The 1,153,433-nt window shown below is 39.4% G+C and overlaps 5 protein-coding genes and 1 pseudogene across 5 annotated transcripts; 3 read left to right on the top strand and 3 right to left on the bottom strand.

Annotated features, from left to right (window-relative positions):
• Positions 1–202,028: 202,028 nt before the first annotated feature.
• LOC118654678 lies at positions 202,029–202,747 on the bottom strand (annotated as a pseudogene).
• A 10,649-nt stretch (positions 202,748–213,396) lies between these two features.
• Positions 213,397–963,316, top strand: IL1RAPL1 (interleukin 1 receptor accessory protein like 1). The gene is made up of 10 exons (XM_036304231.1): positions 213,397–213,529; positions 214,112–214,391; positions 327,249–327,435; positions 334,994–335,147; positions 609,486–609,560; positions 917,650–917,782; positions 919,873–920,018; positions 946,122–946,265; positions 961,103–961,273; positions 961,714–963,316. Exons 1-10 carry the CDS (start codon positions 213,397–213,399, stop codon positions 962,430–962,432), a joined length of 2,142 nt encoding a protein of 713 aa, XP_036160124.1. The 3' UTR covers positions 962,433–963,316.
• LOC118654263 (transcription factor SPT20 homolog) lies at positions 302,734–304,946 on the bottom strand (the record flags this gene model as incomplete). The annotated part of the gene is made up of 2 exons (XM_036305597.1): positions 303,060–304,946; positions 302,734–302,787 (listed from the first exon to the last, which is right to left on the bottom strand). Coding segments are annotated over exons 1-2 (1,911 nt in total), but the record flags the coding sequence as incomplete, so codon positions are not given.
• Positions 620,302–621,437, bottom strand: LOC118654426 (calponin-2). Its single transcript, XM_036305747.1, has one exon. The coding sequence runs from the start codon at positions 621,420–621,422 to the stop codon at positions 620,493–620,495; it is 930 nt and encodes a 309-aa protein (XP_036161640.1). The 5' UTR covers positions 621,423–621,437; the 3' UTR covers positions 620,302–620,492.
• LOC118654427 (sperm acrosome membrane-associated protein 4-like) lies at positions 762,740–763,117 on the top strand. Its single transcript, XM_036305748.1, has one exon. The coding sequence runs from the start codon at positions 762,740–762,742 to the stop codon at positions 763,115–763,117; it is 378 nt and encodes a 125-aa protein (XP_036161641.1).
• A 101,968-nt stretch (positions 963,317–1,065,284) lies between the features above and the next one.
• LOC118654660 (40S ribosomal protein S12-like) lies at positions 1,065,285–1,065,899 on the top strand. Its single transcript, XM_036306065.1, has 2 exons — positions 1,065,285–1,065,464; positions 1,065,597–1,065,899. The coding sequence occupies exons 1-2, from the start codon at positions 1,065,334–1,065,336 to the stop codon at positions 1,065,862–1,065,864; spliced, it is 399 nt and encodes a 132-aa protein (XP_036161958.1). The 5' UTR covers positions 1,065,285–1,065,333; the 3' UTR covers positions 1,065,865–1,065,899.
• The last annotated feature ends 87,534 nt before the right edge of the window (positions 1,065,900–1,153,433 follow it).

Raw genomic sequence — 1,153,433 nt, 5'->3', positions numbered from 1 at the left:
TATCAAGATCAAGGAAGCAGTGTAATATCAAGAGGGTAAATAAAAGTATTTTGAATTAATTTAATCTGTTTCTCAATGAAGCACCAAGGTAGCAAGGGGAAGTATTCACATTCCACAGTTAACATCTTAAATATTCTTGCCATCATTAGTGTCTCCCCAGTGTCCTATATTGATTGGAGGGACAGTCTCTCATTGTCTTCCACAAGAACTCTTCCTTCTCTCAGAAACTCTGTAGTCATTGCTTTATGTTATACTCAATCCCCCTCAACATTTTAGTGTTAGTAAGTGTAGCCTGTGTATTTCCTTCAGTATTCTGTCTGCTTCAGTAATTACTCGGGTTTTTGTTTTGTTTAGAATAAAGGAAAGCTCAGGAGCTAATACTAAAAGCAAGAGCTCTTTTCTGCCAATGTCAGGGAAATGAAAGTTTTAGATATTCATTTTTAAATAACTTTTGTCCTCATTACAAATATTTCCTATAACACAGTTATTCAGCATGTACTATTGATCAATTCCCCTCCCCCACCCTTTTCTCTTCCTTCTCATTGTTCAAAAGTCTGATTTGTCAGCGTAGATGCCTCAATTCCTCAAGTCATAGTTGTCTGTACCCTTCCCTTTGTTCTCTTGCTTTTGGCCCATTCTTCTGGTTCACTGTGTGCCTTTAATAATTTTGTCTTGGCTGTTTCCTCTTCTATACTGTGAAATACGTGGTGGCATGGACAGTGGTCTTATTCACATTGTTATCCCCAGTGCTAACCACAGTGCCATTCACAAAGGAGAGACTCTATAAATGCTTGCCAAATTGATTTAAATCTAAGGACTATATTCAGAGGTAGGTTTAAATAAATTCACAAGCAGTTACATTTTAGACTTACAGTAAATGCTACGTTCTTTTTTTACAAAAATATTTATTATTAAAAGTATTACAGATATCCCCTTCCCCCCATTGACCCATTGTTAATCATCTAATAATATTTATCACTGATTTCAATATAAAATCCAATCATGAGGCATACAATATTAGAACCAGTGTATTTGGGCAAAATAAGTCTTTTTTCATTTTTATAATTTTGTTAGAAACAGTTGAATTAACACCACAAGACCATCTCTTTAATCTGACCAGGTTTACCCAGCATGTACATTTATTATATAAATTGCTTACTTAAGATTATGTATGATAAATGTCTGCATGACTGATGTTACATCATTTTAATTTTTTAATGTCATGTGCAGTGCTAGGAAGCCAACACAACTATTTAAATGAAACATATTTTCAAAATACTTAATTTGTTTGAAGTCTTGAATATAAGATTGTAAAAATACTAGGGGCCCGGTGCACGAAATTCGTTCACTGGGTGGAGGGGGGGGAGTGTCCCTCAGCCCAGCCTGCCCCCTCTCACATACTGGGAGCCCTCAGGCGTGGACCCCCATCACACTCCAATCACAGGATCGGCCCCTTGCCCAGGCCTGACGCCTCTGCCAGAGGTGTCAGGCCTGGGCAGAGGACGCTCACTTCCCCCCATCACTGGTTCTGCCCCCAGCCCAGGCCTGATGCCTCTGGCCCAGGCGTCAGGCCTGGGCAGGGGACCCCCAGACCCCTCCGATTGCTGGCTCTGCCCCTGGCCCAGGCCTGATGCCTCTAGCCCAGGATTCAGGCCTGGGCAGAGGACCCCCCTCTGCCCCCCATCACCGGCTCCACCCTTGCCCAGGCCTGATGCCTCGGCCAGAGGCGTCGACCCCCATCACCCTCTGATCGCCTGATCAGCCCCTTGCCCAGGCCTGACGCCTCTGCCAGAGGTGTCAGGCTTGGACAGGGGACCCCCATCTCCCCCCGATCACTGGCTCTGACCCCCGCCCAGGCCTGATGCCACTGGCCCAGGAATCATGCCTGGGCAGGGGACCCCCATCTCCCTCTGATCGCTTGCTCCACCCCCCTGCCCAAGCCTGAGGCCTCTGACCCAGGCTTCAGGCCTGGGCAAGGGGACCATCATATCCCCCCAGTTCCCAACTCTGCCCCCCACCCAGGCCTGATGCCTCTGGCCCAGGCATCAGGCCTGGGCAGGGGACCCCCAGCCCCCTCTGATTGCTGGCTCCGCCCCCCGCCCAGGCCTGATGCCTTGGCCAGAGGAGTTGACCCTCATCACCCTCCGATCGCCGATCAACGGATCGGCCCCTTTCCCAGGCCTGAAGCCTCCGCAGAGGTGTCAGGCCTGGGCAGGGGACCCCCAGCTCCCCGCGGTTGCAGGCTTCGCCCCTGCCCAGGCCTAACGCCTCTGGCCAAGGCATTAGGCCTGGGCAGGTGACTCCCAGCTCCCCGCGATCTCCTGCTCTGCCCCTGCCCAGGCCTAACGCCTCTGGCCGAGGCATTAGGCCTGGGCCGGGGACCCCCAGCTCCCCGCAGTTGCAGGCTCCACCCCTGCCCAGGCCTAACGCCTCTGGCCGAGGCGTCCGGCCAGGGCAGTGGGGACCTGCAGTGGCAGCGGAGCCGCAATTGCGCGGGCTCCACCCCTGCCCCCACAGGACGCGTCTGGCTGAGGCGTCCGGCCCGGGCAGCGGGGACCCGCAGCTGCAGTGGCCCGCGATTGCAGGCTCCGCTTTAGGCCCAGGCAAGGGACCCCTAGCTCCTGGGACTGCCAGCTTCGACCTTGCCCAGCTCCCATCGCTGGCTCCACCCCTACTTCCTGCTATCACTGGCAAGGGCGGCAAAGGCGCCCGATTCTCCAATCATGGCTGGGGGGCAGGCAAAGGCGGCCCCCAGTGCTGCCTTTGCCCTGCCCCCCGGCTCTTAGCTCCCCCCTGGGTTTCTGATCACTGTCAGTGGCAGGGGGGTTCTTCCTGCTTTCCCTTTCGCCTCCCTGCATTGTGCCTACATGTGCAAATTAAACGCTATCTTTGTTGGCGGTTAACCGCCATCTTAGTTGGCAGTTAATTTGCATATCACCCTGATTAGCCAATGAAAAGGGTAGCGGTCGTACGCCAATTACCATGTTTCTATTTTATTAGTGTAGATATTTTAAATGCACACACTCTCTCTCTCTCTCTCTCTCTCTCTATATATATATATATATGTATATGGCCTATCTAATAAAAGACAAAAAGGGTAATTAACCGTACCTCCGCTATGCTTCCCATTGGTTAATCAGGGCAATATGCAAATTAACTGCCAACAAAGATGGCAGCCGGCAGCCACGAAGCTGAAGCAAACATGAGGCTTGCTTGCTCCAGTGATGGAGGAAGCCAAGGTTCCCGGCCTGTCGCGGCCCAGCTCTGAGCTCTGAAAGCAACAATGTTTTAATTATAGAAGCTAAACAAACCCCAGATACCTGCTTTCAGCCAGCCGTGGCCTCAGAACTGGGAGCACCAGTGACGGCAACACTGTTTCAATTACAGAAGGTAAATAAATCTCAGAATAAAAGAAAAAAAGAAAAAAAGGAGAGGCTGGGAGCTTCAGTCACTGGCCAGCCTGAAAATGGCCCTCAGCCCCTTACCCAGACTGGCCAGGCACCCCAGTTGGGACCCCCACCCTAAAGGGGGTGTGACCAGCTACAAACAGCCATCAGCCCCTCACCCAGAATGGCCAGGCACACCAGTGGGGACCCCCATCCTGAAGGGGGTGTAGCCAGCCTGAAAACAGCCATCAGCCCCTCACTGAGGCTGGCCAGGCACCCCCACCCTGATCCGGGACACCCTTCAGGGCAAACCAGCTGGCCCCCACCCGTGCACCAGGCCTCTATCCTATATAGTAAAAGGGTAATATGCAAACTGACCCTAACAGCAGAAAGACTGGGAATGACTGGTCACTATGACACACATTGACCAGTAGGGGGCAGATGCTCAATGCAGGAGCTGTGCCCTGGTGGTCAGTGCACTCCCACATGGGGGTGCTCTGATCAGCCACAAGCCAGGCTGATGGCTGCCAGTATAGCAGTGGTGGTGGGAGCCTCTCCTGCCTCCTCAGCAGCACTAAGGTTGTCCGACTGCAGCTTAGGCCTGCTCCCCGCTGGCAAGTGGACATCCCCAGAGGGCTGCCGGACTGCCAGAGGGACGTCTGATTGCCATCGTAGGCCCAATCCCCCGGGGAGCAGGCCTAAGCCAGCAGGTGGTCATCCCTCGAGGGGTCCCAGACTGCGAGAGGACACAGGCCGGGCTGAGGGACCTCCCCACCCCCGAGTGCACAAATTTTTGTGCACTGGGCCTCTAGTATATATATATATTTGAATAAGAGTTTTCTTTAAAAAGAAGCCATTTTTTAAATGTTTTAGTCTTGTGAACCTAAGTTAGGGATGCTAACATCCATATTTTTACTAACAATTAGATAAGGAAACATCAAAATGATGTAAATATGTTTTAAAATATCTTTCTGAATCACTATAGAAACTGCCTTTTTTTATCACATGGAGCCATCTACCTTAATAAATAACTAAACAAACACAGCTCCTAGACATAATGTAAAATTTCCAAATTTTGTTTTAAGTACACATACAAACTGACATTGTAAACATATGAAAACCAATTAAGGATTTTGTAGAATTCAGAAATGCTAGACACTTAAAATATGGAAATGAACTGCAGAAAATTTGGACATGCTAAAATATAATTAAATATATAATTTTATAGTGAGGACAAATAAAAGTGTTTTTCACATGTAAACTTATGAAATTCTGTATGAGCTTTTTGTTCTTTAATATGAATTAAAATTACTTTCCCAAACTTGCTAACAAAAATAACATATGAACTGTTCTTTGAACCTGCCAGCATGGGTAACAAGAAGGCAATGTTAAGAAAAGGTAAGTCGATTCTTTATAAATAGGGAATACTTCAAAATATTGAACTTGTGAAATGGTGGTTGTATGTCCCCTTGCCTTCTGAAGCTGTCTGACAGTGGACATATCTGTTGTTCTTGTTCTCAATGGCATAAGGAGCTGTAGTTTACTCCTACCCTTTTGGATTCTTCCCAGCATGCAATAACCCATCCTTCTTTGAGTTTGTTTTTTTTTTGTTTTTTTGTTTGTTTGTTTGTTTGTTTTTTTAACATCTTTCCTCTTCCTTGTTACTGTGGTGTACCAACCTCCTGGTGGTAGCCTTTATTCAGTAAAGCTTTTTTTAAAAAAATATATGTTTATTGATTTCAGAGAGGAAGGGAGGGGAAGAGAGAGAGAGAGAAACATCAATGATGAGAGAAAAATCATTGATTGGCTGCAAGCCACATACAGGGGATCGAGACCATAACCCAGGCATGTGCCCTGATCGGGAATCTAACCAGGACCTCCTGGTTCATGAGTCTACGCTCAACCACTGAGCAGCACTAGCCAGGAATTTACCAAAGCTTTTGACACTGATTCAAGTTATTTCTAAGTTATCTTCACATTTGGACAAAAACTTGAAAATAAATTTTCTAAAATGTTTTCTTTTCCCCCATCATATCGACTTGCACATATCTGCATAAACCCAAGTCAAACAAATTTATCTTCTTCTCCAAGCCTATACCCTGGCAGGTCAGTAAGGACACAGGAAAACATCACAAACATGAAGAGTAATATCCTGTAACTTGTACTAGTAGGTACTTCCTTTATTTGTGCCCTCAATAAAATCAGCCATTATAGGTTTCCTTGTCATTCTCCTGGCCCAATCCTCATTCTCTATTGTAGATATTTCAATTGTCTCTATTTTATTTCAAGCCTCTGACCCTGCTCCCTCACCTTCCTCTAACCCAGTGGTTTTCAACCTTCCTAATGCCACGACCCTATAATACAGTTCCTCATGTTGTGGTGACCCCCAACCATAAAATTATTTTCATTGCTACTTCGTAACTGCAATTTTGCTACTGTTATGAATCCTAATGTAAATATCTGATATGCAGGATGTATTTTCATTGTTACAAATTGAACATAATTAAAGCATAGTGATTAATCACAAAAACAATATGTAATTATATATGTGTTTTCCGATGGTCTTAGGCGACCCCTGTGAAAGGGTCGTTTGATCCCCCAAAGGGGTCTTGACACACAGCTTGAGAACTGCTGCTCTGACCTATCATAGAAAACAGAAGCTATCAGATGTTTTTGTTTTTCATTTCTTCCACAGACCTATACACTCATTCAACGTTATCACTCCCCTCTAGTGTGCTTTCTCCAGGCGAAGCTGAGGTATTCTCTCTTGGGTCTGGAGCCCATCTTCAAATCTTCCCTCTTTATAAAAATTTTTTATTAAATTCATTGGGGTGACATTGGTAAATAAAATTATATAGGTTTCAAGTATACAATTCTATAATGCATCATCTGTGTATTGCATTGTGTGTTTGCCATCCAAAGTCAAGTCTCCTTCAGCCACCATATATTTGATCCCCTTAACACTTCACTACCCCATACCCCCCCCCTTCCTTCTGGTAAACACCATACTGTTGTCTGTTAGTTTATGTTTATCTGTTTGTTTGTTTTTTGTCAGCACCTAAATATGTTCAAATCTCCCCCATCTATAAGAAGGAAAATACCAAGAAACATATATTTTCTCCATCCTCATTGCATCGTCTCTTGATTTAAGCAGACCCTCTTGTTCAAGTCTCTGATGTCACCTTTTAGTTCATTTTACTGGATCCTTTTTCTCTATATGACCCTTAAATGTACCTTAGCTCTCTATCCTAATTACTCTTCTCACTCTAAAAATGTCAGTGGACAGAGCTTTGGCCTGCAGACTAAAGGATCCTGGGTTTGATTCCCGTCAAGGGTGCATACCCAGGTTGCGGGCTCGATACCCAGAAGGGGGTATGCAGGAGGAAGCTGATCAATGATTCTCTCTCATCATTGATGTTTATATCTCTCTTTCCCACTCCCATTCTCTCTGAAATCAGTAAGAATATATTAAAAATAAAAATACAAAAAATCTATCACACCTCATGGTGAAAAAATTCTCAATATATAATAGGAGATTGAATGAAATAGTGAAATAATGCATTTATGTGCTCCTGCAAACCCCCTAGCTTTTTAACATATGTTTTTATTCATTTTTGAGAGAGAGGAAGGGAGAGGAAGAGAGAGAAACATCAGTGAGAGAGAACCATCCTTTGGCTGCCTCCTGCATTCCCCTTATTGGGGATTTAGCCCACAACCCAGGCATGTACCCTGACCTGTAATCGAGCCAGCCACCTTTTGGTACACAGAACGGCACTCAAACAACTGAGCTACATGGGCCAGGGCTAAATCCCCTAATTTTATTCTCTCATATTCTACTGCAAGACCAAATCTGATGGTCACATTTAAAAGTTATCTCCCAGAATTCTTCCTAATCAAACACCTTAATATTTAACTCTAATCAAATTTATATATACCTCCTCTATTCATTTCCTCACATTGTCGTGAGGATTAAGTAAGAAACGACAAGTTGTTAAAATATTTTAAAATTTACTATACTATAGATATGTTTCACAGTGCTGTTATCAATATCTCTCCATTACATATTAATGTTAAACAGTTTTTCATAGTAGTTATTTATAAAACATTAACTATTTTAATGGACAGATATATAACGTTACTTTCACTTAGGGTGAAATGAAAAAAGACTTATTTTTGAGTGTTTTTAGATTTTTATAACGGAGTTAAATATGTCGAGTCTTTATATTGAATATATGAAATGTTTTACTGTGGCAACACATTTTAATAAATATAGATTTAGTGTCCTCTCTGAAGAAAGCTAACTCATATTTTAAATTATATCCATTAGTACAGTATTATTATATAATACTTAAAAGCAATAGGTAGCCTGGTCAGCGTGGCTTAGTGGTTGAACATTGACCTATGAACCAAGAATTCATGGTTCGATTCCTAGTTGTGGCATATGTCCGGGTTGCGGGCTCAATCCCCTGCTTTTTTTATTTAAAAAAAAAAAAATTAGTCTGTTTGTACTAACTAACCCATTGAATAAAAGTTCTGCAAGTGCTTTCCAAACTATAAAACAATATATTAAACTATAAAGTGCTTTTACTAATCAGGTTGGAAATCATAACACCTGGTCTGATGAGCATGCTTGTTTTAAATGGAACAGATGCAGGGTAATGATACACCACATTAAAGTTATGAGTGAATAGATTTCCTTGCAATTACAAGTCATATAATGAAGGTAGCTAAGCTCTATATATTTCTGCCAATAAAGGAACTGTATGATTTCAAGTATTTAAATTTTTTTAAAAAATATATTTTATTGATTTTTTACAGAGAGGAAGGGAGAGAGATAGAGAGTTAGAAACATCGATGAGAGAGAAACATCGATCAGCTGCCTCCTGCACATCTCCTACTGGGGATGTGCCTGCAACCCAGGTACATGCCCTTGACCGGAATCGAACCCGGGACCCTTTAGTCCGCAGGCCGACGCTCTATCCACTGAGCCAAACCGGTTCGGCTCAAGTATTTAAAATTATATTTATAGACTAGCCTTTGAAAAATGGGTAAGGCACTATAGTACTTTTTGTTGGTAGTATTTTGTGGTGCTTCTTCACTTGTCATTTAAAAAAAATATATATATATTCATTTATTTCAGAGAGGAAGGGAGAGGGAGAGATAGAAACATCAGTGATGAGAGAGAATCATTGACTGGCTGTCTCTTGCACACCCCCCAGTGGGGATCGATCCCCCAACCCAGGCATGTGCCTTGACTGGGAATTAAACCGTGACCTCCGGGTTCATAAGTCGACATTCAACCACTAAGCTACCTCAACCAGGCTCTTCACTTGTCATTTAAAAGCTGAAGCTGAATTGTATTCTAGAAAATAAAAAGAAAATCATATTAGTCTGTGCATAAAACTTAGCATTATGGATTAGGTAAAGCTAAGTACTGGAACTTTTTCAGTTTTAAAATTTGAGCCTCTTTGAAGTTTAGATATATAATAGCAGGGACTCAATACAAGGGTATGTGATTTGAGAAGAAAACTTTCCACTCCATACTCTGTGTTGTGTGTGTTTTCTAAGAGAATGATATTATATTAGACTTAATTGAAGGCAATGATACGGAACTGAATTTCAAGTACAGAAGGAAACTTCAACATACTTAATTGGTTACAGGTAATTTGAATATTTTTTACTATAGTATTAAAAGTGCAGAATCAAACACAGGTATATTCTTCCAGAAAATCAAATAATTCTTGAGTGGACTTTTCAAGTAACATAGAGGAGCTGTGCTTGCATTTTATTTTCCTGAAAAAAAAGCCTTGTTTCTAGTTTTTGATACCTTTTCTTAACACTGAAGAGTATCATAATGAAATATTAATTTAATGAAAGTTGCTGTCGTGAACTTTATATATAATCAAAAACATACATCAGTTAAAGAAATACAAGATAGTATATAATTAAGCACTAATGTATGAGACCAGGTAATGGTTGCCTCAATGATTTGATTCTGAGATGGTGAAATTCTAGTATATGGATATTGAAATGGAAATTAAAAGCAAAATATATGGAGACATTTTCTTAAAGTAATGATGAATGATCCTTGGAGGTATGCTTAATGTGAAGAAATAATTAAGACCATTATAAACTTATGAACAAAAATAGATACAGAGGCAGAGCAACATGTAACAGACTGCCAAACTACAGCATGAAGGCCAGGGAGGGTTGCGGGGGCGGGTAAGAGATCAACTGAAGGACTTGTATGCATGCATATAAGCATAACCAATGGACACAAGACACTGGGGAGTAGGGAGGCCAGGGGAAGGTCAAGGGGGGAAAAAAGGAGACATATGTAATACTCTTTGCAATACTTTAAGCAATAAAACAAAATTTTAAAAAGAGAATAAACAACTCAAGGCAAAAAAAAAGAAATAATAAAAGCAATAACATTTGAAACAATAAAAAATTATACTGATTTGACTCTATGTTGCATTAATTCTCTAACAACTCTATTGTGTATTTTCATCAATCTATTACATTTTGAAATTGTACCACATTCTTGTCTTATTTCATTCAGTTTCCCTTTTAATTTTTGACTTATTTTTATCCTCTCTCTTTTTTTTAAAATATGTTTTATTGATTTTTTACAGAGAGGAAGGGAGAGAGATAGAGAGTTAGAAACATCGATGAGAGAGAAACATCGACCAGCTGCCTCCTGCACACCTCCTACTGGGGATGTGCCCGCAACCAAGGTACATGCCCTTGACCGGAATCGAACCTGGGACCTTTCAGTCCGCAGGCCGACGCTCTATCCACTGAGCCAAACCAGTTTCGGCTATCCTTCTCTCTTATTATGAGTCCCCTGACCCCAGATTATTTTGCCAAGTCTGCATTTTAATATTTCATGGATGGCATCAGAAAGTTTTCTAAAATTCTCTCTGGCTTCTGTGGGAAAAAATTCAAGTGCTTGTTATCTTTCTAAGCTTTGAGATTACTGTATTCATATGGATTCAGAAAATTTGTGTAAGCACCTCTCGTTCGGTTCCCTGAGCTTTGAATTTGAAGAGCTGTGTGTAGGCCCATTGTTTGGTAACAGTATGAGCAATATTCTGGGTAGGGTCTGTAGATGTTGTTCTTCTTAGCTTACCTCGCCCAGAATGGAACCTCTGTCCTGTGAATGAGATGGGGTGAGGGTGATCAGGGACCAGTTGCAATGTTCTCAGGATGTCACACCTGGACTATAGCCTCTACCCTATGAGTGGAGGCTGAGTGGAGAAAGAGGACCCCCAGTCTCTCAGCTGCACTTACCTTGGATTTAGCCTCTGTAACACTGCAATAGAGAACTGTAAGGGATAAGAATACTGGTGTTCTACACATCTTGAAAAGATAACATAGCCCAGGACTGGGAGCTGAAGAGAGAGGGAGATCCACCATCATGCTAAGATGTGGAATGGGAAGGGAGGGAGCACGAGGTGAGTCAAGTGCTACAGACTCTCCCTGTTCTTACTGGAATTTAGAAGTTACTTTTTTAAAAAATACATATTTTTATTGATTTCAGAGAGAAAAGGAGAGGGAGAGATAGAAACATCAATGATGAGAGATTCATTGATTGGCTACCTCCCTCCTCACTGGGAATCGAGCCCACAACCCCTGCATGTGCCCTAACAGGAAATTGAACAGTGACTTCCTGGTTCATAGGTCAGTGCTCAATCATTGAGCCACACTGGCTGGGCTAGAAGAGTTTCTTGCATATATAGTTTTTTATTTGCTTTATTCCTTTAGGACAATTTGCATTATCCCCTTAGGACAACTTACAAGGTTAGGTTTTTGCATGTGTTTTAATAATTTTCACCAGTTATGGTTGTTTCCTGAGGGGGTGGTGAAACTAGAGAGCTCCTCATATGGCCATTCCAGAAGCTGGAGGTCTTCAATGCTGGATTTGAAAGGCCTTCTAGAATCCTCATTGAATCAATATTCAACACACTACTTAAAAAACTTTATTTTTAAATATTTACGTATGTTTCATGCTACTAGTAAGAAAAATAACAAGATTTTCAAAATCCTTGACTCAGATTAAGAAATAGCACACACTCAAAACAAAACATTAATGTTTTAGTGAAATGAGGAAAATGCTAGCTTCTCAATCACCATTGCATGTGGGCTTGGTTGTTTAAGTGAAGTGTAAGAAAATATTCCCTCATTCTTAAGCTGAAACACTTTCATCATTGAAATGTTCCACCAAACAGCTTGTTTCATACCAGTTAACAGCCTTGCTTCAATTTAAGATGAATGCAAATAACAGTGTTTGTAATGCAGATGGCACGGTGGGAGGGACAACTGTTTATATAATTTTCTCCCCCTCATCAACTTTCACTCTTAAAGCTTAGCATAATGTTGAAATCAGACTGCTTGGGTTTGAATCTTGGTTTCAACACTATGCGCTGTGCCCTTTGAAACAATTACTTTAAATTTCAGTTTCCAATTTAAAAAATTGAAGTAATAATTGAACATACTTTTAGGGTTATTTTGAGGATTATAGATAATCAATCATTTGTATAAAGTGCTAAGCAATTCCTGATGTATAATAATACATATTTGTAATAATAATCTCTAATGTAAAACAGTAAGTTAATATGGTAATAAAATGAGAAATCATAAAATTATTATTATCCCCTTAGCAGCTTGACATAATCAACAGAAAATTGAAGTCTACAAACCTTATTGTTTAATGAGGTATAAATTTGACTAATACACAAGAATTTTCTAACTGTTCTTAATTTTCTAACTGGTTTCAGTTTACTGGATTTTCTTAAACCTTATGTATTTCTAATATCTTCTCTAGAAGAATACATAATACTTTTATTAAATACTAGTCCACATAAGTTTATTTTTTCAATGTAGATAAACTAAGCAATGAAACTCTTGGTGCTGGATGTCTTTATCTTTCACGTCTTTGTTTAATTTGAGAGAGACAGAGACAGAGACAGAGACAGAGACAGAGACAGAGAGAGAGATTTGTTTTTCCACTTGTTTATGTATTTATTGATTGATTCTTTACATGTCTTGACCAGGGATCGAATACACAACCTTACTGTACTAAGATCAGGATGATGCTCTCACCAATTGAGCTATCTGGCCAGGGCCTATCCTTTACTTCTATCAGTCACATACTATATATCAGTCACATACTCTAAGAACTCAAATTGTTTTGTGTGTATATCCACCATGTAGTACCTGGAATGATATAAATCTTTATATGAGGTTTTCCTCAATCTGCTTTTCATTGAGTGGCTTTACCCAATTTCCTTCTATTGTGCCAGACACTCTATTGGGCATTTGGAATATAGAAATGAGTGAGAACTGGTGGATTTTTGTTTTGTTTTGTTTTTCAGCTGAAAAGTGGAGAACCAGAAAAGCAAACCCCTGGGATAAATTTTGAAAGGTACTGTTGGAGAGATACCTCTAAAGAAGTGATTTTCAACCTGTATGTTGCAAGGAATTTTTTTAACATCCCAAACCTGACTGTGCAATCAGGGGCACTGACCTCTTCTTTATTAGCTTGTCAAATTTTTAAAATGACAAGAGCCAATGCAACAGTAGTTGTACAGTGTGAATGAATTAACATTATACCTATTTTTCATCAGGTTGTCAAAAAACTATAATATACCTTTTGGTTTGCTATAGAATTTTAGTAATTAGTTTATTTGTTCCATGAAATAAAAAAAGATTGAAAATCACTGCTCTAAATTATTGTAGCAAAACAAAAAGCAAAGACTCCCTGGAAAAGCTTCCAAGAGGACAGGAAGGAGATGTCATCAAGGTTGTTTATCAAAGCTAGTGAATAATTTTCCACATTAGATACAAAAAGGCCACTTCTGCTCCAGAGAACAACAAATATAAAGGCATAAAATAGTTAATGAGCTTGTTGTTCAAAAGATGCTGAAAAGTTGGGTATTTGGAAAGCCCATTGCATGGGCTGAGGAAGGAGAATAGGATGGGATCTAAGGGGCATGTCAAAGGCAGATTGTAAAGAACTTTTATGCTTTTTCAAATGTTTTGGACATCATTCTGCAGGCAAAGAGGAGCCAGAAAGGATTTTGACCAGTAAGAATGACATGGCCAGTTAGTTTCTAGAATAGTAACTTTGGTTGCATTATGAATTATTGAAGGGCATGGTGCTTGCATTTCTTTTGCGAAGGTCTAGGTTAGGGTAGGTAAGAGCTGGACAAAAATAGCTAGATACAAGACAGATTTTGTGTTCCATGCAATAGAGTGTTTCCTACCTAACTGAACCGTGTCCCGCATGGCCAGGGATGAACCTGAGGAGGGGTGGTGGAGGATTAAAGAAGACAGACAAGGGAATACAGTTGGGACTAGATGGATCAGTGACTCGATAAGGAAATAGTTGACACAGCCTGAAAGCTGAAGCTTTATTTTATAATCAGGGCACACAAAGCAAAACAAGGAGGGTGGTCAACATGTTTACAATGTTTTTGCAAGTTTCAAATCTATTTCCTTACTCAAGCCTTGTTTTGGCAGCACTTGCTGCACCTCCCAAAGCCTATTAGCTACCTAAGAACAAGGGAGGACTGTAAGGTCAAGCTTAATTGTGCTAGGAAGGCTCTGCCCTCCAAGCTGGGACTTGTATGTGGCTCTGCCACAGGTCAGTCCCAGTCTTGACCCTATAGCCGCTCCCTACACCTAACCCCTCCTCTTCCGCAGAACATACATTTAGTCTTATTTTATGAAATTGGTAAACCTGTTATGATTCTACCACCTAGTTTTCTTTGCTAAGCCAGCTCAGATAAATTGCTTTAATGCACATATTGCAAGGGAAGCATATTCCAATTTGGGAAATATATATCAGATGCCATTGAAATTGTGCATTTTAGTACAATGAGGAAATTGAAGTAGGTAGGGAAATGTATTGAAATGTTACTAATGATATAATCTACTTTCATAATATAATGTATATTTAGAAGAAATAAAGTTAATTTTATGTTTGTAACGCCATAATAATGAGAAGAAAACGGTAAATATTTGGGAACTAAAACTAATATGAAGGTTGTTTTAAAGCAAGATCTCATAACAAAGATTTTTTAATGAGAAAAATATATTGATTCATGTTTATATGGTAATCACTTGATTTGGTAGTTGGGATTTATATATTTTTCATAAGTGATTTCCAAATCTGCCCTAACCAGTTTGGCTCAGTGGATAGAGCATCAGCCTGCAGACTGAAGGGTCCCAGGTTCGATTCCGGTCAAGGGCATGTACCTTGGTGCAGGAGGCAGCTGATCGATGTTTCTTTCTCATCGATGTTTCAGACTCTCTATCCCTCTCACTTCCTCTCTGTAAAATATCAATTAAATATATTTTAAAAAATGATTTCCAAATCTATTCTATTATTATTTTTAGCTACAGATTGGTGCCAAGATCAGTAAATGACACACTAAACACATTCACCCATCATGCCCTACTTCGTTTCCCAGAACACACACACACACACACACACCTCCTTGGCATTACTGACATTTTTCAGAGAAACCCCTGATATTCTGTCATGCAATTCTATCATGACATATACATTTAGCAACTAATTTTTGTTTCTTACCTTTGTTCCTATGCTGGAGGGCACTTTTGAAGTTGTTCTGTTTTCCTGAACATTACCAATAACAGCTCCACTAGCCATTGTGGATGTTGTCATCAAGTTAACACATGGGGGTGTGTAAATTTACAGTAAGAAGGAAATTTTATTAGAGATAATCGGTCTTACATTGCTCAATCAAGAACAGATCACCCCATGACCATCTGGTCCCATATCAGTTCATTTCTCTTATAATTCAGGAATTAGTGTTTTTGAAGTACATGGTATGTGAACCATGCCTAGAAGCTTTGTCATATTTAATTTGAACATCCTGCTTTTAAGTGTCAATAGCACTAAAATGATACAGATTTATTCCAGACTGAATGTACTGTTGTGTGGCTTATACTGTAACTCTCAAGTTATACTTCTGTTTTTACTATATGCGCCTTAGAGTGTTTATAATTTTATTGGAAGCAGCAGATATCAGCACCCTCATTAACACCTTCCACCTTCCTCTTCTGTACTTGAGAAGTTGGCAGCACTACAAATGGAACAGAGGCTAAGGTACCAAACGTGAATCTGACACAGATGGACATGAATTGTCTTGCATCACCTTGGGGTTCATCCAAATTTATTTTGTGCATTAATTCCCCTGCATCCTACTTCTTGTCTCCCAGGGCCATGCTTTCCCATGGTCATTGTGCAAACCTGAGGTATACTGAGCCAAATTAGCAAGTAGTCATGTAAATTTGACCCTTCCGATACACTTATTGTGGATGAGGTTATAATTGGTAGAAAGAAGTATGAAAGGTATGTGACCGCTTCAGGGTTATTAATATTTTTGCTGTATACTTGGTACACTCTGGAAAATAGGTGGTTGATAATTTGTAAAATTATGGAAAACACTAAAAATGGTTTTAATATAAAAAAGTATTAAAATATTGACTCATGAAGTTATTAGCTTAATTTTTATCAAAGCTTTTACTTGTATTTTCAGTTACATATCAACCACATTTCATAAAAAACTCAGGGTCCTACAATTTTATAGAGAATATTACTTATTATATCAGAAAAAATCACAAATCAGTACCAGTCCATATAGTATACTTTATATTAAACAAATCATGAAATTAAAATCATAACACCATGTATTGAACAGATTTGAGATGCATGAAAATTGGAAAAAGAAGTACTAAAACGTTTCAGGTCTTGAGAACTCCTATAAGGTAATTCTGTTGAAGTCTTCATCATTAGTGAGTTATCCATTTGTTTTATCAATGCTTGTATTTGGGTTTTATGAAATAGAACTGGACTCTGCCAACCTTAATAAAGATAGAATATAAGAAGATAGACATTGAGTCAATCACAGAGGTGTTGGCTGTCCATCACAGACTTCAAGGATGGATAGGAAAAGGATATTTCTAGAAAGTATAAAAATAGGGGGAGAGATCAACCAAAGGACTTGTATTCACGCATATAAGTATAACCTATGGACACAGACACCAGGGGTGTGAGGGCATGAGCAGGAGGGGGAAGTGGGGATAAGGACACATATGTAATACCTTAATCAATAAAGGGAAAAAAATAGAGTCCTATGAACAGTCTCTCTAGAATATTCAAATCAAGATAAACCCATTCCAACCATTCCCCTCCAGATTTTCAGAGGAGTATTTGATTGGCCTAGTTTGGTTCTTATGCACAACCCTTGCCCTAATTTGAGAATACAAGGTTGATAGTACCACTCGGATCCCATTAATTGAAAAGTGGTGTCGCTTGTCTTTGTTTACTTGCTGGTTTGATTTTTAAGTCGCTGAACAACATTTCTCCCTTAGTCTCTTCTTTCTGTGTCCTCAAATGGTTCTCTCTTTGCCCTCAAGTGGAGCAGGATACAGAACTCCTTCCCTGCTGAAATGAATACTTAATCCTTTTGTATTTTTAATAATTTCTAAACTGAAAGAAATTATCATAAAAAAAACAAATGTTACTAATAGGATTTGTCACCACAGTTCTTCTCTCTGTTTGCTTTGTTATTCCCACTGCAATTGCTAGTTTTTGTCCTAGGAATCTATTTTTATTTAGGTGAGATAAATCTAAATAATTTGGTTAGAGGTAGGTTTGGGTTGGTATCAAGGTTAGAAATTATTAGATATTTGTATTTCTGCATCTGATTCCTAACCATCTTTAAGAATTCCTTTTCATGCACCCTCCCAACTCTATTTCTAGGTCTGCACAATATTTCAATTCGACAAACATTTATTTTGGCCTAATGTGTGTCAGTCCAGAAATGGTAAATACCTTTTATCACATGTGCCAACACTGATAAAACAGTAGATGGTGTGTGGTGTTTAGACTTATGAGGCAAAGAACACTGGAATCTTTTAATAGCATCATTAATAAAGTAATAAAGAGAGTATGGCCCTAGCCCGGTTTGGCTCAGTGGGTAGAGTGTCATCCTGCAGACCATAGGGTCCTGAGTTTGACTCCGGTCAAGGGCACGTACTTTGGTTGTAGGCTCCGGGCTCTGGTTGGGGGGCATGCTGGAGGCAACCAATGGATGTGTCTCTCTCACATAGTTGTTTCCCTCTGTCTCTTTCTCTCCCTTCTACTCTCTAAAAATCAATGGAAAGAATATCCTCAGGTGAGAATTCAATAAAAAGGGGGTATGGGTGCAGCTCTCACACACTTTGTCTCAGTTTTTGTTCTGGACACTATAGGGGATAAGACAAGAAACCTAATTTGGTCCAGCGCTTGTGGAAATTATTAGACTCAAGTTGGAAAGACTTGAGCTTGGTATCCCCGTTAGGAAGTTCCCATAAATACTTTAGGTGAGTGGAGATGAAGACCTAGATAGGACAGTGATACTAGAAATGGAAATAATGGCATGGATAAGTGGACAATGTTGTTGTTATGACTAAAAAAAATGCTGTAGATACCTTAGCACTGTAGGCATATTCTATGCTCACTAGAACACTGAAGAAGGGAAGCTATGTCTTTTTTTAATTTTGCTCTTTTATTTGCCTTAAGTACTTTCACCAAGTCTTCTAGTTCTATCTTTAGGTGATACTCTCCTTTTCTTTCCATTTTATTCAATGTAGATTTACAAGATATGAATGCTTGGCCTCACCAACCTGAAATTCTATTCTTTAATAGTGCAACCAACTTTTGTTTAAATGTATGACTCCCATCCAGTGACCAAAGTAGGTAATATAGACAAAAATGGTAGAATTTTACCTGGATCAAGGACCCATGTTTCTCACTTACATGGATTCTCTGACTTCTCATTTAGGAAAGAAAATTGTTCTATAGACTCATCATTATTGGTTTATGATATCAATATGCCTTAACCATAAAAAATGGCAGTTACAATTTTAGTAATAGAATTTCACATTACTGTCACTTTAGTAATAATTGAGAAGAGTAATGTAGACTCCTTTATTCTCAGTAACTGTTCTGATGTACCCATCCTGCTGGATATGAAGTAAACTAATTTTGATCTCATCAAATAAACTCATTCAAATCCTATAATGTAATCAGTCACTTTAGCTTTAACTAAGTTTCATTTGAAGATTGCTTTCTACCTGAGATTTCTCTACTTCTCTCTAAAATAGTACCTGAAGTATGAAGAAGTGGCTGTCATGGCATTGTGTTGTTAAGTGGAAATGGATCACCTCATCTCATGCTAGTTTTTTTTTTTTTTTTTTTTTTTTTTTGGGGGGGGGAATAATGGCAGAATCTATCCATTGGGTGTTCTGCTAGTAGCTGCTTATTGAAATTGACAGTTGGAAAAATTCATAGTTCAGAATCTCTCATCTCAGGCCTTTTTAAAGATCCCTGGCTTATTCAGCCACTTTAAACCATCCCTGAAATTGCCTGGCTTGTCCTCCTTCATTCTCCAGAAAAGACAATTTCACTATTGTTAGGTTACCAATCCCTCTTTAAAATATGCCCAGTGGCTGGCCTATAAAAACTGAGGAAGGCCTGGGAGGGCAAACTAAGTGATCTCTGTGCCTAAACACATCAGCCTGCTTTATAAGCTGAGTTAAAAGCTCTTATGTTTCTTTTTATTTTTTTACTTTTTGTTAACCCTCACCTGAGGATATTTTTCCATTGATTTTTAGAGAGAATGAAGGGAGAGGGAGAGTCAGACAGAAAGAGAAATGTCGATGTGAGAGAGACCCATCAATTGGTCCCCTCCAGCACTTGGCCCTGGTCAAGGCCCCTGATGGAGCCTGCAACCCAGGTATGTGCCCTTGACCAGAATCAAAACCAGGAACCTTCAGTTTGCAGGCCAGTGCTCTATCCACTGACCCAACTCGGCTAGGGTAGCTCTTGTGTTTCTACAGTCACCCTGAACAGCAATTTCCTTCCAGTGTTCAAAATGGAGACAGAACTGTCCTCACTACTTCTCACAACTTATGGGACATACTTCTCTTGACTGAAACATAAGAAGGGAAAATAAAGATATGCATCTTCCTCTCCTATATCTGTTTCCTGTCCTTTTCCCACAAGACTCCAGTAAAAAGAAATAAAAAACACATTCATAGTTTTCAAAAATTTTAATCTTATCACATTATCAGTACATAAGAGAAATTAAAGAAATTTTATAAGGATTTTTCTTTATGGTATTTATCAACTTTATCACTTATTCACTCTCACATAGACTTAAATCTGTCCTGTTTGATTTATTGAAATAATTTTCAATGCCTCTTGCCTTTTTTTTTCTCTTCCCACACCAGGCTATTTTGCATTCTGTTGCCAGATTATTCTTCTGATTGCTCTGCTTTGATTATATCATTTTTTTTTTCTTTAAGACACTCTAGAATTATGTCTCATCATTTATACAGTATTCTCTTTCAATTCTATGCCTGCTGAGTCCCAAAACTCTTTTCTGGTTATTGTAATTTCTTTAGGACATACTCTTAAATTTCTTCCTTCCTCATGCCTTTGTTTATTGCATTGCCCCTTATGATAAGTAGCCATCACTGACTGTTTCTTTGGAGGCTAGTCTTAGACCTAGGGATATGAAACTGACTCCCTCCACAACTATACTTTCTTCTAAGGGGTTAGCAGAGAATTCAGTCTGTAAAACATATGGAAGTGATATCATAAGAATTGGTATCCTGTCTTTTTTGTGTATATACATCTCTTCTTCAAGCTCAATTAGAAGCATCTTAAACAAACAAATGTATTTACTCTTTTTCTTCAGCTTTCAGTGTCTAATGGGCAGCATCGAGCACTAAATATTTTTTCAACAAAATTGAATAGCAACTAAAAAAATAAAAGCACATGTAGAAAAACCTGGGTTTGAATGATCGGAATATTGCTTTTTTATGCTGCCCTTTAGATTTTTTTTTTATATATTTTCATTAATACCCTGTACTATTCTTATAATTTAAAATTGTGTCAACAGTACTGTAATTTAATTACATTGTGATTCAAGCATACTGTGCAAAGTTTTATTTACAAAACACAGTCTGCAGTTAATCATAAAGTAGTATCTTTGGTGTTTATTTCCAAACATTTTATCTACATTATTTAATTAGAATATTTGAAACATGCTGCTCCTCAACTATGACTATGATTATCTACTCATGTTTATATCATGTCATTGAAGAAAATTTCTCAATTTCTTAATATTCAGGTTTAAACTAAATCAACCTGACATGAATCTAATAAAATTAGTTATTTAGAACAGATGGTTCACCAGAGATTTGAACCCAGGTAAACATGAGGTGGTAGATTCTGTAAATCATTAAGGATTTTTTTCAATTAATGGCCACATTATAGTTCTCTTACAAAAATTTAAGCATTTGCACATAACACTACTTTTAGATTCTATGTATGTGAAATTAAAGGGTTGATTTTGATGGTTCCTTGTGATTTTCCAGTTATTACATCTAGTTGTTACATTCTGTGTTTATATGATCAGAACATTTGTGAGTCCCACTAACTTTAGTACAGGGATTTCCCTAAAGAGAAATATGCCTATTTGATTGAAGGGGTTAATTATGTACTCAAAATTACTTTGGTTGAAAAAGAGCAATGATCCATTCCTTATGAAGAAATACTTAATTGTCCACTCTTGTAATAAGATGCTCTTTAGCTCTGAACTATCCCAAAGATCCTGAAAAAGATATCAGGGGAAAGAAAAGGCACTTTAGGAAATGTTCAATGTATGGCATGGGCTTAGAATTTTCTCATCAAATTTAGCCCAATCTTGACAATATTATGAGGGGTGATATTTTTTCAAGGATGAAATGCTCTTGTTCAGTTTCTACATAGTAGCGATGTATAAATTAGTCTATCGTCTTTGTATTTAGATACGTAAGTCATCTTTGAAATGTATTCCATTGTTGTTAAGAAGAAATAAATCGGTGTGCTGATCCTTGAGCTGGACACTTGCCAGCACTGATTCAGAAGAAAAATTTATCTGATACGTATATATTTCTGGGCCCTTTCTCTCTAGGTATACCTCTAATAAAAAGGTCATGGTCCCAATTATATTGCTTTTTAAAAATTATTTTCACTGGATTGTAGTTGAAACTGTACATCGCACATAATTTAACAAATGTACCTAATTACTAAAATTGCTAAATAATTAATTGAAAAACATAGATAATGCTTGTATAAGAAATAAGTCAGATGGAAAAATTTAAGAACCATATCATTTCACTATATGTGGGATACAAAACAAAGCAGCAAACAAACAGGACAAATAAATATGGACTCATAGACATAGACAACAGTATGGTGGTTATCAGAGTGAAAGGGAGTTGAGGGCAATGTAGAAGAGGTTATAAGGGGTCAATATATGCTGATGGAAGGAGATTTGACTTTGGTTGGTGAACACACAATGGAATATACAGCTGATGTATTAAAGTATTTTACACTTGAAAACTATAAAATCTTATTAATCATTGTCACACCAATAAATTTAAAAATAAAAAGAAACATTTTTTTCAAAAGTACCTAATAAGATGAAAGAGATTGAGTCAAGTGGAAAGATTTATTAAAAATCATTTTGAAATGATTAAAAGTAATATTCTTCTTTTCCTAATTTTGTTTTCTTTTTATTTTAGTTGGCGTACAATATTATATTAGTTTCAGGTTTACAATATACTGATTCAAAATTTATATACCTTAGTGCCATGGTTGGAAAACTGTGGCTCACGAGCCACATGCGGCTCTTTGGCCCCTTGAGTGTGGCTCTTCCACAAAATACCACGTGCGGGTGCGCACGTAGAGTGCGATTGAAACTTCGTGGACCATGCACAGAAGTCGGTATTTTGTGGAAGAGCCACACTCAAGGGGCCAAAGAGCCACATGTGGCTCGCGAGCTGCAGTTTGCCGAGCCACAGTTTGCCGACCACCGCCTTAGTGAATACCTCACTAAGTCTAGTAATCATTTATCACCTTGTATACTTATCACAATATTATTGACTACATTCCTCTTCACCTTTTTCACACATCCCCTCACATCCCACCCCTCTTAAAACATCACTTCCTAATTTTCAAAAGACAACACCTTATCTTCTTTCATATTCATTGTTTCCAACTCTGTAACTTCATCTTAGTAATCAACATTAACACCGTATATTACCCATGAATTTTTATTAATTTATCTTCTTCCATATATTCTTCTTATCTAAAAAAAAAGTGTTTACCAAGATCCCCAGTAGAAAAGGTCAGAAAAAGAGAATTTCTGTGTATACCTAGCTTATTATTATTATTATTACTAGAGGTGCAGTGCACAACATTTGTGCACTGGGGGGGAGGGGTGTATCTCTCAGCCCGGCCTGCGCCCTCTTGCAGGTGGACATCCCCTGCGGGGTCCTTAGCACTGCCATGGAGGCAAAACAGGCTCTGGCCACTGCCACTGTGCTTGCCAGCCTTGAACCTGGCACTGACCACCAGGGAGAAGCTCCTGCATTGAACATCTGCCCCCTGGTGGTCAATGTGCATAGGATTTTATTATATAGTATTATTATTATTATTATTATTATTATTATTATTATTTTAAACTTTTTTAAAATCCTCACTCGAGGAATGCTTATTTATTTATTTTATAGACAATGGAAGGGAGAGGAAGGAATGGAGGGAGGGAGGGAGGGAGGGGGAGAGAGAGAGAGAGAGAGAGAGAGAGAGAGAGAGAGAGAGATATTGAGAGCAGTTGCCTCCCACATACACCCTGACCAGGGATTGAACTCACAACCTGGGTGTGTGCTCTGACTGGGAAATGAATTTTTCCCTTTTATTTCGTTTGGAATCTCATCTTAATATTTGGAGACCTCACTCTGATCCTTATGTGGGTGTGTTTTTCTGATGGGTTTTCACTTCATCCATTCATTCATTAAGCATTACTGTTCACATAGCATAGGTTATAAACTTCATTAGTCATGGGAAATATAAAAATTCATAGCATCCTCTCTCCTTTGAAGCAGGATTTCATAGAAGACAGAGGCATATATACTTAAACTACTGTGTGATAAATTAGATGTTCTGAGCATGTGAAAGCAAAATGAAAAGAAAAAAAAAAGAGGTAACTGCATTGTGGATTTGGGGACTTCATGGAAGAAGTGATCCTGAGGGGTTAGTGAGGGTATTCCATTTAGCTAATCTTGGAGGAGCATGGGCAGGCAGGAATAGTCCAGGTAATGTAAAAAAAAATTGCAAAGCTATAATATGTTCTGGGTGTGAAAAGACTTTTCAGGACATCTTAACTCCAGAAAGGGTAAGTGTTGAGATAAGTGAATAAAACTGTAACTATAGAAATGATAATAAATGGCCTGGAAGGTCGCTTTCAGGAATTTGGACTGTATCCTAACAGATCATGGAGAGCTATTGGAGGATGTCGAACAGCTGCACAATTAGGTTATTCTTCGGGGACTGTGCAGACTTGGCTGAGTGAAAAATACTAATGGAGAAAAAGGCCAGTTTGAAAGCTGTTGCAGTAGTCCAATGAGAAATGATAAGAAAAGCTACCAAGTGAGTGGAGATGAAATAGAGGGTTAGAAGCAAACCAGGATATATTGAGAAGCCTTACTAGCCATGTTGGTGGCTGACAGAGACAACAGACAATATTGGAGCAATCACAAAAGAGGATAGATCTAGGGAGGAATGCTGTTTACTCTGAGGCATGCTGCATTTCAAGTGCCTGAGTAGAGAAGTATTGAACATTTAGAAATAGAGGGTGGGTGATCATAAATCCGAGAATCACTGAGATATAGACTAATCCATGGGAGAGTCTTTGCTGGGAGTGAGAGGAGAGTAAGCATGTAGATAAATAAGAAAAGCCATCCCAGGATAAGAACCTGTAGAACTCCAACATAATGAACAGCAAGCAGAGACAGAGGTTTGCCTATGGTGGTTTTAATAAGTTAAGGTAACTGAGGATAAGTAACTAATATTTTGTCCATTTGAGTGTGACCCTGTCTCTTTATACACTTACAGATAGAATCCTAATCACACATGATTACAACCAGAAAGTTATTAGATAGATTTGAAGGCCAATCAGTATCCCATAGATTGCCTGTTTTCTATTTGGAAGCACATTTTTCTTCATGAATTTCAAAGTTTTGTTATTTTACTCATGATCACAATTTACTTTCTATCAAAATTCCATGGAGAGATAATAGGCCATTATTTATTTTATACTGAGGATGAACCATAAAGATTTTAAAAAGTGCATGAATAAAGGAAATAGAAACTCTATATGTGGGATTTTATGTAATTATGCCAATAATTCCTTGAAGATATTGTGGTCTGTTATGTAAATATATGTAATTATGATCTTTTCCAAATCATATTATTACTCAGTAGTTTAACAGCTCTTTCACAAAATAATCACTTTCAGAACTCAGGAGTATAGTGATACTTTCCCCCCAACTGAAGGTGAAATTAACATCTCAAGTTAATTTAAAATGTATTTTAGAAGAAATACTTTCGAATTTAAAGATATATTTACCCTATTTTTACTTTCATACAAAGAAGTACTGCTGTGGCATAAATAATCATTACCCAAGAACAGGTATGACATAAATGATGACTGACTGTTGTTGATAAATGGTTAGAAAGAATTTGTGGTATTCTAATATTTTCCCCCTGTTTTTAAAGAATCCATTATAGGAGGTATATGAGTGCTGTAATCAAAAATATTAAATTGCAGGAGGAAGAAACCCATCATCTACCTATTCATTCAATGAATATTTATTCAGGACCAAATGTGCTATTCATGGGACTAAATGTTGGGGCCACTAAGATAAATGAAGTATGTGTCCTTCCAGTACATGCCACCTGATGGGCAGATAACTAAGTGATTAAAATAAATTATTGGGGTCATTATATTATACTATTTCAGGGGAAATCATTCACATTGTTATAAAAATGAAAGGGCAAATTTTTATATGAGTGATTAGGACAAAGATCACTTGGGGTGAGCAAAGTTTTAATGTGTTTATTAGGCACCAGAGTGACAGGTGAATGTGAATGGGAATATTTGTGTATGTGTTTGTGCACGTGCATATGCATGTACATACATGTGGAGGGCGCATAATTCTAGAAAGAGGGAACAGTGTGAGCACAGGCTGCAAGGTTTGAATCTTGGTATAAAAGTAATAATTTTGTTCAAACAGTTGCAAAGGTCAGGGCAAAGCACAAATGACTAATCAAGAGCATTTTTTGTATTTTTAAAGATTTTATAAGTACTAAAGGGCTATTAAAAGTGCATGACATAAGGAGGTGACTTAAGTGTTTAGTTTGGAAAGAATACTCTTGCAGTAATGTGAAAGAAACAACAAAATCAATGCATTAATAAGTTAATAATAACCAACACATACTGGGCATGTTCTGTGTGTTACACATTCTGTTAAGGCTTACATGTATTATTCCATTTAGTGTTTACAGCAAGCCTATGCAATAGTATTATTACATGACCTTAGATTGAAATATAAGTATTGATTTTATCAACATCAATAATTATAATACCAAAAGACAAATATTTGAAATGGGAACATCAAAGGGCCAATGAACAACCTGAAAAAAAGATGACCAATTTTTTGTCCCCTTCTCAGTTTGTATCTTTAATGTGGCTATCCATTTTATATGGGTATAAGGTAAAAGGAGAAATAAAGGATGGTTCCCAGCTTTTTGGCTTATATGTAGTGTGTGTGTGTGTTGTTTTTTAATTCTCTGAGAAAGTAGGGGGGAAAGGGTTCATTTGGAGAGAAGATAATGAATTAAGTTGGGATATTTGATTGTGAGTTGTCTGAGAACACTTCACTGAAAATATTTAAGAGGAAATTGGATACTGAAGTTTGGAGAGAAGGTGTGGGTTGGGCACGTGGATTTGGGGATTATCAACCTGTAGCCAGGAGTGAAATTATTGGTTGTCTATGGAGGATATGTTTAGAGAAGACAGAGATTAAGAAAAAACATCCATTATTGTTCATACCAATAGTTAGAGGGACAGCAGAGGAAAAGGCCCATAAGAGGAGAATGAGAAGGAATAGTTAAGGCAGACAAGGAATAAAGGAAAAGCATGCCCTTTTGCTAACTGTAAAGGTGAGATTCAAGAAAGGCCAAGTGTTCCACAGAATTCAAGCAAGGTGAGAGTGAAAGAGTCCATTGGATGTAAATGTTAAGTCATGAATAACCTTGCTGAGAGTATGTTTAGTAAAGATATGCAAATAAATGAAAGCCAACCAGAGGAGAAGGTGACAAGGCCAATAAAATAGCTATGAGAAATTCTTCCAAGAGTCCTCATAGTGAAGGAAAGAGAGGGTATATTCAGGGTTTTTATATTTTGCTTTAGGTTTATGTTGTTGTTGTTGTTTTTTCAGATGTTCCCTCTCTTATGTCCCCCATTGCCCTCATTCACCCAGATAGTGCCCTACCCTGGGCCTTCACCCCCTACTGTCTGTGTCTTTGGGTAATGCATATATGCATATAAGGTCTTTGATTAATCTCTAACTGCTCCTCCCCATTCTCCCCTCTGAGATTCCTTAGTCTGTTCCATGTCCCTATACTTCTAGTTCTATTTTATCCATCAGTTCATTTTGTTCATTAGATTCCTTTTTTCATTTATTTTGATTTTTAGATTAAATTGCTGATAGATATGTATTTATTGCCATTTTATTGTTCATATTTTTTATTTTTATTTTATTTTTCTTCTTAAAACACGTCAACATTTCATGTAATACTGGTTTGGTAGTGATGAACTCCTTTAGCTTTTTCTTGTCTGGGAAGCTCTTTATCTGACCTTCAATTCTAAATGATAGTTTTACTGGGTAGAGTAATCTTGGTTGTAGATTCTTGCTTTTCATCACTTGGAGTGTTTCTTGCTACTCCCCTCTGGCCTGAAAAGTTCCTGTTGAGAAATCAGCTGACAGTCCTATAGACACTCCCTTATAAGTAACTAACTGCTTCTCTCTAGCTGCTTTAAGATTTTCTCTTTGTCTTTAACCTTGGGCATTTTAATTATGATGTGTCTTGGTGTGGGTCCTCTTTGGGTTCCTCTTGTTTGGGACTCTGTGCTTCCTGGACTTGTGTGTCTCTTTCTTTCACCAGGTAGTGGAAGTTTTCTGTCATTATTTCTTCAAATAGGTTTTTCAATTGCTTGTTCCCTCTCTTCTCCTCCTGGGACCCCCATGATGCAAATATTGGTATTCTTGAAGTTGTCCTAGGGGCTTCTTAACACTATTTTCATATTTTTAAATTATTTTTTTTCTTTTGGCTCTTCTGATTGGATGTTTTTTGCTTCCTCATATTTCAAGTCACTGATTTGATTCTCAACATCCTCTAATTTACTGTTGATTCCCTGTAAATTATTCTTCATTTCAGTTAGTGTATACTTCATTTCTGACTGATTCTTTTTCATGCCTTTAATGTTCTAAGAGCCTTAAAATTCTCACTTCCATGCAACTCTCATTAAGATCCTTGAGCATCCTTATAACCATTGTTTTGCACTCTGTATCTACTAGTTTGTTTGCTTCCATTTCATTTAGTTCTTTTTCTGGAGATTTCTTCTGGTTTTTTGTGTGTGTGTGTGTGTGTGTGTGTGTATGTGTGTTTTCATTTATAACATGATTCTTTGTCTCCATATTTTGGCTGCTTCCCTGTGTTTGTTTCTATGTATTATGTAGAGCTGCTATGTCTCCTGAAATTGGTAAAGTGGTCAGGTGTAGCAGGTGTCCTATAGGGCCCAGTGGCTCAGTCTTCTCAATCACCTGAGCTGGGCATGCTAGGTGAGCCCCTGTGTGGGCTGTGTGCATAGTCTTGTTGTAGTTGAGCCTTGATTGCTGTTGGCATCACTAGGGGGAGTTGACTCCCAGGTCAGTTGGCTTTGAGCTCCAGCTGCAACTACAATGATAGAATTGCTTTACAGGAAACACCCCTATGGAGCAGGACTTGATTCAGTGGGGCTTTGGTGCCCCATGAGTGTGTCACTCACAGATGTGGTAGAGTTGTAATCTGGAATGGTCTGAAGCTGTTCACCGGGTGCAGTGATTCTGGGGCCTCCTGGGATGTTCACTGGCAGCCACTGCCTATGCCCTGCCTGCATATGGCTGCTACTTGTATTGGGCTTGGAGGTTCCCAGGAAAGGTCAAGCTTTGAACGATGGCAAGCTGCTGCTAGTGCCAGGCCTGGGCCACTTATGGAGAGTTACAGTGCATGCTGAGTCCAGCTGCTGCTTGTTTGAGAGATTTTAGGATAGTCTGAATCCTGAGCCAGAACAGTCCATTCATATGGAAAAATCACTACAAAGAGCTTGGGTGAGCCACAAATTGAGTAGGGTGGGATCTCAGAGAATCACCAGGGCTGGGCAAACAGAACAGTGTGGGCCAGGTTGAGGGAGACTTAGATATGGCACCTGCCAGTCAGTTCTGGGAGAGCTGGAGAGAGGTCTCAGCAGAGATACAATGACTTCTGCCAGCACTTTGGTCTGGGAGAAATCTGCCGCCCCCCAGTTCTTGCTGTGATGCCAGACAATTTAGTTTCTCCTGGCATGTCCCTGTATCCTTTTAAGTTGCTGCCTCAGCTCTGGAGCTCAGAGGACGTGAATCCAAGTAAGTCCAGGTATGGGCCCTGTTGGAGGAACTGCTTGGGTCTATGGCTGTCTCCATGTCACTCAGCCATAACCCCTATTGGTTTTTAGTCTGAGGTTTCAGGACCCTCTCCTCCTGGTCTTCTGAACTCTGGGCTGGTCATTCTGGTGTGGAGCTGGGACCCCTTCCTCCTCCTATAAACTGCTTTGGTGGGTTGCAAATTGGGTGGGATGGGTTCTCAGGGAATCACCAGGGCTGGGGTAATCACCAGAAGCCTCCTCAGCCGAGATATCACTCTTAATTAAATAAAACACTGCACGTGTGTCAGACCAGCCTGTTCTGCCCCTCTACACCAGTCTCAATGTGGTTTATTCTTTCATTTTCTAGTTGTAGGGCTTCTATTTAGGCAGATTTCAAGTGGTTCTGTATTATGGTTGTTCTGTATTTTAGTTGTAATTTTGAAGTCTGCTTTAGATATTTTATTGTTTGGCTCTAATTTTTGTTTCCTGTGCTAACTATGGAAGCATGCTTATATTCAGAGGAGAGAAGGATGCTTGTATACTAGTATATTAGAAACCTCACCTGAAAACAAATAGAAGAATCAGATTAAGAACAAAGAAGGAGTTAAGTGGATTTGATTTATGAATGAGATAAAGGGTCCATTCTTTTTTAAAAATATATTTTTAGTAATTCATAGGTTGACAGTCAAGCACTAAGCCATACCGGCTGGGCAAGGCTCCATTCTTATCTGAATCAGGTTGGAGAGAAGTATGGGTTCTCATATAAATGCAATCAGAAGATGCCGAAACCAGTTTGGCTCAGTGGATAGAGCGTCAGCCTGTGGACTGAGAGGTCCCGGGTTCGATTCCGGTCAAGGGCATGTACCTGGGTTGCGGGCACATCCCCGGTGGGGGATGTGCAAGAGGCAGCTGATGGATGTTTCTCTCTCATCGATGTTTCTAACTCTCTCTATCCCTCTCCCTTCCTCTCTGTGAAAAACCAATAAAATATATTTAAAAAAAATGCAATCAGAAGAAGTTCTTAACATTATTTTTTCACTTAAAAGCACAAAACTACACTTAACCCAATGTCACTAAACGTAAACCAGTAGTTACAGTGTGTTGCATTCAAAGGAAACTCTGCTTTGCCTCAATTATTCTTCTTCAGAGCAAATACTTTCTGGCATGAATATCCTGACTAATTTGTATAAGAGTTAATCTATATTGTCCAAGGGACCAGAAGGCTTTTGCTCCCCAGGAAAGGACATTAGAAGGAACATGTTAGATTTTTCTGATCAATATAGCTCAATTTTTAAGAGGAAGTTGTTAATTTCTTTGAGTCATTGATTGTCTTTGTGCTGTTTCAGGGAATGTACAATGGTGCTGCAATTAGCAATGACATTATTGAAAAGAGTATTGCTCAGCTATTAAATTGGTGAGTTCTAATTTTAGATGGTTCATCTGCCTCCATCTATACTGTTACCATTTAAAAAGTGGATCTAATATGACATTGACTTCTCATGGCAATGCTATGGCTCAACTTTGGTTTGAGCAGTCCAAGTAGGAGGCAAAAGATCTGTTGTAAATATTCAGGGAATATTTAGAGTGCAGACTACCTATTCATAATAAACTTTCTTTTGAGATTGTATCCTTATAAGAGCTCACATAACAGATATTTTATTATTTTAATGTATTTTTATTGATTTCAAAAAGAAAGGAGAAGGAGAAAGAGATAGAAACATCAATGATGAGACAGAATCATTGATCGGCTGCCTCCTGCAAGCCCCACTCTGGGGATCAAGCCCACAACGCAGGCATGTGCCCTGACTGGGAATTGAACTGTGACCTCCTGGTTCATAGGTCAATGCTCAACCACTGAGCCATGCTGGCTGAGCTCATAAAAGATATTTTAAAGGGGAGGATCTGAAATGGAATATCTGTAACAAGATTTACCAAACATTAAATTATTGACTGCCACACTATCATCAATGTGTTTATAATAGCATGTTGCTAAAAATCTATTAATATAACCCTTTGAAAATAAAATGTTGATTTCTCATAATCACAATCATATGTATAATTTTGAATTTGAGTCCTCTTATGAACCCATTTTTAATAGTTTCTAAGAAGATTACTTGGAAATGTGGTATGGATATCAACCTTTGATTTTTACTATAGTATTTCAGCTATTTATGTCCTCATGCATAAAGGGTGACTGTAGAATAATTTCTTTGGGTTCAGATATTATCAGATTTGGATTCATATCAAATGTTTGTTCTTTTAAAAACTGAGAACATTTACAATGACGTTTCAGTAGTTTTTGCTGAGTTTAACGTAGTAAAATATACCACCAATAGACATTTAAAGGATAGCGTTAAAGCATACTCTGTTATAAAGATACTTTGGGGAAAACCAACCATAGGGCAATTGTTACCTATCACTCAGCTGAAACAAAATCATTGTCGGGCTTTGGGCAACCATACACCCTAATTGAAAATTCTGCAAGACATTCCATAACATACTTCTGAAGGGCTCTAGAGTCTGTCTAGGTCAAAGCAAATATCCACGAGCATGACATGTTGGTCAGTTTGCTTTTGCCTACTCCTAAATCCTGTTCTGTCATGTTTAAAAATTGTGGCAGATGTCATAAATGAGTACACAGCCATCAACAAAGCTGTATGATTGTCTACCTGATGCTCTCACAAATATCTGAATATTCATAGCTTTAGCCCAATCGATCTGAGACTAAATTAAATCCAAAGAGAATGTAACATGATTTTTCTTTACATTGTTGATACATACACATATTTTTTGGACAGTTATGTATTAAGCCTTCTCTATATGTCTCCCACAGTGCTAAATCTTCTATGGATTAGGAGGAATATTACTGTCTTATAATCATTGTTCTTGTAATTATGAATCCTGTTGTGTCATTTTCTTCAGAAGGGTTACATGGAAGTTGATTTAAGGAAACTGGAAAATATATAAGGGGTGGAAACAATGTTTTGGGAATGATGCAAATATTATTGGCAAAGCTTATATTTGTTTCTGTATGTACCAGTGATGCATATATCCAAATTTAACTTGATGAAAATCACAGAAATAAAACTCTAAATACCAGAAGAAGCAGTTTCCTTAACAAGTAGGGCTTGCTGATGCAAGCCCTGATAATAAAAGTGCCAGCCCATCCCATCTTGGTTGACCAAATTAGAAACTCATTTAGTACGCAGTTATAATGCATAGGAGATCATAGTGCTCTAATAAATCCCTAAACTTATTCCTCACCAGCATCAAAGGGGCTGCCCAAGTTAAATATAGAAGCAGGTATCGGGAGATACAGAATTTTGCTGCTTGGCATGTTTTGATTCAGCACTGAATATTTATGCCTTTAGTGGCCAGTATGGTGTACTAGGAAGTCTGAATACTTTCCTTGCCACCAATTAGCCAAGGGAACTTGGGAGGACCCCTTAATCTCCCCTGTTACTACAGTAATTATAAGAAGAGTGACTTGTACTAAATTTTTTCTACTGTTCTTAGTGCATAAAAATTTGGTTAGTTTAATACCAGTTAATAGTAAAGAAAATAAAAACCCTGTCCTGTGTTGTGTATATAGATTGTAGTTAGTGAGTCAGATAAAGATTATATACCAAAACAAACAAACAAAAAAATAACAACAACAAATCTCCTAATGTGTTTTTTCCCCCAGAAATAATTGACAAAACTTATATGAAAGCAAAAAGAGATACCAGGATGAAACCTTTCAGGGTTGTTCTTATATTTTGAGAGAGAGAGAGAGAGAGAGAGAGAGAGAGAGAGAGAGAGAGAGAGACCGACCGACCAGATGGACTCATACTGTTGGGAAAAAGGTAGCCAAGCAACTGCTTGAAAAGCCACCAAAGGGAGCCTTCTTCAAAGGGATGGGCGCATTGCTGTGATAATCCATGGTTTAGCCTTTGACAGGCTTGCATCTCAGCACTCGGTTCTGTTTGAACTATTATGTGCTGACTTCAGCCTGGTAGCACTGAAATTGGGGCATGACTGCACATTTCATTACCAACGCTTCTCTTCCGAGCCCTAGGAAAATAACACTTAAAACAACAACAACAACCTATACCTACCAATCTAATAATAGGGGGAATGCAAAGATAATCCAGTTGTTTTGTTAGATTATTCATTGATAGGACAAAATTGAGGAATGCAAGAGTCCTTGGATAAATAGAAATATTTTTTTTTTCAATGAAATAACACTACTCTAACTGTTAAAATAATTTAGCACCAGTGAGAGACCTTGTTAGGCTAAGTAAAACTGAATAGTCACATTTTATAGAAATGACTGGACCTAGGTCTGAAATAAAGAAATCTGCTTTGGAAAATATGCCATTACAGGAAACAAAAGTATCAGACCATCTTACTCAGTGTAAGGCTTTTAAATCAATAGAATGTTATTTTAGGATATTCATACATGAGAATTTTTACTTTTGTATTAGCTTAAAAAACATCTAAGGAGTCCTAATAGTTACATCTATAAAATTAAAAGAAATACACATAATGAGGGCCTATTTCTGTGTTGTACAACATTATCTGTTATTCTGATGAAAACCAGTGATCATTTTTTTTCAATAAGCATATACCGAGCTTCCACTTACACTAAAGAGATATATAAATAAGTAAGGACCCTGTACTTGGTAGGCTTAATGCTAGTAGCAAAGTAATAGAATTCTATTAGAATAGAGAGATAGCATTGTAAAGAACTATAAAATGATAATATCTATTAATATATAATGAAAGTACATAACATACGTAGGTATAATATTGCATTCTACAGAACATGGAAGAATTTCAGAATTTATGTAGATAAGCCAGATGTGTTTTGGGTGGTTACACAAAAGGATGGAACTAGATGTGGGCAGCTGGGAATTGTGCATATTAAAGAGCTGTGGCAGTAGTGGTGAGTATGACGATAACAGCAATATTGAGAAAAAATAGAAGGTGGGGGAATGGAGACTATTAGATAATACCATAGAGCTTACTATATGCTAAATATTTTTCTAAAACATTTTGCATGTATGAACTAAGTTAATCCTCACAAGAATCCTTTGAAATATGCACTGCTTTTAGTCAAGTTCTATAGTTAGGGAAATCCTTTGACAGAGGAGTTAGCCTGCTCAAGGTCACAACAAGTGAGTGTATGGTTGATGGGTATGCCTATGAAATGTGAATGTGAATTTTTCATGGAAATACTGAGAAGTATTGATTTCTCACTTCACTCAAAAATCTAGTATGGCAAACAGAAATGTCTAGGTAATATGGTGCATGACAAGGGTGGATGGATAATATGGCAAACTGAAGAAGATGGATGACCAACTGGAGAACTTACAGCTCATCTCCATGTGGCAAGTGTACCCCTGATGTGAACCTCTAGCAAGCCTACCCACAGTTATCACATCATCCAAGTTTTTAAAGAATCTGAAATCTGGCCTGGCCAGCATGGCTCAATGGTTGAACATTGACCTATGAACCAGAAGGTCATGGTTCAATTCCCAGTCAGGGCACATGCTTAGCTTGCAGGCTTAATCCTCAGTGTGGGGTGTGCAGGAGGTGGCCGATCAATGATTCTCTCGCATCATTAATGTGTCTCTCTCTCTCTCTCTCTCTCTCTCTCTCTCTCTCTCTCTCTCTCCCTCCCTCCCTCCCCCTTTCTCTCTTCCTCTCAGAAGTCAATGAAAATATATTGTAAAAAAGAATCTGAAATCTGGATTCATAAGTGAAACCTCCATATCCTATCTAATAAGGAGGGAATATGCTAATTGACTGCCCTGCCCTCAAAGATGGTGGCGCCCACAGCCAATAAGGAGGGAATATGCTAATTGACTGCCCCGGCCTCAAAGATGGCAACACCCACAGCCAATAAGGAGGGAATATGCTAATTGACTGCCCTGCCCTCGAAGATGGTGGCACCCACAGCCACAAGATGGCAGCTCCCAGTCCCCTCAGCCCACTGGAGTAGCAGGTGCACACCAGTCCCCTCAGCTGCCCAGCCACCCAGGGCTGCCCGAGGCTCAGGTAACCAGGGCCGGCTGAGGCTTGCGCTGCCGGCAGTGGCAGCAGCAGAAGTGTGATGGGGCATCACCTTCCCCTGATCGCCGGGTCGCCTCCTGCCCCTGAGGGCTCCCGGACTGTGAGAGGGGGCAGGCCGGGCTGAGGGACCACCCTCCAGTGCATAAATTGTCATGCACCAGGCCTCTAGTTAGCAAATAATTGGCAATTAATTTAAACATTTAAGATAAAATGTTAGGTAGGCTCCAGAGAACATATCAGTCACTGAGCCCAATGAAGCCTGGAAGCCATTAGGGCACCATTCCATCATTCTAGAGGCATTTACTGACTTTTCCAAGTTTCTTGTAATTTGAGCTCAGAATAAAGTACACAGTAGTTAAAAGTCACTTTCACTCTATATTAATATTGCTAATTGCTTAGTGAGTTGATGTCAGTGCTAAAATATTTGCTTTAAGAATAAACACAGAAGCATGTGAATAACAAAGTTCAGCGGCATGTTTATAGTTTATTGCCTTAGCTTTTATGCTCCAACTTTGTTAGCATTCCTAGGTTTCTTCTGATTAACTCTCCTGAGCTCTGGCTGTCTCAGTCCATGTCTCTTACAACAGATTATGAAGGTCACTGGAGAAAGGAAATATCTTATTTCCAAAGAATAAGTTATAAAGTCCTATCAGGAACCCATATGACAATACTAAAGTCAAATGCCATGAAATGTCACAACAAAAATTTGATACATACACCCATATTTCATTTGCAAAGCACTATGTATTAGTTAGTAGTTTTTGCAAATGCACTTCCTCATTTGCTGCCTTTCTTGCTTTATTCTTCCATCCTCCTCTCCTTCTTTTCTCCCTTTTATTCCCACCCAATTTGTTCAAATTCTGTGCTTTCTGGGCTCTTAATATCATTATTGATGATCTCTAATCCAATCATGACTTGATTGTTTTGGCACCAGATGCTCCTTTATAAAATAAGGGATTGGAATTATAAAAACTTTGATATGATGCACAATATTCTGAGAAGAGTAATATAAGTGTTGATAAGTCTTGATACCATACCATGTGAGGAATACTTAAATAAACCAGGGAAATAAATAAATAATATTTAGGGTAAATATGATAGCTGTGCTGAAATATTCAGAAGGTCAGCAATGAAAAACCTCTAATATTTAGCTAGTTTGAAAGCATATTCTGACTTGGAAAATGTGGAAGCTATGGGAGGTATATTTTTGTTTAATAATAAATGAAATATCTATGCATGAAGAGGGCTGCCTACGCATGGCTCAATGGTTGAGCTTACAGTGTAGCATAAGCTCAAAAGTAGTTAAGAGTGATATGAAGTTCCTGAATTTCCAAGTTGGCCTCTAAAGAAGTCTAGAGAAATTATATATATATGCCTAAGCAACCATTTGACCATTTGACTGTTTGACCAGTAGCTATGATGCACACTGACCACCAGGGGACAGAGACTCCAACTGGAAGGTTAGCTTGCTGCTGGGGTTCAGCTTATTGGGACTGGGCGCGATGGGACAGACCTGCCCTGGAGCCCTCCCTTGGTCCCTCCCCTGTCCCGATCGTGCACCGGTGGGGCCCCTCTGCCTGGCCTGTGTCCTCTCACAATCTGAGACCCCTCAGGGGATGTCCACAGGCCAGACTGAGGGACCCGGACCTCTAGTATTAATATAACATAATGCCTTCATGTGAAATACTTTCTGTGATATTGCAGAGGAAACCATTTTATCTAAACTAACCATAAACACTCAAACAGATTACATCATAAATCAACATTAATAGAGACCCAGGATCTGCTACTATATAAAAGTATTAATAAGTATCACATTTGCTGGTGATACTGAGTTTTCTCAGTATATTGAATATCAAATTATTAAAACTGATACATCTAGGGAAAATGTAAGAAAACATCAAATGTTTCCTTAAGTGTTCCCCTCTATAATATATTTATACATATTATAAATTGAACAGTTAGATGGTTTTATTTTTAAAGTTCAAGAAGTCTTCATATCACTTTCTTCTTGCTTGCATCTTCCATAAAGCTTTTAAAAAGCATGCACATTATTTCTGCTTTTCATTACTCTGTACCTAATAATAGTTTGTCCAAAATATATTGGTCTCACTGTTGTAACCAATGTTATCAAATGGTTGTTGATGATTTTCTAAGAAAATCAGACGGTTTAAGAGTACTCAAGGCCCACCTGGCGTGGGTCAGTTGTTGAGCATCGACTTATGATCTATGAGGTCATGGTATGATTTCTGATCTGGTCACATGTCCATGTTGTGGGCTCTATCCCCAGTATGGAGCATGCAGGAGGCAGCCAATCAGTGATTCTCTCTCATCATAGATGTTTCTATCTCTCTCTCTCCCTCTTTCTTCCTCTCTGAAACCAATAAAAGTACAGTTTTAAAAAAAGAGTACTCAAGAGAAAATGTTTTTTAATTCAAATTAGGTGGTTAATGTTCAGTCATTTCTTTGCTTTCACTATTTTGTTCTGTCCTGGAGTGTATTACAAAGTTAGTATGAGGTAAATATTGGAGGTAAATACCCCCAAATGTTGGTATTTAAGTGGTGTTTGTCACACCTTTACTTTAAGAAAATACGAGGCTATGGTAGAAAATTCTAATTGTCATCAGAGGAAGTGCATTTTAAATAACTACCAACTAATACATAGTGCTTTGCAAATGAAATAAAAATAATTCCCTAAACAATTATATTTAATGTAACAAAGGGTTATAGACTACCCTATGCAGAAACAACGCAGACTGCATTGTTATCTCAATCCGTGGCCCTGAAAATTTTAGTCGCTACTATTTATTCTCTACAGGTTTCAGCATGTCATGCTTCACTGTCCACCAGTTGTCAGGGAAAAATGTTTGTACCCTGGAGAAAATGAGATCAGTCTTCCCTCTAAGCAAATTGATATTGATGCCTTTTGTCCTAGAAATGCACCTGCAATTTTATTAATGTTCTTATTTGGATCATTTTGTCTTAACTGGTTAATTTTTTCAGGTTATTGTTCATGGGAAGGGATCTGTGGAGAGGGGAACAGATGAAAGGGCAGAGCAACACACAGCTGGATTTGGGGTGGGTAGGTATAGCTTGGATCACTCAAATTTGTATTTTAATTTTAATTTGAAATATTTTTTCTAGTTTAGTCAGGAGATCTCATTTCTACAGCATTTGATAACATTTGGGGTACATATCTCAAACTCCTTGTTTCTCTGTATGTGTATTTTTCTGCATCTGTTTCATCTCTTTTTACTATTCAGTAATATCTCCTACTAATCAGGCCAGTATAAAATTTTCTTAAAGCTGGTTTGAAAGGTTTGAAGAAATACGGGGGTGGAAGGGGATTGTTAAACAGACATTTTTATTTCCATATATATTTTCTTCATATTTTGTTTGTCCTCCACTACCCTACATTCTTGAAAATTGCACCCCCAAACTATATCCATAGGAAGAAAGTAATTCAAGTAGGAGAAGCCCTTCAATGTTTTTTTAAAAAATTCAAACTGAGAGGAAAACTTTTGCATTTAATTCATGAGAATTCAACCCTATAAAAGTTTGATGACTTTTGAAACATATAATCCGATTCCATATCTAGGGAGGAAAAATGACATTTTGCTTTCATTAAAACAAAAATGAAACAAAAACAAAAACCTTTGACCATAGGTTTGCAATTAAAGATAACCACATGTAGCCCTAGACCAGTGGTTCTCAACCTTCTGGCCCTTTAAATACAGGTCCTCATGTTCTGACACAACCATAAAATTATTTTCATTGCTACTTCATAACTGTAATGTTGCTACTGTTATGAATTGTAATGTTAATATCTGATATGCAGGATGGTCTTAGGTGACCCCTGTGAAAGGGTCGTTCGACTGCCAAAGGGTTCGCGACCGACAGGTTGAGAACCGCTGCCCTAGACGTTTACAGTGGATAGATCTCTGCCTGCAGACTGAGGTGTCCTGGGTTCGATTCTGGTTAAGGGCACATGCCTGGGTTGCTGGCTTGATCCCTGGTGGGAGTGTGCAGGAGGCAGATAATCAGTGATTCTCTCTCATCATTGATGTTTTTATTTCTCTCTCCCTCTCCCTTCCTCTTTGAAATTAATAAAAATATATTTTTTAAAAAGTTAACTATAGGTAATTCCACAGAAATGGGTTTTTCACTGAGTCTAAATGACCTACAGCATTATAGAATTGGCGGCCATTCTTTTCATCAGAAACCGGGGTAGGAAAGCCAGGATTTTCCTCTGCATCTAGTACCAAGATTGTGCTTAGGGTTTAAATAAAATGAAAATAATAAGGTGGAAAATTAGAATATATTTGTTGAAGGTTGAAAGATTTGATCCTGTGACTTTTACATAACTCAGGAAAAAAAAAATAACCCAATTTTTCTGTACTTTTAGTGGAAAAGTATGTCAAAACCATAGAGGCTGAAAACTTTCTCTAAAAGGATTTTCAAACAATTTATAAAAAGATGTTTGGGAAATTTATAAAGAACTGGGTAATGTTGGAAAATCTTGTGTTCAAGGCAGGACAGAGCCACCTGATACAACGATGCCATCTATTGGCTTCTGAAGACTGACACTGACCATAGTTTGTTTGGAATGTCAGTGAATTGGACAGTTTTGCAGTTTGCAACATGTGAATAGAAGCTCATTGAAGAAACAGATGCTATTTCTCATGTGCTTTATTCTTGAATGTGGAACTGTACATTATGCATATGCTATACTCATAAATGTAATGTACATGGATATGCTCATAGATATCAATAATCTACTTTATTCTAGATGATTGTCTTTTCTTATATTTTTTATAGTAGCCGGGTTTTGTCTATATATGGACTAGTAGTGTCATACAAGAAGATTTGTTTTCCTCATAAAAGACAGCACTCTCTTTATCCAGTGTGTTTCTTATGTCTTAGTCTTTCAATGTTCCCTATCCCAACAGTTGTAGTGGTGTGATTCCTAGGCAGACTTAGAATAGTAAAAAAACATACAGGACAGGGACTTGTCTCAGTACTGCTAAATCAGTTCTATATCCAGATATAATAACCCAATGTGTGAAAGAGAAATTTTCGCTGCTTTGAGGAAAGAATAAAGCATTTGATTGTGGCTGTCCTAGTTTCTTTGTTTGCCTTAAAATTCATTAAAAGATGTGTTCTATAAAATTACTTGTAAAAACTTGTGATTATTTTTTAAAAAAGCCTAGATTATAAAGTAATATTTACATGTGATTCAGAGAATATACAGAGAACATGCATTATTTTAAATAATATTAATACTAAGGGTCTCAAAAGTGCAATAATTTAAAAACAATAAAGATATCAAAGTCGCCAAACCGGTTTGGCTCAGTGGATAGAGCTTCGGCCTGCGGACTGAAGGGTCCAGGTTTGATTCCAGTCAAGGGCATGTACCTTGGTTGCGGGCACATCTCCAGTGGGAGGTGTGCAGGAGGCAGCTGATCGATGTTTCTCTCTCATCGATGTTTCTAACTCTCTATCTCTCTCCCTTCCTCTCTGTAAAAAATCAATAAAATATATTTAAAAAAAGATATCAAAGTTGTCCATCAAAAATGAAGCTAGGAGTTAATTAAGTAGTTTACAGTGCTTTTGTTCTTAAATATTAAGAAAGTGCAAAAGAATAAGCATCCTGACATGCAGTAAATTGAAATACATTTTTTTTAGATTTCCTCAAAGATGGTGAAAATATACATAACAAAATAATTGGTTCAAGGAATTCTCGTGTTATATTTAACTATGTTAATAGTTGTACACACACAATATATTTCATTGATAGTCATTGAAGATAGAAAAATCTGAGCTAAAAAAAGTAACATTTTTATTTATATAACTCCTTTCCATCTCTTTCTCATTCTCATTAATCTGATCTCGTAAGGGTTCTAGGTGGCACATTGATTACTTTTTTTAATGTTTTTATTGATTTCAGAGAAGAAGGAAGAGGAAGAGAGAGATAGAAACATCAATGATGAGAGAGAATAATTGATCGGCTGCCTCCTACACATCCCACACTGGGAGTCAAGCCTGCAATCCAGGCATGTGTCCTGACTAGGAATAGAAGCATGACTTCCTGGTTCATAGGTCAATGCTCAACCACTGAACAATGCAGACTGGGCATTATCTGACTACTTCTGATTGGTATTTTGGCTAATTGACTGGCAAATTGTAATTATTTCTATGCAATCTATGTGTTTACTTGAGGATAATAAAGGCTAAGTCTTCTCATGTAAAACATTTATACTAATAAGACTTCGTTGAAGCAAATACTTTTATTTGAATACCATGGCTTATTTGAAAGACTAATTAAGTTATAAAATAAGAATCTATTGTATTGTTTCTACTGCCTAAGTAAAAATATAAAATTGTATGTTTTTTATCATACTTAGTTTGCCCCAGCTTGTCTGTGTGTGCCATGTTGATTTCTACCTGTGCTTTATATTCTTAATATATTTCTTTAAACCTACTGAGTCTCATTTTTTACTAATATATAGTTTAAAAGGAAAGTTTATAATACTTCCCTAAATGAAAATCTAGTAGGTTATCATTTAAATTTCTTAAATTATAATGCTGTCTTCATTAATATAAGTAAGCCACTATTATATCTCATTGATTTACATTCATACCTTTTTAAGAAGAAAAATTGAATTCTATTTTATCAGCCAGAAATAATGGTTTAATTCATGTTAAAGTAAGGTTCTTGGTCAACAGGAAGTTTCCATTTTTTTAGTTCCAATGTTAACTAGTAGTGTGAATCACACCTTTCTGATGTAAGTTCTAGGAAAGGATAAACATCATTTACCTAGTCATCCTGATTGTGCTGGACACTGATTAATCTTAAACTTGTTGTAACTTTGGATAAACAAGCCTTTGTGTCAAGCTTTGTGTAAGAAGCCATTTGAAGAACATTTGCTCTTAGGCAAGAAAGTGGATTAACCACTCATTGCTGCCATGTTGCTTAAAAAATACTTATAAAAGTTGCATGGAATTCTGTAACCATCTTTTCAGACTATACAGAGTATTTCAGTAAAGTCTTCAGATGATTCCAAAGCCAGGTCAATCAGGTAACCTTGGTTATCAATAATTCTTGGTGGATTAAATTCTAGATGGTTTCTTAGTGGGTAGAGCATAATCCTGTGGACTAAAGGGTTCAGGCTTCAATTCCAGTCAAGGGCACATACCTCGGTTGCAGACTGGCTCCCTAGCCCTGGTTGGGATGCCTGTGGAAGGCAATCAATTAATGTGTCTCTCTCTGTGACTCTCCCCTTCCTGTCCACTCTCTTGAAAAATCAATGGAACAGAAATTGTCAAGTGAGGATTAACAACCATATACCATATATATAAATATAAATATAAATATAAATATAAATATAAATATAAATATAAATATAAGTCAGGAAGACATGTTCTCAGGATATTGGCTGGGATAATGTAGAATGACACCTATTAGAAAGAAACATATGTATCAGGCACTGTGTTAAATGCTAGTTATCATCTCATTTAACCCTTACTACTACCTTCCTATGGGTACTATTATTGCTCCTACTAGAGGCCCGGTGCACGAAATTTATGCACTGGGGGAAGGGGGTCCCTCAGCCTGGCCTGTGCCCTCTCACAGTCCAGGAGACCTTGGGGGATATCTGACTGACGGGGAGCAGGCCTAAGCCAGCAGTCTGACATCCTTAGTGCTGCTGCGGAGGCAGGACAGGCTCCTGCCACCACCACTGCACTCACCAGTCATGAGCCCAGCTCAGGGCTTCTGGCTGAGTAGCACTCCCCCTGTGGGAGTGCACTGACCACTAGGGGGCAGCTCCTGCATTGAACATCTGCCCCCTGGTGGTCAGTGCACATCACAGCAACCAATCTTTCTGCCATTAAGGTTGATTTGCATATTAGCCTTTTATTATATAGGATTTTGTAGCTAACAAGCTGAAGACTAGATAGGTGAAGTGATTTTACTAATGTCTCTTAGCTAAATTTCCTGCCTTGATTTGCAATGACATAATATTGGATACAAGTTCTGCCTCATGCCAAAAGGACCGGTTTTCTGGTTCCAGGCTTAGCCTGTGGGTCCTCCTTAGGAACCAGAATTCAGGATAGCCCAGCCCTGAAGGTTCATTCTCAAGTATCCACTCAACCTTTCCTATACAGCCCTTCCCTGAAAGCCAAGAGCAGTGAATCTGATCAAGGACATGTAAGTGTGATTAGGAAGAACCAGGAAAAGAAAGAATGGCAGTCTTTCTCCAATTCTTGCTGGATGACTATTCCACCTGGTCCAATCTTCTCCTTTGCTAGACTCTTACATCCCAAGTACCTACACTTTAATCTGGATAGCTTTAAAAATTACTTCCTGTACCATGAGTACACAAATTCACTTCAGGGAAACTGACCAGTGAAGTCCTAAATTTACCAGTCTGCTGCAAAATATTTGATTTTCTCATAAATGTAGCAATTTTTTTATATTTCTTTGTATATATGCCTATATTAAAATAAACTGCAGCGGGAAGGCCAGGGAAAGTTGGGGGGCAGGAGGAAGGGGTATAAGAGATCAACCGAAGGACTTGTATGCATGCATATATGCATAACCAATGGACATGGGACGCTGGGGGGTGGGGGAGGCCAGGGAATAGTCAAGGGCGGGGAAAAAAAAAAGACACTATGTAATTACCCTTTGTAATACTTTAAGCAATTAAAAATAAATAAATAAATAAATAAATAAATAAATAAATAGAAAGAAATGCGTTTTCTAAAAATATTAAATATGTAATGTATTTCTGGGAATTACAATGAATACCTATCAATTCAGCATGGCATTACAATGTTATTGAGTGTTTTCTTAGTTGACAACTTCTTGTTTTTATTTTACATTTCTAGATTTTTTTTCTACTTATGAGAAATGCCTACTTAAGAAATTTTAGAAAATACACTTAAAATAAAAAATAAAAAATCACTGTTAATCTCACTGGCTAGAGATAATCACTTATTAGATTTTTCGTGTATATTTTTTCTCCATTTATATTGATTTTTAATTTCAGTTAAAGGAGAACTCCATTTCTTTCTTATAGCTTTTGCTTTAAGTGAGTAATTTTCATTACCTTTGTTGAGAACGTCATACCCATTCCTCATAAAGTACTCATTTTTTATGGGTCATATTATTTTTTATATTCAGAATATACAAAATATCATTGTTACTCCAGGAAGGTATGGAAATCATGTATTTTAACAAAATATGATGCTTGATGCTATGTTCCATGCAATGGCTGTAAATGTTTTCTTGTATTTCTTTGTCCTCAAAGACTTGTTGATCTTTTCACTTCCTATAAATTTTAGGAGGGTGCTGTTTTTTGTTTTCTTTCTTTCTTGCTAGGCTGCTCTTGTTAACAGCTAGAATCACAGTAAAGAAGGCGATTCTCACCATATCCTCACTTGAACTTAGTCTTTGCAAGTCCCGATGCCCTTTCTTAGTAAATCCGCATTGGTGTAATTTAGTGGTTTTCAAAATTGAATGAATAACTGAATCACTAATATCTTTAGCATTTTAAACATAGCAAATATTGAAGTTCCACCTCAACAACAGACCACAAGATATTTCTAGTGCTTCATGGTTGAGGACCCCTAATTGAACCAATTCTACTAACCCACATTATATCATAGTAACTGGCATGGGGTAGGTTCAATAAATACATGTTTTTAGCCCAGCTGGCACAACTCAATGGTTGAGTTTTGACTTATGAACCAGGAGATCAGGGTTTGATTCCCAGTCAGGCAGGGCACATACCTGGGTGGTGGGCTAGATCCCCAGTGGGGGACATGCAGGTGACAGTTGATCAGTGATTCTCTCTCATCATTGATGTTTGTATATCTCCCTCTCCCTTCCTCTCTGATTATATATATCATGTTTTTACATTAATAGAATTCTGGCAAGATATGCCCATGTAAATCATAGAGCGTTCTTATTTGGTAACCCTAATTTTTTGTAGAGAAATAAATTATATATTGCTTAGAGTTTTCTTAAACAATAATAGTCCCCTTCCAAAAGAATTTCTTTTATGCTGTGAGCTTCTAAATGTAATTTGAATTCATGGCAATACTGCATTTGTCATTTCTTTTAGCATCTTTTGGGAAGCCTGCTTGGAGATTAGAACTTAATTGGTATGTTTTGTATTTTTGCTAGTACCTTGAGAGCAATTTTTGTTTTGTTTTTAATGGAAATACAGATTAAATAAATCCAAATATCCTGGACATAGCTGATAAAAGTTTGGTTGTTTATTTGGTAGGTAAATACTTCAAGCCAGCATTCATTGTAGCACTTTGAAATGTGATTGACTGATTAACACAAACTTTAATTCTTTTACACTGAAAGAGGTATCTGTGCTCTTTGAATATTTAATTCCTCTTGATCATCACCATGAACATTTTTAGAATTCACTTGAAAAATATTTAACTCTATTCCAAACTAGAATGCCAGTGTTTATTAGTATACTGTTCAGTGCAATAATATATAAAACAACACAATCCCCTCCCCCCCAAAATATAAGTTCTGTGGTTGCCTTCCTAGTTGTGCTCCAGTAAAGGATTTTTTTTAAGTTAAAAAACATAAAAGGTTTAATGAAACACTTTCAAATATAGCCATGGTCGCTGTAAAATAAGTCTATGTATATTAATGTGATTATACACTATAGATACTGCCTACCATAAAGAATCTAATTCTTATGTGATTTTTTCCTCAAATACTGGCCAACCTCTGAGAGACAATACCTGTAATGTAAGGACAGTTGCCAACTATAAAAAGCATTGTTTAGATGGAAGCTCAGAGTGTTCACCCACTGTGGTTATTGCATGTGTTTACCCAATGACATTTGAACAAGTTGTTTTTCAATAATTTATTCAGATGCTAATATCCAATTCAAAATATTCTGCCCCTGGAAATACCTCCTTGAATAAAGTAAATTATTTAAACAAGAAAAACATTACACATATATATATATATATATATATATATATATATATATATATATATATATAAATAAATATATATATATATATATATTTACATATAATTATCCTAGGTAATAAAAGAGAAACATGGTAATTAGCCATACCTCCGCTACCCTTCCCATTGGCTAATCAGGGCGATATGCAAATTAACTGCCAGCCAAGATGGCGGCCGGCAGCCAGGCAGCTTGAAGCTAACATGAGGCTTGCTTGCTTCAGTGACAGAGGACTCCAACGTTCCCTGCCTGCCTTGCCGGCCTCTGAGCTTGCAGTTTGAGACATTGTTACAAATATAGAAGCTAAACAAAACCCCAGAAACCTGCTTTCAGCCAGCCAGGATCTCAGAGCTGGAGTTGATACAGTGTTTCGATTATAGAACCCAAACAAACCAGATACCTGCTTTCAGCAGCAGAGGCCTCAGAGCTTCAGTCACCCGCCAGCCTGAAAACAGCCTTCAGCCCCTCACCCAGACTGGCCAGGCACCCCAGTGGGGAACCCCACCCTGAAGGGTGTGTGACCAGCTGCAAACAGCCATCATCCCCTCATCCAGGCTGGCCAGGCAGGACACCCTTCAGGGCAAAGCAGCCGGCCCACACCCATGCACCAGGCCTCTATCCTATATAGTAAAGGGTAATATGCCTCCCAGCACCGTGATCAGCGGAGCCGAGAGGCCTCCCTGCACTGGCACTGGGATCAGCGTGACAGGGGGCAGTGCCCAAACCCCCTGATCACCCTGGGGCTCTGTGTGTGATGGGGTGGGCCCACAACCTCCCTATCCGCCCTGCTCTGTTCATGACAGGGGGGAGCTCCTCAACCCCCTGATCAGCCCTGCTCTGTGCCTGATGGGGGGAGCTCCCCAACCCCCTGATCGCCCTGCAGCTCTGTGTGTGACAGGGTGCAGCGCCCCAACGCCCCCCCACGGGCTCTGCTCTGTGTGTGATGGGTAGAGCCATAACCTCCCCACCGGCCCTGCCCTGAGTGTGACAGGGGGTGGCGCCCCAACCCCCCGATCCACCCTGCTCTGTGCGTGACGGGGGAACTCCCCAACCCCCTGATGGGCCCTACTCTGTGCGTGACAGGGGGGAGCTCCCCAACCCCCTGATGGGCCCTGCTCTGTGCATGACAGGGGGTGGCGCCGCAACCTCCCCATCGACCCTGCCTTGAGTGTGACAGGGGGCAGTGCCCCAACCCCCCAATCGGCCCTACCCTGAGTATGACTGATGGTGGCATCGCAACCTCCCAATCCGCCCTGCTCTGTGCATGACAAGGGGCAGCACCCCAACTCCCCAATCGGCCATGCTCTGAGCCCGACCAGGGGCTGCACCTAGGGATTGGGCCTGCCCTCTGCCACCCGGGAGCAGGCCTAAGCCAGCAGGTCGTTATCTCCCGAGGGGTTCCGGACTGTGCAAGGGCACAGGCCTGGCTGAGGGACCCCCCTCCCCCCTGAGTGCACAAATTTTTGTGCACCAGGTCTCTAGTTATATATAATATAATAAGTAATACAATGCATGCATACTATATGTTGTAATATGTAGTATACATTTCCAAGGTGTTAGGGTAAAAGAGATTAATCAAACATTCCTTTACATGAGCTGAAGGGTTGAGATATTTCACTATTTAACTTTTAAAGTATACACTTTGCTTATCTCAGAATCATTTGAGATCATTCAGAGACCATGCAGAAAGTGTAAGATGGTGAGAAAAATTCATATCTAATACTGGTTCTGCAAAAAATCTACAACCAACAGATAAGGCATACCCTTCCAGTCCAAAATTTCCATATCAGGCGTGATCAGTGTAACATAAATATGAAACACTCCTTTAAGCTATAAACTTATTCAAAAGCACATTGTTAAATGTAACTTTGATATGTTAATTTATTCAATCAGAATGTCAGTAATATACTTTATAACTTCCCTTTAAGACTGAGAAAGCAGTGGAACACACACACTTTGACTATTTTCTACTTTCACTAATTATTATAAATGCGTCATGGGAAGCAGAAGAGGGATACAAAATCAACCTGTCAAAGCTTGCGTTGTTTTTACATCCACTTTGGTCTTTCATAGCATTTTTAGTTGGGCTTTTGGAACTAAAAGGAAGGTTCTCATTTTTATACTCTAATAAATGTACACACATTTGAGTGCCTAAATACACGCATAAGATAAACTTTCTTTTCTAAGAGTGCAGAGCAAGTAGGTGACGCTTTTCCCCTGAGTGTGGCTCTTCCACAAAATACCGACTTCTGTGCTTGGGCCATGAAGTTTCAATCGCACTGTACGTGTGCACCCGCACGTGGTATTTTGTGGACGAGCCACACTCAGGGGGCCAAAGAGCCGCTTGTGGCTCGTGAGCCGCAGTTTGCCGACCACTGTCTATGCCAAGTAAATCAGATTCTAGAACTTCAGTTTGTAAACTTTTTGTTATACTGCCTCCCTTAATGGATAAGGCACAGTTCCGTTTATCAGTTGAACTAGCAATACAATAATTATAGCATAAGAGGAGCAATTTATAGACATCAGTAAAGTTTTCAAAATGAAAGATTGGTGTTTTCTCAGTAATCACAGTAGAGTCAATAATGTCCCTTTATTTTAGTCTTTTTACATTAGGCACAATACTTTTAAAATTGTCAAAAAATTTCAGTCATATTATTTACTCATTACTATATTTTATAACTTTGTAAGTATTTGTGTATTAGTTTCTCTCCTTCCTAGTATAACATGGTCACTAAACCCTTAGCTTGGAGTCCAACTCTCTGTGTTCTTATCTGGGCTCCAGTGTTTTCCAGTTATATAACTTCATGAAAATTATTCTTCTCTACTTCATAGATCTCACCTTTAAAATGGGGGTATGAGCCCAGTCGGTATGGTTCAGTGGTTGATTGTGGACCTTAGAACCAGGAGGTCAGGGTTCGATTCCCAGTTGGGGCATATGCCTGGGTTGCAGGCTCAATCCCCAGTGTGGGGGTGTGCAGGAGGCAGCCGATAGTTGATTCTCTCTCATTCTTGATATCTCTCTCTCTCTCTCTTTGATTTTGAAATCAAAATATTTAAAAATGGCCGAAACTAGTTTGGCTCAGTGGATAGAGCGTCGGCCTGCGGACTGAAGGGTCCCAGGTTTGATTCCGGTCAAGGGCATGTACCTGGGTTGCGGGCATATCCCCAGTGGGAGATGCGCAGGAGACAGCTGATCGATGTTTCTCTCTCATCGATGTTTCTAACTCTCTATCTCTCTCCCTTCCTCTCTGTAAAAAATCAATAAAATATATTTTAAAAAAAATATTTAGCCGAAACCGGTTTGGCTCAGTGGATAGAGCGTCGGCCTGCGGACTGAAAGGTCCCAGGTTCGATTCCGGTCAAGGGCGTGTACATGGGTTGCGGGCACATCCTCAGTAGGAGGTGTGCAGGAGGCAGCTGGTCGATGTTTCTCTCTCATCGATGTTTCTGACTCCCTATCCCTCTCCCTTCCTCTCTGTAAAAAATCAATAAAATATATTTTTTTAAAAAATATATTTAAAAATAAATAAATGGAATAAAGAGCATCTATCTCACAGTTTTGCTTGAGGATTATGTGGATAATTTGCAAAAGTGGCTTAACATATTGTCATACAAAAATTAAGCACACAATACATAGTACCTATTAATATTATTAGATTTTCATATCTTGAGAATAGAGATTTTAACATATATATATATATATATATATGTATATGTATATGTATATGTATATGTATATGTATATGTATATATATTCCACTTCTGGTATATTATGGGTAATTTCAGGAATGTATTTAGCTATAAGCATCAGAAAGCCTTATCAGTAGCTTAAACAGATAAAGGAATATTTTTCCCATATAAAAACAAATCCACAAGCTAGCATTTGAGCACTGGTGCCATGAAGAATTCAAGTTTCTTCCATCTTTCTGTGCCACCATTTTTTAGCTTGTGGGTTTTAACCTCATGCTCACAAAATTTTTGCAATAAGCCAGAATTTATGTTCACATTCTAGAAAGATATGAGATAAAAGGGCTAAAGGAGAAGCGAAAAGGCTGGGATGATGCTAGAGAATGCTGGTTGAGTCTATCCATGTTAACAATCTTTCCTGGTATTCCTATCAAAGGATTTCTGCTTGCATCTTTTTGGCAAGGAATTGAATCTGTAGCTGCCCTTAGCTGCAAGAGTGTGTAAGAAGGCAAATAATTTAGCCTTGTAGCTTCTCTATAAAGGATAACAATGTAAAAGATTTTCCTAAGTGCCTCTAGGTTATCTGATCCAAAATATCCACTATAGTACTCATTAATCAGTCATTCAGTAAACCACAGGAAAAAAGTCAACACGAAACCCTTTAAATAGAATGCATGAAGTCTTTTTATATAAAATGAAATCCCTAAATATTTAAATATGATGATTCCCTTTATCCTGTATTTTGCCACTAGGTGTTTGAAGGAAAGAATCAAACTCTACACAGATAATTTATTTTGGCAGTGTTGCCATGGTGACAGGGGAAAAAATTGTCCCTAGAACAGACCCTGAAAAATCTGCTCTTAGCAAATACTCAGAGGTGTTTCTGCTGCTACAGATAATCACAGGAATTGCCAGAAATTAAAATGTGCAAAGGACAAATAGAAATCTGCCCCCTTTGCCATGTTGGCGCCATCATGCCTTTTTAAAACCTCCATAGTCTTGTCATCACATTTTTTTTTTTAAATCTTTCTTCTTTGCAGTAAATCTGTGGCAGCTCAGCAATCACTATTTTTATCTCAGTAACCACTCAAACTTTTGTTAGTTGCAGATGTGTGATCTCAGGAAATGCTTACCTGACCTCATTGTCTCTGCCAGTCCTCCTCAAACCCATCTACTCATAACTCTTTCTACCTTGGGCTCAGTTATCTTCTGTGGATTTTTAATCCTGAAAGACATCAACAGGCTGTACCTAACACAGAGTGATCTCACTGGTTTTCCCCTTTTCATACCCTGGTATCATCACATTTATGAAGAGGGTCTTTTTTCTCTATCCCCACAAATATCCTCCTCATTCTACTTTTAAAGTGATATCCTTGAACTAGAGTTTGTTTTACTAAAATAATATGACCTGAACTAAACTGATTCCATGTTAAATGATTTGGTGCATTCTTGCTTCCTTGTCAATATGTTTCCTTGCTTTATTCACTGAGTCTCTAGCAAACACTTTTTGAGCATCAAGTGTGTGCCAGGCACTTTGGTAAACATAGACTTTATGGAAATGTAGAACGTATGGTATGTTCTCAAGGAGGTTACAATCTATTGTGGAAGAATGATTTTACACTACTGTTAGGATAGCCTTTAGTTTTGGGGAATTCTTGAGCTATAGTTGGTCACACCTTTAGTCTCCACTTCTATCAACACCACCCCCCTTCAAATACACACACATATACATTGACATAAGAGTTTCTTAAGGACAGGAGAGATTCTCTTTCTATTGGCATTATATTCTCTACCATAAGCACACAATAGGATCCTAATAAAAATTAGTTTTTCTAAAATATTATGGGGAAATAATCTGAAAAAAATGAGACAGAGGGGGATAGAGAAAAAGGATGTTCTTGTGAGAAAATATCACAACAAAATATCATATATGATTCAATGAAGATTCATGAAAAATACATATTTAAACAGGTTAAAGATATAGACTTAAGAATCTACTCCTGTGTATGTATATATGCAGTGTGATATTGTTATACTACTTGGCAACAGACTATAAAGTTGGGCATAATCTAAGTAAAGATAAAAGATTGTAATTCCTAGTTCTATATATTTCCTGTATACCATGTTCTTCAAAATCTATCAAAAATATAAATAAGTTACAATTGATATTTTCTATTTGTACAGAATTTTATTCCACATTTACTTGTTTCTCTTTCAACATCTGCCTTTGACTTTTTTTCTTTAAAATACCTATTTTACATTGTTCAGTTGTCATGCCTATGTTGCTTTTTGCTCATGGAGGAATATTATATTAAAAGGATATAAGTCAGTATCTTAGTTCATACTCGAAAACACATAAAGGGTACCTTCTTTTACACCTTCGCGTGAAAACCAAATGCTCATGATGTTTTCTTTTATGTGAACATCTAGTTATGCACATCAAACTCTAACTGATTTTTTCATCCTCTTTAAGAGTAAGTAGGTTTTTTCTTCCATAGTAAGGCAGTTTTTTTCAGTAATATCTCCCAAGAAGTTAGAATCTTTGCAAGCGTTTATATCTGAAATTATGATTCCTTCTCTGTTGGCTCAAAGATCTCACTCATTGGATTTACAAAACCCTTTCTCTTATTGCTAAAAGCATGTAATGTATGCAAACTCACATTTGCCTTGAGAGCATTTTTAAAAATAAACTTTTCAAGTTGGAATGTTCTTACTGAATTCAAGCTTTTATGATGCTGTTTGACTTGGCATATGTTCCTTGTGACATCTGCATTGAAAACACTTTGCATTTGAGAGACTTTCCCTGCCGTATTGGGATATTTCAACTCAAGTTATAGTCATCAGTAGGAACAGAAAACAAGAATTTCCATCCAAAAGCGGTTTCAGTAGGACATAGCATAAGCGCTTTAAAAAGAACAACATCTACTGATAGGCACGTAGGGCTGTTTCCAAATCTTAGCTATTTAAATAACACTGCTATGAACATTTAGCCCATGGGCATGGGCAGTAGGGTAGTGAAGACCTGGAAGTGTGTGTAGGGGCTGGAAGGAAGGGGAAGAGGGGTAGGAGAGGAGATCTCTGAAATACTATCAACAATAAAAACGTATTAAAAATTAAAAAGAACAGCATCCCCCTTCAACCTTTGCCCAATTATTTAAAACAGAAACATTACAAGATATTTCTTCCTTTTTTAAGGATCCACAAAAGGTGGTTCTTCTTATCTTAATGAAAATGCAGTTTTATTCAATAAACTTTTCTATCTTACTGGATCCACTTAATACTCAGAGTAAAAGTGAATTTATTCAGTGTTATCTTTAATGCTGAAGTGTTGGTCAGTGGTTGAATACTTGGATCTTTCACAGAAAGTGATTATCAGAATACATTTGGCTTCATATAATAGTCAATACTTAGAGGTTTAGATTGGTTAAATAGTAACCATCCTCATGGTTACTATTTCCTTAAAATAAACATAAGTGTAGGTGTTTCCACAGCTAGAAGGTACACATATCATAAGTGGACGGTTCCCCGATTCTTCACAAATGGAACACAGTTGGGGAGTTAGCATGCATGTAACGCAGGAAACAATGTTAACCCCCAAATCCCTTACTCCTTGCCCTCCAAAGGCAACCACTGTTGAGACTTTTGGCAGCATAGGTTATTTTTTTTCATTTATGTACCTTTTATACATGGGATCTTACTTGACACAATTTTTGTGTTGGGCTTCTTCTGTTTAACAATATGCTGTGATATTTAGCCATGTTCTCACTTGTAATTTATGATTATACTCATTATTATTTAGTATTACAGTGTGTGAAATATGCTGATACACATACACATACATATGAGCTGAGTTTAAAATAAAGCTTATTACCAATAAAGACTAGCTGAACTGAAATATTATAAGTGAGGATTCACAGAAGAAGCCACATAGAGACTTGTAAGAAGGGCGGAGATGCAGAACGGGCTGGGCCCTGCACCCACTTGTATCAGCTGAGAAGCCTGAGGGATGTCTTGGCTATAAACCACTCCCCCCCTGCCCCTGAGGGTGGGGTCTTTTCTCCACACTGAGATCCTCAACCTGGAGCAACAGAGATGGGGAAAAGAGGAAAAGAGCCTGCGTCTGATATTGAGAATCAGTGGGTATTAAGTCTGCCTGGGTCGGGGGGAGAAGGGATTCTGCTAGAGACCCAGATGCATGGTTGAGCCATCCTATAGTTACAGCACAAGCAAGGGGAGTGCATGAGTCCTGAAGAGAGGTCTGTTGGCTATATCAGTGGGGACCTTGAAGGTGCTCTATTTATGGAGAAGCTCTTGGTAGAGACTTAGACGGTGATTGAACTGTGTAGCTTAAGAAGGGGGACATACGCTGTTACCACTCTTGTTCAACATAGTATTGGAATTACTAGCCACAGCAGTCAGACAAGAAGAAGAATTAAGTGTCATCCAAATAGGAAAGGAAGAAGTAAAACTGTCATTATTTGCAGATGGTATGAATTGTACATAGAAAACCCTAAAGACTCCGCCAAAAGACTAATAGTTCTGGTAAACGAATTTGGCAAATTAGCAGAATACAAAATTAATACTCAGAAATTGGTGGCATTTTTATATACCAATAATGAACTATCATAAATATAAATGAAGAAAACAATCCCATTTACTGTTCCAACAAAATTAAAATAAGGTACCTGGGAATAAATTTAAGGAAGTATATGAGCTTTACTAGTAAAATTATAATATACTGAAGAAATTGAAGAATATACAAATAAGGGAAGTATGCACTGTGTTCATGAATAGAAAAATTAGCATAATTAAATATACATACTACTGAAAGCAATCTACAGATTCAGAGAAATTACTATTAAAATACAAATGTCATATCAAACAGATCTAAAACAAATATTCCAGAAATTCATATGGGATCACAAAAGTCCCAGAATAACTTCAGCAATCTTGAGAAGGCACAAACTTGGAGGTATCATACTACCTGATATCAAACTATACTACAAAGTCATGGTAACTAAAACAACATGGTATTGGCATAAAAAATAGGCTTATAGATCAATGGAACAGAATAGAGAGCATAGGAAAAATCCCCATACCTCTATGGTCAATTAATATTTCACAAAGGAGGCCGAAACCGGTTTGGCTCAGTGGATAGAGCGTCGGCCTGCGGACTGAGAGGTCCCAGGTTCGATTCCGGTCAAGGGCATGTACCTGGGTTGCAGGCACATCCCCAGTAGGAGATGTGCAGGAGGCAGCTGATCGATGTTTCTCTCTCATCGATGTTTCTAACTCTCTATCTCTCTCCCTTTCTCTCTGTAAAAAATCAATAAAATATATTAAAAAAAATATATATTTCACAAAGGAGGCAAGAAACTATAATGCCTAAAGACAGTCTTTTCAATAAATGGTATGGAGAAAACTAGACAGATACATGCAAATAGTGAAACTAGAATACCAACTTACACTATATACAAGAATAAACAGAAAATGGATTACACTTAAATACGTAAGTAGCAAAACTGGAAGAATCTTAGAAGAAAACATCACAGTAAAATCTTGTACATTTCTTATTATGATATTTTTGCTGATATATCTCCTTGGACAAAGGAAAAATTAAACGAATGGGACTACATCAAACTAAAAAGCTTCTTCATAGCAAAAGAAACCATCAACAAAGTGAAATGAGAACCCACTGTATGGAGAACATATTGTGAATGATACATCTGATAAGGGTTTCTTTTCCAAAATATAGAAAGAACTCGTACAGCTTAACACCAAGAAGATAAACAATCCAATTTTAAAAATGGCCAAAAGACACTTCTCCAAAAAAGGACATACAGTTGGGCCATAGACATATGAAAAAATGCTCAGTGTCACTAATCATCAGAAAAATGCAAATTAAAACCACATGAGATATCACATCGCACCTGCCATAATGGCTACCGTCAATAAATCAGCAAGCAACAAGTGATGGAGAAGATATGGAGAAAAGGGAACACTCATTGCACTGTTTGTGGGAACACATCACAGAAGCGCCATAAAAATTAAAAATGGAACTGCCTTTTCATCCAGTGATTCCACTTCTGGGAATTTACCTGAACAAACCCAGAACACTAATTCAAAAGTATATATGTGCCCCTGTTTTTATAGCAGTGTTGTTTACAATAGCCAAGATCTGAAAACAACTCAAGTGCCCTTAAGTAGGTGAGTGGATTAAAAAAAACTGCACTGTGGTACATTTGCACAGTGGAACACTATTTAGCCATACAAAAATAAAAAAGGAAATTTTACCTTTTGTGACAACATGAAAGAACCTGGAGATTATTATGCTAAGTGAAATAAGCCAGTCAGAATAAGACAAATACAATGTGATTTTACTTACATGTGAAAAATAATGTATAAAATAAACTGATGAACAAAAGAAAGACCAAGGCATAGATACATGAAACAGACTGACCGTTCTCACAGGGGAGGGAGATTCAGGGGCTAGATGAAATCAGATGAAGGGACTAAGCAAAAAAACACAAATATATACACTATATATCACATAGACACAGATGACAGTTTGGTGATAGCCAGAGGGAAATGGGGGTGGTGGTAGGTAGAGGTTGGCAAAGGGGTTTTTAATGGGGACAGAAAAAGACTTTTGCTTTGGGCTATGGTCACACCATGTAGTGTGCAGATGATGTTTTGGTGAGCTGTACCCTTGAAATCTGTATGGTTTAGTGAACCAATGTCACCCCAATAAATTCAATTAAAAATTATGTTACTATAAGCATTCACTGTATAACTATTTAAATTTTGTCTTTTGGTAAGCATTGGTATGCAGTATTATTTGATATATATGTAAGATAGGAATTACATAGTTATAAGGCACACATACAAATGTTGAGCTTGAATAGAAACTGAGAACCAGTTTTCCCAAGAAAGACATGTTTGTTTGTTAGTTTGTTTCATTGTAAGGATGATATTTTGAATTTTGTTAATATATTTTTCAACCATATGGAAATATATAAGATTGTAACTAAAGCATCTGTGCATTGGATTGCATTTAAATTAAAATGAATATGTGAAAACTAAGGGTTGGGAAGAATATATTTATATTAAGTCATAAAAGCATATATTCAAAAGAGGAAAGAATTATGCCTTGAGTGTATTAGAGAGTTAAAAAGGACAAAACCATGTTTTTGAAAAGTGACCTAGTTTTCTTGCCCCCTTCTAAAGAATGTGATAGGTCATTAAGGTGAAATAAATTATTGTCATTTCAGAAAGTGTACCTGTTCTTTTTTTTTTGTAGAAGGTAAAATCCACCTATAAAACACGAATATTAATCTTGGACTAGATCATGGGAGATAACACTAGCCACCCAAACACTGGCTTTATTTTAGAAATATATTTCTAACATAAAAATATATCATTAACTTAATACATTTATAGTGATATTCAGGTTTTCTACAGTTTACTTTTTAGTGATATTTAATTATTTTAGGATATCTAATATTGTCATAAGAAACATCAAATATTTTGATACAGTTTTTAATAGATTTTTGAATGAATAAACTCAGGTTTGTTTAGAGTAACAGAATAGCACTTTTTCTTGCATACCTTCCTGGGGCTGTGGGAGGTATTTGAGTACAAAGTGGTAGTTTGTGCTTAAATTGAATTAGTTTAAAATAAAAAAAAATAGTTCAATGTATTCTTTTAATTTATCTCTCACTGTCAAAAACTCTCTTTCAATGTTATTTTAAGAGAAAAAGTCACTGGTATTTTGAAACGTTGGGTTGAAGAAAACTTCAGTTCAGTTTACTTTGATGAGAAGCAAAAATAATTTCCAGTATTAGATTAAGACTGAAAAGGAACATAATAAAGAGTTTTACCGGAAGATCTTTGCCTTTTCATCCTTTTAAAGTTTCTTGGAACTGTTTTAAGTGTATTCCATTTTGTCGCAGATGTTACTTGAAACAACTTTCTAAACCTTAAGGCATTTATCTTAAGGCACTGTAGTCTTCAGCTATATAGCCATAAGTCTTTTGTTTAAAAAAGCCTTTGGTAAAGTTCTTTACAATTGAATTTAGGCCTGAGCAACAACAAAGAAGTGCTTAATATTTGCTTCCTTTCTTTATGTAAAGATAAACTCCTCCTATGCTCTTCTTTATACTGGTGAGCCATTTCCTTGAATCCTTTTCTAAAATGTGGTTAAAGAATAATGTGACATAAATCTTATATGTATGCTCTGATTTTCAAAGAGTCTTTATTTTTACTTCTGTTGGTCCAAACATAAAAAAAAAATTATCTCCTCCCATTCCCCACTCCTCAATTAGCTGCCAATGGTCCGGAACTTAACGATTTTACCTCCTGTGATTCTATTTGTTTGTAATCCTATATTCAACATTGTACTGAAGTCTGTTAAACATTGATAAGCCAGTTTTTATGCAGCAGGTCCTCAGAGAGCATTGTACTAAAATGCTGTAAAGACTGGATTAGGTTTAGGTATTGTAATGTGGTTGCGAGACATTTTCCTAGTGTCTGTTCTTCCAAAGTTGCCAAATCAACTTGGCCTTGATTTAATACTGCTAAATGGTAATGCTGAGCTGACTTGGAGCTTCGCATACTTCAAAATGAGTTTTTCTGGGGGTGATTTAACGAATAGTTCTATTTCTTAAGTACTGTGGAATGCAATGCACATGGGACATTATTGTGTAGTTGCTGTGAGACACTGAGTTCTTTGCCAAAATCTTAAGTTCCTTTCATTGCTATTCTAGTTATACCTTCTTCTGTTATTTCTTGCCAGGATTCTAATGTCCTCATCTGATACTGTTTTTATTAAGGAAGGAGAGTTGTATTGGGCTTACTTTCTTCTGAATTGTATGGACTTAAAATCATCCTGCATTCCAGAGATAGCTACTATTAACAATTCAGAATATATCCTTCTCATATATGTTTTCCATACATAGATGTACATTTTGAAAATTAAAATGGTATTGTGCTTTATAGATTATGTGATTTAAAATATTTTACTATAGCCCTAACTGGTTTGGCTCAGGGGATAGAGCATCAGCCTGCAGACTGAAGGGTCCCAGGTTTGATTCTGGTCAAGGGCATGTACCTTGATTGCGGGCACATCCCCAGTAGGGAGTTTGAAGGAGGCAGCTGAATCGATGATTCTCTCCCATTGATGTTTCTAACCCTCCCTCTCCCTTCCTCTCTGTTAAAAATCAATAAAATATGTTTAAAAAATAAAAATAAAAAAATAAATGGAATATTTTACTATATATCACATATACAAAAGAATATATATTCCTGCCGAAACCAGTTTGGCTCAGTGGATAGAGCGTCAGCCTGCGGACTGAAGGGTCCCAGGTTCGATTCTGGTCAAGGGCATGTACCCAGGTTGCGGGCACATCTCCAGTGGGAGATGTGCAGGAGGCAGCTGATCGATGTTTCTCTCTCATCGATGTTTCTAGCTCTCTATCTCTCTCCCTTCCTCTCTGTAAAAAATCAATAAAATATATTTTAAAAAAGAATATATATTCCTGTATAAGATAGAAAGAATAATAAAATAAGCATCCCTGTAATTACCACCTCGCTTATAGAGTGGTATGAATACTTTGAAGTCCCACATGTACCTATGAAATGTTAATCCTTTCCTTGTCTTGCAAAAATAACAGTTCTTCTGAATTTTGTATCTATCATGTTCATCCTTTAAAAATATTATTTTAGTATATACATATCCACAAATAGTTTTTTTGAACTCTATGTAAATGCTATAGTACTTGTAATTTTTTACTCATATTTATAATTCAGCATTTTCTTTGAGGTTCCTCCACACAAACAAATACAGCTGTTGTTCCATCATTTTGACTGCTGTTTAGTATTCTATAATGTAAACATGTGATACTTTTTAGTTAGGCTCTCACTGATGGAGAGTGGCTTAATCTCATGCTTTGCTCTAATAAGAAATACTCCTATTAAGATTGTTTTATCTTTCCTGGTGCACTGAGGAAGAATTTCTTCAGAGTCATTGACTAGGAGTAAGACTGATGGGTCATCACATATGTGCACAGTAAAACTTCAATATGATGCAAAATTATTTTCCAAAATGGTTTACAAATATCCCTAAAACCATTAGTGTGTAAAGTTTCACATAGTTCTACACTTACACCAACCATTTACTATTGTCTAAAGCCTTAATAAAATGCTGCCTCATTTAATTTAAATTTTCCCAATTAATAGTGATGTTGTATGTTCTTACATGTATCGCCCCTGCCTTTTGTATTTGTTAACTGACTATCCCTCATATTCTGTGCAACAATGTTTTATTATCTTTGTGTTGATAAATACCTTCTTCCTATTTGTAGATTGTATTTTCCCTAATTAGTAGTATATTTTGAAAATTAAAAGCTCCTAATTTTAAGGTAGTCAAATTTGTTAATCTTTTCGGTATGCTTTGTACTTGAATATTGTTTAAATATTTCTTCCCTACCATAAGATCAGCAGGAGATAAAAAGTATAAACACAAATTAAAGGCTATTTTAACAATCCAGCCATTTGAAAGAATGATCTGAACTGAACTGGAGGGATGGTTAAGGAGAAAGGGAATAATAACCAGAAATAAAATCACTGTGAAAGAATACATAGTATTTAACATCTGGTTTCTTGTGAAGTGGTGAAGAAAGCAAAATAATGATAAGAATTTTAAACCAGATTATTAAAAGTTTGGCAGAAATATAAATAAGTAAATCAATGAGAAGAGCCACTTTGAGGAGAAAGATAAAGCAATTCCAATGGCACATACTCATGATATATTCATCACAATAACAAATACAGCTGAGTACTTGGGAGCGAAATTGAGACTGGGGAAATAGACATTATAGAGTTGAATGCACACATGTAATAAATGCAGGCAGATATGGAGAGGGTGAATGTGCCCAATGAAAGTGCTTTGTGCGGAGGAGAACCAAGATGGTGGTGTAGGTAAACATGGTACTCGCTGCCTCCCACAACCACGTTAAAATTACAACTAAAATACAGAACAACCATGATTCAGAACCACGTGAAACCTGGCTGAATGGAAGTCCCACAATTAGAGAGGTAAAGAAGAAAGCACATTCAGGCATGTAGGAAGGGTAGAGGTGTGGAACAGGCTGGTCCAACACCCACAGGTAGCATGTTTTTAATCCAGAGAGATATTTTGGCTGTGGAGGTCTTCCAAGAGGAGCAAGGAGTCCCAGCCCCACACCATGACCTGAGCCCAGTGTTCCAGTGCTGGGAAGAGAAGTCCCTGTAACTTACAGCTGTAAAAACCAGCCAAGATTGTTGCTGAGTGATATGGAGGCTGCTGGAGTCCCAGCAGTTCCTCTTTTTTTTTCCTTTTTTTAAAATTTTTATTGTTTTATTGCTTAAAGTATTACAAAGGGTATTACATATGTGTCCTTTTTTCCCCCTGCCCTTGACAATCCCCTGGCCTCCCCTACCCCCCAGTGTCTTATGTCCATTGGTTATGCTTATATGCATTCATACAAGTCCTTCGGTTGATCTCTTATCCCCCTCCCTCCTTCCCCCCAACCCTCCCTGGCCTTCCTGCTGCAATTTGACAATCAGTTTGAGGCAGCTCTGCCTCTGTATCTATTTTTGTTCATAAGTTTATAATGGTCTTTATTATCCATGAATGAGTGAGATCATGTGGTATTTTTCCTTCATTGACTGGCTTATTTCACTTAGCATAATGCTCTCCAGTTCCATCCATGCTGTTGCAAATGGTAAGAGTTCTTTCTTTTTTGCAGCAGCATAGCATTCCATCGTGTAGATGTACCACAGTTTTCTAATCCATTCATCTACTGAGGGGCACTTAGGCTGTTTCCAGATCTTAGCTATGGTGAATTGTGCTGCTATGAACATATGGGTGCACATATACTTTCTGATTGGTGTTTCTGGTTTCTTGGGATACATTCCTAGAAGTGGGATCACAGGGTCAAATGGGAGTTCTATTTTTAGTTTTTTGAGGAAACTCCATACTGTCTTCCATAGTGGCCCAGCAGTTCCTCTTAAAGGGAACACACATGGACTTATTTGGACCCACTCCCTCTGAGCTCCAGTGCTGGGGAAGCAGCTTCAGGGGATCCAGAGATATATGATGAGGAACTAGATTGTCTGGTGTCGAGTAAGACTCCCTCCACGTTCTGCGTGGAGTAGGGTTCGGTATCTGAAAGAGGAGTCGCACAGCAAATGAGAGAAAAAGACACGAGATAATTTTGCAATATTGGGGGACCAGGCGGCAAGTCCCGAAGGACTTCCTCCGTGCTCAGGCCTCACCATGCTTTTATTGATTTGGGATGCCCCCATAGCATAGCCCTTAGGCAGGTGACCCCCTAGTAACAAGCAGACTAGCCCATCAGCAAGGATTTACATAATAATAAATGGGGGAGTAGTTTCAGCTACCACTGTCTGGACAAACAGAGGTGGCGCTAGCTCCGAGCTTTGCTAGGGCTTCAAAGGCACCCAGCCTTCGGGGGGTTTCGGGGAGTTCTCTGTCTATGCTTATCAGATAGTGAAGGCAATAAACAGTTTCCCACAGTCTGGAATTGGAGCAAGAACTCAGGGGCAGCTTTCTCCCAGACAGGGGTGCTCACAGGGTCATTGTTCCTTTGCTGAGACTTCCCCTGTCACAGAGCTGACTGGCAGGGGCCATGTCTGAGTCAGAATCAACCTGGCTCACACTGTTCACTCCACCTTGGTGATACCCTGATACTTCACTCCATCCAATTTTCAGCCCCACTCAAGCTGGTTGCAGTGGCTTTTCCATATGAATAGCATATCCTGGGCCAGGTTTCAGACTTTCCTAAAATATATCAAATAAGTAACAGCATGCCCCATACCTATCAATAAGAGGCCCAAGGCCCATCACTAGCCACAGCCTGCCTTGCTTTACAGGTTGGCCTCTCCTGGGCACTTCCAAGCCCAACACAAGTAGCAGACATCTGCAGATCACTCTATAGCTCCTACCAGGTAGACCCAGGCAATGACTGACTTTGACTTGCAGGTAGGCCCCAGAGCCAGTGCACCAGGTGGATAGCTTCAGACCACACCAAATTACAATTCTACACATTAACGAGTGACACACTAAAGGGACAGACTCAGTTAACAACAAAGCCCCGCTAAAGCAAGTCCTGCTCTATCGTGGTGTCTCCTGCACAGCAGCTCTTCAACTGTTGTCACAGCTGGTCCTCACAGCCAATTGGCCTGGAGGTCAACTCCTCCGAGTGATACTGACAGCAATCAAATACAATAATACTGTGCACACAGCCCACACAGCAGCTCACCTAGAATGCCCAGCTCAGGTGACTGGGGAGACTGAGCCACTGAGCCCTATAGAACACCTACTGCTCAAGGCCACTCTACCAATTCCAAGAGACATATCAGCTCTACCTAATACCTAGAAACAAGCACAAGGATGCAGCCAAAATGTGTGGACAAAAAAACTTGTCAAGAATGAAAAAACAGAATATTTCTCCAGAAAAATAACTAAAAGAAATGGAAGCAAACAAACTACTTGATACAAAGTTTAAAACAATGGTTATGAGGATGCTCAAGGATCTTAATGAGAGCTTCAGTGATCTTAGTAAGAATTTCAAAGACATGAAAAAGGAACAGAAAGAAATGAAGTTTTACTAACTGAAATAAAGAATAACTTACAGGGAATCAACAGTAGAGTATGATTGCTGAGAATCAAATCAGCAATTTGGACTATGAGGAAGCAAAAAACACCCAATCAGAAGAGCAACAATAAAAAAATTAAAATATGAAGATACTGTAAAGAGCCTCTGGGACAACTTCTAGCATGCCAACATTTGCATTATGGGGTGACAGAAGGAGAAGAGAGAGTGCAAGATATTGAAAACTTATTTGAAGAAATAATGACAGAAAACTTCCCCTACCTGGTGAAAGAAATAGACTTAGAAGTCCAGGAAGGGCAGAGTCCCAAACAGGTGGAACCCAAAGAGGCCCAGACTGAGACACATCATAATTAAAATGACAAAGGTTAAAGACAAAGAGGAAATCTTAAAGCACTTACTGTATTTTTCTGTGTATAAGATGCTATTTTTTTCTAAAATCGTTAGACTGAAAATCGAGGGGCGTCTTATACACGCAAGTCTGCCGAGGAGGGTGCCGAGCAGGTGCATAGCAGCCCATACCTTGTCATACAGGCTTCCTCCAATCATGAGCCTTATTGATACTGACGTCAGCTGATGCTGTAATTAGAATTGAAGGTGGAGTGTGTGCAGAGGCAACAGGAACTGGAGTGTTCTGACCCCATAAAGATGTCAAAAAATAAAAAGATAAATACCAGTAAGCGATTGCCTTACTCTGCAAAATTCAAACTAAATTTAATCAGCTATGCAAAAGAGCATGGAAATAGAGTTGCAGAGAGACAATTTGGACCTCCTCCCACTGAGTGTATGATCAGACAATGGAGAAAACAGGAAGAACAACTCCTTAAAATGTCAGAAAAGAAGATGGCCTTAAGAGGAAAACCAGCAAAATGTTCAAAATATTGATTTCTTAATTTTGGTTTGGAAAAGTGGGGGATATCTTATACATGGGGGCATCTTATACATGGAAAAATACAGTAGTTGCCTACTGGGAAGTGCCCATATGACTGTCAAATGATTTCTCAACAGAAACTGTATAGGCCAGAAGGGAGTGGCAAGACATATTAAAAGTGATAAACAGCAAGGACCTATAACAAAGATTTCTCTACCTAACAAAGCTATCATTTAGAATTGAAGGTCAGATAAAGAGCTTCACAGACTAGAAAATGCTATGGAATTTATTACCACCAAACCAGTTTTACATGAAATGTTGAAGGGAATTCTTTAAGGAGAAGAAGAGGAAGGGGAAAAAAGATAAAAATTTGAAAAATAAAATGGCAATCTATGCATATCTATCAACAATTGAATCTAAAAATCAAAATAAACTACCAAGGAATCTAATAAACAAAATAAAGTGATGAATAAAATAGAACCAGAGGCATGGAAACATGGAACAGACTGATGAATCTCAGAGGGAAGGGGAGCAGAATGATGGGAAGAGATTAACCAAGGAACTTATATGCATACTAGAGGCCCGGTGCATGGGATTCATGAACTGGTGGGGGCCGTGGCCTGTGGAGATCAGCCTGCTGTGGGAGCACCATTCATCCTGGTCAGCCAAGTGGCTGTAGACCCACCCTCTGAGCTGCTGCCGCCGCTGTGGGAGTGTTGCTCATTCAGATCAGCCAGGCAGCACTCTCACTGTGGGCGTACACTGACTACCAGGGGACAGCTCCTGCGTTAAGCATCTGCCCTCTGGTGGTCAGTGTGCATCATAGTGACTGGTCGACCAGTCGTTCTAGTCATTCCGCTGTTCAATCGCTGGACTTTTATTATGTGGGATATGTATTACCTCTGGAGACAGAGAATAGGTGTTGAAGGCCTGAGCTAGTGTGGCAACTGGGTTGAAGAGGGCAGTGGAGGGAAAGGCAGGGCATCTTTAATACACTCAACAATAAGGATTTTTTAAAGTTTTTTTTTATAAGACTGATAATAGATATACCCCAAAGAATATGTTCACATTTGGAAAGGCCAAGAAGAGCCAGCACTGGATATATAGAATTCAGGTAAGATAATTCCTTCTTGTATATTATAACCTATATGTGGTACTGAGATAGGTATCTCATAGGTATATTATAATCTAACTAATGAGGTGGTGGTATGATATCAGTAGAGGAGAATGTTTTAAACAGAACAAGATGTTCAAAAGTGTCAAATGATGCAGAAACAATAAGAGAGAATTAGAATGAAAGAAGAGGGCTTGTATCATTAGAATGTAATTGATGAGTTTTGTAGAGAATAAGTTCCAATTAAGAGAGAGAGAAGCAAAACTGTGAAGATGAAATGAGAATGAATCTTGTGCAAGTGAGCATTGAAATGCAAACAAGTTTTAATAATTCAGTGGTGAGAGATTGTAGCAAGGCTAAGACAAGATGGTTTTGATTTAAAATAGAAAAAATGAAATATGTGATAAGAATGTTATCTATACATAATAGGCACTCAACAACTTTTTTAAATGAAAAACTAAATGTTTGGAGTTTGAAAAATAGGATCCAGAGGGAAGGACAGATAAGCAATTGAAAGATACTGAGTTTATAAGTTCTGTGCTTTTAATTTCCAACAATATTTATAAGAAACACTACTTTGTGTAATTGCACAGATAAAGCATACGTTTTGGACATTTTGTGATTTTTTTGTACATGTATTTAAATACACAGCAAGCATAGGAAAACAAAACAAGCACTGATAAAACATTACTTGAGAAATGGCAACTTGCTCTCAATAACAACTGGCATTTGCCATTTAAAAGGCCAAAGAGAGATGAATTTTGATAAAAGAGAGATTCTTACTTGAAAACATGAGTATATATGTAAGTAGAAAAAGTGTTCTTATAATAGCACTTTATAATTCATCTCCAGTGTTAGTAGCATCTTATTATCTTTGACTTTCAAAACACATCTTTCCCAATTATAATATCAAAGAATTGCAGATCCAACATGACTGTTACTTGTTCACTCAAACTTGGCTATTCCTCATAAATTTTAAAGGCCCCAAAGCAGTTTTGTCCAGGTTGATTTTTTCTGTATCTCAGCATTGCATTAATGACTTAAAGTGATTTTAATAGCAAGATAAAAATTTTTTGACATGCAAATAGCTTACTCTCAAACAAAGAATTAACTGATAGCAACAACTGCAAGATGGGCTATCATGCCAAAATTTGTTCTGTTTTTCATATTTTAATCTAAAGTTTAAAATTTGTGCTACTAAGTGTTTTCCTTATTCAGTGTAATATATTTGCATGCATACTTATTTCCTGCATAAGTAGTAAGTGATTAGAATGTGTTTTGTGTGTGATTACATAAATGTAGAAGTAGTGAGGTACTGGTAATAATAACAATGTAAACATTTATTGATTGCTTACCAAGTGCCAAGCTCTGATCAAAATGCTTTTTAGGCCTTAGACAGTTTGACTTAGTGGATAGAGCGTCAGCCTGCAGACTGAAGGGTCCCGGGTTCAATTCTGGTCAAGAGCACATGATAGCGTTTCAGGCTCAATTTCTGATAGGGGGCATGCAGGAGGCAGCCAATCGATGATTCCTTCTCATCATTGATGTTTCTATCTCCCTCTCCCTCTTCCTTCCTCTTTGAAATCAATAAAAAATATTTTTAAAAATGCTTTACAGGTATAATTGTATGAAACACTCAAATTACCTTATTTGAAAGCTATTGTTATTCCAATTTTACAAGAAAGAGGTGAACAAAGAGGCAGAGAGAAGTTCAAATAATTTGCTCATGATTACAAAACCAGGAAGTTCTGGAGGTAAAATTCTAATCCAAGCATACTCACCCCAACATACACTCTTTAATCAACAGAATCTATTAATTATGTTTATATAAGTTAAAAATTAAGAGATGCAGAAGTTTTGAGAAGAGTTCCGTCTCTCTCCATTTATTGTCTGGAATAAAAACAAATCTACAAATTGTCTTTCCTATTGTGCAACCATTATGCTTATATCATAAAAAAATAGTCATGTAAGAAAAGAGTATATATCACAATATATTGCAAAGTTGTTAAAACAAGTTACACTTATATAGTTTGGAATAATATGCTTATGTAACAAAATTTATTTTGCCCAGTTTATATTAGCGTTATTTGAGAAGTTATATTTTTGTGTGGAATTTCAACTTTTTAAAAATGGGTTAGTTTTTAAGAAAAGTATAAAATTCTCATTAGATTGTTATGTAAATTGCCCTAGGTTTATAACAGAATAATACAAGTAAAGTTAGCTTTTATGGTGCACACATATACTATCTTAGCATGTATAAAACAATATTTCATAATTAGTTCACAATGGATTATTTTCAAAACAATCTATAAAAATATATTTAGGTATTAAGAGTGCATATGTTGATCAGAACAAATAAGAAAATAATTTTTATAAGAACCCAAATATGGGTCTTCAAAACCATTTTTTTATCTTTATTGTTGAAAGTATTACAGAGGTCCCCCTTTTTAACCATTTCTTAAAAATGTTTATATTTATTCATAAATATAGGTAAATATGTTAATATATCTTAAATGCAATTAATATATGTGTGAAATAATGAAATAAATATATCGTTAACATATTTAAATTAAAAAGAACTCACAGACAGACATTACATGTATATTTATTTTATTTATATTCTGTAAGTGTCCAGAGATCGAAAGCATCCTCTTGTCAGGATGACTTCTAAATCACAATTCCCCCAAATTAAAAGATTATTTCATAGGAACACTAACAAGAGACTTAGCCAACAGTTAGTTGGACTTCCAGTTTCTGGTCTATTAAAAAAGGAGTTAAGCTGAACAAATTGAAAAAAAAAAATTCTAGAAATGTCAGAAAACTAAAGTCACAGGGCAAAACACTGACCCAGAGTTCTAAAATACTAGTTCTACATTAATAGTTGGAGACTTCAGTACCACATTCACAATAATGGATAGAACAACCAGACAGAAAGTAAGTTAACAGAGGACTTAACCAACACAATACACCACTAAATTTAACTGACATAATACAGAACACTCTACCCAATAACACATTACACATTATTCTTAAGTGTACCTGGAATATTTTCCGAGATATACCATATATTAAGCCAAAAATTCTGTCTTAACAGATTTGAAAAGATGGATATACAAAGTATCTTCTCTGATCAAAAAGAGATGAGGTTAGAAATTAATAACAAAAGGAAAATTGGAAAATTCACAAATTGTGGAAATTAAGTAACACACTTTTGAACAACCAATGGATCAACGAAGGAATCACAAGAGATACTGAGAAGTACTTTAATGCAAATGAAATTACAACATACTAAAACTTACGGGATGCAGCAAACTGGTAATAGAGGAAATGTATAGTTATAAATGCTTACATTACAAATAAGAGGTATCTCGAATCAGCAACCTAACTTTACAACTTAAGGAGCAGGAAAAAGTAGAATAAACTAAACCCAAAGCTAAAGTATGGAAGAAATAATAAAAATTAGAGCAGAGATAAATGAAAAAGAGAATATAAATATGGTGGAAAATATCAGTGAAACCAAAAGTTGGATCTTCGCAAAAATCAGGATTAGGATATGAACGTCTGTAGTTCTGCCTACCACTTTCAATTACTTGCAGTCTAAAAACTGATTTATAGAACACTTAATATTTCTCAGACTGGATGCTTGGAAACATTTCTAACATTATGCTGAAGGACATGCTCAGAAAGAGCTTTCTTTACTTACTGCCTAGCCATGCCCTTGAACAAAGTACTAGAAATTTGGAAGGGGCAATGTAAAATAAGAGAATAGGCAGTGTTGGGAGTATATATGTATACAGTTTTCCATTTTAGGCTTATAAGTGCAAATATATAATGTCAATTATAGAATAGTACATTTTAGAGTGGTTTTATGTTCAGGAAGCATAAAAATTAAAAGAAAAATCCTTGAAATTTTAAATAGTTTACAGAAACATTTTGTAAAGATATTTGATAAGAAAATATTCAGATGGTACATATGAAAATATTCAACAGTAAAACATACTTAATACTTGTCTCTATTAAATGCTATTACCTCACATTCTAGTAATGTGGGCAATGTGTACGGATGTGATTTTTAAATCACAAGTATCTCATTAATAATGGCTGTGCCTTTATAGCATTATTTGTCCTTATACTATTCAAATGAAGAACAACTATATCAAGCAAGAAAGAAAAAAGGTGGTGCTTTTCAAGGTGATCTAATATATTTTAATTTACTTAAGGGTTGCCCTAGACAGGTAGGTCACTTGGTTAGAGCATCATCCCAATATGCCAACCCAATATGCCAAGATTGCAGTTCAATCCCCAGTCAAGGCACATATAAGAGGCAGCCAATGAATGTATAAATATGTAGAAAAACAAATTGATGTCCCCCCCCTTCCCCTCTTCTCTCTCTCTCTCTCTCTCTCTCTCTCTCTCTCTCTCTCTCTCTCTCAAAAAATAAAAATATCTACTAAAATTACTTAAGGCTCATTTTGGTGCTACATTGTCCAGAATTGTAGCCACTGGCCATATGTAGCTACTGAGCGCTTAAAATGTGGCCAGACCTAACCGAACATGCTATAAATGTGAGCACTCAATGAATTTCAAAGACTAATGTGGAAAAGAAGTAAAATATTTTTGTTGATTATATGTTGAAATGGTAATATTTTTGATATGTTGCATTAAATATATAGATACATTTTTAATATTATTTTCAGCCATTTCTTGTCCCAATATCACTACTAGAGCATTCAAAAATTATATATATGCCTCACATTTGTGATTTGCATAATATTTGTGATAGTGTTGTCCCAAAATTTCCTAATTACTGAGACATTTCCCCCCATTCTTTTTGGGGAAGAAATTTTAATTTGAGTTAATAAAAATGTAAAAATATACTTATAAGATATGGTAAAATATTAAAATTAGCATTTCAAAACTCCTCAATTATTTTATTACATTTATTGGGGTGACATTGGCTAATAAGATTATATAGGTTTCAAGTATTCAAGTGTATAATCATCTGTATATTGTATTGTGTGCCCACCATCTAAAGTCAAATCAACTTCTGTCACCATATATTTGATACTCTTTATCCTTTGCTAGCCCCCTTTTCCCTTTCCCTCTGGTAACCAACATACTGTTGTCTGTGTGTATGAGTATTTGTTTGCTTTTCTTTTTGTTCATTTGTTGTTTTCAGTATTATATCCCACATATGAGTGAAATTATATGATACTTAACTTTTTTGTTAGACTTATTTCACTTAGTATGATATCTTCAAGGTCCATCCATGTTGTTGCAAATGGCAATATTTCAAATGTTCTTTGGGCAAATTCTCTTCTGCATCTTAACTCAAGAATAAAATTAAATAAGGTAAAGTATGGAATACTTCATTGAATTTTATTCTCGAGTCAAGATACAGCAGAAAATTGGCCCAAAAGATATTTTCAAATGTATCCACCAATCAAAAATGAGAGAGAGATAGAAGATACTTGAGCTCTGCATGTTAGGCCCTGCCCTCCAGCCTATTCCACTTGGAAAACCCTGTATCATTAATAAATAATATTTCTCTTGTAGGACATCGGAAATAATTTGCTATATTAAAAACCTGTATGGAAAATTAAATTACTTAGAAAAGATTTAGCAATGAATTCAAAATCTATTTTTTATAATGCATTTTTATTGATTTCAAACAGGAAGGGAGAGGGAGAGAGAGATAGAAACATCAATGATGAGAGCGAATCATTGATCGAATCCTCCTGCACAGCCCCTACTGGGGATCCAGCCAACAACCCGGGCATGTGCCCTTAACCAGAATCAAACCCAGGTCCCTTCAGTCTGCAGGCTGACACACTCTATCCACTGAGGCAAACCAGCCAGGGCTCTACTTTTTTTTTTTTTAAACATGAAAACTAACTTACTGTAATCACTCCATGGCCACAAAACAAACTGGGTTTCCAGACCACATAATTGAAATCCAAAAAGAATTCTTGCTGAAAAGGATTAGTAAAATGACTATGGGTTCTGGGAAAGGTTTTATAGGTTGGCTCACGAATTGGCACCTGACATTGTTTGTCTTACAGAATGGATCATTGAGATTGGAATGTCAGTGGAATTGACAAGCCACATGTCACCTATTTTATTTTGTGAAAAAAAGATCATTTTTATAAAAAAAAAAAAAAAACCACAGAGCCTATAAAAGAATAAGAAAGTAATTATAAAACAAAAATGAGGATAAAATTCAATAGACAGGTATTTATGGTAATGAATTTGGTACTGAGTGATAATTAGGCATAAAATATTTATTGCTCACAAGTGGTACATTGTTTCAGGAGTAGTGTACTGTACACTAATGTATCTCTAAAACCTAACCAAATGCTCAGCATTTTGTGTAAGGAAAAAGTAAATCAGTAGCTAGCATTATATATGTAAACTAAATATTAACAGATAAACTGGGGAATAGAGAATACAGAAAAAGAGGACATAGTTCTAATGTTCCTCTAAAAATGACCATAATTTATTATTAATGCCTTTTAACTTTTTCCAACATCAATTCCTGTAGTTTCCCCTTGTCTTCTTAAACCAGCCTTATTTTTAAATTGTGCCATTTCTAAGCATCACAGGTCAAATTAGTCAGACTGACATTTTAACACTGAAAATTATATACTAGTTCACCCCTTATCAAAATTTAGAGTTAATTGATAGAATTTAGGCTGTTGCAGCTTTCATTTGTTAAATGCATCATATAGAGAAAGTACAAAGGCCATCCTCAGCAAATAACTTTTAAAATTAAGCCTTTTCTTTCCCCAGAAAGAGTTGTGGTCATCTTAAAATAGATTACTTGTTTTGTTCAGCATTATTATATTACACATTAGAGGCCCGGTGCACGAAATTCGTGAACTGGGGGAGGGAGTTCCCTCGGCCTGGCCTGCACCCTCTCACAGTCCAGGACCCCTCAGGGGATGTACACCTGCCTAAGCTGGCAGTCAGACATCCCTCTCGCAGTCCAGGACTCTCGCAGTCCGGGCCCCTTGCTCCTTACCATCCGTCTGCAGCGGAGGCGGGAGAGGTTCCCACCACCACCTCTGTGCTGGCCAGCAGTGAACCTGGCTTCTGACAGAGCAGGGATCCCCCTGTGGGAGTGCACTGACCACCAGGGGGCAGCACCTGCATTGAGAGTCTGCCCCCTGGTGGTCAGTGCACATCATAGTGACCAATCATTCTGGTCATTCCACCTTAACGGTTGCTTAGGCTTTTATTATATAGAGTCCACTAGAAACTGCAGATGATAAAGGTATTCTTTATGCCAAATATTGTGTAAGGTATGCTGCATTTTGAAAGCATTTAGTAGCACTGCAGGATGAATGTGTATGAGAAATATATGTGAATAGATTCAGAAGATAGCTCCTTTCTCATGTCTCTTATTAACCATTTGCTGTTTGGAATTAGGTTTGGTCTATGTAACACATGATCAATTTTCTCTATGTGATAGAACATCAGGAGTTCAGAGACTTGATTTTTTTTTCTGACTGCCGCCATTTTGTTTTGTATCACTTGATAAGGAAAGAAACAGGAGACAGCAGTTCAAGCAAGCCAAGAGGTACTCAGTAAGAAATACTTCACAAATATATATGGGACTCCTTTTTAAACTATATATTTTTATTGATTTCAGAGAGGAAGGGAGAGGGAGTGAGACAGAAACATCAATAATAAGAGAAAACCATTAATTGGCTGCCTTCTGCACAACCCACACTGGGGAGGGAGCCCACAACCAGGGCCTGTGCCCTAACAGGAAATTGAACTGTGACCTCCTGGTTCATAGCTCTACGCTCAACCACTGAGACACCGAGGCCGGGCTGGAATTCTTTTTAAATAAAATTTTGGAACATTTTTAAAAAAATATATTTTATTGATTTTTTACAGAGAGGAAGGGAGAGAGATAGAGAGTTAGAAACATCGATGAGAGAGTAACATCGATCAGTTGCCTCCTGCACACCCCCTACTGGGGATGTGCCCGCAACCAAGGTACATGCCCTTGACCAGAATCGAACCTGGGATCCTTGAGTCCACAGGCTGACGCTCTATCCACTGAGCCAAACCAGTTATGGCAAATTTTGGAACATTTTTTAAAAAGGTGAGGGCAGAAATTAAGTCAGATAGGTAAAGCAAGGTGGTTGAGAGTTGAGAGTTTGGGTGTCACAACATAAACTTTTTATGACTCAATTGTGCCTTCTGTACAATGTTGACAATTCTATGTACACTTTGGTGTTATTGTAAGAATTAAAGGGCATAATACAGTTAATTCACTTAATAGAGTGCCTAGCATTTACTAAATGCTCAGTTTGTTGTTAGAGTGGCTGCTTCTAGGAACAGCTAATTTCACAGTACGGTAATATGGACACAGACTGTCAAAAGCAATTGGAATGGTTTCAGTTTTTTTCACATATGGCTTTGTGAGCTGAGTGGCCATTTTAGTCGACAATGTGTTTTTGCAGAAAGATAATTTTAGAGGTGATTAAAAGTTTGATTATAACCACCTTTGGGTTTCATCATTTAAAAACATTTTCACAAAGTCTGTGATTAATTTTTCCCATTTAAAATTTTATTCTCAATAATGTGCAGCATTAAATATAATTAGAATTTTGTAAGGTATCTTGGGAGTTACATTTTCACATATTAAACTATGCAGAAAAAGTTAAATTTCATAGGTGGTCAAGAATTCAAAGCAAAATAAAAAGATAAGAAGATAGTCAAACATGGTTTATGGTTCTTTGAATGCCTTTTAATGTGGTTACTTATTTTCTAATTAATGTAAGTAGCAAATTGAATGTCCATCTATGAACAGAACCTAAATTAACAATTTAGAAATAAAAATGTGACATAAAATTAAATTAAACTTTTACCTTCGCTAGCTTTCACAGGGTCATCTGTTGATTAAATTATCTCCTGTGCTTGCTGCTTGTCTTACTACATCAATCATCCATGAATTTAAATTAGAGGCAGTTTGAAAATGTAATTAGTCATTCATTGCTGTGTCTATTGAGTAGTAAATTTATATTTTTATAGTACCTCAGCTATAGTGTAAACTTTGAATAATTAATTTCTCACATGAAATAGGCAAATGACAACTATCTAGCAAGTTACAATTCTGGATATTGGTTCTTAATGGATGAGAAACAGTAGTTAAGCTGTACCTTTGGTCATGCATGTCCACATGTTTTTACTATTTGTGTTTCCTCAAAATCAACTTAATCTCTGATAAGTAATTCAAATACTTGTTAAACTCCATAGTATAATACATGGATAATCCAAAAGACTGATTTTATAAGTATATGGTATTTTTATAAGCAATGTTTTAAAATAACTTGAAAATTAGGCTTATTATGCTACAGTGGTGGTAATGGTGTTAGTGGTGGTTTTGTTTTATTAGTATTCCCCCCTCCTCTTTCTTCCTCATTATCATCATCTAAACATTCTAGAAACATTTTACACAGATTTTCCCATGCAATAGCCCTCAAAACCTCCAGACATCAGAATCACCTGGATGGCTTGTCAAACCACACAAAGCTTGGCACCACTCCCAGAATTTCTGATTCAGTAGATATGAGATGGGGTCTTGCAAGTGCTCAGGTGAGTCCAATACTGTTAGTTCAGGAACCACATTTTGAGAATCATTCCTCTGGCAAGTGCCTCTTTTCCCTTATCTGTCCACTCCTCTGTGTATTTAATGCCCAAAGATACAATATTAATGCTCTTTGCCTCACTGTACACCAAGCTCTATGGACTCCCAAATTAAATCACCAGCCCTCATCTCTCTTTTGAGTGTCAGTCCAATCTATCAACTGCTACAATACATCTCGACTTGCAGATCCCACAAGCTCTTCAAATTTAACATGCCAAAATTGGAACTCATAATTCAATCCCTACAAAGATTGTTTCGATCAAGATTCATCAAATTTTCACGAGGAGCTTATTTGTGTGGTGTCTTAGTTCAGGCTGCTATAACAAAACCCTATAGACTGTGTGGCTTAAATGACAGACATTTACTTGTCACAGTTCTGGAGGCTACAAAGTCCAAATACAAAGTTCTGGTAAATTTGATGTTGGGTGAGAGATTGAAGATGTCCTTTTTGCTGTGTCTTGATGAGAGGGGGGGGGGAGAGAGAGAGAGAGAGAGAGAGAGAGAGAGAGAGAGAGAGAGAGAGAGAGAGAGAGAGAGAGAGAGAAAACAAACTCTCTCGCTTCTTCTTTGGCACCAGTCCCATCATGAGAGTTCCACCCTCATGACTTCATCTAAATTTAATTACCTCCCAAAGGCCTCACACCGTATGCCAGCACACTAGGGATTAGGAATTCAATATATGAATTTTGAAGGACACAAACACTCAGTTCATAACATATGGTCTTAAATGATCTTCCCACAATTAATTATAGTTGCAAATAAAAAATAACTATTATAGTAAATATACATTGGAGAACTTGAACAACCTTTAGTGGGGTGATCATAAATATCATCACTAAGGAGGGAAACAAATACCATGGACCCATAGATAACATCCCCTGAGAACTCATTTCCTCACTCCCTGAACATGGCTCAAACACATCGCCCAGCATAAAAGGCACCTGAATTGCTTCCTGGCCTCACTTGTCTCCACTTTTCACCTCCCAGTTTGCTTTACTACCTTACTAATTTACTTGAATATTGAGAACATGACAGATTCTCTCTCATTTGGAGGTTTTCATTCTTGTTCTCTTTTTTTTAACTCACCCTTCCTCCTCCACAAGTATCTTCTGTCTCTTCGCCTAGGTAAAACCAACTGGTCCTTCAGGACTAAAATGAATACTACCCTTTCTGGGAAGCCCTCCCTACTGATTCCACTTTCATTGATGGTTTAGCAGCTCTGTTCTACTTAGGGCTATTATAGATCTTATTGCACTGCTATAATTTCCTGCTCTGTTCTCAATCTCCTTGTTTGACTGTGAATTCTTGAAGGATGGGAATTGTCTTGCTCAGATTTGTTTTCTCATTACCTAGAACAGTATCAGTTAAGACATAGCTTCTTAGTAAATATACTGAATATATGAATGGATGTGAAAATGTAAATGCCATAAATCCATGGTTAAATCTCCATTTTTATTTGGTGGAGCACTGATTCAAAAAATGAGCAATAATGGTTAGTTTTATACTTGGCACACATTACTGAAGAGACACAATGAATCTCTTCCATGTTCATCATTTAATTGCAATTCAAAACCACAACTTGTGGCAACCTTTTTCTGCTCTACTATTTAAGGTTGTTTGTAAAATTTTGGGAAAATATAGTTTTCTTTCATATAGAATATTTTATATAAATGTTTTAGATATGATTAGTTACTAATCCATTATGTTTAAATAACAGGAATAATGCATATACACCTGATTTTGTGTTTGTATATTTAGGGAAAAATAAAGAGACAATGATTAAAGGGATATGTATAATAAACTTTTATTTCTAGGTTGTGGAATTAATCTTCTCTTTAAATTTTTTAATGTTTCTACAATTAATGTAAATTATCATCATTTGAAGGAATGATGAATAATTTTAATAGCCACAGTTTAAAGATAATATGGTTTTCTAAAGAATCCCCATGCTCTTTGTTTTTCCTTGAAAGGGAAATTTTCTTGTATCCTTTTTAGATTACTCATCATTACATTTGAACATTGAACTGATTGACAATTCAGATTTGACTATAAAATGAATTAATTCACAAAATTGTCATGAAAAATTTACTAACCACTTCTTCTCTTAGTAAGGATAATACAGGGGGACTGCCCTTCCAATCGTCTCTCATGCTTGAAAGCATTAAAGAGAAAACAATGTGTTTAGAAATACTAATTACAGCCATGCACCACGACCAGGATGCGTTCTAAGAAATGCATCATTATGTGATTTCATCATTTTGGGAACATTATTGACTGTACTTACGCAAACCTAGATTATAAAGCCTACTACACACTAGGCTACATGATACAACCTATAGCTTCTAGTCTTCATGACTATTTAGCATATTATTATTGTACAAAACAACATGAGATTAAATCAAGCACAAGAGAAAATGATACCATTAAAATATGCAGTAAACATGAGATGTATGAGGCTACTGCCAGTACAGAGCATACTGTTTTACAACAAACCTTTTTAATAAATGGAAAGAGTATACTCTAAAATAAAGATACATAGTTTAGTAAATATATAGACCATAAAATAGTAATTATCATTATCAAGTTTTACATACTGTTCATAAATGTATTGCTATACTTTTATACAACTGACAGTGAGTAGGATTTTTACATCAGCATCACCACAAACAGATGAGTAATGTATTGCACTGTGATGTCACTTGGTGACAAGAATTTTTCAGTTTCATTACAACCTTATGGGAACATTGTCTTATATGCAGTCTGTTATTGACCAAAATATTATTGCATTAACATACCCAAAAGACAGCAGTACATTCCTTTGATTTTTGTATATAAATGCTGATTCATTACTGGGAGAAAGTGTTGTCTTTTTTGTTATTACCACTTAAACTTTTCTGGACATCATTTGTGATTTCATTTTGAAGGTCAATATGTAGTTGGATATTTTATTCTTTTATATATTTGTTCTTTATCCACACTTGTCTATGTCGACCCAGTGGCAAACGACTGTTAATAAGTCAGGAAGTCATGACATTGTCACTTATCAACAACTCACTGAAAAGTCAGAATATTATAAATTTCTGATTTGGCTTAGCATGGAGGTCACTGTTCATCTAGGGAGAACATTCTTCAACTTCATAACTCCAGGCTGTTTTATTGTTCATATAATTGTACACTGCCCTCCTTTTTAAAATTATGTTTTTATTGATTTCAGAGAGAAAGGGAGAGGGAGAGAGATATAGAAACACCAGTGATGAGAATCATTGATAGGCTGCCTCCTGCATGCCCCACACCGGGGATGCAGCCTGCAACCCGGGCATGTACCCTGACCTGAAATCAAACCGTTACCTCCTGCTTCATAGGTCGATGCTCAACCGCTGAGCCACGACACTGGCCCTCTTTTCCATTTTGCCCTTTGGTAGTGCTATTTAGTGAATATTCCACCATTATCATTCATTTTCTTGTACTAAGATGCAGAGTTTCCAGTTATATTTGGTGTTTTGTATCATAAGTGGCCCAAATCAGCTGGACCTTCCCTATTCACATGAAATGAGAAAGAGACCTATTAAAGAGTAAATCTTCATAGGTGCTCATGGATATTAATTTATTTTCCACTCTCTCACTTTACTCTCCTTTACCTCCCTTTCTGACATAGAGTTTTAAAATATTATTTAATTGGCTTCCAGTGTACTAAAATACATTTTCTGAAAATGTCAAAGCATTAAGAACATGAATTTTTAAGTCAAATGTATCACATCTTGGTGGTAATTGGGGATTTTGGCTGATTAATAAGATGTACCTTTGCATTGGAGTCTGTGATAATGAAGAACAGTATTTGGCCATTGGTCACGTCAGCCACTGCTGAGAGGAAAGCAGTGTTCTACATGCATATTCAGCTGCTACATGATGTGTTGCTGCATTTCAGGTTCGTATAGTTGCCCAGTGCGAACTCAGTACAGTAAATCTTAGTGGTAGGCTCTTGTCATTTTTCATAGTAATGGGAGAAACATATGGTTTTCCATTTTTATTGAATGAATTTGAATTCACGGGGGACACCGAACTGTGCACACTCTCTAGTTTATGGGCCTGTATATGCTGGCGATATGGATAAGTTCACCATCCTGGGCAGACTAATCAAAGGATCTTGTCTATTATTTTGAAAATATGATTGTATCTGTTTCTCTCTACGTTGCCTAATGTAATATCTCTGATTTTCACCCCTCTAAAGTATCGTAAGGACATATTTGGTTCATTCTCTCATTAAAGTTTCTCAATTTTTGAAGGAGGGAAGAAATAAACATCTAACTGATGTTTGTTTTAACCTTTTGGATTAACCAGTGATGCTGAGTATTAGTGCTTCAGGAAATTTTCTGGCTCAACAACCTTGAATTCTGTCTCTAATAATTAGATTTAGGAGGGATAGCCCTGAGGATATGCAATCTTTACATTCCTCTAGATCAGTGGCTCTCAAATTAGGTTGGCACCCATCACTTGGAACTTGGAAAAAAATCCAAAGGCCAGGATTCTGTTTTACTCCAGGTCAATTCTGATACATACTCAAGTTTGAAAACCACTGCTCTGGATGTTCAAGCCAAAAACCTATAATACTTGACCAAAATAGAAGCTCAGAGAGCATGAGCTGTCCCATCAGTCTGTTGTGCTTGACCCCCAGTCAGTGCAATAAAGCTTTACTGGAAGTCCCTGAGGTTTTATGGCTTTAATGGAAGGAGAAGGTACAAGTAATAGCCCTTCTAGTATCTGCAATACTCAAAACCACGAATCTTTTGAACCAATACTTTAAGTTTGATGCCAAAATTCTTTTGAAGGTAACTGGAGTTAAACTTAATAATTCCCTGATATTTCAATATTTATATGTTTAAGTGCAGAAATATTAATATGTTTAGTTCTAGGGTGCTTCCCCAGAGCCTACTAGGCATTTTTCAGAATATTTGGTATGTACAGTGTAATTTCCAAAATCCAAAAATGTCTGCTTTTCAAAACATATCTTGATCCCAAAGATTTCAGATAAGGATTATGAACAATGTGCTTAATATTATTGTGCTTATAAAAAACAGGCTTAGGCCCAGCTCAGTGGTTGAGCATTGACCTATGAACCAGGAGGTCATAGTTTGGTTCTTGGTCAGGGCACATGACTGGATTACAGTCTCAATCCCCTGTGTGGGGTGTGCAGGAGGCAACCTACCAATGATATTCTCTGATCATTGATTTCTCTCTCTCTCTCCCTCTCCCTTCTTCTCTGAAATAAATAAAAATATATTTTAAAAATAGAATAAAGAACAAGCTTGTTTTTATCACATGAACACTGCAAGTGACTTAATTGGCCATCATTCCTGTAAGTTCAGGCACTGGAAAGCTCTCAACCATGCCTTGGGTGTTCCTTGATTAAGAGTTATATACTGTTCTTCTGCCTTCATTACTCTGTAGTTCTTCTTTGTCTTGATATCTTCATCTATTGCTATTATCATTATTAATTAATTATAATTATTTTTCTCAATGCATTTGATAATATGACATTTTAGGATTAATTAGAATGTATATAAATTAATTAGTTTTTCCTTTAGTTGCATAGATAGACTAAGATAAATAATACTCTAATTACTGGTCCTGGGTATTCTCTGGGAGAAGATTTGGCAAAACTGCCCTCATTACCTTTCTTTCCCCATAATAAATAACCGTAATTCTGAGGGTAGCTTTTCTGGTGAAATAATGAGCATGCATATCCTGCTAAGTCAGATTCCTAGTGGGGACAGAGGCAGTATTAGCAATCTCACACCTGACTTTCCTAATAAATGTGTCCAGGAGCATCTGTCCACTCAAAACACTAAAGCCCCCCAAACTATGGAATTCCAGACTTTTACATTGTGATTCTGAGTCTAAAAGTTATTTTTGCTGTGAATGGTTGGGTGAAAAGTGACACACCCTCAACAGAAATGCCAGCTCCAGTGAGGAATACAAGGATCCCCAAGAGAAAATTCAGACAGTGTTTCTTTCCTGCTCTGGATCACTGGCTCAGAGCATGAGGAAGAAGACAAGTAGCAAATCACTGAGTTCTCCCTCAGGTCTTGACTCATCAGACTGAATAGCAAACAGTTTTGAGTGCATATTTCAGTAGTTCCTGTGCTTTCATTTTTTAAAGAATATTATACTTTATTTCCAGAGCAGTTTTGTGTTTATAAAAAATTGGACATTCATTGCAGAGTGTTTCTATATATCCCTTCTCCCTCCACCCCACAGTTTCTCTTATTAATATATGTATCAGTATGGTACAGTTATCATAATTTATGAACCACTATTGATATGTTATTATTAACTGAAATCCATAGTTTACATTAGGGTTCACTTTTGTGTTGTATAGATCTATAGATTTTGACAAAGGAATAATATCTTGTATCTACCATTACAGTAACATATAGAACATTTTCATAGCCCTAAAGATCCCCTGTGCTCCATCTGTTCATCCCCCAACACCTCCACTGCCTCAACTTCTGGCAACCATTGATCTTTTTTACTAACTCTATAGTTTTGCCTTTTCCAGAATGTTATATAGTTGGGATCATATATGTAGCCTTCTCACACTGACTCTTTCACTTTATTCTTTTAAATTGCCTTCATATCTTTTCATGGCTCAATAGCTCATTTCTTTTTATTGCTAAATATGCTCTGTTGTCTAGATGCACCATAGTTTACTATCCATTCATATATTGAAGGGCTTCTTGGTTGTTTCCAACGTTTGGCAATTATGAATAAAGCTGTTCTAAACATTTGTGTGAAGGTTTTGCGTGGATAAAATTTTTCACCTCATTTGGGAGCATGATTGCTGAATGGTATGGTAAGATTATGTAAGGCAATGCCAAACTGTCTTCCAAGGAGGCTGTGCCAAACTGCATTCCCACTGGCACTGAATTAAGAGTTCCTGTTGCTCCACTTCCTCACCAGCATTTGGTGGTTTTGGTTGGGATGTTATCCATTCTAATAGGTGTGCCATGCTTTATTTTAAAATTTAAGAAGTAGAAAATTTGTGTTCACACCATTCTTTTCCTCTTATTTCTAATGTATATTCTTGTGGTTATACAAGATAACTGCCCCGCTTCTTTTTTGACCTGCTTTAGGCCCCTTCAGAGTTTAGTTTTCTCTCTTCCCTCACCAGGTATATGGATAGCCATGCTTGTCTTGCTAGTTTACTGCATTCCCAACAGTTGATTTCCATCTTGGTGTTTGCCTCTCTAGTGTCTAGCACAGCCGTGGGCAAACTATGGCCCACGGGCCGGATCCGGCCCATTTGAAATGAATAAAACTAAAAAAAAAAAAAAAAAAAAAAAAAAAAAGACAGTACCCTTTTATGTAATGATGTTTACTTTGAATTTATATTAGTTCACACAAACACTCCATCCATGCTTTTGTTCCGACCCTCCAGTCCAAATTAAGAACCCATTGTGGCCCTTGGAGTCAAAATGTTTGTCCACCCCTGGTCTAGCATGAGCCTCAAGACAATGTTTCTTTCCCTCAAGACTCAAAAGTAGCATTAGATGTCAGTGAGTCCGGCTGGCATGGCTCAGTGGTTGAATGTCAACCTATGAACCAGGAGGTCATGTTTCTCTTCCCTATCAGAGCACATGCCAGGATTGTGGGCTCGTTTCCCAGTGTTGGGTGTGCAGGAGGAAGCCAATCAGCAATTCTGTCTCATCATTGATGTTTCTATCTCTCCCTCTCTCTTCCTCTCTAAAATCAACAAAATATATATATTTTAAAAAAGATATCAGTGAGACATAATCTAACTCCATTTCCCCAAATTAGTCTCCTTTCTTAGGCTTCTTTGGTAAGTTTTCTAATTCCGTGGGTCTGTTACCTAATTTTTATCATTATAGAGAATATCAAACATACAAAATATATACAGAATGATTTCATAAACAATCATGTACCTGTCACACATTCCAATAATCACCAACCCATGGCCAATCCTGCCACATTCTCTCCCCTGCTCACTTTTCCCATTGTATTATTTTGTAGCAAACTGCAGATATTATTTTACACACAAATATGCATATATATATATATATATATATATATATATATATATACACACTATTCTCTATCTAGTATAAACATGGAATGATTATCACACATAAAATAACAGTGATTTATGTTTATCTTCAAATATCTAAGTACTGTTCTCCTTTAAGTTAGGGTCAAATAAGGTACATACAATGTAATTGGTTGATTTATATTTTAAGTCTCTTTTAATCTATAAGCTTTTTTTTCTATCTTTTGCCCCCTTGCAATTTATTTTTGAAGAATTGCTGTAACTTGTCCTATAAAGTTTCCCATAATCTGATTTTTAATGATTACATCCCTGAGATGTAATTTCACATGTTTCTCTGTACTCTATATTTTGTAAATAGGCTAGATTAGAACATTTATACAAGTTGGATTTATTTTGATATGACTACAATAACTTATTCGTTTGCATCTTGTTAATGCCAGTTTATTACTGGTTCTCTCCTAACACAGCCCTAGATGGCACGTGAGCATATCAGGTAATGCTAATTCTGAAAATGTTCATAAAGTTTTAGATGAACTATGTGAAGAGTTTCACAGTGTTGAACATCTAATTCATGATATAGCTGGACTAGAACCCTGGACTCCAGACATTGACATCATATTCCCTTTCCTCTAAACATCCAGTTGGTTTTGTGAAAATAGCATACCTCTTTATCTGTTGTAAATTTCCTGCAGCAGCAATCCAGGGAGTGCGTTTGTAGAACATTCTCTTTACTGTGTCATCTTCTAGTTAGCAAAACAAAACAAAACACCTTACATTTTATACATCTTTGAATTACCTAAGTACTGTCACCGTGTAATCATATAGCTTGGTAGTTAAAGCGCTTGGGCTCTTCATTCTGACATCTAAATAGGAATCCTGATTAGGGTATCACTGTGTGATCTGGAACAAGTTACTGAACCTAGTTTCTCTGCCTGACAGATGGGATTTGTATTAGTAATGACTTTATGGAGTTGTTTTGATTATTCAATAATGTATGGAAAATGCTTAATGTAATGTCTGGGGTATAAGAGTAAATGCTCAGTAATGTTGGGGACTATTGAAGAGGGAAGTATTATTGGAAGAAGACTGAAGCAAGGATAGTGTGTTTGGGGGCAAGGGTTTGGCCTAAAATTACATAGCCAGCATGTAATAAATTTGTTCTTAACATGAGAGCTTGTCTCTTGCATCAGAGCTGACCCCGTTAAGTATCACTAAAGCTGTAAAGGCAAGAAACTTCTAGGCTATGTGGATGGAGCAGGTGCTTTGAGTTGAAACTCACTTTAATGATAACACTCACTGTGTCAATTGCACACAGCCATAAAATCCTTAGGCTATGCCAGACTGCTTACTGTTTATACTGGCCTCAGATAGTTTCAATTTTGTTCAAAATTTACACACATACACATATACACTATGAGGGGGTAATTTTATTGCCAAAACATAAAATTAGTTCTTTTTCCTTCTCTGCACAAATCTTCAAATGTTGATATCTACAATATACTTAAGGCAAATTTCTTTGTGGTGCAATTGAAGTAATGGAAATAGCATGCACTATTGTTTGGGTAAGAATTACAAAAGCACCCCATTGAGGTTTGTTTGTCTGTTTCCCTTTGATGCATGGTTGTCAAGTGGTACCATAACTGATTGAAGTTTAAATGATTCTAAAAATTTCTTGAGATTTTCTACTTTATTTACTTAAGTTCTCTTGAGTAGGTAGAAGATACATGCACTTATTTTACTCTTCCTCTACTTGACTCTTCCCTTAGTACTTTCTCTACATTTAACTTTAAATGTCTATTCTATTTAATAATTTACTGTTTTTGTTAATTAACCTATCTAAAATTTTAAATGGTTTGAAAAACAAATAATTTCTTATCCACAGCTTCTGAAATGCATGTATTATTAGAAAAAGCAACTGCTATTTACTTTCCCAAGCTAAAAGTTAAAATGTATGATGATAATGTTGATGTCAACCGTGACCTTTTATAAGTCACTTTGCCCTTTGAAATTAAGTGTGTCACAATCTACAAACATGACATATGGGATAGATTACAGTGATGTTTTGTTAACTTTTAATAGGAACTATTTAAAGCAACGTTGAAGTGTTATTTTTTAGCTTTTAGTTTTTTAAATGAAAATTAGCAAACCAATTTTAATTGTGTATCTGACTCTTACTTAAAATTTTCCTCGATGTGCTTTCATGCCTTATTACTTCACATTTCAAACACACACACACACACACACACACACACACACACACACACACCAGAATCCATAAACTATCAGGTTTTCCCTGAGATAACTAGAATGTATTAAAACATCCTCTCAACCAGACATCACTACTTCCACTGTTGATTCAGCTCTTTTTAAAATAATCTTTGACTTTCCATTAAGAGAAATTGTCGCCCTTCAATATGCGTGGTGTCTGAATGACACTAGTGCCTTTACTATAGAAAATGTCAGTGGTTAAATCTTGCTAGTCCACAAATAACTCTCCAGTTGCTAAATTGTATTTTAACATCACCTGCAAATATTTAGTAGGAGAACTGACAGTTGGCAGCTAGATAAAACTGCATCAACTTCCAACAGTAACTGGATAATACCAGATTAACATTTAAAAGGCATTAAAAAGATGGGGAGAATGAAGAAATGTCAAAATGTCATCCCTTAATCTTAGTATTTTTAATATTATAATTTATTTTGGTGTTTAAATGATTAAGTCTATATTGAATGATAACAATAGGAGTTTTTCCAGCAGCATTATGTAGGAGACTTTCAAACGTAATGTAAATTTGAGGAGAATAATTTCTCAGCCTGGCACTGGAAAGGGTCATGTATATTTTCCAAGAGAACTTGATCGCCCAGCTCTCACAGAGGAACAGGCAGCAGTGGTGTATTTCTGTGTCATCCATTTCCCCAGAGTCTATTTTCAGTATAAAGGAGAAGAGAGCAAACCTGGCCAGAAAACCTGGTGTCACAGGGGAAGTCCTTTTTTCAAATATCTTCTTCTTGCCCTTAGAGAAAATTTTATGGAGCATGATAATAGCCAAGAGGGAAGAATGACAGGTGGAAAGGGAAGTGGAATAGTCTCCAGAGTTACTAAGGAGAAAAATGATAGAAAATGGTAAAAATTAGGGCAGGCATGCTAAAGAGACTAGTATTTCAATTTTTAATAGAACTCAATAATGTGCAACTTTGCATACCGTTTTTCCCCCTGACATTATCAAAATATGATTTTACCTTTATTCTCCATTAGCTTGACTGTCTATTTTTATTCTTATGCCACTGAAGAGGTTTTTGTAAGCCACTTGTGTTATTATGAGTTTGCTTAGTTATACTGGGACTAGTGGCCCAGTGCACGAAATTTCTGCAGATTAAAAGGGAATTAATTAGAGGAAATATTTTTTAAAATATATATTTTATTGATTTTTTACAGAGAGGAAGGGAGAGGGATAAAGAATTAGAAACATTGATGAGAGAGAAACATCGATCAGCTGCCTCTTGCACACCCCCTACTTGGTATGTGCCCACAACTAAGGTACATGCCCTTGACTGGAATCGAACATGGAACCCTTGAGTCTGCAGGACGACGCTCTATCCATTGAACCAAACCGGTTAGGGTTAGAGGAAATATTTTAATATTGCTATTTGCCCTTTCTCTATAATAGAAGTGTCAGAGATGAAAGAAAATTAGTAAAATGTATATGAAAATCTTCCTCCTGTCAGAGTCTGGGGCATGTCACAGGACCCAGAGTCAAGTCCCTGCCCACCCACATGCACCTCAAAATTGTGCAAGACCCAGACCCGGCTGGCCCCACCCCCATTGGGCAAGACCCAGACCTGGCTGGCCCCACCCCTTTCAAGCTCCGCTGAGCGGGGGTCACAGCCTCAAGTCCCCCGGCCTGGTGCTGGGCAGGGGGCACAGCCTCGATTCCCCCGTCAAGCCCTGCTGGGTGGTGGCCACAGCCTGAGTCCCCTGGCCCAGTGCCAGGGTGGGGGGTGCAGCCTCAGGTCCCCCAGACTGGTGCCAGGGCTGGAGGCCTGGCCTGAGGTCCCCTTTCAAGCCCCGCTGGGTGGGGAGGCATGGCCTGAGGTCCCCCATCAAGCCCCACTGGGTGGGGGTGCAGCCTCAGGTTCCTGCCCCGGCCCAGTGCCATGCAGCCTCAGGTCCCTGCTGATCACTCCTTACGGCTCATTACAGCGCAGTCATCTCATGACGGCATGATGTATTGAGGGTCAATTTGCACATTCCTTCTTTATTATGTAGGATAATATCCAACCACCAAAACTCAGTGCCTTTTAACAGCATTGGTTTACTTCTCTCGCATGTTACATGCCATGTTGGCATCTGCAGCTCTGGTCTATGTGTCTTCCACATTCTTGGATCCATGGTAAAGGAATAACTGCTATTTCAGGCATGGCATTTTCATGGTATGGGGAAAACAATCATGGAAACAAAAATCAATTTTAAAATTTGTACTTAGGTGTGACTTGAAAATAAAATCTACTGTACCACCAAAATTCTTTCTGGAATAAAATCTAGTATTTTCACATTAACTTTAAATTTATGTGTGTAAAGGGATATCATTAAGCTGGAGATTTACTATACAGTGGTGAAGATGGTTATTTAGATGTTTTTATTAAATTTATTGTGACTTTGGTTCATAAAATTCTATAGGTTTCACATGTACAATTCTAATTATTATCAAGCATCTGCAATATAGAAGACACCCAGAAAAATACTGATTATTAAATACCTGTATCCTTCATTTAAAATGCTCTCATTTCAATGATGAATATAGTAAAATATATGAAACTAATGCATATATATCTACTGTAGTAATAAAAGAGGTGCTACTTTAAAGAAAGTGTGAGATAAACTATCAAACACTGAGTTCTGGAAGCTATAGGATAGTTTCTTTGTGAAAATCTGTTAGATGGTGATAGTAATAAAAATAATATAGTAATAATAGATGGCCTTTCTTACACATTTACTATATATCAAGCACTTTGAAAAATTCAGTATAATTTCATAGTAATTTTTTGACATATGAACAGTTATCACTCTAATTTTACAGGTGAGAATACAGACCATAATATATATGACCTTAAAAGTTTTCTTTTTTTTTTCTCTTGCAATATTGTGAATGTCCCCATAGCCTAAATTCAAAAGACATTTTCCAACAGATGCTACCAAAGGCTACTTGCATCTTTTAACTAGTATTGAATACAAACAATAGCAAAACATACGTTTTCCATTGGTTATTTAATAATAATAGCCGTTCTTTAAAATGTGAAGCATTACTAAAGGAGTACATTCATTTTACTGCTATTCTGCACTCATAATTACTAATTTATTGGCTGCTGTGACTAATTTAACACTCTAGGTTGTAAGTTCTCAGCTGATAATGCCCTTAAATGACCAAAATGATTTTTTAAAATTCAACCCTCAAGTTTAGAAATGGCATCTCTTTCTAGAGAAATTCCAGTCCTATGTAATCATTTTTTCTATTTTCAGAAGAAATAATGATTAAATTGTAACTTTTCTGATTAAAAAAAGGCTATTTGAAAAGCAATCTCTATAAAACTTACAAGCTTGAGTCTTAAGGGTAGAATCAATTGATAAAGTGCCACATTTCTTTATAAGAATTATTGGGGAAAATAAAACAGTATGACTGTTTATAAAAATGTTAATGGTTACTTTTATTGTTACCATTGAATTATAGCTCTATTATTATATCCTGTTGAATCCACCACCACTCTTGGCCTATATTTTGTATGTGAAAAGTAGAATTTTGAAGAGAACAAAATGTAAGGAGACAGACTTTCACATAATGCTTTGTTAATGAGCAAAATTTGGCCATTGTGTTTTCTATATGAAAAGTGTAATATTCAGGAAAAACTTTGGAATAATTACTATTCCTTTATATATTCACTAGAAGCCTGATGCACGAAAATCGTGCAAGAGTAGGCCTTCCTTCCCCTGGCTGCTGGCACCGGCTTCCCTCTGGCACCCGGGACCTGGGCTTCCCTTGCAGCTGGGGGCAGCCCAGGCTTCGTAGGGAAGGTCCAGAAGGACATCTGGTCTAATTAGCATATTATGCTGTTATTATATAAGATTACCCTATGGTTCTTTTTTTTTTATTATTAGTTAAGGTATTACAAATGTGTCCTCATCCCCCCCATTAACCCCCAACCTCCCCCACACACACACTCATGCTCCCATCCCCCTGTTGTCCATGTCCATTGGTATGGCTTATATACATGTATACAAGTCCTTCGGTTGATCTCTTCCCCTTACCCCCGCCCTCCCCTACTTTCCTTCTGGGGATTGATAGCCTGATTGCTGTTTCTCAGTCTTTGAGTCTGTCCCTTTTCATCAGTCTATGTTGTTCTCTATAATCCACAAATGAGTGAGATCATGTGGTATTTATCTTTCTCTGACTGGCTTATTTCACTTAGCATAATGCTCTCCAGTTCCATCCATGCTGTTGCAAAAGGCAAGAGTTCCTTTTTTTTTACCGCAGCATAGTATTCCATTGTGTATATGTACCACAGTTTTCTAATCCACTCATCTGCTGATGGGCACTTAGGCTGTTTCCAAATCTTAGCTATGGTGATATTGACAATATGTTCCAAAGAAAGATATTGTTCCTTTTAAAACAACAGAGATGTAACATTTGCAAATTAAAGAAGAGTTTGCTGCTTTAGAATAATGGGATATTTACAAAAAAAGAACCATAGGGTATGAACTCTGTTGTTTTAAAAGGAACAATATCTTTCTTTGGAACATATTGTCAATATCAAACATGCATGCAGAAAGGCAGCAGACAATCAATAGCTAATAAATTGACAAAACCATTAGGGGATATGCTAGTATTTGACAAACTAAAGCTGTGTAGTGTAAGGAGATTAGGATATTATTTCTAGTAGTTTTTACAGTATTTTTTGGTCTTGTGTTTAAAAATTCAATATTAGTAGTTTGTGTTTTTTTTTAATCCTCATATAACATCTATCAGTTGTAACAGGAGACCTTAAAATAAATAACGTTTTGATTATATATTTAATTTGCCTCACAATCTGGATGAATAGTATTTAATTTGTCCAATTGGATTTACACTAGATAAAATCTTTCAGTGATTTAAGGTAATTTACCTAGTAATCTTTTCCAATCTTATTCTTTAAATAGTAATTTTTATTGAGATAAAAATTAACTTAAAATGGACTGTACACTCTTATATGAAACAATTAGAAGGACACAACATCATTTCTGTGATAATTTTCTCATGATGTAAAGCTTCAAGCTAGTTATGAGAATACATCAGAACCAGTGGTTCTCAACCTTCCTAATGCCGTGACCCTTTAATACAGTTCCTCATGTTGTGATGACCCCCAACCATAAAATTATTTTCGTTGCTACTTCGTAACTGTAATGTTGCTACTGTTATGAATCGTAATGTAAATATCTGATATGCAGGGTGTATTTTCATTGTTTGCGACCCACAGGTTGAGAACCGCTACATCAGACAAACTCAAATTTATGAAAGTGCTATAAAATAACTGACCAGGACTTTTAAAAGTTTCAAAGTCAAGAAAAACAATGAAATAATGTGGAAATATCACAGCTTGGAGGAGACTATAATATGACAACTAGTGCAATATGGGATCATTTGGATCCTAGATCAGAAAAGAAACGTAGTAGGAAATCTGGAGAAATTTGAATTAGATCTGTAAATCAGTGAATTATATTGTAAAACTGTAATTTTCTGATTTTAATAATTTATCATTATATAAAATGTTAAAATTGGGGGATAAGGAGTACAAAGTATACAGGCATTCTCTATTTCTGCAAGGTTCCTATATTTCTGAAATAATTTTAAAATAAAAAGCTAAAGAAATATTTTTAACTTGGGGAATAAATATAAAACTACAACCTCTGAACTCAGAAAAAAATGAAACCTTATTTTTACTTGAAGATGTCTACTAGTATACCTTTCATGGAGCATATTTATGTCTACAAACTGAGTATCTACTATGTAAGACATTCTACGAGGTGCTGTATGATGCCTTTCTCTCACTTTTACCTATCATTTGATCTATAAGAAACTATTGTCTCTATCTTGAAAACATATCCAAAATATAACCACTTTTCACCAGTTCCAATGCAAGCATTTCCCTATATTTCTTCCCTCATGTTCTCTACAGCAGTTAGAAGTTATCACCATCACACTTAATATAGTTTTTGATTATATGTATTGTTTTATCTCTCTCACTCATCCAATTAGGATGTAAACCCCATGAAGGCAACAATTTTTATTAGTGGCTCTATACTAAATACCAAATTATAAATCAATATTTGTTGAATGAAATTAATAGGAAATATTACCTTGAGTTGGCCCTGCTTTTCTTATTAATGTGATAATTTAACAAAAAAAGCACCTTTCGTGTTACTCGAATACATACAGGGAATATTTTTAAAAGAGGCAAAATTAGTGCTTTTATTAATCTTACCAATATAGAAAATAGATATTAAATATTGTAGCCATGACAGAAGTCTCTCAATGTATGTGATCATTACCAGTGGAGTAGAACTTTCCAGGGATAATGTAATATTATATTTAATGACAATAAATCAGACAACAAACATAAGGTACATTTTTGTGAATTACAGTAGTCCTCCCTTATCTGTGGTTTTGCTTTCCACAGTTTCATTTACCTGTGGTCAACTGTGGTCCAAAAAAGTTAAATGGAAAATTCCAGAAAAAAAAATTCATAAGTTTTACATTGTGTGTCATTCTAAATAGCCTGATGAAATCTCACACCATTAGGCCTCATCCCACCTGGGATGTGAATCATCTCCTTGCCCAGGGTCTCAGTGCTGCAGATGCTCCCTGCCTGTTAGTCACTTAGTAGCTATCTAGGTTATCAGACCAATGGTCACGGTATTGCAGTGCTGTTTTCAAGTCACTCTTGTTTACTTAATAATGACACATTCACTTATTTTTTCTTACAATATAATTGTTCTATTTTATTATTAGTTACTAGAGGTCCAGTGCACAAAATTTGTGCACAGGCAGAGTCTCTAGACCTGGCCAAACATCAGGGCCAATCAGTGGGCTGACCGGCAAGGTGATCAGGGCCCCCACGCACACCCGCCTTGGCCTGGTGCCGCCTACTCACCTGCTCCACCATCCCACCCTGGTCCCACTCTTGTCAGGGCCCATCGGGGCAGCAGCGCCTCCACTGCCGCCCACTGCCAGTGCTGCATTTCCAACTCCTGCTATGTTCCATGCTGCCCCCTGGTAGTCAGCACACGTCTGACTCCTAGTTGGTGGAACTCCTGCCCGGGGGGACAATTTGCATATTAGCCTTTTATTATATACTAGAGGCCTGATGCACAAAAATGTGTGCACTCGGTGGGGGGGAAGGGGGGGTCCCTCAGCCCAGCCTGTTCTCTCTCGCAGTCTGGGACCCATTGGGAGATAACGACCTGCTGGCTTAGGCCTGCTCCCAGGTGGCAGAGAGCAGGCCCAATCCCTAGGTGCAGCCCCTGGTCGGGCTCAGAGCAGGGCTGATTGGGGAGTTGGGGCGCCGCCCCCTATCATGCACAGAGCAGGGCGGATTGGGAGGTCGCGATGCCACCTTCAGTCACGCTCAGGGTAGGGCTGATTGGGGGGTTGGGGACCGCCCCCTGTCACACTCAAGGCAGGGTCAATGGGGAGGTTGTGGCGCCACCCCCGTCACACACGGAGCAGGGCCAATGAGGGGGTTGGGGCGCTGCCCACTGTCATTCACAGAGCAGGGCCCATCAGGGGGGTTGGGGCTCTGTACCCTGTCACGCACAGAGCAGGGCCCTTCAGGGGGTTGGGGAGCCCCCCCCCCTGTCACACACAGAGCAGGGTGGATCAGGGCGTTGGTGTGCTGCCACTGTCACACTCAGGGCCGGGCCGATGGGGAAGTTATGGCTCTACCCCGTCACACACAGAGCAGGGACCATGGGGGGCGGTTGGGGCGCTGCCCTCTATCACCCACAGAGCAGGGCCGATCAGGGGGTTGGGGTGCCTCCACTCTCACACTCAGGGCAGGGCCGATGGGGAGGTTATGGCTCTACCCCATCACACACAGAGCAGGGCCCCTTGGGGGGGCGTTGGGGCGCCTCACCCTGTCACACACAGAGCAGGGCCGATCAAGGGGTTGGGGCACCGTACCCTGTCACACACAGAGCCACAGGGCGATCAGGGGGTTGGGGAGCTCCCCCCTATCAGACACAAAGCAGGGCTGATCAGGGGGTTGTGGCCCTGCCCCTTGTCACACACAGAGCCGCAGGGCCATCAGGGGGTTTGGGCGCTGGCCCCTGTCACGCTGATCCCGGTGCTGGGACGCATATTACCCTTTTACTATATAGGATAGAGGCCTGGTGCACGGGTGGGGGCCGGCTGGTTTGCCTTGAAGGGTGTCCTGGATCAGGGTGGGGGTCCCCACTGGGGTTCCTGGCCAGTCTGGGTGAGGGGCTGAGGGCTCTTTTCAGGCTGGTGGGTGACTGAAGCTCCCAACTGCTTCTTTTTTTCTTTTTTTTTTATTCTGGGCCAGCTTTAGCTCTGAGGCTTGGCTCCAGCTCTTAGGCCTCGGCTGCTGAAAGCAGGTATCTGGTTTGTTTGGGTTCTATAATCAAAACACTGTATGAACTACAGCTCTGAGGTCCCGGCTGGCTGAAAGCAGGTTTCTGGGGTTTTGTTTAGCTTCTATATTTGTAATAATGCATCAAACTGCAAGCTCGGAGGCCGGCAGCGGCAGGTGGAGAACCTTGGAGTCCTCTGTCACTGAAGCAAGCAAGCCTCATGTTTGCTTCAAGCTGCCTGGCTGCCGGCCGGGCGCCATCTTGGCTGGCAGTTAATTTGCATATTGCATCGATTAGCCAATGGGTAGGGTAGCGGAGGTACAGCTAATTACCATGTTTCTCTTTTATTAGGTAGGACTAGGTGTATTGGTTAATAATGTGGATTTTGTAATCAAAGAAAACAGGATAATTTTAAGAGAAACATCAAAAGTGCTTTATTCAAAGTAATGTGCATCACTAGCTACCTGGAACAACCCATGATTTTGTGTGTTTGGGATTCTCAAAATAAATCCACTTTTCATCACCAGTCACAATTTGATGCCAAAAAAGACTTTCTTTTGTGCTATCGAAGCAACATTTTACTGATGACTTTTTGGTTTTCCATTTGTCTTTCTTCAGTTGATGTAGCACCCATTTTCCTTCCTTTAAAATCTTTCCCATTGCTTGTAAACGATCAGAAATTGTTTGTTGAGCAACATTTAATCTTTCTGCAAGTTGTTTTTGAGTTTGACATGCATCTTCACCCAATAATCCTTGTACTTATTGGTCTTCAAACTTTTTCAGTTGACCTGGACGTTCTTTGTCTTTCACATCAAAATCGTTACTTTTAAACCAGCAGTCACAAGTATCTTGAGATGGAGCATGTTCACCACAAGCTTCCCGAAGCATTCAGCAGCACTTTTCTTCAAAATAAAGAAATGAATTAAAACTTCCTGCAAATGCTCTTTGTTTGGCACAAAATTCGACATTTTTAAGTGTAAAAATATCTATGATGTTAACACCTTCAGCAAATTTGACATATGAAGTTTTGAAGCTTTGTTGTCAATACAACAAAATAGCATACATATCAAATCGCATATATATCAACATATGTGTAACTCCATCTATTGAAAAAATCACCATTATTAACCGGTACACCTAGTAGGATTGTTGTCAATCTCTTTCTGTGGCCAATTTATACATTAGATTTTATTATAGGTATGTATATATATAGGAAAAAAAACATAGTGTATGTAAGATCTGGTACTATCTGCAGTTTTAGGCATCCTTGGGCATTTTGGAATGTATCCCCCATGAATAAGGGGGGACTACTGTACCGGATAGTAGAATTTTATAAGATTTTTAAAATAATGTTATTCAATTACTCTATTTGAGAGATTGTCTCATAGAGGCATAAACACACACACACACACACACACACACACACACACACATATATATATATATATATGTATCTCTGTTTGATATATGCATATACTAGTATTAAATATGTATAAAGTCTATATGCATAAACATATGCATATACTCATATATGAACATATGTATTCTATATGTAATATTTGCATACTATATATAATTTCTAGAAGATATCAGTATCCTCCAGCTTTTCAAATTACTTGTTTTGGTAATCATTTAGGTTTATTAGTAGAGAATTATGAGTTCATGAATAATTAAACATTACTCTCATGAGAATAAAAGACTATTTTCATGATATACAGTCACAAAAGCATGGTACATCCTTAGATGAGCTCACTATTATCACCTCTGTAGCCAAAGTAAAGATACACTGTCTTAGGTAAAGAGACACTCAATCAAATCACTTAGTTCGAGTTTAAGAAAACATCAGTAATTAAGCAGGAACGTTTTACTCAATATATAACTGGTTTAAAAATTGAATTTTTGCCAAAACCGGTTTGGCTCGGTGGATAGAGCGTCAGCCTGCGGACTGGAAGGTCCCAGGTTCGATTCCGGTCAAGGGCATGTACCTGGGTTGCGGGCACATCCCCGGTGGGGGATGTGCAGGAGGCAGCTGATCGATGTTCCTCTCTCATCGATGTTTCTGACTCTCTATCTCTCTCCCTTCCTCTCTGTAAAAAATCAATAAAATATTTTTTTTAAAAAAATTGAATTTTCATGTAACTGTCCATTCAAGTACTCAAAGGTGGTTCTTTGTGAAGAATATTATTTATAGAGTCTATGAAACCCTCTTATTTCTTAGCAAGATACCTCCATCTCCACTTAGCAACAAAACATATATATTTAAAGCAGTGGTTCTCAACCTTCTGGCCCTTTAAATACAGTTCCTCATGTTGTGACCCAACCATAAAATTATTTTCATTGCTATTTCATAACTGTAATGTTGCTACTGTTATGAATCGTAATGTAAATATCTGATATGCAGGATGGTTTTAGGCGACCCCCGTGAAAGGGTCGTTCGACCACCAAAGGGGTCGAGACCCACAGGTTGAGAACCGCTGATTTAAAGCATTATATTTCCTGTTGTCAGTCTGAGTCAACTGAAATCTTTGGAATTATCAAACTCATCCAAAAACCTGAGATAGCAGTTGGGTAGTAGATAACTGGGATGTCCAAGCTAATGACATTGAAACCTTTGGGGTGGCTATATTTATTATATAGCCTATATAAACCTACCTTTCTCATGAAAAGAAAAGGCAGTAGTTCCAGGTAGCTGGATAATTCCAGGTTCATTTTGGTATAATCCTTTAATTTCAGATGATTACAGCTGTCTCATTCCTATCAATACCAGCATTCTAAAATTGTTCCCTGCTTGACAATCATTTGTCTCTGTAATTATTTAAATCACTGCTTTACTTAGCAACTGAATAATCTATTTTGTCCAGAAGATACCAAATATGATGGCTGTTTTACATGATCAAAATATTTGGTGGACTCCTCACAAGATAATTACAATACTTTGCAATAGCTAATGGATAAAAAATGGACAGTGACAAAAATCCATTATGCTTTACTACTACATCATTGTATATTTTAACAATAGTAATACATGCTGTTATCTAGTCTGTTTGGATTTTCAGAATATTTTTAATAATTAGGATTCTTTCTCTCTTAGTTCTCTGTGTTGAAGCATGAGAACCAGTGATATTGGGTGGGTGACATTGGGTGTCTCATGACCCGCCCTATTTGATATATTTTTCAAAGAAATATGATAGAGTGTGAAAATAGGAAAGACCTCTTTCACCAGTTACGTCATCACCTAGTTGTAGAATCCTTTGAAATGTTGAAATCCTTGGAAATGTGTTGTTTCTGCATGGTTTTGACCTGGGTAATTCTTCTAGTAACTGTTGTCAAAGCTCCAAACTGGCAGCCCTGGCTTGCATCCATCAGCTGCCTGTTTCGGCTGTCTTAGTTTGCATCTTTGCAGCAGCAGACCAGGATACAGGGTTTTAAGTAATGGTAGTTTATTTGAAACATGATTGCCAGACACATCAGTCAGGGAATGGGGCGGGAAACAGGAAAAAGTAGTCAGTCAATAAAGTCTGTGTTATCAAGAAAGTCACCATGATGCACAACCAGAGTTCCTAATGGAGGACCCTAGGAACCAGTTTAGGACATCCACCTCCATGTTGTTCTGTCTGAGAATCATTGGAGTTTCATTCATTGAGCTTCCATCAGTCATTGGTTTAGGGCTACTCCGTAGGGGATTTTTGGCATTAAAAAAAAAATTTACTTTATTGTTGTGAGTACTATAGATGTCCCAAATTTTCTCAACTTAAACTCCTCCCCCATGTCCCATTCCCCCCAGACTTTCACCTGTCTATTGTCTGTTTCGATGGGCATGCATATCTTATCTAATAAAAGGGTAATATGCAAATTACCCATCACTCCATCACAAATATGGTGATGCCCGTAGCCACAAAATGGCGGTGCCCAGTTCCCTGAGCCCCACCAGAGTCCCCCAGTCTTGGGGGGCAACCACTGAGAGTGGGCAGCATGAGCAGCCTGGTGGAATGCTTGCTTCATCGCTATGGCGATGAGGCAAGCCTTCAGCCGCAGCTGCAGAGGGCCTCTGGGTAGCGGGCGCAGAGTGGCTGGGGCGGGCCACTTGGTTTTTTGCCACAGCAACGAGGCAAGCGTCCTGCCCCAGCTGTAGAGGGCCTCTGGGCCACGGAAAGCCTCTGGGCAGCGGACATGAAGCGGCCAGGCTCTGCAGAGAGCAGAGAACCACAGGGAGTGGGCCTAAGCCATCAGAGCTCCCGTATTGGAGAGGGCTCCCTTGGGGGCTCACAGATTGGAGAGGGTGCAAGTCAGGCTGAGAGACCCACCCTCTGTGCATGAATTTCATGCACCAGGCCTCTAGTATGCTTATAAGTTCTTTGGTTAATCTCTTCCCACCTTCCTTCCCTCCGAGATCTGTCATGCTTCTATGTCTGTGGTCTTATCTTGTTCATCAGTTTATGTTGTTCATTATATTCCACATAAGAGTGATATCCTGTGATATTTGTCTTTCCCTGACTGGCTTATTTCACTTAGCATAATATTCTCCAGGTCCACCCATGCTGTTTGAAAGTCTTCAGCTCTTTTTTTTTTCATATATTTTATTGATTTTGTACAGAGAGGAAGGGAGAGGGATAGAGAGTTAGAAACATCGATCAGCTGCCTCCTGCACACTCCCCACTGGGGACGTGCCCACAACCAAGGTACATGCACTTGACCAGAATCGAACCTGGGGCCCTTGAGTCTGCAGGCCAATGCTCTATCCACTGTGCCAAACCGGTTTGGTCTCAAAGTCTTCAGCTCTTTTTGCTTATAGTGCATGTGAAAGAGCCACTCTACTCCTGTAGCCATGGAAAGCCCTCAGGCTAAAGAACCCAGGTCTGACAGTTGGAAGTCAAGCATGAGTACCCAGAAAAGATACTGGCCAGGAGAATGTGTCTGGGACACTGAACACATCTGTTCTACCAGCTTATATATTGAAAGTAATTGTAGTGTATATCTCTGCTGGAAGAAGCTACATAATGCTACTCACAGTAAGCCATGTGAATTCCAACCTTCATGCCTTTTCTCATACTTCAGTATTTTTTTCATCTGTACTCCCACATCTGTATAGTCAAATGTTATCTACTTTTCAAGGTATATGTTGTAGACGTTTGTGATTATACCCTATCTTTACATTATAGCTTCATATCACCAATTGCCACAGTGTCCTGTGTATATAAAAAAGGCTTAATAAATGTTTTTGAACTCATTGTCTGAATGCATACCAACTTGTGGACTTTTCATTGTTCAAAGAAACAGAAAAATTCTGAATATGTAACTCTGAAATTAGAGCATACAACCTAGATTATTTTCTAGCAATTAATCCATTGTATCCAGTTGTTAATAGCAATCAATTTGGTCATTCACAATATTTTATATGTACACGTAGATTTCCTTTATGAGGATTTGACAAGTGATATTTCTCAGAGTAAAATAATATTTGGTCTGTGTATCTGTTTCCTACTGGCACTGTAACAAATTATCACAAATTTAGTGGCTAAACCACACAAATTTATTACAGTTGTGAAAATCACATGTCCAAAATTGATCTCACTGTGCTAAAATAAAGATGTCAGCATTACTTTCTGGAGGCATCAGGAGAAAAATCTGTTTTCCTGCCTCTTCTGGCTTCTAGAGGCTATATTTCTTACCTCTTGGCACTGTTTCATCTTCAGAGCCAGCCATTGCCTGGGTAAATCTTTTTCACATTGCATCACTCTGACACTGACTCTTCTGCCTTCTTCTTCCACATATAAAGCCTTTGTGCCAGGGTGGTGTGGTTCAATGGTTGACCATGGACACATAAATGAAGAGGTCACTGGTTTGATTTCCTGGTCATGGCACATATCTGGGTTGTGGGCTCAGTCCCAAGAGGTGGGCGTGCAGGAGACATCCAATCCATGTTTCTTTCTCATCAATGTTTCTGTCTCTCTATGTCTGTCTCTCTCTCTCTCTCTCTCTCTCTCTCTCTCTCTCTCTCTCAAAATAAAATAAATAAATAAATAAATAAATAAACAAACAAATAAATAAAAATTCAATAAAGCCTTTGTAATTACATTGGAACCAACTGGATAATCTAGGTAATCTAGGCTTATCTTTATATTGTAAAGTCAGTTGATTAGCAACCTTAATTACATCTGCTACCTTAATTCTTCTTTGTCATATAAGGTAACATTTATAGGAAATTAGGACCTGGACTTCTCCGGGAGGCCATTAATCTGTTTACTACATTTGGGACATCTCACTTTTTTCCCCAACTCAGTAAAATAATCCTATTCATTTAAACTTATCTAGTAAAATGTTTTAGTTGTAATTCAAAAGCCTTCGATGTCATAAAACAATATGGATATTTTGTTTTGAAAGACAATAGTTAATTTAGAAAATTAGAACTTCTGCATGTATCTATAATTGTTTTACTACCCAAGGTTCAGCTATTAGCCTATTTTTTAGCATTTCCAAAGTAAACTTGTTATTTATATCATTATCATAACTGATTATCAAATAAATTTCTTATAATGACCATATAGAGCAAATTAAGCCATTTAACTTAGGGAAGTCTGTCATAGAGTATAGGTATTACTTTGTACTTGATTCCAGTAGTGGTTAATAAACATGTAAACTGAACACAATAAGGAAAGTTCCACTATAGAACAATTAGAAAACTGAAAAACCATCTCCTATAAGCCCTTTGCTTTTCTTGGGAAGTAGTTGCTGTTGTCAGAAACAGCACTGTTAGGTCTTGCATGCATGTGATCATAACTATTAGAGGAGATTGATTTTCTGTCATCTCTCTTTCAGTCACAGACCTTTACACACATTCTATTTCAATACACATCCTGTGGTGGGCAACTGGTCTTCACCTTCCAGTCATGTTCATGATTTGGACATTCCTAATTCTCTCAAACAAGAATGGCTAATTGATGACTTCTTAACCCAGTTTGTTCTCTTTTTTTCATTTCATGGAATGAAAATTGTTACTAGTTACATTAGAAAATTAATCCATGAAAATGTAATAATAGTTTGTCTTGTTCGTTTCTCTAACAATATAAATAATGCATATTACCAGTTGCCTTAAACCAAAAAGATTAGAACTTAAACAGAAATGTTATTGTCTTTTCATTTTCAGTGCAGTCATTTTGAGAAGTTCTTATTCTAGTGAGCCTTATACTAATGTAATATTTTTCAAATTTACAAGTTGTTTACCCATTTTGCACCAAAATAATTTTCCTCATTTTACAAATTCTGCCCACATTTATAGCAATCTAAAATGATTTATTTGATGAGATATGTTGTAAAATATATAGGTAAAATAAAATCCACTCTTAGTTGACAATGAGCTCAACATTTTTGTTGAGCTGAATTAGTCATCTCTATACTTGGACATTCCTAATGATTTGGATCCTCTAGAGTGAATGTTCCATTGTTGTACTCAAATAAATCTATTCTTCCAGGACTGGCTAAAAGCACAATTGAACAAGAGTCCTCAGATGCATTTATTGTCTTCATTAACTGCCTCCGTTAGAAACACTATTCATACAAAATGTCCTCCAAAAATACTCAGAAATGGATGACTTCACTTATGCTGGTTTTTGAATTGTAAAAAAAAAAAAAAAAATGTGGAGATTTCTTACTGAAATTAGACTTAGTGGTCCATCTCATGAGTGTTTTCTTTCAAATTATCAGTTGCTCCCTTAAATGTGAAAAATACAGTTGAATATAGTAATTTCAAATATTAATGCATTTGAGTGGATTACACAAAAATTTGTGCACTCGGGGGGGGGGGTCCCTAAACCCGGCCTGTGCCTTCTTGCAGTCTGGAACCCCGCTCCCTGGGGGATTGGGCCTAAGGTGGCAGTCAGACATCCCTCTGGCAGCACGGGAGCCCTCAGGGGATGTCCACTTGCCAGCAGGGAGCAGGCCTAAGCTGCAGTTGGAGGCAGGAGAGGCTCCCACCACCACCGCTGTACTGGCAGCCATCAGCCTGGCTTGTGGCTGAGCAGAGCTCCTCCCATGTGAGAGCACCCTGACCACCAGGGGGCAGCTCCTGCATTGAGCGTCTGCCCCCTGGTGGTCAGTGTGTGTCATAGTGACCAGTCATTCCCAGTCCTTCTGCTGTTAGGGTCAGTTTGCATATTACCCTTTTGTTATATAGGAGTGCCTGGCCAGGCTGGGCAAGGGGCTGAGGGCTGTTTGCAGGCTGGCCACAGCCCCTTCAGGATGGGGGTCCCCCATGGGGTGCCTGGCCAGCCTGGGTGAGGGGCTGATGGCTGTGTGCAGGCTGGCCACAGCACCTTCAGTGTGGGGGTCCCCACTGGGGTGCCTGGCCAGCCTGGGTGAGGGGCTGATGGCCGTTTTCAGGCTGGCCACACCCCCTTCAGGGTGGGGAGGTCCTGCTGGGGTGCCTGGCCAGTTTTGGTGAGTGGCTGATGGCAGTTTGCAGGCTGGCCAAGCCCCCCAGCGGGGACCCTCACCCCATGAGGGTGTGGCCAGCCTGGGTGAGGGGCTGATGGCTGTTTGCAGGCTGGCCACAGCCCCTTCAGGGTAGGGGTCACCCCTAGGGTGCCTGGCCAGCCTGGGTGAGGGGCTGAGGGACGTTTGCAGGCTGGCCACAGCCCCTTCAGGGTAGGGGGTTATGAAAGATTATGACACCTATTGAGGTGTCTTCTTTTTACCAGAGACAGATTCAGAAGCCTATCATAGGCCACAGTTAGCATTATATTCACTTAGAAGGATGTAAAACAGTAACTATCATCAATTGTCCTTCTCCTTTGAGGATTTATCCTCACAGCAGCCTGTGTAGTAGTCTCCATAAGCATCTGAGAGTGTTATATTTTAACCAGGGGTTCCCTCACTCTTTGTACCATGGAACAAGAATTACATTAAGCAAGTATGGGAATCACCCAAGCTCAAAAGCCTCAGTGCCTTCAGCCATATGTCTTGTATTAAATCTGTAGTCATTGCCTCTGGGAACATGCCCAGTTAGAGTCATCACACACAGGGAAGTCTAAAGATAAGACATCCAAATTAGGCATTTATAGTTCACTTAAAGTTTCTTTCTAGTCCACATGAGTTTTACCATCCAGGACACATTTTTACCATAAGCATCTGGCATTATAACATTTGATATTCCACCTTTATTTGTTTCCAGAGGATCAGAACTAGAAAGTTATCCAAATATAAAATCCTAATGCAAAAAGTCGAAGGGTTTTGGTAACTCTTTACCCCAAATAATTTAAGAGCAGGGTTCTCAATTAAAATTTGGTATTAATTTTGTCATTAAGGATGACAAGATTTGGCTATGACCTCAAAATTTGATGGGTGAACCCTGGCCGGGTGGCTAGGTTGATTGGAGCATTGTCCCATACACCAAAAGATTTCAGGCTCAATTCTCGGTCAGGGCACATACTTATTTGCAGTATGGGAGGCAACCGATTAATGTTTCTCACATCAATATTTCTCTTTCTCTCTATCTCTTTTGTCACCATTTCTCAAAATAAATAAAAATATATACTTGAGTGAGGATTTTAAAAAAAAATTGATGGCTGAGAGTGCATGAAGGTAAAGATCCTTGGAGTTAGGAGATAAAAGAAATTAGGGGCCAGGATGAGAGGCAGAGTGTCTTCGTTTATGTTGAAATAACCAACATGTGGATGGGTGAATGGGACAGTGACTCAGGCTCTAAAACTCTTACTAAAGAAGAGGAAATGACAAACAAGGAGGTCTGCAGAAGAATATAGCTTTGAGGGAAGGTGGATGATGAGATCTGATAACATAAGCTTCATAGGAGTTGAGATTTTGGAGGAGGAAGAGCACAATTCGTTTAGAAGAAGCAGTTGGGAGCAAGCTTTTACTCTTATAATTCATTTAAGTGCTCTGAAATATTAGAACAAAGCTATTTGATGGTAAGGAAACAAAAGTACAATTGTCATATGCACTTTAAAAATCTTGCCATGTTTGTATATGTGTGCCCAATACCTTCTAAATGTAACTAGGACTTGTAATAAAGCAAAATAAGGACCAGCACACTGCTTGCATTAATATAGGGAATGATATGTTAATATAGGGAATAATATGTTGATATATGGAATGTTAATGTGTAAATATAAGGAATAACATTTTGCCACCTTGTTGATAGAATATTATTTGGGGAGGGGGTGTCTTTTTTGAGAACATAAAAGAAATGGATCTGAATTTTAAATCTTCCCTTTATTAGCTTCATGATGTTGGGCAAATTAGTTTATTTCATTACGCTTCATATTTATCTTCTAAGAAATTAATACACCAATATTATCTACTCATGGGATTGTAGTCAGAATTAAATGACCTAATGCACACAAAGAGTTTAGCACATTTGCCTGGTGTAGTGAATGCTTAATTAAGGTTCGCTATCATTGTTATTATTGAAATGATACTTAATTGCATTTTTTAAAGAAAAAATAGTTCCCCTGGTAGGTTAATATGAAGAGGTAAAAGATAGTCAAAAGGCTAATGTGTTCAGTTATTTTCTCAAATGAAAGACATGTAATAATATAATGACCCAAGTCCCACGTAGTAAAAGAGAAAGAAAAAAAAGGATTAAAAGCAGAAAATGTATGCTCTTGACTTTAATTTCTTACTTTGACCCTGCATCCCTTGGTTATTTAGCATGGCCCTGAAGGTTTCTTTTCTTATTTCATTAATAATACTACACTGTTAAAAGCATTTCTGCTCCCCTCCCCAGGTCCCTCTAAAGGACTCTAGGGTATATCTCTTGCAAACACTTGCACTTTCTCTAATTTATAGGAAAACAGAGGAAAGAATACCTTGTGTCTCAATTTAATTCTGAGTCACTGGGAAATGATTCTGATTGCCTAGTACTTTAGAGATACATCATCTGTCTATTATCCAGCATTGATCCTTAATTAGAAAATGTGTGCTTTTAATTTGGTAGTGATATTTAGCAACATTGCAATCTGTCATACCAATGTTTATGGGGGGATACCTTTAAATGATACTTAAAGGGGCCTCGATGCACCTGGCACACGTTTTAAAAATCTGTGTTTTTCTATTGCTCTTTCATCTCAAAGATGCCTATGTCAGAAAATGAGCACTACCTTCTATCATCCTAATCTTGGATAAATCCCATAAGCTCTCAATTTGTGTTTTCACCTGTAACAAGAGAAAAACAAGGTTTTCTTCACAGAACTATCCTCAGGATTTAACTAAGTAATGCATTTTGAAATGATTTCTTCTAGAGTGTTTATTACAGAAAAGGTGGCAATCTAGTCCCTCCCAGAAGTTTATCTGTTTTAGTTACTTAACCACTAAAATCATAATTCAATTGGTCTAATCAGCTATATAACATTGTACCAATGATATGGAAATTGCTCGTTTTCACTGGGTTAGTTGATATGTGGCATGTCTTCATTCTATAATTTGATTTATGTGAAAATTATTTTTTAACTCTCCTCTGCCAGTATCCCCCTTACAGCTTGTCGCACAGCACACATAATTTTTGTCAGACAGTGGCTAAGTGCATTATATAAAACATGCATTATTTACCAGATCAAAGGTCAATGTGTTCATAATTTAATATGCCAAGGGTCAGACAGTCTGGAAATGTCTGCGAATTTCTGAAGTGACGTAGATTTCTGAAATAAAACTGCCATTTTATAATGGATAGCACATCAATTGGGCATCCAAGCATACTTATAAGATTTACATGTGATAGCTCATCAGTAAAGCCCTCCATAAATCTATTAGGACAAATGTCCAGATTCCATATTTATATCAACATTCTTTTCTAAGTCTTTTCATTAGATTTATCAAAGAAATTATCACAATATTGCTCTTGGCACCAAATGTTCTTATGCGGTAGATTATTACATTTTCTGAATGGCTGCTTATTAGTTTGGTAAGTGTGAACTGTGTAAAATGATTTCTTTATTTTGGTCTTTGCATTGAGACAATTTTCTATTTTAGTTTTCTTGATATGTTCATAGCAAAACTATTGTCATCTTTATAGTGAGGTAGAGGTAAAAGTCACTCCACCATTATGTGGACACTGCATTTCATTTTTTTAAATGAATAATCTATTATTATTATAACATTTTTTCATTGGATATGTCAGTTTTATTCTTATTTAATTATGATAGATGGGTTTTGTTTTAATTCATTATAATTTTTGTTCTGTTACAGTATCTTTTAAAGAATATGAATATTTTTTTTAATTTTAGTAAATTGGAAGTAATAATATATTGATGACAATACTCATAATAGTAACTATCAATTTCTTAATGGTACTATTTTCAAGCATTGAGCTAGAGCTATGATTTACATACCTAACTTCATATAATCATCAAAGAATCCTGTATATCAGTATTATCTCCTTTTACAGATAAATCTTAAGACTCAGCTAGGACACCAAATTTCCATTATAAATCTTGTAATGAATGTACTCATTGGTTCATTTATCTATTCAACAAAAAATGTTCATTGAGTGCCTAAATAGTATGTACAAAAACTATGCCAAGGACTATGAATAGAACATTTAACTAGATATAGCCCTACCTTCAGAGAGATTCTACTACATGAGAAAATTTAAAATTTTGCCATGACATTAACAAAGAAGCGTGATAAGTACTTTGATAAAGAGAGTGGAAGTTGCTATATGAGTGTACAGCAGGGACATCTAGTCTGGGAGGAGAGGCAGGGACAGCCTCTTAGGAAAGAATCAGGTCAATGAAGGTGTTTAAATATAGCGATGAAGTGAGGCAATAAGCTAGTTATGATACAGGAGAGAAGGTCCTGTATAGAGAACTCTCTCATTTGTAGTGAGAAAAATTTAACCTATATTCCAAGAGCATACTGATTATAGAAAAGCTTTGTTCAAAATAGGAACCAGCTTCTAAAGGTGGGGGTAACATGATCAAGTTGAACTCTAGGCACATGTGTTTAGCAATAATTTATAGTTTGGGAAGAAAGTGACTCTGGAAGGACAGAGATAAATCAGTATATCTGTACAATAGTACAGGTGAGAGGTAATAATGACTTGGAACTAGGACATTGGCAGTGGATACAGGAAAGAGAAGGTAGAATTGAAGGACATGGCAGAGGCAGAATCTGAGAAGAGAGTTAACAAACTAACAATGGTATAATATAGAAAACAGATTAAATTGAGGGCTGGAGAAACTAATGAGAAATTTGACCTTTTCTATTCATCTAGTAATTTGGAAATTTAAATTTTCATAAATTTGAATATATATGCATAAATTATGTATTCATCTAACCATGGAAAACTTCCTGGTAGAAAAGATCGCAAATAAAATAAAAATGCTGAAAATAGACAACTACCTTTGAATATGTTTATGTTCTTCACTGATCTTTATTTAAAAAAAAAAACACAAAAAAACAAAAAAACACTTGTCCTGACAGTATTATGTCCAAACAGATCTAATAAATCTCAATGATTATAAATCGTGCTTTGTCCATATTGAGCAAATATTTCTTGTTCATCTCCCTCCAGGTGGAAAGCATTAATAGCTACATAAAATGCCCTAAAATTTTGGGAACAGAAAGAAAGGAGGAAGGGAGGGAGGGAGGGAGGAAAGGAGGAAAGGAGGGAAGGAGGGAGGGAGGGAGGGAAGTAAACAAAAATGTGTACAAAAAAAAGAGGGTGGCGCTCACAGGGAGAAATGGATTTTCATTATAGGCTCTGAATTCGCATAGCTGTTTTCTGCTGTGTGGCCACTTCTTGCTTTATGACCTGACTTCACTCTGAACACACTAATCAATCATTGAAACCATTACATTCATTTAACTTGTACTGTCTATGGCTGGCTTCCAGTACTAGATGGTAAGTTCCTTGAGAGCCAAGACGGTGTATTACTTATTTTGTATAGATGATGAATAAACTGATTTTTGAATGATGAGTGAATTATCTCAGAACCTATCACATCTGTGAACACTAAGAAAATTCCATTTGAAATGAATGAATGAATGGGTGAGTGAAAGGATGAAGGTTGACAGCTCTTAGAATGTCAATTTCCAGATTGTTTTCTTTATAGCTAGATAATTACCAATGTTATTCAACCCAAAGTATGCAATCAGTATTTCACTCATCCATGCCCACATACTATAAGTAGCCTTAATATTATTTAATGACTTTGAAATCAGAAGGCTAAATGGAAATTTTATTATAGGCCAATATATAATGTGCTTTAGATTATATTCTAGTTTAAGTATGTTACATTTCTTAACAAAATTATTTTATAATTTTTCACTCAGACTTTTTTATCATCCTTTTAAGCAGGGGTCCTCAAACTTTTTAAACAGGGGGCCAGTTCACTGTCCCTCACACCGTTGGAGGGCCGGACTATAGTTTAAAAAAAAAAAAAAACTATGAACAAATTCCTATGCACACTGCACATATCTTATTTTGAAGTAAAAAAACAAAACGGGAACAAATACAATATTTGTATTTGCATGTGGCCTGTGGGCCGTAGTTTGAGGACCCCTGCTTTTAAGCCTCCCATTTTTTATTCTTTTAAAAAATAGTTATTATACTTCATTATTGTTGTGTATGTGTGTTAGGAAAAACATTAACCTATCTGGTGGGCATTTTGTTACTGTCCTCACTAGTACATGTGGAAATCTTTATCAGTGAGCATAAGCATTTTTCTTTTTGCACTGTGCATGCACAGCCTCTGACTTATGATTGTGACTGTAGGTTACTTGTGATATAAATTTTTAAACTAACAGCTGACCCATAGGTTTTGCCAAAAAGCACCTTATATTCAGATTGATTTCTGTGTCAGTTCAGTTATTCATACTGCTATATTGTTTCCAAACTTTCCAGGAGTCTAGAACATTGTTTTAAATTAATTTTTACTGGTTCTTTAAATGTTTATATCTTCAAATATCATAAATATGGGCAAGCTTTGGAGACCATCTACTTGAATCCTTTTGTGGTAGGGATGATAAAATAAAAACTTATATTTGCTAGGTTACTTTTCAAGGGACACATAGCTGGTTATTGACAAAAATCAAGTAAAAATGACCCCTCCCAAATCACTAGTAGAGTGTTTCTCTTATTCTCCACTACATTATTAAAGCATTTAATTGTTTCCCTGTGGCAACAGAGAAGCTACGTTTAAAATTCAAACCTGATTCACATTTAACATTCATTAGATCTATTGGAAACCTAGATATGATAAAAGCAAAGACTATTTTGAAGAACTTTCTATGTGACATCATATGCCTTAAATTTGACTGAAATCTTTTGATATCTTCCCAGTTTACTGATGTTCAAAAAGACTTACTGAATTTCTACATTCCTTTTCCATATTTTGTCCATAAGAGTAATATTTTGTCATGCAATACTTTAGTTCAAAATGTTATCACTACACATTGTATATATATGAAAATAACTTTGAATCTGCATATTTTACTGTATAGTCCAGCATGAGCATTTATTTATCTAAATACACAATCAGCCGAAACCGGTTTGGTTCAGTGGATAGAGCATCGGCCTGCGGACTCAAGGGTCCCAGGTTCGATTCCGGTCAAGTGCATGTACCTTGGTTGCAGGCACATCCCCAGTAGGAGATGTGCAGGAGGCAGCTGATCGATGTTTCTCTCGCATCGATGTTTCCTACTCTCTATCTCTCTCCCTTCCTCTCTGTAAAAAATCAATAAAATATATTTAAAAAAATAAATACACAATCAAAAATTGGTTTACTCTTTGCACTATCATATGTATTTGTCCTAGAGGGCAGTTGTTGGTATGTAGACTTTAACTTCTGTTAATATTAATAGTCTATGGCATTTCACAGAATAATGATAGCTAATGCAAGGCCAGGGCACCAGGTTCTTTAAATTCCTTCATTCTTGGCAGTAACAGATTGAATAAAGCAACGTTTCACACAACCTATTTCATTCCATTTTCAAAGAAGGCTATTATGCAATATGTCATTGACTTTCTTTCTACCAACTTACTGTCATAAAGTCATCTTAATGGCTTGAAGAACCCAGAGCCTCTTAAAAATCTCTTTTGAATCACTACTCCTCTACATTTCCACTACCAACAACCTACTTCAAACCATCAACTGAACAATTGCAACTGTATCCACTCTTGCCCTATTCAGTTCATTGTGTACTCAGCATTCAAGCCTATGCTTTCAAAATACAAATCTGATTCAGTCCCTCTCTTGCCTAAAATCATTCAGTAATTTCTCATCGCTTCTAAATTCTTACTATATCCAGTATAACCCTGCCTGATTTATTCTTTCTCCCTTCACCCCATTCATCTCTCCCTCAATCATTCTCAGTTTCTACCCTCCTTAAAAGCACATTCCTCGACTTTGTCATCTCAGTGCTTGGGCACATGATGTCTTTACTCTCTCTGGAAACTATTATTAGCCAATTTATGAGCACTGCTTCAGTCAGTTATCTCCTTTCCATGCATATCTTCCTATATGACATCATATGCCTTGAATTTGGACTGCAATATTTTTTTAAGATATACTTTATTGATTTCTTACAGAGAGGAAGGGAGAGGGATAGAGAGTTAGAAACATCAATGAGAGAGAAACATCGATCAGCTGCCTCCTGCACATTCGCCACTGGGGATGTGCCTGCAACCAAGGTACATGCCCTTGACCGGAATCGAACCTGGGACCCTTCAGTTCACAGGCCGACACTCTATCCACTGAGCCAAACCAGCCAGGGCAGGACTGGAATCTTTTGATATCTTCCCAGTTTACTGATGGTAAATCAGTTGATATCTTCCCAAATTCAGTGTCAACTCCTTTGAAAGCTTTTTCTCACTTCAAAACTAGGTTAGAACTTCCTGTTATGTACCTTGTAATACTGTGCAGTTCTGTTTCATAGCAATGATCATCGATATATTTAGTTAACTGTATAATTGTAAATTTTTATTGAACTTATTTTTTATTTATACACTAAATAAGGCTGTATCCTTTGCTCACCATTGTATTATGAGAACTTGGCATATGTTGAACATGGTGGGTCCTCCGTAATAATATTTCTTGAGCTATTGTTTATCAAAGCTCAATTTTTCCTACTAGACTTGAAGAACTTGAGGTTGATTAACACATTGATAGTAGAGTGATCTTCAAAGTGGCGTTTGAATTTCAAAGACCCCCAAAAGAATTTATTTTATTTTATTTTATTATTTTATCCTATTTATACTTTATATTCTATATTGAGAGTTTATATATATATAATTTATATAGAGATAAATGAAGATAAAGAATATATACTCTAATTTTCTTTCTTTTTTTCACTTAATAGTGTTACATGGTCAAAAAGTCTAGATACCACTAATGTAAAAAAATTGATATGTTTTTAAATTAATAGTATGTATCCTCTATTTAATAGGCAGAGATGGGCATGTCTTTTAAATTGCATTTTGTCCTTAAATTTCTACCCTGTAATTTTAAAAAAAATCTATTAAAGTTTGTTGAAAAACATTTATCGCCCAAGTGAAGGGCAGTGAACAAAATGATAATAGTTTCATATTAAAGATAATAAAGTTGGTAGTGTGAAATCATGTTACTCTTATTTTTGCTTTGGTGTCTTTTCTAATCTTTGCTACATGTGCCAAAAGCTATAAATAGTTTATATGTGGTGAATAAGAGACATTTAAAATCAAATGTCAACCTTCCCACCTCAACTACATTATCAAGAGTAGAGTAAAATGAAATAGATCAAGAAATTTGCTTCCTGGCAAATATCCAAATGGATTATTAGATGTAATGGTACAAATTTATCTAAAGATCACGTGTCCTTCCAATCTTTTTAATTGAAGTATTTAGCAAAGCATGGGCACTTTTCTATTCCTGTGGCTGTTTTATTTCTTGTATTTCTTTTTAATTTTTTAATGGATTCTGGACGCATCTCCCTAACCTATAGTCGTTGCCTCACTATAGAGGTTATTTTACTCTTACTTTATGGCATCATTGTGTTTTAAACAATAACAGAAAGGCATCAGTAAAGATAATAAAGCTTTATTTATTTGCCTGACATCTCTAAATTAGAGTTTTAGGACTTTTACAATACAATTGAAAGGAAAAGTTCACCTGGGAAGACAAAATTTCATCAGAAAAAAAAATCTCAAATTACTTTATATTGAAAGAAAAGATGGTCATTTAATTAAAAAAGCAATTTCAGTTTATCTTGTAGGATCTAAGTGAATTATTCTTACCATGATCTCTGAAAGAGTAAATCATTTTTGCTTTCCTTATGTTTAATAAAGTAATTATCAAATCTTTCTGATATCTGGAAACTCAGTAAATAAGCTGGATCATTAACTTGAAAACATTATCAGTTGTCCCAAAGTTTTACTAGTAGAATTTTACACATCTAAATGAAACAATGAAGGTGAAGAAAATATGTGATAAAGCAGTTATATTTAATTTCTGCATGTTGTTCATGGCAAAATTAAATGTCACTTTGAGACATTGTCCCTATAACAATACCAGTTAAACTATAAAAGAAACAATATAAATTGCTTTTGGGAGTCCCTATATTTATTTATGTTTATTATCTTAACTATTGTAAAGTGTACAGTTCAGTGACATTAACTACTCTCATATGGTTGTGCATTTATCACCACCATCCATCTCCAGAAATCTTTTCAAATGTTGCAAATCTGAAACTTTATACCTCCTTAACAGTAATTCTCCTTCCCCCCTACCCCAAGCTCCTGACAACAATCTTCTACTTTATGTCTGGATGATTTTTTCCATGCAGTATTATATTTGTTTCAGATGTACAACATAGTTATTAGACATTTATATGACTTACAAAGTTACCACCCATTAAGTCTAGTACCCATCTGACACCATACATCGTTATTAGGGTATTATTTTAAGAGTTCTTAAACACTATAGGTTACAGTTCAAATTATGTTTTCCATATAACCTGAAGAAATATAAGGAATATGTTAAATTTATACCCTAATATTAGTAATAGAACAACATTGTTCACACATTGCATATAATTCAACAAATTATTGGGTAAAATTAATTCTTAGATAAAAATAAAACCTTTCACCTTGTGGATAATTGTACTTTTTATGTTATCAGTAATAACCTTTGTTTTTCTTTTTCCAGAATTCCTCTTTCTCAACTAATTCTAAATTTCAATTCATATGAAAATAATTTCCCCCAGAAATATGTATATACCTATATGAAAAAGCCAATATTTCTTTCTTTTTAAAAAATATTTTTTTATTGATTTCAGACAGAAAGAGGAGAGAGAGAAACATCAGTGATGAGAGAATCATTGATTAGCTGCCTCCTGCACACCCCCTACTAAGGATCTAGCCCACAACTCGGCAGGTGCCCTTGAACAAAATCGAACCCAGGACCCTTCAGTTCACAGACTGACATTCTATCCACTGAGCCAAACTGGCCAGGGCCAGCCAATGTTTCTTAAAGTTTTGTCATGCAGTTCCCCACAGTACCTTCCTTATCTGGTAAGGAAAATACTACATATCACCTATGCATCTTATTATTCATCAGAAAGAAAGGGAATAAGTATATTTTCTGGGATTACAATGAGAATTGGACAAAGATTAAATATGAAACTGAAGGCTATTTGAGCTGACTTGCAACTGCATTTTCTTTTTCGGTTCATAAGTCTATTATAAGCAATAACTTTAAATTATACAAACTTTCCTATTGTTGCTTGATGAATATGATTAAAGCATTTTTTACTAAAAAGAAAGGGGGATGTAATTAGGGAAAATGCAACATATATGTAGATTACACAATGTTTACAGCAATTTAAGAAATCAAATTGAAAGTCAAATGATAAAATATGAAGAATAAATAAATAACATTTCAACTTCTTTTTTTAATATATTTTATTGATTTTTTACAGAGAGGAAGGGAGAGAGATAGAGAGTTAGAAACATCGATGAGAGAGAAACATCGATCAGCTGTCTCCTGCACATCTCCTACTGGGGATGTGCCCGCAACCCAGGTACATGCCCTTGACCGGAATCGAACCTGGGACCTTTCAGTTCGCAGGCCGACGCTCTATCCACTGAGCAAAATCGGTTTCAGCACATTTCAATTTCTTGATCAAATTTATTTGACTTTAATATAACCATATAATTACTTTAATTATATATATATATTTATATAAATAAATAAATAAATAAATATATATATATATATATATATATATATATATATATATATATATATATACACACACACACACACACACACATACATATATATATTAGATAACTTTAGGGTAATGCTGTTATTAAAAAGCATCTTATGCCTCCAGCCATTGTATTAAATGCTTTAAGGACACAAAATATGGATGATTATTAAGTCAATGGTGAGAAATTATCTCTATATAGAGAGTCAGGGTCCATAACGACTGAGGTTCCACCAAACACTTGACCAAACACTGGAAGTCAGTGCTGGGTTGCAGTGGCAACCCAACACTGACTGCAGCCTGTGCTGGTACAGCGACCCAGCACTGACTGCCGAGGAGGCTGTGGATCAGGCCCAGAGAGAGGCCTGCATAGAGAGAGAGGCAGGGCCTGATCCGCAGCCTCTGTTGCAGCTATTGATCAGCCCTTGCCTCTCTCTCTCCGGGCTTTGCCAGCAGCCCCTCCTCAGTTTCTCTCCAGGCCTCCATGGTGGCTGCTGATCAGCCCCGCCTCTTTGATCAGGCCCAGAGATAGTCCCAGAATGCTGACTGGCATCAAAACCAACCAATCAGAACCTAATCAGGATGAAGTGCCAGGAGCTAATGGCTGCCAAGGAGGCAGAGCTTTTGATGCTGACTGGCATCGAAACTGACCGGTCAGAACCTAATTGGGACCACTTTGGCAGTATAGTGCATATGGCTGGCTATCAGTCCAGATATAGGGATTATGTGTTTTTTTCTGCCAAGAGCATCTCCTCCTGCTGAAAAAGGCTTTTTCACCCCATTTAAGCAATCCTATCCTATATAATCTATCTATACTAATAAAAGGGTAATATGCTAATTATACCGGGTTGACTGGCCATCTTCTGGACGTCCGACCTCCTTCTGGCCAAAGCCATCTCGGTGGGGACCAAGGCAGAGTCCTTTAGGGGCGATCAGGCCAGCAGGGGAGGGCAGTTGGGAGCAGTCAGGCCTGCAGGGGAGGGTCATTAGGGGTGAGATCAGGCTGGCATTGGAGGGCCACTGGGGGTGAGATCAGGCTGGCAGGGGAGGGCAGTTGGGGGCAATTGGGCCAGCAGGGGAACAGTTAGGCATCAATCAGGCTGTCAGGGGAGTGATTAGGGGGTGATCAGGCTGGCCAGGCAGGCGAGCGGTTGGGAGCCAGCAGTCCCAGATCGGATCGGGCCTAAACTAGCAGTTGGACATTTCCCAAGGGGTCCCAGATTGGAGAGGGTGCAGGCTGGGCTGAGGGACAACACCCCTCAGTGCACAAATTTCGTGCACCGGGCCTCTAGTATTTAATAAAGCATGATCATGATGTGAGTTTTGTATGGATCGTGGTTACTTTCTGTTACTAAATGTTGCATCTATTATATTGAAGTCATAGGGTAAAATTCAAAAAGCATGGACCCTGGAATTAAAGTGCAGGTCTAGCCTGGCACATGTGGCTCAGTGGTTGAGCATCAACCTATGAACCAGGAGGTCACAGTTCTTTTCCAAGTCAGGGAACATGCCTGGGTTATTGTCTCAATCCCCAGTAGAGGTCATGCAGGAGGCAACTGATCAATGATTCTCTGTCATCATTGATGATTCTGTCTCTCTCTTCCTTGTCCTTCCTCTCTGAAATCAATAAAAATATTTTAAAAATGCAGGTCTGTGTGAATGACTTGAACTACTCTCTGGTACTTAATTTTTTTTACATATAAAGTAGATATTAGACTTCCTACTTTCTCTGCAAGTGGTAGGGCTAATCTTATGATTATTTTATAAAGTAAAAAGTATAAGTGACGTACTATAATATATAGATAATTCAGAATACTAAGTTAAAATTGGCTCAGTTGCCTTTATGTTAACAAGAATAAAATTAAAAGACAACATTTCTATGAAAACATGCTCAAAGTCACTAATTATACGAGAGATGCAAATCAAAACAACAATGCGGTATCATCTCACACCTGCCAGAATGGCTATCATCAACAAATCAACAAACAACAAGTGTTGGAGAGGATGTGGAGAAAAAGGAACCCTTCTGCACTGCTGGTGGGAATGCAGACTGGTGCAGCCACTGTGGAGAACAGTATGGAGCTTCCTCAAAAAACTAAAAATGGAACTCCCATTTGACCCAGTGATCCCACTTCTAAGAATATATCCCAAGAAGCCAGAAACACCAATCAGAAAGTATATATGCGCCCCTATGTTCATAGCAGCTCAATTCACCATAGCTAAGATTTGGAAACAGCCTAAGTGCTCATCAGCAGATGAGTGGATTAAAAAACTGTGGTACATCTACACAATGGAATACTACGCTGCTGTATGAAAGAAGGAATTCTTGCCATTTGCAACAGCATGGATGGAACTGGAGAGCATTATGCTAAGTGAAAGAAGCCAGTCAGAGAAAGATAAATACCACATGATCTCACTCATTTGTGGAATATAGAGAACAACATAGACTGATGAACAGGGACAGATCCCAAGACAGAAACAGCAATCAGACTATCAATCCCCAGAGGGAAAGTAGGGGAGGGTGGGGGTAAGGGGAAGAGATCAACCAAAGGACTTGTATGCATGCATATAAGCCAAACCAATGGTCAGGGTCAACAGGGTGATGAGAGCATGAATAGGGTGGGGGAGGGTGGGGGTTAATGGGGGAATGAGGACACATTTGTAATACCCTAACCAATAAAGAAATTAAAGATAAAAAAGAAATAAAAAAAGGCATTTCATAAGACAAATGAAATTTCAGAAAACTAGGTGAAGATAAAGACTGTGTGAGCTCTATCAAAAATTGTGAAATACATAAATAAAGGTAAAGTTATTCAAAATTTGGGAAATACAGTTTTTAATCAGTAATTTATTAGGCATGCAAAATTAAGAGTGTAGACATAGAAAAATAATTATCTGAGAACAAACTAAATATCATATCTGTGTTTCTAAATGTCAGTTCAAATGGCAAATAGAAGAAAAGAACATTTATTTTGCTTTCAGCATAACACCTCATGATTTTGAATGTTTATCATCAGTAAAATAGGGACTTATTAACAGAGAGAATGTGAATTTTTCAAATTGTTTTAATTTTTTCAAACTTTTAATTTTTTTACAAATTTAAATTAATTCATTTTGCCAATAATAACATCAAGATGTGCTTAATAACTCAAGATTATTTTAACCACTCAAGTGTTTTTTATTAAATTCAAGTCATGTAGTTACTTTTAGCATCAAGAAAATTATATTCTTTTTTTCAAAAATGTTAACTGTATGAAGTTGTTCACCTTTAAAGTTTCTTTATTGATAGTTTTTTTTTCTTTTTCGTTTTTATTGATTAAGGTATTACATATGAGTCTTTATTGCCCTATTGCCTCCCCCCCCCCCCAACTCATGCCCTCACCTCCTGGTGTCTGTGTCCATTGGTTAGGCTTATATGCATTCATACAAGTCCTTTGGTTGATCTCTCCCCCTTACCCCCACCCTCTCCTACCTCTTTATTAATAGTTTTGACCTTCACTATGCAGAAGCTTGTTAGTTTGATTTAGTTCTATTTATTTATTTTGGCTTTTCTTGCCCTCGACTTTGGAGTCAGATCTAAAAAATGATATTGAAAGCTGACATCGAGGACCTTACTGCCTGTGTTTTTGTCCTAGGAGTTTTATGGTTTCAGGTCTTATAAGCATTCAGGTCTTTAACCCATCTTTTGTATGGTGTGAGATAGTGATTTTGTTCTTTTGCATGTGGATTTCCAGTTTTCCTGAATCATTTATTGAAGAGACTATCCTTTCCCTTTGTATATTCTTGCCTCCTTTGTCCTTAATTAATTGACCATATATGTGTAGGTTTATTCTTGGGCTCTCTATTCTGTTCCATTGATCTATGTGTATGTTTTTATAGCAATACCATACTGCTTTGATTGCTTGCCAGAGGGGATGGGAGATGAGGATGGGAAAAATGGGTGAAGGGGCTCAATTGATGGTGATGGGTGTTAAATAGACTTGATGTGATGATCAATGTGTAGTGTATACAGCTATTGCATTATTAAGTTGTACATCTTACTCTAATCAAAATTGAAAAGTTTATTTAAGATTATATAGGTACTAGATGCCCGGTGCACGAATTCATGTACCAGTGGGGTCCCTCAGCCTGGCTGGTGGGATCAGGCCGAAACCGGTTTTTTTACATTCGCCAGGAGTCCTGGATTGTGGGAGAGTGCAGGCCAGGCCAAGGGACCCCACCAGAGCACAGTTGGGGCCGGGGAGGGGTGGGGAGGGCTCCAGGGTGTGTCTGGCCTGTCTCGCTCAGTCCAGATCAGCTGTACTCCAGCAGCAAGCTAATCTACCAGTCAGAGTGTCTGCCCCCTGATGGTCAGTGCATGTCATAGTGAGTGGTGGAGCGGCCTTAGCATATCATTAGCATATTATGCTTTCATTGGTTGAATGGATGACTGGACACTTAGCATAATAGGCTTTTATTATATAGGATAGCTAAAGTGCAGTTACAGAATTTGTTTGTAAAGGGAATTCTGTAATTCCAGACTATATCCATGATTTTCAGGTTGTTGCTTAAAGCAGTGTTTCTGATTGTGGGTCCTAGACAAGCAGGAAAAGAATCATCTGGGAACTTGTTAGAGATGCAAATTCTTATTCCCCTTTATGTGGTTCTAATGCAGCCATGGGCAAACTACGGGCCGTGGGCCGGATCCGGCCCGTTTGAAATGAATAAAACAAACAAACAAAAAGACCGTACCCTTTTATGTAATGATGTTTACTTTGAATTTATATTAGTTCACACAAACACTCCATCCATGCTTTTGTTCCGGCCCTCCAGTCCAGTTTAAGAACCCATTGTTGCCCTCGAGTCAAAAAGTTTGCCCACCCCTATTCTGATGCATGCAGAAAGTATATCCAGTTCATATCTTGCATTTTAATTTCATATAGTAGCATTGATAGCAGTAAATCTTGTGAGGTGAGTCCCTTTATCAGAGAAGAGCAATGAGTCTTGTGTAATTGAACATCAATAAGCCAAGAGTTGAGGAATCATGTTAATAATTATGGGTATTATTGGAAAACTTCCTTTAGGGATTCTAAACAACAGGTCATCAGGACTAAGTGTTGGGGCATTGAAAGAGGACCTGGTGCATTTGACATGGGAACATATATTTGGCTGAAAGCTAAGGAGGGAAATTGTTGTTTTCCCATTTATTTCATACTAGAGGCCTGATGCATGAATTCGTGCACGAGTAGGCCTCCCTTCCCCTGGCTGCCAGCACCGGCTTTCCTCTGTCACCCAGGACCTGGGCTTCCCTTGCAGTCCTGGCTACATCTGGAAGGTCATGCAGAAGGACCTATGGTCTAAATAGCATATTATGCTTTTATTATTATAGATTTCTTGCAGAGCAGAGAGGTCTTGGACTTGCTGGTTAAATCCTATCAAGGCTTGAGGTTGTTTTTATCCCAGTGGAGTGGTAGTCTCAAATGCCATTGTACTTAATAATCCATAGAGTAATTATTTTAAATGCATATTTCTGAGCCACTTCGTTAGATATTGTGATTTAAGAAGTCTAAGGACCACACTTAAAAGCAAACTGTGAAGAATTGTAGGTAGGTAGAGGGTTTTACTCAGATGCCCTGTATAAATCATTATGATTTGTTACGTTAAAAAACTAAAAGTTGAATAAGAAAGATAAATACTCAAATAAAAATATTCTCAAGAAAGCTCCTTGTTTTGGGAATCCATACAAATGGGGAATTATTTTTGTCAATTTCTCCATGGCTCCGTGGCGCAATGGATAGCACATTGGACTTCTATTTTTGTCAATTTCTAATATGACCCACTTAATGAACTAAATGGAATCAGTACCAAAGGATTTTCTATCCATATATATGAAAGGCTAAGTGTCCATCCATCCGACCGATAGCTATGATGCGCACTGACCTCCAGAAGGCAGATGCTCAATGCAGGAGTTGCCATAATGTTCACTGGCCATTTAAAATAAATGGTGCTACAGACCTGGCAGAGACAAATCAACACTCGACTTCCCCCCAAGTGGGGCATAGGCCCCATCACCACCCTGGAGTGCCAACTCACCAAATCGCAGCCAGCACTATCAAGCCCCCATGGTGCAAATTGTGGCCCATAGCCCAGCCCAGCCTGGAAACGGTGGCTGTGGGCACCAGGTAATGACATCATGTAGCAATGCCCAGCTTCCTCTCCCTAGGGACTAGCCTCCTTGGAGTTCCTTAAGCCCAGGAACCCAACTTGCTTTATAGCCAGATGCAAACATTTCACACTTTAACCAAATGTTTGTGAAGCTTTTTCCCATGCCTCATCTCATTTGATCCTCACAGAAGTCCTGGAGTAGGTAGATAGGAGACTTGGTAGAATCCTATTTTCTTTTCCTTAGCCAGAAAACGGACATTTAGAAAGTTTAGAAACTTGACCCGACTGAAAGAAGCAATGTTGGAACTTGAAAATGACGTCAGGTTTTCTCACTGCACAGAATATAGTCAAACACTGTGTGATCTACAATAATAATCTGCTTTGTGTTGATATTTACTGATGTGACAATTATCTGATAGAGAAGTTGGGGTGTGCGGGAAATAGTTTAGCTAAATAAGAATGCAGGTCCAATTAAGGAGGTTTATACACACACACACACACACACACACACACACACACACACACACACACACACACATGCTAATAAAAGAGAAACATGCAAATTGGTGTCACTCTGTTACACCCACCAGCCAATCAGAGCAACTATGCAAATTACCCAACAAAGATGGTGGTTAATTTGTATACACAGGTGCTGAGAGAAGACTGAAGGCTCCAGCCGGAGTGAAGACTGAAGACAGAAGACTGAAGAGGCTTGGCTTCTCCGCTGTGGCTGGACCAAAGGAAAACCAGTGCCAGCAGCTGGGGAAGGAAGGCCTATTGCGTGAATCTTTGCGCAACGGGATTCTAATATATATATAATCATTGGCGCCAAATGCACACATGTGTTTCAATCTGTCATTGTCAATCATCAGTTTGGTTGACACTTCTATTATAGAGAAAAGGCAAATAGTGATATTAAAATAGTTCTTCTAATTAATTTCCTTTCAATGTGCATGAATCCGTGCACTGGGACACTAGTATTGTTAATAACAGTGAATGAATAGCTAACCCTCCATGGTTTTATAGTGCTCTGCATTATGAAAGGAACAGCAAATTCATACATTTATGGTCCTGTAGCTACCCTATGTTAAATCTTTTCTTGATCTGTTTTATTTTTGATTGATCTAATTTCACTTTCCTATCATTTCTAATGGTGATTACAAGTACACCCTATTCTTGTAAATTTGCTCAAGCAGCCTGGAAACTGAGGCTGTTTCAGTTATCATTTTCAAACTATAAGAATGATTTCATGGTGGAGAGATACACTGCAAATTTGGAGCTATAATGAGATATACTTTATTTACTAAATGATTCTGGCATAGCTGATGGTAACCTGTTACTTGTGATGCAATTCGGACCCAAGGGGTAAAATATGCCAAAGAAAAATGAAATATATTTAAGTTTTATTTTAAAATTCATGTGCTTTTTAGATTAAATTATCTTGTTTATGAAAGCACAGTTAATTTATAGTACACATCAAATGAAAGCTTCTGAGCTATAGTAAGACATAATAACTATCTTTACATGGGGAGATGCCAAACACTTGATAGTTTTATTTAATATTTTACTGTCATTTAAAACTAAATTCAGTAGATAAAGTTCTATACTAACTGTAAGGAGGCGTAAAAACATTCCAGGAATCTCAGCTCATGTACCAAGTAAAGACCTCGTGTTCAACATTAATATGGGTTGTCATATTGTGCTTAAAAGGCTCCAGGATAATTAATTTTTTAAAAATGACGGTGATGCATTTGTCATAATGACAAGCCACTACTTATTTATGTTTTGAATTCAGGTTTGTTTTCCCACTGGCTTACTGCAAAACACAGTATGTCATATAAAAATATATATTCAGCCCTATCCGACTTGGCTCAGTGAATAGACCATCGGCCTGCAGACTCAAGAGTCCCAGATTCGATTCTGGTCAAGGGCACGTACCTTGGTTGCGAGCACATACCCAGTAGGGAGTGTGCAGGAGGCGGCTGATGGATGTTTCTCTCTCATCGATGTTTCTAACTCTCCATCCCTCTCCCTTCTTCTCTGTAAAAAAATCAACTATATATATATATATATTTTTTTTTTCAAGTGCTTTGGAAAGCTGACCAAATGAATTATGAGTGATCTGAGCTTAATCAGTTTATTATTTCTTGAGCTTATTATCTACTAATAAAAGAAAAATACAGTGCAATAAATGAAAATACCACATATTGCCCCCAAGATTTTCCCATGCAGAGGGAGAAATTGTAAAATGATAGTTGCTTGAATTTGGAAACTATATTAGAGCAATTTCTTTTTTAAAAAAATATATATTTTTTATTTTTTTAAAATATATTTTATTGATTTTCCACAGAGAGGAAGGGAGAGAGAGAGAGAGTTAGAAACATCGATGAGAGAGACACATCGTTCAGCTGCCTCCTGCACATCTCCCACTGGGGATGTGCCCGCAAACCAGGTACATGCCCTTGACCAGAATCGAACCTGGGAACTTTTAGTCTGCAGGCTGACGCTCTATCCACTGAGCCAAACTGGTTTCGGGAATTTTATTGATTTTTTACAGAGAGGAAGGGAGAGGGATAGAGAGTTAGAAACATCAATGAGAGAGAAACATCGATCAGTTGCTTCCTGCACACCCCCTACTGGGGATGTGCCTGCAACCAAGGCACATGCCCTTTACTGGAATCAAACCCTGGACCCCTCAGTCCACAGGCCAACACTCTATCCACTGAGCCAAACCGGTCAGTGCTAGAGCAATTTCTTTTAATAAGTTTCTATGCCCAGCCGGCGTGGCTCAGTGGTTGACTGTCGACCTATGAACCAGGAGGTCATGGTTCAACTCCTGGTCAGGGCACATGCCTGGGTTGCAGGCTCAATCCTCAGTGTGGGGCTGGCGTTCCGGAGGCAACTGATCAATGATTCTTTCTCATCTATTTATGTTTCTACCTCTCTCTCCCTCTGCCTTCCGCTCTGAAAATTATATATATGAAGTTACCAGTAGGTCTTACAAATAAAAATGAGAACATTTATAACTTTTTCTTAAAATAGTATATGTCTTCATATAATGCATTTTTTACTTTAATTTAAAATTTTAACCTGCAACAGAATTACTGAGAGGTCTAGATATACTAATATATAACTTGCTGGTCCTCAGGCCTGGGGTTTCTGATGCAGTAAGTCTGGGAAATGTCAGATAATTTGCTTTTCTAACCAGTTCCTAGGCAATCCTGATGCTGCTGGTCCAGGAACCACTGCCCTAGTCTATCATAAGCAAATTTGAAACGTGAAAATAAAAGCAGCCTCAAAGTGATACTGCAACTGTTATAAATGCATTTATTCTGAACTTTTACCTTTACATTTTTTTAGTGAAAAATTTTGAACTTTTATGGGACATATTGAAAGAGGAACTTTGGTTCATTCGATTTTTTTTTTCTAGTAGTTTTACTACATAAAGGACTCATCCTATATAAGAAAAGGCTAATATGCAAATGGACTGAATGGGGGAACAACCAGTCACTGTGACACCAGGGGGAAGACGCTCAACACAGGAGCTATGTCCTGGTAGTCAGTGCACTCCCACAGGGGGAGCATCCTTCAGCCAGAAGCCAGGCTCATGGCTAGCAGCGACAGTGTGGTGGGAGCCTCTCCCGCCTCTGCGGCAGCACTAAGGATGTCCGACTAAAGGCTTAGGCCCGCTTCTTGGACATTCCCCGAGGGTTCCCAGACTGCAAAAGGGCACAGGCTGGGCTGAGGAACTCTCACACAAGTGCACGAATTTTGTGCACCAGGCCTCTAGTGCAGTGATGGCGAACCTTTTGAGCTCGGCGCATCAGCATTTTGAAAAAACCTACCTTAACTCTGGTGCCGTATCACATATAGAAATTTCTTGATATTTGCAACCATAGTAAAACAAAGATGTATATTTTTGATATTTATTTTATATATTTAAATGCCATTTAACAAAGAAAAATCAACCAAAAACATGAGTTCGCGTGTCACCTCTGACACGCATGTCATAGGTTCGCCATCACTGCTCTAGTGCTTAAATATTATCTTATGTGGTGTCTTGCAAATGAAGACACTACAATTCTGTTTGTGCTGAATAGCCTTTCTGTATGATATATGGGCATTAGTTAGAAAATGTGTGCACATTCTGCTGTACTATGTCACCCCCTCTCTACTACTAATGTCATCAATGCTTTTGGCCAATCCATGCCTCCAGATTTTTGATTTTGCCAAGTAGAAGGAGGATGGACATTTATTCAAATGATGTTAATGAAGATCAGAAAGCATTCAATTTTTGGACACCAAAATGTCTCAACATTTAGTTCTTGGAGTTTGAATAAAATGGTCTTGATAGTTTTTAAATCATCAGTCTTTTCCCCATGTTTACTCTCTCTTCTGTATTTTAGTTGTAATTTTGAAATGGTTGTGTGAGGTGGCAAGTTCAGGTGTTTACCTACACCACAATCTTGGTTCCTTCCAAACTACTGTCTTTTTAATAAAGAAATAAGTTAAGCAACAACTGATACTGTTTTATGTGAAGCACCTCTGAAATTCTGAAGATATAGTTAAGGTTTATTTTTAAAATATTTTAATCCTCTTGTTTCCTGTTGAAATAGGTAGATTGAAGTGTGATTTTTCCTCTTTTTCAAGATGAGATTAAATTATTCTTAAGGGAGTAGTGGGGCCTCAATTAGGCTCTTTTTTCTTATTTATAAGCCTTATGCTCTGTCAATTGATCCACATCACTCAATACATACACATTTCCTTTCTTATACTTTGCTATATTATTTAGAATAGAAATGTTACAGTGGAGTTCTAGATTCTTGTGTCTTTTTGTGTATGTAGGAGTATAAATGTACATGGGCACTGACAGAGTTACGTTTATCTGTGTATGCAAGTATACCTAAGATATATTATTGAGGATTTGGTTTCAGACCACTGTAGTCTGGAAAGAGTTAAAATAAAGCAAGTCATAATATTTTAGCTGGTGGAGGGTCATCCTTCAGTTTGCAAAAATGCAACATCTGTGAAATGCAGTAACGCGAAGAAGAATAAAACGAGGTATGACTATATATCAAGTTGTGTTTCTATACAGAAAAACAGGGGAGTTTAACTCATGGAAAAATCCATCCCTGTTTTCATTATTTTTTCTGTTTTGTGTATGTGTTATTACTCAAGTTCTGCCCCTCCCCTCTGCATTATAGTTCCATTGAATTAGCTTTTTAAAATTCCATAGAAAAGGCTACATGGTGATTAAGTACATGGGATCTGGACATAGTCAGAGCTACATCTGGCTTTTTCATTTGCTCAAATGTGAAGGTGGTTAACATCTTTTAGTCTCAGTTTCCTCATCTGTAGTGAAAACAGTAATAGTCTACCCTAGGGTTCCAATGAAGATTAAATGATATAGCATTGTAAGTCTCTTAACACGCCCTGTGTTCAGAGAATTCACTTGTTACTATCTCAGCTATTTAATAGTGGTATTTGTAAAAATCACTCTGTTATGTCCCCATAGAGTTCCACCTAAATCTTTTGACTATGAGGACATATTGCTTCAGAATGTATTGCTGTTTACATGTAAATGGTCTGGGTATTACTATTATTAATGAAAATAGATGTAGATGTTAAACTCCTGACTTCATTTTGAAAGGTACTTCCTCTACTTATACTTTGAACACTTTGGTTATTTCAATTAAAATTGTTGTGGGGTGCAGTATTCATCAGTTAAACAAAAAGTTAAAAGAATTCTGCCTCTGTAACATTTGTAATCTAGTGGATTGATTATTTTCAACAGTGCATAAAATAAAGAATGACAATTATATTTATTTTAATAAGTCAACATTATTCTTTCAGATATTGATAAAATGCTCCTTTTTAAATTCTCATTATGTAAAGCAAGTGCAGCTGAAGACAGTTTGCATTCACTTGTACAATTTATCTAAGCTTTTCACCATTTTAATCAATTAGCTATAAGTCATTTTTAAATATAAAATCTCAAACACATAATATAAAATCTCAAAAACATTAAATGACAGATTGTGAGTTTTCAATTGGTGTAATAGACATTAGCCATTTTTTGTGCCAGCATCAGTCATCCTCCTGTAATATTACCCAGATATTCCTCCTGGAATCTGCCCAGGCCCTCACTTCTGATTCATTTGTATAAGGTGTGGCTCCATCCTGGGATTGGGCATGGACCATCTGGATTTGGCCCAAGTGATTCAATATAGTCATTCCCAAGCCTCACTGATTAGGTTGGAGATGAGCATGTGCCTTAAATCTGCCAATGAGGATCAGTGCAGTTGACCTCCCTGCATTTGTTTGAGTGATCAGAAATCCAGCTGGATTTGAATGTGAGTAATCATGAAGCTAGAGCTGCCACTGTTTATAGAATGTGAAAATGATGTCACTTATGAAGAACAGCAGAGCTCAGCCAAGTCCAGAGATAGAAAAACGGAATCTGGCACCCTGCTGCAGGCCTCCACTTTAAGCTAGACTCACCTCCGGGCTATCCCATTATGTAACATACAGAGCAGAACGTTTTGCGTTGATTGGTTTGCAGACAAGTGTGCACTGGTGACTCCAATCCAGAAGCCACAGAGCCAAGGTGATGAGCTTTTATAAAATGATGAAAAAGTATTTGTAAAATTGCAAAGAAAACAAAGCTAAATCTTGCTTTGAATGGCACAGAGTTGAATTGCAAGAAAGAACAATATGTATTAAACTTTGAAAAATATTTTGCATTTTCATATTAAATGGAGTTAGGTTCTGATTCATTCAATTATGACATTTTTTTTTCACCTTTGTAAATGTCCAAAGGAACATCTAAAGTTGTCATGAAAGTCATAGGACAATGCTTTGGCATTTGGGAATGGCCTTCATGTTACAAAACTTTGACATACATGACCTATGCTAGGGAAAATAATGGTCCCCCAAAGATGTCCATGGCCTGATCCCTAGGACCTCTGAATATCTATAATAATAAAAGCATAATATGCTAATTAGACCAAACAGCTGAACGACCTTCTGGGCTTCCTTCTGGACGACCTTCTGGAAAAACCCGGGTCTGCAAGGGCCGAGATAGCCACTGCAGCTGGGAGGGCCAAGGCAAGCCACAGCGGCTGTGACAGCCAAGCCCCTTGCCTGAGTTTCGTGCATTGGGCCTCTAGTGTTATCATATAAGGCATACGATACTTTGCAGATATGATTAAATTAAGGCCATTGAGATGTGTAAATTACTTTGGATTATCAGAGTGGGCCCAGTGTAATCACAAGGGTCCTTACAAGAGGGATGGAGAGGGTGAGTATCAGAGAATTATAATGGAAAGGGAGGTTGGAGCGATGCACGGCCATGAGGTTGGAAATTGGGCCAGCCTCTAGAACAGTGGTTCTCAACCTGGGCTGCACATTAGAATCACCTGGGAATCTTTTTAAAATCCTGATTTCTGGGCCTCATCCTCCGGAAATTCTTTCTTTGTTATGGGGTGAGGCCACAACATGAGTAACAAAGAAACAGAATTTCCGGAGGATGAGGCCCAGAAATCAGGATTTTAAAAAGATTCCCAGGTGATTCTAATATGCAGCCAAGGTTGAGAACCACTGCTCTAGAAGGTGGAAAAGGCAAAGAAATAGATTCTCCCATAGAGCCTCCAGAAGGAAATGCATCCCCGCCTACCTATTTAAGACTTCTGATTTCCAGAACTGTACGATGATAAATTTGTGCTGTTTTTTACGTCACTAAGTGTGTTAGTCTTTGTTACAGCAGCAATGGAGGATTAATATATGCTCCAACCATTAAATATTAGTATTTCCTTTCAATACACATGACAAAAAAAAAATTCAAAAATGCCCACATTTTTTAGTATACTGCCCTGCCCCTCTTCTAATCCATACTGCTGCTGCCTCAGTTTACCTTAGTCATTTCTGTTCTGGGCCAATATGAAGTTTCAGCATTTCTCCACTCTTCAAAATATGATACTGCCAATACAGCCTCCCCACTCTGCATTACAAAAATATTTTCTCTCAAATCTAAATCTGATTCTCTTATTCCTTCAACTACACATCTTCATGGCCTCCAAGATTTCTATGGAATAAAGTACAAGTGTAATACTTTGGCTGATAAAGCCCTCCATCATCTATTTCTTAATTATCTTTCCAGCCACCTCCCTCATCACACTTTTATCTCTTCTTTCACCCTGTGGTCTAATCTGTCATCCCCAGAATTATGTTCTTGCCTCTGTCCCTTTGCTTACTGTCTGAGGTATCCTCCTCCCTTCTCCTCATCGCCATTCCTTTTTAAAATTGTTATTTTTCCCCTTTTGAAGATTCAGATAGTTTTCAAGACTTCAGCTCAATGAAACTTTATGTTGTCCCTCTAATTATAACTGATCATGCCTGTATACACTTCTATTATAAAATATTCACCATCATCCTGACTTATTTGCTCTGGTAGTTCTTATTTCTAGACCATGAGTGCCTAAGCAGCAAGAATGGTGTTTTACGGGTCTTTGTGTTCCCAGCAACTGATACATTATCTCAGTGAATAGTAGGTGCCTATTCGATGAATGGCGTAAATTAACCAAAGCTCATATGAACTCATATAACACTATTTGATGAATAACATACCTTGATTTAAGCTGTAAGAAATGTCATTTTAATTATGATTAGGCCAAGGTTTGTTTTCTGCAGGCACCACTTAGCATACCCCTGTAGAATTGAACAATTTAAATTATAGAGTCTGCATAGGGATTATGAGTCTATTCTTTTTATTTTTTAACTTGGTATGGGGAACACAATACAGCATACAGATTATGTATTTTAGAATTGTACACCTGAAACATACATAATTTTATTAACCAATGTAACCCCAATAAATTCAATTAAAAATAAATCTTGAAATTCTAAAATTTCTACCATCTTTACCACTTTTAAAGACACTCTTTAAATAATTGTGGTACTTTTTGATTTTTAAGGTGTCAGTGTAATAAGAAAAGCTTTTTGTTAGGTGACTCACTAAGTGAAAGTTTGCACTTATCATTCATGCAATTACAGAATATTTAATAGACTGGAATCATTCTTTAGAGCTTCTTAAATAAGCATGATGGTAAATTTCTAATGATGTCTATATTCTTACTAGAGGCCCAGGGCACTGGGGCGCGGGGTCCCTCAACCCAGCCTGCACCCTCTCCAATCTGGGACCCCTCGGGGAATGTCTGACTGCCTCTTTAGGCCCGATCCCATCCGGGACTGCTGGCTCCCAACCGCTCGCCTGCCTGCCTGCCTGATTGCCCCCTAACCACTCCCCTGATGGCCTGGTCATCCCTAACTACCTCCCCCTGCAGGACCGGTCCCCCTCAACTGCCGTCCCCTGAAGCCCTGGTTGCCCCCAACTGCCCTGCCCAGCTGGCCTGTTTGACCCCAAATGCCCTCCCTTAATGGCCATCTTGTGGTGGCCATCTTGTGACCACATGGGGGCAGCCATCTTGTGATGACATGCATGCGGCCATCTTGTGTGAGGGTGTGATGCTCAATTTGCATATTACCTCTTTATTATATAGGATATTTTGGTTTCTCACAGGGAAACTTAATGGCATGGGCTCTTAACTGGATTTTATCCCTAACTTGCTCTATGACCTTGGGGAAATTTACTTACTTCTATTAAGCCTTGCATTCTTTAAATCTAAAATGGGAATAATAATGATGGTAATCTCAGAGGGTTGTTGTGAATATCAACTGAAAATGCAGCTAAAGCACTTAACACAATGCCTTGCTCAAAGTAAATTCTCAATAAATAATAGTTGTAGCCTGGCAAGCGTGTCTCATTGGTTGAGCATCAACCTATGAACCAGGAGGTCAGGGTTTGATTCCAAGTCAGAGTACATGCTCAGGTTGTGGACTTGGTCACCAGTGTGGGGTGTGCAGGAGGCAGCTGATCAATGATTTTTTCTCATCATTGATGTTTCTATCTCTTTCTCTCTCTCCCTTTCTCTCTGAAATCAGTAACATTTTTTTAAAAAAGAATAGTTGCAAGCACCAATATCAGTTCAGGATCCCTATTGCTTTATTGTTTATGATGTACTTCTCATTATTTACATAGAAATCATCTGTAAATATTGTTGATTCCTTGCTACTTTAAGTCATAAAGCATAATTAAATAGCAAATCTTGATTTCAAGGTGATTTTACACTGTAACAGAGGGTAATAGGACAAATCTTCAAGTAATTATAAGGAAGAATATGATTAATTGCCAAAGGAGGTAAAATGTGTGACAAGTGTATGAAGAAAGGATAAATGACATTCACCAGTTGGCTCAGATATTAAGGTGATAATGGCAAAAAAGGCTCTATTTAAGTATTTAAGAATAGGCCAAATTTTGATAAAAGGCAATAAAGAGTATTCCAGGCAAGAAACAGAAAATGACTAATAAGAGGGAGAACAGGAATACTTAAATAAAGTAAATAATTTTTGTTTTAATCCAAATGATCACCCTCCTGTTAGTTTTAGTATTTGTGCAACATACATCTCTTAAAAAACTCACTGTTAATAGACTTTTTCATAGCAGTCTGCAATAAAATTTTAGAATTTATTTTCAAGTTGACATGTGGAAATTTTTGTTTTCATTCACAAAAATTGATGGCACATAAAAAATATAATGATGCTATAGAAATGAATGATTATCATAATCATGTTTAAACAGCTAGGTACAAGCAGCAGAGTTGAAAGCACATAACAAAAATTCTGGAATTTTGGAATAAAAAATTATCTAATTGGCATCATAAGCCTTTTTTTGTGTGTGACCAGCTAGGACAGAATGGCTAACCAGTATGATTGGTTTTGCAGAAATCAAATATTAGTATGGCAGAAAAGTTTGACACCATGAATACAATTCTTTAGTCCAGTCTGTGACAAAGTTTAGGAACTTGACAATCCTATCTAATAAAAGAGTAATATGCAAATTAACTGTCACTTTGTGATAAATATGGCGATACCCACAGCCAATAAGGAGGGAATATGCAAATTGATGCGACAAAGATGGTGGCACTGGCTGGTGCCATGGAGTGGTCGCCAGCTGGACAAAGCCATAGTGGCAAAACCATAGTGGCAGGGCTGAGGCAGAGGCAGTTTGGGGCGATCAGGCAAGGAGGGGAGGACAGTTGGGGGCGAGCATGCAGGCAGGTTGGGGAAGTTGGGGGCAAGCAGGCTGGTGAGAGGGCAGGTGGGGGTGTGCAGGCCAGTGGGGGGGAGTTGGGGGCAAGGAGGCAAGCAGGGGGGTAGTAGGGGGCGATCAGGCGAGCAGGGGGGGCCAGTTGGGGGCAAGCACACTGGCAGGGGGGCAGTTGGGTGTGATCAGGCCATTGGGAGGGGCAGTTTGGGGCAAGCATGTAGGCAGGAGGGGCAGTTGGGGGTGATTAGACCAGCAGGGGGATGCAGTTGGGAGCAAACAGGCTGGTGGCGGGGTAGTTGGGGGCAATCAGGCCACCAAGGGGGGCAGTTGGGAGTGAGAAGGCCAGTGAGGGGGCAGTTGGGGAAGAGCAGGCTGGCAGGCAGAGTAGTTAGGGGCAATCAGGCAGGCAGGCAGGTGAGCTGTTAGAAGCCAGTGGTCCTGGATTGCAAGAGGGATATCCGATTGCCGGTTTAGGCCCAATCCCTTTGGGCCTAAACCAACAGTCGGACATCCCCTTAGGGGTCCCAGATTGGAGAGGGTGCAAGCCGGGCTGAGGGACACCCCCCCTTCATGAATTTCATGCACCGGGCCACTAGTAGTAACATATTAAGGAGTCATAATCTTAGGTTGGGCAAACTTGGGAAAAAGAAAGAAACACCTTTTTACAGAAGTGGCCTAACATAAAGGGAAAAAAAAGAGAATTCAGATTTCCTTGCTATCTGAAAGTAGAGCATTCCTATGAAACCCTTTCTAAGCTGAAATGGCATAAAGCAAAGAAGCAATTCCCATTAAATTTTTATATATTGTTATTGATTTCAGAGAGCAGAGGAGAGGGAGAGAGAGATAGAAACATCAGTAATGAGAGAGAATCATTGCTTGGCTGCCTCCTGCACGCCCCACACTGGGGACCAAGCCTGCAAACTGGGCATGTGCCCTGACCAGGAATCAATCTGTGACCTCCTGGTTCACAAGTGGACGTGCAGCCACTGAGCTTCGTCTCGCTAGGCATAAATGCATTTTTAAAAAAGGGTCCCAATCCATTCCACCTTTACCCCTAATTCTTCTATCATCATACTTTTTGGCTTAGATGCCAGTTTTCTTCCTTAGGAGAAACTCAGGCTGCAATACAGGTATACTGACATTTATCAGCCTGAAATTGGAAGGAAACCATACATTCACTGAGCACAAGGGAACATAGCCATTTTTGAAAAGGGGGTCTACACCAAGCATGTCAAACTTGTGGCCCGTGGGCTGCATGCAGCCAAAAATGAATATTTTTGCAGCCCAAACAATATAACAGTATGCAAGAAACATTTTAATAAAACTTTCGTAACTTAATTTTTACACTGTCCTGTTATACATAATTATCCTATCTAATAAAAGAGAAACATGGTAATTGGTGTACGACCCCTACCCTTCCCATTGGCTAATCAGGGCAATATGCAAATTAACTGCCAGCCAAGATGGCGGCCGGCAGCCAGGCAGCTTGAAACTAACATGAGGCTTGCTTGCTTCAGTGACAAAGGACTCACAACATTCCCCGCCTGCACTGCAGGCCTTTGAGCTGCAACTCTAAGCAACTATGTAACAAATATAGAAGCTAAACAAAACCCCAGAAACCTCCTTTAGTCCTCCCGGCTTCAGCCAGCAGGATCGCAACATTGTATGCAAAGGCCAGAAACCTACTTTCAGCAGCGGAGGCCTAAGAGCTGGAGCCAAGACTCAAAGCTAAAGCTGGCCCAGAATAAATAAAAAAAAAAAAGGAGCGGTTGGGAGCTTCAGTCACCCGCAGTCTGAAAACAGCCCTCAGCCCCTCACCCAGACTGGCCAGGCACCCCAGTGGGGACCCCCACCCTGATCCAGGACACCCTTCAGAGCAAACCAGCCGGCACCCACCCGTGCACCAGGCCTCTACCCTATATAGTAAAAGGGTAATATCCCTCCCAGCACCAGGATCAGCATGACAGGGGGCAGTGCCCAAACCCCCTGATCGCCCTGCGCTCTGTGTGTGACAGGGGGCGGGGCCACAACCTCCCTATCCACCCTGCTCTGTTCGTGACAGGGAAAGATGCCCCAACCCCCTGATCAGCCCTGCTCTGTGCCTGATAGGGATGAGCTCCCCAACCCCCTGATCACCCTGTGGCTCTGTGTGTGACAGGGTGCAGCGCCCCAACCCCCTGATCGGCCCTGCTCTGTGTGTGACAGGGTGCGGTGCCCCCAACCCCCCCCCCCATGGCCCTGCTCTGTGTGTAACGGGGTAGAGCCATAACCTCCCCATCGGCCCTGCCCTGAGTGTGACAGGGGGTGGCACCCCAACCCCCCAATCGGCCCTACCCTGAGTGTGACTGAGGGTGGCATCACAACCTCCCAATTGCCCTGCTCTGTGCATGACAGCGGGCAGCGCCCCAACTCCCCAATCGGCCGTGCTCTGAGCCCGACCAGGGGCTGCACCTAGGGATGGGCCTGCCCTCTGCCACCCGGGAGCAGGCCTAAGCCAGCAGGGTGTTATCTCCGGAGGGGTCCCAGACTGCGAGAGGGCACAGGCCGGGCTGAGGGACCCCCCTCCCCCCGGAGTGCACAAATTTTTGTGCACCGGGCCTCTAGCTAATAATAAATTACAGTGTTCGCTAATTATTGATTACTATAATCGTGTTACATCATTTCCCTTACACGCCTTATGCACAGGTGCACCATTTCTCTCCACAAATACTAGCAGCGAATATTTTAGCAGCCGATTGCTGCATAAGTCTTGTACTGACTTGATTGGTGTGTGCAACAGGAAATATTTCACTTTTGGAGAACAAGAAAAATAGGTTTCTTTAGCATTATGCTTAATTTGTGTGGCTGTTCAGTGTCTGATAAATTAATGTTCACGAAAAAATATTAATTTTTTATTAAAATATTCTATTATTTTATGTAATGATTACTCATATCAGCCCTTTGTATTAAAGCTTTTGTTTTTTTGCGGCCCACATAAACTTAAACCTTGTTTATTTGGCCCTTGTTAGCCTTTGAGTTTGACATGCTTGGTCTATGCTGTCTCTAGAGCTCTATTCAAAGGTATAGCGCTAACTGGAACCAATTAAATGCAGTTCCCATCCATAGTCCTCTCTTTGTAAATGCAATGTAAATGCTTAACAAGTGATGGGCCATCCAGCTCCTGTTAAAATTAGAGCTGCTTTCCCAGGAGCCATCAATGCTTACAGCCTCAACCTGTGTGGTAGGAATTATTCTCCTTCCACAGAATTTCCTCTGTGTCTTTACAATAAACTTCCATTCCTTCAGGCAATCCCTGCAGATCTCTTCTTTTGTTACTCTGAGGAATTTGACTGGCAGGATAGCAGCGTATTTATCTTCCTAATTTTAAAAGCATTTAATTACCAATAATTATTGCCAATGTGATTTTCCCCCCAGTGCACATTAAAAACATTGAGTACCATTTCTGTAATAATTTAAGTCAATCTGGGGGGACAAAGAGTAATTAATTATAATTCTTCAAACCAGAAATGCTGAAATGGTTGAGGTGAAAACAGAAATCTAGTGTAGAACAAAACTGGTATGAGTAGGATTGTGTGAGAAAGAAGGGTGCAGCAAAATTAAAATGTTCTTAAAAATTACAAGAGCTGTTTAGTACTATAATTGGCTTAAAACATATACTACTTGGATCAATATTTCAGGTCATGTTCCCAAAAGTACTTTTTCCCCCTGGAACTTAAGAGTCTTTATTGCTTGTGAGGAATCATTACTGTAATGAGTTTCATATACTCATTATGAAACTCATTGGGCTACAAAAAGGGAGCAATTGAGAAATTGTGGATTTTTTTTTCACTTGGATCCTTTTCAGTTTAGATGGTCTGTGTTCTTTGCCAGGTAAGGCCACCTATGTGTGAATTTCTTTGCAAAACTTCTTTGGTATGAATGAAAACAAAGCAAAACTATAAGATGTGTATGTGCATGTTCCAATGTGCAGTCATGTAAAGGGCATGGTTTTTGGACTCAGCCGCACTTAATTTGATAAGCTCTGCCTGTGTTAACTAAATGATATATATTTGTGTTTATACTGATTGAAGAAGGTTAAATGTATTTGGCTTCCTTGTTTATTTGTATAACTAATTATGGTCTACATTCACTATCAAGGTAATGGCTCAATAGTTGTGAGGATTAAGTAAATAAGCACTTCTTTGTATAATGCAATAATAAATCATACTTACCTCCTACTTGTTTTATCAAATTTATTGGGGTGACATTGGTTCATAAAACCATACAGGTTTCAAGTGTATAACTCAAAACATTATCTGCACACTGCATCGTGAGCCCATTACCCAAAGCAAAGTCTATTCCCATTTCCCCCTCTTTGCCCCCCTCCACTTGCCCCCCACCCAACTGTTCCTCTGGCCATCACCACGCTGGTGTATGAATCTCTGTGTTATATACATATGATTTTTTTTTTTGCTTAATCCCTTCACCTTATTTCAGTATTAGGCTATTATTCCTCATGTTCTCTATAAAATTTAGTGCAGTCTATGACCCTTTGAATCATCTTTAGCAGGTAAAAGGTCTTCCTCTCAGTAATTACTGTGTCCAGTAATAATCAAAACTCTAGACTTATTTCATTTTTTTATAAAATATGTTACATTTTATTAACATTTTATTTAAGTTTCATGATAATCCTATTAGATAAGCACTACTATATTTATATTATAGATCTCCAAGTTAATGCTTAATTACAATCTACCTTCTTTAAAATTATTAGATATGTTTGAATATCAGATAAGAAAAACAGAATATCCTCTTTTTTAATTTTTCAAATTTATTTATTGTCTGAAGTTTTACATATGTATCCTTTTTCACCAATTGACTCCCCCCCCCAAGCCATTCCCACCCCGGGCAAGCCCCCACCGCCTCAGTGTCTGTGTCCATTGGTTATGCTAATATGCATGCCTACAAGACTTTTGGTTGCTCTCTAACCCTCCCTCCCCTGCCATTTGTCTCTGGATCTATTTTTGTTCATCAAATTATGTTCATCATTATATCCCACATATGAGTGAGATCATGTGACATTTATCTTTCTCTGACTGGCTTATTTCACTTAACATAATGTTCTCCGGTTCCATTCATGCTGTTGCAAATGGTAAAAGTTCCTTCTTTTTTATAGCAGCGTAGTATTCCATTGTGTAGATGTACCAGAGTTTTTAATCCACTCATCTGCTAATGGGCACATAGGTTGTTTCCAAATCTTAGCTATGGTAAATTGTGCTGCTATGAACATAGGGATGCATATATCCTTTCTGATTGGTGTTTTTGGTTTCTTGGGATATAGTCTTAGAAGTGAGATTACTAGGTCAAATGACGGTTCCATTTTTAACTTTTTGAGGAAACTCCATCGTGTCTTCCACAGTGGCTGCACCAGTCTGCATTCCCACCAGCAGCCTTGTTTGACAGACCTACAGCCAACATCATACTTAATGGGCAAAAACTAAACTCATTTCCCCAAAGAACAGGAACAAGACAGGGATGCCCACTTTCACCACTCCTGTTCGACAGTACTGGAAGTGCTAGCCATAGCGATCAGTTATAAGCAGAAGAAATAAAAGGCTTCCACCTTGGAAAAGAAGAAATAAAACTGTCCTCATTTGCAGATGTGATGATACTATACATAGAAAAACCTAAAGACTCCATCAAAAAACTACTAGATGTAATAATTGAATTTGGCAATGTAGCAGGATACAAAATTAACACTCAGAAATCTATGGCCTTTTTATACACCAATAATGAACTCACAGAAAGAGAAATGAAAAAAAAAAAGCTATCCCATTTACCCTTGCACCAAAAAACTAAGATACCTAGGAATAAACTTAACTGAAGAGGTAAAAGACCTGTACTCAGAAAACTGCAGGACATTGAAAAAGGAGATAGAGGAAGACATAAACAAATGGAAGAACATACCATATTCATGAATTGGTAGAATCAACATCATTAAAATGTTCATACTACCCAAAGAAATCTACAATTCAAGGCAATCCCCATTAAAATACTAATGGCATATTTCAAAGATCTAGAACAAACTCTCCAAAAATTCATCTGGAATAAGAAAAGACCCTGAATAGCCACAGCAATCCTGAGAAAGAAGAACAAAGTTGGAGGGATCACAATCAAGCTATATTACCAAGCCACAGTTCTCATAACTGCCTGATACTGGCACAAGAACAGACATACAAACAAATGGAACAGAACAAAGAACCCAGAAATTGACCCAAGTCACTATGTTCAATTAATATTTGACAAAGGAGGCAAGAGCATACAATGGAGTCAAGACAGTCACTTCACTAAATGGTGCTGGGAAATTTGGACAGATACATGCAAAAAAAAGAAAGAAATTAGATCACCAACTTACACCATACATAAAAAAAAAAAACACCTTAAAATGGATAAAGGACTTAAATGTAAGATGGGAAACCATAAAAATCCTACAAGACTCCATCGGCACCAAAATAGCATACATGTGTCGTAGCAATATCTTTACTGACACAACTCTTAGGGCCATGGAAACTAAGGAGAAAATAAACAAATGGGACTACATCAAAATAAAAAGCTTCTGCACAGCAAAAGAAACCATCAACAAAACAACAAGAAAGCCCACTGCATGGGGGAATATATTTTCCAATGCTATATCCGATAAGGGTTTAATCTCCAAAATTTACAAAGAACTCACGCAACTTAACATAAGGAAGATAAATGATCCAATCAAGAAATGGGCAAAGGAACTAAATAGACACTTTTCGAAAGAGGACATACAGAAGGCCGAGAGACGTATGAAACATGCTCAAAGCCACTAATCATCTGAGAGATACAAATCAAAACGACAATGAGGTACCATCTCACACCTGTCAGAATGGCTGTCATCAACAAATCAACAAATGACAAGTGCTGGCAAGGATGTGGAGAAAAAGGATCCCTCTGCACTTATTTTAAAGTAATAGCTTCATTCTCCATCTTTTCCTTTCCCCGCAGTGTGGCCTAATGGCAAGCAGGAAGATGTGGTTTGGTTTCTTCCTTCTTTCTCTGCCAGGCACTTTTTGAAAAATCTTTATTGTTGAAAGTATTACATATGTGCCCTTTTTCCTTCATTGATCCCTTCTATCCCACCCCTGCCCCCCACCCCAGGCCTTCATCACCCTATTGTCCATGCGTTATGCATATATGCAAACGAATCTTTCAGTTAATCCCTTCCCACCCACCCCCGCCTTCCCTCTGAGGTTTGACAGTCTGTTCCATGCTTCTATGTCTCTGGATCTATTTTTGTTCATCAGTTTATGTTGTTCATTAGATTCCCCATATGAGTGAGATCATGTGATACTTGCCTTTCTCTGACTGGCTTATTTCACTTAACACAATACTCTCCAGCTCCACCCATGCTGTCTCAAAGGGTACAATTTCCTTCTCTTTTACTGCAGAGTAGTTAGATTATATTTAGTCTTATCTATATGGAAGCTAGTGGTTTATGGGCCTGACAAGGAGGTTGTAGGACAAAATAATCTTATCAATTACTAGATGAAGGCTGCTCATTAACCTATCATTATTGTTTTGTCTTTATGACCTAGCATTGGACTCACCCTTCTCATTAGCAGTGCAGTCTTCCTCCATCACCTCTCCTCCCAATTTAACTAGAGCTCTGCAGGAAGCTCCATACTTGCTTGGCTGAGCCATGACTCATAGCTTAGGTCTGCCCAGTTTCTTCTCCTGGGGACACTGAGTTCATATACCTTAAAATACCAACTCATGGTTTGTGGAAAGGTAATTGCTTCAAAAGGAACAATTATACTGCATTCTGCCTGATTTCCTATTTCCTGTATGTTTTCCTAATCATGGAAAAAGGCTCTTGGGTTGCTCAACTCCAGTCTTGCTCAAGCCCAACTTCAACTTTCCCCTTTATGCAGGATTTTAGGATTCTTGGAGGTTAACGCCATATCAGTTCCTTCAGCTTGTGTTCCTCTAGTCTTGTTAGCCCTTTAGGTTATAATCTATAAACAGCATGTCTAAATCTATACTTTTTAGGAAGCTGTGGTTCTTCAAAGTGAGTTTTAATTAGTTAATTTCATTTTGTTACATGAACTTAAAAAAAATAAATAAAAGACATTAGGTCAAGTCTGAAGGTTGCCTGAAAGTTAACATTCTTGCATTCTATTTAGAAATGTAGAAATCATTTCCAAAGAAGCTATATTTTATTACAACTAAGGCTTGATTTAGAAAAAAAATGAACTAGAAAACTGGCTCTCTGACATCCCCCAAGTGGTCCTGGATTGCGAGAGGATGCAGGCCAGGCTGAGGGACCCCACTGATGCACAATCAGGGCTGGGGAGGGACTGCGGGAGGGCTCCAGGCTGTGTCTGGCCCCTCTCATCCAGTTATGATTGGCCAGACCCCAGCAGCAAGCTAACCTATCAGTCGGAGTGTCTGCCCCTTGGTGATCAGTGTGCACCATAGCGACTGGTCGAATGGTTGAATGAACGGTCAGACACTTAGCATATTAGGCTTTTATTATATAGGATATTTTATGTCTGATTTCTGTTTGGGGATTTACCACAGGCTTTCTGAAAATCAAAAAAGGAATTTATATGTGTGACTTCATGCATCTCAGCTCCAAACTGCTTTTCAGCCCACACCCTAATGACAATCAAGCATGATTTTTCCAATGCACCCACCCAAATATCTCCACTTGCCAATTATGCCAAGGTCTTCTTCATTCTTAGCAGCCTTTCTTAGAAAGACTGCTGATCTCTGAAGTGTTTCCTGCATCACATGGGATTTGAGTAACATTTGAATTTTTTAAATGGGCAATTTGGACCATCAAGAAGTTATATTTACTGTGTATCGACATTGTGTTTTCATAGCTTTATAGAGAGGCATTTCAGTGAAAATTTTTATGGAAGGAAACTGTGTGACTTTCGACCTACCTACCTGTAATCATTTTTTATTCCTATATGCCTGGGAGTGGTGCAGACTAAGCACTAGTGATAATGACGAGGACCAGGAGAACCCAAAAGCAACTTCCAAGGAACCAAGAGCCTCAGAACAGAAGACAATGAGAATAGCTCATGAGATGCCAGTATTTGTAGATGACTTTTTAAATAATGAAATAAATTATTTTCTACTGATACCATTTCAATCCCTTGGAATTTTGATGCAAGCCTGGCATGGGTGAAACAGTATGTCAAGTTTAGGTATCCATTGCATATTGGAGCACTGACCTATGAACCAGGAGGTCATGGTTGAATTCCTGGTCAGTGCCAGGGTCCAACCCCAGCGGGTCCAGGGGTCCCCAAAGGTGTGGATGGAGTCGGCGAAGAAGGAATGACCCGGAGACAGCGTTCAGTTGATCAGCAGCCTAGCCAGGATCTCTAGCCAGGATCTCTAGCCAAGTTCTGGTCTGGCTCTCCAGCAAAGTTCTGGTCTGGATCTCCAGCCAGGTTCTGTGTCCATGTTCTCTTGCTAGGTTCTCCAGGTTCTCCAGCCAGGTTCTGTAGCCATGCTCCCTCGCTAGGTTCTCCAGCCAGGTTCTGTCCAGGTTCTCCAGCCAGGTTCAGTCACCAGGTTCTAGTCAGGTTCTCTTGCCAATTTCTATAGTCAGGTTCAGTCCAGGATCTTTTGCCATGTTCTCCCCAGCAAAGTTCTTCTGTCTCTAAAGAACGTTCTGTGTAGGTTCTGTGCCTCCTGGTTCTGTCTTCTTAGTTCTGTGTTCTAAGCTCTGTATTCTAAGTTCTGTCTCTTGCTGTCTTGTTACATCTGTATTTATACCAGTTGATTCAATCCTATCAATCTCTATTACAAAGGTTAGGGAGTTTCTTATCTCCATTCCAGGGAGTAAAGATTATGTAGCTTAAGCATGATTGTTCGTAGTTAAAGTGATTAATTACCCGCCTGGCACTTAGTTGAGGGGTTTTATTCCCTCCCTAACTTCAGGGGAAAATCCCTACCTGGGGAAACAACCTTTCTCAGAGAGGAGACCTTGGTTAAAACACATAGTGCCAAGAAAGTGAGCAAACATATTAAGAACAGTATGCCATATATGCCAGGTCCTTTGAAACAGCAAGGATGGACCGGCTCCCGGCAGGTCAGGGCACATTCTCAGATTGTAGGCATGCAAGTATGGGGCATGCAGGAGGCAACCAATCAATGATTCTCTATCATCATTTATATTTCTATGTCTCTCTCCCTTTCCCTTCTTCTCTGAAATCAATAAGATACATTTTTAAAAACCTCCCTAAGAAGTTCTTATGCAAATTTAACTTTAATAACCATTGGAATAATCTAAGTGCAATTAAGACACTACTCAGTTTTATCACTTCAGGAAAACTGTGTTCTGTCCTTAAGCTTATACTTTAAGAGAGATGTAAAATGTAGGCTGCATTAAGAAAGCAACTATTAGGGAAATGAATGAGGAATGTCCATGAGGAATGTCCATGAGGAATGTATGGAGAGTGGAAAGTTTTCCTTAGGAGAAAACTCAGAGGGACCTTCATGGATTTGTTATATAATTGAACAGTTAAGTAAATTACAGTTATTCATTTAGCTGGTATTCATGAATTTTCCATAAACATCCATTACTAAGCAGTTAACAGAGATTACTGTGAAGATATAGAATAGAATGATATATATATATATATATATATATATATATAGAGAGAGAGAGAGAGAGAGAGAGAGAGAGAGAGAGAGCGCGTGCGTGCACCAGGGGCCGTCACATCCAAAACAACCGTACAGACGACCGAACAGGCTGAGTAGGGCAACAAGGCCGGCAGGGGGTAAGTGAGAGACGACCAAACTACTGAGCAGCAGGCTGTGTGGGGTGACCAGGCCAGCAGGGAGGTAAGTGAGGGACGACCAAAAAACTGAGCAGCAGGCTGCGTGGGGTGACCAGGCCGGCAGGGGAGTTAGTGAGTGGTGTCCAAACAAATAAACAGCAGGCTGCGTGTGGTGACAAGGCTGGTGGTAGGGGGGGAGTGAGGGGCAACCAGGCCAGCAGGGGATGCAGTTGGCAACCAGTATGGCAGGGGGGGAAGTGAGGGGCAACCAGGCTGGCAGGGAAGCAATTGGGGGTGACCAGGCCAGAGTAGGGGGTAGTTGGGGGCAAATAAGCCAGTGGGGGGAAGTTTGGGGCAACTAGGACACCAGGTGGGCCGGTGAGAGGCAACCAGGTCAGCAGGGTGGGCAGTTGGGGGCAACCAGGATGGCAGGGGGGACAGTTAGGGGTGACCAGGCAGGCTGGCACATGAGCAGTTAGGAGCCAGTGGTCCTGGATTGTGAGAGGAATGTCCCAGATTGGAGAGGGTGCAGGCTGGGCTGAGAGGACACACCCCCTTGTGCACGAATTTCATGCACCAGGCATCTAGTAATGGTATAAAATTACACACCATTTTTTTTTGTCCAAGATGAACCTTAAAGAACACCAGAAGAAAAAATCTAAAGTGATGAGTTCTTTTATTTGGATAATGTTAGTGCCATCACTTGATTTTTACAAAATATTATTTATTTTTGAATATTTTATCATATGGTTCAATTACTTTCAGCATTAAATAAAAAAGGAAATTACCAGTTATCTCAAAGAAAAAATTCTACTCCAGATGGTAACCTATTTTATGATCTTTTCTAATATAGGCAGATATGAGGTATGATATAAAAGGATTTGGAAATAAATTCAGACTGGATTTAGGAAAAATTGTTTCTGGATCTCAACAGACTACCATAAATTACAACTATTAAATCATATGTTCCAAGTTTTACTTTGAAAACTTTGTTCAAGTAAATGCAGTTGATACTTTTTCATTTCATATTCATTAAGCACCTACTATTTGCTCAGGATATCTGCACTAATAAAAGAGAAACATGCAAATTGGTGTCACTCTGCTACGAACACCAAACAAACAAGATGAATATGCAAATTAACCCAACAAAGATGATGGTTAATTTGCATATGCAGGCATGGAGCAAAGACTGAAGACAACTGAAGACTGAAGATGACCGAAGACTGAAGAGGCTTGGCTTCTCCGCTTTAGCCGGAGCGAAGGCCTGGGTCCCAAGTGCTGGAGGAAAACCAGTGCCAGCAGCCAGGGGAAGGAAGGCCTATTGCACGAATCTCTTCATGCAACAGGCCTCTAGTATATGTATAATAGCTTTTTGTTGCATTAATGTAAGTTTATAAGTCTATGCATTAAAGTAATAATGGTCTGAGTTTAAATGTGTGCATTTAGAATATAGGACTGAGAGCAAAACACCTGTTTTAAAAAAGAAAATATAAAAATTAAAGAAGCAACTCTATTATAATAAAGAAAACATTCCCAGAAAATTGTACTGGTTTGCATTGCCTGGAATTGATTAATGTCATTGTGTTCCTAGGTCGGCAGAGGAAAAGCTATTTCAGAGGCTCTGGAGGGGGCTACTTCTATGGCTTCAGTAGGGCCCCCTCTTGAGGGCATTTATTACCTCTCCTTCCTACTTGGTGCTGCGAAGTCTCCACTCAGAAAAATAATGCAGCAGCACATTTTGAAAGTATGGAGCGATCACTCTTCCTAATAATACATTATTTGGCATCTTTGAATATATGGCTATTGCAAATGGTTCATCTGAAATTTTAACAGGTTATTTTTCTCAATTCAAAATCACATTGAAAAGTGGAGAGAGAACTGCCACATTTGAACATTTGCCAGTGCTAAGGTGAGCCACCATTTTCCCCAATAAATTATTGTTTTATCATATATTCACTGTGCATTAGGAGTGACATCTTTATAGTGTATCTGGGCAGGATATAACATCTAGAGCTGTAATAATTGCTTCTTCTGTTATAAAAGCTATTAAGTGCATATTAATATTACTAAATAATGTGATAGTTATACTGGTTGTATATTATGCTACATGGGGATTTTTTTATTAATTGTTTTACCCACTTTATAATATGTGGTATTAGGAGCAAGAAAAACAAATAAAAAGTAAAAATAGCCACTTTTCCATCTGAAAGTTTATGATTTCTAAAGTCTCTAAGTGTATCTTGAGCCCTGTTTCACATCACAATATAGAATATTACGTTATTTACAAACTTAATATCTTATTAACTACTTTATAAAATATAATTATAGTTTGACTTAGTAACTTTTCCATAAATTTTTGTGTTTTTATATTTTGCATTTGCCTATTATGGAATTTAAGTTATTTTTAAATTTTCTAAAATAAAATTGATTTTGATTACTATAACTTTTACTATAATCAGTTTTGTTCATTTTAGAGAATTTTGGAAGTTTTTATAGTCATCATGGAAACACACTTATTTTTGTAACTATAAGACATCATGCCTATTCTTTAACTCACAGTAATTTATATTATCCATCTATCACATTTTCTATTCTTTATAAGTCATAATATAAAGAATCCTTTCCAGAGAGTCCTTCATCCCAGTTACATACTCAAGGGAAAAGTCAAGCATGTGCAGATTACATGGAACCACGCACAAGATAGCTCATTTAATTTTCTTTCTTTGCATTAAACTATTTTGACTTACGTAAGAGTAATCACCAATTCCTTTTTCATGAAGTTGCTAGGATAAAAGTTGATTCTTTAAATTCCCCTACCCTGTAAAAGAAAAATTTTGTACTGAGCACGTTAAACAGCAAGACAAGTTTTGTTCAAACTCCTGCAGTAGAAAAGTGAGACTTCAGTAGCAGAATGGAGTTTCGCTCCACTGAAACAAAAGATGGACGGTCTTTTAAATGCCAGGAAAAAGTGTGGGAGGACTTTGGAGAGGGAGGTTTACTGTAGTCAGTGAGATTCGGCCACTTATTTTTGCTAATTATCCTTGATCAAAGTTAGTCTCCCGCCCTCCCATGGAGACTGAGAGAAAGGGCCCTATCTTTTTTCTTGGTTGCATTTCAAAGAAATGGCTCACAAGTTCTGGAGAAAGGCATTCTTGGGTTGTAGAAGATACACCTCAAATAAACAGATAAAGGAATTGCAATAGCAAGTTTTCTCAAGTAAATGCTCTAAGAAAAGGGAGGTCAGAGACCTATAGTTATGTTTGAGTTGGGACAAATAGTAAATTCTTTTGGCACTCCTGAGCTTTCTAGGGCAGTAATTCACGGGTGTGGGGTTATCATTCTAGTGATGTGTCCTTGAGCTATGAGAAACTATACTAATATTTGACTCTTAGTTGGGTGGGGGTATGAATGAAGTCCTTTGTGCTGAGAGTTGCAGTTCTTATAAGCTAAGGTTGAGGTATATAGTTGAGAAGATTGCTCAGAAGAGTCTGAATACCGTTTGGTCAAATAGAGAGCCTTTGTTACTCCTTCCCCTGATCGTGCGAAAACTTACAGTTGCAATTCAGACATTCATATTAAAGATATAAGATATGTATTTAGACCAAAATGTTCGGTTTTATGAATTCCATGAGATTCTCTCAAAATGCATGCAATGAAAGTTCAGGTCTGGCCATATATATTGATGTTACTTACAGCATTGCCAACTTCATTATGCGTGATAGATGTGGTGCATTCTAGATTCAGACTGCATGGTTTCAGAAACTGACTCACCTCTTACCAGCTGTATGTCTTGTCAAGTTGAGCAAACTGTTTAAACTTCAGTTTCCTCATCTGTATAACTATTGCATAAAGTTACTGTGAAGATTAAATAGTACAAGTGCTTGATACAATACCTATCAATAAATGTTAGTTTCTATAAACATTATTAAATATTACTATTGTATAAGTACAAATAGAGGTAGAAGTTGCCTCTTCCGTATCTTACTTGAAAACTGGTGGCAATAAGAGATTTCCAATTTTTGTTTTCATTTTCCCCTTATTGTTTGCTATGTACATTTGCTATTCTTAGCCCATGCTCCTTTCTTTTTTATTTCTTCTATGTAAAGGATAATTGTTTGAAAATGTGTCACCTTTAAAAGCAAAACATTCATCAGATAAATGTGAATTCTGTTATTTTCAAGAACAGGTGAATATCTTTTTTCTTCTGATTTCTATTATGAGAGACTTAAAAAAACCTTATGTTTGGGGCATTTTCTGTGATTGGTAATTCTAGCTATTATCCTCATAAGAACTATATAGACTTCCAGGCTTCTATGTTTGGTAGCAATATCTGTGCCAAGAAATACGGTTAAGTCACTTGAAAGAATGTGAGATATATATATATATATATATATATATATATATATATATTTAAATATATATATTTAAATTACAATTTAACAGAGTTTAAGAAAACAAGTGAACTTGACAATGTTAATCTTATAAGCAGCTTGATTGCATGCAATTCTATTCTTTGTCAAGTGATGTTAGATTTGTCTTTAATAACCAACTATAATGATTTTATTCCCTTTCTAGAGAAATAATAATGGTAGTATTATAATATTTCATCTGAGTAAAATATAATTGGACAGAACTTTACATGGAGTAAGTCGTGTGAGGTATATAGAATATATTTTCTCCCTGAAGAAAAGAATATTAGTACATATATAGGTATGGATGGATACATTTGTACCCTGTTTTATTACCAAACAAATGGATTTATCCATTCAAAGGTGTCTGGGATAAAAAGATTTAAAAACACATGTGAAAATTTAAAGGAATAATGATTAGAAAAATAAGATGAAGGTAGTGATCATTTAACACACAAAGTATTAGTAATAAGGTCCTATAAACTTCATTCCAGTTGGCCAATGTGTTTAACCTAATAGTTACATAAATTTTACTGACTCTCTTAACTAATACATTTTTCAAAATACAGAAATTGTCTAACCTGAAAAAATATTCCATGTGTCTCCCCACCATCACCCCATGGGACAGAAATGTGTTTTTATAGAGTTTTGCTCGTTTTTGCTTTTGAAAGAGGGAATGATACTGTATGGCCAAATTTCAAGTTTGTTCTGAAAGTAGAAGTTTTCATGTACTTTGTACTTTCTAAACTCCAAGAAACAAGAGATGGCATAAATTATTTTCTGGAATAAATGCAGAATTGTAGAAAATCTTAAGTCATGAAAAATAAAATGAATTAAATAGAAATGAAAACAAAATAGAAACGATTGAGGTTGAATTCTATTCAAATAGAACAAACTTGCTTTTCATTTTGCCATTTTCTGAGTCTTATTAATGTATATCCTGGTTACTTCCAACTCCCACCATTTCAAATAACCTTGGAATGAATACCCTGGTATATATGTCTTATGGGCCTGTGTGAAAATTTCCTTGGGAAAATGCCAATTGTAGAATTGCTGTGTCAAAGGGTATCTATATACTTAATTTGACTAAGTAGTAACAGATGGCTAGGCAGATTGCTGCTGATGTCTACACTGCTTCCAGCAGAGCACAGAGGCTCCTATGTCACCATATCCGCGTGGTTCTTTTTTTTTCTTTTTAAAAAATTTTTTATTGTTGAAACTATTACATTTGTCTCCTTTTTCCCCCATTGACCTCTCCCTGCCTGCTCCCCCCCCCCGCACATGTCCCCGCCCCCCCCCTACTGTGTGTGTCCTTTGGTTATGCTTATATGCATGCATACAAGTCCTTTGGTTGATCTCTTACCCCCCCCCCCACCCTTCCTTTCCTTCCCTCTGGGGTTCGATGGTCTGTTCAATGCTTCTATGTCTCTGGACCTATTTTAGTTCATCAGTTTATGTTGTTCATTATATTCCACGTGGTTCTTTTTATATGTCACATATTCTTGGCCTTGTTTCCCCAGCAATACCAAAGGAATGGACTATGTTTCATATCTTTAAAATGGCCTCCATTTGAAGTTCTAGGAATTATTAAACTGGGAATGATTTTCCTTTTATCCTGGCATGCAAAAATCAACCAACATTCAAACTATGTCCAAGTAATTAAATGTCTTGCTAGGTACAGCTGGTGTTTAGTGATTGTTTTTAGAGTTAAGCAATGTTCTCCATCAAACCCAACATAGGCTGCTTTTACTTTGGTTTGATTTTATCTCTGGTTTGTTTCCTTAATTTCATACAACTAAATGTAGTGATTAATTCATCCATTATTTGCTCTTATAATTAAGACATAATTAAATTGGTGAAAATAAATATTATACTTCTATACCTGTGCAATATGAATGTCATGGATCATGCAGATTTACTATTATGGTGTTGGAAGTTAGTATAATAAAGGTGGTGATGCTCTTGTAATATATGTTGTCACGCTGAGCTCAGAGTCTGACTTTTATGGTAAGAGGTCTTCTAATGCAACGGTTCTCAACCTGTGAGTCGTGACTCCTTTGGGGGTCTAATGACCCTTTCACAGGGGCCGCCTAAGACCATCGGAAAACACATATATAATTACATATTGTTTTGTGATTAATCACTATGCTTTAATTATGTTCAATTTGTAACAATGAAATTGGGGGTCACCACAACATGAGGAACTGTATTAAAGGGTCGCGGCATTAGGAAGGTTGAGAACCACTGTTTTACCATCTGATAATGTTTCACATATTTCTTGAGGAAAGGATAGTCAAAGTGCATCATTTAAATGTGCTTTTGGATATTTTGATGTGATACATTTTTAATCATTTGCCTTCCTATTTAGTCACGTTATCATGAAGAGTATAATGTTCAGGAGTGACACTGAATGGTCCACCCATTGTATGGTTGGACTTTTCTTTTCTCCCAGGTTTGACGATAAGATCTCATTCCAGGTGTACTTCAGAGCTGAGCTTCCTTTGTTCTTTGCAATAATACTGGGTAAATAGCAGGAACTCAGTAAATACCAACTGGCTAATTGAAAAAAGAAATCCACTTTCCTTTGATTATGTAGAAACTGTTTTTCTTCAGCTCTTTATGGAAACCAGATATTCATTGAATGTTTTGCCACATTTCAGCCTTGCACTTACATGTGTGCACACTTCTTTTATGCCATCTGTTGTCTTGTTTTCCTTGTTCAGCTGTTTATATTGGCAAAGAAGATAAACTGAAAGCAATAGATTAGTTGTATTCCATCTTATAGCAATTACTCTATTTTTGATGTTTTGCCAAACACACACATGCATATAGATATATACAGACACAGAAATCCTAAATAAAATATTCTGCAACATTCTTCTCTTTAAATATTTGTAGCTAATGTTTTGGGATGGAGATAGGGACAGGAATAAGATAAAGACAAAAATTGAGTGAAACAACAATAAATTATTTGTTTTGAATGACCATCTCTCTTCAAATTATTCAGTCAATGGTATTGACATAAGCCTTCCTGTGTTCTAAATAATCTATGGCATACTGTTTATTGTTCTGTTGCTTACACTTGGCCATGTGTCCTTAAAGACATGACCATAATACGTATTTTGCCTCCCAGGGAATTTTTTCCCTATTCATAATTTTGTCACCCAATAGGGGTGAAGGGAGACATATGCTGGCCCCATCCTCAGGACACATCAAGAAAAGTGGCTTTTACATTCCTTACTTTTAGGGTGATTTGAGGGACTACAAAGAGTGGCTTTTACATTTCTTACTTCCATGGTGACTTGAGGGTATCACTGTTCTGCACTCAGTTACTTCCATGGTGACTTGAGGGTATCATTGTTCTGCAAAGTAAATTATTTAGAAATAAACTGATGTGAGATATAGGATTTTCCTTAAAATACTCTAAGAAAAATAAATGAAAGGAACTAATATAACACAATTGGAAAAATATTGAAAATTATTGATATGGGGTGATAGGCACATGGGTTTTCTTGTACTATTCTCTCTAATTTTGCATATATTTGAATTTTATGATAAAAATTTAAATGGCTTCTATTTCACTAATGTGAAAAGCTAGAGTTCTTACCTCATCCAATATTCTCATCGGAATTCAACCCGTTTGAGCCAGAAATGCTTCACACAGATGTGTACATGCATGCATCTGGGCATTGACACTGTTTGATCTCTGTCTTCTGGAACGTCTCCTCCCAGATATCCCAAAGTTAACTCCTTCACCCTAAGACTTTGCTTGAATTTCTCCTTCTCAATGAAGTCGATTTAAAATCCAAGTAGCTTTCCTTCCCACCTTCACAACAGCACTTACCCACACTCACTAAAATATTCTTTGGTCCATATAATTTATCATCCTCATATATACTCCGCACTTGATTTTTTAAAACTGTTTAATTATATTCCTCCAAAAAGAATAGAGCTCCATAAGGACAGAGATCTTTGTCATTTTTGCTTGTAGATACTTTCTAAGTAGAATAGTACCTACAAGATGCTGAATAAATATTTGCAGAATGAGTAAAGTGAAAATCTCAGTGATATCAAATAAATGAATGATCTTCTCTGCATATCAAGTTGTACAAACTGAAGGATTAAATTAAATGGCCTGTCCATGTCAACCAAATGCAAATGTGTATATCCCATGTGGATCGAAACTCAGAAATCATAAAGAAAACAGTTTTAGCCTGACAAATCTCAGAGGGTAGGTGTGTGTGGGGGGAGAGATTAACCTGGGAACCTGTATGCATATATGCATAGCCCATGGACACAGACAATAGTATGGTGAAGGCCTGGGAAGGGTGGAGGGGGTCAATGGAGAAAAAAAGGGGGGATGTCTGTATTACTTTCCACAATAAAGATAATTAAAAAAAAAGTTTGAGACATAGGATATATTTGACCATGGCTTGATATTTTATTGTTTATAAAAATTATTATTGATATCAATATGTATACTATATTTTGGTAAATTTTTTAAGGACTTATCTGTTTGGTATCCAAAGTAAATTATTTATAAATAAACTGATGTGAGATATAGGATTTTCCTTAAAATACTCTAAGAAAAAATAAATGAAAGGAACTAATATAACAAAATTGGCAAAATATTGAAAATTATTGATATGGGGTGATAGGCACATGGGTTTTCTTGTACTATTCTCTCTAATTTTGCATATATTTGAATTTTATGATAAAAATTTAAAACAAATGGTCTCTGAAATACTTCCTACTCAAAATGTTTTTATTGGAGCCAGGATTTTATAAATAGGCAATTTGTTTCAGAGATATTAAGAAGTTCACTGGTATCCCCAACATTCCACAACAGCATATAAAACGTAATGGGAGAACCGGCCACAGAACCTGGCTGGAGATCCTGGCTAGAACATGGCTGGAGAACCTCGCTATGCTGATCAACTGAACGCTGTCTCCGTGTCATTCCTTCTTCGCCGACTCCGTCCAAACCTTTGGGAACCCCTGGACCTGCTGGGGCTGGACCCCAACAGATGGTGCCCGAACAGGGACCCTTAGCCGACCCAGAGGGCACAGCTGACTCCTCCCCGAACACCGACACCACCATCAAGCGCAGCCCTGATGGACCCTTTGTTGCAGCCCTTCAACTCGCTGATGCTTCGGGAAGCCCATTGCCAATGACGCCGCCCGCTAGCCAGATCAACAAGGACAACCAAACCACCAACTTGAGGACAGCTGAAATCCCTTGACTGAAGAGGCCAGCAACCTTCTACAGGAACAAGGCTCCTTGTGCACTTCATCCACTATGTTTATAGCTATGCTCGCTATCATTGCTTGTCAGTCTTCTTCTGAGTCTTAACCCAATCCGAGAGGTGGCTGCTGATTTACATGCACTATCATTTAAAAAATAAAAAAGGGGGAATTTGCCGGAAGCTGGTCCATCCTTGCTGCTTGACACAGTCACTGCAGGGAAGAAACATCTGCACAGCATATGTTTCAAGGGACCTGGTGTATATGGCATACTGTTCTTAATATGTTTGTTCCCCTTCTTGGCGCTATGTGTTTTAACCAAGGTCACCTCTCTGAGAAAGCTTGTTTCCCCAGGTAGGGATTTTTCCCTGAAGTTAGGGAGGGAATAAATCCCCTTAACTAAGTGCCAGGGGGGTAGTTAATCACTTTAACTACAAACAATCACGCTTAAGCTACATAATCATTACTCTCTGGAATGGAGATAAGAAATGCCCTAACCTTCGGAATAGAAATTGATAGGATTAAAATCAGCTGGTATAAATACAGATTTAACAAGGCAATAAAACACAGAACCTGGCCACAGAACCTGGCTAGGCTGCTGATCAACTGAAAAAAATTAAAAAAACCATAATGGAAGACAGAAAAGATAATTTAATCTCATTTATAAATTAAAATTAACTTTGAACTGTAAAAAATATTCTAAACTATGATTTATCTAAAAATTTTAACCAAATTTTTATTCACTGTGAATAATTAATGTAAGTAACTGAGTAAATTATGTCTGTACATTTAATTATTGTACAAATGGATATCCTATAATTCCATTAGCAGAATGGAGCATAGATTTTTTTCTAAATGAAGCCTAACAAAATCTATTTAAATAACAATAAATATGTGATTTCACTGAACAATAGAGTAACTTTTAAACTACATATTACTATATATTTCATTAACAAATATAAATACTGAAGACTCAAGATTTTTTAAAAGATTCTTATTTATTATTTATCTTCACATATGTATATAGATGCATAAGCATAGATATAAATTATGTATAAATATGTAGAGAGATATAGATATAAATTATGTAATAAATAATATATAGATATGTAATTGTGTAATGAAGCAATAAGGAACCATTAGCTGAGTAAGTTCCGAATCATGAGTCACTTTGATGATAAAACATAGAAGAGAGAGAGATGAGATCATGGATATAACTTTTTTGAAAATGGTCTCATCCCATTAAATACAGACAAGCCGAACATTATAAGTAGGACAATTAGGTGAAGAAAAAAATATTTGGGATTTGGTACAAGGAGACATAGTCTTATTAATCTTTGAAAATCTAGGGAAAATTATAAGGAAAAAAATTAACTTAGTAGTGTATCCATAATTCCATGAGGCTACTTCCTCTTGATAACAAAAAAACATCTTGATATAGAGGAACAAAATTGGATCAGAAAAATCATGGAGATGGTGACCAGCTTTTTGTTTTTTATATTGTCATATTTGTTTCCTGGTCTCAAACATTTTTTTTGTAGTTGCTATTTTTTTTTATTTCTGTTTTGTAAACTCCTCTTTTTCCCCCCCTATAATCTCATAAAAGTGTTTGAGCTTGACCTTGCCCATCGCCCACCTGAACCACACTAAATGCAATCTCTGGCATTTCTTTTCATCCTCAAAGATGGATTAAACCCCACATTCTCAACTGAACTTAACTAGAAATTATCACTTCCTCCTTAAACATTAACTCTCTCAACCAATACTTTATGCTTGTTTCTTTATATTTCCAAAAGCAGTGTTTTTCAAACTTTTAAAAATACTTTTACACATATACCAGACTGCTTCATATATAAGTGTTGCCCTCCTGGGCTTGTGCAGTGCTTCGCCTAAACATCCTTACACAATGCCTGTAACTCAAATACAAGTACCCTGAGCCAGCACTTATTCTTACTACATTCTCAGGAAGTAACCAGCCTCATAGATGATGGCAATGAATAAGGAGATGACTAAAGAAGCATGAGTTGGCTCGTCACAATGCCATAGGTGCTGAAAGTAGACAGTGAAATTCAATGTGTTAGGGCATGACTGCTCAGTACTTACAGTTCACAAAATAGCAGGAGCACCAACATGGCAGCACCAGTTCCTCTGCCCTAAATACCATAGTGAGACACAATCGTCCAGAATGGTGACAATGCACATAGGGCATTACACTGCAGCTAAGAAAACCAGGACAAGGTCTCAGCAATTTTGTAGCAAACAACTAACAAGATAGTCCCCTCCCCTGAGGAACAATCAGTTGCTTGGCAGTCATGCTTTGGTCACTTTTACCTAAACAGTTGCCTACACAGGGGATGATAGTTATGCCTTGTAATTTGACACACTCAACAAGGATGTGCATTGATGTCTGTTGCCCATGACAGACCACCTTTCCCAGCAAACTTGTAATTCAGTATGGTATTTCTTAATTTATTCCATTTTGATAAAATGCTGTCAAGGCCAAATCAGTTGATGTCATGTCCCACTAGTACATACAATTCCCAATTGGAATTTGCTGACTTTTGTATCTAGTACATGCCTTGCGGATTCTGATCGAACACGCCATTATTAAATACTAAATATTTGCCACATACATTCAATGCTCAGTAGGCAATGTGTTAAAGGAGAAAGATCATGGGATTTATATTAACAATAATTTAAGTCTCCATTTTGCTTCATATTAGTAATTGTACAGTACTTTGTTTTGTAGTACCTGTTGTGAAGCTAAAACATAATACTCTGGGTAAGGTGCCTTGTAAAATGCCTGGTAGTTTCCAGACATTAGTCTTAAAATAATCTGACTCCCATGGATTTGTTTGCTGCAAAAAATTACAACTTAAAGGAGGAAATATTGAAGAGCTACTCTAAGAAATTGCATGAAAATTGAAATTATTGACTAAACTCTTGAACTTAGAAAGTATAAATCATGTGTACTGAGAATTTACTTCTTTCTCTCTCTCTCTCTCTCTCTCTCTCTCTCTCTCTCTCTCTCTCTCTCTCTCAAAAAAACAAAAAAAAAAACAAAACTACAAAGGAAAACAAAAAAACAAAACCACTCTTAGATTTTTAAAAGTTAATTTGTGTTGCCTTGTATGTGTTGGAAGACAGAGTCAATCCAAATATTGTATTTGCTTTTCTTTATACAGAAATGAATCTCATGTGTCTCCTCTACTGACTGAGTACCATGACAATGTGAAAAAAATAAAAATTTTATTTATAGTGCAGAATCATGCAGGAGTGTACATGAATCTATTGCCTAGTAAAACTGCTTTGCTATGACAAATTTTTATGATTATCAGCCTGGTCACATTTGGCTATAATTTTTATTTTGCAATGTTCGGTTTAGCTAGTGCACTGTCTTTGTTATCATTTATAAGTGATTATGCTAGCTTATTTCTATAGTTTCTTGAAAAACATGGAAGCCAGAATATTTTTTTAAATAGCTATTGTCTCATGCCTCCTAGGTAAGGCATATCCAAAGCATGACAAAATAAGACCATTATTTTTTAAATATATTTTTATATATTTCAGAGAGGAAGGTAAGAGGAAGAGAAAGATAGAAACATCAATGAGAGAGAGAGAGAGAGAGCCTGTAACCCGGTCATATGCCCTAACCTGGAATCGAACCATGACCTCTTGGTTCATAGGTCGACGCTCAACCACTGAAACATGCCAGCTGGGCTAAGACCATTCTTTATAGTAAACGTTACTGAAAAATACTTAAAGCATCCTGTAATAACACTATTGAGGTTACTATAAAACTGGAGTTGATCAAGTAAATAGTGCTATTATATCCAGTATGCCTGCGTTCTTAATAATTAAAGCCCAGAAATGTAAACCTAAAATATTAACTACTACCAAAAGATAAAGTGAAGATCATTATAAAAATAGTGCAGAAACCCTGGCCTGTACTGTTCAATGGTTAGAGCATAGGCCTGTGCACATGAGGGTCATAGTTTGATTCCTGGTCAAGGGCATATGCCTGGGTTGCAAGTCTGACCACTGCCCTGTGGTCTGGTGCCTGCAGGAGGCAGCCAATCGATGTGTCTCTGTCACATGGATGTTTCTCTCTCCTCATTCTCTCTCTTCTCCTCCCTTCTCCCTTCCACTCTCTCTAAAAATCAATGGAAAAATATCCTCACTCCTCTGATGAGGATAAAAAAAATAGCGCAGAGAAAGGTGTGTTTTTTCTCCAAAAAGAAAATAATAATGTACAACTATGTATTCACTTTAAAAACTTGGTTTATTCCTCTTTATTCAGGAAGAAGTGTTGAGGTTAAACAAGATAAAGACTATTGAAGAATATAAGGAAAAAATGATTTAGCATTAGTAGTCATGCTAATGGCATCAAAATATAAAATTTTAATATTCTGTTCTTCAGGCACTTATAAATAAATCATTTAATGACAAAAGTTCATATTTTAGCAATCAGGGATATCATATGGAAGAAATATTGATTTGATGCTCCATCTGTGTGTCACCCTACATCTAATATTTCTGAGTAGACATGAAATCATTTTGAACCTATTAAAATAGACAAAGGTGACAAACAGTTGATTATATGAAATGAAGTCTTTGAGTCAACCTGTGACAATTTATGATTGCCTCTTGCATGATATGTTTTCAATGGAAACTAAGTCATAGAGTATATTAGAATATATATTAAAATAGTTTAGTCCATATCCCTTGAAAAGAAATGTGGGACATAAGTGAAATGGCTGAAGTTCTCCAACTAGCTATTGAGAGAGCCAAGACTTAAATCTAGATAAGCATTTATTCCACTTTACAACTATGCATTATTTAAATCATACTTTTATTCTTCTAATCATTCTACAAATATTTTCAAACACCCGCAATGTGCCAGTCACCGTGCTAGCACTTGGGGATAAAAATAGAAAATATGGGGTCTGCCACCTAGAGAGATTGTGCTTTAGTAAAGCAGAGAGCTAAAAATAGAAAAAAAGACATTATTATGGTAGAGTGTGGTAACAGTTGTGCTAAAAGTCATCAAAGGTTCCTAGGATTGTGCCCAGTACCTTTGACTAGTAGGTAAGTTTGAGGTTTCACTTCAGTTGGATCCATCTTAACTGCATTGTTGCTTTTTAAATGATCTTCCCACTCATAGTTTGATTTTCCTCCTGATCTGTCCTCCACATTACCCCCTGGGTAGTCTTTCTAAAATCTGAAATCTGGTCAGAGCCATTGCCTGCATGAGCACCTTCAGTGGCTCGCCATCTCTTCAAAATGAAGTTCAATTTTTTAAAAATATTTTTTATTGATTTTTTACAGAGAGGAAGGGACAGGGACAGAAAGTTAGAAACATCGATGAGAGAGAAACATCGACCAGCTGCCTCCTGCACACCCCCAACTGGGGATGTGCCTGCAACCAAGGCACATGCCCCCAACCAGAACCAAACCTGGGACCCCCCAGTCCGCAGGCCGACGCTCCATCCACCAAGCCAAACCGGTCAGGGCATGAAGTTCAAATTTATGAGACCTTTCATGATTTGGATTCAGTCAACCACTCCAGCCTAACTTCCTGATACTCTTCCAGAAACATTCTTTGGTGCAGTATCATAGAACTATTTACTTACCTTGAGGTGTGGGTAAATGAAGTTGGAATCATTCTAGCATGAAGGCCACCGTTAATTCTGTGAGGTTGGAAGCAAAGTAACCTTTATAAAATAACAGGAAAAATAGCAGTGTAGAAGGACCGTGGGAGAAATTAATTTACAATACCAACCCAGAAGATAGGGAGATTGGACCTTCTGGAATGTTTAGTCAGTCAGTGGTGAGCTACAGTTGGGGTTAAGAGTTCTTTCATTTCTCTAACACTTTATGGTTGCACCTTGTTTAAGCTTGAAAACCTGAAGGTTTTCTAAAATACATATACTAAATTGCTTTCTACTAACTGTCCCTAGGGTTCCAGAGATTATTATATTGGGTGTACATAAATGGATCTTCACTTTTTTAATATAAAACTCATTTTGACCAGTTCAACATTAAAAGAACAAAGAGAAATTAGGTACTTAATGGAAAATTAAAAAGAAAGGACTATTTTGATTTTGGGTAGTTTCTTTTCCTGCTTTAATTGTGTGTGAAGAAACTTTAAAGCACATACATTTAAAAGAGACTATAATTTGTTTGATGATAGCTTTAATCCTGAGTTAACTGACAACTAACTTAATTGAATAATATGTTTGAAACTTACCTTACAAACTGCCTACATGGTTGAGACTTAAACACTATTGTATCTTTTTATTTAAAAAAAAATATTTTTAAAATATGTTTTTATTGATTTCTGAGAGGAAGGGAGAGGGAAAGAGAGATAGAAACATTAATGGTGAGAGAGAATCCTCAATCAGCTGGCTCCTGTACACCCCCTACAGGGGATGGAGCCAGAAACCTGGGCATGTGCCCTAATCTGAATGGAACTGTGACCTCCTGGTTCATAGGTTGATGCTCAACCACTAAGCCACGCCAGCTAGGCACCACTATTGTGTCGTAAATACAGTTGCTTTATTTTACTTTTGTCATTTGATATTTTTTTTTTGCCATTGATGTTGTGCCATTTGAATTTTAGATAATAATTCTCTATAAGTAAAAACCTGCCTGATGTGAAAGATATTCACATGTCTAACATATCTAAATAAATTTAAAAACTGCACAATGTTAGTAAATTTTGGAGACTTTTATCTTTACCTTATCTTAATGATGATAGGTGTAGTTCAAATTGAATAAGGAGCGAAATAAAATAATCAAATTATAATTTTGAGCAATGCTGAATCCTTGCTGACATAGAACTTTTAAAACATGGCTTTATTGCAGTAATGAGAGTGCTACTCTTGGTTGCAGCAGGGAGTTTGGGAACTGATTGTGGCTATGTGAAAATTGTAAATGTCAGATCTCAGTTTAATTGTGGTGGAAATGTGTGTTAGCTCATTCTGAGTATTATACAGCTGTGCAAATATTGGCAGAGTGGAAAATCTAACATAATATTACCAATACTTAGATGTTCTGAGGTTCTTGTTTTTTTTAAAAAAACACCTTGAATTAAAATTCTGTATAGGAAAAAATAAAGGTTAAGATGCACTGTTTAAATCAGGGTTTTTCATCCCTCGCTGCATATTAGAATCACTTAGGGAGCTTTTAAAATAAACCCATATTGGGCCCACGTCCAGGTATTCTGCATCAAATGGTCTGGGGTTATGCCTAGGCATTAGCATTGTTTTTTTTGTTTTTTTTTAAATAAAGTCAATGTGTAATTCTGCTGTGCAACTCAGGTTAAGAAGCATTGGTTGACATAGATGAATGTAAAGTTCATATATTTTAGTTATAAAAATAAGGTAAAAATTATCCAATCTTGTTAGAATTTTTCCTTGCACAACCATTATACAGTTATGTAGTTAACAAAAATTAAGTGGGATACCTGCAGTTTTATGATAATACTGGCCAAACACATCTTCCAAAGATAAATGAAATGAAGGCAAAACCAGATAAAAGGATATTTCACTCTGTCTTTTGTGATTTTACATGTACTTGACTAGTACTACTAGTGCTCGGTAGAACGAATCATTCTGACAGTACATTTTTATATACCTTGTGAAGGTCTCATAAATAAGGCATGGGTGAAATTATGTGGGAGGAATATTTATCTTGAAACCCAAACTCCCTAAAGCAAGGGATTATATATTACATATATTATAGCCAATATGCCAAAACAGTAATATATACACACAAATACATGTACATACACACCATATGAGATATGGTATACCATAACCATACTTCTTCAGCTCTCTGAACTATAAAAATTGTACACATAAACATATTTTTCACCAAACAAATATAAATTCAAATACAAGCAAAGCAACAGTCTGTTCTTAAATACTTCTCCAACATTTTAGTATAGCTGTATTACCTACCTGCAAGGGTTAGGTTTTGCCACTATTAAGGATACATTAAAGAATGTGAAACCCAAACACACACACACACACACACACACACACACACACACACACACACACACACTCACACACACACACACTCCCATACTCACAGAAATATCATTTATTTTGAGGTCATAAGCCTTTGTTCATATATTATGTTTTCCTAAATTCTATGAGCCTTAACCTCATTGATAACATTGTGATACCATTATCTGCCTTAATGGGTTCTTGTGGGGTTTAAAGGTTGCAAGAACAATGAAAGCAGGATAGAATGACTGTTTTGGTACAATGATTGGTACCTAACAGCCCCTACATCAGTTTTTGTTCAATGAATGAAGGAAACATTAGGACATGCAATTGACTGTTTCGCACCTGGTAGAAACACTGTTACGCACCCTTGGTGTTGTACTCGTTCTTAATGGTGTGATGGATTGGTTCAAACATATCTTCTTTAAAGCATTCACTTATATTTTTAATATTAAAACAATAAGTAATAGAAATAGAGCCCATATTATTTCAGAATATATTCAAAAATAGCACTCAGTTAAATACAGAACAAAATAGTTAGGTATTGAAATAAAAATGGCTTGTGCTATAATGTTTTGAACTAGTGGTGCTTATCTAACATTTTCATGTTGGTTTTATTTATACCTGTGCCCCATTAAGTATCAGCAAGGGATAATCAATGTTAAGGTTCAAAGCAGCATTTTTCAGTAGCTCTTGGGAACTGGAAATGCCTGAGGATCTTGTTAAAATGCAAATTCTGATGGGGTGGTGCCTAAGAACATTGTACAATAATAAATAATGCATCAGACCAGTTAAAAATAGTCAAGGAAGACTTTATGCAAGACTATTGCAATAAGGGAGAGAGGTTGAACTCAACTCCACTGGAACAAAGGGGGAGAGGATTTTAAGTGCTGGAGTCAACTCATGGAAAAGTACTAGAGGACATTGGGCGAGGCAGGATGATTAAAATGATTAAGCCATCTGTCCCTCATCAAAGTTAGGCTTCTACATCCCCAGGAAGACTGAGAGACAGGGGCCCTAACTGTTTTGATTATTATATTTCAAAGGGATGGCTCCCAGGTTCTTGAGAAAGACATTCTGGGTTGTAGAAGATTTACAACTCAAAGGGATAGAGAAAGAAGTTACAATCAAAAGTTTTCTAAAGTAAATCCCCTAAGAAAGGAAGATCAGAAGCCTGTAGTCAGGGAAAACAAACCTCTAAAGTTTAGTCATGTGGAGGGGAATGAGGTAGATGTCACAGAATGAAATTTCAGCTCATTTGGAAAGTCTGTATTTCTAAAAAGCTCCAAGTTACTGTCAATGTTGATCATCTGCAAACCACACTGAGTAGCAAAGGTATGCACTAATGCATTGATATTTAGGAAATATTCAATATTGATGAGTTATGGTAATGTAGTTTTTTTAGCTTCTAGAGTAAGTAGTATGTATAGAAGTGTGGTTTGAACTGGTAGATGCCATTATTTGTCTAGATGACCTACTTAAAACACTGGACAGTCTCTCCCCATTAGATGTTATTTGGAATAAGGCAGGTCCCAGGGTCCAGAACACGTGACATTTACCTCATTTCATTATGAGTAAAAGAGTGTCCTAATGAAGTTCTAGTGTTATATTTTATTTTAATTATTTTCTCTGTCTCTAACAAATAGGGTCACATCACCCGTTTTTAACAAAACTTTATTTAGTTTTGGTCAGTGATAGTGTAAAAAGTACAATTAAATTCTACACATATTTATTACCTAATAAAGTCAAATTCATAAATAATCAACTAAATTAGACTGGATATACCAAAATTGTAGAGAATTATTAAAGATCAAATAATAAAGTACTGTGGGGATTATTTTAAAGGTGAATTCTCCAAAGGACATTTTATAAACTAGTTTTCCTAATTGCATATGAGTGGAGAATTTCTTTTTAAATGTGAGTAAAAGTATGTCATTCTAAAATGCAATTCATTAATATATTTCATGTTATTAGTGAGGTCTGAAATGCACTAAGAAACAAGTTTAAATTTGTAAAACTAAAAGTTTATAATGATAACTCAAACCAAAGGTAAAAAACACACAATTAAAGCTAAATCAAATAAATCAATGAATTAATAGGATTAAGAAAGATTTGCCTTCTTTTCATAAAAAGCTAAAAAATCCAAAAATGTGATTTTTTTTTAAAAAAAAGAATGGCTTTATATGAATGGAGTTTTTAATTTTTTAAATTTTATTTATTTATTTATTTATTTATTTATTTTTTCTCATTTTTATTTTTCCCCATCACCATTTATCCTCCATATACCCTATTTCACCTCCACATTCCCATTTCCCCTTCAGTCACCACACTGTTGTCCGTCCAATCAAAGGTTAATACAAATTGAAGGATTTAAACAAAAACTCCCTAACATTTTGATTTGTATTCATGAGCTGTTCCATCAGACTAGAAAGTTTAACTTGGTGGCCTCATTTTTAACAGGTAGAGGTACCTCTTCTGTTTGCCTAGGTTAATATAATGGATGAATTCCAATGATTTGGGATGCAGAGTGATAATAAGGTCAATTCCATTTTCCATTGATTTTCAGTAAAATTGTAGATTTTTTCCATGCATCAAGCAACACATTCAAGAATAAATAATTTCAAATGAAAATTGAGTAAGAGAAATTAGGATACAGAACATCATTTAAAGCTTCATGTACTCACAGCCCTTTGCATCACTTCCTCATAATCTCTTAGTTTGTTGCCTCTACTTGCTTCCTAGACAGGGCTGTTTCCTAAAATAATAGCTAACACACACAAGGTAGTATTTTATGTCTGCCACACAGTGTTCTAGAACCTTTCATCTATTAATATTCATGATTGCTCTGTCGAATGGGTACCATTGAGATCATCAACATCTCCATATTACAAGTGAGAAAACTGAGACCAAATGATGGCCTTGGCCACTTAGGTAGTAAATGCCAGAGTTTGAGCTTAAGTGAGGTAGTCTGACTTCAGAGTTTCCATTTTAAAATATTGTTTCTGTTATTTATAGGTAATATAGGCACTGAAAATATGTACAAAACAAATTTATAATTAATGAACACCCTTAATACTAATTAAGACAAACACACTTCTTACTGTCCCTAATGTTAAGAGAAAGAACCTTGCCAGCCACACTAGAAATCTTCATCTTCCACTTGTCTCTTCTTAACCCCGCTAATACACAATTGAGACTTTTCTAGACTTGCATCCCTACTATTTTTATATATTTATCACCTGAATAATCATCCCTAAATACTGTAGTTTGCCTGTGTGTGCGTGTATTTACTATAGCAATCACCTCATGTGATTATGGAGGCCGAGAAGTCCCATATCTTCTGTCTGTAAGCTGGAGGCCAAGGAAAACCAGTGGTGTAATTCAGTCAGAGTCTGAAGGTCTGAGAACTAGGGAGTTGCTAGTTTAAGACCTAGACTCTGAAGACTCTCAAGAACCAGGAGCTCCAATGTCTAAGGGCAGGAAAAAAAAATGGGTCTCCCAGCTCAGGAAGAGACTGGGAATTCACCCTTCCTTCGCCTTTTTATATTACTCTACCATCAATGGAATGGATGATTCCCATTGGTGAGGGCAGATCCCTGTACTCAGGCTACTGATTCAAATGCTAGTCTCTTCCATAGACACCCTCAGAAATAATATTTTACCAGGTATCTGGGCATCCCTTAACTCATTCAACTTGACACATGAAATTGGCCATTGCACCCCCTATCTTTTTTAAGCAGTTTATTTGTTGAAGAAGCTGGATCATTTGTTCTCTAGAGTTTTCTATGGCCCAGCTTTTTCTGCCTGTGTTTTGTGATATAGTTCAATTTATTCCACCGTCCTCTGTATTTCCTGTATACTCTCTCACTTTGATTGAAGGCCAGTAAGCTTCAAGTTCTTCTTTCTTCCGGTGTTCCTATGGTACTCTGCTCTACTTTGGATGTGCTTGATGACTAACAGAGTTAAGCTTCAGTCAATTGCTTCTCCAGTAGGAGGTATGAGCTCACATGTAGACTCTGAACAATGGTTCCTAAATGCACATCCAAGGTCAAATTCTGGGGAAGACAGAGTGAGTATACATGGGTTTAAAGCAGAATGAGAACAATAAGGAACATTGTTTTCATAAAGTTATTTTTTTCCTTTTATAGAAGTATCCTTTATGAAAAATAAAAATTTAAATTTTTAAAAGAAGCACCAGAAAGTAGTGGTAAAGAAGGCAAAATAAACAGTGAACTGTATAGTCAACCAATTTAGAAAAAGGAGTTTCCTTTATTGTGAAATTTCACTTGTCCTACTGTTTTACTATCAGCATTTTCTCTTTGTTGTTACTTTATTTTTATTTTTCTGAAATAAAAAGTTAGAAATGCAATGTCAGCCTTCATTCTGTTTTATTATGCTGATTTACAAAATTCAAAAGGTTTGGAAACATCACTTTAGTCTAAAAGTCCTGAAGAAAATTACAGTTTTAATTTTCATAAAATATTATTGCTCTTAACCAATGCTGCCTGATAAAATTGTTTTTGAATTCTCTAACGTCTGCCTCAAGGAAAGGTACCTATGATTTATTTAAGCTTTTGAATAAAACTCATTCTATCTCAAATGTATCTCACCACTAAAACTGCTATACCACTTGATGGAAAAGAGAAGAGCAACTGTTTTAAATGCAGGAAATTTAAAAGTTCATCTCATTGAAGGTGTGGGGAGAAAGGTGGCTAAGAAATTCTCCTCTGGGCATTTCTGAATATGTTGCTTAATCAGATCACTTCCATTCACACCGCCTGCTGTCTTGAGAGCCCATGCCTTGCTGACAATGCCAATATCAATTCTCAGTGCAGGAACAGCTTTACTTGTTGAGGAAGTTGTTCTGAATTATAGCAATTATTTTTAAATTACTGCTGCTCTTTAGCATAGGCATTAAATAGAGTGATCTGGGGTATTCTCTATTAGTGGAAAAAAGGCAATTCAAACATTTTTCTTCCCTGACTTCGCATATTACAATTTTAGTACTCTCAGACTTTGGGACAAGGTCAGTCACAGCCTACTGCTATTTATTGAGCATCCATGACCACTGGCTGACATAGCATTGAATAGAACGTTATTTTGTTGTTCTAAGCCTTTTTGTCTTAGGGCTAAATGACTCAACCCATCAGAAGAAATTTATAATGGACATGTAATTCACCTATTTAGTCCTCATGAGATTGGTTTGTTGTGAAGTTACTGGTGGTAATATCTTTGAGAGGGGAGACCTTCATTTCAAGCAAAAACAGCCTCATCTGAGCCTGGCTGGCGTGGCTCAGCAGTTTAGTGTCTACCTATGAACCAGGAGATAATGGTTCTATTCCCTGTCAGGGCACATGCCTGGGTTGCGGGCTCGATCCCCAGTGTGAAGCATGCAGGAGGCAGCCAATCAATGATTCTCATCATTGATGTTTCTATTTATCTCTCCCTTCCCCTTCCTCTCTGAAATAAATAAAAATATATTTTAAAAAATAGCCCCAACTGAAGATTTCAAAGCATTTCTATATACAGCAAGTTTGTGTTAAGGAAATGGAATGAAACCAACCATTAAAAATGCAAAAATAGCCCTCACCGATTTGGCTCAGTGGATGGAGCATCGGGCTGCAGACTGAAGGGTCCCAGGTTCGATTCCAGTCAAGGGCATGTACCTTGGTTGCGGGCACATCCTGCAGTTGGGGGTGTGCAAGAGGCAGCTGATCGATGATTCTCTCTCATCGATGTTTCTAACTCTCTATCCCTCTCCCTTCCTCTCTATAAAAAAATCAATAAAATATATTTTTTAAAAAAGGTGAAATAACCCTAGAGTGGCTAAGATGCCCAGACAGACACCATGAGTTTAAAAAAAATGTGAAGATATGTGTGAAAGGGTTTAGAACTAAGTGTGTTATATAGAGGTTTTTAATTAGGAACTTCAAGTTATATTGAAGGTTAATATAGTTTGAATGAATGTTTATTTTGAACTCCATAGAAAAGTTAGCACTCTTAATTAGATAATGTGACTTTAGCATCCCCAGGCCATTGGCTCCCCACAATAGCAAAACCTACTTTCAAGTCCACCCCCTTTAGTGTGTCCCTATTCGTGTTCTTTCATGTTCATTTAAACAAATATATTGTATATTGTTGTCTCATAGGCAACCAGGGCTTTTAGTCAGCCTCCTGTACCTCCACACCTCTCTTTACACTGCTGGAAACTTGGAAAACTATGTCACATTCTCTCCTGGATCTCTAGGCTTTCTAACTCTATCAAATGACCATGAGCTAATCTGATGAACTGATTCATACTAAAACTGTTAACAGAAAGTGACTGACCCGCAGACAAGGCCACTCTTCAACCACTCAGCTTTTAATTCTAATTTAGCAGTGATACTGCACAGGCAATGCTGGTGACTGGATTTTAAGTCAGAATTGGCTGGGATGACAGCCCGGTGACTAATGGGGCCTGATCAGTCTGATGACTGATATAGGAGACCTTTGGTAGCAGAAGGAATCAGAAAGCCTCTAACTCAACGACAGTCTGAAATAGACGTAGGCAGAGCCTGTGCAATTTCCAGTGACATTTTTAAGAGATCTGTTGTAAATAATCTAGTATTACCAGCTCAGTCTTCCCTGTATTTTTCAGAAAAAAAGATAATATTCTGCTGGAAGTTATTAGAAGCTCTGGTGTCTTAGGCAAAAGACTTGAATTTTGAGATCTGGCCTTTTCCCTTTGGCTACTGCTTTGTAGACGGAATGGTTGAGAAGGAGGATGGAGCAGTTGACGGGGTAGCTACTCTGAAGTTGCTTTTGTTTATTTTCTCACTGACCTGGCACAGTGTAGGCAGAAGCAGTGCATATTTCCTGACATTGGGCCAGTGATGTATGGCCTGACTTTAAAATGAGAGAACATGCTCCTTATGGGTGTGAGTATAGCCGTGCAAATGCTCTTATCCCATATTGCTTGGTAGTTTGCAACCAGTTCTAACAAAAAGTACCCACCCCACTGAGTTTGCTGAAGATTGTATATTGGGTTTAGTTTGACCATTTTGGCAAATGAAGGGCTGTGTGAAACCATGAAATTTATCTTATTTACAACAAAACTTTGTGGTGTCTGTTGGTTGTTCTCCCATCTCCCTTTCTTTAATCACTGAGGTTGTTTCTGTAGATGGTTTATCTAACTTTATAATGAATTTGCATCCATTCCAGTTATAGGATAATCCTTCCCATCATTGTCCTTTAATTGGACATTGTATGTCTTCTTTTCAGTGTTTGTTTGACATAGGCCTAGTGGACACCACTTTTCCATTTCTTGCATTCACTATCAGGACCCACTGACACTGCTTTGTGGTGAACAGATTACATGTCTGTTATCTGCTCTGAAATGATAAGACTTAATTTCCCCCAAAACATTACAAAGAAAGAATGACATAGCAACATGATTTTATAGTGTGATGTCTGATATATTCAATATCTTAAAATATATTTGAATATATTTTCTTTTTTATATTTTTGTTGATTTCAGAGAGGAAGGGAAAGGGAGAGCGAACTAGAAACATCAGTGATAAGAGAGAATCATTGGTCGGCTGCCTCCTGCCTCCTCCACTGGGGATTGAGTCTGCAACCCGGGCATGTGCCCTTGATTGGAATCGAACCTGGGACCCTTCAGTCCAAAGGCCTACACTCTATCCACTGATCCAAACAAGATAGGGCTATTTGAATACATTTTTCTTCCTGGAAGGACTATTATCATACTTTGTAGCACCTTTAGGGACACAAAAGACTCCATCTATTTATGAATAAATAGGAATTGTGGCAATAGGAATGGCATGCAAGTGAGAGGGCCTGTATTATAGCTCTAATTTTGCTGATAACTTGTATATTTTACTGCAAGATGCTGGACTTATTTGTGACCACAGTTCTTTATATATAAAACAAGAAGCATTTTTTGAATCAATGGTTCTCAACTTTGGTTGCATATTAAAATCATTGCAAGAGCTTTTTTAACTATACCAATAATCAGCCCTCATCCCAGACTAACTAATAAAAGATTCTCTAGAGGGGAGACTAGGGTATAGGCATATATTTACAGTTCCCCAAGTTACTATAATATGCAGCCAGGGTGAAGGACCAATGGGTTTGGTGATTTCTAAGTCCTATATCTCCAGAATCGTATGATGCAAATCTCTTAAGAAATCTTTGGGTTGCACTGACCAGTTTGGCCCAATGGATAGAGTGTCGGCCTGCAGACTGAGGGGTCCCGGGTTTGATCCCAGTCAAGGGCATGTACCTTGGTTGCGGGCAAATCCCCAGTAGGGGTTGTGCAGGAGGCAGCTGATCGATGTTTCTCTGTCATCGATGTTTCTAACTATCTATCCCTCTCCTTCCTCTCTGTGAAAAGTCAATGGAGTGTATTAAAAAAAAAAAAAGAAATCTTTGGGTTGTTGTTTTTTTCTATCTTTGGAGTTAAAGGTTTTAATTGAATTAAACAAATATATCAGCTCACACAATCTCACAGAAATAGTTAAAACCAAATGTCTTTAAAAATATTTTAGCCATTTTTTTCCTTTTATTTGAATGTATTGGGATGACACTGGTTAACAAAATTATACAGGTTTCATGTGCACAATTCTACAACACATCATCTGTACACTATATTGTGTGTTCACCACCCTAAGTCAAGTCTCTGTCCATCACCATTTATCCCCTCTATACCCTCCTCCACCTCCCACCACCCTCCCTGCCCCCAGCAATCACCACACTGTTGTCCCTGTCCATGAGTTCCTTCTATTTTTTCTTATTTTCCCTTATAAAGTATATTTTTATACTGTCATTCTAGAACTTTGTGCATAAAATTGTTAACAAAACTCTTTCTCCCTCACCTGGGGTGATTCTGATCCAGTAACTATGACAGGGATACCCAACTCCACATTATTAATAAACATTTAAGCTATTTCCTCCATGTGGCTCTACTGATCTCATGTCTAGAAATACTGCCCTATACCTTGTAGTCATTGCCTAACCCTTTGGTAAATAGTAAAGGTGTACATGCATGTCTCTTCTGGTTTATCATAAGATGGTTTTAGTTCCTCTATTTGGTTCAATAGTGCAGCTACAGGTGCACTATTAATGTTAATGTTAATATTGGGCATAGTATATTTTGAGTGCATTTTGAGTTTTCCTTAGAACTTCAAGATTACAGGTTAGAATTGTAAGGGAGCCATCTAGTGGATAAGCATACAGGCCTGTTGCATCTTGTCCAAAGGTCTTAATCAACATATTGATTTAAATACATATCTAATTAAGTATAGATATATGCATTAAATATGTGTTTATACATTTGATTTTATGTTTATATTACATTTTAATGGATTTTTAAATTTTATGATTTTGCTTTTAATTGCAAAAAATATTTTCTCATAATTTTATAAATAATAGCTTATATTTTATGTAGTGCTAATATTTTATGAAACATGAATACAGAAGTGGATAATACATAATTTTTCCATGAAATAAAACACATTATTCTGTTTGTTGGTACATATTAAAATATGCAAGTAACTAAAATCTATGTTTTAAAATTCCTTGGAATTCAATGAGTGATGGATTCAAGGACTTAAAAGTAGTTTATGCAATTAGGGAAAGCAGACATAGTGTAACAGGATCACAGTCTAAGACATTGCCCTTTTATATATTCTGGAATTTTTAATAGTCTATAACAAACACAATGGGCTAATTATGGCACTGCCAAAAATTTACATCATGCTACCTATCAAATCATTTATAACCATCAGATTATTCATCTCTCAAATGAACAATCTCTCACTTTTGTGCATGTTACATTTACTAGTATAATGCAATAAAGACAGGTTGATGTTTGAGGGACAGTTTCTGTCTTTTGCTATAGAAAGGGAAAAAAAGTTTATAGGAGAGCGAAATGCCCACAACATTCATTTTTCCAAGCCCACATTTTTAAGTAAGTATATTGTCACAAGAATCATTTCAAAAGGTTCATATTTTAAATTAAATTGAAAATATTCTATCACAGCTTACATTGTATTAAGTTCTTTTGTTGGTCATCTCTTTCTCCTGTAGTCAAACTCCTGGGATCAGATTCATTTATAGCTGATTGCTATTCAAGGAACTTCCAGGTGTTCTCCTCAGTGCTATTCTTCCCCCTCTCTCCTCCAGGATCCAGGCTTCCAAATGCCTGCTGGACTATCACTTCCTGATTTGTCTACCACTTCAACATGCCCCACATCAAATTAGTCATCTTTGCACCTCTGCTCTTCTACTTCTGTATTTCAGTTAAAAGTGTTTACAGTCCTCACAGGAAGAAAATATTCTAGTCATTTTAAATCTTCCTTCCTCCTTTCCCTTTTTTTCTGTTAGTTCTGCCTTTAAAATATTCTGGTATAATTCATTTTGGAGACTCTGCACTCTGCAATATTGGTATTACAAGGTCAGTTCCTGTGGAAGGCAGGTAGGTCCTGCCCCTGTATAATCACCATCCCCTAAAGTATGGAAATGAATGGGAATATGATGGATGCTACTGCCTTGACTCAGATACATCATATGGGCGAAATTGAAGGGGATTTTGCAAGCATAGTTAAGGTTTTAAATCAGTCTATTTTGAGCTAATCAAAACGGAGATTATTTTTTTAATTCTTTATTGTTTAAAGTATTACATATGTCTCCTTTCCCCCCATTGACCTTATTTTTGCACTCATATGTGGGATATAAAACTGAAAGTAACAAATGAACAAATAAGAAAAACAAAAAAATCATAGCCACAGACAACAGTACAGTGGTTACCAGAGAGAAAGGGTGTGAGGGGATAGTAAAGGGCAAAGACGGTAAAATATATAATGACAGAAGATGATTTGACTTCGGGTGGTGGGCAATATACAGATCTTGTATCACAGAATTGTACACTCAAAACCTATGTAGTCATATTAACTAATGTTACTCCAATAAATTTAATTTTACAAATAGATATTTTTCTGGGTGGACCTGAAATAATTAGGAGAACACCCTAAAATAGGGAGGGACTGAGCCCTTTCTCAAGAAAGCTATTCTCCTGCTGGAAATGAAGTACTGCTTCATGAGGTCAGCAGCCATGTTGTGAGAGGGTCATGTGATGGACTGTAAGTGACCTCTAGGAGCTGAAGTGCTTCCTGGTTGATATCCAGCAAGCAAACAGAGAGGTAAGACCACAGGGAACAGAATGCTGCCAACAACCATGTGAGCTTAGAGGAGGAGCCAAGCTCCATAAGATAATGCAGTTCGGTCAACACCTTGATGTGGCTTTGTGAGACCCAGAGCAGGGGACCCAGGTCAACCAACCATACCTGCACTCCCAACCCAAAAAATCTGTTAGATAATAAATTGTTTGTTTTATTAAGCCATGACATTTCTGGTTATTTGCTATGCAGTTACAGATAACTGCTCCAGGTCCTCATTATCTCTTTTTTAATATATTTTATTGATTTTTTACAGAGAGGAAGGGAGAGGGATAGAGAGTTAGAAACATCGATGAGAGAGAAACATCGATTAGCTGCCTCCTGCACACCTCCTACTGGGGATGTGCCCACAACCAAGGTACATGCCCTTGACCAGAATCGAACCCAGGACCCTTCAGTCCGCAGGCCGATGCTCTATCCACTGAGCCAAACCAGTTAGGGTGGTCCTCATTATCTTTTGCTTTGGATCAGTGCAATAACCTTCAAACTAAGTTCTCTTCTCTCTTCCTTCTCCATGACATCCTACATACTGCAGCCAGGGTAATCTTCCTTAAAAACAGAGGTAGGAGGTTTGCCTTTTTCAGTGCTGTACCTTTATAAGAATAGTAGAATACTGTATGTATCTTAGGAAAATGTTTTATCTTAGAATAATGTTAGCTTCTTGTATGTAGGTTGCAAATCCTGACTGCTGGAATGAATGAATGAATATCATCTACCCACCTTTACAAATACCAAAACCTTTGTTGGTTCCCCATTACATACAGAGAGACATCCTTCTTTTTATTATTGAATTTATTGGGGTGGCATTAGTTAATAAGATTAGTTTTCAGGCATACAATTCTACAATACATCATTTGTACATTGTATTGTGTGTTTACCACACCAAGTCAAGTCTCCTTCCATCACCATTTATCCCCCCTTTATCCACTTCTTATCCCCCAACCCGCTTTACCTCTGATAATCACCATACTGTTGTCTGTGTTCATGAGTATTTTTTTTCTTTTTCTAATCCCTTCACCTTCTCAATCAGCCTCCAACACCCTCTACTCTGACGGCATATGATTTAACTTATATGTGGAATCTAATGAACAAAATAAAGTGGAGACAGACTCATAAATACAGAGAACAGAGACATCCTTCTGATATAAGATGGCCGAAAACTAAAAGATCTTGGGCTCAAATTCCAGCTCTGATAGTTCCTAGCTGCTCACTAAATCTTTTCTCATTTATAAAATGTGATAAATAATTATTACCACTACAGACTGTGGTGAAGATTAAATAAAACAATAAATTTAACATATTTTTCACAGTGAAGACAATAGGTCAATAAATGTTTGTTATCCTTATGAAATTGTAGGCCCTCTACTATCTATATTTCCCTATTGCCCTTCAACCATATTAAGTAGCCACCTTTGTGTCTCCTGCATTTTCAGAATTATATGGAGTAAAATGCATGGATACTGGGTCAGTTTCAGGCTCTGAACTGGCTATATGACCTTGAGCAAGTTTCTTCACAGCCTAGTTTGGCTATCTGTGGAATGGAGCTAATTGGAAAGTATAGGTCAAGAATTTGTCTTGACTCAATCTTCTTACATGTCAGTCACATTGAACAATAGGCAAAAATTAGGCAGTGAGGTCATTTACTATAAGGATGATTTGATAAATGATTTCCATAACATTTTGAAGACCCAGAGAAAACTTTCTCTTTTTAGAAATATTTGTGTGGCTCTTGGTAATCCAAGTGTTGTTGTTTTGTCAATCTGACCAGGCTTTCAGCTTTCAGTTAGCTGCTAACTGAAAAATAATCTGTACTTGCTGTAGATGCAACCTTTCTTTCTCTCTTTATTCTTGTATTTCTTTTTTTTTTTATCCCTTACCAATTTCTAATTTATACTTTCCTGCTCTATTTAGGTAAGTTACCTTTAAGTTCATTCTTGAAAAAAAGAAAAGTAAATATAAATGTCTTCCAGGGCTGTCACATATAAAACAAGCATTATCCAAGTGCCATTTTTAGGAGTGTATGTGCACATGTTTTAGTGGTGAGAATGAACATGTCAGAAAAACTGATGTAGATAGAAAAACTGATATAAACATCTTACAAAATCCTATCAAATGAATCCCATTTCTTGCCATTGAATAGATCATAGATGCAGTTCATAAAAAGGCAACATATTGCTTCTTACCTCACTTATGTAGTTACGATATCCTGAATGTTGTAGCATAAAGAAGTACATGTGTTAGGCAGACTATGATGTAATGAACTGATATTGATATTGAAACTGCTACTCTCTTCTCTTCCAGAAGTATGGCCACATTTATGCTTTAGCCAGCCATATTTCCACCAGATTCTACTTGAAAGTCAATTGGTGAATCATCCCCAATTGCTCATTGAACATAATGTTTAGCAGCAAGACTTCTGTGCTCTATTAATGTGTTTAAGCAGCACTAAACAGCCAGACATGTCAGTGGAAATATTGGTCAGATTATTTGTCTACCATTTTGTAGTGAAAACAGTTGACTGAGAATGTCCTAATTTGTTGTGTTTGGGTAGCTATTTTTTTTAAATAAACATGCTTCTGTATGGAGATATGCTAACACTTTATCATGGAAATGTAATCAGAAGGCTTGGCTGCAATAAAACTTAATTCATGGATGTAGTCTCTCTTACAAATATTCAAATGCTATTTTGATTTTCAGACTTAAAAGGAAATAACTCTTCTGTGACTCTTCATTGAGCAAGGATATGGTAAATATTAATTACCAGTCACACTGTATGTTGGATTGACAGGACTGACCATTCCATGAGATTTTCAACAAGACAATTGAGCTCCATTCCGTTTAGCTTAGAATGGCTGTATTTTGTATTAGCTACTACTGACTTGCACCAAAAAGATAAACTGTAAGTGTTAGGCAGAAAATATCAAACCCTCATAGGGTGTTTATCCACCTATTTCTTCTGTTTATTAATGTTTTCCAATTCAAGGTCACTATTGCAGTACTGTATATAGCCAACATTAGAAATAATGACATCTGTAATGCATTGATATTGTTAAATTGGTATTCAGTAAAATAAAACTATCCCTTGCAGTAATGGGTGAGAACTTGCCTTTAACTTAGAGCCAAGTTCATTAGGAATTCATGCACACAGCCCAGAAAAAAAAAAGAGTTTTTATGAGGATTCACCAAGTAATCTCTCTGCATGATGGGTTGTTCCAAGAAACTGAGCAAATGAAAATGTCAGTTTGCAGAAACTGTCAAAACCAGCATAACCTAATTTAGAATTGCTTCTTATTTAATAAGCCAGCAGTACCCCTACTAGATAGAGTCCTGTCAGTCTTGCAGGAAAAATACTGACTCTTCTTGCACTTAAGGTAGGTTTATAGACAACGGAGGCTCTACTAATGGGAAAAGAGCATTACTTAGTTACAACACGCAATCATTAAATAGCAGCAAGCATAGATAATGATTTTAACTATGAAATGCCACATGCCTTGATTGGAGTATACCTTTACATGTCAAAGTGGGACCCCAGTTTGTTTGTATGCTGTTATAAAACAGTGTGCCTCAGTCTGTGCTTTGCACATGGCACATTCTAAAAATACAAATAAATATGTACTTTTATTAATGTAACTAGAGGCCCATTGCAGGAAGATTCCTGCAAGAGTAGTGCTCACTCGGGCCTATTCCTGCAAGAATAGGGCTTCCTGAGACCACAGCGAAGCAGAGAAGGGAGTGAAGCCCACCGAGGAGGGCTTCTCTCCCTTCTCCGCTGCCTCGCTCCCTCCCTTCATCGCTTAGCCCTCGGCTTCCTCCCTTCTCTGCCACCTGGGCTCTCTCCCTTCTCTGCTGCTTTGCTCCCTCTCCAGGTCACGGATCCAAGGCCTGGATCCCCCGGGAAGTGTCGGGCGCTACCGGCCCTGCCTCACCAGGTCAGGGATCTGGCGCCCGCGGGCAGCATCGCGCACTGCCGGCCCCGTCTCGCCAGGTCAGGGGTCCGGGTCCCGGTCCCGGGTCCCGGGTCTCGCAGGCAGAGTGGTGTACTGCCGGCCCCGCCTGCAGTATGCAAATTATCTGCCATCTTTGTTGGCAGTTAATTTGCATATCACGCTGATTGATGGGAGGTGTAGGGAAGGTACAGTCAATTACCATGTTTGTCTATTATTAGGATGTTCATATCTATATATCTATATCTATATCTATACCTATACCTATATAGGTATAGAGATAGAGATAGAGATAGAGATAGAGATAGAGATAGAGATAGAGATAGAGATCCACAACACAATCAAATCTTGTGCCTTGACCAGGAATCGAACCATGGCCTCCTGGTTCATATGTCGATGCTCAACCAACCGGGCTATTAATGTAATGTTTATAATGTGAGTTTGAGTTGCAAATATTTTCAATATTGAACTTTTAGAAGCAGTGATATGTGCTTATTTAGGGCCTCTAGTGTTTTATTATTAAGGACCTTGAATATTAATGCTTTGCATAATAACATGGCTTTACAACCATCACCTCTCATTTAATAATTTATGGTTGTTAGCTATTGTAAAACAAAAGTGTTGTACTGGCAGTGGGTGATGTTGCTTCAATAAAGTATACACATAAAGTAGATTTCTTCTGAACCAACAATAGAGAAACTGTAGGGGATAGGGCAGGAGATGAACAGAGTGTGAAGAGGGGAGGGGTGTGCAGAGAGGTATTACTAAAACAGAGTATATCCTTGCGTTTTTAATTGCATAGTATAATTTGATTGAAAGTTTCAAAGACAGAATGAAAAAAGAATGTAATCAGTTCTCTGCATGTTGGCACAATAGAAACTTATGAGGAGACTGTGGAGGAAATGGTATGAGAACCGCTTAATGAACTCAAAGGCTATGTTGTGGAGCCTTCCTCATTGTTAAGAATGGAAAAGAGTGCAAAGACACATTGCACCAGATTTGGCAGCAAGCTGTGTTTTCTCAGGAAATTAGATCCCTATTGCTTATGAGTATTAGAGAAAGACCTACACACCTGCTTCTGTTATTCTCAAGCTGAATGATAACAGAGTTTATAGATGGAATTTCTCTCCTCTTTGCTAATGTTTCCTCATATGTGGGAGAAAGTAGATTATCAGGCTATCTAAATATCACCTGGATTTGTTATACCATGTAGCTAGTGTTCAGGAAATTGGAGCGGATGATTTTGGTTGAAAGTTTTAGATAATACAATGTTTTCAACATCTTTAATCATATTCTTCAGAGTTTCTATTTGTTCTTCCTTTGCCACCTTGATAATTAATATTTTGGCTCTAGAGGCCTCTTACCTAGAGTGATTCTGACACAGTTTTGCCGTTGTTTGACATTGCTGTCTTTCAACCTCATAATTGTGTAATTTCTTTCCATATGCCCTTTCTTAAGCTCATCCTTGCTTTACTGTTTATTCAATCACATGTGAATCTGGGAGTCATCCTCTTGTTCTAGTGACAACAGCCTCTCACATGGTTTCTTTGTTCCTAACATGTTGTAGTTTCTTTCTAGCCATTATAGATCATCAAGACCAAGTTTGATCATCCATTTGGTTAGGGAGGATAGAAGCATCATTTTATTGATATTTTTAGTAACTCAAAATTGTACAAGTTATCTGTAATAATCAATAGGCTACAGGTGTTGGCAAGTGTGGCATCAACTATAGAGGGTGGCAGTGAGCATGTGTAGTCTGGATAACAAATTGTCAGTGAAGTCAGAGTAGTAGATGTGGCTGTCTTCAGTAGTAGAGCCTTATTAGGACACTAGAGGCCCGATGTGTGAAATTCGTGCAAGAGCTTTGACCCCGGCCCCCGACCCCACCACCACTGCCCCTGCCTGCTGCCACCGCAGCTGGGGGCCTCTGCAACCTCTGCCATGGCCCCTGCCCACTTCAGCTTTGTCTGGAAGGAAGGACATCCAATAGGACATCTGGTCTAATTAGCATATTACCCTTTTATTATTATAGATGGCCTAGGACTTTATTTTCAAAATAAAAAGAATGTATAAACCCCTCTATTTTATTATCAATGACTTCTTAATCTATACTGAATTAGTACTGTGAATTGTGATATAAGAGGGCTTTAAGAAATCTTAATTTAAATTATATTTCTCTATATTTTACAAAGCTTTCATTAAAAATATGGCAATCTTTAAAAATAAGAATTATATATTATATAGTCCTTTCCATACAGGAAAAAAATGGATATACTGATAGCAAACATATTTCTTAATGGTCTGTGTTAAAATTGTATAGTCTTATTTATAGTGATCTATTTAGAATTTATCTCATATAGTCTAATCTCTGTTGCAGAACGTAGAATAATTATTTTTCATGTCATTCAGCCTGATTTCTTATGTGATAGAAAATTGTTATAACTACATTACAATACTTTAAAAAATACAATTAATTATTTACATAAAGACCATGAATATCACAGCACATTAAATTTCAAATTCTCAATTTTAATTTTTTTTTGAATGCATAGTATGTCTTAAGTTTCTTTCTCAGCTGAAACAAATTATCAAAAACTTAGTGGTTTAAAGTAACACAATTTTATTATTTTACACTTCTGTGGTTAAACATCTGACTTCATTTTTCTGGAGGTTCTAGGGAAGAATTTATTTCTTTGTCTTTTCCATCTTCTAGAGGCTGGTTCCATTTCATGGCTCATGCCGCACTTTCATGATCTTCCAAACCAGCAACATTTCATCTTTCTGACCATTCTTCAGTGGGCATATCACCCTCTCTGACTGTTCTGCCTACTTCTTCCTCATTTAAGGGCCTTATGATTCCACTGGATCCACCTGGAAAATCTAGGGTATTTTTTTTTTCTTTTAAGGCAGTGGCTGCACATAAGAATCATCTGGGAATCTTTTTAAAATCCTGATTTTCGGGCCTCATCCTCCAGAAATTCTGTTTCTTTGTTACTAATGTTGTGGCCCCACCCATAACAAAGAAACAGAATTTCTGGAGGATGAGGCCCAGAAATCAGGATTTTAAAAAGATTCCCAGGTGATTCTAATGTGCAGCCAAGGTTGAGAACCATTGTTTTGAGGTCATCTGATTAGAGTAATAATTGCATCTGCAAACTTAATTCCCCTTTACCATGTAATCCAGCATATTCACAATTGGGGATTAGGATGTGGACCACTTTGAGGGGTATTGTTCTGTCTACCACATAATGATATATGAGTGTGCAAATATTTAAAAATATTTTAACAATGTCTGCCCACAAAAAACAACAACAACAATTCAGAAGAATAGATTAAATATTTTCCTCTTTTGTACTTTGGAATTAGACTTCTTGCTCTAGAATGAATGGAAATCCACCCAATGATGCAATGTGTAATTTGAATCAATTTGAGGACTAGAAATTGTTTATAAAAATAAATACATATATGATTTATTAAATTTAAGTGCAAGATAATGTAATTTTCCTCAACTAAAAGTAATGCTCTGTGACACTAATGCATAAAGCAAATTACAGAATGTAACTGCAGATTCTAAGAAAGACTGAAATCAGAAAATTGCTAACATTTCCAAACTTCTTGCTATGAGCGACTAATCATTGGCTATGAGCCAATAACCATATAACATTTCTATAACACTATATTCCACAAATGCAGGAAACATTTTTTTCCTGTCACATGGTTGCAGTTTTCAGGCCCAATTCTAAATTCCTAAATTGAGGGATTAGGGACAAGTTCCCAATCACTCATCCAGAACTTATTTGGCATTGTCTCATAATGTGACCCATGAAACTTTGTGAGTCCTAACACTGTAGGGATACTTTGCATTTGGGGCTTAATAGTTGAGATTATTGGGATGATTCCTATGGAATTAGGAGCTAGTAGTCATGAGATACAGGGACATGTTCTTAAGGCAAACATGTTGTATAAAGGCATCAAATGAGGTAAGTAATTAATTTAGGGAACTCTCTTTTGGGCTAAATTAATCTATTCTTCACACAAAGCCATCATGATACAATGGTATAAAGGGTGGTTTAGGATACAAGAGGCTTAGTTTCTCATTATGGCTCTAGCTCTAATTATCTGCATCCTTTTGAACACATTAAAGGGCATCTTTGTCCTGGAGAGTATTATGCTAAGTGAAATGAGCCAGTCAGAGAAAAACAGGTATCACATGATCTCACTCATATGTGGAAACTAATGAACAAAATAAACTGGTGAACAAAAAAATCCAGAGACATAGAAGCCTGGAACAGTTTGTGGAACCTCTAGGGCAGTGATGGTGAACCTATGACACGCGTGTCAGAAGTGACACTCGAACTCATTTTTTTGGTTGATTATTCTTTGTTAAATGGCATCCTATCTAATAAAAGAGAAACATGGTAATTAGCGTACGATCGCTACCCTTCCCATTGGCTAATCAGGGCGATATGCAAATCAACCGCCAGCCAAGATGGTGGCTGGCAGCCAGGCAGCTTGAAAATAACATGAGGCTTGCTTGCTTCAGTGACGGAGGACTCCAACGTTCCCCGCCTGCCTTGCCAGCCTCTGAGCCTGCAGTTTCAAACATTGTAACAAATATAGAAGCTAAACAAAACCCCAGAAACCTGCTTTCAGCGAGCTGGGATCTCAGAGCTAGAGTTATACATTGTTTCGATTATAGAACCCAAACAAACCAGATACCTGCTTTCAGCAGCAGATGCCTCAGAGCTGGAGCCAGAGCTAAAGCTGGCCCAGAATTAAAAGAAAAAGAAAAAAAGGAGTGGTTGGGAGCTTCAGTCAACCGCCAACCTGAAAACAGCCCTCAGCCCCTCACCCAGACTGGCCAGGCACCCCAGTGGGGAACCCCACCCTGAAGGGTGTGTGACCAGCTGCAAACAGCCATCATCCTCTCACCCAGGCTGGCCAGGCACCCCAGTGGGGACCCCCACCCTGATCCAGGACACCCTTCAGGGCAAACCAGCCGGCCCCCACCCATGCACCAGGCCTCTATCCTATATAGTAAAAGGGTAATATGCCTCCAAGCACCAGGATCAGCGGAGCCACAAGGCCTCCCGGCACCAGGATCAGCGTGACAGGGGGCAGCGCCCAAACCCCCTGATCGCCCTGTGGCTCTGTTGTGACAGGGGGTAGGGCCACAACCTCCCTATTGGCCCTGCTCTGTTCCTGACAGGGGAAGGCACCCCAAACCCCTGATCATCCCTGCTCTGTGCCTGATAGGGGTGCGCTCCCCAACCCGCTGATCGCCCTGCGGCTCTGTGTGTGACAGGGCGTGGTGCCCCAACCCCCTGATCGGCCCTGCTTTGTGTGTGACAGGGTGCGGCGCCCCAACCCCCCCGCCCCCCACGGGCCCTGCTCTGTGTGTGATGGGGTAGAGCCATAACCTCCCCATCGGCCCTGCCCTGAGTGTGACAGGGTGTGGCACCCCAACCCCCTGATCCGCCCTGCTCTGTGTGTGACAGGGGGCGGTGCCCCAACTCCCCTATTGGCCCTACTCTGTGAGTGACAGGGGGGAGCTCCCCAACCCCCTGATCGACCCTGCTCTGTGCGTGACAGGATATGGAGCCCCAACCCCCCCGATGGTCCCTGCTTTGTGAGTGACAGGGGGCAGCGCCCCAACCCCCTGATTGGCCCTGCTCTGTGCGTGACAGGGGGTGGAGCCACAACCTCCCCATCGACCCTGCCTTGAGTGTGACAGGGGGCGGTGCCCCAACCCCCCAATCGGCCTTACCCTGAGCATGACTGAGGGTGGCATTGCAACCTCCAGATCTGCCCTGCTCTGTGAATGACAGGGGCGGCGCCCCAACTCCCCAATCAGCCTTACCCTGAGCATGACTGAGGGTGGCATTGCAACCTCCTGATCTGCCCTGCTCTGTGAATGACAGGGGCGGCGCCCCAACTCCCCAATCGGCCTTACCCTGAGCGTGACTGAGGGTGGCATTGCAACCTCCAGATCTGCCCTGCTCTGTGAATGACAGGGGCGGCACCCCAACTCCCCAATCGGCCCTGCTCTGAACCCAACTAGGGGCTGCACCTAGGGATTGGGCCTGCCCTCTGCCACGCAGGAGCAGGCCTAAGCCAGCAGGTCGTTATCTCCTGAGGGGTCCCAGACTGCGAGAGGGCACAGGCCGGGCTGAGGGACCCCCCCCTTCCCCCCGAGTGCACAAATTTTTGTGCACCGGGCCTCTAGTTTAAATATATAAAATAAATATCAAAAATATACATCTTTGTTTTACTACGGTTGCAAATATCAAAACATTTCTATATGTGACATGGCACCAGAGTTAAGTTAGGGTTTTTGAAAATGGTGACAGTTTGGCTCCAAACCTTTTGTTCAGAAGTTTTTCCATCACTGCTCTAGGGAAAGGCAGGGGAGGGTGGGTGGGTGGGAAGAGATCAAACAGAGAATTTACATGCATATATGCATAACTCGTGGACACAGACAATAGGGTGGTGAAGGCCTGGGGAGGGGTGGGGGAGGTTAGAAGAGGTCAAAGGGGGAAAAAAAAGGAACATATGTAATACTTTCAACAATAATTTTGTTTAAAAAAAGGACATCTTTTTACCTCATTTCCCTCATTTAAAAAACGAATTGAAGTAGAATTATCACAGAAGACCTCTAGCATTCATATCTTCTATAATGTTATAATCCCAGTTTTAAATGGTCTCCATGTGCATCATCTGTGGTGACTTGTGGAAGAAAGAGGATGGGCTCAAAGAAGGAAATTCAACAGGTAGATGTGATATAACAAATATCTTGCAACCATGACTAGTGGAAGCAGAGATCTCACTGAAATGCTGAGAGATAAAAGGGGCTCTTTCTCACATCTCCTTGCTGCTTTATAGTTCCTGAGTTCAATCCCAATGGCTATGGGAAATGTGAAGGGGTCTTAAAAAGAAATAGCCTTAGGTCAGGATGTTTTACTGTAGTCCTGCCTTATTGTGTATGGAATAAACTTGATACTAGAAAGTTGATTGCAAAGTGAAGTTCTCTGTATAAGATTTTTTCCAACTGACTTCTTTTATAGAACTTAAGTTGTGCTCCAAGAGGAAAATAAGATGCAGTAAAAATCAGAGAATTTTATCAGAGAAGAGAGAGGATGGACCACCAACAAAATCTAGATCATGCCCACATTTAACTGATGACAATATGCATGAGGCTTCATTATTCACTCTGGGTCATGAAGCCAGTTAATTAGGTGACTCAGGATGGTGACTGGATCTAGTCTTTGACACGTTCAGCTATGTTCAACCTTTTATACGTGAATTGCATATGATTGCATATACTATTTAAGAGGGAATGTTTTTGGTTAAATATTGATGGTATTTAATATTAGTCACTAATTTTAATGAGTTAATACTTCAGTGGTGCTTCAAAAGTGCCAAGCACTTTTCTAGATGATTTACTCATACTTTTATTATCTCAATCATCCCAACACTCCAATAAGATTGTTCTATTTCTACTCCTGTATTATAGAAGGTGGAACTATGTCTCAATTCACACTTTTAATACACTGTAAAGTTGGGATTTGAACCCAGATAGTTTGGCTCCAAACCCTTTGTTCTCAACCATGATATAATGGCTTGGAACTTAAATGCTATAAGAAAAATTAAATTACAAGGTTGGACCTGGATTCTTTCATGATCACAAGTATGTGAGGTAAACAACTTTATTACATGGATCTTTAATTTATGTATATAACTTTTCTGTCTAACTGAGGCTTATTCATTCACATGTAGTGATTGACCAGTTATCATATGTACAGGACTTTACCACATCATCTAGGGAAGGGGTGGGCAAACTTTTTGACTCGAGGGCCACAATGGGTTCTTAAACTGGACCGGAGGGCCGGAACAAAAGCATGGATGGAGTGTTTGTGTGAACTAATATAAATTCAAAATAAACATCATTACATAAAAGGGTACGGTCTTTTTTTTTTTTTTTTTTTTTTTTAGTTTTATTCATTTCAAACGGGCTGGATCCAGCCCGCGGGCCGTAGTTTGCCCTCGGCTGAAGGGGATACAAAGGATAATTAATTCAAAATGGTAGCATGCACAATAAAATAGTATAATTCAAAGTCTAAGAAACAGCATTAATTATAAGATTTTAGATATTACATATCCATATTTAATATGAGCCAAGCTTTGTGCTAGATGTCTTGCATATATTACCTGATTTAATTTTCATATCAGACCCTTGATGTGAGTCATATTTCTCAATTTTACCTATGATGAAACTGAGTCTTGAATGGGTAGGCAACTTTTCCATGATAACAAAGGAAGTGACAGAGTTGGCACTCAAATCTGTGAGAGTGAAAATCCCATTTTTTTTACTACTCTGTTTGGAAGCTAATAAACCAATCCTAAGGAAAGAGCATGCAGTGTTTTCTTTCTAGTCCTAGCTGGGGGAATGCTACTTCCGAATGCCCAGCCAGAATCTTTCATGGTCTGTCTTTGCCCAGATTTTACTGGTGCAGCCACTGTGGAAAACGATATGGACTTTCCTGGAGTTTTCATCATCTCCTCAGACTTGATAATGAGGAGGAACCCTAGAGTTCATCTCCAGCCTTGTATTTAGGCTCTGCCCACCAATTAATACCAGAGTATTGTGAAGTATTTTCGGAGTTTGAGTGATAGAATGAATGGAGATAGAGATGTGTAACTAACTTTCTAAATATATTATCATAACTTAAAATATAATAATTACTTTTTTCTCCTTTCCTGCTGCTCTTCTAATTTACCATCACTGCAAAATTGTTTCTCTTGTCTACCTGAAGATCTGTTCCACCTAAGATCTGGATCCTCCTCTGACTCAATCACTCATTTAGTAACTATACTGTCTCCTTTCACCAAATAATGAGATGGTTTTAGGTTTTTATACCTATTAAATGAGACTATTAGAAAGAGAAGGGTTGCATTTTTACCTTTTTAGAGAGTATTGAATTATGAAACAATGATAACATCATTTCTTTTCTTTCTCTCACTTTCTCACACATGCACATCAACGTTATAAAATTCCCTGTGTATCTTTGTTATCTATTTGATTCTGGCATTATGGTGACTTACAGCTTAGGGAGGGTAACTTTTTGTGTATTATATTCAGATGGAGACTTTCAAGACAAATATTGTCTTCCTGACATTGATGCTTGCAGTCAACACTGGAATAAAAAGTTTATAGCTGCATTAAAATTTTTGCAATTGGTTGCCATAGAAACCAATGCAAAAGTGACTTTGTATTGAAATATGACATCTCTAGAATATGTCTGGTGAAACTTTGACACAGAAAGTGAAATAAATTAGAAAGAAATTTTATACAGAACCTTTTACATCCTCAAAACTTGAGTCAAAATGTACTTGAACAAAGTTTAACTATTTAGAAAAACAAAAGACATTGGTTTTTGGCATTCTTAAATTAATTGAAAACAGATTATTTAGATGTTAATAACATTTGATGTGAGACTTATTCTATCTAGAGCATTCAGCTCATTTCATAAATGACTTAAATCAGGTTTTCAAGATGACTTTGTAGTAGGTGGAAGCTACAGTCACCTCCTCCCATCATCAAACTGGATTTACAGCTAAATTATAAAGCAAACAACCTGAATGACGAACTGAAGAGGATTAATTAGCAACTAATGAGAGGATTCTAATAACAGCTAGTGTGGCAGCTATGAATGCCATGGAATTGTTTCTTCTTCCCACAGTTTTCCTCCCTTTTTCTTTCTTCTGCCTCCTGTTGCTCCTCCAAATTTTCTGTAGAAAAGCCAGTTTATGTATAGATTACAAACCCATCAGAGAATATACTTTCTTTCAAGCAGGAAATCAAATAATCACAGCATGGTGGGTCCCATTTTTATGCTTTTCTCTTCTATATTGGTTTATTGCTTGGATCGACAGGGGAGGCCTCATTCTGCCCAAGGAGGAAAAGTTTATAGCCCCTCCTTTTCTAACCACAACTGTTTTGAAGTCTAGTACAGTTTTCAAAGTTTGAAAGATCTGAAAGTTTGGCCTCAGGCAGGGAAGAGAGTAGTGTGTATGTATATGTGTGTACATATACACATATTATTTTGCTCAGTAGTAGGCATATGTTAAATTATTTTGACAAGCTGCTTACTTTTAACATAAGGTAAAACACAGAAATGGACCCCTGTCTCAAAGATTTGAAAAGAATTAATATTTTTAGATGCAGTGAGAAAGAAGAAATTAACCAGTGTTACAGTCATACCTCAATTGGGTTCATATATGCTATTTTATATTAACACAAATTAGCTTTACACATTTATCAGCTATGCCTAGATAGTTATTGTAATATATAATTTCAAAAATCATATGTGGCTACTTTAACTTCATTAAAATTCTATGCCATAAAATACACTAGGTGTTGGGGAAAAGGGCTTATAAAACAAAACAGGTATATTCATTAATTTATTTATTTTAGTCTGATTGGATAGATGATGAAAAGGGGAAAAATCATTGGGATTTCATTTTTTCCAAGGACTATTATACAAATGATACTGCAGTCACTGTGCCCCAGGGTCATGTTACACAGACATTAAGGCTACTATAGTACCATATGAGAGAGAAAGAGAGGGGAGAGGGGAGAGGGGGCAGAGGGGAGGGGAGAGAGAGAGAGAGAGAGAGAGAGAGAGAGAGAGAGAGAGAGAGAGAGAGAAAGAGACAGAAATACAAAACAGGATCAATAGTGGTGAAAGGTAACCATGTTAAAAACCGGAAGCTTTTAGAAAACAAAATAAATGTCCCTTGTATAATACAGAGGTGAGATTTAGAATGTCCTTTGGGGGGAGGGGTCTAACTTCGACATCATTAAAAGAAGAACAGTTATTTGGTATCAGGAATTTCATAAAGAGATTAAAAACAGGACACATAAGGTCATATTTGTTTTGCTGTGGCATTTGGAGCAGTTACTAGAACATGGGTTCTTGAAATTTTCTAACTTGGGCAAAGTAGTTTTATGTTGTAGATAACTTTGAGGAGAAGTAGAGGAACAAGGAGGGGTTAACTGAAGAGGTAATAGAGTTCTGGATGCTTCAAATTTTCTCCAAAATAAAAAAGCAAAATGATAACACAGTCAAATAGTTACATGCAACTTATATGATATACCATATAAAAGCTCTTATAAATCAATTATAAAATACCAATAAACCAATACAAGGTGGACATATATGAATAAGCAGTTCATAAGTAAGAAAAGTCTATTGGCTTTGAAATATATGAAAATATTTGATTTTACGTATTGAATTTAAAATGTTAAAACAGATATCACAACTGTAGAGCCCTGGCCAGTGTGGCTTGGTTGGGCATCACTCTGTGAACCAAAAGGTTGATGGTTCCCTTCTTGCTCAGGGCACATGCCATGGTTTGGGGCTGAATCCCCGGTAGGGGACATGCAGGAGACATCCAATCTATGTTTTGCTCTCTCATTGATGTTTCTCTTTCTTCCTCTCCCTTCATCTCTCTTTAAAATAATAAAGATCTTTAAGACTGTAGAATATCAAGTGCTTATACATTTCTGATGGGAGTTTAAATGATAGGGCATATAAGCAGACCAACATAGCAATAACTCTTGAGAGCAAAATTATACATAACCTTTGACTCAGCAATTATGGCTCATCCATGTCATACATTGTGTGTGTGTGTGTGTGTGTGTGTGTGTGTGTGTGTACATTCATGTGTTTTTTTTTAATTCCTTAATTATGCATCAATATCAGACTGGTTGAGAAAGTTATAGACAAAATCCCAAAAAAATGTATACACACACTTTGAATAATTATAAAGCCAGTGTTTATTTAGATACATTTTATTTTTAAAATTGAGCTATCAGCTCAAAGTATGTTAAAGTGTGTTTATACATTTTTGGGGACACCCTGTATTTTATTAACAAAATAAACACCATTCAATTATGAAGAAAAGACAATTCAATATCTACTACTAGTAGGGAAAGATCTTGAAAATATATTTGTAAATGAAAAATAGAGGGTTGAGTGTCAACCTATGGACCATGGGGTCACAGTTCGATTCCCAGTCAGGGCACATGCCCAGGTTGTGGGCTCAACCGCAGTGTGGGGTGTGCAGGAGGCAGCCGATCAATGATTCTCTCTCATCATTGATGTTTATAGCTCTCTCTCCCTCTCCCTTCCTCTCTGAAATCAATACAAATATATATTAAAAAAAGAAAAATAGAGGTTACAAAAATGGATATAGTATGCTATTGCATGGGGGAAAGAATATACTCATGTGCACATACACAAAGACACACACAGCAGGATGGTTGTTAAGAAGGTTGTTTCTAGTGAAGGGGACTGGTTGGCTGGGGAAATTGGACTGTCAAGACTTCTTTTCAATTTAGACACTTTCATCCCTTTTACATCTTATATCTTACTAGAGGCCCAGTGCACAAAATCCATGCACTGGTGGTATCCCTAGTGGCTGCCGGCTGCTGACCAGGTACTCCCTCCCTTCTCCCAGTCGCCTACTGCCACCATGACCAGGACCTCCTGGCACCACCATCCACCGGGGCCTCCCTCCCTTCCCCAGGCCGGCCCTGGCCCCTGGTCGAACTACCAGATGAACTCCTAGTCCAGGGGACAATTTGCATACTATGCTTTATTATATAGGATTATATAGCCTACTCACAAAAATAATTAAAACTGAAGGAATTTGAGGAAAATTCTATTTTAAGAATACATTCTGTCTGGGAATAAAAGTGTGTACTTAGCTAGAATACTTTTGTTGCATTAGGAATCTGGTAGTAGTGGACATTAAAAAGAAGGAAGAAATTTTTTCAGATATTTTGACATTAAACTGATTACCTTATGAATATTCTTAAATAATTATGGAGAGGATGATGTGACCCAGAAGTGCAATAATCCAATACAGCATACCATTTGCATCCTATTAACAGAGAAAGCACTCTATGTCACAATTTTATAAAATTTTATATCATAATGTTAGTTATTTAACCATTTTTCAATTATTAAGCAACATATGAGTCAAACTGACATTCTGTATTTAGAATAATTCTGATAAAAATATGTATTTTTTATAGCAATTATAGATTATAACATTAAAACATGGATTTCAAATTATAAAAATAATGGAGAACAAGCCAAATTCATATATGAATATAAGATAATATTTTAGTTATGATTAGGAGGTCCCAATGGCCTAATATTCCTCATTAATGCTGAGTGATAGTCTTGAAAAGCATGTATAACTTGTACCAAATGCCAAAATATTGAAAAAAAGAAAAGCCATAAGAAAAAAAGAAAAGGAATAAAAAAATCAAAATGGTTTTTACTTGGTAGTGCAAAATGTATAGGAAATTTTACACATCATTATATATGACAGCTCTTTCCAATTTTGTAAAATAATTTAGAAACTCATGCACAAGGGAAATAACTTAAATGTATAAACTTTGTACATAAGAACTGCTGATTCACTTTACTCCTTACTGTACCTCAGTCTCTGTTTAATGAGATTATGACATTTTTCTCTTTTATTGGTGTTCCTTTCATTAGCATATTTGCCTCTTACATTCACCATATCACTTAAGGAGAGGAGACAAGCAGTCTTAAAAGGTGTCATAAAGAAAACTGTTAATAAGAAATGGAACAAAAAAGTTCACAAAATAATGAACACTATTTGATGTGTATCTTTTATTTCTTTTTTTTTTAAAAAACATGTTTTTATTGATTTTAGAGAGAGAGAAAGGGAGAGGGATAGAAACATCAATTGGCTGCCTCCTGCACACCCCCTATTGGGGATCAAGCCAGCAACTCGGGTATGTGTCCTGACCAGGAATTGAACCAGAGACCTCTTGGTTCATGGGTCCCCACTTGATGAGCATCCTTTTGATGACCAAGTTAATAAGCTTGTATGAGAGTAGGATGAGCATTAATCCATGCTCCTCACCTGTTAGAAAAATGAGGAAAACATTCAACCATTAAACTATGGCTTATAGATAAAATGTTGGAGGGCCAGTTTACTGAATGGCTAAAAATATTATTCTTTTGGGTCTTCTCAACCCTTTTCTCTCATTTCTTTTGCTGCATGATATCTAAAATGTTAAAGTTTATTTTCTTCATCGTAGCATTAAAAATAAGATTTCCACAAAGAAAACGGTTGGTGTTCAGTTAAGGCCATGGACTTTCTTTGATACTTTCAAGTAAACTCCTATTTGTGTAGGCAATGGTACCTTGGCTGTTGTCCAGAGGTTTAATTGGCACTCATTTGCCTAATCTCCTGTAACAGATAATGTTATTACAGAATTTCAGGACTCCAAAATCCCCTATCAGACAAAACAAGGCTTTTAATGAGAATCCCTTCATTTTACTTGTTATTTGGCTTGGTTTAAGCCACCTCGATTTCTCCTTATGTATGAGAAATGCATTATTTTTCCTAACAGCCATGCTCATTCTAAACCAGGAAACATTTATTTTGGATCATGTCTTTTCTGGAATGATTCAAAGTTCAAGAAAGTGAAATTGGGAAGGAATTTAAATTAAGCTGAAATAGCAAGGAGACAAAATTAAATTGGATTTTATAACCTCTGCTTTGCAACTAGGATGATGTTAATTTGTATCTTGAAAGACAAAGCACTGGAGCATTTGCTATTTTTGAATTTACATTGTTTTCTTCTATAATAATAAATCAATGTATATAATTCATGTGTCTAAGTTCTGTATCTTTTACTTATCCATTTAGTTATTTTTACATTTAACATATATTGAGTGTCTTCTGTGTTGAAGGCACTGCTAATAGAGTAGAGCGAAGAAATCAACAAAGACAAAAGAAAGTCCTTCAAATGTTCTCAAAAGTCAACCTATTAGAGGGTTCATCTTTGACATCCTTTAATAAAACACACAATCTATGCCGCTTGGATTTTTAAGTATAATGTGAATCTCCATGGTACAATAAAGATATATTTAAAAACTAATTAAAACATAATAATTTACACTTACGTAGCTACATATGGATAGTTTTGCTACATATAATATGATAAACATGCGTGCCCCATCTCCATATATACAACATATATGGAGACTCTAACGGAGCTTATAGTTTCGTTAGTGATGATTAGAAGAAGAAAAATAATGTATAGAAGATAAGAATATGTTGTATATATGGAGATGGGGCACGTATGTTTATCATATTATATGTAGCAAAACTATCCATATGTAGCTACATAAGTGTAAATTATTATGTTTTAATTAGTTTTTAAATATATTTTTATTGTACCATGGAGATTCACATTATACTTAAAAATCCAAGCGGCATAGATTGTGTGTTTTATTAAAGGATGTCAAAGATGAACCCTCTGATAGGTTGACTTTTGAGAACGTTTGAAGGATATGAAAGGACAATTCAGGTATATGGGGAAAAGAGACTCGCAGGTAGGGCATAGCAAATGCAAAGGTCTGAGGTGAAAGCCAGCTTAGTGTTTAAGGAAAAGTAGTGAGTGATGTCAGTTGGGTGGAAATGACAGAAAATGAGATGAGGGAGGTAGAGTGGGAGTGTATCAGGTAAGGTAGGTCTTTGGTGACTGTGGGACGATTTGGGAAAGGATTATTTTAAACAGCATGTATACAATAGGGTGGTTACAATACAAAATCAGGGCTATGGAGAAAAGATAGAAGTAAAAAGAATGTGTATAATAACACTAATATTATTCCCCTAGTTGAGTACGAATTTTCTCTCTGAGTTTTCTAGTAGCCAGGGCATAAAGGGAAATAAAAGTTATATAACTCCGGTTAAAGAAATCAATGAATAAGCAATCAAGCGTACCAATTATTTAAGAGAATTTAAAAAATATTTAAATATTATTGCTCTTGATTGCCTCCTTTGTCTTCCAAAAATGCTCATTTTCTTTCTTTTGATTTGTATTGTGTTATTCAGTTTTCATTAAATAAATTTCCACACATGAGACACTATAATGACACCCAATTTTAAACAAGATTGTAGATTATAAAATTTTACGTCATTTTTAAGTTACCCACTATGGTAACTTACTGAAAGGTTTATGACTTGTCTAGCATGCAAGCATATATTTACATGTAATCCCAAGATTCAGTTGGACAAATTCAGTCTTTATTTTAAATAGAAATCACATATTAAATACTTCAGGTGCCAGGGGAAACTAACTTTAATTACTAAATTGATTATCTCTTTGTATTGACTCTTTTAAATTTCAAACTCTTACAGTGAGATTAATAAAGTTTCTTATTGATCTGATAAATTCTTTATTATATACCGTTATATTTTAAGTTAAAGTACACTGTGATAACCAGAAATAAACTATATTTTCTTTTCCAAAATAATAATTTAAGAAATAAAAAAATCCATAATTTGAGAGAGCTCACCTCTCTGGAAAACCATAGGAAAGTGAACTAACATATCTAAGGCAGTTTTCAGTTACCTAAAGCTTATAAAAGTGGATAAACCCAATTAGAAATATAGGGAAGTGTGAATTGTATGAAAAGATGGATAAAAGGAAATTATCTTTATGATCAAAATCACTTTTGTTATTTAACGAGATAGATTTCAATAAATGTCTCTGTGTGTCATATTCTAAAATGGATAGTGATACCAGCAAGCAGATAAAAAATGTTCTCTAGTAATGCAATAGTAAAAGAAACATACTAAATCAAAGTTAAGCTTTGGGTAACAAAAGTGAAAAGATAAGGCAAAATAATGCCCAAACATGCCAATGGATGGTGGATAGTCTATGGAAACTTGTCAGGAAGTACAAAATTATTAATATACACACACAGAGAGATGGATATCTATATCTCTCTATATATCATCTATCTATCTATCTATCATCATTCAGTGTGGCAGGAACCAATACATGCATTTTAGACAAAATCCTCATTTAATCAGGACCACAGTCCCATGTAATTGGTCTTTATTTTTTGAAAGGGTTGGAAATTGGTCTAAGGTTTTATAGAACAAGATGAGATACATTTTGATAGAGTTAAATATTTAATCATGTTATTTGAATTTGTAAAGTTTGAAATTTTAAAGATGTTATGGAGCTAAATATCATGCCTGTTTTAAACACTGGCAGTAGGACCCTAACCGGTTTGGCTCAGTGGATAGAGCGTCGGCCTGTGGACTGAAGGGTCCCAGGTTCGATTCCGGTCAAGGGCATGTACCTTGGTTGTGGGCACATACTCAGTGGGGAGTGTGCAGGAGGCAGCTGATCGATGTTTCTAACTCTCTATCCTCCCTTCGTCTTTGTAAAAAATCAATAAAATATATTTTTTTAAAAAAACACCAAAACACTGACAGTAGGTATAATAAACAACGGTGAGAAGACCTACTGACCTCAAGACACTTCAGATAAATATAATGAGGTTTCCTCCTGATGCTAAATATTCTTTACATGCTCTGGTACAGTGCGTATCTTAAAGGCTAAGTATAAACTTATCTGTCTTAATTTGAGGTTTCGATTACAGTTTGCATTCAATATTATTTCATATTAGTTTCACTTATTTTCTCATGCCGGGTGTCATTAGTTCCATTTTACACACCAGGAAACTAGGAGTACTGAAAGATTGGCTGCATCCTAATACTCAAAGGCTTTTGACTCTACGATGTTAGTGATTAAAGCGTTTGGAAAAGTCGGAGATTTGGGGTCCATCATTCCATATCAGTTATAATAGATGGTTTCAGTCAGAGAACCAGGAAAGAGGAGATTAGAAAATCCAGATTCGAACACCTAAGACCTTTATCAGGGACCAAAAGTGAAGTTATGGACTTAGGGGGGTAAATGCTTTAGGAGACATGAAAATGGCAAGCAGGTAAAAGGTAAATGGGTGCAAAGAACCTATTGAATATACGATATAAAGCAATTGGGCTTGTATTTAGTGTGTGATTAGAAGATAACTGATACAAGTCTCATCTAAAATGGGAAAATATAATTGAGCTTAGGCTGGATATACAGAGGCAAAAGTGATGGATCCATGTGTATTTATCCAGAGTTTACCATGAAAACAGAGTCACTGGAGGAAAATAAATTCAACAACTGAAAAACCAACACTTTAAATGAATCTGACCAAAAAATAGCTTCTTATATTGGATATATTTCCTGGGAAAAGATACAGTGTCTTCTCTTAATAAGCAAGGAACAAATAGAAAAAAATGCCACCATCTTTTAAAATGTACCCTTTCAAGCTACAATTTATGTTATGATTTGTATTTAAGGGTGTGATATTTTATTGAGAGACATTTTGTATGAAATAATTATATACTTTGCAGAGTGAACTATATATGTGCAAATGTATGTGTGTAAAGGAGAGTGGGAGGGAAAAAGAGAAAGAGTGAATATGAATGAGTGCAAGTTATAAATGCTTTAAAACTATAGGTGGGCCCTGGCTGGTTTTGCTCAGTGGATAGAGTGTTGGCCTGCAGACTGAAGGGTCATGGGTTCAATTCCAGTCAAGGGCACATGCCCCGGTTGCCTGTTCGATTCCCAGTAGGCGGTGTGCCAGTGGCAGCCAATCAATGATTCTTATCATTGATGTTTCTATCTCTATTTCCCCTCTCCCTTCCTCTGTGAAATCAATAAAAATATTTTTAAAAAACTATAACTGGTTATAAGATTATATTCATGGATAAAAGAAATGTTCCAATTCATATGCATTTCTATGGTGGACTACCAGGATGGTGAGACTGGAGAACAAGTCAAAAAAACTTGAATGGGAGCAGAATAATCAAATATAAGACAGAAAAAATATTCCAAAATCACCTTGGAATAATTATAAAATTAGTGTTGGCAGTTTAACAGTGACAGGAGTCAAGATATTATGCTGCTGTTAAACCACAAAGATGCAATTGATATTTTAATCTAAAATCTCATGTCTGAGAAAAAAGCTTGAAACTAGGCATTGTTCTTAAAAATAAAAGTGCACCCGTTGATAAGTGTCTGACTTGACTGCTTTTCATTTTTAATCCCCCATAGGGAGAATAATAAAAGTATTATAATTTTCTGTTTTATCTTATCTTTAATTTAATTTCTGAAAATGAATCTCAGGGATTTTTTTTGTTTTTGTTTTTGTTTTTATTTTTTACAGACAAGCACCTAATGCCCTGGGAGATTATGTCATTAGGCTTAAACACTTTTTGAGATGTTTTTATTGTTAGAATACTGCTTTTCTTAAGTAATGAACTTCACCTCTTGAGTTTTAAATACGATGTGTGTGTGTGTGTGTGTGTGTCACATAATGTTTGTTTTTCTAAAACATTTAGTTCCAGTTTTCTTAGTTTGTAGGACAATTCTATATTCCCCTATTACCCTTTGAAGTCTTATATGACTCTCACATCAACCCAATATAATGTCTTGAATATTTTAATTATTTTATGATATCTTAACTCTTCTTTAAAAGCTTCCTAAATTTTAATTTACAGAGTAGCATACTCTTTCTTTAAAAATATATTGTTTGCTTAACTAATGAATTTTCTTTTCACTGATGATTTCTGGCTGCTTACATTAAAAGTGCCTATAATATTAAAGGCCAAAATGATGCAAATAGGTCAACTAAAAGGGACAGCAGTTTGGTTTTGACAGTTTTTCTAAGTATTATTTTGAGCTTCCAAGTAGTGAATACATTTTTAAAAACAAAAACAAAAAGCAACACACAGCATTCTATGGACCTCTCAGTAAGGAAGGTTCCTTCATTGCTGATTTCAGTAAATTCCAGCCAACCCTTTCATTTTCAAGCTTCAGTTTTTTCCATCTGTAGAATGAAGATAATGCCAACCTTGCAGCACTATGATAAGTAGTCTGATAGCTTGCTCACCCATACTTCAGCAGGCTGAACACTAGGCCATTTATCCAGGAGTAGCCTCTTTTGCATTGAGCTCAGATCCACAAGGTCTTGGTTTTGTAGATGAAAATGGTGGCAGTGGTGATGGTGGCCTTATGACAGTGGTGATGATAGTTAACATTTATTTGGAACTTATGCTAGATATTTTGCTACATATGTACCTGGCTTAAGTTATTTAATCCTGAAAGCAGCCCTATGCAATGGGTATGTTTTAAATTCCCATTTTACATGGAGTGAGTTCATGTTCACATATATAATATGAATCTGCTGTATGTTTACATATGGTGCACACTGGCCTCATAATGATAAATATTGGAAAACTGTCCTGTTTTCTTATGTCCTCCCCATAGTGTAAGTTATTAATTGAGGGTAATAAATTCTGAAGAGGCAGAGTTACAGTTTTGCAACTAGGAGTACTAATTGCAATAGTACTAATTGCAAAATAAAATCTGAACAGCCTACAGAAATACTTGGAAAATACAGAGAGCAAAATATTTATTTGCTTTTTTATTTTCTTTCCTTTTAGAAGAGCAAGCATGGCATGTTTCTGGAAGTTTTTGCAATTTGTCTAGTTCTGTTAGCACCAATGTATTCAAAAGTAATTTTTTTTTTTTTGCAAAGTGTGTCCTGATGTGCTACATCATTTGATTGCCCAGAAAGATATTAGCCCCGGTAAGGAATATTAGTGAAACCTATTTCAGTTTGACAGTCTGTACATTGAGATGGCTGCAGTTATCTACTTACATCTCTCTGTTCTGTACAAAAGCAGCATCTTACACGATGCAGATAAATAATAGTGACATTTTATCTCCCTTTCTAAAGTTGAATTCCGGAAGCTAGGATCCTTTCATGCTTACATTACCAGGACAAACTGAAAGAGATAAATCCTTCAGGGATGGGACCAGAGCGGAAGTTAGGGGATTAATGCTTAGATGCTTCTTACGATCTATTTCTCCCATTCTATGTGTTAAAAATATATACCATATATCATGCAACATGTTCCAATCCCATCAAAATTTCTCACACATTTCCTTAGGGGATACATTTTTGCTGCCAAAGTTTTCCCTGATAGAATGCTGACTTACTGTTCCTTTGCAGAGAGCTTCGTGGTTTATTTTATGAGACTATGTTATTAGAACTTCTCTGGCTATAATTTTTATAAGGAAAATTAATCCCAGGGGAATTTATTTTGAGAGCAGTATGCTTCATGGTGACGGAGAAGGAGAGAAATATTTCCAGAAAGCAATGTATCCATCATTTGTTTTAATAGAACAGAAATTCCTTTGACAGCATGTGTGAAAGCCTTTATTATGCCCAGCATTTAAATTCAGTCCTTGAACTGGAGTTTTCCCCAATAATTTAAGGGTCAATTTTGGAATAGTTCTTGTGTCCCATGTCACTTTTCAGTGATAGCACTTTATGTAGAAGAGCAAATTTAGAGGAAACTATTCTCTTTTTTGTAATATTTACACATGACTTACAGCAAGTGACAGAAAACCTGCATACAATAACCCTAAGAAGAATTTTCTTTGTGCCCTTTTTTTTTTAAATTAGTGGATAACAGTGAATGCTATTAGGTAAAGAAGGACAGCTTGGGCTACTTTTCAATTGAAAAAGAAGAGAAGGTTAAAACTTTACCCCAACAGTTAAGACTATGTTACCTTCATTTTCTCTGTGTTTTGCTTTAGTTTAAATCCTATAATATCTTTGAAGTTTTAACTCACTTTACACAATACTGTTTACCTAACTCAGGCTGGGGTCCACGCTGGCCCCCTAATATTTGATTTTTATAAACCAGGGGTCACTATCAGCTGCCCTTGACTTAAGTAATCGAATATAACAAAGTCAAAGTTATTTCTCTGTAGAAATTAAGTTGTCCCTAAATCTGTGTACCCTGTTTCCAATCAAGGGCTCTAATTGTAATGACATTCCCTCTCAGACAAGCTATTAGCATTTATGAGCTATATTAAGAAGAAATAATAAACACAAACACATGTGGGCACAATTCCAGAGGTGCTCTTTGGGTTTCCTTGCTATTATAAGATATAGCAGAAGTGAATGTCAGCTTTTGAAATGGCATATTTGTACTAAACTCAGTCTGCTGGTTGGTCATGGCACAAATGTGATCTTTTAAGTTCTTCTGTGGGACTTCATAAATGCAGGGATGCAATCTAAAGAGTTATTTCATGTCATAACACGACAGGCAATATAGTGACGGTAAATATCAAATAATTCGCTTCTTCCCTCCACCACCACCCACCACAAAACATTTACACACATTAGGCTTCAGCTTCTCTTTGGCAGACTCAAATTGGATTTCTTTTGTTATCAGCTCTAGGCTCAGACTTCTATGACCCTAATTTGGCAGCTCTTCAAGGAATTTATGGCAAAAGCCTTTTCTGTTTCTAACAAAAAGTACAGCTCAAATCTACCTTGCAATAGTGAATTCTGTTTGAAGTTTCATTTTACAAAAGATACCCTACTCTCTGAACTCATTTAAAAATTATTTCTACTGTTTTTATACTGAGTAATCAGTACATTTTAATTTGGAGTGAAAGTTAATTTTTTTTTATAAAAGGCTACATTATGATTTTTTCATAACCTGACTTCATAGTCAAATGTAAGGCAGAAACGGTATAAAATATTTGCCATACTATAAAATAAATGTTATATTCCTTTTAGCCACTGTTTGGCTAAGTTAAAGTAATCTATATTCCAGAAATTTAAAAAATGGTATATGATTAATCATGATTTTAAATGTAATTGATTCTAGGTAAACTTATAATTAGGAAATCAGATTTCAGGATTATGTTACTAGTAGAAAGTCTCATATGATTTATATATCAAAATATAGTCAAATGGTTAACATTGCCTGTGTTACTATGGGAAATAAACAGTAAATTGAGGTCATGGCTTCTTATAAACTATAACCTATACATGTCATCATGGATCATTTTGCATGTTGCATTTCTCCTTACAGGAATTCTAATGCGGAGATCTAGTAAAATATTGATTAATAAATGATGAGTTGAAATGCATGTTCTGATTAAGTTGTAATTGAAATTTAATGTCACTATATTGCTAAGATTTTTTTTTTTAAATTAACCCTTGCCATGCTGATTATGGGATATTCCATTTGGAGAATTTGTTTTCTTATTGGATCCATGGAAACAGCAACACAGATAATAGCAAAAACTGAAACAGAGATGTTAAGTTAAAAGGGTATCATCATAGTTCACATCATACAAAAACAGAAATAAAGGGAGAAGAAGATATTGTACAGTGGTCTGTTTTCCATGACAAGGAGTCACACACTGGGAGTTAAGAGCACGCATTTTTTATGCAAATATGGTTGACATGCAGTGTTATATTAGTTTCAGGTGTACAACATAGTGATTCAACATTTATATACGTTACAAAATGATCGTCACAATAAAGTGAGTCAGCATACAAAGCTATTACAATATTGTTGACTGTATTCCCTGTGCTGTACATGACATCCCCTTCACTTATTGCACCCATGCAACCCACAAGTTTCACTTGTGATTATTACAATGACTTTTGTTATTTTCCACTTCTTTGTCCCAACTCATTTTAATTGGGATTTAACTTATGGGGGTAATTTATTTTATTATATGTTAGGGGAAACAGAGATAAAGAACAAATGGTTAAAACTGACAGAAAGTTTCAAGAGCTAACTGAGAATAAAGCTCTAATTGCGCAGACTTTAGTGGCATAGATAAGGGTGAGTGAACCGCATCCTAATCTAATTACCTAATTGACCAGAGTGGAGGTGAGAAAACTGTGTAGAAAGGTGACCAGGTTTATATACTGTACAATATTTAATCATTCATTCTTTTGCTACATTCTAGGACAGTGATGACGAACCTTTTGAGCTCGGCATGTCAGCATTTTGAAAAACCCTAACTTAACTCTGGTGCCGTGTCACATATAGAATTTTTTTTATATTTGCAACCATAGTAAAACAAAGACTTATATTTTTGATATTTATTTTATATATTTAAATGCCATTTAACAAATAAAAATCAACCAAAAAAATGAGTTTGTGTGTCACCTCTGACATGCGTGTCATAGGTTCGCCATCACTGTTCTAGGACATAGTCATTAAATTAAGAATTAAGGCTCCTCGATTTTCTTAAATCTTTATTGTTGAAAATATTACATATATCCCTTTTTCCCCTTCATTAACCTCTTAGTCCAGAAGATCATCTGGAAGGATGTCTTGTCTAATTAGCATATTATACTTTTATTATTATATATGCCTTCTTTTTCTCCCATGTACCCTATCCCCAGCCACTCCCACCCCAAGGACCGTGATCAGCAAACTGCAGCTCCTGAGCCACATGCAGCTCTTTGGCCCCTTGAGTGTGGCTCTTCCACAAAATACCACGTGCGGGCGTGCATGTACAGTGCGATTGAAACTTCATGGCCCATAAGCAGAAGTCGGTATTTTGTGGAAGAGCCACACTCAAGGGGCAAAGAGCCGCATGTGGCTCGCGAGCCACAGTTTGCCAACCACTGCCCTAGTCAAATCATAGACTTAGATTACCGGAATAAGTCAAGTTTGGGTTTTTAGATGAAGTAAGAAGGCATTAAGTCTCCTTATCACATCCAACCATCACTATTAGGCTAGATGTCCAAATTAATACTGCTCTGATATAGTCTTACCTCCTAATTAGGAAGTAGGAAATAATGCTGTTCAGGTTCTCTAAAATGTTTTAAATTAATTACTTACATATAGGTTAAGTTTACTTTAGACACATGTATACATATACTTTATAATGTCTTCCTTTATATATATTCATGAAAATAATAAAGTTTCCTTTTCATTCTTTGCTCATGGTATTTTAGGGCTTATAGTATACTAGAGGCCCAGTGCATTAAATTTGTGCATGGGAGGGGGTGTCCCATCAGCCCAGCCTGTACCCTCTCCAATCCAGGACCCCTAGGGGGATGTCCAACTGCCAGTTTAGGCCTGATCCCTCTCAAAATCGTGCACCACAGGCTCCTAATAGTGCACCTGCCTGCCTGCCTTGTCGCCCCTAACTGCCCCCCTGCCGGCCTGATCGTCCCTCACTGCTTCTGAGTGCCGGCCTAATCACCCCCAACTGCCCCCCCCCTGCCGGCCTAGTCACCCCACGCAGCCTGCTAGTCATTTGGTCACCCTCACTAACCCCCCTGCTGAGCTGGTCGTAGGCAGCCATCTTGTGAGGGTATGAGGGTTAATTTGCATATTGCCTCTTTATTATATAGGATTATTCTGTTTTATGCTGTCATTTTCAACTCAAATTGCCCCCAAATTATAGTATATTCAAAAATGTATTATATGAATTTCCCCCTAAGCTTATTATGATTTTTATAGAGGTAAGAATCAGAATTTTCTCCTTTTATGAATTTGGGGGGCAGGGAGGGCATATTCTCCCCACAGTCTCTGGAATATGTGTTTGTATTTTGTATACCTGCATTTTTTGACTGGCACACTTTTCCAGTAGTGAAACATCGGGGAACTCAAAAATTGGGAGAAGATTGATGAGGCTGTTCATCTATGAAAGTTGTGAAGCCATCTGTGATGTAGAATGAAGTAGGTTGTAGTTTCTTCTCTAAGTGAGCATTCATAGAAGTGGACATGGGGAAAACACAAGGAAAGACTTAGGATATCTTGTTTTCTTTTGTTTTGGTTCCAGTAGATATTCAGTAATAGACCCCTAAAAGTGTGTGAATATAATATTTATTTTATATAGATTTATAATTTTAAGAATAAATGTAATTATATAACATTGACCTAAGCATTGACAAAATGTACTGATCTCAGCAGCTAGATCCTCAATTATTGTACATGTACCTATTTATAAAATATAAACTAGTTTAGATAATTATTACACTGTCGTTTTCATCAAATTCTGTTTCTCGGTTAGCCTTGTTAAAGCATTATCGATTTTATTGATCCTTTCAAAGAACCAGCTTTTGGTTTCATTGTTTTTCTCTATTATCTATACCTTTTGTTAAAAGTATATTTAATGGAGTCTTAGCTGTAAAATTTTAAATTATCTAGAGAAGTTTAAATAATCATGAATTAATGTGTTTGTAAATCAAAGGTCTTCAATTAGAAATTAACTGCAATGCAATCTTTTTTTCAGATATGTGACTTATATATTAATGTTAGATATACAAATTATAAATAAGGTTGTATTGACCCCAAAGTGTGTTAAATTTATTTTGGGTTGTTGAAATTTTTATTTTGTTACTTAACTTGGCACTTTTTATTATATTTTATAATAATCAACTAGCAAAGTAGAACCCTGAAGGAAGAACAGCTTTATTAAGCACTTTCCACAATATAGAAGTGGAATGGGGTATAAATTATACTTATATATCAGAGAAAATAATTTGTATATATAGTATAATCAGATCACAAATATCTAGGCATTCATGTTAGAATAGTCATTTTACTGCATTCATTATAGCCACAAAGAGAATCTGTATTAGAGAATTAAGTTTTGAATATATATATTTTATCTCCTTTTGGAGAATGTACAAGCTAGTTTATATGGAGATCAAATTGATTTTGTTGCTAAAAGTTTTCATTTTTTACATCACTAAATGTTTTTTTTAATCTTTATTGTTGAAAGTATTGCATATTTCCCCCTTTATCCCCCGTTGACCTCTTCCAGCAAGTCCCTGCCCACCACCCTATTGTCTGTGTCCATGGGCTATGCATATATGCATACAAGTTCATTGGTTGATCTCTTCCCACCCACCCACCATCCCCTGCCTTCCCTCTGAGGTTCAACAGTCTGTTTGATGCTTCTATGTTTCTGGATATATTTTTGTTCATCAGTTTATGTTGTTTATTAGATTCTACATATGAGTGAGATCATGTGATACTTACCTTTCTCTGACTGACTCAATATTTTTAATGAATATTTCAAGCAAATGAACAAGCACTGATTTTGTTTCAGTCATTTCTTTGGGCAGACTGGTTTTACCAAAGGCCATGTGTAAATTGGTCAGATAGAATAAGAATTTAGATTTCCACAATCTTTTATTTTTTTATTTTTCTTTATTTCGGAACTGCTTTTATGTACAGACATCATCAAAGCACATACGCTGCAGATTTTCCAAGGACTAGAAGTTGGACATAAAAGTTAAGGGCTACCAGGAAAATTGAAATTGTCCCAGAGAATCTCTGAGGACCAGACTTCCTTAAATGTCCTTGATGACCTCCTCAAGTGCTTCCTTTGTGAATGTGCAGAAATTCTGGCCAGGCTGCACAGTGGCTAGCTCTATGTTAGTTGCATTCAATTTCTCCTCCATTGCTTGTTTGAGGATAATGAGTGAGGATTTGATGGCTTCTTTCAGAGTCATCGACTTGTGGTAAACTTCTTGCAAGGAGTTTTGGGCACCCTCTGAAGCAGAGCCAATTGAGCATCACACTGTACAAAGGTCCCAGATGGGTCCATGTGAAACAGCTGAGAACCTTTCTCATCAGCTCCTCAAAATAACAGTGCTACTCCAAAGCGAAGAGCCATGGCACCTGGATTTGCATCTTCCTTTCCAGACTATAGAGCCAGATTGGACACAGCCTGGGTCACACTCTCCACCATCATTGGCTTATTATAGGTGACCCAATGGTTCTGTGTCTCCACTCTGGCTTTATCAATTAAAGTCTTAGCATCAGCAATTAGCCCACTCATGGCACAATCTATGTGAGTATCAATCTCTACAATTTTCTCAATGCTGCCTGGCTCCATGAGTGGGGAGGTAATTCTCTTCTCCACAGCTAGGCACACCCCCATGTCTGGATCCCAATGGCTGTAGAACCAAGTTTGATAGCCTCAATGGCATATTCCACTTAAAATAATCTTCCTTCCGGGGAAAAAAGTATTCACACCCCTGTCGTACTCAGACCAGGTGAGGAACATGGTGAGGGCAGTAGAAGGCGGCAGCAGCTACATGGGGATTTTGAGAGCCAACACAAGTTCGCTGGCACCTGACAGTCACACGCCACCACAGAACCAAGGCCCTCAGATTTCCACAATATTCTTGGGAACTTTGAAACTTCTGTTATCTCACCGAACCCAGATGTTGAATTGAGTTTTGTTACTAAGCCAGGTTATAGCACGGGACCCAGGAGTCAGTACCTCAATTTTCTACTTCTTTACATCAATTTTTCTTTTGAAAGTGATGCATGAAATATTGAAGAATGGCAGGGAGGAGCCTCTGTGAAGTGTTAAATATTGGGTTCATTGGGTCCTATCAGCAGGTAGGGCCTGCGGGGAGCTTGTTTATCCAGCAGTAAGATCTCATTATGAGGATGGTGATGTAGTATAGTTTACTTCATACCCCGAAGCCATTCTAGGAAACAACTGAGTGAGTGATAGTCATTGTGGGCCCTGTATTGTGCTATTATGACTTGCAATAACTGGCAGCATATTAGAATAGAGATCAGGGACTAGAACTACTCCACTGAATGAAGTTCTGAAATTTCCAAGCTCTTAAATTATTCAGTATTTCCTACCTTATGGAATAAAAGAATATATGGTTGGCTATTTCATGGCACAGTAATGGAAATAAAGAAAGATAATGCATAGGCTTTATACATTTCACAATAAATATTTATGTCTCATAATTGCAAGGCACCCAAGTGGGTATCTATATAGACCAGTGTGACCCTTCATGTTAAATAAAAAGAAAAGATCTGTAATATTGTCAAAATATATACATATTTAAAAAAATGAAAAAAAATACAAAGACAAGAACTTGCCTTTGAGAACTAGAGAGTAATAAAAGAAGAAATATTTTTAAAGCACCTTAATGAATGATTGCTAAAAGGAGCACACAACACTGCCTTGTTTAGCTTTGAAAATACCCATGAATATCAGATTGAAAGAATAAAATAAGGTTTGAGACAAATGTCCCATCTTGCTCCTGACAACACAGTGAGAACAAGGTAAGCTGTAAGTTTAATATAGAGGAAGGGAACCCTGCTTAATGTCATATGCAGTAACTAGGGGCCCAGTGCACGAATTTGTGCACCTTGAAAGGCTGATGGCGCCAGCCCCACTTGCACCCGCTGACAGCACGAAGCAATTGGCGCCAGCTCCAGCAGTGAGTGCAAGCTGCGGCTGCTGTCCCGATTGCCCCTTAGGAGCAGGGGGAGGTGGGGAAGCCCTGAGGGGCAATCAGGGCTGGCAGCTGCCACTCGAACCCACCAACGGCACCAAGTGATCAGGACCAGCACCGGGCTCCAGCAGCGGGTGCGAGTGCTGGGGGGGACCGTGGCACACGGGAGCAAAGATTTTCAGTAACCACCAGAGGCTCGCCCCGATGACAACAACCAGCGCCCCGCCTTGGCCTGGCACCCCCGCTCACTTGCTCCACCATCCTGCTGCGGCCAATGCTCACCATGTTCCGCACGTGCGCCCTGGTGGTCAGCACACATTATAGCAACCAGTTGTTCGGTTGTTCAGTTGTTCCACCGTTCGGCCTTTTTGCATATTAGGGTTTTATATATATAGATGTTATCAAATGTTTTATTCAAGCCCCAGAAATACCTAGCTATAGCAAATTGCCCTTAAATATTTGTTGAAATAAAGAATGAATCAATGAATGCCTCCTTTCAGAGGTGATTCACACTAAATACTATAAAATCATTCCTTCCTTCCCTAATTTCAGACATTTTCTGTTTGAAACATATGAAAGGAAAGGGTCATGATGTGACTACTAAGAGTCTAGGGTATATAATGGAACCTAGTTACAGCTTTTTGATAAAGCAGCCAAAGAAAGGATATTGAGCTGGATGAATCATGAAAAATTATATGTTCCTCAGTAACTGTATAAAAAGCAAAATGCCACTCCCTGAAAATTTAAAGTTTTATGGAAATAACAATAAGTAAGTAATAAATGTTATCATTTGGTAGCATCTGTTAGGCCAGAAGATTTATCTAATTTTGAGTTTAGTCAGTATTAATAAATAGGCTATGAAGATTATCTCACTTAAGCCAGTACTTGAGGGTCTTTTAATTGCTAAGTAACACTAAAACAACTTAAATTTTCTTGGAATTTAGTAGATGTCCATATTATCAACTGTTCAATATAATTGTTTCACAGAAGCATATCCTCTCAAACTGATCCAGCCCTCACAAATGTACACAAATTTGTCCCACACCTAGAGGCTGCACTCTCAAAGGCAGGAAAGATCAAAATCGAGAACAACGAAGTCTGAATCAATGTAACAATATTTTCTAAACATATATTTCTACTTGCTATGATTATTTAAGGAGTACTGAAAGCATGTCAACAAAATCTCTGGAAAGTAGAGTTTAAAGTCCAAGGAAACCTTCTATACTTGTTTTTATTGTTGTTTTTTGTTTTGTTTTGTTTTGTTTTGTTTTTTTCGTGTTCTTGACTCTTTAAACATGAAAAGACACAAAAACTTCCCTGTGACTTTTTTGTGAATTCATTGACACACTTTTTCTTGCTTAAGTTTGATAATGTTTATGAAAATACTACGTAAATGAAAGCATTCTGCACAAATAAAATGAATGTTATTTTTACATCTATGACAAGAATGGTAAACCATCATAATAGATATGATTGTACAAAAAAATGCAGGTGAATGCCAAAATAGTTGTGTGTAAAGCTGATATGTGTACTGCATATTGTGTGTTTTCATGAGACCTCTTCTACAGTGGTAAAAAATAGACTCAACATCACCAAAAAAAATGGCTCTAACTTTTTTTTAATTCTCAGAAATTCACTTGAAAGAGCAATGCACAAACTGTGTTTAATCCCCCATAATCTCTGCAAGAATTTAACCAAATAGACAATTATTCTGTGTGATATTATTCTTGAGAAATAAAATGCATATTAAAATATACAACACACTTAATTTTCATTTCCATTGAATTTTTCTCTAATTTTAGAGGACTTGAATGCCCAGCCGAGCTCATAAAATGAAAAAGAAACACACAGAAGTGCTTTTGTTGCACAGACCAGACAACACAAGCAACAATGTTATGCTGTATAAACACCTACAATAAAGGCAGGAGAAGGGTTGTAAGATGATGAAGGAGTTTTCTACCCCAACCAAACATTACACCTGCCACCAGGACCCCACTTCTGCTCCATATTTCCATTAATGATGTTATGATTCTCTTGGGAATCCTGGTTTGAAACCTCAAAGTCATCCTTGACTCCCCCTTCCTCATCTCTCTCATCTGATCTCTCTCTCCATTCCTGTTAGTTCTGACTCTATAATTTCCCCCCATATTTCCTTTTCATACCCTTTGCTACTTTTTCCTTCAGTTCTACCATTTTAAGAACTTTCTAAGTGGTCTCCCTGCTCCCAGCTGTCTAATCCATTCTTGATATTGCCACTAGAATGATCTTTCAAAAATTTAGATCAGATAATACCACTTTCTTCACAGACATTTCCTCCTGTCTACATTGATAAGAGCAGTTCTTCTGAAGAGTGTCATCCAGAATCATCACCGGGGAACTTTTTAGAAATGCTGATTCTTAGGTACCAATCAACACTTTCTGAACCTGAAACTCTGATGGTGGAGCCAACCAATCTGTCTTTTAACAACTCCTCCAAATGATTCTGATGTATATTAAAATTGTAAACTACTGGGCTATGGGGCTAAGTTCAAGTTTCTTGGCATGGTGTTTTGCAAACCCACCTTTCTGTTCTTATTTTCATCTGGTTACATTCTTCTCCCCACCCCATTCCACCATTTTAGAACCTTACCTTTTACTATTCTTTCTAACTGAAATACCCAATTGCCTTGGAATTTTATCTTCCTGATTATCAAAATTTGAATTGAGGCACAATTCGTATTCAATCTCTTTATTAATCCATCGCCCCAGTCAGATTTCTGTTCCATTAGTTTATTCGTAAAAGCGAAAACAGAAATGGGTTAAAATAGAACAAACCTCTTACTCTGTGTTTCCTTCAATGCTGTTTTTACTCTTGGAATTTCTCCAGCCTTTTGCTACTAAAAGATGATCTCCTCAAGGTTAACACTACTGTCAATAATCTTTGTTGTAGAACAGTGAGTTGCATATAGTAGGTGGTCAATGACATATGTGGAATTACACTGAAACAGGATTTGAACTATGATACATTATTATTTTATGTGTTCATTGCTGGTAACGATCTCCCATTTGGAATTGTTCTTACAGTTTAAAACCTTTTATAACTTGCAATCTTTAAAAATAAAATTCTGTTCTGGTCTGTGCTCTAACACAAAATGAAAGCCAATATGTGCCGTAAGCACTGAAACTCTCTCTTTAAAGGATCAATTTGCTGGGTAGGTCTCCTGTCCTCGAACAGGCCTTTCCCTGTGAGATGCCTCTGAAATGTGAAAGAGATTAAATTAGATCACCTCTGTGGTCTGTTGCTCATCATGTTGATATTTAATCCAGTGTCCAATAAGTGTCCAACGGTATAAAAGGCCTGAAGCTGGCAATGTTTTTTGACCTATCCGTAGGCTCATGCCCTTATCCATTTTGTTGTCCACAGAGAGGGTTTTTGTGGCAGTATACATGAACTAAATAAATACCATAATAGTATGTCCAATGAATGTAAAACAGAGTGCATTAGGTTTAACAAATCAATAAAAATTTACTGAGTTCTCAACTATGTGCAGTTCTGTGGAATATAATTATTCTGAGTAACAAAAATGTATTGCTTTGCAATGTTATAAAAAGGGAAAAATGCATAGTTAATTTTTTCCAAAATTAGTAAGGTTAAAAATACCTATAAAAATGTTATGAGTGGTTGTACTAATAGCCAAGATACACATTTTCAATACCAATTTAAATGAACATCTATTCAGTCCATCAAAATGGTAAAGCAAATAGATAGGGAATAACTATAGATATATAATTGGATATAGATTTAGTTAGATGGATGATGATAGGTCAGTAGATAGATACATACATAATATATATAGACAAAGATATATGGTAAATCTTAGTCCTCAAAGTTCTAGCATTAAAATGATGAATGAAATATATGAAAGCAAGTACTAATTAATATGATACATGCTAATAAATGTGTATATTAGAGAACCCAAAATAATTACAAGAATGAAAAAATTACTGAAAGTAAATAGAAATTGTGGCATTTTAAAAAGATAGACCATATGTGTCAAGGTGTTATCAATTCATTTTTCCCAGAATAACAACAACACCCCCCAAAAAACAATTCATATTTTCTTGTACAATGTGCATTTGCTTATGTTTACCCAAACACTGGAGCTTTTCCTCCTCCTTTTCAATATGAGAATGGAGACGAGAATATCCACTAGCTTCCAGGCACAGTGTTAAGCTATTTCTCATATCACTTTTAAACATTAAGAAAATAAAAATTCAACGCCAATATGAGTCTTTTTTAAAAACATTTTTTATTGATTTCAGAGAGGAAGAGAGAGGTAGAAACATCAATGATGAGAGAATCATTGATCAGCCTCCTCCTGTACACCCCCTACTAGGGATTGAGCCCGCAACCTGGGTATTTTCCCTTGACTGGAATCAAACCCGGGACCCTGTAGTCCACAGACCAAAGCTCTATCCACTGAGCCAACCCAGTGAAGGCCACCCTATTGTCTTTAATTGTTTTATAGAGAGAGAAGAAGGAAGAAAAAGAGAGAAAGGTTGATGTGGCAGTGAAACATTGATCCACTGCCTCCTGCATGCCCCCTATCAGGGATTAAGCCTGCAGCCCAGTCATGTGTCCTGACCAGGAATAGAACCTGCAACCTTTTGGTGCATGGTATGATGGTCAGCCAAGTGAACCACACTGGCCAGGGCAAGATTTGAGATCTTAAAGATATGTCCTGCTATCTTAAGATTTGTCCCACAAGATTAAAAAAATATTTTGTTTCTATATAAGAAAAATGTCTTTATTCATAGGGACATGAATACTGAAGTATTTAGGGGTGAAATGTCATTGTCTTTGCTTTAACTTATTTTCAAATGACTTAGGAAAAAAAGTGATACACACAGAAATTGCACAAATGATACAAAATGTTAAGAAAGGAAAAATATCAGTCATCACTTATTTCATTTAATTAAATGTTTTAATTTAATTATTGGAAAAGGCAATGTATCCATAATTTATTTAGATATTTATCTAAATCATTTGAAAATATCTTGAATTATTCTTTATATTATTTCCATTTTTCCCCAAAAAAATTACAATGTTATAATAATTGTATAGTTTATTTTGAACATCATTCATTTAGTCTAATGGTAGTAAAAGTTTCTAAGCCATAATCCTACACTTATTTTCACATTAAATGAACATAAACTGTATCTTATATCAAAGGTGCTGTTATTTCTTCACTTCACCCCTGCCTTTTCTTGGCATGTAACTGTGAGCTGTTTGAAACCTTTTTCTTGATTGATAGTTAAGTACTGAATAACTCTAATTTCCAGAATATTTATGGTTTTATTTCAACACTTTCCTCAGTAAGCATATTCCAAAAGTATGTATTAATATCTCTGTCTATTCCCAACACAATTCTCCATTTTATTTTTGTAATTTTATTTTTATTACTGACACTATTGAAGATGACCCATTTTCCCCTCCTTTGCCCACCTCCACCCAGCCCTCCCGCCCCCCTCCCTCTGGCCATCACTATACTGTTGTCTGTGTCCATTGGTTATGCATATATGTTTTTGGCTAATCTTTATACCTTCTTTCATCCAGCCCCGCCTACCCCTATCCCCTCTGAAAGCTGACAGTATGTGTCTTGAACTAATTTGTTGCTAACATTTTAGAATTTTTTAGACTAAATATTTTTGCCTTTCACTTCAAGAATTTTACTTTCTCTTACAAATCTTCTGAGAGTTTGAGTAACTTTATCTATTGATACTGCTACTTTAAAAGTGTTTCTGCCTTTTTCACTGGCAGCGATATCCTCTGTGGCAGATGACCTGTTATTTGATTCTAGAATTGTATTGTAATTCAGATACTGGTAAAACAAGACAATGCTTATCACCAGAATTATAACTTTTTAAAATAAAATCTCACCAAGGATTAATTTCATGTAATGGGTCAAAGGTACGAAATTTCGTTAATAAATGCCACATGTAATTATATAACTTTGACATCTCTGCTTGTGTACAGTTATGCTATCCTATTTAATGTGGTGTGCCAACTCTGCAGCATTGACAGGTATGATGGCAATGACTTAGACATAGCTGATGTCCACCAAGCTTCCAGTACCTTTTCTCTCCAGTGGTCGGCAAACTGGCTCGGCAAACTGCGGCTCGCAAGCCACATGCGGCTCTTTGGCCCCTTGAGTGTGGCTCTTCCACAAAATACCAACTTCTGCGCACAGGCCACGAAGTTTCAATAGCACTGTACGTGCGTGCCCGTATGTGGTATTTTGTGGTATTTTGTGGAAGAGCCACACTCAAGGGGCCAAAGAGCCACATGTGGCTCGCGAGCTTCAGTTTTCCAATCACGGCTCTAGATGGTATCAAATACATACATTTACTAGGGATCTTACACAAAAGTTTAGTACTTTAACTAAATTAAAGAATAATTGTGAAGTTGATAATAACTTTATCAGGAAACTGTACTGTGACGGTAGGGAGAATGAATTCTAGAGTCAGACATAGCTGGGTGAGAATCCCAGGACTTCCACTTATTAGCTTTCATTGAGTTTCTTCAGTTGAAACAGTTAATTTACTTAATCATTCATTTTTCAATTAGTAAATGTGTGTTGAGCTGGTTAGCAGCATAGTTCCAAGCACTGGAGCTAAAGAAGTGAGTTAGGCCCGACTGGTGTGGCTCAGTGGTTGAACGTTGTCCTATGAACCAAGAGGTCACGGTTCAATTCCTGGTCAGGGCACATGGCTAGGAATATATGCAGGTGGCAGCTGATTAGTCATTCTCTCTCATCTTTGATGTTTCTATCTATCTCTTCCTCTCTCTTCCCTCTGAAATCAATAAAAAAAAAGAAGTGAGTTAGAAGGACAAAGTCCTTGACCTCAAGGGGCTTACATTCTGTTGGTACGACAGAAAGAAAAAAAAAAAAGTAGGTGCATAGTGTAACATCAGATAGCATTAAGTCCTATGAAAAAATATTAATGTAGAATCTGGATCAAGTAACCAGAACAGGAAGCTTGTATTTCAGACAAGGCAGTTAGAAAAGGCCTCTCTGAGGAGGTAATACTTGAAGGAGGGTAGGGAGGAAGGCATGCAGTTGGTTAGTGAGAAATGGAGGGAACAATGAACTGAAAAGCCTTAATAGATGTTTTAGTGGAGGGTAAATGAAAATTTGTAAACTCAGCTATAGTTAAATGCTCATTAGGTGTTAGATCTTATTTTAAGATAAGAAACAGATAATTCAATGGATTATGTGCCTTCTTTGTTCTAATGTACATCTTCCTTTTCATCTTGATAATTTCTCTTCTCTCAAATTCTACATTATTCATCCTGTCCTCTTTTTTTTTTAATATATTTTATTGATTTTTTACAGAGAGGAAGGGAGAGAGATAGAGAGTCAGAAACATCGATGAGAGAGAAACATCGACCGGCTGCCTCCTGCACATCTCCTACTGGGGATGTGCCCGCAACCCAGGTACATGCCCCTAACCGGAATCGAACCTGGGACCTTTCAGTCCACAGGCCGACGCTCTATCCACTGAGCAAAACCGGCCTCGGCCTGTCCTCTTTTTTAATCTTTAGTGAGTTAAACTCTGCCTGCTATACTCAGATGCTACTGCTATTAGAGGTCCTCTTTTCTTGGTTTTTGCCTTTGGCTTGGCATTTGTATTCTATGAACTGTCACATTGATTATCTTGCTAAGTATTGGGCAAGTGCCCTCTCTAAGCAGGAAATTCACAACTTCTCTATGATTATGTTAATAGTGATATACCTAACCAGTGGGGACCTGTTTTGTGTGTGTGTTGGGGGGAAGGGCGGAGCGTGTGCATGCGCTTGTGCACCCACAGGGGGAAGGGTGATAAAAATGTCAAAATGCCATTTGGAAAATGATGCTTTCAGATAACAAAGAAAGCCCAACTGATCCGAACCACCATCAGCCACATTTCCCACCATGGTTCCTACTTTATACTTCCCCCCGGATGCTTCCAGAAATCAGACCAAAGTGCCCATTTACCTCTGCCTCTTGCTGTGAAACCACTACCGGAGCTTGACCCACTTTTGTTATATTTCTGCCTTATTTGGCTATAAAACATTTATTCCTGATTTTATCAGTGTGGATCCAATCAGAGACAAACACCACACACTAATTTTAATAAGAAAAGTTTTTATAAAGAACTAGAGGCCTAGTGCATGAAATTCGTGCACTGGTAGGGTCCCTAGGCCTGGCTGGCGATCAGGGCCGATCAGGTTCCCTGCCTCCCTGCCTCCCCAGCTCCCGCCTCCTCCTTCCCTTGCTCCCTCAGTGCCCTGCAGCCACAGCTGGTCACCTGCCATGTTCTGCACCGCCCCCTGGTGGTCAGTTCACATCGTAGCCAGCAATTGAACTCCTGGTCTCCTGGTTGAACTCCCCAGGGGACACTTTGCATATTAGCCTTATATATAGAGAGATTATTAAATGTAACAAGATATTGGCATAATGAAGGATTGGCTAGTGAAAAAGACCTATTAGTCTTCTCAGGTTATCATACAAAATACCATAGACTATGTGGCTTACATAGCAGGAATATATTTCCCACAGCTCTGGGGGCTGAGATTTCCAAGGTGAATGTGCTAGCTGATTTGGTTTCTGGTAAGAGCCCTATTTCTGGTTTACAGATGGCCACCCTTACACTGTGCTCACAGAACTTTCCTCTATGAGCACCTGAAGGGCAGGGGAATGGAGGGAAGAAAAGATGAGGGAGAGGAAGTGCTGATATCTCTTCTAACAGCACTAATTCTTTCATGAGGGTTCTGGCCTCATAATTTCATTTAAACATACCTATCTCCCTAAGACCCCCTCCTCCAAGTACTATCGCATTCAGGGTTAGAGCTTCAAGGTATGACTTTTAGGAGGACACAAACATTCAGTCTATAGCAAAAGAGAATTCAAAAGAATAAAGGTTGCTCTTAATCCTATGGCTGATACACAGCATCCAAGGAAAAGCCCCTATCTTCTGAACTCCAGAGTGAGATCCAAACCTTACTGGGAAAGTGAATGGCTTACTGAATGGTTGGTAGTATAGTGGTGAGCATAGGTGCCTCCCAAGCAGTTGACCTGGGTAGTGTTGGGTAGTGCAGGTTCCTCAGCCAGGGACTTGACACTTCTGGGTGTAGGAAATTGGAAGAACACACAAGGTACAGTAGGTAGGTGGGACATGTTTATTATGAACAAAGCAGCCAACAACTGGCTGGTCAGTGGCATCTTATATACATGCTCAATTGAAAGAGGCCTCGTGCTAATTAGTGACTTTAGTGCTACATTAATATAAACAGGTTACATAAGGGTGTGCTTGCAAAGTACATATAGTGCTGCTGCTGGGTCACTGCCTCGTGCATGCATAGGCCAAAGGGGCCTTTAACATAGTAATACTGCTGTGTCATTGCTTGCATGCATGGGGACGGCGCATGGGCCTTGAACCTCCAGTGTCCTCTGGTCAGGGCTCCCACATCACTGAAGTGCCACACTGGCCGAACTTGCAAATCTGCCCTCTGGAACTTGACAAGCACTCCTCCTCTAAAGCACCTGGGAAAGCCGTTTGTGGGAAAGTGTCTTACATGAGGCTATGATACAAAATGGCCAAGCTGCTGGCTGCTTGGCACTGAGTGCAGGAATCGGGTGCTGGAGAAGCCTTGCCCTCGGCAAAAGCCCTCCTAGGAAACACACTTGGACCAGGGAGCAGAACCCTTTGCTGCCGCAATGTCTCTTCAGCACCCTCTACCAACAGCGCTTCAGTGGCAGCTAACAGAAGTTTCCAGGGTCCGGGTCCACTTTCAAAGAACAGTCCAAAAAGGGTGAATAGGGGGATGTACAGTAGAAAGGCAATAAATCAACAACCACCACACTGCTCTAAACTGAGAATAAAGACCAGCAGAGGCAAGCTGAGTGACGAATATGTTGTTTGTCAGCATGGTAAATTACTTTCAGTGTCATTCTGAGTTTTATCCATGGCTGAATCCTCTGTGCCTAGAATAGAATCTAGTCCAATTTGGGTGTTCAATATATATTTGTTGAATGAATAATGAATGAATGAAGTAATTCTTAAATCTTCCTCTAATGCGTTCTGTCTCTCTCTCTCTCTCTCTCTCTCTCTCTCTCTCTCTCTCTCTCTCTTGTTTTTAGCTGACGGATGCACCGATTGGTCTATCGACATCAAGAAATATCAAGTTTTGGTCGGAGAACCTGTTCGAATCAAGTGTGCACTCTTTTATGGTTATATCAGAGCAAATTACTCCCTAGCCCAAAGCGCTGGACTCAGTTTGATGTGGTATAAAAGCTCTGGTCCTGGAGACTTTGAAGAGCCAATAGCCTTTGATGGAAGTAGAATGAGCAAGGAAGAAGACTCCATTTGGTTCCGGCCAACGTTACTCCAGGACAGTGGTCTTTATGCCTGTGTCATCAGGTATCCATTTAATTATACTACTGCTGACTCAATCAAATCACATGTCGCTTTCTTAGACTTAAATTTTGCTGCTATGCCTTTCACCTAAGGTATTGTCTCAATATTTGTGTGTGTTGCTGCTTTCTAAAATTTAGAATCTAAATCTTCAAAAGATGGGATTGGAATTTATATTGAGACATTATTTCTGACTTATGGAGAAAAGAGATACCATCCGGGTATCTACTTATGTTGCCAGAAATTACTAAAGACTATGAAGTAAAATTTATAGAGGAGGTGAAATGTTGCAAATCAAATGCAAGCAAAGACTTGCAGGAAGGATGCATGGTTTATTGCTAAATGGGTTGTAACGTTTTGTTATTGCCCTTCACAGACAGATAGAGCACAGATAGCTCTGGTTCGCACACATCTGCAGAGATGATTTAGGTAATGTGTGTTGTGCGCAGGAATAGGCAGGCAGCATTGGCATCTTAGGGAATATGAATACAAAGGCTGTGTTCCAGATCATTTTCTTAACTGAAAGTGCTGCGTCAATACAACCATTTACCCAGGTCCCTCAGGGCCAATTCAAAAGTTAATAACAAAGTCTGTGCCCTTGTCCCCAAAGAAACTCATCACACAGCCACACATCTTTGTCTGCTTTCAGAGGAGACATGTAGTTCATTTAATAATAATACATTGAAACAGTATCTATGTAACACATGAGGAGTTAAAAAATCTCAGTTTAAGAAGTTAGCCCTGCATGGATTGTGAATCACAGCTGGCACAAATGATTGTGGGTGGCATTAGACCAGCAATTTTCAACCTTTTTCATCTCATGGCACACATAAACTAATTTCTACAATTCTGCTGCACACCAAAAATAAATGTTTTGTCAATCTGACAAAAAATAGGTGTTAGTTTGATTCATTCACACCGGGTGGCTATTGTGTTGGCTCTTGTCATTTTTTTCTGTTTGACAATCTAAAGGGAAATAGGTCAGTGCTCCTGACTAAATAGTCAGGTATTACATGTTTTAAAAATTCTGGCATCACACTAGTTGAAAATTGCTGCATTAAATGATAAGAACATTGTCAAAGCAGGTTATAGGCATATAAAGGATCTGTTTAAATCTATTCCTTTGTCTTCCTAAATCTTAGAAAGATGTGATTAAAATTTATATTAAGACATTATTTTTGGCTTATGGAGAAAAGAGATACCATCTGGGTATCTACTTAAGTTGGCAGAAATTATTAGGTTCATTAAGAGATAAAAAACCAAAGTTAATTTAGTTAATTCTCAATTTGGAGACTCTCAGGATCACCTAGTGTATCTTTTTAAAACAGATTTTTATTGATTTCAGAGAGGGAGGGAGAGGGAGAGATAGAAACATCAATGATGAGAGAGAATCATTAATTGGTTGCCTCCTGCACGCCCCCTACTGGGGATTGAGCCCTCCACCTGGGCATGTGCCCTGACCTGGAATCAAACCAGTGACCTCTTGGTTCCTGGGTCCATGGTCATCCACTGAGCCACGCTAGCCAGGCTCACCTAATGTATTTTTCAAATCAGCATTCGACATCCACTTTTGAAATTCTCATTGGCACCTATTACTCCTCTGACATAAGGACTGTGCCTCCACCTCGTTGTTACTTGTAAGAATTAACTTTACGCCGTTTCATGGCTACAGGTGTGTTAGGACATTCATATAGGTCAAAGCCACATAAAAATGTTAAACATAAATTTATCTTTTTAACGCTGGCAAAATACATTTAGGTTAATTTTGGAAAATATAAATGAATGCAAGTAAAATTGTGCTTGGGGAAAAAGTGGACTGGATTGTGAAACAACAAATTCATCATTTCTTTGGTGACTCTTATTCTTTCCCTTCAGGTACACCAAGCTTTGTATGCTCAAACATAACTATTATTAGAAGTAGAGACTTTATAGGGACATTGATAAATAATTGCCACAGTAGTACAGTTAAGATTACTGTTTGGACTGGCTGTTCTCACTTGACTAATACTAATTTGATTTAAATTCACATCTGCTGTGATTCTTTAAAAAATCATTATTTCTGATTGTTCATGCATGTGTAGAGGTGATTTTTCAAGAGAAGAAAATGTGTGTCCTCATTTATCTGAGATTAGAATTGAGCTGAATCTCCATAGTCTAACATTTAATTTCATTATGTGTCATTGATGAGGAAAAATGTGTTCACATTAGTAATATGAATTCTTAAAGCACAGAGGTTGCAAATCTTTGATGTGTTTACATATACACTATGATCCAATGCTCTAAGAAATTGCATTAAAATGTTCCTCAATTTATAATTGCAATAAGGAATGAAAGATCGAAAGTTTCAAAAAACATGCCTATGGGTATGTCTATGTTTTAATGGAAGGTGAAACTAAAAGACAAACACCTTAAAGTTTATGTGTCAAGTGGAGTTCTAGAGAAAGTAATAATCACAGAAAAGATACGTTTATCACTGAAATTCAAATATTCCAGGTACTTTGAAGCTAGTGTAGATATGGCTCTTTTTTTCAATTAGGAAAGTGATACTAAAAATTATAAATCACAGTTTAGATAGCATGGCTTGGTGTTGATGTTAAGGGAGTCTAGGGCTGTTAGTTCAGTCACTGACATTTTGGCACATTGTTAGTTATCGGGCCACAAAACTGTCACCATGAGTTTTTAAATAATCCACGTTCAAAGAATATTTTGGAAGTTTAAATATTTTAGTTTCTTAAAATTTCTAGTCCTTTTGATAAGTGTTCTGGGTATTAAACTTATCAATGAAAAAGTTATAATAAGCTGCTTCATGTACAGCTAATTTGCATTCACACCTAAATATTTACAATTATATGTTTTAAATAATGGAAACGCCTAAGACTACTCTCAGTACAATGCATAAGAACTTTCCTACTCTCTTCTCTTTGTATCTATGTTTGGACAGAATAATACCTCATAATTCTTTGCTCCACAGAAACTGGCTTTTTACTCTATTTTTATCCTTATGGAATTTTTATTTTTTGCGTGAAAAAGTGAATGAAAGGGAGCCACGTAAAAACATATTTTCTTTTTCTTTATTGCCACTAAAAAATACATTTGCTTTCTAAAAAATAAAATTTTCCTGCGCTCTTGACTTCCTAGTTTTGTAATCTCCCTCTTCAGAGTTGTGCCCTGTTAGCAGTTTCATATGAACTTGTAAGCATTTTAATGCCCCCCAAAGGGTAGAATACTGAGTTTGTGGCACCTTATTCTTTTACTAAAGTTTTTATTTTTGAGGCACTTGTAGATTCTTATTCAGTTGAAAGAAATAATATAGAAAGGTCTTATGAATTCTTTAACTGGTGTCTCTCATATGTTCTTCAATGAATGAATAAAAACTGTGGTAATATCCATACCTTGGAACACTACTCACCAATAAACAACAACAAACTACAGAACGAACATATGCAGTAATTTGGATGGATTTCAACAGAATTAGGTTGAGTGAAAAATCTATTTCCAAAAAGTTATATACTGTATGATTGCACTTCTATAACATTCTTGAACTGAAAATATAGATACAGAGCCCTAGGCAGTTTTACTCAGTGGAGTGTTGGCCTTCGGACTAAAGGGTCCCAAGTTTTGGGCTCAATCCCCAGTAGGGGGCGTGCAGGAGACAGCCAATCAATGATTCTCTCTCATCATTGATGTTTCTCTCTCTCTCTCCCTCTTGCTTCCTCTCTGAAATCAATAAAAACATATTTTTTAAAAGAATGATATATTGAGGACTTACATATTCTCCAAAATAGAAAGGATGCTTTGCTGTTGAATAGACATCCTTTATCAACCTCCTATTTCCCATAGAATAAAAAAAATATTGCCTCGTAAAGTATCTGCAGATTTTGTGGCTTCTCCGCTGCCATTTAGACATGTTTCTGCCCATAACATGAAAATGTTTGAGCCTTTTGCCTTATGCTCCCAGATGATACTAAAAGAAATATTGATTGGTCAGACTCAGGTCAGATGTCTGGAATAAAATGAAAACACAGTAAAAAGTTAAAAGAAAGAAACTCAGCTCCTGAAAGATATATCATAAATTCCTTGAGGAAAGAAGCTGCATTGTGTTAGTACCCTTATTACTTAGTGTGAAACAACAACACATGGATTGATGGAACACACACACACACACACACACACACACACACACACACAGACACACACACAAAAACAACTTTTCTCCACCTCTACAAGGGTATTTCAAGTGCACTCTTGGTTTTTCAACAGAAATAATAGAAAAAAGTTCAATCTCATATTTATATTGTATTGCTTTTTTAATGATTTTATTTTTCTAGAACACCCTCAGAAGCCTCACTTTGTTTGAGCTTCACATCTCTGCCTGGTCAGAAGGGCATGCCCACTTTGCAGAGTTAGAAAATAAAGAAAACAGATGTGAATAGACTTTTCAAATTTCCACAACTAAGTGGGGCTGCAAAATATAACGTTTGACTTTTTAAAGTATATATCTATTTTTAAGGAAATATGGACAATGACTAAAAGAAAGTGAAGTCCACCACTGCCAAAAATTTCAAACCTTAATATGTATAATTAAGAAGAGTGAGCCTGGCCAGTTCTCTCAGTGGTTAGTGCATCAGCTTACAAACCAAAGGGTCCCAGATTTGATTTTGGTCAAAGGCATGTACCTTGGTTGCAGGCTCCTCCCTGACCCAGGCCCTGATCAGGGCACTTGCAGGAGACAACAAATCGATGTGTTTCTCTTACATTGATATTTTTCTCTGTCTTTCCCTCTCTCTTCTGCTCTCTCTAAAATCAATGGGAAAATATCCTTGGGTGAGGATTAAAAAAAAAAAAGTAGAGAGAGCTCCCCTCTCTATCTGTCTTATTTGACTACCAAGGATAAGCATTGGAAACAATTTGGACAATTTGGTATACTTTCAGACATTTCTCTATGCCTGTACATGCATGTCTATCTAAATGTGCCTGCGTGCACACATACATTCTCTCATCCATTTACATGAAAACACATGCATACATGTTTTTAAAACACAGATTGGATTATAGTCTGTTGTTCTATAACTTCTCCCCACCCCCCACCCCCGCAGTATGTTTTCACTGCACTCTGAAGCTCCTAACAACAAGGAAATTCGGTTGCTTAATTTTGTTATTTTCATGTTCCTACCAAACAGTGGCTTCAGGATCTTGTTTCTCTGCAGATTACCTCTGTGGGCCTCTAGGTTGCTGCAGATGGCATGCGGGACATTCCTGGTGCTACCACAGTGTCATCATCACCTTCTGAACAGCAGTATCGGTGCCCTGCCCCTTTTGGCTCCTCTGCTGTAGTCCTCCTTTTAAAAAAATATTGGTTTCAGAGAGGAAAGGAGAGGGAGAGAGATAGATAGAAACATCAATGATGAGAGAAAATCAATGATCGGCTGCCTCCTGCACACCCCACACAGGGGATCGAGCCCCCAACCTGGGCATGTGTCCTGATGGGGAATTGAATCATGACCTCCTGATTCCTAGGTTGATGCTCAAACACTGAGCTATGCTGGCTGGGCTCTGCTATAGTCCTGTTGATCGTACCATCCATCTGTCACATCCAAAATCACAGCACTCTCTGAACCAGGGGTCCTCAAACTACGGCCCGCAGGCCACATGCAAATACAAATATTGTATTTGTTCCCGTTTTGTTTTTTTTACTTCAAAATAAGATATGTGCAGTGTGCATAGGAATTTGTTCATAGTTTTTTTTTTTTTTTTTTAAACTATAGTCCGGCCCTCCAACGGTCTGAGGGACAGTGAACTGGCCCCCTGTTTAAAAAGTTTGAGGACCCCTGCTCTGAACGATAGTGTGTCTTTCCCAAACTAACTATAGCAATAGCTGCTGCTGCTCTGCTGTTCCTCAGTTTCCCAAAATGCCTTCTGCTTATGATGGACAGCTGCCTTCAGAAAGGGTGTAGATGTCTACATGTTAAACTGTCTGGCCAAGGCACTGTCAGTGTGGGACTTGGCCAGTCTTATCCTCTTCAGTGATAGCCTACTATGCTTTGTTGTATTCCTTCTTAGGGTTAACCAAGAGCTCCTACTGTAAAAGGTTAAGAGCTACTCTGGCTCCTGGTGTAGTGTGGTGAAGTGGGATGTATATATGTGTATGGAGTCAGAAACACGCTTATTTGTATTTAGAGGTAGAATTTATACTTCTGATAAATTTCTACAAAAATAAAATCATTAAAAAACTTCAAAAACTAAAAACAAAAAGATCTTTTTTTTCAAATGACATATAATGTGTTCTCTCTTAATATCTAGTTCTTTGGCTCATCTTGATGTTCTCTTTAGAGATTTAATAATGTTTTCTCATTTAAACTACATATTAAGCATCTATCAAAAGCTACTTAGCGAAATCCATTTATTTAGTCATCCATTTAACAAATATCTACTGATCACTAAGTAATATGCTAATGCTAGGATTACAAAAATTAAAAAAAAAAGTTTTTTGCCTTTGAATAGTTTCCATAAGAGAAAGTAAGTGTGGAGTAAATTGTTCTAGATACTGTGATTATAGTTTAAATATTGTGGGGTTCCACCAAGATGAAGTAAAATCATTATTCCAGGTTCTCCTCCTTACAACAAAAAACACTGGATATAATGCAGCAAACAAGCATTGTAAATCTGTGAAAGGTGGGAAGAAGGATTATCTAGAGACTTCAGGACTTGAGGAATGGCATGACCACAGTGCTCCAATTCCCCCCTCCCCCTGTCCCGCCCCGCCAGATGATGTTGGCAGAGCCAATATTCTGTGCCCTGCCTGGCAGAAGCAGGCAGCAGTGATATGACCCGCTGCTGTGAGAGGGTCACCACACCTGCGTGGGGGCTGATCCTCCACCCTTTGCCCAGTGTGCTCAGTAGCATATTGCTCTGCAAGAATAGTGTCCCCCTCCACCCAGCCTCCAGGGGGGACATGGACAACATCTGTAATACTGTCGACAATAAAAAATAACTTTAAAAAATATGCTCAGCGTCATCTGTCATCAGGGAAATACAAGCTAAAAATGGCTAAAGTTAAGAAGAGTGACAAATGATGGAGATGTATTGTTGGTGGGAATGGAAAATGGTACACATGTTATGGAAAACAGTTTGCAGTCTTTTAATTTTTTTTTTTTTTTTTTTACTTATACATACAGCTACTGTATGACCCAGCAATTCTACTCCTAGGTATTTATCCAAAATAAATTATATATGTATATAAGCCTAAGTGACTGTTACCACCGAATGACCGGAACAACTGGAATGACTGGACAACCAGCCAGTAGCTATGCTCAGCTTTCTGCTCAGTCCTGCTGACACATTCCTGGTGAAATTCCTGGACCTAGCTGCTGGGGCCCTGACAGCCCTGAATCTGGTTCACCTGTACCCCGGACCCAGACAGGAGGGAGGAGGGAGCCTGATTCCTCAGGGAATTGGCCATGCCTTAGCTTTCTGCTGGGGCCAACCTCCTGAGGTCCCTCCCCCAGCAGGCCACCCCGCCCCCCACAATTGGCCCCAATTACCGGCCAGGCCAAGGGACCCCACCCGATCACGAATTTGTGCACCAGGCCTCTAGTATATATCCACACACACCCAAAAGAATAGTGTCAAAGGGGTCTAGTGGCAATCTGAGCCTCCACCCACACCTGGCAGCAATGAGAATCTGTAAGGCACTGTACATCAGGAATAGTCACTGCTAGGCTTCACTCTTCCATAGGACCAGTGGGGATCAATAGGGAGCAAAGCTTCCAACCTCCACAAGGCAGAACAAGATGGTGGCAGGCAGGGCCAGTTGGTATCCAATTTCCCACCTCCCCTCCCGGTGTCAGCAAGGGTGAGCTTATTCCCCCACCAGAGGCATAAAGCCATATGAGTTCATGTTGCCCTTTCACCAGGAATGTGTCAGCAGGACTGAGAAGAAAGCTGAGCATACATAGCCAAAAGGCCCTCCTGTGACATTTCACCAGGAGTTGTGCTTGCTTAAAAAGAAAAAAAAAAGATGAAATAGGATTCAAATTCTCATAATATTGAAAATGTGCAGGATACACAATAAAATAACACTAACTGGTCATATCATGAGTCAGGAAAATCAGAACAAGAATGAGAAAAGACAACAGATACCAACTCAGATGAAACAGATGATGGGATTATCTGACAAGGATTTTATATTTTATTTTTTAAAATTTTTATTGTTGAAAGTATTACAGATATCCCCAAGTATTTTAAAGCAACCATAATAAAAATACTTCGGCAAGCAACTATAAAATCTCTTGAAACAGATGAAAAAAAGCAAATATCTCAGCGAAGTAATATTTTACAAAAGAGAAACAAATAGAAAATATGGAACTAAAACTACAATAACCAAAATAAAAAATAATTGGGTGGGTATGACTTCTTTGTTACTTCATTAAAATTTTAGTTGTGAAAGTCAAAGAACATCAAATTGCCAGGTCATCTGGGTATCTCTTTCTTTTCTTATTTCTTCCCTTTTCATTAAATTCATTGGGGTGACACTGATTAAAAAAAATTCTGCAGGTTTCAGGTACAAAACTATATACATCATCTGCACACTCTATTGTGTTTTCACCACCCCACGTCAAGTCTTCATCACCTGTTAACCCCTCTATACATTCCTCCACTTCCCCTCATCCAGCTCCCCCTAGTAATCACCACCCTTTTGTCCATGTCTGGGATTTTTTTCTCTTTTTTTTTTCCTTTTTTACTCAGTCCCTCCACCCCCACCAGTCCCACCTCCAACAGCTGTCATTCTGCTCACTATGAGTCTGCTTAGATTTTGCTTGTTAGTTCATTTTGTCCATTAGATACCACATATGAGTAGAATAATTTCTCTTTCTCTGACTGGCTTGTTTCACTTAGAATAATGCTCTCCAGGTCCATCCATGCTGTCACAAAAAATAGTATGGCCAAGTAGTATTCCACTGTGTAAATGTTCCACAGCTTTTAAAATCTGTTCATCTACTGATAGACACTTGGGATGCTTCCAAATCTTGGCTATTGTAAATAATGCTGCAATGAACATAAGGGTGCATATATTCTTTTGAATTCGTGTTTTGGATAAATTCCATTGCTGGGTCAGAAGGCAGTTCCATTTTTAATTCCTTGAGGTAACTCCACACTGCTTTCCACAGTGGCTTCTCCAGTCTGCATTCCCACCAATAGTTCATGGGGATTCCCCTTTCTCCACATCCTAACCAACATTTGTTGTTCATTGATTTATTGATGATAGCTATTCTAACAGGTGTGATGTGATAACTCATTGTGGTTTTAATTTGCATTTTTCTGATGATTTGTGACATTGAGCATCTTTTCATATGTCTATTGGTCATTGGTATGTCCTGTTTGGAGATTTAATTGATATCTTTAGAGCATTTTACTCCAAAGCAGCATAATATACATTCTTTCAAGTGTATATGGAATATTTCTAGGATAGACCTCATGTTAGGCCACAAAACAAGTCTCAATAAATTTAAGATTGGAATCATATCAAACACCTTCTCTTAACATAGTGGTTTGAAACTAGAAAGCAATCATAAGAAAAACACTGAAAACCACATAACATATTACTAATCAACGAATGGGTTAACAGTGAGATCAAGGAAGAAATTAAAAGATACCTTGAAACAAAGTAAAATGAGAATACAACAACCAAAATTCTTTGGGACACAGCAAAAGCTAAGAGTGAAATTCATAGCATTACAGGCATATCTCAAGAAACAAGGAAAATCTCAAATAATCAAACTTTACACTTAGTGAAGTATATGTTTAATTACCTAATAGTTTGATTTTCCTGTTTGTCCAAGAGGCACATTGAATTCAACAATGTACCAAAATTTATTTCAATACCTACTTCAACAAATCTATTTCCTCCTCTGATGATTCCCCCTTTCTTAGTAAATAGGATCACCATCATTTCAGGGGCACCAGCTGGGAAATTGCCACTTACCTTTGTTTCCTTCATCTTCTTTACTTTGCATTAATTGGTTACCAAGACCTGTTCAATTTACCTTAAGTATGCCTTTTTAGTTTATTCTTTCTTGTTTATACCAATATCTGCTCTCCTGGTGAGTGCAGTGTCTTTCATTAACATTTAAAATTTACTTCTTTATTTTTCTATTATAAGTTACATCCAATATTATTCTGTATTAGTTTCAGACATACAACAAAGAGGTTAGAAAATCATGTACTTTACGGAGTGGTCTCCCCACTGCTTCAAGTACACACCTGGCACCATACATAGTTATGATGGTATTATTAACTATGTTCCCTATGCTGTAATCTACATCTCCATGCTTATTCTGTTACTGCCAAGCTTAATTTCTTTACCCTTTCCACCCAAAACTCTCCCCTCTGACAGCTGTCAAACCCCTCCCCTCTGACAACTGTCAGTCCACTCTCTGTATTTATGCAATGTCTTCTCACTTGGTTTCCCTGCCTCCAGGTTGTTTCTGTGTGTGCATATGTGTGTGTGTGTGTATATATATATATATATATATATATATATATATATATATATATATATATATTTGTATTGATTTTAGAGAGAGAGGAAGGGAAAGGGAGAGAGAGAGAGAAACATCAATGATGAGAGAGAATCATGGATTGGCTGACTTCTGCACACCCCCTACTGGGGATCAAGCCCACAACCTGGGCATGTGGCCTGACCGGGAATCGAACCGTGACCTCCTGGTTCATAGGCTGATGTTCAACCACTGAGCCACGCTGGCCGGGCTTGTTTCTAATTTTGGTACTATTCCACAGTTCTGCAGAATTATATGTCTACACAGAGATTATTTCATTTCTCTACCTAAAAGTCTTTGATGGGCTTTATTACCCAGCAAAATGAAGTCTAAAGATACTGCTTGGCATACATGCCCCTTTAAAAATAAATAAAACAAACAGCTTCAACCTTTCATTCCAGACTCATTTAGAGTGTTTTTCTCTGTAGGAAACTTGTGCTATGTCCTCACCACGCTTCCTGCTGTTTGTAGGTGAAAGTGTGAATTTTACTTACTCTTTCACTCTTTGGTCCTTCATCTAAAATTCCATTTTTCATTGCCTCTTTGAATAGTTGTTTCTTAAAGATCTAGTATATGTTTGTCCCCATTCTATCTTTCCCCATTGCTCCATAGACAGTTGTGAGAGGAAAACACCCCAAAACAAAGGGTATTGAAACAACAACCATTTTATTTGTACCTGATTCTATAATATGGGCTGGTTTCTGATGGGAGCTTCTTCTCCTGATTTTACCTATAATCACTTGAGGCCAGAAACCACTAGGATACACATTTGGCTGAGCCTGTCTCGTCATGAATTCTCAGGGCCTCCCTTTCTCCACGTGGTCTCTTCAGCTGTCTCCCTGGTAGCAGGATAGCCAGTTTCATGTGGTGACTAAGAATGTGTAAACACTTGTTAGGCATCTGCTTACATCATGGTTATGAATATCCCATTAGCCAAATCCACAGCTAACATGGAAGAGACTTTACCAGTGCTTGAATACCATTAGGTGTGGTTCATTGGTGAGACCAACAAAATAACAGTCCAACAGAATCTGCCCTTTGGTACCTAATAATTCATGGTCATACATATGCAAAGTACATTCACCCCATTCCTATCTACCCCTAAAGTCTTTTTTAAAAAATATATTTTTATTAATTTCAGAGAGGAAGGCTGAGGGAGAGAGATAGAAACATCAATGATAAGAGAGAATCATTGATTGGCTGCCTCCTGCACATCCGCTACTGGGGTCAAGCAACCTGGACATGTGCCCTGACCTCTAGGTTTCTGGGCCGAGGCTCAACTGCTTAGCCAAACCTTGGGCACCCCTAAAGTCTTATGCACTGGAGGCAGGGAAGAGAGGGAGAGGCTCTGCCCACCCCCTCTGCACTGGCCACCCATGAGCCCGGCTCAGGGCTTCTGGCTAAGCAGTGCTCCCCCTGTGGAAGCGCACTGGCCACCATGGAGTAGCTCCTGCATTGAGCGTCTGCCCCCTGGTGGTCAGTGTGTGTCATAGTGACTGGTTGTTCCACAGTTCGGTCAATTTGTATATTCGCCTTTTATTATATAGGGTGACTTCAGGGTCAGGCTAGAAGACCAGGATCTCATTTTCTAAATCAGTTATGAGCATGAAAGAGGTGTTTTTTTATTTAAATTCTTTATTGTTTAAAAGTATTACATGAGTCTCCTTTTTCCCCCATTGACCTCTCCCCAGCCACCCCCACTCCCCAGCACATGCCTTCACACCCCTAGTGTCTGTATCCATTGGTTATACTCATATGCATGTATACAAGTCCTTTGGTTGATCTCTTACCCCTTCATCCCCTGCCTTCCCTCATAGATTAGATAGTCTGAAAAGTGGTTCTTCATGCTTAGTTCTCTGAGTGCAACTGCTCAGGAAGGACTTCTCTTAATCCAGAGCTCTGTGTGCCAAAGAGATATCTAACCCTCACATTCCCAACATACAATGGTCAGACAGATATAAGATAATTAACTAAATAGTACCATTTAAAAAGTGGGGAGGGATGTTGGGGATGGGATATACAGAGTAGTCACTGGTTCATAGTAATTCTAAAGTCCAGCTGGGCACATGTCACCAGTTTCTTGATAAGGCTCAGTTCTTTTTATTGGGAGTGGTTGTCGGTGGCTTGTGAGTTCGTCTTCTTCTTTTCCATAGAAAGTTTCAGATCCAGAAGCCTCTGTTTAATTTGATCATCACCTGTCTGTTTTAGTAGGAGCTAGTATGGTTCTTTAAACTTCTGTGAGCCTTTTATGTATTAAATTATAATTCACTCCATTAAACAAAGGCCACAATCACAAATATCTTTGAGACAGATTTCTCTCTACTTTGATGTTCAAGTCAGGGTGCTGAAAGACAATGCACCAAAGTTTCTTAGATACCCCTTTGCCTAGCTAGTCTTAGGGTATGCCTCATAGACCCTCCAAGCTAAGAGTCTTAGAGTTTCCTCATAGACCTTCCTAGCTACCTTCTCTGGATGGTAGAGTATGCATTTTATCCCAAATGTATTATCATCGATATGATTTCTCCTAAGAAGCAATGTGGGATAGTGCTTGTCACAGAAAAGACAAGGATTCGTGTTCTTAGACTACCTTGTGAAAGACACCAATTCTTATAATTTTCCATGAGAAAATAAAATAATTCTACTTCTTGGGACATCTCTTGTTTGAAACAAACACAAATCATGAGCTGCTTATCTTACATCTTACATCATGATTACAAAAGACAGGTTGTTTTACACTTTCCCTGCAATATATCCTTTCTGTCACCAGGCAGAAGAGGAAAGCAATACTATTTTAGTCCTAAAAGACCCACAACAAGTGACTGCAATAGCTGTAGCATAAATAATTTGCCATTCATTTTAATCTATGTATAGAATATAACTGTAATATTTATTATTGTTTTATGTGATTCTCTTTTAAAAATCAAGTCATTCTTGGATAAAAAGATTAATGTCAGCATTCTTTTAGAAAGTATTAAAATTTACACCCCAAGGAAGTCTTCCTAATTTGTTCAAGGCAATAAAATTCTATATAAATGGTTTATATCCTACCCAGAAATTTTAATTATCATATGCATATGTGTTCCAAGGACCTCAAGTAGTTCCACAATCTTGGTTTCTTAATTGTTAAAGTACCTCTCTTAATTGAAACCAGAGTGTACCCTTGAAAATACCAAGTGTAATTTATAGGTTGTAAAAAATCCAATTATACTACACAAGCTAGTACTTTTAAAAATCCTATATGCAATTGCATGCATTTACAGTTTCAAGTCTGGATGCAGATTCTTTTATGGATGAGAAATTAAAATGGAGAACTGCACATCCGGCACTCTTTGTATGTTCTCTTGGTGAGAACATGTGGTTCTTGCCTTAATAGGCTTCTAAGAGATTTTCCAGTTATGTGATTTTGATAATGCCTGGAGATCATGCTGAAGTGGTAGACCAGCCTAGAACAGATATTAAATTTAGCCTTCTTTCTATGTTTGAGACATGAAGGTGTTTTCTGAAGGATCCAACTATTTTAGAACAGGGCAATAATTAGCCAGATTGCTATCTTTCTGAATGCTTTCTTTTCAGAAACAGAAAACCCAAATGATGAAAGTAAAAGCCAAGAGCTATGTGACTTGCCTATTCAGTTTACTGATTTTTAACTTAAGAAGATGAAATAAATTCTGCTGGAGTGATGGTAGGGTAGTTTCTTCACTGGATTAAGAAAAGCTTTGCCTTATCTTTCTAAGTTCTATAGGAGAGAAAGCTTTGAGAACACTTTGAAATCAATGATGTCATGTTCAGGGAATACATAAACTTATTAATTTTTTCCAAAAAAAAATCAGTGTAATATAGAATAACTAGGCTAGTGAGGAAGCTAGATTTTTAAAATCATTAGATACATAAAGTTTAATTTGGAGTTCTGATGTTTTTTTTTTCAGTTTGAAGTAAAATAAATCACTGTGAGCCCTTTTCAGTCATGGATATAACATGTACATTTATCATATTTCACAAACATTACTAAAAGTCTGCAATATAACATAACTGCTAATTATAATGAGGAAATAGTTAAATTGCAAACAATATTTTCCAGGCATGCAGATCACTGATAATCCAGCAAAACATTCTTGGTGGTTATTAATTTTTCTTTATTTGTAAAAAATATTCTCCAAATGAAAAGTAACTGCTAATGTTGATATGGTAAGCAAAGATAAAGTGAATAGGCCACTGAGGAATCTCAACAGGAAGGGAGGAGCAGGGAGCAGGAAGAGATTAATCAGAGAACTTATATGCATATATGCATAGCTCATGGACACAGACAGTAGGGTGGTGAAGGCCTGGGGTGTGGTGGGAACTAAGTGGACGGGGGCAATTGGGGAAAAAAAGGAGGGACATCTTAATACTCTCAACAATAAAGATAAATTTTTAAAAATCACAAAAAACTCAAATATCATTTGTCCTTCATAATATGGAAAAGTGGCTTAAGCAAGATAGTTTATTCTCTCATGTAAAGCAGTTGTAAGACAGGCATTTCTGAACTTGTATGATAGTTACAGTGTTTGGGAAGTTCCAAGCTGCAAAGCTTTATACTTTACCATTCTTAGCATGTGGCTTCCATTTAAGAGGTTACCCCATGTTTCTAGTGAAACAAAAGAACTGGATTATTTGTTTTATTTGTTGATTTACCTTTTATTGTTGACATTATAAGAGATGTCCCCCATTTCCCCCTCTCAATTATTTTTGTTAATCCTCACCCAAGGACATTTTTCCATTGATTTTTTTTGTAATTAATTTTTTTTTATTGCTTAAAGTATTACGAAGAGTATTACATATGTCTCCTCCCCCCCCCTTGACAATCCCTCAGCCTCCCTTAACCCCCAGTGTCTTATGTCCATTGGTTATGCTTATATGCATGCATACAAGTCCTTTGGTTGATCTCTTACCCCACCCCCCGCCCCCCAACTCCCCCAGCCTTCCAGCCATAGTTTGACAGTCAGATCAAGGCTGCTCTGCCTCTGTATCTATTTTTGTTCATCAGTTTATAACGGTCCTTATTATCCATAAATGAGTGAGATCATGTGGTATTTTTCTTTCATTGACTGGCTTATTTCACTTAACATAATGCTCTCCAGTTCCATCCATGATGTTGCAAATGGTAAGAATCCCTTCCTTTTTACAGCAGCATAGTATTCCATTGTGTAGATGTACCACGGTTTTCTAATCCATTCATCTGCTGATGGGCACTTAGGCTGTTTCTAGATCTTCGCTATGGTAAATTGTGCTGCTATGAACATAGGGATGTGTATATCCTTTCTGATTGGTGTTTCTGATTTCTTGGGATATATTCCTAGAAGTGGGATCACGGGGTCAAATGGGAGTTCCATTTTTAGTTTTTTGAGGAAACTCCATACTGTCTTCCATAGTGGCTGCACCAGTCTGCATTCCCACCAGCAGTGCACGAGTGTTCCTTTTTCTCCGCATCCCCTCCAGCACTTGTCGTTTGTTGATTTGTTGATGATAGCCAGTCTGACAGGTGTGAGATGGTACCTCATTGTTGTTTTGATTTGCATCTCTCGGATGATTAGTGACTTTGAGCATGTTTTCATATGTCTCTTGGATTTCTGAATGTCCTCTTTTGAAAAGTGTCTATTTAGGTCCTTTGCCCATTTTTTGATTGGATTGTTTATCTTCCTTTTGTTAAGTTGTATGAGTTCCCTATAAATATTGGAGATTAAACCCTTATCGGTGATAACATTGGCGAATATGTTCTCCCATGCAGTGGGCATTCTTGTTGTATTGTTGATGGTTTCTTTTACGAACTCTCCAAAAATTCATCTGGAATAAAAAAAAGACCCAGAATAGCTGCAGAGATCTTGAGAAAGAAGAACAAAGTAGGTGGGATCTCAATACCTGACATCAAGCTGTATTACAAAGCCACTGTTCTCAAAACTGCCTGGTATTGCCACAAAAACAGACATATAGATCAATGGAATAGAATAGAGAATCCAGAAATTGACCTGAACCAGTATGCTCAATTAATATTTGACAAAGGAGGCAAGAACATACAATGGAGTCAAGACAGTCTCTTTAATAAATGGTGTTGGGAAAATTGGACAGATACATGCAAAAAAAAAAATGAAACTAGACCACCAACTTACACCATACGCAAAAATAGACTCAAAATGGATAAAGGACTTAAATGTAAGACTGGAAACCATAAAAATACTAGAGGAATCCAAAGGCAACAAAATCTCAGACATATGCCGAAGCAATTTCTTCACTGATACAGCTCCTAGGGCATTGGAAACTAAAGAGAAAATAAACAAATGGGACTACATCCATTGATTTTTAGAGAGAGTGGAAGGGAGGGGGAGAGACAGAGAGATAGAAACATGGATGTGAGAGAGTTGTCGGCAGTTCAGAGCTTATATGGTGTCTTCCTGGGCCTCTGGTTTCTTCTATATCCTCTATATTCCCTAGGATATGATCCTCACCCTTACTTTCCTAGATGAAGCTCTATCCATCATACCTATGCTGTTATAAGCAGCATGATATAATGAGAGGAACAAAGAACATGGTCATTTCTACCTTTAAGAACAAATCCCAGCGCTTGCTTACATCACTTCTACTCACATCTCTTAGGCTAGACCTTCTTCACATAATTACATCAAGCTATAGTGGTAACTGAAGTTTTTAATTAGGAGTACTTATGTGTCTGACAATACTGAGGATTTTAAATACATTTCCCTACAAGAGAAGACCAAATCACAGATTTTTGTGCAAGTTATCTATTGAGGGAGTACTGTCAGGAGTAAACCTACAGGGAGAAAGCCAGGCAAAATATGTTTTCAAAAGCCTAGCCTCAGCCTCATCCCACAGAGAGTCTTGGAACATAAAATGCACTACAGAATGTATCCTGCTCTGCATTGAAAGGAAGTGCCAGGGCTTGGACTTCTCAGTCATCTCTATCCAGGGGCTTTTGACATGCTAAAGAATTCTCCAGAAAAGGGTACAGTTGTGAGCCTTAACCAGTCAACACCCACAGCAGCTAGAGGATGGGTTCAACAGCTGGTAAAGAAATTTTGAGTGGGCTACCAAAAGCATCAGCTACATTGAGGAAGAAAGGGAAGTAGATACGGAGGGAAAATTAATAGCCATTTTTGGCGCAGCCAAGAAGCATCCTTCCACATATACTGAAATGTCTCAATATTCTCTTTTTGCTTTATACACTTTGTCAGTATTTGTTGAATGAGTAATGAATATTCTTTTTTTATGGCTTTCTTTAAAAAAAATCCGTAGCCTTTTTGTCTTTAACATTATAGAAAGAATTAAGAAATATTAATATTCTCAGTACTGCCATACCTACCCCTAGCATGTACATATGCATCCTACTCTCAGTAGTTACTCCCTATACTCAGAGTCCACACTCAGCACCAATTATAGAATTATCTCATCAACATTCCTGAAGAAGAATTGGTTGGCAAAGTCCCTGTCCTTGCAACTATTTCTAAACCTGATTCCCAGAAAATTTCTCATTGCCTAGGAAATAAACAGATAGCCAGACTACTGTTATTAGAATCACACAAACTCCTTATATTTACCTTACCAAAATCTTATGTGAACAAACAGTATGACTTCTCATCAGTTTGCCCTGGCCTAAATTTATGCACGTTTTAGTGCTGTTTCTGGTTTTCTGGCAGGTCTCCATGTAGTAACTGCTTTATGATATAGAATTTGAGGTTATAAAATAAAAATGTAAAAGAGGTCATTGAATAAGCATTTAACTGATTTCATTATATCTCACAATTATAGTTTCAGAACTATCCATTTTCTCCCATGAATGTCATAAAAGACAGTCTTATAAAAGAGTCAAGGTTATGTAGTGAATGAGTAACATTTGAAGTATGGTCCATTGGTTTCAGGAAAATATCTTGTGTTGTCCCAAAACCAAAAGAGAAAAAGATTGAGGAATCTCAAAGGGAAGGTGGGGATGGAGTGGGAGGGAGAGATTAACTGGGGAACTTATATGCATATATACATAACCCATGGACACAGACAACAGTTTCGTGAAGGGCTGTGGGGGGAGCAAGTGTGAGATGGAGGGGGTCAATAGGGATAAAAGGGGGACATCTGTAATACTCAAGAATAAAGATAAATTTTTAAAAATCACAAAAAACTCAAACATCATTTCAAAGCAGTATCACAATATTTGTCCTTCATAATATGGAAGTGGCTTAAGCAAGATAGTTTATTCTCTCATGTAAAGCAGTTGTAAGACAGGCATTTCTGAACTTGTATGATAGTTACAGTGTTTGGGAAGTTCCAAGCTGCAAAGCTTTATACTTTACCATTCTTAGCATGTGGCTTCCATTCACAAGGTTACCTCATGTTTCTAGTGAAACAAAAGAACTGGGTTATTTGTTTTATTTATTTATTTATTTACTTTTTTATTGTTGACATTATTAGAGATGTCCCCCATTTTCCCTTCTCAATTATTTTTGTTAATCCTCACCCAAGGGTATTTTTCCATTGATTTTTAGAGAGAGTGGAAGGGAGGGGGAGAGACAGAGAGAGATAAACATGGATGTGAGAGAGACACATCACTTGGTTGCCTCCTCAACACGCCCAGATCAGGGCCCAGGGCCAAGGATGGAGCCTGCAGCTGAGGTATGTGCCCTTGACCAGGATTGAACCCAGGACCCTTCGGTCTGCAGGCCAATGTTCTCTCAATCCATTGAGACAAACCAAGCACAGCCCCTCCTGAGTTTTAATGTTATTTAATTTTAAATTGCCACATGTGAATCTTAGTCTTTGTTTTAAAATGGTAATGTCAAAACATTATTGTCTATTTCTTAGGATATTAACTGTTCTAGATGTTTAACATAGAAGAATCATGTAATGTAGATGGGGAGAGATTATTGGACCACAAAGGTAATATTTAGAAATACTAACAATGAAGCTGGATCTTCTGATTCTGTAATCACTGACACTCACAAAAATTCATTTTTTAAAAATATTTTATAATTAAGTGATGGGTTTGTCAACTGTCTTGATGTTGGTTATCATCTCACAATGTAGATGTATATCAAACCATCACATTATACTCTTTAAATATATACATTTGTACTTATCAATTACTCCTCAGTAACATTTTTAAAAGGGTTTTATTATTGACTTATTTTTTAAATATTTCATGCAGATCTTCCATAATTGACTTACTTTAAAAAAAAATATTTCACACAGCCCTTCCTCAATTTGTTTCAAATAAGTAAGATTTTTACATGGTTATCATTTCAGTTCATTTTTTAGGGCTATTGTATTTGGTGAATGATTACAACAATCTGACAAGAGATTTTTACCCCTTCTATCTTAAATATTGATGCTTAGGCTTTCTTTCTGGTCTTAACTCTGTAAGCTAACCCATTAAATGGTAAACTAGTCATTAATTTGCATGTACACACAAATCTTACTTCTGTTACTAAAGAAATTTTGGAGTGAGTTGCCTAAAGTAAATGTGATTGAATTGGCTAGAAAATTTGGTACTGTATTCATTCTGAATTTAATGGTTTTTTCAATAGATTCTTAAACATCTACTCTATACCAGTTACTGAGCTAGCTATTGGGAGCACAGCAGTGAATTAAGGCAGACTAGGCTCCTCCTGTAGCTGGAAGTCTATATTGGAAAAAAAGCCTTTGCTACAGTAAGTAGTTGTGCCCTGGATATAAAACAGAAAGCAAAAAAAAAAAAAAAAAAAAAAAAGAACAAACAAGAGAAACAAACAAAAACTCATAGGCACAGAAAACAGTATGGTGCTTACCATAGGGAAGGGAGGGTGGGGGTAGTAATGGGAAAAGGGGGTCAAATATATGGGGATGGAAGAAGATTTGACATTGGATGGTGAGCACACATGTAATATACAGATCATGTATCATAGAATTGTACACTTGAAACCTATATAATTTTGTTAGCCAATGTCACCCCAATAAATAATAATAGTAATAATAATAATGATGATGATGAAGGGGGGAGGAATGAGAACAGGTCTCCAAGTAGGCTGACCTAGCCCACTTGGTGTATAGGCTCCCCATCAGAGGCTGCACTCTTCCAACTGAAGCCCAAGTATTTCTGGGGTTACACAAAGAATTTCCAAGAGATATACCACAAAGATAGTTAGAATGGAATTCATCTCCAGAATCTCAACTTCCATATGTACCCTTGTCTAAAATTGCCTGGTAAGTCACAATGGCACTTCTTCCCAAATTACACTATGCTGCCATGTCCCAGGATCCAAAATGACTCAGTTACCAAACAAAGATTTGGTCTGAAATATTAGTTTGAATAATGAAGGTCACTTAAAATGACAGATCTTCCTCTCCTGCCTGTCTTACAGTATTTCTGATGTTTGAAGCTTAATCCAAGTTGGTATATTTTTCATTGAAAACAGCCAAAGCAGTATAAAGTAGTGATACTGATTTAAATGTCATTGGCATGTTTTCTTGAGCTATTATATTTTCAAGATGCATTTGATAAAACCCAGGAATAAATTGTGTTTGTTTTCTTTCATATTTTATATTAACCCACCTCTCAAAAAAAAAACACACACAGCTAAAGCCTATTTCATCAAATGATGCCATGAAGTATTTATTGCAATTATGTTATTTTTAATAACGTTTAATATTTTATCTCTTCTGTTATTAAATAAATAAGTTTATTTAAACTTACAAAAAATAGATGTCAATTTAAAACACTGTGTTTTTTATAAGATCTTTTCAGGGAAATATGACCCCTTAAGAAAAAACAACCAAACATACAAAAAACCTTAAAAACTGCTGTTCAATATTTCTCAAAGTATAGTCTGATATATAATTAGATGGAAAATCATCCGAGATGCTAGTTTAAAAACTATCCTGGATCCTACCACAAACCCATTAAATAAGAATTTCTGTGGGGAAATGGGCCAGAAATCTGGCAGAAATCTATCCAGTTTTTCTTATCCACATTAAGTCTGAGAATTTATATTCAGTTGATAATTATCCTTTTAAGAGAATGATATCCCATACAAATTCAGGGATAACAAGGTGCTTTATAAAAAAGTAAATGCATAAAGAGGCTCTTGATGGAGGACACCCAGCATCTGTCATAGTTCCCAGCGTGCAGTATATTGAAAGTGAATGAATACAAGGTATGTACCCCCTGGTAAAATATTAGGAGATTTAATATAAAGGCTGCATCGCCCTTCTAAAATATTGACGATGTACTCTGGAGTTAATAGTTTTACAAAGATTATTTACCTCTTCATCTAAATTTAATTTACAATGGAGTCATAGGTAGTAAGGACATGGCAGGGTGCCTTCTAGATTCCACTGCTGTGATCCTCAAAGGAATGAGCACTGCAGATTATTCAACCTTCAGGAAGTTCTTAATTAAGGAAATCAGTAGTGTGCAGTAACAGCCTGTGTGTTAACCTTGTTGACACAGTGTAGAAATCCCACATTGATATCTTGTACAAAAGAATGAAAATGTTCTATTCTAGCTCCTAAATTGGATTTTCCAAGTAATTGTACTTCTAATGACAATCGCTGCCATGGATATATGTTCAAAAGCTTTGATTTACAAAGTAAAGATTTGAACATGTCCAACTTTCTTCATCTGTGAATGTTATTTTCATTAATTAGGTGATTATGACAGCTCTCTTTTTAACCTAATAGCCCCCCTGGAGGAAATAACATTTTTGTTTGTCTAAACAGTACTTAATGACGACTCTACAATTAGAGTTTCAGACCTTTAACTCTGCAGTGCAAAGCTCTATGTCCTTGACTCTGATCTTTATTTTGAACATTAATTTCTGATCTTAAAGTCAAGCCATGAAATTTTTATATATTGTCATACCTTTCCCTTGACAATTTTGGTAATTGCCATAATTTCCTCATCAGCAAGGATTGTGTGTGGCCTCCCTGGTTTAACGAGGCTGTAAAATTGGTACCTCTGAGTTCTCTCTTGTGTGTCAATTTGAGGCCTGTAGTCTTATCTGCTCTGAGCAGTAACTAGACCTCTGATCTTAAAAGAATTATAGTTTTTATTGGTGCCTTACAAGATTAAGGACTTGATGTGTTTTTCTTATTACAGGTTTTAATCATTACCTTTGGGATTACTTTCCTATTAGGTGAGATTTATGTCCACTGCTCCAGATCCTTTCTCTATTGCTCACATAAAAATACTATTTTCTACAAGATACCTATACTTTTCTTTAAAGTAAATTCATTGCTAGTATCTGATCAGCAAATATCAGGAGATATATATAGTTTACCAATATCTAACAAAATTATTTAGACAATATACACAAACATATTTATGTATACATAAACACCCATTTACATACTTTTTGATTTTTTAAAAGTATACTTTTATTGATTTCAGAGAGGAAGGGGGAGGGGAAGAGAGATAGAAACATCAATGATGAGAGGGAATCATTGATAGGCTGCCTCCTGCACACCCCACACTGGGGATCAAGCCCATAACCCAGGCATGTGCCCTTGACCAGAATTGAACTCAGGACCTTTCTATCCACTGAGCTAAACTGGCCAGGGCATATATACTTTTTAAGTATTTGTAATTCAACTGGAATATTGTTCTCATTTATTTGTACTTTCAACAAAGATTTAATTAACATTCACTAACTATAAGATATGCATTTTTGTTTAAAGATAGAAAGAAAAATGGACAAGACATGAATTGGTCTAATGATACCAAAATTGTCAAGGGAAAGGTATGACAATATATAAAAATTTCATGGCTTGACTTTAAGATCAGAAATTAATGTTCAAGATAAAGATCAGAGTCAAGGACATAGAGCTTTGCACTGCAGAGTTAAAGGTCTGAAACTCTTAATTGTAGAGTCGTCATTAAGTACTGTTTAGACAAACAAAAAATAAACAAGGAAGGACAGACTTATCAAGAGTTATCTGTATCGCTGTATGGCAAATGCTGTAGAGATCTGGTGACAAAGTGCTATTGTAACCAGGAAGATTCAGAGATGGGTACACAAAACAGATTGCATTGAAGCTGTACATGACATGGATGTTTCTTGATAGACAAATGGAAAGGACATTTTATTTTACACAGTGGAAGTAGCACAGTGCCAGCCATGGTCATTTGACAAAAGGTATTGTGAGAGGAAATAGCAATAGAAGCCAGTGTCCAGAGAGAAGAGTGCAAGGTGGTACATGGGAAGATACAGAAGATATTCCAAATTAAACTTGTGGAAAGATTTGAGAAGTATCTGTGGATAGAATTCTAGGATTAGGAGTTTGACATTTTTCCTTAGGAGATGGAGACAGTGATCCAGAATGGCCTAAATGCCATAGAGAAACTTATTCTGGATATTTAGTCATCTGGGTAGTTATTTATCAAATTCTTTTTGAAAGCTCTTCTTGTCCAGGCAATGACTAAGAATCCTGGAGGCAAAGACCGACTAGTAGTTAGCATAATAAATTCCATCAAGGTCTAGTCAGAAGGCTGATGGACCTTGGGCTTTAGCAAGGATTAAAAGCTATGCACCGATAGTTCTGTCGAGACAATGGTGGCTGAAGGCAATCTCCTAACCTGATAATCTTTTACTGTTTACCAAACCTTACCTTTGATATGTCTATTTGGTTTGCTAAAGGGCAAATGTATGTTCTAGTAAATAAAAAGCTATGGGTCTGGACATTCGGAGAGCCATTCCACTAGAGAAAGGCCTCTGCCTGGTTCCCCCAATGCCTTCTAAATTTATATTTCTTGTCTAGTATATCCATTTGTGCATGGCCCCATCTCCAGATTCTGAATCCTTGCTGCAAAAGGTTGTGGCAAAGAATCAAAGCCAAAGTCTTCCTTATCAAGCAAGAAATGCTAGAGAACTATTATCAAGAATATTGATAATCTTTGAGGTTTTAGTGTTTTCTACTTTTGCATATGTTTGAAATTTTCCAAAATTTAATAAAATGTAAGGACACAATATGGTATTCTAAATCTAAATTCTGTAGCATTTATTTCTCTCATGTGTCAGTAAGCTGTGTAACAAATCACCTCAGAAGTCAGTCAGTTAAAAAAAAAAAGCATTTAATATTAATCATGAGTCTGTGGACCAGATAGGCTCTCTCATGTATCTGCTGTCAACTGTAGGTTAATAGGAAGTTCTACTCATTTTGCCTGGAATTTTCCATATGGTTTAGGATTATGTCTATATAGGCCAGTCTAATATGGCCTCAATTTGTAATATTGGGCTTCCTAAAATCCTCTACAGACTATATTTTTTCATCTAGAAGGGGCTAGATTTTAAGAGAGTAGAAACATGTGAAATCTTGTGATACCTAGTCTCAGAACTGGCACACTTTAATAAAGTGTGCCACATTCTTTTGGCCAAAGCAAGTCACAAAGACAGCCCAGATTCAAGGAGTAGAAAAGAAAACTACTTGTTGTGGGGAGCTGCAAAGTGACATTGTATTGGGGGAATGAAGACAGGGGAGACATCAATTGGAGCCATCAATACAATAAATATAACGTGTATGCATTTATTGCTTTTAAATCAACTAATACTTATATTTTGATGCTTGAACCTCACTACTGGTCACCTACTCTTTGATTTCCCATAAGCACCTCTCACTCAGTAGCCAGAGTGTTTCTCTCTCTCTCTCTCTCATCAATCAATGTCATTACAATCCATTCATCCATCTATCAGTTTATTATTCATCCTTCTATCCATTATTTAATTCAACATACATTTATTGATACCTATTACGCGGCTAGAACTGGGTTAATCATCGAAGAATCTGAGTCTGGCAAACAGACAATCGCCTCTTTCCTCATAGGCCTTACAATTCCAAGGTCAGGAAACACAATCAGAAATCATATAAAATACATGTAAAACCTCAATTATACCAGCTGTTAAAGTGGAAAGATACATGGTCTATGTGACATTATAATCAGGTCTAAGTTTGTGCAGATTTATCTGATCAAACCTGAGTCTTAGAGTGAGGAGACATAGCATAGTCCTCCACCAAATCATGGAAGACATGTCACTTGAGTGAGAAAACTTTGTTATTAAAGCCAGTAAGATGTGGGGGTCATTTGTAATCTAGCCTATCCTGATGAACATGCATGGAGTTATGCTGGTTCATCTTCATATATCTTGAAGACAACAAGGCTGATGGCAGAGCTTGGTGTGAGGAAGAAATCTTTAAACTAGGTGCCAAAGGTTTCCTTGAATGAGGCTACACAATGAGAGCAGAGAGGGCAAAAGATTATAGAACCAACTGTCATACATTTCAAAAGAACAGGATTTGGAGTTGGAGAGTGGATGAATCATTATTTAGGAGTCACAATAGGGAGCAAGAATACCAATGCCAGGTTCATCTCTGAAGTGTAGAATATGAGGGAATACTATAAATAGGTACTACTAGAGATGGCCACAGTGGAAGTGATGATCACAGAGGAGAGCCAGGTTGTATTGTCTTGATGCCATGAAGAAAAGGGGATGCTGAGGATTTAAGGTAGTTAAGTGATTATGGAAATACTGGTGTCCCAGTGCACAGATTCATGCACATTGAAAGGAAATTAATTAGAAGGTGGCCAGCAGGGCTGGACTCGGGGAGACTGGCCAAACATGCCCCAGAGCCAAACTACTGTGGTTCTTCCTCACACCAAGCTGCACCTGGAGCAGCACCGCAGCCAAAAGGGTTTCTGTGGAGTGAGTAGGGTCCCTTCAGCCGGTGGGGTCCCTCGGCCTGGACTGCTGGGATCAGGCTGAAACTGGCTCTCTGACATTCACCTAGGGGTCCCGAATTGCGAGAGGGTGGTTCTTGGGTGACGCACCCCAGAATTGGGCTCCCTCCTCTCTGGTTCTGGGATGCATCACCTGACAATCGCTGTTGCCAAGTCATTGCAGCTTGGCAGCTCCTGCGTGGAGCATCTGCCCACTGGTGCTCATTATATGTCATAGCTACTAGTCAGACGGTCAAGACAGCAGCTTAGCTTTTCAGCACTTTTTCTTTTCTTAAAGATATTACACCGTTTCATGTATATATATAAATTTTACCATAGGGGGCAGTGAAATATTTTGAGAAATGGGGTAGGTGTGGGTGCTGTTATATGAATGAATGAATGAATGAATGAATGAATGAATGAATGAGTCACAAAGCATTGTGGAGATGCTAATAAACTATAGATGCCAGCCATCATGATTCAGTCTTACTATCTCTGTGAGGATGATGAATAACTTGTTTGAGGGGATGACAGACACAGAGGCCATAGCATCCATATGTTTTTCATGCAAGGTTGATGGTGAACCAGCACTTCCAGTCCCAATGTCCATTACCACTCCTTAATCTAATCTCTCCTTAATTTCTACATGTTTCATAGCTGGCAATCCAGTTCTTAATTTTTATTCCCCACTGCTTTTAAAGTATATGAAATCATGATACATATAAACAGTTTAATTAATTTAAATATATTTGATGAAATAAGCAGATAAAGGAAATAAAATAGAAGGTATGAAAAGCTATAGCAGCAGAGAAAAAAATACAGAAAACTAAAAGTATGATTTGGAACTAAGCTAGATCTATAGGTAGTGTAAAAAGAAAGTGTTCAAGTATAAAATTTGAGTCATCATGTAGACTCAAAGTAACTGGACACACAATTGCAGAAGTTTATTTTGATAAGTAGAAAGCTTTGTCATCATTTGTACATATTTCCCTTGATAGCAACCTTCATAAATTCTCTGCAAACATTTATCTCATTACATTGAATGTAAGATGCCAAATATTATATGCCAAATATTATAAGAGACACAATTGATATCTGTACCAATAAGCTATGACAAAACGCCGTCATACCAAAGCAATTGTAAAAGACATTCCAGTTTCAGAGATGATAAAATGTGAGCAAAATGTGCATCTTAGAATTGATGAAATCTAGAAATTGATGAAAACAGACAACTAAATGATAAAATATATGGTATTAGACATCTTCCAGAGAATATAAAGTCATGACCTTCCGCACTTTAGGAAAAATAATTTAAAAAATAAAATTCACTGGAACTGCTTGGCCAGTATTTTGCAAGATGTTTCTGAAACCTTAAGAGTGTTAATTTACTTCAAAACTCACGATGAAGTAAATTAACTCTGCCAAGTGAGATGTTACCTTGTAGCAGACTGATAAGTTGCAAATTATTTTTGTCTGGGATGCAAATTAATTCTCTTCAGAAGGGAAGAAAAACCCCAAATCCTGCAGTTTTATTGCCCAATCGGACATTAGCCAGTTTTGTATCTAACTTTGCAATCTTATTCCAGCACTTTTTCTTTTCTTAAAGATATTACACCGTTTCATGTAATACTGGTTTGGTGGTAATGAACTCCTTTAGCTTTTTCTTGTTTTTGAAGCGCTTTATCTGACCTTCAATTCTAAAGAAGAAGAGATAAAAATATGAACAATAAAATGGCAACAAATATATATAATTAAATCTGAAAAATCAAAATAAGTGAACAAGAAATCTCATGATCAAAATAAACTGGTGAATGAAATAGAACCAGAGGCATGGAAGCATAGAACAGACTGATGAATCTCAGAGAGAAGGGGGAAGGTGGGTAGGAAGAGATTAACCAAAGATCTTACCTATGGACACAGACAGTAGGGTGGTGAAGGCATGAGGTGGGGTGGGAGCCTGGTGGTGGGGGAAATGGGGGGAAAGAAGGGTTATTTGTAATACTCTCAACAATAAAGTTTTTTTAAAAAAAAGAGATGTTACACAAGACACTTGTTAAAAACAACAAGAAGACTTTTAAAAGACTAATTCAATAGAGGCGAGAAGATTGAATTCAGTTGAAACAAAAGGGAGGGATAACCTTTGATGCTGTCAACTAAGCTATGGAAAGGAGTAATAACTATGTATAGTGTCAGAAGGGTACTATACTCATCAACATGATCACTTTATAAGTTATATAAATATCCAATCACTATGTTGTACACCTGAAACTAACATAATATTGTATTTTAACTGTAATTGAAAATAAAAATATATTAAAAATCAGAAAAGCAACAGTTTTAAAGCATTGAAGTAAGCTAGTGGACAAGTACTGGAAAACATTAAGGGGAAGGTTGATCAATGAGTTAGGTCATTTGTGTTTGCTAAACAGCACTTATGGAAAGGTAGACTCGGACCCTGCCAGAGAAACAGGGAGACAGGGTGCTGTACTTCTCCAGGATTACATTTCAGAGGGGTGTCTCCCATGTGCTGGAGAAAGACATTTCTGGGTTGTAGAAGATTTACATCTCAAAGAGGCACAGCAAGAATTTACAATAGCACGGATTTTAAAAATACTTTTATTGATTTCAGAGAGGAAGGGAGACAGAAAGACACATCAATGATTAGAGAGAATCATTGATCCGCTGCCTCCTGCACACCCCACACTGGGAATCAAGCCTGAAATGCAGGCATGTGCCCTGACCAGGAATCGAACTGTGACCTCCCAGGTTCATAGGTCGAGGCTCAACTACTGAGCAAGTTTTCAAAAGTAGCTCCTCTAAGGAAGTTTTGAGGAAAGGGAAGGTTGTAATCAGGAAGAAACCCGTCTAAAGTTTTGCCAAGCTAAGGGAAATGTGAAGGCCCTCTTGGTCAGTTTCACTGATTATATATACCAGTCTCTGGCATTCTTTTAGAGCCAACTTTGTAGTCCTTCTGTTCTCGCTATACCTTTGACATGTGTTCATTGCCTACTTGTATGAGGTTAATGTTTCTTTCATTTTTGAAAATTATATTGTGACATCTTTTGTCCTATAATACTTGATAGAATAAGTAGAAATCAATGGCACTGAATCCAGGAAACAAAACAAAGCAAAATAGCAACAAAAAGACACATTAAAATACAGATTTAGAAAGGGCAAAATAATCATTTCTGGAATGTGACTAATGAGACAGCATGGGGAAGGCTAATGGAGTAAGGAGAGGAATAAATGGAAATAATTGTCTTTGGAATGTGAACATTAACATAATGGAGAGCAATGAATAAGAAGCATGACAATGGTAAGTATTTTATTTCATTGTCCCAAGAGGCACTCAGTTGAGAAATCACACCACAAAAAGCATTTCAAATCTTAAGAAATGTATGTGATAACAAAACAATGAGGAGCTTAGAAGAATCAGAGAATAAACAATTCCATTGCCACCTCTTAAGTAGTTTATAACCCTCTTCCTAAATTTTCTTTGTCAATTCAAAAGTTAACTTGAATTCTGACTCAGACATAAATGAAGCTTGCATCATTTATTTCTGTGTTGCCAAGAGAAATATTTATCTTGATCTACTTAAATCCTTCCAGGCATTCCTATTTATTTAAATTTATAAAAGTTTGTGTTTTTTATGTTACTCTAAGTTTATTTTTTCATTGTCTGAGAAATGAACTGAAAAATCTAATTTCCATTTCCTAAATTACTATTTCCCCCCATCAACTCTCTAAGGCTATCCAAGTGATTGGAGTAAAATGGGGTATGGCAAATTGCCTTCTAGAGGGATTCTTTACAATTAGAAATTGCCAAAAGTAGAGATCAAAGCAGTATATAATGGTTTTAAAACTAGCTCATGAAAGCTCTTGCATATTTTTGCTTTGACTACGTTTATCTCATAATTATTTTTACCAAGTCCCAAGTGTAAAAGACTTTTTGTACATAATAGTCACTCAATAAATGAAGACTAAATTTTGTTTTTAAACCTGCTTCATTTATACACTAAATGTAATCAACATGAATCAAGCAGTAAAGAATATGGCAGAATTACATTATACTTTGTAGTCTAAAAATTCCCATAATCAAAAGATCTCAGGAAAAGGACTTTCCAAATATTGTTCTCAAGAATAGTAGTATCTTTGGGTCAACACAATTAGCATTATCCAATAGAACTTTATATAATGAAGAAAATATTCTATATCTGTTATGTCCAATACAGTAGCCAATAGCCACATGTGGCTGTTAAACACTTGAGAGATGTGGCTACTAAAACTGAATAACTGATTTTTTATTTTGTTTTATATAAATTAATTAATATAGCCATATGATGCCAGTGGCTACCATACTGCACAACAAAATCTTCGTTGAGATGTCCTTCCATAATAAAGAAAAATGTTTAATATTTTTTGTTGTTGTTTAAAGAAACAATGCTTTGCTTAGCCTCGTAGTTACCAAATTTAGTTAAGGAAGGAATGCCTCTTTTAAACTGAGTAAAACATTAGGACACTGCTTTTTTCAGCAACAATAAAAGTAATAGGTGTTTAGGGCAATTTACTCATTATTCCCTATTATATTTGCTTGTTCATTTGTGTATTCACTAAACTAGCATCTATTGAGCTATATACTGAGGACTATTGAGATGCAGTCTCATTCATTCATTAAGCTCTTTCTAATGGGAAAGGCAGATTAGTAAAGAATTAACTACATGCAATCTGATATGTTTCAAGAAACACAGAGGGCTGTGGGAATACAGAGTAGGGCACATAGTCAAGATTTGTCATGGAGGAACTTCTCAGAGGGGGACTGGAGGACAAGTAAGATATCATGTGGTAAAAAAGAAGGCCCTTCCTGAGTCAAGACCTTGAAAATTAAACTATCTGGATGACAACCTCTTTGAGATTACTCAGTTGTAAAATGAGGATACCAGTGGTACGTTTTTATTTGTGTTGTTTTTAGAATTCGATGAAATAAGTTTAAAATCCATAGTAGTATGCCTGTCACTTAATAAAAGTACAATAACTGTAAAATGTGTTCTTTTTAAATTCAACTATTCTCAGTGTAGCATTCATTGTTATATCCATTCATTCTAAAACATTCCCCAAAATTTATAGGGTATGTGCTTTGCTTTGCATTAAAGGCACAGAGATAAAAGGGCCATGCACTCAGATAACTTCTACACTTATACACATGTTACCCTGTGACATGGAGAGTGCTCCAGGAAAAATAGGAATAGCATGCCAAGATAGCCCAAGAGATTTAGAAAGTGTTAGTGAAATTGATGTTTGACCTGGGCCTTGAGAAATAAGCAATAATTCATGAGACAGCCAAGGGTCATAAGATCAGTCCAGGCTAAGAGAAAAGTATGTACAAAGTCTAGGAGCTGTTAACTTATATGCTGTGTTCCATATCTAAGGACAAAGTATGATTCTAGACAAAGGTCTAGAGGGAACAGCAGGATATGAGTCAGACTAAGAACAGTATAATAAACTAGAGGCCAGGTGCACGAAAATTTGTGCACTCTGGGGTGGGTGGGGTTCCCTCAGCCTGGCCTGTACCCTCTTGCAGCCCAGGACCCCTCAGGGGATGTCCACCTGCTGGCTTAGGCTTGTTCCCTGGGGGATCAGGCCTAAGCTGGCAGTCAGACATCCCTCTGGCAGCCCGGGAGCCCTCAGGTGATGTCCGACTAAATGCTTAGTTGGACATTCTTAGTGCTGTGGTGGAGGCGGGAGAGGCTCCCACCACCGATGCTGCACTGGCCAGCCATGAACAGGCTTCTGGCTGAGCAGCACTCCCCCTTTGGAAGCACACTGACCACCAGGGGGCAGCTCCTGTGTTGAGCATCTGCCCCTTGGTGGTCAGTGTGTGTCATAGCAACTGGGCACTCCTAGTCGTTCCACCGTTAGGGTCAATTTGCATATCACCCTTTTATTATATAGGATAATAATATAATTCAATATATAATAACAATAATCTGGTTTTTAATAAATATAGTTGATTCAAACCAGAGAGGTAAGGGTTTTTTATGTCAAAGTAAGTAAGAAATTAGGCTTCTATATTACATGGTTTAGTGGTTATCAAATATGTTTGTACAATAAAGTCACGTGGATAAGCTACTATAATTGTCCAGATCCTGCTCAAACCTCTCAGAGATTCTGGTTTTATTGGCCTGGATGGATCCTAGGAATCTACATTTTAAAATGTTTTTGTGTTTGTTTTAAGCTCCCTTAGAAATTTTAATTTTTAGGCAGGACAGAAAGCTGCCTGCAATAAAGAATCACAAACCAAGACCAATAGTCAGAAGACCAGTGTTTTGGATGTTGAAGCAATATCCTTAAGATCCACATGCATCATTCTGGAAACAAGGATTCAATAGAAATTTGCTATTAGAGCCATTCCATGATAACCCATTTTAGGAGGTAAGTCTAGCAGCATTGAGAGGATGTGTTGGGACAAAGTGAGTTTTCAGTCATTCCTTCTTATCTGGAGCTTCGTTTCAAAGAAGAAGAAAAAAAGAGGCTCTTTGGCATTTCCTAGCAATATTGGCCAAGGTAGTGGACAAGAAATTAGGTGAAGTTAAAAGAAAGAAGTAAATATTTGAGATAAACTAAAGTGTTGGCATAAAAAGGAGAGAGAGAGCTAAGAGCTCAGTCAAAATGCCCAGCCAACATGGCACAGTGGTTGAGTATTGACCTATGAACCAGGAGGTCACAGTTTGATTCCCAGTCATAGCATATGCCTGGGTTGTGGGCTAGAAACCCAGTGAAGGGCATGAAGGAGGCAGCTGATCAATGATTCTCTCATCTTTGATGTTTTTCTCTCTCTCTCTCTCTCTCTCTCTCTCTCTCTCTCTCTCTCTCTCTCTCTCCCCCTTTTCTTTCCTCTCTGAAATCAATATATATATATATATATATATATATATATATATATATATATATATATATATATATTTTTTTTTTTTTAAAGAGGTAAGTCAAAGAAAAATTTAACAGTTGTAGTTATAGGGGGAGGAGTAGCAGATACGGGGATAGAAATGAAGATAGCTAGTTTTAAATAGTTGAGTGTAAGTGGCTTCCAAATAAATTATGACTACTTCCCTAGGCATTAATTTGCTCCAGCACCAGGCACAACTATGTGGTCCCTCACTTCTCTTGCTTAAATTCTTTACCAGCCTTCTTTCTGTCCTCCTTTGTAGAGTACTCTGATGCCTCCAGGCCATTCTTTGACTGCCTTCTCAGTTCCAAAATATTTTATCTACTCTTCTCTAAGTGTTGGTTTTTAGCTAGAATAGATCTTATTTTATACTAGAGACCGAGTGCATGAAACTTGTGCATGGATGCAGTCCCTAGGACTGGCCGGCGATCGAAGCATGAGCATCTGGCATGGAAGGGCATGTCCCAGCTGACCTCTGGACCCTGAGCAGTACCTGGGTCCCCAGGCCCCGACACAGGCCCCCTCTGCCTGAGTCACAGTGCCAGGAGTCCCCACACAGAAATGTAGTTAGTGCAGCCGGACACCACGGGCCAGGGCAAAGCATGGGCCTCTGGGTTACCCAGCAGTGCTGCACGGAAGCTGAGGGGCAGCACGCTCTCTCCCAGCCAGCCTTGTAGACCAGCTGCTGCACAAATCCACAGGGAGCCTGACCCAGACCCTGAGGTCCTGGTGGCTGTGGCCCAGCTCACCAGGAAGAGGCTGAGTGAGTCCGGTGCTGGCTCCTTCTGGGCGCCAGACATCTGAGTGAGTGCAGGGGCTTCCCTGGAGTGCAGACCCTGGAGTCCCGGGGGAGGGAAGCAGGGGGAGTGAGAGCAAACTCAGAGGACACCCCTCATTCTCACCACACCTCAGTCCCCGTCACCCCTGACCTCAGTAGCTGGTAAGAGGTCGAAGCCCCTCACCCTGGTGCCGTGGGAGGTTGGTTACCACTACCCACCCCTAGTTCCCTGTCCCAGCCCAGGGCCTGGCTATGAACAGACAGCATCTGGGAGCAGACAGTGGCTCCATCCCCTGCCACCACCACTGCCACTGGTCACAGTCTGCTAGGCAATCAGCAGGGCAATCTGGCCCTCACTTGCACCCACCTTGGCCTGGTGCCACCCGCTCACCTGCTCCACCATCCCACTGCGGCTCTGCTCTCGTCAGGGCCCATCAGGGCCAGCAGTGCCTCCACTGCCACCCGCTGCCAGCACCATGTCACCAATGCCCACCATTTTTCACTCTGCCCCCTGGTGGTCAGCATGTATCATAGTGAGCGGTTGAAATCCCGGTCCAACTCCTGGTCGAACAATTTGCATATTAGGCTTTTATTGTATAGGATTTGAATTGAGAAATGTGTTATAGTGGGCATCCCAGAGCCACAGAAATGACTAGTCATGAACTATTTCTGAAGAACATGCAAAAAGTCAAATGTGGTCAATTGCCTTGATGACCTCAGTTGACCTTTTAAATTTCCTTCCTACTCCATTGTCAAAGTTTCTGGGACACATAATTCAAAATGCAAATTAAAGGCAGACAGACATTGTATTTTAATTTGTGATATTTGAGTTATAAAGTGAGAATAATAACTTAGCAGATCAATGGCTATTTTCTATGGGACTATATCATAATTCTAGGAGATCTCCAGGTCTTCTCCAAATATTAAGGATCTTGTGTCATCATTGCTGAAACCCTGACTCCAAGTTTAGGAGAAGGAAAACATGGCTGCCAGTTTTTTACTGGTATCAAGAAACATGCAAGATAACGCGCAAGGTGACTGTGAAAACAGCAGTGTTAACATGGCAATGGAAGCAAGTTTATATTTTTTTCTCCCTCAAACGTCATGGGACTGATGTGTTCTAGTAATTCATCTTGAAAATTAACCACCTTTGGTTTTTAAATGTTCTTCAGAGGTACTTAGTTCATGAATACTGTCATTTTTATTATTTTATTTTGAAGAATATTGTTCATAGATAATTATTTGTTGGAAAGTATTTCTATACATAATGGCTTATTCAGGACAGAACCTACCAGTGCACCACAAAGGGATAAAAATTGTTGTAGCTGTGACAGCAATTTAAATCTGAAAGGACAACCTTAAGAAGCTTCATAAAATTTACCAAAATTTATGCTTTTGATTCCATGTTATATATTTTTGGACTTGTTCCATTCCCTGGGGAAACAGTCGTGAATATTTAAGTAAAAGGGGACATGCTTGCACATTAAATACAATATGTTTTCTGGGAAAGTTGAGAACTCTTTCAACCTTAGCAGCATTCACATTTATGTGCCTGTGTGTATGCATGTGTGAATTTATTCAATAATGCAGACACTACTTTCCATTTGCATGATATTTTAAAGTTTTTTTCAATGCATTTCTCATGTTTTCTGTTTTTATTCCCCCAAAAAATCCTTTAAGGTAACATCAGTATATACAGTACTCTTAATGAAACCCTTTGACATGCAGAAAGCAAGCTCAGAAAGTAATCTCAAACTATCTCCATTTTAGTAATGAGAAAATGAGGCTCTAACAGAGTTCGTGACCTGGCAACCAGCAAACAGCTATTTGAGATAGAACTGATACTCAAACTAAGTCTTGTTAAACTAGCACAGTGATGGATTTTTAGAATGTGTTCAATAACTGTCTGAACTTTAATATGTAATTTGTATAGAAACAGCATATAGCCACCATAAGAGGTTTTGGCTTTCTTTTAAAAAATGTGGACTATTACTTCCCAGGAGAGATTTTCTTTATAGCTGAATATTATAAAAAAGGAGATGACTTAACTAATTTGAACCATATTGACATCTTGCTGATGTGGAAAAGCACATGATAATATAGAATTAAAAAAAAAAAAAAAAAACAAGGGTCCTGCATGTTGTGAATTATTAGGAAAGAAGCAAAACATTTTAATATAAAACTTCCCCACATGAATTTGATGGGTTATTTTCTCTTTGCTTCTAGTAGTATAAATCTGTCTGTTTGTAATAAGTATTGATGGCCATAAAATTAAAGGAGATTATTACAAGATAACAACAATGACCTAAGCACGCCTAGAGTTCAATGTTTTATTTCACAAAAAGATGCCTGTGAAACTTGTGTAACCAATTGGCAGGCTAAAAGAATAACCTTATGTAAATGCAGAATGTAATTACCATTTTCAAAAATTTGGTACATGTTGGAAATGTCATTTCTATCAGGGCTAATCATAATATGACAGGAGTAACTGTGGTACCATAAGTGATAATGTTATGCTGCTCACTTTTTCTAAATTTGGTGACAAAATATGCAAAGATAAAACTTTTAAAGAGCCACCAAAACACAATCAAGATATTTCCCACTGTTAAATATATTTTCAGGGAAATATTCATCAGTATAGAGCAACAGGTATTTTGATAACTGAATTGTTTTTAGATTAATCCCTTCTTAGAAGTTTTAGCGTCTTTTAGGCAAATGAAAAAGAACACATATCAACTCTTAATTGATGTTAAAATATTTTGTTGCATTTTTACATATATATATAGAGAGAGATTTAAACATGAGTTTTGTAAACGTTCCATTTTTCATTATTTCAGCAAGTGTGCTTATTTTAATGGGTCACATGCTTAAAAACAACAAATTATGGATTTCAGCATAAAGCTCAGTGGGTGTTTCTATTCATCACATTACGAATTGGGATAAATGTCATTTTGGTGCCATCTTATTTTTGGCTCCTGATGAAAAAACAGGTTAATGGAATCATTCTTAGTTTCATTAATGATTTTAATGGTTCTCACAAAGTTCACGACATTTTAAAATTGTAATCAATTTAACATTAATTTTCTAATGTACTTGTCTAGTTACTAGTGGGGATAAAAAAGGTTTTCTTAAAAGTACTCCATCCACTGGGAAGTTTCAGTGAAGAGAAATAAATGTGTGTGTATAGCCCCACGACTAGGGACAACAGGAGTGAGTGTAACAGAGGGTGAGGGTAAAGAAGAAAGGAATATGAATTTGTAGTTTTGGTGTTGAATACAGAGTCAAGTTGCATTTATGCATTTGATTTTAATACCTTGAGTCTGGAGATTTTAAGCTGTTTTAAGGCTGAAAATCTTGAACTTGTATTAAGGACCCAAGGAATTCAGAGATTACCCCAAATATCCTAAAACTGGATGCAAATTTCATTTTATATTCATAAAATGATTTTTTTTTTGGAAAAGACAGACAACTTTTATCAGAATTTCCTGGACATATAAGACCAATAGATTCTGGATCATTGCTCTCTATATTAATTATATTCAGAATTCAATTGGAAAAATACAGGAAGAAAATATCATAAAGACCTCAATCAATGAATTCACTTTGGTTTATACAATAAATTACATAAAATAATCTTAACCAAAATGTAATGTGAAATAGCATTATGAGAATGAAGATTATGTACTTTGATTAAATTTTATATTAAAACATAGATTTGATGCCAAACCGGTTTGGCTCAGTGGATAGAGCGTCAGCCTGCGGACTGAGGGGTCCCGGGTTCGATTCTGGTCAAGGGCATGTACCTTGGTTGCGGGCACATCCCCAGTAGGGGGCGTGCAGGAGGCAGCTGATTGATCTCTCTCATCGATGTTTCTAACTCTCTATCCCTCTCCCTTCTTCTCGGTAAAAAATCAATAAAAATATATTTTAAAAAAAACCCAAAAAACATAGATTTGAGCATGTTTAAGCCTCATTATCATGGTAAGAGGAAATAGGTATGATCTATTTTATGTTGAGAAATTCATTATCATAAATATTATTTTTTACTATAAAATTTTAGAAAATTTATATTCATATAAAACTTGAGTTGATTATAGCTTTTATGACTAAAACTACATAATCTGTAAACTCAATGATATTGGCCTTATACATGATGATTTTTCTGTTTTTATTAAAATACTAGAGGCCTGGTGCACTGATTCATGCACTGGTGGGGTCCCTTGGCCTGGCCTGCAGAGATCGGGCTAAAACCAGCTCTCCGACATCCCCCGAGGGGTCCCAGATTGCTACAGGGAGGTTCTTGGGTGACGCACCCTGGAATTGGGCTTCCTCCTCTGGTTTCAGGTGCATCACCTGAGAACCTCAGCTGCCAAGTCACCACAGCTCTGCAGCTCTTGTATTGAGCATCTGCCCCCTGGTGGTCAGTGCATATCATAGCTGCCAATTGGAGCATCTGCCCCCTGGTGGTCATTGCACATCATAGCTACTGGCCAGTTGGCCGGTCACTTAGGCATATATCCTATCTAATAATAGACAAATATGGTAATTAACCATACCTCCACTATGCTTCCCATTGGCTAATCAGGGAGATATGCAAATTAACTGCCAAACAAGATGGCGGCTGGCAGCCACGCAGCTGAAGCGAACATGAGGCTTGCTTGCTCTAGTGATGGAGGAAGCCAAGGTGTCCCGCCTGCCGCGTCCCGGCTTTAAGCTCCGAAAGCAACAATGTTTCAATTATAGAAGCTAAACAAATCCCAGATACCTGCTTTCAGCCAGCCGGGGCCTCAGAGCTGGAGCTGGGCCTCAGCTGGAGCTGGCTCTCAGCTCCAGTGACAGCTATAGAAGGTAAATAAATCCCAGAATAAAAAGAAAAAGAAAAAAGGAGAGGCTGGGAGCTTCAGTCACCCACCAGCCTGAAAACGCCCCTCAGCCCCTCACCCAGACTGGCAGGCACCCCAGTGGGGACCCCCACCCTGAAGGGGGTGTGACCAGCTGCAAACAGCCATCATCCCCTCATCCAGGCTTGCCAGGCACCCCAGTGGGGACCTCCACCCTGAAGGGGGTGTGACCAGCTGCAAACAGCCATCAGCCCCTCATCCAGGCTAGCCAAGCACCCCAGTGGGGACCCCCACCCTGAAGGGGGTGTGAGCAGCTGCAAACAGCTATCAGCCCTTCACCCAGGCTGGCCAGGCACCCAAGCGGGATCCCCACCCTGATCTGGGACACCCTTCAGGGCAAACCAGCCGGCCCCCACCCGTGCACCAGGCCTCTATCCTATATAGTAGAAGGGTAATATGCAAACTGACCCTAACAATAATTTACTTCCCAGAAAGACTGGGAATAACTGGTCACTATGACACACACTGACCACCAGGGAGCAGATGCTCAATGCAGGAGCTGCCCTCTGGTGGTCAGTGTGCTCTCACAGTGGGGAGCTCTGCTCAGCCAGAAGCCAGGCTGATGGCTGCCAGTACAGCGGTGGTGGTAGGAGCCTCTCCCGCCTCCTCAGCAGTGCTAAGGATGTCCAACTGCAGCTTAGGTTTGCTCCCTGCTGGCAAGTGGACATCCCCGGAGGGCTGCCGGGCTGCAAGAGGGATGTCTGATTGCCATCTTAGGCCCAATCCCCCGGGGAGCAGGCCTAAGCCAGCAAGTGGTCATCCCCCGAGGGGTCCCAGACTGCGAGAGGGCACAGGCCGGGCTAAGGGACCACCCCCCTCGAATGCACAAATTTTCATGCAGGCAGCTGGCCCCACCCCCATTGCTGCCACTGCTTGCCATCTGTGCAGGGCTGCCCCCCCTTCCCCTGCCACCAGTGGCCTCCCTCTGCAGGCAACAGGCATGGGATTCTATGACTTGGCTGACCTGGGCCTTCCTCTCTGGGGAGATCGCTGGACAGCCACACACCTGCCACAGAGTCACTGCCTGTGGCCTGGGCCTCTCCTTTCTTTGCTGGGGGTGGGGCCAGCCCTGCGAGCGACCGTCTGCCTACCTAATCACCCCTAACCACTTGCCTGCTTACCTGATTACCCTTAACTGCTTGCCTGGGGGCGGTGCCAGCCCTTCAAGGGGCTGACTGCCTACCTGATCGCCCCTAAGTGCTGGCCTGCCTACCTATTGCCCTTAACCACTGGTCTGCCTACCTGATTGCCCCTAACTGCTGATCTGTCTACCTAATCACCCCTAACCACCCTGCCTGCCTTCCTGATTGCCCCTAACTGCCGACCTCCCTACCTGATTGCCCCTAACTGCTGGCCTGCCTACAATATCGCCCATAACCACTTGCCTGCCTACCTGATCACTCCTAATCGCTGGTCTGCCTACCTGATCACCCCTAACCACTCTGCCTGCCTGACTGTCCCTAACCACTTGCTTGGGGGTGGGGCCAGCCCAGCGAGGGGCCATGGTGGTTCTGGTCTCTGGTCATTCTGGTCGTTACACTTATGATGGTTGGCTTTTTATTGTATATTTTTATTGATTTCAGAGAGAAAGGGAGCGGGAGAAAGAGAAAGCAACATCAATGATGAGAGAGAATCATTGATCGGCTGCCTCCTGCATACCCCCTAATGGGGATCGTGCCTGCAACCCAGGCACATGCCATTGACCGGATAGAGTCTGCAGGCTGAAGCTCTATCCACTGAACCAAACAAGCTAGGGCCATGATGAATTTTCTTAAATATTAGTTTAAGTAGCAAGTTTCTGTGGTTTCCAAATAATTTAGTGTGAAAGACCAAGATTTCTAAGAGGTTTTTATTATACTCTCCAAGTGGAGAATTAAATACAGTGATAAAAGACCAAGGTCAGGATCATCTGCATTCCTTTGACCAATCAATACATGTAGCCACAGATATAATATACATTGTATATCTAAATAGAAGAGTACAGAGAGAGTTCTACCTGCAAACAGGAATAGAATGTCTTCTTAGAAGTGGTTTGAGAGGTTTGAAAGAAATACCATGAGATGACTTACATGTTGTTTCCTGAGAGGGCCATTAGTAAGAGCTTACCTCTTGCTAGATCACTTTGAAGCAATTTACAATTGTTAAAAGGAAACAAATAATTACCTTAAATAAATTTGCCTATTACAGTAAAGTACATTGGTGGATATTTGTAAACACAGATAGAGGAGAAGCTGCAATTCATTATAATTACTACTTGTCATGATGTCATGAAGGCGCATGGAATAAGCATTGATGTCAATTAGAGGACAGGTTTTTGCCTTAGAGAAGGAACAAATCAAAACAGAGGCATACATGGAAATACAGATAATTACAAATCAATTATAATCATTCATCATTGAATAAATGGCTTTTTTATTAATGTTCTAACCTTTAAAAATTGTTTTCTGAACGATAGTTCCTATTGTGAAAGTTAAATTTTATAATAATAAAATCCATATTTGAGGGGGAAAACCCATTAATTTTCCAATTATATTATGAAATAAAATAAGATACATAATGAGTTTACATAATAGAAAAAAATAACAGAAGCCAACTTCATGGAGTTGCCTTCTCTTGGTGTTTATTAATTGTAGTCTTAGGTAGTGATAAGTGCTATTCACCAGTGTTTTACTTGTCTGAGCTCAGTTCTCTTTAATATTCCTATGAAGGACATTTCCAGAGGTAGACTATTTTCCTCAAGACCCCTTTTTCACTCTCCTTCCTCCTCTTCTTCTCTTAGCTGATATCCTCATTATAAATGTTAAAACACTTGGGACCATCAGTTATAAATGCTCTTGCCTTACATATATCTTAATTTGTATTCATGACCACAAACAATATCATGGCTTTTTCCTGCCTGAGGGATGGGGTCTTATCTTCCACTTGATAGATAATTATTTCACCTATGCCCACCAATGTGTTAGGCCTCACCACCCTGAAGGCCCCTGATTGTATCTGTTCCTTTTCTCTTTCAACTCTATAGTTGTCTTCATTTTTCCCTCTCTATCTCCAAGATAAAATAAAACTATCCTCTTATTTTATCTTCTTTTCTTAGCCAAACTTGTAAGAGAATAATCTCAGTTCTCCATAGTCTAATTGCCCATTTCCTTCAGTCCACTGCAATCCAGCCTCTAACCCTCACTGGGCAAAAACTACTATGGTTATTTTTATGATAAATGATGACTTTTGTATTGTTATATATAGTGAATATGTGCTAGTTATTCATTACAAGGTCTCTCTTCAGCACTTGGCACTGTTGATTACTCTGTCCTAGGAAGTCTCAACACACGTGCCTCCTATGACACCACTCTCTGTTGTAATTCCTCTGGGAGCACTTTGTCAGTATTCTGCAGGGTGCTCGATCCTCTTTCTCCACTCATCTTTTAGGTATAGGTGCCACCATGCTTCTGTCCCAGTTCCTTTACTCTTCTCACTCTGCACATCCTCCTGGTGTCCCCATGCTTTCTCCCATACTTTGCATCTCCATCTGCTACTTCTGTGTAGTGGTTCCACATTCATACAGAATTCACCATGTCCAAATGCATACTGAGTTTAAGTCTTTTCCACTCTTCACATAACATCCCAAGGTTCACCTAGATTAGAAACAAGGGAGTCATCATTGTTCCCCTACATCCTCACTTCACCATTCAATTAGTCACCAAGCCTTATACATTTTACCAACTAAGTACTTTCTGTTCCATCTTTTTTTCTTTCTCGTACCACACTCTAATTCAAATGTTTTTTTTATTTCTTTTCTGATCTACAATAGCTCACAGAGTTACAAATAAATGAACTTGACACACATATTCTCATTCACAAAAGGATATCATTTATGGATTTTGAAGCATGACAGACATTTTAAAGTACCTATAAAGTTAGTTTATTTTTTTTAAGTTCTTAAATGGTTTACATGAATAATTCTACATCACCAGTTTATACATGTGTGGCTCATATAATATGCAATTCATTTAATAGTGTTATTATTCGATGCTATATTAAATTCCTAAAATTTGCTAGTAAGGAACAACCTATTCTGCATTTTTAAATCTATGGAAAGATTTAATTTCTTGCAATTAAAAAGGCTATGCTTTGTATTCACATGTTATATTTAACTCTGTGTAGAATATCTTTTTTAAAATATATTTTATTGATTTTTTTACAGAGAAGAAGAGAAAGGGATAGAGAGTTAGAAACAGATCAGCTGCCTCCTGCACGCCCCCTACTGGGGATGTGCCCGCAACCCAGGTACATGCCCTTGACCAGAATCGAACCTGGGACCCTTCAAGTCCGCAGGCTGACGCTCTATCCACTGAGCCAAACAGGTTAGGGCTGTGTAGAATATCTTTTAAATATTTCTGGATTCTCCTCTCTTTCACATAGCTGCAGATATTTCTCCATTTTGATAGATAGTTAGATTAATTTTTTAATATTATGGTCACTATATAGATCCCTGAAATATTTTGATGTACATAATTAAAAAGGATAAAAGTATGAATATACAGGGGGCGCAAACATAGGTTTATAGTTGTTTTTATGGAAAATAATACAATCATATATATATGTGTGTGTGTGTGTGTGTGTGTGTACACACACACACACACACACACACACACACTAGAGGCCTGGTGCATGACATTTGTGCACTGGGGAAGGGGGTCCCTCAGCCTGTATTGGGACCCCTTGGGGGATGTCCGCCTGCTGGCTTAGGACATCCCTCGAGGGGTCCTTAGCGCTGCCATGGAGGCAGGAGAGGCTTCCACCACCACGGCTGTGCTCGCCAGCCGTGAGCCTGGCTTCTGGCTGAGCAGTGCTCCCCCTGTGGGAGCCCACTGACCACCAGGGGGAAGCTCTTGCGTTGAGCATCTTCCCCCTGGTAGTCAGTGCATGTCATAGCGACTGGTTGTTCACCATTCGGCCGATTTGCGTATTAGCCTTTTATTATCTAGGATATAAAAGCCCAGCGACCGTTATGGCAGAATGACCAGAATGACCAGAATGACCAGTCGCTATGATGCACACTGACCACTAGGGAGGGATGCTCAATGCATGAGCTTCCCCCTGGTGGTCAGTGGGGAGCGCTGCTCAGCCAGAAGCTGGGCTCTAAGGAGCGGTGAGCCAAGCAGTAAGGAGTGAGCAGGCAGGCGGTAGGGAGCAGCGAACTAAGCAGTAAGGAGTGAGCTGGTGGGCAGTAAGGAGTGAGCAGGCAGGCAGTTAGGAGTGGCAGGACAAGCAGTAAGGAGTGAGCTGGTGGGTCATAAAGAGTGAGCTGGTGGGTGGTAAGAAGCAAGGAGCCAGGCAGTTAGGAACAAGCAGGGAGGCAATTGGGAACAAGCAGGTGGGCGGGTAGTAGCGAGGGGTCCCAGATTGTGATAGGGTGTAGGCTGGGCTGAGCCCTAACCCCCCCCCCCCGCATGAATTTCATGCATCGGACCTCTAGTTAATAATTATACAAGAATAAACTCTGTGTTTTGCATACTGTAAACCTATGTTTGTCCCACCCTGTATATGTCACTCAACCAGCTGATCCTTTCCAAGAGAAGCATGTGCATTTATTAATCATGTTTGTACTCTCAGCACTTATCATGGGGTCTGTCACATAGTAAGCATTAGATAAACATTTTTAAAATTAAAGATGCTATCAAAGGTCACCCAGAAATATTACTTCCACAGGACAGATGAAGTTTTTCACATTTCCATTTGTTCATAATCCTCATTCTTCCTTATGCAATTATTTAAAATTAATTGGCAAGAATTGCTACTGTCCTTTTCTCAAACTTGTTTTGATTTCTAAACTTGATTCTTTTATTTTGCCATTTATATGTTTTTACTTATTTGAAATTTGTAAAAATTAGACACCATATAAAATCAGACACTATTTCAGCTGGTTGTTTTATCCCACAGGGAACCATTCCTATCATTGTACTCTTGGTCATTTAAATACCTATTAGTCTACTTATTTTTATGTAGAAATATTGGTACAGTATCTCTGAACACCTTTTATGTGTAGCTACATAAAAATACCAAAGCTGTTCTTTCTTTTTTTGTTGTTGTGAAGGTTAAGAAAGGTCAAAGTGAAACCTGGTTTCATTCAAGGAATTTTTGTTAATTCATTAAGCCATGTCTTTGAACAAAGGGTCATGCATCTTCTTTTATTATGACTAGAGGCCTGGTGCACCAGTGGGGTCCCTTAGCCTGGCCTGTGCCCTCTCACAATCTGGGACCCCTCAAGGGATATCTGACTGCCAGTTTCGGCCTGATCCCCGCTGGCCTATGGGGATTAGGCTGAAACCAGCTTTCCACTACCACCTGCCACTCCCGCTCATCCCAGCCCTGCTGTGACTGCCATGGGCTCATGCACCCTGCATCTGGTGCCGGTTGGTCAGCTGAGTGGTGCTTGCACTGTGCGAGCACACTGACCACCAGGGGACAGCTCCTGCTTTGAGCGTCTGCCCCCTGGTGTTCAGTGCACATCATAACAACCAGGTGCCTGGTCGTTGGGTCGTTTGGTCGCTTAGGCTTTTATATATATACTAGAGGCCCGGTGCACAAAAATTTGTGCACTCAGGTGGGAGGGGAGTCCCTCAGCCCGGCCTGTGCCCTCTCGCAGTCTGGGACCCCCTCAGGAGATAACGACCTGGTGGAAGAGGGCAGGCCCAATCCCTAGGTGCAGCCCCTGGTCAGGCTCAGAGCAGGGCCGATTGGGGGGTTGGGGCACCGCCCCCTGTCATGCACAGAGCAGGGCGCATCGGGAGGTTGCGATGCCACCCTCAGTCACGCTCAGGGTAGGGCCGATTGGGGGGTTGGGGCACCGTCCCCTGTCACACTCAAGGCAGGGTCGATGGGGAGGTTGCGTTGCCACCCCCTGTCACGCACAGAGCAGGGCCAATCAGGGGGTTGGGGCGCTGCCCCGTGTCACTCACAGAGCAGGGCCCATCAGGGGGGTTGGGGCTCCGTACCCTGTCACGCACAGAGCAGGGTTGATCAGGGGGTTGGGGAGCTCCCCCCTGTCACGCACAGAGCAGGGCCCATCAGGGGGTTGAGGAGCTGCCCCATGTCACTCACAGAGTAGGGCGCATCAGGGGGGTTGGGGCTCCGTACCCTGTCACACACAGAGCAGGGCGGATCAGGGGGTTGGGGCACCGAACCCTGTCATGCACAGAGCAGGACCGATGGGGAGGTTATGGCTCTACCCCGTCACACACAGACCAGGGGCCCGTGGGGGGTGGTTGGGGCACCAGCCCCTGTCACACACAGAGCAGGGTGATCAGGGGGTTGGGGAGCTCCCCCCTATCAGGCACAGAGCAGGGCTGATCAGGAGGTTGGGTTGCATTCCCCTGTCACGAACAGAGCAGGGCGGATAGGGAGGTTGTGGCCCCGCCCCCTGTCACACACAGAGCCACAGGACGATCAGGGGGTTTGGTCGCTGCCCCCATCACACTGATCCCGGTGCCGGGAGGCCATGCGGCTCCGCTGATCCCAGTGCTGGGAGGCATATTACCCTTTTACTATATAGGATAGAAGCCTGGTGCACGGGTGGGGGCTGGCTGGTTTGCCCTGAAGGGTGTCCTGGATTAGGGTGGAGGTCCTGCTTGGGTGCCTGGCCAGCCTGGATGAAGGGATGATGGCTGTTTGCAGCTGGTCACACATCCTTCAGGGTGGGGGTCCCCACTGGGGTGCCTGGCCAGTCTGGGTGAGGGGCTGAGGGCTGTTTTCAGGCTGGCGGGTGACTGAAGCTCCCAACCGCTCCTTTTTTTCTTTTTTTTAAATTCTGGGCCAGCTTTAGCTCTGAGGCTTGGCTCCAGCTCTAAAGCCTCTGCTGCTGAAAGCAGGTATCTGGTTTGTTTGGGTTGTATAATCGAAACACTGTTTCAACTCCAGCTCTGAGATCCCGGCTGGCTGAAAGCTGGTTTCTGGGGTTTTGTTTAGCTTCTATATTTGTAACAGTGTTTCAAACTGCAAGCTCAGAGGCCGGCAGCAGCAGACGGGGAATGTTGGAGTCCTCTGTCACTGAAGCAAGTAAGCCTCATGTTTGCTTCAAGCTGCCTGGCTGCCGGCCACCATCTTGGCTGGCAGTTAATTTGCATATTGCCCTGATTAGCCAATGGAAGGGTAGCAGAGGTACGGCTAATTACCATGTTTCTATTTTATTAGATAGAATATATATAGATGATGAATTGGTTTGGGTGTAAAGGCATATTTATGACCTTAGATCTAGTCAAGTAGACTATCTCTGCAATTCATGTGTATGCCTTTCCAAGTACTGCCAATATTTGTACAAAGACAAAGTATCTTATTGAATTTGAACTTATACCAAATAGAGTCAAATACTTAGCAGCAACTTCACTTTCAATGTAGAAAATTATATGATCCTAGAGGCCTGGTGCACAAATTCATGCATGGGTGGGGTCCATCCAGCCCACCCTGATCGGGACTGGGCTGGCAGAGGGGAGGGACCGTGGGAGGTTGGCTGGCCAGCCCTGTCCCAGAACAAGTTCGGGGGGGGGGGCGCTGGTTGGGGGCCAGGCCGGCTGGGGGGAGCAGCCAGCCAATCAGGCAGGTTGGCTGGCTGTGATGCACGTCATAGTGAATGGTCATTCTGGTCTTTCCGGTAGCTTGGTTTTTATATAGAGAGATATCTTATACATGGGTGCATTTTTCTTACATCTATATTTAACTTATAAATATACTTTTAATAATACTTGAAAAAATTAGTAGTATTGGAGCTACACTTCACTATCTTATTACATGAACAGCCTAAAAATGGATAAGAATTTAATGTATGTTTTAACTATTTACACAGATTTATACCTTGGTGGTAGTAACATTACAAATAGGTTTTCTTATTCTCACAGTGACCCTGCAAAAAGTGGGCTATTGTTATTTCCATTGCCCAGATGAAAATTCAAGGCTCAAAGAATTTACATGACTTCCCATTATCATAGTGGGGCTGAAATTGAACCAACTTAAGAGGATATGAGAATTAATTATCTCTCTTGTATAGCAATGGTTTTCAATATTTCTCTACTTTCAAATTTCCATGTGAGCAATACTCTCCCATTATTTTATACAATATTTCTTCAGAAAAAGAGAAAGGTATAACCTTTAAACCTGATGTTTTTCACACTTACCTCCCTACCCCTAGTAGTTTCAATACCCATGATCCTCACGAGAATCACTACACTATATAGCAGTGGTTGAATCCTGGCTGTCAGACTCAGATGTAATTATTCCAGGTTTTAGGATGTTAGGTGTGTGGCAAACTTTATTCCTTCTTGTTTCCCAACTGTAAAGAAAACATTCCATTGATTTTGAGGGGGTCCTTTAAAAGACTTATTCACTTAGCTAGAGATGATAGGTTACAACCACAGTTTTTCCCACAAATGGCAGACAACAGCTGTGTTGAGCTGGTTAGAAGCACTGGAGCTAATAAAGTGAGTTAAGCCTGACTGGCATGGCTCAGTGGTTGAGCGTTGACCTATGAACCAGGAGGTCACGGTTTGATTCTGTGGTCAGGGCACATGCCCGGGTTGTGGGCTCCATCACCAGTGTGGGGTATGCGGGAGGCAGCCCATCAGTGATTCTCTCTCAACATTGATGTTTCTATCTTTCTCTTCCTCTCCATACCTGTCTGAAATATATATATACATCTGCACAGACTACTACATCTGTACTTTTATAAAACATATGTAATCTGAAAGTCAGTAAAGAGTTCAAGTGTGGAACACATGCTTACCCATTTCCTTTGAAAACTTCTACTTAGTGATTTGTCAGTCACCCTAGCATTTCACATCTGTTGTAACTTGGTGCTTAGTGCCACCTTCAGTTTTAACCACTTGTTTCATATATATTCTTTTTTGTCCACACAAATGTGAGAGTTATTTTTGAAATGTAATGTCAAAAGTGGTTATTTTTCTTAGTGGATAAGCCTGTCACAGACTTTGAAATCAGGAAACCAAGGTTATTAGATTTGTGACTTTAGGAAAGTGACTTGGCTTCTTTGTGTCAGTAAAATGAGGATAATAATAGTAACTACCACATGGGACTATTATAAACACAATGGATCAGATATGTAAAGAAATTAACCTGATACTGGACTTGTGGTTTGGTGTTCAATAAGTTTATTATTGTTACTATGATTGTTATCATTCAAATCTATATTAAACCATCCTATCTAATAAAAGGGAAACATGGTAATTAGCGTACGACCGCTACCCTTCCCATTGGCTAATCAGGGCGATATGCAAATTAACTGCCAGCCAAGATGGCGGCCGGCAGCCAGGCAGCTGATGCAAACAGGGAGGCTTGCTTGCTTCAGTGACGGAGGAAGCCAAGCTTCCCCGCCTGCCTTGCTGGCCTCTCAGCTGCACTCTAAGCAACATTGTAACAAATATAGAAGCTAAACAAAACCCCGGGCTTCAGCCAGCAGGACCACAACATTGTTTCAAATACAGAAGGTAAACAAAGGCCAGAAAACTGCTTTCAGCAGCAGAGGTCTCATAGCTGGAGCCGAGCCTCAGAGCTAATGCTGGCCCAGAATAAAAAAAAAAAAAAAAAAAGGGAAAAAGGACAGGTTGGGAGCTTCAGTCACCCACCAGCCTGAAAACGGCTGCTCAGCCCCTCACCCAGGCTGGCCAGGCACCCCAGTGGGGACCCCCACCCTAAAGTGTGTGTGGCCAGATGCAAACAGCCATCATTCCCTCATCCAGGCTGGCCAGGCACCCAAGCGGGACTTCCACCCTGATCCAGGACACCGTTCAGGGCAAACCAGCCGGCCACCACCCATGCACCAGGCTTCTATCCTATATAGTAAAAGGGTAATATGCCTCCCAGCACCGGGATCAGTGGAGCCGCGAGGCCTCCCAGCACAGGGATCAGTGTGACAGGGGGCAGCGCCCAAACCCCCTGATCGCCCTGTGGCTCTGTGTGTGACAGGGGGCGGGGCCACAACCTCCCTATCCACCCTGCTCTGTTCGTAACGGGGGAGCTCCTCGACCCCCTGATCAGCCCTGCTCTGTGCCTGATAGGGGGAGCTCCGCAACCCCCTGATCACCCTGCGGCTCTGTGTGTGACAGGGTGCGGCGCCCCAACCCCCTGATCGGCCCTGCTCTGTGTGTGACAGGTGGGAGCTCCCCAACCCCGTGATCGCCCTGCAGCTCTGTGTGTGACAGTGGGCAGGGCCACAACCTCCCTATCCGCCCTGCTCTCTTCGTGACGGGGGGAGCTCCTCAACCCCCTGATTGGCCCTGCTCTGTGCATGACAGGGGGGAGCTCCCCAACCCCCTGATCGCCCTGCGGCTCTGTGTGTGACAGGGTGTGGCACCCCAACCCCCCCCATCGTCCCTGCCCCGAGTGTGACAGTGTCGGCACCCCAACCCCCTGATCCACACTGCTCTGTGTGTGACGGGGCAGTGCCCCAACTCCCCTATCGGCCCTGCTCTGTGAGTGACAGGGGGGAGCTCCCCAACCCCCTGATGGGCCCTGCTCTGTGCGTGACAGGGAGTGGCAACGCAACCTCCCTATCGACCCTGCCGTGAGTGTGACAGGGGGCGGTGCCCCAACCCCCCAATCGGCCCTGCTCTACGCCTGACCAGGGGCTGCACCTAGGGATTGGGCCTGCCCTCTTCCACCCGGGAGCAGGCCTAAGCCAGCAGGTCGTTATCTCCCGATGGGTCCCAGACTGCAAGAGGGCACAGGCCGGGCTGAGGGACCCCCTCTCCCCCCCAAGTGCACAAATTTTTGTGCACCGGGCCTCTAGTCCTATATAATAAAAGCCCAATATGCAAATTGTCCGACCTGGAGTTCAACTGGGAGTTCGACTGCTCACTATGATGTGCCCTGACCACCAGGTGGTGGCACAGAACATGGTGGGTGTCAGCGATGCAGCACTGGCAGTGGTTGGCAGTGGTTGGCAGTGGAAGCACAAAATCCTTGTCTTTTGTTCTGTAAAAGGTGTAAAAAGCCAACCATACCTCAAGCCACGTCTACTGGGTTAGAAAAATACATAAAATCAAACATTCTGTTTGGCTGATTTCCTCTGAGAATCCAGATTTTGTAACACCTATATTTCTCTGTTATGTTTTCCCTATATTTGAAAGTCTATTTACATGGCTGATGGGCCCTGATGAGAGTGGGACTGCATTGGGATAGTGGAGCCGGTGAGCGTGCGGTGCCAGGCCCAGGTGGGTGCGAGCAGGGTCCCAATCGCCCCACTGATTGCCCCGCAGACAGTGACCAGCAGTGGCAACAGAGGGCGGGGCCACCACCTAGCTCCCAGTTTCTGAGGGAGCTGGGTGGGGGACCCAGCCAGATCAATCATCCACAGGTGAGGGGGTGGCACCAGGCCAAGGGGGGTGCAAGGTGGGGCTGCGAGGCTGTGGGCATTAGCTGGGACCCAATTCCCACAGGCCACCCTGTGGGACCCCACCCATGCACAAATTCGTGCACCGGGCTTCTAGTTAGTAGATAAAAAAGGAAAAAAATAAACCAAAGTGTATGAAATGCCACAAGTTATTTTTCAGGACACCATTATAAGGTCTTTGGAAGCAGGGAATATAATTGAGAATTTCTCAGAGCCCCAAATCATAAAAATATCGACATAGATTTAAAGGATAAACCTGGCTTATAAAGAAGCTTAATTAATATTGTAATGAAATTACATAACTCTTTAGCTATTAGGTAACTTCACAAAGTATATCGAGTCATAATAGTATTCTATTAGTTTCCTGAGGCTACTGTAACAAATCACTGCCAACTTGGTGGCTTAAAACAGAGAAATTTATTCAATCATAGATCTGGTGGTTTTGAATCTAAAATTTGGCTTCTCAAAGGAAATAAGCCAAACAGAACATTTGATTTTATGTATTTTTATAACCCAGTAGACGTGGCTTGAGGTCTGGTTGGTTCTTTGCACCTTTTACCGAACAAAAGACAAGGATTTTGTAACACCTATATTTGTCTGTTATGTTTTCCCTATATTTGAAAGTCTATTTACATTATAGATGTTGAGTTTGTTAAAAAAGAGTCAGTGGGGGTTTAACTTTTGAAAAAATGCTAGTTAATGAAAACGATGTGTAATTTTTAAATTATCTTTGCTTCTGTTGTATTTAAAGACACACATAGTCAGGCAGGCATGGCTCAGTGTTTGAGAGTCTACCTATGAACCAGAAGATCATGGTCTGATTCCTGGTTAGAGCTCATGCTTAGTTTGCAGGCTTGATCCCCGGTGTGGAGTGTGCAGGGGGCGGCCGATAAATGATTCTCTCTCCTTATTGATGTTTCTGTCTCTCTTTCCCTCTCCCTTCCTCTCTGAAATCAATAAAAATATATTAAAAAATAGAAATAAAGACCCACACATATATGGAAATAGTTGAGAAAGTATATCATGGCTAGAGCTAGTTTGCTTCCTTATGAAAATATATCTGAATTATATCTTTTATTCTTTTTTTATAAATCTGACCTCCATAGCCAATTACATATTAAAAGTATGTATGCCTATCTTATTTTGCCTTCTGGATTTATCTCTGCATAGTTTTGTCTTCTTTTTTTGAAAGACATGCACAAGAACATAAATAGTTCAAAATGTAAATGCTAACTCTAAGTGTCCACTTTATTGTAAAACTATTGGCCCAGTGCATGAAATTCATGCAGAGGGGGTTGTCCCTCGGCCCAGCCTGCACTCTCTCCAATATGGAACCCCTTGGTAGATGTCCAACAGTCGGACATCCCTCTCACAATCCAGGACCACTGGCTCCTAACCACTTGAGTGCCTGCCTGATTGCCCCTAACCACTCTGCCTGCCAGCCTGTTTGCCCCCTACTGCCCCCCCTGCCAGCCTGCTTGGCCCCAACTGACACTCCCCAGCTGGCCTGATTACCCCTAACTGCCCCCCCTGCCAGCCTCATCACCCCCAACAACCCTCCCCTCCTGGCCTGATCGCCCCTAACTGCCTCTTCCTTGGCTGTGCCACTATGGCTTTGTCTGGGCGGAAGCCACAGATCCAGCTGGGGCAACCAAGGAAGCCAAGCCTTGGTGACCAAGGAAGCCAAGCCGGCCAGTGAGGAAGCCAAGCCTCCCGTGCCCACTCTCCGGCCGGCTTGGCTCCATGGCTCCAGCCAGCACCGCCATCTTTGTTGCGTCAATTTGCATATTCCCTCCTTATTGGCTGTGGGCACCTCCACCTTTATCGTGAAGTGATGGTTAATTTGTACATTACTCTTTTATTAGATAGGATAGCTTTGGAAACTTCACTGCAAAACATTAAAAAGAACTGCAATACATTAAAAGATATACCTAAGTTAAAATATATGTGTGAATAATTATATTCATTTTTATGTTTCTATGAAAATATAGACTAGTATAGTTTTTGAAGTTTAAAATTCAATTGAATTGTGTCACTCTTAAATTTTAAGCTGACTGGATTATTTTTTAAAGCATTGTCAACAAGATAAAAGAGCATACATTTATAAAATGATTATCTTATTTAAAGAGAAAAAAAATATTAGTATTTTAAACTTTAAAAACATCAACAGCGTTAAGGGAACATACAGAATATAGTACTGGCTAAAAGAGATGACTTGTAGTTCATGACCCTCAAATTCATGCCCATTATGTGTGTCACATTATGAAAGAACCTTAACCTCAATTAACCTCAATGTCCTTATCTAACAAATGGGAATTGAAATAATGCTATAGGTTTGTTTAGGATTAAATAAGTTACTGTATACAAAGCTTAAAACTTTGTTTGTACCTGGCAAACAAAATATTTAACAGATATTATAATTATTATACATTATAGTTATCAATATACCACTTTCTCTGGATTGAGCTTTTTAAGGACTAAGAGAACCTATTTCAGCAATTAGCACAATTTCTATTCTTAAACGCTTAAATAAATGATTAATTGAATGAATAAATTGTTGGCTGAGTTAACAATAAAGTTCATGAGAGGAATATGAATTTTAACTTTTTAGGAGATGTAGCCCAGCTGGTGTGGCTCAGTGGTTGAGTGTGGACCTATGAACCAGGAGGTCAAGGTTAGATTCTCAGGTCAGGGCACATGCCCGTGTTGCAGGCTTAGTCCTTGGTGTGAGGCATGCAGGAGACAGCCAGCCAATCAATGATTCTCTCTCACCATTGATGTTTCTATCTCTCTCCCTCTCCCTTCCTCTCTGAAATTACATATATATATTTAAAGGCAGTGTTTATTAAAACATTTTATTTTCAAAATTGAGCTATCCTCTGTTAAAGTATGTATACATTTTTTGGGAAGATTATATATATATACATATATATATATATGTATATATATATATAATCTGAAGCAAGTGCATTTGAACATAGAATGCAATATTTTTAATAAGTCTAAAAGTGTTATATTATGGGTTTTGATTCTTTACATCTCCAGGAAGATTCTGTAGATATTATTAAAAGTTTGCTTAGCTAGGTTGTTAAATATTTACTTTTGATTTTAGACAATTGCCTTAAAAGCAAAGCTTGTGTTATTAATAAAAGTACTGCTTTTTCACACATTTTTCTGCATTACAAATCTCTGAGAGGCTAATGACAGAAATATAACTCAAAATAGTTCAAAAGAAATATGTTGACTCAGTAACTTAACACTTTAGTGATAGCATTGTCACTGTTACAACTACAGATATAGCTGAATCTAGTATTCCTCTTGCTTCTCTCTCTTCCCCCCGCTTCCCCAGCTTCCTCCTCCTCTTCCTCTCCAGTGCCTGTCCCTATCTCTGTTTCTTCATTTCTTAACTGGTCTTTCTCCTGTGTCCCTGTGTTAGCTTCATTCTCAATCAGGTTCTACCCTCCTGTTTACTGAAATGGCCCCTAACAGCCTAGACGTACATGATCCCTAGTTCCCCCATTTAAGAAAACTCTAGGTTTTTGTATGTCAGGCTTTGATTGCATACTTTTATCATAAGCCCATGCCTGAACCAACTCTAGTGGCCAAGGAGATATAGGACTCTGCTTGGTCTGTCTTGGGTCATATATCTACCACCAATACCAGGGATAAGATCAGCCCACCTGAGCCACACGGACTGAGAAGTGTGATCTGTTCTGTCTAGCATAGTCTGGAAAAATGCAAACAGGCAGTCACACACATATTCTTACATATTACATGTGCTTTGGTAATAACCTTGTGAGAATAATTGGACTGTTGTTTATAATAGAGGCAGTTTCGCATACTGGAAAGATATAGGAGGCAGATAACTTTGACTCCTTTCCATTTTGGCTATGTGCTCTCAGGTCAGTTACATAACCTTTGTGAATTTCTATTTCCTCACTGTTTACTTGGGATAATATACAAGATTGTGATGAAGACTAAATGATATATTACATCAAGAAGAATGTAGTACTTAGCACATAGTAGACAGTCAATATATATTAAATGTGTCATTATAAGTTACTCTTTAACAAAACTACTTTAGGATTCAGTGAATTCAGGAGTGGGTAAGGGATATTTAATCTGGAAAAGTACCACCTATACCCTTTTTATAAAAATAAAATTTGTAACTTATGGGTATTTTAGATATGTAGAATTATTATAAAGTTAGTGTAGAGAGTTCCTGTACATGCCACATCAGGTTTCCCCTATAATTAACTACTTATATCATCATGAAACATTTGTCACAATAAGCCAATACTGATATATTATCATTAACTGAAGTCAATACTTCATTCAGATATCCTCAGGTTTTTTTTTTTTTCTAAAGTCCTTTCTATGTTCCAAGATCCCATTACTGATAATACATTACTTAATCATCATGCCTCAGACTCTTCTTGGTTGGGACATTTTATCGGATATTTCTTGCTTTTTATGACCTTGATAGCTTTGAGGACTACTACTGATCAGGTGTTATGTAGGCAGATATTTCTGGGCCCATTCTAAGGTCAAGAACTTTTCATCACTTCCAATACTGTAGCTTTGTCTGTTATCTGTTATGTAGTAGGTGCTAAATAAATAATTGTCTGCCAAATGATAAAATGGATGCAATGGCAGAGTCCACTGGTTAACTACCCAATATTATTCTTTATCTTCTTCATTACCAACAAAAGCCTACTTTAAAAAATATTTATTTTATTGAGGTTAAATTCTTATAAAATGAAAGTATCCATTTTAAAATGAATAATTCAGTGTCAGCATATTTATGATGTGTAACCACCACATCTAATTCCAAAGCATTTCCAAAAGGAAACCCCGTATCCATTAAGCAGTTGATCCCTATTTCTGCTCTCACCAGCTCCTAACAACTACCTACCTGCATCCTGTATTTATATACTTATAATTTCATGATAATTAATATAAATGAATTCATACAATATGTGACTTTACTCTGGCTTCTGTCAGCATAATGTTTTTGAGGCTCATCCACATATTAGCATTTATCAGTACTTTATTACTTCACTAGAGGCCTGGTTCATGCACTAGTGGGGAGGTTCCCTCAGCGCAGCCTGCACCCACTCCAATCAGGGACCCCTCAGGGGATGTCTGACTGCCTGTTTAGGCCCCATCCCTCTCACAATTTGGGACCGCTGGCTCCTAACCACTCACCTCCCTGCCTGCCTGATTGCCCCTAACCACTCTGCCTGCCTGTCTGATTGCCCCTAACCTCTCTACGTGCCTGCCTGATCACCCCTAACTGCCTCTTGCCGGGAGCCGGTCCATGCTTGCTGTTTCAAGGGACCTGGCATATATGGCATACTGTTCTTAATATGTTTGCTCACCTTCTTGGCACTATGTGTTTTAACCAAGGTCTCTGAGAAAGGTTATTTCCCCAGGTAGGGATTTTCCCCTGAAGTTAGGGAGGGAATAAAACCTCTTAACTAGTGCCAGGTGGGTAATTAATCACTTTAACTACGAACAATCATGCTTAAGCTACATAATCTTTACCTCCTGGAATGGAGATAAGAAACGCCCTAACCTTTGTAATAGAGATTGGTAGGATTGAATCAACTGGTATAAATACAGATGTAGTAAGACAGCAAGAGACAGAACTTAGAACACAGAACTGAGAAGACAGAACCTAGGCACAGAACCTACACAGAACGTTCTCTAGAGACAGAAGAACTTCGCTGGAGAGAACATGGCAAAAGATCCTGGACAGAAACTGGCCTCAGAACCTAGAGACAGAACCTAGGGAGAAAACATGGCAAAAGATCCTGGACTGAACCTGACTACAGAAATTGGCAAGAGAACCTGACTAGAACATGGCTATAGAACCTGGCTGGAGAACCTGGACAGAACCTGGCTGGAGAACCTAGCAAGAGAACATGGACACAGAACCTGGCTGGAGATCCGAAGCAGAACCTCTCTGGAGATCCAGACCAGAACTTGGCTGGAGATCCTGGCTGGAGATCCTGGCTAGGCTGCTGATCAACTGAACACTGTCTCCGAGTCATTCCTTCTTCGCCGACTCCGTCTACGCCTTTGGGAACCCCTGGACCCGCTGGGGTTGGACCCCGGCAGCCTCTGCCTTCCTGATTGCCCCTAACTGTCTCTGCCTGCCTGTCTGATCGCCCCTAACTGTCCTCCACTGCCGGCCTGATTGAGCCTCCAACTGCTCTCACCTGCAGGCCTGATCTCACCCCCAACTGTCTCTGCCTGCCTGATCACCACTAACTGCTCTCCCCTGCTGGCCTGATTGCCCCTATCTCCCTCTGCCTGCCTGATCACTCCTAACTGCCCTCCCCTGTCCTCACTCCCAACTCCCCTCCTCTGCCGGCCAATTTGGTTCTGATTGGTCAGTTTCTATGCCAGTCAGCATCAAAAGCTCCACATCCTAGGCAGCCACTGGCTCCTCACAGTTGACCCAGATTTTGTTCTGATTGGTCAGTTTCTATGCCAGTCAGTGTCAAAAGCTCCACCTCCTAGGCAGCCATTGGCTCCTTACATTCGCCCAGATTTGGTTCTGATTGGTCAGTGTCTATTCCAGTCAGCATCTCTGGGCCTATCCATGGGGCCTTATCAGAAAGGCAAGGCTGATCAGTAGCCCCATGGAGGCCTGGAGAGAAATGGAGGTGGGGCTGTTGGCCAGGCCTGGAGAGAAAGAGAGGCAAGTTCTGATCAACAGCTGCCACAGAGGCTACAGATCAGACCCTGCCTCTCTCTCTGCAGGCCTCTCTCCGGGCCTGATGTGCAACCCCCTAGGCAGTCAGTGCTGGGTCAGAGCAGCCACCCCAGTCAGTGCTGGGTCACCATGGCGACCCAGCACTGACTTCCGGTCTGGTCAAGCCTTTGGTCGTAATGGTTGTTATGACCCTGGTTCTTTTTTTTATTTATTTTTTATTTTATTGATTTTTTACAGAGAGGAAGGGAGAGAGATAGAGAGTTAGAAACATCGATGAGAGAGAAACATCGATCAGCTGCCTCCTGCACATCTCCTACTGGGGATATGCCCGCAACCCAGGTACGTGCCCTTGACAGGAATCGAACCTGGGACCTTTCAGTCCGCAGGCCGACGCTCTATCCACTGAACCAAACCGGTTTCGGCATGACCCTGGTTCTTTATTATATAGATTACTTTTTTATTATTATTTCTAAAGTTTTACATATGTCTTATTTTTCCCCAATTGATCCCACCTGGCCATTCCTACCCCAGGCAAGCCCCCACTGCCCCAGTGTCTGTGTCCATTGGTTATGCTAATATGCATGCACACAAGTCTTTTTGTTGCTCTCTAACCCCCACCCCCATTTGTCTCTGGATCTATTCTTGTTCATCAAATTATTTTGATCATTATATTCCACATATGAGTGAGATCATGTGATATTTATGTTTCTCCAACTGGCTTATATACTCTGATTTCTCTTCAGATCGCATAAATCTTTTGTCTTTTACGTCATTACTTTTTATGTAATAAACCTACTTTTAATTGGAATATCAATGTACCCAAGCTTAAAAGAAAATTACATGGTTTGGCTGGCATGGCTCAGTGGTTGAGCATCAACCTAGGAACCTGGAGGTCACGATTTGATTCCAGGTCAGTGCACCTGCCCAGGTTGCGGGCCCCCAGTGTGGGCGTGCAGGAGACAGCCGATCAGTGGTTCTCTCTCATCACTGATGTTTTTATCTCTCCTTCTTCCTTCCTCTCTGAAATCAATTTTTAAAAAAGAAAGAAAGAAAACTACATGCCCTGCCTTCTTTGCTTGAGGGGTGGTTATGTGGCACTGGTCTGGCCAGTGAAGTCTAGGAATTCCTGGAGAGGGCTTCCAGGAAATTTCCTTACAAGGAACTGGTTCAGCTGGAAAGCACCCTTTGGTTCTTTGCCTTTTCCCTTCTTCCTTCCTGAAACAGCCATTATCGTGAAAGTTCTAGATGTAAGGAACATAACACAAGGATAATGGAACAGAAAATTGCAAGGAGCCAGCATTTCTGAGGACACCATGTGGTGTCAATACCATATCTATAATCTGGACTCTGGACTTCTTTCATGTGACAGAGAAATGAGTATCGAATGTCCTTAAAAGTATTGACATAACAATACATATTTTACTATGCATTATATATACAGTTAAAGTTAAAGATAGTTTCTGACTAATGAGTTTATCGTAATTATGAATTACATCTGGGTAAGAGAATATTCTTTTTATTTTTTTTAGATTATATTCATATATTTCTTCTGATTTTTAATTACATTTATTCAGGTGACATCAAATATGGCAGAGAGAAAAAGGCCAGAAAGTTATGTCTGAAAATTGAAGTTGCTGCCTTACAGAGTTAGATATCGATACATTGCTATAGAACCCATTTTAACATATATAGTTACCAAATTCCAAGAAATAAACCCAAAATAAACTTCTGCAGTTCTGGCTAAAAGATGAAGCTTTTGTATTGTCTGCTGGCATCCACTTAGGAGAGATAATTTTTTGGTATATAATCTATTGATTTTTTTATTGAAATACTAGAGGCCCAGCACATGAAATCATGCACGGGTAGGGTCCCTAGCCCAGGGGTGGGCAAACTTTTTGACTTGAGGGCCACAATGGGTTCTTAAACTGGACCGGAGGGCCGGAACAAAAGCATGGATGGAGTGTTTGTGTGAACTAATATAAATTCAAAGTAAACATCATTACATAAAAGGGTACGGTATTTTTTATTTTTATTTTTATTTTTTTTAGTTTTATTCATTTCAAACGGGCCGGATCCGGCCCGCGGGCCGTAATTTGCCCACGGCTGCCCTAGCCTGTGATCAGGGCCATCTTCTGCCTGCTCGCCAGTCCCCAGTCCCACCCCACCAACAACCCCCTCCCGATTCTCCATGGTTCCCAGATTGCAGCATGGCTCCAGTTCCCCGGAGCCTGTGGGCCAGGGGGAGGGACCAAGAGGTTGGCCGTTCCACCTGCTTGCCAGTCTCGCCCCACCACCACTCACCTCAGTTAGCCATGGTTCCCTGTTCACCATGCTGCGATGGGAGCCTGTAGACCAGGAGGGAGGGAGGGATCGAGAGGTGGTCAATGCACCTCATGGCGACTGGTCTAGCGGTCATTCTGATCATTATGCTTATGGTCACTGGTGTTTTATTATATAGGATATGATAAATAGCTGAAGAGGTAGATAGCAACCTAGCACATTTCTTTAATGTATTAAAAAAGATAGACTGAATGGGAGACAAATAGGATAAGTACTTGAGTAGTATAGGGTAACAATTGAATGTTGGAACTGCAAAGAGAGATTTAGGTTGAGATAGTAATGACTAATGATGAAGCAAAGATGAAAAAGACTGGGATCTGAAGGACATTGAAAAGCCAGTGGTGGTTTTTAGAAGCAAAGTTTAGCCCAGCTTGTATGGCTCAGTTGTTGAGCATTGACCCATGAACCTGGAGGTCATGGTTCAATTCCAGGTCAGGGCACAAGGGTTGTGGGCTTGATCCCCAATGTGGGGCAGGCACGAGGCAGCCAATCAATGATTCTCTCTCATTATTGATGTTTCTATCTCTCTTTTCCTCTCCCTTCCTCTCTGGAATCAATAAAAATATATTTTAAAAGAAGAGAGAGAAGCAAAGTTTAGTTGAAACAATGGGGGAAATTTGTGGGGGTTTTTTGTAGGAGGAATATTTTTAGTTATATGAAAAAGGTAAACTAATGAGGGGGCTGAAACATGGAGTATGCTAATATTTGAATGTAAACCGTTAATGCATTGACAACACTTTTAGAAATGAAAATGAGTACAATATATTTTAACATAAAATGGAAACATGTGTCCTGATGCACTGTGATATTTTTATGACTTACCAATGAATTTTTTGATACAGGGAAGTAATAGAAACATAAACCTGAGGCCCAGAATAAGTAATTTATTTTAATATATTTTTTTGTTGATAGTATAACAGATACCTCCCATCCCCCCCCCTTTACCTCCATTTTCCCAGCTCCTACCCTCCCCACCAGGACTTCACTACCCTATTGTCCTTGTCCATGTCAAATGCATTTATTGAGAACCTACTATGTTTCTACACTCTGCTAGGCATCAGAGATTAAATTGTGAATTTAAAGATACAGGTTTTGCCCCATTGATTTTAGGTTCTAGTGGGGAAAACACAATAAAGAGATAAATGAGTATATGTGTAAGCAGAAAGTAACAGTGTCATATTTTCCTAACTTTAATTCAATGTACAGCAATCTTTTATTGGTGGTAAATATATTCCAAGATCCCCAGTGGATGCCCGAAACTGCAGATAGTGCCATATATACACTTTATAGCTTCTCTTTGGCATACCCAAATTTCCAGCATTACTACTCTTTGAGCTTTGGGGCCAATATCAAGTAGAATAGGGGTCACTTGAATACAAACACTGTGATACTGGACTGTTGACCTGAAAACCAAGATGATTACTAAAAGTCTGACTGCCAAGGGACTGACAGGGGTGGGGGCATTGTGTAGTTTCTGCAAAGTGGATAAACTGGACAAGAGGTTGATTTATGTCCAGGATGGGACATAACAAGGCATGAGAATTCATCATGGCATGAGAGTTCATCATGCTCACAGAATGGTACATGATTTGAAACTTATGAATTGTTTATTTCTGGAACTTTTCATTACATATTTTCAGGCCATGGGTGACCATGGGAACTTAAACCACAGAAAGTGAAACTGCAGATAAGGGGGATTAATTTAGCCGTAAAAACACGGAATAAAATGAAGATAGGTGTGATTAGAAGAGAGAGGTCAAGAATGGAATATTTTTTAAGCACAAATCACTCAACAAATGCATTTGCTTCTGGCCATTAGTGATGCATTTGGGCATCTTTGCCTTCACCTTCCTCAGTGGCAACAAAGGATGGATATTATCAGAGGAAGCTGTAGAAAAAGGCAGACATACATCACAATATGAAAATTAATTTATTCTGTTTTCTAATTATGTGTCAGTTTAAAAATTATAAACATGACTTAGAATGTAGACTAGTATTACCTGAATTGTTTAATTATGCTCACATGCAACTTAAAATAGTGATGGTAATAATGCATTTGTCTTTTAGTTCAAGAAAACATCATTAAAAGAAGCACAAAGAAAGTGAACTATGCAAGGTCAAAGAAGCAGGATAATAGAGCACCATAGCTGTTTCACAGGTGTTTTTGCTTTTTTTTTACTGGAAAAGAATTTCAAACAGATAAATACTTAAATACTGAAATAGCTCCCTTAGCTCATTGTCATTACTTCTGGAGATTTCTCTCTCATCAGTACCTCATGGAAATGACAATTTCTAAACTGTCTGCCAACAAGTGTTAATTACTTTGGTAATCAAAACAATGCACTTGTTGATTTCCCTCCTGTATTTACCATTAAAAATGAAAACAGCTTTAACTTTTTTCTTTTAAAAGAAAATACAAGCTCATTGGGAAAATACAGAAAACAAATAGCCATGTTATTCTTAATGGTTTTCTCCCATTGTGGGATTTAGGGTAATTTTTGCTTTCTTCTATTTTTTTTCTGTATCTTTTCCCAGTGAGCCTATGAGTAATTAGGGTGGGTCCCTCTTTTTTGTTGTTCTAGTGCAAGAATCCCCCTTTTCTTGGGGCTAAGGTGAATATTTTCCTTTGCTCACAATGAATCTTTCTAAAACTGAGGCTACATTTTAACTTATGCATATTAACTAATACTCCATAGAGCCAAACACATGGGAGAAACTCAAGAAACAAAATAACTCATTGATTGTATTAAATACCTAGTTTCCTGAAAGTTTAAAATAACATTATCTTAAAAGAGTTATGGTGAAAAGCATTCCATGATGAATTTCAGGAGTAGAAAACACTTCATAAGGTACCAGCCAATTTCATGATATTGTATGAGAAAAGATTGATTTGTTTTTTTTTTCCTTTCTTTCTTTATTTTTTTATTAGGTTATTACATATGTGTCCTTATCCCCACATTACCCCCCATCCCCCCACTCATGCCCTCACCCCCCTGTTGCCTGTGTCCATTGGTTAGGCCTATATGCTTGCATATCAGTCCTTTGGTTGATCTCTCCCCCTTACCCTCACCCTCCCCTACCTTCCCTCTGAGGTTTGACAGTCTGATTGATCCAGAGACAGAGAAGCATCGACAAGATTGATTTGTATCACTTTACATCAGAAAATCCATATCTATATATTTTATGTATATAATATTCATTTAGTTAATTGCTAAATTTTTCCAACAAACATAAGTGAGAATCTCTTTTTTAATTAGCTTTGTTCTTGCCCCACATTAGTGTCACACACATACACACACACACACACACACAGGTCTAGGTGGGAGAACAAGAGAAAATTCTTCATTAGGGACACTTCAAAAGCAGGTTAATGCAAATGAACATGAAGCCAAATACACTATGAAAATTGAAATTTATTAGCACACTTTGCATGAAGGTTTTTTTCAAAGCTTTGCTATGCATATGAAATGCTCCATTTTTATGCCTATATTTTCATTATTCAGTAATATGCGTTACTTTCTGTTGTGCCCAAATATACGTAGTAAAGCTGCTCAAAAAGTTTCACTGATCTTGGGTTTCACTTAGTCTTTCACAGTTGACCTGATCATTTAATTTCCACTAGAAAACTAATTCAATGGAAATGAGTAAGAATAATTAGAAAGAGAATAATTTATCATTGAATTATTCATTTTAGTGAGTATTTTTTGCCACATTTGTCCATATTTGCATTTGTGGAATTAAATTTTATCATAAACACGAAATATATTTTATGTTTAAAGAGAGGGGGAATTTTTAAAAAATATATTTTTATTGATTTCAAAGAGGAAGGGAGGAGAGAGAGATAGAAACATCAATGATGAGAGATAATCATTGATCGATTGCCTCCATCACACACCCTACTGTGGATCGAGCCTGCAACCTAGGCACATGCCCTGACAGGAGTCAAACCTGGGACCCTTCAGTCTGCAGGCCGAAGCTCTATCCACTGAGTAAAACTGACTAGGGCAGAGGGGAAATTTTAAAAGCCCCTCATCTACTCGCCCATCTATCTAGCTATACATTATATATAGACATTTGCCTTGATTCGCTTTCTTTTTTAAAAAAGTACTTATAATATGTATTTAATTAGACAAGTAAAACATAATTTCACTCCTATTAAAAATAATTAAAAAACAAAACGAAAACCACACAGAATGTCTTAGTTTCTTTTTTATTAAAATTTCGGGATGACATTGGTTAATAAAAGTATATAGGTTTCAAGTGTACATTTCTGATACATCATTTGTATATTGCATTATGTGGCTACCACCCAGAGTTAAATCTTCTTCAATCACAATATATTTACCCCCTTTAGCCTTTACTATCCCCCCAAACCTCTACCCTCTGGTGACCACCATACTGTTGTCTATGTTTATGAGGTTTTGTTTTTCTTGTTAGATCATCTTTTGCTTTCAGTTTTATATCCAACATATGAGGGGAATCCCAGTTCTTACCATTTTCTGACTGACTTATTTCACTTAGCATGCTATTCTCAAGGTCTGTCGATGTTGTTGCAAATGGCAGTATTTCTTTTCTTTTTCTGTGTTTTTTTCTCTCTCTAATTATATGAGGAATTTTATTTAGAAAGTTACAGAGGTAGTAGAAGTGAGCCAGCTGGGCTGTGTAGGCTCAGAAACAAGTTAAGAGGCAGAAGGAAGGGCCTTTGCAACTTAGGATAGAGAAAGGCAAAGGTAACACCCCTTGGGAGGTTAAGAAGTGGGAGGGGGCAGGAGGTAGGGGGGTAAGAGATCAACTAAAGGACTTGTATGCATGCATAGAAGCATAACCAGTGGACATAAGACATTGGGGGATAGGGGAGGCTAGGGGACTGTCTAGGGCGGGGGGATAAAATGGACACATATGTAATACCCTTTGTAATACTTTAAGCAATAAAAAAATAAAAAAAAATAAAAAAAAAAAAAGAAGTGGGAGGGAAAGGTGTGGTGGTGCTCTTAGAGGGAGAGCACCACAAATGGCAGTATTTCATATTTTTTATGGCTGAGTAGTAATCCATTGTATATATGGACCACATCTTTATCAAATCATCTATGGAAGGACACTGGTTGTCTCTGCCACTGTGGATGATAATACTTCAATGAACAAAGGGGTGAATATATCATTTTAAAGTTTTCAAATTTGAGGGTAGATACCCAGAAGAGAGGTCCCTGGGTCTTATGGTAACTATATTCTTAATTTTGTTGAGGAACTGCCATCCTGTTTTCCATGGTGGTTGTACTAGTTTACATTCCCAGCAGCAGTGAATTAGGGTTCCCTTTCCTGCACAATCTCTCCAAAACCTGTTATGACTTGTCTTATTGATAATAGCCATTCTAACAGGTGTGAGGTGGTATCTCATTGTGATTTTGATTTGCATTTCCCTAATAGCTAGTAAAGTTAAGCATCTTTTCATATTTCTGTTGGCCATTTGTATTGGGAGAAGTGTTTGTTCCTTTTGGTCAACACTTATCTCCACTCTCTAACTTCTGCAGGAGTAACCATGTTTTCAGACCAGAGCATAAGTAATCAGATTTTTTTTTTTTTTACTGAAATGTATAAATTGCTTTGCAGATCATCTTGGAGGTGTCCCTATGTTAGTACGTATAGGCTTAACTCATTCTTTTTTATTATTTTTTAAAGAGAGGAAGAAAGAGAGATGTGTTGTTCTGTTTACTTGTGCATTCATTGGTTGATTCTTCTGTGTTCCCTGACTGGGATTGAACCTGCAGCCTTGAAGAATCAGGACAACTGTCTAACCAGCTGTGTTACATGGGCATGGCTTAACTCATTCTTTTTAATCGATGAAGAACATTTCAGTTCGCCTACACATAAGTTTCATTAAACCATTTTCCTATTGGTAGATATTTCCAATTGTTCAAATGTTACACCATTACAAACAATGCTTTCGTTATAGTCCATGAGTATGCAAGTATTTTTCTGGGATAGATATTAATAAGTGGAACTAATAGTCATAGAGTACAGGCATAGTTAATTTTAATAGATATTGTGAAATTGCCCTTTAAATGTCGGTACCAATTTACTTTTCCACCAGCAGGATATGAGTTCATAGTACCCATATCTTTTAGAAGTGCTGAAAAAAAGCAAATGCTATTTGTAGATTTTATGCATTGAACATATTCTCTGAGAGTGTGCTCTTTAGCTTTTCTTTACTTTGTTTAGATTGTTAATTTTTTTAATTTTATAAGTTAAATACAGTGGGGCCTTGACTTACAAGTGTCCCGACTAACGAGTTTTTTGAGATACCAGCTGTCTCTCAGCTGATTTTTTGCATTGAGTTGACAAAGTAATTTGAGTTAACTAGCTCCGTAATGAGCTCCTTAACGAGCTCGGTCTCGGAACGAATTAAACTCGTAAGTCAAGTCCCCACTGTATATCAATCCTGTCTTTCAGGGATTTGTGTTTTTGTTTTTGCCCCTGCTGTTTTATTTAAGAAAGCCCTCTAGCCTTACCTATCACAGGATCAGAATGCAAACTCTGGTTTATTTATAGTTTATTTTTTAAAAATGCATTTTGATGTGTAATCCACCTAGGATTTATTTTTTTAATGTGTATGGTAGAAATCACTGTGTGTGTTTTGGGGTTGGGAGAGTACAGTGGTAGGAATTGGGGGAATGCTTTGTGGCCTTCAGCTGAGCTTGAGTCTGTGCTCTCGGTGGGGCATAGTAAGCATTATATATGTATTTGTACCTGTTAAATTAAACAAAAAAAATAGTGTCCACAGGAAGAGAGTTTTAAGCAGACAATTGACTCGCAGTTGTCATATATCAGCTTGACCAAGATGGTTGATGGATTTTGTGATTTACAGTTTGGGGGATATATTAAACCCTCACTGTTGACTATCATAAAGAAATATAACAGGTTTAACCAGCAGCAATGATAATTGTGGATGGATTATACACTTACGTGTCAGAAAATTATGAGATGCCAACTTAAAATCAAGAAGAATATGTATATATTGAAAATGGCAGTATTAATTGGTCTATCCCATATTTATTTATTGAACACTTACAGTATGCCAGATGTTATAATTTAGAACATCAATGATGAGTAACAGTCCATTTGCTGAAGGCTTTTGAAGTGAAATGGGTTAATTCTTCTGAGTATGCAAATGCATATAATACAAAGAGAATTACATGTTGGCCTAAAGAAAACATAAACAAAGGGCTGTAAAAGATTATATGTGAGAATAATTACACATGTAAAGATGTATTTGAGTAGAGAGTGTTTGAAATGAGTTTTGACTACAAAGGTGAAAATGAGGGGAATGCCAGGCAAGGGATTAATGTTACCTAAAATAGAGAGACAGAAAATCCAAGGATGCAAAATCAAAAGCTTTGGCAGAAATATAGGGTATTGCACCTATGAACACAGTAAGAGAGAATATGGAAAAGTTTAATGTAGATTTTAGATCAAATCTCATTGTGAGGGGATTGTACTTAACTTTGTAGGAGACAATGAATGTTGAAGAGGGGGATGTGTCATTCAACCTACTTTTTTAAAAATTTAAATTCTTCATTCTTTAAAATATTACATGTCTCCTTTTTCCCCCATTGACCTCTCCACAGCTGCCCCCACCACCCAGCACATGCCCTTACCACCCCCCACCTGTGTCCATTGGTTATGCTCATATACATGCATACAAGTCCTTTGGTTGATCTCTTACCCCCTCACCCCCTGCCTTCCCTCATAGGTTGGACAGTCTGTTTGATGCTTCTATGACTCTGGTTCTATTTTTGTTCATCAGTTTATGTTGTTCATTTTATTCCACAAATGAGTGAGATCATGTGATATTTATATTTCTCTGACTGGCTTACTTTGCTTAGCATAATGCTCTCCAGTTCCATTCATGCTGTTGAAAGGGGTAAGTAAGAATTCCTTCTTTTGACAGCAGTGTAGTATTCCATTGTGTAGATGTACCACCGTTTTTTAATCCACTCATCTGCTGATAGGCACTTAGGCTGTTTCCAAATCTTGGCTATTGTCGATTGTGCTGCTATAAACATAGGGGTGCATATATCCTTTCTGATTGGTGTTTCTGTTTTCGTGGGATATATTCCTAGAAGTGGGATTACTGGGTCAAATGGAAGTTCCATTTTTAATTTTTTGAGGAAACTCCATGCTGTTCTCCACAGTGGCTGCACAAGTCTGCATTCCCATCAGCAGTGCAAGAGGGTTCCTTTTTCTCCACATCCTTGCCAATACTTGTCATTTGTTGATGATAGCCATTCTGACAGGTGTGAGATGGTACCTCATTGTTGTTTTGATTTGCATCTCTCAGATGATTAGTGACTTTGAGCATGTTTTCACATGTCTCTTGGCCTTCTGTATGTCCTCTTTCAAAAAGTCTCTATTTAGGTCCTTTGCCCATTTTTGATTGGATTGTTTATCTTCCTTGTGTTAGGTTGTATGAGTTCCCTATAAATTTTGGAGATTACACCCTTATCAGAGATAACATTGATAAATATGTCCTCCCATGCAGTGGGCTTTCTTGTTGTTTTGTTGATGGTTTCTTTTGCTGTGCAGAAGCAATTTATTTTGATGTAGTCTTATTTGTTTATTTCCTCCTTAGCTTCCATTGCCCTAGAAGATGTATCAATAAAGATATTGCTATGACAAATGTCTGCTATTTTTCTGCCTATGGCTTCTTCTAGGGTTTTTATGGTTTCCCATCTTACATTTAAGTCCTTTATCCATTTTGAGTTTATTTTTGTGTATGGTGTAAGTTGGTGGTCTAGGTTCATTTTTTTTTTTTTTTGCATGTATCTGTCCAATTTTCCCAACACCATTTATTGAAGAGGCTGTCTTGACTCCATTGTATGTTCATGCCTCCTTTGTTGAATATTAATTGAGCATAGTGATTTGGGTCGATTTCTGGGTTCTCTATTCTATTCCATTGATCTATATATCTGTTCTTGTGCCAGTACCAGGCAGTTTTGAGAACAGTGGCTTTGTAATACAGCTTAATATCTGGTATTGATATCTCATCTACTTTGTTTTTCTCACGATTGCTGCAGCTGTTGGGGGTCTTTTGTTATTCCAGATGAAGTTTTGGAATGTTTTTTTTTTTTTTATTATTATTATTAGTTAAGGTATTACAAATGTGTCCTCATCCCCCCCATTAACCCCCAACCTCCCCCCAACACACAAACTCATGCTCCCATCCCCCTGTTGTCCATGTCCATTGGTTTGGCTTATATACATGTATACAAGTCCTTCGGTTGATCTCTTCCCCTTACCCCCGCCCTCCCCTACTTTCCTTCTGGGGATTGATAGCCTGATTGCTGTTTCTCAGTCTTTGGGTCTGTCCCTTTTCATCAGTCTATGTTGTTCTCTATAATCCACAAATGAGTGAGATCATGTGGTATTTATCTTTCTCTGACTGGCTTATTTCACTTAGCATAATGCTCTCCAGTTCCATCCATGCTGTTGCAAAAGGCAAGAGTTCCTTCTTTTTTACCGCAGCATAATATTCCATTGTGCGTCTGGAATGTTTGTTCTAGGTCTGTGAAATATGCCGTTGGTATTTTAATGGGGAGTGCATTGAATCTATAGATTGCTTTGGGTAGTATGGACATCTTGATGATGTTGATTCTACCAATCCATGAACATGGTATGTTCTTCCATCTGTTTATGTCCTCCTGTATCTCCTTTTTCAGTGTCCTGTAGTTTTCCACATATAGGTCTTGTACCTCCTTAGTCAAATTTATTCCTAGGTATCTTAATTGTTTTGGTGTGATGGTAAATGGGATTGCTTTTTTAGTCTCTCTTTCCTTATCTCTTATTATGGCCTTCACATTGAGGTCTATTTTGTCAGATATAAGTATTGCTACCCCAGCTGTTTTTTCATTTCTATTTGCCTGAAAGATATTTTTCCATCCCTTCACTTTCAGTCTATGTGAGTCTCTTGTTCTGAGGTGGGTCTCTTATAGACAGCATATATATGTGGGTCATGTTTTCTTATCCATTCAGCCACTCCATGTCTTTTCATTGGAGCATTTAGACCATTTACATTTAAAGTTATTATTAATAGGTACTTGCTTGTAGCCATTTTTATTTTTTGTGCCTGTGTTCCCTCTTCCCTTTTTTTTCTTTTCTTCTTTTAACAATCCCTTTAGCATTTCTTATATTGCTGGCTTGGTAGTGATAAACTACCTTAGCCTTTTTTTGTCTGTGTAGCTCCTGATTTCCCCTTCAATTTTGAATGATAGCCTTGCTCATCCAGCCTACTTTTGAGAAAAAGTGATTTGGCTGTCATATATTAGATAAATATAATGGAGGTGAGGTTAGAGGAAGGGATGATAGTTAACAGCTCATTACCAAATGACCTAAGTGAGAAATAGTGAAGGCTTTGACTAGGGCAGTGGGAAAGTACTGGAAAGGAGGGGGTGGGTGTGAGAGACATTGTGTAAAGCAGAATCCACATGATTTAGCAACTGATTGAGGGTAAAAGGGAGGGGCTCATAATTACTGGTTTCCTGCTTGAATGACTAGGATAATGTGGTATCAGAATAGAAACAGGAAATTGGACAGATGATATATTCTGATCTTCAACTGAATGGATATAAGACACTAGAAGAATTTTATAGAAAAAATCATAGGCAGCAAAATCTCAGACATCTCTATTAGCAATATGTTTACCAATACATCTAGGGAAAAGGAAACAAGGGAGAAAATAAACAAAGGGGACCACATCAAAATGAAAAGCTTCTGCACAGCAAAGGAAACAATCAATGAAATGAAAAGACAGCCCATGGCATGGGAGAACATATTTGCCAATGATTCAGCTAATAAGAGGTTAATTTCCAAACTATATAGAGAACTCATATAACTTAACAAAAGGAAGACAGACAATCCAATTAAAATATGGTCAAAGGACCTAAATAGATACTTCTCCAAAGTGGACATACAGATGGCCAAGAGACATATGGAAAAATGCTCAAAGTCACTAATCATCCAAGGATGTGAATTAAAACCACAATGAGGTATCACCTCACACCTGTCAGAATGGCTATCATCAACAAATGACAAGTACTGGCGAGGATGTGGAGAAAGGGAGTCCTAGTATACTGTTGGTGGAAATGCAAAGTGGTGTAGCCACTGTGGAAAACAGTATGGAGTTTCTTCAAAAAATTAAACATGGAACTCCCATTTGACCCACTAATTTCACTCCTAGGAATATATCCTAAGAATCCCGAAACACCAGTCAGACAGAATATATGCACCCTTATGTTCATAGCAGCACAATTTACAATAGCTAAGATTTGGAAACAGCCCAAGTGCCCATCAGCAGAAGAATGGATAAAAAAGCTATTTTACATTTACACTATGGAATACTACACAGCTTTAAAAAAGAAAGAACTCTTATCATTTGCAACAGAATGAATAGCCCTGGAGAATATTATGCTAAGTGAAATAAGTCAGTCCGAGAAAGGTAAGTATCACATGATCTCACTCATATGGGTATTCTAATGAACAAAATAAACTGATGAACAAAATAAGCCCAAGACATAGAAGCATGGAACAGACTGTGGAATCACAAAGGGAAGACGGGGAAGGGTGGGTAGGAAGAGATCAACCAAAGAACTTGTATGCGTATATGCAAAACCCATGGACACAGACAATAGGATGGTGAAGGCCTGGGGTGGGGGGTGAGGGTGAGCTAGAGAAGTCAATGGGAGAAAAAAGGGGACATATGTAATACTTTCAACAATAAAGATTTTTTTTTTTTACAAAAAAAGACATTAGGAGAATTATGAGGATGACTGTATATGAAAATGAGGTGCGAAGTCCCAGAGAAAGTTCAATAAAGAGAAAGAAATTTGGAAATTTTAGCCTAAAATAATGGTAGGATAGGGGAGGAGAGATTTTTTTTAGCTGTTTTCTCCTATGAACTCTTTGTATGTGCCCTTTCCCCATAGCTGCCAAATTATTATCTATACCATTTTTGAACTTTGAGTCCATGCCATCCTGAGGCAGGCTTTTCTTTTTTTTGCACCATTCAGTTAGAAGTGTCTTCTTCATTCTGAATTCTCCAAAGTTCCTTCCTTTTGATCAAAGATCTGTATCCTGGGACCTACCCTAGAGCAACTGCACTTCATTGTTACAAAAGCTCTTCTGATATTTTCACAAAGCTGTCATGGCCCTGTTTTGGCTACATTTCCAGTAATGCACAGAGTGTAAATGCTGCTCAGAGGCTATGTAATACCTTTATGCCTTCTCTGTCTGTGATCCTTGCTAGAGTTTTCCTATATATAAATAAACTCATAGAAAACACAGAAAAAAAAACTTGAGTGGATGGCCCAGGAGAATATTATTGAGTGGGGTCTAAGCTTAATCAATCGAACATGGGAAAATTAATTTAGAAATTTCCAGTGGGAATCATTAGGATCCCTCTGTGGATAAATACCTGGACGCATGTCTAGCTCTATTACCTCTTCCCCTTCTTATGCTCCTATATTCTGTTATAAGCTAAGCCTCTCTAATTCTCACAGTGGTCCATATAACATAGTTTTCAGTTATGTCACCATCTTTCGGTCTAACTAGCATGGAGAAGAACAAGGCTAGCCCTCCCTTGGTCTAAATATTGTGACTTAAAAAAAAATTGAGCTAAAATTTGTATATATCCTCCAGCTGTCTCATAGTCAGTGTGCTGCCATTGGTGTCTGTTAAAATTTTTTAGCTATGTAACCAAGTATAGCCTCTTTCCTTCATTGTTTTGACACTTTGTCTTTTTATAGTTGACCGTTGCTCTAACATGAATATTTTTTTAGATATCAATTGAATATATTTATCAGATTGTCTTATCTATACCATTTTAAGACATTTTTTTCTTAATGTAGAAGAGCAAACAACTTATGTTTAGGATAGTGTTCTATTACCTAGTGGTAATCTTCCTGTTTAATAGTTAAATTGTTAAGGTCTGGGAATGAATTTATGGGACACTTTACTGAAGTGGTATACGGTAAATGTAAATCATACTTTCTAAAATGAGATGGCCCCTCTTTTATTATGGATATAAATAAATTTATTTATATCCATAAATAAATTTATTGATATAAAATAATACTAGTTTTGTTGTTAGGTGCTTGAGCTCTTCAATCAGCAGACATGAGTTCAAATTCGGTTATATCATTTACCATTTATTTCTCCTCTCTGAATCTATCTCCTTAAGTTTCAAAGTTGGGTACTAATGACTTCTGTTTAGGACATTTTTGAGGGTTGAGGAGATGATTTGCATGAAACACTTCGTACCTTGTTAGGTACATACTTAACGTTTGGTTGTTATTTTTCTCTGAAAGTCTAATTATAGTACAAAATACCACTTTTATTTTTGCTCTGCATTCAGTTTCATATTGAAAAAAAGTATAGAATTAAATTATTGATAAAAAACTTCTAACATATCATAACCATTTTATTTTAAGAAGTGGATTTTTTTTTCTCTACCTTGTTCCCATCTCTTTTTAAAAATTCGTAAGTTTGACATTATTGCAGACATCCCCCATTACCCCAGCACTGTTTTCCCGCCCCCCTCCCCCTCTCCCTACCTCCTCCTCTGTTGGCCCTCACCACACTATTGTCCTTGTCCATGGGATGTTCATATATGTTCTTTAGCTAATTCCTTCACCTTCCTTATCTACTCACCCCCAGCCCCTCAACGCTCTGGCTCCTACTAGTCTGTTCTATATATCCATGCATCTGGTTCCATTTTGTTCATCTGTTTATTTTTTTATCATTAGATTCTACATATTAGTGAGATCACATGGTATATCTTTTTCTCTGACTGGCTTATTTCACTTAGCATAATACTCTCCAGATCCATCCATGCTGTCATAAAGGGTAAGAGATCCTTGTTTTTTACAGCTATGCATTATGTAGATATACCACAGTTTTTTATTCATTTATCAGCAAAACATTTTAAGGGTGATAAAGGCCAAGGAAGCAGTCTAGAAATCTGTGGCCTTGGTGTTCTTACATTTGTGCTTTTATCAGAGCTCACCTACTATCATCTGTGACCCTCAAGATCCATGAATAGTATTCCAATATCCATTAGTCATGGCTCACTCTGAGTAAAGAGGTATGCTGGGGAGATGGTGAGAGAACACTCCCATATTTCATTGACTGTTGCCCACCCCACCACTGCATCCTTTATTTCTATTGTCTCATCAGCTGGTTTTTTTAATGAACAAAATTATTTATTTATTTATTTTCTTTTGATTTTCAATGTAATATTTTATTTTTTTCTCTATTGATTAAGGTATTACATACGTGTCCTTATTGCCCCATTGCCCCCCCCACTCGCCCTCACCCCCAAGGTGTCTGTGTCCATTGGTTAGGCTTATATGCATGCATGCAAGTCCTTTGGTTGATCTGTTTTTAATGTGGTATGAAATATGTTCCTCATGGTTTAAATTTTATTCTAAGAATTATTTATTTCAAATTGGTTAAGCAGTTATTGTAGTCAGGTATAGAAATAACTATATGTGCTTTATGCTTGTCTTCTATTTCTTTGTTTTAGAGTTGCTGGTTTATAATTCTAATATCTATAGTTTCGCTACAGGGAGTGGAGAGAGAGCTGCTCTTTTTCATGATTCTTGCTCAAGGCATCTATTTCCTTTTTGCTTAGTTGCTGTTGTTTTATCAATGAGTTGATCATTTTACTTAAAATAGTATTTTGGGAGATTCTCTGAGGCCTACGGGTACTCTTCTAGAAAAGATTTCCACTTGCCTTGGCAGGGGCCTAAAGTACGATCACTCTGGGATCACTGTAAATTAAATGAAATAAATAGCTTAAGGGTAGTGTTTTTTTGGGAGACTAAGTAATATGAATTTGTTCTATAAATTTACCTTAAGGATATGTGAGGGTTGGGGAGTGTCAAGTTTAGTTATGTTTCATCCTTTTCTTGAGGATGGAGCTCTTAGTTTTACTGGATTGGGGTTCTCTCCAATTGGAGATTTGACCAAGCCCCCTATCCCCACCCTTCCAGACCTGTGCCACCAATAAACTTAGGCTATAGTGACTGGGGTTAGTAGGTCCAATAAATGCTTTGTTTAAAAAGTATTTTTCTTTTTGAATGATTATGCAGAACTTGGTATGTAGAAAACCAACAGCAATTGCATTTAATAATGCAAATATCTTATATCTAATACCATGAGAAGAACCCAAGGAATGGGTACAAAATGTGAAGTGTTCTAGGAAGAATGAAATGAGTGGACTATATCATTCTAAAGGGCAATCTATATTCCAGTGATTTATTTAGCCTTGTCAGACACTTTGTTTAAAAAGTATTTTTCTTTTTGATCATGCTAAAACAACTCCAATGGTTACAGCCAAATTATGGCATAAAGCTATAATCCCCAAATAGTAATTATTTCTTTCTTCCTGGGTGTCAGAACAATTTAGTTTGTAAATTCAAGTGTTATAATCAAAGTAAAAAGAAGTGTATGAGGTAAACCATTATACTAACTGGCTGCAAGTCTTTTGGCTTTTTAATTTATTTTTATAACAATTTAGTTTCTTATTTTTTAAAAATCTTTATTGTTGAAAGTATTATGTATGCCCCCCTTTTTCTCCCATTGACCTCTTCTAGCTCACCCCCACCCCCCTTCCCCACCCCAGACCTTCACCACCCTATTGTCTATGTACATGGGTTGTGCATATATGCATAGAAGTTCTTTGGTTGATCTCTCCCACCCACCCTCTCCCGCCTTCCCTCTGAGATTCCACAGTCTGTTCCAGGCTTCTATTATCTCTGGATCTATTTTGTTCATCAGTTTATTCATTAGATTCCACATATGAGTGAGATTATGTGATACTTGTCTTTCTCTGACTTATTTCACTTAGCATAAAACTCTCCAGGTCCCTCCATGCTATCACAATGGATAAAAGATCCTTTTTTTTTTTTTCTGCTGCTTAGTATTCCATGGTGTAAATGTAAAACAGCTTTTTTATCCACTCATCTCCTGATGGGCACTTGGGCTGTCTTCAGATCTTAGCTATTGTAAATTGCAGTGCTATGGACATAGGGATGCATTCTTTCTGATTGGTGTTTTGGGTTTCTTAGGATCTATTCCTAGAAGTGGGATCTTTGGGTCAAATGACAGTTTTCCATATTTAATTTTTTTGAGGAAACACCATACTCTTTTCCACAGTGCTTACACCAGTCTGAATTCCCACCAGCAGTTTACTAGAGTTCCCTATTCTCCACATCCTCACCAGCACTTGTCATTTGTTGATGGTAGCCATTCTGACAGGTGTGAGGTGATACCTCATTGTCATTTTAATTTGCAACTCTCTGGTGATCAGTGACTTTGAGCATATGTTTCATATGTCTCTTGACCATCTGTATGCCCACTTTAGAGAAGTGTCTATTTGATATTTGCCCATTTTTTAATTGGATTGCTTGTCTTCCTTTGGTTAAGTTGTATGATTTCCTTATATATTTTGGATCTCTACCCTTTATCAGATGAATCATTGTCAAACATGTTCTCCCGTACAGTGGGATCCCTTTTCATTTTGTTGATGATTTCCTTTGCTGTGCAGAAGCTTTTTAGTTTGATATAGTCCCATTTGTTTGTTTTTCCTTGTTTCCCTTGCCCTAGAACCATGGTCGGCAAACTGCGGCTCACTAGCCACATGCGGCTCTTTGGCCCCTTCAGTGTGGCTCTTCCACAAAATACCACATGCGGGCAAGTATGTACAGTGCGATTGAAACTTCGTGGCCCATGCGCAGAAGTCGGTATTTTGTGGAAGAGCCACACTGAAGGGGCCAAAGAGCCGCATGTGGCTCACAAGCTGCGGTTTGCCAAGCCGCAATTTGCCGACCACTGCCCTAGAAGATGTGTCTACAAACATAGTGCTACCAGAGTTATCTGAGATTTTGCTGCCCATCGTTTCTTATAGGATTTTTATGGTCTCACAACTCACATTTAAGTCTTTTATCTATTTTGAGTTTGTTTTGGTGTATGGTGTAAGTTGGTGGTCTAGTTTCATTTTTTTGCATGTATCTGTCCAATTTTCCTAACACCATTTATTAAAGAGAATATATTGACTCCATTGTATGCTCTTTCCTCCTTAGTCAAATATTAATTGAGTGTAATGGCTTGCATCAATTTCTGGGGTCTCTGTTCTGTTCCATTGAACTATATGCCTATTCTTATGCCAGTACCAGGCTGTTTTGAGTACAGTGGCTTTGTAGTATAACTTGATATCTGGTCTTGTGATCCCTCCAACTTTGTTCTTCTTTATCAAGATTGCTGCGGCTACTCGGGGTCTTTTTTGGTTCCATATAAATTTTTGGAGTATTTGTTCTCAATCTGTGAACTATGCCATTGGTATTTTAATAGTGATTACATTGAATCTATAGATTGCTTTGGGTAGTATGGGCATTTTAATCATGCTAAGTCTACTGATCCATGAACATGGTATATTCGTCCACTTGTTCACTATTGGTGTATAAAAATTCCATCAATTTCTGGGTGTTAATTTTGTATCCTGCTACATTGCCTAATTGACTTATTAAATCTAGTCGTTTCTTGGTGGTGTCTTTAGGGTTTTCTATGTACAAATCATGTCATCTGTGAATAATGAGAGTTTTACTTACTCCTCTCCAGTTTGGATGACCCTTTTATGTTTTCTCCTTGTCTGATTGCTGTGGCTAGCACTTGTGATCAGACGAGTTGAATAAGAGTGGTAAAAGTGGACATCCCTGTCTTTTTCATGTTCTTAGGGGAAATGGTTTTAGTTTTGCCCTTTGAATATCTTGTTGGCTGTAGGTTTGTCATATATAGTATTTATTATGTTGAGGTAGGATCCCTTTATTCTCACTTTGCTGAGAGTTTTTTTTTGTAATAAAAAATGGGTATTAGATTTTGTGGAATGCTTTTTCTGCGTCTACTAGTATTGATATGATCACGTGATTTTTGTCTTTCAGTTTGTTTATGTGATGTATCACATTTATTGATTTGCAAATATTGTACCAGCATTGCATCCCTGGAAAAAAATCTCACTTGGTCATGATGTATGATCTTTTTAATGAATTGCTGGATCCTATTTGCTAATATTTTGTTGAGGACTTTAGCATATATGTTCATCAGGGATATTGGCCTGTAATTCTCTTTCTTTGTAATGTCTTTATCTTTTTGGGGGCAGAGGGGCTTCTTTTTACATCTTAGGTTCTTAATATAGGTAAGAAAGTATTGTGTGGATCTGTAGAATCAGAAAAAAATGCCTGTGAGCGATAAACAATTATAATATCAGAAGGTTGTATTCAGTGTAGTACACCTCTGGACTTTAAAGCAGGTATATAGTAATAAGTTAAAGAATTTCAATTACTGACATAAGGCCAGACAAATAAGGTCAGACAACTCCACCAAGAAACTACTAGATTTAATAAATCAATTAGGCAATGTAGCAGGATACAAAATTAACACCCAGAAATTGATGGCATTTTTATACACCAATAGTGAGCAAGTGGAAGAATATACCGTGTTCATGGATCAGTAGACATAGCATGATTAAAATGTCCATACTATCCAAAGCAATCTATAGATTCAGTGTAATCACTATTAAAATACCAATGGCATAGTTCACTAATAAATGGTGGATCTTGGATTTAAGCCCATCTTCCTCACCTTGGCCCCATACTCCAAATCCTTTTGCACTCCTGACAGGAGATATGGTTTTCCACAATTCAAGGTTTGGTCAATTGGCCAACTGTTTGTCTTAGGATCATGCTAAACTGCAAGTTTTTACATTTTCCTAAATGGTTTTTAGTCATGTAAGTCTGGGGTCACAGATGGAATAGATTAGGAAGAAAATAATTATAGGAGTCAAAATTTAAATAAAATTAAGTCCAGATTAATTCTAGATCACATATTTCACTTTTTTATATATTTTTTTCTTTTTGTACATAAACAGAAATTAATATTTTAATTTATTATTTGTGTCACACAATTTTTATAAAGCTGATTTTTATGTTTTTGGTTTAACTAAGGATTTTTTAAAAGTTGAGTTTACCAAGCAAAGCACTTAAAAAAAGTCTTAAAGATTATCTATTTTGTTTTCCAGAACTTTGGACAATGTAGTACATAGTAGTTTCTTAATAAATGTTTTTAGTGAATGGGTGGGACTAATATAAATGTATTATTAATATTAGTTTGGCCCTAACTGGTTTGGCTCAGTGGACAGAACATCGGCCTACGGACTAAAGGGTCCCAGGTTCAATTCTGGTCAAGGGTGTTGTACCTTGGTTGCGGGCACATCCCTAGTGGGGGGTGTGCAGGAGGCAGCTGATCAATATTTCTCTCTCATCGATGTTTCTAACTCTGTCCCTCTCCCTTTCTCTCTGTAAAAAATCAATAAAATATATTTAAAAAATTAGTTTGGCCACCAAGTAGTTTTTGAGCTACTAGGCAAGGCTTTTAATTGAAATGTATTTCCTTTTTGAAGAAATGTTCAAATTCTGATACATCTTTCTGCTTAATAGAGTATCTTTCTATCTAGCTTCCGGTTGTTTGAATGTTAGTGAATAATGATTAATGGAAAATCCATTCAAAAGAAAAAATCTATTAAATCTTAAGGCAGTGATATGTACCATCCTACATAATGTTTTTCTTAACCGATAAAAAAATAATGGCTCTCAGAGATGGAAAATATACTACCTCCTAAACCTAGCCAACTACAGCTGAATTCCTCTGTAGAAGTCAACTACTTGTTGACTGATTTAGGATGACCTCAGATGAATAACTGGGGTGGGGAGGCTAGAATCTAGTTCTATGAGACTTTCTTCCTCAGGCATGTTCTCATGTTAACAGCAGTGGGGCAACAAAGGAAAAAGAGATGTCTAAGTATAACTCAAGCCTCTGCATAATGACTTCTCACATCCCATTGGCCCAAGCAAATCACATGGTGGATGGATTCAGAGTGGAGATTACATTTCAAAGGGCATCAGTAGATGTAGGAGTTAAAAACTGGGACCATTAATACAACCAGTCTACCAAACAAGCCTAACTAATTGAATCTATTCTCATAAAGCATATCTGGCATTTCCACTATTACCTTATAATTTTCTAGTTAGAACTAAATCCTAAATGGCAAACTGCCTTAAATACACACAGATACACACAGACACACACACACACACACACACACACACACTTACCTTATAATTTTTTAAAATATATTTTTATTGATTTCAGAGAGGAAAGGAGAGGGAGAGAGAGATAGAAACATCAGTGATGAGAGAGAGAATCATTGATCAGCTGCCTCGCGCATGCCCCCACTGGGGATTGAGCCCGCAACCCAGGCATGTACCCCTGACCAGAATCAAACCTGGGACCCTTCAGACCACAGGCCAATGCTCTATCCACTGAGCCAAACCGGCTAGGGCTACCTTGTAATTTTTGTTAATGTGATTCAGTAGCTAAAATATTTATTTCTGTAGAGATTGAGCAAAAGAATAGCAAGCTTTTAAATAGAAATATCACATGGTATTGACTGTGTTCAGTATACAAGACAAATATATCCTCATGGCATTTATCAAATGAAATCTGTGTGTGTGTACATTTTATTTATAAGTAGACATTACAAGAAAACACATATTTTAAAAATAAAAATGAGCCGATCATTCTACAAACATTCTAGTTGCCTATTATAATGAGATTGTGTATTAAGTGTCACTCTTAAAGCAATGCAAATGGCATTTGCATATCAGTTTAATTGCTTTGGATTAAACATTGAAAGATGAGAGCCAAGAGAGCTTATTAAGCTGAAATGAGAGCAAGTGATTTAAAAAAAGTGATATTATGTCAACACTACATCTGGAGGTCTGTTGCTATTTCCATTTTAAATCCTAAATTGGAAAGTTTCTTAAAATTATCATTGAATACCATAGAGTCTAAAAACTAAAAAGGTTAATGCATAACTTGCATGCTTAAAATTTGTTTTGGAAGCCACACTATAGTTTTCTCTACTTTGCCAATATTTATGTACTAGACTGTGAGCTTTTGAAAGACATTAGGTCTCATTTACTGCTGTGTCTTTAGAGCTTTGACACGATCTATCCTATAATAGATGCTCAATAAATATTTTGAATGGAATGAATGAATGCAAGGTATGGCAACCACTTTATAGTTACTGGTAAGCACTTTAGGTGGGTGACTGAGTCCTGCTGGTTTTGACTGGTGCCTACAAGGGTATCCTCAGGCTCTCTTCCATTCTGAAGCATTGTGCTCACTGGCCTTCTCTCTCTTTGCCTGGGGGAATCATCAGTTATTAAATAAACTCCTATAGCCACCTAGCTTGAAACAGGCTTTGTGGAATGGAGTGTATGTGAGGCAACTTAATTTGCAATTCAGGGGGGTCTCCTGTTGGGATGTTAGATTTGGGGCTTATATTAGAAACTATCATTTGCTTGTTGTGTCCAGAGCATCAGAAAACTGATGCCACATCATTTTGAAAATCAGTGGTAATGTAGATCTCATTTATTTGCATTGGAAAATTAGCACCACTTCGAGGTGGTCTCTGTTGCTCACCACAGTAATTTCATTTTTGCCAGATAGCCTTGTATTGTTACATTATCTAAAGAATATCTTTTAAATTTGGTGAGAATAACCCCTTCATTTTAGTTATTCTGGAGAATTTATGGAATATTTAAATAGCTTTAAAATATCATCTTTTTGTTTTGTTTTGCTTTTTGTTTTTTGTTAATCCTCACCTGAGGATATTTTTCCATTGATTTTTAAGGAAAGGAAAAGACAGAAAGAAACATCAATGTGAAAGAAACACATCAATTGGTTGCCTCCTGCACAGGCCCTAGCCCAGGCCCGGGAGGAGCCTATAATCAAAGTATCTGCCCTCGACCAGAATCGAACCTGGAACCCTTTGGCCTGCAGGCCGATGCTCTATCCACCGAGCCAAACTGGCTAGGGCAAAATATCATCTTCTTTAAATCTTGTAACAACTATGTGAAAACAGACCTATTGAATATCTCCATTTTTTAAAAATATATTTTCTTGATTTTTTACAGAGAGGAAGGGAGAGGGATAGAGAGTTAGAAACATCAATGAGAGAGAAACATCGATCAGCTGCCTCCTGCACACCTCCCACTGGGGATGTGCCCGCAACCAAGGTACATGCCCTTGACCGGAATCGAACCTGGGACCCTTCAGTCCGCAGGCCGACGCTCTATCCACTGAGCCAAACCGGTTAGGGCTGAATATCTCCATTTTGCAGTTTAAGAAGCTGAGGCATGGAAAAGCTAAGTGACTTACCCCTGGTCCCACAAGTAGTAAGTGGCAGAGCCAGGTTTTGAAATTAGACAGTCTGGCTCCAGAGGGTTGTGTTCTGAACCATCCTGCTCTAAGCACATAGGTGACTAAAGTGCCCTTAAGGCCCCTGAAAATGAAAGATTTTGTATGCCACATCTGTTTTATTATTGTTGCTTTAAGTATTAATTGTGGTAAAAAATAATAACATGGAATTTACCATGTAAACCATTGTTAGGTATATACTTCAGTAATACTAGGCATGTTCACATTGTTGTGCAATAAATCACTAGAACTTTTTCATTTGGGGAAACTGAAACTCTACTCATTAAGCAAACAATTCTCCACTTTCCCACCGCATTTCTTTTTTAAGTCCTGTCATCCCAAACCTAGCACCCCAATCTTACAAGGAAAATAGAAACAGACTCATAGGTAGAGGTCAGGCTGAGATCTGTACAGGGAAATGGGATGGGTGGGTGGGGGGAGTGGAGGGATTGAACAAAAAAGAAAAAAAAAGAAAAAGAGGAAAAACAAAACAAAAAAAAGAGCTAATAATAAAACTCCATCAGACTATTATCAGATAAACAGAGACAGGAGAATGTTGTTTTATTTGCATAGATTTAGTATATGCGCCAAATTCAAAACTTCTAAGAAATATAAGAAACAGGATGATTTGAAATAAAGAAGAAGTATCTTAGTGACTGGTCTTCTTGTTCCTCCGTTTGGTCTTGGAATTTTGCAAGAGAAGATTGTTCTGTTGTAGTTCATCAGAATGACCTATACCTGAATCATTATTTTGGTAATATTTTCTTGGTTAAAGGCCACAAAGACAAAAAAAGCCATATTTCATTTTCTTACTTCCTACATATAGGTATTATTTTAACTATTATTAAGTTAAATTAAAATAACTATAATAAAATAATTATTAAGTTATATATCTGCCTAAAGAGAAATTATATTTAAATACTGGTAAAAGTACTATTATTTTTATATATCCAGTTTTTTACAATAATAATTCCCATTTAGCATCCTTTTGATGTTTTCAAGAGACAGTTGTAACATTCAACACAAAGTATTAGAGATCATAAATATACATTACATATATTTAGTTTCATATAAAAGTCAAATTTTAATCATTCCAGTAAAAGTACTAATCCTTATAAATGCTTACAAAGTCATCTAATCTATGTTTGGAAAAAATAAAAACTTTGAAATGTATACTTACATTACTATATTTTTTCAATTCTTATTTTCTTTATATTTACTGTCATATTTGATCCACAAATAACCCTGTGAAATACTTTGAAATGTCATAAAGGATACTATGAAAAATAGATGCCAGAGGTGTGTTGCTTAGGCTGATTATTAAATGATGAGCTGAGAATGGAAAGGAGTTCCTGGTTGCAGGTCTCCACCAATACATGAAATTGAAGAAGAACATGACACATCAGGGACAGCAGTAGTTAAGTGCTTCCAAAGCCATCGATGTGAATGGGGATGTACTAGGAGATGGGCAGAAGTGACAGCCAAATTCCAGGTCAAAAAATATCAGTTTTGATGAACAGAAGTTTGAATTTGATTCCATGGGGTATGAAGATGCAGGGAAGGAGTTTAAGCAAAGTAGTGTGACTTGGTGAGAAATGTCACAGGTGAAAATATTGCACCATACATCTATTTGCTAAAGTCAGGACTCATTCTACCTCCAACTTTTATATATCATTTGTTACCTAAATTGGGTAGTGGTTCAGCTGTTAAGAAAACAAAACAAATGAACAAATAAAACAGAAGCAGACTCACATACAGAGAACAAATGAATGCTTGCTGGAGGGGAAGGCGGTGCAGGGATGGCTGAAAAAGGTGAAGAAGAATAAGCGGCACCAACCTACACTTATTTTTAAAAGCACAGGGATACAAAGTTCAGCATAGGGAAAATACACAATGTTATCGTGATAAGGTATAATGAATAGACTTTTGTGGTGACTGCATCATAAGGAATAGGAATGTTGAGTCTTTATGTTGTACACCTGTATGTCAAGTATACTTTAATAAAAAATAAGGGAGAGGGGCTTTTAAAAATTGTGGAAAAAGAATGAAAACTTTCAAATGAGTAATTGGCATGCCTAGTATTATTTCTAGCCTGTTCTCTGTGTTAAACAGAAATGCTCAAGGGTTTCTGAGTGCTGTAGGGATAGGGAAGTAGTATTGTCAAACTTGAAACTTTGATACAAAATACTTCACTCAGAATTTGATTTCCCTATGTTTGCTTTCTGACTCTAAATGTGAATGTGACAGGCCATTAAGAATAAAGGATCTAATCAACAAAACAAGGAAGTCTGAAAATTTCTCTAAGAATCCCTCCAAGTCCACAAGTTTGAGTAGAAGGGATGATAAGGATGTGCAGATAGATTTTCTGCTTTTTAAAATTATTGAAAGTTACTTACTTGATAATTAATTCTAGTACTTTGTGAATTATTCTACCACCAAATAGTGAAGGTTCTTATAAGCTTTGAGAGATGATGAATATTATGACATTTGGACACATTAAGTGAAAGATGTTTACTGGTCATCCACAGGGGTAGCTCAAATAGCAAATATCATTACAATCAAATAAAGTCAAGAAAACAACTATTTAACAAAAATTAACTGTAAATGCTTTCAATAACTCATTCTTTTCAAGCAATCTTCAATTCCAGAAAATCAGAACGATAGTGTCAAGTGAAGTGAAATAAATATTTATATTTGCTTATAAAATACTAGAGTCCTGGTGCATGAATTTATTCATGGGTGCGGTCCCTCAGCCTGTGTGGCAATCAAGGCTGATCGGGGCTGTCTCACCCAGTCCCAGTCGGGGCCGATTGGGGCTGGCTGGCCAGGGGGAAGGACTGCAGGAGGTTGGTCGGACACAGGAGGTTGGCTGTAGGAGCACATTGACCACCTGGCCAGCAGGGGGGAGGGACCACGGGAGGTTGGCTGTGGGAGCACCCTGACCACCAGGGGGCAGCTCCTGTGTTGAGTGTCTACCCAGTTGTGGTCAGTGCGCCTCATAGCGACCAGTCTATCAGTAGTTTGGTCGCTTAGGAATATATATATATTCCATGTTTCAATTTACTCAAGCTCTTGGGGGGAGTGAGATTTGATCTAGACTTTTAGTTCCTACCTTATAATATTATCCTAAAATATGTTGCTTAGAAGCTACAGAAATCATTTTTAATTAACAGATATATACAAAGGTATTTTTATATCCCAATTACTCATTCTTTCCCCTATAATTCCCTGTTGTAATTTGTTTCATCAGTTCACCTAAACTTATCATTTTCATTCACTTATCCATTATAAGTAAAAAAAACTTTACCTTTTCTCTCTTGTGATTATTATCCTGTCTGATGGGGACAAAATAATTAAGACAGAATAGAGCAAGATGAATGGCAGACAACAGGTGCATTTGTATATTATGAAGTGTTTGTAAAATAATAAGCACAACCTGAATAATGCATTTGAAGAATACTGTCTGACAAATGATATTGAGTCATATATTAAAATCATCCCTCAATTACTGAAGAATGAATTACAAGTTTCTAATGCATCCAGTTTTATTAAACAGAGAATTCACCATGTTGTGCAGGACATCAAGATAGAGTTAAAGGGCTACTTTTTATTAATAGAGAATTAAAATCTCTCTATATATCTAGACCTATCTAAATATTTATATACATATATATTTAAATAATTCCCTTACTTATTATTTTTAAGTCTAGTGCTTTCTTTTTTTTTTTTTTTTACTAAGAATTAAATTTCCAAGGCATAGTTTCCATTGATTCTAAGGTTCGCTTTTATGTAATGTAACAAAACTATTATTTGCACTAATGCTATTACTATAGTTTATTTTCAGCTTAAATACTTAGGTTTATTTCCTTCAAATATTTACTGTTTTAATAATTAAAATTAATTTAAATATAATTTAAAAATTAATATTTAGTATATATTATTTACATTAACCTTGACGATAAACTTTATAAGTACATATTTCTATTCACATGTTACAGACAAGGAAATCAGAGACATTATAAAATAGACATAAGATTAGTAAATTGCAGAGCTAGGATTTTCATTTCATTCATAGTCCATTCTTTTCTTCCCCCATTAAATTTTTTCCCTGTTTTTACTTAAAATCCATAGGCTTGTGCTTCTGTACAGTTTGCACACCTAGAAATGTAAAATACTGAGACATTACAGATAAAAATGTAATAAAAAGAAGAAACCCTTTGATTTAATGCTCTTCTGATGTTTTGATGTTTTTAAAGAGAAAAATAATGTAAGATTCAGGACCTGGACTTGCTATGTGGGCCTCTATTCATTTTACCTTTTGTCTGGCTTGCTTTCTGCTGGCCACAATGTGGATGTGGATGTGGGTGTGGATGATGTGGATGTGGATGTGGATGTGGATGTGGATGTGGATGTGGATGTGGAGGTAGCTGAGCTGTTTGGGGCTTCTGTGGTTGGCACAGTCACTGGGATCTGCACAATTCTCAACTGTACCGTCTGGGCCTGTGGCAGCTGCTGGAAGGCAGCAGGGAACAGAAGCCTCTGTTGGGGAGGGCTTGGCCCAGGTATGGTCTGGGTAGAGCTAGGCTGAGACAACAGGGCCATCTGGGGCTGCAGAAGACTTCCTACTTCATTGAGGTTAATGATAGCAGCTTGAGGAGCAGGTAAGATCATTCTTTGACGGGTTGAACCTTTTGTACTTGAACCCTTTGCCACTGGCTGTTGAAAATGATGTAGAGGTTGCTGACGTCGTGGAATCCACTGGTAGAATCGCTGTGGCTGCTGTGGCTGCTGCTGGGGTTGCTGCTGTGGCTGCTGCTGTGGCTGCTGCTGTGGCTGCCACTGGGGTTGCTGCTGTGGCTGCCACTGTGTTTGCTGCGGTGGCTGCCGCTGTGGCTGCTGCTGGGGTTGCCACTGTGGCTGCTGCTGGGGTTGCCACTGTGGCTGCTGCTGTGGCTGCCACTGGGGTTGCTGCTGCTGCGGCTGCTGCTGTGGCTGCCGCTGGGGCTGCTGCCGGGGTTGCCACTGTGGCTGCTGCTGTGGCTGCCACTGGGGTTGCTGCCGTGGCTGCCGCTGGGGCTGCTGCTGGGGTTGCTGCTGTGGCTGCTGCTGGGGCTGCCACTGGGGTTGCTGCTGCTGCGGCTGCCGCTGGGGCTGCTGCTGGGGCTGCCGCTGGGGTTGCTGCTGTGGCTGCCACTGGGGCTGCTGCTGGGATTGCTGCTGTGGCTGCCGCTGTAGTTGCTGCTGTGGCTGCCACTGGGGCTGCTGCTGGGGTTGCCACTGTGGCTGCTGCTGTGGCTGCCACTGGGGTTGCTGCTGTAGCTGCCACTGTGGTTGCTGCGGTGGCTGCCGCTGGGGCTGCTGCTGGGGTTGCCCCTGTGGCTGCTGCTGTGGCTGCCACTGGGGTTGCTGCTGCTGCGGCTGCTGCTGTGGCTGCCGCTGGGGCTGCTGCTGGGGTTGCCACTGTGGCTGCTGCTGTGGCTGCCGCTGGGGTTGCTGCTGTGGCTGCTGCTGGGGTTGCCGCTGTGGCTGCTGCTGTGGCTGCCACTGGGGCTGCTGCTGTGGCTGCCGCTGTGGTTGCTGCTGTGGCTGCCGCTGGGGCTGCTGCTGGGGTTGCCGCTGGGGCTGCTGCTGTGGCTGCCGCTGGGGTTGCTGCTGTGGCTGCCGCTGGGGCTGCTGCTGGGGTTGCCACTGGGGCTGCTGCTGTGGCTGCCGCTGGGGCTGCTGCTGGGGCTGCTGCTGGGGTTGCTGCTGTGGCTGCTGCTGGGGTTGCCACTGGGGCTGCTGCTGTGGCTGCCGCTGGGGCTGCTGCTGTGGCTGCCGCTGGGGTTGCTGCTGTGGCTGCCGCTGTGGCTGCTGCTGTGGCTGCCGCTGGGGTTGCTGCTGTGGCTGCCGCTGGGGCTGCTGCTGTGGCTGCATCTGGGTGTTCAAAATGGCTGAACCTGGGACTTGGATTAGAGCTATGGGTGTGAGCTCCGGAGTATTTTTAAAAATAATTTTAATGCCTTGTGAAGGAGGCTTTGGTAAAGCAGGCTGTATAGGTGCTGGCCGCTGGCCTCCTAGGCACAGAATTCTGGGCTTGATGGCTACAGGAGTCTTGGTCCTAGCGGTAAAGCCCTTCAGAGGCGTAGAACCTCTCACCACTGTCTGGGCTGCATGAGCAGGGCTCACCACTTTGGTGACCTTGGGATGAGCAGAGGTGGCCTTGACCTGGCTGGCCAGGGTACTTGGTGATGTGCTGGCAGTAGACACGGTGGCTGCAGGAAATATGCGAGCTTGGTTCCCTTTCACAGAAGATTTCTTGGGAAGACTTGGTGGCTCTGAAGCAGAGGCATGAGATGGAGATTTACCAAAGCTGCTTGCCTGCTGTGGAGTAAAACTGTTGTCCCAGGAGCTGTTTCCTGAGCTGCAGGGAAGACGGATGGCTGGAGGTGTGTGTTGGCCTCCCTGGTCCTCAACTGGAGACTGAATTGACACAGCCTGAGGCTGTTCTGCTGCTCTCCCTGGAGAAAGCTGGCTGAGACTGGCGGAGCCACTGGAGCTCTGTGCCACCCAATTCTGCACCAATTCCTCGGACTGCCTGGCTGCTTTCCCATCACCAGTCTGTGACCCAGGCCTGGAACTACTGGGTTGGTCATCTGTGGAGGAGCGGTGGTGAGACATCTGTCTCCGTCTCCTACGTCTGGCTTTTTTACGTGACTTTCTCTTTCCAGAGATAAATGGATCATTCAGAGACTGCATGACGGTCGGTTTTGTTATCTGGGATGGATCGCCAGCTTCACATCCAAATAGAGAATCCTCTTGTGTCTCCAGGGCTGGCCAGACTGTTGGTTGTGCATCATCATATGCGACAGACCTCTCCTCTTTAGCATATTTGTCCACATCCACTTCAGAAGGGACCTCCAAGTCACAGGGTTGCTGTTTCCACATATCTACACAACTTCCTGCTTTGGGAAATTTGAGGTCATCCTGCTGACCTGCTTGCCTTTCTTTCCTTTTTTTGTGAAAATCCCATGCCCTTAGCTCAGGAGGGGGTGAACTATAAGACAGCTTCTGCTGCCAATTCAGGGAGGCTGTAGAATACCTCTTGAAATTCCTTCTCATTGGGGGAGTGTTCATCTTTTGTTTCTTATAGAGCAGCTTGTTTTCAATGCAGGCTACTGATACAGAAGGATCAAGGCACAGGGGCTCAGCTGTAGCTAAGATCAGCTGGCTCTCAAGTGAAAGTCTGTCTTCCTGGGTCCATGTCTGGTTATTGCTGGTTATGGCGTGTACATCAGAAACTAACGTCTGCATCGTAGGGCGTAAGAGAACATGTCTGCTTTGGTAACGACTGCGGTCCCCGTTAGTGCACTGTCTATAGTCCCGCACTTCTGTGATGACACACCCGCTCTGAAAAACATTAGCTTGCGAGTTTTCCAGGGCATCCACCAAAATAGGAGGCAGTTCCTCTGCATCCAAGTAGTCAAGAAAGTCCCTTTCCTCATAGGGCAGTCTAATGGTCTCTGAATAGAGTTCATTGTCTCCCTTTATCATCAGCGAATACCCCTCCTCGCCTGGGTATAGGTTGACCACTAAACGGGGCAAGGACTCCCTCTGAACAAGCTTCTCCAGCAAGTTCACATTGCGCGTTAATTCCTCCGTACCTTCGGGCTCCTTCCCGCACTCCTCAATGTAGATGTCATACAGCTTTTCATGCAGAGATTTCCCCCTAGTGGATGAGGATTTCCTCCGAGGAGGTCTCTGTTGGGCGCTTTCAATGACACGATCCGCGTAGTCCATAGCTTGTTCTAAAGCTCTTTGCATTGTGACATAAAGCGGGGGCCCTAAAAGAAGAGAAAACTTAAGTGCGCTGTCGCACAGTGTGAATAATCCACCTTTAACATTGATACACCGTTTTGTAAATACCGCGACTGCGCAGTGGGCTACCTATCTAAGGTCAATATGGCCCCCAAGATACCTGTCCCCAAGGGAGCACTACATCAAATTATTGCTAGTTTCTGAAAATACCTTTATCTGCACAGGCTCTGGTCTCTGCACTGGGCCTCGCCTCGCGTCCGTTGACCTTATCTCAGCCGGAACTCCATGTGGGATGCTCAAGTCGCACCGACTTCTGTACGCATGCGTACCTTCCTCCCCCCTCGGTCATGGGCACTTCCTGTTCTGATGCCTGCCCTGCCTATTGGCGAGTTGGTTGGGTGAGGCATTTAGGTTAAGTCCATGCAGTTTTAAAAGATAATGACAAAAAATGTTTCTAGGGACTAACGCAGTGTCCTCCTCCTCCCCACCGAGTGTTTCTTTTTTAAACAAAGAACAAAGGAGAGAAAAATACAAAATAAATATGCCCTATATGCTCTCCTCCTTCCCGTAAAAAATGCATGTATGTTCAACAAACAGCTACCTCTGAGAATGAATTATGAGGGAGATAATATGGTAAGATTGGCACAAAAGGACAAGTAACTGGTGGTGAAGGAGTTCAGTTTCCTTAGGGAGGCAAAACAAGTAGTCAGATAATAACAATTTATAAACATTTGGATATAGTGATGAAAGAGAGAAAGTGCTAAACAAGGGGAAATGAGAAAATCTATTCACAGATAATTGCGGATGAATAGAAATTTATCAGACAAATAAAAAGGGGTCCAGTCCTGGCAATTCTGTGGTTAGAAGAGAAATCTAGATTGTAGTTATACAGGAGGATGCTTTCAACCTCTATTTGAAATTATTTTCCCGAAGGGTCCCACCAACCGTCAGGGATATTTCATACTTATTCAAAATACAATTTATCTAATGTTTCAGGAATTTTACAAGGCAGGCGTTTTTATCCTCATTTTCTAAAGGAAGAAACTGACATTCAGCCAACTTAAGTAATGAGCTCAAGGTTACAAAATGGTAAGCAGCTGAGGCAGTGTACAAATCTAATTTCTCACTCCAAAGCCTGATCTCTTGCCACTTTTCGAAGAAACTACTTCTAAAAGAAGAGAAGCACTTCGTAACATTGATAGGGATTTCAGGGCAGGTGTCCCACTGGATATTATCTAAGATAATATGCAAATTTTGTGGATAATTTTTTAAATATGCATTGAATTGCTTATTTCAAAGCAAAATTAATCATTCATGAAGGTGCTCTATTAGAACCAGTCAGTGTAGTTCTAAAATTTACATGGAAATATAACACCCAAGAATAGTGAAGCTGTTTTAAATAAATTTCAAGCGATATAAATTGAAAAGTTAGAGATCTAAGAAATAATTCCAAAAACATACAGGAGTTTGTTATACAATGAGCTGCATCACATGTGAGTGGAGAAAAGATAACGTTTTCACTCAGCAATGATGGTAACAAGGAAACCTGTTTGAAAAATCACTGCTTTTTTCTATTATCACTTCCATAAAAATAAATGGAGCAATCATGAAACCATAAAACTAGTAGAAGAAAATATTGGAGAATATTTTTTCCAGAGTGAAGGTAGTCTTTCTAAAAGACACAAAATTTAGAAGTTATAAAATGAGAGGTTTATATAATTATTAAAACATAAATGAAGCCGAAACCGGTTTGGCTCAGTGGATAGAGCGTCGGCCTGCGGACTGAAGGGTCCCGGGTTCGATTCCGGTCAAGGGCATGTACCTGGGTTGCGGGCACATCCCCAGTAGGAGGTGTGCAGGAGGCGGCTGATCGATGTTTCTCTCCCATCGATGTTTCTAACTCTCTATCTCTCTCTCCCTTCCTCTCTGTAAAAAATCAATAAAATATATTAAAAAAAAAAAAAAAACATAAATGAAAACAAACGCAAGGCAAATAATCTAAATTAAATTATACATTGGGAGGCAATATTTGCAATATACTTCGAAAAGAACTAATATCCTTAATATAAAAAGAACCTACAGTTCTGTCATGCTACTTTATAGTGTGTTTTCATTTTTTTTGTTTCCTTATGTTTATACTGATAGCTTTCTATAATCACTTTTAGTCCTCTTTTTTCTTATTCTTATTTTTACCATGCCAGCTTTGCCAGCATTAAATATTTTAATCTCCAGCTACATGTTAATGAATCAAACTACTCCGTATACCTTTCTCCCTCTCTTTGCATTTTTTAGTTGTGTCATTTCTACTTCATCACAGAAAAAAACTTTTGCACATTATTACTTGAATCTTAATACTGCCTTTATTTTAGTACCAGATCTTCAATTATCTATGTTCATTACCAAAATTTCTCCAAATCTTTTTTATTGTAAAATTATCTATTTGTAGGAAGAGTTCATATGTATAATATTTCCTCAGAATTTTTTTTTAATTCTTAAAATCTTGCTGATTTAAGATCTTGGCTCACACTCTGCCTTTTAGAATTTTTGAAAATTTTGTTCTGCTGTTGTTGTGCTTTGGGTTTTCTTTGCTATGTAAGGGCTTGGCCATTTTCCTCTGGAGGTTCACATTTTTTAAAAAAAGGTGTAATAGTTTTACTAAGATATTTTTTGGAATTGACCATTCTTTCTCAGTTTTTCCAGGTACATTATGGGAAACTTTTAATATATAAATTCAGAGTTTTCATTTCAACAAGTTTTTATTTTTGTTTTGTTTTTTTGAATAGTAATCTTAAAATATTTTGTTTGTTCCTTTGATTTGCTTTTTTCCTTCAGTGATTTCAGTTATAAGTATGTTAAATATAATATCTTCCTGTCTTTTTTATTATCTTCTTTCTGAACCTTTTTGTATGACTTTGTTTTCTTGTTTCTTTTCTATTCTGTCATTTATGACTCTATGTTAATTGTAGTTATACCTGAACTCCCTTGGGAACTCTATTAGTATTGTATTGCTGCCATAACAAATTACCACAAAATCAATCAGTGGCATAAAACCACACCCATTTTTTTCACAGTTCTTTAGGTCAGAACACAGGGCAGGCTCAGCGTAGGGTCTCAAAGCAAAAACCAAGGTTGGCTGGGTTAGGCTTTTAACTGGAGCATATGGGGAAGCATCCACATGTAAGCTTATTCAAGTGGTTGGCCAAATTCAGATTCCTGTGGTCATAGAATCGAAATTCTGATTTTCTTGCTGATTGTTAGCCAGGAGCCTCAGCTCCTAAGAGTTGCTCACATTCTTTAGCAAGTGTCTCCATCCATCCTAAAGCATGGCTGGCATGTTGAAGCCTTTTCATGCTCCAAGTGTCTCTGACTTCCTCTTCTGCCACCAGCTGGAGAAAGTTTTGTGCTTTTAAGGGCCCACCTGAAAATCCAGGATAGTCCTCCCTATTTTAAGTCATGGTGCCACATAACAGACCATAATTACAGAAGTGGTAACTCACACTCACAGGTTTTGGGTATTAGAGTGGGTCATTTTTGGCCGTTTTAGAAATTCTGTCTACCAAAATTACCTTAAAATTTAAATCTCATTTATGCCTTGTCTCTCCTAAATTTTATTATCTCCTGTTTCACTTCTTCCTATGGTTTGTCCTTTCCTATTTGGAGGTGTGTTTTTTTAAATAAAATTATAATTCATAGCGTTCTTCCAGTTCTGAACTTGCTTAATAATAAAATTTCTGTTGGAGTGCCAAGTTAAAGTTTTTCTCTGCTCTGTGCAAGTATGGATGTGGATGTGTATCACCCAAAGTAACAACAGAAGATATTTTGAGGTGGATAGAGTAGGGGGATTGCATGGTTCAGTTGATTTCATATTTCAAACTACCTATTTTTGCTTACTTTATAAAATGTAGATTTTATTGTTAGTGGTGGTGGTGGTGGTGGTGGCATTTTAAACAAGTGGTGCATTTTATTTCAAAGTCTGGTTCTTCTAATTATTTTATGCTATCTTGATTCACTAGAGCTTTTCATCTTTAGTCAGTTATTCTTTTTATCTTTATCACTCTTTTCAAAGAATATGTTTTCTCTTGAAAGCGTCTAATTCTTCCTAGTCAGAAATGAAGACCTATGGTGCCATCGTCGGTTGTTTTTTTTTTATGTTCCTTTCTTCTGATTCCCCAGTAACCATTGCTCTAATCTGCCTTTCCCAAATCATTTCTCAATATTTTCCATCTTACAACTTGGACTCAAATTTTCCTACAAATTAATAAAAATATGTCCATTAACCAAGAAGAAAAAAAAAAAGGGGGATCAACATGGCAGTTACAAAATAAGGAATGCAAATGCTATTTAAGTATATGGAAAGATATGCATCCTCACAAATAATAGAAGTGCAAGTTAAGATTAAAATAAAAGACCATGTTTTTACCTAATAGACTGCTAAAGTTAAAAGCCGTTCATGATTTATCAAGCTAGCAAATTGTGTAAGGGACAAACATTTTCAAATATTATTGTTAAGGATGTTAACTGGTCCAATTTCTATGGATAACAAAGAACCTGGTAATAGGTTTTGCCCCCGGCTTTGGCTTCAGGGTGATTAGGGCACAAAGGTGGAAATTTTCTACCATGGGCATGTGCTCATTAAAATTTTACTTACTTTTCAATTTTTTTAAAGTCTGTTTACTCTGTTATTTTAAATAACTCCAGCACACAACTGTTATCTATCAGTGGGTGCAGTAATACTTGTTTTGAGTATTACTTGGTGATGTAAGAGCACTTAAAAAAATGAAGAGAGGGACAAAAACTTCGGGAAGTTTTGGTATTTAAGGGAAGGGGAGGTGGGGATGTAGATTGGTACAACCACTATAGAAATCAGTCTGGTGATTCCTCAAAAAATTAAGAATAGAACTACAAAAGAAAGAGAGAGGAGAGAGAGGAAAGAAAGAAAGAAAGAAAGAAAGAAAGAAAGAAAGAAAGAAAGAAAGCAAGAAGGAAGGGAGGGACGGAGGGAGGGAGGAAGGAAGGAAGGAAGGAAGGAAGGAAGGAAGGAAGGAAGGAAGGAAGGAAGGAAGGAAGAAAAAGAAAAAAAAGAACTACCATATGACCCAGCAATCTCTCTCCTGGGTATATGCCCAAAAGACTCAAAATCATATTTGCAAAGATATATGTAACCCTATGTTCATTGAAGCATTATTCACGATGACTAAATTTGGAAACAACCAAAGTGTCCCACGATAGAGGACTGGATAAAGAAGATGTGATACATATAATGGAATACTACTCACTCAGCCATAAGAAAGGATGGAATAGCATCATTTGCTAAAACATGGATACACCTTGAGAACATTATGATAAGTTAAATAAGTCAGCCAGAAAAAGCTAAGAAGGATATGATTCCCCTCATATGTGGGATATACAACTGAAATTTGTGAACAGAAACAGCAATGTGGTGATTGCCAGAGGGAAGTGGGTGGGGGGAGAATGGGGTCCTAATATATGGTGACAGGAGATTTGATCTGAAATATACAGATCTTGTTACATAGAAGCCTGCACCTGAAACTTTTATGTTCATTTTTTTGGCCAATGTCAACCCAATACATTTAATACATAAATAAATATAAAAAAAGTAAGGGGAAGGGAGAGAATGAGCAAACGCACAAAAGAAAACCAGGAAGAGGCCCTCTAAAAAAATCTCAAGATAAATGGACATAAATAACATTAAATGTCATATTGTGCTCAAGCCAGATAATGATTGAAAGCCATGAGATTTTTGATAACCCTAGTAAAAATTTTTCTGAGAAATGTTGAGAAAATTCAGATTATAGTAGAGAAATGGATGAGCCTGTGTTGAGAAAGTGAGGAAAGCAGGTTATATTACTACTAAAAGATTTTTATTAATGAAGGGATAGAGATAAATTATAAGCATACATAAAGGATGCACATATGAAGACAAAGAATACCCCTGTGTAAACTCTTTCAATAATGCACTAATGGATCAGATAAAGATAAAATGTCTAATGATGTTATCAGTAATTTATTTTGAAATTGTAGGAAAGGATGCAAACCTTCATGTAGACATTTGACAAATGAGAAACTAACATACCCAAAGCCACAAAAGTTAATGGCTTATTCATGTTAAGTGCTTTATACATTATAGACAAAATAAATGGTAAATAATGGCATCAGTAACTACAAAGTGAAATCATGCCGTGATATGTGTATAATTTGGATTTCAAATAGATCAGTTAGTAAAAGGAAACTAGAATCCAGAAGCAATGTAATAGCTTTCACAAATAAGTCACCAAAGTAGTCAATTTTATAAAACTAATGAACAGAAAGGCTTTGAGAGTGGGAATGATTACAATGCTATTGCATAAATTGTCACTTTAAGAAATTAGTCAAGGAAAAGATGTCCAGTTAATCATTAAGATCATTTTCATGTGTGTTTGAAGAATAATTGGTTTAAACCCTATATGCTGATAAGTAAGAATATAATGGAGTTGAACTCCCCCATTCTATAAGAGCTCTCCCTTATTTTCATGCTATTATCTTAATGGACTTTTAAGGAAAAAGTAGATATTATAACCAGAAATCATGTATATAATAAATGTACTTCTAATTCTTTTTAATGGTTGTTTCATTTTAGAAGAACATGAAAAATAATCTTATAGTATTTGGCAGGAAAGTGGCTTTAACAGCTGACTGTTGCAAATTATGTAATTATTAGAGGCCTGGTGCACAAATTTGTGCACCAGTGGGGTCTCTTGGCCTGGCCTGCGGGATCTGCCAAAATCGGCTCTCAGACATCCCCTGAGGGGTCCTGAATTGTGAGAAGGTGCAAGCCAGGCCGAACCACCCCACCGGTGCAGATCGGGGCTGGGGAGGGACTTGGGACGTTGGCCAGCCAGGGAGGGACCACAGGAGGGCTCCAGGGCATGTCTAGCCCATCTTGATCAGTCCAGATTGGCCAGACCCCAGCAGCAAGCTAACCTACTGGTCAGAGCATCTGCCCCTGGAGGTCAGTGCACATCATAGCAAGCACTTGAGTAGCCTTAGCATATCATTAGCATATTACACTTTGATTGGTTGAACAGATGACCAGACACATAGCATATTAGGCTTTTATTATATAGGATTCCACCACGACCCCCTCTAGGGATAAGAGATTTTTATATGGTGCATACTTCTGAAACTACTGAATTTCAAAATGCCTGTTCCACGTTCACAGCTGTGGACATCCACAAATACTCAACTGTCCACTTTATAGTCCCCTTGATGATTGAACCATCTAAAACTAGGAAGTGAGAACAGAGCTAATAACAACCAACCCCTCACTCATGATGTTTTTTATTTATTTTTTCTTTCCACTACTGCATCTGGGGATGCTTTCCACGTTAGGCTTCACATCAACTGCAGCTGTTTCTGGCAATAGTTTGAGATACATTTCACTGAATTTCAAATACATGGGACTTCCCTTTCAGAAAGGGGATTCTAGTCATACTGCACCTTTCTATAAAACAGAAAAGTTGGGTCTGGAGAACCGAAATGGAAGAGGACTCAATTCACAGGAGAAGGAAATCCTATCTAATAAAAGAGAAACATGGTAATTGGCGTACGACCGCTACCCTTCCCATTGGCTAATCAGGGCGATATGCAAATTAACTGCCAGCCAAGATGGCGGCCGGCAGCCAGGCAGCTTGAAACTAACATGAGGCTTGCTTGCTTCGGTGACAGAGGACTCCAACGTTCCCCGCCTGCCTTGCCGGCCTCTGAGCTTGCAGTTTAAGAAATATTGTAACAAATATAGAAGCTAAATAAACCCCCAGAAACCTGCTTTCAGGGAGCCCGGGATCTCAGAGCTGGAGTTGATACAGAGTTTCAATTATAGAACCGAAACAAACCAGATACCTGCTTTCAGGAGCGGAGGCCTAAGAGCTGGAGCCTCAGAGCTAAAGCTGGACCAGAATTAAAAAAAAAAAAAAAAAAAAAAAGGAGCAGTTGGGACCTTCAGTCACCCGCCAGCCTGAAAACAGCCCTCAGCCCCTCACCCAGACTGGCCAGGCACCCCAGTGGGGACCCCCACCCTGAAGGGTGTGTGACCAGCTGCAAACAGCCATCATCCCCTCATCCAGGCTGGCCAGGCACCCCAGTGGGGACCCCCACCCTGATCCAGGACACCCTTCAGGGCAAACCAGCCAGCCCCCATCCATGCACCAGGCCTCTATTCTATATAGTAAAAGGGTAATATGCCTCCCAGCACCGGGATCAGCAGAGCCGCGAGGCCTCCCAGCACCGGAATCAGCGTGACAGGGGGCAGCGCCCAAACCCCCTGATCGCCCTGCGGCTCTGGTGTGTGACAGGGGACGGGGCCACAACCTCCCTATCCACCCTGCTCTGTTCATGACAGGGGAAGGCGCCCCAACCCCCTGATCAGCCCTGCTCTGTGCCTGATAGGGGGGAGCTCCTCAACCCCCTGATCGGCCCTGCTCTGTGTGTGACAGGGTGTGGTGCCCCAACCCCCCCGCCCCACACGGGCCCTGCTCTGTGTGTGACGGGGTAGAGCCATAACCTCCCCATCGGCCCTGCCCTGAGTGTGACAGTGGCAGCGCCCCAACCCCCTGATCGGCCCTGCTCTGTGGGTGTTAGAGAGCGGCGCCCCAACCCCCTGATCCGCCCTGCCCTGAGTGTGACAGGGGGCGGTGCCCCAACTCCCCTATCGGCCCTGCTCTGTGCGTGACAGGGGGCAGCACCCCAACCCCCTCATTTGCCCTGGTCTGTGCATGACAGGGTACGGAGCCCCAACCCCCCTGATGGGCCCTGCTCTGTGCGTGACAGGGGGTGGTGCCACAACCTCCCCATCGACCCTGCCTTGAGTGTGACAGGGGGCGGTGCCCCAACCCCCCAATCGGCCCTACCCTGAGCGTGACTGAGGGTGGCATCGCAACCTCCCGATCCTCCCTGCTCTGTGCATGACAGGTGGCGATGCCCCAACTCCCCAATCGGCCCTGCTCTGAGCCCGACCAGGGGCTGCACCTAGGGATTGGGCCTGCCCTCTGCCACCCAGGAGCAGGCCTAAGCCAGCAGATCAATATCTCCAGAGGGGTCCCAGATGCGAGAGGGCACAGGCCAGGCTGAGGAACCTCCCTCCCCCGCAAATGCACAAATTTTTGTGCACCGGGCCTCTAGTTGAATATAAAGAGTTATGTGATTTATCTCTTTTATGAGGTACTGCTGGAAAGGAGAATAAACGTTTAAAAAGTGGTGACCTTGATATAAAGTCCATATTTAGCCAGTGGTGAAATACTATTAAGAATGAAGAGTATGTGAAACATGGGACATAACTGAGAAGATTCAACAGATGTAGGCAGGTTGACAATCTAAGGACTGAAACCATCAATGCAGATAATAACAGCAATAAAACATTATGTACCAGTTTTTCCATTACAAAGTATGTTTACAGCAGGATGTGATTTGCTTCTCAGAACAACTCTATGAAGTTAAGCGCCCTTATAATTGTATGATCAGGTAACTGAAGTTCAGGGAAAACTTACTTGTTCATGATCACACAGCTTGTTAGTCGATTCTTCTGCCCATGAAAATCTCTTCTTCTATTCTCTATCACATTTGGATAAAGATTAGACCCACTTGTTTTTGGTTTTTTAAACTTTTAATAATATTTCTAATGTCATTCTATGGTATTATATTCTTATAATCTAAGTATAAAGTGTTTTATCCCTACAATTTTTGTTCACAAGAATCCTTAACATATTGTTGCATTTTAAGTGTGTTTATATTTATAAAGAAACTAGTAGGCCGGTGCACAACAATTTGTGCACTCGGGGAGGGGGGGGTCCCTCAGGCCTGCCTGTGCCCTCTTGCAGTCTGGGACCCCTGGGGGATGTCCAGCTTGTTTCAGTCCCCCCTCCCTCAGCCACCTGGCCTTCTTGTTTGCTCCTGCCTCCCTCAGCCGCCTGGCCCAGGTTGATTGTTCCCGCCACCCTCAGCCGCCTGGCCGGGTTGTTTTGCTCCCGCCTCCACCGCCCAGCTTATTTTTGGCCACCTGGCTTGCTATGCTCCCAGCTGGTATATGCAAATTAACCGCCATCTTGGTTGGCAGTTAATTTGCATATCACCCTGATTAGCCAATGGGAAGCGTAGCAAAGTTATGGTCAATTACCATGTTTGTCTTTTATTAGATAGGAGGATACAAGTCATTATATCATTTTTTTTTCTAAAAATGCCCTATTTTTGCAAGATGAAGTTGTTAGGTTATCAGTATTTAAACCATTTGTTGTTTTAGTGAACTGTAGGTGATTCAGATTAATGGCATTTCTTTCTAGTCATAAAAATCTAAAAATTACTATTGACTGGAATTGATACTAAAATTATAATAAAATTGCCTAAAAATATTGAAAAGAAACTAACTTGAAGAATGCATAAATTATATAGAATTCCTACGTTTCTCCCTCAGAGTCCAATTCTATTTTAAATTAAAACAACTCACAGTTTAATTCTGCCCCATTTTTTAGATACCTAAATAAAAGCCTTTCATCATAGATAGGAAAATGCTAAAGTACCTTAACTTATTTGTGGAGAGAGGCTACAGTGTTTGGATGGGTTCAAGCCCGGGACTAATGAGAGGGCATGATCCTCTCATGGCAAAGCCATGTGCAAGTCCCAACACAATTATAGCCAAAGGCTATAGTTGTAACCTTGACCTTATGGTCTGAACCTGTGGTCCCATGTGGCTAAGTGATATGGGTTGCGGGAGATGCAGCAAGTAAACAAAGCTTGATCAGGTGCGTTTAATTGAGTAGATTCAAAACCCAGGAGAATGTTGTAACCACGCCCTTATTTTGCCTCATGGAATCTGGCTATAAAATAAAGACTCAGCTTGAAGGTCGTGGCGCTGTCTCTCCATCAGAGAGGGCAGCGTCCCATCCAGACCCAGCTTTCTTCTCTTGTCTGTCTTTTCTTAATCCTTCACCGCCCCCTCTCAGGCTCACCAAACCTGGCTGTGCCAGCGCGGCACACTTATTAAATGTGTTTAATGCTATATGTAATAATTTCAAATATATAACTATATAATTTGTTTACCTCTTTCTCTCATATCATGGGACACTTTTAGGAATATATGTATAATGTAGATTAAATGCTTAGATATAAAGAACATTTATAAACTGATGAACAAAAATCGGTACAGAGGCAAAGAAGCATCGAACAGACTGTCAAACTACAGTGGGAAGGCTGGGGAGGGTTGGGGGGGTAAGAGATCAACCGAAGGACTTGTATGCATGCATATGAGCATTGCCAATGGATGAAAGACACTGGGGGGGTGGAGGGGGGAGGGCATGTGCTGGGGGTTAGGGGAGGCAGCGGGAAGGTCAATGGGGGAAAGAAAGAGACATGCGTACTACTATTTGTAATACTTTAAACAATAAAATAAAATTAAAAAAAATAAATGCTTAGATATCTGTTTTCTTAACGATTGTATTGGCCATGATCTAGTCAGTTAAAGCAAATTTATTCTGAAAGTTCAGTAGGGGAATTTAACATGGGAAACTAGTAATAAATATGTTAGAAGAGCTGAAATGACAGAACATGAGGCAATCAAGAATTAGCAACAGCAGGAAACCACTACTACCCGTATGTCTGGAGGGAAAAAGAGCAAAGAAGCAGTGTCAGACCCATAAGCTGAAATGACAGATTCTCTCTTGGAAAAATTCCAACCTCAAAGTCAGTTGGCAGGAGAGACTAGAAAATAGAGGAAGTATTTATGGGCTAAAGTGGTGAATGAGGCAGAGAAGATTCCATCTCCAACGGTACTTACACACTATAGAAAAAATAGAAAATTAAAAAAACTCAATTAGTGATAATGATAGGATAAATATAAAAGAGTCATACACTACAAAATTACAATTCTTTATTGTCCTAATCAATTTTTGTTATAAATTTGATCTTTAAATATTGAAATAATATTAAACTTAATTATTGAATTTTCAGTACCCCCTCACTTGCTTCATGCCTGTTTTATTGGGGTAAGACTATAATGTCTTTCTAGTTTGATGTATTTCACTGCCTATGTTTTCTTCTAGTATTTTTATGATTCCATGACTTAAATTTAAGTCATTTATCCATTTTGAGTTTATTCTTGTGTATGGTATAATTGATAGTCTAATTTTTTGTTTGTTTGTTTGTTTTTGCATGTACCTGTCCAATTTTCCCAACAACATTTATTAAAGATACTCTTTTTACTTTGTCAAATATTAATTAACCACAATGTCATGGGTCAATTTCTGGGGTCTCTGTTCTGTTCCATTAGTCTATATGCTTGTTCATGTGTCATTACCAGGCTGCTTTGATTACAGTGGCTTTGTAGTATAGTTTGTTATCCAGTATTGCAATCCCTCCAACTTTGTTCATCTTTCTCAAGATTGCTGAGTCTATTCTGGATATTTTTGGTTCCATATAAATTTTTAGAACATTTGTTCTAGATCTGTGAAATATGTCACTGGTATTTTAATAGGGATTGCATTGAATCTATAGATTGTTTTGGGTACTGTGGTTATTTTAATGATGTTAATTCTTCCAATCCATGAACATGGTATATGTATGTTTCCACTTGTTCATATCTTCCTTGATCCAGTGGTCCCACTTCTGGGAATACATTCTAAGAATCCCAAGATACAATCAGAATGAATACATGCACCCCTATGTTCATAGCAGTGTTATTTACAATAGCTAAGATCTGGAAACAACCCAAGTGACCATCAGTAGATGAGTGGATAATAAAGCTGTGGTACATTTACACAAAGGAATACAAAATGGCTCTAAAAAAGAAGGACCTCTTACTCTTTGCAACAGCATGGATGGACCTGAAGATTATGCTAAATAAAATAAGCCAGTCAGAGAAAGACAAATATCACATGATCTCACTTATATGTGGAATCTAATGAACAAAAAAAACTGGTGAAAAAATGGGTCCCGAGACATGGATAAATGGAACAGTTTGACAAATCAGAGAGAAGATGGGTGTGGGGGGATGGGAAGTGATTAACCAAAGAACATTTATGCATATATACATAGCCTATGGAGACAGACAATAGTGTGGTGAAGGCCTGGACTGGGTTGGGGGCTGGGTGGAGGGGGGCATGTAGGGGGAAATGGGGAACATCTGTAATACTGTCCAAAATATATATAAATAAATGAATAAATAAAAACAAAAAATATTATAATTTATTAAAGGACTTCTAGCCATTTTGCTTGAGCAACTAGGTGAATGGGTGGCTATCGGTGAGATAGAGACCAGGGTAAGAGTAGATTTGAAGATAAAAGTAAAAGTTTATTTGTAAGACACAAAATAGTGTGATAATTAGGTAGCTGGATATATAAATATAGAGTTTAGAGAGTGTTTAGAGCTAGAGATACAAATACCGGGGACAAATAATAGAGATGGTATTTAGAGTGAAATTAAATGAGATACTACATATGAACTTGTAAAAAATAATAGCTTTATTAAGATATAATTCTCATTATATAACTCACTTATTTATAGTGTATAATTTAATGTATTTTTAATTGTGGTAAAATGTACATAACAAAATTTACTGTTTTAACTATTTTTATTGTACAATTTAGTGGCATTAAATGCATTCATAGTGTTGTGCAACCATCACCACTCTCCAATTCCAGAAATGTTTTATTACCCCAAGCAGAAACTCTGTACCCATTAAACCACAACTTTTCATTCCTTCATCTTTGCCAGGTCAGGGTAACTTCTGTTCTACTTTTATCCCTACAAATTCACTTATTCTATGTATATAATTTAAGTGGAGTCATATGATATTTGTCTTTTTGTGTCTGCCTTATTTCATTTAGAATAATGTTTTCAAGCTTTATCCATGTTGTACCATGTAACAGACTTGCATTTCTTTTAAAGGCAAAGTAATATCCCATTATATATATAGACCACATTTTGTTTATCCATTTATATCTTGATGTATATTTGAGTTGTTTGCATCTTTTGGCTGTTGGGAATAATGCTGGTATGAACATTGGTGTACAAGTATGTTTAAGTGTTTGCTTCCCATTCTTTTAGGTATATACCTAGGAGAATTCTAAGATCATATGATAATTCTATGTTTAATATTTGAGGACCTGTCAGATTGGTTTCCACAGTGGCTGGCTGTAGCATTTTATATGCCTACCAGCAATGTGCAAGGGTTCCAATTTCTCCACTTCCACGCCAACACATGTTGTTTTCCATTTTTTAATTAATAGCTATCCTGGTGGGTTTGAAGTTTTATTATATAAAGCTTTTTGCACAATGTTCTTACACCCCCACCATTTCCTCTCAGTAGATGCATGCCAATTTCAGAATCTTTCCCTGTTTCAAAGAAGCACACTGCTAAAGAAAACTATAGAGAGCTTCAATGCACTGTTTGACTTCCATAACTTTAATTTTACTTGTGTACCATATAATTGCTTCTTTATTATGTCCAAAAGATTTGTTAGTTCCCAATATTTGCACTGAATTTAAAGTTAGAGTATTTTCTCCTTAACAAGACCAGACTCTAAACTAGTCCTCTTAGAAACCAACCCTTTTACAAGTGTATATATGTTGAAAGTATGTAGTGGAAAGAGCTGAAGAAAGCATGATATATTTTAAGACCTGCTTCTTGCTCTCTTTTATTTCTTATTAGATTTTTAGGAGCTTAAGGACCTATATTTTCAAGTAAATCCAAGTTGGAGCATATGCTGCCTTTCTCCACAAGACAAATATCCTATATAATAAAAGTCTAATATGCAAATCAACTGAACGGCAGAAGAACAGGGTGCTATGACGTGCACTGACCACCAGGGGGAAAATGCTCAACACAGGAGCTGCCCACAGCCCACAGGCCCCAGGCCAGCCAAGGCGGGTGACAGCAGGGAACCCCTCGATCACCCCACCAGTCACCCGCAGATCAGCCCTGATCGCTGGCCAGGCCCAGGGAGCCTACCTGTGCACAAATTTTGTGCACTGGGCCTCTAGTTTTGGAAAGTAAAATAATATAAAATCAGGGGCTTAAGGGTGGGTAACATTTCTTTCAAACACTTAATATCTATATAATAAAAGCCTAAGCGACCTTTATGGTGGAATGACCAGAATGACCAGTTGCTATGATGCACACTGACCACCAAGGGGCAGATGCTCAACACAGTAGCTGGCCCCTGGTGGTCAGTGCTCTCCCACAGGGGGAGCTTCACTCAGCCAGAATCTGGGCTCATGGCTGGTGAGCACAGCAGTGGTGGAGAGGGCTCAGACCCTCCTCCCATGTGCGGCAGGTCTCTAGTCTACACTAATAAAAGAGAAACCTGCAAATTGACCATCCCTCTGCTATGCCCACCAGCCAATCAGAGTGAGTATGCAAATTAACCCAACAAAGATGGTGGTTAATGTGCATATGCAGGCACAGAGCAAAGACTGAAGACAGCGTAGAAGGAAGTCAAGCGCTGCAGAAGGGAGTGAAGCGGCAGAGAAGGGAGGGAGCCAAGGCAGCGGACACGGGAGCGGAGCCTTGGCGGGACTTGCTCCCTTCTCTGCTTCACTCCGGCTTCAGGAAGCCCTATTCTTGCAGGAATCTTCCTGCAATGGGCCTCTAGTATATATATAATTATGTATGCTAACCTAGCACTAGTTACCTCCAGTAGCACATAGAAGAAACCAATGAATTAGAAGTTAGAAGAGGTGAGTTCTGATCCCATTTCTGCCACTAATTAGATAGGCAAGCTTGGATAAATCATGGACTTCTTTAGGCATTGGATCCATTTGCTATAACTTTAGGAGGTTGAAAGAAGTAACTGTCTGAATTGTTAGCACAGTATATTGTATCTACTGCAGGGCCACCCTTTTCAGGAAAACTCAGTCTTTTTTAAAATGCACATTCACATTCTTTGCTGGAATGGATAATTGAGGGATGACTCACAATTGTGAACTGTTTTCTGCACATCTATGTATGTCCTATCTTTACAGCCATTTTATAAACGTTGAAAGTGTAATGATTGAACTTTTTGCCTAGATTGCAGATCATGTGTTCTGTACAATAGAAGCTGAGTCATATGGGCTAATGAGTTTTACCAAAATTCCTAGGAGCATTATCCTTTACCCCATTTATCCTATTCCACAGGATGTCCCTGATTGCAGAGAGCCTGGCACCATAGCAGTCATGCTGCTTATTTGATGATGGTGGATGGTAGTCTTTACTGTGAGAGTGTGTAATTCTCCTCAGGGGGATCATATGTTTATTAATGTGCCACAAGTTGCTTGCTTCCTGCTAGCTTTTCACAGTAAATAAGACCATAGCGTTCTTTGGCCGCTGCTTTATTTTAGTTTATAACATCACCTCCTGATGAACAAAAACAGCAAATAGGTATTAAAACATTGAAAGTAATTTGAAAATAGTGCTATCCTGGGGAGTCCAGAATTCCAGACATTACCAGACATTTGTAAATCAGACCTCACCGGGTTGGGGAATCAAAGGGAAGGAAGAATACCTAAGTGTGTTCGTCTGGAGCCACTGTCCAAAAATTACGGGTCAGTTGCATTTATATAACAGCAGGAGGATGGATGGGTTTAGGAGTCCATAGTTTCCATCAACTTTACTCATTCTTGTCCAGCCCCAATCACATATCACAGATGAAAGCTCTAAGGAGTTATCTGGACTCTTACTCTTCACACTAATTAAACACCAATGAACTGAAGACATCCTTCTGGTGTTACTGTGCATCTAACCTACCTTGTCAACAAATACTGTGTATCCGTACTGCAAAATGGAAATAGAAAGAAGTAGGAAAAAGGGACACGATCTTGATAATAAGATCTAACACAAAATGTGTGCTCACCAGAAGACTGGCACTGTTCTGAGCCCTTTATGCATTTAACACGTTTGATTCCCACAACCACCTATGGTGTCTTCAGTCTTATTTTCTCCTTACACAAATGAGGAAACGGAAGCACACAGAGTCAAGTAACTTTCCTTCATTTCAAAAGTAATGAGTGATTGAGCTGGAATCTGAACCTCACCAGTTGAGCTTGTGTGTTCTTGCTGTTAACTCTGCATGGGTAATTAAAAAATGCCTGTTATTAGATATAAGGAGGTGTGGTAAAACCCATTTAAAAAAACAGCAATCAGTAGTGTGAGGAGAAAAAAGCAACCTAAGATTCATGAATTTAAAAGATTAACGTAGAAGGTTCAAAATTAGAATTCACGGATTTAGGTCTTAGAAAAGTCTGTTCTTTATGAGTTCTAACATGTTGTACAAATATCACTATTATTCCAAAATCTAAATATTTTCTTAAGACACTTTTGGAGTATGTCCCAAGGTAGTTAATAGCTTAACTTAGATAATTATTTTTTTTCTGAAAAAATAATCTTAAAATGAGCCTGGGCAGAGCATGCTCTGGTCTGTGCTGGATTAAAATTAATAAACTATGCATGAACAATGTTGCTGGCAAACCCAAAGAGGATTTTTCCCAGTTGGTGGGAAGCTCAAGTTAAAATTTAACATGCTTTTCTCTCAAAGCTGTTTCTTTTTCAGTATTTCCAGGCTGAAAGATTGACTGTATCTTTCATATACTCAGCTGAGAGAAATGCTTCATCTTATATGCCTCTCTTTCCTTTGCCCCTTCACTACCACACTGATTCTGTATCTTAGATATATTTCCTCTTCTCTGACTCAACGGGCATTGCCGTTGTTGAAGCTGCCATCTTTTTGCTGAATGAATGAAGTTGATTTCTAATTTGTCTCACTGCATTTAGTCCTCCTTCCAGTCCAATCTGATTTTCTCACTCCAGCCAGAAAACACACACACACACACACACACACACACACACATCTCATTATTACCCAACACAAAGTCCAAACTCTTTACACCGGCTTACATGACTTTTAGTCTGGCTCTTGTGCACCTATACAGTCTCAATTCTAGCTGTTCCTTTATTACTACTTTATAATCCAGCCACACCAAGTGATTTGCAGTTCCTCAAACATGCCAGGTTGTTTCAATGCCTTCAAGACTTTGTGCATACTAATCCCTGAAATAGCCTTTCTGAAAATTCCTAAATTCTTGCTCATTCTTGAAGAAAATCAGGTAATGCCCAGGACAAGAGGTGGAGGCGGGGTGGGCTAGAAGGGATCAATGGGGGGAAAAGAAGGATGCATGTAATACTTCCAACAATAAAAAATTAAAAAAAGAAAGCAGGTATCACATTTTATGAAATCTTCTTGTTTCTTTCTTTGACACTACTGTTGTAATACATAGGCCTTTGTAGTGCTTTCCCATTGAATTCCAGCTATTTGCTGGTGTTTCACTTCTCCTGAAAGCTTATACAAAGCTTAAAACAATTGACATTCAATAATTCTAAATTTTAATTTTGTGGAGAATTTATTTGTTTCCTAATATAAAGTTAAATAGATAACTGTAAAGGAAAACTTGTATTTTTTCCTCTTCTATTCTCAATACTTCTGACCCAGATGTGTGTGTTTATTCCACACCAAGCAATTCTGCAACACCAACTGGCTGTGACCGCAATTCAATCCAGTTCTGACACTATCAACCTGGTGTTAGCATCAGATGTCACAAGTTACGGGCTCATTTCCACACAGTTGGCCCCCCAAAAATCAAATGCCAATTGCAAGTTCAGGTTGTTACCTATGATTCTGACTGATCAGCTACAAATCAGAGATTTCTGTTACCCCCTCATGGAATGCAGTCGTTTTCTAAAATAGCTCACTGAACTCAGGAGAACGGTGTACTTACTATTATTGATTTATCAAGGATACAAATGAATAGACATATGGAAGAGATGTGTAGGGCACGGTATGATAGTAAAGGTATAGAGCTTCCATGCCATGGCCTCTCTGGGTGTGTCTCCCTCCCAGCACCTCAATGTGTTCATGAACCCTGAAGCTCAGAAAGTCATTTTGTTCAAGAGTTTTTAGAGCCCAGCCAGCATGGCTCAGTGGTTGAGTGTCAACCTATGAACCAGGTCACTGTTCAATTCCTGGTCAGGGCACATGCCCGAGTTGCAGGCTTGATTCCCAGTGTGGGGCATGCAGGAGTCAGCCGATCAATGATTCTCTCTCATCATTGATCTCTCTCTCTCTCTCTCTCTCTCTCTCTCTCCCTCTCTCTCCCTTCATCTCTGAAATCAATAAAAATCTTTTGGGGAAATTTTTTTTTGAGAGTATAATCTCTAGCACCTGCCATATTCCATAAAGTTCACTGGATGGAGCTAAAAGTTTCAACCCTCTGGTCACTTGGTCCTTAGGTGACCAGGCACATGCATAGGCTATCCAGGGGCTCTGCCTTAAGTGAGCCTATTAACATAAACTCATATGTGATTAAAGGGGCTCCTTATGAATAACACTCTTGTCTTTCAGGAAATGTTAAGAGTTTTGGGAGATCTGTGCCAGGAACCTGGACAAAGAACAAACTTATTTTTTATTATGCCACAACTAGCTATGTCCTGGCCATTTCCCATCATGTCATTTTAGCATTAAAAATCTAAAAATCTAAATCAAGTTGCTGCTTAAACTTCAAAGCATTTAGCTGAATAAGGAGGACTTTGAGGCTGTGGTTCATGAGTATAAGAGCAGAGCAGAGAGGAACCAGCATTCAGGGAAGGAGAGAGAGAGAGAGAGAGAGAGAGAGAGAGAGAGAGAGAGAGAGAGAGAGAGAGAGAGATCAATGATGAGAGAGAATCATTGATCGGCTGCCTCCTGCACACCCCACACTGGGAATCAAGCCCACAACCCAGGCATATGCCTGGACTGGGAATTAAACCATGACCTCCTAGTTCATAGGTTGATGCTCAACCACTGAGCCATGCCAGGCAGGGTGCAAATGCAGGAATTTGCTGATCGAATACACAAACAAGTCATTGGGCACTTAGCAAATGAGCAATTCTCTACAAAACCTTGAATCTGGTGTTTTAATCCTTTCTTGATTCACACTGCCTGCCACCATGCCTGCCACATTATCAGTGTTTTTTGAATGTCCAGATGCTGGGGTCCAACCCCAGCAGGTCCAGGGGTCCCCAAAGGTGTGGACGGAGTCGGCGAAGAAGGAATGACACAGAGGCAGCCTTCGGGTGATCATCATCGCCAGGTTCCTCTAGCCAGGATCTCCAGCCAAGTTCTGTCTAGGATCTCCAGCCAGGTTCTGTAGCCATGTTCTCTCGCTAGGTTCTCCAGCCAGCTTCTCCAGCCAGGTTCTCCAGCCAGGTTCAGTCGCCAGGTTCTGTGGCCAGGTTCTTCAACCAGGTTCTGTCTAGTTTCTCCAGCCAAGTTCTGTAGCCAGGTTCTGTCCAGGATCTTTTGCCATGTTCTCTCGCTAGGTTCTGTCTCTAGGTTCTGTGTCCAGTTTCTGTCCAGGATCTTTTGCCATGTTCTCTCCAGCGAAGTTCTTCTGTCTCTAGGTTCTGTGTAGGTTCTGTGTCTAGGTTCTGTGTCTCTTGGTTCTGTGTAGGTTCTGTCTTCTAAGTTCTGCCTTCTAAGTTCTGTCTTGTTACATCTGTATTTATACCAGTTGATTCCAATCCTATCAATCTCTATTCCAAAGGTTAGGGCGTTTCTTATCTCCATTCCAGGGAGTAAAGATTATGTAGCTTAAGCATGATTGTTCGTAGTTAAAGTGATTAATTACCCGCCTGGCACTTAGTTGAGGGGTTTTATTCCCTCCCTAACTTCAGGGGAAAATCCCTACCTGGGGAACCAACCTTTCTCAGAGAGGAGACCTTGGTTAAAACACATAGTGCCAAGAAGGTGAGCAAACATATTAAGAACAGTATGCCATATATGCCAGGTCCCTTGAAACAGCAAGCATGGACCGGCTCCCGGCATCCAGAGACATAAATAGCAAGCAGAAATGGTGCAATTTATTAGAAAACTTCCTTTGGTCTCAACTCTTTCAATGAGATCTCCAAACATGATTTCTCTTGTCATGTATTCCAAGTTATAAACCTATTTTGGGGAATCAACAGTGAGTAAAATGAGACACTGATTTTTGAAATGATTCTGTGGAATCAATATTAGGATAGGATTGTCCTTATATAATACAGTGGAATGTTTCTCTTGTCTGACAACTTGGACTACAGGTTCAAACCCAAATGGATATGGGTCTGTAAAGATAGTGACTTTGCAATGCTTTTATCCCATACTGTTTTCTGCCCAGACTCATTGATAACCTATTGTATTTTATTTAATAGGTGTTTTGTATTTATTTTAGAGAGAGTAAGGGAGAGACAGATATAAATATCACTGATGAGAGAGAATCATGAATCAGCTGCCTCCTATACACCACCTACCGAGGATCAAGACTGCAACCCTGGCATGTGCCTGACCTGGTTCATGGGTGGACACTCAACCACTGAGACACAATAGCTAGACAATAACCTATCTTCTTATCAAGACAGCCAGTACTATAAGGATTAAGCAGCCTTTTTCCTGGCCTTCCATTATGTTTAATAGGTCAATATTTTTCTACTCTGTTGAGTTTGCCAATTTTAGCATAAGCGTCACATTTTACTGACCTAATTTTTCCTTTATACCTTTTCTTTTTCTAGATATAAAAATCTCTGTTGAACATTTTTTAAAACAAGCCTGTTTATAATACCAGCAAATGAAAACTATACAAATGGCTCCAAGCATTGTTTAGTTAGGTGACAAGAGAGAGCCCTGTGGAATAAGCCACAATGCCATTGCCATAACATCAATTAATTAGTGGAGTTTTTAGTTTTTACCTCTCTCCTCTCTCTCTCTCTCTCTCTCTCTCTCTCTCTCTCTCTCCTCTCTCTCTCTCTCTCTCTCTCTCTCCCTCCCTCCCTCCCTCCCTCCCTCCTTCCCTTCCTCCCCCTGTAGACATACTTCCTTGGCAACACTTGCTTGCCAGCATGTGCCTGAGCCCCCTTGATGGACTAATCAGGAATTCAAAATTTGTTAGAAATGAAACAATAAACAAATCTTGAACAATTTTTGAAGAATTTTGCCAAAATTAGCAATGCCTCTCTCTGAGTAAGACTTAATTTTAATTCTTGATAATAAGCAATGGAGGATCAGAACAGCAAAAGAACTGTGGAAATATTTTCCTACTTTTCACTTGAATTTCTATCTTAGACAATGTTAAACAGCCCTCAAATATTAGCCCCACTGATTTCTGTTCCTGTGCAGATGAATTTTTTTCCCCCTCTTTGAAGTTGTCTGAGTATTTCTCATCCTGATTCTCTGGGGTTTGCCTGTTTTCCACAGGTTTTCCTGCTTTTCACACCAGATTCAGGCTACCATATTTATTCTGCTTCCTTACAGAAACTCCACCTATTGTATGAAAGTATCCATCTCACTTACCGTGGGCGAAAATGACACTGGACTCTGCTATAATTCCAAGATGAAGTACTTTGATAAAGCTGAACTTAGCAAAAGCAAGGAAATTTCATGCCGTGACATAGAAGATTTTTTACTACCAGCCAGAGAACCTGAAATCCTATGGTATAAGGTATGAACTGTGAATAATCATTTTGCTTATACATAAATAATGTGTATTTTACACTTGAAAAAGTTGGATAAAAAAATTAATGGGCGTATTACAGTTCAACTTTGCCTTCCTAAAATGCTACAACAGGTTGTGCTATCCATTGTACGTTCTCAAACCAGTGAGTGACTTTGATAAATGCTAGTTAATATTTGTATCAGTAGTCCATTATAAGGAGCTGATGTGTTTATATTTATATCTACTTTATACCTACAGTGCCTTCAAGTTTGTTATAACCTGCATTGATAATTTCAGGAACTAAAACTAAAATTAATTTTCAAGCTCTTCATGTAAGCAGTCCAAAATTTCCCCAAATAAGGAGAGAAAGATTTATTTGCTTCTGTGATAAAATAGTACACTAGTTTTATTGAAAAGTTCTATGTAATGGAAGTATTTTGGTGCATATTCTAATCCTTTTCATATACAAGCATACATATTTTAAATAACATCTGATGAAAATTTATAACATTATAAAAATAATGTTAGATTAAGGTTTTTTCAAAAAGCAAAAGAAACTTTAGGCTTATACAGAATAAATCAACCCTGCCCTTACTATCACTGAATTTCAAGATTTGAACATACTCTTCAGTTCATTTCTATATCATAAAATATAATTCTGTTATTGAATATATTCAATACTATACAATTTAGATGCTATGAACATTTATCTGAAATATTTTGCCCATGTTTTAAAGATTCTTAGTGTAAAATTTGCTTTATCCAACTCACTGCATTAGCAATTAAGGAAGCTGGACCTCTTAGTAACTAAATCCACTAATACAAATGTACAGAACATGAGATCCCATGATGGACTATTCAGGAATTCAAAACTTGTTAGAAATGAAGCAAGAAACAAATCTTAAACAATTTTTGAAGAATTTTGCCAAAATTAGTAATGTCCCTCTTTGAGTAAGACATAATTTTAATTCTTTTTTAAATATTTTTATTTATTTCAGAGAGGAAGGGAGAAGGAGAGTGAGATAGAAACATCAATGATGAAAGAGAATCATTGACTGGCTGCCTCCTGCATGCCCCCTACTGGGGATCGAGCCCACAACCCGGGCATGTGCCCCTGACCGGAATCGAACCTGGGACCCTTTAGTCTGCAGGCCAGTGCTCTATCCACTGAGCCAAACCAGCTTGGGCTTAATTTTAATTCTTGATAATAAACAATGGAGGATCAGAACGGCAAAGGAACTGTGGAAATATTTTTCTACTTTTCCCTTGAATTTCTATCTTAGACAGTGTTAAACAGCCCTCAAATATTAGCCCCGCTGATTTCTGTTCCTATGCAGATGAATTTTTTCCCTTTTTATTATTTTTTTAAAATATGACAAACTCTTTGTACCACATCTTTTTAACTTTTTTGTTAAATATATTTTTTTTTATTTTTTACAGAGAGGAAGGGAGAGGGACAGAGAGATAGAAACATCGATGAGAGAAAAACATCAGTTAGCTGCCTCCTGCACACTCCCTACTGGGTATGTGCCCACAACCAAGGTACATGCCCTTGACCGGAATCGAACCTGGGATCCTTGAGTCCGCAGGCCGACGCTCTATCCACTGAGCCAAACCGGCCAGGGCTTTTTCCCTTTTTTAAGTTGTATGAATATTTCTCATCCTGATTCTCTGGGTTTGCCTTTCCACAGGCATATTCTGAGTAAATCCTGATGATTGCTTTGAGCGGAGAGGAATCTGGGGAGCTTGATCCAAGGTCTCCAAGAACAAATACTTTTATTAGCACTTATATGTGTACATTCAGCTTCTAGATACTCAATTAATTTTCTGTTTTGCTACTAAGTTAATCTAAAGAGGCATGCCCCTCTTCTCACTTTTTGCCAGCAGTATCTCAAAATTTGCCAAAATCTTAGAAAGTACATGCATGCACACATACATACTCAAACACTCATTTTTTTTTTTTTTTAATGGCTGGCCTGACATTGGTTCTTTAGTCATGTTTCCACTATCACCCCATTCATTGTGACTTTAAGCTATAAAGACCATAACTAGTAGAGTGATGAATGGAGATCATGTATATGTAAAAGTTAAAAGTCTTATAACAAATCAAATTATATTCCCATAGCCAAGGAGATATATGTTCCATACATTCAGTGCACAATGTATGCAATTTTCAAGTTTGCTCAAGTAATATGAGGATATAAAAGGTATATTTTGGTCTGAAATAACTGGGTAATTGGCTCCCAATTATATAAAGGCATTGAGCCACATAATCAGTTTGCAGAAATTTGATTTGGCAATACATTATTTTAGAAATAACATTACCTCTGAATAGTGTCAAATGGTTTAAAGCTATTTTATCCTCATTCCATTGATTTGCAATCTGGCTAGAGGAAATAGACTTCTGTTTTGGCATAAACAGAAATCTCATGAGCCAACATCATTACAATCCAAAGCTGAATTCAGAGACCATAATTTGGTAGACCTATCAACAATGAAGACAGATATTTATTGAACTATAAAGACCTTTAATATAAATATTGTCTATTTCTTTCATGGATTATTGAATGTACATGCTGTGAAGAGATTCAACTATCTCTAAAATAAACATTAAAATATTTAATATATTGAAATAGAAGCATTTTCATCTATAGAATTACTTTTCTACTTCTCACTAAATTTATTACTTTGTATTTTATGTTACCAATTATCAAGGTGGTTATTTCTCAATAATCAAATGTGGAGTATTAGATGATGTCAGGCCTTAGCGGGTTTGTTTGGCTCAGTGGATAGAGCGTCAGCCAGTAGACCGAAGGGTGCAGGGTTCAATTCCAGTCAAGGCCATGTGCCTCAGTTGCAGGCTCCTCCCCAGCCTGGGCCCTGGCATGTTCAGAAGGCAACCAGTCAATATATTTCTCTCACATTGACATTTCTCTGTCCTTCCCTCTTTCTTCTACTCTCTCTAAAAATCAATGGAAAAATATCCTTGGGTGAGGATTAACAAAAAAATAAAATAAAAGTTATGTCAGAAGTAATCTTAACAAATGTCCCTTTTTATATCTAATAAGTTAATACATTTCTGATTTAGAGACACTAATATTAGAAATTAATAAAGTCTCTCTTTCTAAAAATACCTTTTTAAAAACATTGAGGTACCTGATTTTCCAGAAATGTGGAAAAGGTATGAAAATCTTTAGAATCAATTCCAAACTATTTAACCCTTTTAAAATATAATTTGAGAAACTTTTTGTTCAGTTATTTTAAATACTTTATCTTTAATTGCTATATAAATATAAATGCTATGTAAGTAATACTATAGAAGTAACAACATATAAATATAAATATTACATAAGTAAAATATAGTAATGCTCTATAGTATAGCATGTATGAATACTATATAAGTAGAATATAGTAATATACTAGAGGCCCAGTGCACGAACTCATGCACGGGTGGGGTCCAGCCACCTGGCCACAACAGGGGCAGATCAGGGCTGAGCCTGTCAGGAGGAGGAGACAGTGGGAGGTAAACCGGCCGACTCACCCTGATTGGGGCCGATCAGGGCCAGGTCAGCTGGGGAGAGGGGCCATGGGCAATTGGCTGGCAGGCCCCGCCCCCTATTGGGGTGGGGGTGCTATCGGGGATCAGCAGCTGTGGGAGGGGCTGTGGGAGGTTGGCCAGCCAGCCCCATCTCCGAATGGTGTGTGGGGGGCGATCAGGGGTGGAGCTGGCTGGGGGAAGGGCCACAGGCCACTCAGGGTGGTGTGGGCCCATCTTGGGTGGGGCCAGCCTGTGGGAGGGGCTGCAGGAGGTTGGTCAGCCAGCCCTATACACTACTGGGGTAGGGGGGCGATCAGGGGTTGGGCCAGCTTGGGGGGAGGGGCTGCGGGCCGATTGGGGTGGTGGGGGCCCATCAGGGGCGGGTCGGCAGGGGGGAGGGGCTGCGGGAGGTTGGTCGGCTGGCCCCACCCCCTATTGGGGTCAGGGGGTGATCAGGGGTGGGGCTGGCCAGAGGGAGGGACTGCAGACAGATTGGGGTGGTGGGGGCCCATTGGGGACAGGGCCCATTGGGGGAAGGTGCTACAGGAGGTTGGCTGGCTGGCCCTGCCCCCAGATTGGGCTTTTGTGCTGGCCGCAGTGGATGTCATAGCGATCGGTCGTTCTGGTCGTTACAGCGTTCCAGTTGCTGGCTTTTTATATGTATAGATAGCATTTATTTATACTATACTAGAGGCCTAGTGCACATTTGTGCACTGGGGAGGGTCTCTCACTCCAGCCTGTCCTCTCAAAGTCCGTGACACCTCGGGGGATGCCCACTAGACAGACATCCCCCGAGGTGTCCTTAGTGCTACCACGGAGGCAGGAGAGACTCCCACCATCGCTGCACCCTCCCGCCATAAGCCCGGCTTCTGGGTGAGCTGAGCTCCCCCTGTGGGAGTGCACTGACCACCAGAGGGCAGCTCCTGCATTGAGTGTCTGCCCCAAGGTGGTCAGTGTGCATCATAGCTACCAGTCATGCAGCCGTTTGGTCGATTTGCATATTAGGGTTTTATTATATAGGACTAGAGGCCCGGTGCACAAAAATTTGTGCACTCGGGGGGAAGAGGGGGTCCCTCAGCCTGACCTGTGCCCTCTCGCAGTCTGGGACCCCTCAGGAGATAATGCCCTGCTGGCTTAGGCCTGCTCCCGGTGGCAGAGGGCAGGCCCAATCCCTAGGTGCAGCCCCTGGTCGGGCCCAGAGCAGGGCTGATTGGGGAGTTGGGGCGCCGCCTCCTGTCATGCACATAGCAGGGCAGATTGGGAGGTTGCGATGGCACCCTCAGTCATGCTCAGGGTAGGGCCGATTGGGGGGTTGGGGCACCCGCCCCATGTCACACTCAAGGCAGGGTCGATTGGGAGGTTGCGGCGCCACCCCCTGTCATGCACAGAGCAGGGCCAATCAGAGGGTTGGGGCGCCGCCCCCTGTCATGCACAGAGCAGGGCCCATCAGGGGGGTTGGGGCTCCTTACCCTGTCATGCACAGAGCAGGGTCCATCAGGGGGGTTGGGGCTCCTTAGCCTGTCATGCACAGAGCAGGGTCGATCAGGGGGTTGGGGAGCTCCCCCCTGTCATGCACAGAGCAGGGCCCATCAGGGGGTTGGGGAGCTCCCCCCGTCACTCACAGAGTAGGGTCGATAGGGGAGTTGGGGCACTGCCCCCTGTCACACACAGAGCAGGGCGGATCAGGGGGTTGGGGCACAGCCACTGTCACTCTCAGGGCAGGGCCGATGGGGAGGTTATGGCTCTACCCCATCACACACAGAGCAGGGCCCGTGGCGGGGGAGGTGGGGGTTGGTGCGCCGCCACTCTCACACTCAGGGCAAGGCCGATGGGGAGGTTGTGGTTCTACCCTGTAACACACAGAGCAGGGCCCGTGGGGGTGGGGGAGTTGTTGCGCCGCACCCTGTCACACACAGACCAGGGCCAATTGGGGGTTGGGGCGCCACCCTCTATCACCCACAGAGCAGGACGATCAGGGGGTTGGGGAGCTGCCACTGTCACACTCAGGGCAGGGCCTATGGGGAGGTTATGGCTCTACCCCATCACACACAAAGCAGGGCCCGTGGGTGGGGGGGGTTGGGGCACCGCACCCTGTCACACACAGAGTCGCAGGGCGATCAGGGGGTTGGGGAGTTTCCCCATATCAGGCACAGAGCAGGGCTGATCAGGAGGTTGTGGTCCCGCTCCCTTCCACACACAGAGCCGCAGGGCAATCAGGGGGTTTGGGCGCTGCCCCCTGTCACGCTGAACCCGGTGCTGGGAGGCATATTACCCTTTTACTATATAGGATAGAGGCCTGGTGCATGGGTGGGGCTGGCTGGTTTGCCCTGAAGGGTGTCCTGGATCAGGGTGGGGGTCCCCACTGGGGTGCCTGGCCAGCCTGGGTCAGGGGATGATGGCTGTTTGCAGCTGGTGACACACCCTTCAGGGTGGGGGTCCCCACTGGGGTGCCTCGCCAGCCTGGGTGATGGGCTGAGGGCTGTTTTCAGGCAGGCGGGTGACTGAAACTCCCAACTGCTCCTTTTTCTCTTTTTTTTTTATTCTGGGCCAGCTTTAGCTTTGGCTCCAGCTCTGAAGCCTCTGCTGCTGAAAGCAGGTATCTCGTTTGTTTGGTTTCTATAATCGAAACAATGTATAACTCCAGCTCTGAGATCCCGGCGAGCTGAAAGCAGGTTTCTGGGGTTTTGTTTAGCTTCTATATTTGTAACTATGTTTCAAACTGCAGGCTCAGAGGCCGGCAATGCAGGCGGGGAACGTTGGTTTCCTCCATCACTGAAGCAAGCAAGCCTCATGTTAGTTTCAAGCTGCCTGGCTGCTGGCCGCCATCTTGGCCGGAAGTTAATTTGCATATTGCCCTGATTAGCCAATGGGAAGGGTAGCGGTCGTACGCTAATTACCATGTTTCTCTTTTATTAGATAGGACTAGAGGCCTGTTGCAGGAAGAGATTCATGCAATAGGCCTTCCTTTCCCCTGGCTGCTGGCACTGGTTTGCCTCAGGCACCTGGGGCCCAGGCCTTCGCTCTGGCAGAGTTCTGGCCGGAGCTGGCCCCGGCCCCGGAAATGTCAGGCTTCGCTGCTCAGCCAGTCCCGGGGCCGTCAGGCTTTGCTCCACCACTTGGAGAGCCTACGTATGCAAATTAACCGCCATCTTCGTTGGTGGTTAATTTGAATATCATGCTGATTAGCCAATGGGAGGTGTAGCAAAGGTACGGTCAATCACCATGTTTATCTGTTATTAAATAGGATAAGTACTACAGTATGTCCTTGGGTTACGTTGGAGATCCGTTCCAACTGCATGGCGTAATGCGATTTTCACCATACGTCGGAACCCACCTACATAAGCACCTGGGTCACTCACATGGAGCACATACACAGCAGTAATGAAGTGAAACAGTAAAAAAAAATTAAAAGAAAGATAATTCTTGACCTTTACTTGTTGTAAATCCTATATAATAAGAGAGGAATATGCTAATTAGCTGTTACGCCCTGAGGCGTAAAGACAAAGTGCGTCACAACCAGATCATGGATCAGCAGGAGGGTGGGCCAGCGAGGTACAAGTGGGCTGCAGAGAGCTATAGGATGGGGCAGGGCAGCAAGCTATAAGCGGGGAGGGGGAGCTACCAGAGGGCAGGGCAGCAGGTGGAGAGTTAAAGGAGGGCAGCAAGGACCTACTGGCTACAAGCAGGCAGCAGAGAGCTACAGGAGGGGTCAGGGCAACAAGCTAAGAGGGGGAGGGTAGCTACAGGAGGGTGGGGCAGTGGGCGGAGAGCTACAGGAGGGCAGCAGTGACCTACTGGCATATGGATTCATGCGCATGGCTACTAGTAAATAAGAAAAAAACATAAAGCACATATGTATATACATCAAAATAACGGATTTTTTTAAAATAAATAAATGGGAGATGGTGACGTAACCATGAAACGATGTACGTCGAGTCCGACGTAACCCAAGGACTGCCTGTATGTGGTATTTATAAAAATATACAAATATTATATGCGCTACAAAAATTGTATTTCTTTATGCAGGAATGTAGGACAAAAGCATGGAGGCCAAGTATTGTATTCAAAAGAGATACTCTGCTCATAAGAGAAGTCAGAGAAGATGACATTGGAAACTACACATGTGAATTAAAATATGGAGGCTTTGTCGTGAGAAGAACCACTGAATTAACTGTTACAGGTAAGCACAGTTTCAATATTTCATTTTCAAGTAATGAAACTACCATTTGAATTTTTGTTTTTGTGCCGCATATTGACTTTTCTAAATCTATGCAATGAAAGAAGAACTTAACCAAATGCTAAATGGATTCTTATAGGTGAAATTTACTCCTCCTTTCTTTTAAATCATCTTGCATTTCAGTTCACTTGAGAGGTTAAAGAAAATATGTTTTCAGAATTATAGAAATGTTAGCTTTTGAAAGCACTTAAAATAATATGTTTGCAATATCAGAAAATTATGTTTATATTTTGTAGTGGTATCATTTTCAGAAAAATTTTTTGAGTGTTGAAATGGAATTCATGAAATCCATCTTTGTCTTCCTGTCTTGCTCCAAACTAGAAAACAAATTATTTATCACTCTATAAATATAACATATTTTTTTATCATGAACTTGAAAATAACATAATTTCAGGTACAATAGCTGAATAATTATGTGCGATGTAATGCGTGAAGTCATGAGAACAAGGTAGAAGGTCATGAGAACAAGAATCACAGCACTGTCTAAAATCAATAAATCTATAACTCACTAGTCTCATGACCTTGTTTGAATCACTACAATCTTCAGAATATCAGTTTCCTCGTATATAAAATAGTGATGACAAAATTTTCCTTATTTACCTCAAAGGGTTTTTGCAAGGATCAAATGAGGTATGGTAATATGTATGGGATCAGTTGGGAAAATACAGAATAATATCCAAATGTGCATCATTTTTGTCATTTTAAATCATGTGAAATATTGTGTTCATATTTTTTACTTTATAGTGTACTTCTCTAAAAGTGCTTCCAAGGGAAAAAGGGAAAGAAAACAATATTAGGAAGTTAAAGACATTATTCTCCTCTTATTGAGAAAAATTCTTCTTGGTGATTTTCTGTTGCACAATCGTGTTTATGAAACATATTAAAAGTATATAAAGTATATCAAATACTTCAAAGAGAATTTTATTTGCGTGTTGACTCACATAAGATAGTTTCCCTGCATATGAAAAGTACTTTGTAGTAGTCTTCTTCACCTTATAATAATCATCTTTTCTTTTAAATCTTGAATTATGATATATTTTGAGTTTTAAACTAAAATTGGTTTCATGAAATTTACTTGGTGAATAGTAATTATCCTAATTGAAATAAATTTTAGTTAAATATATAAAGTACTCTTTGGTAATGCCTAGGATAAATATTAGACCCAGTAAATAAATGATAATGGCAATATGTTACACTTGAATAATAAACACACATTCAGTCTTTCATTATGTACCTATGGTATGCATGCATGTGTGTAATTTACTATAGTTTGGATTTCACTTCTGCTGAGTGTAATATGTCTCTGTATATAAAAATAAAATTAAGAGCTAATCACTTTGCCTCCCTATCTGTTTAATGAAATAGTGAAAAAAATATAACTGACTATACTTGGGTATTCTTTATCAAATATATTGACTTTTTATTATTTTTTTTCTCAACTATACTGATGTAACTTTTCTAAGGAACAGGCATTGAGAAAAAGCAATTTAAAAATATAATGCAAAATCATATGTTCGGAAAATAAATAGAATGCACTTTTAATCTTTATTCTTTGGAGAGTATATCTAATCCTTGTAAGCACATATTTCCCTTTTCTAGAAATACTAGGATACTAAACCACTATTGAGTAAAAGGAGATTAAAACACAATCTCCTGGAGACTGTAAATTGGGTCCCAAATGTTAAGACAACTTAAATGAGGCTATTTTATATAACCAATAATATAATTGTTTTCTCCTAGATCAGTGGTTCTCAACCTTCCTAATGCCACGACCCTTTAATACAGTTCCTCATGGTGTGGTGACCCCGAATTTCATTGTTACAAATTGAACATAATTAAAGCATGGTGATTAATCACAAAAACAATATGTAATTAATATATGTGTTTTCCGATGGCCTTAGGCGACCTCTGTGAAAGGGTCGTTCGACCCCCAAAGGGGTCTCGACCCACAGGTTGAGAACCGCTGTCCTAGATGCTATCCAGAGCTACTATATTTGTCTAACTTAATTTCTCCCAAAATATATCCTTTTTATATGAAAAGGAGGAATAATTATTTCTTGATATCCAAGAGGAAGTTAGTGACAGTTTTAATGAAAGTTTTCATTCAACTGATTATTGTGAATACCTCTAAGTTAGTTTTACCTTTGACAATGATTTGGGCAAATAAGTAATAAACCAAAATTTGACTACATATGAAATTTTGGGCGAGTGGGAGAACTGCATGCCCTGGAATTAAAATAGTACCATTCAAATGCATTTTATGTACTAACAAGTCTATTGACAAGATATATTTATGTGTAAGATTGCTATTAATGGTGTGACACTATAACAAACACATTTATTTTGCCTGTGCCCAAATTAAAGAACAATTCTTAGAACACAAATTGTATCTCTCAGTAAAGCATCAAAGGTGGGCATTTATCTTGATACACTGTTTTGTATCTTGGTTTTCTGAACATCATGATCATATTGTTTTTAATATAAATAATATGCAAATCATGATATAATTTAGTTTTAGTGGATCTACCACAGCTGATAATAAACAAATATTTTGAAGTGTGTTAGAATGTTTCTTTAAAATGAAAAAGTAAGAATCCTATATGTAAAGGGGAAAGGATATTTCTGGATAAAGTGGCTAAATGTATAGGCAATATTTTGAGCTTTTATGGGAGATTCTTATTAAAAGCTTATGGGTACACTATCTGCATAAGTATCTGCATACGTTACTTAGAATCTTTCTGCATGGGACATATATCTATTTTCCCATCTTTATGTACTTATTCAATCACTTATTTATATCAGTATGGACTCATAGATACTTTATACATTGGTGTGTAATCCAATATCACCTTATTTATTTTATTGCTCAATTTGTTCTAGCTTTGGCCCTTAGGGGCTCTTTCAATTAACTCCTTTGTCCCTCTGACATACCCCCATCTGTGTGTGTGTGTGTGTGTGTGTGTGTGTGTGTGTGTCTGTGTGTCTGTGTGTGTGTGCGCGTGCGTGCATCCTTATTTTGGTACCATACAGTATGCTTCAGGATTATCTTTTGTATTTCCTGCTCCTGTCGTAGAATTAGTTTTTGTTTTGCAAAGAGCCCTCATTTTTGTTGTTGTTTAGTTGGACAATAGTACTAGAATCTAAGACCTGGATATTGGGAGTACTCATTGCTGCTGGGGTATAGTTGCTTCTAATACTTCTCAGTTAACAGAGCAAGGAAATATGTGTACTAATCCAAGTATATACATGTATTTATAAATATGTATATATGTAACCATGGGTTTCTATATTAAACTAAACATGAGTTCAGTCTTATTTCTCCAAATCTAATCCATTACCATTGGGAATATTCTAGCCTCTTCCTGTCCAATAGTGAAAAACCTTGTCCTGATCATCTGTTAATCATTTACTTAATTATTCAATTTAAATGAAGATGTATAATGAAATCAGGATTGTTAACCTGTACTCCTGTGATAAACAACTTTATTAACTACTGAATAGTGCTTATATATAGTTTATTTTGCCTTTTGTCTTACAAACTCCACTCATTTCCAGTGTTACTTAGGTTAGCACCTTTTCCCTCCATCCCCTTCAGTGAGTTTTTCTCATATATTTGTAATATATTTAGATTGTTCTATTACATTCTGCATTCTACCCTGAGATCTTCCATCCTCCTAAACGATGCCTTTAAAAAATTGTATACACTAAGGGTTCTACCCTCTGAGTTCTTGACTGAGACCCCCTATAATATGACAGATTAATAAGAGAAAAACAAGCAAAAGTTTATTGACATGTATACCATATATGACAGATTAATAAGAGAAAAACAAGCAAAAGTTTATTGACATGTATACCATATATGACAGATTAATAAGAGAAAAACAAGCAAAAGTTTATTGACATGTATACCATATATATATATATATATATATATTAGAAGGCCCGTGCACAAAAAATTGTGTACTGGCAGGGAAGGGTGATCCCTCAGCCCAACCTGTGCCCTCACATGGATCACGCTGCCTCTTGCCTTGGCCATCCCGCCCACCCTGCCCAAGACACAGCAGACCCAGATGGATCCCACCCTGGGGCAGACAGCAGCTCAGATCCTGCTGCCGCCTGCCCCTCCCACCCCACCCAAGACACAGCAGGCCAGGATATCGCCTTGGGTGGCGAAGCGGGATCTGCCTGCAGTATTCAAATTAGCTGCCATCTTTATTGGAAGTTAATTTGCATATCTCGCTGATTAGCCAATGGGAGGTGTATCGGAGGTACGGTTAATTTCAATCTTTGTCTATTATTAGATAGGATACACACACACACACACACACACACACACACACACACATTGAACAGACCCAGGATAACTAAGTACCTCTTTGAGATGGCTCAAGCTACCACCTTAAATACCATAGTCCACTTAAGACAAAAGAAATATTGGGGTGTAATTATGGGAGCTTTTTGAGTTTTTGTCACCTCCTCTTCCTGGTACACAGAGGGAGACACTTTTACAAATAGAGATTTCCTTATAAATGTAAATTTCCCTCTAAAACAGTATTGTCTTTGTTTTCACAGTTTCTCCTATATCTGCAGTTTCTCAAAATAATCAGCTCTAAATAATCCTTATATCAAAAATTCATATTTTGAGGTGGCATACTCTACTAACATATACCTACCTTTGAAACTTCTCCAAGAAGTTTCACAGTTCAGAAGATCAATTGCTTGATTACTTCACATCTCAATGAACCAGTCTTAATCCTGAGAATAGGTTAATTCAAGAAGTGATGTTACAAGTGAGCTCTCAACTTTAACCCTGCATGGTGTGAGCAATCATGTATTCAATAAGAAGCATTTCTATGGAAACACAAGAAAAACAAAGGTTAGTGGTTGGAGTAGACTATAAACCTAGTTTCTGAGTCCCGAGGGGAGCCATTGAGATTCCTAAACCTTGGGCTCAAAGAATCCTATTTTGTTTTTGTGGTAGAATATGTGTACATTTCAGTGGCATTAAGTACATTTACATTTTTGTACCACTATCACCACCATCTATTTCTAGAACTTTTAAATCTTTTCATACCTAAACTGTACCCATTAAACAGTAACTCCAAATTACTTCATCCCACCAACCTTGGAAACAACCAATCTATATGTCTGTAACTATGAATTTGAGTGTTCTAGATACCTCATATGAGTGAAATTATAAAATATTTGTCCCCTTGTGTCTGACATATTTCATTTAGCTGTCTTCAAAGTTCATCTATGATATCTCATTTCATTTATCACCAAATAATATTTCATTGTATGGCTGTACCATGGTTTCTCTATTAATCTATTAAATGATGTGTCTTGGGTGCTTCCAACTTGGGTAGATTATGAAAAAAAGTTACTATATACATTCTCAAGCAGGTTTTGTGTTTGCATAAGTTTTCAAATCAGTTGAGTAAATTCCTACAAATGTAATTCCTAGAGTGTATGGTAAGATTATATTTAGTTTGGTAAGAAGCTGCCAAATTGTCTTCTGCAGTAGCTGCACTATACTGCATTTTCATCCGTGATGAATGAAGACTTACACTTGTTCTGCATCCTTTCATCAATTTGAACTCTTATTTGGATTTTACCATTCCATTGGGTCTATAGCAGTATCTCATTGTTGTTTTAAATGCCAATTCCCTAATAACAAATTATTTTAAGAATATTGTATGTCCTTATTTGCCTCATGTATATCTTCTTTGGTGTAGTGTACTAGTATGTTCAGATATGTTACCTACTTTTTAATTGGGATGTGTTTTTTTCTTATTGTTCAGTTATAAGAATTCTGTGTATATTTCTGATACAAGTCCTTTATCAGATACATATATGTTTTGTATATATTTTATTGCAGTCTGTAGCTTTTCTTTTAATGTTCTTAATAGTGACTTTCATAGATCAGAGGTTTAGGTTTTTAATTTAAAATATATATATATATATATATATATATATATATATATATATATATATATATATCTAAGCTACTGAACAGTAGAATGACCAATGATCGAACGACTGGTTGACCAGTCGCTATGTCGTGCACTGACCACCAGGGGGCAGACACTCAACACAGAAGCTTCCCCCTGGTCGTCAGTGCATTCCCACAGCCAACATCCCACGACCCCCCCCCCCCCGCTGCCCTGATGACCCCAATCGGCCAACCTCCCGCTGCCCCTCCCCCCAGCCAACCTCCGGGGCCGATTGGACCCTATCACCACTGGCCAGGATGAGGGAACCTACCCGTGCACCCAGCCAGTAGGTATGATGTGCACTGACCACCAGAGGTCAGATGCTCAAATGAGGAGCTGCCTAGTGACAACAACTTTGCAGAATGCCCTCTAGCACTCCGGACCCCTCAGGGGATGTCGGACCGCCAGTTTCAGCCCGATCTCCACAGGCCAGGCCAAGGGACCCCCACCTGCCAGAGGGACCCTGTTCACTCGTCAGATGCCCTTTGAGCCCTGGCGCTGCCCCAGATGTGGCCAACCAGAGAGGGACCGCGGGAGGTTGGCTCCAGGGTGTGTCCAGCCTGTCTTGCCCAGTCCCACCCTGCCCTATTGGCCACCTTCTAATTAATTTCCTTTCTATAGACTTAATCTTATAGATTCCTTCTAAACACCATATATCAGACCCTAAACCTCTGCCAAATTATTTGTGGGAATGTGAGTAAAGGGAAAAAGTCATGTCCAGTAGTGGTCCAAAAGAAACCTAGTAATTCCAAAATAAATAAAACAGCTTGACTTTTCTTACAATATGAAATATTTAGACAAAAGCTACAAACATTAGTTATGGTACATCTTTTTGGATTTGTTAGGTATAAGAAAAGCAATATACAATTTATAGATTTTTCCCCAGAAATGTTGATTAAATTATATGACATTTACTTTTACCTGTTTAATAGTTATTTTCCTCCTAGCCAAAACATTTTTTATAATTTTCAAAAGAAATATTCAAAACAAAGTAACAACCATATTTTCATCATAAAATTTTGATATGAGTCAGACCAGTTTAAAAAACATTTAATTTCTAGGACTAGAGAGAAGTAATTGATTGTGAAAATGGTATAGCAGGAAAAATAAGATTCCCAATAAAATGTAAGAGTCAGCAATACAGTGAGGAAAGGAAAACTGACTTGAAAAAAAGTAAAATGAGTGTGATGATTGCTACAAGGATGTGATGGTTTTAGTAGTACTTTTATATTTGGTCTAACATTTTTAACAGAGTTAATGTAGCAATATAGTCAAAGTACTTTGCAATCAAACAATGCTCTCAAAAGGTACATCTTCTTTGTCTTTTTATGTATGAAAAAGCTGAGGCAAAGAAAGGTTAAGTGGCTTTATCAAGGCCACAAAGCATCATGGTGACAAATTGAGGCATAAAATTTAATTTCCTGAACTTCAATTTATGATTTACTCCATGGGATAATTAATAGCAGGCATTGTACTTTTCATATTAGCTCAACTGATCACTATGAAAGATTTATCTTTTAAGTCCAACTGAAACACATTTAACACATGAGACCTTTAATTCTTTTGCCACTGATGTAATTAAATGGTGTATTTGTGGTCTAGCCTGGGGGTGGAGTGATTACTTTTAATTTTTTTATATTTCTTTAAAAAATGGCACCTTTTATCTCCCCATTTAAAAACTATTTTTGTTAACTTATATCAGAGAATCAAGTGTGCTTCATTGATTGTTACTTAAAAAGAATCAATGAAAATGATAATAGGCTCATATTTTTCCAGACTTTACTGTGTGTATTTAGTAATGTGCTAGAATTAATGCCCACAACGATCTTCACATATATTATTTTTTGATAAAAAAGAATATACTGTACTCTTAGCTCTTTTTATAAGTACACATCTACCATATTCTGCTACTCAAATATTATTTAGATTTTTGAATGAAAAGATATTAAAGCTGATCAGTAAAGTGAAACTGAGTTTAATCAACTTGGCCATTTAATCTAGATTTGGAGTTCAGTCCCTAGAGCAAAAGACCTGTCTTAGGAGTAATTTCTAATGATAACTCTCCTGACACTAAATACCTTAATTTATTGTTTGATCTCTCAATATATTTAACGATTTGTTCAAATCAATAAATCAAGCAAACATTTAATATCAAGGAATGATAACTTTTAATAAAAAGTGTGATGTGTTTACTCTTAAGCAGAAAATGTATATACATTCTAGAATATATCAATAGCAATTTGAGATGTACCATTTCTGATCCTGGGGAAACAATATATTATTCATTTAGATGATTTCCATCAATATAGCAATAACAAGTATTAGTAATCAGAATAGTTAATACTTATAATTTACTTATAATACTCAATTTACATAATTTACTATGTGCCCAAATATGTTCTAATCCTTTTTAATTATATTTATTGGGGTGACATTGGTAGTAAAATTATATAGGCTTCAAGTGTACAATTCTATGATACCTCATCTGTATATTGCATTGTGTGCCCATCACCCAAAGACAAATCTTCTTCCGTGACCATATATTTGACCCCCTGTACCCCTTATTAACCCCCTACTCTCTTCCCTCTGGTAACTACCATACTGTTGTCTGTGTTATGATTTTTTCTTTGTTTTTCTTATTTGTTCACTTGTTGCTTTCACTGTTATATCCCACAGATAAATGTATGGTTTTTTACTTCTTCTTACTTTGCTTAGTATGATAAAGTCAAGATGACTCATCTATCCCAAATAACCTCAATTTATTTACCCTTCAGAAATTCTCAAGTGCCTGCTAAGTACCTGATAGTCTATATTTTATAAATTGCACTTGAAAAATAGTCTATTTTTTCATTGCCCACTATTGCTGATCTCTTAAATTGAAAACAACACAAAACAAACAAACAAAAACAATGGATATCCATTTCTGAAAATGTGGTTGATTAGATATTCCACTTTCCTGCTTTAAACACCTAAAAAATGCTAAATATAATATAATAGAGTAGAAGATTATCTAGCTTTCAAGAAAGTTTTCAAACACATCTCAGGAGCCAAAAGGAAAAAAGGAACTAAAAACTGGAGCAATTGAAGAACTTGACTCTGAGGCCATCATGAGCAGGCAGCATGTGAGTGGCACAGAGGAATGTAGGGATTGTCATTATGAACCACCCAAAGCTTGGCTTTCATTCATTATATGGGGAGATGAGACTAGGATGTCCAAGGGTGGGGACTTGGAAATGAAGTTCCCATATAAACCTGGTATTCTAAAAGGGCTAACATGAAAGTGAAAAGGGAAAAAAATGTGATCTCTAGCACAGGAAGAAGACAAACCAGGTTGCATGCCCAGGTATGAACTCTCCATTTATTGAAACAAACAAAAATGTGTCCTATTAATCTATAGACTTGGGGTTTGGGGGTTTGAATGTATACCACCTGTGTGGCCTGAAAGCCCTTATGTAAAAAAACAAACAAAACAAAACAAAAAGAACATACTAATGGTGCCAGGCTGGTATTTACTGGAAACATATAAAGCAAAAGTCATAGAGCAGTGGTTCTCAACCTTCCTAATGCCATGACCCTTTAATACAGTTACTCATGTTGTGGTGACCCCCAATTTCATTGTTACAAATTGAATATAATTAAAGCATAGTGATTAATCACAAAAACAATATGTAATTATATATGTGTTTTCCGATGGTCTTAGGTGATCCCTGTAAAAGGGTTGTTCGACCCCCAAAGGTGTCATGACCCACAGGTTGAGAACTGCTGTCATAGAGGAACATAACTTCAACGCATGCTGCACAGCATTTCCCCAGTGGTTGGCAAACTGCGGTTCGCGAGCCACACGTGGCTCTTTAGCCCCTTGAGTGTGGCTCTTCCTAAGCCTTAGGAGTACCCTAATTAAGTTAATAACAATGTACCTACCTATATAGTTTAAGTGTAAAAAAATTGGCTCTCAAAAGAAATTTCAATCATTGTACTGTTGATATTTGGCTTTGTTGACTAATGAGTTTGCCGACCACTGTGAAGCCCCACTGAAGATTGCAAGACAAAAAAGGACATAATTTGCCACACTAAAAGTGTCTTAGGACAAAATATAAAATGGACTAGGGCCTCAATTTTATAAGATGTAAAGATTCTTTTGATGGCAGGACACAGTACTCTGACACTAGGATAGATGAAAGGCCGAACTCTTTATTACATACAGATCCATCTGAGAGATGCCTGGCACCCGGGGAGTTGTACCCTTGGACAGGGTAACAGCAAGATGAAACTGTAGGGAACAGCTTATGGATGATGAGTGGGGTGGTGTTAGTTAGGTTTTGAGGGCTCCCTGTTGATTGGCTAAGTTTGAATAATGTCACAGCCTCACAGGTATGCAAGATGTCCTTAGTACCTGGCGCCTAGCTTCCAGGGCAGTTAGAGCTGGTGCATAGTGACACCTGAGTATGAGAGCCCAAACAAGGAAGTAGTTGGGATGCATTAATTGGCTACTCAAGAAGGGGAACTCAATAGCCTCCAGCCAGGGCCTCAAATGGGCCTGGGCCAAGACAGCATAGCCATGGATACAGACAACAGTGTGGTGAAGTCCAAGGGAGGGGGAGGTATGTGTGGGTGGAGGTGGGCAAAGGGGGATATAAAGAGGGACACCTGTAATGTCAACCTATATTTTTTTAAAAAAATAAAACACCAAGGAGGTGGTTTGGGGGATCGGTTGAAAAAGGTAAAGGGATTAAGAGGTACAGGTTGGCAGTTAGAAAAATAGTTATGGGGATGTAAAGTACAGCATAAGAAATATAGTCAATAACATAATAACTATGTATGGTGCCAGGTGGGTACTGGAAATTTCAGGGGGAACTCTCTGAAACTAATACAACATAATATTGAATATGCACTGTAATTGAAAAAAAAACATACAAAAAGAAAAAAAAAAACACACGATATTATATCCTTAACAACGTAAAGTACTATAACCCACCAATATAGGTTACAAATTAGCTCTGCTCAAAATGATTAGTAACATTTTTAAAATCTAAAACAACGCTTCTATTTTTGGTGCTGTATGAAAGCATACATATTAAAAAGAGCACTTGGGCCGAAACCGGTTTGGCTCAGTGGATAGAGCGTCGGCCTGCGGACTGAAAGGTCCCAGGTTCGATTCCAGTCAAGGGCATGTACCTGGGTTGCGGGCACATCCCCAGTGGGGGGTGTGCAGGAGGCAGCTGATCGATGTTTCTCTCTCATCGATGTTTCTAACTTTCTATCTCTCTCCCTTCCTCTCTGTAAAAAATCAATAAAATATATATTTTTTTTAAAAAAAAGAGCACTTGGTCAGCAGTACTTCTTTTTTAAAATATATTTTTATTAATTTCAGAGAGGAAGGGAGAGGGAAAGAGAGATAGAAATATCAATGATGAGAGAGAACCATTGACTGGCTGCCTCCTGCATGCCCCCTACTGGGGATCAAGCCAGCAACCCAGGCATGTGCCCTTGAGCAAAATTGAACACGGACCCTTCTGTCTGCAGACTGACGCTTTATCCACTGATCCAAACCCAAACCTATATGCCTTTTGATTTGTGTGAATTTTCTGGTTTACTTTTTGGTGTTACACTATAGTCTGACATAGTTCATCAGCAAGAGCTAGCCTTTAATTTTTGCTACTTTTGTCAGTGGTGGATTTCAAGTGTACTTACGATCACCCTACCAGTGAAATCCCATAGACTGCTTATCTCTTAGAAATGGTACAGCCTTCCTGTCACCAGTCATCCTTGCCTGGCTCAGGTATTAGAACTGTATTGCTTCTAGGCTTGCAGACCACTAACCAAACTCATACCTATTTCATTGTTGGAGAAACAGCTACTTTTTCTTTGATGGCTAACTACATGACAGGCATTGTGATTTATAGACATTATTATCTACATTTTACCAAGGAAGAAACTCCAAGTACAGTGTGGACCTGAATTTATAATTTTAAATACAAATCATTATCATCATTTCAAATGAAGCTTCATTCTTTGATTTGCACCTGACTGCTTCCAAGGCTCTTATGCTCACTCCAACAAATTCAGTTGTGAGAACAGAGGAACTCTCTAATAAATCCTCTTTGATAGAATAATTAATTGTTAGATAACTGGGCAAATGTCTCTCTCATCATTGATGTTTCTGTCTTTCCTCTCTGAAATCATATATATATATATATATATATATATATATATATATATATATGTGTGTGTGTGTGTGTGTGTGTGTGTGTGTATGTGTCAAAATTTAATATGTAACTCTCCTTATATTTCTATTGGACAGTGCTGTTCTAGAAAGTGAATGGGATCTCCATCTCAAAAAGTGTAAGGGAAAGGCATATGACCCAGAGCCTTGGGTGTAGTTTGATTGGTATCTCTGTCATGTTTGGGCTGCAAGACTTATTGAAATCACCTGACTTCACTGAGTGTGGTCTTAATGTTGGGACTGTGAATACCCACTCACAGTGATACAGGAGTTAGCTTGGACATGTGGAAACAGGTTATACAGAAATGTACAAATGGTTATCCACTGTCACGATTTGATCTGATCTGTGAATCTTTACCTAGTTTTTTAAAAATTATACCCATTTGAGTATGATTCCACTTATACAAGCTAACTACAATCAACGAATTTATAAAGACATAAAGTAGAATAGATGTTATAGGGCAGGGGTCCTCAAACTACGGCCCACGGGCCACATGCAAATACAAATATTGTATTTGTTCCCGTTTTGTTTTTTTTTTACTTCAAAATAAGATATGTGCAATGTGCATAGGAATTTGTTCATAGTTTTTTTTTAAACTATAGTCCAGCCCTCCAATGGTCTGAGGGACAGTGAACTGGCCCCCTGTTTAAAAAGTTTGAGGACCCCTGTTATAGGGGCTGGGAGAGGGAGAGTAGGGTGTTATTGTTTAATGAGTATAGAGTTTAAGCTTGAGATGATGAAAAATTATGAAAATAGATAGTGGTGATGGTTGCACAACATTGTGAAGGAACAAAATGCCACAAAAGTGTGCACTTAAAAATTATTAAAATAGTAAATTTTATGTAATGCATGGTTTACAACCAAAAAAAAGTCCATATAGAAATAGAATACTATTGCCAAAACCGGTTTGGCTCAGTGGATAGAGCGTCAGCCTGCAGACTGAAAGGTCCCAGGTTCGATTCCGGTCAAGGGCATGTACCTGGGTTGCGGGCACATCCCCAGTAGGAGATGTGCAGGAGGCGGCTGGTCGATGTTTCTCTCTCATCGATGTTTCTAACTCTCTATCTCTCTCTCTTCCTCTCTGTAAAAAAATCAATAAAATATATTTAAAAAAAGAAATAGACTACTCATAGGTAGAGAATAGACTGATTGCTGACAGAATGGAGAGGGGTTTGAGGACTGGGTGAAAAATGCGGAGGGGTTAAGCCAAAACAAAACAAACTCTTAGGCAGAGAAAACAACATGATTTCCAGAGGGAAAGCAAGGTGGGAATAGGTCGAGAAGGGTAAAAAGGGGATAAATGGTGATTGAAGGAGACTTGATTCAGGGTGGTGAACACACAATACAATATAGATATGGTTATTATAGAATTGTACACCCCTTACCTATATAATTTTGTTAACCAATGTTACCCCAATAAATTCAATAAAAATAAATAAAAATAAATGGCCATTCCTAACAGTTTGGAGTACATTTTTAAAAATTATCAGATCAAAAATAATTTTAAAGCATCATTTCCCTACTTTATGTTGGCTTTCCAGTTTGTCAGGCACTGATTTTTTTTCCACTTAAACTCAAGCCATTCTGTAGGCATTTTAGATTAACTGTTTTTAGTTTTGTCATTAGTAACATTGACTAGGAATCAGCATTGAATCTATTTCAATAAAGAACCTCTGGTGTGGAAGGTTTAGTAGGACAAGCGAAACAAAACTCTCTGATCAACATTCTTCATACTGTGGGTCTTATCAAATCAAAGATTGAAAATGAATTCTAGGATCATACATCCCTGGTGAGAATAGAAAGTGACACATCTAAAAGTAAAACTTTTAAGTATTAAATACAACATAACAGGACCCAGAATCTTCAAGAAAGATCCCAAGATATTTTATGGCAGTTACATCTCTGAGCACCATGAATAAAGATGGCTGTAACTTCAATGCTAAATTGGCTGTTAACTCCATGCAAACTGTTTAAAATATAAAATTGAAATTTAGCATATAATGTCAACACTACAACCTGTTACACCTTATGTGCTATTGGGTGAGATATATTTCTTAATATTTCAGTAAACTAATTCAAAGTTTTAGTGTGGCAATACCTGCATCTTCATATAGACATGTGTGTACATATTTTTTTTCTTTTAGGTAGAGAATTATTCAACCTAATTTATATACAGCTCTTGTATTCCTAATTTATCTGTTGGAGGGTCCCAGGAGACTATAAGCAATATGGGCTTGAAAGATGTTAAGAATTTGAGATTAATCTGCACACAGATGGTACTTGAACCTATAATAATGATTAGGATTATCTAGGGACAATGTATTGAAAAGAATGTGAAGTGTACACAGAACAAAATACTGTGAGGAAAACAGAGATGTTTAAAGACAAGGCAATTCTCCAGAGTGATACAATTAGAACCAGAGAGATTATATTTGAGTGTGAAATACAATTAAAACCTAAAAACTAATTTTCCTACATCAGAGAAGTTCATCTTGGACCCTACATTTCTAATTGATAGGAATCATAACACTTATAAGGTCTTTCTCTCTTTCTTTTCTCCCTTTAATTTAGAAACATCTGTAATGACATATTTTTTATCATTCAAATAATTTCCAGCCACTGATTCTAATCAAATTTATTTTGAGAATGTTTTTGATGTGTGTTACTTTTTTTCTGGCTATGCCATTCAGAGTCCTAGAGCATAATGGCAAAGTATGTCAATAATGCTCCTCTAGTAGTAGTTAAGTCTTCCACTTCACTGCTGTTGGAGTCATGCTTGTTTAAAATCTATTTTTATTGATTTCAGAGAGAAAGGGAAAGGGAGAAAGCAATAGAAGCATCATTAATCAGCTGCCTCCTGCACACCCCCCACTGGGGATCCAGCCTGCAAACTGGGCATATGCCCTGACCAGGAATCAAACCGTGACCTCCTGGTCTGTAAGTTGAGGCTCAACCCTGTATTGTAAACATACCAAGTGTACCCTCAATTGGAATCTAAAATATGTTTTCATATGTGTTCCCTGTACTTTGCCAACTAGTTCCTTAGTGGGTGGGTATGGAAGAGCAGGCTCCTTTTTCCTTGGTATAGAGCTATTCCTGGGAAGCAGCTACTTGGCCTGGAATTCTGTCTCACCAATGAATGCAAAGGAATGGGGGAAGGGTTACTTCTGAGCAAAGTAGTGAATAAAAGTATATTCTTTTCCCCGTCAGTTGCTGGATGCAGAGAATGCCAAGACCCCAGGGGAGAGAAGGAGCCCAGATCTCTAAATCACATCATGGGAGAAAACTATTCACTGACCATAAGGACTCTCATTTTGTGCTTTTGTAAATGAGAACTGAGCAGGAATTAAGTTGAACCACTGAAATCATGGAGTTTAACTGTATGGCAGCTAGCCTTACCCTAAGTAGCATAGTTAGGCAAATTTTTGCTAATGCAAAATCATCTGAATAACAGAGTTCGCAAAAGGTTTCAAACTCAAACTGCTAAGCTACACACCTCCCCTGTCCATTGGGAATGCCCTTCTCTCTTCTGTTTCTCCATTTGCTTTGCACACCTCCCAGATCTCTGCATGTTGAAAGTCTACTTGTCTTTCCAGGACCAGCTCAAAAACCCACATCCTCCTCTCTGCCTCCGGTGATTTCCTCCTAGACCAGGACAGTTCCTTCTTCCATGGAGGTCATTGCTTCTTGACAGTTTGTTTCCTATATGGTTATTTGGCTATTTGGTGTTAATGTAAAAAACAAAAACTAAACAAACAAACAAACAAAAAACACATACACATTCAACCTGTAAAGAATTTTTGTGAGTTTATTTGAGCCAAACTATAGACAATTTCTGGGAAGCAGAATCTCAACATATTGAAATAATGCTCCAGAGAATGGTAGGGTTTTGTTTTATTGTTGTTGTTTTTTTTTTTTTTACCTTGTTCTCTGCATTACAATCAAAAGAGGAGATGTAAGTGGGTTACATGAACTCCATTGGTGATAGATTAGGGAGGCAGAAGAAAGCAAAGCAGGAAAAATTCTAGGATTGGATAAACAGTAAAATGATAGACACATGCTTCTTTTACTTAGGTGAGTGCAGGATAGTTAACAGTCAACAATTAACACAATAATAATGAGGGTATTTGTGGTCTCTGCAGAGTGGTGCTGTGCCTTGAGGGGTCCAGAAAAAGGAAAATTACTTTGACATTCCAATAATATGTTATCATAGATGCAGAAAGACAATAGGCTTGGTTAAGATAAAGATTGAAGTCTGTCAGGGAAGATATAGGCCTAAGACACGCCTACCCACCATAAGTGCTTTTAGTTAACATTTTAATTTCAGACTATCCTTTGTGGTTACTTTAGGTCTTTGAGTTTTCAAGACTGCCATGCAGGCCTCCCCTGAGCTTGTCAGGTTAGCATGTGGCCCCTTTTTCGTCCATATTGGTTATATCGCCACTACTTCACAGTGGCCTCTAAGTAAATTGAGGTAATACTTTGTCTTCTTTCTTTTGGTTTCATCAGTAATTCTAAAATATTTAGCACATGAGATCTACATGCGAAGGGTTTTATCTAGCTAGGTTGTGGAGATTTATGAAGAAGTACACTAATAAATATTGATAGTAGCTTTTGAGTGCCAGACACTGTTCTAAGCACCTTACACCTATTAACTCATTTAATCCTCACAGCCATCGATAATGCAAGTACAATTAACCCCCCGCCCCTGTTATGGGTGAGGAATTTGAATTTCTTGAGAGATAGATAACTTGGTCACACTGCTAGTAAGATGTACTTCTCAGGAAGCCCATGTCTTCCAACATCTAATCTGACATATGTTCATGACTTTAAACTATTCTTTCAACTTAAAGAGAGATGGGATAAAAGTGCTTGAATAAGAGAGAGGGGACATGCACCAATTTTCTACCTTCCAAAAAAGTTGACTCCAACAATTGCATATGAGAGAAGTTGTGGGGCAGAGAACAAAGAACCTAGAACACCAGAGAGCCCAAGTTTGGAAGTGGTAATAGCAGCGGCTGATGGAACTTGACAAAAGAGAAGATAATTAACAGGAAAGGTTATGAATGCAGGGGATTAAAAAAAGAAAAAAAACTGAGCCAGATAGTCCAGAAGGACCCATTGCTTTTTAAAAATGTCTTTATTTATTAAGTTATCACATATGTGTCCTTATCCCCACATTACATCTTATCCCCCCCACTCATGCACATTGCTTTGTCTGCTTTGTGTTTGTGTGATAATGGGGAAATGGGTGGAGATCAAGGTCAGCCTCAACACTATCTTTGTAGGCCCAGGTTTCTGGGCTGCATTTGGATATGAATGAGATTATGGCAGGGCTTGCGGGATGAGAGTTAGGTGGAAATGACTTTCAGTCCTGAGACTATCCCTGAGCTACACTGAAGTCATCCCCACTAGTACAGTTAGCCTTTCAGAGTAAAGGATAACCAGTGAATCCTACAGGCATTCAGCTCACCTTCCCTTTACCAGAAGGGAATTTGATTTTGATTTTACCTTTGAATTTGATTTTACCTTTCACAACTACCATTGTTTTTCCTAATGATTATCTTGTGGTTCAGTGCACCCAGTCTAATGAGCCACAGAGTGCATAGTACATGGCTGAAAACTTTAGAGTATTTTATAGAAAATACTCTTAAATATCTGACATGTAAAGAATTGAACAAAGTTTATCTAGAAAGGATAGTTTATGTAGAAATGCTGATTGCACCAACCAGTAGAGATTTTACTGATAATGAAATCCTATATAATAAAAGGATAATATGCAAATAGACCAAATGGTGGAATGACCGGTCACTATGACACGCAATGACCACCAGGGGGCAGCCGCTCAATGCAGGAGCTTCCCCCTGGTGGTCAGTGTGCTCCAACAGGGGAAGCGCCACTCAGCCAGAAGCTGGGCTCACAGCTGGCAAGGGGTCCTGGACTGGGTGAGGGCACAGGCCGGGCTGGGGGAACGCCCCCCCCCCACCACCAGGGCACAGATGTTGTGTACCAGGCCTCTAGTGTAATAGTAAAAGCAAGGAACCTTTATTGAGCCCATTTTATGTCTCTGAACCAATGGTAGATACATTCACATCTTTAGCTCTTTTCATCTTCTAAAGAACCTATTTGCCCTAACAGGTTTGGCTGAGTGGATAGAGCGTCGGCCTGTGGACTCAAGGGTTCCAGGTTCGATTCCGGTCAAGGGCATGTACCTTGGTTGTGGGCACATCCCCAGTGGGGAGTGTGCAGGAGGCAGCTTATCGATGTTTCTCTCTCTCTCATTTATGTTTCTAACTCTATCCCTCTCCCTTCCTCTCTGTGAAAAACCAATAAAAATATATATTTTAAAATTTTTTTAAAAAAGAACCTATTTAGTAGAAAATATGGTTTCTAATTCATGGATGAACAAATTAAAATGAACAGAATTTAATCACTTTACCCAAGAACTTGTACTTTAATCCGTAGAACCAAACCTCCTAATTTTAAAAGTTTTCTAAACCATTTTACTCTGAATCAATTACTCACATATTTAAGACTAATCAATAACAGCTCCACTACCTAATGGCTGTGCAATCTTGGTGAAATTATTTAACTACTCTTTGACTTAGTTTCATCATCTGAAAATTGAGGGCAATCATATCTTCATCATAGGTTAATTATAAGCATTAAATAGATTAATATGTATAAGTTATTTAAAAGGCATAAATAGCTGCCATTTTTATGTCAGCTATGATGATTTAGATGACAATGAGACTATGCTCCCTCCATCTTAAAAACTCAAAGTGAATAGCCAGACTCAATATCTCAATATGACTTTGTATACTCCAGGGACAGGATTGATTATATATGCTTCACTCCCCTACACTCTTCTAGCAGTTTAATTAAAATAAAATTACATAGATTAGGAGCATTTGTTTATTTGTAACTGAATTTACATGTACTTTTTTAAAAACAAAAATGGGGAAATCTCTTTCTCGTCTACGTTTATATTTCTCTGAGTTCCTAAAACAAATTTTTATCTAAGAGGACATGGTGGCAGCTTTGACAGCTGGGTTTTAGAAAACTGAAGATAAAACAGAATTTGAATAGCCTACATAATATTGAAGGAAAATAACACGGTTGGAGGACTGACACTACATGACTTCAAACTATAAAACTATAGTAGTATTGGTGAAAGGATAGACAAACAGATCAATGGAACAGAATAGAAAACCCAGAAATAGACCTAAATACAGTCAACTGATCTCTGACAAAGGAACAAAGGCGATACAATGGAGTAAAGATAGTATTTTCAACAAATAGTGCTGTAACCACTGCACATCCACACTTAAAAAATCAATCTAGACACAGACATTATACCCTTCACAAAAAATAACTCAAAAATGTATGACAAGCATAAATGTAAATGCAACACTACAAAACTCCTGGAATGTAATATTGCTTGGGGGGGGGGAGGTAAGAAACTTCCCTTTCTCCTACTAGGTTCTTTGGGGTAGTCTAATAATTAAGTCTAGAAAGACAGAATTACAAGAGAAAATAACCAAATTTAATTATATACATATGTATGGGAACTCCACATACTGAGATAGAGACCCCACATACATGAAAGTTTCAGAGACGAAGGTAAAATGAGTTATATATGACATTCTGATTTAAGGATGAGGTAAGGTGCCTTGGACCTTCAAAGGGTCATTGCAAGATAATAAGAACCTGGACCTAGGAACCATGAGGGTATGGTTTGATTCCTGGTTGGGCACATGCCTGGGTTGCAGGCTCTGTCCACTGTGTGGGATGTGCAGGAGGCAGCTGATCTGGTTCTCTCTCATCATTGATGTTTCTCCCTCTCCCGTCCTCTGAAATCAATAAAAATATATTTTAAAGAATAAAGTCTTTAATAATAAAAAAACCAGTAAAGAATGTGCATATCATTGTCCTGGTGTGAAGATTCAGGACCATTAAAATGTTAAGAAACATTTAGTCACATTTTCTTGACTTACTTGCTCCTCGTGGCGGTTGGGCTCCATGGAGCCTGAGTTATCTGGTCTGAAATATATGTGTTGATGTACATGATCTGGGTCAGAGATCAGCTGGTCAACAAAGAAGTAACAGGGGAAAGACTAAGGTATGAAAACAAGGCAGCTCTTTCCATCACCATTAAGTATGGACTGCTCACAGGCAAGGAATGATGGCAGAAGCACCAGCCAGGAGTTCAAATCTGGATTGAAGTCAAAGTTATTTTAAAGCCTTTAAAAGGTTTGGGTGTGTCTGGGGCTGATAGTGCCCCTTCACCTCAGCAATGGCTTTAAACAGCCCTTGGAGTTTGCGACAACTTCATGCTCTGGTAAATGTGTGGTTTGTAGATAAATCAGGCCGAGTTTAAGAGTTTACAGCAGGGATTGCACATGCCATTGTGAAAATTGTACTGAAACTGGTTTTAAACGTTTTAAATATAAAATATTAAATTAAGTTTATCTAGAAGTTCCAGTTTTCTTTTTTAAAATAGATTTTTTATTGATTTCAGAGAAGAAGGGGGAGGGAGAGAGAGATAGAAACATCAATGATGAGAGAGAATCATTAATCAGCTGCCTCCTGCACATCCCACACTGGGGATCGAGTCCACAACCTGGGCATGTGCCCTGACTGAGGATTGAACCTCGACCTCCTGTTTCATAAGTTCGATGCACAACTTCTGAGCCAAACCGGCCAGGCTAGAAGCTCCACTGTTTTTTTTTTTTTTTTTTTTTTTTCCTGTTAAGCTTTGTAATTTATTTATTTTATTTATTTTATTTTTATTTTTTTTATTGCTTAAAGTATTACAAAGGGTATTACATATGTGTCCATTTTATCCCCCCGCCCTAGACAGTCCCCTAGCCTCCCCTATCCCCCAATGTCTTATGTCCACTGGTTATGCTTCTATGCATGCATACAAGTCCTTTAGTTGATCTCTTACCCCCGTACCTCCTGCCCCGCAACCCTCCCCGGCCTTCCTGCTGCAGTTTGACAATCTGTTTGAGGCAGCTCTGCCTCTGTATCTATTATTATTCAAAAGTTTATAATGGTCTCTATTATCCATGAATGAGTGAGATCATGTGGTATTTTTCCTTCATTGACTGGCTTATTTCACTTAGCATAATGCTCTCCAGTTCCATCCATGACGTTGCAAATGGTAAGAGTTCCTTCCTTTTTAGAGCAGCATAGGATTCCATCGTGTAGATGTACCACAGTTTTCTAATCCATTCATCTACTGATGGGCACTTAGGCTGTTTCCAGATCTTAGCTATGGTGAATTGTGCTGCTATGAACATAGGGGTGCATATATCCTTTCTGATTGGTGTTTCTGGTTTCTTGGGATATATTCCTAGAAGTGGGATCACAGGGTCAAATGGGAGTTCCATTTTCAGTTTTTTAAGGAAACTCCATACTGTCTTCCATAGTGGCTGCACCAGTCTGCATTCCCACCAGCAGTGCACAAGTGTTCCTTTTTCTCCACATCCTCTCCAGCACTTGTCGTTTGTTGATTTGTTGATGATAGCCAGTCTGACAGGTGTGAGATGGTACCTCATTGTTGTTTTGATTTGCATCTCTCGGATGATTAGTGACTTTGACCATGTTTTCATATGTCTCTTGGCTTTCTGAATGTCCTCTTTTGAAAGGTGTCTATTTAGGTCCTTTGCCCATTTTTTGATTGGATTGTTTATCTTCCTTTTGTTAAGTTGTATGAGTTCCCTATAAATTTTGGAGATTAGGCCCTTATCAGATATGACATTGGCAAATATGTTTTCCCACACAGTGGGTTTTCTCGTTGTTTTGTTGATGGTTTCTTTTGCTGTGCAGAAGCTTTTTATTTTGATGTAGTCCCATTTGTTCATTTTCTCTTTAGTTTCAAGTGCCCTAGGAGCTGTATCAGTGAAGAAATTGCTTCGGCATATGTCTGAGATTTTGTTGCCTTTGGATTCTTCTAGAATTTTTATGGTTTCCTGTCGTACATTTAAGTCCTTTATCCATTTTGAGTTTATTTTTGTGTATGGTGTAAGTTGGTGGTCTAGTTTCATTTTCTTGCATATATCTGTCCAATTTTCCCAGCACCATTTATTGAAGAGACTATCTTGGCTCCATTGTATGTTCTTGCCTCCTTTGTCAAATATTAATTGAGCATATTGGTTCGGGCTGATTTCTGGGCTCTCTATTCTATTCCATTGATCTATATGCCTATTCTTGTGCCAGTACCAGGCAGTTTTGAGAACAGTGGCTTTGTAATACATCTTGATATCTGGTATTGAGATCCCACCTACTTTGGTCTTTTTCAGGATTGCTGCAGCTATTCGAGGTCTTTTTTTATTCCAGATGAATTTTTGGAGAGTTCGTTCTAGATCTCTGAAGTATGCCGTTGGTATTTTAATGGGAAGTGCATTGAATTTATAGATTGCTTTGGGTAGTATGGATATTTTAATGATGTTGATTCTACCAATCCATGAACATGGTATCTTCTTCCATCTGTTTATGTCTTCCTCTATCTCTTTTTTCAATGTCCTGTAGTTTTCTGAGTAGAGGTCTTTTACCTCTTTAGTTAAGTTTATTCCTAGGTAGCTTAATTTTTTTGGTGCCATGATAAACGGGATTGTTTTTATAATCTCTCTTTCTGAAAGTTCACTATTGGTGTATAGAAATGCCTCGGATTTCTTGGGGTTAATTTTGTATCCTGCTACATTGCCAAATTCATGTATTAAGTCCAGTAGCTTTTGGATGGAGTCTCTAGGGTTTTGTATGTATAATATCATGTCGTCTGCAAATAAGGACAGTTTTACTTCCTCTTTTCCAATTTGGATGCCTTTTATTTCTTCTTCTTGCCGAATTGCAATGGCTAACACTTCCAGTACTATGTTGAACAGGAGTGGTGAGAGGGGGCATCCCTGTCTTGTTCCTGTTCTTAGGGGAAATGGTGTTAGTTTTTGTCCATTGAGTATGATGTTGGCTGTGGGCCTGTCATATATGGCTTTTATTATGTTGAGGTATGATCCTTCTACTCCCACTTTGCTGAGAGTTTTTATCAAAAATGGGTGTTGGATTTTGTCAAATGCTTTTTCTGCATCAATTGATATGATCATGTGGTTTTTTTCTTTCAATTTGTTTATGTGATGTATCACGCTTATTGATTTGCGGATATTGTACCATCCTTGCATCCCTGGGATAAATCCTACTTGGTCATGGTGTATGATCTTTCTGATGTACTGCTGGATCCGATTTGCTAAGATTTTGTTGAGGATTTTGGCATCTATGTTCATGATGGATATTGGCCTGTAATTCTCTTTCATTGTGTTGTCTTTACCTGGTTTTGGTATTATGGTGATGCTGGCTTCATAGAATGAGCTTGGACGTGTTCCTTCCTCTTGAATTTTTTGTAGTAGTCTGAGGAGGATAGGTTTTAGTTCTTCCTTGAATGTTTGGTAAAACTCCCCTGTGAAGCCGTCTGGTCCTGGGCTTTTGTTTGATGGAAGCTTTTTGATGACTGCTTCAATTTCTTCCATAGTTATAGGCCTGTTGAGATTTTTAGATTCTTCCTGATTGAGTTTTGGAATGTTGTATTTTTCTAGGAATTTGTCCATTTCCTCCAGGTTGTCTAGTTTGTTGGAGTAGAGCTGTCCATAGTATTTTTTAACAATCATTTGTATTTCTGTGGGGTCAGTTGTTATTTCGCCTCTATCGTTTCTGATTTTGTTTATTTGGGTCCTCTCTCTTTGCTTCTTGGTGAGTCTGGCTAGAGGTTTGTCAATCTTGTTTATCCTTTCAAAGAACCAGCTCTTGGTTTCATTGATTTTCTGTATTGTTTTTTTGGTCTCTATGTCATTTATTTCTGCTTTAATCTTTATTATCATCGCTTCTCGGCCTTTTGGCTAAGATCAAGTGTAATCTTTATTATCTCCTTCCTTCTGCTCACTCTGGGGTTTTCTTGTTGCTCTCTTTCTAATTCTTTGAGTTGTAGAGTTAGATGATTTACTACCATTTTTTCTTGTTTGTTGAGATAGGCCTGTAGAGCTATAAACTTCCCTCTCAGGACTGCTTTCATTGTGTCCCATAGGTTTTGGATTGTTGTGTTTTCATTGTCATTAGTTTCCAGGATGTTTCGAATTTCTTCTTTGATTTCATTGGTAACCCAATCAATATTTAATAGCATGCTATTCAGCTTCCAGGTGTTTGAGTATTTTGGGTTGTTTTTATTGTAGTTTATTTCTAATATTATGCCATCGTGGTCTGCGAAGACGCTTTTTATGATTTCAATTTTCTTCAATTTGGGGATACTTTGCTTGTGACCCAATATATGGTCTATTTTTGAATATGTCCTATGAGCATTTGAGTAAAATGTATATTCCCTGGCTTTCGGGTGAAGTGTTCTGAAGATGTCTATTAAGTCCATCTGATCTAGTGAGTCATTTAGGATTGCTGTATCTTTGCTGATTATTTGTCTAGAGGACTTATCCAGTGCTGTCAGTGGTGTATTAAAGTCCCCAACTATGATTGTATTGTTGTCGATGTCTCCTTTGATATCTTCCAGGAGTTTTTTTATGAATTTGGGTGCTCCTGCATTGGGTGCATATATGTTTACAAGGATTATATCTTCTTGTTGTATTGATCCCTTTAGTATTATGAAGTGGCCTTCCTTATCTCTTGTTATGGCCTTCACTTTGAGGTCTATTTTGTCCGATATAAGTATTGCTACCCCAGCTTTCTTTTCCTTTCCATTTGCCTGAAAGATATTTTTCCATCCTTTCACTTTCAGTCTGTGTGAGTCCCTTCTAATGAGGTGGGTTTCTTGTAGACAGCAGATGTATGGGTCATGTTTTTTTATCCATTCAACCACTCGATGTCTTTTGTTTGGAGCATTTAGTCCGTTTACGTTTAAAGTTATTATTGAAAGGTACTTGTTTGTAGGCATTTCTGTTTTTGTGTGGCTGTTTTCTTTCTGAGCTTTTTATTTCTTATTTTTATACCAGGCCCTTTAGCATTCCTAGCATTGCTGGCTTGGTGGTGATAAACTCCCTTAGCCTTTTTTTGTCTGTGAAGCTTCTTATTTCCCCTTCAAGTTTGAATGATAGCCTTGCTGGATAGAGTATTCTTGGATTCAGTCCTTTGCTTTGCATCACTTTGTAAATTTCCGTCCATTCTTTTCTGGCCTGATGTGTTTCTGTTGAGAAATCATTTGACAATCTCATGGGAGATCCCTTGTATGTAACTTTCCGTCTCTCTCTTGCAGCCTGTAAGATTCTCTCTTTGTCCTGAACATTTGCCATGGTAATTATGATGTGTCTTGGTGTGGGTCTTTTTGGGTTCACCTTGTTTGGGACTCTCTGGGCTTGTGTGACTTTTTTCTTCCCCACCTCAGGGAAGTTTTCTGATATTATTTCTTCTAATAGGTTTTCTAATCCTTGTTCATCCTTCTGTTGTTCTGGTACCCCTGTTATTCGTATGTTGTTTCATTTCATGTTGTCCCAAAGCTCCCTTAGGCTCTCCTCCTGTCTTTTCATTTTTTTCTCCAATTGCAGTACGTTTTGGGTGTGTTTTGCTTCCTTGTCTTCTAAATCACTAATTCGGTCCTCCACTTCTCCTAGTCTACTGTTGATACTTTCAATGGAGTTTTTCATTGCAGCTATATCACTCTTCATTTCTTCTTGGGTCTTACTTAAGTTGTTGATTTTTTCATCTGTTTCTTCTAGCTTCTTCCATATGTTATCGATTTTTTCATCTGTTTCGTCTTGCTTCTTGCAGAGGTTGTTGATTTTTTCCTCCATCCGGTTTATGCACTCTAGGACCCTTATTCTGAATTCTTTTTCTGTCATGTTGCATGCCTCTGTATTACTTAGCTGCTTTTCTGGAGAGTCCTCCTTCTCTTTCCTTTGGGGGTTTCTTTGTCTACCCATGTTTGATCTCACTGACATATCTAGACGTTGAGTCGTTCAGTGGCTGCTCCCTTGGTGGCAGTGACTCCTTGGTCTGCGGTTGCTCTTCGGGCGGTTGCGGTAGCAGCTGCTCTTCAGTTGGCAGCAACTCCTCTGGTGGGTGCTGTTCACAGCTGTGGTGGCTCTTCTGGCTGGTGGGGCGAGGTTTCACGTACAGCTGCTGTTCCTCAGCAGAGGGTGTGGTGCTCAGGAGGTTGCTGTTGCTTGGATCTGCTGCGTTGATTTAAAGGCACAAAATACAACACAACAAGGCACCACGTACCAGGCACTATACACAAATATATTCACGATATTAATAACCCCAAATAAAGGTGACCAACTGAATTAAGAGAATTAGGGGATAAGGAAGAAGGTAGAGAAAAAGAGAAAAGAGAAAAAAGAAAAGAAAATTAGGGACCAAAAAAAGGAGTGCAAAAATGAAATTGGGAAAAAGGAGGGGGGAAAGTAAAAGCAAGAAAAGAAAGGAAAAGGAAAAAAAAAAAAGAGCGAAAAGAGAGAATGAAGTGGAAGAGGGGAAGAGACTTTTTTATATGAGGAGAATACTCCTATAGAACAGCCATTAATCCCAACAAATTCCAGCAACAGCTCCCTGGAGATGAATGCAAACTAGAAACAACCAATAATATAACGATGAAAATAGAATGGAGAACACTAATCCCAAAATAAAATAAAGAGAAAATAAAATGGCACTTTAAAAAAAATGGTAAAATGGTAGCAGTAATAATACTGGTTAAAAATAAGAAGGTAGTAATTAAAAGGGTAAAATCAGGTGATGGAAAAAAGAAGAAGAAAAAAAAAGAAGAAGAGGAAAAGAAAAAAATTGGTTTCTTAGTTAAAAGGTGAAAAAAGAAAAAAAAAATATTGCAGTAGTGAAGGTCCTTCGGTTCTTCTATTCTTCAGTGTGGCTCGCCTTAGACCTGCCAGGTATTCAGGAGAGTGTTGAGTTTCCCTGCGATACACTGTTCCTCTGTGTTGTAAACCACAGTCCTTATTTTAAAGCAAGCCGCATTTGTTTCCCAGACTGCCTTATTTTGTGTTTAGCAAAGAGTCAGTTTGTGGGTCAGCCTCTGGGTGGCAGTGTTCTGGGGTTGGCCTCTGAGGCTACAGGGCCTCTCTGTCCAGTGGAAGTTCACTGCCCAGAGCTGGCTGCGTAAGAGTTACCAGTGCTGTGTTGTTGCTGGGATTGCTACTGTTTTTCTATATAACTGTGACTTTTGTCTGTTGCTGCCTTGAAACAGAAGAGAAAATAGCCAACAGTAGCCTGTCTTTTCAATCCAAACTGACTACAAAAATGATTATACAAATGACTATTGGTATTTGTTTTGTCAATAACAAATCTTTCCATTCTAGAACACAAAATGAGTAAAACCAATCTCAAACTGTTTAAGGATTATACTAATGTCTTCTGTTTCTTTGAAAAAAGAAAGAACTAAGATACAATTTATACAACCCTAAGCCTAAAGAAATTGGGGTTTGTGTGCTAAGATTATGGCATCTTTTTGCTGTCGCCTTGTCTGCTTCAAAACCGTTCTCCATGTTGTGAAAACCAAACACTTAAAAACCATCAGTGTCTAACTCCACATTTCCCAAAGGATAAAGTCCTAAATCCTTCCTTGGTTTATCAAGCCATCAGTCATTAGCCCCACCCACATTCCCCCCACCATTATCCATCTCTGTTTTTCTGATTACACTTTAACTTTTAGCCAAACTGAACTTTTTTGGGTGAATATCAAGGAGTATTCCTTCTGCCCAGATCACTACCTAACCTCACCATATACAGTTACTTCATTAAGTAACTCCTAATTTCCTTCAGGTCTATTTATAACTCCAAGGTGAAGTCTTTCCTTAGCCCTCAGATTAAGTGGCACCCCATTTGTGATCTCACAGTGTGAAGGCTCATCTGTTTTTTTGTTTTGCTATTTTTAAGGTATATTTTTATTGATTTCAGAGAGGAAGGGAGAGGGAAAGAGAGATAGAAAGATCAATGATGAGAACCATTGATCGGCTGCCTCCTGCATACCCAACACTGGGGATTGAGCCTGTAACCTGGGCATGTGCCCTGACTAGGAATCCAACCATGACCTCCTGGTTCATAGGTCCACACTCAACCACTGTACTTTTATAGTGATTCATTTCAAGTTTCTCAAACTTTAATGTGCATAGGAATTACATGGAGATTTTGTTAAAATGCAGATTTTGAGTCAGGGTGATGCGGAAGCTACCATTCCCAGAGCACAGTCTGCTTAACAAGGTTTTTAGTCTATCTGCTTCCCTAGACCTGAAGACAGAAAGGATCCTCAGAGCCTGTCACACACAGTAGGCCCAGACTTAACAGCTCCTGGATGAATTTAAAAAGCAATAGAATCTTCACAGTACAACTTTTTCATTTTAAAATACAAGCAGTGCTTATAAATAAATACTTGAGAAGAACCTTGTTACTTCCTTCCCTCCTTCTGTAGCTTGGTATTTCCATCTGTTCTTTCTGTCTCTTTGCTTCAAAGTTCATTGGTGTCTGGAACTTTTCCCTCAACCCCCTCCTTAAACTTCTATTCCTTTCACATCCTGGAGCCATTTTCAGTGGTAGCGCTTCTGAAAATGAAAGGCAAAGGGAGCTCTAGTGGAGAAATGAAGAAAAATTAACCCTTATGCTCTTCCTCAGCCATCATTTGAGGTACTTTTGTCTTTCTCCAAACCTCTCCTTCTTCGAGCCCACAGACTATTTATGGAAGAATCCCAAGCACTTCCCTGTAGTCCACTTTAGTGTTGTAATGCTCAGAAAGCTATTGTCTGATGTTCCTAAGAAATTGAAATGAATCTTTTATCAGTCATTTGCTTACACAAAGACTTGTCTTTTAACATCTAAGTAGAGACTTGCTCTGGTTTTAATCCTATAAATATATATTTTTATATTTATATATTTTAAAATATATTTTTACTGATTTCAGACAGAGGAAGGGTTAGGGAGAAAGGGATAGAAGCATCAGTGATCAGAATCATTGATAGGCTGCCTCCTGCATGCCTCCTACTGGGGATGGAGCCGGCAACCCCGGCATGTGCCCTGACCAGGAATCAAATAGTGACCTCCTGGTTCATAGGTTGATGCTCAACCACTGAGCCACACCGGCTGGGCTAAATATATATTTTTAAATTAGGGCTTAGGTGAGAAAAGACACGTAGCCATTTTGTTCTAAATGTTTATAGTTACATAGAGTGTGATAATAGAAAAATAAAAAATAACGCATACTTCCTAAGGTCCCCTTATCTACCCATACCCACAGCCCCTGTGTCAAATACTACGAGTAAACAGATATTTTGAGAACAAGTGCTGTGGAGCAGTCATTGCATTTAGCGTGGAAATTGGTAAATACATTTCATCAAATAATATTTTCCTACTCGATAGACAGGCCTTTTAGTAGTACGGCCACTGTTCTTCTTCTCCAGTAGAGTTAAATGTGTTTCTGAGAAAACAAAACCATCAACAGGACATTTTCTGTTGTTGAACATTGTAAACAAATAAAACATTGCTTCTAGGAGAAAATGTCTCCTCAGAATCCCAAGACATCTGTGGTTTTAGGAAACCACAGGGTGACTTTTCTATTAGCAAATACAAATCATTGTTAGGCTTCAAATTTCTTTATTGTCCACAGGAACAATATAAGGAAGAGGGTTAATCAGTCTGTATTTCTATGTAAAATGTATAGCATGACTCATATAGATCCCTCTGTTTATAAAATGTATATTTTCATCCATATGTATGCAATTCATGTGTGTGTGTATGTACGTGTGTGTGTGTGTGTGTGTGTGTGTGTGTGTGTGTGTGTGTATTTTCATTTCTTGACAACTTAGGTGTGAAAGAGATCAGAAGAGAAACTCTTGGCAAAGGTGTAGATTTGTTTATTTACTAGGTGTTAGACATACATAAATTTCCTAGGAAAAATACCATCCTCCAAACCCAAAGAGAATAGAACAGTGATTTCTAGAAAATGAAAAGAAATATCTGCATGAACCATAATTTTAATTATACAACAGAGTGCTGTTAATAACTTTTCTGAAAGCCACAAACACAGGAGTAACACTCAATTCTGATGCAATCTTATAACCCAATGCAGTTTTTCTGCTGCCTTCAAGATCTCATCTGCAGCAGAGGCTAGCTAGTGCATAATTAACTGTCCTGAAGCCCCAAGAAGCTGTTTTCAGCAGTTTTGCATTGGAGTATTCAGATTTTACAGTACGTGAAGTCTGACTTGAATGTACTTCACCACAGTAATTCGTACTGCAAAATATTTACACTTTCCTTTTTTCGATTGAAGACCATGTTAATAAAAATCAGATAAATATTGAAAATAAATAGCAATGGCGAGCTAAGAACTACATAGAGCCCCAAGGTTCTTCAAGATATGCTAGTGAATATTTTGTCCAATAGGTTTCCTTTTGCTGCAGTACACGTGTTGAAAAGTGCATCAGATCTCCTCAGGGTTCTCAGTGGTGAACACACTGCCCAATAATGACCAGCACACATTTATTCAATTATTCACTTGCAATCAAGAAAAATGTATCATTTCTTTTCTCTTGATAATTTGGCTCACACCATCTAAGTATACATCTAGAGCATCAATTAAATTATAATTCACACATTTGTTGATTAAATGGGAGAAAATATCTTACTCGAATTCTCTATGATTTTCTTTACTTTACCAATAATATTCTTTTGCTACTCCTTTTATCTTTTTTTAGTATTTTGACACTATTATAGATGTCTCCCATGTCCATCCCTTTGCCCACCTTCACCCAGCCCCTGCTAGCCCTCCCCTGGCCTTCACCACTCTGTTGTCTATGTCCATGAGCTATGCTTATATGTTCTTTGATTAATCTCCTCATCTTCTTTTATCCATTGTCCCACACCTCTCTCCCCTCTGAACTCTGTCAGTCGGTTCCATGCATACATGCCTTTATTTCTATTTTGTTAGTTGGGTGTTTTTTGTGGTTGTTCACTAGATTCTACATATAAGTGAGATCATATGGTATTTGTCTTTCTCTGACTGGCTTATTCACTTAGCATACTAATCTCCAGGTCCATCCATGCTGTCCCAAAGGGTAAGAGTTCCTTCCTTTTTACAACCACATAATATCTCATGGTGTAAATGTCCCACAGCTTCTTAATCCACTCATCTAATGATGAGCACTTGGGATGTTTCCAAATCTTAGCTATTGTAAATTGTGATGCTTATGAACATATGGGTATATATATTCTTTCTGATTGGTGTTTTGGGATTCTTAGGAGATATTCCCAGAAGTGAGATTTCTGGGTCAAAAGGCAGCTAGCTCCATATTTAATTTTTTGAGAAAACTCCATACTGTTTTTCACAGTAGCTGCACCAGTCTGCATTCCCACCAGCAGTGCACGAGGGTTCTCTTTTCTTCATGTCCTCGCCAGCACTTGTTTGTTGATTTATTGATGGTAGGCATTCTGACAGGTGTGAGGTGATACCTCATTGTCATTTTAATTTGCATCTCTCTGATGATCAGTGACATTGAGCATTTTTTCATGTCTATTACCCATATGTATGCCCTCTTTAGAGGAGTGTCTACTCAGGTCCTTTGCCCATTTTTTTTTTTATTGGGTTGTCTTCCTGGTGTTGAGTTGTATAAGTTCTTATATATTTTGGAAATTAACCCCTTATCAGATGTATCATTGGCAAACATGTACTCTTATACAGTGAGTTCCCTTTTCATTTTGTTGATGGTTTCTTTTGCTGTGCAGAAGCTTTTAGTTTGATGTAGTTCTTTTAAGTCAAAAGGGTAGAAGAAGGTTTAGTAGATTAAAAAAAAGAAAGGAAAAATTAAGTTTTCCTAATAAAAATATTTTACATGAATAATACACAATAAAGTATCATTAGTGAGAATTAGGAGAAGTCCACTTAAATGTGCACATAATACTATTTTTAAATGTTTAAAATATTTTACTTCAATTTTTATTTCACCAATATCCTCTGTCACTCTTTAAAAATTATGGAATTTTTTTAGAACCCAGTGTTTTTTAATATATCAAATGAGAGCTTAACTGCTCTTACTTTTTATTTTATTTTAAATATATTTTATTGATTTCTGAGAGGAAGGGAGAGGGAGAGAGAGACAGAAACATCAATGATGACAGAGAAACACTGATCGGCTGCCTCCTGCACACCCCCTACTGGGGATCGAGCTTCCAACCTGGGCATGTGCCCTTGACCAGACTCAAACCCAGGTCCCTTCAGTCTGCAGGTCGAAGCTCTATGCACTGAGCCAAACCGGCTAGGGCTGAGCTTTCTTTTTAGTCTCTCTGGGGTATTACATTAATTGTTAACCATAGCATAACAATAAAAATAATTTTAGTAAACCACATGATAATTTAGGGGCCCCATAAATGAAAGCAGTTTATGGAGTGCTTATTGACTAAGACAGCCTTAATATTCCCTGAGGTTGACTAACCTGTAGACAGATAGCTTCATAATTACAAGCCTCTGACATCCCTGTTCTTAGAGCATTCACTTTTGAAAACTTGAACTTCTAAATTCTTTCCTGCCCTTTTAAGAAATAAATTCTTTCCCAGGCTCTTGCCAGCTTTATCTCCTGGAGGTGTAAAGCTCAAAGACCTGGGAGCTTTCCCTTTGAAATGTAATGATAGAGAGAGCTGGTGGCCCTATTTTCGAGACTATGTGGGAAACCAGGAACCTTAGTTTTATGGATAAGTGACAAATTAGCAAACACACATGGCCTAATCACATTGACCAACCCTCTACCCTAATGTCCTTCAGTACTTTACGGCTTAAAACCTCTCTTAGCTTTTGTTTTGGTGGAGTTGGTCTGTATGTCTCCCCTATTACTGCAGTCTTTCATAAAAGACTTCCTTGTCCATTTAATTCTGTCTGGTGCACTTTTTCTATGATATTATTTAGACCTCAAATTTACTGTAGAGTAAAGGTATCTAGATCAATGTAAAAGATTTTTATAAGGGTATTAATGGCGCTAGCCGGTTTGATTCAGTGGATAGATTGTCAGCCCTCAGACTGAAGGGTCCCGGGTTAGATTCTGGTCAAGGGTACATACCTCAGTTGCAGGCTCTGGCCCTGGTCAGGGCAAGTGTGGGAGACAACTAATTGATGTGTCTCTCTCACATTGATGTTTCTCTCTGTCTCTCCCTCTCCCTTCTACTCTCTCTAAAAAAAAAAAACAATGGAAAAATATCCTCATGTGAGGATTAACAACAACAAAAATTGTACATGGAGTGAATGAATATTCTAACATTTAGTAATGCCTTATCTACCTTTAATCGCTGTCTTACCTTTTAAGCCATACCACGTTTTTTGCCTACTTTTATTATTCATTATGGAAATAGTCCCAAAATGTTATTACAGAAATAAGCCTTCTATTGTTGCTCAAAATGAAGGAAGCTGTTTTTTCAAAATGAAAATAGTTCATTTTTATGTGTGCATGATTAAATACAAATGCACCTATAGAAAATTCAAACACTGAACCCCATAGGTTGAAGTAGTGTTTTTCAATGTCATTATTGCCCCTTTAAGGAGGCTTTTAAAATATTTTTCCTACTCACCCATCCATGAGACTTTAACATCATAGATATATGGTATATCAGTTTGGGTACTGTGGCCCTTAGGACTGTCATAGACCATTATAATGTATGAGACTTATTTGCCCCTCAAGAACCTATTTTTGTACACATCAGGTGGTGATATTGCCCATTGAAAGTGCACAGAACAAAGCACAAAGTAAAAATAACCTAAAATCTCACACCTCAGAGGCGACTCCTATTTGCATTTAAACAATTATCTTTTATTTTCTCCTATCTTGTTAGCAATATTTTATTTTATCTGCTATTATGCATTAATGATTTAATATAGAAATACTAGAGGCCCGATGCATGAAATTCGTGCAAGGGGCTCGGCCCTCGCAGCCACGCCAGCTGCCTCAGCCCTTGCAGCCCTGGCTTTGTATGGAAGGTGGTCTGGAAGGATGTCTGGTCTAATTAGCATATTATGCTTTATTATTATAGATTTCCATATTAATATAGACATTATCCTTTTAAGTATATAGCATAGTTTAATCAATTTTCTGCAACATGCATTATTTCTTCTTATATTTTAAATAATGCTAATAAATATCATGCGATATCTTATTTGCACATTTGATGTAATATTTTAAAAAATAATTTCTCATTCTTCAATTTCTAGATTAAAAAGGCATATTCATTTAATTTATCTTTTTAAATTTCAAACAGCCTTCCAAAAAGGCATCACAAATTTATATTACTTTGTATTCTGCATTAGAAAGCCTATTTAAAACACTGGATATTATAATTTTTTAAAAATCTTTGTCAAACTTATATAAACAAAGTGAATCTTCAGTATTGTTTTCTTTTTTAATATTTAATAACTAATTGAGTTTAGTTTATAAGAATACTATTGACTATATTTTCTTTTTTAAAAAAATATTTTTATTGATTTCAGGGAGGAAAGGAGATGGAGGGAGAGATAGAAACATCACTAATGAGAGAAAATCATCGATTGGCTGCCTCCTGCATGCCCCACACTGGGGATCCAGTCCACAACCCAGGCATGTGCCCTGACCGGGAATCAAACTGTGACCTCTTGGTTCATAGGTCGACACTCAGCCACTGAGCCATGCTGGCCAGGCTTGTCTATATTTTCAAAATGATTTTCCTAATCTTGTAGCTTTTAGCCATTCTTTTTGCTTTCACATTCCTTATTAAACACATTAGTCAGAATACAATCATCGTGTACAGTAACCTACTGTATTTTACAGTTCTGTTTGTGGGAACACTATAGGTTTCTGTGCTTTTTAATTTTGCAAATTATTTTGCTTCCTTATAAATTTACTCTATGTGTAAATGAAGGTTATGATAACTATAGACTCATTTATCTGTCTCAGATTATTATTCATATGTTATGATTTTAAAAATAGATTTCATAATAATTGTATGTAGAATTATTTTAAAAATAGCATAGCACTTAAAACAACTTCAGATCCATAATGATCATAGGTAAGATAATGCTTTTATACAAATTTATATTTTAGTTATTTTGAGAGAGAGAGAGAGAGAGAGAGAGAGAGAGAGAGAGAGAGAGAGAGAGATTGATTGATCACCTGCCTCCTGCATGCCTCCTATCGGGGATCAAGCCTGCAACCCAGGCATATGCCCTGAGAGTCAAACCAGCAACTTTCAGTGCACACAATGATGTCCAAACAGCTGAGCCACACTGACCAGGGCAGAAAATGCTCTTTTATGTTTAAGGAGAACTCTAATATTCTAATATATATTTTTCATACTGAAATTTATAAACTTCTCAATTTCCTTTACTGCTTAATAACTTTTTTTCTATTTTTACTTTGAACTGATACATTTGATTTCTTTTCATCTTTATTTCCTTTTAAAAAATATCATTAGGCTAAGAAAAATATAGCATTTTTATATGAAGAAGCACTTCTTTAAAAACAGAGATTTTACCTGAAACAATAATCCAAAATACTATATAAGCCCCTATGTTCATAACAGCGTTATTTACAATAGCTAAGTTATGGAAACAGCTCAAGTGCCTATCAGTAGAGGAGTGGATAAAAAAGCTGTGGTACATTTACACAGTGGAATATTATGTGGCTGTGAAATAGAAGGAAATCTTACCTTCTGTGATAGGATAGTTGGATCTAGAGAATATCATGCTAAGTGAAATAAGCCAGTCAGAGAAAGATTGATCTCACATGATTTCACTTATATGTGGAATCTTATGAACAAAATACACTGATGAACAAAATAGAACCATATGCATGGATACATGGAATAGACTGCCTGGTACCCCTAGAGGTGGGGATGGGGGGTACTGGATAAAGAAGGTGAAGGGATTAGCTACCAGAAAAGTACATATATGCATAGCCCATGGACAAGAACAATATTGTGAGAAGGCCAAGTGAGGGGGAGGTGGGAGTGGGTGGTGGTGGGCAAACTGGGGGGGGGGGGGGAGGACATCTGCAATAATGTCAACATTAAAATTTATAATGAAAAATAAATTAAATGAATGGAAAGCATTCAATCCTCTTCTATTTTTGGAAGAGTTTGTGTAGAATCCATGCTAATGCTTCTTTAAATGTTTGGTAGAATTCTCTAGGCAAATTATTTGGACATGAATATTTATTTTTGAGAGTATTTAATTAAAAATTTAGTTTTATTAATAGTTATAGGGCTATTCAAATTATTAATTTCTTACTGGGTGATTTGTGGTACTTTGTTATTTGAAGAATTGGTCCATTTTATCTAAGCTGCCAAATTAATATATGTAGAATTGTTCATAGTATTCCATTATTGCCCTTCGGATGTTCTCAGGGTCTGTAGTGATAATGATTATTTTATTCTTTATATTAAAACTAGAGGCCCGGTGCACAAAAATTTGTGCACTCAGGGGGGGGAGAGGGGGTCCCTCAGCCCGGACTGTGCCCTCTCGCAGTCTGGGACCCCTCGGGAGATAACGACCTGCTGGCTTAGGCCTGCTCCCGGGTGGCAGAGGGCAGGCCAATCCCTAGGTGCAGCCTCTGGTCAGGCTCAGAGCAGGACCGATTGGGGAGTTGGGGCGCCGCCCCCTGTCATGCAAGAGCAGGGCGGATCTGGAGGTTGCGATGCCACCCCTAGTCACGCTCAGGGTAGGGCTGATTGGGGGGTTGGGGCACCGCCCCCTGTCACACTCAAGGCAGGGTCGATAGGGAAGTTCCGGTGCCACCCCCTGTCACGCATAGAGCAGGGCGGATCAGGGGGTTGGGGCGCTGCCCCCTGTCATGCACAGAGCAGGGCCCATCAGGGGGGTTGGGGCTCTGTACCCTGTCACACACAGAGCAGGGCTGATCAGGGGGTTGAGGAGCTCCCCACTGTCACTCACAGAGCAGAGCCCATCAGGGAGGTTGGGGCACCGCCCCCCATCACACACAGAGCAGGGCGGATCAGGGGGTTGGGGCGCCGCCACTGTCACACTCAGGGCAGGGCCGATGGGGAGGTTATGGCTCTACCCCGTCACACACAGAGCAGGGCCTGTTGAGGCGGGGGGGGGGGGGGTTGGGGCGCCGCCCTCTATCACCCACAGAGCAGGGCCGATCGGGGGTTGGGGTGCTGCACCCTGTCACACACAGAGCAGGGCCGATCAGGGGGTTAGGGCGCTGCACCCTGTCACACACAGAGCTGCAGGGCGATCAGGGGGTTTGGGCGCTGCCCCCTGTCACGCTGATCCCGGTGCTGTGAGGCCTCGCGGCTCCACTGATCCTGGTGCTGGGAGGCATATTACCCTTTTACTATATAGAGTAGAGGCCTGGTGCACGGGTGGGGGCTGGCTGGTTTGCCCTGAAGGGTGTCCTGGATCAGGGTGGGGGTCCCCACTGAGGTGCCTGGCCAGCCTGGGTGAGGGGCTGATGGCTGTTTGCAGCTGGTCACACACCCTTCAGGGTGGGAGTCCCCACTGCAGTGCCTGGCCAGTCTGGCTGAGGGGCTGAGGGCCGTTTTCAGGCTGACGGGTGACTGAAGCTCCCAACCACTCCTTTTTTTCTTTTTTTTCTTTTTTATTCTGGGCCAGCTTTAGCTCTGAGACCTCGGCTGCTGAAAACAGGTTTCTGGCCTTTGTTTAACGTCTGTATTTGATACAACGTTGCGGTCCGGCTGGCTGAAGCCCGGCTGAGTAAAGCAGGTTTCTGGGGTTTTTTTAGCTTTTATATTTGCAACATAGTTGCTTAGGGTTGCAGCTGAGAGTCCGGCAAGTCAGGCGGGGAATGTTGGAGTCCTCCGTCACTGAAGCAAGCAAGCCTCCCTGTTCGCATCAGCTGCCTGGCTGCCGGCCGCCATCTTGGCTGACAGTTAATTTGCATATCTCCCTGATTATCCAATGGGAAGGGCAGCGGTCGTACGCCAATTACCATCTTTCTCTTTTATTAGATAGGATTTTGTGGGGTTTTTTTTTATTTCATATGTCAGTTTTCCTAGAGGTTTGACAATTTTATTGAGGTTTTCACCAAAAAAGTTCATTGTTTTGTTGATTTTCTCTATTGCTTTTATGTTTCAATTTCATTGATTTCTGCCCTTGTCTTTATTGTTTCCATTATTCAGATTGATTTGGTTCAGTTTGATCTTCATTTTCTAGATTCTTGTGGTGGGAGATTAGATTATTGACTTCAGATTTATCTTATTTTCTAACATATGCATTTAGTGTTTTCATATTTCCTGTTTGCTCTGGTTTGGCTGCATCCCACATGTTGGCATGTTGTTTTTTTTCATTTTTATTTAGGTCAGTGGATATTTTTGATATTCATTATGACTTTTTATTTGACCCATGGATTTTTCAGTAGTGTGTTGTATAGTTTCCAAATGTTAGGAGATATTTCTGTTATCTGTCCATTAGTAATTGCTAAGTTAAGTCCACTTTGGTCAGGGAACACATTTTGTATTATTTTAATTATTTTAAATTTGTTGAGGTTTATTTTATGGTCCAATATTTGGTCAATCTTGGTATATGTTCCCATGGAACTTTAAGTTCCCTTGGAACTTAAAAATAATGGGTTTTCTGATGTCTTTAGGTCATTATTATATAACTGATGATTAGATTCTGTTGATTGATAGTGTTCTACCAAGTCAGTAGATTTATATCTCTAGGTCCTGCTGAATCTAACCATGTATACAGTTGGTGCTTAGTAAGCATTGTTGGATTATATAGGCCTGCTGTATAATTACCCTCATTCCTGTCATCTGCTAAAATTTCCAGGAGAAAGGTAAGCAGCTAACATGGGATTTGACTAGGCAAGCTACAGTAATGATGATGCATAACAAACAACCCAAAAAATCAAAGTTTACAATACCAATCATTTATTTATTGGTCAAAGGTCTACATGTTTGGCTGTGTTTTAGTGGCTCTTATCTTCTCTTGCCTGAGCTCTACCTAGATATGCTGGATTCCAGGTTTGGTCTTAGATTCAAGTCTTTTCCATATGCGTTAATTTTGGGATCCATGCTGAAGGAGAAATAGCTACCTAGAACATATTATTCCCATGAGAAATGGTGGAAGCTACAGGAGAGTTGGCAGAAACAGGGAATACCACTTAAAGCAGTGGTTCTCAACCTGTGAGTCGCAACCCCTTTGGCGATTGAACGACCCTTTCACAGGGGTCGCCTAAGAACATCCTGCATATCAGATATTTACATTACGATTCATAACAGTAACAACATTACAGTTATGAAGTAGCAAAGAAAATAATTTTATGGTTGGGTCACAACATGAGGAACTGTATTTAAAGGGTCAGAAGGTTGAGAACCACTGAAAGGCTCAGCTTGTAATAGGCAGAGTGTAACTTCCATTCATGTTCCTTTGTCCAAAGGAAGTCGTAGAAATGTCTAAATCAAATGTGTTAAGGTAAATACTCTGCAAACTCCAGTAGGAGGCACCTCCAAATGACATGCAAAAGACATGGGTGAAAAATTATGCTACAGTGATGGAGTGAGTCATTAGAAGCAATGATCCAATTTACATCTGACTTACCTTCTGAAGCTTTTGTAGTTTCTACTCTACCCAGGAGTCAGGAAAATGAAAATTAACCCTCCTCTTGAAAAGGTGTGGAATCCTTATATGATTTACAAATAATGAGATGTTTCCATTGGCATAAAATTGAGTCTCAGACATTGTGTTTTGGATAATTTGAAGAAATAGCTTTCTAACCTAATGAAGAAGTGTTTCAAAATATACTTCATCATACTATATCAAGGGCAATGTATTTTAAAATCCGACCTATATTTTCTGATATTTCTGGTTTTAAAGTATAGGTAAACAGTTGTTTGGGAGGAGTTTTGGGGGGATCTTTTGTAAATTTACACAACTAAGCTAAATGCAAAGACTTCAAAGAGTTCCATTGTATCAATTTGGTGTGTGTGTGTGTGTGTGTGTGTGTGTGTGTGTGTGTGATGAGGTATTTGCACTTGCTAATTATTTTTGTAATTCTTCAACATTTCTATGAATCAGAAATTTATAGACTACTTGGTACCTCTCAGATAGTGATCACAGAATCTTATAGGCTGCTAAATATTCAGTACTTTTAAGGTCACAATTTGAATTTTATTTGAAATGACACCATAGTCATTAAAAACACAACAAAGAGAACCCTGGGACAGACTTCTTAATTTAAATCCAGAACAGGCATGTAGCAACTGATAAGTCATGCACTCACAGTTTGACAGAGAAATTTTCTTATCTGCAGGGAATAAAGGAAATGGTTGTTCAGAGTCTATTCAGGATACTAACTGGTTGTGGTTGAGATAGTGGTTTTAATGATATTGACACTTGTTTCCTGACATTTGATCCAGGACCCCCAACACAATAACACGGACTACTGAGCACAAAAGGAACCAGTGATGACTTGCAATCACTCCTTTTCGGATTGATTTGATTTAAACCAAGAAGACAGGGCTACCTCATTATCAGTTTTCTTAGGTCAAGATCATGCAAAATTAAGAGCCATTATTTTAAAAAAATTGTGTTTACAGGCATTCATGTGAATGACATTTGAAACACAATTATCAGAACAAAATAAAAGCAAGCTGAATTAGAATTTAATTAGAGCCTTTCCAATATTTGTCAAGTAAAGAACAAATTTCACTAAAAAACAAATGAAGACATTTTAGAATGTGTTTATTGCTATTTGAATTTAGTCAGTTGCAGGAAAGGAATATAGTTGAAATACTGGCAGTCAATAAATTAATAGTTATTATTTTGTTCTTGGAATTTTCTTTTTCATAATGACTTATAATTCCTTGTAATGTAGCAATAAACAAATGTAAGAAGGTCAGCATTGGATGTGTGCGTGTCTGTAGCATCTCTAAATAACTGTAGTAGAATTATCAAAATCAGGAAATTAACATTGATTTGATACCATTAACTAATCTACAGATTAGTCCTTCTTCATTAAATATAATATTCAACTAAGTATATTGACTATAATTACTTAAAATTTTACTTATACTTAATTTTAAATAATATTGTACTTAAAAATAGTGATTGATCTTAAAATTAATTATACAGACACTATAATATTGTTTCATTCTATTTCCATTTTCAAAAATTTCTAGCATGTTACCTGTTGCTATATAATTGTTTTCATTTTAATTGAATTTATTGGGGTGATACTGATTAACAAAATTATGCAGGTTTCAGGTGCACAATTCTATAACACATTGTCAGAGCCAGCAGGAGCCCTGAAACAAGTTCTGTTGTTCTGATTGGCTTTGAGTCCATGTATTCTTCTAAATCAGGGGTCCTCAAACTATGGCCCGCGGGCCACATGCAAATACAAATATTGTATTTGTTCCCGTTTTGTTTTTTTACTTCAAAATAAGATATGTGCAGTGTGCATAGGAATTTGTTCATAGTTTTTTTTAAAGTATAGTCCGGCCCTCCAATGGTCTGAGGGACAGTGAACTGGCCCCCTATTTAAAAAGTTTGAGGACCCCTGTTCTAAATTCTCCCATTCGACTACACCAGGGCAGATCCTTCTCGAACCCTGCCCGCTGTACTAACTGTTGGGAACTTAGTCCAAGTTTCTCCATTACCAAGTGTCAGAGATGCAGGTCAATTCTCAGTGGCGGGGCAGACAGAGAAGCCATGAGAGATTGTAGGTGTATAAGAATGAGTCTTTATTGCAGAAGCCATATAGCCATCAAACAAGAACAGTCATAGCAAAGTCCATACGGGCAGGCAGCTGGACACCAGTTGGTTAATACTTATCTTTTTCATAAAGCAGCATCAGTCTCTGTACCCAGAGTTATTATCTGAGAAGCCGCACACTGCCTTATAGACTCACCACCTCGCATCGTAGCTGTATCTGAGCTCTCCAGCTCAGCATCTTCTCCTGTCTCCCCTGCCCAGTACACTGACTGGTTTACATGGTAGCTATATCTGAGCTCTCTGTGAGCTCTTAGCTTAACATCGTAGCAGTGTCAGCTCTCAGCTCTGTCTGTGCACTCTTCTCTCCTGTACACATAGGAGCTACATTCTCCGCCCACTGCCTTTGCTTCTCTGAGTTCTCTAGCCTCTGCTCTGCCCAGCTGCTCTCTTTGGCAGACTTCTCCACATGCTAGCTCTGCCCAGCTGCATTCTCCATATTCTCTCTCTCTCTCTCTCTCTCTCTCTCTCTCTCTCTCTCTCTCTCTCTCTCTCTCTCTCTCTCTCGTCAGTAACCTGTATAATACTCCAGAGACAAAGAAGGTTGGTTGCCAACAATAACATCAATCATTTGGGTTACAGAAGGGCACAATGTACCTTGTGTCCTTATATCCACTTGGTATCTTGGCCTGATTATGATTATCAGGCTCAGAATCCTTGAACATCCTAATTAGGCTCATGCTCAGAGCGGCCTTTGGCCATTCTGGTGTATTGATAACAAGGCCTCTGTGCTCCCATTGGCCTTGACTATCTGGGGACCTGGCCTAGTTCCCACATACATCATCTGTACACTGCACTGTGTGTTCATCACTCTATCACCCCCTATCACAAGTCTCAATCTATCACCATTTATCCCCCCATACCCTCCTCTAATTCCCCCCATCCCTCTTCCCCAGGCAGTTACTACACTTTTGTTCACATCCAGGAGCTTATCTTTTTTTTACATTAATATTTATTTTAGTTGACTATTTCGATTGCACAGAGCAACCTCCACCCTTACATGATCAAACATTCATGGGTCTTTGTTTTTTGCAGCCCAAAAACTTAAAACCCTTGGTATAATCTTTTCAAAGTGTGGAAATGGGAACCAAAGTGTAAAGTGTCTCATTCAATATGGAAATGGGGCGTAGAAATTTGTTAGTAACTGAAGCTCTCTCTATATATTTCTGTCTCTCAGTCTCAGTGGTCACAAGTTGTCTTATTCAAATCTCAAAGAATTTTTTTTCATCTCTCTACATATTTGTTCTGTTCTCTTGTTCAAACCTTTTTCTCCTTACTATTAGGTACACAATGGCCACTATAGTCAAAATTGATAATCTTTCAGCATTAGTATTAACCATGTCTGGAAACCTTCCTTTGTGACTCTTTGTTCAAACCAAAAGGGAATTTGTTGAATCCATCTTGTTTTTGTGGTTTTTTTTTTTTTTTTTTTGTGTGTGTGTGTGTGTGTGTGTGTGTGTGTTTTTTTTTGTGTTGTTTTTTTTTGGGGGGGTGGGGCAGAGCCAGGACACAAGTTGCGTCACTGGCTTATGCCAGGACCGTAACCCTTACTAAACCAGACAAACTATCATTTATTCTTTGCTACATAACAATGAATCCCCCAAATACAATAACCATTCATTTTCTCACAGCTCTGTGTGGTCATCAATTTGGACTGGACTTAGCTAGGATGTTTTATCTCTGCTTTACATAGTGTCAGCTGGGATCTTCTGCTATTTCAGGACTTCAGCTGGAGTGACTGAGCCTCTCTCCTTATGTGCTTCCTCCTCTTCAAGTAGGTTAGCCCAGGCTAATTCATATGTTGACAGAAGGGGTCCCAGAATCAGCAAGAGAGTGCAAGCCCCAATAAAAAAGAACTTTTCATGTCTGTCCTTGTGTCACATTTCCTGATGTCTCATTGACCCAAGAAGTTACATGGCCAAGACCAGATTCAAGGAATGGAGAAGTAGATTTTAACAATTATAATGATCTCAACAAGAAAGTCATGAAATAGTTTGAGGGAAATATACAAGTGAAAAATGCACAACCACCCTGGCCGCGTGGCGCTCTCTCTTTCTCTCTCTCTCTCTCTCTCTCTCTCTCTCTCTCTCTCTCTCTCCCTCCCTCCCTCCCTCCCTCCAGTAAAAATGTGCACAACCTATTTTACAGTCAATCATTTGATAATCTGATTAAGGCTACAGAGCAATTACTGAAAATCATTTCCCCTGAGGGCTGTTCTGTAGTGCAGGCAAATTAAAGTCATGGTGCACTTCCTGGTGTGAAAGAACCCACATTGGGGGAGAAAAAAGATGAAAACACCATCATACTTAACACCCATTAGAGTCCATTACTAGAACAAAGGGATTCATTTTACCTTTCCTTTCTTCATAGTTGCCCTTGTGTGTAGAAGCTAACATGCATGTATTAGTTTGCTTGAGTATGGCATTGATACTGCCAGTTTGCTTGAGTATGGCATTGATACTGCCTGCATGGAGGTTTTTGTTGTTGTTGTTTGTTTTTTAGTGGCTAAACAGAAATAGTTAATTCCCAATAGCTAATGCTTTGTTATGTAAAAATAGACACTCCATTTATTCCTAGTCATGCAAATCTCTGTTTTCTGGAATATTCCTAATATATAAATATTAGAATTGGACACATCCATAAAACAGAGTTCACTATGAGGTCAAGAGGATGTCATACTTCTTTCTGTGCACTGAAAGTTATACCTTGAACCGGAAAGGCATTAATAGACTTTCTAAAAGTGAACACTCCAGACTCCACTCTGCTTGGATTCACTCAAGGGGGAGATATGGGATCCCACTAGTGGGCAGGAAATCAATCGCTGACTTTCTGGAGCTGCATTAAGTTTTATTAACCAGTAGGACACCATTATCTCTTTGGAACCCTGCTGGCCTAGCCATTAGCTCCCTTTTCATCAATAGGGTCAGGCCTTTGCTGCTTCTGAGTTAGGACTTTCATACATTATACATGAATGCTGCATTTGTTTTTAAAAATAGAATTTTGTCTAGAAATGTGTTAGTACTCCTTAGAGATAGCTACTTTCACAGAAAATGTAAAATGAAGTAAGACTGTAATTGACCTCTATCTGACCCATTATATGGCTGTATTTAGATTCTAGAGTCTACAAAAGTATTGCAATGGCTTCAAGTGTTCACAATAGATATTTAAGTTTATTTGATTTTGATACTGTAGTTATTCTCTGTCTTAATTTGGACATACGGGCCCTGAGAAACATATGTTCTAAAAGTTTAGATTTATGATTTTTAAAAGGACAATGATTCTTTGATTTCTAAAGGGAAAGTGATCCTTTACCATGATATAATTCCTATAATCAAGTTGCTGCTTTCAAGTATTATTTATTAATTCCAAAATCAATTTGAACAACACTTATAACTTTCAGTAATTCCAGCACACTAACACTAGATAAGGTAGTTACAACTGAATGAAGATTAAACTAGAAATAACTATCACTTGAATAGTACTGTCTTAAATTTGAGACAGTACCATGAAAAATAGTACAGTTGTCTGAAATTTATAGTACAGTACCAAATGATTTGCAAGATGTTTTGCCTTGTATATCTTTTTAATTAGAAAACTCACTTTGAAATTTCTGACCATGTGAGTTTGGCCCCGCTGAGATGGCTCAGTGGTTGAGCATCAACCTGTGAACCAGGTCAGGGTTCAATTCCCGGTCAGGGCACATGCCTAGGTTGCGGGCTCGATCCCCAGGGTGGGGCATGCAGGAGGCAGCAGATCAATGATTCCCTCTCACCGTTGATGTTTCTATCTCTTTCTCCTCTCCCTTCTTCTCTGAAATTAATAAAAACATATAAAAATGTGATTTTGAAGAATTACGAAATGTTAAAAGCCTCTCTGGTGAGAATGAACTTAATTTTATTACATCTTTGATTAAAAAACTAAACAAAACCTCTAATGGGCAACTTTTTATAATTTATTTTTAATAAAGCATGTTATATATTCTGATACCTAAATTAGAGTTTATCAGACAAATGCTTAGATTTTTCTGCTTAAAAATTAGGGGAAAGGGGACTAACATGTGTTATGTTAATTAATTATCTAAAAGTAAGAACCGGTTTTAGTTCTTATATTTCTTAAGACTTTATTAAATCATATTCAGCCATCTGAGTCTGGTGACTAAGAGACAACACATGTCCTGATTTCAGGTAGTTTTCTTTCTGTAAGATGATACTAAGAAAAACTGCTTCTTTAAAGTTAATGCACCAGACAAATTCATAGCTGTGAATATATTAATCATATAGCAACATACAGGTGGTTGTGCACATAGTATGCTTCAGGAGAAACCAGTTATACCTTCATGGTATAGACATTTTAACAAGAAAGAATACTAAGTCTCATTTGTAACAGTCTCTGAACATTTAAACCACTGGTATCTTGGAGCCAACTTATAACAACTCACAAGAGCCAGACGAATGCTACAAATCACTCTCATCCCCTGACCTTGAAATTGTTAAACATTCACCAGCACACCACTGAATTTTAAACTGCACAGTTTTAAAACAATTAGATTCTACATCATCTAATTTGAAATGAATTTCATCATTTTATTGTTCTTACTGTGGACTCTCAGTTTAAGTTAGCAAAATCAACTAAGCATTTAAAAAGCCATTTATCTTGAAAAGCATAATCCATCTATACTTGTACATATTTTCTATGGTGTCAAACTGCACTGCCTAGTTAGAGTCCTCATTTAGATACATGCGATTTGATTATTGGGGGCATGTAGAAACCCTCACTCTAAAATGTGACCCTTCATCTTGCTTATAAACACAGAATTTCCAGTTGATTAGTTTTCATTGTAAAGCTGCTTGCACAGTTTCATATTGGGACAATTATATGAGCCTCATGTAAAAAAGAAGAGTGTTTTATTAATTACTTTCTAAAAGGAAGCAAAATAATTTATTTTCTCAAAATAGGCACATGATTTTCAGTGGTTTTCCATGAAGTTTACAGTGTACATATGAATTATTTTTGCCCTAGAAGTACTTTTCACAATAAGATATACTTGTTATTATCCAGCTGGAATAATTTGGTATCTGAAGCATTGATATTAAAGAGTAAACAATAGTTACAGTCACAGAGCTTTGTTTTAGCATTACTTATTTTGCTGCAGGATTCAATGAGTTTATTATAGCAATTATTAGCAAGAGCTCTTATAAAATCATTTCACTTAAAATGTCCAAACTTAGAATAGTTTAATTCAAAGAAGCTCTTCCTTTGAGTTCCAATAGCACACTACTATTATAGGAGGTATTATCCTACAATACAATTATTGAGTTATTTGTAAATTCCTCAATGATAGAAAACATAGTATGTTATATATCGCTATAAGAGATTGGATTGTGGGCATACAGAGTCACTCAATACCCATTTGAAGAATAAATGAATGAATACTAAGAGAAAAGATAGGTGATATAAATAAGAAATTCAGAAAGTTAAGTATCACATGATCTCATTCATATGTGGAATCAAATCAACAACATAAACTGATAAAAAAAAAAAATAGACCCAAAGACATAGAAACATCAGACTGTCAAACCTCAGAGGGAAGGCAGGGGAGGGTGGAGGGGGAGAAGAGATTAACCAATGAACTCCTATGTGTGTATATACATAACCCATAAACATAGACAATAGAGTGGTGAAAGCCTGAAGAAGAGAAGGAGGAGAGGGCAATGGGGGAAAAAGGGGACATATGTAATACTTTTCAACAATAAAGATTTTTTTAAATAAAAGAAAGCACAAGTTAAAAAAGCAAGGCAAAAGAAATTCAATGATTAATTAAAGGGAATATCCAGCATATACTTGAACAATCAGGGAAGAATTCATTCCATTAGTAAGACTGCCATCCACGTTGAGTTTATAAAGTGGTGTGGGCAGGGGAAACTGCTTGGTCAAGGTTGCTGAGGTGTAACTAATGCATTTGAATTTCAGTAATGGTACAGTTTGGTTGGAGCTAAGATTCATAGAAGTTAATTCTGGAGGTTGAGTAGAGATTTGGAGTAACACCACGTCATGGGCATTTTGCCTAAACACTTAATTCAGAAAATTTCCTCTGAAATAGATCGTGATGGGGGTGAAATTAGAACTTGAAAAAAAAAAGTGAGAAAGTCTAGACTGATAGGCTATATTAGTGCCATGAAATTCAATCTTATTTGTTGTTGTTTTTTTTTTTTGCAAAGAAACTTAAATTGTATTAATGAATAAATCAACAAGTCACGCAACTTGCAGGAAAATTCTCCCTACCCAAATCTATAAATAACCCTAAGGCAAAATTATTCTCAAATACTAAATTAATTTAGACCTTATTTGTAGGAAAATATATTTCTAAATTCTGTGTCCATATATAGAGAATGAGTATAGCAAAGATTCAATTTTTTCATCAGTCAATACAAATCTGATGATTGGAATTAGATTCAAAATATTTTTTTAACATGCACATACACTAATATTTACTAAGATATATAGTATATATTATGTAGTATTTTATATGTAAACTAGTGTCCCAGTGCATGGATTTATGCACATTGAAAGGAAATCAATTAGAAGAAATATTTTAATATTGCTATTCATGTCTTGGTAATGAAAAGAAAATAGGATTCTACCAAGTCTCCTATCTACCTACTCCAGGACTTCTGTGAGGATCAAATGAGATGAGACATGAGAAAACACTTCACAGACATTTGGTTAAAGTGTAAAATGTTTGCACCTGGCTACTAGTATAAAGCAAGTCCAGTTCCTGGGCTGAAGAAACTGCAAGGAGGCTAGTTGTCTCTGGGATGGGCTGGGCTATGGGCCCCATTTTGTGCCATGGGATCTTGGCAGCATTGGCTGCGATTTGTGGGGTGTTGCTCTGGGGTGGTGGCAGGGCCAACACTTGGGGGAAGCCAAGTGTTGGTTTGTCGGCACCATGCAGTTTATTGTTATACTAGTGGCCCGGTGCATGAATTCATGCACATTGAAAGGAAAATAAGTATAAGAAATATTTTAATATTGCTATTTGCCCTTTCTCTGTAATGGATGCTGTTTGCTGTCTGTGGGGCGATCGGGCCTCTGCCCAGCACCCTCAGTGCCTTAGAGCTGGGCGGTGGCCCTGCCTCCCCGCCACTGCCGCTGGTTGCCATCTGCGGGGTAATGGGTGGGGCGATTAGGCTCCCTCCCTGCTCCCTCAGTGGGGCAATTCATGGGGCAATCAGGCCCCACTCACACCCACATTGGCCTGGTGCCACCCACTAACTTGCTCCACCATCCCGCCACGGTCCCACCTTGTTGGGGCCCATCAGGGCCAGCAGCGCCTCCACTGCCGCCTGCTGCCAGCGCCACATCACTGATGCCCACCATGTTCTGTGCCACCCCCTGGTGGTCAGCACACATCATAACGAGTGGTCGAACTCTCAGTCGAACTCCCGGTCGAACTCCCGGTCGAAGGGACATTTGGTATATTAGGCTTTTATTATGTAGGATGGCCAGTGTGCGCCATGTCAGCTCCTGTATTGAGCGTATGCCCCCTGATAGTGAGTGCACATCATAGGTACTGGTCAGCCAGACCTTTAACCATATATATATATATATGTATAGACTAGAGGTCCAGTGCACAAATTTGTGCACCAGTATGGTCCCTCAGCCAGGCCTTCCAGATTTGGCCAAAACTGGCTCTCCGACATCCCCTGAGGGGTCCTGGATTGCAAGAGGGTGCAGGCCAGGCCAAGGGAGCCCACTGGTGCATGATCGGGTCTGGGGAGGGATGGTGGGAGGGCTCCAGGCAATGTCTGGCCCATCTCGCTCAGTCCCAATTGGCCAGACCCCAGCAGCAAGCTAACCTACCAGTTGGAACGTCTGTCCCCTGGTGGTCAGTGCACATCATAGCCAGTGGTTGAGTGGCCTTAGCATATCATTAGCATATTATGCTTTGATTGGTTGAATGGACGACTGGACGACCAGACACTTAGCATATTAGGCTTTTATTATATAAGATACATTATTTTAAAGGAACTGCTTTTTTATTTAGAATGTCATGTTTTATTGAGATTTTATATAAACTCTACTTTTTAAAAAATTTGTCTTTATTGTTGAAAGTATTACAGATGTCCCCCCATTGACCCCCTCCACCCCACTCACAACCCCTCCCCAGGCCTTCATCACACTATTGTCTGTCCATGGCTATGCATGTAAGTTAGTTGGTTAATCTCTTCCCACCCTCTCTTTCCCTCTGAAATATGTCAGTCTGTTGCATGCTTCAATGGACCTTTTTAAATCAGTTGATTTTGTTCATTAGATTACACATATAAGTGAGATAATGTAATACAGCACTAATCCCATTATGAAGGCTCAGTCCTAGTTTAATTATCTCCCAAAGGCCCCAATTCCAAATCCCATCACATTGGCAAGTAGGGTTTCAACACATGAATTTTGGGGGAGTGAAAATATTCAGTCAGTAACAGGTTTATCTTTTTTAATATTAAAACAATCCAATGAGAGTTACCATTCTCTTTTGTAGATAAGGAAAACAAGCCAGAGACTGGGAAATACTCTGCTTTATATGAATGGCTCTGTGGTTGGAGGGTTGAGAAGTAGCCAGGATTTGGACTAGACAGACTCCTAAAAAGTATGCTCTTAACACATTCTCAGGATCAAAGTAGAGTATTGGCAGTTTAATGGTAATGGGGTAGCAGTAATGTGTAAGTATGAATGTGTTAGTGTATCTGAGAAAATGAGAGAGTGAGAGGGAAGGAGAGAACCAAAATTTACCATTTCACTGAGGTTTGGGTGTGTTGTTCCAGAGGTGCAACTAAAAGGAATAATTTTTGCCTAGCCAGCATGGCTCAGTGATTGAGCATCGACCTATGAACCAGGAGGTCATGGTCAGGACACATGCCCAGGTTGCAGGCTCTATCCCAGCATGGGATGTGCAGGAGGCAGTTGATCAATGATTCTCTCTCATCATTGATCTCTCTCTCTCTCTCTCTCTCTCTCTCTCTCTCTCTCTCTCTCTCCCTCCCTCCTCCTTCCCCCTCTCTCCTTTCCTCTCTGAAATCAATAAAAATATATTTTAAAAGGAATAATTTTAATCTAATTCTTTTAAGCATGCCCATCGGGTGGTCATTTTCTAAATTTCCACGTCTCATAACAGTATATCTGGACAGTGAAAAAGATCTTGTGACATCTAAATTAGACTCCATGGGTGAAGTGCTACTAGTAATGCATTTTTCTTCCAGGCATCTCTCCTTAGTAGTGAAGAAACATTTTTTTTTTTAATATTGACCAATAAAGAAAGCTTTTTTAAGCAAGAATGACATATATGCATACAAATACTCACAGAATATAAACAGGAATAAAGCAATTGTATTTTATAAAACACTTCAAATATGTTCCAGTGTTCTGTAGAAAATGATAAAATGTGTAATTGAATAAAATAAAAATAAGAAAGAAATAATGAACATGAAAGGAAAAATAGGAGGAGAAGGCTATGTTAAGGGAATTCTCTTGGAAGCTGACATTCTAATTTTTAGCTTTCCTAATTCTACTTCCTTGACAGTATCAGCAATTTTACTATTATAAGTTTAATGATTTGGGAAATGCAAACTGGTTAGAAAGTGTCAAGGTAGAAAAGAAAAATTTCCTCCCAATTTTTTTTTTTTTTTTTTTTTTTTTTTTTTTTTTTTTTTTTTTTTTTTGCTTTCTAATGAGGGCTTAAGTTGACAAATCTAAGTCCATTTTAGTGTAATGGAAAGATATGTTATTAATTAGGAACATTTAGCTAATGTTGGAGTAAAACTTTTCAATAATTTATAATGTAATAAATGCTGAAATGGCTGAAGTGTGCTGACAGGATATGATAAGCTTTAAAAATATATTAGGAGGGACACCCTGGCTGGTGTAGTTGAGTGTCAACCTGTGAACCAGGTGGTCAGGGTTCAATTCCCAGTCAGGGTACATGCGTGGGCTCCATCCCAATGTGGGGAGTGCAGGAGGCAGCCAATCGATGATTCTCTCTCATGATTGATGTTTCTATCTCTTTATCATTCTCCCTTCTTTCTGAAATCAACAAAAATAAAGATATTAGGAGGGAAATACCCACATATGCACACACACACATTTTTAACTATCTAATGGATGGATAGGCAAAGAAAGTCAATATATTAGGGTTTGCAAGGCAGCTGGTCTCTGTCACAACTATTTATCTCTGCTCTTGTAGCATGAAAGCCACCACAGACAATACATAGTCCAATGAGCATGGGTATGATCCACTAAAATTTTATTTAATAAGGAAGGAACTAGATTTTGCCCACAGGCCATAGTTTACTGACCCTTTATCCTATCTAATAAAAGAGAAACATGGTAATTAGCGTACATCCACTACCCTTCCCATTGGCTAATCAGTGAGATATGCAAATTAACTGCCAGCCAAGATGGCGGCCGTCAGCGAGGCAGCTTGAAACTAACATGAGGATTGCTTGCTTCAGTGACGGAGGAAACCAACATTCCCAGCCTGCCTTGCCGGCCTCTGAGCTTGCAGTTTGAAACATTGTTCCAAATATAGAAGCTAAATAAAACCCCAGAAACCTGCTTTCAGCCCGCCGGGATCTCAGAGCTGGAGTTGATACAGTGTTTTGATTATAGAACACAAACAAACCAGATACCTACTTTCAGCAACAGAGGCCTCAGAGCTGGAGTCGGAGCTAAAGCTGGCCCAGAATAAAAAAGAAAAAGAAAAAAAGGAGCAGTTGGGAGCTTCAGTCACCCGCCAGCCTGAAAACAGCCCTCAGCCCCTCACCCAGACTGGCCAGGCACCCTAGTGGGGATCCCCACCCTGAAGGGTGTGTGACCAGCTGCAAACAGCCATCATCCCCTCACCCAGGCTGGCCAGGCACCTCAGAGGGGACCCCCACCCTGATCCAGGACACCCTTCAGGGCAAACTAGCCAGCCCCCACCCATTCACCATGCCTCTATCCTATATTGTAAAAGGGTAATATGCCTCCCAGCACCAGGATCAGCGGAGCCGCGAGGCCTCCTGACACCGGGATCAGCGTGACTGGGGGCAGCACCCAAACGCCCTGATCGCCCTGCAGCTCTGTGTGTAACAGGGGGCGGGGCCACAACCTCCCTATCCGCCCTGCTCTGTTCCTGACAGGGGAAGGCGCCCCAACCCCCTGATCAGCCCTGCTCTGTGCCTGATAGAGGGGGGCTCCCCAACCCCCTGATCGCCCTGCGGCTCTGTGTGTGACAGGGTGCGGCGCCCCAACCCCCTGATCAGCCCTGCTCTGTGTGTGACAGGGTGCGGTGCCCCAACACTGCCCCCCCACGGGCCCTGCTCTGTGTGTGACAGGGGGCAGCGCCCCAGGCCCTGATCGGCCCTGCTCTGTGCCTGATAGGGGGAGCTCCCCAACCCCCTGATCGCCCTGCGGCTCTGTGTGTGACAGCATGCGGCGCCCCAATGCCCTGATCGGCCCTGCTCTGTGTGTGACAGGGTGCGGCGCCCCAACCCCCTCCCCCCCCCCCGGGCCCTGCTCTGTGTGTGACGGGGTAGAGCCATAACCTCCCCATCGGCCCTGCCCTGAGTGTGAGAGTGGTGGCGCCCCAACCCCCTGATCGGCCCTGCTCTGTGGGTGATAGAGGGTGGTGCCCCCACCCCCCCTCCACGGGCCCTGCTCTGTGTGTGATGCGGTAGAGCCATAACCTCCCCATCGGCCCTGCCCTGAGTGTGACAGTGGCAGCGCCCCAACCCCCTGATCGACCCTGCTCTGTGGGTGATAGAGGGCGGTTCCCCTATCCCCTGATCCGCCCTGCTCTGTGTGTGACAGGGGGCGGTGCCCCAACTCCCCTGTCAGCCCTACTCTGTGAGTGACAGGGTACAGAGCCCCAACCCCCCTGATGGACCCTGCTCTGTGCATGACAGGGGGCAACGCCCCAACCCCCTGATTGGCCCTGCTCTGTGTGTGACAGGGGTGGAGCTGCAACCTCCCCATCAACCCTGCCTTGCGTGTGACAGGTGGCAGTGCCACAACCCCCCAATCGGCCCTTCTCTGAGCCCTACCAGGGGCTGCACCTAGGGATTGGGCCTGCCTTCTGCTACCAGGGAGCAGGCCTATGCCAGCAGGTCGTTATCTCCCGAGGGGTCCCAGACTGCGAGAGGCAACAGGCCGGGCTGAGGGACCCCTCCCTCCCCCCCGAGTGCCCAAATTTTTGTGCACCAGGCCTCTAGTCTAATATAAATTGTATATTAGATATAGGACGATAACTTCAACTAGCAAGTATTAGTATTGTATATGTGTATTTTATTTTATTTCACAAAGATTTTTTGAGCATTTTTTTTCATTTTCATTTTTTTAAATTTATGTAGGTGACACTGATTAACAAAATTATACAGATTTCAGGTGCACAATTCTACAACACATCATCTGTACACTGTATTGTGTGTTCATCACCACAAGTCAAGTCTCTGTCCATCACCATTTATTCCCCCTATACCATCCTCCACCTACCCCTACCCCCTAACCCAGGCAATCATCACACTATTGTCCATTTCCATTAGTTCTTTCTTTTTTTTCTATTGTGCTTAATTCTTCCACCCAGACCCCACCCCGACAGCTGTCAGTCTACGCTCTGTCTATAATTTTTTTTGCTTGTTAGTTCATTTTTTTATTAGATTCCACATATCAATGAAATCATATGGCACTTGTCTTTCTCCAACTGGCTTATTTCACTTAGCATAATGTGTGTATCATTTTAAAATTAAAATAGCTAAAAGCTTATCAAGTCATTTAACCTTTTTTAAAACAAAAAAATTGAACATTTCTTCATTTTATACTTTTCCTGAAGCAACTATTTTAGTTTAAAGATATATTTTATCGCCGAAACCGGTTTGGCTCAGTGGATAGAGCGTCGGCCTGCGGACTGAAAGGCCCCAGGTTCGATTCCGGTCAAGGGCATGTACCTGGGTTGCGGGCACATCCCCAGTGGGAGATGTGCAGGAGGCAGCTGATCGATGTTTCTCTCTCATCGATGTTTCTAACTGTCTCTCTCCCTTCCTCTCTGTAAAATATCAATAAAATATATTTAAAAAAATAAAGATATATTTTATTGATTTCAGAGAGGAAGGGAGAGGGAGAGAGAGATAGAAGTATCAATGATGAGAGAGAATCATCTATCAGCTGTCTCTTGCAAGCCCTCTACTGGGGATTGAGCCAGCAACCCAGGTATATGCCCTGACCAGGGATCAAACCAGTGACCTCTTGGTTCCTAGGTCCACACTCAACCACTGAGGCACACGTGGCAGGGCTGAAGCAACTATTTTATATTAATGTTCAATTCAAATGAAAGTCATTAAAATGAAGTGGCATCTTTATATTCAAGAATGCCTTAATATATTATGCTTCTCAGTGCCTAAAATATACTATATGAACAATTCTCATAATATAGCTCATTAATTATGTCAAATGAACTTGGAAAATAATTGCATGATATTAGTCACCACTTTCTGTACATGATTAAGGTGCAATATTTGTGTATGATAGCAAATTGGTAGTTGAGAGTTGGTATTTATCTTAAAGAATCACAATGACATTAATAATTAATAAAAGAGTCAAATTTAAAGGAAGCAAATGAAAAAAAGGGAAAATTTGTTCAGATACAAGACAGAAAAATGGTTGTCTAGCTATACAAGAAAAAAGAACTATATTATAGTTTTAAAAAACATTTTTAAAAGTACAAATTGACAATTACAAAATAGTCATGATATGTAAAGTGCAGCATAAGGCATCCTATATAATAAAAGGCTAATATGCAAATTGACTGAACAGCAGAACAACCGGTGGCTATGACACACACTGACCATCAGGGGCAGTCACTCAGTGAGGGAGCTACCCCCTGGTGGTCAGTGCCCCTCCACAGGGGAGCACCACTTAGCCAGAAGCCCTGAGCCAGGCTCACGGCTGGTGAGAGCAGTGGTGGTGGTGGGAGCCTCTCCCACCTCTGTGGCAGCACTAAGGATGTCCAGCCAGTTGGACATCCCCCAAGGGCTCCCAGACTGCAAGAGTGTGCAGGCCGGGCTGAGGAATCCACCTGAGTGCACGAATTTCATGCACCGGGCCTCTAGTATAGTCAATAATATTGTGCCAGATGGGTACTATTCTTATTAGAGGGATCACTTTCTAAGATATATAAATGTCTAACCACTATGCTGTACACCTGAGACTAATATAACATTTAATGCCAACTGGAATTGAAAATAAACATTTGAATCATAATTTTACAATGATCTGAGGTACAAAATTGAATGGTTTTGTGAATTAATTTAAGAAATCATTTGTTCATATTTAGGAATTGGAATTGGTTCTATAGATAGATATGTACATAGATATATAAGCTGGAGATATAAACAGAAATAGAGATATGGATGTAGATATATAGATAGCTCCACTGTTTCATCAACTCTGGAACACATTGCTATGAAAATACTGGGCACAGTAACATCAGTTCCAATTTTTGATTGTCATAACTCAGAAGTAAAGGGTATTTCTTGCTTAAAAACACATTAATCAAAAATGAGAGTTGACTATTTTTGATCATCAGTTTATTTTGATCAAAAATAGACCCAGAGACACAGAAGCATGAACAGACTGTTGAAACTCAGAGGGAAGGCAGGGGAGGGTGGGTGGAAAGAGATCATCCACTGAACTTGTATGCATATATGCATAATGCGTGGACACAGACAGTGGGGTGGTGAGGGCCTGGAAGGGTGGGTTGGGGGAACAGGAGCGGGTTGGAAGAGGTTAATGGGGGAAAAAGGAGGGCCTTTGTAATATTTTCAGCAATAAAGTTTTTTAAAAAATTAGAGGTGAGAACAGAATTAATAAGTATTATATTTTTCATTAGTTCTAGAATTCATTTGAATAAGGAAGGAGAACATGTTTCAATGCAGCATTGTTTAAAGGTTTTTAATATATGACAGGTTATGTATTGTTTGTTAAAAGAAGAAGAGAAGCATTTTTAATGGGTAAAGTTATGCAGTTAGTCAAAGTCAAGATGACAAAATAAGAAATATCAAGTAATTAAACATAACCTGGGAGTTTTGAAGACAAGATAGCAAATTGATTTCACCAAGTTTCTGAAATCCCTTATCTCTAAAAGGGTAAAGCTATCATGAATAAGTAAAGCAGTATTATATTTCTTATTCTAAATACTATAAGTAGGGTATGTGTATAATTTGCTTCACTTAAGAACTTGCCTCTCTTATACAATTATTTCTATGTAAGTTTTAGATTAATTTTTCAAGGATGATTCTCACTCAGGCCTTCCTAGGAAATTGTTGATTTGGAAAGTGTGTCCACTTCACTGAAGTTACTGTTATACATATGAGAAATATATTGAAAATGACATTAAGGAAAATGTCTCTTTGGGATGGCGATCCCTTTGAAGCTAATGCTAGGGGTTATACCTATATTTTATTTAATTCTTTAGAAGACAAATAGTAGAGGTGGGGAGATTTTCGTGACTTATCAAGCAATTCCAAAAATTCTACCTAGCAATAAAAAGCATGACATACTTTTCTATCATGGACTTTGCTATGACTGTTCTTGTCTGATGGCTATATGGCCACTGGCTTCTGCAATAAAGACTCATTCTTATACACCCACAACTTCTCATGGCTTCTCTATCTAAGACCTGGCATTCTAGGAGGTCCAGCCCCAGGCAGAGGGGCTCAGACTCAACACCTGTAACTAGTGAGCAGAGGAAGAAGGAGGAACTTAGAGACTAAGTTCCCAACAGTTAGTGTATCAAGTAGGGTTCAAGAAAGAACCTACTCTGGCATAGTCAGGAAGTTCAGAAGAATACATGGACTCAGAGCAACTCAGAGCAGCAGTGCTGTGCAGTGCTCTAGCTGGCTCTGACAGTGACAGAATCTTTCCCAGTGTTTGTTTTTCATATGAAATAATGCTCTATCCCTTTTAATATTTTTTTTGAAAGATGCTCTCAATGGACTCTCTCCAAAGACCAATGCACCTCTACTATTTGTCTTCTAAAGAATTAAATAAAATATAGGTATAACCCCTAGCATTAGCTTCAAAGGGAATTATTTCTCTAATAATTCCATTGTTTGATACCCTGGAGGGTTTTACCACCTGGAGCAATATCGTTTAACTAGAGGCCTGGTGCACTAAATTCATGCACAGGGGGAGGGGAGGACCCCTCAGCCCGGCCAGCACCCTCTCCAATCCAGGACCACTGGCTCCTAACCCCTCTGCCTGCCTGCCTGATTGCCCCTAACTGCCTCTGCCTTGCCCTGTACCTGCGACCCAGGCTTCCCTCCCTCTGGCTGGCCACAGGCACCCAGGACCCTGGCCAGCTTTGCCCGGACCATCCACAGCCACAGGGGGACCTTGGGTGGGCAGCTTCATCCGGGCCGCAGCCGCAAGCATTCGGGACCGCAGGGTGGGCAGCTTGTTCCTCTCTCGGGCCACAGCTGCAGGTGCAGGCGCTGGTGCCCGGGACCACGGTGAGGGTGGCTTGTCCCTCTCCTGGGCTTCAGGTGCAGGCACTGCCATTGGTGCCTGGGATGGCAGGGTGGGGGGCTTGTCCCTCTCCCAGGCAACAGGTGTAGATGCAGCCACTGGTGTCCAGGACCGTGTGGCGCATGGCTTGTCCCCCTCCCGGGCTGCAGGTGCAGGTGCAGCCATTGGTGCCCGGGACCATGGGGTGGGTGGCTTGTCCCCCTCCCAGGCCACAGCATGGCTGATCCCCATTCCTCTCTCACAAGCTCATTTGTGCATGGGTGGCCCCCATTCCTCTCTCTTGTGAGCTCATTTGTTCCTGGCTGGTCCCCATTCCTCTCTCCCCAGTGTTGAATGACTGAGCCATTATAGCATGATGGCTTGAGGAAGTGATGACCATTTGCATATTAGCTCTTTATTATATACAATAAGATTTGCCTTAGTGAGGTATGGCTTAAAAAACAACTTTCAGCCTAATTAAGGAATAATTAATATATGTCATTTCTTTTTTCTGGAAATCTTTTAAACAAAGTCTTTTATAGAATTTTTCACTTCGGTAAATTTCTTTGTTCTTGTTTGAACCTAAATAGAATCTCAACAGATATTTCTTGTATGAATAAAAGTGTGTCTTAATATTTAAATGCTACTTAAAGTTTTAAAAGAGAACAAGTTTTTCAAACTCAGATTATAATATACACTTCAACAAGTTTTTCAAAAGGAAAAGTAGCAGAGTGATAATTTCTCATTTTATGAAAGTGTTAAAGAAACTTTTAACTTGAAAGGTTTTACTCTTCAGCATAAAAATAATAATAAATATAAAGGTGCTATGATATTTAGGAAAATATATTTAAAATTACCCTAGACCATGTATCTGGATAAAAATAACAAAATGTTATTTTCATTAAGTAGTTATTCAAAGTGTGATCACAAATACATAATGTGAGTTCACACTTGAGGCCCTGACATTTTCATATTGCCTGGCATTTGTCTTTTTAATTAAGAAAAAAACAACACCATGTTTTTCTACTGCATAGCCATGGGGTTCTTCATTTAATTTCCTATCTAAAAGTAATTTAATTTCTGCTTTTAATTTAATTAAAACTGTGAAAATTATGAGAGAAAAAGTTAAAGAAAACCCTGACTCATCACTCTTTCCTTCACTAATTATTTACATCATTAGTAAGTGTCTATCTAGAGCAAAATACTGATACCACTCACTAGGTAATAACCAGCTTTTGTAGAATTATAGATCTGACATGAAATTAAATGGATTTATTCTCTTTAAATACAGGGAACACTGAAAATTGGAGTTTATTTATTCACTTAGTGGAAATTAATAAAAAACAAAGTACTTCTTATTTTTTGACAAAAATTTTAAAATTTGTGAAAATAAAATTTTCTTTGTGTAAATGTTCAAATCCACCCCAATCACAGGAGAATAAAATGTTGTTTTCTTGAAGTCTTGAAGTTAAAACACATTGTGGTATCTTCTACTCTAATTTGAATTTTATTAAAATATTTTGTTGCACATTTTTAAATGGCCTGATACCTTATTTTTCAGAAATCCCAACTTTAAGAAATGAAAGATAAAAAGTGTATTTGAATTATAAACCTTGCCCAGTTTGTCTGGGGCAGGGAGATGGGGGTGCAGGGAGATGGTGGGGGGTGCTAGTGGTCATGGCTAACTTATTATCAACTGAAATTAGTACCACTCAGTTTGGGGGCGTGTGATTGGATATGGGCTAAGACTTAGGTTGGACAGTTGTTTACTTGTAAGTATTCCACCAGGAGTTTGCCAGTCATAGAAGAGAAAAATAGAGAGAGAAATGGATCATTCATTTATTTAAAAAAATATCTATTGATTGCCCTGCCCAGCTGGCGTGGCTCAGTGGTTGAGTGTCAACCTATGAACCAGGAGGTCATGGTTTGATTCTGGGTAAGGGCATATGCCTGAGTAGCAGGCTCAATCCCCAATGTGGGGCATGCAAGAAGCAGCCGATCAATGATTCTCTCTCATCATTGATGTTTCTATCTCTCCCTCACTTCATCTCTGAAATCGATTATATATATATATATATATTAAAAACTTTTATAGAAGGATTTTGAGATCAAACCATTCCTTTAAAATAGAATTTTATTATTCAGTTTATACCAGATTTTTCCTGCCACTCTTCTGAAAAGTTCAGCCATATACCATATATATTTTATTACAGTAAGTTAGGTAACACCTTTGAATAATTAATTCAACATCTTTAAGTATTAATCACTGCCAAACTGGTACAAGAATGTGTGTGAAAGGAATTGTACTACTTAAATAGTCAAATTACACACACACACACATACACACAGTGTTCAGTTGGATCATTGAACCATGTAAGTAAATGAATGATCATGGCTGTGTTCCCATGAAACATAATGTGACAGATTGGCCTCTGTCCACCACTGATTTAGACAACATAAAAATTGAAAGGGTGAAGGTAAGATGTCAACTTGGAGAGATGGGAAAGAGTTTCATTGAAAAGGTAACATTTGGGGCATGCTTGAAGGTGGAAGAATTTTGTGAGCAGAGATTGTGATTTCTAATAGATTGTACTGAGCTCAAGGGGCAGAATTGCTATGGACACCAAGCATCTGTTATGGCAGAAATGTAGACTCTGTGTAGAGGAGTAATTCTAGATGAGGTACAAAATTTTCAGTGCCAGGATGTACCTAATTGGATAAGCAATGGTAATTCATTAAATACTTTATATTGCAGAGGGATTTTATGGAAACCACACTTGAAGACAGTCAATCTAGGAATGGTGTGGGGAATACATGACAGAAATTAAAGATGGTCAGGGAAGGGACAGATTAGAAGACTACCATAATAGCCTAAAATGGAACTAATGAGGGTACCCCTTAGTAAAGCTGGGTGATTTGGAAATAAGGAGCTATTAGAATGAATTGTAACATTTTAATGATCAATAACCAGAAACCTACATTATTCCCAAGCCTTAGCGCCATGATATGCAACAGTCCCTTTAACTGGGTTTAACTGGTTCCTGTTTCTAGAAAACTATTCAGTAAAACATCTTCTATGAATCATGTCTTCTGGCTAAGTCCTTTCCTGGGTACAAAAAACCTGCCTGGATTTCTGAGGCCTCATGCTTTAGGCCTTGCTATCTTGCCATAGTGGTCTGTATGGATTTTCAAGTGGTGGAGTCAGCTCCCTTACCATTAGTTAATAACTCCCCACCTGGATCCTACTACATCCCAGACCTTATAACTATTTTCCTCAACTCTCACCAGAGGCATTCATATTTTTAGGGTAGCATTGTAATGACCTATAATATTGATTTATAACATCACGCCTGAGGTTGGGAAATTCCCTCTGCAACTGTGTCCCACTATGTCAAACAAATTCTGTGTCCCATTTCTGTTTATTCCAGCCTCCTATAAGCAACTACCCCTATCACAGACCTGAATTTAGAGATATGCCATTCTTTAGGAGATTTTTAAAACTGTGGTATAAGAATTACAGATATTTGATGTTTTCCCTAATACAAGTGTGTGACTTCTCTATTAAAGATTATTACATACCATTAGTAATTATATTCAAAATAATTTACAGCTAATATTTCCTGGTCACTGACCCATCAAAACAGTTGCTAGACATCAGTAACAGCTTGGCTACCAGTGAGAAATATCAGCCTTTCCTGTGACAAATAAATAAATCTTGATAAAAATACTAGGGTTGAGTTTAAATGGCAAAATGTTTACAAGAAAACATAGATAATTCTGTGACCTTGGGGAAGGGCAAGATTTCTTAAATGTGACACCAAAGCATGACTAATATAATAAAATATTAATAACTTTAATTTCCTCAAAATTAAACACTTTTGTTCTTCAGAAGATAATCATGAAGATGATGAAACAATAAGCCACGGGCTTGAAAAAAGTATGTGCAAATTACATATCAGATAAAGGACTTTCATCTAGAACAGGGGTGGGGAACCTTTTTTTTTAATTTTGTTTTATTGCTTAAAATATTAAAAAGGGTAGTACATATGCTTCCTTTATTTTTTTATCCTTGACCTTCCCCCGGCCTCCCCTACCCCCCAGTGTCTTGTGTCCATTGGTTATGCTTATATGCATGCATACAAGTCCTTTGGTTGATCTCTTACCCTCCCCCCCAACCCTCCCCGGCCTTCCCACTGTAGTTTGACAGTCTGTTCGATGCTGCTCTGCCTCTGTATCTATTTTTGTTCATCAGTTTATAATGGTCTTTATTATCTATAAATGAGTGATATCATGTGGTATTTTTCTTTCATTGACTGGCCTATTTCGCTTAGCATAATGCTCTCCAGTTCCATCCATGTCGATGCAAATGGTAGGAGTTCCTTCCTTTTTATAGCAGCATAGTATTCCATTGTGAAGATGTACCACAGTTTTCTAATTCATTCATCTGTTGATGGGCACTTAGGCTGCCAAGGGCCATTTCATATCTATAACATCATTTGTGAAACATACAAAATTATCAACTTAAAAATTAGCCTGCTAGAATTCCAAATGGTGGTGAAGTAAGTGGAAGCTACACTGACACTCTCCCAGGACTAAACTGGAAATACAACCAAAATACTGAAAAACCACCCTGAAAAATTGACTGAATGCTAGCTGAAGAGAACCCTGACAGCAAGGATGGAAAGGCGACCACATAGAGATTGATAGGAAGTGTGGAAGCACGGAGAGGCTGGTCAGGCTCCAACAGACAGGAACTTAATTTCTGGAGGGTTATCTCAGGTGTGTAGGGGTTCCCACTGAGAATTCTGGTATTTAAACCCCAAGCTGGGCTCCCTAGCCTAAATCATCAGACCTGAGAAAAGTGCCCACATAACATCTAGCTGTGAAAAGCAGCTGGGTTGTTAGCTGTCAAGGAGAGGCAGCTGGAAATACAGGCACCCTCTGAAAGGGACAACACACAAAATTTCATGTGCAGCCACTCACCCTGGGCTCCAGCAGATGGAGAGAAGAGTGGAGTGGAGCTGTGCGAGCAGAAGTCAGGGTTGGAGGCTCTGAGGTTATACCTCAGAAGGCAAACACCCCATTTTCCTGTGTTTAGTCATTCCCTAACACTGCAGAGAAAATCTTTCTCCTTCAAAACTTTTCTATTCATTCAGTTTTTGCCTGGAGGGAAGGCAGTTGCCCCACCCTGTTGGAAGACCTCACACCTCACCCTGTGGTCTATAGCCTGAAGCTAATAAAAGCTGACTATCAATGGGATTCCAGGCACAGGCAGGTTTCTGGAGGCATTGATTCTTTGCCTTATCTAATCCGGGGCCTAGGGCTAGGAAAAGCAGATGGTGGTACACATCTTGGTCTTTTCCAAAGGCATCCAGCCCCAGCAGAGGGAGCCACAGCTGTGGATTGCTGATAGCAAGAAGAACCCAAACACTGCCACACCAAGACATGCCATAATTAAAATGCCAAAAATTAAAGACAAAGAGAGACTCTTAAAGGCAGTAATAGAAAAGCAATTTACCTACAAAGGAGCTTCCATAAGGCTGTCAGTTGATGTTTCATCAGAAACTCTAGAGGGCAGAAGGAAATAGTATGAAGTATTCAAGGTAATGACAAACAAGGATTTGAAACCAAGACTACTATATCCAGCACGACTATCATAACAAATAGATGGTGAAATAGAGAGCTTCACAGACAAAAAAGGCTAAGGGAGTTTAGCATCATCAAACCAGCATTGCAAGAAATGCTAAAGGGTCTGCATTTAGGAGAAGATGAGAGAGAGAGAGAGAGAGAGAGAGAGAGAGAGAGAGAGAGAGAGAGAGAGAATTAAAATGGCAACAAATAAGAACCTATCAATAATAACCTTCAATGTACATGGATTAAATGTTCCAATCAAAAGACATAGGGTAGCTGAATGGATAAAAAAATGACCCAATTATATGTTGTCTACAAGAGACCCACCTCAGATTCACACAGGATGAGAGTGAAGGGCTGGAAAAAAAAATTTCTAGGCAAGTGGAAATGAAAAAAAAAAAAAGCTGGGGTAGCAATACTCATGTCTGACAAAATAGACTTCAAAATGAAGGCCATCACAAGAGACAATAAAGGTCACTATGTAATACTAAAGGAATCAATCTAACAGGAGTATTTAAACCTGGTAAACATATATGCACCCAATATAGGAGCACCTAAATATATGAAAAAAACTTCTAGAGGTCTTTGAGAGATCAACAGCAATATAGTCCTAGTATGGGATTTTAACACCAAGCTGATTTCACTGGATAGACCTTCCAGGCAAAACATTAACAAGGAAACAGACTCAAAATGACCCACTGGATCAGATGGATTTAAATGACATTTATAGAACATTTCACCCCAAAGCTATAGAATATACATTCTTCTCAAGTCCACATGGGTCATTCTCAAAGATAGACCACATGTTAGGACAGGAGTCCTCAAACTTTTTAAACACGGGGCCAGTTCACTGTCCCTCAGACTGTTGGAGGGCCGGACTATAGTTTAAAAAAAAACTATGAACAAATTCCTATGCACACTGCACATATCTTATTTTGAAGTAAAAAACAAAACAAAACGGAAACAAGTACAATATTTGTATTTGCATGTGGCCCGCGGGCTGTAGTTTGAGGACCCCGTTGTTAGGACATAAAACAAGTCTCTATAAGTTCAAGAAGATTGAAATAATATCGAGCATCTTCTTAGATCACTCCTAATGCCTTGTTATGGCCAGAACAAATGATTTCATGGGCCTTATATGGCCCAGGGGCCAGATGTTCCCCGCCTCTGACCTAGAACATACAAAATGTATACAGCTCAATAAAAATAAGAAAACCTCATTTTATAAATTGGCAAATTCTTTGAGTAGATACTTCACCAAAAAAGATATACAAATGGTCAATAAGCACATGAAAAACTGTTCAACATATTTGGTTTAGTTAAATGTAAATTAAAACCACATTAAAATATCACATCACACACTCTAGAATGGCTAAGTTCCAAGAGAATGACAATACTGAATATTGGCAAAGAGGTAGAAAAACTCAAGCCCTCACACATTGCTAGTGTGAATGTAAATTAATATAGCCACTTTGGAAATTACTCGTGCAGGTATCCTATCTAACAATAGACAAACATGGTAATTGACTGTACTTCGCTATGCCTCCCATTGGCTAATCAGTGCAATATGCAAATTAACTGCCAACAAAGATGGCAGCTAATTTGCATACTTCAGGCAGGGCGGGACAGTGCCATCCCACCTTCCCCACCGCCATCTGGGCCTGCTATTTTCGACCCGGGACAGCGGGCATCCGTGTGCGACCCGACCGGGGCGGCCAGGTGGGGCAACAGCGATCTGCCGGCCTGCCCGGGCATCCCATGTGCGACCCAACCCAGGGCGGCTGGGCAAGGCAGCAGTGATCGGCCGGCCTGCCTGGGCGTCCCATGTGCGACCTGACCTGGGGAGGCACCCCCAACCCCTGGATCGACCCTGCCATATGTGCGACCTGGGGAGGCGGGTCAGGCACCGAGGGATCAGGCCTGCCTTCTGCCACCCGGGGAGCGGGCCTAAGCCAGCAGGTGGTTATCTCCTGAGGGGTCCCAGACTGTGAGAGGGCACAAGTGGGGCTGAGGGACACACCCCCACTCCCCTCTCCCACTAGTGCACAAATTTTTGTGCACCGGGCCTCTATTTTTTTTATATATATTTAAATGCACATTTATTATAAAACCCAGCAATTACACATCTAGAAATCCACATATGTTTTAATGGAAACATGTCCATATAAGCACTTGTATTTAAATGTTCAGATTAAAATTATTCAGAGCAGCCCCAAACTGGAAACTCCCCAAATGTCCATCATCTAGTGAATGGATAAATAAATATGGTAGATGCATACAATATGATAGATACTCTGTTTAAAAAAAAGCAGAAACATGTCCACACATGCAGTAACATAGATGAGTCTCCAAGGCATTATGTTGAATGAAAGAATATAGGCGAAAAAACATCATATTATGGAATTTCCTCAAAAAAATTAAAAATGAAACTCCCATTTGACCCAGTCATTCCACTTCTAGGAATGTATCCTAAGAAACCTGAAACACTCATCAGAAAGAATATATACACCCCTATTATCAGAATAGTGCAATTTACAATAGCTAACACTTGGAAACAGCCTAAGTGCCCCAACCCTAACCCCAGCAGATGCGTGGATAAAAACAAAACAAAACAAAACAAACAAACAAACAAAAAAACAACTATGGTACATTAAACAATGGAATACTATGCAGCAATGAAAAAGAAAGAACTATTATCTTTTGTAACAGCATGGGTGGACCTAGATAGTATTATGCTGAGCAAAATAAGCCAGTCAGAGAAAGATAAGCATCACATGATCTCACTCATATGTGGAATCTAACAAACCAAATAAACTGATGCTCAAAAATAGACCCAGAGTCATAGAAGCATGAACAGACTGTTGAACCTCAGAGGGAAGACAGAGGAAGGTGGGTGGAAAGAGATCAACCAATGAACTTAAGTGCATATATGCATAACCTATGGACACAGACAATAGGGTAGTGAGGGCCTGGGAGGATTGGAGAACAGGAACAGGCTGGAAGAGGTTAATGGGGGGACAAAGGAGGACCTATGTAATACTTTCAACAATAAAGATTAAAAGAAAAAAATACTTCATCTATAATAATAAAAGTGTAATATGCTAATTAGACCAGTCAATCTTTAGGATGAAGCTGGGGCTGAGAAAAGTGGGTGCCGGCAGCCAGGGGAAGGAAGGCCTACTCTTGCATGAATTTCGTGCATCAGGCCTCTAGTATTATGTAATTTCATTTATATGAATTTTCCAGAAAAGGCAAAACCAGGGAGACAGAAACCAGATCAATGAGTGTCTCAGGCCAGGGGTAGGAACGAAGGTTGGCTACAAATGTGCATGAGGAAACTTTTTGATGTGATGGAAGGGTTTTAAGACTGGGTTATAGTGATGGCTGCACAAATGTATAAATTTACTAAAACTCTTTGAACTGAACACTTAAAATAGGTGAATTTTATCACATGTAAATCATACCTCAGAAAGCTTTTAAAACTATAGTACATTGTTACAGGAGGATGTATTTTAATTTAAGGGATGAGTTTTGTATAAAAAGGAAATTGTTAGAATTTTATCATTGTTTTAAAAATGTCTAAGAAAAAAAAGGCACATGAGAGAATTAGGACATATAAGTAAAATATCATTTTTGCAGGCATGCATCTTGCAAAATTACAGGATTCTGTTTATAAGCCACAAAATTTTATAGTGAAACTATATTCATAGTCAGTTTTGAAGGAAAAAACAGTTCCATGAAATAAAATATTGCTTGGGGAGTTCTTTCATACTGCTTGTCACCAGCATTCACGCTAGCTTATAAGTTATAATTGCTCTGTGATAAAGGCATGTGCTTTTCCTCATCTCTTATAAAAATTTTAATGAGAATTTGAAGTGAACTCTCACTGAACCTATTTTCATTCCAAAATCTTACGATTTTAATCTTATGATCCTCCTGAGACCCAGCACTGTGGTCTGTGACAGCATGAATACTTCGTAATTATTCCTCCTGTTTGTAGAAAACACCATGAGCATCCATCATTCCCTCTCTCTCCTGCTGCCTCTAGGGAACCACAGCCTCTAGCAAGGTTAGTAATTGCAGTTTTGGTTGACAGTTCCAGGCCAGCTGAAGCAAACCCATCTGGTGAGGACCAGCCATAATGGGTATCGACTGCCTTCCCTTTAGTTTCTCTCCTCCTAGTTAGTTTGGCCTCATACTCTTCCTTAGAGAGGTCATAGATGGATTTTAATCATCACAGGATATTTCCTGGAACAGAGAAAATGAATAGTTTCTCTATAGCTATGCTCATACATATGTCTGTTGGTATTTGGGGGACAATTGATCTAGCAGGCCTGGGGTAAACTAAAGGTCTTCCCCTTGAATCTAAAGAGAAGGTTGCATTGGAGCTTGATATTGAATATTAATTTGGCACCTCAATCTGCTGTAGACAAACTGCGTGAAATAAAGTATATTCAACCATGTAGATTATGATGGCATTTTGGAAATAGATGTGCTTCATTTTGGTCATGTTAAAATTTTTAAATGCAGCTTTGGCCTGTGCTTAGAAAAATAAATATTTTAGAGGCAAATCAATGACGAAACATTCATTTTCTACTCTCTTTCTTGACAAATGCATAGAGAGATTCCCTAAAGAAATACTAAAGGAGTGCCACATACTTTATGAAAAGAAACACATTATCAATAGAAAGAGGGATAAGCAAATAGCCCCCATAATGCATACCATCTTGGGATGATGTAAGTTTAGCAAAAGGAGAGAAACTTTCATGTGACATGTTGGTGAATTCCAGAAAAACAAGTGCCTTTGAAAAGTAATATATTTTAACTTGCTAATATCTTATTTTGCGCTTGACTCATTTGAGTCCACAGGCAAGTACTGCAGAAGCAAAGCCTATGGCAGCCCAGATACCAGTATACCTTAATGTTTCAAATAGATTAGGTTTTTTTTGGTTGGGTTCCTTTGTTCTTTTTGTTCCTTTGTTTCTGGGCTTACTTAAGGCTTTAAAAATGGGTCTACTTGAGAATAACTTAATTTTTCATTCTGGATGAAATGTTAATGGAATTTAATGAAAGATTTAAGTTAAATACTAAAGTGCATTATAATCATGGCCCCAATACTGTTTGATACACCTTACATCCAGATGTGAAATCTGTGCATGCCTCTGGTTACTCCAATCAATAGAATAAGGCTGAAGTGATGCTCTATAACATCTAAGGCTAGGTTTATAAAGCCATTTACTTTCTACCTGGTTATGTTGTGATACTTACTCTGCGGGACAGCAGTCACCATGTATAAAACTTCCCCAAAATCATCATGCTTGGAGGCTACATGTAGGTGTTTCAGGGGATAGCACCAGCCAACTGCAGGCATCAACTCCTAGCCCTGTGAGTAAGTCATCTGTGATAATCAGCCCAGTCTAGCCTTCATATAACTGCAGCCCTCCCTGACTCTTGACCACAATCCCATGAGAGATGCCAAGTGAGAACTGCCTACCCAACTCCTTCCCAAGTTTTTGTTCCACAAAATTTTGATAATTTCTTTAATATATCTATAATGGTAAAACTGATATCACTCCAATTTTGTTACATTATATATTTGTTGGGAAATCCAATTTTTCATTCATGTATACAAATAATGATTGAATTTTTGTTATGGACACATTCAACATCATTCAAATGTAACTGTGGCATTACATAACTTTCAGTTGCATAACTTTGTGTCACTGGTAAGGTAAAGCATAAAGAATTATTTCAGCAGCAAGCATTATTTTGCCTGTAGTTTTTCAGGGATTGATGCATTTGAGTGCCAAGATATACTACTAAATTTTACACTGGTTCAATCTTCTTTACACTACTCTGTTGTTGAAAAGAGGGGAAAGAATGAGTCAGAATGTAAAAGTAATCAGGAATATATTGTTTTGAAATTTAGAAAATCAAAATTTCATATAACACTGTATGCAATAATTTGTAAGTGTATATGATATTCTTCTGAAACTTTTGGATACTTCAATGTGTCTCATGAAAATATGTCAGGTAGAATAATTATAAACTAATGAGTCCCTCATTGGCTATACATTGAAATCACCTGGGACGCTTTAGAAACCAAATGATGTCTGGATCCCATCCCCAGGGCATCTGATTTAATGGCCTATGGTACAGCATGGAAACTGAGATTTTTCATGGTTGCCAGGCTATTCTAATGAGTAGCCACAACGAAGAACTACTGATATAAATTTCTTCATTTAATTCAGTACTTCTCACTCTTGACTGCTTATTAGAATTATCTGTGGAGTTTCTAAAACTGTCAGTGACTTGGTTCCATTTCCAAAGATTCTGATTTAATTGCTCTTGGGGTAGGGCCTGGTTTTTGGTACTTATTTTTTTTTATTGTTGTTAATCCTCACCCAAGGATATTTTTCCCTTGATTATTAGACAGAGTGGAAAGGAGAGGGAGAGACAGAGAGAGAGAAACATCAATGTGAAAGAGACACATCAATTGGTTGCCTCCTGCATGCACCCCAACCATGGATGGAGCCTGCAACCAACATACGTGCCCTTGACCCGAATGGAACCCGGGACCCTTCAGTTCGCAGGCCGACGCTCTATCCACTGAGCCAAACCAGCTAGGGCTATTTTGGGTACTTATGAAAATGTTCCCTATGTAATTGTGATTTTATGTCTATCAATATGCTCATCCTGGGCTTGCGGATAACTTTTTTCTCTGTTGTATACACAGGTTTCTCAGACACAGTTACCACATCATTACCAATGGGGCATAGCGAAGATTGCCAAACTCAGCAAAGAAAAACACCTGGATATTATTATCCTGGATAAATTTAGATTGCAGATAAATGACAAATACATGTTTTAGTATATGTACATCTACTGCAATATTTGGGGCATACTTATCATAAAAATATGTTTTCATCTATAATTCAAATTTATCGAGTCATCTGTATTTTTCTCTTGCAACCCTGGGCACGATTTAAGCAGGAGACATAGCCAGACCTCAAAAATGCATTCGGTGCAGTGTGACTACATTGGAGTTTAATTAATTTTCAAGGACAGAGTTAAGATACTCTCATTATCCTCTACCATTCTGTGTCATAATACGATTTTTAGTTGGGCTTATCAGTAGCCTAACTGTTATTTAGTGAACAAAAGCAATGGAAAGATGCAGGAGAGAGGGAAGAACTGAGCCCTCCTCCCCCATGAGTGTTAAATTTATCACTTGCAGAAAATAGATAAGGTGAGATGAAAAGACTGAACATTATGACCCAAGAACAGACAGACAGCCCTGGCTGCTGTGGCTCAGTTGGTTGGAGAGTCGTTTCTTAAACCAAAAGATTAATGGTCAGGGCACATGCCTAAATTGAGGGTTCAATGCCCAGTCTGAATGCCTACAAGAGGCAACTGGTGAATGTTTCTCTCTTCTCTCTCTCTCTCTCTCTCTCTCTCTCTCTCTCTCTCTCTCTCTCTCTCCTCCTTTTTCTCCATTCCTCTCTCTCTAAAACCAATAAATATCTTCTCTTTAAAGAAAAAGAACAAATAGAAAACAGAACCTATACATTTCAGTTGCTATTCCTTAGACAGCTTCTCAAATATTTTCATTTAATTATAAAAGAGAAAAAAACATAAATGCTGTAGTTCAGTTCATAGGCAGAGCTTTATAAACTTAGAAGCCATTGCCAAACTTAGAGATTCTCTGCCAGATTTGTTTATTTTTTTAATTTACTTATTTATTTACATTGGCATTAAATAGCATATTAGTTTCGGGTGTACAACATAATTATTCGCCATTTGTATACATTGTGAAATTTGTATACTTTTGTCCCATTTATAATGACAGTAGTTCCCTTAAAGTTGCACAGCAGTAACTGGCAAATATAATCTCACATTTGGCAAGGGCTTGCATTTCCCAAGCTCACTTTCTCATTTGTTCTTCACGACAATACTGTGAAGTAGGCAGGTAAGTTATTATCACATGCATCCTATATATAAGAAGAATAAGATCAGATTGCCTTGTCTTAGAGCAGTATTACTCAAAATGTGGTCCATGGACCAGCAGCCTCAGCATCATCTAAGAACTTGTTAGAGATACAAATTCTCAGGTCCTCCTCCAGGCTTACTGACTCAGAAACTCTGGGATGGGCCAAGTGATTTGTGTTTAATGAGCTCACTATTACACATTCAAGATTGACAACTTCTGCCCTAGACTATGTGGTTAATAAGTGGGCTGGTAATAAAACAGAGAAGATTGCCCTAACTGGTTGGCTTAGTGGATAGAGCATCGGCCTGTGGACTCAAGGGTTCCAGGTTCGATTCCGGTCAAGGGCATGTACCTTGGTTGCGGGCACATACCCAGAAGGGAGTGTGCAGGAGGCAGCTGATCGATGTTTCTAACTCTCCATCCCTCTCCCTTCCTCTCTGTAAAAAATCAATAAAATATATTTTTAAAAACTTCATTAAAAAAACACAGATTATTTTGTTTTGTTCTCTTTTGTTGCTGCTGCTGCTGTGTTAATTCTCACTAGAGGATATTTTTTCTGTTGATATTTATTTATTATTTTTTAGAGTGAGTGGAAGGGATGGGGAGAGACAGAGAGAGAGAAACATCAATTGGTTGCTTGCCAGGGCCAGGAATGGAGCCTGCAATTGAGGCACTTGTGCTTGACAGAAATCAAACCTGCCACCCTTCAGTTAGAGGGCCGTCGCTCTAACCACTAAGGAACCAGCAAGGGCACAGAGAAGAATGTCAATCTAGGTCTTCTGAGGACAATGATAATGGGATTTACATTAATTTACATGGTAAACAGATACGACACTAAATAAAAAAAAGGAGATATAAATTTCAGGGGGGCTGGATCTAAGGCTAAAACTTTAAAAGCATATATTTTCATTAGTATGTTTCTTTAGATAGTTATTTTCATTTCATTAATTAGTTTATAGAAAGATTCATAATAGCTTCTCATTTGCTTCAGGATAAAGTTTAAATTTCACCTGACCGAAAGATTCTTCGAGATCTGATCTCTGACTCTATTTCCTGTCCTGGCCAGGACCCTCACTTAAATATTGCTGTTACAATATTTACTTGTTAGTTTTCTGGTTTCTCTTTACCCACTGGGTTTTAAACTCTGTGAGTTCATGGATGGTGTCACACTGCCCAGACACATCATAAGTGTGCGGTAAATATTTCATAATGAATTAGTAAAATAGTCGAACATAAGAATGAAACCCCAATGTGATGGTCTTTTGTTGGGTAAGTCCTGTCTTACCAAGAGTATCCTATGTGTAGAACGGTCAATTGCTTTGCCACCATAAAAATGCTCAAACTCCCTTTAGCAAGATCTTAGACAATGGGAAGAAAGCTGGTTGCATAGATTTACCCAAAAGAATGTGTGTTTGTGCATTAGTTCTCCATAAGTATTTAAAAGGGAATTTTTGTATTGTTTATAACAGAGAAGCTGGAAATAAACTGTTAAACACATTTATAGCATGGTAAAACTTTTATAATATATTAAGTGAAAATAGAATCTGCATAAAGATGTTTAAGGTTGTTTCCTTATCTACAAAATGGGAGTAATAACAATTCTATAGATCTCATAGGGTTGTTATGAAAATTAAGTGGACTTTTAAAATTTTTTTTTCTTTATTGATTAAGGTATTACATATGTGTCCTTATCCCCCCATTGGCCCCCCCACCCCCCAACTCATGCCCTCACCCCCTGGTGTCTGTGTCCATTGGTTATGCTTATATGCATGCATTTGGTTGATCTCTCCCCCTTACCCCCGCCCTCCCCTACCTTCCCTCTGAGGTTTGACAGTCTGATCAATGCTTCTCTATCTCTGGATCTGTTTTTGTTAAAAACCCATGGACAACCCCTGGCACAATCAGATACAATCATGATTATTATTGTCGTTAACATCTCTATCATATCTGGATGGAGAAGTTACAAGCAATCTTTTGATTGATTGTTTTATCTAAAATAATATGAAACTTTTACAAAATATACATGCTATTTTTGTCAGATAAAAATCTGTTATAATGGAACACTAGTTGATTCAAAGTAATGCCTAACCCTACAAAGGTTAGTAAAGTAGACCATTTTGACTTGTTTTCTACTTCCTTACTTTTCAAAACTTCTGGGGTTTCCCTTGTGTACATTCTTCCCTTGGCTGGCTTAATAGTCAAATTCCTACTAAATATTTTCCTGAGAATGACATTAGTTATTAGCTCTCTTAAGAATTTCCATTTTCATAAGGATGCTCTAGGAAGAAAATATCTCGAGGAACTATGTATTACCTGGAAGGCACCTTAAGAGTTTATCTAGTTTGATCCTCTCATTGTCACATGAAGAAGCTAAATTTGCAAGAGGTGAAATCCGTATCCATACAATAAAACACATGAATACCTTGGACTAGAATTTTAATGGCTTTATTCCCTCAGCCTTTCATATACACAGAATAATTTTGAGCACAATGTCCTATGAAGAATGTTTAAAATCTCATCACAGAGACTGTTACCAGTTTGATTCTTATCTATTAATTTTAATATATTGTTATCTTTTGCAAAATTTCAACTTCTTATATTGAATAACTAGTACAAACATGGAGCTTTCTATTTATAAAAGAATTAATTTTTTCAGGGAGAAAACAGTTTGCAAAAATTAATTGCTGATTTGCAACTCATGGAAAATGTTGATTACTCTTCCCTTAAAGCAGAAAAAAGTCAAGTGCAAACATGCCAGTGAAGGAAAAACCCAAGCTAATCTCTGATCTGAGTATCCACATGAATGGCATTGGGTGGGAGAGATACCTTTGTAATTCTCAAATATTTATACACCCTTCTTTATTCTACCAGCAAATATATAACACTGATTACAGTGTGTTATAGGGAAAACGATGCTCTTGGCACAAGGGCCATAATTCTTTCACTTCTTTACTCTAATATTTTGGCTCATCACAGTGACCTTTAAGTCATTTTCTCTTGTCTGGTCTGCTTTGCAGACACTGGTGAAACCACTATGTGGTGTCTACTGACCTAAAGTCAATTAATCACAGGATGACTTTAAAAATCAAGATTCATAATAGGCTGTTTTATAACCAGAATGCTTGATTAAGATGGGCACATTTGTGGTTCCCCTCATGTCCAGAAATAATTTAGCCAAGTTCCAATGAGAACTGCTCAGCTTACATGGACCCTCCTAGGCTTCTTCCAGGACTTCCCTGAAGTGTTTTACAAGATCACTTTTCTTGGCTACTGGGTACCCCTAGATAGCAGCATCTTCGTAAGCCACATAGCATTGGCATGTCCTCAGAAAATGTGGGGGGAGGAAGTGATAAATAAGAAAAAGTCTGTTTGAGAAGATAGCAGCATCTGTCATCAACATTGTGCACATCTCAGCCATGCCCTTGTGGTGGAGAGGAGAGGCTGTATTTTCTCTCTTGTGCCAAAAATTCTCTTCCTGTCTGCCTGCATCCACTAGTGGTCTTGCTGGGAGAATCCTGGTTTAATAGATCTAAAGCATTTCATATTCATATTCTGCTTAACAACGTGATGGTACACCTTAGCAGTTTAGCAAAATGACAAATCTGTTTGTTTAATAAGCCATAGAGTGTGCTGCATCATCAATTTGATTTCACTGGGTAAACTAAGAGAACCAGTCAGCATTGATGAAGTTGAGTTTTACAGGTCGGTGCACCATCCATATTAAGGAAATCCAGGACAACGATGCACATGTATATTGTAGCCAGAGGCTGAATACATTTTATACAATATTTCATTTGCTGTTATAAGGAAAAATATGAAGCTTCATACAGCTACCAGAGAAATCAATTTTTAAGTTTGATTTTATTGCTGCCTTTGCATTCCCCAGGTGTCCCTTTTCCTAGAATTTCCATCCTAAACACAATTGCCTCTGAAGTACCAGTATATATATATATATCACTGAGTGGATGACAATTTCCAAATTCCACCTGGAAAATACAGTGCTAATCCCAATGTAGCATAATTGAAGTAACAGGACTTGTTATGGGGCCACATATCTTCTACTCTCTTGAGATCTTAGCAAATCCCCTGCCTGGTATCATTGCGTATTAAAGAGTGTTAGTTTATTTTATGTAAATCAGAAGAAATATTCCATCTCTCAATTCTCTCAATGATGTGATTTAAAAAAAAATTAGTAAAAACATGGAGTGGCTTCATCCTGTAAACAGTAATACAGTTAATGATATGGAGACCACAGAAAGAAGAATATTAAGCTAATTTTCACTGCAAGAAAATTGTTGACTCTGTAGCTCTAAGCGGGGGGGGTGATTCTTGTTAAGTTTATTGGAATTAATACCCATTTTACATGTCACAAGAAGGTACACTTGACTGGGTGGTGGGCACACAGTGTAATATACAAATGCTATATCATAGAATTGTACACTTGAAACATTTAATTTTATTAACCAATGTCATTCCAATAAATTTAACTTTTTTCTTTATTTTTATTGTTGACACTATTACAAATGTTCCCATTTTTCCCTCCTTTTCCCACCTTCACTCAGCCCTGCCCCCCTTCCCTTTGGTCATCACCACACTGTTGTCTGTGTCGTTCGGTTATACATATATGTTCTTTGGCTAATCCTTTCACCTTCTTTCATCCAGTCCCCTCTCCCTCCTCCCCTCTGACAGCTGTCTGTTCCATGTATCCATGTCTCAGTTTATATTTTGTTCATCAGTTTATTTTGTTCATTAGATTTTGCATATGAATGAGATCATATGGTATTTATCTTTCTTTGGTTTATTTCACTTAGCATAATAATCTCCAAGTCCATTTATGCTGTTGCAAAACCACTTTTTAATCTACTCATATATTTATGGGCACTGGGGTTTCTTCAAAATCTTGGCTATTGTAAAAAATGCTGCAATGAACACAGGGGTGATTATATTCTTTCCACTTAGTGGTTTAGGTTTCTTCTGATATATGTATAGAATGTGATCACTGGGTCAAAATGCAGTTCCATTGTTAATTTTTTTTTGAGAATCCTTCATACTGTTTTCCACAATGGCTGCACCAATCTGGATTTTCATCAACATTGCATAAGGGTTACCTTTTCTCCATATTATTGTCCATACTTCTTGTTTGATTTATTGATGATAACCCTTCTGACAGGTGTGAGGTGATATCTCATCGTGGGTTCAATTTGTATTTCTCTGATAGCGATCTTGAGCATTTCTTCACCTATTTACTGGCCATCTGTATATCCTTTTTGGAAAAGTGCCTAATCAGGTCATTTGCCCATTTTTTAATTGAATTTTTGTTATTTGATGTTGAGTTAGATGAGTTCTTTATAAATTTTGTATATTATCCCCTTGTCAGATATATCATTGGCAAATATGTTCTTTCACTTAGCGGGTTGTCTTTTCATTTGGTTGATACTTTCTTTTGTTATGCAAAAATTTTTAGTTTGACATAGTGCTATTTATTTATTTATTTATTTATTTATTTATTTATTTTTCTTTTGCTTCCCTTGCCTGATAAGATATATCAGAAAAAAAATATTACTAAGAGAAATGTCTGAGATTGTGCTGCCGTGTTTTTCTCTAGGAATTTTGTGGTTTGATTCTTTTTTAAAAAAATATATTTTATTGATTTTTTACAGAGAGGAAGGGAGAGGGATAGAGTTAGAAACATCGATGAGAGAGTAACATCGATCAGCCGCCTCCTGCATACTCCCCACTGGGGATGTGCCCACAACCAAGGTACATGCCCTTGATGGGAATCGAACCCGGGACCCTTGAGTCCGCAGGCTGATGCTCTATCCACTGAGCCAAACCGGTTAGGGCTGTGGTTTGATTCTTTTATTTAAGTCTTTAATCCATTTTGAATTTATTCTTATAAACTAGAGGCCTGGTGCACAAAAGTTGTGCATGGGGGGGGTGTCCTTCAGCCCAGCCTGAGACCCTCAGGGGATGTCTGACTGCCGGTTTGCGGGAGGTGACTGGCAGGGAGCTCTCCTGCAAGCCTCACCTCCCAATCACTGCTGCTGGTTACCTCCCTCTCAGGGCAGACACCCTGGTTGTCAGTATGCATTGTAGCAACTGGTCATTCCACTGTTTGGTTGATTTGCATATTAGGGTTTTATTATATGGGATGCTGTAAGAAGGTGGTTTAGTTTAAATTTTGTGCATGTATCTGTCCAATTTACCCAAAATAATTTATTTACTAGACTACCTGTGCATCCTGGACTTATTTATCTTTTTCCTTCACCAGGGTAGAAACATTTTCAGCCATTATTTCTTCAAATAGGTTCTCAGTTCCTTGTTTCCTCTTTTCTCCTCTGGTACTACTATGATCCAGATGTTGATACTCTTCGTGTTTTCCCAAAGGTCCCTTAGACTATCCGTATTTTTCAAATTAGTTTTTTTCTGTTTGCTATTCTTATTGGGTATGTTCTGCTATCTTGTATTCCAAATCACTGATTTGATCTTACACTTCATCTATCTAGATGTTTATTTCTTCTAATGTTTTCTTCATTTCAGATATGGTATTCTTCATTTCTGACTGGTTCTTTTTATGGTTTCTATGTTCTTTTTATGCTTTATATCCCTTTGCTAAAGTTCTCACTATGTTCCTTGATCATTCTTATACCTATTGTTTTAAATTCTGTATCTGGTAGCTTGCTTGACTCCATTTCATTTAGTTATTTTCCTGGGTATTTATCCTGTTCTTTCTTTGAGGGCATGTTTCTTTGTCTCTGTATTTTGGTTGTCTCTCTGTATTTGTTTCTGTGTACTAGGAAGATCTGCTATGCCTTGGTATACTGACCTTATGTAGTGGTGTCTTATGGGGCTCAGACTTCCTGATTGCCTGAGCTAGGTGCTCCAGTAATGTTCCTTGTGTGGGTTATGTGACCCATCCTGTTGAAGTTGAGTCTTGATTACCGTTGGCCCATTTGTGGGTGGAGTTGTCCTTCTAGGTGGTTATGAGGATTGAGATGCTTTGTGGGAGATGACTCCACAAAGATGAATTCACCCCAGCAGTGTTGGGTTTCTACTGAGATCTCCCTTTCTATGTGCTGCTTGTGGTGCTAATTGAGTGTCACTCTCATGTGCTTGGAACCACACTGGGTGTGTTGGTTCTGAATTCACTTGGGAGGGGATCTAGTGCCAGTCAATATCAGGCTCCAGGCATGGATATTTTAAAGAGATGTATAATATGTAGTTTATGTGTACATTTAATTACTTGGTCAACAAGAATTGAACAAAAAATCAAAGAGCATTAATTCTAATCAGTATTCTATGAGTTATGCATGAGTACATACTCAAAATGGGACTTCCCAGGTAACTATTCCAGTAGATAAGATTGGTATCTTCTAAATTTGTGCTCAGTGACAGGGAATGGAACATTCTTCATGTGAATGTATAAAAACACACACACACATGATAAACCAGAGGACAAATGTATACTGTATAGTAGATCTGAGAGCTGCTGGGAGATGGGGCTGGTTGTGAGATGCAGGGAATTTAAAAAATGAAAGTGGAAACCCCATGAAGAATGATTTTGGAGTAGAAATGAAATGACACTTCCCAGCAAAGGCGTTGGAAAGAACATAAACCAAATGTCTGAGTCACACACTGCAAGTTCCAGCTGCAGCTTTAACTCAAAAGGCACCTTTCTAGTACACAAACAAAAGAAATGTTGGTAAAAAACAGGTCATTGCCAAAACCGGTTTGGCTCAGTGGATAGAGCGTCGGCTTGCGGACTGGAGGGTCCCAGGTTCGATTCCCGTCAGGGGCATGTGCCTGGGTTGCAGGCACGTCCCCGGTGGGAGATGTGCAGGAGACAGCTGATTGATGTTTCTCTCTCATCGACGTTTCTGACTATCTCTCTCCCTTCCTCTCTGTAAAAAATCAATAAAATATATTTTTAAAAAAGGTCATTTCTGTCACATCTGTGGCAACTTCAATCAACCATAATGTCATAATTAGCCACAAAAACAAGGGGAGAAGGTTAGGTTGTTGTGACTAAACACTCCTAGATACTTAAGGGCATATTTCATAAAGAGAATGCTAAAAAATTAGCTTGTTGAAAACTAGCTTGTTGAAAACTAGCTTGTTGATAGGAAACAGCGAGGCCATTCATTTAACAGTGCAATGGATTTTCATCCAAATATTTATTGTGTAATTAAGTGTATGCCATGCACTTAATTAGATGCAAACATGGCATAGCCCAGTCATTTTGTCCCATCAATTAAAAAGTTCAATTGTGTGAGTAACTTGTGGAGGACACTATAGCAATGCTATGAAATAGGTTGCCAACGAGACTAATGAAGTTTGGTCAATCAAAAGGAGGTTGGGAGGGTTGGGGTGTGGTAAAGGGGGTCACATATATGATGACAGATACCTGGCCACTATGACTCGGTGGTTAAGCGTCAACTCATGCACCAAGAGGTCACCTGTTCAATTTCTAGTCAGGACATATGCCTGGGATTTGGGATTAATCCTCTGTAGTGGGAATGCGGGAGGGAGCTGATAAATGATTCTCTCATCATTGATGTTTCTATCTCTCTCTTCCTCTCCTTTTACCTTTCTCTAAAATCAATAAAAGTATATTTTTAAAAAATATGGTGACATCCCTGACCGTTTTAGCTCAGTGGATAGAGCGTTGGCCTGCCAACTGAAGGGTCCCAGGTTCGATTCCGGTCAAGGGCATGTACCTTGGTTGTGGGCACATCCCCAGTAGGGGGCGTGCAGAAGGCAGCTGATAGATATTTCTCTCTCATCGATGTTTCTAACTCTCTATCCCTCTCCCTTCCTCTCTGTAAAAAATCAATAAAATATATTTTAAAAAATATGGTGACAATATTTGATAAGGGATGGTTGGCACACAATTCTAGATAAAGATAATGTGTTATAGAATTATTGTGTACTGTAGGAGCTCCAATCCCGGGGGTACCATGGTGTTCTTTGCTAGTCTGACAAAAACATGCAGGGGACCAGAGGGGAAACACATAGCCTTTATTACTTACATCAGGGGAAGACCCAATGGCAGGTAGTCTGGTGAGTTTCCACACTAGGCCAGAATAGGCTAGGGGCATATCTAGCAGCGGGGAGGGGGAGAGGGATGGAGCTGTGGTGGAAAAGGCCTGCATGCAGACCAAGGACAAACAGAGCCTGGTGAAGCTTGGTAGCCCTCAAGAATGTGGGAAACCCTCAGGTCTGTGCTGCTCTGTTCCTTGTGGCTGCTCTCCAGGTGGACACCATTCCACTGACTGGAAAGGGGCATTGAATTATGTCCTCACTTGACCCCACAAGGTGTGTATTTTAAACCTATAAAATTTTATTAACCAATGTCACCCCAATAAATTTAATTTAAACAAAAGAATTCAAAATGGGGAAAAATCAACAAATCGACAAACAACAAGTGCTGGTGAGGATGTGGAGAAAAAGGGACCCTCGTGCACTGCTGGTGGGAATGCAGACTGGTGCAGCCACTGTGGAAAACAGTATGGAGTTTCCTCAAAAAGTTAAAAATGGAGCTCCCATTTGACCCAGTGATCCCACTTCTAGGAATATATCCCATGAAACCAGAAATACCAATCAGAAAGGATGTATGCATCCCTATATTCATAGCAGCACAATTTACAATAGCTAAGATTTAGAAACAGCCTAAGTGCCTATCAGCAGATGAGGGGATTAGAAAACTGTGGTACATCTATACAATGGAATACTATGCTGCTGTAAAAAAAAAAAAAAAGAAGGAACTCTTACCATTTGCAACAGCATGATGGACCTGGAGATCATTATGCTAAGTGAAATAAGCTAGTCAAAGAAAGATAAATATCACATGCTCTCACTCATTTGTGGAATATAATGAGCAACATAAATTGATGAACAAAAATAAAGCCAGAGACATAGAAGCATCAGACAGTCAAACTTCAGATGGAAGGCACGGGAGGGTGGGGGTGAGGGTAAGGGCTTGTATGCATGCATATAAGCATAACTAATGGACACAGACACTAGGGGGCTGAGGGCATATGCTGGGGGTGGGGATGGCCAGGGAGAGGTCAATGGGGAGAAAAGGAGACATATGTAATATTATATGTAATATTATATGTAATACTTTAAACAATAAATAATAAATAAATAAATAAACAAACAAACAAACATTGGGAAAAAGGAGGTCGAGAGGGAAGAAGTATTTTGTGATGAATTATTAGAGCAAGCATTCTTAGTAGTCATAGTCTGGCACATGCCCAGTTTAGAGCTAGAAAGAGAGTCATGAGCAAGGAGTGATGTCCTACAAAACCTTTCCCTTCCCTGATGTGCCTGGTCTGCAGCAATTCTTGATTTTATTTCCTGTAGCACTTGAATTCTGTACCATATCATTTCATGTCGTCCTAAGATGATATTAGTGACGGAAGTTACAGTGGCTTTGGTGGGGTCATTTTACAAGGACGAGAGATGATGCAATACATTACCCTATGTGCATGAAAGATAATAGATTGGTTTTCCCACTAACAAAAGATGAGTTACAGTACTAGTATATAAGCAGAGGATAGATTTTCCGATGGGGTTACAACTTGGACAGGCAGTCCACCAAAGGGGGGGTAATGAAAGATGGCGTGCTCAGAAAGTATCCATTGCCAATAATATGCAACATGCAGCTACAGTGAAGGCTTGGTGAGCAAATGTTGGGTGTATTAGGGTGCACTGGTGCAACCAAGGGCCATGTGAATATTTATAATGGAATTTTCCCACCAATGCAAATTCCTCCTCCTCCTCCTCCTCCTCCTCCTCCTCCTCCTCCTCCTCCTCCTCCTCCTTCTCCTCCTCCTCTTCTTCTTCTTCTTCTTCTCCCCCTTCTCTCTCTCTCTCTCTCTCTCTCTCTCTCTCTCTCTCTCTCCCTCCCTCCCTCCCTCCCTCTCTCTCTCTCCCTCCCTTCCTGCCTCCCTCCCTCTCCCTCTCCTTCTCCCTCTCACTTTCCCCACCCTCTTTCTTCTAAAATGTTTCCATACAGGAAATTCAGTTACAACGGACTAAAGGGAAAGTATGAACAAGGGAAAGTATGGACAAGGCAAACATGTTACAATGGGCAGAAGTATAGGTGGGAAGAAGACAAAGCTTGTGCAAACTTCCATTGGTGGCCTTGGGTTTATGGACTAATTATGGGAAAATGAACTGAATTTTTAAAAGCATTCCATGAGAATGCCGCTTTTTCTTTGTCCATCACTCTGTTGATAGGTCAAAACAATAATCTCTAAAACAATAATGTACTATAGTGATTTCAAAGGACTTCTTCCTTTTTTTTGTAATTGCACTTCATTCTCCACATGGCTATACTCGGAGATATAGGAGAGCACCGATGTTTTTCTTACACATTTGGGACTTAGGCAGATATTTTATTGGTGGGATGGTGGGAGTGTAATTCACAAGTGTCTATAGTGCGTGACCACTATATACATTCACACATCGTGGACCCCTGTCCCTGCATTAGATGTACTTGTGGGCACTTGGATGTTCTCATTCTGATAATGGAAGAGTATCTCATATGAGACCAACCTTCCCACAAAAATAAAGCAACTGGAGACTCTAGACAAAATGTAAAAAACTACCTGAAATCGGTGGAGAGTAACTAAAATCAGGCAACTATGAAAGGAGAATGTACGCTTGCAAGTAGAAAATGGGAGGGGGAGGTTTCTCTTTATAAGGCTTTTGGCTCCGGGCGGGTTGTATTCAGTCCCAGGGAAGGTGGCTAACCCTGGGACAGGAAGCACGCAGTTGCACTGGCTTGAAGAGAGAGAGAACAGAGGTTAGGTGCACAGCAGCTGGAAGTAGGGGAGAAATACCGGAACAAGAGAGATTCAATAAGGGGAACTCCAAATTCTGCATATACACTCTGCCCAAGTCTCTGTCTGAACCTCAAAGTATGCACGTACAAGACAAAGCCCAAGCAACCCAGCTGAGGGAAAATGACTGAAAAAGATTTCACTCTGGGGGAGACAGTTTGGACTGTGATCCAGCGAAGTTAACTGCCTACTGAAATAAAAGGAACATAACAAATTTGAAGGGACATAACAGAATCCCAGGATGTGTATCCTATTATTTGTAATGTCCAGGACATAAGACATGAAGAAACAGCAAAGCATGACACCCCCACCCCACACTCAAGGGAGAAAGTCGTCCAATGAGGACCATGAGACCAGGCGTTGTACTTAGCAGAGCATTTTATTGGCTCTCTCAATGATACAACATCACATTCATTCATTCATTTGAATTTTCACGCATGTTTGCTCCTCTTCTCCTCTCATTTCCCAGGCTCCTTCACTCCATTTCGCAGCCTCTTGGGAAAACAGTTGTATGTTTTCCCGAGGATGAGCGATTTTGACCAAATCATCCAGCATCTCCTTCTCAATTAGGGTTGTATTCTTCTGAGAGACTTCCAAGGTGTTCTTGGTCTCAGCAACTTGGACTTGCGGAGTGTTTGCTGATTCTTCGAATAAGCGCGTCTGTACTTCAAGGCAGGCCTTCATCGCTCCAGGAAATGGAAGTTCAGGGAGCTCATTTTTGTTCCTTTTTGCGAGAGTCCTCAAGCAGAGAGTCGAGCCCGTGGATATTTTGATGAGGGTCTGCCAGACATACACACACAGCGTTTGTGACATCGGAGGACGGGCTCCTTCTGGAGGTGGTACGCAGGCCTCAGAGGCCTGGGTCAGCCTGAGGTTCTGCGTGGATTCAGCATGTTCTTCAGGCTGGGCAGCGAGTCTTCTGGCTGCGTCTTGTTTCCTCCGGAAAACGTATCTCCTCTGTAACATAAGGGCAAGCAGAGCAGCGCAGGGCGGGATGTCCCAGGCTAAGCTCTGTGGCGCTTGACTCACGTGTTTGACAAACACAACCACAGCCCAGTACACTCGCCCCACGACCAGCTGGAGGAGAGTCATCTTTATGCCCCCGCCAGGCTCCCCATGGCTCCGGGCGCCGCAGCGGGCATCTGACTCTGGCTGCCAGCACTGGACACACAGAGTCCCGCGGAATGTTCTGTTTCTAAAACAAACTGCCCGGCAACAAGGCAGAACGTTGGTGGGGCTGGAGGAGGGGCAGTGGGTCAGTGACACAGGCTCCCGCGTTTCCCTCTGTTCCCTGCACACGCAGGAAATGCGGTTAGTTGCACAGAGCACTTGGGAAGGGCTGATGCAGCCAGACAAGGCCAGCAATGAGCGCCGGTCACACTAGGCTCCACCCGGCCTGACAACAAACAACCTGGGCTCCCATCAGTCCCAGGCCAAGCGCCTTTGCTCACCAGCATGCGGGGCACTGTGGGGAGGACTTAGGCACCCCCATCCCTGGGTGGGGCTCATTGTCCCATTTAAAGTTTCCTTCTACAGCGTGGAAGCCTGGTCCTGTTGAACAAGCACAGGGACCATTTTCCTCCCGGATGGGTCCCTCTCTCCTTGTCTGTGGTCAGTGCAAACAGGCAGGGGCAGGTAATGAGACATCTCATCAAGGGTAGTAACCAAGAGGCTTGGTTTTCTATGAATTTGGGAGAATTCAATGGGAACTGGCAATGTCTCAAAATGTCAGGGATTTTCTGTGGAGCCAGTTTGTCCCTGTTCAACCCCAGTGCCCCTGAAGGGGTGACCCTCCCCTAGTGCTGACTCAGGGACCCAGGCTCCTTGCCTCACCTCCCAAGGTTGAAAGTCTCCACTCCACTCAGTCACCTTCACAGTGTGGTCATCCCTTTTCTATGGCAGCTGGTCCTCCCTGCTGAGGAATTTGTCACCTTTCGCTTCTTAAAAGGAAGTCTCACTCTCCCAGTATCTCTCTAGGAGACTCAGGCTCAGAGCCTCTTTTCCCAGCACTCAGGGCTGCCGTGAGCAACTCCTCCCCATCACTGTGGCCAGAAGGAAACTCAAAGGTTTGTCAGCCAAATCCCACCTGGTGCCTCAGAGGGGACAGAGTTTGGGCTGCAGGTCCCCCCATGGCTGTGGACAATAGAGTCGCTGCTCAATGGAGCAGGTGGCCAAATGCCCAATGCCGGGATAGTTTTTTCTTTTCTCTATTTACTTAAAGAGAATATTGTCATTTTACATTTTATAACCTATTTTGTAAAATAAAGAATTCAGTCATTCAGTCATTGTGGTGAGAGAGAGAGAGAGAGAGAGAGAGAGAGAGAGAGAGAGAGAGAGAGAGAGAGAGAGAGGGAGAGAGAGGGAATGGAGAGGAGTTTAGACAGAACTCTTTAAGTGACAAGTCACAGATACACAAGTGGAAGTAGCTGAAGTCAAAATAAGTATTCGGAGTACAAATACGGGGGCGCCTCTTAATGGAACAACTGCAGGAGTCAGGTCATCCCCTGAAGCCTGGGGTCAGAAGCAGGGGATCACTCCTCCCTGGAGCCCCTCTGTCTCTGTCCCCTTTCTCCGGTTTCTCTATGTGGCAGGAGCAGGGCTGCCAGCAATGTCCACCAGACGGGGATTTAAGTTGGCTGTTACAGCTGTGACGAAGGTCACAGGAAGCAGTTGTGGAGGTTCTCCTAAGGAGTCACCACAGCTATGGGAAGACAGATGTCTAGTGTCTTCTCAGTGTCCTCTGTATTCCCGCCTATGTCTTGCTTGAAAGGCTGAGGCACTCATAGGACCACAGCCATCAGAAGAAGCCACAGGGTTTACCTCAGGATTGATTCTGCAGCAACCAGCAACACGTACAGTCTGTTCCCTGGAAGGGGCTATGCCAGTGATGGCGAACCTTTTGAGCTCAGCGTGTCAGCATTTTGAAAAACCCTAACTTAACTCTGGTGCCGTGTCACATATAGAATTTTTTTGATATTTGCAACCATAGTAAAACAAAGACTTATATTTTTTATATTTATTTTATATATTTAAATGTCATTTAACAAATAAAAATCAACCAAATAAATGAGTTCGCATGTCAGAGGTGACATAGGTTCGCCATCACTGGGCTATGCCAAGGAAATCCATAGTGACTGCCCGTCCAGTGATTTTCAGCCAGAATCTACCAATTCGTAAGTCAGAAGCAGTGGTTCTCTGGAACATGGAGGGACTTCTAAGGCCATTTTTGGTGTCAGTGAGTGAGGTGACGTTGCCCCCATGTTTGGATGGTATCCCCCCAGAACCTGTGGCAGGCTAGTGTGATGATCCTGTGTTCACGGATAGAGCCTGGCTCACATAGAGAGCCACAAATAGAACAAAGATGGTGTGCCAATAAGTCAGTGGAATAAGCAGCCTGACTGGGCAGAGTTTACAACATGTCACTGTAAGCCACTGCACCCAGCCCATGGATTTGCTCTTGGAGATAAGAGCAGCCACTCAGACGTAAATCAGCTCACTGACCTGGGCATGTCCTCCAAAAAAGTGACTGAAGGTTCTATCAGACACCTGATCAGACCTGTGTTCAGTGCAAAACCTGTTATATTGTCAGTGAAGATTCCAAGAGTGTCTGATAATCCAGTGTTTAAGACAGCACCTGGGAAATGGTAGGCACCAAATATCTGTGGAGTAACTGACAAATGTTCTAAGGAATGCTCTGTCAGAGTGACGAGAGATAATGATGATAATAATGCTATTCACATTTATCAAGTGCTTACTCTGTACCAAGCACTGAGCTGAATGTTTACATGAATTATTTCATTTAATTCTTCCAATTCAACTATGAACTAGTTCTATTACTATCTCCATTTAACTTATGAGAACAGAGATGAATGGATAGCTTATTTTTTACATTTTGCTTTCAATTTTAGTTTGTACTGGAGGCCCAGTGCACGGGATTCGTGCACTGGTGGGGGGCGTGACCTGCAGGGATTGGCCCACTGTGGGAACACTGCTCATCCTGGTCAGCCAAGCGGCACTCCCACTGTGGGATCACACTGACCACCAGGGGGCAGCTCCTGCGTTGAGCGTCTGCCCCCTGGTGGTAAGTACATGTCATAGCGACTAGTTGACCGACTGTTCTGCTGTTAGATCGCTGGACTTTTATTATATAGGATAGTGTCCCCTTGATATTCCAGTAGCCAACTGGAACTCTACATACTTATGGCAATATTATTGTCTGTATTTCCTATGCTTTACTTTATATCCCTGGGACTATTCCGTAACTATCAATTGGCACTTTCTAATTTCTCCAGCTCTTTCATTCATTCCCCCAACCCACTTCTCCTCTGGCAACAACCAGTCTCTTCTTTGTTTCTATGATTATGTTTCAATATTGATCATTCATTACTTTTTTCTTTAGATTGAACATATAAGTGAAATCATATGATATTTGTCTTACTCTGATTTACTTATTTCACTTAGCATAATTCCCTCTAGGTCCATCCATGCTGTCAAAAAGGGTAAGATAACATTCTGAGTAGCAAAAAACAAAAAAACAAACAGAACAAACAAACAAACAAACAAAAAACAAAACAAAACAAGAAAGGTAAGATATCATTTTTTTTTATGACTGAGTAATATTTCATTGTATATGCATACCACCACTTTGTTAACCACTCATCTATTGATGGGCTCTTGGGTTATTTCCATATCTCAGCTATTGTAAATAAAGCTGAAATGAACAAAGGGGTGGATATATTATTTCTAATAAGTTTTTTTGGTTTATTCATATTAATCCCCAGATGTGGAATCACTGTGTTATAAGGCACTTCAATTTTTAATTTTTTGAGCTAACTCCATACTGCTTTCTGTAGTGGCTGCACCTATCTGTATTCCCACCAATAATGCATGAAGATTCCCTTTTCTCATCCTTGTCAATGCTTGTCATTTATTGATTTATCGATGATAACCATTCTGACATGTGTGCTGTGATATCTCATTGTGGTTTTAATTTAAGTTTCTCAGACAACTGGTAACATTGAACATCTTTTCATATGTCTATTGGCCATCTGTATGTCCTCTTTGGAGAATGTCCTCCACCCATTTTCACTTGGACTGTTTGTTTATTTAGTGTTGAGTTATAACTTATCTATAAAATTTGGATATTAACCCCTTATCAGATGTATTATTGGCAAACACATTCTCCCATTCAGTATTTTTTTCATTTTGTTAATGGCTTCCTTTGCTGTGCAAAAGCTTTTAAGTTTGATGTAGTCCCATTTGTTTATATTTTCTTTTGTTTCTCTTGCCCAAGGAAATATATCAGAAAAAAATATTACTAAGAAAAATGTCTGAGTTTTTACTGCCTATGTTTGCTTCTAAGATTTTTATGGTTTGATCCTTTATTTAAGTCTTTAATCCATTATGATTTTATTCTTATACTAGAGGCCCAGTGCATAAATTCATGCATAGGTGGGGTCCAGCTGGCCCGGCCCCAATCATGGCAGATCAGGGCTGGGCCTGTCTGGAGGTGGAGATGGTGGGATGTTGGCCAGCTGCCCTACCCCAATTGGGCCCAATCAGAGCCAGGCCGGCTGGGGAGGAAAGGCTATGGGCAATTGACTGGCGAGCCCTGCCCATGATTGGGGTGGGGAGGCAGCTGGGGGGAGGGGCCATGGGTGGTAGCTGCTGGCCTTGCCCCTGATTGGAGTGAGGGGACCAATCGGGGGTGGGGCTGGCTGGGGGGAGGGTCCGCAGGCCGATCAGGGTGGTCGGGGCTTATGGGGGGTGGGGATGGCCGGGGAGAGGGGCTGTGGTTGGTGGGCCAGCGGCCCCACCCCAAAATGGGTTGGGGGGAGTGATCAGGGTCTAGCGGCCAGGGAGAGTGTCTGTGGGTTATTGGCTAGTCAGCCCCACCCCTGATTGGTGTGTGTGGGGGCCGATCAGGGGTAGAGCCAGCCAGGGGAAGGGGCCATTGGCAGTTGGCCACCGGCCCTGACCCTGATCAGAATGGGGGGCCATTGAAGCGGGGCCTGCCGGGGGGTGGTGCCATTAGCCAGTGGGGTGGGGATGCCAATCCGGGATGGGGCAGGATAGGGGGAGGGGCCACAGGCAGTTGACCGGACAGCCCCACCCCTAATCAGGGTGGGGGGCAAATCTGGGGTGGGGCCAGGTGGCAGTTGGGACTGCAGGAGGTTGGTCGGCTGGCCCTGCCCCCTATTGGGGTGGAGGTGGCAATCGGGGGCAGTGTAGGCTGGTGGGAGGGGCCACACGGGGGTTGGCCAGCCACCCCGCCCTTGATAGGGGTGGGAGAGGCCTATTTGAAGTGGGGCCAGCAAGGGGGAGGGGCCACAGGATGTTGGTCGGCCAGCCCCACCTCGGATCAGGTCGGTTCTCTGGCCGCAGTGGGCTTCATAGTGACTGGTCGTTCTGGTCGTTCCAGCATTCAAGTCGCTGGCTTTTTATATATATAGAAATGGTGTAAGAAGGTATTCTAGTTTCATTTTTTTATATATCTGTCCAATTTTTCCCAAAATCATTTATTGAATAGACTGTCTTTCCTCATTGTATGTTCTTGCCTAGTTTTTGAACTATTAATTGACCATATAGGCATGGGTTGATTTCTGGACTCTATCTGTTCCAATGATCTATAGGTCTACAGTCAAACCTTGGTTCTCAAAATTCTCCTATTTTGAAAAATTTCGTTCTCAACCAAGATATTCATAGAAAAATGTCTCAGTTGTCAAACAAAATTTGGGTTGTAGACCCCCAACAACCCTTTCATGCTGATACCTGCATTATCAGTCACATATCTCTCAGGCAACAAACAAAAGAGAGAATGTGTGAGTATAAGACAGTTTACGGCTAAATGTCACATTATTAACATCTCAGGAAATCATGCTGTAACTATTTTCTAATAATAAAAATAATTTGGATTTCAAGCAAATCAATTCTCAAACAGCCTTCTGGATTGAATTAAATTAGAGAACTAAGGTCTCACTAGATTGCATTGAACCCATAGATTGCTTTCGGTAGTATAGACACTTTAAAAATGTTAATTTTCGTATTCATGAGCAGATTATATGCTTCCAGTTATTTGTATCTTCTTCAGTTTATTTTTTAGTGCCTTAGAATTTTCTGAGCACAGGTCTTTTACCTAATTGGTTAAATTTATCCCCAAATATTTTATTTAGATTCAGTTGTAAATGGGATTATTTTCTTAGATTCTCTATTTAGTAGTTCATTATTGATATAAAAAAATGGAACCAATTTCTGGATATTTTGTATCCTGCTACATTACTGAATTTGTTTATCAGTTCTAGTAGTTTTTTGGTGGCATCTATAGGGTATTCTATATAGAGTACTATGTCATCTGCAAATAATGACAGTTTTATTCCTTCCTTTTCAATTGGATGTCTTTTATTTCATCTGCTTGTCTGATTGTTGTGGCTAGGACTTCCAGTACTGTATTGAATAAGAGTGATGGAGGAGGACATCACTGTCTTATTCCCCATCTTAAGTGAAATGCTTTTCATTTTTCCCCATTGAGTATGATGTTAGTTGTGGGCATGTCATATATGACCTTAATTATATTGAGATACACTCTCTCTATTCCCAATTTGCTGAGAGATTTTAACATAAATGGATGCTGAGCTCAGCAAGGTGGGGCCACCAGTAATCAGGAGAGTGCAGCTAGGGGATTCCCCCATGAGAAGGTAACGCCAGTCAGGCCTGAGAGGAATGGCTCCAATACAAAAGCCACACAAGTCAGTCTCTCCATCCCCCGTGTGCACCACAGGGCATGAGGTCTGCAGGTCAGGGCAACAGGGAGTCTAGAGGATGGGGCTATTTTATTCTTCCAGGCTAATGTCATAAGGAGGGGAGTGCTTGACCAAGAAGGATAGTATCTGCCATGTGGGACAGGGACTTAGGACGGGGATCCTTGTGGCTGTCCCTTCAGCTCTCCCCCCAGAACTAGAAACCCCAGTCTCTCCTCAGGCAACTATAGTCCACTGCAAGCCACCATCTGTCCTCCAGAGTCCAGGGTGAGTGGCTGAGAATGAGATTTTTGTGCATCAACCCTTCAAGATGGTGCCAGTGTCTCTAGCAGACTCCTGTGTCTCTCTGGTAAACAGAATCCCCACTGATTTTCACAGCCAGATGTTATGTGGGCTCCTCTTCCACCTCTGATCTTCTGGGCTGGGGATCACCACTTAGGATTGAGACCCCACACTTCTCAGGGTGGGTGAACATTTGCAGCTGCAATATCCCTCCAAATTCTCAGCCACCACCTTTGTGTTTGGGACCAGCCCTTTTGTCTCTCCACCCTTCCTACCAGTCCCAACATGGCTTCTTCTATAAATCCTTGGTTATAAGACTTTTGTCCACCTAGTCTTCAGCTGGTTATTCATGTCGATTATTCTATATTTTAGTTGTAACCCCAGTTTGGTCCTGGGAGGAGGTGAGTTTAAGTTGCAACTATTCCACTGCCATCTTGGATCTCTGTTTTTTATTTTCTTAGTGAATTACTTTTATTACTCATCCAGCTTAGTAAGGCACAAAATAAAAAAGTCTTCCTGAAGGACAGTGGTTCTCAACCTCCTGGCCCTTTAAATACAGTTCCTCATGTTGTGACCCAACCATAAAATTATTTTCATTGCTACTTCATAACTGTAATGTTGCTACTGTTATGAATCGTAATGTAAATATCTGATATGCAGGATGGTCTTAGGCGACCCCTGTGAAAGGGTCGTTCTACTGCCAAAGGGGTCGCGACCCACAGGTTGAGAACCACTGCGAAGGATCATGTGAAGTAGTTAACAGCTCTGGAGCCTGGCTTGATTTAGATTCAATGTCTATACAGACCACCTGTGTGAATTTGGAGCCGTCACAACTTTCCCATGCCTATTACCTCCTCAGTAAAATGAGTACTCCCCAGAGTTGTTGAATGTTTACATGAGTTTAAATACAGCACATACTTTAGAATTATGGCAGATATAAATAAGAACTTTAAGTGTTCTATATTTTCCCTCAGCCTCATCTCCTATTTTTAATCCTTCTCTTCTTCAGTTTCATAAGTTCTCAAATTCCTCAACTCTCCTCTATTGTCACCACTCTGGAACAAAACGTATCATGACTGAAATTGCTTGATGTCCTCCAGACTGTTCCAAACTGTTCATCACACTTTGGTTGAAAGTATCTTTTCAAAACATAGCTTTGACCATATTACAAACTCTAAGAGATGGGGGGAGATACACACACACACACACACACACACACACACACACGACTTCACACTCCTTTAAATAAAAAAGACAACATCTATATCCTAGTCTGGTGTATTAGTTTCCTAGGGCTGTTTGCTATAGCAAAGTACCACAAGCTAGGTTGCTTAAACAACAGAAATTTATTCTTTAGTTCTGGAGGCTAGAATTCAGAGATCAAGGTATTGGTAGAATTCATTCTTTGGGCCACAAGGAAAGGATGTGTTATGGACCTCTGTCCTTGGTTTGTAGAGGGATAATTTCTTGCTCTATCTCTTCACATCATCTCTTCTTTATGTATATCCTTGTGTCCAAATTTTCCCTTTTGCTAAGGATATCAGTCCTGTTGTATTAGTGGTCCACTACACTTCAGCATGACCTTATCTTAACTATTCACATCTACCAGTGATCTTATTTCCAAAGATGGAAATATTCAGAGGTGTTGGGTGTTAGGAAATCAACATATAAATTTGACAGTTCACATTTCAACCCATAACATTTTGTTAGTCCCATGTCTACATCTCCAGCAAAATATATACACTCTATGCTTTCTTGTCATCTATACAATGGCTTCTTAAAAAGTATTTTTATTGATTTCAGAGAGGGAGAGAGAGATAGAAACATCAATGATGAGAGAGAATCATTGATCGGCTGCCTCCTGCACACCCCACACTGGGGATCGAGCCTGCAAACCAGGCATGTGCCCTGACTGGGAATCGAACTGTGACCTCCTGGTTCATAGGTCAGTGCTCAACCCCTGAGCCACACCAGCCAGGCTACAGTGGCTTCTTTTAAAGTTTCCCCAATATTACCACCTTTCTGGAACTCTTTCTGGAATATATTTCCTTGATCTGAAACGCTCTTCATCCCATTTTCCCCACCCCAAGCAATTTTTCCTGGTTTATTTCTGTACAGCATTCAAATTTCAAGCCAAGTCAAGAATTCTCTCATCTCCTATGCTGAGTCAGTTGGATTATGAATCTATCAAAAATTGCAACTCCTAAAGCATTTATCTTGTTTTGTAATTGTACATCCATTAGATGCCCTTTTTCCTATTAATGTCTGTTTCACCTTGAATGGCTTGTTTTACCCTCTCTACTACAGATCCTTTTAAGCATATAATAAAAACTGAATCAATATTTCTTAAATCCAGACATTACCAAAGTATTGTTATTTTGACAAATAAAAGTCTTTACTATTCATTATACCAAGTTATTTTTCCTGATTTTTTAACAACAAATTCCCTCTAGCAGTATTGCATGCACCTTGAAATACTTTCACTTGTCTGCATCCTGTGCTTGAGGGTAGATTTAAGAAAGGACATGTTGTTTTATCGGGTTCTCTATTCCCAACACAGAGAAGTTGATAAAACGGTTCTTCTTTGTTAGATATTCATAATGTGGACTGCTTATTATGTTAAAGTTTATTGTTAAGAATAACGAGCCCATTTTTTTCTATCCTCTAGAATTTCGAACGCAGGTTTAATGGCTAATATATGTATATCTATGTATACATTTTTACTTTCTCAGAGAAATAGACAATTCAGTCTTCAAAAAATGTAATCGAATGTGAAATTTGTAACTTGAGCCAGAATGTCAAATTTGGAATGCCAGCTCCTACACTATTCCAGCTGTACAACGTGGAGTAAATTGACTAATTAACTAATCATATTTACCTGGTAGGGTTATTTTAACAATCAAATGAGTTAATACCAGATAAGTGTTACCTAGTAGCAATAGAAGAAAGGGGAAGGAGAGGTGGGATTGGTAGGGATAATGATATTTGTAAAGTATCTCACCAGCTTGCATGACGTTTTACCTTTCTATAGGCTTCCTGAGAAGCTTTTAGTCACCTTTTCATCCTCAGGACTTGGTACACGATAGTTGCTCCATAAAAAGTCGCTTCATTCATTTTATGTTTAGGCATTTATCCTTATTGTATCAGAGGCTGTTTGTACTGGACTTCAGGTCTGGAAAATCATTACACTTTAAATTTGAGTGTCAATTTGTCATCAAGACAAATACTTTGAATATATTCCTACTTGAGACAAGTATGCAGGATGTTCATTAGTACTATAATACAATTGATATATGTTTTAGAACTTGAGGTCCTCCTGCTTTTTAGCATCTATGTATGAATTAGTGTAGAAATATATGAGTAATTGTTTTAATGAAAATTTCACCTCTGTACCACTCTACTCTCACTTCATTGTGAATGCAATTAAGTTTGCCATAGCCTTCTCCCTGTGAGCCTGTAGATAATGCATGGAAAGAATTATTTATTTTCCTATAATCCCTCTGCTTAAATATGATAGGAAAGCACCGATGAATTTAATATCATTAATCTTCCTGAACTGAAACACTGTAAATCATAACATATCACATAATGTAAAAGTATTATGAAATGTGTATTATTATTTTGAAATGTGTATTTTAGAGCAAGTTTTATATGAGTTCTTACAGCATATGGACATATTCTTCATTTAGTCTTTCAATTAACATGATGATAAAGACAAAATGTTTATTTCTGCTATGGATGTGTTATGTCCCTATCACTAGTTACATGTTTTCTGTAATAATTTATCACACATTTTGAAGTGTTGTTTTGCACAGTTTTTTTTTTTAAGTATTTCTTTCAATACTCATTTGATGATGGACACCTACACAGCATAGATTTTTTTCTTTGGGAAAATTAGCATGACTATATATTTATTTCATTAGATTAAAAGATAATTAAAGGATGGATTTAAAGAATGATTATTTTAGAGTTGCTACTCTAACATATTGTAGCACTTTAGTATTCATAAGGGCAGTGCAAATGTAGTAGTCAAGAAAAAGTAAAACATAAAAGCAGACAGTAAGGTCATTTACCTGATCTGGATGGATTACCCATGCACATGAATGAAGGTCAGAGACTGAGCAAGATTTTTCAAGGCACCCACAAGTTTTATGGTTCTATGATTATTAAGCTATTGAGCATAACAGGATGCAAGAAAGCCATGTTGTTGAAATTTACATAAAAGGAAATTTTAGCTTCCAACAAAGAGCAAAATCAATATGCAGGTCAGAAATTTCAATAGTTAGTGATAATAGCTATGGATATTTTGTGATAGCATCTTTTATAAGGTAAACCTTTGCATTTTTCTCTCTTCATTTCTATTATAAATAAATGCTTCTGTTAACACTCAGTATTACATTATTGTCGTGTGTTTATGTGAGTTTGATGTAGGTAACATCTTATTCAGAGGTAAGTCTTATTCATCTGTATTCTGTAGGGCCTAGGAGAGTATCTGGTACCATATGTACCAATACTCACTAGATTAATGAACTATTAAATTCAAAGTTTCATACCACATCAATAAGAAACAAGTCCAGAATGAACATTTTATTCAAAACATTTGATATCTTTACATTAATGATTTTTCATAGTTCATTATAAGTTCTGAGATTTCAAAGGCTGTATTAAACCACATCCTGAACTTAACACTATACCTACAACATAGCAGGCATTCAAACACACTTGTTGAAGAAATAAACTAATAATTATAATAATAGTTTTCATTTATATAGCACCTGTTATATGCCCCACATTAGTCTTACCACTTTAAATATGTTGACTCATTTACTTTTTTCCTATGCCTGTGCTTTAAACTAATACACAATATGGACTCTCTATATGGTATAGATCAGCTACACTTTCATTGAATCTATGACTATTTGTAAAATGGGGAAAATAGAGCTGATCACCTAGGACTATGGTCGGCAAACTGCGGCTCGTGAGCCACATGTGGCTCTATGGCCCCTTGAGTGTGGCTCTTCCACAAAATACCACGTGCGGGCACGCATGTACAGTGCGATTGAAACTTCGTGGCCCATGCGCAGAAGTTGGTATTTTGTGGAAGAGCCACACTCAAGGGGCCAAAGAGCCCCATGTGGCTCACAAGCCGCAGTTTGCTGACCACTGTCCTAGGATGTTATGTGAAGGTTAAATGAGGTGATGCTTGAAGCATGATTAGCCTAGTGTCTGGCATGACAGAAGTGCTCAAGATATTTTTGCTCTTACTAGTATGTCTATTACTACTACTACTACTACTACTACTACTACTACTACTAGAGGCCTGGTGCACAGATTCGTGCACTGGTGGGGTCCCTCTGCATAGCCTGCGGCGATTGGGCCAAAACTGGAAGTCCAACACCACCTGCTGCTCCTGCCTGCCGCTCCTGCTCATCCCGGCCCTGCTGTGCCTGCCACTGCCACCGCTCAGTAGGCTCGCTGCTGCTCCGCTGAGGTCTCTGTGCTGTGGCAGCCAGCTGTGAGCCCAGCCTCTGGCACCTGTCAGTCAGCTGAGCAGCGCACCCATGGTAGGAGTGCACTGACCACCAGGGGGCAGCTTCTGCATTGAGGGTCTGTCCCTTGGTGGTCAGTGCATGTCATAGCAACCAGTCGACTGGTCATTCGGTTGTTCAGTCACTTAGTTTTATATATATATACTGAGTGGCCAGATTATTATGACCACCTGACGTTTGTACGCAAATTAGCTATAATTTCGCACTGAAGTTGCTAGAGGGCCAGGGCATTATAAATAGGGAAGCAGGTTATTTACCACGACAGTAGAAGTGATTTTTTTTTCTGAAGATATGGTTAAACAACACGATTTAACAGCCTTTGAACATGGAATATATATATATATATATATATCTCATCTCTTCCAACAGCGGACACGGGTTAGGCTGTAAAATTCAGAAGGCCAGAACAGAGAGAAAGCTGATGCTCTGTGTAATCAGCTCTGTGGTATGTTTACCTTTTGCCCCTCATCTCTACATACTCATAACAGTCTCCATCTTCAAAAGATTCCTTTGTCAGATGGCACTTAACTAGTAGACCCTGCAGATTTAACTAAAGTGAAAACAACAAAAATAATAATAGCTAGCACTTCTGTACTTACTCTCCCTGCCTAAGACAGTATCTTGTGCCCACACCCCTCACTCTCTGTCTTTCCTTGCATTATTATGCTACATCCTGCCTTCCATTATATATTTAAATTGTTATCTGTTTATTCTGTTTCCTCACACCCCTATAATCTATAAGATCTGAGAGCAGAAGCCCCCCTCCCCCCGCTCACTTCATGTATTCCCAGCGTCAGCCCTTAGTATGTAGTGTCCTTTAAATAAACAGAGGAGTATTCAACATCACAAACGTTGCAATATGTTTTAAGAGAGTAAAATTTCACAACCTTATCAGAGGATTATTTGACATTTTGACAATTGAAAAATGCATATAACCTTTGACCCAATTTTTTCACTTCTAAATCCCAAAGACAAAATACACAGAGGATGGGAGATGATTGAACAAAGTTACCCATTTTGGCATTGTTTTCTAAATAAGTAAAATTGTCAATATTCTAGATTAGTCATCGCCAACCGGTGGTCTGCAGACCACTGGTGGTCTGTGAGGTCCGAAAGGTTGGCGACCGCTGATCTAGATGACTGTTTAAAGAATAAGTGGTCATTTATTCTACAGAATTTTATGCATCAGTACTTGAAAGAATGGGACAAATCTCTGTACACTGTTATTAAAAGATCCTTAGAAAATATTTTTTGGTTTAAAAAGTAAGTCGTGAAAATAACATATACAGAGTAATTCCACCCCTCCCCACTCCCCACCCCCAGGCTCGTAATTTGCTCTCTTCCTCTATGAACACTTCCACTTTTGCCCTGCTATTTTCCTCACATCTAGTTTCAGGCACTCATAGCTTCCCACTCTAGCCCATTCATCCCAACTCTCTACTCTAATGACAGTCCCATTTCTCTAAGTTCTTAAAGTAGTTTTATTATTTGTTCAATAGGCTTTCTCTGACTCACCTCTTACCTCCCTCTAGTTTGGCTTCAAGCCAACACTTTGCAGAAATCAATCTTTCTTTGCCCTCCCAGTCTCTCTTGATCACTAACAAATGTTCAGTGACCTCTTCTTGTCCAAATTCAATTGTTTCATTTCTGTCTCATTTCTTTCTGACTTTGAAACTCCATTTAGTGCTTTGGTCCCACTATTTGCTTTTTTTTGGGGGGGGGGGGGGGGGGGGTAATAAACTAGAGCATTTACTGAAAAGTTAACTGAAGCATGACTATAGTTTTATGTGAGTGTGCCTATGTATGGATACATCATCTATATATATAAAAGGCTAAGCGACCATGTGACTGCTGGTAAGTATGATGTGTATTGACCACCAGGGGGCAAACACTCAATGCAGGAGCTGCTGAGCTGCAATGACTTGGCAGCAGCAGTTCTCGGGGGATGTCGGAGAGCCAATTTCGGCCTGATCCTCACAGGCCAGGCTGAGGGACCCCACCTGCCGAGGGACCCTGCTCACTCTGCAGATACCCTTCAAGCTGTGGTGCTGCCCCAGGTGCAGCTGGCCAGGGAGGGACCAGAGGTTGGCTCCAGGGCATGTCAGGCAGTCTCACACAGTTTTGCCATGCCAGCCAACTTCTAATTAATTTCTTTTATGTGCATGAATCCGTGCACTGGGCAACTAGTTAAATATAAAAATAGAATCTGGATCTACAGCATCACTTATGTACAAAAGAACATGTCAACTTGGCCTAGTCTACTCATCTTCTTCTTATATCCTTCTTTTCCTATTGTCATTAAAAAGAAAAAAAATTGTCTAAAGAAAAAATAAAATTCATCATGTTATGTCACTTAATATTTGTGTCAGCACTTTTGTTTGGTGCATATAATTTCAAGCAAAATAATATGTATAATTAAAATGTCAATGTTTTCAGAACTGCCTATTTTTTTCAGAGGGTGTATGGGATGTTTATAATACAAGTAACCCATATTTTATGTATAATAGTAAACGCAAGCAAACTTTAAAAAAATAAGTTGCAATCTCATTTTTAAGTAATACTTATTAAGAGTTTGATATATAGTGTCTTCCTTCTTTCCTGCATTCCTCTAATGAAATATTGCTATCTTACTACTTGATTTTTTAGCACAACATCATAGCTAATGTTATGAACAAAATAGTTTGCTATTAAATATATTTTCATAGTACTATTTTATGACTGAATAAAAATACGATGTTTAATCTTAAAAAAAATTTACTTGTTGTAGTGTTTTTTAATTATATTTTCTTGGTTGCAAAAGCAAACATCCTCAAAACAAATGATACTTAGTGACTCAATCTATTTTATACATTATTAACTTTCAAATTTTTTGATGATGAGTTATTAGATATTTGATGACATATGCCAAACTAAAATATTCAGGAATCAGCTAATCATATATATATATATATATATATATATATATATATATATAACTTCCTCTGCTTCATTTGGCTAATGCCAGTATATCTTTAGTGACTAGATAAATTGAGTCATTTGTCAATTAATGATAACCTTTGCAGCTTAGTTTAGAAGATGTATTGACAAATGGAATGCATATGCCAAAGCTTTTTGCATTAATTGCATCAGTATGATAAATTAAGCACTTAACTTCTTTCAAAAATTATTCACATAGTCCAGAAAACCTCCAATTGTTTCAAAAAAACCAGAAACATAATAATTCAAGGCACTGGCAATCCATGCATTCCCTCTAACGGAGAGGGTGTTCCATGAATTTTGGCATAGACCTACATTTGAAATGCAAGCACAGAAGACTTTCTAAGCACAGAGTTAATAATAGTTGCCTGATTAGCCAAAATAAAGGTGTCAGTCTGGAGAATCAACCCAAGGCCCTGTAGGCCCTGCACAGCCTGCTTCCAAAAACCCTGACAGATACCTGGGGGCCTTTGGGGAGATGTGACGTTTGTAAAGAGAGGCCATTCCAATCCCCACCCCACTCTTCATGTGGAAAAGGAATCAGTCCTTTCTGGGCATAGCAGTTCACTGGCCTGGTAGCTCCTGCTTCCTGATTCCTAGAAGTCAGCCACCATTTAAGAAGTGCAAGTGGCCCAGCCAGCATGGCTCAGTGGTTGAGCGTTGGCCTATGAACCAGGAGGTCACGGTTCAATTTCCAGTTCAGGGACATGCAGGAGGCAGTCAATCAATCAATGATCCTCTCTCATCATTGATGTTTCTATCTCTCTCTCCCTCTCACTTCCTCTCTAAAATCAGTAGAAATATAATATATATATTTCTAAAAAGAAGTGCAACTGCCCTGATGTGAAAAGCCCCACCTACTTGGTAAGGTCCTGGAAGATGAGGCAGGACATGGAGAGAGGCTAAGAAGCACCAATGTGTGTGAAGAGGCTATCTGAAGTGAATCCTCACTAGCAGCTGCTCCAGCTGACAATGCAGTTCAGATATTAATGGCCTGGGCAAGCCCTTCCTGAATTCTTAACCCATAAAATTGTGAACAAAATAAAAAGGAATCTTTTTAGGTCAGTAACTCTTGGGGTGGTTTTCCACATCACAAGAGATAATTGAATCTAAACATTTTTGAATTATTATATCATATTCCGTCCTCTAATATTGTCAGACAGATAGACCTGGGAAAGTCATGGGCATCCTGACCCGGCAGCTGAGTTGGTGAGAGTGTCATCTCTTATACCAAAAGGTTTCAAGTTCAATTCCAGGTCAGGGCACATACCTGGGTTCCTGGTTCAATCCCCAGCTGGGGCACATACAGGAGGCAAACAATTAATGTTTCTCTCTCCCATAGATGTTTTTTTTTCTCTCTCAAATCAATAAAAAGATATCCTCAGATGAGGATTAAAATAAAAAAGAAAAGCAAGCCATAGGTTCCTAAGACACAGGGATTCTCAAGAGGAGGAGGAAAGGGAAAATACCTTCATATGTATGTACTTTTGCCTCAACAAATTTAACCAATAACTTTTCTAACATTCATTTTCTATATTTGAAACAATTACAATTGTCACTATTGTATTAGTAATACAAGATGGCTATGAAAAATAAGAAATAAATATAAATAAAACTTAGAACAAAAATGTTCCTTCCACTAATTATTAATTACTGTTAACTGTGGAATTTAACCTTTAAGGCATTTTTTTCAATATAGTTAACTATGTCAGGTTACACTTTTGTGATTAGCAGAGGAGTATCACATAATAATGGAAAACCAAGGTTCTGGAGTCAAACTGTTTAAGCACCAGCATAACCTCAACCACCACAGCTTATTAGCTGTGTGACCCTGGACACATTTTTTAACATCTCTGTGCCTTATTATACATATGGGTGTGATACTGTTATTTACCAGTCATATGGTTGTTATGGGGATATTTAATTACTTACACTTAAATTTCCTAAAGAACATAGAATGTGCCTGGCACAAAGTCTGCATTAAATTAGCATTTTTTAATGTATCAATTGTATTTATAAAGAAAAAACAAGTCATAGGATGTATAGCATTTTGAAAAGTGCTTCCTTCACTCAAGAATATAAAATAAACATTACTTATCAAATTTCTACATTCCTGGAAATATGTAACCTTCCTTAACACATGGCCATTCTTGGTAACGTATTTCAAATACTCACTTTAAACCATTAATTCGGGTTATTGGCTATATCTTAAAGTATAGGAGACACCATGTCTTCAGCAAACAATACTAGGTATTTGTGTTTACATTAGAAAGACACATTTGGTATCCTCAGAAAACTAGTGTTCATATAATGCCAAACTTAAAATGGTCAGTTCCCCTATTCAACTCCAGTGAACATCTTTTCTTAGATCTTGTTTTCTACCATATATCAAAAAAGAAAATGGAATAATTTAGGAGATGCCAGTGGGATAAAACACTATATTCCTAAATATAGTGCCAATTTCGAGGTATTTTCGCCAAGTAATTGAAGTCCTCTTGTTCTCCGCTGACACATTTTGGAAGCTTATATGTTTAGGGTATGAAATTTCATTCAAAAAATGATAGAAAGCCTCTTGAACTCAGTGGAGAGTTACTGAACTGAATTATGATGTGTATAGGCTTCAGTGAACTTAGGGAAGTATGCATGTTCTTCCACATGGATTAATTTCACAATCTATCTTAGAAAGTCTGGTATGCAGGTAGCCACTGTGAAAAATATCATGTCAGTGAGTTTCATGTGCTACCACTATAAGGCTGAAGTCATAAATTCTAAGTGCTATTTTCCAGGCAGATATGTTTCGTTGGAGTTATAGTGGTATGCACAGTACCACACAGAAAGAAGTTAAACTTATAGGAGGGAAAAAAAGCTTCCCTAATCATGCTACAACTGTAAAACTATCACTAATGTATATTAAGATAGAAACAAATCATATTTGTTCTTATGACACTGAATATAGGCATTTACTATTGTTAAGGGTTATAGCAGAGAAGGTTACATTAATCCATTCATTTAAAAATAATTATTGATCACTTCCCTTATAACAGACACTGTTCTGAGGATAAAAGAGAAACGTGTCTCTCTTTTTGCATCTTACTTTCTGTGGAGAAAAACAGACATACAATAAACCAGTGAACAAATAAACATATCAGTGAATCTGCTTTCTACCCTAAAGCCTTTTGAAAATTAACCCTTGTGATTTATTTCCTGTGTTTCTTATGGCTGTTCTTGTCAACTGACAATAGAGTCATTTAGCATGACATGAAATATCTTTGATTCTATTTCCTCATATAAAAATACATAAAAGAGAAAACAATAACCTCTCTATACTCCTTGGACATTGTTGGGATGAAGAAATGAATGTGCAAGTAGGTAGTTTGAGATTTTTCAAATGCTGTAAAAATGTAGGATTCCAATTTTATGTCAGGTATTGCATTTTCTTGAAAAATTGATATATCTAGGGATGGGATAAAATGCTTCTCTAATAATAACTATGTGGCCAGATGTTCTCAGATATTTTGGAGATGTAATTCTTTCATTTGTTCAAGAGGTGAGGTAAAAAAAAAATGCTCAGGAGTCACATTGGAGGAGGGGAGAGAAAGAAACAATTCTTGAAATTGTACAAAAGAGAGTATCTATTATGACCATTCAGTATTTCCAAAGCTGTTCTCCTCAAAATTTAATGTACATATAAGCCCCTTGGGGATCTTTTAGAGTTGCAAATTTCAATTCAGTAAGTCGAATTAGGGCTGAAGTTCTGCATTTCCAACAAGCTCCAAGGTGATGGTGACAATGTTGATCTATTAACTACACTTTGAATAACGAGGGGCTAGAACATACATAGTAATTGGACCTGTTATTTTGTAGATGCCAGTGTCATTAATATTCTACCTGTCTTAATATTCATTACTAGAGTCCCGGTGCATAAAATTTGTGCACAGGGAGGGTCCCAATGCCTGGCAGGCGATCAGGGCTGATAAGGGCCTTCCTGCTGCCTACCGGGCCTCCCTTCATTCTGTGTGGCCCCCCTGGTGGTCAGCGCACGTTATAGTGAGCGATAAAACTCCCAGTCTCCCAGTCGAACTCACGAGGGAACAATTTCCATATTAGCCTTTTATATATATAGATTCTGTTCTGAACATTTTTCTATTCTTATAATCCTTATCGCCTTTCTCATGTAGCTCACATATGTCTTTGATTTTTGCTTAGATTTTTATCTATACACATTCAGTTTTAACTCTCTAACTTTAAATAATTATTCCTTAGAGTTGGTTTTTTTAAATATATTTTATTGATTTTTTACAGAGAGGAAGGGAGAGAGATAGAGAGTTAGAAACATCGATGAGAGAGAAACATCGATCAGCTGCCTCCTGCACATCTCCTACTGGGGATATGCCCGCAACCCAGGTACATGCCCTTGACCGGAATCGAACCTGGGACCTTTCAGTCCACAGGCTGACACTCTATCCACTAAGCCAAACCGGTTTCGACTATTCCTTAGAGTTTTGATGTCAGTATTCATATAATATAATAGCGTAAATTGCCTCTCCCAACCATCTTTCCTCCATATATTTACTGTTCTTTTTATGAATTGGTCTGTGAGCATTCTATCTTGCTAGATCAAATAATTCCATTAAAATGATTCATAAATGTATTGAATGAATTAGGTGTGCACAGGTATTTGTTGTTCATGAAGAAAAATAGAATAGAAAAAAAGATGAAGTGTATGCTATTGATGCATGTACTAGCAGAAACACATTGATTACTATGATGCAAGCCATTTGCAGCTTCCCTAGTCCTCTGCTGAGGACTATGAAAAGATTGAACTGGGTTCCAATAAAACCATTTTCTGCTTGATGTTACACTTCTCTCCAGATAAAATAATCCAACATGTGGTGGTTTAAGAACAGAATGCTAAAGAAAGCCCCAACATGATGTTAGAAGGATAAAATCTAATCTATCCAGACTAATGGTTTGCTACAGCCTATGGCACTAAAGTCATTAAGAAGAATAAGGGATGGAGTGAAATCAACAGTATGGTTGAATAAATGTCCCTTGTTCATGTCCTGCATTCAACAACAACAATTTGGCATCCATCCGCAGTCACAAGTATTTTTATGGGAACTGTGGGATTCAGCAACATATACCAATGGAACTGGGAGGAATCTTGCCCACCCATGTGTTAAGTAATAGACAGAAAAACCTTGATCCTGGCTTTGGACCATACAGTGGCCCATAAACTGGTTCCAACTTCTTTCAGGCATGGTCCAGGAGCCCCTAGAAAACACTATCTTAGACAATCACATATGGAAGAGAGAATATTTGTGGAAGTCCAGGTTTCTAGAGGAAACATTTCAGCATACCAACAGAGTGAAAAATATGTACATATGTGTTTAGACACATTAGAAAGTTTAACAGAAACAGTATGACTTCACCTTCATCACTCGTTCCCCAGGGTAGCACAGTTTAGTCAGGAAAGACCTTCTCAGCATATGATTTCTACTGTGGGAGAAAGTGAGAGCATGTGAGTGAGTGCCTGGCTTCCCCAGATGTGCAGGACATTGCCAAAGACACTCATTTCTCTCTCCCCCCATCCCCAGTGTTAAATCAAGAACTGCATGATGTAGGGGAGAGAAGGGAGGGTGAAAGAGGCTAGAAAAGCAACAGATAACATTATTGGAGGACATTAATGGGATGAGGATCATGCTGTGTTGCAAACTCCATCAAGAAGATTGCCCATGAGCAGTTAAGAAAGCCACATCCATAAATCCCACTACTGGCCCACAAGCACCCCCAGAACTCCACATGCCTCACCCACCCACACATGCCACCATGTGGCCAGCTCCCTGTATGCACTCTTAGGCAGCATCAGCAAGAACAAGCTTTGAAACACAGCTAGTGAACACATGCAGAAAGCTGGCCTGAACCTGAGGGCCAGGGAGAGACCACAGACTTGAGTTTTAGCACTATCTTTGGGAAAACAGAAAGGAGACACCTGGCCTGATGTCTTGCGGGACCAAGAGAAGACATAAGCTTAAGAATTCTGCAACAATAGGAAGCAAGAAGCATGGAGCGGGTATGTCCATAGAATGTCTGAGAAACCTTCAGAATCCCTAGCAGGACTGGGATATTTCTCTAGAAGGTATTTCTCCCTGAAACGGAGTTAATGAAGACTGGAGGAGTTGACTGCTACTTCAAATGGGAAGGTAGCAATGCAAGACTTCAAGGAGCATGAAAAATCAAATAGAATGATACCACCAAAGGATCAAAATAATCTTCCGGTACCTGATCAGAAAGATATGGAGATTCAAGATTTACCTGGCCAAGAATTCAAAGTAAATGTTTTAAGGAAACCCAACGAACTACAAGAAAACAGAGAAAGACAATTCAAGAAAAGTAGGAACAAATAAAAAACAAAATAAGAAATTTAATAAAGAGATAAAAATGTGTTTTGTTTTTTTTTCAAAAAGAACCCCCCCAAAAAATTCTGGAGCTGAAGGATACAGTGCATGAAATGAGAAACACAATAATGGGATCAATAGCAGAATGGATCAAACAGAAGAAATAATCTGTGAGTTATACAAGAACTTTAAAATTATCCAGTCAGAGAAGAACAAGGAGAAAAAGAGTGAAGAAAGCCTAGTAACATATGGCATGCCACCAAAAGAAACAATTTGCTAATTATTGGAGTTTCTGAAGAAAAGAGGAAGAAGAGGACAGAAAGCTTATGTAAAGAAACAATGGCTGAGAATTTCCCAAATCTAGAGATTTGGATATTCACGTTCATGAAGCTCATAAGTCACCAAACTCAACATAAAGAGATCCTCTCCAACACACATTATAATAAAACTACCAAAAATCAAAGTCATAAAGAGAATTTTAAAAGCAGAAAAAGAAAAAAAAAAGATCTTGTAACTTAAATGGAACCCACATAAGGCTATCAGTGGATTTCTCAGCATAATCTTTACAGTACAGGAGAGAGTGAGATTATATATTTGAAGTGCTGAAAGAAAAATAAACCACCAAGAATACTCTATCCAGTAAGTTATCCTTCAGAAATGAAGGTGACATGAAGACTTTTCTAGACTCCCCCAAAAAAGGAAAGAGAATTTATCACCACCACACCTATTTCCCAAGAAATGCAGAAAAGAGTGCTTCTTAGCCTTTTGGGCTAAGATCCGGTGAAGAAATGCTGAAAAGAGTTTTTTAAAATTGAAATGAAAGGATGCTACTTAGTGACATGAACCCATGTGTAATCTGTAACACTGGTAAACATAAGTATATAGTCAAATTCAGAATACTGTAATACTATAATAGAGTTGTGTAACTACTTAACTCCAGTCTAAAGGTTAAAAGGCAAAATTATTAAAAATATCTATAGCTACAATAATTTGTTAATGCATACACAATATAAAAGAGGCAAATTTAGATATTAAAACCTAAAATATCCTGCTGTAGTTATGAGATATTTTATGTAATCTTCATTGTAACCGCAAAACAACAGTAAATTCAAAAAAGATAAAGAGAAGGGAATCAACACATACTACTACAGAAAATTACCAATTCACAAAAGCAGTAAGAAAGAACGGGACAAGTGAACTACAAAGCAGCCAGCAAAAAAATTAAAAGATAGTATTAGTAAGTCATTGCCTATCAATAATTACTGTAAGTGTAAATAAAGTAAAATCAAAATACATCGAGTAGTTGGACAAATAAAAAACAAGGCCCTATAAGAGATTAACTTCTGTCTTAAGAATACACATAGGCTCAAAGTATAAGGATGGGGGCAGATATTCCCTCTAAATGGAAACCCAAAACAAGCAGGGGTAGCTATACTTATATCAAACAAAATATACTTTAAGCCAAAAATGGTAGAGAGAGATAAAAAGGTCATTATATAGTGACTAGAGGCCTGATGCATGAAATTCATGCAAGGGGCTCGGGACTCACAACCACAGGTTCATCTGGAAGGTCATTTGGAGGGTCGTTCTGCTGTTTGGTCTAATTAGCATTTTAGCTCTTTATTATATAGGATAAAGAGTTCAATTTATCAATAAGATATACTAATCACAAATACATATGCATCCGACATTGGAGCAATTATATATATTAAGCAAATATAACAAAGGATAGATGATACAGACAGAAAATCAATAAGGAAACATGGACTGGAACTATACTTCACACCAAAGGGACCCAACAGACATACACAGAACATCTAATTCAACAGCATCTGAATATACATTCTTCTCAAGCACACACAGTACAATCTTTAGAATAGATCATACAAAAGTTTCAGCAAAATTTAAGAAGATTGAAATCATACCAGGTATGTTTTCCAACCCCAGTGGTATGAACCTAGGAACGAATAACAAGAGGAAAGCTGGAAAACTCACAAATATGCCAAAATGAAACGACATGCTCCTGAACAGCCAATGGGTCAAAGAAGAAATCTAAAGTGACATTAGAAAATATCTTGGCCTTGGGTGGGGGCGGGGCAGGCTGAAGGGTGTCAAGAAGGGAAAAAAGCAGACATAGGTAATACTTTCAACAGTAAAGAATTATTTTGTATAAAAAGAAAATATCTCGAGATGGTCAAAGATTAGATATCTGACTCCCATATCCATTGAAGCATTATCCATAATAGCCAAGATATGGAACCTAAAATTCCATCTATGAATGAATGGATAAATACGATGTGAAATATGTATGATTTTATATATAGTGTAGTATTATTTAACTATGAGAAAGAAGGAAATCCTGACATTTGACTTGATATGGATAGGTCTTATGAGCATTATGCTAAGTACAATAAGTCAGAGAGAGAAAGACAAATGTGTATGATATCACTTTATTTGGAATCTAAATAAAATGAACTCATAGACACAGAGAATAAAATGGTGGTTGCCAGGAGCTGAAGGTTGGAGGAAATTGGGAGATGTTGGTCAAAGGCTACAAACTTCCAGTTATAAAATGATTAAGTTCTAGGATCTAATGCACAGCATGCTGGTTATAGTTAATGATACTGTATTATATGCTTGGAATTTTCTAAGAAGATAGATATTAAATGTTCCCACCACATACTAAAATATCAATTAGGTGATGGAGGTGTAAACCATATCTAGTCAACATGTATATACCTTAAGCTTACACAATAATACACGTCAATTATAGCTCAATGAAGCTGGGGAGGGGCAGCAGAAAAGATGGGTTTGTATAAATTAGAAAAAAAGAACTGCTTTTCTGAGTAGACAAATCTCAATGAGATATGGGCTGGGTTTCCACACCAATCACCCTTTGGCTAGACCCATTGTGCAGAGTATGGCTTACACACCTGATATTGAATGTTGTGCAAGCCCTTTTTTCTATCTAGTATCTTCTTTTTCTAATGGTGCTTTACCCATTATTCTTGGCTGTTTTTGAAATTATACATATTTTTCTTTCACCCTTAATATTCCCAAGGGATTCCCAGTTTATTCACAAGGATGTATAGATAGGAGCCAAATACTTTCTAGGCCTGCATCTGTGTTGCACGGTTTAATAGAGAAACACATTATGGGATTGTATAGCCCAATCTATACATCAGAACATAGACCTTAATGGTACATACACAAATAGGAACAACAGAATGCAAGACAAGGGTGAATGAAGTTGTTACCACATGTAATGTTTGCTTGGATAACTCTAGCACGCTACCAACCCCCTCACCCCCCAAAAAAACAAGAAGAATTTTGAAAAGTCTATACTTAAAACAAATAAAATGTTATTAGTTTTTCATTAACCCACCCTTTAGTGATTTTATAAAATTACAGTTTTGGTCTTTATTTTATTTTGATCCAATATTCAAGTACTACATCCATCTTATTTTCTTTATGAGTAATTTGTTACAAATATGTATGTTTTATTTTAATTTCTAATTCTCCTTTATCATTAGAATTGTATTTATAGAGACTTTATCTTCTATTATTTATTTAATTTATTGTGTCTTTTTAAAAATATATTTTTATTGATTTCAGAAAGGAAGGGGAGGGAGAGATAAAAACATCAATGATGAGAGAGAATCATTGATTGGCTGCCTCCTGTATGCCCCCTACTGGGGATTGAGCCTACAACTCGGGCATGTGCCCTTAACCAGAATCGAACCTGGGACCCTTCATTCTGTAGACCAATGCTCTATCCACTGAGCCAAACCGGCTAGGGTATCTTCTATTATTTAAAGGTCCTATGATTAATTTTTTTAATTCTGATATCTGTTACTAAAATCTCATAATTAAAATAGCACATTAAATTATGGTTGTATAGGTACCTACTAGAATAGGTTTCAAACTATGCAACATAAATATATTATTTCACTAGACCTTTGTTTTTCTCATATAAATCTTAATTCCTTAATGATCTATACAGCAAACACTAGGGCATTAGACTGGAGAATGCTATTCTCCTCAATGTCACTGTCATTCAGTCCTCAATTTAATTGTCACTTCATTTAGAGAGATCTTCCCTGACATCCTAAAGTTAAAGTAGTTCAAAGATCACCTCATTTAACTCTTGGTGTAACACTTATTGAATTCTGATGCTATGTGGTGGATTCACTCCTGTTATTGTTTTTCTGGCTATCCAAACTTCAGTAGAACAGGAGACTACTATTATTTGTTAATTGGTGTATCCCAGATGTGTAGAACAGTTCTAGGCATATTACACAGATACTCAATAAAAATTATTGGAAATTGGAGTGAATACAGGTGCACATATTAATATAAAAAGTAAATATTTTAAAAAGAAATCTTAAAATAATTTGAAAAAAATTGAAAGTAGCCAATACATACATTGAATAATGTATCTAGTATGATTTTGTATTTCATAATGCAAAATAAGTAAGCCATTGTTCTTCTTTACTTTCTTTTCTAACATTTTTCTTTTCTTACTCTACAACCTACCTATATTTCCATAGTAACAGGAGTTTCTTTACCTTGCATCTTTCCTACAAATAGCATTTTTTACACACTCACATTTATATGTATAGACTAAATGCCCGGTGCACAAACTCATGCATGGGCGGGGTCTGCCTGGCCCACCCCGATTGGGGCCAATTGGGGCTGGGCTGGCCATGAGGAGGGGCCTCAGGAGGTTGGCTGGCTAGCCCCGCCCCCAATCACGGGGTTGGGGGGCCAATTGTGGGCTGGTTCACCCAGGGAGAGAGGCTGCACAAGGTTGGCTGCTGGCCCCACCTCCAATCAGGGCTGGGCAGGTGGGGGTGGGGGAAGGGGTGCTGGAGACTAACCAGCCAGCCCTGTCCCTGATCAGGGTGGTGGGGGCCGATCGGGGGCAGGGCTGTCCAGGGGGAGGGGCCATGAGAGGTTGGCTGGCTGGCCCCACCCCTGATCGGGCCAGTTGGCTGGCCGCAGTGCATGTCATAGTGACTGGTCATTCTCATTCCAGTCATTCCGGTTGCTTGGCTTTTATATATATAGATAGTTTACAGCTATAGTTGTTTATAAATGTGTATCTTATACTTTCAGTCTTTTTTATGGGTTCATCATTATTTTCATTGTTTGTAAATAAATATGAGGTAGTTATGTCTCCATCATTAGGTTGTAAATTCCTTCTAGGCAACAGCATCTTATAATGAAGAATTGAAAGAAGTAAAAACCATTACATCAGAAACATGATGCCTTCAAATACACTTTTGAATGTTCACCTCAGTGTTCTAATTAAATTCTAATTTCGGTACACATATCTGCTGATCTGGATGCCGTTAGCAATTTGAAATTACTTACTGGGTATTTTAATTCATCCAGTATTAAATGGAAGCATATCAAAATTGTCTACTATATAAATGTGTTATCATGAGGTATAAATAGAACACTGCTCTCTGCCAAATGTGAATTAATTATGATAAGGCTATTTTGATAAAAGTTATTACTCACTTGTGTGAAACATGGAGTAGCTGATTTATTTATACAATAGCTATGTTAAAAGCTCTGCATTTAATAACAAACTTCTATTTCAGTATATATCACAAAATCTTTTTAAAAATAATAGGAAAGGCTTTGTATTTGATTAGCTTCAAATGATGCCTCATTGATGAATGTAAATAATTCAACAAAAGAGGCTAATTGTATAGAACAAATAAATACACATACACTGCTCATTTGCCTACAATTACACAGGTAATGTCTGTATTTAGTTTCTTAATTTTTCATTATAAAACAGTTGCATCTCATCTAGCAGTGTTTAATTGCACTGTTTCTATTGCTAGAATACTAGTACATTCCTTTTTTAAGATGTTGAATGACAAATAAATTTAAATTATAATTACTTATTATTCCTTTTCTAAGGAAAACCACCCAAGAGTTTCAGTTGCAATGAAAAAACACACACAAAACAAACAGATTTTCTACTAACGGCCAAGTGGGAGCATTCTAGATAAGTCTGTTTCATGTCTATCATCTTCTCCCTCAGTTTTGGCCATATTCATTATCTTAATAAGTCTAGTTGGCTAATACCGTTATTATTTTCTAAACGTGTCACTCTAAAACCATATATTATTTAGCTTCACATCCCAAACCTTTGTTATAGTCTTTCTGTTTCTATTTCTAACCTTACACATCTGCACTGGTGAATGTTAGGTACACATGGAATGACAAATATACAGTTACACTGAGTATAATTCATTGTTTTTTACCCTATTTCTCATTCTGATCTTAATTTAATATAACTTCTACCAGGAGATAGGCATATTAGGAAAAGTGATCATATAACTTCTGAATTATCTTTTAAAAGAAGGTGAAGTCTTATTCATAACTCTTATTTACATGTCTTTTATTCCAAATATATATTCTAAATGATTCACCTGCTCCTAGTATTTTGCACAGTGTAATGATTTTTATTGCTGCCATAACAAATTACCACAAACACAGTGGCTTAAACAGCACAACTGTATTTATTATCTTCCAGTTCTGTGGGTCGAAATTCAGACACAAGTCTCAGTGGGCTAAAATCAAGGTGTTCCTAGGGCTTCATATTTTTTCTGGAGGCTCCAAGGGAGAATGTTTCCTTGCTTAGTAGCTCATGGCCCTTTCTTCCATCTTGAAAGCTAGCAATGGTCAAGCAAGTCCTCCTCACATCATATCACTTGACCCTTCTTCCATTGTCTCATTGCTTAGTGACTGCAGGGAGAAAAAGTCTTCAAATTTTAAGGACTCACATGATTAGATTTAGCAGTGTACCTTCAGCATCTTAAAGTCTATAAACTCTAATCACATCTGCAAAGTCCATTTGGCCTCGTAAGGTAACATATTTACAGATTCCAGGTGTGAGTGCATGCACATCTACAAGGGTCATTATTCTGTGTAGTACACATGGTCTTTTCCTATTCAGCTTCTCTAATGCAGTTGAGTGCTTCCCATGGGTGGGAATTCTACTCTTCATAAAACATGACATTGAGATGATGAAATCCAGCATTGTGGTCATTACTTATTAAAGTTGGGGAAAAGCTTAAACACAGCCAAACTTTACTTCTAGCCCCAGCTTTCTCTTGTTCTTGCCTCCTTTCCCCCCCAATAAGAATGAAGGATAGAGCTGCTCTCCTCTCTCTCTCTCTCTCTCTCTCTCTCTCTCTCTATATATATATATATATATATATATATATATATATATATATATATATATATATATTTTCTTTTTGCATTGGCAGTGTTGCAATTCAACATTGAATAAACCACTAGTTCTATTAATTTTGTGGAAAAAGAATGAGAATCCAGTTAAAATTGTGTCAATTTAGGACCAAGATATCTGCCATTTCTCATTGTGGATTCTCCCATTTGGAGACAGATTTCTCAGGAACACCCAAGGGTTATGGGAGGATCTGTTTTATCTGGTGAGAAAGGAACACAGATTTCTAGGCAACTCTTGTTAACTAATGTTGAAGATACCACTAGTATAGGTTAGGGAGCTTTTGGAAATTTATATTGTGCTTTATTTATTTAATATTCATAGTAATTAGAATATCAATTAGTTAATTCATTTAATATGCACCTGTTGTATAGATAATTAAAATGTAAATATGATTGATCTATTCTCACATTCTTTACGAAATGGCACCATTATACTAGTCGTTATATCTTTAAAGAATATTTCTACCTAATTTTGCAATATTTAATGCATCCAGAGGGAAAAGTATCTGTCAATGCTTGTTGAAGTACCTTAGAAAACAATATGTGTGTGCATTTATAGGTTAAAGCAATAATTTTTTAAAATATGACAAAATTATTTCCTTACATTTTAGACAGCATATGTTAAAAAGTGTGTTATTAGGTTTAATTAGTCTTTCTCATATAGTTTTGCCTTTTGTCAAAAAAGACAGTGCGGATTTGGTTGATATACTGTTAAAAGTAAGCATGTAGATTTACCTGGATTTCCTAATGCTGTTATGTGTGGTGGTTCCTATCTAAAGTAGACTGAACAAGTTTCCTAAATCTGTTGCTCTTAATATCTAATCTAACTACTGCCTTAATGAGAGTATCTGAGTGTATTGTGTCCCTTCAGTGAAATCCCTTTAGATGGGTTGGCTCTAAACTTACCAAATGTAGAAATTTTAACTTGGCTTTACTTCTTTCATTCTTAGACAAACAATCTTTTTGTTTAACTTTTATTTAGATGCTTATTTTATACTGCCTTTATTTGGACTATGCTTCATTAATCCTCCATTTCCATTAAATTGTGCTTGTGTCTTATTGCTCGAGTTCTTATGTCTCAGTCCACTAATGAAATGTTTTCTAACCTGTGAAATTTTAGCAAAGCTAAAAGACCCATGTGAAAGTACATTCCAGGTTCCTAAAGGAAAAATTCAGGTCTTTGGGGGTTATGATACACTGTAAAACATAAACACTGTTCTTTCCCCAAACTACAGACAGTGAGTCTTTCAATTCCTAGTTTCCGTAAGTTAAAGCTACCTATCTGATAATGAAGTGAATTGCAAATGCCTTATTATTTCTCTTTGTATCCCGTTTCAGTGGTTGTTCCTTGTGACCTGATCTTGACATTTCCAAATTCAGTTTGAAAATGTAACTCAAGTTTACCAGCATTTATAGAAGATGAATATCAAATGGCATTATGTATACGTTTAGGTAGAATATGAAGTGGATGTTCAGGACAGATAAAACTAATTTCTTGTTATTTCAAATGTATATTGCTTCAGATAATGCCATAGTTTTGGACAAAGAACGTAGAAATGAAGACATACAAGACAGAAGGATTTGTCAGACTCATGAATCTATATCCTAATCCCATATCTAGGCTAATGAGACATTTCATTAAATAACCTTTTGAAACCGGGGCTCCAGTCCCAACCAAAGTTTCTGTCTCCATGCCCAGGTCTCTTTTACTGACCACAAAATAGGGATTATAGTGCCTTAGAGATAAGGCATGGCAGACCAATAGTACAGTCGTCACTATCCCCATTGCCCCTCACTTTTGCCCTATTTACAAACTTAGGTTCCTCTTAGTTTTGGTTTATAGCCTTGGGCCAGGTACAAAATCATCAATCATTGCCTGGATTCAACCATAGTGTGGATTCTAGCTCTTGTGTACAACCTGCCTAATTGAATCATTTTAAGTGAAAGATACATTCTTATACTCGATCCCCATCTTTCTTCTTTCATCTCCCTCTCTCTATATCTATCTCCGTCTGTGCCTCTGTATCTATATGCCTGAACAACCTGACCCTTCATTTCAGGTCCATCCTCTGTAATAAGTACAGAATTTTTCCTAAGTCCCTAACTAGGCAGATCTGAAGATTTCTTATTACTGAATATCCTGCAAGCTTTGCAGTAGATCTTACCCCAGCTATGACCATGCATAACCTTTATATGACTTTTACTTGAAATTATCTTTTAATATACCATATTTATTGTAGATAATTTTTATATATTTATTGTTGCTATAAATAAATATTCAAAATTTTAATTTATATTTACCTGTATGTAGAATATGAAAATTAGTTGAACTAAAAGTATATTTTTCTAATTAAAATCTTCAATTAATTGATAAAACTTTATACCTTTAGTTTCCATCATTTAAAAAATTAGTCCAGGTGGAATCATCCTTCAATTAGGTGCTCAAATAGCAATAATTTATTAAATAATTTATTGTTTTATATAGTTTGTATTGATTAACACCACAAGATGCTGTCCCTGCCCTGGCTGGTTTGGCTCACTGGATAGAGCGTTGGCCTGGGGACTGAAGAGTCCCAGGTTCGATTCCAGTCAAGGGCACGTACCTTGATTGCAGGCACATCCCCAGTAGGGGGTGTGCAGGAGGCAGCTGATCAATGCTTCTCTCTCATCGATGTTTCTAACTCTCTATCCCTCTCCCTTCCTCTCTGTAAAAAATCAATAAAATATATTTTTTTTAAAAAAGATGCTGTCCCATAAATTTTAGAATAAGCATTATATTATTTTTATTTACTTATTTACATGAAGCCATCTTATAAGTTTCACTCTGATTATACCTAGGTTTCATATTTTTGCATTAAGAATATCATTAAATGCCAGATATTCTCTTGTGAAAAACTTTAATGTTAAGAAGAAAAAATATAAATTTTATTGAATATATATTAAATATAATATAAACAACTGAGAAGCAGTGATAATTTCAATAAGAATTCTAAATTTAGTAAGAATAAAACCACACAGTTTCTGTATTGACTAAATCATCAAGTAATTTTTGGATGCAAAAATATTAGTACATTAATTTTCTTATTTTGTAAAACGTTATTCTAAATAAGAATTTCTAATGATACTATCTGAGTCGCCCAAAATATTATGTTTCAAAAATTGTCACTGCTAATTGAATTTCATGTGTGACATAATGCATAACTATATAAGTAAAATAGTCTCCAATTGTGAATCTGGGAGGATTTGGAAATGTTTTGTGTGTTGACTAGTCTGATCCCATATAATAAAAGCCTCATATGCTAAGCATCCGACCATTCAACCATTCGACACACATGGAACACCGGGGGCAGATGCTCCTAATGGTACGTTTGCTTGCTGCTGGGGTCGGGCTGATCAGGACTGGGTGAGACAGGCTGGAAATGCCCTGGAGCCCCTCTGTGGTCCCTCTGCAGCCCCGATCATGCACCGATGGGGTCCCTCAGCCTGGCCTGTGCCCTCTCTCAATCCAGGACCCCTCGGGGGATATTGGAGAGCCAGTTTTGGCCCAATCCCTGCAGGTCAGGCCAAGGCACCCCACCGGTGCACAAATCCATGCTCCACAACTCTAGTGTTTAATAAAAGAATGGACATTTATATCAACAAATTGTGTTTAGTAGTAAAAGTAAATCCAGATTCACAATTAACAGATTCAAATGTCAGTGGCATACTCTGATCATTATGAGTGTTAATAAGAATATGTTTCAACACTTTTAAAAAATTATTCAGGAAGTTTTAGTATTGCATGTATTTTAGCCTTCTGAATTTGTTGAGGATGATGTTTATATTTCATTAATTTCAAACCCACTCCTAAAACTGTTATTCAGTTTTCCTGCTATTGTACTCACTATAAGATGGAATTTGATTAAGGACACACAGCTTTAGGCTATAGATCAGATACAAATATACTACATAAATAAAAATATACTAGTAAAGGTCAGTACACTTATTCTAATTTGGCAATAACAGCCTTAATATAATCAATTCTACAATCCCAGCTAAAGCAACTCTTCCTTCAAACTTTGGTGAGCCTGCTCAAATAAAGTAGCTGATTTAAAAACCTACACTAAATAAACCAGCAAAGGTTTCATTCAGCTATGCTTATTGGATTATATTTTCCTGTTTATTCTTAAGATAACTATATGTATAGTTATATATATAGTTCAACTATATGTATAGTTATGTATAGATAACTATATGTATAGTTATCTTACATATACATACAAATCCTTCTGTCTTTTATGTCTTCATTTCTACTTTCTTTGTCCAAAACGATGGCATTATCTGAAGCAATATACATTTGAAATAACAAGATATGTATAATACTCATGGAAGTACTAAAAGGATATTACACCCTCAAATGCTTTCATTCTTTATAGTAACAGCTAAAGGCCCAGTGCACAAATTTGTGCATGGGTGGGGTCCAGCGGGCCTGGCCCTGATCCAGGCAGATCGGGCCCAGACCTCTCCAGAGGAGGAGACGGCAGGATGTTGGCCAGCCAGCCCACCCCAATCAGGGTCCAATCAGGGCCAGGTCAGCTGGGGGGAGGGGCCACAGTCGATTGGCCAGTGGACCCCACCCCTGATTGGGTTGGGGGGGCCGATTGGGAGTGGGGCCAGCTAGGGGGAGGGGCTGCAGGCGGTAGCCACCAGCCTTGCCCCTGGTCAGAGTGGGGGGGAGGCAATTGGGGCGGAACTGGCTGGGGGGAGCAAGCTGATCGGTGGGGCTGATTGGGGGTGGGGCTGGCTGTGGGGAGGGGCTGTGGGCGGTGGGCTGGCCAACACTGGATAGGAGCTGAAGCTATAGTCCACTGAGGGAATTTCTTTTTCTTCAAAGAATCCTAAAGTCTTCTCATAACATTGTTCACTTGATTGAATCAGGCCCACCCATATTATCCAGGATAACCTCTCTTACTTAAAGTCAACTGGCTGTGGGATTTAATCACATCTACAAAATGCCTTCTAAGAAACACCTAAATTAGTGTTTGCTTGACTAAATGGGGACTCTAGTGTGGCCATCTACACTAATAAAAGAGAAAAATGGTAATTGGCGTACGATGATACCCTTTTCATTGGCTAATCAGGGCTATATGCAAATTAACTGCCAACTATGATTGGCAGTTAACTGCCAACAAAGATTGGCAGTTAACTGCCAACAAGATGGCGGCTAATTTGCATATGTAGGCACAATGCAGGGAGGCGAAAGGGAAAGCAGGAAGAAGCCCCCTGCCACTGACAGTGATTGGAAACCCAGAGGGGAGCTAAGAGCTGGGGGGCAGGGCAAAGGCGGCCCCTAGGGGCCGCCTTTGCCCTGCCCCCCAGCCATGATCGGAGAATCAGGCGCCTTTGCCGCCCTGGCCAGTGATAGCAGGAAGTAGGGGTGGAGCCAGCGATGGGAGCTGCACACGGTCGAAGCTGGCAGTCCTGGGAGTTAGGGGTCCCTTGCCTGGGCCTAAAGCGAAGCCAATGATCATGGGGCCGCTGCAGCTGTGGGTCCCCGCTGCCCGGGCCGGACGCCCAGGCCAGAGGCGTCAGGCCTGGGCAAGGGGCCGATCCTGCGATTGGAGGGTGATGGGGGTCAACGCCTGAGGGCTCCCAGTATGTGAGAGGGGGCAGGCTGGGCTGAGGGACACTCCCCCCCACACACACCCAGTGCACGAATTTCGTGCACCGGGCCCCTAGTGTTGATATATAAAACTAACCATCATGGACAGATACTTTTATTATTCTTATTTCCAAGATTCAAGAAATTGACTTTGAAAAAAGTTAAATTAAAATGCTACAACTAACAAGTGATGGAACATGATTTGAACCCAAGTATATCTAACCAAGAACCCATATTGTAAAACCCAGATGCTAAAGAGGAAAATTAGTATTGGGCCATCTACCTAGTAAAGAAATGAAATACACACACATGTATTTACATACTATCACTAATATCACTAGCAACACCATGTAGCTATTCATGTAAAATGATAAAATAATATTTAGGATATTTGAATACATTTATTGATATTGTGGGCATTGGCCAGCATGTACATTAATTTAGTTAGGTTAATTTGTTTTTGAAAGCCATGAAAAATTATCTGTCCATCATAAATTATAGGAATCTTAGAGATAATTTAGCAATCAATTCAATTAAACTGAAATAAAATGTCAAGTGTAAATTATAAAAGACAATAGGATCACTCATAGTAATTTCTATCATTTTATTTTATTTTTTTTAATTTATTGCTTAAAGTATTACAAAGGGTATTACATATGTGTCCATTTTACCCCCCCCCCCCCCGCCCTTGAATTTCTATCATTTTAAATGGAGGAAAACAAAATAGTATTTCTACCTTTATTAGAATTAGGTAGTAAGTGAACTACAAATGTTAATCGATAAAGTAGTACATTTAATTATTGGATTTCTGCATATTGGATTAATGGATGACTGGCAGAAATTTATAAAACACGCAATCCAATAGACTTAATACCTAGATTAGACAGTAGGAGCTAAGGAAATATTTTTATTCTGTTATTACTGATTGAATTTGTGATATATTTTATTCTATGTTTGTATTCAAAGATAGTACTCTTGATTTCATCTAGTTCTGAAATATGTGTGCACTTTTAAAAATAGGAGAGGCTAGGTGGAGGACATTTTCTCCCTCACAGAATTCTGGCTAAGGAGAGAGAAAAAGAGCAAAAACAGAGGTGCAATCAACAAAATAGCTATGAAAAGTGGTGTTTGTTCTAGAGTTTCATTTACTTCAATGACACATTACTTTCACTTCCCTCTAAAGTTTAAAGGATTTATGTGTCCCTTGTTTCAAAATTTCACTATTTTACGTTTGTCCAAATATCAGAAATATCCTTAATTAGACCAAACATGTGCCCAAATAGCATCCCTGTTTTTGTTACCTTCTTTGTAAAGCCAACCTTTTATGATAAACAAGACAATGCCCTTCCCTGCAGGTGTTCACCTTCCTTACACTAAGTCTTTGCTTAGCCTGAGATGTTGCCCATGGACTGCAACAAACTTTTATCCTTCCCAGTTCCCAAATTACCATACCATGTTTATTTCCTATTACTTTCCAATGCAAATATCTTCTAGCCATATTGGGCTTTTCATTCTCATTACAATTATTATATACATTCCCAGCCACATACCTCTGCTCACACTGTTGGTCTTATGTGACTTTATTGATATCATTGGCTTAAAATATTGAATAGACTATGAGAAAGGCCTAGGAACCTACCATTAGAACTCTCTCCCTTTCTCTCCCACTCTCTCTTAAGATAGATTCATTAACCTATATCATTTTACTATCTATATAATAAAGAGCCAGGGTCATAACCGCTGATTAAAACGAAGGCTGACCAAACCGGAAATCAGTGCTGGGTTGCCATGCTGACCCAGCACTGACTGAGGCACTGTGGTAACTCTGACACAGCACTGACTGCCTAGGGGGCTGCGGATCAGGCCTGGAGAGAGGCCTGCAGAGAGAGAGGCAGGGCCTGCCTGCCTGATCACCCCTAACTGCCCTCACCTGCCGGCCTGATCAAGCCAACTGCCCTCCCCTGCTGGCCTGATTGCCCCTAATTGCCCTCACCTGCCAGTCTAATCTCTCCCTCAACTGCCCTTCCCTGCTGGCCTGATCGCTTCTAACTGCCTCTGCCTGCATGATCACCCTTAACTGCCCTCCCCTGCCGGCCTGATCTCGCTCCCAACTGCCCTTCTCTGCATGCCTGATCTCACCCCCAACTGCTCTCCTCTGCGGGCCAATTTGGTTCTGATTGGTCAGTTTCTATGCCAGTCAGCGTCAAAAGCTCCACCTCCTAGGCAGCCATTGGCTCCTTACATTCACCCAGATTTGGTTCTCATTGGTCAGTTTCTATGCCAGTCAGTGTCTCTGGGCCTATCAATGGGGCCTGATCAGAAAGGTGGGGCTGATCAGCAGCCCTGGTGGAGGCCTGGAGAGAAATGGAGGCATAGCTTGTTGGCCAGGCCAGGAGAGAAAGAGAGGCAAGTTCTGATCAATGGCTGCCATAGAGGCTCCTGCGTTGAGTATCTACCCCCTGATAGGTAATCAGTAAGCATCATAGCTACCAGCCAAACAGTCGGACACTTAGCATATTAGCCTTTTATATATATAGATTCTAGAGTAAAATATATTCTGAAAAATACTAGGAGTAATGTAAAACATTAATTTACTAATGAACATTACTCTCAAGAAATAAAGAGGTCAGTGCTCTCTAAAGATTCTATAATTTGTTTGTTAAAACTTTTTAGATAAAGTGTGCTGTTGTTTAGATTATTTTATTCTTTGGGAAAAACTTAAAGACTGTTAAGATGGTTAACTAGTAAATTCACAGACAATCATATATAGTAAGCATAGGCTATTAATATTAAATAATCACATAGGGCTTAGAGCTTGCCATTTGTTATTGATTCTCTCCCCATGATCAGGTGTTTAGCACTGTATATTCAAAAGAATAAATGACTCCACACTTCATGGATCAGGAAAATAACCACAAGGTAATTGTCAGGATATAGATAAGCACTATCTTATAAACTGTAGTAAAACCAAACATTTATTATGCTTTTAAAAACAATCTCATGCTCTTTGAATGATTTTCATCTATTAGGAATTCCATATTGTTTATCTGACTTAATGACTCATAAAAATGTAACCTAAAAGTGAAAAAAAAATACATAATAAAATAAGTAACAGCATTAAACCACTAGTAATATGGTCCATTTGTGTTAATGGACTGTATTTCTAGATAAGTAATGGCAACCTCTTGTCTGAATTCTGTTTCAGCTACAAAACTTGCTATCCAATTTTAGCAGAAAATGTCAGTTTTAAAATATATGTTTTATTACTTAACACAAAGTAATTGTTTGCACTGAAGTAAATTTGTGTACATAGAAGTCTAGAAGGTAAGAGAAAATTTTGTTCCTATTTCATCATCTAGGACCAACAACTACTGTATAGAAACAAGCTTTTATCAATATGTATGTAGTTTATTTTTACAAAATTTCAATTATAATATACACTAGAGGAACGGTGCACAAAAATTTGTGCACTCGGGGGGGGGAGGGGGGTCCCTCAGCCCAGCCTGTGCTCTCTTGCAGTCTGGGACCCCTCAGGAGATAACGACCTGCTGGCTTAGGCCTGCTCCTGGGTGGCAGAGGGCAGGCCCAATCCCTAGGTGCAGCCCCTGGTTGGGCTCAGAGCAGGGCCAATTGGGGAGTTGTGGCGCCGCCCCCTGTCATGCACAGAGCAGGGCGGATTGGGAATTTGCGATGCCACCCTCAGTCACGCTCAAGGTAGGGCCGATTGGGGTTTTGGGGCACCGCCCCCTGTCACACTCAAGGCAGGGTCGATGGGGAGGTTGCGGCGCCACCCCCTGTCACGCACAGAGCAGGGCCAATCAGGGGGTTGGGGCGGCGCCACTGTCACACTCAGGGCAGGGCCAATGGGGAGGTTATCGCTCTACCCTATCACACACAGAGCAGGGCCCGTAGGGTGGGGGTTGGGGCACCGCCCCCTGCCACACACAGAGCAGGGCCGATCAGGGAGTTGGGGCGCCACCTCCTGTCACACACAGAGCTGCAGGGCGATCAGGGGGTTTGGGCGCTGCCCCCTGTCACACTGATCCCAGTGCCGGGAAGCGTCTTGGCTCCGCTGATCCCGGTGCTGGGAGGCATATTACCCTTTTACTATATAGGATAGAGGCCTGGTGCACGGGTGGGGCCGGCTGGTTTGCCCTGAAGGGTGTCCTGGATCAGGGTGGGGGTCCCCACTGGGGTGCCTGGCCAGTCTGGGTGAGGGGATGATGGCTGTTTGCAGCTGGTCACACATCCTTCAGGGTGGGGGTCCCCACTGGGGTGCCTGGCCAATCTGGGTGCGGGGCTGAGGGCGGTTTTCAGGCTGGCAGGTGACTGAAGCTCCCAACTGCTCCTTTTTTTCTTTTTCTTTTTTATTCTCAGCCAGCTTTAGCTTTGAGGATTGGCTCCAGCTCGTAGGCCTCCGCTGCTGAAAGCAGGTTTCTGGCCTTTGTTTACCTTCTGTATTTGAAACAATGTTGCGATCCTGCTGGCTGAAGCCCGGCGGACTAAAGCCGGTTTCTGGGGTTTTGTTTAGCTTCTATATTTGTTACATAGTTGCTTAGAGTTGTAGCTCAGAGGCCGGCAGCAGCAGGCGGGGAACGTTGAGTCCTCCGTCACTGAAGCAAGCAAGCCTCATGTTCGCTTTAAGCTGCCTGGCTGCCGGCCACCATCTTGGCTGGCAGTTAATTTGCATATTTCCCTGATTAGCCAATGGGAAGGGTAGCGGTCGTACGCTAATTACCATGTTTCTCTTTTATTAGATAGGATACTGCTTGGAACATAACTGTTTTTTTCTCTTGATAATGCATTCTGAATACTTTCCATTTCATTAAATATGCTAACACATCTATGGCTATAGCAGAATTTATTCAACCAATATCCTATTGATGGACATTTAAGTTGATTTTAATCTATTGATGAATGTAAGAAGCTTGATGTTTCTAAAAATGCTTTTTAAATAAATGCATAACATTCTGAGCCCCGTTCTCTACAAGGAATATGTATTTGTTTCATATGGCTTCAAAATGGCCCATCATCTATTCTGTGCTTAAAATTGTAGAATTACTGCTATAGATACCTTACCTTTGAGACAGCATGGAGAGACCTGGAGAGTATTATGCTAAGCGAAATAAGTCAGTCAGAGAAAGACAAGTATCACATGATCTCACTCATATGTGGAATCTAAGGAACAAAATAGATCCAGAGACATAAAAGCATGAAATAGACTGTGGAATCTCAGAGGGAAGGCAGGGATGGGTGGGTGGGTGGTAAGAAATCAACCAAATAACTTGTATGCATATATGCATGGCTCATGGTCACAGACATAGTGTGGTGAAGGCCTGGGGTGGGGACAGAAGCAGGCTAGAAGGGGTCAATGGGAAAGAAAGGGGGGCATCTGTAATATTTTCAACAATACAGAGTTAAAAAAAAACACCTCTATTCTAAACAAACAATTAAAAATTCGTAGAATTATATCCATGTTGTCATGAAAGAAATGGTTAGCTAGAATAATTTTTAATGCACTCTGATGGAAATTTGGTGATGCCTCCATTAAGCCCTAGATTTGACTTTTAAATAACTGAAATAATATTGGATATGACTAATAGTCCTTAACTTACATGTTGCTATTTTAAAAGAGCTGTATCTATTTATTGGTTTATTTGTAAAGCACAGGATACCTTACCAAAAGGGTCAAATGTTTAGTCAAATCCTCAACTAATGTAAGAATATATTTTTACTAGATTTTATTCAGGAGGAATAAACAAGATTTATAAAAACAGTGGCTAAAATTGACCAAACTTCTTTAAATTGAATGCAATCTTCCATAATCCCTGAAAATTCCTTTAAAATGTTACATATTTTACTTAAGTTGACCTAATACTTAATATACCTATATTTTTCTATTTCTATAGGCATGGGTGATTTTCAAGTGTGCATTGGTTCATAATACTAGCATAATTTTAAGCCAAACCAATTCATTATAAAAGAGGAAACATTAGTGATCATGTTTCCATTAACTAGTAAGAACTCTATATCTATACAGTATTTGCTTAGTTTGATTTTATGTCAGAGAAATTTTTAAATTACACAGTTAAGAAACTGCTGCAATAACTGTCCTAGAGTTTTTTTGACATCAGAAATTAAGTATACTGAAATAAATGACTTCAAACGTTTCTTCACATATTTTTCAAATTTTGTTTTAAACAAAACACCTTCATATAACACATATTTAACTGACAACACAATTATGTGCTGAGTTTTCACTATGAAAAGGTTTTTTTTTACGTAAAAATAAACATGAAGACACTCAAGTGGCATATGTTTCATAAAATCACACTGTAAATGATATTTAAAAAATCAGAATTGATTTGTAAAACCTAAAGAATTGTATTGAAAGCAGTCAAGTTGGTTGAAACTAACTGGACCTCCTTAAAGACAGGACCTATTTCTCCTTTTGCATTTTTATGTAAATGCAATGCCACTGTAGTAGAAGTTGTCACCTCAATGCAGCTATAGACACTGTCAATTACTTTTCTAACAATTAAAATTCTCATTAACTCATATTGACCTACAGTGACTCTCAGTCAGTTTTTCCTGAGTGAAGAAAGGAATCTGATGAAAGAATAGCAGCAAAATTTATGTTTAGGTATGTTCATTATTGTTTTATGAATGTTCGTGATTTTAACTATTTTCCTATAATTGTTGAATATCCCATTGCAAATTTAATAATACTATTGTAAGGAGAATATTAATTTTACTAAAGGGATATAATATAATATAATATAATATAATATAATATAATATAATGTATAATATAATATAATATAATATATTATCTGTTAATATATAATTTATGAAATTTGGATAACACATATTTGGACTAATATATTCTAATTATGGTAGATATTCTCAGGTTGAATGATTGATATTATAAAAGCTTCTTCTGCAAACGTTTTATATTGTGCCACTCACAAATAAAAGCAGAATATGCAATTCCCTTTGCTCCAGAAGTCTCAGTGTCCTTTAATATAACCACTTTTAAAATTCCATTCTCCATTTATTTTATGATATTTCATGCAAATTAAGTGTAATGCATCCACTTTTAAAAAAAATTTCCAAAGTGATTGCTGCATAAGGGGGAAAGGGTAATAAAACTCTCTTGGTTATTTTTTAATATATATTTTTAAATTTAATTATTCTTTATTGTTGAAAGTATTACATATGTCCCCTTTTTTCCCTCATTGACCTCCTCCAGCCGGCCCCTCCCCCACCCAAGGCCTTTAGCACCCTATTGTCTGTGTCCATGGGTTATGCACATATGCATACAAGGTCTTTGGTTGATTACCTCCCACCCACCCACCCTCCTCCACCTTCCCTCTGAGATTCCACACTCTGTTCCATGCTTCCATTTCTCTGGATCCACTTAGCTCATCAATTTATTTTGTTACTTAGATTCCACATATGAATGCGATCATGTGATACTTGTCTTTCTCTGACTGACTTATTTCACTTATAAACTTTTCTGCAAAAATATATTGAGCAAGGAATGTGCACGTGTATTTCCTTTGGATTCATGAAACAAACATCAAAATATTTGGAACTTACGTTTAGTCACAAGTTCTATGTAATTCTTTTTAAATAATTATAAAATTGCCAGTAAAGTTGGAGAGTTTCTTTGCTATTGTTTTGATGAGAAACATAACTTTGTTATTTGTCACTATAAAAATCAGACCCAGCCCTGTCGGCGTGGCTCAGTGAATGAGCTTCAAGCCATGAACCAGGAGGTCACGGTTCCATACCCGATCAGGGCACGTATCCCGGGTTTTAGGCTCTATCCCCAGTGTGGGGCATGCAGGAGGCAGCTGATCAATGATTCTCTCTCATAATTGATTTTTCTATCTCTTTCTCCCTCTCCCTTCCTCTCTGAAATCAATAAAAATAGATATTAAAAAAAAACAGACCCACACATGAACACAAATCAAGCCTTGTTGTCTACCTTTAGGAATCTGCCTGTCTTGTGCCCCTTAGAACACTCTGAGTGGATTTTCTTAGATAAATTGAAATGAGATCTTTGGTGAAGTTTAGTTAATTGAATTATAATCTCCCTCACTGGCCTTGTAAAACTCAAGAGAGAAAATCTGAACCAACCCATTTGACTGGCCTCAATCAGTAATCTCTTACATGACTTCAACTTCCATAGTAACTGTACAGATAGAATAGAATTTGTGTAAAAGTTTTGAAGAGGTGGAGGGAATGAAGCTCTGCTGTAAAGATATGTAGAAGACTTCAAAATAAACATATGCTTAGGCACAGTGATGGCCTACAGATAGAGATATCTTAAATGATATCAAGGATATTTCATATTGAGGCTGAGAAAAATATCTCAATTTAAGGGAAGTCCTGGAATTACCAATTCAAGAAATGTTGAAATCTCTACTATGTATCGATCTCAAAGGTGGGTTTTAGGAATAATTAGTTCAATGAATTTTAAATTCAGTGATGATATGATTCTGTCTCAGCCCTTTTGACTTCTAGTGATTTACTAATTGATTCTAGTTACTTTTGTCAATTAGTTCTACAGTAAATACAAGAGAAAGTGTAACACAGATCTCTAACAAGACCGTGTTAAATTGGGCAGTAGGAAGTACCTACTCTGCTATTTACTTTGTATGAAGCAGTGGTTCTTAGGAAATGTAGTGATATTATTCAATGGTTTGTGGACCTTTTTTTAAAGTTGATTTACTGTAATGCCTTTCATTTACCTATTTATACTTTTAAAGAAATGTGAAATATGTTACAGATACAAAAATGGGTATTTCATATATAGAGTGCTTTTTTAAAAAATGAACTACTTTATATCAGCAACCAGTTTTGAAAATAAAGCCATAAAATATTACATCTTGTAAACTCCTTGGGGCTTAGCCTTCTGGATCTCAACTCTTACTCTCCCTTCAGTTGTAACCACTGTCTGAAATTGTATGTTACTTGTTTCCTTCATTTTGCCTATAGTTTAAATCATGTAATATACAAGTGTAATTAAAAATATATGGTTTGTTTTGCTAATTTTGTTATAAAATGTATTCCTTTGTATATATTTGTTTTTCTGTGATTTATTTTTTTCACCAATTATTATTTCAGATAATATTATAATGGTGGCAGTATCAGTATTGACTCATTTCTATTGCTGTATAATACTGAATTAAATGAAAATGCCACAATTTAATTTATCCATTTTACTGTTAATGGACATTTAGGCTATTTAGAGTTTTTGCTATTGTTAACAATGCTGTTATGACTATTCCTGTACTCATTTCCTGGTGTACATATGAGAAAATGTCTCCAGGGTATGTATATACCAAGGATTTGAACTGCTGGGCCTGTATGCATATTTTGAGTTCTGTTAGGTGATGCTAAATTCTTCTCCATGTGATAGAGCAATTTACACATCCATAAGTATTTTAAAACATATCTGTAATGAAGCCTTAACATTTGTCTCTTTAATTTTGTCATTTTTGTCTGAAGCTTATTGATACAAAGAAATATTTAAAATATTCTGGAAATTAGGTCCTTGCCAGTAATACATACTGCAAATATATTTTCCCAGATTGTGGCTTATCTGTTTACTTTCTCTATGGCACCTGTGAGCAAAAGCAGTTCTTAATTTTAATCTAATAAAATGTATCTTTTTTTCAGTCTGGTTTGCACTATGGAAATCTCTTTGAATTTTGCTGTTACTATGGTTTAAGGCTTGAGTTCAATATCAGTAAAATGCTGGAATAATGCTATTTATTATTATATATAAAGTGTTAGTATACACACATAAAATGTGTGTATATATTTAGCAAAGTTTATTTTTTATTGATTTCAGAGAGGAAGGGAGAGAGAGATAGAAATTTCAGTGATGAGAGAGAATCATCGATTGACTGTTTCCTGCACAGCCCACACTGGCAACTGAGCCCACAACCTGGGCATTTGCGAACGGTGACCTCCTGGTTCATAGGTCGATGCTCAACCACTGAGCTATGCTGGTTTTCAATTTAATTTTAAATTTTAATTATCTCCCTTTTCATGCATAAACTACTTATTTTTACTTTATTATTTTAGGCACCCCCTTAAATCACTTGTACTTTTCATAAGAGGTAATAGTTAAGGATTCATGTATTTATCTTTGAATTTTTTCTTTGATAGACACTATGATTTTATTCATTGACCTGAGAGAAACTCTGGGATTTTTAATGTGATAAGACATAATCATGCTCATGATTTAGTATTTTTTGGAGAATTGATTCCAATTAAAATATACCATGAAATAAAAAAGCACATTAAGTGCAATTTGTTTTTTACTATTATGTATGACAGTCATTTGACTGTGCAGATCAAATTTTACTTTCTAAAAAGCTCCTTGTGTCTTTTTAAAAGAAATCTAGTAATCATTGGGCAGTTGCTAAGGAGGTTATTCATCTCTATTTTCAAAGTCATGAGATTCTATCTTTATAAACTTTTGCTGGTTGGTTTCTCACAAAGTATATTCTCTGCCGGGGTCCAACCCCAGCAGGTCCAGGGGTCCCCAAAGGTGTGCACGGAGTTGGCGAAGAAGGAATGACATGGAGGCAGCGTTCAGTTGATCAGCAGCCTAGCCAGGATCTCCAGCCAGGATCTCCAGCCAAGTTCTGGTCTGGATCTCCAGAGAGGTTCTGCTTCAGATCTCCAGCCAGGTTCTGTGTCCATGTTCTCTTGCTAGGTTCTCCAGGTTCTCCAGCCAGGTTCTGTAGCCATGTTCCCTCGCTAGGTTCTCCAGCCAGGTTCAGTCCAGGTTCTCCAGCCAGGTTCAGTCACCAGGTTCTAGTCAGGTTCTCTTGCCCATTTCTGTAGTCAGTTCAGTCCAGGATCTTTTGCCATGTTCTCTCCAGCGAAGTTCTTCTGTCTCTAGTTCTGTGTGTTCTGTCTTCTTACATCTGTATTTATACCAGTTGATTCCAATCCTATCAATCTCTATTTCAAAGGTTAGGGCGTTTCTTATCTCCATTCCAGGGAGTAAAGATTATGTAGCTTAAGCATGATTGTTCGTAGTTTAAGTGATTAATTACCCACCTGGCACTTAGTTAAGAGGTTTTATTCCCTCCCTAACTTCAGGGGAAAATCCCTACCTGGGGAAACAACCTTTCTCAGAGACCTTGGTTAAAACACATAGTGCCAAGAAGGTGAGCAAACATATTAAGAACAGTATGCCATATATGCCAGGTCCCTTGAAACAGCAAGCATGGACCGGCTCCCGGCAATTCTCAGTTGTTAAAATGCCAAAAACAGTGACTATGAACTATACTTTCTCCAGGGGGTAGAGAGAGAGGAATTATCATTGGTTAAGAATAACTCAATATAGGTTATGTTTCATTCATTCATTCATTCATTCATTTATTCATTCAACAAACGTGTGTGTTTTTCATGTGCAAATTCTGTTCTAAGAATTGGGATAAAGTAGTGAACAAAACAGACAAAAATTCTCATCCTGGTGAAACAGAAGCAGAAAATATGATGGATTACTGCCTTAAAGGTATATAAAAGTTGAGAGTATTTTAAAAAGTAGCATGTGGCCCTGCTTCTCAAATTTTATTGTGCATGTGAATCACCTGGCGATTTTGTTACAATGCAGATTGTTATAGTTGGTCTTGGGTGGGGGCCTGAGATTCTGCATTTTTAAGAAGTTCCCGAGTGATGCCAGTGCTGATAGTTTGGGAACATGCCTTGAGTAGCAAAGATTGTACAGTAAATGTTGTAGGGGGAGCTTAAAAGTAGAGAATGAGCGGGAGACTGGCTGCTATTTTAAACATGATGATAAGAGGGAACCTTATTGAAAAGGTGATAATTGAGCCAAAATATGAAGAAGGTGAGAGATTTTAGCCATGCACTCATATAGGGTAATATAAACAGCCAGTGCAGATTCTGGCTTTAGGTGGGAGCATGCCTGATAAGGAGGCCAGTGTGGATGGAGTAGAATGAACAAGAAAGATAGTAGTAGTAGATCGAATATGAGAGGCAGTGGGTGAGGCAAAACTTGCAGGGCCTTGTAGACCCTTCTGAGTGCTTTGGTTATTACTCTGAGGTGGGGACCCACTCCAAGGTTCTGAGCAGGGGAGTGACATGCTCTGACATATCTTGAAAAGATCGCTCTAGGTGCTGTATGAACAACAGACTGTTGAAGGACAAGGGTAGAAGCAGTGAGACCACTTAGTTGGCAGCAAAAATGTGATGGCTCAGAATAAGGTTGCAGCAGAAGAGATGATGATAAGTGGTCATATTAAGAATGCATTTTAGCCGAAACCGGTTTGGCTCAGTGGATAGAGCGTCGGCCTGCGGACTGAAGGGTCCCGGGTTCGATTCCGGTCAAGGGCATGTACCTGGGCTGTGGGCACTTCTCCAGTGGGGGATGTGCAGGAGGCAGCTGATCGGTGTTTCTCTCTCATCGATGTTTCTAACTCTCTATCTCTCTCTCTTCCTCCCTGTAAAAAATCAATAAAATATATTTAAAAAATAAAAAAAGAATGCATTTTAAAAGTACAGCCAAGCAAACTTTTGGATGTCCTAGATGTAAGCTGTGAGAGGAAGAATGGAGGCAAGAATGATTGAAAGATATTTGGCCTGAGCTTCTTGAAGGATATAGTTGCCATCACATGAAATAGGAAAAGGCTAGGTTTCCAGGAGCACATCAGAAGTTGAGTCCATGTATGTGTTGAGCCTTGGTGTGTGGTTTAGATCTCTAAGTTGGAGATGTGGAATAGACAATTGCATATGAAATTCTGGAGTTCAGGGGAGAGGACAGCAAGGAGATCAAAGGCTCTTTCATAGCATTCTCATAATAATCCTCTACCATTTATTTTTTTAAAAAAATATAGTTTTCTTGATTTTAGAGAGAAAGGTAGAGGGAGAGAGAGATAGACACATCAATGATCAGAGAGAATCATTGATTGGCTGCCTCCTGCATGCCCCACACTAGAGATTGAGCCCGAAACCAGAATCGAACTGTGACCTCCTGGTTCATACGCCGACCTTCAACCACTGAACCATGCCAGCTGGGCCTCTACCATTTATCTTTTATCCTTGTTTTGTAGTTGGGGAAATATTATCAGAGAATATAACTGACTGACTCAGCTGTCAAAGGGTGGAGGATAAACTCAAGGTAGTATCTCTCTGGCCCCAAAGGTCATGCTGCTCTTCAGCTTCAGTAGTGAAAGAATCAATACAGGTCACTGTTACTAGTTATGCATTTCCTCAGAGCAAGTAAAAAATATTTTTAGTCAGGAAAATTGAGTTGGCTATTTATCTTTTTAGCTGCTGTGTTTGACTACTGTAGAAAGATTTATTTAAGTCAGTACTTGGCAAGTTTCCATAAGTTCTAGAGTGCCTTGCTCATCTGGGTGTGACTCATTTTTCTCCTGAATCATTCACTTCTGTTACGGCTTATTAGAGGAGAGAAAAGCATATGGTCAGTGATCTGGGGTGTGTAGTGAACAAATCTGTGGTTGCTCATTGTTGGAAGTGTAGGGAAGTAGGGAAATAAGCATTTTGGCCTCCCCATCCCCCAGTGAGACAATTATAAAGAAGGTTCTATATCTTTTCTCAGAGGTTCCCAGCAGGATTGAGCCTCAGTTACCCACAACAATACCCTGTTCATTAATACTGTTTATTGGCTTTCCTTGCATCCCTGCCTCACCTTTCCCATTTTTCATTTCTTCTTCTTAGAATAGCCTCCCAAATACACTGTCTACACCCAAGAGCATATCTCTGGCTTAAGAGAGGTGTTAATGTAAAATGTGCTTAATTGGTGTATCCAGAATAGTTATTTCTAGTTTCTACCACAATGCCTGGCAAATAGTCACACTAAATATTTGCCAGACCAATTAAAGACTTCAGTTTTCCTTAATCACCATTAAGTAAGGATAGTAGCTCAGGTTACTATTGTTTTAGGAAAACATATTTTAATAGGAAAAATATGTATCCCCCTTCATCAGCACTGTTGCCAATTTTATTTATTTTCCTACCTTTCCAGAATCAAGTATTCTTTTTTTAAAATATATTTTATTGATTTTTCACAGAGAGGAAGGGAGAGGGATAGAGAGTTAGAAACATCGATGAGAGAAAAACATCAATCAGCTGCCTCCTGCACACCCCCAACTGGGGATGTGACCGCAACCAAGGTACATGCCCTTGACCAGAATCGAACCTGGGACCCTTCAGTCCACAGGCTGAAGCTCTATCCACTGAGCCAAACTGTTTAGGGCAGAATCAAGTATTCTTAAGAATTTGGTGTGTGAGGTTCCAGTTTGTATATGTGTGTGTGTGTGGGGGGGGGGGAGTATCAGACATTTACTTAATCACACAATTTTATACATATGATTTTATAACTTGCTTTATCACCCAAATTTATGATTTTGAGCTCTATCTATAATGTATATTTTCTGCTATTTGATTAAATGTTTTCCTTTTTTCCTCTATAGGATTTGAAATTATAAATTATATTTCTATTTTAGTGACTTTCTATAAATCCTAAAGAACTATATGACTTTATATTTAAGAGTGAATACAGTAATGAGCTAATATTTTAACACTGTTAAAATCAATGTGCCTTTCTATTCTTCTGCCAAAACCATGGGCCATAGTTTACTTTTCCTCCCAGCTATCCTTCTTCACTTCCATATTAGTGTTTTCTAGAATTTTAGTTTGAGATTTTCTTAAACAACACAAGTCTTTTTTCATTATATTTATCACCAGAAGCCCATTGCACAAAGATTTGCGCAATAGGACTTCCTTCCCCTGGCTGCTGGCGCTGGATTTCCTCCAGCACCAGGGACCCAGGCCTTTGGTCTGGCCACAGCAGAGAAGCCAAGCCTCCATACTAGGCTTTTCCCCTCCACTGCAGCGAGGCTTGGCTTCTCCCGTCTTCCATCTTCACTCTTCACTCTGGGCCTGTGTATGCAAATTGACCGCCATTTTTCTTGGGTTAATTTGCATAGTCGCTCTGATTGGCTGGTGGTCCTGAAAAGAGGGCTATTGTTTTCTGTGAGACCAAAAAGAATGTAACTGAAATGGCCATGAATCTGCACTTAAAACAGAATGCCCATGGGGACACTGCACAGTCACAAAGTGAAATTACACTGAAGGACTTCAGAGAAGATAGTTTTAAAGTTTTAGTGGCAACCTATGTGGCTGCCTGTGGTTTAGACATTCCTGAGGTTGACTTGGTGACCCAGAGTTCTCCACAGGATGTTGAGTCCTATTTTCATTGCTCTAGAATCAGCCGTGGGCAAACTATGGCCCGCGGGCCAGATCCGGCCCGTTTGAAATGAATAAAACTAAAAAAAAAAAAAAAAAAAAAAAAAGACTGTACCCTTTTATGTAATGACTAGAGGCCCGGTGCACAAAAATTTGTGCACTCAGAGGGGAGGGGGGTCCCTCAGCCCGGCCTGTGCCCTCTTGCAGTCTGGGACCCCTCAGGAGATAACGACCTGCTGGCTTAGGCCTGCTCCCGGGTGGCAGAGGGCAGGCCCAATCCCTAGGTGCAGCCCCTGGTCAGGCTCAGTGCAGGGCTGATTGGGGAGTTGGGCCGCCGCCCCCTGTCATGCACAGAGCAGGGCGATCAGGAGGTTGTGATGCCACCCTCAGTCACGCTCAGGGTAGGGCCAATTGGGGGGTTGGGGCACCGTCCCCTGTCACACTCAAGGCAGGGTTGATGGGGAGGTTGCGGCGCCACCCCCTGTCACGCACAGAGCAGGGCCAATCCGGGGGTTGGGGCACTGCCCCCTGTCACTCACAGAGCAGGGCCCATCAGGGGGTTGGGGCACCGCCCTCTATCACCCACAGAGCAGGGCCAATCAGGGGGTTGGGGTGCCGCCACTCTCAGGGTTGGGGCACTTCACCCTGTCACACACAGAGCAGGGCCGATCAGGGGGTTGGGGTGCTGCACCCTGTCACACACAGAGCCGCAGGGCGATCAGGGGGTTGGGGAGCTCCCCCCTATCAGGCACAGAGCAGGGCTGATCAGGGGGTTGGGGTGCCTTCCCCTGTCACGAACAGAGCAGGGTGGATAGGGAGGTTGTGGCCCCATGCCCTGTCACACACAGAGCCCCAGGGCGATCAGGGGGTTTGGGCACTGCCCCCTGTCATGCTGATCCCAGTGCTGGGAGGCATATTACCCTTTTTTACTATATAGGGTAGAGGCCTGGTGCACGGGTGGGTGCCGGCTGGTTTGCCCTGAAGGGTGTCCTGGATCAGGGTGGGGGTCCCCACTGGGGTGCCTGGCCAGTCTGGGTGAGGGGCTGAGGGCTGTTTTCAGACTGGGGGTGACTGAAGCTCCCAACCGCTCCTTTTTTCTTTCTTTTTTTTTTTTTTTTTTTTTTTTTTTATTCTGGGCCAGCTTTAGCTTTGAGGCTTGGCTCCAGCTCTTAGGCCTCCGCTGCTGAAAATAGGTTTCTGGCCTTTGCTTACAATGTTGCGATCCTGCTGGCTGAAGCGGGTGACTAAAGCAGGTTTCTGGGGATTTGTTTAGCTTCTATATTTGTTACATAGTTGCTTAGAGTTGCAGCTCAGAGGCCTGCAGTGGCAGGCAGGGAACGTTGGAGTCCTCCATCACTGAAGCAAGCAAGCCTCATGTTAGTTTCAAGCTGCTTGGCTGCCGGCCGCCATCTTGGCTGGCAGTTAATTTGCATATTGCCCTGATTAGCCAATGGGAAGGGTAGCAGTCGTATGCCAATTACCATGTTTCTCTTTTATTAGATAGGATGTTTACTTTGAATTTATGTTAGTTCACACAAACACTCCATCCATGCTTTTGTTCCGGCCCTCTGGTCTAGTTTAAGAACCCATTGTGGCCCTCGAGTCAAAAAGTTTGCCCACCCCTGTGTCTAGATGCACAGGTAGAGCTGGCTGGACAGGGATTTGCATATGCTTTTATGCTTTTATCAGCCAAGAGAAACAGGTCAACTAAGATATGTGGAACAAAAAGCAGGAATTACTTTTAAATATACAGGTGTTCCTTCTACAATGGATTTAGTTAAATCTAAAGCATGGTTGCCATCAAGAGTCTCGCTTCCAGTTCTTATGCTGCTGTTGACATTTTCTGACCATCAGCTCAGGGACTAATAGAAGAGAAAGGGGCGGTGGCTGCATTGACTGCAGCATTAGCCCTTATCTCCAGTGCATGGAGTTTGAACCACGATCTTTGATCACCTCTGAAAGTGGTTTGTGACCATTACTCTGGAAAGCCCAGAAAAACATACAGGATATCAGCTGTGCCTGAGAAGAACTTAACACTAAGCTGAGTAGTAAAACTGAGTCCCAAATGACCAGAATGTGCCTCCTAAAAGGAAATATGGGTGTTTGCATTGATGTTTCCACAACTGAGGGGCATGATTCAGACTGGATATTCTCAGTGGTCAGTCAAGTTACCTGAAATTGAAGACTATTATGATGGAAACACATCTTCTAATTCCATACAGAGGAGTGGCTGATCAGGCCAGTCAGGTCGGTCAGGTGGTTGATCTGGTGACCAATCGGTAGACAGATTCCATAGGGGAGTTGGGCAGGAAGTTGACAAGATGGTAGAAGATGAAGTGGGAATAGAAATTGATCAAGAAGCAGGGGCCACCAATGGAGTTTTGACTGAGAATTTGATAATCTACCAACGTGAGCTTACCTATTTCTGCCTAATCATGTACCTTATTCACCCAAACTAGGTCATCATGGTGTCTTCTATTTGAAAAGAAGTCAGTCGTATTTTGTGTGTGTGCGTGTTTATTTTTTTATTTTTTATTGATTAAGTTATTACATATGTGTCCTTATCCCCACATTACCCCCATCCCCCCCCCCCACTCATGCCCTCGCTCCCCTGTTGTCTGTGTCCATTGGTTGGTTAGGCCTATGTGCTTGCATATAAGTCCTTTGGTTGATCACCCCCCCTTACCCCCACCCTCCCCTACCTTCCCTCTGAGGTTTTATTGTCTGATCAATGCTTCTCTGTCTCTGGATCTGTTTTTGTTAATCAGTTTATGATGTTCATTATAGTCCATAAATGAGTGAGATCATGTGATATTTATCTTTCTCTGACTGGCTTATTTCACTTGGCATAATGCTCTCCAGTTCCATCCATGCTGTTGCAAATGGTAAGAACTTCATTTTTTACTGCAGCATAGTATTCCCTTGTGTAGATGTACCACAGTTTTTTAATCCACTCATCTACTGATGGGCACTTAGGCTGTTTCCAAATCTTAGCTATGGTGAATTGTGCTGCTATGAACATATGGGTGCATATATCCTTTCTAATTGGCGTTTCTAGTTTCTTGGTATATATTGCTAGAAGTGGGATCACTGGGTCAAATGGGAGTTCCATTTTTAGTTTTTTGAGGACGGTCCTATGTTATTTAAGTATTTCACAAGAATGGATATAAACAAATTTGACTTATCCAATTATACCTTTGAGTAAAAAAATCATTTTATTGTCTCTTTTTAAAAAAAGTGATCCAAAATAAAATATTATCTAAGATAATACATTTGATATGTTAAAATACACAAAATTTGTTTCAAAATAGGTCCCATATTTCTTTAGTGCTTCATCCAATGCCAGGATAAACAAACGCAATGAAATAGTTTTAAATTAAATTTCAAAACATATTTTCTGCATTGTTTAGCTTCAGTGACTAGGTATTATGAGTAAAATTTTCAATGTTTATAGACCATTTGCCTTACTTAACCCTAGAGTCATTCTTAAGTGTCAGGATAAGCCCTCATTTATTTTTCCTCTCTTTAACACTGATGTGATCAGACCCCTAAATTAGTTCTCTAGTTATTAATTTTATATAATTTCACCACTACATGTGCTTCTTTACTATTACCTCAGTCCTCCTGTTAATATTCTTCCCAAAAGGTTATCAGAAAATGTAAGTGACTGAAGACATATGTACAACACAAAGCCTATGAACAGCAGGTAAAACCGGAAGTCTTCACATTGTCAGAATCCCAGTCTCATGCCTTTCAGATGGCTTTATGGTTGCAGAAAGGTAGACACCATTGCACTCAGCTCTGATCTTGCTGTTATGTGTGATGCTGTGGTCCTGGTTATTAGCTTTTGGGGGTTTGTATGGTAGATATCACCTTTTGTAATTTCAGGACCCCAATTAGTCAAATCCTAGCCATATTTGTGGTTCCCCATAATACTTTAAATCCTGCTATGTACTCCTAGCCTAATAATGGGAGAGAGGGGAACATGGACTTCTTTTTCCTATTCTCAAGATATCTTCATTTCGTATTCTATTCAGGTTTTTTTTTTTTTTATGTCTTCCTTTCCAATTACCTGCAAGTTTACTTTTTCTGTGGTGTTTCCTCATTTGTATGTGTCTTATTCCTTCTGCAAGAAAGAAGTGGCCAGGCTGAGATTTTGCTAATACCACCATTGTCTGATTACAGCTGTTATGCATGTACAGCAGAAATGTATATCCTGGCCCAGCTGGTGTGGCTCAATAGTTGAGCATCAACCTATGAACCAAGAGCTCATGGTTCCATTCCTGGTCAGGGCACATGCCCAGGTTATGGGCTCCATCCCCAGTGTGAGGCATGCAGGAGGCAGCCAATCAATGATTCTTTCTCATCATTGATTTTTTTTTTAGAAATATCCCTCTCCCTTCCTCTCTGAAATCAATAAAAATATATCAATAAAAGAAATGCATATCCTGTAAGAAGCCGCTAAAGCATTTATCAGCCTTTGTGGATTTTAGACTAATTTGACCATTCATTTAAGCTTTAAAGTCCATGCCATGGGCAATTCAAAACCACCACCATGACCAATTAATGATCTGTCATAGGCATAGCTGTTGTCTCTCTATATCCAAAGACCCTCAGGGCACTGTTAAAACATGGCAATGTTAAATGTTAATTTTTATTGCCCTGTGGAGTTAATCACACATCTATGATGAGTCCATTTTCAATTAAACAATTCTCTGTTCACTATATATAATTTCCTCAAAGGAAGCAATCATACTGACAGGGATTCAGAGCCCATGGTATTTAATACTGTCCATTGTTATGAGAGCATGTACTTATATTCCTGGATTTCTGGTGTTTAGTGTTGTATATATGTAAATTCTGTTTTAAATGCCCTTAGAATTCCCATCACCCAAATGAACAATAAAGTTTTAACTTTTCATCTGCACACACACACACACACATTTAGCAGTTGTCAAAATTTTAGCTTATGCTGTAGGCCCTTATATTGACAAAATGTTAGAATTTGATCACTGTATTCAGAAAAAAAATAATGTAATTTTTTAATATATTTTGTATTGATTTTAGAGAGGAAGGGAGAGGGAGAACGAGATAGAAACATCAATGATGAGAGAGAATCATTGATTGGCTGTCACCTGCATGCCCCAGAATGGGGATCACGCCCACAACCCGGGCATGTGCCCTTGACTGGAATCAAACCCAGGATCCTTCAGTCCATAGGCCAACACTCTGTCCACTGAGCCAAACCAGCCAGGGCTAATTTTTTAATATTGGAAGTTATCTTCAGCTAGTCATTAAGAATACCTAATTAATACTAAAGCTTGTAAAAAAACAGCCCCTTCTTGCCCCTGCTGGGTGGCTCAGTTGGTTGGAGCATCATCCCATACACCAAAAAGGTTTCCAGTTCCATCCCTGATCAGGGCAAATACTGGAGGCAACCAAACAATTTTTCTCTCTCACATCAATGATTCATTCTCTCTCTCTCTATCATATCAATAAACATATTCTGGAATGAAGATTTTCTTTAATTTTTTTTTTAAAGCCCCATTCTCATGTTTATACCACCATTATGACTTTGAGGCAGTTTTGAGAACAGTGGCTTTGTAATATGACTTGATAACGGGTATTGAGATCCCTCCTACTTTGTTCTTCTTTCTCAATTTCTAACATTATAGTTGATTTCTTATGATAGTTCAATTTACTGTATCTTCTAGTTCTTCAACTGTACATATTATATAGAATAGTTATGCTTTGTTGTTGGTGTTGCTAGTGGCTGAGCATCAAACCATGAACCAGGAGATCACAGTTCTATTCCTGGTCAGGGCCCATACCCAGGTTTCAGGCTCAATCCCCAGTAGGGGATGAGCAGGAGGCAGCCGATCAATAATTCTCTCTAATTATTAATGTTTATATATCTCTCTCCCTCTCCCTTCCTCTGTCTGATATGAATGAAAACATATTTTTTTCAGAAATGAAGTTATTCTTTATTTCTTTGGTAAATTTAACCCATGGGATGAAAATGCTTCCTAAATCTTCTCCATTTCTTTTAGTATTTGTTTATATGCTGTTTCATCCAAGCACCTTGGCTTTTCTTTCTTCTGCTTACCTAGTTGAAAACAAAGATGAGTCTACATGTTTAAAGGAACGATCTTTCTTTCTCATGTTATCTAGCTACCTTAACTATAACACTGTATAATCTATTGTTATGATGATATTGCCATTAAAATGTTATTTTATAATGTTTCTAAATATGTATTGCAGGACAGGACAATGCTTAAAATATATTTTTATTTAATTAAGTTTTATTTTTGCATACTTGAGTATCTGTTCTTATGAATATTCTTAAAACATTTCCAATATTACATTTAAGTAAGCTAATCCAGCTGTGCAATAGATAAGACCTCATCTATAAAAATGAAAGCCTAAGTGAACTTTACGACCAAACGACCAGTCAACCAGTCGCTATGACATGCATTGACCACCAGGGGCAGACACTCAATGCAAGAACTGCCCCCTGGTGGTCAGTGTGATCCCTCAGCTAACCTCCTGTGGCCCCTCCCCGAGACGGGTCCACCTCCCACGGCCCCTCCCCCCTCTCACCAGCCAACCTCCTGCAGTCCCTCCCCCTGTTCCCTGATCAGGGGGGCCAGCAGGCCAATCTCCCGTGGTCCCTCCCCCTGGCTGGCCAGCTTCCTGATAGGCCTTGATTGCTGGCCAGACCTAGGGACCCCACCCATGCATGAATTTGTGCACCAGGCCTCTAGTTATTTTATAAAAACTCTATTACATAGAAATATATTTGTGTGGTGTATATACATGTTAAATTACCGTGTATATATACACATACACATAACACAGAGAGACATATTTATTAAAGTTCTAGAGAAATATATATTATGAATTATTATCTTTTATTTCAATTATATATAATATGTAATTACTCATGTACCTGTATGTTAGCTTATGTATTTTAATCACAAACTTCCATACAATTGGTCTCCAAACTTCTTTCTGGCCATGGTAAATGTTATTTTTTTTGACAATAGATTTTGTTAATTATCACTAGAAACACTTCTCTTTGGCTAGTTTGCAATTAACTGTCATTTTTGTACAGGGTATAAAGGAAAGAGTACATGAGCAAACAGAATTTCACACTCTATTGACTGTTGTACTGTCGTCAAACTTCAAAAATTTTTATTGATATTTTATCTGATTTAAGTTCATCAGAAGCATGACTTTAATCTTGATTCATTACACTAGAGTACTGTGAAGAAGCAGTTCAATACTGAATGGCAATATATTCATGTAGCTATTAAAGTGGCCATTAAAAGCAGACTGACCTTTTTCAATTTGTGTATTTTCTATATTGACTATCATTGCCATTGTAGCTATCTTTGTGTGCATTTATATAAACCCAAAAACATAAAGTACTAAGAGGAATAATAATATTACCAATGTGATGATCACCAGGGTGCGGCGCTAGACAAATACACAAAATATCTGGAAAAACACTAAAAACATAAAACTTACAAGGGTGACTAGCCCTATAAGATATTAAAACATGTTACAGCACTTCAATAATTAACAGATCATTAATGGCATATGAATGGACAGACCAATGGAATAAAATAAAAAGTCCAGAAATAGAACCAAGTACATATGGAATTGAATGTATAATAAAGGTAGCATCTCAAATCACTGAGGCACAGGTGAATTTAACAGTAATTAGTGTTGGTAAAAAGAGGAAATTAGATCTTTTTCTCAATCCATACATAACAATAAACCCTAAATGAATCAGAAAACTAAATATACAAAACAAACCTCTACAAATATTAGAGGAAAATATTGGTGAATTCCTTTATAAATTGGGTATAGGAAAATACTTTCTAACTGAAAATCCAGATGCCACGAATAAAAAATTAACAAATTTGACTACATAAAAACTCATAAGGAAAAATTAAAAGACAAATGAAAACTTGGGGATAATTTGTGACATATATCATAGCTAGAGATTTAACAATCCTAATATATAAATAATTTTTAAATATTGAGTGGGAAACAGTTGTTTTGTAGAAATGGGAAAAATGTAGACAATATATTAAAATACAAACACTTTATATTTCTGGGGTCAAACAGATACAAAGTGAATTATTCTTAATGTAAAAAGATGATTGCTCACTAACAAAAAGAGAATTGCAAAATAAAACTACATTGAGGTGTTGTTCTCACCCATCAGATATTGGCAAAAATTCAAAAGTTTGACAATATACTCTATTGAGGAAGCTATGGAGAAACAGGCATGTTTACACATTGTTGTTGGAATTGCAAAATTGTCCACAACACATAGAGGAAAAGTTGGCAATATATAATGAAATTACATTTCCAATCACACTTTAACCTAGTACTCTGACTTTTAGGAATTAACCATAATATATACCGTCTACAATACAAACACATATGCTCAAAGTTCTTCATTGCAGTATTATTTGTAACTGCAAAAATATTGGAATCTGCCTAAATAGCAAAACATAAAATATTAGTTAAATCAACTATAGTGCTTGTACACAATAAAGTAGTAAGCAACTATAAATAACGAGGATATATTGGTGAACTAATAGTTGAATAGTTTCTTTTTTAAAATACATTTTTATTGATTTCAGAGAGGAAGGGAGAGGAAGAGAGAGATAGAAACATCAATAATGAGAGAGAATCATCGACCAGCTGCCTCCTGAACACTCCCACTGCAGATCGAGCCAGCATGTGCCCTGACTGGGAATTGAACTCTGTGACCTCCTGGTTCATAGGCCTATGCTCAACCACTGAGCCACACTGGCTGGGCTACCTGAATAATTTCTAAGAGAAAGAAAGTCTCTCTAGTATGCAACCTTTGTGTAAAAAAAGTAAAGGAAATAAGAAGTGAACAATACCTTATTCAAGTGTTCAAAATTAACACATTAGTTTTCTATTGCTGTGTAATAAATTAATACAAATTTAGCAACTTAAAACAACACTCATGTATTATCTTAGTTTCTGTAGGTCAGAAATCTGGACTCAACATAACTAGATTCTCTCTCAGGTCCTGGCCATGTGATCCCATTCAGAAAACTTCTCACACTTGGAAATTATGATGTCAGAAAGAGCCTAGCTCCTTCAAAGTGTTCACCTCATTAGGGTAGGTCCACTCAGATACTCTCCCTCTGATTATCTCTAAGTTAATTGATTTGGGACCTTATTTACATCTGTAAAATCCCTTCACCTTTGTCATGTAACATAACCTAATCACAGAAGTGATATCCATTGTTTTCCCCCCACTCATAGGGAAGGAATTGTAACAGGTCTATATACTAGGGGTGAAGATTTTGGGAGTACTCTTAGAATTGGGATACCACAGTTAATATCATCAAAAAGAGAAAAAGAGCCGAAACCAGTTTGGCTCAGTGGATAGAGCGTCGGCTTGCGGACTGAAAGGTCCCAGGTTCGATTCCGGTCGGGGGCATGTACCTGGGTTGCGGGCGCATCCCCAGTGGGAGATGTGCAGGGGGCAGCTGATCGATGTTTCTCTCTCATCGATGTTTCTAACTCTCTATCTCTCTCCCTTCCTCTCTGTAAAAAATCAATAAAATATAAAAAAAGAGAAAAAGATATATCTTGTGCCTCTAGATTCAATACTCTTAAAATGTTATAACACCACATGTCTATATATATATATATATAAAAGCCTAAGCAACCGAACAACCGAACGACTGGTCAACCAGTCGCTATGACACGCACTGACCAGCAGGGGGCAGATGCTCAACGCAGGAGCTGCCCCCTGGTGGTCAGTGTGCTCCCACAAGGGAGCGCCACTCAGCTGATTGACAGGCACCAGACGTAGGGCTCACAGCTGGCTGCTGCAGCCTGGAGACTGCAGCAGAGTGGCAGCAAGCCTACCAAGTGACAGCAGTGGCACGTGCAGCAGGGCTGGGATGAGCAGGAGTAGCAGGCAGAAGTAGCAGGTGGCGTTGGACGGCAGGTTTCAGCCTGATCACTGCAGGCTACACCAAAGGATGCCACTGATTCACGAATCTGTGCATGGGGCCTCTACTAAGGATATAATATGACTTAACATAGTGTTTCCATTAAAACCCCATAATCTAAATTTTATTATAAGAAAACATCAGACAAAGCCAAATTGGGGTGCATTTTATATAATTTGTCTGTAGTTTTAAAAAATGGTCATGAAAGAATGAGGTGTTATTCCAGATTAAGAGATACTAAAAAGATATGACAACTAAATGCAGTGTGTAGTTCTAGATTAGATTCTGCAATGAAAAAAAAAATATATATGTATATATCTACACTAATAAAAGACAAACATGCAAATTGACCATACTTTCGCTATGCCTTAAGTCACACCCATGGTCCAATCAGAGTGACTATATGCAAATTAACCCAACCAAGATGGCAGCCGGCAGCCACAGAGCTAGTGTGAGCAGGAGGCTTGGTTGCTGCAGTGATGGAGGAAGCCAAGCTTCCCGCATGCCGCAGCTGGCTCTGAGCTCCACTCAAGGCAACAAAGTTTCAATTATAGAAGATAAATAAACCCCAGATACTGCTTTCAACTGGCCAAGGCCACAGAGCTGGAGTGAGCAGGAGGCTTGGGTTGCCCCTGGCAATGGAGAAAGCCAAGCTTCCCACCTGCCCTTGCCAGCTCTGAGCTCCACTCAAGGCTACAAAGTTTCAATTATAGAAGGTAAATAAATCTCAGAATAAAAATAAAAGAGAGGCTGGGAGTTTCTGTCCCCGGGAGGCTTGGCCAGCCTGAAAACAGCCCTCAGCCCCTCACCCAGGCTGGGCAGGCACCCCAGTGGGGACCTCCACCCTGATGGCGGTGTGACCAGCCTGCAAACAGCCATCAGCTCCTCACCCAGGCTGGCCAGGCACCCAGCGGGACCCCCACCCTGATCTGGGACACCCTTCAGGGCAAACCAGCCAGCCCCCACCCGTGCACCAGGCCTCTATCCTATATTATAAAAGGGTAATATGCACACTGACCCTAACAGCAGAAAGACTGGGAATGACTGATCACTATGACACACACTGAACAACAGGGGGCAGATGCTCAATGCAGGAGCTGCACCCTGGTGGTCAGTGTGCTCCCACAGGAGGAGCTCTGCTCAGCCACAAGCCAGGCTGATGGCTGCCAGTACAGCGGTGGTGGTGGGAGCCTCTCCTGCCTCCTCAGCAGCGCTAAGGATGTTCGAGTGCAGCTTAGGTCTGCTCCCCACTGACAAGTGGACATCCCCCGAGGGCTCCCGGCTGCCAGAGGGATGCCTATTTGCCATCTTAGGCCCAATCCCCTGGGGAGCAGGCCTAAGCCAGCAGGTGGTCATCCCCCAAGGGGTCCCAGACTGCGAGAGGGCACAGGCCGGGCTGAGGGCCCCCCCCCTAAGTGCAAAAATTTTTCTGCACTGGGCCTCTAGTCCTATCTAATAAAAGAGAAACATGGTAATTGGCATATGACCACTACCCTTCCCATTGGCTAATCAGGGCAATATGCAAATTAACTGCCAGCCAAGATGGCGGCCGGCAGCCAGGCAGCTTAAAACTAACATGAGGCTTGCTTGCTTTAGTGATGGAGGACTCCAATGTTCCCCGCCTGCCGCTGCAGGCCTCTGAGCTGCAACTCTAAGCAACTATGTAACAAATGTAGAAGCTAAACAAAACCCCAGAAACCTGCTTTAGTCTGCCGCCAGGCTTCAGCCAGCAGGATCGCAACATTGTAAGCAAAGGCCAGAAACCTACTTTCAGCAGCAGAGGCCTAAGAGCTGGAGCCAAGCCTCAAAGCTAAAGCTGGCCCAGAACAAAAAAAAAAAAAAAGGAGTGGTTGGGAGCTTCAGTCACCCCCAGCCTGAAAACAGCCCTCAGCCCCTCACCCAGACTGGCCAGGCACCCCAGTGGGGACCCCCACCCTGAAGGGTGTGTGACCAGCTGCAAACAGCCATCATCCACTCACCCAGGCTGGCCACGCACCCCAGTGGGGACCCCCACCCTGATCCAGGACACCCTTCATGGCAAACCAGCCAGCCCCCACCCATGCACCAGGCCTCTATTCTATATAATAAAAGCGTAATGTGTCTTCCAGCACCTGGATCAGCAGAGCTGCGAGGCCTCCCGGCACCGGGATCAGCGTGACAGGGGGCAGCGCCCAAACCCCCTGATCGCCCTGTGGCTCTGTGTGTGACAGGGGGCAGGGCCACAACCTCCCTATCCACCCTGCTCTGTTTGTGACAGGGGTAGGCGCCCCAACCCCCTGATCATCCCTGCTCTGTGCCTGATAGGGGGGAGCTCCCCAACCACCCCCCCATGGGCCCTGCTCTGTGTGTGATGGGGTAGAGCCATAGCCTCCCCATCGGCCCTGCCCTGAGTGTGACAGTGGCAGCGCCCCAACCCCCTGATCGGCCCTGCTCTGTGGGTGATAGGGGGCAGGGCCACAACCTCCCTATCCACCCTGCTCTGTGCATGACAGGGGGCAGCGCCCCAACCTCCTGATTGGCCCTGCTCTGTGCGTGACAGGGTACAGAGCCCCAACCCCCCTGATGGGCCCTGCTCTGTGCGTGACAGGGGGTGGTGCCGCAACCTCCCCATCGACCCTGCCTTGAATGTGATAGGGGGCGGTGTCCCAATCCCCCAATCAGCCCTACCCTGAGCGTGACTGAGGGTGGCATCACAACCTCCTGATCGCCCTGCTCTGTGTATGACAGGGGGCGGCGCCCCACCTCCCCAATCGGCCCTGCTCTGAGCCCGACCAGGGGCTGCACCTAGGGATTGGGCCTGCCCTCTCCCACCCGGGAGCAGGCCTAAGCCAGCAGGTCGTTATCTCCTGAGTGGTCCCAGTCTGCGAAAGGGCACAGGCCGGGCTGAGGGACCCCCTCCGCCCTGAGTGCACAAATTTTTGTGCACTGGGCCTCTAGTATATATATAAAAGCCTAATATGTAAAGTGTGCCCTCAGGAGTTCAATGGACTGGGAGTTCCATTGATTGCTTTGACGTGTGCTGATCACCAGGGGGCAGCACAGAACAAAGGATGGCCCCAGCCAGTAGCCAGCAGTCACTAGGGACTCTACCCATTCATGATTTTCATGCACTGGGCCTCTGGTATCATTATAAAGAACATTATTTGAACAATTAACAGATTTAAAATATGAGCTACAGATTAAAGTGTTGTATCAATATTAGATCCCCTGAATTTGATCACTGCATGGTGGTTCTCAGGTAACACACTGAAGTTTTAAGGAGTAAAGGAACATAATATATACAGCCTAACCTCAAATGGTTCAGAAAAAAATACTTATGTGCATGTGTATGTGTGAATGGAGAAAGAGAGAGAGAATGATAAACCAAATGTGGCAAACTGTAAAAATTATTCTTTCTTGCATTTACTAGGTAAAACTTTGCTGAATCTTAGTGAAGATAATTAATATAAAACTAATAAATAACAAAATTAACTACATTTAAACATCTTAGCACAGGGCCTGGCTATACATAGTAAGTTCCCAATAAATGACAGTTGATAACACTATCACTGATATTACCTAATTCTTGCTTGAAATTTTCATGCAGTAAATTTATCCTATTTATTACCACATTAGGTATTTTATTGCATTCAGGAAGAGTGTACTATAGCATAGCAATTTACGAGAAAACTAGACAAACTACTACCTAAGAATATTTAATATCATTCATTTAAACTCTAAAACAATGTTAATTGTTATATAAATGTGTAGACTAACTGGTGCTGAGAATTCCAGCAAATTTTGTGTTAGTTCATAAATGGATTATGGAATGAGTTAAAAACTTATTTGGTTCCCTCAGAAGCTGACCCTAGATCCTGATACAAAAATTCAAGAGCAAGTAGTGTATTTGGGAAGAGTTACCAGGAAATATTAGGTGTGGAGATGAGACAGGATGGGAAAGGTATACAATAGAAGGTACATTATCAACCAAGTTAGAACTAGGGGCCTGAAGCTTAATCTGAGTGGAGAACTCTGAGAGACTAATATAGGCCTCAGTTACCCTGCCCAAGGAGAGAGGGAATGAGGAAGTTGTACACTGACTCCCATTGATTAAGGGCTTCTGGGGAACGTGAATTAATTCTAGGCACTTCCAGACTGCCCTTAAGCAACCACTCACAAGAGCTGACATTTGGCACACAGGGCTGTATGTATGCAAATGAAAAATGCCAAGGGCTTCCTGGCTAGTGAGTGCCTCACAGTATCTGCTGAATCAGCCTCCCTAGTCATTTCAGCCAGCAGACTGATTGCAGCCTAATCATGATGAGGTCTTCACCTTAACTCTTTTTCTGGGGTCAAACAGATATGAAGTGAATTATTCTTTCTTGCATTTACTTGGATGAGTTATTCATTCAAAACTGGTTTCTTCATCTGTAAAATAGGGACAAAATAGTGTGGCCCCATATAATTGCTTTAGAATTAAAGAGATCTTGCATTTAAAGGCTTGGCTTTAGAAAATGCTCAGTAAGGGTTAGTTTTAATTATTATGTTTGCATCCCTTATGGTTATTATTACTTTTCATTTTAATTAGGCAGTCAGAGATGATTGTTCTTATCTTAAACTAAAGGTGCACCCTGATCTGCTACATCAATGTGTACCTTGGCTACAACAAACCAGAATTGTTTATAACCATTGAAGACTTAGGCTATAGGGACTCCTATTTGCTGTCTGTTCTTGAAAATGACTATCAGTTACTTAGGAGAGTGACACTGAAAAATACCAAGAAAATTCAGAGAGATTGTAACGAAATGTGAAGCTAAAACATGATAAAAAGACAAAAAAAAACGTGTATGTATATATGCATAAACCATGAGCACAGTTAAGTGGGTGGTGAAGGCCAAGAGTAGAGGAGGGATGGGCTGGAAGGGACCGGGGGGTGGGGGGGGGGCGGGGAGAAGGACACATGTAATAGTGTCAACAAAAAGTTTTTTTTTAATATATAACACAACAAAGATTTTTAAAAATTAAAAAAAAAACCCTCAGGTTGTGAGTAGCACATAAAGGGAAGAAAAATAAACATCATGAGGATTGCATTAGCCATGCACAGTATTCTGCAGAAATATTTATGGAATAGTCACAGTTTTACTGGTTGATTGCATGAACTACATTTGGATTAGTACAAGCAGAAAACCACGTATTCTTTCCTGAACTGCCCATTCAAATCCACTGTCATGGCTTGTCCTTCATCTATGAATGGAACCTTAGCCAATCCCATAGTTTGTCAGTCCCATAGTATATTAGTTTTATAATGCTGCCATAACAAAGTACCACAAACTAGGTGACTTATGAGAACAGAAATTTATTCTCTCATAATTCTGCTTATAGAAGTCCAAAATCTAGGCATTGGCAGGTCCATGCTATGTCTGAAGGGCATAGGGGCTGATCCTTTCTGGCCTATTCCTAACTTCCAGCAATACTTGGCATGGCATTTTCTGCCTCCATCTTCATCTAGCTCTCTCCATGTGTTTCTGTGTATTCACATGGCCAACTATATATATAAAAGCCCAGTGACTGTTATGGCAGAATGACCGGCTGCTATGATGCGCACTGACCACCAAGGGGAAGACGGTCAATGCAGGAGCTGCCCCCTGGTGGTCAGTGCGCTCCCACAGCAGTAGCATCTCTCAGCCAGAAGCTAGGCTGGGCTCATGGCTGGTGAGCGCAGCGGTGGTGGTGGTAGTCTCTCCCAATTCCACAGCAGCGCTAAGGAGCACCAAGCCAAGCAGTAAGGAGCGTGCAACAGGCAGTAAGGAGCAAGGGGTCCCAGATTGCAGAAAGGATGTATGAGGGGTCCTGGATTGTGAGAGAGTGCAGGCCAGGTTGAGGGACCCCCACCTCCAGTGCACAATTTTCATGCATCAGGCCTCTAGTATTTTTTAAAATATATTTTTATTGATTTCAGAGAGGAAGGGAGATGGAGAAAGATATAAAAACATCAATGCCTCCTGCAAGGCCCCTACTGGGAATCGAGCCCACAACTCGGCATGTGCCCTTGACTGGAACCAAACCCGGGACCTTTTAGTCCACAGGTGGATGCTTTAACCACTGAGACAAAGCAGCTAGGGCTCTAGTATTCTTAATAAAGGCATGAGTCATATCACATTGGGGGCCCACCCCACTCCAGTAATCTCATTTTAATTAATTATATCTGCAATAACCCTATGTCCAACTAAGGTCACATTTTGAATTTCTGGAGGTAAGGACTTCAACATACATTTTTGAGGGACATAATTAAACCCATAACACATAGATAATGACAATGTAGGTACATCAATAATTCAACCCCAAATCTCCTCCAACATAAACAACCTTCCTTTCTGGACTCAGGCCTGCATTATACCTGAAAATCTTCAATGAGGTGAGCTGACTCCACCTCACTGTATCCCCACCTCCACTGACAAGGGTACAACTGGGTAAAGATGCTGAGGTTGAAAGAAGAGAAGAGAGGAAAGGATGAAGAAAGTTCTTTTTACTGCTAGGATTATTTTAGCTTTGATGTCCTCTAAGGCAGCAGATTCTAAATTCTGATTTGTCTTTTCGTTCAGTTGTTTTTCTCATGTCTGAAACCCACTTATGCTCAAGGTATCTCATACTTAAAGCTAGATTTATGTAGACAGTACCTCCATCACTAACAACCAAATCTTCAGTCCCTTGGTGTCTCATTCTTCTCTTCATTGAGGAACTCTGAATCCTCCGGGCAGGTATCTTAGGTAGAGACTCTCTTGAAATGGGCAGGCATCCTTCTCCAAGGTTGACAACAAACCCCACAATAAATGCAGGAATCCTTGTCTTACAAAGTTGGGTGTAGTTGCACAGGCATTAGTTAGTAAAACTCTATCCTAGACACTTGCTCCTGAATTTTCAAGAGTGAGATATTATTTTTTTAATCCTCAGCTGAGGATATGCTTATTGATTTTAGAAAGAGAGGAAGGAAGGGGGGGAAGAGAGAGAGAGAGAGAGAGAGAGAGAGAGAGAGAGAGAGAGAGAGAGAGGAGAGAATAGTGTGTTGACGGTCTGGGAGGGGCGGGTGCTGGGTGGAGGAGGTCAATGAGAAAAAAACAAAGGGAACATCTGTAATACTTTCGGCAATAAAGATAAATTTAAAAATAATACTAATAATAGCAAATTTCATTTACAAAAACAGCTAATGCATAAAAATTTACCTAAGTTAAGAAAAATTGTTTTGCTTAGTTCTGCCAAGATCTTTTCAAATCCCTTTTAAAAATTAATGTATATCCTCTCCCCAATTACTGTGCTTTCACACTCACACTCATCAACCAGTTGTTTTTGAAGGGTTGTCCTCAGGCTACTAAAGCCCATTCCCTTCTCCCCTCCCACGTGAGAGAGCTCAAAGTCTATGAATTTCCCCAGGATTTTTGGAAATTTTCTTACTAATAAGACCCTTTTCTAGTTTGCCCTGAAAGTGTTTATTTTAACGAATCACTTATACACAAATCCTTGTCTCAGGGTCAGTTTCTACAGGATACAAAACATGCTAGTAGAGAAAGGAGAATTTTGATGAAATATTTAAATAAAACTTGGTATGTGAGGAAAAAGAATTATCATCTCAAGCTAGAACCAAGAATAGAAAGTTCTCTTCAGCCAGCAGGAATTAAGATTAGAAATAAATGGATTTTCATGATTTGAGAATGTTAGAATGAGCTATTTACCCAGAAAGAGCTGTGTACTTGCTTTCTGTGAGGACTTTAAATGTATATAAGCATTTTTCTGGGTTGGTTTCAATATAGGGCAGTCCTTCTGGAACAAAATGATTAGCTTATTGGCTTCCCAGAGCCTGTTTGGCTCTGACAATTGTATAAGAGCACAATATTTTCATTAACCTAAGCAGTAAAGCTTTTTTGATTATGCATTGTGCTAAGAGCTTTACAATGATGGTTAAATAGATTCAGCCCCTGCCTTTTAGGAACTTAAGCAAGCAAACTTTCAAAGAGCAATAAAAGAAATATACTGTTTATGGTGTACTACAAAAAAGTATTAAAGTAAGAGAGGATGAAAATCACTTCAAGGAAAAATTAATGAATTGCAAATATTAGCATTTCAAAAAAGTACTATTTAGAACTGATGCCAATTTGAATTTACAGATGATATATGGACAAGAAAAATATATCCATGGTGTGCCTACTCCAAATTGATCCATTTTTCAGGGAATATAGGAAGCTAAAGAACAAAAAAGCAATATAATGAAATGAAAAAAAATAGTTTTATCATTACATAATATTAGGGGAAATATTAGGAAGTAAATTTACCAGAAAGATGTGAAGCTATGCATATGTATGCAGTAATTTTTAATAAAAGTATGGAGAAAGAAAAATGCTAGTGGTCAGGATATTGATAAAATCCTTTTGCAGGATAAATTCCACTTATATTTTTGGGGAAGCAAATAATAGTTCCCCATAGAGGGCTGCAAGCCAGAATCTAATGCCAGAAATTATTTCTTAAAGAATTAAAGAGACTTAACTTGGGGTGGTGAGCATACATTACAGTACACAGATGATGTATTCAAGAATTATACACCCAAAAACCTATATAATTTTATTAACCAATTTTACCTCAATGCATTCAATAATTCTTTTAAAAAGCAAGAATTTTCCTTTTGAAATTCTAAACATATTTTGACCTGAACAATTTTGAAATAAATTTTCTTCTGAGTTTCTTAGCATGATAAAAGAAATTGTAATTAAGTGTGAAAATGACTGAACTTTAATCACTTTATTTTTTTTTTACTTTTCAGTAATACATTTATTTTTGGCCTTGTAACAGAATTATTCAATAAGCAAGTGATTTGTTATTAACCTATCAAAATAGGGGATAGTTGAAAAATTATATTTCAGTTGCTGAGCAACAAAGCTGATCTGAAGCTTCAAACATTTTTTTTCAACTGCAGTTGACAGTCAATATTATATTGGTTTCAGGTTTTCAACATAGTCATTAGACATTTATACACCTTACAAAGTGATAACCCCAGTAAATTGAGCACCCATCTGACACCATACATAGTTATCCTATATAATAAAAGCCTAGTTTGCTATGTGTCTGGTTGGCCATTCAACCAAAGTGTAATATGCTAATGATATGCTAAAGCTGCTCAAACCGCTCACTATGACGTGCACTGAACACCCAGGGGAGACACTCCGACCAGTAGTTTAGCTTGCTGCTGGGGTCTGGCTGATCAAGACTGAGTGAGATGGGCCGGACACTTTCTGGAGCCCTCCCGCAGTCCCTCCCAGGCTGGCCAACCTCCCGTGTCTTTCCCTAGCTCCAATCATGCAGCAGTGGGGTCCTTTGACCTGGCCTGCACCCTCTCGCAGTCCAGGACCCCTCGGGGGATGTCTGAGAGCCGGTTTTGGCCTGATTCTGCAGGCCAGACCGAGTGACCCTACTGGTGCATGAATCTGTGCACTGAGCCTCTAGTTACAATATAATTGACTATGTTCTTATGCTGTACTTTACTTCCTCGTGACAATTTTTATAACTGGCAATTTGTACTTCTTAATCCCTTTCACCCATCACCCCCAAACCTCCCATATAGTGAGGATCAATTTGTTCTCTGTATCTATAAGTTTGCTTCTGTTCTGTTTGCTTATTTTATTTTTCAGATTCCTCATATAAGTGAAATCATATGGTACTTGTGTTTCTCTGACTTATTTCACTTAGTATAATATGTTCTAGGTTCATCCATGTTGACGCAAATGACAAGATTACATTTTTATGGCCAAGTAATATTCCACTGTATATATGTACTACATATTCTTTATTCATTTGCCTATTGTTGGACACTCAGGTTGCTTCCGTATATTGTCTATGGTAAATAATGCTGCAATGAACATAGGAACGCATATATCTTTCCAAATTAGTATTTTGGATTTCTTTAGGTGAATGCCCAAAAGTAGAATTGCTGGATCATGTGACAGTTCTAATTTTAATTTTTTGATGGACCTCCATATTGTTATTAATAGTGGCTGCACCAATTTCCAATCCCATGAACGGTGCACCATGTATTGGGTGGTGAACATATAATACAATATACAGAAGATGTATTATAGAATTGCACACTTGAAACCTATATAATTTTATTAACCAGTGTCACCCCCAATAAATTCAATAAACATTTAAAAAACAAGCAAAAGACAAAACAGCCCCTCCAAAAAACTTTGCCTGTGTGAATATTGAATACACATCTTCAGCTCTGCAAGATACAGATATGTTCCACCCTTAGAATGTTATTGAAAGATATTGTGCATCAGAACCAGAGAGCAAACCAGAAAAGAACACAGTGTGGGTGATTCTAGCTATTGGAAGGCCCTCTAGGAAGCAATCTGTTGCATTTTATAAAGGAGGGAGGACTTCAGAAGAGAAATATATGGGAAAGTAATTTTATTTTACCCTTTATACTTTAGGACAATGTAAAAATAATAAATGCAGAATTTAAAAGGATAATAAAAAGAAAATGAAGTATAAAAAAATCTTAGGACCCCTTTTAAGAGAATGGGAGGATAACTTGATGATAAAATCCAAGTAATCAAGATCAAAACAGCCTAGCCAGTGTGGCTCAATGGTTGAGCATTGACCTATGAACAAGGAGGTCAAGGTTCAATTCCCGTCAGGGCACATGCCCAGGTTGTGGTCTCAGTCCCCAGTGGGGGACATGCAGGAAGCAACTATCAATGATTCTCTCATCCCTCTCCCTTATATATCTCTCTCCCTCTCCCTTCTATTCTGAAATAAAAAATATACATATATTTTTAAAAAAGATCAAAACAAACAAATCAAAACCCAAAACTAGGAACATTGAGTATCTGGTAAAAGAACTGAAGAGCTTTAAATACAAATAAATATAGGATTGGAAATAAAAATAAAGACTCTGAGAGTCATATTTGTAGAACAGAATATAAGTATTATAAACTTTGAAAAGGTGATTTAATATGAAACTGGAACAAGAAGAGGGAAGGAGTTACTTACCTATCTTTTACATGGGAAATAAATCAGTATGGCTTAAAATTGAAATACATATTTTAAAATATCATAATTATAGTGAAGCCAACCTCTTAATGATGTTTCATGTTAATTTTTCTTAAATTTATAAAGCACAAGGATGGGTCATTAAGAAACTAATAATTACTTCACTTCAAATTATTTCTTCACTTATTTTAAAATAAAATCACATTAACTATATTTCATTAAAATATATGACAATGTTTGATATACTCCCATTTTATACACTTTAATCTATATTTCTGTATATGTATCAAAGAGGTAGCTGGGATGATAGTTACATGATGTTTATTTCTACGGTTTTTTAACTGTAGTTTTTAATAGTGTTTGATTTTTTTAAACATTGAAAATATTCTATAAAATAACCATTCCAAGAGAAAGACAATTTAGTAAAAGTGACCTAAAAATCAATACAGCTGCCCTAACTGGTTTGGCTCAGTGGATAGAGCGTCGGCCTGCGGACTGAAGGGTCCCAGGTTCGATTCCGGTCAAGGGCATGTACCTTGGCTGCGGGCACATCCCCAGTAGGGGGTGTGCAGGAGGCAGCTGATAGATGTTTCTCGCTCATCGATGTTTCTAACTCACTATCCCTCTCCCTTCTTCTCTGTAAAAAGTCAATAAAATATATTTAAAAAATCAATACAGCTTTTTGTAAGGTCACCAAAAACCACATAATTGAAGTAAATTTGATTTATAATATGCCAAAATGTCTTATGTATAACCTTAAATGTTTTTTCTCCCAACACAATTTAGTAACCTCCTAAGTTATCATTATCTTATTATACAAATGTGTAGTCTTTTCCTATATTTTCAACTGGAAGAAATGTATTAAGGGTATAATTGCTGTAAAAAATCTTAGTTAACCCAGAGAAGTCTAACATAAAAGTATCTAGATTACAAACACAAGATCTATTATTGGAAGATATAGGATACAGTGGAATGAAATTCAGCCCAAATTACTACGTTTATTTTACATGGTACTTCAGATTTTGTGAACTCCTTTTGCTCTTCGAAGAATGTCTGGAGATAGAATATATTTACTTTTACTTGATAAAGACAAAAGTAAACAATTTCTCTGGTAAAGTTTTGGGGCACAGTATACTTATTCGTTTGATAAGAAAATGCATTAGAAAACACCAGTGTCTAAAACTCCCAGGCACAAAACGCTAATTTACAACCACCCTAGAGGCTCTCTTAGCCTGAATGTATTAGAGAGGGAAAGTTTAACCTAAATCAGGTAGTCTACATGCTTTTCATTCACCAGTGAAATTAGCCCAAATGGTGTGAGAATGAGACCAGGGATCTCAGCTTTAGTCAGCCTGACCAATCTGTCTTTGTTTCATTTCCTTCCACTTCTTGTTTTCCTATCAGGTCATGGGTTAGCAGGCCATGCTGCACATAATTATGACCTGGGGTGCTGAGTATAAGTTTTTCACTTCCAATAGGCATCCCATTTGCAGCATGAACATCCAAAAATATGTAATAAAAAAATCATATACTTGGACCATCCTATATAATACAAGCCTGATATGCAAATCGACCGAATGGCAGAACAACCGGTTGCTATGATGTGCACTGACCACCAGGGGGCAGATGCTCAATGCAGGAGCTGCCCCCAAACCACAGGCCCCAGGCCAGCCAAGGCGGGTGCCAGCAGGGGCCCCCTGATCACCCCGCCAGTCACCCCACAGATCATCCCTGATCGCCGGCCAGGCCTAGGGACCCTACCCATGCATGAATTTCATGCACCAGGCCTCTAGTTATGAAGAAATCATATTCAGATAAAACTGTGTTCTTGTAATATTCCTCAACTTATTTGTTATTGACCCAGTTTCTCCTCTGATTCATGTCAGTTATCTGAATTAAGGACTTGCTATCCATTCTTCTGTAACCAGGTTTCCATATTTCCTATAATATTTGATGCCTCCTAATGCTCACCTTATTTCCTCCTAAAACCTCAGAGAAACCTCTGTTGGGTTGTAATCACTCTTAAGAACTCGCTTTACATTTAAATAAGTTCATACAATTTCTCCCATGGTTCCTGTCCCAGGAATGCCATTTCTTCTCACCTTTATCTATCCAGCCATACTTCAGGTTATATAAGACCACCAAGAACTTTCTTGTTCTCCAAATCCCTTTGGAGAATAGCATTCAGCTTAGAATTTAGTCATTCTCTATTTGTTTACCACAAGCTAATTTTATCTCTACAACTGAATGTAAATTCCCTGAGTGCAGTGCTATATCCTGTCATCTTCTTTACCCAGCACTACCATTAACAGTGCTGAGTATATTAGATACCTGTTTAACAAAAGTAGTTTATGATTATTTGATGTTAAGACTTAGGCTTGTGAATGGGGTGCTTCTTTTAAAATAAATAAATATACAAAACAAAACTTGACATCTTTTATGCAAATGTCTAGGTTTCTCTCTGGGCTTCCTCTGAATTACTTTAACTATTTTGATTTGAGTGACTCAAATCAGAACATGCTTAAAGGGGAACCAGAGTTGTAAATATCTATTGGAATTACTCAGGGTAAATAAATAAGAAATAATAACTCAGGGGATGAGATGGAAGCTAAGATTTAGAGTTAATGTTTTCAAATATCGGCCAATATATCTTTGATCCAGCTATTGATTCAGCTAATTGGTCAATGGATATTTTTTGTTTGCCCATATTAACCTGTGCATTTCTGTTATCTAGTGCTTTCCCCATTACAGTGTATTGGTATATATTTCTCTCTTTCTGTGCCTGTGTGCTCCCTATTATGCCCAGCAACTGTCTTCTCTTCAGCATAGCATTGTCAATGCTGACCATGATACCTAGCACTTAGTAGGTGTTTAATAAATGTGTTTCAAGCCCTAACTGGTTTGGCTCAGTGGATAGAGTGTCAGCCTGCAGACTCAAGGGTCCCAGGTTCGATTCTGGTCAAGGGCATGTACCTTGGTTTCGGGCACATCCCCAGTAGGGAGTGTGCAGGAGGCAGCTGATCGATGTTTCTCTCTCATTGATGTTTCTAACTCTCTATCCTTCTCCCTTCCTCTCTGTAAAAAATCAATAAAATATATTTAAAAAATTTAAAAAATGTGTTTCAAGAATGAATGAATGGCCTAGCTGGCATGGCTTGGTGGTGGTTGAGCATCAATCTATGAACCAGGAAGTCATGGTTCAATTCCCAGCCAGGACACAAGCCTGGGTTGCTGGCTTGATCCCCAGTAGGGGGCGTACAGGAGGCAGCTGATCAATAAATGATTTTCATCATAGATGTTTCTATCTCTCCCTTCCTCTCTGAAATCAATAAAAATGTATTTTTTTAAAAAGAATGAATGCATGGACGAATGGATGAATAAGAGATGAAATAACTTACTAGGTCATAAAAAAAGATAGACCTTTTTATTGAAATAAGTGGCTCTCCTTTATTCAATTGATGATCTAAGATGCTAAGGAAACAAAAAGGTCATATTAGAGATAAAACTTAACCAAGGCTCTCTCCTTGTCCAAACACAATAATTGAAATATGTGATCCTACAACATAGACTGTGAGTAGCTGCCTTAATCATTTCAGGGTGGCATTTAATGTCTCCTTTGAGCAAAATATATCTTCGTGAATAAAGTGCAATAGTCATTTAACTTTCTCTGTTCCTCAATTTTCTCATCTCTAAGATGGCTATGATGATTGTTTCTTTGTACCTATTTTGCAGTTGCATTAAAATTTAGACCTCTGCCATATGATTGTACAGCCCTTCCACACCTTTCTGTGGATACTGACATAAGTGGAGTGACTGAAATAGGACAATAAGGAGAACACTGAGAAATTGATGCCAAGAATTGGGGGCAGAAATCTCTGGAATTTAGTACAGATCTCAAAGGGGAGGGAAGCATCAAAATGATTAATGTTAGGATTCAAAAGCCACACTAAAAGGGAATTTTAAAAATTGATTTTTTTGTTCACATGTCACATATATACTTCTACAATAGCCGCATTCAAAACAATTTGAGTCTTATAGTCACATTTTTACCTAAGTGTCTCCTATAGTGAGGGTTCATAGACTTGGCTAATTTTATATTTTTTAGCTTGTCATCCAGCCTTTTGTTTCTTCTCTCTGGACATGCAGAAGGATTCTAAAATTTATTCCTTCCTAACAGTTATCTTTCATGGGAATTTGGTTCAAACCAGCTCTGTTGCTATGGTACCTAGTTTTCAGTTAATGGAAAAATACAGAATTAAAATAATACTGAATTTGCAGTACATATGTACCCACTCACTCCATATTGGTTTATTCATATTGATTAAATATGCAAATGGTCAAAAGTTTTCCAGTGCTATAAAAGAGTGCCTATGTAGAATTCACATAGTAATAATTTTATCTTTCAAGTGTGTGTGTGTGTGTGTGTGTGTGTGTGTGTGTGTGTGTGTGTGTGTGTTTAATGAGAGAGATGGCATGATGTAATAGTATTTGGGATAAAGAGACCTGAGACTGAATCCCAGTTTAGCCAGCTAAAAGCTACTGTATAGATTGTATTATTTTGCATACACAAATGCCACCCCATGCCTCTATTTAGAACTAGCTAAGACATTCATGCATGGATACCTGCTCCATTTCAAAATTTGTACAGAATATTCTCAAAATCTGACCTGTCATTTTTCCCAATCTCTAAAACTGATCTGTCTGTTCCCATGACCACATGCCATTCACTGTTTCTCAGGAAACCTCTTGGGACCTTCAAAGTAACTGAAGGTATATTACATTCACCTTAGTTATCAGAAATACTTTTTTAAAATGAGCATGTTATTTTCATTCCCATGAGTCTGAGCTTTCTCCTCTCCCATATTCCTGTCAATACTTGCTTCTGAAAACTGAGTTTAAGGCAATACCTTAATTCACACTTGTTTCTGATTTTATATCATCCATCTAGCTATAGGTCCAACACAGGTGACTACTTTGCTCCCCAAATAGGCATAGAGTTTACACCTGATATGATTGCCTTCATTTATTTCACTGCCATTGAAATGTAAGCATGGTGTTTCTTGCCTCTGGGCTTTAAACACATGATGTGCAATATTTTTGGCTGACAACTAAGTAGTGCCTGGCACTAAAATAGAAACAAAACAAAAACACAACTTCATAATTTTCCCTTTTTACTTTCACAAATTGAAAAAGCACAGATACTTAAGAATACTAAATATAAGTATAACACATTTCAATACTGCATAATTGCCAATTAAATTTTAAAGATATTACTAGTAATTCTGTCTGTGTAGCTTTAACATGTTTCCCAATTTTTGTGGGTGAGTTCTTATGCAATTGAAATGTCAATATGTTTTAGTTCTATAGTTCCTTAATTTTAAAACTCATAGTCATTGATACTTGATGCCTAGGGTCTGCGATGCCCAAAGTCTTGTTACATGTTTGAAGGAGTCTCATGAAAAGAAAGAATACATAATTTAAAATTGCAATAATGACCTCATTGGCAACCAATGACATGAGAGGAGATAATGATTTAATTATTCTCAATGAGAGGGGTGCTTGTCATGATTTTAGAATCAGAGAAAGTGTGGGGAAAATTAGTTCTACACTTAAGTTCTTGGGGAATATTTTCATTAAGCTACTAACCACTATTATAGAGAATTGACTATTGTAGCCTATTTTTAAAAAATATGTTTTTTTTCCTTTCATCTTTAGCAGTATTAATAAATTCTAAACATATGATACATCGTTGGGGAGTGGGGAGGGTTTCATTTCTGTGATAGTTAATTGTATGTATTGTGGTGACTGGCTAAGGTTTGCCCAGCTAGCTGGAAAAACATTATTTCTGGGTGTGTCTATGAGGGTGTCTCCAGAAGAGATTAGCACTTAAATCAGTAGGCTGAGTAAAGAAGATCTGCCCTCCCCAATGTGCGTGGGCATCATCCAATCCATTGAGGTCCCGAATAAAGCAAAGGCAAAGAAGAGCTATTTTGCTTTCTGCTTGAGCTGAGATATCCATCTTCCTGGTTCTTTGACTTTTGGACACAGATCAGGACTTACACCATTGCACCCCAATTTTCACCTCTTCAGATTCAAATCTATACAATGGTCCCGCAGTTCTCAGGCCTCTGGACCTGAACTGAATGATAACCTGATTTAATAACCAATGGACACAAGACACTGGGGGATAGGGGAGGCCAGGGGAAGGTCAAGGGGAGAAAAAAAGGAGACATATGTAATACTCTGTAATACTTTAAGCAATGAAACAAAATAAAAAAAAAAAATGGGCAGAGGACCTGAATAGACATTTTTCTAAAGAAAACATACAAATGGCTGACAGGTATATGAAAACATCACTAATTATTAGGGAAATACAAATCAAAATCACAATGAGAAATCACTGCATGTCTGTTAGAATGGCTGGTATCAGAAAAACAAAGGAGAAGTGTTGGTGAGGATATGGAGAAATTGGATCCCTTGTATACTGTTGTTATCAATATAAAATGGTTCAGCCCCTATGGATAATTCTATGCCTTTTCCTTAAAAATGAAATTAAGGGTGGGGCAAAAGTAGGCTTACAGTTAGTTAATACAATAATTAATAAATATTAATATAAGAATAAAGTCTGTGTTTTGTGTATTCACAACTATAAACCTATTTTTGCTCTACCCTGTATGCATTATTTCTTATATGTATAGGACTATAGACATTTTTTAAATCCATCATATGGTAATAATTTTGTGAAATAAATGTTCTATGGAATTCATTTTGGAAAATGACATTATGAAGTCAAAGTATTTTGTGATATTTGTTATTCTAGTCTGAATTTAAAAGTAATATTTTAAAGCTAGTTTTTTTTTTAATAGAGTAAAAAAGAATTTAATTGTTCATAGTACCATAAAAGATTCTCTAGTAAACCTTCCTCTTGACTCTATGGTTTTAATTATCTAACTGGTGAAGCAAAACATATTCTACATCATCTTTTCTTTGTTAAGCCCACCAATACCTTCCTATCTTAAAGACAAGTTGCATTTCAGTAAAGAGCACTGAATTAATCTGTTCCTTAAATGAGTCTGACTATGAGATAAAGCAAGTATAGTGTGAAACCATAATGGTCATTATTTTTTAATTGTGGTCAATATTTTGGGTAAAGAAAATTTTTTTAACTCTAGAAAGAAGGTGTGACAGACAAATTGTTCTTAAACATTGAATAAATCAAGATCAATCAGATCTGCAAGTTAATATGTGTGACATTCTCCTGAATAAAATTTTTAAGTAAATGCTACAACTTTTAAGGTTAAAAATATAACATTATCATAAATCATATTCATGCTCATTTCCTTCTTTATTTTCTAACAAATATTTTTTCTACATTTACTACCTACATACAGTCCTTGGCTATACAAGTAATATGCCTGTCCCACTTTAAGTCAAGAGACAGGATTAGTTCATTAGTGTTGCAGCTCTGGCCAATAGGATCTGAAAGGAAACAACTGTCCATTCACCCTTTTTTCTGGCTTATGCAAATGAAGAGAGCAGTTAAAGCATGTTACATGTTCTACTTTTAATATGATACCTCCGGTTTTATGCTGGCAAGAGCCACTTAATGTGTGTGAAAGTAATTTTGATAATCTCATTTTATGTTTTAACTTATGGACAAGTTGTCAGTGCTTTCTGTTTTCATCTGGAGGTCATATGAAAGTTGAATAAGCTTACACTGGCACATATGAGCAGTGTGGGTTTAAGTTTAGATGTCAGAATAACTTCAAGAAATAGATTAGAAATATATCCACTCAATTTAACCATATGGTAACATTTGGCTTCTGTGTACGACAGTCGCAGTATGCTATGCTAACATGTGAATATTTCTATAAGTAATATGTTATTTAAAAATAGAAAATGAAAGCTTTTTATAGGAAATATATCAGCAAGAAATGTTTACTCATTTAGCACTCATTTAATAAGTGCATTCATTTTATTTATTTTATTTATTTATTTTTAATCCTCACCTGAGGATATTTCCCATTAATTTTTAGAGAGAGTGGAAGAGAGAGAGAGAAAGACAGAGAGAAATATTGATGTGAGAGAAACACATTGACTGGTTGCCTCCTGCACACACCTAGACCAGAGCCGTGGGTGGGGAGGAGCCTGCAACCAAGGTACATGCCCTTGACCAGAATCGAACCTGGGACCCTTGGGTCCACAGGCCTGTACTCTATCCACTGAACCAGGTAGGGCAAAGTGCATTCGTTTTAATGATTGCATTTTCTCCATTAAAGTTCTCAATAATAATCCCCTGGATATAAAATAAATACACCTGTGTTATTTTAAAGCAAATCAAATAAAATTCACTGGGATAGACTGTATAAATGAACTTTTTTGATTATTTATTTTCATAGGAATAAAAAAGATTACTACCATACAGATAAAGTGGAATGGAAGTCCGATGAGAAATAAAGTGTATGGACATTGAATGCAATAAACTGGTTGCCTTCATTCTTCAAGGGGTTTCCAAATGTTATTAAAGTTCTTATTTTCAATAAAACACATCATAGGTGAAACCTCTTTAAAATGAATAGACTGTTATAACCCTAGAAACTGTCTATTGGAATTCTTGACAGGAAAGTGAAACCAGTAAGTTATTTATCTGTAGGTGTTTCTATGCATACATTGTATAGAGAAATGGGAATGTCCTTTTTTATTAGAAAAGTTTTAACAATGGGAAAGCAGAATAAATTATTTCCTGTAATAATGGAAACTTGTTTTTGTTTTGCATGTGTTCCTTTAGGTAGAAGTAATTTTTTTAGGGAATTTTAAATATATTTTGATGAAAGTCTGACTTCCCCAACTTAAGTATAAATGGTGTTTTAAACTTTTAAAATTGTTTTTAGTTTTTGCCATGCCAATTATATAAGGCAAACAACATTGCAACTGCATTTTTCAGCTAATCAAAAGTCTTTAGCACACTTGAGCTCACCATTTTAAAATCATTATATCCAGAATCATGTGTTATACAATAATTCCTCCTGGGAAGCTTAATGCCTCTAGATATTTCAGCCACTTTAAAGACATTCATTCTAAGCTATAATTTTACATACTTTTAAAGGTAATATATCTCACAGTTTAGAAATTCTATTAACAAATTTGATGTATGCAATTCTTTTAAACATACCAAGTTATTATTTTACAACTTATTTTAGTATATTTTAGTGTATAAAAAAAGCATCCATAATTTAATGTTTAAAATTCTCCTCAATCCAAGTAAAGTATAGGCATTCTGGATCTCTGCCTTATTAAAAATGAAAAGCATATGCTCAGTTCTTTACCTACAAGCACGAAGCTTTATTTTAAAAATTCATAACTTTCTCCTTCCCTTGACTTTGTTTTCTCTTAACTATAAAATACCAACTAAAAGTTCTCTCTCGCCCAGCCGTAGTGGCTCAGTGGTTGAGCATTGACCTATGAACCAGGAGGTCAAGTTTCCATTCCTGGTCAGGACATACCCCCAGATGGTGGAACAATCTCTCATGCAGGAGGCAGCCATTCGCTGATTCTCTCTCATCACTAATGTTTCTCTCTCTTTTGCCCGCTCCCTTCCATTCTGAAATCAATAAAAATATATATAAAAAAAAGTTCTCCCTCACAGCAGGGTACCATTGATAGATGTGCGTCAATTGTAAGTAGGAGCCATGTTAATGGTCCAGGCAAAAGATGAGGATCACATAGATTTAGATGTTAGAAAAGGAACAAAACAGAAGTGGGCACATTTTGTCAAATACTGATGGATTGGATATGAAAGGTGAAGAAGAAGTTTTTAAAAAATACATCTCCAAAAATATAGAATGCAATGGAAAAGTGTTTCTTCTAAATATCACGTGATGATCCCTTAGGAAACTGATTATCACGTAATAGAAACCAAATAAATTTAATTTCGTAAATTAATTTATGAAAGGGGTCTTAAAGAACTGCTTTAGATGTATGTTAATCCCTGAACATATTGATTTTACTGGCCTTATTCTCTTTCTACAGTTTTAATTAGTTTTTTAGAGATGCACATTTGTTTATATACGTGTGTGTATGCATATTCTGGGGATGATTCCATTAAATAGAAAATCTATGTGTTGCCAATGTGAAGAGGTCCTTGTCCATAGCTGTTGCTAGGGAGTAGGGACATTCTTGTGATATCCTCAGAAAAAGGATTTTCTGAGTCTTGCATAGGAGGATGTGATATTGTAGAAAGTTTTATTTCTAGGAAATCAAACCCTTGAATTTCCAAGGTCCCATTTCCCTTAGTCCAGTCATAGAATATGTGTAGCTGGGGCTTCAGTAGAGCTAAAATAAGAGCCAATTTCCAGAATTTCCCTTCCATGTTGGATCCTGGTCCAATCCAGCGTCAGGTTAGCTTAGCTTGTGTTTCCTGCTGCTCTCCATTAGTCCAGGTGTGGGGAACCTTTTTTTCTGCCAAGGGCTATTTGGATAGTTATAACATCATTCATGGGCCATACAAAATTATTAACTTAAAAATTAGCCTGCTATATTGGTCAAACATTTAATAAACTCACACTTAATGCCTTGGTAGAGCCATACCAAATGATTGTGATATGCATACCATGGTTTCACTCATTTTTAAAATTAAATCATTTTTACTAAGATTAAATGTAAATAACATAAAATGTACCATTTTAAACATTGCTAGATGTACAGTTCTTTGGCATTAAGTACATTCACATTGTTGTGCAATATTTTTACTCATTTTATTAAATACAATAATATTTGATTTACCAACCAGGATTAATTGATTTGTTGTAATGAATCTCTATTCATTTATATTCTAATAAACCTTTTAGGAAATGCTCTAAAATCTATGCTTGTTGTATAATTAACTCCTTTAGCAAACTATTTTAGACTTAAAATAGTGTACTAAGTTTATTCTTTCCTTTTTTTCATTTTCTTTTATGTTTGCATTTCAGTTTGGGAATTTCCATTAACTAACTGAGTCAGTAGACTTTTCTTGGCTCTATGTTAAGTCCACTAATGAACCCATCAAAAAAGCATGCTTCATTTCTGTTACAATGTTTTTTATTTCCAGCATTTCCTTTGGATTCTCCTTGTGTTACTCATCTATTCTTGAATGATGTCTGTTTTTTCCATTGGAGCCCTTAAAATGTTAATCATTGTCATTCTAAATTCCCTGTCTGGTACTTTCAACATCTGTGTCATCTCTGTTTTAATGTAAAAACATTCAAACCTGTAAAGTATTTTTGTAAGTTTATTTGAGCCAAACTGTGGGCAAGTGTCAAGAAGCAAAACCTCAATGGATTGAGATAATGCCCCAGAGAATGGCAGACTTTCATCTATTTTTTAATTTTATTTTTTATTGTTTAAAATATTACAAATAGTAGTAAATATGTCTCCTTTTTCTCCCATTGACTCCCCACAGCCTCCACTACCCCTCCTGCACGTGCCCTCACACCCCCTCCAGTGTCTGTGTCCATTGGTTATCCTTATATGCATGCATACAAGTCCTTCAGTTGATCTTTTACCCCCCACCCCCACAACTCTCCCCTTCCCTCCTGCTGTAGTTTGACAGTCTGTTCAATGCTTCTTTGTCTCTGTATCTATTTCTGTTCATCAGTTTATGATGTTCATTATATTCCATTTTTTATACATTGCAATCAAAGGAGGGCCATAAGTGGGTTACATGAAATCCATTGGTGATAGACTAGAGAGGTGGGAGAAAGCAAAGTGGGGGAAACCCCTGGGATTGGATAAAAAGTAAAATAATAGGCACATACTTAGGTAGGTGCAGAATAGTTAACAGTCAACAATTAACATGATAATAACAATGAAGGAATTTGTGGTATCTGTTCTGATGGATGCCCAGGCACATTAGGTTGTGCCCCAAGGGATCCGGAAAAAGGGAAGTTACAAGTTACCCAGACATTTCAATGATATGTTATTATAGAAGCAAAAAGACAATATGCTCGGTTAAGGCAAAATTTGACCTCATCAGGGAAAATACCAGCCTAGGACATGACTACCTACCGTAACTGCTTTTAGTTAAAGTTTTAATTTCAGACCATCCTTTGTGGTTACTTGAAGCCTTTAAGTTTGTAAGACTGCAATGCAGGCCTTCTCTGCACTTGTCAGGTTGGCATGTGGCCTTTTGTTTTTTTCCATCCACATATGAACTGGGTTCTGACGCTTGCTTTGTCTCTTCAGACTGTGCTTTATCTTGCCTTTTGGGGTGACTTGCAATTTTTGCTGGAAGCCATTTTGTATGGGGTCATGAGAATTGATGTAAATAGTTGTTTAGTGTTAGAATTTTCATTAATAGGCCAGGAGTGGGACTGCGTTTGGTGTTTGCTACAGCTGTAGGTGCCAGACACTTCCGTTTCCTCTGGTGTCCTCGTTTTCATCTCCTCCGTTTTCTTTGGTCTTAGCTAAGAACTCCTCAGGTAGTCTGTGTCTTCTAGTTCTTTCAGCTGTAATCCACTATTATTATACCAGGGCTCTGTTGGTTTGGTGGTAAACTGTGGAGGAGGGAAAACATTCTATAATCTTAGATTAAATCTGTCTTTTAGTGAGCCTGTGTCCCTGGCCTGTGACATTCACAAGTGTCTCAGCTTTTTTATCCCCCTATGAGGTAAGCCAGGAAGGCTGGGGGAAGGAGGAAAGAGGGGAGAGGCTGGAAGTAGGGAAATGTCCTTCTTTCGGGTGGGATAAGGCTCTAGTGAAACTTTATTCCCTAGAGAGCAAGCTTTTTTATGGAGAACAGTTCAGTACAACCCTCCCTCCTGCCACAACCACAGGATTCTTCATTGTGAGAACAGTGGGCTGGGGTTCCTAGAGGTGAAACCTGGTAAACTGTGGAGGCCCCCTGGAAGTCTGACTCTTCTATTAGTCCACATTCATTCAGCCTTTAGGAATTCATCAGAATTCCCAATTGGGTATACCATTTTCAGAGGTGGGGAACCATTTTCCTGCCAAGTGCCATTTGGCTATGTATAACATAAATCTCAAGCCATACAGAAATCATCAACTTAAAAACTACCCTGCTATATTTGGTCAAACATTTAATTAACACACCCCTAATGCCTTGGCAGGGCCAAAACTTGGTTGGCCAGACGTTCCCCACCCCTGATTTAAGTGGTATGGCTCGCCCTAGCTGATTTTGCTCAGTGGGTATAGCCTCGGTCTGCGGGCTGGACTGAAGGGTCCTGGGTTTGATTCTGGTTCAGGGCATGTACCTTGGTTGCAAGCTCCTCCCTGGCCTAGGCCCTGGTCAGGGAGCATGCAGGAGGCAACCAGTCGATGTGTTCCTCTCACACCGATATTTCTCTCTGCCTTTCCCTTTCTCTTCCACTCTCCCTAAAAATCAATGAAAAATATCCTCAAGTGAGGATTAAAATAATAATAATAATAATTGTAATAATAATAATAATAGGTGGTATGGTTCCAGAGGGTTCTTTTTCAAGTAAACAGATCTCAGGATTTTCTTATCTCTCCATATTTCCATGGAAGCTTGCTTTGCAACCTCAAGTCTCTGGTGGGTTCAAGAAAAGTAATTTATTTTCAGTTTGTTCAGCTTTTTCTTTTAAAGATGGGAGTGGGAGTTTCCAAGCTCTTTACATGTTGGAGCTCTTGGGTGGCCTCCTAACCTACTAACTAATAGAGTGAAATGCAGAAAACTAACAGAGAACATCAAACAACACAACCTGGAGCATTATTCTGGCCATGCAATTCAGAGCAAAAAACAGAGCAATTATGCAAACAACCCTTCTAATACCCAAAACAAATATATCACCTACCCTTGTAAACTTTGGGGCGAAAGGGTTCAAAATAATCATAGGTGATATTTATACAAATGAAGGGTCTTCAGTTTGAGTGAGATCAATGGTCTGCCCCTCAACATTGTTGATATCATGTCAATTCTAACCTCTTTGGCTAATTACCACAGTAGCTGAATCTGTTCTCACTCAGGGGAAACTCATCAGCCTTCCAGGCCTTCATTATGAAGATTACTTCACACTGACCACTCTCCAGTCCTTCAACAACCGTGTTTATTCAGCCATGCTTTTTGTAATTTTAAGTTGTACCCTAGGATATGTGTAAATCTCTTAAAAGCCACACTTTTGAGCCTTAGACAGCTTTAGCCTTTTCCCTCTAAAACACGGTTGATGCATAATGGTGTGTCTTGGGCTTTCTTTATAGGCTGCCTCCAAAATCAATCATGTATATTTTTATGCAGCATTTACTAGAAAACTGTGGTCACTGAGAGCAGACGGTGTGTATACTCATGTACACAAACACACATACACATTCTCTGCTTCATTATTCACTAACTTTGTCCATTGTTTTTTCACGGTGTTTTTTTTCTCTCCTCTCAAATAATGGTTTTTAATGAGTTCTGAAACACCAATTGAAATAACCCTTTATTACAGATTCTGAGGGATCCAGGTGGCCTTGAAAGTCCACCCAGAGGTCACCCCTCTGGCAGTGAGACCAAGAAACCCCGTTAACTGAGCCTGTCAGACCAGCTGTTACACTTGGATAATTCAGGAACAGCTTTTCCCATTAATTCATGTCAGGCATGAATCTAATCCTAAATGAGGCATGTTATAAAGCATTTGGATTAGAAATAATGCCATTGTAACCATATGCCTGCATTTTTAAATGTACTTTCAGACAACATTGCCACATCATTCTAAATTTTTCACAACAAGTGTATATGTGAATGATAGTGCTTTTAGTACAGCTGTCAATGAAGGGAAGGAGGCTATAAGGGAACCATTTTCATGTAGTTAAAAACTTCACGGTGGAAGCACCCTAAACTTAAGGCTTCTTTTTTTTTCTGATTTGAGAAAGAGGGAAAGGAATGGAAGAGATATAGGGAGAAAGAGAGATAGAGATAGAGATAGAGATAGAGATAGAGATAGAGATAGAGATAGAGATAGAGATAGAGATAGAGATAGAGGTCGTTCCACTTATTTATGCATTTATTGATTGCTTCTTACATATGCCCTGACCAGGGATCAAACCCACAACCTGGCTAGGGCTGAGCTTAAGGCTTCTGATGTACCACTGGTGCACCTGTTTCAAGGCAGAGCATTCCCTCCCTTCAGCTCAAAGTTAGAAAAAATGAGCAGGAAAGATTTTTAGGTTTTGCCCAGGGCCATTCTTGCCACACTCTCATGGAATCTTGAGGAGATGGCTAGCTGTATTTTCTGTGATACCTCAAATATTCTTTAAACTTCTATATAGCCCTTATGACACTGTAACCTATCTCTGTGTGTGTCTTTATTCAGTGCCTTCAGTGGCATGAGAACATTGAGATAGGCTCTGTACTGAGTTATTTCTCTATCCCTCAAAGCCCTGGTATCAAGCCTGACACATAATTGGTAATTGATTGGGTTATTCAATGAGTAATTGAATAATTAGTTGTCCCATAAGTATGTGAAATTTCAGCTTTTCTTAAAGAATGGTATTTGGGAAAGGGAAAAGAGTGTTGGGAAGGGGCAGGAGGAGAGGGCCATCTAAAAATTGTAGGAATGTCTACTTTATAAATAATACCTTCTTTCTTCCATCAAGGGCTTTGCTTTTCTAGAAAGGAATAGCAAAGCCCACTCTGTATTTATTTCCATAATTTGTTCAACTTCTGTCTTAGCCACATAAATGGAGAAACTTTTTTTTTTTTTCTCCTGAAACTCCTTAGGACATGGTCTTCCACTTCTATTATGAGTGATAATATGGGTAAAACTTGAAGACACAGCTGAGAGAGCCCTACTGTGCCTAGTCAGGTGAACATGGAGATAATGTCTCCACTCACTTCTTGATATCGGGGTGATCAGTCAATATTTGATTGAAATGAGTTAGAAAATTCCATAATGGCCGATTTTCTCTTTATCGCTATATGGTATCTGTTGGTAAGAAAACAATAGTTACACATCTAAGTAAGTTAATATAATCTCATAAACTCTTAAGAGTCATAGTTTAATATCAAAACTGAATGTATGTTGTGATATGAGTCTGGAATAGAAACTACTTGATGAAAAGTATACTAGGTTTAAAAAATGAGACAATGGAATATATATATGTAAAAACCCTGGCTCATAAGGACCTACCAAGGCTCCACCAACTGGAAGTCAGTCCTGCAGTCAGCGCTGGGTTGCCATGGCAACCCAGGGCTGACTGCTTCTGCTGTAGGCTGGTGCCTCAGCACTGACTGCTGAGGGGGCTGCGAATCAGGGCCAGAGACAGGCCTGAAGAGTAAAGCAGGGTCTGATCCATTGCCTCTGTGGCAGCACTTTCCTCTCTTTTTCTCTCCCAGTCTGGCTAGCAGAGGGGCTTCCATTTCTCTCCAGGCTTCCACCTGGCTGCTGATCAGCCCTGCCTTTCTGATCAGGCCCCATTGATAGGCCCAGAGACGCTGACTGGCATAGGAACTGACCAATCCGAATCAAATGTGGGTGCTCTGAAGAACCAATGGGTGCCTAGGAGGTGGAGCTCCTGATGCTGACTGGCATAGACACTGGCCAATCAGAACCAAATGTGGGTGCTGTGGAGAGCCAATGGCTTCCTAGGAGGTGGGGCTTTTGACGTTGATTAACATAGAAACTGACCAATCAGAACCAAATTGGCCAGCAGAGGAGGGCAGTTAGGGGTGATCAGGCTGGCAGGCAAAGGCAGATAAGGGTGATCAGGCAGGCAGGCAGGTGAGCAGTTAGGAGCCAGTGGTCCCAGATTGTGAGAGGGATGTCTAACTGCCCAGACATCCCTCTCACAATGGGCAGTCAGACATCCCTTGAGGGGTCCGCAGTTGTAGAGGGTGCAGGCTGGGCTGAGGGACCCCCCCCCCATGCACGAATTCCATGCACTGGGCCTCTAGTGTGTGTGTGTGTGTGTGTGTGTGTGTGTGTGTACACATTGAGTGGCCAGATTATTATGACCACCTGACATTTGTAGGCAAATTAGCTATAATTTCATGCTAACGTTGCTAGAGGGCCAGACCATTATAAATAGGGAAGCAGGTTGTTTACCACGACGGTAGAAGTGATTTTTTTCTGAAGATATAGGTAAACAATGTGATTTAATAGCCTTTGAACGTGGGATATATATATACTGCGTGGCCAGATTATTAAAACCACCCCATCAGTACTTCATTGGGCCACCTTTTGCCTTCAATACTGTGGCGATTCTTCTTGGCATTGACTCCACAAGATGTTGAAAGGTGATGCGAGGAATCTGACACCATGCCTGATGAATAGTACTGTCCAGTTCTGTGAGATTTGATGGTTGTGGAACCAGCTGCCTGATGGCTCTTTTAACTTGGTCCCACAAACGCTCAATTGGATTGAGATCTGGTGATTGTGGGGGCCACCTAAGCAAGGTAAAGTCACCCTAATGTTCTCAAAACCACTCCTGCACAATACGAGCACCATGGCAGGGCGCATTGTCTTGTTGGAAGAAGCTATTTTCATTTGGATACACCATCAACATGATAGGCTGAACTTGATCAGCAATGATACTTAGGTATGTTGTGCTATTCAGACGTTGTTCCACATGAATTAAAGGGCCCAAATCATGCCAGGAAAACATGCCCCAAACCATAACACTGCCGCCACCAGTTTGAAGGGTTGTACTCATGCATTTGGGGTGCATTCTTTCATGCTGTTTCTGCCAAATTCTCACTCTGCCATCTGCATGATGCCACTGGAAATGTGATTCATCAGACCACATGACTTTTTTCCAATGTTCAACTGTCCAATCCTTGTGTTCCTGTGTGAATTGGAGACGTTTTACCTTGGTAACTGCAGACAGCAAAGGTGTTTGAACAGGCCTTCAGCTTCCATATCCCATACGATGCAGTGTACGGCTAATTTGCCTACAAACGTCAGGTGGTCATAATAATCTGGGCACTCACATTCAAATATATCCCATGTTCAAAGGCTGTTAAATCGTGTTATTTACCCATATCTTCAGAAAAAAATCACTTCTACTGTTGTAAACAACCTGCTTCCCTATTTATAATGGTCTGGCCCTCGAGCAACTGCAGCGCGAAATTATAGCTAACTTGCCTACAAACATCAGGAGGTCATAATCATCTGGCCACTCGGTGTGTGTGTGTGTCTATATATACATATATTGTGTTTTGCAACAAAATATACTCCGTATTCCTTAGAGCAGTGGTTTTCAATTCAGGCTGTGTGTCAGAATTTCCTGTGGACCTTTTAATTAATAAAGATGGATACCTAAACCCAACCCCTGCTTCTAATTCATTTGGTCTGGAGAAAGCTTAGGCATGTTTTAGTGGTGTTCTTGATACAGGGTTAAATATCATTGTCTCATGGTTACCAAGAAATTTATAATGATCTTAAGGAAAACAATTTATAATCTTTTCAGCCTTTTATTTTAGGTACTACATAGTCATTTTTTTCATAAGTGGCAAATAATCAGAAGCCAATGTGTTGAGTATGTGTAGGGCCTTCTTCAAACAAACTATGTGATTTTGGGGATATTTAGAAAGTTGTCCCTTTTATAAGAAAAACAACCAAATGCCAGCCAATGAGTGGAGTGTTTGTGAAGCAGGAAACGTTTATAATGCAGCTACCTCTGGGAGAGGTAGTTATATTTACTTAAATCCCAAGGTAAAAGGTTAGCTCTGAGTTCTTTTTTTCTGAAGGAAGGGCTTGGTAGAAGGGCGACAGATCATTCATGGGTATTAGACTCCTGAGAAAATACTAGAAGGCTCTCAGGCAGAGAAAAGGGGCACATTATTAATAAAAAAGCATTAACAGTATACAAATTTTGATAATATAAGACCAAAAGGTGAGTTTTGAGAAAGTAAAGCTATTAGTTATGCATAAATATTTACATTTACATGTTATTTAGATAGTATTTGTACCTGTTTGTACTGCTAATTTGGGAATTAGAGGATTAAAGTGTCTTCTTCCTATGGTTATTCTCTTTTCCTCCCAAGATTCTTTCTTGGGAAACTCCCAAAGTTTGTGCTGCTCTACAAATCTCACTTTTACAGTTAATGGTAATCAGAAAAGCAGATGGAAGGGCATTCATTATTGGGAGCAGCATGGATGAAGTAGTTGATACTACTGGAAAGATAGAACATGACAGACAGAACATGACCACCACATCAATTACAGTGCACCATATGGTAAATGAAATGATGTATTAGTCACGATGGAATAGATTATAATATAGAAGTAAACGGCCTTGCCCCGCCTGCCTGGCTCAGTCGATGAGCGTCGATTTATGAACCAGAAGGTCACTGTTCTATTCCCAGTCAGGGCACATGCCTGGGTTGTATGCTCAATTCCCCATGTGGGGTGTATAGGAGATAGCCAATCAATGATTCTCTCTCATCATTGATGTTTCTCTCTCTCTCTTTCTCTCTCTCTCCCTCCTTTCCTCCCTCCCCCTCTCTCCTTTCCTCTCTGACATCAGTTAAAAATTTTTTTAAATAAAGTGGTCTTACTTTATAAAACTCAAGAAACATGGCATCATGATAAACATTTATAGTTATATAGAACTATTTATATCAATCCAAATTAGAGATAATAAATTATTATCTAGAATTTTAATAACTGAGCTAAATGAAAGCTGTTATTCAGAGCTGTTTTAGAAAACATTCTATGTTAATAAATGGTTACTTAAAAATGTTATATCTGTTTTTCAGAAATACTATCTCCTTAGTAATCTACAAGTCAGATTTTAGGCAGCAGCTATTAGCAAAAGAGGTTTAGGACACTCACTCCTACTTTTTCAAATTGTAAAGTTCTAATGCTGGTCCCTGCAGTTAGCATATTCATCACACATTATTTTTCAACTATAGCTTAAATTGAGACTAATGATTAAATGCTTACTTTTGAGAGTTTCTCTTAAGTAAAACTTATTTTTATGAGATCTCTGAACAGGAAAACGTAGAAATTCACCTCCAGGCTCTTAGATATTTTGTGTGTGGGGTGGGGGTGGGGGGTGGGGGGGGGGAGGGATCAGCCTTTCACACAAGCTTCAGCTCCTATTTGGCTTCTTTATTAGGAGTCATTAGCAATTTACATGCCTACAGTGCTGACAACTTTGATGGATTCAAAGCTGTGAAACTGACAGTAACAATAACAAAATACACAAAGCTGTGAAACTGGCAATCCTGTATCTAATGTTCATGCCCTAGGAGCAATAAAGGTCATGACTTTATCCTTAAACTTTTTCCTTTAAAAATTAGTCTTAATCTTATCAGGAGCTTGTATATTTTAAGCTGATGTGAGTTAATTTATTAGAACTGTGAGGAAAAGACATTCTATCTTTTGGGCACAGCAGAAAAATCAGTGTCCTAGAACTGATAGAAGGCACCTTCAAAGGTGACTCAGTTAACCAGTAGGTGTTGATTTCCTCTGTGATTTTAAGAGTATAGGACAATGAAGAGGCATTTCAAGACCCAGGGAGCAGTGGAAGTAGAAAATAACCACAATGATTGCAAAACCTTACTAGACTGAGTAAAAGGAAAGGACTTGAAATTATAAATGTACGCATTGATTGCTACTAGAATGGTAGGGCAGCAGCCTCAAGTATTTACAAAACTGCCTTCACCAAAAAGTCAATAAAATGTTGTCACTATTGTTCTAATAACAGTTATAGATAAAATGTAAAAATAGATTAAAAACATTTTCCTGGCCTAGCCAATTGGGCTCAGTGGATAGAGCTTTGGCCTTTGGCCTGAAAGGTCCTGGATTCCATTCCAGTCAAGAGTACATGCCCAGGGTGAGGGCTCGATCCCCAGTAGGGGGTGTGCAGGAGGCAGCCAATCGATTCTCTCTCATCATTGATGTTTCTATCTCTTTCTCCCTCTCCCTTCCTCTCTGAAATCAATAAAAATATATTTAAAAAAAACATATTCCAACAAAGTAAACCTCTCCAGACCAAATACAAAACAGAAATTAATGTGCACAGTGCAGCAGGCAGATCTAAGTGCACGGTATGCTGGAACCAGGATGTGGAAGTAGGAATGGGTGACCTGGAATTTTTATTCTGTGGGTCTATAGGACTAACATGGCTCTTCATGAAGGATATTAACTGGAACTAGGCTCACTGGGAAAACTGATGTGTACGAGGGAGACTGATTGGAGAGCGCATCTTTTGGCAGACTCTGGCCTTTTGAAGGCTGGAGCTGGGTAGACTAGTATATTAGTTTCAGTATTGTTGCTGTGATAAATTGCCACAAACTTACTGGCTAAAAACAACAAAAATATATCATCTCAGAAATCTGTGGGTCAGAAATCTAGCATGGGTTTCATGGGGTTAAATCAAGGTATGAACAGGGCTGCATCTCTTTTGGAAGCTTCAGGGAACACTATATTTTGTTGCTGTTTCCAGCTTCTAGAATCCACCTGCATTTCTTTGCTCCTGCCCCGCCCCCCATTCCCATCTTCAAAGCAGCCATGTAACATCATCACATCTTTTTTTTTTTTTTCAGAAAACAGATATCATTTTATTTCACTTGGATCTTTTTTACAAACATGTATTGCACATTACTTTTTTTAACTTTTATTTTATTGTTTAAGGTATTACAAATAGTAGTACATATGTCTCCTTTTTGTCCCCATTTATCTTCTCCCGGCCTCCCCTACCCCCTAGCACATGCCTTCACCCCTCCCCCAGTGTCTTGTGTCTATTGGTTATGCTTATATGCTTACATACAAGTCCTTCAGTTGATCTCTTACCTCCCCCCACCCCCAACCCTCCCCAGTCTTCCCGCTGTAGTTTGACAATCTGTTCGATGTTTCTTTGTCATCACATCACCACATCTTTTTCACTTACTCTGCTAGCTTTGTCATATGGCCTTCTCTCCCCTGTTACCTCTCGCTCTCTTTCATTCCTCTTTTCATTTATTGAAAGAGCCCTGGCTGTAATATGACTAAAGATACTTTGTCATATTTTTTAAAAATAATAGTGTCTTCCATTTATCAAAATGACCAATTAAAATTTTAAAAATGAAATAGACAATGAATTAGCACTCCAGATATAAAATTATTCCAGGTGAAGTGATCATAATGGGAAAAATTACTAAAATAATTATATACATGATTATCCAGGAGATAAAGAGGTAGCTGTTATTAAAAAAGAATAATTGCTAACTCAAAAGAACAAAACTAGTGGATATATAAAGTAAATTTTATTATTGGAGAAATTTGTATAATATATATTTAAAAGGATTACTATTCTGAATATGCCAAGTGACCAAAATGCTGGAATGACCAGAACAACTGGTTGCTTTGATGTGCACTGCAGCCCCGATCAGACCCTCCCACCCCAATTATGGGTGGGGACAGATGGCCAACCACCCGTGGCCCCTCCACCTAACCGGCCCAGCTCTGATCGACCCCAATAGGGGTAGGCTGGCCAGACCTCACCCATGTATGAATTCGTGCACCGGGCTTCTAGTAACTAAATAAGAGGCAGCAGTTTTCTGGCCCTTCAAAAATGAGAAGATTTTATTTTTATAGAGACAGAAAAAGGAAAGAGTCAGGAGGGCCTTAAACAGAATATTTATTCAGCCTAATATCACTTGTTTAAAATAGAGATGTGATAGTCCTTGGGAATGTCCATGGAGACAACAACTCACTTTGAGAAACTATTCACCATAGATTTTGTTGTCATTGAGTCTTGGCAGCCATTTTATTTTTTTAAATATATTTTTATTGATTTCAGACAGGAAGGAAGAGTGAGAGAGAGATAGAAACATCCATGATGAGAGAGAATCATTGATGGGTGCCTCCTGAATGCCCCACACTGGGGATTAAACCTGCAACCCGGGCATATGCCCTGACCAGGAATTGAGCTGTGACATCCTGGTTCATTGGTTGACACTCAACCACTAAGTAACACCAGCTGGGCTTGGCAGCCACTTTAAATCTCTCCTGATACAATTTCTGCCCTCCCTTCTTCATAAAAACTGAAAAAAAGTTTACTAGATAATGTATAAATATGCCTATTCCTCCACATTCTAGCAGTTAAATGTCTTATATTTTCTAGTTAGGTGATCCAAACCATTCATTATAGGCTTTGGGATGAGCATAAAAATGATATATGAAATCTTATAATGATACAAATGTTCTGACCAGAGTTTGATTGAAAAACAGTGTAACTGAGATTAGTTTTTCTTATCTGTAGCCTATTCTGTTCACACACCTCTTAATATGATCATGAATTCAGTCTCAGAGTCTGAGGAACTTGCCCAAGGCCACATGGCGAAACATGACACACCTGGGATCTGTTAACATCAAGGCTAACTTTCAGGTTAAAAACAAAGGATGCCTTACATTTTGAGCGTGTTAGTATAAAGTCCTAAATGGAAAAAATACCATATAACTTCAAAGCCTAACTCTCCTCACTTTATTATATTGCCTCAAGACTATACTGTTAACTCTGTATGAAGGATATGGGATGATTAATTTTCTTCTTATTTTGTCATGACCCTAAATGCAGTGCAAAAATAATGGCAGATGCCATCTTTTCACATTTTATATTTAATAATTCAGAAAGCAGGTTGTCTAAAGAGAGATTCCACAATTATCTTGCAACAACTCATAGCCCTGTTAAAATGTCTATCAATATAGGATAAATGAAAATATATGATGATTTGAATATTAACATTTGCCTAATTCACATATTCCTGAGAAAATATTAAACTACTGATTTGGACTAGAAATAACACTACCAAACACAGGTTTATAATTTAGAACCTGTAGTCTAATAAACCCATGTGTGTTACTATGGATCTGTGAGGACATTTAACTAATGTTTCCATATGACCCATCATAGGGAAATGTGTGAAGGCAGTTTCAGTCCTTAGTGAGGACATAACAATGTCACCATCCTATAGAACAATAGAAGAGCTATTATTTGCCCCATCATACAAATGTCTTATTAATAAAAGATAAAATTGAATTGGACCCTTAAAGTATAGCTAATATCCAGAACTTTGAGATTTATGTTTTAGAAAGATTTTGTATACATCTAATGGGAAAATCCATTATAAAATAAACTTTTATTATTAAAAATAGCTAAGTATTATATGTGTATCTATATATGTCCATACTCCTTAATTCCTAGTTTGCTTCTAAAACAACAGTGACTAATCTAAATGACAAAACAATATGTTCAATGCATACAAAAACTAATTTTTAATATCAATGAACATTAGATGCTTTCTTAGAAAAAGATCTGAATGTGAAAAGCTGAACAGTTAACTTCACCATGCTATTACTTATTCCGCTGGTGAATTTACCCTAATATATATTTTGCCCACCCATTGCTACTTAAAAGTAAGGGGGTTTTGAGAATTTGGACACACTTGTTAAGACATTTACTATAGACTTATTAAAGTGATTTTCTTTATTCTAGCTCTCAGTAACAAAGTGGACATAAGTATGAAAACGTCTAAAATTTCTGCTTTATGTAGTAAACGCTAGGCTGATTTAATACTCTGTCTGGCTCAAAGAACTTACATACTTATATGCATAGCACATGGACACAAACAATAGGGTAGTGAAGACCTGGTGGGAAGTAGAGGCTGGCAGAAAGAGGGAAGGGAGGGAAATTAGAGATATCTATAATACAATCAACAATAAAAAAATATTTTAAAAGATAAATAAAATAAAAGGGGGAAAATACTGTGTCTGGCTAAGATCAAAGCCTTGAACAAAGAAGATAGATGAGTATCCTGAAGTAGAAGGAGGGGATTCCATTCCTGAGCCACTGAAGCCTGCCCTGACAAATGATATTGAGCACTACATTGTATTGAACCACTTACCTACAGATGGCTGTGATAAGAGCTTCTAATCTTATCCTTGAATTGCTTTATTGTACTTGTACAAATGAAAGCAGGAGAAAATATGTGAAAATGATGTGTATCTTATTTGTCCTTTGTCCAAAAGATACATTTAAAATCATTTGTCTAAACAGTTACTCTTGACTGTGCTAATTACATTGTGATGCTCATTTGAAGTCCCTAACTATTACAAAATTAGAATGTAAAGATTGCACCTTAAGACAAGTATATTCTAATTATATTGGAGCTTCACTCCAATGCCCTTTTACTAAGCCTAGAATGCATCAAAACACAATTAGTTCCTAGTAGTTAGTATTTATCAGTTAATTCCATCAAGAAGCCTGAGAATATTTGATACCAAGGAAAATATAGCAGTGTATTTCCAATTAGATTGCAATTTTCCTTGTTCTTTTAATAGATGCTTTTCCAATCTTGTTACCATATCTCTAGACAGTATCCCGCTTTTATTCTTTCGTATATTTCCCCTTCCATAGATAAAGTATCTAATGTTCAGGAAGACATAGGTAAAACTGCAATGTGGAACTCTCCCAGTTGCATTTCAGGAGCTGTTTTGTGGTATGCAGAGTTTCTGGGAGACAGTGAGAAACAGGGAAAAGATGAAAGAATGGATATTTCAGTGCCAAATGTTCTTAGCATTTATGCTCCTTCTTTTTGCAATGCCACCATCCTCCGTGATGCTTGTCTCTGAATAAGAGCCCCTGGTGGCCTTAGAGTATAATGATGCCCCTTTTCCGTTCATTAGTTTTTCAGTGAATAATTGTTGAGCAACTGTATGCCAAGTACTGTTCTTGATTGTAAAATCTGGCAAGGCCCTTTAAGTCCCCTCACAGTGCCTTTGTATCTTACATGTAAAAACATTCTCAAAGATAATTGTATTTTTTATCTTAAGGATTTTCAGTTCACATCAGGATATCACAGGGTTAAGAATTTTATTGCAACACAGTTTTCTGTTTTGTTTTTGGTGTCCCTGATTTTATTTTATTTTTTTATTATTAAACTAGTTTGAGACTAAGAGATTTTACTATTTTCCACTATGTATCTTTTCATTTCAAGGCAGTTATAATTTCTTACATTCCCTGTAATCATGAATGAAAATTGAAGAATATAATCATTCAAATCGAATGTGTACCTGGTCACTCTAAAACCTATTTGAGTAAGTAAAGCATTATTTATTGGACGTTGAAGTCAGCATTGTTTCATATAGTTTTTATTAGGTACTCTCCAAAGTCATTTTTTAAATATATACATAATGGTTGTAAAATGAATAAGCCTGGCCATTACGATTTCTTTATCTTTAAGTTCACAGTAGGAGAAAAATGTTGTGTAAGAATTGCTGCCACTTTTTTGAAATCAGAAATTCCTGACACATCTGCACGATGAAATTGAAACAAATCCTTTTCCAAAAGTATTCAGTGTTTACAGACACTGCATGAAAATACCTGTTCTAATATTTTCCACTTTGTATGCCAAGTGAATGTTCTATTCAGAAAAAAGTTCCATGGTCAAACAAGTTGGAGAATGCTGCATGATTAATCCCCCCTTAGAAATTTACATTGCACATTTCCATGCCAGAAGATTCTTAGGCTAAAGGATCTTGCTTATGCTTATCTTTATCAGATTCCTTTTATTTTTATAGTTATTTATTAAATTTATTGTGGTGAAATTGATCAACATGAACATATAGGTGTCAGGTGTGGGTTTCTATGTTACAGGGTCTGTATATTGCACCATGTGGTCACCACCCAAAGTCAAAACTTTTCCTGTCACGTTATCTTTGGACCCCTTTTCCTACCCACCCCCTTCCCTTTGGCAATCACCACACTGCTGTTTGTGTTCATGAGTTTCAGTTTTATATCCCACATATGAGTGAAATCATATATTCTTAGTGAAATCATATATTTCTCTGACTGACTTACTTTTTCACTTAGTATAATGTTCTCAAGATACATCAATGTTGTTGCAAATGACTCTATGTCATCCTTTCTTATGGCTGAGTAGTATTCCATTGTGTATATGTACCACACCTTTTTTTAAATATATTTTATTGATTTCAGAGAGGAAGGGAGAGGGAGAGAGAGATTGAAACATCAACTATGAGAGAGAATCATTGATTGGCTGCCTCCTGCATGCCCCACACTGGGGATCAAGCCCGCAACTCGGGCATGTGCCCTTGACCAGAACCGAACCTGGGACTCTTAATTCCGCAGGCCCATACTCTATCCACTGAGCCAAACCAGCCAGGGATGTACCACACCTTCTTTATCCAGTCCTCTATCAAGGGACACCTTGGTTGTTTCCATTCCTTGGCAACCATGAATAATGCTGCAATGAATATAGAGGTCCATAGATCTTTGCAAATACATGATTTCAAGTCCCAGGAGAAGGACTTCTGGTTGTATGGTAGCATTATTCTTAATTTTTTTGAAGACTCTCTAGACTGCTTTCCATAGTGGTTGTACCAGTCTACATTCCCACTGGCAGTGAATGAGGGTTCCCTTTTATCCACAACCTCTCCAACACTTGGTATTGCTTGTCTTGTTGATAATGGCCATGCTAACAGGTGTGAGGTGGTATCTCATTGTAGTATTGATTTGCATTTCCCTAATTGCTAGTGAGGTTGAACATCTTTTCATATATCTATTGGCTGTTTGTATGTATTCTTGGGAGAGGTGTATTTTTAGGTCCTCTGCCCACTTTTTGATTGGGTTGTTTGTTTGGTGTTGAGTTTTATGAGTTCTTTATATATTTTGGAAATTTAACCTTTGTCAGAGCTACTGTTTGAAGCTACCATCTCCCATCTGGCTGGCTGCCTCTTTACTTCCCTTGCCTTTGAAGTCAAGTTCATAAAATATTCTCTCTTAAACCCAGGTCCATGAGTTTGATACCTATATTTATTTTCGTCTATGTAACTTATTGTTTCACATTTTATATTTAGGTCTTTGATCCATTTTGAATTAATTTTTATACATGAGGACAAAGTGTAATCCAGTTTCATTCATTTGCATGTGGCTTTCCAGTTTCCCCAACACCATTTATTGAAGAGACTATTTTTACTCCATTGTATGTTTCTGGCTCCTTCATAGGAAATTATCTGTCCATATACATGTGGTTTTATATCTGGGCTCTCTATACTGTTCCCTTGATCTATGTGTTTCTCTGCCAATACCATGCTGTTTTGATTATCATAGCTCTGTAATACAATTTGCTTTGGCTATTCTGGGTCTTTTGTGGCTCCATACAAATCTGATGATTTCTCATTCCATTTCTTTAAAAAATGACATTAGGATTTTGATGAGGATTGCATTAAATCTGTATATTGCTTTGGGTAATGTGGCCATTTGTATGATGCTGATTCTTCCAATCCATGAACATGGAATATTTTTTTTCCATTTTGCTGTATCTTTTTCAATCTCGTTTAATAATGCTTTGTAATTTTCAGCATATAGGTCTTTCACATTTTTTAAATATATTTTATTAATTTTTTTACAGAGAGGAAGGGAGAGGGAGAGAGAATTAGAAACACTGATGAGAGAGAAACATTGATCAGCTGCCTCCTGCACACTCCTGTGTCCGGTCCCTTAACCGGAATCGAACCTGGGACCCTTTAGTCCGCAGGCCAATGCCCTATCCACTGAGCCAAACCGGTTAAGGCGTCTTTCACATTCTTTGTTAAGTTTATTCATGGGTATTTTATTCTTTTTGTTGTAATTGCAAAAGGAATTGTTTTTGTTTTTGTTTTTGTTTTCTTTTTCTGAAGTTTTATCGTTAGTATACAGGAAAGCAATGGATGTTTGCACCATGCTCTTTTATCCTGCAACTTTATTGTATTTGTTTGTTTCTAATAGTTTTCCATGCATTCCAGCTTGCTTTCTGGGGATTTTTCATTTTATTTCTAGTCATCCTTGTTACTGTGGTTGTTCATGGTATTTGCTATCCTCTGCTTATGTATTATCGCTGAGGAGGTATTTCTACTATTTTCCAGTAGATGGCGCGAAATTGCAAGATTTATTTTATTTTATTTATTTATTTATTTTACCTCTGTGGTCTCCCAGTCTTGGACCTCCAAAGCTTCCATAAGACAATCAGCTGTGCTGCTTAGGGGTGGGGTTTGTTTTGCCCTCATCGTGAAGATGACCACTGACCTCCTTTGGGTCCTACCCCAAAAAACCCTCCTGGGGATTAGTCACAGAGGGAAACAGCAGTTGTATTGCAACAGCTCTTGGTTTATAGGACAGTTACCCAACTGTCTGATGTGGAGCTGTTTCCTTAAACCTGAGCTGTGTCACCTAGGGAGAGGAGAGCTCCCAGATGGCTGTGTGAATTCTCATCTATAGGAACTGCTAGTAGGACTCTCATGGAGAGAACCTCTGTCACCTGACCTATGTCTGCAGTAAACTAATGGCAAGTGTGACTATCATAGTCTTGAGAATATGAATGTTGAGTTAAATATAGGACGAACCCCTAGAAGGCATTTGCCGGGAGCCGGTCCATCCTTGCTGTTTCAAAGGACCTGGCATATATGGCATACTGTTCTTAAAATTTTTTCTCACCTTCTTGGCACTATGTGTTTTAACCAAGGTCTCCTCTCTGAGAAAGGTTGTTTCCCCAGGTAGGGATTTTCCCCTGAAGTTAGGGAGGGAATAAAACCCCTCAACTAAGTGCCAGGCGGGTAATTAATCACTTTAACTATGAACAATCATGCTTAAGCTACATAATCTTTACTCCCTGGAATGGAGATAAGAAACGCCCTAACCTTTGGAATAGAGATTGATAGGATTGGAATCAACTGGTATAAATACAGATGTAACAAGACAGAACTTAGAAGACAGAACCTACACACAGAACCAAGAAGACAGAACCTACACAGAACCTAGAGACAGAAGAACTTCGCTGGAGAGAACATGGCAAAAGATCCTGGACTGAACCTGACTACAGAAATTGGCAAGAGAACCTGACTAGAACCTGGCTACTGAACCTGGCTGGAGAACCTGGACAGAACCTGGCTGGAGAACCTAGCGAGGGAACATGGCTACAGAACCTGGCTGGAGAACCTAGAGAACCTGGCTGGAGAACCTAGCAAGAGAACATGGACACAGAACCTGGCTGGAGATCCTAACCAGAACTTCACTGGAGATACTGACCAGAACTTGGCTAGAGATCCTGGCTAGGCTGCTGATCAACTGAACGCTGTCTCTGTTGTCATTCCTTCTTCGCCGACTCCGTCCACACCTTTGGGGACCCCTGGACCCGCTGAGGCTGGACCCCAGCCGGCATTAGAATTATATACTTTTTACTATCTAAATATGCAACTCAATTCTCACCCTCTATGTCATTTATAACATGGAGAAGTGTTTCTCCAAATGTGGAACTCAGATAAGCCTTACCAGAATCACCTGGAGTATAGATTTTCAGGTCCTATCTTACAACAATTAAATCAGAATCTTTTGGGTTGGAGCCCTACAATGTGTATAGCTGGACAACACACTCTTTAGATTACTTTGTAATTTCAGCCTTCTATGACCATATAAGTCTAATGGTTTATTCCTCTCATTCTATATAGTGTCTTAATGCAATTAAATGGTCATATCTTCAGAAGACCATCAAAGGAGTGAGTAACTAGGAATTTTACAAATGTTAACAGACTGGCAGGGGAGATCTTTTTAGTTAATTCAAATTTGGAGGAACGCTGGAACAGTTTGTTACAGTTTTCCATATTTTTCCAAGTCCTCTTGGTCCTCTATATAGCTTCTTAGTACCATATGATAACTCTTTTTGAAATGATGATTTGTCCTTCTTTCAACATTCTGTCACTGTTACCTTTATTGTAAGGTAGTGTGATTCCTGCTAGAATGTCAGAGATTGTATTAGCTCTTACTAAGCTAGTGAAAATCAATACTTTCACTCTCTTTAGAATTAGTTTCATATATACTTGAGATGAAAGAAAAATTCCATTTGTTGTTCTGTTGAAGTTATTAAGCCTTCCATTAGTGGAGGTTAAGTTTCTGGGTTTTGAATTTAATTTTGGTTTCTAATATTGATTTATATTTCATAAAGACTTTGTTGATTACAAAAACCTTCAGTAATTTCTTCCACTTCCAAGGCACTGCTTTAGTTCAAAATGAGGAGTGTTTCTTAATGATTCAGTTTCCATTTTAGGACTTAAAATTATTAGAAAACAAAAAATGACAGTAATTCAGGTTACCCAAAGTTATGCATTTATTTTAGGCTCTTGAATTTTAAAAAAAACTGAATGATATTCAACCTTACTTTCTCTGTTTTATCACAATGTTATGGAAAGTTGTTTAAGATTTTATACTCTTTGAGGCCATACATCTTTGACACCTCTATTTTTACAACAGTGTTTTCATACTGCAGATACTTTATGCACATTTTATAAATGAAAAATATTGCTTTCAGACTTTAATTGGAAGTAAAACGCAGCACTACCAGTCCTCCATATTAGACCCAGGCTACTACCTCTACTCTTCACATCTACCCTCCCACCCCCCACACATATACACACACACATTCAGAAGTTCTCAAATGTCTTTGTTCCTTATCTTAGCCAGACCTCCCAAGAGTAGTGATCCATAACCCAAAAGCATCTTTCTCTTTCTCTAAAGTCAGACTTCTTACTCCCTCCATACTCCAATCTAAACTTCATGTCCTGAGAAGATTGATCTGAGACATGAATAAACATAGCTGTAAGAATCACATGATGGTATTTGTAGTTTAAAAAATGATAGAAACACTCAGTGATATAAGCTTTAAGTTTTCATGATGGAAGACTTTCAGGCAGTATAGCATATGAAAAAGGCATTTGGGGATGGGATCCTAAAATCATGTCAGAAAGTGGCCTCCTTTTCTACCTCCAAGTATTGCTGGTTCTGCTGTAACCTGACTTGATATTTGATTTTATAAGATACTCTTTGAAGTACCATTCTTCAGAAGAGGGAGAAGAGTGAAGGGGGAAATTTCTAACCCTTTGTATGAGTTATTCTCAACTTTGGCTTTATATTAGAATCACCTGGGGAACTTTTAAATATCCTGATGTTCAGGTCATACTCCAAACCAATTAAATTGGATTTTCTGGAGCATGGAATGCGAGCATCAGTATATTGAAATCTCCCAGAATCACTACTTTAAGCAAGGATGAGAAATTCAGTAGATGTCAGATGCCTACAGAGGACAAATAGTTACATTAAGAAGCCATGTGAAAAAAAAAATGGGAATGGTGGAGTCTGTCGGAACTGGAGAGCAAAGACAGTGGCTACTAAACTTCAACCAAGTGTTGAAAGGAGAGGAGTTGGTTGATTAAGGGAACACTTCCGGTGGCAGATCCCCTGGTGTTAAAACACTTTTATGGCCTTTCTTGTGTAAGCTTGAGCAAGTGACTCCTTTAAACTTCAGTTTTCTTATTAGCAAAATGAGGAGGATAATGATACCCATCTCTTAAGTTTGTTGTGAGGATTAAACGAAGTCATAAGCATAAAGTGCTTAGCTTTTTGTTGGGCATGTAAAAATATTCTATAAATTTGTGCTAATTATTGTGATAATGAGCCTGGGAATACCAGAGTTCACTTATCTTCTCTTCAACATGTAGTTGGTTTTCAATCTAGGAAGTGGAAAGGAAGAACATGCAAGAGCTAGGGAGAAGGGCATCAAAAGTTTCTAACAATAATCTTAGTATTTTTCAATTATTTTTCTATGACCTTGTCCCCACTCTCAGTCCCCTCAAATTGGTGCTATCTTTATACCCTACCATTTATTGCTCTTTTAGATTCTTAGTCCTTCAGATTCATGATATCCCCAATAGACTAGAAGTGACATGTGGGCATGAGTGGGTGAATTAGTAGCTATATCACTTTAGAGTTTGCTGTGTAGCTCACTACCTTGGAACAAACAATAAATATATTGTGGCTTAAAACCACAACTGTTTTGTTTTTCCCCTCATTATACTTTGAGGTGGCAATTGGACCTGTGCTCTGATGAGAGTTGTTTTGCTAGGTTCACTCATCCATTGCAGTTATTGGTCATCAGTGCAGCTCTTTATTTTGGGGTTGGCTGGCTGTGGCTGGGATGATAGGGATGTCTGAACCATGTATCTATCAATTTTGAGCAAGTAAGTCTCGGCAGTTTTACATGATGGTAGCAGCTCCCAGGAGTGGAGTAGTGGAAGTTCTTGAGGTCAAGGCTCAGAATGGACACCACATAGCTCTGCCACATACTTTTGGTGAAAGGAGATCATATGGACAGCCCATACCCATGGCATAGGGGAATAGATTCCACATTTGATGGAAGTTTCTGCATAGTATTGTGGCCACTTGTTTATAATCTTTCACAATACCCTGTTGAAGTAAGGCCAGTGGGAGCAAATTAAGACAGAATGAAGGTATATAAAAGGTAGATTAGAGGTCAGGTTAGATGCCAAATTAAGAGGTCAGAGTTTGGGAATGTAAAAGGCATATGAGAGATAGGATTTGATGAATTATTGGGTGTGCATGGTGAGGGACAGGGGATTTAAATGAAAGCTGAGGCTTCGGTTATTATGAGGAACAAACTTTGATTCAGTGAAATAGGAAAGCCAGAAGATGGCAAAGGAGCACAGGGTCTTATCTATCTATTCTCTTACAGAAGACCCTGAATTCCCTTTCTGAAATTGATATTTTTCTCTAACCATTTTCTCCCAAGGGCAGGGGATATATTAAACTCATTAATTAAGGACCCAAAGATATTCTTTTTCTTGTTGACTCCTTCATGAACTTTAATAAAATGTATAAATAATATATGTAGTTTATAGTTCAAAAGGACACTCCTATAATCTCAACTCCAAAGCAGGTTATTCAGTTTCAATTCCAAAATATCTAACTCTGAATTGAGACCAAAGTCCATGTAACATCCTAAGATAATTTGGGAGAAATTTATAAAAATAAAAAGATACCGTGTCACTTAGCCATTTTATTTATTTTTATTGTCTAAAGTTTTACATAGGTCTCCTTTTTCCCCAATTGACCCCCCAGCCATTCCCACCATGAGCAAGCCCCCACAGCCCCAGTGTCTGTGTCCATTGGTTATGCTAATATGCATGCATACAGTCCTTTGGTTGCTATCTAACCCCCGCCCCTACCATTTGTCTCTAGATCGATCTATTTTTGTTCATCAAATTATGTTAATCATTTTATCTCACATATGAGTGAGATCATGTGATATTTATCTTTCTCCGACTAGCTTATTTCGCTTAGCATAATGCTCTCCAGTTCCATCCATGCTGTTGCAAATGATAAAAGTTCCTTCTTTTTTATAATGGCATAGTATTCCATTGTGTAGATGTACCACAGTTTTTTAATCCACTCCTCTGCTGATGGGCACTTAGGCTGTTTCCAAATCTTAGCTATTGTAAATTGTGCTGCTATGAACACAGGGGTGCATATATCCTTTCTGATTGGGGTTTATGGTGTCTTGGGATATAGTCCTAGAAGTTGGATTACTGGGTCCAGTGGGAGTTCCATTTTTTACTTTTTGAGGAAACTCCATACTGTCTTCCATAGTGGCTGCACCAGTCTGCATTTTCACCAGCAGTGCAGGAGGGTTCCTTTTTCTCCACATCCTCACCAGCACTTGTCATTTGTTGATTTGTTGTTAATAGCCATTCTGGCAGGTGTGAGATGGTACCTTATTGTCATTTTGATTTGCATCTATTGGATGATTAATGACTTTGAGCATGTTTTCATATGTTTCTGGGCCTTATGTATGTCCTCTTTCAAAAATGTCTATTTAGATCCTTTGACCATTTTTTGATTGGATCATTTATCTTCCTTTTGTTAGTTGTATGAGTTCTCTGTAAATTTTGGAGATTAAACCCTTATTGGAAATATCATTGACACCATTTTTTAAAAATATATTTTATTGATTTTTTTTTTACAGAGAGGAAGGGAGAGGGATAGAGAGTTAGAAACATCAGTGAGAGAAAAACATCGATCAGCTGCCTCCTGCACACCCGCTACTGGGGATGTGCCTGCAACCAAGGTACATGCCCTTGACTGGAATCAAACCTGGGACCCTTCAGTCCGCAGGCCAACGCTCTATCCACTGAGCCAAACCGGTCAGGGCAGCACCATTTTTTAAAATTTGAATATTAAATATGTATATAATTATTCTTCTCCAAAAGTTTATAGACTCTTTTGTTATAAATTTGCTGTCCTAAATATAATTTTCAATTGCTCTCTTCTCATATAACCATTATATAGGTGACCAGACTATGAAATAAAATAAGACAAAAGTAGACATTGTTTTTTTCTTTCCTGGTTTAGTATTCACAGTGATTTTGCTATAACAAGATGGTCTCTCATTTCTTTGTGATGTTTTGCCTCAGTGAGTCTTTCTTTTCACTTTGATGTACATTACATCAAGTACTGTTTAAAATAGCATATTTTACTAAATTAAATCTCTTTAATGTTAGTTTAGAAATGTCCAATATCAATCATACCAGCACTTTTTCCCCTAAATATATTTGCATTGATTTCAGAGAGGAAGGGAGAGTGAAAGGGAGAAACATCAATGATGAGAGAGAATCACTGATTGGCTGCCTCCTGCGTGGCCCACGCTGGGGATCAAGCCCACAACTTGGGCACATGTCCTTGACCGGAATTTAACCCTGGGCCCTTCAGTCCACAGGCCTATACTCTATCCACTGAGCCAAACCAATTAGGGCCATACCAGTACTTTCAATTGATATATTATTATTGTTGTTATTATTTACCATCATTACTTAAAATGTGTTTTTAAATAAATTAATTTTCCTTTTTTCCCCCTTCCATGAATCTTGGTCACATGTTACCAGTCCTGGTTGTATGTATATATGTCTCCACTTGGGAAGCTAGCTCTACAGAATGGGATAGCCTGGCTCAAGCAGAAGAACCACTTACTTTTATTCCTTATAGTGTTTTCTTGATCTATTAATTAGCTACTTCCCCATTACTGCTGCACAATAAACCATCAGAAAACATGGTGACTTCAAACAACAATCCCCAATTCTCATTCAAACATCTGTAGATCTGCTGGGAGTTGGCTGATCTAGACTGGGTTCAACTTCATTAGACTCCAAGTTGTAGGTTGGATCTAGGCCAATGCATTGTGTCTCTTAACCTCCTTGGACCCAGTATAGATTTGTGAAATGGTATATTTTAGGTACATGGCTATGATAGCAAATTTTCTATTTGCCAGTTTGAATGCAGACAACTAGATGGCTCAATATCTAAGATGTGAAGACAGGAAACAACATGCAAGTATGACTGTTGACTTATAACAGAGGACAAGCAATTTCATTTCCTTTACTATTAAAATCATCATTCTATTTTTGAATTTGAACCTTCTTAATCCATTCATGGAATTAACATATGACTCATCCTATCTTAATCTAACTCTGAAATAACTTTATATTATGGAAATAAAACATCTTCCATCACAATGTGGTCCAAAATAGGTTAAATGAGATGATTTCCCCTGAGCAAGCAGAGCAAGCCTTCAATATAGCTTTCTTTACATACATTATGTTGCATATTCTTTTAGCATTTATATGAGTTGTATATATCACATAGATATACATCTATAAATACAAGCACAGGAAAGATGCTGGCACAATACACACTTTAAAACTGCTTTATTGTTTTTTTTATTTTGAATCATTTTTTATTTTTCAATTACAATTGATATACATTATTTTTTATAATTTTTTATTTATTTCAGAGAGGAAGGGAGAGGGAGAGACACAGAAACATTAATGATGAGAGAGAATCATCGATCAGCTGCCTCCCACAGGCCCCACTCTGGGGACCAAGCCTGAAACCCTCGCATGTGGCCTGACCGGGGATTGAACCATGACCTCCTGGTTCATCGGTCAATGCTCAACCACTGAGCCACGCCAGCCGGCCCTTGACATATATAATTATATTAGTTTCAGGTGTATACCCCAGTGATTAGACATTACATAACTTCATTGTTTTGGAATTTTTCTTTTGATTGTAAAGGAAATCTCTAGATACTTTTTATTTAAGTAAGGGATGTGAGCTATAATTCTAAATTATTAACACTAAAAATGGTTTTAGAGATCATATAATACAACTTCCACATTGTCAAATTAAGAAGTACAACTCAGATGTGTCAGTAACTTCGCAGAGCTTGCATTGTGAGTTAGTGGAAGAACTGGAAATGAAATCCAGTTCCCTGACTGTCCAATAAGCTTTTTCTATTTTACTGCCCATACATCCCAGACCCCTGCTGGAACAAAATGCCAACTGAGTTTGCAGAGGGAAAAATGAGATATAATTGTGTCTGGGATTCTATTATTGTGGAGATTTTGTAAAATGTGCTTTAATTCCTAAACTAGTCTTGCAGGCACTTCAAAGCAAAGAACATGTTCTTCTGAAAACTTCCCATTTACCATCACACACAAAAAAATTAAGATACTTAGGAATAAACTTAACTAAGGAGGTAAAAGACTTATATGCAAAAAATTACAGGACACTGAAAAAAGAGATAGAGGAAGACATAAACAGATGGAAGAACATACCATGTTCATGGATTGGTAGAATCAACATCATCAAAATGTCCATACTACCCAAAGCAATCTATAGATTCAATGCAATGCCCATTAAAATACCAACGGCATATTTCACAGATCTACAAAGAGCGTTCCAAAAATTCATCTGAAAAAAAAAAGACCTCGAATAGCTGCAGCAATCCTGAGAACGAAGAACAAAGTAGGTGGGATCTCAATACCAGATATCAAGCTGTATTTTAAAGCCCCTGTTCTTAAAACAGCTTGGTACTGGCATAAGAACAGACATATAAATCAACGGAATAGAATAGAGAACCCAGAAATCAACCCACACCACTATGCTCAATTAATATTCGACAAAGGAGGCCAAAGCATACAGTGGAGTCAAGACAGTCTCTTCAATAAATGGTGTTGGGAAAATTGGACAGATACATGCAAAGAGATGAAACTAGACCACCAACTCACACCATACACAAAAATAAACTCAAAATGAATAAAGGACTTAAACGGAAGATGGGAAACCATAAAAATACTAGAGGAATCCACAGGCAGCGAAATCACAAACATATGCCAAAGGAATTTCTTCTCTGATACTGCTCCTAGGGTAATGGAAACTAAAGAGAAAATAAACAAATGGGACTACATCAAAATAAAAAAGCTTTTGCACAGTAAAGGAAACCATCATAAAACAACAAGAAAGCCCACTGCATGGGAGAACATATTTGCCAATGATATCACTGATAAGGGTTTAATCTCCAACATTTACAGGGAATTCATAGAACTTAAGAAAAGGAAGATAAACAATCCAATCAAAAAATGGGCAACGGACCTATAGACACTTTTCGAAAGAGGACATACAGAAGGCCGAAAGACATATGAAAACATGCTCAAAGTCACTAATTATACGAGAGATGCAAATCAAAACGACAATGCAGTTTCATCTCACACCTGCCAGAATGGCTATCATCAACAAATCAACAAACAACAAGTGTTGGAGAGGATGTGGAGAAAAAGGAACCCTTCTGCACTGCTGGTGGGAATGCAGACTGGTGCAACCACTGTGGAGAACAGTATGGTGTTTCCTCAACAAACTAAAAATGGGCTCTAACTGGTTTGGCTCAGTGGATAGAACGTTGGCCTGTGGACTGAAGGGTCCCAGGTTTGATTCCGGTCAAGGGCATGTACCTTAGTTGTGGGCACATCCCCAGTAGGTGGTGTGCAGGAGGAAGCTGATCAATGTTTCTCTCTCATCGATGTTTCTAACTCTCTATCCCTCTCCCTTCCTCTCTGTAAAAAATCAATAAAATATATTTTTAAAAAAAACTAAAAATGGAACTCCCATTTGACCCAGTGATCCCACTTCTAGGAATATATCCCAAGAAGCCAGAAACACCAATCAGAAAGGATATATGCACAATTTACCATAGCTAAGATTTGGAAACAGCCTAAGTGCCCATCAGTAGATGAGTGGATTAAAAAAAATGTGGTATATCTACACAATGGAATACTATGCTGCGGTAAAAAAGAAGGAATTCTTGCCATTTGCAATAGCATGGATGGAACTGGAGAGCATTATGCTAAGTGAAATAAGCCAGTCAGAGAAAGATAAATATCACATGATCTCACTCATTTGTGGAATATAGAGAACGACATAGGCTGATGAACAAGGGCAGATCCAGAGACAGAGATACAATGATCAGACTGTCAATCCCTAGAGGGAAAGTAGGAGGGGGAGGGTAAGGGGAAGAGATCAACCAAAGGACTTGTATGCATACATGTAAGCCAAACCAATGGACACAGACAACATGGGGATGAGAGCATGAGTGGGGAGGGGAGGTTGGGGGTTAATGGGGGGATGAGGACACATTTGTAATACCTTAACCAATAAAGAAATTAAAGATAAAAAAAAAAGAAAGAAAACTTCCCTGGAATCCTGCAGTTGACGCGGTTTGCTGTCTTTCAATTATTGTAGCACTTACACATTTTGTCATGGGGATAAAGTTCTGAAGGATAGGAAATATATGTTCAGCTCCTTAATCCAGAGATTAAGGAAGTACTTGCTATTAACTGCTATTGACTGTCAACTCCCCCAAAAGACAACCAGAATAACCATTGATTGAACAAAGCTAAGTTTATTAGACCTTCTGCACTGAAGGGATAACACCAGCTGGATGGAGTCTTGGTAGTGTGTCAAAAGGCTGTATTTTTAGGGGTTTGAGACCAGGCTGGTTAACTGTATGATAAGCCAAAGCAATGGACACAGACAACATGGGGATGAGAGCATGAGTGGGGAGGGGAGGTTGGGGGTTAATGGGGGGATGAGGACACATTTGTAATACCTTAACCAATAAAGAAATTAAAGATAAAAAAAAAGAAAGAAAACTTCCCTGGAATCCTGTAGTTGACGCGGTTTCCTGTCTTTGAATTATTGTAGCACTTACAAATTTTGTCATGGGGATAAGTGAGGAGGTGGTTGGGATGGGGCTGAGTTTTCATCAAAATAGTTTTGGATGAGTGGACAAACAGTACAGAATTTTTTTTTCTTTATTGATTAAGGTATTACATATGTATCCTTATCCCCTCATTGCCCCCCACCCCCCACTCGTGCCCTCACCCCCCCCTGGTGTCTCTGTCTATTGTTTAGGCTTATATGCATGCATACAAGTCCTTTGTTGATCTCTTCCCCTTACCCCCACCCTCCCCTTACCTTTCCTCTGAGGTCTGATTGATACTTCTCTGTCTCTGGATCAGTTTATGTTGTTCATTATATTCCACAAATGAGAGAGATCATGTGATATTTATCTTTCTCTGAATGGCTTATTTCGCTTAGCATAATGCTCTACAGTTCTATCCATGCTGTTGCAAATGGTAAGAATTCCTTCTTTTTTACCACAGCATAGTATTTATCTGATTATTAATGAGTAAGGTGATGGTCTTATTGAATAACACATTTAGTTAGTTCACAGTGTTTTTGGTTCACGAGCAGGTATTTATTGGAACAAGTAGTTAAGTTACATTAGTCTGAAACCAACATTTTAAAAACAAAACCAGGAAACATCTTTCCATAATTGTTTATCATCAGAAAACATATTAGTATCAGGTTTCTATATTTACTTATAAATCTGTCATCATGGCATCATCCTAAAAATGAAACTGGGCCAATCTCAAGTTACATACAAGGGATATTTCTGACTAACACTCTGAAATATGAAACTATGTCAATTATTCTATATTTGTCCATACATTTCACAAGGTCTTATGTAGACCTGGCAATGGTGAGAGGTGCCATTTGAATTTTAGGGAGCAAAAGAGTTTACTCAGTTATTTTTTCATGTGTTATTGAAACTAGTATTTTTGAGAGCAAGTCTTAAAAACTAATGGAGCATGGATGGAGCTGGAGAGCATTATGCTAAGTGAAATAAGTCAGTCAGAGAAAGATAAATGTCACATGTTCTCACTCATTTGTGGATTATAATGAACAACATAAACCGATGAACAAAAACAGATGTAGAGACAGAGAAGCATCGATCAGATGTTCAAAACTCAGAGGGAAAGCAGGGGAGGGTGGGGGGTGAGGGGGAGAGATCAACCAAAGGACTTATATGCATGCATATAAGCATTAGTGATGGATGTGGACAACAGAGCGGAGGGGGAGGGCAGGGTTGGGGGGATGAGGGGACATTGGGGGGATAAGGACACGTTTGTAATATCTTATTCAATAAAGGAAAAAAAAAAACCTAAAAACAAAAACAAAAACTAGCGGAGTAAAAGGAATGTGAAAAAATTATGTCTAGAGACCCAGTTCCAACTTTCCCTCCTTCCTGAAAAAGTTTATTTGGCAAAACCTTTGTTGTTATAAACATGATCCAAAAGAAAGAAGCCAGTGGACTCCACTCTTTGCTATTTATTTTCCCTGGGAAAATTGATATCAAAGGCCAGATAAGATGCCAGATGTTTCAAATGTGTAAATGATACTAATGGGCCTCTGCTCAAGAATATCTTCTACCCACATCTGACAATTGCAACTTTGCTCTTGAGTCCTACATGTGTACACCATTGAGTGCCAAATTGTAGCTGCATTCTCCCTCTGTTTTTCTCTATTCAAACCACCTCAGACACCTCATTTGCACCTTTCATTTTGTTTTATCCACCCAATGCTACTATCTGGCTCCAATTCAATCACAAGCATAGGTACATCTTTAGCACTAAAATCTGTGGCAATGCCTAATTATATAGCAGCTAATATTTTTAAATCATCTCCAAAATGAAAATACAATATTTTAAAATTTCTCTTGTGAACTCTAAAACTCAGTTTAAGAAATACTGCCCTAGCTCTAGCCAATTTGGCTCAGTAGATAGAGCATTGACCTGTAGACCAAAGGATCCCGGGTTTGATTCCGGTCAAGGGCATATACCTTGGTTGCGGGTTCTCCCCAGCCTGGGCCCTGGTCAGGGCTCATGCAGGAGGCAACCAATCCATGTGTTTCTCTTACATCAATGTTTCTCTGTCTTTCCCTCTCTCTTCCACTCTCCCTAAAAACTAATGGAAAAATATCCTCCAGTGAGGATTAAAAAAAAAAAGAAAGAAAAAATACTGCTCTAGAGTTCTAATAGCTAAGGCATGCCTCTCTTTTAATATATGCAGAAATTCATTTAGTAAATATTTAGCACCTATTCTATTCACTCACAAAGCTTGGCATTGAGGATTCTGTGTAAGCAACAATTGATAAGGCCTCTGTTCCTATGAATTCACTGTACAATGGATAAGGCTTTCTTTGAATGAACCAAAATTACAATGAACCAGGTAGCTAGTAATATGGTCATATTTGTATATTGCATGGAAAGCCAGCCATAGTACTGAGATGGATGGACACTCTGAGTCATATGTAGTTTAGGGTGAAGTATGTTAACTACTGAAACATTTTAAAATCTTCACATAAGGGCTTGAGTTGTTTAGCATCATCATCACCTCATCATCATTTACCTTGTATGCGGCGAGTGTGGTTGAAAGAAGGAATATAATTCTAGAGCATGTGACTTCTCAATAGAGTTTATGTTTTGAGAGGTAGGTACACTGTGACAGAAGAGAGGGTTCCAGTAGGTAGAAAAGAAGAATAAGGAGACAATTTGGAGAACAATAAAGATAGGTTTGGCCTCTATCGTTTTGTTCTAGTGCAAGTGCCTGAAGATTATCTAGGTGAACCTCTGGCAGATGGCCAAAATGCTAATGTCTGGTGAGTTATGTTAAAGTAAAACCAGGCACCAATTGAGTTGAAATATAAATAATGCAGTAGAATGCTTGAATATGTTACCCAATGACATCAGTCTGATTGTTTATGTTACTTGTATTCAATGTTGTTCAGAGCAAGCCGAGGTACCTGTGTTCCAGATCCTAAGGGAGAGATCTCCTGAGAGTAACTTATGTCACCCAGGAGAGTCCACCCCTGCTGCTCAAGGTATGGTCCTTGAATCAGCAGCATGGACATCATATGTAAGCTTGCAAAGAATATAGATTCTTGGGGCCTACCTAGATTGAATCAGAGTCTGCATTATAACAAGATCTCATGTGATCTGGAAGAACATTAAAGTTTGAGAAGCATATAGGTCTAGTAAACTGACTCTCTCTTAGATCTCCTTATATTGCATTCTCCCAGCTTGTAATTCTACTATGAAATAGTACCTGTCTTCTTAATTCAATTTATACAGCTATATAGGTTTATTATGTTTCCATGATTCAAAGTAAGTCTTTAAGATGCTTTATTCATCCTTTACATCATTCAATAGTAATTGAGCATCTTCTGTGTTAGCCACTCCTCTGTGTTCTGGAGATAGAGGAATGACACCAACAAGCCATATCCATGACTTCGTGAAGCTTTTAGTTTAGTGTGTTTTTAATGGTGGTCCTGTTTTCAGATATTTTCTTTGCTTTCCAGAAAATTGACCCTGAACTTTTGAATAAAAGGTATGCAGAGTGAGAGTACAGAGTTCATTATAGTGAGGTTGAAAGAGCAGGATGTTTTGAGTCAGACAGACCTTTGTTGTAGTCCTGAATGTTCATGGCTTACCAGGTATATGATCTTGGGAAAGCTACTTAAATCTCTTTGATTCAGTTTTCTAAACTGTAGTATTATGGATTAATTCATAGGACGAAATAAAATTACATATATTAAATGTCTAGCACATTACCTGGCCTGAGAAACTCTCAGTAAATTGGAGGAAGAGTCACTCTGGCTATTACTTTTAGAGCTTATATGAGAAACAGCAGGAAGTTCTTTGAAGCTAGTTCATTAAATCGGAGGAAGCCTCTGTTACATATAATGAAATTGCACACTTTTATAAACGCACAAAAAGGTCTAAGCTTGAGTGGGTTGATGCTTTCCCAAGGGCAGTAATTCTTACTCTCCCCCTGCCTTCCTCCCCTTATTGTAAGATTCCTGTGCACATATGGAAGGGGTATTTGAGAGGGTCCTGCATTTAGACTGATGCTATATTGGTCATGGCCCCCATATTTACTGTGAAATCCACAAGCACAGCCTAAGCATAATACTTAAAGGGATGACAGTATTACCCTGCCTGATTCTTCCTTGCCTGTTGACTCTGCAGAGGGCATGCAAGCACGGTTCTTTAAAGCTCAACCTTCAAACTCCTCAAACATTAAGTAGTCTGAAAGAGCTCAGGAAGCTGGCTCCCTACAAGTGTCACGGTGACTATGACTATTATCTGTTGGCTCCTGGATGGAGGGTCTGATGACCTGACCACACAAAATCATTATCCTAACATGGTTTACATATCTACTATGGCTTCTCCTGCCTTTAATGAACTCCTCTAATGTGCTTTCCTGTGAAATATCCAGGGGACTGTTTTATGCTACAGCAATCCATACCCTTTAGCCAAAATAAACAGTTGTTAAAAATCAGACAGCTATTTAACTAACATGTCAAGATCTTTGTATAATGATCAGTTCTCTGACATTACACACCCTAGAGACATGCACTGTAGGCTGAAGGACACTGGGCTATTAGAAACCAAAGGTCCAGACAAACACTTACTTTTACTTTAGGGTAGGAGAGGGGAGGGGAGGTGGTAATGTTGTTGCTGTCCAGTGATTAAATAAAGGTGTCTCACACTGGCTGGCTTGTCTCAATGGTTGAGCTTTGACCTATGAACCAGGAGGTCATGGTTTGATTCCTAGTCAGGGCAAATGCCTGGGTTGCAGGCTCAATCCCCAGTGTGTGGTGTGCAGAAGGCAGCCAATCAATGATTCTCATTATTAATGTTTCTATCCCTCTCTCTCTCTCTCTCTCTCCCTTCCTCTCTGAAATCAATAAAATATATTTTAGAAATAATAAAAATTAAGGTGACTCACTACTTACAGTTTCTGGGGAAGGCCTGCTTACTACTCAAATGAACAGAAAAGAAATAGTTGAGCTTGACAAGGAGGGCTTCATGATTCTCTATAACAAAGTCACAAATTTGTGGGGTGGACATCTGACAAACAGAGGTTTCTGTTAACATGGAGTGTAATGGGCATTACATGGCAAGAAAGGTTTCTTGGATTTCTACAAGTGCATATTCCAGTAAGCTCTAAGTACAACCTCAACACTATCTCCTTCATTCTTAGGGCAATACTGTGAATTAGCCAAAGGCCAAGTTGCGTCCTTCTGCTTAGATAATGCTGGGAAGAGGCAAAGAGAAGTTGAGTCACCAAGTAGAGGGGAGCTGAGAGTAGACCAATATGAGAACTGCCTGGTTCCCAGATGTACCTCTGCCTCTCCCTCTGTGTGGCACTCTCCTGTCTCTCTGCAAAGCTCAGCAGGCCATGGCTTTCACAGCCAGTAGCCCAAGCCTCCAACAATCACTGAGAACCAGGCTCAGCAGCCCCTTGGAAGCACACCTAAGCATCTGGCCTACAGGGAGGGAGATATACACAGCTATTTATAAGGGTGTGCTCTGTTCCGGGCACTGTGTTATTCCGCAGTTACCGACACAGGTTGACTTAATCTTTGGGGAAACCCAAACTTGGAGGAACTCCTATTATCCCCATTTCACAGATGACTGACTGTCCAGGATCCCATGGCCAGAACTTGGTGACCAGGGATGGCCAATCCAGGTCTTCTGATCCCAGTATTTTTTTAAAATATATTTTATTGATTTTTTTACAGAGAGGAAGGGAGAGGGAGAGTTAGAAACATCGATGAGAGAGAAACATCGATCAGCTGCCTCCTGCAAACCTCCTACTGGGAATGTGCCCACAATAAAGGTACATGCCCTTGACCAGAATCGAACCTGGGACCCTTCAGTCCGCAGGCCAATGCTCTATCCACTGAGCCAAACCGGTCAGGGCTCTGATCCCAGTATTGAAGCCAGCTAGGCAGCCTCTGACCAGCCCTGTATGACAGGCCAGGAGATGGCAGAGGGTGGTCCTCTAGCATATGATGAACAGGAAAAAAATGTCAAATGTAGTCCCTCATTTGGGAAGGGTTTAGTGTTCTACAGCGCTTCAGGTGACACATTTTTTTCTTAGCACATGAGAGTGTTTATAAGTATTGCGTGTTCTTTTCAGTCTGTCACTGGGGACAGAATTTACGTAGAATATGATACACCTCTCAAAACATATATTCAACCATTGGTAATTCTATGGTTCTCTATCAAATATGTGATTTTTAGATAGTTTTGAGGTGTTCACCCAGGAATGAGATTGATCCTTGTGTTTGTAATGATGTACATCCTATCTAATAAAAGACAAAAAGAGTAATTGACTATACCTTCGCTATGCTTCCCATTGGCTAATCAGGGTGATGTGCAAATTAACCGACAACAAAGATGGTGGCCTGCAGCCATGCAGCTGAAGCAAGCAGGAGGCTTGCTTGCTCCAGTGATGGAGGAAGCCAAGGTTCCCCACCTGCCGCGGCCTGGCTCTGAGCTTGCAACAAAGCTTCAATTATATAAGCTAAACAAACCCCAGATACCTGCTTTCAGCTGGCTGCAGCCACGGAGCTGGAGCCTGCTCTTAGCTCCAGTGATGGCAACAAAGTTTCAATTATAGAAGCTAAACAAACCCCAGATACCTGCTTTTAGCAGGCCGTGGCCTCAGAGCTGGAACAAGCAAGAGCCAGCTCTCAGCTCCAGTGACGGCAACAAAGTTTCAATTATAGAAGCTAAATAAATCCCAGAATAAAAAAGAAAAAAGAAAAAAAGGAGAGTCTGGGAGTTTCAGATGCTGGCCAGCCTGAAAACAGCCCTCAGCCCCTCACCCAGACTTGCCAGGCACCCCAGTGGGGACCCCCACCCTAAAGGGGGTGAGGCCAGCCTGCAAACAGCCACCAGCCCCTCATCCAGGCTGGCCAGGCACCCCAGTGGGAACCCCCACCCTGAAGGGGGTGTGGCCAGCTGCAAACAGCCATCAGCCCTTGACCCAGGCTGGCCAGGCACCTAAGCGGGACCCCCACCCTGATCTGGGACACCCTTCAGGGCAAACCAGCTGGCCCCCACCCGTGCACCAGGCCTCTATCCTATATAGTAGAAGGGTAATATGCAAACTGACCCTAACAGCAGAAAGACTGGGAATGACTGGTCACTATGACACACACTGACCACCAGGGGGCAGACGCTCAATGCAGGAGCTGCCCTCTGGTGGTCAAGGTGATCCCACATGGGGAGCTCTGCTCAGCCACAAGCCAGGCTGATGGCTGCCAGTACAGTTGTGGTGGTGGGAGCCTCTCCTGCCTCCTCAGCAGTGCTAAGGATGTCTGACTGCAGCTTAGGTCTGCTCCCCGCTGGCAAGTGGACATCCCCCAAGGGCTGCCAGAGGGATGTCTGATTTCCAGCTTAGGCCCAATCCCCTGGGGAGCAGGCCTAAGGCAGCAGGTGGTCATCCCCCGAGGGGTCCCAGATTGCAAGAGGGCACAGGCCAGGCTGAGGGACGCCCCCCTTGAGTGCACAAATTTTTGTTCACTGGGCCTCTAGTTTATAAATAAACCCATTTATTAGTACTTAATAAGAAGAACTGCTTGAATTCTGTCTTAGACCAGATAATGGCTTATATATAACTAGAGGCCCGGTGCATAAAAATTCATGCACTGGAGGTGGTGTCCCTCAGCCTGGCCTGCCCCCTCTCGCAGTCTGGGAGCCCTCAGGGACGGGAGTAGACCCGGTGATCAAGGGAAGGTGATGCCTCCATCATACCTCTGCTGCTGCCACTGCCATCAGTGCAAGCCTCGGCTGGCCCTTGTTACCTGAGCCTCAGGCGGCCCTGGGTGGCTGGGCAGCCACCATCCAAGGCCTCCTTGTGCCTCAGGCTGGCCCTGGACGGCTGGGGGGCCAGGGGACTGGGGAACACTGGAGATAGGAGCGCCGGCGGGGCTGAGGGGACTGGGCACCGCCATCTTGTGGCTGTGGGCACCGCCATCTTTGAGGGTGTGACAGTCAATTAGCATATTCCCTCATTGGCTGTGGGTGCCACCATCTTTGAGGGAGGGGCAGTCAATTAGCATATTCCCTCCTTATTGGCTATGGGCACTGCCATCTTTGTGATGGTATGAGAGTCAATTAGCATATTCCCTCTTTATTAGATAGGATACTAAAAGCCCGGTGCATGAAATTCATGCACAGGTAGGGTCCCTAAGCCTGGCTGGCAATCAGGGCTGATTGGGGCCTTCTGGTTGCTGGCCAGGGCCTTCCTTCATTCCATGCCATTTCCTGGTGGTCAGCACATGTCATAGTGAGCAATCAAACTCCCAGTCAAACTCCTAAGGGAACAATTTGCATAGTAGGCTTTTTATAGAGAGATTACAAATTAACTTACCAGTGTTTACAGAGAAACCAGAACAGTATACTCCATAGAAGAATCAGAACACTAGCTAACAATCCCTGCCTCAAGTTCTTCTTTGGAATGAGGCAGAGAATAAGTAAATAACAAATAAAATCAGCCTGGCTATAATTCCTGTTTTTGTATATTTCATTCTGGTTTCCCCATCACTCTATCATCTTCCTGTAAAAACCCTGCTCCATTAAGTTCAAGTCAAGTGATATTACACCCTCTTATCCCCCGTGACCCATTGTAGTCACCTTCTAACCTTTAGACATTCCTTACCATGAATAAAACCCTTGACACTTCAGTCATGGTCTTTAGCTCCACCCCAACTACCATTCTGAGACTTGAACAGGTCAAGAGGACCCCCAGCCAACATCCTGGCCTCAAAAAGACTTCGCTTCCTCAAAGCTAATAAGGAAGTCTTCTCTCCCTGCTATGTAGATTAGCTCCTCCCAACAGGGCCACAAAATTCCTCTCTTACTGAATGCCTTAAATACCCCCACACTAACCATACCTTCTGTTCCTCTGGGGACAATGGGCATGATGTTCCTCTTGAAGAAGATGATGTACACTACATATAGGAAACTGCAGCTTGGTTTGTTCTTGCAGAGTGGGAACAAGTCAGCTTCCTACACCCATAGAAGCTCTAACAATTCCTTGTATCACTCATGGTGTTTGTTAGGTTTTGCTCTGATGAGACCTGCTTGATTGTCCTGTTGGCCTGGGCATCTAAAGATACCATTGCTCATTTCTAGTCGATGTATTTTATTCTCCAGCCCCTCAGGGAGCTGCCTTTTTGACTTTCTAAATTCAGTGTTGTCATTGGTGTCACTAGGCCTTGATCAGGCTTGGGCATATAAGTATTCGAGGAAGGAACATGCTCATCCTAATAACTGAACCCTTTTTTGAGGAAATTCTAACTTTCCACATCATAGAAAAATAACTATGAGTTTCAGGGAAAAACATTATATAGAGGACACCACCCTAGGTTATCTGATTCTAGCCCTGCATTTTCCTTGAATTCATTTAAATCACTTTGTTAGCTGCAGGCCACTGATAGATATGTTTAGTGTCTTGCTCAGTAGAAGTTCAATTGTTTCCTCTCTCACATTGTAATAAAACTAGTTTTGCCTCCATGTACATGTTAATTTCATTATTCTTTATCAATATTCCAGTGTCTATTCTTCAGATGCTTTTTTGCACCACTTACAACGCCTGCCTATTCACTCATGAGTTAAATTAGAATCTTTCAACATGTGCTCCATTCATATCTGTATGAGTGTCATGATCTTATCCTGTTTGAAAAATATATTTTAACTGTTTTGGAAGTTGCAACAAGATGTTCAATAGATTCACCTGACAAAGCTAGATAAATTTCCATGACAGAGACTGGCACTTCATATGGGGGTGAAGGCCAGATATACTTTTCTTGGCTCTTTAGGTGAATCTGAAGTACCAAGAGAACATTGTTGACTCTCTGTTTCCCTAGTTTTAATTTTCCTCTCTACTAATTTTGTGTTTCTGTTTCGTTTTGGTTCATTTGCATCAAAAAAGTTATAACCCATTATTGGCAGCGGTAATTTTAAGGTCTGACAATTTGGAGATCCCTCTGAATGGATTAATGGTTTACAGAAATCTAATCTCTGTTAAGCAAGAGATAATTTGGTGTGTTAGTCTTCTTGTTTTTTCTATGTTTGAGCCCAAATCAATGAAAAATGTCATGTTGTCTGGGAGAAGAACGTCTCTTTCATCTGGATGGGCAGTTTTCTGTTTCTGGTTGACACTTGCCCTATAGTTGTTATTGTAGAATTGAAGCTAAAAGCTCTATTTTCCTGTGCCTATATGTATATGTGTTTGTAATTTAGAAATGCCTTCACCTTTGACTGTGTGGATGAATAATGGTTTCCTATCTCTGGGTGATATTAATATATTAGCTCATAAAGTCTCTTAAATTAGAGGAGCTCTGTTCTGATTGGCATGTAAAAATACTTGCTTATATAAATTGAATTTTCCTAAAATTCCTTGAAAATAAGGAAATTGATCTACTGATACTTTATGTGCACTGGATTTAAAAATGTATATTCTCCAACAAACCAACTCTGAACCAATATATGGATTTAAATTTATAGCCCTAGCTGGTTTGGCTCAGTGGATAGAGTGTCGGCCTGCATACTGAAGGGTCCCAGTTCAATTCCCATCAAGGACACATGCCTGGGTTGTGGGCTCGATTCCCAGTAGGGGGCGTGAAATTTCTAGCTCTCTCTCCCTCTCCCTTCCTCTCTGAAATGAATAAAAATGCACTAAAAGAAAAGAATGCAAATTTATATAACTTAAGTAAATGATTGGCAAAGGACTAGTTTAATCTTTAGTGTTTAATAAAAGCATTATATCTTCTCTTATTTCTCATTTTTAAGTGTCAAGTGTTATACAAGCACACTTTATTGTCCTATTGTTTTTTTTTTTTCTAAATGCATACAGGTTGACTAATCTTATAAACTAGCATTACTTTTAGTTATTGTTACAAAAAACATAAATTTATGTTTTACTAAATAGAATCATTGTTCTGACAATCTTATTTCCACAATAATTATGTTAGGAATATGTCAGCTTGAAGAGAATTTTTAAGATACTTAGATAACCTTTGGACAGATATTATATTGAATTCATTGATGGACATTAGTTAGATGCCTAGATCATTTCTATGTAAGATAGAATACTGGACTATTGATTATTAAGCATAATTTTAAGTTTATATTTCTTGCTCCTTGTTTTTGCTACAGAGAAGCTATATCTTTGGGTTTATCATTGAACATGTTCATTTCTGCCAGGTTGAAAAATTGTATAAGTGAATTGTGCCGCTGTACGAAGCTGGATTGTATGTATTCTAAGGTCTGCTCGTCCACCAAAATGACTATTCACAGTTATCCACCATCTATTTTTCTTTACAAAATAGAAGCAACTTTGCATAAAAGTTATACTTAATATATGTGAATGAGACTCTACTGTGAGTTTCAAGATAATAAGGCATGTTTTTGTTGATTAAGGGAAAAAAAGATTATTATGTCTTCAAGTGAAATGCCTTTTATTTTTATTTTATTTTTAAAATATATTTTTATTGATTTCAGAGAGTAAGGGAGAGGGAGAGAGACAGAAACACTAATGATGACAAAGAATCATTGATAGGCTGCCTCCTGCACCCCCCACACTGGGGATCGAGCCAGCAACCTAGGCATGTGCCCTTGACCAGAATTGAACCCAGGACCCTTCAGTCTGGATGCCAATGCTCTATCCACTGAACCAAAACAGCTAGGGCTGAAGTGAAATGACTTTTTTTAAAATATATTTTATTGATTTTTTACAGCGAGGAAGGGAGAGAGATAGAGAGTTAGAAACATCAGTGAGAGAGAAACATTGATCAGCCGCCTCCTGCACACTTCCCACTGAAGATGTGTCCACAACCAAGGTACATGCCCTTGACCGGAATTGAACCCGGGACCCTCCAGTCCACAGGCTGACGCTCTATCCACTGAGCCAAACCGGTTACGGCTGAAATGACTTTTGTTCCAGAATAAAAAACACTATGGTGAAGGACAACACTGAGCATATTGATAGATCTGTAGGATATTTGTGGAAAAACAATCTGAAAAGGAGAACACATTTTTCTTAAAATTTTGCCAATCCTGGCCCAGTTTTGATGGCTTTATTCATAAGACTTTCAAAAAGAGCTGTGGCCTCTTTAGAATCACATATTTTAATGATGCAAACCTAGGATTTCACTTCCTCTCTGTGAAAATGACAATTTCCTTGGAATGTTTGCCTGCTCTTAATAAGAGACAGAAAAATTTGCTTTTCAGCTTAGGGGTTAATTTGCCCAAAAAGCAGACATATCTCACCAGAATGACATTCTGTTTCTGATATCATCATGCTCTTGATTATTCTCCTTAAATAAAAGAAACAAATGTTTCTCCTTCTAAAAGTGTTAAGGGATTTTGTTTATTTAAGTATTGCATTGTCACCTTGATTAATAGATACCAAGTCACAGCCATTCAAATACTCAGGCACCCTGATTCCATTTGAAGTGCTCAAATCTCCTGGCAAATTTTGAATTTGTCTTCCCAAATCAAATCCTTGTGGAAAAATGGAAACAAACAAAAAAAAACTTTCACAATCTCTTTCGCTCCTGAATCTCTCCTTAAGATTACCTAGGGGGTCCCTGGGAAGACAAAAATTTGTTCTTTTGCATTATGGAAAGAGATGTTATGGAAATAACAAAGTTTGTTTGTTATATTACTACTAGAGGTTCGATGCACGAAATTCGTGCAAGAATAGGCCTTTGCAGCTGCGTTGGCTGCCTCAATCCTGCAGGTGCAGCCCTGGCTTCGTCCAGAAGGACAGCTGGAGGGTTGTCCCACTGTTCGGCCGTTCGGTCAATTTGCATATTACCCTTTTATTATTATAGATTGATGAGCTTCATTGCTGTCACATCAAAAGAGGTGCTTCTTAGTACTTTTAAAAATTACTCTGAATTTACATGTCATATAATTATCATTTGCGAATGAGAGATTGTTTTTTATAATTTATTACAATGGTTTTAATCAAACTGAGATGAAATAGTTAGTTGTTTACTAATGTTTATGAAATAAACTAGAGGCCCGGTGCACAAAAATTTGTGCACTCGGGGGAAGGGGGGGTCCCTCAGACCGGCCTGTGCCCTCTTGCAGTCTGGGACCCCTCGGGAGATGACGACCTGCTGGCTTAGGCCTGCTCCTGGGTGGCAGAGGGCAGGCCCAATCCCTAGGTGCAGCCCCTGGTCGGGCTCAGAGCAGGGCTGATTGGGGAGTTGGGGCACCTTCCCCTGTCATGCACAGAGCAGGGCAGATTGGGAGGTTGTGATGCCACCCTCAGTCATGCTCAGGGTAGGGCCGATTGGGGGGTTGGGGCACTGCCCCCTGTCACACTCAAGGCAGGGTCGATGGGGAGGTTGTGGCGCCACCCCCTGTCATGCACAGAGCAGGGCCCATCAGGGGGGTTGGGGCTCCATACCCTGTCATGCACAGAGCAGGGTCAATCAGGGGGTTGGGGAGCTCCCCCCTGTCACGCACAGAGCAGGGTCAATCAGGGGATTGAGGAGCTCCATACGCTGTCACACACAGAGCAGGGCCGATCAGGGGGTTGAGGAGCTCCCCCCTGTCACTCACAGAGTAGGGCCGATAGGGGAGTTGGGGCACCACCCCCTGTCACACCCAGGGCAGGGCGGATCAGGGGGTTGGGGCGCCGCCCTCTGTCACCCACAGAGCAGGGCCGATCAGGGGTTTGGGGCGCCGCCACTCTCATACTCAGGGCAGGGCCAATGGAGAGGTTATGGCTCTACCCTGTCACACACAGAGCAGGGCCCGTGGGGGGTGGGGGGGTTGGGGCCCCACCCCATGTCACACACAAAGCAGGGCTGATCAGGGGGTTGGGGCACCGCCCCCTGTCATGAACAGAGCAGGGCAGATAGGGAGGTTGTGGTCCCACCCTCTGTCACACACAGAGTTGCAGGGCGATCAGGGGGTTTGGGCGCTGCCCCCTGTCACGCTGATCCTGGTGCCGGGAGGCCTCGTGGCTCTGCTGATCCCGGTGCTGGGAGGCATATTACCCTTTTACTATATAGAATAGAGGCCTGGTGTATGGGTGGGGCTGGCTGGTTTGCCCTGAAGGGTGTCCTGGATCAGGGTGGGGGGTCCCCACTGGGGTGCCTGGCCAGCCTGGGTGAGGGCATGATGGCTGTTTGCAGCTGGTCACACACCCTTCAAGGTGGGGGTCCCCACTGGGGTGCCTGGCCATTCTGGGTGAGGGGCTGAGGGCTGTTTTTAGGCTGGGACTGAAGCTCCCAACCGCTCCTTTTTTTCTTTTTCTTTTTTTTTTTTTATTCTTGGCCAGCTTTAGCTCTGAGGCCTTGGCTGCTGAAAACAGGTTTCTGGCCTTTGTTTACCGTCTGTATTTGATACAATGTTGCGGTCCGGCTGGCTGAAGCTCCGCTGAGTAAAGCAGGTTTCTCGGTTTTTTTAGCTTCTTTATTCACAACATAGTTGCTTAGAGTTGCAGCTGAGAGGCCGGCAAGTCAGGTGGGGAACATTGGAGTTCTCCGTCACTGAAGCAAGCAAGCCTCACTGTTCGAATCAGCTGCCTGGCTGCCGGCCGCCATCTTGGCTGCCAGTTAATTTGCATATCTCGGCCCTACTCTGTGAGTGACAGGGGGATTAGCCAGTGGGAAACGTAGCGGTTGTACGCCAATTACCATGTTTCTCTTTTATTAGTGTAGATTCTAAATAACTAGTATGGAGTATGCTTTTTTTTTTAATGTGTTATTTATAGAGATTTTATTTTGCCCAGAATTTTGGGAGTGAAGAATCACAAATGAATGTGATAGCTGAACTTGAGAAACCATGATAGATATTTCAGGCATATTTTCCAACATGCAGATCTTTGTATTGAAATTTGACTAATCAGTTTTCATTTTTCCTGAAATAAGCCAGTTGTTCTTACAATCTAATCAGCTGTTTTATTTTTATATTTTCCCCAAAACATAGAAATCTTTTATAGAGGAATTTTTTTAACAGACTTTGAATTGTTTCCAATTTTTTAAAATGTGTATATATGAGAGTTTTAAGAGATGACACTGATCATTTTTGGCATAAAATCTCATAATAATGAAAACATTTCCAACATGCCATTTTCAAAATGTTCTCTCTATCTTAAGTGTATTTTTTAAAGTTACATTCTCATTCTTATACATTGAATCAGCAGTTCTCAACCTGTGGGTCGCGACCCCTTTGGAGTCTAACGACACTTTCACAGGGGTCACCTAAGACCATCTGAAAACACATATATAATTACATATTGTTTTTGTAATTAATCACTATGCTTTAATTATGTTCAATTTGTAACAATGAAAATACATCCTGCATATTAGATATTTACATTACGATTCAGTAGCAAAATTACAGTTATGAAGTAGCAACGAAAATAATTTTATGGTTGCGGGTCACCACAACATGAGGAACTGTATTAAAGGGTCATGGCATTAGGAAGGTTGAGAACCACTGCATTGAATAAACAAACCGTGTGCCATATATTTGTTGATTAAATATATTCTAGGAAGATTACTGACAGACAAGGTGGCAAGTTTACTTTTTAAAATATATTTTATTGATTTCAGAGAGGAAGGGAGAGGGAGAGAGAAATACAAACATCAATGATGAGAGAGAATCATTGATCGGCTGCCTCCTGCATGCCCCACACTGGGGATTGATCCAGAAATCTGGGCATGTGCCCTGACCGAGAATCAAACCATGACCTCCTGGTTCATAGGTCGATGTTCAACCACTGAGCTATACCTGCCGGGCAATGTAACAATTTTTGAACACCCACATTTTTTCATCAAAAGAAAAAATTTGCACATAAGTTTACGTGTAAATTTGATAACTCTGTGAAGTACTTTGCCATGACATAATCAATAAACTTCCATGTGATCTAAAGGAGTTTCATGATTACACAACATTTTATTGCAGAGTATTGTAAAGATTTCACTATTTAGGATAATGAAATATATAAGTCCCTTTATCTAGACAATATCTTAAAATATGCTGAAGATACACAGATGCTTGTGGGCGACATGATCAACCCCTTCCCTCTTTCAGACTTAAATTTTTCTCTTCAGAAAAATTTAGCTGGTGTGATGGGAGTGTCTTTCCAGTATCTAACATGACTGAATAAAGATCAAGGTTAATCTATATATGAAATATTAGTAAATCTTTAATTTTTAAATAAAAATGAATTTTAAAATAATATTTCAAATATATTATTGCTATATTCTAATAGATTGAGTAGTGTGCCTCATTTTTGGAAGTCAGTGGAATAAATTATTACTTTTGTACACATAACCCCTTTATACTTCATAGTGGTCACAAATGACTAAATATGAATTTTTGATGCAATAAGAATGTGCAGTATATGTCAATTAAAAAATATTTTAACAACCTAAACACACCCAAAAGTAAACCCAAACTAGGATGGAAAGTGACTTTTGCATACTCAAAGTCATATGGATTCCTATAAAAGATGCTGCTGGTTGCCTATCATATCTCCCAGCTTTGTCAGTTGTGTTTTTAATACAACTCTTATTTTGGACAAGATCCACCCTCTTCTGATGGCTCCAATACTATACTGACTCTACTAACCACCCAGAGCAACATGGTCTGCCAACCATGGCAGACCAAATCCTTCGTCTGTGATTCATTTTGGAATGGGAACATATTTTAATATGAATAATGAGTTGAAAACACAGACTCTGTAAGGGAATGCCTCTGTGCAGAAATGTCCTAAGTCTTGAAAAAATACATAGGGAAAAGAAGGTTCTTTTGTACTCATTTGTATGTTATCAAAGGACATGGTGCTTGAAGATACACTACCCATTCTGCATCTGGGAGGCAAGCTAACAGGTGAATTAAGGCCAAAGATGGCAGACTGGACTTATAGTTATGTGTGTCAATAATATCCCCTTATTTTTTTTAAGTAGTTGAATTGGAGTTTCTTTTTCTTCTAATTTATAATAGATACCTACGTATACATGGATCACATATTTTTATATGTTAGGGGTTCACTTATTGTTATTGAATACTATTTGCCAATATATATATATATATATATATATATATATATATATATATTTAACAAGTTTGCTTGTCTAGTTTTCCCATACATAGCACTTTGAAACCAGAAAACTTGTAAAGATTAACATTAGGTGGAAGTAAGCAAATGACAGCAGGAGATGTGAAAGTTGACAGGTTACCTTTGAACGAAGGAGAGGCTAAAAAGGCAAAGGGCTGGGAGACATAAAATTATACTAAAATATACCAAATGGATGCTTATTATGATGACTTTGAGACATCAAGAGAAAAGTTAAATTATCTTTTCTATGTAAAGACTGAGAAGTATATATTTTAAAGACTTTCTTCAAAAAATCTTAAAATGTATTAAATGTGTAATGTTATTCAAAAGGAAAAGTTATACAAAATGTTGATTGACAAGATATCCTTTATCTCTCAAAAAGCACAAAGAAAGGCATAGAAGAGATAAATAAAAGTTTCTCAAATGAATAAATAAATGGATTTGGAGGGCATATGATATATAATTGTAATCCAGTTCTATTTTGCAAAATTCCATAAGTCATCCGACATCTAAATGATCACCTCTAAATATTTTTCTCCTCTTAATTTTCCATAAAAATCCATCCCCCCAATTTATTTATTTATTTATATAGTATTTAAGAAAATTATTACAAAAGATTTCAGGGGAGTGGGTTACACTCCAAATTATGTATATATAGCAAGGTAGGATTCCAGGGTCAAAATGAAAGATTAACAATGAAAAAAAGTTAAATCAATTCATATCAGAGATGCCTGGGGTGGGAAGTAATGGTGTTCCATCTTCCTAATGGGCATATAATAAGGGAGTGAAGTGTCTGTAGAACAACTTAGAAACAATAAGAAAATTGACTAGAATTTGGTCTACATTTTATTATCACATATACCAGCAATTCTAAACAATGTCTGTGATGAAATATTTATTTTCACCAATAATTTCTAAACAATTTGTGTGGCTACTATTGAGTTTAATATTTATGTAAGGTTTTTTTATATTTTATTGATTTTTTACAGAGAGGAAGGGAGAGGGATAGAGAGTTAGAAACATCGATGAGAGAGAAACATTGATTAGCTGCCTCCTGCACACTCCCCACTGGGGATGTGCCTGCAACCAAGGTACATGCCCTTGACCGGAATCGAACCCGGGACCCTTGAGTCCGAAGGCTGGTGCTCTATCCACTGAGACAAACTGGTTAGGGCTATTTATGTAAGTTTTAAATTTGTACATGTTTATTACTTATCCTTGAATAAACATTTAATTCTACATAGCAGTTAACTCAAAGACATCTCAATTACACATACTTGGCTACAATGCATTTATTTCTAGAGTAAATTCATAATAGTTGAAACTATCTGAGCTGCCAATGGTAAAATTTGTTCCTCAACCCAGTGGTAATTGATATTTTTTTATTTAATTAGGGGATTTGCTATAAAAATTATGGTTATAAGAATGCACAGATAGAACTTGATTTAGTTCAATTTTGGTATTGTATATAATCCCTTAGAGTTTTGTGTTTTGTGTTTAAAATTTAAAACAGTGAAGCAGAGTGAGAACTAGAGGGAGTAATATTTTTGTTTGGAAAGAATAAGTCTTTGGTACATGAAATATGTTACTGAATATGAAAAATATCTTTAAGTTGAAATTGCTTTTTTATTTTTATTATTATATCTTTAGTTTCTTTAAAATGAAAGAAATCCAGTAAATAATGATTTACTGATCATTACATGATTTTTAGTGAGACTGATTTCATTATTTAGGATAAAAGAATGTTGTAATATGATCCACTTTTAAAGTCAAATACCCTAGTTATTCCACTCCATTATCAATTTCATGTAACATGCACGCTAATATGGCATGAGTTATACCAAATAAGCCAGTATTACAATTTTCCAGTCTCCTGGGATCTGTTTGGGAGTCAGCAAAGAGATCACAATGAGCCTCACAGTATATAGACAATCTTCCCATTAATCATGCCCCTGCAATTAAGTTGAAACTGTCTCTCTTCTGGTTCATGCTCTCTCTTGATTATGTTCGAGATCAAATATGAGCAAGCACTTACTCTGAGGAAGACGAAATGGGTATAACATAGATATGTTAATGACATGACATCAAATATGTGTTCCTTGAATAAATTAATTCTCCAGATGATATCAGTGATGTTAAGCCCTTGGAGATATTTTTCATTTTGCTTATAAACTGTATCCTGCCATCACATGTTTTGGCAACATTCATCACAGGGATCTGCGTTTCTTGTTCCATGGGCTACTTATCTGGGCGTTCATAATTCCAGTGTTTCCATTATTCTAGTTTTTTCTATCTCTTTATTGACTCATATTTCTCTTACTGTTCTTTTCATATGAGACTTTATCTTAACTATGGCCTAGAGTCCTTCCTTATCTCATTTTTTATTCTTGTTGTAGATAATCTCACACATGTTCTTGACTTCACTGATCATTTATGAATGAATACTTTCAAAATCTCTGCCTCCAATTTCACTATGAGCTTCATAGACCACTTACAGCTGGACATCTGCTGGACTGTCTCAGGGATACCTCAAACTCAATCTTTCTTTTCTTTTTTTTTTTTTTTTTTTTTTTGCTGCTGCTATATAAACATAGTAGCTAAAACAATGAAGATCTATAATATTTTAGAATTTTGTTCGTTGATTGAATCGTTTTTCTGATCTACTTGGTGTGGGGTAGGTGATCTAAGATGACCCAATTTTCCACATAGTGTCTCTTCCTCTATGGCCCCTTCATGAGGCCCCTTTCTTCAACAGGATAGCCGAAACTTCCTTGTAGCATGTCAGCTGGGTTTCAAAATAGTGAAGGTTGAAGCTGCCAGGTCTCCTAAAGGCTAGGCTCAGAACTTAGAAAGATCAGGGAAGCCTATTGTTTAAGCCAAATGCATGTACTATGAAATTATTCTTATTACATTGTAGAAATAGAATAACTATTGTCACAATCAAAGGAAGTTTCTTTTAAAAAAATGGAATGAAGGAAGAAAGGAAAGGAGACAGGGAGGAAGAGAGAAAGCAAGGGATGAGAGAATCTTTTTTTCTAATCCTCACCCTAGGATATTTTTCCATTGATTTTTAGAGACAGTGGAAGGAACAAGGAGAGACACAGAGAGAGAAACATTGATGTGAGAGAGACACATCGATTGCTTGTCTCCCACCTGCCACCGAGGTACCTGCCCATGACCAGAATCAAACCCGAGACTCTTCAGTCCGAAGGCCAATGCTCTATCCACTGAGCCAAATCAGCTAGAGCAGAGAAAAATAATCTTAAGTCAACTTCTCAAAATAAGAGGAGGAATAAATATTTAGCAATAGGGTATGCTATGGTGTATTAGCTTTATTAGTGTTTGAAGTGAGAGCTACCTTTTTAAGCAATCCCACTTCTGCTACCAAAAAAGGCACATGGAAAAAAAACAGCCTCTCTTTGTGTGGTTTCTCCCATCAAGTAGTACATTTTTTAAAATATATTTTTATTGATTTCAGAGAGGAAGGGAGAGGGAGAGGGGGAGAGAGAAAAACATCAATGATGAGAGTGAATCATTGATTGGCTCCCTCCTGCACTCCTCCTACTGAGGCTCAAGCCCGCAACTCCAGTTTGTGTGCTGACCAGGAATCAAATAGTGACCTCCTAGTTTATAGGTCGATACTCAACCTTTGAGCAACACCAGCTGGCTAGGCAAGTAGTGCATTTTCATTTTCATTACCACATCCTTCTCCAATCCTTTCTACCTTCAAATCTGAGGTATTATGGAAAACTCATAACTGTCCACCCTGGATCCAATCTTGTCCTGGCTCAAGCTATTTTGCACATTAAAGTAATGATACGGATTCTCTATTGCCTGCACAATGCAGTCCAAACATCTTAGTGTGACATTGAGTTTCCTCTTCAAATTGTTGCTCCAATTTTATTTCTAGCTCTCTCTCAGAGACAAACTCTTCCTTAGTGGACAAATGAATATTTTTGCACCTTGTAATTAGTCAAGCTATTGTCTATCTGAGTCATTCTTCCATATATTAGTTTTCCCCAATTCTGTGAGAGAGAGAGAGAGAGAGAGAGAGAGAGAGAGAGAGAGAGAGAGAGAGTGTCTTGGCTCAAGTCCCATCTTTCACCTTTTTGGACCACCCTAGTCCTCGTTGATACTCTCAGTCATCAGTTTATCAGATCATACAATTTATCTGTATTTAATATTTTCAGAGACAACAGTGAAGCAGTCTAACTTAGAAAGCAAGGAAAATTAATGCTAGTAAGAAAAATGATAGTGATTTTATTAGGATGGTTGGAGGTGGAGGCAGAGGAATAACTTAAAAGACGTTCAGGACCTACTTTTAAAATTAGTTGTCATCATGACCAGAATTACTTCCAAAAAGACTACATTTCCAGTAGACAAAAAAATGATTGCCATTCAAACATTTTTATAACTGTTAAATTGGTTTTGTCTTTTTAAGACTATTTTACAGTGTTTTAAAGTGCTGACTGGGCCATCTGGATCTCTAGGGAAATTCTTGAAAACCAAACCTCTTGGGTAATGTGTGAAACACAGAAAACGATCCAGTGCTTTCCAGCCAAAGGCTTATTTTCCTTAATGTTGAAACAAATGCAAGATGTCATTATTTTACTATCGCCCTGATCCTATTCAATCTTGCAATAGAGCAGTGGCTGGGTAATATGTTTTAGTAAAGGGACTCCTTTGAGATACTAATGACAGCCAAAGCATTCTCTCCCACAAACATACATTTGCACAAATACACACAGTTTTGGAGGATTCATGTGTCCCTGAAGCCTATCTATGGATGTCAGATTTAGGACCTTTTTATTTAAAAAAAAAAAAGTATATTAAACCCACAAAAGGGCACAGGAGAAGGGATAATTGTCTTTCATGGGAATAAGCACTTTTTACTTTTCATCATATTTCTCTAAGTTATCTCCTAACCAATGCTTAGTTCCATCCCTCCATTATATGGCAGCAGATTACACTAAAATGGAACCAGAACACTGATCTCAGCCTCTGTCACTCCCCCATTCATTTCCCTTCTGTAATATGTGTTTAAAAAGAGTGTCTCTAAGTTACTGAGACTTTTCCTAATCTGATTGTGCTCATCATCAATAATGATTATTAATGATTAAGTATTTGTTCTTGAATTGGAAATATTTAGGGACCTAATTTTAAAAGGTGTTTGGTGACACGAAACATAATATTTTCTCGGTGATTATTGCAAAATTCTATTTGAGTTGCTCATTATTTATTATTCATACAATTATTTACTGAGCATTTAGTGTATGCCAAAACTGTGCTAGGTGCTGAGAATATGCAGATGAAGACATACATGATTTCTGCCTGCAGGGAATGTATATTCTTAATTTATCAGCTTTTAAATGCACCATAGCCATCTGTTAATTTGAATACTTTAAACTATTTGATAACTGGCTTAAAATTTCTTTTACTCATTTCTTCTGAAGTGGATCTTCTAAATAAATACTAAGTTGAAATATAATGCATACTGGAATAGCCACTATGTAAACCAAGACGAAGGGTCCTCAGAAATCAATAATAGTGTTAACATATGACCCAGCAATCCCTCTGCTGGGTATATACCCATAAAAACCTTAACAACATGTATTGGCAAAGATATATGCACCCCTATGTTCACTGCAGCATTATTCATGGTGGCCAAGGCATGGAAACAACCAAAGTATCCTTAAAAGAGGATTGGATTTAAAAATATGATACCTATATACAATGGAGTACTACTCAGACATAAGAAAAGATGAAATACTGCTATTTGCAACAACATGGATGGACCTTGAGATCACTGTGCTAAGTGAAATAAATCAGTTAGAAAGAGCTAAAAACCATATGATTTTACTCATATGTGGGATATAAAACTGAAACTCATAGACACAGACAACAGTATGGTGGTTACCAGAGGGAAGGGAGGTGGGGGTATTATAGGGTAAAGGAAGTCAAATATAAGATGATGGAAGATGATCTGACATTGGTTGATGGGCACACAATGCAATATACAGATCATACATCCTAGACATGTACACTTGAAACTTATATAATCTTATTAGCCAATGTCACCCCAATAGATTTAATAAAAAAGAAATATAATGCCAACCACAATATGTGATTTTAAATATAGTAGTTACATTAAAATAAAAGTAAAAAAAGGTGAAGTTAATTGTAATATATTTTGTGTAACCAAATGTTTCTAAAATATTTTCATTTCAAATGTAATTATTATAAAAATTTATTGTTGAGATATTTTACAGTATTTTGTACTGTCTTCAACATCCAGCCACATTTCATGTACTCAGTAACCACATGTGGCAAGTGACCACCCTATAGGATCAGACCAAAATGTTCAGCTGCACCTACGTGCTCTACCTTTGAAGACTTCAATCCCTCAACATTTCTTCTGCAGGGCTATTTGGCTCCTTGTCACACTCTGTTTTAAAAATCCAATACCTATTCTCTCTCCCATTTCTCCATCCCCAAACTGTTTAATAATGTCCTTATTTGTTTTTTTAATATGTTTTTATGGATTTCAGAGAGGAAGGGGGAGAGAGAGAGAGAGAGAGAGAGAGAGAGAGAGAGAGAAAAATCAATGATGAGAGAGAATCACTTATCAGCTACCTCCTGCTCACCCACACTGGGGATGGAGCCCACAACCTGGGCATGTGCCCTGACTGGGAACCCACCCCTGACCTCTAGGTTCACAGGTTGATTCTCAATCACTGAGCCACACCAGCTGGGCATAATGTTTTTATTTGTAACAGAAAGGGGAATAAAAACTCTTACTATGAACTATCTGCTAAGAAGGTAATAAAAAGGGCCATACATATATTGCTAACAAATACTAACAAAAAAAACAAAAAAAAAAAAGATTGACATAAATGATAGAACTGAAAGGGATAATGGACTTGGGTCAATGCAACTTTGGATGTGGTAGGATGTGACAGGATAGATTGAATTTTTTTAAATAGAGTACTGTGTTATCAAACTCTTATTGGCATCTGCTATATAAAAATTGAGGCCAAGGGAAGGGACTTCTGAGAAATTTAACTCACCTGGAATAATTATACCAGCTGAAAAACACATACACACACACACACAGTACCAATTGTCTACTTGCCTTATTTGCTCAAATTTCTAATCATTAGGCAAACTGCCACATTGTCAAGGTAATATCTGTCTCCCAATTGAGACACTGGCGTGTACAAATCTCTATTGTGACAACTCCCTTTAGTGCTTCTGTGGACCAGTGAAGTGGAAATAAGGTTGAAAGAGTTCAAGAATATGAAAAATAGTTTTGACTATTTAAAAAGTCACTATCTAAAATGATTTCTGTTTTATGGCCTTTAGAGTTTAAACTGAATAAAATTCTGGAAGCTATTTAACTCACTTAAAATTCTTCTGCAGATTCTGAATAGGAAATACTAATTGACTGAGTTAGAGAGAGGCATTGAGTCATATTTTCTTTCTTTAGTAAAAAATATCAACCAAAATAAACTCACCTTCTTTTGTTTACACATGGAATTAAATATTAGTGTATGGTAAAGGTTTTTCATGAAACTAGAAAAGGAACAAAAAAGTGCATTCTTTCCTTTGGAAAGTGCCCAGATAAATATCTGGTATTCTTCTGAACAAGGAATGAAGTCTGCATGGCAAAAAAATGGTTATTTATAAGAAAAAAAAAGCTAAAGAATATATTATAACTATTATTTAAGTCGATTGATTTTTTTTAGCAAACAAAGGAAATATTTTCTTATGAATATTGTGGATGTGCAGTAGGAAAATGCACTCCGGAGTCCCTGCCAGGTGTGCACAGGAAGCAATGCTGGGGAACTATGTTGAGGAAGGCAATGTCTAAACCAGACATTAGGTGGAAAGTCACTGAAATGATTAGAGACTCATGGCTTTAGTCACTTATACCTGGACTGTTATACAAGCTTCTTTTCTGATTTCTCTATCATCTGTCTCTCCCTTCTCTACTCTATCCTCTAATCTTAATCATTTATTGGATAACTATCTATTGAGCACCTATATATCAGGCACTGTTCTATATTTTCTTAATACAGAAATGAGTAGGAACAAGTCCCTGTCCTCAGAGTGCTTCTAGTCCAGCAATCCCAAAGAAGTAGGAGAGCTGCCATAGGGCATATAGGAGCACAAAGCACTGACTCCTTAGTATCTGATTGTCACTCTTTTACTGATGCCAAGATTGATCAGTGACAACCTGATCCCTGTATTCAGCCTAAAGATTCCTAGGATTTAAAGTTTCTGAATAATGGTTTCTTAATAAGAATTATTCAGTTTTTCCTTTCATTCTTTCATAGAGCAAACATTTATTCAGCTTATCCTATATAATAAAAGGCTAATATGCAAATCAACTGAGCAGCAGAACAACCAGTCGCTATGATGCACACTGACACCAAGAGGGCAGACCTGCAGCACAGGAGCTGCCCCCTGGTGGTCAATGCGCTCCACAGGGGGAGCACTGCTGAGCCAGAAGCTGTGCTCATGGCTGGCAAGCACAGCAGTGGTGGCGGGAGCTTCTCCTGCCTCCGTGGAAACCCTAAAGATATATGATTGCAGCTTAATGGGTAGTGGGCCTAAGCCATCAGTCAGACATCTCCCGAGGGCTCCCGGACTGCAACAGGGTGCAGGCGGGGCTGAGTCGTCCCCCCGCCACGAATACACAAATTTTGTGCACCAGGCCTCTAGTTCTAAATATTAGGCACTGTGTGTGCACTACAGATACAAAAATAAATAAACCAAAATGCATGTGGAGGAGATAGAGATATGATTAATTTTAGTACAATATGAAAAATGTGCAGGGCTAGATGCAGACTTCTGGGAACACAGAGGAAGCAAGGTCCCTAATGATGGCAGTCAATGGGGCAGTTCATTTAGGTCAGGAGTCATTGGTTATTATGAATTAGCCAGCTACTGAAACCCATATGGACATCTTGAATTTTTGCATTTCAAAGCCAGCCACCAATTAAACTTTGACTAGAGGCCTGATACATCAGACTTTTTGGATTCATTCTGCTGGCGCCATAAATTTATTTTATTTTTTTAGCTAAAGCTCACTTATCTGTACTGGACAACACTGCTTCAGCCTCTTGAAAAACAGTCCAGTATGTTCTATGATTCTACACTACTGGGTTTGTTTCTTTAGAGTTCCTACAGTTGTTTGCATCAGAAATTTAAGGAAGAATATTCCAGGTAGTCTACTTTACCCCTGGGTCCCCACTAATATAGCATTTTTAGTTGAAGAATTGCCATATCTTGCCTATTTTACTTCTCCTAACATTGAGGTTTGAGTGAAGGAACCTAGCTTTCAAATAAGAATGGTGTTGCCTGCCTGGCCACCATGGCTCAGTGGTTGAGCATTGACCTGTGAAACTGGAGGTCATGGTTCAATTCTCAGAGTATATGCCCAGGTTGCCAGTTGGATACCCAGTGTGGGGCGTGCAGGAGGCAGCCGATCAATGAGTCTCTCTCATCATTGACGTTTCTATCTCTTTCTCCCTCTCTCTTTCTCTCTGAAATCAATAAAATAAATATTAAAAAAAGGATGGTGTTGCCTGTTGTTGGTTTAGCTGCACTGTAAACCACAGATTATGCAAATTACAAATAAAGTCTAATCCTTCAAGCAAGAGAAGAGCAAGAAGACCTATTTTCCCCTAGGTCTTATATTCTACAGCCAGTCATTTATGAAAAAAATACAATAAAATAACACTTTAAATGTTATCTAAAATATAATAAGAGGGGCCAACAAAACTCATAACTAGCCCAAAAATTACTCTCTTAGGATTTTAATATTACATTTAGAAAATGCTGATTAGTCTTTAAATTTCAGCCCCTCTATCCCCTTCCCCCAGCAATCAGCAATTGATTTCCTTGTTTCCTTTCTTCTCCTCCTGCCCCCTGTCTCCTCCCAGCAATCAGAAGTGGAATGAATGGCTAATAAAAAACAAAATTTTATTTCTCACAGTTCTGGAGGCTGGTAGTCCTAGATTAGGGGTGCCAGCATGGTTGGGTGAGGGCCCCTTTCCATGTCGCATACCACTTGTTGTGTCTCCACATAGTAAAGTGGATTAGGAAGTCCTCTGGGCCTCTTTTATAAGGGAATTAATCTCATTTATGAAGGGTCTATCCTCATGACCAAATGAACTCTTAAATGTCTCATCTCCTAAAACTATCAGATTTAGGCATTATGATTTTAACATCTGAATTTGGCAAGGTACAGGGGAACAAACATTCAGACCATAGCACTAAGTAAATAGCCTATGGCATATGACACTTTAAAATATTTTACTTTTGGTAAAGATAACATATGTTTACATAATCCTAGGTTGATTAGTTTCTTGTGGTTTCTGTAACAAATTACCACAGACTTGGTCATACATTTATTCTCTTTCAGTTCAGGAGGTCAGAAATCCAAAATGTTTCACTGGACAAAAGTCAAGGTGTCAGCATGCTATCCTTCCTCTAGAACTTCTAGGGAAGAATCAGTTTCCTTACCTTTTCTAACTTCTAGAGCTGCATTCCTTGTATACTTTAGCTCCTTCCATCTTCAAAACAAGTAACATAGCATCTTGCTTCAGTATACCCATTGACTTCTGTTTTTGCAGTCAAATTTCTCTCTGCCTCCCTCTTTTTTTAATCCTCACCCAACAATATGTTTTTATGGATTTAAAGCAAAAGGAAGAGAGCGAGACATTGATGTGAGAGAGAAACATTGATTGGTTGCTTCCCATATGCCTCCCAACCAGGGATGGAACCCGAAACCTAGGTAGGTGCCCTGAATGGGAATCAAATCCAAAACGCTTTGGAGTATAGGATGACAATCCAACCAACGGAGACACCCTGCCAAGACTTTGCCTCCCTCTTAGAAGGAGTTTTGTGATTAAATTTAGGGACAAGTTCCAGGGATTAAGACTTGGATATCTTTGGTGGACATTATTCAGTTTACCACACTAGGTATTCAATATGGACATACTTTCAACAATAAAGATTTTTTGTAAAAAGACATTATTCTAATCTGAAGTAGACATCTTCTCATATAATCCAGCCCCTTTTATCTACCAAGGTTGTTTGAAACTACTTTTTTCTCAAGTACATTAGCTGCCAAACATAAATTATTGCTAATGGAATCTTTATATATCTGTACTATCCTGCCTGTTGAGCTTTGGTAAACAGAATCACCTTTAGCTTTTAATCACTGTTTGACATACAAAATAATCAATAGAAGAATGTTTCAATGAGTTTTCTAAAACCCTATTTTACATTCAAAATATGATTCATTATGTTGTTGAGTATTTCTTCTGGAAAAAAGTCATGATTTAAAAATATATATATATATTTGCCCCTTAGATTTAGAACTTGGATTTGTCTATGCTTCTGAGCTAATATACTACTAGAACTATAGAACTCATCCTGATTTTTAAAAATTTGTCTTGACTTCCTGGAAGTACATGGTAAATTTAGTATATAATTAAAACAATGATTCTTAGCTAGTATTTCTTGTATAATTATATGTTCTTCAACCCACTCCCAATAACCATTTCATTTTTCTTTCTTTATGTTAGAGGGGAAGGGAGAGTGAGATAGAAACATCAATAATGAAAGAGAATCATTGATTGGCTGCCTCCTGCATGCCCCCTACTGGGGATCAAGCCCACAACCTGGGCATATGCCCTTGACTGGAATTGAACACGGGCCCTTTAGTATGCAAGCTCTATCCACTGAGCCAAACCAGCTAGGGCAATAACTATTCCTTATACTCCTTGCTATGATGCTTTTGGTTATTTATCTTCATTTTAACAGTCTATTGCTTGGGCCTTTTATTACAATCTACCTCAAAATCCATTTTGAAAGCAGCAGACATAAATAAAGCAAACAAATAAACAAACCTGGAAGATATATAGACCCCATGAATTATGGCCCATCTGCATCTTTTTTGAGTGCCAAATGCATAAATTCAGTTATGAACGCATTCTGATACTACAAAATCATTTTAAAATTGGGTAACTGTACATTATAGGGCTTATTGGAATATATAGATAGGTAACTTCAGATGTCAAGGATATGCTAATTAATGCCACTATAGCCTGTAGCTTTCTTGATTTCATTCAATACCTTCCAATTTTAATAAGTTACACCTGGTATCAATGAAATTAAAATTTAAAATGGAAATGTGTATAAGCTATTTTTGTTAATACTTCCTGAATTAAAGAAACATAAGCACAGTTTTGAAATCATAAGTATATTTTCTGAAGTGTTTCCAAAGGATAAAAGCTTCATTTTGGATCTAATTTTTATCAAGTTATGATACAAATGATAAATATATGTGCTAAATAATTTGTGTGTATTAGAGACCAAGCATATTGACTATTGTGTAAACATTAAAATGCTATCCTAGTAGAAAAGAAAAGAAAAAAATAAATTAAAGGTCAAAAATCAGTGGTCTGCTTTTTCATTTATTCTGTGAATCTACTTTCAGATAGTTACTCATTATGTCAGTATTTCTCATTGCCTATTCAAAGTTACATCTCCAATAAATCTAAATGATGATTAACTTTTAGAAATGGTATATATTAAGCCTTAATTCAAATACAGCAAAATAAATATGTTTGAATGGAATTTAAGATTTGCTTAGAAAAGATGCACTGATATAAAAAGTAATTTGGCTTAGGAAAATAAGCATTAAATTGTAACTCAGAAATTCTGAGTTCAAATTCCATATTCACTGCCTCATCTACTAGTATCATTTTGAGATATCTGAATTAAAATATATAATTAACAATGTAAGTGATTGCACAGACCTAATTCTGTGATTTTAAAGTTATAGTTGTCTAAAAAATCTAATGTAATGTTTCCCAATATTTTCAATTAATGAGCTCCTTCTTAATTTTAAAAATGTGAAATACTTCAATCAGATAAAATGGTACATAATAATATGTTGTGCCTTCAAAACATTTTTTACTCATAATGCAGAGTAAGAAAAAAAATTTATATCATGTTCATGGACATACATAAATATGCACATTATGCAGATAGCTGAAGCAAACTACACAACACTGATTAGATGTACTGCATTTACACTATTTTTATTCTGTTCTACTATATTCTATCCTTTTAAAAATATTAGTTACAAGTTGTTTTTTTAATATATTTTTATTGATTTCAGAGAGGAAGGGAGAGAGAGATAGAAACATCAATGATGAGAGAATCATTAATCGGCTACCTCCTGCACACTCGCTACTGGGGATCGAACCCGCAACCTAGGCATGTGCCCTGACCGGGAATTGAACCTGGGACCCTGCAGTCCACAGACCAATGCTCTATCCACTGAGCCAAACCAACCAGAGCATTAGTTATAAGTTTTTTAAGTGATTTCATACCCACAATTTGGTTATCACACCACATTTTGAAAAACAGTGATAGTCTATGAACATTTATGGCTCCATCTTTCATTCAATTTTATAAGACCTTAATGTTTTGCTTTATTTGCTTTAAATAAAAAGAAAAAGTACATTAGATAAATTCTATGTTTTTGTATCCTTTCTTTTCTCTTTTCCTACTTTCACCACAGAAGTAACTGCTATTTTAAATTTGATGTTTATTTTTATACATGGTTAACAGTTTTAACTTCCTTTATACTGGTACTAGTATGTTGTGGGGAGCAGCTACAGTGTTTTGGACAGGTTCAAGCCTTGGACTAATGAGAGGGCACAGTCCTCTCATTGCCACGTGCAAGTCCCAGCTTGGAGGGCAGAGCCCTCCCAGCACAATTATAGCCAACAGCTGTAGTTGTGAGCTTGAACCTATGGTCCGAACACGTGGCCCCATGTGACTGAGTGATAGAGTTCAGGTGCATGTAGTTGAGTAGGATTGAAACCCATGAGAATGTTGTAAACATCTTGATCACTCCCCTACTTTGCCTGGTGGCATCTGCTGTAAAATAAAGATGCGGCTGTGGGCGTGGTCTCTGTCTCTCAGAGAAGCAGCGTCCTACGGAGACCCAGCTTTCATTCTCTTGTCTGTTCTAAGCTTTTCAGCCGACCCCACTCAGGTTCACCCTTGGCTATGCTGGCGCAGCACAGTATGTATCTATAAAAAGGTATAGCATAATTTTACATATTTTAAATTTTACATAACTGTGTTATATTCACCTATTCTTCTGCAACTTGTCAGATTTTTGTTGTTGTTGTTGTTCATCATTATGTCTTGATATTTATCAAGTTTGGTACCAATAGCTCAAATTTATCCATTTTAACTGCTCTGTAGTAGACCATTGAATGAATATTCCTCATTTTTTATTAATCAACCTACTGTGGTTTGTAACTTAGATCTTGCTGTGGCAATGACAAGTCATACTGTAACATTTATGTACATACATTTTTTCTGCTCAAGAATAAATGTTTCACTAGGGTTTATAACAGTAGAAGCATGAAACAAAACACTTGCACATTATTTACTTTCTTATATATTTCCAAATTGTTCTCCAAAGTAGTTGTTCTGATTTATATATGTAACAGCGCTGTATAAGAGGTTCTGTTTCCCTGTATCATTGCCAATTCTAAGTGTGATAAAAAATAATGTGAATGAAACCTTCTTTTAATTTGTACTTTATTGAGTAGTAGTGAGTTTTTCATGATTTTGGTCATTTGAGTTTCCTCCTCTATAAAATTTCCCATTTCCTAATGGGATATATATTTGATGTATGTATGCTAGAAGTATTTTCCTCATTTTCTATCTTTGAGAGTGTGGCCTAGGTCTATATTATCACTATGACAGTGAAAATGAAAGTAATTATCCAATTGAACAAAAGAAAGGTCTCACACTCGCTGTTCATGCTTACAATTAAAGTGTAGCTTTTCTGGTTGGTTCCTCTACAAGAGCAGCATTTCAAGTGGGTTTGAGGCTTAAGTTGACCTGATTTCAGTTCATAATAATAGCTCTCCACTTGGAGTGGTACATAGTACACACTTAATTGTGTTCTTTTATTTCTCGCTAGAGGCCCGGTGCACTCCATTTGTCACTCGGTGTGTGGGGAGGGTCCCCTCAGCCTGGCCTGTGCCCTTTAGCAGTCCGAAAGCCCTTAGGGGATGTCTGACTGATGACGGGGAGCGGGCCTAAGCCACAGTGGGACATCCTTAGCACTGCCACCACCACCACTGTGCTCACCAGCCATCAGCCTGGCTTGTGTTTGAGCAGCACTCCCCCTGTGGGAGCACTGACCAGCAGGGGGCAGCTCCTGCATTGAGTGTTTGCCCCCTGGTGGTCAGTGTGCGTCATAGCGACCAGTCATTCTGCTGTTCAGTTGATTTGCATATTACCCTTCTATTATATAGGATTTGTCAAAACTGAAGCTCTGGGTTAAATCACTGTGATTTAGGTCATTTGCCTCTGACTATCATTTCTTCTGAAGTGAAGTAATATATTCTTAATTATCTCTCAATTCAAATTTTTTGGAAAGTATATTACAATGAGAATGAGGAAAACATAAATTTCATATATACCTGCTAATGTGCAGTATATTGTAATGGAAAGATGTTTAGGTATAGATATAGTCTTTTAGACTTAGGAGCTATGACATAAATTAAAGGTATCTAACTTTAATCAGAATATGGTTTCATTGGGGCCCTAACCATTCTGTTTACTTGTGCAAACTATATGCTAGATTAGATCTGAATCTGGGGCTTCAGGTTCAGCAGCATTCCTTGATGGCCATGTCACCTTAGCATGTCAATTCCCTATGGCTCCTCAACACTTAGGTAACCCAAGACTACTTTTACATTGTTAGTATTAAAAAAAAATAATGAGCCCAGCTGGTGTGGCTCAGTGGTTGAGCATTGACTTAAGAACCAGGAGGTCACAGTTCAATTCCTGGTCAGGGCATATGCCGGTTTGCTGGCTCAATCTCCAGTGTGGGGCATGCAGGAGGCAGGCAATCTATGATTCTCTCTCATCATGGATGTTTCAATCTCTCGCTCCCTCTCCCTTCCTCTGTGAAATCAATAAAAATATATTTAAAAAATAATGACATGCCAAATCAAGATCACACATTTATGTTTAATATGTTCCTGTGTAACTTATTAACTCATTTACCATTAAATGATATATAGGGTAATATTCACAAGATAATGGTGAGGTTTACTTTTGAAAATACCAATTAATTACACCACATAGTTAGTGTGGACTTGCAGTTGAATGTAAGTATAAAAAATATGTATATATATTTTTTCAATTATATCAACAGCTCTTTTAATGAGTACATAAATTCATTTGTAAATGATGTTAAGTATAAATTTAAGTGATTGAATCTGAAGCATGGGCCAAGGAGTATATTGCCCCTCATCTTTCCCTAAATACCGTGGAATTGTCTCTGATCTCACCTCAGTTGACATATTCCTCATAAGCTGTAAAATGATTTGTAAGATCCCATCCATATCAAGCAGCCCATGGTTTTACTTGGTAGTTCTTTGTGATGTTACACACAGGCTTGGCTTCTTTGGTGAAAACAGTCTTACTTGACCTTGAAATGCCATTTGACATTTTGGAAAGACATCAAGTCTTCTGCTCTGCCGTTTCTTGATAGTAAAGCTCAGAGAAAAAGAAAACAGATTCTCACCTTATACCAAGCTCTAAAATGGAGAGCTATCGATATTTTTAATTATTCAAGAAGCTAAGATTTTATGTGTTTTGGTGCCAAGAAATAATCTTGTGGTAAAAGCAACACCTGGTTTACTAGAAAATATTGGCATCCAACACATCCTACAAACATGAATTCATTACAGAAGAATTCCACTGCAGTGCATTTGAGCTGCATCTTCTGTGAGCTAACTGAGCCAGATAATGCCTTAGAAGTGTTTAGGAAGTGCAAAGTACAAAACAATTGCCAATGCTGCAAAAGCAAAGTCAATGTCTAATCCTTTTTGTAGCCTCAATGGTTAGCTGGAGCGTGCCTCATAGTAGGAGATCTATAAGAATATTCATGAATTGGAGTATAAATCATTAATTTTCAAACATACATCCTCTGAATAACAAAGGATTTTATTCTATTGTTTCTCAACTAGATAGATGTGTGGCCCATAGGGAGCTATGACATAACCTAAAGCATATTTTAGGGAAGGTGAATTCTAAAATTTCTAAAATATTTTTGTTACTGTTTCAAATGTGCAATGACAGTTTGAAGATCATTGGGCATAGGTAATTTCTGCAACATCCATGTTTTATAGTAAAATCCACTGTTTCCATTTCAAGAGCTGCCTGCAGGATTTTTTCTCTATATGAGAACTATAAGTAAATCAATATTAAAAAGTCTATAGGTGATTGGAGTCTCCTCTATGACTAGAAAAGCTTGCCTATTTTTATTACTAGATACTTATATTCATGTCATATTCATTTTATAATGAAAGAGTTTTAGAATAATTAAGGTACATTGATTTATACTCATGAAATAACCATGAATGATATAAAGATGGCCGTTTGAAAACAAGTCCTAAGACAGGGATCCGAAAACTTTTCTAAAGCAATCAGATAGTACATATTTTAGCCTCGTGGTATATACAGTTTCAGTCACAACTACTTAACACTGCCTTTACAGCGCAAAAACAGCCGTAGACAGTGCATGAAAAAATAGGCATGGGTGTGTTCCAATAAAATTTTATTTATAAATGCAGGCACAGATTGCCTGTCCCTGTTCTAAAAGTCCACTGACATGGTACCAATTTAAGAATTAGAAAATTTTAGTAAAAATGTGTTATTTTTTATATAATCTGTAAGAGCACAAATATTTAAAAGAAAACATAAATAAATGAATCTGAAAAATAATCTCAATAAATTTTATTTTGATTATCTGAATTAAAATGTGATTTATCATTTGATTATAAATTCATTAAGCTAAACTTACCTGCTCTTACCACTAGACTAGCTGGTATTAAAGATATTTAGACAGTAACATTTTTAGATTAAGTACCTTAAAAAAGTAGTTGAGCCCTAACCGGTTTGGCTCAGTGGATAGAGCGTCGGCCTGCAGACTCAAGGGTCCCAGGTTCGATTCCGGTCAAGGGCATGTACCTTGGTTGTGAGCACATCCCCTCTAGGGAGTGTGCAGGAGGCAGCTGATTGATGTTTCTCTCTCATTGATGTTTTTAACTCTCTATCCCTCTCCCTTCCTCTCTGTAAAAAATCAATAAAATATATTTTTTAAAAAATATTAAAAAAAGTAGTTGAATCTTGGACAAGTGTCTCATTATTGAACTTTAGGTTTCATGTCTATAAAAATAAAGGGTTATTCATCATTTCTCTAAGATATCTTCAAACTATATAATTCTATATTTCTGAGTGTCATTTAATTTGTCAGTAGGAACAATGTCTTTGTTTAGACTTTTAATACTCTTTTTATTGAAGTCATTGGGGTAATGTCATATTTCCAAGAGATCTTATTATCTTTGAAAGTCACTTCTAGTTTCTATATGAAAAAAAAAAAGTATTTTAAAATCAATACCAGTGAAAGTCAATCAGTGATAGAATGATTACAGGATACCTTGCTTATCATTGGAAAGCTAAGATAATTATCTCTGTGATTATCCTTGCTTCTGACTTGAAAGGACAGAGCAGCAACTTTTTCTGGCCATAACACTCCTAATTTGTGAAATGTCCCCATCATAACCACTTTGTAAGATGTTAGTCTGCTTTTATTGCCATTTTCTAAAGAGATTAGTCAATATTATGGCTAAATGCCGAGGATATTGCTAGCTCTACTCCTATCTTAAATTTATTATAGATTCAACATATTCATAAGGAGAATAATTCTAAAAATCCTCTTACATACCATCTTATTATATTATTACTAGAGGCCTGGTGCACGAAATTCGTGCACTGAGGGGTGGGGTTCCCTCAGCCCAACCTGCCCCTCCATACGGGAGCCCTGAGTGGATGTCCTACTGATGGCCACAGTCTGGCAGCAGAAGCTCAGAGCAGGCGTCCTGTGTGTGTGCATGTGTGTGTGTGTGTGTGTGTGTGTGTGCGCGTGTGTGCGTGTGTGTATGTGTATGTGTCTGCTGGGGCCTGCCCCCAGCCACATTGGAGGCTCAGAGAAGGTGGTGTGTGTGTGTGTGTGTGTGTGTGTGTGTGTGTCTGTCTGCTGGGGACCTGCCCCCAACCACACCGTGGAGGCTTGGAGCAGGCGCCCCTCTCTGTTGATCTCTCAGGCTCCTGGCCTCCACTGCATGTTGTACTCTCCCTTGAGCTGTGCCAGGGTGGGGCCACCCTTTTCTGCTGTGGGATTTGTCTCGGCTTCTCCGATCACCAGCTGGGGGGCAGGGCAAAGGCAGCCCACAGGGCCCCCCCTGCCCTGCCCCCCCCCGGCTCTTGCGTGCTGCCTGGGTTTCCAATCACCGTCCTTCCCCTTTCACCTCCCATCATTGTGCCTACATATGCAAATTAACCGCCGTCTTTCTTGGCAGTTAATTTGCATATCGCCCTGATTAGCCAATGGGAAGTGGAGCAGAGGTATGGTTAATTACCCTTTTTGTCTTTTATTAGATTAGATACACTAGAGGCCCGATGCACGAAATTCGTGCAAGGGGCTTGGCCCTCAAAGCCGCTCACAGCCTCAGCTGGCCCTGGCAGTCCCAGCTTCATCCAGGAGGTTGTTCAACTGTTCAGTCTAATTAGCATATTAGGTCTTTATTATATTGGATAAGGGAAAATAGTTTCAAAGTATAGAGAAGAATGGATTGCGTCAGACAGCTGCTTCCCAAATGTTAAATTTCCGTTTCCATTGCCTTCATTATACTGTGTTTCTCACTGAAAGGCAGAAATTACTCATATTGAGATACAACTATTTTCCCTCCAACAAGTGTTCAATGCCTGCTATTTTTCAGCCCATACTAAGAGGTCATTGAAAGGGTGTCAATGGAGGTAGAAGTTACTAGGTTTATTCTTCATGCATCCCTCTGCACGCCCATATTTCTGGGAACTGGCTTTTCCTTCTGCCACATCCTTTTGAATGGTTACAGTGGGAGCAACCACATTATTTACAAGGTGATCCCCTCCACCTCATCTGTCGCAGTGAAGCCAGAGGTTGCATCCAGGCTGAGCTGATCCGAGTAGATTCTCAGGATTTGGGAGTTGGAACTGAGAAATGATCACCCAGTGAAACTCTGAGCTGTTAAGAAGAAATGATGCAAAACTCACATGTTGGCAGGAACTATTTTTAAAAAATATACCTGATTGATTTCAGAGAGGAGAGGAGAGGGAGAGATAGATAGACCATCAATTATAAGAGGGAATCATTGATCAGCTGCCTCCTGCACGCCCCCCACTGGGGATGGGGTCCATAACCCAGGCATGTGCCCTGACTGGAAATTGAACGTGGACCTCCTGGTTCATAGCTCGATGCTCAACCACTGAGCCACACCAGCTGGGTGGCAGGAACTATTTTCTGACATGTGGTTTTGGAAATAGAAAAACCCATTCTAGAGAGAGAGAGAGAGAGCAAAGAATGAAACAAATATATGGAGAGAGGTAGAGTTAAGATTTGAAGAGCAGCTTCTGGCTTCTCTATAGTTTTTGGATCAGGTTCCACTTCACCCCACCATTCAGCTGCATCCCTGTCCTGGGGGTCTGTGCATTTGAATAAACTCCCTTTTGCTAAAACTAATTCAAATTCGTTTTCATAACTTAAAACCAAAAGAACTAATTGTGAAATTTATTTTATATCCTATACATTCTATAAAATATAGAATGTAAATACAATGCCTATAAAATGTTCTTTTATGATGCTAAGTTATTATTAAACATAATTAATTATCTAAGAGATATGCCCCAGAGAAAGAGACCACAAAAATTTTTTGTGTGTTTATTTATTTATTTATTTTCCAAAAAATAAGATTTGAGTACCTCTGTGAACCAAGCAACAGTGTTAAGTAGGTAACAATGAACAAATACAAAACCGAGTGTCTGTTTAATTGGGGGAAAGATATTTTAACCAAATAATTACAGAAATTAGTAATTGATTAAAATGTGGAAAATGCTACAAAGGAGAGGTAAGGGGAAAGGTTCAGGGTAGAGGAAGCAATTTATATTAAGGTGCTATAGCTAATTCAAAGAATTCCAGTGTCACTAATCAAAAGAATTTCTTTCACAAAGTCATTTATTAATTAGGTCCTAAAAGCATTGTTTCTGTTTTCTGATTACCATATTTAGCTTTCATGTAGGAAGAACATTTCTGTTTGTGTTGCAGATTTATTTCTCAAATAATTTAAACCCCATTTCTTAATATTCTAGATTGGCTTGTGGTATGCAATGTTATTGGCACTGGCAAACTACCCAGCAAACTCTCTCTTTGTATTTGGGGGAAAAATAAATTCATAATCATGGTCTTATTGTGGATTAGTGAAAGGGTTGGTGATTGGATTAGTAAGGTCCTACTTTGAGCTGTTGGATTGTGGTAGTGTCCCAACACATTATTCCAGATCATTCTCAGCTCCATCTCACCCAAGTAGGCCCACAAAGGCATGTGAGCCCAGAGTTAATAGGAAAAGACACTATCTTAAGTGAGCTATTCTTAGGGGAGCAGCATGAAGTGCTCTCTTGGACTAGCATTCCCCTGTTTGTAACCTACAACCAATGCTACTGAAACACATCAGTGATATTCTAACAAATGCTGTCAAGGATATGAGAGCACATTTATACTTTGTGGCTTCTCCAGGTTCTGAGGGACACATGAACTACATAACTGTGTACACAAGGAACTGTACATTTAGTTGCCATGGCACTGCTTATTTGTTGTCTTTACAGGGAACAAAATGGTCCTTTAACTACTGTGACTCATCCCCTGAGGTAACATTGAGAAAGTTGCCTTTGTTAATGTTGAACCATACATAATGCTTCAATTGGCACAGTTTTTTTGTGCTTTTGTTATTAATGAAAAGACACTTGTTCATAAACTCAAGCTTAACTGCTCTTCTCAATCGTTGATAGCTTTGAGAAATGGTAAAAAGTTATGGATTCTAACTGTAAAAATTCACACATAATATATGGACAACAAATCAGATGGCCATCAGGGAAATAGTTTTTTTTTCTTAACATGTGCTGTCTTGAGTTACATCCAAACATTGATAACTGGAGGCACTAATATATACTAGAGGCCCGGTGCACAAAAATTTGTGCACTCGGGGGGGGGGGGGCGTCCGTCAGCCTGGCCTGTGCCCTCTCGCAGTCTGGGACCCCTCCAGAGATAATTACCTGCTGGCTTAGGCCTGCTCCCGGGTGGCAGAGGGCAGGCCCAATCCCTAGGTGCAGCCCCTGGTCGGGCTCAGAGCAGGGCCGATTGGGGGGGTGGGGCACTGCCCCCTGTCACACTCAAGGCAGGGTCGATGGGGAGGTTGCGGCGCCACCCCCTGTCATGCACAGAGCAGGGCCAATCAGGGGGTTGGTGCACTACCCCCTGTCACTCACAGAGCAGGGCCCATCAGGGGGGTTGGGGCTCTGTACCCTGTCACGCACACAGCAGGGCCAATCGGGGTTGGGGCGCTGCCACTGTCACACTCAGGGCAGGGCTGATGGGGAGGTTATGGCTCTACCCCGCCACACACAGAGCAGGGCCCGTGGAGGGGGGCTGGGTTGGGGCGCCACACCCTGTCACAAACAGAGCAGGGCTGATCAGGGGGTTGGGGAGCCGCACCCCATCACACACAGAGCCACAGGGCGATCAGGGGGTTGGGGAGCTCCCCCCTATCAGGCACAGAGCAGGGCTGATCAGGGGGTTGGGGTGCCTCCCCCTGTCACAAACAGAGCAGGGTGGATAGGGAGGTTGTGGCCCCGCCCCCTGTCACACACAGAGCCGCAGGGCGATCAGGGGGTTTGGGCGCTGCCCCCTCTCATGCTGATCCTGGTGCGCCAGGAGGCCTCGCGGCTCCACTGATCCCGGTGCTAGGAGGCATATTACCCTTTTACTATATAGGGTAGAGGCCTGGTGCACGGGTGGGTGCCGGCTGGTTTGCCCTGAAGGGTGTCCTGGATCAGGGTGGGGGTCCCCACTGAGGTGCCTGGCCAGTCTGGGTGAGGGGATGATGTTTGTTTGCAGCTGGTCACACATCCTTCAGGGTGGGGGTCCCCACTGGGGTGCCTGGCTAGCCTGGGTGAGGGGATAATGGCTGTTTGCAGCTGGTCACACACCCTTCAGGGTGGGGGTCCCCACTGGGGTGCCTGGCCAGTCTGGGTGAGGGGCTGAGGGCTTTTTTCAGGCTGGGGGTGACTGAAGCTCCCAACCGCTCCTTTTTTCTTTTTTTTTTCTTTTTTTATTCTGGGCCAGCTTTAGCTTTGAGTCTTGGCTCCAGCTCTTAGGCCTCTGCTGCTGAAAGTAGGTTTCTGGCCTTTGCTTACAATGTTGCGATCCTGCTGGCTGAAGCCCGGCGGACTAAAGCAGGTTTTTGGGGTTTTGTTTAGCTTCTATATTTGTTACATAGTTGCTTAGAGTTGCAGCTCAGAGGCCTGCAGTGGCAGGCGAGGAACGTCGGATTCCTCCGTCACTGAAGCAAGCAAGCAAGCCTCATGTTAGTTTCAAGCTGCTTGGCTGCCGGCCGCCATCTTGGTTGGCAGTTAATTTGCATATTGCCCTGATTAGCCAATGGGAAGGGTAGTGGTCGTACTCCAATTACCATGTTTCTCTTTTATTAGATAGGATATATATATATATATATATATATATATATATATATGCATATATACATATATATATATATATATATAAATTTCAGAAACATCAATGATGAGAGAGCATCACTGATCGGCTGCCTCCTGCACATTGCCTACTGGGGATATATCCTGCAACCTGGGCATGTGCCCTAACCAGGAATCGTACCAGTGACCTTCTGGTTCATAGGTCAATGCTCAACCACTGAGCAACACTGGGCAGGCCCCCCTCGCATTATTGATGAGGAACTATCAAATATCTGCTGGATAGTCTGCCCCTGATAGAAAATCTTCAGTGCTCTTCAGCATATGGTCAGGGGAGAGTCCAGTGAGTGTTAGGTGTGTGGGTTTAAGAATCTCTCTGTCATGATGCACCTTTTTGATGGAAAGGATGAATGATTCTAGGACAAATATGAGAATTCATGTGTATACTTATAGGTGTGACACCCTATAAGACCTCTTCTGTGTTACCATAGCACTGTGTCTATAGTTTCATTATGATACATTTCACTTTTCTTTATAATTAATTTTATTTCTATACCATTGTGTTATCAGCTTTTGAAGTAGAATATGCCATTAATATCATATTGTTATTATCATTCTTGATTATCAAGGTTGCTATATTATTCTCAGAGTCTACTTTCATAAATTCATGTTCATTAAAATTTAACATTATGGAGTAGATACAAATAAAAGAAATAAGTCTGTGAACCAGTGAATTACTGACTGTCCAAGACTGATTTTCTTTCAGGGAAATTCTCTGGGTTGAGCTTGGCCTGATAATAATGACTCTGATTTCATCTTTTCCAGAGAAGCATTGGGGAAAACAGTCTAGGACTGAGAAAGCTTTTTTCCATTTTTATAAAATAATTGATGCCTCCGACAAGTTTTAGAATCATAAAACTGTCCTTTGGAAGTCATAACCCAAGGACACAGACAGGAGCTGGTGAAGGCTTGGGAGGAGTGGGGAGTGGGAAATGGGGGGGGAAAGGGACATATGTAATACTTTCAACAATAACGATTTATTTAAAAAAAGAATAGACATAATATTTCCTGTACCTGGCATATTTCTGAGAAACACAAATGAAACATTCCACATCCTAACAAAATGTCTGAGGCAAAATTTTAATCACTAATTTTACTTTTACACTAAAATTCCTAAGACGGAAGTTGAGTTGACAGTGGTGAGACAAAAAATTGTACAAAATCAACACTGAAGAGACAAAGTTACAAAATGTAGTGAAATTGAAATGTATGCACCTTTCATTTCAGTGATATTTTCTCTTAAATTAACAAAACTCATAAAACAAACCTCACTAAAATTACTGTAAGTTATACCAAAAATTTTGTGAAACATGAATGTGATTGTATAAAAGAGATTACAAATTTTATATTGTGAGACTTTATTTTTTAAACTAATCTTAGAAAATTACTGTTCATTTTATTAGATACAGTGTTATGATTGTTTTTCCCAGTCTTATTCAGATAGCATTGACATAAAATACTGTATTAGTTTAAGGTGTGCAACATAATGACTCAATATGTGTATATATCTATATATACAAAAGCCAAGCAACCAGAACAATGAAACAACTGGAACAACCTGTCGCTATGAAGTGCACTGCAGCGGCCAACCGACCTGATGCCCGATCGCCCCCCCCCCACCCCAATCAGGGGCAGGAGAGGCCAGCCAACAACCTGCAGCCCCTCCCCCTGGCCCAGCCCTGATCGACCCCCCCCCCCGCCCCTGATTGGGGGCAGGGCCAGCAGGCCAACCTCCCATATCTCCTCCCCACCTCCCCCGTTGGCCCGGCCCCCAATTGGCTCCCATCGGGGCAGGCTGGCCAGACCTCATCCGTGCACGAATTCATGCACTGGGCCTCTAGTAGTGTAATAATTATCACAATACATTTAATTAACATCCATCACCTCACATAGTTACAACTTTTTTCTTTTTTTAAAAACTATATTTTATTGGTTTTTTTATTTTTTTTTTTACAGATAGGAAGGGAGAGGGATAAGGAGTTAGAAACATTGATGAGAGAGAAACAATGATCAGCTTTCTCCTGCAAACTCCCTACTGGGGATGTGCCCGCAACCAAGGTACATGCCCTTGAATGGAATCAAACCTGGGACCCCTGAGTCCACAGGCCGATGCTCTATCCACAGAGCCAAACCGGTTAGGGCTACAACTTTTTTCTTGTGATGAGAACTTTTAAGCTCTACTCTCTTAGTAACATTCAAATTTACAATGCAGTATTGTTAACTGTAGTCACCAAGCTGTATATTACCTCCACAGAACTTATTTGTCTTATAACTAGAAGTATGATTATGCTAAAAAAACACACACACAACACACCTTAATCTGCTAGAGATACATATTAAGCTATTTGTGAGTGAAATAATAACATCTGAGAATTGATTGATTTAATCTTTAACACTCCGCTCCTCCTTTATTTTAAGGTATTTTCCTTTTTTAAAAAATAAATCATTATTGTTGAAAGTATTACATATCTCCTTTTTTTCCTCCCATTGCCTTCTCTCCCCCCTTAACTCCCAAGCCTTCAAAACCCTATGACTATGGGTTATAAATATAGGCACATGAGTACATTGTTTGATCTCCCCCCAAACCCTCCCCTGCTTTTCCTCTGAGATTTGATAATCTATTCAATGTTTCTATGTCTCTGAGTCTAGTTTTGTTCATCAGTTTTTATTGTTCATTAGATCCATATATCAGTGAGATCATGTGATACTTATCTTTCTCTGACTGGCTTATTTTGCTTAGCATAATACTTTCTAATTCCATCCATGCTGTTGCAAATGGTAAGAGTTCATTGTGCATAGTATTCCATTGTAGAGATGTACCACAGCTTTTTAATCCATTCATCTGCAGATGGGCACTTAGGCTGTATTCAAATCTTAGCTATGGTAAATTGCACTGCTATGAACATAGGAGTGCATATATTCTTTCTGATGGGTATTTATGAATTCTTGGGATATATTCCTAGAAATGGGATCACTGAGTCAAATAGTAGTTTTAATTTTTTTGAGGAAACACCAAACTGTTTTCCACAGTGGCTGCCATATTTTTCATTCCCACCAGCAGTGTATGAGGGTTCCTGTTCCTCCACATCCTTGCCGGAACTTGTTGTTTGTTGATTTGTTGATGACAGCCATTCTAACAGGTGTGAGGAGGTACCTCACTGTCATTTTGATTTGCATCTCTCGGATGATTAGTGACATTGAGAATTTTTATATGACTTTTGGCCTTCTGTATGTACATTTTGGAAAAGTGTCCATTTAGGTCTTTTGCCCATTTTTTAGTTGGATTGTTTATCTTTTATTAAGTTATGAGTTCCATATTGTGAGGTTTATAAATCGATTCTTCATTGATATTGAAATAAGTATTGAAATCTCAATGTTATTCTAGATATCAATGCTATAAATACAATAGCATATTGTATTTATAAAATTAGATTAAAAATACAAGTATTATAGACTCAAGCACACAAGTATTATCTTAGTTTAGAAAAGTAAGTAGTAGTGTTACTTAGTTTAATGATTAGCCTTCTAAAGAAATGGATTTAGTTCCTATTCTTTCATGATAACCTCTATTGCTATCCTAGCTAATTATTTGTGATCAAATGTTCTCTGTTTTAGTTTATGCAACCCAAACTAATTTTTAATTTTGAAAAAATATCAATTCCTTCTCTGTGATAGCCTAATGACTCCTTCCAAACTTAGTGGCTATCCCAAAGTCATTTTTGCATCTTCTTTTACCAGTGGCCTGTGATGTTCATCCTGAATACATTCAAACCTGTTTGCATTTTATCAAAATTCAATATATTGGGGGGATTTCCATCTCCTTTCTTAAAAATTCTTGACATGTGTAAATTATTGTATAGTAAGACTCCATTAATTGAGGTCATTTGGACAGAAGGTGATTTGAATTTTTTGAAAAGGAGTTTATTGTTGTAAATGTCTGTATAACTCAAGCCAAGTTTTGTTACTTGGAGTGAAATCTAAAGTTAAGAGCTGAGGAATGACTTTCCATTAGAGCAGTGACTCTCAACCTTCCTAATGCTGTGACCCTTTAATACAGTTCCTCATGTTGGGGTGACCCCCAACCATAAAATTATTTTCGTTGCTACTTCATAACTGTAATGTTGCTACTGTTATGAATCATAATGTAAATATCTGATATGCAGGATGTATTTCGTCGACCCCTGTGAAAGGGTCGTTCAACCCTCAAAGGGGTCGTGACCCACAGGTTGAGAACTGCTGCATTAGAGAGTCTTCCTGTTTGGTATGTACCGTGGTGGTATTTGAATGCTAAGGACCTGTCATAATGTTGAACATTTTTGCTGCCCTTAGAAAGTTGAGCATTCTCTGAAATCTTGTTTACATTCTCTAAAGTCATATTACATCTACACTAATAAAAGAGAAACATGCAAATTGGTGTCACTCCACTACACCCACCAGCCAATCAGATGAGTATGCAAATTAATCCAACAAAGATGGCAGTTAATGCCTGCATACGCAGGCACTGAGCGAAGAGTGAAGGCTCCCGCTGGAGAGAATACTAAGACTTAAGACTGTGGAGAAGCCAAGCCTTGCAGCAGCTGGAGGGGAGAAGCCTAGTCTCAAGGCTTGGCTTCTCCACTGTGGCAGGACCAAAGGCCTGGGTCCTGGGTGCCGGAGGAAAACTGGTGCTGGCAGCCAGGGGAAGGAAGGCCTATTGCGCAAATCTTCATGCAACAGGCTTCTAGTTTATTAATAGGAAAGAACATGGCATAAATAACCTTCCTATTTTTAAGATTCAAGTAAACCATTAATTTTCTGACTCGATAATCTTGTTGATTAGGAGTTCAAGCAGAATAATATTGATACCCTGAATGGCAAGCTGGGACTCTGTCTTACGAATTTTGAATACTGAAATTCGCAGACTAAAAGATTTTAAGTAACCGTGTGGAAGTTTATTGCAAGTGTATACAAATCCCCCCAAATGGGAAAAAAATGTGCTCTCTCTCTAAAATGGGAAAAACAAAAAAACAAAAAACAGTCCTGTGCATCTCTTTGCCTACAGGTTTATAACTGCTGGAAGCTTCTTTGTCTGTTCATGACACTTTCTAATTGGACCATTCCTTATTTTATGTCCCCATGCTTTCCTAATTGGCTACTTTCCTCTTTTTTTTCTGCATGACATCAGTTTCAAAGTTTCAAAGCTCACCCGGTGCCCCTCTCTTTTTCTTCCCCTTATCTTGTAACATTCTTGTAAACAATGTGGCAGCTTGGAGCCATCTCCGCATCTCCTCCCATAATATATGCATTCTTCTCCATGGATCCCCCTTTCCCTAACTGCCTCTGTCTCTAAAATCCTTTCACATCATATGAGAAACTTATATAAACATTCTATTTTATCCAAAATTTATTTTAATAATCATCAATACACCTGTATAACTACTGGTCTATTCTTTGAAACAAACCATTTAACAGTCTATAGAGAGTAGTTTCTCCAGATATTATTTAAACACATATAAGGCTTAAATATTTGACTTTTCTGTTTTTTGTCTTGTTATTAAATTTATATTTTGACATTAAAATATTAAGAGTGCATTGAAATTGTACATTTCAGTTTTAAATAGTTGAGTCATATGTAGTCAACTATTAAAAATATGTTCCTATTGTAAGAATTTTTATAATGACAGAAATAATACAAGTAAATGAAAGCATTGGATTGTAACCTTTAACTAAACATGCACTTCTTGTTAATTGTCTTGGGGCTCATGTATGCAACTATTACCTTGATTTCCACCACAATTTTATACCTATTTTGAAAGGCATGCCATATGTCACAGGTACACAGTTAAAATATCTCAGTGTGATTATAGCTAATTAAATCACATACAATTGAAAACTCTATTCAAGTAATATTTGCTACAAAACTAAAGCACTCAAAAAGGCATAAAATTCAATGTGAAGGGTCAGATAGCACTGCCCTTGATCTTCCCATGAAACTCTACTCATTGTCAACTGAACTTCTAGGTGTTAATGTGAAAGAAAAACCAAGTCCTATCTTACCTTACTTTGACTAATTATATATGAGTTTTAAGCTCCTTCTATTTAATTTCAAAATTTTCCCTTAAGCGTATGAAACCCTTCAGAAACACATAAGGCAGATAGAGTTTCAGTTATAATTTTTAATAACTTTTTATTTCACTTAATTCAGTGCCCTTGAAGGCAAGTGTTCTTAGTTTGTGGACACTTGAAGAAAACATTTAAAAATTAAAACTTTTCATGGTCATTAGATCATAAGAATAGTATTACTCTGGGTGCCAATAAGAACCAACTCCAAGCAGGCTCATGATTTGGAGATACCAGTACTTCTGGATGCAAGGGTAATGGGTGGAGCTGAAAATAGTGAGTTTGGTTGCAGTTCTACATAAGGAAGTAAAAGCTACAGCCTCCCCCGACTTGGGCATCCAAGTGACTAACCATCCCATACCTAGGCAGAAAGAAAATTAACAATAAATATAAGAGTGGCTCTGGACTCGGGGACATGAGTAATCACTGAGGGAGGGGCTGAGGCACTGTAATGAAACAATCTACATTTTGAATGGTGCAGACCCTCTCCTACCACCTCACTATGCTCATCTACCAGGACAATGGCAGTTGGCCTGCTTCCTTAGTCAGGAAATTAAAGGATTCTTCTCTGGGGAAAACTGCAGCTGAAAGGAAATCCCTGCCTTTTCAGGGTTGTCTCCAAATGAAAGACCAACACTTCTCTGATCACATACAGTAAGACCTTCTTTTCAACAATCCCACCATGTGCACAGAGGTTTTATTCAACTTTTCAATACCTCTCTTTTACATAGTAGTGGTGTACTGAAGCTCAAAATATAAAAAAAATTTTAAGCATGCAGATAAAGAACTATGAGGAAACAAAGACTGTTCAGGGAGATGAAACCTTCAAAAATTATAATGAATATTCTCAAATACATTAAAGAAGCAATTTATAACATCCAGGATGCTATAGAAACAAACATTCAGGGAACTCATAAGAATTCTTGAGAGATTAAAATATTATAGCCCAAGTGCCCCAGAACGTGGGACAAATTATCAAAGAAAATATATTTTTTTTCCAAAAGGTGATTCACACAGGATGTCTAATTGAAATTTGAAAGAGCTGAAAAAAGTGGAGAAAATATAGAGAAGAGTAAATTATCAAATAAATAATGTAATAAAGTTTTCTTTACTTGATTAATTTGAATGTCTATAGTTAAAGGGTTCTAAATGTGACCAGTAAAAAGAATTCAAGATGACCCACATCAAGGCATATCAGCCAGAAATGTTAGGACATCAAGAGTAAAGATTCAGCCACACCCCTCACCGAGCTCTGGTCTGCTTGCAGTGGTTCTCAACCTTCCTAATGCCGCGACCCTTTAATATATGACCCCCAACCATAAAATTATTTTCGTTGCTACTTCATAACTGTAATTTTGCTACTGTTATGAATCGTAATGTAAATATCTGACATGCAGGATATATTTTCATTGTTACAAATTGAACATAATTAAAGCATAGTGATTAATCACAAAAACAATATGTAATTATATATGTGTTTTCCGATGGTCTTAGGGGACCCCTGTGAAAGGGTCGTTCGACCCCCCAAAGGGGTCGCGACCCACAGGTTGAGAACCGCTGGCTTAGAGTGAATGCAAATTGTGTTGCCTGAACTCACAGCCAAACAAGGTGGGGACAGTAAAAAAAAGTAACCATTCCAAAAGGAGGTAAAGGATACAGCATAACATTGGACTTGTCAAGGGCAACATTTGAAGCAGTCTTCATAATTTTGAGAAAAAAAATTAATTGCTTTCTACTTACAATTCTGTAGCCAACCAACCAACTAATGCGTGAGAACAGATTTTCATTTTTCAAATTTTATGATTTTTTTTTGCACAATGGACCAATGTTTTGTGCCAACATCTATTGACATATTTTCAGAATGAATTTATAATAAAAAATGAAAATAGTGTTTTATGTTTATATGTTTCTTAGCATGTTGAAGGTGCTCTAGATCCTAATTACCAAAGTAAATCTAGGCCAGCATGGTGATTAAAAAGACCAGTTCAATTACTTTTCTTTCGTAGATATCTAGTCTTTGTCTTAATGCTGTGTTCTAGAACCTTGAGTGAAATGTAGCATTCCTCTGAGTTACTCATTTGTGTCACTTTGGCTCTGACACTTTAGCTATGTTAATTTCTGCCTGTCCATGCCAATTAACAGTCTTTGAACATCTACTGGGTCCACAGCAGAGTGTCAGTTACCCGCTGCTCATTTAGAGTCTATTTATTAGGCAAAGTTTGAATACAATATGGCATTTTCTTTGCTTTTTTATTTCAAGTTTCATGGTTTCAGCTGTTCTACCCTCATAAATAGAAGATATGCTTTTATTTTTTCGAAGTTATCAGAGTTTGTTCAGTTGAACAATGCCCAACTTACAAATGAATACTTTTCAAAATACATACGGTGGATATATAAGTACACATGTGAATTTGTTTGGCTTCAATGGAGATTTATTGAATATACCAAGTTAGCATTTGTCAAAAGAACTGTTAGTAACTGAGTACATCAAGTGTGCTTGCTCATACATACATAAAGTGCTACATTTAGCTTTTAAAATTACCTTTTTCCTTGCTCCTTATACTAAAAGGATGACTTTATTCTTGAAAGTAAATGTGTTATTTCAGAACCCTTTTCATAATTTTTTTAGGATTCTTTTGTTGTTGTTGTTTCCAGTTTTATCTGCTGTTTCAGAGTTAGGACTGGCATTACCACACTGCAGTTGGCCCCTCAATGATCATTATCCAGATTTCCTTTGAAACAATACTTTGAATGGAGTGTGTTTTCTTAAGTCAGTTGATTTCTGTGATTGCTAGACTCTATTCACTGTGTGACGTGTCTTGCAATTAGATCTGACTTGTTATCCTAGGACTTTGAAAGTGTTGTTCTCAGGTACACTTTTACACATGCACACAAAAGATGTGCTGATGATAGCACTGAATTTTCAGAGTGATCTTTTCATCATAATTAGCATTAAAAACTCCCTGAGTTGAAATTTCCAATCCCCCTTCTCTTTGATGCTTCTGTAGTTAAGAGGGGCAGGAACAGCCTTAGGGAGCACTTGCTGACTTGGCAGCATGAAGCAAGTCACATGTGCTTCTTGATGAGCAGAAAAGCAAGCTGATTTTATTCATTTTACCCCTAACTTACTATATGAACTGGCTAGTCAGTTACTTGCTCATGTTTCAAAGCTATCCCTTAAAGATTATCTGGCTAAAATTCAAGACCTTATACCCAAAGTTTGAGATATGCATCTGAGATGGCGAGGATTTTAAAGCAAGAGATTTATTTCTTTTTAAATTATATATATATAATTTCAGAGAGGAAGGGAGAGGGAGAGAGAGATAGAAACATCAATGATGAGAGAGAATCATTGATCGGCTGCCTCCTGTACATCCCCCAATGGGGATGGTCCCTGCAACCTGCCCTACCTGGGAATCGAACAGTGACCTTGTGGTTCATAGGTTGACTCTCAACCAGTGAGCTTTGCTGGCGGGCAAGGCAAGAGATTTATAATGGCATTTTGCAGGCTCTTATGAACACAGTGCTAGGCATTTAGGTAACAGAAGGGTTTTTGAAATCCTGCTCAGCACCTGGCATCTTTTCAGTCCTCTCTAGATCTCTAGTCCAGCTATTCAATGAAAAGAAATGAAGCTGGAGAGGCATCAGTGTGGCTACAGTTGGTGCTATGGGGATTGGTGTTATGCTATCAGATAACACATACATTAGTTTTACTCATGGAAAGCTGCTTTGCTATGTATTTCTAAGACTGTCAGAAAGATTGATTCCTGAAATATTTTGGAAAAAAATGCTAAGTACCAGCTACTTTGGGTACTTACCCAGGGGCATTGCAGCTGCCTGGCATTACTATGTGGCAGCTGAGCAGTAATTACTATTTTTCAGATTTGTTTGTGCCTTTGTCAGCATTTGAGAGGAGGGAGGTTCAAGCTTATATTGTGGCCCTCGCACCCCAGTGATCTCATCCAGCCCAGGCTTGAAATACTTTCTGAGTTGCTAATGACTACCAAATTTATATCTCCAGCCCTGATATCATCCCTGTATCCCAGACTCATATATCCAGCTGCCTACTGAACAGCTCAGACTTGAGGTCTAAGAAGTGTCTCAAATTTAAAATGAAAAAAACCAAACTCCTGGTCTGTCTACCCGTTTGTACCCCAACCACTCCTCCCACCATCTTCCTTCCTTAGAGTGGCTCCAGCTAAAGCCTTGCAGTCATCCTTGACCCCTCCACTTCTTGACCTTGTGTCCAACTTCCCAAGGATCCACCTGGAAAGTCGATTCAGTATGTGGACACTTCTCTGCCAGTGCTGCCTTAATACAAGCTGACAACAAATCTCATCTGGACTTTTGTAAGTGCCTGCAAACATGTCAGCCTGCTTCCCAACAGTATTTTCCCACAGCAGCAAAAGTGAATCCGAAAATACAAATTAGATCATGTTACTCTCTTCTCAGAGAATCACCAATGACTTTCAACCTCAAGGTCCAAATCAAACATACAAAGCCATAGGTGATCTGGCTCTCTGATATTTTTCTAACTTCATATCCTTTTGCTCTTTCTTAGCTCATTTTCTCAACTCATTTACCTGTACACAGTGACCTCTTCAGTGCACCTCACATATTCCAGGCACAGTCCCACCCATGCATTTTTTAAAAATATATTTTTATTGATTTCAGAGAGGAAGGGAGAGGGAGAGAGAAAAACACCAGTGATGACAGGGAATCATCCATCAGCTTCCTCCTGCACACCCCGCACTGGGGATCAAGCCCACAACCCAGGCATGTGCCCTGACCAGGAATTGAACCGTAACTTCCTGGTTCATAGGGCGACACTCATCCACTGAGCCACACTGGCTGGGCCCACCTAAGCATTTTTTATCTTTGTCTTCTCTTTGCCTGGAATTTTCTTCTGATAGGTATTTGCATGTATTTCCTCACTTCCTTTAGGTTTACACTCAGATGTCTCTTTATTAGTAGGATCTTCCCCCAGCAACCTTTATAAAATATAGCGCTGCTTTTAATGGCATCCTACCTTGCTCTATTTTCTTAATGGCCTCCCTGTATTTGTCTCCTGCATTCAGGCTTTGTTTTGCTCACTGCCAATTCTCTAGTGCTAAGAACATTGCCTGGTGCACAGAGATCTCTCACAAGCATTTGTGGAAAGTACACCCACCTTACTCTTCTTTCTATCTTAATGCCCACCAGCTATAAAATGGTACTTAGACTACTGGGTTGTTTTATTTTTAATGAGAATAGCTCTATGATATCTTTAGCTCTTTAGTATAAAATCCCATTAAAATTCAAGACTCATGGAGGTCATTTCTCCATCTCTGACTTGACCAATCCATGAAACACATGCTTTTGTAAATTGGGACTATGTAACGTAGGTCTTACTACTTCTTGCATTTCTTGGATGGCCTAGCACTTGATGCCATAGTCATAGTGCCTGAAAAACAAAGATTTTTCCAATGTTTAAAATAATTATAAAGAAAAGTCATTTCCACCCTAGCTGGTTTGGCTCAGTAAATAGAGTGTCGGCCCACAGACTGAAGGATCCTGGGTTCAATTCTGGTCAAGGGCACATACCTTGGTTGCAGGCTCCATCCTGGCTCTGGTCGGGTCCCGTGCAGGAGGCGACCAATCAATATGTCTCTCTCACATCAATGTTTTTATCTCTCTGTGTCTCCCCCACCTTTCCACTCTCTCTAAAATTAATGGAAAAATATCCTCTAGTGAGGATTAACAAAAAAAGTAAATAAGTAAAAATAAATAAAAAGAAAAGTAATTTCCTGTGTCTTGGGGAAAACTTGAAAATGTTCATTTCCTAGACTTGCCATTTGCTTCCACCCACTTTACAAATAGCTGCAATGTCTGGAACCCATCTTCTGTATCTACCTCTCCTCTTCCTCCTGTATTCTTGTTTAAAAGAGAAAGAAGTAAAATATATTACTTTTTTGGGGGAGGGGTCTTAAAAACCTGTCCCAAGACCTTTGGCCTTCTGTTTTATGATATTTTCTAAATTTCAGAAGTAAAATAACTTTATTCTACATTGCCAATGAGTTTGCTAGTTCTTTGGGGAGCAGGAACCATGAAATTCAATATCAGTGTTTGCTATAAAATTTAGCAAAAGACTTGCCTGTGGTATATAATCAATGATATCTGCCTTTTTCAAAGATATTTCACATTATGATTACCTGTTCTTTTAATTAGAAATACAAACCTGATTAATTATTGTTTTTATCTTTTTTTATTGATTAAGTTATTACATATGTATCCTTATCCCCACATTACCCCCACCCCCCCACTCATGCTCTCCCCCCCCTGTTGTCTGTGTTCATTGGTTAGGCCAGTGGTCGGCAAACTGTGGCTCAGCAAACTGTGGCTCACGAGCCACATGCAGCTCTTTGGCCCCTTGAGTGTGGCTCTTCCACAAAATACTGACTTCTTTGCATGGGCCATGAAGTTTCAGTCCCACTGTACGTGCACGCCCGCACGTGGTATTTTGTGGAAGAGCCACACTCAAGGGGCCAAAGAGCCGCATGTGGCTCGTGAGCCACAGTTTGCCGACCATGGGGTTAGGCCTATATACTAGCATATAAGTCCTTTGGTTGATCTCTCCCCCTTACCCCCACCATCCCCTACCTTCCCTCTGAGGTTTGACGGTCTGATTGATGCTTCTCTGTCTCTGGATCTGTTTTTGTTCATCAGTTTATGTTGTTCATTATATTCCACAAATGAGTGAGATCATGTGATATTTATCTTTCTCTGACTGGCTTATTTCACTTAGCATAATGCTCTCCAGTTCCATCCATGCTGTTGCAAATGGTAAGAACTCCTTTTTTTTTACCGCCACGTAGTATTCCATTATGTAGATGTACCACAGTTTTTTAATCCACTCATCTATTGATGGGCACTTAGGCTGTTTCCAAATCTTAGCTATTGTAAATTGTGCTGCTATGAACATATGGGTGCATATATTCTTTCTTATTGGTGTTTCTAGCTTCTTGGAATATATTCCTAGAAGTGGGATCACTGGGTCAAATGGGAGTTCCATTTGTAGTTTTTTGGGGAAACTCCATACTGTCTTCCATAGTGGCTGCACCAGTCTGCATTCCCACCAGCAGTGCATGAGGGTTCCTTTTTCTCCACATCCTCGCCAGCACTTGTCGTGTGTTTTTTATCTTTTCTTCAATTGTTTTATTATGTTAAAATAAATAGAACATAAAATTGACCATGCTAACTAAACATTTTGTATTGTTGATAGTATTACAGATGTCTCCCATTTCCAGCCCCCACCACCACCTTTTGCATCCCTCCACCCAGCCCCTGCTCTACTCCAGGCCTTCATAGTACTATTTTCTGTGTCCATGGGCTATGCATATATGCACATAAATTATTTGGTTAATCTTTTCCTGTTCCCCTTCCCCTCTGAGATCTATCAGTCTGTTCTATACATCCATGCCTCTAGACCTATTTTGTTTGTCAGTTTATTTTGTAGTTGTTTTTCAAGAGGACAAGCCACTACACTTCCCTGATGTGTTGGACTGGATATCAACTAAGACACAGCTTTCCAACTGATATGCAGTGTCACATGGTTGTACCCCAAATGGATTTCAGGAGTGCTAAAGTAATAACTCCTCTAAGCCCTCAGGGACAGCTGGAGCCCCTAGACCAATCACCTCTGACCACAAGATTGTTTACCCCACAGTGCTATCTATATATATAAAAGGCTAATATGCAAAGTGTCCCCTTAGGAGCTCAACTGGCAGACCGGGAATTCTATTGCTCGCTATGATGTGCACGGAAAGAAGGAAAGCTCCAGCCAGCAGCCAGCAGCTGGGGAAGGAAGGCCCTGGCTTACAGCTGGGAGGCCTTGATCAGCCCTGTTCGCCAGCCAGGCCTAGGGACCTTACCTGTGCAAGAATTTCATGCACCAGGCATCTAGTACAAACATAATTTCTAATATGTCATGGCATGAAAAATGTTTAAAGAAACTCAAGTCCAGCACTGCCTAATATAACTTTTTGTAGTGATAGAAATGTTCCCGATCTATATGTTCAGTAAGGTAACCACAAGACATGTGCTTAATGTGCTCTTGAAATGTGACTTCTGCGATTAAGCTATTAGCTACCATATTGGATAGTGCAGCTCAAGTTTAAATTCTCAACTATATTTCAGGAGCCAAAGATGACAAATAAACACAATTTAGCAATTTATCAAGATAAAAAGTATTAATTTGAAGTGTTAACAACCATAATTGGACCAGAAGACACAAATTTCGTTAATAGAGCAGTAACTTGAGAATACTGGCATCAAAACAGACCTAATTTTTTAATCCTCACCTGAGGGCATGTTTTTATGGATCTTAAAGAGAGAGGAAAGAAGAGAGAGATAAACATCGATGTGATAGAAAACAATTGTTGCCTTCCACATCTGCCCCCACTGGAGATTGAACCCACAACCTAGTTATGTGCCCTGACAGGGAATCGAACCCGTAACTTTTTCATGTGCAGGATGATGCTCCAACCAACTGAGCCACCTGAACAGAACCAGATCTAATTTTTTAATGTGCCAAATATAGCTGGATATTTTAGGCTGACTCTAGCTGTGTTCTCTTTCTCTCTTGTCTTCTTTTATTTTGATGATGTGGCAAACTACAGGGCTGTTGCCGGAAAGTGGCTTCAAAGTGATGCCTGCAGGCTTTACCTTATTGAGTTCTGGTGAATTATGATATCTACATTGTTCTTCTAATGGGGCATGGAGTAATCAAATAATGTGCCTTTGGGTCCTACAGATGATGTGGTGTTTACCACCCACCTCTCCATCTTAAATGACCTGACAATCATTGGTGAGGCTAGTGCTCTGTGTTTGGCAGCTCTCTCTCTCTCTCTCTCTCTCTCTCTCTCTCTCTCTCTCTCTCTCTCTCCCTCTCCCCCCCCCTCTTTAAAAATATATATACAGTATATTTATTGATTTCAGAGAGGAAGGGAGAGGGAAAGAGAGATAGAAACATCAATGATGAGAGAGAATCAGTGATCAGCTGCATCCTGCATGCCCCACACTGGGGATTCAGCTCGCAACCTGGGCATGTGCCCTGACTTGGAAATGAACTATGACCTCCTGGTTCATAGGTCGATGCTCAACCACTGAGCAATGCCGGCCAGCCATCACAGCCATTATTTTTAAAGCATTGTTTAATCCAAGCTAGAGAATTCTGGAATGTATATTTGTTAATCCAAATTCACTACCTATTTCTAATTCACAATGAGGAAAAACAGATTAGACAACCTATTGTTTATTTATAAATTAGCCCTAAGATATGATTAATATCTGACTTCCATCTCATGAGTCATATTTTTTTAATTATTTCGATAAAATATTTTTGGAGATGTCTATTTGCCTATATTCTCAGGATGACTGATTCTGTGTGTCCCACTGTCTCATTAACCTTTCAGTTTATATAATATATCAAGTCCAGCTCTATTTCTTTGTTAATGCAGCTACTCCTTTTTTTGGAATGACCTATCCCTCTTCTCTTCTCAGGTACATTTTATTTATTTTTTAATTAAATCTTTATTGTTCAGATTATTACAGTTTTTCTCTTTTTCCCCCCCATAGCTCCCCTCCACCCGGTTCCCACCCCTCCCTCCGCTCTCACCCCCCCCCCCCACTGTCCTCATCCATAGGTGCACGATTTTTGTTCGGTCTCTTCCCACATCCCTCACCCCCCTTCCCCCCCCCCCAAGAATAGTCAGTCCACTCCCTTTCTATGCCCCTGATTCTATTATAATCACTAGTTTATTCTGTTCATCAGATTATTTATTCACTTGGTTTTTAGATTCACTTGTTGATAGATGTGTATTTATTGTTCATAATTTGTATCTTTACCTTTTTCTTCTTCTTCCTCTTCTTAAAGGATACCTTTCAGCATTTCATATAAAACTGGTTTGGTGATGATGAACTCCTTTAGCTTTTCCTTATCTGTGAAGCTCTTTATCTGACCTTCAATTCTGAATGATAGCTTTGCTGGATAAAGTAATCTTGGTTGTAGGTTCTTGGCATTCATCACTTTGAATATTTCTTGCCACTCCCTTCTGGCCTGCAAAGTTTCTGTTGAGAAATCAGCTGACAGTCATATGGGTACTCCCGTGTAGGTAACTGACTGTCTTTCTCTTGCTGCTTTTAAGATTCTCTCTCTCTTTGCCCTAACCGCTTTGGCTCAGTGGATAGAGCGTCGGCCTGCGGACTCAAGGGTCCCAGGTTCGATTCTGGTCAAGGGCATGTACCTTGGTTGTGGGCACATCCCCAGTAGGGGGTGTGCAGGAGACAGCTGATCGATGTTTCTCTCTCATCAATGTTTCTAACTCTCTATCCCTCTCCCTTCCTCTCTGGAAAAATCAATAAAATATATTAAAAAAAGATTCTCTCTTTGTCTTTTGCTCTTGGCATTTTAATTATGATGTGTCTTGGTGTGGTCCTCTTTGGATTCCTTTTGTTTGGGGTTCTCTGCGTTTCCTGGACTTGTAAGTCTATTTCTTTCACCAGGTAGGGGAAGTTTTCTGTAATTATTTCTTCAAATAGGATTTCAATATCTTGCTCTCTCTCTTCTTCTGGCACCCCTATAATTCAGATGTTGGTATGCTTGAAGCTGTCCCAGAGGCTCCTTACACTATCTTCGTACTTTTGGATTCTTTTTTTCATTTTGCTTTTCTGGTTGGGTGTTTTTTGCTTCTTCATATTTCAATTCTTTGACTTGATTTTTGCAATCCTCTAGTCTGCTGTTGGAACTCTGTATAATATTCTTCATTTCAGTCAGTGTATGCTTAATTTCTAGTTGGTCCTTTATCACAACCTCGAGTGTCTCACTAGATTTCTTGAGGGTCTCATTAAGTTTATCGGCTGTTTCTAGAAAATTCTTGAAAAACCTTAACAGTGTGGTTTTGAACTCTATATCCAGTCGTTTGCTTTCCTCCATTTCTGTCATTTGTGTCCTGTTTCTTTGTCTCTGCATTTTTTATGCTTCCCTTTGTTGATAGAGTGGCTTTCTGTGGTAGGTGTCCTATAGGGCCCAGTGGCTCAGCCTCCCCAGTTACCTGAGGTGGACACTCTTGATGCACCCCCTTGTGGGCTTTGTGCACACTCTTGTTGTAGTTAAGCCTTGACTGTTGTAGGTAACACTGGGAGGGATTGAACTCCAGGCCAACTGGCTGTGGGAATCAGCTGTGACTGCAGTGGGAGAACTTCTGTGCTGGAGACACCCCTCTGGGGCAAGACTTGCTTCAATGGGGCTTTGGTGCTCACTGAGTCTGCCCCCTGAGTGTGTCCTTTATGGATGTGAGGAGCTGCAGTCTGGATGGTCCCACTCTGGCCACCAGGCACACTGGCTCCTGGATCTCTAAGGAGGTGCTAATCTAGCCTCTTCCTGAGACTATCCAGCAGAAGCCAGCTGTGAAACAATGCAAGTTGCCCTGGGGCCTTGGGCCAGCTGGAGTTTGTTAGGTAATTATCAGATTGCAAAGGGCCAGGCCTTTCATATGCAAAAGCCTCCGTGCACAGCTTGGGCGGGGCGGGGTCCCAGGGGATCAACAGGTGGAGCAAGCAGCTATGGCTGCCCTCAGAGACCCTGCTTCGCAGTGTCCTGGCAATCACTGCAAGCACCCCCAAGAGAAAGCTGCCCTCGAGTTCTGACCGATGCCAGACAGTTCAGTTTCTCCTTTATGAGTCTGGGTCCCCAGAGACTCCCCTGGAACTGGAGCTCAGAGCTTGAGACTCCCTCCTGATTGAAAAAGACAACCGTGTCCTCAGCCACCCACCCTCTTTGCATGCACCTCTGTACCTCTGTATTTTACTTCCACACCGCACCTCCTCTGAGTCTCGGTATGCTTTTCTCTTTCCTTCTAGTTGTAGAATTTCCACTCAGCCAGCCTTCCTGTGGTTCTGGATGATGTCTGTTCTGTCTTTTAGTTGTATTTTTGAAGTGGTTATGTGAGGCAGCAAACTCCGGTGTTTACCTATGCCGTCATCTTGGTTTCTCCCCTCCTCAGGTACATTTTAGCCTTGCTTCTGGAGGCATTCAAATCCCTAATACTAATCTTAATGCTCACTAGCATATATGAAGCACACTTGCTCTGCTGGGCACAATACCAGCTACCATTACAAGGTAGCTCATTTAAACGTACAAACAAGCCTTTGAAAGATCAATTCTTTTTAATAAACATATTTTATATGTACCTTATAGATAAGGAAAATGAGTTTCAAACATATGAAACAATTTGCTTAAAACAATTTTGTAATGAAGCAGAGCCAAAGTTTGAACCTAGGACTTCCTGACCCCAAAGCCTTTGATTTTCCACAGGAGACAAAGAGGTCTGTCTATTAAAGGAGTCTCATAAAGAGGTCTAGAAATCTTGTACTCACTTTGAACACACTATATGACCTTATGGCTTCCTTGCGTGGCTTCTTGATTTCCAAGTCTTGTGCTGTTACCTTACTTCCTGCCTCATGGTACATTCCCATACCAATAGAAAACCAATTATTTGGCAAGTGTGTGAGGCAGACGATGGTGGACCTGGAAAGTCTTTGTCCTTCCTGGGTAACCTGGTTTAGGTACAATTATCTGCTTGCATGTATTACATATTTCTCATCTATGAATCTCTCTCTGGTTAATATCCTATCTTTACCGTTCCTTAACTTAGAACTGTGAAATTACCCATAGCCAGGACTACATAATTCACCTTGTTATTAAACAGTGTCTTTCACTTGTTGAATTATTATTTATGTCTCTTTAGTCAGAGTGTAAATTACTTGTGTATGGGTATATTGTTTTGTACTTATTTGGCCTTGCCCTAGGTACCAGCCCAAAAGGCTAGCTAGGCAATCACTGGCAGTTCTTACATATTGTTGATTGAGAGATCGATTACCTTCATTTTACATTATAAGTGGACAAAACGAGAAAAAGAAAATTTAAAAGTTATTTCCAGAGATAAGTAATATAACTGGATATACTAACTCCTGGTCATAAATCACTTGAAGGAGGATGGCATATTTCTCATATAACTGTACAAATAGCTGGTACTTAATGTTTTTCAGAGGGTGTTAATAATTGTTTTCTGGATGCATGTAGTGTATTTTCTAGATGAGTAAGTTTCCTAAATTACCTGAAGCTTATCTCATTAGCCATCCAAACTGTATTTTTAATGAACAGGTTTTACTGCAAATCTTTAGAAAAAAGGAGCATACAACTACTGCCTACTAAAATAGAATGCATAAAATATGATGAAATCTTTCCTTGACTAGTCATACTACAAAAAAATTTTAAGCATTTACTATCTTCTACCTGTTAAGGAAAGACGCTAAAAACATGGAGGACAAGAAGGTTAAAATTAAAAAAAGAAAAAACACATAATTCTTATTCTCAGTGAGTTTATAATCTCCAGATGAAGTCATATTGTAACCAGAGAATCAGTGGGTACTTGCTGCCTGTCATTACTTGATCCAATGCAGCAGAGACAGGGTTGAATCATATATGAACCTTTATTCCAATACTGCCGGCAGGATGGGAGAGCAGCAGGTCATCCACAAAAATCTGCTCTGCACCCCACCATAAGCCAGCTGCTTATATTGTGTAGGAGGACAAAGATTACATGGGAAAGTAGGCAAAAGGGTATGCCAAATGGGCAGTTTACAGGTAATGCACGCTGGAGATTTGCCAAGGCCTTTGGGTATGCAAAGGGCTGGGGATCTTCAAAGGGCTGGCAATATGCAAAGGGCTGGAGACTCTGGTTTCTGCAACAAGGTTTCCATGATAATAGGCAGCTCCTGAATGGAGAGGATGGGCCACATTTCCAGGTGAGCTCCCAGGTCCCACCTGCAAGTCTCAGCCAGGTTAGAATATGCCTTCTTTAATCAGAACAAAACAATCACGGTTAACAGAGCATGATTAATATTTCTTACAATTATAACTGGCCCCCAATATTCTATTTCTGCCCCTGTCAATATGTACAGAAGGAAAAGATACAACCTAGCCTCTTAAAGGCTGGACAGAGGTAAGGAGGTTGTGTTTGGGGGCCCCATTAGGAGTCAGGAAAGTTTGCCTATGAATGGACATCTGTGGTAGTTATGGAAGGTGAGTTAGGGTTTGAGAAGGTGTGGCATGGTATTCCTGAAAGAGCAAAGGAGGCACTTCCCACAACAATCCAATAGAATAGTGAGCTGTGGAAATGGTAGAATTTTCATTGTGCTTGATGCATAGCAGCCTAAGGATAGTTCCAGACTTCAAAGGAGCATAAAATATTCACACTGGATCTCTTTACTTCCATGCTTACAAACTTCCATTGATCCAATATTGGGTGCTGAATGAAAGTGTTAGCTTGCTAAAGGCTAAGAAATGTGAACAAGCCTAGTCCAGATGAGCAAAGTCACATGTTTGACCTGTTGTTGACCATCGATTCATGAGTGAGCTGAGCAAAGATAATTCAAGCCTGAATCAGATGAGCTGGCATAGATGCAATTCAGTTTCATTTAATTTCTTGTTATAAACTTGGCTCAAGATTTATTATGTATGCTTCTCTGTATGGACATATGTAGATGTATGCACATATTCACACTATATGTAACACAAAAAATTTTACCAAAGCCTGAAGCTTTCATATCCATGATGTAAAAAAGCCAACTATTTTTATTTTGGGCAATTTCAGGCATAATAGACACAAAAATAGAGAGAATAGCAAATGAAATTTCGTGTACACATTACTGTTGTTGTTTGTAACAGGCTTTTGTTTTCTTTTCCTTTCTCTTGAGGCTATCAATGGTGTTTAATGCAACTAAGAGCAAATTTTCAGTTTGTTCCTGAAGTGCTGAAAGAAAATTCTTAAAATGACTAACCACCATTTGTTGCCAAGTTACTCTTGGCTATGCATTTATAGCAAAAGTAATATAACAACATTCACAGCATAATTAGATTTGAATAGCAAGTTTTATTTAAAGAGTGCCTGATCTTATCACTCATAGCCATGCTTTTCTTTTTTTTTTGTTTGTGGGGGGTTTTTTGGTAGTAATCACGTTTTTAATGACTTGTGATAGTCTTTCATTTTATGAAACAATAGAATACTTCCATGGGAACTCTTTAGTAAGCTTTTAAACTTTGTTGAAGCTGCTTAAAATCTTTTTAGGGAAGAGGCTATTATTTGTTATATAATCATTTTTTATAAAATGACTTCTGTAGAAAACATAATTCCCAAGAGTGTTACTTAGATGAATGATAATAATCTAAGCAAGAAAATGTGATGATGTAGGCAAGTAAATTATAGCTTCTCCATTTGTTGAATAAATGAATGAATGCAAATCTATAGTTCTATTATTTCACTGTATGCAGAATAGAGAAAACAAAATTATTTTCCTTCAGTTTGTTTTCCAGATATATTTCTTGGGAAGTAAGTATGAAATGAAAGGAGGGAGAGATGGAGGTATGAAGGGAGAGGAGAAGTAAGAAAAGAAGGACACGCCGAAACCGGTTTGGCTCAGTGGATAGAGCATCGGCCTGCGGACTGAAGGGTCCCGGGTTCGATTCCGGTCAAGGGCATGTACCAGGTTGCAGACACATCCCCAGTGGGAGATGTGCAGGAGGCAGCTGATCGATGTTTCTCCCTCATCGATGTTTCTGACTATCTCTCTCCCTTCCTCTCTGTAAAAAAATCAATAAAATATATTAAAAAAGAAGGACAACATGCATAGCCAATGGACACAGACAATAATATGGTAAAGGCCTGGGAGGGGGGGTTGTGGTAGAGGGGGTCAATGGGAAAAACGGGGGACATCTGTAATACTTTCAACAATAAAGATAAATTTGAAAAAGAAAAGAAGGAGGGAAAGGAAGATTTGAGGGAAGGAGGGTAAAAAGAAAAAAGGGAAGAAAAAGGAAGAGAAGGAAGGGAGGGAGGAAGAGAGAGAGGCTAATTATTTGGAGGCATGTTTCTTAAAGCAGTAATGTCATTAAATATTACAGTCAGCCTGTAATTTACCACAGTATTTATATTACTACTAGAGGCCCAGTGCACGAATTCATGCACATCAAAAGGAAATTAGAAGAAATATTTTAGAGTCCGGGGAGGGACTGTGGGAGGTTGGCCAGCCTGGGAGAGACCACAGGAGGGCTCTAGGGTGTGTTCAGCCCATCTCACCCAGTCCCAATCATCCAGAGCCCAGCAGCAAGCTAACCTACCAGTCAGAGCATCTGCCCCCTGGTGGTCAGTGTGTGTCATAGTGACTGTTCAAATGGTCGACCAAAGGTCGACCGATCGGTCAGACACTTAGCATATTAGGCTTTTATATATATAGATTATATTGGACTTTTAGGGTTAAGTTTGCTTAGAGTCATAGAATATCAAAGGAATGATGCTATCACCTATTACAGCCTCATCATTGACAGAGATCAGGAAAGTGAAAGCAAGTCAGCAATTGAATATATCAATATTTGATTAATCTATTGTTCCATAAGAAGCTGACCACTGATGAAATTTAATTCATCTAGAACAGCGGTTCTCAACCTGTGGGTCACGACCCCTTTGGTGGTCCAACAACCCTTTCACTGGGGTCGCCTAAGACCATCCTGCATATCAGATATTTACATTATGATTCATAACAGTAGCAACATTACAGTTATGAAGTAGCAACAAAAATAATTTTATGGTTGGGTCATAACATGAGGAACTATATTTAAAGGGCCAGAAGGTTGAGAACCACTGATCTAGAAGAATGCAATGGAGTAGGGCTATAATTTTGTGATTTTTTTTTACAGGATTTGGGTTGTTTAAAATGTCACTCTAAAGTACATTTCAAATATCTTATACAATTACTACAAAAATTTTAAAAAAATTGTCTATATTCATAAAACTTGAACTTCAATGGAAATCATCCTTATTGACGTTCATTTTATCTTTGGTAACAATTTTAATAGGATTTCTAAAATGTTTACTTTTGAGGGTCCACTGTCATAATAAGAGCATCAAATTATATGTCATCATCAAGTCCTGCAATCAGTAAAGGGTTCTGCTTATGACAGCCAATGGCAGATATACAAAATCTACAATAAAAATTCACTATTGTCTACTATAGTTTAGTCCTAATGAAGTCCATTAAAATTACAGACCTTTCCATCTCTCTGCCTCCAAACCCCATCAAAAGAATGTTTCCCGCTGTCTGCCCCAAATCATCAGAAATTCCAGAGAAAACAAAGTGTCTAGTAGAAAGTACATTAGAAATCCAAAATGTTGAAAAGCAGACTACAGAAATGGAAGCACGTGACCATTAAAATCAGACAAGGTGGATTCTAATCTTGGCTTCAATCCTCACTGGCTGTTCATTTTGGGAGAAGGTTCTAGATCTTTTTATTGTAAGAAATTGATAGCTAAGTATAATAATGTAGCTACACAGGCCGAAATATGATGTGTTAATTTTTTCTATACATCTGCTTATTTGTGATCTTATATTTATGTTCTTATGTCTCAAAAGCTGTAAATTTATGCTGAGGTTTCCAACTGACAACATGCCAACATAATAGTTTGTGAATAAAATTAAGCAGAGTGTGCTTTGTAAATTTTAATGATAAATTGAGGTATAACTTGGGCTTCTTTCTTTTTAATTCCTGGCTAGCTCCTTTGAATAGTTACTGCCACTTACTAAAAAATAATTTTAGGCTACCATCTTTTGGTAAAGATTTGTTTAGTGATTAAAAACAACTTCCATATTAGCTGAAGTATAATAGTATTAGGAAGATTTTGTTACAAAATAATTCCGTAGTATTTCAACAGCTAAATGTTTTTAAATGCATTAGAATTACTTCTGCAGCTCAGGAATGCCTCTGCTATTCTGAATTATATGGATTGTTCTATGTCTTTAGAGAAGAACCTATTGTTTTTTAGGTGTTCGGGTGGGAGCAATAGGCCTTACTGATGGATTATTCTTCCTATGGGTGTTTGGAAGGAGGAAGAGGTTACTCATTCTTTATATGAACTCTTATTTAATTCTTTTCATTTTGGCATCCCATCTCTCCCCTGCAACCTGTCATACCTGACCTTTCTGGGTACTAAACCTACACAGATTTAATGGACCCTCATGGCTTCCTTCCTGGCTGTGGTCCATTCTACAATAAGCCAGAAGACAGCATCCTCCACCATTTCATCAAGCCCCATGTTTTCAATAAGTTTCAATCTACCCTCAAATTGAAGTCTTTTGTCCACGTAAGACTTGAAATACAGGTAAACAAGCCCCTTTTAATATATGGTTATCTTAGGGCAGGGTTTTTCAGCCTCAGCACTATTGAAATCTGGGACCAGATCATTCTTCTGTGGGGCTTTCCTGTGCATTGTAGTTAAGCACCATCTCTTGTCAGGTAGCACCCACCTACACACCAGCTGTGGCAACCCCAATTGAAAACCACTGTCAGAGAGACATACCAGTGAGTAATTGTACAAGATTCTGTACCATGAAGAAAAAGCCAGGAAGTTTAAATATCTTTTCTCTCAAAGTACAATATTAAGAAACCAACTCAATATAATTAGGAAGGCCATTAAAGTACATTACAAAATACTATGGAAGTGCAATGTCTTACTGTGATATTCCAAGCCAAGTAGAGTATTTAAAAAAAATCTGTGACTTTGCCATAGCCGGTTTGGCTCAGTGGATAGAGCGTCGGCCTGCGGACTGAAGGGTCCCAGGTTCGATTCCGGGCAGGGGCATGTACCTTGGTTGCGGGCACATCTCCAGTAGGGAGTGTGCAGGAGGCAGCTGATCAATGTTTCTCTCTTATTGATGTTTCTAACTCTCTATCTCTCTCCCTTCCTCTCTTTAAAAAATCAATAAAATATATTTTAAAAAAGTCTGTGACTTTCAGCAGTAACATGGTAACTTTTGTCTATTCCACAATTTGTCTTTAATAAGCATTTCCAAATTCTCTGAGATTTGACATTTTCATTTATTGAAGAGGTTTTATCTATTAATAGAAAAAGATAAATGATGTGCCATGATAATGTTTATTACTTTCTGATTGCTACGGAAGAGATACTTTCCTTCATGTGACACACAATTTCTCGGAATTGATTGTTGCCCTAGAAGCCAATTGATGACCATTAATTTTTCCTTGCCTGTCAATGAAAGTGAAAACAGTAGCTGGCATGCTCACCTATATGATTATAGCTATTATATCAATCAGCATGCTTTTCCTAGGGTACATCATTATTTATCTAGATAATTAGGTATTGTTTCATTTATCTTGCCATTTGTTTTTGTTTTTACTACAAACAAATTTATTTATATGTTTGAAATCAGTCATGCAGCCAGTTAGAATTCATCCCCATAAAATTTATGCAAAATCCACTGTAGGAATAGTTTAAAAAAATAAAAGTTTTAAAAATATTAAGTCATCATATCAATTGACAAAGAAACATCATTCAACAAAATCCATCATCCTTTTTTTATGATAAAAACTCTCAGCAAAATGGAAATAGAGAGATCATACCTCAACACAATAAAAAAACATATATGTGAAGCCTACAGCCAACATCATACTCAATGGGCAAAAACTAAAACCATTTCCCCTAGGAACTAGAACAACACAGGGTTGTCCACTTTCACCACATTTATTCAACATAGTACCAGAAGCTCTGGCCACAGTGATCAGACAAGAAGAAGAAACAAAAGCTATCGAAATTAGAAAGGAGGAAGTAAAACTGCCATTATTCCCAGATGACATGATATTGTACACAGAAAAGATTCCAACAAAAAAATTACTAGATTTAATAAATGAATTTGGCAACATAGCAGGATACAAAATTAACACCCAGGAATTGATGGCATTTCTATACACCAATAATGAACTCTCAAAAAGAGAAACTAAAAAAACAACAAAACAATCCCATTTACCATTGCAACAACAAAATTAAGATACTTAAGAATAAACTTAACCAAGGAGATAAAAGACTTGTACTTGGAAAACAACAGGATGGTGAAAAAAGAGATAGAGGAAGATATAACAAGTGTAAGAATATACTGTGTTCATGGATTGATAATATTAACATCATTAAAATATTCATACTACCCAAAGCAATCTATAGGTTCAGTGCAATCCCAATGGTATAATTCACAGATCTCAAACAAAGACTCCAAACATATATATAACAAAAAAGACCCGGAATAGCCTCAGCAATCTTGAGAAAGAAGAATAAAGTTGGAGGAATCACAATAGTAGATATCAAGCTATACTACAAAGCCACTGTAATTAAAACAGCCTGATACTGGCACAAAAACAGGCATATAGATAGATCAATGAAACAGAACAGAGAACTCAGAAATCACCCTAAGCCACTATGCTCAATTAATATTTAACAAAGGAGGCAAGAGCATACAATGGAGTCAAGACAGTCTCGTCAATAAATGGTGCTGGGAAAATTGGACAGCTACATGCAAAAAAATGAAACTAGACCACCAACTTACAGTATACATAAGAATAAACTAAAAATGGGTGAAATACTTAAATGTAATTTGTGAAACCATAAAAATCTTAGAAGAAATCATAGGCAGCAAAACCTCAGATATCTCTCATCAATATGTTTGGTAATACATCTCCTAGGACAAGGGAAATGAAGGAGAAAATAAACAACGGAACCACATCAAAATAAACAGCTTCTGCAAAGCAAAAGAAGCCATCAACAAAATGAAAAGGGAGCCCACTGTATGGTAGAACATATTTGCCAATGATGCCTCTGACAAGGGGTTAATTTCCAAAATGTATAAGGAACTAATACAACTTAACAAAAAGAAGACAAGCAATCTCATTTAAAAATGGGCAAAGGACCTAAATAGACACTTTTCCAAAGTGGGCATACAGAAGGCCAAGAGACATATGAAAAAAACTAGAGGCCTGATGCACGAAATTTGTGCAAGAGTAGGCCTTCCTTCCCCTGGCTGCTGGCACCGGCTTCCCTCTAACACCTGGAACCCAGACTTCCCTCTGGCATGGGGGACCTGGGCTTCCCTTACAGCCCCAGCTTCATCTGGAAGGACATCTGATATAAATAGCATATTATGCTTTTATTATTATAGATAGAAGATGCTCAAGGTCACTGATTATCAGAGAGATGCAAATTAAAATGACAATGAGGTATTACCTCACACCTGTCAGAATGGTTATCATCAACAAATCAACAAAAGACAAGCATGTGGAGAAAAGGGGACCCTAGTTCACTCCTGGTGAGGATGCAGACTGGTACAGCCATTATGGAAAGCAATATGGACTTCCCTCAAAAAATAACTATGGAACTGCCATTTGATCCAGTGATCCCACTTCTAGGAATATTCCAATGAAACCCTAAACAGGGGATTGTCAAGGGCGGGGGGGGGGGGGGAGGACACATATGTAATACCCTTTGCAATACTTTAAGCAATAAAACAATAAAGAAAAGAAACCCTAAACACAAATCAAAAAGAATATATGCTCCCCTATGTTCATGGCAGCACAATTTACAATAGCTAAGATCTGAAAACAGCCCAAGTACCCATTAGTACATGAGTGGATAAAAAAGCTGTGGTACATTTATAGCATGGAATACTATGCATCTATAAAAAATAAGGATCTCTTACTATTTGAGACAGCATGGAGTAACCTGGAGAGTATTATGCTAAGCGAAATAAGCCAGTCAGAGAAATATAAGTATCACATGATCTCACTTGTATGTGGAATATAATGAACAAACTAAACTGATGAACAAAATAGATCCAGAGACATAGAAGCATGGAACAGACTGACAGATCTCAGAGAAAAGGCCAGGGTAGGGGGTGGGGGCAGGAGAGATTAACTGGGGAACTTATCTACATATATGCATAGCCCGTGGACACAGATAATAGTGTGGTGAAGGCCTGTGAGGAGGGGTGGGTGTACTTATAGCCACCTGATGTTATTTTATGCATGTGTTCATTTACATGTATATTTTCCATCACCTTTTCTAAAATGCAGACTCCCTAAGAGGAGGAATTTTGTCTGTCTGGTTCTCTGTTATACTTTGTAGTAACTAGAAAATTGCTCATCAAAGACATGCTTTAAAAATATTTGTTTAATGAGTGAACATGTTTGTTTTATTTATACTATAAGCAAACACCAATCTATATGAACAAAATGTAAGCATTAAAGCTAGTTGATTTTCCTGAATACATGCATTTTGATAGATATAGTAACATTATGTTCTTAGGAGCATTTGCTCTGTCACTTTGACATAACTCATACAGATCAAGGTTATCTTATATATGATATTAATTTGTTCATAAACTGCTCTTCTCTCTGTACTTCTCTGCTCAGTTGCTGTGCCTCTCCCCTCTTTCTTTGAGCCTTCTGAGACTCCATGACTATTCTGTGAGTCACTATAATTATTTGCAACAGAATGTAGAAAACTTTGCCTATCCCAGTGCATTAGAGATAAGTGAAAAAGAAAGTGCCCTTTTCCCCAAAACGGCTTCGCTTAATATATGTTGATGTTTTATCCTGTCCATTCAGTTTTTCTCCAAAGGACCATGAGATTGTGTCTACTTGCTATAGCTCTCACAAGCTCCATGCTCCAATATTAGAAATTAATGTTCAAACATTCCAGGCCAAAGAAAGCAGAGCTCAAATCCCATCCTGAGTCATTGAAGCTCTCTGTGTATCCCACATTCCCTTGATTAACTAGGAAAATAGGCAGTTGTTTGTCAACTCATTTAAGTTAAAAATACACACAGGTAACAAAAGAAAACAAACAAAAAACAAAACAAAATGGAGTGTGTTAGTGGGATTGCCACAAAGCACGTTTTTTTGTCAACTGAATAAATCAGTAATACTATTTTGTGATGAGATTTAGTTGGTAGATTTCAATGGGTCATAAAGAAATTATTGCTGAGTATAGCACTCATCACAATGCATTATATATATATATATATATATATATATATATATATATATATATATATATTATATATATATATATATTATATATATATATATATGCTTTTATTTTATATAGTCATATGTCAGACTCCATGTCTTATTTTACTTCTAATATAGTGCTTACTATTTGTAAGTACTTCAAAAATGCCCTGGAAATTGAATTACCCCATATAATAAAAGGCTAATATGCACATCGACTGAACGGCTGAACGACCAGTTGCTATGATGTGCACTGACCACGATGGGGCAGACACTCAATGTAGGAGCTGCCCCCTGGTGGTCAGTGTGCTCCCGCAGGGAGAGCACCACTCAGCCAGAAGCCAGGCTCACAGCTGGTGAGCGCAGTGGCGGTGGTGGGAGCCTCTCCTGCCTCTGCTGCAGTGCTAAGGATGTCCGACTGCTGGCTCCTGGTTTGCAAGAGGGCGCAGGCCGGGCTGAGGGACCCCCTCCCCGAGTGCATGAATTTCTTGCACTGGGCCTCTAGTGGAGTTATAATTACCTAGGTTTTAAACTCTATGAGTTTTTAAAAGCTGTATTTTATTTCTCTTTAAGTCCTTTACAATCCAAGCACATTGCTTATATATCTAAATATCTTCAAAATGTTTTCGTTTCATTGTGTTCTTGAAGATAGATCAGTTCTCCTGCTGTGGAAACTAATGTTGGAAATATTAATGATTCTTAAATTCAGGAGCTAAATGCCTTTGGACTCTTAGTTAAATATCCAGTTCATTATTTTATGAGCAACACTATTTTTCTTATCAGGCTGCATTAAATGCTGAATGATATTGTCCCAAACTCTGATGGCTATCATTATAACAGATTTATTTTTCACTTACTATATCCAGGCACTTAATCTCTTATCCTATTTAATCCTTACACCAAGCCATAAGGGAAAACTACTTATGTCACATTTTATATATAAGGAGACTGAAACTTTAAACTCCTGAGAGTTTGAATAACTTCTACAACTTGCCAAACCAATAAGGCAGAGTTGAGAAATATTACACTCATATTTCCATGAAAGCTAAGTGTATGATTTTCTTTACTATATACTACTTCTAAGATACAATGCAGAGAAAGTACTATTTAAAATATCTTTTGAAAGGTATCTATGATTTTAAAAGAATAAATGTTGTGGTGGGATGACTACAGGTATCTAAGAAGCATTAAGTATTCTCAATAGTATTTGAGGAATTAGTATTTAAGGGACTAATATTAAATTGTAGAGGGGTAATTGATGAACAGAAAAATGTATTTTCATTCTGAATATCTCACATTTCTCTCCTTGTTAAAAACATTAGAAAATGTCAAGGCTACTGGCCCCATTACCCTGGTCTGTTGTCACATTTTTTTTTTGAAGGTGGGATCCCATTTTTTAGTTTTATAACCCAAGTGCACCTGGAATGAGGGGAAAAAGGAAAGACTATATACCTTTATGATTAGTTGGGGAACCTTCACATAAAGAATCAGTCCTACCCAGCTGGCATGGCTCAGTGGTTGAGTGTCGACCTATGAATCAGGAGTTCACAGTTCGATTCTGTGGTCAGGGCACATGCCCAGGTTACAGGCTTAATCCCCAGTGTGGGACATGCAGGAGGCAGCCAATCAATGATTCCCTCTCATCATTGATGCTTCTATCTCTCTCTATCTCTATCTCTCTCCCCCTTCTTCTCTGAAATCAATAAAAATATATTTTAAAAAGTAATCAGTCCTATACACAACTGCATGTATACCCACTTCTAGATGTTTCTCTAACTGGCAGCTGGTAAGCAAAACAAATGTCCTTGAAATCCCCCTTTTCCTCTGCAGAACAGTTTTGTCAATTGGGCTATATTAGTAACTCTGTAAGAAAGGTCTGATTTTACTTTAAATAACCATATCAGCTTTGATTGATCTCTTACCCCCCAAACCGAGAGGACAAGGGCAAGTGCAGGGGGGTAGGGGAGGTTGGGGGGAGGTCAGTGGGGAAAAAAAAAGAGAGACATATGTACTACTATTTGTAATACCTTAAACCAGTGATGGTGAACCTATGACATGCGTGTCAGAAGTGACACGCGAACTCATTTTTTTGGTTGATTTTTCTTTGTTAAATGGCATTTAAATAGATAAAATAAATATCAAAAATATAAGTCTTTGTTTTACTATGGCTGCAAAGATCAAAAAAATTCTATATGTGACACGGCACCAGAGTTAAGTTAGGGTTTTTCAAAATGCTGACACGCTGAGCTCAAAAGGTTCGCCATCACTGCCTTAAACAATAAAAAACTATATCAGCTTTAATGTTGTCAATAAGATGTTCTGAAGAATAAAGTGAGAGTGACATATATACTACTATTTGTAATGCCTTAAACAATAAAAAAAACGATATCAGCTTTAATGTTGTCAATAGGATGTTCTGAAGAATAAAGTGAGAGCTTGTAAAATGCTTTTGTTGGTGGATACACAGAATTATTTTAACATATACTTTGCAAGAGAAACATCTCTATCATGATTGCGTTTTTCCCTTGTTAGGATAAAAACAAGATCAGGATTTAAAACCAACCTGTGCTCCATGTCACTACTGTTGGATTTTCTTTAGTTTTTAAATTATTTCAGTTTAATCAGTCAGTATCTATGTGTGTCTCTGTGTTTGTGTGTGCGGGAGAGGGAGAGGGAGAGGGAGAGGAAGTGTGGTGGTGTTTTCTTTGACTATAAAATGTCAGTTGGTCTCATCATGGTCTGATGCTTTTTTTTTTTTTTTTTGGTAAGTCATTTGTTTGAATTTCCTTCCAGATCCACCTTTGCCCATCCTATATAATAAAGAGCTAATATGCTAATTAGACTGGATGGCAGAATGACCTTCCGGCATGACCTTCTGGAATGACCCATGGCCAGGGGGTGGGGCCAGTGAACCTGCATCACCAGGCCAGCCATGGCAGTCCCAGCACACCCCCTTCCACAGAGGCAGTGGGAGAGGGGGCTGCACAGTCCTGGTCCCTACTCTGCGCCTTCCAACAGAAGCAGCCACAGATGTGACAGGAGAGAGGGTGACATGGTCCTGGCACCTCCACAGAGGCAGGATGGGGTGCCATCCTGACACCTCAACCTCCCACGGTCCCTCCCCTGGCTGGCCCAGCCCCAGATCAGCCCCCCCTCCACCAGTAGGTGGGGGACAGGGCCAGCGCAAAGGAGCAGCGCACCAGGCTTCTGGTTGAATGGTGCTCCCCCTGCCCCACCCGCTCAGCCAGAAGTCAGGCTCATGGCTGGCAAGCACAGTGGCGGTGTTGGGAGCTTCTCCTACCTCTGCGGCAGGCGGGTGGTAAGGAGTGAAGGGTCCTGGACTGCAAGATCCCTGGACTGCAAGAGGGATGTCTGAGTCCCAGGAATCAGGCCTAAGCTGGCAGTCAGACATCTCCTGAGGAGTCCTGGACTGAGAGAGATCACAGGCCGGGCTGAGCCCCCCTCCCCCCACCCCAGTGCATGAATTTTGTGCACTGAGCCTCTGGTGAAGAAAATAAAGAGGGCTTTGTGTTTGTATGTTTGTGTGTTGACTTTGTTTGGTTATTACCATTTTTGTATTTGTTTTCCAGTTGTTGCCTGTAAGTTTGATTCAACTCATATTTATTAAACACCATAAAGTGTCAGAAACACTCAAATAATGGATAATTCATCACATGCTCTTTCCTTTGTGGAAGCAAAATTTCTCATCCTCAATTGACTATAGAGCTGAGCTACATCTTAGCTTTAATGGTCACCGCCTTTCAGTCATTTTGCCAGTGTGTCAGATCTGTAGTTCAGCTGTCATGCTATCTGCGAGTTTCCTTTCCCTTTTATCAAACACAGGTGAATCATACAAGAAACATACCTAACTGATCCACACCATAGCATATCAAAACGTGACATTTGTAGATGATATATTGCACAGTAAGTATACTCTTCTATAGGTTATGGTTACTTAGTTAAATGTTTTAGCCCTCCTAACAGATTGCTAAGTGCTATAGTAGTTACTTGACAGAATTTTCAGAGAATAGGTAACAAAGAATTCGGAGGCAAAGATCTAACAAGGCCTCTAGCTTGAATTTGCTCTGTTACCTTTGACCAGCCAGTTGTTCTAGTTGCACCTCGAATTCTTGATCTCTAAAACAAGGGAGTTGAATATGTACAGCATATTTCCTTTTTTTTTTTTAGTATTATTATTACTTTTGATCACTTTAAATAGGGCATAAGGGCAGAAACCAAGCTATTCAAACCCCCATCACAATGTCTAGCACATTATAGTGTTCACTATACATCAGTTGAATTGATCTTTTTAATTTTTATTCAAGTATAGTTGGATACAATATTAGGTTCAGCAGTACAACATAGTAGTTTATATATATTTTTATTATTAAATTTATTTAGGTGACATTGGTTACAACATAGTAGTTTGATATTTATATATCTTATGATGTGATCACTATATAAATTTAATAACCATCTGTCACCATGCAAAGTTATCACAATATTATTGACTATATTTCCCTTCCCCTCTTCACCCATCTCTCCACCCTCCTCCCCTCTGGCAACCAAAGGTTGTTTTGTTTTTATGAGTCTCTTTTTTTGTTCATTTGTTTTAATTTTTTAAAAAACTTCACATATTAATGAAATCATGTGGTATTTTTCTTTCTCTGTCTGACTTATTTCACTTAGCATAATATCTTTGAGGTTTATTCATATTGTCACAATTGGCAGGATTTTATTTTTTTATTAGAGACCCAGTGCACAGATTCATGCACTGGTGTGGTCCCTGGGCCTGGCCTGCACACTCTCGTAATCCGAGACCCCTTGGGGGATATCAGAGAGCTGCTTTTGGCCCGATCCCTGCAGTCCAGGCCGAGAGACCCCACGGGTGCATGGATTGCACCAGGCCTCTAGTATGTATATAAGATCTTTGGTTAATCTCTTCCCGCCCTCCCCCCTCCCCCCTTCCCTCTGAGGTTCATCAGTCTGTTCCATGTTTCCATGCCTGTGGTTTCCGCTCCTGCATTGAACGTTTGCCCCCTGGTGGTCAGTGTGCGTCATAGCTACCAGACAGTCGACCGGTTGGCCGGTCATTTAGGCTTTTATATATATACTAATGGCCCGGTGCACAAAATTTGTGCATGGGGGGGTATCCCTCAGCCTGGCCTGCACCCTCTCCAATCTGGGACCCCTCGAAGGATGACCTACTGCCGGTTTACAGGGATCAGGCCTAAACCAGCAGTTGGACATCCCTCTCACAATCCAGGACTGCTGGCTCCTAACCACTCACCTGCCTGCCTGCCTGATTGCCCCTAACCACTCTGCCTGCTGGCCTGCTTGCACCCAACTGCCCCCCCCCACCGGCCTGCTTGCCCCCAAATGCCCCCCCCTGCCAGCCTGATCACCCCCAACTGCCTCCCATGCCGGTGTGCTCACCCCCAACTGCCCACCCTGCTGACCTGCTCACCCCCAACTGCCCCCCCTGCTGGCCTGCTCACTCCAAATTGCCCCCCCCACTGTCCTGATCACCTCCAACTGACCCCCACTAATGGCCTGCTAGCCCCCAACTGGCCCCCCTGCTGGTCTGGGTACCCCCAACGGTCCCGCCTCCCATCAGCCTGAATACCCACAACTGCCGTCCCATCCTGGCCTGATCATCCACAACTTCCCACCCCTCTTGGCCTCTGACCGCCTCTACCTCAGCCCCGCCACCATGGTTTTGTCCAGAAGAACATCTGGAAGGTCTCCTGGAAGGTCTCCCAGTCTAATTAGCATATTACCCTTTTATTAGTATAAATAGAGGCCTGGTGCACGGGTGGGGGCCAGCTGGTTTTCCCTGAAGGGTGTCCCAGAATGGTGGGAGTCCCGCTGGGGTGCCTGGCCAGCCTGAGTGAGGGGCTGAGAGTTGTTTGCAGGCTGGCCAAGCCCTTCAGCGGGGATCCTCACCCCATGGGGGTGTGGCCAGCCTGGGTGAGGGGCTGATGACTGTTTTCAGGCTGGCCACACCCCTTTCACGGTGGAGGTCCCTGCTGGGGGCCTCTTATCTCTATCTTCACTTCTTCTGCCCAGAGTGTCACTGTGGATATCAGGGCTTTAAGGAACACATCCTATATAATAAAAGCCTAATATGCTAAGTGTCAGGTCGTCCGGTAGTCCGCTCATCTGTTCAACCAATCAAAGTGTAATATATGCTAAGGCTGCTCAACCACTCACTATGACGTGCCCTGACCACCAGGGGGCAGATAGTTGACCAGTTGACCAGTCGCCATGAGGTGCAATGACAACCAAGGGGCAGACGCTCAATGCAGGAGCTGCCCCTTGGTGGTCAGTGCACTCCCACAGGGGGAATACCGCTCATCCAGAAGCCAGACTCACAGGGAAGGGGCCTGAGCTGTCAGTCGGACATCCCCCAAGGGCTCCCAGAGGGCTCCTGGACTGCAAGAGGGCGCAGGCTGGGCTGAGGGCCCCCCCCCCCACCGAGTGCACGAATTTTGTGCACTGGGCCTCTAGTTTTAAAATTAGAAAACTTAATATGCATATAATTTTCTCTGGTTCCAACATTCTACAATTCCTATGCTACTTGGAGTTGCCGCATGAGAGTAATATGAAAGGTCTTAAGGCTATAACATTATGTCATGTGCGTGGGTGGTGGGTTGGGTGGAGAAGCACATAAGCATTTTATACTTTTGAATGAATGTGTTCCATAAAGATTTTATTATCCTTTTCTACAGATCTTTTCTCATACTATAAATTAGTGATGGGTGAATGTGAACAGGAATATTTCTTTTAGCTGCTTTCTATAACAAACTGTTGAGTCGCCTTCTTGTCACTGCATAATCACAAGATTATATGAACCAAGTTAATTTAGTGAATAAGCCTGCTATTTTGATACCAGAGTTACTTTTGTAGTTCACTGAAAAAATTTAATAACCAGAGCCAAAGGAATGTGGCTTTTTGACTTATTAATGGTGAACTATTTTACCAACATTTAGTGAATAAGCTACTTGTTTGGCTGGTAGGAGAATAAAAATCTGTTAAGATCACTGTAGGTAAGAAATAAGAGTATTTAAGCTTAATCATTATGATGTTAAATCTTTGACATGAATTTCACAGCAGTTGATATCCTATTGATCCAACTTTGCCTTCCCTTTCATCTCCATCTCTGTGTTAAATATTAGCTAAAATGAATGAATAATGCATTCAATTAGTTATGAACAATGGCAATTGATCTTATGTATGGTTAGTCTCCCAAACAGGGACTATTTAAACTCACCTTGTGTTTTCTGTTAAAGAGAAATGGGGGTGAGTTGCTGAAGCACATTGAGTTCTTGAATCCTCTGATAATGAGGACATGTGGCCAACTCCTGGCACTGCTGACTAGATCAGCATTCCAGTTATCAACCAAACTGGCATGTCCTGGAAAGGAAGGAAGAAAACTCTCAAAATAGAAACATTTAGCTCAGCATCCCTAAATTTATCATTTCTGTACTTGCTAGAGTTGGAAGTGGCAATGACAGATTTCAAGAAACCTGGGCAATTCAATCTGCTAGGGTGGGGATGGAGGCTTAATGAAGGAGAACTGGCTATTTGTCTAAAGTCCAAATAGTCTAGTTTAGCTGGTAATGCAGTATTCATTGGGAAACCTGTCTTCAAGGTGCTCAATAGTAAACTATTAGATCTGTAGGTTGATAATTTATGAATTGATGAGCACACAGAATATAAATGTATGGAAACTTAAAATTCAAAGAGAGTATTTCATACAAATTATTAATAGATACTATAAAATGTAATAGATCATGGTAATAAGAGAGTTTGACTAAATGGGAAATATCTTTTAAAGTATGATCTTGGTGAATACTTGTATGCATGCTTGATTATGCAGCTTGTACTAGTACTAATTTAATACTACATTGCTACCCTATTTATAGAGTATATGTGTAAGAAATACTAAATCTAATTACTAAGGAATGTGTTTGAGGCAGTATGATCCAGGGTATGAAAACTAAGGATTTTGATTAAGAATAATGAGGAAACTTTATGTGAAAAGAAATCATTGAAATGCCTCCTGATTATATATATGTGTGTATATATATATATATATTAACACAGTAAATGTAAGATATGCTTTAAAAAGGGGAAAAAACTGAATTGAAAATTGAAAAGATTTGGTGAAACACAGTTATATGTTCTTAAAGACTGACCAGTCATTACTCAGTACTTAAATAGTCTCATGTGATTGTCAATTTAGAAGTGTTATATTTGACTCACATACAATCTAATAGCTCTTTAGTTCAAAGGCACTCCCTGAAATATGTAAGTCATTATGTGGTAGAATGCTTTGACACACTACTCTGAGAATGGAAATTATTTAAGAAAATAAACTGTGTTCTCTCCTTCAGTTCATGTAGCATAACTATAGTCAGTATTATTATTATTGTTTTTCAGCTCCTCTGACTGATAAGCCACCCAAGCTTTTGTATCCTATGGAAAGTAAACTGACCATTCAGGAGGCTCAGCTGGGTGAGTAATTCCCTAATTCCAATTATTACACTTTTCTCAATACATTATGACAGTCAATAAGCCTATATCATAACCCGACGTAGCACGCTGAGCTAATCCCATGCATATTTAAAGGGAGCAAAATTAGAAAATAACAGCAAACATGGACCATACCATGCTCTACAGCACATCCATTAAGACCAAACTGGATATATGTATGTAAAATATCATGTGATGTGTCATTTAGATGGCCATGGGGAAATGAGATGGGCTGAGGGTTTTACTGATGGTGTTATATTGTCACTTTATAAAGCTTGAATTGTTTTTAAAGCAGGCGATATGGAACTATTTGACTTATCTATTATTACACTAAAATACAGTTTTTGAAAATTGAGGGAAAAGGTATAGGTTTGTAAAAATAAATGTTACCATTAGAGTTAAAATAAATTTTAGTTAGTCAAATATAATGGACACTATGCTAGTTAAGTTATGGATAATATATTAATAAAATATGAGCAAGTGGCTTTTGGTTAAAGGATTAATAGGCTTGGGACAAGACATAAGAACATTGACAGTTTATGATTTGATAAATATATCCAGTTGTCCACAAATCAAAATACTAACATAATTACCTTAGATTTTTGTCTAGAATTTCTGAGTCTGGTTGAGCTATATGCAGTTATACCAAATTATGAAAACTTTCCCATCTTAATTATAAATATGTGTAGCACATTTAATGATATTATTTAAGTTTATATTTATATTTGAAATATAGTATGCATGCCTATATCATCAACATTAAGAGAAAATTATTTTTTTTGGTGGTTTGATATATATGATTAGCAAAAGTGTGAATTTAACCATACTTTCTTCTTTGTTAAGGAATTTTTTTCTTACATTATCCCTTGAGAGTGGAAATCCATTTATTGTATACAACTAAAAAGGAATTGATAGCCTATCTCTTAAAGTTACTAATGTTATTTTTGTTTTTGGAGTTAGAATTTGGATTAAAATTGTAAGTCATCTTCAAAATGAAGATTACAGATATAATCTTTACCAATAGCTTATCCAAAGTAATAGTGCAAAAAGATATGATGATTGTTTTAGAACTTGTATAATTATTTTAGTCATTGGATTTATAACATTTGAAATACATATATTTACTAACATTGAGGAAAGAAGATGTGTGGGATTTATACAAGTCATGGTATTAATATGCTTCTTTGATGGTAAACTCAAACCTTTGAATTAATGTCATATACATGCAAATATATTATAATTATCTTTATTTTGAAATAGAAGATTACAAGCAGCATTAAAGTTATGCTAGATATGAAACAAGCAAATAGTTTAAAATTGTATCGCACTCTTTACTCATGCTATGGTATATTGAGGTATACTAGTATTAGATTTGATTGTTACCTTCTAAAAATATTTTGAAATATAAATTATCATAAGTGGCCATGCTCATGCAGACTCTTTACTAACTCCTAGGAAGATGTACTTCTAAGGATTAATTAAAAATTATAAAATATTGAGCCCAAAAAGAATTGTTTGTGGTACCAGTCGTCGGTAATGAACATAGTGAAAATGAAATTAATTGTATCTTTTTACTTGGCAGTATAATTAAAATAATTTCATGATTGATGCCTGCCCATTGGGTTTCCTTATATTTTCCCTGAAATTGCAATAAATCAGATTGTTCTCTTCTTCCTACTAAAATGTTTTACAAGATGAAATAAATAATTTGTAAAGCTTTCCTTTTAAAAATTACTTTTTCTTGCACAATAACTAATCAAATAAATTTAAAATTATGAAAATAATTATGCGAATGTGAAGGGTTAACTATATTCATTTGAAGAAACATGGGCACGGCTCTCATCAAAATGCTCCAGGAAATACTCTAATTCCTTTATTGTCACTGCCAAAAGGAACATGACTTCTCTTTAAACACCAATTAAACTTGAGATATCAACTTGGAATTTGGATTCCATCATACAACTTTTATCTTGTTTTATTTCCTGATTCTAGTTCTCAGTGCCTAGGATAAAATAACCTTAATCCTTGGATTTTTGAGTAACAGTTGATTTGAAATAATACCTTTAAAATGTTGTTATTGCAATAGTATTGGAGTAGGTAAACAGATGATCACAAAGAATAAGTGAAACTAAGAAATAATATTAAGGACAGAAAAGAGTCAAGATTCCTAAAATATATTTGTTTTCTACAATAAGTACTTTGATTTTCCACCTCCTTGGAGAATTAATTTTGCTCTTTCCAGAATTATAAAAGATATATATTTCAACAGGCTCAAAATGTGATATCATATCATAAGAAAGGGGGACATAGTGAAGAATCATGGGGTGGAAGTAAAGATAGTGGCAGGGAACCTGTAAAGGGGTACCTACTCTTATGAGAAGGTGAGAATCTCCAAATGAAGTTTATTGGCCAACCACTAAGCAGTCTGACTCAAATTGCCCTAAACTGACTCAACCTTGACCTCAGAGGATAAAAACCAACAACAACTGCCATATGAGTTATAAGAACAATCATCAGAACTTACACAAAGTTTAGTTGGTACATGTCTGATGACCTAACTGGAGCATCCTGGCTAAATTACACACACATCCACTTGACCTTGGTAATTGCAAATACATCAGTTCTCCAGTTTGTCCGAAAATATATAAAACTCATGAATAATGACTGATAAAATCATGAAATGCATGGATTTGTCTTCACTTCCAAATTCTCCTTTCTCTGCCATTTGTTGGCCATGCTTTCTCTCTCTTTCTCCATACCTTGTATCCTCCTTTTCTTCCAATTCCTTCACCTTCTCAAAAGATGGTGATCATTTTCCAATGTAAGCAGCAAAAGGCAAAAAAAGAAAAGTACTTAGGGAAAAACAAAATAGTAACTAAATTCATATAAAATATGCAAAAGGGTGAGTTTGAATATCAATCAATCTGTGGTAACTGAATAGTATTTCTATTTTTAAGTGGCATCTGTGTGTTACTTCTAATGTGGAAAAAAAAAAAAGAATTTTGTCCCTTTTAAATAACTTTCGGGCATCAGCAAATATATGGACAGAACTTTCTTCGGCAAAAGGCCCAGAAATCACACTGTATAATTCTGAAGTTCAGTCCAGGAGGTGATCCTGACTTAGTCCTTTCAGGCAGCTGCATTTAAGGGAATCATAAGACAGACACCATTGCTGAAAACAGTTTGGCTCAGTGGATAGAGCATTGGCCTGCGGACTGAAAGGTCCCGGGTTCGATTCTGGTCAAGGGCATGTACCTGGGTTGCGGGCATATCCCCAGTAGGGGATATACAGGAGGCAGCTGATTGATGTTTCTCTCTCATCGATGTTTCTAACTCTCTATCTCTCTCCCTTCCTCTCTGTAAAAAGTCAATAAAATATATTAAAAAAAAAGACAGACACCATTGTCTTCCTGAGGTTGAGCCCTGAGAATGTCAATCAGAAATGTATCCTTCTTGCTATGGTCAGAAGCCCATTTTCAGAACCTTCCGAATAGAGGGTGTTATATTCATCATTACCAGACTTTCAGAGAGTAGAAATCCATCTCACTGTTGACCTGGTGAGACACATTACTGAAAATTATCATTACTCATCTAGATATGGGTATCACTATTAAAATTTTGGTTTTTGCTTTAAAAAATAATTATACCAGTTAATGGTAGAAATTTCAAGGAAATACAGAAAAGATTATTGTTTCTTACACTTCACATTGTATAAACATTTCACTCCTATTAAATATTCTCAGAAAATACCCTTTTAATGGCTACATGCTATCCATGTGAATGTCCTATAATTTCATAAATATTTGAAATTTTGATTTTTTCAAATTTTATTATGAGTAATGGTGCAGTGATATTTATCTATACATTTTCCCATGACTATGATTATTTTAACATGGTAGATTCCTAAAAAGAAAAATACTGGATAAAGGAAATAATTTTAAGTTTCTTGCTATATATTGTTAAAATTCTTACAAGAGATGTTGTAAAATCTCTCAACAGAAATATACAATGTGTGTGATAACTCTGTAATCTATATATGTAAAAAGCTGATATGCTATGTGTCCCTCCAACCGTCCGACTGGTTGCTATGACGCACAATGACCACCAGGGAGCAGATGTTCAATGCAGGAGCTGCAGTGATGTGCACTGCCCATATATAAAGAAACTAGAAGCCCAGTGCGAGAAATTGCATGGCCCCACCCACCTGCCCACACCTCGCCATGCTCGTAGCCCTGCCCACCCACGTGTGCCTCGCCCCACCCACCTCACTGCTCCCACCAGCCTGCTTCCCCGCCCGCCCACCAGCTGCCAGCCTTGCTGCAATTGGAGCCTGTGGGCCACGGGGGAGGGACCAAGAGGTGCTCCCCCACCTTCATGGTGACCAGTTGTTTGATTGTGACGGCGTTATGGCATTATGGCCATGGGCTTTTTATAATATAGATGGCGCCACAGACCTGGCGCCGACAAAGCACCACTCGGCTTCCCCCAATGGGACACAGGCCCCACCACCACCCCGGAGCCACAGCCCACCAAATCGCAGCCAACATTGCCAAGACCCCATGGCACAAAATGCGACCCACAGCCCAGCCCAGCCTGGGAATGGTGCCTGTGGGCTCTGGGTAATGATGTCACATAGCAACGCCCAGCTTCCTCTTCCTAGCGACTAACCGCCTTGCAGTTTCTTCAGCCCAGGAACATGACTTGCTTTATAGCCAGGTGCAAACAGTTTACAGTTTAACCAAATGTCTGTGAAGCATTTTCACATGCCTCATCTAATTTGATCCTCACAGAAGTCCTGGAGTAGGTAGATAGGAGACTCAATAGAATCCTACTGTCTTTTCACTAGCTGGAAAACAAAGATTTAGAAAGTTTAGAAACTTGACCGACTGAAAGAAGTAAGAAATGGTGGACCTTGAAAATGACTTCAGGTTTTCTCACTGTGCAGAATAGTCAAACACTGGTACAGTTAAATATTTTACCCTTTGTTCTCCCTGTGTGATCTACAATAATAATCTGCTTCGTGTTGATATTTACTGCTGTGTTGCTGACGATTACCTGAAAGAGAAGTTGTGGTGCTTCGTTAGGCTGGAAAAAGTTTAGCTAAATCAGAAAGCAGGTCTAATTAAGCAAGTTTATATATATATATAAAGCTCTCGCTGGTGCCAATCACACGTGTGTGTTTCCATCTGTCATTGTCAATTGTGAATTTGGTTGACACGTCTATTATAGAGGAAGAGTGAATAGTGATATTAAAATGTTTCTTCTTATTAATTTCCTTTCAATGTGCATGAATTTGTGTACTAGGCCTTTAGTCTTTAATAAAATTAAGAAAATGATATCTTTGTAACATAGAACTCTTCAAGAAAAAGTGACTTTCCTTCAATATCAGAATTACTTCTTCCTCCCCTCTGTTATCTCTTTTTATCTCTCTTCACTAATTGAAGATAAGTGGTCTCTCTCTTCTTTTTTTTCAGGGTTTATCCACATTTGGAGGGTTTCATATAAACCTAGTCCATTTAGGTAAATGTTTACAGTTGATGAGATATAGAAACTTAATCAAATGTCTATTATGTCCATCCATTTTCTTCTCTTGGATATTTTAATGCTCAACAGAGAAATTCCTCTAGATTCTGTTTCATAATAAAGTACAGAGTAATTTTATGATGTACTCTGAGCACAGGGAATGTCAATAAATACTAATTGATGATGAAGAGTACATTCAACAAAGGGCACACATTTCCAAATTTTCGGCAAGAGAAAATAATGAAACCAAACTGAATACACTGCCAGGCAGTACTCATCTTTTTCTTTAGTATTTACTTTCGTTTGTTAAGTTTGTTAAAAAGCAAACACTCCTGTACCTGAGCAAGTAACAGGGATTCACCAGATGTTAACATGCAGAGGAAAGTGGTTGATGTTATTGAAACCTTAAATTTTTAAACATTTGTCCTTGTAAAGGGTCACATATAGATGTAACTTTATCCAATTTAACTTCAGGCTAGTTAAAATAAAATGTTACACTAGAATTTAACTAACATACCCTGCCCTGTTACACTATATTATCATTTGCAAAAATTGAAATTCCAAGTAGACCAAGGGAAAAATGTTCATACATTATATACTAGAGCCTGGTTCATATTTTGATAGGAAAATTCCTTGTCATATAAATTATATTTTTAATTCACTGTGTTGTTAAAATAATTAGCTATTGAAGCACTCTATTTTCATGCTTTATATGTTCTGAAACTGTGTATATGCATATATTGTGCATGGAATGTGTTTTATTATAAATATGCTAGTTGAGGTTTTAATCCAAGGTGACCATCTAAGTAATCATTGTTTGAAGTGAAATATAGCCCTGCAGCATTTGCTATCTAGGTCTACTAGTATATTTTCATAGTTGCTATTTTCTTGAAACAAAACACACCTTTTTCTGAATAGTGACTACTCTATCTTACTAAAATTGGGAAGCCTCTTTGTTTCCTTCTTTGGGTAAAGAAGCAGTTGCTATTTTCTTGAAACAAAACACACCTTTTTCTGAATAGTGACTACTCTATCTTACTAAAATTGGGAAGCCTCTTTGTTTCCTTCTTTGGGTAAAGAAGCAGTTAATATCAATACACTAGAAACAAAACAATTCAAGTGTTAAATTTGATACCTAATTCTGAAAGTGCCCTACAGTACTACTGATGCTAAAAAACACTCTGTTGTTGAGGTCTGTAATTGGTATAAATCTGACCTTCCTTTGCAGAGGTAGTGAAGTCAGCTTCAACTAGATTTTTCCACCCACAATTACTCTGGTTGTCGTGAGCAAATGTAATGCTGTTGACTTTGGTTTTACTGTACTACAGGGACTATAGAAGACATATTTTTCACTAATGAACTATATATATATATATATATATATATATATATATATATATATATATATATATATATATAGCCTTTTTCCTCTGTATACAAAGATTTGTATCCAAAGTCCAAGTTTTAGATGAAAAGTGATGTAATTGTTGCCCACTTTAGGAAGACATGCAGATCAGCATAGTTCTATTGCCTGAAATAAGGCTTATTAGATATAAATGAGAGCTTCTAGACAAGTGGGCATTATAATTAAATCATGTAAAGGCAAATACACACTGCTATTATAATTATTTAAACTGATGGTGCTTAGTTCTACTCAGTCCAAATTTATCATGCCATGATAAATGAAAGTAATAAATCTTGACAGCTGTTGTGGTCTGATATCTTACTTTCGAAACCACAATCATCTTAAAAAGTATAAGTGTAACCTGAAGAGGAATGTTTTTCATATTAGTATTTGGTTAATATTTTATATCCTTCAATAAATGATAATTCAATAAATGGAAGCTGATATTAATATTCTTAGATCAGTTTATTACCTAACATATGAATCCCACAGATTCTCAAAATCCAAGCCTTTCTTTAGTGCTAGAGAGGAGGAATGGGTTGGGGGAAAATGCAGTTTTGCATGTTTGTTTTAAAAATTTCCATCTAAGCAGAAGTTGAACTTCCTTTTAAGTGTAAATGCTTAAGGCCTACTGCTAGGAAAGGCTTGAAACCCAAATATAGAAATGGAGGTTAGAACAATTACTGAAGGTCATTGATATCTGACAGTTTGGAAACCAGTTGAAGCACTCGTTAAAATGAATTAAAACTGTAATAGATACAATGGAAGTGAGTGTGCTTGCTCTTACCTTAGAAGAACTTGTATGTATATATGCATAACCCATATATATGGACAATGGAGTGGTGAAGGCCTGGGGGGTACAGGAGCAGGCTGGAAGAGGTTAATGGTGGGAGGGTGGGTAAAGGAGGGCCTATGTAATACTTTCAACATTATTTTTTTTTTAAGAAAAAGACCATAAGTGAGAGAAGATGGGAGGAACAAAAAGGCCCAGGAAAAGAGTGTTGTCACAAAACCAGTGCTCCAAGACCGTTGTAATTTCCGACTCCTGGTCTAATTCTGGTCTAGCTTGTTGACCGCTGACGTGACTCATGCACTTGCTCTTTTGCTACAGCACTTAGACTACTATTTTATTTGTTACTGGCTAGTTAAGAAATTAGATATGTGTAACCCTTCACAAGTCTAGAATGAAGAACTTTAGGGAATGGGGGGGTTTGGGGTAGTTATCAAGTCAAATCCTTCTCTTTAACTGATGAGAACACAGAACAAAATTGGCTACGTGTTTTTATATCACAAAATTTATAAAAAAACAAACATTTATTATTATTATTATTTATTATCTTAGTTACAATAAAGAGGCAGCATATGACTGTGGTTCCAAGTTTAAGCCATTCTATCAGACAGACCTGGGTGACAGTCTAGCTCTGCCACATACTCTACTGGTGTAACCTTGAACAAAGAGCCCTCATTTTCCTAATCAATAAAACACTCACACACACACACACACACACACACACACACACACACACACACATGAATAATACACACGTCTATGGAGTCAGTGTGAGTATTTAATGAAATAATGCATGTAAAGATTAGTACATGGCCTGGTATATATTAAATAGTCAATACATGCTTGCTGCTAGTAGTTGAGACATTTTAATGCTATTTATAGAATGCTGTATATAGAAGTTTCCTGAAATGCATTTCAAATGCCAATGATTGATCATGCTTATATTCTTGCTAGACTATCATACTTTGGTAGCCGACGTGGCTTCATTTCAGGATGGATAATAAGTTAGTCAGTAATGTCCATCTCTCCTCTAAGAACACACTAAATATACTAAATTTTATACTTAAATGAAATTTTATTTTAAGTTACTTATTTTAGATTACTTAATTCTTCCACAAGTCTATCCAAATGCGTACAGTAAGCACATATTTGTAAAAGAAGAAAATGATTCCCATTCCTTAAAAAATGACCATGTAATTGACACTATACTACACAAATTTATAAATGACCATCAAGAAGAAAGTAAGAGTAAAAATTATTTTTCTAAGCCAAAGAAATTCAGATATAGTATTTTATAAGACAAGGAACATGAGAATAATTTTACAAAATGAAGCATAAAACCATTATGCCGCTCAAGTTTTTCCTGAAGGTTTGGCAATACTTATATTCATTTTATAGGAAAACTAGAGGCCTGGTGCACAAAATTTGTTCACTTGGGGGGGAGTTTGTCCCTCAGCCCAGCCTGCGCCCTCTCGCAGTCCTGGAGCCCTCGGGGGATGTCCAGCTGATGGCTTAAGCCCGCTGCGCTGTGAGCCCGGCTTCTGGCTGAGTGGCACTCCTCCTATGGGAGCACACTGACCACCATGGGGCAGCTCCTGCACTGAGTGAGATCAGGCCAAAAACGGCTCTCCGACATCCCCCAAGAGGTCCCAGATTGTGAGAGTGCACAGGCCAGGCTGAGGGACCCCATCAGTGTATGATTGGGGCTGGGGGGGGGACACAGGAAGTTGACCAGCCAGAGAGGGACCACAGGAGGACTACAGGGCATGTCTGGACCATCTCAATCAGTACTGAACAGCTGGGCTCCAGCAGAAAGCTGACCTACAGGTCAGAGCATTTGCCTCTTGGTGATCAGTGCACATCATAGCAAGTGGTTGAGCGGCCTTAGCATATTATTAGCATATTACACTTTGATTGATTGAATGAATGACTGGACACTTAGAATATTATGCTTTTATTATATGGGATACTACTTTTTTCTGAGAAGCACTCTTATCACAAAGCTTTTTGAGTCTTTATGATTAAAGTTTACTAACATAGAATAACGCAGTGAGTGCCCTATGTTAACAAGAACTCCTTCTGAATTTGCAAAGTAAATGTCAATTTATCAGAAATAAACCTATCAAATGATGTTATGGTGTAGAATATTGAAAGAGTTTCAGAATAAGAATATGTGCCACATGACTGATGTTCATTAAAACAGAAACTATAAAAAGACCCACATCATTTAAAATTTGAATATAAAGAGAGTTCTTCATCCATAAATTTTCTCTTGAATTTTGGCCAAATAATGAACATTCCAAAAGTATGGTCTCTTTATGAAAAATAACTTGTGCTTGAATATAATTAGGAAAATAGAATAACAATATTTTATGGTTTAATGCTAAAACACAGCATTCCAGACATACCTTACTCTATCAACTTAGTGTGCTCCTATAGATTTGTGAGTATATTGAATGATCATAATTTTAGAGAAGTGTTTCTTTATTTTTTTTTCCTTTTAAAAAGAGGTTTTTATTGCCTTTGGTCCACAGTTGGTATTTCACATTATCTCTTGGTCCCAGGGCTCCTGGGTGGGGCTGGTCCCAGGGAGGGCCTCCTAGTAGGGGTCCCTGTGCAGTACTTGTCCGGGGAGAGGGGACAAGCATGGAAGAGGTGGGGGTCTGGATTTGCCTCAACCACTCAGAACTCTATTGTCCTGTCTGCCTGTTTCCTCGCGGGTGCCCTGTGAGGGTCCTGGGGAAACGCGGTCCCTCACAATGCCTAAAATATCTGGGGACTATGGTCCAGCCCTCTCCCAAGAAACTTCCTTCCTTCCCACCGCACCCCCGCCCCCAAAAAATTACTTTTGTTAAAACTGCCTGAAACTTCTGTTGGTACAGAAACCACAAACTGATCAGCAGAAAAAAAAGAAGAGGGGCAGAAGCAACCGGAAGCATTTGGGGCCAGTTTCCCTCCCTGCATAGGTTTCTCCCTCTCCCCACCTCCCCCCCCCCGCCCCCCGCTTGGCCCTAAGCCTGCTGGGAAATTTGCTACCTGGGTGTGCCCTAGCAGGGACCCCCACCCTATATGCATTTGGCTCTGGCTTTCACAGACCCTCAACTTAAACACACAGAAAAACAAGATGAAAACGTAGAAAACCCCCAAATTCCCGACGGGACGATGGCGTGAGGAGACACTCTGCAAGGATGGGGCCTCAGTAGCCCGCCTCCTCTTGGTAGTACGGAGGGTACTCCGGGGCCTTCCCTGGGCTTGGGCAGTCGCCAACTGACCCTGGAGCCCCGTCAGCCACTGGGCCTTGTGGGCAGTACTTGGGGTCGTATATCTGCCGGCCCAGGCCAAAGACCTGGCCGCTCTGGTTGGCACCCTGTGTGTAGCCCATCTGCAGAGACATGGAGGAATTGTCACACTTGTCGGTCCCCAGCTTGGTGTCATAGATGTGCCGCCGGGTCCCAGGAGCCGTCATGCCCACCTGGCTGGCACACTTGTTGGTGCCCATTTGCAGGCTGATGGTTGAGTGGTCCATGGGTGGCAGGATATGGTTCTTGGGGTCGTACAGATGCCTTCTTGTACCATAGGCCGTCATGCCTGACTGGCTGGCACACTTGTTGGTACCCATCTGGAGCCCGATGACACACTGGCCCGCCTTCATGGTGGCGTCATCAAAATTCCGCTCCTGCTTCTCTGAGTACTTGATGCCAATGTCCACGCCACTCTGCAGCCCCTTAGTCTTGGCCTTCCCTGCCAGAGCCAGAAGAGACACCTGCACCTGTGTCATGTTTCCACTCTCAAACAGGTCATTGGCCTCGAACAGGTCCACAGGGTTCATGCCGTAGCTGACCATGGCCTTGATGAAGTTGGAGAGGTTTTCTAGCTGGTGCCAGTTTTGCATGGAGCGGTTGATCTTGGGGACTGAGCCCGGCTGCAGCTTATTCATGAGTGTGCACAGGATAATTCCATCCTTCAGACCCTTCTGGAAGTCGGGACCGATAGACAGGCCTGTGAGTCCCTCGATCCAGCCTCGGAGCTCCGCCTCCTTCTGAGGGTCATACTTGGACAGAAGCCGGTTCTTGACCTCAGCCGAGAGCCCGTACGAGGGCCCCTTGTTGAACTGCGTGGAGCTCATGCCAGCGGCGGCGGCGACGGCGAGAAGTGTTTCTTTAATCTTTAGTTAGTAGTAGCTTAACACATGAGTTTTAAGAGACTCTGTACCCCAGTGTCTTTTAAGCAGCTAATGATCAATGAAAGATTTATGCTCACAAGGGAAATATGCTATTTAAAGAAACTCTGTGGTGAATAATTTTATATAAGAATCCTTTGTAATTGAATAATTATCCCTATAACTTTTCTCTGTGGTAGTGCAGATTTTTACATTTTCATAAGATGAGGTTCCTTGACATGAAACTGCAAGTGGTGTTTCTAACCAACCCAGATGAATGATCATTCATCCATCACATCATATGACTTCCCCTTGTCTATCAGAGGAAACTGATGTCCCTATTGTTTCTTTTTGCCTCTGCTGAGGAAATATTAAATTTTATTCACCAGCTTCAGAATTAACATTTAAATCTAGTTCTTCAAAAATTTATGTGGTAGGATGGAATATTTGAGGAACTGAAATAACTCATGTTCAATTTTGACAAAAGAGTTTATTTTCATAAGGGAGACACTTTGAAGGCCATCATACTACTTTATCTGCTTTGCTTTTGTTGAAAGGTATCTCACTACAATGACTGCCATGGTGTCATTTGTTTTTTCATAGCTATAACTGTGATGAGAGTTCTTATTTCCAAATTGAAAGGGGGCATTTTGAAATATGATTCTTCTGGAATTATATGGCCTTTCTCGTTATATCATTCTGCTGACCACTTATTTTTTTCTTAATTTATTCAAATGTATTTAATAATTATTTCTTTTTTGTTTTGCTTTGGATTTTTTTGTTTGTTTGTTTGTATTCTCTAAACCCAGAACATGGGACTTTCAGTTGCAGCCACTTACTGGAGGTTTTGGTGCAGGGAGAGAGGCTTGGCCTTGAGGTGCTAGAGGCAGGTGGGGGAGGGAAAGGGCAGGGAGGTGTGGAAAAGCAGTAGTCAGGAATCCTACATTGGCACATTCATATGCTTCCAAACCTCAAAGGTCATTTCTCTGCAGAAAACAATTATTTTCTTTTTAATATCAAAGTATATTTAATAAAATTTGATTTGCTACTTTGTGAATGCCTAAACATTCACATTTTCAGATGTGCCCAAACATAGGCTCCAAAACATGCCAGATAAAGCCAATGCATAGAGTATCCAGAAGGTTCTAAAGCCTGAGCCTCACAGCAAACTCTCTAGAAGTGGCCTCTTTTCCAATTCCCCACACACAAGCCCAATATTACTTTCTCAAAAACACTAAGGATTTATTTTTAGTTTAGCAGCTAAAATTTGTAAAATCCATGTATAGCATATATGATACCATTGAAGAATAAAAAAGAAATGAAAAAAGCTTGATAAAGAATGTGATTTTCCAAAATTTATCTGCATTGAAATAAGTCTTTGGTAAATGGTCTGGTCAGAAGATACCTCTCATTTCTACTTCTGGAACCACAATGAGCATGAAAGAAAGGTTTAAGTTCCTTAGGATTCCAGTAGAGTCAGTAATTGTCCTCTCCTCTCCCACTTCCCTGAATGTTCTTCTCTTCAAACTTACATGCAGGCTGCAGGCACTCTCACTCTGAGAGAGTTTTTGTTTGTAGTTTAATAAAAGCAGGGTGCTGACCTCAGATTTTCCTGAAGAATTGTACTTATCAAAACTTGGCAGTTATTTGAGTAGGAAAAGAGCAAAGGAAAGCGCATTACTTTTCTAGAAAAATTAATATGAATGCATCCTGTCACATCAAGCCATCGCTAGAAATAGGATACTTAGAAAATGATGAGTTCTAGGAAAATTTGAGATTATTATCCCAAAAACTCAGTAAGAAGCCATTATGTAAAATAGCTTAGGGAAAGTTCAGTAAAAGCACTTTTGTTTGCTATATTTAAAGGAAAAATGTTAGTGTTTCTGAGTACCATATATTTGTGTTTTGTTCTCAATTATCTTGGCAACTTTAAGTCTTTTAATTCATTGATTAATTTTTTTAATGCTTTCTGAATAATGTACCTAATTGTTGCTAATTTTATTTGGAATGCAATTAGACTAGTATGCACTATGCTCATTCTGCACAGCCTGTTTATAAGTAGTATGAATATTTGCTTCAGAATTTTATATCACATATTATATTTTTTAAAAGGTTACTCAAATGTTGTTTTATTAAATATACTAGAGGCCTGGTGCACAAATTCATGCATGGGTGGGGTCTCTTAGCTTGGCCGCTGATCAGGGCCGATTGAGGCTGGCCGACTGTGGGGAGGGACAGAGGGAGGTTGGCTGTGGAAGTGCACTGACCACAAGGGGGCAGCTCCTGCATTGAGCGTCTGTCCCCTAGTGGTCAGTGCGCATCATAGCTACTGGCCAGGCATCTGGACATCCATTCCTTCAGTCGTCCAGTCATAATGGTTGCCTAGGCTTTTATATATATAGACTAGAGGCCCGGTGCACAAAAATTTGTGCACTCCGGGGGGAGGGGGGTCCCTCAGCCTGGCCTGTGCCCTCTAGCAGTCTGGGACCCCTCGGGAGATAACGACCTGCTGGCTTAGGCCTGCTCCCGGGTGGCAGAGGGCAGGCCCAATCCCTAGGTGCAGCCCCTGGTTGGGCTCAGAGCAGGGCCGATTGGGGGGGTGGGGCACTGCCCCCTGTCACACTCAAGGCAGGGTCGATGGGGAGGTTGCGGCGCCACCCCCTGTCATGCACAGAGCAGGGCCAATCAGGGGGTTGGGGCACCGTCCCCTGTCACGCACAGAGCAGGGCCCATCAGGGGGGTTGGGGCTCTGTACCCTGTCACGCACAGAGCAGGGCCCATCAGGGGGTTGGGGCATCGCCCTCTATCACCCACAGAGCAGGGCCGATCAGAGGGTTGGGGCGCCGCCACTCTCACACTCAGGGCAGGGCCGATGGGGAGGTTATGGCTCTACCCCGTCACACACAGAGCAGGGCCCATGGGGGGGGCGGTGTTGGGGCGCCGCACCCTGTCACACACAGAGCCGCAGGGCGATCAGGGGGTTTGGGCTCTGCCCCCTGTCACGCTGATCCCGGTGCCGGGAGGCATATTACCCTTTTACTATATAGGGTAGAGGCCTGGTGCATGGGTGGGTGCTGGCTGGTTTGCCCTGAAGGGTGTCCTGGATCAGGGCGGGGGTCCCCACTGGGGTGCCTGGCCAGCCTGGGTTAGGGGATGATGGCTGTTTGCAGCTGGTCACACACCCTTCAGGGTGGGGGTCCCCACTGGGGTGCCTGGCCAGTCTGGGTGAGGGGCTGAAGGCTGTTTTCAGGCTGGGGGTGACTGAAGCTCCCAACCACTCCTTTTTGTCTTTTTTCTTTTTTTTTTTTATTCTGGGCCAGCTTTAGCTTTGAGACTTGGCTCCAGCTCTTAGGCCTCCACTGCTGAAAGTAGGTTTCTGGCCTTTGCTTACAATGTTGCGATCCTCCTGGCTGAAGCTGGGCGACTAAAGCAGGTTTCTGGGGTTTTGTTTAGCTTCTATATTTGTTACATAGTTGCTTAAAGTTGCAGCTCAGAGGCCTGCAGCGGCAGGCAGGGAACGTTGGAGTCCTCCGTCACTGAAGGAAGCAAGCCTCATGTTAGTTTCAAGCTGCCTGGCTGCTGGCCGCCATCTTGGTTGGCAGTTAATTTGCATATTGCCCTGATTAGCCAATGGGAAGGGTAGCGATCGTACGCCAATTACCATGTTTCTCTTTTATTAGATAGGATATGTAAAGGGTAACGATGAATTTTTTTTGAAAAAAAAACCTCTTTCCTCTGAATAATGTATTTTCACTTTATCCTGTTTATTAGGATTTGCTACTAATTAGAGAGTGAAAGTAACATTTTTATGTAATGGTAGATAAATGAAATAAGTGAATCTTATAGTTGATGAATCATGATTTATTAGCTTCAGGTGAAGTTAAGTGTCACAGAAAGCATCAGTTACTATGTAGGAAAAAAGTGTTACATCAAGAGAGAATTCTACTGTGGACAGATTCTAGGGCAGACAAACCTTTATTTTCTTTCAGTCACTATGTGCATGAAATATAGAGAATTGAATCAAGTAGGTAAACAATTTAGAGGGAAGATAATGCAAAAATATTTTTTTTGTGTGTGTTTTTTTCATCTCTAATAGATGTCCATTTCAATCAAAAGGTAATTTGAGGAATTTATTTTGGAGCAAAATTTGTGCCTAGACAACTTACACTTGCAGAATCACAGTTCTGATATTTTATCGCCAGGGCTCTAATCACAAGTGACAAACCACTTAAAAGGCAATAGTGATGCTGGCCTCAAGGATGACTAGAATGATGTTAGAATTTTCTCTGTTTTTCTTTTCTGTTTCTCTGTGCATGTCATCATATTTTACAGAGGTGCAGTACAACAGGGTGTGGGGAAGCATACACAGGAAGCATACACGGGGAGGGCAATGATTTGCTCAATTCTTCTCACTCTGAGGCAAAGTGGAGTTTGGAACTCTAGCTGGAGTTGGACATTCCCTGAGGAGGAATTCTCATTGGCTTGTCTTAGGTCACTGATCTAAATTTTGAGCATATTATTGTATCATCAGAAGTGAGGTGTCTTGACTCAGTGACTATTGTATGCTTTCTCCTATGGTGAGGAAACCTGAATGTTTGTGTGAGTACGTGAATGGGTGTGTGTGGGGGCGGTGGGGAATGGGGCTTATACCAGCAAAGGTGGGAATGGAGCAGTAGTTATTACAGAGGCTATACATTCATATTCGGTATTTGTTTTCTTTAAAGTCCTTGGTTAATCCACATCTTATTAACTTAATGCCCATCTTTATTATGTTTTTTCTTTATCTTATGGGAGCAGAATTAACCGGCCTAATGCCTTTGAATGCAGACTCTCTCAGACTGAAAACTCTTCCTTGCCTCTCTTTTCAACCAATACTGAGATCCCCTCTGTGTCTGAAGTGTATAATTCTTAGCTCCATCTGCATTCATCTCATCATTGTCTCTGTATGTTCTCTCTCAACCTTGAACTTAATGTCAACTGCAAACCAAATGTCAGGTTCTCAGCTGTTAAAGACATTGTCACATAGAAGATATGTTTCTGAAAAGATATAAATACTACAGTATGGGTTACAAAGTCAAGTTCTTATCATATAAATGAGTAAAGCATGTCCAAGGATAATGCAATGAAGAGTGGTAGGGACCATGGTGAAGTGGGAAATATATGCCCTACTTTAAAAAAAAATTATATTATATTGATTTCAGAGAGGAATGGAGAGGGAGAGAGAGAGATAGCAACATCAATGATGAGAGAGAATCATTGATTGGCTACCTCCTGCACACCCCACACATTAAGCCAGCAACCCAGGCATGTGCCCTGACTGAGAATCGAACTGTGACTTCCTGGTTCATAAGTTGATTATTCTTGCCTTATTAACTAGTGCATACATGTAGTGGCTTTCGTGAGTTCAATGCAACCATTATTCTTATATGTAACCAGAGGCCCGGTGCACTAAATTCGTGCATGGAAGGGGGGATTCCCTCAGCCCAGCCTGCACCCTCTCGAATTGGAGACCCCTTGGGGGATGTTTGACTGCTGGGAGTCAGACATCCCTCTCACAGTCTGGGACCACTGGCTCCTAACTGCTCACCTGCCTGCCTGATTGCTCCTAACTTCCTCTGCCTGCCAGCCTGATCAACCCTAACTGCCCTCCCCTGCCAGCCTGATTGCCCCTAATTTTCCCTCCCCTGCCAGCCTGATCTTGCCCCCAACTTCCCTCTCCTACAGGCCTGATCTTGCCCCCAACTGCTCTCCACAGCTGGCCAATTTGGTTCTGATTAGACCTTTCTATGCCAGTCAGTGTCAAAAGCTCCACCTCCTAGGCAGCCATTGGCTCTTCACAGCACCCACATTTGGTTCTGATTGGTCAGTTCCTATGCCAATCAATGTCTAAAGCTCTGCCTCTTAGGCAGCCATTGGTTCTTCACAGCACCCACGTTTGGTTCTGATTGGTCGGTTCCTATGCCATTCAGCGTCAAAAGCTCTACCTCCTTGGCAGCCATTGGCTCCTCACAGCACCCACATTTGGTTCTGTTGGTCAGTTCCTATGCCAGTCAATGCCAAAAGCTCCACCTCCTAGACAGCCATTGGTTCTTCACAGCACCCACGTTTTGTTCTGACTGGTCAGTTCTTATGCCAGTCAGTGTCAGAATCTCCAAGTCCTAAAAAAAAGAGAAAAAAAAAAGAATCTCTGCCTCCTAGAGAGCCATGTGCTCTTCACAGCACCCACATTTGGTTCTGATTGGTCAGTTCCTATGCCAGTCAGCGTCAAAAGCTCCACCTCTCAGGCAGCCATTGGTTATTCACAGCACCCACCTTTGGTTCTGATTGGTTGGTTCCAATGCCAGTCAGCATCTCCTCTGGGCCTATCTCTGGGCCTGATCAGAGAGGCAGGGCTGAACAGCAGCCCCCTCAGAGGCCGGGTGAGATAGAAAGGCCTGGCTGCTGGCGAATCCTGGAAACAAAGAGGGAGAGAAAGAGAGAGGCAAGTATTGACCAATAGCTGCCACTGAGGCTGTGGATCAGACCCTGCCTCTTAGCCCCCTGGGCAGTCAGTGCTGGGTCGCCAGGCTGCAGTGGGGCAGTCAGTTCTTAGTCACCACAGCAAACCAGTGCTGACTGAGGGACTTCCGGGTTGGTCAGCCTTCCAATTGTGATAGGTTGTTACAACCCTGGGCTTTTATATATTAGGATTATCATAGTTGAGAGTTAGGGCAACTCAGAGTATACCTCCTATAACGGGCATTAGAGTTTTTAGTACTTGCATCAAAAAATAAAGCAGAGTCTGTCAGAGTCTCATTTTATTTTGGTAAGAAAATCATCTATCCTTTGCACATGCAATACTTGCTTTCTGAAATTCCTTCTCCTGCTCTATCCCTTCTGCCAATCTACTGAAATTTTAAGACATACCCCATTGTCACCTTTATGAAGTCTTCCATGACTTCACTCCCATTAGGCAGAATTAAATAACATTTCTCAAGTGCTAGCAAGTCTCTTTTTACACTTTTATTAGAGCATTTCTCTCCTCATTTGGTGTGTATATCATGTGTGTCAAATTTTCTTTACTGCATTTGGAACTCTTAAAGAATAGACTACAGTGAACAAATTGTTTAGCATTTACTCAGCATTAATATTCATAAATAAAACCCAACATTTATGACTCACCATTTTTCAGTAGCTGTATACTACAGAGTAATAGAATAAACCACACTAAAACTTTTGATTTTGATTTAATTGCCTGATATGATCAAAGAGCCTCCTTTATGGATGAAGGAGACAGATAAAGAAGGGCCCAGGAGATTGAGTGAGCTATGAAGATCTAACCTAGAAGCTTGGCAATAAGTCACATCCAGATCAGATGTTTATTGAAGGTTAAAAGAGCAGTTAGTTGAGTTTGGAGAAATAAATAGAGGCTGAAAGAACAGTAACATATGTCTCTTGCCCTTCTGTATGTCCACTTTGGAGAAGTGTCTATTTAGGGCCTTTGCCCATTTTTTAATTGGATTGTCTTCCATTTGTTAAGTTGTATGAATTACTTATATTTTGTGGACATTAATCCCTTTTCAAATGTATCATTGGCAAAAATATTCTCCCATGCAGTGGGATCCCTTTTCTTTTTGTTGATGGTTTCTTTTGCTGTGCAGAAGCTTTTTATTTTGATGTAGTCCCACTTATTTATTTTCTCCATTTCCATTGCCCTAGGAGATGTATCACCAAACATATTGCTAGGAGAGATGTCTGAGATTTTACCGCCTATGGCTTCTTCTAAGATTTTTATGGTTTCATGACTTGCATTTAAGTCTATTACCCATTTTGAGTTTATTTTTGTGTATGGTATAAGTTGATGGCATAGTTTCATTACTTTTCATGTATCTGTCCAGTTTTCCCAAAACCATTTATTGAAGAGACTGTATGCTCTTGCCTCCTTTGTTAAATATTAATTGAGTGTAATGGCTTGGGTCAGTTCGGGGTCTTCTTTGGTTCCATATAAATTTTCGAAATGCTTGTTCTAGATCTGTAAAAATATGCATTTGTTATTTTAATAGGGATTTCAATGAATCTATAGATAGCTTTGAGTATGTACATCTTAATAATTTTGATTCTACCAATCCATGAACACAGTATATTATTCCACTCTAATCATCTGAGAGATGCAAATTATGATGATAATGATGTATCACGTCACACTTGTCAGAATGGCTATCATCAACAATTCAACAAATGACAAGTGCTGGTGTGGATGTGAAGAAAAGGGAACCCAGAAACACCAACCAGAAATAATATATGTACCCCTATGTTCATAGCAGCACCGTTTTCAATAGATATGGAAACAGCCCAAGTGCCCATCAACAGATGGGTGGATAAAAAGGCTCTGGTACAGTTACATCATGGGGTACTATGCAGTAGTAAAAAAGAAGGATATCTTACCATTTGAGATAGCTTGAGTGAGATGGAGAATGAACAAAATATACTGATAAACAAAATAGATCTAGAAACTTAGAATCATGGAACAGAATGAGGAATCTCAGAGGGAAGGTGAGGGTAGTGGAGTAGGTGGGGAGAGATGGATTGAGGATCTTATATGCATATATGCGTCATCGCCCATGGACACAGACAACGCGGGAGGTGCAGGTGTGGGGTGGAGGGGTCATTGGGAACCAAAGAGGGACATCTGTAATACTTTCAACAATAAAGATAAATTTTAAAAAATAACAGTTACATATCACAGTTCAGCCAGGAAACTGGTCAAGATTATAGGCTTAACTGGCATCTTGAATTTAAGGAAGATCTCTAAAATTTACTCAAGTAGACTCCACAATCTTTTGGGTACAGAATGAGAAATGGGTTCACTAGTTCTATTTACTACTTTCTTATTGAGTGTCTACTGTGCACAGATTTGCTAAAAGTTAGATAGATAGATAGATAGATAGATAGATAGATAGATAGATAATCAATAGATGCCTGTCTACAAAGACTTTGCATTGCAATCTTTGTTAACCTCAGGGATAATTCTTGTTCCTCAATAAGAGGCCAAGACTTTCTGTCCTTATTTATAGTTTCGGCCATGAATGAATGTCAGCTCTCATTCAAATGAGCTCTTTAATCAACCAGAAAGTCAAGGCCCTGTAGGTGTAGTTTTACTTGATTAATTATCATTATCTGTCTTTGCTGTTGGAGTGTCTTGCATTTGCAAAGCATTTTCATGTTATCTCATTTCATCTATTCAACAGTCTATCATGTTAATATTCTGCCTCCATTTTATAGACTGTGGCTAACGCTATATGCTGTACTTCTTGTGACATTTCTATATACCAGTTTTGTGGTTATTGTTTCCTTCTCCACTCTTTTGTTAAATTCTAAATGTGACCAAACTTCTCTTAAATCTGTGGTGACCCTCTGTAACAGTTAGAATGGTCTCAACATTATTGACTACTTCATTTTTGTTTCATTCCTCTGTTAACAGATTCTGTGTCTTAACAAATAAAATATCCAGTAATAATGCAATTAAATATAAACTTGTCCTTGACATGTTTGTCAGGGTTTCCCTGCCCCCCCCATTTGGTTGCATGTCTCCTGGATATGCTTCTGTTCATCTTTGCCTCCTATTTCAGCATTTCAATTTTTTGTACTTTTCAAATACGTTTTAATAGACACTTCTCTTGTTTCACTAATTTTAAAGCATGAAATTTCTTTTCAAGGCACTTAAGAAAATGGAAGTACTTAGCACATTCATGATCAGAATGTTCCATGAGCTACAAAAGTTAATGTGAGAAAAGTAGATAGAAGAGTCAGCTAGTTTATCAGCTTTTACTCTTTAAAAAGCAGCAAATTATAGTCCTATCTTAAAAAGCAAGTGGTCTCATTTCACTTCTTAAAATAGACAAAGTGAAACTAATAATTGACTTGTCCATTTACTGTGACTATTAATTCCCTGCACACAAGTTGGCTTTTGTTAATTTAGGATTCACATTCTCTTTATATATAGGTAAGGAGTTTAAAGCCAGCTAATGATTGTTTCATAATTTAAAGTTAAAAACTATATAGACAGTAGTAAATTATTCATTTCGAAAATCTGTAACAATTGGATCAAAATTAATGTTAATCCAGAAGTTAAATTGGACTAATGGTATTTTTATGACATTTATAGTGCATCTTGCACATGACTTGTAAATATATGTTAACATTTAAAAACTTGTTAAGGTTTTCATAGAACTAAAATACTTTTATAAAGTGAATGTGTGCTGTATTAACTTAATAATTTGCAAATTTTCTTATGGGCTGACATTTACTAGGTCAAAGCACCATAAACCCTAATATCAGAAACCTCCCACCAATTGTCAAAATGATTATTAGAATGAAGGTAGCATAGTAACTAAGGGAACACTCTTAAACAACAATAAGTAATAGAACCTGAACATTAATTTATATTATTTTCATAATAGCATAATATTGAAAAGAAGGTGGGAATTGACTTTATTCTAGCTTATGAGAACAGTTTCTCAATGGGGAGAGAAGATTATCATTCTCAAAGTTTATTGAAATAATGATCAATTGTTAATCGCAAAAGACAATTTTGTATTCAGTTTGGTAATTCAGAACACATGTATTTTAATTATTGTAATACTAGAGGCCTGGTGCATGAAACTTGTGCACTCGGTAGGGGGGTGTCTCTCAGCATGGCCTGTGCCCTCTCGCAGTCCAGGAGCCCTCAGGGGATGTCTGACTGATGGCTTAGGCCCACTCCCTAGGGCCTAAGCCAGCCGTGGGCAAACTACGGCCCGCGGGCTGGATCCGGCCAGTTTGAAATGAATAAAACTAAAAAAAAAAAAAAAGACTGTACCCTTTTATGTAATGATGTTTATTTTGAATTTATATTAGTTCACACAAACACTCCATCCATGCTTTTGTTCCAGCCCTCCGGTCCAGTTTAAGAACCCATTGTGGCCCTCGAGTTAAAAAGTTAGCCCACCCTGGCCTAAGCCATCAGTCGGACATCATTAGTACTGGCAGAGGTGGGAGAGGCTCCCACCACCACTGCTGCACTCGCCAGCTGTGAGCCCAGCTTCTGGCTGAGCGACACTCCCCCTGTGGGAGCGCACTGACCACCAGGGGGCAGCTCCTGAATTGTCTGCCCCCTGGTGGTCAGGGTGTATCATAGCAACAGGTTGTTCTACCATCAGGCCAAAACTGGCTCTCCAACATCCCCTGAGGGGTTCCAGATTGCAAGAGGGTGCAGGCCAGGCCGAGGGACCCCACTGATGCACAATTGGGGCCGGGGAGGGACGCAGGAGGTTGGCCAGCCAGGGAAAGCCACAGGAGGGCTCCAGGCTGTGCCCGGCCCATCTCGCTCAGTCCCCATCGGCCAGACCCCAGCAGCAAGCTAACCTACCAGTCGGAGCATCTGCCCACTGGTGGTTAGTACACGTCATAGTGAGCAGTTGAGCAACCTTAGCATATCATTAGCATATTATGCTTTGATTGGTTGATCGGCCCACTGGACGACTGGACACTTAGCATATTAGGCTTTTATTATATAGGATTGCATGTTGACATTTTCATTTTTAGTGTTTTTTAACCTCAAAATAAAGAGGTGCTTGGCATGATAGTACACTGATGCAAGCCATTGGATCAGCACTAATTATATGAGAATCTCAGTGGCCTGAGGCTTGTCATCTCCAACTGTCAGTAGCAGTGGTTTCTTAACTAGGAGTGGACATCATAAGCATCAGTAGAACTTTCACAAAATACATTCACCCAGGTTCATATCACCTCTGCCCCTCTCATACATGAATTATAAATTTATTAGATCTGGAATGGAGGCTGAGAATCACTGTTCTCTGTCCTGATGAGATCTTTACGGTCTGCAAAAAGAAAATATTTATAGTCATATATCTACAGCTATATATGTGTATCTATATGTACATCTGTATGTCTTCTGACCTGGTGGGTTTGATGTTTTCTTAGTCATAACCATGATCTCTATACAGTGGGGCCTTGACTTACGAGTTTAATTCGTTCCGTGACGGAGCTCGTAACTCAAATTACTCGTATGTCAAATCAAAAAGTGAACGATTGAGACACATGATGCTGGGCTGATGTTGTGGCATTCACTATGACGTTCGCTGCACCAACTAGCGGTGGGGCATCTGAAGCTGGCTGGTAACCCTAATTTTAGCTCGCAACTCAAAGCAAAAAATCAGCCGAGAGACTGCTCGTATCTCAAAAAACTCAGTCGGGACACTCGTAAGTCAAGGCCCCACTGTACTTTCTGGAGCTTTTGCTCTGCATGTGAAGGGACTAACAGACATAGACACATCTGTGTTGTTTCATCAGTCAGGCTGTTATTGACAAGAAAGGGAGACTGTATAACTCGGGCACAGACAGTACAAATGAGATCTGAATGTCTTTCAAAGTGGAGCTATACACTGTACTGGGGAATGAACATGGCATTGAAATGGAGAAAGAAGTTACTTCTCAAATCGTAATGGAAATTCATCAATAGTTTAAGGCACTTACCTTACAAAAAACGTATCTTGATATCTTTATTAGTTTCTGGGGCTGCTTTAATAACTTACCACAACCTTGATGGCTTAAAATAAGGGTGGGGAACATAAGGTGTCTGGGCCGTATAAGGGCCACACAATCATTTGGTCTTGCCCTGCCAAGGAATTAGGGCTGAGTTAATTAAACATTTGACCAAATATAGCAGGCAAAATTTTAATTTGATAATTTCATATGGCCCATGATTGATGTTATAAATACCCAAATGGCCCTTGGCAGAAAAACAAGTTACCCACCCATGGCTTAAAACAACAGAAGTTTATTGTCTCTCAGTTTTGGAGGTCACAAGTCTGAAATCAAGGATTACATAGCCCCTGGAGGCTCTAGAGGAGGATTTTTGCCTCATCTAACATTTGGAGGCTGTCAGCGTTTCTTGGCTTGTGGTCACATCACTCCAATTTCTGCCTCTGTGGTCAACATTACCCTTGTTCTCTTCTCTGAGTTGTTTTTTTTTTCTTCTGTCTCAGATTTTTCTCTGCCTTCCTTTATAAAACACTTGTCATAGGATTTAGGGTCCACATGGAAAATTGAGGATGACATCATCTCAGGAGCTTTAATTTAATTACATATGCAAAAACCTTTTTTATTTTCAAATTTTTATTGTTGAGATTATTATAGATGTTCTCAGTTTTTCTCCCCTTACCCCCAACTACCCAGTCCCCATCCTGCCCCAGGCTCTCACTACCCTATTGTCTGTTCATGGGCAATGCATATAAATTCTCTGGTTAATCTCTTACTGCCTTCTCTCCCCTTCCCTCTGAGATTCGCCAGTCTATTCCATGTTTCCATACCTATTGTCCAATTGTATTCATCAGCTTTTTTGTGTAGATTAGATTCCACATATAAGTGAGATCATGTGATTTTGTTTTTCTTTGACTAGATTATTTTGCCTAGCATAATTATTTCTAGGTACCTCCATGGTGTCTCAAATGCCAATAGACCTTCTTTTTTACAACTGCATAGTATTCCATTGGGTAAATGTGCCACAGGTTTTTGTTTGTTTGTTTGTTTTGTTTTTTCCATTAGTCTGCTGATGGGCACTAGGGTTGTCTCCAAATCTGAGCTATTGTAAATAATGCTACCATGAAAATAGGAGTGAATGTATTCTTTGTGGTTGTTTTTTTTTTTTTTTTTTTTTTTTGGGGGGGGTATTCTTAGGATATATTCCTAGAAATGGGATCACTGGGTCTCAAATGGCAGTTCCATTTTTAATGTTTTAAGGAAACTCCGCACTGTTTATCATAGTGGCTATATCAGTCTACATTCTCACCAACAGTGTACTAGGGTTCCTTTTTGTCATATTCTCATTAACATTTATTGTTTGTTGGTTTATTGACAGTAACCATTCTGGCAGGGTATATTCTTCCACTTGTTTATATCTTCCTCTATCTCTTTTTTCAAAGTCCTATAGTCTTCCGAGTACAAGTCTTTTACCTCCTTAGTTAAGTTTATTACTAATTATCTTAATTTCTTTGTTGCAATGGTAAATGGCATTGTTTTTTAGTTTCTCTTTTTGAGAATACATTATTAGTGTATAAAAATGCCATTGATTTATGGGTATTAATTTTATATCCTGCTACATTGCCAAATTCATTTATTAAATCTAGTCATTATTTTGTGGAGTCTTTAGGGTTTTCTATTTACAATATCATGTCAGCTGCAAATATGGACAGTTTTACAACTTCCTTTCCAATTTAGATGCCTTTTATGTTTTCTTTTTGTCTGATCGCTGTGGCTAGGACTGTATAAGAGAACATATTTGGCAATGATACATCAGATAAGGAATTAATTTCCAAACACCCTTTTTTTTTTCAAAATAAGGTAACATTTAAAGCCTTCTGAGATTAGGACATGGACATGTTTGGGGTGGGGGGTTGGTACCATTCAACCCACTACAGTATCTGTCATGTCTTTTACTACATTCACAAAGCTGTGATATTGAGTAAAGTTCACAAGGTGAATGAACTGTGGACTTTCTACAAGACCCCTCATTCAATAATTATCAAGACCTATTCCCATGTGTGTGCACACAGCATACATATGTGTGTGCATATGTGTATATTGTGTTTTGTGGACTTTTTTTTTAACCCAAAGGTTAATTTTCCATGTAACCCTTGAGGTTACAATTTGGGAAGACATCATTAGAAGTTGTCCATAGCACCAGGGTTTTAAAGTGCTCAATTAATGAAACAAAAGGTCACATCCCTTTAACTGGTTTTTCAAGAAGATAAAACATGATAGTCCTGGTAGTTATGAAAGAGCAAAGAAAGTTAGATCCTAACTCTTCAGAGGTAAATTTGGCAATATTCAGTTGTTCTTTTACATTTGGCAAGAGTTGATTCAACTGCAAAAGAAAAGAATGCCTGCTCATAAGTGGTCGGGTGATTATATCTACTAATTAAAACTGGTGCATTGTTCCCAAACAAAGTCTTCACAAATTAAACATTAGAAATAATATGCATTTCTCCATTTGTAGACATCTGGTATCAAGGCATAATAATTATAGACATAAACCTTTAAAACTATAGAGATAGTCACCTTGTTCATCATTTTAGGTCTCAGGATTCCTGAGGAGAGTTGTAATATTAAAAAATATTAAATTACTAATAATAAATTTTCATTTAATTAAGTACTTGTTGAATGTTTGCCATATGTCCAGATAGTGTGAGGCAACATGGTAAGGAAAATCAGAAAGAACTTATTGTGTGAGTTTACTGAGGAAGAGCTGATTGCAAAGCAGGATGAAGGTGAAAGGCATTGCTGAAAGACCAGTTTTAGGAGAGGCACAGTAATAATAATAAGAATGTCAAAAAGAGCCCTAGCTGGTTTGGCCAGGTGGATAGAGCATTGGCCTGCGGACTGAAGGGCCCCAGGTTGGATTCTGGTCAAGGGTGCATGCCCAAGTTGAGGGCTCGATCCTCAGTGTGGGGTGTGCAGGAGGCAGCCAATCAATGATTCTCATTACTGATGTTTCTCTCTCTCTCTTCCTCTCCCTTCCTCTCTGGAATCAATAAAAATATATTTTAAAAAAGAAAATAAAAAGAGAAGCAATATTTGAGGGAAAATATATTGAGTTATAGGGCTGTGGTACATTTTAGCAAGGCTCTCCCAATTAAAAATGCTAAGATAGCATGGGTGAGATGTTAGGGCTGGACAAGCATTTGAGAGATCCTCCTGGGGCTGGACAAGCATTTGGGAGATCCTCCTGGAGAGGAAGTTAAACTATTATTGGACTGAGAGATGACTTATTTTCCTTACTCTGTCTCAAATCATTATTGTAATAATTAAGTATACTAATTTACGAATGTCTTATTTTCCTCTTGAGGACAGGAGTCATGTTTTATCTCTGAGTAACCAACAGATAAGTTGTGCTCAATAGTTCTTGTTTAATACCTGCAATTTAGTTGCAGTGTTCCCCAAATTATCTTGTTTTTCCAAGTGTAATAGAAATTGTTTTATAGTTACTAGTGTGTAGGCATTTTTTGGATTTTTGCTGTAATCATATTACCATATCATTGTATAATATTTCAAGTACTTTTTAATTTTCAAAATTATTTAAAAGCATAATAACTTGTAACTAAGAAAACTGCTCATTATGTCTACAATTGAGTTATATAGTTTCAAACTCACTCATCCACAAATATGTATTATCAGATTAATATCCTGGTAAAGACATCATGAATTATGCCTTTTCTTTTCCCAACTGCTTCATTTTCTTTGCCTTATATCCAGAAAAGGAAGGTACTATCCATACATGTTATTAAAATATTTAGTAACTGAATAACTTAAACATAATTTTAAATAACTGGGGGTATGGTAAGAAATAAAAAGAATTGAGTCAATTTTTCAACAACAATTTCTTTAAAATATATAGATTGACACATATTTGATTAGTATTGATTTGGAATGATGTCTATTTGCATTTGAATTCCTGTGACCTGCTTACCACTTTTAACTTTTGTATTGTTTTCTTCTTCCTTTGTCTATCTTTTCATGCTATATTGACTTCTGAGTGTTTGAGAGACTTCCATTTTCCAGTTCATTTAAGTGCATTTCCTCCTGCTGTGTTGGTCATCAGCAAGTCACACAAAAAATGCTACACAAATGACCATATAATACAATGTGATTTGAAACAAAGGGGGATTGCACTGGTCACAGGCATGGGGTTTTTATCCTGGGTTGTTCAATATACTTAGAAAGTAAAGAGTTATCAGATTGATTTTTTTTTCATAAAAAAAATGAGAATTTTGGATGTCATTTACAGCAGTGGTTCTAAACATTTAGATTTCAGGAACCAGTTGAACTATTTGAAGGAAGGGAGGGAGGCCATTATAAAGTTGGCAATTTATTTAGTTTGCCAAATAATATTATAGTACAAAAATAAGGAAAGTAACATCTGCTATCAACATAATTTTTAATTTCTTAAAAAGGCAATTTAACATGCAAAACTTGAAGGTTTCTCAGAGGAAAAGGCCAGCCATTTTTTTTTTGTTTTTTTCTTTATTGATTAAGGTATTATATATGTGTCCTTATGCCCCCATTGCCCCCCACCCCCTCACTCATGCCCTCACCCCTCTGGTGTCTGTGTCCATTGGTTAGGCTTATATGCATGCATACAAGTCCTTTGGTTGCCATTTGAATTGAACACATTCAATTTCATATTTATTTTAAAAGCTCACTATATTGTTCTTCCCCTCTCCCCCAAACACACCCAAACTCTGCATCTAATAATGACCTTAAGACTTCTGCTGGGCATGTCCTGCCTCCAGAAAAGACTATAATCATAATACCTTTCATTTTTTCTGTATTAAAATAAAAGATTTGATGGTGAAAACTAAAGTGTGCACTTGCATTTCTCCTATCTATTTTGGAATGGAGTGTCTTCATTGATATGTATCTATGTATTTCATTTACAATGCAAAGGAAGCTGTTGCCATCATAGTTACATGTGGAGTCATGTTGTGAAAGCCAGCTCATATAAAATCTAAGCTTCTCCTCTCTCTCTCCCCACACATTACCCCACTTCCCAGAGGTAACCACGTGCAACTGTCATAGTTGACTTTTGATATTTCCTTCCACATCTTCAATAGTATGCTTGTATGGCAACTTCTTCGGTTTTCTATTACTTTATTTAGATTTATTTATTGACTTCATCTATTGAATTCTGTTATTGTAGATGAAGATTATAGTTCTCTTTCAAATTCTCAATCTCACTACACAATTGTGCATCTCCTGCCCGAGAATCATTTTATATGGTAATTTTGGCTTCATTCCACCTACTGGTTGCTTGTGACTATGGAAACTCTAATGGAAGTTGAGCCATCCAGTGTACTAATTTTCCATCTCTTTCTCTTTTTGCTTTACTTTCTGGGAGATTTCCTAAACTTTACATCTTCCAACCCTCTTAATAAGGTGTTTTTTTTTTTTCTAGTACATACTTTAATAATGTTTTTCTATATACATATATCTTTTTCTGTATCAGCCTATTCTTGTCATGTGGAGGCAGTATCATCTCTCTGATGGCATTTAAGTTAGTTCTTTTGTTTTGTTTTGTTTTGTTTTGTTCTGTTTTAGAGGGGGTTGCTTTTTTCTCTACATATTCTTTATTCTCCCTAAGTTCCTATTGTCTATTTATTTGCATGTTTGGTCCCCCTCATGTTTAAGGGTCCCCTCAGTTTTTTGGTGGTCCTTGGTTATCCACACATTATGAAATGTAGGGCAGTAAAATGATGCTGAGGAACTCTTTACAGCCTGTTGAGAGTGGCTCCATGGTTCACTTGTCTGACTAGTTGGGAAACCCCTGCTGTTAGTATCTTTGTGTCATTTGTTTTGCACTAGGCACATTCACAGAGAAAAATCCTTAAGTATTTTGCCTATCTTTCTGCTTCTAAGAAATGAGTGGGAGCCCGGCCAGTGGGGCTCAGTGGTTGAGCTTTGACCTATGAATCAGGAGGTTACCATTCAATTCCAGGTCGGGGCACATGCCAGGTTGTGGGCATGCAGGAGGCAGCTGATCAATGGTTCCCTCTCATCATCGTTCTATCTCTCTGTCCTCCCTTCCTCTCTGAAATCAATTAATATATTTTTAAAAGAAAAAGAATGAGTGGGAAAGGATTCTTTATTTAGCATAAAATCACACCTTCAGCCGTGCAGAGACTCTCTAACCCTCTCCAGAGAATCAGCTTCTAGTCTGCCCAGTGGAGAAGGAAATCAGTTTCTAACTGGTTCTTAAGATTTTTGAACAGTCATCTTACTTTTGCCCCATTTTCATCCTTCTTTCCATATGTATCTGATATCATGAATTTCTCAGCTTCTGCATTAATAGTAATCATGTTATTTCTCAGCATCAACTTCTGTTAAGTTAGTGTTCAGCTTTTTCAGGTCTTCTAAGTCAGTTTCTACTTGTTCATTAACTGTCTAGCTTCCAGTATTCTGTTGGTGTGGTCCCTTCCCTGTTTCCTTTCTCATTACAGGTTTATGTCTCATTTACTAGTAAAAGTTCTTTATTTATATTCCTGTGTGTTTGCAGAGGGGGGAAAAGCCCTATATTTCTAAGGGAAATCCACTATCATTACCTGATAGTCTGCATGTGACTTTAGGAAATTGCTTCTTGACATTTTATAAGGAGACGACATAAAAATAAATTGTCAACAAGTCTTCATAGAGGATTTATGAGCTTGAGCAATAATTATAATACTCTCTATTAGCTAACCTGACACAACTCTAAATTAAAATGAACCCAGTCATGTTAACTATTGTTGATGTACTGTGAACAATGTGAGTGACGGTCATTTTTAATTAGTCCATGCATAATTGCAGGCATGTACCTAAATCCCATTAGTAGTCACTTTTTAACATCTATAACATGGAAGTACTGAATCCTCTCTTCTTTTATCTTTTTTTTTTTTTTTTTTTTTTTTGTAATGTGGTGGAGAAGGTCAACTATGCTTTGTAGGTCAGAATTATTGATAACATACTTGTATTTGGCTTAGCATTTTCATATTTTTTTTTTTGCTTAACTGTCCACTGTGAGACTAAGCTTATTAGTGTCATGTAAGATTTGTTAGAAGCACTAGTCACATCTAAAAATCCACCTCGTGGAGTGATTTATCCTCATTTCAGGAAAACCCATACAATAAATATAATAAGCAGCTAGTCTTCTCTCTAACCTTTTAATATATATTCTAGACAGTGGAATCAAAATTGAATCTGTTGTGTTATCTCTTTAAAATCCAGGCATCTTTTATACACTTGGAGAAAGTGTATCCCAAAATTAACTATAAATGGATCCTGCTGAGTTCTGTTTTTTTCTCAATCATCTTATTCTGTCAAATACAAGACTTTTCCCCTCTTCTTTAATTTCTAACCTATAAAGATTTCATTTCAGCTTGCAAATTCAATTTTACCCTTTATTACCGGCGGCAAGAGATTCCCCAGTATTGATCCAGTTTCCACGTTTATGGAGGGCCTAGTGTGCCTGCCATGTACTAGTATATATAGATGTCAATCAGGGAGCATGTCACTCCAGCCAGGGAAGCTGATGTTTTTGTGTATACATATATATGAAGGATAATATAGTGTGAAGAATATAAATAGAGATGTTTAGGGTATGTTATGGGTAGAGAGCTTTAATGACACTATAGTTAGGAAGGTTGTATCAGCTCAGAAGGGTGGGACAAGACCATTTTAGGGAAGTCGTGTTGGCTTTGAGACTTAAAGATGAGGAATTTCTCCAGGTGGGCAAATTCACACTAGACCAAAAAGTAGTAGCAGCAAAGGGTTACAAGTGGCAATCAATCTGAGTGGTTACAATAAGAACTTCTGTGGAATATAATTAATGAGAATTCACATTTAGGTCAAACTATAACAATAACTCACATTGCCAGAGTATTTCTTTGTGTCAGACACCATGCTAAGAACTTTTCCTGAACAGCCTCACTAAAAACACAAATTAGATTCCGAGTCACATTTTAGAGCAAAGGAACTTGCAGTACAGATAGGTTTCCCAAGTTGACATAGTTACTAGTGAAAATGAGACTTGAACCCAAACAGTCTGATGCTAAGACTCATGGTATTCATGGCTATGCTAACAACAACTGACAGAAATATATCCTTCTGTCAACTATAATTGTTCTTTAGCCTCCAATGATATCACTTGAGGATATGGAGCACCCAAAGAAACCTCAGAAGTGGGATTGTGGTTGGTGATGGTGGTAAAGATGCTTAAACTCTTACTACTCTTATTGCTAAATAATAACCACTCTTTATACTTTAGTGGCAAACGTGACTATAGACGACAATGCTTATTTTTCAAAGTAAAAATAAAATCTATTTTGGTAATTTAAATCCCTATTAGTCAAGTGGGTAACTTATGGAATACCTTTCCCTATGGATACAAATTTAAAGTGAGGTGAGGTCTTAGAACAGGGTTTCTCAATCTTGGCACTATTGGCATTTTGGGCTAAATAATTTTTATATGTGTGACAGGGGTGTACTGTAGGATATTTAGCAGCTTTTATGGCACCTACTTACTAGATGCCAGTAGCACTCACCCAGTTGTGACAACCAAAAACACCTGCAGGCATTGCCATATATATCCTGGAGGGTAAAAAAGCTCCTACTACTCAGGTTGAGAATCCAAAAATCTAGTGTGATTCCCTCAACTTTATACACAAGGAGAAATATAATAATGAATGTCACAGAGGTAAATAGTGACAGAATGTTGATAGATCTCGGCTCTCCTAATCCCAAATATAAGAACCTGCCTAAGGCAGTGTCTTCTATTTAAAGCAATGCCTCCACAACATATGGTTTCAAAAGTGCTCACACACCATCCATAACAATTCAGTAAGATAGGTCACATGGGTGATGTATACCCAATGTTATCAGTGAAAATGCCTGATGAGAAAGGTTATGATTTGACCAAGGTCACATACTTAGTAGGGGATAGAGCCTGGGCACAACACTTAAGATGGCAACTCTTTTGCCCGGCCAGTGGTGCTCAGTGGTTGAGTGTCAACCCATGAGCCAGGAGGTCACCTTTCGATTCCTGGTCAGGGCACATGCCTGGGTTGCAGGCTCTATCTCCAGTAGGGGGCATGCGGGAGGCAGCCGATCCAGGTTTCTCATCATTGATGGTTTCTCTCTCTCTCTCTCTCTCTCTCCTCTCTCTCTCTCTCTCTCTCTCTCTCTCTCTCTCTCTCTCTCTCTCTCTCTCCCTTACTTTCTTGAAATCAATAAAAATATAGATATTTTAAAAGATGGCACCTCTGTTACTTTTTCCAAAATCAGTGTTTGCCCCAGTTGGTTGGCATTGGCTTCATTTGAAAGACCAACAGAAAAACTATTTCTATGTCATGGTTTTCTTTTTCAGAACGCTGATCTTGTATATTTTGCAGGCAGAATAATAGCAATAGCCTTTTAAAATTGGTAGGGAGAATTTATAATACCTGCATTTGCTATTTACTAGCTCATGTTTAGCTATAAATTTTGCTTATACATGAAGGATAAAGAACAAATACTGATTACAAGAGGAAAAGGGGGATGGGGGTGGAGGAGAGTATAGGGGACATAAATGGTGATGGAAGGAGATGACTTAGGGTGGTGAACACCCAATACAATATACAGATAATGTATTATAGAATTGTAGAACTGAAACCTATATAATTTTATTAATGTCACCCCAATAAATTAAATTAAAATATGTAGAAACAAGAATAAGAACAATTAAAAGAACAAATGGCCTCAAAAACATGAAAAATAACATAATTATATATTATGGATGCCTTAATGAAAGAAACCTAACTACTGATTTCCAAAGACTTATGGCGTTATGAGTGATGTCATGTTCCAAAGCTTTGGCTGTCTCAGATTTTGTTATAAGTCTTGGTCATGTAGTGATATGAAATCTAAATATTAAACTACCTACCTCTTTCCATTATTCACTGTACTGCAAAAGAGAGTCCTCTTTGGAGAGAAATGATCTCTCATTTGTCAAAAACCCTTTCTGAGAAGTGAAGAGTAAGTAGGTCTGAACAGGCTTTCTGGCTATTACTGGTCACATGTAGTTTCTCTATTAAAAATAAACTTAATCTGAAAGTTTAAATTCTGTTTAGTTTGTGTAGTGGCTTACATAAAGCTATGTGAATGATTAAAAGAAAGAGCCATGGTCAGGTGGCTCAGTTGGCTTGAGTGTCATCCTGAACACTGGAAGGTTTCAGGTTGGATTCCTGCTCAGGGCACATACCTAGGTTGCACGTTCGATCCCCAGTTGGGGCACATATAAAAGGCAGATGATCAATGTTTCTCTGTCACATCAATGTTTCCCTCACCCTTCCTCTCTCTAAAATCAATAACATATCCTCAGGAGAGAATAAAAATAAAAAAGAATCATGAGCAAGATTTGTATATCTACGTAGTAATATGTTATTTTTTAAAAAGAATAACCCTAAGCTAACTCAAAACCTGTCCACTATGTTTTTAACTTGCTGCTATCTGTGGGAAAAATGTGTGTGTGTGTGTGTGTGTGTGTGTTGTGTACTACCTGAAACTAAAATCGATCTAGTAAAATGAAATTTTATGTAATGAATTCAGAAATGTTCTGTATATACCCCAGACATATCAAAATAAAGGAATTTTTAAAACCCACATTGCAATGATAAATTCTAGAGCCAGTAGAACAGGATGCACATCTGACTTCTTACATCTGATGAATCACCAAGTTCTGTTAACATTTCCTAAATATTCCCCAACCTGCTCACTTCTCTCCTTCCCAGCACACATGAGCGAATTAGCCACTGTTAGCATCTCATTAGGAGTACTGCAGTTGCTTTTTAATTGTTCTTCCACCACTCTTGCCCCCTATTGATTAATTTGGCCCAAAGCAACCAGGATCACCTTTCTAAAATGTAATATGGACCATGACATCATCCTTCCTAAATCCCTTCCATGGCTTTCCATTGCACTTGGCATAAAATTCCAAATTCTTTTTTAAAAAAATGTTTTCACTGATTTCACAGAGGAAGGGAGAGGGAGAGGGAGATAGAAACATCAATGATGAGAGAGAATCATTGATCAGATGCCTCCTGCACATTCCACACTGGGGATCGAGCCCATAACCTGGGCATGTGCCCTAACCAGGAATCAAACCGTGACCTCCTGATTCACAGGTCGATGCTCAACCACTGAGCCACACCTGCCGGGCAAAATTCCAAATTCTTAATACAGAACGTAAGGTCTAGTATAACCTAGGTTTCCAGAATCTCTTCCTTGCCAACTTCCCACCCACCTCACTAATCTACATTACACAATGCCATGCATCAGGCTCCTTTCAACTAGAACCTTCACATATTTCCTGTTTCTGGAATGTATTTTTCCCATGCCTTCATTTGGCTACGTGCTTACTCATTGTTCAGTTCCAAGCTTAAATACACCTCCTCTAGGAATCTTTCCACAATTCACTCTCTTCATACCTTATTTCCTTTCATTGTAACAACAATCTCATGTAACTCTGGAATTGTGTGTTAAATGTCTGTCTCTCCCAGTACACTGTAAGCTTCTAAATGACCAAGGTTTAAATCAGTGTTGCCCATAGTACATCACTAGTGGCTAGCACAGTGACAGCATATAGTAGGCATGTCATAAGAGATTGCTAGATAGATCAAGAAACAAGAAAGAAGGGAGGGAGGGTGGGCAGAAGAGTGGGAGTAAAATAGTTAACAATGGGCCTGTCTTTAGTAGTCTAACTCTAAACTTCTTTCTTTAATTTTTATGACTTTCTCCACACAGATCTCAGTCCTATATACAATGAACATTCCTAACTTGATAACTGAAATAACTTTCAGAAATAGGCCAATAGTTTTAAGTACAGCGTTAAAGTAAATATTATGTATACCTATAGAACCTGTAAAAGTAGTCAAATTTAATATTACGTATAGAGATTCTGTATTTCATTTGATTTTTAGGACTTAATCATCTTTTTTAAATAGGTAATTATTTTGCTAGAGCATCATTCAGAAGTTGTGGAAGGGCATAAAATAAAAAGTCACAAGCCCAGCTACCCAATTCTTCCCCTGAAAGGCAGCCAAGGATTCCAATTGCATGCCAAACATTGATTTTGATTTCACAGTTTCTGAATTGGCTTACTGTTCGGTTTCCTTTTATGTTGCTTTGTTATTCTCAGGTTTGGCTGGTCTCAACATTGAAGTAGTTGCCTTATTGCTAATTACTGTACTATTACATAACCCATGTCAGTGTAATATGTATGGATATGAATATCTTCCAGCATGCTGTATTCTATTACACAATTATTTAATTTTCAAAGATTCCTCTTTCTTGTAAAACAGTTATTTATCAAATGACCTTGCTTTTACAGCCAAACAGGGAGATAATTATTTGACTTCAAAAACATTATTGCAATGATTTCTCAAGTTCTTTGCAGAAAAATTTCCAAGGTTTTCTTCCAAAGATTTTATTCTTTTTAGAAACCCCAGCCAGAAATCCTAGTTCATAAGTCTTGTCATAACAAATTAGGTCTTAACTTTCTGAACTCTGTAAAAAGTGACTCTCTAATCAAGACATTTTTCACGTGTTTTGATTGGACTGACCTTTTCGAGTTGACTAAATGGAAGTGATTTTTAAAATGCTTACAACAGATTCCCTGTGATTGTCTATATCCAGACTGGCTCAAAAGGAAAGGATGACTTCACCCAAACATTTATGGAAGGAGAATACTGACAAGTTGGCCTTTTTTATAATTAGAATTTTTAAGATATAAATATTGTGGTGCAACTTGCTGCATTGTTTTTTTTGTTTTGTTTTGTTTTTTGGGTTTTTTTGTTTTTTTTTTTTCCCTACTGGGGATTGTGAGAATGGTGAAGAGTGTTTAGGATAGGGAAATCAAGAAACAGGTTTCTTGTCCCTATTTGGTATCTCTCTGTGTGATCTTGTGTTATCCAGTTGACCACTTGGTGTCTCTGTTTTTTCTTCTTTAAAAGGAGAGGCATGGGCTAGATTTTCTGTAAAAACACCCAGACCTAAAATACTCTATTGAATGAAAAAAGGAAATGAAAGAAATAAAACCCAAAGAATTCAATGAATTTGAGGCCAAAGACTGGTTTGCTTTGTTGGTATTTTATACAAAATGTACACCATTCAATTTATACTTCTCTCTCATTAAGGACTATCAGAAATCACAGTATCACATCATGAAAAACATAACATATTAGTTCAGAAATTATAGAACATTTTGGATATTTGTGCATGTGTGTGGCACACTGAATAAGTATTTTGCATTAGAAGCCATTTATTTACACAAATGAGATTCCAATTATAGATTTAATTTTCAATCCAGAAGGTACTCACATTAAAACCTACTTGCTTCACTTATTCTGGCAGATACTAAATACCTATTCTTATTATTAGTCTCTTGTTTTTTCCCCTCTGTCTCATTATATGATCAAGTGATGTGAAAAATGAAGGTGTCAAGAAGTGTTACAATCTTTGAATAATCTTTAAAATTATTAACCTTTATTGGAGAAGTTTTCACAGGCATTTCACTAAATTGTATTTTTTTTCTGTCTCGCTAGAGTAATAATATTACATCTTTGTAAGAAGTTTATTTTGTAAGAGAAATGACAAATTCTCACATAGCGTATTTGTAAAAGAAGAAGAATATGTTGACAATTTTTTGTGTGTGACACATCAGGAGTTGTTAGGGATAGAGCCATATGCAATTATTGTCTGATTACATAAAATTACCATTTGAAAGTGTTCACTTAAAAAATCAAAGAAAAATCAGTTTGTAGACTCATATCAGGCGACATTGTACTCTAGTATAAAAATAGCTGAACTTTTAGCAAAATGGAAAGTTCCATGATTTGTCATAAATGTACATTTATCTCTAAAGTGTAATGATATTTTGATATAGTCAAAACTCTGTCTATAGTATGTTGAATAAAAGAAACTTTCAGGAATATTGATTTATAAAGAACACCAAAGAAAAGAGAACTGAAATTTCATGTTAAAAATTGTTCTACCAACATATTCAATCCATTGTTACAGTAAGCCAAACATAAGGTCATTTTTATATCTTATACTTAAAAGAAAATAAACATCCCATTGATTCATCTAGAGCAGCGGTTCTCAACCTGTGGGTCGCGACCCCTTTGGCAGTCAAACGACCCTTTCACAGGGGTTGCCTAAGACCATCCTGCATATCAGATATTTACATTACGATTTATAACAGTAGCAACATTACAGTTATGAAGTAGCAACAAAAATAATTTTATGGTTGGGTCACAACATGAGGAACTGTATTTAAAGGGCCAGAAGGTTTAGAACCACTGATCTAGAGGCATATTATTAGCGCGGTGAAAAAGATGGGCATTGGAACCAAACCTGGTTTCAAAATCTGGTAGTGTGTCTTAAAAAAAAAAATTAACACCATGCTGGTATTCAGTTCATCCAGCTCATTGAAAACTAAACATTCATGTTTAGTTGATAGCATTGTTGATAGGCTAATATGAATAAAGATAGAAGAACCATGACAGGCACAAAGCAGAGCTCAAGAAATGCTAGTTGTTGTGGTTGCTGTTGTTCCTACTAGTATTATTTGATAGGATGTGAAATTGAAATGTTTTCTAAGTGCCAATATATGGCAATTATCAGATGCCCAACTGAGTGTGAGACAGAATACCCTGGAGGAATCCTCAAAGTAGTTAAATTAAAAGTGTTTCCATGAAACTTTTCTTGAAACCTTCACCCACTTTAAGAGTATAAAAGAATCTAGACTAGAGAGGCAGAGGGGAGGGGCTGGTAAGATTTCTTTAGAGAGCTGCTGGGTGGCTCATCTTCCTCTATTTGATTGAGTCGGATACCTTGTTTATAGCAATTCTGAAGGGTGAAAACTTGAAGAGATCAACCAATGAACTTGTATGCATATGTGCATAACCTGTGAACACAGACAGTGGGAGGTGAGGTCTTGCGGGGGCCGTGGATATAGGGCGGAGCTGGAAGAGGTTAATGGGGGGAAAAGGAGGACCTATGTAATACTTTCAACAATAAATATTTTTTAAAAAAACTTTAGTGGGATCACTCAGAGGGGGTTAATGTGTGTTTTCTGGAGTAGGGAGAAGCAGTGTGCTTATGCCTCATTCACACCTGTGAAAGTTAAAACATATATGCTGTGATTGGGGGCTGGTGGGAGAGAGAAAGACAGGGAATGAATAAAAGGGAAGGAGAGGGGGAGGATAAAGGACCACAAAATGATACTTCTGTGGGGCAAGGTTGTGGTGAGCAGGATGTGTAAGAAGGCATGAATGTTTCCCATGAAACAGATTTGGACCACATGGAAGAGTAAACCTATATGGGGAGGTTTTAAGACCTGACCAGGAAGAGATGAGTCCTCAGAGATGCTTGGTTTGAGAGGATGGTGACCAACCTAAGGGTAGGCCTCTCACCATCTTAGAATCTTGGTCCAAGCTGGAGACCAATGGCAAACTCACAGAGTACTCTGAGGTGAAAGATTGAGCTAAACACATTTGCCATTTACCAAGCAAATAAGAAGACTTCTGTCCTTATGTTTCTTCTCCCTGATCTTTCAAGTTTTATGGTTCTGACTTAAGGGTAAATTAAACTTAATCTGGTTCCATGTAACAGATGATATCTATACTTGCCAAATCAAATATGCAATCACCTCTTCTAATTTTATCAATATATTATCTGAAAATTAAGATAATATCAGGAAATAGTCATTTATTTTGTTTGTTTGTTTGTTTATTTATTTATTTATTTTGTACTTGGGCCTTTTACTACAAGCACTCTCTGTTAACACAGGAAGAGAGTAGAACGCATCAAACAGATTACAAGGCGGTTCATCATTCATCTTTGACTATACGTATTACAAGTGATTTTGAAGAAGGTCCTAGGCAGAAATAGGGCATAAGTTTTACTGTAAACCTTTCACTGAAAGTATACAAATGTGATCTATTTCTCAAATTATAAAATGAAACTTCTCCCAACTCATAGTCCAGAAAAATGCCTATCCATTCCCAGTTGCCTGAATCCCGTGTGACAGATGTGTTTATCCAGATGAAGCTGCCAGCAGCCATTTCTTGGGGATGGTCTCATAGGAGTATTCTTGGGGAAAGATTCCTTACACACGCCTAAGGACCATGCCCCTGTGCCTCTTACTTCTACCTGCCAAAAATGCCTGCCAGCATCAAATCCCTCAGAACTCAGGACAGCTGGGTAAGAAGTGTGTGCCTGAAGATTATGAAGACCAAATGATGTCCTATAGGTCACACTTTTTCTATCTCTTGAGATAATGAGACTTGGATGGGCTGTTTCAGGATCCAGTGTCAAATCTACCTGAAATGTGTGGATCATTTTATGCAGGCCGAAATAATGTCGGGGGAGAGAGCAACTCTCCTCCTTTAATTCATATAAAAAGATGGCTAGGGTCTCTAGGTTATCATACCTGTTGTGGATACTTTCAATACCAGTGAGTAAATCCACGTCTGTCTTCAAACACTTACTGATAATATCACTAAGCTGACTGTTTAATATGGAGCTGTGGTTTGATATTTGGTTTTTCTCTTCCATTAATTTTTCTTCAACATTTGTTGTTTCAGTTAGCAAACTGATCAGCATTGCATTCTGTTCCTTTTCCAAAAAAATGTTTAAGTTGTTTAACTTCAGAGTGCAATTCATCCTTTTGATGTTCTATCTTCTGTCTTAATTCAAAACATTTTGACATTTGCATTTCTGACCGATTTTCAGTATCTTTAATCTGCTCGCTCAAGGACTCAATATAGCTCTTGAGCTTCCTCCTGTGAGTAGCTGCAGTTTCTTCAATGGGCATCAGGGGGTGATCCCCATGATCAGAGGAGACCCTGCACTGGGCACACAACAGCTCCAGGTCCTTCTTACAGAACAGGGCCAGACCCTCATGGTGCTTCTTACACAGGGGTTCCTCTTGCCTTTTCGTCTTTCCCCTCATGCCAGGAATCTGCTGAATGATCTCGGTCATGTAACACAATTGGGTGTTCCTCTTCAAGCTCCTGTCAGGGCAGTGGTGGAGGCAGACAGGACAGGGAAAGGTGGCCTGTAGACCTTCCCAGCGCTGGTGGATGCAGGAGGAACAGAAGTTGTGCCCACACTCAGTGGTCACTGGTTCTCTCAAGTAATCTAGGCAGATGGGACAGCTGGCCATTGTGCAGTGAGGGTGTCTGTCCCAAGATAGTCTCGTCAGTCCGTGTGATCCTCCAGGAGTGAGGAAAAGTGAGAAGCTGAGGTCTGCTCAGGCCTCCCTCCCTGTGGAAGCCACTAGGAGTGTCCAAGAAGAGTTCCAGCCACCAACTGTAGTCCAGTCTACTTGTTGCCCTCTCCTGTATTTAACACCACTTTGCACAAGGGATTGTAGAGTGCTCCTGGTCAAAAACCAAGCACAATCCAAGTCATATGTCATTTCTGGAGCCTGCTCCTTTGAGTGAGTCCCTGAAGTGTGTCTTCAAGAAGAGTCTCCGAAGCCAGTCTTCTACCCGTTAAATGCTTAGTAATGTGAGCCTGGCCTATATATACCACTAGGAGGATTAATCTCTTTAAGACCTCACCCACCAAAGGCTCCTCCTTCGAAGTGGGACTTGTGGGAAAGGGTGGTACTAGGATGATCTTTAGTAGTATGGTTGATGGATTCTCCTCTTATTCCTGCAGGCTAGGAGGGACTAACCTTGTTAATATGCATAATCTAATTTGTACCTTTATAATCCTCCCTTGAATACTTCAACACCCTTTAATCCCTTTGGCTGAGGAGCAAACTAAAATGAACAGTAAAATCTTGCCATAGCTTAGGGGATAGAGCATCAGCCTGTGGACTCAAGGGTTCCAGGTTTGATTCAGGTCAAGTGCACATACACAGGTTGCAGGCTCAATCACCAGTCGGGGGCGTGCAGGAGGCAGCTGATCAATGACTCTGTCTCATGGATGTTTCTATCTCCCTCTCGCTTCCTCTCTAAAATGAATAAAAACATATTTAAGTAATAATGCTAATAAAAGGAAAATCTTTGCTTCCTTTCCAACTTGGGCCTGGCATAGTGGTTCCTGCAAAGAAGGGTGGAGAGAAGGGCCTTTCTGTCATCAAGGAGGTAGTGACCAGAGAACACACCATCAACATCACAAGCACATCTAAGGACTGGGTTTCAAGCAATACATGAAATATATCTGCATGTGAGTGTGAAAAACAAAAACAAAACCAGTAGATATATTTTTTGTAAATAGCAAATTATAGGGAGCATTTGATATCTTGCTTCCTAGCATTGGTCATCATTTTGGACTCAAATAAATGCTTATTAATTACTTAATTTTTTAATCCTCACCCAAGAATTTTTTTCCATTGAATTTTAGGGTAAGTGTAAGAGAGGGAAAGACAAAGAGAAAAATTGATGTGAGAGAAACAATTGTTTCCTCCTCCATGACCCCAGTCAAGGGCCCAGGTAGGGGAAGAGCCTGCAACCAAAGTATGTGGCCTTGATTGGATTTGAACTCAGACCCTTTGGTCTGCAGAACCATGGGCTATCAACTGAGCCAAACTAGCTAGAGCTCTTTTTTTTTTTTTTTTAAGAAATGCAAATATTTTATTAACACTTTCAGTCCCAAAGGGAGCCTGGGTTTCTCATTTCTTTTTCTTTTAATTAAATCTTTATTGTTCAGATTATTACAGTTGTTCCTCTTTTTTCCCCCCATAGCTCCCCTCCACCAGGTTCCCACCCCATCCTCTGCCCTTACCACCCACACACTGTCCTCATCCATAGGTGTACGATTTTTATCCAGTCTCTTCCCGCATCCCTCACACCCCTTTCCCCCCCAAGAATAGTCAGTCCACTCCCTTTCTATGCCCCTGATTCTATTATAATCACCAGTTTATTCTGTTCATCAGATTACTTATTCACTTGATTTTTAGCTTCACTTGTTGATAGATGTATATTTGTTGTTCATAATTTGTATCTTTACCTTTTCTTCTTCCTCTTCTTAAAGGATACCTTTCAGCATTTCATATAATACTGGTTTGGTGGTGATGAACTCCTTTAGCTTTTCCTTATCCGTGAAGCTCTTTATCTGACCTTCAATTCTGAATGATAGCTTTGCTGGATAAAGCAATCTTGGTTGTAGGTTCTTGGCATTCATCACTTTGAATATTTCTTGCCACTCCCTTCTGGCCTGCAAAGTTTCTGTTGAGAAATCAGCTGACAGTCGTATGGGTACTCCCTTGTAGGTAACTGCCTTTCTTTCTCTTGCTGCTTTTAAGATTCTCTCTTTGTCTTTTGGTCTTGGCATTTTAATTACGATGTGTCTTGGTGTGGTCCTCTTTGGATTCCTTTTGTTTGGGGTTCTCCGCGCTTCCTGGACTTGTAAGTCTATTTCTTTCACCAGGTAGGGGAAGTTTTCTGTCATTATTTCTTCAAATAGGTTTTCAATATCTTGCTCTATCTCTTCTTCTGGCATCCCTATAATTTGGATGTTGGTATACTTGAAGCTGTCCCAGAGGCTCCTTACACTATCTTCGTATTTTTGGATTCTTTTTTCATTTTGCTTTTCCGGTTGGGTGTTTTTTGCTTCTTCGTATTTCAAATCTTTGTCTTGATTCTTGCGATCCGCTAGTCTGCTGTTGGAACTCTGCATAATATCCTTTATTTCAGTCAGTGTATGTTTAATTTCTAGTTGGTCCTTTTTCATAACCTCGAGGGACTCACTAGATTTCTTGAGGGTCTCACTACATTTATCGGCAGTCTCACCAGACTTTTTGAGGGTCTTACTAAATTTATTGGCAGTTTCTAGAAAGTTCTTGAAAAACCTTAAAAGTGTGGTTTTGAACTCTATATCCAGTAGTTTGCTTTCCTCCATTTCTGTCATTTGTGTCCTGTTTCTTTGTCTCCGCATTTTTTATGCTTCCCTGTGTTGATAGAGTGGCTTTCTGTGCTAGGAGTCCTATAGGGCCCAGTGGCTCAGCCTCCCCAAATAACTGAGGTGGACACTCTTGGTGCACCCCCTTGTGGGTTTTGTGCACAGTATGTTGTAGTTAAGCCTTGATTGTTGTAGGTATCACTGAGAGGAATTGACCTCCAGGCCAGTTGGCTGTGAGAATCAGCTGTGTCTGCACTGGGAGAACTTCTGTGCTGGAAACACCCCTCCGGGACAAGACTTGCTTCAGTGGGGCTTTGGTGCTCACTGAGTCTGCCCCCTGAGTGTGTCCTTTATGGATCTGAGGAGCTGCAATCTGGATGGTCCCACTCTCACCACCGGGAACACTGGCTCCTGGATCTCTAAGGAGGTGCTAATATAGCCTCTGCCTGAGGCTACCCAGCAGGAGCTCAGCTGTGAAGCAATGCAAGTTGCCATGGGGCCTTGGGCCACCTGCAAGTTTATTAGGTAATTTTCAGATTGCAAAGGTCCAGGCCTTTCATATTCAAAAGCCAGCACACAGCTTGGGCGGGGCGGGGGTCCCAGGGGATCAACAGGGTGGAGCAAGCAGCTATGGCTCCCCTCAGAGGCCCTGCTCTACACTATCCCGGCAATTGCTGCAAGCACCTCTGAGAGAAAGCTGCCCTCGAGTTCTGACTGATTCCAGACCGTCCAGTTTCTCCCATATGAGTCTGGGCCCCCAGAGACTCGGCCGGAACTGGAGCTCAGCTTGAGACTCCCTCCCGATTGAAAAAGACAACTGTGTCCTCAGCCGCCAGCCCTCTCCGTGTGCGCCTCAGTACCTCTGTGATTTACTTCCGCACTGTAGCTCCTCTGAGTCTTGGTATGCTTTTCTCTTTCCTTTTAGTTGTAGAATTTCCACTCAGCCAGCCTTCCTGTGGTTCTGGATGATGTCCGTTCCATCTTTTAGTTGTATTCTTGAAGTGGTTGTGCTAAGCAGCAATCTCTGGTGTTTACCTATGCCACCATATTGGTTTTTTTTTCCCCCTCAGGAAATAGTCATTTAGATACATGAATAAAATGACTTGAATATATTTGTAAATACAGGAGCCCCAAGGAATGAAGCCATAGACAGCTGGCATTCTAAGTAATACATATTTTTAAATAGGACAATACTTGGAGAATGGTATCAAGAATCAAAGGTAGCCCAGGCATTGCTCAGTGGTTGAACATCGACCTATGAACCAGGAGGTCACGGTTCGATTCCTGGTAAGGGCACATGCTCAGGTTGTGGGCTCCATTCCCAATGGGGGCGCTGTGCAGGACGCAGCTGATCAATGATTCTCTCTCATCATTGTTGTTTCTTTCTCTCTCCCTTCCTCTATGAAATATACATATATATATATCTGTGTAATTATATATATACATATATATGTAATATTTTAATAGATCATAATAAGGACTTAAATCTAATAAAGTAGAAATATAATAGGTCTAAATATTAAGCTCTCCATTCAAGTTCAACAATTCTGTTATATAAATGTATACTTAAGTGTATTAATATTTTAGGAGTTAGTTTATGGCAGCCATATATTAATGATATATAATTCTAGATTTTAATCTATAATTAAATATTTCTCAAAGCCATTTAAATCTTAAATTTTATAATAAACTTGTGATAATTACTACAATATTACATATATTACATTGTGCTGAGTGTATACTAAGTTTACAGTTCTGTAGCAAGTAAAATATTGACAGGAGAAAACAGTACTTAATTTATGGATTCAGCACTTGCATTAATTTGTCTAGAGCAGTGGATAGTCTTAGGAAGAATAAGAAAAGTGATATGCTGAAATGCAGTTAAAGAGCAGCAAAGAATGGAGAGCAAATGTCCCAACGTGTTGCACTTGGAGCAGCAGCATAAGCATCACATGGGAACTTGTTAAAAATGCGTATTCCTGGATCCCACTCCAGACCTACCAAATCCGAAACTCTGAGAGCAGATTCTAGCAAGCTGTGATTTAACAAGCCCTCCAGGTAATTGTAATTCATGCTCAATTTGAGAACCACAGTGTAGACGGCTGGCGTGATTTGATTTGGAAGGCAATTCATGGCCACTGCACATCAGTGGAAATAAAGGATTCAGAGATCCCATAGCTTGCGGTAGCAATATGATTTATTGGCTAACCTATGTATGAATAACCCAGGGAGCACCTAAAAGAGCTGGTGTTGAAACTCTTGCTTTGAAAAAAATGATAGTGTTTTATTTTTTTAATTTTATATCTACCATTTCAAATGTCTGTCAGAAACAGGGCCTATATATTTTGAATCACAGATAATGAATTCTTTCTTCCTCTAAAACAGTGTTGGGTAAGGTTCCAAAAAAGTAATTACAGGCCAGTTAGTAAATATATGCTGAGACAGTAGTAGTGCCAAATAGCAACAGTTATTAATCAGCTAGAGAACAGACCTTTTAAAAAAAAAAATTAATATGGGCTGGGGACTCCATTAAAGAAAGAATCTCCATCTCAGTTACTAAACATGTTTCTCCACTATTTTTGTCTTCATAGGTATATCTTTTCTGTTCTTTTGTTGTCTAATAGAATTATAATCAGGGCTGCATATTTTTATAAATTGCTCCTGCACTTCCTGTCTTCCTCTTTTATTCAATAAGCTTGTCAGAATGGAAGAGATTATGCGAAAGTTTTGGAAGTTCAGAATCACAGCAATTTCACTCTCATTTTCATATAAACTGAACAGTAAATTGTTATATTGTAACAGTGTATCACTTTGGACCTAAATTATAGCAAAGTAGTTTGTGAATCTCATAACAAAGATAGAATAGTTCATTTATGCATGCACGTTTCTTTCAGTTTGCTATATAACTCACAGCTCTAGCACATTTCATGTAACATTTTAATATATTGGCTGGAAGGATATAGTCATAATCTGCTGGGCTTTGTTATTTTGTTTCTCTCTAACATTTATTGCAAAAGCTAGTTAAAAACCCATTTTAGGATCAGCAGCTTCATATTCTAGGATTATTCCTGTTTTAGTCAATGGAAACCTATGAAACACTGTGTCTGGAAATGGAAGAGTCACATCTACCTTGCTGCTCTTCCTCTTTTTATGTTGTACTTCTAGCCAATCATTAGATTCTTGCCATGGCACTTATAGTCAGAACTATGCCTCATGCTCAATAATTGGTCTAGAGTTCTATCTTGATTCTCAGTCTTGCCCTCTGTCTAGTTAAAAAAAAAATTACGGGAAATTCTTGCCATAGTTTGCAATCTCATTACCTCTCCCAGACAGTGAGTATTCATCCACTCAACAGGTATTAGATCATTCTCTTTCAAAGTGCCCCAATTTGATTGACACACATTTCAAGCAATCTTGCTTAGTGATCAGAAGAATGTATGTGAATGTCTCCTTATACTGGCTGTTAGAAAATTTCTTTTTTTTTTAATATATTTTATTGATTTTCCACAGAGAAGAAGGGAGAGAGATAGAGAGTTAGAAACATCGATGAGAGAGAAACATCGATCAGCTGCCTCCTGCACGCCCCCCACTGGGGATGTGCCCGCAACCAAGGTACATGCCCTTGACCGGAATCGAACCTGGGACCCTTCAGCCTGCAGGCCGGCGCTCTATCCACTGAGCTAAACCGGTTCGGCTAGAAAATTTCTTGATTATCACCTGTAGTGAGTGCTGTTGGTACCCCACCTAGATGTTCTTATCCTATAAGTACACCCATTCTCCATCTGCCGGGGGTGCAGAATTTTTACTCACAGCTATCACCATCACCACTACCTTTCTCTGAAGAATTGCCTTAGGCCACTGGTTCTCAAACTTTTTCTTGCTTTTGAATCACCTAGAAAGCTTGTTAAAACAGATGGCTTGGCATAGCTCTCAGAGTTTCTGATTCAGTAGGTCTAGGATGGGACCTGAGAATTTGTATTTCTAATAAGTTCCCAATGATGCTGATGCTGTTGGTCTGGATAACTATCTTTGAGAGTAACTTGTCTAGTCTAAAAGTAGCAGATTTTTGCCCCGCCAACATGGCTCAGTGGTTGAGCATAGACCTGTGAACCAGGTCACAGTTCAATTCCAGGTCAAGACACATGACTGGGTTGCGGGCTCCATACCCAGTAGGGGGCGTGCAGGAGGCAGATGGTGGCTGACTTTCTCTCATCTCTCTCTCGCTCTCTCATATATATATATATATATATATATATATATATATATATATATATATATATATATATATATGAGCTTCTTTGTCCCTGGAGTCTATGTGTCCCATCTTCTTTGCTCAGGGCACACCATGCTCACTGACTGATTGCCATCAGCTTGATCAGCTTATAAAGGTCAGGCCCTCTTGCCTCAAATTGGAAATATTTGTGTTTCATTTATGCTCCAGACCTGACTGGTGGGATCAGAATTAGTCACCATCAGAAACCACATTTTGGCTTCACTTCCCCCTCCCCATTTATCTTGCTTCTTTCATTCTCCTTCTCTCAAAAGCCCTTTGTCAATAAATAACCTGAAAAAAATCCCCATCTCAGACCATACTTGTAGGGGACAGGACCAGCACATTGTACCTGTGTGTTCCTGGGTTCTAGTCTCTTTATTCAAATTTATTCAACCAACTTGTATTGAATGTCTTTGAATGATCTGAGCAGAATATGGCATATGGGAAGTATTAAGACCCAGTCTTTTTCTCAAGCCGCCCACCATTTAGTCAAAGAGTGACTAAGTAAATGTACAAATACAACACAGTGTAGTTGATGCTATGCTATATAATTGCTGTGAATTAGAGGCCTCAGAAGCTTTTATCTGGGCCATGGAGGGTGTCATAAGCTGCATCATTTAGAGAAAGAGACTCTGAGATGGAGATTTGTGGCTATGAGGTTTATTGAGGCATATTCTTGGGAACACCTGTAAGAACATGAGGAAAACCTAATTGTGCAGATGGAGAGGTTCAGTGAGGCCTCAGAAAAACCCATGGGGAACTCTGGAGATGTCCAGAATTAAGGAAAGGGATCAGTCACTGGATGCAGGCTGCCCACTGAGAGGGGCATAACATTGGTAGGAGCAACACCCTTTGCCTGAGGGATGCTGGATGAGGGATTCAACCATAAGGTGCCATTAGCCAGTTCTCCCAACTTCTCAGGAAATAGATGCCTCAGTCCTATGGTGGGGGATACAGCATCCAGTACAAGGGGCCAGTGGATACAAGGAGAGATCGGTCCTCAGCCCTTTCATCCAAGGACCATACAAAACAAGTTGGTCCTTATGGGAATTCAGCATTAAAAGTACACACACACACACACACACACACACACACACACACACACACACGTTCTTGGAGACTTGTTATTGTGATCAGCTCAGTAATATATCCTGGCTTCCTGCCAGACAACCATCAATCCTTGTCCACCCACCGAGAATTTTAATTGAGTCTATTCTTAAGCACTAAATTTCTCAAATATTGCAAATGATGAATGAAAGGTGAACCTGAGATTTCCTGAAAATATATTCCATAGACAGACCTGAAAGAGTTTAAAACCTTGTTGAAATGACTGAGGAGTAATGCAGCAGGTAACAAATCTACCGACAAGCAGCAATCTTCAGAATAAACATATGTGGGCCCAGAGTTCAGAGGCTAAAGCCGATTTAATGAGAAAGCTGTCGCTATTCTTTTTTATGTGAAATAAATGTATTCCAAGTACCGAAGTCACAGCCTAACAGTAAATAAACTGGCTGGAGGGCTGAGCATTTGTTTTACACTGTTCTCAGGGTCACTTGAAGATGAATGGGAGTTACCTGGATTGAACAGAATTCTATCCAGTGTGTTCTAATGTGTAGTGATAAAATTAGAGAAGCTAATTAAAGAAAATGGATTTGAATGTAAAATTGTTTATTTTGCAGTACATCTATGCCAAACATTGAAATCTTCTATTGCTATAATAGCAGCATGTCATTTGTAAAGAGGAATAGAAAATCTTAGTGAATAAAGACCAGGCTATTAAAAAGACTTCGTGAAGTTAATTATATAATGTTAAGACAACAGAAGGAAGACTCAAGAAACCTCATACTTATCCAGAAAAGCGTCACAAAACAAGTTGGACCTTATGGGAATTCAGCATGAAAAGTACACACATACACACACACACACACACACACACACACACACACACACACACAAATATTGCAAATGATGAATGCACAAGTTTTATTTTACAAATTTAAGGCCAGAGATCCAGCGCACGTGTGTGTGTGTGTGTGTGTGTGTGTGTGTGTGTGTGTGTGTGTGTATGCGCGCGCGGGCACACACACACAAGAATAAAATAGGTCTACCTCTCTCCTTGCAGTAGCTGGAATCTGTCCTGATGGAATGGCCTCTGGCAATCGTATGAATCAGCATGAAAGAATCGTAGACCCGGCCTCTGGAAACTATCTCCCCTCTGAAATGCATGTTTAATTTACCTCATGGCAAGGCCAGTGACACTCAAGGATTGAAAATGACGTTAGAAAAATGAAATGTTTCTCCTCTTCAGGGAAGGTCTTTTGCCTGATTAACATTACTTAAACATTTTGCCCAAGAAAGAATAGTACGAAACTCCAGCAGCCAAATTATTATAGAACAACAAACCACTTCTATGCTTTAGGGGCCATAAAAGTTCAAGGGTGAGCAAACTGGCCCTTAGGCTAAATCCAGCCCACCACTTTTTTATGTTTTTCTTTTTATCTTTTTTTAACATATTTTTTATTGAATTCAGAGAGGAAGGGAAAGGGATACAGAGATAGGAACATCAATGATGAGAGAGAATCATTGATCAGCTGCCTCCTGCACATTCCACACTGAGGATTGAGCCCACAACCTGTTTATGTGTCCTGACCTGGAATCGAAGCCCAACCTCCTAGTTTAAAAGTCAACGCTCAACCACTGAGCCATGTCAGCCAGGCCCTGCCACTCTTTTCTATAAATGAAGTTTTATTTGAATCCAGCTATGCTGATTTGCTACTGTCTATAGCTATTTTTGCGCCCCAATGGGAGTTGAGTAGTGCAAAAGGGACCATATGGCTCATAAATCCTAAAATAGTTATGGCCTAACCCTTTACATAAAATCCTTGCTGACCTCTATTTTACTCTGTTCTAGTTCAGTATATTCCAGGTTTACTGGTGATAAGAATCACTTGGAGTACTTGTTAAACCTACAGCTTCTCAAACCCCTTCTTTGGAGACTCTGAGTCAGTGAGTCTGAATGAGACACAGAAATGTGTATCTTTAACAGGTAGTACTGGAACTTTCGAGAAACATCGGTTGAGTTATTTTACACCCCAGTTCTCCTGCATACCATTTTTATGTCCATCAAGTCCACATTTTTTTCTTTAAATTTTTCCACATCTCTCCACATGAGTGCAAGGTACAGAACAATGTACCGCGTGGAATTGCCACGGGTGGGGTTTGCTAGAAGCAAAGTTTATGACAAGGATTTGGGTGCGCGCAGTTTTTTTGAGGGAACATTCTCAAGAGTAAGGAAGTTGTGGAAGCATGGTAGGGTAAGGGAGAAAAAGTAAGCAAGGATGTGGTCTCACTTGGAGACATACTTCAGTCTGATCCCACAGTGACGTCCACAACATGAATTGCCCCACAGTGTTAATCCCGACTCGAGGCAAGAGAGCTGACCTTGTGTACATGTCCTTTCATGTTATCAGTCAGTCATTTGGATGTAGGGTGTTCTTGAACAGAGGACAGCTGAGAGCCATTAACATCAGTAACTGGGGCACATGCATACCTCTATTAAAGGAGGATGGAAGGAGATGTATAGCATCCACTATAGGAGTTGAACCCCCAAAATAATTAAGATTTAGATATACCCATATTGTGCCCTCCAGAAAGTCATACCTGAGCTAGTCTTTAAAAGATGATTTAAATGTATTTTTAAATGGGTAAATCTTTGGAAGTAATAAATGCATCTGCTAGAATGGGCATCTTCAGTCTTCTACGTTCTTTGAAAAATAAGAGGAAAATATGTGTCAGAGAAAAGTAACTTTTCCAGTAAATAATTATTGTTTTTTGACCAGTGTCTTTGACTCGGTAAGATCTTTGAGTGATGTTAACTCTGGTAGGGTGACAGGAAGTTCTTCTGAGTTTGAATGTATGCAAACATTGCAGAGGCCCACTTAGAATAAAACTTACTGTCAGATAACTTATTTTCTTGTGTGTGTGTGTGTGTGTGTGTGTGTGTGTGTGTGCATGTGGATATGTGTATAAATATGTGTGTATATGGTTGTGTGTGGGAGTGTATATGTATGTTTGTGTGTGTGTATATAATAAAAGCCTAATATGCAAATTGTCCCCTCAACCAGGAGTTTGAATGCTCGCTATGATGTGCACTGACCACCAGGGGTGGCACAGAACATGGTGGGAATCAGCAACCAGTGGTGGGGGCAGTGGGCAGGGCCACTGCCCGGCTCCCAGGTGCTGAGGGAGCCAGGCGAGGGCCCGATGACTCAGGTGGAGGGGGGTGTGTGGGGCCCAGGGGCCCAGGTGCTGCCCAAGGCCCAGAGGTCAGCTGGACAGGCCAGGCCTAGGGACTGTACCAGTGCATGAATTTCATGCACTGGGCCTCTAGTATGTGTGTGTGTATATACATATATATATACACATACACACACACACACATACATACATTTTCTCCTATCAATGGACACTTAGGTTGTTTTTATGCCTTCACTATTAGAAATAGTGATTTAATTTTCTTCGGATAAAGGTTTTGTTTTTATAGGTTATATTGATTAGTGAATTTATATTAATGTTTGTGTATTTAATTTGTAAATATCCTGCTACTATCATTTTGCCTAATTTTTTTCTTGATATACTCCTTCTTTTATATTGATTTGTAAAGATGTTTTCTATGTCAGTGATATCTGTAATTCATTACAAACAATTTCCTTTGCTTCGCCTTAAAAGTTTACTTTAAAAAATGGATTAAATCTATATATTTTTGGATAAATTCTGCCTTTGAATATGTGTTTAGAAAGCTTGTTTTTAACTCAAGTTGAGAGAAATAATCACCTGTATTTTCTTTTAGTGCTTTGAAAATTAACTTTTATATATCTGAAAATTTTATTGCCAGATTATTTTACCCATATGCATGACACATTTTTTTTCAATTCACTATTTGCTTGATAAATTATTTTCCCTGTGATGTGAGGTGCTCTCTTTAGTGTGTAATAAGTTCTTACACTATGCTTGCCCTGTTTCTAGAGTTTCTCTTCTGTTTAGCATATCTGCTCTTGCATCACCAGCATATCAGAAACATTTATTTAATTACTATAGTCTTGATTTACATATTGAAATCTGCTGCGTCAAGCATATCAAAACTTTCTTGGCTATTCTTGCACATTTAATTTGTCCAGACTATTTTGGCAAGAGTTTAAAAATGCCATTTGGATTTTTGTTGAGATTGCATTCAAATATTTTGATTCAATTAAAAACAATCGGCAGTTTTACCATATTAACTTTCCATCCAGAACATATGCTTTGTCTATTTTCCAAGTCTTTTTTTAAGATATATATTTTTATTGATTTTAGAGAGGAAAGGAGAGGGAGAGAAAGATAGAAACATCAATGATGAGAGAGAATCCTTGATCAGCTGCCTCCTCCACACCCCACACTGGGGATCAAGCCCGCAACCTGGGCATGTGTCCTTGACTGGAATTGAACCTGGGACCCTTCAGTCCACAGGCCAACACTCTATCCACTGAGCCTAACCAGCCAGGGCTATTTTCCAAGTCTTTAAAAATATTTCTCACTGAACATTGTTAGAGTTTTCTTAATGTGGGTCTTGCACATTTCTTAAGTTTATTCATATTCATTTTATAACTGCTACTATTGTAAATTAAAATTTTTGAATTATATTTTGAAATTTATTCCTGGTTATATAAGGAAGCTCTAACTTTGTGTACATGTTTATTTTTAAATGTTTTACCAAGTGTGATGGAATTAGGATCTTGCCAATTTTAAGTTGGCCATAAATAGAACATTGGCACATTTGCACATTCCCAAGGATTTCTAACCAATATTTCCTTCGATAATGAGTTATTCCCAAGACTTTTACATATAACTCTCCATTTCTTTTTGTGACCATTTTATGTCACCTTCCACCTGAACAAAGGAAAAATGAAAAGCAATGTGATCAATGCTAGGATTGACCATTAGTTTTTAGAAGACTATATACACTGCTTCCAAATGAGCTAATTTATGTTTTCCACATAATTTAGCAAACAACAAGTGGGAAATAAGGAAATAAATACACTTTATTTTTATTATGTTGCTATTTCAAGTTCTCTGAGTCAAACAAGCAGTATAATAAGTACTTACTATTAATATGAAGATATTGATATGCTTAAATGACATTGTCCTTGGAGTTGAAATAGGAGTTACAAATCAATCACAGCACTGTTTGTCCCCCAATCCACTTTATTGTACCCATGCTCAAATCTCCCCCTCACCCCAACCCAGCAGCTATCTGAGGGCCACTGACCACTCCCTCAGGAAATCTCTGAAGCTACGTATGCACCAGATGTCAATAGGAATGAATTGTAAGCTATTCTTCCAACTCTCTAATTAGACTTTCCAGCCTAATTGCAGGAGATGAAATTGAGGAAGATCAAATTTACCCAGATGACCAGACTAGAATCATTACAAAGCAATATGTTGACAAGTACAAAGCCAGCATGCTCCTAGGAGTAAAATAGAACCTCCTTTGTCTCATCAGAGTATCAGATGAGGATAAGAATAAGTTGTCTACCTGCTTCACATTCTTCACCATTGGTTTTAAATATCGTTACTTTTATCTTTGCTAATTTCCCAATTGTTTTAAAGTAGAAATGAATATTATGTATTTGTTAAAGAAAACAGTCTATTATTTAGAGAGTGAATTTCTCAAGAACTGTTTGCCTGGAAATTAATTTTTAAAAGAATCTTCTTTAAAATCTTATCTTTAGAGTGAAGAAAATAGTCAATTGTAAAGATATTATGTACTGAAAACACAATCCATTCCTATGATATAAGAGGTGCTGAGAAAATGTTGCTCTTTGAGTTTATCTTAAATTGATTTGGTCTCCTTCATGAGTCTTCCTCCATTATGTAATAGAGGAAAAATAAATTCTCATTCTGGTTTAGGCTTTTTATTTAGGGCTCCATCTTTTATAAGTAGGAAGGCACAGTCTCTCATTCAGCCTCCCTCTACATCTTCTTGTTGCAAATAAGATATTGCTCAGGTATGTTGGGTAAAGGGGAGATATCCTCAGCCCTCATGGTTGTAAGGAAGAAGTCGTTGGGAGTCATGGCCCTTGTTCTCTAGCCATTGATGTATGTGTCAGCTAGTAGAATGCATAGTTAGCCTTCTAACTGGATTAGTAATTCTCTAACATTGCTTTGTGGTTGACCTGGATTCCCCTTAAATTGGAATGGTTCCAGAACCCCAATTCTCTGCTCTATTTTCTGTGCAGCCTACTGGCCAGTGCTCCAGCCATAACCTCCTCCATTGAACACACTACTTCTGCCATAGCACACCCACAAGCCCCTTGGCAATGTCCAGCTAGAATTCATATTTCCTATAGATGTGTGTGTGTGTGTGTGTGTGTGTCCATTGTTACACATATCTGTGTCTATACACTAGACTGTCTCACAAAACTTTATATGGTAAATTTTGTTTCACCCCAGCTATGCTAGGTTATCAAATATTCCAAAGTAGAGAGTATGTCTCACTTATTTTTGATTCTCCAGTGCTACATCTGATACCAAGAATATAAATAATGAATATGTAATCTCTTCATGATTGATAAAATTACTCCAATCTCACTGATGGTAGGTGTGTGACCACTAAACACACACATGGTATTGGTGTAAATGGACACAATATTAAAATAACAGCACAAAAAGGAAAAAGACAGCATTCTGTGACATACTAGGTCACAGTGATGGCGAACCTTTTGAGCTCGGCATGCCAGCATTTTGAAAAACCCTAACTTAACTCAGGTGCCGTGTCACATATAGAATTCTTTTTGATATTTGCAACCATGGTAAAACAAAGACATATTTTTGATATTTATTTTATATATTTAAATGCCATTTAACAAAGAAAAATCAACCAAAAAAAATGAGTTCACGTGTCACCTCTGACACACGTGTCATAGGTTCGCCATCACTGCAGCTAGGATAACAATACATTTGGAAGGGTTCCCTGGTTACTATTTGATCCAGCTTCTGAATTTACAATGTAAAACTGGCATTTGTACTCAATGAATTTCTCTACTTTATAGAATCCTTGCAGTGATACTGGACCGAAATTCAAACAAACATGCTTAGACTTGCACAGTCTCCTCTTTTTTTCTCTAGTCATTTTCATGTAGCGCTAAACATGTAAATGGTGCTTTACAAAGCACAAGAAAGGGATCAAAACCCTGTTCACAAATACTTACATGGAAAAGCTTTAAAGAGGTTTTTCTGGTTTCCTAAAACGATAAGAAAAAAGCTCCATTGAGAAGGGAGTGCGGGGTGGGGGGGGCGGCGGGAGAAAATAACAACAAGGCATTCAGAGGCCACTTGATGTTTTGAGATTAAACGGAAACAATGCCTTTATTGCAATGAGCACTCCTGATGTCTGTGGAAGGTGGGACACAGTCACTGACAATGAATGCATTATCTCTGGCTCTGGGTTCACAGTGCTTTGCAGTGCTGTTATTTAAAACTAAGTAAGTGTTGCCACTACTCTATAATTTGTCTGTGGGATATCTGGTTACTTTCAGATAAAAGAAAATGTCTCATGATAATGGGGTTTTTGTATGAGTGTACTCTTTCTTCCATAAAATAAAAAAACACAAAATTATTTAAGGATTTATATCTGCTCACATTCAGGAAGAAAAGAAGCTTTAAAAAGTTTTACTACTCTCTCACTATAACAGTTCTTGCCTGGCTTTCCATCAGGGGAAAATATTACCTTCAGCATATAAAATATTACCTTCTGCATATGAAAGGGACAATGCCAGATGCTTTAAATGGTCATAATTGAGAAGGATATGGAAAAGGCAGCATCTTCCCACTGTTCCATTTAAATGTGGAGAAGGAAAAATGTATTAAAAAGAAAAGAGCCCAGCTGGTGTAGCTCAGTGGTTGAGCATCGACCTATGAACCAGGAGGTCACGGTTTGATTCCTGGTCAGGACACATGCCTGGGTTAGCAGGCTGGATCCTGGTGTGGGGCGTGCAGGAGGCAGCCGATCAGTGATTCTCTCTCATCATTGATGTTTCTATCTCCCTCTCCCTCTCTGAAGTCAATAAAAGATATATTTAAGTGTGAAGGAGGAAAGCCCTTTGGATAAATTAACACTTGTAGGACTGACCAAAATGAATGAACTCTGACAGAGGCCTATACATATCTATTTGATGATCTAGCAAGTCTTGTTTCTGGCTTACCCTGCTTTCTAATGCCAGGGAGTCATTAAAATGTGAGACGGATTCTCCAGAAGAGAAAAACCAGATGAAGCTTGACTTGCAGACAGTTTGTCTTGCTATATAGCATTTGCTTGTACTGGCCATTCCTTTCCCTTGGTACAAAATTTCTCTCCCACACACTCATCTGAAAAATCGAAGAGCTGAGTGAATTTCAGCTGCCAAAACCAAAGAACTGTTGGGAAGGCACTTTACAAATGATTACCAAGTGTGCTCTCAAAAACTGAATATATAGGTGAGCTTGATTTATAATTTGGTATTAAAGGCGAACCTCTATTATGTCATAGGAATAAGGAAAGGAAAAATAAAAGCAGAATCATGTTGTTGCTACATTAAGAAAAATAATATGGGTATGAGTCCACTATCCCTTATATAGAATTCTAAAATAAAATAAAAAAATAAAAAAAACTCTGAAAATCAAATGTCTTTGTGGTAAATCATTCTACCTAACTTAGATGGATTTGGTGCCTGAGCTTTACCTGACTTACAGTTAATTATTTCTCTTTATTTACCTCTCTCAATGTAACCTTTCATATGCTTCATTGCAAAAATATCTATACTAATAAAAGAGTAATATTCTAATTAGACTGGGAGACCTTCCTGGCGTTCTTCCAGACAAAGCCATGGTGGCTGGGCTGAGGCAAAGGCAGTTAGGGGTGATCAGGCCAGGAGGGGAGGGCAGTTGGAGTGATCAGGCCCGCAGGGGGGGCAGTTGGGGGTGAGCAGGCTGGTGGGGGGGCAGTTGGGGGCAAGCAGGCCAGCAGGGGGGGCAGTTGGGGGCGATCAGGCCAGCAGGGTGGGGGCAGTTGGGGGCAATCAGGCCAGCAGGGTGGGGGCAGTTGGGGGTGAGCAGGCTGGCAGGGGGGCAGTTGGGGGCAAGCGGACTGGTGGGGGGAGCAGTTGGGGGTGATCAGGCCAGCAAGGGGGGACAGTTGGGGGTTAGAAGGCCAGCAGGGGGGGCATTTGGTGGCAAGCAGGCTGGTAGGCAGAGTGGTTAGGGACGATCAGGCAGGCAGGCAGGTAAGCGGTTAAGAGAGCCTGTGGTCCCAGATTGGAGAGGGTACAGGCCAGGCTGAGGGACAACCCCCCCCCCCTTGCACAAATTTTGTGCACTGGGCCACTAGTTAGTGTATATGATCACAAGGCTGTCACAGACCCTGCCTAGGGTCCTATAGTATATGTATAGCATTATTTTTACAAATTTGAAAAAAGTCTAAATTTCAGAACAGAAAATTCTGAATATTGGAACTTCTGTGTGAGGTATTGTGCTAACTGCTTTACAAACTTCATCTCACTGAAGCCTCGCAACTTCCCTTGAAGATGGACACTGCTATGATGTCCAGTTTATAGATGTGGAAAAAAAGGGGTCACATACTAACCTGATTAACTCAGGGAAGGCCTGCATGGTGGCCTTGCAAACTCAGAGACCTAAAGTAACCACAAAGGATAGTCTGAAATTAAATCTTCAATTAAAAAAACAGTCTGTGGTGGGTAGTCATGTCCTAGGCTGCTATCTTCCCTGACAAAGATCAACTTTGATCTTTACTGAGCCTATTGTCTTTTCGCATCTAAGGTAACATACCTGTGGAATGTCAGGGTAACTTGTAACTTCCCTTTTCCCCCAACTCCTCGGGGCACAACCAATGTGCCAGAGTGCCAGGAAGGAGACCACAAATTTCTTCATTGTTATTGTTATCATGTTAATTGTTGACTGTTACCTATGCCCACCTAAGTAAGTGAAGTATGTGTCTATCATTTTACTTTTTATCTAATCCCAGAGGTTTCCCTGCTTTGTTTTCTCCCGCCTCCCTAATCTAACCAATGAATTTAATGTAACCCACTTACACCTCCTCCTTTGATTGTAATGTATAGAACGAGGTAAAAAACCACACACCACTGTCCAGAGCATTACTTGATACATTGAGATTCTGCTTCCTGGCAATTGTCAACAGTTTGGCTCAAATAAACTCACAAAAATTATTTACAGGTATGATTTTTTTTTTAAATATTAACTTACATGAGGAAATTAAGGATTGGAGAGGTGAAATACGTTGCTCAAGGTCACTCGTCCAGTTATGTATTGTTGCATACTAAACACCCCTGAAAGGCAGTGGCTGAAAACAACCCTTTATTGTTATCACACACATTTCTGTGGTTTGACTGGACCCAGTGGGGTGGTTCTCACATGTGACTGCTGTCAGGTAGGAGCCGGGGATGGAATCATCTGGAGATATCTTTACTCACATTATCTGTACCTCACTTGGAGTGCCTTGGAGCTGGTCAGGCATCTCTCTCTGCATGTGGCGTCTCTGCATGGCTACATTGCTCCTATCAGCATGGTGGCCTCAGCATAATCAGACCCCTGACACAGTGACTAGCATACCGTAGACTAGAGCAAGTGTTCCAAGAAACAAGAAGTGGAACTTGCCAGTTTATTAAATGCTAGGCTCAGAAACCAGCTCAAAATTGCTCCTACTTTTTTTCAGCGGGTGAAAACAGTTAGAGAGATCACCCAGGGAGGATATGGAATCCAGCCCAGTCTATAGAAATGGAGGCTGCCCAGCTTGTAAGTGAATATCTAGGACTTGAAGTTAGGTCTACCTAGTGCCAAAGTCTATTCACAATGGCAGAAGCGCTCTTGTTCTTTTGCATAATATTCCTCCCCCCAGTCATTTTCCTATAATCTCCTACTACAAGCAGACTATACTGTAAGAAGGATAGTCTATGGACAAAAAAAAAATAGACTTGTGGCATATTTAAGGGGATGGAGAGTGAGAATTTGTTCTCTTTATCCTGCTCTTACCTCATTGATCCTGAATTTATGCCCATTTAAAAAATCCTCAACTTGATAGCAGAAAAGTTGGCAGAAAATTAAAAAACAAGGAGAGACTCAAAGAAGCGTTAATGTAAGGAATGGACAGGAGGAAAAGGGAAGAGTATGCATTCTGGAGCATTCCGACTACGTGAGCATCTTTACTCCTACCTCTACCTCACCTCTACTCCAAAACTGTAATGTATCTCTCCCACTAAAATGTAATACTTGTCATGTCTTTTATTGTTTGTTTTAAATATATTTTTTATTGATTTCAGAGAGAAGGGGAGAAGGAGAGAGAGAAACATCAATGATGAGAGAGAATCATTGATTGGCTGCCTCCTGCATGCCCCCTACTGGAGATTGAGCCCACAACCTGGGCATGTGCGCTTGACTGGAATCAAATCTAGGACCCTTCAGTTAACAGGCCGATGCTCTATCCAGTGAGCCAAACCATCTAAGGCGATTCATGTTTATTTTTGTAAACATTTATCCCATCTCCTAGCACAGTGACTGGTATGTATCAGTTCCCATTCTGTAGCAGAAATGATGCATGAAGCTGTATAGGTCAGCGGATATGCTTCTCAGGCATCTCACTCATGACCCATCTCTAGGTCACCCTCTATTCAACGAAAAGTAGGAACAAATAGCTGGGTCATGCTTGTTAGCTGACAAGGTTTTACTTTGGAGTCTAGTCAACCTGTAATGAGACCTTGAGCTGTTCTTGCCCTTGTGAGTTAAGCTTTGGAGTCTAGTCAACCTGGAGACAAATAGAGGAGGCCTTGAAAATTGAAGTTACATACTGATATATGCAGGAATAATCACAGTGCTGTTCAGATGGAGAGTTGATGCACTAGTTGTCTCTGTAGGGAAAATCAAAGATTCACTGGGATTTAGCGAACTGGCAGTCATGATTTTGAAACCTATCCTCATTTGGACAAACCTATCACATGTGTCAATATAGCATGGTTCCTTCAGGGGGCTTTGGGGGGTGAGACCCACAGCAGGAAGTTGTGCTGATAAAATCTAGCTGAACAGTAGCACTGCATTCGTCAGTCTTCCTCAGGCATTTGCTTTCCAAGTCCTTTCTCTCCTCACCTTGCCACCTGGATGTTGAACATACAAGCATCCTCCCACGCCCTCTCTTCCACTACCTCCCAATAACTACACACCTTCTTATTTCTTCAACAAACTCCATGGTTTTCTGGCTCCTCTCATTTTTTTTTCTTGTCAAATGAAAACAATTGATGTTTCCTTCCTACAAAAACAAATGTCACTGCCTGGAGCATCCCTGAATTCGAGGCCATTAGCACAGGGTGAAAATATGAAGCACGGCTTTTTATGATTTACCCCTCTTGTTTGAGTGAAGATGCTGGAGTAGAACATTTTCTAAGAGAGAATAATGAGCCTCAGGGCCAAGAAAGTAGTTAAGCCCAATAGTTCAGGTTGCTATGCTACAAGCATCAGGAGAGGACGTGCTGCCTTCCCAGTGGTAGAATTGTTACATATCAACATGGGAGGGCCTTTCAGATCCCTTTATCCAATTGCCTCATTTTACCTGTTAGGAAATTGGGAACCAGCTAGGTAAAGCCATCTTCCCACAGACCTGCAATGATATGTTGAGACTATATAGCCCCACTCTCCTGATTCTTCCTAGGTCAGTGACCAGACCACAATGCTGTATTCAGATCAGAACTTTTTCCTTTGTCCATCAATATAGCCCATGTGATTAACTCTGTCCCACACTTGCACACCACTGTGACTTATACTCCTGCCACCTCAAAACTATTTTTAATTTTCTAGATCTGCTTTATGGGTTGGGTGATTGGTCAAGAGAACTTTCCTTGTTCTTGGTTCATTTGCTACCAACATGTACATACCTGCCCTCTGTTCATATTGAGTAATTGTGCCCATGTTGCCAGGGAAACTAGCAAGCCTTTTGGCCAAAAGATGGATGAGAATAAGATCAGGTCTGCTGATCATCATGTAACCTTCCCTTTAGTCTCACCATGCCTGGCTGATGGAAGAGATTTGCCTTCTCAGTAAAGATTATAACTCCAGCAAATAGTGGATTGTATTACCTGCTCTATACTAGCTCATGAGGAGCCCATCCAATGAGGAAGGGTCTCTACATAGAATGTAGCCCTCTGCGGAACCTATGGCAGAATCCCATATTTGAAGCATGTGTCAAAGATATCTGATGTGAAGAGTTACTCCTCACTCAGAGTCTGAAAGACAGTGTCTGGTCCAGGTGTCTCCATGGAAGTCTTAGTGAAGGAGCTCCCAGGAAGCAAACACAGTACAGGGTGAAAGGGTGATGCCTCTGCCTTTGACCTTTCAGCTCAATCTAAAAAACAAAGGAACCTTTCTCAGGAAAAGAGGTTGGAGCTGGCATTTGGTTTTTTGGCAACTGGGCTCAGAGATTGGGCAGCTGGTCATGTGCTCTGACAGCCAAACTAGTATTTTGTATGCCAGGCAGAGGGAAAGGAACCGTGGCATGTCCAGAAAGGAATCTCCTCAAAGGGTCTTAAAACAGAACTTGGATTTACTAGAACTGGGACATAAACTCTTTTTCTTAGCAAAGAAGCCTCATTCTTCTACTTAGTAGAGGCTCCTTTACTATCTTCAACCAGCTAATGAACCACAAAAGCAGGTATATTTAGTATTGACTCTTGAGGCCAGGGAATTTTCTTTTCCTTAGGCTTCTAAATTTGAGTGGCATATCCTTTTACAATATGGATATTTAGCCCTAGCTGGTTTGGCTCAGTGGATAGAGCATTGGCCTGCAAACTGAAAGGTCCCAGGTTTGATTCTGGTCAAGGGCACATGCCCGGGTTGTGGGCTCGATCCCCAGTGGGAGACTTGCAGGAGGCAGCCGATCCATGCTTCTCTCTCATCATGGATGTTTCTATCTCTCTCTCCCCCTTACTTCCTCTCTGAAATCAATAAAAATATATTTTAAAAATATGGATATTTACTCTCCTCAAAATGACTGAAAAATTGGAAGTATGAGGATCAAGAAATGATCTCCATAGGCCTAAATAACAAATCCTACTGTGTGATGGAAAGGCAGGTGAGGGATTAATCTTTCTTGGAAGTAATATATGAGAGGATTTTGTTAATTGTCATGGTGTTTCCTCTACTTATCCCCCTCTCATTCATAACTATTATGGTAGCTAGAACCAGGCAATATAGGATAAAATAATTTATTTGCTCTTAACTTTACTGGTATTCAGTTTTTATCTCAAAATTTTCTAGGTCAAGCTCCGTTTGTGGCTCCACCCCTTCACATTGTGATCTCAGTCTTCCTCTCAAGCATACTAGTAAATTCATTGCACTTCCCTTTGATCTACCACCCCTTCTATACCCTAACTCACCGGACTAACTGAAAAAATGCAGTGGACTTTTAACCCATGGCACGTACTCCTTCTTTTAGTGGGATGTATATATCCTTTTCTTCTACCTGATAAACTGTAACTTGTCTTATAAGCTCCACCTGAGTTACTTAGCCTTCTGCAAGGTTCTTGTTATGCATGTATCATATCTTCTTTATTAATATACCTTGGAGAATGTCTCCTTGGCTGATCTGTAGCTCAGAGCAGTTTTACTTCTCCCAAATGATTGGTTTATATTTATCAATGCTGAATAGTGACTCCCATCAGGTTTTCCTTTTAACAATGGTTGCCAGAACTTTCACAGCCAAAATTGTAGCCCATGTGCAATCAAAGCTATGAATTTTCCCAATTACATTCCTGGCCATATTTTATGAATGGACCCTTGCTTTTCTTTTACTTTTAAATTTGATATCTTGTCTTTTATGTATCATTTTATGGAACTTCTTTCTGGAATAAGGTGGCCAATAAAGAAAGGAAGAAAGGTAGGAAGGGAGGGAGGAAAAGGCACGGGGGGAAGTGGGGGAGAGGGGAGGAAGAATTCAAACTCAAAAGCTACTTTATTTATGATTCTGTAACCGAGAAAAATTAATTTTCACTCACGCTCTCCTAGTACTTTGAAGAAGCTTCTATTATAGCATTTATATCACTTCACGCCAATTCTTCTTTTCTCGGATTTTTATTCTTGTACCTGATTGCAAATTTTTTAAAAACAAAGACAGCTTCTTACTTGGTATTCCCAGCTTCTGGCTCAGTTCCTGACTCAATTAACTGCTCAATACATGTTTATTGAGTGAGCAATAGCTGAAAAGTAGCTCCAAAGTTTTAATCAAATCACATAAATTGATTTAACTAATTGGGGTTCTGTTCAATATTGAGACTCATTCTCTAGATCAGACTTCTGGCCTTCAGAACTTAATGTGTGACTAGTCACAGTCATATTTTTCACTGTACTTGTCTCCAACTGAATTTTAGCAAATAACCTGCAGCTTTATTTTATACAAATCAGATCATATTAAATATAATTTAAAGTATTTTCATGAAATATGATAAGATCCTATTGGGGCACAGCAAAACCCAATTATACCTTCATGCCATATGCTCTTTTTAAGCAAACCCACTTGTGTACATTAAACTCTAACAATCTTTTCTCAAACTTGGTATCGTCTTATAAATAGTGCCAATACCAAATGGGAATTAAAAAGCCATTATATTATCTCTATCCTGGATTATTTCTCTAAGTAGAATCATCAACATTGATACACACCAGGGCTTTATTTGAAGTTAATGGAAAATCAGTTACATCAGCATAACAGATAATTATATTCATGCTCTTTAATAGATGATGAAACTCTACAATATGTACATCCCAGTGAGCACAGCATGTTCAAACTTCCTTTCTTTGCAAGTTGAAACAGGTTTGACCACTACAACATTTATTCATTTAGGTCTTCCAGGTCATTGCTAGGGCAATTGCCTGAAATTCCATTTGAAACATTAAAATAGAAATAGAATAGCATGAATAAATTATTATTGAATCTGATTTTCTCTTTGTTATTCGGAGAACTTACAGGCACAGGAAGGAAGAAGAACGTGTTGTTAGTTAGAGAATGGATAATCTTACATGTTGTTTTTCAAGTTGGAAGAATAGAAGGATTTGACAGTTTCTTCACAGTCATGGACGCATTGTCATTTAAATAAAGGGACAATCAAAAGTGAATTAACCATTAACACAGATGTGTGTCACATACACATGCATAAGCACAAGCGCTGTGAGTCAGAGCTGCCTCTGGATAAATTATAATGATGTCACAGCAGTCACCAAAAGAGACCGGACACCAGAACAGAGTGTTAAACAGAGCTGCCTAATAAGCTAGTGCCAGCTCCCCACCTCTCCAGCATGCTGCCTCGCTGAGTTTCAGTAAAAGAAGATGAAAATTAATCAATATTTGCACCAGATGGTGTCTGGAAATTTACTTCCGAACCTAGTCAATAATTGTAGTTCTGTCAAAGATGCAGTTTCCTTGACAGTGTATCTCATCAGTGACTTAACAATTTGGAAATGTCTCCTTTCAGTGCTCATTGTTCTCAAAATAACAGCAGTTTCAGCCAGATTGGAGCCACCACTCCTTTTTATTTCCCTTTTTCCTTGGTCTCATCATCATCAAAAACTTAAGGGTGGCCCTAGTCGGTCATCCCATGCACCAAAAGGTTGCAGGTTCAATCCCTGGTCAGGGCACATACAAGAGGCAACTGATTGATGTCCCTTTCTCACATTGATATTTCTCTCTCTCTCTCTCTCTCGATCAATAAAAACATATTCACGTATTCTCAGGTGAGGATTACAAAAAAGAAAGAACTGGAGGGCAGGGTAGAAATTATAATGTAAGAACAGAAATCTAAGGTTGAGTGATAGATATGGCCTTTTTGTCCCCCAGATTCCTAAGGGAAAGCACCTATCTTATAAGCCTTTCACAAGGAACCTCCTTTAGGTTGCATTCTTATTTTCTCTTCATCCTTCTAACGTGAGTATTTTTACTAAGGCACCAATGGTAGTTTACTATTAATGCTGTAACAGGTGCCACAGACTTAGTTCTTTAAAACAATACCAATATATTAGTTTCCAGTTCTGAAGGTCAGAAGTCTGGACTAGATCCCACTAGGCTAAGATCAAGGTATTGACATGACGGCATTCCTTTCTGGAGAGTATAGGGCAGAATTGGTTTCCTTGCCTTTTCTAGATTGTAGAGGCAGCCCAATCTCTTGGCTCCTCTATTCAAAGCCAGCAATGGCCAGCTGAGTCTTTCTTGTGCTGTATTCCTCTCACACTCTCTCTCCTGTCTTCTTCTTCCTCTTCTAAGAACACTTATAATTACATTGGGCCCACTCACATAATCCAGGATAATTTCCATTTTTAAGGTCAGCTGAATGCCATCTTAATTTCTCCTTAACATAATATACTCATAGATTCCACAGATTAGGACATGGACACCTTTGTGGTAGAGGGGGGGATTATTCTACCTAACACAGCACTTTCTGGAAGCCTCATCTTCTACTCAAATGGACTCATATTCCCATTTTTGAATTCCTTAAATTGGAGTTCCTCACTCATTCTAGGCAGTGGCATTTCAGGATGCTAAGAGGCTGCTGCTATTATAAGCTTGGCAAAGGAGGAGTGTGTAAAGGCTTAATATCTTTGTCTCTTCAGGCTTAAGACCCTAATCAGGGATGCCATTTATAAAAGTTCTATCAGATGTCTTCATGTTCTCGACATTTGGGGGGTAACTTTGGAACCATTGTCAGTTGCATGTTTGCACCCAATGGAAACATAGTTCTCAGATACAGTGACTCCAAATGAATAGTCATCAAGCCAGTTGTTTTAAAAGAAGAATAAAAATAGTATAGGACTACAGAGATATTGCAGACAGTGCCAGACTAGTTCTGGCTATAAGGTTAAATTGATAAGTGTTTGGCAGCTCTGCTGCAAAACCAGTGAAACCATTGTCAGCAGTTAGATCACAAAGAATAAAAACTGGTGAGAGCATCGACACAACACTGTGTCTACAAAAAAACTGATTCTAAGTCATCCCCAAGATGACTCCATATAACCCATTAGAAAGTGGGAAGACAATGTAAGCATTTCTATATCTGTTATCTCTATTTTAAATAAGAACTTAAGCTTTATTAATATTAAAATACAGATTGATACCGTCATGATCATTTGGTTTATACTTCAGCCACTCACATATCACACAAGTAAATTAAAGCATTTATTTGAGACAGAGTAGGAATGTCACCCTGCAGAGAGGCTGACCACGTCTCCTCACTCATATGCTGTTCCCTTAGCATGACTAATTGCAATACTCATGGAACCACTAAGTGGGTTGATTATTATATTATCTAGTTTTAATAAACAAAATGGATAAGTGGTTTAAAAATAGACAAGTGTTTAGAGAGTCTTACTAGAAACTATAGATGGAGATAATACTAATAATATGAGCACAGGTAAACACCAAGCCAATGAAAGAAATGACTTTTATCCAACCTCCAGTGGTTAAAAGGTCATCAAAAGAGGGTATACAAGGGAACCCCAGTGTAGGCCACAGGACATGTTATACTAAGTTGGATCTGGCACTATCAGAAACTGAAGTCTTTTATTGGACCTCTGTATAGTACTTCTATCCATGACATATTTTATAAAGTAACCCATAAATGGCTCAGTGAGATCCTTAAAATTTCAAATTTTCCACTTTGCTTTCTTTTTATTTTTTAATTTTTATTGATTTCAGAGAGGAAGGCAGAGGAAAAGAGATAAAAATATCAATGATGAGAGAGAATCATTGATCAGCTGCCTCCTGCATGCCCCTCACCTGGGACTGAGCCCATAACCCGGGCATGTGCCCTGACCGGGAATCAAGCCATGACCTCCTGGTTCATAGGTAGATGGTCAACTACTGAGCCATGCCAGTTGGGCTCCACTTTGTTTTCAATGCTAAAAATAAAAAGTAAATTGCTGCCAAGGTTACAGAAATATGTATTTTCCTATTACTTAGAGACATGAAGCATCTCAGAAATATATTCATTCCAACATTAAAATATCAAATAAAATTTTATACAAACTGGATTTAATTGGCAATTTAAGCTGCAGCTAGCATATAGTTAGTCCACTTCATAATCAGTGAGTCTCCTTTCTGGACACAGTGATCTTACATTTGGCAACTCTTTATTGACTTAAAAAAATAAAGGAAATGACTGGAGAATTTAAGCTATAAAGTGCTTCATCCTATGAAGGTTGGTTATTTTATGAGTTAGGAGTTTTCCATAACTTCTATTCCAACATAATACAGAAGCATCTTTCAAAATTTTACCTTTAAGATTACTGAAGGTAAGAGATTTAAAGGTCAAAGTGCATGTTATCCATTTTCTGGTCATTTTTAACTTACAGGAAAGCTCTCTGATGCCCTCATTGGTTGTTTATTTTTTTTTTCATTTTTCCAGCTGCTTTGGGAATTAATTTCAGAGCACAAAGGAAGGACAGAAAAACGTTTTTCTTCCTCCTGCCCCAAGCTCACCTTCCCTGACAAGATTTTTTTTTTTTTCCTGACAAGATTTTTATCTGCATTTTTATCCGCACTGACCCAGTACTAGTAACCTACACAAAGCAGCAGCTTCTGAGATGCCCAGTGGAACGAGGAAAGGCCCTTAATTAAACTGATTAAAGCCATCAGGAAAGCCAGAGATAATTGTAAAGGATTCTGGGGCAGAATGGCCCTACAAGCCTTTTTTGTAAGCTCATGTCATTTTATTACCATTAACAGTCTCCCCCAGCTCTCCCTCCCGATGCAGAGAATCATGGGAATTTGACCCAGCCTCACATGTACAGTTGCATAGTCTGTGTGCTGGAATAGAAAGATAAACTCTTCTTCCCTGGTAAGATGCCCTAGCAGAAGTGCCCGAAGGTGTTTCCTCCAGAAGGTATCACATTAGTACTTGCTTAAGTACTAGACTAGAGCAAAGTATTTGGTCAGATAATCTAATAAGAATGCTAACAGTTGCTCGGCCAGAGTGACTCAGTGGTTGAGGGTCGACCTATGAATCAGGAAGTCATGGTTCAATTCCCAGTCAGGGTACATGGCTGGGTTGTAGGCTCGATCCCCAGTGTGCGGTGTGTCTGAGGCAGCCGATCAATGATTCTCTCTCATCATTGATGTTTCTATCTCTCTCTCCCTTCCTCTCTGAAATCAATAAAGATATTTCTTAAAAAAGAATTTGAACACTCAACCTATCTCATTTCATCCTCAGATCACAGAAACCCAATTAAGTAGTATTTCCCCACTTCATAGACCTCATAGACCAGGGAAGGGAATTTCTGAAAGGTTAATTGATGTACTGAAGGGCACATAGCAAAGTGTCCTGCTCAGTCCCACATGCCTTTTCATTGTTTTACATTATGCTGTCCCTTCTGAATGGGTTATTAGGTCAGTACTACTGTTATTAATTCTGCCCAAATAATGAATGTCATCATACATTTAGAATGTTGTTATATATCTTAGTTCTCCTATCATCTGTAACTGAAATTGTTCAGAAATGTTTGATAATCCTGATATTTTGGAAAACATAACTTTTCCTTCCATATATTTTTTCTTCGGCATTTTTTTCATTAAAAAATTTCCCCTTTAGCTTTGACAGTCTTTCAGATCGATTCTCTCTGCCAAACTCATAACTCTCTTTCTTTTAACTAGCAGTCATGACACAAATGCTTGTGCATCATGGCATGCTTCTTTAAATGTGATTGCAATGTATATAGGGAGTGTATTCATTCGAATATTTAATTGTTAAAATGACAGAGTTGTGCTTGTCTTTAAAACATCTTCTCATAGCTCTGTGGTCATAGCTACATAAGGTGACAACCATCCTTGCATCCTGTGCTTAAGAAAAGTCATGTGGCAAAGTTAGAGCACCTAGCTCTGTGCCCATTGTATGTATTAACTCCATAGCAAAATATTCTTAGCTAGTGTACACACACCATGCATCAAACCATAACCCCTGTCCCAGTTCACTTTTCACATTAAAAGTCCATTGTCAAATAGTAAGTACTTTGTACTTTGGAGATCTGATATGATCTTAGAATTTAATCTTTCACCTGTATACATTTACTCTTCAATCAGATTCAAATCCCAGGGCAACTGTATAGACCTTAAGTTCCTTATCTCTGGTTTTCTAGTAGAAATATCCACCTGAATGTTTTATGGGACTCTCCAATTCAACTTGTCTAAGTCAAACTCATCTCTCTCACCACTCTCAGAACTTCCTTATCTCACCCTCCAAACTGGTCATTCCCTTAGTTACTCGGGCTTGAACTTGTCATGCTTTAGTCTTTTTCTCCTCTTATTTCATACCTCATTCTGTATTTGTAATAGCCTTTCAATTTTCATTGCCACTCTCCTCACCTTACTGGGACTACACCACAGGCCTTAACCAGTCTTCCTGCTACTCTCTCTCCTCCTCTCTGCCTTCCAAACTACTCCAAGGTTGATCTCTCTAAATCGACATTTTGCATATACCCTTCACCTCCTCAAAACATGCATTTTTAAATCCTCATCCGAGGATTTGAGAGAGAGAGAGAGAGAGAGAGAGAGAGAGAGAGAGAGAGAGAGAGAGAGAGAGAGAAATCAATACAAGAAAGAAACATTGATCAGTTAACTCCTGTAGGTGCCACTACCGAGTATCGAACCCAAAATCTAGCTATGTAACCTGCCCTGGAATCAAACCTTTTGGTATAGGGGATGATGCTCCAACCAACTGAGCTACCTGACCCAGGCAAAACATGTATTTCTTCTAAAATTAAATCCAGAGAGACCGCCATTCAAACGTTTGTACTTATAGCTCAAAACCATCACTCCAACATCTACACTGTCCCCTAACACGATGGGAGCAAAACCAAACTCCTTGTCCACCTGCTGTTTTATTTCCATTCTGGTTCTTTACTTATGACTTATACATTGACAGCACCACATTTTCTGTTATTGGTGATAGATAATGACAGGTCATCCCTCTATCCCAAGTAGTTCCATGGCTCTTTGAGGGGGAAAGAAATATACAGAAATAGTCTAAAGAACGAAAAAACAAACATTCTAAACATTGGTCTTAAATCTGCTGTATGGATTGAGTACATATTTGGTCTTGTGCCCATCATTTTAAACAATGCCTGTTAGGTTTAATTCAATAGCTTTTCCCCCTCCAGCTGTTATAAAAGTAAAGCAGGGATCTAGGGTCTGGCATATGAATATTGTAGGTGACGGATTATTAGCTGAGAGTAACTCTGGAAGCTTTCCACATCTTAGGGACTATCTGCAGTCATAGAAAGAGAAAACCTCGATCTCTCTTTGCTTACCACGTGCAACCTTGCACGACATGGTTGCATTTCAGCCATCTCACAAAACTGCATTTCTATTATTCTGAAATCATTTTGTCTTTCCCAGAGAGACTGATAGATGAAACAGATTCCTGTGTTCATCCCCCCCCCCAGTACTTGTGCATTATTAAGAAACTGGTAGGAAACATAGTTTCATAGGAGAACTATAAACATTATTTGGGGAAGAGGAAAAGTCTGGGTGTGCTAAGACAAAATAGTGCTTCTGACAGCTCTATCTGATGTGTCTTAAACCTAAATTATAATGAAAACTCAGGTCATTGAATTTGTAATGACTGTAAAAGATGAAACCAGGGATATAGGTGAATAAGTTCTGAATTCGTTTTCAAGTCATTTCAAAGAACATGTTAACTAATAGAATTGGTGGCCAAACTATGGTGTAAATGAAGTGAAGGTCCGATTTAAGTTCTAGTTGGGGCTGAAGAAAGACCTGCTTTGGCCATTTTTTGCACTCCTAAAACTGATTTGCCAACTCTTGTGTGTAACAAGGTGTATGATGAAAAAACACACAAAACTAAAACAACGGATTACTCCATAAAACTCTAGATAGCAAAACACATGTCTTACAATGATTAGGTTTGTTACATCAGCTTCCTACAAAACAGCACAATGGGGGGAAAAAAACAAAATCATGCATGAACCAATGAAACATACAGATTGACTCGGCATTGCTACCAGACATCATCTTAACAAAAAACAACATTTTCAGATTTTGTTTTGTTTTACTAGTAATAGTAAATAGTCATCACGCTTCAAATATGAATATTTAGTCTGGGGTTACTAATGTATACAATCAACCTGCATCTCCCTTTCTTTTCTGGATTTGACAGGAAAAGTGTTTGTGGCGCGAAGGAAGATTAGAGGTCTTAGAGAACCTCAGATTTAGGCTCCAGTTCCAGTCCTGCCTTTTCCTAGTTATGTGTCTTTGATCAAATCAACTAACCTCTGGGATCCTATCCCTTCACCTGAAAGTGTGGAAAAATCATACTTTATAAATGATCATTTTATAAATATACTAGAGGCCCAATGCATGAAATTCATGCAAGGGGCTCAGCCCTCGCAGCCCTGGCTTCGTCCTGCGGAAGGTCGTCCAGAAGGACATCCAGAAGGTTGTTCAGCTGTCTGGTCTAATTAGCATATTATGCTTTTATTATTATAGATGAAACATATAGATAATACATATGTGACATAACAATATTTAAGCTAATAAAAATATTTGTATATTCCATATTAATATTGTATAATGTATTCATAGTATATTAACATAAGCATGTATATTAATTTAAAATTTATATTATAATATGTATTAATTATACATATTACATAAGTACTAAATATATATGACTTCAATACTCTTCTATGACCCAATAACATTACAAAGCACGTACATACATATGTACATACATACATATGTAATGTGTGTAGTGTACTCTAGAAGTGTACTCTAATTAAAAAGATTCTTAATCAATATTATTAGACTATTGGCACATTTAATGCTTCTGTTTTCCAATATAATTTACTTTAGAAACAGCCATTGATGAAATTATCTCTCTGTTTATAACTTTCTTTACCTGGCTTGACTTTTATGCCATTATATTAGGTAAGTGTTAATTTTCCATTGGAACAGATTGCCAACAAGTACACACGTACAAATAGTGCACTGAGAAGGATGGTGCTGGCGCTTCAGTTTTTTTCTGTAAGGCAATAGAGCTTTTCTCATTACTTCAAATGCATGAATGAATGAACAACTTTGCAAGCATAGACGTTCCATACATTTTCTCATCAAACAGCCCTATCTCTTCCTCAATACCTTTTCTGTTTAGCATTATTGATTTTTCCAATAATTGAGTTTGTTTGCAATAAGCTTAACCAGAGCATAACCTTTCATTAATTAGAAAAAAATGTATGGGTATTAGCTTGAGGAAGCAAGAGCACTCCTTGTGTGTTTTTTAGCACAAATGCAAGGTGATGTTTTGTGTGATTGCTATTGTTTCTTTTTTCCCTTGTGACAATGTTAAGTCTGATGCCAAAAAAAGAAAAAGTCTGAGAACATTTTAAATAACTCCTGCCCATTCCAGGAAATAAAAAAAAAATAAAAAAAAGAAACTACCAAGGTCAGTTGTGAATGAATGTGAAACTAGTACCTTAGAATACAAATCTGTGCCATTACTCTCTCTTAATTCTAAGCCTCTGACATTATTTACAATTGTTCTCACACTCTATTCCACATTGAAAGCAAGCACCTTAATTATGTTCTTTGTTTTAACTACAGAATTAAGAAAATATTCCTTGATTCATATTTATATTGTCCAGTAATTATCACTATGAGATATGTTGAGGTAAGAACTAGGAATTTTTGTTTTGCTGTTAGTTTTTCACATTTCTGGTCAGATAGATTGAATTAGCCAATGCAGATTCCTTAAACTCAGCAAAATTTAATCATGTAATTACATTTATATAATACATAAAAATGCTTTACTTTGGCATCTATTTCTGCTGCATAGTGATTAAAAATTACTCATTTTTCTTAAATTCTGAAATCTGATAGTATTCCTTGAATGAAGTGATTTATGGCAGAAATACATTGAAAATGAAGACAGCAGTAGTCACTTAGGTGCAAACATATGCAACAGAATAAAGGTAAAATATAACTTGGAATTATTAAACAGAAATCAAGGTGCCTGTGAAAATATAAACCAGACATTGTTAGGGAAATCTCTATTAGAAGAGGAAGCCAAGCCCTAACTGGTTTGGCTCAGTGGATAGAGCATTGGCCTGTGGACTGAAGGGTCCCAGGTTCAATTCCAGTCAAGGGCATGTACCTTGGTTGCAGGCACATCCCCAGTAGGGGGTGTGCAGGAGGCAGCTGATCAATGTTTCTAACTCTCTATTCCTTTCTATTCCTCTCCCTTCCTCTCTGTAAAAAATCAATAAAATATATTTAAAAAAAAAAAAAAAGAAGAGGAAGCCAGAAATCATCATATTAACATCACCACAAGTTGTCATTCTATTTTTTGACTTAAACAGGATAATATCCTGACTCCACAATTCATAAGGAGACTAAACAGGAAATGGTCTTAAATCCATTTCCATTACAGTATAGGTATTTGCAGATGCATCCTTGGCTGAACAAAACTCTGCATGAGAGATAAAGTGCTATCACTAAACAACAAAAATGCTAAATGCTAAGAATAAATTAATTCCTCCAAGTTCCATCCTCTGAGTTAGCTCATTCTCTGAAGATCTTTGTCATAAAGGGGATTCCATATGTGACAGCCAAAAGGAAGCATGTTAGTTGGACAACTGCCTCTACCAGGACCCTTCTCTGTTTTCTCTGATTTTTAAATAGCCTTGTTCTTCACTACTACAGGGATATATGCTGCTTCCTGATAAGGAGTATTCACCCCCATTGAAAATGTATGCATAAAGCAAAGGTCTCTGCTCTGCACCATGCCACTGTGGGTTTTGGTCACCATCAGATCACTTGAGTGCTCAGGGAATAGAACTACCATATTCTTCATATTTCTTCCTATTAACAAACTGCCATTATTAAGACACACATTATTTTTGGACATCAAAATTCCTGCTCTATTACTTTATATCAAACTATAGGCCCAGTGCACAAAATTCGTACACTCGGGAGGGTCCCTCAGCCCGGCCTGTGCCCTCTCTCAGTCCAGGAGCCCTCGGAGGATGTCCGACTGCTAGCTTAGGGCTGCTCCTTTCCTAAATTGGACATCCTTAGGCTGCCACGGAGGCTGTAGAGGCTCCCACCACTGCTGCTGCGCTCACCAGCTGTGAGTCTGGCTCAGGGCTTCTGGCTGAGTGACGCTCCTCTTGTGGGAGCATGCTGACCCCCAGCAGACAGCTCCTGCATTGAGCGTCTGCCCCCCTGGTGGTCAGTGCACATCATAGCAACTGGTCATTGAGCCTTTTGGTCAATTTTCATATTAGCCTTTTATTATATAGGATTATCACAATGTCAAAAAACAAATTTATGCTTCTTGACTTACTTTTCCTCTTTTTAAAATGTCAGTTCCCAGATAAATAAAAACTAAGGGCAACACATTTTGACACTTGTGAAAGTAACTAGCAGTATGCAAATTTCCAAATAGCACACTGTTCAAATACTGTCTCTCAAATCCTAATAACTTTCTAAGAAGTTATAATAATATATTTAAAAGAAATTTTTGCTCAATGCAGAGAGAATGTCAAAAGATTAATACATCAGCAAACCACATCATTTAGAAAAATAATTTTACTATAAGAAAGGAACTTAAAATTTTGACAGTAAGCATAATTTAATGAATAATTTTTCTGCAGCAAGTCATCATTTCCTTGAAAAAACAAACAAACATTTCTCTGTGTGCATGCATAGAACAAGTTTCTGTAAAATAATCCAAAATTTGTAAGGAAAATAAGCTAAAGTATTACCCAAAAATATTCCTAACATCTTTGAGGTTTCATATGATATTTGATAATGCATTGAATGCCTCTTGGTGAAATATTTAATAGCAGAGAGTGCAGGCATAAGGTCATTATTTATTAAACATTAACTCTATTTTAAAATAAACAATAAGTCATCAGGCTGGTTTTACAAAATACCATATATATAAAATACCATAACATTTTGTGGACCATAGTAGGCTGTCAATAAATGATTGTTGCAATAGCCAAATGATTAGACTCCATACCAAAAGGCTGAAGTGAACTAAGGTAATTCAAGGTAGAAGCCACTGGATGATCAAGCACATAATGTGACCTTAATTATGTGTCTATCCCAGAGTTGAAAAGAGGTGAGGGGACACAAACAGCTTGATGCTCTGGCCACAGATCTACTTGGATAGCCATGGGCTTTTTGCTGTTACTCCACAGTGAATCTTTGGAGGAAGGCAGTCTAATTAGACATGGAGCAGATATAGTAATTAGATAGGGAACAGTTATTATAAAATATTGTTATGGTGAATGCAAATGTTGCAGATAGCAATAATGTTTCAGAGCAATTAGCAGTAATTTCCAAATACTATGCCAATAAAAGGTGAAGTAACATTATTCCATTGGATTGTCCATGAAGGCATAACTAATGCATACTTACTTATTTACCTAGGGGTTTCTTATTGAACACAGTGAGCTGTCTATCAGTTATCTCCCTTGTGTAGTGTGCCAACTCATTAGGAAAATTCCACGAAGCAACAATGTAGTCACTCTGAAATGACTTCATTTCAACACAAATCCTGTGTAAAAAGATTTTTGGTAAGCAGTCTTTCCCCATGGGGTTTAGGATATCTTTTAGGAATTTGAAATGAGTACCTAAAATTATAAGAACACTTTAGTTTTTCCAAAGAATTTATTAAATGCTTCTAATTTTAATAGTGATGTTAAGAAAAATGGTAAATTAAATTAATTCTCATTATTTCTATGATGTAGAAGACATCCTATCTAATAAAAGAGAAACATGGTAATTGGCATACGACCGCTACCCTTCCCATTGGCTAATCAGCGAGATATGCGAATTAACTGCCAGCCAAGATGGTGGCCAGCAGCCAGGCAGCTGGAAGCTAACATGAGGCATGCTTGCTTCAGTGACGGAGGACTCCAACGTTCCCCACCTGCCCTGCTGGGCTCTGAGCCTTGCAGTTTCAAACATTGTAACAAATATAGAAGCTAAACAAAACCCCAGAAACCAGCTTTCAGCGAGCCCGGGATCTCAGAGCTGGAGATGATACAGAGTTTCGATTATAGAACCTAAACAAACCAGATACCTTCTTTCAGCAGCAGAGGCCTCAGAGCTGGAGCCAGAGCTAAAGCTGGCCCAGAAAAAAAAAAGAAAAAAAGGAGCAGTTGGGAGCTTCAGTCACCCGCCAGCCTGAAAACAGCCCTCAGCACCTCACCCAGACTGGCCAGGCACCCCAGTGGGGACCCCTACCCTGAAGGGTGTGTGACCAGCTGCAAACAGCCCTCAGCCCCTCACCCAGACTGGCCAGGCAACACAGTGAGGACCCCCACCCTGAAGGGTGTGTGACCAGCTGCAAACAGCCATCATCCCCTCACCCAGGCTGGCCAGGCACCCCAGTGGGGACCCCCACCCTGATCCAGGACACCCTTCAGGGCAAACCAGCCAGCCCCCACACGTGTACCAGGCCTCTATCCTATATAGTAAAAGGGTAATATGCCTCCCAGCACCGGGATCAGCAGAGCCGAGAGGCCTCCGGGCACCAGGATCAGCGTGACAGGGGGCAGCGCCCAAACCCCCGGATTGCCCTGTGGCTCTGTGTGTGACAGGGGGCGGGGCCACAACCTCCCTATCTGCCCTGCTCTGTTCGTGACAGGGGAAGGTGCCCCAACCCCCTGATCAGCCCTGCTCTGTGCCTGATAGGGGGGAGCTCCCCAACCCCCTGATCACCCTGTGGCTCTGTGTGTGACAGGGTGCGGCGCTCCAACCCCCCCACCCCCCATGGGTCCTGCTCTGTGTGTGACGGGGTGTGGCGCCCCAACCCCCCCGCTCCCCACAGGCCCTGCTCTGTGTGTGACGGGGTAGAGCCATAACCTCCCCATCGGCCCTGCCCTGAGTGTGAGAGTGGCGGTGCCCCAACCCCCTGATCCGCCCTGCCCTGAGTGTGACAGGGGTTGGTGCCCAACTCCCCTATCGGCCCTACTCTGTGAGTGACAGGGGAGCTCCTCAACCCCGATCGGCCTTGCTCTGTGCATGACAGGGGGGAGCTCCCCAACCCCCTGATTGACCCTGCTCTGTGCGTGACAGGGGGTGGTGCCGCAACCTCCCCATCGGCCCTGCCTTGAGTGTGACAGGGGGCGGTGCCCCAACCCCCCAATGGGCCCTACCCTGAGCGTGACTGAGGGTGGCATCGCAACCTCCCAATCTGCCCTGCTCTGTGCATGACAGGGGCTGGCGCCCCAACTCCCCATTCGTCCCTGCTCTGAGCCCGACCAGGGGCTGCACCTAGGGATTGGGCCTGCCCTCTGCCACCTGGGAGCAGGCCTAAGCCAGCAGGTCGTTATCTCCTGAGGGGTCCCAGACTGCGAGAGGGCACAGGCCGGGCTGAGGGACCTCCCTCCCCCCTGAGTGCACAAATTTTTGTGCACTGGGCCTCTAGTTTAAAGCATAACTATCTAGTTGTCTTATTGTAAAGCTTTCATTCCCTATTTGACTTCACTGACAAATGTGACACTTTACAACAAAAATTGGGCCACTTCAGATGTCAGTGCTACAGAGTTAGTTTTTCCCCCGTATTAAGAGACTCCATGAATATTTTAATGTCAGATTTTACAATTTAACATGTCAAGATAGGAATACTAAAGACTGATCATTCTTGTCTCTGATACCTCTCAGATTTCATTACTGTCATCCATTCTTTGGACACTTCTAAAGCCAGAAACAACAACTGTAATAGAATGTGGAGTACTACATGTCATTAGTTTCACTACTCATAATATCAAGCATGTTCCAAAGTCTATGTTGACTAGCAGCATTCTTCCAACCTTCATGAAGATACCTTTTTTCCTTTATTTTCCTTAAAAAGATATATCCATGGCAACTAGCATAATAGACAGATAATTCAATAAATACATTTGATCAGCAAATATATTTCAGGGACCCCAAACTCTTTGGGAACACACAGTAGAGTTTAAATCTACCAAAAGGTCCAGACATGAACACATCTAACTATAATCCTTCAAAATATGCAATGATGGAACTATGCAATTAGTACATTGGAACACAGTTGATGACACCATTAATGTTCTTTGGGAAGTAATAAATATCACAGCTAATATTAACTGAGTCATTACCATCGGTCATATTTTCTTTTAAGTGCTTTACATGCACTAATAGAAGTAAGAGGGAATGGGTATTATCTTCATATTTTTAGACTCTAAGTGATAATACATCTTGCCCAAGACCGTGGAGGTACTAGGCAATGGGATTAGGATTTGAACTCAGGAAATATGGTTCTCAAGCCAATGCTTTGGTCCCAGACCACACTGCCTCTCTCCTTCCCTCTGGAGTAATCTGGGAAAGGTTCAGAGACAAATTCATACTTGAGTTAAAAGCCAAACTATAATGATGACTTTATGAATTATAGAAAGAAGAGAAAACTTTTAAAAAAATATATTTTTAAATTGATTTCAGAGAAGAAAAGAGAGGGAGAGAGAGTCAGAAACATCACTGATGAAAGAATCATTGATTGTCTGCCTCCTGCACACCCCCTACTGGGGATCGAGCCTGCAACCCGGGCATTTACTGGAATTGAACCCAGGACCCTTCAGTCCACAGGCGGACTCTCTATCCACTGAGCCAAACCAGCTAGGGCGAGAAAACTTTTTAAGGAAAAGAAATACAATGAGCAAAATATGGAAGAAATGAAAGACATGAAACACAGGTGGGAAATTGCCCAAAGTCTGAGTTGCTAAATTGGAGGGCATGGGGGGGCGGGTTGGGGGGAGCCAGCAGGGAGAATGAGATTGTAAAAGGCAGAAGGAGCCCTGACTGAGAGTGGCCTTTCAGGCTGTGCAATAGGATTTGGGCCTTATTCTATAGGATCCCATCGGGGATATTGTTATGCTTACTCTGCAGATTATACTGACTTTCTAGCCACATCAAAGTACCTTTAAGCTGTCAGTGAAAAGTACACACTTTCACTTGAGGCAATTAGCCACATAATACAGTAGATAAAAGAAAACATTTTACTCCAAATATTCTTAAGCTGTTTGAATAATGATCTACATGTATATCTTTCATATAATTTATATAAACTTTGAAATGAGGTATTAAATAATTCTTATGTTTAAAATTGCAGTATTTTTAAAAGTTAAAATGCTCTTACTGAAGCCCCCAAATCACACATAATGGATATAATCTTTTGTGTTGGAAATTCCTCTGGTAAAAGAAAATGAACAAACAAAAAACCACACCACAGCCACCACCTATGACAACATCAAAATCTCTCTTGGAATGGAACACTTAGCGTGAAATTTGATGCAGCTCCCAGATAATCAGATCTCTTTGTTCAAAGCATCCATTACCATGTTTATAAAGTGTTTTTGGAGAACAGAAAACACCAACAGCTAATATTAAGTTTGAAAATTGCATATGGTGGCTGAGACCCAGTCTCCTGAAAGCTCATTATATGTAGCATCTCATCGAATTCCCTTCAAATTCATATGGTAGTATTTCTTCCCATCTCCAAAGCCCCTGGGCTTCTCTCCTCTTCCTTATCCCCTGATATCCTGTAGAATGGCCCCTTTCCTTGACTGTAGAGTCTTTAGTTTCTTTTGTCTATAGTATGCAACTTTGTAGTTTCTGTGCTTCACTTGTGGCTTTGTTCAGTTAGTAGATAATTACAGCTTTTCCTGAACACATTCAGAATCTTTTCACTCCATTCTTTCCTGGTGACTCCTCCATTTCCTTTTTTGTGTTTGTTTGTTTAAATGTGTTTTTATTAATCTCAGAGAGAAAGGGAGAAGAAGAGAGAGATAGAAACATCAATGATGAGAATCATTGATCGGCTGCCTTCTGCACACCCCCTACTGGGGATTGAGCCCACAACCTGGGCATGTACTCTGACCAGGAATCGAACCAGCGACCTCTTGGTTCATGGGTTGATGGTCAACCATTGAGCCATACCAGCCGGACAACTCCTCCATTTTCCATCCCCTCATTATGTTTAATGCATCCCTTTCTTTATGGAAGTGTATAAAGTCTCACTTATGTGTCATTTTCCTGTCAAAATTATCTTTCTATTCTTATAAAATTTGTAGCTACTTTCTACCCAAGATTTAAAAACAAAGAACCTTGTTTCCATGTTTCAATTTTAAGAAAAGCTGCATGGCATAACAATATCCCATGAGGAGCAAACAGCCAATGTATTAGAGATGAAGTAATTTGTTTTTGTATCCTCTGTGCTGTGCTGTTATCCACTTTTTTTTTTTCAAAAACAAGACCATGCCTTTGCATCCAAATGTTTAGAAAACAAATAATTGAGAATAAGTAGTAACAACAATAGGTTGTATCTCAGAATATATTTGAATGTTATGTATTAAATTAAGATATGGATGGCTATAGTGTACTTTTGAGAAATTATATGCATTATCATTTTTAGTCATTAGAAATAATTATCAATGGTCACCCTAAGAGGAAAAAAAAAAGATTGTGAGCTTCATAAAGGATACCTTTTTTGAACTGTTAAAAGACTGCACCTTTTTCCACTAGGTCAGTTGTCTTTCATTAGGTATTGGTACTTCTCTATCTGTAATGAAATGACATTTATAACTTGCTACAAATAATTGAAGTTTATTTTTTTCTTTATTTTTATTTGAAGTTTATTTCTGTGAATTATAATTAAATCACACCAAGACATTTGCAGTCTTATATGTCTTTTTTTTTTTTCCAAGAGGAAGAGGGATGGAATTAGAGTCACAAGCTAGCTTACCTAGTAACGGCTATAGCATGCCATTCATCTCATGTGACTTAGTGAAAAAAAGGTGAGAAAAGCTGTCCAGATATGTCACTAAGCATCACAGATATGCTTAGATTCAGTTCTCAAACTATGATTGAAACAGTGGAAATAAAGTGTTTGTTGAAACATGGTGGAGTAAGTAATAAAAATACTCAACTTTAGTCTCTGTTTATTGCTATGTACAAGATCAAGTTCTTACTTATTTCTAAAATTCGTGTGTGTGTGTGTGTGTGTGTGTGTGTGTTAAAGAAATGGAACATGAATATATAGATTATATCAGGGCAAGTGAGAATCTAAAACTAGATTCTATGTATAACATTTCAACACATAGTAACTAAAAACCTACTGTGTGGTCATAAACTCTGAATATAAATACATTCAATATAACCCCTCTCCAAAATAAAGTATTCAGTCTACAGTGGAGATAAGCATTAAATAAATTATCATGCACTCAGCAAAAATTAATAGATGGTTATTCTTACTGAATTGCTGTTCTTGCAAAAATAATTTGGGGAAAAATATAAGGATAAATTTGCTCAAGGTATGGTAGGTATTCACCCTCTAAAATGAAATCTATAATAATAAAAGCAAAATCTGCAAATCAACCAAATGGCTGAACGACCATCTGGATGACCTTCCGGATGACCTTCCAGACAAAGCTGGGGCTGCAAGGGCTAAACCCCTTGCATAAATTTCGTGCATCGGGCCTCTAAAATAACAAAAATAATACATGTTTTGAAATAAAGACTACACCACCTAACATGTGATTTTATTGCTGATTGGGTAAACTGAAAATATATGGGGGAATGTAAATCTGAATATATGTGTGTGTGTGTGTGTGTGTGTGTGTGTGTGTGTGTGGGTGTGGGTGTGGGTGGGTGTGTATAGATAGATAGATAGATAGATAGATAGATAGATAGATAGATAGATAAATTTGTTCCATAGATCTAAAATATTTTGTGTGCTTTTACTGGAATATTGAGATTTGCTAAATATTAGATGGATAACTGAAGGAAATCATCAAATCTGCTTCTCTTATTAGATAAGATTCTTATTCACTGAGCTCATTCCTTTGGGGACACTTAAAGAAATGAGGATCATCGACATTCATGTTTATTTGAATGTCCAATCAACCCTCCCCTGACTAACCTTGGCTTTATGATCCTTTCACACTCTAGAGCAGTGATTCTCAACCTGTGGGTCGCGACCCCTTTGGGGGTCGAACAACCCTTTCACAGGGGTCGCCTAAGACCATCCTGCATATCAGATATTTACATTATGATTCATAACAATAGCAAAATTACAGTTATGGAGTAGCAATGAAAATAATTTTATGGTTGGGGGTCACAACATGAGGAACTGTATTTAAAGGTCCAAAAGGTTGAGAACCACTGCTCTAGAGTTTCTTTCATATCTCCAGGTATTTTACATTAATTGCAATTTCTTCACCAGTTATTTTAGAAATAATATGAATGACAGTCAATAAAATTAACCACTCCAAAGGTGAGTCACTGATATTATTTCTAAATAAAAAAACTGAAAGTTAAGTAGTTAGCTTCACTAAGTGACCTCAAACAGGTCAGTAAAGGTATACATCAAAACTATTATCGTGTCCAGTGTATTTTCCCTGAGAATTACTTATCTAGTGCCTGTATGGTTGGGATTCATAAAAAGAGACCCTGTAAAAAGAAGGATACATTGTTTAAAATTAAAATATGTGTCTGGTGATATAGTTCAGCAGGGTCTTCTAAGTGAAAAATCAGGTCATTCTAGGTAAATTGACTTAATTTGCCTAAAACATTCTGGACAATTAAAACTAACTAGTAAGTAAAATTGTGCAAATCATTAAAGTTATTTTAATTGGGTGTCAAAAACATAGACAACTTTGTGATACCATTAATGCCTCATTCAATCGAGTGTTTCTCAGAGGCATTCATTTCATTGTTTATTTGTCATCACTCTAATAAACAAGTACTTGAGTTTCTGTCATTTGAACATAGTTGACATGTCCTACAGAGACATGGGAAACTGATGTAGGCATACACCCACCCAGCATTTAATGATCTTAATCCACCTCAATGACTTGCCTTTATATTCAAATAACCAGTTTGGGATGTAATTTACTAAAATCAACTTTGTAGTGTTATTTCAACACAGGACAGCCTTTTGTGTGACAAGCTATAATATTTAGCTATGGGAAGGCCTACCATATTTCTCTCCCACTGAGAACTATTTGTTATCTAATGTCACTTATAGACTGCATGTAAATCAAATCATTATTTCCAACCCTGTATGGTGCCTGCTGATTAAAAACTTGTCAAGCTATCAGAAGAATAAGGCCATTTCCCAGCATGGAATGATGTTATTTATTCCAGACCCAATGACTGGTACCAGAACCAATACTTAAAAATATCTGTGACCGGAGAGGAAATAATCATTTTAAATGATCACTCTTATCACAGTCCTAAGACATTGGAATTTCTGATAATGCTTCAATAATTATGTATATTTAATAAAGTGTATAAGAATGTAGCTAAACTCTCACTGAACTCATTGAGGTCAGTGGATACTATGCAGTTCCCATCACTTATGGCTTCTCAAAAGCATTTAACACTGTTGGCCACTGTCCTCTTGAAATATTCTTCTACCTGGGTCTCACGGTTTCTTGGTTCTTGAACTTATCTATTACTTTTCAGTTTTTTTGTCTGATCCTTTGGTCCTCTGGTAAATGTTGATTCCTGTGATTTGTCTTGCATCTCTTCTCTTTTCATTTTACTTGCTGCGCTGGAAAATTTTATGCCTTCATGTGTGTTACTACTTCTGGTATATTCTCCAGGCAAGAGCTCTTTCGACCTCTAGGCCCAAACATCAGCAGACCATAGACTGATAACTCAAATTCAACTTCCATAAACCAATCATAGTATCTTCCTTCCAAACTGGCTTTTTCCAATATGTGGCTCCAAAATTTATGCAGTTGTATGGCAAAATTTTCAGGAATCATCCTAAACCATTTTGTGCTTACTCACATTCCAATCCATTGAAACCTGGTGAGTCAACCTCTTAAAATACTGCTCACCCTATTTTGGGTCTTCCCCACTGCTCAGGCTCATGCTTCCATCCGCTGTCCACCATCACTATCCCATAGGCCTCTTGCCTGCATTCTTGCACATTACTAAGCTGACTTTCAGAGTGTGTTTTCTACAACACTACACTGATTACCTTATTTCCAACCTTCAAGAATACCACAGTGCCGAAGACCAAGCTCATTAGCATGGCATAAGTGGCCTTCGTGGTCAGATCTCTATCTACATTTCCAGGCTCAATCTTTAGTTTGGACATCTTTGCACTCCAAGACTCCAACAACTATACTATAATACCAAGGCATAGCAAGAGGTTTCACACCTATGGTTCTGTTTTTTCTATATGTTTTACACAGTTGCCTCTGCTTATAAAACACACTGTATTAGTTATCTATTGCTACATAACAAAGTACCATAGACTTAGTGGCTTAAAAAATACAGAATTATCTTATTTTTGTCAGTTAGGAATCCAAGTGTGGCCTAGCTGGGTCCTCTGCTTCAGGGTGTATCAAAAGCTGCAATTAAGGTGTTTGTAAAGACTATGGGTCTTGCCCAGTTGAGCATCAACCTATGAACCAGGAGGTCATGGCATGATTCCTAGTCAGGGCACATGCCGGGTTGTGGGATTGATCCCCAGTGTGGGGTGTGCAGGAGGCAGCCGATCAATGATTTTCTCTCATCATTGAGGTTTCTATCTCTCTCTCCCTCTCCCTTCCTCTCTGAAATCAATAAAAATATATTTTTTAAAAAGACTAGTGGTCTTACCTGAAGACTACTGGGGAAGGATTCACTTCCAAGATCATTCAGTAGTGGTAGCAGAATTCAAGTCCTTAAGGCTCAAGTCCTAACCAGCTGTTCTCTGGAGACCTTCTTTGGTTCCTTGCCTCATGGGCCTGTTCATAGGCTGCTACCTCACAAACATGGCAGCTGCTTCTTCAAAGACAACAAGGGAGAGAGTCACAATCTTATTTAACCTCATCACAGAAATGCTATCCCATCAGCTTGTCCATATTATGTTGGATAGAAGCTGTCATTAGAACAGCCGTGGGCAAACTACAGCCCGCGGGCTGGATCCAGCCCATTTGAAATGAATAAAACTAAAAAAAAAAAAGACCGTACCCTTTTATGTAATGATGTTTACTTTGAATTTATATTAGTTCACACAAACACTCCATCCATGCTTTTGTTCCGGCCCTCTGGTCCAGTTTAAGAACCCATTGTGGCCCTCGAGTCAAAAAGTTTGCCCACCCCTGCACTAGAATCAGCCCACACTGAAGGAAAGAGATTACACAAAGATACAAATACCAGGAGGAAGGTTATTGGGACCCATTTCACATCTGCCTATCACATCCTCCAACCCCAGTTTCCTCCACCCTTATCCACCTGACAACATCTGTGTGAATTTTGAAGACTTGTCTCAATGATCAAGACTTCTGTTCCTCAAAATTTTTTTTCTGACCCACCCACCCCAAAGTTGATTATTGCCATTTTTAATCCCACTGCACCTCTAATGTTATTTATCAATTATTTGTTCACACAGCTCTTCCTCCAGTATTTTGAGAGCAGAATTGTAATTTTTTTCAATATCTGGAACATTGTCATTCCAAAGAAAGTGCTCATTAAATGTGAAATAATAATATTTAAAAATAACTGAAACTACTAAAGAACATATATGGATATGTGCGTAGCCCATGGACATAGACAATAATGGGTTGAAGGCCTGGAGTAGGGTGGGGGCTGTGTGGAAGGGGGCAAAATGAGAGAAAATGGGGGACATCGGTAATATTGTCAACAATAAAATATTTTAAAAATAAATGAATAAATGAAACTACAAATATTAAGTACATAGATTGCATCTCAAAAGATATTTGAATGTTATGTGTTCAATTAAAATATGGTGACTATAGTATAATTTTGAGAAATTACTCACATTATCTTTTTAGTCATTAGAAATAATTACCAATGGTCATACTAAGAGATAAAAGATTATGAGCCTCATAAAGGATACATTTTTGAACTGTTAAAAGACTGTACCATATTTTACTAGGTCCTATTCACTATTACAATAATATCCCCTAGGGATACTTAAGATCAAATAATTTAATATTGGAGAGTTGCATTCATTTTAGCTGGGGTACAAGAGGCAAACTTCTGTGAGGAACATCACAAAGTGACAGATTTGTCTGTCTCTATTAATTTTAAGTTCCTCCAAGTGAGAGACAACTATAAAATGAAATTCCATGTTACTAAGGGGTTAAAAACATAGGATTTAGCATCAGATTAGGAGCTGGAATCACAGTTTTGACACTATTTTTGTGGACTTGGGCAAGTTACATTACCTCACTGTACATTGTCTTTCTGGTCTGTAAAATAGGCATAGTAATCACATCTACATCATAGGGTTGCTGCCAATCCTAATATATAAAAGCCCAGGGTTGTAACCACCTATCATCACCAAAGGCTGACCAACCCAGAAGTCCTTCAGTCAGCACTGGGTTGCCATGGCGACCCAGCACTGACTGCCCAGGGCGCTGAGAGGCAGGGTCTGATCCGCAGCCTCAGTGGCAGCTGTTGGCCAGTACTTGCCTCTCTCTTTCTCTCCCTCTTTCTTTCTGGGATTTGCCAGCAGCTGGGCCTTTCTTTCTCTCCCAGCCTCCACAGGAGCTGCTGTTCAGCCCCACCTCTCTGATCAGGCCCAGATATAAGCCCAGAGATGATGATTGGCACAGGAACCGACCAATCAGAACCAAATGTGGGTGCTGTGAAGAACCAATGGCTGCCTAGGAGGCAGAGCATTTGATGTTGATTGGCATAGGGACCAGCCAATCAGAACCAAATATGGGTGCTGTTAAGAACCAATGGCTGCTTAGGAGGCAGAGCGTTTGATGTTGATTGGCATAGGGACCAAACAATCAGAACCAAATGTGGATGCTGTGAAGAACCAATGGCTGCCTAGGAGGCAGAGCTTTTGACGCTGACTGGTATTGAAATAGACCAATCAGAACCAGATCTGGGTGCTGTGGGGAGCTAATAGCTGCCTAGGAGGCAGAGCTTTTGACACTGACTGGCATAGGAATTGACCAGTCAGAACCAAATATGGTATTGTGAAGAACCAATGGTTGCTTAGTAGGTGGAGCTTCTGACACTGACTGGCATAGACACTGACCATCAGAACCAAATGTGGGTGCTGTGGGGAGCCAGTGGTTGCCTGGGAGACAGAGCTTTTGATGCTGACTGGCATAGAAGCTGATCAAGCAGAACCAAATTGGCCAGCAGAGGTGGATAGTTGGGGTCTTGATCAGGCCTGCAGGGGAGGGCAGTTGGGGGCTTGATCAGGCCAGCAGGGGAGGGCAATTAAGGGCAATGAGGCCAGCAGGGGAGTGGTTAGGGAGTGATCAGGCAGGCAGGCAGAGGCAGTTAGGGGCAAGCAGGCAGGCAGGTGAGAAGTTAGGAGCCAGTGGTCCCAGATTGTGAGAGGGATGTCCGACCACTGGTTTAGGCCTGATTGGAATCGGGCCTAAACCAGCAGTTGGACATCCCCCAAGGGGTCCGAGGGTGCAGGCTGGGCTGAGGGAACCCCCTCCTCCATGCTAAGCAAAAAAAACCAGTCAGAGAAAGATAAGTATCACATGATTTCATTCATATGTAGAATCTAATGAACAACATAAACTGATGAACAAAAATAGATCCAGAGACAGAGAAGCATCTAACAGACTGTGAAACCTCAGAGGGAAGGCAGGGGGGGATGGGTGGGAAGAGATCAACCAATGAACTTGTATGCATATATGTATAGCCCATGGACACAGACAATGGGGTGGCAAAGGCCTGGAGGGGGTGTGGGGGTGGGTTGGGAGAGCTCAATGGGAGAAAAGATGGACATATGTAATACTTTCAATAATAAAGATTTAAAAACTAAAATAAAATATTACAGAAATAGGCCTTATGTCCATTGGTTATGCTTATATGCATGCATATAAGACACTGGGGGGTAGGGGAGGCCAGGGGATTGTCAAGGGCGGGGGAAAAAACAGGACACATATGTAATACCCTTTGTAATACTTTAAGCAATAAAACAATAAAAAAAGAGAAAGAAATAGGCATCTTTCCATATTAGAACATCAAAGTTATGAAAATGGAGTCAATTAGAAACAGTATATACAAAATAGGCATTCATGATTTTCAAATACCATATCATATCAAATGGACAAACTGTTTGATACAAATATTTGCAGGTAAAGTTAGGGCTTTTGAAAAAAAAATTCCTTTAATGGTAAAGCTTTACAAATTTCATTTTGCTATCTTATATTAGGTGGAAGAATAAGGACAGGAATAGAGAGGTTTTTCTTTTCTCAACATATGTAACCATGGAAGCTAGAAGAAGGGAATGAGAAAAATTCAATCATTTTGATTAATAAAACAAATGGAGGAAGCAGTGGAACCCATAACCTCAAATAGTGTATCATATTATTATTTCTTTCCTTTGCCTATCTCTTTCTCAAATGTTCATCTGTTCATTAAGTAGGCTTTCCCTCCAAGGATCTAAGAATTGCTGAATATTTAAATTTAACTTAATCTAGCAGTGCTTTATTCTTTTTCTGGTAAGATTACTTATGTTCTTAAGATGTTTCCAAATTATTGAAAGTTATTTAAGGTTGATATCTATAATAATGAAAGTATAATATGCAAATCAACCAAGCAACGGAACAGCAGAACAACCATCTGTACGACCTTCCAGACTACCATGCTATGACATCCACTGGCTCCAGGCCAGCCAAGACGGGTGCGATGTGATTGGTCGGGGGCAATCGATGGGGGCCTCCGTGATCAATCGCCCCAAAGAGGGAGGCCTAGGCTATCCGGCCAGTGGTGCTCTGGCGGGTGGGTGGGGCCTCTCTCTGTGCAGTGATCAATCCAGGAGCTCTGGCCAGGTGGGTGGGGCCTCCCTATGCTGGGCGATCAAGTGTGGAGCTCTGTGATCATTTGCCCCACAGGCCAGCCAAGTGATCACACCCCATTCATTTTGCCCGCAGAGGGAGGTAACTGGTGGCAGGAGAGGAGGGTCAGCGCCACACAGATGGCAAGCAGTGACAGTGGCAGGGGCAGGACCAGCTGCCGGCAGCCAGGAGAAGGAAAGCCCCAATAGGCGCTGATCTCCTGCCAGGCCTAGGGACCCTACCGGAGGGATCCCAGATTGCAAGAGGGTGCAGGCCAGGCTGAGGGACACCCCCCTGTGCCTCTAGTTGGCCAAGGACTTTCTTGTCCTTCAATTTAAGAGATTATACAAATACATATAAGAAAATTATATTACAAAACATGGCAAAAATAGAAATACTGAAGGGAAGAAGGAAAGGAGGAAGGAGAGGAAAGGAAGGAAAGTAGGAAACTGAAAGTGGAAATGTAAATATCTATCATTCATTTACACAAATGTGAAATATTTCCTATTATCAGTACAGAAAGACAACAAGGTGTGTCATGTGCTGAAGCAGTTACTGTTACTTATTGAGAGAGCAAACTAATAACGTTGTTTTTTTTTTTTTTTTTACTTGGGGTAATGTAAAGGTTAAACAGCCTGGGAATTACCTGTGCTATGGAAATGCACTCTAGGGTTAATAGGCACAAAGTGTCCATTTTTGAGTTATTTTAACAACTAAACCCTAGGAACCAAATCTAAACTAAGGGAGAGTAAAGAAATATAATTACATTGGACATTAATGTCATGAAGAGTGAATTAGGCTTCAATGGGTCATAGCTATTTTGAGGTTGTGGCATTTTAGAAAACCACCTAACTCCCTTCATATTACCTTCAGATGCTAAAGGTGTAATTGTTTTTGTTATCATTTTAATCAGTGCTGCACTTTAATGGTTATATATGTGGTTGTTGTAAGGTCTTTTAAGCTGTTGGGGATTTCAGTGTTTGACATAGAACTTGAGAAAGTAATTATGACATTTTATCGATTTAATATCACCCTTTACAGTTAATATTGCCTTTTGGAATGATTATTATTGATAGAACACATGCTCAAATGGCTTACATATATGCACCATATTTCTTTTTCTTGGGGGTGATTAGGATGATCTAATTATACCAACATTGCCACCATATTTATTCAATATGTAATGGATGGTAGGTATATTTCAAAATACTGAAAAGGTTAAAACACTTGAAGTAGTTTCTACTTGAAAAACAATATGGTTATAAATGATGACAGGATTAATATTTTATTAACCATAGATCCTGATATTTTTTTTCAAATGCTAGGTACCATATTAGCCACATGGCTTGAAATATATGTAGCACAATGAACAGAAAAAGCTTACATCCCTCAAATACCAAAGGAATGAAGAATAGGTTTTTGATGATCACATTTAAATATTTTCAAAAAAGGTTATTTTTCACCCAGCAGTAGAATAATTTATACTAATAATAGAGAAATACACAAATTGTCCAGGATGCTGTCACAGTAACAGTAACAACTGAACAGCAGGCTGCATGGGACAACCAGGATGGCAGGGGAGTTAGCGAGGGACGACCAAACAACTGAATACCAGGCTGCATGGGGTGACCAAGTCGGCAGGGGGGTTAGTGAGGGATGCCCAAACGACTGAACAGCAGGCTACGTGGGGTGACCAGGCTGGCAGGGGGGCAGTTGGGGGTGACCAGGCCAGCAGGGGGGCAGGTAGGGGCAACCAGACTGGCAGGGGGGTAGTCGGGGGAAACCAGGCCATCAGGGGGGCAGGTAGGGGCAACCAGGCTGGTGGGGGGGGGGCAGTTGGGGGCAGCCAGGCTGGCAGCGGGGGGGGGGGGGCAGTTAGGGGCAATCAGGCTGGCAGGCAGAGGTGGTTAGGGGGAATCAGGCTGGCGGGGGGGGCAGTTAGGGGTTATCAGGAAGGTAGGCAGGTGAGCAGTTAGGAGCCAGCAGTCCTGGATTGTGAGAGGGATGTCCGACTGCCGGTTTAGGCCTGATCCCCAGGATGGGGACTAAACCTGCAATCAGACATCCCCTGAGGGGTCCCGGATTGGAGAGGATGCAGGCTGGGCTGAGAGGACCCCTCCGTGCATGAATTTTGTGCACCGGGCCTCTAGCCCTCTATAATAAAAGCCTAATATGCTAAGTGTCCGGTCATTTTGTTGGCCGTTCAACCAATCAAAACACAATATGCTAATGATATGCTAAGGCTGCTCAACTGCTCTCTATGACATGCACTGACCACCAGGGGGCCAACACTCCGACCAGTAGGTTAGCTTGCTGCTGGGGTCCAGCTGATCAGGACTGAGCAAAACAGGCCAGACATGCCCTGAAGCCCTTCTGTGGTTCCTCCCCAGTTGGCCAACCTCCCGCATCCCTTCCCGGCCCCAACTGTGCACCTGTGGTGTCCCTCAGCCTGGCCTGTGCCCTCTCACAATCCGGGACCCCTCAGGGAATGTCAGAGAGTCAGTTTCTGCCTGACAGTGGAACGACTAGTCGCTATAATGCGCACTGACCACCAGCGAGCACTCAATGCAGGAGCTGCCCTCTGGTGGTCAGTGCACTCCCACGGGGGAGCACCGCTCAGCCAGAAGCCAGGCTCACGGCTGGTGAGCGCAGCAGTGGTGTCAGGAGCCTCTCCAGCCTCCACAGCATTGCTAAGGATGTCTGGCTGCCGGCTTAGGCCCATTTCCCGCAGGGGGAATATTATATATATATATATATATTAAAAATACAGAAACTGGGCTCCAGCTAATATGAGTATTTGTAAATGGGGCCTAGAATCTACATTTTATCAAGCTGTCCAGGAGATTCTATTGCAAATGCAGAAACATGATTTAAATCCTTACACTTTTAGATTTTAACAAATACTGGGCACCTAGGCAGTCCTAGGTAAGAGGGAATGAGACAAATTGGCATTCTAAGTTCCCTCCCTTATTCAGTATTCTCCTGCCATTCCCAATTCACTGGTCCACAGAAAGGGGGGTTTTGTATGCTAAGGTGTTATAATCATACTCAAGGAAACAAATAAATAAAACATAATGAATTATTCAATCATTCATTCCACGGAAGCACTTATTTTGTGCCAAATACAGTTCTAGGCACTGCATTGAAAAATAACATTTGCAAACCAGTTAACTTAGGCATTGTGATAAAAATTTTACATGTCTTTTGCCCTAACCAGTTTGGCTCAGTGGATAGAGCGTCAGCCTGTGGACTGAAGGGTCCCAGGTTCGATTTTGGTCAAGGGCATGTACCTTGGTTGCGGGCACATCCCCAGTAGGGGGTGTGCAGGAGGCAGCTGATTGATGTTTCTCTCTCATCGATGTTTCTAACTCTCTATCCCTCTCCCTTCTTCTCTGTAAAAAATCAATAAAATATATTTTAAAAATTTTTTACATGGCTTTAGCTGGTTTGCTCAGTGGTTAGAGTGCTGGCTCCCAGAATGAAGGGTCCCGGGTTTGATTCCGGTCAAGGGTACGTACCTCTGTTGCAGGCTTGACCCCCAACCCCGGTCAGGGTGCGTGCGGGAGGCAACCAATTGATGTGTCTCACTCACATTGATGTTTCTCTCTGTTTCTCTACCCCTCCCTTCCACTCTCTCTAAAAATCAATGGGAAAAATATCCTTGGGTGAGGATTAACAAAAAACAAAAAACTATACATGGATTTCTTATTTAATCCTTACAAACTCCTTGGGGGTTGTAGGCTCTTTTTTTTCTCCCCACTTTGTAGAAACTTAGAAAGACTATATGTTCTTTTTTTTTTAAAATATATTTTATTGATTTTTTACAGAGAGGAAAGGAGAGAGATAGAGAGTCAGAAACATCGATGAGAGAGAATCATCGATCAGCTGCCTCCTGCACATCCCCTACTGGGGATATGCCTGCAACCCAGGTACATGCCCTTGACCGGAATCGAACCTGGGCCCTCTCAGTCCGTAGGCCGATGCTCTATCCACTGAGCCAAACCAGTTTCGGCTGACTATATGTTCTTTATTGCTAATAAGTTATGGGTCTAGAATTAGAATTCAACATCTGAAATCAGAGGCATTCTTTTGTGTGTGTGGTAAAATATGCATCACATAAAATTTACTATTTTAGCCACTTTCAAGTGTAGCGTTTAGAGACAGTAAATACATTTACAGTGTTGGGAAGCATTCAGCACCATCCACCTTCAGAACTTTTTTGTCTTCCCAACCTAAAACTTTGTGCCCATTACACAATATCAGAGGCTCTTTGTATTAGGCAATATAGGGTATCCCCCAAAATGTATACACACAATTTGAATAATTAGAAAGGCAGTGTTTATTAAAATACATTTCATTTACAAAATTAAGCTGTCGGCTGTTAAAATGTGTATACATTTTGGGGGATACCCTGTATATGATGCTTCCTTCCTAAAAAAATCTGTAAGGTTAGAATTTCAGGCAAAAGGTAAAGAAAACAGTTTGAGAGAGGAGCCCCTTGCCAGTGTTCCCCAAATGATATAATGTAAAAAAGTCTCTGTGGGTAAGGCAGGCCTGGATTTGGCTGCATTTATATTGAATCTACAAGAAAGAATTACCAGCACTACTGAATATTGGTCAAAAACCCAGCTGTAGAACCAGGCTGCCCAATTTGCAAGCCAAGGCAGCCATGTGTTAGCTGAGTAACTGGTTAAATAATTTAGCATATGTTTGCAATAGTTACTTCTCATTTGTGAAACAGGCACACTACTGTTGCCAAATGAAAGTTTTATTGTAAAGATGAAATGATTAATACATGTGAAACCCTTAGAACATTGCCTGGTACAAAGTAAGTGTCCCTACTCATTGCACCCATTCCAGCCAAAATAGGTATTTTCCAAGTTGTCAATTTTATTGATTTCATTTCGTATACATACATTTCTCACCTCTGTTTCACAGATTTTTTTAATCTTAAACTTCAGTAGTAAACACAATGACTAACAATCTACATTTATTTTATTATAATTATTTCAAAATTACAATAATACATCCTAAAATGTAGGTCTCAAGCAATTTTGGTACTGGCATCAGCCCTTGGTTCAGCAACCTCAGTTCTTCAGTTCAGCGAAAAAGAATTCAGAGCCAAGAACTCTAGTGCAGGAAGTTTACTTAGCCTTTTAGAAAGAAAGAGGCAGAAGAAGTGAGCCAACTGGGCTGTGTGGACTCAGGAAACAAGTTACAAAAGCAAAAGAAGGACCCTTGGAGCTTAGGAGAAAGAAAGCGAATATATAGGCCTAAGAAAAGAAGGCAGAGAAGCGCAGGTGTGCGAGAGAGAGAGAGAGAGAGAGAGAGAGAGAGAGAGAGAGAGAGAGAGAGAGAGAGAGAGATAGGGAGCGCGCACATGTGCGCACTGGGTCTTTTGCCTTAAGGGTTTTTATCTGTTTCTAAAAGCCAGGATTTTAGGGGAGCTCTCAGGGGAGGATCTCAATGGAATATTCATCAGCTTTCCAGGTGTGTCTTTCAGGTTCCTGGTCTCTACTGATTGCTTGATGCTAGGGTAGGGGGTCATTAGTCATTGCATTTGGTCCTGATGCCAGCCATGGCTTTGTCCTACCTGGCCTTGCTACTTTTCTGGGCCTGGAGCAGAAACACAACTGAGGCAGAGTGTTATCTCTAGTTCAACCACAATTCTGTCTCTGTGGTCAATAGACCTGAGACTTTGTTCCTAAAATCATTGGATGCCTGACCAGAACTTCATTGTCCTGAGGGCTTAAAAGGGAATGGTTGAGCAAAGGAGAGGGAGGCAGGTGAGACAGGGTGCTGGATAAGGCCAGTTTAAATCAGCTATCTGCCTCAGTTTCCCCATTCCACCTACCAAGGAATTTTCCTAACTTTTTACTATCCTGCCTCAATTTCACTTGAGATGTTCTTCAGGAACTGAACCCAGTCTTGAGAAAATAGTAGCAGATGCCCTCATCCACGTCTCTAATAACTGAGCACAAAAGAACTTGCTTTCCTGAAGACTTGTTTCTATTTGAATAGAAAACACAATGTTGACAACAAATCCATGAGCAATTTAAATATATAATTAATTAGAAGAACAAATTGAAATTGACCAGAACTGCTCAAATCTCTCAGAGCTTTGAAAAGACCACTTTTCAAATGGTCAAAACAATTACTTAGAATTCAGGCCTGCATTTAAATGCAAGTCAGCATGCAGGGAAAATACAAAAGAAAAACCAGTCTCCCATGATATTATACATTCTAACCCTGCTTCTTAAAGCAAACTAAAGACTCTTTTTGTTATCAGTAGCTGTCTTCGAGGACAAATAGTTTGGTATTTTATAAAAGGAAAAAAAAACTTATCAAAAACATTTTTATGAAATGTATCTCTTTGAAAAATTACTCCTTAAATTTGAGTAATTCTTTAGAAGCCAAACTATTGAGATGATTCATCTACACAAAAGAAAAATACTATTTAAGAAGCATATTTGAAGATATCGCATTGAAAATCAAAGATGATTTTCAAAATAAGCCTCATATGGCAAAAAAAAAGAGAGATAAATCAATAATTGAAGTCATAGGTGATTTAAGTTTGGAAATTAGTATCCACTTGTTACTTTATTATATTGTAAGATAGTGATAAGTAAAACAAAGGAAGAGCTTTGGTTTTTATACTAAGAAATTGAAGCATGTATGATGCTTAGCAACTGGTATGAATTTTGTTTTGATGGTAATTATGAAACAGTGAGCAGAGTTTCCACTTCCAGATAAAGATGGACAATGAAGGTCAATTTCTGACCTGCCTTTTTGGACGGTCACTCCTAGAACAATTTAATTGGCATCAGGTAATTGCTCAGAAGGTTACAGTGAATACATTATCATCCCTCAGTGTCACTCCTGCACATCCAGTTATCTTAACATTGTTTGTCAAAAACTGTCACAATGAAGTGTGTCACACTGAGAAAAATAACCTATATATCATCATTCAGAGCTTCAATATTAAACTCTAAAGTGATGAGAAAGATATTTTTTAAGCAAAGCCCTCTTTTCTCTGAACTGATTACATTAGTCCATCCTGGTAATATGATAGAACATTTTAATATAATACATTATTTAGGAAAGGTCAGTGGTTTTTGTTTTTCTAGCTTTTGTGTGATTGAAATAAAATGTTCCTCTTACTCTCTTTTGGCATTGAAGAATATTGTATTACTAGAGGCCCGGTGCACAAAAATTTGTGCACTCGGGGAGGGGGGGGGCCTCACCCAAATCTGTGCCCTCTCACAGTCTGGGACCCCTAGGGAGATGACCACCTGCTGGCTTAGGCCTACTCCTCGGGGGAGTAGGCCTAAGCTGACAATCAGACATTCCTCTGGCAGCCCGGCAGCCCTCGGGGGATGTCCACTTGCCAGCAGGTAGCAGACCTAAGCTGCAGTCGGACATCCTTAGCACTGCTGAGGAGGCGGGAGAGGCTCCCACCACCACTGCTAAACTGGCAGCCATCAGCCTGGCTTGTGGCTGAGCAGATCTCCTCCATGTGGGAATTCAGTGACCACCAGAGGGCAGCTCCTGCATTGAAGGTCTGCCCCCTGGTAGTCAGTGTGTGTCATAGTGACCAGTCATTCTCAGTCTTTCTGCTGTTAGGGTCAGTTTGCATATTACCCTTTTACAATATAGGATAGAGGCCTGGTGCACGGGTGGGGGCTGGCTGGTTTGCCCTGAAGGGTGTCCCGGATCAGGCTGGGGGTCCTGCTTGGGTGCCTGGCCAGCCTGGGTGAGGGGCTGATGGCTGTTTGCAGCTGGTCACACCCCCTTCAGGGTGGGGGTCCCCACTGGGTTGCCTGGCCAGCCTGGATGAGGGGCTGAGGGCTGTTTTCAGGCTGGCCAAGCTGGCAATGGAAGCTCCCAGCCTCTCTTTTTTTTCTTTCCTTTTTTTTAATTAAACCTTTATTGTTCAGATTATTACATTTGTTCCTCTTTCCCCCCCCCATAACTCCCCTCCACCCAGTTCCCACCCCACCCTCCTCCCTCACTCCCCACCCACTGTCCTCATCCATAGTTGCACGATTTTTGTCCAGTCTCTTCCCACATCCCCCACACCCCTTTCCCCCACAAGAATAGTCAGTCCACTCCCTTTCTATGCCCCTGATTCTATTATAATCACCAGTTCATTCTTTTCATCAGATTATTCACTTGATTTTCAGATTCACTTGTTGATAGATGTGTATTTGTTGTTCAAAATTTGTATCTTTACCTTATTCTTCTTCTTCCTCTTCTTAAAGGATACCTTTCAGCATTTCATATAATACTGGTTTGGTGGTGATGAACTCCTTTAGCTTTTTCTTATCTGTGAAGCTCTTTATCTGACCTTCAATTCTGAATGATAGCTTTGCTGGATAAAGTAATCTTGGTTGTAGGTTCTTGGCATTCATCACTTTGAATATTTCTTGCCACTCCCTTCTGGCCTGCAAAGTTTCTGTTGAGAAATCAGCTGACAGTTGTATGGGTACTCCTTTGTAGGTAACTGACGGTCTTTCTCTTGCTGCTTTTAAGATTCTCTCTTTGTCTTTTGGTCTTGGCATTTTAATTACGATGTGTCTTGGTGTGGTCCTCTTTGGATTCCTTTTGTTTGGGGTTCTCTGTGCTTCCTGTACTTGTAAGTCTATTTCTTTCACCAGGTAGGGGAAGTTTTCTGTCATTATTTCTTCAAATAGGTTTTCAATATCTTGCTCTCTCTCTTCTTCTGGCACCCCTATAATTCTGGTGTTGGTACGCTTGAAGCTGTCCCAGAGGCTCCTTACACTATCTTCGTATTTTTGGATTCTTTTTAAATTTTGCTTTTCTGGTTGGGTGTTTTTTTGCTTCTTCGTATTTCAAATCATTGACTTGATTCTTGCAATCCTCTAGTCTGCTGTTGGAACGCTGTATAATATTCTTTATTTCAGTTAGTGTATGCTTGATTTCTAGTTGGTTCTTTATCACAACATTGAGGGTCTCATTAGATTTCTTGTAGATCTCATTAAGTTTATCGTCAGTTTCTAGAAAATTATTGAAAGACCTTAAAAGTGTGGTTTTGAACTCTATATCCAGTAGTTTCCTTCCCTCATTTCTGTCATTTGTGTCCTTTTTCTTTGTCTCCACTTTTTTATGCTTCCCTGTATTGATACAGTGGTTTTCTGTGCTAAGTGTCCTCTAGGGCCCAGTGGTTCAGCCTCCCCAATTACCTGAGGAGGACACTCTTGGTGCACCCCCTTGTGGTCTTTGTGCACAATCTTGTTGTAGTTAAGCCTTGATTGTTGTAGGTATCACTGGGAGGAATTGGCCTCCAGGCCAATTGGCTGTGAGAATCAGCTGTGTCTGCACTGGGAGAACTTCTGTGCTGGAGACACCCCTCTGGGGCAAGACTTGCTTCAGTGGGGCTTTGGTGCTCACTGAGTCTGCTCCCTGAGTGTGTCCTTTATGTTTCCAGAGAGGTGCAAACTGGATGGTCCCACCTTTTTTTCTTTTTCTTTTTTTAATTCTGGGATGTATTTACCTTCTATAATTGAAACTTTATTGCCGCTCCAGCTCCGAGGCCAGGGCCTGCTGAAAGCTGGTATCTGGGGTTTGTTTAGCTTCTATAATTGCAACTTTGTTGCTTAGAGTGGAGCTCAGAGCCGGGCCACGGCAGGTGGGGAACCTTGGCTTCCTCCATCACTGGAGCAAGCAAGCCTCCTGCTCTCTTCAGCTGTGTGGCTGCTGGCCACCATTTTGGTTCGGTTAATTTGTATATTCTGCTGATTAGCCAATGGGAAGTGTAGCAGAGGTATGGTCAATTACCATGTTTGTCTATTATTAGATTAGATTCTTTAATGCCTTTTGCACAATACTATGTATTATGTAAATAAAAGGTGTAAATGATGTTTTAAGGATTATGGTACTATAAATTTTATTTTATTGAAAAAATATGTTTCCTGCAATTTTCTTATTTTTGAAAGAGATAATCAGAAAATTAGAAAATGATTGTGCTATTATTTATGTTATTAATTAAAAAATGACTATGAGTTCTGGAAAAGCCTAATGTTATTGTCAGGGTTGAAAATTTTTCCTTCTACTCTTCTAGGTTCTTTGGCTGGCCTAATAATCAAATTGACATAAGAGAGATTAACAGGAGGAAAACAAACAAAAGTTTAATAACATGTATACCTCAGGTACATTTGGGAGAGACCCAAGAATATGGAGTAATTCTTAAAAAATGACCAAAACCATCACCTTAAATACCATCTTCAGCTAAAGACAAAAGAATATGTTGGGGTTGGGAAGTCAGTTATGGAGGTTACCAGGAACACCACAGTAAACAAGGGTAAGGTTATTATGCAGATTCAAGTCACTCCCTCTTCCATTGATAAGATTCTAGAAATTTAGAGACATCCCTCTCTTTCAGACACACAGAGAGAGAGACACCCTGACAAATGGAGATTTCTCTTATCAATGAAAATGTCTCTTACAAAAGGATAACTGCTACTTGGTTTTCAGAGGTTTTCCTGTGTCTGAAGTTTCTTAAAAACAATCCACCTAAAATAATTCTTATGTCAAAGAGACTTATTTGAGGGGCACAAATTCTGTTCACTACAGTCCCACCTTTGAAATTTCCCTAAGAAGTTTCACAGTCCAGAAGCTAACTAGAAAAATTGCTCCATCTCATTGAACCAGTTTCTTTGTCATGAGAATAGGTCAGTTAAGTTAAACAGATGTATCTTTCATTTCTGGAGGTGGTTTGCAGATGAGCTCCCAAAGTTGGGCCAATAAGACGCAAACAATCAGGTATTTAATAAGAGGCATTTCTACAGAAACAAAAGAAAAGCAAAGGCTAATGTTTGGAGCAGACTATAAACCCAATCGGAGTCTGGAGTACAGCCAATTGAGAGAAGATAAAATTTCTAGATGTAAGGGTTGAGGCATCTTTTGCAGTTTGAATGTCTTTGATAATGCCACCCAGTCTCCAGGTAAACTTTCTAAGTGGCGCTCACAATAACAGAAACAAAGATTGTCTAAATATGAGCTCTTGTGGTTTTTTCTAAAGTTTATATCAAGTTGTCTAGCTTCAGTTTGCAGGGTGTCAGAAAGAAAAGGGGCAGCTTTAGTTCTAGATAAGTCCAGGGCAAAAAGATGGAAGAAAATTAGAAATCTTAGTTTGGAGAGTAATAGCCAGATATTGGAGGAAACTAGAAGAATTCAGTATCTGGTCAAGTTTACAGCTAAATAACAAAACCTCAAAGACAATTAGCAGAACTAGAATCTGTTATATACAAGTGTGTATTAAGTATAGTTTCTATTGAAACATACTTTTTCTTTCTAAAAGCACCATTGTTTCTATCAAAGATAGCCATATTAAGACTAATTTGTTTCCAAAATGAGTCTAGTTTCAATAAACTTGGCTTGATTACTTACGTAAGTGCAGCAAGAATAGTGATTGATCATATAAGTTCTTTTTTTTTCTATTTTTTTAAAAAAATGCCATATGGGCTCTTTTAAATCTGACTTACTAAAACATTTTTGTTTGTTAATCATCACCCAAGGATGTTTTTCTATTGAGTTTTAGAGAGAGTGGAAGAGAGGGGGAGACACACACACACACACACACACACACACACACACACACACACACACAGAGAGAAACATCGATGTGAGAGAATCGCATCAATTGGTTGCCTCCTGCACTTGCCCCAGGCTGCAACTGAGGTATATTCCCTTGACTGGAATCAAACCCAGGGCCCTTTAGTCTGCAGGCTAATTCTCTATCCACTGAGCAAACCAGCTAAAACTTCTGGAACTTTTTATAAGGAATCTCAGATTGGATTTTTAAAGGCTCTCAAAGCCAGGAAGCCAAGTAAAGGACTTGCCATCAGACTTTACCTTCATACCTATAGATATGAGGAATTTCTTTCTTCTCAAGATCCCCAAAATATCTTGAGGTTCCTACACCCCAATTTGATAAAATTTCTAGAATACTTGCCAAGAAGTGACCTTCCTTACTTACCTGGTTAGGCTGTCAGAAACCCTGTAAGAAAGGTAGCAGGATGTTTTTCCAAGGGGCTTCATTGCCTCCATGAAATCAACTTTAGTTCCTTAAAGCAGTCTGGTCATATCTGATTCTATGACCATCTCTGTCAAATGTGGCATTCCAGTCAAAGCCTTGGTAAAATAACCAATGTTTCTAATTGTGTCCTGTTACAAGAACAGATTCTTATTGAACTTATGCAAATAACTATATTGCCATGAAAATAAGAATATTTACTCACTAAGAGATTCCAAATTCTAGAGGGATCAGGTAGGGAGAAAAATCACTTCATTTTTATTCCCAAAGATACACTTTACCATATTGCTGTAACTCATAGTTAGGTTAAGCAAAAAGAGAAAAAAGGTTTTCTTAAATCTGAAAAACAAACATTAAAAGAACAGCAATGTTTCAAACAAAAAGTCATAAAGATTATGATAGTCCTCATCAGTTCTTTTATTCCCGTGTTATTCTTACTCTGCTTGAATCTAGTTTTTCCATCCATTCTGAAAATTCTTATGCAGTTTAGTTTATGATCTTAACATTATTCAGAAACCTGTATGCTAGAGTACTTTCTGTGAATCTCCTTGAAGATGAGACACTTTAGCAACAGCATCGGAGTAAAACAGTAACTGTAAATGACAAAGACTTAAAATTATATCAGCACATATCTGATTTCTAGGAGTTTCTTCAAATTTTTAGAACACTTGTATTAATAACATACACCCACACAAATATAATCTAAAGAGGTTGAGTATTACATATTTAACAATTCTTCTCATGTAATTTAACAAACAAAATAAGCCTAATTAGTGTACTATCTCTTTTTTTAATAAGGAGAGAAAGAGAAAATCTTTTAAGATGTGCCAGGAGCCCCTTTAAAATGCCCAAAGTTACTTCTAGGCCAAAAAGAATTTCTTTAGAATTTAATTTTGAAGTTTTTCAAAAATATCAAAAGATTTGGACACCATGAAATATGAATCACAGATCACTATGAAACAATTCTTAGTTACCTATTTAATCAAAATAATAATAAAAGATTTCAAAGACAAGTGCAGAAGGCTACACATTTGTTAGCAAATCTTAGCAGTTTTAATATTGAGAATATTTAGTTTACTTAAGTCATCAAAGACTTGATTGAGACAACATGAAACACAGGAAATTATTTTGATGCTGCACATAATCTTTGCTTTTTAGTCAGATTACTTAAAAGCTAACAACAACAAAACCCTTTACAACTCTTATCAGGAGCAGACCAAAAGTCCAAGAAAATTGTGTCTTATTAACAAATAAAGTAAATTAATTCTAGCTGTACATAAATATACTACTGATTTTAAAGCTTATTTTAAAAACTATAACAATCCGATTTTTTGCCAACTTGACTACCCAAAGTAAAATTTTATTTCTCTCTTTATTGCTTTCCAACTTTGTATTTAATTTGTCCTTTATTTTCCCCTTTTGAAATAACCAGTGTTACTTTGTGACAAATTTTATTTTCCCTAAACAAAAATATATTCTCATATTTCATACATTTTCTTACCCAAAACATATCCTACTTTATTTACATACAGAATTGTTTCCCATATTATTTCTAGCGTATTTAATTACATATATTAATTAGTATTTGTAATCCTTAGAAACCATAATTTCTAGTGAAAACTAGAAGTAATTGTAAATTGTCTGTTATAACAGCATTCTTTAGGTTGGCAAATTTATTAAAATATTTCATAATTTCTAGAAGTGTGGTAGGCACTTAGACAGTCATGAGCACAGCAAGGACAATGGGCCAGGAACAGAAGATCATTAGGGTGGAAAGCCTTAGGTGCCTAGCAATGAGTAAGACTTGGCTGAGACTTCATCCACAGGGCGACATTCCCTCCCCTTGTATATTGCTTCTCATGAGGTTTGGTCCCTCCCCTGACCTTTCTTTCCCTGGCATGTTGCTAGTCATGCAAGGTAGACTCCTTTAAGGGGAAGAAACAAGGGGGCTGGAGAATAGCCCTTAAGCATTACACCCCCAGGACAATGAGGGTCTGATCCATATAAAATATATCTAGGCCTCAGTTGTGTTTCAGCTCCAGGCCCAGAAAAGCAGCAAGCCCAGGCAGGGTGATGCCATGGCTGACATCAGAACAAGCTACATTGACTTAGGACATCTTGCTCTGGTGCTGACCAATCAGAGAGACCATGACCCTGAAAGGATGCACCTGGAAAGCTGATGAATATTATATTGGGATCCTCTCTTGAGACTTCCAGATAAATTTTTCGACAGCATGAATGGACCTGGAGATTATTATGCTAAGTGAAATAAGCCAGTCAGAGAAAGACAAATATCACATGATCTCACTTATATGTGGAATCTAATGCACAACATCAACTGATGAACAAAATAGATCCAAAGGCCTGGATGCATTAAACAGAGTGACAGATCTCAGAGAGGAAGGAGGGAGGAGGGACTCGAGATTAACCCAAGAATTTATATGCATAGCCATGTACACAGACAGTTGTTCAGTGAAAGCCTGAGATGGGGCGGGAACAGGGTGAAGGGGAGCAATGGGGAAAAAATGGGGGACATCGGAATACTCTCAAAATAAAAACGGGAGGAGGACCCAATGCAGCTCTCACTATGGAGCACACCAGCGCCTTTCCCCACCCCCTCCCTCCAGGCACCTTTTCCTTGCCTCTTTCTTTCTCCTAAGTTTCTAGGGCCCCTTTTTTTGCCTCTGTAACTTGTTTCCTGAGCCCACACCTAGCTGGATCACTTTTCCTACTTCTATGACTTTCTAAATAAACTTTCTGTCATAGTTTGAGTCTTGACTCTGCGTTCTTTCTTAGCCAGAACACAAGTCCTTAGTGGAACTGAAGTCCAATTGCAGATAAAATTCTGATGCCATTTTGCCACCAACAGAAGCATGTGCCCTTTTTAATAGTACAATTTTTCAATGTGGCACAAGACAGGTTGACTAATAGACCCAAATTTATCTTTAGTTTATCTGTAGTAAGAAGCCAGAAGTAGATAGACCTATGGTCAGTATCTGGTGGTTCACTATTTTATCTTATTTGGATATGATCTAGATACCCAATGAAATTTCATTATGTAATTTAATTTAGCAAAATTTTAAGGTTTCAAGTTACCAAAAATATTCCTGACACTATCTTTAAAGTACACTTACAATAACATGTAATTATTGCTGAAAAATTCACCTAAAAACTCCTATCTAGTTTACATATATCTAAATATATTGCTCTTAACAATTATGCTTGGACTACCCATGAATTATTTTTCTTGCTGACTAATGTTGTAAGTAATAACATGACCTTACTTGACTTTTATGAAACCTAGGTAGAATATAAAGTATTATACTTCATTCTGGTAACTCTAAAGATATGCCTGTTTTAATTAAACCAATAAACTAAATTAGCTTTAACACTGAATATTTTCAAAGACCGTGTGAACCTGAAATTTATTTAGGTTCATTTTTATTATATATATGAAATTTTAATTATAAAATGCTTTATTTTCTTTATGCCAATTAAATAGAGTTTTTGTATAAATTAATTTGGGAATAACAAGTGGAAGTAGAAAAATTATCACTTATCTACAACATGCAAATATAGCCACACATAAACGTACAGACACAAACAGAGACCTTAGAGCTAATGTTTTAAAATTATTTCAATTAATTAGGTACAATAATACAAAACTCCCTAGTCTATAAAAGAACAGTTGGAATAAGCTAACTTTATCCGACTAAATTTTGGGCATGGGAGCTTTTATAGCAGTATTTTTGAAGTGTCTTTTCCCTTCTTTTCCTTCTGATGAGAAACATCACCCTAAATTTTTCATTTCAAACAATGGCTCTTAGTTCCTAGACAAGATGGGAGTAGAAAATCAACATCACAAATCCACAGAGTAAATAACCAAGTTTTCTCCAAGATGGAGGTTTTTTAGGGGAGTTTTTTGCTTATTTTCAGAAGTCTGTGGTAATTTAATTTTTTTTTTTCTTTTTTAAGTGCAAGACACTTCTGTTTCCAATTTCCTGATATTTTATAATATCCACAAGCATTTTGAGATGAATAAGGGAGGTTTGAGGATTAATAAACATAGATGGGATTTGAATTGCTTCTAGAGATATATTTCTGGTTTTGTAGAGATTTACAAGACAAAGACAGATTTTTCAAAAAACAATTCTTCAAGGAACTGGATTACAGCCTGAAATCAAGGGACTAACCCACCCAACCAACTAAGCTTGCTTCTTTATATCAAGGACATTTCCATCTAAGATGGAAATCAAAAGATTTATATATTCTAGAACTTCAAGGTTTAATGCATTATGCCTCTAATTAGTTGTATACCAAAGGTCTCTTTCTGAGTGCACAATTTAACCTTAGGCCAATTCACCTGTGCAGGGCAGAGTGGGGGGCTCTCTACTATTGCTCAGATCAGCCCCTCAATAGTAACTTCCATCTCAGCCCTTTCCTGGTCATCTGTGGGAGTGTTATCAGTGGAAATGGATTTCTTGGGGTGCTTTGAGGAAAAGAATTTTCTGAGGCTCCCGCGGGAGAATGGAGTTTTTTGGAAAGCTTTAATGATTGTGTAAAATTAAGGGAGTTCCCCTCCAAGGTCCCACCTTGGTCCTTCCTACCATGGGAAAAGTCCATCCATGTCTTTAGCAGGGCCAGAACTAGAGTTACTGCCCATAGTTTCTGCTCCATATTAAAGTACACTCCAGCATCCTGCATGTGGAGTCTGTGTAGCCATGGGCCATGCGCCTGCTAAGGCCATATGGCTGTGGAGTAAGAACACAAGAACACTCGGGTGAGTGCAGGCCATGGAACAAGAGGGAATGTTAGCAAACGAGAGAGCTCAGGAACTTTTTGTCTAGGGGCATTAACTTTCCAAGATTTCGTGAACTTTTGATGGGGTCCTCCTGCTAGCCAATCCATTGTTCCCCTGCCGCATGTAAGCCCTGCCGCATGTCCTGGGTGCTTACGGTAAGTTAACTTCCTGGCTCTTAGTATTTATATGAGTAACCTAAATACGCTGTGCCGAGAGATTGTGTTGAAGTGCTCTCTGTAAATCTTATAGGAAAAGGGAAGCTAAAACAGGTGGGGCTAGATTTTGAGAAAGGGAATTTCTGTTGCATGTGGGTGTTAATTTTTGTTTTAATTTCTGTTTTCCAACTTACTGAGAGAGTCCCTAAGGCTAGCCTTTAAACTCTTTCATATCTACTTTACAACTTTGTATTTCCATAGGCAATAATGAGACAATTATTTAGGATGAGAGCTCTCTAATTTTTTTTTCTTTTAAATATAGTCAATTCAAAGGATCCCTCATCTGGCTATTGACAAGTAGGGTCTTATGTTCATCTCAACAGCAACACAGGCCATAGGCCTTTTTATGGCCTAACCTTATCTCCAAAAAGGGTGCAAAAATGCAGCCCTCACAATATCCAGGAAGATTACTCCCAGTTTGTCTAAGAAAGCAAAGACATTCATTGTCACAGTTGGTAAGGATGGTGTAGTGCAAATGTTGTCTCCAGTTTCCCATGAGAACATGAGATGTCCTGCTAATCTGGGGCAACAGATAGGTGCTATTGGAATGGGACATTTCCAGCACTAAAAAGACAATAGAGATTTTAATGACAAAGGCCCGTGAGAGCTGGCACAGTTGGAAAAAGGGAATGCTGCTCATCAAACCCACAGCCAATTTGGCTTTCCTCTAAATGCATGCCAATACATGTATCCTTTGGGTGGCAGGGACCAGAAATAATATTCCAGCTGGTTACAAAGCCAAGTTCTTAGGATAGAAAAAATACAATAGAGACAAAAGAAAACAATGTCCATCTCTAGGAGAAAATGGATCAATAGAAAATAAGACTACTTATAAAAAAATTATCAGCCTGGCCAGCATGACTCAGTGTTTGAGCATAGACCTATGAACCAGGAGGTCATGGTTCCATTCCCAGTTGGGGCACATGCCTGGGTTGCAGGCTCGATCCCCAGGGAGGCGGGGAGGCATGCAGGAGGCCTCATGAATCAATGGTTATCTCTCATCATTGATGTTTCTATCTCTTCCTCTCCCTGCTTTTCTGAAATCAATAAAAATATTTAAATAAAAATTTTTATCAAAGTGCCTATACCCTAGGACCTAATTTACCCAAATATTTTTCTCCTGCTAATATAGATATAGACAAAGAAAATGACTTTTACCACTCTCACTTCCATCAGACAGAGATCACGTCACGAAAACTGGAATGGTAACAATTCTTACCTTCTCACTTTTGTCAGAGATCCCGAAGTCTCTCAGCTGCAGCAGCCCTAGAGAGAGCAGTATCCAGCAGTTAAAGTCCCTTAATGGTCAGCAACTATTGGGGTGGAAAATTTTTACTTCTACCCTTCTAGGTTATTTGGCTGGACGAATAATCAAATTGACATAGGACAGATTAAAAGGAGAAAAACAAACAAAAGTTTAATAACATGTTTACCTTTTGTATATATGGGAAAGACCCAGAAAAATTGAGCAACTCTCCAGAGTGGCCAAATCTGTCACCTTAAATACCATCTTCATTCAGCTAAAGAAAAAAGATATTAGGGGTCGGGAGTCAATTATGGGAGGTGACCAGGAAAAGTACAGGGCAAGTCTGGAAGGCAACTGATAGATGTGTCTTTCTCACATTCATCTCTCTCTCTCTCTCTCTCTCTCTCTCTCTCTCTCTCTCTCTCTCTCTCTCTCTTCTCTCTCGATGAATTTAAAAAATCTATATTTGGGTGAGGATTAAAAAAAATAATAATAATCCACCTAAAATAATTCTTAAGCCAAAGATATATTTGGGTATTTGGGGGTGGTAAATTCTGCTCTCCTACATCATCAAAATAAAAATACTCATAATAACAGTGATATATATATATATATATATATATATATGAGAAATTCATCTTATTTATAATAATTACAACACTGAATGTTGTCTGAATTGACACTTAAATTTTATTGACACCTGTGTCTTCTACCTATAGTAATGAGAATTCAAAGAACAGTTAATAATAAGTACAAGATTTCTAGTCTATGTATTCAGCCCAGACAATGAATCAAAAATTTATGCTATATTTATGTCTCAGGACATAATATCAAGAAATTTCTGATTTTATAAAATGAAAGGACAAAAAAGCAGCAATTTCACTTTTTCAGAATAATCCTATCTAATAAAAGAGAAACATGGTAATTGGCGTACGACCGCTACCCTTCCCATTGGCTAATCAGCGAGATATGCAAATTAACTGCCAGGCAATATGGCGGCCGGCAGCCAGGCAGCTTGAAACTAACATGAGGCTTGCTTGCTTCAGTGACGGAGGACTCCAACGTTCCCTGCCTGCCGCTGCAGGCCTCTGAGCTTGCAGTTTAAGAAACATTGTAACGAATATAGAAGCTAAACAAAACCCCAGAAACCTGCTTTCAGCTAGCTGGGATCTCAGAGCTGGAGTTGATACAGAGTTTCGATTATAGAAGCGAAACAAACCAGATACCTGCATTCAGGAGTAGAGGCCTAAGAGCTGGAGCCTCAGAGCTAAAGCTGGACCAGAATTAAAAAAAAGAAAAAAGAAAAAAAGGAGCAGTTGGGAGCTTCAGTCCCAGCCTGAAAACAGCCCTCAGCCCCTCACCCAGACTGGCCAGGCACCCCAGTGAGGACCCCAACCCTGAAGGGTGTGTGACCAGCTGAAAACAGCCATCATCCCCTTATCCAGGCTGGCCAGGCACCCCAGTAGGGACCCCCACCCTGAAGGGTGTGTGACCAGCTGCAAACAGACATCATCCCCTCACCCAGGCTGGCCAGGCACCCCAGTGGGGACCCACACCCTGAAGGGTGTGTGACCAGCTGCAAACAGCCATCATCCCCTCACCCAGGCTGGCCAGGCACCACAGTGGGGACCCCCACCCTGATCCAGGACACCCTTCAGGGCAAACCAGCCGGCACCCACCCATGCACCAGGCCTCTATTCTATATAGTAAAAGGGTAATATGCCTCCCAGCACCGGGATCAGCGTGACAGGGGGCAGCGCCCAAACCCCCTGATTGCCCTGTGGCTCTGTGTGTGACAGGGGGCGGGGCCACAACTTCTCTATCGGCCTTGCTCTGTTCCTGACAGGGGAAGGTGCCCCAACCCTCTGATCAGCCCTGCTCTGTGCCTGATAGGGGGAGCTCCCCAACCCCCTGATCACCCTGCAGCTCTGTGTGTGACAGGGTGAGGTGCCTCAACCCCACCCCCACCCCACGGGCCCTGCTCTGTGACGGGGTAGAGCCATAACCTCCCCATCGGCCCTGCCCTGTGTGTGACAGTGGCGGAGCTCCAACACCCTGACCCGCTCTGCTCTGTGTGTGACAGGGGGCGGTGCCCCGGCTCCCCTATCGGCCCTACTCTGTGAGTGACAGGGGGGAGCTCCTCAACCCCCTGATGGGCCCTGCTCTGTGTGTGACAGGGAGGAGCTCCCCAATCCCCGATTGACCCTGCTCTGTGCGTGACAGGGTATGGAGCCCCAACCCCCCTGATGGGCCCTGCTCTGTGCATGACAGGGGGGAGCTCCCCAACCCCTTGATTGACCCTGCTCTGTGCATGACAGGGGGTGGCGCCACAACCTCCCCATCGACCCTGCCTTGAGTGTGACGGGGGCGGTGCCCCAACCCCCCAATTGGCCCTACCCTGAGTGTGACTGAGGGTGGCATCACAACCTCCCAATCCGCCCTGCTCTGTGCATGACAGGGGAAGGCGCCCCAACTCCCCAATCGGCCCTGCTCTGAGCCTGACCAGGGGCTGCACCTAGGGATTAGGCCTGTCCTCTGCCACCCGGTAGCGGGCCTAAGCCAGCAGGTCGTTATCTCCCGAGGAGTCCCAGACTGCAAGAGGGCACAGGCCGGGCTGAGGGACGCCCCCCTCTCCCCCGAGTGCACAAATTTTTGTGCACTGGGCCTCTAGTAGTATATAATACTATATATATATATATATATATTTTTTTTTTTTACACAAATATTGGAATGACATTGGGAAAATTTTTAAATGGTAAGTTTACTGCTACTATATATAATAACATTAATTATCAAATGAAATAAATTTCTTAACGTGTCCTTAGTGAATACATGAGAAAAAGGAATAAAAAATTAAATCGGTCCCTAAAAATAACATGAATTAATTATATAAATTATACTTTTAAATATAAAGACCTTCAAAATATGTTATGAATGAAATAGAAACAAATTAAAATTAAACTTTGTTAGTGTTAAAAATTCTTTGCATGATTCTTTTTCCAGGTGAACTTTCAGGGATTTTCATTGACAGAGACTTTGGAGATCAACATGTAATGAGCCACACACATAAAAAAATAAGATTACTTTTAAAAGGGCTGAACATCTTCAAGTGTTACTTGCATTTTTATATTTGAAGAAGATAAGATATGGGTGTAGCTATGAGAGAGAATTGGATATGCAGAGGATTGCTTTGTCTTTGTCTCTGAGTAGCGGGCATGAGAGTGGTTTTAAGGAAAAGGGGCCCTTACTAATGCAATTATCTGCCTTGCTTTTAGTAGGAGACAGACTTTCCAGCTTGCAAGAAGGTGCAAGCTGTAAAATTCAGACGACTCTGATGAGATGCCATCTTTCTTCACTTAATTTGAATTGTTATCGACTTTTTTTAACGATCACTCTACAGGGAGAGCAATAAGACAGAGGGATTACCAATCTTCAGCATGAGTCAGAGCTGCGGAGCACAAAAAAGGGAGCTTGGAAGAACCAGGCACACCTATTTTTTCTTTAATCATTTTGCCTGGGTTAAAGAAATGCATTTGCTTTGTCCAAGTCACAAAGTCATGTGGTGTATTTCACATTCAGCTGAAGTATTAATATGTAAAAGCCAATGGTGTTTTAGCAAGTAGGCCTCTGCTCTGGACTGGACCTGATGGTTAGAGCACACATTTATTTAGCACTCGGAGAGCAACATGTAATGAGCCACACACATAAAATAATAAGATTACTTTCAAAAGGGCTGAACATCTTCAAGTGTTACTTGCATTTTTATATTTGAAGAAGATAAGATATGGGTGTAGCTATGAGAGAGACAGGACTCCCCTGTCAACATGGGGGAGTCTGTTTTATGGTCCTTCTTTTATCCATAAGTGAATTTTCTGTGCCTGGCCAAGTCAGCTGGGGCCTCCAAATGGAGCTCCCCAGCCTGCTGGAGAATGAGATACTAAACTAGGGCAAGAGTGTCTGCCGCAAAGCTCATGGCCAGTATCTAGTGCAAACTAATTAAAATTACTATTAGATTCAATGAATCCTCCACTCATTCAAGTGACAGGAAAGTGTAAAAAAGTCTTATTTGTGCTTCATCCATAGGTTATGTGGTACATTCATTGTATTCTTTGTTCTCAAGTGGAATAAAACAAGCACGTGAAGAGTTTTCTTGCTTGGCTTAGAAGTGGTTTTCCTTTTTTAACAGGTATAACTCAGCTCTCAATTGCTTTTAGGTGTGAAGTAAAAGCACTGGTTCTATGCTTTTTTATCAATGGTTCCTTAATTGTCATCTGGGTTATTAACATGTGAGTGCAGAAATTGTATTCTCCCGGATGCTAGGCCACTAAAGCACTGCCAATGGTATAATTTATGACATGACTAATTAAAATGAATTTGCTTGCAGTAACATTCCATGTGTTGTTTGTGGGAAAGATGTTATTAAAATATTCAGTACAGCAACAGTAAACTTGAATGTAAAGTAATAATAATCATACATTTTTAATTACATGTTTAATACCCATTTGGCTAATATAAAATTATTCTGAAAATTACTTAGGCTCAGCATAATGTTGTTTGTGCTTAGTAATATCCACAGGCATCTTTCTGAATGGACTTAGCATATGTGCTGTCATTGAGATATAGCTGTTTAATAATGGACATGCATTGTGTTTCTCTGATACTTTGCGTAAGGAGGAACTATGATCAATAAGAGTTAATTTTATTTATGGTAGACATATCATATATAATCTGATCTAATAATAGACAAAGATGGTAATTGACCGTACCTTTGCTATGCCTCCCATCGGCTAATGAGCACAATATGCAAATTAACCCAACCAAGACGGCGGGCGGCAGCCATGCAGCTAAAGCGAGCAGGAGGCTTGCTTGCTCCAGTGATGGAGGAAGCCAAGGTTCCCTGCCTGCGGTGGCCCGGCTCTGAGCACCGAAAGCAACAAAGTTTCAATTATAGAAGCTAAACAAACCCCAGATACCTGCTTTCAGCAGGCTGTGGCCACAGAGCTGGAGCGAGCAGGAGCCGGCTCTCAGCTCCAGTGACGGCAACAAAGTTTCAATTATAGAAGGTAAATAAATCCCAGAATAAAAAAAAAAAAAAAAAACCAAAAAAAAAAAAAACGAGAAAAGGAGAGGCTGGGACCTGCAGTCGCCAGCCAGCCTGAAAATGGCCCTCAACCCCTCACCCAGACTGTCCAGGCACCCCAGTGGGGACCCCCACCCTAAAGGGTGGGTGGCCAGCCTGAAAACAGCCATAAGCCCTCATCCAGGCTGGCCAGGCACCCCAGTGGGGACCCCCACCCTGTAGGGGGTGTGACCAGCTGCAAACAGCCATCAGCCTCTCACCCAGGCTGGCCAGGCACCCAAGTGGGACCCCCACCCTGATCCGGGACACCCTTCAGGGCAAACCAGCCAGCCCCCACCCGTGCACCAGGCCTCTATCCTATATAGTAAAAGGGTAATATGTAAACTGACCCTAACAGCAGAAAGACTGGGAATGACTGGTCACTATGACACACACTGACCACCAGGGGGCAGACGCTCAATGCAGGAGCTGTCCTCTGGTGGTCAATGCACTCCCACATGAGGGAGCTCAGCTCAGCCACAAGCCAGGCTGATGGCTGCCAGTACAGCAGTGGTGGTGGGAGCTTCTCCTGCCTCCTTAGCAGCGCTAAGGATGTCCGACTGTAGCTTAGGTCTGCTCCCCGCTGGCAAGTGGACATCCCCCAAGGGCTGCTGGGCTGCCAGAGGGATGTCTGATTGCCAGCTTAGGCCCAATCCCCCGGGGAGCAGGCCTAAGCCAGCAGGTGGTCATCCCCCGAGGGGTCCCAGACTGTGAGAGGGCTCAGGCTGGGCTGAGGAACCCCCCCGACGAGTGCACAAATTTTTGTGCACCAGGCCTCTAGTCCTATATAATAAAAGGCTAATATGGAAATTGACCGAACAGTGGAACGACCAGTTGTTATGACATGCACTCACAACCAGGGGGTAGACGCTCAATGCTGGAGCTGCCCCCTGGTAGTCAGTGCACTACCACAGGGGGAGCACCACTACGCCAGAAGTTGGGCTCACAGCTGGTGAGCACAGCGGCGGTGGCAGGAGCCTCTCCTGCCTCCACATCAGCACTAAGGATGTCCAACTGCTGGTTAGGCCCGCTCCCCATGAGAAGCAGGCCTAAGCTGTCAGTTGGACATCCCCTGAGGGCTCCCAGACTGAAAGAGGGCTCAGGCCAGGCTGAGGGATCCCCTCCCCGGAGTTCCAGGCCTCTAGTTCTTATATGATATTTTAAGACATAACATTTGGAATCAATCGAATTTTCATTTTGTCTATTATGCCTCAAATGTTCCTTTTTCACTTTCAATTGTCCTTTGCATTTATTTCTCTATCTAGGATGTCCCTTGTGAAACAAATTAATACAAGCTTTAAAAGATTCCCATTTCCCCACCAACCTTTTTGAAAATATCTAGCCTACAAAAGCTGCAAGACTAGTACAATGAACATCTATAGCCCTTTCAACCAGAACCAATTGCTAAAATTTTCACTCCCTTGCACTCTTTCTGTTTCCTGCCTTTGATCCATCCATATACAATTCATGTAGATAAATTATATATAGATATTTTTATTGATTTCATATATTTATATAGATATTTTATATGTTTATAAATGTTATGATACTTCACCTCTAAATACTTTACTGTGTAGCTTCTAAAAACAAAATATTGTAGCCTGGCTGGCATGGCTCAGTGATTGAGTGTTGACCTTAGAGTCAGGAGGTCACAGTTCAATTCCTGGTCAGGGCACCTGCCCAGGTTGCAGTCTTGATCCCTAGTGTGGGGTCGTGTAGAGGACAGCTGATCAGTGATTCTCTATCATCATTGATCTTTCTGTCTCTCTCTCCCTCTCCCTTCCTCTCTGAGATCAATAAAAAATATATACATATACATATATATATATAAATTTTTTTTCTAAAATACAAAGTATTCTATTACACAACCAAAATATAGTTATCCCATTCAGGAAATTCATGGTACTATTATCCAATATGGAGACCATATTAAAAATTCACCAACTATCCCAGTAACTTCCTTTTATAGTTATTCTTCAATCCCCACCCTCCTCCAGGATTTAATCAAGAATGATGTGATATGTTCAGATAACATGTCTGTTTGGTCTTCTTTAATCTAAACAGCCTTTGTTGATATTTATATCCTTGATATTATTGAACAATTCATCCCCATTTTAAATAGCTTCAGATGTTGGGCTTTTTTTTAAAGCCAACTTCTTGAGTGGCATAAATTCATACACAACAAACCATGAATAAAGAATTGTCATTGTTAATGACTGGACATTAGCAAACTCTTGGCCAAACATTTTGGGTTTTTTAGCCATAATACCATATGGCATAAGACATTTCCCCCCCATTCGTGTGGCAAGCTATTCTCTTAGCTCTTAATTATGAAAAAAGTATAAAGCATAATTAGTATTCCCAAGGAAATTATAATCTAAATGATGAAAGGAAATGGAAATATGCTGGAAATCAATATAACATTTGAATAAAATTTAAAGTGAAAATGGAGCATAGGTTACAAGGCAGTTTAACATTCATTGTTAACCACATGGTATAGGAAATATCTTTATCTGAGATTTATATAATTATTGAATTTTATAAGGATAATGCAATACCATTTATTTGTCAAAAATGGAAGGAGTTAATGTAGACTTTAATAATAATCATTTACATGTGATTTCAAGGACAATAAGGTAGTGCTGGCTCATAAATATGCATATTTTTCATTGATCAAAATTACTCCCATAAACTTCTGGTGTCTGATATTTCAAACTATTACACAACATTGAAGTAATTAAGAAGAGAATTTAGGCAAAACAGACTACTTTTAAGACATAACGTTCATGGTGCTTCATCTTGAATTAGATCATTACAAATGCTAAGTTGATTCCAATTATTAGCTCTAAATTTTTTTAAAAAGCCATCCTTTATATTTATTAAGCTTTCCAAGCCTTTATTCACCATTTTAAAACATTCTATTTTTATACTTCATAATCTATGCCAAATAGTATACAATGTTTAACTAAAACTCTTTACAGATTACACTTATTTCTTTATCTTATTATGACAAGTTTTGATAGTTCTTTTAGAATTCATTAACTTAGGAATGAAAAACTACTATACATTCAGTAATTGTAACTTCACGAACCTTCAGATTATTAAACTTTCTCAAATGCATTTTAAGATGAAAAATATTGAATATAAACTAAAACTGCTCAGAGAAGCACATTTTAAAAATATATATTTTTATTGATTTCAGAGAGGAAGGAAGAGGGAGAGAGAAAGAGAGAAACATCAATGATGAGAGAGAATCATCAATTGGCACCTCCTGCTCATCCCCTACTGGGGATCAAGCCCAAAACCCAGGCATGTGCCCTGACCAGGAATCAAACCGTGACCTCTTGGTTCATGGGTCGACACTCAACCATTGAGGCATACTGGCCAGGCGAGAAATACTTTTTATTATGCCTTTTTATAAAAAAAATGAATGTGCAATGAGCCCAGTTTTCTCTATAGTATTGATTGCACAGCTCAGGGCTACAATGTTAGCCCAATGACCTCCCCTTTGTAAGCTACCAATTAGTATTAAATAACTGATAGACAGAGCACTTGACATTGGTGATCACTAAGATACATAAACCTGTGTTCAAGGCCTGCCAGGCCATTGTGCATGCCTAATATATTATTGGAGATAAATAACACAAATGATTTTTCAGTCAACTTTATGTAGACTACCAAGTGTGGTCTGTGTCTTCCTTTGTGTAATACCAACTTTTGTTTAATGACTGTGTTTTCCTAGTGACAAATGTTTATGATGTATTTTTTCCAAGACAGAAAAGCTATATTGCATTTCCTTCTTACTTTGTTTTAAACTTCATTTTTAAAGAGTTTATACTTTTCATATTATTTAGCAGGTACTTACATGGAACACTTAGCATATTCAAGGCACTGCTGTAAGTGCTTTAAATATTAATTAATCTGAAAGACATGAGCATGATGCCATATATTTTTACTGTGAATTCAATAACTAGCATGCTTTTAGTGTAGGCTGTTTCTCTTTATAGACTAGTTTACGGGACCACCGCTGCTGATGCTCTCATCATCTATTACAGTATGGTGTCCAATATGGCCTCCTCTCAATGAATCTCAGGGCACAGGGAAAAGAAACCCTGTATATCTCAGCAGTCACTCCCATTCTCTCATCCCCCAGCCACTAGAAGCCCTTAATCTGCTTTCTGTCTCCATGACTGTGCCAATTCTGGACATTTCATATAAATGGATCATACAATAAATAGCCTTTCATGATTGACTTCTTTTATTTAAGATAATGTTTTCAGGGGTGCATCAATCCATGTGGTAGCATGTCAGCACTTTATTCCTTTTTATTACTGAACTAAAGGCCCGGTGCACAAAAATTCATGCACTCAGGATCCCTCAGCCTGGCCTGCGCCCTCTGGCAGTCTGGGACCCTTCGGGGGATGTCCACCTGCTAGCTTAGGCCCACTCCCTGGGGAATCGGGCCTAAACTGGCAGTCAGACATCACTCTGGCAGCCCAGGAGCCATTGGGGGATGTCTACCTGCCAGCTTAAGACTGCTCCCTGAGGGATTGGGCCTAGTTGGCAGTCAGTCATCCCTCTGGCAGCCCAGGAACCCTCGGAGGATGTCTGACTGTGGCTTAGGCTTGCTCCTGCTAAGCCTCAGTTGGACATCCTTAGCACTGCTGCAGAGATGGGAGAGGCTCCCGCCACCGCCGCTGCACTTGCCAGTCATGAGCCTGGCTTCTGGCTGAGCTGTGCTCCCCCTGTGGGAGCACACTGACCACCAGGGGGCAGCTCCTGCATTGAGCATCATAGCGACCAGTTCTGCTGTTTGGTCGATTTGCATATTACCCTTTTATTATATAGGATGAGTGGAATTGCTGGGTCATATTTTTGAAAAGCTGCAAAACTGATTTTCAAAATAGTCACACTTTACCTGCCCAATAAACATACTTTTATGTTTCAACTGCCTGATAACATTTAAATACACATGGCATATAAAGAGATTTTCACTTCATGTTACACCTGAAATATTTGGCTGTATTTGAAAGTGGATATTCAGTAGTTAACAATAAAATATAAAAGTATGCCTTTTTATATGACTGACATTATTATGCTGGATGACAACTACATTGGTGAAGCACAATTTGAAGGATGTCAGAAATAAAACTGATGGAGCCATGGGCCATGCATCCTTCAAAAGCACAATTTGAAACTAAATAGCAGGTTTTGGTCCAATGTGGAGGTTGAAACTGAAATTCAGTGAATGTATCTTTCTTCTTGCCTTGCTCTATTCCAATATCAAAATAAAGCAAACAAAATGCTCCCTTCCAGCTTGTTTTTCAAGTTGGAACAAATTGCATGATGAGAAAGCTAAAGTACATAGTAGATAAGGAAACCAGATTTAGATTTGTTTTGTCAAGTATAAAACTGAAGAGTAGATTACCTTTATTGAAAGCTCACTAAAAGCTAGACATTATTGTAAGTTGTTTCCATGATGAACCTAAGCCTCTGAGGTAGGTACTATTTCCACGTCATACAGATAAGGACATGAAGGCACACACAGGATAAATGTCAGAGCTAATAAGTGACAGAGCTAGAATTTAAATTTTTAAAATATATATCTTTATTGATTTCATAGGGGAAGGGAGAGGGAGAGAGAGAGAAACATCAATGATGAGAAAGAATCACTGCCTCCTACACACTCCACACTGGGTATTGAGCCTGCAACCCAGTCATGTGCCCTGACTAGTAATCAAACTGTGACCTCCTGGTTAATAGGTCATTGCTCAACCATGCCTGCCAGACAGGGATAGAATTGAAAACTAAGCAGGTTGGCTCCAGAGTCTGTTCTGCTACATGGTGTCTGTTACCACCATTATCTTACTGTACACTTCCAATTATTTTATGTACTAAATGGCAACTTGACACCCTATAGCATTTTGTATACAAAATTAAGTAAATGTCTCTAATATCTAACTTTCAAATTCAAATATGTAGATCTGCTATTGATATCTGAAGGGCACTTTGATCCACTAACACACTATTGATTTGTGTCTTGTTTTGTGGGAGAGTAGAATTCAGTGAGAATTTCCACAGGATAGAATCAGGATTGAGTGCTCTATGGAAGTGGTGATTCCATTTCAACATTCATAGCTCAAGCAAATTGTTGTGTCCTGAGAATATTCTTCAGCCTGTTACTATATGTACCTGCCATGCCTTTTTCCTGAAAAAGAATGCAGACCTCATGTGTTCTAAGGTTTTATGTTATAATGAATGCCACCTCCATGTTTTACATATTTGAAGCAAGAGAATAGTGAATTTTCAGAGATAAAATTGGGTCCAAAATAAGTATCCACCTTTGATGGACGTGGGTGAGCATGATGGTGTGTTACAGATTAATTAATCATAGATTGTAGTTTTCTGTTCATTCTTTCCTCCCAACAGTGCCCCATCTTTGTTCAAAGGAAAATGTTGCTATATCATTTCAGATTTAAAAAGTTGCACAGAGTGATATTTTTGTAAATAAAATGGAGGAAAAGTAACTCTTCCATAATTTGTAGATTTAAACCCTAGCATTGACCACATAAATGTATGTAAAATCAGTCAAGGTTTTGCAGTAGATAAGATATTTGGTAGGGCTTCTCTGTTGTTTGAATTCCCATCACAGGAAGAAGAATAAGAAAAATAGTACAAATATCTCTTTTCTCACCTGTTTTTTAATAGTTTGGGGTCACTGTTTGGGCAATCACAAGAAACTATTATAGCTTGAATAAATAGTAGAGAGCAAAACCACTTTAACCTTTGCTATTTATATATTTGCTTCCACCATCAATTTCAGCTCTATCTTTAGGAGAAAAATGCAATATAACATTCCTATACCATGTTGAAGGACAGTTTTTTTCCATCCTTGAAAACAAATCTTAACACAACTTTCAAAATATAAAATTAATTCAATATCAATTTGATTCTATAATTATTATGATGATATAGTTATGGTGTGACAGAGTCTGATCAGACAGTATATGTTCATCCATAAAGGGAACCATATGAATATTCTACATTAATGATTATATCACCACCATTACAAAACATTTATGACTGTCTTTGTGCATATTCCTGGATGTGCATGCATTTGTATATATGCCAAGCATTGTGAAGGACGCCAAAGTCCTGTTTAGTATTCTCATCTTTTTATTGGAAGCTCTGAAGTGTGTGGTGAAAGCCAATGTCAAGGAAAGCCCTTAACTTCGTTATTGTACTTTCTGCTAAATTCAAACACCATTATATTGATTTACTTGTTTTATTTCCAGTGTAGATTTTAAATGTATTTTACATGATAGTGGTTAGAAGTTAATTTCCATTGTGCATTGGAGCGGAGGGTGACAAAAAATGGGTTGGCAGTAAAAGCAAGTGCTGATGAGTTTCCCCTCCTCTTGCTTTAGCCTTGATAAATAGGCACCTTCCACTTTCATTTATAACACTGTCACAGTGGAAAGGCTCTTCTCTTTGGGGAAGAATACCTGTGTGTCGTTATAATTTCCTCATGAATTCCTTTAAAGGCTCCTGTAATAATGATATAATTGCTTTGCCCCTTGCTACCTATTCAATGACACATCTAGTTTCCTGGAAAAAAAAAAAAAAAGATCATGTGGGAGAGAGACTTGATAATATTACAAAAGGAAAAAAAAATGATGCTCAAAATGTGAGGATGTGAAGTAATGCTAGTGGAGGGAAATACAAGAAAATTAACTACTAAACCTACAACTTCACTAAAATTACAAGGAAATATTCCAAGGCTACTTAAGCAAAGAGTTTCATTCCAAAGGTTTGTCCCTAAGTTATTGTTCCTTCTGAGTTGGTTGTCTACATGCAATTAGAGATGGCACTGCGCATAAAGACACTTCAACCTTGTTTTCACCTCTTTCTGTTGGTTTTCAGCAGTGACATGGGCTTTCTCTTCTCTCTGTCTGCACCCACATATTTCTGTAGCTTAGAAGTTTGCCTTTGAGTTTACGTAGTAATGAAATTTTATCTGTTACTCTGTGGTAGCTTTAACATAATTGCATTTCGGTTTAGAGATTAAAGTTTATAACTTAACTAGAGGCCCAGTGCATTCATGCACTGGGGGGCTGGGGGGCCTCAGCCTGGCCAGCGCCCTCTCCCAGTCTGGGACCCCTCGGACATTCCCCGAGGGGTCCTTAGCTCTGCCTCAGAGGTGGGAGAAGCTCTCGCCACTGCTGCTGAGCTCGACAGCCATGAGCCCAGCTTCTGGCTGAGCAGCGCTCCCCCTGTTGGAGCGCACTGACCACCAGGGGGCAGCTCCTGCATTGAGCGTCTGCCCCCTGGTAGTCACTGAGCGTCATAGCAACTGGTCATTCCGCCATTTGGTCGATTTGCATGTTAGCCTTTTATTATATAAGATTATTAATACAACTACATAAGAAAGTTAAATTTAATATTTTGATTCAACACAGCTCAACTCGTAAGTGTTCTTATTAAATTGTCTCTCATGGAATACATCCTTATCATTACCTTGAACATCAGTGCTTTTTCACAGTTGCAGTCTATAGCAAAATAAAAATGCAGACCTGACTTCAGTCTGAGTTGGTCTTCAGAAAGTGCTAATGACGACAATGATTAACCCAGTTCCTCTGGGTTAATAAATACCTGTGTGGGGGTGTGTTGTGTGTGTGTTTGCATGCACTCATGTATACATGTAGGTGTCCTGATGTGCTAGGGCCTGGACGAATAGCTTAATTAAAATATACTTGGCTCAGCCAGGTGGCTCAGTTGGTTGTAGCATCTTCCTGTACACGAGAAAGGTTCAGGTTTGATTCCAGGTCAGTGCACATACTTAGGTTGCAGGTTTGATCCCTAGTTGGGGTGCATATGGGAGATAACCTATTGGTGTTTCTCACATTGATGTTTCTCTCTCTCTCCCTTCCTCTCTATCTAAAACCAGTAAACATATCCTCAGGTCAGAAATTATATATATATAGTTTAAGAGAATATGCTTGTGGTTTCCTAATTGTATGCCCCATGAGCACACAATGCTATATAAATATATATAGAACATTATACACATATATACATATATGATATTTTTAACAGTCTAGTGATACAATTTTTAAATATGAACCCTTCAGTAGTACTTTTTACCCTTCCTTTCCTTCCTTCCTTCCTTCCTTCCTTCCTTCCTTCCTTCCTTCCTTCCTTCCTTCCTTCCTTCCTTCCATCTCTCTTCTTCTTTCCTTTCCTTCTTCCTTCTCTCTCTTTATCTGTAAAAAAAAGAAGAATGGTTAAGTCATGTAAATAAATTCTAAACTGTTTTTTTTTAAAAAAGACTTTTTAATGGTGAAATGATTTAAGAAAGAACTATACTTGGAGGGCTATGGGCGACTGATCTGTGAATATAAAGCTTTTTATTATCAGTGGAAATCATTTGTCATCATGTGTACAACATCAGAAGCAGGAACATTTTCACTGTCTCAAATGAAAGTTTAGGGAGCTTTGTGACCAAAGTCCCTTGGAAAAACAACATTAAAGCAACAATAATAAGCACTTAAAATATACATGAGCATCATTTTCAGGTATCATATGCTTATTTCTATTTCCTAGTTAAAATCTTAATGTATAAGATTTTAGTGGATATAATTCTTTATATGTAAAAATCCCTCAATATACAAAGAATTATTTGTTATACATTTCACTGCCAATGATTTTGAAATAGAAAGGCATTTCTATAGAAATAATGTGGTTCAACCTTCTCCATCGAGTACTAGTAAGGTGTTTGTGTTGGGAAGACATGAAGGCTGTGGTGGGTCTGTCAACAGCCTGGCTTCACACTGAGTACCTCCACTTTGATATGTTTGGAACTGAGTCTTCATTAATGTTTTCTTTTGAAATAAAATGTTTCCATTATTTTCAAATATTTGAAAATCAATGGTATAATTCATGGTCAAGTTTCCAGTTTAAGCAGACTTCTCCTTGCTGTACTACACATGAAGTACTGTGCCTTTGTAATAAAAATAACAGCCAGTCACAGAAAGACAAAGACTAAAAGATTCCATTCATATTAGATCCTGAAAAAAAAGTTATATTCATACAATCAGACAGTGGAATGGAACCCCAGTAAGTGACTGCATATAGAGATAGGCCCTTTAAGGAGGTAAAGTGAAATGAGGTCGTAGGGTGGGGCCCTAATCTGATAGGACTGGTATCCTTATAAGTAAGAAGAGGAAGATACCAGATATCTGTCTCCCTGGGTGCACACAAAGGAAAGGACATACGAGGACACAGAGAGAAACTGGCAGTCTGCCAACCAGGAAGAGGCTCCTCAACAGAAACCATCTTTTACAGCACCTTTACATTGGACTTCTAGCCTCCAGAACTGTTAGAAAATAACTTTCTGTTGTTGCTTTTTTTAAAGAGTGGAATGCTGGTTGCTAGGAACTGGGTGGGAGGAGGGGGCAATGAGAGGTCACTAATCAAAGGGCATAAAAGTTTGTTTAGGCAAGATAAGAAAGTTCTAGAGATTTTCTATACAATATTGTACCTATAGTCAACAATACTGTACTGTACACTTCATTTGTTAACAGGGCAGATCTCATATTACCACAAGAAAATGAAATTTGAAAAAATAAAGTGAATTAACTAGAGAAAAAGAAAATCAAAACAGTGCCATAAAATAAGGGTAATTGAAACCTAAACAAAATCACTAAGTAGCATGCCTTGAGAACAATGCTTAAGGAAGGCAACTCTAATTAGGGAAAGAAAAGAGGCAGATGAAGACTTTGGTGGGAATTCTAAACAGAGAATTAGGCATTGTCAAGGGGTTTGAGCTTGAGAGAGTCATTATATCCCAATTCACTTTCCATTTCCTACTAGTTACTTTCACTACTATCCTTATTCATCACTGGGGTTGTTTGGGAACTTACAAGTGAGTTAAAGAGCTTGGAGCAAATGGAAACATGGAACAGACTGAGGAATCTCAGAGGGAATGGGTAAGGAAGGATGGAAAAGGTTAACCAAAGAACCAAAGAACTTAGATGCATATATGCATTACCTATGGACACAGACAATAGGGGGGTAAAGGCCTGGGGTGGGGCCGGAACCAGATGGAGGAGGGCAATGAGGAAAAAAAAAAAAAGAGTGACACCTGTAGTACTCTCAACAATAAAGATTTAAAAAAATAAAGAGCTTAGAGTGATAAATTTCCTATGATGATTAGGTAAGCAAAGAAGGAAAGGAAGAAATTAGAAGAATCGCGTGCTTTTGTGGGCTGCGAATAGTTTACCCTGTTAGAAATAGAAGGGACACACATACAGATCATATGCCATTGCTCACCGCTTTGAGGAAGAATTTCATCGAGCATTCATTCACTTGCTGAATTTTTACTGAACATGTTTGTATGAACACGGTGTCCTAGGCAAAGGGCACTCACTGCAGAACAAGACCTGCCTAGATCTTTCAGTCCACTGGGATGACAGACATAGAATAAAGAAACAAATATCATGAGTGCTAAAAAGAAATAGAGCATAAAGTGAGAACCTGTGATGAGGGCTCCTCTGAGGAAATAATGTCTTAGTTGAGACCTGAAAGACGAATGGGAGTTAATTTATATGCTGAGGTAGGGGAACAGGGCTTCTGATAGAGGGAATAGCCAGTATTAAGCCAAATTGTCCATGTTGTATTTTATACATATGAACTAAGACTTACTCTTTTGTATATCTCCCCTGGATAATGTGATGGATTTGGCATCTTTCCAGTTACAAAGCCAAAAATTCTGACAGTCATTTTGGACCTGCTCTCACTGCCACCCCTACCATCCCTTCACCCTTACTCTAATCACCATATCCATTTAATCACAGTTACTTCTCTTCCTGCCTCCAATTCTCTCTCAATCCCTTCATCCTCAAATTAATTCAGGTCTTAAAAACTTATTGCTGAGTTGACTTCCACCAGAATTGACTTTGAGAAATACAAGGCGGGGCAACTGTAGGTTTACAGTTGCAAATACCCCAAATACAGAGTTTGTTCTTGCATTATTATGTATGGTATTATTTTCCAGAAGAATAACTATGAACCTACTTTTGCCCCACCCTATATTTCATCATGCCATCTTCATCACAAACCTATTTAATGTCATAGCCCTGAGTATGGAATTAAGAACATCATCTCTATATGATCTCTTGATATAATCTAGATCCCTCCTCATCTCCTGCCACTTTCCTCACATTTTGGCCACCTGCACCTCCTGCCTATTTTCTGAAAATAGCAGGCACTCAAGGCCCTGAGCCTTTAAAGATGCCAGCATACCCTTCCTCCCCTAGTTACCAGTTGAAGTTCTTCAATCCAGCCTGTTGCTTTCCTGGGCATCTTCCTTAGAATTAATCTTGCCTTCCTCCCTGTAATCCCATCACACTAACCTGCTCTCCTGCTCATCAGCATTTACTTCACTCTGTCTTATATTGTAATGTGTCATTTATAATTTCTTCCACTAGATTTTAAATTCCATGAGATCAAGGGATTTGTCTTAATCATTTTCCCATTCCCTTTAATTCTTGTTTCTATAATTTTCCACAGTTGGAAGCCTAAATTTGTATTGCAGACTTTTATCAACTTCTAGCACTGAAAAAGTGGGGCTGGGGAAGGGAAGACATTTAAAGGATATTTGGAAAAAGTAATTTACACTATTTTATGCTTTATATTCACTTCTTGATCAGCTCTGGGTCCCCTCAGAATATTGGTTGTGGATAATGATCTGACATAATTCATAAAATAAAATAGATTCATAGTTTTCCTGTGTGAGGCCAAAAACCCACATTTTAAAAAACTGAAAATTTTTAGCAACCACATTTAAGGTCCTTGATAGCATGATATTTGGTGTCCAAGCAAACATCCTTAAATGCTTGCTTTCATAAACTTACATTATAAAAACTGAAGATTTAGGATTTTAGATATGTTACTCAATATAATTAATCAATTCAACAAATACTGATTGATTACTCATTGAAGATCAAGTACAGTAAAACCCAAAACTCATTTTAGGCTTTGATCAAGTTTTCTTTATTCCATTGCTAATTGAGTGTTAAGGCTCAGCATAGGCCTATAAATTACCTGACTTCTATTTCAGGCTCCTTCCCTAACCCTGACACTAATCACACATGGGAATCAGGGGATGGAGAGCTACCAAATTTTCACTCATTATAGTCAAGCTCTTTTTATTCTGGGCTAGTGCTTTGTACAAATCAAAGACATTCAGGCAGAAAAACAAATTAGAATTAGTTTGAGCTTTTCAGCCAACAATAAAATCCTATATAATAAAACCCTAATATGCAAATCAACTGAACTGCAGAATGGCCAGTCGTTATGATGCGCACTGACCACCAGGGGACAGACGCTCAATGCAGGAGCTGCCCCCTGGTTGGTCAGTGTGCTCCCATAGGGGGAGCTCCACTCAGCCAGAAGCTGGGCTCACAGCTGGTGAGCCCAGAAGCCATGGCAGCAGCCTCTCCCACCTCTGCTGCAGGCAGGTGGTAAGGAGCAAGAAGTCCCGGACTGCAAGAGCCCCAGACTGCAAGAGGGATCGGGCCTAAGCCAGCAGGCGGACATCCCCCGAGGGGTCCTAGACTGCGAGGGGGCACAGGCTGGGCTGAGAGATCCCCCCCCAAGTACACAAATTACGTGCACCAGGCCTCTAATGTTTAAATACATCAGAACTATATTTGAACCTAATTATTGTGTAAGGTCTATGCCTTAAAAGCAAGGGTAAAATTGTTTACATTCATCTAAATGGGAGAAGCTTTTGTGTTGTACTTGTCTTTGTTAATCTATGCTGGTATGAGGATGGGGTAACTATTTCTGATTGAATATAGTTGCTCATTTTTAATTATAGACAATATTGTTTGCAAATTATCCTTTTATTTTATTATATATGAACCACATGGACATGTCAACTTGGACAATTCTTATCCTTTCCCTTTATTTTGAGTAGTTTGAAGTCCAGACATATTGGCTTAGCAAATCTATTAGAATCGGTGATAATGGAAATTGCTAACAGAGCCTGAACTTTTTTCATTTTTCCCAAAAGTTTAAAATTTATAAATTATAATAGAAATGGCAATTAGAGTAACTGTAAAATGTTTTCAATGAAATACATACTAATGTAAGTTAGGTTTCCCTAAAAAGTATTCTTCTAGATATTCAATAAAATTAAAATGATCTAATCTGCAAAAATTAAATGCTTAACATTCTTTGATTTGTGTGTTTTATTTTATTTTAAAGCTTTATTGTTGAGAGTAATACAGATGTCCCCCATTCCCCCTCCTTATTGACCCCCTCCACCCAGTTCCCATCCCACCTCAGCCCCATCACCACACGTTGATTCTAATTTATTCATCAGTTTATTTTGTTCATTAGAGTTTTTGTTCTTTAATTTTTAGATTCAATTGGTGATAGATATATATTTATTGTCATTTTCTTCTTCTTCTTCTTCTTCTTCTTCTTCTTCTTCTTCTTCTTCTTCTTCTTCTTCTTCTTCTTCTTCTTCTTCTTGAATATCTTTCAGCATTTCATGTCATACTAGTTTGTTGATAATGAACTCCTTTAGCCTTTTGTCTGTGAAGCTCTTTATCTGACCTTCAATTCTAAATGATAGCTTTGCTGGCTAGAATAATCTTAGCTGTAGGTCCTTGCTATTCATCACTTTGAATATTTCTTGCCACTCCCTTCTGGCCTGCAAAGTTTCTGTTGAGAAATCAGCTGACGGTAGTATGGGTGCTTCCTTGTAGGTAACCAAATGCTTTTCTCTTGCTGCTTTTAAGATTCTCTCTTTGTCTTTAACCTTGGCATTTTAATTATGATGTGTCTTGGTGTGGGCCTCTTTGTTTTCCTCTTGTTTTGGACTCTATGCTTTCTGAACTTGTAAGTCTGTTTCTTTCACCAGGTAGGGGAAGTTTTCTGTAATTATTTCTTTAAATAGATTTTCAATCTCTCTCTCTCTCTCTCTCTTTCTCCTTCTGGCATTCCCATAATATGAATGTTGGTATGCTTGAAGTTGTCCCAGAGGCACCATACGCTATCTTCATATTTTTTGATTCTTTATTCATTTTTCTCTTCTGATTGGGTGTTTTTGTTTCCTCATATTCCAAATTGTTGATTTGATTCTCAGAATCCTATACTCTATTACTGAATCCCTGTAAATTATTCTTTATTTCAGTTAGTGTATGCTTAATTTTTGACTGGTCCTTTTTCATGTCTTTGACATTCTCATTAAGATCCTTGAAAGTCTCACTAAGTCCCATGACACTCTCATTAATTCCCTTGAAGCCCTCATTAAGCTCCTTGAGTAACCTTATAACCACTGTTTTGAACTCTGTATCCAATAGTTTGCTTGTTTCCAATTCTTTCATTTTTAACATGTTTATTTGTCTCTGCATTTTGGCTACATCCCTGTGCTTTTTTCTATGTATTAGGTAGAGCTGCTATGTCTCCTGGAATTGGTAGAGTGGCCTTTATTAGGTGTTCTGTTAGGCCCAGTAGCTCAGTCTCTCCAGTCACCTGAGCTGGGCACCTAGCTGTGTCCCTGTGTGGGCTGTGTGTACAGTCTTTTTGTAGTTGAGCCTTGATTGCTGTTAGCATCATTAGGAGGAATTGATCTCCAGGCCAATTGGCTGTGAGGACCAGCTGTATCTACAATGTAAGATCTGCTGTGTAGGAGACACCTTTATGGATCAGGACTTGCTTCAGTGGGGCTTTGGTGCTCACTGAGTTTGCCCCTTGAGTGTGTTGCTTGTGGATACGTAGAGTTGTAATATGGTATAGTCTAAAGTTGTCCACCAAGTGCACTGCCACTGGAGCCTCCAGGGAGGTGCAAAGCCAGCCACTGCCTGGAGCCACCTGGTAGGAGCTACAGAGCGATCTGCAGATAGCTGCTACTTGTATTGGACTAGGAAGTGCCCAAGTGAAGCCAAGTTGTGAAGCAAGGCAGGCTGGTGCTAGTGCCAGGTCTTGGCCTTTATTGATAGGTTTGGGGCATGCTGATTCCAGTTGCTGCTTGTTTAAGATAAATGTGAGTACTCTGAGAGCAAGAGGGCATAAAAGAATAACCAGGCAACATAATTGCTGTGATAATTAGGCTCAGATCATTAAAGATCTTAAAACATCCATATTCTTATTGTTATTGTTTATATCACCTGAATATTGTTTCACTAATTACCAAGTACTTCCTCATATGTTATTTTCATATCACTGATTATGAAATGCTAGCATTAAGATCATAATAATATTAAATATATTATTTTAATATTATTTGAATATTACATGAATCCTTAATTTTTAGGGATGCCATCTTGTTTCCATAGTGACTGTGAGTAACTAATTGCTATAGATTCTCAAACAGTACTTCCTTTTGAGAGCTGGCAACAGATGCTGGCATTTTAACAAGGAGTAAATTAAATAATCCAAGGCATGCTCAGAGAATTAAAATGGTTACTAGGAAATTTTAAAAATCTTAATGATGCTTGGGTGATGCCTAGAATTTTCTGGTACCTAAGTTGTTAAGAGGGCCAAGTAGGCCTCTTTTCTACTCCTTTTCCTGGCAATCACACTGAGAACTTTTATTAGGCATTTAGCTAATAGCCCTCTTCTAAAGAGCATAAATATTCCAGCATGCATGAAAATGATAATACATTAGGTATTTTGTTGTCAGTTGGTTTCATTTGCTTGCTTTGAACCAAAGTCTGAGCCAAAGTTTGTGGACAGATTATAGGCAACTTGCTAATAAGGAAAGAAGGTAGAGCCATAGAAAAGTGATGAGTCTGTGGTACTGAAAGGGGATTATCAAAGTGTGTCAAGAAATGGAAGGGCAGCCCCCAAACAAGATTTGTAAGGGGGCTTCTCCTTCCATTACACCTGAACAAAACCCATAATTTCTGTATCAAGTGTATTATTTCAGTTGAATAGTAGTAACTATTTTGTCTGTGGAATCTTGAACTTCTAAAGTGACATAAGCAAAGACCTAGACAAGTAAAAGTTGATTTTACATCTATTAAAAGTTCTCACAGAGGCATATTGTTGGAGATGAGGGGTGGTGAAAAGAAAGATTCGGAAGATAGAATGGGTAGATAGTGATATTTAAAGAGGCTTTTTATTCCTTCTTAGAGACCTGGAGCTTTTTTATGATAGATAATAGGAAGTAGTAAATGTTTTTAGGGGAGATTATGAATGATTAGAAAGTCAGTGTGGCTCTGCGATTAGCAGTGGGAACAAATGAAGTCAAGCAGTTTGTTAGGGAACTTTAGGGATTGGCCAAGGAGAGTGGCTATAAGAACTGAAGCAACTGGCAATAAGGGAGAATCAGAAGAGAAATAACTGAAATCTATACTTGAAGAAAATTTTCCAATTAAATGTGAGTGCCCAGAGAATGAGATGCGTTGAAAGTATGAAGCTTGAGATACAATAAATAATTCAAACCAAAACTGAAATCATGGTAACTATGAAGGGAAGTATTTTCTGCAGTCCTTGAGAAGTGTATAAACTCTTTCATAAAATTTTATTCTCCATAAATATTAATCGGGTATTTGAACCAAAAAATTACTAAACACTATAATTAGTGCTTCTGCTGTTATTATTGTTATTATTAGAGGTAGTATTTTGAAAATGTGAATGGCCTTATATTGCCATGAATACTAGGAATAACACTAAAAACAAAAACAACACCCTTGATTTAATGCAAGAAAAACACGCATTTCTTTTACTTTGCATTTTCTTAGCTATTCTATAGAATCATGAACTAATATTGGTTTTTTAAAAAAACTGTTGCCATCCTGGTGAACACATAACTACAGAGTTACCCTGCACACAATACAACTAAGTCTGTAAGCAGCTCTGGAAGATAACAGCCTTAACAACAACAAAAAACAAAACAAAACAAAAAAACACACAAAAAAACAACAACACATGCTCCTGAAACCTTCCCAAATCATGTATATCACATGTGCTTTATTTTAAACCACACCATCCCAGACCTATCATCCAAGTTTGATTAAAATCTGTGTAACCATTTCACATAACATAGAAACTTAATTTTATTACATAGGTTCTATTGCTTCTATCACATTGTTACTACCTTTCTTCCTTGTTCATGATTCCAGTTTCTCTGTAATTCTGCATTTATGTGGATGAATATCCCAGTGTTTAGCCCCATTAGATATCCTAATTAAAATAGAGACAGACCTCAGGCTTCTTCTGTTCTTTGGTTGGTCCCCCAATCTACTTCCCATATGCTAAGTTAAATAAGCCAGTCAGAGAAAGACAAGTATCACATTATCTCACTCATATATGGAATCTAATGAACAACATAAACTGTTGAGCAAAATAGATACAGAGACATAGAAGCATGGAACAAAATGTCAAATCTGAGGGAAGGTGGGGGTAGGTGGGAAGATATCAACCAAAGACCTTGTATGTATATATGCATAACCCATGGACACAGACAATAGGATGGTGAAGGCTTTTTTTAAAGTAAGTTTCTAATGTTATATATTTAATTTAGTATGATACATTCCAACTTGCATGGGCTACTCATATATAGGCATATCTTGTATTCAAAACATAATAGCATTCTTATTTAAAAAGCATACTGATTCAGAGGTCTTTTTATTGTAGGATTAGCAAAAATTAAGATTACACTTTGAAGAATATATGTTAATATGAAGTATCATGAATAGCTGCTCTACTTTATCAAATTCAGAATTAAAATAGGATGTGTGATTAAAAATAGAGGCATCTTTAGTTTATGGACTTTCTTATTATCTTAAAAAAGTGATAGTTGGGCTTCCAGCTGAGAGGAATGGTTGCAAAAAACATTTTGTTCCAGTTAGTTAATTTTTCCCTACATGTGCTATATTCATCATATCCATTTTAAAAGCAAATGAGCCATCTCTATCTCCTCTCACATTTGTGGCAAACTCTTGCTGTGCCAATTTCAGATTACATGTATCTTAGGGAGAATAAGATGTTCTAATTTTGATTATAATTTTAAATTAAAAGAATGAAAATAGTTCAATATGAGGATATTAATAACATGCACTAGTCAGACTGCTTTTGTTCCTTTCAAAAAAAAAGTGTCTAAATAGGATGGTATGTTCCTGTATTAAAATGTGTAATAAGATGCACTATACTGTGAATGCTGGTAGATTTCAATTCAATCAAGTAATCAGTTCATCCAAGCTAAAAATTGTTGATAAATGTGCTGTGTACTTTAGATTCAGCCATTTTGCAAGTTACTGCAGCAAATTTTCAATGAAATTCTTTTCAATATAAGAGCACATATTTCCCAAATGAAGACATAAGAATGAATAATAGGCACATAAAAGGATACTCAGCATTATTAGTCATCAGAGAAGTGTAAATTAATGAAATTCCACACCTATTAGAATGGCTAAAATTTAGAAGACTGACCATAACAAGTGTTGTAATGATAAGGAGCAAGTGGAACACTTAAAAATTACTGTTGAAAATGAAAAATAGCATAATCACTTTAGAAAATTTTGATAGTTTCTTATAAGTTTAAATATACATCTATTTGCCCAAGACCCCAGATTCTACTTGGAGAAATTAAAATGGGTGTAACTTAGAAGACATGTTCACAAATTTTCATAGCACCTTTATTCAGAATATCCCGAACCTGGAAACAAACCTAATGTCCATCAACAGGTGAATGAATAAACACGTAGTGGTACAAGCTTACAATGGAAAACCGTTTACCAATAGAAAGGAACAAACTACTGGTACACATATGAACATAAATGAATCTCAAGCCATTATCTTGAGCAAAGAGGCCAGACCCAAGAGTGCATAAGGCATTAATATGAAAACTAAGCTGTAGTGATAGAAATTAGATCAGTAATTGTCTGTTCATGGGGGAATCTTCTAAGGTAATGGGAATACCTTGTATCTTAGAAGATATCACCAGCTTCAACATTTCAGGATGAAGAAGATATTTTTAATATATTTTTCTTGATTTCAGAGAAGAAAGGAGAGGGAGAGAGAGATAGAAAAATCAATGATGAGAGATAATCATTGATCAGTTACCTTCTGCATGTCTCACACTGGGGATCGAGCCTGCATGTGCCCTAACCAGGAATCAAAACCTGACCTCCTGGTTCATTGGTCGACGCTCAACCACTGGGCCACGCCAGCGGTGCTGGAGAAGATATTTAATTTTGAATTACTGTAAGACAATCTGTTTAGGCCACTGAGATAGAAAAGAAAGGCACTGTAGAGAAACATTGTACAGTTAGGACTACAAGTCCCTTGTGAAAATTGAAGCAGGAATGAATGATGATGAGGTATTCATTCATTCAATCAACAACCAAATGGTTATTAATGTGTGAATGATGACCCACGCCATTCAAGCACTGGGGATATAGATGAAATCTTTGGCCTCATCTAATTTATACTTCGGTGGGCTGAGACATACAGAACAAGCACCAGATGAATAGAATGATCACAGAACTGTGCTGTGAAGGAAGCAAGGGCACTTCAGACAGGAAGGGTGGCACGGATCCATTTCTGGAGAATCCCCAGAGAAGGGTTTATCAGTTAGGGGAAGAGTGAATGTGAAAGCCCAAGATGAGAAAGAGCTTAATTGTTTCGAGGAGCCAAAAGGAGAACAGCGAGCCTAAAAGGTGGATGGACTTGTGTGATGAGTATGGATAGCCATGCAGAGAGGTTTGTTTCTTTTCAGCCTCATAGGCCATTGTAAAGCATTCACATTTTAAAGTGAAATGGGAAGCCATTATGGAGTTTTATGTTAGAGGTGCATTACCTATTTATGTCTTTTTAAAAAGGCTCTGTTTAATATGTATATTGAAGTAGGAGGAGAGCAAGAAGTAGGGAATGAAGTCATAAAGACTGCCGCAATAAAAAGAAAGCAGGGAAGCACAGGGTGAGAATCACATGAAGGGGATCAAGAGGCACAAACTTCCAGTAACAAGATATGTAAGTCATGGAGATGTAAATTACAACACAGGGAAGGTAGACAATGATATTGTATCAACTTTGTATAGTGACAGATGATAACTAGACTTTTATGGTGGTCATTTCATAGTGTATATAAATGTTGAGTCACTACATTGTACACCTAAAACTAATATTGTATGTCAGTTATAACTCAACTAGAGGCCTGATGCACGAAATTCATGCAAGGGGCTTGGCCCTCACAGCCCTGGCTTTGTCCAGAAGGTCGTTCAGCTGTCTGGTCTAATTAGCATATTATGCTTTTATTATAGATTTTTTTAAAAAAGAGAGAAGTTAGGAGGTTATTGCAATGCTCAGGTAGGAAATGAGGGTAGCTTCAATTAGAAGGCTGGCAGTAGAGAAAAAGAGAAACAGACAATTTCAAAATGTATTTTAGTAGCAGACCAGACACAATTCACTAACAGGATGTGGAGGAATGAGTGATTCACCAGTCTTCGCTTAAGCTTTGCACCATTTACAGAGATGAAGAAGTCTTAGTGTCTAAAGCACGACATCAATGTGAGAAAGTCAATGTGTATCTAATAAGAGCTTTAGCAAGAAGGAGATGGCACTCACAAACCAGGTAAGATAAGAGAGACTGTTTACAAAGGTATAGGAAGCATGGAAGAGCAGCAAGGATAGTGTTGGACCCTAGGACTAGCACCAATAGGGGCCACTACTCTCCCTAGACTATAAGAGGAAAGGGGAACAAGCAGGATTGTTTTTACAGAGAGGCCTTCAGACAGCAAATGAAGTCCTCAGTAGAGGAATCCCACAAACCCACAGAAAAATGGCAGGAGGGGCCTCTGTTCTTCTTCTTATGGCTGGAGGATATGTGCATTGATCAAACCCAACTTGGACCTAAAGGAATACAGGATGGTAGAGGGCTTGGGAGGGTAGCAGTCACTTAGTACTGAGAGCATAGGGAGTACATCTGGCAGGGCACAGCAAGATATATAGCATAATGCTCACATACTGAATTCTGAATAATTTAAAAATACACTAAACTTTCCCAAACAATCTAAACTACAGCCAACATATTTTGCAGCAACATAGACATTTTTGTTATGAAGAAAATGAGCTGGGCTTTTTTAGTTATGTATTAGTCAGGTATTATTATTATTGATTTTAAATATATATATATATGTGTATATATATATGTATATATGTATATGTGTGTGTGTGTATATATATATATATATATATATATATATATATATATATATATTTATTATTGGCTTCAGAGAGGCAGGGAGAGAGAGATGGAAACATCAATGATGGGAATCATTGATCGGCTGCCTCCTTCACAACCCCCATGGGGGATTGAGCCTGCAACCTGGGCATGTGCCCTGACCGGGAATCAAATCGTGAACTCCTGGTTCATGGATTGACGCTCAACCACTGAGCCAAGCTGGCTGGGGAAGGTATTACTGTTTTAATATTAATTAGAAGAAGCCATTCCCCTTATTATTTTAAAAAATAGTCATTACTTAGTTAAAAAGATAAGAAAGTGTATGAAAAATTATGGGATGCTGAAAACCTGAAGATAACTTTCAGGTTATAGAGGATCCTGAGAGTACTAGACAGATGGAAGTGAAGAATGCATCCGTTTCTGTACTATTAAGACCTTGCATAGGTGTTTGTGACATTTGGAGTTGGGAAAAGAAAATCAGGTTTTATTCCATATGTTCAAAGTCTTTATTATGTTTGCACTATAACATAATCTTTTTAGATATCACATGTAATTCTGTTTCTATATTTTGCTGCAATTATCTAACAAAGACAGCATCTTTATGTTTTACTAGTGGCCTGGTGCACCGATTCGTGCACATTGAAAGGAAATTAATTAGATGGTGGCCATGGGGTGAGACTGGGTGAGACGGGCCGGACACGCCCTGGAGCCAACCTCTCAAGTTCCCTCCCCAGCCGCACCTGGGGTGGCGCTGGGGCTCGAAGGGCATCTGCAGAGTGAGTGGGATCCCTCCAGCAGGTAGGGTCCCTCGGCCTGGCCTGCGGGGATCAGGCCGAAACTGGCAGTCCAACATCCCCCATGGGGTCCCAGAGTGCAAGAGGGCACTTTTCAAAGTTGCTGTCGCTAGGCAGCTCCTGCGTTGAGTGTCTGCCCCCTGGTGGTCAGTGCACATCATACCTACTGGCCAGTCAGCCAGTAGGCTGGTCAGCTGGTTGCTTAGCCTTTTATATATATAGATAATACAAGCTAGCCAAGGGTCACATCAGCTACTATAAACTCTGTTCTGAAAATTTACTTAATAATAAAGCACTGTTGTTAAAGCATTGATATCCATTTTAATGATATTTAAAAATTACTTATTTAAAAATTAATTACTTAAAACAAATAATGCTTGACCGATTTTTGTTGCTCTGTAATATTTTTTTAAATATATTTTATTGATTTTTTACAGAGAGGAAGGAAGAGAGATAGAGAGTTAGAAACATCGATGAGAGAGAAACATCGATCAGCTGCCTCCTGCACATCTCCTACTGGGGATATGCCCGCAACCCAGGTACATGCCCTTGACCGGAATCGAACCTGGGACCTTTCAGTCCACAGGCCAACGCTCTATCCACTGAGCCAAACCGGTTTCGGCTGCTCTGTAATATTTTTATTAAATCTATCAACATGCACTGATTGATGACCCACAGATAACAAAGGCATTGGAAATAAATAGGATTTAAATTAAATATGTATATATGCATGAGTATATACAATTATTCAGTGAGGCATTGGTTTTGGATTTATTCAGAACTAAGAATATTCATTGATTTTACAAATATTTATTGGGTGCCCGCTATGTTCCAGGCATTCTTATAGGCACTTGGTCTTCAAAATAGACCCAGATTTCTGTTTCTGTGGATATGATAGTTTAATGAGTGAGCACAGACAATAGACAAAACATGTAATAAAAAATAAACTAGATAGCATGTTAGAAAGTGACACATTATATGGAAAAAAGTAAAGTTTGTGGAAAATAAAGCAATATTTATCAGGGTCATGAAGCAACTGTAACCTTACTCTAATCTAATCTCATGGAACTTACAATAGAAACTTTTGCAATTTTTATAATCAGTTCTTAAATGGTAAAGCCAAAATCTTAATAAAAATAATCCATGATGCAACCCTAGATGGTTTGGCTCAGTGGATAGAGTGTCGGCCTGCAAACTGAAGGGTCCCAGGTTCATTTCCAGTCAAGAGCACATGCACAAGTTGTGGGCTCGATCCTCAGTGGGGGACTTGCAGGAGGCAGCCAATCCATGATTCTCTCTCATCGTGGATGTTTCTATTTCTTTCTCCCTCTCCTTTCCTCTCTGAACCCAACAAAAATAAATTTTAAAAAATCCCTAATGCAGGATGTGGAGGGATTGAGCAAAAAAAGGAGAAAGAAAAGGGAAAGAAGTCATGGACATAAACAATGATGTAGTGATTGCAGGGTGCAGGAAGGTGGTGGAGGTGGAGAAGGGTAGAGAGGGGATAAATTGTGATGGGAAAAAAATAAAATAAAGAAAAAAAATAAATTTTAAAAATCCCTGATGCAGTCATGCTTGGTATTAATGTTTTGGATCACTAAATAAATTTAAAATAATAAGCCAGTCTTCCGACTTTAGTTATTAAATTTTCCATAATTAACTATGTTTGTGACAAAGAAAGCAAAAATAACTTATATGACTTCATTTTATAATCAGTCAGAAAATGTACTAGTATATTGTACCTTTTCATTGGTGCATCATTTGTCTCATTATTTACATGTAGGCTTAAAGCAGAGAATCTGGAACATAGAGTGTTATGCATTGCTTGTTTTTTGAGGAATTCCCATGAATTTTAATCTGCATTGGTGTCTCTTTCTAGTCTTGAATGCAAAGGGGAAATTATCTTTTTTGTGTGTGTTGGATTTGAAGAAATCATATTCACGTGAGGTTTAATCCACCCTAAAGTTCCATTTTTATTGAAGCTTATGGGAAATTGCTGAAGTAGCCCTAACCGGTTTGGCTCAGTTGATAGAGCATCGGCCTGCGGACTGAAAGGTCCCAGGTTCGATTCCAGTCAAGGGCATGTACCTTGGTTGTGGGCGCATCCCCTGTAGGAGATGTGCAGGAGGCAGGTGATTGATGTTTCTCTCTTATTGATGTTTCTAGCTCTCTCTCCCTCTCCCTTCCTCTCTGTAAAAAAATCAATAAAATATATTTTTTAAAAAGAAAGAAATTGCTGAAGTAAAGTTTCATGATGCCAAGTCACTAAATTCCCCAAAATGAAAACTGTTAGGAAATAAACTGAGGGCAATCATCCCTTTAGGCCTTGGGCAAACTGCCAATTTATGTCCCTGAACTCATTCAACCAAGATATTTATATATGATACCAGTGTCCATTAGACTTTACTTTCTTTTAACCAGCTTTATTCTAGGTATAGATTCCCAATTTTTATTGCAAGGTACACTGGAAAACAGAAAGGAAAGATACTCTCATTCTGGGTGATCTGTAACTTTGGAAAAGTTAAATTTGTTAGCTTTCTGGCAATAGTTTGAGGTGAAACAACTTTCTTTGCAACAAATTGAAACCACTTATTTTTTTTTTTTTATTTCAACAAAGATTTATTAAGTATCTTTTCCGTACTCACCTTCCCACAATGTCACAATATACAGAGCTGGCTCGAGTATGATTATTTACTCAGAGTTTGCATTTGACATCAGATAAATGATTCTTCCAAGTTTCTCGGCTTTCAGCAAACTATTGGAAAAATCTTTCATTTATTTTTATGTTTCGTCATGAGATTTTTTATATATCGTAAGGTGTTCTTGGAGATTGGAGGTTGGCTACCTAGTTCATATTAATAATCTAACAGAAAACGAGCGTCCCATTCAGCATCTGAGCTTCTCAGATCAAAGTCAGTAGTTAAGAACAAAATAATACTATCCAAGGTTTTCTGATCATAAGAAGACAGATAGTAGCTAACTTTGGGGAGAATGCTTATATCAGTTACACATTGAATTAACATTTGTAAGTCTAATATTCCTGATGAATTTCCCTGTCTGGTATATTTTTATTAGGTATATAGCTCATGAGGATAAAGCAGTATCCAATCAGCATAAACATTTTATACTGAAATATACTTGGTGCCTTTCTGTTTCTGTAAAGGAAATAAAGTTGCTCTTTCATGTTTCAGTGAATTTATATGATTTCATTGAAAGTTAACACTAGGCTTCATCATGAATTACAGCAATACACTAAGTGCTATTCAGAAAATATTTGTCCCATTCCCTGTTTTTGTGAATGTTTATTTCCTTTTAATATTTCTTTAATCCCCCTCATTTAAAGCCTATGTCTCAAACATACATGGCTCTCATTACAAACTATAAAATATCTGCTAATGTCATTAGCCTTTCTATAAATTTCCCTGAATCCTTATAATTTAACTAGAGGCCCGGTGCATGAAATTTGTGCCCCAGGGCAGGGGGGGGGGTCCTTCAGCCCGGCCTGTGTCCTCTCACAATCCTGGACCGTCAGGGGATGTCAGGCCTAAACTGGCAGTCGGACATCCCTCTCACAATCTGAAACACTGCTTGCACCAGTGACCATATTTTTCATACAGGTGAAAGGCATCTTGATTTTGTATGGGCAGCTACATTTTTTTGCCCTGATTATAAAAAGTAGTACATAACATGATCCTTCTGAGGCAGTAGTACCATTTTCCCCATCTTATGGGCGGAAAAACTGAAGCAGAGAGAAGTTAAGTAATTAGCTTTGTCACACAGTTAAAAGTGTCAGAATCAAGGCTGAACCACAGAATGTGCAAGCCAGAGTCCATGCATGTCATCGCTGCATCATCCTGTTTTTTCAGTGTTAGAGGAGCCTTGCCAGGTTTTAATTTTTAAATCTAAGAGACTGTTCCCAATATATAGAGTAGGGTCCCTAGGCCTGGCCGGCAATCAGGGCCATCTGTGGGGCAACCTGTGGGCAGGGTGACGGGTGGGCCCCCGCTGGCACCCGCTTTGGCTGGTGGCCTGGCGCCGCCCACTGGCCAGCCCCAACCCCCAACCCCCACCCCTGATCGCCACCACCAGTTGCCTCCCTCTCAGGGGGCAGACGCTCAACACAGGTCAGTGTGCATCATAATGACCTGTCATTCCGCCATTCTGCCTTTTGGTCTAATTGCATATTAGGATTTTATTATATAGGATTGCACATCTTGCCTGTACCTAAAATTAACAATATAGGTAAATCGTCCTCTGATATCAAATCCATCAAATCAGATTGATTATGTCTCAAATTTGGCCCTGTACCTGTCTGTAAGTTTTCTGTCACCCTCTTGTTCCAGGCTTCCTCATGGGTCTTTCTATGATCCACTCTCTGCACAGAAGTGAAAGTTACTTCTTAGAGGAAAATCAGAGTGAGCCACTTTCTTACTTAAAACTACTCGCCGAGGCCAGTTTGGCTCAGTGGATGGAGCGTCGGCCTGCAGACTGGGGGGTCCCAGGTTCGATTCCGGTCAAGGGCATGTACCTGGGTTGCGGGCATATCCCCAGTGGGAGATGTGCAGGAGGCAGCTGATCGATGTTTCTCTCTCATCGATGTTTCTGGCTCTCTGTCTCTCTCCCTTCCTCTCTGTAAAAAATCAATAAAATATATTAAAAAAAACAAAAACAAAAAAAACCCTACTCAATGACTTCCTGAAACCATGTCCAAACTCCTTATCATATACACCTAGTTCCTACATCAACCGGTCCCTGCTTCCTTCTCAGATGTCATCTCCTGTCATATCCCCTTCTGGTCACATACCAAATTCATCCCCACTTTAGGGCTTTGGCTCTTGCTGTTCCTTCAGTTGCCTCATGTTTTCTCCCTTCTTGTCCCACCGGTCTAAGCTCAGATATCACCTCTCCAAAGAAGCCTTCTGACCATCCTGCCCAAAGTAGCCCCAGGTCAATCTTTTTTTTAAATATATTTTTATTATTGATTTCAGAGAAGGAGGGAGATGTAGAGAAAGAGAGAAACATCAATGATGAGAGAGAATCATTGATTGGCTGCCTCCTGCACACCCCATACTGGAGATTGAGCCTGCAACCCTGGCATGTGCCCTGACCATGAATCGAATCGTGACCTCCTGGTTCATAGGTTGATGCTCAACCACTGAGCCACACCAGTCAGACAGGTCAGACACCCCAGGTCAATCTTCATCATATCTCCCAATGGTATTTATTTCATTGCAGTTAGCTCCATCTGAAATTACTTGTTTGTTTGTTTATTTGTTTGTTTGTTTCTTTGTTGTTTGTATCACCACCTCCCTCAATCCCATTATAACTTCCAAGAGAGTTAGGGCCCTTATCTTGATGCAATGCCTGTGATCCTTGGTCAGAATCTGGCACACATAATTCATGCTCTGTATAGATGTACTGAATGCATAGTTTATTAATATGTCAAAATTTGGAGTATTTGTTGAAATAATTTTTGAAGTATTGATTCTTAAACATTTTCATCTGGTGAAACTGTCAAGTTACCTTACTCTACATGAACTCCCTTCCATAAAGCATATTCAGTGTTATAGGGCTTTTCTGCTCATTAGTAACACATTTCCTAGCAGTAGAATTTAATTTGGTAAAATGTTCAACAGGTCTTCAGGTATATAAATCATGTTTGAACTGCCTTTTAATTAGGAGACCAGGAAGCTGATTCAAGTGTTTTGGAAGGGTCTGAACACTTCCTTCCACCGCCATCTACCCATCCTTATGTATGCCTGAAATGCCATGTTTAGAGTTTTATTTCTTTTTTTAAAATTTTGTTTTATTGCTTAAAGTATTACAAAGAGTAGTACATATGAGTCCTTTTTTTCCCCTTGACCTTCCCCTGGCCTCCCCTACCCCCCAGTGTCTTGTGTCCATTGGTTATGCTTATATGCATGCATACAAGTCCTTCAGTTGATCTCTTACACCACCACCCCCAACCCTCCCCGGCCTTCCCGCAGTAGTTTGACAGTCTGTTCGATGCTGCTCTGCCTCTGTATCTATTTATGTTCATCAGTTTATAATGGCGTTTTTCTTTCATTGACTGGCTTATTTCACTTAGCATAATGTTCTCCAGTTCCATCCATGCTGTGGCAAATGGTAAGAATTCCTTCTTTTTTACAGCAGCATAGTATTCCATTGTGTAGATGTACCATAGTTTTCTAATCCATTCATCTGTTGATGGGCACTTAGGCTGTTTCCAAATCTTAGCTATGGTAAATTGTGCTGCTATGAACATAGGGATGCATATATCCTTTCTGATTGGTGTTTCTAGAGTTTTATTTCTTTAGTTTACATTTAGATCCATATTAAGATAGAAATACTCATGGAAGGATTAACACTTTAAACTAGTTCAACCATTTAAGTATAAGGTCTGAGAAGGAAAAGAGGCAAACATTGGAACACCAGGAAGCTAAGAGATAGGCAGAGGAGAGCACCTAGATAGAAGTTGGGGGTCATTCAGAAACCTTGGTCTGCATGTAAGGCAGGTGGGAAGTAATCTGTATTCTGGTTATTTTCCTAGTTTACCATTAACTATGTAAATTTGGACATGATATTCAATCTTTATGTGAAAAATTACAAGTTTCAGCTGGATGATCTTTTTTTTAAAAAAAAAAATCTATTTTTATTGATTTTAGAGAGGAAGAGAGAGGTAGAGACATCAATGATGAGAGAGATTCCTTGATTGGCTACCTCTTGCATGCCCCCTATTGGGGATTGAGCCCACACCTGGGCATATACCCTGACTGGGAATTGAATGGTGACCTCCTGGTTCATAGGTTGATGCTCAACTGCTGAGCCACGCCAGCTGGGCTTAGCTTAGCGATCTTTAAACAATTCCAGGTTGCTGATTCTAGACTCAATAATTTTATTCATTATCAACCTTCTTTACTTATCATGGATAATGGAAACTAGTAGAGCTGATGTAATTAAAAGCCCATGTGGTTTCTATAAATATAGTAATATGGGGTAAAAAACAGCAACATACCTTGAATTCAATTTTTAGCTTATGTATTTCATTCCACATATATTCAGACATGAATGTGTGTGCATGTACATACTCACATGCACATTGCCTCCTTCACTGAGAAATTACAAATCCATTCAGAGGCACTGATTCTGAGAAATGTGAAACAGAAGATACTTCTCTCTTAGACAGTATCCAATAAACCATTCCAATTTCTGATTTCTTCATTATATTATATTTTATGTATCATATTATGTTGAGTCAGATTGCACAAAGCCATAGCAGGTTGAGAAGGTTAGCAGGAGATCATCTGTTTCTTTCCTCAACTCAGCATCTTTTCAGACAACTCATTCTTGATGATTCTCTTTTTAAATTAATTTCCTTCCTTTTACCTATGCCCCTAATTAATCTATTAACATAGCGTCAGTTGTAGGGAATCCTGGCAATGTAATAACGATTAACCATCACTATTGCACTAACAAAAGACAATATCTTTTTATTCTCAAGTAGGGTCACAATTATATTTATTACATTATTAAACTTAATACACTTATTACTTACTAGAGGCCCAGCACACATGATATCGTGCACAAGTAGCTTGCTTTTGCTTGCCTCAGCTGGCCGCCCCACCCTCTGCCGCTCCTAGCTGTCCACCACTCATTGCTTGCGCCCTGCCCCACCCACCACGAGAGCCACTGCTCATTTGGTCGTGATGGCGTTATGGCGTGATGGCCACAAGCCTTTTATATAAGAGCTTATATTTATTACAATAGGCATGATCAAAAGAATGGCTCACTGATTCTGACTCTCAGGAGGCACTCAATAAATATTTGAGGAGTGAATGAATAAATGCAATGTTGGAATTAAAATATACTCTCAACCTTTCAATAAAACACTTCATTAAAAAACATGGGGGGTGGGAAAGCATGGGGTTGGAGGCTGTGCGCTGGAACAGTTATATATTTATCCATAGCATGAGATCCTCTCCTCATTAAAATGCATATATTGTGAAGCCATTGCTCCAGGAGGACCTGCTGTGTCCTATTGAAATTAGCCTCACCAATCCCTGGGTTAGCTAGCAGTAGGGGAAGATAGGACTGATATTTGTCTGTGACTGTGTATTTAGATAACTGAAGAAAGGAAGTTATAGGGATTGACTTTCTGCTTTTGCAAGTACAATTATATGTTTAACACAGACACAACTTTATTTTTAGTGTATTTGATCTGTGCATTATGAATGAAATGTTCAGATCATGCACTTTGGCATTTATTTCCCATTTTTGTGGAATTGAAGTAAACTCATCCAATTTATAAATGCAATACAAAACTTTACTTGAAAATAAAAGAAAGCATTAGTTTTGAAATGGTAAGTATAAAGAAATCATCAAAACTTTAAGTGTTCACAAAATAATTTAAGCCCCCAAAATAATTTAAGCCCTGGCCAGCGTGGCTCAGAGGGTTGGGCATCATCCCATGCACCAAAAGGTTGCCGGTTCTATTCCTGGTCAGGGCACATTGCCCAGGTTGCAGGTTCAGTCTCTGGTCTGGGTGCATACTGGAGGCAACCCACTGATGTTTATCTCTCTCCATATCCCTTCCTCTTTCTCTAAAAATCAATAAAAGCATATTTAAAAGAAACATAATGGAGGGCTCCAGGTTCCTTTTAAAAAAGTTTAAAGACATACTTAATTCAGTCTGTTATTTCTACAAGTAGTTGTTTTAAATGTTTTGAACCTCTGTTGTAAAAGCTAACCTAGGCCAATTTGACCATACAGAAATTTTCAGGTTCTTTAATTAGAATCCTACTGTTAGAGACAGGTGGATGATCCATGGCAACATACCAGGTGGCATGCTAAAATTAAAACAAGACTTAGAGAAAGCAGACCAAATTCTGTCAAATGTGCCAACATTTAGGAGATTTTAAATAGGCACAAAACAGTTATTGAGCTTAGGTCTTAAAGTTTTCACTCTCAATACATGGAAGTTCCACTAGTTCCCTTGCAAGAGAGGTTCTCTATAAGGAAGATCAGTGGTTGGACTCTTCCATGAAATAGAGTAGAAGTCAGATCAAAGGAAGTTTAGAACTAGAACTAGTGCATGTAGCTGAAAGTATTAGGCTCCTGGTCTTGCCAAGGGCTTATGCCTTCTTCATGGTAAGGCCCACATCTTGACCAACACTCATTTCATCCATGAATAATTATTTCGAGCATCCCTTTTTTGAGTTAATAAATCTTCTGGTATAGATTTTGATAATGATACTTAAAAGTCTTACATAACTATTTTTAAAGTGTGAATTTTTATTAGGGAATTTAAAATGCTAACCACCTTAAGTATCTATCAAGGTTAATTTACAGATACATAATTCAAAGGGAAGTATTTTAAGGTTTAAATAGATTTATTAAATATTATAACAATAGCTTTTTAATTGGATTTGTACTGTAATGTTATATCTCCACCAAGAAGATATTGATGGAAATATGTAACATTTCATAGTTCTCCTACACATGTCATTTCATATATATTCCTGTTCCTAATATGATAGAAGTATTTATTTAGCAGGTGTATCTATTCAGATGTATCTATTCAGCTCCTACTATCATTGTAAGAATAGGAATCACAGAAAATGAGGTGATTTGAGCCAATGTCCCTTTATTGTGTAATTTATTTTTATTTATTTATTTTTTAATCCTTACTTGAGGATATTTTTCCATTCATTTTTAAAGAGAGTGGAAGAGTAAGGGAAAGACAGAGAGAAATATTGATGTGAGAGAATCACATTGATTGGTTGCCTCCTGCACGAGCCTTGACCAGGGCTGGGAAGGAGCCTGCAACTGAGGTATGTGCCCTTCAACCAGAATCAAACGCAGGATCTTTTCAGTATGCAGTCCAACGCTCTACCCACTGAGCCAAGCCTTCATCAACTTTCACCCAGAAAGCTGTGTTTTCCACCGACTAACTCTCCCTTCTTCTACTGTAGCTCTGCTTCTCTGGTTAACAAAGCAACTGAACGATAATGAAAGGAAAAAAGACATCATGTTACTCCTTTAGTTAGAAGTCTCTTATAGCTTGTCATGGAATGAATCCAGACTTACAATAATTGCCTACAACACCCCCCACCTCCAATCTCTGGCCTCTCAGATCTCATTAGTTTCCCACTCACTCTGGCCACATGGTCTTTTCTCCTGTTCTGAATAGAAAGCCAGGATAGCCCAGCCTCTGGACCTTTGCACTTACTGTTCCCTTTGCCTGGGAAGCTCTGGCTTCTGATGTCACATTTCTGGTTCCTCAGTATCCAAGTCTCAAGTCAAATGCCACACCACTGTGAGGCCATCACTACCATCTTATCTCAGGTAGCTCAGCAACACCCTAAGCCAGGCGCTCTACTCTGAATATAATGCCAATTCCATAAAACCAAGGATCTTGCCTCTCTTCTGCTCTACTCTATTTGCCTTAGCACATAGTAGGAGTTTTGTTGAATAAAGGAATGAGGACTCCCACCTAGCAAGCTTCTTCTTTTAAGAAAGGGAGGATCAAAGTGACCTTTTCCATAAGGTACTCGGTAATATGCTCAGTGGCAGAACTGTTCTGACAGCCTCTCATTAAATCCAACTCTGAATATATTAACTGCTCAAGAAGCCACCAAGGAACCAATAGGATCAATTTGAGTCTTTCTCATTCCCACCTGGGAGCCTCGTCATCCTTCGTTTGATAAATCAATGCAGGAGGAAAAGGGGTGGCATCATATTCAATGACAAGGTTGGCCTCTGATAATTTGCATTATCTCTGAAGAGAATTCAAAGGGACTAACTCAATCTCAGGGCCCTAGGGCAGTTATTCTCAAAGCTTAGTATCCAGGCCAGCAGCATCAATACCACCTGGGAACTTGTTAGAAGTGCACATTCTCAGGGCCCACTCCTGACTTGCAGAATCAGAAACTTTAAATCTGTTCAAACAAGCCCTGTGCTAAAATACGAGAACAGTGCCCACACTTGTGCTTTATAATCACCTGCCGAGCTTTTACAATTTGCATCCTGAGCACCTGTATTAGAGGTTCTGATTGAGTTGGTCTGTCACAGGCCAGGGCTATATTTAATTTCAGTTCTGCTAGGTGATGCTGATGGATCTCCAAAACTTAGAATCATTGGCCTAGTGTGGGAACAGGGTAGTTTCACGTATACCCCGGTACTTCATAGAAGTTTCCCCTACAAAGAACTATAATTTGGAATTCAAAAATTGTTCGCTTCACAGTTTTACAGTCGGGGAGAAGGGAAAAGGCTTGGACTAAAATACAGCAGATGGTTATAAATGCTAGGGTTGTATAGCCCCATCCAAAGCATCGATTCATAGGGAATCACATTAAAGCGATGTAATGTTCAAAAGCAAGTTCCGTGGTAAGCAGCCGCTATAATAGAATGACTTATTCCAGAAGGGAAGTTTCATTTCAGGGGCGCTTAACATATATCAAATATGTTTGGAGTTAATGAAAATGCAGGAAGCACCAAGTTAATAGGGCACTTTTAAACCATAAAACCGAATTTAACTGCACTAAGAATGACAATTCTCTGCACAAAAGGATGTTTCACAACCTGATTGATCAAATTGAGAATTCCAAGGATGCTGTGTGGCATCTTCTTTGAAGAAGCTGAACTGACTGGGAGAGGGAGGCTTCTTTAGAATATGGTTATTTACTTCTTAATTCAACACAGAATAATTAAAGAGAGATTTCACTTTATAAGGCCACAGAACAGCTTGTTTCATAAAATTGTTATAAGCCTCCAGACTCTCATTTCTATTTTAGTAGTGATTCCTTATATTTGTTTTCAGAAATATTTCAAATAGTCTTTGGTTTCTATTTTTATATTTGCTTTTTTAGTTGTTAGAAATAAGATAAAGTTAGAATGGCAAGAGAAAGGGTGTTTATTTTTACAATAAAATAAACTTACTTTGTATGATATTGAAACTATCTCTTTTGATATAGGTAGCCCTATATTTTAGCTGCTTAATTTCATATTGAATTATTTAGTTGAAAAATTAAAAGCAAAGCCTAATGAAACAAAGTTACTTGTTTTTCTCATTTTATGGATGTATTTTAAAATATAAAAACAGCTGTTTCATTTTCAGTTTCCTGAATTGAATCACCATAAGGGCTTTGCTGAAATTACATTTGATTAATAGCGCTTTTAAAACTTCCCCTATAAAATTTATTCGTAGTATTTTATTTCCATATAAAAAGGGATTACTGCTGTGTGTTAGGCATTTTGTTAGGTCTCCTTAGTTCATTAGACTGCCAGATTATGATTAGCAATACATATTAGGCCATTTACTAAACAAAGAATATTGGAAAAATGCTACATGCAAAGCATTGTGTTACAAGTGGTTCAACTTTCTAAATTTGAAATTAGATTGAGAGTATAATACATTTAGAAAATGTGGCTAGTTAAATTTAAAATAATTGAAATTAAATAACATTACAAATTTAGTTCTTCAGTCACACTAGGTACGCTTCTAATGCTGATAGCCATATGTGGCTAATGGCTACTACATTGGACAGAAAAGATATAGAACACTTCTATCATCCCAGAAAGTTTGACTAGATAGTGGTATACAGACTAGTTTGTGAGGAAATACATATTTTAAAAAACATTGTTTTCTAGGATATTTTAGGATAGTTTTTTAAGAATTTTACAATACAATGAAATTAAATGTTAAATAAATAAGGAAATATGCCACACGGAGTATTTTTTTAATCTTTATTGTTGAAAGTATTACATAGTTCTCCCTTTTCCCCTATTAACCTCTTCCAGCCAGCTGCTGCCCCCCAGGCCCTCACCACCCCATTATCTGTGTTCACAGGTTATGCGTATATGCATACAAGTTCATTGGTTGATCTCTTCCTACCTACCCTCCCCTGCCTTCCCTCTGAGGTTCAACAGTGGAGTATTTTTAAAAATAATCGACTCTCTAGAAGAGGAGCCTGATATCATAGTTGGTTGCCTAGAGCTTTTGTACATCTCAGCTCCATAACTAGGTCATAGGGTTTTGAAGGGCATATCCTCTGTTTTATCCAGTGTCCTCACAGCGCCAAAAAGTGTGACATGCATAAAGAGGGCACTCAGTGAATCTTTACAAAAAGCACTAAAGAAACTGAAGCAAGGAGAGACTCGGTAAATATTGGCTTTGAACTTGAACAGTAGTTTGTGACTCCTAGCTAAATCTAGCATTCTACTGCAGGGTCATTCTGAATAGTAGTAGGCCATGATCTCCCTCTGGGTCAGATGCTTCATGATAGAGTCACAAGACCAAGTGCCCTTTTCAGTCACTTTTTTTGAACTATATGCTATCTACACTAACACAGAGCTTCAATTCCCCACTATACCCTCTGTATATCTACTCCAGGACCTACCAAAGTAAACATAGACTGGCTTTCCAGGATTCTCATAATTTAATTATTCAGCTTGAATTACTATATGACTTCCTCCAATGAAGACCCAACTCTAATTCTTTCTGTAATTTTTCTTATTGTAGGACATGAATACTCCAACCTCTCTCTCTCTCTCTCTCTCTCTCTCTCTCTCTCTCTCTCTCTCTCAAAGCAGCAGTGAAATCCCTCCCTACATCAGCAACATAATGTTGTTTCAAAATATTTGCAATGAATAAATTTCAAAAGGTACTCTGACCTTTAATTTAAAATTTAATTAAATAAAGATTACTGTATTCAGAAAAAAATATTTTTGAATATTAGTTTAAAACCTAGAGAGCCACACACAAACACCTCCATGCCTAGATTCAAGCAAGGCAAATATTTTTAAGTATTTTTAAATCTCTTCATGATTGCTTAATCCAAAATACTGTATCTCCTTTCCTACTAGACTATATGTATCTAAAAGGTACAGGGATTATTGAAAAAAGAGGCAGGGTAGGAAATATTAACACAACTTTTGTCTGAAAGTCTTCTCTTAATCCATACCATTTATTTTTTGAGACAGATGTTTGGAGGGCATGTTTTTAGGGCAGAACCAGTACTAGTGTAAAGCTATGCCTGTTAAGCCCTTCTGTGCCATCTGCTTATGGGAATGTACACATTCCCATGTACAACATTAAAATAGCTGCTGCTTTTTGAGGTCACTTTACTAGGGTTGAGACTCACTTCCCACAACCATAATACCACAGTGAGATATCATCTTCCACCTGTCAGAATGGCTATTATAAATAAATCAACAAGCAAGCGTTGGCAGGGATGTGGAGAGAAGGGAACCCTTGTGCACTGTTGGTGGGAATGCAGATTGGTGCAGCCACTGTGGAAAGCAGTATGGAGGTTCGTCAAACTATGAAAAATGGAACTCCCATTTGACCCACTTCTAGGAATATATCCCAAGAAATCAGAAACACTCATCAGAAAGAATATATGCACCTCTGTGTTCATAGCAGCATAATTTACAATTTATGCTCAGATCTGGAAACAGCCCGAGTGCCCATCAGTAGACGAGTGGGTAAAAAAGCTGTGGGACATTTACACAATGTAATACTATGCTGTAGAAAAGAAGGATTTCTTACCCTTTCCAACATCATTGATGGACCTGAAGAATATTATGCTGAGTGAAATAAGCCAATCAAAGAAAGACAAGTATCACATGATCTCACTTATAAGTGCAATCTAATGAACATAATAAACTGACGAACAAAATAGGTCCAGAGGCATAGAATAGACTGACATATCTCAGAGGGCAGGGTGTTTGGAGATGAGAAGAGATTGACTAAAGAACTTATATATATACTAGAGGCCTGATGCATGAAATTCGTGCAAGAGTAGGCCTTCCTTCCCCTGGCTTCCGGCATTGGTTTCCCTCTAACAACACCTGGGACCCAGGCTTCCCTCTGGCCGCCAGCAGGCACCTGGGACCCAGGCTTCCCTTGCAGCCCCAGCTTCATCCGGAAGGTTGTCTGGAAGGATATCTGGTCTAATTAGCATATTATGCTTTTATTATTATATATATATGCATAACCAATGGACACAGACAATAGTGTGGTGAAGACCTAGAGTACGGCAGGGCCTTGGAGCAGGGGAGGAAGAAGGGGGAGCTTGGGGGACATCTGTAATATAGTCAACAACAATAAAAAATATTTTAAAAAAAGAAAATCCTGCCAATGTCTGGCCTCAACATCCCCCCTGTAGAATGGGGACCACAATGGTACCTGCCCCATGAGGACAACATATTAAGGTACTTAAATTATCATCTGGATGCAGACCTGAGTTTAAACCTGGGCTCTGCCTGTTCCCACTAAGGAATGCCTCAGTTTCCCCCTCTGGAAAGAGAAAGAGTTCCTTTCATGATACCCGTGGGGACTATTTTAAGACTCAGCTGCTTCCTATAATGACCCCCATTTGTTAAGCACTAGCTGTGTGCCAGGTTCTGGCTGTGCCTGCTCCGTGTACCTGTTTGCTCATCTGAGAAATGGAGCTAATAGGTAGAAAGATTCCAACTGGAGAGCATAGGTGGAGCTCCCTGCATGGTGCCTGTCACCCTGTCCAATGCTAGAAGCCTGGGAGCTGTGGTAAGCCCCGCCTTTCCGAGTCCTATCATCACAGTGCAAGAGTAGGCCTTTAATGCATCTAGCACTGGTCTTGCACACAGCAGGTGCTCAATAAATGCCCTCTTTGGAATTAAATAAACCTGGGATCTAATCCTGGCTCTAAGGCTTTGGACACCTCCCTTTTCCTCCTGAGCCTTGGTTTGCCCATCTGAGAAACGGGCTCACCATGGACACTGGGCAGGAGCAGCACCCGGCACCCAGCAGAGCCTAAGACTGAGTGGCCAGGATGGCAAGTGCTGGGTGGAGTGTTCTTACCTTGGTGGGGTGGCAATGACCTTGTTCCCTGGTAGGTCAGTGAGTCAACCTGCCCTTCATATTGAGACACCCCTCCTCCACCCATGACCTCACCCCCACAGTGGCCAGTGGAACCCTGAGGGGTCTGTGAGGTCACCCCATTCCGCTTCACAAAGATTCTCCTGGGGCAGCAGCCACTGGCTGTCTCTGTCCCGGGGAGGCTTCAGAGACCTTGGGACTTGGGAGCCGTGATCAGGAAGAAGCTCCTGAGAGGGACACGGAGCGCTGGGAACCAAGGACACTCCCAAGTGCTGACCCCGGGAGGCCAGAACCAGGGACAAAAGTCTTGTGGGCGTGCGGAGTGTCATTCAGCAGTTCCGGGAGGCCCACTGCCAGGAGGCCACCATGGTCCTTAGCTGGCTACTGCTCCTGGTGATGGCTCTGCCCACAGTCATGACAGGCATCAAGATGTGCATCTTCTGTGATGTGACCGACTCATCCTCCATCTGCCCCGGCATCCTCATGACCTGTGGCAACGATGAACAGTGCTTCACCGGCCAAGGAATGATCCCCGGCCTCGGCCCTGTCACCAACAAAGGCTGCATGCTGTCCACTTCATGTAGCCGCCGTGTAGAGCCTGTCATCTACCAGGGCGTCACCTACAAGTTCAACTCCACCTGCTGCGATGGCGAACTGTGTAACAGGGCCCCCATCCCCGCAGGCAGCCTGAAGGCAGCGGCTACCACCTGCCTGGCACTGGACGTGCTGCTGCTGCTTCAATGACTGTGACCAGCGTGAAGGACAGGGCCTGGGACTGGTCTTAGGGATCCACTGCTCCTTGTGCCTCCTTCCCTTCCCCTCCCTTCCCCCATTAAATGGCCAGAGGCCCTAGACAAAAAATAAAATAATAATGATTATAAAGCTTTACAGTACTTTTTCATGTAAATGATTGTGTAACAGCCTTTAGATATAAGTAATAGTTCTTATGCTGTTATAGCTAAGAGGAGTGATGAGTTGAGAAAATTATCCAGATAATCTAGGACCAGAGGCCAGATTTCTTTAGACTGTGAAAGGTGATGGCTTAAAAAAAACACAGGGCATGGTTGGCTGAACTGCATGTAGATCTCTTGAGACTGTATCACACTATCTCGTGGTTCTCAAACTCTTAGAAACACCTGCCACATTCAGACCAATTAATTCATGATCACTGGGGGTGGGCCCCAGACATTGGTTGTCTTTTAAAGTTCCCTGAGAACCACTGGCAAAACAGAATGAAGCAGTCTGTCCCAAGAGGATATACGAACAGCCAATAGATATATGAAAAGATATTCAATCTCACTAGCAATTAGGGAAATGCAAATCAAAACCAGGAGATACCACCTCACATCTGTTAGAGTGGCTGTTATAAAGACAAAGTAATACCAAGTATTGGAGAGGTTTGAGAGAAAAAGGAACCCTCATTCACAACTGGTGGGACTGAGTAGACTGATACAACCACCATGGACAGCAGTCTGGTGATTTCTCAAAAAATTAAAAATAGAGCTACCCTATGACCCAGTAATCCCTAGCCTGCGTATATACCCGAAAAACCAAAAAAAACATGTATTCGCAAAGAAATATGCACCCCTGTGTTCCTTGCAGCATTATTCATGGTGGCCAAGACATAGAAACAACTAAAGTGTCCTGCAATAGAGGACTGGGTAAAGATGTGGTACATATACACAATAGAATACTACTCAGCCATAAGGAAGGATGAAATACTGCCATTTGCAACAACGGATGGACCTTGAGAACATTATAATTGAAATCTCAGAAAAAGCTAAGAACCATATGATTTCACTCATATGTGGGATATAAAATTGAAACTCATGGACAAAAACAGCAGAGTGGTGGTTGTCAGAGGGAAGGGGGTGGAGGGTGAATGGGGGGTCCTAATATATGGTGACAAGAGAAAATTTGACTTTGGATAATGGGCACACAGTGCAATATTTAAATCATTAAAATTGAATATAAATAAGTATAACATGTTATAAAAAGAAAAAGAACTATTTGAATATATGAATAAGAAGCAAGAAAATATAGAAAATGACAAAACAGATTTTAAAACGAAACCTATAACTTTTAGAAATAAAAAATATAATCCTATCTAATAAAAGAGAAACATGGTAATTAGCATACGTCCGCAACCCTTCCCATTGGCTAATCAGGGCAATATGCAAATTAACTGCCAGCCAAGATGGCGGCCTTCAGCCAGGCAGCTTGAAGCAAACATGAGGCTTGCTTGCTTCAGTGACGGAGGAATCCAACGTGCCCCGCCTGCCACTGCCGGCCTCTGACCTTACAGTTTGAAACATTGTTACAAATATAGAAGCTAAACAAAACCCCGGAAACCTGCTTTCAGCCTGCCGGGATCTCAGAGCTGAAGTTGATACAGTGTTTCAATTATATAACCCAAACAAACCAGATACCTGCTTTCAGCAGCAGAGGCCTCAGAGCTGGAGCCAGAGCTAAAGCTGGCCCAAAATAAAAAAAAAAAAAAAGAAAATAAGGAGCAGTTGGGAGCTTCAGTCACACGCCAGCCTGAAAACAGCCCTCAGCCCCTCACCCAGACTGGCCAGGCACCCCAGTGGGGACCCCCACCCTGATCCAGGACACTCTTCAGGGCAAACCAGCCAGCCCCACCCATGCACCAGGCCTCTATCCTATATAGTAAAAGGGTAATATGCCTCCCAGCACCGGGATCAGTGTGACAGGGAGCAGCGCCCAAAACCCCTGATCGCCCTGAGGCTCTGTGTGTGACACGGGGCAGAGCCACAACCTCCCTATCCGCCCTGCTCTGGTCATGACAGGGGAAGGTGCCCCAACCCCCTGATCAGCCCTGCTCTGTGCCTGTTAGGGGGGAGCTCCCCAACCCCCGGATCACCCTGCAGCTCTGTGTGTGACAGGGTGCAGCGCCCCAACCCCCTGATCGGCCCTGCTTTGTGTGTGACAGGGTGCAGCACCCCCCCCCCCCCGCACAGGCCCTGCTCTGTGTGTAATGGGTAGAGCCATAACCCCCCCATCGGCCCTGCCCTCAGTGTGAGAGTAGCGGCGCCCCAACCCCCTGATTGGCCCTGCTCTGTGGGTGATAGAGGGCGGCACCCCAACCCCCTGATCCGCCCTGCTCTGTGTGTGACAGGGGGGAGCTCCCCAACCCACTGATGGGCCCTGCTCTGTGCATGACAGGGGGCAGCGCCCCAACCCCCTGATTGGCCTTGCTCTGTGCGTGACACGGGGTGGCGCCGCAACCTCCCCATCGACCCTGCCTTGAGTGTGACAGGGGCGGTGCCCCAACCCCCCAATCTGCTGTACCCTGAGCATGACTGGGGGTGGCATCGCAACCTCCCGATCCGCCCTGCTCTGTGCATGACAGGGGGCGGTGCCCCAACTCCCCAATCGGCCCTGCTCTCAGCCCGACCAGGGGCTGCACCTAGGGATTGGGCCTGCCCTCTGCCACCCGGTAGTGGGCCTAAGCCAGCAGGTCGTTATCTCCTGAGGGGTCCCAGACTGCGAGAGGGCACAGGCCGGGCTGATGGACCCCCCCCTCCCCCTGAGTGCACAAATTTTTGTGCACCGGGCCTCTAGTACTCTAATATATATATATATATATATATATATATATATATATATATATATATATATATATAACCCTAATATGCAAATAGACCAAACAGCTGAACAACCAAACAATTGAACAACCTTAATATACAAGATAAAAGCAACATTTTATTAGGATAAATTTATTTAATGATATTAATCTTTTTAACTTTGTAGAGTTTCAAGAAGGCCCAGTGTGTTATTAATTTTCATTAATGCTCCATATGTGTTTGAAAAGCTTTTATATTCTGAAATTATTGGGTGTATTAGATCAAGTGTGTTAGTTGTTTATCTAAAATGTCATATATTGTACTGATCTATCATTTTATTTCACCTGCTACATCTATAAGTTGGTAGGAAGAATTTTGAAATCCTTTCACTAAGGCGTTTTATTTGTGCACTTATCTTCATAATCTGTCAAAACTTATTTTATATATTTTGACACTGTTTTTAGATGCATAATTACATAGTCTCAGTATGTATCACAGGTATATCTTTTTGAGAAGTGAAACTCTTATCATTATACTAGAGGCCCAGTGCATGAATTTGTGTATGGTTGGGGTCCAGCTGTCCTGGCCCCAATCGGGGCCTGATCAGGGGCCGGCCAGCTGGGGGAAGGGGCTTTGGGTGATTGGCCAGCGGGCCCTGCACCCCATTGGGGTTGGGGGCTTATTGGGGGCAGGGCCAGCCATAGAGAGGGGCTGTGGGTGGTGGTCTGGCCAGCCCCATCCCTGAATGGGGTAGGGGGTCCGATCAGGGGCCAGTGGCCTGGGGGAGGGGCCATGGGTGGTTGGCCTGGCTGGCCCTGCCCCTGGTGGGGTGAAGGGGCCGATCTGGGGTGGGGCCTGGTGGGGGGAAGGGCTGCAGGAGGTTGGTGGGCTGGCCTCACCCCCTATTGGGGTGGGGGGGGCGATCAGGGTCAGGGCCAGTGGTGGGGAGGGGCTGTGGGCCCATCAGAGGCGTGGCCAGCCGGGAGGAGGGGCTGCAGGAGGTTGGCCACCCAGCCCTGCCCCCTATTGGGGTAGAGGCTTATGATCAGGGGCAGGCCACCCACGGGGAGGGGCTGCAGGCCTATTGTGGTGGGGTGGGCTGATTGGGGGTAGGGCTGACCAGAGGGAAAGGAGGGGACATTTGGCCAGCAGCCAGCTCTTGATCAGGGTGGATAGTCTGATCAGGGACAGGCCAGCAGTGGGGAGGGGCCACAAGGTTGGACAGCCGGCCCCACCTCCTGATCACAGGTTCGCTGTCCACAGTAGGCGTCATAGCTACCAGTTGTTATGGTCCTTATGGCCATTAAAGTCGCTGGCTTTTTATATATATAGATGGTGGACCTCTCTATCTCATAATACCTTTGGTTCAAAGCCTGTTTCATGTAGTAATAATGTGGTTAAGCCAGCTTTATTTTGTTTGCATTTATTATTTATACAACTTTTAAATACAATTTGTATACTTTTCATTTATATGTGCCTCTTATGAACACATTGTTTGATTTTTATTTTTTTTTATTCCTGTCTGACAATCTTTGTTAAATAGAACTTTTTAGTTCATTTTAATTGTAGTAAGTAGTATTAGGGATATCTCTACTATATGTTATGCTTCCTATGTGCCTGCCTTGTTTGTGGTTCATTTTCTCTGATCGTTTTTTCCTTCTTTTACATGAGTTGAGTTTGGAAGTTTTGTACTTGATCTCTATTACTTTCATTATATCCTGGAAAAGTCACACATACATGCTTAACTTATCAAAATGTACTTCATCTATAGTTTCATTCTCCTTTAGAACAAAGTAAAGACCTTAGAAGACTATTTCTGTTCTCTCAAGTATTTTAGCCATCTTTTTTTCTTGATTCACAACAGGTGCAATGGTATTGCTTTACATTGTCAACATACGCTCACTGAAGGAAATTTTCTGTCTCAAATGTTGGTAGTATTTTGCTTTTACTTATGAATGATACTTTAATGGTTATGTGGTTCTAAATTCTTTTCAGCACAGTGGAATATTATTCCACAGGCTTTTGATTTCTATTGCTGCATCTGATAATTTGATTGTCAGTGTAATTGTTACTCTCTTCAAGGTATTCTGTCTTTTCTCTCACTTTAAAAGTTCTCTCTTTATATTTCATTTAATAAAATTTAATTATACATATGCAGCAGTAGATTTTTATTTATCCTTTTTTTAAAAAATATATTTTATTGATTTTTTACAGAGAGGAAGGGAGAGAGATAGAGAGAGTTAGAAATATCAATGAGAGAGAAACATCAATCAGTTGCCTCCTCCACATCTCCTATTGGGGATGTGCCCGCAACCCAGGTACATGCCCTTGACCGGAATCGAACCTAGGACCTTTCAGTCCGCAGGCCGACGCTCTATCCACTGAACCAAACCGGTTTTGGCTATCCTTTTTGAGAGTTATTAGTGTTCATGAATCTGGGAATTGGTATCTTTCAAGAGTTATGGAAAATTTTCAGATATTTCCACTTCAAATATATGTCAGCTTCATTCTTCCATTCTTTTCCCCCTCTTCTTATGGAACTCCACTTAGAATAAGACATACCCATGCTTACTCTAATCTCCATATCTTAAACCCTATTTTATATATTCAATCCTTATATCTATTCTTATATTAAACCTGGGGCCCAGTGCACAAATTTGTGCACCTTGAAAGGAATTGTGGACTGCGAGGCTGCTGTGGGCATAGGGGCAGGTCTCAGCCCATCCTCCATGCCCCTGCCTGGCCCCTCCCACTACAGCCCTGGGTCCCCTGTCTGCCAGCAGCCCTGCTCCCCGTCACTATGATGTGTGCTGACCACCAGGGAGCACACGCTGAACATGTCAGGCATCGGCCATAGAGGGATTATGGGGCAGGTTAGTGGGGGTACCAGACCAAGGCAGGGCACCGGTTGCTGTTATTGGGTGAGCCTCTGGTGGTTACTGAAAATTATTTGCTCCTGTGCGCTATAGTCCTGCTGGGTGCTCACACCTGCTGCTGGCACTGGTCCCCTCGCACCCGCTGCTGCCGCCAGAGCTGCCGCTCACACCTGCTGCTGGAACCTGGCACTGGCCCTGATCTCTGGGCACCATCAGCAGGTGTGAGTGGCTGCTGACTCCAATCGCCCCTCAGGGCTTCTCCACCTCCCCTGCTCCTGAAGTGAGATTTGGGCCAGCAGCCGCCTCTCGCACCCACTGTTGGCAACGGCCCCACTTGCACCTGCATCCAGCACCAGAGCCACCACTCATATCCGCTGCCAGAGCCCAGTGCTGGTCCTCATCACTCAGCACTGTCAGTGGGTGTGAGCAGCAGCTGCCAGTCCCAATCACCCCTGAGGGCTTCTCCACCTCCCACTGCTCCTGAGGGGTGATCAGGGCAGCAGCCACAGCTCACAGCCACTGCTGGCGTGTGCCCCAATCGCTCTGCACCGTCAGTGGGTGCAAGTGGGGCCGGCGCAGTCATTGTGTGGGAGTAGTGGCAAGGGAGTGGGCCTAAGCCGGCAGTTGGACATCCTTAGCACTGCTGCAGAGGCAGGAGAGGCTCCTGCCACTGCCACTGCACACATCAGCCATTAGCCTAGCTTCTGGATGAGCAGCACTCCCCCTATGGGAGCGCACTGACCACCAAGGGGCAGCTCCTGCATTGAGCATCTGGCCCCTCGTGGTCAGTGTGCATCATAGCAGCCGGATCTTCTGCCATGGGGCCGAAACCAGCTATCCAACATCCCCCAGGATTCCCGGATTGTGAGAGGGCACAGGCCAAGCCAAGGGACCCCACTGGTGCATGATCAGAGCTGGAGAGGGACGTGGTAGGTTGGCCAGCCGGGGAGGGACTGTAGGAGGGCTCCAGGGCATGTCTGGACCATCTCACTCAGTCCTGATCAGCCGGACCCCAGCAGCAAGCTAACCTAGTGGTCAGAGCATCTTCCCCCTGGTGGTCAATACATGTCATACAGAGTAGTTGAGCAGCCTTAGCACATCATTAGCATATTACTCTTTGATTCATTCAACAGCTGACTGGACAACCGGACACTTAGCATATTAGGCTTTTATTATATAGGCCTAGAGGTCTGGTGCACAAAAATTCATGCACTGGGAAGGGAGGGGTCCCTGAGCCCAGCTTGAACCCTCTCACAGTCCAAGAGCCCTCAGGGGATGTCCTACTGACGGCGGGGAGCGGGCCTAAGCTGCAGTCTGGCCTACCTCTGCAGGAGGCGACCAGGCTGATCAGGGGAAGGTGCTGCCCACATCACCCCACTGCTGCTGCCACTGCTGGCCACCGTGGCTGCTGGCCCTCCTCGGCCCTCACAGCTGCTGCAGCTTTGTCTGGAAGGATGTCTGGAAGACGTCTGGTCTATCTGGTCTAATTATCATATTGCCCTTTTATTAGTATAGATTATTGACTATGCCCTGGCCAGTGTGGATCAGTAGGTTGGGTGTCACCTCATGCACTGAAAGGTTGCCAATTCCATTCCTGGTCAGGGGACATGCCCAGGTTGCAGGCTTGATTCCCAGGGGATGTGCGGGAGGTAGTGATTGATGTTGCTTTCACATCGCTGTTTCTCTCCCTTCTTCTCTAAAAATCAATAAAAAATATTTTAAAGAACTTTAATATTATTGACTGTATTCCCTATGGTGTATTTCACATCCCTGTGATTATTTTGTAACTGCCAATTTTAATTTCTTAATCCCTTCACTTTTTTCACCCAGCCCTTCAAACCCCCTTCCATCTCAGTTTCTGTATTTGTTCATTTATTTTGTTTTTTAGATTCCACATATAAGTGGAATCATATGCTATCTATCTTTCTCTGTTTGACATATTTCACATGTTTGGCATAATTACCTCTAGGTCCATCCATTTTGTCACAAATGGTGGGATTTAATTCTTTTTGATGGCCAAGTAATATTCCATTGTATATGTGTACCAATCTTCTTTATCCATTCATGTAGTGATAGGCAAAGACACCAGTATTGCTTCCATATCTTGGCTATTGTAAATAATGTTGCAATGAACATAAGCTGGAACTGGGTCATGGGAGTCCTTCAAGGATTATAGTACTGTCCAAGGTCAGCAGGCCTTTATCAGTTAACATGGACAGGTGTGGCATCTCCCAAGTCCCTTGGTGAAAAGGGCTAGTCCCAAAACCAAAGACAAGTGAGACTGTTGCCCACCCTACAGGGGGACAGTCCATAGGCCTGCCTTCTCAAAGTTCCCCTCCTTGGTCCTAGTCTCCACTAGGAATTTGGAACCTCCTATCCGGACACCAAAGTTCCCACAAAGGCACTATTGTCCATAAATGGCTGCCAAATATTTGTTTTGTGGGGGATCTGGCTGTGTCTCTCCTATGCTTTCATTTTGCTAATATCACTCTGCCATATTGTTTTAATGACTATAAACTATGACACTATGGCAAGTCCTCCTGTATTTAAAATTTTAAGTATATTATTAACTATTTCTTTCAAAGTGCTTTCATATAACTTTGTCAAGGTTAAGAAGAAAACATAATTGGATTCAATTAGAATTGAATTTTGTTGCAAATCTTGGGAGGAATTTTATGCCTTTCCATATTGTTATTTGCTCAACCACTGAAGAATGCATACATGTCTCCATTTATACAAGTGTTCACCCATCACTCAGAGTCAAGGTTGTAATTTCTTTCATATGTCTTCAACTTCAATAGTTGTATGTTTGTGTATGTACAGTTGTAAAGTAAGAGTGAGAATAAGCACAAGAGAAAGACTTGAATCTAATACCCCATCACACTCACTGCCCCATTTTTTGTAATTGTTAATTACAAATACGTTAACCTCCCTTTCATTTCCTGATTGCTTCATCTGTATTAGATGTATTTATGAGGTTATATCTCTATTCTCTGCCTCCTAACACTCTCATTTTTTTATATATTCTTTTACTTAGCATTTTGAAGATATTTCTTCATTTACTCCTATACAATTTGTTCAGATTTTTCTGTTATTTCATATTATAACACCTTTCTTTAAATGAAGCTTTTATATTTCTAGTTGCATTTGGTTTTCCTTGCATTCTTTTCCTCACTATGACAAGTTCTTTTGCTTATCTGCACTTCATCTCTCACATTGCCCTCTAGGGATCCTGACTTTTTAAAATAAATAGTAATCATGTATTCATAACTTTTGAGGATACAAAGATGTTTTCTAAACTTTTCACCTTTTAGCGGAAAGATACTTTCAGAAATATATAGCTACTTTGAGCCTTCCCAAACTCTTTTCTCTTATAGTGCAGAATAATTTTAAAGATATCATTTGGAAATTTTAAACATAGACCTGTTTGCCAATGGATATAATCTTACTCAGGCATGGCATGCATGGAGTGTTTTAAGCACCATGCACTGCACTCTTGGCTGAACAATTTTCAACCTGGAGTGTGTGTGTGTGCGCGCGCGTGTGTGCGCAAGCACGCATGCATGTACATGAGTGCACATTTGTGTATAACTGTATTAATAGAAGCTTAGAGAGGCTATATGAGTCACACCTCATCTGCTACACCTCATCTGTGACCCTGGGAATTCGCCGTTGATAAAAATGTTTAATGTTGTTTCATTTGTAAAAATGGAATGGTGATTAACATATCACACAAATTAAAGTGCACGTTTCACTGTGTAATATTGCAGTAATTGATAAATAACTGTAATCTGTTCCCACATCTTTCACTAAGTAATATTTTGTCAATTAGAGAATAACATTATATAAAAAGTAGGACTGTTCCGAACTTGAATCTACAAATAAAAGATGTGCTATTTAACCAAAATTCACTTTATTACATGGTGAAGGACAATACTTAACTGTCAGAATCTTTCTTTCTAAATTAGTGGGACATACAAAAGTTTATATTTTATTTTTTTTTGTATGATGATTAATGCTTAGATGCTCAGCCTTAGAGAATTATTCTGACAACAATAACATATATTTAATTATTTTTAAGGAAGAAGGTAAATGCAATTCATACTGTAGTTTGGTCAGACTCCTTGGTGAGGCTATCAATGATCAAGTCAGTTCACATTGAGCTTGAGCTTCCTCTTCTCTGAAGTCCTAGTATATATAATTAGAAAACATACAAGTAGGCCCATTGATATATAAGATCTTATTCTGCATTTTACATGTCTTTAACTATTTCCTCCTCCCCCACCCCCCCAAAGAAGGAATGAAAATGTGGAACCTTGAGAAAATGAATCATGCCTCTAATACATATAATATGCTTTCTGTGATCCCTCCCCTCAGTGTCCTAAAAAAAGTGAGTCCAAGGTGGATTTCACAAATATTCTATTATTTGTTTCTAATTTTGCATAAAATTTCCAATTATACAAGTAAAAGTAGTATATATTTTGGTGAAAATGTTATATAACTTGCGATTAAAATATAGTGGCAATCAAGGATCTGGTTTTATTATTTCTCATATATTGTAAAATGATAAAAATCTGCCTTAAAAGAAAAGGTTCATATAAATCAATTCATTCTGGTATGAATTTGTCTTAAAACCAAAATAAAGCACAGTAAAGTAGGAATTACAAGAATTGGATTCAAGGCCCAGCTTTCCCAGTTAATGGAGCTGGATGTTCAAACCATCAGATTTTTGAGCTTCCTCTTATCTTTATTCATCAGACCTTGACATTTAGAATAATATTACCTGTTGCTGACTTGATCTTAAACACAAGCACAAACATGGGCCTTTATACATCTGTACTTTCTGGTCTACCAGATAATAGAGAAAAAGGTTTTATTATTCTAAAAATTATCATCAAAATAAAACCACAAAATTCACATACATATATGTAAACATACATACATATAATATTTTTGTAGATATCTCATAACTTTCTGAGAATCAAACTATGTAGAGTAATTTAAAATGTGGCCGAAACCAGTTTGGCTCAGTGGATAGAGCGTCGGCCTGCGGACTGAAGGGTCCCAGGTTCAATTCCAGTCAAGGGCATGTGCCTGGGTTGCGGACACATCCCCAGTGGGGGATGTGCAGGAGGCAGCTGATCGATGTTTCTCTCTCATCAATGTTTCTAACTCTCTATCTCTCTCCCGTCCTCTCTGTAAAAAATCAATAAAATATATTAAAAAAAATAAAATGTGGCTCATAATTCAAAGCCAGTCTACAAATTATTTTTATTTTTATTCAATAAAAGAAGTATATACAGTGAGATTAGCCCTAGCCGGTGTTCTCATTGAATAGAGTGTTGGCCTGCAGACTGTAGGTTCCCAGATTCGATTCTGGTCAAGGGCACATGCCAAGATTGCAGGCTCGATCCCCAGTAGGGTGTGTTCAGGAGGCAGCCTATCAATGATTCTCTCTCATCAATGATGTTTCTATCTCTCTCTCCTTCTCCCTTCTGCTCTGAAATCAAGATATATTTTAAAAACAAAAACAAATAATATATCTTTAAACAAGAAGTGGCCATACCGTATGTTTAAAAATAAATAAATAAATAAATAAATAAATAAATAAATAAATAAATAAATACATACATATTATGTGTTAGTAACTTTTATAGCAATTTAATAATTATTTTAAATGAAACAGTTAAAAGACTGGCTTGTATTTTTGTATGGCTTTTTAGAAATTATTGTTTCTAGTTATTAACTTGTATGATGTTTTACCAAATTATTGGACCTTGAGGGATTGGAAATTAAAGCGAAAGAAAACAACCTGGTACTTAAACTCAGGTAATTTCAGAAGCATTGGTGTATTGTATTGCTATTGATGTTATTAAAATTTTAAAGGCTTAATTAACAAATTTTTTTCTTTCTTGTCTATGAATCAAACTTGGACCACATCAAGCATGCTTTCTTAACTCTGTTTCTCTATCAAAATTTTTCTCTAATGAGTCTATTAGAAACTAGTTACTAGACATTCCCATGCTTATTTTCTTTCAATGATGCATATATTAAGCAAGCTGTTCAAATGTATGGGACAGAAATATGATCAATAGCCTCCATTAAGTCAAACACAGATAAACACATCCATACACACAAGAATATGCATACTCTCAGACTATTCCTTCATAACATACCCAAACACTATTCATGATCATATTAATGTTTAACATTAACATGTATTAAAATTAAATTCCCTTTTTAATACTTTGTTTATATTTCCTTTAAGCTATAAATACTTTTCTAAACCTTTCCTTCGTTCACCTTATTCCAAACAGCAATTTTTAAAATGTTATGATATAAAGACTTTTAAAAGGATATGAAATTGAGGATGTCTTATAAAACAAATCCTTCTGTCTCTTTCCAGAACCATTGAACATCACCACCATCCAATTTACAAAACAGTTACTAACCGAAATATCTTTGACCAATCTTAGCTAATCACTACCCTTATCGTGTGACTACCATCACACTCTCAACAGTTAAAACATTTCATAAATTGAACACTTGCACTTAGTAAAATTTTGCAAAGCTGATAAAACTTAGAAGGATATTCAAAAGAACCTCACACTGACACACTGTCATTTCTAAATATCAAGGACTTCAAGCTCAGCTTATAAAAGTGAAGCTCACACTTGACAACACTGCCTTCTGAAATAAATCTCCTTATTTTTATTGAATTTATTGGGGTGATATTAGTAATAAAATTATATAGGTTTCAGGTGTATAATTCTATATACATTAAGGGTTTGTTTTTTTTTCATATATTATAAAATCATCCATATATTGTATTGTGTGTTCACCACCCCAAGCCATGTCTCTCTTCATCACCATTTATCCCCCTTTCCCTCTGCTAATAATCATACTCTTGTCTGTGACTATGAGTTATTTTTTTTGTTTAATCCCCTCACCTTTCTCACCCAGTCCACCCCACCCCCATCCCCACTTACAGCCATCAGTCTGTTCTTTATGAGTCCATTTCCATTTTTGTTTGTTAGTTTATTTTGTTCATTAGATTCTACATAAAAGTGAAATCATATGGTACTTGTCTTTCTCTGACTAGCTGTTTCACTAATCATAATACTCTCCAGGTACAACCATGCTGCTGGAAAAGGAAAGACTTCCTTCTTTTTTATGGCCAAGTAATAATCCACTGTGTAAATGTCTCACAGCTTTATTATCTACTCATCTCCTGATGGGTACTGGGGCTGTTTCCAGATCTTAGCTACTGTAAATAATGCTGCTATGAAGATAAGGTTGTATATATTCTTTCTGGTTGGTGTTTTGGGCTTCTTATGATATAGTCCTAGAAATGGGATCACTGGGTCAAACTGTAGTTCCATTTTTTATTTTCTTATCTATACTGTTTTCCTTAGTGGCTGCAGCAATCTGCATTCCAACCAGCAGTTACTAGCATTCCCTTTTCTCCACTTCCTCATCAGCACTTCTTGGTTTTTTTTGACTTATTAATGGTAGCCATTCTGACAGGTTGAGGTGATATCTCATTGTAGTTTTAATTTGTATCCTTCTGATGATCATTGAGCATTTTTCCATATGTCTATATGGGCATCTGTATGTCCTCTTTGCAGAAGTGCCTACTCAGGTCTTGTGCCCATTGTTAGAATTGGGTTATTTGTCTTCCTTTTGTTGAGCTGTATGAGTTCTTTTTATATTTTGGAAATTAACCTCTTATTTGATGTGTCATTGGAAAATATGTTTTCCCATACAGTGGGTACCCCTTTCATTTTGAGGATGATTTCTTTTGTTGTGCAGAAGCTTTTTAGTTTGATATAGTCCCATTTGTTTATTTTTTCCTTTGTTTCTCTGGCCCCAAGAAATGTATTGGTAAGAATTCTGCTACATGAGACGTCTAAGATTTTGCTGCCTAGGATTTCTTCAAGGAGTTTTATAGTTTCACTACTTACATTTAAGTCCTTTATCCATTTTGAATTTATTATTATTATTCTGTATGATGTAATTGCTGACTTTGGGAACAATTCAGCAGTTCCTGGAAGCCCAACAAGTTTGTTTGCCTGCTTGTTTGTTTGATGTTGAGTTTTATGAGTTCTTTATATATGTTGGAAATTAAATCTTTGTAGGAGCTACTGTTTGCAAATATCATGTCCCATTTGGTTGACTGTCTCTTTGTTTTGTTACCGGTTTCTTTGGCTGTGCAGAAGCTTTTCAGTTTGATATAGCCCCATTCATTTATTTTGCCTTTACTTCCCTTGTGTTTGGGGTCAAGTTCATAAAATGTCCTCTATGACCAAGGTCCATACGTTTGGTACCTATGTTTTCTTCTATGTAAGTTATTATCTCTGGTGTCATATTTAGGTCTTTGATCCATTTTGAATTAATGTTTGTACATGGGGACACACTGTAATCCAGTTTCATTCGTTTGCATGTGTCTTTCCAGTTTTCCCAGCACAAGTTATTGAAGAGACTATCTTTACTCCATTGTGTTTCTGACTTCTTTGTCGAACATTATCTGTCCATATACATGTGATTTTATAACCAGGCTCTCCATTATGTTCCATTGATCTGTGTGTCTGTTTCTCTGCCAATACCATGCTGTTTTGATTATCACAGCTCTGTAGTACAATTTAAAGTCAGGTAAGGCAATACCTCCAGCTTCATTCTTTTTTCTCAGAATTGCTTTTCTATTTGGGGTCTTTTGTGGCTCTGTACAAATCTGAAGATTTCTCATTCTGTTTCTTTAAAAAATGATATTAGGACTTTGATGGGGATTGCATTAAATCTGTATGCTGTTTTGGGTAATATGGATATATTTTTTAAATTTTTATTTTTGAAAGTATTACATATGTCTCTTGTTATCCCCATTGACTTCTCACTGGCCACCCCCACCCTGCAGCACATGCCCTCATCCCCCCTACTGTCTGTGTCCATTGGTTATGCTTATATACATGGATACAAGTCCTTTGGTTGATCTCTAATACCACCACAAACCCTCCCCTATCTTCCCTCTGAGGTTGGACGGTCTGTTCGATGCTTCTATGTCCCTAGATCTATTTTTGTTCATCAGTTTGTGTTGTTCGTTATATGCCACAAATGAGTGAGATCATGTGATATTTATCTTTCTCTGACTGGCTTATTTCACTTAGCATAATGCTCTCCAGTTCCATCCATGCTGTTACAAATAGTAAGAGTTTTTTCTTTTTTTACAGCAGCACAGTATTCCATTGTGTAGATATACCACAGTTTTTTAATCTATTCATCTGCTGATGGGCACTTATACTATTTCCAAATCTTAGCTATTATAAATTGTGCTGCTATGAACATAGGGGTACATATTTGTGTGTTTTTCTGATTGGTGTTTCTGATTTCTTGGGTTATAGTCTTAAAAGTGGGATTACTGGGTCAAATGGAAGTTCCATTTTTAATTTTTTTGAGGAAACTCCATACTGTTCTCCACAGTGGCTGCAGCAGTCTGCATTCACACCAGCAGTGTACTAGCATTCCTTTTTCTTCTCATCCTCACCAGCACTTGTCATTTGTTGATTTGTCGATGATAGCCAATCTGACAGGCATGTGATGGTATCTCATTGTCATTTTGATTTGCATCTCTTGGATGATTAGTGACTTTGAACATGTTTTCATATGTTTTTTTGGCTTTCTGTATGTTCACTTTCAAAAAGTATCTATTTAGGTCCTTTGCCCATTCTTTGATTGGATTGTTTATCTTCCTTTTGTTAGTTGTAAGAGTTCCTTATGAATTTTGGATATTAAACCCTTATCAGATGTAACATTGGGAAATATGTTCTCCCATGCAGTGGACTCTCTTGTTGTTTTCTTGATGGTTTCTTTTTCTGTGCAGAAACTTTTTATTTTGATATAGTCCCACTTGTTTATTTTCTCCTTAGTTTCCATTGTCCTGGGAGATATATCAGTAAACATATTGCTATGAGATATGTCTGATATTTTCCAGCTTATGTATTCTTCTAAGATTTTTATGGTTTCCCATTTAAGTCCATTTTGAGTTTATTCTTGTGTGTGGTGTAAGTTGGTGGTATAGTTTCATTTTGTTTCCATGTATCTGTTCAATTTTCCCAGCACCATTTATTGAAGAGAGTGTCTTGACTCCATTGTATGCTCTTGCCTCCTTTGTCAAATATTAATTGAGCATAATCGCTTGGGTTGATTTCTGGGTTCTCTATTCTGTTCCATTGGTCTATATGTCTGTTCTTGTGCCAGTACCAGGCAGTTTTGAGACCAGTGGCTTTATAATATAGCTTGATATCTAGTATTGTGATCCCTTCAACTCTGTTCTTCTTTCTCAGGATTACTGCAACTATTCAGGGTCTTTTTTTATTCCATATAAATTTTTGGAGAGTTGTTCTAGGTCTATAAAATAGGCCTTGGTATTTTGATGGGGAGTGCATTGAATCTATAGATTGCCTTGCGTAGTATGAACATTTTAATGATGTTGATACTACCAATCCATGAACACAGTCTATTCTTCCAATTGTTTCTATTTTCCTCCGTCTTTCTTTTCAATGTCCTACAGTTTTATGAATACAGGTATTTTACCTCATTAGTTAAGTTTATTCCTAGGTATCTTAATTTTTTGGTGCAGTGGTAAATGGGATTGTTTCTTTAGTTTCTCTTCTGTGAGTTCATTATTAGTATATAAAAATGCCATAGATTTCTGGGTGTTAATTTTGTATCCTGCTAAATTCCAAAATTCATTTACTAAATCTAGTAGTTTTTTGTTGGAGTCTTTAGGGTTTTCTATGTATAATAGCATGCCCTCTGCTAATAATGACAGTTTTACTTCTTCTTTTCTAATTTGGATACTTTTTATTTCTTCTTCTTGTACGCTCACTATGGCTAGCACTTCCAATACTAAGTCAAACGGGAGTTGTGAAAGTGGGTATCCCTGTCTTATTCCTGTTCTTAGGGGAAATGATTTTAGTATTTGCCCATTGAGTATGAGGTTGTCTGTAGGTTTATTATATAAGGCTTTTATTATGTGGAGGTATGATCTCTCTATTCCTACTTTGCTCAGAGTTTTTTTTTTATTTATTTAATTTTTTTGTCAAAAAAGGGTATTGGATTTTGTCAAATGCTTTTCCTGCATCAATGGATATGGTCATGTGATTTTTCTCTTTCAATTTGTTTGTGATGCATCACATTTATTGATTTACAGATATTGTACCAGCCTTGCATCCCTAGAATAAATCCCGCTTGGTCATGGTGCATGATCTTTCTAATGTAATGCTGGATCCGATTTGCTAGAATTTTGCTGATGATTTTAGCACCTATGTTCATCAAAGATATTCGCCTGGAATTTTCTTTCTTTGTAGTGTCTTTATCTGGTTTTGGGATTAGGGTAATACTAGATTCATAGAAAGAGCTTGGAAGTGTTCCGTCCTCTTGAATATTTTGGAATAGTCTGAGGAGGATAGGTTTTAGTTCTTCTTTGAATGTTTGGTAAAACTCCTCTGTGAAGGCGTCCGGCCCAGGGCTTTTGTTGCTGGATTTATTTATTTATTTATTTATTTATTTATTTATTTATTCATTCATTCATTCATTCATTCATTCATTCATTCATTTTTATCACTGCTTCTATTTCAGTGGTAGTTATCAGCCTATTCAGTTTTTCTGATTCTTCCTGATTGAGTTTTGGAAAGTTGTATTTTTTTTAAGAATATGTTCATTTCATCTAGGTTGTCCAGCTTGTTGGAATAGAGTTGTTCATAGTATTTTATTTTTACAATCCTTTGCATTTCTGTGGTGTTGGTTGTTACTTCACTGCTTTCATTTCTGATTTTGTTTATCTGGGTCCTCTGTCTTTATTTCTTGGTGAACCTGGCTAGAGGTTCATCAATCTTTAAAAAAAAAAATATATATATATATATATTTTTTTTTTTACAGAGAGGAATGGAGAGGGATAGAAAGTTAGAAACATCGATGAGAGAGAAACATTGATCAGCTGCCTCCTGCACCAACCCCCCTCCCCCCCCCCCAACTGGGGATGTGCCCGCAACCAAGGTACATGCCCTTGACCAGAATCGAACCTGGAACCCTTCAGTCTGCAGGCCGACACTCCATTCACTGAACCAAACTGGCTAGGGCTGAGGTTCATCTATCTTATTTATACTTTCAAGGAACCAGCTCTTGGTTCTATTGATCTATTGTATTGTTTGTTTGTTTTTGGTCTCTAAATCATTTACTTACACTCTGATCTCTATTATATCCCTACTTTTACTTTTGTCTTTTTTTGTTGCTGTCTTTCTAATTCTTTAAGTTCTAGGGTTAGATAACATATTAGCAGTTTTTCTTGTTTTGTGAGATAGGCCTATAGTGCTATGAATTTTCCTCTCAAGACTACTTTCACTGTGTCCCATAGATTTTGGATTGTTGTGTTTTCATTTGTTTCCAGAATATTTTATAATTCTTCTTTGATATCTTTGGTAACCCATTAATTGTTTAATAGAATGCTATTTAGCCTCCATGTGTTTGATAGTTTTTGATATTTTTATTGTAGTTGATTTCTAATTTTATGCCATTGTGATCTGAGAAGATGCTTGTTATAATTTCAGTCTTCTTGAATTTGTAGAGATACAGCCTGTACCCTAGCATGCGGTCTATATTTGAAAATGTCCCATGTGTACTTGCAAAGAATGTATATTCCATAGCTTTGGGGTGGGATGTTCTGAAGATGTCAATTAAGTCCATCTGATCTAGTGAGTCATTTGGGCTTGCTGTTTCTTTGCTGATTTTTCATTTACAGGATTTATCCAGTAATGCCAATAGGATATTAAAGTCCCCTACTATGATTGTATTACTGTTGATCTGTCCCTTGATAACTTCAGGAGTTTTTTATGTATTTGGGTGCTCCCGTATTGGGTGCATATATGTTTATCAGAGTTATATCCTCTTGTTGAATTGCTTCCTTTAGTATTATGAAGTGGCCCTCCATATCTCTTGTTATGGCCTTCACTTTGAGGTCTATTTTGTCAGATATAAGTATTGCTAACTCAGCTTTTATTTCATTTCCATTTGCCTGAAAATTTTTTTCCCATTCCTACGCTTTCATTTAGTGTGAGTCTTGTTCTGTGAGTCTTGTTTCATTTAGAGATGTGTCTCTTGGAGAGAGGATCATGTTTTCTTATCCATTCAGCTACATATGTCTTTTGATTGGATAATTAATCAATTTAAATTTAAGGTTATTAGCGATAGATACTTTTTGGTTGCCATTTTGATTCTTTATGGCTGTGTTCCTTCTTCCCTTTCTATTTCTTCTTTTTACAGTAGACCCTGTAGCATTTCTTGCATTGCTGGATTGGTGCTAATATACTCCCTTAGCCTATTTTTGTCTGCCAAGATCTTGACTTCACCTTCTATTTTGATTGATAGCTTTGTTGGATAGAGTATTTTTGGATTCAGTCCCTTGCTTTGCATCATTTTATATACTTCATTCCATTCCCTTCTGGACTGATATGTTTCTGTTGAGAAATCAGTTGATAGTCTAATGGGATATCCCTTGTAGGTAACTTTCTGTCTCTCTCTGGCAGCCTTTAAGCTTCTTACTTTATTGTTGAGGTTTGCCAATTTAATTAGGAGGTGTCTTGGTGTTGGTCTTTGTGGTTCATCTTGTTTAGGACTCTGTGTGCTTCTTGGACTTGTGTGACTTTTTTCTTCCCTCAATCAGGGAAGTTTTCTGTCATTATTTCTTCAGATAGGTTTTCTATTCCTTGCTCAGCTTCCTCTTCTTCTGGAACCCTTATTATGTGGATGTTGTTTCATTTTTTTGTTTTCCCTAAGCTCCCTTAGGCTCTCCTTCTGCTTTCAAAGTTTTTTTTTTTTTTTTTTTTTTTTTTTTTTTTTTTTCCCCAGTCACTGTTCTGCCTGAGTGTTTTTACTACCTTGTCTTCTTCTTCTTCTTTTTTTTTTTTTTTTTTGCTTAAAGTATTACAAAGGGTATTACATATGTGTCCATTTTATCCCCCCACCCTAGACAGTCCCCTAGCCTCCCCTATCCCCCAATGTCTTATGTCCACTGGTTATGCTTATATGCATGCATACAAGTCCTTTAGTTGATCTCTTACCCCCCTACCTCCTGCCCCGCAACCCTCCCCGGCCTTCCTGCTGCAGTTTGACAATCTGTTTGAGGCAGCTCTGCCTCTGTATCTATTATTGTTCAAAAGTTTATAATGGTCTCTATTATCCATGAATGAGTGAGATCATGTGGTATTTTTCCTTCATTGACTGGCTTATTTCACTTAGCATGCTGGAGAGGATGTGGAGAAAAAGGAACACTTGTGCACTGCTGGTGGGAATGCAGACTGGTGCAGCCACTATGGAAGACAGTATGGAGTTTCCTTAAAAAACTGAAAATGGAACTCCCATTTGACCCTGTGATCCCACTTCTAGGAATATATCCCAAGATACCTTGTCTTCTAACTCGCTGATTTGGTCCTCAGTTTCTTCTAGTCTACTGTTGAAAACATCCATTGTGTTCTTTATTGAAGCTATGTCATTCTTCATTCCTCTTGATTCTTACATATGTTGGTGAATTTCATCCAGCCTTTTAAGCTTCCTTATAACCATTGCTCTGAATTCTTTCTCTGACAAACTGCTTGCCTGCATTTCATTTATTTCCTTTTCTGGTGATTCTTCCTTTTCTTTCATATGGGGGTTGTTTCTTTGTCTCCCCATGTTTGCTGTTCCTTTGTGATTGCTTCTATGTATTAAATCAAACTTCTATACCATCCAGAGTTTTTGAGTTTGTCTTATATAGTAGATGTTTTGTGGGACCCAGTGGTGCAGTCTCTCAAGTCTTCTGGGCTGGGTATTCTACGAATGCCCCCTAACTTGAGATATTTGGGTTCTCTTGCTGAAGTTGGGTCTTGAGTGTTATTGTCCTGTTCATGGATGGAGTCTCCTCTCAGGGGTCTGGTTATGTGGGTCGCTCTCTACCACATTGACTGATCAGCATGAAATACAACTTGACAAGACACAACACAAAGGGAACAAAACATGAATGTACACACAATACCAATAACCCCAATAATAGTGACCACCAGAGAAAACAGAATTAAGAGAGATAAAATAGAGCAAAAATTATATCAAAGAAAAGAAAAAAAGGTAATAGAAAAAGAAAGAAAAAAATATGGGGAGAAAACTCACAAAAAAACACATAAACCAAAAAGTGCAAATAAAAAACACCTATAAAAAGGGGGGTGGGGGACAGACTATGTAGAGGCAGACCTTAAATACAGAAAATGAGGTTAAGGAATTGGATGGATAGGGGTAGGACCACAGTTTAATATAGAGGAGGGAGAAAGAGAATGAGTGGACAGGAAGAAAATAAAATGTATTTTTCTTTGAGGCGGGGAGGGAAGGAGGATAGAGGAGAGAGTAGATAGGCCTGAATTTAGGAAGTGAAACCAATTAAAAAATAGGAGAAGAAAAGAGCAAGAGAGGAGAGGGGAAAATATGAGTAGTGAAGAAAAAGAAAAGAGAAGGGGAAAATATGAGTAGTGAAGAAAAAGAAAAGAACAGGGAAGAGGAAATTACATATATGAATAAGCCAATAGAGACTACAATAATAATAACACATCAATAAAGCATATAAAGAAGATAAATTTTTTAAAAAGGGGTAAAAAGAAAGGAAAGAGAAAAACTAAAATGGGGAAGGAGAAGAAAAAGAGAACGAAAAAAAGAAACAAGGAAGAAAAAATGTGAACAAAAAATAAAGTGACAATAAAAAATAATAAATTAAAAAATAAAAACTAAAAAAGTGAAGTGTTGTTTGCTATACCTGAGTTTTGATGCCCCATGGGAGCTGGTTTAGGACCCCACTCTTCTGTTCTTTCTGCCAATTCTGGGCTTCCTGTTAGATAGTTAGGTGATGACCACTGTCAGGCACTGTCTTTTGGCTTTTAGCTCCTTATTGAAATTCCAAGCAATCCACTACTCCTCTGCTTGTGTCTGTCTCCATAGGCCTTGGCTGCAAGCAGGCAGGGCTAATCTGCCCGCTTTGCCTATCTACCAGCTGACAATCTTAATCACTGATAGGGCTTTAGGGTGTGGTGCTGTTTCATTTTGCAGGAATCAAATGGATGTTTTTTCCCTGACCCAGAGCTACTCCTCCATGAGTGGCCCAAAATATTACTCTGGCCTTGGTTGGTCAAAGATCCTTGTATGGAGAAGAATGGGGTTGCCTGGCAACCTGGAGTTTTTATCAGTCTGGTTCCCAGAATAGCAGGGCATACCGGCCCCTCTTCCAGTCCAGTCACTGAGGGCTTTGTGGGTCTATTCAGTCCCATAAACTTGGCCTCTGCCTTTGTTTCCTTTGTATAGCTCAAAATTCAGGCAGATATGGAAGGCTGTATTACCCACCTTGAGGCTACTAGAAAGGGCTGGCTCTTTAGGGGAGAAATGGACAGTTAGGTTTGGAGGCTTTATGAATGTCCCAGTGCCTGAGTTCTGGCCATATCTCCCTGCCCTGCTTCCCTCCCCAACCTCTCCTCAGGCATCTCCAGTCTCTGCCTCTCTCCCTGTGCTGAAGTCTCAGGTGAGTCTTTGCAATTGAAAATTCCTATGTTCTGGGTTTAGTGAATAAAATCAAAGACAAGACAAAACCAAAACAACCAGGAAACTGAAGGTTTCTCTCCCTTCTTCCCTTTTCATCATTTCTAGATTCTTATTTTCAATATCACTAATTCTGTCCTCTGTCTAGTTGGCTTTGTTTTCTATGCTCAGTACTTCACTCCTAATCTCCTTAATTACATGCTTCATTTCTAGGATTTTTGATTGGTTCTTTTTAAAAATTTCAATATCTTTGATAAAATACCTGTTTTGTTCATTGATTTGTTTTCTGAGTGCTTTGAATTGCCTGTCTTGTTTTCTCACAACTCGTTGAGTATTTTCAGAACTGCAATCATGAAATTGCTTTTTTTCCTTTATGAATTTTATTGGTTCCCCAGTCAAAATACTATTGGTGCAGCCATGAACTTTTCCTAACATATATTACAAATAATATTTTAATTTAATTTATGTCTTCTTTTCCCCATTTAATTTTTTTCTTTATTGATTAAGGTATTACATATGTGTCCTTATCCCCCCATTGCTCCCCCCACCAACCCACTAGTGCCCTCACACCCTGTTGTCTGTGTCCATTGGTTAGGCTTATATGCATGCATACAAGTCCTTTGGTTGATCTCTCCCCCTTACCCCCACCCTTCCCTACCTTCCCTCTGAGGTTTGATGGTCTGATTGATGCTTCTCTATCTCTGAATCTGTGGGGGTTTTTTTCCCATCAGTTTATGTTGTTCATTATATTCCACAAATGAGTGAGATCATGTGATATTTATCTTTCTCTGACTGGCTTATTTCACTTAGCATAATGCTCTTCAGTCCCATTTAATTTAAAGTGATGATAATCCTAGATACATGCTGATGCAACCTCCACACATCACTGTGAGGTATTGAATAGAAGAGACACAACTTTGTTACACATTAACTTCCTCTATATTCCCAAGATATAATCATGCACCTGAAGGAACTTGGTATGAGCAGAGACCACTTAGTTGTCACAAACATAATGGAGCTATCAGCTTTCATACTGTTGCATTCATTTGTAACTTTCTAAAACCCAGTTTTATAACTTTTCCTCTTTTTTCCTTTTGTTCCTTACTCTTCATTTCACAGCATTTATTTATTAGTATCCACAGGATAAAAGACTCAATTAAATTGTTTTAATACTGCTCTCAATAAAACATGAATCTTATTGGCATTCCTTGCACTGGTTCACTGGTTGTGGAGATTCCTAATGCTGCCCATTATAAATTTCTATAAGCCTTATCTATACTAATAAAAGGGTAATATGCTAATTAGACTGGACATCTTCCCGATGTCTTTCTGGACAAAGCCATGGTGGCAGGGGTGAAGGCAGCAGCGGTTAGGGGCAATCACGCTGGCAGGGGAGGGCAGTTAGGGGTGATCAAGTAGGCAGGGGAGGGCAGTTAGGGGAGATCAGGCAGGCAGGCAGGCAGGCAGGAAGGTGAGCAGTTAGGAGCCAGTGGCCCCAATTGCGAGAGGGGTGTCCAACTGCCAGCAACTGGACATCCCCCAAGGGGTCCCAGATTGGAGAGGGTGTGGGCTGGGCTGAGGGATCCTCCCCTGTATGAATTTTGTGCACTGGGCCACTAGTATCCTATCTAATAAAAGAGAAACATGGTAATTAGCCGTACATCCGCTACCCTTCCCATTGGCTAATCAGGGCGATATGCAAATTAACTGCCAGCCAAGATGGCGGCCGGCAGCCAGGCTACTGACACGAACATGAGGCTTGCTTGCTTCAGTGACGGGGGACTCCAATGTTCCCCGTTCCCCGCCTGCCACTGCTGGGCTCTGAGGTGCTAAGAAACATTGTTACAAATATAGAAGCTAAACAAAACCCCAGAAACCTCATTTCAGTCAGCCGGGATCTCAGAGCTGGAGTTGCAACAAAGTTTCAAATACAGAAAGTAAACAAAGCCAGAAACCTGCTTTCAGCAGCGCGGTCTCACAGCTAAAGCGGGCTCTCAGCTCCAGTGACAGCCATAAATCCAAGAATAAAAAAAAAAAAAAAGGAAAAAAGGAGCGGTTGGGAGCTTCAGTCACCCACCAGCCTGAAAAGAGCCCTCAGCCCCTCACCCAGACTGGCCAGGCACCCCAGTGGGGACCCTCACCCTGAAGGGGGTGTGACCAGCTGCAAACAGCCATCATCACCTCATCCAGGCTGGCCAGGCACCCAAGCGGGACCCACCCTGATCCAGGACACCCTTAAGGGCAAACCAGCCGGCCCCCACCCATGCATCAGGCCTCTATCCTATATAGTAAAAGGGTAATATGCCTCCCAGCACCAGGATCAGCAGAGCCGTGAGGCCTCCTGGCCCCTGGAGCAGGGTGACAGGGGGCAGCGCCTAAACCCCCTGATCGCCCTGAGGCTCTGTGTGTGACAGGGGGTGGGGCCACAACCTCCCTATCCGCCCTGCTCTGTTTGTGACAGGGGAAGGTGCTCCAACCCCCTGATCAGCCCTGCTCTGTGCCTGATAGTGGGGAGCTTCCCAACCCCCTGATTGGCCCTGCCCTGAATGTGACAGTGGCGGCGCCCCAACCTCCCGATCCACCCTGCTCTGTGCATGACAGGGGGCGGCGCCCCAACTCCCCAGTCAGCCCTGCTCTGAGCCCAGCCAGGGGCTGCACCTAGGGATTGGGCCTGCCCTCTGCCACCTGGGAGCAGGCCTTAGCCAGCAGGTCCTTATCTCCTGAGGGGTCCCAGACTGCGAGAGGGCACAGGCCGGGCTGAGGGACTCCCCCTCCCCCCCGAGTGCACAAATTTTTGTGCACTGGGCCTCTAGTAGTATATATAAAATTATGAGGAACTGGCTGACAAGAAAGTTCTTAAAATGCCAGATTGCTTAACATAATTGCCACAAAGTTAACTATTTCCTTAGACATTACATCACTTCTATTTTTAAAGTTATCATATTTCCCACAAACAATTTAAAAAATGTATCTAGTTACCACAAAGATTTCGATCAAGTGACCAGTTTTTCCTCAAACCTTGTATGTAAAAAGCCAAACAAGGGACTAAAGTTAGTGCCTGTCACCCTACTATAAACCATAAACTTCCTATTTGAATTAAGTAAAATATGAAAGTCAAAAGTGTAAAATATAAAATAGGTATATGCAGAATAATACTTGGAATATTATTTTTTAATTTATTCTTTAAAAATCTTTATTGTTGAAAGTATTACATATGTCCCCTTTTTTTTCTCTATTTGACCCCTTCTAGCCCACCCCCATTCCCCCCAGGGCTCCACAAACATACTGTCTGTGTCCATGGGTTATGCATATATGCATACAAGTTCTTTGACTGATCTTTTCCTAACCACCCTGGTCCTACCTTTGAGATTTGAGTCTGTTCCATGCTTCTATGTCTCTGGATCTATTTTGTTCAATAGGTCATTTTGACATCTCTATCATTTGTATCACATATTTCCATGTACTCCAGCTTGCTTTCTAGGGATTTTTCATTTTCTTGCTGGTCATCCTCATTACCATGGTTTTCATGATATTTGCTGCTCTCCTTTGTCTAGGTAGCTTCTACAGCAGTTTTCTTTCTCTGGAGAGGTCATTCTATTATTCCCAGTAGATGGTGTTGAACTAAAGTTTTGTTGTTGTTTATCTCTGTGATCTCTCAGACTTGATCTCCATGGCTTCTGTAACACAATACAGGTGTGCTGCTTAGGGTGGGATTTGTTTTCCCTCACTGTAATGGCAACCCCTGACCTCCATAGGGTCCCACCCCAAGTATCCCACCTGGGGATCAGTCACAGAGGGAAACAGCAATTCTACTGCAATAGCTCTTGATTTAGAGATAATGGGTTCCTTGACCTGACACCAGGGGCAATGTAAGGTGAGTTTTGGGAGTCCAAAGGGCAGCAGGGCTCTGTGGTTCTGTTTCTTTGAAACACCACCGTCTAACAGTGGAGAGCCACACAGCAGGCAACTGCTGGCCCAGTCACTGTTTGCTCCACTCGCCCTGCTGGACTGCCCCCCCCTGCAGCTCTCTGTTCCTCCCAGCTGAAGGAAGCACCTGCTACTGCCAGTTTCCCCCCCTTTCCAGGCTGAGCTGCAAGCTCTCAGTTGTAGGGCTGTGTCAATTGGCCATCATCTGAGCTGTCTTCCCTTCTTCTCACCCCCATTTATTCCCAGTTGCCCACTTTTAGATGTTTCAATGTGCAGGTCTCTCAGGCATGCCTCTGTATTGAGTAGAGAATTCTTTGTTGAATTATAGTTGGTTACCTTGTTGAAATTTCAGGGTCGGGGGAGGCCAAAGGGATCCCTCATACTGCCATTCTTCTGATGTCACTCTCTGAGATGACTTTTAAAATAATCTTCTCGTAGAGGATTTTAAGTATGTGAAGAAAATTGTTCAAAACTGCTGAGACTCTTATGGTGAATGTAACAAGGTTATATTCCAACTTTTGACATGTTCATCATTAACATTTCTGTGGTCCCTAGCCTGTCTGAACAGAGACATGAATTCATTAGAGATGGGTAAATAAAAAAGTGATTTTCTCTCTAAATTAATATAATGACATACTTTCATGATGAATTTTCTAAATCATTTTGGGTTATACCTTTGTCTCTGTGAGTTTAATTATCTTTGCCATAAAAAGCTTTTTTTTTTTTCCAATAGCCAGCCTTTACCGATTTTTCATAGTCTAATTTAACTATAAAGCTGTTAAAATCCCATTTTAAAGCTGATGATAAATGGCCTTTTAACCTATTTGAAATTTTTGAAATTATGTGATATAATATTCATAGTTATAACCTTACCAATTATGAGGAGAGAACCCTTCAAAAACATAAATATGTCTTTAACCTTGAATCCTGACAAGTGTTTGGATAAGAAAGAGATGAGCCATTTTATGAATGTAAATTCCTCTAGACCAGTGTTCAGCAAACTGCAGCTCGTGAGCCACATGCGGCTCTGTGGCCCCTTGAGTGTAGCTCTTCCACAAAATACCATGTGCAGGCATGCACTTACAGTGAGATTGAAACTTCGTGGCCCATGCGCAGAAGTCGGTATTTTGTGGAAGAGCCACGCTTAAGGGGCCAAAGAGCCGCATGTGGCTCGCGAGCTACAGTTTGATGATTACTGCTCTAGACTCCTACCTGTCTGAGGGTCAGTGTCCTTTTGTACTTTACCTTCCACTAAATGTGTGAAAAAAACATATGTTCCCTATTGTTAGTGACTCAATAAATGTTTTACTCAAGAATTGCATTATCTGAGAAAGGTTTAATAATGAAGAAAATTCACATTAGCATTTCCTGGTTATTTATATGTCTATGGATTTCACACCTTTCTCTTTGTATGTAATCAAAATAGTGTGAAAATTCAGACTGAGGCTTAGAACAACACTATCTTTTATTCTAAATCTCTTAGAAAAGTTTCCTAAAATTAATCACAAGTGGACTTTAAGTTTTATATTTTAAAGGAACACCTGCTAACATTTCTTTTATTTTTACCATGCCATCTACTAACCAAATGCCAAGATTTTGACATAAGACAGTGAATAACTTGTAAAACCAAAATAAGAGAAACTTCTAAAAATCAGTTTGTTTAGGGCTTTATTTATTTGAGCCATTGTTTTCTAGCATTTTACCAATTCATTTGTATTTGAATTATCAATGATGCATTTTCTTACACTGACTCCCTTTTTAAAGGGCATTTAGTCTGCCTCTTTTTTCTAACATTTGCTTCTACCTTATGACTGCTCTTGTACCTAACAATGAGCAGGTGTCTCAGGAAACAGTCCAATATCATCTTGTAAAAGAAGTCCTGCAGTAGCTTGTATGTTAATGTTATTTATCCTTCTGTCTTATTACCAAGATATGTGAGTTTCTTTTAATTCTCAAAGTTCTCTCTCTCTCTCTACCTCTCTCTGTCTGTCTCTCTCTCTTTCCCCCCTCCCTCTCTCTCTCTACACACACACACACACACACACACACACACAATCTCAGCTGAAAAGGTACATTTTCATTTGCGATCCTTAAAGCCCTGCTCAGGCATTTTAATTCCTACATGCCACCTCAAGTATAGTTTGGGAACTGTGGGAGGATAGCGATGCCTTGTCTATTTCTTCCTGTTTGCCTTTGCACAATAGCTTTTGACTTGGAGGCAGTTTTATTTGCTGCACAATTAGTCTTAAATCCAGTTCAGTTCCAAGGGTGCCTTTGGCTGCTTTGGTGGAATGTTTTGGCAGCCTGTTGGCTACTGCATTTCACATTACTTATCTCTCAGTTTTCCCAGTATAATGTCGCTGGTGACTTTCCACTTGTTTACCAGTTTTGTAGAAATGTCTCCAATGGATCTATATTGCACCTGTGGCTTATTTCCGTGTTGGCAAAACCCTGAACTGGAAGGAGTATGAAATATAATGCTATTTCTTAGCACATTCTTGGTAATAAGTTGGCTCTAAATGTGCTGATGCACAAAATTCATTACTTCTATGATGCCTCTCTGGGAAATCCCATTTAATTTGAGTTATAACCAGCGAAGATAACAGCAATAGCATAAACTCAAATTTCTCAGAACGTTTAAGAACAAAGATTTCAGACAATTCTTAAGAATTAAGATGCTTTTGGCTACAAGTAACAGAAATAAAAATTCCAGTTGACTAAAACAATAAAATCATCTCACTTGACTGGAAATTCAAATATGGGGTGGGCTTCAGGGCAGAATGATTCATGGATGTCATCAGGGGCCCGTGTGCTTTCCATCTCTGTGTTCTGCAATTCTAAGTGTGATTATATCCTAAGTTTGATAGAAAGATAGTTGCAGCAGGCCTAGGTATCATATATACATTTAGTAATGTCCAGGGGAGATGCCTATGGCTAAGTCATAGAAACAGAAATGTTCTCTTAGTCCCTGAAAGACTTCCCATTACACTTTAGGTCAAAAATAGGGTCATAAGCTAGTGATACTGGAACCTGTGAGCAGGAATTCTTTCCGGGGTTCTGTCTCACGGAATCAAAGAATGATGCTGCAGACCAGAGGAGTTCAAACAAGGCAGGAGTTTATTGCAAACAAACACAGGATCCCATCTTGGGGAGGGGATTTAAATGGGTTGCCCTGGAAGCATTCTGCCCTTCACCTGACATCTGCTAAAGGCCTGCTCTTTATCTGTGCTGCTCTCTGATTGGTTCCTGGCCTTTTTACATTTTATTTTGCACTTGCAAGAAAAACATCCTTGTTTCAAAACACTGTTTTTCTGCTATCCATCCCGTTTTTCTGCAAACCATTTTGTGGTTTCAGCTAGCTCCAGGATTTCTCCTTCTTCCACCCCTTACCCTGTCTGCCTAATCCTGCTTCTAACTCTTCTCACTAGTTCTAGAGCCAATCAGGCAAGATTATCCTTGAAATAATCCCTTCCTAAAATTAGGATGGTTTCAGTTTCCCCTGAAACATATGGCTACTTGGATTTGAGGACATATCTGATCAAAATTGGGGTTCTAATAGTACAAAAAAAAAGTAGAGAAATGAATGCTCGGTAGGCACTAAGTAATGTGTACTGCTTGGTGTTATCATCATAACTGTACCCTGAAATATTTCAGGGGGACATGAGAGGCCCTGTGGCCAACTTGCTATGACCAACATGTGTTTCTAAAGCAAAAGAGGAGGACAATGAGATTGCCTATTTATTGACCTGAGTCTACAATCCTAATATATAAAAGCCCAGGGTTGTAACGCAGGATCACGATGAAAGGCTGACCAACCCGGAAGTCCCTCAGTCAGCACTGGGTTGCTGTGACGACCCAGCACTGACTGCCCAGGGGGCTGAGAGGCAGGGTCTGATCCACAGCCTCAGTGGCAGCTGTTGGTCAGTACTTGCCTCTTTCTTTCTCTCCCTTTTTCTTTCCGGGATTCACCATCAGCCAGGCCTTACTTTCTCTCCCAGACTCCACTGGGGCTGCTGTTCAGCCCCACCTCTCTGATCAGGCCCGGAAATAGGCCCAGAGATGCTGACTGGCAAAGGAACCAACCAATCAAAATGAAATGTGGATGCTATGAAGAACCAATGGCAGCCTAGGAGGCAGAGCTTTTGACATTGATTGGCATAGGAACCAACCAATCAGAACCAAATCTGGGTGCTGTGGGGAGCCAATGGCTGCCTAGGAGGCAGAGCTTTTGATGTTGATTGGCATAGGAACTGACAAATCAGAACCAAATGTGGGTGCTGTGAAGAACCAATGGCTGCCTAGGAGGGGGAGCTTTTGATGTTTATTGGCATAGGAACTGACAAATCAGAACCAAATGTGGGTGCTGTGAAGAACCAATGGCTGCCTAGGAGGCGGAGCTTCTGACGCTGACTGGCATAGACACTGACCAATCAAAACCAACTGTAGTTGCTGTGGGGAGCCTATGGCTGCCTAGGAGGTAGAGATTTTGACGCTGACTTGCATAGAAACCGACAAATCAGAACCAAATATGGGTGCTGTGGAAAGCCAATGGCTGCCTAGCAGGTGGAGCTTTTGACTCTGGCATTGAAACCAACCAATCAGAGCCAAATCTTGTTGCTATGGGGAGCCAATGGCTACTTAAGAGGTGGAGCTTTTGACACTAACTAGCATAGAAACCATCTAATCCAGGGGTGGGCAAACTTTTTGACTCGAGGGCCACAATGGGTTCTTAAACTGGACCAGAGGGCCGGAACAAAAGCATGGATGGAGTGTTTGTGTGAACTAATAAAAATTCAAAGTAAACATCATTACATAAAAGGGTACGGTCTTTTATTTCAATAGTTTTATTCATTTCAAAGGGGCCGGATCCGGCCCAAGGGCCGTAGTTTGCCCATGGCTGAATTCTAATCAGAGCCAAATTGGCCAGCAGAGGAAGGCAGTTGGGGGTGAAATCAGGCTGGCAGGGGAGGGGAGTTGGGGATGAAATCAGGCCATCAGGGGAGGGAAGTTGTGCCGGGGTCCAGCCCCGGGGGTCCAGGAGTTCCCAAAGGTGTGGACGGAGTCGGCAAAGAATGTTATACACGGAGACAGCGTTCAGAACTCTCTAGCTCTCTGTAGTCTCCGTGGATCTTCCTGTGCCTGGCTGAGGCCACAGAGAAAGATCCCAAGGCAATCTGAGCCTTTATTTTATAGTCAGAGGTAAACAAGGTAGTGGTTACCAAAGTTACACTGTTCTTGTGGGTTTCACTTGTTTACACTGTTCTTGTGAGTTTCACTTGTTTACACTGTTCTTGTGAGTTTCACTTGTTTACACTGTTCTTGTGAGTTTCACTTGTTTTTGTTCTTGTTGCACTTCCCTCAGCCCATTAGCTTCCCAGGTAAGATCTAGGGAGCATCATAAGGTCAAGCCTAATTATGCTAAGAGGACTGTGCCATCTAAGCTGGGACTTGTTTGTGACTTTGCCAACAGGTCAGTCCGAGGCTTAACCCTATATCTGCTCCCCACACAGTTGGGGGTGATCAGGCTGGCAGGCAGGTGAGCAGTTAGGAGCCAGCGTCACAGATTGTGAGAGGGATGTCCCCCAAGGGGTCTCCAATTGGAGAGGGTGCTGGCTGGGCTGAGGGAACGCCCTCTCCATGCACGAGTCTGTAATAATAAAAGCGTAATATGCTAATTAGACAGATGTCCTTCCAGACGACCTTTTGGATGAAGCTGGGGCTCTGAGGGAAGCCCAGGTCCCAAGTGCCAGAGGGAAGCTGGTGCTGGCAGCTGGGGGAAGGAAGGCCTACTCAAGAGGCGTCAGGCCTCTTGTAATTAATATAATTCCTTAGTAAGAAGACACTATAGTTTGGCTCATTTAATATTCTTTCCAATCCTATTTTCCTGTTCTATAGAGACTGGAAAGTAATGTCCTTGATTTTACAGCCTCTCTAGCAGCTTGGTTTGGCCATGAGCAGAGTTCTGGCCAATGATATTTAGGTAGAAGTCCCTGGAGCAGGCTTCCTTTCCTGGAAATAAATGTCAAATTTAGATATGAGGGCTGGAAGTATAGTATCTGCCTTGAAATCAGGAAAATAAGTCACCTGTTAAGAAAGGTGGAGCAGCCCAATCAGCATGGCACAGTGGTTGAGCATCAACCTATGAACCAGGAGGTCATGGTTCAATTCCAGGTCAAGGTACATCTCTGGTTTGAAGGCTTGATCCACAGTAGGGGGGCATGCATGAGGCAGCCAATCAATGATTCTCATCATTGATGTTTCTATCTCCTTCTCTCTTCCTCTTTGAAATCAATAAAAATAAAAGAATGGTGGAGCAAGGGGGAGGCTAGGCTCTCAATGACATCATTGAGCTTGCCATTCAAGCCATGAACTCTCTATCCCCAGACCTTTGATTATGTAAGAAAACATAAGTCACAGTAGTAGGAAGTATACAGTGTCCAATTCATTATATAAATTCAATAATATGTTGTCTCACTTAACTTAGCCTTGTATTGTTTTCCAAAAGCCAAATTAGAACAATTCCTCAAATAGCATATATCACAACTAATATGAATCCAGGAATCCAAGTAATCAAATTTTTGGTGTCTAAGCAGAAACGACTGGTGCTGAATGTGCAAGGCATCTATAATAATAAAAGCATAATATGCTAATTAGACCAGACAGCCGAATGATTTTCTGGAAGTCGTTCCATATATCCTTCCAGATGAAGCTGCCGTGGCAGGGGTCAAGGCAGAGGTGATTAGGGGTGATCAGGCAGGCAGCCGAGCAGTTAGGGTCGATCAGGCAGGCAGGCAGAATGGTAAGGGGTGATCAGACAGGCAGGCAGGTGATTGGTTAAGAGCCAGCAGTCCTGGATTGCGAGAGGGATGTCTGACTGCTGGTTTAGGCCTGATCCCACAGGAACATCCCTCAAGGTGTCCCAGATTGTGAGAGGGTGCAGGCCAGGATGAGGGACCCGCCCTTCCCCATGCACAAATTTCATCCACCGGGCCCCTAGTCATTTATAAGGATAAAACATCACATACCTAAACCACCACAAGTTTCCCAAATCAGCAATCCAGTTTGAGCCTGCATGTCAGTCTTATTAAGACACTGAATGCAACTTAACTAAAGAAAGAACAGTTAATTATATCTTATCATGTAAAGTGATCTGGAAATAGGTCTGGAAATATTAACATGCTTGAATGTAGTTGTCTTCAAGCAAGGAAGTGAAAATTTATATTAAGGATACTTTGTTTAGCAATAATATTTGAACTGCTAATGGTCAAATAATAAGCAGACAGCCCTTTCTTTCTATATTTGATTAAAAATTAAAACCACACAGGGTGCTTACAAAATATAATTTTTTACTACATGCAACTGGATGACAGAAGATGTTAGCTGGAGGGAAATTTGTTCTCAACCAATAAGTAAAATGTACCTTTAAAATGTGCCATTATAGGGAAAAACTATTTTTAGTTTAGCGTTACAAATTCTCAATTGCTTTAATACCACAGCTTCCTTCCATTTGCCTTTCAAGTATTCTTGATGGGGCTTCTGCTGCAGTCAATTGACATATATAAGAGCTTCCATTACATTTGAAACAAAACCAGCAATCATTTTCAAAAGACATTCATATTGTCAGTGTGTATCACTAATATCTAGCATTCATTATGTTACTGCATGGGTGCACACACCTACTCATTGGAATAAACGTACATTCCCAAAATGGAAAGAAAAAGCTGTCAAAATTAAGATTTAACAAAGTTCTTCAGTACAAATGTGATCTTAATTAAAGTTGGGACAAGAGGTCCCTGTGAGATATTTTACCAAGATATTTATGCTAAAGATAGGTTCTGTTACATTTGGGATCTGATTTCCATCAAAACATCTCATAATTATCTAATTGCCTACAGGTAAAACAGGAACATAAGGATTAATTTAGATATATGAATTGGTTTTAACATGTGCACCTTTGTACAATTAAAAGTATTAATATAAGCTGCTATGTGGTATATCATTAGTCTATTCTCCTAAGTAACACAAACTATTAATGTATATCATGAGAAAGAGATGACATGTTTAAGATTCAATAATTACTGGGGCATTTACCAATAATAGATGTATATAAAATTTAAAGACAGTGATTGTGAAATTTTTCATATTACTATTTTAATAGTATAATCCTTTCTTTTTAAAAATATTTTTATTGATTTCAGAGAAGAAAGGAGAGAGAGAAACATCAATGATGAGAATCATTGATCAGCTGCCTCTTGCACATCCCCCACTGGGGACCCAGCCCGCAACCCGGGCATGTGCCCTGACCAGGAATTGGACCATGACCTCCTGGTTCCTAGGTTGATGCTCAACCACCGAGCCACACCAGCTGGGCCTGTAATCCTTTCTTTAAATCAGAGCTTACAAGGAAGCCCGATGCAGAATAGAAATAAAAACAGAGCTCTTGATTGAAGCAGAGCAGGCATGTTTAAAAACTGGTCTTATTTCACTCATTCCCCCTGAGTGGCACCTGAGGCAGCTCTGCAGAACTATAAGAATCTTTCCTAGGGTCCTGAAGAAACTTGGGACCCAAATAAATGTTTTCTCCTGTGTCCTAATAACTACCTATTTTAACTTCCACATGAGGACAATTTAGGTGGCCAAGAATAGGGAAGAAGGACCCCACTCTAGGAAAATGGGAAGTGGCCTGAGTTCCAACTGCACTTCATGCTGTCTCTATAGTCCTCTTTGGACATCTGATTATTTGTATAAAAGGGAAGTCTTAGGATTCCTTGCAATTTCCTAAATGGAAGTTCAGTCTCACACTTTGTTGCTTTGATAGCTATATAAGGTTGATACTGCTATGAGATTACTACACAATAGAGATCATTTTTTAAATTTTATTTTATTTTTTTACTTTTTAAATTTAACTTTTTTTATTGCTTAAAGTATTACAAAGGGTATTACATATGTGTCCTTTTTTTTTTTTTTCTGCCCTTGACAATCCCCTGGCCTCCACTACCTCCCAGTGTCTTATGTCCATTGGTTATGCTTATATGCATGCATACAAGTCCTTCAGTTGATCTCTTACCCCCCTCCCTCCTGCCCCCCCAACCCTCCCCGGCCTTCCCGCTGCAGTTTGACAGTCTGTTTGAGGCAGCTCTGCCTCTGTATCTATTATTGTTCAAAAGTTTATAATGGTCTCTATTATCCATGAATGAGTGAGATCATGTGGTATTTTTCCTTCATTGACTGGCTTATTTCACTTAGCATAATGCTCTCCAGTTCCATCCATGCCGTTGCAAATGGTAAGAGTTCCTTTTTTACAGCAGCATAGTATCCCATTGTGTAGATGTACCACAGTTTTCTAATCTATTCATCTACTGATGGGCACATAGGCTGTTTCCAGATCTTAGCTATGGTGAATTGTGCTGCTATGAACATATGGGTGCATATATCCTTTCTGATTGGTGTTTCTGGTTTCTTGGGATATATTCCTAGAAGTGGAATCACAGGGTCAAATGGGAGTTCCATTTTTAGTTTTTTGAGGAAACTCCATACTGTCTTCCATTGTGGCTGCACCAGTCTGCATTCCCACCAGCAGTGCACAAGTGTTCCTTTTTCTCCACATCCTCTCCAGCACTTGTCGTTTGTTGATTTGTTGATGATAGCCAGTCTGACAGGTGTGAGATGGTATCTCATTGTTGTTTTGATTTGCATCTCTTGGATGATTAGTGACTTTGAGCATGTTCTCATATGTCTCTTGGCTTTCTGAATGTCCTCTTTTGAAAGGTGTCTATTTAGGTCCTTTGCCCATTTTTTTGATTGGATTGTTCATCTTCCTTTTGTTAAGTTGTATGAGTTCCCTATAAATTTTGGAGATTAGGCCCTTATCAGATATGACATTGGCAAATATGTTTTCCCACACAGTGGGTTTTCTTGTTGTTTTGTTGATGGTTTCCTTTGCTGTGCAGAAGCTTTTTATTTTGATGTAGTCCCATTTGTTCATTTTCTTTAGTTTCAAGTGCCCTAGGAGCTGTATCAGTGAAGAAATTGCTTCGGCATATGTCTAAGATTTTGTTGCCTTTGGATTCTTCTAGAATTTTTATGGTTTCCTGTCGTACATTTAAGTCCTTTATCCATTTTGAGTTTATTTTTGTGTATGGTGTAAGTTGGTGGTCTAGTTTAATTTTCTTGCATATATCTGTCCAGTTTTCCCAACACCATTTATTGAAGAGACTATCCTGGCTCCAGTGCATGTTCTTGCCTCCTTTGTCAAATATTAATTGAGCATATTGGTTCGGGCCAATTTCTGGGCTCTCTATTCTATTCCATTGATCTATATGTCTGTTCTCGTGCCAGTACCAGGCAGTTTTGAGAACAGTGGCTTTGTAATGCAACTTGATCCCACCTACTTTGTTCTTTCTCAGGATTGCTGCAACTATTCGGGGCCTTTTTTTAAAAATATATTTTTTATTGATTAAGATATTACATATGTGTACTTATCCCCACGTTACCCCCTACCCCCCCCCCGCTCATACCCTCCCCCCTCCCCCCCGTTGTCCGTGTCCATTGGTTAGGCCTATATGCTTGCATATAAGTCCTTTGGTTGATCTTTCCCCCTTACCCCCAACCTCCCCTACCTTCCCTCCAAGGCACGATAGTCCAATCAGTGCCTCTCCGTCTCTGGATCAGTCCTTGTTCATCAGTTTATGTTGTTCATTATATTCCACAAATGAGTGAGATCATGTGGTATTTATCTGCTCTCCAGTTCCATTCATGCTGTGGCAAATGGTAAGAGTTCCTTTTTCTTCTTCCTCTTCTTAAAGAATACCTTTCAGCATTTCATATAATGCTGGTTTGGTGGTAATGAACTCCTTTAGCTTTTTCTTATCTGTGAAGCTCTTTATCTGACCTTCTATTCTGAATGATAGCTTTGCTGGATAAAGTAATCTTGGTTGTAGGTTCTTGCTATTCATCACTTTGAATATTTCTTGCCAGTCTCTTCTGGCCTGCATGGTTTCTGTTGAGAAATCAGCTGACAGTCGTATGGGTACTCCCTTGTGGTAACTGACTTTCTTTCTCTTGCTGCTTTTAAGATTCTCTCTTTGTCTTTTGCTCTTGGCATTTTAATTATGATGTGTCTTGGTGTGGTCCTCTTTGGATTCCTTTTGTTTGGGCTTCTCTGCGCTTCCTGGACTTGTAAGTCTATTTCTTTCACCAGGTAGGGGAAGTTTTCTGTCATTATTTCTTCAAATAGGTTTTCAATATCTTGCCCTCTCTCTTCTTCTGGTATCCCTATAATTCTGATGTTGGTACGCTTGAAGTTGTCCCAGAGGCTCCTTACACTATCTTCATATTTTTGGAATCTTTTTTCTTTTTTCTTTTTCGGTTGGGTATTTTTTTGTTTCTTTGTATTTCAAATCTTTGACTTGATTCTTGGGATCCTCTTGTCTGCTGTTGGATCTCTGTATATTATTCTTTATTTCAGTCAGTGTATGCTTAATTTCTAGTTGGTCCTTTTTCATATCCTCGAGGGTCTCACTAGATTTCTTGAGGGTCTCACTAAATTTATCGTCGGTTTCCATAAAATTCTTGAAAAACCTTATAAACGTGGTTTTGAACTCTATATCCAGTCATTTGCTTTCCTCCATTTCTGTCATTTGTGACCTGTTTCTTTGTCTCCGCATTTTTTATGCTTCCCTGTGTTGGTAGAGTGGTTTTGTGTGCTAGGTGTCCTGTAGGGCCCAGTGGCTCAGCCTCCCCGGTTACCTGAGGTGGACACTCTTGGTGCACCCCCTTGTGGGCTTTGTGCACAGTCTTGTTGTACTTATGCCTTGATTGTTGTTGGATCACTGGGAGGAGTTGACCTCCAGGCCAATTGGCAGTGAGAATCAGCTGTGTCTGCAGTGGGAGAACTTCTGTGCTGAAGGCACCCTTCTGGGGCAAGACTTGCTTCAGTGGGGCTTTGGTGCTCACTGAGTCTGCCCCCTGGGTGTGTCCCTTATGGATCTGAGGAGTTGTAATCCGGATGGTCCCCCTCTGACCACTGGGTACACTGGTTCTTGGAGGTTACCCAGCAGGAACTATGAAGATAACTGCAGATTTCCCTTCCTTTTTTGGAGTTTGGAGATGCCTTGATGAGGCCCAGCTGTGAAGCAATGCAAGCTGCTGTGGGGCCTTGGGCCTTCTCTTGGAAGTGCTGGGTCTTTGGCCCAGCTGCAGTTTGTTAGGTAATTTTCAGGTTGCAAAGGGCCAGGGCATTCATATGCAAAAGCCTCTGCAGCAGCCTGGGTGGGGCAGGGTCTCAGGGAATCAAAGGGCGGAGCAAGGAACTATGGCGGATTCTCAGCCCTGCCCTAAGGGGCCGCACGCATCTCAGTGTCCTGATAATTTAATTGCTGCAAGCACCTCTGAGGGAAAGCCGCCCTCGAATTCCGAGTTCTGCCCACTGCCAGACAGTCCAGTTTCTCCCTGTATGAGTCCTGGGTCCCCAGAGACTTCCCGGAACCAGAGTTCAGAGCAGTCGGGAGCTTGTGACTCCCTCCCGATTCAAAAAGACAGCCTTGTCCTCAGGTACAAGCCCCTTTCCGCACACTCTCGAGCCTCCATACCTTTGCACTTTACTTCCGCAGCTCCTGACCCTCAATGTGCTTTTCTCTTTCCTTCTAGTTGTAGAATTTCCACTCCGCCAGCCTTCCTGTAAGTTTTGGATGATGTCCGTTTTGTCTTTTTATTGTGTTTTGAAGTTGTTGTAGGAGGCAGCAATTTCGATGTTTCCCTATGCCGCCATCTTAGTTTCTCTCGGGGCCTTTTTTTATTCTAGATGAATTTTTGGAGAGTTCGTTCTAGATCTATGAAGTATATCCTTGGTATTTTAATGGGAAGTGCATTGAATTTATAGATTGCTTTGGGTAGTATGGACATTTTAATGATGTTGATTCTACCAATCCATGAACACGGTATGTTCTTCCATCTGTTTATGTCTTCCTCTATCTCTTTTTTCAATGTACTGTAGTTTTCTGAGTAGAGGTCTTTTACCTCTTTAGTTAAGTTTATTCCTAGGTAGCTTAATTTTTTTGGTGCGATGGTAAATGGGATTGTTTTTATAATCTCTCTTTCTGAAAGTTCACTATTGGTGTATAGAAATGCCTCAGATTTCTTGGGGTTAATTTTGTATCCTGCTACATAGCCAAATTCATGTATTAAGTCTAGTAGTTTTTTGATGGAGTCTCTAGGGTTTTGTATGTATAATATCATGTCATCTGTAAATAAGGACAGCTTTACTTCCTCTTTTCCAATTTGGATGCCTTTTATTTCTTCTTCTTATCTAATTGCAATGGCTAATACTTCCAGTACTATGTTGAACAGGAGTGGTGAGAGTGGGCATCCCTGTCTTGTTCCTGTTCTTAGGGGAAATGGTGTTAGTTTTTGTCCATTGAGTATGATGTTGGCTGTGGGCCTGTCATATATGGCTTTTATTATGTTGAGGTATGATCCTTCTACTCCCACTTTGCTGAGAGTTTTTATCAAAAATGGGTGTTGGATTTTGTCAAATGCTTTTTCTGCATCAATTGATATGATCATGTGGTTTTTTTCTTTCAATTTGTTTATGTGATGTATCATGTTTATGTGATGTATCCATATTGATTTGCAGATATTGTACCATCCTTGCATCCCTGGGATAAATCCTACTTGGTCATGGTGTATGATCTTTCTGATGTACTGCTGGATCTGATTTGCTAAGATTTTGTTGAGGATTTTGGCATCTATGTTCATGAGGGATATTGGCCTGTAATTCTCTTTCATTGTGTTGTCTTTACCTGGTTTTGGTATTAGGGTGATGCTGGCTTCATAGAATGAGCTTGGAAGTGTTCCTTCCTCTAGAATTTTTTGTAGTAGTCTGAGGAGGATAGGTTTTAGTTCTTCCTTGAATGTTTGGTAAAACTCCCCTGTGAAGCCGTCTGGTCCTGGGCTTTTGTTTGATGGAAGCTTTTTGATGACTGCTTCAATTTCTTCCATAGTTATTGGCCTGTTGAGATTTTTAGATTCTTCCTGATTGAGTGTTGGGATGTTGTATTTTTCTAGGAATTTGTCCATTTCCTCCCGGTTGTCTAGTTTGTTGGAGTAGAGGTGTCCATAGTATTTTTTAACAATCATTTGTATTTCTGTGGGGTCTGTTGTTATTTCACCTCTATCGTTTCTGATTTTGTTTATTTGGGTCCTCTCTCTTTGCTTCTTGGTGAGTCTGGCTAGAAGTTTGTCAATCTTGTTTATCCTTTCAAAGAACCAGCTCTTGGTTTCATTGATTTTCTGTATTGTTTTTTTGGTCTCTATGTCATTTATTTCTGCTCTAATCTTTATTATCTCCTTTCTTCTGCTCACTTTGGGCTTTTCTTATTGCTCTCTTTCTAATTCTCTGAGTTGTAGAGTTAGATGATTTACTACCATTTTTTCTTGTTTTTTGAGATAGGCCTGTAGAGCTATAAACTTCCCTCTCAGGACTGCTTTCATTGCATCCCATAGGTTTTGGATTGTTGTGTTTTCATTGTCATTATTTTCCAGGATGTTTTTAATTTCTTCTTTGATCTCATTGTTAACCCAATCAATATTTAATATCATGCTATTCAGCTTCCAAGTGTTTGATTATTTGGGGTTGTTTTTATTGTAGTTTATTTCTAATATTATGCCATCGTGGTCTGAGAAGATGCTTGGTATGATTTCAATCTTCTTGAATTTGGGGAGACTTTGTTTGTGACCCAATATGTGGTCTATTTTTGAATCTGTCCCGTGAGCACTTGAGTAGAATGTATATTCTGTGGCTGTGGGGTGAAGTGTTCTGAAGATGTCAATTAAGTCCATCTGATCTAGTGAGTCATTTAGGATTGCTGTTTCTATGCTGATTGTTTGTCTAGAGGATTTATCCAGTGATGTCAGTGGTGTATTAAAGTCCCCTACTATGATTGTATTGTTGTTGATCTCTCCTTTGATATCTTCCAGGAGTTTATTTTTTGTATTTGGATGCTCCTGCATTGGGTGCATATATGTTTATCAGGGTTATATCTTCTTGTTGTATTGATCCCTTTAGTATTATGAAGTGGCCTTCCTTATCTCTTGTTATGTCTTTCATTTTGAGGTCTATTTTGTCCGATATAATTTTGCTACCCCAGCTTTCTTTTCCTTTCCATTTGCCTGAAAGATATTTTTCCATCCCTTCACTTTCAGTCTGTGTGAGTCCCTTCTAATGAGGTGGGTCTCTTGTAGAGAGCAGATGTATGGGTCATGTTTTTTTATCCATTCAGCCACTCGATGTCTTTTGGTTGGAGCATTCAGTCCATCACAATAGAGATCTTTTTCTTTCTTTTTTTCCTCTGTTTTCCACTTGGGATTCCTTTTTTTTTCTTGTATCATATAGCTTTGGATATTATCCTAACCTGTGTGTGTGCACACCCACGCATCTGCGTGTGTGCTTCCTGACCTGAAGTTTAAAATCCTCCAATTAGCTTTAGGCCAATTCTGGGAGGTCCATTGAGCTTATATTAATGCTACTCTAAAACACTGCTGGTGAGACGTATAAAAGCAGAGTGGACTGTAGAAATGGAGTGATTGTGCTTTTTTGTTCTGTTGAGTTGAGTTGTTTAAGCAGAGAAACTAGCCTCCATGGCATATATAAGGAATCACACAAGAGGTGACACGGTGGCAGATGCTGTTTTGACAGACCAGCTGCAAACTGAGACCCATTCCTTATACTTGGAGTCACCCATTCTCCTTTTATGCCTTTACTTCAGATTGTACATGCACCTTGATTTCTCCTAGTTAATACCTGGGCTTCTCTACAACATACTTGGCTTTCTGTACCAACAGTATACACTTGGACTCTGATGTATTAGGGTGTATTCAGTGGGCAAACTCAACAGAACTTTGAGGAGAAAGAACATGATGTAGCTGTTGTGGCCTTTGATAAAGAGGTGCAACCAACCAGAGGGTACTCAGGAGGGAGCTGGGAGAATTAATATCTTGACCCTATTTCTGTCCCACTCTCTGATTCCCATTGACCACACCTAAACTGAACCCAAAGTTTTCTCCTGAGGTGCAGAGGAGGGTTAGGGAGGATTGGAAAGTGGAGGAGTAAACGGGAAAAAAAGTCTAGCACTCGGAATGCCTTTCTTAGATAAGTCCTTTTATCTACAACTGCCAGTATCAATAACAAAAGTTACTATTTATCTAAAATGTACCCTATTCCAGTCTCTGGACCAAGCCTTCTATAGGTATTATTTTAATTTATTTCTCATCTAACAGTTTTAAAGTCTAATTACTATTATTCTTCCTGTTTTACCTCTGAGGAGAATAAGGATTAGAAAGTTTGAGTTATTTTCCAAGGTCTCATATGCAAGTAAAGATTGCAGCCAAGCCTACAACCTAAATACAACTATGAGACTCACCTTTTTAGTCGATTTCATGTAGTCTTCTATTGATACCCCAGTAGCAGTTTCAGCTGGATCATTTGTGGTGTGTGTTTTTTTCTGCTGAAATGCCTAAATTCTTAGACTGCCTTCTTTTAAAATATAAGGCTGAACCAATAGAGCTCCATATTGTTGCTTAATGGTGACGACATTGATGAGACAACCACAAAGCTTTTATTTGTTTTTGGTGGAAACATGATATAACATGAGGAAGTTGGCGGGGAGTGTACAAAATGTTTAGTAATATCTGCAGATCTAAGCATCCAATAGTTAAAATGATTTATGAGCAACCTTCCAGAAATTGAAAGAAAATCTTCATTCTTATTCAGGCAAATAATAATGTGGCCCACCCCATTATGAACTGATCATTTCTCTCTGACATGGATGCCATAAAGAATGGCTTTTGAAATTACATCCTTACTTAGAGCATTGGTTTACTTCCCGCAGGTCACTTACAAGATGCCACTTATTTATGACAAATTTCTACCATGACATGACCCATGTCATTAGCTTGGGTCATTAAGAGTCTAGATTCAAGCTCATTCTATTCAAATGGCTAGGACTAGATCTATTTAGAAAGTTAATTTAACTTTTAATGTGTGAAAGAATTTTGTACAGCAATAATGACTTGCTATTTCTAAAGGGAAAGTTGTGTTATCTGAAGACATTCATTTTCCAAACTAGAACAGACTTAATCCTATACCTTAAGCATTTTATTCATAGTGCTCCAGCTTTCTGTTGAATTATAATAAAAAGTAGGTTGGATCGGGACAGAAATTCATTTCCTCATGACAGCAAGTTGACGTTGATCTGAATTACTTTATATGCTGTCGAATCTGCCATTCAATCTTTCAGCAATGTGTGTGTGCAACATATAAGTGTCAGAAAGAAACAAAGTTACCTTGGTAATCTTCTAACTCCTGGCTTACAACGATTCAGAAAATGCAGTCTAGGATTTCAAATTTTTATATTAATTATTCTTCTATTTAGCATCATGTTGAATCACACTCTGGATACTTAATCTAGTATTCTACTTGATCAATTAATTTGTTTGAAATTATGTGAACAAATCCTATATTGTAAAAAAATGCATTTAATTATAATGGGCTCTAAAGAAATTCAGATTAAAACGTGTTAAATATTTAGAAAAGTAATGCATTTAGCAAACATGTGAATATTGTAATATTTAATAACTAAGAGAATGAATTAACAGTGAAAGTTTACCAGGTGTGAATCATAGAAAGAGATAATGAAATTATTAACATTAAAACAATATACAAGGTGTCCCAAAATGTATACACACTTTAATAGCTGATAGCCCAATTTTGAAAATTAAATTATGAAAAATATTTTAATAATCACTGCCTTTATAATTATTCAAAGTGTATGTATACATTTTTGAAGCACCCTGTATATCTGCAATTTATATAAAATAAACTTTAAATTTTTCAAATTATTTTGGCTTTATGTTTTAAAAAATGTACTTTTTTGCATTTTTTGTCTGCATATGTAACATTTAGATTGTCTGCAGGTTAATCTGGTAAACTCTACTTTCTGAATAGAAGTTACTAATTTAATTTATCATGTTATAAACCGGAATTTTTATTATTGTAATTGGGCTAATTATTTATGTATTCCACATATATTCTTCAGTACCAACAATGTGTCTGACATTATAGCAGACATTACGAAGTCAAGGATTAAGCTTTATTCAATTTGGCAATTTCCTTAATTTGCTTTCAAAGTTATTGGTGTTCTGCAAATATTTGTTGAAAGAATGAAGACACGGTCTCTTACTTTGGGGAATTACACATGTAGATAATGACAATGTTATACTACAGTGGGAGAATAGTTGTGTAATCTGTAGAGCTCAGAAAAACTTCTGGTGGAACAAACCAGAAGTTTTGGAGATATTATGACTTCATATTTAAAAGATGCATAGGAATTTGATAGATGGATATGGTAACAGGAGATAGTGTGGTCAAATGCACAACTTCAGAAAAGAATGAAGTATCTATATTTGAATAATGAGGTATAGAGCAATTTGACTGGACGTAGTCCCATGGTGAAGGAAACAAACTTGGGAAGGTTGTTCATGTTCTAAAATGCAGGTTGAGAAGTTTGAAATTTATTTGGGAGTCACATGAGCCATTTGAGCATAAGCATAAGATTGAAGTGTCGTTCATGAAGATTAATCTAGCTGCAGTGTATGGGATGGATTGTTACAATGGCAGTTGAAAATGGGGAAATTCACTGTAAGATGAATGTAATATTCACCTGGAAGATACTAATATCCTGAGTGGCCTAGTAGTATTCATATGTTTGAGGTGGATTTTATTTGTCCAGAATGCTTCAAACTGTTATTAAGTGATTTCAGGATGTCTCAAGTCTGAAGCAATCACTGTTACTCTAAAATAGTGACATGTCATGTGAAGCTATGCCACTTTCTCACTTCTTTAACAGAGCGGGCATCTTAAAATTGGAAAGCACTGGAACACAGTTGCAAATCTGAATATTTGCGGTGTCCATTGGATACCAAATTAGGCCTTCACTGGCAGTCTATTTAAACTTTTAAGCACACTTTAATGAACCATATTACATTGATTTTCATATATATGTGATTAGAAAAGGCTAATCAGAAGGTGACAACAAGCTATCAAAAGATGCAGGCCCACTCATGTAGGCATAACAATGCCTTAATAAATTGTGAGCTGTTAGTATAGTCTGGTAAATAATATTTTACAAAAAGCTTAAAATATTTTTTCACAAATTCTGTTAAAAATAGCTATAACATTTAGACTGGGGAAACTGAAACTGTGTATATCTTGTTTTTGCTTCATAGTCAACACCAGTGCCTTGAAGAGTAAAAACTGAAGTTTGAGATATAAATAAGACTTTATAAAATAAAGGTTCAAGACTTAAAAGTAGATTCCAGGCCCTGGCCGGTTTGGCTCAGTGGATAGAACATCAGCCTGTGGACTGGAGGGTCCCAGGTTCTATTCTGGCCAAGGGCACATGCCTGAGTTGCGGGCTTGATCCTCCCTCTCCTCCCTTCCCCCCAGTAAGGGACATGCAGGAGGAACAAGTCCATGATTCTCTCTCCTCATTGATGTTTATATCTCTCTATATCTCTTCCTTCCTCTCTGAAATCAATGGGAAAAAAGTAGATTCCTGGAAAAAATTTTCCAAGGTAGAATTTAATACCAAATAATGATGAATGTCAAGATGTCCTGATTCCATATTTATGGAAACATTATCTCTCCATGCATATACTTTAACATAGGATTTGAGATTTAAAAATTGAGGAACTAGATTTCATTCACTATTATTTAAGCTTCCTATGTTTGTTTGATTTTTTCTCTGAAGAACAGCTGCTCTAAAGAACAGTCAAAATTTATTCCATTGGGATAACTACTTCTCAAAAAATTGAGCAACTGTATTCCAACAAACTGGTCAACCTAGAATAAATGGACATGTTCCTAGAAAAATATGACCTTCCAAAACTCAACCAGGAGGAATTAAAAAGTCTGAATAGGCCAACATCTATGGAGGAAATTGAAGTAGTAGAAAAAAAAAAAAAAAACTTCCAAAAAACACAGCCCTGGACCAGATGGCTTCACAGTGGAGTTTTATCAGACATTCAAAGAAGAAATAAAACCTATCTTCCTCAGACTATTCCAAAAAATTCAAGAGGAAGGAATACTTCCAAGCTCTTTCTACGAAACCAGGATTACCCTAATCCCAAAACCAGATAAAGATAATACAAAGAAAGAGAATTACAGGCCAATATCCCTCATGAACATAGGTGCCAAAATTCTCAACAAAATTCTAGCAAATTGAATTCAGCATTTGAGAGAGAACATACAGAAAGCCAAGAGACATATGAAAACATGCTCAAAGTCACTAATCATCTGAGAGATGCAAATCAAAACAACAACAAGGTACTATCTCACACCTGCCAGAATGGCTATCATCAACAAATCAACAAATGACAAGTGCTGGAGAGGATGTGGAGAAAAAGGAATCCTCGTGCACTGCTGGTGGGAATGCAGACTGATGCAGCCACTGTGGAGAACAGTATGGCATTTCCTCAAAAAATTAAAAATGGAACTGCCATTTGACCCAGTAATACCACTTCTAGGAATATATCCTAAGAAATCAGAAACACCAATCAGAAAGGATATATGCACCCCTATGTTCATAGCAGCACAATTTACCATATCTAAGATTTGGAAACAGCCTAAGTGCCCATCAGCGGATGAGTGGATTAGAAAACTGTGATACAACTACACTATGGAAGATTACGCTGCTGTAAAAAAGAAGGAATTCTTACCATTTGCAACAGCATGGATTGAACTGGAGAGCATTATGCTAAGTGAAATAAGCCAGTCAGTGAAAGAAAAATACCACATGATCTCACTCTTTTGTGGAATATAAAGAATATTATAAACTGATGAACAAGAATAGATTTAGAGGCAAAGAAAAGACTGTCAACCTACAGGAAGGCTGGAGAGGGTTGTGGGGGGAGGTAAGAGATCAACCAAAGGACTTGTATGCATGCATATAAGCATAACCAATGGACTCAAGACACTGGGGGGGGGGGCAGGGCATGTTTCAGGGGGTAGGGCAGGCCGGGGGGAGGTCAATGGGGAAAAATTTATTGAGAACGTCCTATTTGGCAGGCACTGTTCTAGACTTGGGGAAATATATATTTTAACAACAGAGAAAAAGTGAAGCTTATAATCAAGTGAGAGAAGATAGGCAATAGATAATAAATAAGCGTGTGACATGTCAGGCGGTGATATATACTCTGAACAAAATTAAGAGAGGGTACAGGACTAGAGAGGAAACAATGGGAAAAGGTCAAAGTGGCCAAAAAAGGCCTCTGAAGAAGTGAAGTTCAATCAGGGCTATGAGGGTAGTGAGAGCAGGAAGTGGAGATTCAATGCACATTGTGGTAAAAGCCTGGATTCAAGCCAAGCAGAGTTGAAAACTTATCACTGGCCTTCTTCTAGCTATTTGAACTAGATCAAATTACTTAAACATCTGTGCCTCACCTTCCATATCTGTAAAATGGGGGTAACATTTCCCCCCATAGTATTGTTGTGAACATTAAATTAGGTCATATGTATAAGGCATTTAGAGCTATGCATGGCATATGGTGTTATATGAGGTACATTTACTATGAGGATAATGAAGTTAAAACTCAATCTCCTCATATACTGCTTATCATATAGAAGGCCTTATCTTCTGAGGTGCTCTATTGAATGTTTGTATACAAAGTATATTCTTTTTATAAAGAGATCTCAAAATTGTATAAATCTTATGCCCCACATAACCGGGACCTGCCCTTGATCCTATTTACTATTTTTACTCTCTGGGTTAAATGATTCCAGACAAAACAATAAGAACTGCAAAGGCCCAGAGGTTGGGAGAAAATCAAGGAAGGGCATTGTGACTGGAGGAGATTCAGTGCAAGACAAAGAGGCCAAGTAACAGGGTGAGATCCAAGGGGACCATTTGGGAAGATCATAGGCCTGGAGCAGGCCCTCATAAAGTACTTCGCTATTCTGAGTGAGATGGGGAGACACTGGAAGGTTTTGAGAATAGGAGAGATATAAACTGATTGACATTGTAATAGGATCATTGTGACTTATATTTAGAGAATAGATAGGAAAGCAAGAATAGGAGCCAGAAGACCCAGGAAAAGGCAACAATTTAGAGAGGAGATAATGGAATTCAGAACGAAGGTAGAGGTGGTAAGATGGCAATAGATTCTACATACATTTTGATGCTACAATAGATAAGATTTGCTGACAGATTGGATGTGGGGCATAGAGAGCTGTTATGGATAATTGGAAGGTTTGGGTTTGAGTAACTGACTAATAAGGATCAGGATCGGACATGTATGTGAAGTGGAAATCAAGAGTTTTGTTTTGGACATGTTCACTTTGAGATCCTTATTTGATATGTAAGATTCTAGTTTATTCCCTGGAAAAGTAGCCTTAGTATACATTTTTCAGAATTGTTACAATTAAGTTACTTCATAGTCATATACCTATTATAAAAGTCTATATGGAATGTACCATATAGACTCTTTGAAGTTATAACAGAGACAACTTGTGGCAAATTAATTTTTGAAACAAGATGGAAGTAGTTTTCTTCTAATAAAGATTTTTCTATATTTATCTTTATACCTTGACTTTTTAAGCATCCAAAATATTCTTTATTTTACCACCTCACACAGTATTTCAAGTCTATTTTCTTGTGAACCTCAATACATTCTGTTTTATTTGAACTTAGTTCTTCTACCATGCACAGGCTTTAAGATTTACCATGAGATTGGGAGATTTAGCACGTTAAGCGCCCAGCCTGTTTTATCTTCCAGACAGAAAGTATAGTGTCAGTCAACGGTGAGTGACATGGTGCTTAACGTGTTAAGGATGCTAACATACGTGGGGGTTTACTTTATCTGAAAGAGCTAAGTTTATTATTATTTAACTAGAGGCCCGGTGCACAAAAATTTGTGCACTCGGGGGGTGGGGAGTCTCTCAGACTGGCCTGTGCCCTCTCACAGTCTGGGACCCCTCGGGAGATAATGACCTGCTGGCTTAGGCCTGCTCCCAGGTGGCAGAGGGCAGGCCCAATCCCTAGGTGCAGCCCCTGGTCGGGCTCAGAGCAGGGCCGATTGGGGAGTTGGGGTGCCGCCCCCTGTCATGCACAGAGCAGGGCGGATCGGGAAGTTGCAATGCCACCCTCAGTCATGCTCAGGGTAGGGCCGATTGTGGGGTTGGGGCACCGCCCCCTGTCACACTTGAGGCAGGGTTGATGGGGAGGTTGCAGTGCCACCCCCTGTCATGCACAGAGCAGGGCCAATCCGGGGGTTGGGGCACTGACCCCTGTCACTCACAGAGCAGGGCCCATCAGGGGGTTGGGGAACTCCCCCCTGTCACACACAGAGCAGGGCCAATCAGGGGGTTGGGGCGCCGCCCTCTATCACCCATAGAGCAGGGCCGATCGGGGGTTGGGGCGCTGCCACTGTCACATTCAGGGCAGGGCCGATGGGGAGGTTATGGCTCTACCCCATCACACACAGAGCAGGGCCGATCAGGGGGTTCGGGCGCAGCACCCTGTCACACACAGAGCTGCAGGGCGATCAGGGGGTTTGGGAGCTCCCCCCTATCAGGCACAGAGCAGGGCTGATCAGGGGATTGGGGCGCCTTCCCCTGTAACGAACAGAGCAGCGTGGATAGAGAGGTTGTGGCCCCACGCCCTGTCACAAACAGAGCCACAGGTTGATCAGGGGGTTTGGGCGCTGCCCCCTGTCACACTGATCCCGGTGCCGGGAGGCCTTTCAGCTCCGCTGATCCCGGTGCTGGAAGGCATATTACCCTTTTACTATATAGAATAGAGGCCTGATGCACGGGTGGGGCTGGCTGTTTTGCCCTGAAGGGTGTCCTGGATCAGGGTGGGGGTCCCCACTGGGGTGCCTGGCCAGCCTGGGTGAGGGGATGATGGCTGTTTGCAGCTGGTCACACACCCTTCAGGGTGGGGGTCCCCACTGGGGTGCCTGGCCAGTCTGGGTGAGGGGCTGAGGGCTGTTTTCAGGCTGGCGGGTGACTGAAGCTCCCAACTGCTGCTTTTTTTCTTTTGTTTTTTATTCTGGGCCAGCTTTAGCTCTGGCTCCAGCTCTGAGGCCTCTGCTGCTGAAAGCAGGTATCTGGTTTGTTTGGGTTCTTAATTGAAACACTGTATCAACTCCAGCTCTGAGATCCCAGCGGGCTGAAAGCAGGTTTCTGGGGTTTTGTTTAGTTTCTATATTTGTAAGAATGTTTCAAACTGCAAGCTCAGAGGCCGGCAGCGGCAGGAAGGGAATGTTGGAGTCCTCCGTCACTGAAGCAAGCAAACCTCCTGTTAACTTCAAGCTGCCTGGCTGCCGGCCGCCATCTTGGCTGGCAGTTAGTTTGCATATCTTGCTGATTGGGCAATTGGAAGGGTAGCGGACTTATGCTAATTACCATGTTTCTCTTTTATTAGATAGGACTAGAGACCCAGTGCACGAAATTTGTGCACTGAGGGGGGGAAGGGTCCCACAGCCCGGCCTGCACCCTCTCACGATCTGGGACCCCTCACTCCTTACTGCCCAGCTCACTGCTCCTTAGTGCTGCCACAGAGGTGGGAGAGGTTCCTGCCACCGCCGCTGTGCTTGCCAGCGGTGAGTCCAGCTTCTGGCTGAGTGGCACTCCCCCTGTGGGAGCGCACTGACCACCAGAGGGCAGCTCCTGTGTTGAGCGTCTGCCCCCTGGTGGTCAGCGCATATCATAGAGACTGGTCATTCTGGTTGTTCCGCCGTAATGGTCGCTTAGGCTTTTATTATATAGATGATATCAACATTGATCCCAGAGTTTCAAGTGTTTGCTATTCTCTACTCAGAGAAATACCATTGAGCTTGTTCTTTTATTTAAATGTTAAATACGGTAAGAGCATGTGCTGGGAGAGGAGAGCAGTCGGGGAGAAGTCAATGGGGGAAAAGGAGACTTATGTAATACTTTAAACAATTAAGAATTTAAATAAAAATATTAAATATGTCAAACTTATAAAAGGTAAAAATAATGAATTAAACAATATGCATATATATTCTCATTTCTCTAGGTCTCAATTGGTTACCCTCCATGGCATTATTATGATTCTGTCTCCTTTATGTAACATGATATGGAAAGTTTCAATTTAAACTCTATCAACTAACTAGATAACAATATCCATATTATTAATAATATTTTGTTCTCTTAGACTCCTAGGTCCTGGGGAGAAAGGCCATGTTTACTCATCTTCATAACTACTGTGTACCTCTGTGCTTGACCTCAGTAGGTGCTAAAGATGTTACATGAATAAAAGTTATAATAATGTATATGAGAATGAGGTACTTGGGTATTTTATCTTTGTCTAGAAGAAACCTATCCATAAGGCACTGACTATAGACAACAGTTTAGGAATGGGTAATGTGGTAAAAGCATGTGATTTCAAGTTCCAAATATATCAATTTTTGGCTTTATTAAATCTGTCTAGTCACTAATTTATCTGAAAAATATTTAAAAAATGGAATTAGCTTTTGTCCTATTTCACAGTATTGAATAAAATAATATATATGTATATATACATGACTAGAGGGTGGTGGAATGATGTCAACAGTAAAAATAAAGTTAAAAAAACATGACCTAGAAAGTACTAAAAGTTAGATTTGGACCTATCTAATCTGGAAGAATTTTTATTGACAGTGCCTAATCCTTATTTTGAGAATAATATAATTTATTCCGAAATTATTCTTTAGTTGGTTGGCAAAATGTGCTCAAGTTGGTCAAGACTCAGTTTTCAGTGCCCCACAAGAACAAGGTGCTGGTAACAAAAAATGAATAAGGTCTGGTTTGTGCCTTCTAACAATAGGTGATTTAAGTCTCTCTCTGGAACTCAGCTCAGAGGAACCAGTACTTACATTATTTTCCAGACACTTTGCATAGAGTTAGTAAAATGGACTTTCAAAAACTTCATTTTCCTTCATCTAAATTACAAAGGTTTGATCATTTAAATTCAACTCCTCCCATTAAAATGTCAGCTGCTTTTTAGACTAAATTAGCTCTCTTTTAAGATTCATATGTGGGAAATAATCTAGCACTGGAAGGCTTACTGAAAAAGTCCTCTGACATTTCAATTCACTTATTCTGAATTTAAGGTTTAAATCTTTGAATAAATTTGGGGGATAAAATGTCCCCATACCTTTTCATATCTTTCATAACCTCTTGCATATTAGCCAGAATTAGAAAAAGAAATAATCATCTTCCCTGCCTTAAGTTAAAAAAGAATAGTTGGCACATTTAAACTATAAATGATGAGAATAAATGACATTGATAAATGTTTCACTGAGTCATTATGAAGTCCATCATAGCACCATTGGTTTTTAATATGCAAATTTCCATATAACTCAATACTGTATCCTAGTATTTCAAGTAATATCTGTTGTTTGAATATATTTCCTTATTTTCCTGTTATTCAACAAGCATTAACTCACTGTTTATCGACTCTCATACTCTTTGAAGGGATAGCTGAATGGGGCTGACCAATCAGTGCAGCTCCCAAGGAACAGAATTTGGGTGTTCCTTATGCTCACATCTCTAGTTCTATGGTAGCAGAAAGAGAAAACCATGTTTAAAATAATTTAAGGCCCCAAGGGTAGGAAAGCTGGTGTTATCCAAATAGGTTCTCAAAGCAAGGACAATGTGACACAAGGTTTGGGAGATGTGTTTTGGAAATGGGCCTGAGAGCTGGGTAAAGTATACAGGTTCTAAATTAGAATTCAAGAGGAAACTTAGAGATAACATCCCTGGAGACTAAGGACTCTGTCTTGTTCACTGCCATACTCTCCATGGATAGTACTTTGGAATATAAATATTTGTTGGTTGGCAAATGCTATTGTATGTCCCCCTGCTAAGGTGTCATGTGAGCAAAGCAGACATAATGAATAGACCAAGAAAAGAAAGAACAAGGTTCTGGTAACAAAAAGGTGAATAAGGTGTGGTTCTTGCCTTCCAACAATAAGTGATTAAGTCTCTCCATGGAACTCAGCTCACAGGAACCAGTACTTACATTGTCTGGAAGAGAAGGGTCTCAAAGGATGATTAGAAACTGACCAGCAGACAAAACAGGAACAGAATCCCAGGAAGAAGCAAAATTATGTGCAAAGTCGTTGAGCTGTACAAAAGGAAGGCTTATTTGGAAGATATCTTGTTTAATATGAATGTGATGACAAATGACACTGGAAAAATAGACATGACTCAAATTCTGAGGCATCTTCAATGTCATGCTAGGGAATTTGAACTTAGTAACAACTATATCCAGTTCAGTGTGCTAAAAGCAAATCATCATCTTATCATTTGACTACTAAGATAGCTTACTATAACCATCAAAAATTTTGATTAAAATTAAATTTTTATTTCTTACTCTGCATTTAAAAAGCATTGCTGATCAAATAAATACTCTTTTTATACTTTGAAGATTTTGTGTCCTTATATGCCTGTATGGACATAGCTAAGGCTATATTGAAATATTGATGACTCCAGTAGCAAGTGCAACAGCACACAGTTGACACAAAAACTGCTTATATTTGTTAAGTGGAAATCCAGTTCTGGAAATGTCACAGCACAGCCCCTTACTCCTACCCGCTGCTAAGAGGCTGTGAGACAAACATGATTTATTTTCTTTGTATTTTTATTAGGTGGTGTTTTTTTAAGAACAGTTAGCCAAGGTGAAATGGTATGACTTTCAGTTCTACTCAAGTCAAAATTTACGTGCCCTCATATAATAGACTTCCAGAATGTCCCTGCATCTTTCAGTAGAACATCAAATAATATACTTAGAATCTGTCAATGTAAAATGATTTCAATTGTGATTATCTTCCATTCATACTACATAACTGGGTAGGTAAAATCATGCTGTCATTATAAACACTTCCACTACTATTGGTTTATATGGGATTCTATCTTTCCATTTTATATGCTGGGTTATCTTGTATCAATTTTATATATATAAATATTATATATATATATATATATATATATATATATATATATATATATATATTACACACACACGCACGCACACACGCGCACACACACACACACACAGTAGAGGCCTGGTGAATGGATTTGTGCACTGGTGAGGTCCCTCGGCCTGGTCCCGGATTGTGACAGGGTGCAGGCCAGGCTGAGGGACCCCACCAGTGCATGATCAAGGCCCAGGAGGGACCGCAGGAGGGCTCCAGGGTGTGTCCAGCCCATCCCCCACCCCCACCCCAACTGGCCAGACCCCAGCATCAAGCTAACCTACCAGTCAGAGCGTCTGCCCCCTGGTGGTCAGTGCACATCATAGTGACTGGTCAAACGGTCGAACAAGCAGTTGGACACTTAGCATACTAGGCTTTTATTATATAGGAGATATATATATATATATATATATATATATATATATATATATATATATATAATAACTGTTCACATTTCCTTTTATGACAGCTGAACAAAGCCCATGTATCAGAGCTGTATATCAAAGTACCTGTTTTGACACTAATATAGATTTCATGCTTGTTTCCCAGCCCCTTGGCCAAACATTCGAAAGCATTGTAGTACCCAGTAAATACAATACAGAAGCAAAATCCAGAGACGGTGTCTATTATTTCATAGCAAAAATTATGAGATACAAGAATGCACAATCCTTTTCTACATTTTGCATTTACTTTATATCCTGTGTTTTTAGGATTAAACTATTTGGTTTTCAAAATTCAAATTGTGACTGAAGGTAAAATAAAAGGCTTCTTTAGTGGTTTTCTCTTACTTTTAAAATGAAACATAGTGCCTGGTTGGTGTAGCTCAGTGGTTGAGTGTCGTCCCATGGGCCAAGAGATTCCAGGTTCTGTTCCCGGTCAAGGTACATGCCCAAATTGCCAGCTTGATCCCCAGGAGGCAGCCAATCAATGTGTCTATCATTGATGTTTCAATCTCTCCTTCTCCCTTCCTCTCTGAAAGCAATAAAAAATGCATTTAAAAATTACATATTGTTTTATCATCAGTTGTCTTCATTTTTTTTTTCATCTTACTATGCCAGGCACCCATTCCTACATTTTTTTATAAAAATTTGTTAAGTCTTAAAATGACCCTATTAAGTAGATTCTATCATTACTCCATGTCACACATGAGAAAACTGAGGCACAGAAGAGTTAAGTAACATCCCCAACATTCCAAAATTAGTAATAGTATGAACAGGATTTGAAGCCAGAAAGTCTGGCTTCAGAGCCCACAGAGTTATCACAACCTATCATGCTGTCCAGTATATAAAACTTATAATGCGAGTGAAGGGTACTAAATGTACTATGGTACTAAAGTTTATTGAGCCCCTACTATGTACCAGGAATTATGATAATCAACATCAGCAATCTTACTTAATCCTGACAATAGTTCCGTTGGTTAGGAGTCAACCTTCCTCCATTTTTCAAGTACAACATGAAAGTTTAAGCAAATAGGCAATAAAATTGGAAAAGTTAAGACCTTATTTACATAGCTGATAAGGGAGAAAAAACTAGATAAAAACTCCCATTTGCCTATATCTGAACTAGACAATCTTTCTTCTTTAATATCCTCTCTATTGTGAAACAAAATAGAACCTTGATAAAGTGTTTGACTAAACTGTCTCCCCTACCTTTTCATTTCCATGATCTTTCTATACTGGAAGTCCAAGAAACTGATGCAATATACTACTGTGTCTGCAGGACACATTGAAGTCATTTTAGAGTCATCCGGTATTAATTTTTTTCTTGGAAATTGAGTGACATTGTTGGTGTTTTGAAAGGCAGCAAATATAACTGCATATTATATCCTAAGAACAGACAATTATGAAAACAGTATAAGATGAAGTACCTTACATGAGCTGTAATTGCAACTGGTAATTAAATTGAAGTGTTTCATTTTCCTAGTCAGCTCATCAGTGACACCAGAAAATAAACAATTGGAAAGTGAAATCCTTAGGGGCAAACAATTGTAATTAATGGCATTTTCCAAGGGAAAAGCATTTCTAAAGCCAGTTTGGAGTGACCTCTTGAGTAATATACATAGTGATTTACACTGAGCACAGTGTGGTGTTCAGAACCAGACCTGATTTAATTTGAATATTCATGAAGTCTCCAGCATGATTTATACTTCGCATCCATCTCCATTGTCAAATTTATTCTCTTAGGTGATAAAAGAAAACAAATTTATATTCTGAATAATTCTCTTTGCACAATGAGATGATCAGCATGGAAGACTTTATCATGATGGAAACACATAAAGTGGTGCTGCTGTTAATTCCTTCCAACTTGGAATACCAGGAGTATTTTTTAGAGATGCTTGAGAGCTGAAATGAAAATATTTATGCGTATAAATCTGGCTCCACATCTCATAAGCCCGTTGGATTAGAATCATAAAATGCATGTGGTCTGGTTTGCCCCTGTTCTTTTGCATAGAGAGCTAAATTTGGGATTTGTGCACATCTTTTTGGCTATTTAGTTTGTATGGAACAAATTGCTGTGACTTTAACTCTGATCCGTGCTGCTTGCTCTAGGACCTGACCTGAAGTGAGTTTTTAAATATATATTTGTATTGATTTCAGAGAGAAAAGGAAAGGGAGAGAGATATATAAACATCAATGATGAGAGAGTATCATTGATAAGCTGCCTCCTGCACGGCCCCCTGCTGGGGATCAAGCCTACAACCCAGGCATGAGCCCTTGACTGCAATTGTACCCAGTACTCTTCAGTCTGCAGGCCAATGCTCCATCCAATGAACCAGCTAGGGCTGAAGTGAGCTTTTTTTCTATATCATTTCACATTATTTAATCAAGAGCTCTAGTATTGATTTCTCTTCTCTTTTTTACTTATGATGTGAATATTGAATATTGCCTTTGGACTGAGATAGGCATGGGTACAGAGCCCCAGCCCCACTGCTTACTTTCTATCAACTTTTACTATGTAGCAAGGAGTCCCAAAATATAGTGCTTAAAACAGAAACTATTTGGTGCATGATTCTGCAGAAAGGCAATGTGAGCTGGGCTCACGTAGGTGGTTCTTGTGGTATAGTCCAGGCTCACCTGATCTCAACTTGGACTCACATTTGCATCCACAAGTAAGTTCCAAGTTGAGGTGGGAGGGGCCTAGAGAGGCTTCAGCAAACATGATTTGTCTCTGCTCTATGTGTTTTTTTTCTAGCAGGCTAATCTGAGCTTTGTCAAATGGTGGTGTGACCGGGATCCCTAGATCAATAAGAAAGCCCAAACATGCAAGGACTTTTCCATTGTTGACAACTGTTATTTTCACGTTGGCTTAATGGCCAAACCCAGTGGCAAGGTGAAGGGTACTACCAAAAACTGAGAATACTGTGAGGCATGAACAAATTGGGGACCATTACTTCAAGACTTGAACACATCCTATCTAATAAAAGAGAAACATAGTAATTAGCCGTACATCCGCTACCGTTCCCATTGGCTAATCAGGGCGATATGCAAATTAACTGCCAGCCAAGATGGCGGCTGGCAGCCAGGCAGATTGAAATTAACATGAGGCTTGCTTGCTTCAGTGACGGAGGAAACCAACATTCCCCGCCTGCCTTGCGGGCCTCGGAGCTTGCAGTTTGAAACATTGTTACAAATATAGAAGCTAAACAAAACCCCAGAAACCTGCTTTCAGCCAGCCGGGATCTCAGAGCTGGAGTTGATACAGTGTTTCAATTATAGAACCCAAACAAACCAGATACCTGCTTTCAGCAGCAGAGGCCTCAGAGATGGAGCCAGAACTAAAGCTGGCCCAGAATAAAAAACAAAATAAAAAAGGAGCAGTTGGGAGCTTCAGTCACCCGCCAGCCTGAAAACAGCCCTCAGCCCCTCACCCAAGCTGGCCAGGCACCCCAGTGGGGATCCCCACCCTGATCCAGGACACCGTTCAGGGCAAACCAGCTGGCCCACACCCATGCACCAGGGCTCCATCCTATATAGTAAAAGGGTAATATGCCTCCCAGCACCGGGATCAGCGGAGCCGAGAGGCCACCGGCACCGGGATCAGTGTGACAGGGGGCAGCGCCCAAACCCCCTGATCGCCCTGCAGCTCTGTGTGTGACAGGGGGTGGGGCCACAACCTCTCTATCGACCCTTCTCTGTTCGTTACAGGGGAAGGTGCCCCAACCCCCTGATCAGCCCTGCTCTGTGCCTGATAGGGGGGAGCTCCCCAACCCCCTGATCGCCCTGCAGCTCTGTGTATGACAGGGTGCGGTGTCACACCCCCCCCCATGGGCCCTGCTCTGTGTGTGACTGGGTAGAGCCATAACCTCCCCATTGGTCCTGCCCTGAGTGTGACAGTGGCAGCGCCCCAACAGCCTGATTGGCCCTGCTCTGTGGGTGAGAGAGGGCGGTGCCCCAACCCCCTGATCCGCCCTGCTCTGTGTATGATGGGGCGGTGCCCCAACTCCCCTATCGGCCCTACTCTGTGAGTGACAGGGGGAGCTCCTGAACCCCCTGATTGGCCCTGCTCTGTGCGTGACAGGGGGGAGCTCCCCAACCCCCTGATCGCCCTGCAGCTCTGTGTGTGACAGGGTGCGGTGTCACACCCCCCCCCCCCATGGGCCCTGCTCTGTGTGTGACTGGGTAGAGCCATAACCTCCCCATTGGTCCTGCCCTGAGTGTGACAGTGGCAGCGCCCCAACAGCCTGATTGGCCCTGCTCTGTGGGTGAGAGAGGGCGGTGCCCCAACCCCCTGATCCGCCCTGCTCTGTGTATGATGGGGCGGTGCCCCAACTCCCCTATCGGCCCTACTCTGTGAGTGACAGGGGGAGCTCCTGAACCCCCTGATTGGCCCTGCTCTGTGCGTGACAGGGGAGCTCCCCAACCCCCTGATGGGCCCTCCTCTGTGCGTGACAGGGGGTGGCGCCGCAACCTCCCCATCGACCCTGTATTGAGTGTGACAGGGGGCAGCACCCCAACCCCCCAATCGGCCTTACCCTGAGCGTGACTGAGGGTGGCATCGCAACCTCCCGATCCGCCCTGCTCTGTGCATGACGGGGGGCGGCGCCCCAACTCCCCAATCTGCCCTGCTCTGAGCCCAACCAGGGGCTGCACCTAGGGATTGGGCCTGCCCTCTGCCACCCGGGAGCAGGCCTAAGCCAGCAGGTCATTATCTCCCGAGGGGTACCAGACTGCGAGAGGGCACATGCTGGGCTGAGGGACCCCCCTCCCTCCCGAGTGCACAAATTTTTATGCACCGGGCCTCTAGACCTATCTAATAAAAGAGAAACATGGTAATTAGTGTAAGACCGCTACCCTTCCCATTGGCTAATCAGGGAGATATGCAAATTAACTGCCAGCCAAGATGGCTGCCGGCAGCCAGGCAGCTTGAAACTTGAGGCCTTCTTGCCTCAGTGATGGAGGAAACCAGCGTTCCCCGCCTGCCTTGCGGGCCTCTGAGCTTGCAGTTTGAAACATTGTAACAAATATAGAAGCTAAACAAAACCCCAGAAACCTACTTTCAGCAAGCTGGGATCTCAGAGCAGGAATTATACATTGTTTCAATTATAGAACCCAAACAAACCAGATACCTGCTTTCAGCAGCAGAGGCCTCAGAGCTGGAGCCAGAGCTAAAGCTAGCCCAGAATTTAAAAAAAGAAAAAAAGGAGCAGTTGGGATCTTCATTCAGCCTGAAAACAGCCCTCAGCCCCTCACCCAGACTGGACAGGCACCCCAGTGGGAACCCCCATCATGAAGCATGTGTGACAAGCTGCAAACAGCCATCATCCCCTCACCCAGGCTGGCCAGGCACCCCAGTGGGGACCCCCACCCTGATCCAGGACACCCTTCAGGGCAAACCAGCCGGCCCCCACCCATGCACCAGGCCTCTATCCTATATAGTAAAAGGGTAATATGCCTCCCAGCACCAGGATCAGCAGAGCTGTGAGGCCTCCCAGCACCAGGATAAGTGGAGCTGAGAGGCCTCCCGGCACAGGGATCAGCGTGACGGGGCAGCACCCAAACCCCCTGATCACTCTGCGGCTCTGTGTGTGACAGAGGGAGGGGCCATAACCTCCCTATCCACCCTGCTCTGTTCGTGACGGGGGAAGGAGCCCCAACCTCCTGATCAGCCCTGCTCTGTGCCTGATACAGGGGAGCTCCCCAAACCCCTGATCGTCCTGCGGTTCTGTGTGTGACAGGCTGCGCCACCCCAATCCCTCCCCCCACAGGCCCTGCTCTGTGTGTGACAAGGTAGAGCCATAACCTCCCCATCGGCCCTGCCCTGAGTGTGAGAGTGGCAGCGCCCCAACCCCCTGACCGGCTCTGCTCTGTGGGTAATAGAGGGTGGCACCCCAAACCCCCCTCCCACGGGCCCTGCTCTGTGTGTGATGGGATTGAGCCATAACCTCCCCATCGGCCCTGCCCTGAGTGTGACAGTGGCGGCGCCCCAACCCCCTCATCATCCCTGCTCTGTGGGTGATAGAGGGCAGCGTCCCAACCCCCTGATCCGCCCTGCTCTGTGTTTGACAGGGAACGGTGCCCCAACTCCCATATCAGCCCTACTCTGTGAGTGACAGGGGGAGCTCCCCAACCCCCTGATGGGCCCTGCTCTATGCATGAGAAAGGGCAGCGCCCCAACCCCCTGATCTGCCCTGTTCTTTTCGTGACAGGGGGTGGCGCCACAACCTCCCTATCGACCCTGCCTTGAGTGTGACAGCGGGTGGTGCCCCAACCCCCCAATCGGCCCTACCCTGAGCATTACTGAGGGTGGCATCGCAACCTCCCAATCCACCCTGCTCTCTGCATGACAGGGGGCAGCACCCCGACTCCCCATTTGGCCCTGCTCTGAGCCCGACCAGGGGCTACACCTAGGGATTGGGCCTGCCCTCTGCCACCCGGGAGCAGGCCTAAGCCAGCAGGTCGTTATCTCCCTAAGGGTCCCAGACTGTGAGAGGGCACAGGCCGAGCTAAGGGACCCCCCTCCCCCCCCCAAGTGCACACATTTTTGTGCACCAGGCTTCTAGTACTATATAATAAAACCCTAATATGCAAATCGACCGAACGGCGGAATGACCAGTCACTATGATGTGCACTGACCACCATGGGGCAGACGCTCAATGCAGGAGCGCGTCTAAGATAGCAACAGACATTCCCCAAGGGGTCCTGGACTGCAAGAGGGTGCAGGCCAGGCTGAGGGACCCTCCCCCAGTGCACGGATGTCATGCACTGGGCCTCTAGTATGTATGTAAGAAACCATGGGCTAGTTTCTTAATCCCTCATCTCCAAGTTCAACAGCATCTCATAAGGTTGTTTGGGGGATTAAAATTAACTAATATATGTATATTAAAAGGTAAACTGTTTGGCATGTGGAAGGCACTTACTATCAGCTATTTTTCTCTTTTATATATCTATGTAGATACATTTGGTTATATAAAACTGGTATTTTCAATATGTGAGCAAACTGCTAGTGACATGTCATCCCACTGACTTCTAGAATTGTTCAGTACTTAGATGGTGAGACTAGTGTCTCCTTCTACCTTAACAATTTCATATTAATTTCTGCTGAAGCTGTGCATAACCTAGAGGATAAACTTCTGCAAAGAACTATATTCCTAAAATTGGGTATGAATGAATGCATTTATGTATAAAGTATTTCCATAAAACTAAAATTTATTGAGCCATTTATTTAGTTCCTCTTTTATTTCCTTACAGCCTACCAATCAGAGGCAAAACTAGACCAATACAATCCATGTACTGCATGGGGGTCATAGGCTAGAATATGTTCAATATTTTTAAAATACTTATCATGGCCATTGAAACAGCAAAGGCATTTTAAAGTCAGCTTGACATTGTAAGCAAGCAATCGAAAGAGCCCTTAAATTGAACTCAACTTTGGCCTGATTGTCTTTAAAATATGGCTCCAATATTAATGCACAATGTTCACATTTTTAATTTGGAACTAGGCCACCAACACAATAGAGTAGATGAGCTTCTGTAATTTTCAAGTGCACCCATGCTTTTTGCCATTGATCTGTGGATAATAGATCATTCTATTTGCCTCTCTGCAGAATTCAAATGGAGTCTGCATAATTCAAAACTAGTCAGTAAATATAACACCCCAAGTACCTTGACATAATGATCAGATAAGTGAAAATCCACTAAAAATCATAATAGACCACTATTCTTGCCATATTTGCTCTGTGAAATATGCAATTTGTTTATTTTACCAAAATATTGTTCTCACATATCTATTATTTTATAGGCCATTGAAATAGTGCAGGGTATATCAGGTTTCTTATTAGTGTGCAATGAGAGCTCTTGGTCTCTTAGGACTTTTAGGACCTGTCTGATCTTCACTGACTTTAGCCAAAAAGAAAAATAACATTTTTACAGTATGGGTTGAGTCAGAGAACTATAGTTTTACTTGACAGTCCTCTGATAGATTGTTTTGGAGATAGGGGATGACAATAATTTGAAGATGTCATTGGGATCATATATTAATAGGTGACAAGGCAAAAAACTACTTTATAAAATATAATCTTGCTTGTTTTAAAATATTCCCTTTTCTATTATTCAATGATTATTTAACATATACATATGTAAATATATATGTATATTTACATTTTGATCAGTCTGTTTTTGTGAGTCAGTCTGCTGGAAACCAAAGTTGTTGGTTCTGTCATCTTAGACCTTTCTGAGATGAAAAGATTATAATTGTATTTTTGTAGATAATCATTTCTAATCAGATACAGGATGAATAAAGTATGATCTTTGTCTTTTGTGGAGATGAATATAATATATATATATATATATATATATATATATATATATATATATATATATATTCCATTCATCTATAAAAGTGGTATCAATTAGATGACTCAAAACAGTCAAGTGAGTGATTCTTCTGGAGTGGGGGGAATGAGAATGGCTTCACAGAGAAGGTGATGCTAGAGCTAAGAATGCAGGAAGATGGGGTTCCCAAGGCCACCCCCAGGTTCAACAATTCACTACAAGGACTCACAGGCCTCAGCATATAGTTGTACTCATGGCTACGATTTCTCATAGCAAGAGGATATGAAAAATCAGCAAAGAGAAAAGGTGTATGGGGTGAATTCTAATGGAGGCCAGGTACATGATGCCAAGAGTCCTTTCCCAGGCGAGTCACACAGGATGAACTTAATTTTTCCAGCAGGACTTGTAACAATACATGAGAAATATCTACCACTGAAGTTCATTAGAGACTCAGTGCCCAGGGATTTTACTGGGGACTGGTCACAAAAGCACTTCCTGCTTAGCACGTATCAAAAGTCCAGACTCCCAGAAGAAAGCAGATTCTCAGCATAAATCATATTGTTTGCACAATTCATTTAGGCACATGAGCCATTCTTATCAGGGAATGATGGGAACCATCCTGAAATCTAGGTTCTCAGAAGCCAACTGAGTGTTGACCTTGTAATCAGGCCTCAGTCTTAGCCCTGGTAGGGTAGTTTTTTTTTCACATGTGAACAGGATTTTTCCCAGATAGAGTTGGTGGAAAAATGAATTCAGGATGATAAAACATAAAGGTCTCAGAGTTATGGAAAAAATGATTCCAAACATTTTATTCAGTGATATATTGAAGCCCAAATGTTACCGGAACTATTTGGAATGTCAAATATCTAAGATGATTCTGGTCCCTGAATAGGCATCATCTAAAGAGGATTAAAGCAGTTATCATGATATTCAAAATAATTGGCCTCAATTGTCTACTTCGTGCATGTAAAGATGTCTTTCTAGTTTAGAATGTCTGGATATTTGTCTCGGGTCAGTGTTTTATTTTCATAGTGTGTACAGTTTCTGACCATAGCACGTTTAAAGTTGTATAGTTTAAAGGACTCTATTATGGTATAACAGAGAGCTTAACGTTGCCCCTGGGGGGAGTGTGTATCATCTGAGACAACATTTCAGAATATAGTACATATATAAAAGTGATTGACACAAAACGTCATTTTTATCTCTAGTACTTACAACATTAACTATAAGCTGTGCTGTTTCTTTTCTCTAGTCAGATTAAGACATGCTTCAATGTCTATCAGATCCTATACTAGTACTTATATAATCTAAAGCAGAACCATCCCTCTATTTTACTAGGAGAGAAATGAAAACTTAAGCTTATAAATCTTTCACTATAGATTGCTCTGTGTTAGCTGCTCACTGCTGAATTCAGCTTCTGTGAATTGCTGATAATTCTCTTCTGAGAGCTTGAGGACAACTTCTATTTCAATAGATATTATGACTTATACTGATTTATAAGTTCCATGAATTCACTGTCAGACAAGATGGAATATGTTAGCCTTATTAATGCAATTAGCACAATGTACTCAAAGAACTAGGCCTCAATTTTAGAGATTTAGCTGCCCAGGTATACTACCACTATAACATTCACGGGCCTTAGTGGCGGGGAAATATTTGTCTTATAAAACAGTGTACAAATGATACCTCTGCTTTAGTTTGGAAATACATACATTTTGCATATCTTCCATTTTTTTTTTATACTCCCAGGACATTATAAATGAACTAGAGGCCCAGTACACACAAATTCATGCTCTCGGGGGGAGGGGTGGTCCCTCAGCCCAGCTTGCGCCCTCTCATAGTCCAGGAGCCCTCTGGAGATATCTGACTGACAGTGGGCCTAAGCTGCAGTCTGGCCTCCCTCTGCGGGAGGCAACCAGTGGGGTGATCAGGGGACTGTGCCAGCCAGCGAGTGGCTGGCCCCACACCCCCCCATCGCCCCTCTACCACTGCCAGTCGCCACCACCCCCAGATCGCCATCCTCTCCCTCTGCCTACTGGCACCCGCCTTGGCTGGCCTGGCGCCGCCTGCTCTCCAGCCCTGCCCCCCACCTACTGGTCGTTCAGCTGCTCAGTCTATTTGCATATTAGGCTTTTATTATATAGGATTCTAAAACTGAAAAAAAAACAGCATACAAATAGGATTCTTATTATTTTTAGCTTCTTTACTAAAAACTTTGAAAAAATGTTACCACCTTATAGTACTGTCCTATTACTGCTGTAACAAATTACCACAAACTTAATGGCTTAAAACCACACAAATATACTATCTCACAGTTGTGGAGATATCTCACAACTGTGGAGGTCTCACAGTTGTGTAAAGCCCAATTTCAAATGGGCTTTACAGAACTAAAATCAAGTTGTGGCCTCAGCTATGTTTCATTCTGGAGGCTACAGGGGAGTATCTGTTTCCTTGCTTCTTCCAGCACCTTGAGGTTACCTGCATGCCTTGGCCTGTGACCCTCTTCCTTCATCTTCAAAACTAGCAACATAGTCTCTTCTCTCTTTCTCTCTCTCTCTCTCTCTCTCTCTCTCTCTCTCTCTCTCTCTCTCTCCCTCCCTCCCTCCCTCCTCTCTGCTTCCACCATCACATCTCCTTTTCTGAGTCTGACCCTCCTGCCTCTCACTAATAAATATCCTCATGATCACATTGGACCCCAGCCACATAATTAGATTCTTTATCCATCTCAAGATCTCTAACTTCTGCAAAATCCTTTTGCCATGTAAGGTAACATAGCAACAGGTTCTGAAGATTGTGATATGGACATCTTGTGTGTGTGTGTGGGGGGGGGCGTTATTCTGTCTACCACACCCCTATATCTTTGTTTTGTGTTATCATAAATACTATAAATTATTCAATATCAATCAATGGTACTCAACCAAATTTTGGCCATTTAATAAATATTTATTTAGCATCTACTGTATGCCTTGTAATGTTCCTGATAATGAGGAACATCACTTAACCAAACAAAGTCTTTGCTCTAATGGAGGGGAGACAAATATTTTTTATATGTTCTGTATATTTGGTGCTATAAAAGAAAAGAGTGCAGAGTTAGATGGGAGAGTGCGATAGTATATGTACTATGAGTAATGCTATTTTATCACTGTCTGTGGCCAGTAATGGATTCTCTGAAGATGCAACATAAAGGGTTGAAAGGGTTGAAAAGTGGCCCCCAAAAGATATATCCAAGTCCTAAACCCTTATCTGAATGTGACCTTATACGGAAATAACATCTTTGCAAATGTAATTAAGTTAAGGGTCCTGAGATGAGATCATCCTGGCTTTATCCCTAAATCCAATGTTGAGTGTTTTTTATAAGAAACAGAACAGAAGACGACTCGGAGAGGAAGGCCATGTGAAAAAGGAAGCAGAGATTGGAGTGATGCATTTATAAACCAAAGAACACCAAGGATTGCTGGCAACCACCAGAAGCTAGGAGAGAGGCATGGAAGGAATTCTTCCTCTGAGCCTCCAGAAGACACCAACTCTGCTGACATTTTGATTCTAAACCTCTGGCCTTCAGAACTATAAGAGAATACACTTCTATTGTTCTAAGCTACCCAGTTTGCGATGATTTGTTACAGCAGCCTTACAAAACTAATACAGGCAATGTTGCAGCCTGATTGAAATGAGAAAAACAGCCATGCAGATATTTTAAGGAAAAGCAAGATAAGCAGAGTGCACCGTAAGTGGGAGACACTTTATGGTTTCCAAATAACAACCAGGGGGACAGTGTGACTGGAATCCAGAAATCAAGGGAGAAGAGTTTTTAAAGATGATTTCAGAACTGTCATATAAACCAGATCTGGTAGGGAGTACCTTGTGAGCCATAGTAAGGAATTTGGATTTTATTCTGTCTACATGTTAGTATAATTGTGACCTAATAAAATATAGACTTCCATATTAGATATTTTTATCATTATTTTAGGTTGTATAAAACGTGGAAAATATTTCATTTTAAAATATCACCAATGTTATTGAAACCATATATCCAGACACCTATAAGTGATCTAAGTCCAGCTCATATATATATAGATGGCATATATAGACTACATATAGTACTTATGTTCTTTATCTTGAATGTGAAAGGATTAGCCATAGTTGTAAATTTTGTCACTGAAGTTGAATGCCTTGAAGGAAAACATAAATTAGTATTTCCAGCTATAATTTTATATCTAAATCCACTTTATCTTTTGTTTGCCATAGTTAAGATTTTTATCCTAATCACAGAAATAAAAACCATATGATCTAAAGACATTTTTAGGTTACTTCCCCCATGCTTTCTCATTATTTTAATGGCTTAATATACAAAAAAAATTTTAAAGAGAAATTTCTGCCAAATTTATCTACTTTTAAGTCTTATTCTTCAAATATGATTCATTAGGGTCCTTCTTTTCAAATACTACATATGTTTATTTAAAATAATCTGATATAATGAAGAGAAAAGCTGATGCATCTTCTTGTCCAGTACACACTCTTCTCCAGTAGAATTCAATGCTTTATGAGTAATCAGAAATGTGTTTCTCTGAAAAATGTGAAACTTAAAAAGTGACCACTTTTCAGATCAGGACAACTACAAACAGCAACTGAGACTATTGTAGGAGAATGCACATTTATATGAGGTGGGTTGTAGAAGAATACACACCAGGTTGTAGCAAAGTGAGCACCTATTATCATACTGATAAATGGAAACTGTTGACTTATCCTAGTAATTTGAAAGATCTGTTTAGACTATTTTTCTCCCCTTTACATAAAAGGCCAAAGCAACTGGGTCATTATTTTTTGTTTGTATTCAATATTATTTTGTTTTGATGCTTTAGCCATGTTGTTTTCAAAAGGAAACATGAAAGTTTGATCAAAGTTTATATGGAGTATAGACTGGACTGATGTCAAGGGAGCTGTCCTCTGGTTTAAACTACATCACTGTCTTATCAAGTACCTCTAGTTTCTCAGCCTTTAAAATAAGAACCCGATCATCTGTCACACCATCAGACCTATTTACTTATTTATTTATTTATTTATTTATTTATTTATTTATTTATTTATTTATTTAGGAGAGTGGGTGCTATTGCTCCTGCAGCCTGCTTGATATGCACTCTCCTAACCTCATGATTTGTGTATGATTGAGGGATGGAGAAGTACTTTTGAACTGCAAAGTTCATTAGCATCATCCCTTCTGAAGGCCACACTACACAAGAAGGATCACAACTCTCAACAGAAACAGGCCTCTAAAATAACCAAAAGGAAAAGAAGAAAAGGCCACCTGTGGGTTCTGATTAAAAGGGGTAAAACTCTTTAGTGTATAGATGTGAAGGCTGAGAGGGCTGTGATTGAGGCATCCAATTAATTATCAAGGCTTCTCCATTCTACCTCTGCAAGTATCTATTTTTCATTCTTATTTCATTCTCACTTCCACTGGCCTTGTCCAGTTCCCATTAAACAGTGCCCTCCCTCAGTGTGCTTCAGCCATTCCATCCCCCACACTGACCCTGTTCAGGCAGCTCCCTCCTCCGATGCCCCTTAGCATCTCTTTCCCTCTCACAGAACCAAGGACTTGACTTGAGCTCAGCATCAGACCTATTGTAATAGATTCTCAGGCAGCTCCACACGAAGAACACATGGCTATGTTCACATTTAGGCAAAAGAGAAATAACTTCCTCCCACCTCAAGTGAGCTCTTATGACAAGGCATTCTTATTATATAATAAAGTGGGGATCAACTGCTTTTCCTCTCACTCTTTACTTCCCTGGGTTAATCCCAGGTCATTTCACTTACTTTACAATTGCAACCATTTACTTTCTTTCTGTCTACTTCCCTTGCTCACATCTCCTTCAGAGACAAATTTCAACTTAGTTTAAACAAACAAACAAACAAAAAACAGAAAAATTTGCTTTTATCAACCTCATGGGGATAATTGCAAGAAAAAAAATGAGGTAAGCTGTTGGAATATCTCTTTATTTATTTTTATTTTTTTAATATATTTTATTGATTTTTTTACAGAGAGGAAGGGAGAGGGATAGAGAGTTAGAAACATTGATGAGAGAGAAGCATCGATCAGCTGCCTCCTGCACACCTCCTACTGGGGATGTGCCCGCAACCAAGGTACATGCCCTTGACAGGAATCAAACCTGGGACCTTTCAGTCTGCAGGCCGACGCTCCATCCACTGAGCCAAACCGGCTAGGCGCGATGGTCGGCAAACTCATTAGTCAGCAGAGCCAAATATCAACAGTACAACAATAGAAATTTCTTTTGAGAGCCAATTTTTTTAAACTTAAACTATATAGGTGGGTACATTGTTATTAACTTAATTAGGGTACTCCTAAGGCTTAGGAAGAGCCACACTCAAGGGTCCAAAGAACCGCATGTGGCTCGCAAGCCACAGTTTGCCAACTACGGGCTAGGGCTATCTTTTTATTTTTAAGAAGAAATACAATTTGCTCTTTTTTGCTGTATTATAAAATTCTCCCTCGTGTTTTGATTTATATTAAATTTTTTAAAATGTAAATGATGATTGCTAGTTTGCCTGGAGGCTGCTCTCTAATACCAGAAATCTTTAAATCATATAAACTTTCTTTTCTGAGATGTACTATGAAGCAGGAATTCTTCTAGGTGCTGGGATACCTATTTAACAAGACAAACCAGTCCCCCTAGAAATTTGTATTCCATGCAGTAGACAGACTATATAATTAAATATTTTCGCAGGTGTTAATAAGTGTTATATAGAAAAGAAAGCCCGCGTGGCTTAGTGGTTGAGCGTCCACCTATAAACCAGGAGGTCAAGGTTTGATTCCAGGTCAGGGCACATGCCTGGGTTACAAGCTCAATTCCTAGTGTGAAGTATGTAGGAGGCAGCCGATTAATGATTTTCTCTCATCATTGATGTTTCTCTCTCTCTCTCTCTCTCCCTTTCCCTTCCTCTCTGAAATCAACAAAAATCTATTTAAAAAATAAAAGAAAGCCAGATATTAAGTAGAAAGTGTCAGAAGAATGGAACACCTTCATAGAGAGTTCAGAGAAGATCTTTCTGGAATGCTGTCGAATTGAGACACAAAATTTGAGATCAGCTGAGCCATCCAAAGGTCTTAGAGACAGACATTCTAGGCAGAGGGAACAAAATAATATCGGGCCTCTGAGGCCTGAAGGAGCTTGGCAAGATGGAGGAACTTGAGGGTTACTGGGCTGAAGAGATGTCGAGGGAGAAGAGAGCATTGGATCAGGTTGAAGAGGCATCCAGGGGCCACATTAGACAGGCCTTACAAGCCATGACAAGAAGTTTGCATTTCATTCTTAGAACAAAGGGAAGCCCTTGTGAAAATAAGCAAATTGTTAAAACAATTTTAAAAAGTTCCTCAACATGACAGAATTGGGGCGGGAAGTGTTTACTCAGCATATTACCCAGAAAACTTTGCCCCAATTTCTTTACAGATGTATTTTTCTCTCTCTAAAGTTTTCTTCTCTTGAGTGGCTAAAATCTTAATCTTCCTCTCTATCCCTCTCTCAACAAGAGTGAAACTGTTTAGTTGCCTTCCCCTTTCACAACTTCCTTTTTGGCATTTAGAGCTCCTACCCTCAGCCCTTCAGGCTGAGTATAATCCCTTATAAGTATAGTTTCTCTTCTCTACTCCTCCTCTTCCATTGCGAATCTTCACACTCTTCAAAAAAAGAAAAATTCTAGTGAGTGAAATTCTTCTATTCTGCACACTGTCTACTTATTTAAACTTTGCAGTCATCTGCCAAAGACACGCATTATTTATCTGTACATCCAGGAGTACTTCCTATTCAGTGTCTCATGACCCTCCTCCTCAAGGGATTTTTCTCAAGGGCCTCTAGAGATGGTTCCAGGTTAAACATGGCCATTTATTTTGAAACTCCATCCATCAGTTCTAGGACACCCGCCCCCTAAGTTTCCTGTCCAAGTCAATCACTAAAATGTATTGCCTCTCTGTCATCTATACCCCTCCAAGTTCATCTCCTTTGTTTCTGCACAGTTATACTCAGTCATACCTTGATCTGCACATAGGTCACCCTCTGACTTGCAGTTACCCATATAAATCCTTTTCTGTTCGTATTGCTCTTCTTGCGACTCTGTCTCTTTTTCTTTCAAATCCCACACCCACAATTTGGGGAAAGAAAAATAAGAAGTCATTCTTTTTTTTAATATATTTTTATTTATTTCAAAGAGGAAGGGAGAGAGAGATAGACACATCAATGATGAGAAAGAATCATTGATTGGCTGTCTCCTGCACGCCCCCTACTGGGGATTGAGCCCATAACCCTGTATGTGCCCCTGACTGGAATCAAACCCAGGACCCTTCAGTCTGCAGGCCAACACTCTATCCACTGAAACAAACCAGCTAGGGCAAGAAGTTATTCTTAAAAAAAAAAAAAGTCATTCTTGTTTGTGGCTCATTGATATTTAAAAAACTCAATGTAATTTAAATAAGGATAGACCATTTACTGAAAAATAAGGACCACAATAATTAGAATTACAAGTTATTCTTAAAATACCATTGTGCTCTTAAAATATTTTAGCATGAGCTGTCTGTTTTGATTCAAACTCACACAGAAGCTCTTGAAAATTTGCCCACAAGTCCAGGGGCCATGACTCAGATTTACAGCAATGAAAACGTACATGAATCTTCTCACTTAGGGGTGACCAAGCTGTGGAGAAGTGATGAATGCCAAGCCAACTTACATGAAACTAATTTACAAACCAGAATGCTGATTCATTAAATTAAATAGAAGATGGATCTGGTAAGATAACTGGCATCAATCATTTCAATGGGGCACCCCCTCTTAATGAATAAGTCCATTGAAGAGACTAACTTGCAGATGAGAAGAATTTTTGCTACAGAGAATTAAAAGGAATGTTAAAGGGCATTCCTTCAAACTCAGATTGCTCAGCCAATTCATTTCTCTCCACTCTGGGGGGTCTTATAGTTTGAGAGTCTGGGAGCTGACATTGCCAGTTCTTACCCTTCAGCTGACTTTTATCTCTTCTCCATTCAAACCATCACTTTTGTCTGAGGATAACAAAGCCCAGTATTGTTAGAAAGGTTTAGGTCAAAGTTTATTTTGCACTCATGTCATATGGTCTCCTGTGGTTTTAGGACATAAACTAGAGAATCCAGTAAGGATATTTGGGAAGCACCTTACAATAACCAGCTGCCTTTTATATAAACCATTTTATAGTGAGTTATTTCGAGGGATGAATAACCATGTCTGTTTCAGATTAATGCTTATTAGCTTTAATTTTCAAGAGGTGATAGGTTTTCCCATTCAATTTAGTAACTACTTCCTGAGCCATCCTCAAGAGCAAGAAAACTATCCAGAGGAAACAGAAATGAACAAGTTAGCCCTCTATAGATGCTTCAGAAAGGTTCAAGCACAAGAAAACAAAAGGTGCAAAAAGTATGGTACAGAATAAGAAATCACATAAGAGAATCTGTTCCAGAAAATAAGGCAATCATATATTTGAGTGTGACTATTGGTGGCTTTTGAGCTCGACCTTCTAGGGCACAAGGAGTTTGCCAAGAGGCTGCTCTGAGCAGTTGAAGAGATCTGGGCTGTAGGCCACAGCATAGAATGAGAAAAGTCCCAGGCACATTTAAAGAAAAATGATGGCATGGAACCTCATTGAAGACTGCAAGAAGTACATGTAAAAGGCCTGATCTGTCAAGTTTATTATTATGGCTTTTAAAAATCTAGCAAACAAACAAATATACAAAAACTCACCCATGAAAACCCTGTCCCTAATTGTAACCACAACTTGTTAAGTTAGCTGTTGTAGTTTTCTTTTCTTTTCTGGATAACACTTGAATTTTAAAAGACAGGACAGTTTAAAAGAAATTATTGCCCAGCTGGCATGGCTCAGTGGTTGAGCATAGACCTATGAAACAAGAAGTCATGATTTGATTCCGGTCAGGGCACATGCCCAGGTTGCGGGCTCCATCCCCTCCTCATTGATGTTTCCATCTCTCCCTCCCTCTCCCTTCCTCTTTGAAATCAATAAAAATATATTTTTTTTCAAAAAATAAATTATTCTGGCAATAAGGGTAAGATTTAATAATTAAATGATGTTAAGAGCAACTTAACTATAGCTGGTCATCAATTGCTGTTCTGTATTTAACCATTTGTTCCTGAGAATGTGTTCTTAGTAAAAAGGAAGCATGCAAAATTAATACAAATCCTTTAATTTCTGAACTTTTGGCAGTCCAGTTCATCTTTGGAGTACCTGGTTATATGTCAATTTCTATTATACTAGAGGCCCGGTGCACAAAAATGTGTGCACTTGGGGGGGGGGGGAGTGTCCCTCAGCCCCACTTGTGCCCTCTCACAGTCTGGGACCCCTCGGGAGATAACGACCTGCTGGCTTAGGCCCGCTCCTGGATGGCAGAGGGCAGGCCCAATCCCTAGGTGCAGCCCCTGGTCGGGCTCAGAGCAGGGCCGATTGGGGAGTTGGGGTGCCACCCCCCTGTCATGCACAGAGCAGGGCGGATCGGGAGGTTGTGATGCCACCCTCAGTCACGCTCAGGGTAGGGCCAATTGTGGGGTTGGGGCACCGCCCCCTGTCACACTCAAGGCAGGGTAGATAGGGAGGTTGCAGCGCCACCCCTGTCACACACAGAGCAGGGCCGATCAGGGGTTTGGGGAGCTCCCCCCTGTCACGCACAGAGCAGGGCCCATCAGGTGGTTGGGGAGCTTCCCCCTGTCACGCACAGAGTAGGGCCAATAGGGGAGTTGGGCCACTGCCCCCTGTTACACACAGAGCAGGGCGGATCAGGGGATTGGGGCACTCCCCCCTGTAACACTCAGGGCAGGGCTGATTGGGAGGTTGCGGCTCTACCCCATCACACACAGAGCAGGGCCCTTTGGGGGGGGTTCGGGCGCTGCACCCTGTCACACAGAGAGCAGGGCCGATCAGGGGTTTGGGGAGCTCCCCCCTATCAGGCACAGAGCAGGGCTGATCAGGGGGTTGGGGTGCCTTCCCCTGTCACGACACAGAGCAGGGTGGATAGGGAGGTTGTGGCCCTGCCCCCCTCACACACAGAACAGCAGGGCGATCAGGGGGTTTGGGCGCTGCCCCCTGTCACGCTGCTCCAGGGGCCAGGAGGCCTCGCGGCTCCGCTGATCCCAGTGCTGGGATGCCTCGCGGCTCCGCTTGACACCAGAGCAGTGAGGCCTCGCTGCTCAGCTGATCCCGGTGCTGGGAGGCATATTACCCTTTTACTATATAGGATAGAGGCCTGGTGCACGGGTGGGGGCCTGCTGGTTTGCCCTGAAGGGTGTCCTGGATCAGGGTGGGGGTCCCCACTGGGGTGCCTGGCCAGCCTGGATGAGGGGATGATGGCTGTTTGCAGCTTGTCACACCCCCTTCAGGGTGGGGGTCCCCACTGGGGTGCCTGGCCAGCCTGGATGATGGGCTGATGGATGTTTGCAGTTGGTCACACACCCTTCAGGGTGGGGGTCTCCACTGGGGTGCCTGGCCAGTCTGGGTGAGGGGCTGAGAGCCATTTTCAGGCTGGCGGGTGACTGAAGCTCCCCACCTCTCCTTTTTTTCTTCTTCTTTTTGTTTAATTCTGGGATTTATTTACCTTCTATGGCTGTCACTGGAACTGACAGCCGGCTTTAGCTCTGAGGCCAGGCTCCAGCTCTGAGACCTCAGCTGCTGATATGGGTTTGTTTGGGTTCTATAATTGAAACACTGTTTCAGCTCCAGCTCTGAGGCCAGCTCGCTGAAAGCACATTTCTGGGATTGTTAGGTTCTTTTGTTTCTTAGACTGTAGCTCAGAGGCCAGCAGCAGCAGGTGGGGAACCTTGGCTTCCTCCTTCACTGAAGCAAGCAAGCCTCCTGTTCGCTTCAGCTGCCTGGCTGCCAGCTGCCATCTTGGTTGGCAGTTAATTTGCATATCACCCTGATTAGTCAATGGGAAGGGTAGTGAAGTTACGGTTAATTACCATGTTTCTCTTTTATTATATAGGATGATTTCACTCAGAGGTGCTATCTTTTGCAGTATTGTTATTGCTGAGAAATCAATAGTTAATAAGATAGTTTGAACTATATAAGATTGTTTTTAAATGCATTATTTTTAGTTAATTAAAAATTAATAACGTTTTGTTTTTACCTGTGGCATTTAAAAATGGAAAGGAACCTCACTACTTTATCAACCTTATGACTTCTTTTCTGAGTCCTCTCTCACCTCCTTCCAAATTTTTGAGGGGAAAAAAATGTCTTTTTGGATTCACATAAATTACCCCTGAAATGTTTCTATAGTTAGTGACAGCTGTCCTTCACTTACTTCCAGGAGGAAACCTCTAGTCACACATGGTTCAGGTTCTTTCACTGACTAGAGCACCTTCCAACAAGGAGAAGAATGATGTGACATTATCAAAGACATTCTGTGGCTTTTACTTTATTCTTTCTTTGAATAACACATACTGGTACCTAAACGCTGAGGGGAGTGGAGATGGAGTGAACAGAACTGAGTGAATTTAACCTGTGAACAGAGATACTTTCTAAGATGAAGTACAAAAGTTGTTGATAAGATAGGAGCCACTTTAAGGATGAATATTGCATATGATACATATATATGTTTATTTTAATTCTTTCTTGATTCAGTTCAAAGTAAAAGTGCAGAAATATTGAAGAATATTATTCTCCCTAGACATTAGAATTGGCAAGCCACCAAGGACAGGATTGTGAGCAAGTCTGGTTTTGAAGTCAGATGGCCTTGTTTTAATACCAACTGCCTTTATAGCTAACTGTTACTTTGGGCATGTGACTTACTTCTCTAACATTAGATTAATTTTCACATCTATTTTAATCAGAATAGTATTACTTTCACTCCTATCCAATAGGAATAGTAATACTTTCCCGGTATTATAGTCATGATTAAATTAATGGTGTGAATAATTAATATCTATCTATATCACATTATATATAAAATAATTAATATATAAAATAATTAATAAATTACTATATGAAATATATTTATACTTTAATCATTAACTTTTGTACTTCATCTTAGAAAGTATCTCTGTTCACAGGTTAATATATATATATATCATATTAGCACAATGCCTGGCACAGATGATCAAGTAATCTTATATAATAAAAGGCTAATATGCAAATTGTTCCTTTGACCGGGAGTTTGACCAGGGTGTAGGGCCAGCCAGTCAACCACCCCTGGCCCTTCCCCCTGGCCAGCCCCATCCCCAATCACCCCCTAACCCTGATTGAGGGAGGGGCCAGCCCTCCAACCTTCTGCATCCCCTCCTTTCAGCCAGCTCGGCCCTATTGGCCCCGATCCAGGAGGGCCGGCCAGACCCCACCCATGCACGAATTCGTGCACCAGGCCTCTAGTAAATTATATTTATTATTAAAATGAGAAGTATTGTTTCTTTATAGCACCTATTTATTCTGTTTGTATGCCTATTTTAAAAAATATGTCTTTGTACACAATAGGACACCCATGGCTATTACAGAAACACAATTTAAACACATGTTTCACCTGCCCAGAGAAGAAATAGTAAGAAAGGAATTGCGGGACTGGTATCCAAACCATTGAATCATGAAGACAGCATTGGTACAGGAGATTTCTATCTAGCGAATTTATCTCTATAGGAGGAAATTCTCACACATTATTTCTTTTAGTGAGAGGAATGGTAAGCATCTAATGGACTTTACCCACAGTAGTACGGATAGTATTTGTATGTGCACATGCACAAGTACAGCACCTACATTTAAGCTCATAAACACACAGGATAGGAGAGAGATTGGTTGATTAATTTTTATATATTTAAATATACCCCCTTGTATTCAGATTGCACTTACTTGGAATCTGACAGCTATTTTAAATATATTTAGGTTATTTAAACTCTATGTAAAGATTCTGGGTCTATAAGTCAACCCACTAAGTTTCTGATGTGAATTGTTTATTTATATAAGGATATTAGAGAGAATGTGAAGTCTTAAGACATATGTTTTTAAAACCCCTTTATACAGGGTAACTAATGCTATAATTGCAGGGGGGCGTAAAGGTAGGGTGAGAACTGAGCTCTTAAAGCAATATCTTCTTAGATCAGATTTTTGGTGTTTTCAGCACACATTTGAATACCCAAATGTTAATGTGTTTAATTATTCCTGCAACCACCATATTATTTACCTATGCTTCATGATCAATTAGATAATTAAAGCACATAGTACAATGTCTGTCCCACATAATTGCACAGAAAGTGGTAGCTATTATAATTTAATTACCTTACACTGTATCTGGCTCTCTCAGTTTTCTACTATCAGTGTGATTTTCTTACTGCCACCACTTCTACAAGGCAATTTTCAGTCTTTTCTGGGTCACAGGGCCCTTGGGAATTTCATGAAAGTTATGTATCCTTTCTTAAAGGAAAGTGCATATACCTATATAGATACAACATGCACAATTTCCATACATATTTTAGAAGGATTACTTAATTCATGAATTTAGTCTCTGGACACCAGGTTAAGAACTGGCACTGGTTCAGAAACTCCTCTTTCCTAAAAAATAGATATATAGAGATAGATGGAGATAGAGATAGAGATAGAGATAGAGATAGAGATAGAGATAGAGATTGAGATAGAGATAGATAGATAGAGATAGAGATAGAGATAGAGATAGAGATAGAGATAGAGATAGAGATAGAGATAGAAATAGAAATAGAGATAGAGATAGAGATAGAGATAGAGATAGAGATAGAGACAGAGATAGACGAGAGAGAGAGAGAGAGAGAGAGAGAGAGAGAGAGAGAGAGAGAGAGAGAGAGAGACTCTTGATGGGGCTGTGGAGAAAAGGGAACCCTTGCACATGGTTGGTGAGGATGGAGGTTCCTAAAAAATTAAGTATAGCACTACCATATGATCCAGCTATTCCACTTCCATGTATTTATTTGAATAATACAAAAACACCAATCCAAAAAATATCTGTACCCCATATTCATTGCAGCATTATTCACAATAGCCAAGAAATAGAAACAACCTGAGTGTCCATCAACAGGTGAATGGATAAAGAAGATGTGAAGAAACTCAAAGAAATAGAGTAGAATGTTGTTTGCCATGGGCTAGGTGGGTGGGGAAATGGGGAGATGTTGGGTAAAAGACACAAACTTTCAGCTATAGGATGAATAAATTCTGGGGGATCTAATGTCATGGTGACTATAATTAACAACAGTTTATTTTGTACTTGAAATTTTTATGCTATAAACGTCTATAGACACAAGCAGTGGACCTTCCCCAATGCCATGCGAGTCTATAGCCACAAACCTCACATATCAACTTTGGTCACCCAATTTTAAAATCAGACTTGTTAATGACATCTCTGGGTTTGTAAAAAAAATTATGGTAACTTAAATTCATAAATACTCCAGTGCATATGGAAGAAATGCGAATGGTTTCTCTTTTGGATGCGTGGCAGTTAACTGGTTAAAAGAGTAGAACTAAAAGTTATCACCACACACACAAAAAAAATATGGTAGTTATGTAAGGGGATGGAGGAGTTAATTAACCTTATGGTAACCATTTTACAATATATATGTATAACAAATAATGTTGTATACCTTAAACTTACACAATGCTATATATCAATAATATCTCAAAAAAGCTGCAAACACACATATATACATGGGGGAAGTAGGTTTACAATTGTTCACATGGAAAATAATATAATAACAAATAATAATATAAGATTAAACTTAGTTTCATGTACTCACAACTGTAAACTCAGTTCCGTGTATTCACAACTGCCATATACTAGTATATATGGCACAAAGTAAAAACTTCCTCAAAGGTTTAAATACTACTTAAAACATGAAAGAAAATGCATAATAATAATAATAATAATAATAATTAATCAAACCATATGTCTATACCATTTATATTTATTCATCTATCTATCATATTATAAGCAAGCCATTGCTAAAATAAATTATTATCAATGTCAAGATCCTAAACACTGTTGCTTCCTTTTAAGGAAAATCTAACATTTAGGTATAGATTATGTTTTCTTCATCTTCCTTCTATCAAGAATAAATTGCATTTCTCTGATGATTAGTGAAGTTGAGCATCCCTTCATATGTCCATTGCCATCTCTATATCTTCTTTGGAGAGGTGTCTACTCAAGTCCTTTGCCCATTTTTAATTGGATTGTTTGTGTTTTTTAGTATTGAGTTTTATGAGTTCTGTATACATTTTGGATATTGACCCCTTATCAGGAATACCTGTGTGTTCTGTCAAAAAAATAAAAAACATGAAAATCTTTATGATATATATATATATATATATATATATATATATATATATATATATATGAATCTGTTATACTAGTATACCTATTGGTGCTCCAAATGTGGCTTGGCAAAGCTTTGAATCTAAGAGGAGTACCAGAAATACCCTGCTGCTAGAAGAATTTACAGTCTAGTTAGAAAATATGCCACTAGGGTCATATGGATAAAAACAGTACACAGTGTGCGATAAAGTGATTTGCACATCATAAGAGTTGCTTGGTTATTAAACATTCACATTCACAGCTAGTACCTCTGAACCCTTATTTTTTTAAATTTGGCCTCTACCCAGATCCTGGAACCCCATGTGCCTTGGTGGTGGTGGTAGTGGTGTGTGTGTGGGGGGGGGGGCGGGATTAAGAATAGAAAAAAAAATACACATACATACAAGAAAAGATTTATTACCTTGAAACATATGAAATTGCCACTCTGTAGGTCTGAAATAGCAAAATTCCAGCCATTTCATATGGCTCATTTTAACATAAGACAACTTGATCTAGGATCTATTGCCCTAGGTGAGTTATTCTTTTGTTCCTCTTCTAACCTTGATCTTGGACATTTTGTACTGCAGCAACAGCCACTCCCGATCATGAATTAGTCCCTAAAATCAATATGTCTCCAGACCTCCACAATTCTAATTGTTTAATCTGGAGCTTGGTCATTGCCCAGGCATTTTTTGGTATTGCTTTTGTTTTTATTCTCACCGAAAGTTATTTTTTCCATTGATTTCTAGAGACAGTAGAAGGGAGGGAGGGGAGAGAGAGAGAGAAAGAGAACCATTGACATGAGAGAGACACATCAATTGGTTGCCTCCCGCAGGCGCTCCTACTAGAACTGGGGAACCTACAACCTCAGTATGTGTCCTTGACCCTTTGCTCCACAGGCCACGCTCTAACCACTGAGCAGACTGGCCAGAGTGCCTGGGCATTTTTTATCTACCTACTCTTCTCTCTAGACTTACACGACCCTGAGAATGAGTGCTTTCTTAAATTTGATTCCCTAGGTACTTTGTTTGCCTCATCCTAATCCCAGCCCTGCACAACATCACACTTGATCATCAAACCAGAGCTGTCTGAATTCAGCCATCAAATTTAATTGAAAAGTTTTCATTCTTTTTAAATTGAATTTATTGGGGTGACACTGGTTAATAAAAGTATATAGGTTTCAGGTGTACAATTTTATGATACATCATCTGTACATTGTATTGTGTTCACCAACTCAAGTCAAGTGATCTTTGATCTTCTGTCACCATTCACCCTCTCCCTCCCGACCCCCCTTTCCTTCTGGTAATCACCATACTGTTGTCTGTGTCTATGAGGTGTTTTTGTTGTTGTTGTTGTTGTTTTGTTTTGCTTAATCCCTTCACCTTCTCACTCTTAACTAGATATTTTTCACCTTAATCGTATTCTCTCCTCTCATGCATTAGACACTATGAGTTACTCTGTTTTTCCAAAGGTTCCCTTTCATAAGCCATTATAAAGTAGCCACTTTTATTTTCTGTACACCTATGCTACTCTAACAAACCACCTCTTGGAGCTACCCAAGACTTGGTCTTCTCTCTTCTCCTCATTGAAATTCTCTCTTGACGGTCTCATTCCAGAGCAGCTTTGACCACCAACTAAGCACCAATGGGTCTCTAAACCATACCTCTCACTCAAACTTCTCTCCACTGCCATCTCAAGCTGAAGGTGCTACAGGGATCACAGGCACAACTGTTCCTTCTCTTCCAGTGTTTTCTTTCTCAGTTGATGACAGTAGTCAACCAAGATAGAACTTTGGAATTCATCTCTGATTTCTTCCTTTCACTTGCTTCCACATGACGAATTCTCTGCCCAGTTTTCTCTCTCTTTTTTAGCTAAAGCCTTCTTTAAACTATTCCTTCCTACCCACCTTTTCTATACTTGCAATGGAGATCACCAAAGGTTACTGAAATTTTCCTTTCACCCGACACCAGCATGAGATACATCTAGAAACTGATGCTGTGCTAACATGAATGATTTTTTGTATAGATTTGTATATAAAAATTTCCCATAAGAAAATATTTTCTATATTGATTTTTATTATACATGTTAAAATTGAGATAAAATGGTTATGCGTTTAAACATTTTTGAAGTGTTCCTTGAAGAAGTAAAGATATGCCATACAGTCCAGGGGTCCTCAAACTACGGCTCACGGGCCACATGCAAATACAAATATTGTATTTGTTCCCGTTTTGTTTTTTTTACTTCAAAATAAGATATGTGCAGTGTACATAGGAATTTGTTCATAGTTTTTTTTTAAACTATAGTCCGGCCCTCCAACGGTCTGAGGGACAGTGAACTGGCCCCCTGTTTAAAAAGTTTGAGGACCCCTGCCATACACAGTGAGTCCAATTGCCATTGCTTTTTACCATAAAACACAATTGATAAAATGCTAACGCTGGTGGAATCAAATAAATGCTTACATAGAAAGGATTTCAAAAAGACATTAAAGTGCCATTTAATATCTTATAAATTTATATTTAAAATACATTTTATGCACTTTTAAAAATAGATCTTTACTTTTAGAGCAGTTTTATGTTCACAGCAAAATTGGGCAGAAAATACAGAGAGTTCCCATGTACCCCCATCTCCTCACATGCATAATCTCCACCATTATCAACATCCCCAATAGAGTGGTATATTTGCCACAATCAATGAACCTATATTAATACATCATATTCATCCAAGCTCCATAGTTTACATTAGGTTCATGCTTGGTACTATATACTCTTTGGGACTGCAAAAACGTATAATGACATATAATACCATTATGGTATCATATAGTTTTAGAGCCTCAAAAATACTCTGGGTTCAACCAGTTCATCCCTCCTTCCATCTAACACCTGGCAGCCATTGATCATTTACTGTCTTCATAACTCTTTCTTTATCAAAATGTTCTGTAGTCAGAATCATATACAATTTACCCTTTTCAGATTAGCTTCTTCCATTTAGTAATATGCATTTAAGTTCCCTCCGAGTTTTTTCATGACTTGATAGCTCATTCCTTTTTTTTTTTTTTTTTAAATATATTTTATTGATCTTCTACAGAGAGGAAGGGAGAGGGACAGAGAGCTAGAAATATTGATGAGAGAGAAACATCGACCAGCTGCCTCCTGCACACCTCCCACTGGGGATGTGCCCGCAACCAAGGTACATGCCCTTGACCGGAATCGAACCTGGGACCTTTCAGTCCGCAGGCCGACGCTCTATCCACTGAGCCAAACCGGTTTGGCGATAGCTCATTCCTTTTAATGTGGAATGATATTACATTGTCTGGCTGTACCATCATCTATTTATTCACCTACTGAAGAATATCTTAGTTGCCTCCAAGCTTTGGCAATTATGAATAAAGATGCTATAAAAATTCATGTGCAGGTTTTAGTGTGGGCATAAGTTTACAACTCACTTAACTAAATACCAAAGAGAGTGACTACTGGACGTATGGTAACAGTATATTTAGTTTTGTGAGAAATTTCCAAACTATCTTTGAAAGTGGCTGTACTAGTTTGCATTTCCACCAGCAATGAATGAGTGTTCCTGTTGTTCCACATCCTTGTCAGCATTTGGTGTCACTATTCTGAAGTTTGACCATCCTAATAGATTTGTAGTGGTATCCAATTGTTGTTTAATGTGTATTTCCTGATGACATATGATGTCAAGCGTATATTTTCATACATTTATTTGCCATCCAAATAGCTTCTTTGGTGAGGTATCTGTTAAACTCTTTGGCCCATTTGTTAATTGAGTTGGTTGTTGAATTTTAAGAGTTCTTTGTATATTTTGGAAAACAGTCTTTTGTCAAATGTATCTTCTGAAAGTATTTTTTTCCAGCCTTTGGCTTGTCTTTTCATGATCTTGACAGTGTCTTTCACAGAACAGAATTTTTAATTTTATTGGAGTCCAGCTCATTAATTCATTCTTTCATGGATTGAGCCTTTGATATTGTATCTAAAAAGTCATTGCCAACTCCAAATCATTTTTCCTATGTTAACCTCTATGAGTTTTATAGGTTTTTGTTTTACATTTATGTCTATAATTCATTTTGAGTTAATTTTTGTGAAGGGTGTAAGGGTCATGTCTAGATTAATTTTTTGCATGTCGATGTCTAGTTGTTACAGCACCATTTTGAATTTATTGGGGTGACATTGGTTAACAAAATTATTCAGGTTTCAGGAATAAATTTTGTAATACATCATCTTTCTATTGTATTGTGTGTTTACCACCCCAAGTCAAGTCTCCTTCCTCCACCCTTTGTCCCCCCTTTACTTTCTTCTACCTCTGCACCTTCCTTCTGGCAATCACCATACTATTGTCTGTATCCATGCATCTTTCTTTTATTTCTTTTGTTAATCCCTTCACCTTTCTTACCCAGCCCCCTACCCCTCCTCTCTGACAGCTATCAGTCTGTTCTCTGTACCCATGAGTGTGTCTCCACCTCATTTGTTCGTTTATTTTGTTAATTAGACTCCAAATATAAGCAAACTTATATGGTACTTGCTTTTCTCTGACTGGCTTGTTTTACTTGGCATAATATTCTCCTTGTGCACCCATCCATGCTGTCACAACTGGTAAGATTTCCTTCTTTTTTACAGCTGAGTATTCCATTGTGTAGATGTACCACAGCTTTTTTATCCACTCATCTGCTGATGGACACTTGGGCTGCTTCCAAATCTTGGCTATTGTAAATAATGCTGCAATGAACATAGGCATGCATATATTTTTTCAAATTAGTGTTTCGGGTTTCTTTGGCTATATTCCCAGAAGTAGAATCGCTGGGTCATAAGGCAGTTTCACTTTTAATTTTTTGAGTTAATTCCATAAATCTTTCCAAGGTGGTTGCACCAATTCCACATTCCCACCAACAGTGCGCAAGGATTTCCTTTTCTCTACATCTTCACCAACACTTGTTTTTTGATTAATTGATGATGGCCATCTGACAGGTGTGAAGTGATATCTCATGTGGTTTTAATTTGCATTTTTCTGATGATTAGTGATGTTGAGCATCCTTTCATATGTTTCTTGACCATCTGTATGTCCTGTTTAGAGAAGTGTCTATTCAGGTCATTTCCCCATTTTGTAATTAGATTGTTTGTTTTTGGTGTTGAACTTTATAAGTTCCTAATAAATTTTGGGTATTAAGCCCTTATTAGATATATTGGTGAATATGTTCTCTCATTCAGTGGGTTGTCTTTTAATTTTGTTGATGATTTCCTTTGCTGTGCAAAAAGATTTTAGTTTGATGTAGTCCCATTTTTTTGTTTGTTTTTTGAGATTTTTATTTAAAAAAATCTATGCTGACATTATTGCAGATGTCCCCCAATTCCCCCTCTTTGCCCACCTCCACTCACCCTCGTATCTCCATCCCATGGCCTTCACCACACTTTGTCCATGTCATGGTGCATGCATATATGTTCTTTAGCTAAACCCTTCACTTTCTTTATCCATTCACTCCGATCCCTCTCCCCTCTGGCACCCGCCACATTGTTCCATGCTTCTGGTTCCATTTTGTTCATCAGTTCATTTTTCTTTTTTTTCCCCTTTCCCAAGGCAATATATCAGTGAAAACATTGCTATGAGAAGTGTTCAAAATTTTGCTATGCTTTCTCCTAAGATTTTTATACTTTTTCAACTTACATTTAAGTTTTTAATCCATTTTGAGTTTATTATTGTGTATGGTGTAAGAGGGTGGCCTAGTTTCATTTTTTACATGTATCTGTTCAATTTTCCCAATTCCATTTAGTGAATGGACTAACTTTATTCCATTGTATGCTTTTGACTTCTTTGTCAAATATTAATTGACTATAGAGAAATGAGTTTATTTCCAGGCTCTTTATTCTGTTCCATTGATTTTTATGTCTGTTTTAATGGCATGCTTATGCTGTTTTTATTACTATGGCCTTATAGTATAGTTTTATATGGGGTAGTGTGATTCCTCCAAGTTTGTTTCTTTTTCTCAAGATTGCTGAGGCTATTTGGGTTCTTTTGTGGTTCCACATAAATTTTGGGTATATTTGTTCTAGTTCTGTGAAATATGTCATTGGTATCTTGATAGGAATTTCAATAAATATATGGATTGCTTTAGGTAGTATGGACATTTTAATAATGTTAATTCAGGAAAAAAGAAATAAATGTCATTTAAATTGGAAAGGGGGAAGTAACTATCATTATTAGTAGATGACATTATATTATATAGAGAGAACACTAAAGATTCCACCAAAAAACTACTAGAACTGATAAATGAATTCAGTAAAGTAACAGGATACAGAACAAATATCCAGAAATCAGTTGCATTTTTATGCACCAATAATCAACTATCAGAAAGGAAAACTAAGAAAACAATTCCATTTACAATTGTTTCAAAAAAATACCTAGGAATAAACTTGACCAATGTTGTAAAAGACCTGTACTTGGAAAATTATAAGCCACTGAAGAAAGAAATTGAAGAAGATACAAATAAATGGAAGTATATGTCATGTTCATGGATACAGCAACATTTTTTGAAAAGACTATCTTTGCTCCATTGTAGTGCCTTTGCTCCTTTGTGTAAGATCAGTTGACTATACTTATGCGGGTTTGTTTCCAGGCTCTATTCTGTTCCATTGATCTATTTATTTATTCAATCCCTAATAGCATAATGCCTTAATTACTGTAGCTTTATAGTAATTCTTTTTTAAAAATATATTTTATTGATTTTTTTCAGAGAGGAAAGGAGGGGGATAGAGAGTTAGAAACATCGATGAGAGAGAAACATCTATCAGCTGCCTCCTGCACAGCCCCTACTGGGGATGTGCCTGCAACCAACGTACATGCCATTGACTGGAATCTAACCTGGGACCTTTGAGTATGCAGGCCGATGCTCTATTCACTGAGCCAAACCAGTTAGGGCCAATTCTTGATATCAGTTAGTGTCAGTCCTCCAACTTTGTTCTCCTTCAGTATTACATTGTATGTCTAATCTGGGCCTTTTGTCTGTACTTATATAAACATTGGAATCACCTTGTTGATATCCAGAAAATAACTTGCTGAAATTCTGATTAGAATTGCATTAAGTCTATAGATCAAGTTGTGAAAAACTGAAATATTTGAAAGTATTGAATCTTTCTATTCATGAACATAGAATATCTCTCCATTTTTCAGTTCTTTAATTTCTCTCATCAGATTTTTGTATTTTTCTCCTATGGATCTTATACATATATGTTTTGTCATATTTGTACCTAAATATTTTGAGGTGTGATGATATAAATGGTATTGTGTTTTTAATTATAGATCCACTCTTTCATTACTGTTATATTAGAAAGCAATTGGCTTTTGTGTATCAGCCTTGTATCCATCAACCTTTTTTAATCACTAATTAGTTCCAGGTTTGGGTGTTTTCTTTTGTATATTCTTTCAGATTTTCTACATAAATAATCATGTCATATGTGAACAAACATAGTTTTATGTCTTCCAAATATGTATATCTTTTATTTCATTTTCTTGACTTATTGCATTAGCTAGGACTTCCAGTGCCATGTTGAAAGGAAATCATAAGAGGAAACATCCTTATCTTGTTTCTGATCTTATTGGGAAAGCTTTGAGTTTTGTACCATCAAGTATGATGTTAGCTTTAGGTTTTTGTATAGGTTATTTATCAAAATGAGGAAATTATCCTCAATTCCTAGCTTACTGAGTGCTTTTATCAACACTAATAAAAGAGAAACATGCAAATTAACCATCACTCTGTCACTCCATCACTCTGCCACTCCGCTACACCCACCAGCCAATCAGAGTGACTATGCAAATTAACCCAACGAAGATGGAAGTTAATTTGCATATGCAGGCATGGAGTGAAGACTGAAGATAACTGAAGATGGCGGCGGCCACGGAGCTGGAGTGAGCAGGAGGCTTAGGTTGCTCCCAGCAACGGAGGAAGCCAAGCTTCCCGCAGGCTCTGTACTCAGCTCAAGGAAGGGCTGGGGGCCTGGGTCGCAGGGGACTGGGTCGCTGGGGGCAACCTAGGCTTCCAGCCCATCCTGGGCTCCGCTGGAGCAACTGGAAAAAAAAGGAGGGGCTGGGGGCAGCTGGAGCAGAGAAGCCAAGCCTCACTGCTGAGGCCGGACCAAAGGCCTGGGTCCCGAGTGCCAGAGGAAAACCGGTGCCAGCAGCCAGGGGAAGAAAGGCCTATTATGCAAATCTTCATGCAACAGGCCATTAGTCATAAATGGATATTGAATTATTTTTAAAATATATTTTTATTGATTTCAGAGAGGAAGGGAGAGGGAGAGATAGAAACATCAATGATGAGAATAATTGATTGGCTGCCTCCTGCCAGCCCCCTCTGAAGAATGAGCCCACAACCTGGGCATGTGCCCTTGATCAGAATCAAACCTGAGACCCTTTAGTCCACAGGCTGATGCTCTATCCACTGAGCCAAACCAGCTAGGGCTAGATATTGAATTTTGTCAAATGCTTTCCTGCATCTATTGATATAACTATATGATTTTTCTTTTGTTAGTATGTTGATATGATTGTTTACATTAATTGACTTTCAAATGTTGAACCAGGTTTGCACACCTGGTGTAAATCCCACTTGGTCATGGTGTATAATTATGTTTTTTATTTAATGTACTTTTAATAGATTTGGGAATTGAATTGAAGACCTTTTCTTAAAATAAGCATAAATGAGAGTGTCAGTATGTGAGGAGTGAGGACTGAAAAATGGTAGAAGATAAGTTTAAATCTTAATAATTATATTTTTTGAACTAGAGTTTTAACAAAGAAAATTGAAAAACCTTGATTGTATGAAATATATAATTATTTCTAGAGGCCTGGTGCACAAAAGTTTGTGCACTCAGGGGAGTCCCTCAGCCCAGCCTGTGCCCTCTTGCAGTCTGGGACCCCTCAGGGGACGACCATCGGTTGGCTTAGGCCCGCTCCCTGGGGATTAGACCTAAGCTGGCAGTCAGACATCCCTCTGGCAGCCCGGGAGCCCTCAGGGGATGTCCACTTGCCAGCGGGGAGCAGGCCTAAGCTGCAGTTGGACATCCTTAGCGCTGCTGAGGAGGCAGGAGAGGCTCCCACCACCAGGGCTCTACTGGCAGCCATCAGCCTGGCTTGTGGCTGAGCAGAGCTCCCCCTGTGGGAGCACACTCAGGAGCGTCTGATTGAGCATCTGCCCCCTGGTGGTCAGTGTGTGTCATAGTGACCAGTCATTCCCAGTTGTTCTGCTGTTAGGGTCAATTTGCATATTACCTTTTTATTATATAGGAGTGCCTGGCCAGCCTGGGTGAGGGGCTGATGGCTGTTTGCAGGCTGGCCATAGCACCTTCAGTGTGGGGGTCCCCGCTGGGGTGCCTGGCCATCCTGGGTGAGGGGCTGAGGGCTGTTTGCAGGCTGGCCACAGCCCCTTCAGGGTGGGGAGTCCTCCTGGGGTGCCTGGCCAGTCTGGGTGAGGGGCTGAGGGCCGTTTTCAGGCTGGCTAAGCCCCCCAGCGGGGACCCTCATCCCATGAGGGTGTGGCCAGCCTGGGTGAAGGGCTGATGGCTGTTTGCAAGCTGGCCACAACCCCCAGCCACCCAAGCTCCCAGTAGAGGCTGCCTGGAAGCAGGTATCTGGGATTTATTTGTCTTCTATAACTGAAACTTTGTTGCCATGAGTGGAGGCCACAGCCAGCTCAGGCAGGCAGGAAGCTTGTCTTCCTCCATCGCCCGGGCAACCAAGCCTCCTGCTTGCTCCAGCTCTGTGGCTTCCAGCCGCCATCTTGGTTGGGTTAATTTGCATATAGTTGCTCTGTTTGGCTGGTGGGCGTGGCTTAGGGCATAGTGAAGGTACAGCCAATTAGCATCTTTGTCTTTTATTAGTGTAGATTATATATTGAGAACTGTTTACTATTTATGACCAAAGATATCTCACAAAAGCTAGTAAGCATAGCATTTTATGTCAAGTCAACCTGTCTACTCAACCCTAAGTATTACTTAAGAAGTTACTAGGACTAGTGATGATGTGTAAAGGCACAGTATGTTGGTCTTATTTCAAAAGAGTTTATAATTTAGTAGTATAAATAAAACATACAAATACAACTGTACCACTCTAACTGCAGATGGTGTGGGTTATACAAACCAGTCACAGAAAATTGTTATAACTTGCACAAAAATCACTAAGTCTCTTTCCTTAACTTGCCTTTGGAAATCGCTTTTGAAAACACTTTACACATTTTTGTCCTAAAATAGTATAGAAGAAAAAAGTATAAAGGAGTAGGAAGAGGAGAGAGTAATAAATTGTGGTTAAAAATTAAAGGCTTTGGCCCAGCCTCTATGGCTCAGTGGTTGAGCATTGACCCATGAACCAAGAGGTCACTGGTTTGATTACCATTTATGGCATATGCCTGGGTTGCAGGCTCAATCCCCAGCAGGAGGCAGCCAATAGATGACATTTCAGTCCCATGAATGTTTCTCTCTATCTTTCTCCCTTCTTCTCTCTCTCACAATCAATAAAAATATTTTTAAAAAAATTAAAGACTTTGTGTGGGAGTAAGGAGTATATGGGAAATCTTTGTGCCTTATTAATTACTAGTATGCTGTCAATCTAAAACAGTTCTAAAAAAATAAAGTCTTTAAAAAAGATTATAGCTTTTTCAAAAGAACACTTTATCAAAGGCTTCTAGAGAGCTCAGGAGTTTATGTGAACCCAATGCTGCTCTTTTTAGGTGACAATGGATGTAAATAACTACTGGGAAGTGCTCTTTTATTATTTAACAGTGGAAAACTTATTCCTCTAAGTGAATAAAAAAATAATGGTATGCTCAAATATTAAGGACTTGAAGAGAAAATAAAGAAAAATATTATAGAATGAAGGGATTTGTTCCTTTTTCCTCTGCTTTTTCTTCATTCTAGGAAGAGATTCTCAATATTCAAGTCACTTGTGGAAGCTTTTAAAGATCCCTATTCTTGAGCTCCACCCCAGAGAAATTAAATTAAAATCTCTGGGGATGAAACACAGGCATTGGTATTTTAATAAACTCCTCAGGAAATTCTAAAATGCAGTCAGAGTGGAGAACCATGTCCCAAAAGATCTGGAAAATATATGCCAAGGAAGACTTTACCAAATAATTTTTAAATTAAAGTTATTGGAGTGACATTGATTAATAAGATTACAAAGAATTTGAGAGGAGATAAATATATGGCCTTCAGCTAATGTCACCTAACCAGTCCATGGGAAGATTGGTAGGACGATAGCAGCCAAAATAAGCAAGGATGGTCCCATATTTTTATCGGTAAAAATGAGTGTATTGTATTCGATGTTTTCAAAAATTACATTTTGAACTGACGCTGAAGCAATATAGTGAGGGGGGGGGGGGAGGGAGTTTCCCTAGCTATTAAATTCCTGGCGTATATTTCTTCTTCTAGCCTGCATCTAAAATGTTCAGTCTTGGTCCACTAATAAATATACAATTACTGAAAGACACATTAAAGATCCAAGCATTTGGAAAGATGTTGAGCTTGGTATGTGGGCAGATGATTTCAAAAGCTCTTAGCTCTTGATATCAGTAAATGTATTATATGTTTCCTCCCTTATAAAATTCATGTATTATTTATTGCTTGTGTGGTACTTTTGGGTGTGTGAAGGCCCCTCTCACTTAGTCTCATTCTGTAAATGTTCCAGTTCCTTGGTGCACACGTAGGGAAGCTAGAGTTGGTTATAAAAACGTGATGGATGATGTAGGTGGCTGTATTCAGCTGTAAGCAATAAACGCTGAGCTTGGCAGAAAGTATGATAGGCAAAACGCAAGTGATTTACTAGCTATCTAAAGCACACGAAATTTGTAATGCATGAGACCCTTAGGCCCATCACTTATCTTCAGTAATGGGAAACAATATTTTGGTAAAAAATGACACATTTAATTTCAACTTTGTGTTGTAAAACAAAAAGACAGCCTAATTTTTGTTTTATTATTTTTTCATAAAGCATCTTTGCATCTTATTGGAAGTAAAAATGGTTTCTTAAGCAGAAACAGTAGAGCATGTTATAAACAATATCTGCTGGTAGACATTTATTATTGGCTGCATGTTTGTACATGGTGGAGGCTATCACAATGAGAAACTCAGAGTGCTGTGACGGACCCATTGTATTCTGATGGACTTTCAGAGAACGGAATCTAATAGTTTAGTGCTCTTTAAGTCAAATGTGTATCCAGGTGATTGCCATGGCTACATATGGAAAATGAAAACGGTCTTGGCATCCTCCAAAAATAAGTTAAAAAAATAGTAAGAGAAAAAACATTTCCCACTGAACCAAGGGTAAGAAATGTAGTCACAAAAGATCATGAACTCAAATCCCAACTCTGTTGATAATATAGAGTGTGAATGCTATACACTTTCTGCATCTCAGTGTACCAGCTTGTGAAATACTGACCTATTTTGCAATTTCACTGTGAGAAATAAATAAAACCTTTTCCAGGGCACTTTGAAAATAGAATCTGCATTTCAAAATGAATGTAAAACAACAATAATGATGATGGAGTAGCGGACACTATGCAAATTTTAAATAGAGCAGAGTAACTTTCTAACTACAGGCTACATTTTATTCTAAGTGTAATTAGAAAGTGACCAGGTTCCTTTAATTAGAAAGTTAATTAGATTGTGACCTCTTTCCCCATCTTATTGTCTTGGACTGCAGGCAAATTACAAATCCCACTACCTATGTGAGGATAGCCCCCCAAAATAAGACTGGTTAAACATAAATATGATTAAAAGGAATAATTTTGGGACCTCCAAGCCAGATAGGACCTTCATAGGATATGGAATGGATCTCCCATTAGAGAAAATTTTATCTGGTTAAATGAAGAAGATACTCTTCCAGGCCAAGCCTATACATAAAGTTCCTAAATTGTGTTCTTCAGAATGCAGGTTGTCATTCTTTAGCATACATGCATGTGAATCACCTAAAGGACTTATGAAAGCACAGACATCTGGGATCACAAATAGAGCTTCTAATTCAATGAGTCTAGGGTGGGACTTAAGAATTCACATTTCTACCAAGTTTTCAGGTTATGCTGATACTGCTTTTCTAGAGACCGCACTTTGAGAACTATTGTCTTAAAATATTAATAGTGTAAGTCATAAGTTTGATTTTATTATCAAACTGGGGGCCCAGTGCATGAATTTGTGCACCTTAAAAGGAACTGTGGGCTGCAAGGCTGCGGTGGGCACAGGGGCTCTTCGAGTAGAACAAAATTAAGCAAGTTTCTTTACTCTGCGAGCCTTTTAAATGTTACTATGCTTTGGGAATCTTCCAGAAGAAGGATATAGTATGCATTGTGCTCAGCTGGTGTGGCTAAGTGGGTGAGCATTGACCTATGAAACAGGAGGTCATGGTTCAATTCCCAGTCAGGGCACCTACCTGGGTTGTGAGCTCAATCCCCAGTGTAGGATGTGCAGGAGGCAGCTGACAATGATTCTCTCTCACCATTGATGTTTCTATCTCTCCTTCTCCCTTCCTCTCTGAAATCAATAACAAATAAATATTTTTAAAAAATAAAGTATGAATTGCTCCTCAAATGTATTTTCCCTTTCCACCTGTTAGAGTGTCTATGATTTAAAATACTTAAGGATTGACAACATGACAGGTTGTATGTATTACTTAGTTTATGCTAAACTCTAGAGGTGGTGAGTTGCCCTTAAAGTAATAATTTCCAAAGATGATCCCCATAAGCACTCTGGCTCTCTCCTCAGAGCTATAGTCAGAGGTTTTGCTATTTTGCATATTATTGTTAAAATGGTTTGTTAATTAGCATTAATAGCAGAATGTTGGAATTTTTATGGGTGTAATTAGTGATTTTCCCATGTGTGTATTGGTTAAAATATTGTAGAGAAGCTTTCTACCCTTGTATGAACAGGGTACACAAATCTAGTAAGACTTCATCATTTAAAGATGAAGAAATATGAGAAATGGTGTTCTAAATTTGATTGCTAATTCTGGAAACTTCTTGATTGTCTGGCTCCTATTACTCTAATAGTCAAATTCTTTCACTAATATTATCATGTTTGCCTCGGGTGAAATTTTCATGCAAAATGATGTTGGATCATTTTAAAAGAGGTTTGTGACTTCATAGAGTTGACTAGCTGTTTTGTACTTGCTTGGTAATAAATGTCTAAAGATGAATTTTCTTTAATATTTTCCCACATTGAAATCTAGAGGCAAAGCTCCTAGAGCAGCGGTTCTCAACCTGTGAGTTGTGACCCCTTTGGGGGTCGAACGACCCTTTCACAGGGGTCACCTAAGACCATCGGAAAACACATATATAATTACATATTGTTTTTGTGATTAATCACTATGCTTTAATTATGTTCAATTTCTAACAATGAAAATATATCCTGCATATCAGATATTTACATTATAATTCATAACAGTAGCAAAATTACAGTTATGAAGTAGCAACAAAAATAATTTTATGGTTGGGGGTCACCACAACATGAGGAACTGTATTAAAGGGTCACGGCATTAGTAAGGTTGAGAACCACTTTCCTAGAGGAAGAGGCAAACCCTTCTCCACCTTTAGCCAGTGGCAGTTATGGATATCTACAAAAAAAGAACATAATAGTAGCACAAGATGAGATTGCTTTAGGTCAGATCACAACACTGCCCCTGCTCCCCACTCCTTTGAGTCTTTGTGAAGCATTTCATGTGACCAGTGCTCTTCAAAAACACTTGGAGAGAAAATGTTGTGTGATTCTTTTCAACCTCTTAGAACACAGGAGGCCTATTTCACAGAAGACCAAACAGCATTACGAAACTGGTCTGTAGCATCTCTTTTGTGTTGCATGTGAAAATTCCATGCAGAGAAAAATAGAAGCACAAGAATCCCATAGAAGCAAATATGTGAAGAGGTAATGATTTCTTGTTTGTGTTCTTGGAAGCAGTTTCCTAGGGAAATAATAACTTACAAAAAATAGTCAATTTGCCTCACTTGGTGGTATAAATTGTCTAGGAAAAACAAGTGCTCTAGAGCAGAAGTGGTTGGCGAAAAAAATTGTGCACATCAACAGTACTGAGAAATTCAGAGATATATTTTTAGGCTGTTCTTATTTTGCTTCATTGAAAGCAAGATGCTCACATTTACATAATCTCATTATTGAATAAAATTAAGAAATCACATTCCCAGTATAAGGTTACATACAAAATAGGTGCTCAGTAGATGTCTGTGTTTGCTTTGGAGTCATTCTTATTGAAGCACTGTTGTCACTGATATTTCAACTTATTATATGAGCTTAGAATATATTTTTAAAAACTGATATTTTGATGGTGCAATGGCCCTCATCTACAGTAGAGCTTGAGTGAGTATAATTTTAGGCAAGAATTAATGGAGAACACTCTGCTTTGGAGTTAGGTTTGAGTTAAATTGTTGGTTGCATCACTTATTAGCTCAGTTGAGTGAGGGAACACCTGGGAAAATTCCTTGATTTATTTAAGTTTCCATTTGATACAACCCCAAATGTGACTAATAAAACCTTACCCCATAAAATGGCTTATTCATTCATTCAACAATCATTTATTGACTACCTACATATAACAGGCACTGCTCCAGGACTGGGAATGTAACAGGACAATCAGTGAATGGGTCCTTGCTGCCTGTCACTACTTGAGCCAATTAAGCAGACAGGATTGAATCATTATGAGCGTTTATTCGAATACTGCCGGCAGGATGGGAGAGCAGCAGGTCATCCACAAAAATGTCCTTTGCACCCCATCATAAGCCAAATGCTTATATTGGGTAGGAGGACAAAGATTACTTGGGGAAGAAGGCAGAAGGGCAAATGGGCAGTTTACAGATATGCAAAAAGGGCTGGGGTCTTCAAAGGGCTTAGTGATATGCAAGGGTTGGAGATCTTCAAAGGGCTGGTGGCTCTGGTTTCTGCAGCACAGTTGTTCATCTTCTCATGATAATAGGCAGCTCCAAATGGGGAGGACAGGCTGCATTTCCAGGTGAGCTCCCAGGTCCCACTTGCAACTCCCAGCCAGGGTAGAAGTGCCTTCTTTAATCAGAATAAAGCAATCACGGTTAACAGAGTATGAGTAATATTTCTTACAATTCTAGCTGGTTCCCTAACATTCTCTTCCTGCCCCTATCAGGGGTACAATGCTGAACAAGCATATTATCTACTGTCATGGAGCCCCATCAAGCCAAAATGACAGAAAAGACAACCTGCAAATATACTATATAATATCTGGGGATAATGAGCACCATGAAAAATAATGTCAGGATAAAGGGGCAAGAGAGATTAGTAATCAAGCATAGCCTTATGGTAAATGGACATCTGAGCAGACTTGAAGGAAGTGAGGTCTTTTGTGCTGCAAGAATAAAGTGAGGTAGAATGCATGTAAAACACATTGTGAAGTATCTGACACAGGATCAATATGCAGAAAATGGTATATTCTATTCTATTATGATCACTGCTACCAGCATTATCATTGATGTTAACACATTTTCATAAACACTTAACTCATGCCTGTGTTTAGTTTAGTAGACAAACCTGATGAAACATTCCTAACTAATCAAAGGCCCTCACAAATGAACTATCACTTAAGAGAGGGACCAGAATTCCTGATATCCCTGAAACAAAACTCTGAGCTCTGATCACTGCTTTTGGTGAGGCCTTATTATGATCATTGCAATAATTTGTGTTCCCAGGATTATTGAGAGAGAAAATGTGTGTGATAGTAGTTATTAAAAATAATGTCAGGCCCTGACTGGTGTGGTACAGTGGTTAGAGTGTTAGCCTGCATACCCAAGGGTTGCAGGTTCAATTCTCAGTCAAGGTCACTTACCTAGGTTGCAACATTGATACCCGGCCCAGCCGGTGCCCAGGTGCATGTGAAAGGCAACTAATTAATGTGTGTCTCACACTAATATTTCCTCTCTCTCTCTCTCTCTCTCTCTCTCTCTCTCTCTCTCTCCCTCTCCCTCTCTCTCTCTCTGTCTTTCTCTCTCTCCTCTTTCTCTCCATACCTTCCTCCTTCCCTTCCACTCTCTCTAAAAACCAATGGAGAAAATATACTCAGGTGAGGATTAACAACAAAATAATAATAATAATCCTATCTAATAAAAGAGAAACATGGTAATTGGCATACGACCGCTACCCTTCCCATAGGCTAATCAGGGCAATATTCAAATTAACTGCCAGGCAAGATGGCGGCCAGCAGCCAGGCAGCTTGAAACTAACATGAGGCTTGCTTGCTTCAGTGACGGAGGACTCCAACGTTCCCCGCCTGATGCTGCAGGCCTCTGAGCTGCAACTCTAAGCAACTATGTAACAAATATAGAAGCTAAACAAAACCCCAGAAACCTGCTTTAGTCCGCCGGGCTTCAGCCAGCAGGATCGCAACATTGTAAGCAAAGGCCAGAAACCTACTTTCAGCAGTGGAGGCCTAAGGGCTAGAGCCAAGCCTCAAAGCTAAAGCTGGCCCAGAATAAAAAAAAAAGAAAAAGAAAAAAAGGAGAGGTTGGGAGCTTCAGTCACCCCCAGCCTGAAAACAGCACTCAGCCCCTCACCCAGACTGGCCAGGCACCCCAATGGGGACTCCCACCCTGAAGGATGTGTGACCAGCTGCAAACAGCCATCATCCCCTCACCCAGGCTAGCCAGGCACCCCAGTGGGGACCCCCACACTGAAGGATGTGTGACCAGCTGCAAACAGCCATCATCCACTCACCCATGCTGGCCAGGCACCCCAGTGGGGACCCCCACCCTGATCCAGGACACCCTTCAGGGCAAACTAGCCGGCACCCACCCGTGCACCAGGCCTCTACCCTATATAGTAAAAGGGTAATATGCCTCCCAGCACCTGGATCAGCGAAGCCGCGAGGCCTCCCAGCACCAGGATCAGTGTGACGGGGCAGCGCCCAAACCCCCTTATTGCCCTGCAGCTCTGTGTGTTACAGGGGGTGGGGCCACAACCTCCATATCCACCCTGCTCTGTTCATGACAGGTGAAGGTGCCCCAACCCCCTGATTAGCCCTGCTCTGTGCCTGATAGGGGGGAGCTCCCCAAACCCCTGATCACCCTGCGGCTCTGTGTGTGACAGGTTGTGGTGCCCCAACCCCCCCCCCCCACGGGCCCTGCTCTGTGTGTGACGGGGTAGAGCCATATCCTCCCCATCGGCCCTGCCCTGAGTGTGAGAGTGGTGGTGCCCCAACCCCCTGATGGGCCCTGCTCTGTGCATGACAGGGTACAGAGCCCCAACCCCCCTGATGGGCCCTGCTCTGTGAGTGACAGGGGGCAGTGCCCCAACTCCCTGATTGGCCCTGCTCTGTGCGTGACAGGGAGTGGCGCCACAACCTCCCCATTGACCCTGCCTTGAGTGTGACAGGGGGCGGTGCCCCAACCCCCCAATGGCCCTACCCTGAACATGACTGAGGGTGGCATCGCAACCTCCCAATCTGCCCTGCTCTGTGCATGACTGGGGGCGGTGCCCCAACTCCCCAATCGGCCCTGCTCTAAGCCCAGCCAGGGGCTGCACCTAGGGATTGGGCCTGCCCTCTGCCACCGGGGAGCAGGCCTAAGCCAGCAGGTCGTTATCTCCTGAGGGGTCCCAGACTGTGAGAGGGCACAGGCCGGGCTGAGGGACCCCCCCTCCCCTCCCCTGAGTGCACAAATTTTTGTGCACCGGGCCTCTAGTAATAATAATAATAATAGTAGTAAATGTCAAAAACCACCATCTATTACTACTTTTTATGCATCATGCAATGTACTAAGTGCTTTATATTCATTATTTCTTTGAATTCTCCCAACAATTCTATAAAGTAGATATTTAGAATATTCTAAAATAATTTGCTCAGGATCAATCAGGCACTATAAGACCTGGGATTGGAGCCTGGAGTGGTTTGAAAACAATGCCCACACCCTTATTCACCACATCCACAATGTAAAATATATTGGCAAAAGAAAATAAAATTATAACACTCTTGAAGTTGTATATATTTCAGTTGACAGTATGGAATAAAAAAGTGAACTTTTTCTCCTGACTTTGGAAGTGACTCTTCCATGGGGTGTTTTTTTTTGTTGTTGTTGTTGTTTATTTTCAGGTGAAAAATATATTTTAATACCAATTAACAAACATAAAAATAAACTTTTAGAGAATATATGTGTGCACCTGGAACTTCCTAGAGATAACAATTTTTTTTTAATTCTAAGCACTGATAGAGTAAACAATGTACTTTGACTTTTAAAAATAATATAGTCTTCCCTGAAATCAATACTTACCCATCATCTCTCTACACAGTGTTGTAGGTCACAATCAAACTCCTAACTAGAACCATTCATACAATTCTAAATCATCACTAAGGCCTATTTAAGACAGAGATTTTGTAATTTAGGTGTTGTTTAAGAAAGCAAATACCTAACAATGACAACTTATTAGATTTTTGAACTTTAGCAGAATGACCTCTGGTAGCGCAAATACTATAAACTGATTTTGAATTATTATTCAGGGTGGCCTATGGCTGACCATGAATAGACAGACAATTAGGTAGCGAATTTATTACACACACAAAATCCTTAGTGACCTACTGTTTTTCTTTCCCAGTGAAGTTTCTCAAAGCATAATCCTAACACTTTTGACTTGAATGAACTAGTCACTCTCTCCCAAGCTTAACTATAACATCACATGGAAGTTTAATTTTATTTTATTTGACCTTGAATAAGCTGGATTATAAAAAGGCAATACTATCTCCAATTCTAAACTTCAAGCATCTTGTAACTACTCCACCCAACATGATTCCTCAGGAGAACTGTGAATTAAAAACAAAAATTGGTCAAATTTGCCACCGCTCATTTTATTGTCCTAGATATTTTGACATGTCTTTTTTTAAAATCAGTGCCTCTCAAACTTCAGTGCACCAAGTAGACAACTCTATGCATGGGAGAGAAACATGCAATAACAAGTACCAGACATTATCCTCCTTTGCTGGGCACCATGTTCTAATGCTTAACACAATTCCTGGCACATAGTTGGCACTCATATAGTGTTAGTTGTTTAAACCACTAACTGAGTGAATTAATGACTGCATCAACCATCCAACAAACAGAAAACAGGAAGTTCAGCTTTGACTTTCATTTGTTTAGAAATCAATTCAGGACCAGAGAACCAATTGGAAAAAAGACTATATGTAGATATAGCATCAAATAAATAATGATTTATACTTTTTGGAAACTTACTTTTATCTTAACCTGACTTTCTGTAAACATCAAACTAAAGGAATGCTTAACTGGAAATTTCAGGTTCTCTTTGGGCAAAATCATTAGGGAGGAGAAGAGGTGATTGCATGTGTTTTTGAATCCTTTTCAACATCCAGGCTCCTAGAGTGTAAAATATGGGTTAGATTCCCATTCATTCTGTTGGAATTTCAGATTTCCCAAATTAAGTTCTTTCTATTTTCTCTTTATACTCTCATCTTCATATACACAATTCATTTGGAAAGCATAACATGAGCACCACTTGAGGTAGAATATGGACAGGCCAAAGAAGCTACTGAAAACCTTCTTTTGATATAGTAATTTCTCACTCTGTGTACCAGCACCAAAGAGTTTATAATTTCTAGAATTTAAAAGTAGTAATTATAGTGTGACAACACAATGTTAAGTAATAATATACATTTCAAAAATTTCAAGTACACTTAGAATACATCAGTGCCCATTATTTGGTAGCTATGAGATTAATGTACAATCAAAAATATCCTTGGGCCCTAGCTGGCTTGGCTCAGTGGATAAAGCGTCAGCCTGTGGACTAAGGGGTCCCAGGTTCGATTCCAGCCAAGGGCATATGCCTGGGTTACGGGCTCGATCCCCAGTAGGGGGCATGCAGGAGGCAGGCGATCAATGATTTTCTCTCATCATTGATGTTTCTATCTCTCTCTCCCTCTCCCTTCCTCTCTGAAATCAATAAAGAAATATATTTAAAAATATCCTTGGCATTTTAGTGTTATATTAATATTTCAAATACTATTGCATGTTAGGACATCAAAGGACCCACATTCCCACCTCCTACTGTAGGGAGACTTCAAGAAGGGGAGACACTGTCCCTTAGCTTCTCGAAAAGCCCTGGTGATGGTTAGTGCTATTGATAAGCAGCAAAATGGAGGTTACCAGATCCAACCCCATTGGGGTGAGACAAGGAGCACAAGGCCAAACCTTGTGAGCCATGGGCTTCATCAGAAGCTAAGAGTCTCAACATAAAACTCAAATAGACTCAGACTATTTAAAATAAGAATTAGGATAGTGACATGAGCTTCTTGCTATCATTCCCTCCCACTTGTAAAATTTATTTTACTTCAAGGAGGGTTACAACCACAACTACTATTCTCTGGATAACTAGGGTGAGCATTATACATTACCAGTCAAGTACTATTAACTATTTGAGAATTGTTAGTTTAGCTGAACTTGAAAAAAAAGTAGAACTAGAGGCCCTCCGTGGCATAGGCAGCAGAAGTTACATAGGCAGAAATGAAAAAAAATGGGGTGGAGAGTAGGCTTCCCTAAGTACAATAGAAAGTAGATTAGTATGGCTTCTTTGTCTTTCATTATGGAAAACTGATTTGGGAATGAGACAGTAGTGACATCAAGGAGGAGTGAGTGACAAGATGACAGCTACTCGGGGAAGTGTCTTAGAAGGTGGCCAGTCAGGATCAATTCTGGAACAAAACTAGTGAAAGATATTCACCATGGTGAATGGACATGGCTCAATGGTAGATTGGATAATGTAAGCAAATGATAGAGTGGTATAAAACATTATTCAAAGTCAAGGAATACAACTATTGCCAGTGACAGAGAGATAAATAAGAAGGAAAATGTGCCGAAACCGGTTTGGCTCAGTGGATAGAGCGTCGGCCTGCGGACTGAAGGGTCCCGGGTTCGATTCCGGTCAAGGGCATGTACCTTGGTTGCGGGCATATCCCCAGTGGGAGATGTGCAGGAGGCAGCTGATCGATGTTTCTCTCTCATCGATGTTTCTGGCTCTCTGTCTCTCTCCCTTCCTCTCTGTAAAAAATCAATAAAATATATTAAAAAAAAAAAAGAAGGAAAATGTATAAGAGTTTTTAAATGATTATTTTCAGTTTCTACACTATTTCTCCTGCTTTGGAATCTCCCATCTTACCACATCTGGGAAACAAAGATGGTCCCCCTAGAAGATCCTGACTGAGGTTCAGGGTACCAAGACTGCTATGGCCCCTCCCATTCAATGGAAAGCTTAACATTAGTTATGGGATATAGGATGCAGATGTTGAACTGACAAATCTACTCTCCCTCCTAAGGCCTCTCAAGTCACAAATCCAATAGACTCTGTGTGTTCCACTTCACAGGAAACCTCTTCCACCTCCTTTCCTGTTATCCTGGTTTATATTTATCACCAGAGGCCCAATGCACAAAACGTGTACAAGAGTAGGCCTTCCTTCCCCCGGCTGCCAGCACCAGCTTCCTTCTGGGATCTGGGCTTTCCTCCAGCCGCCAGCAGGCACCTGGGACCTGGGCTTCCCTCACAGCCCCGGCTTTGTCCAGAAGGTTGTTTGGAAGGATGTCCAGTCTAATTAGCATATTATGCTTTTATTATTATAGATTATTATAGACTAGAAACCCGGTGCACAAAATTTGTGCACTGGGGGGGGAGGTCCCTCAGCCTGGCCTGCACCCTCTCCCAGTCTGGGAGCCCTCAGGGGGAGCAGGCCTAAGCCGGCAGTTGGACATCCTTAGCGCTGCAATGGAGGCAGGAGAGGCTCCCACCACTGTTGCTGTGCTCACCAGCCATGAACCCAGCTTCTGGCTGAGAGGTGCTCTCCCTGTGGGATCAGGCCAAAACTGGCTCTCCAACATCCCCCGCAGTGTCCCGGACTGTGAGAGGGCACAGGCCAGGCCAAGGGACCCCACCAGTGCACAGTTGGGGATGGGGAGAGACGTAGGAGGTTGCCCAGCCGGGGCGGCCTCTGGGGTGTGTCCAGCCCATCTCGGTAAGTCCCGATCGGCTGGACCCCAGCATCAAGCTAACCTACCAGTTGGAGCGCCTGCCCCCTGGTGGTCAGTGCACATCATAGTGACTGGTTGACTGGTCGACTGTCTGCCACCTGGTGGTCAGTGCATGCCATAGCAAGCAGTTGAGCAACCTTAGCATATCATTAACATATTACACTTTGATTGGTTGCATGGCCAACTGGGCAACCGGACACTTAGCATATTAGGCTTTTATTATATAGAATAAATTCCTATAGACAGAGCCCTTCCTTCTCCTTGTGTTCTGATGGTGGTGCTACATTATAGATTGCTCTCCTGATGACAACCTTATGCTTACCTGGTTCTCCAGGAATCATAGCATATATTTTTTAGTACTCTGTCTCATTCATGTGGTCAAAACACACTATCTCACTTTGGATTCTTCCTGTTGATCAATGCCAAGCATAGGAGCAAATTGTGGCTTGAAAAAAATGTTCTTAGAAACTATGTCTTACATTCTGACTATCTGTCTATAAGTATGCCTCAGTCTCCAGGCCATTTTCCCTAGCTTCTGCCTCATTCTACAGAGCTGCTATTGTTTTGTAATAGTTACAACCTACTATGTGTAAGACTATATGCAGTACTCCCTGCTGTGTACTTTGCATACATTATCACTGTAATCTTCATGACTAACCTGAAAAGTAGATATTACTACTTATTTGTGAAGATGACAAAACTGAATTTTCCAAATATTAAATAATATCACATATAATGCAGGAAATAGATAACGTAGCCCAGACCTAAAGTGGGGTCTGTTTGAATTCAAGGCTTGCCTTTTCCAGTGTGTTACAGCAAAATATGGATGGGAAAGGTATTAGGAGACCGTTTCCTGCCTGTCGTCACCAGTTCAGGCTGAACCATGAGAGTTCATATCTCAGATTTAGAGCCATTATATTATCCTCTTTAATTTAAAAATTACTAAGATATATCTATAGTTTGATATTCTATAAGCAAGAAGAAAGTGAGAAAAGAATGAGTACAACCAGAATACTAGAAACATGGATTGGAAATTTGTCTACATTTAGGTTGCATTAGATTCCTATTGCTGCTGTAACAAATGACCACACTCTTAGAGGCATAAAACAGCACAAATGTGTCATCTTAAATTTCAATAGGTCAGAAGTGTGACATGGATCTCATTGGGATAAAATCAAGGTGTCAGCAGGGCTGAATTCATTTTGAAAACTCAAGGGGAGACTCAGTTTCCTTGCCTTTTCTAGCTTCTAGAATCTGCCTACATTCCTTGACATGTGGCCGCTTTCTCAATCTTCACTATGATCCCTCTCCCTTCACTGTATCTCTCTGTAACCACAGCAATAAAGATTCTTTGCCTTTAAGGACTCGTGTGATTAGAATGAGCCCACTAGAATAATTTCCCATCTCAAGGAACATAACCTTTACACATCTGAAAAGTCCCTTTTGCCATGTTAGGTAGTATATTCATAGGTTCTGGGGGTTAGAATGTGGCCATCTTTGGGGAGCCATTATCTTCTTTCCACAAATATGTTTTCTGTACCAGTGAAAGCAGATGAGAGTCTCATATCCAATATCAACCAGAGTCATTTTGATACACAACACAGCCATCTAAATAACAAGGAAGTCCTCTGAGGCACTATAGACAGTGATCCTCCATCTTTAATTCTAGAGAACTATATATTTTACCTGTGTGGTGGCAATATTGTCTTGTCTCAAAGTGACGGTGACCTCTACACCTTGCTAGATAATGCCACACACCCTATTTCAGCCCATCTAACCATTAGAAGGGGGACTTCTTTTTCTTTCCATTGAAGTAAAGGGATTCCTGTCATTTCTGCTTTTTCTCCATAGGTATCTGATTTTGTGGTATTTTGAAATATATACCATTTTCTAAGTGATTACAGTTGACATTTTTCTTCCTTGCCAGTTTCTTCTCATTGGACAATCATAGGCTAAAACAAGAACACATATCAAGCACTGTTTCTTCTACAGGTTGGATCTATAAAAGAATGAGTATTAATAGTGTCTTTGTAGCCACTTCTCAGATTCACAAGTTATCCATTTTACCTGTGTGAATCAGTTCTTTTCTAGCTATCCATTATATTAATTCAGTGTATCCTAAATTTCTTCAGAGCAGGAGGAATATTATGTCAGGTAGCTTTTCAGCACTAAACCTATAAATAGCCTGCCTTATATAAGAAGGAAATTGTAGCAAGTGCTGGGTTATCTGTTGTCAGAAAGCACCTAGCGTGTCTTGCCTGTAAATTATCTTTCACCATTTCTTTTTCTGACTGAGTAAGTAGTTGTCAGATTCAGCTAACAATCTCTCCTTTTTGCCTCATAGAACTGATTTCCCAGGACTGACTCCCATGTGCCTACATAGAACAGCCCAACATTATTTCAGACACTCAAACTAGGTCAGAGTGAATTCAGGGCCTTTATCACAAAATACTCATCTCAGTTGTATATTACTATCAATATCAGAATTCTAGTTCTACTTCATATTGGCTGAGTGAGCAGTTCCTAATTTCAAAATAAGGATGGAAGAAAGAATGGAAAAGTTACAATATGGAACAGCACGTGTACTTATTTCTCCTTCCTTTCTTTTCCCCAATAATTGTCCTGGCTGGTGTGTCTCAGTTGGTTGAAGCGTTGACCCGAGATATGAAAGGTTGTGGATTCAATTGCCAGTCAGGGCAGGCTGCATCTGGTCCTCAGTTGGGGCACATAAAAAAAAAAAAAAAAGCCGCCAATCTCTCTCTCTCTCTCTCTCTCTCTCTCTCTCTCTCTCTCTCTCTCTCTCTCTCTCTCTCTCTCTCTCTTCCTCTTTCTAATATATATATTAGAATTCAGGTGAGGATTTTTTTAAAAAGCTATTTCTCTGACCACTGTTTCACTCCCCCATTAATTTGCTTCCAATTGAATGTGATTTTGATCCCAATGTTGCAGGTTTGTGGCGCTCATATTCCCCTTAGGATTCCCTCAGTTGGGTGGATTCTTTGAATTAGCCTTGGCTGGTAAAACCTTGGTTACTCCTGTCTGTGAATTTTACTGCCTAGGTGACAATTCCCTATTCTAAACCCCTAGCCAAGTGGAATTACACTCCCTCCCAGGCCACTCATGGACCCTCCCTCTCCCTGCTATTTCCAACAAGCCAATGAAGTGTTCATCAATGTTTGTATTTTTGTGGGAAAATATATGCCCTCAGATGGTTTAAGTCTATTCTTTAAAATAAGAAAAGTATTCTTTATTATATTCATTCATTCTAAGACATTCTGCCTCCCACCTTCATCTCTTCAGACACCCAAAACGATAATGTGCAACTTCCAAATTTTCTTCCACAAGTTCACGCCTTGTTAACTGGACCACTTCAAATTATATTAGCATTCCTGGGATCCTTGAAGTGATCTTTGGGAAATCACAGTGCAAATAGATAGTATAAAATAAAGGTGCTTACATAAGAGGAATGATTGCTTACCAACCACTTATAGATTCAGATTGAAAACAAATGCTCACACATTTCAACTCTAGTTTTTACTAAAAAGTACATTCCATTACTTCCTTCACAATAGGCTAATGATACACTTTGGCAAATCATTTTAAAAGACTCTTCTGGCAACATACTAGTAAACAGTGAAATATATCCTGCTGAGATAGATGCTTTGAGTATCTTCTGGATACAAATTTCCACCTCCAAAAATATCTCGTTAGCATTTATCTTTGACTTAGGGTGGTTAATTTTAAATGTAACTGGCTCTTTTGATAAAATGCATTCCTTTTACTTTTTTTTCTTTCTGTTAAAGAAGATACAATTTTAAGGATTTTTTGTATGTTTGTTTTTGTAAATTGGTGTAATGGATACAACACTTACCACCCCCTACTTTCCTAACACACACATAGTTTTTAAATTCCCAATTCTTAAAAAATTCTCTGGTCAAATTCTTGTTTACATGGTGTGAATGTGTTGGACATACTGCCTCCCAGTGGTGTGAATCAGTTCTTTTTTAGCTATCTCTTATTGCCCCTAGAGTGATTTCTAGAAAGCCATCTATGATATAATCATTCATAACAATTAAATAATCAGAAAACTGGCTATTTCAGAAATATTGGCAAATTGCCTTATAAAAGTATACATTTAAGGAAACTGTGTAGATTTTAAGACACTACAACCTCTGTCATCAAGCGATCTGAGTGCGTTCTTCATCAGCTTACTCCGAGGTTCTTGTTACCAAAATTAATTCTAGAACCTGCTACAGACTTACCAAACCAGAGTCTTTGAGAATGAGGCCAGGAAAAGGAATCTGCTCTAGTGATGTTCATGCACACTAAAGTTGAAGAACCACTGAGCTCAGAGCCATTCGAAATGCAGTTTGAGAGGGTCTAGAATCCTACAAGAGGCAATCACAACATGTGATCTGAAAAATTCCTAGCCACAAATCTGTAAATTTCAGTTTATTTCACTGCTAAATCTCTTGTCCCTGGAAAAGGGGCAGGAAATGATAGTGGGAAAAACTTCAAAGGAAATGTGTGGTGATCTCTAGTATGGATATGATCTGATACCTTTATTAGGTCAAGGAAGAAGGGAATGCTAGAGAAAGCAGATACTGACCAACTCCAGTTCAGAGCTACTTCTGCCCTCTTTGGCTATATAATTGTGTGACTTAGACAACTTAAGTAACTTTGATGATCAATATTTGGATACTAATATGTACCATGCTGCTGTTGTAAAGATTAAATGACTGGTGTAATGGTCCCAGCAAAATAGTAGACATGTAGTAGGCCCCCACGTATTAGTTAACTTTCTTCCTGGTGCTATCACTACTACTCAAAAGGGAGACTTTAAAACTTCAACAGAGTTCTGATGGCGGAGTCAAAAGTTTCTTTAGGTGAGAGGTATAATTTGTTTGCCAAAAAGTGTAGTCTTCTGTACACTTCAAAAAGTGAACACCAGTGTGCTTTATCCAATAGCAGCCATGCTAGTCTAGTATTTGCCAACTTCAGGATGGGATATCTCTTAAAAGTTCCCAAGGATTCAGTCACATAAATGAAAAAAAACTGCACCTAAGAAGTAAACTGTACAGAGAAGACTCTCCTACAGTCCTTACGTTTACTTTCAGGAAGGAGAAAATGTTAAGAGAGACAGGAGCAAACAATCATAGAAAATGGTGGTAAAGAAGAATCTAATCTAATAAAAGAGAAACATGGTAATTGGCGTACGACCGCTATCCTTCCCATTGGCTAATTAGTGAGATATGCAAATTAACTGCCAGCCAAGATGGCGGCTGGCAGCCAGGCAGCTTGAAACTAACATGAGGCTTGGTTGCTTCAGTGACGGAGGAAACCAGCGTTCCCCGCCTGCCTTGCCGGCCTCTGAGCTTGCAGTTTAAGAAACATTGTAACAAATATAGAAGCTAAACAAAACCCCAGAAACCTGCTTTCAGCGAGCTGGGATCTCAGAGCTGGAGTCATAGCTGGAGTTATACATTGTTTCGATTACCTACTTTCAGCAGCGGAGGCCTAAGAGCTGGAGCCTCAGAGCTAAAGCTGACCCAGAATTAAAAAAGAAAAAGAAAAAAAGGAGCGGTTGGGAGCTTCCATCACCCACCAGCCTGAAAACAGCCCTCAGCCCCTCACCCAGGCTGGCCAGGCACCCCAGTGGGGACCCCCACCCTGATCCAGGACACCCTTCAGGGCAAACCAGCCAGCCCCACCCATGCACCAGGCCTCTATCCTATATAGTAAAAGGGTAATATGCCTCCTAGCACCGGGATCAGCGGAGCCGAGAGGCCTCCCGGCACCAGGATCAGCGTGACAGGGGGCAGCGCCCAAACCCCCTGATCGCCCTGCGGCTCTGTGTGTGACAGGGGGTGGGGCCAAAACCTCCCTCTCTGCCCTGGTCTGTTCGTGACAGGGGAAGGTGCCCCAACCTCCTGATCAGCCCTGCTCTGTGCCTGATAAGGGGGAGCTCCCCAACCTCTGATCGCCCTGCGGCTCTGTGTGTGACAAGGTGCGGCGCCCCAACCCCCTGATCGGCCCTGCTCTGTGGGTGATAGAGGGCGGCGCCACAACCCCCACCCCTCCCACAGGCCCTGCTCTGTGTGTGATGGGGTAGAGCCATAACCTCTCCATCGGTCCTGCCCTGAGTGTGAGAGTGGTGGCGTCCCAACCCCCTGATCGGCCCTGCTCTGTGTGTGACAGGGGCGGTGCCCCAACTTCCCTATCTGCCCTACTCTCTGAGTGACAGGGGGGAGCTCCTCAACCCCCTGATGGGCCCTGCTCTGTGCATGACAGGGGGCAGCGCCCCAACCCCCGGATTTGCCTTGCTCTTTGCGTGACAGGGGGTGGCTCCGCAACCTCCCCATCGACCCTGCCTTGAGTGTGACAGGGGGCAGTGCCCCACCCCCCCAATTGGCCCTACCCTGAGCGTGACTGGGGGTGGCATCACAACCTCCCAATCCGCCCTGCTCTGTGCATGACAGGGGGCGGCGCCCCAACTCCCCAATCGGCCCTGCTCTGAGCCCAGCCAGGGGCTGCACCTAGGGATTGGGCCTGCCCTCTGCCACCCAGGAGCAGGCCTAAGCCAGCAGGTTGTTATCTCCCTAGGGGTCCCAGGCTGCGAGAGGGCACAGGCCAGGCTGAGGGACCCCCCCTTCCCCCCGAGTGCACAAATTTTTGTGCACCGGGCCTCTAGTCTATATATATAAAAGCCTAAGCTGCCACCATCCGAATATTCGCCTCGTAGCTATTACACGCAATGACCACCAGGGGCAGATTCTCCAACTAGTAGAGGATAGAGCCCGATTCCTCAGGGAATTGGCCATGGGTTAGGTTGCTGCTGGGGCACTATCAGCCCCAAATCTGCTTCACCCGCACCCCAGACCCAGAGAGGAGAGAACCTGAGTCCAGGGTGCATCACCCGAGAACTGCCCTCTTCCAATTCGGGACTCCTTGGGGGAAGTCTGAGAGTAGGTTTTGGCCTGATCCCCATAGGCCAGGCCGAGGGACCCCACTGGTGCACAAATCCATGCACCAGGCCTTTAGTAAGTAGGATAAAAGAGACTAATAAAATAAATGGAGCACAGAGAAGCTAAAGAGACTAACAACTCGTGATAAATGCTCTTCGTATTTTGACTCCTGATTCTTGAATGAGAATCCTCCTCTAACAAATTACTAAATATGTTTTAGCACCCTCTATGAACAGAGGAATGTAATAGACCAAATTACCCAGAAATAAACAAGACCCATTTCTGCCTTCTAGTATTTTGCAGAATAACAGGAAACCTCAACAAATTTGGCATCAAAAATGGGTAGCTCTAATCAGGAAAAAAATAAGCTTATCTCAATGTACTTAGTCTAAGAAGAAACAACCCCATACTTCTTGATAAAAATAAATGTGGTTTAATTGCTCAAAGATATCCCAGGCCACAGATTATCACAGTAAATAATTGTACACACATCTCTTTGCAAATCACAAAGCAGCCTACTTCAATCACCTTAGATGCCTTTCCAAATCACCACAGAGGGAGACTTTTAATCATTTCAACAGCCAGAGCCCCAGCTTTGTTCTCAGATAATGCTGGAAGGTTTCTGACATCTGTGCTATCTGTACCACTACACTTTTAGCAGGAGTTTTGTTTGTTTGTTTGTTTGTTTGTTTGTTTGTTTGTTTGTTGTTTGGTCCATGTTATCATATTCCAGGAATAAAATAGGCCTGTAAATCAATGACACAGGCACAAACTATGCATATATTCTCCTCTTCAAATTTGCTGGATTGGGACTACATAGTGGCTGGAAGTATTGCCTGCATCTGTCTTTCATTCTTAATATGAGAAAAATGAGTGGAGACTGACTTTTACACATGCCTTCTTAAACTGAAGATCTGAAATGAGCCGTAGTTGTACTGCTAACAGTATGGAACCACTTGGTGAGCATCATTGCTGAAGAATAAGCATTCCATCTTGTTTATCCCTAGGAAAGATGACAAATTATGGACATAACACAAATAGTCACATTTGCAGAATAACAGGAAAGGGTCACAATACAAATATAAAGCACAAAATAAATAATTGAATCTTTTTCATCACTACATTTTTAATAAGATTCTACTGAAATGAGTAATTAACAAAGTATTATCTTAATCTAGAAAAAACGATACAATCACTATATAATCACTAAGAATACATTAGTGATTCAGATAAACAAGCAGGTGTTTTCATGTTCAAACACATATTCTTATCTCAGGAATATGATTCATTGATCTGTAAAATGAGTAGTATATAGGCTAATTGGCGAGTTCTTGCAGTGATAAATGTCTTGCAGTGATAACTTGTGAGTCCAAGTTAGCTCTGATTTTCAAAATTACTTAAACAGAAGTCAAACTGTTTTAATAATTTGTGAATACACTTTTACACCTTAAAGTTTTGGCTTAAGGCTTAGACCAAAACAATCATGGAAGAAACACAAGCATCTAGTTCTGAATCTCTTTGACTTATATGAGAATGTCAGATCTGAGAGGACAGGCATTTTTGTTGATTATTGATCACCAATATATCTACAGTGCCTAGAAGAGTGCCTGGCACATAGTGGACTATTAGTGAATTTTCCTGAAACAAACAAACGAATAAAAGTCAGGTTTCAAAATAATTTCTCTGTCAGAATTATCATCACTGGTCAAGCCAGGTAGTAGACATAGAAATCTTTCTTGAGAGTAATAACCACAGGAAGATACGATACTGAAAGCTAGCACAAGGAAGGCATGGATTAAAGTGTCTCCTGTTACCCTGTCTCATAATGAGCTCTACACAACCATAAGCCCAACCAACTAGAAAATTGGGACAGTCATTGCCTCGGTCATTTCTCTTGCAACTTTCACACATTGTTGCCTAATAACACAATTCAGGGAGATCTCCTTCCCATTTTTCCTCTTCTTCACTTTGCTTTATTAGGAACTATTTACATCCAGCCCTCGCCTACAGTGTTTATATCCCTTTAAGAGGATTACATTTGTTGTTTTTGTAACTTTGTTTTTTCAGTTGATGCATGAACAGAATCTGAGGCGCTGATATGAAGAAAATTGGGGTAAATTATTTGAATCCACCCTCTTTTCCAAGACCATTATTTAGCTTTTCAGATTCTTAATGAAGCCGAAGGAGATTTCAGATGTCTTTGTGACAATTAGAACTCTGAAATCATCATCCTTGGTTTTGTGTTATCTACAATCATGATCCTTTTTATTTTTATTAACTAAGCTAGAGGCCTGTTGCACAAAGAGATTCGTGCAATAGGCCTTCCCTTCCCTTGGCTGCTGGCACCGGTTTGCCTCTGGCACCCGGGACCCAGGCCTTCGCTCTGGCCGGGCTCCGGCTGGAGCCAGCCCCGGAGCCGTCAGGCTTCGCTCAGCCGCTTGGAGCCTACATATGCAAATTAACCGCCATCTTTGTTGGGTTAATTTGCATACTTTCCTGATTGGCTGGTTAGCATAGCGAAGGTACGGTCAATTTACATGTTTGTCTATTACTAGGTAAGATACTGTAATAAGGTAAAATATTTTTCTCTTCTCTCTGAATGAAAGGCAAATGTGTTGTTTTTCTGTCAGTTTCTAGAATGTAACTTCTGAGAAATGGCATAAAAATGTATCAGTTACAGATGAGGACTTCTGTTTACCCTTTAGGTATTTTATCAGTGCTTTGATTTAATCTTTAAAACACCATTCATGTATTTTATATAGTTAAACATACACATACTCTCTCCCTGGCAAATCCACTCTACAGTATTTACCATAAAAAAAGAAAACTTATGTTCACACAAAAACCTGTACATGAATATTTATGACAGCATCCTATCTAAAAAAAGAGAAACATGGTAATTGGCGTATGACCGCTACCCTTCCCATTGGCTAATCAGTGATATATGCAAATTAACTGCCAGCCAAGATGGCGGCCGGCAGCCAGGCAGCTTGAAACTAACATGAGGCTTACTTGCTCCAGTGACGGAGGACTCCAACTTTCCCCACCTGCCTTGCCGGCCTCTGAGCCTGCAGTTTAAGAAACATAGTAACAAATATAGAAGCTAAACAAAACCCCAGAAACCAGCTTTCAGAGAGCCCAGGATCTCAGAGCTGGAGTTGATACAGAGTTTCGATTATAGAACCGAAACAAACCAGATACCTGCTTTCAGCAGCGGAGGCCTAAGAGCTGGAGCCTCAGAGCTAAAGCTGGCCCAGATTAAAAAAAAAAAAAAAAGAAAGAAAAAAAAAAGAAAAAAAGGAGCAGTTGGGAGCTTCAGTCGGCCTGAAAACAGCCCTCAGCCCCTCACCCAGACTGGCCAGGCACCCCAGTGGAGACCCACACCCTGAAGGGTGTGTGACCAGCTGCAAACAGCCATCATCCCCACACCCAGGCTGTCCAGGCACCCCAGTGGGAATCCCCACCCTGATCCAGGACACCCTTCAGGGCAAACCAGCCAGACCCACCCATGCACCAGGCCTCTATCCTATATAGTAAAAGGGTAATATGCCTCCCAGCACCGGGATCAGTGGAGCTGTGAGGCCTCCTAGCACCGGGATCAGCAGAGCCGCGAGGCCTCCCGGCACCGTGATCAGCGTGACAGGGGGCAGCGCCCAAACCCCCTGATTGCCCTGCAGCTCTGTGTGTGACAGGGGATGGGGTCACTACCTCCCTATCTGCCCTGCTCTGTTCCTGACAGGGGAAGGCGCCCCAACCCCCTGATCGGCCCTGCTCTGTTCCTGATAGGCGGGAGCTCCCCATCCCCCTGATCGCCCTGCGGCTCTGTGTGTGACAGGGTGCAGTGCCCCAACCCCCCAATCGGCCCTACCCTGAGTGTGACTGAGGGTGGCATCACAACTTCCGGATCTGCCCTGCTCTGTGCATGACAGGGGGCAGCGCACCAACTCCCCAAACGGCCCTGCTCTGAGCCCGACCAGGGGCTGCACCTAGGGATTGGGCCTGCCCTCTGCCACCCAGGAGCAGGCCTAAGCCAGCAGGTCGTTATCTCCCGAGGGGTCCCAGACTGTGAGAGGGCACAGGCCAGGCTGAGGGACCCCCCTTTCCCCCCCGAGTGCACAAATTTTTGTGCACCAGGCCTCTAGTTATTTATAATAGCCCAAAACTGTAAGCAGCCTAAATGGCCTCCAATGGGTAATTGCATAAATAAACAGTGATGTATCCACACAATAGAATACTATACAACAGTAAAAAGGAGAAAACTATTTTTAAAAAATTTGTTTTTATTTTATTTCAGACAGGAGAAAGGAGAGGGAGAGAGGGATAGACACATTAATGATGATGTGGTACATCTACACAATGGAATACTATGCTGCTGTAAAAAAGAAGGAATTCTTACCATTTACAACAGCATGGATGGAACTGGAGAGCATTATGCTAAGTGAAATAAGCCAGTCAGTGAAGGAAAAGTACAACATGATCTCACTCATTTATGGATAATAAAGAACATTATAAACTGATGAACAAAAATAGAAACAGAGGCAGAGAAGCATCAAACAGACTGTCGAATGAAAGTGGGAAAGCTGAGGAGGGTTAGGGGGTGAGGGGAGATAAGAGATCAACCGAAGGACTTGTACACATGCATATAAGCATAACCAATGGACACAAGACACTGGGAGGCGGGTGAGGGCATGTGTCGGGGGGTAGAGGAGGCTGGGGGTAGGTCAATTGGGAAAAAAAGGAGACATATGTACTACTATTTGTAATACTTTAAACAATAAAATAAAATATAATAAAATAAGAAACATTAATGATGAGAGAGAATCACTGATCAGCTGCCTCCTACACAACCCCTACCAGGAATCAAGACTGCAACTCAGGCATGTGCCCTGACTGAGAATCGAACCATGACCTCCTGGTTCATAGGTTGATGCTCAACAATTGAGCCACACCAGCCAGGCAGAAGCAAACTATTGATACACAAACAAACTTGGATAGATCTCATTTAATATACTGAGTGAAAGAGTCCAGTCTCAAAAGGTCACATTATTGTATGATTCCATTTATATGGCATTCTTGAAAAGGCAAACTATAGTTATGAGAACAGAGCAGTAGTTTCCTGGGATTAAGAATAGAAGAAGAATGACATTCCAAAAGGATAGTACAGGAGAGATTTGGGGGTGATGGGACCCTTCTGTAACCTATTTATGGTGGTGGTCACATCCTATCTAATAAAAGAGGTAATATGCAAATTGACCATCACTCCAACACACAAGATGGCCCCCCATGTGGACACACGATGGCCACCACAAGATGGCCAGCAGGGGAGGGCAGTTGTGGGTGATCAGGCCAGCAGGGGAGGGCAGTGAGGCATGACCAGACCTGAAAGGGAGGGCAGTTGGGGGTGATCAGGCCTGCAGGAGAGGGCAGTTAGGGGTGACTGGACTGGCAGAGGAGGCCAGTTGGGGGTAACCAGGCCTGCAGGGGAGGACTTTGGGGGGGACCAGGCCTTTAGGGGAGGGCAGTTGGGGGGGACCAAGCCTGTAGGGGAGGGCAGTTAGGAGTGACCAGGCCTGCAGGGGAGGGTAGTTGGGGGGGACCAGGCCTGCAGGGGAGGGCAGTTGGGAGTGACCAGGCCAGCAAGGGAGGGCAGTTGGGGGGGACTAGGCCTACAGGGGAGGGAAGTTAGGGGTGACCAGGCTGGCCGGGGAGGTCAGTTAGGTACAATTGGGCCAACAGGGGAGGGTAGTTAGGGGTGACCAGGCTGACAAGGGAGGGAAGTTAGGGGTGACTGGGCCAGCAGGGGAGGGCAGTTGGGGACGACCAGTCCTGCAAGGGAGGACATTAGGGGCAACCAGGCCGGCAGGGTAGGGCAGTTAGGGGTGACTGGGCCAGAAGGGGAGGGCAGTTAGGGGTGACCAGGCTAGCAAGGGAGGGCAGTTGGGGGTGACCAGGCCAGCAGGGGAGGGCAGTTAGGGGCAATTGGGCTGGCAGGGGAGCAGTTAGGCATCGATCAGGCTGGCAGGGGAGTGGTTAGGCAGTAATCAGGTTAGTAGGCAGAAGCAGTTAGGGACAATCAGGCAGGCAGGCAGGTGAGCGGTTGGGAGCCAGCAGTCCTGGATTGTGAGAGGGATCCCAAATTGGAGAGGTGTAGGCTGGGCTGAGGGACACATACCCCTGTGCACAAATTTCATGCACTGGGCCTCTAGTCTAATCTAATAAAAGAGAAACATGGTAATTAGTGTACGACCACTACCCTTTTCATTGGCTAATCAGGGCAGTATGCAAATTAACTGCCAACTAAGATGGCGGTTAACCGCCAACAAAGATGGCGGTTAATTTGCATATGTAGGCACAATGCAAGGAGGTGAAAGGGAAAGCAGGAAGAAGCCCCCTGTCACTGACAGTGATTGGAAACCCAGGGGGCAGGGCAAAAGCAGCCCTGGGGGCCACCTTTGCCCTGCCCCCCAGCCATGGTCGGAGAATCGGGCGCCTTTGCCGCCCTGGCCAGTGATTGCGGGAAGTAGGGGTGGAGCCAGCGATGGGAGCTGGGCACGGGCAAAGCTGGCAGTCCCAGGAGCTAGGGGTCCCTTGCCTGGGCCTAAAGCGGAGCCCGCGATTGCGGGCCGCTGCCGCTGCGGTTCCCCACTGCCTAGGCCAGACGCCTCGGCCAGAGGAGTTAGGCCTGGGCAGGGGCGGAGCCTGCAATCAGAGGGGGCCAGGGGTCCCCTGCCCAGGCCTGATGCCTGGGCCAGAGGCATCTGGCCTGGGTAGGGGGTGGAGCAAGCGATCAGAGGGAGATGGGGGTCCCCTGCCCAGGCATGACTGGGCCAGAGGCATCAGGCCTGGGCGGGGGTCAGAGCCAGTGTTTGGGGCAGATGGGGGTCCCCTGTCCAAGCCTGACACCTCTGGCGGAGGCGTCAGGCCTGGGCAAGGGGCCGATCAGGTGATAGGAGGGTGATGGGGGTCGACGCCTCTGGCCGAGGCATCAGGCCTGGGCGAGGGCGGAGCCAGTGATGGGGGGGAGAGGGGGGTCCCCTGCCCAGGCCTGAATCCTGGGCCAGAGGCATCAGGCCTGGGCCAGGGGCGGAGCCAGCAATCGGAGGGGTCTGGGGGTCCCCTGCCCAGGCCTGACGCCTGGGCCAGAGGCATCAGGCCTGGGCGGGGGGCAGAACCAGTGATCGGGGGGAAATGAGGGTCCCCTGCCCAGGCCTGATGCCCCTGGCAGAGGCATCAGGCCTGGGCAAGGGGCAGATCCTGTGATTGGAGGGTGATGGGGGTCAACGCCTGAGGGCTCTCAGTATGTGAGAGGGGGCAGGCTGGGCTGAGGGACACTCCTCCCCCTAGTCCAATATAATAAAAGGCTAATATGCAAAGTGACTGAATGGCAGAACAACTGGTTGCTATGACGTGCACAGACCACCAGGGGTCAGACACTCAATGCAGGAGCTGCCCCCTGGTGGTCAGTAAGCTCCCACAGGGGGAGCACTGCTCAGCCAGAAGCCTGGCTCAGGGCTTGTGAGTGCAGTGGCGGTGATAGGAGCCTCTCCCGCCTCTGCAGCAGTGCTAAGGATGTCCATGGGAAGTGAGCCTAAGCTGGCAGTTGGACATCCCCCATGGGTTCCCAGACTTTGAGAAGGCACAGGCTGGACTGAGGGACCCCTCCTCCACCAAGTGCATGATTTTAGTGCACCGGGCCTCTAGTGTATCTATAAACGTGTTAACACATATAGAACTGTACCAAAAGGAAACAAGTAAATTTCATAGTATGAGAATTTAAAAAGTAAATTTTTTAAAGTAAATTTTTAAAAATAAAGAGTCATAATGTGTTTTATGGCTCTACACCCATAGAGAGATACCTGAAAGGGTATTCACCAAAATGGTATTATGTGCATGGAAGGTCTTCAGAATTAGGATATATTCTGGTATTATTTGAAAGTATCTATTTCCTTTTTTAAAATATTGTGAAGTAAGTTTATTTTTATTTAGAAATGGCAGGTGCTTTTTTGTTTGTTTGTTTAACTCATGTGCTTATTGCTTTTATTACAATTTCCTATGATCATTAATAATTATTTTTATACAATATTTTTCTAACATTAATACTATTTGTGTATAGTAATTGTTATATTGCTTCCTGCCAAACTTGGAAACCAAGATGACAAGTGCCATAAGTGCTAAAAATATATAAAATTAATAGTTTCATGCCTAAGAGCCTCTTTTTGCACATGAGATTAGTACACCATTCTTAGTTTCATTTTGTAGTATGATTTGCCTCTTCAAAGCTGGAATGGCTGATATGCCTGTAATAAATTTAGAAAATTAGGTTATTACTATAATGAAGTTTTCAAAACTTCACCTATTCAAAAAATTTAGCCATATTGTTTGCAATAAAGCAGATAGAAATACAGGCACTATCAATATTTTTATTCCATCCCTAAATTTATCCTCTTATGCCTTAAAAATGAATTTATGATATGATGTTACATATGCACACATGCATGAGCATCTAAAAAATGAATGAGTGCATATTTATGTAGCCATATCTTTGTTCTACATTTTAATTTCAGAATATAGCTACCTTTTCTTATGTTAGAATTTCAGGAAAAGAAAATTAAATGGCCTTTAATTAAATTAACGATTCCCTTTTATTCCAGGTGGGTTTGCAATGCATGTAATGTAACAAGTTTATTGGGTGTTTTCCGCTGAGATATATTAAAAGGAGTCCTTAAAATGATCAAGAAGCATGGTTTCTAGAAGAACTATGTGCAATATGTAACTCAGATTAAACAGGAGTAATAAAATACTGAGAGGTGAATGAATTGATATGTCCATCTCATGACAATATCTAAATATTTCATGTTTCTATTTTGTGTCACAAGTTAAACTTTTGCTAGAATAAAAAAATTCTTTCTGAGTAAAAGCAATTGATTTAGCAGTTTTATGTATGAATCAAAGCTTTCAATCAACACTTTGTTCTGTCAGATTTCCCTTCTTATGGGAAATTCTATGCCTGATTCTTTTTTCTTTAAACATCATTGAAAATAATAATAATAAAAGAACACCAAATGTTTCTTTTTATTGAAAGGGTTTTTAAAGAGACACCACACTAACCCTTTGCTGTTTTGTTTGGAAGTTACCTTTATAGAAAGGCTAATTTTATCCTGTAATCTACAATTAAAATTGCATGACTGTTTCACTATGAGTCATGATCACCAACAGGGTCATTGTGTGTAGCAGAGCTGAGAGATGCTTTCAAAAACCATTCAAGAACAGATATCTGCATGAGTTCTGGTTTAATTTCCCCTGTTTTCCTGGGAAAAATACCTTTCTTTCTTCTCAAAGCCTTCCCTTGCACCCTTCCCTGGGTTTTCCTTGCATCTGAGTTCCCCCTCTTCTTACAGCCTGTGATACTCTGCAGGGTCAAAGGCTTGTGAATCTGGAGGGTTTCTTGAGTCACTTCCACAATTCAATTCCCATTGTTGATTATTCATGACAACCCACAACCTAAAGCAGTGGTCGGCAAACTGCAGCTCACGAGCCACATGCGGCTCTTTGGCCTCTTGAGTGTGGCCATGAAGTTTCAATCGCACTGTACGTGCGCGCCCGCACGTGTTATTTTGTGGAAGAGCCACACTCAAGGGGCCGCAGTTTGCTGACCACTGGCCTAAGGCAAAACAAAAGTGAGGGTTAATTGATTGTAAACAAGGCTGAGACCATCCAGAAAAGCTATCAGGGGGCCAGGCCACTGAGTTGATAGAATCCGCAAAGTCTTAGAGCAGTGGTTCTCAACCTTGGCTGCACATTAGAATCACCTGGGAATCTTTTTAAAATCCTGATTTCTGGGCCTCATCCTCCGGAAATTCTGTTTCTTTGTTACTAATGTTGTGGCCCCACCCCATAACAAAAAATCAGAATTTCCAGAGGATGAGCACTAGAAATCAGGATTTTAAAAAGATTCCCAGGTGATTCTAATGTGCAGCCAAGGTTGAGAACCACTGTCTTAGAGGATGTGTGGAGCCAGAGGGAGGCTGACTTATTTTGAAGTCATCAGCTGAGGGCCAAGGAAAGAATATTCTGGAAATTCTACTCTGTCAAGACACAGGTAGGGCTTTTACAAGAAAATAAGAACGTTGATTTGGCTATACCTGAGAATGAGAATGGAACGGAAACAAAGAGAAGGACGAATGAGTGGATTTAAAAACTGTGGTACAGCTACACAATGGAATACTATGCTGCTGTAAAAAAGAAGAAACTCTTACCATTTGCAAACAGCATGGACGGACCTGGAGAGCATTATGCTAAGCGAAATAATCCAGTCAGAGGAAGATAAATATCACATGATCTCACTCATTTATGGAATATAATGCACAAAATAAACTGATGAACAAAAATAGAGCCAGAGTAATAGAAGCATTGAACAGACCATCCAACCTAAGAGGGAAGGCGGGGGTGGGGGTGGGTAAGAAACCAACTAAAGGACTTGTATGCATGCATATGAGCATAACCAATGGACACAGACAGTAGGGGGTGAGGGCATGTGCTGGAGGGTGGGAGCAGCTGGGGAGAGGTCAACGGGGGAAAAGGAGACTTATGTGATACTTTCAACAATAAAGAATTTAAAGAAAAAAAAGAGAGAATGGCAAAAGTTTTAGCAAAAGGCAAAGCAATTGCTGAAAACCTTGTTATAGCCAAATCAGTGCTCCATTCTCATTCTCAACTTTCAGAAATATCTGGTTAATATTATTAAAGACAGTAACATTTGTTGATCAGAATTTAACATATCAATAATGTTTTCTTTTTATATGTATAAAGCAATGTGTGGGTAGGAAGAGGCCTGGCTGGGTTCAAATATTTACTCTGGTACCAGCTACTTCGTGACTCAGTCAAATAATCTGAAACTTAGGGATCAGGCTCTGAAATATCTACATACTATACTGTAAAAATAAGTGATTTCATAGAGGGGAACCCTTGCAGAAATTACATGTTCTCTATTGATATATCTTATCTGTAGTAGAACTGATGGTAGACTGTTTCATTTATATAGCATTGATGACAGGTGGACTTAATTTTTTCTCTAAGCAGTTGAAGTTACTTACCAAGAAATAGTTTGTCTAGGTACATGAAAAAAAAATTAAACTATACTACCAACTTACAACATACACAAGAATAAATTCAAAATGGATAAAAGACTTAATTGTAAGTCACAAAACCATAAAAATCCTAGAAGAAAGTATAGGCAGTAACATCTCAGACAATTTCTGTAGGGGTATTTTCACCAATACATCTCCTAGGGCAAGAGAAACAAAGGAAAACATAAACAAATGGAAGTACATCAAACTAAAAAGCTTCTGCACAGCAAAATAAATCATCAACAAAATGAAAAGGGAACCCACTGTATGGGTGAACACATTTGCCAGTGATTCATCTGATAAGGGGTTAATATCCAATAATATATTTTTAAAAACCATATACAACTCAATACCAGGAAGACAAACCATCCAATTTTAAAAATGGGCAAAGGACCTGAATAGACATTTCTCTAAAGAAAACATACAGATGGACAATAGACATATGAAAAAAATTGTTCAAAATCACTAATCATCAGAGATGCAAATTAAAACAATGAGATATCACCTCACACCTGTCAGAATGGCTACCATCAATAAATCAACAAACAGGTGTTGGCAAGGATGTAGAGAAAAGGGAACCCTAGTATACTGCTGGTAGGAATGCAAACTGGTGTAGCCACTGTGGAAAATAGTATGGAATTTCCTCATAAAATTAAAAATGGAATGCCATTTAACCCAGTCATCCTACTTCTGGGAATATAGCCTAAGGATCCCCAAACACTAATCAGAAGGAATACATGCACCCCTATGTTCATAGCAGTGTTATTTACAATAGCCAAGATCTTTAAACAGCCCAAGTGCCTATCAGCAGATGAGTAGATAGAAACGTAAGGTATATTTACACAGTGGAATACTACTTGGCCATAAAAAAGAAAGAACTCTCACTGTTTGCGACATCCTGGATGGACCTGGAGATTATTATGATTAGTGAAATAAGCCAGTCAGAGAAAGACAAATATCACATGATCTCACTTATATGTGGAATATAATGAAAAATAAACTGACAAACAAAATAGGATCAGAGGCATGGATACAGATCTCAGAGGAGAGAAACGAGGGGGGGGGGGATGGAAGAGATTAACCAAAGAACATACATACATATATGCATAGCCCATGGACACAGATAATAATGTGGTAAAGGCCTGGGGTAGGGCAGGGAATGGACAGAAGGGAGAAAAGGGGAGGAAAATGTGGGACATCTGTAATAGTGTCAACAATAAAATCCAAAAAGAAAACAAGATATAGTCTGACTATATCCATCACATTTCTTTGACCTTGAATAATAAAATGTTGCTAAGTATATAAGGGTCATCCTGGTTTCATGAATACAAGTTTCTCTATGCTATGACACTTGTATTACTTCTGCTAACATGGTGACTTTCAGACATTATTGGGAAGCATTGTATGTGATATTGAGATAAAAAATTTGGGAACTAGTCCTGGATTCAGATTTAGAGTCTGTTTATTTCTAGTTTGTAATCTTGGGCAAATTCTTTACCTCATCTGATATTCAATAACTCTTCTTTTTATAAACTGGGATAATACTAGTACTAACATCAAGAGTTGTGAAGATAATACCCTCATCGACAGAAGTACCTTCCAAGACTCCCAGTGGATGCCTGAAATTGCATATAGTACCAAACCCTATATCCTGTTTTTTCCTATACATACACATACTTTACAGCTTCTCTTTGGCATATCCAAATTGTCAGCAACTCAGAAGAGTGCACAATTTGAAATTCATGAATTGTTTATTTTCTAGAATTTTTCACTTAATATTTTTTAAAACATGTTTTTGTTGATTTGAGAGAAGAAGGGAGAGGGAGAGAATGATAGAAACATCAATGATGAGAATCATCAATTGGCTGCCTCCTGCACGCCCCCTACTGAGAAACGAAGCCCACAACCTGAGCATGTGCCCTGATCTGGAATCCAAGCGTGACCTCCTGATTCATAGGTCAACGCTCAACCACTGAGCCATACTGCCAGGCTTCATTTAATATTTTTAGGCTGCGGTTGACCACGGGTAACTGAAACTGCAGAAAGTGAAACTATGGATAAGGAAGGAATACTGTAACCTACATCAAGGGCCAACAAACATTTTTTTTGTAACAGACCAGATAGCAAATCATTTAGGCTTTACAGATCATATCATATAGTGTCTTTCACAACTACTCCACTCTGTCTTTGAGGTGCAAAAACTGATCTAGACAATATATAAATTAGTGAGCATGGCTCCAATAAAACTGGATTTAGCCCACGGACCCTAGATTGCTGACCACCCATCTACATTAATGCTTAGCATAGTTCTAAACATTAATTTTAACTAATGTACATTAAAAGTATATTAATTCAGATTCCAGCATGCCAGAGGAAAGGGGGTTAGGGGCTAGGTAAGAAGAGTGAAGGGATTAAGCAAAGAAAAAAAGAAAGAAAGATGCCTGGACACAGACAAGAGTATGGCGATTGCCAGAGGGAAGTAGGGGTGGGGTGGTATAAGAGTGTAAAGCAGGGATAAATGGTGGTGGAAGGAGACTTGACTTTGGGTGGTGAACACACCTTACCATATACAGGTAATTTATATATATATAAAACCCTAATATGTAAATAGACCGAATGGCAGAATAATCAAACAACTGAACAACCGTTTGCTATGACCTGCACTGACCACCAGGGGGCATGCACAGTACATGGCAGGTGTCAGCCGCAGTGGGATGGTGGAGCAGGTGAGTGGGGGTGCCAGACCAACGCGGGGTGCCAGTCGCTGTCATTGGGGCAAGCCTCCAGTGGTTACTGAAAATTCTTTGCTCCTGTGCACCAAGGTCCTGCCCGGCACTTGCACCTGCTACCGGCGCTGGCCCCGCTCACATCTGCAACTGACGCCGGAGCTGCTGCTTACACCTGGCACCCGGCACTGGTCCCGATCACTCGGCACTGTCAGAGGGTGCAAGCAAGGGCTGGCACTGTCAGTGCATTGGAAGATCAGCAGTGGGAGTGGGGCTGCCGGAAGACAGAGGACTGGGGAGCCATGGCAGGAGGGGCTGGGCAGGGGTGGGGAGGATGGGCCGAGACCCACCCCTATGCCCACCACAGCCTCACAGCCCACAGTTCCTTTCAAGGTGCACAAACTTGGGCACCTGGGCCCCTAGTTTATTATAAAATTGTATACTTGAAACCTACATAATTTAATTAACTAATGTCACCCCAATAAAAAGTATATTAATTCAGTGACATAAATTTAAACTTTTTCGGTTATTCAAGAATATGTCATGGCCCAATAGTATTCCATTATGTATTTGTATCACAGCTTTTTTATCCACTCATCTACCGATGGGCACCTGGACTGCTTCCAACTCTTGGCTATTGTAAATAATGCTGCAATGAACATAGGGGTGCATACATTCTTTCAAATTAATGCTTTGTTTTTCTTTGAATCTATGCCCAGAAGTGGAACTGCTTGGTCATAAGGCAATTCCATTTGTAATTTTTTGAGGTGACTCCATACTGCTTTCCACAGTGATAGTACCAGTCTGCATCCCACCAACATAATAAAATATATAGATGATGTATTATAAAAACTAAAATCTATATAATTTTATTAACCAATGTCACCCCAATAAATTCAATAAAAATAAAAAGATAAAATAAAATTGAGATGGTAATATCAAAAAAGAATATACTCCAATCATATGGAGCCATACTCTATTTTTTAAAATATATTTTTATTGATTTCAGAGAGAAAGGGAGAGGGAAAGAGCAATAGAAACATAAATGAGGACAGAATCATTGATCAACTGCCTCCTGCACACCCCACACTGAGGATCGAGCCCGCAACCCAGGCGTGTGCCCTGACTGGGAATCGAACTGTGACTTCCTGGTTCATAGGTCGATGCTCAACCACTGAGCCACGCTGGCTGGGCCATACTCTATTATTTCAGAAATAGAAAATCACTAGATCATGAAGGAAAATATCATGTTTTGAAGATTTATGTTTTTGAGGACTTCTGCATTAGACTTTATTGCTCTGGTGAGAAGGAATAATCATTAAACATTCGGCAGGCTTTTCAAATCAACTAAATAGACCAAGACAATAGCATATTGAAACAAAAGTCAGTTAGATGAAATTTTCTGTAAGGTGGGGCCACATATTTATTCATTCTTCAAAGCACTTAATCCTTTGACTATAATTTCCTTCCCAAATGTGGGTAAACTTATGCACTTAGTAGAAGCCTAATGTTCTGAACTTGTAACATTATATTCTTGTTCCTTGTCTTCATAATGTAATAAAGCTGATTATATTCTTGTTTTATAATGTTCATCCTATTAGGATAGGGAAATTCATTGGCTACCCAACACAGCCTTATGTTCATGTTCTCATCATTAGCACTGCTATAGCTATGGAGCTGTCAGCATATTCCGCCTAAATGCTGCTTTCAGGACTTTGCAATTCAGTCAGAAAAATTAGCTGCAGGGAGAAACTTGACATATGAAGTCCAGACTCAAGAGAAAAATTTTATTACATGTTTAACAGGGAGAGGGAAGTACGTTAGCCATTATAAAAAGCATAAATATCATTGTAGTGGACTTGCTCTGAATCTTTTTCTGTCTTGGCATAATTTAAGATTGCATTTGTATTCTGCCTCCTCCATGTCCCATGTATCCATGGAGAAACTATGGATTTCCAGTGTTAGATGACTTTACAAGTTCCCTTAAAGCTACTGTTCTATTTAAGATTGGCCCAAAGCAGCTTTTTGGGTACCATTTGTCAATGGGAAAAGGAAATCTTAGCCTCTTACTATATATAGCTTTCTATGAATTCAAATTTCCAATCATTCTTCTGCCATAATAGAGCAACACAGGATATGACCTGCATCAAACTTCATGTTTTATGCTTAAGCTTCAGAACTGGCATGTGTGGGCAAAGACTAATTTTTGATGCAAGATTGAATTAAGGAAGATTAATTAACATTTTCTAATTAAATACTGCATTGTGACCTCAATCTCATTATATTCTGCAACATTGAAGAGATTGCTCTATCTTTATTTAAATAAATAAGATGGGCTATAGGATTGAGAGCTTGAACCATAACCACCCCTTTCCTTCCTCAGCTGTCACCCTGTTTTTCAGAAACATTTTTAACCACTCATCTAATTGCAGGAACTTGGTCAAAACACACATTTCTCATGGATGTTAAAAATTATACTTGATCTCATGATGGAGAGAGAGTAGTATTGTACCCATTTAATACATAATTCAATGTCATTCTATTCATTAGACACAAAGCTTATATTTTACTCCATTTAAGCTCATTTTCTATATAGAATATATTATGTAAACATATATCAAGTAATACATATATGTGATTTCCTGTGACCTTCATGTTATTCAATTTCATGGCCGGTGCACCATTCTCATCTCACATGGCCTGAGTATAGCACTCACCCTCCTCTTCTGTGATGCTGCTTTTACCCTAGCTTCCATGATACCTCTCCCTCTGGGTTTCTCTCCCACCTCATTTTCTTTTGATGACCACTCCTGTTTCCCCTGACCTCTTAGTATTACAAAGCCCCGGGTCTTCTCTACTCTCATTCAGATGATTTCATCCCATCTATATCCCAGTGACTCCTACGTGTATATACCCAGTCCTGATAATTCTCTAAAGTTGCATATCTAACCACCTACCCAGCTCCACTAGAATAGACACCCCAAACTCCTCATCTTCAGAAGTGAGCTTCTTATCTTTCCCTACAGACATGTTCCACCCACAGCCTCCACTACCTCAGAGACAGTAACTTCGGTCCTAAATTGTTCAGGCCAAAAACTTCGAAATCATCTGTGACCTTTTATTCTCTCACTCTTCACATCCAAATTGACTCTAACTGTAAAATTTTCCAGAATCCGAACATTTCTCACTTCCTCAATGGATACTATCCTAGTGTGAGGCTCTTGATTTCACATTGTGTGCACCAGTCCTTGCAATGGTCTACAAGCCCTACGCAGATAGTCTCCAGGCATTGTATGACCACATTTCTGCCCCTCTCTGACTTCCTCACTCCACACCAGCCCCTTGGTCTCCTTGCTGTTCTTCTAACATGCCTGGCACTCTCCTTTCTTAGGACTTTGTACTCACTGCTCTTCTACCTGCAAAGCTCCTCTGTAACATACTCACTTGGCATATTATCTCACCTCTTCCAAGTCTTTTCTCAAATATCACCAGTTCAATGAATCTGATTTTGACCCCTTATTTATAATTGTAAACTCACCCTCCTGCCAGCATTTCTGGGTTCCATTTTTCCTCCTTTTGCCATATATCTGATCACCTTTGACATAATATATACTTTTTGCTCATTCCTTATCATCCTGCACTAGCGTGCAAGTTTCCTGGGGGCTGAAAGCTTTGTTTTGTTGTCTTACATGTCCCAAGAACCAAGGGTAGTGCTTGGCACCTGGATTAACACAGTAAATATCTAAAATATTAAAGCATATATCATCGTTGAAAAATTGTGACATATAATAATAAAAACTCAAACATTCACAATGGATAGTTCAATGCCAAATGATTTGTTAAACATTTTTAATTTAGGACATGATCCTCTATAAGTAATATTTGTTATAAATAATTCTTATTAATATTTTATTATTTTTAATCCTCGCCCCAGGATACTTTTCCATTGATTCTAGAGAGAGGGAAAGACAGAGAGAAATAGTGATGTAAGAGAAACACATGAATTGGTTGCCTCCTGCACACACCCTGACCAGGGTTGGGGCCAAGGAGGAGCCTGCAACCAAGGTATGTGCCCTTGACCAGAATTGAACCCAGGATCCTTTGGTCTGCAGGCTGATGCTCTATCCACTGAGCCAAACCGACTAGGGCTCTTATTAATACTTTTAAAGATTGATTTTACATAATTAAAGATGGAGGAGGACATTCTATATTAGGCAAGTTTCAAAGAAGTAATAGTTACGTTGTCATAGAGTTCAAAATAAAATGTTCACATGGAAAATTAAGCATGTAAAGCAATTGCATCCTCATAATTTAGTTTAACAAAATATCCAAAAGAGATATGCTCAGTTGTAGCTTTAACGAAGTGACTCCTGACAAAAGCCATTAGATACCATGGCAGCAAAAGCAAGAAATTTGGAAAATTTTTCTCCAAATGTTTGAATGCTGATATTTCTTCCTAAAGCACCATCTTGTATTTAGCTATGTTTGCTTACTGGAAGCAAGCAATCAGCAATCCTTTTAATCTCTGCTTTATAGAACCTCCTGCTCTGTTGGTATGTTTTGCCCCATGTTCTGCTTCCTCCACTCCAGAGGTTTTGATCATATAAAATTTCCCTTAATGAAGATGATTAGAGGAAATAACTTTGGGGAAAAATAAAAGATTTCCTTAGGCATTGAATTCTTACCAAGTTAGGTAAAGATATTATTGATACGTATTCATAATTGTATATTAAGTTATTGAAAATCTTTAAGAATGATGATTTTGGAGTCACTGCTAATAATGTAATGACAATATAATATGTTGAGTGCCAAAAAAGCAATAAATAGATCTGTATTACAACTTCTGACTCAAATAACTATTATAATTTTTCCACAGTCACCATTCCCAGAAAATAATTTAGATAGAAATAAAACAAGAGTTAGAAAATTATAGTTCCTAATGTAATTGTGTTGCAGAAGCCTTTCATTAAAAATATAAACTATGAAATAAAATTTGTATGAAGTCCTTATTGAAATTCCATTTTTATACGCTTACTGTTTTGATGATTTACACTTCTAATTTTATATCTTTAGTTGAGTGTGCCTTAAGTGAAACTATAAAAACATGTTTCTCATTAGAGCACTTGGAATCCCTTCATAAAACTGATCCAAATCAGTGAATAGGAATTTCCTTTCTGCAATGAGTATTGCTGCTATCCAATAAACTATATTTTACTTTATATATTAAAAATGCTTCAGCAATAATTCTTTAGCAATTAAAATAGCCTAATCAAGTCTTGCAACTCCCACTCATCAAAACAGGAAAATTATTAGAGTAAAATCACTATATATTATCTTCTCAAATTATAAGAACAGAAAAATTATAAATTTTTAGCAAACTATATTTTAATCACATTCAACTGTTTTGCCTAAAGCATTAATGATATAAAATTGTATTTTGCACTCTTTGCATAATAACATAGCATTGAAGATACCTTAGAGTTGTGTTCCTTCAACTTTCCACACCAGCATACCTAACAGAGGAGTCAATTTGGGCTCTTTATGCTTATTTCAACATTAAGGCTATTTTTTTTAAAAAATAATCTATCTTTTAAAGTTTATTGTTGTGCTGTTTAATGAATGAGATCCAGTTACACTGAATCACTCAATTAAAAAAAAAACCTGACACACATTTCAGGACCTCTCTGATGAGGTGTTGCAATATTTTGACCCAGCAGACTTATGTAACTACTAGAGGCCCGATGCATGGAATTCGTGCAAGGGGCTCAGCCATCGTAGCCGCTGCAGCTTGCCTTGGCCTTCACAGCCCGCTTTGTCCGGAAGGTCATCAGGAAGGATGTCTGGAAGAATGTCTGGAAGGTCATTCGGCTGTCCAGTCTGATTAGCATATTATGCTTTTATTATTATAGACTAGAGACCCGGTACATGAAATTTGTGCATGGGGGGGGTGTTCCCTCAGCCCAAACTACACCCTCTCCCAATCCAGAACTCCTGGGCGGGGTGTCCGACTGGGCAGTCAGACATCCCTCTGGCAATCCGGGACCACTGGCTCCTAACCACTCGCCTGCCTGCCTGCCTCATTGCCCCTAACCACTCACCTGCCTGCCTGACCATCCCTAACCACTCTGCCTGCCTGCCTGATTGCCCCTAATTGCCTCTGCCCGCCTGCCTCACCTCCCCTAAAAGCTCACCTGCCTGCCTCATCACCCCTAATTGCTCGCCTGCCTGCCTGATCGCCCCTAACTGCCTCTGCCCCCGCCACCACAGCTTCATCTGGAAGGATGTCCAGAATGATGTCTGGAAGGTTGTTTGGCTGTCCGATCTAATTAGCATATTATGCTTTTATTATTATAGATGAGAATACAAATCGCAAAGGATTGTGTTTGGTTTTCAACTGTTTTGAGCACAGTCAGAAACATTTCTGAACAGGGACACCCAAAATGATGCCAAGAGGTAGAAGAGAGCAAAATTTTCAGGCTATTGGTGGACATTTTAATAAGTTCATCCTGTTTTAAGAGGTCAAGTCACCTGTGTCCAGTGATGGATGTAAAGGATCTATGATACACTGATTAGTCTTCTTGATTGCCTCAGTGAAGAATAAAAGGGCTTTATCGGTAAGAATAAATGACTAATGGAGGTCTATTTTTATAACTAATGGTGTACTTTTTAATTTGTTGATTAAGTATCCCAAACAACTCAGAATCCCCATGAACTCTTCACCCAACATTCAATATTAATTTTTTCTGTAGTAATTTTATCATGAGTAATAACAATATTTATAGCTTTGCCTTATAGTTGTCAACAAATTTGAGGGGACACCTTATCTCGGTTTCTACTCATTCTTAGTGTGTTAGTTTAGATAATGATAACTAGTCTAATATAGAAAAACTACAAAAAAAATCTCAGAAGGTTAATATAATAGAAGTTTATTTTTGGGTCACATGAAATGAAGTCCATTGGTGGCAGGGATTATTGGTGGGGTGCTCTGTTACATGTAGTCATGTAGGGACCCAGGAATATAGGGTCTCTGTCACAGTCAATAAATGGCTTCCAAATTTACCCTAGGTGTTGAAATCCAGGCTGGAAATCAGAGAAATGGGTGAGTTTTTTTAGAGAGAAGAATAGAATTAATAGGTCAGGCCTGGAAGTTTCATTCACCAATCCTGCCTACCTTTCATTGGCCGTAACTCAGTCATATGGCTGCATTTAACTGCAAGGAAGGCTGATAATGTTACTTGGCTGTCTGCCTAGAAGGAAAGGAACACAGATTTAGTGAATGGCTAACCAGTCTGCCATAGTCATGTTTTATTTGTCTGCGTGTCTGCATGAAGACAATTAACAATTCTGCATAGAGTTTGAAAAACTCTTTCCTGTACCATATATCATACATGTGTACAATAAACAGGTTTTTAAGGTCACTTCCCATTTTGATACCAATATGTCTAAAGAATGATAATTTCAGCCCCTGTTGTTTACAAAATTTATGACTTTTACCACTGTGCTGAGCTCCAGGAAAAAAAAAATCAAAAGATGAACTCTTTGAGATGGTGTCATTTGAGTGTTGAAGCAGCTGAGGAATTTGGGGTGAAAAGTAGCCCCAATGAAGGCTACCTACCATACTTCAGCTCTGTCTTTTGTGATGTGACCCTTTTCATGTACATATCCATCTGGATACCTTTCCATTAACTTTATGCGCACTTAAAAAATGTATACTTCGTTGAAATATTTCAGCAACTGTTTTCCATCAAAAATTCTTCACAGGTCTTCAGAAAAATTATCATTCTGAATATTGAGCATCGGACTGATAGAACACCAAATCATCTAGAGGTTTAGTACTGCTCTTCTCATAAGCTTTGGTAAAACTGTAAGGTACATAACAGATGTAACCTCAACCTAGAAACCAGTTGCGCTACAATGTTTCTGAGCACTTTAAGAGATGTACACCAAAAGGTTACAGGTCCGATTCCCATGCAGGGCACAAGTTGCTGGTCAATCCCTTGTTGGTGGGTGTACCGGAGACAACTAATCAATGTTTTTCTCTGACATCAAAGTTTCTCTCACATAAATGTTTTTCTCTCTCGCTCTCCCTTCCTCTCTCTCTAAAATCAATAAACATATCCTCTGGTGAGAAAAAAAAGAGAGAGAGAGATGACCCTTGTAAGTCCCTGTAAATAAAACAGCTTGGCTCCCTCCTTTTGGCTTAAAATAGATTCTAGCATCTTTGCAATCCAAGTTTTCAACCAATTTTTTTTCTTATAAGAAATTCACACTCCAAAATTATATTTCTGAGATGAACTTTTGTGTTTTTTCTTAACTAGCCAAAATGTTCTTTTTAAATTGTAAAAAAATAGCCGAAACCGGTTTGGCTCAGTGGATAGAGCGTAGGCCTGCGGACTGAAAGGTCCCAGGTTCGATTCCGGTCAAGGGCATGTACCTGGGTTGCGGGCATATCCCCAGTGGGAGATGTGCAGGAGGCAGCTGATCGATGATTCTCTCTCATCGATGTTTCTAACTCTCTATTTCTCTCCCTTCCTCTCTGTAAAAAATCAATAAAATATATTTAAAAAAAATAAATAAATTGTAAAAAAAAATAATTAATTTTTCTAAATGCATATGACTGATTTTAAAATGTCAACAAAGAGTGATGGTTTCCTGAAGAATAGCTTCATGCTTTTTTATGTGCTAGATGCTAACATGTAGGCTCATTTGCATCACCAAATTAAAAATCATATTTGAAATAAGAAACTAAGTGCCGCCTATACAAAGTTTAGATTCACCAATGCTTATTACTGATTGGACTGGTTTGGGTATTTGGTTTCATGAATCTCGCAATCTTTCATTTCATATTGTTCTTTCTCATTTATCTTGCATATTTTCACCAGCTTCAAATTTGCACTCTAAACTTTCTGTTTTTACCCATGACCCATTTCAACATATATTACACCTTACTGTAAAGATAGCTATTCAAAAGGTTTAGTACAACCCTTTTTTTGTAATAATAAGTACAAAAAGAAATTTTAAAATGTTCCTGAGCATTGGTACTTGAAAAGGATATATGTGTATGTGTGCATATATTACATGTATTATACCACATATGTAAATGCATATATATTTGCATGCGCATATGCATATGTTTGTATTTGCATAATGTTAGCAGAGAAACATACAGAAGAAACTGTTTCTATGGTTACCTCTGGAGAAGTAAAGCTAAAGCATGGAATGTGGGTAGGAGCTCTTTTCTTCACCTTATAGCATATATGTGTGTGTGTGTATGTGTGTGTGTGTGTGTGTGTGTGTGTTTATTGATTTTTAGAGAAATAGGAAGGGAGAGAGCTAGGGAGATAGAAACATCAATAAGAGAGAAATATCATCAATTGGCTGCCTCCTGCACTCCTCCCACTGGGGGATAATTGAGCCTGCAACCCAGGCATGTGCACTGATGCCCTGACCTAGAATTGGACCGGTGACCTCTTGGTTTATAGATCAATGCTCAACAACTGAGCAACACCAGCTGAGCTATCTTATACCTTTCTTAACTGTGAAGTTTTTTTTGTTTTTGTTTTTGTTTTGCCAAGACCATCTAATATGGCTATATATATATATATATATATATATATATATATATGAATGATACACACAGAGTGGGGCAAAAGTAGGTTTACAGTTGTTCATATGGAAAACAATACAATAATCTATATATATATAAAAGCCTAAGTGACCATTACAAGCAAATGACTCGAACGACTGGAACAACCAGTCCACCAGTCGCTATGATGTGCACTGACCACCAGGGTGCAGACACTCGATGCAGGAGCTGCCCACTGGTGGAAATTGCACTCCCACAGCCAACCTCATGCGGTTCCTCACCCCAGCTGGCAGGCCCTGATCGGCCCACTGCCTGCCCACTGCCTGCCCACTGCGATGGTGGCACAGCAGCAGGGGGGGAGGGGGCGGGCAGGGAACCACTCAGTGGTGGGGCGCCGACATAAGCATCTAGTATCTGTACCTTCTGCACCTACGCGGCAACCATTGCCTCCTCTCCCAACTCTGCCAGGGCCTTTGGGTCCCAGGCTGGGAGGGGGAGGTGGGAGAGGGTGGTGGCGGACGCAGACTCTTTCCCAGGGGGGCCAAGAGCTGGCCAACCTCCCGCGCCCTGTCCCTCCCCCAGGCCAGCAGGCCCCATTTGACTGTCTGCCTTGTGGCAGCATAGCAGCGAGGGAAGGAAGAGGGGGCAGGCGGGAACCGCGTCTGGCATCTGTTCCTTCTGTGCCTAGCCCCGTGACCATCAGCCAAGCCTAGGGACTCCACCCATGCACAAATTCATGCACCAGGCCTCTAGTTAATAAATAATAATACAAGAATAAACTCTGTTTTGCATACTCACAGCTCTAAATTTATTTTTGCTTCACCCTCTATATATATACATATATGTAAATGTATATATGGACGCTGTATATACTAGTATATGTATATATCATATATACACAATCTTGTAGTACCTATAATTAAAGAAGTTTTAACATAACTAAGGAATAAGAATGTTAAAGATGGAGGAAAACTTCAAGATCCAAATAACTTTGACGTGTTTAAATTTTGCTTTTCATTTCTACTCTGCCACTGTCTATTCCCCTTATAAGCTAAATTCCTTTCCACCTGAGAGTTAAGGGCAGCAACTTCTAGAATCACAGCTAGGAAACTTGTAACTGGGAAGGATGCCCTAGCTTTAAACTAGCCAGCCTCCATGGAAACTACATACTAGAAATTAGCAATGATTGCAAAATGTAGTTACGACCCACTCCCCCTTCCTTTCTAATTACTCACTCAGTGTTTCCTAAGCGCTTGAAGCCATGCTGCAGTGACTGGGGTATGGAAAGTGAAGAACTTTTTGAAAAAAGCAATGCTTACTCTGGAATAAGGCAATGCTCACCAAAAGCCCAATTGTAACTAAAATGAGGTAAGAGTTCCTACTACTTGCATCAAATTCATTCTGCCCCAGGAAAAAAGATGATGATTTGATCTTAATTATGCTAACAGCACTTTAATAGCCTCCAGAGTAAATGCCTCTTTTCCAAAATGCAGATCGTTAAATTATACTGTCCTATTTAGCACCGAGAATTCAAGGCTTATCCCAATTTTATTTGGTTTTAGCCACCCTAGGATTCCAGTCCATAGTTCCCTCATAAATTCTGCACACTCTTTAGTGCCTAAGACACAATCTTTAGAAATAAAGATCTTCAGGATGCAGTGATTCCTTTGATCTGCTCAAGGTTCTGGCTGGCCTCAGGCATTGCACCCACTCTGAATGCCCCACTCTCTGCCTCTTGTGTCCCAGATTTGTCTCTTTCTGTCCCAGCAGAAAACAAAACAGAGGTTCCCAAACCTGCTATGTATCTAAGTCATCAGGAAAACTCAGTAAATAAATAGATTCTTGGTTTGTGTGCTATACACAGCCAGGTTTAAAAATCCCTTCCCTTACTTCTGAGTCCTGCCTACAGAAGTACCTCCAGAGCTGTCTCATTGCCAGCCTTTTCCCTGACAAAGGGGTCCCTACACCCCACTGTGTAACTGCCCTTGCTACACATAAGCTGCCTTCTATTCCTTTAACTCCAGCTTCCTTTTTATGAACTATTTAAACCAACTCATTAAGAACAGTATAAACGATGCGAGGACAAAACAGAATAGCATCGAGACCTTTGCTTTAGGCCAGATGCCCCTCCGTTCTTCTCTCCGAAGAGAGCCTATGCTTCCAGACTCTTTCTTGATTCACGATGAGTGTCCTGCTTTCCCAAATGGCCATGCTCAGCGACTGAGGGATATTCACCATTCATATCACTGAGAGGCTTTTTAGTCCTAAATGGGAAACATGGCATTTAAGCCCAGAATCCTCCTCACAGACTCTGAGGCTCAAGACTATGAACCTACATTAATAGGTCTCATTCAGAGGATGCGTTGGTGATGTTATTGATGGACATTGTTACATTCTGTAAGTTTTAGGAAGGGGATTTCTGTTCACTAAGAGCTATCTAAAATATTTTGCACACTCTTAGGAATGAATAAGAGGTCCAGAGTTAAATTGTCTTCCCTTAAAAATTTTGAGTTTGATGGTTTGATTCATACTTTTTAAAATCTTTATTGTTGAAAGTATTACATATGTCTCCCTTTTCCCCCATTGACGCCCCCACCTCCCAGGCTTCACCCCCATATCATCTGTTCCCATGTGTTATGCATATATGCATACAAGTTCATTGGTTGATCTCTTCCCACTGGCCTACCTTCCCCTGCCTTCCCTCTGAGGTTTGACAGCTGTTTGAAGCTTGTATGATTCTGGGCCTATTTTTGTTCATCAGTTTATTGTTCATTACTAGTATATTCTACATATGAGTGAGATCATGTGATACTTATCTTTCTCTAACTGACTTACTTTGCTTAGCATAATGCTCTCCACGTCCATCCATGCTGTTACAAATGGTAAGAGTTTTTTCTTTTTTTACAGCTGCATAGTATTCCATTGTGTAGATGTACCACAGATTTTAATCCACTCATTTGCTGATGGTCACTTAGGCTGTTTCCAAATGTTAGCTATTGTAAATTGCACTGCTATGAGCATTTATTTATAGTTTATTTGCAACACCTGTGAACCTCTTCCTTGATTATAAGTTTACATAGGAGGATATGATCATTTTAAAGTAGAAAGGAGATGAGTACAATACCAATATAATTTATTTTAAAAGGAGTTTAACTGATAGTCAAGAAAGATTTGAGAAGTTTTTCATTAATTGCAAGCGACTATTAATACCATTTCAAAGAGTTTGATAAATACAGAAAGCCTTTTAAAATAATTTTACACATAATACCATACTCTTAACCCATTTGAAACATAATGTTGGGAGATGGTCCATTAGACAAAGTTATGAATTTATTACTGATCTGGGCATAGTTGTTCATAGGTTCCAAATGTTTAAATATAATATTTTGGCATTGATTATATATATTGCATTTATTTCTCACTTAAATGTGGTTTAATATAATTGCCTAGGCTCAGGTTCTAATTTACCTGCCTTGGATTCTTAAGTATACAATGCTTTTTCAATATTGAGAATAATATGTTACTATAATTAGTTTCTGAATATAGGACACTATTTCATAGTTTGCTGGCATTGAAGTTTTTTGTTATTTGTTTAACTTGTTTGCTTATTTGTTTATGAATAAGCATAAATTGAATTCTCACAGGGCAAGGAAAAATAAATTGTGCTTCCTTATGGATTAATCTCTGAAACTTTTACACTATCACTAATGACACTCCAGGAGTCCTTGGAGCTAAAACAAGAGGGTGTATAGTTCATGAATTTTTATTTAGAAGCAACTCTTGCTCATAATTAAGTTTATAATCTGGTAAAGAAGAAAAAGATAAAATTTGGTCATAAAGAACTTGAAATGGGCTAAATTTCGATAGTATCTGGAGGATATAGCAAGAGCTTATATGGCCACTTGGGAAAATGATGGAAATACTTGAGAAAGGCTTTCTGGATGGGCTGGATCAAGTCTAAGTTCTAAAATACAGCCATGGAATGGCAGGTATGATAGCAACTTGAAGTGAGATTGGAGATGGGAAAAAATCTTGAGCACAAAGGATGGCAAGAGAGGGTGTGACTCAGATGAAATTTGTCAGAACAAGGTAAAGCAGTGAAGAATGTTCACTTCAGTGGACAGCATTTGTTCTGTCATTCTTTGGATAGGTTCACCTTGAGTTCAGCAGTGCTTTTGGAGACTAATGCAGAATGAAGGGAAACAAGAAGTCAAAAAGCCTGGCCCTGGCCTGTGTGGCTCAGTTGGTTGGAACATTGTCCCATACACTGAAAGGTTTTGGGTTCAATTCCGGTCAGGGCACATATCCAGGTTGCTGGTTCAATCTCCAGTTGGGCAGTTGGGTAAGGGAGTTACTAATAGATGTTTCTCACATCTCTCTCTCTCTCTCTCTCTCTCTCTCTCTCTCTCTCTCTCTCTCTTTCTCCCCCTTCCTCTCTCTAAAATCAATAGAAAACATACACTAAGTGAAGATATTTTTGAAAAGCCTGGAAACTTTGAGTGTGTTAAAAGTTAACGTGATGTGTGAAAATTAAGTATGATGACTTTTGTTTGCAGAAGGCTAGTTCTGTATTATCAAGAGATACTTTTCAGCTTGGTACCTAGTAGGCACTTTATTTGTTAAGGCTATATATTACTTTTGCTAGTACTAATGCCCACTATTTCTTAAGCCATCACTCCCTCTTCTAATGTGCAATATGCGCAGTCTTTTAGATACCTTGTTCATACATTTAATCCTCATAATAAACCTAGGAGTTAAGTATTTTGACATTCTTGAAAATGAGAAAATGAAAACATTAAAGAAGTTAAATGACATAAATGTCTTAAAGTCAAAGAGATAATAAATGATAAAGTCCTATTTGGACATAGATCTAGTTGACTCAGGGATCTGGGTTTCAACCACATTTATGCTTTAGGATAGGAATTGCAAATTTGTAACTGGAGCACCGAAATCAGCCTGGAGGCCTGCTTTGTTCAGCCTACATGGCATGTTTTTAGAGAATCTGAATGTGCATTTTTATAGAGGTGACTGTTAACTGGAGACACCATGCCTCATTGCCTTAAACCACCTTGACATTTAAGATCGGCTTAAGGTTTCAGGTTGAATATTCCCCCTATATTATAGATAGATATCTAACTAGATACATACATACATATAGATGATATAGATATAGATGATATAGATAGAGTTATATAGATATAGATACTTTTAATACATATAGTACAATATATTTATATCAGCACAATACATACTTAAAGAAAGTTCCATGGTGTATGCTGAAAAATGCAAAGTGAAAACATTTGGGGAAAATATTACCACATTTGTAAAGTACCCAGGTACATTGATTTTGCAATCTCGAAGGGACAAATTTCCAAAGATTCCTGATATCTCTTCTGATTTTACATATTACTTTCCATTAATAGATAAAGCCAGAGGGATTCCCCTCTGTAATCCACATGCTTCTGCCAACCAATTAATTGCTGATTAATGCATCAACCTGGGTTTAATTAGTTGAAAGACATTACATTTAAAAAAGAGGTTGTGACTCTGTTGTATGCTCTTGCCTCCTTTGTCAAGTATTAATTGAGCGCAATGGCTTGGATTGATTTCTGGGGTCTGTGTTCTGTTCTATTGATCTATATGCCTGTTCTTGTGCCAGTACCAGGCAGTTTTGATTACAGTGGCTTTGTAGTATAACTTGAAGTCTGGTATTGTGATTCCTCCAACTTTGTTCTTTCTCAAAATTGCTGCAGCTATTCGGGGTCTTTTTTAATTCTATATAAATTTTTGGGGTATTTGTTCTAGCTCTGTGAAATATACCATTGAAATTTTAATAGGTATTGCATTGAATCTGTAGATTGCCTTGGGTAGTATGGACATTTTAATGTTGTTGATTGTGCCAATCAATGAGCACAGCATAATCTTCCACTTGTTTATATCTTCCTCTTATCTCTTCAATAAATGGTGTTGGGAAAATTGGGCAGATACATGCAAAAAAATGAAACTAGACCACCAACTTACACCATACACAAGAGTAAACTCAAACTGGATAAAAGACAGAAATGTAAGTGTGAAACCATAAAAATCCTAGAAGAAACCATAGGCAGCAAAATCTCAGACATCACTCTTAGCAATATGTTTACAGATACACCTCCTAAGGCAAAGGAAACTAAGGAGAAAATAAACAAATGGGACTACATAAAAATAAAAAGCTTCTGCACAGCAAAAGAACCATTAACAAAATGAAAAGAGAGCCCACTGTATGGGAGAACATATTTGGCAATGATACATATGATAAAGGGTTAATATCCAAAATATATAAGGAACTCATACAACTTAACAAAAGGAAGACAATCCAATTTTAAAAATGGGCGAAGGACCTAAATAGACACTTCTCCAAAGAAGACATACAGATGCCAAGAGACATATGAAAAAATGCTCAAAGTCATTGATCATCAGAGAGATGCAAATTAAGATGACAATAAGGTACCACCTCACACCTGTCAGAATGGCTAACATAAACAAATCAACAAATGACAAGTGCTGGTGAGGATATGGAGAACAGGGCAACCTAGTGCACTCCTGGTGGGAATGCAGATTGGTGTAACCACTGTGGAAAACAGTATGGAGTTTCCTCAAAAAATTAAATATGGAAAACTGTCATTTGACCCAGTGAGCCCACTTCTAGGAATATATCCTAAGAAAACTGAAGCACCAATCAGAAAGAATGCATGCATCCCTATGTTCATAGTAACACAACTACGATAACTAAGATCTGGAAACAGCCCAAGTGCCCATCAGTAATTGAGTGGATAAAAAAGCTGCGGTATATTGATGCCATAGAATACTATGCAGCAGTAAAAAAGAAGAATCTCTTACCCTTTGAGACAGCGTGGAGGGACCTGGAGAGTATCATGCTAAGTGAAATAAGCTAGTCTGAGAAAGACAAGTATCACATGATCTCTCTCATATGTGGAATCTAAGTAACAAAATAAATTGATGAACAGAGTGGATCCAGAGACATGAAAGCATGGAACATAGTGCAGAATCTCAGAGGAAAGGCGGGGGAGGGTGAGTGGGTGGGATGTAATCAACCAAACACCTTGTATGCACATATATATATATATAACCCATGGACACAGACAATAGGGTGCTGAAGGCCTGGGGGGAGAGGACATATATAATACTTTCAACAATAAATAATTATTAAAAAATAAAAATAAATATTAGAAAACTCACAAAAAAGAGGTTGGGGATATTGCCCCAATGACCCTGCCTACTCTGGAACATAGGGGAAACCATAATCACAGTGAATTCAGTGTCAAATTTCTTGTCTCAGGTATGTATTTCTAGCTACTATGATAATTTTTCATTAATATTTTATTGTGACTGTGTCTTGCTTTTATTTTACATTATTCTCCATTATGGAACTGCATTTTGTTTTCAGAATAGGCACATTTTGAGGGAAGTGGCTATTTTTTCATTCTTTTTTATCTTTCCCATAAGTTGGTAGACCATTTATTATCCAGAGATTTGTAAAATTATTTAATTTTCCTAAAAATCTATAATAAATATATTAACTGGTGACAGAATGGTTGAAATTTCAGATGACATGACCAGTAATCTTAACACAGAAGTGGTTTTCACATTTTTAGCACATTAAAACAATTTTTAAATTGATTTATTAAATTAAATGTAAACATTATGCTAAAACCTCAGAAGTATCTTAATATCTGAAAATTAATAGCTTATTTTATTCAAACTTTTTGCTATTTTATGGTAGTCAGATAAATCATCAATGTTTCCATTCTTTGTTTTTTGTTTGTTTGTTTTGGTTGTTTTTTTTTTTTTTTGGTTGTGTTTGGTTGTGTTTTGTTGTTTGTGTGGTGGTTGTTGGTTTTTTTGGTGTTTTTTTTCTTCAGAAGTCCCAGTAGGATAGTTATGTTTGTTTTGAAAAGTTACTCTAGTTTTTTTTTTTATTATTTCTGTTAACCCAAATAGACAATATATGTATAGATATATCTATACCTGAAAGAATCATGAATCTTCCAATACCTTCCTGTGAAATTGTAACTCACATGCAAGTTCACAGGCAGGCAGTCTGGAAGGGAAAATAATAAGCAGGATAGAATCCTACGAACATGAGCTGGGCTTGCAGTCCACAAAGTAGACAGGTGGGAAGGTCATGAACAGGCTTGAACTCAAATAGGATACTAAAATGCCTGTCAGTTCCTATTGCCTCTGATCTTAGCATCAAGAATGAGCAGGGCCTCTCATCACAGAGCTAAACACACATATCTCTGGCCAAGGAGCCAGAGACACTGATGGAAGATCTAGGGGGAAAGAGCAATTTCAGTTCCCACTGCTAATTCATGTCAACAAAGTGAGGGAGCATATCATATCAGCAACAATGTGCGTACACATGTGTGCACGCATATACACACATAAATACCTGCTGCCTCCCTTCCATTCTCCTATTAGTGTGAAGGAATCTCTTGTAGTCTTCTCTAACTGGATTAATGAGAAAATGGAATTCTGGGAGATTTAGTTCAGCCTAGCCAAATCAGTACATTACAAAGCTATCACAATGTGCATTCTCAAAGATGGCAAGCTTTGGTGGGTGCTAGAGTAAGGGGTCTGGGTAATCATGGTGCTTCATGAATGTACTAGCACTTGGAAGATAAATGAAGGAAATGATGTAGAAATCAGAGGATGGGACCATAAATCAGTTTGTTTAGCCTCACATTTCCAAAAACATTGTTCACATGCATGCATTCAAATCAGGTAAACAAGGGGACTAGGAAATAATGAATTTATTCAATTTACCTCTCTACTATCTTGCATTCTAAACAGTGATTCCTAATATTGAAAGGAAATGTACATTTTCCACCTTTTTAAGGGGATGCAATATTTTTCTAAGATGAATTGTCTTGGTTATTACAATGAAAAGAGAAGACTCTCTGAAAAATTTAAGATAGTGATGGAACAAATGGAGTGACAGTGTTGGCTTAAATAAATACATTTCATACCTCTTCTTAGGATCTCCAAAAAGAGCAAGTATTGCTACAGGTTTAACCTTATGTATTATTATGAAAAAGTGAAAGGGTTAGCCTGGCCGGCTTGGCTCAGTGGTTGAGTGTTTACCTATGAACCAGGAGGTCAAGATTTGATTTCTTGTCAGGGCACATGCCCAGGTTGCAGGCTCGATCCTCAGTGTGGAGCATGCAGGAGGCAGCCCATCAATGGTTCTATCTCATCATTGATGTTTCTGTCTCTCTCTCCCTCTCCTTTCCTCTCTGAAATCAATAAAAACATATATATATATTTTTAAAAAAAGTGGAAGGGTTTCATTCATACTGTACCAAACCCCTGGTTTTGGAGTAAGAAGTGGATAGAAAGAGGGAACTAGTCTAAAAATAAACACAAATTCAACAAAGCAGATTTAAAATTTTCATTTGTGTTGGGGAAATCCACAGTCCCTAACTATGGATGAGAAAGATGTCTCGTCTAATATTTATGTTGTTAATGCTCTGCTTCCAAGAAGTATCATTAATTTATAGTCTATATAACTGCACTTTTCTCAGCATTTTTAATGGAGTCACATAATTGATCTTGACTGAGAGAAAGTTGTTTCTCCAAGGGCCTTCATTGACTATAGACTGTTGGAGACAAGACATAGTAGAGGAAGATGGTGCATTATCTGCTGTGCTACGTTGAAGTGGAATATATTCTGATATTTTAGTGCTATAATTAAAATTTTTTACAAATAATAAAAGCAATATTTTTACATTGCGTCAATTTCTGAAAATAAACACAAAAATATAGATGAGCAAGGAGTAATCAAGATTGTAGAGCCCTGACTAGTTTGGCTCAGTGGATTGAGCTGAAGGGTCCCAGGTTCGATTCCAGTCAAGGGCATGTACCTTGGTTGTGGGCACATCCCCAGTAGGGAGTGTGCAGGAGGAAGCTGATCGCTATTTCTAACTCTTTATCCCTCTCCCTTCCTCTCTGTAAAAAAATCAATAAAATATATTTAAAAAAAAAGATTGTAGAAAATACTTTAAAGCTTCATCCATGAAACCTTAAGATTTTCTCTCCTATTTCAAATTAGAACGTCAAGAAGCATACATTTTGAATAAATAATGGTAGAAAAAGTACTAATTAAGAAATGTTGCAGAATTGTGATTTTTTTGCTCACAAAAAGCTGGTTAGGTTTAATAGCTTTATTAATTTTGTCTTAATTTTTGCTATAACTATTTTTTATTATATGGAAGGCCTGGTTATGAAAATGAAAGTATCACATTTGATCAAGTTAATCAGATCAATGAGTATTTTTATTAATCCCAAATGGTCAAGACTCAAGACTCACAGCCTATCAGCAAAACTTGCCATTAATTGTCAATACAAGGTATTTCAAAAGCTAGCTCCAAGAAGTTAATGCGTTCTAAAACATTGTCCAAATATGAACAAATGGTTTTATTATTTCTTCTATCTTGGGCTGTTTCAAAGTTTCCAGGGTTTCCTAGAAAAGATTTAAAACTAATTGCTACATTTTACCTAAATCAATTAAATATACTAAAGGACTTTCCCCAGGAGATTCAAGTGTTGGAGGGAAAAGCAAGTTTGCTCATATAACTAGAGATAGAACACCAATAAGGTGAATGAGTCAGAAATATGTTGGAGAAAGTTTTTATTTCTGTGAAATGGTACAAGTGGTCATTTTCCTGAAGACAGAAAGACTCGGTTATTTTTTTAATATATTTTTTTATTGATTTCAGAGAGGAATGGAGATGGAGATAAAGACAGAAACATCAATGATGAGAGAGAATCATTGATTGGCTGCCTCCTGCACACAACCCACTAGGGATCAAGCCAGCAACCTGGGCATGTGCCCTGACCAGGAATCGAACCATGACCCCCTGGTTCATAGGTTGATGCTCAAACACTGAGCCACGGAAGTCGGGAAAACACTGAGTTATTTTAATTTACTTCTACAACTTTTCACTCAGTTGCTAATATTAGAACACCAGAGGCTCCACACACGAAATTCATGCAAGAGTAGGCCTTCATAGTCACGGTGGCCTCGATCCCTCCCTCGCAGCCGAGGCGGCTGCCTCGATCCCGCAGTTGCAGCGTGGGCTTTGTCCCAGAAGGACGTCTGGTCTAAATAGCATATTACACTTTTATTCTTATAGATAAGTTTGTTTTTAATCACAGAATGATAGTGACAGGCACACAAATAGACTTCAGAAAATCATACACAGTCTTTAGGTAAGAAAGCTGTAATGCTATTCTCAAGCAATAACTTTTATTGGACGCTGACAAGTCTCAGATGCTAGTTTACAATCTCTTTTATTGAAGACATGTTGAGAGTTATAAACCTTCCAGATAGGTGTCTCATAAGCCCAGCATAAGACAGTTGTGATTTAATACCCTGTGAAAATCTCCCAATAGCTCTCACAGAAGAATAACCAGTGTGGGTAGTATTGGGGTGTGTGTGTGTGTGTGTGTGTGTGTGTGTGTGTGTGTGTGTGTGTATGTATGTTAATAAGATGCTGGTTTAGTGTAAAGGCTGGGAGTAAAGCTAACACCATGAGGGAGAATAAAGTTATAGAAAGTGAGATAGGAACCCCCAAAAGAAGGAAAAATTAAGAAGAATGTCATAGCTTCTCAAGAAATTTCAGGTGTAGAAATAATAAAATACTTTTAAGCATGGGGATAAATGCCTCTTGAACCTGAGGTTCTATGATCAGGAAGAAGGGATGAAAGTTAGAAGAGCAGGGTTACTTTCAAGTGATTTTAAGGACGCCAATAGTGGAATAGACTGAGGAGACTGGATACAGGTTCCAAAGAGAAATACTGTGTCTTTTACAAGAATGAAAAGAACTGAGAGAAGTAACTCTTGTCATAAACAGGAAAGGAAAATAGCAGTAAAATTTTTAAATACTATAAATATTTATGAATGTTATCAACTTCTGAAAATTTTTGTGATTAACTCAGCACAGAAAATCCCCTTTCATTTTGAACTTCAATTTTTCAAACTGCTTCCATGGCAGTTCAAACCGAACAAGCTCCATAGTGTATTTTAGGCTCAGAAGCTGTCAGAAGTATTTTACTAAACCTCTATGGAGAGAAGACAAGCAGAGTAAACCAATGTATGAAACACCAACAGTTATACTGAGTATTTTTAATATAATGCTGACCAAGGAAAGCCCTTCTAGACAGGAATGAATAAAACACAAAACAATGAGTTCACTGATTGTTCATGGACATTTTGAATAATCATGCATGAGTTATCATTCTGTGCTCCACCCTCCATCTTTTATAAGCTTATGAAACTCCTAAAGAAAATTTCATTAACCTTAAAAGCCACATAAACCTAAGGATTATGGGTTCTATATCTTAAAACATAAGAAAAGCAGGCTTGCCCTAACCGGTTTGGCTCAGTAGATAGAGCGTCAGCCTGCGGACTCAAGGGTCCCAGGTTCGATTCCAGTCAAGGGCATGTACCTTGGTTGTGGGCACATCCCCAGTAGGGAGTGTGAAGGAGGCAGCTGATCGATGTTTCTCTCTCATCGATGTTTCTAACTCTCTATTCCTGTCCCTTCTTCTCTGTAAAAAATCAATAAAATATATTTTTAAAAAAGCAGGCTTTGTACATTTCTGAGTTATCTCTTAAGACCTTGAGTGTTTGGAAACTTGAGGGGAGGTCTCTTATTCATTTGCACGGATATAGCAAAAGACAACTTGAACTTGACCTTTCATTTTAGCACGACCAACCCATATAAGAAAGAACAAAAAAGGTATTATTGCCCTGGCTGATTTGGCTCATTAGATAGAGCGTCGGCCTGTGGACTGAAGGGTCCCGGGTTTGATTCCAGTGAAGGGCACATGCCCGGGTTGTGAGCTCGATCCCCAGTAGGGAGATTGCAGGAGGCAGCCGATCAATGATTTGCTCTCATCATTGGTGTTTCTATCTCTCTCTCCCTCTTCTTTCCTCTCTGAAATAATATATATATATATATATATATATATATATATATGTATATATATATATATATATATAATTTTATATAATGTATAATATATTTTATATATTATTTTAAATAATATATATTATATAAAAGTATATATATATATATATATTTTAAGCCACAGGTATATGTGTTTTTAGAACAGATGTTATTGACTGTATTACCCTTAAATAAACTGAGACCTAAGTAAATGCCTTATAGTTTTCCTCAAATTAAAGTTTTTCTTAAAAGGAAACTCATTCCTAATTTCATACTTTCCTTCTCAAGGATCAGATTTTTATTTTCCAGCTTCTGCATTTTGTACATAGGTACTGTGGGAAATGATTAGAATATTAGCAAGAAATAAATGCGGTTCTTGTCTACATTACTAATTTTATACTGCCACATTGCAACCTGGGAGACAAGATGGAAAATTACATTATAGCCCAGCTGGCATGGTTCAGTGGTTGAGCATCGATCTATGAACCAGGAGGTCACAGTTTGATTCCCAGTCAGGGCACATGCCCGGGGTGTTGGCTCAATCCCCAGTAGGGGACTTGCAGGAGGCAGCCAATCAATGATTCTCTCTCATCATTGATGTTTCCATCTCTCTATCCCTCTCCCTTCCTCTCTGAAATCAATAAAATATATATTTTTAAAGTACATTCTAGAGGTACTAGTTGGGTACAGCCTAAGCTGGGTAACAAAATTACCCCGAAATACAATGTCTTCAATAAATTAGAAGTATATTTCTCCTCATTTAACAGACTAGTAGAGGGAAGCCTAGACTGATGGGGTGATTATGTGGAGAAAAAGGAACCCTAGTACTCTGCTGGTGGGAATGCAAGCTGTTACAGCCACTATGGAAAACAGTGTGGAGTTCCCTCAAAAATTTAAAAATGGAACTGCCATTTGATCCAGTGATCCCACTTCCAGGAATATCACCTAAGAAGCCTGATATACCAATCAGAAAGAATATATGCACCCCTGTGTTCATAACTGTGTTATTTACAATAGCTAAGCCCAAGTGCCCAACAGTAGATGAACGGATAAAAAAAACTGTGATACATTTACACAATGGGATACTATGCAGCTATAAAAAAAGAAGAATATCTTACTCTTTGAGACAGCATGGAGGGACCTGGAGAGTATTACGCTAAGTGAAATAAGTCAGAGAAAGACAAGCATCACATGATCTCATATATGTGGAATCTAATGAGCAAAATAAACAGACAAACAAAATAGATACAGAATAACAGAAGCATGCAACAGACTGAGGATAATCAGGGAGAAGGAGGGGAGTGAAGGGGTCAATCAAAGAACTGATATGCCTGTATACATAACCCATGGACACAGACAATAGTGGGATGAAGGCTTGGGGAGGGGAAGGACTGAGGAAGAGAGGGGTCAATGAGGGGAAAAGGAACATCTGCAATACTTTAAACAATAATGATAAATTATAAAGAAACTGAAGAAATGTGTTGTAAGATAGTTTGAAATACATTTTCATAAAGAAACCTGACACTAAGCTGAACTGTGATGAGCAGATTTAAAAGTGCATGTCTTGTTTTTATGTGATTTTGTTCCCTTGAAATTTCAGCAGAGGTTGTTACATCCTGCAGGAGTAACATCCTTAACTATGAGCTTAATATAACCTATCCCTTCCATTTCTTTCCTTTCTTTTGAAATCCTTAGATAAACCTCTGATTTCCAAAGAACTCTCTGTGGTTAGATGCTAGAAAATATTATGTGCCATTGGTCCTGATATTTATTTGGGCTAAAGATCTTGAGGAAGTTACAAGGGAGCTTTATTTGTGTGTAGGAGAGGGGAGGTGAAGGGGGAGAATAAGAGAGAGATTTTTCATTTCGGAATAAAGCTTTCTGGAAGAGAAGCCATTCCGTGTAACTGATGACAAAAGATAAATATGTTTTGTAAACCACTTTGCTTTTATCTTAAGTGGAGAGCCTTTTGCAAAACATTTATCTTTACCATGACCAGAGAGTAATTTTAATATGCATGATTAATGGTGCAAATGAAATTAAAATCCCCCTACTATTCAACATCTTCTTTAAGAACAAAATGCTCACTATATTCTAATTTGAATGAGTAAGATTTCTGAATAATAATGCTTTTTAATTAGGGAAGAAATGTTCTTTTAATTAAGAAAAAGGGTTTTGGAGGTTTGGTTTTGTTTAATTTCTCAGTAAGTTAGAGAGTGTCCTCTAGTGGAGAGAATCTCTGTTGTCAGCAGTTTTAGAAATGGCTAAATGATCCCTAATTAGAAGGCTGCACTAAATCACAAGTGAACCTACTAACTGCCCATTGGAGGGAAACTGTATTATATTTCCTCTCAGTACCCCCTCCCCTCCTTCACATTGTAGCCTTCTTGAAATCCTGCTGTATGACAAGCATTGTTCTCATTTTAGATAGCAAATGTTTTGTGTTTTTTTTTTTTTTAATGATCAATTTTAGAGTGCTTCCTACGGAACCTCGTAAGATTGAGCTGATGGTGCACCTTTTTGGCAAAAAGGCAGCAGAAGCATTTAGTGCAATTCACTGTAGCTTTTATAGATATCAGCTTGAGACAGCAAGAATGCTATTATCTTCAAGACTCCAGGCCTGGCTAACTGATATATTTGATGTGTGTAGCTGCCCAGGTCATAGCTTAAATTATTCTGTTATTGTTTGAAGGAAAGCAAAATTAAGAGGAAAATGAAATTAATGTGTCTTTCTCGGCTATGTAACCTATGGAGTACTCATGCTCATTTCCCGTATTTCTGGTCAAGTGTAGTAAATAGTATTAGCACTATCATTTGGGTGTCAGAGGTGAAACTGGAGGTGTTTTTTCAAAATCTAAATGGAAGAGGATAAGGAAGAGCTATGGTGCTTGACTCTCTGAATCACATGTTAGGATTGCCTTCTCAGAAATTGCATGTTACAACAAATTAGGGCCAAAGGTAGAAATGATGGATAGGTGTTTTTTTTTTATTTTATTTTTATTTTTTTTATAACAAGTAAAATCATTTGGACTTAAACAGAGTAAAGATAAAATGTTATTTCTGTTCTTATATCTGAAAAAAGGAAAGAGGAATAAAGTGTTCATAAAATCCTTCAGTAATCCAACAAATGTCAGAGATATAGCACAGATGTATAAATATTGTGTGTTGCTTATTTTAAAGGTAATGATAAGCAATGAGGCAAGCGTCATATACCTGTTAACAGGTAATTTTCAGAACAATGTACAATCATTGCTTTCATACAGATATAAGAATGAACACATGTTAAAGAATTTTTGGCCCTGTCTGGTTTTGCTCAGTGGATAGAGCGTCAGCTTGCAGAACGAAGGGTCCTATGTTCGATTCCGGTCAAGGGCACATACCTCGGTTGCAGGCTCCTCCCAGGGTCCAGCTCATGCAGGAGGCAACCAATCAATGTGTTTCTCTCACATCGATATTTCTCTCTGTTTTTCCCTCTCTTTTCCATTCTCTCTAAAAAGCAATGAAAAAATATTCTTGGCTGAGGATTAAAAAAAATTTTGCTCATATGATATGAAGGGAGCAGGCAGATTATGACGGAATCAAAGGTAAATTCAAAACAGCACATTTATACAGAGTAAAGAAATGTCAAGATGAATTCCAAGTAGAGGGAAAAAAAGGGTTTTTCCCTGGGTTGGTGGGGGAGCTAAGAGAGCAGAGGGGGAATGAAGTTAATTAAATCACTACAAGACATGAGAGCATTTACATGTCAGTTACTTGCAATTTATAGAGTCAAAAATAGCTCTTAAACCAGTGATGGCGAACCTATGACACGCGTGTCAGAGGTGACACGTAAACTCATTTTTTTTGGTTGATTTTTCTTTGTTAAATGGCATTTAAATATATAAAATAAATATCAAAAATATAAGTCTTTGTTTTACTATGGTTGCAAATATCAAAAAATTTCTGTATGTGACATGGCACCAGAGTTAAGTTAGGGTTTTTCAAAATGCTGACAATGCCCTGACTGGTTTGGCTTAGTGGATAGGGCGTCGGCCTGCAGACTGAAAGGTTCCAGGTTCAATTCCGGTCAAGGGCATGTACCTTGGTTGCGGGACCATCCCCAGTAGGGGATGTGCAGGAGGCAGCTGATCAATGTTTCTCTCTCATCGATGTTTCTAACTCTCTATCCCTCTCCCTTCCTCTCTGTAAAAAATTAATAAAATATATTTTTAAATATGCTGACACGCCAAGCTCAAAAGGTTCGCCATCACTATCTTAAACAGTGAAAGGACTAAAATTGGATAACTCAAAAAGGTGTGCAATAGATAAATGAGAGGCTTTCCACTGAAATACAAAATTTTTCCTACATTTTTTTTGAAAGAGAATATGTTACTGGAGCTTAGATGGGCTCATCAGTAACTCAATTGTACTTCCTGTGTCTCATCTACACCAGCTACCTCTCTACCCACCACTGTCATTGTTATGAACACTTTCCTCTTTCCCAGCCTCCCTGTCCTTGCTCACAGCGTAATGGCCAAGCCTGGATGTTTTTCCATCATGTTGCTTTTCTGAGCCCTAATTCCACTTTAAACAGAGTCTAAGGTAAAGAGAAATTGTTCTAGACAGCTAACTGTAACCACTTGCATGAAAATCTCCTGGAAGTGCATCTTAAGAATGGAATTCCTTGGAACCTTCCAAACTTGTTGAGACAAAATCTGGTGGGGGCAGGGGCAAGTTTTTGGACAATAAGTTTGAGACTCGCTGGCTTAAGTATAACAAAAAATAATATGTTTAACCCTATTCATCTAAACTAAATGAGACTGTGGAATCTCAGAGGGAAGATGGGGGTGGGTGGGTGGTAAGAGATCAACCAAAAAACTTATATGCATATATGAATAACCCATGTATAGAGACAATAGAGTGGTGAAGGCCTGGGGTGGGGGTGGGGGTGCTAGAAGGGGTCAATAGGGGGAAAAGAGGGACATCTGTAATACTTTCAACAATTAAGATTTAAAATAAAACAAAATCTGGTATGAAAGTTGCTGGAAATTTGCAAAAAGCAGGTTAATGGTGGAATTAGGAGATGCAATACTAATGACCTTCCCTGTAATTTCTATCAAAATCTGGCTATGATTATTTTCAAATTGAGTATCTGGGACATTAATCCATTAATAACCTTTCTAGGCACTTGGTTAAGTTTTATTTTATTGTATTTCTTTTTTAACTGAAAATATAGTCAGACACACATTAGATAACAAACACAATAAAGAAAAATTCATAATCATTTTGTTGTTTTCATTCTCTTCATATTATTTTCCATTCTATTGCAGTTTAACTAATTATTTATTCAAATCTGTTGATCTTGAATTTTCTTATTATGTCAATGCTCAAATTCTAAGAAATTATTTTTCCTTTTCTAGATAGCATATCTGTTTTATAATAACATTTAACTCTAATAAATTTCAATTTTGTTGTATCATATAAAATTAACTTTTGTTTCCAGATCATAATTCAAATTCTGATAACTCATTGCCTAGACTTAATCTGCTCCTATTTTTATGCATTACAATTGGTTCCAAAGAGCTATATCTCTGCCTGCAGGATGAACACCATATTATTATTATCATTTCTTTTAAATACATTTTGCAATGAACATGTGAACACAGATATCTCTTCAAAGTAGTGATTTTATTCCCTGTGAGACAACACCAGAAGAGGGATTACTTGATCATATGGTAGCTCTGTTTTTGTTTCTTTGAGGAAATGTCAAATCCTTTTTTCATAATGTCTACCTATACCAATGTACATTACCACCAACAGTGTAAAAGGGTTCCCTTTTTTCCACATCCTTTCCAACATTTGTTATGTTTTTTTTATTATAGCCATCCTAATATGTATAAGGTGAAATCTCATTATGTATTTGGTTTGTATTTCCCAGATGATTGGTGATGTTAAGCATCTTTTCATATACCTATTAGCCATTAATGATAGCCAAGATACGGAAACACCTAAATGTTCATTGACAGATGAATGGACAAAGACATTTTGGTATATATAATGTGATATTATTCAGCCTTCAAATTATTCAACATTTGCAACAACATGGATGAATCTGGGAAATATTATGCTAAGTAAAATAAGCCAGATACAGAAAGAAAAAACTGCATGATCTCACATGTGGAATCTAAAAATAGTTCATATACATAGAAGGACAGAGTAGAACAGTGGTTAGGAGACTGGAAGAATAGGAAGATGTTGATCAAAGGGTACAATTTGCAATTATGTGTGATAAACAAGTCTAGAGATCTAATGTACAATATGATGACTATAATTAATAACACTGTATTGAATGCTGGAAATTTGCTAAGAGTAGATCCCAAGTGCTCTCATCACACACCAAAAAATTAAAAAGTAACCATGTGAAGAGATGATATATTAATTAGTTTGACTGTAGCATTATATGCATAAAATGATAATGCTTTACACCTTAAATATATGCAATTTTTATTAAAAAACAAAACATACAAAAATCAATACATTATACTTTTTGGACCATCCACATACTTATACTTCTTTAGGAAAGTTATTGATAATATCTATCTACTTAAATTTCTAAGTGAATATAGATTTATTTTCTTGAATTCTTTGACTTATTGGATTTTTATTAGCAGCAACATTAAATCTAAACTATAATTTGGGAATGGGCCACAAAATATTCAGTTTTTTATCCAAAACTTTGCAAACATTCCGTGTGTGTGTGTGTGTGTGTGTGTGTGTGTGTGTGTGTACATATATATGTATTGCATAAAACTTTGATCTGACTCAATATGATTTTGTGGTTCATTTATTCACAAACATTTCTGATCATACTTTGTTTTTATTGCTAGTATAAATAATATCTCTACTATATTATATTCAGCTGCTATGCAAATCATGTATGGTATAGATTTTTAGATAACATAGATCATTGCTAGCCACAAGGTTTTATTCTTGAGGCTGGCAAAACCATAATAAAAATCATTGTCTCCTAAAGAGTATGATTTTAAAAAATAATTTAAAGCCAAATTCACTATAGCTAAAATATAAGAACATTAATTTGCTAGAAATCATCTACTTAAAAAAAACCTCAAATTTATCAGACTTCAATTGTCTATTGCCATAGGGCCCCAATATGCTGAGATAGATCCTCCTACAATTTCATATTGGGCATACTGCATCTCATTTTAAAATTTCATAAGCCAGATTTTAATGATTTTAAAATTAATGACCTTTAGATTTACATTCTCTGTTGTTTTTTGTTTTGCATATTCTGTCTCTATTGAGTTTGTTAGGGGCATTTTTTTAAATATTGTTTTATTGATTTTTTTAGTGTTTTAGAGAGAGAGGAAGTGAGAGAGATTAGTAAGATTTTCTCTACAGGCAATATCAAAACAATAAATCATATCTTGATTTGCGCCATTTAGCAATTCATGGGTCAATATTCCCACCGTGGTTGATTGCAAACTACCAACATAATTTCACTAAATGTGCAGCTGGGGAGAGATGTGCAGTAGTACACTATTATACAATATTTCAGCCATATGGATACTATAGATGAATAATGTAACAAAATAATTAGGGAGTTTTGAGTATCTATTAGCCTTTGTTTTTAATATGGTATTTTAATTGTAAGCTTCTATAATTTAATTTCAAATAATTACTGTGTTTAACAACCTGCTTACCGAATTTTCTGAAAATGTAATAATGGACTCTCACAAGCTGGTATGAACTGGCTCCAGCCTGCAAGTGAAATAAAATCTGAATGAGGAGGCTCTGCATATGCAATATTGAAGGCTAGTTTATAAGATGGACTTGGCCTATGAGATAAGTTGCAGACATGTTACCTTTAATTAATGTAGCTTTTATAAAAGTAAGCAGTGGAAAATGCAAGTTTGAAAGATATTAGGCATGTTATTAAGTGACTTGAAATTATTTAATGAGTTACTACTCTATTTAAGATAGGGTAATGTGCCCTGGTAATATATAAAGGTAAATACAGATTTAATTTCTACCTTTGGGGAATGAACACTCTAGTTGCTGGATTAGACCTGCAAACAGCACAAATGTTGTAAGGAATGTATTATGATAAATATAGGTATGTTCTGAGAGCTATGGGAGAAGATGACAGAGTGACTGACTGACATCACATCTGTGGTACTTTCCCAATAATTTATAGCCTCAATCTAATCATATGGAAATATCAAGCAAACCTATATGGAAGAACCGTCTATAAAATAACTGACCAGTCTTATTTACAAGTTCTTGAGTCACTATCATCTCATTAAAAATCTGTTAAGCCCAGTTGCTGTGGTGCAGGGGTTGAGCATCAATCTATGAACCAGGAGGTCACGGTTTGATTCCTGGACAGGGCACATTGCCCAGGTTGCAGGCTCATTCCACGTAGGGGTGTGCAGGAGGCAGCAGATCAATGATTCTCTCTCATCATTGATGTTTTTGTCTCTCTTTCCCTCTTCCTTCCTCTCTAAAATGAATTTTTAAAATAAATAATAAACAGCTGTTATAATCACACATTTTATAAATTTGACAAAGGTTGAAAATACCTGAAAATATACTATTTAAAAATATTTTTCATTAAATCAATAAAGTGATTAAAATGTTACCTTCTAGCTTGTCTAAAATAAGAGTGTACAGATAGTTTTATAACATGTCTATCACTTCTCTTGACAGGAGACTCAGCTAATCTAACCTGCAGAGCTTTCTTTGGGTACAGTGGAGATGTCAGTCCTTTAATTTATTGGATGAAAGGAGAAAAATTTATTGAAGATCTGGATGAACATCGAGTTTGGGAAAGTGACATTAGGTAAAATAATTTTTTTCTTTTACCTTATAGTCAAGATTAACATTTACTCTGTTAGTGTCGAGAAAGTAAGCTAAAAAAGAAAGAAGTTTTGTTTTGTTTTGTTTTACTATCATAATGACAACATTATAACATATACTGGCAAAGAGGCAAAACACTGTTAAGAGACTATGGAATTGTAAAACATGAATGCCATTTGTAAAGAATTTAAGAGAAATAAAAAGGAGTTTTTCATTGAGGAGTGAACTGAATGTGAAACAGACCAAAATACAGTTGAATATAAAAAATGTGATATTGTGCCTTTTGTTTGTAAGAGCTCTTTTTTTAATTGTTAAGAGGAAATACTAACAAGATAAAAGGACTCAACCAAACACAATTTCTGTCATTTCCTTTTATATGTTTTCATATTTGAGACATCAAGTAGACTATAAAGCACTTGGTAGGAATGATAAAGGATACATAAAATGTTTTAATTACCTTTTTAGTCTTACTTTAAGGTCTAAATATGAATATAGTGGGAATGATAGAGAAGAGAATAAACACTCGAAATACCATCTATTTGAGGACATAATTCTTAAGCCTCTTTTAAAAAACAATTTATTTGTTCATTTACCTTTAAGTATTGAGGTATTCAGTTATGACTAAAATTATGCTTGGGCATAGATACTCATTTTTTATTGATCTTAGAGAAAAGAAGAGGAGAGAGGGAGAGAAACATCAATGTGAGAGAGAAACCTCAGTTGCCTCTGGCACATGCCTCGACCCAGGATCAAACTTGCAACCTGGGTATGTGACCAGACCTGGAATCAAACCTGACACCTCTTGGTGTATGGGACAAAGCTCCAACCAACTGAGCCATACAGGTCAGGACCATAGATACTGATTTTTAATCATAATGAACAGAAGCAAGGATAGTAATAATAATTAAGTTATGACTAAATCCAAATGCTGATCATTTGTAAACACTCTCCCATCTAAAGGTCACAACTTCTGGGAGTACATGAGCACTTTATCAAAGATTCCTCTTCTTGGAAGAGGACACTTTTAATAACAAGGACTTTTAAACTTGATCAAAGGTATAAAGGAAAAAGTTTTTCAATAAAATATAAAAACACATAAAACCATCATATAAGGTTATTTCTACTAGGATTTTTTTCCTGGCAACAACTATACAAGAATCTTATACTCCAACTGCGTTCTGAAATGCCCAGATGGGCAATCCTCCAATATGTACTAAAGTGTTCCTCTGCCATTTATCATTTACTCATACACTTTGAAATGCTAACGTTAAAGAACAACAAATCTCCTAATGTTCCCCCTTTCCCTTTTTGTGGGTGGCCAGGGAATGTTCTAGAAAGGTATTATTCTTAAATTCTGCATTAGAAAGTGTTGTGCAGAGATGAGTTACCAGACAGATGGGAAGGTAGAGGGGGTTGAAACTTTCTGAGCAGGGAAAGGGAGCTTCAACTCTGAAATTTTCCACTTGCTCAGAAAGATTGCTAAAGTCTTTGACAGTGAGATTAGTGAACATTTACCATTAATTTTAAATGTCACAATTAAGCACTTCATCAGAATACTTTGTCTACATGTTTATAATTTCATATTTCTTTAAAAACAGACAATCGATTTGTATCATTTTAAAAAAGGCCAGGTTGGAAGTTTTAACTGAAATGTCAAAGTAACTCAAAATTTTTCTGTTCTTCCTTTTTTTGATTAACCTGTATACAATTAGTCCTCTAGCCTAAGACATTAGAATATCTATCTCACTTTTACATCGGATTTCTTCTTAAAGGGAAAGCAATTCCTAAACTTTTCTTCAAGGTCTCTCTCACCTCTTTATTATGACAGTGCAATTGTCCTGTTAAGAGAGATAATGAACTGCAACTTCATTAACATCTACAAAGACAAACATACTCATTAGAAATGAGAAGGGCACGATATGATTTTATTAAGATAGCATAAATCCATAGCCAAATTTGAAGTAAAGATGCTGTAGGTATTTTCACATCAGATTTAAATTCATCTATATATTTTTTTGTCGTGTATGTGTATGTTTGTGTGGGGTTTTTGTTTCGTTTTGCTTTATATTTTAGAATTCTCAAGGAGCATCTTGGGGAACAGGAAGTTTCCATCTCATTAATTGTGGATTCTGTACAAGAAGGTGACTTGGGAAATTACTCTTGTTATGTTGAAAATGGAAATGGACGTCGGCATGCCAGCATTCTCCTTCACAAACGGGGTGAGTATCACCTTCTAAGCTTGAGTGGTCAACTGAACATATAATGAGAGGGAAATAAGTGGGAACCAGAAAAAAAAATGTTTTTCTACATAAACTTATTCTAAATAAAATAATCACATTAGCATTTGGTTTATCAAGGCAGATAACACAGTAGATGGGTGACTAGCTCAGACTCTAGAGTCAAATTTAGATTTATTGCTTTGCTTTAGTACCAACTGTATAACCTTGGGCATGGTATCTAACTTCCCTGTGCTTCAGTTTCCTGATATGTGTCAACTCTTCAGTGTGTTTTAAGGATGAAAGAAGACAAGAATTAAAGAGTTAGGCATAAAGCATATACAGAGGAAGTATTTAGTTAAATATAACTTATTAGTGTTAGAAAGAAGCAAATCAATGAAAAATAACTGAAGTAGTTTTAAATCCAAGATTGTGTTCCCTATTAGAGGATTATTCATTTAGTGTAAAAAGATGTCCTATGGATTCCCTATTGTATTACTTATTGATATTTTTCTGCTTTGGATGACTTTTACATGTGCAGTATCATCCCATGATTAATAATGATTCATTCATTGTGCATTAATGAATTATTATTCAACTATAATTTATTAACAATGATCAAGTAAGATAGGTTGTGGATGATTGCAACATCTGCCTCACTAAATCTGATCCCACAACATCCCTAATGCCTTATGCACAAGGTTAAAATATATATAAATATATATTAAATTGTTTGAAATTAGTAATAATTATAAAATTTGATCCATGCCTTTTAATTGGTGATTTTTTTCATATACAAGAGAGAAATATTTTTCCATATTATGCTAAGTGAAAACTCTCTAATTTTTGCAACAATTACACTTGATGTTCTCCTACTCAGCAAATTTACAATGATTTTAAATTCAAAGTGTATGTTTAATCCTAGACCCTTTGAGGTTTGAGAAGAAAAAGAACATTAAAGACTATATCCCCCAGTTTATTGGGCAATAGAATCCCTTTGAATAATGTTACTTAAAAACTATTAAAACAGACACCTCTGTTGTCAAGGTGACCACAGTATTAAAATACTCTACTTTGGGAGAATGTGAGTAAGGTAAAGGTAAACATCATTTAGCAATATGATTGTTTCTTTCTCTAGCCAACATATGTATTTAGTCAATGGAGGAATTTAGAGTAGAAATATATTATATATGTAAAAGAATAGAAATTGCTTGTCAGGGTTGGAAAGAACTTAAATGTTATGTAATTGAACTACTCCACAACATCTTCCCAAGTTATCTAATAGCTTATACTGGATCATATTCCTTCTCAAGTAAGTCAATTCTATCTTTGGAAAACCTTACTATTAGATAAGCATCCCTATTTCACTGTCTGCCCCTTGACCGCAGTTCTAGACTTTTAATCTATCTTTCCCAAAACAGCCCTTTAAAAAGTTTGATGACAGTCACCATGATCATTCTGGATCTTTACTTCCCTAGATTCAACTTCTATAGTCTTATTCACTCTTCCTTTGTGTGCATAAAATACTTTCACCATCCTGGCCATTCTCTTCAATATGCTTTAATCAAAGAGTCTAAATTATTCCCCACTAAGGGAAGTAGTAGAGAGAATATGTAGGGCACAAATAAAAATCTGTTTACTTAGACTACATATATTTCATTTTGGGACAAGGCAGGAGTGACAGTTAAGTGTTATAATTAAGGAGAGAGGAAGAAAAATGAAATGTATCTAAGGAGGATACAACTATTAAAGTTCTGTTCTTATAAACAGGCACACAGCCAAGAAGGGTTAAACACCCAAGGCTATTTTTAACATGTGTGACCTAAGGTCAAGTTGCCCATAGCCAGAAAAACTTCCAGTACCACAAAAATAAATGGTTGAAGAATCAAGGAAACTGAAAAAAACTTACACAATAATGTCTGACTATCTAAACATAAAGAGGAAAATTGTGGCCAATGTTAGAGCACCTTTCAATAGTTTTATCTTCCACAATGGTTTATATCTTCCACAATGGTTGGTATAAATAGAAATTTAATATAAATTTCTATTTATACCAACAGCATTTTATTCTTAGTAAGATAAAAGCATTAAGAAACCAAAAAGAATCTTCCAAGGTCACATATTCTAAAAGTCCCTCTTAAAGTTAGTGAGTGCCTTCTTTTTTTAAAAAAAAAAAAATATTGTATTGATTTCAGAGAGAAAGGGAGAGAGAGAAAAAAAAGAGATAGAAACATGAGTAATGAGCGAGAATCATCAATGAGCTGACTCCTGCGCACCCCCTACTGGGGATCAAGCCCACAACCGGGCACTGAGCCACACTGGCCCTCACTGTGCCTTCATTCTAAGGGAACTACAACTGAGTCATCAATTCGCAAAGGCAACAACACATCCAATATCCTACCCTTGAGAGATTTATACTTGTGTGGAATTATCAGAGAAATGCATGGATGGTCTTCCACTATTGCTGGTGGGAGTGGAGTTCATGGTGTACCACTGGGATAAGCATTTCTGGAGGCCCCCATGGGAGGATGGGATGTAGTAGAAAGCTTTATTTTTATAGAGTTACATCCATCCCTCAGATGGCAAAGTCCCATTTTCCTTAATCCAGTCCTGGAAGATGTGCAGCTGGGGATTAAGCAGAGGTAGAAGCAAGGCCAATGTCCAGAGTGTCCGTTCCATGGTAGAGCTGGGTCTGGTTTAGCATCAGGCTAGTTACAGTCCATCAGTCCATTGTATGTGGGATCCACATGGCTATGAGCCATATGGAAGAATTTAGGGGAGCCAGGAGGGCACACCCCTTGCAACAAGAGTTACAAAAGTCCCAAGAGAGCAAGAGAGAGAACTCCTTTGTTTAGGAGCTTAAGTATCTGAAATCTTCCCACTTGCATTGGCCAAGCCTACTCTGGCCAATGACCTGATCCAAGGTGTGACTGACAGATAAGTACCTTCCCTATTTCACCCAGACTTTTCTGGGCATGCGTCTAAACTGCAGCTTCCTGGCAAAGCTGCACAGATGTCATGTCTATAAAATTTGGTCTTCCCTTTGCTCCTTTCCTCTTATTCATAACCAGGTTTATTGCAATAGTATCAGAATGATCTATCCCAACTATTTGTGGAAAAAAGAGATGATGTTGGTTAACATATGGCATAACTGCAAGTTCACCAGCTCTGCAAGTTTCAAAAGGTTCGGGCACACACAGAGCATGTAAGCTAATAGTTTGGGGTTTTGATCACAGTGTCCCTGAAAGAGTCAAATTGCTGTCTTGCTAGCAATTAGGTAAATTATCAGATGAGTTGCTATATTACTCACAAGACTAAAGCTGAGAGAAGGAACTGGAAGCTGTCACTATTAATCATATTTTACTACCATTGATTCATAAATCCCTTAACTTATCATACAGGCCTTCAAAGTCTTTCTATTTAAAACCTTCCTAGAGAGGTATGTTAAAGCATTTGAAGAACACAGATTTTTTTCAAGCCACAAATTATCAGTTCTGACAGGTGAACTTGCTAGGGCACACCTTTGCCAAAGTTACCTAAGCATTTTTTCCTCCACTGTTACTTTTTCTTCAATATTGTTGAGCTAATAGAAGTGACATTAGAGCTTTCCAGTGGGTGGTATGGATTCTTGGAGATTTTATTCACACGTATGAAATGAGTCTTCCTAAATGCCAAGAGGATACCGCAATAAATAATTCAGCTAGACCTGAGCTGGGCTAGATTCTGGACCAGCCTATTATCTAGAAAAAAAATAAAAAAGCTTAGTTCCACAAAAACTGGCTGAAATTTTACAGAGAATTGGACCATAGAAAACCTTGCTTGAGAATATTCAAGTTGTTTATTTCTGCAGACAGGAAAGGCATTTAGACAGTTAAGATTATGTCAGACATTCAATATAGACATATTTCACATACTATACAGAGAACTAGATACAATGAAAGAGAGACAAAAAATGAAGAGTCAAGGGCCATTGGACTATATTAGTCTTTGATTGTCCTGCCCCTTATTCCTCACTCCAGTCCCCGGCCTGACAAGCTTGAGAATTAGACCCTTGCTTTACAAAGAACCAAAGCACAGTTGATACATTCACTACTTTGTCCCACTATTGTTCATACATGACAGAGTTCCATATATGAGTCTCTGAATATTTTCCCCAGATGCGCTTGCTTCGGTTTCTAATTGCAGGGGCCTGACTTGACTTGCATCAAACACTGACCTTCAGTTTCCCTCCTAAACCCTGAGCTTTCCAATTCCCTCCATTTTTACAATTTCCATTTCCCTGACACAAGCAATTCTCCAGATGGAAACTGTTGGGGTTCAGAGTAGGCCAACCCAAAATATCCCATAATGACATATTGATTACTTTGAATTAAAGTCACTTAAGAAACTTCCAGTGCAAGAACACTCTGGCCTCTCTCTTTCTCTGCCCCCTCTTAAAGCAGGAGATAAATCTCCCATGTGAATAGTACCCACCCTGCATGTGAAGGCTAAGAAAGACACCCTTATCACTAGAGTTAAGGAATCCAGAACAAAAAGCTCACATATACAAACCTTGTTGCCTCTTTATTAATTTACTACCCAAGCTCAAACCTTGCTTAGATTTCTGACTAATGAACACTAACATTTTTTTGTCCTGTCAATTCCTCAGACGTTTATTATCTTAGTCTAAAAAACATAAAAAGGTGCCCACTGCAATCATTTCTGTCAGCATTATTATGTTATCTTGAGCATCATTTATGATTTCCCATGCACACATATTAAATTGGCTTTTCTCCTCTTAATCTGGTCTTGTGTCAATTTTATTATTAATCTATCCATAAGAACTCAAGAGGGGCAGAGGGCAAAGTTCACCCTTCCTGACAATACCCAGTAGGACTGGCTCTGGCCTCAGTCCTGGCTGCTCTTGCACCCATCAGCCAGTCATAAACTTCTTCTGCGTTCTCTGTGGTTTGGGTCCATACTCTAACTGTGCCTGACCTCAAAGTGTGGACATCATTATTATTGGGAGCAAAGCAGTTTAATGGTTTAAGAGTATGAACTCTGGAGCAAGGTTATCTATTTAAAACCCAACTAGCTGTGCTGTCTTAGGCAAATTACTTAATTTCTGAGAGCCTCAAATTTCTCTTCTATAAAATGGTGATGATGATGATGATGATGATGATGATGATGATGATGATAATGACTTCCATGTAGAGAAGCTCTGAGGATTAAATAAACTCATATGTGTCAATACAAATCACGATGTCTGACACATGTTTATCACCCAAAAATATTAGCAGGTAATAAACAATTTCTCTGCTCCAACTACATGATATTCTGGGAGATTTAAGATGCAGCAATAATGTGTTTCATTTAAAAAGCCCTCAAATCGCCAAACTGGTTTGGCTCAGTGGAGAGAGCATCAGCCTGCGGACTGAAAGGTCCCAGGTTTGATTCCGGTCAAGGGCATGTACCTTGGTTGCGGGCACATCCCCAGTGGGAGGTGTGCAGGAGGCAGCTGGTTGATGTTTCTCTCTCATCGATGTTTCTAACTCTCTATCCCTCTCCCTTCCTCTCTGTAAAAAATCAATAAAAATATATTTTAAAAGCCTTCAAATCTAATTTATCTTTCATTAAATTGGTCAGCTTTATTTCCAGCAATTGTATTCACTTTGAGTCTATATTTTACCTTATAATAGATTTACTTTAGTTTGAGTATACTGTCCTAAAGGAGATCTTCACTCATTTATTTATGCAGTTAATGATAATTATAAGAGCCTACTATATGTCTGGCACTGATAACATTAAATGAATGGGAAATAAGAACCAATATACTTTGGAATACTATCATCTACTTTTTAAAAATATTTTATTGATTTTTTACAGAAAGGAAGGGAGGGGGATAGAGAGTTAGAAACATCGATGAGAGAGAAACATCGATTAGCTGCCTTCTGTACACCCCCTGCTGGGGATGTGCCCACAACCAAGGTACGTGCCCTTGACCAGAATCGAACCTGGGACCCTTCAGTCTGCAGGCCGACATTCTATCCACTGAGCCAAACCTATTAGGGCTATCATCTACTCTTTAAATTTCATTGATATTAAGCATTCCTAATATTGTGCTTGTAGGGAATGTTTGACTCTGAAACTGTCCAATTAAGGGGATGCTCATTATCAATCCTATTCTGAATAGTTATGTTTAAATACACTGATTAAAATAATATGGCAGTTCATTCATCATGAAGTAGTTTGGGAATTAGCAAATTATCTATCTAAGAGACTAGCACTAGTTAATAATGATAAACATCTAGATTTTCTCTATTCCCCCTCAAACTCATTTTAATTCTTGCACATACATAGTCTTTCTCCCTCCAAAGAAAGTAATCAATAGGAATTAGAGTTGTTCAATAAACTCCCTAGTCCTCAGAATGTCTTTAGTAATGTAATTAACATGCACATCATTTAGGATGAATTGTTTTAAAGCCGGATGAATTTAGACCAGGTGGACTCCTTATCCCTTCTTCTAATGAATCTTTTTTGTAATATGTACTCCTATCCTTATTAGTATTTACCTAGTGCATTTATTTACCGAGAGATACAATAAGACCAAAGAACTATTTAAACCTCTCTCAGGACTCATCTTTGACATATTTAACCACTGGTTTTAGAAAATGGGAAAGCCAAACTTTTCCAAGATATCAAAACCTTCTCATCATCTATATGGTGGCATCTTCCTAGAAAGACAATGACCCATTAAAAACTGAATAGGCATCCAGGAAATACTCATTCAGTCATTGCTGTGGGGGAGACAAAATAATTTTTCCTTTACCCTTCTAGGTTGTTGGCTGAGATACCCCCTGTAATAAGAAACCAGATTAACAGGAAAAAAAGATACAGAATTTCAATAGCGTGTAAACCTCCTATATACAGGGAGGATACTGAGTAACTGAATGGCCCCAGCCACCAACTTAAATACCTTCAAGCTAAAAACCAAATACGATGTTGGGGAAAGGGGCGCATTATGGGAGATTAGCAGGAAAAGCGCAGTAAACAAAGAGGGTAAGGTTGTTATGTAAACAAATTATTGCCTTCTCCAGTGATAAGCGTTTCTAGAAATTTAAAGTCATTTTTCTCTTTCTGATAGAGAGGGAGAAACCCTTACAAATGAAAGTTTTCTTATAAATGTAAATGTCTCTTATATAAGAGTAATTTCTTGATTTTCAGAGCTTTTCCTGTGTCTGCTGTTTCTTAAAAATAATCAGCCTAAAATAATCCTTATGCCAAAAAGGCATATTTTTGGATGGTATATTCTGCTCCCCTTTATAGCTTATGCAGTGCCAAAATATTAAGGAACTTAAGTTATGTTGCTGCAGCATCTGCAAATCAGAGCCATCAGGTTTAACAAATTATCTCCTTGGATGAGATCAGACATTTTGCATTCAAAATTTTCTTCTATACTATAGCAGTTTTCTTACTTCTCTGTTCTCCAATTGTATAAGACATCTAAACAGCTGACCCAAACTTTTGTTCTTGTTAACTAAATGCCAAAACAAAAACCACCAAGAAGAACACCTGGAGGCTATGTTGAATCCAGGAGTACACACTGTCCACTACTAGTGATTTTATACATTCAGTTTCTTGATATGGACATTCCAACATGGTTATTTGATTGCCACCAAACTTACAGGCATGAAAACTAAAGTAGTCAGCTATTTCCTTAGACATGCAATATATGATTTAAGTGAGCTTAACTCCAACTTATTTTTTACCTCTACACTGGGATATCTTTTCAAAGGTCTGTTGATTGTAGTTTTGTTTTTTTTTTTTTTAATCAACTACAGCATGGAGATTTATTATGTAGCATAGTTTTGCATTTTAGTAATTTTGGTAATTCAGTTTTATTCAGTGTGAATTAGAATATCCAAGCAGCATCTCTGTTAGGAAAAAAGAACCACTGGTCTCTGATAATTAGTTTATTTCATAATTAACAATTAACAAGGGGATGAGCCTGGAAAAAACCAATATTGGGATCTAAGAATGATAAGCCCTTCAGTTTTTATCATTCTTGGTGAACTAATCCAGTGGGCCAAAGCTCTTAGTATTTAATTATACATGGGCATAGCCGTTGGAAGTGCTTTATTTGCTCTATTGTATTTTTCACTTGTTTTCTCAACTAAATGTAAATTCTTGATAAAGATCTTTAACTTGTACTTCTTATTATATGTTTTATTAAACATAACCACTTCGATGAGTGGGATGATTAAGTGCATTCTGAGTAATATGAACTTTGAAGCAAGATTTCTCAATCTTGTCACTATTGACATTTTGGGCCAGGTGATTCTTTGTTATGGGGTGATTCAATGTGTTGTCCTACACATTGTAGAATGTTTAGCAGCATTCCTGACCTCTACCCATTAGATGCCAAAATTACATTTCCCAGTTGTGACAAATATTATCTTCAAAGATTGCTAAATGTCCCCAGGGGACAACATTGTCACCAGTTGAGAACCAGTGACCTATAGTATGGATAGCAGAAGTATGAATATTTTAATCCCGAAAAACCTCCAAGATTCTATCAGATGTCATTGGAATTTCAAGAGAATGGGTGTTTGTTATGCCATGGGAAATGATGAACAGGTTCCTTGTGTTTCCAGTCTTGGAGAGTCAACCAGAAGTTACTAGAGCATTGCTTCACAGTCTTTTTGTTGTTACTGCAATCTTTTCAGCATACTCAAATTACCTATAGAGTTGGTTTAAAAGGCATTCAAATTCAATAGTCCAGGGTGAGACTCAAGACTTTAATTTTAAACAAGTTCCTTATTTATGCTGACGGTGTTGGTCTATGGACCACAATTGGCATACCAAGGTCTTTGCCTGGACAATAGATCTTCTAATAAACTTGACAGTATCTTATAGGTAAAGAGCAGCTAGCTCTCTTGAGTTCACTGTTTCCATGACAGAGAAATGAAAGAGGGGGGAGTAAAAACAGTCACTGGGACTAATTTCAAGTAATTGCCTCATTCTTCTTACATGGTCAACACTTTTGAACCTACTTGAACATTGCCCTCATACTCTTAATGAGGTTACTTGTCCCATGTATTCAAAGAAATTGTGCTTTATAGAACACATTTGCTACTCAGAGAGATGTCTGAGGGGGCACTCTCTTCAAGTATTAAATAATTAACCTTTTAAATAAAGAGCTCTCATTGTTGGACATAGTTCTTATATAATTCTCTTTTTTATAAAAGGAAATCTTCCCGGCCAGTGTGGCCCAGTAGTTGAGCATCAACCTATGAACCAGGAGGTCACAGTTCGATTCCTGGTCAGGGCACATGCCTGGGTTGCGGACTCGATCCCCCAATAGGGAGTGTGCAGGAGGCAGCCCATCAATGATCCTCTCTCATCATTGATGTTTCTATCTCTCCCTCTCCTTTCTGCTGTGAAATCAATAAAAATATATTTTAAAAAATAAAAAAGGAAATCCACTTAGAAATGTCTCAACAACATATATATGGACATATATTTTAGGCTATGCAAATAGCAATTACCAAGGAGGAACAAGATATATGATGGGCAGTAAATACTGCTAATTTCCTGTTTTGAATATTTATATTCAGCTAAATTTCAATTATGTATAGTAAGGAAGAGCAGGCATGGTATGAGAAAGGCACTGCCACATATTATTAATCAACGATATGACAGCAAGCAGACAAAGAAAAAAATAACACAGTAATACCACCTGTATAAATAGTTACTTTGTGTTCAAAAGTTCAATTCATTTTTATTTTTTAAAGTATAGTTGGCATACAATCTCATATTGGTCATGTTAGTTTCAGGTGTGCAATATAATGATTCAACATTTTGTTAACATAAAAAACAACAACATTCAAACCTGTAAAGAATTTTTGGGAGTTTATTTAAGCCAAACTGTAGACAATTTCTAGGAAGCAGAATATCAATGTATTGAGATAGTGCTCCTGAGAATGGCAGCTTTGAACCTTGTTTTATACATCACCATCAAAGGAGGAGATGTAAATTTGTTACATGAAATCCATTGGTGATAGATTAGAGAGGAGGGAGAAAGCAAAGTGGGGAAACGGCTGGGATTGGATAAAAAGTAAAATGATAAACACATGCTTCTTTTACATAAGTGGGTTAGGATAGTTAACAGTAAACAATTAACATGGTAATAATAACAATGAGGGAATCTGTGCCAGAGCTGTGCCCTGAGGGGTCCGGAAAAAGGGAAGTTACAAGTTGTCCTGACATTGCACAGGTATGTTATCTTAGGTGCAAAAAGACAATAGACTCAGTAAAGATGGAAGTTGATCTTTGTCAGGGAGGATACTGGCCTAGGACATGACTACCCACTATAAACTGCTTTTTAATTAAAGGTTTTAATTTCAGACCATCCTTTGTGGTTACTGTACGTCTCTTGAGTTTGCAAGGCCACCACGCAGGCCTTTCCTGAGTTAGTCAGGTTAGCATGTGGCCCCTTTTTGTCCACAATTTTTATACCTTACAGTGTAATCTCCCTACTGATTCTATTAATTATCTGTGACCATGTAAACTTATCATAATATTATTAACTATAGTTGCTTCCCCCTTTTCAACTTTCCTCCACCTCTCATCTATCTAGCATCTAATAACAGAAGTTATAAAACACAAGTAAACCTAAGGTGAGGATAGAGGGAATCCACTGGAACTCACATCTTTGTGTTGGAAAATGACAGACAGTTTGAAAAATAATAATTCAGTTGAAGGTAGTTGCAATAAGCCCACCAATACCATCTAGCACACATTTTCATATGTGTGATCAGATATCAGACAGGATAGCATATTCATGGCCAAACACACCACTTATTATTCCTTCTCATGTTATAGAAAACCGGAGAAAAACCAAGCAATACTTAAAGAAATGGAGTTACACAGCTTTATTATGCCAGTGGACTCAGAGGAGGTTGCCTCTCAAATTCTGAGCAAACCAATATGGTGGAAGCCCCTCTTTTATCCCCTTTTGGTGTCTTTGTCCCCCAAATATGGATTATACTTCCGGACCTTTCACGGGCTTTGCAAAAAGCCCCATGTGTTGGGGGTCCTGAGACCATATCTAAGAGCCTGGCCTGGCACCAGCGCTGATAACCCCTCTTTCAGGGGCTGTGTCATGGTTTATGGCCTCTGTAAAATGTGAGCATTTAGGTAACAGGTCTTGCAAGATCAGTTTGTGTAGAAAGGGGCAATGATTTAATTATAGGTTATCAAGAATGTACACTGGGTTTGCTGGCACAGATTCAGATTGCTTGCCCCCTCAAATATCAGGGTTACATTGGAATTAGCCTTTTAGCCTTCTCACTCAAAACTACCTTCATTTTAGGTCAAAACAACTTATTGACTGATGATGTTTCATAAGCTGCTCAAAATCTCAACCCACTGTAGGCTGCTTAGTGATGATTCATATAATGTTGTATGAAAAGCAACAAATCATTCCCATTCACCAAATATACTTTTAGTGCCAGGTATGGGCCAAGCACTGGGTTAGGTGTCCTTAGAAGTTGAGTCACTGCTGCCTGAGGGATGTCTACCACCATCCTGGGGCATTAAAGCAACATTATTTGGGAGAGGGAGATGGCTGTGCATTTTTATGATTGTGAATTCCTGCAGTCAGTTGAGAAATGGCACAACTGGGTCATGAAATGCAAGGTATAACTTTTAATAAGAAGTTTCTGGATATCGAACTTTGACAATCAGATCAGTAAGTGAGAAATTACACATGACACATAAAAACTGCTAACTACTCTCTCAGGTCATACAGTAGGGAAAAAAATGTGTTGATTTCCAATAAATTACTATGGTAACTTGTATTAGATGTTATTGCTGAGAATTGCATTTGCCATCTGTAAGAACTATGTTAGCTATTTGTCTCTATTTTTAGGGCACATATTCTATTTTCAGCATGTGTTCTATGAAGGATGATAAATCTGCAGGTTGATTTCTCTAAATTAAAAGTAGACATTTAAATGTTATTAAAGTTGATTTTATTTCTACTTCACAAAATATCTAATGGTATGTTTTAAAAAGCACAAAAAAGTAGTTAGTTTTTAAAGCCACCCAAGAATTATTTTACCATGAATTCAAATTTGATATGAATGAGGATTGAGTAAGAAGAAACTGTGAACTGTGAAGAAAAAAAACCAAAAAACAAAAGTTACTTGAAAGTGTTTTATTTTCTGACTAGTCACCTGTTTGTGACCTAATGAAGTCTCTTCATGCCATTGTTCTTCATTTTTATCATTTGTGAACTAATTGCCCTTAAGTACCAGAGCAGGAATCCTGTAAGAACATATTAAACCCTCGGTGACTGATATTATATATTAGCCCATTTCTCAGATTTTACAGATTCTAGAGTTTTGTGTCATTGTACCTCATTTTGCAAATCTTGAAAGTGAACTAAAGCAGTTGCTCTTTCCAGGGATTTTCTTACAGTTGTGTTTGTAAAATTGCCTGGGATCTTTAGATGAGAAGTTCTTATAACTGCACAATAGAAATTACAATTCCATAAGATATGCAAGTGAAGTTAAAAGTACTGACTGGTAATGCTTGTTAAATTCATGGAAACTAAAATGGAAGAGGCCATTATCAAAGCTTAAAAGACTGGCACACATAAATTGCCAGACTTAAATCAGTTTGGAACTCTAGTATGTAATGTAAAATGAGTATGATTTGAAAGCTCATTGTTGCTATCCCACAGTTTCAAGGTAATGAATCACAACTGCTTGTTTACACTTTTAATTTTCCCCAAATAAATTTGTCTATATTGTGTAAATATCTCAATATTGAAAATAGCTTAAAGGAATATATTAAAGATATCAAAATAACATGCCATATTGGCTGTCTTCATAAGTAGACTACTGTCACTAGCAACTCAGTAGTCACATAAAAATTGGAATTATTAAAATGAATTATCAACTGTTGAGTACTCACATACCAGTTTAGTTTCCTCATCTGTAAAACACAATTTAACTAAATGGAATTTGAAATCCACCTTTTCTCTAAAACAGGATTATGTTTTAACCTACTTTTTCAGTGAATACTTGTAAACTCTTGCCAATATGATTATTTATATGGAGAAAAGTGGCTTAGTGGTATTAAAAAATTCCTGCTGGACTTGCCTTGCTGACCCAGGCATCTATAACTGATAGTTGGATAAATAGATATGTGAATGAAAAATTAATTTGGCTAAAGAGTTTATCATGACTCTTAGCAGAAACACAGATTGTAAACCACCTTGGGAAATTCTCTTCCAAACTGCCCAGAGTAAAAGGCAAAATATAAGCTATTTTCTAGTATTAGTATTTAAATATATACATCACTTGCCTCAGTTAAGGTTACTTGAAAACCTAATATATTTAAGAGATGCATAAAATTTTTAACTAAAATAGTAATAGTGGTTATGTCTCAGGGCAGTGTGATTCCATGTGATTTTTAATTTATTTTTCATATTCTTATATGATTTTTCAAATTCTTTACAATAAGCATGTTTTGTAGAGTCAGGAAAAAAAGGTGAGAAAAAATAAATCTATTTTTGTAAAGCCACTGAAAATTTTTAAAATGCTTACAGGAAACCTATTATTATTCTGCTTGCAATAAAATCAAGTTATTTGCACATTTTTAAAATATGTTAAAATCTAAAAAAAATATGTTAAATATATTTGGTTGAATATACAATCTTGTTCCTGCATTATGTCTGTCTATATTAAAAAATATTGCATTTTAGGGGAAACTTTTACTTCTACATTATTTTCTCAAGCCACTGCTAATTTTCACCCACCAAAAATCAGTACACAGAGTGAGATGAGAGGATAATGCCTTATTCTTTGTTAAACAGGGCTCTGTTACTGCCATTTTGGTAAAGACAATTTATTATTAAGGACAGACCCTTCATATACGTATCCCAGCTACACAGGCCACTAAAATGTATGTCACCCACTTTATTCTTAACTATGTCATTGTTTAAGTAGTCATTTACTGTTCCATTGGGAGGAAACAAGAAATGGTAGTTTCTGCTATTGGTAGTTCCCAAAATATGCCTATTTCTTCACAGAGTGTTAATGGGAGAAAAACAACTTAAACAGGTGTTGATAAATTCTTGACTTGTGTCTCTTTACAAAATGAGAAAAGAAAGTGGCAAACTTACCACAATTTTCCTCAGCATTTTTATGTTTTCAGAAAACAGAGAGTGATCAAAAAGATTCAAGAGAGATAAGAAATGGATTCTTCTATTACATCCATTGAAGGAAATGAGCCAGCATATGTTTTGATTATTGTTTTTTGTCTTAATAGTCTTTAGCTCTGTAGAATCACTAAGATATTGAATAAAAGTTGTCTCATGAGAGAAACAGCTTTTGCCAAAAACATTTTATGTATTCCAATGCTTTCAATACTAAGGAAATGTGTTAAAACCCTAATGGAAGGAAATTATAATAATAACAAAATTCTGGAGTTCACCAAAGCATTCCATTTTGTATATTGCAATGCGATCCATTTTTATGTGAGTAAAATATTTTATAAATCTATTTTCAACCATGGAATGTACTACAAAACACCTTCCAATTTTTTTAGAAGTGTTCAATATTTCTGTAGAAAATATGGCTTCTTCTGTTGGTTATCTAAGCAGTCCAGATGTTCTGGATTCTCTGGCCAATCCAAAGTGTTCCCAATAGAAGACCAGATTGTTCTAACTGTGACAATATATCCTCTGGTGGAGGGTTGCTTTCAGGATAAACACTGCATCCCTTAACAAAAGGCAATGCCACCTTCACTCTGACAGTTTTCTCTCAAGAGATGTTTTGTAACATTCCATCTGTGCCTGTCTATTTGTATGACATGTCCAGAAGGAAATTCTTAGTGGAGGGAAAGCAAATACTTTTTCTTTAAAGAGATTTTCTTTTAGGCATCAGTGAAGTTTGACACCTTGATATACAATTGCCCTGTCTTCTAAGCTGGTCACCTGAGGCCCATTTTGCTCGTCATTATAGCATTCTCTTCCTTCTTTGTCTGGTTTCTCCCCATCAAACTCAGTTTTATAAGATTAAAGAGGAAGGAGGCTTCCTGTATGTTTGTATGTGTGTAAATACATAATATCTGTGTACATCCACTGCTTTTATAGTCTAAAGGGTAAATGTTTCAGCAATAGAGCTCTGTGTTAGTAATACCAAACTGTACATTTATAAAATATGTCAACTTTCCACTAGAGATAATCATTGTCCTATTTTTCTGACCTGATTTTGGGAACCTGGCTTAACTAATACCATGAATCCTTCAAATACTTTTTGACAAGGTACATGCTGGTTGCTCTGAAAAGGAAAAAACAAAACAAAACAAAAAAAACAGCCTTAGCCAGTTTGGCTCAGTGAATAGAGTGTCGGCCTTCAGACTGAAAGGTCCCAGGTTCAATTCCCATCAAGGGCACGTACATCGGTTGCAGGCTCTGTCCCTGCCTGGTCGGGCACTTGAGGGAGGCAACCAATTGATGTGTCTCTTTCACATCAATGTCTCTCTCTCTGTCTCTCCCCCTCCCTTCCACTCTCTCTAAAAATCAATGGGAAAATATCCTTGGGTGAGGATTAACAAAAAAAAAAAGGAAAGGAAAAAAACATAAACAATTTATTCTAACTGAGAAATCACTACATGAATTTGTCTACCATCACTCATCATGACATACATTTGCTTTCCCTGTGCTTCACACCAAACTACTTGCCAAAAAACTTTGCAACCACTGTGCTACACTGTACCAATGTCTGACCATATCTCTAAAATCCTCCAGCAGAAACAGGAACACGCACAAACCACCCAAAAGTTGCTCACCTATGGTTATGATACTTACAGTAAAACATTTCTTACACCCATATAAAAGGCCTAGCAGAGTGACATTTAAGTGCACAATAAAATAGTAACTTTTATTATTTTGTTAACCATTGCTTGCATTATTGACTCTGCAACTAGACATGGTCTCCTTTAAGGCAAGAAGCATACAGTATTTAATTTGTCATTTTATCACTAGAACTCAAAGCACTATAATAAGTATTAAACCAAAAGAAATTGAATGAATGAAGGAAAAGAAAAACTGAATAGGAGTATCAAAATTATAAAACAATAGATGATTTATTTCTAAATGCCAATAGAATACAAACTTTCCTAGTTCTATAAGACTATAATGTCATTGTATTTATGAATGAAAGAATATTTCTAAGTCAACACTATGAAGTTGAACATTTTTCTATAGAATGAAATTATATTACCAAATCAATGGACTGCATATTAATAATTATACCTCATTAGTTGCTTGAACCTCCTGGTTGCCTATAAAGAGATATTTTTGAAATTGTAGAAAGGGGATATATAAAAATCTAACCTTTCATAGGAAAATTGAGTTTTTTTTTTAATCATCCAATAATTCATTTAGCCAACAAATATTCATTGAGCACCTATTATGTGTCAGGTAGTTTTCACAGTACTTAGGTCAATAAAAAAATGTGAACAAAATAGACCAAAAAATTTCCCTGATGAAATTTATTTTTTAAATATGTGTTTATTGCCCTAGCTGGTTTGGCTCAGTGGTTGAGCATTGACCTGCAGATTGAAAGGTCCCAGATTCAATTCCTGATCAGGGCACATGCCCAGGTTATGGGCTTGATCCCCAGTAGGGGTGTGCAGGAGGGAGCTGACCTATGATTATTTCTCATCATTGATGTTTCTGTTGCTCTCTCCCTCTTCCTTCCTTTCTGAAATCAACCCAGGCTTGTGTCCTGATCAGGAACCAAACCATGACCTCCTGGTTCATAGTCAATGCTCAGCCACTGAGCCACCCAGCTGGGCTCCCTGATGAAATTTAAATTGCAGTGGGATAATATAGACAATAAACAATAATAAATGTGTTAATAAAAAATTAAATATGGTATATAGTGATAAATGCTATAGAAAAAAATAGAAAAAGAAAAGTGGAAAAAATTCCAAGGTTAGGACATGTTTTTGGAAGATTAAACTGAAGGCTTTGTACAGATTACTCCAGAATAGCTGTAAATAATAAAATCTTAATTCAAAAGTAATCAACCCAAAATACACTCTAATTACAATAACACTTTCAATAATGTGATCTTACCTTTTGACCATTTTTTATATATATTTTTATTGATTTCTTACAGAGAGGAAGGGAGAGGGATAGAGAGTTAGAAACATCGATGAGAGAGAAACATCCATCAGCTGCCTCCTGCACACTCCTTATTGGGTATATGCCTGCAACCAAGGTACATGCCCTTGACTGGAATCGAACCTGGGACCCTTGAGTCCCCAGGCCGACGCTCTATCCATTGAGCCAAACCAGTTAGGGCTCGACCTGTCTTTTATTTTTTAACTTTTTATTTTGAAAAACAATCTGCAGACATTACAGAAAAACTTCAAAAAAATAGTATAATAGATTTCCACCTATCCTCTCTAACTAGAACCGCCAATTATTAACATTTTGCCACATTTGCCTTATCTCTCTTCGTCTAAGTAGGTAAATAGAAAGATAGAACAACACTCTGTATAGTAACACACAATACATATTATTGCTGAACCACATGAGAGTAAATTACAGACATCATGACTAATTTCTTCAATGTGAATTTCCTAAAAACAAGGATATTTTCTTACAAAGCCAGAGAATATTTATCAAATTCAGGAAAATTAAAATAATAGAGTGCTGTTATCTAGTATATAGTCTATTTTCACATTTCAGAGATTATCCCAATTATATATTTTATACTATGTTGCCCATTCAGGATTACACATTGCATTTAGTTGTCATGTCTTTTTAGTCCCTTTTAATCTGGGATGATTCCTCAGCCTTTCATCTTTCATGACACTGACATTTTTAAAGAGCAGAAATCATATTTTATTTTTTTGTAGAATGTCCCTCAGTTTGAATTTGCCTATTTCCTACTTTTTTGGATATTTACCTCTTCCTAGCTGGAATACTCCATAAATGATATTTTGCCTTCTCAATGTATCACATGAGGAGGTACATGATGCCAACTTGCTGGATTACTGGTGAAGCTGATTTTGGTCACTCCCTTAATTATTTTTTTATTGTTGAAAGTATTACAGGTGTCCCCCTTTGTTTGTGGTTTCTTTCCCATTGACCTCCTCCACCCTGCACCAGCCCCTCCCAGGCCTTCACCACTCTATTGTCTGTGTGCATATATGCATGTGGGATCACTCGGTCAAATGGGAGTTCCATTTTTAATTTTTTGAGGAAGCTCCATACTGTTTTCCACAGTGATTGGACTAGTCTGCATTCCCACCAGCAGTGCACGAGGGTTCCTTTTTCTCCACATCCTCGCCAGCACTTGTCGTTTATTGATGATAGCCATTCTGACAGGTGTGAGGTGATACCTCGTTGTTTTAATTTGCATCTCTTGGATGATTAGTGACTTCGAGCATTTTTTCATGTTTCTTGGCCTTCTATAAGTCCACTTTGGAGAAGTGCCTATTTAGGTCCTTTGTCCATTTATTAATGGGATTGTTTGTCTTCATTTTAAGTTGCATGAGTTCCTCATATATTTGATAATTAACCCCTTATTGGATGTATCATTGTCAAATAAGTTCTCCCATGATCTCTTTTCACTTTGTTGATGGTTTGTTTGCTGTGTGGGAGCTTTTTATTTTGATGTAGTCCCATTTGTTTATTTTCTCCTTAGTTTTCTTTGCCCTAGAAGTATTGATAAACATGTTGCTATGTGAGATGTCTGAGATTTTGCTGCCTATGGCTTCTTCTAAGATTTTTATGGTTTCACATCTTACCTTTAAGTTTTTTATCCATTTTGAGTTTATTCTAGGTGTAAGTTGATGGACTAGCTTTCTTTCTTTCTTTCTTTCTTTCTTTTTTTTTTTTTTGCATGTACCTGTCCAATTTTCCCAACACCATTTATTGAAGAGACTGTTTATACTCCATTGTATGCTCTTGCCTCCTTTGTCAAATATGAATTGAGAATAATGGTTCAGGTCGATTTCTTGGTTCTCTGTTCTGTTCCATTGATCTACATGCCTGTTCTTATACTAGTACCAGGCTGTTTTGAGTACAGTGGCTTTGTAGTATAACTTGATATCTGGTATTGTGATTCCTCCAACCTTTTTCTTTCTCAAGATTGCTGCAGCTATTAGGGCTTCTTTTTTGGTTCCAGACAAATTTTTGTAGTGTTTGTTGTAGATCTGAGAAATATGCCATTGGTATTTTAATAAAGATTGCATTGAATCTATAGATTGCTTTGGGTAGTATGGACATTTTAATGATGTTGATTCTACCAATTCATGAACATGGTATATTCTTCCACTTGTTTATATCTTCCTCTGTCTAATAAATAGTCAGTGGTAAGGGTACTTTAAGACATTGTGAACATCCGGTCTCATCAATCTTTCACCCAATAATTTTAGCCTCTGTTGATAACTCCTGCCTGAATCAATTATTATTAGGAAGGCAGAAAAATGACATTCTGCTCTAATGAAGACCTTCCCTCTTTCTTAATTTATAATTAGTATGAACTCATGGATTCATATTTTATTCAATTACTGTCATTATTTATTTTAACTTGTCAACCTGTCTTTTAATACATACTACTTATGAATATTTCCTATTTTTTATAGGAAAAACAAAACATATCACCCTTCCTATCTTGTTGTAAAGAGGTAAAACACATTCCAAGGGTAGGCTCTAGCAAACTATAAAGTGAATGATGCAGTACAGGTGGGGTGGTTCAGTGGTCGAACGTTGACCTATGAACCAGGAGATCATGGTTCGATTCCTAGTCAGGGCACATGCCAGGGTTGCAAGCTCGATCCCCAGTATGGGGCATGCAGGAGGCAGCCTATCAATGATTCTCTCTCATCATTAATGTTTCTATCTCTGCCTCCCACTCCCTTCCTCTCTGAAATCAATAAAAATATATTCTAAAAATAAAATAAAAATAGAGAATGATGCATTTTTCCCTTTAGTATTTCATTTTATTTTTAATTTTAATAGTTTATTAACATGTAACAATTCAGTTCTAAGGGGTTGTGGGAGCTTAGTCGAACTAGGCCTTAATGATGGGTTCTACCTAATGACCATATGTGCATTCTTGATTGGCAGTAATTTAAAGTTAATTTGGTACTTTGGCTGAAAACTTCTTTCTAATATGGCAAAGTATATTACTTTGAAGGTAATCTTTTGCCCAAATGTTTAATTTAATTCACCAATCAAGCTTCTACATTCAGAGACCATTATTATTATTATCATTATTATTAGGTATACACTGCCTCGTTCCAAAAAGCACATTTGCAAGAGCAAATTGCTATCTTTACGTACTAGTTTGTACCTTCCCAAAATATTTCCTTGCTATTATGTGAATAGCAATTCAGCTTCTTAATGTGTTACCAAAAAATTATAACTACTTCTAAATTGCATTGATGTATTGTAGAATTGAGTTGAACATCTTTGTAGGCTGAACATAATAATTCTCCTGCCAGGAACAAATAAGTTATACTGCTCCAGAGAAATAAATATGCATATGAATTTATGTGGATGGATAAATCCTTATAAAGTTAAGCTCTTCATAACACAATGAAAGAAGAGAAAATGTACTTGGTGAAGCTAATGAATACACTGGGATCATTATATTGTCTATCATGCATTTTCCCCACAAACTTGCATTTTACTGCATATAAATCAGAACAGAGCATTTTAAATGACTTTATATAATGAATGAGGCAATTTTAGGATGAACTATATAAGAATAAGCCACCTAAAATATTTAGTCATACCTTAAATAAGATTATGTATATCAGTAGACAGAGAGATACAAAATGAAAACTTTAAGTGAAGAGTTCAAAAATACATATAAATTTTGATTTAACTTTATTAGCATTTTTACCTCGTCAAAGATACATAGCAGAAATTGTTTGTACACAATAACACCAGATACAATAAAAAAAAAATAGGGTCCCAAAATATACGAAGTATTTGCGCCAAGATTAGTGTAAACCAAATGCATTTATTATTTGCAATGTAATCCAGTATACTAAGAGATGGTGTGCGCTTTATTTTAATTAGCTGTTTCTTTTAAAGGGTTCTTGGTCCAACTGTCTTGATAAGAAAAAAAATTATAGTCATTGCTCAAAATGCTTGTAGCAAATTTAGTTTAAAATTGAAGCAATTTATTCCAAAAGCAATCTACTACTGCAACAATAATCAATGTGTTTTCCCTTAGCCCATACTGGAGCTTTCCAAGGACTATTGTTAGCTGCCTTTAACTAAATAACTACTGGTGCCCTTAAATGTAACTCTTGGCACTTTTTCATTTGTTGTGTTTAACCAAATGCCAGTTTTCCTTAGGTTTGCCTAGCAATTTTGCTTTACAATTTTCAATATTCAGTCTCAGTCCTTTAAAGTGGGCAAAGCCTATCATTTTAACAAAATAACACAAAGACTAAACATATTTTAAAAGGTCTGTGCTTTCTCTTTCCATCCTCTGATGTTGAATTGTACTGAAATTGAATCTTTTTTTATTTTTTAAGTGCCGCCACTATAAGCATCTTGAACTTGAGCTGAAAAGCAGGCCCCAATTCAAAGGATAAAATTACATTTGCTGGGGCAACACCATTCACATTATAATGCAAAGATATTCTTTGAAATTAGTGTTTTGGGTTTCTTCAGATATATTCCCAGAAGTGGAATTGCTGGGTCATAAGGCAGTTCCATTTTAATGGAAAGATAAAACACAGAAGTGGGCCCAAATCTTTTCTTTTAACTGTAACAGAATTTAACCCCTAGTAATTTTGTCCTCATTCAATGTATAAGCAATAATGGGTAGCACTCATATTAATGAATGTGTCCAGCTTGGAGCAAAAGAAATGTAGCAATTAAATTTAATAACCATTTCTTTAGGAGCTTTTATATATGCTTTATAAACCAATGTGAATAACTTAAATCAAATGGAAAAATTTTTAACCTGCACATATTTATAATGCAAAAGCATATAAATTACTCTTGCATGAAAATAATGTAACTGAGAAGCAGGCACTGGTGTGTGTACTATTCAGAAAAACACATTTCTTTTCTGACTCTCAAGGATGTTATAAGAACACCATGCTTCTGCATGTAATTTTACAGAAGTATCTGGGAACAGTCTGAGATAATCTTAGGCTTTCAGTATCAATTAGCTCCTTGTAAATGCTATTTCTTTTGACAAGATTTTGCTATTATTAGTAGTAAATGACTATCATATGGCTCAGAAAACTTATTCTTGCTTATTGCCTATACTCTAGATATATAACTTTTCATATGTTTGTACCTTAAAGGAGGTATTCATGTGACACAAGACCACTTTGTAATTGCTTAGCTACATTGACCCTGCTCTCTTTTTCTCATTACATTTCAGACAATACTATTTATTGGCCTAGTAAATAGTGTATAAAACTTTCTGAGTGGCTCATGACATCTAGAAATGGAAATCACTAATATTTGGGCAATTACTTCTCTAAAAATAAAAGACTTTATTTTTATATAATTTTTCTCTAATTTATACATACTCAATTTTTACAAGTTGAAAAAAAAAACTATATAGAGACCAATATTATAAATTCCATCTGAAGAAAATGAGAACTCTCCTTACTGGATTAATAGTATTATGTCCTAGGCATGTTTTTCCATGTTTCTAAAGATATTTGACTAGATAAGGGTGCATAAGACATGTTGGATGCCCAAGCCCAGTGCCATGCCTCGAGAATCAAAGAGTGTGCTTGGGGGCAACACAGAAGAACCCTTCCCTGCCTGGGAAGTTATCTACAGCATAACAGCTGTCCTGACTTCCATTTCTCTTTACAGCTTCTCCCCACATAGAACGTAGGTTAGACCTTACAATGGCTCTTTAAAATTTTTTTCAAATAATTGAAGTACTATTCACATAATAAAATGCATAGATCTTAAGCATTCAGCTTAATAAGTTTTGACAAATGTATGTACTTCTGTATCCAACCCCCCAAAATGCAGAATATTTATTGCACCCCAGAAAGTTTTCTCTTACCACTTTCCAATAAATATTATCATAACCCATTCACCAAACAATCATTTTGTGATTTCTATAACTGTGCTTAATTTTGCCCTGTTCTTAGACTTCATTTAAATAGAACTGTACAAAAAAAAAGATATTATTTTATATCTGGATTCCTTCACCTAACATCATTTGTGAGATTCATGCATGTTGCATGTATCTGTAGTTTATTCCTTGTGCTGCTGTGTATGTTCTAGCATATGGACACACAACAGGTTGTTCATTATCTCCTGTTAAAGAGCATTTGGGTTGTTTCCAGTTGTGGCTACTTTGAATGAGACTACTCTGAACATTCTTGTACACATCTTCTTGTCGACATCTGCTTATATTTCCTTTGGGTAAATACTTAGGAGTATAATTGCTGCTGATAGGATGCATTCATACTTAACTTCGTTAGAAACTACTTCAGATTTTCTAATATAGTACTGCCATTGAGCACTTCCACTAGCAAGGTTTGGGAGTGGAAGTTAAGCATTCTCCATTAGTTTTCCATTTTTTTTCCTCCCAAAAGAAATTTTAGAGTGATCAATTTCAACTGTTTAATGGGTTAACTTAGAAAAAAAAGAATGAATCTTAAAAGGAGCCATAATCTCCCATCATAATCAGTGTAATTTAAAGCAGATTTTTCTGATGCATAAATTAGCCTACTGGCATGTTAGAGCATTATGCGGGCTTCTTTGTGTGGTGGAGTTTAACACACATAGAACAAGTTTTGAGAGAACAAGACTCATTGGACCCCACAGTATTATCTACTCACTTATCCTTTCTTTTCACATACCCTTGGGAAAACATTATGCTGAATAGCATTTTATATTTCATTTTTGGTATTTTTGTGGTACCATTTTATATTGTCTCTCACAAGAGTCAACAGATAACACTGTCTGATATTTATAAATCCAAAATATTAAATTTCCTGGAGGTACTTTTCAGTATTTCACACTTCATATTAATTTACTTAGACCCTAAAAGATTTAACAGTTCACTTTATTTTTCTTTCTTAAATTCATGAAATCCAACCACTTTTTCTAATATTTTCTTCTAGTCCTTTTTAATTTTAATAAGAGCAGGAAAACATACTTGATAAACTGTTGACTTAGAAATGAAGGACTAGAAAAATTACAAGTATGGCTGAGGTTTTTCTGCAATGCAAACACACACACACACACACACACACACACACACACACACACACAGAGTCCTTGTGAGAAAATGATGGCCACACTTTTCAGATTATTTATCACCAATACTGCACTACACCCAGGATGATTTCACCCCATTAAAAAATCTCAGGAATGATCTTGTAATCCAAGAGTAGTCATCACTACAAAACCATGCATTAAATTTCCTAATCTAAGCCTATTATAAAATTAGATAACCCTCTAGTGGTATCTAAATTACAAAATCAAAAATACCATTATTATAGAGCCATAATTTCAGAAATATTTATCTTTAGTTGTAATTAAGGAAAATAGTACTTTTCAAGGTAGTTGTCAACTGCAGTGAGCAATGGCTACCCATCAGTAGCCATATAGACTACAATGATCAAGGACACATGAATGCAAAGGCAGTAATTTAAAGTGATTTTCAAAGTCTGTGGAGTCTGGTTTAATGTGTAAATGCAAGTAGCCTTGAATTTGTTACAATATCCATGAATTCTAAAGAAGAAAAAAGTTCTAGCCGGTTTGGCTCAGTGGATAGAGCATTGGCCTGCAAAGTAAAGGGTCCCTGGTTCAATTCTGGTCAAAGACACATGCCTGGGTTGTGGGCTCCAACTCCAGTAGGGAGTGTGCAAGAGGCAGCTGATCAATAATTCTCTCTCATTGATGTTTCTATCTCTCCCTCTCCCTTACTCTCTGAAATCAATAAAAAATATATTTAAAAATAATAATAAAATAAAGGAGAAAAAAGAAGTGAATATTTTATCCTGAAAAAAATTGATAATTTTTATGTAATGTAGACATTTAATCGGAATAAGAGAACTTGTGTACAGTGAATAGCAAGAAAATAATTTTTTTTTTGGTTTTGATAGAATGTAGTAACATGTGAGTAGCCTAGTGAAAGGAAAACACTCCCAACATAGTCTGGTGTAACATCTACTAGGTGGACTATCTCTTTAATCCTAGTAAGCATGCAGCCCCCAAGACTATGGTAAACCACACTGGCACCACTTTATTCAGAAAAATGTAGGACAGAAGTCATTGCTCCTGGCAAGAGACAGCAGACAATATTGATTAGATGGTATACCCAACACTCTCTGAAACAGTCCACACTGCCCCTCAGAAACTGTGTTTTTTCGCTCATCTACCTTTAGTCCCAGCCTTCAAGTGACAGCTCAGGTGAGAAAGATAAAGATTCACATTAGGGCAAGCCAGTGTGGCTCAGTGGTTGAGTGTCAACCTATGAACCAGAAGGTCACGGTTCAATTTCAGGTCAGGACATATGCCCTGGTTGCAGGCTCAATCCCAGTGGGGGGCATGTAGGAGGCAGCCAGTCAATGATTACCTCTCATCATTGATGCTTCTCTCTCTCTCTCTCTCCCCCTTCCTCTCTGAAGTCAATAAACATATTTTTTTTTAAATATTCAGAAGTCATCCTGGCTTAAAAGCTTCATATCAACAGAAATCAACTCTATAAGCATAGCTATTAGAATTCTTACAAGGGTTTTGTTTATATGTAAGAGTTATTTCACTCAGGCAAGACTAAAATTATTTTTTTCCAAACAAGTATTTATAATTCTGTCAGTCCAAATGCAATCTAGGAACATAGGTTCATTTTTACCACAAGCAATGTTGCTTAGCAACAGTTATCATATACCACCTCATCTGGTTACCAAGGAAACAAAGCTAGAAAGTTATTGAAAGGCCACATTTTCATGCAAAAAGGAAAGGGGATGTGTTAATGCATTGCCCACATCTGGTCTCATCCACAAAACTGTGAAATCAAGTTGAATTTATGATTTTGGGTGTGAATATGGTATAAATCTCTCTTGTGGTGTTTTTCCTAGAGCTGATGTACACAGTTGAACTTGCTGGAGGGCTAGGTGCTATCCTTTTGCTGCTTGTTTGTTTGGTGACCATCTACAAGTGTTACAAAATAGAAATCATGCTCTTCTACAGGAATCATTTTGGGGCTGAGGATCTGGATGGAGGTAAGATGAGTTCCCTCTTTTAATGTTTTTCTGAATATTCTTATTCATTTCTGTCTCTGTTTCACTGAGAGAAAAGACAAGTTAACTTCGTTAACCATTAATAAGAGCTTTAGAATCCTTCAGTGTTCAATTTGTAACTTCATTTTTTTACATGGAACTATATGTGTGATTCTTTGGAGCCAATAGGTATTTTCCTCTGAAAATTGTAAAGCAACACCTGCCCTCTTTTGAATTGTATTCCAAACACCACTTGTGAATTATAAGTGCTGATTACAATGCTATCAGAGTATTCATTTTCGCTCACATTGTAATCAGTACTGAAAGGCCAGCTTTACTTTTCTATATAGGTAAGGAGTGTCTCTTTTAATTGTGTTCCCTAGCCTGGTAGTTTGAAGTGAATCTCAATTTGTTCCTTATTTAAACTGATCAGTTATAATAAACTGTACTGAATATTTTAGAATTCACCCAGCAATCTTTTTAAGCCTGTTTATTTAGCTGTAATTAGGCAAGCTAATTTTTATTCTAAGTGTGGACCAACAGATAGGAAAGTGCACAAGCATATTGTTTTCATAATTATACATTTATTAGTTTTACTCAAATTGGACAAGTAAATATTATTTTCATAGAAATGGTAATTGTTTTTGCCTCTGGTCAGTCATAAATATGCGTATAATCTAAGAGGAATTTAGGTTGCTAAAAATTGAGCTCTTTAAACCACCTATTAGAGGACTTAAGTTTTTTTTTTTTTCCTTTTTGGTCCTTTGAAAATGGTTCCTATATAAGATAAATTTGCAATACAGGAAGCATATGCAAATTGACAATAAATAGTTCAGATGATGGTTTCTCGATGATATTTATAAACTTCTTTTCATTAACTGTCAGCTTTACACTAAATAGTACAAAGAAAAAATGCCCATGGTACCACATTTCCAGGTCTTCTGGAAGAAATCCCCAGGTAGAAGTATAGCTTGCCAGACTTGTGAGGAGGAGCAGTTCATTTAGCATCCCTAACACTCCTCTCTATTTTTTTTTTGTTTTAAATATATATTTTTTTATTTCAGAAAAGAAGGGAGAAGGGATATAGAAACATCAATGATGAGAGAGAATCATTGATCGGCTGCCTCTTGCACGCCCCACACTGGGGATTGAGCCCGCAATCTGGGCATGTGCCCTGACCAGGAATCTAACCACGACCTCCTGGTTCATAGGTTGATGCTCACCCACTGAGCCATGCCAGATGGGCTTTAACACTCCTCTCTATTTAACCTCCCCTTTCCATTAGGGTAAAGTCTGTGCTGCAGCAAAACTGTATTTTTTTTCTTTTAAGTGCTAATTTGCCTATTTCTTCTTTGTTCCTGATTTTCTTGCCTGTTTATACAAATTATTCATATTTTTGCTACTGCTTTAAAGAGATATGAGAAAGGTGTCAATGTCAGAGCTGTTATTGAATGGGTACCAAGCAATGTGCTAGGCATTCTTAAAATCATTCTTGCTAAACCTCAAAAAATTCTGAGGCCAGTTATCATCTCCATTTTATTGATATAGAAACTGAGGCTCCCAGAGGTTAAATAACTTACTGAAGAAAATATCACAAGTATTATGGTTCATGGCCAAGATGGGATTTGAAAATAGGTCAATTTCCAAAGCCTTTATTTTACTGAACACTGAATCCCTATTATTTTCAACCCTATAAAAATTTAGTATGTTCAGTATAATCTAAAGATCCACTATCATTGACACAATAGAAGATACTTGGAAAAGCAATTTACTTAAGCAAGTCTCACTTTATCTATTAACCCTATTTTTAATATTTTTATTTTGTGTTCTAATGACATGAATGATGTTACCCAAACTATCAATTTCTAGTATGTTTTTTAAAATTTGAATTCTTTACTGTTGAAAATATTACATGTCTCCTTTTCCCCTCTAGTATGGTTTTTATTTGTCATGTTCTACATGGTAGGAGATTCTAATGGTTTTAGATGCCTATGAACCTTAGTCACATCCCCTTGGATCCGTCAACACATGCTGTTGTGGTTGAATGATTATCTGCTCCGTCAGTGGCAGAGAATTTCTCTGACATCATCAAATTCCCATTTTCCTAGCTGTCCCTCAAGTCCTTTCACCTTCCAAAGAAATAACTGTTAAGAAGAGACACCAGGCTTTTCATATTCTTTAGTTGGCTTCTAACAAAGAAATGCAATTTGAAAGTCAAAGCTGAGCAATGTCTCCCTTATCCTGACCACCTTTTCACCTCCTCTGAAAGGGAAATACATAAAATACTTTCGGAAGTAAAGGAAGGTCAAGAGTGTGAAGAAGAACAGGAAAAGAAAGTTTAGCTAATATTTTGAAGTAATGCCTTACTATGGTGACATGATAATAGCCAATTCATTGACCGTTTATTGAATATTTATCAAATAACAACCGCAGTGTTGATTACTTTATTGATACTCAGAGAATCACACAACCAGAAAGACAGAATATAAACCCAGGTCTAAAACACTACAAATCCCAACTATTTCAGCAACTGTGTCAGAGTAGGAGAGGAAATATTTGGCATCAGAGACACATTCAGCCAGTTCCTTGTAGATTATTACAATAGGCATTGCCTGGCTCTATCAGTTCTATATCAGGATTCCAAGATAGAACATGTTGCTGCTTTGCACCCTCAGTTTGTTCACATTATTCCCTGTCCCCCTCTAACCTTACACTTTGTTGTTGCCCCTGAACTTGGGCCTTAGCATTTCTCTTCTGATTCTGCAACACTCACCTTTCTGGATCATATTTACAACTCTATCTTTAATTGTTATGCACGAATAACTCCTTAATTCCAGTTTCCTTGTTTTAGTATCATTTTGGTTACTAGGAGGACCAGGACGCAAAGGGTAGTGCTGGCACTTTTAGGGAGAAAACCAATGAGGCCAAAGAACCTGTTAAATCACACATGACGCCATAGTGCAGAGTTTTATTTTTTGGTATTTTGCTCCATACTTCATCTGGTCTTCCTTTCTTCCTTCCCTTCTATCCACTGAACTGTTCAAATAACCCTATTATTATTAGAGAGATGTAATAATATATGCTGTAAGAAATTGGAAAATACAGACAAGCAAAACAAAATCCAGCACATTCCTGCCCTGACTGGTTTGGCTCAGTGGATAGAGCGTCGGCCTGCAGACTGAAGGGTCCCAGGTTCAATTCCGGTCAAGGGCATGTACCTTGGTTGCGGGCACATTCCCAATAGGGGTTGTGCAGGAGGCAGCCGATCCATGTTTCTCTCTCATTGATGTTTCTAACTCTCTATCCCTCTCCCTTCCTCTCTGTAAAAAATCAATAAATTATATATTTTTAAAAATCCAGCACATTCCCACCAATCATGGGTCACCATTATTAACACTTTAGCACATGTCCTTATGGTGTCTTCCAGATGTGGGGAAGACAGTTGTCACATGGGAGATTTATCTCTCCCTATGGGGGTAGGTGGTGGGGACAGAGACATCAGAGTGTTCTTGTAATTTCTTAAGTAACTTTAATTCAAAATAATCAACATGCCATTGTGGGATATCTTGGGGCAAAATAATCAAGCCTGGAACAATTTCCCACTAGATACTCTGTAGGGATCAGATGTGTCTCTAAATTATGTTAATTAATTGTATCTCTTGAATAGCACTGATTTCATGATGGAGGGTCTGTTTCCAATATCCATTATACTTAGTAAAAAGCTGCTAATTTTAGCAATGAAACTTGATTTCTAACATCCATTGTACTAATTAATGAAGTATCTACTTTTGATCAGAAATAAAAATAGTTGATGTGCTTGCAGTGCTGCCTCTAGAGCAAGCATGTCAAACTCAAAAGCTAACACGGGCCAATTAACAAGGTTTAAGTTTATGTGGACCACAAAAAAACAAAAGCTTCAATTTTCATAGAAACGTAGGTTTATTTCAATAGAGACATGCTGAATACAAAGGGCTGAAATAAATGAGTCATCATTAACATAAAATAATAGAACATTTTATTTTTTTTAAATATATTTTATTGATTTTTTACAGAGAGGAAGGGAGAGAGATAGAGAGTCAGAAACATTGATGAGAGAGAAACATCGACCAGCCGCCTCCTGCACATCACCCACCAGGGATGTGCCCGCAACCCAGGTACATGCCCTTGACCGGAATCGAACCTGGGACCTTTCAGTCCGCAGGCTGACGCTCTATCCACTGAGCCAAACCGGTTTCGGCACATTTTAATAAAAATTAATATTTTTCTTGAACATTAACTTACAGGCACTGAATAACTGCACAAATTAATAAGCGTAACGCAAATAAACCTATTTTTCTTGTTCTCAGAAAGTGAAATATTTCCTGTTGCACACACCAAACAAGTCAGTACAAGACTAATGACATGGCAATCAGCTGCTAAAATATTCTCTGCTAGTATTGGTGGAGAGAAATGGTGTGCCTGTGCATAAGGTGCGTAAGGGAAATGAATGCAACATGATTATAGTAATCAGTAATTAGCGAACATTATAGTTTGTTATTAATATATAGAGACCTGGGGCACGAAATTCCTGCACGGGCAGGGTCCCTAGGCCTGGCCGGTGATCAGGGCTGATTGGGGACTTCCAGCTGCTGGGGCCTCCCCCAGCTGCTGGCTGGGGCCTTCCTTTGTTCCACACCACCCCCTGGTGGTCAGGACACGTCATAGTGAGCAATCAAACTCCTGGTCTCCAGGTCGAACTCCCAAGTGGAAACTTTACATATATATATGTAATTTATAACAGGATGTTGTAAAAATTAAGTTATGAAATTTTTATTAAAACATTTCTTACATACCATTATATTGGCTGGGCCGTAAAAATATTTGTTGTGGGCCAAATGTGACCCACAGGCCACGAGTTTGACATGTTTGCTCTAGAGTGTTGTCTTAGTCTAATTAAATGCTAGCTGACCATCCTGAAAAAGACAGCCTACTATCTCTAGAGGAGAACTTATACTAACACAGTATCTCATCATTTTTGCTGGAATAACTATAAAGAAAACAATTATTGTAACATCAGACTCTTTTGCTCCTCCCTGCCTCTGCCTGGGGTTTCCCTTCCACTTTAGTTTAAGAGTTTGTATAGATGTAATCCTTTCTTCCTTCCTTTCTATTTCTCCTCCCTTACTGTCTCATACAGGTTATATTTTCTCCCTAACTTATAAAGATTTTCCTCATAAGTCTAAGAGCTACTTATTTTCTCCTTCATTGCTTCAAAAATGGCACTATAGACACATTATGATTGTCCTTTTTCACTTTAAGAAATGAGCACTTACTAGTAAATGCTTACTACTTGTAGAGCATTGTGAATTCTAGATTCCTTATCTCTCTTCTATGAAAGGAAGGCTGAACGTAATGAAGAAAAGAATTATTACTTCCAAAATTTTGCAAAGATGTCTAGATTCTATAACTGGCTCTACAAATGAAAAAAAATAGCTATTTAAAGAAAAACAAGGTTCTAAACTTATAGGTAGTCTAATAATAGAAGAAAACAGCAAGTAACAACTCTTACATGATTATATTGGCAAATGTCAGTAAGGTACTACATAAGTTTTCTTTAGGAAGTAACTTATAAGAACAGGCTTAAGAATTCATTTTGAGGCGAGGATCTAATTCTAGACAAATGACACTATTTTATGTTTGTTTTTCTCAGAGTGCAAACTGTTCTGTTTTTATTTTTATTTATATATCTCTGACTATGAAGGGTAAGGGGCATGCTAACTCATAATGATAAAACAAGCTTAAAAGAAGCTTGTTTTGGCAGGCTTGTTACAAGCTTATAAATTGCTAATACAATTTCTATTTTCAAAAAGAAGAAAGAGATCTCTAGTTCTACTTTGGGAGAAAATTTAAGATAATCAATCAATTAGTTGCTTTGCTATCTTAAGTCAAACAATGAGTCCAGTAGAATTTTCTCTTTCAACTGACTGAATTAACTACATAAATATATAAATGAGTTAGAATGCCCTAACTCATTTTGTCTAATACCTGTAATAACTCCCAAAGTAGAACTAGAGATCTCTTTCTTCTTTTTGAAAATAGAAATTGCGTGCATGTATATAAGCACAACCAATAGACACAAGACACTATGGGGGAGCGGGTGAGGGCAAGGACTACAGGGTAGGGGAGGAGGCCGGGAGGAGGTCAATGGGGGGAAAAAGGGAGACACATGTACTACTATTTGTAATACCTTAAACAATAAAATAAAAAATAAAGAAATAGCTAACACCCATCTGCTCTTCTGAAATTAAACTAAGAGATATTACTTGCATGTACATGTAATATCAAATACTTTCAAATTTCAACTAAATTTAATATCCTAATTATAATATGAAGGAGAGGTAAAAGTAAGTTATGTCATCCCATATATGTTTTAATAATATATAGGTCTCAGGGTATGAACATATATGGTAGGGATTTGAAAGACCACTGATGTTGTGGACACTAGAAGGAAAACCAGTCAGTCATTGTGAAAAGTAATAACAACCCTGCTGGTGTGGCTCAGTGGTTGAGTGTCAACCTATGAACCAGGAAGTCACAGTTCAATTCCCAGTCAGAGCACATGCCCGGGTTGCAGGATCAATTCCCAGTGTGGAGTGTGCAGGAGGCAGCCAATCAATGATTCTCTCTCATTATGGATGTTTCTATCTCTCCCTCTCCCTTCCTCTGAAATCAATAAAAATATTTTTAAAGTAAAAAAATAAATAAATAAATTCAACTGCATACAAAAATTTTGTACTTTTACTTTCCTCCCCCCCACATTTTATACTATTGTTGTCATACTGTATATATTTTATATTGTATGTTCATTAAAATAAATTATTTTAGCTACAATTATTTTTAATATTAGTTTTTGAACTTTTGTACTAGAGATAAAAGTGATTTATTTACAAACCATCATAATAGTATTAGGTTATTCTGAATTTTACCATTGAGTTTTGTATTTTTATGTTTTCACGTTGATACTTAGTGCCCTTTCATTTTAACTTGAAGAACTTTCTTTAGCATTTCTTAGAAGCCAAGTCTAGTGCTGATGAACTCCCTTAACTTGCGTTTGGGAATATCTTTATCTCTCCCTCATTTCTGAAGGACACTTTTTCTGATTTTAGTATTCTTGGTTGGATTTTTTATTTTATAACTTTGAATATTTCCTCCCACTTTCTCCTGGTATGCAAGGTTTTTACAGAGAAATCCACTGATAGCCGTATGGGGGTTCTTTTGTATGTGCTGAGTCATTTTTGTTAGGCTGCTTTTAAAATTCTCTCTTTGACATCTAGTATTTTGATTATAATGTGTCATCATCTTTGGTTTGATCTTGCTTGGGGTCCTTTGAGCCTCCTGTACCTGGATGTAAATTTCTCTCCCAAGATTTAGGGAGTTTTCAGCTTTTATTTCTTTAAAGAAGCTCTCTGCCACCTTCTCTCTCTTCTTTTCCTGGAACTCCCATGATGTGAATGTTAGTTGACTTGATGGTGTCCATAATTCACATAGGCTTTCTTCGTTTAAAAAAAAAAAAATGTTCCTCAGTCTAATTTCAAATGCTCTGTCTTCAAGTTTTCTGCTTTATTCTTCTGCATGACCAAGTTTGTTTTTGAAGCTGTCTAATTTTTTTCTTGTTTTTTGTTTGTTTGTTTGTTAGTTTTTATCCTGTTGTATTCTTCAGGTCTAGTATTTCTGCTTGGTTCTTTTTTTATTTCTATTTATTAAACTTCTTAATTTATTCATCATTGTTTTTCTGATTTTGTTAAATTGTCCACCTGGGGTTTGTTTTTGTTTATTTTCATTTCATTGGGTTTCTTTAAGATGCTTATTTTGAATTATTTGTTTGGCAAATTGTAGATCTCCATTTCTTTGGGATTGGTTACTGGACCTTTATTATTTTCCTTTGTTGGTATCATATTTGCCTGATTCTTCTTTATTCATATATCCTTGCATTGGTGTCTGTGCATTTAAAGGAGTAAGCACCTTGTCTAGTCTTTACAGACTGATTTCAGCAGGTTAACATTTTCTCCTGCCTATTCCCCAAGCCAATGGGATTACCTCTAGAATTGCAGTCAGGCTGGGTTGTCACTAGTTTTGAGGCTGGATCTGTAGCAGGTCTGTTACAAGGAGCTCAACTAGGCAAGGCTGTCTGATTCCTGGTTGGTGGGACTATCGTTGGTCAAATGTCCATGTCAGGGTCCACCCAGATGGGTCCCTGGGTGGGCAGGATGGACTCTGAACCATAGCTAAGAGGACACATATAAAGCATGTCTTATTTGGCCATTTTAAGGGCATCACTTTTGTTCATTTTTTTAAAAAATTTGTTTTATTGCTTAAAATATTACAAAGAGTAGTACATATGTCTCCTTTTTTCCCCCTTCTGTTCATTTTCTGTGGCACCTGGCAATCAAAATCTCTCAAAAGTCATAGGAAGGGTAAATCAATGACTATATTTGAATTTATGAAGATTATTACAAACAGTGTGTACACCAGCTGTTTTCCATCTCTATGGTGAACATAATTATAAATGATAGTTTAAGTTTGAGAACATGCAATTTAGAGAATAAAGTTTAGACTAGGAAATATACCCTTGCACTATCCTGTTGTGACTATTTTTCAATTACAGTTGACATCCAACATTGTTTTGTGTTAGTTTCAGGTGTATAGCACAGCAGTTAAACATTTATATAATTTGCAATGTGATCCCTAAGGTAATTCTAATACCCACCTGGTACCACACATAGTTATTACAATATTGTTGACTATATTCCCTATGCTGTACTTTACATCCCTATGACTGTTTTGTAGCCAATTATTTCTTAATTCCTTCACCTGTTTTTCACCCATTCTCCAACCCTTCTCCCTTCTGGCATCCATCAATCTGTTTTCTGTATCTATAAGTATGTTTCTTCATTTCATTTGTCCTTTATATTTCACATATAAATTATATCATATGGTATTTGTGTTTATCTGCCTGGATTATTTCACTTACCACCATGCTCTCTAGGTTCATCCATGCTGTCTCAAATGATGCCTAGCTAGTTTTGAGCTATTTATAAATTTGAGTTGTCTTTAAGAGAGCACAAAACCTATTCTTTAAAAAAACTTGACATAATTTTGTTGTTTTTACCTATCATTATAAAAATGTCATTTTTTTAAAGTGTCTCCAGTACATGAAGCTCATACAGATTATTCAATATATGTTCTTACAGATATTTTTAAAATATATTTTTTTATTTATTTCAGAGAGGAAGGGAGAGGGAGAGAGAGATAGAAACATCAATGATGAGATAGAATCATTGATGGGCTGCTTCCTGCTTGCCCTATCTGGAATTGAACCCGCATCCCAGGCACGTGCCCTGACCAAGAATCAAACTGTGACCTCTTGGTTTATAAGTCAACACTCAATCACTGAGTCACACTGGCCAGGCCAGATATTTTTAAATCTAAGAGATGTTACCCAAGATTCATCTTCAGCTGGTAATTGAGAAAAATGAAGATTCCTTACCCATATGATTTCAAGTCAGGATATATTGGTGAATTTAGTATGGTATTTGTCACGGTTTTGGAATCTGATAACTTTTAAATTCAGAGTTTGATTTTGGTAGTAAATAAACACCTACCCATCATTGCACTGATGTAGACTCTTGGGAAAGAAAAGAATTGCTATCAATCAAGGGTTTCATTGATTTGAGGATGCTAATGCAGCTGTTTGCAAGGGGCTTTTTAGTCACATTTATTCCCAGGAAAATCTGCATGTGAGCAATTTCTTTTTATATAAGTGTTATTGGCTTAAATGCTATAAATTAATTCATCCTATCTAATAAAAGAGAAACATGGTAATTAGCATGTGACCGCTACCCTTCCCATTGGCTAATCAGGGCAATATGCAAATTAACTGCCAGCCAAGATGGTGGCCAGCAGCCAGGCAGCTTAAAGTGAACATGAGGCTTGCTTGCTTCAGTGATGGAGGACTCCAACGTTCCCCGCCTGACGCTGCAGGCCTCTGAGCTGCAACTCCAAGCAACTATGTTACAAATATAGAAGCTAAACCAGGGATGGGCAAACTTTTTGACTCGAGGGCCACAATGGGTTCTTAAACTGGACCGGAGGGCCGGAACAAAAGCATGGACGGAGTGTTTGTGTGAACTAATATAAATTCAAAGTAAACATCATTACATAAAAGGGTACGGTCTTTTTTTTTTTTTTTTTAGTTTTATTCATTTCAAACGGGCCAGATCCGGCCTGCGGGCCGTAGTTTGCCCACTGCTGATAAACAAAACCCCAGAAACCTGCTTTAGTCCATCAGGCTTCAGCCAGCAGGATCACAACATTGTTTCAAATACAGAAGGTAAACAAAGGCCAGAAACCTGCTTTCAGCAGTGGAGGCCTAAGAGCTGGAGCCAAGCCTCAAAGCTAAAGCTGGCCCAGAATAAAAAAAAGGAGTGGTTGGGAGCTTCAGTCACCCCCAGCCTGAAAACAGCCCTCAGCCCCTCACCCAGACTGGCCAGGCACCCCAGTGGGGACCCCCACCCTGAAGGGTGTGTGACCAGCTGCAAACAGCCATCATCCCCTCACTCAGGCTGGCCAGGCACCCCAGTGGGGACCCCCACCCTGATCCAGGACACGCTTCAGGGCAAACCAGCTGGCCCCGGGATCAGTGTGACAGGGGGCAGCGCCCAAACCCTCTGATCGCCCTGCTGCAGCTCTGTGTGTGACAGGGGGCGGGGCCACAACCTCCCTATCTGCCCTGCTCTGTTCATGACAGGGGAAGGTGCCCCAACCCTCTGATCAGCCATGCTCTGTGCCTGATAAGGGGGAGCGCCCCAACCCCCTGATCGCCCTGCAGCTCTGTGTGTGACAGTGTCCTGCGCCCCAACCCCCTGATCAGCCCTGCTCTGTGTGTGACAGGGTGCGGTGCCCCAACCTCCACCCCCCCACAGGCCCTGCTCTGTGTGTGACGGGGTAGAGCCATAACCTCCCCATTGGCCCTGCCCTGAATGTGAGAGTGGCAGCGCCCCAAGCCCCTGATTGGCCCTGCTCTGTGTGTGACAGGGGGCAGCGCCCCAACCCCCTGATCGGCCCTGCTCTGTGTGTGACAGGGTGTGGCGCCCCAACCACCCTCCAAGGGCCCTGCTCTGTGTGTGACGGGGTAGAGCCATAACTTCCCCATCGGCCCTGCCCTGAGTGTGACAGTGGCGGCACCCCAACCCCCTGATTGGCCCTGCTCTGTGTGTGACAGGGTGCGGCGCCCCAAACCCCCCCCCCCACGGGCCCTGCTCTGTGTGTGACGGGGTAGAGCCATAACCTCCCCATCGGCCCTGCCCTGAATGTGAGAGTGGCAGCGCCCCAACCCCCTGATTGGCCCTGCTCTGTGTGTGACAGGGGGCGGCGCCCCAACTCCCCTATTGGCCCTGCTCTGTGGGTGATAGAGGGCGGTGCCCCAACCCCCCCTCCACAGGCCCTGCTTTGTGTCTGATGGAGTAGAGCCATAACCTCCCCATCGGCCCTGCCCTGAGTGTGACAGTGGCGGCGCCCCAACCCCCTGATTGACCCTGCACTGTGCGTGACAGGGTATGGAACCCCAAACCCCCTGATGGGCCCTGCTCTCTGCGTGACGGGGTGGTGCCGCAACCTCCCCATCGACCCTGTCTTGAGTGTGACAGCGGGCGGTGCCCCAACCCCCCAATCAGCCCTACCCTGAGCATGACTGAGGGTGGCATCGCAACCTCCTGATCTGCCCTGCTCTGTGCATGACAGGGGGCGGCGCCCCAACTCCCCAATCGGCCCTGCTCTGAGCCCGACTAGGGACTGCACCTAGGGATTGGGCCTGCCCTCTGCCACCAGGGAGCAGGCCTAAGCCAGCAGTTCGTTATCTCCCGAGGGGTCCCAGACTTCGAGAGGGCACAGGCCGGGCTGAGGGACCCCCCCCTGCTGAGTGCACAAATTTTTGTGCACCAGGCCTCTAGTATGACATAAAGAGATAGACAACTGACTGAGGCCATAACAGCAAATCCTGAGGTTCATTTAAGCTATTGTAGTTACTGTATATATTACTCTAGGCAAGAGTCTATCCCCTCTGTGATGAAAGTGTGTATTTCTGCTATTTTATTGAGAGCAAATGCCCTGTCATGTAAGGACCAATTATCATAGAGCTGGAGCTACAGTGTTCATGTTTTGTGGTATTCTGGTTAATTACCTAACAGCTAACTGTAGCTCTTTGGTGTCTATATATCCTGTCCCAAAAAGAGTTCCTCAAAGTGTGGTCTCTCAATCAGCAATAGCATCACCTGAGAGTTTCTTATAAATGTAAATTCTCAGGACCTATTTTAGACCTACTGAATGAAAAAAACTGTATTTAACAAGCCCTCCAAATTGTGGTCATTTATGCTCAAGTATGAAAACCACTTTTCTAGAGAAGTTTACAGGGAATCTAAGGCCTTCCCTTGAGTCACAATGAGAAATTACTTTTCAAGACTATTCGAAAGGAGTCTTGCTAAACTCCAACTCCTCACCTCCTAGCAAATCCTTGCAGAGCCCATCTAGGCAGCATGGTGTGTGTACCACTAAAGCCTTCTCTCAAAGGAAATGGCCCAGGCCTTGAGAAAATCTATACACTGGCTATAAGATATAAGCCATGCGATACCCAAATGAAAGGGCATTCATTCATTTAATCATCTGATGTATTTGAGCATCTACTAAGCTCTAGTTACATTATCTGAGTCAAGAATCTTTTGGTCAAAGAAAGAAGATAAGATGTAAGCACAATAATGTAATATATGGGAAAAGAGATCACCCCACACTCAGAGACATCAAACTCAAATTCAAAGGAAACAAATTGCATATTTAGCTACTGAATTTGACAATAGTTAGCCATAAATATTTTTCAGCTATCATCAACATAATCAGTGGTGAGGTTTGAAAAGGTAAATTTTGTGGCTCTATGTGGAATGGGCCAGAAGAAGGAAGACCCACTAAAAATAATTATAACAACTGAAAACAAGTACAGCCTGACCTAGGATGGAAGTAGACTCAAAAGGGTTCTTACTAGTGAATGGCTATGAGATTGTTGGTAAATGAAAAGGGATAAGTGGAACATATAGATAAAGTTTGGAGACTAAATAAGATTGTTATGTTATTAAAAGATCAGCCAAAGGGCATGTATGCATGCATATAAGCCTAACCAATGGACACAGACAACAGGGAGGTGAGGGCATGAGTGGGGGGTGGAGGGGCAATAGGGGGATAAAGACACATATGTAATACCTTAATCAATAAAGAAATTTTTAAAAAATAAAATTAAAGTGAAATAAAAGGTGAAGATGGGAAGCTTGTTATTTTGTGAGCAAGTTGAATGTAGGGTACATAATGAACATTCATTCAAATTAAGGGGCCCAAGTTATAGGTAGAACTAGAGGACTACTGGTAGTTCATGAGAAGAAAACAGAATTGGACATGTAAGGGAGACATCCACACAGAAGTGATTGTTAATGTTATGTGAAGAAAGGAGATTTTTTTAAGGGAAAGTGGGTTGAAAGAAAAATGAAACAGGATATAGAAAACATCTTGAGAAATTATAGTGTTTATGAGTTGGAAGAGAGGCATCCATGGAAGAGGCAGGGGAACCAGAAAAAGTGTCATGTAAGCAAAAGTGATATCCAGCTGGAACTTACCAGTATTGGTGGAACAATTGTTACATTTCTTCTGAGTCATCAGTGCTCTGTTCTTATTGGTGTTCAGATTGATCTAGTTTTCAAATATTTTTAAGCTTAATAGGGCAAAGCTTAAAAAGGGCAAAGAATGAGGATCCAGTCATTACAAATCCTAGATTTGGGCAAACTTTAACACTTTATAGAACTTTCTGGTAAACTAGAAGAGAACAGCTTCCAAGAAAGAAAATAGTATGTGCATGAAATCATTCTACTATCTACAGTCTGGTTTAAGGAGCCCTCCCTCATAATAAAGACAGTAATTAGAACTGAGGTGAATTATGAATTCTGATATCACATCCTGAAAAGGACATTGATGAATGAGAGACTATCCAGAAGATAACTGATTTCTTGTTCTTAGAAACAATAAATGAGAAATCTGGGATGTTTATCTTAAAAAATTTGAGAGAAATTCATTGATGCATGATAATGTCATCAAATATTTGAAGGATTCTTATGTAAAAAGGGGGAAGAATGAGGAAAGGAACAGATTTTAGAACCAAGTTTTATTCATTTACATTGTAATTTTTTATTCTTATTTTCAAACTGATTAACATGATGAGAAAATAATTTGACAGCATATTACATGTAAAATACAGTCCCCAAATCCAAGAACCAACTTTAAAAATTAAATAATTAAAAATTAAAAATTAAATAATCCACTGTCAAGCAACTCACGGTTTTTTTTCTTTTCTCTCTCTTTTTTTCAAAAGGGTAAAGTGACTAAAGGCGGGATTAATTGAATGTACCACTATTTAGAATAAGAACACACTATCCAAATATGTGGCTTTTTATAAGCAGCCCGGATTCTCTATGATGTGTGCATCAAAAATGATAGAAGTTAACATATTATTATTCTTTTCATTGATTTTTCTCCTACTGCCCTCACAACAGCAACAACAAAATGAAAACATGATCCCTTACACCTCCAAATTAGTTCCAGAATAGTTGGCATTATTGAATTGTTATTGAAAACTAACGAAGGCTTCTTTCATTCATCCCTTGGAAGTGAAACATTTGGAGATGTTTGTGAAAAGAGGTTAATGTTTTCATATCCTATTATTTCTTTTGTAAGACAGTGACTTCAATTTTACTCTGTAATGTTTTTGACAGACAATAAAGATTATGACGCATACTTGTCCTACACCAAAGTGGATCCTGACCAGTGGAATCAAGAGACGGGGGAAGAAGAGCGCTTCGCTCTTGAAATCTTACCTGACATGCTTGAGAAGCACTATGGATATAAGTTGTTTATACCAGACAGAGATTTAATTCCAACTGGAAGTAAGTGCATGTTTTCATTCGCATCTTCTTGTGTCTATCTGTGTAGTCATCATTTTTAGACAGAACTTGACCTTTTGGTTCTTCATTTCAAAAACTGTATGTGTCAGATTGTTAAGAAAGAAATGTTGCTATGTGTTCATCTGAAACTTAATTGTGACACCTCTGAAGTAGTACTTCCATCATTTTACAAAGCATTTCATTTTGATGAGCCCTAACATTTAAATAAACCAAATGAGAAATTTAAGCCTGGAAAAATATTTCTAGCATTAAAAGAAGCAAAGCCCCTAATCTATTCAAAGTGATCATTGGCTATTTTCATCTCCTCAAGATGTTACCCAACAAACACCAATTCTCATTTCATGTGTGAAAGAGAATCTTCCAGGGCTTTCTGGACCACATTTTGGATTTACTCATTCTGATCACTCTTTTCTCTTTTGTAGCATACATTGAAGATGTAGCAAGATGTGTAGATCAAAGCAAGCGGCTGATTATTGTTATGACCCCAAATTACGTAGTCAGAAGGGGCTGGAGCATCTTTGAGCTGGAGACCAGACTTCGAAACATGCTTGTGACTGGAGAAATTAAAGTGATACTAATTGAATGCAGTGAACTGCGAGGAATTATGAACTACCAGGAGGTGGAGGCCCTCAAGCACACCATCAAGCTCCTGACGGTTATTAAGTGGCATGGACCAAAATGCAACAAGTTGAACTCTAAGTTCTGGAAACGTTTACAATATGAAATGCCTTTTAAGAGGATAGAACCCATTACACATGAGCAGGCTTTAGATGTTAGCGAGCAGGGGCCTTTCGGGGAGCTGCAGACTGTCTCGGCCATTTCCATGGCTGCAGCCACCTCCACAGCTCTAGCCACTGCCCATCCAGATCTCCGTTCCAATTTTCACAACACGTACCATTCACAAATGCGCCAGAAACACTACTACCGAAGCTATGAGTATGATGTACCTCCTACTGGCACCCTGCCTCTTACCTCCATAGGAAATCAGCATACCTATTGCAACATCCCTATGACACTCATCAATGGGCAGCGGCCACAGACAAAATCCAGCAGGGAGCAGAATCCAGACGAGGCCCACACAAACAGTGCCATCCTGCCACTGTTGCCAAGGGAGACCAGTATATCCAGTGTGATTTGGTGACAGAAAAGCAAGGGACATCCTGTCCCTGGGAGCTTGAGTAGAGTCTGCAGTCCAGTGCCTGGAACTAAATCCTCGACTGCTGCTGTTAAAAACATGCATTACAATCTCTAGAACACGAGGAAAAACAGGGTCTTGTACATATGTTTTTTGCAGTTTCTTTGTAGCATCAATGTCTTGTTGTTTTACCACCTCTCTTACTCATTACATTTTTGACTTTGTTTTATATGTCACTGGAATTTGTAAATTTACATTTTTTTAAAGAAGAGACTTATGTGTAGATAGAAAACCCTTTTTTGCTTCATGAGTTTAGTTTTAGAAGGGGTTTCATTTCCTTTTCTTGATTTTGTTTTGCTTTTAACATTTCCTTGGGGTGCTTGGACAAATCCATCTGATGGGACAAGGAGCACCGGATCCTCTCTTGGGTTCTACCTAGGATCAGCAGGGCCATGTGGGCCTTCAGAGAGCAGTGCACCAACTGCCAGCATTGCCATTTGAGGGGAGACAAAGAAGCGAACACTTGCTCATAGGATGGCCCCGCCAATCAGAGCCCTCAATCTTTTCCTTGTCCCACCTCATTTCCCACCTCTGCCCTTCTAATGGCGGCATGATGTGTAAATTCTGAGGAAGGGTGGGGGTGGGTCTAACTGTCTTAACATTTAATTCACTGCTGGTCAGAATACACTCCAGACCCAAAAGTGTGCTAGTCACTTAACAGTGACCACAACAGCGTGCTAAGAAGAGAAGATCAAGGGCATGAATATGGGGGAAAGAGTGTTGTTTCCGTTTTTTAAATGAGTTGATGTACCCTTATATAAATATATAAATATATATAAATATACAACAAAACAAACAAAAAAACAAAAACAAAAAACAAAAAAACAAAAAACAAAAAAAAAAGTAAGCCCTATATTTGATCACTTCCTGGAAAGGCATGAATGTGTTTGTGGCTGTTTTTGTTTGATATTCTACTTCCTCTTTTCCCTCTGTATTTTTTTCTGCAAATGAGATTATGTGCAAATGCCTGGCAAGTTAACTCAAAAGGGTGAATCAAACAGAAGTCAAAATGAAATTTACATTGAAGGCTTCCAAACCAAAGGGAAGAACAGGATGTGTCATCAAATATGTTTTGTCACCTTGTATTATACAAAATGTTATTTTCTAAAGAGTCAGAACAAATCTGTGAAACTTATTATGGGGTTCTCTTGTATTAAATGTTAATTCGCTGTATTTAATTTTCAATACTACATACAGAATCCAGTGTTTGGTTTCAGTTTGTGAACATAAGTAACACTTATTAATATCCAAGTGTTTAAATAAGAACTCAGGAGGTCAAATATATGAATACCTAGAGAAATCAGTATTTTCAAAATAAACATTATTTACACAAAATGGTTTTTAAATTAGGTAAGAACGTGTTTAAAATAATTTTATTGTATAAAAATTAGTTTCATTTTAACTGTATAATTCTATCTTTCAGAAACAGAAAGCTGATGCTCCCAGGAAATCCCTCCCTACTGTGTAGCTTTATGTTTGAAATCAGTAACATAAGCAGCTAATATATATTTATGTTGAAGATAATGCAAAATCTGTCATACCGAAACTTGCAGAGGGCAGAATTGTTAAAGGGAAATATTACCTAAGTAGCTTTTAGTTTTAAAAAAAATCAATGTGATGAAAATACTGATACTAGAACTTTTACATTACTTTAGTGATTCATTGTAGGAACTTCCATTCTAGTCATTGTCTGTGGGCTGGTGTAGTGACTATTGTATGTTTGGTTTGTTCCTACCACCATATAATAAGAAAACAAGTCTACAGTTTTGGTCACTATTCTAACGTGTGAGTTGGCCACAAAAAAATGTAAACTTCTATATAATTCATCTGGGAGGGTAAATTTGAATTTCAAATGTACAAGAGATAAGTATAAGAATTTTGTAATAATATAAAGGCCTCAGTAAGCCTTGGGATGTGCATTGATTTTTATTTGCTTAAAAAATGTTTATTTCTCTGACAACTCACCTCGGTTCTTCTCTAGAATGTGTTCTTTATTCCCATGTTCCCTTTGGATCTGTGTCACATTTTCAGAACTGAAGCTGCAAGGACACAAACTTTAAGGTCAGCTCTGCACATTGGGTTATTTTCAGAATCCAAGAAAGCCATTGTTTACTTGTACTATGGACACCTGTCAAAGACTGGTGGCAGTGCACCTCATTGGACTGGATTCCAGACTCCCCCAGTGCTCAGAAAACTGTAAACATGGCAATCGCCTGGTCTATGTATTTTTCATTTTTTATTTTTTTAAGTGCACGATGGAAGTGTGGAATAAATGTAGAGGAAGTAATCACACCACAGTCATATTTTAGGCATCCATAGGCATTAATTTAGCTGCCTTCGGAGTACATTTTTTTGTTCTATTTTTAGTGTAGATTTAAGCACTTTGAATAGCATGATTCAGGGATTGATGGGTAATATTTGATATTCTCACAACGTAAGAAACATTTTTCCTCTAATGCTTTGTCATATTTTTTAAAAAAATGAAATAAATGGAGAAGCTATCTATGGCTTTAGAAACATTCCTCCCAAGTATTCCTCTATCAGCTCTATGTGAGAACAAATGAAGGAAACTGTCATGTGTTCACGTGCTGTGTATTTAACAAAATTTATATTAGAACTCACAATAAAAACAGAAAAAAATGTATTTTCCCTAGTGCTTAGGTTTCATCCTTCTCTTTTTTCTGTGGGGGCTGTGGGAGATAAGCATATTCTATTTTTAAAAACACATTCGAAAGTGTGAATATGTTAGCCAAGCCAAGGAACAGAATGGTCTTGTGGACTTGGACATGTGTGATATTTGGTATTGCCTGTTTTTCAGCCATCACTGCTCAGGCTCCAAGTGACACATTATAGATTCAAGAGTTTATCTGGTTATTTAATGTAATCTCTACTTGCTGCCTATGTGTGTCCTACCCTTTATACTGGTGCTCAAATCTTTGATTATTTAATTTATAATTCATTCCTTAAGCTTCCTATAGGCAGAGGAAAAAAATTGTATCTCATGCAGCCAACTGATATAAGTTTAGATTTTTCTATGAAATAAATCTAAGACACAATGAGTTAAGAGACCTGAACCTACTATATTTCTATAGCAAAACACCCAATCAACCATTTTGCGTTTATTACTTTCTCCTTAATATATGTATTTGAACCCTATGACTTAATCTTAAATATCTAGATACTGGTTTCTTCTTTATTTCTTTATAATTTAGTATTTTATAATGAGAAAATATTAACAGAGAGCCAACCCCTAAACTCTAAGTTTTGTTTACCCTAGAATAGTCATTAACTTTGACAGGTACCATTAGTGTAAATTAAGATCACCATTTTTAGGAAAACATTAATTCATACATTTGTAAATTATTTTCTGATTCTGGAATGATACCCTAGTTCTTTTTCTAAGAAGTATTTTTTACCTTGTGCTTAATTTCTTTTTTTCTTAAATTTAGTTTAAGCTTATATAATTAGTCCCAGAAGAAAGCTTATTGAAATTCAAGGGAAACTATTGATATTATACAAGTGAAATAACTGAATGGAATTAAGGTAATACACAGACACAGAAAAGGAAAATCCTTGTCTCTAATATGAACTTGCTTGGTCATTATTCCCATTGTTGTCATAATTGGTTAAGAGAGGTGAAATATTAAATGGGTTAGAAATCCCACCTACAGACACATATTCCCCATCACTGAAGAATTTTTTTACAATATATACAGTTATTTCAAAAATAAATAATGCAACTGAGTTCCCTGAAAAAGAAGCTTATCAGTGGAAGCAGAGCTGTTCCTTGCCCTATCACAAACCCTTTCCACCTTATTGTTCTGAGCAAAGAAAATAACCAATCAAATTTTGATTATCCTTAATAATAGACCTTAATTTTGGGATCAACTTCTTGCAAGCTCTGTTATGGGTACTATTCCTCACCTTCATTCATAAAAATTCACTGGATGCTTATTGTTCTTTTAACAAACAAAGGCAGTTCCTCGTCCAATATGACCCGACGTATGGGCAATTTGTGAGGATAAACTTTGTATGATGACAAGCAATTCATGCCCAGATAACTGAGAACTGACTTACTATTACTATGATAGTTTACTCATTTCTTTAGTTACTCAAAAGATAATTTGGGGAGAATGTGAAATCATGTAATTTGGTATGATGCCTTATTTCATTAAACTTATTTATGATTTGGGTTCAATCATGTTTCCTACACAAAAGTAAAAATGAATCCAGTACAAGGGTTGAAGAAACAACCATTTGACATGCTTTTCCAAAGGGATTCAGTTTTGTTATGCCAAGATTTAGAATTGGTGGTATGCTTGGTTTTCAGCAACTGAGCTTTTACCAGGTTCAGAATATCTGATATGATTTGGGGGCAGTATAAATTTTGAGAATAAACTGAATGAAGTGGTTATTTAAAGTTTTCCTTTTTATTCATGATTGGCAGCAAGGTGACATTTTGTGCTATGTTGATAATTAAGATACAAAGAGCTGTCAGAGCTAAATTTGAGTAAAGAGAAGGATGATGATGAGTTAATCCTAATCTTAAACCTGCATGTTTTATCATTAAACTTCAGTCACATGCATAGAAAATGTCCAGACTAAAAAGAAGGAACTCAGCTCAAATCTTCCATTGAGTATTATTTCTTCCTTCCAGGCTTAGAATACAAAACATATTCCCATTACAACATTACAGACACATAAGATATCTAAAAGAAAAATTTCCTTCTGACTCTTAGTAAATGTCTCTCTGAATAGTCTGTGAATCCACTGACAAACTCGTCTCTGAATTGTTCATAAAAGTAAGTAAAATAAGGCACTATTGTTTTTCTACCATTCACTATGTTCATTGATGCATTCCCTAGGGCCCACAGCCTGAAAGTATTCTCTTTCTAACAAAGGCAATCATTGTCAGTCATTACATTGTATTCCCCCCCCCCACAACTAAATGAAGAGAAACTGAAGAAGTATACATGAACTTGAGATTATTACATGTAATATTGATGTTGTGTAAATTTCAATCTTCATAGTCCAGATAACCTTAAGTTTCAAAGGGCATGCTTGTCATTAAAAAATAAAGATTTCATGTAAAATGACATATTACATAGTGCATGAACATGTGGCAAAGTCAATTGGATCTATCCTTACTAGTCAATGAGAGACTAAATTTGGGAAGATTAGATGTGAGTGTTTTAGGATAATTATCAACTGGGATGAAGACAGCTTTATATTAGAATACATGGACAGTTGTCCATAATCTTTGCAGCATATGCTTCTGGTAACTAGAATCCTTGGTGTGTTCTTTCCACCAAAGTAGTGGAGATATGTTCATGTAATCTGCTATTGAATTGTAAAGACTTTTACATTTTCAGAATTTGAGGGAACCCAAATAGGAAAGTGAATTGAGTCATTTTTCTCTGCTGGTGTTCAAGTCAAATTTTAAACTCAGACACTCTCAGATATGTTCAACAGTCAGTAAAAAGTGCATTTTACGTAGTGTTTCCCTTTAGTTTTGCTTACCCTCTTTCCTCTTTGATTTTATATAATCTAGAATGTATGTAACTCATGTGTAGGTGATGGAGGCGCTCCTTTTTTTTCTTAGAATACTTACAATTATATATTTGGTTTTGCTTTGAATAGCAATAGGAAAATAGACAAATACAGGTGTAAAAATGAGAAATTTTAAACTTGAATTATAATTTGTGTTTTATAGTCATTTCATAAGTATGTTACTCTCTATGAGTATGCTCTCTATATATCCTGTAAAAATAAATTTATATGTTACATAGAAATTCAAGAAATTAAATTATTTATTAAGCTACAAATGTTTCTTCTGGTTTCTACCTTGCCATAGATAAAAATAAGTTAATAGTGTGTTGTTGGAACATGTGTAAGTACCTTCGTTGATTTGATAACTCTTGTTATAGTTTTCTTTCTCTATTTCTGTCTGTATAAGCTTATAACTCATAGACTTAATTCCTATTATAAGTATGAAGAAAGGGATTTAAGAAATGTCCAATTGGCTGAACATAAAGAAAATCCTTGTTAAAAGGTCAAGTCTACTTACCCTTTTTTCTTCAGTACTGGATTATGGAGAGGTTAAAAGTTATTATCGCATTAATGAGCTTTTCAAGGTTGAATTCTGCCTTTTCCCCTAATCTATTTCACAAAATTCTTTGAGAAACAGAAATGAAAGGCATTAAAACATGTGAGTCCTTTTTGCTGTTTCTCTTTCTTACTTCTTGCTTCCCAGGTATTTTATTCCTTTCTTTTTAAGGTACATTCATATAATGACATTAAAATAAAGCCCCCTCAGGTAATATTTTAAAGTGATCAAGATCTTTAATCATCTTATTTTTCTACTCTGTACCTACTTGTAGTACACAGTCATTCCTAAAGGGAAATGGTTTTAGCCTTCCTTTTCATTTTATGTTAAAGATAAATAAACTCATTATTTGTTTATTTGCAAGGAGGGGAATGTTGGTAAATCTTTTCATCACAAGCACAACAAGTGAATGAACATAAACCTCTTAGAATGAATGGACTGTTTAGGCAGAATTCATATCCTAGGGCAGGCTTTTAAGAAACACTTAGCGAAGGTGAAGCAGAGTTAAATCATTATAAAAATGGAAAGTAATATTTTTAAAAAACTATAACATTATTTCAGGCTAGATTTTAAAGTAATTAATATATTTAAATTTTCATAAAATCATTTCTACCTCAGTAGGATTTTTCAAAGTGAAAAATAACTTCTACTGAAAAAGTAAAATGCTATATAGATTATGACTCAGTGTATAATTTCCATACTGTATTTAAATTGTGAATCATAGGATCTGACCCATTATTACAAACATCAAGAGAAAACTCTCTATTTGAAGAATATTTAGGGCTCTTTGTGCACCTCACACACATGAATTCTCAGGAACATTTCATTTAAATTCATATTATTGACAAGTGGTTAAAAGACTGATACTCATGAAACATCTTACTTCTTTCTCGGTGATTCCTAATTGATATCATATCTAAACTTATTGGAGAATAAAAAATAGAAAATGAGTCAAATATTCAGAGAATAAAAATAATGGTAAACCAATCACTGCTGTGGTATTTTTAGCATTCATGTATGGCCTATGAAAGTAATTCAAACAAAGTCCTTGTTTAAGCTTGAATTTTCAATCAATGTTTAATGCCCAGTAATACTAATGTGTGTGAGGGAGAGGGGGTAAAGTTCTGAAGAATAGAGAACATCAAAATTTGACCAATAATTTAGCCCATTGTTTGCCCAAGGTAGGGATTTTAATCCCAGTGATATGTTAATTGGTTTTAGATGGTACACAGAAGCAGGATTTTATTTGGATAGTTATGTATTTAAAATTTAAAATTTGTTAACATTAAGAAAACTTAAATAGTACATCAAAACTTGACTTTATGGATACTCTTTCTAGCTCCAATTATATGGTACTAGAGGCCCAATGCACGAAATTCATGCAAGGGGCTCAGTCCTCGTAGCCACGGCTTCATCCAGAAGGTTATCCAGAAGGATGTCCGGAAGGTGGTTCAGCTGTCTGGTCTAATTAGCATATTATACTTTTATTATTATAGATATGTACCTGATTTAAATTAAAACATAGATAAATAATAGTTAAGAAATGGTGATATGTGGCAAAAGTCATCAAGATGCTTCATGAATGAGTGGATTATAGAAATACTGCTGAGGCAGTCAAAGTTCTATCTTCTGGGGGAAAAAACTAATAGAAGACGAAACATCCCAAAGAACAGAAAGCAGAAGAACATACCAAAAGCCTTCATAAACTAGAAACAGAACTGTAAGATTATGAAAATAAATACCCGATTTAAGTTGAGCAATGAAATTTCTGTTCTTCTATTGTCCTTGGCAATCAAGAACTGTTTATACAATTATGAACTTGAAAGAAAAACTAGACTCTGAATGAAAATCCTTTCTTAGGAGATCACAGGCTTAACAAAGCAACATTTCTTAGCATGCTTTTCTATAAAATAAAATGAAAAAGTTGACTGTTAAACATTATAATGTATGAAGAGAAATTATGATTTTTCAAATGCTTGACATTGTGACATAAAGGTTTGATGAGGAGTGAAATAGTTATTTCATAACATCCTTCTAATGGGCCTACTACTAGTAGTTCTAAAACCTACATGTACATGGGATCACCTGGAACGTTTAAAAAGTCCCAAAGTCTCAGAAATTTATAAGAAACTGGTTTGGGGCTTTTTCCTATAGCTAGTTGTGTGTGTGTGTGTGTGTGTGTGTGTGTGTGTGTGTGTGTGTGTGTGTGTGTATTTTAAATAATAAATGCCTCCAGGAGATTCTATAAGAACTAGCGTTGAAAACTATAGGAATCAAACAGGTTGGTCTCAAATTCTCAAATTTTAGGCTTCAGGAGAATTACCTAGAAAAAAAACTTGTTAAAAATGGAACTTCAAATTGAACTCTAATAATACTGGAGTGAGTCCCTTTACCAAACACATGTGTAGGATTTGTTGTTTCTGTCATTGCAACTGCTATCACTCTTTGAAATACAAAGTTAAAACTCTAAGAGGATGCATGTCACCATAAACTCAGTCTTCCTTTTTTAACAATTCATCATAATTTATTCATCAGAACTCACAATAAAGAAGTCCTTAAAAAAACATGAAATATATAGGCAATTACACTTTATTTGAAAATATCTGAGAAAGAAGGGGAAAACAGAACCAGTCAAGAAAACTGAGTCCAACTTTGTCATGAAATATGACTTCAGAAAAGTAACCACCATCATAGAAGAAAAATAAGCTAATTAGTAATTACATGTTAATTAAAAACACACCTTGCAAGATAATACAGCACTATTGTCACTCCTGTTTCTATTAAGAAAGAAAACTAGCAAAATCAGACAGGGATACCAAAGACTGGGTGTGAAAATAAATATATCAATATCAAATTTTTAAAAATTAGTTGGGCTTAATTAACAAGTATCCCCCTTCATGTTAACAATAAATTCATCAAAAGATGAACTCCAATGAAGAATTTTCCAAATGTCCTTTAACATAAGAATCACTTGTAGCATTTGTTGATAGCATAGATTACTGGTTCACACTCCAAAGCAACTGAACCCTAGGGAATTTTTATGATCATGTAATTTGGGGAACCCTATAAAGTTCAAGACTATATTCATACAATCCAATCAATTTAATTTTATGGAAGTTGCATCATCTTGCTTTACTTTGGCAAAATGACAACCTACACAACAATGACAAACCAGTGGGTTCTTTATATCACACATCAATCATTTATTCTGACAATATATTTCCAGCCACATACATTTATCTCACTGGGCTAATGTTGGTCTTTATGTCCCTAGTCATGTCAGGAATGACTACCAGTAATGAGGTTGCTAGCTTCTGTTCTTAAGATGAATGTCCTATTTACTGTCTGATTCTCATAACTAATCACATCACTGATGCTAAGGGCATATTTCAAGGACATGGCTCCTGTTAGTTGAGAGAAAATATTCTTATGCATTCTTTGTGAAGTAGCTACATAAAAGAATTTCTAGGGAATTAGTTAAGTTTTTCCATCCATATTTTACTTATTTCCACAGCTGCTGTAGGCCCTCTTACCATCTAGGATTTTATAACACTACAACATCCAAAAAATAATATTCAACAGTAGAATTTTATTGAGTAAAATATAGCCTTTTTTATTTCTACACTCAACTGAAGAAGACAATATACAAATTGAGCTTAATTTATTTTCAGAACATATTCTGGACGGCAACAGTTCAAAACAATAAACGTTGACAATGTTGAGGGTTTAGTGTGCTTGCATGTGTAATCTGTGTGCACTCTAAAAACACACACTAGCAAAACATTTAAATGAGGTAACCAATGTATGTTCTGCATTAAATAAATAGTTATTTGAGTTTCCAAGATAATGAACTCCATCAAGAAATTACCCAGTGAATCATTTTTGCACAGGCTAAAAATAAATACTCAGATTTCTGTTCTACTAACTTTTCTTTAAGGACATGCATTTTATCTTAAAGGAGAGAGTCAGCTCATTCTTGCTTTTCCCATAAAAATTCTGTGATTGTTTCCATTTCTTACTTTTTCCATTACATGGTAGCCCTGAATTATTTATTTATAAAAATGGGGGAGGTATTGCACTCAGCAAATATCTTCAGAAAAGCTTGTGAATGCACCAAATCATTACCGTGGGTTTCCTATCTTTAAGTCGATTATATTTTTTCTAGACTGTGAAATAACTTATTTTTTTTCCAGATTCCATTTAAATTATGTCCTTAGCAAATAACATGTCCTCAGCAAAGCTTAACTTTAGAAACACAGTTACTGATAAGATTTCTTTTTAGTTTTCTCTTACTTTACAGAATCTGTGCCATCACTGACGTGAAACAAAAACAAAATAGAATTAAGTAAATTTACAACTAAGTATTGCACCTTAAATAGCCTGTTCTATGAGGTGACCTTGTATTCATAGTCATCCTCATACAGGCATCTGAATAACTTGCTGTGTATTTTGTGTTTTTGTGTTTTGTTTTGTTTTTTAGAAAACTGGACATGTGATGAGAAATTACAGGAAGAGGATAGCGGAAATTTCTGCAGTTGTAGCATTAGAGAAGTAGACTTTTGTGTTGATATCTCTAAAGATTTTAACTATGGCTTATAGGTAAGACTATATAACCTGTTATAGCAATTATAACTTACTTAGCATTTTGTGCTTTCATTTTTAAGATGGAAGGAGATCACTCATTAAATATGAATGCTGCATATGTTAGCAATAGAGATAGTGATTTTGTAATTTTGATTGCACTTGCCTTAATTTTTTTCCAAAAAGAAATTATATATATATATATATATAAACACATATAGATGGATGGTCAAAGAACATTGTTTTAACACAGGCAAGTTCTGCACTGATTATACATTTTTTTACACAATTTAATGCATAATGGCAGAGTGTATTTGCCAGCCCCATGTAAGGAGGATATGAGCACATGATAACAGCAGTTTGTATAAGCACAAGGTATTCTATGTTTGGGTTAAAAATTAACAATGATAACTTTTGGTGTGACTGCTTTAAATTTCAAAAATAGTTGGATGTTTAAAGATAAATTTATTACTTGCATAAGGATATTTTTGTATAATATTGGGAGAGGTTTAAAAATGGACTTGCTTTATGGAGTGCAATTTTCAGAGAAAATAAACAGGGTATGTGTCCAGTTTGTAAAATGTTTCCTTTCAAGATTACTCTTTTGCTGGTTAAATGCAAGGATATGATGACTTGAAATACTTTTTTGTGAACTGAACAGTACCACCAACAACAACAACAAAAATAAAGCAATGTGAATAAATGGCGTATGCAAACTTCTTTTAATCAATGCTAGTAGATCCTGAAAACAATAGCAAAGATCTTTTTTTATGAATATAGTTCTAGAAATAATTATCAATGTGGTTTTCCATTCCATGCATGAACTTACATTCATTATAAAGAAAATATTAAAAGTGTTTTGTTTTTAGGAGAATTTCTGTTCTTCATGCTTCAGTCTAAATTATATTTTCTAAAGTTAAGAGCAATAAGACAAGTTGATAGTACCCCATATTTCTTGTTAAATATTTATTATATCAAAACTAATATATGGAGAAAGTTCTTAAATTTATAGGAGGTTCTATGCATACTGGTTAGTAAACATATGTCTTAATCTAAAAAATGTTAGGAGATTTTTGAGAAATAACATATTTACAAAAATGGTGTGCTGGTTAATATTGATACATATTATACATAGGGAGGTTATATATTTATATAGATGTATGTATAATCTCCCTATAATGCACCTATATTTAATTAGATACCCTGCTTTGAAATCTATAAATGATACATGTGGTTGTGGATTAGTTTGGGCAATGAGAAGTATCTGTAAAGCTAAAAATGTCTCTTAAAGATTAAAATGAAAGACTAAATAATTTAAGAAGAAAATAGTCCCAAATAAGAAGGGTGAATTTTTATAAATGCTTTGATAATTATTATCCAATAATTGGTTTTAAGGAGGTTCTATTAACTCCTAATTAAGAAAAAAATGTAGAAACGGAAAATAGGCCTTCTTTACTGGGGACAATACTTGAGACAAGAAAATCAGTAAATAATTACATTTTTAAAAAGCATGAGATACCATAACTGCAGCACTATGGTGTGTGGAAAAAGTGGTGGACTAATACAGAAATTTTTTTTCAAGTTTGTGAAACATTTCTTCTAAGAGGCCAAGGGCATTAAAATAAAAACATAAGTTTTGGCTTATCACAGATATTCCTATACCCATGGTAAGTATTGCTACTTCTTAACGATATACAATTATTCTATACTAGAGGCCTGATGCACAAAATTCTTGCAAGAGTAGACATTCCTTCCCCCGGCTGCCAGCACCAGCTTCCCTCTGGCATATGGGACCCGGACTTCCCTCCCAGCCACGGCTTCGTCTGCAAGGTCGTCCAGAAGGACGTCTGGTCTAATTAGCATATTACACTTTTATTATTATAGATTTTGAGCATCTGTGTAATCAAAGTCTCTGTCCTGAGCAGTTTCTTTCTTACACAGAACTAGAAAGATGGAGAAAAATTCTGATTACTGTTTCCTTTTTCTGGACTCCTAGATGCCTCTCACCCTCCTATTAAATAGTCCAGCTTTCAATATGACAATACAGTCATGCCTTGTTCTCACTACCTGAAATATGAGTGTTAACAAAACTTTTCAGCCATCTGTAATAATAAAAGCATAATATGCTAATTAGACTGGACAGCCGAACAACCTTCCAGACATCCTTCCAGACGACCTTCCAGACGAAGCCGAGGCTGCGAGGGCCTGTGAGGGCTGAGGCAAGCCGTCACAGCTGCAAGGGCCAAGCCCCTTGCACGAATTCCGTGCATTGGGCCTCTAGTCCATTTATAAATATCTCCTTATGCACTTTGCTTACTTTCATTCTCAGAAGATAACCTTAATTTTCACCTTTTGAGTCTCATGTTTCTTTTGGTTAAATAACCTCATTACACCATTAAGACCTATTGATTTGACCTGGCAAAGTTTAATAATTGAAGTAAACATTATAGACCTCATTTACCTCTTAAAATGTCTAAGGAAAACATCCAAAGAAATGTTCCTAGGGCTTGTTTTGAGATTCTGGCAGAGGGCAGCAGCTATTTATTCTACTCAAGTAATCTGCTTTGGTCTTTTCTAGACCCCTTTTAAGACTGTGCTTAAAGGAGTTTATCTTCTAACCTAACTACATAGAAGCCCTGGAGGGGACAGCAGGATAGGGTAAAGAATAGACAAGCCATTTACTTTAATTCCAGAGTCCTTGAGCATGTTATATGACCTATTTTACCCCTGAATTCCACATCTGAAAAAAAAAAGTAGACAATAATATCTTCCTTGAAGGTAAGTTATAAGCGTTCCTTCCTTTCTTGCTTCATTCATTCATGAATGCCAGGCATTGTTTTAGCTGTGGTCATACTGAAGAATCAGACAGACAATATTGTTGACTCGTGGGTTTTACTCTCTGCTAGAGGATGACACAAAAGGCAAATCACCGATCAGTGAGAAAATTTCGAACAGTTATGTATGCGATGATAATATAAATTAAAGGAATCTGATAGGAAGTGATTACCTCAGGAGGTTACTTTACTTACAGTTTCTATAGAAGGCTACCTGGAAGAGATGAAATTATTGCTGAATGTAGAATCAAGAGATGGAGACAAGGAAAATACGAGGCATTAACAGCTGTTCAGTATGAAGGACAAGCTAATACAAAGACCTTGAGGCAGGAGTGAATTTGGTGTATTTGAGAAAGAAAAGGAAGGCCACTGTGGCTGGGTTGTTGTGAATATAACTTAGAAGTAATATACAGAAGACATGAATCACAGTAGGAAAGAATTAAAGGATAGTTAGCATTGAAACATAGGGTTCAGGGTGCAGACTTCTTCACATGAGTCCTTGTCTGACAAAGATGAAGAATAAATTCATGGACTAACAGATTTCTCTAATAAAAATGTAGAAGTTTATTGGAAGCATAGACAAACTCCACCTGGGCAGGGGTGTTCCCAAATGGAAAAAGTCTGCGCTCTCTCTCTCTCTCTCTCTCTCTCTCTCTCTCTCTCTCTCTCTCTCAAAGGAAAAAATCTAAATGCAAAACTCTAAAAATCTGAAAATCTATAATCTAAAAAAAATCTGTCTCATGTCCCTTTGTCTCTGGTTTATATAGGCTGCAGTACTTTGTTTGAACCTGGCCCTTTCTAATTGGACCTTTTATTAATTTAGGACCCCCGTGCTTTCCTCATTGGTTATTTTGTTACATAGTATCTGTTTCAAAGGCCAAAGCCCACATGGTGCTCCTCTCTCTATCTCCCCCTTATCTTACAACATTCTTCTATCCCCTATGAAAATGTGTTTCCTTCTTTCCATTATCCTGACATTTCTTTATCCTCTGTGAATGCATGTCTCCCCCCCACCCACCCCCCACTTACTCTGTGGCATTTCTCTATCCTTCGTTCAAATAAGATAAGCAATTTGTCATCTCCAAGCCTCCATCTATCTATTCCTCTCCCATGGACCTTCTTTATCTCTAAGACTCCATAAACCTACCTGTTTCATTCCTAGAATTCCTTTCAATATTATTGAAAGCAGTTTGGGAAATAAATTTTAAAATTATACTTGCCTTAATGTTAAATGAAAATATATATAGTAACTTTTTATCCATTTTTTGTCCAAAACATATTTGAGTTATAGTATATCAGGGATATCCTGCAAGGACTTTAGTAGGTTGAATTAAGGAGCATTTATTCTCCCTTCTCTAGGTATTTCACCAAATCAACTATAAGAAAAACAAAACCACCGTGGCTGGTGAGCCTCAGTTGGTTGGGTGTTGTCCCTTGCACCAAAAAGTTGCCAGTTCAATTCCAGGTCAGGTTACATGCCTGAGTTGTGGGCTCAATCCCAAGTAGGGGGCATGCAGGAGGCAGCCTCTTGTTTTGTTCTTACATCAATTTTTCTCTCCTCCCTTTCTCTCTCTCTCTCTCTAAAATATCAATTTTAAAAAATCTTTAAAAAAGAAAAACAAAACGCCAAAACATATACTCAAGAATTGATATGTTATATCAGAACTACAGTGGGGCCTTGACTTACGAGTGTCCCAACTACCGAGTTTTTCGAGATACGAGCTGTCTCTCGGTCTACTTTTTGCTTTGAGTTGCGAGCTAAAATTCGGGTTATGAGCCAGCTTCAGATACCCCACCGCTAGTTGGCGCAGCGAACATCACAGTGGACGCCACAACATCAGCCCAGCATCACGTGTCTCACTCGTTCACTTTATGATTTGACATATGAGTAATTTGAGTTACGAGCTCCGTCACAGAACGAATTAAACTCGTAAGTCAAGGCCCCACTGTATATGCTAATTAGTCTATATGGTTGTTTGGGGAAGGCAATAGAACACCAGAGATGGACATGTAATTCCTACAAACTGGGGCAAGAACTAATGCAATAGTCTCTCACATCTCACCTCACCATGATATGCAAAGAAAGAGTTGGGAAGGAGAGACATGGGCAAAGAGGCCTGAGGGAAGTACATTGGTTTAGTTATTTATTGCTGCATAACAAACCATCCCAAAAGTCAGTGATTTCAAACACTAAACATTGTATTACCTGTCATATGAATTGACTGGAATCAGCTGAGCAGTTCTGCTATTCTCATTTAGGATCTCTCACATAGTTGTGGTCATATTATAGATGGGAATAAAGCCATATGGAGGATAAACTGGAATGCTGACATAATTGTACCTCTCTCCCTCCTCATGCAGTTCGGGGCCTCTGCTCTCCCTCAATACTAGACTTACACAGCAGCTTTTTTTTCTCTGAAAGTACCCAAGTTAAGGCAGCCAGGCCTTCATAAGGGTCAGCATGGCTTTCACCACATTCTGTTGGTTAAAGTGAGTCAAGTCAGACTCCTTGTGATTGATTATGTAAGGATGAATTCTAGAAGGCATAGTTCTTAGAAGCCATCTTTGGAGACTGACTATTGTAGATTCAATGAGAAAGACAGGGTGTTTAGGGCTGAAGCTTCTGTTTAGAGCCCAGCAATGGTCCCACCTCATGAAAACACCTTTGAAAGGCAGGAATTCCACAGCTGCCTTCAGTATCTGCGCAAAATCTAATCTTGAGTGCTCATCAGTACCACTAAATTTAAACATAAAATATACAAGCAGAAAAATCCTCTCTTCTTTCTCCCTTCACCATGTTATAATGGCTTTTTCTTCTCTTAGTCAATACTTACTCTGCTTATAGAACTGGGTACTAGCAAGGGAAAGCTTTATACTGAGGTTTAGCATTACTGATAATGAACTAATTATGCCAAACCTCCATCAGCAAAGTCACCAGGGATCACTCCCTCAATACAAAAAAAATTCTGAAACACATAAAGCTCAGTTATTTTCTAAATGAAGTCCTCAGAACAGGGAAGAAACCACAGATATAGTTCTCTAGCCAAGAGGTCACACTAACATTTGGAACAAGAAGGGGAGCATTGAAGCTGTGTTAAATTCTCATTAGCATTTCTTTGATTAAATGTATATTTTCCTCCTTTTCACAAACTTTTTATTCAAATGCAAATATGTGCTTAAACATTAGCCACTGAGCTGCAACTGGGAGAGCATCCATGGAATGTTTAAATATGCAAATTAGCACCTTAGAGGGGAAAATAATGAACCTCCTACTTGGCTCTTTTGTACACAACAGCAAGCAGTGGAAAGTACAATTAAATAGACTCTCTCTGAACTCCTCCAACAAGAAGTATATATTATCAAGTGAACTATAAGCTGTGCTGCCAGAAGTTTTAGCGAAATGCCACTTGTGCCCCAGAGAGATTCCAAATGGAATACAATTGCAGTTAAATTGAGACACCATTAAGGAAAGTGGCCCATATCTGTATTCATACATGTCAAACACAAAGTTTTGTTTGAAATTGGACTCAGTCATTTTATTCTTTGGATGATTTTAAAAGTAAATAAATATAGAAGGATGAAGGTAGATTGTTGTGGAAGTAATCTACACATGGTAACTTATTGACAGAAAATCAGCTAATTTAAGAAAGAGTGGCATTTTTTTTATGGCAGAATAGTTCATAGTGCAAATATACCACAGCTTTTTATCCACTAATCTACTGATGGACACTTGGACTGCTTAAAATCTTGGCTATTGTAAAATTTTTACCCTTTGCAATAGCATAGATCAGCAGTTCTCAACCTGTGGGTCGCGACCCCTTTGGGGGTCGAACGACCCTTTCACAGGGGTCGCCTAAGACCATAGGAAAACACATATATAATTACATGTTATTTTTGTGATTAATCACTATGCCTTAATTATGTTCAATTTGTAACAATTAAATTGGGGGTCACCACAGTATGAGGAACAGTATTAAAGGGTTGCAGCATTAGGAAGGTTGAGAACCACCTGCATAGAGGAACCTGGAGAACATTGTGGTAAGTGAAAAAAGCTAGGCAGAGAAAGACAAATAGCATATGAGTTCACTCATATGTGGAATTTAATGAACACACTGAACTATCAAGCAAAATAGAGACAAATGCATAGAGAGCAGAAAGACAGCTCAGGGCCAGGTAGGGGAGAGGCATTGGGAGGGGGGTGAAAGGACTGAGAAAAAGAGAGCAAACTCATGGACATGAATTGTGGGGGTAGAGGTAGAGGTGGAAGAAGGCATAGAGGGGATAAATGGCAATAGAATATATATATATATATAGATATATATATATATATATATATATATACACACTAAAGGCCCGGTGCACAAAAATTTGTGCACTTGGGGGGGAGGGGCGGGTCCCTCAGCCCTGCCTGTGCCCTCTTGCAGTCTGGGACCCCTTGGGAGATAACGACCTCCTGGCTTAGTCCTGCTCCAGGGTGTCAGAGGGCAGGCCCAATCCCTAGGTACAGCCCCTGGTCGGGCTCAGAGCAGGGCTGATTGGGGAGTTGGGGCACCACCTCCTGTCATGCACAGAGCAGGGCGGATTGGGAGGTTGGGATGCCACCCTCAGTCACGCTCAGGGTAGGGCCAATTGGGGGGTTGGGGCACCACCCCCTGTCACACTCAAGGCAGGGTCGATGGGGAGGTTGTGGCGCCACCCCCTGTCACGCACAGAGCAGGGCCAATCAGGGGGTTGGGGCGCTGCCCCCTGTCATGCACAGAGCAGGGTCGATCAGGGGGTTGGGGAGCTCCCCCCTGTCACGCACAGAGCAGGGCCCATCAGGGGGTTGGGGAGCTCCCCCCTGTCACGCACAGAGCAGGGCCCATCAGGGGGTTGGGGAGCTCCCCCCTGTCACGCACAGAGCAGGGCCCATCAGGGGGTTGGGGAGCTCCCCCCTGTCACGCACAGAGCAAGGCCCATCAGGGGGTTGAGGAGCTCCCCCCTGTCACCCACAGAGCAGGGCCGATCAGGGGGTTGGGGCACTGCCACTCTCACACTCAGGGCAGGTCCGATGGGGAGGTTATGGCTCTACCCCGTCACACACAGAGCAGGGCCCATGGGGTGGGGGGGTTGGGGCGCTGCACCCTGTCACACACAGAGCTGCAGGGCAATCAGGGGGTTGGGGAGCTGCTCCCTTTCAGGCACAGAGCATGGCCGATCAGGGGGTTGGGGTGCCGCCCCCTGTCAGGAACAGAGCAGGGCAGATAGGGAGGTTGTGGCCCCACCCCCTGTCACACACAGAGCCGCAGGTCAATCAGTGGGTTTGGGTGCTGCCCCCTGTCATGCTGATACCGGTGCTGGGAGGCATATTACCCTTTTACTATATAGAATAGAGGCCTGGTGCATGGGTGGGGCCGGCTGGTTTGCCCTGAAGGGTGTCCTGGATCAGGGTGGGGGTCCCCACTGGGGTTCCTGGCCAGCCTGGATGAGGGGATGATGGCTGTTTGCAGCTGGTCACACACCCTTCAGGGTGGGGGTCCTTACTGGGGTGCCTGGCCAGTCTGGGTGAGGGGCTGAGGGCTGTTTTCAGGCTGGGACTGAAGCTCCCAACTGCTCCTTTTTTTCTTTTTCTTTTTTTATTCTGGGCCAGCTTTAGCTCTGGCTCCAGCTCTGAGGCCTCAGCTGCTGAAAGCAGGTATCTGGTTTGTTTGGGCTCTATAATCGAAACTCTGTATCAACTCCAGCTCTGAGATCCCAGCCGTCTGAAAGCTGGTTTCTGGGGTTTTGTTTAGCTTCTATATTTGTTACAATGTTTCAAACTGCAAGCTCTGAGTCCGGCAAGGCAGGCGGGGAGCATTGCAGTCCTCCGTCACTGAAGCAAGCAAGCCTCATGTTTGCTTCAAGCTGCCTGGCTGCCGGCTGCCATCTTGGCTGGCAGTTAATTTGCATATCGCCCTGATTAGCCAATGGGAAGGGTAGCGGTCGTACGCTAATTACCATGTTTCTCTTTTATTAGATAAGATATATATATATATATATATATATATATATATAATAGAAGGCCCGTGCACAAAAATTTGTGCACTGGCAGGGAAGGGGGGTCCCTCAGCCCAACCTGTGCCCTCTCACAGATCACGCTGCTGTTAGCCCTGCCCGCCCAGCCTGCCCAAGACACTGCAGGCCTGGATCCCGCACTGGGGTGAGCAGCCACTCATATCTGCTGCTGCCGGCCAGCCCAAGACACAGAAGGCCCAGATCCCATGCTGGGGCGGACAGCAGCTCAGATCACACTGCTGCCTTACCCCGCCCACCCGGCCCACCCTGCCCAAGACATGACAGGCCCTGATCCCGCACTGGGGTGGACAGCAGTTCATATCATGCTGCTGCTCGCCCTGCCGGTCCCACCTACCCCACCCAAGACACGGCAGGCCCGGATCCCGCGCTGGGGAGGACAGCAGCTCGGATCACCCTGCTGCCCTCCTCACCCACCCCGCCCAAGAGACTGCAGGCCCAGATCCCGCGCTGGGGTGAGCGGCTGCTCAGATCCTGTTGCCGATTGTCCCGCCCGCCCCGACCACCCGCCCAAGATGTGGCAGGCCCGGATCCTGCTCTGGGGCGGACAACAGCTCAGATCACACTGCTGCCCGCCCTGCCCACCCCGCCCACCCCTCCCAAGACACGGCAGGCCGGGATCCAGTGCTGGATCTCCCGCAGAAGGGCCAGTTGGGGGCATGACTGCTGGTGGACTGCTACTGTTGCCCCACCAGCCCCGATCTCCTGCAGAAGGGACGGTTGTGGGTTTGGCCGGTGGCGGATCGCTGCTGTCACACCCGCCAGCCCTGGGTTGGGTTGCCCTCGGGTCGCCCGCCACCCAGGTCACAGATAGCAGGCCTGGATGGTGGCAGGGCAGGCAGGATGGCGCTGTCCCATCCTGCCTGCAGTATGCAAATTAGTCGCCATCTTAGTTGGCAGTTAATTTGCATATCACCCTGATTAGCCAATGGGAAGGGTAGCAAAGTTACGGTTAATTACCACGTTTATCTATTATTAGACATTTACTAAATGACATTTACTAAAAAGTGACATTTACTAAAATTTTGAAATAATTTTTCCAAAAATATGAACAAATAGAAATGAATCTATAGCTACTAATTAAATGATGCACCAAGTATTGGTGAGGTCATGAGAAGATGAGGAAATGGGTATACTTATTTACTATGGTTTAAAGAATAAATTAGCACATTGATTCTTTTAGTTAAAAGATGGTATCAGTTCTCATTTACTTGGAACCTTTTTTAGACAAATGGTAGGGGAGGGGGATTAGAGAGCAACCAAAGGACTTGTATGCCTGCATATTAGCATAACCAATGGACACAGATAGTGGGGCGACGGGGGCTTGCCTGGGGTGGGAATGGCTGGGGTGGGTCAATTGGGGAAAAAGAAGACATATGTAAAACTTTAGACAATAAAAATAAATAAATAAATAAATAAATAAATAAATAAATAAAATAAAGTCTGTTGAACAGTTTACTCACTGAGCCTTACTCAGGGTTTCTGGAACACCATTACTGTAAATACACATTTTCAGTTGGTATCCTCATATACTGAACTATCTTTCTTCTAATTCTATTCTGCCTCCTCCTGATTATATTTCTCCCTCATCCCTCTTCTCTTTCTTCTTTTTCCCCTATATTTGTAATGAAAACTAGCACAAGATGAAGAAAATTATATGTGCTTTATCATCAGAGAAGCATAACTTTCAATCCTGGCTTCTCAACATTTTTATGAACCTTTTTTAAGTTAGTTATAATCTATTTGAACCTCGGGTTTTTTTTTATCTATAAAACAGAGGTAATACTATGTAGCATTTTGTGAATATTAAATTTATATAGGTAAAGAGATAGAGATATAGAGATATGACACATAAAGGGTATCTAGGGATTATGTAATATTAGATTATACCACAATTAAAAAATATCCAATGCCTTAACTTACTAGAATTTTATTGCTGTAGGTGTTCCTGGTCAGCCAAGATATAATCCTATGTGTTGTAATTTTTCCACTTTGTAGCTGTGCCCATTCCCCTGTTCTTATGAGGCTATGAGTATGCAAGAGCTCACCCCCACCTCATTGCCTATAGGAAAGTGGTATATCACTTCCACTCATAAAGTCAACGCTAGGCATTTGTGAACACATGAAGTAAATGGGCCAGAAAAGTATAGACCATGGCTGGACAGCCCCTCTCAGCAACAGTTCAACATTATTGGAGTCCCAATTTATGATGACTGGTCATCCAGCTACCATAGTCAGCCTCCCTAATCTCCACATATCCCTGCACAGCCTTCTACCCACATTTAGAAAGTTCCTGCCTGTCTCCATAGAGGGAGCTTAAATTCCTATCCTCCATTTCTGCACTCAGCTTAGTCTTAAATCACAGGCTAATAAATCATTATCTTCATTTGGTGTGGATGTGGCTTCTCAGTGTCCAGAGACCAATAGAATAAAATACAAATTCTATGCCCTGTCTTCACCTCCAGGATACAAAGGTTGGAGCAAGTATAAAATACTACATTTAAAAAAAAATTTGGAAAAGTGAAGAATTGAAAACAAAGAGGTTACAGGTTTATAGAAATTCTGAAATCCTGGCAGGCAAACTTTGTAAAGATTCTAGCACTCCACTCTAGAAGTGAATAAAGTCCTGGATTCAAAGACTTTGATTCCTTTTCTAAGTATAACCCCATTATTCATTGTTCTTTATATCCAATAGTTCCATTCATTGTGGGAATCTCTTCTATCCATTTTCCTGGATGAACTCATGTAGCATAGGCACTAAGAAGGTAAGATGCCATCCGTGGGTGCTGCATACTTTTTACTTCTGTCTTCATACTTGTGACATGAAGGGGCCTGAAAGTAGCTTTAAGCTTTGATTAGTCAAAGGCATTGATTCATATATGGACTAATGGTTTCTTTGGCAATACAATCTCTTCAATCAATTAATGGGCTTTGCATAAATTTCATTTGCTTGCAAACATATTCAAAGTTCTTTCTCAGAAGTCTCACTCCTGATCTATCGCTTTATTTCCTTATCCCTTTGGTATTCTCTCAATTTAATAATTATTGTCTTCAGACCATCTAAAATAAAAGATTTTGGTGGGAAAAATCATTCATATTCTGATCTTTGTTGCAGGGTTGAGTCCCTTCATTTTAATGAGAAATCCAAATAGACTTTTTTAAAAATATATTTTTTATTGATTTCAGAGAGGAAGGGAGAGGGAAAAGAGATAAAAAATATCAGTGCTGAGAGAGAATCTGCTGGAAGCTATCCATTGTCTACACCAGGGGTGGGCAAACTTTTTGACTCGAGGGCCACAATGGGTTCTTAAACTGGACCGGAGGGCCGGAACAAAAGCATGGATGGAGTGTTTGTGTGAACTAATATAAATTCAAAGTAAACATCATTACATAAAAGGGTACCGTCTTTTTTTTCTTTTCAGTTTTATTCATTTCAAACGGGCCGGATCCGGCCCACAGGCCGTAGTTTGCCCACGGTTGGTCTACACTATCATGAAAGTGCAACGGGGGACTTAGAAGGCTGATGGACCTTGAGCTTTAGCAAGGGCTAAAGCTATGCACCGATTGTTCTGTCAAGACAATGGTGGCTCAAGCAATTTCCTGACCTAATAGTCTCAAAGTAAATCTTTACTAATATTTACTGACCTTTAAGATAGTCTATCTGCTACTGAATTGCCTGCCTAACCACGGGCAAGATGTGTATTCTAAAATTGAATAAAAGCTAATGGTCTGGGCCCCAATGAAGCCTTTTCACTAGAGAAGGGTTTTCCGCCTGGCCCCCCATGATTTCTAAATTCATATTTCTTGTCTAGTGTCTTCATTTGTGCACGGCCCTTTTCCAGATTCTGATCCCTAGCCGTGCTGGTTGCAGCTTCACAAGAATCATTGATGGTCTGTCCCTGCACGCCCCACACTCAGGATCAAGGCTGCAACCTGGGCATGTGCCCTGACTGGGAATCAAACCATGACCTCCTAGTCATAGGTCAACACTCAACTACTGAGCCATGCTGGCTGGGCCCAAACAGACTTTTGCTCACATTTCTTCAGTTTCATCTTTTACTTATTAACTCTGCTAGAAACCTCATTAACCAGCTCTGTAGGGACCTAAATTTCTTGAATCTTTCTATTTCTTTTTTAAAAGCAAAGCTGAGTTTATTTGGGAATAGCAGAGAATTGCAATTCAAGACAAGCTAGCTATGGTGGCCTTACACAAGTCTAGAGAATAAAGGAGACGGGCTTGCCTTTATAGAGAAAAAAAGGGAGTTGGGAGGAGTTATTTTGATAGAAAGTCCATTGGAAAGCATAAGAGTTCAGGGTGGTGACAACTTCTCATTGGCTGATGGAAAATAAATGTAAAAGGTGTTTCTTCCTGTTACAGTTTGCAAAGATATGATGAGTGATAGAGTATAAGAGATCCCCAACAGGGATTCCGGGCTCCATTTTATTTTTTATTTTTTTTTAATTTATTGGGGTGAAATTGGGTAATAAAATTATATAGGTTTCAAGTGTGCAATTCTGTGATACATCATCTTTATATTGTACTGTGTTCACCACCCCAAGTCAAGTCCCTTTCCATCACCATTTGTCTCCCCTTTACCCTCTTATATGTTTTTCCAACCCCCTTTCCTCTTGTATTCATCATATTGTTATCTGTCTATGAGTGGGTTTTGTTTTGTTTTGTTTTGGTTTTTGCTTAATCCCTTCACCTTTTTCACCCAAACCTCTCCCATCCCTCTGATAGCTGTCAGTCTGTTTTTTGTATTTATGAGTCTTTTTCTATTCTGTTTCTTTGTTTTGTTCATTAGCTTCCACATATGAGTGAAATCACATGGTATTTGTCTTTCTCTGAGTGGCATATTTCACTTAGCATAATACTCTCCAGGTCCAACCATGCTGTCATAAAAGGTAACAGTTCCTTCTTTTTCCTGGCCAAGTACTATTCCATTGTGTAAATGTACCACATTTTTTTATCTACTCATCTACTGATGGGCACTTAAGCTGTTTCCAAGTCTTGCTTATTGTAAATAGTTCTTCAATGAACATAAGGGTGCATACATTCTTTTGAATTAGTGCTTTGGGTTTCTTCAGATATATTCCCAGAAGTGGAATCTCTGGGTCTCTATTTCCTTTTATTTCTGCTCTCAAACAAGACAGTTATTGCATGAATTCAATGTGTGTGTGTGTGTGTGTGTGTGTGTGTGTGTGTGTGTGTGTAATACTTGTTAAACATAGTGTGCTATAGCCAAACACACACTAAGATTATGTTTCCTCACCCCTTCCCTCAGAGCCACTGGCTCAGTAGGAACCAATCTTCCTTCTGAGGTATCAGAGGCAACAGTATCACCACATCTTTTGCCCTATGTGTGATCCATCTTCCCAGTCTCTGATATCAGTTTTTGCACCACCCTCCAACTGCCTGTAAGCCAACAACATGTATTTAGGTTGGCAGTAACACCTAACTTCAAAGACCCAATTTATGCATTTGTAGAGTAATGAAGGCCATGATGGATAATGTAACAAACAAACCCCCAATAACCTAATGCAATCTCTCTCTTAACAATCAAATGCTAATGTCCCTGGTCAAGTTCCCTTCATTTATGGTTACACCACCTCCTAAGGCCTCAGAGTTCTCTGTATCTAGCTGGCAAATGGAGGGAAAGAGTGTAGAAACCCCTTCTACTTTTTTAAAAAATTAATTTTTAAATTACTTTACATTTAATATTATTTTGTATGAGTTTCAGGTATAGAGCATAGTGATTAAACAATTATATATTTTATAAAATGTTTCCCCCATATTTTCAGTACCCACCTGTCACCATACCTAGTTATTATTATATCATCGACTATATTTACTATGCTGTATTTTACATCCGCATAACTATTTTGTAACTAGAAACCTGTACTTCTCAAAAAATTCAACTTTTTCGCCCAGTCCCCCAACCCAGCTACCCTCTGGCAAACATCAGTCTGTTGTTCTCTGTGTCTTTGAGTCTGTTTCTTTTTGTTTGCCTTTATATTGTTCTTTAGATCCCACATATAAGTGGAATCATGTGGTATTTGTCTTTCTCTGACTCGTCCTGCTTTATAAAGGTACTGATATAGAGGTGACATTCATCCCTTCTGCTTTATCCTGTTAGAGGCTGCATGTGGTGATTAGGGTTCTACAGGATTCAGACTCTGAGATGGAGATTAACATAAATGAATTTTTTAGAGAGTGTTTTTGGAATCATCTGCATAAGAGAAGAGAAGAAAGTAGGATTGGGCAGAGGAAAAAGTTAGGCTGTTATTCTGTTACATAAAAGTCCTCAGCTGACACCCATAGGGAACTGTGAAGTTAAGATTGTGTTTTAGAGTTGTCCCATGTTATGACAAATGTGCTAATCATTTACCTTGGAGCAGGGGTGTGAAATTTCTAGTCTTCCCTTAAGTGGCAACATTATTTAAAAACAATCATAAAATATTATAATACTCTCTGACAAAAATGCATTTCTTGAATTCAAGTCCATGGCTGCATGTATAGCATGAAACCAGAGGTTCATAGAAAGCTCCAAAATTGAGTTGGCCAATCAGAGATAATTACTCATTGAGATTTGTGTTTTGACATCACTAGGAGCTTCTAATTAATGCATGTTCCTTCTGTAAGTGCTCTTACAATTTTGATATATAACACTTAAATTTGTCTTATAGTCTTCAATATTTTTAGGAGAGCCAGTCCAGGTAATCCCAAACATAGATAATGAGAAGGCATCCCATGATACTCTCTATGGCCTTAGAGCAACTAAGCTTTTTCACTTAGGAGAAACCATCCACACTGAGGCCCTAACTGCTCCAGTACAATCTGAACCTCAGAGAGGGAAAAAATAAAAATCTATCCCGTTTGCTTACTTAGTAATGCCTAAAATTCCAACCCTGGAGATTCAGTTGCTTAATCTAACAGCCCATGTTCAATTAACATACATCTTGGGTAAAGTAAGGGCAGCTTTTATCAGTTACTAACACATTGGATGAAATAAACCTTATCAGATTGTTTTATTAAATAGGTTACTAGAAGAATGAGTTGAACCTGAATGCCAGGTATATTGATGAAAGGTATAGGAATACCACCAAGTCTGTGCTTGGGAAGAATGCATCAGCTTTCTATAGCAGCATAAATATTACTCCAGGACTTAAAGGCTTCAAAGAACATTTATGTATTCTGCCTCACTTCCTGTGCAATTTGGGAAGAGCTTACCTGGGCCCAAACTTTTAGAATTTACCACAAAATTACAATGAAGGTGTTTGCTAGGTCAGTGGTCTCATCTGAAAGCTCACTTGAGGAAGAATCTGCTTCCAAGTTCAATTACTTGATTGCTGGCAAGATTTAGTTCCCAACCAGATTTTGAGTGCCTCAGTTCTTCACTGGCTGTTGAACAGAGGTTTTCCTCAGTTCCTTTTCATGTGGGTCTTTCCAACATGGCTTCATCACAGGGAGGTAGCAAGAGAGACAGAAATTGCACAAAAGTAGGAACTCACAATCCTCTGTAACCTAACCATGGAAATAACACCCCATCACCTTGTGGCATTCTATTTGTTAGAAGTAGGATTATGTGTAATGTTTATTTTCTACATATTTATTGATGTCCTAACATTTTTCCAAAAATTATATGTGGCCCTAACCAGTTTGGCTCAGTGGATAGAACGTCGGCCTACGGACTCAAAGGTCCCAAGTTTGATTCCGGTCAAGGGCATGTACCTTGGTTGCGGGCACATCCCCAGTAGGGAGTGTGCAAGAGGCAGCTGATCAATGTTTCTCTCTCATCAATGTTTCTAACTCTCTATCCCTCTCCCTTCCTCTCTGTAAAAAAATCAATAAAATACATATTTAAAAAACCAAAAATTATATGTGCAGTTTAAAAAAATTTATACACTTATTAGGATATATTATATACTCAAGTAAATATTAGAAAATCATATATATATATATATATATATATATATATCTGAACTACAAAGTATATTTGAGCTATGTATTTTACGGGGCTTTAATTGTCCTTTATTTGGAAGTTAATCACTGAACAATAATAATTTTTCAGTGATTGACTTCCAAATCAAGGTCAAATGAGGCCAAAACAAATTCATTCCTAAGTGCTGAACACAGATGGGGCATCTGCTCCATCAATGTTCAGTATACAAGAGGCTGGTAATTGTACTTACAACCTGAGACCTGCCTTATCATGTACAAGACTCTTGCTAACAGTTAAAGAACCAAAATCCGAATACTCTAAATGCAGGCAATTTATCATTGTCTTGATTCACTGCAACCAAGGGACACTTCTTTATCTAATTTTCTACTTAACTTATGCCTAACAAACACTTAAAATGCACTGTATTGTTGCCCTGCACTGTGTTCTCTATTCTTCCCCTTTTAATATAAAGAATGACATGCTGGGGTGTATTTTTCATTTACATCAGTCTCTTTTTAAATGCATTTAAAGCTTATTCATTCCACAAACTTTTATGAAGTTTTTACAATGACCAAGACTTTTTAAGAATTCAGTCATAAAAAATGTGCTCACTGACTTTAAAAATTGTAGGATTTATGAGAGAAATTATATGTATATTAACAAGATAAAGGCTGTGAAAGTGGTCAATTTAAACTATTGTGATCACCAAAGGCAACATTAAGCGCCATTTGACACCCAACTAGGATACGGATATGTGAGATGTCTACACGGAATTACAAACAGTGGGTCAAAATGTCATTTTCAAACTGCTAAAAATTTGGCACTCATACAAATCTAACATGAGCATGTGTCAAACATTTAACCCACTAATGAGAGAACCAGCAAGATGGTAAAAATGGTTCAAAGGAGACTTTAAAAACAGAGATTTGTATCTCAACAAGTCAAAGAATGAATGCTGAAATGGATTTGCTGATAGATGGAAATTTAACATACTACAAGGTAATAAAACTGTAGCCTTTGGAGTAGTCTTCCCTCCTACATAGAAATGTATACATTAACATGTAACTGCAGAGCCTGGACCCTGATTGGTAGTAAACAGGACATCAAACAAAGGTAAATCCTAGAGAAAATAAAATAATCCTTGGGGCCTGGCTGGCGTGGCTCAGTGGCTGAGGGTCAACCAGGAGGTCACAGTTCGATTCCCAGTCTGGGCACTTGCCTGAATTACAGGCTCTATCCCCAGTATGGGGCATGCAGGAGGCAGCCAATCAATGTTTCTCTCTCATCATTGTTGTTTCTATATCTCTCTTTCCCTCCCCTTCCTCTCTGAAATCAATAAAAATTTATTTAAATAAAATAAAATAAAATAATCCTGGGGGGGGGGTGTCAGGAAGTGCTTCACTGTGACAGCAAAGTGACATGCAGTCATTCCTTTGTCCTATTTATGTCTTGGATACTTTTTCATAGCAAGGATAAATAGCATGAATATGGCCACAGAGGTCCATTTTTAGAGAATGGCACATATGGAAGGGGTTGACAGGCATTTATCTGGAGGGCAAATAATAAATATTTTACACTTTGAGAGGCACATGATCTTTCTTGTAGCTCCCCCTCTTGGCCATTGAAGCATAAAATAGCCTTAGACAATAGGTAAGCAAATAAGTATTACTGTGTTAGCATAAAATGTATCTTATGAATGTTGAAATTTAAATTTCCTATAAATTTTACAAGTCACAAAATATCCTTTTTCATATTTTTTTCAATCATTTAGTAGTATAAAAATAATCTGTAGGCTATACAAAAACAGGTGACAGGTTACATTTGATCTGTGGGTCATAGTTTACTGATCCTAATAGACTATCTGAAGCAATAAGTTGCTATTTTTAATATATTTTTATTGATTTCAGAGATGAAAGAAGAGGGAGAAAGAAATAGAAACATCAATGATGAGAATCATTGATTGGCTGCCTCCTGCGCGCCCCCTACTGGGGTTGAGCCCGTAACCGGGGATGTGCCCTTTGAACAGAATTGAACCTGGGACCCCTCAGTCCGCAGGCCAATGCTCTATCCACTGAGCCAAATCAGCTAGGGCAGTTGCTATTTTTTTAAAAATATATCTTTATTGATTTCAGGAAGGAAGAGGGAGAGAAAGATGAAAGAGAATCATTCATCGGCTGCCTCCTGCACACCCACACTGGGATCGAGCCCACAACCTGGACATGTGCCCTGACTGGGAATCAAACCTGGTTTATAGGTCGATGCTCAACCGCTGAGCCATGCAGGCCAGGCAAGAGTCACTATTTGAATCAGATAGCAAAGAGGTTGGGACCAGGAAATCCATGGTCTTAATTCTGCTCCACAGACACCGAGACAGACAAGTAAGTTCTCAATTTGAGCATCTATGGGCATTTGTTCAGTGCCATATAATGCTTTCATGTGATTAATATGAAAGAAGTATTTTAGATAAGATGAGAGAGAGAGAGATCAGAAATAGCAAAAATAGGTAAGAATTTTTAATTAGTTAGTTATGAGGACATATGCATGTGGTCTAGAGCAAGGGTGGGCAAACTTTTTGACTCGAGGGCCACAATGGGTTCTTAAACTGGACTCAGAAGAAGGAGCATGCGGCCATGTTTCCCGACCTTGCCATGTTAACACTGCTGCTGGTGAAGGAGCAGAGGGGAGAGCAAGAGAACCCTCCGCTCTTTCGGCTCCGCGGGCCGGATAGAACAGCTGAATGGGCCGGATCCGGCCGGCGGGCCGTAGTTTGCCCATTGCTGGTCTAGAGTCTGGCTAAAGAATTACACATCAGATTACATGGGGCAGGACAGAGCAACTATTCAATGCTTACACATATGATTCAAGCCAGAAACACTGAGGATTGAAGAATTTTTGATCAGAAAAGGGGCATGATGACTACACTGTAAATGTAGTAAATCAGCTGAGCTGGAGGTGTCCACGGAATTCCCACTGTAAGAAATTAAACAGGTGGCTGGGAATGCTTGAATGGATTTTGGGAGATCATACTTGCTCAAGGGTGACAACTTGTGAGAAATTATTCTCAAGAAAGGAAGAGGATGGGGCATGGGAATGGATGGAGTGTTAAAAAAAATGCATGGCCAAAAAATCAAACTAAGGACAGAAGCTGGTGAATGTGATGGTGGTGGGGGGAGGGGTGGGGTTATTTTGTAGCTTAATAGAATTTGAGGGGGGCTATTAAAAATACAAAATCTGGGGAATTAGTTTTGTTTACAATTATAGAAGTCTGATATATTGTCCATTGTGAGGGAAAAGATAGCTAAAAGTCTAAAGTGATATATAGTTCATGGGCAAACACTTGCTGACTTCATTTTTGTTTGTGTTTACTTTGGGGAGAATTAGAGATTCTAATTTAGCAAATGAATTTCTAAAGTGGCAAATTATTAGATAACAGCTAACAGAGACTTTAGAAAGAGCCTCAAGGTGCACCTCTAGTGCCTCTCAAAGTGGCATTAAAGAGTGGAAAGAAAGAATTATAATGCTGACTAGTTCTCTCACTAATTGTGTAAACTTTCCAATGTCAATTCCACAACTTAGGACCTTTGTCTCTTTATGGGCTTACTGAGCTATCTCTAAAATCCCTTGTAGGTCTGAAATTCAGTGATTCTATTTTATTCTTCTCATATATAAGAACAGTCCTATGTAACCTCCAAAGGGGGAAGTGAAAAATTGTATATATGGAAAATAATACCATAATTAATAAATAATAATACTAGAATAAACCCTCTTTCATATACTCACCACTGTAAACCTACTTTTGCCCCACCCTGTATTTATTGCCTATTGTCTGATAGGCACTATGCTGAGAAGCTTCTTGTTTATAAACGAATAGAGCAATCACATCAGTGTTTTTGTAATTAGACATCAAACATTTATGTTGAATCATCTAAATATATATAAAAGGCTAAGCATCCCTCTGACCATCCGACTGTCTGCTAAGTATGACACGCACTGACCACCAGGGGGCAGATGCTCAATGCAGGAGCTGCTGAGCTGTGATGACTTGGCAGCGGAGGTTCTCAGGTGACACACCCTGGAACCAGAGAGGAAGTGCCCTCTTGCAATTCAGGACCCCTCAGCAGATGTCAGAGAGCCAGTTTTGGCCCTATACCCATAGGCCAGGCTGAAGGACCCCCACCTGCCAGAGGGACCCTGCTCACTCTGCAGGCACCCTTTGAGCCACGGCACTGCCCCAGGTACAGCCAGCCTGGTAGGGACTGCGGGAGGTTGTCTCCAGGGCGTGTCTGGCCTGTCTTGCCCAGTCTTGCCCCAGCTGGCCACCTTCTAATTAATCTCCTTTCAATGTGCACAAATCTGTGCACTGAGGCACTAGTATTATTATAAAATGTCTTCTATTTACACTCCCCTAGTTCAATATTCAGATATTGGCACCTGAAAAATAAAGGGAAAGCAGGTTGTAGCGCAGTTCAGCGGTTCTGCTCAATTATCTCACATGGCTCCTGCGGCAGCTGCCACATTCTTCATGGTCTCATACACCGAATGTGCCTTCAATTCTTTCCTCTTTCCTTCCAGACCTGACCCTGCTCGTAAAGAGAGTCAGCAGCTCTTTACCTGCTATAATACACCTGCAACTGCCTCAAATTCCAAAATTAGTTTCTTGTATTGAATGGGTCAGGTGGAAAAAGCAGGGCATTTCTCCCCATGTTCACAGATCGAATGCCATTTGTATTAACATTTTAGAGTTGAAAGAGACATAGAATCTTCCAGTTAAAACAGTTTCAAAAGTCTTTATATTATTTTCATTGTAAAGTAGTGGAATTCCTTCTTTAAATCTCCAAATGAAATTTTTGGTAGGGCCCATGACTTGAAATAGATAAAAGCATTTTTGTTCTGATTAAAGTGAGAGTAGAATGTTCTGAGCCCCACCCATTCACTCAGCTTGGACCAAGCTAAAACTAAGGGAAACATGTGGCGGGCGGGGGGCGGGGGGGGTGTAAATTGGCCCTAGGAGGTAAACCATGCCAGTCCTAAAGATCCTGTTCTTCCCCCCTGCCCTACCCCCTTTAGCACTGAAAGATGTTAATAAAGTATAGCACTGTTCCTACTAAAGCTGAATTTGGCATCAGAGTTCCTTTTGCTATAGAACTCTAGAAATTCACTTTTTATCAGTATACATTGGAGTTGGCACTGAAGATGAAACCTACTTACAGTCTCTTTGAGTGACTTACTATTCACACACACACACACACACACACACACACACACACACACACACACGTACATAGCTATTCACTCGCTCAGGTGAACAAGCTATGAGCTCTATAGTGGTTGAACTGGGGAATTACAGTCAGTTCTTAGAATCTCAACTGCCCCCTTCACCCAGGCAGAATTAGTCTGGAAAACACATCCTGCCCACACACTCCAGCAACTCTGAAAAAACAAACAGTGGTGGATGTGTGTTTGAAGAGTCACCAAAAACCAAACCTTAGAGAGATCTTCATTGGTTTACATTACACAGAGGCAGACTGAGGGGACATTACCTCCACTTTTAGAGTACACACCATTTTTATGAGAAATTACATTTATATCCAAACAGTTTAAACTTTTATTTTCTACCAATCCAAAAGTGTGTTTAACATCAACCTTAAACTAATTTGATATGAAAAGGTAAGTGGCATTTTAGTGGATTTAATCTGGACATTATCCCTAAAAGGTTTTTATTTTCTCAAATCCATTTCCCCCCACCCTGCCTACTTAGAGGTAAAATTATGGGCTTTGGAGTTAGTTAAACCAAGGTCCACCTCTCAGCTCTGCCTCTTGCTTGCCATATGATCAAGTATTGTTTTACCATTTGGGGTTCTCAGAAAGTCCTATTATTCCAAAGTTTATTTGAAGAATATATGTCAGCATGGTGATTTAGTAATCTAAAGTCCACACATCCCTGTGAACTTCAGTGTTCATTTGTCCAAGAAGATCGGGTTTGACATGCTGTGAGGCAACCATTGGTGGTGCACCAACCAGGTTTTCCATCAGGAGAAAACTCACCATTTACCTGCAAAGAGTACATTTCCTCCTATTTCCCTTAGCTTTTGATCTGGGGCCAGCCATTCCTGAGCAGCCCCAGCCAGTGACTGAGCACACAGGGGCTGGACAGGCCATTTCTCCTTTAATGGGCAAACTTTGCACCAGAGTTCCCTGTTGGATTGGCTGAGACTTTGTCAGAGCTGCATTGTGATCACTCCCTGCCCAATGCCATGTCCAGTTTTTGCTTTTCACACGTGTAAGATCTAAAATGCAGTCTGAAGACTTTCCTTGCCATCTCTCTCTTCCTCTCTCCTTCATCACTCACTAGCATTGCATCCCTTCTCCCTCCAATAAACTCCTTTCACCCCTCACTCCATTTCAAAGTCTGCTTCATGGTTGACCCAAACAATACACTTCATAAGGTCTATTTCAGGTTAATCATCTTTTAATAAGTAATACCATGTTGCAAGGGATTCTGTTCTCTTTATGTTTGGCATTTTAGCTATAGGCTTGGATGGGGGTGAGTGGGATGCAGGAAGACAATACCTCTGGGTTTGTCTGGAACAGTGCCAATACACATCTGTTGTCCAGATGTCCCTTCTGACCTCACATTTACTTCTATAAAAATTGTTTTAGAGACCATAAATTACATGGTCTTCCTAGTGATACTGAATAACATCTACAATTTCTTCTATTTCTAAAGTTTAAAATGCTCCCATATATTTCCAAAATAGCTCAACATGGTCATCAATGCGACGATATTCTCATTCATTCCCGTATTCATTTATTTCATTCACTTAGTTTAATTCACTAAGTATTACATACACAGGACTTGAAGAAAAGGCAGTAAATACTCAGGTAACATTTTGAGTCAAGTTCTATTTTATTGGCTAACAAACTAATTTGAAACATCAATTTTTCCCTCAATTCTCCAATTCACAAAGAGCATTCAGAATGGCCAGTCTACCATGACAGGTGGTTTCTCTAGTGAGGATGACATGCTTCCCTTGGGGAAATCACTCTGGGCAGCTGCAGCCACAGTGCAGGTTGCTGACTTAGCTAGAGTATATGCGACAGATTGAAAACTCACAGGTGCCTGGAGTATACCAGAAAAACATTTGTTTGTCTTAGTGGGAGAATTGGAAGAATATTAGTTGACTGTGCCACTTTTTTTACTTATACATGTTTTCATGGTACATTTCTGCACGAGCAATGTGCCATCACTGGATTTATTCTGCTATGTATTAAATCATCACACATTTTTCACTTTATTCATAATTTTCAATGCAAGTTCATTACGTAGATCTACTAAATATTTGCTTTTTTTAACAAGTTGAGACATGCTTCAGATTTTGCATGTTTCTTGTGGTTAAAGAAAACTACCAGACTCTACTTCTCTATTCTTCCTAATTTGCCCTTGCCATGGTAAAATCTAACAAGCAAGGTTAAAGTGGGCTATCACAGGAAATACTTACTTCAAATGCAATGGAACAGTTGTTTCTGAAGTTAGTATTTATTTTGTGTAATTGGAAGCTAGGCTAACCTTATTAGCTGGTTTGGCTCAGTGGATAGAGCGTTGGCCTGTGGACCAAAGGGTCCCAGGTTCGATTCTGGTCAAGGGCACATACCTTGGTTGCAGGCTTCTCTCTAGTCCAGGCCTTGGTCCAGGCTCGTGTGTTTCTCTCACATCGATGTATCTCTCTGTCTTTCCCTCTCTCTTCTACTCTCTCTAAAAATCAATGGAAAAATATCTTAAGGTGAGGATTAACAACAAAAAAAGAAAAGAAAGCTAGGCTAGATTCTATTTTAGTTGAAAAGGGATGAAAAATTATATATAGCAAAATATGAATAACCTGAAGATGGTCACCACAAAAACTAGTTATATCTCTAAGTATCTCCTACATTTAAATTTTCTTTTAAATCATGAAATGGTTGCAACTAAGATGGTTGTATATACAATTCTATTTGGTTGCAACTAAGATGATTATATATATAATTCTATTTTATTGTTGTTTATGCCATTCATTAACCTTAGAGAATTCTAAATTTCCATTTAGAGCACAAAACTCAGTTTTTGGTGTTTATTGTATAATAGGAAGACATTTTTTTAAAAAAATTTTAATATTAGAAGGTGCTGTGGTTAGTTATCACTTACACCTTTCAAAACAGTTGCCTTAATACATTTCCTACAGATATTACTTTGATTATGGTTATTGCCACTTATATCTTTCAAATAGTTGCCTTAATACATTTTTTTACAAATATTACTTTGATTGAGCAACAAGTATGAATAGCTCCAGAGCATATGAGGTACAAATAATATTACATTAAATTATCTTCCCAAGTTGACTGAAATCAGCTCCAGTCCCCACCTGTAAGGCCACTATCACTCATCTGGGGGGACATCCATTCACCTCCTCTATAAAGTCATACTCTAGCCAGGAAAGTGAAAATCATTATAAATATTTCTAGCTGGAAGGGACTTAATACAGGGAAAAGAGCATTTCCCAACCTTTGCAATGTTGCTGACATCAGGGAAGCAGAAAATGCAGGGATCAGAAAGGACTGTACTGATTGCCTCTGGGGTGCGCAGGAACCAAATGGGAGATTCCTTCAGGAGCCCCAGAAGCTGCCAAAGCCCTGCCTGTTTCAGCCCAGCCCTGTCTGCAACTGCAGGAGGAGAAACAATGGCTTTTCCTTTTATTACAATTTCCAAATCTCACACAAGTCCTTTTCCATGGCCTTGCCTAAGCTGGACGCCTGGCTGCCAAGGGGATCTTGAAAATGTATTTCTAGGATTTTCTGTTTCTGGGCCAACATAAAAGTGTAAAAATGATACATCATCAGAATGGACAGCATCTGGCACAGTATCACAACCCTGAGGGGCACAAATAGCCCCAACAAGACAGTCTCCCATGTTTCTGATTTTCATCATGAGAGGCCAATGGTCCTTAGTCCATGACTGTTTTCATTGACATAACTTGTAGCTGCAGAAAGCTGACATCATTTACATGCCCATTTTTCTCTGGGCTTGGAGACCCTGGCCCAACTTCCTTACCAGGTTAATAAGATCATCCCAATGAGGGCATCCCTTTCTCAGTTCTCTCCTGGCTAAGCTGTGAAACTGGCCCGTCTTGAAGGCTCCCTGGGTTGTGGAGTTATACTTAACCCTTTCTAACATAGTCCTCACATCACCTGCTGCACAAGACTCTCCGGCCACATCTATCCCTACCCTCCAGCACCCAAAACACTCCACTGTATTCCCTATTCCCAGTCATGGAGTTATATCCCATACAGTTACAAATGTTTTCAGAACAGAGATTTGTTCTGATTGCTTTTTAAACAGTAATGCTTAATTGCATCCATGGACCTCTAAGTCTTCCTTCTCAAAACAAAGGTCTCTGTTAAGGGAGACATTTTTCTGTCATCCACCTGAAAACATCTCCTTCAGAGCCTTGGAACCCAAAAGCTGATTGGTCTCCAGTGGAGGAAAGGGAACCTCCAGATCTTAGGGAGATAAAAAGCTTACTAGCCTCCTAGTGAGGTTTTCATTTTTTCCCAATGAATTTCTAGCAGCAAGAGCACAAAGCTATTTATCTGTAGGTCACCCCATCACATTGAATTTGCAATAAATCAACCTGCCACACTTGCTAAAGAATTGTCTTTTCCTGTAGATGTTAAAGTGAAAAGCATTCCTCTTGGCAAATCATTGTGGATCAAGCACTATGTCTATCTTTCCAGAACTAAACTGCCATTAAATGAGGATAGATTCTTGCTCTATACTCATATCATTGAGAAGAAAGCAAAGGCCCAGATGGCATGGCTCAGGGGTTGAGTGGGCATGAACCAGGAGGTTATGGTTCAATGCCTGGTCAGGGCACTTACCCAGGTTGTGGGCTCAATCCCCAGTGTGGGGCGTGCAGGAGGCAGCCGATCAATGGTTCTCTCTCATCATTGATGTTTCTATCTCTATTTCCCTCTCTCTTTCTCTCTGGAATCAATAAAAATATATTTTTAAAAAAGAAGAAATCAAAGCCCCCAAATCCTGATTTGTGATACTTTTAGATGCAGGTGGGGGTTAGACATTCTGGGCCAACTAACTGACTGGTCTTTCTCAGTTTGGATAAGGAAAAGAATCAAGGAATTATTAGCGCACCTGCAGAAGTTGTGTAGTAATGGGTCATGGTGAGGGCCAATGAGAAAGAGACAGAGGGAGAGAGTGGTGAGCAGACAAGCAAGCAGGAAGGAGTTGATGGGCATGAAAGTCAATGAGTTTACGGAAACTGAGTAAGAGGCTGACGAGCATCTATGTATGAAGAATTAGAGCCTTGAAAATCATGTATAAGCACCTGACCACCAAAACAGTCATACTATCTCCAGAAGGATGAAGAAAAGGAAAAGATCTCAGGATCTAAAACTAGATTGGTTTACAAAAGTGGGCAGGTATAAACTCTGCAACCAAGCCCAGAGAATCTAATGCAATCCTGTGTGTGTATCCTGATCAGTGAAGTAAACTCTGTAGTAAGGAATCACAGAACAGCCCCATTCAGAAATCTACAAAAGTAGGGCGGTGATGCCCATCCAGAAAGTTCACTAGCAGATAATGGGACTCAAATTTCTTGGCTGAAGTTCAGACTGAGATTCTACTACCTGAGAAGATAAGACAGGCATAACCAAGGCAGAAAGTCATGCCTAGATGGTTATGGTGTAAGGAAGGTTTGGAGACTCATAATTTATTTACTACTAGAGGGTGTAATATTTCCTGAAAATATAAAAGAATTCCAGTTATGATAAATAAGAATAAATCCAGGATTGAAATAACACAACTATTAATACTAATAGCTATCACTTATGGGTGTATTACCAGGTTCCACGATCTCTGTTATGTCTTTTTAATATTTTTTCTTTAATCACTGCAACTACTCATGAGGAAGATATTATTATCTGATTTAACAGATGAAGAAACTGAGCCCCAGGTAGTTAAATTATCAAAATCATACAGCTAGTAAGGAACAGGGCATAAATTGAATTCAAGGCTCTCTGATTTCAATTATGATTCAATGATAAGCATAGAATTGAGCTTGATTTCCCTCAATCATTACACTGGCCAAGAGTATTTTCCAAAGGTGGCCAGAACATTATCTTCTATTCCACATGGTTTTCTGCTATGTGGCTTTGCCACTATATCATAAATAGGAGTTTATTTCTTTACTCCCATAAAACTGGGACAGAATGTGCCAGAAGTGATGCTGTTCCAGTTATGGGTTCAACCCTTAACTGGCCTGGAAGTTTTCACTTACAGACTCTCAAAATGTGTGTTCTTGGGGATACTTCAACTCAGAACACATCTACCATGCTATGAGAAACCCAGGGCACATGGGAAAAGTCACATGTAGGTGCTCCAATTCATAGGTCCAGCTAGTTCCCTACTGACAGCCAGAATTACCTGCCAGCACTTACAGTAGGTTGTCTTGGATGTCCATCCCACTTGAACCTTTAGATGACACCAGCCTTGGCCATTATTTATATGACTGCACCCACATGAAAATTGCCATGTGGTCCTAGTTACTGTGCTAACACTGAGCCTGAACATGATGGTTAGGTAGCTCTAGGTGTGTGGAGGAGAGAGAGATACAAAATTAACTACACGACACATTAGTTACTCTTAAGTTTGGGGTAGGAAATGAATAAGATGATTAACAGAAAATTGTTTACCTGTTACTTCACTCCATTGTATAATTAGTTGTAGTGTTGATTTTCTATTGCTGCATGAAAAATTACTATGATTAGCAGCTTAAATCAACACACATTTTATTATCTCACAGTTTTAATGATCCAGGAATCTAGACACAACTTACCTGGATCTTCAATTCAGGATCTCACAAGACTACAATCGTGGTGTTGGCCTGACTGTATTCTCTTCTGGACCTTAATCTCTTCTTCCTAGATCACACGGTTGTGGGTGAATTTAGTTTCTTGTGGTTGTAGGACTATGGCCCTCAGCTCCTGGAGGCAACCTGTAGTCCCCTACCACATGGTTCTTGCCACAGACAGTTCACATCCCAGAAGGCTGCTTGTTCAAGGCCAGGTGGGGAGTCTGTCTAGTGCATGCTAGCAAGACAGATACAGTTACACATGTAGTTATAATAACATAACATGGGAGTGACATCTCCTAACCTTTTTCATATTCTATGGCAAGTTTCAGGGTTTTCCCACACTTGAGGGTAAGAGGTTATTCAGGATATAAACATTGGAATGACCTGAGGATCTGTCCCAAACAGTTTGTCTTCCTTAATTTATTTCAGTATTCAATATCCATTCATCCACACATTCACCATTTACTCTTTAAGCATGCTCCCTCAGAACCTTGGCATTTACTTTTCCCTCTCCTAGAATACTTCCCTAGAAATTTTCACTCCTCACCCCTACAATTTCCTTCACTCTTCTGCTCAAATGTCACCTCATAAGTGAGGGAGTCCACAGACCAACCTGTCTAAAACAGCCAATCTTGGACCCTAGCATTCACCATTGCCCTTATCCTGTTTAATTTTTCTCAAGAACTCTTACAAACATTATATACACTGAGTGGCCAGATTATTATGACTGACCAGATTATTATGACCACCCCATCAATACTTCGCTGGGCCACCTTTTGCCTTCAATACTGCAGTGATTCTTCTTGGCATTGACTCCACGAGATGTTAAAGGTGATGCGAGGAATCTAACACCATGCCTGATGAATAGCACTGTCCAGTTCTGTGAGATTTGATGGTTGTGGAACCAGCTGCCTGATGGCTCTTTTAACTTCGTCCCACAAATGCTCAATTGGATTGAGATCTGGTGATTGTGGGGGCCACCTAAGCAAGGTAAAGTCTCCCTCATGTTCTTGAAACCACTCCTGCACAATATGAGCACCATGGCATGGCACATTGTCTTGTTGGAAGAAGCCATCTCCATTAGGATATGCCATCAACATGATAGGATGAACTTGATCAGCAACTATACTTAGGTATGTTGTGCTATTCAGAGGTTTATAATGGTCTGGCTCTCTAGCAACTTCAGCATGAAATTATAGCTAATTTGCCTATAAACGTCAGATGGTCATAATAATCTGGCCACTCAGTGTATATACTAACAGCCCAGTGCACAGATTCGTGCACATTGAAAAGGAATCAGGAGTCCCCACCTGCGACCACGGGGAATTTCCACTTCCCCATGACCGGGAAGTCACATGGGGAGTCTTTCCTTCTCCCCACAGCTTCCTGAAAAAAATATTTCCAAATGTCCCTTCTGCGGCCAGGGTCATGCCTTGCCAGCCAGGAGGTCCCCAGTGGACACCTTGGGCCATGCTCGACACTTTCCACCACTCAGAGCTGGATAGGAGATGCTCCGAGGTGAACAATACGAAGTTGAGGATCTTGGAAGGCAGGGATCCTTCAGGTCCAGCTCTCTGACTTGTACCCTGATTGTCAGTTGCCATCTTGTGGCCACTTTTATGTTGCTGCCTTCCTCTGTAGCTCCAGGACAATTGGTAAGGGATGAGATTTGATCTCAATGCCTGAGGCAGAGTTCCAGGAGCCTGTTGGCAATATCAGGTTCATCCCTGTTACTCTAAGTGTCCACACTTTATCCATTCCCCAGAGATTGTACCTGTAGGCTTATGGGGTTTGTGCCTTGCGGCAACTTCTGGCTGAGCTGTGGGCATCCTCGGGTCACTCAGCACCACCAGAGGTATTTCTGAGGGAGCCATCAAATACCTATGGGCCCACATGCCCCGAGGGAGACACTGGGGATCCACGGGGATTGTGGGAGCCCAGATGCTGGCCAGGCCCAGGAAGGGCACAGTGGGCTTGGCCATGGACACATGTGGGAGACCCGCTCCTCTGATAGGGATTTTCTCACTTTTTCCGGGACTCTCTCCAGAGGTGGGGGAGATGGGGACCGGTCCAGCTTGGAAGTGGCAACTGGGGTGGTAGGAAGAAAGGAGGGGAGAGGCTGATCATGGTCCCAGGTAAGGCACATTCTTAGTATTTCAGTTCCACATCCAAAGGAATACATCAATAGCTAAGGGGGTGGAAAGTGGCCCTGATGCCCGTGGGGGAGTTTCAGGGGGCCAGTGTCAGTATCAAGGTCATCCCAGTCACACGGAAACAGTCCACACTGCATTTGGTTGCAGTAGATTGTACCTGCAGGGTATAGGGAGTGTTTTTTCAATGGAACTCAAGGACCAAATGTGGGGCTGCCTGAAACTAACAGGTAAGGCCAGCACCTGCTGGTGCCCCTCTGCCCACTGGAGTCAACCAGCGCTCTACAGGGATCCAGGAGTGGGTATTTAGTGCCAGGATGTGGACCTTTCCAGGAGATGGGGCTGGGGCCATGTGGTAGGTAGAAGTTGTGAAGGGTTCACCCGTGGACACATGTGGGTGTTGGTCATTGGGCTGGACTTCACCAGCACTCTCTCTTGAGATGGGGGCCGGCCCAGGCAGTATGTTCATGAAGCACCACCTCTGTGGGTTTTTCCTGAGCCCGCATCAGGAAACCCAGAGGGCAATAGGTAAGGGGTGTGGTGCAGCCACAGAGTCTGAAGAGAGAGTTACAGGGGCCAGCAGCAGGTGATCTGTGGTCATTCCAGCTACACCCCCACCACCCGGGCAACAGAATTGCAGTCTGTTCACTGGAGATTGTGTCTGCTGGAGGTGGGAGAGGCTTGCATGCTGCAACTGCATTCACCAGCCCTGAGCCTGGCTTCTGGTTGAGCAAAGCTCCCACTGTGGGAGCACACTGGCCACCAGGGGGCAGCTCCTGAGTTGAGTATCTGCCCCTTGGTGGTCAGTGCACACCATAGCGACTGGTCATTCCAGTTGTTCTGGTGATCCCTCCATAATGGTCACTGGGCATACCAGGTATATCCTATCTAATAATAGACAAATATGGTAATTAACTGTACCTCAAACACGCTTCCATTGGCTAATCAGGGCCATATACAAATTAACTGCCAACCAAGATGGTGGCCGGCAGCCAGGCAGCTGAAGCGAACAGGAGGCTTACTTGCTCCAGTGATAGAGGAAGCCAAGGTTCCCCGCCTGCCGCTGCCAGCCTCTGGGCTGCACTCTAAGAAACAATGTTGCAATTATAGAAGCTAAACAAATCCCAGAAACCTGCTTTCAGCCAGCTGGGCCTCAGAACTGCAGCAGTGTTTCAATTGCAGAAGCCAAACAAACCTAGATACCTGCTTTCATCAGCCGAGGTCTCAGAGCTAGAGCCGAGCCTCAGAGCTAAAGCTAGCTCTCAGCTCCAGTGACAGCCATAAAAGGTAAATAAACCCTAGAATAAAAAAAAAAAAGAAAAAAAAAAGAGGGTGGGAACTTCAGTCGCCCGCCAGCCTGAAAACGGCCCTCAGCCCCTCACCCAGGCTGGCCAGGCACCCCAGTGGGGACCCCCACCCTGAAGAGGGTGTGATCAGCTACAAACAGCCATCAGCCCGTCATCCAGACTGGCCAGGCACCCAAGCGGGACCCCCACCCTGATCCGGGACACCCTTTAGGGCAAACCAGCCAGCCCCCACCCATGCACCAGGTCTCTATCCTATATAGTAAAAGGGTAATATGCAAACTGACCCTAACAGCAGAAAGACTGGGAATGACTGGTCACTATGACACACACTGACCACCAGGGGGCAGATACTCAATGCAGGAGCTGCCCTTGGGTGGCCAGGGTGCTCTCACATGGGAGGAGCTCTGCTCAGCCACAAGCCAGGCTGATAGCTGCCAGTACAGCGGTGGTGGTGGGAGCCTCTCCTACCTCCTCAGCAGCTCTAAGGATGTCTGACTGCAGTTTAGGCCTGCTCCCCACTTGCAAGTGGACATCCCCCGAGGGCTGCCGGGCTGCCAGAGGGAAGTCTGATTGCCATCTTAGGCCCAATCCCATGGGGAGCGGGCCTAAGCCAGCAGGCGGTCATCAGAAAGGCAGGACTGATCAGCAGCCCTGGTGGAGGCCTGGACAGAAGTGGAGGCGTGGCTGCCTTTGATAGGCCCAGAGACACTGACTGACATATATATATATATATATATATATATATATATATATATATATATATTATAGGTCCAGTACACAAAAATTTGTGCACTCGGGGTAGGGGGTCCCTCAGCCCGGCCTGTGCCCTTTTGCAGTCTGGGACCCCTCTGGGGTGACCACTTGCTGGCTTAGGCCTGCTCCCCGGGGGATTGGGCCTAAGCTGGCAATCACACATCCCTCTGGCAGCCCAGAAGCCCTCAGAGGATGTCCACTTGTCAGTGGGGAGCAGACCTAAGCTGCAGTCAGACATCCTTAGAGCTGCTGAGGAAGCAGGAGAGGCTCCCACCACCACTGCTGTACTGGCAGCCATCAGCCTGGCTTGTGGCTGAGCAGAGCTCCACCCTGTGAGAGCGCACTGACCACCATAGGGCAGCTCCTGCATTGAGCATCTGCCCCCTGGTGGTCAGTGTGTGTCATAGTGACCAGTCATTCCCAGTCTTTCTGCTGTTAGGGTCAGTTTGCATATTACCCTTTTACTATATAGGATAGAGGCCTGGTGCACGGGTGGGGGCTGGCTGGTTTGCCCTGAAGGGTGTCCTGGATCAGGGTGGGGGTCCCGCTTGGGTGCCTGGCCAGCCTGAATGACGTGCTGATGGCTGTTTGCAGCTAGTCACCCTCACTTCAGGATGGGGGTCCCCACTGGGGCGCCTGGCCAGCCTGGGTGAGGGGCTGAGGGCCATTTTCAGGCTGGCGGGTGACTGAAGCTCCCAGCCTCTTTTTTTTTTTCTTTTTTTTTTTTTAATTCTGGAATTTATTTACCTTCTATAGCTGTCACTGTAGCTGATAGCCAGCTCCAGCTCTGAGGCCATGGCTGGCTGGAAGCAGGTACCTGGGTTTGTTTAGCTTCTATAATTGAAACTCTGTTGCCATCACTGGAGCTTTAAGCTCTGAGCCTGCTGGCAGCTGAAAGCAGGTATCTGGGATTTGTTTAGCTTCTATAATTGCAACACTGTTGCATCTGGAGCTCAGAGCTGGACTGCGGCAGTTGGGGAACCTTGGCTTCCTCCATCACTGGAGCAAGTAAGCCTCATGTTCGCTTCAGCTGCCTGGCTGCCGGCCATCATCTTTGTTGGCAGTTAATTTGCATACCCTGCTGATTAGCCAATGGGAATCATAGCGGAGGTATGCTTAATTACCATGTTTGTCTATTATTAGATAGAAGATATATATATCCTAATACATACAAACCCTGGGTCCATCACATCCACAATGACCAGGGGGCTCGACCAACTGGAAGTCAGTCCTGGAGTCAGCGGCTGGGTTGTCATGGCAACCCAGTGCTGACTGCTATGGCTACAGGCAGGGTGACTCAGCGCTTACTGCTAAGGGGGCTGTGAATCAGGCCCAGAGAGAGGCCTAAAGAGAGAAGTAGGGTCTGATCTGCAGCCTCTGTGGCAGCTGTTGATCAGCACTTGCCTCTCTTTAGCTCCAGGCCTGGTCAGCAGCCACGCCTCCACTTCTGTCCAGGCCTCCACCGGGTTTGCTGATCAATCCTGCCTTTCTGATCAAGCCTGGTTGATAGGCCCAGAGACGCTGACCGACATAGCAACTGACCAATCAGAACCAAATCTGGGTCAACTTGAGGAGCCAATAGCTGTCTAGGAGGCGGAGCTTTTTACGCTGAGGGTCACAGAAATTGACCAGTCAGAACCAAATCTGATTTGGAGGAGCCAATGTGAGGAGCCAATGGCTGCCTAGGAGGCAGAGCTTTTGACACTGACTGGCATAAAAACCGACCAATCAGAACCAAATTGGCCAGCAGAGGAGGGCAGTTGGGGGTGAGATCAGGCTGGCAGGGGAGGACAGTTGGGGGCAACCATGCCGGCAGGGGAGGGCCACTGGGGGCAACCTGGCCAGCAGAGGAGGGCAGTTGGGGGCGATCAGGCCGGCAGGAGAGAGCAGTTAGGAGCAATCAGGCTGGCAAGGGAGGGAAGTTAGGGGATATTAGGCCAGCAAAGGAGGGCAGTTGGGGGTGATCGGGCCGGCTGGGGAGCAGTTATGTGTTAATCAGGCCGGCAGGGGAGTGGTTAGGTGAGGGACAATCAGGCAGGCAGGCAGGCGAGCAGTTAGGAGCCAGAAGTCTCAGATTGTGAGAGGGCTGTCCAACTGCCAGTCTAGGCCCAATCTCACATCAAGCCTAAACCCGCAGTCAGACATCCCCTGAGGGGTCCCAGATTGGAGAGGGTGCAGGCTGGGCTGAGGGACACCCTCCTCCAGTGCACGAATTTTGTGCACCAGGCCTCTAATATATATATGACTTTGTTTATTGGCTGTTTCTCCCACTATAGTGTAAGCTCTATAAAAACAGGGAATTTTTTTTATTCATTGCTGAAATCCCAAAACTTAAAACAGTACCTAGCCATAGCTGGAACTCAATAAATATTTTTTTTAATGAAAAAATGAATGAATAAACAAACAAAAATTTATTGAGCACCTACTATGTGTAAAGAATGGTGCCAATTGCTTTGGGGACCTGAATAATTTCAGCTTTGAAAAAGTTTATTAGGACAGTACAGAAACTTGAGCCCGAGAATGAAAATTTTGGAGCAAAAAGACATTTGAAAATCAAACTCATTCTGAAGCAATTTAAAGGAGGCATTAGACATTTCTACAAACCCCAGAGAAAGCACAAATTAAAACTGAGGCAGCTGGAGTTAGTGTTTGAGTGAAGACAAGCACTCAGAAAATTAGAACGGTGTCAACACAAAGATGAAAAAAAAAATCATTTCAAGAGCAGTAGATTCTGAATTCACTGTTCCCATGGTCTTAGAGTTGTAGGCAGACCACTAATTTTCACAGTATTCAGAAGTGCTTTACCTAAGGTGGTATGTTAGTTTCAATTGTTCCCATGGAGAAGCTACTTTCTTGTAGATGATGCTTGATGGGTACTGGATGTTTACTAGAGCTCTGTATGATGCTGCAGGTGTGACTATAGTTCCAATGAGAGGACACTTTGCAGGCTGACTTCCAAATGATGAGCTCTATTAAAAAAACACTTATGAAGGTGCAATTTATAAGAAAATAGTGGAGCTAAATCAACAGTAGCTAAGAGAAAGAACATTTCTGGGAAACAGGAGAGTGTGCAAAGACCGGAAAAATTTAGCTCTTGGTCTTAGCAAGGAGTAGTGAGGATGCAAGTGACAGTGATGGTGTAATTCAATTATGAACCATAAGTGAATGTAAAATCCAATTACAATATGAGGAGAAACGGGTCAGTTCCCTTTCATTTCTAGTCTTATTTTCTGATGCTGGAGCTCATGCCCAAAGTATTAGAATATCCATGGAGAAAATATCCTGAACAGCAAAAATATAATTAGGCAGCCTACAGCGATTGCCTTCTTATCTAAAGAAAAGCATGACGTCAATATCAAAGTGTGAAATCAACTTGGACTTTGGTTTTCGGTTAACTGCCTAGCTTCCTCCACCCTTTGCCACTGGTGAGAAAGAGCTGGGGACAGCTGATTAAACGAACACTGCAAGAACTATGAGTTGGTGATGGTAGGAGTGTAAAATTAATTTCACTATGAACACTGCAAAATCCCAGTGGATACTACCTGTGCACCTTCTATGCCAACCATATGTAGCATCTATCTGGCAGAGAAATGCAATAACTAAAATGACTTGTAGCCAAGTGGGCACTCCCAGCTGCAGGACATCTGGGTGCCAAAGCCTTGTATGCTGCGATTAGCTGTTAAATGACCATATATTGGGAGTAATTGGTATATCTGCAAAATGTAATATGTTTGCCATTTGGAAATAACAAATATTAAAATCATGGTGTTAGCAAAAGTGACATTAGGTAACCTTGGAATCTCTGACTTTAAAAAAAGGAGAATAAAAAATGGACCATTGAAGGTGATTCCCTCCCCTCCCATGTAGACAATAGATCATTGGTGGTTCCCTTATATCACTTGCCTGTATGTCAGATTTGCCAACGATACATTTAAGTTACAGAATCCTTGGCCCTAACTTTTAGAGTTTCTGGATCGATAGACCTGAGATTCAGAATCTGTGTGTGTGTGTGTGTGTGTGTGTGTGTGTGTGTGTGTTTTATCTCAAAAGATTTTGATGGGCATTTTTGAGAACCTTGGAAATTGATGACTTGATGGAGGCCTATGGTTTGTATAAATAAAGGACAGAAAGATAGATGTTTAAGAAACAAAATATTCAGTATGCTTTGGTGTTATCCAGTACTTTGGCCCCAAATGAAAGAAAGTTCCTGAACTGAAGATCTTAAAAGTCACAGTCTGGTTCAATAGAAGGAAGAACCCTCTAAAATTAGAGATGAAAATACCAGTGAAAAACCAAGCATGGTGATCAATGGGGTGATAGATGTGGGAACTAGATTGTTATTCAATGTGTAGACATATATAGTGGAATAGTGGTTTCTGGTGGCAATGAGTATCTTTTTGTCACTGGATTTGTGCAAGAGCTCTGAAAACAATCATCAACAAAGCATTTACCCTTTAACCCACTCCAACCCACTTTCTGCCTTCATGGCCATTACTATGTAATTTACACCCTCTATGCTGCCAAATAAAAAAATATGTGAGTTTTTTGTTTGTTTTGTTTTGTTTTTAATATATTTTTATTGATTTCAGAGAGGAAAAGAGAGGAAGAGAGAGACAGAAACATCAATGACGAGAATCATTGATCGGCTGCCTCCTGCAGGCCCTCTACTGGGGATAGAGCCTGCAACCAGGCATGTGTCCTTGACTGGAATTGAACCTGGGAGCCTTCAGTCCACAGGCCGATGCTCTATCCACTGAGTCAAACCAGCTAGGGCCAGAAAATATGTTTTAATGTTTGTTGAGTGCTTACTGTTTACCATGTATTGTCTTTTGCAATTTAGGTATTGCATTTAATTCTTGCAAAAACCCTATGAAATAGGTAACATTCTTATCTAGTTTTACACACGCAGAATCTTTGAGAATGACATTTTCTCAAGGTCACATGACCAGTAAGGAGTACAATTGACCTATGTCTCTGAGAAGCCAAATTCTAGAGATAGAACTCATAAGTATTCTACTACACAAACTCTCTTACCATAGCTCCAGCAACATTTGGCATAGCTGACCTATCTCTCTTGGAAATCTTAGTTTCTATGACTCCACAATTTCAAGCACTTCCCCTTCCTTTTCTATCATTCATTCCTAGTTTCCTTTACTAGCTCCTCCTCCCCTGGCAAAAGAATGACTTTATTGTATCTCTTGTCATCATTCCATCCTCTTTGTAGGTATTCTAATCCATTCTTACAGTTTCTCAATGCCACCTATATACATAGGACTGTGGAATTCACATCTCCATTCTAGTCCATTTTTGTGAGATTTTGTAAGTATATTTGATACCTACATCAATTCCCCCAATACTATCACAATATTTGGAGTCTTTCACTTTCTAATCCATTGCCACTGACCTGGCACAAGTCCATCTCACATTAGACTGTTGTAAGAATAAATTTATTAGCTCTTTGCTTAGAATCGTCCTTTCCTAAGTGAGTGGCCCTCCTTACAAAATATTAGTTATGGATGTTGCCTCTCTCTCTTTTTTGAATCTGTTCCTCTAGGATTAGACTAGGAATTATTTTTCATAAACATCATTTTCATTACTGCACAACATTCTATCTTATAATCTTTGTTTTTAAAATCCTCAACCAAAGATATGGTTTTTATTGATTTTAAAGAGTGAAAGGGAGAGAGGAAAACATAGATGTGAGAGAGAAACATTGATTGTTTGCCTTCTGTACCCCACCCAATGGAGGATCAAACCAGCAACCTGCATATGTGTCCTGCCTGGGAATCAAACCCGCAACTTTTTGGTATACAGGACAATGCTCCAGCCAACCACCCAGCAGGGCTCCATCTTATAGTTTTACATTAATTTAACTATTTTCCTATTACAGATAATTGAAGTTGTTCCTACTTTTCAAAAACTAATAGACTTTATTTTTTAGAGCAGTTTAGGTTAACAGAAACATTGAGCAAAAAATCAAAGTCCACAAATACTTCCTCTTCCTTCTTCCCACAGTTTCCCCTATTATTAACATTTTGCATTAGTGTGGTATACTTATTACAATTAAACTAATATTGATACATTGTTATTAACTAAAGTTCATAGTGTACATCAAGGTTTACTGTTTACCTTATAGAGTCATATCGTTTTTTAAAAAATGTATATATTTTTATTGATTTCAGAGAGGAAGGGAGAGGGAGAGACAGATAGAAACATCAATGATGAGAGAGAATCATTGATTGGCTGCCTCTTGCACGCCCCCTACTGGGGATCAAGCCCACAACCTAGGCATGTGCCCTTGACCAGAATTGAACCCTGCACCCTTCGGTTAGCAGACCAACACTCTATCCACTGAGCAAAACAGGTTAGGGCAGTCATATCGGTTTTGAGAAGTGCATAATGTCATGTATCCACCATGATAGTATCAAACAGAACAGTTTCACTGCTTATTAAATCCCCTGTGCTTCATCTTTTCATCCCTACCTTTCTCCTCCCAAACTTTTTAGCAACCACTGATCTTGTTACTCCCTTTTAACCTTCTCCACAAACCTGCCTCCCTCTCTCCTCTGTAAACACACTCACCCTCCAGGTACCATCACAATAACTAATATGTCAAATCACAGGCTATGGAAAGAGAATGGCCCGGCTTTATTTTCTTCTCCCTCATAGCATTTTAGAGCTTTGAGGAATCTTAGAGATTATTTAATCCAATAATTTTTGTTCTTCAATATATTTTTTTAATGTTTATTATTCTATTTTTCGACTGCTGATGGAAGGAGATAAGAGACTGAACCAACATGATATTTTAGTTTATAAGTACGAAAAGTGAACAGCATTATAAGGAGACACCAGGCCAGCTTAGGGTAGTCCTGCAAATTAAATATCTTCTAGGCCTGCTTGGATCAGCTGCATGTTGGCCTGTGATTTCAGCATGCCCAGTTCCATACATATTTGCAGTGGGAAAGAGTAAGGGGGCAAAGGCCCATTAAATGTTATGTGGTGTGATGATTAATTTTATGTGTCAACATGGGTGGGCCATGGTGCCCAAATATTTGGTCAAAGATTATTCTGGATGTTTCTGTGAAGGTGTGTTTTGTTTGTTTGTTTGTTTGTTTGGATGAGATTAACATTTAAATTGGTGGAGTATGAGAAAAATAGATTTCCCTTCCTCAAGTGGATGGGTCTTATCTAATCAGTTGAAGGCATGGAGAGAACAAAAGGCTTATCGAGCCTGAGCAAGAAATAATTCCACCAGCAGATGGCCTTCTGACTCAAACTGCAATATCAGCTCTTCATTGAGTGTGCAACCTCATGGCTCACCCTGCAGATTTTGGATTTGCCAGCCTCCATAGTCTTGTGAGCCAATTCCTTTAAAAATCTTTATATTCTATCTATTCTAGCTATCCAGCTATCCATCTGTCTCTTTACATTATATTAGTTCTGTTACTCTGGGGAATACTGACTAATACATGTGGTTAAAAGTTAATGAGAAATGCTGAGCCATATTTGTGGTTGACAGGATTGAGAGGTATGTGAATTCTTGGTAGTTATTATTAAAAACCTATATTCTGTTTAGACCATTTCTGATCATCACTGTTCAGTCAAAAGAAGGAGAGTGAAGAGAACAGGTGGTATGTGAGAGGGAGAATGGGTATGAGTATTACCACCTTCAGCCTCCCAATTTCCAATGGAATATAACACCCTCAATAATATATTTCCCTATGGCAGGCAGTGGCTTTCAAGATAATTGCATAGACTTCATGGCTCCTCAAAGTAATATGATTAATACTCCTGTGGTATAGTTTCTGTCTTGTATACCTTCTTATCTCCTCAGCTTATAGACAGCTAAAGTATGAGACTAAAGATGTAGGAAACTATCATCAAGTCACTATTTTCAGTGCTCCAGAAAGGTGACATTGTTTCTCATTTATTTCTTTTTTTAGAGGAAAAATATTAGCAAAGATTTTTCAAAGGAAACTTCAAAAGAATCACAGAATTTCTAAGCCTAGTAGGAAGGAATGGGGCTGCTTTCATGTGTTAAGACAAGCAGCTGAAAGCATCAAAAAAGCAAAAGGCATGTGTATGAATTGTATCTGGCAATATTCATACATTTAACAAATATTTGGGGATGTCCTACCATGTGAAAAGTCATGTGTATCCCTATGTGCAATGACTAGTAAGACATTGTCCCTAAATTCAGGAAGTTCATCATTTAGAAGAAAAGCAGTAGTCAATCAATTACCTACAATATAATACAATAAGCATTATAATAGAGTTATCTCAAAGGTGCCCTAAGAAATCTGTGAGGAAATAACATTAAAGAATTCTGACAGGCCGAGTAACAGTATGAATGAATGAGATAAGACCAAACCCCACTGATGATTTCAATTTTAAAAAGCTCACTGTTATAGTAAAAATATTATTTTCAAAAGCAATCATCTGAAACAATTAATATTACATTCATGTTGTTTGACTCTTTGAGTCTTTGAAGCTGGAGTAGTGTTAGGTTTTTTTTTTTTTTTTTTAGTATAGTTGGTAAGCAATATTATATCAATTTCTGGCATACCTTTCTAGAATATTACAAAAACCAGATAGAATGAAAGACAAAATAATAAAGATGTGCATATATGTGAGACAAAATAATAAAGATGTGCATATATGTGAGACAACTAGCAAGTGAAATAAACTGTTTCCTTTTAAAAAATATTAACCTGTTAAACTTTAAATGGTGCTAATTACTTTATAAAAAATAAGTCTGTTTACATTTTTGTAAGAAGCTTTCAAATAGATCAAAAGTCTTCAAAGCTTTGTGTGAAGTGAAAAACCATGCTTGTCTGGATGAGATGCTTTGGTGGCTGTTTAATAGGAATTTATGACTAACTTTAAAAACATAACATGTTCCATTATTTAATCTAATGAAATATCACGATATGAGATAGTTCAGTTTCTGAAACAATGTAGAATTATTGTAACAAAACCAAAAAGAAATAATTTCTCTTGATCCAAGGCATCTATAGATTATAGAAATTAAAAAGTAAAAGCACTAAGTATCTTATTTGCCTTTAGTTGGCTTTGTATTTATTTCTTTTCTCTTACAGGTACGTCTATAAAAAGTTTCTGAAATAATTTTAAATCCTCTGAAAAAAATTATGAATAAAAAGGACACAACTTCCCTAGCCAGTTTGACTCAGTGGATAGAGCATCGGTCCACGAACTGAAGAGCCCTGGGTTCGATTTCAGTCAAGAGCATGTACCTCTGTTGCAGGCTCTATCCCTGGCCCTGCTCAGGGCATGTGTGGGAGGAAACCAATCAATGTGTCCCTCTCACATCAATGTTTCTCTCTCTGTGTCTCTCCCCCTACCTTCCACTCTCTCTAAAAATCAATGGAAAAAATATCCTCAGGTGAGGATTAACACCAACAACAAAAAAGATACAACGTCTCTCTCTTCTGCACGGCACTGCAGGAAGCCTCTGTCTGCTCTGACGGGACAGCAATGAAAGCATCTGTGTCCCTGTGAAATGAAAGTGATTGGTCATTGTCCCAATAAGGATTCAATATTTTGTTTTTTAGAAAGAGTGAGAATATGGTAGATACGTGCATACAGTATTTTCTCTTAAAGTGTAACAATTACATAAATTAATTTCATGCTGAGAAGTATAGATAATAATTGTAAGCAACACTCATCTTGTATGAAAGACTCATACTATCATTTTTGTTGTTATTTTATTCCATTCGAAAGTGGCACAAACACAGACTGGAGAACTCGGCACAAATTGTGACTTTTCATTTTCAAAAAAACAGTACACCAAACAATTGCATTAGCAGTAAAGAGGCTTCTTTTGAACTATTGTTCATGGTGACTGTGTCTCAATCTGGAATTGGAAAGGAATCTAATATCAGCAGTTTGTGAACAACCTGGAAATCACCACCTAAATCTATTACAGGCACATGTTTTCTTTTTCATAAGACCCAGATTTAACACCTGAAAAAATAATGAGAAAAATAATATTTGGAAACATTCGTCACCACTGGATTATATGTGATGGGAATACCAGGTAAACCAATTATATAAATGTAGACAAGATGACATTGTGGGTATAAAATATGGGCCATAATACCCATGCTTTCTTTTCTAAGTCTGAAAAAAAAAATGTCCCTTTACTGGAATTGCATTCTTGGTCAAGTTTTTCCCACCTTAATAGAAAACAATAGCTACCTTTTAATAATGATACTATGAGAAATACAATGAAATAAAAAACAACAACATGGACTTCCAAAGGTGAGAAAAATGTGTATAGTGTCAGGTGCTTATTCGTAGGCCCAACGGAAGAAAATAAAAGGAGAGAGAACAAATAGAGATGTATTGTTTGAATATCTTCTATGAATCTTCTGAATGCCCTAGTGTGAACTGAATAAGACTGGGCATAGGGCTCAGACAAGCAGATTCGTCAGCATAGAATGCATGATATAAAGGGGACCTGAGGCTAGAACAGATATTTCCTCCTGAGATCTTAGCTCCAAACACATGTGTTTTTTCTTTTGAGAACCCTGCAAGAAATTCATAAGATGTTTGAATGCAGCATATAATACAACTAGAGGCCTGGTGCATGACATTTGTGCACTGGTGGGGGGGGGCATGGAGGGGGGACCCTCAGCCCGGCCTGCACCCTCTCCCAGTCCAGGAGCTTTCGGGGAATGTCTGACTGATGGCTTGGGGTTTCTGACTGAGCAGCTGGAGCATACTGACCACCAGGGGGCAGCTTCTGCGTTAGCGAATGCCCCCTGGTGGTCAGTGTACATAATAGCAACCAGTCATCCCACCGTTCAGTCTATTTGCATATTAGCCTTTTATTATATAGGAGGATGGGTTTCTACTATGTTAGTAGCACCAGGCGTCTGTCATTGTGAAGTTAGTGGGAGCAAATTGCCCTTCTGCAGTAAACAACTAGAAGTAGATAAAACAGCAGCATCCAGACATTGGACAACAGATAGTGCATTACAGAGATCCCCAAGAGAAGGGGAACAAATGAAATAAGCTCCAAGATTGCCTCATCTTTCTGCCAGAAAACACTTTCTAGGATGTGATTCTGTAAAGGCAAGCCCAAGCAGAGGATGGTGGTTTCTTTGAGTGGAGGTGTTTGGGGAGGCTGTGGCACCTAGCACTTCAGAGAAAACTATCAGAAAGGAGGGAGCTCACAGAGAAAGAGCTCTAGAAAGCTTCCTGGGACTTCCTTTGAGCCTGTGGCTGAATACTGTCCACGTGTACAGGTTGAAAATGTGCAACACTAGGCAAAGATTGATCTGGGAGCTGACACTGAGCAATTTCCAGGAGATCAAGTATTTGTGTAAGTTTATGGTACAAAATTGGAGATTTAGATCAAAGTTTCAAGGGAAAGGTGATAATTTGTCATTTGAAGTGTTATTGGAACAAATGATAAAAGAAAACACATTGCCTTACCCAGTTTGGCTCAGTGGATAGAGCATCGGCCTGCGGACTCAAGGGTCCTGGGTTCGATTCCGGCCAAGGGCATGTACCTTGGTTGCGGGCACATACCCAGTGGGGAGTGTGCAGGAGGCAGCTGATCGATGTTTCTCTCTCATCGATGTTTCTAACTCTCTATCTCTCCCCCTTCCTCTCTGTAAAAAAAATCAATAAAATATATTTTTTTGAAAAAGAAAACACATTATTGAAAAGTGAATTCTAGAACTTGAAACATGAATCTAAGAATAAATTCAGAGGGGTAGAAAAGTCAAGAAAATGTACGCATTCCCTTAGTGAAGTTATGTAAAGAGGTGTGAAAATTTACAATTTTGATCATGCCCTTTGCACCAGCTAAGGTGCTTATCTTAAGATATGCTTACAATCTTCACTTTAAACATTGCAACAATCCTATCAGGTAGATAATTGAATTCTAATTGTAAAGATCAGAAAGTTGAAACTCATAAAGGTAAAGTCATATGCTCAAGGTTCTACAATTGGAACCAATTATTTACTTAAGGTCTCACAATATTTACCCAGATATGTGATCCTCCAAAGCCCAATCTCACCCAAATAAAAAAAGACTGACATTTCCTATACTGGATTTCAGAGAAGAAAGTCAAACTGTCTGGGTGCTCTTGAGGGTCTATCCATGGCCTACCAGGCCTGCCTACCGTGGCCCCTGGGTACTTCCGTAATCTTACTTCCCAATTCTCACCTCACATTCACTCTGGTCAGACATAGTGACTCCGAGGTGTTGGTTGGAGGCACAGACCACGTTTGTACCTCAAGCAATGACCCTCAGCGTCCCTTCCAGAAATGTTCATTCCCAGAATATACACATGACTTACTTTCTCATTTTATTCAGGCTTCCATTCAACTATCAGTTACCCATGGGAGACTGCCTGGCTGCCCAATGTAAAATACGAATCCCTTCCATTCTCTGTCTCCTTCATTTGCTTTACTTTTTCTCCATAATACTTTTGTCTATCAGACAATATGGGACGTAATTGTTTATGTTTTATTTTCTGACTCCCCAAATAATATTAAGCTCCATGAAGTCAAAGTACTTATCTGTTTTAATCATTGTTCATTCCCCAGAACCTAGAAGATGGCCTAGCACATTGAATGTTTTCAATAAATGCAAGTGAATAAATGAGTGAACCCAGTTTAGGTTAGAGAACTTTGAGAATTGATTAATGGTTTGGAAACCCCTAAGTGCACCCTTAAAAGCTTTGCATCACGCTAGAATAACCAATGTATAAATCTATTTGATTTCCACAGAGTTTGATTTAAAAACTAACGATGTAGAGAAGTAGAAAAGTGAGACTAGTCATTTAAAAAGGAAGGGTGGAGTGGAAGAGATCATTGAAAATAGAGAAATGACCAGCTGTGTCACATAAACCAGAGAGTATTCAGAATAAATGAGCTTGATATACTATTTGATTTGGCAAAGAAGGCAATGGTGACCTTTAAGAGTTCAGTTTCCACACAGAAGACAAATGCTGATAGACACGGCATTAAAGTGTATATGGAAAGGGACTGGAGTCAGGTTAAAGATGATTAAGATCATGGTAAAGAGTAGCTAGCTATCGGGCTCTTAAAGATAAAGAAAGGTGACTTGCCTTCTCATTGATGCAGAAGTTACTGACAGAATTAAGACTAAATCCCCAGATTTCTTGGCATCTGTTCTTGAGATAAAGTATAATGGTTCAGAGCACAGGCTCCAAAGAAAGAGGCAAGTTCCACCACTTACTGTGACTTTAAGCAACTATTTAAAAATTCTCCAAGTCCCCATTCCTTTATCTGTAAACTTTGGTCAGTAGTAGGTCATGATGAGCTAATGTATGTTGAAAGATTAATGTGATAAATAGTACATAGAGAGCACTCAGTACATTGTATCTATCATTATTTTCCTTGTCCCGTAAAGGTAGCCCTTTGTCTGTCATCTATGCATTATTATTTAACACACTCCCAATCACAAAGTATGTTTATATCATTATGTGAATATTGCATGATAAAGTGAATATTTAGCATAAAATATAATACTTAACAATAAATTGAAGGAAATTATTACAAAAATAGCTATAATGGTTATATGGTTAAGTAAAGGTTTCTATTATCTAACAAAATACCATGAAGTTGTTCATTATTCTGTGGGTTCAGCTGTATGGCATATCACTGCATCAGGTAGTGTTGTCTGGGTTCGATCATGATTTCGTGGTCAGCTGCTGGTTCTTGTGAGGTCTTACTCATATGTTTAATGGTTGACTATCTGTCAGTAAGACAAAGGAGATATCTGGGTCATGTGTCTTTCATCACCCACCAGGCCTGACTGGGCTTGTTCACACTGGGCTTGTTCTTGGGTGGTCACAGTTTCCTAAGAGGAGCAAGAGAGGGCAAACCCTAATATCGAAATAACCCCTTTCAAATCTCTGTTTGCATAGCATTTGATACTACCCCATTGAATAGACCAAGAACTATGGCCAGATTAATAGTCAGTGTGGGTAGAGACAGCCTAAATCTTGGATAACAAGGAGGGTAATCATTGTGGCCAATAATGTACAGGTTAAAATATGCATAGGGTAGATCTCATAATTGAGCATATTTAATGCAAAAGGCCAATTGATGATGAAGAAAACAAGATGAACTTCAGAAAGAAAAGAAGAATACATAGGACCAAGAATCCTCAGGAGTCAAAAAGGAATAAGTGCTCCTCTAAAACTTAAAAGAGAGATGAAATCATGAGTACAAAGAGATGTTACTGTAGAGAGAAATCAGGCAGTTCACAGCAGACCTGTCTTGTTTAAGCCTTAGTCTGATGTCTTAGTCACCTTTCTCTTTCTCTTTCAGCTTTCTCTATTCTTATTGATGCTTTTTAAGGCATCTATCAAAGACCCTATTCCAGCAGAGTGGCAAAACTTTCCTTCATATTTGCATCATCTTAAAAGACTCAGAACCTGGAAGGCATTTTAAAATAGATTCACTTAACTTTGGGTGGTGAACACACAATACAGTATACAGATGATATAGAACTAGAGGCCTGGTGCATGAAATTCATGCCCTCGGGGAGGAGGGGATATCCCTTAGCCTGGTCTGTGCCCTCTCACAGTCTGGGAGCCCCATGATTGATCACCCCAAAGAGGTAGGCTCTGCCCACCTGACCAGGGCTGTGCAATGGATCACCCCTGCAGAGGGAGGCCCCGCCCACCCACCACAGCTTGGCAGTCGGTGGCCTGGGCCTCCCTCTGTAGGGTGATCATGGGGCGATGGCTGGGCCCCCAGCCAACTGCACCACACCCACCTTGGCTGGCCTGGCACCAGTGGATATCATAGCATGGTGGTACAGAAGGTCATCTGGACAATTGTTCTGCTGTTTGTCATTCAGTCGATTTGCATATTATGCTTTCATTATTATAGATTGTATACTGAAACCTATATAATTTTGTTAACCAATGTCACCCCAATACATTCAATAAAAATCTACACTAATAAAAGAGAAAAATGGTAATTGGCGTACGGCGATACCGTTTTCATTGGCTAATCAGGGCTATATGCAAATTAACTGCCAACAAGATGGCGGTTAATTTGCATATGTAGGCACAATGCAGGGAGGCGAAAGGGAAAGCAGGAAGAAGCCCCCTGCCACTGACAGTGATTGGAAACCCAGGGGGGAGCTAAGAGCTGGGGGGCAGGGCAAAGGCGGCCCTGGGGCCGCCTTTGCCCTGCCCCCCAGCCATGATCGGAGAATCAGGCGCCTTTGCCACCCTGGCCAGTGATAGCAGGAAGTAGGGGTGGAGCCAGCGATGGGAGCTGGGCACGGTCAAAGCTGGCAGTCCCAGGAGCTAGGGGTCCCTTTCCTGGGCCTAAAGCGGAGCCCACGATCGCGGGGCCACTGCAGCTGCGGGTCCCCGCTGCCCGGGCCGGACGCCCAGGCCAGAGGCGTTAGGCCTGGGCAGGAGCTGAGCCTGCAACCGCGGGGAGCTGGGGGGCCCCTGCCCAGGCCTAACACCTCTGCCGGAGGCCTCAGGCCTGGTCAAGGGGCCGGTCCGGTGATTGGTGATCAGAGGGTGATGAGGGTCAACTCCTCTGGCCGAGGCATCAGGCCTGGGCGGGGGGCGGAGCCGGGGATTGGGGAGATATGATGGTCCCCTTGCCCAGGCCTGAAGCCTGGGTCAGAGGCATCAGGCTTGGGTGGGGGGGGGAGCAAGCTATCAGAGGGAGATGGGGGTCCCCTGCCCAGGCATGATTCCTGGGCCAGAGGCCTCAGGCCTGGGCGGGGGTCAGAGCCAGTGATCGGGGGGAGATGGGAGTCCCCTGTCCAAGCCTGACACCTCTGGCGGAGGCGTCAGGCCTGGGCAAGGGGCCGATCAGGTGATCGGAGGGTGATGGGGGTCTACGCCTCTGGCCGAGGCATCAGGCCCGGGCAAGGGGCAGAGCCAGCAATCGGAGGGGTCTGGGGGTCCCCTGCCCAGGCCTGATGCCTGGGCCAGAGGCATCAGGCCTGGGCTTGGGGCAGAACCAGTGATGGGGGGAAATGAGGGTCCCCTGCCCAGGCCTGACACCTCTGTCAGAGGCGTCAGGCCTGGGCAAGGGGCCGATCCTGCGATTGGAGGGTGATGGGGGTCAACGCCTGAGGGCTCCCAGTATGTGAGAGGGGGCAGGCTGGGCTGAGGGACACCCCCCCACACACACCCAGTGCACGAATTTCATGCACTGGGCCCCTAGTATATCTATAAAAACAGAATAGATTGACCATAACAGACACTCAAAGAGATATTTTGAGAAAGCTTTCTTGTTGATTCTTCACAAATTCCATATCATCTTAGTTTAACACTGTGGGCTACAGAACATGCTAAAGACTGAAATGTGTATGTACATAATTTCCTCTCAGAAAATAAACTGATCATTGGGCTGAAACAACTTGGCAGACCCATTCCAATCTGACATCATGTGGAGATGGCGTTAGATCTAATCACTTTTTTCTTGGGCTCCATGAAGGCTTCATTTTTTAAAGAATAATTACTGTAAATTTTTATCTTAAAATTATGTTTTAACATTTTGTTGAATTTTTAAAGATAGTGCTTTCAAATTAGGCTTAAAAGTTTGTTGAAAATTGATGTGTATTTTATAAAAATTCAAATAGTAAAATATCTAATCTAATGAAAAAGTAACATGCAAATTGACTGCACCTCTGCTACACCCAAGCCACACCCACCAGCCAATCAGAGTGACTATATGCAAATTAACCCAACCAAGATGGCAACTGGCAGCCACGGAGCTGGAGCAAATAGGAGGCTTGATTGCCCAGGTGATGGAGGAAGCCAAGCTTCCCAGCTGCCCTGGCCAGCTGTGGCCTCTGCTCAAGGCAACAAAGTTTCAATTATAGAAATAAATAAATCCCAGATACCTGCTTCCAGCCAGCCTCCACTGGGAGGTTGGGTGGCTGGGAGCCGTGACCAGCCTGCAAACAGCCATCAGCCCCTCACCCAGGCTGGCCACACCCTCATGGGGTGAGGGTCCCCGCTGGGGGGCTTGGTCAGCCTGCAAATAGCCCTCAGCCCCTCACCCGAACTGGCCAGGTACCCCAGCAGGACCCTCCACCCTGAAGGGGGTGTGGCCAGCCTGCAAACAGCCCTTAACCCCTCACCCAGGCTGGCCAGTCACCTCAGTGTGGACCCCCACCCTGAAGGGGGTGTGACCAGCCTGTAAACAGCCATCAGCCCCTCACCCAGGCTAGCCAGGCACCCCAGCGGGACCCTCACCCTGATCCAGGACAACCTTCAGGGCATACCAGCCAGCCCCCACCCATGCACCAGGCCTCTATCCTATGTAATAAAAGGGTAATATGCAAACTGACCCTAACAGCAGAACCACTGGGAATGACTGATCACTATGACACACACTGACCACCAGGGGCCAGATGCTCAATGCAAGATCTGCCCCCTGGTGGTCAGTGCTCTCCCACAGGGGGAGCTCTGCTCAGCCACAAGCCAGGTTGATGGCTGCCAGTACAGCGGTGGTGGTGGGACCCTCTCCCGCCTACTCAGCAGTGCTAAGGATGTTAGGCCTGCTCCCTGCTGGCAAGTGGACATCCCCTGAGGGCTCCCGGGCTGCCAAAGGGATGTTTGATTGCCAACTTAGGCCCAATCCCCTGGGGAGCGGGCCTAAGCCAGCAGGTGACCATCCCCTGAGGGGTCCCAGACTGCGAGAGGGCACAGGCCAGGCTGCGGGGCCCCCCTGAGTGCACAAATTTTTGTGCACCGGGCCTGTAGTTGTTTAAATAAAAAGAATGTCTTCTTCCTCAAAGATAAATACTGTTTTTGATTTGAATACTGAATGAATCTTTGATTATACAAATAAAATAATTAATTTTGTTTAGGTGTAATAACTATACAATTATTATTTTTAAGAGTAATTATTTTCTATAGATAACTAAATATTTATGGTCCACAAAAGAGTTTCTATATGTTACCTGAAGTCTAATTTTCTATGCACACACACACACACACACACTCACACACATACTCATACACACGCATGTATCTCTATATGTATTTTGAACACTGACATTAACTTTGGGGTACCTTACATTCAGGGAGTATTTTTGTCTAAGGGCACTTATCAGGACCAAATCATATTTAATGGAAATCAGGTTGCTTCATTTTCTTAATTCCGATTTGCAAATACCATTATCTGGGATTACATTCAAATAAGTCTTTACTAGACACTCAGCTTAATTGGTGCTTCCCAATAATTGTATTTATTTTTTAAATAATTGCAAAGCTAGCTGAAGATAGCTTAATGTGTAAATATGGCAATGAACTGAAATTATGGAGTCAAGAATCATGTTTTCAACCACAAAAACATTTCATTTTATCAGACATTGGATTATGATCAAATAGCTAGGAAGTATGGCATTCAACCATAATCAGTTCATTGACTGGTTTTTCTGGTTGTTTCATGTAGCTACAATTGTGGGACAAAATTCAGAGGCAATGGTATTGGAAAGGTAATTAGTGAATTGATTTTCTGGTTGTCTAAGAAAAAGTAAATAGAAACTTGCACTAGGAAAGAAATTTAGGCAATTGCTTTATTCACGAGACAGGTTGAAGTCTACATACTGTTTAAAAACAAAAGACACTGGTGCTCTTTTAAAAAGAATGGCTACTTCCTGATTTAGGAAAATTCAGAATAGCAACATCTGTACTTAAAAACATTTTCTAAATAGGAAGTTGTTAAGAGAGTGATGTTAGAATAGTGGTGGTGTGAGAGCACACCTTGTCCTCTCCCCCTGAAATTTCAACAAGTTAACCAACTATAATTCAACAAGGAAATCCCTGCTCAATACAGAAGCAGGCTTGAGAGACCCTCGCATTGAAACATCTAAAGAAGGGCAACCGGGGGAGTAAATGAGGAGATAAGAAGTGGGGGAGTGCAAATGGCTTGCAGATGCAGCCCTGCTGACAGGGAGGAACAATGAGCTGGGGGCAGGGTGTGTGTGGGGGGGGGGGTAGCCCAGCAGGGTGAGAGAGAGCCAGAGCGAAGGAACAGTGTCTGAGTCAGCAGACAACTGACAGAGAAAGAGGTTCTGCCATGCATCTCCCCACTGTTGGACAGGGCAGTGGTGTTTCACACACACACACACACACACACACACACACACACACACACACACACAAACCGGAACCACACAGCACTGCCACCACTTGGGAGTCCCAAAACTCGCTCCCCATTGCCCTTGGAGTCAGGTCCTGGAGCATATTATCTGTAAACCAAGAGCTGTTGCAGTAGAACCAGTTTCTCTCTGAATTGATCCCCAGAAGGGATGCTTAGGGCCAGACCCCACTGAAGTAAGGGGTCACCATTACAGTGAGGCAGCATGGCTGTATGGTCTTACAGAAGCCACAGAGGTTCAAGACTGAGCAATCACAGAGGTAAAAAATCTTGCTATTCAATGCCATCTACTGGAAAATAATAGGCCTCTTCAGATATAAATGGAAGACAGCAAATACCATAAGTGACCACAATAACCAGGATGACCGGAGAGAAAATTAAAAATCACAAAAAAACAAGAAGAAAAAAAAACAAGCTGGAACACATGGAAATATGTGATCTAAATGAGAGAGATTTCAAGATTGCAGTTCTGAAAATACTCAGTGAGATGTGGGAAAATACTGACAGGCAATTCAGTATACTCTGAAAGCAAATCAATGAACAAAACAAGTACTCTGCCAAAGAGATTGAAACTTTAAAAAAGAACCAATGACTATCATAATAGCTAACACATAGTACTTATGATGTTCCAGGTACTGTGTAAGCACTTTATAGGGATTAGCTTGTCTAATCACATTGCAACCCTTCAAAAGATAAAAACCACGAGTCAGACAGGCTAAACGACTTGTTCAGGCCCACAGAGCTAACAAGTGACAAAGCTAAGATTGGCATCCACGTACTTCTCCTCCAGAGTCCATGCTTTAAATTACTCCACTATAGCTACCTCAAATGCCAAAATGTTGCATAAATACATACATATACACACACATGTAGGTGTCATGTTCCACAGTTTCTCCATTGTAAATAGTATTATACCTTGAGCTTAGGTCTTTTGGCTTCACCATTCTAGAATGACATCAGGATATTCAGGGCCCAGGTCTTAGAAGGTCTGAGTTGCCTCATGGAAAACAGCAGATTCTAAGGGGAGAATTGGGAAAACCAGCTTACTTTGCTATGGGTGTTCACACTATTAGAGAGAGAGGTGGTATTGGTTAGAGCACAATGTCTATTGCTTCCTGTCAATGGACATCTGAATCCCAGCAGAGAGAGGCTTCCATTGATAAAATTTGAAATAGCAATTTTCTCAGAAAAATCTCAGAGCACAGGGAATACTACCTGGGGATAAAGCATGGCACGGAGTTATAAGTTGGGAGGGATCCATGCTGCACCAGCAGAGGAGTTACACCTCAATACTGCCTAGTATTCGTAGTCACCAGTGTTTCTCCAGGGCTAGGCTGGCCCACCTAGGGCCAGGCAGCATAGAACATGGGCAATAAATCATGGATGTAGGTGTTGGCAACACAAGGGCAGTGGAGCCGATATAGCTAAGGGAGGGAAGGTCATTCTGGGAAGTCTCAACAGCAGGCCTCACTGCAGCAAAAATATTCCTGTGATGCAATGGAAGAGGCCACGATAATGCCTATGAGTATCCCTGAGACACATTCAAGAAGGTCCCAAACGAATGAGTCAGGAGAAGAACTTTATAGAGAGACCAAGTTTAAGTGGTAATTTTTATAGTAGCAGATTAGAGTTACCCCATTTTTCTCCTAATGACATTTTAGACTCAAAATATTAGTTTACAACTATTATAGAGCTAAGGCCAATGTCATCCCCCAAAGTAAATATGAGTGTGTGTGTGCATGTGAGAGAGAGGGGGGGTAGGTGGGGCGGGGGGGAGACTGTATATCTGCATGCATGTAGGTCTAAAACATTTTTGTTCTTACAAATTGACTAAATTAGCAGTAATACAGTTACTGTTACAATAAATACAGTTACAATAAAAAGCACAATGGTCCAGGCCATTCTCCATTCTCCAAATTATTAATGCCCTGAAACTGTCTGAAAGTCATTTGGATATGCTTGCTGATAATACTGTTGATGAGAAATAGAATTTACTTTTTGCGTGAGAGCTAATTAATGTAATCTTTAAAATATATAAATCCCATGGTGAGCCCAAATAGTTATCATTGAAATGCGGACCTCACCACAATGGAGAAAATTCAAATGCAAACAAAATCTGATAATATATCTAAATTAAAAAAATAAAAACAAAAAGGAAAGAAAACCAATTAACTTCTGGAAACAGGTTTGGTATTTAGAATGAAGAGATTAAATTATGCAGATATCAAAGTAACACTTGGAATGAAGATGGTACTGCCTAGCTGCCATTCAAAGCTTTGCCTTGTTCAGGCTAAAGTTGCTAGAGAGCAGCAAACTGAGCTGTTTAAAAGGCCACAGTTGTGTTCCCTAAATGGTCCACACAGGAATCATAAAACTCCCTGATGGAATCTTTAGCAGCTTGGAGGTAATTGGAGGAAGGCATGGGACTAGTAATTAAATTACAGTTCTTTTGTAGGGATAGATAGATAGATAGATAGATAGATAGATAGATAGATAGATAGATAGATAGATAGATGATAGATAGATAGATAGATAGATAGATAGATAGATAGATAGATACACATATAGAGAGACATATACAAATAAATAGATGAGATAGACATTGATATGGACAGGCATATGCATTTATACCGCACCTAGTTAGTCGTTTTTGTAATTTCAGTAAACAGCTGTGAAACTCCATTTACAAAAGCCGACATCAGAGGCATGGAACTTAGAATACAATGGCAAGCCTTTGAGAATATACATTTTTATGTGACACCTGTGCATTCAAGCAAGTTACGAGTAAAACAAAATGGTCAAATTATATTTTTCTTTGTTTGTTTCCTTTATGCCTGAACTGACAAACTCAATCCAGGTGCTAGAAATTCCATGTTACTAAAATGTATTACATACTACGCTGCTATAAAAAAGAAGAAATTCTTACCATTTGCAACAGCATGTATGGAACTGGAGAGCATTATGCTAAGTGAAATAAGCCAGTCAGAGAAAGATAAATATTACATGATCTCACTCATTTATGGATAATTAAAAACATTATAAACTGATGAACAAAAATAGGTACAGAAGCAGAGAAGCACTGAACAGACTGTCAAACTACAATAAGAATGCTGGGGAGGGTTGTGGGGGAGGTAAGAGATCAACCAAAGGACTTGTATGCATGCATATAAGCATAACCAATGGACGCAAGACACTAGGGCGGGGGGGGCAGGTAAGGGCATGTGCCGGGGTTAGGGGAGGCTGGAGGAAGGTCAATTGGAAAAAAAAAAAGGAGACATATGTACTACTATTTGTAAGACTTTAAACAATAAAAAATAATAAAAATATAAAATAAAATGTATTACAGGCCAGATCTTTGGTACTTCGGAATATTGCTATGTGTGTATGTGTGTTACACTTTTCAAATGGCTGTTTTTAGCATTATGCAAGTGTTGCCACAGCCCCTTCCACTGCATTATTATAAGGAGTTCATTCTGGGTATAATTTTGTTAGACACGCCACCATAAAGAGGTTATGGCATATCACTGTGGACGGATCTGTTCTTACCTCATTAGCCAGACAGATAGGAGTAATTTTCAATATCAGATCTAGATGATGGGGGAGCTCCTGTCATTTTCTAAGACAAGCTATAGAGTGTGTACCCAGCTGTACAACCTTGATATGACCATTAAAGCTCAAGAACTTCATCATGGATGCCATCGCCAAATGACCATATTAATAAGACACTTGAGAGAACAATCAGAGATGAGAACATTTTCGTAGACGTATAACTGGCATTGATAGACATATAACTGGCAAAGCATTTATTTTATTCTGATTATTTGGGCTTCTTAGCCCAGAGAAAGAAGAACAAGTCAGAAAAACAAAAGGCCTGTGGAATTAGTTTGTATCATTATATGAATTCCCCAGAGAACAAAGGAACACAGAACAGGAGAAAAAGTGGAGGTACAATAATTTCTTTTTAAAAATATATATATTTTATTTACTTTTTACAGAGAGGAAAGGAGAGGGACAGAGAGTTGGAAATATCAATGAGAGAGAAACATCGATCAGCTGCCTCCTGCAAACCTCCTACTGGGGATGTGATCACAACCAAGGTACATGCCCTTGACTGGAATCAAACCTGGGACCTTTCAGTCTGCAGGCCGATGCTCTATCCACTGAGCCAGACTGGTTAGGGCTATTTCTTGCCAAGTACTATATTTGAAAAGAAAACTAGTAGGATGGATATTAATGAATGCATGAACTCATTTAGCAAATATGAAGTAAGTTAGATTTTGAGTTACTAGGGTGAGCAAAATCAGACAAGATCCCAGCTCCAATAGAATTACAGCCTAGTGTGGGGCACAGACCTTCATTGAATAATTACCCTGATGTAAAGAAGCATAGTTCTATGGGTGTGTATTATGAAGGAAGCAGACTTAGAATGGGCATCAGCAAAGTCATCTAGTGCTTGGAATATGGCTATACTAAACCGTCCTCCAAATTGGAATGAAGGTCTACCTAAATCATACTTTCAGTTACTCCTATATGCCAAAAACTTTCGTAATAACCCCATTCTCTGATATTGTAATTGCAAAACTCTTTTCACATTAACTACTGAAAAAAATCTCATTTTTTGAAAAAAAAATAAAGTTGGATCTGTGACTAGAAAACAAAGCAGGTATAGTGCATTTCTTTAAGATATGCTACAACATCATTTCAGAGATGGGACTCTATAAATTAATGATGTATTATTTGGCTCTAGAATACCCAAAAAAATCCTATAAAAATTATTTTCTTTTCATAGGAGTAAACCAAATTTTAATACATCGCACAGCGATTTCATGCAAGCATGAAAATTCCCTTGAAAGTTCTTAACTTTCAAAATTGTTAAAGATTTTTTCCTAAACTTCCTAATTTGATGCTAGTTGAAGACCCTGCAGTTTTGTTGTTGTTGTTGTTGTTATTGTTTTTTGGATTTTGTTGTCGTTGTTGTTAATCCTCAGCCCAGGACATTTTTTCATTGATTCTTAGAGAGAGTGGAATGGAGGGGGAGGAACACAGAAAAAGAAATATCAATGTGAGAGACACATCGATTGGTTGCCTCCCACATTCAGGGATTGAGCCTGCAACCAAGCCACTTGCCTTGGACTGGAATTGAACCCAGGACCCTTCAGTCTGCAGGCCAATGCTCTATCCACTGAGCCAAATCAGTTAGGGTGACCCTATTTACTAGGTTAAAAATAAGGAACAGATTGTCTGTGCAGCTGATGATTATTTTGCAACTTTGTAGTCTGCTTGTACAAACTAATCTGTTTTGCAATGGAGCTAGTGTAGCAGGTAAAAATAAGAGTCTTCATATTTAGGTGTTCTGGAAAGGCATTTATTTTATTTATTTCTACTGGGAGTAGAACTTTATATTTTTTATTGATAGATTTTAGAGAGAGGGGAAAGGAGAGAAACATTGATTTGGCTTCTTGTATGTGTTCTGACCAGGGATCAAACCCACAACCTTGGTGTATGGGGACAATGCTCTAACCAACTGAGCTATCTGGTCAGGGCCTAGAAATTTATCTTAATCCATTCACTTTCTTTCCCCAATTCCTGCCTTTCTTTCAGGGTTCAATCTAATAACAGGGAGATTATATACTGCCAAGATACAGGAAAAAGACTTTGGCCTAAGTAATCTAAGCTTGGAATCTTCCAAGTTGTCCTTGTTCCCATCTATTCATTGGTCCTTATGAGTCATAGTGAAATCCCACTCCCAACTACAAGCCCCCTTAGATTGGCTCTTTCTATGTCACTTGTGAGTGCACAGAATGTATCTTCTTGATCTTTTCTATCTTCTGGCACAGTTATTCTTTAGGGCTCTCTCAGTCCCACTTGCCTAGACATCCAATACAGAGGTTTGCTGCCTCTCTTGACTATACTGGAAAAGAGAGCCCATGTTCCCGTGTTCTTGGATCTCTAATCTATAAGGGTTTTCCTTTACTATCCCTTTTTAATATGAGACGGAGATTGATAGAAGTGATAAGGCTCAAGTCTAACCTTTCTGAGGGTTCCATACTGACTATTCAATGCTTCCCATAGAGATTTCCTGTCATCCTATTAATCCGGTGCTATCTAGTCTTAGAGTAGATAGCCTTGCTCTGAACCACTATGTAATATTTCGGCCGTGAATCCCCTTATCAGCATCCAGTTACAGCATCCAGTTTTTGAGATACAGGTGTTCCATATTTTAGCTTCCTGAGTGGGGCAAGGATCATAGATAACTTACCATGCCATTGAGTAAGAGCATAAAGCCTTATGTTAACATTTTTTAGTGCTTTTGAAGGTTATTAATGAGTGGATTCAAACCTCAAGCAAAGCAACAAAACAGGGTCTTGGAAAAAAATTTCAGTGTTCTGGAAAGAGATCTCACTCAGATAACAAGTACTTTATATTTTCACAGAGGCCTGTAGAACTGTGTGCTTACCCATGCCCACATTTCCTGTAGGTTTCATCTTCTTTTGCTAGGGGAAGGCAGTATTATTTGTTAAGTTTACTGGAGTTGTTTAGGTTTTTGGAGTATTCCAAAAGTAAGCATTAACAAGCTTGTTTAGCCATTGTTTTTATTGTTTTTACAAAGTAAAATATTCTCCTACTTTCTCAGACAGAATATAAAATTATAACATGCACGTGTGTGTGTGTGTGTGTGTGTGTGTGCGCGCACATGTGTATAGTACTGATTCAGTTATCACACTTCAGTGTTTGGGACTTTCAGGAATTAAGCTTACATGAATGGAACTATTTCTCATCTACAAAAGGAAGGGCAAATTGATGTTTCTTTCATAGATATTGTCTCTTAGAAACCCAAACAAGATATATGGTTTCTCTATTGTGGTGAGTGACTTGTATGAACACATTGAAAGGTTATAAAATCTTTATTTACAATGGCACCATACTTCTTCATTAATTTTTATTGTTATGTGATATGAAGGAAATAGCTCTAGACTCAATTTCAGAACTTTGACGTGTATGCCCCCAGCTCCATAACCAACCTACTAGCTATGTGGTTATTCTTATATTTACAACATTCACAACTTCATTTTACTCATTCTTAAAATAGGAATAATAATATCTCTCAACCCATCTCACAAGGCTTCTGCACATTTGTTGTTATTGCTAAAACTTTACCTTAAATAATTCCTTAATTTTTCCATTTATAAAGTAGAAATACTGTTCTCTCATTGGTTCAGAAGTTTCCTTAGACTAGGATAATATATAGTACTAGAGGCCTGGTGCACGAAATTCATACACGGAGCGGGGGGGGGGGGGGGGTTCCCTCAGCCCAGCCTACACCCTCTCCGATTGGACACCCCTTGGGGGATGTCCAACTGCCTGTTTAGGCCCAATCCCTGTGGGATCAGAGGGATCAGCCCTAAACCTGAAGTCAGACATCCCTCTCGCAATCTGGGACTGCTGGCTCCTAACTGCTCACCTGCCTGCCAAACTGATCTCCCCTAACTATCTCTGCCAGCCTGATCACCCTAAACTATCCTCTGCCAGCATGGTTCCCCCTATTGCCTCTGCCTGCCAGATTGCCCCTAACTGCCCTCCGCTGCCAGCCTGGTTCCCCCTACTGCCTCTGCCTGCCTGCATGATCACCCCTCACTGCCCTGCCCTGAAAGCCTGGTTGCCCCCAACTGTCCACCCAGCCGACCTGATCTCACCCCAAAATGCCCCCACCCCTCCCGCAGGCTGATCTCACTCCCAACTGCCCTCCCCTGATGGCCAATTTGGTTCTGATTGGTCAGTTTCTATGCCAGTCAGGGTCAGAAGCTCGCTTCCTAGGCAGCCATTGATCCTTCACAGCACCCAGATTTGGTTCTGATTGGATGGTTCATATGCCAATCAGCATCAAAAGATCCACCTCCTAGGCAGCCATTGGTCTTCGCAACACCCATATTTGGTTCTCATTGGTCGGTTGCTATGCCAGTCAGCATCAAATGCTCTGCCTCCTAGACAGCCATTATTTCTTCATAGCACCCACATATGCCAGTGTCAAAAGCTCCACCTCCCAGGCAGCCATTGACTCCCCACAGCACCCAGATTTGGTTCTGATTGGTCGGTTGCTAAGCCAGTCAGCATCAGAAGCTCTGCCTCCTAGGCAGCCATTGGTTCTTCACAGCACCCAGATTTGGTTCTGATTGGTTGGTTCCTATGCCAGTCAACATCTCTGGGGCCTATACCCAAGCCTGATCAGAGAGGCGGGCATGAACAGCAGCCCCTGTGGAAGCCAGGAGAGAAAGAACACCTGGAAGCCCAGAAAGAGAGCGAGAAAGAGAGAGGCAAGTACTGGTCAATAGCTACCACTGAGGCTGTGGATCAGACCCTGCCTCTCTCTCTGGGTCTCAGCCCCCTGGGCAGTCAGTGCTGGGTTACCATGGCAACCCAGTGCTGAATGAGGGACTTCCGTGTTGGTCAGCCTTCCCTTGTGATCTCTCGTTAGAAGCCTGGGCTTTTATATATTAGGATGGCAAAAGCTCTCTAGTGCAATATAATCTCCCAAAAGCTCCTGTCAACCTAGACATTCGCATAGGAAATGTTTTCTTCATTGAGAGTGGAGACAAGTCAGCATTATGGCATTGAGGTTGCAGGACAGGGTCAGAGAAATGCCTGTGGCTGAATTCCTAAGCCAACTGAGAGGATCAGTTGGGCTTTCACATGCCTGCTTCCTCCAGAATAAGAGACTACCCTATGTATGAGGATTCATTTAGGAGTCTGCTGCAATCCATTTGCTAGGTCAGTGATTGTTTTCATTGTTAGTTTGTGCTACATGTTTTATGTGGTGAGCTTGAAATTCATCATAAAATAACAAAGTTTAGGAGGAGGGAAGATAGAGCAAAAAGTTGAAACTTTTGCTGTTTTAGGAGCATAGTGATTCAAAATTAGGCATTTTGGTTGATTTGAATTCTTGTAAATTATGCTTCAGTGAGTCAAAGTGGAAATAGTTTATAGCTGAATTTGAAAAAATAAAGGAATGTTTTGTTGATTAGATGCTTACTTGTCATGTAGTCTATTTTATTGATGCTCAATCTAATTATTCCTGGTGATGAAGGCAATATCAAATTTAAAAGAAAAATAAACATAATCATCAGTGTATAGTATGAACTCACTCTAAATTGCTACTCATAAGCAATTAAACATGGCTTCCTCTTGGATTTTTTTTTTTACAGCAAATGCACTTAAAATAGTTTCTTTGGCACATCCTGCACAGTTTGATACCATTCAATCTCCGTACTAAGATGTTGAGAAGAATTCACACTATCTTGAAGGAAAAGCAAATGTAAGGCAGAAGGTTTGAAATATAAGATGATAGTAAAGAGGCCTTCAACTCTTGCCAACATCATATTTCTGTTTTTTCTAGGAGAGTGGTTCTCAATCAGTGACGATTTTGTCCCCCAGGAGACATTGGGCAATATCTGGAGACTATTGTAATTGTGACGACTCGGGGGTGCTACTGCCATCTAGTGGGTAGAGGCCTGGCTACTGCTAAACATCCTACAATTCATAGGATAGCTCCCACCCACTCTCCTCTTCATTGCCCATTCACAACAAGAATTATCTGAGCATTGCTATTTGCAAAATATCAGGTATTATGGCTGTCAGATTGCATCTTAAAGTTAAACCTTCACTGATAGATGTACTTATATCAATCATGACAATTCTGTAAATACAGATGTGAATTGTGGACATAAAATGGCCATGCTACAAAGACAAAAATTCATGGCCAGTGATATATAAAATAAAATTCTCTGTGCAATAATAAAAAGAATTACCGGAGCCAAAATTTCAATGGTGTCAAGGTAGAGAAACCCTGACCTAGGGCAATGACATCTTATGTGATCCTAGGATTTTTTAGGAATACCTTTTTCCTTACATCATCAGTCCTTGAACATTAATATATATTTCAAAAATGAAATTAACTATGATTGAAAACACTGCTTCTCTGAGTTCAAATACATAGACTCTACATATGAACTCAGGAAATTATAACTTCATGCATACTCTCAGCAAATAATATCTGTTTATACAATATGGGTTCTGTGAAAAGAAATCACCATTCCTAGATGGGGAAAAAATTGTATACTTTCCAGTAAAAATCCATTAGAATGAAGAGATTATCATAGTGTTAGTTTAAACAATGACAAAGTGTTTCTGTAGGTCAAAAATGTCACATATCAGCAATATCATATGATTTAATGACTGTACTATGTCATCTGTTGTCAAATGATCATGATCTGAAAGAAATTCCCATTTGGGAGAGAGATGTCAGGATGCCTCTTCAATATGCTTCCCTTGTATTTCAACCTATTATAATAACTATAGCTAGAATTGAATACATTTGGGTACCTTAATAAACAGTGACATACTATTGAAAATGTGTTTTCGCAAAAACTTTTACCAAAATCCTGTAGGCTAGCATACATTTTTTTGAAAACTATAGAGATAACAGAGTTGATGTTCAGAAATTTTGAGAATTCTCATTCTGGTTTTGCAATAAAAGAAAGTCACTATAAGAATTAAGAAAATAGAGAGAACCAAGATGGCGGCATAGGTTAACGCTGGAGTTTGCTGCCTTGAACAACTACTTCAAAAGTGAAACTAAAAGACGGAACGGACGTCACCCAGAACCACAGGAACGCTGGCTGAGTGGAAGTCCTACAACTAGGAGGAAAGAGAAACGCATACGGACACTCAGAGGAGGCGCAGTGCTGAAGTCAAATTCTGAGGTGCGGAGTGCGCGGAGTGGGCTGGCGGCGGAGGGCGCGGTTGGCGTTTTCAATCGGGAGGGAGTCGCAGACTCTGAGCTCCAGATACGGGCGAGTCTTTAGGGACCCAGACTCAAATGGGAGAAGCGGGACTGTCTGGCTTCGGTCAGAGCGAGTGCAGCTTTCTCTCCGAGCTTTGCAGCGGGTGCTGGGACTCAGAGAGGCAGAGCCCCTGGGGACAGGACTGAGAGCCGCCATAACTGCTCTCTCCAGCCCACCCTGTTGATCCTGTGCGACCCGCCCCGCCCAAGCCCTGCACTGAGGCATTTGCCCGATAGCCTCAGGAAAACGCCAGATTAGCACCTCCCTAGAGGACAGAAGTTCTCTCACTGCTGACACAGCTGATTCTCATAGCCACTTGGCCTGGAGGTCAAACCCTCCCTGGTATTACCTACAACAATCAAGGTTTAACTATAAGACTGCACACAAAGACCACTAGGGGGTGCACCAAGGAAGCATAACAAAATGCGGAGACAAAGAAATAGGACAAAATTGTCAATGGAAGATATAGAGTTCAGAACCACACTTTTAAGGTCTCTCAAGAACTGTTTAGAAGCCTCCGATAAACTTAATGAGATCTACAAGAAAACTAATGAGACCCTCGATGTTATATTGGGGAACCAACTAGAAATTAAGCATACACGGACTGAAATAACGAATATTATACAGACTCCCGACAGCAGACCAGAGGAGCGCAAGAATCAAGTCAATGATTTGAAATGCGAGGAAGCAAAAAACACCCAACCGGAAAAGCAAAATGAAAAAAGAATCCAAAAATGCGAGGATAGTGTAAGGAGCCTCTGGGACAGCTTCAAGCATACCAACATCAGAATTATAGGGGTGCCAGAAGATGAGAGAGAGCAAGATATTGAAAACCTATTTGAAGAAATAATGACAGAAAACTTCCCCCACCTGGTGAAAGAAATGGACTTACAGGTCCAAGAAGCGTGGAGAACCCCAAACAAAAGGAATCCAAAGAGGACCACACCAAGACACATCATAATTAAAATGCCAAGAGCAAAAGGTAAAGAGAGAATCTTAAAAACAGCAAGAGAAAGAAACTCAGTTACCTACAAGGGAATACCCATACGACTGTCAGCTGATTTCTCAACAGAAACTTTGCAGGCCAGAAGGGAGTGGCAAGAAATATTCAAAGTGATGAATACCAAGAACCTACAACCAAGATTACTTTATCCAGCAAAGCTATCATTCAGAATTGAAGGTCAGATAAAGAGCTTCACAGATAAGGAAAAGCTAAAGGAGTTCATCACCACCAAACCAGGATTATATGAAATGCTGAAAGGTATCCTTTAAGAAGAGGAAGAGGAAGAAAAAGGTAAAGATACAAATTATGAACAACAAACATGCATCTGTCAACAAGTGAATCTAAGAATCAAGTGAATAAATAATCTGGTGATCATAATAGAATTAGGGACATAGAAAGGGAATGGACTGACTATTCTTGGTGGGGAAAGGGGTGTGGGAGATGCGGGAAGAGACTGGACAAAAATCGTGCACCTATGGATGAGGACAGTGGGTGGGGAGTGAGGGCGGAGGGTGGGGCGGGAACTGGGAGGAGGGGAGTTATGGGGGGGGGAAAGAGGAACAAATGTAATAATCTGAACAATAAAGATTTAATTAAAAAAAATAAAGTAGGTTGATCAGTCACAAAAAATAAATAAATAAATAAATTTCATTGATTAAATGGAAACGGGGAAAGAAAAAAAAAAGAATTAAGAAAATAAGCCCTAGCCAGTTTGGCTCAGTGGATAAAATGTTGGCTTGTTATGCCCAGATTTCAAGACTCCCCACAGAACCACCAGGGAGCGCCGAGGCCGATGCAAAAGCATAGAGTCTTTTATTCAAGCCCGGGCTTGGTCCCCCTCTGCCTCCATTACTGGATGCAAGAGAGAGCCCTGAGTCCCAAAAGAATAAAGAATTTATTGGGCTTGGGGTCGGGGGGGGAGGGGCACACTCTGACCACTGATTTGGCCGATTCCGGTTGGTTGAGTGAGGGCCAAGGGGCTAGTGACGCAAGGGCAGGGTGCAGCTAGTCTAGGGTCTGGTTACACAAAGACAGGGGGGTGTCTAGCATACTCTTGGCCTTGGGCTAGTTTCCCCCGCTTTCCCATTGGCCGAGATAAGGGCAGGCTGAGTAACTGATACATTCTGACGGGTTAAGGACACAGTTATCAGTCCTGTTCTGTCCTTTCAGACTCACAGACTGAAGGGTCCGTGTTCTATTCTGACTCCTGTCAAGGGCACATACCTTGGTTGCAAGCCCGATCCCGATCTCTCTCTCTCTCTCTCTCTCTCTCTCTCTCTCTCTCTCTCTCTCTCTCTCCCTACCACCTTCTCTAAAAATCAATGGAAAAATATCCTCAGGTGAGGATTAACAACAAAAAATAATTAAGGAAATAAGAGATTTAATATAGCAATTAGTGATTAATATAATTAGGGAAGTGGCAGTCTGGAAGGATGCAGCTGAAGGATCAGAGACACAGTTACTATGACATCAACCTGAGGCCTTGGAGTGGGTGAAGAAGATGCCAATCCTGGGGAAATTCAAGAAAGGTCCATTACCACAAAGTGAGAGCTTGCAGAGTGGTCTGGAACTAGACACCTGCCTCTCTGATTGTCACGATGTATTGAGCAGTAATAGCTTCAGTTTCATTTCTACCTTCCAACTTGCACAAGAGTTCCTTTCATTACTAAATTCTAACCTGGATCTACAGAATGAAGGTGGTATGAAGAAACATAGTTATTAAGCCATGGCTGGTTTGGCTCAGTGGATAGAGTGTCGGCCTGTGGACTGAAGGGTCCCAGGTTCAATTCCGGTCAAGGGCATGTACCTTGGTTGTGGGCACATTCTCAGTAGCTGATCCATGTTTCTCTCTCATCAATGTTTATAACTCTCTATCCCTCCCCCTTCCTCTCTGTAAAAAATCAATAAAATGTATTTTTTTAAAAAAAGAAACATAGTTCTCAGGCTTGAAGGGACTGAAAGTGGTGATGCCAAGTTGACCACCACCAATCCAGCAAACGAAAATCTCTCCCTTGATGAATTGGTTTCACTCATCTTTGAGGGTAGGTGAGGAAAGGCAGTTAAAGTTTTACGTGATATCACAGTGCGATGACTCCATTTTCATAAGAACAAGTGTAGATGGGCTGCTAAAGCCTCGGTAGAATTCACAGTATTATAACTACCCGTTCATTTATTTTTGTCTTTACCTCCCTTGCCTTTGGGTTCAAGTCCATAAAATGTTCTCTACCACCCAGGTCCATAAGTTTAGTACCTATATTTTCTTCTATGTAACTTATAGTTCTGGGTTTTATATTTAGGTTTTTGGTCCATTTTGAATTAATTTTTTTTACATGGGAACAAACTGTAACCCATATTCGTTTGCATGTGGCTTTCCAGTTTTCCCACCCCAATAAAATGTAATTTTAAAAAATAAAATAAAATATAACTATCCAAACTTAAGGGGATGTGAGGATGCACAGCTTAAAGTATCATGAGTTTTCAGTGTTATAATTCCTTCTCATAAGAAGTCATCAACAATGAAAGTGAACAGGGGAAGATCATTATCATCCTTCTTGCTTCAAGTGATGAGAGGTGCCTTTTGGGAGAAGAAGGAGTAAGAAAAGATTGGATAATTTATTAATCAAGAAATGCCCTCTTAGGAAACTCATCTCTGACTATCTCTGCCACTCTTAGATTCTTAAAGTCAAGTGGCAAGATGAGATGTGGACATTTTATTGGCTTTCTCTATCTATGACTGAACTTATTTTCTATCTTACAGTATTATTTTATTTTAAGGTAGAAAATAGAATTTTAGAAATGATAGGTACACAAGTATTAAAAATAGTTAATTCAGCCTTGGCTGGTGTTTCTCAGTGGTTAGACCACCAGCCAATGTACCAAAGGGTCTCAGGTTTGATTCCTGGTCAAAGGAATATACCTGGGTTGCAGGTTCAATCATGTGTGAGGGAGGCAACCAACTGATGTGTCTCTTTCACATTGATGTTTCTCTCTTTCTCCCCCTCCCTCCCTCCCTTCCACTCTCTAAAAATCAATGGAAAAATGCCCTTGTGTGAGGATTAATAAACAAAAGAATTAATTCATAGTTTCCATCTTCTCTCTCTCCACAGGAAACATATAACTTGCAAGGGACCTATGTGGTGTCGTTCCTTCAGAGCAAAATATCTGATGTCTAGTCCTTCTAATTTACTTTTAGTATACTAAGATATTCATATTTTTGCTTTGGTATATTAGGATAGAATGCCCAATGTTTATCAAACTCTCAGTGGTGAAGAACTGTTTTTTTTTTCAATCTGACACAAACCAATACTCTTTTACATATAGCAAAACTAAATTACCACAAGAATGAATTTTTTTTTAAAAAAAAGCCAAGGACAACAAAATACAAACCTGGATTTTTTTATTAAACAGATGTCAAATTTCTCTTTCAAATTTCCATAAAACCTTCTTAAAAACTTTGATTTTTATACTTAATTTCATTACAGATTGGTATCAACAGGTTGCAGACCAAAACTTACTAGTGTGAACCACATTTTGATTAACACTGGGCTAAGCTATGCTTCATTAATAAATAAAGCCTGAAATATTAGTGCCTTACATGAAGAAAAATTTGTATTTTGCTCATGTTAAGTCTAAGGTTGATTATTCCTGGTCTCGACACTCCTGTGTAACTGTCTTTCAAATAGTGATAGAAGAACCAATTTCCTTTTCTTTTTATGCTGTAGTATGTAGTCTCCAATGTCTCACTAGAAGGAGATTGAAGGTAGGCACTTCTAATATTTAATCACTTTGTCCAGAGGTGATTCACATCAGTTCTGCTCATAACATCTTGCCAGATCTAGTCACGTGGCCAAACTAACTGCAAGAGTATCTGGAAAATGTAAAGGAGCACATGAGTAATGGTGAACTCTAGTAGTCTCTTCTACACATGACTTCATATCCTTTATAATAAAAGGCTAATATGCTAAGTGTCCGGTCGTCTGGTGACCCGTTGACTGTTCAACCAATCAAAGTGTAATATACTAATGACATGCTAAGGCTGCTCAGCCATTTGCTATGATGTGCACTGACCACCAGGGGCAGACGCTCCAACTGGTAGGTTAGCTTGCTGCTGGGGTCTGGCCAATCGGGACTGGGCAAGACGGGCTGGACACGCCCTGGAGCCCTCTTATGGTCCCTCTGGGGCCCTGATCGTGCACTGGTGGGGTCCCTCTCGCAATCTCAGACCCTTCGGGTGATGTCGGAGAGCCAGTTTCTGCCCAATCCCACAGGCCACTTCCCTCGGGAGGGCACCAGACACAGGGTTCACAGCTGGCGAGTGCTGTTGCAGTGGTACAAGCCTCTCCCAATTGGGACTGATTGGGCGTGAGCCCACAGCAGGTGCAATGGGAGTGCGATGAGCAGGAGCAGCAGGTAGGAGCTGCAGGCAGTGTTGGACTGTGGTTTCGGCCCAATCCCTGCAGGCCACCCTGAGGGACCCACCCATGCACGAATTTGTGCACCGGGCCTCTAGTATTCTATGAGCTCCTTGTTCCCATTCCTACATCCCTCTTACACTATGCACAATTTTCAAATGTTCTCTTTGGTATTTAAAATGGAGCTTATGGGGTCTGTGGGACACTGACATTGCCTGTCAGGTCCTGACTGCCTAGATATGGCTTACTGCCACACTATTTGGGCCTTGACAAATATCTGTGAAATTTCACATGAGAACAATGCATTAATCTTCTTGGTTTGCAGGTTTCCATATAGACTAGAGAGTTTATCTCTACACCTGGAATTCTATTGAGGGATTCTGTTAGAGAAGACTTAGACCCATTTCAGAAATGTTCCTAGACTCAAACCCTTTTACTTCCCTTCTGACTTTCGTCTTTCTCATTAGCTTTCGGGATTATTTTATTTTTATTTCAGGTGTGAGTTTCTATGTTACAAAATCTGTATACTGCACCATGTGCCCACCACCCAAAGTCAAATCCTCTTCTGTCACCACATATTAGGACCCTTTCTCCCCCACCCCCTTCCCTCTGGCAACTACCACACTGCTGTTTGTGTTCAGTTTTATATCCCACATATGAGTGAAATCATATGGTTCTTAACTGTTTCTGACTGACTTATTTCACTTAGCATAATATTCTCAAGGCCAATCCATGTTATTGCAAGTGGCAGTATTTCATCCTTCCTTATGGCTGAGTGGTATTCCATTGTGTATATGTACCACGTCTTCTTTATCCAGTCCTCTATCATAGGACACTTTGGTTGTTTATATGTCTTGGCCACCATGAATAATGCTGCAAAGAACAGAGGGGTGCATATATCTTTGCAAATACATGATATTGGGTGTATACCCAGGAGAAGGACTGCTGGGTCATATGGTAGCTCTATTCATAATTTTTTGAAGAATCTCTAGACTGCTTTCCATAGTGGTTGTACCTGTCTACATTCCCACCAGCAGTTAATGAGGGTTCCCTTTTATCCACAACCTCTTCAGCACTTGTTATTGCTTGTCTTGTTGATAATGGCCATGCTAACAGGTGTGAGGTGGTATCACATCATTGTTTTGATTTGCATTTCCTTAATTGCCAGGGAGGTTGAACATCTTTTCATATATCTATTGGCTGTTCATATGTCTTCTTGGGAGAGGTGTATTTTCAGGTCCTCTACCCACTTTTTGATTGGTATGTGAAATGTATTTTTATATGGTCAGCAAAAAAGTTGCATTGTGACCATTGTGTTGCCTAAAGAACCTATATTCTGATTTACTAAATTATTAGCGTTCCAACCACATCATGTTCCTGAATTGTTTTAATGATAAACTGAGCTCTTATGTGTTCTTTTTATATGCCATCAGATAATAAGGCACTTTACTATACTAGTATGCTCAAACAAAGAGTATTCCTTGCACTTTCAAATACAAAAATAACTTATAAATGTATCATTTATTGAAGACAACAACAGCAAAATCTTTGTTTTTTGGAGAAAGGTTGGAGGGCAATTTGGAGGTATTTGGGTGCTCAGTGAGTATCATTCAACTGCCTTCTCTCCTTACATTATGGATACAGTTTCTTGTAAATTTTTTCACTTTATTTTTTTTAAATATTGAATTTATTTGGGTGACATTGGTTAATAAAGTTATATAGGTTGCCAGTGTACAATTCTATAATCCATAATCTGTATATTGTATTATGTGTTCACCACTCCAAGTCAAGTCTCCTTCCATAACCATTTATCCCTCCCCCTTTACCCTCTTCTACCTCCTCCAAACCTTTTCCCTCAGGTAATCACCATACTGTTGTCTGTGTCTATGAGTTTCATTTTCTTTATTTAATCCCTTCACCTTTTTCACCCAGCCCCCCAAACTCCCTCCCTTCTGATAGCTGTCAGTCTGTCCTCTGAATTTATGAGTTTGTTTCTATTTTATTCATTAGTTTATTTTCTTCATTAGATTCCACATGTCAGTGAAATTCTATTGTACTTGTCTTTCTCTGAGTGGCTTGTAGGTAACTGTCTTTGTCTTGCTGCTTTTAAGATTCTCTCTGTCTTTAACCTTTGTCATTTTAATTATGATGTGTCTTGGTGTGGACCTCTTTGGGTTCATCTTATTTGGGACTACCTGCACTTCCTGGAAGTCATTGTGTTTTTTTTCCTTCACTAGGTTAGTAAAGTTTTCAGTCATTATTTCTTCAAATAGGTTCTTGAATTTTTGCACTCTCTCTCCTATTGGTACCTCTATGTGGATGTTTTCATGCTTCACATTGTCCCAAAGGTCCCTTAAACTATCTTTATTTTTTTCAATTCTTTTTTTTTTCCTTTTTGGGTGTTTTCTGCTACCCTGTCTTCCAAATCGCTGACTTGATCCTCTGCTTCATCTAACCTACTGTTTATTCCTTCTAGTGTATATTTCAGATATTGTATTCTTCATTTCTCACTGGTTCTTTTTTGTGGCTTCTATGTCATTTTTTATGCTTGCTATCTCTATTAAATTTCTGAGTTCCTTGAGTATCCTTATAGCTATTTGTTTTGGACTCTATTTCTGGTATATTGCTTGCCTCCATTTCACTTAGCCCTTTTTATCAAGATTTCTCTGGTTCTTTCATTTGGGGCATGTTTCTTTGTCTGTGTATTAGGTAGCTCTGTTATGACTTCCAGTCTTGGTAGAGTGGCCTTATGTAGTAGGTGTCCTGTGGGACACAGTGGCAAAGCCTCCTTGATCACCTGAAGTGGGTGCTCCAAGAATGTTCTTTATGTGTGTTATGTTGGCCCTCCTATTGCAAATGAGCCTTGATTTCTATTGGCCCATTCATGTGTGAGGTTGATCCTCTGTCTGGCTGAATGTGAGAATCAATTTGTACTTCAGTGTATGAGCTGCTGTGTAGGTACTGACCACAGGAAGCAGAATTCACCTCTGCAGGGTCTGGTGCCTGCTGAGATCTCTCTTTGGATATGCCACTTGTGAAGCTAATTGGATCATGCTCTGATGCTGTCTAAAGCTGGGCACTCACTGTGTGTGTTGGTTCTGGGGAATTTGGGGAGGTACTCTGGTACAGACCAATGTCAGACCTGCCTGTGATGGGCTCTGAACAACCTGTTTGGAGTTGCAAAGTGGTCCACAGTTTGTGCTTGCCCCTGTTGGGTCTGGGTGTGTGCAGGAAGGACCAAACTGTACACCAAGGCCAGGATCTACCAGGTTCAACAAAATTCCCAAGGCACCCCAAGATCCACCTGTACTTGCCTCCACCTGTCAGCTGCTTGTTCGGTTTAGTCACTGAAAGAGCCTTTGGTAGTACTTGAGTTGGAGTAGGTAGGTTCTTTGTGTCACCAGGTATGGCAAGTGGTGTTCACCAGATTGATACAGGTTCAAACTCGGTGCCAGTTCTGGGTCTAAGGCCACTAAGAAAATGCCCCAGGGTATGCCAACTCTAGCTGCCACCCACTGGCTGCTCGCATACCTTTCTGGTGGGGCAAAGTCTCAGGGTGGGACCAGCAGAGTTTATCAAGCCCAAACAGACCATGATTTGGCCCTATGAAGGGAGAGCTCTGTGCGAGGGATAAATGGACATTATCCTAGAGCCACACAAGTCATTCTGTCCCAGATTCTTCCAAGAGCCCGATCTCAGCAGGCTAAGGCTTCCTGGAATCAGGGGGATGAGAGTAGTGGATCTCCCATGAGGAGAGATGTCAGTCAAGCTTGTGGGGAAAGTGAAGGAAGTGGCCCTTAGCCCAGAGCCACATAACTCAGCCTGTCCCAGATTCTGCCCAGTGCTAGGCAGGGTGGGGCCACCGGGAGCCAAGAGAGTGAGTGTTATCAGATCATCTGTTAGGGGGAGGTGCCAGACAGGTTAATGTGAAAGTCGGGGGGAATGGCCCCCACCCCAAAGCTGCACACCTCTGTCACTGACACCCCCTGAGCCTACCCAGACCTCTATACCCTGGATCAGGCAGCTAATTCCTCAGCAGGGCACAAGCTTCACAGAGTGGGCCTACAGGGAGTCCAAGGGGTGTAGCTATTATTTTCACTCTGGCTGATCCTGTAAGGAGGAGAGTGCTCCACCCAAGAGACATGGTGTCTACAGTGTGGGAGTGTAACTCAGCATAGGGATCCTGGTGGCTGTATCTTCAGCTGTCTTCCCAGATCCACAAACCCCAACCTCTTTTAGTCAGCTCCACCCTCCCTCTGCTTGAGTCTAGGGCGATTGGCTATGAATGAGATTTTGCGTGTTGGCCCTTTAATAGGGTGCCGTGTTTCTAGTAGATTCCTGTCTCTCCCTGGCAGACAGAATCTCCACTGATTTTCAAAACCAGATGTTATGTGTATGCCTCTTCCTGGCTCTCGTGCTCTGTGCTGGAGACCCTGTTTGGGGTTGAGGCCCATATTTCTCAGGGGAAACCCCTGCAATTTGAGATATTCCTCCAGAACTTCAGTCGCTTCCCATGAGAGCAAAGTCAGCCCTTTTCACATCCCCACCCTTCCTACCAGTCTCACTGTGGTTTCTTATGTAAATCCTTGGCTATAAGACTTCTCTTCAGCTATTATTTAGTTGGCTATTTAGGTTGATTGTTCTATATTTTAGTTGTAATTCCAGTTTGGTCCTGGGAGGAGGTGATTGCAACATCTACCTACTCTGCTGCCATCTTGGATTACCTATTTTTTTTCAATTTAAAATTGAAGTCACTAATCTTATGTTTCCTGTGCTGTCTTGACTTTGTTAATAATTAAATTTCCCTTGCTTGGCATATCTTTAATTCACATCATAATATTTGAGAGCTTCCAATCTGTGGATCTGAGCAAATGCATTATTGAACATTCTTCCAACAATTCTCTTTTCAGTTTGCTCCTCTGGTCCTCTCATTACTCAGTCTCTAAAAGATACCAAACTTTTTGCTTTTCTTAGAGAGTGCATTGCTTATTGCATATTCTTTTTGTAAATGCCACTCCTCTTTCCCTTTATAGGGGAGTCTTATGTTTTATTGATGGCACTGTCAGCTAGGACAGATAGATTTGTGTCCGGTGGAGAAGCACTAGCCTCTTTCTCTTAAGTTGCAGCATCTAGGGCTCCAAAAGACATCTTTCTGAAGAAGAAGAAGAAGAAGAAGAAGAAGAAGAAGAAGAAGAAGAAGAAGAAGAAGAAGAAGAAGAAGAAGAATCAAATTATAACGAAGTGTGTGCACACATATGGGATTTTGTGTGTATGTGTGTGCATGTGGTACGTGCTTCAAATATGCAGCAAACTCTCTGACAAGGACAATACATCCTATGTGCAACTCCTAAGTGACTCTTGTAACCTCTTCCTTTGCTGGCCTTGGGCAGAGTAGAGAGAACTCAGGATAGTCCCAGAGTCAGCTCTACCTGGCCCCATAGAACATTCATTGATTACTAAGAAAAGGATAGTTGAATATAAGATGTGGAGGGATCTGAAGATTATGTTATGCCTTCTAATCCTAAATGTTTAGACTTAATAGATGTGGGCTCCCACATCAAAAATCCCCACTTTATGTTTCTTCAATACTCCATATCAACTAAATTATCATATTTCCTATGTAGTATGATTCATTTTAGTAAAGATTGTAACTTCTACCAGCCACTTCAACATTTATGGTGTGTTTAAAATAAATAAAATAGCCTTAAAATAAATAAAAGAGCCTGGCCAGTGTTGTGCAATGGTTGAGCATCAACCTATGAATCAGGAGATTCCCAGTCAGGGCACATGCCTGGGTTGTGGCCTTGATCCCCAGTGGGAAGCATGCAGGAGGTAGCTGATCAATTATTCTCTCTCATCATTGATGTTTCTATCTCTCTCTCCTTCTACCTTCCTCTCTCTGAAATCAATAAAAACATATTATTTTTTAAAAGACACGCAATGGAATACTATGCCGCAGTAAAAAGAAAGGAACTCCTACCATTTGCCACAGCATGGACGGAGCTGGAGAGCATTATGCAAAGTGAAATAAGTCAGTCAGAGAAAGATATATATCACATGATCTCACTCACTCGTGGACTATAATGAACAATATAGACCAATGAACAAAAACAAATCTAGAGACAAAGAAGCATTGATCAGATGCTCAAACCTCAGAGGGAAGGTAGGGGAGGGTGGGGGTAAGAGGGAGAGATCAACCAAAGGACTTGTGTTCATGCATATAAGCATAAGCGATGGATGCAGACAACAGGGGGAGAGGGTGAGGGCAAGACTGGGGGGATGAGGGGACAATGGGGGGATAAAGGCACATTTGTAATACCTTAATCAATAAAAAATTTTAAAACAAGAAAAAAAATAAAAAAGAAATAATAAATGAAAAAAACATTCTTTGAAACACACTAATGACTACTCATGCAATTCAATGCCGGGAGCCGGTCCATGCTTGCTGTTTCAAGGGACCTGGCATATATGGCATGCTGTTCTTAATATGTTTGCTCACCTTCTTAGCACTATGTGTTTTAACCAAAGTCTCTGAGAAAGGTTGTTTCCCCAGGTAGGGATTTTCCCCTGAAGTTAGGGAGGGAATAAAACCTCTTAACTAAGTGCCAGGCAGGTAATTAATCACTTTAACTACGAACAATCATGCTTAAGCTACATAATCTTTACTTCCCGGAATGGAGATAAGAAACGCCCTAACCTTTGTAATAGAGATTGATAGGATTGGAATCAACTGGTATAAATACAGATGTAACAACACAGAACTCAGAAGACAGAACCAGGAGGCACAGAACCTACACAGAATGTTCTCTAGAGACAGAAGAACTTTGCTGGGGAGAACATGGCAAAAAATCCTGGACTGAACCTGACTATAGAAATTGGCAAGAGAACCTGACTAGAACCTGGTGACCGAACCTGGTTGGAGAACCTGGACAGAACCTGGCTGGAGAACCTGGAGAACCTAGCAAGAGAACATGGACACAGAACCTGGCTGGAGATACTAAGCAGAACTTCGCTGGAGATTCAGACCAGAACTTGGCTGGAGATCCTGGCTAGAGATCCTGGCTAGGCTGCTGATCAACTGAACGCTGTCTCCGTGTCCTTCCTTCTTTGCCAACTCTGTCTACACCTTTGGGGACCCCTGGACCCGCTGGGGCTGGACCCCGGCAATTCAACATTTATTAAATCCCTACTCTGTATCATTCCCTGTACTAAACATTAAGAATTTATAGAAAATGGGATATAGTTTCTGTTCCCAATATATCAACACATATTTGTTAATTCATTATGTACTTCAGTTGCTGATTTTATTATTTTGTAATGTGTTCAGATTGTTAATAACTGCACAACTTTTACACTGGTTATAACTTCTGTTTGGAAGTTACTCTTCTCTCTTCACCATCTGTGGGATCCTCTCATATTCAAGGATCATTCTTCAATATCTAGCCCCAAACAACTCTTATGTCTCCATTGAAAACTCTATGTTCCCTTTTCTCAGCTCCACAAGCACCAATCATTTGTGTCCGTTCGTCTGCTTATTCATTGGTCTCCTTGTTAGCAGTGTGACATTCATCTTGTTATCGCTAATACCTTGTGCAGAGACTGGCATATATTACAGGTTCCATTAATATGACTCACCATTGACTTGGGTGAAACAGCTCAAGGGCATCTTACCAGTCTGTGAAGAGTGTTATTTTATAATAGAGTGATCAGAAAAGATCACCCCCTCCCTCCTCAAGGAACCTGAAGGGCATGAGAAAGCAAACCCTGTCCATACCTTAAAGGAGGTTGCTCTTCAGTGACACATCCTTGAAAGTGGAATTGGGCCATTTTCTTTCTGCCATGGGTTGTGGCCTCTCAGTGCTGAGAACCCCATTGTTGACACAGCTGACAATGTTTTCATCAATTTGAATGAAGAAGCTGTGTGACAGCAGAGCCTTGACTGACACTTGCTTGCTAAAGAGGTTGGCAGATTCTTCCCTTTTCTGACTAAAGTAAAATGGTTATTAGGGAGACTGCTGCCAAGGACTGAAGGGAAGCAAGTCATGAAAGCCTCTTTGCAGTCAAAAGTGGTGATAAAAATACCAGAATATTGCTGGATGTCATTAATTTCCAAAGCAATCCACAAGAGCTTACTGCTAATCTACTATTTAATATTGTGAGCATGAGTTTACATAGAGCAAATATGGATGAAAAAAAGGTGAACTGATGGATGCCAAAAATTTTAGTTCCCAAGTAATGCAACTTTGACTTGGAATTCAAGATTTAGTTGTGCCCCACTTTAAAAATAAATGATGGTCCAAAACTAATGTGAAAACCAACAACTGGACTCAACAAGGTCTTAACACCCTCAACAGGAACTCATGGGTAATTAAGTAGCACCCAGCAACAGATGAGCGCAGTTGAGAATTATCAAACATTAAAAAATTATGCCAACTCAGTGAGACAAGGTGTTGGTCAGGTGTTGAAAAAGATGGCATTTATTTACCCATCACTATACTGAGATATATATATATATATATATATATATATATATATATATATATATATATATATGCCATTGAGGCTTTGCCTGTAAGGAAGGTTTAAAGGTCAGAAGGCTGTGATGTTTACCATATAATATAGGAATTATTTTCTTGATCTGCCACTCTTCCTCTCTAGATATGCTTTCATCCCTTCCCTTTCTTGCAGCTTACAATAGTACCTGTATAGACAACATCAGCCGAGTTTCTGTACCTTCTGATTTCTGGTAGGGTTTAACCTATAGGGAACTCTAGGAGACTGGAGGGAAAGAGGAGAGAGAGAAGAGGGTATTTTTTTAAAAGTTTTATTGACTTCAGAGAGGAATGGAAAGGGTGAGGGAGACAGAAAAATCAATAATGAGAGAGAATCACTGATTGGCTGCCTCCTGCATGCCCCCCACTGTGGATTGGGCCTGCCACCTGAGCATGACCTTCTGGTTCATAGGTCGATGCTCAACCATTGAGCCATGCCAGCCGGGCGAGGACAGGGTATTTATTCTCCAAGATACTCACCTGCAACATTGCCTTAGGATAACCCTGTTCTTCAAAGTTTCCTCTTGAGGTAGCCTACTCTACACAACTTTCTCATATTCTATTTCCAACAACCTCTCCCTTGTTTCTTAGAACCTAGGGATGGTGACAACTCAAATGTTGTTAGCCTAATTTCTAGCCCTATCTCTGTGTTTCCTCCTACAATCAAATGAATCTTTTGTACTTAGTAATTCTATCAAGCCTCTGAATTATTTTAATTTTAGTATGTCATATGTTTCCAAGACAAGGTAAAATTGAGAGCAGCAAAGCTTTTGTTAAAGTATCCTCAAAAAACACAATAGAAGATAGACTATACAAATGTCATTATGTAATATGGAAAATGAGAATACTATGCTGCTCTAAAAAGGAAGGAACTCTTACCATTTGCAACGTCATGGATGGAACTGGAGAGCATTATGCTAAGTGAAATAAGCCAGTCAATGAAGGAAAAATACCACATGATCTCACTCATTCATGGATAATAGAGACCATTATAAACTTTTGAACAATAATAGATACAGTGGCAGAGCTGCCTCAAACAGATTGTCAAACTGCAGCGGGAAGGCCGGGGAGGGTTGGGGGGCAGGAGGCAGGGGGGTAAGAGATCAACTAAAGGACTTGTATGCATGCATATAAGCATAACCAATGGACATAAGACACTGGGGGATAGGGGAGGCTAGGGGACTGTGTCTAGGGCGGTGGGATAAAATGGACACATATGTAATACCTTTTGTAATACTTTAAGCAATAAAAAAAAGAGAAAAAAAAGAAAATGAACTTCCTTTAATGAATATCAAAAGATGAAGCATAAAATACGGGCCAATCATACTAGAGAAAATTGATCCTTATTTAGAAGTTGAAAAAGGTGAGCCAAAGAACATGCAGGCAGTTTAAACCAATGTTATATCACCAACTTGTAAGATATTAGTTCTCAAAAAGAGAAGCTACAGAATGGGAGAGCATATTTGCCAACGCAATCTCTGATAAGGGTTTAATCTCCAAAATTTACAGAGAACTCATACAATTTAACAAAAGGAAAATAAACTATCCAATCAAAAAATGGGCAAAGGACTTAAATAGACGCTTTTCAAAAGAGGACATACAGAAGGCCAAGAGACATATGAAAACATGCTCAAAGTTACTAATCATCTGAGAGATGCAAATCAAAACAACAATGAGGTACCATTTCGCACCTGTCAAAATGGCTATCATCAACAAATCAACAAGTGACAAGTGCTGGAGTGGGTTCGTAGAAAAAGTAACCCTCATGCACTGCTGGTGGGAATGCAGCCTGGTGCAGCCACTGTGGAAAACAGTATGGAGTTTCCTCAAAAAACTAAAAATGGAACTCCCATTTGATCCAGCAATCCCACTTCTAGGAATATATCTCAAGAAACCAGAAACACCAATCAGAAAGGATATATGCACCCTTATGTTCATAGCAGCACAATTCACCATAGCTAAGATCTGGAAACAGCCCAAGTGCCCATCAATAGATGAGTGTAATAAAAAACTGTGGTACATCTACACAATGGAATACTACACTGCAGTAAAAAAAAAAAGGAACTCCTACCATTTGCAACAGCATGGATGGCCCTGGAGAGCATTATGCTAAGTGAAATAAGTTGGAGAAAGATAAATATCACATGATCTCACTCATTTGTGGAATAAAATAAGCAACATAAACTGGTGAACAAAAATAGATCCAGAGACAGAGAAATACTGAACAGACCATCAAACCTCAGAGGGAAGGCAGGGCAGGGGGGTAAGTGATCAACCAAAGGGCTTGTATGCATGTATATTAGCATAACCAATGGACTCAGACACTGGGGTGGTCGGGGCTTGTCCTGGGGCAGTGGTTGACAAACTGCGGCTCGGCAAACTGCAGCTTGCAAGCCACATGAGGCTCATTGGCCCCTTGAGTGTGGCTCTTCCACAAAATACCAACTTCTGCGCATGGGCCATGAAGTTTCAGTCGCACTGTAAGTGCATGCCCACACATGCTATTTTGTGGAAGAGCCACACTCAAGGGGCCAAAGAGCCGCAGTTTGCTGACCATGGTTCTGGGGGTGGGAGTGGCTGGGGAGGGGGTACATGGGAGAAAAAGAAGACATATATAATAATAAAAGCATAATATGCTAATTAGACCAGACGTCCTTCCAGACGACCTTCCGGACTAAGCTGTGGCTGCAAGGGAAGCCTGGGTCCCAGGTGCCAGAGGGACGCTGGTGCCTGCAGCTGGGGGAGAGAAGGCCTACTCTTGCACGAATTTCGTGCATTGGGCCTCTAGTATGTAATACTTTAAGCAATACAAAAATAAATGAATGAATGAATGAGAAGCTTCAAACATTGCACATGCCTACGTGCAACTGAAATTTTACAAAGCACCCACTTAAATTAAATCATCTTAATCATTTTTCAGGATGGATAGTTCTTGGTGGAAATAAGTACCCCAATATCTGAATAGAAAGGCCTGTATACAAGTATTCATTGTATTTTTTGACATTTTAAATTGACTTAGGATTTTAAAAGTGGGTATAATTGTCCCCAAAATCACCAAATAATAAAACTGCAGGAGGATTTTACAAGCATAGCCTAGCCTATGACCAGTTTTACAACACTGGTGAAACATATCTGTGTGAGAAGAGAATGCTAACCTTTACCCAGGCAGGTAGCAGTAAATCAAATACCCCAGGCTTTAAGCAGAATAAAGAGTCTCCTTGCATTTTCTGGTGCTATATGTTTTAATAAAATAAAACCTTAGGCGATTAGCAGTCTTCATCTTCTTACAGTTTTTGAAAGTATAATTTTTATATTTTCCTGATGTCTTAATGACTACAAGTTTTTATAGATGAGAAAATAAAGTCCTTTGCTGAATTAGTCTCCCATATTTTAATCTTAAATAATACACATCTTTTTAACATTAAACATCAAAGATATCGCATATTAGCTAAAACTCTCAGTGATCTGGAAAAGTATGCCTGCATAGCTAAAGATTCTTATGATTAAGGTAATGGTACAGCTCTATAGTCAAAATTTTTAGATACCTTCCTTCCTTGGAAAACTGAACCTATATTTATTACCACATTAGAAGTTATAATTTATAAATTATTGAAGACATATATTGTCATTGATTTGTAAAAATCAATATATATTGTTTAGTAATGTTTGTAAATCAAATTATGATTTAGGTATTTGTTGTTATATTTGTAATTGAATCTATGTATTAAATAAGTTTAAATAATAAAGTTATGCTGGAAAATTCAGTACAAAAAGTATTTATAATAGTACCCACTAAATTCCAGGTGTTGTTCAAGATAGAGACTTAAAACAATCCTTATTAGAAAAATTGTATTCAAAAGGAAGGGGAAAAGCATGTATGTGATTGAAAAAAATATAAGTCAAAACATGATAGCCCTAGCTGGTGTGGCTCAGTGGATAGAGTATCGGTCTGGGGACTGAAGGGCCCCAGGTTCGATTTCAGTCAAGGGCATGTGCAGGGGTTTCCAGCTTAATCCCCAGTAGGGGGCGTGCTACAGGTAGCTGATCAATAATTCTCTCTCATCATTGATGTTTCTATCTTTCTCTTCCTCTCCCTTCATCTCTGAAATCAATAAAAATATATATTAAAAAAAAAACATGATCAAGGCCCTCAGAGAAATGCAAGAATAGTGTTATGAGTGTTTATAGGAAAAGAATCACTAAGGAGGTTTCAGAAGGAAATAGACCTTGAGTGATCAATAGGACTTCAAAAGGGAAAATTTAGACCAAAGGTGGAAATTGAAGGGAAGAGCATTATGAGAAGAAATAGCGTAACAAATGTATTGCAATGGGAAAACATAGAGAATATGTAAGGCATAGCCAAAAGTCCAAATTAACTAAACATAGGATAAAAGGATTATGTTCAGCACACAACAGATATGTGCTGTTTGTGTAGGATGAACAAAGAATTTTTCTAGTGTCTGTGGTAAACGCAGTCAATAAGAATGATACAATCTTTTTCTTCAAGGATCTTGCATTCTTGATGGGCAGGGAAAGGCAATAAAAAAATCTATTTAATTAAAATGTGGAAGCCTCACATAGAATGAAGTATGGGAGAAATGGATGTGCCTTGACTTTGAGAAAAGTTGTATTTTGTTTGTGGGCCTGCAAGCCCTAGGGACACCAAGAGGAAAGGCCAAGCATGAGCTGTGATCTTTATCCTAAATCTCTCTAATCAGATTTTGACCCACTGGAGGGGGCCAAAAGTGAGGTAGAGAGAAAAGTGGGTGTTTTCTTCCTAGTACTTCAAAAACAAGGCATTGTATAGGTGACCACTTATTTTTTATGGGCAAGAGAAAAAAGTTTCATTTCTACCCCTCAAAGATGATAAACTTATTGAACACATTAGAGACATGAATGGGAATTCAACATTTTGTTGAAAATAAAAACATTTCAACAATAAAGATTTTTAATATATTTTCATTGTTGATAGTATTACAGATATCTCCCATTTTCTCCTCCTTTCCCCCCTCCTCCCAGCCCGTACCCACCCACCCCCATATCTTCACTAAAACAATAAAGATTTTTAAATAAAAATAAAAATATTTCTACTTATTACTAGATAATTGACCACAAGAAAAAATATAGGAGATTATAGGTTATACCTTCTAATTATTTCTCAAATTCCTCAAATCACAGATTTCTCTATGAAACTTGTATTGCAAACATAAAAATATTCCTTGACATAAAGGGTTATTTCAGCTCATAATCCATTTCTTTTTGAAGTATTTTACTCAAAGTCAGACAAAATATACAGAACATACACGGTATATCTATGCCTTAATAAAGAAATCAAGGTAAACATTGTATATAGGCTATCAGACTGTTATATTCTTATATGGTATCAGGAAAAAAGAAAAAGAAAAGCACAAAGCTTTATTATTATTACTAGAGGCCCGGTGCATGAAATTCGTGAGTGGAAGAGGGGTCCCTCAGCCCAGCCTGCATCCTCTCCAATCTGGGACCCCTCGCGGGATGTCCAACTGCCTCTCGCAATCTGGGAATGCTGACTCCTAACCACCTTTGCCTGCCTGCCTGATCCCCCCTAACTGCTCCCCTGGTAGCCTGATCACCCCTAACTGCCTCTGCCTCACCCCACACCCAGGACCCAGGATTCCCTGCTCTAGCCAGTCACAGGCACCCGGGACCCAGGCTTCCCTCCTTCTGGTTGGCCACAGGCACCCAGGACCCGAGCCAGCTTCAGCAGGACTGGCTGCAGCCTCAGGGGGTCTTGGGTGGGCGGCTTTGCCCAGGCCGCAGGTGCTGATGCCCGGGACCATGGTATGCGGATTGTCCCTCTCCTGGGCCGCAGATGCAACTGCTGGTGCCCAGGACTGCAGGGACCATGGAGTGTGTGGATTGTCCCTCTCCCAGGCTGCAGGTGCAGGTGCAGCCACTGGCACCCAGGACCACTGGGCGGGAGGCTTGTCCTCTCCCGGGCTGCAGCCTGCCTGGTCCCCATTCCTCTCTCATGAGCTTATTTGTGCCTGGCTGGTCCCCATTCCTCTCTCCCCAGTGTTGAGTGTCTGAGCCATTATGGTGTGACGATGTGAGGGCATGATGACCATTTGCATATTAGCTCTTTATTATATAGGATTTGCAATACATCAAAATAGTTGCAATTTATTAACCTACATTGACACATCACAATCACCCAAAATCCATAGTTTACATTAGGAGTCACTCTTGGTGTTGTACATTCTATGGGTTTAGAGAAATGTATGATGACATGTACCCATCATTATAGTATCATACAGAATAGTTCCACTGCCTTAAAATTCCTTTATGCTCTGCCTATTTATCCCTCTCTGCCCCTAAATTTCTGGTAACCACTAACCTTTTTGCTATCTTCATAGTAAAAGGAATTTTGGTGAGTGAAATAGGCAGGTTTAGGAAATTTTAAAAAACTAAGGGGTCCATGGGGAAAAAAAAAAAAACCTCAGGGCTACAGAGTTGCAAAAGGGTATATTTCCATAAAATAAGGGAACTGGGAGCAGCAGAAGTTACATTTCCATAAGACAAGGGAGCTGGGAGTAGCAAAAGTTACACATTTACAGAATAAAGGGAAGGAAACCCTTCATTCAAAGAGGGAGGAAGAAAAGCCCAGAGGGAATAGGAGAACAATAAGGGAGAAGAAGGAGGGAACTTCATGTGAGACTTGAGCTCAGGAGTTGCTACAGTGACCAAATCAAAGGGAAATAGTGACCAATCAGAGGGGATATTGAGGCACAAAAAAACTGCAGCCTTGCCCTAACTGGTTTGGCTCAGTGGATAGAGCATCGGCCTGTGGACTCAAGAGTCTCAGGTTCAATTCTGGTCAAGGGCATGTACCTTGGTTGCGGGCACATCCCCAGTGGGGAGTGTGCGGGAGGCAGCTGATCGATGTTTCTCTCTCATCGATGTTTCTGACTCTCTATCCCTCTCCCTTCCTCTCTGTAAGAAATTAATTTAAAAAACAAACAAAACTGCAGCCTCTATAAACCCTGGAAAAAGGGACTTGATGGGACTCTTTCTCCCTCCCCACGTGGGAGTCTGTGCTTGTTTTTCAATAAATTTCGACCTTTTACTATCCCACCTTTCATCTGTGGTTTCATTCTTTGACTCCACTAGACAAGGACTTGGGAACCATCCTGCCCAGAGGAACACCATGTGTTCCAGTTCAATTTTCCCATTTCATAAGCTAGATTCCCAAGGTGACAGAAAAATAGGGTCACTCTCTTTCTTAATGTTTATACTTCAAAGGAATGGCTCTCAGTCCCTTAAGAAAAACATCTCTTTCAGACATTTGAATATTTGGTTCCACTCTCTTCTGGCTTGTAGAGTGTCTGCTGAGAAGTCAGGTGAAATTCTGATGGGTTTTCCTTTGTAGGTCACTTCCTTCTTTTCCCTGGCTGCTTTGAGAAATTTATCTTTGTCACTAATTTTTGACAGCTTCATTACCAAATGCCTTGGAGAGGGCCTCTGTGGATTGAGGTAACTAGGTGCTCTGTTTGCTTCTTGGATTTGAGGATCTAGTTCTTTCCATAGATTTGGGAAGTTCTCATCCACTATTTGTTTTAATAGACCTTCCATTCCATACTCTCTCTCTTCCTCTTTCACTATGCCTATGATTCTGACATTATTTATCTTTTGTGGAATCAGAGAGGTCTCATAGGGCTATTTCATATTTCTTTATTCTCAGGTCTCTCTCTTCTTCCCTCTGTATCATTTCTTGATTCCTATCTTCAATATCACTGGTTCTTTCCTCTAACTGGTTGGTTCTGTTTTCTATGCTCATCAATTTATTCTTAATTTCTTTAATTAAGAAAAACATTTCTGAATTGTAAAACTGACAAGGGGCTTACCTAGCTCTTGCAAAGATTTGCATACATATCAAAGAATTAGAGGACGGATTCACAAACTTTAGGTTTCTCAGGGATATGTGCTAAGAGGGAGGAGGGAAGAATTCTCTTTCCCTTTTGGCAATTAGGGAAATTCAAAATTTGAATTTACCTTTACATTTTCAATAAACATTTACTTAGCCCCTACTATTATAGATACACTAGAGGCCCAGTGCACGAAATTCATGCGCTGGTACAGTCCCTAGGCCTGGCCTGCAATCAGGGCCATCTTCCCCAGCTGTCCACAGCCAGCCCCACCCCCTGCCGCCACCCATCTCTGGTTCCCCCTTCACCATCAGGTGATTGGTGCTTGACGGCCAGGGGAAGGGACTGAGAGGTAAGCTGTTTCTGCCTGCTTGCTGGCCCCGACCTCACAGTGGGTGACAATCAGGCGATTGGAGCCTGCTGGCCAGGGAAAGGGACCAAGAGCAGTCAGTGCACCTCATACTGACTGGTCCAGCGGTCATTCTGGTCGTTCTGCTGTTAGGGTCAATTTGCATATTACCCTTTCATTATATAGGATAGAGGCCTGGTGCATGGGTTGGAGCCAGCTGGCCTGCCCTGAAGGGGGTCCCAAATCGGGGTGGGGGGAGCTCACTGGGGGATGGGGCCACCAGGGCAGGGGCCGTGGGGTTTACAGGCCTGTTCCCCCCCACTGGGGGATGGGGCTGGTCTGGGCAAAAGGCTGTGGGCAATTTGCAGGCCAGCTGTGCCCCTGATGGGGTGGGGGTCCCTGCTGTGGGGAGGGGCTGGCCTGGGTGAAGGGCTATGGGTAGTTTGCAGGCTGGCCATGCCTCTGATCGGGGTGGGTGGGGGTCCCTGCTCAGGGGAGTGACTGGCCTGGGCAAGGGGCCTAGGGCAGTTTGCAGGCTGGCCTCACTCCCAATCAGGGTGGGGGTCCCTGCTGGGGGGCAGTGCCAGCCTGGACAAGAGGCCTGGGGCAGTTTGCAGGCCAGCCAAGCCCTGGGCTTTGTCAGGAAGGATGTCTGGAAGACATCCAGTCTAATTAGCATATTACCCTTTTATTAGTATAGATGATGGTGAAGTTATTGTAGTGTAGAAATAACTTGATCGATGAGTTGGGGAGCATGATTTAGCCTGAGAATGGTAATGAAAATGGGAAGATAACGATGGTAGTTTGGGGTATTTTAAGAACCAGCTACATCATTGTCTTTTGTAAGTGGTTGATCTCAACTTTGCCAGGGTAGGAGTTCAAAGACCAAACTTGGTGTTTTGTTTGGAGATTTTGCCTGTAACAGAACTGTTCCCTTTGTTGAGATATATATTGTACTGTTGAACTAAAAAAGCCTTTCATCTATATGGGGTATAACACTCATTTCACTAACTTAATCTACAAAGACCTAAAAGGCAGTATGGGAGAAAGCAATGTGATATATCAAGTAGGACCTGGATTAAACACTACTAAAGAGGTATGGTTTTTAAGCTCTCTGAACCTGTTTGTTCAAATCTGAATTGACAAATTTGCACTGAGTGATCTGCAAGGCTCCTTTCAATGTTCTTGTTCAGCTTGGTCTATGGCCTAGCTACTCAATTTGTGGCCAAAGGACCAGTGGCATTATCTAGGAGTTGTTACAAATGCAGACTCTCAGATCCACCCCAGCTCCTTTGAGTCAGAATCTGCATTTCAACAGGATCATCAGATGATTGTATGCACCTTAACGTTTGAAAAACACTGGTTTTCAGTGCTGGAAAAGAAAAAAAAAAGTATAAAAGTGGTCCAAAATGCTGAAGAATTTCTGAAATATAGAGACCAGAAGACAATGACTTATAGAGAAACAAGAAGAATAAATTGTGATCCCCAAGAACTGAGGAAAGGATTGCTGCAGAGTGAGTTGTAGCTGGAGAAAGAAGTAGAACAGAACCTGGCATACTTCTGGACCTCAAAAACAGACAAGAAAAAAATGTGAGAGAGAGAAAGAAAGAAAATGAAAGTCAATCCCCTCAAGGAATAAAACACTGTAAATTTCTTCAGTCCCAGAAAAAAAAAATCTTCATTACATTGGGAATCATAAAGATCCTCAGCTAAGCTTCCTACTCCTTTCAGGTAAAATGAATGATTTCTTAGAAAAATGTAAATTACCAAGACTGACTGAAAAAGACAAAGATAGACTGAATGGATAAATAGCTATAAAATGTTAAGAACGTAATAAAAATGCCCACCCTTCTGAAGGTAACAGGTCCAATTAGTTTCATGGGTCAGTTCTACCAATCTCATCAAGAACAGAAAACATCTTTTCCACTTTAAATTTTTAGAACATTAAAATAATGGGAACCTTACCAATATATTCTACCAACCTAGCATAATCCTGATATCCAAGTCTTATAAGATCTTATAAGCCAATCTCACTTATGAGAATAAGTGTAGAAGTCCTAAATAAAATGTAGTAAAAAATACTAGAGTGAAAGAATATTACATCTAAGGATTCATTCCAGGAATGCAAGTATAATTCACATTAAGAACTGTTGTATATTAATATAATTAATCATAGTAACAGAAGATAATATTAATTCTATTGGATGCTAAATTATTTTGACAAAATTAAAAAAATATTGCCTAATAAAAATGCAATTCTAATAATGTAAATCTCATAACTTGAGAACAAACACTTACCAGAAACCTATAGTAAACATAGTTAACAGAAAAACTTGAACAGTATTCTCATTATCCCTAAGAACAAGACAAGAATACTCATTATATCACCAGGTCTTTTCAAAAGAGAAACAAAAATGTAGTGAGGCAGTGAGGAAACACTAAAACTTAAAAAAGAAATAGCTGAATAGATAGATTCCTAGCATTCCCCTATCAATTCCATCAATATGATTACATTTGCTCTGAAATCTTATCAGTTTTCTTTCCCTTTCATTTTTTGAGGGGTGATAAAGAAGAGTTGATTCTCCCTACATATGGTATTGTAACTGGACAACCAAAGGGTCCAGGCTGCCTGTCACTACTTGAGCCAATTCAACACAGACAGGGTTGAATCATATATGAGTGTTTATTCCAATACTGCCGGCAGGATGGGAGAGCAGCAGGTCATCCACAAAAATCTGCTCTGCACTCCACCATAAGCCAGCTGCTTATATTGGGTAGAAGGACAAACACTACGTGAGAGAGTAGAAATTACACGCATGGGAAAGTAGGCATAGGATAATCACTACAGGTTACAAGTCATGCGGGCTGGGGAGGGGGAGGTTGTAGCAAGAGGACAGGCATTTCCAGGTGCCCTGGGACCAGATTACAGGCAATAGGGGCTGGGGATTGTAAAGAGCAGGTGCCTCCAGGACTAGATTGTGTCAGCCAGAGGTTGTAAATCTTTCCATAATGATAGGCAGTTCTTGGGAAAAGAGAATGGACTGCATACTGATGTTGGCTCCCATGTCCCAGGGCATACAATTCCCAGCCAAGTTAGAATGTGCTTTCTTTGACCGGAACAAAACAATCATAGTTAACAGAGCATGATTAATATTTCTTATTTTATTTCTTATAACTAATAGCTAGTCCCCCAATAGTCTATTTCTGTCCCTAATAGTATCACTACAGAATGTCTTCCTAGAGCTTTGCAGTATCTTTTGCAAATGGCATCGTTTTTGTCTCAAATTCTAGGCTCCTGCATTTGTCCTATAAAATAATGTGTGTATTTTGTGTTTTCTTGATAAGATTTCCTTAGAAACCTGACCTGGTTGCTACTTTTTATGGCTTTCTCATCTGCCTTTCCTGTTTCTGTGTAGTGCTGGATTTGGTGACAACTCTGATATTTCCTGATTTTTCTGTATTCTGGTTGAATCTTATTTGGGGGAATTGCTTTTGGGGATTAATGCTTCTCTTGCTATTTCCCCTCGTCTCAGTGAATCTCACCAGTAAACTCACTCTTTTCACACTCTTTTATTTGCTTACTTAGCTAATTGAGTATTCCAAATGTATGGAAACTATTCAGACCAATTTCTTTTTAAGCTTCTCTTCCAGCATGACTGGGACTTTCTGTCACAGGTATTTTCTTTCAGTATTAGCTTTCATTTCTGTTTCGTCTGTTCTACTTTGGAGGATGTATCCTGCAAATGCCTCAAATCTGCATTTGCTTTCTTGCTTGTTTTGCAGCAAAAGCTAATAGTAGCACTAAAGTGATAGAGTATTAATGTGAATGTATTTTAATTAAAACTTCATGTGTAAGCTGATAAAAATGCCTAATTTAGATTGGCTTCTAAACACTCTTTTGTTTTCATCATGGACCTAGAGTGGCATGTTGTTTCAAGCTACTGCAAATGTACTCTTTGGAGGCAAATAATTTTTTTAAACCAGGAGAAATTATTTTAAAGCAAGGCTGGGCATTAGCACATTTTAATCCTTCAAAAACTATTTTTTAGGCCCAGAGTTTTTTCTCATAGGTATATACCCAACAGAAATGCAAACATGTATTTACACATAAGACCTGTACTAGAATATTCATATGGCAACATTTGTAATAATCCAAAACCGGGACCTATCCAAGTGCCCATCTATAGTTGAAAGGATAAATGTAGTATTGTCATAAAATGGAATATTACACAGCAATTAAAAATAAACAATGGAAAGGACATGCGCTGGTATGGATAAATCTCACCACCATAATGCTGAGTAAAAGAAACAAATCACAGATGAACCAGTCACATACTAGTAACAGTATGCATTTGATGGTACCATTTAAATAAAGTTTTAAAATAGGCAAAATTGCCTAGCCGACATGGCTCAGTGGTTGAGCATTGACCTATGAACCAGGAGGTCACAGTTCAATTCCTGGTCAAGGCCCAGGTGAAGGCACAAGTCCGGGTTGCGATGTGGGCTCGATCCCCAATGTGGGGTGTGCAGGAAGCAGCCAATTGATGATTCTCTCTCATCATTGATGTTTCGATCTCTCTCCCCGTCTCCCTTCTTCTCTTAAATCAATAAAAATATACTTAAAAAATAAAACAGGCAAAACTAATCTATGGTTGGTGGTTACCTATCAGGAATGGTTACCCTAGGAGAGTGGTTAGTGACTGAAGAGAGCACAAGGGAGTCTTCTGGGAGCTGTTTGTTGATCTGGGTGCTGATTACATGGTTGTGCTCAGTCTTAAGAGTTGATCATATTGTGTAATTATGATACAAGCATTTTGCTGTGTGTATATAGAAGTCAGTAAAAAGAATATCGAAGAAAAAACTTCATTCTACACTATTCTGCTTATCCTGTCATTTTCACCCATTTCCTCCCCAAATTCACTCTGTATTGTAGACAATTAATGTTTCTCTTATGTTTCTGTACATCGGAAAACAGCCATTGTCAGCTGCTGCTCTGGACTTTTTCAGGATCTTGTATAGGCAGCAGTTTTGGACAATAGGGCTGGTATCTCCCTCTGGGAAAGAGGGAAAGGGAGTTTTCTGTTAAGAATAATAAAGATAATGTGTCCTCGGGGGCAAAAGTTGGGTAAGATTGCTAGCAAGCTGCTTTAGGTTAGGCGGTTCCTGAGCACAGTGTTGCTCCTGTGATGCAAACCCAGTTCGAGCACAGCACCCACCTGATGCTCCTCATTGCCCTCAGGAGAGTTGGGAGGAAGCAAGGAAACTGACATGAAAATGAAGCTCACACTGCCTACTGTGAGTAATAAAGTCCTTGTGTCTGATTTAGGAGTCTCGTGTCTTCTGCCCACATCCAAGAAAATATGGCAAGCTACCTCGTTAGCTTGCAAGTAGGGTAAAATCTCAGACCCTTCATAGTATGTTACCCTCTTCTCATCCAGAAACCCACGTTGGATTAAGTTTGTGTCATTTTTTATCCTAACCATGTTATACAGGCCTGATTATCACACAAAAATCAATTTCTTATGATAATAACTGTATTTAGAAAAAATAACAAGAGTTGGTATTTATTGAGCATGATATTTATTTTACCATGCTATGTCTGAGACACCATGGTAAAAGATATACATATAGGCATTGATATTTTAAATGCTCTCAACAACACATAAGCTAGGGTTTTCTCCCTTCAGTTTATAGTTGAGGAAACTTACTGTCAGACAGTAAGTTTATATTTATATTTTTAAAGGCTTGGGAACAAAAAAGAAACAAAAAAGAATATGCTAGTCAGTGCTAAAGTTGTGATTTAAACTCAGTTGCTCTCCCTTCAGAGTCCATGCTCTTAAGTCTGTAGTCTATATATAGGCCTAGTTCGTATAACAGCAGGGACAAGAACCGCATCTTGATTACCTTGTGTGTAGAACCAGTTAAAATCACTACAAACAGGCAAGTTCAAAAGAAACTATTGTTAAAGCCATCATCACAGCTTCACTGTTAAAGAAACTACCACTCAAACTACGATAGTTGTTCATTATAGTTAGAAAAATATATGAGTTATGGATTTTTCATGCTGAAGATTCTGAGGTCAGAATGCCTGGGATGGATTCAGGGCCCTGACTGAGGCCACCTTTAGAAAGGAAAAGAAGGAGCAACAAGAGAGCTGTTGACCTCCTAGATATTTATCCGAGACATTCCTAGTATGTACTAAAACAAACAAGAAAAAGTTCTGTGCCCTGCTGGCATGGCTCAGTGGTTGAGTGTCGGTAGGCCCATGAACCAGGAGGTCACGGTTCAATTCCGGGTTATAGGCTCGATCCTCAGTGTGGGGCGTTCAGAAGGCAACTGATCAATAATTCTCTCTCATCATTGATGTTTCTATCTCTCTCTCCTCTCTAACTCTCTGAAATCAATAAAAACGTATTTTTAAAAAAGTTTTGTTAGTTTTTATTTCCCTAATAAATTCTGAATGCCGTGTGTATCCATTATCAACAGTTAATAGTGAAACTACTCTCTGGAAATAAACTTTCCCTGCAAGTTATACAATATTTACCAAGTTTACTTATAGAAATATATTAACTTAGTAAGAAGCATTGCCGGGAGCCGGTCCATGCTTGCTGTTTCAAGGGACCTGGCATATATGGCATACTGTTCTTAATATGTTTGCTCACCTTCTTGGCACTATGTGTTTTAACCAAGGTCTCTGAGAAAGGTTGTTTCCCCAGGTAGGGATTTTCCCCTGAAGTTAGGGAGGGAATAAAACCTCTTAACTAGTGCCAGGTGGGTAATTAATCACTTTAACTATGAACAATCATGCTTAAGCTACATAATCTTTACTCCCTGGAATGGAGATAAGAAACGCCCTAACCTTTGTAATAGAGATTGATAGGATTGAATCAACTGGTATAAATACAGATGTAATAAGACAGCAAGCTTTTTCCCTGCCGCCGAGGAGTTGCGCGGAGGCGGAGGCTTGGGTGCTTTCAAGATTCGGCTCCACCCATAACCCACCGCCATGGCCGAGGAAGGCATTGCTGCTGGAGGTGTAATGGACGTTAATACTGCTTTGCAAGAGGTGCTGAAGACCGCCCTCATCCACGATGGCCTCGCGCGTGGAATTCGCGAAGCTGCCAAAGCCTTAGACAAGTACGTGTCTCAGTCTCAATACTGTGGGTTGGAACTGGAACAAAACTGCAGCCGAGGGAAGAAAGCATGGAGTTCACGGTGTTAGCACAAAAGTTCTGAATGGCATCTGTTCCACGGGAAACCTAGGAAAAGGCGCCAAGCCCACCTTTGTGTACTTGCATCCAACTGTGATGAGCCTATGTACGTCAAGTTGGTGGAGGCTCTTTGTGCTGAACACCAAATCAACCTAATTAAGGTTGACAACAACAAGAAACTAGGGGAATGGGTAGGCCTCTGTAAAATCGACAGAGAGGGAAAACCCCGTAAAGTGGTTGGTTGCAGTTGCGTGGTGGTTAAGGACTATGGCAAAGAGTCTCAGGCAAAGGATGTCATTGAGGAATACTTCAAATGCAAGAAATGAACAAATAAACTTGGCTTTTGTTTAAAAAAAAAAAAGACAGCAAGACACAGAACTTAGAATATGGAACCAAGAGAGACAGAACCTAGGCACAGAACCTACACAGAACGTTCTCTAGAGACAGAAGAACTTCGCTGGAGAGAACATGGCAAAAGTTCCTGGACAGAAACTGGCCTCAGAACCTAGAGACAGAACCTAGCGAGAGAACATGGCAAAAGATCCTGGACTGAACCTGACTACAGAAATTGGCAAGAGAACCTGACTAGAACCTGGTAACTGAACCTGGACAGAACCTGGCTGGAGAACCTAGCGAGGGAACTTGGCTACAGAACCTGGCTGGAGAACCTAGCAAGACAACATGGATACAGAACCTGACTGGAGATCCTAACCAGAACTTCGCTGGAGATCCAGACCAGAACTTGGCTGGAGATCCTGGCTAGGCTGCTGATGAACTGAATGCTGCCTCCATGTCATTCCTTCTTAGCCGACTCCATCCACACCTTTGGGGACCCCTGGACTTGCTGGGGTTGGACCCCGGCAAAGCATCAATTTGTGAAAGACCTTGAAATCACAGAAAATATTTAGGTGTAATTTTTGGAAGGAATTGAGAACTTCTAGTTTGTCAAATGGGTTAAAAATATATATTACAAATGCAATTACCATGTACCTTTGGGGAAAGAAGGAAGGAACAAGAGACAGATGAGTTTCTCGATTGTATAACCAAGTAGAAGGGTGCATTGGTGAAGTTAGCAACAGAACAAGACCCAGGGCAGAGCTGCCATTTCATTGTTATCTCCCTTTCATTTCTCAGCCTGGGAAACTGCTTTTGAAGCCTAAGTCAAATGAGGTGGGGATTTAAAAGTAAGTGTGTGATAACCGCATGCCCCAACTTGAATAATTGCACACAAAAAATTGTGGAGCACAACCTGGTACATATTGACTTTTGTTGTCCACGTCTTGTATGATAGCTTATCTGATAATGTTGGCATTTTGAACTAGAGTAAATAAAAACTTTCTGAACCAAGAAGGCTATATTTTTATTCTTAGTGGTATGTAACTTCAGGTAACTTTAGAGGAAAAGAGTACATACTGAAGTTCAATAATAAAATGTTGAATATAGCACTGAATGTGAAAATGCCTCAGCAGTAGTTTTCTTAAAATGTATGATGAGAATACATGGCCCTTCAATGCAGTAACAATAAATAGATAAATAATTAATTAGTTAAATAAATAAAATGGAAAGTTAGTAAGACTCTAGTTCATATAAATATATATTTTTTTCTCCTCTGAATTCTTCAGTCTTTTCACTGAGCAAATTAGATACCTAGATACTAATGTAGAAAAAAATAAACGTTTCATATTTCTTTGCTTTGCTAATTATTGTGATAAACACTAGATGTTGTGCATAAATGGTAGATTTTGAGCTGGAAGTCTAGCTAATTTTTCACAATGGGGAATCTGGAGCTTTTGAAATCTGTTCACTATTTTTCTCTTAATGTGAAAATATTATTATCTGTGAACATGCACTGTATTTCTGATGTCAATAGTAATATGGGATAATGTATATAAAGTGTTTTGAAAACTACAATTTATGATATTAGTATAGTAGTGTTGATGTTTATGATGTGATGATAAAAGTATTAACAGGTCCATATACACTTGCAGGTTAAAAATCACGTATCCCTAGATGTTAAGTAAGAAAAAGTTCCGGTTTTTTTCTATTGAAAAAGGAAAACTGAGATTTTTCCCTGGCCATGGGTTTTTAACATAAGCTATTATCTTTGTAATAGTCTGTCAGTCCCTATTTATTGAGATCCACTGCGTGTAGAGTTCATTTCTTGCTGTTTTGGAGAATTGTAAGTAAAAACAAAACAAAACAAAACAAAAAAACAGTAGTGAAGTCTCTGTAGAGGAGAAATTTATTTTCTAATGGGGAAAAGAAAAAACAATTTCATGTACCTAACATGTATATGAAAGCATATGTGTGTGCATACCTCATTGTAAATTTCTCACCCACACACCCACTTTTACAATTATTACTAAGGTGATGGTAAACTATGGCTTGAGGGCCAAATTCAGTCACCAGCCTGTTTTTTGTATGGCCCTTGAGCTAAGAATGCTTTTTATACTTTTTAAGGATTGGGAACAAAAAAAGAAACAAAAAAGAATATGCAACAGACAGTATGTGTCCAACAAAGCTTAAAATATATACTATCTGGCCCTTTACAGGAAAAAAAAAATTGATTTGGAGTAATCCTCACAAATATAAAGTACTGCTAAATTAGAGAGACCAAAATTGTCCTGGTTTAGTGTAAGAGCAAGTACACAATGATCTTTAAGCTGGACAAAGCTTGAATAAACACACCTCCCATCTGTACTTCACTGGCCTTCCTTTATGAAAGAGAAAAAATTTATACTGAAGTCATACTTATTACTAAAGGAAGTTTCATGTGTTGATTCCTCCTTGTACGTGTGCAAACCTCTGTCATCACTGATAATACAGGCTATTCAAGTCGAATGAGTAAACTAAGTCTCCGCTTTTTCTTCCCTATCACAGAGTGAGTTTTCAACGTTTTTAGCTTTCTGTTTCTGAAATGTGCCCATAAGGACCTTGACGTTCTTACTCAGAGAAAACAACCGTCTACCCTTGTTTTCATGGCTAATTATGACATTACCACTGATTGAAGTTGCCATGGGATGTGACAGAAAAGACCTGTTTTTCCCAACATTTCTTTCATTTGTGTACTAAAACGCTGCCTCTTGAGTCAAAGCTGCAGCTGAAATTTGAAGTGTGTGACTCAGATGTTTGGTTTATGTTCTTTCCAATGCCTTTGCCAGGAAGTGTCATTTCATTTTTGCTCCAAAAGCATTCTTCATGGAAGTTTCTACTGGCATTTTTAAGTATATTTTTATTTATTTCAGAGAGGAAGAGAGAGGGAGAGACAGATAGAAACATCAATGATGAGAGAGAATCATTGATTGGCTGCCTCCTGCCCACCCCCCACTGGGGATCGAGCCCGAAACCCAGGCATGTGCCCTTGAACGGAATTGAAACTGGGACCCTTCAGTCCGCAAGCCAAGACTCTATCCACTGAGCCAAACCAGCTGGGGCTACTGGTCTTTTTTTTAAAATTCCCTGTATTCACAAGCACTCCATCCTCCAGCAGCTCTCAGATCAGTATAAATTTGTCGTGTGTGTGTGTGTGTGTATGTGTGTGTGTGTGTGTGTGTGTTTATGCATTCACATAAAGAATGTTACATTCCCTGTCACTAAGCACAAATTTAGAAGATGCCAACTTATCTACTGGAATAGTTATCTAGGAAGTCCATTTTGAGTGTACACTCATGCATAACTCATGAACACTAATTAGAATTAATGCTGATTTTTATTCAAGGCTAGTTGACCAAGAAATCAAATGTACACATAAATTTCATATTATTCATTTCCATAAACTTTCTGTGCCTCACATTCCTCATATGTTAAATGGTGACTAATAGCCCTAACCGATTTGGCTCAGTGGATAGAGCGTCGGTCTGTGGACTGAAAGGTCCCAGGTTCGATTCCAGTCAAGGTCATGTACCTTGATTGTGGGCACATCCCCGATAGGAGGTGTGCAGGAAGCAGCTGATCAACGTTTCTCTCTCATCAATGTTTCTAACTCTCTATCCCTCTCCCTTCCTCTCTGTAAAAAAAATCAATAAAATATATTAAAAAAAAAAAAAGAATACAACCCTAATTGAGAAGGAGATGCTGGATGATTTGGTCAAAATCGCTCATCCTCGGGAAAACATACAACTGTTTTCCCAAGAGGCTGCGAAATGGAGTGAAGGAGCCTGGGAAATGAGAGGAGAAGAGGAGCAAACATGCGTGAAAATTCAAATGAATGAATGAATGTGATGTTGTATCATTGAGAGAGCCAATAAAATGCTCTGCTAAGTACAACGCCTGGTCTCATGGTCCTCATTGGATGACTTTCTCCCTTGAGTGTGGGGTGGGGGTGTCATGCTTTGCTGTTTCTTCATGTCTAGTGTCCTGGACATTACGAATAATAGGATACACATCCTGGGATTCTGTTATGTCCCTTCAAATTTGTTATGTTCCTTTTATTTCAGTAGGCAGTTAACTTCGCTGGATCACAGTCCAAACTGTCTCCCCCAGAGTGAAATCTTTTTCAGTCATTTTCCCTCAGCTGGGTTGCTTGGGCTTTGTCTTGTACGTGCATACTTTGAGGTTCAGACAGAGACTTGGGCAGAGTGTATATGCAGAATTTGGAGTTCCCCTTATTGAATCTCTCCTGTTCCGGTATTTCTCCCCTACTTCCAGCTGCTGTGCACCTAACCTCTGTTCTCTCTCTCTTCAAGCCAGTGCAACTGCATGCTTCCTGTCCCAGGGTTAGCCACCTTCCCTGGGACTGACTACAACCCGCCCAGAGCCAAAAGCCTTATAAAGAGAAACCTCCCCCTCCCATTTTCTACTTGCGAGCGTACACTCTCCTTTCATAGTTGCCTGATTTTAGTTACTCTCCATCGATTTCAGGTAGTTTTTTTATGTTTTGTCTAGAGTCTCCAGTTGCTTTATTTTTATGGGACGGTTGGTCTCATATGAGCTACTCTTCCATTATCAGAATGAGAACATCCCAGCGCCCATGAAACTTCCAGTGTAGGGACAGGGGCCCATGATGTGTGAATGTATATAGTGGTCACATGCTATAGAAACTTGTGAATTACACTCCCACCATCTATATATATCAAGAGCCAGGGTTGAAACATCCACAACGACCAGAGGCTCAACCGAGGTGGGGGGGCCGAGGCAGAGGAGGGCAATTGGGGGCAAGATCAGCCCAGCAGGATAGGGCAGTTGGGGGCGAGATCAGGCTTGCAGGGGAGGGCAGTTAGGGGCAATCAGACAGGCAGAGGCAGTTAGGGGCAATCAGGCTAGTAGGGGAGAGCAGTTAGGGTCGATCAGGCCAGTAGGGGAGAGCAGTTAGGGGCGAGATCAGTCCAGCAGGGGAGGGCAGTTAGGGGCAATTAAGCAGGCAAGCAGAGGCAGTTAGGGATGATCAGGCAGGCAGGCAGAGAGGTTAAGGGTGATCAGGCAGGCAGGGGGGCAAGGTAGGGGCAATCAGGATGGCAGGGGGGCAAGGTAGGGGCAATCAGGTGGGCAGGCAGAGGGGTTAGGGGCAATCATGCAGGCAGGTAGGCGAGTGGTTGGGAGCCAGTCATCCCGGATTGCGAGAGGGATGTCTGACTGCCGGTTTAGACCAGACCCCTGTGGGTCAAGATGAGGAACTCCCCCTCCGTGAACAAATTTCGTGCACCAGGCCTCTAGTCCTATATAATAAAAGGGTAATATGCAAATAGACCAAATGGCAGAACAACCAAACAACCAATCAAAGCATAATATGCTAATGATATGCTAAAGTGCTACGAAATGCACTAACCACCAGGGAGCAGATGCTCCGACCTGTAGGTTAACATGCTGCTGCAGTCTGGCCAATAGGACTGAGTGAGATGGGCTGGACACGCCCTGGAACCCTCCCATGGTCCCTCCCTGCCCCAATCATGCACCGATGGGGTCCTTCAGCCTGGCCTGTACCCTATTGCAATCTGGGACCCCTCGCAGGATGTCGGAGAGCTGGTTTCAGCTTGATCACACAGGCCACTCCCTTTGGGAGGGCGTCAGACACAGGGCTCATGGCTAGCAAGCGCTGCTGCAGAAGTACAAACTTCTGATTAGACTGATTGGGCACGAGCCCGCAGCAGGAACAGTGAGGCCTGGATGAGCAGGAGTGGCAGGTAAAAGCTGCAGGTGGCGTTGGACTGCAGGTTTCACCCGATCCCTGCAAGCCACCCAGAGAGACCCCACCCGTGCATGAACTCGTGCACCAGGCCTCTAGTCCCACCAATAAAAGATCTGCCTAAGTCCCAAATGTGTAAGAAAAACATTGGTGCTCTCCTTTATCTCCAATTATAGCCATGTGGAGAATGAAGTGCAATTCAAAAAAAAAAAAGGAAGAAGTCCTTTGAAATCACTATAATATGTTATTGTTTTAGAGATTATTGTTTTCACCTATCAACAGAGTGATGGACAAAGAAAAAGCAGCATTCTCATGGAATGCTTTTTAAAATTCAAAGTTCATTTCCCCATAATTAGTCCATAAACCCAAGGCCACCAATGGAAGTTTGCACAAGCTTTGTCTTCTTCCCACCTATACTTCTGCCCATGGTAACATGTTTGCCTTGCTCATACTTTCCCTTGAGTCTCTTGTAACTAGATTTCCTGTATGGAAACCATTTTAGAAGAAAGAGAGTGGGGAAAGTAAGAGGGAGAAGGAGAGGGAGAGGGAGAGGGAGGGAGTGAGAGAGAAAGGAAAAAGAAGAAGAAGAAGAAGAAGATGAAGAAGAAGACGAAGAAGAAGAAGAAGAAGAAGAAGAAGAAGAAGAAGAAGAAGAAGAAGAAGAAGAAGAAGAAGAAGAAGAAGAGGGGAGGAGGAGGAGGAGGAGGAAGAGAAGGAGGAGGAAGAGGAGGAGGAGGAGGAGGAGGAAGAGGAGGAGGAGGAGAGCTGATTATTGGCTGTGGTGGTATGTGTATATGATGTTGGGAAAGAGATTAGAGACTTGGGAAAACCTTTGTTGGGTGAGTCAACAGTGGGGACAGAACCTGTGCATGCCTCGCTGGATGCTCATGCTGCCTCAATAATGGAATAGGATCACACAGTTCTCTTTGTCTCAAAATCATCCTATCTAATAAAAGAGAAACATGGTAATTAGCGTACAACCGCTACCCTTCCCATTGGCTAATCAGCGAGATATGCAAATTAACTGCCAGCCAAGATGGCCACTGGCAGCCAGGCAGCTTGAAACTAACATGAGGCTTGCTTGCTTCAGTGACAGAGGAAATCAACGTTCCCCTCCTCCCTTGCCGGCCTCTGAGCCTGCAGTTTGAAACATAGTAACAAATATAGAAGTGGAAAAAAAAACAACCAGAAACCGAAACCCGCTTTCAGCGAGCCAGGATCTCAGAGCTGGAGTTATACATTGTTTCAATTATGGAACTGAAACAAACCAGATACCTGCTTTCAGGAGTGGAGGCCTAAGAGCTGGAGCCTCAGAGCTAAAGCTGGCCCAGAATAAAAAAAAGAAAAAAAAAGAAAAAAAGGAGCGGTTGGGAGCTTCCGTCACCTGCCAGCCTGAAAACAGCCCTCAGCCCCTCACCCAGACTGGCCAGGAACCCCAGTGAGGACCCCCACCCTGAAGGGTGTGTGACCAGCTGCAAACAGCCATCATCCCCTCACCCAGGCTGGCCAGGAACCCCAGTGGGGTACCCCACCCTGAAGGGTGTGTGACCAGCTGCAAACAGCCATCATCCTCTCACCCAGGCTGGCCAGGCACCCCAGTGGGGACCCCCACCCTGATCCAGGACACCCTTCAGGGCAAACCAGCTGGCCCCCACACATGCACCAGGCCTCTATGCTATATAGTAAAAGAGTAATATGCCTCCCAGCACCGGGATCAGCGGAGCCACGAGGCCTCCTGGCACCGGGATCAGCGTGACAGGGGGCAGTGCCCAAACCCTCTGATCGCCCTGCTGCAGCTCTGTGTGTGACAGGGGGCGGGGCCACAACCTCCCTATCGGCCCTGCTTTGTTCATGACAGGGGAAGGCGCCCCAACCCCCTGATCGGTCCTGCTCTGTGTGTGACAGGGTGCAGCTCCCCAACCCCCTCCCCCCACGGGCCCTGCTCTGTGTGTGACAGGGTAGAGCCATAACCTCCCCATCGGCCCTGCCCTGAGTGTGAGAGTGGCAGCGCCCCAACCCCCTGATCGGCCCTGCTCTGTGGGTGACAGGGGGGAGCTCCTCAACCGCCTGAGGGGCCCTGCTCTGTGCGTGACAGGGGGGAGCTCCCCAACCCCCTGATGGGCCCTGCTCTGTGAGTGACAGGGGGGAGCTCCCCAACCCCCTGATCGACCCTGCTCTGTGCGTGACAGGGTAAGGAGCCCCACCCCCCCTGATGGGCCCTTCTCTGTGCATGACAGGGGGCAGCACCCCAACCCCCTGATTGGCCCTGCTCTGTGCGTGACAGCGGGTGGTGCTGTAACCTCCCCATGGACCCTGCCTTGAGTGTTACAGGGGGCGGTGCCCCAACCCCCCATCGGCCCTACCCTGAGCGTGACTGAGGGTGGCATCACAAACTCCCAATCCGCCCTGCTCTGTGCATGACAGGGGGCGGCGCCCCAACTCCCCAATCAGCCCTGCTCTGAGCCTGACCAGGGGCTGCACCTAGGGATTGGGCCTGCCCTCTGCCACCCGGTAGCAAGCCTAAGCCAGCAGGGCGTTATCTCCTGAGGGGTCCCAGACTGCGAGAAGGCACAGGCCAGGCTGAGGGACCCCCCCTTTCCCCCCCGAGTGCACAAATTTTTGTGTACCGGACCTCTAGTAACTTATATGTACCTAAGCATGTTCACAGAGTTAAGCCAGTAATGTTTCCTCATAAATATTAAGGGAATTCAAATTTTCATTTGCTTTCTGTAATTTTGACTTCAGTCTTTTCTCCTGTATGATGATGATGCTCTGCACTTGTAGCAGGAGATAGTTCTTAATTATGGAGCAGCACTAACCACCTTCCAACCCTCTCTCAACCTGAGGGAAACTGACAGACCAATCTAGCACTGACATCTGGAAGGAAGGGGAGTTTCAAACCAGGGTGGTTGGATCTGCTGTCTGATGAATACTTTCATGTAAGTCAAAGTAGATTCTGAAAGAACTGGTCTTTTCTGTGCAAAACGTGTGTTTTGTTGTTTTGTGATAGACAAAACCCTTTGCTTATCCCAAATAAAGCAAGCTGCTTCTTCTAATTCACTAATGGTTATCTGTGGTTTTATCTCCTTTTGAGTCCAAAGAATAGACTGTTGGTCAAAGGGAGTTGTTCCAAGCAGATAGTTTTGTACATAATCCTTGTCAATAAATGTTAGTAATTATGGTGACAGAGAGTTGTCTACACATTTCAGAGGCAAAGAGGCAAAAATTAGTTACCAATACAGTAATACTAGTACATCAGTGGCCTCATTTGGTAATTAAAGGTATTGAAAATCATGACAAATTGCTTTTCAAAGGGTGTGGTTCCTTCCCCCTACTGGGTTTCAAGTCAGCAATTTTAATTTCCTCATACTTGAAATTTTGCTGCTTTTTTGAGAAATGACTGTGGTATTAATCCATTTAGATATGAAAATGAAAAACTTGAACATTATTAGGTTAAAAAGATAATTCATAAACTAAATCCAAGGAATTAAAATAACATCTTTCTGCAAAAAGATGTAAAAGTTCTTATTTTCATTTTCAGGGAATCACAGAAATCAGGAAAGCATAAAATTGTTCATAGAACATCAATGTCAGTGAAGGACAATATGTTAAAAAGATTCAGAGCTAGTGATGTTTTGCAAATTCACCTTTTAGAGACACTTGGCAGAAACTGGAAAATCAAGCCCATTTTCCTTTTTCTACTTCATTAAAGTGGTGAAAACATATTGTTGTCGTGGGAAACAATTTAAAAGTATAAAGTGACGTGTACAATGGAAATAAAAGCAGTGCATAAAAGGCGAACTTTTTCTCAGTATAACACTTAAAAACCACATTATGGATATAGAATTACTAGCTACTAATAAAATGGTTTATATTTTGGAATGAACTCTCTACTTTTTTGTGTTAACACATCTTCCTCATTATGAGACGTTGACTCCCCATAAACTATATATAAAATATATCCTTGAAAATTAGAATATTTTTAAGCAGGAGTATGTCTAGATGAAAAAGTCTAAAGGTAGAAATACCAAATATAAACTTTTTTAAAACATATTTTTATCCTGGTTTTAAATATTTCAAATATATTACTTTGCATGGTATTTCATAATTATTCTATGCAATAAAAGGGGCAGATATGTTCTTTCAGATAAATAACTGAACTTTAGAAAAGCGATTCCCTCAAGTGATTCGCACAGGAAGAAGTAGGATTAACATTTGGAATTCATGATCCAATTTTTGGCGCTCTTTTATGGAAGCACTTTACCTACTGCTTAGATTCACTTATGTGCATGCCTGCCTCTTGCAGAGAACTCTTTGCACCAGGTATCTCTAGCGTGAGTTCCCAGTGCTTAGCACACCTCCCTGCTCACAGGAAGCGTTCACTGTATGCTCACTGAATTAGAATGGGATGGAGTAAATTGATGAGCTGAGGCTTATAAGAGAAAAGAACACTGGTTTTTCATACTAGAAAACTATACACCCATCCTAATACATATTAATTCAAATTTGCATTGGTGGGAAAATTCCATTATAAATATTCACATGGCCCTTGGTTGCACCAGTGCACCCTAATACACCCAACATTTGCTCACCAAGCCTTCACTGTAGCTGCATGTTGCAGATTATTGGCAATGGATACTTTCTCAGCCCGCCATCTTTCATTACCCCCCCTTTGGTGGACTGCCTGTCCAAGTTGTAACCCCATCGGAAAATCTCTCCTCTGCTTATATACTAGTACTGTAACTCATCTTTTGTTAGTGGGAAAACCAATCTATTATCTTTCATGCACATAGGGTAATGTATTGCATCATTTCTCTTCCTTGTAAAATGACCCCACCAAAGCCACTGTAACTTCCGTCACTAATATCATCTTAGGACGACATGAAATGAGATGGTACAGAATTCAAGTGCTACAGGAAATACAAGCAAGAATTTCTGCAGACCAGGCACATCAGGGAAGGGAAAGGTTTTGTAGGACATCTTTTCCTGCTCATGACTCTCTTTCCAGCTCTAAACTGGGCATGTGCCACACTACTGGGGATGATTGCTCTAATAATTCATCACAAAAGACTTCTTTTCACTTGACCTCCTTTTTCCCCATTTTTAATTTTTTGTTTAAAGTAAATGTATTGGGGTGACATTGGTTAATAAAATTATATAGGTTTCAAATATACATTTCTATGATACATTTTCTCTATATTGAATTGTGAGCCCACCACCCAAAGCCAAATCTTTTGTCACCATGTATTTGACCCCCTTTACTCTTTACTATGCCCCCACCTTGACAACCTCCTATTGATTGACCCAATTTCATTTGACTCTCTTTGGCTCCGTATTCCATGACATCGCTTCGTGTCCGCCACAAGTTACCCATTCAGTAGAACTTGTTGATTGATGGGACAAAATGACTGTGCTATGGCATGTTTGCTACTAACAAAGTGCCTGGCATAGAGTAAGTACACAATAAATGTTTAGATGAAAATCCATCACACTGTTAACTGAATGGCCTCACTGGTCACTTTTCATTGCTTTATTATCAATTTAATCATTCAGCCAATAGATAGCTTTATGTAATGAAGAAACAGTTAATGTAGTTACTATAAGTAGATACAATTTGGAAGCGAATTATGGTAATTGGGATATATTACCTCAAATATATATACACGCACACACACACACACACATAAACATATTGCCATATACAGAGTTTGAAGTCTGTTACAAGAGCTATATTTTGGTATAGCAATTCTTCATTTTTAGTTTAAATAAGGTTATATAAAGTATTTGTCCTAAGGATTAAACACTACCCAACCATTTTTCTGTGTCTCTTTTATTGATTAATTGTCGTATTGATTCATTGCTTGCTACATTTAAAACAAAAGGCAAAAAGTGGACCAGGCTTTAGAAAATGCCATATAGGGAACAATCTACTACAACCAGGAAATGCTTAATGCCTGTTTTATTTCTTCTATTATTAAAGCCTAAAATATGTTGCGTGGTGGTTAATTTCATAAAAACCTTATCTGTACATCATGGTATAGTCACACAATGGAAAAACTATAAAACAAGGAAAATGAACTATCTACAACTACTCTCAACATCATGAATCTCAAACCTGATGTTGCATGAAAGAAGACAGACAGAGGGTACATATTCTATGATATTTTAATGGAAAATACTAAAATTGGCAAAACTAATATGTGCCATTAAAACTAAGGGTATTTGTTTCCTTAAAGGGGAAAGATTTGTAATACAGAGAAAGCAGGAGGGTGGCCTCCATAATGCTGATCAGATTCTGTTTCTTTTTTTTTTTTTAATCCTCTCCCTAGGATATTTTTTTAATTTATTTTTAGAGAGAGTGGAAGGGAAGGGGAGAGACACAGTGAGAGAAACATTGATGTGAGAGAGACACATCGATTGATTGCCTCCCACATGCACCCTGACCCGGGGCTGGGATTTGAGCCTGCAACCAAGGTACATGCCCTTGACCTAAGTCACTCTAACCACTGGCTAGCAGGCTCTGTTTCTTGATCTGGCTGCTATTCTCAGTGTGTTCAGTCTGTGAAAAATCATAGAAATGTATAGTTAAGATATATTCACTTACCTCTTATTTTCATAAAACATTTAAAAATTAGGTTAATATATGCCTCTTAGGGTTAACATGAAGGCTGTCTCAAATGCATTTATGGGTGTAGCCCGCGTCCATCCAAGGAACAGCAGCCTCCTGATCACCACACCCTCTTTCTGAGGAACAGCAGCTGTGTGTGAAACCGCCCCCCACAAGCCAGAGGAGCCACCACAACTGTGAACAGCACCCACCAGAAAAGCTGAGGAGCAGCTGCTACCACAACCACCTGAGGAGAAACCGCAGCCCGAGGAGCCAATGCCACCCAAGGAGCAGCCACTGAATGACTCAACATTTAGATATGGCAGTATGATCAAACATGGGTAGACAAAGAAACCCCCAAAGGAAAGAAAAGGTGGACTCGCCAGAAAAGCAGCTAAGTGATACAGAGGCATGTAACATGACAGAAAAAGAATTCAGATTATGGGTCCTAGAGTGCATAAACCGGATGGAGGAAAAAATCAACAACTTATGCAAGAAGCAAGAAGAAACAGATGAAAAAATCAATAAATTATGTAAGAACCAAGAAGAAATGAAGAGTGATATAGCTGCAATAAAAAACACCATTGAAAGTTTCAACAGTAGACTAGGAGAAAGGGAGGACCGAATTAGCAAATTAGAAGACAGGGAAACAAAACACACCCAAACTGAAGAGCAATTGGAGAAAAAAATTAAAAGACAGGAGGAGAGCCTAAGGGAGCTAAGGGACAACATGAAACGAAACAACATATGAATAATAGGGGTGCCAAACAACAGAAAGAGGAACAAAGGTTAGTAAACCTACTTGAAGAAATAATATCAGAAAACTTCCTAGAAGTGGGGAAGAAAAAAATCACACAAGCACAGAGAGTCCCAAACAAGGTGAACCCGAAAAAACCCACACCAAGACACATCATAATTACCATGGCAAATGTTCAGGACAAAGAGAGAATCTTAAAGGCTGCAAGAGAGAGATGGAAAGTTACATTCAAGGGATCTCCCATTAGATTGTCAAATGATTTCTCAACAGAAACACATCAGGCCAGAAAAGAATGGACAGAAATTTACAAAGTGATGCAAAGCAAAGGACTGAATCCAAGAATACTCTATCCAGCAAGGCTATCATTCAAACTTGAAGGGGAAATAAGAAGCTTCACAGACAAAAAAAAGGCTAAGGGAGTTTATCACCACCAAGCCAGCAATGCAAGAAATGCTAAAGGGACTGGTGTAAAAAGAAGAATAAAAAGCCCAGAAAGAAAACAGCCACACAAAAAAAGAAATGGCTACAAACACGTACCTTTCAACAATAACTTGAAACGTAAACGGACTAAATGCTCCAACCAAAAGACATTGAGTGGCTGAATGGATAAAAGAACATAACCCATATATTTGCTGTCTACAAGAGACCCACCTCAGAAGAAGGGACTCAAACAGACTGAAAGTGAAGGGATGGAAAAATATCTTTCCGGCAAATGGAAATGAAAAAAAATCTGAGGTAGCAATACTTATATCAGACAAAATAGACCTCCAAGTGAAGGCCATAACAAGAGATAAGGAAGGCCACTTCATAATACTAAAGGGATAAATACAACAAGAAGATATAACTATGATAAACATATATGCACCCAATGCAGGAGCACCCAAATACATAAAAAACTCCTGGAAGATATCAAAGGAGAGATTGACAACAATACAATCATAGTAGGGGACTATAATACACCACTGACATCACTGGGCAAATCCTCTAGACAAACAATCAGCAAAGAAACAGCAATCCTAAATGACTCACTAGGTCAGATGGAATTAGTTGACATCTTCAGAACACTTCACCCCAAAGCCACGGAATATACATTCTTCTCAAGGGCTCATGGGACATATTTAAAAATAGAGCACATATTGGGTCACAAACAAAGTCTTCCCAAATTCAAGAAGATTGAAATCATACCAAGCATTCTCAGACCACGATGGCATAACATTAGAAATAAACTACAATAAAAACAACCCAAAATACTCAAACACTTGGAAGCTTAATAGCATGCTACTAAATACTGATTGGGTTACCAATGAGATCAAAGAAGAAATTAAAAACATCCTGGAAACTAATGACAATGAAAACACAACAATCCAAAACCTATGGGACACAATGAAAGCAATCCTGAGAGGGAAGTTTATAGCTCTACAGGCCTATCTCAAAAAAAAAAAAAAAAAAAAAAAAAAAAAAAACAAGAAAAAATGATAGTAAATCATCTAACTCTGCAACTCAAAGAATTAGAAAGAGAGCAACAATAAAAGCCCAGAGTGAGCAGAAGGAAGGAGATAATAAAGATTAGAGCAGAAATAAATGACATAGAAACCAAAAAAACAATACAAAAGATCAACAAAACCAAGAGCTGGTTCTTTGAAAAGATAAACAAGATTGATGAACCTCTAGTCAGGCTCACCAAGAAGGAAAGAGAGAGGAACCAAATAAACAAAATCAGAAATGATAGAGGCGAAATAACAACAGACCTCACAGAAATACAAATGATTGTTAAACAATATTATGAACAACTCTACTCCAACAAATTAGACAACCTGGAGGAAATGGACAATTCCTAGAAAAATACAACATTCCAAAACTCAATCAGCAAGAATCTAAAAATCTCAACAGGCCAATAACTATGGAAGAAATTGAAGCAGTCATCAAAAAGCTTCCAGCAAATAAAAGCCCAGGACCAGACGACTTCACAGGGGAATTTTACCAAACATTCAAGGAAGAACTAAAATCTATACTCCTCAGACTACTACAAAAAATCTAAGAGGAAGGAACACTTCCAAGTTCATTCTATGAAGCCAGCATCACCCTAATACCAAAACCAGGTAAAGACAACACAATGAAAGAGAATTACAGGCCAATATCCCTCATGAACATAGATGCCAAAATCCTCAACAAAATCTTAGCAAATTGGATCCAGCAGTACATCAGAAAGATCCACAAATGACAAGTGCTGGAGAGGATTTGGAGAAAAAGGAACATTCATGCACTGCTGGTGGGAATGCAGACTGGTGCAGCCACTATGGAAGATAGTATGGAGTTTCCTCAAAAAACTAAAAATGGAACTCCCATTTGACCCTGTGATCTCACTTCTAGGAATATATCCCAAGAAACCAGAAACACCAATCAGAGAGGATATATGCACCCATATGTTCATAACAGCACAATTCACCATAGCTAAGATCTGGAAACAGCCTAAGTGCCCATCAGTAGACGAATGGATTAGAAAATGGTGGTACATCTACACGATGGAATACTATGCTGCTGTAAAAAAGAAGGAACTCTTACCATTTGCAATGGCATGGATGGAACTGGAGAGCATTATGCTAAGTGAAATAAGCCAGTCAGTGAAGGAAAAACACCACATGATCTCACTCATCCTATCTAATAAAAGAGATACATGGTAATTAGCATACAACCGCCACCCTTCCCATTGTCTAATCAGGGCAATATGCAAATTAACTGCCAGCCAAGATGGCGGCCAGCAGCCAGGCAGCTTAAAGTGAACATGAGGCTTGCTTGCTTCAGTGAGGGAGGACTCCAATGTTCCCTGCCTGCCGCTGCAGGCCTCTGAGCTGCAACTCTAAGCAACTATGTTACAAATATAGAACTAAACAAAACCCCAGAAACCTGCTTTAGTCCGTGGGGCTTCAGCCAGCAGGATCGCAACATTGTTTCAAATACAGAAGGTAAACAAAGGCCAGAAACCTGCTTTCAGCAGCGGAGTCCTAAGAGCTGGAGCCAAGCCTCAAAGCTAAAGCTGGCCCAGAATAAAAAAAAAGAAAAAAAGGAGCGGTTGGGAGCTTCAGTCACTTGCCAGCCTGAAAACAGCCCTCAGCCCCTCACCCAGACTGGCCAGGCACCCCAGTGGGGAATCCCACCCTGAAGGGTGTGTGTCCAGCTGCAAACAGCCATCATCCCTCACCCAGGCTGGCCAGGCACCCCAGTGGAGACCCCCACCCTGATCCAGGACACCCTTCAGGGCAAACCAGCCGGCCCCCACCCGTGCACCAGGCCTCTACCCTATATAGTAAAAGGGTAATATGCCTCCCGGCACCGGGATCAGTGTGACAGGGGGTAGCGCCCAAACCCCCTGATCGCCCTGCGGGTCAGTGTGTGACAGGGGGCGTGGCCACAATCTCCCTATCGGCACTGCTCTGTTCTTGACAGGGGAAGGCACCCCAATCCCTGATCAGCAATGCTCAGTGCCTGATAGGGGGAGCTCCCCAACCCCATGATCTTCCTGCGGCTCTGTGTGTGACAGGGTATGGAACCCCAACCCCCTGATTGGCCTTGCTCTGTGCATGACAGGGGGTGGGGCCGCAACCCCCCAATCGGCCCTACCTTGAGAATGACTGAGGGTGGCATTGCAACCTCCCAATCCGCCCTGCTCTGTGCATGACAGGGGGTGTCACCACAACTCCCCAATCGGCCCTGCTCCAAGCCCGACCAGGGGCTGCACCTAGGGATTGGGCCTGCCCTCTGCCACCCGGGAGCAGGCCTAAGCCAGCAGGTCGTTATCTCCCAAGGGGTCCCAGACTGCGAGAGGGCACAGGCCGCGCTGAGGGACCCCTCCTCCCCCCCAAGTGCACAAATTTTTGTGCACCGGGCCTCTAGTGGATAATAAAGACCATTATAAACTTATGAACAAAAATAGATACAGAGGCAGAGCTTCCTTGAACAGACTGTCAAACTACAGGGTGAAAGCTGGGGAGGGTTGAGGGGCGGGAGGGGGGCTGGTGAGAGATCAACCGAAGGACTTGTATGCATGCCTATAAGCATAACCAATGGACATAAGACACTGGGGGGGGCGGTTAGGGGAGGCCGGGGGATTGTTAAGGGCGGGAAAAAAAGGAGACATATGTAATGCTCTTTGTAATACTTTAAGCAATAAAACAATTTTAAAAAATGCATTTATGAAAGCACTAACCAGACACTGAATTCAATTAACAATTAATAAACATAACTTCCTACCATGTTTAATACCTACACCCTCAAATATCTTACAAATAAGACCTTTGCATAATCTGTATCATATCTATTTTAATGCATACTATATGGAGGCAATGTACTAATATATTTCCGAACATATGTGCTCTGTATTAAAATTGATTTGTTTTTTTTAATCCTCACCTGAGGATATTTTTTCCATTGATTTTTTTAGAGAGAGTGGAAGAGAAAGGGAAAGACAGAGAGAAACATTGATGTGAGAGAAACACATCAATTGGTTGCTTCCTGCACAAGCCCTGACCAGGGCCCAGGCTGGGGAGAAGTCTGCAACTGAGGTACGTGCCCTTGACTGAATCAAACCCGAGACCCTTTGGTCCACAGGCCAATGCTCTATCCACTGATCCAAATCAATTAGGGCTGTGCTCTGTATTAATCTATCCTGCAGACATCTATCACAAACAACAAATGGTACCCAAATAGAACTGCTTTGCCAGGTTGCTATCCATGAGTTGTTCCTTGGTGAAAATGTGTGTACACATGGCAACTGTATAATAGTACCCATCATACACTAATAATGAGTGAACAGCAGTAAAGTGGAGCTCATAAGAGAACAAAAGCAAACTACAATCAGAGCAGAAAAATATCTTTTATTTTTTCAATTGGTAGGAAAAATATTGCTGAAATTGTGATTTGGCAGTCCATCTCAAAGAAAATAATGTGAAATGACTTCCTGCGTAATCAATTAACTGATCAAGGCCCAATGGATATAAACATTGTGTTGAGGAGTTCTTTCTAGCTACTGGACTGAAAAGAGTGTGTTGAGAATTAATATAATCCCTAGCTTCTCTGTGCATTTCTTATAAATTGCCTTAAATTAAAGACTGGTTAATTTTTAAAGAGCAGAATCATACATGACTACTTTTATTTGCCAAGTTTTTGTCTACTTGGCATCAGTTATTCATTCTAGTTTGCTTTCTAATGTAGCCACACCTTCCTTATCTCATTACATTTCATTTATTGCCCGGTCTAACTATCACACTGAAGTTAAAGGATGGTCGTGGATGGACTGAATTTACAATGAAAGCATTATACAATGGAACTAAGCATTCCTAGTAATTGTTATGATTAATATGTATTGTATGCTTGAATTTCCATGTCTTCATAAGATATTCCTATGGAAAAATACTTTATGGTCCCTGGAATTGCTTCGCATTTACTTTTTTATCAATGCAAATAATTATATTAAGGTTTGAAGATCAATGTTGAGCCTGCTTTCTAAAATCTTAAATAACTAACTTTCCTCTAGGGAAAGCAAAAACAGAGAATCTTAGAAGCCTGTTGTAATTGATTTTTCTTAGAACTGCAAAAATGTTTGTGAAGCAGTAAGAGAAACAAAGGGAAAAAATCTAAAGCAATTTGATATGACATTCCAGAAGATGGACTTGTTTATCTGGAGACAAAATGCCAACTGCAAAAGCCATCTTAACTAACTTTAGAACAGCACTTCCCCCACAGCAATAATACAATCCCTCACATGCATAAAATGAAAAACAATCCTACTGAGTTCAACACAGAAATGAGAAAGAAATGCTGATTCTGATGAAGTATATAGGACCCTAATGTATTGCTACTAATTTTCATGACCCTCACACACTAGCCTTTCTCACTTAGAAGCAAGCAACAGAAGATATTTATTGAAAGATATCATTCAGGGAATGACCACTTGGGAGTCTGTGGCAGCAGCATCAACAAGGGGCTGTGATAATCTTGGGCAATGTCAACGCTTACATATACAGCTGACCCTGAACAACACGGGTTTGAAATGTGCAGGTCCACTTCTGTACAGATTTTTTTTCCAATAAATACACTTGGTCCTTCCTATCTGCAGATTTTGCATCTACGAATTTAACCAACCATGAATCAAAAATACTGTTTCAATTTGTGGTTGGTTGAATCTGCCAGTGTGAAGGACTGACTACAGTTAAGTTTTGGAGGAATCAAAAGCTATTCACAGATTTTGCCTGAGCGGGGAGCGTTATGGACCCCTAATCCCTGCATCATTCAAGGGTCAGCTATTGTAAAAACATTTCCTGCGCCAGGAGGAATAATAGGACAGCCAGCTCACTGCAGGTAAAAAGTGTAGATGCTGATTAAGTGCCTTACTTGCAGAGCCTCATTTAACCATTAGATTCTGCAGGGGAAGAAAATGTGTGCAAATAATCAAAGGATCAAGATCTTGAATTATTTTTGTCCCCTCCTCCTTGGTGCTACTGGTATAATTCTAGCTTTTACTAGTAAGTGAATCCCACAATTCAAATTTAATTCTTAAATTAAGAGGCACTGTTTAAAGTGTTTTATTTTAGATCCATCTAGAGAAGAGTCCTCTAACAGCTTATCTAACAAGGGACTGATTATTATACTAGTTTATATGACACAAACACCCTTTGAGCAACAGACACTACTCCTCGCGTTGCTATGTGCATTATCCTCAGGACTTATCTTCATTAAGATTTTTACCTAATGGCCTGAGGAGGGTTGCAGTGTCTGGACTTCCTGGAAGAGTCCACACTCTGGCTAGCTAAGTACAGAATCCTCATATTTATTCTTCCTTGTTGTCTCATGTTCATGTGTCATTTTAAAAGACATTCACACAATGATGAGGCTGTAAACCTCCTATCCAGATGGTAGATCCCTCTTTAAGAAATATTTGCAAGGTCCCTGCCCAACTGACAACCATTTATTCCTTCCTAACATGCTTGCTTGCTGCCATAGAGCAATCGAGATATCTAATTTGGGCAGTATAAACTTGGCAATTCGTGTATAATTGTTAGCTTATTGAGCCAGGGGTGTTTTCATTTTTATGACTAAAATCACGTTTATAATCTTGCTGATGAGTTTTTCTGGTACCAAAATGTAAGCTCAAACAGCTTCCATATCCATCGGTCATTATTCTCAGCTGGAAATTATGTTTTTTTCATATGCAACATGAACAAGAAACAACTGAACCAATGGATAAGCAACTCCCACACTGTGATTTTCATTTATATTGAAAAAATATATTTATATTTAGAAAAGTACACAAATCATAAGTGAATTTCCACAAAGTGAGCATATATATAGAAGCACCAGTCTTACCAAGACTGGCCAGACTATTGTCCTGGCCAGTTTGGCTCAGTGGAGAGAGTGCCGGGCTGCGGACTGAAGGATCCCAGGTTCAATTCCAGTCGGAGGCACATACCTGGGTTGCTGGCTTGGTCCAATGTGCAGGAGATGGCCAATCGATGATTCCCTCTCATCATTGATGTTTCTATCTCTCTCTTCCTTTCCTTTCCTCTCTGAAATCAATAAACATATTTTTTTAAAAGATACAGAATATTACCTAGAAGCTTCACTTGTGCCTATTTAATCATAATCTCCCTTCCTGGTATAGCCACTATTCTTACTTGTAACACCAAAAATTAGTTTTTCTGAATTTGAACTTTGTAGACAAATTTGTTTTTCAATAGGTACTCTTTTGTGTCAGGCTTCATTTACTCATCATTTTGTTAATGATATTTATCCTGGCACTTGTGAATAGTTGTAATTTATTCATTCTCACTGCCCTATAACACTATATTGTATGAATATACAATGATATATTTATCTATTTTACTGTTGAGGAGCAATTGGATAAAATCAAGTTTGGGGCTATTACATACATTCTTGTCCATGTTTTTTGGTGCACATGTCTTTTTTGGTCTGTCTCCTTCTTGCTGCAATTAGGGGGGAAATGAAGTAAAGTGGAAGTATCCATCTAAAAATGATAAACCCATGATTCCACTGTTATTTGGGACTTGCTATGTGACTAATTATATTTTGAAAACAAACAACTCCCTCTACCACATTGAGTAACTTAGCAAAATGGCCCCAAGTTACTCTTGTTCTCATTTGAAAATCAAACAGATTTCAGTTAGGGCTGAGAGCAAAATTTAGGATAAAAATACTCAAGCTTAAAGCCATATAGAACGGCATGGCTGAAACACTTATTAAAATTACTCATAGGCAAAAGAGATGGGCATTAATTAAAATGCCTAGTCACTATAGAGTGGGTTAAGAGGGAAGATTGACTTAGGACCAAATGGCTTCATTTTATGGCTTTGCATAAAACTTTTAAAATATTTTCAGTTAAGAAAATGAAAGGAAGATGAAAAGAACCTCATAGAGCCGAAACCGGTTTGGCTCAGTAGATAGAGCGTCGGCCTGCGGACTGAAAGGTCCCAGGTTCGATTCCGGTCAAGGGCATGTACCTTGGTTGTGGGCACATCCCCAGTGGGAGATGTGCAGGAGGCAGCTGATCGATGTTTCTCTCTCATCGATGTTTCTAACTCTCTATCTCTATCCCTTCCTCTCTGTAAAAAATCAATAAAATATTTTTAAAAAAAAGAAAAGAAAAGAACCTCATAGAGAAACGGGTAAAATACCACAGACCTAAAGAGATCTATTATAATCCTTATGGCAGCATTTTCTATCACGTTTATGAATTTGGGCAATTTTTATCACACATGTTGTTAAGGGACAATTGAGCAGGTGCTATTTTATGAGCTACTAATTCTTTAATGATTCCCAAGTGCAGGAGCAACACACAAGGGTCAATTATTATGAGTACAGTAGAAATTCTGTGATTGGGAAAAATGCAAAGTAACATTAATATCTCTCCCCACTGCTCCCTTGAGCAGAGTTCAGCTGTTAATTTTAGTCCTGAGGAACTTAGACACCACCAACATGACCAGAAAGGTTTTGGATTTGTTACATCAAGGGCAGAGTGAGCTGAATATTTTAAATATAACTTTATAAATGCAGTTCCCAATTTTAATATCATAGGCATATTTAAAGATGAAAAGATTAAATATGATTCCTATAATTAAAACATACACGCACGTATATGTTAATATATTATTTTGAGATTTTAACCTTCAAATTTAAAATCACTCCTACTTTAGAGTAAGTCTTGATTCCTCAGTAGCTTTTCAGTATTTATGTGATTAAGCATGGGGGATTTTATTCAGGTGATAAGGAATGTGTGTTCTTATTGCTCATGAAAACCAGAACAACCAAAAATCCTTCTAAAAATGAAAAATAGCCCTGGCTGGGTGCTCAGTTGGTTGGAGCATCATCTTGTACAACAAAAGTTGCAGGTTTGATTCTCAGTCAGGGCACATACTTAGGTTGCATGTTTGATCCCCAGTCAGGGTGCATACTGGAGGCAACCAATCACTGTTTCTCACATGGGTGATTCTCTCTCTCCCTTCCTGTCTCTAAACATATCCTTGGGTGAGAATTAAAAATTAAAAATAAGGCAAAAGACAGACATATTAAAGATAAAGAAACTCAATGGGTACAATACCTATGAGTGCTCTTGAAAATGTTACTTGTTGAAAAAATTCAGTGATCCAGGAAATGAATGAAAATCAAAAACTCATGTATGGAGAAAATGTGGTAAAAAGACTGGCAAATTTATATCAATTTAAATATAAAACAAAACCTAAATTGACAGAAATTATTATAAAACTATGATTATATAACTATGATTGCATAACTATAAATATATAAATGTATTTAACTATAAATATAACTTTTTAAAAAATAAATCTTTATTGTTCAGATTAAAAATAAAAATAAAAATTGAGCCCTAGCTGGTCTGGCTCAGTGGATAGAAAGTTGGCCCATAGACTGAAGAGTCCTGGGTTCAATTCAGCTCAAGGGCACCTACCTCGGTTGCAGGCTCAATCCCTGGCCCTTGTCAAGGGCATGTGCAGGAGGCAACCAATCAATGTGTCTCTCTCACATTGATGTTTCTCTCTCTTTGTTTTTCCCTGTTCCTTTCACTCTCTCTAAAAATCAATGAAAAAATATCCTCTGGTGAGGATTAACAAATAAGTAAATAAATAAATAAATAAATAAATAAATAAACAAATAAATAAATAAATAAAATTGAAACAATAAATGTGAAATAGCACCATGGCTACACATTTGGCACTCGATAAAGTTAAATTCCTTCTAGCATATATTTGTATGATATTGACATATAGCCATCATTTGCCACATATGGATGGAGCCATAGAAATGGAAATAAAAGGAAGGAAATGCTGAAGAGGACTAATATTTATTGATGGCTTCTTATGTGTGAGGTAACAAACTCAGTACTTTATATGTGCTAGCTGATTTCATCCTTTCAATAATGCTGCAAGGTATGATTTATTAAGCTTTCTACAGAGTAGAAAATTGATATTCAATGAGGTTAAATAGTATGACCAATGTCACTGCCTGGTGAATGGTGGACTCAGGAATCAGAGGCACACACCACCCTGCCCATAATCCTTTTCCACTACACTACTTGGCCTTCTCATTCTAAAGACTGATTCTCAGTAGCTAAAATCCTTAATGTCCTGTGGGAAAGCTTGAAAGGAAAATGATCATGGCTCACTTGGCAGTGCATCAAAAGGTTCTCCAAGTTCAAGGTCATTGTGTCTCATACCAGTTTTGACACTGGCAATGTTTTTGGAGGAATCCCAAGGATATCTGCCACCTTCCAGTTATGGGTCCCAGAACAATAAGGAGGGCTCAGCCAGGAGCTACAGGTCACATCTGGTCCAAGGTCAAGCTGCCTAGAAGGGATAAGACTGCTTTAATTCATCGTCTCCAGGCTGACACTGCCTCTCAATTTAGAACAGTCTCCATTTCCTTATTCCTTGCCCCCAGCTTGCTGTTTTGTCTGTATCCCAGATCTCCCAACTCCATACCATCCTCTAAACTGCTGCCAGAGATATTGAAGTTTATAAAATTCAAATCTGACATGTCACTCTCTTTTAAAATACCCCTTAATCCTCCTTGGAATTTTGACAATGTTCAAACTGCTTAGATTGGCACATAAGTGTTGGGACCCTTCTTGCTTCTCTGGCCTTGCCTCTCCCCTTCTCTCCTTTTACTCTCATGCATTCCTCTCTGACCATTCTGAAACAATGTGACAAGCTGCTCCATATCTCCAAGCCTTTGTTCATGCAGTTACATCTGCCTGGACTATCCTTTCTTCCCTTTTCTTCTAAGTAAATCGAATTTTGTCTTTCATGGCTCAACTCCAACAATAACTTCTTTAGACCTAAATGTCTGATTTGTATGTCCCACTATGGAATCATATATGACAGAATTACATTACTGATTTACAAAAATTTACTTGTCTGTATTTTCCATTATATGGTAAACTTCTTGAGGAAAGGGACTATGGTTTCAGTCATGCTATTCTCTGTGCATAGCATGAGAGTATGGGCTCTGTATTTTGCTTCTTGAATTAGAATCTAAGCACTTCCACTTACTGATGGTCTGACTTCTCCCTTCTAAGCCTCATTTTTCTCATCTATGAAATGGGGCATTACCCACCTTGTAGTATTATTAGGATTAAGTGGGAATAGCCCATGTTGATAAAGCACAGTGTCTTCCATATATTAAGTATTTAGTAAATGATAGCTATTACTATAGTGAGAAGAATAGTGACCATTTATGTAATGAATAATCATTCTCAATGAACAAAACTAATGATTATGAATTCCATAACATTTTAATAGAATTTTGAAGGACTGTCACCTTTATCACACCTATCAGAGGAACTCTTAACAAGAGCTAAAACTTATTGTCTGTAATAGAGAAAGGGAAATAAGCTATCTTCTAGTCTCCTGGTTCTGTTTTACAGAAGAGTATTTGAGGCCTTGTGACATCAACTGCATCAGTTAGAATTTTATCAGAGAAGCAGAACCCTTTTGAGTGACATAGAATGAAGGATTTATTCTATAGATTCGAGCTTGGGCATCTGTGAAAGCTGGTAGAGGAGTCTATGCAAAGCTGCTGCTTTCACGTCTGATGGTGAGTTCAAGGTCACTGTAGGTCAGCAGCACCAGCAGTCAGAAGGCAAAGCTGGGCCTCAGGTAAGGGAGCATGAGGAAAATCTGAAATTTTCAAAAAAACAAAAACAAAACAAAACCCAAACTGGAACACACTGGGACAAACTGGCACTCACATTTGTCTCTCACTGCCTCCAACCTTGATGACACAGGTAAACTGAAAAGGGAGATAGTGCCCTTTGCCATTGAGCTGCACATGTGCTTATTCTCAGACTTGGAGGAACTGAAGGGTAAGAAGTGGCAGGAGCTGAGGGCAGTTAGGTGGTAATGTGTGTGAGTTGCAGCAGTGTGTGGGCCCTGCACTGACCTTCAGAGCACGGAGGCTGCTGCTTCACTTTCACCTTCTAAATCTCATGAACATTTCTCTTGTGGCCAATCCTAATGTGGGGAAAGGAATTATTGAAAATACAGTTCCAGCCCTGGCCAGTGTGGCTAAGTTGATCAAGCGTCGTCCCATGCAGTGAGAGGTGGAGGGTTCAATTCCCTGTCAGGGCACATGCCCAGGTTTCAGGCTCGATCACCAGTAGGGGGCGTGCAGGAAACAGCCGATTGATATTTCTCATTGATGTTTCCATCTCTCCCTCTCCCTTCCTCTCTCTCCACAATCAATAAAAACATATTTTTTTTAAAAAAAGAAAATGCAGTTCCAGCTCAGATAAAGCGGCACAGTTTAAAGCCACCACATCAAGTACCAACTCCACAAATATGCAATTATTGAACTGGCCCTGGAACCCGATGTTCTTTTCATTAGCTTACTCTCCCAACTCTAATTGTATCAAATCCAAGGTTAAGAATATGCAGAGTGGGGCAAAAAGTAGGTTTACAGTTCTGCATATGCAAAACAGTTTATTCTTGTATTATTATTTATTAATTATTGCATTATTTTCCATATGAGCAACTATAAACCTACTTTTGACACACCCTGTATATTTTACTTTGGGCATATTAAGTATTACATTTTTGAAAACAGACATCAAAGCCCTGGATTTTCATTAAAGGCAATGCCAATCTTGCCAGTAATTCTCATTGTGATATCAAATGGTCCGTGAAATTATTAGATCCAACCTCCTTATTCAACATGACATCCATATTGAAAAAAATTTGGCTTAATACCAATCCTTAGAATAGTCTACTTCTTGACAAACCAGGGAGAATACTTTCCAGAGTTCTGATCCTCATGGAATAATTCTAAATTGTTCATTTTTGATCAAAATCACATAAACCTATTTAGCCATGGAGGCTTTGGTGTCCCAGGGACGACCTATTCTGAGACCATTAAACCACAAGTAGCCACCGGCCATTTTTACTTTTATTTTTGTCTGATTTTGTAAAAATCTTGCTAACACTCTAAATTCTACTACTTACTAATGAGGGAGATTTTTACCTATAGACCTGAATTTCCATGAAATCTTTGGTTTGCATGGCTTCATACAACTAGTGACATATTGCTCAAAAAGCTATGTGATCAACTGTAATTGAAGAAAACATTAAAAATATATAAAATCGAATAAAAGCCATAAGACTTTTGAAGAACCACCTCTAGGTGGCCCCAGAGATCTGTTTCTGCTCTGACATCCTTGGCTTCTTTTAAAAGTTTCCACTAACACAGAGACTGCAACACACTTTGTGAGAAGTATTAACTTTGTGACAAACTGCATTCCCTTACACTGTTCAATTCCATTTTACATTCATCATCACTTCTAAAAGCGCACTGTTTTGAAAACACATCCTTTCAATTCTTCTCACAGCTCTTGTTTTGCCTTTCTTGGAGATGATTTAGCTCAAAAACATGCATCAGTTGTCTCATAATACTCTATACTGTATGTACTAGTAAAGCATCTTTATAATGCCCTGACTGACTTTTTTAAAAAAAAAATTGTTATTGATTTCAGAGAGGAAGGGAGAGGGAGAGAGAGATAGAAACATCAATAATGAGAGAGAATCAATGATTGGCTGCCTCCTGCACACCCTTTATTGGGGATCAAGCCCGCAACCCAGGCATGTGTCCTTGACGGGAATCGAACCAGGGACCCTTCAGTCCGTAGGCTGATACTCTATCCACTGAGCCGAATCGGCTAGGGCCTCACTGACTTTTTAATTATTATGTGCTTTGTGGAGGAGAGTAAAGGCCCTTTAAGTGTGCCTGGAACCATTTTTCCCCATGATAATGGCAGATTCCAAGAATCTGGCTCCTTCACCTCCGTGGTTGAACCTTCACTTAAAGGGCTTTGATTCTGCACACCAGGCTCTCCAGAGCACAAGCAGAACTGACCCACAGGGCACGTTTGCCTTGGCGAGACAGCTGGGTTCCCAGAGGTGGACTGAGATGTCAGAAACCACAGTGAGGATCAGAGCTGGCTTCAGAGTCCCGTTTCAAAGCAGTGATGTTTCTGAATTCTGGAACTAGAGTTCAGCAGAATCTCCAGAGTGAAGACCTTCTGCATGGAGGCCAGTGTCATAAATGTCTCTCTATGTAAAACACAACTCTCTTCTTCCCCTGCAGCCATTTCTTTCCTTCTGCGACCACTTTTGGCTGCCATTCTTGCCAATTCTGTCTATGCTATTAAGTAAAACATGGATATTTACTGGTGATAGATGAACACACAAAGTTTCCCAAAGATTTCTTTTTATCTAATAAGATATTTATAATAATAAAAGGGTAGTATGCTAATTAGACCAGACGTCCTTCCCGTCAACCTTCCAGACAAAGCTGGGGCTTCGAGGGAAGCCTGGGTCCTGGGTGCCTGCCAGCGGCCAGAGGGAAGCCCAGGTCCTGGATGCTAGAGGGAAGCCGGTGCCAGCAGCCAAGGGAAGTAAGGCCTGCTCTTGCACAAATTTTGTGTGTCGGGCCTCTAGTTCTTTAATATTACAATAAAGCAGGTTACGACCTGGGGTTTTAGAGCCGGGGATATGTGGGCTGAGTTTTGGCTATGCCACTGACTAGCTGTGCAGACATCTTAAACAGTATAATAAAAATGATACCTTTTGGAGCCTTTCTATGAGGATCAAATGAAATGTCAATGGATATAGTGATTAGCACCAAAAAAGCATGCCATAAGTGCTGGATTACTATTTTTAATATTGTTTCTACAGAAGTGAAATTGATAGGAGTGGGTTTAAAGCCTGAAGTTTGAACTCACATCTCGTGTTTTTATCCAGGCATTGTTATTTGTCAATTGTGAGACCTTTGGCAAACTGTTTAACCTTTAATCCCCTATGCCTTTGTGTCCTCATCTGCAGAATGGGAAGAAAAGCTACTTTTTAGGACCATTGTGATATATATATATATATATATATATATATATATATATATATATACACAAAAGTAGGTTTACAGTTGTTCATATGGAAAATAATACAATAATTAATAAATAATGCAACAATAAATTGCTTCACGTATCCACAACTGTAAGGCTACTTTTGCCCACCCTGCATCACTTAGAAAGGGCCTAGTGCATAATAAATGCACAATAAAATTTAGCTTCTTTCTAATCATTCTTCAGAATGAGCAACACACACAGCTTGTTTTTAATGCATGCATTTCAATGTTAAAAAACTATTGAAGAAATACACACTCACAATTAGAATGATAGGTGACAGGCTATGAAGAATTAGTCTCTAAGCAACAAACTGAACAATTTTAAGGAGAAAGACAGAGAAAGTGGCTACCTTGCCTTTCATACACATCTTTTCCACCTTGCTTTTCCTTTCACTCTTGCCAAGGGGTTATTTTAGGAGATGTGATAATTAAGTAGGTCTCATTGCATACAAGTGTCAACAAATTTCAGGAAAAGTCGCAAGTGGCATTAGGGATCACTGAGTGTGCATCACACAATTATGGGAGCTCGTTTAAAAATACAGAACTTCGATCTTCAGAAGAGGAGTTGACTATGTAGATGTAGGTCATGCCCAGGAACTGGCATTTTCACTATCACTCCAGGTGATACTATTTTACATTGAGAATCATGAGAGTAAACACCTTCAAAAGGGGTAAAATTCCATTTTTAGAAAAATCTGACTCTAAAACCTAAGATTTGAATCACTATTTTACTCTGGCCTTGAAGAATGTGCCTAATTATTTATGTGCAAATCTATATATATAAAACCCTAATATGCAAATAGACCGAATGGCGGAACAACCAAAAAACTGGTCGCTATGACGTGTGCTGACCACCAGGGGGCACACGCAGAACATCGCGGGCATCGGCAGCAGGCAGCAGAGTGTGGAACATGGCAGGCATTGGCCACAGCAAGATGGTGGAGTAGGTAAGTGGGGGTGCCAGACCAAAGTGGGGTGCCAGTTGCTGTCATCATGGTGAGCCTCTGGTGGTTACTGAAAATTCTTTGCTCCCCCTCACCACAGTCCCGCCAGGTACTCGCACCTGCTGCTGGCACCAGCTCAGCTCGCACTTGCTGCTGGGGCACCAGCAGCAGATGCAAGCAGGGCTGGCACCATCAGCAAGTGCGAGCAGTGGCTGCTGCCCTGATTGCCCCTCAGGAGCAGGGGGCGGTGAGGAAGCCCTTAGGGGCAATCAGGGCCAGCAGCTGCTGCTCACACCCACTGATGGCGCCTAGTGATCGGGTACAAGTGGGGCCAGCACTGGCAGTGGGTGCAAGTGGCGGTCCAGGTTCCCTGTCTGCCAGCAGCCCTGTTCCTGCCACTGCTGCTCCCACGAGCCAAGAATGGGCTGAGACCTGCCCCTGTGTCCACCGCAGCCTTGCGGCCCACAGTTCCTTTCAAGGTGCACAAATTCGTGCACTGGGCCCCTAGTGTACTGATAAGAGTGAAAGTTTAGCAACAGTGTAAATTTCAAAAAGTAAAGAATTCATTAAATAAATCGTATCAGTTCTATCCATATGATGCAATATTATATAGCCATTAAAATTGAAACTTTAGCCCTACCCAGTTTGGCTAAGTGGATAGAGCATCAACCTGCAAATTGAAGGGTCCTGAGTTCAATTCCAGTCAAGGGCACATACCTTAGTTGCAGGCTGGATCCTCTGCCCTGGTTGGGGTGTGTGTGCAGGAAGCAACCAATCTATGTGTCTCTCTCACATTGATATTTCTCTCTGTGTGTCTCTCCCCCTCCCTTCCACTCTCTCTAAAAATCAATGGAAAATATCCTCAGGTGAGGATTAACAAAACAAAAAATTTTGAAACTTTGTTTTTACAAGTTCATAATTTAGTGGTAAGTGAAAAGAAAAAGTAGTGGAGATATAGGCAGTATAAATCTTTTTTATCAAAAATATATTTATAGATGCCTAAAAGGACATGTGCTAAATGTTATGATGCTTAAATCTGGATAATAGTTTATAATTTTACATATTTCTTTGTGCTTCCCAGTGCTTTCAAGGTTTTCTGTTAGCTTCATGATTAGGGATTTCAAAGTATGATATTTTTAAGATTTAAAAAGTATATATATCATACTTGGTAAACACATTTGCCAAGAAAACTGTAGTAGGCAGAATAATGGATCCCCCAAAGATGTCCATGCTATAATCCCTGGAAACTGAATATGTTACCTTACATGGCAAAAGGGACTTTGAAAACATGATTAGGTTTTGTTAGAGAACTTGAGATGGATTTTTCCAGACTACTCAATGGACCTAATCTAATCTAATGCATCCTTAAAAGCATAGAATTTTCATGGGTTTTGGTTAGAGAGATATATGATGGCATAAGGGTCAGACAGATGTGATCTAAGAAGAACTCAACTTTCCTTTGCTATGAAGTTGGAGGAAGGTGACCACAAGACAAAAATTCTGACAGTGTCTAAAATTGAAAGACTTCTCTTCTACAGGCTCCAGAGAGAAGTGCAATCCCTGACTAGGCCTTGATCTTAGCCCAATGGGATCTGTGTTGAACTTCCTACCTACAGAAGAGGAACATAATAAATTTTTGTTGTTTTAAACCACTGAGTTTGTTGTAATTTGTTTCAGCAGCAATAGAAAACTAAAATAAAAACAAAGCTAAATATTTGCCAATGTTTAAGCTTTTTGCTAGTGTATAGTCCCTCTGCCATAATCAGCAACCAAATTGCTGCCCTTATCAACAGTGTCATTAAAATCATAAATGTTAATAGTAGAAACAACTTCAGCAATCATCTAATTCAACACATATTTTATACATGAAGAAATTAAAGCCTGGAGAGGTATGTGATTTAGCTGTTGAAAAATTAAAATGCTTTATGTTGCAAGTATCAGAAAAGTTGGGCTCACTCTGATTTGGACAATGAGTATTATTATGTCACATAACAAGAAACAAGGTGGCCTTCACCACAAGGTATCAGAACTCTAGTTGTTGGTGAGACCCTTGGCTCTGGGTATTGGCAAGAAGACTGGCCCAGCACTAGGCCTCACATCCATGTATGACAGTGTCCAGAGGAAGAATGGGAGTGTCTCTTCCTGTATATTCTTCTTTACAGTGAGGAATAGTTGCCCTTCAGCAATATATGCTGTGATTCTCAACATGAAGATTAGAACCAGACTGACTAGTTTCAAACAACAATGCTGACTCTTAGTTGGATAACCTTCCTTCAGCAAGTTATTTAACCTCTTTGTGCCTCATGTTCATCAACTGTAAAATGGCATGAGTACATTTTGCTTACCTCACTGAGTTTTTGGAGGATTAAATGAGTTATCCTATATAATAAAAGAATAATATATAATAAAAGAATAATATGCAAATTGTCTAACCAGGAGTTCCACTGGGAGTTTGACTGCTCGCTATGATGTATGCTGACCACCAGGGGGCGGTGTGGGACATGGTGGGCATCAGCAACGTGGCACTGGCAGCAGGCAGCAGTGGAGGTGCTGCCAGCCCTGATGGGTTCCAATGAGAGTGGGACCGCTGCGGGATAGTGAAGCAGGTGAGCGGGTGGCACCAGGCCAAGGCAGGTGCAAGCAGGGGCCTGATCGCCCCACAGACTGCGACCAGTGGTGGCAGCGGCGGGGCGGGGCCGCCACCTGGGTCCCAGGCACTGAAGGAGCCAAGCAGGAGGCCCGGCCCTGATCTATCACCCTGCAGGTGGGATGGTGGAGCAGGTGAGGGGGCAGTGCCAGGCCAAGGCAGGGTGCCAGGCAGGGCTGTGGGGCTGCAAGGCTGGGGGCATGAGCTGGGGCCCAATTTCTGCAGGCCACCCCAAGGGACCTCACCCATGCATGAATTCATGCAGCAGGCCTCTAGCTGTGTATAGAGAGCTTAACATTCTGTAGTAAATAGTGAGTAATGTAGTTACTGATAATGTTCAAGCTTTCCTATATCCGCATCCTTAGGGTATAGTCTCCTTCCACCCTAACTCTGGGTTCAACCATGTGACTTATCTTGGCCAATGCAATACTATTGGCCATGACACAAGCAGAGACTTGAAATGCACTCATGTGTATCAAGGCTTGCCTTTTCTTGTTGCTCTTGAACACGGCTATCATATGAAGCAGCCCAAAGTAGCCTGCAGGAGAGGAAAAACCCATTGTTTCTGTTGTCCCAGCGGGAAGTTAGACATATGAATGAGACCATTCTAGATCAACTGGTCACCAATTATAGCTCCAGCTGACTACAGACACCTATGCAAAGTACAAGTTATCCAAGGCAGCCCAGAACTAAAGAACTTCACAGGTAATCCAAAGAATTGTGAACCAAGTTGTAGATGAAAGTCATTAAGTTTGGGGGTGGTTTGTTTATGTAGCAAAGGCTAACTGGTACAGCAAGCACTCAATAAAAATTAGGTATCCTTTGCTACTTTCATTGCTTAATCACCAACAATGGCATAATTATCTAAATAATCATAACAATTATCAGTTTAGAGCAGAGACTCTCTACCCTGGTAGACAAAGCTTTTGCAATATGACACCTTCCCTCCATGTTTTTCTAGCTTTCTCTATTCCTTTACCTACTTGTAGCCTGAATTTTTGACAAACTATGGGTATCATTGTCCCCTAATGAATCTTGTCCTCTTCTGACTCATTGTCTGTGCTTGTGTCCTGCTCTAGACCCACCCTTAAATGTATGTAAAGCCTTAGCAAGTGACAGAGATAATTCTGGTAAGCAGCCAGTGTTGGCAGTAATCTTTTGATTTGGAGTAATTATTGAGAAAAGATGGATGTCAGTCATCAAAATCAATATGCACATGATCACACAGCTGCTCAGTAGCAGAATGATGATATTTACTAGTTCACTTGAGCCCTTTCCTAGTGTGTTTTCTCTATCACGGCATGCTGTGGGAGAGAGTGATACCCTCAGGCATTCGTGATAAGTTAATTATTGGACATATTGTCCAACAGCAGAGGGTAACTTGTTCACATTGTTTCTCTTTGAGCTGCACATATTCTGAGGCAAAATAGAAAACTTAAGATACCATTACTGAGACTTTCTTTTCTTTTTTCCTGCTTACCCAGCAGCTGGTGAATGTTCAGCATCAGATACGAGAAAGTTAAGCTGAATAAACTGGAGGAAAATCTTGTAGAGAAAGCAAGCTCAGCTTTAAAAAAAAAATGCTAAGTTTGCCAACTCAAGAGCCCAGGACAGCTTAATAAAATTGAACAGAGGAAAACCAATTAAACACTTTAAGTTGCTATTTTGGGGCTCACCCAAACAACACAAATCAAAAGAGGAAATATTTAATTATTAGTAGCAGCTGGATTTTTGTGAAAGTTTTTTTTTTTTCTTTAGTTAAGTCAAATCCCGATCTTGCTGCTGCTTCCCAGAAGGCCAAATGATTTTTCAAACTCCACAAAACACTTCATTGTGGATTTGCCCACAGTGATAGTCAGAGAAATCCTAATGGCCTAATATATAGCTCTGAGCATTCCACTTTTTTTTTTCCAAAATTTTCAGAGGCTTCCCATGGTTTATCAATATCTTTGACCTGATAGACAAAGCCTTTTGCAATATGACCCACCCCCATACCTTTCTAGCTTTCTCTATTATGCCACCTACTTGTAGCCTGAATTCTTGACAAACCATGGGGCTCATTGTCCCCTGATAAATCCTGTCCTCTGCTGCCTCATTGTCTGTGCTTATGCCCTGCTCTATACCCATCTCTTCCTTATATCCTCACTGGTTAAATAACTCATTTTTTCAAGACCAACCTCAAATGTTAGCTTCATGAAGTCTTTCTGTATTTTTGTTGAAACTCACCAGCCACAGACTACTTTAGTCAAGGTTTATTTAACTTGCTGTAGCATGGTAAAATACATATCAGAGGAACCATGAGAACTTGGGTTGTAAGGAGGGTTTAAGGAGGCAGGGACCATTTCTGGATGGGATGCTGTCAGGAAGCAGAAGCCACTTGGTGAATGGGTACACAATCTACAATAATAAAAGACAAAGATGTTAATTGACCGTACCTTCACTACACACATCAGCCAATCAGAAGAGTATGCAAATTAACCCAACAAAGATGGCTGTTAAGTTTGCATACTGCAGGCAGATCTCAGTGCGCTGCCCTCCCCAGAACAGGATTCTGGCCTGCCGTGTGTGTGGAGTGAGGCAGACGGGGTGGGCAGGGCGGGTGGCAGCACGATCCCAAGCCGCTGCCTGCCCCAGCACTGGATCTGGGCCTGCCGTGTGCAGGGTGGGGCAGGCGGGGTGGGCAGCAGCTCAATCCTGAGCCTCTGCCCACCCCAGCGCGGGATCTGGGCCTGCCGTGTGCAACCGGGGGAGACGGGGCAGGCACCGCGGGATCAGGTGTGCCATCTGACACCAGGGGAGCGGGCCTAAGCCAGCAGGTGGTTACCTCCCGAGGGGTCCCAGACTGTGAGAGGGCACAGGTTGGGCTGAGGGACCCCCCCCCCCGGCCAGTGCACAAATTTTTGTGCACCAGGCTTCTAGTAAGTTTTATATAAGAGGCAGGAGAATTAAAGTAATGCTAGAGCTGTCACATGTGAAGAAGAACATATTAGACAGAAGGAGTCATTTAGCCACTTTCCTATAGCGGAGTGTCCTTGCTCTGTGGCTGTTTCTGATGATTTATTTATTTATTTATCTTATTGTTTAAAGTATTACATGTCTTCTTTCTTCCCCCATTTACTCCCTGGCCACTCCAACCCAAAAGAGCAAGCCCCCACTGCCCCAGTGTCTGTGTCCATTGGTCATGCTAATATGCATGCATACAAGTGATTTGGTTGATCTCTACCCCACCTCCCCTTCTTTATCCCCAAGGTTTGATGGTCTGCTCAGTGCCACCTTGTCTCTGGGATCCATTTTTGCTCATCAGTTTATATTGATCATTATATCCCACAAATGAGTGAGATCAGGTGGTATTTATCTTTCACTTACTGGCTTATTTCTCTTAGCATAATGCTCTCCAGTTCCATCCATGCTGTTAGAAAAGGTAAAAGTTCCTTCTTTTTTATAGCGGCATAGTATTCCATTATGTAGATGTACCGCAGTTTTTTAATCCACTCATCTGCTGATAGGCACTTAGGCTGTTCCCAAATCTTAGCTACAGTAAATTGTGCTGTTGTGAACATAGGGGTGCATATATCCTTTCTGATTGATGTTTCTGATTTCTTGGGATATAGTCCTAGAAATGGGATCACTGGGTCAAATGGGAGTTTCATTTTTAACTTTTTGAGGAAACTCCATACTGTTCTCCACAGTGGCTGCACCAGTCTGAACTCCCACCAGCAGGGCACGAGGATTCCTTTTTCTCCACATCCTTGCCAGCACTTGTCATTTGTTGATTTGTTGATGGTAGCCATTCTGACAGGTGTGAGATGGTACCTCATTGTTGTTTTGATTTGCATCTCTCAGATGATTAGTGATTTTGAGCATGTTTTCATATGTCCCTCGGCCTTTTCTACCTCTTCTTTCAAAAAGTGTTCTATTTAAGTCCTTTGCCCATTTTTTTGATTAGATAGTTTATCTTCCTCTTGTTAAGTTGTATGAGTTCCCTGTAAATTTTGGAAATTAAACCCTTATTTGAAATAGCATTGGCAAATATGTTCTCCCATGCAGTGGGCTTTCTTGTTGTTTTGTTGATGGTTTCTTTTGCTGTGCAGAGCTTTTTATTTTGATGTAGTCCCATTTGTTTATTTTCTCCTTAGTGTCCTACTAGACTTAATAAATGAATTTGGCAATGTAGCAGGATACAAAATTAACACCCAGAAATCTATGGCTTTTTTATACACGAACAATTAACTCACAGAAAGAGAAACTAACAAAAACAATCCCATTTACCATTGCACCAAAAAAAAATTAAGATACTTAGGAATAAAATTAACTAAGGAGGTAAAAGATCTGTACTCAGAAAACTACAGGACATTGAAAAAAGAGATAGAGGAAGACATAAACAAATGGAAGAACATAGCATGTGCATGGATTGGTAGAATCAACATCATTAAAATGTCCATGTATAGATTCAATGCAATCCTCATTAAAATACCAACAGCATATTTCACAGACCTAGAACAAACTCTCCAAAAGTTCATCTCGAGTAAAAAAAAAAGACCCCAAATAGCCACAGGAATCCTCAGAAAGAAGACCAAAGTTGGAGGTGGTCACAATACCAGATATCAATCTATATTACAAAGCCACTGTTCTCATAATTGCCTGGTACTGGCACAAGAACAGACATATAAACAAGAGAACCCAGTTCAGTGGAACAGAACAGAGAACCCAGAAACCAACTCAAGCCTTTATGCTCAATTAATATCTGACAAAGGAGGCAAGAGCATACAATGGAGTCAAGACAGTCTTTAATAAATGGTGCTGGGAAATTTGGTCAGATACATGCAAAAAAATGCAACTAGATCACCAACTTACACCATACACAAAACAAATTCAAAATTGTTAAAGGACTTAAATGTAAGATGAGAAACCATAAAAATCTTAGAAGACTCCATAGGCAGCAAAATATCAGATATATGTCATAGCAATATCTTTACCGATGTAGCCCCTAGGGCAATAGAAACTAAGGAGAAAATATTTATTTTTAAATATATTTTTATTGATTTCAGAGAGGAAGAGATAGAAACATTAATGATGAGAAAATCATTGATCAGCTGCTCCCTGCATGTCCCCTATTAGGGATTGACCCTGCAACCTGGGCATGTGCCCTGACTTGGAATCAAACCGTGACCTCCTGGTTCATAGGTTGATGCTCAACCACTGAGCCATGCCAGCCAGGCTGATGATTTATTATATACTGTATGTATATATTCTGTTTAGATATCCTGTGTGTTGTTTATATTTAGTTTAGATATATCAACTCTTCATTTTTTTACTATTCAACTAGTTGTGCTCATCTTTTCAGAATATCCATAGTGTAGAAGTGAAAAAAACATTCCACAGCAACATCAACATTAGCCGTCATAGGTTGTTCCTTTTTGTTTCTAGTTGACTCTTAAATATTTTATACTTCACATTAAAGCACAACTTCTTTTAAAAATTCAGCATGTTTTTCAAAAAAGAAAAATTTGGCATGAGTAGGCTTGTAGAACTGCATGAAAGAAGCTGAATAGCAAGTATCATTCTTAGACAGACATGTTCTCTCCAGTTGACCTCAGTCCCAGTCACTCACACAGTGTAGGCATGCCCATTTTTAATGGACTCATAACCCTCACCTGCTAGTCTCTAGGGATATTTGAGACTACATTATCTTTTTATTCATGTTGTAGAGTTAAATTAAGTACTCTATGGAATAGTAGGGAGAAGGGACCAGCGGGAATGAAGTAACAGTGGCTTGTAAACAAAGTTTACAGGGAGGTCATATTGCAAAAGGCTTTGTGGGCCAGAATTACTCAACTCTAGCTTTGTAGTAAGAAGGCAGGCAGAGACAATGCATAAATGAGTGTCCTGAATTCCAATAAAACTTTATTTATAAAAGCAAGTGGTAAGCAGAATTTACCCCTCATGATCAATGCTAACTTTGAGACCTATTCCTGACAAGGATAATTTACTGAGATGTTAATAGCGTATTGTTCTTTGTGTGTGTTTCCATTCTCCATTCCAAGAACACAGTCAGGCCTTTCCTTGGAGTCATTGCTGTTCTTTGAAGGTAATCCACATTTCTGCCCAAATCTCTGATGGAAATATGCTTGGGTTTTAAAGGCCTAGATCTGTGGTCAGCAAACTGCAGCTCGCAAGCCACATGCGGTTCTTTGGCCCCTTGAGTGTGGCTCTTCCTAAGCCTTAGGAGTACCCTAATTAAGTTAATAACAATGTACCTACCTATATAGTTTAAGTTTAAAAAATTTGGCTCTCAAAAGAAATTTCAATCATTGTACTGTTGATATTTGGCTCTGTTGACTAATGAGTTTGCCGACCACTGGCCTAAATGAAGAGACAAGCTGAAAGGGAAATGGCCAACTCTGAGGGAATGGGAAAACTTTGAACTAGGAAGGCTTCAATGATTTGGGGTCTGTGTTCTATAAACATCAAAACTTCCCACTATGGCCCTGGCCAGTGTTGCTCATGGTTAGAGTGCCAGAACCTGCACCAAAGAGTCATGGGTTAACTCCCAGTAAAGGGCACAGTCCTGGATTGCAGGCTCAATCCTTGGCCCCAGTCAGGGTGCCAGGGTGCATGTGGGAGGCAATCAATCAATGTTTCTCTCTCTATTTCCTCTCTCTCTCTCTCTCTCTCTCTCTCTCTCTCTCTCTCTCTCTCTCTCTCTCTCTCAAAATCAATGGAAAAATATCCTTAAGCGAGGATTAACAAAAAAGACAAAAACAAACAAACAAAAACATTGCCCACCATGTATTCACCCACAAGACCTCAGAGAGGACTGGTAGAATTATGTAACTCAGAGAACCTGGAACTGAGAAATTGGGGTGCTGATGCCAGAAAAATTCTTGGGCCCATTGGACCTTCTCAAGTGAATATGCAGACTTGGACCATGAACAGGTCAGCAACAGGATTGGAGTTGAGAATTAAATAGAATTAAAACTTTGAAGAGTAAAGTAATGTGATATATGTTGTATAGCCTAATTGTTGAGTGAAATCCAAAGTAGATCTAGAAACATGAAAGCATACAACAGACTGAGGATTCTCAAAGGGAAGGGGGTGGGGCTGGAAGAGATTAACCAAAGCACTTATATGCATACTAGAGGCCCGGTGCATGAATTCGTGCATGGGTGGGGTCCCTCAGCCAGCTGTGGGAGGTTGGCTGTGGGAGCTCACTGACCACCAAGGGACAGCTCCTGCATTGAGTGTCTGCCCCCTGGTGGTCAGTGCACATCATAGTGACCAGTTGACTGGTCATTCAGTTGTTTGGTCACTTAGGCTTTTATAGAGAGAGGGGCCCAGTGCACGAAATTCGTGCATGGAGGGGGGCGTCCCTTAGTCCAGCCTGCACCCTCTCCAATTGGGGACCCCTTGCAGGATGTCTGACTACCAGTTTAGGCCAAATCCCTGTGGGACATCTGGCAGTCGGACATCCCTCTCACAATATGGGACTGCTGGCTCCTAACTGCTCATCTGCCTGCCTGCCTGCCTGGTCACCCCTAACTGCCTCTGCCTGCCAGCCTGATCACCCCCAACTGCCCTTCCCTCCTGGTCTGGTTACCCCCAACTGCCCTCCTCTGCTGGCCTGATCTCACCCCCAACGGCCCTCCTCTGCTGGCCAATTTGATTCTGATTGGTTGGTTTCTATGCCAGCATCAAAAGCTCCTCCTCCTAGGCAGTCATTGGCTCCCCACAGCACACAGATTTGGTACTGAATGGTCGGTTTCAATGCCAGTCAGCGTCAAGAGCTCTGCTTCCTAGGCAGCCATTGGCTCCCCACAGCACCCAGATTTGGTTCTGATTGGTTGGTTGCTATGCCAGTCAGCATCAGAAGCTCCATCTCCTAGGCAGCCATTGGTTCTTCACAGCACCCACATTTAGTTCTGATTGGTTCCTTCCTATGCCAGTCAGCATCTCCGGGACTATCTCTGGGCCTGATTAGAGAGGCAGGGCTGAACAGCAGCCCTCCCTGAGGCCAGGAGAGAAAGAAAGGCCTGGCTGCTGGGGAAGCTCAGAAAGAAAGAGGGGGAGAAAGAGAGCGGCAAGTACTGATCAACAGCTGCCACTGAGGCTGCGGATCAGCCCTGCCTCTTTATCTAGGTCTCAGCCCCCTGGGCAGTCAGTGCTGGGTCGCCACAGCAACCCAGCGCTGCCTGAAGGCTTTCTGGGTTGGTCAGCCTTTGGTCGTGATTGGTCATTACAACTCTGGCCTTTTATATATTAGGTTATGCATAGCCCATGGACACACACAATAGTGTGATGAAGGCCTGGGGAGGGGGAAGAGAGGGCAGGAGGGGGAAATGGGGGGCAGAGGGGGCGGAGGCATCTGTAATACTTTCAAAAATAGAAATAAATTTTTAAAAATCCAATATACTGTATTTTCATGCCTTGAATAATATTTTCTGAACAATAAATTTATTTTTGAGAAAATCAATAACAAAGGTTGAATCACTTATTGATTTCACAAATGTATATTAAGCATCTATTATATTGCCTGGAATTCTTTCAAGTGTACAATGATGAACAAGGTAGATTTGGCCAATAGGGAGTTTGCAGCCACTTTTTCTTTTGCTGCTGCCAAGAGTGTCTCAAGGCCAAGCATCTGGATTCACAGAAATTGACAGGGCCTTCAAAGACTGAAGGAGTTAGTGTGGCCTCCTGCCACTTCCTGGGAGGCTCCAATTCACTTAAATCCAGATTGAGTACCTCAGAGGCTCCTCTTGCTTCCAGCACCTGTGACTCTCTACTTGAGGGCTTTCTCTAGTTGCATGGACATGCTCAGTTCATGTGCAGGGCAGACCTGAAAGATATGTGTGCATGTGCATGTGCGTGAAACCAGGTGTGGATGTGTTATGGAATTGATGTATTTGGGAATAACTCTAAACCATTGGAAACAGGAGTTGGATAAACTCCCCTGCTTGCTTGCACCTTGGGTGGGAAAACTCTGAGATGTTCTTTATACCATCTCCCACACATCCCCAGTGAGATTTAGCCATAGTTGCCACCAGCAATAATCTGTATATATAAAACCCTAATATGCAAATCGACCAAACTGCAGAACAACTGAACAACCGGTCACTATGATGTGGGCTAACTAGCAGGGGGTGCACATGGAACATGGCAGGGATTGGCAGCAGGCATCAGAGCGCAGAACATGGCTGGTGTTAGCAGTGGCAGGATGGTGGTGCAGGTGAGCGGGGGTGCCAGACCAAGGCAGGGCGCTGGTCACTGTTATTGAGGTGAGCCTCTGGTGACTACTGGAAATTCTTTGTTCCCATGCACCACGGTCCCACCGGGCACTCGCACCCACTGCTGGCCCCAATCATCTCTGCTGCTAACAGACAGGGGACCAGAGGCTGTGGTGGGAGGGGCCGAGCAGGGGCATGGAGGATGGGCTGAGACCCGCCCTTGTGCCCACCGCAGCCTCACAGACCACAGTTCTTTCAAGGTGCATGAATTCATGCACTGGGCCCCTAGTATGCTCTTAAATGCAATCTGTCTTGGCTTCTTCCCTTCACTGTCTCCTTTTCCCACTTTTGTTCCAGTGATTCCCAAGATTACCTCACAAATAAGCTACTTGCACTTAAATCCTCATTTTGCCATCTGTTTCCTGGGGAATCTAAAATAAGGTTCCCATCACCTTCAGTCATACCTCAGCCTAGAGGGAAGGGGCACCATGACCACTATTATGTCCACCCCAGCACATGTATGCAGGGGAGCCCCATCTCTGGGTCCTGGTTTATAAATGTGTGTGCTTATAGAGTAGAACATATCTAAGCACAGTGACTAACATATAGCTGAAAACAGCAGGCAAATAATTTGCTTTGTAAATTAACTGTAAGCACATAGAGGGCAGGTTTGTGTAATTCCTTCTTCTATCAGCACCAAGCATAATGTTAGGCACCAAGTAGCTAATAAATGATGGAACTAAATTTCTTCCCCAGGGAGTTCATGTCTACTTGTAACTAAGTATTTTTTAGGAGCCAGTTAGGTCTCTTAATTCACATTTCTAGTTATTATTTAGAGCCTGAAGAAAATGGTGTGTGTGGTCTTTGGAGTGAAAGAATTGATGCTTCTGGTATTTCCATGCAGACATCAGGCATTTTAATGAAAAATCTCTAAACTGACATGATCAAGAATAGTTTAAATGTACCATAGCTTTTTTATCCACTCATCTACTGATGGGCACCTGCGCTGTTTTCAAATCTTAGCTATTGTAAAGTGCACTCCTATGAACATAGGAGTGCATATATTCTTTCTGATTGGTGCTTTGGGATTATTAGGATATATTTCCAGAAGTGAGATTGCTAGGCCAAATGGCAAATCCACTTTTAATTTCTTGAGGAAACTCCATACTGTTTTCCATAGTGGCTGCACCAGTCTGCATTCCCACCAGCAGTGTCCTAGGGTTCCCTTTTCTCCACATCCTGGCCAGCACTTGTTTGTTGATGTATTGATGGTAGTAATTCTGGCAGGTGTGAGGTGATACCTCATTGTCATTTTAATTTGCATCTCTCTGATGATTAGTGATTTTGAGCATTTTTTTTCAAGTGTCTATTGGCCATCTGTATGTCCTCTTTGGAGAAGAATCTATACAGGTCCTTTGCCCATTTTTTAACTGGATTGTCTGTCTTCCTGGTGTCGAGGTGTATGAGTTCTTTGTATATTTTGGAAATTAAACCTTTATCAGTTGTATCATTGGTGAATAAATTTTACCACACAGTAGGCTCCCTTTTTAGTTTGATGCACATTTACTAGTACATAATGGAATACTATGCAGCTGTACAAAAGAAAGATTTCTTACCCTTTGAAACAACATGAAGAGACCTGGAGAGTATTCTGCTAAGTGAAATAAGCCAGCTAGAGAAAGACAAATATCACAGGATTTCACTTATAAGTAGAATCTAAAGAAAAAAATAAACTGATGAACAAAATGGGGCCAGAGGTATGGAAGCAGGGAACAGAATAACTTAAGCAGGGAGAGAGGGAGGAAGGGAAGAGATTAACCAAAGTACATATATGCATATATGTTTAACCCAAGGACACAGACAATAGTATGGAAAAAATCTGGGGTCGGGTTGGGGCTGGGTAGAGGGGGGGGAAAAAGGGAGAAAATGGGAGACATCTATAATACTGTCAACAAAAATTTAAAAGAAAGAATAGTCTAAAATAGAGGTCAGCAAACATTTTCTGAAGAGGGCCAGATACTAAACATTCTTGGTGTCCTAACTTGTTTGGCTCAGTGGATAGAGCATTGACCTGAGGAATGAAGGGTCCCAGGTTCGATTCTGGTCAATGGCATGTACCTTGGTTGCGGGCACATCCCCAGTAGGAAGTGTGCAGGATGCAGCTGATGAATGTTTGTTTCTCATCGATGTTTCTAACTCTTTATCCTTCTCCCTTCCTCTCTGTAAAAAAATCAATAAAATATATTTTTAAAAAAATTGTTGGCTTTGTAACCTGAAAGTCTCCATCAAAACTACCCAACTCTGCCACTCTAGCACAGAAGCAGCCAGAGACAATATGGAAATGAATGTTCCAATAAAATTATTTCTAAAAACAGGTGGCTAACTGTATTTAAATTGTGGGACTTAGTCTTCTGACCTCTGGTCTAAGGCAGTGCTGTGAAACATAAATTTCTCCAGGGTGAAAAATCCTATATAATAAAAGCCTAATATGCAAATCAACTGAAAGGCGGAACGACTGGTTGCTATAACACGCACTGACCACAAGGGGGCAGACACTCAATGCAGGAGCTGCCCTCAGCCCGCAGGCCCCAGGCCAGCCAAGACGAGTGCCAGCAGGGGCCCTCCCGATTGCCCCGCTGTTCGCCCTGCAGATTGGCCCTGATCACCAGCCAGGCCTAGGGACCCTACCCATGCACGAATTTTGTGAACCGGGCCTCTAGTATTCTATAATTTGAGATATCCAGTTTGGTAACCAATATGTGGCTAGTGCTACTGAGAATATGAACTTAGTTTATTTACATTTAAATAGGCACATGTGGCTAGTGACAACCATATTGGACACCATATAGTACTGTTTTGCCAATCCTGGCAAACTCCTGACCACTTAATCAAAAATGTTTCTGTCAACATTTTTGCCCCAACTGCTTATTCATTGAGAAACACAATGCTGAAAACAATGAAAGTGAGAACAGCATATACTCTGTCTTCCCAGTGAACCAAACAGCCTCCCTTTGACTTTGGTGTGGTTGGTTGAGCATCATACATATGAAGGAGACAAGTCATTATTTATCCCTGGGCATGATAAGGCATAGTAAAGCTTATGCATTTGGTGCATAAGTTGCAGTATCTCTGCCAATAATTCAGATATCTTCAGGTGATCTTGGATACTAGTAGAAGTTGCATCAAAGTGGGGGCTGAAGTTTTCTTTCTCAGCAGGCTTTTCAGTTTACTAGCACTTTCAGCTCCAAAACTCTGACCTTTTAGCAGTTAATGACTCCATTTTGGCAAACTGAGTTTCCACCCACCTTCTCTTTTATGAAGTTTGCTTTTCAAAACCAGCCGAACAGGGATCATTTTAGTGTGTGATAAAGTAGGCACTTATTGAGCAATAAACCTGTGGATTTATGCTTATGGGTTTCTAGAAACAACTTTGCCACAATCCTGTGAAATCTTGCTCACAGTTCATTGAGCTCTGACTGGATCTTGAATTATAGTTGATGCTCTAAACAGAAAGTAGTATTTGTCACATCCCATAACTGTATATTCTATGGTTTGGGAAAACTGTGGATTGCTTTGACAAATTCACTCTGCTAGGGCTAAAGTAATTCTTTAGATTCTGGATCACACAGTTCTAAGGTGCCACTGTGTTTTAAGAATCTAATCTAATAATAGACAAGCATGGTAATTGACCGTACCTTTGCTACGCCTCCCATTGGCTAATCAGTGTGATATGCAAATTAACTGCAAAAATATGGCGGCTAATTTGCATACTGCAGGCAGGGTGGGCCAGCACGAGCCGCCATCCAGGCCCCCGTGTGCTGCCTAAGCCCCGCACCCAGCCGGGACCCCCGTGTGCGGCCCTGGCTGGGCGGGACCCCTGTGTGCGGCCCTGGGCAGGCGGGGCTTGGTGGCGCAATCAGCCAGAGGAAGCCCTATTCTTGCAGGGGCTGCGGGGGCCCGATCAGAAACACAAATATGCAGGCCTGGCACCCAGCAGCCTCAAGGCCCACCACCTTGGTGCTGGGGCTGCTGGGGCCCTAATCGAAGACACAGATCTGCAGCCCCAGCACCCAGAAACCCCAAGCCCTGCCATTAAGGTGCCGGGGCTGCTGGGGGTATCAGAGACACAAACCCACAGCCCGGCACCCAGCAGACCCAAGGCCTGCCACCACGGTGCTGGGGCTGCTGGAGGCTGGATGAGAGACACAACACACAGGAGGGCCCAGCACCCAGCAGCACCAAGCCCCGCTACCACAGTGCTGGGGCTGCTGAGGGCAGGATCAGAGACACAAACCCTTTGAGCCCTGCACAAGCCGGGTGCTCCACTCCAGGCGAAGTGCTTTCCCTCCCACCCCACTCTCCCTGGGAGTCCGGAGTGAAGGGCGCTCTCCCTGGGAACATGGAAATCCACCTCTGGGGCGACTGCGCAGCAGCCACGCCTGGCAAGCCACAAAGAGGGTGACCTAGTCATGTGGATGTGTTCACTGGCGGAGGCCATGCAGCTGCCATAGTTGAAGTCATCCTTGATGTAGGAGTGGGGGTAGCAGGGATCACAGTCGGCCAAGTTGGCAATGGAACCCCAGCTCCCCACAGAATGACTAGAGCACACAGTCCTCAGTCACTTCCTGAGTAGCAGTCAGCCCCGACCAGGGATCAACCCGAAACCTAAGTAGGTGCCCTGGCAGAATGGAACCCAAACCTTTGCTGTAGCGGAGGAGCTCCAACCCACAGCAGGGGCCAGGGCAGCTGGCGAGTGCAGAGGCGGTGGCGGGAACCTTCGCAGCAGCACTAAGGAGCAGCAAGGAGAGCGGTAGGAAGCAGCAAGCAGGTGGGTGGTAAAGAGGGAGGGGCCCCGACTGTGAGAGGGCACAGGCTGGGCTAAGGGACACCCCCCCCCCATCCCCAGTGCATGAATTTCGTGCACCGGGCCTCTAGTCCTATATAATAAAAGCCCAGCAACAGAACAGCGGAACGACCAGAATGACCAGTCGACCAGTTGCTATGACGCGAACTGACCACCGGGGCAGGCGCTCAATGAAGGAGCTGCCCCCTGGTGGTCAGTGCTCTACCACAGTGGGAGCGCTGCTCAGCTGACCTGGATGAGTGGCTGCTCCCTCTGCAAACCCCAGACTGATGGGCAGGAACCCAGGTTGCGATCATCACCTCCTCACCCCAGGCTCCTCCTTCTTGCTCCCTGCCACCTCCTTCAGATGCCTGCAGGCCATACAGTGCTGCTGCTGGACTCACAGAGCTGATCCCAGAGACAGGGAGGCAGGTTCGTGGCCACTGTGGGATTGAGGCCTACTCCACCGCCTCTCAGTGCTATTGACCCTGGGCCTGGCTCCAACCAGGTCCCCTGAAGAGGCGAGTACTCCAGCTCCACGGAAGATGCCAGACGAGGGAGAAGCCATTCAGAGGGCAGCTCCATAGTCGCTTGGCTGACCAGAATGAGCAGCGTTCCCACAGCAGGCTGATCCCTGCAGGCCACACCCCCACCAGTGCACGAATCCTATGCACTTGGCCTCTAGTAGTTTATAAGTAGAAAAATATACATACCGATACTTGATGCATCTTCACAAACTCAACGCAGTCATAGAGTTAGCATGTGGATCATGCCCACCAAGTTGGGAAGACAGCACCACCCTTACTTTTAGCAGATAGGTCAGTTTTTCCTGTTTTTTGTTTGTTTTTCATTTACATACATTGAATCAATCATGTATATTCCACATCTGGATTATTTTGTAAGAGTCATTTAACCCATTTTGCTATAAATAATTATGGATTGTTCATTCTTATTAATATATTCCATTGCCTATGAATGCTCCAAAATTTTTTTATTAACTCTAGATTAATATCTGCCTGGCCTCTAGAGTTTAGCACAAATTTGAAACAGTGCTTCTATGAACATTCGAGTTCATGTCTTTGGTGCACATGTGCAGCATTTCTGGATCATTGAGTATGCATATACTCACTTTAGGAGATCCTGCCAAATATTTTTCTAAAATAATTGAACCATTTCATACTCCCATCTACCTATAATCTATGGGAATTCCAGTTGCTCTACATCCTCAACAACGTGTTATTTTCTTTTAAGTCTTCTAGTTGACATATGGCAACTTACTGTGGTTTTAATTGCATTTCCCTAATGAGTTGAGCATGTTTTTATATCTTTACTAGGGGCTCAGTGCACAAATTTGTGCACCTTGAAAGAAACTGTGGGCCACGAGGCTGCAGTGGGCACAGGAGCAGGTCTCAGCCCATCCTCTGCACCCTCACCTGGCCCCTCCCTCCGCAGCCCCTGGTCCCCTGTCTTCCAGCAGCCCTGCTCCTACTGGCCCCGCTTACCCACTGACAGTGTGGAGCGATTGGGGCTGTTGCAGGCAGAGGGTGGAAGTGGGGCCAGCGCTGTCAGCGGGTGTGAGCAGTGGCTGCTGCCCCAATCTCCCCTCAGGAGCAGGGGCAAATAGAGAAGCCCTCAGAGGTGATTGGGGTTGACAGCTGCCATTTGCATCTGCTGATTGTGCCAAGTGATCAAGACCAGCACCGGGCGCCAGCAGCTGGTGTGAGTAGCAGCTCTGGTGCCAGCAGCAGGTGCAAACAGGGCTGTCACTGTCAGAGGGTGCGAGCACCTGGTGGGACTGCAGCTAGCAGGGGCAAAGGATTTTCAGTAAGCAACAGAGCCTCGCCCCAATGACAGCAACTGGTGCCCCGCCTTGGTCTGGCACCCCCGCTCACCTGCTTCACCATCGTGCCACAGCCAATGCACACCATGTTCTATGCTCTGTCACCTGCTACTGATGCCCACCATGTTCTGCGCATGCCCCCAGTGGTCAGCGCATGTCATAGCGACCAGTTATTCCACCGTTCAGTCAATTTGCATATTAGCCTTTTATTATATAGGATCAGCCAATTTTATATCCTTTGCTAAATCTTTATTGTTGAAAGTATTATATATGTCCCCTATTTTCCCCCATTGAAGTGGGATCACTGGGTAAAATGGCAGTTCCATATTTACATACAAGTTCTTTGGTTGATTTCATCCACCCACCCTCCCCTGCCTTCCTCTTAGATTTGACAGTCTGTACCATGCTTCTATGTCTCTGGATCTATTTTGCTCATCAGTTTGTTTTTTTTAATTAGATTTCACATTTGAGTGAGATTATGTCATATTTGTCTTTCTCTGACTGGTTTATTTCACTTAACATAATACTCTCCAGGTCCCTCCATGCTGTTGCAAATGGTAAGAGTTCTTTCTTGCCGAAACCGGTTTGGCTCAGTGGATAGAGCGTCGGCCTGAGGACTGAAAGGTCCGAGGTTCGATTCCGGTCAAGGGCATGTACCTGGGTTGCGGGCATATCCCCAGGAGATGTGCAGGAGGCAGCTGATCGATATTTCTCTCTCATTGATGTTTCTAACACTCTATCTCTCTCCCTTCCTCTCTGTAAAAAATCAATAAAATATATTAAAAAAAAAAAGAGTTCTTTCTTTTTTACAGCTGCATAGTATTCCATTGTCTAAATGTAACAGATTTTTTATCCACTCATCTGTGCTGGGCACTTGGGCTGATTTAAAACCTTAGCTATTATAAATTGCACTGCTATGAACATAGAGTTGCATATTCTGATTGGTGTTTTCTGATTTCTTAGGATATATTCCGAGAAGTGGGATCACTGGGTAAAATGGCAGTTCCATATTTAATTTTTTGAGGAAACTCCATACAACTTTACACAGAGGCTACACCAGTCTCCATTCCCACCAGCAGTGTCCTAGGGTTCCCTTTTCTCCACATCCTCACCAACACATGTCATTTGTTGATTTGCTGATGATAGCCATTCTGACAGGTGTCATGTGATACCTCATTGTTGTTTTGATTTTCATCTCTTGGATGATTAGTGACGTTGAGCATTTTTTCATGTCTCTTGGACTTCTGCATGTCCACTTTAGAGATGTGTCTATTTAGGTTCTTTGCCCATTTCTTAATTGGATTGTTTATCTTCCTTTTATTAAGTCATACTAGAGGCCCGGTGCACAAAAATTTGTGCACTCGGGGGGGGGAGGGGAGCCCTCAGCCCGGCCTGTGCCCTCTCCGCAGTCTGGGACCCCTCGGGAGATAACGACCTGCTGGCTTAGTCCTGCTACCGGGTGGCAGAGGGCAGGCCCAATCCCTAGGTGCAGCCCCTGGTCAGGCTCAGAGCAGGGCTGATTGGGGAGTTGGGGCGCCGCCCCCTGTCATGCACAGAGCAGGGCGGATTGGGAGGTTGTGATGCCACCCTGTCACGCTCAGGGTAGAGCCGATTGGGGGGTTGGGGCACCATCCCCTGTCACACTCAAGGCAGGGTCGATGGGGAGGTTGCGGCGCCACCCCCTGTCACGCACAGAGCAGGGCCCATCAGGGGGTTGGGGCACTGCCCCCTGTCATGCAGAGAGCAGGGTCCATCAGGGGTTTGGGGCTCCGTACCCTGTCACGCACAGAGAAGGGCCCATCAGGGGGTTGGGGAGCTCCCCACTGTCATGCACACAGCAGGGTAGAACAGGGGCTTGTGGCGCTGCCCTCTATCACCCACAGAACAGGGCCCATCAGGGGGTTGGGGAGCTACCCCCTATCAGGCACAGAGCAGGGATGCTCAGGGGGTTGGGGTGCCTTCCCCTGTCATGAGCAGAGCAGGGCGGATAGGGAGGTTGTGGCCCTGCCCCCTGTCACACACAGAGCTGCAGGGCGATCAGGGGATTTGGGTGCTGCCCCCGTCACGCTGTTCCCGGTGCTGGGAGGCCTCGCGGCTCCACTGATCCTGGTGCTGGGAAGCATATTACCCTTTTACTATATAGGGTAGAGGCCTGGTGCACGGGTGGGTGCTGGCTGGTTTGCCCTGAAGGGTGTCCTGGATCAGGGTGGGGGTCCCCACTGGGGTGCCTGGCCAGCCTGGATGAGGGGATGATGGCTATTTTCAGCTGGTCACACACCCTTCAGGGTGGGGGTCCCCACTGGGGTGCCTGGCCAGTCTGGGTGAGGGGCTGAGGGCTATTTTCAGGCTGAGGTGACTGAAACTCCCAACCGCTCCTTTTTTCTTTTTTTTTTTCTTTTTATTCTGGGCCAGCTTTAGCTTCGAGGCTTGGCTCCAGCTCTTAGGCCTCCGCTGCTAAAAGTAGGTTTCTGGCCTTTGTTTACAATGTTGCGATCCTGTTGGCTGAAGCCAGCAGACTAAAGGAGGTTTCTGGTTGTTTTTTTTAGCCTCTATATTTGTTAAATAGTTGCTTAGAGTGCCCCTCAGAGGCCTGCAGTGGCAGGCGGGGAACGTTGGAGTCCTCTGTCACTGAAGCAAGCAAGCCTCATGTTAGTTTCAAGCTGCCTGGCTGCCGGCCGCTATCTTGGCTGGCAGTTAATTTGCATATCTCGCTGTTTAGCCAATGGGAAGGGTAGCGGTCATATGCTAATTACCATTTTTCTCTCTTATTAGGTAGGATGAGTTCCTTTTATATTTTTGAAATTAACTCTTTATTAGATGTATCAGTGGCAAATATGTTCTCCCATGCAGTGGACTCTCTTTTCATTTTGTTGATCGTTTTCTTTGCTGTGCAAAAGTTTTCTATTTTTATGTAGTCCCATTTGTTTGTTTTCTCCTTAGTTTCCCTTGCCCTAGAAGATGTATTGGTAAACATATTGCTACATGAGATGTATGAGATTTTCCTACCTATGGCTTCTTTTAAGATTTGTATTGTTTCATGACTTACATTTAAGTCCTTTATCCATTTTTAGTTTATTTTTGTGTATGGTGTAAGTTGGTGGTCTAGTTTCATTTCTTTGCATGTATCTGTCCAATTTTCCCAGCACCATTTATTGAAGAGACTGTCTTGACTCCATTGTATGCTCTCACCTCCTTTGTCAAATATTAATTGAGCATAATGGCTTGGGTCAATCTCTGAGGTTTCTGTTCTGTTCCATTGATTTATATGCCTGTTTTTGTGACAGTGCAAGGCTGTTTTGATTACAGTGGCTTTGTTGTATAACTTGATATCTGATATTCTGACCCCTTCAACTTTGTTTTTTTCTTTCTCAAGATTGCTGTGGCTATTTGGGGTCTTTTTTGGTTCCATATAAGTATTTGGAGTATTTGTTCTAGATGTGTGAAATATGCCATTGGTATTTTAATAGGAATTGCATTGAATCTATAGATTGTTTCATTCATATATCTAATTTTGTTCTTCCCTTTTCCTATGCAATTTATTTTTTTCACTCTTCTCTCTCTCTCTCTCTCTCTCTCTCTCTCTCTCTCTCTCTCTCTCTCTCTCTCCCTCTTTCTTGCTTTCTTATCTTTTTTCTGTTTCTTGCTTAGGTATATCTGCTTTCTCCTCTATTTTTTTTTCAAATTTTTTTTCTTGCCTTTTCATTTCTGTTCTCCTTTAAACTGTTTTCCTTACCCTAGTCCTTTAATTCTTTATCCTTATTTTCTTTAGGTCAGCTCTTCATTTACATAGTCTGTCTCCCCCCCCCCCCCCGCATTTTCTTATTATTTTTTTCTGTGCTTTCTTTGTTTGTTTTGTTTTGTTCTCTAATTTTTTCTGTCTTTCTTTTTTTCTATCATCTTCACTCTCTTTTCTCTCTTCTCTAGTGGTTGATTTTGTTGGTGCTGTGGTGGTCTTGTGTGCAGTTCTGTTTTGTTTCTTCTGTTTCGTGTTTTGTTGTGTTGTATTTTGTTCTGTTTTGTCAGCCCTTCAACAACAGCTCTCACAATATGGGTGAGGGTGAGCCACATAGTCATCCATCCTGACAGAAGACTACCCCACAAACATGAAAATAACATTCAAGACCCAACTACAACAGGAGAACTGAAATAACTCAAAGAAGGGACTTTCCTAGAGCACCCAGCCCAGGAGATCTGAGACTGCACCACTGGGACTCACAAAATACTGACTCCATAAGACCACCCCACAAAGTCTGGGAGGCATAGCAGTTTGTTTTTCAATATATAACATAGCTAAAAATTTTTAAAAGAAAATATTTCAGAAGATATAGAAATAGCCCTAACTGGTTTGGCTCAGTGGATAGAGCATCGGCTTGCGGACTCAAGGGTCCCAGGTTCAATTCCGGTCAAGGGCATGTACCTTGGTTGCGGGCACATCCCCAGTGGAGAGTGTGCAGGAGGCAGCTGATCAATGTTTCTCTCTCATTGATGTTTCTAACTCTCTATCCCTCTCCTTTTCTCTCTGTAAAAAATCAATAAAATATCTTTTTAAAAAAAATAAATATATATCCCTCTCACTTTGGTCCCAGGTTCAACCAGGTCCCACTCCTCCCCTCCCCATGAGAACCTAGTTTTTATGAGTTTATTGCTATAATTTTATTATTTTTCTATGCTCAGGACATCTTTATGAGCATGCTCCTATTTAAATATGAAACAAGTTTTCCATGGAAATTAACAGAATGTCAGGGCAATGACCCCACTTCAAAAAAACCAGGAGGTGAGTTCTTTTTTTGCATTGCCAATGTTGCAGTAACAGCAATTGAGATAATAGCTGTTATGTACAACTGTAGGGCAAAAAGCACAATTTGCAAATTATTTTAGATCTGAAAGACAGGGTATGCACATTTTATTGAATACTATTAGTTTGTCAGGACTAAGCAATTAGATCTATTAAACATAAAGCTTAAAAACCAACTATCTAAGTTGTAAGTCAGTCCTTTCATCCTCTAAGCTACATATTCTCTAGACAGAAAGGTTTATTGGCATTGTAGGACTTACATAAGCAAGGATGTATAATTTGCTGCAGATTTGCTGACTTAACTGATACTGGGCTTTTACTCCCCATTTCCTCAGTTACTCACTAACAGTAAGTTGAACACTTAGGGAAGTGCACTAACTCTTTTGAGCCACCTGGGTAACATTACCACACAGAAAAGTAGTGTAAAGGAGATTATTTTCTCTATAAATGTTCCTTTCTATAAGCTTGCTGACGGGCTAAAGTTCCACTTTGAAGAAAAGTCAGATAACCTATACATAAAACTGTTTTTCTGTGTGTGTGCAGAGCCACAATGGCTGTATGTCAAACTTTAGGAGTTATTTATCAAAGATAAGAGGTTGTCAAAAGTAGCATACAGAAAAACCACTTATGATCATGAATGGTCACACACGCGATTCAGACAACTAAAAAAAACTTACAGCTCAAAATTATCTTTTTTAAAAAATATGTTTTTATTGATTTCAGAGAGGAAGGGAGAGAGGGAGAGTGATAGAAACATCAGTGATGAGAGAGAATCATTGATTGACTGCCTTCTGCATGCCTCCTACTGGGGATCAAGCCCACAACCCAGGCATGTGTCCTGACAGGGAATTGAAACTTGACCTCCTGGTTCACAGGTCGATGCTCAACCACTGAACTAGGCCAGCTGGGCTCAAAATTATCTTGATTGCCCCTCAACCATGGCAGTCATAGGGGAAAGCCCTCACACTTCTATCTGAGAGAACTCCAGATGTAGATGTGCATACTTGGGGAATATTGGTTGGTCTTTGAGAATTGGGCTTCTACTTGAATATATGTTAGGTTTGTATTTTTCCAGGAAAAGCCTCCAAACACCTTTTTATCTCTACCCCAGAGGGAAAAAATTCAACTGGAGCTACTCTGAGTCAGATAAGCAAGGTTCCAATGCCAAGAGACATATGCACAGATGACAGAATAATTCAGGCATCTGAGCTAGGTGTCAAAACTCTTGAAGTATTTCTGATAGCATTTTCAATAAGCACCTTCAATAATTTTAATGAAAACCAACATCTGATAGTCATTGAACTGTTATTTTGAACTATAATATATTATCTTTATTATATATTAACATAGATATAATAAATTATTATGTAATATGTTAAATATTGCAGCATCTAAAAACTCTTCAGCTATATAAAATTATATAAGAATATTATAATTATAATAATTTAGAACATTCCATAGTTTTCAAATTATAAATTGATTCACAGATTTATTTTTTAAAATATATTTTTATTGAGTTCAGAGAGGAAGGGAGAGGGAGAAAAAGATAGAAATATCAATAGTGAGAGGGAATCATTGATCAGCTGCCTCCTGCACACCCCACACTGGGGATCGAGCCCACAACCCGGGCATGTGCTCTGACCAGGAATCAAACCTCCTGGTTCTTAGGTCAATGCTCAACCACTGAGCCACGCCAGCCAGGCCACAGATTTATTTTTATTCCCTGTATTAAACAAGGCAATCTGCTAGAACAAACACCATCTAAAATTTATAGGTCACATAGAAAGCTATAAATCAAGCTAGCAGAAAAAGAATATATGTTTTGTACTCCTACCTTGAACAGTAAAGAAAGGGATAGTCTCTAGCCTGACTGCCTTTTGTTCCCCTCACCTTGATTCTGTTCCAAAAGTAGTCACATACATAGACATGTGGACACTCAGCCACACTTCCAACCTCCGTGCTCTATTCTCCATCCATCTTACCTGCTCTGCAAAAGCCAATCCTTAGCCAATGCTCAGGCCTATGGGTGCACACATCAGCAGTGTCCATCCTCGGATGCACAGAAGCAAGGAAAAAGCCCGTACATACCTCGGAAGTGGAAGTGTGGTCTAGAACGCGTTGGGAGAGACCTAAGTTTTAAGTGGACTCCTATACAGGAGCATAGTTGGTAGAGGACCAAGGCAGACCTTCAAAAATACAGAAAACAAGGCCGGATCTCTTCTGATCCCATTCTAACTATGGTACTATTGCTAGGCTGCTAGGTACAGAAGGGAATGGAAAGACAGTAACAGTAATAAAGATCCCAGATCCTATACACCTTGCAATTTAATTGATGGAAAAAGTTTATTATAAGAATGAGAACAGCCCTAGCTGTTTGTCTCAGTGAATAGAGCATCAGCCTGTGGACTGAAAGGTCCTGGGTTCAACTCTCGGTCAGGACAAATGCCCGGGTTTCAGGCTTGATCCCCAGTAAGGGATGTGCAGGAGGCAGCCAATCAATGATTCTCTGTTATCATTGATGTTTCTATCTCTCCCTTCCTCTCTGAAATCAATAAAAATATATTTTTTTTAAAAAATGAAAAAGAATGAGAATAGCTCTCAGATATGTTTTACCAGGAACTCATATGGAATTGCTTAAGGCAAGCTCTTGAATATGTGAAAACAGTTCTTCCTTTTAGGAAGTGATGGCAGTCAAACATTCCTGATGCCCATGTCTCTTTGTTTCATCTCTAACAACAAAAAGCCTTGAATGATACACTTAGCACTTACATCAGGAGTCATCTAACTTTTTCCTGTAAAAAGGCTGGTAGTAAATATTTCAGGTTTTACAGATTATATCATACTAGAGGCCCGGTGCACATAAATTTGTGCACTCGGGGGGGGGGCGGGGCCTCAGCCCAGCCTGTGCCCTCTTGCAGTCTGGGACCGCTTGGGGGTGACCACTTGCTGGCTTAGGCCTGTTCCCTGGGAGATTGGGCCTAAGCTGGCAATCAGACATCCCTCTGGCAGCCCGGCAGCCCTTGGGGGATGTCCATTTGCCAGTGGGGAGCAGACCTAAGCTGCAGTCAGACATCCTTAGTGCTGCTGAGAAGGCAGGAGAGGCTCCCACCACCACCGCTGTACTGGCAGCCATCAGCCTGCCTTGTGGTTGAGCAGAGCTCCCCCCTGTGAGAGTGCACTGACCACCATAGGGCAGCTCCTGCATTGAGCATCTGCCCCCTGGTGGTGAGTGTATGTCATAGTGACCAGTCATTCCCAGTCTTTCTGCTGTTAGGGTCAGTTTGCATATTACCCTTTTACTATATAGGATAGAGGCTTGGTGCACAGGTGGGGGCCGGCTGGTTTGCCCTGAAGGGTGATCCGAATCAGGGTGGGGGTCCCTCTTGGGTGCCTAGCCAGCTTGGGTGAGGGGCTGATGGCTGTTTGCAGCTGGTCACACTCACTTCAGGGTGGGGGTCCCCACTCGGGTGCCTGGCCAGCCTGGGTGAGTGTTGAGGGCCGTTTTCAGGCTGGTGGGCAATTGAAGCTCCCAGCCTCTTTTTTTTTATTCTGGGATTTATTTACCTTCTATAGCTGTCACTGGAGCTGAAAGGCAGCTCCAGCTCTGAGGCCCGGCTCCAGCTCTGAGGCCGTGGCTGGCTGAAAGCAGGTATCTGGGGTTTGTTTGGCTTCTATAATTGAAACATTGTTGCTTCCGGAGCTCAGAGCTGGGCCACGGCAGGCGGGGAACCTTGGCTTCCTCTATCACTGGAGCAAGGAAGTCTCCTGCTCGCTTCAGCTGCCTGGCTGCCAGCCGCCTTCTTTGTTGGCAGTTAATTTGCATATCCTGCTGATTAGCCAATGGGAAGCATAGCAGAGGTATGGTTAATTGACATGTTTGTCTATTATTAGATAGGATAATGTCTGTCACAAATATTCAACTCTGTCTTTGTAGTGAAAAAGCTAAGCTGGACGATATGTAAAAAAACTAGAAATGGCAGTGTTCCAATGAAATTTATTTACAAAAGCAGACAGGGAACTGTGGGAAACCGCCTATTGTCTTCACTAGCAGAGAGGTATGGACAGAGAACCTGGAAGGCTGGTGACCCTTGAAGCCCTAGCAAAGGTCAGATCTGTGCACCCACTGTTAGTCCAGATAATGGTAGCTGAAGGAACTTCCCCACCAGATAGTCATGTAAATCCTTATTGATAAGATAGTCTGTGTGTTACTGGAACTTGCCTGCCTAAGGGCTATGGGTGTTTCCCAAACCAATAAAAGGTTGGCGAGGCCTGAGCACCAGTGGAAGTCCTTCCCCTTGAGTTGGACTTACCCACCTGGCCCCACAATATTTCCAAATTATCTCTTGTCTCTTCTCTTTCATTTGTGTGCAGCTCCTATTCCAGATCCTGAACCCTGAACCACGTGGGATGTGGGGGGAAACATTTACAACAGGGAGCTGAATTTAGTCCATAGACCATAGTTTGCCTGATTTGTATTATGGACAAATAAGGAACAAAGATAGGAGTGGGAGGTAGGGGAAGAGAAGAAAAACTCAGAAAAAGACAAATATACATACTCAAAGGAAGAAATATATTTTTTAAAGACAGGGTAGAAACAGAGTGTCATAGAATGATATACTCAAGGAATGATCACACACACACACACACACACACACACACACACACACACACACAGCAGATATACAGAGAACAGTAGTAGTGTTACCGGAGAATCAAATTCCTCCCTCGCTTGTGGGAGTGGATGTGAGGTTCTTGGGGGCACTGCTGAAATAAGCATTTTCAGAAACCCCTGGGAGAGGATGGGATGTGAAAGAAGACTTTATTTGCATGAAGTTACACTTTCGGGTTCCAAAGCCCCAGCCCCTTAAGCCAGTCCTGAAGGAGGTGCAGCTGGTTTAAAGTAGAGCCAGAAGCAAGGCCAGTGTCCAGCGCTTCTGTTCCATGTTGCAGCCGGGTGTGGTTCAGCACCAGGGTAATTAAAGTTCATTAGTCCATTGTGGGTGTCCCACATGGCCCTGAGCAAGGTAGGCGCAGGGAAGCGCATCCTGTACCACAGGAATCACAGGAACTCTGCAAGCCAGAGAAAGAGAGAAAGCATGCTTCTCTGTTTAGATTCTCAACCTTCCTAATGCCGCGACCCTTTAATACAGTTAGTTCCTCATGTTGTGGTGACCCCCAATTTCATTGTTACAAATTGAACATAATTAAAGCATAGTGACTAATCACAAAAACAATATGTAATTATATATGTGTTTTCCGATGGTCTTAGGCAACCCCTGTGAAAGGGTTGTTTGACCCCCAAAGGGGTCGCGACCCACAGGTTGAGAACCGCTGGTTTAGAAGTTTAAATATTCAGGTTTCTTGTGCTTACAGTGGCCATGCCCATTTTGGCCACTGACTGGTGACTGATAGGCAGGTAAGCACCTTCCCAGGTCACTCAGAACTTACTGGGCATGGGTCTAATCTGCCTTTATGCAGTCCCTTCCCCCAGTGATCAGCAGGGAACAGAGTTAGAAACTGCTAAATGAAGCTTTTTGGCAAAGCTGTGTAAATGGCATGCCTATATTATTTAGCCTTCCCTTTCTTCCTTCCTTGTTAAATAATAATCAGGTTATTACAAAGTATAATAGAAATAAACAAAGGTCAGCATACTCATCTTATGTTGAACTTCCATATTTTCTATATATTCATGTTTAGGTAAAATTATTTTAATTATTAAGCCAAGTTCTAACATTTATGAATGAAATCTTTTGAAGCCCTCTCTTTGCCTCATTTTAATATTTTTAAAAATCCAATTTTCAATTCTACAAAAAGGGGATATGTTGTAGTTAATTTTCTAAAGCAGAAGCTATATTTTCAAATAGTATCTATTTCTTATCACCTATAAGCCTTTTGCCATAAAAAACTTGTAATGCCATTTTTAAAGCTCATAATAAGTTCCTAACAAAGATTATCTTGGGCACATAAGCTAATTAAACATAAGGCTAGATTAAACCTAAGGGCCACAACATCCTCACCTATGAACTAAACCTCTAGGATGGTCCTATTTCCTCTCTTGACTCAGAGGAAAAATTACTGGAAAAACACATCTTGATTGAGTAAAATCTTATTGAAAGTGGGATCACTTGAATTTAGGATGCTTTCAGTAACATTATGAACTTCATTGTTTTCTTCGTCTTGCTTGACTCTATAATCAGCCCCAGAGGAGGTATTCAATGACATCTGTATTGTGGAAAACTTCAGCAAATGTATCCTTGACATTTCAATGGGGAGGAAAAAATACATGCTAATATGAGAGATTATTATACATTGCATTTCAACCTGAGACAGAATTGCTTCATTATTATGTGTGGATAGTCCAGAGAGTTACATTTGACAATAAAAATTATATTTTAAGTTAGTCCATTACTGGGAAAAATGTTTCTCTGTAACTGTGGAGTATACTGCCTTTCTACATTGCTTCTCTAAAGAGCTGGTATGATTTCACAGACCATCTCTACCATGTGTAAATACACTTGCTTCCCCTTCAGCCTCACGTCTTAAATATTTGAGAACTACACATCAGACCATTTTGCTATGTCCATGTCAAAATATCACTATCATTTGCTACTGGTTGGATAGATGAAATGTTTGGCTCCCAAGACTAGGGAAAATGCCCACTGTAGGCAAAAAAAACTTACAAAATAAATTGAAAAATGTAACCCCTAACCCTAGGTCTGTCTTAACATTGTCAAATATTGTTATAAATCCATCCTTAGATTCCTGACCCTCAAAGTCTAAAGAAGATATAAAAATAATCTAATCAAAATTCTTCCTTTAGGAGAAACCAAGATGGAGGCATAGGTAAATACCTGACATTGCTGCCTCGCACAACCACTTCAAAAATACAACTAAAAGACAAAACAGACATCATCCAGAACCACAGGAAGGCTGGCCAAGTGGAAATTCTACAACTAGAAGGAAAGAGAAAAGCACACTGAGACTCAGAGGAGGTGCGGAAGTAAAGTGCAGAGGTACAGAGGTGCACGTAGAAAGGGCTGGCAACTGAGGATGCGGTTGTCTTTTTTAATCGGGAGGGAATCTCAAGCTCCTCACTGCTCTGAACTCCAGTTCTGGGCGAGTCTCTGGGGACCCAGACTCATACGGGGAGAAACTGGACTGTCTGGCAGTGGGCAGAACTTGAGGGTGGCTTTCTCTCAGAGGTGCTTGCAGCAATTACCAAGGGACACTGAGAAACTGGGCGTCTTAGGGCAGGACTGAGGATCAGTCATAGCCCTTTTCTCCGCCCTGTTGATTCCCTGAGACCCTGTCCCACAGAAGCTGTGCACAGAGGCTTTTGGATATGAATAGCCTGGCCCTTTGCAATATAATATTACCTAACAAACTGCAGCTGGGTCAGAGAGACCCAGAACATACAAAAGAAGGCCCAAGGCCCCACAGCAGCTTGCATTGCTTCACAGCTGGGCCTCATCTGGGAACCTCCAAACCACAAACAAAGAAGAGGAACCTGCAGATCTCTCCATAGCTCCTGCTGGGTAGCCTTAGGCAGAGGCTAAATTAGCACCTCCTTAGAGATCCAAGAGCCAGTGTAACCAGTGGTCAGAGTGGGACCACCCAGATTACAACTCCTCAGATCCATAAGGGACACACTCAGGGGGCAGACTCAGTGAACACCAAAGCCCCACTGAAACAAGTCTTGCCCCATAAGGCTGTCTCCAGCACAGAAGTTCTCCCACCGTAGACACAGCCGATTCTCATAGCCAATTGGCCTGGAGGTCAATTCCTCCCAGTGATACCTACAACAATCAAGGCTTAACTACAACAAGACTGTGAACACAGCCCACAAAGGGGTGCACCAAGAGTGTTCACCTCAGGTAATTGCGGAGGCTGAGCCACTGGGCCCTATAGGACACCTAGCACAGAAAGCCACTCTATCAACACAGGGAAGGAGAAAAAATGCAGAGACAAAGAAACAGGTCACAAATGACAGAAATGGAGGAAAGCAATCTATTGGTATAGAGTTCAAAACCACAATTATAAGGTTTTTCAAGAATTTTCTAGAAACCTCTGATAAATTTAGTGAGACCCTCAATAAATCTCGTGAGACCCTTGAGGATATGAAAAAGAACCAACTAGAAATTAAGCATACACTGACTGAAATAAATAATCTTATACAGAGTCCCAACAGCAGACTAGAGGATCACAAGAATCAAGTCAAAGATTTGAAATATGAAGAAGTAAAAAACACCCAACTGGAAAAACAAAAAGAAAAAAGAATCCAAAACTATGAAGATAGTGTAAGGAGCCTCCTGGACAACTTCAAGTGTACCAACATCTGAATTATGGGGGTGCCAGAAGAAGAGAGAGAGCAAGTTATTGAAAACCTATTTGAAGAAATCGTGACAGAAAACTTCCCCTACCTGGTGAAAGAAACAGACTTACAAGTACAAGAAGTGCAGAGAACCCCAAACAAAAGGAATCCAAAGAGGACCACACCAAGACACATCATAATTAAAATGCCAAGAGCAAAAGACAAAGAGAGAATCTTAAAAGCAGCAAGAGAAAAACAGCTAGTTACCTACAAGGGAGTACCCATATGACTGTCAGCTGATTTCTCAACAGAAACTATGCAGGCCAGAAGGGAGTGGCAAGAAATATTCAAAGTGATGAATAGCAAGAACCTACAAACAAGATTACTTTACCCAGCAAAGCTCTCATTCAGAATTGAAGGTCAGATAAAGAGCTTCACAGATAAGGAAAAGCTAAAGGAGTTCATCACCACCAAACCAGTATTATATGAAATGCTGAAAGGTATTCTTTAAGAAGAGGAAGGAGAAGAAAAGGTGAAGATAAAAATTATGAACAACAAATACGTATCTATCAACAAGTGAATCTAAAAATCAAGTGAATAAATAATCTGATGAACAGAATAAACTGGTGAATATAATATAATCAGGGTCATAGAAAGGGAGTGGACTGACAATTCTTGGGGGGAAAGGGGTGTGGGGGAAAGGAGTGTGGGGAGTGTGGGAAGAGACTGGACAAAAATCGTGCACCTTTGGATGAGGACAATGGGGGGGGGGGGTAAGGGCAGAGTGTGGTGTGGGAACCGGGTGGAGGGGAGCGATAGGGGGAAAAAAGAGGAACAAGTGTAATAATCTGAACAGTTAAGATTTAATTTAAAAAGTTCTTCCTTTAACATAGAAGAGCAGTGACTTGTAAAATGTCCTATGACTAATTCCCAGAAGCAAACTCAAATATTACAGCCCCAAGGTGATTCTTTATACTTCATTGTAACATTCATTCCTATAATTAGACATCACCTCACATATGTTAGGATGCCTATTATAAAAAACTAGAGGCCCAGTGTATGAAATTTGTGCATGGGAGGAGGAGACCCCTCAGCCTGGCCTGCACCCTCGCACAATCCGACCTCTCAAGGGATCTCCGACTGCAGGCTTAGTCCCAAGGATCAGGCCTAAACTGGCAGTTGGACATCTCTCTTGTAATCCGGGACCACTGGCTCCTAACCGCTCACCTGCCTGTCTGCCTGATCACCCCAACCACTCACCTGCCTGCCTGATCACCTCTAACCATTTGCCTGCCTTCCTGATCGCCCCTAACCACTCTACCTGCCTGCCTGATGCCCCTAACTGCTCATCTGCCTGCCTGATTGCCCCTAACTGCTCGCCTGCCTGCCTAATTGCCCCTAACTGCTCATCTGCCTGCCTGATCTCCCCTAACTGCTTGCCTGCCTGTTTGATCAACCCTAATTGCTTGCCTGCCTGCCAGATCGTCCCTAACCACCTCTGCCTCAGCCCCTATGCAGCAGCTATGTCCAGAAGGATGTCCAGAATAATGTCCGGAAAGTTGTTCAGCTGTCTGGTCTAATTAGCATATTATGCTTTTATTATTATAGATGTGTGTGTATGTGTGTGTGTGTGTGTGTGTGTGTGTGTTGGCAAGGATGTTGAAACAAAGGGAAACAGTTGGTGGAAATGTAAATTGGTACAGCCACTATGAAAAACAGTATGGAGGTTACTCAGAAAATTAAGAATAGAGTTACCATATGACCCAGCAATTCACATCTGGGTATATGCCCAAGAGAAATAAAAACAAAAACACGTCCACACAAAATACTTGCACATGAATGTTTATAGCAGCATTATTCATAATAGCCAAGGCATGGAATCAACCTAAATCTCTATCAACAGATAAATGGGTGAAGAAAATGGGTATATACACACAATGGAATATTATTTGGCCTTGCAAAAGAAGGAAATCCTATAATTTGCAAAAACAGGGTTGAACCTGGTGGACATTTGTGGGAAACTGTTTATTGCCTTCAATATCTGATAAGCATAGACAGAGAACTCCCCGAAACGCCCCCCGAAGGCTGGGTGCCTTTGAAGCCCTAGCAAAGCTCGGAGCTAGCGCCACCTCTGTTTGTCCAGACAGTGGTAGCTGAAACTACTCCACCATTTATTATTATGTAAATCCTTGCTGATGGGCTAGTCTGCTTGTTACTAGGGGGTCACCTGCCTAAGGGCTATGCTATGGGTGCATCCCAGATCAATAAAAGCTTGGTGAGGCCTGAGCACGGAGGAAGTCCTTTGGGACTTGCCGCCTGGTCCCCCAATATTGCAAAATTATCTCGTGTCTTTTTCTCTCATTTGCTGTGCAGCTCCTCTTTCAGATACCGAACCCTACTCCACGCAGAACGTGGAGGGAGTCTTACTCGACAACATTATGCTGAGTGAAATAACCAGACCCAAAGGGACAAATAATACATATAGGATACCACTTATATGAGGAAACTAAAATAGTCATAGTCACAGAAACAAAAAGTAAAATAATGGTTGCCAGAGGGTAATGGGGAGATAGTTAAAGTGTACAGTTTCAGTTATGAAGATGAATAAGTCCTAGAGCTTTACTGTAGAACCTATATTTAACAATACTGTGTGTTATACTTAAAAATTTACTGAGAGTATATCTTAAGAGTCCTTATCACAAATAATAATCCTATATAATAAAATCCCAGCAACCATAACAACATAACAACCAGAACAACTGCTCGACCAGTCACTATGAGGTGCATTGACCACCTCTCGGTCTCTCGCTCCCCCCGCCCCGACCCCCCCGCCACTGGCCTGCAGGCTCCTATCGCCGGATGGTGAATGGGGAACCAGGGTGGGTGGCAGCGAGGTGGGAGTGGGGACTAGCTGGGGGAACCGGGTGGGTGACAGTGGCGGGTTGGCACTGGAGACTGGTGAGCAGGTGGAAAATGGCCTGATCACAGGCTAGGCCTAGGGACCCTACTTGTGCATAATTTTGTGCTCTGGGCCTCTAGTAATAATAATAAATTGAAAGGGTGGAAGGAAAGCTTTGCAGGTGATGGATATGTTTATGGCATAGATTGTGGTGATGGTTCAAGGGTGTTTAGTTATCTCCAAACTCACCAAGTTGTATACATTAAATATGTACAGCTTTCTATCTGTCAATCAAACCTCAATAAAGTGGTTCAAGAAATGCATTTATGCCTAAGATGGGCCAAACATAACTATACAAAAATTTGCAATGACATGGATGAACCTGGTGGACATCTTTGTTGAGTTTATTGTTATTCTAAGAGTTTTATAAGTTTCTTCCCTTAAATGTCCATGTTGATATTTTCTTCAAACTGTAATTTCCCCCACCTTTCTATTATTTATACCTCATTTATTTCCCTTAATATACAACATTGGAAAGATATTCCTTAAGAAAATTGCAATACAGTAGGGATAGAAGGCATCTTTATATCGGTTTTGACTTTAGTGAGTTTGCCTCTGTGTTCAATATTTAATATGGTGTTAGCTCCGGTTTGAGATTTACTTACTTTATGATGCTGTTCCAAGTTTACCAAGAATTATTATTAAAAACAGATGTTGAATTTTATCACATGTTTTTTTGGCATCTAGTAAGCGATAATTTGTTTTTGTTTTTCCACTGACTAATTGGTATGATAAATTATATTCTATTTCGTCTGACGCTATGGTTTATTCTTGCTAACATTTACATGATAGAGATTTACCAATTCCTTCCATCTTTCTGACTTTATTGCTCTTCTTGTCATTCTATAGAAAATACACCATGGTAATATTTTTACCCAGTGTATTTTTCTTTAATAGAGAAGTGTTTGTCTTGTCTCTCTCTCCTTGTTTCATACATTAAACTTTCTTGCATTTAACTTTGCCAAGTGTGATAGATTTCCAAATTATTTCTCCCTTCTTATGACAAAATTATACTTCCCCACCCATTGTCATGAGATGAGATTTTCTTGTTAAATAACAAGAATGACATAGGTGTCAAGTTCTGAATTAAAACATCAGCCAAAAATATGTGGACTGAACTAAAGTAGTACCACAGTTTCTACAATTAAAAGAAGGATATTTTTCTTGTCTTATTACCTTATTTATTCATACATCATGCTGAGACAAAAAAAAGGTTCATAATAGTGGCTCTATTGTTTCGGTATACATAGGGAATCAAAGTTTATACTGACAGGTAAAAACATTTTCATCACAAGGTGTCACCAACCAATAAAAGTTTGTTTTGATTCCAGTTCATACATAGCAATACATTCTAGATCAAAACAGTATACTTTAAATGAAATTCAGTAAATATTATTTTGATCTTTCTTACAATGTGTGAAAATCATATATTTTAGGAAACTTTTCAAACACTTTGTTCTCATTTTTATCTAAAAATCCAAGTCTTTGTTATCCTAGGGAAAATTTTCTCTTATTACATCTTTTGTTCCTGTTTCTGTTTAATTTCTTTTTATCTGAGCTTCAGATATATGATTATCTTCACTGCTAGATCTTTTTATTCTGGCTTCCACATTTAGAATTTCTCGTATTTTTTTCTCTATTTCCTCTGTACTTAATGAAAAATACATCTTGGATTTTTCTCCTCAATGATTTTGCATGTCAATTTTCCTTCTTACTGTTTCTAATATGGGTTTTTAATATGCTTAATAATTTTCACTTATTAAGCTTTATATTTAACATTCTTTTAATTTCCACTTTACTTACTTTCTCTCTTACCATATCTTATTTCTTATCTCTTATTTATTATAGTCAAATATGCCTGCCTTGTGACAAATAACTGTTGTGGTCACCCCTAGACCCCTCCTTGATGTTTCTTTCACTGGGTGACTTCCAAGAGTTGCCAATGAACATTTTGATTGCTATTGAACACGGTAACAAAAATCATTTCCAGTGCCCACCCTCACTTACAAATCTTAACCTTCATCCTTAAGGAAGTGTTCATGAATTTCTACCAAATCTCATATACTTACTTTTATCAATGCTCAACTGCCCTCCTAGGAAACTTCATTATGAGCAAACATTCCCTAAATGCCAGCCTCAGTATAGCAGGGAGAAAATGTCACTATATTTCCATTTACCCCAATATTTCTCCCAAAACCCAGTTATATTTTTCAAAAGAAAGGAGAAAGTGATGGTTTTCTGCATGGTGCAAGACTGCTTTCATTTTGGAATCAGAAACCCCTTGACCAGGAATTTTTCTAAGTTTACCTAGCCTTATTTTCAACTGTCATTTCAATTTTTTTCCATTTTGCTAACCTTAACGCCTCACCATGCTCTCCCTCTATCTCAAGAGTTATATTTACCTCTATTTGTGGTAAACAGAACAATTACTAAATGGGAACCCATTCGCCCTCCTGACTCCAATTTATAAATTTATGTGCATCCTCACCTATTGTTTCTTCTTTCCAATTATAATAGAAATAGCACCCATTTTTCTGCACTAACATTTGTCTCCTAAACTGTCTAGAACCCCCCAACCCATTATCACACAAAAAACTCTATATAATAAAAGCATAGTATGCAAATTGTGCCCTCAACCAGGAGTTCTTCCAGGAGTTTGACCAGGGGGCAGGGCCAGCTGGGGGAAGGGAGAGAGGCCCGACCTGCAGCCGCTAGGGACCTTACCAATGCATGAATTTCATGAACTGGGCCTCTAGTTAAAGGATAATTCATCCCATGAGCCATCTTTGATATCTTCCTCTTACTCATATCTAATCCAGCACTTTATTTTCTCAATCTGCTATCAGCCTACATGAACCAACCACCATCTACAGACTGGACCACTGAAATTGCCCCTGAGTAATCTTCTCTAGCCCACTATTATAGTTTCCAGTTTTTTCACTATATTATAGCCAGAGTATTCTTACAGGTCTTTCAGAAATGCCAGTGTGATCATATCCCTCCACCAAAAAATGTCAATGCTTCCCATAGGAGAAAGCAAAATCCTCCACATGTAGCTACCAACATTTCCACCTTAATCCTGTAATCCTTGCTCCTTATGACCCAAGGCCTTTTTGCTTTCATTTCCTGTGCATTGAATATTCTTCCTTTCTTTTTTCACCATCAATTTCTACTCACTCCTTAAATTTCAGTTAAGCCATTATTCTCTTGGAGAAGTCTTCTTGACTTCTTAACTCCTATGACTGTTTGCTGTAGAATGTAAGTTCCAGAAAGTAGAGACAATATATATTTTAGTCATAATTTATTCTCAGAACCTAGAATAATAACAAGAACAGAGTATTCCTCAATAAATATCTGTTGAATTAGTGAGTACTGACAGCAGAAAAGGAATCTACAATGGGAGCTGAGAAAAAAAAACACATGGGAGTTGGAGGAAATTTAGAGCCTTTAGTTTTAGCAGTCAGTAGGGGGAAGTCATTTCACAAAAGAAAGAAGTAAACACATCAAATGCTGCTGGGAAGTCAAGTGGGCCCATGGAGTTAACCAATATGTGGGTAATTAATGACTTTAGAGATACTGTGGTTTTAATAGTGATGAGAACTGAATTGAACTATATAGCAAGTTGAGGAGTAAACTAGAGAAGGGGAGATAGTGTCTATAGGCAGGTCTGTAAACATGTTTGTCACCTGAGAAAAGAAGAGAAATAGCAGATTGTTGGTTAAAAGAATCTTTTATTTTACTACAGAAGATGCCTATGTTTAAACTAGATGCCTGGTGCACGAAATTTGTGCGCAGATAGGGTTCCTAGGCCTGGCCAGTGATTAGAGCCAATTGGGGCCTTCCAGCTGCCAGCTGGAGCCTTCCTTCATTTTGTGCCACCCCCTGGTAGTCAATGCACATCATAGCGAGCAAGCAAACTCCATGTTTCCCAGTCGAACTCCCGAGGGGACACTTTGTACGTATGTGTGTACACACTATTATATATACACACTTTATATATATATATGAAAGCCAGTTGAGAGAAAGATTGAAGATACAAGAATTAAAATATCTGTAGCCTAAAATCAATATTATTTTTGTTAAGAGATATTAAGTGGATTCTCCTGGAATGGATTTTACTTCAAGTCACCCAAGATAGACATTTAAAACCAAGAAAAGTTACTCATATTTTAGCATAAAGTATGAGAATGAAAATAAGGTAATTACAAACACCATTAAGGTTAACAAAGTATGATCTGTGACCCCTCACCACCCTCCCACCTGGGATATTACCTTAGATTTAGAAATCATTGGAAATTTAAGTTTTGAGACCTTTGAAAGTGAAATGAAAGCTGAACACTAGTATTTCTAATTTCAAAGTTATTTTAATAGTTTAGTTTATAAATAATGCTAATTTTTTTCTGTTGGAAATTTCTGAAGTATATGATAGGCTGTTATTGTTGTTTCATTCTAGTTTACAAATTTATAAGTGTTAAGTAACATGATAATGATAAAAGAGAGGAGGACTGGGGAATCAGGAGAACTCAGTGACAGTTCTAGTTCTGTTTCTAATTAGCTGTGGGACCATTTCCGTACTGTTTAATTTTTCCTGCCTTACCTTACTTTCCCCCTTTATAAAATAAGGATAATAAGGTCTATAATACTTTTCTATGAAGGCATATGTTGTGAGGACTAAATATGTTCATGCATATAAAAGCCTTTTTACTCATATAAAAATCCTATACAGCCCAGCAGGTGGGGCTCAGAAGTTGACTGTTGACTTATGAACCAGGAGGTCACAGTTTGATTGCAGGTCAGGGCACATGCCTGGGTTGTGGGCTTGATCTCCAGTAGGAGGCATGCAGGAGGCAGCTGATCAATTCTCTCTCATCATTGATGTTTCTATCTCTCTCTTCCTCTCCCTTCCTCTCTGAAATCAATAAAATATTTTTTTAAATGCTATACAAAGCAGCTAGATAAGAAGACACAAAATAGTGCAAAATGTTACTCCATCATTTTCCAGGCATGTGACTTTGGGCAGGCTCCTCAATGTGTCTATTCCTCAGTCCCCTCATCCAGGAAATGGGAGTAATATTTCTGAGCTCTGGAATTTTTATTAAGACTAAATGAGTTGTGAGTGAAAGGAAAGAGCATACTTATTAAATGTGCCTTGATTTGAGATTTGGCCTAAGATTTTGTTCTACTTTTAATAGAAGGGGAGCTGGCTCCATTTGAGTGGTTTGACATTAGACAAGATTCAGATTCTATCATATGAAAGCCTTTTATAGCTTTGCTACTTGAAAGGTGATCCTCAGGCCAACAGCAGTTGCAGCATCCAGACTCAGAGAATCCGGATATGCATTTTAGCAAGATACCCAGATAATGTTTACACAATTAATCTGGAAGTCACTGTTTAATAAGCATACAGTAGTAAGACAGCATTTCAAAGACAGCAATGTAGCCTGGCTGGCGTGGCTCAGCAGTTGAGCGTCGACCTATAAACCAGGAGATCACGGTTCAATTCCCAGTCAGGGCACATGCCTGGGTTGTGGGCTCGATCCCCAGTGTGGGGCGTGCAGGAGGCAGCTGATCAATGATTCTCTCTCATCATTGATGTTTCTATCTCTCTCACTCTCCCTTCCTCTCTGATCAATAAAATTATACTTTTTAAAAAGACAGCAATGTACATACTGTAACTTATTATGCTATTTTCTCCTGTTCATTTTCTTTTATCTTCAGTCCCCCAACTCTATTTCACTATGAAAATGAAATGAACCAAAGAATAGGAAAATGGAGCACGAAGTTGAACAAACTTCAAATGTGTATTTGAAATGGTTTTACATTGGGCAAGAATTAGTCCAGAGCTACAATGTGCCTTTGTATTATCACTCATTAGATGCCTCTGTCTAAGTGGGGGCCTTTTTATCCTCCCAACCCATCTATTCTTCAACTTCTCATCACTGTCAAAGGCATTATCCAAATGCGCTATGCTAAGGAGACAGTCCAAGTTAGTGCTCATTAACAACCAAGGTAGGTACAGTTCTACAGATTCTCCTGGTAGTTTCTCAGAGGTGAAGGTGAAATGTAGAAAAATACTTAAACAAGAAGTTTATAACTTTTTAATGGGCACTTATAGGTATGTCATTTTAAAAATGTAGGCAGAGAATAAAATGGAATCTGTTTTAATAAATTTCAATAATCAAACTGAGTCTCTCATGGGCAAAGTTTTTGTTGTTTCTTTTTATTTTTTAATATATTTTCATTGATTTCAGAGAGGAAGGGAGGAAAGATAGAAACATCAATGATGAGAGAGAATCATTAATTGGCTGCCTCCTGTACGCCCCCTACTGGGGACGTGCCCTAGACCTGGAATCGAACCGTGACCTCCTGGTTCATGGGTCTTGCTCAACCACTAAGCCACACTGGCCGGGCTTGTTTTTTTTTTTTTAATAATTTTTTGTTAAATGATCAATTTGAAGACTGGGGAAGCTTGTTACTAAAGACACTTAATATTTCAGCAATGAAGTAAGTTTGCACATTGCTGATGAAGATAAAGCCAATCTACCTTAGTCCAATCCAAGATCTATAGCCTTCTGCTAAATATCAGGAGAGTCATCTTGCCAGTGCTCCAAAGGAAAGAAATAGTATCTCCTGGGCTGAAAAGATATGTCATGATAATAAATGTATGGGGAGGTTATCAGGGGATTTTCTAGATGAAGCCCACAGTTTTTAATATTACTGTATTTCGCTCACTAAAATTCTCCCTTTAAGTGGCAAACAGCTCTTTAAACACAGCCTCTAAGATTTTGACTTATGGAAAACCAGAGGTAAGTGCAGTTTGATTTAACTGTCTTTGGGGTTATCTATGATTTTAGAAGCAGTATATATTGCATTTATGAGGAGGCCTCCCACACAGCATTTAAAGATTTGTGTGTCCCTTGGAGATAAAGGGGAGGGAGTTGTTGCTTTTTACTTCATGCTAACAGGTTCAATTTTTCAATTTGTAATTAAGTAATCCATAGTCATCTTGAGGGGCTGCTAGAACTGGTGCTATTTAAGCAAGCCTTGAGGAAGGTATGGAAAATAAAGCCTAAAAAGATGATCACCTGATAAATCAAGGTGATTAAATAGTCAGACCCACCAGGGCTCTCAAAATGCAGTTAGCAGTGACTGTGAGCATTAGAAAGAAACGTGGGTCCAATCACTCCTAAATAAAATCAGGGCTGTGAAAATTCGAGAAGTAAAGTCATGAATGAATCTTTGCAAAGTGTCTGAAAGGCAAGGAAAACTAGAATTTCAAACAAAGAAGCAAATTTGCTGTAGATGACACCAACTTGAGTATTATGTGATTTACATCCCACGTTAGAGCATGGTCTTATTCTAAGTATATACTCTTCACTGGTGTTCAGTTTCAAAGTAAAATAGAACTATTGCTATGGTAATTTTTAAAGTTCTCAATTTGCTAACCTTTTAACTTCTAGTTGTTGGGAGAGCAAACCCCCAATTGAATAAGACTCTTTTGTGCTTTGCACCCTTTAGCAATAAGAAGAAATGAAAGGAAACAAGAAGATATTAGACACTTTGTTCTTAAAGAAAAGAAAGGAAAGAAGGAAGGAGGGAACAAAAGCAGGAAGGCAGGAAAGCAGGGAGGCAGGCAACTTGCCAACCTGATGTGGTTCACTAAAAATGCAGCCTATACCTTCCAGAGTATCATCTCCATTTAAGATCAATTTATGATTAGACAGTATGGACAGCTATCTTGATAATAGGACTTGACTGGACTGCAAACTGATATCCTCCCTCAAAGTAGTTTTTTTTCTGGTCATATCTTTGGGACATTCCCTTTCAAGTTACCTTTTTAAAAGACAACAACACCCCTATCCAGTTTGGCTTAGTGGATAGAGCATCGGCCTATGGACTGAAGGGTTCCAGGCCCGATTCTGGGTTGCAGCTGGATCCCCAGTAGGGGGTGTGGCACGCAATCAATGATTCTCTCGAATCATTTATGTTTCTCTCTCTCTTTCTCTCTCTCCCTCTCCATTCCTCTCTGAAATCAATAAAAATATATTTTTAAAAAGACAACAAAACTTATTATTTGTCTTATGAAAGTAATGTACTATTATTACAAAATGTTTTAAAATATAAAGCAAAAAGTAGTTTTGACATCACCACCTAAACAGAGAAGTACAGTCTGGCTTGTGTGGTTTTTTAGTTATTACTTTGCATCTCTAAACCTCTGGCATAGCAGGAAATCAATTTAGCACAATGGTTAAGATAATGGTGCAGGCCAAAAAAAAAAAAAAAAACCCAAAAGATGGTGGTCCAGGCATTAGTCAACTATGGGATCCAACTCATTTTATCATACTAAAGGAGGGACCTTGGTAGAATTGCATCAACTTTTTTTGGCCTCAGTTTCCTCATCCATAAAACAGAGATAAAATAATATCCACACCACAGTATTGCAATAAAGATAAAATGTACATGTTTATAAAATACTTAGATGAATGCCTGGCACATAGTAAGAAAATAGGTATTCACTTTTTATTATAGCAGGATATCATTTAAAATTAACAGCTTCCCTCCACCCTCTTCAAGTGGACACAATCAAGAAATGCAAATCTTGTTGAGGTTCAGGTTATAATTCAGTAGGTCTGGGTGGAGTCTGAAATTCTGCTAGTGGAACAAACTCCCAAAATATGTCAGTTCTGATGATCTAAGAACCACATTTGGAGTAACAAGACTTTGGTATGCTACTGGAACTGTTCTAAGGTGCACCATGTTGCACCTTATGCGTATTTAACGTATTATAATACCTTAAAATACGTAAGGGATGACAATCTATATATATAAAAGGCTAATATGCAAAGTGAACCCTCAGGAGTTCAACCGGGAGACTGGGAGTTCAATTGCTCGCTATGATGTGCACTGACCACCAGGGTGTGGCATGGAATGAAGGAAGGCCCTGACCAGCAGCCAGGGAAGAAAGGCCCTGATCACCAGCCAGGCCTAGGGACACTACCCAAGCATGAATTTTGTGCACTGGGCCTCTACCCATGCACTGAATATAATAGGAGAACTGACCTTTTACACATTGCTGATTATTAAGAATAGTAATAGATCTAGTTATATGGTTAACACCAAGTGTTAATTCATAGTCAGTTTATGATCATGTAAAACCCATTTTCCCCTTATTGTACTCTTATTTCAGGATTTTCAAAATTATCTGGATTCTGGTTAGCTTTCAGTTGTATGCTTTCCCCATTTTGATGTTTATGAATATTATCCAACTTACTAATAAAAATGTATTAAGCCCTGGCCGGTTTGGCTCAGTGGATAGAGCGTCGGCCTGCGGATTCAAGGGTCCCGGGTTCGATTCCAGTCAAGGACATGTACCTTGGTTGCGGGCACATCCCCAGTAGGGGGTGTGCGGGAGGTGGCTGATAGATGTTTCTCTCTCATCAATGTTTCTAACTATCTCTCTCCCTTCTTCTCTGTAAAAAATAAATAAAATATATAGAAAATGTATGAAACATGAAAAAAGAAATGCAAACAGAAACAAAACTAATCTAAATGGGTATAATTATTCGTGGAGAATCCATTAGCATTATTGAAATCAACCAAAGGACTTGTATACATATATGCATAACCCTTGGACAAGATAATAGGGTAGTGAAGGCCTAGGGTGGGGGGTTGGGGTGGGCTGGAAGAGGTCATTGGGGGTAAAAGGGGGACATATGTTTCTACTCTTCTGTCCATGCATACAAGTAGAAACGACCTCAAACATTTCCACTTGTCTCAGGTGGGAAGTCAAGCAGCTGCTTTAGTTACTTGGAGTTTTTTCAGTAATGCACTTTGCTTTTCTAATGTAAAAATTTGGTGAACAGAATTGTTGAAATCCTCAATATTTTCTCTCCACATGGTTTCTGCTCTGAGAAAATGTGGCATAAGGGGCTCACAGCTAGTTACTATCAAAAGCTAGGCACGCAGAGAAATATTCATGCTCCTATAGGATGCTACAATTATGGAATACAATCACAAATTTAGGCCAAATGTTGACTCCTACAAGGATAACTTTGAAATGTGTGCCCCAACTTTGTTTTATACCACACATATTTTGCAGTTTTGTAGCCTCCCTAATAGACACTCCCAAATTTTCTTGGTTCATGGCACCCTTAGTTTCTCAGTAATATTTTTCGTGGGTCCCTCGGCCAAAATAAATACTTCCATTTATGAAGTAGTTCAGTCCAAACAACTGAATAAGTATCTCCATCCAAACAAACCTTGAAATCAGATTAAACACTGCCACCATCATTTACTGTTCTACATTGATTTTTGCACAGCATCTGCTTTATTATCACAAGTACCAGAATGATTGCTTTGTAAAGATAGGACATCATCAACCTGAATATAATTCACACAGTTCCTCACAGGGGTTTCTGACTTTACCTTGAAAATTTAAACTATCCTGTCATGCGCCTATAAGTGTGCTATGTCATCCTGCAACACTTGGGACACCGTTTTAAAACTATAACTACACCATGTCCTATGTATTTGAAGTTAATTCAAATAGGTATCCATTATGGGCAGATCACTTTCTACCTTTCAGAGTGTTTCTGTTGAGGAGGCTGGATGATGGTATTTGAATAAATAAATGTAAGGAGTTACATTAAAACTCATAATAAAATATTTATTAAGACTTTATTGAATGTAAAGTGTGGAAAGGGATGCAAACAGATTCTCAAGAAGTTCAGTATATTGGGCCAAAGAGTTTATACATATGTGATCTGATTATGTCACTTTTTGTGAACATTATTAATAACACCCCTATATCTCTAGTACATAGTCTTTCACAATTTGGGCTCCCTTTCTTTTTCCTGTTGTCCTGTCTCTTTCTGATACTATATATCTCCCCTTGCCCCCCAGCTCCCCACATTCAAGTATAATCATCTCACTATCACCCTAATAAGCTCTATGTTTTCCAACTCCATGTCTTTATCCATGGTATTTCCTGTCTGGTGGAATTCATTTCTCTCCATTCTTCACTTAACAAACTTCCATTTATTCTTATAGTCCAGCTCAATTTTTTTTAGTTAAATCTTTTCCCACCCTTAACATGGCTATTCTCCCCTTTTCAGGAAATAGTACTCATTTGAGCCTATTTCTTCTTATAGTACTCAGTACATGTGCCTGTGTTTCTATCACTGTTCCATAAGAGAAGAAACAATGAGGAAGGGGGTAGAGACAGGTTATATAGGTAGATAGGTAGGTAGGTAGGTAGGTAGGTAGGTAGGTAGGTATGTGATTTATTTCGTAAAGGGATTTGATTTTCCATAATTGTTAGGGGAGCAGGTTAAACAATCTTTATGAGGCAGTTATCATGGTGATTACTTCATACGGTTTATAAATGTTGAGGAACTATGCTGTGCACCTAATGTAATATTGTACATAAACTATATTTTAATTTTAAAAAGAATGAATAATGACTGTGCCTAAAATAATGCAAGCAACCTATAAAGAAACTGCTATGCCTCTCTAAAATTTACCCTAAATCCTGGGGGAGAAACCAAGATGGTGGCATAGGCAAACATCTGAAAATGCTGCATCGCACAACTTCAAAAATACAACTAAAAGACAAAACGGATATCATCCAGAACCACAGGAAGGCTGGGTGAGTGGAAATTCTACAACTAGAAGAAAGAGAAAAGGACACTGAGACTCAGAGGAGGTGCGGAAGTAAAGTGCAGAGGTACGGAGGCACATGTAGAAAGGGCTGGCAACTGAGGACGCGGTTGTCTTTTTTAATAAGGAGGGAGTCTCAAGCTCCAGACTGTTCTGAACTCAAGTTCCGGGCGAGTCTCTGGGGACCCAGACTCATTTGGGGAGAAACTGGACTGTCTGACATCGGTCAGAACTCGAGGGCGACTTTCTCTCAGAGGTGCTTGCAGCGATTACCACCTGACACTGAGACGCAGGGCCTCTAGGGTAGGACTGAGGAGCAGCCATAGCTCCTTGCTCCGCCCTGTTGATCCCTTGAGACCCCTCCTCACCCAAGCTTTTGCATATGAAAGGCCTGGCCCTTTGCAATCTGAAAATTACCTAACAAACTGCAGCTGGGTCAAAGAGACCCAGATCATCCAAAAGAATTTCCAAGGCCCCACAGCAGCTTGCATTGTTTCACAGCTGGGCCTCATCTGGGCACCTCCAAACCCCAAACAAAGAAGAGGAATCTGAAGATCTCTCTGTACCTCCTGCCTCAGGCAGAGGCTAAATTGGCACCTCCTTAGAGATCCAAGAGCCAGTGTACCCAGGGGTCAGAGTGGGACCATCCAGATTACAACTCCTCATATCCATAAGGGACACACTCAGGGGGCAGACTCATTGAGCACCAAAGCCACACTGAAGCAACTCTTGCCCCAGAAGGGTGTCTCCAGCACAGAAGTTCTCCCACTGAAGACACAGCTGATTCTCAGCCAATTGGCCTAGAGGTCAATTCCTCCCAGTGATACCTACAACAATCAAGACTTAACTACAACAAGACTGTGCACAAAGCCCACTAAGGGGTGCACCAAGAGTGTCCACCTCAGGTAATTGGGTAGGCTGAGCCACTGGGCCCTATAGGACACCTAGCACAGAAAGCCACTCTATCAACACAGAGAAGGAGAAAAAATGCGGAGACAAAAAAAGGTCACAAATGACAGAAATGGAGGAAAGCAAACTACTGGATATAGAGTTCAAAACCACACTTATAAGGTTTTTCAAGAATTTTCTAGAAACCGCTGATAAATTTAGTGAGACCCTCAAGAAATCTAGTGAGACCCTCGAGGTTATAAAAAAAGGACCAACTAGAAATTAAGTATACACTGATTGAAATAAAGAATATTACACAGAGTCCCAACAGCAGACTAGAGGATCGCAAGAATCAAGTCAAAGATTTGAAATACGAAGAAGCAAAAAACACCCAACTGGAAAAACAAAAAGAAAAAAGAATAAAACTATCAAGATAGTTGTAAGGAGCCTCTGGGACAACTTCAAGCAAATCAACATCCAAATTATGGGGGTGCCAGAAGAAAAGAGAGAGCAAGATATTGAAAACCTGTTTGGAGAAATAATGACAGAAAACTTCCCCTACCTGGTGAAAGAAATAGAATTACAGGTCCAGGAAGTGCAGAGAACCCCAAACAAAGAAATCCAAAGAGGACCACACCAAGACACATCATAATTAAAATGCCAAGAGCAAAAGACAAAGAGAGAATCTTAAAAGCAGCAAGAGAAAGAAACTCAGTTACCTACAAGGGAGTACCCATATGACTGTCAGCTGATTTCTCAACAGAAACTATGCAGGCCAGAAGGGAGTGGCAAGAAATATTCAAAGTGATGAATAGCAAGAACCTACAACCAAGATTACTTTACCCAGCAAAGCTCTCATTCAGAATTGAAGGTCAGATAAAGAGCTTCACAGATAAGGAAAAGCTAAAGGAGTTCATCACCACCAAACCAGTATTATATGAAATGCTGAAAGGTATCCTTTAAGAAGAGGAAGGAGAAGAAAAAGGTAAAGATACAAATTGTGAACAACAAATACGTATCTATCAACAAGTGCATTTAAAAATCAAGTGAATAAAAAATCTGATGAACAGAATAAACTAGTGATTATAATAGAATCAGGGTCATAGAAAGGGAGTGGACTGACTATTCTGGGGGGGGGGAAGGAATGTGGGGGGTGTGGGAAGAGACTTGACAAAAATCGTACACCTATGGATGAGGACAGTGGGGGGGTAAGGGTAGAGGGTGGGGTGGGAACCAGGTGGAGGGGAGCTATGGGGGGAAATAAGAGGAACAACTGTAATAATCTGAACAATAAAGATTTAATTAAAAATAATAATAAAATAAAATAAAATTTACCCTAAATCCTGAAACCATGGTGTAGTATGGTAGATTGGGAAGCCTTATGAGATAAGAAAGGGGGTAAAAGTTTTGCCATTTTTAACTGGTTAAAATCCTAACTTAAAATACTGGCTTTGAGCCCTAACCAGTTTGGCTCAATGGATAGAGAGTCAGCCTGCAGATTCAAGGGTCAGATGTTCGATTCCGGTCAAGGGCATGTACCTTGGGGAGTGGGCAGGAGGCAGCTGATCGATGTTTCTCTCTCATCGATGTTTCTAACTCTCTATCTCTCTCTGCTCCTCTCTGTAAAAAATCAATAAAATATATTTAAAAAATACTGGCTTTGAAAGGTATTAGCTCTTTAATCTTTAGAACATATTTAATATTTCTGATCCTAAGTGCTTTCACCTGTAAATGAGAATAAGAATGCCTGCCTCATAAACTATGTGCATCACTTAGTTGTCACTCTAATTTTGTTTCCTCTTATAATTTGAAGACACAAAAACAAAACTTTTAGGAAAGATGTTTACCTACAAAAGCTGTCATCCACGTCTTCTGTTTCAGAGTTGAAATCTGTTTTATGAATAGAATATTCTTATTATTATAAAATATGTCATAATTAAAAATTTTTGTTCAGATTTCATAATTATTTTCATAAATAATATACTCATATTTTTAAAAAATCTGTGTGTACTATGCAGCATTCAGTAATATTTTCCCACCATGCATCATTCTCATTGTAAAATTAGAACCTATCTCTGATAGCATGCAAGAGGAAAGTAGAAACTCTCTCTGATAATATATAAGAAAGAAGAGAGCTGTTCCACAGTGAAAATATCTATCTTTCTATCTATCCTATCTAATAAAAGAGAAACATGGTAATGAGTGTACGACCACTACCCTTCCCATTGGCTAATCAGGGCAATATGCAAATTAACTGCCAGCCAAGATGGCGGCCGGCAGCCAAGCAGCTTGAAACTAACATGAGGCTTGCTTGCTTCAGTGATGGAGGACTCCAACGTTCCCCGCCTGCGCTGCAGGCCTCTGACCTGCAACTCTAAGCAACTATGTAACAAATATAGAAGCTAAACAAAACCCCAGAAACCTCCTTTAGTCTGCTGGCTTCAGCCAGCAGGATCGCAACATTGTAAACAAAGGCCAGAAACAACTTTCAGCAGCGGGGGCCTAAGAGCTGGAGCCAAGCCTCAAAGCTAAAGCTGGCCCAGAATAAAAATAAAAAAAATAAAAGAAGGAGTGGTTGGGAGCTTCCGTCACCCGCCAGCCCGAAAACAGCCCTCAGCCCCTCACCCAGACTGGCCAGGCACCCCAGTGGAGACTCCCACCCTGAAGGATGTGTGACCAGCTGCAAACAGCCATCATCCCCTCACCCAGGCTGGCCAGGCACCCCAGTTTGGACCCCCACCCTGATCCAGGACACCCTTCAGGGCAAACAGGCCAGCCCCACCCATGAACCAGGCCTCTATCCTATATAATAAAAGGGTAATATACCTCCCAGCACCGGGATCAGCGGAGCCGTGAGGCCTCCCAGCACTGGGATCAGTGTGACAGGGGGCAGCGCCCAAACCCCCTGATCGCCCTGATGCTCTGTGTGTGACAGGGGGCAGGGCCACAACCTCCCTATCCTTCCTGCTCTGTTCGTGACAGGGGAAGGCACCCCAATCCCATGATCAGCCCTGCTCTGTGTCTGATAGGGGGGAGCTCCCACCCCCCTGATCACCCTGTGGCTCTGTGTGTGACAGGGGGTAGCGCCCCAACCCTCTGATCGTCCCTGGTCTGTGTGTGACGGGGTGTGGCACCCCAACCCCCCCTCCCCCCCGGGGCCTGCTCTGTGTGTGACTGGGTAGAGCCGTAACCTCCCCATCGGCCCTGCCCTGATTGTGAGAGTGGCGGCGCCCCAACCCCCTGATGGGCCCTGCTCTGTGAGTGACAGGGGGCAGTGCCCCAACCCCCTGATTAGCCCTGCTCTGTGCATGACAGGGGGTGGTGCCACAACCTCCCCATCGACACTGCCTTGAGTGTGACAGGGGACGGTGCTCCAACCCCCCATTTGGCCCTATCCTGAGCGTGACTGAGGGTGGCATTGCAACCTCCCTATCCGCCCTGCTCTGTGCATGACAGGGGGCGGCGCCCCAACTCCCCAATTGGCCCTGCTCTGAGCCCGACCAGGGGCGGCACCTAGGGATTGGGCCTGCCCTCTACCACCCAGGAGCAGGCCTAAGCCAGCAGGTCGTTATCTCCCGAGGGGTCCCTGACTGCGAGAGGGCACAGGCCAGGCTGAGGGACCCCCCTCCCCCCCGAGTGCACAAATTTTTGTGCACCCCGCCTCTAGTATATATATAAAAGCCTAAGCGACAGAACGACCAGTCGGCCGGTCACTATGACACACAATAACCACCAGGGGGAAGATTCTCAATGCAGGAGCTGCCCCATGGTGGTCAGTGCACTCTCACAGCAGGACCACTGTTCAGCTGACTGAACTATCCAGAGACCCACCAGCCAGGCGGCAGCCACTCACTCCTTGAGTAATCCTGCAGGTCCAATCTCCGGAGAACAGGCCAGGCACCGATGGACTTGCACCACTGGCACAATCCCTACAATGCCACTGGCTTCTTGGAAGTTGGCCTTGGGCACTGCAGCCGCTTCCCCTCCCTAGATACTCCACAAAGAAGAAACAATATAAAAGCGGCCGCCATGTGGTTCCCGACAGCCATCATGAATGTCAGCGGGATGTATCTGGATCCTGGGCCGGCAAGGTCATCCCACCGCCTGCCTGGAGGGCCTATTGCGTCCCAGCACCCGCCCCCCAACCCCCTTAGGGTTGGCACTAGATGCAGGGCTCACAGCTGGCCAGCACTGCTGTGATGGCACGAGCATCTCTCGGTTGTGATGGACTGGGCATGAGCCCACGGGAGGTGCAGTGGGGCTGGGATGAGCAGGAGCAGCAGACAGGAGTGGCAGGCGGAATTGGACTGTGGTTTTCCACCTGAGCCCCGCAGGCCACCCTGAGGGACCCCACCCATGCACAAATTCATGCACAGGGCTTCTAGTCTATAATAATGAAAGGGTAATATGCTAATTAGACTAGACGTTTTCCGGACGTCATTCTGAACGTCCTTCCTGATCAAGCCGGGGCTAAAGGGAAGCCAGCCAGGTCCTGGGTGCCTGCAGACAGCCTGAGAAGGGAAGCTAGCCCAGGTCCCAGGTGCCAGAGGGAAGCCAGTGATGGCAGCTGGGGGAAGGAAGGCCTACTCTTGCATGAATTTTCATGCATCAGGCCTGTAGTATTATATAATGTTAAAATGCTAAAGGGAAAAGTCTTTTTTTTAAATATATATTTTATTGTTTTTTTACAGAGAGAAAGGGAGAGGGATAGAGAGTTAGAAATATTGATGAGAGAGAAACATCGATCAGCTGCCTCCTGCACACTCCCCACTGGGGATGTGCCTGCAACCAAGGTACATGCCCTTGACCGGAATCAAACCTAGGACCCTTGAGTCCGCAGGCTGACGCTCTATCCACTGAGCCAAACCGGTTAGGGTGGGAAAAGTCTTTTATGATAGGTTTGTTTGAATCAAGAATCTGTAGTGAGAAACTAGTTTCCATAGATAGATGGATAGATTACATAGATAGATGATGATGATGATAGATGATAGATAGATAGATAGATAGATAGATAGATAGATAGATAGATAGATAGAAAATTTATAGCATAGGTTATAATAAGTTCTTTGTTGGTCAATAATAATTGAGCCCCTACTACTGTGGTAGGCCCTGGAAATAAAACATGATAAAGAAATCATAACTTCCCATAAGTCATCACAATCTAGTAGGGAAGACAGACAAAAATAAATAATTATAATACATTGCTGAAAGTACTGCCAAAAAAGCAAGGGCAAGAAGTAAAAGCACCAAACATTTGGCCATCCTGTTTTGTTCAATTAGTGAACGAATGATTGATCCTGAATTGGCTTAGTCCACCCAGTCTGAGTTATACTCTTTCTCCTTGTGACTGCCTTAGAATTCATCATTTAATTCTTTATTTATTTTACTTGTCTCTCTCCCTGACTATACTCTGAGTTTCTTGAATACAGGATTTTGTCTTATCTTTGTATCCAAAACATTGATTATAATTTTTGGTACATGGTTGCTCCTCAGTGAATGTTTAGTGAATGAATGAATAAATGAATGAATGAGAAAAGGATGGAAAGGGAAGAATTTCTTTGAAGTCTTTATAAATCAATATATTTTTAAACTGCTATGGATCACATATTGTCCAGCTAAAATTCTGATACTCAAAGTGACATAAAGAAGATAACTTAATGTCATGGGCCAGCCATGATTTTGTTTTCTTGTCCTAAGTTGTAGACTATGCAAAGTTAACATACCTGTCTGAATCCACCATGCTAAACTTCCTTAGAAACAAAACATAGCTGCACCTTTCAGAGCAATGTGTGACAACATGTACTTGAAAGAACTGAATATTTCCTATGTCAAGAACAGGGACTTTTAACTAATCATCCGAGAGATGCAAATCAAAACAATAATGAGGTACCATCTCACACCTGTCAGACTGGCTATCATCAACAAATCAACAAACGACAAGTGCTGGAGAGGATGTGGAGAAAAAGGAACACTTGTGCACTGCTGGTGGGAATGCAGACTGGTGCAGCCACTATGGAAGACAGTATGGAGTTTCCTTAAAAAACTGAAAATGGAACTCCCATTTGACCCTGTGATCCCACTTCTAGGAATATATCCCAAGAAACCAGAAACACCAATCAGAAAGGATATATGCACCCCTATGTTCATAGCACCACAATTCACCATAGCTAAGATCTGGAAACAGCCTAAGTGCCCATCAGTAGATGAATGGATTAGAAAACAGTGGTACATCTACACGATGGAATACTATGCTGCTCTAAAAAGGAAGGAACTCTTACCATTTGCAACGTCATGGATGGAACTGGAGAGCATTATGCTAAGTGAAATAAGCCAGTCAATGAAGGAAAAATACCACATGATCTCACTCATTCATGGATAATAGAGACCATTATAAACTTTTGAACAATAATAGATACAGAGGCAGAGCTGCCTCAAACAGATTGTCAAACTGCAGTGGGAAGGCCGGGGAGGGTTGGGGGCAGGAGGTAGGGGGGTAAGAGATCAACTAAAGGACTTGTATGCATGCATATAAGCATAACCAATGGACATAAGACACTGGGGGTTAGGGGAGGCTAGGGGACTGTCTAGGGCGGGGGGATAAAATGGACACATATGTAATACCCTTTGTAATACTTTAAGCAATAAATAAATAAATAAATAAAGAACAGGGACTTTTAAACGCTTGGATCCAATTCTGGTAATGTTTGTTTTTTTTAAAAAAAATCATCTAGAAGCTTATTATTTGCTGTCTCTGCAGTGTCACTGAATGACTGCTGCCTCAGCCTTTTGCAAGCAATTAATGAGCGTATGAAAATCAAGTAGCAGTGTAGGTGTACAATTTTCCTAGTTCCCTAACACAGTTTGACTTCATGCCTTCATATTTTTAATCCATTGTTATGTGATTCTTGATGGGCTTTCTAAAAAGCGTCCCATATAACAAAAGGCTAATATACAAATTGACCGAATGACAGAATGACTAGTCGCTAGGACATGCACTGACCACCAGAGGGCAGACACTCAACACAGGAGCTGCCCCCTGGTGTTCAGTGTGCTCCCACAGGGGAGCGCTGTTCAGCCAGAAGCTGGGCTTACGGCTGGTGAGTGCAGCTGTGGTGGCGGGAGCCTCTCCCACCTCTGTGGCAGCGCTAAGAATGTCTGACTGACAGCTTAGGCCAGGGGTGGGCAAACTTTTTGACTCGAGGGCCACAATGGGTTCTTAAACTGGACCGGAGGGCTGGAACAAAAGCATGGATGGAGTGTTTGTGTGAACTAATGTAAATTCAAAGTAAACATCATTACATAAAAGGGTACGGTCTTTTTTTTCAATAGTTTTAGTCATTTCAAATCGGCCGGATCCGGCCCGCGGGCCATAGTTTGCCCACAGCTGGCTTAGGCCCACTCCCCACGGGGAGAGGGCCTAAGCCATCAGTCAGACATCACCCAAGGGCTCCCGGACTACAAGAGGGTGCAGGCTGGGCTGAGGGACCCTGCCTGAGTGCACGAATTTTGTGCACCACCCCTCTAGTTTAGGAATAAAAGTGTTCTACTGTTGACATTCAGGTATTCAAATATTTTTCCCTTTTTTGAAATACAGTCTAAAATTTCTGGCTGCATGTGAGAATAAAGTCTAATAACTTAAGTACTCTCATTTAGAAGTCATCTATACAGAAAATCATCATATTCTGCCAAGTTACATATGCTATATTGCCCCAAATGCCTTTTTACAAGGTTCTAGAAATGTTCATTTGGAAGACAGATGCCTACCTGAAATTTTTGCTTAATGATTCTGAAGGGGGAATTTAAGTTGAGAACAACCAGATAACACTTCTTTTCTTCCAAAGTAATCTGGAAGTGAATTCCAAACATCTGGAAGTTCAGACTGTCAAGTGGAGACAAACCTGCCTTATGTTCATTCTTAAGTAGCTACTCTTGATATACTCATGTGGTACAATAACAAATAAAGCAGGAATTAAGCTAGCTTATCCTCTCTTATTCTCTTTTCACTTCTGAGTCCTTCATCCCCCTTCTCTCTCTATGTAATCTTGAGCACCTCCATTTGTCCCTGCCACTTTTCCCTGTTACTAAGCTCTTGCTTTGTGTGAACAAGACTGTTTGACTTCTTTCAATTCTTGTTTTGAAGAACTTCAAAATGTTCAAAAGAAATAATGGCCTTACTTTCCTAAGAAGTTAAATTTGGTCATTGCCCTGATGAAAGTGACCTGTGATGAGGGTATTCCAAGCTGCTAGGCCCTACCGTGGTCGGCAAACCGGCTCGCGAGCCACATGCGGCTCTTTGGCCCCTTGAGTGTGGCTCTTCCTAAGCCTTAGGAGTACCCTAATTAAGTTAATAACATTGTACCTACCTATATAGTTTAAGTTTAAAAAATTTGGCTCTCAAAAGAAATTTCAATCGTTGTCCTGTTGATATTTGGCTATGTTGACTAATGAGTTTGCCAACCACTGTAAGGTATCTCCTATAAAAGAGTTTGAAGTTAGAGGAAAAATAAGGAAAAATCCAAAAGTTGTACTGAGACTAAGCTATTTAGGAGGAGTTAGCTGGTGTTCTTATGGGAGTTTAAAACACAATTAGCACCTGTTGTTTAAATATCTGGTAAGCATAGATTGAAATATATATCTCATAATCTGTGAAATGGCCTGGTACTTTTTGTGAGAAGTATAATCATACAAAGAGAGAAGAATTAATTCAGTGACAATATTCTTTATTGGCTTTTTAAGTAGAAACATAGCATTTAACATATTTTACTAAAAGGTACCTAAGAAGTGATTTACATTCATGATCTCAGTTTGTATAAAAGGAAATAAAATTGTGCTCTGGAAAGATCATGGTATCTTTTTGTGATAACACAGCTGGACTGGGAGAAGTGGAACTTGAAGAGCCAAGTCAATGAATTTCCAGCCTTTTTGCTGAATTAGGGTTTCTTATACTGTGATCTTTGGAAGAAAAAAAAGTTTAAAAAAGGAGTAAAAAAAGTGATTCCATATACCTTAACCATACATAATCAATCTACTAAGAGGTCTTTGTTTTACACATTCTGACTATATGTGTGATTTCCATTTCTTCACTCCTTATCTCACTCACGCCCTAAAACACCTTCTTGGAGGAACCGTCAAAAAATCCAGCTCATAGGAGTAGTATATCATAGTAAGGCAGTTCTCTTAGGCAGCTAAAGACCTCTTGGAAAAAATTAGTAAAGGGATTTGTTGTTTTCTATTTTTAATTTATTCATCTCAATATCTCTATTATATGTTGCTCATTTTGTAGCATAGTTGCCTTTTTTATAATTGTCTTTTCTCAGCTAATACAACACTCTTTTCTCTTCAGGTGGCTCTGATTCCTCTTTCCCTCTCCCATTTATTGACTCCAGAAAACTCACAAATCTTTACATATTTAATAAGTTTATACATATTCCCTTGGGGGATTTCATCAGTTCTGAAGATTTACATGTGTTCTCTCCACCAAGGAATCCCAAATCTGCCTCTCCAGCCTCTTTCCTAACATACTTCCAACCACTTAGAGTTAAGCCCAGTTTATTACACATCCTCCATCAAAAATGGACCATCTCCACATAGTCTCAAAGGTAATAAATTTCTTGCTTACAAATTCAAAATCCCTTCTACATTCCAAGTGTCTTACAAACACCAACTTTTTCACAATCTCCAAGATATTCAAACTGCTTTTTGACATTCTAATCTTTTTCATGGGCAATATGCAAGAACTATCCACATCCTATCTGTTTTCCCATTGTATGCCTTTTGCTTTCATTAGTTTACTTAATAAACATGTTTTTTTGAGAATCCACCAGGTGCTAGATGATTGTTATATGCTATAGGTAGACCCAAGATGAATGAGACTCTGTTTCAGCCCTTTAAGAAATTGCTAACAAAACATATGAAGCATATTTACAAATAGCTATAATGCAAGGCCTTAATAGCGCTGGTAGTGGTTACCTGTGGCTTCAACTATGCCCCAGTTATGCCTTGATATTATTGACTTTTTTTTTGCCCAAATTCATACCCATCTATAGGGTTTATTTCAGACTTTTTCATTCTGTACACCTTGCTTTATTTTATATTTATTTTATTACTTTTCCATTAATAGTCCTTCCAACTATATGACTTATTTAAATTTTTTTTCTTTTGTCTTGGCCCATGTATAGAAGGATATGACTCCATAATCCTCCTGTTGATCCGTAGAGTTTTTTGAGCCCTGCCCTTTGGCAATGAGCATCAGCCAGAGGATAAAGGGGACACACACTTTCTTGCTTGAAAAGCTAATTTTAATTAACTGGACCTCCCTCTCTCCAATTATTTTTGCATTTGAAAAGCTGAGATCATTTACTGCTTCATCTCTGGCTGTGTTTCTATTGCTGAGGGAGGTCTGTCTTTTTTAATTCAACTAAGGATGACCTTTTCGGCCTCCTATGACACAGGAGGTTACAGTTTGATTCCTGGGTCAGGGGATATGCCCGGGTTGTGGGCTTTATCCCCAGTGTGGGGCCTTCAAGAGACAGCCAATCAATGATTCTCTCTCGTCATTGATGTTTCTATCTCTCTCTCCCTCTTTTTTCCTCTCTAAAATCAACAAAAATCTTAAAAAAAAAGAGAGAGAGAGAGAGACAGACAGACAGATAGAGAGAGAAAACTGCCAAAACCTTAACATCCATGCCCTTTGGTTTCCTGCTGTTTCAGCATCCACATTATACTTCAGGTCTTGTAATTCTCAGCTCCCCTGAAATTCATATACCGCTATTATGAATGATTTATACAGCATTCTATCATATGGTAACTATTATGTCACAAAATTGA

The sequence above is a fragment of the Myotis myotis genome, unplaced genomic scaffold (genome assembly GCF_014108235.1).
Source record: "Myotis myotis isolate mMyoMyo1 unplaced genomic scaffold, mMyoMyo1.p scaffold_m19_p_4, whole genome shotgun sequence".
NCBI lineage: Eukaryota > Metazoa > Chordata > Mammalia > Chiroptera > Vespertilionidae > Myotis > Myotis myotis.
This window is presented reverse-complemented; position numbering and strand designations above follow the sequence as displayed.

What these genes read in the sequence shown, in the direction of transcription:
- IL1RAPL1 (XM_036304231.1), top strand. Translation starts at nt 213,397, where the DNA reads ATGGGCCTTGAACCTCCAGTGTCCTCTGGTCAGGGCTCCCACATCACT. An exon ending in CACTGAATTAACTGTTACAG is followed by an intron (nt 335,148 to 609,485) that starts GTAAGCACAGTT and finishes ATTGTTTTTCAG; the next exon opens with CTCCTCTGACTGATAAGCCA. An exon ending in GTTTGGGAAAGTGACATTAG is followed by an intron (nt 917,783 to 919,872) that starts GTAAAATAATTT and finishes TTTATATTTTAG; the next exon opens with AATTCTCAAGGAGCATCTTG.
- LOC118654426 (XM_036305747.1), bottom strand. Translation starts at nt 621,422, where the DNA reads ATGAGCTCCACGCAGTTCAACAAGGGGCCCTCGTACGGGCTCTCGGCT.
- LOC118654427 (XM_036305748.1), top strand. Translation starts at nt 762,740, where the DNA reads ATGGTCCTTAGCTGGCTACTGCTCCTGGTGATGGCTCTGCCCACAGTC.
- LOC118654660 (XM_036306065.1), top strand. Translation starts at nt 1,065,334, where the DNA reads ATGGCCGAGGAAGGCATTGCTGCTGGAGGTGTAATGGACGTTAATACT. An exon ending in GCTGCCAAAGCCTTAGACAA is followed by an intron (nt 1,065,465 to 1,065,596) that starts GTACGTGTCTCA and finishes ACCTAGGAAAAG; the next exon opens with GCGCCAAGCCCACCTTTGTG.